The 1153433-nt window shown below is 42.3% G+C and overlaps 2 protein-coding genes and 3 non-coding genes across 7 annotated transcripts; 3 read left to right on the top strand and 2 right to left on the bottom strand.

The window, feature by feature from the left end:
• Positions 1–134722: 134722 nt before the first annotated feature.
• On the top strand, positions 134723–134797 carry Trnar-ucu. The gene has a single exon. It is a non-coding gene; the product is annotated as a tRNA-Arg (tRNA).
• Positions 134798–239910: 105113 nt separating this feature from the next.
• Positions 239911–343733, top strand: LOC124555138 (solute carrier family 41 member 1-like). The gene is made up of 9 exons (XM_047128949.1): positions 239911–240027; positions 248459–248756; positions 265396–265575; positions 272815–272959; positions 273323–273469; positions 279137–279284; positions 293389–293597; positions 323798–323946; positions 343332–343733. Exons 2-9 carry the CDS (start codon positions 248520–248522, stop codon positions 343515–343517), a joined length of 1401 nt encoding a protein of 466 aa, XP_046984905.1. The 5' UTR covers positions 239911–240027; positions 248459–248519; the 3' UTR covers positions 343518–343733.
• Positions 343734–382704: 38971 nt separating this feature from the next.
• Positions 382705–890171, bottom strand: LOC124555277 (solute carrier family 41 member 2-like). 3 transcript variants are annotated; one of them, XM_047129149.1, is made up of 11 exons: positions 890155–890171; positions 659728–659777; positions 480926–481052; positions 417813–418150; positions 413849–414028; positions 406125–406269; positions 405726–405872; positions 391758–391905; positions 391038–391243; positions 385935–386083; positions 382705–383800 (listed from the first exon to the last, which is right to left on the bottom strand). In XM_047129149.1, the coding sequence occupies exons 4-11, from the start codon at positions 418146–418148 to the stop codon at positions 383624–383626; spliced, it is 1488 nt and encodes a 495-aa protein (XP_046985105.1). In that variant the 5' UTR covers positions 418149–418150; positions 480926–481052; positions 659728–659777; positions 890155–890171; the 3' UTR covers positions 382705–383623. The 3 variants fall into 3 exon arrangements, with proteins under 3 accessions (XP_046985105.1, XP_046985104.1, XP_046985106.1); XM_047129148.1 differs by lacking the exons at positions 659728–659777; positions 890155–890171 and adding an exon at positions 512920–512991; XM_047129150.1 differs by lacking the exons at positions 659728–659777; positions 890155–890171 and adding an exon at positions 512920–512991 and having other exon boundaries at positions 480930–481052.
• Positions 421222–421296, bottom strand: Trnas-uga. Its single transcript has one exon. It is a non-coding gene; the product is annotated as a tRNA-Ser (tRNA).
• On the top strand, positions 592470–592543 carry Trnat-ugu. The gene has a single exon. It is a non-coding gene; the product is annotated as a tRNA-Thr (tRNA).
• Positions 890172–1153433: the final 263262 nt, after the last annotated feature.

Raw genomic sequence — 1153433 nt, 5'->3', positions numbered from 1 at the left:
CTAGCATAATATATTTGTCCAATAAATACCCGTTTCTCATCTGCATTTCTTCTTGGTGTAGCAATTTTAATGGCCAGTAGTGTTAAAGAGGACGGACAAGCGTAGTGTAGGCAGTCTCCTTGGTAGGTCTGTTACATTTTCTAAGTGTCCTGCCAATAAAACGCAGCCTTTGGTTAGTCTTGCCCACAACATTTTCTGTGTGTTCTTTCCAATTTAAGTTGTTCGTAATTGTAATACTTTCGTATTTAGTTGAATTTACGGAGCCGGCCGGTGTGACCATTCGGTTCTAGGCGCTTCAGTCTGGAACCGCGTGACCGCTACGGTCGCAGGTTCGAATCCCGCCCCCGGCATGGATGTGTGTGATGTCCTTAGGTTAGTTAGGTTTAAGTAGTTCTAAGATCTAGGGGACTGATGACCACAGATGTTAAGTCCCATAGTGCTCAGAGCATTTTTTGAATTTACGGATTTTAGATTAGACGGATTTATCGTGTAACCGAAGTTTAACGAGTTCCTTTTAGTACTCATGTGGATGACCTCACACTTTTCGTTATTTAGGGTCAAATGCCACTTTTCGCACCATTGAGATTTTTTTCTAAGTCTTTTTGCAATTTGTTTTGATCTTCTGATGACTTTACTAATCGATAAACGATAGCGTCATCTGCAAACAACCGAAGATGGCTGCTCAGATTGTCTCCCAAATCGTTTATATAGATAAGGAACACAAATGGCCTATAACACTGCCTTGGGGAACGCCTGAAATCACTTCTGTTTTACTCGATGACTTTCCGTCAATTACTACGAACTGTTACCTCTCTGACAGAAAATCGCAAATCCAGTCACATAACTGAGACGATATTCCATAAGCACACAATTTTACTACGAGCCGCTTGTGTAGTGCAGCGTCAAAAGCCTTCTGGAAATCCAAGAATACGCAATCGATCTGAAATCCCTTGTCAATAGCACTCAGCACTTCATGTGAATAAAGAGCTAGTTGTGTTTTACAGGAACGATGTTTTCTAAACCCATGTTGACTGTATGTCAATAGACCGTTTCCTTCGAGGTAATTCATAATGTTCGAATACAATATATGTTCTAAAATCCTGCTGCATATTGACGTTAACGATATGGGCCTGAAATTTAGTGGATTACTCCTACTACCTTTCTTGAATATTGGTGTGACCTGTGCAACTTTCCAGTCTTTGGGTACGGATCTTTCGTCGAGTGAACGGTTGTATATGATTGTTAAGTATGGAGCTAATGCATCAGCATACTCTGAAAGGAACCTAATTGGTATACAGTCTGGACCAGAAAACTTGCTTTAATTAAGTGATTTGAGTTGCTTCACTATTCCGATGATATTTACTTCTTCGTTACTCATGTTGGCAGCTGTTCTCGATTCGACTTCTGGAATATTTACTTTGTCTTCTTTTGTGAAGGCATTTCGGAAGGCTGTGTTTAGTAAATCTGCTTTGGCAGCACTGTCTTCGACAGTATCTCCACTGTTATCGCGCAGAGAAGGCACTGATTGTTTCTTGCCGCTAACATACTTTACATACGACCAGAATCTCTTTGGATTTTCTGCCAGGTTTCGAGACAGTTTCGTTGTGGAAACTGTTACAGGCGTCTCGCATTGAACTCCGCACTAAGTTTCGAGCTTCTGTAAAGTATCGCCAATCTTGGGGATTTTGCGTCTGTTTAGATTTGGCATGTTTGTTTCGTTGTTTATGCAACAGTGTTCTAACCCGTTTTGTGTATCAGGGAGGATCAGTTCCGTCGTTTGTTAATTTATTTAGTATAAATCTCTCAATTGCTGCCGATACTATTTCTTTTAATTTAAGCCACACCTGGTCTACACTTATATTAGTAATTTGGAGTGAGTGGAGATTGTCTCTAAGGAATGCGCCAAGTGAATTTTTATCTGCTTTTTTGAATAGGTATATTTTTCGCTTATTTTTCGAATATTTGGGGATTACAATATTCAATCTCGCTACGACAACCCTGTGTTCACTAATTCCTATATCGGTTTTGATGCTAGTTATTAACTCAGGATTATTTGTTGCTAAGAGGTCAAGTGTGTTTTCACAACCGTTTACTATTCGCGTGGGCTCATGAACTAACTGCTAGAAATAATTTTCAGAGAATGCGCTTAGCACAATTTCGAATGATATTTTATGCGTACCTCCGGAATTAAACATGTGTTTTCGCCAACATATCGAGGGTAAATTATAGCCACCACCAACTATTATCGCATGAGTCGGGTACGTGTTTGAAATCAAACTCGAGTTTTCTTTGAACCTTTCAGTAATTGTATCATCTGAACTGGGAGGTCGGTAAAAGGATCCACTTATTATTTTCTTCCGGTTGGCAACAATGTCCTCTGCCCATACTAACTCACAGGAAGTATCTACTTGAATTTCGCGACAAGTTAAACTACTTCTAACAGTAACAAACACGCCACCGCGAACCGTGTTTAGTCTATCTTTTCGGAACACCGTTAGATTCTTCCCAAAAATTTCGGCTGAGCTTATATCCGGCTTTAGCCAGCTTTCAGTGCCTATAACGATTTGAGCATCAGCGCTTTCTTAAATTCAAAGGAAGGTCAACGTTGGCCGTAATATTGATGGTTTATTGATAGCAAAATCGATTTTCAATCACGTAGTGATTATCTTCAGTGCTGTGGTGTACAAATTAAACTCATGGACACTGGTATCAAGTTATCAGTAACCAAAACTGAGAAGCGATCACAATTCTGATCGCCTCTCAGTTTTGGTTACTGACTGGGTTTAAACTTTGCCGGCTAGCATTTTTAGAACGGAATCGCCAGTAGAACATGACCTCTGAACTAGCACCTTAAGAGTCCTTCTATTGATCGTTATTCACACTTACGTCTTGAACTTGGTACAGTTGTATTATGAATGTCATCAAGTGCTGTAATTAGAACTTCCTATCATAAATACAAAAGATACTTAATCTATTTCTGTTCCAAAAATGGTTTTTAGTAAATAACTTGGAAACTAATAGAGGTAATTCAATGGAGGTTACATAGTTAATGTTTTTATATGAAACCGGGGCTACGTACGAATTTTCATCTTTCTGAGTCTAATATTTAGCGCCTTCAATTTTTCGTAAGAACAGAAATCTAAGTATGTTACAGGCCAGTATGTAACTATGCTTTTACAGAAAAAGTAGATCTTACTTTTGAACCTACAACCCCCCAGGGGGTCCACAACTCTTTCGTGGATACGTGCGTGGCGAGCACGGGGCCCCGAGCCATTGCAGCCTTCTTTCTCTCCCGGGCTGCATTTCCTTTCCCTTCCCCTCCTTTCCCCTCCATACCCCTTTCCCCTCGCCCTCTCCTCTCCCTCTATTGGTGTCCTTGCTTATGTTGGCCCCCGCTATCCTCCTGGTTCTGTTGGTTTTACACTCTGGCTTTGTTGCGTAATCATCTCCTACTTTTGGCATTCCTTGGTCCCCCTCTGGGGTTTGACCTCCATTCCAAAATTTCTCTTTCCGTAGTGTGAGCCATTTGGGGAAGAGCACCTTACCTAGTGTCTCCGACGTGTGCCCTCCTAGTATATTCCACCTTTCTTCTACGTCGTTGTCTGATGCTAGGGTGCATAGCCAGCACGGTAGCCAGCCCGTGTGGTGGGGTCGCTATGTACCCTTTTGGTTGAGCCCCCTGAACACACAGGGATCACACTTCTGATACCTGAGCTGTGACCTCCTCATGCATGCCTTGGAGTGGTTGCTCGTCATCCTGGAGCATCGGAACTCCCGGCAATGGCCGCCGTGCCAGACGGCCCTTGCTGTGGCTGGGTGGCGCCCGTGAGGAGAGCCCCTGATCGGAGTGGGTGGTATCAGGGCGGACGCTATGCAGATGAAACGCATAAGGGTCCAAACCTCTGGCCGCTCTTCTGCGGCCGTCTCTCTGCGTGGTACTGATTCCTCAAGTGCTGCTTCTCTTGCCCCTTCGGCCTTCCCTTCCGTGGCTACCCCCTGGGAGGAGGGTCAGGCCCGTCGTCTAGGGGCAAAACCTTTCCCCCGTTATCTAGTTTGCACCAGGACTGATGGGGATACTTTCACCGGTGTCAAACCTTTATTCTTTGTGGAACACATTGAAGACAAGTTCGGCGAAGTGGACTCCCTGAGCAAGATGCGGTCGGGTTCATTACTGATAAAAACTGCTTCGGCTGCCCAATCTGCGGCCCTTCGTGCCTGTACCCATCTTGGCACAATTCCCGTGTCCATTACCCCTCACCAGTCTCTAAATATGGTACAAGGTGTGATTTTTCACAGAGACCTCATTCTTCAAACTGATGAGGAACTTCGGGACAATCTCGGACGGCGGGGTGTTCACTTTGTTCGGCGTGTTCAGAAGGGTCCTAAAGATAATCGTATTGATACTGGTGCCTTTATCCTGGCCTTTGAAGGGGATACCCTTCCTGAGAAAGTTAAGATTATGGTCTATCGCTGTGATGTGAAGCCGTACATCCCACCTCCTATGCGGTGTTTTAAGTGCTTGCGTTTTGGCCACATGTCTTCTCGCTGTACCCAGGACCCTCTCTGTGGTGACTGTGGACGTCCACTCCATGAGGGGAGTCCCTGTGTTCCCCCTCCTGTATGTGTAAATTGTCATGGTAGTCATTCTCCACGTTCAGCAGATTGCCCAGTTTATAAGAAAGAAAAAAAGATACAGGAGTATAAGTCTCTTGATCGTTTAAGCTACACAGAGGCCCGTAAGAAATATGCACGATTGCACCCTGTGTCCATGACATCTAGTTACGCCTTGGTTACATCTTCATCCCTTCCTCCCCCTTCCTTACCCCCGTCCCGGACCCCTCTCCTTCCCCCCTCCCCTGCGGCTCCCACACCTTCTCCTCTGGGCGCCGCTCCCCCTCCCCAGCCGGAGAAGTGTCCCACTCCTTCGGCGTCTGCTGGTCAAGGGCGCCTCTCCCGGGATGCCCCTTCCCGGCACCTTCCAGGTCAAAGGTCTGCTGCAGCGCGGCGACCGCGAGAGCCGCGGTCTATCGGCCCCCAGGTCGCCCGGTCTCTTTCTGTTCCTGATCTTGCTGCAGCTGGCTCCATTATGCCACACAGCCCTCCTCGATCTCAGCCTGAAAAGAAGAAGAAACATAAGTCCCGGGACAAAGAGCCTCTGGTGTCACCGGAGGTCCCTTCCCCGGCTTCACAACCGGATTCTGACCTGTCGTTTATGGATGTCGCCCCCTCCTTGTCGGTGACGGGTGGGGACCCGGCGGTATGACTGGATTTAGCGTGTTCAGCCCTCATTTAAACCATCGTTCTGTGGTTCTCCAATGGAATTGTAATGGCTACTATCGTCACCTTCCGGAATTGAAATCCCTTCTTTCGTCCTACTCAGCAGCTTGTGTGGTTCTCCAGGAATCTCATTTTACTGATGCTCACTCACCGACCCTCCGTGGGTTCCGTGTTTTCTGTCGAAATCGGGTCGGACCCTTGCGGGCTTCTGGTGGCGTTTGTACGTTGGTCCGTACAGACATTGCTAGCACGTGGATTCCTCTCCAAACTACATTGGAAGCTGTTGCTGTTAGGGTCCACTTAGACTCTGCAGTCACAGTATGCAATCTTTATCTCCCTCCTGACAGCACTCTTACACCTGCTGCCTTAACCACCCTTCTTCAGCAACTTCCTCCTCCCTTCCTCCTCCTTGGGGATTTTAATGCTCATCATCCTTTGTGGGGCAGTGCCTATCCATCTAGACGAGGTCTTCTTATCGACCAATTTATTGCAGACCACGACCTGTGCCTTCTTAATGATGGCTCCCCTACTCATTTCAGTGCTGGTCATGGTACCTTTTCTGCCATTGATCTTTCTCTTTCTTCTCCCTCTCTCCTCCCTTCATTACACTGGTCGCCACACGACGACCTTTGTGATAGTGACCATTTCCCGTTGATTATCACGCTCCCTTCCCGCTCCCCGATGGAGAGGTTACCTCGTTGGTCTTTCCACCGCGCCGATTGGCCTCTATATACTGCACAGGTCGAGTTTTCTCCCTCTTTGTCGGGTTGTATTGATGACGTCCTACGTGACGTGTCTGACGCGATTGTTCGCGCTGCTAACCTTGCTGTCCCGCGCTCATCTGGACAATTTCGTCGTCGGCAAGTCCCGTGGTGGAGTACGGCCATTGCCATTGCCATCCGTGATCGCCGTCGAGCTTTGCAACAGTTTAAGAGGCACCCATCTGTAGCCAGCCTTTCTACCTTTAAGCGCCTTCGCGCTAAAGCCCGTTATTTAATCAAACAGAGCAAGCGGATATGTTGGGAACGATTCGTTTCTTCCCTTGGTTCCACTGTCCCTCTGTCACGGGTATGGGCTACACTTCGCTCTCTCCAAGGTTGCCATCGGCAGTCCACCCTCCCAGGCCTTCACCTCCCAGATGGCATTTGTACGGACCCATTAGTTCTCGCAGAACATCTTGTGACCCATTTTGCAGTGGCATCAGCGTCGGCCTCCTATCCAGCTGCTTTCCTTCATCAAAAACAGCAGGCTGAAGCTGTCACCTTATGTTTCACCACTTGTGAGTCAGAATCTTACAACGAACCTTTCACTGAATGGGAATTTCTTTCTGCTCTATCTGCTTCTCATGATACGGCTCCTGGCCCAGATTCCATTCATAACCAGCTGCTTCAACATCTCAGTGCTCCACAACGGCACCATCTTCTTCGGGTGTTTAACCGTATCTGGCTCCAGGGTGACTTCCCTTCTCAGTGGAGGGATAGCATTGTGGTTCCTGTCCTTAAGCCTGGTCAGAACCCCCTATCTGTTGACAGCTATCGGCCAATTAGTTTGACCAATGTTGGTTGTAAGTTACTTGAACGGCTGGTCGCCCGTCGGCTCACTTGGGTCCTCGAATCTCGGGATCTATTGTCCCCTTACCAGTGTGGCTTTCGAGAGGGACGATCTCCAATCGATCATTTGCTTCGCTTGGAATCCGCAGTTCGGCAGGCTTTTTCCCAGCGCCGCCATTTGGTTGCAGTGTTTTTTGACCTTCGCAAGGCCTATGACACGGCCTGGCGCCATCACATCTTACTAACCCTTCATCAGTGGGGTCTTCGGGGCCCACTCCCGATTTTTATCCGCCAGTTCCTGATCCATCGGTCATTCAGAGTTCGAGTTGGTACTGCTTTCAGTTCTCCACGGACCCAGGAGACGGGCATCCCACAGGGTCCTGTCTTGAGTGTCCTTCTTTTCCTCATTGCTATCGATGGACTTGTGGCCTCTGTCGGTCCCTTGGTCGCCCCTGCCCTGTATGTGGATGATTTCTGCATTTGGGTTAGTTCCTCCTCGATGCCATCTGCAGAACGGCAGCTCCAGGTGGCTATACGGCGTGCCTCTGCATGGACCCTCTCCCACGGGTTTCAATTCTCTCCTTTAAAATCGCGGGTGGTCCACTTCTGTCGCCGTACTACGGTCCACCCTGATCCAGAGCTCTATCTCGCTGCACAAAGATTGCCTGTGGTTCCACAGTTTCGTTTCCTAGGTCTTCTTTTCGACAACAAGCTCACTTGGCTGCCCCATATCAGACTCCTGAAGGTAGGATGTTTCCGTAAACTCAGTGTCCTTCGCTTCCTTGCCCACTCCTCTTGGGGTGCGGACCGTTCCCTCCTCCTCCGTCTTTATCGTGCTCTAGTTCTGTCACGTTTGGACTATGGTTGTCAAGTTTATGGTTCAGCTGCTCCTTCCACGCTGCACGTGCTGGATCCAGTCCACCATCGTGGTATCCGTTTGGCCACCGGTGCCTTCCCTACTAGCCCTGTTGATAGTCTCCTGGTTGAAGCTGGGATCCTCCCCCTTTCTGTTCGGCGGTCCCAGCTTCTGGTGTCTTATGCCCTTACTATCCGTTCTTCTCCCGCTCATCCTTCCTATTCTATCCTATTCCCAGACCATGGACGTCGCCCGCCTGACTCCCGCCCTCGGGCGGGTTTACCGGTTGGGCTGCGCCTTGCGTCTCTTACCCGTGATTTTCGGCTTCCTTCTTTGTCCTGTCTTCCTCGCTCCCTCCCCTCCACCCCTCCTTGGTTAGTTCCTCGGCCTCGAATTCGGATGGATCTCCGCCGCGGTCCGAAAGATTCCATCCCCCCGGTGGTGTTCCGTTCCTTTTTCCGCCAAATTTTATGGGAGTTTCGGAATGCTGTTGTTTTTTACACTGATGGCTCTAAATCTGCTGATCATGTTGGGTATGCCTTCACGTCCTTTGTTGGAACGGAAAATCATCTACTGCCACCCTCATGTGGGGTGTTTACTGCGGAATTGATGGCAATTTCCCGGGCCCTTACCTTTATTAAACAATCCCAACACAACCGCGTTTTGTTATGTACGGACTCGATGAGTGGCCTTCTTGCTATTGACCGGTGTTTTTCGCGCCATCCCTTGGTCTCTGCCATCCATGACCATCTCGCTGATCTTCACCGTGCTGCTTGTTCCATTGACTTCCTATGGGTCCCGGGCCATGTGGGTATCCCGGGTAATGAGCTCGCTGATCGTTTGGCTGGGGGAGCAGTTACTTACCCCCCATTTTTTGTAACCCCTCCTGCAGCGGATTTACGGCTTCACATCAAATCCCACTTTGCACAGTCATGGGCCAATTCTTGGGAGGCTACTCCACTGTCTAATAAACTTCGTGCCATTAAGGTGAATACAGGCCCATGGCGTTCTTCCTTTCGCCTCTCCCGCAAGGACTCGACCACACTGTGTCGTCTCCGCATTGGCCATACCAGGCTGACCCATGGTTTCCTTTTGCGTGATGAGCCACCCCCGCTATGTGGTTGTGGAGCCTTCCAGTCAGTGGCCCACATTTTGGTTGAATGCCCCCTTCTTTTGGCTCTGCGTGCTAAGTACAGACTCCCCCACACTTTACCTTTGATGTTGGCTGACGATTCCCCGATGGTCTCTCTGGTTCTAGGTTTCCTCCGGGAGAGTGGTTTTTATTCTCAGTTTTAAAGTTTTTAATCTCCCTCTGGTGTTGGGGCAGGGCGGTGAGTGTTTGGGTGTCTCCCACTGTAGGCAGTGTTCAGAGATTCCCGATTCACCTCCCTGACCGGAATCCTCTTTTCTTTCCCTTTTACTCTGTTTTTACCCCTTCTTTTTAAGGCTTGGTTAGTTTTTCTGTTCCCATACGTACTTTCTGCATTATAGCAGTTGTACCTTTTAAGTCACAGGTGGTCTTGCCTATGCTGTTTCAGCATAGTGTTGGGTTCGTTCTCTTGCCAACTTCCCTCATTTGTTTTTACTAATGACAACGTGACTGCCCTTTTACGTTTCCCCTTTCTCCGTTTTATTTTTCTGACTATACTGAGATGTCCCGTTAGTAGAATGGAGTCTATTTGAAACAAGGGACTGATGACCTTGCTGTTTGGTCCCTTTAACCTCAAGCAACCAACCAACCAACCTTGAACCTACAATTTCAACATCATGACCAGTTGTAGATGTAGATGAGTTGTCAATAAACAGGCCATGTCGTATGCAAAAAAAGAAACTACACTAAACAAACTATAATTATATTCGTGCATAGAGTTCTACGGACAGATTTAAGAAAAAGAAAAGAAAACACCGTCGTTATAATGACAATCGGGCCAAATCGACCTTCCTGTCATCCATCAGCCAATGGCGTCATGTGGATGCAATATGCAGGGGAGGGGTCAACACACTGCACCCGGTCTTTGTTGAATTAGCAGATCTGGTGCCGCTACTACTCGATCAAGTAGCTCCTCAACTGATATCACGAGGCTGCTTGCACACTATTTCAGTCCGCCCACCACGGAAAAATCCTTGACACTACCAGGAATCAAGAAGCCAGCCATGCTTAATACTCCGCTACGAAGGCAGACGGTGACAATTTTAGTTGAGTTTTCTGTATATTGTCTGCGTCATATTATAAATCAAGTGTCTAAAGCCAGTGATACGAAAATGTTTGTTTTATTCAGCAACTGTTATTTTACAGTCTGACGCCGCACCATTCCTCAGGAAACTTTTATGTCAACTAACTACAGTTAGTTTATACACAGTTCCTTCGGCCGCAGTTGTTTTGCAGGCACTATCATCATAATTAAGTCTAAGAGCTGATCAGATTTTCTTGTCGACGTTGTATGGTACCCCAGCCCCCGTGAAAATCCTTGCAGAAGGCGTTACGTGTTTGTCAGAGCCAGAAAACGAACTCCTGGGAGCCGAATACTATAGTCGAGGGCGTACGTGAAACAGAGCAGCCTGTATTGCAGATCCTACATTGGCTTAGTTCTACAAGTTACAAATTTGTGTGGCGTGGTGTTGTGCGCGTTTATGTTGATTTTCGTCGCGATCCACGTCAAATCAACAGCGTAGGCGATCTGTATTAAAACTCACTCCCTTAGCCGAGCTTGATAACCTACATTTTTGCCACGGGGTTCATATCAGAGGCAGTCGATTCCACTATTGGCAGTAGAATAAATTTTTCATTGTCTTAGTCACAAGCTGACTATCATAACCGAAACTCTAATGGTAGTTAATATCTAATAGTTGGCCGATTTACATCGTGGTAATGCCATGCAGAAGTAAATAAATTTGCATATGATTTGAGATTATGGGCATTCCTGCCATGGAGTGACGTCAGTAGAACCACCGACCCCGTTGGAAATAAAAACTTCCGCATTATTCTTTGTACCATCGTAGCAACGAGAGGGCGCTTCCATGCACCACTAATGGCACAGCTAGTGACTCAGATAAGGTTATGTTGCAACTTTTGATATAAATGTCTTTCTGAATTGCAGTACGCAGGTGCCTGGGAACAGATATCTTGTTTAATTCAACATACTTTTATGATTTTTTAAGAGGCAGTCTTCAGCAGTCGCTAATATCTCCAATTCTTTATATTTAATGTGACATCAGTGTTCTGTACAATGTCTTGGCACTGACCAATACAGCAGTTCTGTACTCGCAACGAATGTTAGAAATTCCAATACCTGGATCCGTGAGGCACCTTCTGTGGTGGTCGCAGAATAGGTCGAATGCGTTTGCCTAGATCCGTGCATATTTTATAGACTGTGGCATCGCAGATATCAGTATAACATCTGGCACCATATGTTAAACCAGTCACTTTTGCATGTTGTTAACACGATGTAATTCATAGGACCCACATGATATCAGACGTTGAAAGTTAGTCAGCTATGTTAGTCCTTTTTGAGGTTCGACAGAACAGGTTTAGTGAGTGATATCAGATACTTGTTGCGCTATCGATCAAATGGGAATCGAGTGAATGATGAGAATAATGACGTGGCAAGTGCGGAGCATTTTTAGCTTACGGTGGTGTTTAAAGAATGACCTTCGTTGGCATTCTCACATAAGACTGGTGTCCACCGTATCTGCTGCAGTTTTGGGAGACCATTAGAACCGTGGAGGACCGCTGTTTAGAGCATAAGCGTTACACTCGCATACAACAGATGGGCAAATCTCCAATTGGAGGGCTCAGTTTTCGTACCGGTCGTACTATGGAATGTAGCAACACTGAGATACTGGCGGGCTGTTCCGTTCACTGGGATAGTGTTATTAAAAATTAAAATAGCAAGTGACCTCACAAACAGTGATGGAAATTTCTGCTTAAATCCTACTTGGGACCGATGACCTCTGCAGTTTGGTCCCTTTAATCCTTAAACCAACCAACCAACCTACTTGGAATTATACTACCTCCTTGGATAAACAGCACCCTTGCAGAGTTAGTGCTACTTGTTCATCTATTGTAGGTTAATTTGCACTATTAGTGGCTTTAGACGTAAAGGCGGGTTTCCATACGCAACAAAAGTGATGCCACAGCAAGTGGAATGAGGACTGATATGGCAATGTTGCATATGCTGCTGCTTCTACATGCTACTGTGAAAATTCAATTGCACTCTTTTTCGGTGTGGTGTCATATGAGATTATTCGTACGGGCATTGGTGTTTCCATTCAGTTTATGGCATTACAGCGAACTAAGAATCTAGTAAGAAGAAGAGAAGCCATAAATGCTCAATCTCGAAGTGAATTTTACGCAGAATCGATACAGTGGTATCAAAGAAATTTATAAAGGACTTAGTAGTACTCATAAACGAAGACCCACTCGTGAATGTACTTTCGAATAACAAAAGCCAATTTCGAACACTTTTAGTTCTCTACCTTGAACTCTGTTAAAAAATCCGATTCTCACATTACAGATTGCACATTACATTGCTCGAGCAAAACTTTGACACTTTTATATTTGACATCTATAGATTAACGTTTTCCAATATTTATACCACATTCTCAAAAGTGTAATTTCGGAGTTCTTGTGTAATGTGTTTGATGCTATTTACAATGCCCTAAACATACATTTAAAATCTGATGTTTTCTCACTTGCACCCGATATCAGTTAATTGTGACGGAATTTTAAAATTATTCTATTCAAAATTTTGTAGTTATAAATAATGGAAGTCCGCAAAATAACACTGCAATATATTTGGTGATTTCTTTTATTAAGTTGAAATTATACCACCACCGTAAACTTTGTTACTCCCTTTCTCATAAGCACTTGACAAGTTTTAAGAGCATTGAATTTGCCAGAATCTGAATATACTAACAATATTGCATTAATTTTCATCATCTGTAGAATTAAATGAGTTGCTGTGAAACTAAAAACCACCTTTCACTAATTACTCATTGATAATTGGTTAGTCAGACACATATCTTAGCCATGCATCATATAACAGAAACATAATATACATTCAAATTAACCATTATTTGTTGATAACAACAGTCATAAAACCTTTTACTACCAACAACCCTGAATGCAGAAAGTTAATATTGTGTTCCTTTTAAAATACATATCATTCTGTCATAGTTCAAGTCACATAACATTAGAATGGAAACCTGTACATTATGTTATCAGGTTTACTTACCACTCATTATACGCAATGAAATCATACTTGACATCATTTTCTTTTTATGACAGCCGTGCACTTACCACACAGCATAAAATGATCAGTTTCTTGTATTGGCTTTAGTACAGTAATAAAATGATTTTTAACAAACTTTTATAAGTTTCACTTGTATTTTAAACATAATGCAGAAATCGTTTTCTAAATATACGTAAAAGAAAGTAATAAATTTTTTGAGAGTGCTATTATCTATTTTATCACCAACTCTATAGCTGCTACATAATTCTCAGAAATCAGTTTTTTTGGGAACTAACTTATAAGATTTTAGCACTTTGTTGTGTTGCTGATAACGGCATTGTGAATGTTTCTTGTTCTAGCCTTTGAAATACGTTAGCCACATATCAGCCACAATTTCAAACAATGCTTGATATCTTAAGTTTTTGTTTCCACAAACAATGTTGCTACTCATGCCGTTCAATAAACGGTATAATTGTACCATTGTTTGGACATTTTTTGGTACAGTGAAACACACACATGACAAAATTACTAACACGTAAAACCCAAATACTTTGATGGTGCTTTTAAATTCGGCCACGAGGCAGTCGAATGACACTAAACGGTGGTGGGGAAACAAAAGTGGTGTCACAGTGTTAACGCGACTTTAACTTCACAGGAATTTGAATATTTTCACTCGCAACTTTGCTGATGCCACTCGAGTAACGCTCAAGTGGCCTCACTTGTGTTGCATGTGGAAACCTGTATTTAGTCATTTTTGGTTGTGTGATGGCAAAAGTTGTGTTTGCTCTCTTTCTGCATGTGCTGTCTTTTGGTGTCCGGGTCGATGCTGGCCCGCCCATCGATGCTTTAAATGTCCCTGCCCAGCAGTGTCTCGTTAGATTTGTGCCATGAAAATGACAGGATATTCATCTATCGATAAATTGGCTGTTGTCGAAACCGTTACCAGGCTGCGTTCCAACAACATTCGATACGCAGAGAGAAATGCAATTTTTTATCCTCTACGCGTGGATCAGTTTGATCTTAAAGTTTGGGGTACCGTGTATACCATCAGCAGTGAGTTAACATGTTTATAATCTTTCGCAACCGGCTATTTACGCAACCATGATGGGTATTGAAAGAAACTACCATTTTTCTTATTGTTGAAGGTATTATCACTTCAACTGCAAGTCCTTTGCAGACGAAGCCCTAGCTGTTACTTAAAGTCTCGGGGAGAACACTCAGCTGTGGCGTTTTTGAGAGATCATTTCGTCGCAGGTCTGCATGGATTGTCATACAGTTCTGCTCCAATAATGGTTCTTTGAGTTTGTTAACAAGCTTTCGTGAGAACAACGTCGCCTGTCTTCTAGATTCCCACCTAAATTCGTCGAACATCTCTGTTAACTTTTCAACAGGTTAAACAGATCTCTTAAAATTCTAGCAGTGTGTCTTTGAATTCAGTGGATGTGTTACCGTGCCTACTTGAGACTGACGACAAATGCTGGTACAAAATGCTTTAGAATGGGCCAAGTGCCTGATTTTCTTTACAGATCCACTGCTCATTCCCGCCAGTATTCCAATAAATCTTTGCCTTCCATTCGCCTTCCTTAGTACTGATTTCACTAGTTCGTTCCATTTCAAGTATCTTCTTAAGTAGTACCTCTAAATATTTACGGGGTGTACGCCGTGCAGACCGACAACCCTCGTCACAGCAGTGATATACATAGTGGCTTAACTTCGAAGGCAGATCACTTAGCCCAACCACGCACGCGTCTAGGCCAGCAGGCACCCCAAGGAAGTTTCGTCAGGTGGGGAAACAAAACACGAAATGTAAAAAGTGAACTAGCCGTCTGAAGATGAACCTGTCGGTTCGAAACCGGTAACGGCGCTGCTTAAGTAAATAGATATCAATGTAAAAAGTGGCTGGTTGCTGTAATCTTCTGTGTAAGAGTCAACCTATATTTTGTACACAGCCACGGGCTCAATAAGTCAGTTTTTGACGAAATAGGATTTAGTCACTACCTTTAATTACCAGACATCTCGTTCACTGGTAGACTTTACCATCTGCTCTGTATGTCCATCTTTTCAGAGATGGTCCGATATACTAGTTCTGGGGAAAAGAAATTTCAGGCGACTGCACCGATCTGGTTGGGCAACATTACACGACCATTTGCAGGTGTTTGCGGACAGCCCGACTCGAATCCTAGCCGCAGTCTGTACTAGAATCCGCTTTGTCTATAGTCGGCAAGGCTTCGACCAAAGTACGTCGTCTACAGCGGTTACCCTCATGTAGCAATTGTTTTATCACCCACACCCAACAGTGTTATTATCGTTGGGCTAAATGTTCTTCTTGCGGCAAGACAGGATACAAGGCAGAAGTTTGCTAATCTTCCCTGAAGGTAAATGTAAATTACGCCGGAATGGACCCCACACCCCCTTCCCCGGGAGTAGAGGAAGTGCCCGTCGCCTATGACCCGGACGTTTCACGTTCCCCGTGTCTGATATACTTTTACCGCTCACAAGGAACAGGGGAAGGAAATTCTGTCCCAGCGGAGTTCCAGGTCGATATGACCTCTTCATCGACTATCGTCATTAGGGAGGCTTAGCGTCGTGTGATTCACCTCTACTACAAAAATTCTCTAGACGCCTGCATAGCTACAGCAACGAAACAAAGTGGAAAGACAATTCTCAACTCGCATGCAGTATCATTCTACCGTCTCCATCTCCATACATAATCCGCAAGCCACTACCAGTCATTTCCTTTCTTGTTCCATTCGTTAACAGAGCGAAGAAAGAAAGACGGTCTAAAAGCCTCTGTACGAACCCTAATTTCTCACATCTTATCGTACGAGAAATGTGCATTGGCGGCAGTATAATCGATCTGCAATTGGCCTCGGATGGCGGTTCTCAAAATTTCTGCAATAGCACCTAGCGAAAATAGCGTCGTCTTCCCTCCATGGATAACCATTTGAGTTCACGAATCATCTCCGTAATACTTGCGTTCTGATCGAACCTGCCGGCAACAAACCTAGCATCCCGTCTCTAAATTGCTTCGAAGTCTTCCTTTACTCTGACCTAGTGGGGATCCCAAACACTCCAACAGTACTCAAGAAAGAGTCGCAAAAAATGGTTCAAATGGCTCTGAGCACTATGGGACTCAACTTCTGAGGTCATCAGTCCCCTAGAACTTAGAACTACTTAAACCTAACTACCCTAAGGACATCACACACATCCATGCCGGAGGCAGGATTCGAACCTGCGACCGTAGCGGTCGCGTGGTTCCAGACTGAAGCGCCTAGAACCGCTCGGCCACCCCGGCCGGCCGTTTCATAGTGCTTGGCAACTTGACGCCTAGATATTTAATCGAGGTGACTGTGTCAAGCCGCACCCAACTAATACCGTATTTGAACGATTACGGGATTGTTACTCCTATGCATCCGCGTTAACCTAGAGGAAGCTGCCATTAATCACACCAACTAGAAATTCTGTTAAGTCATCTTGTATATTCCTACAGTCACTCATCGACGACACGTTCCGTACACCACAGTGTCGTCAGGAAACAGCCGACACTCAGTCCGTGAGATCATTTATGTATGCAGAGAATAAGAGCGGTCCTATCACACTTTCCTGTGGCACTCCAGACGATACCCTTGTCTCTGATGTACACTCCCCGTCTTCGAGACCCTCACATACCTGGGAACCTTCGTCGACAGTCTGCAGTGTGGCACCGTGTCAAACGCTTTCTGGAAATCTAGAGATATAGAATGTCCCTGTTGGCCTCCATCCATGGTTAATAGGATGTCATGTGAGAAAAGAGCAAGCTGAGTTTCGCACGAGCGATGCTTTCTAAATGCGTGCTGACTTGTGTAGAAATGCTTTTCTGTCTCAAAGGAATTTACACACATAAAAAAAAGTTTTGTATTACCCCGGTTCCCAGAACTCCTGAAGATAGACGTTGACTGTGGATATTGTATCACAGAGAGGCGCCCTTTCTCTGTTCCGACATGTCACTAAACCCGCCCAAAGGTGTAAACAACCATGCATGAGCAGCGCATAATAGACAGAGGGGGTCCGACAGCCGATCAGTTCCAGTCATTCCACCAGGAAGGAGGTGCACGGCTCGTGTTGTCTGTAGTTCAACCATGCCTAGACGGTCAATACCGCGGTTCGATCGCTTCCTCATTGTTTCTTTGTGCCAGGAAGAGCTCTCAACAACGTAAGTGTCCAGGCGTCTCGGAGAGAACCAAAGCGATGTTGTTCGGACACTGAAGAGATTCAGAGAGATAGAAACTGTCGATGACATGCCTCGCTCAGGCCGCCCAAGGGCTACTACTGCAGTGGATGACGGCTATCTACGGATTATAGCTCGGAGGAACCCTGACTGCACCATGTTGAATAATGCTTTTAGTGCAGCCACAGGACGTCGTGTTACGATTCAAACTATGCGCAATAGGCTGAATGATGCGCAATTTCACTCCCGATGTTCATGGCGAGGTCCATCTTTCCAACCACGACACCATACAGCGCGGTGCAGAAGGGCCCAACAAAATGCCGAATGGACTGCTCAGGATTGGCACCACGTTCTCTTCACCTATGAGTGTCGCATATGCCTTCAACCAGAGAATCGTCGGAGACGTGTTTGGGGGGAGGCAACCCGTTCAGGCTAAACGCCTTAGACACACTGTCCAGCGAGTGCAGCAAGGTGGAGGTTCCCTGCTGTTTTGGGGTGGCATTATGTGGGGCCGACGTACACCCCTTGTGGTCACGGAAGGCGCCATAACGGCTGTACGATGCGTGAATGCCGTCCTCCGACCAATAGTGCAACCATATGGCATTCGTCTTCATGGACGACAATTCGCACCCCCATCGTGCACATCTTGTGAATGATTCCTTCAGGATAACGACATCGCTCAACTAGAGTGGCCAGCATGTTCTCCAGACATGAACCCTATCGAATATGCCCGGGATAGACTGAAAGGGGCTGTTTATGGACGACGTGGCCCACCAGCCACTCTGAGGGATCTACGCAGATTCGCCATTGAGAAGTGGGACAATCTGGAAGGACAGTACCTTGATGAACTTGTAGATAGTAATCCACGACGAATACAGGCATGCGTCAATGCAAGAGGACGTGCTACTGGAAATTAGAGGTACCGGTTTGTACCGCAATCTGGACCACCATCTCGGAAGGTCTCGCTGTATGGTGGTACAACATGCAATGTGTGGTTTTCATGAGCAATAAAAAGTGTGGAAATGATGTTTATGTTGATCTCTATTCCAGTTATCTGTACAGGTTCCGAAACTCTCGGAACCGAAGTGATGCAAAACTTTTTTTGAGGTGTGTATTGTATTCTAACTCAGAATGTGTTCATGAATTCTGCACCAAACCGACGTTAAGGATGTTGGTCTGTAATTTTGCGGGTCCGTTCTTGTACCTTCTTATATACAGGAGTCAACTGCACTTTTTTCCAGTCGCTTGGACCTTTGCTTTGGGCGGTAGACTGGCGATAAATGCAAGCTAAGTAGGGGCTAATGCCGCAGTATGCTCTCTGTAAAACGAAACTGGGATTCCATCTGGACCTGACGACTTATTTGTCTTCAACTCTTTCAGTTGCTTGCCTACGTCACGGATGCCCATTTCTGTGTCCTCAGTACGAGAGTTGTACGATCATTCAGCGTGAATGATTTCTTAAACGTAAAATTTAAAACTTCAACTTTCCTTTTGCTGTCTTCTACTGCCACTCTAGACTGGTCGACGAGTGACTGGATAGAAACCTTCGACCCGATTAGCGATTTTATATCAGTAAGATCTTTCGCTAAGATACGACAGTGGTAGCTGTATTTTTCGCGCACTGATCTTTTTACGGATGTACGAATTTCTACTAACTTTTGGCAGTCAACATTCGCACGTTCTGTTTTGAACCGAGAATGCAACTGTCTCTGTTTCATCAGCATTTTTCGAACTTGATAATTAAACCATCCTTAAACCACTTACTTGACATGTACGTCTCCAGAGCGTGACTTAAGCCGGCACCTGCGGCCGAGCGGCTTTAGGTGCTTCAGTATGGAACCGCGCTGCTGCTACGGTCGTAGGATCGAATCCTACCTCGGGCATGGATGTGTGTGATGTCCTTAGGTTAGTTAGGTTTAAGTAGTTCTAAGTCTAGGGAACTGATGACCTCAGATGTTAAGTCCCATAGTGCTTAGAACAATTTGAACCATGTTTTAGAGCGCGACTTACAATCAGTCAAAACCGTTCCCATAATTCCTCTACGTCCTTCATACTGGAGCAAAATGGTGTCTATTCAGTGTCTAATTGGGATGCTAACAGTCGCTAATCTGCTTTTTTTTAGGATAAATACTGGGACTTATTAACTTTAGTAACTATCGTTGCTGTGTTGTAATCATGACCACTGGTCCCTGTGTTTACGGTATACTGATATGCTCATTTGAAACAAGCATCTTCATATGAGCATATGCCCTATTCCGAATGGTTTCCGAGATAAAACACGTAATGTACATTTGTTTTTGGGGTAGACGTCCTGATGTACAATTCTAGCCTTACTGACCTCTTTGCTTTCAACTTCTTTGCTTGGGGTTTATTCCTGCCGTTAATCTAGCCCGTTGAACCCACAGCTGTCCATGGTGTGTTGAGAGTCAAGTAGTGCGAGGGACTCATAATTTATCTGAGAGAAACATCGGATAACTGTGTTTGTACATGCACTGGCTAAAATGCCAAACCTCCTACACTAATGAAGGATATGCAGATATAGTGTCTGCAGATTTTGAGAAGGTAATGCCCCTGCTGCTGTTGAAGAATACCGACGGAGCATTCCGGCACGTCTAATTCCTGATTGTAGAATGTTTCTAAGAGCTTTCAGCATACTGCGTGAGACAGGTATTCTTCCTAGCTCCGATTTTTCTTTTTAACGTGTAGTTCAACAACCTGTGTAGGAGCAGCAACGCATAGTTGAAAGCCGCTCGGGATTAGCCGTGCGGTCTCAGGCGCTGCAGTCATGGACTGTGCGGCTGGTCCCGGCGGAGGTTCGACTCCTCCCTCGGGCATGGGTGTGTGTGTTTGTCCTTAGGCTAATTTAGGTTAAGTAGTGTGTAAGCTTAGGGACTGATGACCTTAGCAGTTAAGTCCAACACGATTTCACACACATTTGAACATTTTTTTGCATAGTTGAGATGGTCCTACTGTCAGCACATGGCGACTTCATTCAACACGTATCAGTGCCCCAATTTTTTGATTGGCTCTTTCATTTTTAAAACTTAGCAGTGAATGGTTGGAGATAGGGGGAAGAAATAGGAGTGTAGTGGGAGGAGAGGGAGAAGGGGCGTGACTTCTCCAGGTTAATGACTTCAGGAAAAACTTCCTAATACTTAAAATTATGTTCAATGTTAGAAAATTTCTTTTTTTTCAGAAATTCTTTTCTTGCCATTGCTAGCCTGCATTTCGTGTCCTTTCTATCTCTTCCACCATCAGTTATTTTTCTGCCCGTATTGTAAAACTCATATATTTTAGTGTGTCATTTCCTCCTCAGCATCACCTGATTTAATTCGGCTACATTCCATTACACTTGCTTTACTTTTGTTCTTGATAATTGTCTAGCAACTTTTCAAGGCACTATACATTGCATTCCAGTGATTTTCCAAATCCTTCGCCAACGCTGACATAATTACGTCAGCAGTCAATTTCAAAATTTTTATTGCTGCACCCTGAGCTTTGTTTCCTTTTACACATTTCCCCATGGTTTCCTTCACAGCTTGCTCGATGTATAGCTAAATAACATCGGAGAGAGGCTACAATCCTGTTTCACTCTCTTGATAGTGGTCTCTGTTCGGCAAAGCACAGAGTCCACAAATTTCTTCAGGTTTTTCTTCTTTTCTTTTTAGACAACATGATTTCGAGATTTGACAGTGACCTGTTATAAATGATAAGTTAATAAACCAGTCAAGATCGCAACAATAAATTATTACATATATGTCGACTGTTTTATTTCTTGATAATTTATTTGCTTATTTACACGTTAAGTTCCGTAGGACCAAATTGAGGAGCAAATCACGAAGGTCATGGAACATGTCAGTACATGAATTCAGAACGTGAGAGTAATAACAGATAAAAATAAAATGTTTATGAAACCAAAAAAAGTCAACCCATAAGTTTAATTAAACGCAATCAACAATACAACATAAGAATTAGCTTAGTTTTTGAAGGAACCCCTTGACAGAATAGAAGGAGTGACCCATAAGGAAACTCTTCAGTTTCGATTTGAAAGCGCGTGGATTACTGCTAAGAAATTTAAATTCTTGTGGTAGCTTATTGAAAATGGATGCAGCAGTATACTGCACACCTTTCGCACAAGAGAAGGAAGCCCGATCCAAATCCCGGCTGGATTTCTACCGAGTATTAACTGAGTGAAAGCTGCTTATTCTTGGAAATAAATTGATATTGTTAACACTAAATGACAGTAAAGAATATATATATATTGAGAGGCCAATGTCAAAATACCCAGACTAGTGAACGGGGGTCGACAAGAAGTTAGCGAACTTAACCACTTATTGCCCGAAACGCCCGTTTTTGAGCCAAAAATATCCTCTTAGAATGGGAAGAGTTACCCCAAAATATAATACCATACGACATAAGCGAATGAAAATAAGCAAAGCAGACTAATTTTCGTGTCGAACGATCACTTACTTCAGATACCGTTCGAATAGTAAAAATAGCAGCATTAAGTCTTTGAACAAGATCCTGATCGTGGGCTCCTTCCACGACAGTTTACTATCTATCTGAACACCTAGAATTGGACCTGTCAGTTTCATTAATCATATACCCATTCTGTGAAATTAAAACGTTGGGTTTTGTTGAATCGTGTGTTGGTTTATTTTCTACAACACATGAACTTCGGTCATGAACTGCACTATTTGAAACCGAGCCAATGTTACACACAACCTCCTTTACTACCAAGCTAGTGTCATCAGCAAACAGAAATATTTTAGAGTTCCTCTTAATACTAGAGGGCACATCATTTATATAAATAAGGAACAAGAGAGGTCCCAACACTGATCCCTGGGCAGCCCCCCACTGGACCGTACCCCATTCTGACCCCACATCCCAGCCATTCTCAACACTGTGAGTAATCACCCTTTCCTGTCTGTTGCTAAAATAAGAGGTGAACCAATTGTGAGCTGCTCCCCGCATTCCGTAATGGTCCAACTTCTGGTGCAATATTTTGTGATCAACACAATCAAATACCTTAGTTAAGTAAAAAAATATGCCTAGTGTTCGAAACCTTTCGTTTAACCCCTCCAGTACCTCATACAGAAAAGAGAATATAGCATTTTCAGTTGTTAAACTACTTCTAAAACCGAACTGTACATTTGATAGCAAATTGTGTGATATAAAATGATCAATTTTACATACACAGACTTTTCAATAACTTTAGCAAACACTGATGGCATAGAAATAGGTCTAAAATTGTCTACATTATACCTTTCTCCCTTTTTATAAAGCGGCTATACTACTGAGTACTTTAATCGTTCATGAAAGGGACCATTTATAAAGGAAAAATTACAAATACGGCTAAATACGGGGCTAACATGTGCAGCACAGTACGTTAATATTCTGCTAGGCACTCCATCATATCCATGAGAGTCATTAGTCTTCAGTGATTTAATTATTGATTCAATCTCCCCCTTGTCTGTATCACAAAGGGGTATTTGAGACATCAATCTTGGAAAGGCATTTGTCAAGAGAGTTATATGATTCCCTGTAGAAACTAAATTTTTCTTTAATTAAACAGCAATGCTCAGAAAATGATTGTTAAATACTGTACATATATCTGATTAATCAGTAACAGAAATGTTTTTACTGCGAACTGACTTTATATTGTCGACCTTGTGCTACTGACCAGACACTTCCTTCACAACTGACCATATAGTTTTAATTTTATCCTGTGAATTAGTTATGCTATTTGCGTACCACATACTCTTTGCCTTCCTAATAACATTTTAGGCACTTTGCAGTACTGTTTGTAATGGGTTACTGTAGCTTGATTGTGACTACTTCTAACATTTTGGTATAATTCCCTCTTTGTTCTACATCCCACTAGTCAGCCAACCCAGGCTGCCTTTTGCTGGTAGTACCCCATTTAGAACGTTCTAATGGGAAGCAACTCTTAAAAAGCATGAGAAATGAGTTAAGGAAAGCATTATATTTGTCATCTTTGCGTCAGCACTACAAACATCCTGCCACTCTTGTTCTTTGACGAGGATTAAAAAACTCTCTATTGTCTTTGTATTAACTTTCCTACATAGTTTGTAGTTATATGTGACATCTGTTTGACTACGGAAGCCTTTTAGTATTAAAATTTATGCATCAAGGTCTGAAAGGCCATTCACTCTCTTATCAACAGTAATGAAGAATAAATAAAAATGTTGTCTATGGCTGTGTTACAGTTCCCCTGCACCCTAGTTGTAAAAAACTTAGTCTGCATCAGATCATATGAATTTCGGAAATCTACCAACATCCTTTTTCTTGTACAATCATTTACTATATTAATATTGAAGTCACACACATACAACTAATTTCTGGTACTTCTTATAAGGTGAATCAAGAGTCCTCTGTAGCTTGAGCAGAAATGCTCTGAAGTCAGAGTTAGGAGACCTATAAACGACAACAATTAGAAGTTTAGTTTTACTAAATTCAACTGCCCCTGCACAACGTTTAAACATCTGTCCAGTGGAGTGCCGTGAATGGAATACTGTTTTCTCCGTACATGGCCACTCCCCCACTGCGCAAGAAGCTTCTTGAAAAACAACCAGCTAACCTGTTTCCCGGTAAAGGAAGCCTCTGAATTGTTAAATTATTTAAGTGGTGCTCCGATATACCAATAGTTTCAGAGTCAACATCTATAAGCAGTTCACTAACTTTATCTCTAATACCGCTAACATTTTGATGAAATATTCTAATTCTTTCTCTACTTGGCAACATGACGTCCTCTGAAGGTGATTCTTTAGTTAGAGGGACTTGTTTTCAGCAGGTATACCTATCAGCTTACTTCAGTCTAAAAAAGGTGCAGCTCTAACACCAACTACTACAGGAATTTTTCCATGTGTGATCCCACCATCACCCACAAAACTGTCATCTATATGCTTTTCCAGCCTCCCCTTCCCATACCTATTGAGGTGCAGGCCATGCCTAGTGAAACTCGATCTACCGATAGACTCAACTGGCACCAGTGCAATGTGACCCATGCCCTCTGCCATCAGTGCTTTCTCCAGCCCTATGTTAACGCATCTAACAGCCGCATTAAGATGAGGCCGATTATGACGCATAAACAGTTTCACGAAATGCACATTACTGCCACCAGTTTGAGTAGCTATCTTTACCAGGTCACCACCTACATCATATTCCCCCTCCCTATCAAGACTATTCCCTGCTCCACCCACTATCACTGTCTGATCCTCCTTCGCAAAATCCCCACATAACTCCCCTATACTGTCAGTCATCTGAGCCAACCCTGCACTAGGCTTCACAATGCTGGTGACCTGGTACTCACTCCCCAACGCTTCCTAACACTGCTGGCCCACACCTCTACCATGTGAACTACCTAGCAGCAGAACCTCCTTCTTTCTGTTAGACTTTGCATCTGACTTGGGTCTCCTAACTGCTGAGGACTGCTGCATGTTTCCTACACCTACAGCTACAAGAGGCTCCTCTCCACTCAACTCTGACAGTTGGTCAAATCTATTGCATATACGCAAAGTACAACTGTCTGAATACCTCCTCCTTCTAGCTGTCTTCTTGCCAGCTGTCAGTTCCCATTCCCCAGCACCTCTCACCCTCCTCAATCTACCTAGTTCCTCCTTTGCGTATTGTAACTGCACCTGAAGAGCACAGATCTTACGCTCCTGCTCGTCTATCAACTTATTTCTACTACAGACTCTGCATTCCCAGGACAGGATCTCGCCAGAATGCCCACTGGCCTCCCAACTGCATTCCTCACAATGAAAATACTTTGAACAAATCCGACACCGTAACCCACTACTCACAAACCTACGACAGAGCCCACACTTCTCACTCATGGTAAAGTTTTACAGTTACTGAAAAAAAACTAAACGTCTACGTTATCTAAGTTCAGATACAGCAGCAGAACTATTTATAGAACTAACAATTCTTCAGGTATATCATACTCAGACGAAATCATTCATTGAGCAATGGCCTTTTGCCAGGTACCCGATTCAAATGCCTATTACATGCAGTTTCCGTCGCAAAATTATCTCGAAAACCGGTTGAGATGGTCCTGAATTCACTGACAGCAACATTTTGAAACCAGTTGTCACTGACATTCCGTAGGGCCACCAAAATAGGGGGTGGGGGGGGTGGGGAGGGGGAGAGGATGTTGATTGGTACGTTTCATCTGTTGTTCTAATTAATCCTAGATATTTTATAGGGCTTAAGATAGCGCGACTTAGCGGGCCAGTCGAAGTACAGTACGGGGCCTAAGTTTTCGACACACCAGGAACGTAATCATGCAGACCTGTAAACGCAGTTATTGTTACATTGTCGACGGGGGTACCAACAGCATATTCATCATGAAGATGTAGAAGAAAGGTCAACACCTAGTCAGCAAGAAAGTTGAAATAAACGTTCTGATCTATGTTCATGGTAACGAGAATGACTCACCTCCCGTCGCGGTACAAAAAACGCCCCGAAACGTCACAGAACTTCATCTGGCCGGTACTACACTCTCCACTTCAGGCTAAACGCTTCGTTGGGCCGTCGGTGGAATGAACGCCTTACCAGACAACACACCTCCAGTCTGCTGCTGTCCGACCAGGTGTTAAGCCCTAATCCCCCTTCCTTTCTTCTTTCCATACAGCTGCTGTCCACTTGCGGTGTTCTGCCAATGCATGCTGAAGAACGATGTGCCACCGTGAGCAACGGCCTTCAGCTAGGTATTCATTTCAAGATGCCCATTACATGAAGTTCCCTTCGCAACATTCGCTCGGAAGCCGGTTGAGATGGTCCTGCATTCACTGATAACAAGAGTTCCTGTCGGTTTTGAAAACAGTTGTCACTGACAAGGCGTAACATTCGTTTCCAATCCCTATCGTTTAGGACCTTTGCACGACCACGGTGTTTACGAATTTTGGCATAGTTGCGATTGGTACATGTTTCCTTGTCAACACGTTGGACAATCCGCGTTGATACACCAATATATCGGGCGATTTAATTCTCAATGTGGTCATGGGCAAGGTCAAAAACGATAGTTCTCTCAGTCATTCTGCCATGCCTCCACTTCGATCCAACAGCGGAGGTTCACGTGACTATCTGGTACCAGTTCCACAGCATCTACAGAACTCCGGAGCAATCAGTCTGATATTTTAAGGGGGTGACTAATATTTCGTCCTATGAGCTTATGACCTCTGTTATTTCTGGTATCATACCCAACATTTCCCACTGAAGAATTGTTCTTTAGTTTTTGTCGTAGTTTCACATTAAAACCCTCAGCAATCATCGTGTAGTTAGCATTTATCAGAAACTACATGAATTTCTTTCTCGATTAACCAGTTACTACAATGTTGACACCCTATTGCAGGTAGTTCAAGACACGGTTCAGGTCCTTGTACTTGGTATATATCCGTAAGTCGTCCACATTCTGTAGAAACGTGACAAGATAACGCAATCGTTTACCAACCTCCTTGGTGTATATGTTTAAAAAGTGGCGGTGTTACGAGGTCCCCTTGTGATAAACCTTTATAAACGGTTCTGCAAATAAGTTGACGTCGGTCGTGCTTAATCTTAAGATCGTGTGATGTAGTAAATGCTAGCACCAATTGGATATTTTCGATGGTATACTCAGATTACACAGGTTTCGTCGTATTATAGCAATATCAGCATTATATACCTTCTGGGTCAAACACATGACCCGGGTTTTGGGATATATATCTCATCTTCAGATGCTTTATTGTGTACGAGAAAATCATGCAAGTCACGTAAAAAATCCAGCAAATTAACAACTACCCTGCGAGCTCCCGTGCGGCTGAGGCATGAAAACGTTCTTAGAGTTAACCATTACCACACTGGGTAACGGAACCACACAGGATGTTCGAAAATTCCCTTTATAAACTTCTAGAACTTGTAGAGGGATGTGAGTACATAATATTATGAATGGGAACCATGTCCGGAGACTTACCGTTTCCGTTCTAAGACAGTTTCAGTTCAGACGTTTAACTTCTGCTTGAGAAAGTGAATTAGACGTGACGCAGTACAGTTATTAGGAAACAATTCGGAAGGAAACGTAACGAAAGATTCATTTATCACTTAAGCACATTGTTTATACTAACACTTTAATCTTACGTGTTTACATTATACCAAAATAAAAAAAGAACCCAGCATACTGAATGTACAGAACACTATCGAAGCATTGCAACAGCGGCTCGCTGTGGCTACCACCAGCGTTGCTACAGACATTGTACCTACGGGGCATGTTCTGGTACACACTCTCAGTCCCACCTGGTGTCTCTTCAGTTTCTATTGTGGTGGCCAGAAATCGTGATAGCAGGTCTTCCCCTGTCTCTACAGGAGTCTCGTAAATTAAAATTTCCATACGACCCTACAAGAAGTAGTCCATAGGAGTTAAATTCGGGCAAAACAGGTGGCAGTCGTATGCTTGGCTGTAGTTTAGAATCTAAGGGGTCGGTGGTCATCTGACCGTCGGAGCAGCACAGGCACGTAGAAGCAGACGTTCACATACACTGTGTTTGACCATGTTCACCACCACATCTGACAATATGGTTTACTCCGACATTGCGGCCGTATGTGATAGAACCAGAGACAGATATAACTCTGACTGGTGGTGTGTAGGGGTGAAGCTGGCCTCTCAAGCTGTGCAGGAAAATATATACTGAAAGCCGCTGAGATGTTAATGTTACTACGACTACTACAGGTATAAGACGATAGATGGCCTCACCATTGATCACACGTTTTTTGAGAATCTTTTAATTTTAACTTTGGAAATGCTTCCTCATTATTAATATCCGTATTGATATTGCGTATAATTCGTTGCTTAAGTATCATCTGTGTAAGTACATAACATTCCAGATTTTTCTCTCTCAGTATTCATGATGTCACAAGTAAATTAGCCGTGTTGGCGGACCTGAGTTCAGCTCGTATACTATTGCTGCCTGCTATCTTGATATCAGCAGCTTTATTTTTTCAGGTGTTTCTTTCTTTATATGTCCGCCTCCGTAGCTGAGTGGTCAGCATAGATAGCTACCATGCGGAGGATCTGGGTTCAATTCCCGGTACTCCCAAGGATATTTCCTTGATGGGAGGACTGGTACGGTGTGCACTCAGCCTCGTGATGCCAACTAACGAGCTACATGACCCAATAGTACCGGCTCCACGGTCTGGAAAGTCTGTATAACGTCCGGCAGAGCGATGTGTTGACCACATGCCACGTAATACCCCCTCGGCATGACGCCGCATGGCAGAGTCCCATACGGCGGTCGGCAGCCATACCTTGCGCCTTCACGGCCTGGCGAGGAGCTCGTTACTCTTTAAAACTTTTTTTAAATAAAAATCTGCCTTAAGTCATAGGATAGAATTAGCAAAAGTGTTGTTGATAAACTTCTGCCTGTTGGCACTATTGCTTTTGTAGCTGCCGAATGAGGTGGAGCAGCGGTGTTAGCACACTGGACTGACATTCGGGAAGACGACGATTCAAATCCACCTTCGACAATCGTGAATTAGTTTTCAGTGAGTTGTCTAAATCGCTCCAGGAAAATTTCGGATTGTTCTTTTGAAAGAGCACGCTCGATTTTCTTCCCCAGCCTTAACACAGTCCGATGTTGAAGGGAGATTATGGTTTCACTTCCAGTCGATATCAAGATCACTGGAGACGGAGCACAAGTTGGGACTGTATCAAAGGCAGGGAAGAAAATCGGCGGTGCCCTGGCAAAGGCACCTGTCCGACAGTTGCCTGGAGCGATTTAGGGAAATCACGAAAAAACTAAAGCTGGATGGCCGAATGCGGATTTGAGCCGTCGTCCTCCAGAATGCGAGTCGAGTGTGCTGACCACTGCGCCACCTCGCTGCTAATCCGAGCTTCTGCTCTTCATGTAATGACCTCGTTGTCGATAGGACGTTAAACCCTTCCTTCCTTTTGCTTTTGTAGCTCTTTGGGGCTGGATGGACTAATGAACTTCTGCACGATAGTGTGGCAGCATCTCCAGATGAGTGAGCTATGGCTGTTTTGGTTGTTGTTCCCATCAATGATTGCTTCCGGTTTCCGGGAAGTCCTTGCACTGAATCTGGTACAACTGTCGCAGTCGTTATCGTTGGGTCTGTGTCTGGTGAAATGGAAATTCGTGTTGCGGTGTTTGCTGCATTGTTGAGTTATAAGTTATGGGTTGCCAAGACGACACTTTGATCGACAGGGATATCATTCCGGTAGACACTAGACATGTCACCATAACATGCTGCGATTCCAGGGTTATCACCTAAAAATTATATATCGGTGGTGGTATGGCGATGGGGATAGAGGGGAGGTGCTTCCTACATCTTCTTTTCAATATCGTACGACTCAGTTGTTGGTAATCTGAACTGCTCGTGTCCTGGTGTTTACACTCGCTAGCAGCGAGGAGAGAGCGCACGACCGCTGCTCACGCGCGACTGGAGTAGTCAGTTTGCGGGGATGCAAGTGATCCTGTCGTCGTAGGTTGTAGTTTCGATGTGAGCACTCCATTCCGTTCTATAGGGGCAACTCAAACGAATTGTATAGTCACCTGGAAATAACTGAAAATAACAGTGACTTCCACTTTCAGCCTGCCTGTAAGCTTCTTCAGGTGTTTTCCATGAAAAACAATTCCTCCGTTGTAGCTATGAAATAGATTTACGAGTGGGATAGCAACTGACTACATGGAATAAAAACACACTCGGTAGAACACTATACAAGGAGGTGACAAAAGCCATGGGATAGTGATATGCACATATATAGATGGCGGTAGTATCGCGTACACAAGGTATAAAACGGCGGAGATGTCATTCGTACTCAGGTGATTCATGTGAAAAGGTTTCTGACTTGATTATGGCTGAACGACGGGAAATAATAGACTTTGAGAGGGAATGGTAGTTAGAGCTAGACGCATGGGACAGTCTGTTTCGAAAATCGTTAGGGAATTCAATATTCCGAGATGCTCAGTGTTAAAAGCGTGCCAAGAATCACAAATTTCAAGCTTGCCTCTCACCACGGAGAACGCAGTGGTCGACGGCTTTCACATAACGACCGAGAGCAGCAGCGTTTGCGTTGAGTTGTCAGTGTTAACAGACAAGCAACACTGCTTGAAATAACCGCAGGAATCAATGTGGGACGTACATCGAACGTATCCGTTAGGACAGTGCGACAAATTTTGGCTTTAATGGCCTATGGCAGCAGACAACCGGCGCGAGTGCCTTTGCTGACAGCTCGACATCGTCTGCAGTGCATCTCCTGGGCTCGTGACCATATCGGCTGGACCCTAGACAACTGGAAAACCCTAGCCTGGTCAGATGAGTCTCAATTTCAGTTGGTAAGAGCTGATGATAGGGTACAAACGTGGTCCAGACCCCACGAAGCCATGGACCCAAGTTGTAAACAAGGCACTGTGCCAACTAGTGGTGGCTCCATAATAGTTTGGGCTGGAATGGAATTGGTCCTCTGGTCCAACTAAACCGATCATTGACTGCAAAAGTTTATATTCGGCCCCTTGGAGGCCATTTGCAACAATTTATAGACTTCATGTTCTCAAACGACGATGTCATGTCACCGGGTCACAATTGTTCGCGATTCATTTGAAGAACATCCCGGACATTTCGAGCGAATGATTCGGGTACCCAGATCGTCCGACATAAATCCCGTCGAATATTCACAGGACGTAATCGAGAGATCAGTTCGCGCACTAAAACCTGCACCGGCAACACATTCCCAATTATGGGCGGCTGTAGAGGCAGTATGGCTCAATATTTCTGCAGGAGACTTCCAACGACTTGTTGAGTCCGTGTCACGTCGAGTTGCTGCACTACTCCGAGGAAACGGAGGTCCGACACGATATTAGGTGGTGTCCCATGACTTTTGTCATCACAGTGTGAGGACTTCATTTCGGCTGGAGTAGTAATTTGACACTGTCCAAAACAACAAATCACTACGAATCTCTGTACTCTGTCCTACATCCTATTAAAATAACTCTTCTGATGGCTTAAAACGAAGGGTGTTTAATATAAATAGGTTGCACAATATTTAATAAATTTTGGAATAACTTCCTAAAACTGAAAAATATTTTCATGTGGGAATGTGACTGCAAATGAAATACTGTTGAATTACAGATCTCTAACGCCATTCCCTAACGTACATAAACATATCGAAAAACACCAGCATCACCAAAACTTTTTAAATTTTGAATAAACTTCTTAAAACATGTTCTATGAGTATGTTCTATGCATGGACATAGCACTTACTAAACAAGCTTTCTTTACCATACATGATCGGGGAACGGGCAGGCCGGCCTGTCCATCTGCCGAATATCCTCTCGTTCGAACATCTTCTCCACCTGCATTGTTCGATGCGTTCGTGCATTATTATTCATAAAAATGGAGTCAGACCGAATACACCCCTGAGACGACGCTCATTGGGAATGTGTACAGTGCCACAATAACGCTGACGGTGAGTGTACTGTGTTCAGAAATTTGAATGGCTTCCTTTGCTGCCTTCTACTGACTAAAGAACAACGGCGTTTGCTAATCTCACTTGTTTCTCAACCACTGCTTCCATTTCATGTCCTTCGATGTTTTCTGTCTCCAATCTGATGTCTGTACAATTCTTACATAACATTGCGCTCCCTGTATATTGTCCCTGCTCCCTACAGAATTTTAAAAAGTGTATTCCAGTCAATATTGACAAAAGCTTTCTCTAAAACTACAAACGTAGGTTTTCCTTTCTTCAGTCTATTTTCTAAGATAAGTTGTCGAGTCAGTATTACCTCGCTTGTGACTACATTTCTCAGGAACCCAAACTGGTCTTCCCGAGGTCATCTTCTACCAGTTTTATTCCATTCTTCTACAAAAAAACTTGCATCAACATTTTGTAACCATGATTTAATAAAATGATGGTTCTGTAATATTCACACCTGCCAGCACAAGCTCTATTTGGAATTGGAGTTATTATATTTTTCTTGAAGTCTGAAAGTATTTTGCCTCTTTCATACGTCTTGCATACAAGTGGAACAGATCTCAATATCTCTGAGGGAACATTGTTTACGCCAAGGACCCTGTTTCGACGTAGGTCTTTCAGTGCTCTACAAAATGCTTCTCGTAGTATCTTATTTTCCATCTCGGCTCCATATACTTCTTCTTCCCTTTCCATAATATTGCCTTCAATTTCGCTTCCATTGTATAGTTTCTGTATATTGCTTCCACCTTTCAGCGTCCAATTCTTTGTTTTGTACTTACTTTCCGTCTCAGCTCTTGATAGTCATACAGCTGCTTCTCTTTTGTCCAAAGGTCTGCTTAACTTTCCTGTAGGCAGCATTACCTTTAGCATTGTCACGCGTTCTTCTGTTCCTACGCAATTCTACTCTATCCATTCTTGCTTTGCCACTATGCACTTTCTCTCTGTCTAAATGTTTAGGCTTCTGTATTTCCTTTCGCCAGCCTAGTTTCCTCCATTTTTATATCTTCTATTTTCGTCAATTAGTTTTAATATCTCGTGTGTTAGCCAAGGATTGCTTGTCTTTTTGCTTATTTGTTTGTTTGCTGTCTTCAACGTTGCATCTCTCAAAGCTACTCGTTCTTCGTCTACTGTATTCCATTCCTCTGCTTCAGTCAATCGTTGCCTAATGCATCCTTTTAAACTCTCGGAAAACTCTGGTTCTTTCAAACCTCTATGCTGTTTCTTTATTTTAAAATAGTAGCTGGAGACGTATTTCCACGATCCATGTTGTTTTCTATTTAGACGAACTTTGTTTAGAATCTGAGGTTGCAGCATTAGCTGGACGCTCCGTATGGTCTTTGTTCCTTCTACACTACTCCCAAGATTCTTTCACCTGAGTTGGAAGACCGACAAGCTAGGAGCTCACACGTGTTAGTACACTCCCTAATAAAAAAAGTGAAGAATCATCCATGAAATATGGCCGGATCTCAATACGTCAATGTAACTTCCTACATATACACACAGCCACGCGGAGTGGCCCCACGGTTTGAGGCGCCATGCCAAGGCTTAAGCGGACACTCGCGCCGGAGGTTCGAGTACTCCCTCGGGCATGGGTGTGTGTGTTGTTCTTAGCATAAGTCAGTTTAAGGTAACTTAAGTAGTTTGTAAGTCTAGGAACCGATGACCTCAGCAATTTGGTCCTTCAGGAATTCACACACATTTTTGAACATGTACACAACATGATAGTTTCAGTACTTTGTGATAAGTAGAACGACCACCAGAGTGGTTTAGCGCTATTCGCTGTTAACGGGAGACGCAGCGCACTCGTTTAAGACGGCGTACCAGCACCTGATAGAATTCGAAAGAGACCTCCTTGTGGGTCTGCATTTGACCGGCCGGTTGAACCGTGTAATATTCAGATTTGTGGAGCATTCGGATGTGACAGCAATTCAACGTTGGATTACGAGGGGACGCGAGGGCAAGCATACTCGTCGTTAAGGGAGGTCTCAGTACTGTGCATCAAGGACATGGTAACACGTTCACATTTGCACCTGCCACCCCGAGAACAAGTAATGGACTCCCTGCATTATTCTCTGTCATGACGCAGCATTGGTCGGATCCTTACAGCAGCCGGATTAGGGAATTACCGTCCCATGTGTACGCTGCCGTTAAAACGAAAATACAAACGGCTGTGTTTGCAGTGGTACTGTAATCGGGAAGCACGGACTGATGATGAACGGCGGTTGTGGATGCATCCCGGTTCTGCACTTTCCCAGACGACAAGCATCGGCGAGTATGGAGGCGACCTGGGGAGAGATTATTTTCTTCCAGTGCTTTAGAGAGACACAACGGTGTTACTTCTGGCATCATTGTGTGTGCGTGTGTGTGTGTGTGTGTGTGTGTGAGTGCGCGCGAGGGAGCGCACGCGTGCGTCGTGACATTTTTCAACAGGACAATGCTTGCCCACAAATGGGACATGTCTCTATGAACTGTCTTCGTGATCTCGAGTTACGCTCGTCGCCAGCAAGATACCCAGATCTGTATCCGATAGAACATGTGTGGGACCAGCTCTAACGTCAACTTCATACCATTGACACTATTCAGGATATCAAAGAAGATATAAAAGTTGTTGGTCAGGTTACCTTAGTAGACGATACAACGGCTTTATGACACCTTTCCCAACCGAATAGGTACGTGCATCGAGGCCAGACGGAATGCAACGCCACATTGTAAGTTGGAATCATACAGCCAAGTTCTTTCTAAATTTGACGCGATTTTGTAATCACTGAAATAACATCACATTCGTGCTCAACCCGTGAAGTTCAATCATTTCTACCTCCCGTTCTGGGTGACACACTTTTTTGTCAGGCAGTATACGAGGTCTATTTAAACAATTCTGGAACATTCGTAATTTCGCGTCAATGGTGTGTTGGAGCGAAATGCGGTTGGCATCCCTGCATTCTCGTGTGTTTAATGTGTAACTGCCGGAAGATTCATTGTTGTATGTCTATTAGTTATTGTTCAGTACCTTATTGAGTAAAACGTTGTGTCGCACAGTTTGTGAATTTCGAGATAGCGCAGTTAGAGGAGCAAAGCGGCAGCATTAAATTTTGCGTGAATCTCAAGAAAACCTTTACAGAGACACACCAAATGATGCAGGAAGCCTACGGCGATGAATGCTTAAGCCGTACTCGGTTTTACGAATGGTTCACGCGGTTTAAAAATGGTCGAACGGAAGTTAAAGATGATTCTTATTCAGGACACCCTTCGAAGTCTACCGACAACTCACAGGTCCGGAACGTCAAAGAAATTGTGCTTGCCAATCGAAGACTGACTGTGTGAGAGATTGCAGAAAAATGTAACATTTCAGCTGCATCTACATCTACATCTACATTTATACTCCGCAAGCCACCCAACGGTGTGTGGCGGAGGGCACTTTACGTGCCACTGTCATTACCTCCCTTTCCTGTTCCAGTCGCGTATGGTTCGCGGGAAGGACGACTGTCTGAAAGCCTCCGTGCGCGCTCTAATCTCTCTAATTTTACATTCGTGATCTCCTCGGGAGGTGTAAGTAGGGGGAAGCAATATATTCGATACCTCATCCAGAAACGCACCCTCTCGAAACCTGGCGAGCAAGCTACACCGCGATGCAGAGCGCCTCTCTTGCAGAGTCTGCCACTTGAGTTCGTTAAACATCTTCGTAACGCTATCACGGTTACCAAATAACCCTGTGACGAAACGCGCCGCTCTTCTTTGGATCTTCTCTATCTCCTCCGTCAACCCGATCTGGTACGGATCCCACACTGATGAGCAATACTCAAGTATAGGTCGAACGAGTGTTTTGTAAGTCACCTCCTTTGTTGATGGACTACATTTTCTAAGGACTCTCCCAATGAATCTCAACCTGGTACCCGCCTTACCAACAATTAATTTTATATGATCATTCCACTTCAAATCGTTCCACACGCATACTCCCAGATATTTTACAGAAGTAACTGCTACCAGTGTTTGTTCCGCTATCATATAATCATACAATAAAGGATCCTTCTTTCTATGTATTCGCAATACATTACATTTGTCTATGTTAAGGGTCAGTTGCCACTCCCTGCACCAAGTGCCCATCCGCTGCAGATCTTCCTGCATTTCGCTACAATTTTCTAATGCTGCAACTTCTCTGTATACTACAGCATCATCCGCGAAAAGCCGCATGGAACTTCCGACACTATCTACTAGGCCATTTATATATATTGTGAAAAGCAATGGTCCCATAACACTCCCCTGTGGCACGCCATAGGTTACTTTAACGTCTGTAGACGTCTCTCCATTGATAACAACATGCTGTGTTCTGTTTGCTAAAAACTCTTCAATCCAGCCACACAGCTGGTCTGATATTCCGTAGGCTCTTACTTTGTTTATCAGGCGACAGTGCGGAACTGTATCGAACGCCTTCCGGAAGTCAAGAAAAATAGCATCTACCTGGGAGCCTGTATCTAATATTTTCTGGGTCTCATGAACAAATAAAGCGAGTTGGGTCTCACACGATCTCTGTTTCCGGAATCCATGTTGATTCCTACATAGTAGATTCTGGGTTTCCAGAAATGACATGATACGCGAGCAAAAAACATGTTCTAAAATTCTACAAGAGATCGACGTCAGAGATATAGGTCTATAGTTTTGCGCATCTGCTCGACGACCCTTCTTGAAGACTGGGTCTAGCTGTGCTCTTTTCCAATCATTTGGAACCTTCCGTTCCTCTTAGAGACTTGCGGTACACGGCTGTCAGAAGGGGGGCAAGTTCTTTCGCGTACTCTGTGTAGAATCGAATTGGTATCCCGTCAGGTCCAGTGGACTTTCCTCTGTTGAGTGATTCCAGTTGCTTTTCTATTCCTTGGACACTTATTTCGATGTCAGCCATTTTTTCGTTTGTGCGAGGATTTAGAGAAGGAACTGCAGTGCGGTCTTCCACTGTGAAACATGTCATGAAATCCTGACACAGCATCTTGGAATGCATTGTGTTGCTGCCAAGTTCGTCCCACGGCTCATGAGCCAAGACCAGAAAGATCTTCCGCTCGCAATCTGTGAATAGCTTTTGGATCGCGCAAATGAGAACTAGATGTTCCTTAAGATAATCATAATGGGTGATGAGACGTGGGTCTACAGTTATGATGTTGAGACCAAGGTTCACTCTTCACAATGGGAAGGGAAAGGTTCCCCAAGAGCGAAAATATATCGTCAGGTCAGGTCAAATGACAAAGCCAAGTTGATAATTTTCTTTGACTTTGAAGGATTAGATCATTATGAAATCATGCCACAGGGACAAATGCCACAGGGATAAACTGTTGGCCGGCCGGTGTGGCCGTGCGGTTCTAGGCGCTTCAGTCTGGAACCGCGTGACCGCTACGGTCGCAGGTTCGAATCCTGCCTCGGGCATGGATGTGTGTGATGTCCTTAGGTTAGTTAGGTTTAAGTAGCTCTAAGTTCTAGGGGACTGATGACCTCAGATGTTAAGTCCCATAGTGCTCAGAGCCATTTGAACCATTTTGATAAACTGTTAATCGATGGTTCTGTCGGGAAGTGTTGCGATGCCTGCGAGAAAATATGAGTAGGAAACGGCCTGAACTGTGACGACACATTGCATGGCTCTTGCATCACGATAACTCACCCTCACATTCATCCCTGTTGATGCGTGACTATTGCACAAAAAACGAAATCACTGGGCTGCCTTATCCTCCGTACTCCCCAGACCTGACCCCTGTGGACTTTGTTTTTTTTATTTCCAAGGTTGCAAACCCCGTTGAAAGGACGAAGATTTACAACGATAGACTAGATAAAAGAAAATTCGCAGACGGCGCTTCGCATGATTCAGCAGGAGGCGTACCAAGGCTGCTTCCGGAAGTAGAAACGGCATTGGGAGCGGTGCATCAATTGTGGTGGAAAGTATTTCGAAGGAGCCATGCACAATAAGTAAAAGACAGGCGTAGAAAGCGAGCGAGGTGGCGCAGTGGTTAGGCACTGGACTCGCATTCGGGAGGACGACGCTTCAATCCCGCGTCCGGCCATCCTGATTTGGGTTTTCCGTGATTTCCCTAAACCACTCCAGGCAAATGCCGGGATGGTTCCTCTGAAAGGGCACGGCTGACTTCATTCCCCATCCTTCCCTAATCCGATGAGACCGCTGACCTCGCTGTCTGGTCTCCTTCCCCAAAACAACCCAACAGGCGTAGAAAAATTTTGTAGGCAAAGTTTCGGAACTATTTAAACAGGCCGCCTATGTCGTCTAAAATTTCTACCCATGGTACACCAGCTTGCTAGGGCAAACAGTTTGGTGAGATAATCTCGGCAGTGTTATTTTCACAACAGTCTCAGTCCAGACTGAAGAGCTCTTGAATCGCAGAACCTGGGATCAACACGACCAGTTCGTATGCTGACCCTTCGTGTCTCCCGTCAATATTGTCATTCAGTCTGTGTCACCCATAACACGTCCAGTCTAGAGAATAGCAGACTTCAACTGAATCTGTATGAGTGATCAGCCTAACCACATTTGTTCCCCGTAAACTAACCCCTGAGCAAGCAGTAAAGGACACCAAAGAGAAATTTCTAAGGACATTTAAGGTTAATGGAGCACAAATGGCTGTAAGGTCTGCCGATGACACCGTATTCCTGTCAGAGACAGCAATGTTCTTGGAAGATCTGTTGATTGAAATTATAGTATCTTACAAGGGAACCTCCCCATCGCACCCCCCTCAGATTTAGTTGTAAGTTGGCACAGTGGATAGGCCTTGAAAAACTGAACACAGATCAATCGAGAAAACAGGAAGAAGTTGTGTGGAACTATGAAAAAAATTACAAAATATACAAATTGAGTAGTCCATGTGTAAGAGGCAACATCAAGGATGACGTGAGCCCAGTAGCGTCGTGGTCCCGTGGTTAGCGTGAGCAGCTGCGGAACGAGAGGTCCTTGGTTCAAGTCTTCCCTCGAGTGAAGAGTTTATTTTTTTTATTTTCAGACAATTATTATCTGTCCGTCCGTCCGATGCGAGGTAACTGCGCGGTAGCATGAGGATGCTACACCTAAACAAACATCGAAACACACGACGTCAGTCGACAACAGCGCACGGAAGAGAGAGTATTTCTGCTAACGAGGCTCCCTGGCTGGCAGTTGACTGGTCGCTACTTTGGACGGGAGTGCATTAAATACGTGAGATGTATTCCGTGGGCAATATGAATCCAGCAAATATAGCTCGCGGCTTCAATAACAAGGTCAATGAATATTTTCCGAACTGTAAGTTTGCGGTGCGGTCGTAAAACATAGACACTAAACTTATTACAGTGGACAGAGACGTCAATGAACGAACGGACAGATCATAACTTGGCGAAAATAAAGGAAGAAAAATTTTCACACGAGGGAAGACTTGAACTAAGGACGACTCGCTCCGCAGTTGCTTACGATAACCACGGCGCCCCTACACTCACGTTGTCCTTGATTTTGCTATCTTTCACATGGACTACTCAGTTTGTATATTTTGCTTTTTTTTTCATAGTTCCACACAACTTCTTCCTGTTTTCTCGAATGGTCTGTGTTCAGTTTTTCAAGGCCTATCCACTGTGCCAACTTACAACTAAATCTGAGGGGGGTGCGATGGGGAGGTTCCCTTGTTAGAAAGAGGTTACAAGATGAACATAAATAAAAGTAAAATACAGAGATATGGATGTAGACAAATGAAGTCGAAAATGCTTATGAAATAAGACTGGGAAATGAAAATCTGTAAGTAGTGGATCTTTTTTGCTATTTGGGCAGTAGAAATAAAGAGGATATAAAATGAAACTAGCAGTAGCAAGAGAAGCTTTTCTAGGAAAGATAAATAAGTTAACACTGAATATAAATTTCAGTGTTAAGACGAATTTTCTGAAAGTATTTGTCTGGAGTGTTTGGAAGTGAAGTATGGAAGAATTCTTTAATCTTCACTGAGATGCAATTAACGGTTCTTTTCCAATTCCTGGTAGATTCATGTTTGTATGTCAGTGCTCGAAGAAAAGATTTGAGTGAATGAAAAAAGAACATTTTAAAAAGCTGGCTTACTTGCGAGGGCTGTTCAGGAAAAGTAAGGTATGATCGGTCGCGAAACTGAAACCACAAGAAAATCAGAACTGTTTCGCGAAAGTTGACTGACTACACCTTACAGATACTTCTCTACATAGTCGTCGCTTCGATTTAGACATTTCTCGAAACATTGTAGCAACTTTCCAATACCATAGTCATAGAAGGCAGCCGCCTGTGCTCTCTACCAATTCTCTACGCTGATCTGCTACTTGCTGTCTGTGCCAAAATGTTGTCTTCATAGCCAGCGGTTCATGTGAGCAGAGACGAAAATCAGAGGAAGCCAGTTGGGGGCTGAATGGTGAGTAATCAAACACTTTCCACCGACAAACCTGCAGGATTGTCATCATTGCAGAATGTAATGGTCATAAAGTCCACAAGCTAGCCGGTCCATAGAGAACCTTCAAAGTTATTCCGTTTGTGAAATGTAACAAATGTTGTTCAAATTTTCAAAAGTTTTGTATCTGTGATCAGAGGAAACGGGAGAAGTTTAAATCTGCTGTGCAAGGAATGAGGGAGTATTACGCAGCATAAGACTATATTTATGAAATGGACGTGGACCTCAAGTAGAAATGAGGCAGTGTTGTAGCCATTGGTATCATGTAAGTTACTGGTGTGAATGATGTGCATTTGCTGTATGAGAGGGACAGACTAATGAGGTTCATAAGTTGAAAATGGACGCAATGGACGTTTACCAACAGAGTACAGTGCAAGTCGCTGTGACAGGCAGTATGAACAACAAACGCTTAAAGCGAAAATACAATGCAAAGGACGGTGAACGCAAAAGGAAATGATAATACGCTAAAAACAGTGAAAGAACTATTACTTGCTCTTGGCAAGAAGTGTTAATAGTTAATTCTACTTAACTGAATTTCTGTGTATTACTGGATATACTTTTATTTACATTTCTTTACTTGGTTTTTCTATTCTTTATTGTATCTCCTTCATTTCCGATGCATATCGATATATTTTTTTTGTTTCAGGTATATAGGTAAATGTATAAGATTAAGATGTCACCAGAACACACGAAAAATATTTTAATTCAGATGTAAACTGTTTGTAGATCTTTGGCCACGGAAATTGGAAGACGTTTCCCCCAGACTGGTGAAAGCTTGACCTCCCATATGTTTTGACAGGTAATACACTACTGGCCATTAAAATTGCTACACAAAGAAGAAATGCAGATGATAAACGGGTATTCATTGGACAAATATATTATACTAGAACTGACATGTAATTACATTTTCACGCAATTTGGGTGCATAGATCCTGAGAAATCAGCACCCAGGACAACCACCTCTGGCCCTAATAACGGCCTACATACGCCTGGGCATTGAGTCAAACAGAGCTGGGATTGCGTGTACATGTACAGGTCCCCATGCAGCTTCAACACGATACCACAGTTCATCAAGCGTAGTTACTGGCGTATTGTGACGAGCCAGTTGCTCGGCCACCATTGACCAGACGTTTTCAATTGGTGAGAGGTCTGGAGAACGTGCTGGCCAGGGCAGCAGTCGAACATTTTCTATATCCAGAAAAGCACGTACAGAATCTTCAACATGCGGTCGTGCATTATCCTGCTGAAATGTAGGGCTTCGCAGGGATCGAATGAAGGGTAGAGCCACGGGTCGTAACACATCTGAAATGTTACGTCCACTGTTCAAAGTGCCGTCAGTGCGAACAAGAGGTGACAGAGACGTGTAACCAATAGCACCCCATATCATCAAGCCGGGTGATATCGCCAGTATGGCGATGACGAATACACGCTTCCAATGTGCGTTCACCGCGATGTCGCCAAACACGGATGCGACCATCATGATGCTGTAAACAGAACCTGGATTCATCCGAAAAAATGACGTTTTGCCATTCGTGCACCCAAGTTCGTCGTTGAGTACACCATCGCAGGCGCTCCTGTCTGTAATTCAGCGTCAAGGGTAACCGAAGCCATGGTCTCCGAGCTGATAGTCCATGCCGCTGCAAACATCGTCGAACTGTTCGTGCAGATGGTTGTTGTCTTTCAAACGTCCCCATCTGTTGACTCAGGGATCGAGACGTGGCTGCACGATCCGCTACAGCCATGCGGATAAGATACCTGTCATCTCGACTACTAGTGATACGAGGCCGTTGGGCTCCAGCACGGCGCTCCGTATTACCCTCCTGAACCCACCGATTCCATATTCTGCTAACAGTCATTGGATCTCGACCAACGCGAGCAGCAGTGTCGCGATACGATAAACCGCAATCGCGATAGGCTACAGTCCGACCCTTATCAAAGTCGGAAACGTGATGGTACGCACTTCTCCTCCTTAGACGAGGCATCACAACAACGTTTCACCAGGCAACGCCGGTCAACTGCTGTTTGTGTATGAGAAATCGATTGGAAACGTTCCTCATGTCAGCACGTTGTAGGTGTCGCCACTGGCGCCAGCTTGTGTGAATGCTCTGGAAAGCTAATCATTTGCATATCAGATAATCTTCTTCCTGTCGGTTAAATATCGCGTCTGTAGCACGTCATCTTCGTGGTGTAGCAATTTTAATGGCCATTAGTGTAGTACTCGAATATGTAAGGTTTTGTTCTTGTTCTCAAAAAATGGTTCAAATGGCTCTGAGCACTATGGGACTTAAGATCTATGGTCATCAGTCCCCTAGAACTTAGAACTACTTAAACCTAACTAACCTAAGGACAGCACACAACACCCAGCCATCACGAGGCAGAGAAAATCCCTGACCCCGCCAGGGATCGAACCCGGGAACCCGGGCGTGGGAAGCGAGAACGCTACCGCACGACCACGAGATGCGGGCTCTTGTTCTCAAAATGTCTGTGTTTCCAAATTGAAGGACTATTATGTAGGAAGGCTATATAAAGTTCAGATGATCGCTCTGAGACAAACATGGAGTGAAACTATTTGAGTATAAGACAACGTGGGATTTTATTTGTGGATCACTGTGACTTTAATGCAACAAATTTTGGTGCTGTCAAAAATTTTCAGCGTTTAAGACCGGAGCTATGAGTATGTAATGGACCTGACGATAGCAGCCTAGCATCCATGCCCCCAGGTGCTGTGTGGAAGGCGGGCAGGCAACCGACCGACGGTCCGAAGGGAGACGCGCCCCCTGCCCCTCCTCCCGACCCCTGCCGGGACATACACGCTATCTTCGCCAGATTGTTTTTCTGTGCCGTCGAGTAGAAGGGACACCGTATCAGATCAAGGAGTGGAGGAGACATTAGATGTCTCCACCGGCAGTGAAATGCGAATGTATACGGGTGAGGGAAAGGCTGATGGAAAGAATGCTGCTATAAAAAGCCTTTTTAGCGTCTGCGTGTGTTCTCTTGCCGACGGGAAATGTGGGAAGGATCGCGCTAAAGTGGAATGAGATTGTAGAGGAGACGGTGGAGGTGACACATGAATGGTACACATTATATCTGTTCTTAACTGGTGACGTGGAGCTTGTCCGGTGAAGGAATTCTACCCACAATAAGGTCCACGTGTGATCCTCACTTCTTACTGTGGGAATTTGGTAATTGTGGGCGGTACAGAAATGTTTAACATTGATAGTGAACGGTAATATGATTGAGCAGAAGAAGAATGTGAGCCAGCCAATCCGAATGTATGGCCACGCCCAGGGACATAGTTCAGGGGGACCCACAAAGATCGATTTTTCGGAGACATTTGTGATAGAACCGGATAGAAGGACCTTGTCGTCGAGACCGGAAAGGGGAGAACTCCTGCCGAGGGGTGAGACACTTTGTTGTCGAGCACCTTTCGCCGGGCCACTAATGTAGGACAGTCCCTCTTCGCCCGCCGATTACGCGCTGCTACCGCGTTCCTTCCTTCGCGCCTGATCAGCGCGCGATAAAGATGCTCTATACTTGTCTCTCATCTAAGTCTGCCTGTTAGTTACTTTGTCTCATAGATGCCACAATTTAAACACCCTGGTAACGACCATGAGTATTTTGCAATTGAAAGCCGGCCTGTGTGACCGAGCGTTTCTAGGCGCTTCAGTCTGGAACCGCGCGACCGCTACGGTCGCAGGTTCGAATCCTGCCTCGGGCATGGATGTGTGTGCTGTCCTTAGGTTAGTTAGGTTTAAGTAGTTCTAAGTTCTAGGGGACTGATGACCTCAGATGTTAAGTCCCATAGTGCTCAGAGCCATTTGAACCATTTTGCAATTGAAAATGGGAAAATTATTGGAATGGAAATTTGTGGTAAGTTCCTATGGGACCAAACTGCTGAGGTCGTCTGTCCCTAGGCTTATACACTACTTAATCTAACTTAAACTAACTTACGCCAAGGCCAACACCCATGCCCGAGGAAGGACTCGAACCTCCGACGGTGGGAGCCGCGCGAACCGTGGCAAGGCGGGGAAAATTGTTATTTCCTTTCCTTATGAATTAATGTAATTTGCAAACTCAGTTGAATAACCGTGGTCCACGCGCATTTTGCTCCAACGAATACTCATTTATGACTAATCTCCTTAAATTCTTTCTGCTTGTGCTCCGAACCGTTTTTGTCAAATATGTTTACGCCGCACTGAAGTGTAATGGGTTTAAAATTTCCTTCACTGCAATAATGAAACTAAATATTAGAAAGGCTTTTTACGTCCATCACCTTACAAAAGTCTTTATTGCCTTCAAAACATTTTCTGCAGCGCATCGGGTTAAACAATAAAAAATGCTTCAGTAGCCTTCTACTGCAAGAAGGATTTTAGTTCATTAAAAAAAAATCCTGCGTCGATTTTACGTCGACGTGATTAGAAATTGTCGAAAAGGCATGAAGGACGCATTGAATTTTCTACTAGTAGTCAAATTCATTCAATCAGTTAATTTTCATTGTTTAATGAAAACAATATATCGTTTACTGAAGTCACATGTGATCATGACTTCACTAAATTTACTTTGTCCCATAGCTCCCTAACGACATTTATCTACACTACTGATTACGATGTGAGGAGAATATATTCATTTATTTATGCATTAATTTCATCATAAATAATAATAATAATAATAATAATAATAATAATAATAATAATAGGAAGGAAAATTAGGGTTTAATGTTTCGTCGACGACTTAATCACTACAGACACATCACAAGCTCAAATTATGGAAGCATGGGGAAGGAAATTGCAGTGTCATTTCAAAGGAAGCATCCCAGCATTCGATTTAAGCGATTTATACCAACAAGAAAGCCACAGTCTGGATGACTGAAGGGGGATTTGAACACGAGCCTTCACAAAAACGAATCCAATGCCTTAGCACGGAGCCACCTTGCTCAGTTGAAAGTAATGAATAAGTAGCATTGCAGTAAAATCACTATCATTCATAATTTCCTCATAACGTCTGTCCAGAAGTGGAATCGTTTACTATTAAAAATATATAGATTCATCGCAGTTTGATTCAGATCTGGAAAAGACGTTGACTAGTTCGACAAAGAGCAAAAAAACATAGGGTAAAGTTAGAAAATGAGATAGAAGAAAAAGAAACAGAAATATTTAGGGTTGAGTAGAGCTGTGACTATGTTGAGAGATTGAGTGTTTCACTGTCGGACAGGAAGAACGGCAGGGATATCTCGAGAGGGTAGCTACACAATGATAACAGGTAAAGCCTTAATATCCTCTTTGTAGCGCACCAGCCGTATTTGGTAATAAAAGCATGAAGTTAAAATTGGAATGCAGCAGCGCCAGCTGTGCTGAGCTTTGTGAAATGTAGCTTAGCCGTCGCACTGTTGCGAGGCGGCACAGCCTGGAACTGTGTGGAAACAGATAACGCATCTACAGGGTGTTACAAAAAGATACGGTCAAAACTTTCAGGAAACATTCCTCACACTCAAAGAAAGAAAATATGTTATGTGGACATGCGTCCGGAAACGCTTACTTTCCATGTTAGAGCTCATTTTATTACTTATCTTCAAATCATATTAATCATGGAATGGAAACACACAGCAACAGAACGTACCAGCGTGACTTCAAACACTTTGTTACAGAAAATGTTCAAAATGTCCTCCGTTAGCGAGGATACATGCATCCACCCTCCGTCACATGGAATCCCTGATGCGCTGGTGCAGCCCTGGAGAATGGCGTATTGTATCACAGCCGTCCACAATACGAGCACGAAGAGTCTCTACATTTAGTACCAGGGTTGCGTAGACAAGAGCTTTCAAATGCCCCCATAAATGAAAGTCAAGAGGGTTGAGGTCAGGAGAGCGTGGAGGCCATGGGATTCGTCCGCCTCTACCAATCCATCGGTCACCGAATCTGTTGTTGAGAAGCGTACGAACACTTCGACTGAAATGTGCAGGAGCTCCATCGTGCATGAACCACATGTTGTGTCGTACTTGTAAAGGCACATGTTCTAGCAGCACAGGTAGAGTATCCCGTATGAAATCATGATAACGTGCTCCATTGAGCGTAGGTGGAAGAACATGGGGCCCAATCAAGACATCACCAACAATGCCTGCCCGAACGTTCACAGAAAATCTGTGTTGATGACGTGATCGCACAATTGCGTGCGGATTCTCGTCAGCCCACACATGTTGATTGTGAAAATTTACAATTTGATCACGTTGGAATGAAGCCTCATCCGTAAAGAGAACATTTGCACTGAAATGAGGATTGACACATTGTTGGATGAACCATTCGCAGAAGTGTACCCGTGGATGCCAATCAGCTGCTGATAGTGCCTGCACACGCTGTACATGGTACGGAAACAACTGGTCCTCCCGTAGCACTCTCCATACAGTGACGTGGGCAAAGTTACCTTGTACAGCAGCAACTTCTCTGACGCTGACATTAGGGTTATCATCAACTGCACGAAGAATTGCCTCGTCCATTGCAGGTGTCCTCGTCGTTCTAGGTCTTCCCCAGTCGCGAGTCATAGGCTGGAATGTTCCGTGCTCCCTAAGACGCCGATCAATTGCTTCGAACGTCTTCCTGTCGGGACACCTTCGTTCTGGAAATCTGTCTCGATACAAACGTACCGCGCCACGGCTATCGCCCCGTGCTAATCCATACATCAAATGGGCATCTGCCAACTCCGCATTTGTAAACATTGCACTGACTGCAAAACCACGTTCGTGATGAACACTAACCTGTTGATGCCACGTACTGATGTGCTTGATGCTAGTACTGTAAAGCAATGAGTCGCATGTCAACACAAGCACCGAAGTCAACATTATCTTCCTTCAATTGGGCCAACTGGCGGTGAATCGAGGAAGTACAGTACATACGGACGAAACTAGAATGAGCTCTAAAATGGAAATTAAGCGTTTCCGGACACATGTCCACATAACATCTTTTCTTTATTTGTGTGTGAGGAATGTTTCCTGAAAGTTTGGCCGTACCTTTTTGTAAAACCCTATATATTGGAGCAGCAAGGTGTCACAAACTTTTTCACACCGGCGGCCGCCGAAGTTTTTAATGCACGTGCCAAAAGGCGTAGCACAGGCCAAACATGCGCAGCCTGGAAGGGTATACCGGATGGTTATAATTAAACTTTCCGTATTTAACACGATATGACACGGAAACTAATTACTCTACGGGTAGCAGACTCGGTAGCATTAATGAACAGGGTATGGGGTATATGGTTCCCATGCGTCACAGCGCTATCGTCCAGTTCCAACTATGGCCACTAGGTGCCTTGATCAGTCATCGTGATCATGGTCTCACATACCTGACCAGTCGCAGTGCACTTGCTGACGTGACAGCTTGAGCTTGGACAAAAGGAGCAGGGTATTACTGATGAAGCTTTATTATCAAAACAACAGTAATGCTGCAACTGCGCTTCGAGAATATCGCCGTCTCAAAGCATTACGAAATGGTCTTCTTTCTCCACCAGCTGTGCGGAGCGTGGTGAAGAAGGTCGAATCTTGCACCACAGGTGGTTAACGAAATCGTTGTTGTTATGGCAGATAACGCTACGCGTAGTTCCCGATCGTTAGGCAGTGCACGTGCTGTGTCACGACAGTTGAACACCCCGTGGTCCACTGCACGGAAGGTACTCTGAACCATTCTCAAATGGTGTCCGTACAAAATCCAGATCGTACAGCAGCTTGCACCACAGGACGCACAACGATGTGTTGACTTCGTTCTCCACTTTCTCGCAAGGATTGAAGTTGACGAGGGCTGGCCCTGGACCATCCTATGGACAGACGAAGGTCATTTTCTCTAACGGGTGAAGTAAACACACAGAACTGCCGAGAGTGGTGATCTTCACCTCCAGTCACTGTGAATGAAATTCCTCTGTATGGTGAACGTGTCACCGTATGATTTGGTTTCACGGCTAAGGGTTGGCGCTCAGGGACCAAAGACGTGCAGTGTTACTGGCCAGCATTACTGCGATATGCTTCGCCAGCATGTCATAATCGCACTGCAGGAGAGAGACACACTGAACTCAGAGTTTTCATGTAAGATGGGGCCCCACCGCACATCACTAGTGAAGTTCACCTGCTTCTCCGAAACACATTTGGAAACGATCGAATTACCAGCCGATCGTTTCCAAATGCTTGGCTGGCACGATCACCTGATCTCACTCCCTGTGATTTCCGGTTGTGGGGCTACCTGAAGGACAGGATTTACCAGGGGAACATTCGCACATGTACTGATAGGTAGCCAGCATATCTACGGACATGCTTCGTTCTGCTGTGCAGAATGCAATCAAAATGGTTCAAATGGCTCTGAGCACTATGGGACTCAACATCTGCGGTCATAAGTCCCCTAGAACTTAGAACTACTTAAACCTAACTAACCTAAGGACATCACACACATCCATGCCCGAGGCAGGATTCGAACCTGCGACCGTAGCAGTCGCGCGGTTCCGGACTGAGCGCCTGAACCGCTAGAGCAGAATGCAATCCTGCGCTTTTAGACTCTTCTGGACACTGGTGGGAGCCATATTGAGCGTCTTTAGTAACAGTGAAGGTACCGGTAAGTAATGGTATGATGTACCGTAGCAGCACATTAAAAGTATTTCAATTGAATTGATTCTGTACTATTTCTCTTCCCCATGTCCTTGACATTATTGCTACCAGGTTTCGTACTCGTACAGTAATTACTTTCCGTGTTCTAAAGCGTAAAATAGGTAAAGATTAATTGTAACCACCCGGTATATTCGTACTATAATCACTTCTCTCAGCACCACAGCTCTACCACCATGGTTGCTGTGTCGCCTGACCACCATACGAAATACTGATCTAGGACGGCACTTTGCCTCTATGCCGGGCCAGACCGCCCAGAAGCTGTTTCAACAATACACAAAGCAGCAGAATTTCTCGACCGAGTAGCCGCCATCCAGTACTGGGCTGCGGCAAGACGAAATACACACATCAAAAAAAGTTTTGCATCACCTCGGTTCCGAGAGTCCCGGAACCTATACAGAAAATTTGAATAGAGATCAACATAAACATCATTTACGCACTTTTTATTGCTCATGAAAACCACACATTGCATGTTGTACCACCATACAGCGAGACCTTCAGAGATGGTGGTCCAGATTGTGGTACACTCCTGTACCTCTAATATCCAGTAGCACGTCCTCTTGCATTTATGCATGCCTGTATTCGTCGTGGCATAATATCCACAAGTTCATCAAGGCACTGTCCGTCCAGATTGTACTACTCCTCAACGGCGATTCGGCGTAGATCCCTCAGAGTGGTTGGTGGGTCACGTCGTCCATAAACAGCCCTTTTTAATCTATCCCAGACATGTTCGATAGGGTTCATATCTGGAGAATATGCTGGCCACTCTAGTCAAGCGATGTCGTTATCCTGAAGGAAGTCATTCACAAGATGTGCACGATGGGGGCGCGAATTGTCGTCCATGAAGACGAATGCCTCGCCAATATACGAGGTGCATTCAAGTTCTGAGGCCTCCGATTTTTTTTCTCCGGACTGGAAAGAGATAGAAACAGGCGCATTGTTTAAAAATGAGGCCGCGTTCATTGTCAATACGTCCCAGTGATGGCAACACCATACGGCAGATGGAATTTTACCGCCGGCGGCGAGAATCAGAACTGTTTTAAATGCTTAAAATGGCGACGTTTTCCTTACTTGAACAGCGTGCAATCATTCGTTTTCTGAATTTGCGTGGTGTGAAACCAATTGAAATTCATCGACAGTTGAAGGAGACATGTGGTGATGGAGTTATGGATGTGTCGAAAGTGCGTTCGTGGGTGCGACAGTTTAATGGAGGCAGAACATCGTGTGACAACAAACCGAAACAACCTCGGGCTCGCACAAGCCGGTCTGACGACATGATCGAGAAAGTGGAGAGAATTGTTTTGGGGGATCGCCGAATGACTGTTGAGCAGATCGCCTCCAGAGTTGGCATTTCTGTGGGTTCTGTGCACACAATCCTGCATGACGACCTGAAAATGCGAAAAGTGTCATCCAGGTGGGTGCTACGAATGCTGACGGACGACCACATGGCTGCCCGTGTGGCATGTTGCCAAGCAATGTTGACGCGCAAGGACAGCATGAATGGGACTTTCTTTTCGTCGGTTGTGACAATGGATGAGACGTGGATGCCATTTTTCAATCCAGAAACAAAGTGCCAGTCAGCTCAATGGAAGCACACAGATTCACCGCCACCAAAAAAATTTCGGGTAACCGCCAGTGCTGAAAAAATGATGGTGTCCATGTTCTGGGACAGTGAGGGCGTAATCCTTACCCATTGCGTTCCAAAGGGCACTACGGTAACAGGTGCATCCTACGAAAATGTTTTGAAGAACAAATTCCTTCCTGCACTGCAACAAAAACGTCCGGGAAGGGCTGCGCGTGTGCTGTTTCACCAAGACAACGCACCCGCACCCGCACCCGCACACACGCAACAGTTTCTTCGTGATAACAACTTTGAAGTGATTCCTCATGCTCCCTACTCACCTGACCTGGCTCCTAGTGACTTTTGGCTTTTTCCAACAATGAAAGACACTCTCCGTGGCCGCACATTCACCAGCCGTGCTGCTATTGCCTCAGCGATTTTCCAGTGGTCAAAACAGACTCATAAAGAAGCCTTCGCCGCTGCCATGGAATCATGGCGTCAGCGTTGTGAAAAATGTGTACGTCTGCAGGGCGATTACGTCGAGAAGTAACGCCAGTTTCATCGATTTCGGGTGAGTAGTTAATTAGAAAAAAATCGGAGGCCTTAGAACTTGAATGCACCTCGTACTACCGATATGGTTGCACTATCGGTCGGAGGATAGCATTCACTCATCGTACAGCCGTTACGGCGCCTTGCATGACCACCAGCGGCGTACGTCGGCCCCACATAATGGCACCACAAAACAGTAAGGAACCTCCACCTTGCTGCACTCGCTGGACACTGTGTCTAAGGCGTTCAGCCTGGACACTCATCGGTGAATAGAACTTGATGACAATCCTGAGCGGTCCATTCGGCGTGTTGTTGGGCCCGTCTGCACCGCGCTGCATGGTGTCGTAGTTGCAAAGATGTACCTCGCCATGGACGTCGGAAGTGAAGTTGCGCATCATGCAGCCTATTGCGCACAGTTTGAGTCGTAACACGACGTCCTGTGGCTTCACGAAAAGCAATATTCAACATGGTGTCGTTGCTGTCAGGGTTCCTCCGAACCGTAATCCGTAGGTAGCGGTCATCCACTGCAGTAGTAGCCCTTGGGCGGCCTGAGCGAGGCATGTCATCGACAGTTCCTGTCTCTCTTTATCTCATACATGTCCGAACAACATCACTTTGGTTCACTCCGAGACGCCTGGACACTTCCCTTGTTGAGAGCCCTTCCTGCCACAAAGTAACAATGCGGACGCAATCGAACTACGGTATTGACCGTCTAAGCGTGGTTGAACTCCAGACAACACGAGCCGTGTACCTCCTTCCTGGTGCAATGACTGGAACTGATCCGCCGTCGGACCCCCTCCGTGTAATAGGCGCTGCTCATGCATGGCTGTGTACATCTTTGTGCGGGTTTAGGGACACCTCTGAACAGTCAAAGGGACTGTGTCTGTGATACAATATCCACAGTCAACGTCTATTTTCAGGAATTCTGGAAATGGGGTGATGCAAAACCTTTTCGATGTTTATAATAAAGAGCATTGAGAATGCAGTGGTGTATGCAAAGTGGGTGCCAGTAGTTACCCACCTCCACAAGTTGAATGCGTTGCCCTTTTGATAGTATTCAATTTACTGGATAATTGTTCTGGAGTCACATGGCTGAAATGGAGAAGGAGATATAGAAAGATTTAGTGTTTCGCATTGGTACTGCCAAAGTACCGGTCGTATCAGTTACGGAATGATGATAACCTGCGCTCTTGAGGCCCATTACTCTGTGTTCTTCTGTTGTGGCAACCAGATAACTTGTTCGTAAAGCTCTTGAGACGTTAACAATGTATACAGCAGCCGAAAAACTTAATATCGTTTGTGGTGAATGTCACCAAACTATTAGAGCATTGGTGCGGATTTATGCTGAAGAGTATTCACATCGTGCAGAGCACTCACGATCTGTCTCTCCAAACATCATAAAAAATTTCTAGATAATGGAAGTGTGGAGAATAAAATATGCCTAAGAAAACGTAGAGCAACTGAAACGTCCCCTTTGAAAAATTTAATGAATTACTGTGCTGGTAAACCCCTTAAGTTATTTGATTTTCAAAAAGCTGAGCAGAACTGAACGTACTCAGACATTTCGCTCTTTACCTATTCTGATCAACACTAAGTTGACACACAATATTTTTAGCGCAACGCAATCTGACTTTCAATAATCCCTACAAAAGAATGGCCCTGACTAACATTGACCTATACCTTTCACAAATCACTTACCTCACAAAAATCTTCGTTACTCGAACTACTGCAATACAGCGAGCGCCACTACTGCCAGCTAAATAAAAGATTCAAACTACTGAAGGCACTAACTACTGATAGGCATAGTTAGCAAATGAAAGATTTTGATAGAGAACAAACAATGTATTTACCTTAATAGTGTTCAAGAGTCATAATATATATAGCAGTTCATAACATCCAGTCTTACAAATTTACTGACTCTGGTGGACACACGTCCAGATCATCCGCTCTCAAAACTCCACCTTCTCTCTCCCCACATCCACCACTACTGGTGGCTCACCTCCAACTGCGCAGCGCTACGCGCTATTCACATCCAGCTGCCCAACACTACAATAGCAAACAACAATGCAAACCAGCCACAGACTGCACACAGCACAGCCAGTGATTTTCATACAGAGCGCTACGTGACGTTACCAATAAAAAAACCTAAACAGCCTACTTACACAACTAATGAAATTTTAGCACCAGTAACACAAAATGGAAATACCTTAAGAGGCATCTCGGAAGTACAAGAGAGTTCAACAAAACGAGTGTTCTGTGAGCACTACATTCCATCGCGTTTCATCCTCTTCACATTTCGCTGCATCTACAGCTTCATAGAAATGACTTCCAGAATTGGTTACACTTCTTCGAATGTTATCTACGAAAAGCGCTAAGTAATGAGACATTTTATGGAAAATTTTGTTGAAGGAAGAAGCATCGCTTACAAACAATAGGCAAGTCAGTCTTCCAATATGCACTAATCGTCAGCTGGAAATCCATGATGACCCAAAGAAGTTGATAAAATCAATGCTATTGGCCTATCCACCCTTGGTGCGCGTTTTTCAAGAGCTGCATCGTTAGCCTCTGTTTCATTGATAGGAATCTAAATATACTGAAGTGTCTCGATTTCCTAAGATACGTCGCTGCCGCAGTTAGTGGAAGACATCCCACTGGACGTAAGACAGTTGGTGTGGTACCAACATGACGAGCGTCTTTCCCATTCCGCACGTGTAACAACAGACCCTCTTACGAGAACATTTGGAGAGCATGGGATCCGTCGTTCAGGAAACTCAGAATGGTCTGCACACTCACAAAACTTAACACTTCCAATCTGTGGCGAAAATCAAAATGAGAGGTCTATTAGGAAACACAGACGACTTCCGAGGACGTGAAATGCCTTATAATATGGGCCTGTGCTGCTGTTAACTCCTGTTAAAATTTAGCGCGCAGTATTGTTTTTCCAGACTTACTTTATGGGGTTTAGGAATTCCCATGGTTAATATTTTGAGCAATTGGTATGATAGCCAGGATAATAAAGACACAAACCGTACCTGAGTTACGGTGTTTGTTTACATTGGGTATAATTGGGTAGACGTTTGTGGAATCTCTTCTTCTGAGGGATTTGATCAAGTCCCGTATATGTTATGTCGTTGAAGTTCTCTAGAAGCTTGTTTCAAATGACGCAGAAAAAGGTATACAGTTTCAGTACAAAAGAAAATCAGTGTCTTAATTCGACGACTATTAAGTATTAAAAGTACTTGCGAACGTCATAAAATTCGCCATAACTTAGTGAAAACCGCATGTCAATATATTTATTCATTCTGGATATATTTGGGTGGCCTATCTTAGCTGCCTGATACTGTACATGTACTTGTTGTACATTTATTTGGGGTGGCCAGTTTTAGGTGCTTCATGCTGTAGGGGAGACCAGGGACACATTTAAATGGATTCTTTTCAAAAAAAATTAATTTTTTTGGGTTATATTTCTCATGTTTAAAATTGTTTAATCTTATGACATGGTTATCAGACTGTAACATGGTACATATACTTCTAACTCAACATTACATTTAAGAGTGCAATGTAATTTTATACAAGGAGTCCCACCCTTTTGGGTCAAATTGAAACAGGTGTTAGTGGGTTCGCAACCGATTATATTGAGATAGGGAACCAATGGTCATAAATGTATATTTATTCTGTTATGGACATACACAGCGTACATCACATAACAACAACGTTGCTCATAGTAATTGTTCAAAGCGACGACAGCCAGTCTCAATGCATGTACTGCAATGACGAGTGCAGTTCTGCCGCACTCTTGCAAAGATCGCGCGTATCTGTTGTACACTGGAACAGGGAATGGGTGATAAACAGCGTATAACCCTGACTACCAAACGGACATACTGTTACGCCCAAGGATAGTATCCACAGTGGACACTACAAATTCGTCCAAGTTCTACCTTGGCAGCTCTCGGAAGCTGAACCGCCTGTGTCAGTGATTAGTAATGCTGAGTGTGTTGGGGCAAACATGAAAGCTATCGCACCACGGGGGAACGACTGTGCGCCCAGGTCTGCGAGCGAACCATAATGGCAACATGGAAGCCAAGGGATACCGTCATACTAGGAACAAAACAGAGTTTCATAAGAAAGCCTAGGTACAATGCAACTTTAAGTACTCAGGTGTCCAGCCAGCAGAAAAGAGCCTCTGAAAGGCCAAGTTACGAAAGTCTGAAGTCAGCCATCCCTACCGCCGCAGAGTACACAGGAAGCACCACCAGAAATACCCCACCCTTCTTAAGAAAAGTCTGGCTGCTGAGTGATGATTGCCGACTGCCCAGTGTATAGCCTCAGCCCTTGTGCCAGTTGCAGCTATCCAGTGTGAGGGTAGGCTGTGGAGTTCGAGTCTCTGCACCGCCAGCTGTCATCCGTCGTCTACGGAACCACGAGTCTGGCTGGAAGGATTCTGCTGTTGCCAGCTGTATTGTCAACTTCCAGGACAATGCTGATGGAGCGCAGAGGCCGCTGTCACCCTGCAGGCCTACTGGAGGCTTAATCTGCACGACCTGGATGCTGTCCACCATCCACGTTTGAGTGGATGGGCGCCACTCAGCTAATCCCATTCCTGTTGCAGACAACAATGCTGCTGGCCCATTTTCCCTAAAAAGGGGCTAAGAGCCGCCCCCTGCGAGCCAGTGAATACTTTAGGTGGACGTAGGCCGAGACTCGTGACAGCACTTTGGGGATCGTAACGAAGACGTGGAGGACGCCAGATTCCGCGGTCGACATCCGCCCGTGCTGTAACATCCGCCACTTGGCGCTTCACTGTGCTGGAGGTACTGTAAGATGAACACAAGTCAGCCTTCCACCGCCGACGGGGGCAGCTTCACTTGCCCGTCTGCGGCGCGACACTTTGGAAGACAAACCTGTATTCCTGCATAATAAATGTGTTATTGTCAATGATGTTTTCTTGGCGCTCTCAGGTGTAACTAGGTCCTCGCCACCGCATCCTGCACAGCTCTCTCCTGATGACTTTACACAACTTAGCTCACAGCACGTGTGTCTTGTGACGACTGCATGCATCACACTGGCACATTAACCTGTGCCGCATACACACACCACTAACCCTGGTGGCAGTTGTTCATGGTGTAAGACAGCTTGTGATGCGTTCATGGTGAGCTATGTTACTGTGTACAGTGCATAACCCGTAGTCAAAGACGGAAAGCTAATCGTCACGAGAGTTGGCAAACGCATTTAACGTATGGTGTGGCAAGATACAGTGACCGTAAAGCAGCAAAAATGTACAGAGAACGCTTTCCCAACAGGTGTCATTCCAGAATGAAAAGTTTATCTCCGTTGATACCAACTTACGAGAGACGCAGTCATTCACACCACAGATTGCTAGCCAAGATTCTCATCAAAGACATGACTGAACACGAGACTTTGGGGAGACGGTATTGGATCATGTGGCAGACTACCCAGTAATAAATATCCATCAACTTATGCATGAAATGAACACTTGAAAGGATACAGTGTGAAGAGTACTGGTGGAACAGGTGTTACAAATCAAATGGCTCTAAGCACTACGGGACTTAACATCTGAGGTCATCAGTCCCCTAGACTTAGAACTACTTAAACCTAACTAACCTAAAGACAATACACACATCCATGCCCGAGGCAGGATTCGAACCTGCGACCGTAGCAGTAGCGCGGTTCCAGACTGAAGCGCCTAGAACCGCTCAGCCACAGTTGCCGGCCAGGTGTTACACTCCTATCATAAATAACGTGTGTAAGCACTGGGACTAACGGATTTTGAGCCCCACATGCACTTCCGTCAATGGATTACCGACCTCAGTGCTATAGTGCTGGACTTTGTACATTTTGTATTGTTCTTGGTTGAGGACTCATTCACCTGTGATGGTGTATTGAACAGGATGATCTAATGGGGATACAAAATTGGTTTCTCTCGTTGCAAAAATGGTTCAAATGGCTCTGAGCACTATGGGACTTAACATCTGTGGTCATCAGTCCCCTAGAACTTCGAACTGCTTAAACCTAACTAACCTAAGGACATCACACACATCCATGCCCGAGGCAGGATTCGAACCTGCGACCGTAGAGGTCGCGCGGTTCCAGACTGTAGCGCCTAGAACCGCTCGTCCACCCCGGCCGGCCTCGAATGCAAGTCCAGTGCTTTAACCACTGCGGTACCTAGTTCCGTTTCTGCCTGACGGTCATTAATATTGTCATCGCGTCAAAATTTGATGTTCCCTATTCCTCCTAGCTTAGTTTGAACATCTTATATCAATTATTTATCGGACACACGATATGAAAATACCACGGTATAGTAGAAACTCATTGTTACTCACTAAGGACCAATCACTAAATTTATGTTAGATCTATTATACTCCAGAATGCACTGTGTGGTATCGCCAGAGACTGCTCTTATCAGTAGGTTGTAAATTACGCATATCTCGGTATATCGGTATGTTATCTGCTCATTCTACAGGGTGGGCAACATAAAACTGGCCTGAAAAATATTTTTTACACTGACGTGGATGACTCTTGTTAATGAACAGAAGAACTTCTCATCACAGAAAATGTTGGAAACCATAATTTCGATGCATAATTGGTATCAGTGTCATATTTCTAAGTGAAGAGGAGTCATGAATTTGGGACGTTCAGTTTTCATTTCTTCAGAGGAGGCCTGGTTCAACGCGTCACGGTATGAGAACTCATGCGCCATTATGCATCAGAAGATCTCCATTAGTACTCTGAAGATCCGTTGAAGCTGTTTGCTGCGCAAAGTTTGCTGTCCTCTTCGTAACACGATTCTTTCACTAAACTGATAGTGCTAAATGGTATGCTCAATAACTCTTTAATACGTATGTGAATCAACCACATAAATTAAACGACTGTATGGATATTTTCAGTAAGACGGAACAACTGCACACCCCACCTTGACAACCTAGTCACCAGCGCGAGAGGGAGTTTCGTGGGAAAAGGACAGTCAGCAAAAGCGGAACTGTCTCCTAGCCACCTCGATAGCCTCATCCCTCTTCCTATGGCGCACATTGAACGTCCAAATGTACTCCAACAATCGCCGCATAGCTATAGCAGAACACTGATAACGCTACTGATTCTCTTCTTCAAGCAGAGCTGCTACGCGTATCACACAATTTGATTAACCCCCCTACTACCAGAATTTTTTTGTTACAATGAGTACCACTGGGGTCAATATAACCCCAAGTAATTAACACTGGATATATTGGCAGTATTTTATTTATTTTAATGAACTGATATAAAAGCATACATTACTGACTGAAACCAGGTACATAAGCACTTAGAGAGCTCGTCTTAATCCATGATCTTATAGATTTTTACATTTAAAACAAAGCAACTCTTCACATTTAAACAAAGAATCCCTGGATGTTGTTTACAGACAAAAGAAAAGCATCTTCTGCACGTTTCTGGATGTTTTCTATCCACTGAACGTACGTATAGGAAGCCCCGTCCACGTTTTGCCCCCGTATGCACTTCTGCTGAAGGAGGAGGACGAGGAAGAGAAGCTTTACTGCGTCGACTTCTGTTTTTCTGTACTAGACTTATTTCCAGTTCCAGAAGAAATTATCTTCTTTTGCAGTTGTTTTTTTATTCCAGTCAGGATTTAAGTCCAGCCAAATTATGAAAGCATTTAAGGCACTAATATCCAAAAAATTATAAAAAATAACCACGGGACATCTTCTTGTCATACGTTCTGTGGTGTAGGTCCTGACTAATTTGTCCGTTGTGTCTACACCTGGTTTAGTTGCATTATAGTCTAGGATTATAATATGTTTTGCTGCTTCGGCGTTACCTACTTCCTCTCTGAAATGCATAGTACTCAGCAATGTCACTATCTTACCCTTTTTTGGACAACAGGTGACTATTGTAGCTGATTCCTGGAATCCGAAAAGACATGAAGCTGCAGTTCTTCCCCTTGCTTCGATAAATTGTGCAGGTAGTTCACGACGACTTTTTGTTAGTGTTCCTAGCAGAGTCAGCTGGCCGATGTGGCCGAGCGGTTCTAGGCGCTTGAGTCTGGAACCACGCGACCGCTACGGTCGCAGGTTCGAATCCTGCCTCGGGCATGGATGTGTGTGATGTCCTTAGGTTAGTTAGGTTTAAGTAGTTCTACGTTCTAGGGGACTGATGACCTCAGACGTTAAGTCCCATAGTGCTCAGAGCCACTTGAACCACCTAGCAGTCATTTGTTTTCGTTCCAGTTCCTTTGCCAACTCCAAACTTGTAAAGAAATTATCTGTTGGCATATTTCTACCACTCCGGGATAAATGTTCTGTCAGTTCTAACACTACTCTTCCCCCCTGATTTATTTCCCTAGGCTGGCCTTCGCCATTTCCTGTGTACACCTGCAGGTGTGTGACATAGTAATTGCCGGCCGGAGTGGCCGAGCGGTTAAAGGCGCTACAGTCTGGAACCGCACGACCGCTACGGTTGCAGGTTCGAATCCTGCCTCGGGCATGGATGTGTGTGATGTCCTTAGGTTAGTTAGGTTTAATTAGTTCTAAGTTCTAGGGGACTTATGACCACAGCAGTTGAGTCCCATAGTGCTCAGAGCCATTTGAACCATTTGACATAGTAATTTGTACTGTCACATGCAGCCCATATGTTTATACCATACCGTCCAGGTTTTGAAGGGCTGTACTGGCGAAATGGACACCTACCCCAAGTTACCAGTTGTTCATCAACTGTAATATTCTCGTGTGGTTCGTATGCAACATGTAATGTGCTTACCCACTGTTCAAATAAATCCCTTATAGGAGCTAATTTATCAGAGCTAAGTTTCTGTCGCCTGTGCTGAGCATCATCAAACCGAATACAGCGTGATATTTCTGTAAAGCGGTTCCTAGCCATAGAACTATTGAAAATAGGTCGGCCGTGGTCTTCGTTCCATAAATTCACTATGTCCTCTTTGTGATCTCTTTACACTCCCTCAAGAATAGGCAGGCCAAGAAAGCATTCAAATTCTTCTCTACACTATGTGATCAAAAGTATCCGGACATCCCCAAAAAACATACTTTTTCATATTAGGTGCATTGTGCTGCCACCTACTACCAGGTACTCCATATCAGCGACCTCAGTAGTCGTCAGACATCGTGAGAGAGCAGAATGGGGCTCTCCGCAGAAATCACGGACTTCGAAAGTGGTCAGGTGATTGGGTGCACGTGTGTCATATGTCTGTACGCGAGATTTCCACACACCTAAACATCCCTAGGTCCACTGTTTCCGATGTAATAGTGAAGTGGAAACGTGAAGGGACACGTACAGCACAAAAACGTACCGGCCGACCTCTTCTGTTGACTGACAGAGACCGCCGACACTTGAAGAAGGTCGTAATGTGTATGAGGCAGACATCTATCCAGACCATCACACAGGAATTCCAAACTGCGTCAGGATCCGCTGCATGTACTATGACAGTTAGACGGGAGGTGAGAAAACTTGGATTTCATGGTCGAGCGGCTGCTCATAAGCCACACATCACGCCGGTAAATGCCAAACGAAGCCTCGTTTGGTGCAAGGTGCGTAAACATTGGAAGATTGAGCAGTGGAAAAACGTGTGGAGTGACGAATCACGGTACACAATGTGGCGATCCAATGGCAGGGTGCGGGTATGGCGAATGCCCGGTGAACGTTATCTGCCAGCGTGTGTAGTGCCAACAGTAAAATTCGAAGACGGTGATGTTATGGTGTGGTCGTATTTTTCATGGAGGGGGTTTGCACCCCTTGTTTTGCGTGGACCTATCACAGCACAGGCCTACATCGATGTTTTGAGCACCTGCTTGTTTCTCACTGTTGAAGAGCAATTCGGGGATGGCGACTGTATCTTTCAACATGATCGAGCACCTGTTCATAATGCACGGTATGTGGTGGGTGGTTGCACGACAGCAGCATTCCTGTCTGCGAGAGTGGAAGCAGTCATCAAGGGTAAGAGTGGGCCAACATCATATTGAATTCCAGCAATACCGATGGACGGCGCCACGAACTTGGAAGTCATTTTCAGCCAGGTGTCCGGATACTTTTGATCACATAGTGTATCAAGATCTGTCCATTTTTTACCGAAATTAATGTTGCCTTCTTTGTTGTTCCACTGCGAAATAATCTGGAAAATGCTGGCCTTCATAAACAATTGAAATACTGACTGCACAGTATTTACGATCCTAACAGTATGCCTCGTTGGGATTTACACATGTGCTTACATATTAGTATTAGTAGCACTATCATTAAAGTTTTTGCAAACATATGGTAGATTATGTATACTTATTTGAAATCATTCTGATCTGAGATGTAAGCAACTTCAGAAAGTAGAGTTTCCAAATCTCAAACGTCTTCATCAGAATCTTCAATTGATTCACTACCTCCAGAAATAATGGTATCAATCTCTTCATCGTCAACAGACGGTATATCTCCTAATTCCTCTTTTTCATTCAAAATTGCTTGTATTTCAGCACTACTCAGACGTTTTCTAGTCACAATGTAACTCTTGCACAAGCTAAGGCAAAACCTAGCAACAACTGAGGCAATACACAACAATGGCTGAGGCAAGAAACGGCAACAATGGGTATAAATAATAAGCGGTAAATGTTACTTTCATTGTTGCAGATGTTTCGTGTAACATCTGTTCTACGTAACATTCGTCATTCTGTTTTCAAAATGTTACATTCAAGAATCAAAACAAAAATTTAGATTGTGGTCATGTTGACCCCAGTGGTACTCAGTGCATACTCCATGAATAAAGTTTCATATGTTGTAAATGTAAAACTGAACAATATGTCATTGCATGCAGGCAACTTAGAGAGACAAAGTCATAAATTTTGAAAATAATCGTTTTGAAAAAAAGGGAGATATATATTTCAAATGCGCTTATGGGGTCATATTGGCCCCAGTGGTACTAGGAGGGTTAATCGGGCACAGAGCTGTATCGACGTCAACGGTGGCCGTTTCTAGTATCTTCTGTGATGTTCTACAACAAGGGTCAATGTCGTGTGAGTTTTACTGTAAGTATCTTTCGGGATAGTTTTATTTTTCCCATCCTGTACGCAGTACAACGGAGTACTGGAGTATTAATTAGCAGTTGAACTGCAGTGATCCCACTGGAGTGCCTATCATCTGTTGTATGTTTCTGACTATCACATTTCAGTCGCAGAAGCTATGTAACTTTTTTTCCTTTTTCGGTGTACTACACTGACGGAAAATAATCGCAACACCAAGAAGAGTTCTGCGACTTAAACTCAGATTTCGCGCCAGTCGCATAAGAGTGGCGCTAGTAGCGCCACTATGAGGACGCAAATCAGGTTTTCATTAAATAAATGCTGTAACGGTCGTGAGCGTTAGTTACTTTTGAGAGTGGACGTAGTGACTTGATGTTAGTCATGAATGCCTTTAAAGCAACAAAGACTCCATTATCAACACCTCACAGAGTTTGAACTAGGTCGTGTAATAGGGCTACGAGAAGCTCGATGTTCCTTCTGCGATATTGGGGAAAGACGTGGCAGGAATGTTGACAGCGGTAGTCACAGTAATGTACGGTCACAAAATGACCGGACACTGAAGGGGCACTGGGCACTATCGAAAGGAAAGATCGTGGTGTTCGGTGTATGGCTCTGGCGGAACATGCTGCATCAGCAATAGCGAATTCAATAGCAGTTGGCACTACAGTGGTACAATAAACTGTTACAAATCGCTTGCTTCAAGGACAGCTCCAAGCCACGCGCAATGTAGCGTGCATTCCACTGACCGCAAATCTGCGACGTGAGTGGTGTCATGCGAGAGCTCACTGGAGGGCAGGGTCGAGGTGTGTTGTGTTTTCTGGTGAAAGCTGATTCGGTTCAAATGGTTCAAATGGCTCTGAGCACTATGGGACTTAACTGCGACGGTCATCAGTCCCCTAGAACTTAGAACTACTTAAACCTAACTAACCTAAGGACAGCACACAACACCCAGCCATCACGAGGCAGAGAAAATCCCTGACCCCGCCGGGAATCGAACCCGGGAACCCGGGCGTGGGAAGCGAGAACGCTACCGCACGACCACGAGATGCGGGCAGCTGATTCGGCCTCGGTGCCAGCGATGGCCCCGTGCTGGTTACAAGAGGACCAACTGAGAGCCTGCAACCAAACTGTGTGCGTGATAGACACACTGTACCTACACCTGGAGTCATGGTCTGGGGTGCGATTTCGTATGACAGCAGGAACACTCTCGTGGTTATCCCATGTACTCTGACGGCAAATTTGTACGTCAGTCTAGCGATTCGATATGCTGTGCTGCCGTTCGTAACCCAACATGCTATACAGAATGTCGACATGTTGTCTTGGCCTGCTCGATCACCTGATCTGTATTCAATCGAGCACATATGGGACATCATCGGACGACAATTCCAGCGTCATCCACAAACATCATTAACTGTCCCCATATTGACCTGCCCAGTGCTACAGGCATCGAACTCCATCCCACAAACTGTCATCCGGCACCTGCACGACACAATGCAAGCATGTTTGCATTCAACATTCTTGTTGTTACACCGGTTTTTGAGGTAACAGCATTTGAAATTTGCAGTAGCTTATCTCCCGCTTACATTAACCTGTGATCTTGCAATGTTAATCACTTAAATATATCTAGACAAATATATTCCAGTAATTTCATTACTCTGCATTAATTATTATTTAGTGTTGTGATTTTTCCGTCAGTATATATGAACAACCTGCAATGTCAAGGAAAAATGTGACAGTGGTATAATTCAAGGATGTTCTCAGGCTACATACCAAGTAATAATAGTCTGAATTGTCGCAGCTCGGGGTGTGGTGGCTAGGTGCTTGCCTATAAATCGTAGGGTACCGTGTTCAATTCCCAGCTGGACCGAGTGTTTGCGTCGTCTTAATCATTTCATCTCATATTCATCACAAAGACACTCACGTCGACAAAGTGGCGTCACATAGAAGGCAGTCGAAAAACCATAGACCGCATTTTCTGGCCAATAATGCCATACGATCTCTTCCATTCCATTGCCTTATATGAATTTCATCCTCTAAGATATATTGTGCAAAATACAGAAGTGAGTGGGAACTTCGACTGTTTGGTAAATTGCATCTGTAATATGAAGTATGTGAGCACGAGTGCACTGTCAGTTCTTTATACGTTAATGCCAAAAGCAGTATAATCACAATTTTTGGTAGCGAGGAGCTAGTGTGCTGCCAACGAGACGACGAACTTCCCTCACCTACATACAGGGGTGCTGAAAAGTAATGCTTCTGGATTTTTTTATATGAAAACTCTTGAAGTGTATATAGTAAAACAAATGTTTTTAACATTCTACATGTTTAACATCCATGTCTACATATTTATTTCTCAAGATAGTCAGCTTGATGGGGAAGTCATTTCTCCCGACGAGAGACCACTTTATTGATACCCTCACTGTAGAATGTTTGACCCTGTTGGCGGAGCCACAACCTCACCTCTACTTGCACCGCTTCATTACTATCCTAGTAAAGTCCTCGAAGGTGTTCCTTAGGTTTTGGAAGCAGACGAAAATCTGACGGGGCCGAGTCGTGACCGTATGGAGAATGATCGATGGCAGTGAACCCATGGCATCGGATTGTTGCAGGTGTCGCATCTCTCGTGTGTGGCCTGTCATTGTCATGCTGAAGGAGAGTGTTCTCCATGTTTCGACGAACTCTTTGAACTCGAAACTCGATTACAGCACGCTGTTTCTCATGCACCGACACAGTTACGTTACACACCTCCGTGTTTCATGCTACAGTCCGGAGCCTTCTAGCGGCAGAGGGCTGCAGACATGAAGAGTAAAGATGTAGAATGCTAATGACGTTTCTTTTATTCAAAAAGCTTTAAGAGTTGTACATGAAAAACCCCTCGTGTACGGAGCGGGCAAAATCAAAGGGGCCCAGAAAATAGTAAGACTGGCAGGATTGACGTTTGTTAATGAACATCACAGGAGTTACTGAGATAACCACAGCTGACGCCGATGCAGCGTTGTGCTCGATTTGTCAGACACTCGTAGCAGCTCTGCCTAAGGATAGCAGCAATTGCGTTTTAAATGTTCTGCTGCAGCTGTTGCAGTGTGTGAGGATTATTTGAGTACACCTGATCCTACAGTGTGCCCTACGGGCAAAAATCACAGGGAAAGAGATCAGGTGATCGAGATGATCAGGAGGTTGCACTGCCTCTGCTGATTGTTCCCTCATCACCAAACACCTCATGCACTGTTGACAACGTTATCAGTGTGGTGTTTGCTGTTGCTCCGTTTTACTGAAAATATCCATACAGCTGTTCATCTTCTGTGTTTTGATCCACATATAGAGTAAACAGTGTCTGAACGTATCAGGTATCACTAACAATTTAGTAAAAGAATCGTGTTACGATGTGGACACCAGGCATAGTGCACGGAACGCCAATCTTGACGTTATGCAACGGCTCTGCAAAGAAGTGATTAGGATATTCTGGTAGATAATGGCGCATGTTCTGTGCGTTGATATACCCTGACAGGCTGAACCAGGCCTCCCTCATCTAAAGAAATGAAAAACTGATGACCCAAAAGTTCTGGTTTCACTTTACTCAGAAACCACAGGAGAAACTCAACAGGCGAAAGTTTGTCTAACGGCTTTAACATATGCACAATAATAAATTTCTAAATATAGAGATACAGGTCTTCTTTTTGTAACGTTTCTACATGACTAACTCTTGATTCCACTTGCACAAATTAACGACACTGAGAGTACGTCGGACTTTGTTTCAGCTTTCCTTCACTCGAGAACGTTTTCCGGTGGTCGAACTCTTACCGGATAGTTTAGGTTTTTATTCGCTACAGAGCCCGTTTGGCGCAATTTTGCGCTAAGTTTTGCATTGCATAGTTTTACTGGAGCTCCTGCCAAAATACTTCCAGTCTTAAACTATTGCACAAACAGTTCCGCAGACGTCTTCTACGATTCGTGCTTCGCATAATATTAGACAATTAACACGAGTAGTTTTATCACGAGCTCCATTTTGTGTGGCACTGGTTACTAAACACGTCTGCCCTCTCACTCACTCGAACGTACCAGCACAGCGAATTACTCAGCACAGAGCATGCTGGAGATGCGAGTGCGCAGACATGTGACTGCAAACAAACGGAGCATCGAAATCATGTTTTCCAACATTTTCTGTGATGGGCAGTTTCCTGTCGATTAACATCAGTCAGCTCCACGTCAGTCTTCTATTTTCGTGGTCAGTTTTATTTTGACCATTCTTTATACACTGTGTACCATAAAGTTACTGTCAAACGTTCAGGAAACATTCCTCGTACGTAGAGGAAGAAAATATGTTGTATGGACATTGGTCTGGAAATGCTCTAGTTCCATGTTAGAGCAAAGTTTTTACAACCCTTCAGCACATTAATCATCATCTTTGAAATGAAGTCTCATCCGCGAACAGGATATTTGGTCTAAAGTGACGGTTGACATACTGTTGAACGAACATTTCGCTGTAGTATATCCGTGCAGAAAAATCAGCTGCTGATAGTGTCTGCGCACACTGTAAGTGGTACGGATTGCAGAAAGTTCTCTTGTACTTTCCAGACAGCCATGTACTTAACCTTATTTTTTACAGTGAAATGTCTTACGCTAACACAAGGAATGTCGGCAACTCCACGAAGCAGTTCCTTCTCCAGTTGAGGTGTTCTCGTCCTTCTAGGCATCCCCCAGTCGCGAGTAGTTAAGCGTAGTAGCTCAAGCGTTCCACGCTTCCTAAGACGACAATCAGTTTCTTCAAACGTCCTCCTGTCGGGACACCATTGTTTTGGTAATCTCTCCCGACACAAACGTTGACCGCTACGGCTATCACTATTCAATAATCCATACAATCAATATGCTCCGTTTTAACCACGAACGATTCCGAGAACACCTCTATCAGCAAAAACGTGATTGTGGAGTGGAGGAGGATGTCGAACACGTCGTTTTCGGTTGCCCACTGCAATACACCTACATCTTCATTTACACACATACTCCACGATCCACCGTATTGTGCTTGGGCGACGGTGCCTTGTACCAACGTTAGTCATTTCCTTTCCTGTTCCGATCGCAAACAGAGCGACGGAAAAACGACTGCCCGTATGCCTCCATACAAGCCCGAATTTCTGTCATCATATCTTCGTAGTCCTTACGCGAAATTTACGTTGGCGGCAATCGTTCTGCAGTCAACTTCAAATGCCCGTTATTTAAATTTTCCCAGTGGTGTGATCTCTCTGGTCTTCTCGGCGCGATCGATTAACAGCATTGCCTTGGAAACAACAACTCGGCAGAACACCCGGAAGCACGCTATTTCTCAGTAGAGTTTCGGGAGAACAACATAGTCTTCCCTCCATGGATATGCACTTGCGTTCCCGAGTCATCTCCCTAATTATCACGTCCCAACCAATTTACTGCAGTGTTCAGTGCTTTGTAAACGACAACTTCTCACCCATCAGAATAATGACACTGCTCACACCACATGATGTTTCACTATATATAATGGTTGAACGTATCACGACGTAATTGCTATCTTTACAACCAACGTAAATATTCTCTTTGAGTCGTGTGTGTGTGTGTGTGTGTGTGTGTGTGTGTGTGTGTATGTATGTATGTTTGGTTGTCATTTAATTTTTAGCATACCATGTATCAAAGGTGGATCATGTCTGTAGGCCACAAATAAAATGAAAAAAAAAAAACTTCGGCAGTGAAAGCCGACTATACGGGGCCTCTTTCCATGACAGTTAAACATCTCACTCTTCGAGACCGCTACTAACATGTAACCCGTGCCTGAATCCTGCACTATTGGCAAGCTGGATGTACCATCTCACCTCATGTAGTTTTCGATGTAACTGCAGTACGTGTCTCTTACGAAATAAGAAAATAAAACAAGCAGCTACAATTTAACATGGAGTCCAAATCGTGCAGGGTGACAATTCAACTTTAGTGACGACCGGCAGAAATTTCACTGTTGAGGGTCTATATAGTATATGAATATGTAGTAACAGTGTATTTTAGCTGCAGAAAAGCTTTGCGTCTTCCTGTAATAGGTTTAGAATATAGACAGAACTTTTTTCGCGTAATAATTCAAGAAATCCGTGGGTTCTAAACTTAATCCGAAAAAAATGGCACGTTGTATTTCATTCTCGTCGGTACTGTACCGACGCCACCTTTTTGTGCTGCTAAGTGTACTTACGCTAAGAAATTTAAATATGTCTAAGAAAAAATGCATAAGTAGCAAAAAGGAGAAGGAAATCTTTCCGAAAGTTTGTGCAGAAAGAATTACGACGCGAAAGGAAGCAGCCAGCCGGTGGAAATATTATTTCATGAAGATTCCGTTGTCAGGGCTTGGGAAATGGTGGTCCATATCCTGGCGTGCGTTTGCTCAGCAGAGCAACTGCGTATTATATCAGAAACCATTCCGCTTTAAAACCGACGGTCGCTTCTAGCTACTTCTGTTGCTTCGGATCACTAAGAGTTGGTGTTCTTTACTGTTATAACTTCAGAATTAACAAAAGCTTTTACGTCTGGGTGAATCTTAGGTGATAAAATCACGTTCTCAGCATACATGTGACGTGCATGAGTTGATCTGAGCAACAAACGAGGCTAAGACGAAACTATGATTCTTCCTTACATAATTTCGCTCATAGAGGAACAATGTATCGACTCCTCCACCGTGTCCCGATGCAAACAGAACTTCAGAGTCGTTAGAGATTGTGCCCTTTTTTTTCTATAAGGAAAATGGCGGTAGATCTGCTTCCTGGTCTAAAAATATACATCAGGCGAGAACGGAGACGTACTTGCTTGGGGGCTCTGTAATGGTTGTGTCTTAGAAGGACTAAGCTTCTGAATTCAATTTCAGACGGCCTAAGTAATTTCTTGAGTGTAATATACACTGAATATCCAAAGAAACTGGTATAGGTATGTGTATTCAAATACAGAGGAGATATACGGTCGAAAACGCCTACATATAACAAGTGTCTGGCGAAGTTGCTAGATCGGGTACTGCTGCTAAAACGGCATTTTATCAATATTTAAGTAAGTCTGAACGTGGTGTTATAGTCGGTGCACGAGCGATGGGACACAGCATCTCCGAGGTAGCGATGAAGTGGAGATTTTCTCGTACGACCATTTCACGAGTGTGCCGTGAATATCAGGAATCAGGTAAAACATCAAATCTCCGACATCGCTGTGGAAAAAGATCGTGCGAGAACAGGATCTACGACGACTGAAGAAAACCGTTCAACGTGACGGAAGTACAACCCTTCCGAAAATTGCTGCAAGTTTCAGTGATGGGCCGTCAACAAGTGGCAGCGTGCAAACCATTCAACGAATCATAATCAATATGGGCTTTCGGAACCAAAGGCCCACTCGTGTACCCTTGATGACTGCACGACACAAAGCTTTACGCCTCGTCTGGGGCCGTCAACACCGACATTGGACTGTTGATGACTGGAGACATGTTGCCTGGTCGGACGAGTCTCGTTTCAAATAGTATCGAGCGGATGGACGTGTACGGGTATGGAGACAACGTCATAAATCCATGTACCCTGCAGGTCAGCAGGGGACTGTTCAAGGTGGTAAGGCTCTGTAATGGTGTGGGGCGTGTGTAGATGGAGTGATATGGGCCCCCTGATACGTCTAGATATGACTCTGACAGGTGACACAAACGTAAGCATCCTGTCTGATGACCTGCATCCATTCATGTCCGTTGTGTATGATTTTAAAAAATCGCATGAAATCAGTAGAAGCAATAGCCCGTGAGTTCCAAAGTACTGCCAGCTGTCCAGGTGGCACAATGTATGTGCGCAGGATGTTCAAATGGTTCAAATGGCTCTGAGCACTATGGGACTCAACTGCTGAGGTCATTAGTCCCCCAGAACTTAGAACTACTTAAACCTAACTAACCTAAGGACATCACACAACACCCATGTAGGATGTTAAATAGAATGGGATGCAATGAGTGAGCAGCTTCTCATAAGCCATACATATCTCTGTGCAATGTCAGAACTATGTGACGCTTGACGTGATGTAAAGAACGACGCCACTGGGCAGTGGATTAATGGAAGCGAGTGATTTAGAGTGATGGATTACATTGTAACGAGCTCCGCGACCAGACCTTTGAGGCCCAATGGATGTTTACTAGCCGCCATGTCATCCGCTGCCTTGCGGGGTGATGTGAATGCGATATGGAGAAACATGTGGTCAGTAACCGCTCCCTGGCCGTTTGCAGACTTCCGAGACCGTGGAGTAGCTAATTTTCGGTCAAGTAGCTCCTCAATTGACATCACGAGGCTGAATACAATCGGTGCCAGTCGTCTCACCAAGGAAAAACACTTGGCATTACTGGGAATCGAATCCAGGTCCTCCACATGACAGCCATCTAAGTTGACCACTCGGTAGTAGAGGCGGATGAATCACAGTACACCCCGTGAATCTGATAGAAGTGTTTAAATTTGACGAGTACTTCGAGAACGTTACTGCCATCATATATAGATACAACAGTAAAGTACGGAGGGTGTAGTGTTTGGTATGTCGCGTGATTTTCGTGAGTAGTGTGTAGTCCTCTTTTTACGCTTAAGAAACCGCTAAATTCGGAAGGATATAAACATATATTATAGTACTATGTACGGTAGAAGAACTGTTAGGAGAGGATGTTCCATTGTATCAGCATGACAATGCACCCTGTCATAAGGGAGCACCTGTGAAGCAATGGTCTGTGGGCAGTAATACTTTTGAAATGGATTGGCCTGCGCGGGGCCCCGACCTAAACTCAACGGAACACCTTTGGGATTAGTAAGAACGTCGACTTCGCTTGAAACATCAACGTCCACCGTCACTACCTTCCCTGGTTTCGGGTCTTGAGGAATATTGGGCTACCATTCCTCCACAGACATTCAGATACCTCACTGAAAGTGTGCCCATCAGGGCTCAACGCATCATAAAAACGAAGGGTGGAGACATCCCACATTAATGTCCACTGACAGGCGTCCGGATACTTTTGGACAGATGGTGTACATATACACTAACTGCACATATTTTAGAATGCACATACTTGAGTTACCAGACAACTGAATATTTAAATGCATTTTTTAAAAGGCATTGTGGCCAAAGTTATACAATTTAGTGTACTGGGAGTAGGATGTCAAGCTGTAGTCAAACTATTCCTGAGCCTTAGAATAACCAAACCCCTGTGGGTATAAAGTGTAGAACTTGTAATAGGTTCTATTGATTTAGACCATGAAGTGTAAAGAGAGTGTCGCATTAGTATTTAGTTGTGACTTTTACAGTAATAAAAGTGTTTAATGGTATCCTCTGTTCGGACGTGCTCGTTTCTGAGGTTACACGTAGCCTGTGGGTACTGTAGAGAACAAACTGATGTACATGATTGAGCAGTAAATTTGCATACAACAGCAGACACATTACAAAACCCATTTAATTCTATGTAAAGACCCTCCAAGACGAGAAAACTTCAATCTGGGGAAAATCGCTGCCGCCCATTTAATTCTACACTGACGTGACAAAAGTCATGGGATGCCTACTAATATCGTGTCGTACCTCCTCTTGCCCGGCGTAGTGCAGCAACTCGGCGTGGCATGGACTTAACAAGTCGTTAGAAGTCCTTCGTAGAAATATTAAGCCATACCACCTCTATAGCCGTCCATAATCGTGAAAGAGTTGCCGGTGCAGGATGCTGTGCATGAACTGACCTCTCGAATATTTCCCATAAATGTTCGATGGGATTCATGTCGGGTGATCTGGGTGGCCAAATCATTGGCTCGAATTGTCCAAAATGTTGTTCAAACCAATTGCGAGCAATTGTGGATCGGCGACGGAACGTTTTCATCCATACAAATTCCATCGTCATGACGTCCATGAATGGCTGCAGATGGTCTCCAAGTACTCGAATATAACCATTGTCAGTCAGTGATCGATTCAGTTGGATCAGAGAGCCCAGTCCACTCCACGTAAACACAGTCCACACCATTATGGTGTGTGCACAGTACCTTGTTGAAAACATGGGTCCATGGCTTCGTGGAGCCTGGGCCACACTTGAATCCTACCATCAGTTCGTACCAACTGAAATCGGAACTCATCCGACCAGGCTACGGTTTTCCAGCCCTCCAGGGTCCAACTGATACGGTAACGAGCCTAGGAGAGGCAGTTCAGGTGATTTCGTGTTGTTAGCAAAGGCACTCGCGTTGGTAGTTTGCTGCCATAGCCCATTAACATCTAATTTCACCTCACTGTCTAGCGGATACGTTCGTCGTTCGTCTCACATTGATTTCTGCGGTTATTTCGTGGTGTGTTACTTTTCTGTTGTCACTGACAACTCTATGCAAACGCAGCTGCTCTCCGTCGTTAAGTCAAGGCCGTCGGCCACTATGTTGTTCCCACTTTTGCCACTGTGAATCTCAGAATATTGAATATCCTAACGATTTCCGAAATGGAGTGTCCCATGCCTCTAGCTCCGTCTACCATTCCTCGTTCACAGTCTGTTAATTTCCGTCGTCCTGCAATAATCACATCGAAAACTTTTTCACATGAATCACCTGAGTAAAAATGACCGCTCCACCAATGCACTGCTCTCTTGTACATTGTGTACGCGATATTGCCGCTATCACATGACTTTTGTCACCTCAATGTATGTAGAGCTCCTGCTAGGTGTGAGTTCTTCAATTCGAGGATAAACACTGCAGCCAATGAAGCAACATAGGAAACAACGTAGTGATGTAAGGGATCGTCATCGATCATTGTGGATTCCACCACCTGATAGACAGTCGACAGTGCAACAAATTACTCACCAAACCAATGCTAGACAGTAAAGGTCAACAAGGAGTCAAACAACCAAACCAGCTATTCAATATGGCAGGTAGGTGCCACCCATAATACATCTTCCTCTGCCCACCGTGCAGGACAGGGCACCAAGATTAGCATGAGCAGAGGAATGGCAACACAGGCCGCTCGAAGTGATTCGCCTGGACCGAAGACTGGCTGTTCACGTTGACACTCCCATGTAATTCGAAAATAAGCACTGGATGTAACGAGAGGCTAACCCACAAGCGTAAAAGGGGGCGGGGAGTACTGTATTGTCAGCAGAGAGTCAGTAACTTCAAAATCGGTAGGTCAAGATGTCTCAGTTACTTCGAATGAGGTCTATTCACTGGATGTCACCTGGATAAAAATCAGTTAAGGACATTTCAAGCGTTCTAAACCCGCCAAAGTCGATGTCCGGCGATATGAATGTGAAGTGGAAACACGACGGAACAACTACAGTTAAATCAAGACGAGGCACACATTATGTACTAATGGCCAGGGACCGTGGAGCATTTCGGAGGGTGAGTGTAAAATATTGCATGAAATCAGCGGAAGGAATCGCTCTTCAGTTCCGAAGCGCTACCAGCCGTCCAGCTAGCACGATAACTGAGAGTAGAGAGTTAAACAGGATGTGATACAATGATCGAGCAGTTTCTCATAAGCCACGCATATCCGTAGTTAACGCTGTGTGACGCTTGAGGTGATGTAAAGAACGACTCCACTGGACATTGGATTACTAGAAACGAGTGGTTTGGAGTGATGAATCACACTATACTCCGTGGTTATCGGAAGGTAGGATTTGGATTTGGAGAATGCCTGGAGAACGTTGCCTGTCGTCATGTGTAGTTGCAACAGTGGTGTACGGAAGAGGTAGTGTTAGGGTATGGGGTTTTCTTGGTGCTTAGGGTGTGGTCCCTTACTGCGCTAAGAAAAGCCGAAGTATGTAAACACATTTTACAGCATTTAGTACCGCATACAGTAGAGGAACGGTTCGGAGATGCTGACTTTGTATCAGCATGACAATGAATCCTATCATAATGCAGTATTGTGAGGCAATGGTTTGTAGACAATAACAACCACGAAATGGACTACCCATCCCAGTGTCCCGATCTGAACCCAATCGAACACCTCTGGGATAAGTTACAACGTCTGTCTCGCTCCAGACCCTAAGTCTTCCCTGGTTTCGGCCCCCGAGGAAGAATGGGATGCCATTCCTGCACAGGTCCACAGAAGGTGTCCTGAGCAGAGTTCAACCGTCATAAAGGCGAATAGTGGACGCACCCCCATATTAATTGTCCACTAATAGGTGTCCAGATACTTTTAAACAAATTGTGTATGCAATATCCCCGCCAGCGGACGAGATCGATAGCGGCTCGGAGGTACTACAGCTTGCGTTTGACAGGTGCCACCTAAGGCGTGAGCGATGGGGCACTGTGCCCAGCGGCCACAAGTCACTCTTTAATAGCACACCGCATCAGCTCTTTCGGCTCTCGGCTAGTTGCCCTTTGAATAGAAACCTGCTCTGGACTTGGATTTTCTGGTTACCGTTATTGGCATTCTCTCTATGTTCAACTCACGATAAACTTTACTTCTTTCTGGAACTCTGGCAGCAGAGCTCCAACTACAACAGCAACAGTCTGCGGCTTGAGAGGAAACTTATAGAATTATTGCCCACGACTGATAGATTTTGATAATGGTTTTGTTTCACTTTTAACAAGAACAACATGAACAGTCCTTGAGAGAATTTGTCTCAGTGTACTGGATAATGTATACACATCAGTTCTACAAACTAGGAGACTTCGTCAGAATGGGGAGAAACTCACAGTTGGAAAAGGGAGGAGATTTCTTGTTTCCAAAGCAATTCTGAAGAGTCTTAAGAGAATGTCCTCAGACATCTATTTTGAGAACAAACAAAAGGAGTATGTCTTAATGGAACGTACCTGTACACTTCTTGCCTCTTGTGAGGTTAACTTCACCAAAGAATGGAGGTACTTAACGGAGCAAGTTTCAAAGCATGCATGAAGATCAATTGTAATAAGACTAAAATAATCTATAAAAAAACCGCTTGATGAATTCATGTGTGTAAGGCAGTTGAAGGCAACGACCAAATGGCAAGGAAATTAAACAATACAAGAGTAAAAATGGTGAAGAGTGATTTTGGTAAACTGATAAGGTTTTATGAAACGAAGCTCACACTGTGAATGAAAGGGGTAGTTTACATTCAGTTAGTATTACAAGTTTTAAGTTATGGCAAGGACTTTAAACGCGAAAATAATTTAAAAGCTCAGGGTAGCAATGATGAGATGCATGTTAGGAAATACTAGGAGAGGCAAGAAACCATATAAATGTATCAGGGAACACACAGTTTTGAAAATGAAAGTGGGTAGAACATGAAGCCAAACAATTCGACCCATGCTACCAGGACTGGTAATACCACACAGCCTGTGGGCGAAGACGTTGTAGTGTTCAGAAGTAATAGTAGGAAACATCAGTATGCAATCAAAGTTTTTGCGTCGCGCCAACAGGTGTGCTCAGTTAAGACGACTTCTCGAGAAAAGCTTGAGGACCGGCTTCGAGTCCCGGTGGGATGAGACTTTTATTCGAATGGAAATAAACATTCAAAATATATTAAAATACGTAATTTGTAACACGATTAAGCCCGACAATAATAGGTTAACATCAGACGTTAGCAGACGATGCGAATCTCCCAGCAACGTGAAAACGTCCTTGATGTCGGCATTCCGGGTCGTCCCGTCTTGTCCACGCTTCCTGTGAATACCGTCATTTGAATTGCATTGTGGGATGTTTCGACGTGACGTGACGTCTTGTGTGAATCGGCCTTTGGATCACACTTCCAGGCACTCTTCATAAATTCTGAAACCGCTCCTGCACATTATTGGGTGGAATTTTACTTTTCCTACCAACAGCAGCTGCTCTGGCTGGGTTCCTTGCCGCGTCCTTCACCTATGATTTCCTTACACTTCCCTAAAATTGTAATGCATCTTTTCTATATCGGTATGAATTAATGTCAGATGTTAGGGTGCTGAGGAGAGAGATTATTTTTATATCCTTTATCTACGGTGTGGCAGACTCCGTAGTCGGTCAGATGGGCCTAAGAGTCAGTGGACATTTATAAATTCGCTAACAAGGGAACATTCACACGTGTCGTAGAAAATTTCACTTTTAAGAAGTGAAACACATCCGAAAAGGTAATTTGGCATATTAGGTTTGGAGGGAATATCTTCGAAACAATGAAATATAAAAAATGTTTCTCATATAAAAATTGATATGTAATTAACGTTCTTGAAAACTGCATAACCGAATTTTGTAATTATTTAAAATTTCTCAAAATACGCCACCACTATCAATTAATTTTGAAAAATGAAAACTTTTGTTACGACAGAAGTTAAAGAGGCTTTCAAGCTAGATACATCCATGCGTAATAAAGTAGGTTTCGGAAATACCATTTTTGGAAAATAAAGTGTAAACAGTGTGCTGTCAGAGTATTTTCAACATAATTAAAACATCTAAACATTAATTATTAGTCTAGTTATTTGTTTTACTTATATTTGTTTTATACTTTAAATTCTTATTTTATGTTTTGCATCCATTATTGTTTTTATTGTTTTTCAGTTTACAGTTTCACATACATGTGTTTTGTAAATTGAAAATAAAAACGAATATATTATTATGATTCAAAATCAATATTGTAATGATAACCTGTAAATAAATGCTTATAACATGTTTTCTTACATCATGCATATAAAATGAACGAAAATTGTTCTCATAGTATACACGAGAGAGAACACAATATAAAACAAAATTCAGCTGGATTTCAAATTGTTGTGAGCGACCCTCAAAATATTCTGATTTGTATCAGACATAGTCCAGTGCATTGGTAAGCCTTGGCGAAGAGAATTGGTTATATGCTAGTGACTGCAGCTTCGTTATATTGTTTCTCTAGTGGAGACTGACACGACAATCATTTAACAGAGCTGTATCCGTAAATCTTTTCAAAAAATGGTTCAAATGGCTCTGAGCACTATGGGACTTAACTTCTGAGGTCATCAGTCTCCTAGAACTTAGAATTACTTAAACCTAACTAACCTAAGGACATCACACACATCCATGCCCGAGGCAGGATTCGAACCTGCGACCGTAACGGTCGCGCGGTTCCAGACTGTAGCGCCTAGAACCGCTCGGCCACCCCGGCCGGCAAAATCTTCTCTCAAAGGTGTTCTATTAAAGTCGAAAACTATATTCACCTCATGACTGTACCTTCGCCGTCAAGCGTTTTGGGATCACCGGATGAATAAGTTCCTTGTCCTAGGGTATGATGATAAAAACTGTTTTTTTCATGCTGACACCCACCTTTTAATGGTTTTAAAAGGAAATAATGGTGAGTTTGGACCGAGAATTCGATAATCTCTTTTTGAAGCCCCAAATATCCTTGTGACAACATGTAAATCTATTAAACAAATGTCTGACCAGGTCAAAAGATACTTGAAAGATGTTTCTTTCCCAGTGAGTGAGAAAAATCTGTATTATTGTTAGGTTGCTGGGGCCGTGAATGTGAAAGAACCATATAGAGCATAGTACCTAAGGACGAGGCTGTGCATCAAGATCAGAACGACCATTCTTAACAGGAAAAGTTTTTATTTGATTAAATTTATCTTGGCCTATAAAAACGTTATCTATCAGTGTGCTGCTTTCCTGGACTACGCAAGTAGGAAAATCAATAAATGATGTTAACTGAAAGAACCAAGTGTGCTTATAGGTCATTCTTTCTATCAGTCTCTTTCAGAAAACCTACATTGAAACTCCCATGAACAATAATTTTCCTCCTATTTTCCCAGATAGCATAACAAAGAATCCAAATTCTCACGAAATAGCTGAAAATCTCCCAATAGGAATCTATACACAGCTGTAATTATAAAAGCACCATTATTTAGTTGAAGCTCACGGGTACATGCTCGTCACAAATCTTTTTAGTTTCTAAATTTTTCACATTATGATAAATTTTAACATAAATGGCAATTCCTCCTCTATCCATAGTGTCTCTACTTACTTGTGCTGAAAGCTTATATCAATCTACATTTACCTTTCCCATATCTGTGGCTATATGATGTTCAGACGTCTACATCTACATCCATACTCCGCAAGCCACCTGACGGTGTGTGGCGGAGGGTAGTTTGAGTACCTCTATCGGTTTTCCCTTCTATTCCAGTCTCGTATTGTTCGTGGAAAGAAAGATTGTCGGTATGCCTCTGTGTGGGTTCTAATCTCTCTGATTTTATCCTCATGGTCTCTTCTCGAGATATACGTAGGAGGGAGCAATATACTGCTTGACTCCTCGGTGAAGGTATGTTCTCGAAACTTGAATAAAAGCCCGTACCGAGCTACTGAGCGTCTATCCTGCAGAGGCTTCCACTGGAGTTTATCTATCATCTCCGTAACGCTTTCGCGGTTACTAAATGATGCTGTAACGAAGCGCGCTGCTCTCCGTTGGATCTTCTCTATCTCTTCTAAAAACCCTATCTGGTACGGATCCCACTCCGGTGAGCAGTATTCAAGCAGTGGGTGAACAAGTGTGCTGTTACCTACTTCCTTTGTTTTCGGATTGCATTTCCATTGTATTCTTCCAATGAATATCAGTCTGGCATCTGATTTACCGACGATTAATTTTATATGATCATTCCATTTTAAATCACTCCTATCGCTTACTCTCAGATACTTTATGGAATTAATTGCTTCCAGTTGCTGAACTGGTGTATTGTAGCTAAATGATAAAGGATCTTTCTTTCTATGTATTCGCAGCACATTACACTTGTCTACATTGAGATTCAGTTGCCATTCCCTGCACCATGCATCAATTTGTTTCAGATCCTCCTGCATTTCAGTACAATTTTCCATTGTTACAACCTCTCGATTTACTACAGCATCATCCGCAAAAAGCCTCAGTGAACTTCCGATGTTATCCACAAGGTCATTTATGTATATTGTGAATAGCAACGGTCCCACGACGCTCCCCTGCGGCACACCTGAAATCGCTCTTACTTCGGAAGACTTCTCTCCATTGAGAATGACATGCTGCGTAGTACATCTACTCCACTCTCAGTTTCTAAATCTTCTACACTGACAAGAAGCTCATCTACATTGTTTTTTGTCCCCTGATATTCTGATGCAATGTACTAACATTATTTTTCACCGTACTTTTATGACAATGGCAGCACATTGTGTACAACTTATTTTCCAAGAATGGTATTTCAGAAACCAGCATTATTACACATGGATGTATGAAACATGAAAGCTTCTTTAATTTATGTTATAACAAAAGTATTCATTTTTCAAAATTAAATAATTGTTGTGGGGTAATTTGCAAAATTTCAAAATGACATTATACATTTTTCAAGAAAGTTAATTACATATCAACTTTTATATGAGTAACATTTTTTATATACCATCGTTTCGAAGATATTCCGTCCAAACCTATTATGCCAAATTACCTTTCAGGGTGTGGTTTACACCTTAAAAGTGGAATTAGGCACAAATAAAAAATATTTATTGCATTATTTTGCCCATCTACGCACCTGCCAAGTTTCATCAAGATTGTTTATTGACAATTGAGAATGTTCCCTTGTAAAAGATGTAAAGAAACTGGGGTACAGTGTGTGGTAGCAGCTCAGTCCCGTACAGGGAAAGAAGATCCTTGATACTTGGCAGCGTTGTTAATCAGCGTTCATGCACGTGATGCAATAGGCTGCCGCCAGTACTGCCTGAAAGCCACAGTTGCCAACGACTCCGGAAGCACTTGGGCGTCACCACAGAAACGAAAACAAAACCCTGTTACGTGACTAGTCAAGGTAGGTGAGCAAAAAAGGCGCACCAAACCCACTTTAACTGTCAAGGTTTTAAAGAGTTCATCGTGTGGCGCGAAGGGAATTCTTTTCACTGCAGGGATGATGTAGTTTCCCTGACGTCAAAGTAAATTTTCTTGGCGTTAGTTTGCCAAATTTGATTACGAGTGTGGTGTTGTTATTTGCTGCAGGGGATCTGATCCAATAGGTATGCCCGCAGGTGAGAGAGTACCCAAGTATATTGCAGCTACAGTGGTGACAGGCGAAGAAGCCTAAATGCTAGACAGATTTATGAAGATGCTCTGGACTCTCGAAATCTGGAGGTAACTTGTGGGCCATCATGGAGGAAAGACGGCAGGATCGGTGCGGCCTGGACGCACTGTTTTGTTGGCAGTTCCAAGTTACGCAAGCGAAATTTATCTTTCTACAAGAGTAGTGGAGGACTTTATGGCGGCAGCATTACTGTGGCAATAGTAAATATCCCCCATGGCGCTGATACGGCTTAGGACACAATGGCGTGGAAACAAATTCATTGTCAAGCTCTTCTCTGGTTACAGTTATATTTTCACGCTATTGCTGTTCCGTGCGTGGGTCCCTTCGGGCTAAACAGAATTACTGATACCTACATAAATTGACTAGATATACAGCTTGAGGTAGCTAAGATAGGCTACCCCAAATACCGTATATCAAAAAAGGGTAAATTTATCCAGGTGAGGTTTTCGCTAAGCTATAGCGGACAATGTGGCGAGATTTATGACGTATTCACGTAATTCTTAAAGTTTTTAGCTCTCGAACTATGACACTGACGTTTTTAATGAAAAGATATAGTCGTTCTGTTGCAACAGAAAGAACCTTCATCGAGGACTTCAGCAACATAACGCGTGTGTAGCTTGATTAAATACGCTGGTGTGCTAAACGTAAAGACGAAAGCAAGTTTCGCATGACGTGTCACAGCCAAGTAACACGGCTCTTTGAAACTCGGGGACCGTACATAGAAATAACTGCTACACTGTAGTACAGAAGATAACTGAAAAAGTACAGAATTAGATGAATTAAATGACACTTTTATTCAAAGACAGTAATTACACTAAAGTCATCGTGATTCGTGACGGTCTCCTGGTCATTACAAAAGGCAGGACATGGTCCTTAATAAAGTGTGTGATCAGCACGGATGGTAATGCGTGCTCTGCAACGTGCTCCCATGCTGGCCACAAGTTTGTAAGGAGTTCTTGTGGTAGGGCTTTCCATTACTTCACCATTGCAGCTGAAAACTGCTGGATGGTCGTTGGTATACATGGATGTGGTGCAATACGTCTTCCCAACGCATCCCATATGCGTTCGGTCGATTTAAGTCGGTGGGACAGGCAGGCCAGTCCATTTGTCGAATAACCTCTCGTACCAAGAGCTCTTCCCTCTGCTCTGTCCACCCCCGGTAGCTGAGTGGTCAGCGCGACAGAATGTCAATCCTAAGAACCCGGGTTCGATTCCCGACTGGGTCGGAGATTTTCTCCGCCCAGGGACTGCGTGTTGTGTTGTCCCATTAATCATCATCTCATCCCCATCGACGAGCAAGTCGCCGAAATGGCGTCAAATCAAAAGACTTACAGCCGGCGAACGGTCTACCCGAAGGGAGGCCCTAGTCACACGACATTTATTTATTTGTTCGATGCAGTCATGCATTGTCGTCTATAAAGATGAAGTCAGGTCCGAATGCACCCCTGAAAAGACGCACGTGGCGGAAAGAGTACAGTGCCACAGAAACTTTGACCGGAGAGGTTACTGTGTTCAAAGATTTGCAGGTTTGTAAGCCCATAAAACATTCTGCCTCCCCCATCATAGCACGTGGACCACCAAAACGATCATGTTCGACTATGTACCTGGGTGGATTACGCATAGGTGCATTAAGGCCTCTCCTCATATAAGAGATAGGGTCATAGAGGAGGTTGATTGGTGATGTGTCAGAAGTTGCCAGTTATCTCACGTTAGACCCATTCGCAACGGTGGGCCTTCGTGCATAAGTTTCATCGTCAATAACAGGACCAGTTTTTACCAACCATCCATTACAATGGGGTGCATATTAGCAATTGTAAGGTATTCCAGTGCATATAGCGTCAGATTTATACTTTATAGGTTACTGGTTCGATGCTAATCGAATAGTTGTTTTTTCTTTTCCTTTTTAATTTTTGTTGTCGTTGCAGTGGGTTGGTGTATTTGGTGGACTATAAGGGTGAAGAGCGCTGAATTTAAGCTGGTCACTGGTTTATGGCTGCGAAATTAATAGATGAAAAATAAATACTGTAGAATGTTTGTGACGGAAGCTTCTCCCTAAATTTATTGAAAATGGTTCAAATGGCTCTGAGCATTATGGGACTTAACTGCTGAGGTCATCAGTCCCCTAGAACTTTGAACTACTTAAACCTAACTAACCTAAGGACATCACACACATCCATGCCCGAGGCAGGATTCGAACCTGCGACCGTAGCGGTTGCGCGGTTCCAGACTGCAGCGCCTAGAACCGCTCGGCGACTCCGACCGGCAAATTTATTGAAAATTAAATGCTTTTGTGGTAAGGTGTACTCCACACGATAACAATGCTGCGAGATCTATTTCTCATACTGAGTTTCTATGACGACTATGCCTCTAAAAATTATAAATCGTGACATAACAAATAAATCTATATTAATAGTATGTCAATCTGCTTAATTGTTATTTCCTAAAAATAAAATTAAGAAGGAATAAAAATTAATTCTATATGACTTTTCATAAGATTTTTATTTGAATACTTGCTTTATACCAATGGCTTTGTGCTTGTACATGTATGTCACATACATTACACATATCCTCCTCTGCCTCTCCCTGTTCATCTTCTCCTGCCCCCTCTTTCTACCCATCATCTCTTCCCCTTCTCTCTCTGTTCATCTCCTCCTCCCCCTCGCTCTGTTCATCTCCTCCAACATCTATCTGTCCATCTCCTCCTCTCCCATAGTGGCCCATCTGATCCTACCCCCTCTCGCTACCCATTTCCTCCTCCCCTCTCTCTAATCAGCCCTACCTGTCCATGCATATACCCTTGAAACGCATTCCACATGACATGCTGGTCATGCAGGGCAGCCTAGATGTCACGCATTATCAAACTTTTTCATGCCCACCCCCATTTCCACCGGACACACTGACGAGAAAGCGAATTAATATTGAACTGCCATATAGTCTCTAGCGTATCAGAAAGCTAGCTTAAAATACATTGCAAAATTTTATCGAACAGACAGACAATAAAGTGACCTAATAAAAACGTGATAGTAGGGCCATACCCATGAACCCAAGCGATTATGACCTTCCATACTGCGACCTTATACTATGCGCTGTCACATCATTTTGCAGCCTTCGATCATCTTAATAGATCATAAGCACATTCATCTCTTTCACATATCACGAACGAAAGCCGACAGACGCTTTTAGGACAAAGCAGGCTTGTAATCTCATTGACTGGAGTAGCATTGTCTTCAGTGATGAGTCCTGCCTCGAACTAAGCCTCAGTGACCAGTGAAGGCGTGTCTAGTGACACCCTGAACAGTGATGGGATACCAACATGACTGTCGCCCGCCATACGGCTCAACAACCAAGAATGATGGTCTGGGGTGCCATTGCTTTATATGACCTTTAGGCCATTTTTTCCTCTAGTGTTGTAAATGTGGAAATCGCTATCCATCTGAAATTGTGATGGATTACTTATGACCAATTTCAGTTGTAAATATATGTACCAGGATGGTAAAGTTAAAATACCCAAATCCTTGAAGAGGTACCTACATGGTGACACACACAACGCATTATTCTTGCTACTCGCTTTTGCGCAGGAAACATTTTCTTTGTAAGTCTGAATTACTGTCCATTATTAACTATATCATTGGCGCAGAGGGGAGTTGAATATGCAGCAACAAAAAATTTGATCATTTTCCCAATAACAAAGTGTCTAACAGGTAGTAAATCAAGATTTATATCTAACCTGAAATTATTTTTCGCCAACAGCTCCTATTCCAGGAACGAATTTATATTTAAAAACTGGTAGACTGTTTAAAAAAAACTTGCTTTTAAGCTTAGTTGCAGTGGACCAAAGAATAAATGTGTTCGTTAATGTTGACACTGATCATGTATACTATCTTGTCCACTGACTCGTTGACTCGTTCCACATAATTTGGATAAAATGATCTTTGGAACATGTAACTAATTAACAAAAACTGTTCAAAATTGTTTTTCGCGACGTTTCTTATCTCGATGTTCTTTTCGCGACGATAAATCGCTAAGTACAGCTACGTCTGTAATAAAATTAAAAGTAAACTTATAGTTGAAAAAAGTACGTCATCTCCAGTTATAAGGGGAACAAGGCAGCTTGTGTACACCGTTCAGCCTGTCAACGTACCTCGACTGTTCTTTTCAAGTTTAGGCTCTGGCCTCATTCTCATTTTACGGTAAGCCTGGGAAGTTGCTCACTGACTCGGTGTACACCACAGCGACGTCATACGAACTATCAAACTTCATCGTGAGACACAGAAGTCCAAGATATACCTCGTAGTGGTCGTAGTTTCCCGAGAAGAAAGCCGCAGAACTAAGGAAGACTATGTCGACCCGAACAGCATGCAAATCGTTTCCACACAATCAGTTTGGCCTTTAGGTGTCCATCACGAAGAACAGTAAACCTGGATCAATTCCGTCGGGTTCTCTTTACCGACGACTCCAGGATTTATCTGACACCTGATGGTCGTCATGCAGTCCCACCCATTCAACAAATAAGTGGGTCAGTCATGTACGCATGTTGGACATTTCTCACGTCCATCGCGGATAATTTGAGGCCTTTGCAAAATCGGGACAGGATTTCCCGATCTATTGCGAGCATTACAGTCAACGGTTCGGTGACGAGCTCATCTTTCTTACACGATAACGCACCCACTGCGTTTCTCTGGAATCGAGTGAAATGAAAAGCTCTCTGGTGTCTGCTGATATGAACCCGGTTAACTCGAAACCAGCTGACACAGTGTGCCTTCGCAGGAACCCTCCTCACATTTTGGATGACCTCAGGAGCTCAACAGTCGAAGAGTCGGAGTGGGAAGGTTTGACCAGCGTCTTGACTACCATGTAGACAGGATATCAAGAAGGATAAAAGCTTATTACACTGCACGAGGTGGAGCAGTATCCTATTGAATATTACCCACCGGCAAAATTTGATTCATAAACGAGCAAATTTGTACATTTCGGAACACTTTGATTTTATATTCGTTATTCTTTTACTTTTATTTCACAGGGAAGTTAATCGCAGGCCTTACACTTTCAACATTAGGTACGGTGTCCAATTCAGTGTGTCGCTCATAGATCTGGAAACCTTACCAGGTTATCTGATAGAAGAGATAGAGAAGATCCAAAGAAGAGCGGCACGTTTCGTCACAGGTTCCTTTAGTCAGTGCGAGAGCGTTACAAAGATGTTCAACAAACTCCAGTGGCAGACGTTACAAGAGAGAAGTCTTGCATCATGGTGAGTTTTACTATTGATATTTCGAGAGAGCGCTTACCGGGAAGAGTCCGACAAAATATTACTTCCTGCCACATAGATCTCACTAAATGATCACTATGAGAAAATTCTAGAAATTAAAGCTAAAAGAGAGGCTCACCAGCAATCCTTCTACCCACTCGCCATTCGCAAGTGAAACAAGGAAGGGGTTCAAATGGTTCAAATGGCTCTGAGCACTACGGGACTTAACAGCTGTGGTCATCAGTCCCCTAGAACTTAGAACTACTTAAACCTAACTAATCTAAGGACATCACACACATCCATGCCCGAGGCAGGATTCGAACCTGCGACCGTAGCAGTCGCGCGGTTCCGGTCTGAGCGCCTAGAACCGCTCGGCCACCACGGCCGGCCAAGGAAGGGGGTATCAACTAGTTGTACCAGAAGTACCTTCCGCCACACACCACTAGATGGCTTGAGGAGTGTGATGTAAATGTAGAGCATCGAGGCAATATTTGATTTATTCACATATAAGGTTCATCATTGCACCATCCACAGTTCTTATTGTTTCACCGATTCGTGTAACGAAGGGATCAGTGTCATTCACTGGTGTTGTGTATAAACAGTCCTTGTCGCAAGCCCAGAAAAGATTATATGGAACCATCACAATCCATCTGCTTCTCAGGAAATGTGTCATTCAGCACATCCTGTACGTTCAAACTCCAATGAAGGGATGCACGACAATGCTGGAAGATGATAGACGGCTGAAGCTCTGCGATCTATGGTATAAGGAACTGTTAATGCATTTCCAGGTAAACTTTTCCAGATATGGTTTTCTCCATTAAGAAAAATGAGCCAATCACGTTTCGTGTATTAGGCCACACTAATCATTAAGCTTCCGGCTGTCGAGGATGTGTTCACGTGTGTTCGGTGGGTTTTCGGAGCCTCATATCCAGATGTTGTGGCGACTCACATGTCCAGAAATGTGGAATGTTGCTTCATCTGAAAACAGGCACTTTTTCAGGTAGTCATTGTCAGCGCCCATGGAGGCCAGCGTCCAGCACGCCATTACATATCGCAGAGGACGGTCTTTGGCTACAATGTTTGGACCATTTGCACTTTGTACACAAAAAGGCGTAATCACTTACGGAACACTTTATGGACAGTTAATCTTGCTTCCTGCAATTCATGCCCGATGAATTAAGTTCTGGGGGCTGCGCTGAAATGCAGCTTGCACCCTGTCAACACGAGCTTGAGACACAGGGTAAGGGTCCACTTCGAGGAAGGACTTTGATACTGCCTGTCTCTCTACAGTTTTTGAATCTCATTATTCTTGTTTTTGCTGGTGGTGCGCTCCCATACTGGCGACGAAAACTCCGCTGTACCGTTATCGCAGATTCAGTTTCTGCATACTAGATGACACATTGCCCCTTCTCCTTGTCTGTCGCCATTTTGATGTACTCCAGATTGAAATACTTGATGGACACAGAAGGTGGTGCATAACTTTTCTTTGGACGTTTTACATTATTTAAATTGTTAGAAGACCAAGTGCACCAAGTGTTGGTCCATTATTTCACAGTTTAACAATGAAATTTTTTCGTAAAGAAAATTACCCAATCTTTATAGACTTGGTACGCTGAATTCGAAAATGGCAATAATTTTTGTTTTTTAGCTCCCGTTTTGGTCTATATGATATTTGTTACAGTCTTGTTACCGTTTTTTAGCTCTCGTTTTCTTGTTACGAGTGTTGGAACTTAAATAGTGGCAACTATTTATTCACAACCGATACAAAAGAGTTACGTGTTTGCACCTGTTACTGTTCTTCAAAGTAATCACCAGCGTTGTGTAGAGCCCGTTGTTAGCGACGTGGAAGGCGTAGTATATCGTCAGCAGAGCCTGTTCTTTTGATGGTGCGAATGGAGCGGTCTACTGCCTGTCGAACCTCTGGAACAGTTCTGAAGCGAATGCCACGAAGCCAAAACTGAAACGCGAATGCAAGGAATGGCGTCATTATGGGTCGTCGCAAAAGTCGAAAGTGCGTCAGAGCCCCAGTGTGGTGAAAGTTATGGTGATTCTCGGGTACGACTGTGATGGTGTAATCCTAACGCATTACGTTCCTCCACGGCAGACCGTTAATGCACAGTATTACTGTTCGTTTTTGGAGCATCACCTGCGACCAGCTTTGTGAAAGAAGCGGCGACACTTTCTGCACAACCCATCCATCATTTTGCACGACAATGCGTGGGCACATACAGCGCAAGCTGTGGCTGCTCTGTTCGGTCGATGGGACTGGGAAGTACTGTACCATCCACCATACTCCTCGGGCTTAAGTCATTGTGACTTTGATTAGATTCCGAAGATGAAGGAACCACTTCGTGGCATTCGCTTCAGAACTGTTCCAGAGATTCAACAGGCAGTAGACCTCTCCACTCGCACCATCAACAGAGCCGGCCGAAGTGGCCGTGCGGTTAAAGGCGCTGCAGTCTGGAACCGCAAGACCGCTACGGTCGCAGGTTCGAATCCTGCCTCGGGCATGGATGTTTGTGATGTCCTTAGGTTAGTTAGGTTTAACTAGTTCTAAGTTCTAGGGGACTAATGACCTCAGCAGTTGAGTCCCATAGTGCTCAGAGCCAGCCGCCACCATCAACAGAACAGGCTAACGGTATACTACGCCTTCCACATCGCTGGCAACGGGTTCTACACAACGCTGGTGACTACTTTGAAGGACAGGAACAGGTGCAAACATGTAACTCTTTTGTATCGTTCGTTAATAAATATCTGCCACTATTTAAGTTCCAACCATCGTATATCAGGAAAGCTACTGAAATCACACGCTAATGCTGTGTTTCTCGCAGTTATAAGACACACATATCGCAATGTGAGGCGACGACCTTTCCCACAGCTTAAGATTTATTGATTTGTGAACACGTGCTCCGCTTGATGTTACTGCTTGCCCTCCGGAGTGCTCCATTGTCTGCTGTGTCTTTTAATGAGTCTCTGAACTACTCTGTGGAATTAAAACTGCTTTTATGCCCCGCAAGAGTGTTAATAATCCCAAGAATTTTTGTTTCATATGTAAGGACAAAATTTTTAAACAAAAGAAGCGAACCTTGTGACAGGCAGCGGAAAAAGCTGATTTCCTGTATTTCTGGTGCTGTACAGCGGACCAATCAAAAGCATGGGCTCCTCATGTCTGTTGTACGTGATCATCAACTCTGTATTCATGGATGAAAGGAAAAAAGTTTCCAAACGTGTTGGAGTGCTAGCCATTTGACGCGAACCAATTAATCATGTAACAGATCGGTACTTCTGCTTGATGCCTCCGCTCACTAAAGCACTTAACAAGAAAAAGAAGAGCATCATGCAGTATCCTTATAGAACAAGTGTGATGCGACCAATTCCCCATGGAGTGGGTCTTCCAGTTGCAGATCCTCCAGTAGCCGCAACAATAAACATTTCTAGTGACAGTGAAGATGAAGGACAGTCGGATATATGCCATCCTTAAACATCTACTGATCCCATCCTTTCACCAACGTCATCTAGTGAAACACACCATACACTATGTGATCAAAAGTATCCAGACACCTGGATGAAAAGACTTATAAGTTCGTGGCGCCCCCCATCTGTAATGCTGGAATACAATATGGTGTTGGCCCACCCTTAGCCTTGATGACAGCTTCCACTCTCGCAGGTATACGTTCAATCAGGTACTGGAAAGTTTCTTGGGGAATGCCAGCCCATTCTTCACGGAGTGCTGCACTGAGGAGAGGTATCAATGTCGGTCGGTGAAGCCTGGCACGAAGTCGGCGTTCCAAAACATCCCAAAGGTCTTCTATAGGATTCAGGTCAGGACTATGTGCAGGCCAGTCCATTACAGGGATGTTATTGTCGTGTAACCACTCCGACACAGGTTGTGCATCATGCACAGGTGCTCGATCGTGTTCAAAGATGAAATCGCCATCCCCGAATCGCTCTTCAACAGTGGGAAGCAAGAAGGTGCTTAAAACTTCCATGTGGGCCTGTGCTGTGATAGTGCCACACAAAACAACAAGGGGTGCAAGCCCCCTCCATGAAAATTACGATCACACCATGACACCACCGCCTCCGAATTTTACTGTTGGCACTACACACGCTGGCAGATGACTTTCACCGGGCATTCGCCACACCCACACCCTGCCATCGGATGCCACATTGTGTACGTGATTCGTCACTCCACACAACGTTTTTCCACTGTTCAATAGTCCAATGTTAACGCTCCTAACACCAAGCGAGGTGTCATTTGGCATTTACCGTCATGTGTGGCTTATGAGTAGCCGCTCAACCTTTAAATCCAAATTTTCTCACCTCCCACCTAACTGTCAGTATTTGCAGTGGATCCTGATGCAGTTTGGAATTCCTGAGTGATGGTCTGGATAGATGTCTTCCTATTACACATTACGGCCCCCTTCAAGTGTCGGCGGTCTCTGTCAGTCAACAGAAGAGGTCGGCCTGTACGCATTTGTGCTGTACGTGTCCCTTCACGTTTCCACTTCACTGTCACATCGGAAACAGTGGACCTAGGGATATTTAGGAGTGTGGAAATCTCGCGTACAGACGAATGACACAAATGACACCCAATAACCTGACTACTAGTCCGTGAGTTCCACTGAGCGCCCCAGTCTGCTCTCTCACGATGTCTAATGACTACTGAGGTCGCTGATGTGAAGTACTTGGCAGTAGGTGGCAGTACAATCCACCTAATATGAAAAACGTATGTTTTTGGGGGTGTCCGGATACTTTTGATCACATAGTGTATAAGGATGTAAGAACTCTATATCTTTTACAAAAAGGACGAGTGGGAATTTTCATAGGTGGCTTGGGAACTAGTTTGAAAGCCGTGCTATTACATAATGGCAACGTACTTCCTTCCATCCCAGTCGCACATGCACCCATAACAAAGGAGAGTTACATAATGATGAGAGATATTTTACATAGGATCGGCTATGACAACTATCAGTGGCTCACATGTGCTGATTTAAAAGTCATCGGTATGCTTATGGTCCTACAAGATATGTACACTAAGTACAGTTGCTATATTTGTGACTGGGACAGTCGTGCTAAAGAGTCTCATTACAAGCAGAAGGACTGGTCACGACGAATGTTTTATTGCCTGGCTAGAAAAATATCTCAAGGGAGCCATTTGTAAATCCAGTGAAGTCCTGTTTCCACCACAAAGTGTGAAACTGGGATTGAGAAAGTCATTTGAAAATGTTTTGAATAAGAGTAACGAACGAGCGTTTCAATACTTGCGTGGAAAATTCCGCGAACTGAGTGCTGAGAAGATGAACCATGGAGTATTCATTGATCCACAAATTCGTAAGGTCATTGGAGCCCAGCATTTCGTGCACATTCTAAGTTCCGATGAGCTAGGCGCGTGTCAACGCTTTCAGAAAGCTACGTCTTTGTTCTTGGGCAATAGGAGGGCTAAAAATTTCGTTGAACTTGCCAATGACCTTATATGTGCTTATCAAAACTGAAATGCAACTTACCACTGAGAATACGCTTCATTCACCCACATATCGACGTTTTCCCTGACTATTGCGAGTCGTTTAGTGAGGAACATGGTGAGAGGTTTCACTAACAAATCTCTATAGTGGAACATCGATACCAAGGAAGATTCAGCGCTTCAGTGTTGGCAGATTTTTCCTGGACTTTGCAGAAAGTCTCACATCTTCCCCATAAGCGGCAGGTGAACAGAAAGAGCGTGTTGTAGACAAGGTAGTTGTTAATAGAGCATCTTTATTGGAATAAATTGACTGTAGCTTTTCGTGTACTTAGTCTAAACCACTCTGATTTATTTTTCCACATGGTTTGTGAATATGTAAAACTTCACGATTTTTCATTGCTTGTGTGTTTCAGTGACATAGCCTACCAAATATCTAAAAAACCAGAGCCTATTAGACAAAAATGATGTGATGTATAGATTCAGTACCCCCTAAATTGTACAAATCCATTTAGATATTCCTGTCATTGTTAGAAACTTTGAATAGAATATAAAAAAATACTGTATCAGTATGTCAGTAAAAATATAAAATTCGACATCCTGTATCTAAAAAACTAGAGCCATTCTAAAACCAGGAACTCCATATTTGCGATCAGTGCATCTAATTAACCCCAAAACGACTGTCAAGTGTTTGGTAAGTAAATGTGAGTCTGACAGTGCTGCGCTTGTTAGACTACGGCCCATTACAGCATGTGAAGAACATAAAAGTTTGAATAACTTCCAAACCTGAGCTAATCCAGATTTCTGACAGTACTCAGACCCATATAAATTAACTATTTTAGCCTTTGTAAAAAAGAACAAAAAAGTTAAAATTTGTTGTCTAGGGGTAAGTTTCGTTTCTAGCTGTCACTGGTAAAAAGGAAAAAAATTGTCTTATTTAATTTTTTATTTTACGTATTATCTGTTGTGTCCCAGGCACAAACTACCAAATGGAAAGTCGGAATTAATTACAACGTAGAAGATTTATTCTGAAAGCAAGGTGCAACATAACTTAGCGTAATCACTCGTGTCCAGATCCGTAGCCAAAGTTCATCTCCCGTAAAGACTATCACAGCAACAGCGTCGCGACTGAGAGAAGACCTGCTCCGTACTCCAGGAGGCCCACCAGACGACTCCCCTTCCGGGCCGCGACTTCATCACGTGGGGCTGCATCCTGATTAGCGCCGTCGACTCCAGCGGTATGACTGCTGCATCTCTTGTAGCGCCCCCACTGCCGGCACTTTGAAGTATGCCGCGCTGCTGCCACTGGAGCGTTAGCACGCGGTGCTAGAGGAGGCGGCGACCTCGCTGTGTGATCGCACGGCACAACATTATCGATTACTATTCCAGACCACGGATCTTTGCTGTCACCAAATAAAAGGTCGTTCCGTTGTGCAGATAAGATCGTTCCGTTATGCAGATGGTGTGAATAGGTAATTCCCACGGGTGCCATGTCTTCGCGGACTACAGTCTCTGAACGCTAATACGATTTTACCAAACACCGAGAGCGAGCTGGTGCATTGGTAAGGCGCTCAACCCGCATTTCGCTGGACAGGGGTTTCATTTCCGTCCGGTCATCTAGATTTCGGTTTTCTGTGACTTCCCTAAATGTCTTAAGGCAGAAACCAGGATTGTCCCTTTGAAAAGGATGCGCCAGTTCCCCCCCCACCCAACTTCAGCTCGTGTTGTTTCTCTAATGACCTCTCTGTGGACGGGACATCAGTGTAATCTTCCTTTCTGAGCTTCCGCTAAAGTGAACTCGTTTTCCAATACAAATATTTTATGGACATCTATACGACTATATAACGAGAAGTCGTTGTTTACCGTTTTCAGCAAAAATATCGAAAATTTCTGACCTATTTTCTTCACATTTCTGCACTATACTCTAATAAATGTTCTGAAGGAATAGGCTACATTTTTTTCATATATGTGTTACATAAATATATACATACCATATACAGGAGAAAAGTTGTTAACAAATTTCTCGAAATGTTCTTGATCGATTTACTTAAAATTTTAGACGATACTCTAATAAATATATGGACGGACATAGGCTATGTTCTTTCCTAATATAAATATACATACGTGTATGTAACACATAATAGGGAAGAGTTGTTAGCAAAAATCTCGAAAAGATCTTTACCGACTTACCTCAAATTTTTACACAAAGCTCTAATAAACATGTCTACATATTTTTGAACAACACGTTTTCTGTTAAAACCAAATGGGATAAAGATAACTCTGCGCTCTGCTGTGCTGTGAAACCGTGCATCTCGTTTTCTTCCTCGCAGTCGGTTTTAACACAAGACAGGAAAGTTGAATTTATGGCTTTTGGGCTTACGGTTAGACTACTACTACAGAATCCGAATTGTAATCCTACCCGTTTTCAGATTAAAACTATGCGAAATACTGTCATTGAAGCTACTATGGTCACAGATCTAGCAGCTGGGTAGGACTCTCATACCTCGCGGGCCAGTGGCCCCAACCGATTTACCCATACATTTTAAGGGATTTCAATTCCCAATATAGACTTCGTTGGCATTAAGAATAAACAAGACTCAGGGTCAGAGAGAGGGGAGTGCAAGAAGAAATGGGTATAAAGGGGACAGGAAAGAGGCAGAGAAAGTGGGGAGAAACAGATTAGGACGTATTGCCAGTTAGTATACATATTTAGCAATTGCGAACTATTGCCAGTTATTAAGCCACTATCCTAGAACCCAATATCAATTGAAGGTTGTCTATCTAACAGGTTTCAGGGGCAACAAAAATTTTATTTTCGTCATTATTTACCAAACTTAAAAATTTGAAATCTACTAATTAAGAGGTATCATCTTATGTCAAAAATTTAATACACTAAGACAAGTATTAAAGTTAGAAACTGTGTGTCTGTCTTGAGACAGCGTAGGTGAGGACGCGCAGATAGCCGGACATGATTCATCCAGTATTTAAAAATGAGAGCACTTTGTGACTTCCAGCAAACTTGACACATAATTTCAAACCCTTACGAAACTTTTTTTTGCTGTCACCCCCCCCCCCCCCCTCCCCCTCCCAAATGGTGAATGGAAAAGGTTTATCGCTTCCTACATTTTCGATGTTCACGCAGTCAAACTTCAACATCAGGCATGACATTTTAATTTATTACTCCTTTCTATTCGCAGCGCAGTTTGCAGACAGTATCCAAATACATCCCTGACTGTACCTGCAAAATTACATCATTGTACGACATTTAGCTCGGGAGATGCGATGTCACAAACATTGAGATGCGTGAGAAACCAGCTTTTGCTTAAAACAGAGCCCAAATTACACAGACGTCATTCATCCAGTGTTTCATAATGAGGGCACTTAGTGACTTCCAACAAATTTTAATCATAATTTCAGACTTTTCCAAAACTTTTTCTCGCTTACTAGCTAATGTCAAATATTTAACACATTAACTCATTTGGGAGGTAATCAGACGTTTGAAAATCTCTTGTATCGTAAACCGGGTATACTTTCATCACCGTATTTACTTTGACCACTCATACACCAAAGTTGTACAGCTACCTGCTGACTCTCAGTTGGGTGTTTAGTATATAGTGTTTGGTAGTAAAGTTCCATTTAATATCCGCTAAAGAGCGCCGTATAGTATCGATTTTCTTGCGCAGCAATTAGTGGACCTGTTGCAACTTATAATTGTACACAAAAAAATGCGTTAAAATCAGGCTGTGCAAAATCCACCGACATCATTTAACTGCAAAGCGATTGGTGTTTTCAACTATACATTGCATGATGCTCAGTTAGGTCTTGAAACAGACCATTGATTAATTTTTTGTTCACGTGTATACAGGGTGTTTCCGCAAAAGCATGCAAAAATTTAACAAGACATAGAAAATACTCCACTGAACAATTTGAGATAGGGAACCTGGGGTCGGAGAAGCCAGCTTAAGGAGATAATAGGAATAAAATCACAGTGCTGTGTACTTTTTTATTTACGTTTGTTACAGCTAACTGCGAATACCACCAGTAACACATTGAACGTGCAATTTGTACTGTATCCAACAAATGCTGAAACTGACGGCCGTCAACTTCAGTGCAAGCATGACATTGGCGAACAAGATTCTGACGCATCCTGACAAATACCCATTGCGATTTTCGAATTACATCACAGGCGGCTACAATTGTGGCATCTAATTCCATCTCCGCATCCACTGGGGTCTCATACACAAGTGGCTTTATATATACCCATGGGAAAGAACCAAGGGGATTTAGGCCAGGTGACCTCGCAGACCGTGGAAAAGGAAGTTCCCTTCCAATCCAGCGACCAGAAAATACAGCACTGAGATGGTTGCGGACATCCACACTAAGTGAGGCGGTGCACTGTTATGTTTTATCCACGTCCTCTCACGAACAGCGAAGGGTACGCTCTCCAATAGCTCAGGCAGAACTCTTTGCACGAACCTCAAGTAAAGGAAACAAAACCAGCATCATGACTTCCTAGTACTCAGACGCGTCCTTCCTGTTTCCTTGCAGGAAATAAAGAATGTACATGTAAATAAACACCACAGTACGTGAAAATTTGTACGTATGCTAGTTCGGGGTAGCCGCGCAGTCTCAGGCGCCTTGCCATGGTTCGCGCGGCTCCCCCTATTGTGGTTTCGAATCCTCCCTCGGGTATGGGGGTGGGTGTTGTCCTTAGGTTTAAAGTTAGATTAAGTAGTGTGTAAGCCTAGGGACCGATGACCTCAGCAGTTTGATTCCAAAATAAGTTGGAAAACAGTAATGCTAGACAAAGCGGTAGAAAAGTTTACTTCCATGTCTCCTTAAGCTGGCTTCTCCGACCCCAGATTCCCTACCTCAAATTGTTCAGTGGAGCATTCTCTATGTCCTGTTATATTTTTGCACGCTCTGACGGAAACACTTTGTATATCTACCGCTACATCACGATTTATGAGGTCATGTCCATGATTTCTCCGTTTCGGGATTACTTTGACCACTGGCCATTGTTACCTCAGGATTACAGATATACAATAGTGTTGATGCCAATGGCAGTGTGGAACTAAGGAACACGTACATTAACCATCCGTATATAGAAGAAGGCTCATTTGTAATTGTTAATGTGCCTACAACTAAGAAAAACAAACGTCAGTCATATACTTCTCCAACTGCAAGCTGTTGTAATTCAGACAGTGATTTGTTTGCCTACAAGTGCCAGATATTGCTTCGATAAATAAAAAATAGATAACCTCAATTTTAAGTGCAATTGGATATTTTGAAACAAGGATTTAGGTCTAACGTGGATTCAATTGAAGGTATTATGCTCAGCTAAATTTGGAGCTATGGTGTGATACTCCATCTTAGTACCGTTCGTTACATTTATAATTTTGATGATAGAGCACACTGTTTGATTTATGCGCCGTTTTTTCTTACGTGTGACTTAATAAAGCACTTAAGACAACTCTAGGTCAATGTATTTATGGGTGGTCTGAGCTTCACAAATGGAATTGTAGTTGGCAGTTGAGGTGGAGGTACAGGCCAGTCAAAGTATCCCCAAATCCGTGCTGACTTTAACCACCTAATTTTTCCATTTCTTCCTCAGCATTTTAGAAAATGTATTGTACTGCTTAGTACGTAAGTTTATCATACGACACCCAATATTCACCAATATAAATATGACAGAAGTGAAAAATGGCTTGATAATCGCAATTGTATCTGAAAATCGGTCAAAGTATACCCGGTTTACGGTATATGGGAGTTCCATTCTTTGCCAACCGGGGTGACCGAGCGGTTCTAGGCGCTACAGTCTGGAACCGAGCGACCGCTACGGTCGCAGGTTCGAATCCTGCCTCGGGCATGGATGTGTGTGATGTCCTTAGGTTAGATAGGTTTAAGTTCATAAATGGGTCAAATGGCTCTGAGCACAATGGGACTTAACACCTTAGGTCATCAGTTCCCTAGAACTTAGAACTACTTAAACCTAACTAACCTAAGGACATCACACACATCCATGCCCGAGGCAGGATTCGAACCTGCGACCGTAGCAGTCTCGTGGTTCCGGACTGCAGCGCCTAGAACCGCACGGCCACCGCGGCCGGCCAAGGTTTAAGTAGTTCTAAGTTCTAGGGGACAGATGACCTCAGAAGTTAGGTCCCATAGTGCTCAGAGCCATTTGAACCATTTGAACCAAGTTCCATTCTTTACAGAACCGATTAAATGTCCTTTGAGATGTGTGGGGTGCTGGTGTCAGCGTGGCCTGCACGGTACACGGCCATTCTGGCTGGCCCGTGGGACTGCGCAGCACAGCACATCCCAGCCCGATCCGCAGCAACCGACCGTCGCTTCCCCATCCCGGCGCGTTGATTACTCTCGGGAGCAGCCCCTCACTTCTGTTGCGTAACGTTCCCTGACCGTCTGTAAAGTCCAATATTTATTCTCAGTACTACTACTAATTATTCAAAAGAGGTTGGCAGCGGTTTCAGTGAATGTTCGAGAATGCATGCTTCACTGCAGTGTTAGTTCACGAATTCTTAATAGCTCCAGACAGTTACAGATTCATCATAGGTATTTTTTAAGATTGTATCAGTGATCGTCGGCTCACAAGGAAGGAGGCCACGCGGCAGACGGATTTTTGTATTTGTTTATGCTTATGGTACATAAAGTTTAGAACTAAAATAGCAGTCTCCCTAAACAGTTCAATAAAGTTCTCAAAAATAATCGAGAAGCATTGAAATTTTTCGAGGATCTTTAATTCGGTAAATTTAGGGAAATTTTGTGATGAGTGATAGGGCTCTGTGGTAGAACGCTCCCGAACCATGTGTGTGTCCTGCATTCGATTCCCACCTGACGCAAATATTTAAACAAATGAGAATGTTCCATGAGCATTTCCTTTAAGCGTAAAATACATAAATATGAAAAATTAATTTCTAATAATTTTTCTGCTGGTTGTCTTCTTTTTCCTGCTACAGAACAGCATGTCAGTCAAATGAAAAGAACGTTATGCGTCAGTAAAATATTAACAGTTTACTTATGTGAAATTGAAATAATGCAATTATAGTTTTACACCTCAGACCGTATTTTACGCGCAAAATATTTTGCTTGTACTACAGTACTGCAGCATGCTCAGAACCTTTTAATGATAATGGAGCCACTGTAATGCATATTTCTCCGTACTACAACACTTTATAAACTACGTCTTCGTCTCACACCGGATTTTACAAGTTACCCTCTGCACCTCGGAAACGGACAACGATATCAGTAAATTTTCGAGATTGTTCTGGATGTGGATTCGGGAATACATCTTAAAAATTACAACCATTTGCTGTGCATAGCCGTCTTGAAATCCACGGCTCGGTTTTGGTAACTAAAAACCATGTTTTTGGGGTGTTTCTCAGTAAGGGATAAATATTTTTAAAAACAGGAAGATGACACTTCTAGACTAATACCTAGAGAATATATCGTCAAAATTTGAGCAATTTGCTGGGCTTAGTTGTTTAGGTGTCCTCTGTTGACGCGAAAAAATGATGAATAACGCCCGTTTCGGGTTTTCTCACCAACCACCCATGAATTAAATGGTGACTTCATAATCTCCATAAGGGGCACCGCGGATCAGATCTACTGCAAAAAGAACCAACCGATTTGCTCAAATTTCCTAAGCTGCAGGAAGTGTGTGATATTCAAACTTTGACCCTGTACTGTAGGCTACTTACAGTAAGATTATCCCTTATTTGCGTATACACATGGTCCCAAGCCCAAGCGCCATCCACAACGCTTGACCCTAACTTTCTAACGCCAACAGAGCCGGAGTTATGAGCACCAAAAATACGCCGTTGTTATGCGCGTCGGGATGGAGCTCATTGTAGGGCATGCAGTCGCATGCGTACCATTGTCAAAGAGTCTTTCTTTCTCCCCGTAAGTGTTACTCGCTGCAGACAGGCGCAAGGAATTTTTCGGAAATTTGTGGTAAGGTTTTGTGGGACCAAACTGCTGAGGTCATCGGTCCCTAAGCTTATGCACTACTTAATCGAACTTAAACTAACTTATGCTAAGGACGACACACATGCCCATCCCCGAGGGAGGACTCGAACCTCCGACGGAGAAGACCGCGCTGCTACCCCGCGCGGCACACACACGCAAGGCTGGAGCGGTGAATGCCGAAGCAGAATAAATGGCAGGAAGAGAGCTGGTGAGCTGTCTGTGGCGCCGTTTCCGTATCACTACGGGAGACGCGGTTGCCAAGCGGCGAGATTCCGCAGCAGCAGACATTCTGCCCCGTGTAGATTGCTGTGTCTTCCCCATATGCAATAGCGTGAGTCCATTTACCGTGCAGCTGACGTTCCACAAACATCACGCTCCTGCGAATTCAGACTTTGTATCCGTGTCGCGTGGATGACTAATGAGTGGATGACTGTTGAAAAAAAAATGGGTCTGAGCACTATGGGACTTAACTTCTGAGGTCATCAGTCCCCTAGAACTTAGAACTACTTAAACCTAACTAACCTAAGGACAGCACACACATCCATACCCGAGGCAGGATTCGAACCTGCGACCGTAGCGGTCGCAGAGTTCCAGACTGTAGCGCCTAGAACCGCTCGGCCACCCTGGCCGGCGTGGATGACTGTATTACCTGTCCGAAATACTTTTATCAGCAGTTAATACGGAGTCTAACTGAGCGAGGTATCAATAGCCAGGCAGTGGGAGAATCATCCGTCCTTCTAGACTGCACCTGAATAGAGCGGCTATTATTTTCAAACACTGTAGAATATCTACTACATGTTTATTTCTTATTGAGTCACCTTCGAAGAAGTTGCCGTTAGTGACAAGATATTTGATCGATAGACTCATGCACAATACTCACACATACAGGACCTTTTTGCGTCATAGTTACCTAAGAAATAACAAATTTAATAAGGCAAATAGTATTAAAATGATTTGAGTGTCCGTGGAGACACTGCGAGTAAATAATACTGACTGTGAACTAATAAAGTTAATACTAGCAATAATTATTCGACCGCTGCTGCTGCCACTAATAATAATAATAATAATAATAATAATAATAATAATAATAATAAAGATAATGGTAGATATAAAAAGAATAAATAGATGTTTTCCGATATAGCGAGTAGTGGCGAAAGGAAATTTAAGGAGACTGCACCAGCTGAGAATACTGGAAAATGAAGAAGCTGGAAAGAAGGGTGTACAGGGCTAACGAATGCATACACGGACAGTGATAATCATTACAGCTGCTTCAGTGGATGTATCATGTCTTCTGAAGCTGGAGATGTTATTCAGCTCTTTAGTATAATGCGGAAGGTTATTCCAGAGTCGGGTTCCTGCTACTGCTAAGGACTTCGAGAAAGAGACTGAACGATGGTGTGACAGAAAGGATTTTGCTCTAATGGGAACGGTGTTTCCACCATGTTGTTCAGAAAAGAGCGTTAAGATCAAGGAGAAATATGAGGGATAGTGTTCATTGATAAGACAGTAGAGGAGAAACACGGTATGTCAATCTCTGCACTTGTCTGCACGCAGCCAGGATAACTGTGCCTATGATGGCGAAATATGATCGAAGCGTCGAACGTCACAGATATAACGAACACAGACACTCGTGACCAATTTCAGGCCACGTGAGTTTCCAGTAAGGAATATCAATAAGATTCAGCTAAATACTTTGAAGGAAATGTCACAAAGCTGTGTAAAAGGAGTAACTACAGAAGACTGGGGAAAGCGCATAACACGTTAAAAATACTGAAGAGGAACAATGGCGCCGTGATGGAGTTAATGGAACAATAACTTGGATGATGATGTTCGTATTGCATTGATAGCGGGTGAAGGTCGGCCTCCGTGTAGTAAGTCTTTTTAGTTGACGCCATATAGGGCGACTTGTGTGTCGGCGATGATGAAATGGTGATGAGAACACAATACCTAGTTCTGGAAAGGGGAAGAATCTCCTACCAGCGTGGGAATGGAACTCGGGCCTGCTGTATGGCAGTCAGACGCGCTGACCACTCAGCTAAGGAAACGGACAACGACCTAAAGATCGTAGTACAGCTTGACTTTGAAAGCAGTGAAGAACAGCGTGGCTAAGGCAGCCACGTTTTCTGCTCCAGTTGATCAGAAGGAAGATCTACCGATGCGGCAAAACAGTCTGTTGATATAATCATAGAATACCATATAGGCTTTCTCAGCCGGTATTTGCGTTACCGTTGATATTTGTTTTACGGGCATAACGCCATGGTCCAAGGCATAATTCTCTGCCTGACGTCAGCAGCTCGTGGTCGCGCGGTAGCGTTCTCGCTTCCCGCGCCCGGGTTCGATTCCCGGTGGGGTCAGGGATTTTCTCTGCCTCGTGATGACTGGGTGTTGTGTGATGTCCTTAGGTTAGTTAGGTTTAAGTAGTTCTAAGTTCTAGCTGACTGATGACCACAGCTGCTAAGTCTCATGGTGCTCAGAGACATTTGAACCATTTTTTGAACGTTTCCTTTACGAACTGGCACTAAACAAAGGAAAGTGCGAGGTCATCCACATGGGTACTAAAAGAAATACGACAAATTTTGGGTATACGATAAATCGCACAAATCTAAGGGCTGTCAATTCGACTAAATACCTAGGAATTACAATTACGAGATAATATTGTGAGGAAGGCGAAAAAAAGACTGCGCTTTGTTGGCAGAACACTTAGAAGATGCGAAAAACCCACTAAAGAGACAGCCTACATTACACTTTTCCGTCCTCTGCTGGAATATTGCTGCGCGGTGTGGGATCGTTACCAGGTAGGATTGACGGAGGACATAAAAAAGTGCAAAGAAGGGCAGCCCGTTTCGTGTTATGGCGCAATAGGGGTGAGAGTGTCACTGATATGATAGCGAGTTGGGGTGGCAGTTGCTGAAGCAAAGGCGCTTTTCTTTGCGGCGAGATCTATTTATGAAATTCCAATCACCAACTTTCTCTTCCGAATGCGAAAATATTTTGTTGACACCCACCTACGTAGGGAGAAATGATCATCATAATAAAATAAGAGAAATCAGAGCTCGAACGGAAAGATTTAGGTGTTTCCTTTTTCCTACGCGCCATTCGAGAGTGCAACGGTAGACAAGTAGTATGAAAATGGTTCGATGAAACCTCTGCCAGGCACTTAAGTGTGACTTTCAGAGTAACCATGTAGATGTAGATGTAGATGTAGACTGGAGAAATCATCAAAACCTTAACGACTCAGAAACCATTTACAGTCTCAAACAGGCTCTGCAAGACGAACTGTTATTATGTATCTTCGCAACGGGTGGTTCATGACGTCATCAGACCGCGCTGCCTAAGATCGAGGAATCGTGACAACGTATGCTGTGCACTTTGTCATGGGGAAGTGTTGACTTTTTTATTTTGGTTCGAATTAAGACTCTAAACTTGTCTAATTTCAGTCGTTCTGCTTTTCTATTGAATTCTGAATTTCTGTATATCTTTGTACATCGTAGCATAGTAATGATTAGATCTTGCTAAAACCACAGTCTCAGAGAAACTAATTTGGTGGTTCCCCGGTCCCAGTGCATGACTTGCCGGTGTATTCATCTTGCTCAGGCGACAATTGCTCTTGTGTTTCTTAACTTGTGTGTTAGTGCTTCTTTTTGTAGTTCCTGCGCACACTTGACTGCAAATACAAGGGATTTTACACTGAGGTGATAAAAGTCATTTGATACCGCCTAATATACAGGGTATTACAAAAAGGTACGGCCAAACTTTCAGGAAACATTCCTCACACACAATGTGATTGTGGAGGGTGGAAGTTCCTCCACCTGTGTCTTAGAACTGCCCAATGTACAGTGTATTCCTTCAATACTGCGTAATTCCGTTGAGCAGTTATCGCAGTTGGTAGAGTTTTGCGTTATGACACTCGACTTCGATAGTTCGGTTAGATCACTAAGCGTATTTCCTTATTTCCTACACTGGACTCGCATTCGGGAGGACGAGGGTTAAATCCCGCTTCCGGACATCCTGATTTAGGTTTTCCGTGATTTCCCTAAATCGCTCCAGGCAAATGACGGAATGGTTCTTTTGAAAGGGCACGGCCGACTACCTTCCCCGTCCTTCCCTAATCCGATGAGACCGATGACCTCGCTGGTCTCCTCTCCCAAACAACCCAACCCAACCCTTATTTCCTAATATTAGGCTGCGTGGTGTGGTATATGACCGCTCAGTAGTTGTACTGCAATTACAGCAGATCCCCAGCATAGCGCAGCAAATGCGACATGCCATGGACTCAACAAGTCATTGGAAGTTTCCTGCACAAACACCGAGCCATACTGCCTCTTTAGCCGTCCATAATTGTGGAAGTGTTGTCGGCGAAGAATTTCGTGCACGAACTGACCTCTCGATTATGTCCCATAAATGTTCGATGGGATTCACGTCGGGCGATCTGGGTGCCCAGATCATTCCCTCGAATTGTCCAAATGTTCTTCAAACAAACAGCGAACAACTGTGGCCCGGTGACATGGCTCATTGTCACCCATAAAAATCCCATCCCAGTTTGGGAACATGAAGTCCACGAATGGTGCAAATGATCTCCAACAAGCCGAATATAATATTTCCAATCAGTGATCGGTTCAGTTGGACCAGAGGAAACATTCCATTCCATGTAAACACAGCCCACACCTTTATGGAGCCACCACAAGCTTGCACAGTGCCTTGTTGAGAACTTGGGTCCATAGCTTAGTGGGTTCTGCGTTACACTCGAACCCTACCATAGCTGAAGTCGGGACTCATCTGACCAGGCCACGGTTTTCCAGTCGTCTAGGGTCCAACCATCTAGGGTCCAACCAATATGGTCACGTGCCCGGGAAAGGCGCTGCAGGCGATGTCGTGCTGCCAAAGCCTATTAACGCCAAATTTCGCAGCACTGTCCTAGCTGGTACATTCCTCGTACGTCCCACATTCATTTCTGCTACTACTTCACGCAGTGTTGCTTGTCTGTTAGCACTGACAACTCTACTCAAACACCGGTGCTGTCGGTCGTTAAGTGAAGGCCGTCGGCAACTGCGTTGTCCAGGATGAGAGATAACGCCTGACATTTCGTGTTTGACACTGTATATCTCGTAATATCGAATTCCCTAACGATTTACGAAATCGAATATCCATACACCTAGCTCCAACTACCGTTCCACGTTCAAAATCTGTTAATTCCCGCCGTGCAGCATTAATCGCGTCGGAAACCTTTGCACATGACTCGCCTGAGTAAAAATGACAGCTACGCCATTGCACTGCCCTTTTATACCCTGTGTAAACGATACTACCGTCATCTGAATATGTGCATATCGCTATCCTTAGACTTTTGTCACCTCATTGTACAAAACACGTGTAATTATTTAATACCGAAACTTTAGTTAATCCTCCTGCAGTCATACAAATCACGTAGCTACATTGTTAAGTGTACTGTGTCGCACTACTCGCGCTATCTTCGGACCCTGTTTCCAGTGTACCCTTCTGCCATTAGTTCTATTTACCAACTACCATGCTTACCACTCTCGTCCTTTAAATTTCATTAGAACATTACGTCACCAGTGTATATAATAAATCGTTTCACAGTTAGTTACCAAACTCCGTTACGTTTGTTATATTCTACGGATGACTGTGGAGGAACTGGTAGCACGCTTTCATGCTGCCCTTGTAACTGTTGTTACAGCTCCGCCGTGACGAGTTCAGAGAAGCATGAATCGCAAATGTCTTGAGGTTCGAGGAGGTCTGTTTGAGCATCTAGTCTTAAGACTACGTATGTTTTGTGCAAATAGCATTGTACATTTTGTGACTGGTACAGTATCTGAGGCCGGCCGGAATGGCCGTGCGGTTCTAGGCGCTACAGTCTGGAACAGGGCGACCGCTACGGTCGCAGGTTCGAATCCTGCCTCGGGCATGGATGTGTGTGATGTCCTTAGGTTAGTTAGGTTTAATTAGTTCTAAGTTCTAGGCGACTGATGACCTCAGAAGTTTAAGTCGCATAGTGCTCAGAGTCATTTGAACCATTTGAACCACAGTATCTGAAGTACTGAAACTAGCCGCTCTTACTGCATGTAGTCTGTATGTTTAACATCCTCACATTTAAAGTTTGTGGTTACTTCTGTCCTATAACAAAAAAAAAAAAGGTTCAAATGGCTCTGAGCACCATGGGACTTAACCTCTGAGGTCATCAGTCCCCTAGAACTTAGAACTACTTAAACCTAACTAACCTAAGGACATCAGACACATCCATGCCCGAGGCAGGATTCGAACCTGCGACCGCAGCGGTCGCGCGGTTCCAGACTGAAGCGCCTAGAAACGCTCGGCCAGAACGGCCGGCTGTCCTGTAACAATTAACTTATTGTAACTAATTATTTATTTATTGTTCAGCTAATTCAGTCTATACAAGATGTAGCCTCTTTAAGTAATTAAATACATTTTTAAGAGGTTTTTCCATGCATCTCTGTCAGCTGCTGTCTTCTGCCAGTTGAAGCCCGCAACTTTCCTGAGTTCCTTATCCCAGGGAACAGGTGGTCTTCGTTTTTCTCTGGGACTCCAGTCTAAAACGGATTTTGTCCGTCTTCCATCCTTCGTTCGTGCTGTATGTCCTGCCCACTGACATTTTAGAGTCTTAGCCCGTTCTATAATATCTTTTACTCCTGTTATTGCTCGAATGTCTTCACTTTTCTGTCGATCTTTCTTAGTGATTCCTAACATTGACCTTTCCATAGCTCTCTAAGCAGTTCTAAGTTTCCTTTTGAAAAATTCATTTAAAGTCCAAGTTTCACACCCGTACGTTAAAACCGGTAGGACACACTGATCTTTAAGTAGACTGGCATGTTAGATTTGAAAACTGTTGCATTCCTTCCGTAAGCTCTCCAACACAGTTAAATTCGACGAAAAATTTCGGGTTTAAAATCATCTTTTATGTCAATTAATTGCCCCAGATAAACGTATTCTGTAATATTGTTTAGGATGTTGCCGTTCAGTGTTACTTGCCCTGCAGATACCCACTTATTATGCATAACCTTAGTTTTAGAGTGATTTATTTTAAGTCCAACTTCCTGACAACGACCTGTTAAGTCTTTTATAGAGGACTGCATTTCCATCTTACTGTTAGCTAGGACCACTGTATCGTCAGCAAATCTCAGGTTGGTGAGTCTTTTACCATTTATCCTTATTCCTCTGTTGTTCCAAATAATTACTCTTCGTGAATACACGGTCCAGTCATCACCTATGTTCGACGTCAACGTGCAATAACCACTCGCAGACGGCAGTTGGCAGCACTAGCGGTGGAGAATATATGAAGCTCGTCGGGGGACGCGAAAAATAGTGCAGTCGTTGTCGTAATGCGGAAACGGAGCAATTTATCTGACGTCCAAAAGGACATGAGCGTTGGCTTCCGGGTCAAGGGTGAAAACATTTCCGGAACGGCTAAGTTTGTTAACTGTTCGCTTGCCACCGTGGTTAAAGTATACCGTACATGACAAAATGGCGCTATCCAAAACACGCGACGAAGCAACTAGCGCACGACGAGCCGTTGATGAGAGAGGTGAACGACGGCTGTGGAGAGGTTTACGTGCGAATAGGCGTCCAGCTGTTGAGCAAGTGAACGCCCAGATGAACCAAGAGGGTGGCTGAGCGGTTCTAGGTGCCACAGTCTGGAGCCGCCCGACCGCTGCGGTCGCAGGTTCGAATCCTGCCTCGGGCATGGATGTGTGTGATGTCCTTAGGTTAGTTAGGTTTAAGTAGTTCTAAGTTCCAGGGGACTGATGACCTCAGAAGTTGAGTCCCATAGTGCTCAGAGCCGTTTTTTGAACCAAGAGGCAACCAACAGTGTTTCCTCAACGACCGTCGCACGAACGTTGCTGCATATGGGCCTCCGCAGCTGGCGCCTGGTTCGTGCATCCATGCTGGCTGCTGTTCATCGCCGACGGAGGCAGGAATTTGCACTCTAATACCGTAACTGGTGTGTTTTCAGATGAATCACGTTTTATGCTCCCTCGGACAGACTGCCGTTGCCGCATACGGCGCCGGCCGCTGTAACCGAGCGGGTCTAGGCGCTTCAGTCGCAGGTTCGAATCCTGCCTCGGGCATGGATGTGTGTGATGTCCTTAGGTTAGTTAAATTTAAGTAGTTCTAAGTCTAGGGGACTGATGACCTCAGGTGCTAAGTCCCATAGTGCTTCAAGCCATTTGAACCATTGTGAACCGCAGACGGCGTGAAACGTCTGAAAGCAAATACCTGCAACAATCGTCGGGCGGGTCCAGACCGGAGGGCGTTCCCTGGGTGATCTCGTCGTTCAGTATGGCACAATGGATCAACGCAAGTACGGATCTATCCTCGGCGACCACGTCCATCCATACATGCGGTTTGTTTTTCCTCGGTACGATAGCATTACCGACAGGACAACGCAACGTGTCACACAGCTCGCAGTGTATGTGCATAGTTTGAAGAGTACCGAGATGACCCTACCGTACTCTCCATGGCTCCGAACTCGCGGGACTGAACCCCAGTCGAGGATCTGTGGGACCACCTCGACTGGGCTGCTCGCGCCGTGGATCGTCAGCCGAGAAACCTAGCGCAACCAGCCACGGCAGTGGAGTCGGCATAGCTCCACATCCCCGTCACTACATTCCAGAACGTCACTCTCTTCCTGGCCGTCTCGCAGTAGTCCGCGCTGAAAAAATTGGTTATGCAGGCTTTTAAAGGGTGGTCACGTTAATGTGACTGGACAGTGCATTTGTGACATGTCTGTCAAATAACTGATACGTTCGACATTAAAAAACTTTGGTTGGAGGATGTCTATCGTTTCGGAAACAGTGTATGCTACAGATTATTAGGCAGATTAAAATCATGCTAAATTTTTAACACTCGCACCCGGAATCGAAGTCTCGAACTAGATTATTGTACCGTAGAACCCTACCTCCTGCACAACCGTGCAACACGGTTACGCAATATTGAAGAAGATACTTGCGTACAAGTGATTACTGTGTTGTCAGATTGCCTTCCTTTGACGTCCTTTCTCTACCGAAAATATGCAAGGGACGAATTTTTTTGTACTAAGACACAAAGAAATGAGTGACATAAATAAGCTGCTAGTGTGCACTGACTTAAATCAATGAGGAAAGTTGAAAATTTGTGCCCGAACGGGATTCGAACTCGGGTCTCCTGTTTACTAGGCAGATGCGCTGACCGCTGACCATGTCCGTAGAAGATTACTGTACGAATATTTTCCACTGTACGTTGAAATAACGTTGTCATTATTCGTCTACTAATTGTATGTCTGGTGAATGAATTAAAAAATAAATGAATGACAATATGATATGAAATTATCTTCGGTGAAACTGCTGTAGTAATCAGTTCCAGGCACCTGTTTTCGGAAAAGTGATGTGTTATGTGTGTGTTTTGCCGCGAAATTATTGCCAACGCGTAAAATCTTTAATGACGTTTCTTTCCCGAGTGACATTCATACGAAGAAATATCACTGTGGCAAACCTGCCTTTGCGCAGTGCTCGTGGTGTTCGGAATTTCTATGTTTCGAATGTTTCTACAATAGATATCAACCAAGGGAGTACACCAAATCATCTTGAAGAATAAACATAAGAACAAAAAGTGAGGATTAATATAAGAATTGATATAAGAATGGATTATAAAAATATGAGAATTTAAAAAGATTAACCCCTGGAAATACCATACACACAGATATGTTATATAATAAATGTATGCCAATGTGAAACCAAGTTTAATTTTATAATTAATATAACGGCCTTTATCCCCTAACTTGATAAGAAACATTCGTGTAGTAATCTTCTACGGACATGGTTAGATAAATGAAAAAACTGATAACAACAATCGGGTTTCGAACACAGTGCGCGAAAGTCAGAGGCCGCCACGCTATCCACTGTGCCACCGTTGTAGTTGAACTACGTACTCGCTTTGCCTTGAAAACTTTGGCCGCCGTTTTCTAAGAAACTGTCGAGTATCTATGGACAAACCGAGACACGTCTTCGTGTATTTTGACTCTTCTTCCACCGAGCAAAGCTTCTGGGAGATTTAGTTATGGTACTTGCTGTGTTCTCCTCGTTATCAGAACTTAGTAATAACAACAAAAAAAGGAAACAGATACTCGTTTCTTGGAATTTTTAAAAATTTAACTGTGTCCTATCCTGAAAACTATGATTTTCGAACCAGGGTTCCTTATCTCAAGATGATACATGTGCCCATCCCTAAAAATACATGTCATCACAAGCGAAACACCCTTCACACGTTTTGTGAATGTACGTTTAAATGTGTGTCTGTGATGCATACCCATGACCAGGGAATTAGCCTGACTCCATGTAGGGTGCAGCCCTTCTTTGCGACGACACTAACCGGGTGGTGTGCTCACCGCCCCACCATTCATTTTATAGCAGGCTGAGTTCAACAGGAACCGCTCTGCAGGGACTGGAACGAGGAAAGGTCTTTGCCCCCCCCCCCCCCCCCAATCCAGGTTTGAACCCGCCATGCTCTACCCGCTAGACCACCACGGCCACACAATAAAATTTAATTAAAATTTAATTTAATTTTTCCTGGCATTTTTTTAGTTTAAAGTCTCAAGTAAAGCTTTAACTTTTGCACGATTATGGGCTTTTCGACTTTTCTGTTCAGTTTTTTTATGTGTTTGGTAATGGCTTGTTTTTTGCCTGTCGCTATTAACAATCTAAATAATAGCAGTTGTTTAATAATGTGTCTCCGGACATCGTTTATCGGACCACTTAAACCATACACCTAGCCATCACAGGGAATTTGTGGACGGAGATAGTACAGGTCAGAAAGCAATCGAACTGTGCAGAGTCTCTCTCGTTGTCATGAGCAGAGTGCAGATGCAGCCAGAGATGATGACGACTTGATAGGGAGCGTCTCTCGTCACGAAGTCCGTCGTGACCTGTACCCCGTTTACGTTGCAAAGCTGCTGGCTTGCTGCCAGAAGTGGAGGACCGCACGTGACCTCTGTTGGCGAATTTAGACGGCCGTTTTGACGGCCAGTACCTTGGCCCCAGTCTACCGCCCAACCATGCTCACAACCGCTTCGATCCGCTCTTTCAGCCTCTGGCGAAGTCTTCTCGAATTCTTCTTCCGTTCGCTGAATGGCACGTAAGGAGAACACACGCATTACTCATATAAAACCCTACGATAGCAAGAAAAACTTGTTATCATTCACGCTTCACGAGAAATGAATGGAGCATACCGAACAGCGTAGATGAGGCATTCACGAGTTCGCTGTCGAAGTTCCGAGATTGTTACAGAACGTCGTATCTTCAACCGCTCTCCATTTTTCTATGCGTAAAGAAGGAGTTAATTTCGTATCGGAGCTACATCATCTATCTGTGCGATATGTTACATTCTTCGCTCGTGATTCCTTCTAAAGGACATAAATCACTTTTCCTTCCTGAGGCCGTAATTGATCACCACTGATGTCAATTCACAGTATATTCTTAGCAAGTGCCTGTTGTTGCAATTTGCATTCCCTGTCGTCCGACGTGACTTCGTACTCCCTGTATGAAAATCTAATGCTATCGTACTCCTCGATTCTGTATTTGGAGTAATCTGATGATCTGCGACGTTCCGTTTCTCCTAGGGCATATATTCACTTAAATCATCGGACCAATTTTTGCCCTTTGTTCAGAATAGGCTACAGAATTATCGACCGTGCCCATTATGATGTGATTTTTCTTTCAGCTTTTACTTACGTCAATTTACCCACAACAAGCGACCACAGTTACGCTCTAATGTCACATGTACACTGTACAATGATCTTGCGAGAGCTCAGAGCGAGTATCTGTTTGGCTTTCATCGTATATTCATTACTCCAAGTTAATGGTGACTCGTCGTGAAATGGACGTGGTGATCGTTCAGTCGTCGCGTCCAAGTTACGGGCACCGTTCCGAGCAGCGCACATCTCGTTCGGTGGCGTTACAGGTATGCTCAGTATGAATTAAGTCAGCTGTTCTCCAAACCATCCTGAAGCAATCCTGGTACGCCAATGTCATGCGTTGTCTTGCTCCAGGCACAGTCCAACTTTTTTTGGTGCTTTACATCCACAGCTATACTCCATAAGACACATTGCGATGAGTGGCAGAGATTACTTCCTTTCTCGAATGATGTGCGGGAAGAACACCTCTTAGCAAGCCTCCCTACAACTCGAATCACTCTAATTTTGCCTTCATGATTTTTTCGTGGAATATATCTAGGGGCTCAACATGTTTGTTGACTCTTCTAGGAACGACTGTTCTATAAATTGTAACTTAAGTTCCTGCAGATTTTTCTAGTTAACCTCATTCCGGTATCTGCCTTTTCTACGATTAGTTACAAGTGGCCTTTCCACTAAAAATCGTTACATACGCATACTCAGAGATATGACATGCATGTGATTGTTTCTAGCGATTCTTCAGCAATCGTGCACTCAAACAACAGGTGTCATTCCGCCTATTTATGCGTAACGCCTTACATTTCATTTTATTAGGGTCAGTTGCCACTCACTTGCACCAAGCGTCGAACATCTGTAGGTCTTTTCGCATTTCGCTACAATTTTCTGGCGTTGCGACATCTCTGTATACAACAGCAGTATCCGTGAGCAGCTTCACTGCGCTTCAGACGTCATCCGCTAAATCATATACACTTGTGTGCAAAAGTTAAGGACGAAAGTAACTTTCGCATAGTGTGTCACTGACAAGTAACGTGCACCAACAGTATTCAGCCGCGCTGGTAGAGAAACTGAACTTTCTGCTACAAGAACTCTTACCAACATTGTGGCCAACAGAGGGACACGTTGTAGAGCATGCATTTTCGTCTCAGGTGAAGATAAACCTATTATGAATTGCGGTGACTTCAGTTTAATTATTGTCTTTGAATAAAAGTGTCATTTCAGTTCGTCTCTTTGATATTTCTTTGTTACCCTCTGTGCTATAATGTAATAGTTCTTTTTCTATATATGGTCCAATTATCGTTGATCTATGACACTTGGCAGTGACACATCGTGCGAAAGTCAGAAACAGCTCGAAAAGCTTGTAAAGGTGTTGCAGAGTAGGTTCTGCTACGAAATAACTGTTAAGAAAAAAATTCGATACGTTACGCTGTTCCCAAGTTAAATAGCATTGAAAGTTAGCCAGTCAGGCCGTTGCGCGTGCAAATTCAGATGGCTTGCCCGATACAATTAGTGTCAGTTGTTCTCACAGCGGAGACAATAGCGCACGAGACCGCTCAGCTTTTCTCTCGGTTCGATCCTTACTACCGACTCATGCACCATCTGTGTATCGCTCTCCTGCTAAGTTTTAGGAAAACAAATGAACATGTTTGACGACACCGCCTCTGGCGAGCCGCTTGCATTTCCACACCCAGCGGCCTGGTAGGCTAATTTCAATGCTAATTAACTCGGAAACATTGCAAAGTATCGAATTTTTTTAACAATTATTTCTCACCACTACCTACACTGGTACGCCCTTACAAACTTTTCAGACTGTTTCTGAGCTGCAGAAAATGATTCATAAGATGATAGGGAATAAAAAAGATCAGACAGACATATGCCTATAAACGCGTTCCAATGGAGATAAACCCACTTGAAGATGGAGATGAAATGTGTCGAACACTGTACAATATGACTCAAGTATCAGTAGCAGGTAGATGGCCTATCAGCATAGCGCAAGCAAGACGACCGTGTGGAAAATTCTGCACGTCAACTGTCACTATTCGTTTCACTTACAACGCGTGCAGACCTTATTACTTATAGACCTGCCTCCGCAGCGAGAGTTTTGTCGTGGGTTCGTCGCACAGGTCCCCTTGATGATTGGTTTCTATCAACCATCCTGTTAACAGATGAGCTTACCTTTACAAGGGGAGGTATCGTCAAACTTCCCAGCACCGACCTGTGGAGTACGAGAATCCTTGCGGTATGCTGACAGCGAACCACCAGCACTGGTTCAGCCTCAATGTGTCAACGGGGCTTATTGGCAACCGTCTCTTAAGTGTAGAACTAAAACATTAGTACAAATAGAATATTCCCACTTGCCTGGCGAGCTCTCATTTGTGCTTTCAATCGTTCAAATCTACACTATCAACGATCTCGTATCTCCGCCTTCAAGTGAGTGAAACAAATTTTCAGCCCTATGTCCATTCGATCTCTTTTGTTCCTTATTCTCTCAGGGACCGTTTCCTACAGATTGTCACCACTTAGTAGAATCATCCTTTATTTAACACCGACCTGCTGTGTTCTGCCTGATAGGAAATCTACAATTCGATCACAAATCTGGTATGATATTTTGTACGCTCGTATTTTGGCTAGTAGAAGGCAGTGAGGAACTGTATCAAATACATGTTATTTTAACTTGTTGGCAACAGCAGTCAAATTTCCAAATTTTGAATTAAATGATCCGCACTGGCCGGCCGGGGTGGACGAGCGGTTCTAGGCGCTACACTCTGGCTCAAAATGGCTCTGAGCACTATAGGACTTAACTGCTCTGGTCATGAGTCCCCTAGAACTTAGAACTACTTAAACCAAACTAACCTAAGGACATCACACACATCCATGCCCGAGGCAGGATACGCAGTTTGGGTGCATAGATCCTGAGAAATCAGTACCCAGAACAACCACCTCTGGCCTAAATAACGGCCTTGATACGCCTGGGCATTGAGTCAAACAGAGATTGGATGGCGTGTACGGGTACAGCTGCTCATGCAGCTTCAACACGATACCACAATTCATCAAGAGTAGTGACCGGCATATTGTGACGAGCCATTTGCTCGGCCACCATTGACCAGACGTTTTCAATTGGTGAGAGATCTGGAGAATGTGCTGGCCAGGGCAGCAGTCGAACATTTTCTGTATCCAGAAAGGCTCGTACAGGACCTGCAACATGCGGTCGTGCATTATCCTGCTGAAATGTAGGGTTTCGCAGGGATCGAATGAAGGGTAGAGCCACGGGTCGTTACACATCTGAAATGTAACGTCCACTGTTCAAAGTGCCGTCAATGCGAACAAGAGGTGACCGAGACGTGTAACCAATGGCACCCCATACCATCACGCTGGGTGATACGACTGTATGGTGATGACGAATACACGCATCCGATGTGCGTTCACCGCGATGTCGCCAAACACGGATGCGACCATCATGATGCTGTAAACAGAACCTGGATTCATCGGAAAAAAATGACGTTTTGGTGCACCCAGGTTCGTCGTTGAGTACACCATCGCAGGCGCTCCTGTCTGTGATGCAGCATCAAGGGTAACTGCAGCCATGGTCTCCGAGCTGATAGTCCATGCTGCTGCAAACGTCGTCGAACTGTTCGTGCAAATGGTTGTTGTCTTGTAAACGTCCCCATCTTTCACTCAGGGATCGAGACGTGGCTGCACGATCCGTTACAGCCATGCGGATAGGATGCCGGGAAAATTCCCAGCAGCTGAAACATCCCGTCGTGAAAGCCTTCATTGTATGGTTGAACTACTGAACTGTTTCTCGCGTCCCCCAACACGACCTTCGAGTCCTCCACTGCTAGTGTTGCCACCTAACGTTTGTGAGGGGTTACTGCACGTTGATGTGGAATGTAGGAGGTGATCACTTTAGTGTGACGAGACCGTGCAATAATGAATATAGGGACACATATGGCTGACATGGTGTAAAAGCCCGTGTGTACTGCAAGATGCCAATCAAATTGTAGTTACAGTGGCGATTGGCGCGGATGCATCAGTCTTAAACAACGTCAGGGGCCACTAGCAACTCAGGGAATCGAGGAGTCGGTGACTGTCACTCATCAAGGGTAAATAAAAGGATCTTAGTGCCCATGGGGATGCAGGACATGCTGGTTAATTAATTAATTTCGGTGGGATATCACTTTTTTCAAGACAGTTATTTGGGGTACATGCGGTTTGCTCAAGCTTTATGGTGAGTACGGAAGAAGGAGGGAAGAATGATTAGGGTATAACGCCCTGTCGACAAAAATGCCATTAGAGACAGAGCACAAGCTCGAATTGGGTAAGGACGGGACGGAAATCGGCCGTGCCCTCTCAAAGGAACCATCTCGGCATTGCCTTAAACGATATAGGGGAATCACAGTAAACTTAAATGTGGACGGTCGGATGCGGATTTGAACCGCCATCCTCCCAAATGCGCAACCTCGCTCGCTCGAGGTGTGAAAAGACTACAGAGTGCGGTCGCGGAGTTTCACCGGCATTTTTCTACTTCCGAAGGCCGAGTGTTGTGATTTAGAGCAAAGGAGCCTGAGTGTACGGCAGCGGCATCCGATTGTTACGGGTGAAGGACAGTTTTGTTCTTCGAAGTAGGGTGTGTGGATCTCAGAACTAGTTTTATTATGGCATCCTTATAGAGCAAACTACGGGGGGTTCAAATGGCTCCAAGCACTATGGGACTTAACATCTGAGGTCATCAGTCTCCTAGACTTAGAACTACTTAAACCTAATTAACCTAAGAACATCACACACATCCATGCCCGAGGTAGGATTCGAAGCTGCGACAGTAGCAGCAGCGCCGTTCCAGACTGAAGCGCCTAGAGCCGCTCGGTCACAGCGGCCAGCTAACTACGGGTGGGAGACAGTGCTCTTTATGAGGCTTTTCGAAGTGGGAATAAGCCTTATCGTTTTCGTGCGAAATGATGATATTTTCTGTGAATGTTTGGAATGTTTCTGTTCTTTCCCCTTTGATTTTAGCTATATCTCAGTCTGTTGCTTATTTTGTGAAATTTGTGATGACAGAGCGTTGCAGGTCACCATTAGGTGGGCAATTGGTGACTGGTACGGTGTATGTTTCCGGTTCAGTAGTTGTATGAAGGTGTGCTGAAAAGTAATGGCTCCTAATTTTTTATCTGTTCTCAATATCGGTTGAGGTATCGGTTGAGGTGTGTATATATATATACACCTCAACCGATATAATATATATATATATATATATATATTACTCGACCGACTTCCCCTCTTCGCTGACGCAAGCTGCAACCCTCTGCCGCTAGAGGGCTCCGGTTTGTAGCGTGTAACATGGCGGTGTGTAACGTAACTATGTCGGTGCGTGAGCAACAGCGTGTTGTAATCGAGTTTCTAACCACAGAAAACGTGGCTGCAATTGAAATCCGTAGAAGAATGAAAGCTGTGAACGAAAATGATTGAATCGACATCAGTAATGTGCGACGTTGGTATGTTCGTGCTCGTAATGAAAGAATCGGCGGTGCTAACCCCAAAGTCTGTTACAGCGACCGAAGTGTTTCCAAAACTTAAAGAACATCTTCGAGGATTTGACTTTTATAATGATGATGCGGTGCAAGCAGATATGAGGTTTTGGCTCCGTCAACAAACATTCTACAGTGAGGGTGTCAACAAACAGGACTCTGAAGGGGAGAAATGTGTTCGTCGCCACGTAGCTATGTTGAGAAATAAATATGTAGGCACGAAGAATAAATATGTAGAATGTTAATAGAGTTTGTTTTATTTAAAAAGCTTTAAGACTTGTCACAAAAAATCGGAGGAACGCCTTCGTATTTAGGAACTTAACAAACTGCTGTATGAATGCATGGTTTCGCGGCGATATGAATTAATAAAATTTTCTCGGGCTTCCAGCCACTTCAGGTGGTTAAAATCCCACGAGCTTTCAAAAAATGGTTCAAATGGCTCTGAGCACTATGGGACTTAACTTCCAAGATCATCAGTCCCCTAGAACTTAGAGCTACTTAAACATAACTAAGCTAAGGACATCACACACATCCATGCCCGAGGCAAGATTCGAACCTGCGACCGGAGCGGTCGCGCGGTTACAGACTGTAGCGCCTAGAGGGCCGGCCGAAGTGGCCGTGCGGTTAAAGGCGCTGCAGTCTGGAACCGCAAGACCGCTACGGTCGCAGGTTCGAATCCTGCCTCGGGCATGGATGTTTGTGATGTCCTTAGGTTAGTTCGATTTAACTAGTTCTAAGTTATAGGGGACTAATGACCTCAGCAGTTGAGTCCCATAGTGCTCAGAGCCATTTGAACCATTTTTGTAGCGCCTAGAACCGCTAGGCCACCCCGGCCGGCCCCCACGAGCTTTCGACCGAGCTCTCCTCAGTCATTGTCAAGTGGTAAGACGGACTGCTGTGTCACCGTTTTACAGAGCTGATAGTTACACTCGTCTCGCATACCGAGGCAAGGTTGATGACTCTTATCTGCACTATTTCGTTATTACCGAAGTGCTGCCAAGTCTATACATATCTGTCGATAAACATAATGGTATAACTGCATCACTTAGTGATATCGCATGCCACACCGCACCGTGACTGGATTAACACTCGACACCGCGACTTCGAACTGCAAAACAAATCTCTAAAAAGACTAAGACACATATTAGGTGCTTATTCGTCATTTGCAGACAAATCAACTCGGAAGAATTTATAGAAATAATTTGTTTTCTTTTAGTTCCGAAATACTTAATTTTTTCACTTATGTATCATCTAAAACCGTTGATTTGCCATTTTTCGATTTCCTCATCCAAAGCATAAACTTTTAGTAAAAATGTGCTCCACAATACATACCTTCATCATCTTGGGTACTGTGAGACTCATCTCTTCTATTGCAAACTCTTTGTTTTCCGTATTTTAAGAGATGGTAGTCTTGACCAAAACAAGAAAATAATGACCAGTAAACATGGACTCTAAAGGGCATTCCTTAAGGATTATGAACACTTATTTATCTTTGCTCTTCTACTAGCAAGTTATCATAGATCTTAAGGTATGCATTTTGAAGCACATGTTTACCAGACACTTTTTTCTTATTTTGGTCCATACTATCTCCTCGAAAAATATGGAATGCAAAGAAGCTTCCGGTAGAGGAAACATGTTCCGCAGTATCGAAGATGAAGTAGTGCTTATAGCCCTCAAGATATGCATTTTAGAGCCCATCAGACTTTTTTGCTTCTAATAATCAGTCCTGTCATATCCTTGAATATTGACTATTCCAGGCGGCCGCTGTGGCCGAGCGGTTCTAGGCGCTTCAGTGTGGAATCGCGCGATCGCTACGGTCACAGGTTCTAATCCTGCCTCGGGCATGGGTGTGTGTGATGTCCTTAGGTTAGTTAGGTTAACGTAGTTCTAAGTTCTAGGGGACTGATGACCTTAGATGTTAAGTCCCATAGTGCTCAGAGCCATTTGAACCATTTTTTTGACCAGTCCTCCTGGGGCACGCTGTATGCAAGGTGTTTGAGGAGCAATCTATGTGCCTATGGCTGCCCAGGTCATCTGAATCCATTCCAATCGAGCGCATCTGGAACGCCATCGAGCGACATATGCGCGCCTCGAATCTGGTTATGCCCAATCTCAGTGAATTGTCAGGAATCAGGATGGTTCACTAATTTATTCTTTATGAAGTTCTAACATACTGATGGCGAACAGGACCAACAAACTGCGCTATTAAATGTTTAGATTCCTTCAGTATCTGTCACAGTTGCGACAACAGTTATTTCTTTGTGGTGACTAGTTTCGAATCATCTCGTCCTTTTTCAATCCATGGCCTTAGACGTAAGAGTAATTATACAGCTCCCATCAATGCACATGTGACTAACCAAATATTCATTATTCCTCGCCAGCAATCATTACATAGATACAAATTGATAAATTCCTTATGAACATACAATGTGAGTTTTTTTCGAATCGGATGCATTTTGTATCTGTGTAATGATTACTGGTGAGGAATAATGAATATTTATTGCAGTTATTCACATGTGCATTGGTGGCAATTGTATGATTACACTTACGTCAACCGGTAAGCCATGATTTGAGAATGGACGTAATGGTCCGAAACTAGTCCTCACAGAGAAACGACTATTATTCCAAATGTGACTGAAATTGAGGGAAAATAAAGAATCCTTTCTTTTTCTCGTGGAGTTTACGACGTGAAACATCGTAAGATCGAAACGTGCTGCTACACGTTGCAACGTAGGTGTCTTTAATCCAGCAATTCGTGAGTATATTGAGCACGCTAAATACTAGTAGCCGTCTTCTTTTTATTTCATTACCTCCTTAAATAAAACATATGTATTTGCTGGCTGTGTGCACAGATCCATGTGATCACCGCGTTTTTATTATGACAGGATATTTAACACCAGTACGCCGCCATCTATTCAGAGCACAAGCTGTTTCCGAAGCTCAGTACTATACTAAAGTGTCTCAGCACTAACTCTCCGCTTAACTGTGGAGCAGATAATAAAATGAAAGAAAAATTAGTGTTTGCAAATTGCTTACGCGTATCACTGACTCAGTTTTCGTAAAGGTCGCGTTTCCACCCGTTATACAGCGAATAGTCACTTACGCTTCCGCGATAAAAGCCGCATTCGCTTTCACTTGTGATGGCGTCTCCTATTTGAGAATGATGTACTGGGTTCTGTCTATCTTCGCTTTCACTTGTGATGGCGTCTCCTATTTGAGAATGACGTACTGGGTTCTGTCTATCTTCGGCCCAGTCAAATATTTTGTCCGATATCCTTTAGGAACGTACTTTGGTTTACTAACCGGCAGTTTATCAATAGCTTCCCTGTAGTCATGAATTCTGACCGCTGGTATCGACACGCGCGTGGTAGACAAGTGAACGAAAAGAAATGGGCGGAATGTCCAACGAGTGCAGCATGCAGTATTCATTTTGATTCCTGCAGTAACGCTAATTTATTATGATGAAAGATACCATTCCATAATTCATCGTAGTCGGGCCTGGTTGTCTAGCGGTAAAGCGTGTGCCTGGAAACGAGAGGTCCGTGGGATCGAATCCTCGTTGGACCACCGAAACGTTCAGTCTGTTCTTAATCTAACATTCACTAGTTAACGACGTGAGTCACTAGTCAACGGCCGGCCGGAGTGGCCGAGTGGTTCTAGGCGCTTCAGTCTGGAATCGCGCGACCGCTACGGTCGCAGGTTCGAATCCTGCCTCGGGCATGGATGTGTGTGATGTCCTTAGGTTAGTTAGGTTTAAGTAGTTCTAAGTTCTAGGGGACTTATGACCTAAGATGTTGAGTCCCATAGTGCTCAGAGCCATTTGAACCATTTTTGAACTAGTCAACGACGTGAGGAATCGCCACAAGCAATACCTGGTTCGAATTCCACGTTAATTTGTTGGTCCCCGTTCCCCGGTTGGATAACTGGGATGGATTAGGGACATAAAAGTCACTTATGTGGCGTCCAATTGAAATACTTGCACGCCGCCATTGAGCCCCACGCAATTACTAATATAATTATAATTCAAAGTAACGATATCTGCAGTAGAGATCTTCGGTTTTGTTCATTTTTCTTGTGACCTTCACGAAAAGCAGAGTGTTGTACTAGCATGCTTAAAAGTATCCGAACGACCTGAATTAGCTTCCACCTGATTTGCATACAGCCCACCTAACGTAACTGTCTCGCGGGTTCTCTAATCTCTTTTCGTTACAGTGATTTGACTACGCAAAATGGTTTCCAAAATTGACAACTTGAGGACACTGCACCGTATGGCAATAACACGAAATGTACATAAATACTCTGATACACAAATATCAATAAATACCGTATTACAGTCGAAGAAGTTCTTAACGCTTGACTGATGACCTCAGAAGTTAAGTCGCATAGTGCTCAGAGCCGTTTGAACCAATCTTAACGCTTTTAAACTCAAATTAGTACAGTAAGTGACGTTACCAAAGTGCTGCAGCTCTCACTAGTGCCTGAGACAACTAATACTCGTAACTCAGCCCCGTAAATCACTTCGTTATATTTTCCCAAAACCAAAGATGTTTTGCGAATAAGAGATTTTTGAAGAATATCTGGACTGCCAAAGTTCAATGAAAATTCTAAGTATTCCATCTTTCGAAAAGGTTTTCCAGTCACTTATTAACGATCGTTTGCATAAATTGGTTAATGAACTAACCAGCTGGAAAACCGCATTTAATAGCATCAAGAACTTTATGGAAACATCAGCGTGAACAACGTAGCACTAGTAATGTTACTGTATTCATGATGGTATGTGGATCTATGAGCCGTTCCAAAGTCCCCTATCGCCCTTGTTGTCTATCAGAAAGTGACATTAAAAATCATGAGCAGCTAGTTGTCTATATGTTTGAACTTTGAAAGACCTGACCAACTATTTTGTTCTGGATATGGGTTCAAAGCTAGTATCCATAGGCATAGAAAATTCAAAACTTTCATGCCTGACCGGCACTCGGACACAGGGATGAAATTCTTTGCTCATTAGGCATAAACAGATGCGATTTACCTAATTTTTAGTCAGTATCCGTTAGCAAATTTGAACTTGAAATTATATGACGAGAATCTTTGTACTGGACCGGGGATCATATGCAGTAGCTATTGTTCCTGTTAACAAACCGCGAAAGATGTTAAATGTGGTTTCATTCGCAAGCAACAAATTTGAGATGAAGTGGCGTAACGTTTTATGTGGGACGGGTATTCGAAACCAGCACCTAATCTGATTGTTAACTGAGGACAATCAAATGTTTAATACAGATTTTTTCCAGCAGTAGCGACGTGTTTGAACTGAAATGAAGATAAGAATGAATAACTTTTGCCTTCTTGGGACTCGAAACCGGCACCTATCGCCGTTGGTTTCTAGCGAAACTGGACGTTAAATATAGGTTTCTTTCGCCAGTAGCGAGATGTGTGCATGTCTGAACTAGAAAAGACACAATTAAGAGTTTAGTGATGACTAGAAATCGAACCCCGTAAGTATGTGGTTGACCACACACGAAGAAACCTTAACAATCGAATTCTTTTTCACCAGTAGCAAGGATTGGCATATATGAACTTGAAATGATGCGACGAGAAGTTCTGTGTCTTACTGAGACTCAACCCTTCCCATTTCGTTATTGTTGACAACGAAGGAAGAGACGTTAAAAGTCAGAATTATTTTCCATCAGCAGTTAGGTGTGCTCATTCCATAGTCTGAAAAGTCATTACGAAAATTTTTGTGCTTGACAGGATTCAAACCCAGACACGCGTCTTACGTGGAGACACTGAGGAGTTTGGAATCTTGACGATGAATTGATGGAACTGAATCCTATGAAAGGGAAGATTCAAGTCCAGAACCAGCATATGCAACATCTCAAGCTCAAATGAAACATAGAATAAGTGTTCTGTGACATTACATGGCGTTTGGTTCATTAACTGAAATGAAGTTACAAGTGTAAGAAAGGTTACTGATGACAGAATTTCGACATACTGACACTTTTGCCTCTGCCGTGGCCCTGCATCACATCTAGTCGTTAGCAAAGAGACATCACGTTTAATGTGAATCATCGATCCACCGGACTACCACACTCCACATCTAGTTCTGTCATGGTTTTATCGTAACACAGGAGCGCCACAATGGATAATAATTCTGCGTCCCTGACTCCCCGGAGTCGATTACAGCCTGTTCCAAAAATTCATCTCCTTGTTTAATCGAACCGCCATTAAGAGTCTCAGCTACCCAACGAGTACATTTCACCTGATTCTGTAAACAGTGGAATAAAGTTACATAAACAGCCGCACTGTAGGATGTGGACTTTTTCGCAGAAATTGTTGCCTTCCACTTGAGCTACTCTGTTACATTATCTGTTCTTGGTAAACTTGGCGCAGTGCAAAATAAAAACTGTATATTTGAACCCGAGTTTTTCGTAATTTACTCGAACACACTTCATCTTTCTGCTATCAGTATCAATCTGTTGGAAGGTCAGAGATAATTTACTTCACTTTCTACCCGCCAGCAATAGCAAACACTAGGCAAAACGTTTGCGAGATAGAGCTCGTGGCTGCCTGTCCTGATCAGAACAATTTCTGCTCCACTGGACTGCGGCCGCCTGACGCCAGCCGGCGACACGTCAGTTTAATCATCAGTTGTCATTTTTGTTTGACGTTCTAGAATTGTTGTTGCTTTGTAAGTAAGAAAATAACTAATCATTCTAATGAAGGACTGAATGACATCAAAACCTTAAAAAAAGAAATTTGAAAAACTATTCTGTAGTGTCGTTTACACACGACGACCCGCGGCAACATACGGGGATACGAACGCGACGGTGCAGATAGGCAGACAGTGCTGGAACGTGTAAAAAATTTGAAATTTGTGATAAGTTCCTATGGGACCAAACTGCTGAGGTCATTGGTCCCTAGACCTACATACTGCTTAATCTAACTCAAACTAACTTACGTTAAGGACAACATTCACACCGATGCCCGAGGGAGGACTCGAACCTCCAACAGGTGGGGGGGGGGGGGGGGGGGGGGCGGCGCGAACAACTGTGGCAAGGCACTTTAGACCGCGAGGCTATGTGGAAACTATACACAATTCATTAATAGTGTTCGTTGTCAACCAGATTATTACTGAAACTTGCTGAGCAGTGTATGACCGGCTTCAATGCTTTGTGTATCCCACACGCAACACAATCCCATCTCATGGTAGTTAATGTTGAGCACGTCTCGTTTTACTCCTTTATTCAGTAGCTAATAATAACAGTCTCCTTATAGTTAAAAATTTGATTGTTAACGCGTTTCTATCGTACCGCGCCATCACAACATGATATAAAAGTTCGTACATAGTTTTTGATATGATGATAGGAGTAGCAGAAATAAAGTAGTAAATAAACAAATATATTATGCGATCAAGACGGTTTTATTCATAAAACAGTGGTGTGTCACGTGATCTCTATCTTAATTTAGCACCAACATTAAGATTGAAACTGTGCGACATTACTTTGTATTAAGTGTTTCTATATGATGCTCTGATGGTGGGATGTGGTCAAAACGCGTAAACAAATAAATGTTTGACAATTGGACTGTTGTTATTAGCGATCAAATAAAGCGCTTGGAAACCACATGCTAAGAACACTCATAATGGTCGCAGGGTCTCTGTATGACATTATGTCGCAACTGATACTTACGCATGTTAATCACAGCGGTATCCCTTATGCTTACACCTTTCTGTAGACGACTTAATATCTTCCACAGCAGACTGTCAACTCGTTGTAGAGGCACCCCATTACTCTTTCCTCCCCCGGACCCTTGTGGATTTCTCATAAATTATGATCCTGAACGCAAAATGATGTTCTGTTATATGAACATATCCCTCTGTTTTAGCTCTGGTGAAGAGATGAAGTAAGGAAGGCTAGACACTCTAAAATTAACGAAGCTGCTTGATCTCAATCCTTCAACTGTTCGACATGTTCAAAACTATTAAAAAAAATCTTCAGACTGTTGCAAAGGCTTAATAATGTCATCAAGCACATTCACTTGGCTGCAAAAAATATTGATCCGTTCCTTTTCAAATGAAAAATTGGGGTCGCACAAAAAGAGCAAAACCAGAACGATAAACAGACTTGCCAAGTAATTTCCTCACAGCCTCTTACTCTCTTTTGGAAGCCTGATGTCGCAGTCGTGTGTGTCGACAAAAGTCTCCCTATGTATGTGTTCCTGCCGCCACAGTGTGCAGACACTATCCAGATTCTGCCCATTATAGTCGCCAGACTTCCAGAATTGTTTAACAGTGATGCATACTGATAGATTTTAGCTGCTGTTTATTTTGAAATAAGTAATTACTGTAAATTATACTTCTCAACACAGAGTGCGCAGAGGCAAACTTTACCTCACAAGCACTGTTTTTCATTTAAATACTGAGTTATTTACACACTTTATGTAATAATTTTGCGTAATGTAAAACACAATTAAATACTGCTTACACTAGACTTAAGTCTTTTACCACTGTTCGCAAAATACCACACAAGGTGAAATTCAAAGTACGTCTCTTGAAGTTAGCATCAGATTGAATAATCTGTCTTAAAAAACGTAAATTTTAATTGTTGTGCTGTAAATTCGATTAAAATAACAACAGAACTCATTGTTGTGATCAGTACGAGGTACGTGAAATACATACAGACGTATTTCCAGAACAAATCATATCCTCTGCTATCAACTGAAATAAAAGTTACTATTCAGGTTCTATGTGTTACGATTAGTTCAGTAATCATCTCATTGTAGTATTTCTTTCAGTGTTCTGAATTCTACTGTCAAGTAGTTATTTGAATGAATAGTCAATTCATGCTTTCTTTCACTGTTCTGAATTTTATTGACCAGTAGTTATACAAATGATAGGTCTTGCACTTTGATTCACGCTCATTGTTACGTGGGGTAGCGCCGTCACAAAACAATGCCTGAATACAGGTCATATATCACAGATGTCAAAACTGATGTTTCCGAACCACTTATATTTCCTCAGAACACAAATAAATTTAACCAATTGGCGGATTGCAGTTTTATCTGCCTCTTCTAAAATGTCCTAACTTACACCTGATGATTGTACTGTCTCAAAAAGCAAAAGAATCGTGACGTTTGGCGAATCAAAATTCTATCCACTTCTACTTAATTGGGGAACTTTGTTTCCTGTAGCATTGTGGCAGCAGAGAATTTTTGAGTTTCAACGCGTCTGCAGCATCTGACACGTCGATGTTTACTTTTTACTATTAGCCCGTACTCTATGAACGTCTCCAGTAATACAGTGCAATGTTTCAGATTCCTTTCTGTCTGCAGTACACTTGCGAAACACTGGCTCTACCTCACACGACACGTTTCTTAGCAAAAAGCTGCCGAAAGCTATGATGCTAGTTACCATAAAAGATTTACAATCTTAGATATATGACATCATTATCTTTACCATAGAATTGGCTCATTCCAAAAATTCATTTTTGACAGTTATTATGACGCAGTTATATCTTCATTATACATATAAACATTCAATAACACTATTACATAAATCACAGAATATTTTATCTACATTTACAATGTTTCTATGATATTATACATATTCAGTAGTTATAATTATCAGGTAGAATCGACGTAAAACTCAGTGATGAGGGCTGTAAATGCGTTGATTGAAGCCTGCCGTCAAATTGGTGGCCGTTAGCCCAGATTACGATAGCATAGCTAGACAGAGGTTTTGAGACCATTACAAAAATATGTTCCTGCTGTTGGAAAAGTTGAGACTTGGAAACAACACAGAGTTATCCGGCAAGTCTGTGATCGTCGACTTACTTTCGAGACTGAAGTTGAATTATCCTTCTAAATTCACTGGGTATTTTTTTGTAATTTTTCTGAAATATTCTGAACAGTTCTTACGTAATAAGTGACAATGAGGAAATTTAATTTTTCGACTGCAGTAAGGTGATTTTACTCGTAAATTACAGTAACTTTTCTCACCTTTCACTTTCCAACCAATCTGTTATTCTTTCTGCCTTAGCTGCTACAACAGCAGCAGTGAGAGAACGTTGCTGGTGGCGGCACCTCGCTAACCCTGTGATATCGCGCTCGTTTGCTGATGCGAATTCAGCTGTTGCAACTGGGCCCAGTATCGCTGAGGTCATTTGTTTTCCCCCTTCTCTAATACAACTGAAAAGGACCAGAATGGAATTCAGCAACGTAGTCTTAAGAAAATCTCTGAGTTCATACTGCAGGTTTTGTATAGATTCAATTGGAAACTTTGATAATCATTAGCTTAATTATGGAAGACGCTCAACTTCTTTAATTATTACTACGATTTTATTATTGTTATTGTTATTTATTCGTTCTTAGAAAATTTTATATCGTTTATTTCCACTATTTTTTGAATGGTGAATTGGAAAGATTGTAACATATTCGGTCTCCCCTCTCTTGTTTTACGTGAGTTTGACTTGTTACCTTTTCGTGTCATCACAAATAAAACACGTCGGCATCCTATGAGAGAAAATAACGACGGTTCAAACTTTAAACATCCACGTACAACATGTAAACCATCTGTATCAGGATTCTGTAGTCTAACGGGGGTGCGTGGACCTAGGGCTTAGCTGACCTAGCTTTTCTGGTTCTGCAACTTTGAAGTCCAACCGCACCATCCTCACCTGTCAGATTTACCTGGCTTACCAACAGGACAGCTTACAGCACGTTGCACACCAGCATATGCATTCTGAGAACGAATGTATTACTAAATTAATACTCTGGGCGATGTTGTTCCGCCCGTAAATAAATCACAGACTATTCCTGTAAAAGTTTAATATATTGTCGAGGCCCAGTGACGTCCAGTTTCATAGGTGTAAATTCGTTACAAAACCTGCACAAAGTTTTCCAGCTGCTTCGATCAGAATTCACAGTGCGCTGTACAACGCAACTATTGCTGCTCAGCCCGACACTACCGGTACGCGGGATAAAATTACTCGCACCAGAGCGCACATAAATAACGTCCCATAATTCTGCTCTGCTTGAAAACTGCACCTGCCAAGCGGGTCTTGCTGACACACAGCCAGGATAGTTTACGAAATGCTGGCACTCTCTCTACGAACACAAAAGAAATAAAATTTCTCCCTGTCACAACCAAATGGTCATCACTGACGGTAAATTCACAACTCTGAAGCAGTACACATCGGAACAGTAAAGACAACCAACTTACCTACATGCGTTATAGTAACGGCGTCGGCTTTGCACATTGTTTGACAGTATCTGAGTCTGCGAGTTTACCACCAATCAAAAATACTTATAATCACCAAACAAAATCACTTCCTATGCGACTTGACTTACAAATACATTATTTATGTAAAATATTCAAAGAAAAAGCGTATTTAGACATAACTGCGGAACCGCCTGTCAATAGGTCTCCCCGCTCCAGACTCCAGACGTGTTCTTCTCGCACAGTACCGCATCCTCCTCACTGCTGCCTCACCAGGGCAACAATGACTTCACACCGCCACTTTTCAGAACTGTTACTGTTTTTTAGATTAAAATACTTCCCGTCTATAGGTCAAAGTGAGACCTTTGCAGAGCAATATCTACCAGAACTTGATCTCTCTTCTAATTACACCACCGGAAAAAAAATTTAGTACACCCTTTTAAAGGTTTACAATTCAGTCAAGATTTATTGTTGCATCTGTGGATATGGAGTACATGAAATTATTATATTTTCAGATCAATAGCACAAGCTGTTCTGAGGTACCATGTATCGACCCTTGCTGAAACACCCCCACTAGCACGTGGTGTAGCCTCCATTGGCGGCAATACATGTGCTGACTCTGGCATCCCAGTCGATCGTACAGATGGCGAATACTGTCCTCGGATACGTTATTCCACACCTGCTCGACATGTTCACGTAGTTCTGTGAGAGATGTTGGTTGACGAGTCGCACGACTCACTTCCCATCCCATCATATCCCACACAGCTCGATTGGAGGCAAGTCCGAAGCTCTTGCTGGCCAGGGAAGTTACTGCATGTCTTGCAGCGCACGTTGAGTTACATCGGCAATATGTGGACGAGCATTATCCTGTTGGAACACACACATCAAAAATGGTTCAAATGGCTCTGAGCACTATTGGACTTAACTTCTGAGGTCATCAGTCCCCTAGAACTTGGAACTACTTAAACCTAACTAACCTAAGGACATCACAAACATCCATGCCCGAGGCAGGATTCGAACCTGCGACCGTTGCGGTCGCGCGGTTCCAGATTGTAGCGCCTAGAACCGCTCGTTCAACCCGGCCAGCAACACACACATCATCTTCCTGTTGCAAGAACGGGTTTAACAATATTCTGCACGTACCGAGCGCTGGTTAGCGTCCCCCCCCCCCCCCCAGAAACACCAAAGGTGAACCCCAGACCGTGGTGCGGGGCCTGTGAGTCTTGTACTAATGCAATCTACGAGACAGCGCTCTCACACAGCGCCATACGCGCAAACGACCGTCACTTGCGTGCACGCAGTATCTGCTTACATCGTTAAAGACCACGCCGCGCCATTCCATCTTCCAAGCGACTCTCTGACGGCACCAGTCGAGTCGTGCACGTTGATGCTGTGGCATGAGTGGAAGACGGGCTAGAGGTGTGCCTGCCCGTGGTCCTGCTGCTAATAACCGTTCGTATTGACATGTCTGGGCCGACAAGCCCTCTCATGTGTGTTGTGTTATCTGTACGATCTGCCACTGCAGCCATTACAGTACGACGATCCTGACGGCGCGGACGTCCAGAACCTCGTCTACGAGTATGAGAATGTTCACGTGACCACTGGTGCACAACTGACGCAGCACGCCCAAATTATGTAGCCATTCTGCGAACGACCATCCCGCCACTCAGAAGGCCACAATTTGATCCTTTTCAAAATTTCTCATTTGGCTGTAGGAAGCACAAGTGCGTTTCTGTGGTACGGTGGCCTGCTTGCTCCACTCGTCTGCACCACACTGAGCTTTCTGGCTGTGAGCATTCTCTATTAAAGAGTAGACACAGATGGTGCTCTAGTAGCTATGCGACTACGCTATCTGTTGACGGACGACGATGATTCCATTCTCAGTACGTCTACTATCCCCCAGGCGGCATATGCCGTCGTTAGATGAAAATCGATATCTTATTTCCAGGTGTACTAATTTTTTCCGGCAGTTTATTATAACCTGTAACATTATCAGGTCCTACTCTGCCTCTACATTTAATGTCGTTCTGAACTCGTCCACCAAACCAGAAAGAAGGGGTGTCTACTGCTGCAAACTCAGCAGTATTTTCGCTTAGGACACATTTTGTATCCATCCATCAGCCTTCGAACTTTCCAGAAGCCGTGGCTTCTCTCGCGACCCAATGACTGGAGTTTCTCAGCCAACACTGTCCCACTCTTTATTATTCGACACTATTCGCTGCAATTCCAGTATTCATATCACGCTGTGGTTGTCATCATATTACTCTATACATCTACTTGTTCAGTCCCTTGTTTAATTATACCTTTGTTATTTATTTAATTTTTAGAGTAAAAGGGCAACACCCAGTCAGAAACGTTTGATCACAGGGGCCGGTACCTTTGGTACAAATCTACAACCATTTTGTGACAACAAAACATTTCACGTCGGACCATGGTAACCAACTATACGTATAATGAGTAAATGCGCTAAAATTACCAGAAAGCCACGAATGCGAGGTCCTGATTAGCCTAGAATTGTTTTCTGTTGTTTCATCTGTTGCCTCCATTGAATTAACTGAAATTGACAGAAAATGTTTCATGGCAGTGTGATTCTGATGCATTTGTAACGAAGTATGAAAAGGTTGAAATAATTATTTGCTGCTTTTGGGTAAAAACCCCAGAGTTACCGACTAATAATTACCCGTGTAATATATGATACTGAAAACAGTCGCTTGGAGACAATTATGCAGATTATTTGGTGAGTAACAATAGTGGATTTCTTTGGAAGTACCGAGTTACTTTGTAAAAGTTCATCTGCAATCCTACAGAAACGAGTTTGTGGAGAAGAAATTCTTCCTGGTCCGTTCATAACTCGTAGATGAAAACTGATTTCTCTTAACAACGGAACGAGATGCGAGATCTTCAGTGAAGTTATTCAGCTAGAAGCCGAGGGTACGCGAGCTGGGTGCATCCATTTGTGTACAACCATTAATTATACGATAGCAATTTTGGCACCCGTTATCTAGTTTATGTGAGGGTTTCCTGTAATGTCAGGTGAACTGCTCTAATATTCGCAGTGACAGAGGTAATTGAGTTTTGAAGTATGGTGCTTTTAGGAGTGAAGGCTCATGGATGCCAATAAAACTTTGTTAGGCGCTGATTGGCGAAAATGCGCAGATTATTAACAAATTCAGAGGTAGATTTGAGTTCGCTGAATCTCCTCGTCGAGGGGAGAATAGAGGTCCTAACGCACACAGGGACACAGGACGTGTTTATTGTTTTCGGTAGCATATCAGTTTCATAAGACAAACATTTGAGATCCATACGGAATTGCTAAATTTATTTCAAATGCGGAAAGACAACAGGATCTTAAGTTATTTTTCTGGGTGTAAGATCATTATTGATGAGAAACCCACTATAGAGGTTGGGGATAGGCGGAACAGTGGTGGTGTATGAGGTGTATGATGGTGTGATAGTCTGTTGCTCTTGTTTATCACTTCCAAAATGAGGTGACTGTTTGCTACGAAGAAATTAAATTGTGTATAGACAGGTGTACAAAACAGCACATTGCTGCAATTAACTAGGCGATGATGGGACTGTGCTGTGTGTGAGATACAAAGGTGCTTCACAGTTTGTTGAGTAATACGTTCAATTAAATTTGAGTTAGAATCTGGTTGACAGTTAGCGCTGTTAAAGAATACTGGTTAGTTGACCTAAGGAATCAGCAAACTGGATAGTCACGCCACATTCCAGCACTATCTTCCCATCTACATCATCGGATTCGAATCCCGAGATCTGCTGTGGGTCGTTGTGTGTAAACGCCACTCCAGGCTAACTTTTGAAATGTTTTTTCATTTAACGACTTGCTGTCATTGAGCCTTCCATTAGAATGATTAGTTATTTTCTCATTTACACTTGTCGTAGCAGTCTATTCTAACAATTAATCCTCGATAATTCTCATGTGAATATCCTGATAATCTAGAGACTAAAACAAAAATAAAATAATGATAGCTATGATGGGGAGGGCCGTGAAATTAATCTTTCCCTGATGTTAATTTACTCTGTTCCGCTTGAATTATACACATCTGCTTACACCTTTTGTATCTGAGGTATATGGTAGCTGTGTCCGCTTCTTTTAAAGGGCGACCTTCCCTCCTGGATTGCAGGGCCGCTGAAGAAACACATGGCTGTGGAAACGTATTCCTTCCTGCTGCGAAAATGATTGGGACTTGGGAACATTGTACACTACTGGCCATTAAAATCGAGGTTCTGTTTACAGCATCATGATGTTTGGCGACATCGCGGTGAACGCACATTGGAAGCGTGTATTCGTCATCGCCATACTGGCGTATCAGCCGGCGTGATGTTATGGGGTGCCATTGGTTACACGTCTCGGTCACCTCTTGTTCGCATTGACGGCGCTTTGAACTGTGGACGTTACATTTCAGATGTGTTACGACCCGTAGCTCTACCCTTCATTCGATCCCTGCAAAACCCTACATTTCACCAGGATAATGCACGACCGCATGTTGCCGGTCCTGTACGGGCCTTTCTGGATACAGAAAATGTTCGACTGCTGCCCTGGCCAGCACATTCTCCAGATCTCTCACCAATTGCAAGCGTCTGGTCAATGGTGGGCGAGCAACTGGCTCGTCACAATACGCCAGTCACTACTCTTGATGAACTGTGGTATCGTGTTGAGGCTGCATGGGCAGCTGTACCTGTACACGCCATTCAAGCTCTGTTTGACTCAATGCCCAGGCGTGTCAATGCCGTTATTTACGGCCAGAGGTGGTTGTTCTGGGTACTGATTTCTCACGATCTATGCGCACAAATTGCGTGAAAATGTAATCACATGTCAATTCTAGTATAATATCTTTGCCCAATGAATACCCGTTTATCATTTGAATTTCTTCTTGGTGTAGCAATTTTAATGGCCAGTAGTGTATAATATGTCTGGCGACCCTGTGATAGTCTAGTTGCTTCCTTGGATGACACAGAATTATCCTGCTAAATTCATCTGATACTTTCTTGGTATTTCAGTTAAATAATGTGAACGAATTTCACTTACGATTTTTCATATAACTATCCAATTCATGTTTATATTCCATTAGGGTCATTTCACACAGAAAATATAACTACTTTCATCTTTTTCATTGCGAATTATCTGTCTTTTTCACTACGATAAAGAGGAAGGACGGACTGCTGCAGTTGGTCACTAGGTCTGCGGAAACATCATTGTGCTGTAAAACGGTGGCTGCGTTTGTTATAGGTTCAAGCCGTGCAGGAGGTCAGCATTTTATCTCTTAAGTGACAGAACTAGGACCATGATGTGATTTCTTCGATAGCACTCACCCTACATAAGGCACTGTTTTTGCACCACTATCAAATCCAAAGAGAACAAAATATCACCAAAGTTAAGCTTTTTCCGTTTAACGCTCCGTTTTCTGAACCGTAAAGAGTGCTACTCACAATCTTCAAATATGTAACGTTCGAGACGGTAACTCAAGAAAAACACTGCAACCTCGAAAAAAAAATTACGATTGATAAATACGCTCATATCAACCTGCACATCAACACGCGAAACAAAATCCCCTTGAACTAGTGCACCAACCTCCTTTTTCCGGATAACTTTTGCCCACAGTTATAGATTACATACTTAGTATTCCTCACGTCATATGCTGCGTGAGCACTAGTTACAACGTTGTTTTTGCTGCTTAGTGTACACTCAGTTTGTCGAAAATATTTCACGCAGAAAACCACCCTACAATATTAAATAATCTTATGCTTGCCAGTGTCAGTGCAGAAACATCCGCTGTAGGTCATAGGCTCAAAGTTTGTGGCATCACGATCACATGACCTGTCGCCGTCTAGACATTGCCCAGTGGAGTAGAAATTGTTCCGATCAGGCAGCCAAGAGCTCTTTGCTAAGGTTTTGATCTTACTGGCAGGTTATAAACTTAAGTAAGATATTTCTGACCGTCCAACAGATACTGTTAACAAACAGATGAGATGTGGTTTACTAAATTACGCAAAAATCGGGTTCACACTGTGTGACGTTTACTACGAACGGATAGTGTAGCAGACTAACTAAAGCGGAAGGTAACAATTTCTGTAAAAACTTTTGCATCTTATAATGTCGGCTTTTATGTAGATAGCCGTTATGTGATTTTATTTCATTTACTACAAACTCAAGTCCACTCCTGAGAGTCAGGGACTCAGAATTTTCATCCACTGTGGCGCATCTGTTTTACAACAAGGTCGTTACCAGATCACATGGTAGGTTGGCGGACTGATGGTACGTTTGTATAGGGTCTGTGTCCGATTCCCACTTAGCTGATGGTTTATAATAGACGGAAACATATCCTATTCACTTCTGGTAACACCACGTCAACAACGTAAGATTGCATCGTTGTTCAAAATTGACATTAACATGATATCCCGTCGCTGCCGACTGGAGGTTAGGTTGGGCCACGACAGAGACGTAAGTGTAAGCATGTAGAAATTCTGCCACCACTAACCTTTCTTGCACTTTTAACATTAGTTTATTTAATGAACCAAACGCCATGTAATATCACTGCTCAATTATTCTCTCGTTTATTTGAACGTGAGATGCTGAGTGTATTGGTTCGGGACAGGAATTCGAACTCGAATCTTCCCTTTCGCAGGATTTGATCCCTCCGTGACGATAGAGTTCCATAAATTCTTTGGCTGCTCAATATTCCAAACACCTTAATGTCTCCACGTAAGGCGTGCGTTTGAGTACTAATCCTGTACCAGCACAAAGATTTTCATCATGTCCTTTCAAGCTGTAACATGGGCACACCAAACTGCTATGGAACACGATTTTGAATTTTAACATCTCTTCATTCTTTGCCAATAGTAATGATATGGGACGGTTTCAGCTCCTAATAAGACACAGAACTTCTCGTGATATCAGTTCAAGTTCATACATGCCAGTTCTTTCTGCTGGCGAAAAAGAATTCCATTGCCAAGGTCTCTTTGTGTCTACTCAACGGCAATACGTGCGGGGTTCGATTCCCAGTCAACATTGAACTCTTAGTCATGTTTTTTCTAGTTCAAACATGCACACATCTCGCTACTGGCGAAAGAAACCCATATTTAACATCGAGTTTCGCTACAAAGCAACGACGATAGAGGCCGGTTTAGAACCCCAAGAAGGCAAAAGTTATTCATTCATCTCTTCATTTCAGGTTCAGATATATCCCTACTGCTGAAAATATTCGATACCTAACATATGATTGTGCTTAGTTAACAATCCGATTAGGGGCTGGTTTCGAATATCCGTCCAAAATAAAACATTAGGTCACTTTATGAAGATGGTATCTGTTCTTTTGGACATGTCAGAAAGAACAGATACCATCGGTAACCATGCAGCGCTCTAGAATGAAATAATAATTGAATCAGGACCCTACGCTGTCGACAGGCATTGATATACATATCGGGGACAGTTGAAAATGTGTGCTCCGACCGGGACTCGAATCCTGGATCTTCTGCTTACATGGCAGACGCTATATCCATCCTTTTTTTCTTTTTTTTTTCTTTTTTTTTTTTTTTTTTTTTTTTTTTTTTTTTTTTTTTTTTTTTGCATTTTGTTCGTTGTGTTTGGTCGTGACGGACGTCACGTGACATGTCCGAAAGAACAGATACCATCTTCATGTAGTTAAGGCTAACCGACCATTGACCTTCTTCTTCTGTGCGGATGCACCCGTATTGCCCGAACTCTTACGGGATTCGGTAAGATTGTCTGCCGCGAGTAATGAGTGTAACGGGCAGGGGCACTACGAATGTAGTGGACATTAATTGGAAATGTCGGTCTCACGGGGAGCGTATAAGCGATAAATCCCTGCAGTCGCACTATCCTCTGTGTGCCTTCGGTGGCTCAGATGGATAGAGCGTCTGCCATCTAAGCAGGAGATCCCGGGTTCGAGTCCCGATCGGGGCACACATTTTCAACTGTCCACTTTGCTCTATATCAATGCCTGTCGACAGCGTAGGGTCTTGATTTAATCATCATTTCATTAGGTCACTTCATCTAAAGTTTGTTACTTGTGAGTGAAACCATATTTAACATCTTACGTTGTTTGTTAACAGGGGAAATAGTTGCCGGATACGAGTCCCGGTCCAGTACAAAGATTTTCGCCACGTAGTTTCAGCTTCAGATTTGCTAACTGATACTGTCTACAAATTAGGTATAAGACGTCTGTTTTACTCAACAATGAAAATCAATCCTGTGTTCGAATGTAGGCAAGGCACGAAAGCTTCGCTTATGTTGCATTGTCTATAGACACTGGGTTTGACTCCATATCCAGAACAAAACAGCTTGTTACGTCTTTTAAAACTGAAGCGTTTACATAGCTACATTTTTAGTGTCACTTAGAGTTACACAACAAGGGCGATAGGTGACTTTCGAACTGCTCGTAGATCCACGTGCCATCTTGAGTAAAGAGAAATTACTAGTGATAAGTTGTTAATGGCGAAGTCTGCATAGAGATCTTGATGCTGGTTATCGTTGTTTTTCTAACTTCGTAGGTCATTAACCGCCTTATGCAAACTACGGTTGGTAGGTGGTTGGAAAACCCTTTCTAGAATAGGAATACTTTGAATTATGATCGAGCTATGGGAGTCTAGATGTTCTTGAAGAAATCTCTTATTCGCAAAAAATTTAGTTTCGGGAAAGGATTACGGAATGATTTATGTGGTTGAGTTACGGGAATTGGTTGTCTCATATGCTAAAGAGAGTGGTAACATTTTAGAAATGTCTCTCATAGTAATAAATTTGAGTTTACAAGCATTAAGGACTGTTTCGTCTCTAACAAGGTGTATCCTGATATTAAGTAGTATCGTGGTATTCGTTTACATCTGGAGTTATTGCCATGCAGAGCAGCGTTCTCTAGTGGATATTTGAGGTAATCATTGTATATAGTCAAACGACTGTACTGGAAAGTGATTAGAAGACCTCCAAGACGGTTACGTTCGGTTGGCTGCAAGTAAATCAGGTGGGACGCAATACAGGTCGTTCGGATACTTCTGAGCATGATAATGCATACTTTTCTAGTCCGGTGCCGTTCGAAAACTTGCTGCTAGAGTTAGCATATGGCTCTATTGAGTACAATGTAGAATTCCATGGGCATCGAATAAAAGTAGTAGCATTGACATTGTCGAGTGACCCAGCGGCGAGGTGGCGCAGTGATCAGCACGATGGACTCGTATGCAGGAGGATGACGGTTCATCTCCGCGTTCGGCCATTTAGATCTAAGATTTTCCATGACACTCCTATACCGCTTCGGGCGAAAGCCCGGATGGTTCCCTTGAAAGGACGGGGACAATTTTCCTCCCCGTCTCTGACGACGTCGATGTCGATGGGACGTTAAACCCTATTCGTTCTTCCTTTCTTTTCGTTGTCGAGCGATTAAATATTTTGACTGTTAAGAGCAGGGACAGCGCTAATGTTTATTGTTCTATGAAACAACTCCAAAAGACGGAATTCAAGTTTCATTTTTCCTTTTATCAACTATTGCTTCGGAACACATGTGCTCCACGAGTGAGTGTGTAAATAATTTATACATTTTTAGGGTTTCTAGTTGTTCAAATAACGTATGGAGCACGGGAATGATGAGTGCTTCAGTGCCTCTTTGCGTGTTGTAACTGGTCTAACCTTGTCTTCTCGATTCTTACCGGAAGGATATGTAGGGAGCTGATGAGTAGCTCCAGATTTTTAGTGGGATCATTAGTGTCAGTCTTTAAATGTCTGCCAGTGCAGGTTTGTCAACATTTAAACGATGCCTTCCCTGGTGTCAAGTAGACCTGTGCTCATTCTTTGTATACATTCAATATCCGCCTACCAGTTCTATTTAGTGCAGAGTCCTCGCACACGAACAGTATAGTAATATGTGATTTCTAAACAGAGCCCGTTGTATATTGAGTGCATAATGTCAGGACCCTGCCATGGAATCGAAGTTTGCCAGCTTTTTCACTTATGACAGAGCCTGTGTGATCATTAAATTTCATATCTCTTGAAACTGTTACACGCCGGTATTTGTATGAGCTCACTGATACTAACTGTGACTCACTGACATTGTAAACATATGATACTACTTTTTTCCGTTTTGTTAAGTACTCAATTTCACTTTGTGAAATTTTTCAATCTTTTCACCACTTTGAAATCTAATCAAGATTTGACTGGACATTTGTACAGTTTTTTTCAGATAGTATTTCATTACTGATAACAGGATCATGTGCAAAAAGTCTGATATTACTGTTAATATTGTCTGTCAGCTCATTAATATACACGTCAAAAAAAGTTTTGCATCACCTCGGTTCCGGAACCTGTACAGAAAATTGGAATAGAGATCAACATAAACATCATTTCCGCACTTTTACAGCTCATGAAAACCTCACATTGCATATTGTACCACCATACAGTGAGACCTTCAGAGGTGGTGGTCCAGATAGCTGTACACACCGATACCTCTAATACACAGTAGCACGTCCTCTTACATTGATGCATGCCTGTATTCGTCGTGGCATACCATTCACAAGTTCACAAGGCACTGTTGCTCCAGACTGTCCCACTCCTCAACGTCGATTCGGCGTAGATCCCTCAGAGTGGTTAGTGGTTCACGTCGCCCATAAACAGCCCTTTTCAATCTATCCCAGGCATGTTCGATAGGGTTCATGTCTTGACAACATGCTGGCCACTCTAGTAGAGCGATGTCGTTATCCTGAAGGGAGTCATTCACAAGATGTGCACGATGGGGGCGCGAATTGTCGCCCGTGAAGACGAATGCCTCGCCAATATGCTGCCGATATGGTTTCACTATCAGTCGTAGGATGGCATTAACGTATCGTACAGCCGCAGGGAACCTCCACCTTGCTGCACTCGCTGAACAGTGTGTATAAAGCGTTCAGCCTCCTCCATGTCCGAACATCATCGCTTTGGTTCACTCCGAGACGCCTGGACACTTCCCTTGTTGAGAGCCCTTCCTGGCACAAAGGAACAATGCGGACGCGATCGAACCGCGGTATTGACCGTCTAGGCATGGTTGAACTACAGACAACGCGAGCCGTGTACCTCTTTCCTGGTGGAATGACTGGAAATGATCGGCTGTCGGACGAATAGGCGCTGCTCATGCATGGTTGTTTACATCTTTGGGCGGGTTTAGTGACATCTCTGAACAGTCAAAGGGACTGTGTCTGTGATACAATATCCACAATCAACGTCTATCTTCAGTACTTCTGGGAACTGGGGTGATGCAAAACTTTTTTTGATGTATGTATACATATAACATTAACAACACGAGTGCTAACACACTTGCCTGAGGCACACCTGCAATTACTTCTACTTCTGTCGAAAGCTCTCCATCCAAACTAATACGCTGCATACTCGCTTCCAAGGAATACCTCAATCATAAATTTTGTTTGGTAACCCATATAATCATATTTTTGTTAATTGAAGTTGACATCAACCGAGTCAAATGCTTTTCGGCAGTCAAGTACTGCAGTCGCTTGTTTGCCTTGATCTATGGCTTTCAGTATGTCATGAGAGAAAAGCACACGTTGGGTTTCTCACGATCTACGTTTTCGGAATCTATGCTGGCTTCCAGACAGGAGGTCATCCTGTTAGAGATACTTCATTACGACTGAGTTCAGAATATGTTCTAGTATTACACAAAAGATGTACGTGAATGAGACTGGACGGTAGTTCTGATGATCACTTCTCCTGCCCTTCTTGTAGACAGATATGACCTGTGCTTACTTCAAACTGCTGGGCATAGTTTTATGTTCAAGGGGTCGCTGTATATTGTGATTAAATGAAAGCTAACTCAGTTGCAAAGCCTGTATAGAATCTGAGAGGGGTCCCATCGTGCACTGGAGCTTTATTTAGCTTTAACGATTTTCGTCTCTTTGCAACGTTACTTACACTGTTATCTATGTCACTCATAATAGCAGTGGTGTGAGATGAAAATTAGGGCAGTACCTCTGTATCTGGTAGTAATAGAACAGTTGAAACCCGAGTCGAGTATTTCTGGTCTGGCTTTACTGTCCTCAGTTTCAGTTCCTGTGTCATTGATGAGTGTCTGGACACTAACTTTTGTGCTGCTGATCAATGACCAGAATTTCTTTAGCTTTTGTAAAACATTTTTCGATAAGACTGTGTTACGATCGTCACTGAAGCATTCACTGATTTTCCTCTTAACAGCCTAAACGCGTTTCGTTCGGCATCTCTCTACACGCAGCTCTATACTTCGTTTAATACCTATTATGTACAAGTCGCTATTTCTTTAGAAGTTTTTACAGTTGACATATACCATGGAGGGGCCTCTCTGTAACGAACCGTTCTACTAGGTACAATATCCTGTGCATGGTCAACTATTCTTCTAAACTTGAACAACAGTTTCTCTACATGCATCTGCTCAAAGCTAAATGTTTCAAGTTCCTCCTTGAGATATGACACTACTACATCTACCTAGTTGATTGAATATGTAAATATTCTGAGTTGTTTTACCTGCCCTCTGTACTACAGTGATCGTGTCTGTTTATTGCCATTAGTGACGTTTATATTTGCAGAAAAGCGAAGAATGAAATTTTGTACCAAGGCCGGGATTAAAATCTGGGTCTCCTGCTAACTAGGCAGTGGCACTGCACAACTGGACGGGCTATCCTAGCACGCCTCCCTGCTCAATCCAAGCTCTCATTCACGCCTCAGCCCACTTTGGTATTCCCCATTAACTCGAACGTCATTGCAGAGGCTCTCCAACAACACTGGAATAACACCTCATCATCAAACGAAACGAAGGATTCTGCCTGAAACACAGGCACAGGTGCTCTAATCAAATGAAACGAGATGGTCCCACATACTTTTTCAAGTCACAAACATCTATGATATATATGCAGACTGAAGCGATTAATGAAAATTTGTACCAAGGCTGGGATTTTTAGGTTGGTTAGTCCCTCCAAGCATGTGTGGCAAGAGCAAGCCGTTAATACTTATTTTCCCCTAGGCAGTAGGTCAGGTGTTGAAGTGTGAATGTGTGGACGCAAAACGATGAACCTTTACTGACAGGCGTAGTCCGTTTAGTGGCGCAATTACAACCGTGCAGAATACATCAGGTAGTATATTATGTGACATGCATATGGGAAAACTCTTAGATCCAAAGAAAAAACAACTAACACCCTAAAGTGGGTAGATATTAACGCAACAATGATCACAACGCCTGTATTTATACACCTTAACACTTAGTATGCAAGCCACCAAATATAACTTTTAGACAAAAATTAGCATTGTTACCACTGGAGTTGGGAAGAGGAATAAATGGTAGCTTATACACTGCCATTATCTTCTGCCAGTATTATGTAGGCCAGTTTGCGTTTAAATGACCTCGATAAGTGCATGTGTGAGTTTGGGTGGCCTACACACAGGGTCAGTGACTTTGAATACATGGTGTCAACAAAGTGGAAGGTAGCAGGAAGTTCAAAAGTGCTAGGTACGTAGACAGGAAATTCAAGAATTCAAGACGGCAGAAAATTTTAAACATTCCAAAAATTAAAAAAAAATTAATTTCAATAAACAAAAAATCCAAGATGGTGGAAATAGGCCATGTATTGTTTGAAATCCTAAACCTCTCCCATCCCCTTCCACTCGTATCCTCTCTTAACTAATCACATCTCAGTCCCAGGGCCACAAGCTTGGTAGGGCTCAAAAATATTCAAATTACCTGAATTTTGCACCATACACAAAAGTATTTGAATGACATGAACAAAGAATTACATAAAGCTTGTGACTTGCAATATATCCGCATCTAAAATATGTCAGCAAGAAGCGCGCGCGCCCACACACACACACACACACACACACAGCCGGCCATCGTGGCCGAGCGGTTCTAGGCGCTTCAGTCTGGAACCGCGCGACCGCTACGGTCGCAGGTTCGAATCCTGCCTCGGGCATGGATGTGTGTGATGCCCTTAGGTTATTTAGGTTTAAGTAGATCTAAGCTCTAGGGGACTGATGACCTCAGATGTTAAGTCCCATAGTGCTCATAGCCATTTGAACCATCTGAAAACACACACACACACACACACACACACACACACACACACACACACACATATCAACCTTAAGAAATATGTAACCTCCAACTAAACTGCAAAAGATGGCACCATGTTAAAAGAAATATAGCCAACTATATTTTCATTTGTCACTACAAAAAACTGTTTACGTCAAATACTGGACCTTTTCGCCAATAAATTTCATCTTACTTCTCTAAATTTCATTGGAAACTATACAGCACTCACTATGGAATATGAGAACAGTTATAACGTATACTCTCCACAAATACACTCCTGGAAATGGAAAAAAGAACACATTGACACCGGTGTGTCAGACCCACCATACTTGCTCTGGACACTGCGAGAGGGCTGTACAAGCAATGATCACACGCACGGCACAGCGGACACACCAGGAACCGCGGTGTTGGCCGTCGAATGGCGCTAGCTGCGCAGCATTTGTGCACCGCCGCCGTCAGTGTCAGCCAGTTTGCCGTGGCATACGGAGCTCCATCGCAGTCTTTAACACTGGTAGCATGCCGCGACAGCGTGGACGTGAACCGTATGTGCAGTTGACGGACTTTGAGCGAGGGCGTATAGTGGGCATGCGGGAGGCCGGGTGGACGTACCGCCGAATTGCTCAACACGTGGGGCGTGAGGTCTCCACAGTACATCGATGTTGTCGCCAGTGGTCGGCGGAAGGTGCACGTGCCCGCCGACCTGGGACCGGACCGCAGCGACGCACGGATGCACGCCAAAACCGTAGGATCCTACGCAGTGCCGTAGGGGACCGCACCGCCACTTCCCAGCAAATTAGGGACACTGTTGCTCCTGGGGTATCGGCGAGGACCATTCGCAACCGTCTCCATGAAGCTGGGCTACGGTCCCGCACACCGTTAGGCCGTCTTCCGCTCACGCCCCAACATCGTGCAGCCCGCCTCCAGTGGTGTCGCGACAGGCGTGAATGGAGGGACGAATGGAGACGTGTCGTCTTCAGCGATGAGAGTCGCTTCTGCCTTGGTGCCAATGATGGTCGTATGCGTGTTTGGCGCCGTGCAGGTGAGCGCCACAATCAGGACTGCATACGACCGAGGCACACAGGGCCCACACCCGGCATCATGGTGTGGGGAGCGATCTCCTACACTGGCCGTACACCACTGGTGATCGTCGAGGGGACACTGAACAGTGCACGGTACATCCAAACCAACATCGAACCCATCGTTCTACCATTCCTAGACCGGGAAGGGAACTTGCTGTTCCAACAGGACAATGCACGTCCGCATGTATCCCGTGCCACCCAACGTGCTCTAGAAGGTGTAAGTCAACTACCCTGGCCAGCAAGATCTCCGGATCTGTCCCCCATTGAGCATGTTTGGGACTGGATGAAGCGTCATCTCACGCGGTCTGCACGTCCAGCACGAACGCTGGTCCAACTGAGGCGCCAGGTGGAAATGGCATGGCAAGCCGTTCCACAGGACTACATCCAGCATCTCTACGATCGTCTCCATGGGAGAATAGCAGCCTGCATTGCTGCGAAAGTTGGATATACACTGTACTAGTGCCGACATTGTGCATGCTCTGTTGCCTGTGTCTATGTGCCTGTGGTTCTGTCAGTGTGATCATGTGATGTATCTGACCCCAGGAATGTGTCAATAAAGTTTCCCCTTCCTGGGACAATGAATTCACGGTGTTCTTATTTCAATTTCCAGGAGTGTAGTTACAACCAACATTTTTATGCACTGCATTAGAAATATGTAGTTGTAAAAGAAAAGTTTAACTTTAAATAATATTCCATAACATAACAAATAAGAAAATTAACGGCTGCTTTATTCTCCTGTTGCTTGTCATCACCAACTGATGGCAGCGTTTGTACTTTGGTCTAAGAACTATACTTGCTGCAAGGCAGAATGGAGCCTTAAATTAATTATTTTCCATATTTAAATAGTTCTGCGATGCTTGTCAATTGTCGCAACGTTAATTCAATATTTAAAGTGCCTGAAAAATATACCACAAACGCAAAAATTGCGATGTTTAAATTAATTATTACACTATTGTTTACCACTTTACCGCTTCCTAAAATACTTGTAGCTTGCTTATGGGTACTATGAAACTTAAATATAAGTTAGTAGACGACCTTAGTTCGATCTTTACACCACACATTAAATTCATCAGAATACAAAAAAATTGGTTGTCAAACAAACATGTGAACTGCTCACACTAAGAGTTTAAAGTGCGTTTGTCGATGAGAATTAGCAATGTAAACATTCTCAGTATCTTGCGATCACAAGAAGCTCTTCATCATTCATCCATACACCTTGGAATGCATTTAGTATAGCAGTATAATCAAAATGCAGATGCTGTTTGTTGTCAATTAAAACCTCTGCAAATGTGGAGTTGTATTCCTCATCTTCTTACCACGTCTTAGTTTGATCGCCAAGGATCTGGCCCATACAGCCAAGAAACGAGGGTCATTATACTTTCAGCTACCTAGTTTCAACTACTTTTCAAAATCACACAATTACCGACTTCTGTCATACAAAAGACACATGTAGATTATCGTAAATAGGAGGCTTTTTAAAAAACTTTCTGGGTAACGAATAAAGAAAAAGAAGGAAGCTCCACCTCCAGACCCTGATGACGATTTGATAGTCGACTGACTACCATTTCTTTTCCAGTCATTTATTAGCAGATGCAGTATGGACGGGCATGGGGTCAGCACACCACACTTCCGGCCATTGTCGACGTTTAGACCACGTAACTGCCATCTCTCAATCACGTAGCCCCTTAACTGGCTTCATAAGGGTGAGTACACGGGTCCAGCGCTCTCATCAAAGGAAAATCCCTAGCAGTAATGTGAATCGAATCCAGGTCCCCCACAGGAGGGTCTGTCACATTCACTATTCCGCTACAGAGGTGGACAGAGTAACTAAGAAGAAAACAAATAGTCTTTTAGAAAAATTTTATTATTTAGCATATGCGTTTACTCACAGACTACAGCTGCATCCCTAAGTGTGGCATAGTTTTAATAAAATCCATCTTAATTTTTAACTTATAATTTGCTCCATTCCCCCTTGCAGTTATTCTAGCTGAATCCATTTGACAATTTTAATGTTGTCTTTTACTTCTCGTGTTCCACTGTTGTTCAAGCATTCCACGTCTTCTTGAGTGTATGTTACCAACTCTTCTCCTCCACATTCTTGCGGAATTTCTGTACAGAGATTTAAAGTTTCAGTTTTAGCAAATAAACAGTTGTTAATGCAGTTATTCCATTAGTTTTAAACTCAGCAAACAGCTGTGTTGGAAGCACAATGGAATGCCCAGCATATTTAGATACAATGTAACCATCCTTCTTCAACAGATGCAATTGGGAATGGATGTTTATAAACACGTTTTTAAAGTATCTCTTAATTTAATAAAAGTCTTTGGATCCATTTATTTCTGTGAACGCTGCAACATGTGTTCACTTTCCATCGCTATTTATAGTAAATGTTGGTATCTTGTATTTCCCAATTGTATCCAGATTTTTTCCATTCACTTCGTTTCAAGCAATTTGCTATCAGAAATGGTGTCTTCTTTTTCCAACAACAGTATGTATTCTTATCTTATGGCAATCTTTTCATCATGTACTCCAGTTTTGGTTTTTTGGTTTCGATCTCTTCCATTTTCTGTTTCCTTTCGTGTATAAATAATACTCAAATTGAACTTAAAGGAGTAATTTCTTTAATAGGGAATGGTTTAACTCTGTCTCACACATTTATTCTGTTATAAATGGAAAAACGGCAAACAGTAAAAAGGAAACGGGCAAATAGGTGACATTCGGAACAATTGGCCAGCAGAGTCAGCAAGTGGTGGGGAATTGCTTATCTACTGTAAATCAGGAAGTGTTTGGGGGAGGGGATTCCCCAAAACGCGTTATATCAAACGAAACCCTACTATGCATCACAGAGTTGTTTATTAAGGATTTTTAGCTTATAGGGTAACCGTAGCCACTGCTGTGAACGTACTATACCTATCCCATCCAATTGTATGTAGGATGACATTGGTCACCATGTAAACTTACCATCATTCTCAAATTATCATCATTCTCCACCCTGTGAAGTGACCACACTTTCCACTGTGTTAAGTAACCATCATTCTCAACCCTGTAAACTGACCATCTTTCTCCATTGACCACATTCTCCCCACTGTAAGTTGACCATCTTTCCCTACCCAAATTACCCCTTTAAATTTCCACTGTTTCTCTATGATTCTTACTTTAATGAGGGAACAACGGTGTAATATATTATGGAGGAAATAAATGGAATATAGTTTTCCCCCGTGCCTGACATCCATAGCAGCTGTCACATCTCCTAGTAGCCGTCACACTCCATTAATTGATATCACCCAGAACCTGACACTTCCTGACAGACCTTCATTATGGATCTATATTAATAAAACGCTACCCTGGAACACAGTACCTCAAAATGGGTCAAATGGCTCTAAGCCCTATGGGACTTAACATCTGAGGTCATCAGTCACCTAGACTTAGAACTACTTAAACCTAACTAACCTAACGACATCACACACATCCATGCCCGAGGCAGGATTCGTACCTGCGACCGTAGCAGCAGCGCGGTTCCGGACTGAAGCGCCTAGAACCGCTCGGCCACTGAGGCCGGCAACCCAGTACCTGTTGAATGTTTCCTACTCACAGCTTCCAGGGCAAAAAAAAATTATTTTCAATATTTCGCGCAATGACTGACCAAATTTAAAATTATTTCATAACATACTCATGAAGAGGTATACTCTTACTTTAAAAGATCAACACAATAAGAGGCAGGATAACTGAAGGCTTGTAAATACCCTGGCTGTATTCTTTCAACATTTGGGATGAGAGCACTTAGTGAGCTGCAACAAACTTTACACGTAATTTCAAACCCTTACAAAAGTTTTCCTCCCTGACATCCTCCACAAAATGATGAAAGAAAAAGTTTACCACATACTGCATTTTCATTCTTCATGCAGTCAGACTTCAGAATTAGGCACGATGTTTTAATTTATTACTCCTTTACTACAGACTCTATTCATAACTCAGTTTGCTGGCAGTATCCACATATAATGCTGAATGTGTCTGTATGACACATAGGTCAGAAGATAGAACGTTTAGATATGTGAAAAACTAGATTTGCTTAAAATGAATGCAAAATTACCGAGTATATACTCATCTAGTGTTGCATAATGAAGAAATTCAGCAACTTCCAACAGACTTCAAACATAATTTCAAATTTTTCCTAAACTCTATCTCGCTTACATCTTAAAGTCAAATCTTTAACACATTAACTCATTTGTAAAACATACATATGTCTGAACCTGTTTTAACACGATAGTTCGATTCTTAAGAGAATCAGTATTGTACTGGTATATGCTAACAGGTTTCCAGCAAATCATATAAAGCCATCTAACACAGGAACAGAAACATTTTTTCATATTAAAACTACAAATATTTACGAGGATATCAGCTCTGATGTCCATACGTCGTTCGAGACTTCAGATATGCCTGTAAGTAACAGATACCATATCCCGCTGTTGAATAAAAAGAAGGTTGGATTAACGAAAACCAAACTGAATGGTCAACTCATTACAGAATTTATCGGTGTACGAGCAATAATGTATGTTCTCAAGACCAATCTTGATGCATAATGCTCATAGAAAACTGTCTTCTGCTATAGGTTAACCTTTGGTGATGAAAGGCAATGTGTGATGTACAAACTACTGTGCAATATGTTATCCAGTCAAAGCAGCATGTCGTTTCTATTATTACGTCTGGGTAAATACATTGACTTCGGGGTCACTATTACATTCTCCTCATTTGGCTACAAGAGGCTGTGTGGAAACCTCATTGAATACCTACCCCAGAGAAATCTGAGGAGGTGTCATAAATCGAGCCTGGGTGATTCCAACACAAGGGCAGTTATGCCAGCCATTCGGCTGCAGAGGTCTGTTTGCAATTGTAAATACAGTGTGACGATGACTAACCCCCCTCCTTCTCTGTAATGCTTACTTCAATGAGGCAACATCATTATAACATAGTGCAGATGAAATGAAAAAAATACAGTTTTCTCCCACGCTTCCACTGTGTAGCAACAGGAGATGACAACGTTTTCAGCTACAAGATGGAGTTAACACACTAGCATAGCGTCACTTTAATGTCTGATTGATCTTTATATCAGATGAGTTTTTGACGTCAGAATAGCATTGTTTACTTTGCTAATTCTGGTCTACAAGTGCATTAGAAGCTGTAAGATAGATCTGCCATAGTTGCTATGCATGTCTTACAATCAGTTTTTGTGTATTTTGTGAATTTAATATGTGGTACAAAGATCGAATTATGGTCGTCTACTAATATATAGTTTATTCCGGTAGTGTCATTAAGAGAGCTGTATATACCTTGACAAGTAATATAGAAATAATATGGAAATATTTAATCTGAAGGTCCACTGTGCTTGCAATGCATAGTAGGGATATCGAACATTCGGTTTTAGAGTTATGTTTCAGACACAGGAAAAACATCATTTACTTTGCTAATTCTCATTGACAAGTAGACGGAAGCTCCAAAGAAATTGGTATAGGCATGCATATTCAAATACCGAGATACGTAAACAGGAAGAACACAGCGCTGCAGTCGACAACGCCTATACAAGACAACAAGTGTCTGGCGCAGTTGTTAGATCGCTTATTGCTGCTACAGTGGCAGGTTATCAAGATTTAAATGAGTCTGAACGTGATGTTATAGTCGGCGTGCTAGCAATGGGACACAGCATCTCCGAGGTAGAGATGAAGTGGGGATTTTCCCGTACAATCATTTCACGAGTGTACCTTCAGCATCAGGAATCCAGTAACACATCAAATCTCGACATCGTTGCGGCCAGAAAAAGATCCTGCAAGAACGGGACCAACGACGAGATAAGAGAACGGTTCAATGTGACAGAAGTGCCACCCTCCCGCAAATTGCTACAGATTTCAATGCTGGGCCATCAACAAGTGTCAGAGTGTGAACCATTCAACAAAACATCATCGATATGGGCTTTCGGAGCTGAAGGCCCCTCATGTACCTTGATCACTGCATGACACAAAGCTTGATGCCTCACCTGGGCCCATCAACACCGACATTGGGCTGTTGATGACTGGAAACATGTTGCCTGGTCGGACGAGCCTCGTTTCAAATTTTGTCGAGCAGATGGATGTGTACGTGTATGGAGACAACCTTCTGTATCCATGGGCTGTTCAAGCTGGTGGCGTCTCTGTAATGGTGTGGGGCGTGTGCAGTTGTGATATGGGAACGCTGATATGTCTAGATACGACTCTGACAGGTGACTTGTACGTACTCATTCAGTGTGATCACCTGCGTCCATTCATATCCATTCTGCACTCCGACAGACTTGGGCAATTCCAGCAGGTCAATGAGACACCTACACCTACAGAATGTTTTTACTCCAGTTATAGAGCATATGTAACTGGATAAGGATGAAATGTAATAATTGTAAAATGCGTCTTAAAGCTATACCCTGTCATCCATGAAAACGTTCTTGGCGAGAGGCACCGACTTGAAATTATTTTGGGGGAGGCAAGAATCGTTTCATTAGGTACTACATTTGACATATAACTTTGCGTTTCCATCTACATGTTCGACACTCCAAACCAGTCCTAATTTTAGATGACACCTGTGTATCGATTGAAGGTGGAAATAGAAAGGCTCTTAAGCTGTATGCTGAAGTCACAAATGAAAAGATTTCAGAGTGGTTTGTGAGGAATAAGCTACTGATTAATCCTTAAAAAGAAAAAAAAAAACCACCACTATACAATTCCACACCGAGCGAGGTGGCGCAGTGGTTAGCACACTGGACTCGCATTCGGGAGGACGACGGTTCAATCCCGTCTCCAGCCATCCTGATTTAGGTTTTCCGTGATTTCCCTAAATCGTTTCAGGCAAATGCCGGGATGGTTCCTTTGAAAGGGCACGGCCGATATCCTTCCCCATCCTTCCCTAACCCGAGCTTGCGCTCCGTCTCTAATGACCTCGTTGTCGACGGGACGTTAAACAACACTAACTTCACTTCACAATTCCACACACACAAAATTAAAAATCCATTAAAACTAAATATTTCTTTGGAAAACAAAAAAATTAAGTATCATTGAAACAAAATTGCTTTGTTTACTTACAAGACAATCTGAAATGGAATTCCCACATCACATTCTTAAATTCTAAGCTATCTAAAATGACCTATGCAATAAGAATTATATGGAACAACACAAGTGCTGAAGGAGAGAGGTGTATTATGCACGCATACTTTCCCATTTGAGTTATGACATCATATTCTTGGGAAATTCCCCTCACAGCATAACAACTTTCAAGAAACAAAAAAAGATTGTGAGGATAATGAAAAATGCAAACAGCTGAAAATCATGCAAACTACGATTGGCTAGCGACTAGCCCCTACCCATCGACTCGCTGAAACGTCAATCACAATGTAATTTCAGTCGGAGTATAGGTCAGTAGTGGTACAAAACAAATACATAAATGAAGTTGAAGAAACGTACCTTAATTTTTGATGGCAAATGTACTCCTCCTCAGATCATTCCTGCATATGAACTCGTCACATATGGCCTCAAGGTCGAGTTTCATCGATTCATCTCTATGGGCGTTGAGAAGGGCGATGGCATTAAGACGATCCTGCCTCATTGTACACTCCTGGAAATGGAAAAAAGAACACATTGACACCGGTGTGTCAGACCCACCATACTTGCTCCGGACACTGCGAGAGGGCTGTACAAGCAATGATCACACGCACGGCACAGCGGACACACCAGGAACCGCAGTGTTGGCCGTCGAATGGCGCTAGCTGCGCAGCATTTGTGCACCGCCGCCGTCAGTGTCAGCCAGTTTGCCGTGGCATACGGAGCTCCATCGCAGTCTTTAACACTGGTAGCATGCCGCGACAGCGTGGACGTGAACCGTATGTGCAGTTGACGGACTTTGAGCGAGGGCGTATAGTGGGCATGCGGGAGGCCGGGTGGACGTACCGCCGAATTGCTCAACACGTGGGGCGTGAGGTCTCCACAGTACATCGATGTTGTCGCCAGTGGTCGGCGGAAGGTGCACGTGCCCGTCGACCTGGGACCGGACCGCAGCGACGCACGGATGCACGCCAAGACCGTAGGATCCTACGCAGTGCCGTAGGGGACCGCACCGCCACTTCCCAGCAAATTAGGGACACTGTTGCTCCTGGGGTATCGGCGAGGACCATTCGCAACCGTCTCCATGAAGCTGGGCTACGGTCCCGCACACCGTTAGGCCGTCTTCCGCTCACGCCCCAACATCGTGCAGCCCGCCTCCAGTGGTGTCGCGACAGGCGTGAATGGAGGGACGAATGGAGACGTGTCGTCTTCAGCGATGAGAGTCGCTTCTGCCTTGGTGCCAATGATGGTCGTATGCGTGTTTGGCGCCGTGCAGGTGAGCGCCACAATCAGGACTGCATACGACCGAGGCACACAGGGCCCACACCCGGCATCATGGTGTGGGGAGCGATCTCCTACACTGGCCGTACACCACTGGTGATCGTCGAGGGGACACTGAATAGTGCACGGTACATCCAAATCAACATCGAACCCATCGTTCTACCATTCCTAGACCGGCAAGGGAACTTGCTGTTCCAACAGGACAATGCACGTCCGCATGTATCCCGTTCCACCCAACGTGCTCTAGAAGGTGTAAGTCAACTACCCTGGCCAGCAAGATCTCCGGATCTGTCCCCCATTGAGCATGTTTGGGACTGGATGAAGCGTCGTCTCACGCGGTCTGCACGTCCAGCACGAACGCTGGTCCAACTGAGGCGCCAGGTGGAAATGGCATGGCAAGCCGTTCCACAGGACTACATCCAGCATCTCTACGATCGTCTCCATGGGAGAATAGCAGCCTGCATTGCTGCGAAAGGCGGATATACACTGTACTAGTGCCGACATTGTGCATGCTCTGTTGCCTGTGTCTATGTGCCTGTGGTTCTGTCAGTGTGATCATGTGATGTATCTGACCCCAGGAATGTGTCAATAAAGTTTCCCCTTCCTGGGACAATGAATTCACGGTGTTCTTATTTCAATTTCCAGGAGTGTAGAACGAAGATACATATTCACCCTCCGCAGACACGAAAACGATCGCTCAGCGGTGCAGAACGTTACCAGAATCGTCAGTACTACACGTATGAATTTCAATAGTTCAGGCAGTAGGTCAAGCAGGTGGTTTTCCTGTTTTAGGTGTTTCACTATGTCATCCAACGAACTAATATTCGCAGAATCACTACTTTGGATAATCTCATGAAACATGCTTCGCTGGAGAAGCAAGCGTTCTTTGTCTATATCTGATTCGTATAAAAATAAAATATCGAATGAATGTTTGTTATCACCAAGAATAAATTGTTCAATTTGATTTACAAACATGAATGATTGAGTTTTGAACCGTGAGTCCAAGAAGCTGATGGATGTATACATTGTTTCATAATACGGTCTTCTATATTTGTCACATACTTCAGTGAATGTTTCTACAGATGAATTGATGGAGGGACTTTTCTTCTACGGGGAAATTTTGGGGTATCAACATCCATATCTTGACATTTTGAAGTTACTTCACCCCAGAATGATTCAAAATTGTTTCTCATAAATTTAATAGAAGTTACAAGAGTGGAAATCATCTTATTGGCCTCTTCTAAGTGTAGGGATTTCCTCTGTAGTGCTATGTTTACGGTATCAATGTGACCAAACAGTTTTACCAAATGTGATAACATGAAAAAGAAATCATATGTCTGCATATTAATCAAAAAGCCGTTTGCTTTGGCCCCAGTGCCTGAATTGTCATTTCTTGAAACATTTAGAAAAAATTCCTGAAGTTCTGTATAGTTGGACAAAACTGAAGACATTGCCAAGTATCTTACGGCCCACCTTGTAGGACAGAGTGCTTTCAAATTTGTAGAGGCTTCTGCCTTCAGGTGAGCAAAAAGATCTAATCTTTTAGGTGAATCTCTCACAAAATGTATTAAGTCATTCATAACATTCAATGCATTTCGACATTCTGGAACTGCTTTCACAGTGTCTTGTAGTGTTAAACAGTGTGCAAGGCAGTGCACGAACATAGCTCTCTTCTCCATTTCCATAAACTTTGCCTGGACACCGTTATATAATCCGGCCATGTTAGCTGAACCGTCAAAGCATTGGCCCCTACAATTAGATGTAGGCAAATCAAATCGTGTTAAAATGTCGATAATAATATCACACAGAGCTTTAGCTGTAGTACTTTTTATTGAGTATAGCCGTAAAAAATATTCTTCTATCTCTAGCGAAGCATCAACAAATCTTATACAGATACTAAATTGCTCTTAGGTGGCTATGTCTGTTGTTTCGTCTGCTATTATTGCAAAATACTCTAGCTTCACCATCACTAACACTTGCCACATTGTCACATTTCTTCCTAATTATAAACTTGTCCATTTTAAACTGGACAGTAAGGGACGAAAGATTAACAACTGAAACGAGTCACAGTAAGACTAACTGACCACTGGCGATGCCCAGCTCCGGAATATTTACGTTCGCTGCCAACATTAGCTGCGGCCTGCGTAACAGTACTGTGCGCCTAACAAGAAGTAGCCATGTAACAGTAGTTCTGATTATTGTCAGGGCCGGCTCTAGGGGGGCGGGGGGGGGGGGGGGGGGGGGGAGAGGGGCGAACCGTGCCATCGCCCAGGGCGGCCGATTTTTGGGGGCGGCAAATCCATCTTGCGTAAATGAAGGAATGTGAGAATAAATTGGAAATACAAATTATTCATAAAATCACGGGTCTTATTGAAAATTATCTATGGTACAGAAACAGTGTGCTCCGATTTACGAAAGAAACGTTTCTCCAACAAAAATGGCTTAAAACGTATTGCACTGTAAACGTATCACTGACTTTGATCTTGAAGACATATTCACAACAAAGAGACGAATGAGTGTGATATGTGAACATAAGGCGTCATGTATGAAATATATTATGGGAAAAGTTGACTGTGTCGAAAAAGGGGAGGGGGTGGGGGGGGGCGCTTGACATGTTCGCGCGGGGCGGCAAAATCCCTGGAGCCGGTGCTGATTTGTGTGGTGTGGTACCTAGTGATTGTCAATAGAATTTACAAAAATGAATGAAGAGTCTTTAACGTTACCTAGTCCTTCTAGCGATCGCCATCAAATTCCGTGTGACTATTGCTCATTAGTTTCCTTTACTAGCTGCCAGCAGGCTGCTGTGGGAGGAAGTGGAGCTCGTCCTAGCAGCCAAACCGCTGCGAGCTCATGGTGAGCTTTCGTTCTCCGCATACCTCCGTACAGTAAAAGTGTGCGAATAGTACAGATGCAGGGAACAAACCCTGTCATATGAAGAGGTTGGAGGACTAGCAGAAAGGAATACGCAATAGCTCGTAAAATCGGTATTTTTTCCTGCATAATCATTACATACTATTATGCAAAAATGTATGTGCAAGTTTTAACAAATTTCCCAGTAAAGGATGAGGAAGGGGGAGAGAGCAGTTAGAAATGCATGTTTGAATGTTGGGAGAACGTGGGGGGGGCCTACTTTTAACTATTGGGGGGGGGGCACAAAGTACCTTGCCTCCCCTAAGCCGGCGCCACTGTTCTTGGCCCTTTTTTTAATACTATCAGACACATGTTCAAATGTTTCCAGTCACAATGTGCCCCTATGTTCTGTGAATAAAGTGAGCAGCAATTTCTTCACATGCCTTTCTTTTGTTGGTCATAGTAACATCATCAGTTCTTTGCCTTCTATTTTGTCATTATACTAACCCTATACGATTTATGGAAATCAATTAGTTTGACTTGGGGGAGAAGTTTGAAGATCGCACCTTTCTCTGCTTACTGTTATGCATCTTTATAACACAAAACCTTAGATAATATATACTTACTGTCTCCCAAGTATCTGTGATATATGCATAATATATGTGGGATAGCTGTGTAATCATGATCGTGTGAAGTTTGTTTTGCGCTAATTTATATCAGCCATGAACCTAGTTCTGTGGATCCAAGTTTAGTGTTATATAGTAGAACAGAATCTGGAACAGAGTTCAGGTCCTTAACTACTGCCAAAATTGACCTCCAGTCAGCAATGTTTGTGCGGTTGGCCTCATTATCTTAATTTCATTCAAAAGTTGCTAGTTACAATAATGTTGATAAATTGCAAATCGTTTTGAAATACACAAAATTATGCACAAAATGTAGCCTTTCAATATAAAAATACATAACACCACAAAAATGAACACATATTACTCATTTTATAGCATGATGCCCACAAGTGAGGAAATAATGCGAATGGGAGAAAAGTGTGCATACATTGCGAACACTAAATTATCATAAAAATACCAATAATACTAGTACAAAACAGCATCACAATAATACTAACATAAAATAACATAGTAATCATTAACAGAATGCAATAGCATGCATTTTTATTTCTATTAATGCTTTATATGTTATACTGATCATTCATAATTTTAAGATCGCTTTCATGCATTTTTTAACATAGCTATCAGGTAAGCTAATTTTATACTTGTCCTCTAAAGCACAATTCATTGTTTTTACCATAGTTGCTGTCTAAAACTGAGTGGGATGATACATTTTATTCATATATATATACATGAATAAGAAGTATATATATATATATATATATATATATATATATATATATATATAGTTTTTCAATTTTAAAAGTGCCAAACAACCCCAATTGTACACTGTCACTCAGCACTGAGTGATAGGTGACTGACTTCATGTGTGTCAGCACGCACAGAGACTGTCTTTGATGGGTACTCCACTAATTCAGATGAAACATAGCACAACACCTTAGGACAGGTATATGACCCAAGCACAGTGGTAATAAATCGGGCAAAAGGGAAAATGGTAGTATTTTAACCAAATGGCAGCTCTCTGTATACATAAACTTTAAGACATCCAGTAATGGCAGCTCCCTTTGGTCAGCATATTATACAGTGCTTGGCTGAGTTACGAAATCTTGGTCATTGTATATGTACTTAATCAACAAGAAACAAAGTAGATGTGAGAAGATTTAAGAATAATTTGTATATTTTCATAAACAATAAAACAAAATTTATATTAGCATATTACTCTACCAATTCATCTCAAAATAGAATATATATAAATGTGATTAATAGTGTAAATTATCAGAAAACGGAAAATAAAAGTATAATTACTAGAATAGCTACCAGATGGCTCTAATATATATTAATTCATACCGCTATTTATAGATGGCACCACCCCAGCTCAACCTATATAACTTGAAACTTTTTTAACTTTTCTATTTTTAAAGATAATTGAATTTTTATTTTATTTTTGGATGGAACTATTATCCCTGAAAACACGCTACCCACAACACACACAATTAAATTGGGTTGCTTATCTCACAGAGCTAGAGAAAAAAATATTTTCTTAGTTTCCGTAATCCACATTAAAAGATCTATTCAACAATATGACAATCAGTAATAATCATTATCATTTTAATATAGAAAAAAAATTTAAAAAACCGGTTTTATTAAATTTTCTGCTTCATTTCTATATCAAATGTTAATGAGCTTTAAATAGCAAAAACCCTAATGTAACCGACCTTAAAAGACCTATTCAACAATATAAAGAACTAACTTTAAAATAGTAATAATTAGCAGAAAAAATGAAAAGATGAATTTTATTTCTTTTATCTCGTTTAAAAAATACATCTATGATATAAAAGTATGAATATAATACAGCTATTCCATCTCAGAAACACATTGATTATTATTTACTTCTGTTTTTGTTATTTCACGTAGTTAAAAATTTTCATTTAGTATTTTGCACTGTGAGTCACATCTAACATTCTTTTTTCCATACATAATTACATACAATTATCTTTTATCAAGAACATTATCACTTCAGTTAGCATACAACTTTTTAGTAATTTTTATGTGGAGAAATATCGTTATTTCTATGGCATGTATTACCAATATGTGTAGGATATTTATTTGTAAAATTATATGGATTAACAGAATCATATGCTTTCAGAAATGTATTAGGTGGATCAATGTACCATGCCTCTTGTGCTAACTTTTCGTTTCGCCCATTTTTGGGTGAATATTCTGCAAATTCACATGATCAAAAACGATGAATAATTCAGTTCAATTACGTTTTCATCAGTTTGAGATACAGTAGAGTCTCGGTAGTTCGAGTTTCCAATAATCCGAGCCTCTTTAGAAGAAAAAAAAGGGTTGCAACTATCTACTTTCTTCTTTTTACTTACATGATAAATAATGAAAACATCGTTGCAAAAGATAGATAGGGAGAGTACAGCTCAGTGACAAAGCAGACAATAATGCAATCAACACCGACGGTTAGTTAGCTGCCATGTTGCACGAACATCTGTTGTCAGTATGGCACTAAATACCCCGACTGCTGCCGGCTGCTACCGATCAAAACTGGGGAGTTCATACGCTGCTGTAGTTCCCAGTAACTGTACTGTACAGTGTTGCGTGTCGTTTTGTTTGTTGACTGTGTGTTCCGCTGTACATCTTACAAAGATGAGTGCTGTAACAAAAAAGAGGAAATTTGTGACTTTGCATAAAAAATTAGAAGCACTAAGACGACTTGACAAAGGAGAAACAATAAAAAAACTTGCTCTCGAATATGGTGTCGGTGAAGTTACTGTTGGTGACTGGCGAAAAAACCGACTTAAATTGGGACAGTTTTCTTCGCAGAAATGCTCACACGAATCTCTCTGTCGAAGAAGTATAAAGAAGTCAAACTTCGAAAAAACAAGTGAGGCATTGTTCATGTAGTTTACCCAACAGAGACAGAAGGGTGCTCCGATTTCTGGCCCAATCTTGCAAGAAAAAGCTTTATTTTTCAGAAACCAGCTGCAGGAAGGAGATGACAATTTCGCCGCCAGTGTGGTCTGGCTCGACAAGTGGAAGAAGAGGTATGGAGTGCGTCAATTAGACGTATGTGGAGAAAAACTCTCTGGTGACGCTCAGGCCGTTTCAAAATTTATTGTCGAGTTTTAAAAAATCATAACTGAAGAAAATTTGTCTAATGAACAAATATATAACTGTGACGAAACTGGGCTAAATTTTAAAATTTTACCAGCGAGAAGACTTGCTTCTTGTGAAAAAAAGTGCTCCTGGGCACAAAAAAAGCAAAGAGTGGCTCACAGTTATGGCAGCTTCAAATGCAACTGGAAACCACAAATTAAAACTAGCTGTGATTGGGAAGTCTGACAAGCCAAGAGCATTCAAGAATGTATCCATCTCAGCTCTTCCTGTTGTCTATACACATCAGAATAATGCCTGGGTGAATCAAGAAATCTTCAAGAACTGGTTTTTTAGCTCATTTGTACCTGACTGCAAGAATTTTTTAAAAGAAAGGGGACTGCCATGCAAAGCAAATTTGCTCATGGGGAACAAAATGAAGTCAGACACAATATCTAAGTCATGGAGGAAAATTCTACAGGAAAGTATGCCAGACACAGAAACTGAAGATTTAGCAGATGAGGACGATCAACCATTGTGTAATTTAATCAGAAGATTGCCAGGGTGTGAAGAGGCAGAAGAGGTGGAAGTAGGCGAGTAGTTAAATTTGGACGAAAAATTGGAAGTGACAGACTCTTCTATAATTGACATGGTTAACATTCCATCGCAGTGTGAGAGTGAGGAGGATGACGAGGCAGAGGCTGCACCGCTGATGAGTCACACCGATGGCTACGCTGCTCTCGAGGCCGCCATATGTTATGTGGAAAAACAGCGTGAGGCGACACCGACTGACCTACTGCTCCTGAGACGGTGGCGTGACATTGCCGCGAGGAAACGTTGCAGCTTCGCCAAACAAAAGACGCTTCACTGTTACTTGTCTAATTAAATAATTATTGTTATTCTGCCATTGCAAATGCATGTGTAAACACTTTTATTTTTAATGAAGTTCATATTTTGACCTGCATTACTTACAATATAATAATATTTCTTTTTCCCAGTCCGAGTTTTCGATAGTTCGAGGTGGTTCCGGTCCCGTTCACCTCGAACTATCGAGACTCTACTGTATTAAAAATATATAACATGGCATAAAAATTCCATTGAATTATAATAATTAGTTACATCTAATTGCATATTATTTCTACCACTTATCCACCAAAGTCTGGAGCTTGTAAATTAAAGTACAGGGAGACAGCTATTGAACTATATGGAATAAAATCATCATAATTTCTGAACAGTTTATGTTAGGACGTTGAAACTGCATGTTTGGCCACACGGTTGGTTTAGCGACAAAGCCCACTTTCATTTGGATGGGTTTGTCAATAAGCAAAATTGGCGCATTTGGGGGACTGAGAATCCGCATTACACGATCGAGACGTCTCTTCACCCTCAACAGGTGACTGTGCGGTGTGCAATGTTCAGTCACAGAATAATCGGTGTGAAATGCTTTGATGGTACGGTAACTACTGAACAGTACATGAAGGTATTGGTAGATGATTTCATCTCTGTTAGACAAAGTGACCCTGATTTCGAAAATATGTGGTTCATGCGAGATGGAGTTCGACCGCATCAAAGCAGGAGAGTGTTTGACGACCTGGAGGACCACTTTGGGGACCACATTCTGGCTCTAGGGTATCCAGAGGCCACTGGTGTGGGCACTGTGTACAAGAGTATCCAAATGACCTGAATTTTGTTACCAGAAAAATTGCATAAAGGGCATAGCCTGGAGTGTGGCAATCTATAAAATATGCAGCAGAACCCCCCCTCCCCCCCCCTCCCACACACACACACACAAAACACAAATACATGCCTGTGAAACTGGTGCTAAAACATGATTTTGAACTCTACAGTATGTGCCAAATGCTAATTTCTTTCCTATACACATGTGGCTGAAAAATGACATGCTAAACAGACTTACAATGAAATATGAGAACAAGTATAAAACTAACCATAACTAAGCCAACATTCGTTTGTAGAGTGTAATTGACGAATTAGAAATATGCAGTTGCTGAAAATGAGTTTTACTTCAGCAACTATTCCATGTGTTGTTGTTGTGGTCTTCAGTCCTGAGACTGGTTTGATGCAGCTCTCCATGCTATTCTATCCTGTGCAAGCTCCTTCATCTCCCAGTACCTACTGAAATCTACATCCTTCTTAATCTGCGTAGTGTATTCATCTCTTGGTCTCCCTCTACGATTTTTACCCTCCACACTGCCCTCCAATGCTAAATTTGTGATCCCTTGATGCCTCTGGACATGTCCTACCAACCGATCCCTTCTTCTAGTCAAGTTGTGCCACAAACTTCTCTTCTCCCCAATCCTATTCAATACCTCCTCATTAGTTACGTGATCTATCCACATAATCTTCAACATTCTTCTGTAGCACCACATTTCGAAAGCTTCTATTCTCTTCTTGTCCAAACTATTTATCGTCCATGTTTCAATTCCATACATGGCAACACTCTGTTGTGTAGGCTGAAGAGCCAACACCGTGTTACTAGAGGAGGCCGAAATGCACGCGTTTTAGCTCACGCAGGCTGGCGTAAGGAGGGAAGAACTATACTGGCGTGAGGTCTGGAACATGACAAGGAATTAGAATTCAGAAAGCGGACGAAATTAGTTTGATACTAAACTTTAATCCATTAATGATGAACGTCGCTCTTGACGGTACATGATTCACAATATTATTTGTTCAGAATACAGTCTTGAAGTAATTAGTTGCAGTATCTGAATATGGGGCCTTGCTAGGTCGTAGCAAATGACGTAGCTGAAGGCTATGCTAAACTGTCGTCTCTGCAAATGAGAGCGTATGTAGTCAGTGAACCATCGCTAGCAAAGTCGGCTGTACAACTGGGGCGAGTGCAAGGGAAGCTCTCTAGACCTGCCGTGTGGCGGTGCTCGGTCTGCAATCACTGATAGTGGTGACACGCAGGTCCGACGTATACTAACGGACCGCGGCCGATTTATAGGTTACCACCTAGCAAGTGTGGTGTCTGGCGGTGATACCACACACTCCATACAAATACTTTCAGAAACGACTTCCTGACACTTAAATCTATACTGGATGTTAACAAATTTGCCGGCCGAAGTGGCCGTGCGGTTAAAGGCGCTGCAGTCTGGAACCGCAAGACCGCTACGGTCGCAGGTTCGAATCCTGCCTCGGGCATGGATGTTTGTGATGTCCTTAGGTTAGTTAGGTTTAACTAGTTCTAAGTTCTAGGGGACTAATGACCTCAGCAGTTGAGTCCCATAGTGCTCAGAGCCATTTGAACCATTTTTGTTAACAAATTTCTCTTCTTCAGAAACGCTTTCGTTGCCATAGCCAGTTTACATTTTATATCCTCTCTACTTCGACCATCATCAGTTATTTTGCTCCCGAAATAGCAAAACCCCTATATTACTTTAAGTGTCTCATTTCCTAATCTAATTCCCTCAGCATCACCCGACTTAATTCCACTACATTCCATTATCCTCGTTTTGCTTTTGTTGATGTTCATCTTATATCCTCCTTTCACGACACTGTCCATTCCGTTCAGCTGCTCTTCCAAGTCCTTTGCTGTCTCTGACAGAATTACAATGTCATCGGTGAACCCCAAAGTTTTTATTTCTTCTCCCTGGATTTTAGTACCTACTCCAAATTTTTCTTTTGTTTCCTTTACTGCTTGCTCAATATACAGATTGAATACCATCAGGGATAGGCAACAACCCTGTCTCACTCCCTTCCCAACCACTGCTTCCCTTTCATGTCCCTCGACTCTTATAACTGCCATCTGTCTTCTGTACAAATTGTAAATAGCCTTTCGCTCCCTGTATTTTACCCCTGCCACCTTCAGAATTTGAAAAAGAGTATTTTAGTCAACATTGTCAAAAGCTTTCTCTAAGTCTACAAATGCTAGAAACGTAGGTTTGCCTTTCCTTAATCTTTCTTCTGAGATAAGTCGTTAGGTCAGTATTGCCTCACGTGTTCCAACATTTCTACAGAATCCAAACTGATCATCCCCGAGGTCGGCTTCTACCAGTTTTTCCATTCGTCTGTAAATAATTCACATTAGTATTTTGCAGCTGTGACTTATTAAACTGATAGTTCGGTAATTTCCACATCTGTCAACACCTGCTTTCTTTGGGATTGGAATTATTATATTCTTGAAGTCTGAGAGTATTTCGCCTGTCTCATGCATCTTGCTCACCAGATGGTAGAGTTTTGTCAGGATTGGCTTTCTCAAGGCCGTCAGTACTTCTAATGGAATGTTGTCTACTCCCAGGGCCTTGTTTCGACTCAGGTCTTTCAGTGCTCTGTCAAACTCTTCACGCAGTAGCGTATCTCCTATTTCATATTCATCTACATCCTCTTCCATTTCCATAATGTTGTCCTCAAGTACATCGCCCTTGTATGTTGTTGTTGTTGTTGTGATCTTCAGTCCTGAGACTGGTTTGATGCAGCTCTCCATGCTACCCTATCCTGTGCAAGTTTCTTCATCTCCCAGTATAGACCCTCTATATACTCCTTCCATCTTTCTGCTTTCCCTTCCTTACTTAGAACTGGGTTTCCATCTGAGCTCTTGATATTCATACAAGTGGTTCTCTTTTCTCCAAAGGTCTCTTTAATTTTCCTGTAGGCAGTGTCTATTTTACCCCTAGTGAGATAGACCTCTACATCTTTACATTTGTCCTCTAGTCATCCCTGCTTAGCCATTTTGCACTTCCTGTTGATCTCATTTTTGAGACGTTTGTATTCATTTTTGCCTGCTTCATTTACTGCATTTTTATATTTTCTCCTTTCAACAATGAAATTCAATATTTCTTCTATTACTGAAGGATTTCTAGTAGCCCTCGTCTTTTTACCTGCTTGATCCTCTGTTGCCTTCACTACTTCATCCCTCAGAGCTATCCATTCTTCTTCTACTGTACTTCTTTCCCCCATTTCTGTCAATCGTTCCCTTATGCTCTCCCTGAAACTCTGTACAACCTCTGGTTTAGTCTGTTTATCCAGGTCCCATCTCCTTAAATTCCCACCTTTTTGCAATTTCTTCAGTTTCTATTCCATAGAACTTCAAAATGCAAAACGAAGTTAACTGCTACTTCATGCTCCTGTGGCTTATTATTACCAACAGATGGCAACATTCGTAGTTTATTGTACCATACATGCTGATTTGCATTTGATGTAGATATAGTGGAGGTTAACTACAAAAAGAACTATCAATGAAAGATGCAATATTTACCAAAAGCAAAGACAACCCAGAACCTAACTGAAACCATATTTTCTATAATCAGCTACTAAATAACACCGAAATCTAATAAAAATACACGATGCAGAACCACACAACACAAGCAATCCACAGACAAAGACGATGTTAGAAACAAAAGAAGAAGCTGTTTTGAATAGGTTTTATTACAATCTATATTTTTGTTATAAACAAGAACTTTTTCTACATTTACATATAACAAAACATAACCAAAGACCAAGTTTCAAATGACATATGACGAATGACAATAGCACACGCCGACAGAGTTGGTATCTCGACAGTAAAATCTTTGACAGAATTATTTATCAAAATACATGCAAGCTACCTGCAAGTGTCAATACAGATTTCCAAAGTTCCAAGCTTACAGGAAAATAAAACTATATTATTTCGCAAAATATGCAATATTTCAATCACAAAACAGTTTTTGCAAGCAGACTGGACCTCCAAACTACATATTTCCACATCTAAATTGTCTGTATTACTTATTAAGCTAAATACAGCTCACTTGATGACACTACTGAAATATATTACTGATTAGAAGACAAATATAATTTGATCTTTGTACTACACATTAAATTCATCAAATTTCATAAAAATTCGTTCCAAAATAGAGATGGGCAGTACTGCAGGTTCAAAATGTTCAAATGTTTGTGAATTCCTAAGGGACCAAACTGCTGAGGTCATCAGTCTCTAGACTTACACACTACTTAAAATAACTTATGCTAAGGACAGCACACACTCCCATGCCCAAGGGAGGATTCGAACCTCTGGTGGTAGGGGTCGCACAATACGTGATATGGCACCTCCAACCAGTGGAAGTGTTTAAAATCAGGTGATCAGACAGGATGAGTATGTACAAGTCACCTGTCAGAGTCATATCTAGATATATCAGGGGTCCCATATCAATCCAACTGCATACACCCCACACCATTACAGAGACTACACCAGCTTGAACACTCCCTTGCTGACATGCAGGGTCCATGGATTCAGGAGGTTGTCTCCATACACGAGACTCGTCTGACCAGGAAACATGTTTCCAGTCATTAACAGTCCAATGTCGGTGTAAATCAGTCCATGCAAGGCGAAAGCTTTGTGTCATGCACTCATCAAATGTATATAAGGGTCCCTTGGGTCCAAAATCCCATACTGATGATGTTTTGTTGAATGGTTTGCACACTGACACTTGATGGCCCAGCACTGTAATCTGCAGCAATTTGCAGAAGGGTTGCACTTCTGTCACGTTGAGCGATTCTCTTCACTCATTGTTGGTCCTGTTCTTGCAGAATCTTTTTCCGGCCACAGCAATCTCAGAGATTTGACTTTTTACCAGATATCTGATATTGACGGTACACTCGTGTAATAGTTGTACAGGAAAATCCCCACTTCATCACTACCTCAGATGTGCTGTGACCCATTGCTTATGTGCCAACTATAACACAACATTCAAACTCATTTAAATCTTGATAACCTCCCATTGTAGCAGCAGTAATCAATCTAACAACTGCACAAGACACTTATCTTACACAGGCATTGCCAACCGCAGCACCTGTTTATATATCTCTGCATTTCAATATGCATGCCTATACCAGTTTCTTTGGGGCTTCAGTGTATTTGTGGTAATATATGTTTATTTGTGTGAAAGTTACTTTCAAAGAAAAATTCAGTTAATAAAATGTTATTTACATTAAATACATATATTTTGAAAGAAAATAGCTAGTAATAACAGGTGTTGCACTATTAGATACAAGGAAATTTGCATCAGATTTAGAATAAAAACGAAATCATGAAATAGCTAATAATATAGATACATTATAATTTTAAAATTAATGTTAGTATTAACATTAAAAATAAAGTAGAAAATAATTAAACAGTTTTGTATTGAATAACTGATTTTTTACAATAACCAAAAGTTATATTCATTTTAATGGTAAGAGTTCAGTACATGTATACGTTCCTATTGATGCAAAAGATGTAGTTAACAAAAGAAATGTTGAAAATGAATAAAATTATGTTGCTATCAAAACTGCATCTAAATGTATTGTAACCAAATTCAGTAACTATTTGGCCATGTGGCAATTCAATAACCATAATTTAATTTTTAAATCTGCTTTAGATCTTAATAAGCAAAATATACAAAACATGAATCCAGCTTTTAAATATGACTCAGATAGGCGTATTGCACTAGGAGTAAAGATGTATGATAAATGAACAACTGAATTTCCTTTTATTGCTGGAAATGGACAAAAAATAATATTGAATATGGTTTTAAGTTTAAAAGAATCATTGCTATTGGAAAAAATAAACAGAAATTTATCTTTAAATTATTTTAATATTACATCATGAGTAACTGGTAAGATATAGGAAATAAATAATTGTAATCAATCAATTATAGTATATAATTCGAACTTTCTATCTGAAAGGATTAAAGGTACAGTCACAACTCTACAAGTAGACGTCAAGTTAGTTGTATTTGGCAAAATAATTTCATCATCTGCTGATAAACTTGCAACAGATGAAGAAATTTAGATTCACAATATTTTAATATATTTTATGTAAATATGTGGATAGTCATATTTGGGAAATTAAATATAAAAAGTATACTGATACATGTAATTCACAAAAGATTGTTAACAAAAATGTAGATATAGAACAGCAAGAATTTGTGATGTTTAATGGGAAGCTGAGGTAGTTGAAATGGATTGAGGAAAATGAAAAATAATTGCAAAAGTGAACAAAGAATATAAATATTTGTTAACTATTATTTATGTATTCTCTAAATATTCAGCTGCTACACCAGTTAAAGATAAGTGAGGTAAAAATATAGTCAGGCATTTGATAATATTTTAAAATTTGGATCACCAAAAATTTTACAGACTGATAATGGAAAGGAATTTATTAGTATCGATATAAAACAATTAATTGAAAATATAATATTAATCATTATTCATCGTAAAATGAAATAAATGCATCCCTAGTTGGAAGAAAAATTGTGGAAAACTTTTGACAAAAAGAAATTAGAAATGATTAGGTATAGTTGAAAAATTACTCAATGATTATAGCAACACAGTATGTCGAACCATAAAAATTAAACAAATGATCTAATTGAAATAAATACATTTGAAAAATGTATTAATGAATTACGACTGAGTGAAGTGGTTTATTGCTTAGCGCATTGGCCTCACAACCAGGAGGACGGTTCAAACCAGTATCCGGCCATCTTGATTTCGGTTTTCTGTGATTTCCCTAAATCGCTTCAGGCAAATGCCAGGACGATTCCTTTGAAAGTGCACTGTTGATTTCCTTCCCCATCCTTTCCTACTCAGATGGGGCTGATGACCTCACTGTTTGCTCTCCTTCCCCAAACTAACCAACAAACCAATGAATTATGTCTCCTGTTATTTAAAAATGTAGCATTAGTGATAAAGTTAGAATTAAAAAAATTTAAAGGTATAGTTGACAAAAAGATATACAGCTACTTGCTCAGCTGAATTATCTGAAATATATGATATCATTCATACTGTATTAATAATAAAGAAATCAAGGAAAATTTTTAAAAATATGAATTACAAAAGAATAATTATACAGATGTATAAGTTTTACAAAAAATTCAAAGACAAAAAAGTGATAAAGTATATGTTAAATGATTAGGTCACGGTACTACTTATAATAATTAGGATAATAAGAACAGCGTTATTGTATTGATGTTATAATAGTCATTTATTTGTTGTTGTTGTTGTTGTTGTGGTGGTGGTCTTCAGTCTAGAGACTGGTGTGATGCTCCTCTCCATGCTACTCTATCCTGTGCAAGCTTCTTCATCTCCAAATAACTACTGCAACCTACATCCTACTCAATCTGCTTACTGTATTCATCTCTTCATCTCCCTCTACGATATTTACCCTCCACATTTCCCTCCAATAGTAGACTGGTGACCCCTTGATGCTTCAGAATGTATCCTACCAACCGATCCCTTCGTCTAGTCAAGTTGTGCCACAAACTATATTCAGTACCTCCTCACTAGTTACTTGATCTACCCATCTGATCTTCTGCATTCTTCTGTAGCATCACATTTCGAAAAGCTTCTATTCTCTTCATGTCTAAATTATTTAGCATCCATGTTTCACTTCCATACATGGCTACACTCCATGCAAATTCTTTCAGAAAAGACTTCTTGGCACCTAAATCCATACTTGATGTTAACAAATTTCTCCTCATTTATTTTGCTTCCTAAATAGCAAAACTCATTTATTCCTTTAAGTGTCTCACTTCCTAATCTGTTTCTGTCAGGATCACCTGATTAAGTGCGACTACATTCCATTATCCTCGTTTTGCTTTTGTTGATATTTATGTTATAGCCTTCTTTCAAGTGACTGTCCATTCCGTTTGACTGCTCTTCCAGGTTCAAGAACATTCTTCAAATATGCATTTACATATTCTCATTTTATGCTGTACATATTGGTATCAGTATCTTAATAACACAGTACAATAAGAGTATCATACATTGACCTATTAATATCATAATGAAAATTATATATTAATTCTTTTGATACATCTAATATAATCATTCCAATATAACAGTTTACTGAATTTAACTTCAGTTTTGTTCATATATATATATATATATATATATATATATATATATATATATATATATATATATATATATAATTTTCAAATAATTTTGTTGTTTTTCAAAATTTGCTTTGATGTAAGTTGATCACATTTTTCATCATATGATATTGATATAACATCAACTCTATTGTGTACTTTTTCCAACTATAGCATTATTCACTAGTTTATGAAAATCTTTTTCAAATTAATTGTATAATTTTATCTATATATCTTTAACCAATTAGGTTGACTAAATTTTAATATTCTATGTGTTTCAGCTAATTTTAAGACTAATTTCATACATTGTTTTAAGTTTTGGTAATGTGTCAAATATTAATAGCTTTTATTTAATTTAGTAAATAATTTTGTTTCGTTTGTATTTGGTAATAATTTATTTTTAGGTACTAGTTGTCAATGCATTTGTAAATAATGTAGATTTTTAATGTATTCAAAATATACCATTCATCACTTAATTTAAATATTTTTGATGGCATGTATTTGTTGAAAGTCTTATAATTTACAAACTCGAAGTTATCATACGGTAACATTTGCAACATTCCATGTCCATATACATAATTTCAATTTGTTGTAGGGATCATAATCTTTCAAATGTTTGTTATTTCCTTTAACATGTCTTTCACTACATTGTGGTGTGTCACCTCTTATTCCAATTTCCAACATTAAAAACGTATCATAAACACTTAATAAATTAAGCAGTTCGTTAGTCATTTGTAATATTACGTTCCATGATAATCCTATAATACCCTGCAGGGTCTAATTCATATAATTGTACTCTTATATCTCTAAAATTTTCTAATATATCTCTCAATAACAGTGCTTCGGTTTTAAGATACAAACCATTATATTCACCAGGACTTTATTTATAATGAATTTATTCCATATAAATTTTCCATGCTCAAAATTTACATCATTTGTAGCAGTATCATATAACCTGCTGTAAAAATCAATTTTATATGGTAATTTATTTTCATTCAGTATGTAAAATCTATCTATATTATCATATTGGTAGATACCTTTATAAATAACCAGTTGCACTTGACCATTAGTAAAAGGTTTTTAACACTAATCATTTGCTCTTTTGATAAATTTGATGCTAATTTGTCTAATGATGTTGAAATGAATCTAACTCTATGAAAAAGTCTCATTTTTAAGTTTCTTGTTTGTGTACTATATTTACAGGCTTATCTTCATTACTTGGAAACATATCAATCTTGTTCCTATGATATTGTAGCTCCATTATAAATAAATATCAACCATAACCAGATGAATAGTGACAATAGATAGGTATAAAATTTGATAACTGGAAATTGTGCATACAATTATCATGAGCTGCACCCCTAAAAAACTCACTTAAGTGATCATGATCTTGCACTTTTTATTTTATTCTTTTACACTGTTATTGTAATCTGCTAATTTCGATTCATTTAAATCTAATAATCTCCCATATTTTACTGGTTCATTCCATTTTTCTTTTTTAATCGGCTCGTCACTTGTATTTTCAGTTTCTCTAAATACTGTATTTAATCAGTCATTAAAAAATTATCTTTATTTTCTAAATCATTGTTTAATCTCGTCATTGTAGGAGGGAAACTTTTAGTTCACCTTCACAAGTATGACATACTTTAACTTCATCATATAATTTCTGTTGTCTTTGGCTATATTTATTAATTGGTACTGTTGTGTTACATTTTTCACGCATGGTTCCAACTTGATCTGTATTAATATTTATGTGCATCAGTGCATCTACAAATGACTGGTGGTTCATAATCACCATTACCATATTTTTTATGATAACGAAATCATGAAACTTCATGCTTTTGAAATTTCATAGTATAAGACTGATCATTTCATTTTAATTTAATTGGATTTATTTGTGCATTGCTTAGTTTACACCTATCTCTTAATATCTCCTCGTATAATCCATTAGGAATATTACTCTCTGATAATATTCCATATTTTTTGGTAATTTAACTTTAGGTTGAAAAGCGAGCAACTTTTTAAGAAAATTTTTTATTATTTTCAATATTAAATATTTGTAGTCTATTTACAAATACCTTTCTGACTAAATTGTTCATGTTAATTGTTGATCCATTCCTAGGGACTTATACACACCATTTGATACAGAACTTATTTTTTACTTTAGTATATCTGCTTCAAATATGTCATTTATACCAGTACTAGCAACCGATAACACTTTACATGTTAGCTTTTCATTACATTGATGACTAATTACTTCTTTAAGAAAGGTATTTTCATTTAATTTATAGTAAACTACTAGCTTGATTGACTCAATTATATTTCCTATTTCAGTAACATTCTTTGTGTTTAAGTTAGTCCTTTGTGATGTCATTTACTGGGAGTAACGTTATTCCAAAACTAAACTTTGTATCCTGTATGTTTGAGAGAATGTGTGTACTTATGATATATCTTAAAGACTATGTTTATTATTATTTATTGTTGCTGTATTATGTTATTGGTATCTATATAATTAATATTTCAATAATATTATAATATACAAAGGTATCTTATCTTCATTTATATATTATATTCATTATCATTATCATATATGAATAAGATTATAGTATATATAATCAGTTTATTCTAAATTACCTATTGCTATTTCCAACATATTTGAATTGTTATTATGTATTGCTTTTGATACAACTTTGGTATTCTTATGAAATTTATTTTGTTTGTGATTTTACATACATATTTGAAACATTCATCATAAGATATTTTTTGCAGAACAGTTTTTTTATATTTTTGTTATCAATTTTTTGTTTTTTAAAACATAATTTCTGTTTTTTTATAATATTTATCTCTATATTTCGAAATAAATATTTGTGCAAAGGTCACTGACTATATTTTATTTGTTTTTGTTTGTGAAATTCATCAGCAATTTTGTTACGTTTTTAACATTTCTTGCATGTTTTTGTTTATAAATAAATCGTTATCGGTATTCAATAACTCATATGAGTTAGCAAAATTACCTGGATTAGAAATCAATAATAGTATCATGCCTCTCACATTGAGTAGTTGAGAGGAACTGTAGTAAAAAAGTAAATTATAATTTATATGGTAAATATAAAATTAGCTTACCTAATAGCTATATTAAAATAATAAAAGGAACCCCAAGAGGATAAACAATCAAGCTATTTATAAAACACATAAAGGGGTAATAGGAGTGAGAAACGGAAATAAAGTGCATGATATTGCATTCTCGTAGTTAGTGTTGTATGATTTTATGTTTATGTAATTTTTATATTGTGCTACTGCTATTTTTACGATATTTTGATAATCATGATTTATTTGATCTTTTCATTTCATGAATGCTATTTTATGACTTGCAGCCATCATTTTAGGCTAAAAAATTATTATTATGTGTTCATTTTTGGGATATTATGTGTTTTTGGCTCGAAATGTTACATTTAGTGAACAATTTTGGCTATTTTCTACCGATTTTGCGATTTATCAGTATCATTCTGCTTGACATTTTGATATCGAAAGTAAGAAAATGCGCTTAAAAATTTCATGAAGGTATAAATATGCCCAATTTGAGTGTATATTTATCGATTTTAGCTTTAATCTATGAAAATGCACTGGTTAGTATTAAAACTGCACTCTTAATTTACACAATATTTCCACTGCCGTAGTAGGTATGAAAAATACTGTGACTGACACGTGTGAGAAATTTTGCAACTGTGGAAGTACAGTAACATCTCTGGATTAAACTCGCATTGCATATTTGAAATTGAGTATTTGAGAAACACAGGCCATGAGAAAGTTTTGTAGCTAATCTGGAATGGTCCTGATGTAGACGCTCTTTAAAGGGCCATAAGGGCTTTAAAATGGCGTCTGGGCATATTTGAGATCGTTTTTTAATGCAGAAAAATCTGAAATGTAAAGTCTAAGGCACTCAGCCTGTGAATGTGCTTCTGGCCTGACTCCAGATAGAGTGTAGCCTTTCATTTGTTGTAGCACTAGGAGAGGAGGGTGTCGAGCCCATCGATGGCTGCCTTTTCCTCAAGGGGAAAGGCCCCATCATTCAGTTTATTAGTAGGTTGGATGGCCCTGGGCTTCCTGGAGATACTGGAATGGGTAAAACTCGCTGCTCCTACCTCTGATTGAATACAGGACTTTCAGGACCACAATCTAGTGCTCTACCTACTAGAAGACCAAGTCCATATGAATATTTTATAAGGTAAAAAACAAAAATTGTGATCTGTCACGAAATATATTTAAATTTCAGTAATGGGTGTCCTTAAAAATGGAGAATGAAAGGGTGGGGGAGGAGCCAGTAGCAAAGTATCTTTCCTCTACCCCCCCCCCCCCCCTGCCCCCACATCTGGACCCTGGGTCCACACAAGTTATAATTTCTAATTTCAGCAAGGTAATGCTCCACAATGTTGCTTCTGAATCCAGTCAGGCGGCGTTCTGTGGCTCCAGCAGGTCAGATGATTTGTTTGATAATTAAAAGTTGAGTGGCCTCATGACCACGAAACAAACAAAACTTATCTGAATCTGCAGAAAAAAATTAATACGGTATTTGGGTCAACATTTGTAAGACTCTAATTCCTCTCTCGCAAACCCCACCCTATGGGGAGAGAGGGAGAGCTTTAGTTTTAGCGAATCAAAATTTACAAAGTGAATAAGTATTTTTTATTTATCTGCAACCTGTTTCCACGCAAAAATGAGAACTTGGATTTTCTTGAATTACAGCTACCAAGAATCCAAACAAATGTTTAAGACAAAGTGTGCATAATTTTTTCATGTAGAATCTGATTCTGCAATAAAAAATGGGGGTTCCCATTTGAAATTTTAAAGTTTCTCCCCCCTCACCACCAGGGGGCTGGAGTGGCGGGCTAATTTTAGGACCAGCAAATGTCCCCCTCGAAAATAATCAACTTTGGATTCTACACATTTTTTGGTGTGAAGTTTATTTTTGGAGTTATTCTGCTTTGTCAACTTAAAATTATCACTCTGTATATGGATCTTGGACCTATCTTTGCTAGTTGTGACCCACAGTAGAGTAATCATGAATCATGGTGGCTCACCAACGCTCATGTGTTTCTGAGAGCCAAACCCAAGACGTGTAGCCAACATGATCACGATGAAATGGGGTGCTACACGCTACTACATTCTCCTCCCTAATTTAATTCCTCTCGAGTGTTCATGGAAACCTTAATTTGCACATGTGGATTCTCCATACATATCTGTATGTTCTTTTGTTTCTGAACAGTGATCACAGTCGAAATATCAACATTATACATTTGTTTTGTCTCTCCTTATCACGTCCACATGCATTTTTTACGCAATTTTTACGCTAGAACTGAAAGCACTGATTAGAAATACCAGTATAAATTTTCTCCCATATTAGATTCGATGAAAGACTCCTGATGGGTGTTGGCAATGAAGCATACTGTACAAAAAAATTGGAACTTCCCGATTACAAAATGTTAATACCGTGTAACACAGCCTCCAGTGTTGGTAATGGCCTCAGTCTGGTGGGGGGAGTGAGTCCAGAATCTCTTTCAGGTGTGCCATGATGAAATTATTTAGAGCTACAAAAGTGCCGGAACGTTTAGTGCTATGTTTCCTCCACTACTTCAAATTCTTTTTGGGATTAAGAACAGGTGATGCAGCGGGCCAGTTGAGTTGCGATAGGGTGCCTGGGTGTTCGTCAAACCAGGAAAATTTTCGTGCAACCTTATGAACACTGCTGTGGTCATCTCGGACTGTGGGAGTGGCTACAGCATCTCCATCACGAAGATGTAGAAGAAAGGGCAACAATTGGTTAGTGAGAATATTGAAACAAACATCCTAGTTAGATGTTCACGGTAGCTTGGATCCAAGCACGGTACGAGAAACACCTCTAGAATATCCCACAATGTCCTCCGGTCTGAGCTTTTCTCTCCACACACCGCAGGTTGAACTCTTCATTGGGCCATCGGTGCACTCGACACTTGACAACATCTGAAATGAGTGAAAATCACGACTCATCGTATCAAAATGAACGCTTCCACTCAGGTACTTCATGGCTGCTGTGCTGTTTGGCCCACTGAAGCTCTGCTGCTTTGTATGCCATTGTGAACAAAGGCGATTTGCGAGGTATGCGAGTCCAAATATTCATTGTATGCGGTTTTCTTCGAAATGTTTGCGCGGTAACCGGTTGAAATGGGTCTGCATTCATCGAGAGTAGCAATTCTTGTAGGGCTTGAAACAGATTGTCATTGACAGGGTGTGACACTCGTCTTCGGTCCCTGTCAGGATCTTATTATGACCGCTATTCTTACACCATGTTACGTGGATATGATTAGTACATCATTCACTATCGACAGAATGGAGAGTCTGCATCGACGCAACAACAACAACAACAACTCAGACAACTTCATTCACATTGTGATCATGTGCACGTCCAAACATGGTAGCTTCTTTCTGCCATTGTGACACGTGTCGAAGCCGATCCAACTCACTCTGCTGATTACACAGAACTGAGCGATACGTGCACACTACTGTCATGACTTTCATCACCAGTGGAGGATCACTTCACCGCCTGATACCAGTTCTACACTAACTATACAACTCCAGAGCGACCTTTGTGCTCCGATGTTGGCTTTCAACTTTCGACTGTGATGTTTCTGGGTGAAGTTTCCTTATCTTGATTTACAATTTTTGCTTCTTTGTCATCCCTGAAAGTGTGTCCTATCACCATGGAAATACAATACACAGGTTGTCTTAAGTGTTTGGTGTCAAAGTTACATAGTCAGAAGAGAATCTGAAACTATGAACTTTAGGTACGAAGACAGCGGTCAGAAATGAATATTGATTCTTTTTGTTGACGTAAACATCTGAAACAATGCTTGACTTCGTCCTCAATAGTGTCTCACGGGCGTCAGTGGCCAGAAACCACAAACTCCTTGCGCTGAGCGGTGTTCGAGCCAAATTATGCCAGGTATTACACAACTCATTATAAAAGGAAGCGTTTGTTGGCGATCCCAAATCAATTTTCGACATTGCTACACTTATAAAACAATCTCGATATGCCGTTTCTGTCCTCCTTTCGGCCGTCGCGGCAGAGTTAAAATAGCTACTACTCCAGCATCGATGATACGTGCCATGTAGCATTCTTACTGTTCTCACAAACGTTCTAAGAACCCTCCACTGGACTGGAAAAACTATACCACTGAGAGTCAGCGCACCGCCTCCAGCTGGTTTATAGCAACAGCAACAGTTCAGAGCTACGTTATCCGACAATCATGTTGAAGTGATTTACTTCAACATTTCACGAAAATAAATGGAGTCTATTAGTCTCTTCCATTAAATACTACATCCAGCCAGCCAGTAGCTTCACATTCTGATATAAAAACTCTGCCTACCAAAAGCATGCGGACTCGCAAGGCCACAATGTTTCCCTACAAAACCGGAGGAGCTCCGTGCTTGATAGCTTGAACGCGCTTCTGGCTTCTTATAAGAGTTATGAAATGCTCTTAATCGCCACCTTGGCTCTCAGAAGGGCCACGGACCGCCAGAAGTGCTGCCAGCCGACTCACATACTTCCAAAACTCTTGAAATTGTTTAAGGGTTGAAGATATTCAACCGAAGAGGTCTGACGTGTGACAAGATTAGTTTCTTCCTCAAACGTGGGCAATCCCATTAGTCGTTTCTTTCTCCCTATAATAGCACTACTCGGTTAAATACTATGTAGTGGAAGTGGATCTTCAGTTATTATTTCTCATTTAATGCTTATGAGGTAATAGCTGATGTTCTTCTTGAGCGAGCCTAGCAGACTCCAGCTCAGATAATGTTCCAAGATGTGGCTCATACTGAAGTGAGTGAAAAAATCACTGCACCAATTAAAATCCAAATCTGACTGTTACTCATACGCATTTTCGTCTCTACAGGCTTGAAAATGATACGTCAGACAACTTAAACCCTGGGGGGCCGTTCGAAACGACGATTCCGCGTGTCAGTGCATTCACTACAACAGCACCTAAAATTCTGATACACTTAAACATCTTTGTAGTGTGGTGTAAAATGAGAAAGGGAACTAGGACAATTCCTCTTAAGCTTCTGCTGGCGTTTCATACACCAACGACTTTATGTTACCACATACCAAAAATTCCTCCGTAGGCACATCACATGAATGTTCGAAAGAGCAGACACCAATCCTGTATAATATATGCGCCTGATGGAATATCGATCTTTTAGTGCAGATACACGATAATGTCCGACATTTCGCGGGAATGCAATAGGGCTGCGAGCGAAGAGGAATAATGGACAGGGGACACTACTCTGTAGTCTCTGGCATACGGAGGTTTAGGTTGGACGGGAGACGTGCTCGAATAGGCGAAACGGTAAAGACGGCCTCTCGCGTAAAGCGGGAACTACGGCTTCGAATCCCGGTCCAGTACAAATTTTCATCTGTGGCCATTGAGATACGAGTTATTTCAGCGCCCCATTGCAACAAAAGTAATATTTGGGGCGGTCCATTGAGCGTGACCGGGCCAAATATCTCACGAAATAAGCATCAAACGAAAAACTACAAAGAACGAAACTTGTCTAGCTTATATATATATATATATATATATATATATATATATATATATATATATATATATATATGGCTGCGGCTGCGCGTGGACACAGTGGTGTGTGTTCCTTCGGTCATGCAAAAATGGTTCAAATGGCTCTGAGCACTACGAAGCTTCAAGGGGGAACCAGATGGCGCTATGGTTGGCCCGCTAGATGGCGCTTCCATAGGTCAAACGGATATCAACTGCGTTTTTTAAAATAGGAACCCCCATTTTTATTACATATTCGTGTAGTACGTAAAGAAATATGAATGTTTTAGTTGGACCACTTTTTTCGCTTTGTGATAGAAGGCGCTGTAATAGTCACAAACGTATAAGTACATGGTATCACGTAACATTCCGCCAGTGCGGACGGTATTTGCTTCGTGATACATTACCCGTGTTAAAATGGACCGTTTACCAATTGCGGAAAAGGTCGATATCGTGTTGATGTATGGCTATTGTGATCAAAATGTCCAACGGGCGTGTGCTATGTATGCTCCTCGGTATCCTGGACGACATCATCCAAGTGTCCGGACCGTTCGCCGGATAGTTACGTTATTTAAGGAAACAGGAAGTGTTCAGCCACATGTGAAACGTCAACCACGACTTGCAACAAATGATGCCCAAGTAGGTGTTTTAGCTGCTGTCGCGGCTAATCCGCACATCAGTAGCAGACACACTGCGCGAGAATCGGGAATCTGAAAAACGTCGGTGTTGAAAATGCTACATCAACATCGATTGTACCCGTACCATATTTCTGTGCGCCAGGAATTGCATGGCGACGGCTTTGAACGTCGTGTACAGTTCTGCCACTGGGCACAAGAGAAATTACGGGACGATGACAGAGTTTTTGCACGCGTTCTATTTAGCGACGAAGCGTCATTCACCAACAGCGGTAACGTAAACCGGCATAATATGCACTATTGGACAACGGAAAATCCACGATGGCTGCGACCTTGGCGGGTTCATGTACGTTGCAGCATTATGGGAGGAAGGATAATTGGCTCCCATTTTATCGATGGCAAAATAAATGGTGCAATGTATGCTGATTTCCTACGTAATGTTCTATCGATGTTACTACAAGATGTTTCACTGCATGACAGAATGGCGATGTACTTCCAACATGATGGATGTCCGGTAAATAGCTCGTGTGTGGTTGAACCGGTATTGAATAGCATATTTCATGACAGGTGGATTGGTCGTCGAAGCACCATATCATGGCCCGCACGTTCACCGGATCTGAAGTCCCCGGATTTCTTTCTGTGGGGAAAGTTGAAAGATATTTGCTGTCGTGATCCACCGACAACGCCTGACAACATACGTCAGCGCATTGTCAATGCATGTGCGAACATTACGGAAGGCGAACTAGTCGCTGTTGAGAGGAATGTCGTTACACGTGTTGTGACTTGGCAAGACAGCCAAGCCACTATGAGATAGCCGAAAGGCACGCGTTTGAGCTCACGCAGGCTGGCGTGAGGTCTGGAACAGTTAAAGGAGTTGAGTCTAGTAAAAAAGTACGTAGCTTCTGGAATACTTAACTTTAATCCATAATTGGTAAACATCGGTCTGACGGTACATGCATCACAAGATAAATAGCAAATGATAATGGCGCCTTGCTAGGTCGTACCAAATGACGTAGCTGAAGGCTATGCTAACTAGCGTCTCGGCAAATGAGAGCGTAATTTGTCAGTGAACCATCGCTAGCAAAGTCGGCTGTACAACTGGGGCGAGTGCTAGGAAGTCTCTCTAGACCTGCCGTGTGGCGGCGCTCGGTCTGCAATCACTGATAGTGGCGACACCCGGGTCCGACGTATACTAACGGACCGCGGCCGATTTAAACGCTACGACCTAGCAAGTGTGGTGTCTGGCGGTGACACCACAACACGTATTGCCAAATGCATAGAGGTTGACGGACATCATTTTGAGCATTTATTGCATTAATGTGGTATTTACAGGTAATCACGCTGTAACAGCATGCGTTCTCAGAAATGATAATGTCATAAAGATACATGTATCACATTGGAACAACCGAAATAAAATGTTCAAACGTACCTACGTTCTGTATTTTAATTCAAAAAACCTACCTGTTACCAACTGTTCGTCGAAAATTGTGAGCCATATGTTTGTTACTTTTACAGCGCCATCTATCACAAAGCGAAAAAAGTGATCCAACTAAAACATTCATATTTCTTTACGTACTACACGAATATGCAATAAAAATGGGGATTCCTATTCAAAAAACGCAGTTGATATCCGTTTGACCTATGGCAGCGCCATCTAACGGGCCAACCATAGCGCCATCTGGTTCCCCCTTGAAGCTTCGTAGTGCTCAGAGCCATTTGAACCATTTTTGCATGACCGAAGGAACACACACCACTGTGTCCACGCGCAGCCATATATATATATATATATATATATATATATATATATATATGGCTCTCCGCTGGAGAGTGATAATTTCGTTCTCTTATACTCGCCATGTTGCACTATGGGACTTAACTGCTGTGGTCATCAGTCCCCTAGAACTTAGAACTACTTAAACCTAACTAACCTAAGGACGTCACACACATCCATGCCCGAGGCAGGATTCGAACCTGCGACCGTAGCGGTCACGCGGCTCCAGACTGTAGCGCCTAGAACCGCACGGCCACTCCGGCCGGCTTCTGTCACGCATGTCCAACAAAACAGACAGTGTACCTATATAGCTTTAAAACATCATTTTGTGTGCACATCATTATTGATCACTTTTTGCTCGAAGTTAAAGACAGCACTTCAGTTTTGGAAAAGAGTGAAGCATACAAAATAGCTTGTAACTGTAGCAAATTCTATATAGGTCAGTTTGACATGGTAATATGTACCCACTTAAAGGAACACCATAGAAGTTGGAAACCTAGGAAAGGAGACTCTACTTTTGTAGACCACATGCTTAAAGAAGGCCACAGTTACAAGCTACGAAGTCCTGCAACACGTCTGTTAAGGGAAGAAGATGAAGTACCTTTAAATAATGGAAATTAAAAACTTATGTCCATTTGACCAAATTTACTATTGAATGATCACACAGTTCCCTCACTAGCCACTTCTAACTACAGATACTACTTATACTCCCAGCCAGACTTCGTTGTAAGTACCCCCTCCTACTCATATGCCCCATTTTTCATTTATTTCAGCTAATTTCTATAATCACAGCTGCTTCACTTACCTGCTTAATCTCACATGTATCTATTACCTGTCTGTAGATGCTGTAATATTGGACCTGTTAGAGACACGATTGTTTTGTTCAGTCAGTCGCTTCGAACATGTCACCAAAGTTTATTGTTCCGTTTATTTTCTTTTCAGAATAATTGTTATAATTTATTATATAGTTTGTTATTTAATATGTCAAATATTTTATCTAGGTTTAATAGTTTTTCATCGTATTTTCACTGAAATAATTCCTCTCATCTTAGACCTAAGTAAACCATTAACAACTGTCATCTCTGGAAACAAAGTGAAACTCTGTGCAGATGCACAAGTTTAAAATCTTTTTTTTTTCCTACAAAAATTTCACAGCCACACGTATTTCTTTGTACTCGATGATAGTACCGCAGCTGAAACCCGGTTTTAAAAGAAAATAATAAATATTGTGTAATATTACACCCGTGTCGTTCGCGTTTTCATTCATAATACTCAGCTTATGATCCTCAACGACTTGTGACTCCTCAACGATAACGGTCCTACAACACTTTCCCAGTTACCGGTTTGCGCCCTCGTCAAATTCGCCTACTGTAACCTGCTGAATTTTCATACCATATAAATCCACATTTTAGCCATTAATCTAGCTACATAATTCATACGAATGTGTTTCCATTAGTAGAAAACGTAGAGACAAATGCAGTGACGAACCGAAAGCTTTCAGGAAGTCTTGTAACAGAGATTCTACAAGGTACCTCGAACTGTTGCTTTGTGAGAAGTACTAATTTGATTACAATTCGTTCTTTTTTTAGAACTTTTTTCATCCAGCATAGTTTATTAATGGCCGAACTGTCTCATGGTTCTTTGCCCTGTCAGAACACACAGTTTTGTGGGAAGCTGTTGACAACGTTGTACATACAATAAGATCAGTCAATACAAGCTGTATTTCAAGTTTTAGTAACGGTGTACTGCAACTATACAGGGGAAAACCACAGCAAAGGCGAATATTGTAAAACTATGTCTTCTGACATGTTAGAGCATGTGTCTTCATAACTCTAATATCAATTAACATTAAATTATCACCCACATTGTTGTAGACTACTATTTATAGTCACAGGTTTTCTAGAAATAACAGCTGCCTTTGTGTGACACTACGATAACCAATCCATTCTCAGGGCAACATTACTGCCAATTTTGAGTAGGTAGCTGGGGAAGGACTCGGAGTTGGGTTCTTTAATGTTCTCACTACAGCAAGGCAGCCGTTGGGAAAACCAAAAGTAACAGACTGCTCTCACACGGTCACAGTGACATGTGTATACTGTTGACTCGGCACTCCGCTAGGAGTTTACTGCGAGACGGTGTAAGACGTTCTTGCCTCTCACAAAATACTACTCTCACAAGCCAAACAGAAGATAAAACAAACATGTGTCAATCTTTCTTTGAAAGAAGAGGTAACACACGGAGGTAACAATTTTTAATATTTTTCTTGAGTCGAAACTGAAATCTTATCACTACAAGTAACTAAATATTACTGTTCAGTGTTGTTTTCTAACTGAAGCTGACAACTAGGCGAAAGAATCCTATAAGAAGAACTCAGTTGCAGCCGGTGTCTACCTATGCTTCTGCTCGTAGCATCCCTTGCAAAAAGGGCAACTATATTGCGTCCATAGTGCCGTTTTGTCATACATAGACACAGTGACGCAACAACACATTCTACACTGTTCGCAGCACTTCGCGCCAGACAGTACGTTTTCTGGCTGCGGATAATATTGACGAAGTGAACGTTTTTGATTTCTGATATTTAGTTCAATGTCCTAAGAAAAGACGTAAAAGATAACGTCAGATATAGCCTGCTAACAGAGGTCTAGTGTGTTTTATGTCCTATATTGATAGCTGGAAGAAAATGAGGGTAAATTCTTCAGACATATCTGATTCTCTGCAACCTCTACGGAAGTATTATCAGGTGACACATATGCTAAAGACCACTGGATTAATGGCAAAATGAAGATAAGGCATCTGCCAATGACGTTCACATCGCTCTGTACGGCTTACTTACAGTTATTAACCTCAGTTATTCTTGAGCGAAGGTTGATTCTGCTTACAGTTGTAATGTCCCAGGAAGTTTCATATCAGCGCACACTCCGCTGGAGAGTGAAAATTTCGTTCTCATATACTCGCCATGTTGCTCCCCCAAATTGATGTAAGGGAAAAAGATGCATTTTATTTATCGAATTACGAATTCGATTACAATCTGAAAATGTTGCTAATACTTAGTTACATGGGTACAGGCACCATAAATGGAGAAACTTTTACTATTGATTTTACTGATTGTAACAACAAACAGATAATTGCAGCATCCAAGAAGAAATCGTGGGAAGGCTTTGGAAACAGGTTGGAGACTATGGGTCAAGCTGCTGGAAAACCATTCTGGAGTGTAATTACCAGTCTTCGAAAGGGAGGTAAGAAGGAAATGACAAGTATTTTGGACAGGTCAGGAAAACTGCTGGTGAATCCTGTGGATGCCTTGGGCAGATGGAGGGAATATTTTGAAGAGTTGCTCAATGTAGGTGAAAATGCGATCAGTAATGTTTCAGATTTCGAGGTAGAATGGGATAGGAATGATGATGGAAATAGGATCACATTTAAGGAAGTGGAAAAAATGGTCAATAGATTGCAGTGCAATAAAGCGGCTGGGGTGGATGAAATTAAGTCGGAACTCATCAAATACAGTGGAATGTCAGGTCTTAAATGGCTACACAGGATAATTGAAATGGCCTGGGAGTCGGGACAGGTTCCATCAGACTGGACAAAAGCAGTAATCACACCAATCTTTAAACATGGTAACAGAAAAGATTGTAACAACTACAGAGGTATCTCTTTAATCAGCGTTGTGGGTAAAATCTTCTCAGGTATTGTTGAAAGGAAAGTGCGAGTATTAGTTGAGGACCAATTGGATGAAAATCAGTGTGGGTTTAGGCCTCTTAGAGGTTGTCAGGACCAGATCTTTAGTTTACGGCAAATAATGGAGAAGTGTTATGAGTGGAACAGGGAATTGTATCTATGCTTTATAGATCTAGAAAAGGCATATGACCGGGTTCCTAGGAGGAAGTTATTGTCTGTTCTACAAGATTATGGAACAGGAGGCAAACTTTTGCAAGCAATTAAAGGTCTTTACATGGATAGTCAGGCAGCAGTTAGAGTTGACGGTAAATTGAGTTCATGGTTCAGAGTAGTTTCAGGGGTAAGACAAGGCTGCAACCTGTCTCCACTGTTGTTCATATTATTTATGGATCATATGTTGAAAACAATAGACTGTCTGGGTGAGATTATGATATGTGAACACAAAATAAGCAGTCTTGCATATGCGGATGACTTAGTTGTGATGGCAGATTCGATTGAAAGTTTCATGAGCTAGATCAGAAATGTAAGGACTATAGTATGAAGATTAGCATCTCCAAAACGAAAGTAATGTCAGTGGGAAAGAAATATAAACGGATTGAGTGCCAAATAGGAGGAACAAAGTTAGAACAGGTGGACGGTTTCAAGTACTTAGGATGCATATTCTCACAGGATGGCAACATAGTGAAAGAACTGGAAGCGAGGTGTAGCAAAGCTAACGCAGTGAGCGCTCAGCTACGATCTACTCTCTTCTGCAAGAAGGAAGTCAGTACCAAGACTAAGTTATCTGTGCACCGTTCAATCTTTCGATCAACTTTGTTGTACGGGAGCGAAAGCTGGGTGGATTCAGGTTACCTTATCAACAAGGTTGAGGTTACGGATATGAAAGTAGCTAGGATGATTGCAGGTACTAGTAGATGGGAACAATGGCAGGAGGGTGTCCACAATGACGAAATCAAAGAAAAACTGGGAGTGAACTCTATAGATGTAGCAGTCAGGGCGAACAGGCTTAGATGGTGGGGTCATGTTACACGCATGGGAGAAGCAAAGTTACCCAAGAGACTCATGGATTCAGCAGTAGAGGGTAGGAGGAGTCGGGGCAGACCGAGGAGAAGGTACCTGGATTCGGTTAAGAATGATTTTGAAGTAATCGGTTTAACGTCAGAAGAGGCACCAATGTTAGCACTGAATAGGGGATCATGGAGGAACTGTATAAGGGGGGCTATGCTCCAGACTGAACGCTGAAAGGCATAATCAGTCTTAAATGATGATGATGATGATGATGATGAAGATGATGATGATGAACAACTGGCACCATTTTAGAACTTGGCTCAGGGATGTGCAGAGTATTAAAATTGGTCTAGGCGAAAACGTTACTTGCGCCAAATTTTAAACAGAATTTCGTCAGTTTATCGAGCAGACTGGAGCAATATTTTCTCGTTTCTCATTCTCACATTCGAAAAAAATGTAAATTGGTGGCATTCACTCTCTGAAAATTTAAAGAGTGAACATAGTAAAGTCTACCCCATTTACTGTTGATTTAGTTCAAAATGGTTCAAATGGCTCTGAGCATTATGGGACTCAACTGCTGTGGTTATAAGTCCCCTAGAACTTAGAACTACTTAAACCTAACTAACCTAAAGACAGCACACAACACCCAGCCATCACGAGGCAGAGAAAATCCCTGACCCCGCCGGGAATCGAACCCGGGAACCCGGGCGTGGGAAGCGAGAACGCTACCGCACAACCACGAGATGCGGGCGTTGATTTAGTGTTTACCTTGAATTTCGGTCAGGGAAATGGGGAGAAAGGTACTTTAGTGGCTAGTACAGTGAAATTAAACTCATTTACTGTTTCGCAGGCGGTCTGCTCGGTGGTTCCTCTCCCCAAGACGTTTGTCATCAGATCTCTGGCATCAGATCTTCACATCAAGGAAGAAAGATCACAGAACGTGAGTTGCCTTCGACTGTGAACTCCATTAGATTACGCATGCTTGCCCTCATACCCCATCCTCTTACTTCCCTTTGTGCCACTTGTTTCGCAAACTAACTTTGCCAATGTTTGGAAAACTGCGGCTAGTGAGAGACACGTCGAAATTATAGGGTGTACGAGAATTTGTATTTTGCGACTTGCACTGCAGCTGTAGGTGTTATAAAGCTAAGTACTGACAAACTTATTTGTCCACTGTTATACAGTTATTAAATTAAATAGCTTTCAGCGGTGTTTCGTGGCGTTTGTGGCGAAATAACGATTTAATAAACTTCTGGAAACATTCGTTCGAGGTTTTTTTTTAGAGTTTTCTGTGCGTTGAAGTCGTTTACTAAATTTCGTGCTTTAGTTTTCAACTGACGTTTCTTATTGTTTGTAGTGAAATGTTTCAGTAAAATTTTCATTCAGTGTTTTAACTTCGCTTAGTGCTCCGGTGGCCGTTTGAATTTTTTGCTTTTAGCTAATAACTTTGTGATGTTATGTTGGTATTGGTATTAGCTGTGGTGTAATGGTATCAATACAAGTAGCTGCTTTCTCAGTAGGCAGAGAATTTCGAGACCATTGTTGTTGGTTCTATAAATAGTTCTACTGGTGTAACTGAACTTTGGCAACGCGGACGTATAGTTTTCTCTGTAACTATAAAATTTTACCGTGAATGAGGAGTGTGGGCTCTGTCGTAGGTTTGTGAGTAGTGAGTTACGGTGTGGAATTTGTTCAAAGTATTTTCATTGGTGTGGCGGGGGGGGGGGGGGGGGGGGGGAATTCAGTAGGGGAGCAAGTGGTCATTTTAGTGAGATCCTCTCCTGGGAATGCAGAATCTGTAGTAGAAATAAGTTGAAAGAGGAACAGGAGCGTAAGATCTGTGCCCTTCAGGTGCATTTACAACGCGCAAAGGAGGAACTAGATAGGTTGAGGAGGGTGAAGGGTGGTGTGGAATGGGAACTGGCAGTTGGCAAGAAGGCAGCTAGGAAGAGGAGGTATTCACACAGTTTTATTTTGCGTATATGCAATAGATTTGACCAACTGTCAGAGTTGAGTGGAGAGGAGCCTCGTGTAGCTGTAGATGTAGGGAACATGCAGCAGTCCTCAGCAATCAGGAGGCCTACGTTAGTTGCAAAGTCTAACAGAAAGAAGAAGGTTCTGCTGCTAGGTAGTTCTCACGGTAGAGGTGTGGGCCAGCAGTTGCAGGAAGTGTTGGAGAGTACCAGGTCACCAGCATTGTGAAGCCTAGTGTACGGTTGGCTCAAGTGACTGACAGCTTAGGGGAGTTATGTAGGAATTTCACGAAGGAGGATCGGGTAGTGATAGTGGGTGGAGCAGGGAACGGTCTTGACAGGGACGGGGTATATGATGTAGGTAGTGACCTGGTAAAGATAGCTACTCAAACTGCTGGCACTAATGTACATTTCGTGCAACTGTTTCAGCGTCATTATCGACCTCACCTTAATACGGCTGTTAGGCGTGTTAACATGGGGCTGGAGAGGGCGCTGATGGCAGAGGGTATGGGTGACATTGTGGTGGTGCCGGTTGAGTCTACCAGGAGCTGCCCCTTTTTTAGATTGAAGTCAGCTGATAGGTATACCTGCTTAAAAGAAGTCGCTCTAACTAAGGGCTTACCTTAAGAGGATGTAATGTTTCCAAGTAGAGAAGTAATTAGCATATTTCATTAAAATAAAAGAGGTATTAGAGATAAAGTTAGTGAACTGCTTATAGATGTTGACTCTGAAATTATTGGTATAACAGAGCACCACTTAAATAATTTGACAATTCAGAGGCTGCCTTTACCAGGATGCAGATTAGCTGGCTGTTTCTCAAGGAGTTCCTTGTGGGGTGGGGGAGTGGCTATGTACATAAAAAACAGTATTTCATTTGAGTCCATAGATGCATCACGACACTGCACTGAACGGATAGTTTAATATTGTGCAGGGGCAGTTGGATTTAGTGAAGTTAAACTTCTAATTGTTGTTATTTATAGGTCCCCTAACTCTGACTTCAGACCATTTCTGCTCAGTCTAGAGAGGGTTCTTGATTCACTTTGTAGGAAGTACCAGAACTTAGTTATATGTGGTGACTTTAATATTAATTTTGTATATGATGGTGCAAGAAAAAGGATGTTGGTAGATCTTCTAAATTCATATGATCTGATGCAGACTGTATTTTTTTCCACCTAGGGTGCAGGGGAACAGTAGCATAGCCATAGGCAATTTTTTTATTCATGCTTCATTACTAGATGGGCATTCTGTTAGTAAAAGCGTGAATGGCCTATCAGACCATGATACACAAATTTTAACACTAAAAGGCTTTTGTACTCAAACCAATGTCATATTTAGTTACAAACTATGTAGGAAAGTTAATCCAACAGCAGTAGAGAGTTTTTTAAACTTTGTCAAGGAACAAGAGTGGCAGAATGTTTATAGTGCTGATAACATAGATGATAAATACAATGCTTTCCTTAACACATTTCTCATGCCCTTTGAGAGTTGCTTTCCATTAGAACATTCTAAACGGGGTACTAGCAGTAATGGGCAGCCTGGGTTGCTGACTAGTGGGATAAGGATATCTTGTAGAACAAAGTAGGAATTATATCATAAAGTTAGAAGTAGTCACAACAAGCTACAGTAGCCCATTGCAAACAGTATTGTAAGGTGCTTAAAAATGTTATTAGGAAGGCAAAGAGTATGTGGTATGCAAATAGAATAGCTAATTCGCAGGATAAAATTAAAACCATATGGTCAGTTGTCAAGGAAGTGTCTGGTCAGCAGCACAAGGTTGACAATATAAAGTCAGTTCACAGTAAAAATATTTATGTTACTGACAAATCAGATATATGTACAGAATTTAGCAATCATTTTCTTAGCATTGCTGGTGAATTAAACAAAAATTTAGTTTCTACAGGAAATCATACAACTTTCTTGGCAAATGCCTTTCAGAGATTGATGTCTGAAAAATTCCTCTGTGATATAGACAAGAGGAAGATTGAGTCAATAATTAAATCACTAAGACTAAGGACTCTCATGGCTATGATGGAGTGTCTAGCAGAATATTGTAACCTCCCCACAAAAAATAATAATATAATAATAATGATTTTTGTGTAACCTCAGAACAAAGTTGCTTCCCATTGATAATCTCCGTACAGAAATGCATTCACGTTTAATGTACCCACAAAATTCTTTTCTCATCTAATGTAAGCTCGAAACAGAAAAATTCCTAAACCTCGTAATAACAAATAAATTCAGTAACCTGGTAAATTTTGGACGACAGCAGTGCTGCGTCATGGTCCTGTAAGATCATTCTGAATAAAAAGCAAAAATTCTTACCTCAATAAAGTCGCCAACTATCTACTCATACAATAACTTTTTCTGGCACAGCTCTGTGCAATGCTGGCCGATAGATTTGTCATTTATGAAAGGAAGCAACTGATTTTTCTTTTGCAACAATCGGAATGATCATGGATTGGAGAGATTAGTAAATTCTTTAAATTGAAATGAATGCTTGTTGGAAATTACTTTATATGACAAAGATTATTATTAGGACATTTTTAAAAGATTTACATGGGAGTTCACATAACATTACTAGACATGCGCGAGGCTGCTTTTTACCTTATACAATAATACTCATGCTCTGGCATCGCTGCACCACAACCGGCCAGCCAACACAATACACCAGACCAGACCAGACCAGACTCCACACCAGACTAGCGCAGACTACCAACAACTTACTGCTACAGCTACACAGTTCGTACTGAGTCAACACTGCTCTCTGGTCAGCGATTCTCTTATACCTTGCATATCGCAGGCAGCGCATGAGCAATACATCGAAATTGCTTCTGCTCGGACCTCTTACATAAAATTACATCTGTATTACATCTGCTCGGACCTCTTGCATAAAATTACATCTGCTGAGACGTCTTACATAACATCTGCTCGGACCTCTTATATAACCCTCCACTGGGGGGGGCCAAAAATTTGGCAGCGATGGTGAGTCAATTGGACTTGCCACGAGCACCAAATTTTTCTTAATTAACTAAGTTTACAGTCACAGAGTATATACATATATATATATATATATAAGTGCAGAACATGAAATGAAATAGAATGTATGTGCACTGAGTACAGAACATATCAAGAAATCACAAAATGTATACGCAATGAGTACAAAACATATTAACAAATGACAAAGTGCACACGCACTGTATACCTTTTTACCTTTTTACCATTTTACAAGAACTAGGATACGCAGTGAGTACAAATCATATTAACAAATGACATAAAGTGCATACGCACTCTATATATTTCTACCATTTTACAAGAACTAGTATACACAATGAGTACAAAACATATTAACAAATGACATAAAGTGCACACGCACTGTAGTATTTTTTTACCATTTTACAAGAGCTAGGATAGGAAAGGGAAGGATTGCATCATGGTTGTAGCACAGTAGGTTGCACGTACTGCACTGAAAGTCCATATCTTTCTACAGAAGCACAACACCAAGTGAGACAATCTGAAGTTCTCTTCCCTGAAGTATTAATCAGTGTAGCCAAGACACTGAAATTTATTAATATTCAATGTTATCATTTGGTAGTACATTAGGTACACCAATCAGTGGAACCATAATATCTCCATTCTTCAAGGTGGTGGACACCATGATGTGTCAACACCACACTCTTTCACCAACGTAGAATTAGTGCAGAAACCAAATATAGTGCTCCAATATGGATAGACAGGACAAACGGATATTGCAGTAATTTCTGGTAATCAGGTCAGAAGGTGAAGGACATTAAGTCTTATGCTAGTCATCATTGAGAATTACACTAGTCTATCAACCGATTTGAGTAATTGGTGGCACTCATTGCCTAGTTACTAAACATTTCTGTACTATGTGTGAAGTATTACAGAATAATATTCATAAGTCATCTGATTACAGTGAACATTGGCACTCATTGGCCAGTTACAAACCATTTTATGCATTATTCAAAAGTGATCATTCAAAGCAAGAGTTAATTAATGGCACACCATTTACATAATTCATTTAGTTATAGTAATCATTGGTACTCATTGGCCAGTTACAAACCATCAGAAGTCATCATTCAAAACAGGAGCTAATGAGTGTAGCATCAAGCTACTGGTATTCATATATAATAGCATGTAAGTGACATAATACAAATTTAAAATATAAGAAACAGTGGCATTCATTGGCCAGTTACTAAACATATAGCAAGTATTGAATATTACAAAACATTTTTCATCATTCAAGTGACATACGACATATTTAAAATAATTATTGGCACTCATTGGTCAGTTACAAACCATCAGAAGTCATCATTCAAACCAGGAGCTAATGAGTGTGCATCAAGCTACTGGTATTCATATACAATAGCATGTAAGTGACATAATACAAATTTAAAATATAAGAAACAGTGGCATTCATTGGCCAGTTACTAAACATATAGCAAGTATTGAATATTACAAAACATTTTTCATCATTCAAGTGACATACGACATATTTAAAATTATTATTGGCACTCATTGGCCAGTTACAAACCATCAGAAGTCATCATTCAAAATGAGAGTTAATTATTAGCATAGCATTTATAGAGTATAACAAAAAATATTATTTACAGAAATTATTGGCATAGCATGTATGCATTATTACAAAATATCATTCACTGTTACTCAGAACTCATCATTCAAGTGACACAGGACATATTTAAAATGTAACACACTGTAACTATTACTCAAGGTCTGTGATTAGAAAACATCATTCAGTATTACTCAGAACTCTCTTAAACTGGTAGCATTATTTGGGACTGGTAATACATTTTTTTTGTGCTAGCAATGCATTGCATTGGGATCGATAATTAATTGCCAGGGCATGAAAATATTTGCTTTTGACTTATTGCTGCAAATAACAATTAGTAACATCATTCGTCATGAGTCAGCTGTAGCAAGGTTATGAAACAAGTGGAGCATATGTGATCACATTCATGAATGACACACACAAATGAGTAAAAAAAATGCAAGTACTAGAACAGGTTTAATGACTAACTGCTTATAGCACATTAATTTCATGAACAGCTTCTCCTGGAAAAATACAAAATGGATTATTAAGCTGAAAGAAGAAACGCATATTATGCTGAAAAGTAGTGAATTTCGAATTAACAGGTAATGAAACGTGTACTCAATATGTATGTACTCTAGCTGTCCTTTCCAAAACATTCAGTCATTATACCATGCGACATAAGACATACTGTGAAAACGAACTGCAACAAATACTTAAATAGCTACATAGCATCTCTTAACTAATAGTAAATATATAAACTTCATCATTATTCTCATCTGCAAGGAAAAACTTCATTATTCATATTGCCATAACTTCATTACTATCATCACCTGCAAAGAAAAACTTCATTATTCATATTAGCATATTCTTCATATAACTATTCATCGCCATTCATTATCATCTGCAAAAAAGACACTTCATTAATATCACCATTTACTTCATACAACTATTCATAGTATAGAGTTTCTTATTTCTAGCATATTTCATCACTAAAACTAAGATGTGTAGTTCTGTCTGACAGCCTGCATCAATCGCCTCGTATTCTGAAAGAAAAATAATTAGTTAAGACTGCTATCATACGATGTGTATAGTATATTCTTGTTAATGCTTGTTAATTCTGATCCATTTACTCTTCATGACGAGGTATTGCATCTTCTTTCGTTCATTCCGAAGGTGAAATTCCCATTTCATAGTAATCCACTGTGGTTTGTTTAATTTATTTCTTTTACACGTTATTGCTTTCTGAAAATGTTGAATAAGGATTAATATCTTGCATTTAAATCATATACCCATTAAATAAAAACTGGTTTCTAGTGATACAATTAAGCATACAGCATAGCATGACAGAAAACGTACTATGTCAAAAACATAGACAGTGTTCAGGTGCAAAAAACGTTCACAGAGTATCATAATGTAGTAGTAAAAATGTAAAATAGTCACGATGTTGAGATATCATAAGGCAAAATGTCAAAGTCAACTGGTGTTTGTTATATCTTAAAGATTTCGTAGTGTATACAAACAAAACAGGAAAACAATCATACATACAGGAAAAATGATAAATGTGCACGGTCTGATGTGTAACGACAAGAAAAGCGACCTGCTAACCTTACCTTGCCGGGCACTTGCCAAGAAAAAATATGATAATCATCAGTAAATAGTCACATAGATAGAATTGCATAAGTGGTCATATAAAAATCAGGAAATGGCATTACAGTGTGATAAATCATAAAGTATGTTCATTCAATAAAGGGTTTAATATTGGAGACATGGTGATTGCCCTTGCTTTTTCTGGTTCTCAAAGTTTCGACGTGTACTACATTGGGGTGAGGAATGCTGCGAATTCGATATGGACCTGCGTATAGAAGCTCAAATTTACTGCATCTACTCTTTCCTCTGTTGGATAAATAATGTGTGCGTACTAATATCTTCTGTCCAATGTGAAAGTCACGGCGTGTACAAACCTGTTTTTGCTGTCTTCTCCGGCGCTCTGCGGCATGTTTGATGCTGTTCAGCGCAATGTCAGTTATTTCATGGTGTCGTAGTCGACGAGATGTAGGAAAGGATACTAATTCTTTAACTTTCTTAGGTGGTTCAACATTTTTCAGTATAACAGTCGGAGATAGCATAGTAGATTCATTTGGTATGGAATTAATTACATCCTGGAATGAGAGTATGTGTGTGTCCCAATCAATATGATTTTTATGGCAGTATATTCTACATAGTTTACCAGTATCTTTCATTAGTCGTTCACAAGGGTTCTAAGAAGCATGGTACCTGGATATACAGGGTGAGTCACCTAACGTTACCGCTGGTCATATTTCGTTAACCACATCAAATACTGACGAACCGATTCCACAGACCGAACGTGAGGAGAGGGGCTAGTGTAATTGTTTAATACAAACCATACAAAAATGCACGGAAGTATGTTTTTTAACACAAACCTACGTTTTTTTAAATGGAACCACGTTAGTTTTGTTAGCACATCTGAACATATAAACAAATACGTAATCAGTGCCGTTTGTTGCATTGTAAAATGTTAATTACATCCGGAGATATTGTAACCTAAATTTGACACTTGAGTACCACTCCTCCGCTGTTCCATCGTGTGTATCGGAGAGCACCGAATTACGTAGGGATCCAAAGGGTACGGTGATGAACCTTAGGTACAGAAGAGACTGGAACAGCACATTACGTCCACATGCTAACACCTTTTTATTGGTCTTTTTCACTGACGCGCATGTACATTACCATAGGACGTGGAGGACGCATAAATTGGCTAGCCCGTTCTCCTGATCTTACACCTCTGGACTTCTTTCTGTGGGATACATTAAAGGAGAATGTGTACCGTGATATGCCTACAACCCCAGAGGATATAAAACAACGTATTGTGGCAGCCTGCGGCGACATTACACCAGATGTACTGCGGCGTGTACGACATTCATTACGCGAGAGATTGCAATTGTGTGCAGCAAATGATGGCCACCACGTTGAACATCTATTGGTCTGACATGTCGGGACACACTCTATTCCATTCCGTAATTGAAAACGGAAACCACGTGTGTACGTGTACCTCACCCCTCATGGTAATGTACATGTGCGTCAGTGAAAAAGACCAATAAAAAGGTGTTAGCATGTGGACGTAATGTGCTGTTCCAGTCTCTTCTGTACCTAAGGTCCATCACCGTTCCCTTTGGATCCCTACGTAATTCGGTGCTCTCCGATACACACGATCGAACAGCGGAGGAATGGTACTCAAGCGTCAACTTTAGGTTACAATATCTCCGGATGTAATTAACATTTTACAATGCAACAAACGGCACTGATTGCGTATTTGTTTATATGTTCAGATGTGCTAACAAAACTAACGTGGTTCCATTTAAAAAAACGTAGGTTTGTGTTAAAGAACATACTTCCGTGCATTTTTGTATGGTTTGTATTAACAAATTACACTAGCCCCTCTCCTCACGTTCGGTCTGTGGAATCTATTCGTCAGTATTTGATGTGGTTTACGAAATATATCCAGCGGTAATGTTAGGTGACTCACCCTGTATAGATCGGAGAAATGTTTCTAGCTCGTAAGATACGTGTCCATATAGCAGATCGAAACTGTGATCCATTGTCGGAAATTACTTTCAATACATGCCCTACATGGAATAAAAAATGTTTTACAAATGCATTCGAAACAGATTTAGCAGTAGCTTTGCGTAACGGAGTGAAGATAACAAATTTCGAAGTGAGTTCAACAGCGACAAAGATGTAGCAAAAACCTCTATTAGTTCTGGGAAGCGGACCAAAAATGTCTACAGCGGCCATGTGTCTCAATTTAACAGGTACAATGGGATGTAATGGAGGAATATGTGAAGTCGTGTCTGACTTAGCTTTCTGGCAGATTTTACATGACGCTAAAACTCGTCGAATACGTTTCTCCATGTTGGCAAAATAACATTTTCTGGCTCCGTAATGTGCGTAACTTAAACGAGTATACCAAATTAATTTGTTAACAAGCTCGTCAGGAATGCATAAGAACCAATTGTTGCTGTCAGGGTGAGAGCGGCGAAACAGAATATTATTGCGTACAGTGTAATGGTTTCTAATGGTAACATTATTCCTGTCTTGCCAAAGGTGTTTAATTTCTTTCCATACGTTGTCTTTACTCTGCTCTTGTGCTATGTCTCGTAATGACGACGAAATGAAATTTTCAAATGCAACTGGTTGAATATACATGACGCTGAAATTTGCTTGCAGAAGTTGGTTGCGATGTCTTGCTGATTGTTGCTGAGAGAACGGGATAGTGCGTCTGCTACAATATTTTGTGTACCGGGAATGTGAACAATTGTAAAATTAAATTCCTGTAAATAAAGTTTCCATCTGCTTAATCTGTCGTGTGTAAATTTAGCGGAAAGTAAAAACTGTATAGCTCTATGATCTGTGTAAACGGTCGTATGTCTTCCATAAAGAAAATGCCGAAATCTCGTAAATGCCCATACAACACATAATGTTTCAAGTTCTGTGACAGAATGATTGCGTTCAGCAGGTGACAGAATGCGACTCGCAAAGGCGATGTTTTTAATTACTGTAGTACCATCTTCTTCAATTTCCTGAAAAATGTGTACGCCTAAAGCGGTGTTAGAACTGTCGGTGGCAATGGAAAAATTTCTAGTAAGATCTGGGTGTGATAAAAGTGGTGCATTCAACAAAGCTTCTTTCAGATTCACAAGTTCAGAATGTGCTTGGCTATCCCAGGACCAAATAGTGTTTTTACCCGTCAATTGACATAATCTAGGGGTGTCTAAAGCAGAGTAATGAATAAATTTACGAAAAAAGTTAATTAAATCCAAAAAGCTGCGTAGTTGTTTCTTCGTCGTAGGAACAGTAATGTCACGTAAAGCTTGAAGTTTTTCCGGGTCAGGCGCAATAACTTCTGCTGAAATTACATGTCCAAGAAATTTTATAGAAGTTTTGCCAAAGTGCGGTTTACTGAGATTAACTGTGAGTCTTTGTGCAAGAAAAGTTCCTAACAGTTGTTCAAGAATCAGATTGTGTTCAGACCAGTTAGCTTCTGCAATAAGAATGTCGTCTACATACGTTGTGATTCTGTCTTTTAATTCTGTCGGAAGTATAGTATTCAATCCGCGAATAAATGCTGCTGAAGAAATAGTTAAACCGAACGGTAATTTACAAAATTGATAACAGTCACCAAAACAGAGAAAAGCCGTGTACTTTCTGCAGTTCGGATGGAGCTGAATTTGTCAAAATCCCGATTTCAAATCTAATGTGGAATAAATAGCAGTACCATGAAATTTTTGTAGAAGTTCTTCTAGTGTTTGTGGGCGATCTGTTTCATTAATAATAATGTCATTGATGTGGCGCGAATCAAGTACGAGGCGAAGTGAACCATCCTTTTTCTTAACAATATGGAGCGGGTTTATGTACGGACTAACTGCTGGTTCAATAATTCCTTGGTCAAGCATAGCTTGCAATTCTTTCTTAACTTGTTCTGTGTGAATATACGGAATGGGATAATGTTTGGCTTTAAATGTGTCGTGCTGTTTAACTTGAAATTCATACATAAAACCGGACATAGTACCAGGAATGTTGTCAAAAACTGAAGCTTGCTGTAAAAGAATTTTGCGTAGTTGCGTGCGTTCGTCGTCTGTATTTGCACTGCTCTGTTTAGCTTTATCAGAAATCATTTGTATAACGTCATAGTCGGCTTCGACTGGAGTATTATAGTTGTGTACATACGTATCTGTGAACAATGTGGAATGACAGTCTATGTTACGTGATGCGGAAATGACCTCTGTACGATTAATTGTTTGTTCTTCTGCGGATAAAGAGTGCTGAAATTCTAAAGCCAGTTGTACATTTTCATCCTTTAACATTAAATAGGAATGTTGAAAGTCAATTATTGCGGCGTGTTGTACTAGAAAATTCGTACGTAAAATAACGTCTGTTGTCAATAAGGGAACAATCCAAAAATTTGAGTGAAATGTATGACCTGCATTACAAAATGATAAATGTGTCTGTAATTTAACATCTACTCCTTTACCAGATACTGCTCCTTTTACTTTAATTTTGCCTAATGGTAGCGTAGGATAGGTATTCTCTTTGTTACATTCGTTGAAAGTTTCCTCATTTATAACTGACATAGGTGATCCTGAATCGATTACTGCTGAAAATTTGGATGATCCAATCTTTACTTCAATGACAGGGTGGGAAATGGTTTTTTTGAATAACTGGTCTTTCCTGCAAATGAGTGTCTCGGATGTCGTCAAAAGTAATAACATTTTCGTGAACAAGATTTTGCGTGTCAAAAGTATTGCTTGCGTTGCTGGAAGATGCAACCTGTACTGTATCTAGTCAAATTCTATCTGACGTGCTATTATTTGCGGGAGGATGCTGTGGCATTTCGACTATTTGAACTGTTCTGTTATTTCGTCCTGACGTATTACGTTCGGGATGATATCCACTGTCTGGTTCACTCATGATAATATGTTGTTGCGGATGATTTTGCTGCTGGTAGGACCGACTGTTATTAAACGTACGCTGAAAATTGTGCTCATTACTTTTACGTGTGTCATGATAGTCATTTCTATACGGTGCATTGCGATATGGGTTGAAATGGTGTGTTTTCTGTACGTAGTTATTTCTTTGTTGCTGTGCGTTACTATTTGGGGGAGCCGGTGCTATACGTGCAGGCGGCGAAACATTAAAGCTTGGTTGACCTTGCAGACTACATTGTTGGTTAGGTATGCTAACCGACTGGTTTTGTTGATGTTGCGGGGAAAAACCTCTATTGTTACCAAAATTTGTTTCCTGTTGCTGATAATTTTACACATACTGATGATTACACTTCTGTCTTTCATCAAAATTACGCTGGTCGTTCTGGAGTGTCTAATGAAAACAGTCGCTTTCAGGTAAAACTCGTCATATCAGGTTTTCTTTACTCATTTCTAATCCTAGATAGATCGATAGTTGAAGAGTTGTTTTGATAGATATAAAGGATAGTAGAAGAGAAGGCAGCAGTGCAGAAAACTAAAGATGAAATAGCACTACTACGGCTCGGGGCCCTGTGCACGCTACGGCACATATTCATCGAAGTGTAATGAATCCCCTGAGGTCTTTTACACACTGCAAATAAATCTTAGTTTCTGTGTTACAGGCAATGCTGATGAAAATAGAAAATCAAATTGTCGTATCCAGTCCAAAGCGTGTATCTGTGTTCTGTCATTATTAAGCACTTTAAATTTCCTAACAGAGAGAAAGTGTTTGTAATAAAAATTATCGTCTCTGTATGTCTTAGCAGGTTCAGGATTGCATGAGAATCTGTTTGTCTGTGTCTCTTCGGATTCTAAGTCGCGTGGTCTCTCTAAATTACTTAAGTTTTACTGGCTGTGTGAGTGTGACAAATGTTCGCAAAGTGGCGTATGCTGTCATGTGTTAAAGGCTGAAATATTTTTCATCTCCGTCACTTCTTGCTGTAAAGTTGACAATTTTCTACGTAATGTATTATTGGACGAACCTATCTCACTGATTGTCTGCTGTAAATTTTGGAATTCGGGTGTTTGATTAAACGTAATTGGTGAAGTATCATCTGACCTGGTGTCATTATTACTTTCGATAACATCAATACGACTGGCCAATTCATCATATTTTTCAGTCAGTACTTTTACCTGATCATCGTTTTTATTATCACAAGCGTTAATTTGTTTTTGTATTTTACGTGTGGTTTCGTTCAATTTTTTAACGTCTGCTTTGATGGCATTGGGATCCTGTATTAGTTCTAATTGTTCAAGTCTGTCGGTCACGTGTGTCTGTTTTTGTTTTAAGATCGGAGATTTCATCATGCAATTCGGTGTTCAACTGTTTCATAGTATTAATTTCGTCTGATACTGTAGCAATATTGTTGTCTATGTATGTTTTTGCTTTCGTAAACAATTTACGCTTATCTTCCTGTCTCTGTGCAGTAATCGTTTCCATGACTTGTTGCTTTACTTTATTCTGTTCCTGTATAAATTTACAGTAACGCGTTTCACTGTTTTGTAGGTGGTGATTAAAACGTTCGTCAATTTGGCTGTTCTGTAGGTCAAATTTCGCGTCTACTTTTGCATCCAGTGTGCGTGAAAGTTCTGCTGACATTAATTTAAACTCGTCGCGTAACTTTGTTGCGTTTTCAGAGCATTGTTTAGCGACTGCACTAATTTCATCTCTAAGTAATTTCGTTGTAGCTGCTTGCGTATTCCTTAATTCTTGTGCCACAGATCTAATTTCTTCACTACTGTTCCTAGCACAAGCCTTAATTTCCTCACGTAATTGTTCCTTAGTATCATGACATTGCACGGCAACGGCTGTAATCTGTTCACTAAGTTGTTTGTTCTGTTCATTAAGTTGTTTGAAATTGTTATGTTGCTTATCATTCGACTGTTTGGAATTGTTGTCTAGTTTTTCATTAAGTTGTAGCAATAATGCCATAACTTGATCTATGCCAATATTGCCTACTCTATTCTCTGTGCTGTTTGATGGCGTACCTGCAATTGTCACGTTTTGTGTAACCATTTGGTCATTCTGTGATTCTCGAAAAGGTTTGCCAATCGGGTGTGCACTGTGGGTCACTACCTCGGAATCAAATTAATCTGACGTATTTTGACTACATTGTTCATCTTCGTCAGAAACAATTATCTGTTCGCTACGTAAATTTTGCAAATTAGGTGTGTCAAACTGGGCAGCGTTCATTGCAACGGAACGTGCCGCGTCATCATTTGTCGCATTTACTGTGGACATAACTGAATGTGTTTGTTCACCATCTGGAATAAAATCATTACTAGTGATCGGCACGCACTGATTATCTGTAATTATAGGATTATCACTATTACACTGACTGTCGCTAGTATGATGGGTCAAATTATTCGAGTCGGCTATTTCACTCATTGCACATCGCGATGTACTGTTAACAGTTTTTCGCGGCATTTTCTCACAAATCAAAATTAAGTTCAAAAATGAAAAAAAGACAAAGCGAAATGGAACAAACAATTACAACAAAGAGCAATAAATTGCCGATGATCTGTGAAAGAAAGAGTGACAAATTAGTAAATGCGTTGCGCCAGATGCAAGCTACATTTAAGTAAATAAGAGCAGATATATGACTACTTCTCAGAGATTCACAAAGAATACGATCCTGGCCGGTTGTCGCCAAGTGTAACCTCCCCACAAAACATAATAATAATAATATGATTCTATTTTTTGTGTAACCTCAGAACAAAATTGCTTCCCATTGATAATCTCCATACAGAAATGCATTCACATTTAATGTATCCACAAAATTCTTTTCTCATCTAATGTAAGCTCGAAACAGAAAAATTCCTAAACCTCGTAATAACAAATAAATTCAGTAACCTGGTAAATTTTGGACGACAGCAGTGCTGCGTCATGGCCCTGTAAGATCATTCTGAATAAAAAGCAAAAATTCTTACCTCAATAAAGTCGCCAACTATCTGCTCTTACAATAACTTTTTCCGGCACAGCTCTGTGCAATGCTGGCCGATAAATTTGTCATTTATGAAAGGAAGCAACTGATTTTTCTTTTGCAACAATCGGAATGATCATGGATTGGAGAGATTAGTAAATTCTTTAAATTGAAATGAACGCTTGTTGGAAATTACTTTATATGACAAAGATTATTATTAGGACATTTTTAAAAGATTTACACGGGAGTTCACATAACATTACTAGACATGCGCGAGGCTGCTTTTTACCTTATACAATAATACTCAGGCTCCGGCATCGCTGCACCGCGACCAGCCAGCCAGCCAATACGATACACCAGACCAGACCAGACTCCACACCAGACTAGCGCAGACTACCAACAACTTACTGCTACAGCTACACAGTTCGTACTGAGTCAACACTGCTCTCTGGTCAGCGATTCTCTTATACCTTGCATATCGCAGGCAGCGCATGAGCAATACATCGAAATTACATCTGCTCGGACCTCTTACATAAAATTACATCTGTTTTACATCTGCTCGGACCTCTTGCATTAAATTACATCTGCTCGGACCTCTTACATAACATCTGCTCGGACCTCTTACAATATTAAAGTACTGTGCTGCAAATGTTAGCCCTATTTGTAATTTTTCATTTTGGAATGGTCAGTTTCCTGAACGATTAAAGTACTCAGTAGTAAAGCCGCTTAATAAAAATGGAGAAAGGGATAATATAGATAATTTCAGATCTACTTCTATGCCATCAGTGTTTGCAAAAGTTATTGAAAAGGCTGTGTATGTATGGATAATTGATCATTTTGTATCACACGATTTGCTACCAAATGTACAGTTCGGCTTTAGAAGTCGTTTAACAACTAAAAATGCTATATTCTCTTTTCTCTGTGAGGTATTGGATGGGGTATACAAAAGGTTTCGAACGCTTGGCATTTTTTTATTTAACTAAGGCATTTGATATTGTTGATCACAAAATACTGCTCCAGAAGTTGGATCATTGCGGAATACAGGGAGTAGCTCACAACTGGTTCACCTCTTACTTTAGCAGCAGGCAGTAAAAGGTCATTATCCACAATGTTGACAACGGCTGTGATATGGGGTCTGAGTGGGGTACTGTCAAGTCGAGGGTGCCCGAGGGATCAGTGTTGGGGCCACTCCTGTTCCTTATTTAAATAAATGATATGCCCTCTAGTATTACAGGTAACTCTAAAATATTTCTGTTTGCTGATGACACTAGCTTGGTAGTAAATGATGTTGTGTGCAATATTGGCTCGGTTTCAAATAGTGCAGTACATGACCTAAGCTCATGGCTTGTAGAAAATAAATTAACGCTAAATCACAGTAAGACTCAATTTTTACCGTTTCTGACACATAATTCAACAAAACCTGACGTTTTAATTTCACAGAACGGGCATATGATTAGTGAAACTGAACAGTTCAGATTTCTAGGTATTCAGATAGATAGTAAGCTCTTGTGGAAAGCCCACGTTCAGGATCTGGTTCAAAGACTTAATATTGCCATTTTTACTATTCGATCGGTATCAGAAGTGAATGATCGTTCGACACCAAAATTAGTCTACTTTGCTTATTTTTATTCGCTTATGTTGTATGGTATTGTATTTTGGGGTAAATCTTCTCATTCTAAAAGGATATTTTTGGCTCAGAAACGGGCAGTTCGGGCAATAAGTGGTGTAAGTTCACGAACCTCTTGTCGACCCCTGTTCATGAGTCTGGGTATTTTGACATTGGCCTCTCAATTTATATGTTCCTTACTGTCATTTCTTGTTAACAATATTAGCTTATTCCCAAGAATAAGCAGTTTTCACTCGGTTAATACTCTGCAGAAATCAAAGCTGCATATTGGTCGGACTTCCTCAACTCTTGTGCAAAAAGGTGTGCAGTATACTGCTGCAGCCATTTTCAGTTAGCTACCACTCGAATTCAAAACTCTTAGCAGTAATCCACGCGCTTTCAAATCGAAACTGAAGAGTTTCCTCATGGGTCACTCCTTCTATTCTGTTCAGGAGTTCCTTGAAAAATTAAGCTGATTCTTATTGTATTGATGATTGCGTTTACTTAAACTTTTTTCGGGTTCATAAACATTTATTTTTACCTTTTATTACTTTTATGTTGTAATTTCATGTACTGACACGTTCCATGACCTTGGAGATTTGCTCTTCAAGTTGGTCCTACACTACAGTAAATGAAACTGTTAAACTCTACATGTTTTAAGACAGCATGTGGCATATAATTTCTTTTTCAGTCCAGTGCAGGGAATTTTTATGCACTACTTGACGTTTTAATTTCACAGAACGGGCATATGATTAGTGAAACTGAACAGTTCAGATTTCTAGGTATTCAGATAGATAGTAAGCTCTTGTGGAAAGCCCACGTTCAGGATCTGGTTCAAAGACTTAATATTGCCATTTTTACTATTCGATCGGTATCAGAAGTGAATGATCGTTCGACACCAAAATTAGTCTACTTTGCTTATTTTTATTCGCTTATGTTGTATGGTATTGTATTTTGGGGTAAATCTTCTCATTCTAAAAGGATATTTTTGGCTCAGAAACGGGCAGTTCGGGCAATAAGTGGTGTAAGTTCACGAACCTCTTGTCGACCCCTGTTCATGAGTCTGGGTATTTTGACATTGGCCTCTCAATTTATATGTTCCTTACTGTCATTTCTTGTTAACAATATTAGCTTATTCCCAAGAATAAGCAGTTTTCACTCGGTTAATACTCTGCAGAAATCAAAGCTGCATATTGGTCGGACTTCCTCAACTCTTGTGCAAAAAGGTGTGCAGTATACTGCTGCAGCCATTTTCAGTTAGCTACCACTCGAATTCAAAACTCTTAGCAGTAATCCACGCGCTTTCAAATCGAAACTGAAGAGTTTCCTCATGGGTCACTCCTTCTATTCTGTTCAGGAGTTCCTTGAAAAATTAAGCTGATTCTTATTGTATTGATGATTGCGTTTACTTAAACTTTTTTCGGGTTCATAAACATTTATTTTTACCTTTTATTACTTTTATGTTGTAATTTCATGTACTGACACGTTCCATGACCTTGGAGATTTGCTCTTCAAGTTGGTCCTACACTACAGTAAATGAAACTGTTAAACTCTACATGTTTTAAGACAGCATGTGGCATATAATTTCTTTTTCAGTCCAGTGCAGGGAATTTTTATGCACTACTTGACAAAAAATGAATCAATTACAAGGGGAGGAAGAAATAAAGTAAAATTTAATTGTTTGAGACGATATGTAATGGTATTTCAGTGATAACAAAATCGAGTCAAAATTACAAAGAACTTGGCAGTATGAGCCCACTTACCAGTATAATGTTGCACCTCCTCTGACCTGGATGCGTGCCCTTAACGGCTTTAGAAAGGTGTCATAAAGCCATCCACTCCAGAGGTAAGCTGACCCATAACTGTTGCAACTGGTCCTTGACATCTTGGATACTTACAATGGGACGGAGATGACGTCCGAGCTGGTCCAACACATGTTCTATAGGGGACATATCTAGAGATCTTGCTGGTTATACGAGTCGCACAAAATCATCCACACTATTCCTTGAGAAGCGTGTCTTGCGTAGACGAACACTCTCCAGCTGAAAAATGGCAGCATGACACTGTCACATGAGAGGTGACAGATGAGGATGCAGAATGCTCATGACGTACCGTTGTGGCGTCAGAGTTCCCTCAAACACTGCCTGGCATGACTTGATGTCATACACGGTGGCTAGCCCACACACTGATGCCAGGAGTAACACAGCTGTGCCTCTCCAAACATTGGAAGAATGAGAGCTCTCCCCAGGTCAAAATGGCTCAAATGGCTCTGAGCACTATGGGACTCAACATCTTAGGTCATAAGTCCCCCAGAACTTAGAACTACTTAAGCCTAACTAACCTAAGGACATCACACACACCCATGCCCGAGGCAGGATTCGAACCTGCGACCGTAGCAGCCCCGCGGTTCCGGACTGCAGCGCCAGAACCGCACGGCCACCGCGGCCGGCTCTCCCCAGGTCTCTGACATACTAGCCGACAGTGGTGATCGGTGGTAGGGCAGAAACGCGATTCACTGCTGAACACAGTTTTCAGCAGTCCGTGCTTCTCAGTCTCGGCACCGCTGCAAACGCAGCGCTTTGTATTGTGGTGTTCACAGCAGCCTACGCATGGGACTGTATTCCCTAGTTCGGCTGCTGATAGTCTCCGATCAATAGTGGGAGACGACACCGCGAATGCATGATTTGTTCCCAGATGGAAGACGCCGATATAAAGGGTTTACGATATATTTGCTGCACAATTCGGCAGACTTCCCCTGTGCTGTTCAGAAGTGATTGGCCGGAACCTTGACGACGAGTATGCCAGCCCTCGCATTCCCATGCAGTATCCTAACATCAGGGCATCCGAATGCCCCACAAATTTTGACATTGCACGATTCAACCAGCCGCCAAATGGAAATCGACAGTCAGATGGTGATAACGCTAACGCTTTGTTTCTTGAGTACGCGGCATCTCTGTGCCCTTCACAGTGATCACTCAACATCTAACGCTGTTCACGCCACTTTTATGCCCAACCAGGCCTGGTGACAACACTAAACATGAACGACACTAGTGAACTCTTGTGGCGTAAATGTCATAGGGAATTTCAGCTCTAATCATGCGCATACCCGCCGATGGTGTGTAGGTGTACACTGACATCCATACATGTCTTCTGGGGGATTCACATTTCTTGTCAGTCGTTGTAGTATTTGTATTTGATAATAGACAGCGGATGGCGACAGATGCTTATATTTCTTCTAACTATCCATTTAGCCGCTGTTTGAAAGTTTCTTCATACATGAGAATAGACACAATCCGATGAGACGAATCGCCATAATTTAGCTAACGTTGAAAAGAAAATGAGGTATTTCCCAAACTCTGTTCCGTCACATAGTGGTTTTCGTGATTCATTTGCAAAGTTTCAGTACCTGAGAACAATGCTGAAAGACTTGGAGCAATGTGGATACCTCATTGTTTTCATCACCATATCATAATCACCACCAGTGGTAAGACAGCCTTTTGCGAGCCTTGGCCTTTTGTAGAAGATTATGGCATTCTTTCCTCTTTAGTGCCTACCTCCTCTAATTCTTAACTTCAATTTTCATACGTCCTCTCTGACATGTTCCTCCCACCTTAGCTTGGCCTTCCAACCATTCTGTTTCCTTCAGGCAGTGAGATGAATATCTTCTTCATCATTATGTCATTAGGTCTCAGTAAATATCCTATATCCTACCCATTCCAACCTTTTAGTCTTAATGCAACTGACAATGTCTGATTCATTATATAGATTACATAATTCATAGTTGAGACTCCTCCTCCAAACACCATTTTCTTCCACTAGTCCAAGAATTCGTCCCAGGACCTTTTCTCCAAATATGCCAAGTTGCTTTTCATCGAATTACTTTAGAATCTACGTCTACATGTATATAGATGCGCCGCAATCCACAGTAAGGCGCGTGGCGGAGGATACCCTTTACCACTACTTCCACTCGCAAATAAAGCGAGGTTAAAAAGGCTGTCTATATGCCTTCGTATGAGTCGTAATTTCTCATATCTTATCTTCATGGTCTTTAAGCACAGTGTATGTTGGAGGCAGAACAATAGTTCAGCACTTAGCTTCAAGTGCCGGTTCTCTAAATTTTTTCATTATTGCTCCTCAATAATAATCTCGCCTTTCTTCCAGGGATTCCCATTTCAGTTCCTGAAGCATGTCCGTAAAATTTGCGTGTTGTTCGAACCTACCGGTAACAAATCTGGCAGCCTGCCGCTGAATTGCTTCGATGTCTTCATTTAATCTGATCTGGTACGGATCCTAAACACTCGAGCAGTACTCAAGAACGGCTCGCACTAGCGTCCTGTATGCGATTTCCTTTACAGATGAACTACACCGTTCTAGAATTCTCCAAATAAACCGAAGTCAACAATTCACTTGCCCTACCACAATTTTCACATGCTCCTTCCATTTCATATCGCTTTCAGATATTTAAAAGACGTGACTGTGTCAGTCAGGATACTACTAAAGCTGTATCCGAACATTAGGGGTTTGTTTTTCCTCCTCATACGTATTAACTCACATTTTTCTACATTGAGAGATACATCAAGTTTTCAGAACCTATGTTAGCACAAGCCTCACTAACACTTCATAGCCGGCCGAAGTGGCCGTGCGGTTAAAGGCGCTGCAGTCTGGAACCGCAAGACCGCTACGGTCGCAGGTTCGAATCCTGCCTCGGGCATGGATGTTTGTGATGTCCTTAGGTTAGTTAGGTTTAACTAGTTCTAAGTTCTAGAGGACTAATGACCTCAGAAGCTGAGTCCCATAGTGCTCAGAGCCATTTGAACCATTTGAACACTTCATACTTCATACTGAGTTTAATTTTTCTTACTTTTTCGTATCAGGAGCTGTAAACTTTTCGGCCCAATACTGGGCTACGTGAAAAGCTTCCGGCTTGCTTAGCCAGAGATCGTCTATGGAGCTCCGTGTAGGACAATTTCGGCGTGTTAGAAGATGTTCCACGTTTCGACTTCGTACACAGTCGCATTTATTGTCATCAGGTCATAATAGGCCCCATTTATCAGATTGACTTTTGCTGGGGCTACTCCAGTTCTGATACAGTTTAGCATTTTCCATCCATGACTTGTAGTTTAATTCAAAACCACTTGGTGGATGTTCTGAAATAGGGTAGACGACAGAAAGTTTTAAAAAAAATACAACTGAGGAACCGATGTATTGATTTTAGTCTTTTTAATCTTTATAGGCTACTGTATAGAGGATGACGCTCACCAAATATCTGTTTGAACAGCTCGTTACGTTCATGAGCTACCCTACGAGACTTGGGATTGCTGAAACCTGAAGCTTGGCTGGGCTTTTCCAGTGGAGTGGGTTTCATGCTTTCTTTGACTAGCCTACAGGTTTCATTAAGGCTTATGTTGATCTTGTTTGCATGGGCCGATCTAGACCAGACAGGCATAACTTCAGTTTTCCTGTACAGCAGTTTCGATTTCTGATGTTTTCTTAGGCCATATTGGCAGGCACTCCACTGTTTTTGGATTTCAGAGCTGACATTGATTTCACAGATTATTTCTGATCCAAGGTAATTGAAACTACGGGCGATATCAAAGTACGATGAACCAATTCCTATGGATATTGGTTCATTAGGATAATCTTTCTTATTACAGGCATCTACTTAGCCTCTCCTTCGTTTATCTGTATGTTCATCTTTCTAGCAGTTCTTTTAAGATTAATTGCCCTTGGCGTTCTTGTAGTTACATCAATACCCTCTGCGTACGCTACTACTTGAGCTGATTGGTACAGAATAGTCCCCCATGTATTTGGATGCCCGCATCTCTTATAACGTTTTCCAAGTTTATATTTAACAGAAGGCAGGATAAAGAATCTCCCTGCTTCACCCTATTTCTTGTGGTCACAGCACTTGATAAAATATTCTGAACATTCATTTAACTCTAGGTATTTTCCATAGTAGCTTTTACTAAGGCGATCAATTTATTAGGAATCTCTAACACTTCCATTGGTCAATACAGCTTCCGTCTACGAATCCTGTCAAACGCTGATCTAAAAATCTTTAAAGTGATGATTGTATCAATCCCAAATTCCTAACATTCTTTAGAGATGACATCGCCATTAGTGCACGAGAAAATCTGGTTTGAAAAATTCAAACACGATGAAGTAGAGCGACAGTGTGTTGAGAAATTGTGTAAGCTGCATTTAAGTAATTGGATACAAGTAATGGAATCCATGCCTAAGGTTTAGGGCGTTGTCTCCAGTTCAGTGCAAAATGTCAAGCCTGCTGAAAACGAGCGTAATAAAGAAAGAAATATAGTCAACATCAAGGTCCTATCTGACAAGAAACTTCGCAAACTCTGCACTAGCAAACTGGAGAGATTCCTATTGAACATATTGGCAATATAGCCATTTCACATCAGTAAAAGAAGAGAAAAGATTCAGGAAAACAGAAATAAAGTAGAAAAGAAAGAAATTAGGTAAGAAATCACAAAAAAGAAGAATTTTAAATGACACAGAGAGATCTCCTAACAATCACATAAAAAGCTCTTTGACAGGAGAATCAGCAAAGTCTCGACAACTTAAAAAAATTCATTAGAATGTATGGATGTTGTAGCTGTCACGGCAACGAACTTTTTAACAGACTGAGTTTCTTGGAGACGAGCAACACTGAACTCCACAGCCTTGTGAAAGATCTACAGGCTCTTATTAAACAACTGGACTCCCGTGTTTAAGCACTGGAAACAAGTTCAAATACGCGAAGCCATCCAACTGCTGTAGCACCAGCTATAAAGCAGAAAAAACCAGTGGACGCCAAAGGCGAAGAAGTCGATCTTTTTCGATCGAATTCTGAGGAAGAAAGTGAAAAAGCTAAGGAAATAAAAGAACAGGGTGTGCAACAAAGAAATAAAAAAAACAGCATTAATTGCAAAGTCAGACATTAGGTGTGAAACCATGGGACGATGAAATTAATATGAAATTGATGGAAGATGAAGTTCGCAAAATATCAGTGGATGGTCTCCTTTGAGGTGCATCAAAACTTATGCCTCTTGTTTTTGGCACACATGAACTTCACAGTTCTTGTGTTGTGGAAGATGACAAAGTTTCTATTGGTGCACTTCAAGAAGCAATAGAAGCAACTGAACAGTATCTCCAAACTATGGATATAGCTGTTTTCATCCCCTTCAGAAAACTTGCCGATTCAAGATCATTCCAACTGTAATCTATCGGAACCCCCTCGAACAAAAAACCGTATCCGTTAGTTTGTTGAAATAAAGCACATGTCACACTGGTCTACAGGAAAGGGTTATCCACGAAACTACCGGCCAACATCCTTGACACATATTTGTTGCAGAATCTTAGAATATATTCTGAACTGAAACATAATGATGTATCTCGAACAGAATTACCTCCTCCATGCCGAAAATTATGGATTCTGAAATCATCGATCATGTAAAACCCAACACGCTCTACAAGAGATACCGAAAGCTTTGCATCAAGGCAGTCTGGTAGATTCAATATGATTAAAAAATGACTGCATAAAGGCCTTTTCTTGTAATTTACTTCCCTAAATGATTTCCATTTCAGCTTCAGAAGAAGCCGTATAAGAAATAAGGATACCAGAAAAGAAGCAAATATCTGTTCTATAAGAGCCAGAATTAAAGATTATAGAAACAAGTGTTTCAGACATGTGACGAGAGTGGATGAAAATCGCTAACCAAATTTAGCTTTACGTTATACCCCATCAAAAAATGCATGTCGGACATCCTAGGCCTGTTCCAATTTAACAGTTCACTTTAAAGTGAACTGTTAAATTGGAACAGGCCAAGTAGCATAACCGTGAAGAAAAATAATAATTGCATTTCACATTTGATCATGCAGCTATATGCTGTGACACTCGTTGCGAACCTAGCCTTTGCAATATCCTCTGTCTGATTCTTTGTTTCTTACCAAAATTGCCCAGAACCATATTTCGAAATAACAGCTCAAAACACTTGACGTTACGTTACCTTAAATAGCTGCTGTGTTTTGTCACAGAATACGAGTACGTGTCACTTGCAACAATACAACATTTTTCACGTACGTTTTCACTCCAGACTGAAAAGAAAGCTTGCTACTAATCACAAGCCTTTCAGTTATTTTACACGATAAGTCGCAGTTTATATTGCTTTCTGTTTCTTTATATACGTAATTTCAGCGTTTTGGAACGTATTTATCGCATTAGAAGGTTTCTTTTCATGCGAATACACTATAATGATGTTTTTTTAAAAATAAGACTGTAGTTATTTACACGATCCGCTTGCTTGTTATAGCTACTGCTATTGTTCAATTATTTTCTCACGTATTTATCTGAAATTTTGAATATTTTCGAACGTCAGACAGTTAATGACTGACTCCGTGATGATGAAATAAACTTTCAAAGATAATGGAGATGACGTGTCAATTTGAGTAGGGAACCCTGGTTCAGAAACAACTGAGTTGAAAGCTATAACCAAAAATGAGAAAAATTCAGATTTATCGTTTTTCTGTTGACGATACCAAAAATCCAAGTAGACACATTTCCGTAATAATCTTATGGGGTGTATATGGCCAACAGTTGTTCAAAGTGGTGTTCTCTAGCTTGTATGCACGCATAATATAGTGGCATAAAGTTCTGTTATATCGATTTGAACAACCCCAAAGTTGTTCCAGCAATATCAAAGATAGTATGAATTCTTTCCAGGAAATCCACTTCAACAGTCTAGTTCACAAGATGTTCTTTTCACAACTTCTCTAAACAAACAAACAAACAAAAATGGGATCATATCAGGCGAACGATATAATCACGAAACAGAACCACTTTTCCCTATTAACCTTTGAGGGAACATCTGACCCAGGTGTTCCGAGTAAAATGGGGAAAGGGAGCTGGAGCTCCATCGTGTTGAAACCACATTCGTGTACAAAGATCACATGGAATATATACTAAAAGCGTGGCTGTCATGTTTCTCAGAAACACAACGTGCACTGGTGTAGTTAAGCGAGGAGAAATGAAATATTACCCTATGTTCACCCACTAGTTCACTCCAAACCTGTGTTTATGACATTTCACAACTGTAATTTAAGGATTACCAATGCTCATATATGACTGCTGCGAGTATTGAGGAATCCGTCTCTGATTAAACAGGTTTCATGCAAGAAAAGTGCATAGAAAGGAAAGTGAGGATCTACTACATAAAGCTGCAACCCGACGTGAGGTCCGAAAGCAAGAGTTGAAGATTGTACTGTCTGTCAATGGTAGGGGTGTATCACCGTGATGGACGCCTGCATGTTGCTCAGATTTGTGTACCCTAATATGTTAGCAACTATATCAAGAGCGTGCCCAGAATCTGAGCTAGAAATAAATAACTCATATTACCCTACTCGCTATTAAAGTTGCAACATCATGAAGATGGTATGCATTAAGAATCAAAATGGCATGACTTGTACTCCATGCTTGGATATTATTTATTTATTTATTACTACTTACAATACTGACACCTGTAACCTGGAATCTAATGCAGGTTGTGTTTCCACTTAGGTACAGAAAGTTGTACGTAACTTAATTAAAGCTTTTATTCCAAATATTGAATATAGTTTATGTAGCATCAACAACTGGTGAAATTAAATATAGTATAAAAACGCTTAGATTTGCAAATGGTTAGGGTCTCAGCACAGTCTAATTCAATAGATAGGAGTAACACTATCTACATTAGTATTGTGGTTTTGGGATTTCAGCCCACTCTACAGTGTTGCCAGATCTCCCTCACATTTATCAGTGATTCATCCCCCCTTCCCCACTCCATTCCCTCCCCTCACCTCTCCCCCCTCCTTCTCCTCTAGGCTCTTTGGCCTATCCAAAGGTTGTTATCCGATTAGTTGCCTGCATGGATGCCAGATCACCCCCCCCCCCCCCCCCACAACCACACACACATCTTGCGATATTCGAACAGAACCACTGATGAAGAAACAAATCGAAAGAAAAAAGACAAAAAAATGTGTTTAGTGGCACTTCCTCTAGATCTCGATGTTCCTGGTTCTACTCTCAGACAGGAAGGCGGAAATTCTCTTCACTCGGTGACCGGCTGTTTGTGCTGTTCTAATCACATCATATCATCTCATCTTCATCACAAAGACACACAAGTCGCCGAAGTGGCGTCTCCCAGCCAATAACGCCATACGATCACTTCTCTTCACTTCTATCCACGGTGTGTACTTATTTAAAGTGGCCAGGACCGAAGGGTTTGCCCACGCCTACAGTATCTGAGCCGCGTATTTCGGCAAACGCTGCTGCCGCGGGCTCATGACGATGCTCTGCCCCCTATCGAACCTCCACATTGCTGCCCACTTGTGGAATACCCTCGTCTCTACTTGGTGGTGACACCTCTCCCCTCTAATCGACCCTTGCTGTTCTTGTCTTCAGTCCGAAGACGGGACTGATGCCGCTCTCCACGCTACTCCATCTTCTGCAAGTCTCTTCATCTCCGAATAACCACTGCAACCTACATCCACTTGAACCTGCTTTCTGTATCCATCTCTTGGTCTCCCTCTGAAGTTTTTACCTTCCAAACTTCGCTTCAATACTAAATTGATTTCTTGATGATTCAGAATATCTCTCATCAAATGATCCCTTCTTGTAGTCAAGTTTTGCCGCAAACTTCTTTTCTTCTCACGATTCTGCACCTCCTCATCAGTTACGCGATGTACCCACCTAATCTTCAACATCCTTCTGTAGCACCACATTTCAAAAGCTTCTATTCTCTTCGTCTCTGAACTGCTTATCGCACACGTTTCACTTCCTTACAAGGCCCCACTCCAGACAAATACTTTCGGAAAAGATTTCCCAACACAGAAATTTGTATTCGATGTTAACAAACTTTTCTTCTTCATAAACACTTTTCTTGCCATTGCCAGTCTGCAGTTTATATCCTCCCTACTTGGACTTTCGTCAGTTTTTTTACTGCCTCAGTACCAAAACTCCTCTACTACTTTTACTCTCTGATTTACTAACCTAATCCCCTCGACATCGCCTGATTTAATTCGGCTACATTCCATTGCCCTTGTTTTGCTTTTTTATTTTCATTTTATCTCCTTCTTTTAAGACTCTGCCCACTCTGTTCAACTGTTCCTCCAATTCCTTTGCTGTCTCCGACAGAATTGCCTTGTCATCGGCAAACCTCAACTGAACTATGATTCCTTCTCCAAATTTTTCCTTCATTTCCTTTACTGTTTGCTCCATTTACAGATTGAATGACATCGGGGATAGGCTGCAACCCTGTCTCATTCTCTTCTCAACTACGGCTTCCTTTTCACGACCTTGGACAATTAACCCCCGTCTGATTCCTGTTCAAGTTTTAATTAACCTTTCGCTCCCTGTATTTTAACCCTGCTACCTCCAGAATTTTAAAGAGTGTATTTCCTGTCAGCATTGTCAGCAGCTTTGTCTAAGTCTACAAATACTATAAACGTAGGTTGAATTTTCTTTAACCTATCCTCTAAGTTATGTCATAGGGTCAGTATTGCCTCGTGTGTTTCTACGTTTCTCTGGAACCCAAACTGATCTTCCCCGAGACGGTTTTCTATCAGTTTAACCATTCTTCTGAAACAATTCGTGTCAGTATTTTGAAACCATCATTTACTAAACTGATAGTTCGGTAATATTCACACCTGCCAGTATCCATTTTGTTTGTTCTTGAAAGTATTAGTGTCTTCGTGGAGTATGAGGGTAGTCGACGTGTCTCGTACAACTTGCACACCATCGAATATGTCCGGACCGACAACAGAGAGGAGCAGGAGATGCAGGAGGAAGATGTTAGGGTCAGTTGCTATGTTCCTACAATGACAGTATTTTTAGAGCAGAAAATATTATTCTACCCTTTCCTTTATGGGTTGTGTTTCGTGTAAATACCTGACTGGCTTCAGAACGATAACTTACTTAGCGGAAAAAAATGGAAATGAACGTTTGGCGTCATTGGCCAGGAGGCCCCTTACGGGGCAGGTCCGGCCGCCTTGGTACAGGTCTTATTACATTCGACGCCACATTGGGTGACCTGCGAGCCGGATGGGGATAAAATGATGAAGAAGACAACACAACACCCAGTCCCTGTGCGGAGAAAATCTCCGACACATCCGGGAATCGAACCCAGGCCCAGTCGTTTTTTTTTTTTTCATTTTGTTCGTTGTTGATCGCTGTGTTTGGTCGTTGCGGACGCCACACGACATCCGGTCAAGTTAGTTTGTTGATCCTTCCACTCAGTTTTTTTATTACAGAGGCCAACCAGATCCCTGGCCGAACACGCTGAGCTACCTTGCCGGCGCTATCATTCAGCTATCGGGGCAGGCACTTAGTGGAAATACTGGGCGAGTCAGTCAAACAGGAAGATAAAAAATTGCAAAACCTGGAGGTCTAAACAAATTTTATATTTTTTTACATGGAACTAGTGTATATGAGTGGAAATTAATCGTTTACCCTGAAAGTTATCATTTTCTGAATATATCGCTCAGATGCCGTCCTTGGTTTCGCATTTTATTGTCGGCGTCTGAGGGTGAATCCGCTTATAACGTTGTGTCGCATCACGAATGGAATGTTGTTTGTTGCTTGGCAAATTCGCACCTACAATCTCTAGTTCTGGGATGGTTTCCCTGGAAAGCTTTGGACTTGACGTAAACCCAAAGAAAACAGTCAGCTGATGAGACAATCAGGAAATACGAAACAAAGGTAATCCGCTAAAACTGTAGCTGTATGGCTTGTTGCACAATTTTACTGGAAAGGTGGTTTTTTTATCTGGATCATAGGCATCGGCTCCAGGCAGAGAAAATGTTACCAATACATCTGCTTTATGACATCTGACTGATTTTCGGGAACTTTTTCCTAAAGCTTCACGCACATGATCGATATTCTCTTGGGTCTGGCTTGTGAAGTTTCGAACCGTTCTGCCAGATCGCCGAGCCGTAGTACAGCGTCCAAATGGTGTCTACATACGACTCATGTTACAAGCACTGTGCTGTTTTGAATTTTTGTATGCAGAAAAATGAACCGTGGTGAACATCCATAAACATTTGTGTTTCGTGTATGGCAATGCTGCAGTTGATAGGAGTACAGTTGGGCGATGGGTAAAGAAAGTCATAACGTCAGGAAATGCAGAAACAGGGCTCCATTATCAGCCACGCTCGGAACGTCCTGTCACATCATTGCTTCATCCACCCTACAGTCCACACCTGGCACTCTCGGACTTCTACTTTTCTGGGCCGCTTAAAGGATCTCTACAGGAAACATACTCTGAAGATGACGAGAGAGTCAGTCATGCAGTGAAAACATGTCTACGCCTACAGCACAAGAGCTTTTATCAGCAGGGAATACATGCTCTTCCACAACGTTGGCGTACGTCATAGAACGTGATGTAGACTATGTAGAAAAATATGACGTATATAAGACATGTTGATATACACTCCTGGAAATGGAAAAAAGAACACATTGACACCGGTGTGTCAGACCCACCATACTTGCTCCGGACACTGCGAGAGGGCTGTACAAGCAATGATCACACGCACGGCACAGCGGACACACCAGGAACCGCGGTGTTGGCCGTCGAATGGCGCTAGCTGCGCAGCATTTGTGCACCGCCGCCGTCAGTGTCAGCCAGTTTGCCGTGGCATACGGAGCTCCATCGCAGTCTTTAACACTGGTAGCATGCCGCGACAGCGTGGACGTGAACCGTATGTGCAGTTGACGGACTTTGAGCGAGGGCGTATAGTGGGCATGCGGGAGGCCGGGTGGACGTACCGCCGAATTGCTCAACACGTGGGGCGTGAGGTCTCCACAGTACATCGATGTTGTCGCCAGTGGTCGGCGGAAGGTGCACGTGCCCGTCGACGTGGGACCGGACCGCAGCGACGCACGGATGCACGCCAAGACCGTAGGATCCTACGCAGTGCCGTAGGGGACCGCACCGCCACTTCCCAGCAAATCAGGGACACTGTTGCTCCTGGGGTATCGGCGAGGACCATTCGCAACCGTCTCCATGAAGCTGGGCTACGGTCCCGCACACCGTTAGGCCGTCTTCCGCTCACGCCCCAACATCGTGCAGCCCGCCTCCAGTGGTGTCGCGACAGGCGTGAATGGAGGGACGAATGGAGACGTGTCGTCTTCAGCGATGAGAGTCGCTTCTGCCTTGGTGCCAATGATGGTCGTATGCGTGTTTGGCGCCGTGCAGGTGAGCGCCACAATCAGGACTGCATACGACCGAGGCACACAGGGCCAACACCCGGCATCATGGTGTGGGGAGCGATCTCCTACACTGGCCGTACACCACTGGTGATCGTCGAGGGGACACTGAATAGTGCACGGTACATCCAAACCGTCATTGAACCCATCGTTCTACCATTCCTAGACCGGCAAGGGAACTTGCTGTTCCAACAGGACAATGCACGTCCGCATGTATCCCGTGCCACCCAACGTGCTCTAGAAGGTGTAAGTCAACTACCCTGGCCAGCAAGATCTCCGGATCTGTCCCCCATTGAGCATGTTTGGGACTGGATGAAGCGTCGTCTCACGCGGTCTGCACGTCCAGCACGAACGCTGGTCCAACTGAGGCGCCAGGTGGAAATGGCATGGCAAGCCGTTCCACAGGACTACATCCAGCATCTCTACGATCGTCTCCATGGGAGAATAGCAGCCTGCATTGCTGCGAAAGGTGGATATACACTGTACTAGTGCCGACATTGTGCGTGCTCTGTTGCCTGTGTCTATGTGCCTGTGGTTCTGTCAGTGTGATCATGTGATGTATCTGACCCCAGGAATGTGTCAATAAAGTTTCCCCTTCCTGGGACAATGAATTCACGGTGTTCTTATTTCAATTTCCAGGAGTGTATATTGTCACTAAATTCTGACTCTTAACAATAAAAATGTTCTGAGAAAAAAGAATGTGGGGCATTCCTTATTGAACGACCCTCGTACATGTTCAAGTGGCTGAAATCAACAAATATTTCTGAAGCGCTTCTCGCACTTTTATAGGATACTTACTGAAAGATGTTGGAGTTTGTAGGCTGTATACTATTATTTTTTTACTACACTCCTATACCTAGATTAAGCGATATTTCATACAGATTTAGCTTAGTGCCTCAATTGTCTAAAAATGATGTACTCCTTTCGAAGTATGAGTCCTGCTATAAATCTGATGATATGAATACACAATGCCAGATTGATGGACTTCCTCCTATTAAATTGCACTGTATTGGCTGTATAAAGGAAAATAAATGATTTTTTGTTCTCAATTCATTTAATAGTAATATGTGTAGACACTGCAGCTTAGCAAGTAGGTTGGATTACAGTAATGTTCGGGAATCAAATACACTGCTCACTAAACCACAGCGGCTACAGCTCTCTTAGTTCATACTTTATAGGAGCTATCTGAATGTAGAGTCACTGCTAGTTTGTGTGTGTGTGTGTGTGTGTGTGTGTATGTGTGTGTGTGTGTGTGTGTGTGTGTGTGTGTGGCGCTGTTGTGAAGCTATGCATACTTGGGTATCGTATTGGGTCCATGGCTCTCTCCCCATGTGCAGCTATATCTCTAACACTGCTTCAAATGTGCTCAAGAAGTTCACACCCAGTGCTGGAGGCGGCAGCAGTGGCAGGAACAGAAGCAGTGGTGGCAGTGCTGACACCCAGTACGTAGCAATACTTTTTTTGGAAAAAAATGTAGCTAGCTGGACTGGACATGGTGAAATATCAACAATATCTGTGGGGAATATATTTTGGTTTAATTGCAATCATTGTGTTGTAGCATAGTATTTCACAAAATGTTGTCTTCTACGAGCCTTAAATTCAAACTGGATTGCACAGAGTATTTCACAAAATGTTGTCTTCTATAGGCCTTAAATTCAAACTATATTCCACTGAGTCCAACAGGCGTGGAAACATACATAGGGACATTGTCCGTGAACCCAACTTCTATGGACTTGACAGGTTCAATACTTACACACTTTGGTATGGGAGAAATACTTGCAGTGATACATCGCTCCACTTGATCCATATTTACACTGTATTCATAGAATGCCCCTCTTACATATGGGCACGAATGGCTCTATCCATGGCAACTGATAATGCACAATACAGGTCATTACGTTTGACAGCACCTGAATGTTTTAGGATTACTTTTGTGCCCCAAGAAGTTAATTCTAGCATTGACTCAATATAGATATCTATTATAGACACCTTATGACCAAAAATGTGACAATCACAGTGTGAGATGAATCATATACATCAGTCAGTTTCCTGTCTCTATATTCCATCATGCTACAAAGATATTCCCACTCGTACCCTGAATATTGAACTTTAGCGCCAATACCTAGTGCATTTTCTACTTCTGCTATGACGTCAGTATAACAGTCTGGTAATAGACCCACATTAATGCATGTAGATCCACTAGCTATCATGTTATAAGCATTCATGAACAGCAGCACTCTTGAGTGTCTTGCCTGTGGCTTGGTGAGCTGTGGTAGTTCTGGAGGCAACTGCTGCTCATGAAGCTGTGGAGCGGAATAACTGAACGACACCAGGTCTGATAAATGTGGAAGATTGCTGGCGACCTGGTGCTGCTGCCGCTGCTACGGCAGCACAGACACTAGTATGTGTGTGTCCTATCCAACAATTCTGCTGGTATCTGATCAGGGGTGTGCTGTGCTACAAAAAAAAAAATAACAAACTATAAGTGTAAATAAATATTTAGGTATTGATAATAATAATGAATGGTCTTATTGCTCTTATTCAGCCTGCTGGTGTTGGCTGGTCGCTGCTGGCACTTCATTCTTTCACTGTGAAATGAGGGGGACTCACGCAAAAATGGATTATTAATGTAAAATGGGGGAGAGGGAAGCTTGATTCCTATTGGTCCACAGATTTCCCACCTTCTTCAAGCCTTCCTGTTAGCCAAGAAAGAAATGAGGTTATGTAGGCAAGATACATAAACTGATACCCAAGTTAATTTGTATCTAGAACTGGTAGTATCCCAAGTATGTGGGCAGACCTGGGGTCGCGTGGGGGGGGGGGGGGGGTTGGAATTGGGATTTGAATGTAACTAGTGCAATTGTGTAGCCTGAACCGGAGGACCTTGTCAGATGTGTGGGCAAGCCTGGGGGAGGGGAAGGGGGTGACCTTGCATATACCGCACCCAATTGCCTCAGCTGTAATACAATATCCGCTCTCGTGTGTAGCCTGATACCAGAACTCCTTATCTTATCAGTGACCTTCAGATAATATCATACACTGCATTACTACTGGCATTTACTAATTATTTTATTTTGACATGGGTGTACCTGTTTTGCAGTATTACAGTAAACAAATGTTTGACGTCTGCTGGCTGATTTCTTAAAAAACAGAAACTGAATTATATTTAAATGGCCTTTCAGTTGCAAAGATTATATGGAGATTTCTATATTTTCTGAATACAAGTCTAATATGATGTTTTATTTATGACTTCCACACTTCTAGCTTCCATTATAGAATAACAGTTATTAGTTATGGCTACAAATTTATCCATAAAAACTTTAAATTTAGAGTTCAGATTCCTATGATATAACTTTGAAACATCCTGTTGTCAGACAATAATCACTGTATTTTCTATACAAACAATTCCTTGTCATTGAGGATATTATGTATTATGGCTATTTGTTCCTCATGTTCTGAAAGTCTATTCACTTTTTATAAAATTGACTGTACCTTTACATACATATATATTGACTACAAATGTACTATTTTTCTGATCGGTGGTAAAATTTCCTACAGAGCTACAGCTGGTTTCTTTACTATGGAGGGAGTTCACATTATATGAATGTAATAAAATGAAAAATTATTTATTTATCAATTAAATACTTAGGATCATGCCACAACTCCATTTTGTCTTCTTTGTTCCAAGTTTTCTGTGTTTCCAATACTTCTTCATATAGTCTCTACGCTGTGGCATTTGTTCTCCCATCCATGTTCTTCTGGTCTTTGTAGTTCTTTTTTTTTCAAATTGAAGCCCTCCAAAACTTTGTATTCTGTTTCGAAACATGTCCTGTTGTAACGTGAGAGTTTCCACAGTATGTCTTCTCTAGGTATCTCCGAGTTTCTTTAACCCACATCGTGGCTTCTAGTTCTAGAGCTAGTCAAAATTTCTTTCAATAGTTTGTTTTGGGCATTCTGAACAGGTGTGTAATAAATAGTAGCCTCCTTTTCCTCATAGTCATCGAGATGCTCTCCACATTCTGGCAGACTTCTTTGTTGCTTCAAAGTTTCCAGCCAGCCTCAGTCTGGATCACACACATGGTTTTTCATAGGATTCTCTTTTCTGTTTTCTTCAGCTTTAATAGATCATAGTGCGTCGAGAGTATTCAGTGTCATACAGGTATTCTTTTACTTTAGAGTAGATTAAAATTACTTACAGGTTATAATTTACTCATGTTTGATTTTTAGATAACATAGGAAAATTAAAAGCTTATTATCAATATTTGCGCTTAATCAGTAATTATTGACATGGCTTAATAAATGTAATGTTGAGCAGCAAGGTGAAATTCCCATACTTCCACAGTCTGAATTGATGATAACAAAATATTTTAATAGACTTGAACTTGTGACTGTTTTCAACATACATGAAAACGCCATCTTCCACATCAGCTACAGAAACATACCTCTAGTGTATAGTCATCCAAATTCAACTTGCGAATGTTTTTTGTTTACATTAAAATTAATTGCGACTTTTGCCGTTTGGCTCACCAGAGGAGACGGGATGCCGTTGCCCTACCATGCTGCCAGTGTGAAGCGCCTCTGTTGCCACGCCATGGGTATACACTACCATGTGATGTCGCTCGTTAGTAGCACCTAAGTTCGTCAGTACTCGTTGTAATGTGGTATTTTCTGGCGCTGAAATGTTCTGCAGTCGTTAGGATCTGTGAACAAGTGTTTTGTGTTGATGTTGTATTAATGATAACAGTGCAGCATGTCCTGAACACGAGATTCGCAGTAAAAGTAATCATCCAAGAATATATTCAGCGACTGTGAAGATAATGTTCTGCTGCAAAATATTCCTCGAAATTCGACAACAGTAATAGATAATGCGCCATATCACTTTGTTGTGATGGATAAAGCTCCAACAATGCAATGGAGACAAGAAAATATTTTGCTCTGGATACAAAAAATGTCCCATTGGATAAAGTTGAACTCAGCATGTATAAGGCGGAGTTATGGAACTGCAGTGCTAAATTCTGCACTACGAGGTCGATGTACTGGCTGATGCTAAAAGGCATAGTTTAATCGAGCTTCCTCAGTATCAGACACATATAAATCCGACAAAGAATATATGGGCATAGGTGAAAAGTAATGTGGTAAAGGTCAACAAGAAGTTTACGTTCTGTGAGACTTAAATGCTGGCAAAACAAGCCATCGCATATGTAAACCACAGGACTGATTTCGAGCTGTCAGCCATGCCAAGAAGGTAGTTGTGGCGACATGGATTCATGAAGGACTGTGACGAGTTTTGAGTAATATGTAACCTCTCTTGTTGCCATCTTAAAAATCTACATCAACATCTGCATCTGCATGATTACACTGAAATTCACAACTAAGTGCCTGGCAGAACGTGCATCGAACCACCTCTAAGTTACTTCTTTACCGTTCCACTCTTGAATGGCATGCGGCAAAAACGAGCACTGAAGTCTGTCTGTACGAGGTCTGATTCCTCATTTCTCCCTATGTGGGTAGATATCAACAGAATATTTTCGCACTCGGAGGAGATAGTTGTTGATTGTAATTTCTTGACACGATCCTTTAAAAATGATTTCCCCCCAATTCAAGTATCATATCCGTGGCATTCTCTTCCCTATTTCGCGGTAATACAAAACAAGCTGCCCTTCTTTGAAACTTTTCGATGTCCTCTATCACTTTCATCAGATGTGGATACCACACCACACAGCAATACTCCAGAAGAGGGCAGACAAGTGTGCGGAAAGCAGTCTCTTTAGTAGACCTGCTGTATTTTCTAAATGTTCTGTCAATAAATCGCAGTCTTTGGTTTGCTTTTCCCACTACATTACCTATGCGATCATTCCAATGTAAGTTATTTGTAATTGTAATCGCTAAATATTTAGTGATTTATTGTGCAACCGGAGTTTAGAGATATTTTTTTTTTTTACTACTCACGTGGATGATTTCACACTTTTCACTATTTACAGTCAATTACCGCTTTTGTCACCATAAAAATATCTTGCCTAAATCATTTTGCAAATGGTTTTGATCAGTCGATGACTTTACAAGAGATAAATGACAGCATCATATGCAAACAATCTATGAGGGCTGCTCAGGATGTCTCCTACGTCGTTTATCTAGATCAGGAACAGCAGAGGGGCTGTAAAATTTCCTTGGGGAACGCCAGATATTACTTCTATTTTACTCGATGACTTTCCATCAGTTACTTCGAACTGTGACCTTACTGACAGGAATTAACGAATCCAATCGCACAAATGGTGTGATACTCCATAGGCATGCAACATGATTAGAAGTCTCTCAAGAGGAACGGTTTCAAAAAAGCCTTCTGGAAACCTAAAAATATGGACTTAATTTGTCATCCGCTGTCGACAGCACACATTACTTTGCGAGAATAAAGAGCTTGTTGTGTTTCATAAGAACGACATTTCCTAATTCTGTGCTGTCAATAAATGGTTTGCTCCGATGTAATTCGTAGTGTTTGAACACAGTATATATTCCAAAATCAAATCCTGCTTATTTAGCCAGAACACGGTAGAGTTTACAAATATTCATCGCACTAACTTTCTAATACAGTGAAATTGCGACAGAATCCTGAAACAGTGTATTGCTAAACTAGCAACTGAGGGTAAGACAAGTCAGTAGTTTATGAAAAAGCCCATTCTCAATATGAAATTAAATATGTAACTTCTTCACTGATATTGCTGCAAAACCTGCTGTAGTTCTCGTTTCACCAGCTACTGATGGCCCTTAAAAGTTACGTTATTTCATTGAAAAACTCTGTTGTTGCTTGAATATCGATACCTCAAAACGGATTTATGAATATTTCGTTCTGGTTTTTTGCTGGCACACGCCTTCATGATGGAATGCTCTACATACATTCTATTTTCTCAGTATTGGAGACACATAGCGATATCCTTCCACGTTTAATGAATAATTCAATATGTTATCTGCATTTCATATACAGCAACGTATGTCCCAACACGCACCAAACGCAAATTCTTAGCAACTCCTATTTTTCACTCCAAACTTTAAGAATTTCTTGCCATAATTTACCTAATATTGAAATATTAGAAGAACTATAACCATTAACGAATTACGGGCAATCCATCATGAAGCTGACAAACGAAGCTACAAGATGTATGAGAAGAAGAGCTTTTAACTAAATAGTTTCTTTAAAGTCATTTGAGAAAGATTGCACATCAGCTAGCTTTTGCACCTTGCTGTTCGTGCAGTCCAGCGAGCCTGCCCTGTTCTGCGACGAGTTCTGGCATTATCGTTACCTGCTGGTGCACGCTGGCAACTGCACTTCCTCCATTTGCTCTGTACTGAACTGTAAAAAGTCACAACTTATTTTAAAAGCACTATAGTTAATGACTGGACTAATTTAACTGACATGATATTGGCTATATTAATGTTGGTAAAGTCAGTGAAGGTACAAGCTGCATTTTTTTCAAGCTGCGTTATGACTACTGGGGCCTGCCATTTTATTACTTTATGTAGGCTGCAGTGTTCGACAGTGACCTCTTAACCAGTACCCATGGCCACCACAATGCAGCAAAATTGTGCTACACAGTTGAGGCCATGGGCACCGTTGCCCATGCAGCACCACATAGAGGTGGGACTTCATGGATTTATTTTGTCTGCACTTTAATGTTATCTTTTATTTACTTACAGCATTTACACTTGTTTTTTAAAGAAAAATACAGGAATTTGGAAGCTGGGAATCATAAATGTATGGTATAATTTAAGAAGAGAATAAAAGAAGACAGGAAAGGGTAGACATAGATATCCCTTCAACAACAACACCAAGAAAGGGGCCTTGGTACTGAACTTCAAGTCCAGCGTCCACTTGTGGTGCTACGCATTTTAGTATTATCCACATGAACACCCCTCTTTGGGGAAACTCAATTTGTTTAGTCCATGTGGATCTAATTTACACTGAAACACCAAAGAAACTGCTATAGGCATGTGTATTCAAATACAGAGATATGCAAACAGGCAGAATACGGCGCTGCGGTCAGCAATGCCAATATTGTTCTGGCATACCCACAAGCGCCAGCACGAAGACAACGAACGCAAGAGAAGAGAAGGCTGCGAGACGACGTCAGCCAATAGTACGCTGATTAGGCTGTCACCACGGTAGGGAGGGCACCTAGATGAAGAGAATATAAGCGCCGTTCCCGCCAGCCTCGGAGTTCACCGCTTGGTGCAACCAGTGGTTGCTCAAGGTCAATCCCTCCAAAACCCAACCGATCATTGTAGGCAAAACCACCCCTTCCTTCCGCCTCCTTGATTTCTATCTAACCATCTATGGCCGTCCTATCGCCCTCACCCCCACCCTGAAGTACCTTGGCGTCACCCTCGACCGTCGCCTCTCCTGGACCCCCCATCTCCGGACAATCCAAGCCAAGGCACGCTCCCGAATCCGTCTCCTCAAGCTCCTTTCCGGCCGTACGTGGGGTCTGGACCCCTCCACCATCCTCCACACCTATAAATCCCTCATCCGCTCTATCCTCTGCTACGCCCATCCTGCCTGGATCTCCGCCCCCCCCCCCCCCACCTTTTACAAATCCCTTCAGATCCTTGAACGCCATGCTCTCCGCCTCGCCTATCGCATCTGTCTCCCCTCCTCCACGCAAATCCTGTATGACCTCATTCCATTCCCCCACCTCCTAGTTTTCCTTGAAAGGATACGGATCCTCTACACCTCCCGAAAACTCGATCCTCCTCACCCACTTGTCTCCCTCACTCTCTCCCACCCCCGCCCGCTGCCACGCCTGTATTCCCATGTCCCACCTGCTCTCCATCTCTCCACCCTCCTTACCCTCTTCCAAGGTGGCTTCCGCCAGCTCCCCCTCCTTGATGATGCCCTCCTCCCCTCCATCTACCCCTCCTACCAACTTTGATCCTCCCTCCCTCTTCCTGTGTTTGTTCCTTTAGTCACCCTCCCTCCCTTCTCTCCCCCTTCCCTCCCTCCTCCATTTCTCCCCACTCCTCCCCTGGGCTTCCCCTCCCCTGTCCCTCTACTCCTCCTCCCATCTCCTCAGCCTTTGGCATATTTGTTCTCTCCTCTCCCCCCCCCCCTCACCCTTCTTCCCCTTTGGCAGCTCCCCGGTCTTGCACACGCTACGTGGACATTCGCACGCCGGAGATCATCGCCATTAGTGTCTCGTGTGTGCCGTCGTGTTTAGTGTTCAGTGTTCACCGTCACACTCCATCGTTCACCTGTGCCATCGACATCTTCAGTGTTTGTGTGTCGTGTCAACAGTTTGTAGTGTGGATTATCATCGAGTGTGAACGGCTCCGTGTTTGTCTTTATGTGTCTACTGTTTTATTACCCACTGTTATGTAACTTATGTGTATTCTTTCTGTTGTTTTCTCATTGTCTGTTCTATGGCTGAAGAGCAGCGTAGAATGCTGCTGACAGCCTGCCTATTGTACAGGTTTTAAAATAACAATAAAGAAAGAAAAAAAACAGCCTCAGAGCGTGGGGTAGCAGACTGGGACTCGCAGACTGGCACAGTATTCGCACAGTACTGGACAGATATTAGTAGCACATGACTAGATCCGGCCTAGCAGAGAGCACTACAATAGCACTGATGTGTGATCCATATCAGTTGCTTACATGGACGTTGTATACAGCAAAACACATTGACTGTTTGCATGTTGTCCATCGCTTGCGACACCGTTGTAAATTCGAAGTTAAATATTGTCAATCTGCTTATTTGTAACAAAAACTATTAATGTGATTTTGTTTGAATTGTTGTGTAGCTATCCGAGAACGCAGCATCCTTTAGGCACCCTATAAGCAAAGAGTGCGCAGGACCCCACGTTTGGGGACGAGGACTTACCAACGAACTCTGCGCCTGAGGGCCATAGAATTTTTTGTTTGCTGGCACCTTAACTCTCTCTTGTCTTTTCTTTGCAGGGGCGCTTATTTGCTTTAGCAAAAAAAATGGCTCTGAGCGCTATGGGACTTAACTTCTAAGGTCATCAGTCCACTAGAACTTAGAACTACTTAAACCTAACTACCCTAAGGACATCACACACATCCATGCCCGAGGCAGGATTCGAACCTGCGACCGTACGGTCGCGCGGGTCCAGACTGTAGCGCCTAGAACCGCTCGGCCACTCCGGCCGGCTTGCTTTAACAGTTTCTTGTCGTTTTTCCTAATCAGTGTTTTCGGGTGGGCATTGCAGCAATTTTCTTTGCTTTTATTTTGCTTGCTTGCTTTGTCTGTTCGTTGCATTTGTCACTTCCAACATGCCCACGCCACCTACCCCGCCCCCTGCTCAGGTGCCACAGCCGCAAGCGTTAGATGCTACACAGCTAATGCAGATGTTTCAGTTCCAGACGCAACAGGTCTCCATGTAACTCACCTCATTGCAGCAGCTACTGGCCAATGCTGTTTGCCCGACGAAACAAGCACCGCCTACAACAGCTGCTATAGCACTATTTCGACAGTTTAGTGAACAAGAAGAGGAATGGCTCGAATGGTTGTCACAGTTTGAGGCGCACCTCCTAGCTCACAACGTACGAGGTACTATGAAACTTGCGCATCTATTATCCATGGCAGCAAATGCAGTGTTCCGCCTCATCACCGCCAGCTGGTGCGGCCGAGCGTTTCTAGGCGTTTCAGCCTGGAACCGCGCGACCGCTACGGTCGCAGGTCCGAATCCTGCCTCGGGCATGGATGTGTGTAATGTCCTTAGGTTTAAGTAGTTCTAAGTTCTAGGGACTGATGGCCTCAGATGTTAAGTCCCATACTGCTTAGAGCCATTTGAACTATTTTGAACCGCCTCATCACCAAACTTTTCCCTAACGCCACTCCGAGTGAACTTGCTTATTACCAAGTGATAGCGTCACTAACTAACTATTATGACCAACAGGTGAATGTGGTAGCTGCTAGGTATCAATTCTTTAATTTCAGAAAACGGTCAGAACAAACTTATTGCGAGTGGGTAACAGATTTGCGGGGTATGACAAGGAAATGCAAATTCAAATGTGCTTGCGGTGCTTTAAATTCAGATGCTATGTTGCGTGATGCAATCGCTTACAATGTACCTGATGTCAAATTCAGAGAACAAATTTTGCAACTGTCCGATCCTTCATTTCAGCAGGTAGGGCAAATACTGGATAAGCACGATTCCGGTTCCTTGTCGGTTCATACATTTGAGCGGACAGCTATTTTCGTGTTGAATCCCTTAGTTGCGATCGGCTCATTCGGCGGCGGCGGCAGCTCGCCACGCCGAGTACACAGCCTTCTACATCATGTAAGCAGTTCGCTACACAGGCTGCTACACAAGCAAACAGAATTAAATCTTTCTCTAGGTGTTACTCATGACACAAACGCCAAGACTGCCCCTCCCGACAAACTCAGTTTTATACTTCTGGTAGGGAAGGACATGTACACTTGACAACAAAAAAAAGTGGATCACTGCCGAATACAACCAAAATAACGTAGCTGTGTTGCAGGTCCTCTAAACACCAAAACCCCGTGGGGTACAGTCGTTTGACTACACACAATAAGTACCGCAAGAGACTACTAGAGACCAAAGGTCTTTATGGCAGTCATTCTAAGCGTCAACTAATATCGTCATACAAAACATATTAGAAAACACGTTCTTAGCGGTGAGACACCCCATAACACTCATAAACTAACCTTAATTACAACAAGTGACATTCAAAAAGTTCTGAGAAAACGGATTATTTTACATATATCGTACAGTAATCCTTAGTCAAAATTAAATACTTGAGACAATATATGGAGTTACAAAGCTGTAAGGCAATTGGAAAAAAGTTTTCCGCTCTCGAAAAGGTTTTCCATCCACGTGCTGAAGGTCGCTCAACGGCGAGTGGCTCTGGAAACTGGATATTGGACGAACCAGTAAAAAAACGCGATTAACGGCAAAAAGCACTCTACGGAAATCTCAACATTAACAGCAAATCACCAGTAATATCATTGTTCTCATAATACATCAACAGCTACGTATGCACAAATTTGAACTTTAAATGACATGACCAACGTCGTCGTTCTGGACCTGGATTCAAACCCAGCACCTATAGCCATTGCTAACTAAGCTAAGCTTTGTTTGTGCCTTATTGAGACCCGATCACTAGGCACAAACAGACGTGAAGTATAGACGTTTGCACCAGTATCAGTTATCAATTCAGATCCTGAAAATAAATGACGAAAATGTTTGTACTGAACTGGGAATCCTATCATAACAGTTACCTTCCTGGGAACTACCCCCAACGACGTTTAACATGGTGTCATTCACAAGGAACAAAGTACGCTCATGTTTCAAATTGAAATGCCATCATGTAAAGCTTGTGACAGGGATGCGAACCCAGCACCTAATCGGATTGTTAACGAAGTGCGTAAAATCAGAAGTTAAATATCAAATGTTTTCACCAATAGCGAGATGTTGGAACATTAAATGGCGATAGAATTGTTTTTGCCTGACTGGGATTCGAACCCAGCATCTAGCGCCGTCGTTTTCTAGCCAGGAACAGACGATAAATAGCTATTGTTGATTCACCAGTAGCGAGATGTGCGCGTGTTTAGCTAGACATCACGCGACGAAAAGTTCTGTGCTGGATGAAATTCAGATCCCGCACACATGGTCATGAAGACACTTTAACTATCAAATTCTTTTCCAATAATAGCTAGGAGTGGCATGTTTGTACTTTCAATGATGTGATGGAAAATACTCTGCTGGCTAGAAGTTGAATCCACAACATATCGTCGTTGGTGATCACAACGAACACAACGTCAAACCCAAATCCGTTTTCGCCAGCAGGATGGAGAAGAATGTTTGAACTTGAAAAGATGTAAGGAAACGTTTGATCTTGTAATGTTGTGATAAAAAGCTCATCATGTGGCTGTGAGTTGAAACGAACACCTTACAGCTGACAACGCACAAAGAGACGTTGAAAATGCAACTATTTTTCACTAGTAGTTCGGAGTGCACATGTTAGGGCTTGAAATGAAATAATGAATATTTTGTACTGATCAGGATTCGAAACCAGATATGTGCCTTTCGAGGAGGCCTAGAAGAGTTTGCAATCTTGGGGAACACAGTGAAATCAAATTCGAGTCCCAGTCCAGCACCACAATTTTCAACGTCTCAGTTTCAAATAAAGTAAGAGCCTTGTGAACTTACATGGCTATTGGTTCATTAAATGAATTACGTTTTCTAGTTTACGACGGCTTGCTGGTGACAGAGTCTCTGCCTTCCTGGGTTTCTCCATCTGTAACAGCTCAAACGAATGCCGCTCTGCCCCAGTCGGCAGCGAATGGATGTTATCTTTACTGCGGATATTGAACTACGGAGCTTACTGGCGTTCTGCACTTGGCGTTACTAGGGGTGCAGGAGAGTTACTTGTGTGTGTTACAAATCTACACCTGACGTGAGATGTGAACCTACACGTTTTACGCATCAATACAAGATTAATCCACCAGACCAAAGAACCCCCTGCCAAGCACAAAATTATGAATTGCGGAGTATTCATTTAGATGTAGATGCAGATGTCAAGGGACGGGTAACAGGTAGGAGGGCGGGATCTGGGAATGGATAGAAGTGCTGAAGTGCAAAATATAAGCGTGAAATGCTTGCAAAGTATTGCTTACTTAGATGTGTGCCACAGTTCGTTTTATCTTAGGACCGAGAGATAAGGAAGGACTGTTTTCAGAACGAAGAATGGCTTATAGGGAAGGGGAGATCAAAGAATACAGTTTCATAGGTGTTGAGAGGAATGGTAGAAAGTAAAGACAGCAGCAATTAAAAGAGAAAGTGAAGCGTCAATGGAAACCGCTAGATTTGTTTATAAAGTTTTGGGGGAATGGAATAGAAGGGCACTTGCGGCGATAGTGTCAGAGAGAGAGTGAGTGTGAGGGAGAATAGAGAAGATATTAACAACGAGTAAACATAACATTAAATCGTTTGCGTATTGCGCATTATGTGGAGGACGGAGGGTGTATTCATGGATGGAGGAAAAGAGAGAGATCTGTTTGAAATAACAAAAACTACTGTGACAGAGTCCATCTACGGTGATTAGTTTGTAAGTATCTAGACAGGGTATAAATGAAATCAGAATAGAATATTTAACAAACTGTATATTGAAAAGAAACCCACTTGAATTAAAAAGCCAACTCAAAGGAAAACTAACCCATATTGTATCTTTTCTGTTGCCACGCGATCTTCCACTAGCTCCCAATGAAGAAAAATGACGAAAAAGAAGACATAACAAAACATTTTAAGGACTCCAATATTTTATCCAGAATAGTTCATTATTTTGTACTTCTGTCGTGCGTTTTGGCATAGAATGTATAAGCCGTCGGACGTAACAGCCTGAAGAAGCAACTTCCTCCCACGCTTCCAGGACGCAGTTCCAAAGAGCGTCCGCAGTAGTTTGTTGGTTTAGTGGCCAGTTCTCTGTTAATATTCTGGCGACCTCAGCCCACATGTTTTCCATGGGGTTCATATCAGCCGCCCGTGGCGGCCAGTCCATGACGTTGACGCCAATAGTGGAGAGCCGCTGCTGAACAAATGCAGACTTGTGAATGGGAGAATGGTCCTCTTGCAATGTGACGTCCCCTTCTGCGTACAGCATTCGCACTGACGGAAACATCACATTTTCCAATATGTGGGCATAATGCACGCTGTCCAGAGTTCCTTCTATCCTGTGAAGAATTCCCGCCCCTCTCGCAGAAATCCAGCCCCAGCAGGTAACAGATAGCCGGCCACTTCTTCTCGTCGTGGTTACCTATTCGCGTCGATGGTGAGTCCCTTGCGGCCTGTAAACGATTCGTGGACCGTCGTTACTGGTGGAAAACACCTTCTCATAAGTGAAAATGACGTTGTCCCACGACGCCCTCACGGAGCTCCGCAAATGCTAGGCGGTATAACACGTTGTCTTCGCTGAGCTCTTGTTTCACGGCGGATCGTCGTGCATGCAGTCCAGCGTCCCTCAGCCTTCGGCGAATCGTGTCACTGGTGCCGGGGAAGTTGGTCTCCCACCGCAACTGCTTCACGTTCAGAAAGGGATTTTCTCTGCTCCTAGACACTAGGTCCCTGTCTTCCTGCTGTGAGCTCACTCTCTTCCTGCCTGAGCCAGGAGCCCTGTTGGTGGTGCCTCTTTCAAGGCTGATCCTCCACCATATCGTTGCAGTGGTATGTGGTACGCCATACCGTCTGCCAGCTTCTCTGATGGAACATCCCCCTTCTTCAATGAGAGCGAAGACTCTATCTCGAATAGACCTCCCCCAGTGAGCCATTACGGCAGACAGCCTGATGTGTATTTCTCCTTGCCGCTCTTATACTGATGCCAGGAGATGAGGTAGACATATTTACGTGAAACGGAGCGGCAGAGGCATGCGGCGCAACCGTGCTGGCTCATACCGGGCTGTTTGTCCACCAACGCCACAGCCAGCTCGCTCATTTCCGTCTCGCCTCGGCCAGCCTGGCTGGCCCGTAGCTCGCGAGCCGCGGCTAATACATACCCGGGCCGCAAGGCCACGATCACCCCTTGAAGGATCAAAAGTTACACCTAACCTACCCAAGTCCGTAGGTAAACCAGCGCAGCTACAGTTACTATGCTATATGCAGCCTTAAGAAAACGTGTATTCAACCACGACAACTAAGCGGAATGTAAAAGTAAGCAGCTTCTCCAAATAATAGTATATGCGTAGTATATAATACACGTTTTGTGCACTTATAACATGTACTCAGTGTCTCTGAAACACGACGGAAATTACTTTCTGCTGAGGCACTTCATTTACATCTCAATGATACACGACTATTAGAGAACATTGCTCTTTACGGCAGTCAATCCACTTGTAAATTAACACCATGATATCGCAGATATTAGGCAACATGATACTAGGGATGAGAAAGGCCTTAAGGTTTGCAACTAAACATGCTACTCCTAGCTACTAGTGAATAAGAATTTGATTATTAACGTGTCTTCATAACCATGTGTGTGGCATTCGACTCTCAGTCAGCATAGACGTTTCCGTCGCCTTATTTCTAGTTAAACGTGTGCACATCTCGCTAATGGTGGACCAACATTGGACATTTCTCGTCTGTTCCTGGCTAGACAACGACGGCGGTAGGCGCCGGGTTCGAATCCCGGTCAGGCAATACAACTTCAGTCGTCATTTAAGGTTCCAACCTCACTACTGGTGACAAACTGTGATATCTACATTCTGGTTTTACGTACGTATTCAACAATCCGATTAGGTGCTGGTTTCGCATCCTTGTCACCAGCATTACATGATGGCATTTCAATTTTAAACATGTGCATCCTTTGTTCCTTGACAATGCAAAAATATACAACGTCTTTCGAGGTTAATTACGAAGAAGGTAATTGTCATGTTAGGGTTCCTGGTTTCGTACAAACATTATCGTCATTTACGTTAAGTTGAGAATTGATAACTGATACTGGTGCAAACGTCAATATTTGACGTCTGTTTCTGCTTAGTGATCGAGCCTCGATAAGGCACAAAGCTTTGCTTGGTTAACAATGGCTTTACGTTCTGGGTTTGCATCTGGATCCAGAACGAAGACATTGGTCATGTCATTTAAAGTACAATTTTGTGTACAAGTAACTGTTGATGAGTAATGTGAACAATGATATTACTTGTGATTCGCTGTTAATGATGGGATTTCCGTAGAGTGCTTGCCGCTGTTAATCACGTTTTCTTTTAACTGCTTAGTATTACATAAAGTTGGTGCGAAACCACTCCCCGTTGAACGTTGAACGACGTTCAGTATGTGCTGGGTAAACCTTTTAGACAGCAAAGAACTTGTTTCCAATTGCCATACAACTTTATAAATCCATATACTGTCTCAAATATTTAATTGTGCCTAAGGATTACTGAACGATTTATGTGAGAAAATTAGTTGTCCTATAACGTTTGAAATGTCACTTATTGTAATTAAGTTTAGCTTACAAACGTTAAGGACTGTCTGATCTCTTCTGTATTATTGTGGTGTTACTTTACATCTGGATGGACTGTCACAAAGACCGGTGTTCTATGGTAGTCTCTAGCGGTACCCATTGTGTATCTTACAACGACTGTACTGTGGAGGGTTGCGATGATGTGCAACACAAATATACTATGTTGGTTGCAGCAGCCTACACGTTGGAATTCAGGCGTGGCCCACTTTTTTTGCTGTCGAGTGTACAATCCGTATGTTTGCAACAGAACAAACATAAGAATTCGGCCCACTCACAAAAATTTAGTCACAACACCCATGTCATTACTGCAGTATTTTCTAAGTCTGCAACAGGCAAGCATGCAGTTCTTCAGTGATACACCAGCCAAACAAACTTTTTGTTCAATTACTTATTTGTGGGAAACGTGAGAAATTTGAGTTTGAGACAGGTGCCTCTGTTCTAATGTGTGTGAAATCTTATGAGACTTAACTGCCAATGTCATCAGTCCCTAAGCCTATACACTACTTAACCTAAATTATCCTAAGGACAAACACGCACACCCATGCCTGAGGGAGGACTCGAACCTCCACCGGGACCAGCCACACAGTCCACGACTGCAGCGCCCCAGACCGCTCGGCTACTCCCGCACGGCACAGGTTACTCTGTCACATAGCTAAATCGTCACACATCTGATCTGTTAGGCTCCCCACGCCTGTCTAAAACTAGCACGCAACTGATGGCTTATAAAGGATGAGACATTCCTGTTCTCGGAACATGTACTTTGCCTGCCATGGTTCGCTCGCATACACTAACAGTGACGTTTATAGTGCTACAATCACGTGATTGTGAGAACATATTTGGTCTTGATACATTTGATTTGTTTGGCTTTAACATTCAGGACAATGTATTGTCAGTGTCTGTATTCAAGGCAAAGGAGAGTGTAGCTAAAAGAATTCCCAGAACTCTTTTCTGAAGGTTTACGCAAGGTTAACAGTTTTGTTGCATGTATTACGGTGAAAGACAATGCTCAGCCGAAATTTTGCTGGGCCAGAACTGTTCCCATTGCATCATGGGACAAAGTCACTGCTGAACTTAAAGAATTGCAAGATAGCGGAGTTACTGCGCCCCTATCAGCTAGTCAGTGGGCAAGTCCACTGGTTTTGCTCCCCAAACCTTCAGGTCGCATTCGCCTCTGTGTTGACTTTAAGTCTACAGTCAACCCACAATCTGTCATTGATACTTATCCATTGCCACGCCCAGAGGATCTCATGGGCAAATTAGGCGCTGGACGCTACTTTTCAAAAATTGGTTTGCTCGACGCAAATCTTCAAATCCCACTAAATGAAGAATCTCAAAAACTGTGTGTAGTAAATATTCATTTGAGCTTGTTTAAATATTTACGTTTGCCTTTTGGTAGTGCTTCCCCACCCGCCATTTTCCAACGGTATTTGGAACAGCTGACTGCACAAGTGCCAAACTGTTCAAACTATTTGGACGATTTTGTAGTAGCATGTCGTATAGCTGAAGAACATAGTGCAATTTTACGTGCTTTGTTTAGTGTGTTATGTGATGCAGGACTAAAGTGTAGACTGGAAAAGTGTGATTTTTTTTTAACCTGAGTTGGTTCAAAAATGGTTCAAATGGCTCTGAGCACTATGGGACTTAACAGCTGTGGTCAGCAGTCCCCTAGAACTTAGAACTACTTAAACCTAACTAACCTAAGGACATCACACACATCCATGCCTGAGGCAGGATTCGAACCTGCGACCGTAACAGTCGCACGGTTCCGAACTGCGCGCCTAGAACCGCGAGACCACCGCGGCCGGCTAACCTGAGTTGCAGTATCTTGGTTAAGTCATAGACAGTCAAGGTGTACATCCTCTTCAATCTCATTTGCTAGCCATACGAGACTTGCCAATTCCTCGCAATATGACAGAATTGCAGTCAGTTTTAGGGAAAATGAACTATTGCGCTCTGTTCATACCGAATGCGGCACAAATCGCAGCTCCATCGCATCGCTTGCGTCACAAGAATTTCCCCTTTGTTTGGACAGATGAGTGCCAAGTAACTTTTCAAAAACTTAAAGATGCATTGCTCAGTGATCGATGCTTAGCTCACTTTGATCCTGAGATGCCAGTTGTATTCCAAGTTGGCGCTTCCTCTCATGGAATCGGTGCAGTGCTTTCGCACAGAATTGGTGATAAAGACAGGCCTATCACTTTTGCATCAAAAGTGTTGTTCAAAGCTCAGTGTAATAATCCACAAATTGAAAAAGAAGCTTTGGCTATTGTGTATGGTGTCACCAAATTTCACCACTATTTGTATGGCAGAAAATTCTACTTAGTAACGGATCACAAGCCTTTGCAGTCCTTGTTTCATCCGACAAAACTAATTCCTGTACGAACTGTCCAAAAATTGCAAAGATGGGCTTTTTTATTATCTCAATACCAGTACGAGATTGTGTACCGTCTGACAGCTCAACATTGTAATGCAGATGCACTTTCATGTCTTCCGATTGGGCCAGATACAGACTTTGACGTTTCTGCTGCATCTTGTCGTCACATCGATGTTCAGGATTCTGAATTGCTTCAGTCTTTTCCATTGAACTATAAGAAAATTGTACAGGCCACGGAATGTGATTCAGATTTGAACGTTTTGTTAACATACATTCGCACATCTTGGCCTCGTTCCTAACACAGCGTAAAGAACTCTGTAGTGCGCCGATGCTTTGCCCGTCGGCATAGCCTCACTGAACAGAAAGGTGCGATTCTTGTAGTTCGTCGACTTGGCGCTTGCATATATCATATTCCAGGTCCAAATGGCTTGCAACGCCATCAAAATCAACTTCGCCTCTGTCATGTGCACGATGATCTTTCAGTCTCTCTTCCCCCAGATTCACTGATCCAGAGAATGACACGGCCACAGCAGCCGCCAGAGGGTGTCCTCATGACACCGTAGGACGACCACATGGAGACGGAGTCTTCGCCTACTCCACCTCCTCTCGTCCTACCCATGGAGCTGGACCCGCCCACACCGCAGCAGTCGCCGCCTTCTTCATCTGGTTCATGGCAGCAGCAGGAGTTGGACGCACACCCTTCTGGTCGTTTTCTAGAGGACGTTTCCGCCAGAGCGAAGACTGGATGGCGGGGTACGACCAGAAGCTTGATGTTCCCTGCAGCCACAGCTTCTGGTCCAGCGACGCTCCCACGCTCCTGCATCCCCCACTGTGGTCGCAACTGCCTACACGACGACTGTCCGTCGCTTTGGGGAGGGGGGGGGGAGGGGGGGGAGGAATGTTCCGGCATATTCACAAGCGTCGGCGTGAAGACGAAGAACGCAAGAGAAGAGAAGGCTGTGAGACGACGTCAGCCAATAGCACACTGACTAGAACGTCACCACGATAGGAGCGGCTTCTAGACGAAGTGAATATAAGCGCCACTGCTGCCAGCCTTGGAGCACACAGTACCAGACTGGGACTCACAGATTGGCACAGTACTAGATGGACATTAGTAGCACAAGACTAGACCGAGCCCAGCAGAGAGCACTTTGATAGCAGTGACGTGTGATCCATATCGAGTGCTTGCATGGACCTTGTATACAGCAAAAGACATTGACTGTTTGCATGTCGCCCTTCACTTGCGACACTGTTGTGAATTCAAAGTTAAATATTGACAATCTGCTTATTTGTAATAAAAACTATTAAAGTGATTTTGCTTGAATTGTTGTATAGATATCTGAGAATGCAGCATCCTTAAGGCATCCTTTAAGTGAGGACTGGGCAGGACCCCACAAACATAAGACAACAAATGTCTGGCACAATTGTTAGATCGGTTACTGCTGCTACAGTGGCTGGTTATCAAGATTTAAGTGAGTTAGGATGTGGTGTTATAGTCGGCGCACGAGCAATGGGACACAGCATCTCTGAGTTGGTATGAAGTGGGGATTTTCCCATGTGACCATTTCACGAGTGTACCGTGAATATCAGGAATCGGGTAAAACATCAAATATCCGACATCACTGTGGCCAGAAGAAGCTCCTGCAAGAATGTGACCAACGACGATTGAAGAGAATCGTTCAGTGTTACAGAAGTGGAACCCTTCCACAAATTGCAGCAGATTTCAATGCTGGGCCAACAAGTCTCAGAGTGCAAACCATTCAACGAAACATCATCAATATGAACTTTTGGAGCCAAACGCCTATTCATGTACTCAAAGGCCCACTCGTGTACCGTTGATGACTACATGACACAAAGCTTTATGCCTTGTCTGGACCCATCAACACCAGCTTTGGACTGTTGATGACTGAAAATATGTTGCCTGGTTGGACGAACCTCATTTCAAATTTTATCAAGCAGTGGACGTCTACAAGTATAGAGACAATCTCATGAATCCATGGACCCTGCATGTCACCAAGGGACTGTCCAAGCTGGTGGAGGTTCTGTAATGGTGTGGGGTGTGTGCAGTTGGAGTGATATGGGATCCCTGATGCGTCTAGATACGACTCTGACGGGTGACACATATGTAATCATCCTGTCAGATCACCTGCATCCGTTCATGTCCATTGTACATCCCAGTGGAATTGGGTAATTCCAGCAGGACAATGCGACACCCCAAACACGCAGGATTCCTACAGGGTGGCTCCAAGAACAATCTTTTGAGTTTAAAAACTTCCGCTGGTCACCAAGGTTGCCGGACATGAACGTTATTGAGCATATCTGGGATGCCTTGCAATGTGCTGTTCAGAAGAGATCTCGACCTCCTCGTACTGTTGAGAATTTATGGACAGCCCTGCAGGATTCGTGGTGTCAATTCCCTCCAGCACTACTTCAAACATTAGTTGAATCCATACCACATCGCGTTTTGGCACTTCTGCGTCCTTGCAGGGGCCCTGCACAGTATTAGGCAGCTGTACCAGTTTCTTTGGCTCTCCAGTGTATGTCAGTGTTGTTTATTAGAATGCTGTGCACTGTGCGAGTTGATGTTTGTTAGGCTACATAACCATAACTACTACTAGGATAGGCAGTAAACAAATTCTGCATGACATTAGAACAATATTCTGCCTCAATGCAGTCAAATTAAGATATATACTGTTCCAATATAGCTGTAGGAGAAATAACAAGCTGCCACTAACATATTATTAATCTTGTAAAAACAGTTTTGTAGAATAAAACTAGACTTTTTTGAGTAGTGGACCCATTAATTTTGTGTAATTGGGTAATATGCTTGATCTGTTTCTGTTGTGTGTTCACACTGCTTGATTTTGCTTGCTTACTTTATATTATATCTATGTTACATTCATATTATTACATTTACAATGATGTGTTCATCTATGTAACTACTTAACAACGTTGGGTACAGATTAAATGTGGATTCTAGAACGATATCTATCCATGGACTATTCTGATTACTTCTACTTTTAATTAATTAATTCATAATAAGATACAAATTACAATCTTTGATTAATGTTCATGTGAGTAGTTGCGTATGTTTTATGTGTTTTGTGTGTCTATTTTATGTCAGTGTTGTCACTGTCACTCATTTCATCATCATTGCTAGAGCTACTCGAGCCATCTATGTCAGACGGTCTTTGTCTTCTGCGTCTTCTGTATTGATAAGTCTGCTTGTATGTCATGTTCCGCCTTCGAGAAGTTGTTGGCGATTGTATTCAACTATGTCCATGTATCTATGTTCCTAAATGTTTTGTATAGCGTTGTTTCCATTATGTGTACTATGTTATTACATAATTGTCTGCATCTAATGCATTTCAAAAGGAAGTGTTCTGTGAAACTAATTTCCCCACATGTGCAACGATTGCTTTTTAAAAGCGACATGAGCTGCAAGTACGTTAGGTAAGGGCTGTATATACAGTGAATCGACTGATGTGGTGCCGAACGCCCAAGATAGTCTAAATAGCACACTGCTCTGAACTGCCTAACGGTGATCCTGTTCATGATGAGAGCGATTCCGTGTGCCCATATACTAACTGCAAAACTCAATACCGACTCGAAAAGCGCACAGTGGTACATTCTTATGTGTGTAAGTGGTAGTCTGAATCATGTCGAATTTAATGTTGGTAGATTTTGAAGTATACTTTTGGCTTTGTTTGTGATTATCTGTATGTGTTCGTCGAAGTTATGTCATTCATCAATGTGTTCCCCAAGATATCTAGTTACTACTTAGCATTTTATCGTTTTATTGTTTATTTTAATTGCTGGGTGTCTTGATAGTGATCCTTTAAGCATTATGTATGCTGTTTTTTGTGCTGCTATGGATAATTTGTTTTTGTTGCATCTTTGTTGTATTGTGTGTAGAATACTGCTGCCCTTGTTTTCCAAAGTTCATCTGGTCTTGGCTGATATCACAACTAACAGGGCATCAGCATACAGAACGATCCTGTCTGAACGTTCATCTCCCTCGATTAAATTCAAGAGCAGTTCAGTTGTGATATCTCAGTAGCTGGACCTGCATCCTTTGGTAATTCTTTTTACAACCTTGCATTTGCCCTTTTGCCACTCAGCCACTCTGTTCCTACAATAGTCTTGAAAACTATTGTACAGGGATCCGAGTACCTGTAGTTCTCGAAATCGTAAAAAAATTGCTGACCAGCAAAGATTATCAAAGATGCCAGCAATGTCAATACAAATCGCAACTGCATACATCTGTAATGTCTGTTTTACAATTTGAGAAGCTCACTTAATTGCATCATCAATAGATTTTTTCTGGTCTAAAGCCAGATTGGTGCTGACTAAAGCCATGGCGTTCCCTGTGAGCTCCTCATGGACCTTACCCAACGTATTATACAAGCAAATTGTTTGGTACGATTTTGGGTCTGGTGGATCCCTATCTTCAGCTTTTTTAATAATTACTCCGATAGTTATGTACAATAAATGAAATGATATTAGTGAAATAATTCTAAGAAATGCTGAACTGCAGCCTGATTAATGTTTTAACTAACGAAAATTTGTGCCAGACACTGACTAGAACCTGGATTTCCTAATTTTAACAAGTAATCGTTCGTCTGATAGTAATCGGAGGAGAACAAGTGGCTATGAAAGTTTGGGTCAAGGCCTGGAGGCATATTCTGGCAGCCTAATGGTTAGGGTGACTGCTCACGGAAAACAAGACTTCCGGTTTCGAGTCCTGGCTGACTCTTACCTTTTGTATACTGTGTTATTCTGGTACATCGCGCTAAAGGCTAGTCCCAGGCAACTATCTGTCGGCACACATGAGAAAGATTGTAGCATGCGGGCCAGAAATTTGTGCAGATACAAGATACATACAGATCTGAAAAATAGAGTTGGAGATTTGGGCAAATTTGCTCAAATGCTCGATGTTTGTCTGCCTTTTGATGTTTTTAGTTTATCATTTATTATTATCTTTAATAGCAATTTGTACTGATATCGGTTTGTAATTTCCTCAGATTGTCTGATGATGCGTCACATGTGAAGATTAAACAAACCTATCTTGTGTAACCAAGACTGTTTTTTCTGTACATATGGATCTATTACAGTTGCTGTACCATCGCCACCACGGAAATTATGGAGTGGAGTGATCTTAACGTCTTACTCCGTAATATTTGGCTGTGGAAGACGCAACACTTGCACCATTTTGCCAGTGCCCTTTTATTGTTATCCATATACTCTTTTTACTGTAGTTTCCACAGTTTGTAGAAGCTCAAGAGAGAGTGAGATAAACTGAAATAAAAAATTCTTTGCTCCCTTAACATACACGAGGAAACGGCAATACAAACAACATCGGACATCTTGACAAATCAATCGTCTATCAAAATTTCTCTCACGTACGCCAAACCACACACTGCCAAATAATTTGGTAAACTAGTTAAATGTGACATATTATTTGATCGTTTACAAGGACTTTATGTGAGGTGTGCGCGTGAATAGATTTTTACGTCTCCAAGTACATTCACAAATAATTTCACCACTCGTCGGGTTCACCCAGTAACTCATGAAGTAAATTATTATGTGAAAACTGCCGCCGTTTATGGAGCCACTGTCTTCACAATTTAGATCGTTTTCTTCTACCTCTGGCATTTCGTTTGCACTTTTTTCAAGTTGCAAACACAAGTCACAGTAGAATTTCCTACATTACGACTTGATGTCCTGAAGTTTGAACTAAGAGTATAACGGCTTACCGCTGAAATTTTTCCCCAGACCAATGGCAGGCCTCCTGTAGAATGAAACTCAGTTATTTGCACAAAAATCCGCACAAAAAAGTCACTGCATGGATACTGGCCGTTAAAGAATAGTGAAAATGAAAAAATAAAATCTCTCAAAACAGTTTTGTGGCTGGGAATATCTCGTTTCAGTACCGAAATTGAAGCTTCTGTACGGATGTGATACGTCACAATATAAGCTATAGACACAGTTGTCTGTAGTTTTATGCGTAGTTATGTGGCGACAGGAAGGGCATCCGGCCACCCCTTCAATTAACCATGCCAACTCCGACAGTAACGATGCCGACCCTGCGAAAACTGCGGGACAAAGGCAGAAGTTAAAGAAGAGTTTTAAGCGTAGTTATGTGGGAGGAACATCCTTGGTCAGATAGAAAGCTGAGAGAGGATAGTTCTGCAGAAGTGGCTATCTTTGGCGCAAGTTGGTCCGCTGGTAGATGGTGTGAGGTGCCGGTTTCTTGTTAGGTGTATGAAATGTGATCACCGGTGTGTAAGAGCGTGCCATATGCTGGTCATTGGCATCGCTTATAGTTGAGGTATGAAGCTTCTCAGCAAAACTTAATTTGTGTTATTGCACGCCAGTACATGTGCTGGTTATTGTAGTATGCTTTCCTGATTCTGTAATAAACCGACCGTTGTTTGTCCCACTAACACCCAAACAGAATACATGAAGATATCTTTCCAGCAATACCTTTTCATAGATAACTACCTTAACATAAACCTGAGCATCAGGCGTATTGTTAATGATTTGCACAATGGTCGTAATGAGCGCTGCGTGGGTGCAGTATGGTAACGAGTGTGGTTGTACTTCAATAAACGCCTATATTGCGGAGTGTCGTATCAAGCAGAAAGGAAATAGTCATGAATCACATTTCTTTAGTTCACATTTTAAAAGGTTTACGTGACAAAGGAAACTTTAATATGACGTACTTGCCTCAAGCTTCACAACAGTACGGCAAAGCAAATATTTTTTTTCTGTCTCCTAATTCCAAACGTGTTCCGTTTAATTTATGCACTGCTAGAATTACTCAGCGACAGCAATGTCAGTTTCATTATAATGGGTGCAATATGCTTCGCCTAAAATGTGGCCACACATTGTACAGAAGACTAATAGTGAAAATAGATACTTAAAAATCTGCAGACAGACCTACTGCACAAGGGATGTAAAACTGTGGTATTATTCAGTCTATATGAAAGCCACAGTTCACTGCAGGCGTTTGTTTGCGTTTTTTTTTTTTTTTTGTGTGTGGGCATAGATAGGAGATTCATATTTATGAACAAATAGCAAAATACGCGATCGTACAGAATTCTTTAAATGTGTGACTACCGACACATCAAAATTACAGGTATTGTTTTCAGCAGCCAAAATAAACAATCGGTTCATTGGTGAAATATATATATATATACCTGAAATGTATTGCACACAGAAGAGAGGATGCACTACAAAAGAATTCAGATAAATGAATGTTGACAGTGAAGATTTGAATAGAGTTCCCAAGGCTCTATTAAGCCCGAAAGAATTGTGTGTACCACTATATATGATTCTAGCTCTCACTTCAGTGGAGCTTAATAGATGCTCTATTTGCAAGACATCCCTAGCCTCATTTTAATATACATCTTAAGTATAAGAAGTACAAATCTGAAGATTTAGTAACATAAATAATAATATGTGCCAATGTTTGTTATGAAAACTGTTTAGTAGTGGCTAAAATGAGTTCTGTTTATTTTGATGGTATATGGCAGCTGGCTAACTCTAGAGCTTTCCTGGCCACTCGTTTCATTTCCGAGGATTTGTCCCAATAATTCACTTATTTAAACTCTAGGACTTTAATGAATTGTTCTAGAGTTCCATATCATTTCATCAGACTCTTCTTCATATACACTTGTTGTAGAAAGCTGTTTAGAACACAGAGCTCCCAGATCCACTTGTGAAGGAAGGAGGACACTTTTATTCTGCTGTATGCAGGGACTCCTTTGAAGTCTGGCAATTATTTATCCAGTTCCGCAGTAACAAATGCCTGTTGGGAATTTCATAATCTGTTGTGATGGAAAATAAACTATGAAGAGTGAACTAATATAATCATTTACTCACTTAGGTCAGTCGTTATAAACCAGTTAAGAGTTGCTTTATGGAATGTGGGCTGCTACCAGAGCAGGATGTGCTAATTTGTGTATGACACATTGTAACTGCTGTCAGGTGTCGGAGGACCTTCCATCTTGTGTTTTTTCAAGTATCTGAGCTGTAGTGTAAAAGTAGCAACTTGTTTTAGTATTTCTTTTCAGATTGGTTGCCTTATCATGCTTCTTAGTTTTCGTGTAAGTAGGTGACCAGTCATTATTGTCTTGCTGATAGTTATTTTAGGCCCAGTATCCTTCTGTGACAGATATTAGGGTCCTGTAATTGCACTTTTTGTCTGTCATATACTACCGTCAACATTAATCTTATTTACTAGTTACTCAATCTGGCTGAAAGTCTTGTATCCGGAGTATGTAATTATGGGATGGTTGTTGTTAAATGTTGATGGACTGTGTTATCAGCCTACATTTCATGTCCTCAAACAGCAGTTGAAGCAAATTTACTTACCTTTCAATACAAGTCACCTGCAGCCATATAATGCTCCTTTCAGTGAGTCAGAATTCTTCAGTACCTGAACCCTTTGTACTGACACGGCACCAGGGTCAGACTACATCCACAGCTAAACGCTCAGACACCTACTGGTGGAATGCCATAGGACATCATTGCCATTATCAGCTGTATCTGGAGTAAGGGTGAGTTTTCATCTCAATCGAGAGACAGTGTGACCATTCTGTACTGAAACCAGGTCAACACTGCATTGAGTGGGACAGGAATTGTCTAATTAGTCTCACTGCTCACTGATGTTCTCTGCAAGTTGATTGAATGTATGGTGTGCCAGCAGCTGTATTGGTAGCTTGAGGCTTGGGTTCTTTTGGCTTCATCCTAGGGCAGTTTTCGCTAAGGCAGTTTTACTGCAATTTGGTCTGCTTGGAGCCTGATATCCAGATAGCTTTCGCCTAGCGTCAGTACCTATCACTGACTTCTTCAACTTGCAGAAGGCTTATGATGCCATCTGGCATCATCACATCTGTGTTACCTACGTTACTGGGTCTCCAGGTTCCCTCCAAATGTTTTTCTACTAGCTCCTAATGGTCTAGCTGCAGCTGTGGGGTCTACAGTGTCACCCTCCCTGTATGCTGATGAATTTTGCATTTACTGTTGCTCCTCCACTATGGGGTGATGTTGAATGCAGGGTGCCATACTAAGGATACAGTCCTGGGCTCTCACCTATGGCTTCCGGTTTTCAGCTGCCAAGACATATGTCATGCACTTCTGTCGTTGTCATACTGTCCATCCACAACTAGAACTCTACCTTGACAATCAGTTTCTCAATGTGCTGGAGTTGTATCAGTTTTTGAGACTTATCTTTTGTGCCCAGATGGCCAGCCGCTGTGGCCGAGCAGTTCTAGGCGCTTCAGTCTGGAACCGCGCGACTGCTACGGTCGCAGGTTCGAACCTGCCTTGGCCATGGATGTTTGTGATGTCCTTAGGTTAGTTAGGTTTAAGTAGTTCTAAGTTCTAGGGGACTGATGACCTCAGATGTTGAATCCCATAGTGCTCAGAGCCATTTTTTTTAATGCCCAGTTGATGTGGCTTCCCCATCTTTGCCAACTTAAGGGAACATGCTGGTGACAACTTAATACTCTTTGCAACCTCAGTAACACCAGCTGGGGTGCAGACCAACCACTCTATCCTTTTGCGGCTTTAAAAGCCCTGATCCTGTCTTGTCTTGATATTGGGAGTCTCGGCATCCCCTTGAAGCATTGTGGGTGCTGGATGCGATTCACTATAGCGAGGTCAGACATGTGACAGGTGCCTTTCGGACCAGCCATGTGAACAGCCTACTCGTGGAGGCTTAGGTCCCTCCATCACAGATCAGGTACCAACAACTGCTGCTCAACTATTTGATATACATTCACTTCTCCATTGAGCATCCAAACTATCATGTCCTTTTTACTGGTAGGGAGGGTCACCTTGCTTGTCAGGAAGCGATTGTGTGTGTACCCCCATTATTGAATTTGTCTCAACCTATCTTTTGGGTCTAAAGACTGTTCAGCTCATGATTTTTTTGGCACCTGTTCCAGGCCATCTCTGATGCATTTATGGGTTTGTAAGTAGTATACACTGATGGCTCAATGGTTGACAGCCAAACCAGTTTTTGCCTGCACACATGCAAGGTGTAGTGAACTACGCTACCTGCCGAACATATGCAGTGTATTCAGTGCAGAATAGAAAGCACACTCAAGCCCTCGGTCACATTCGTTCTTGTCCCAGTGAGATGTTCTCAATCAGCAGTTACTCTGAATAGTCTTCAAGCTATCAGTGAGTGCTACCTGCGATAGCCATTGGTTGTGACTATCCAGGGCCTAATTTTTTACTTCCAAGCTGGATGGGTGGTCATCTTTGACTGGACCCCAGGTCATGTTGGGATCCCAGGGGAAAAACCTGCTGACTGGTTGTCAAAGTGGGCTACCAGGATGCCGACTGGAGGTGAGGGTACAGGAGCTGGACATCCAGTTGACTCTATGCCATCAGTTGTTGCAGGCTTGGAACACAGATTGGTGTGCCCTGGTTTCTCTGAACAAACAAGCTATAAAGGACACTACTACCCTGTGGCAGTCCTGCCTTTGTATTTCTCGCAAGGAATCTACGTTAGCCACACTTGGCTGATCCATGGCCACGTCATAGGATCAGGATCCACCCCACTCTTGGTATGGTCCCTGTCTAACAGTGGCCCCCATCCTGCTGGGCTGCCCTAGTTTGCTCACATTATAATGAAACCTTAAACTTGCGAACATGCTGCCCGTGGTGCAAGCGGACAATGCCAAAGCTGCTGATGTGGTTTAATGTTGTACATGTGAATCTGGTTTCTACTCCTCTCTGTGAGACAGTGTCACTTGAGAGATTGGAGGAGAGCCCCATTGTCTGTGATGACTCGGGTCTCCCATGGCTACCCTTGCTCAGTGGTCCAGCCTGTCTTCTGCTCTTCCAACTTTTTAAATTCTTGTTTTCCGTCTGTCATTGATTTACTGTCTTGTCGTCATCATCTCTCTCTTTCCTGAAATTTTATCAACTTGTCTGCATAGCTAATTTTATTGTGGTATTGGAGGGTAAGGAAACAGTGTCAGGTGCAGAGGGTGCATCTCCCATTGTATAACTTGTTCTTGGGGCCTCCAGCTTCTGTCTGGGTGGAGCAACTCGCCTACCTTCAACCTCTTACCCCTCTTTCACTTCTACTTGCATCTATCTCTTGGTATTATTGATTACTGGGTGCAATTTGGTTCATCAGAATTTGTCTTCTGTGTCCTTCATCTTTATGGAGTATTTCTGGCTTGGCGCATATAGGATGGAGGGACTGATGACCTCATAGTTTGGTCTTTTTAACTCCATCAATCCAATCCAATCTTGTTGATTCGCGTAGCCTACTGGGGTCATGAGGAATATTAGATACTAGTAGACAGCTTTGACCAGTGACACAATGTTAACAGCTGCTGTGGTGCTACATCTTGGTGTGTATTTTCATTTTTATTGTTAGTTGGCAAAGCCAGCGAACATGAAAAAAACCCTTGTTGTAGTGGCAGATTGATTTGTAGTACAGCCCATTTGAAAAAATTGCTGCCCTGTTGTTTACTAGGTTTGTAGCATGTTTCCTATGTCACTGGTCAAAGCCAATGACCAGTGTCGAACATTCTTATTTAATTGCCTACTGTGCCATATACATACAGGGTGATTCAAAAAGAATACCACAACTTAAAAATGTGTATTTAATGAAAGAAACATAATATAACCTTCTGTTATACATCATTACAAAGAGTATTTAAAAAGGTTTTTTTTTTCACTCAAAAACAAGTTCAGAGATGTTCAATATGGCCCCCTCCAGACACACGAGCAATATCAACCCGATACTCCAACTCGTTCCACACTCTCTGTAGCATATCAGGCGTAACAGTTTGGATAGCTGCTGTTATTTCTCGTTTCAAATCATCAATGGTGGCTGGGAGAGGTGGCCGAAACGCCATATCCTTAACATACCCCCATAAGAAAAAATCGCAGGGGGTAAGATCAGGGCTTCTTGGAGGCCAGTGATGAAGTGCTCTGTCACGGGCTGCCTGGCGGCCGATCCATCGCCTCGGGTAGTTGACATTCAGGTAGTTACGGACAGATAAGTGCCAATGTGGTGGCGCTCCATCCTGCTGAAATATGAATTATTGTGCTTCTTGTTCGAGCTGAGGGAACAGCCAATTCTCTAACATCTCCAGATACTGTAGTCCAGTTACAGTAGCACCTTCGAAGAAAAAGGGACCAAAAACTTTATTGGCTGAAATGGCACAGAAAACGTTCACCTTAGGCGAGTCACGTTCATACTGAGTTGTTTCCCGCGGATTCTCAGTGCCCCATATACAGACATTGTGACGGTTGACTTTCCCGTTAGTGTGGAAAGTTGCTTCATCACTAAACATAATCTTTGAAACGAAAGATTCATCTGTTTCCATTTGAGCAAGGATAAAATCACAGAAATCGATTCTTTTAATCTTATCAGCTGCAGACAGTGCTTGAACCAATTTCAGACGATAAGGTTTCATAACTAACCTTTTTCGTAGGACTCTCCATACAGTTGATTGTGGAATTTGCAGCTCTCTGCTAGCTCTGCGAGTCGATTTTCCTGGGCTGCGAACAAATGCTTGCTGGATGCGTGCTACATTTTCATCACTCGTTCTCGGCCGTCCAGAACCTTTCCCTTTGCACAAACACCCATTCTCTGTAAACTGTTTATACCAACGTTTAATACACCACCTATCAGGAGGTTTAACACCATACTTCATTCGAAATGCATGCTGAACAACTGTCGTCGATTCACTTCTGCCGTACTCAATAACACAAAAAGCTTTCTGTTGAGCGGTCGCCATCTTAGCATCAACTGACGCTGACGCCTAGTCAACAGCGCCTCAAGCGAACAAATGTACAACTAAATGAAACTTTATAGCTCCCTTAATTCGCCGACAGATAGTGCTTAGCTCTGCCTTTTGTCGTTGCAGAGTTTTAAATTCCTAAAGTTGTGGTATTCTTTTTGAATCACCCTGTATTACTGGATAAGTCATTCATAATTAGATAATAATATGAACAGAATTGGAGGATGAGAGCTCCCAGTTGGACAAATACTGATAGCTTGATACAATATTCTTTCCTGCTGACACCCTTTATTACCTACTGGGTAGATAAGTTCCAAACCATTTTATGTCATTTCCTGTTACACCACAATATTCGTATTTACTTTAAAGGATATTGTGATTTATACAGTCGAATGCCTTTAACACATCAGAATATACCAGTGCCCTATAGTTTGTCTGATGAATTATGTTCATTCTCATCTTTCATGAGTTTTGTTTTATGTACATTAAGATATGGTCAAAGGCATGTTTCTGACTACAAATAATATATTTGCTGTTCAGTATTTTGCACTATGCTTTATAATGAGCTATGCCATAAACATCACAGCTGTTTCTGACAGTTTCCTTTTTGTCTTGTGAGATACCTTTGTTCTTCAGCAATCCATTGCTTTTCTCCTTCAGACTTTCATCTAATCTTATTTACTTTTGGTGGAAAACAGATTTCAGATAAAATATGGACTTTGTTACTAAAGTGTTGTATTTTCCATTCATGTCAAGATCACTATGTACTTCACTCTAGTTTACCTCTGTGAGAAATTTCCAAAAATAATCCATCTTCGACTTACTAACTACTATTCTGAAGTCAGATTTAATAAGATTTTGTATACCGATTACCATTAACATTTAACAAGTCATTATCTCAGAGGCCACTGTGTGTGGGTTTTGTAACATGGTACAGTATTGTTCATTGTACCTTTCTATAAAGATATTGTGGATTACTCTTTCTGATAATCATATATCCTAATAGAAATTTAGTTAAATTATAATTCTATCAGTTGCAGTAAATTCTTACCAAATGAATTCAAGAAAATCAGTATTAAATTCATCAGAAACTATTGTTTTACTTCTATTTTTTTCAGCTGTTAAATGAGCCAGTGGAGTCGCAAAGTGAATTTTACTGTACATTGAGGTCTACAAAGTTATTCTTTCGTGCATATCTGGTAGGCTTTGTATGTCAGTAACTTTTCCTTTAGCACATGTTTATGGAGTATGAGATGTGACGTTTTAAATGTAATACATTTAGGTCTGTGACAGCTATAATTTGTTAAACTGATGTCTAATATCTGCTGTATAATAATTGTTATTGTTATAAAAGCTGTGAACCAGATGAAATATGCTTGTAACAAGAAATCGACAAATTTTCTACACAGATGTAGCATTTGACATTGGTGAACAGGTGAAAATTCTCGCTCCCTGACCAAAGCTTCAGTACATACAATTAAGACTCATTTCATAAGATCTAAAATAATAGATGGGGCAGCAATGTGGCCAGAAATTCCAGTTATTATCACGTCTGTTTTTACGCTTAATAAGTCATATTTGACAAGTTCTGTTTTTTTTTTTTTCCACAATTAAAAATGTCAGTACATCATCTGCCATGCTTCCTGTTCTGTGGCCACTGAAGTTTCAAGCAGAGATGAAATACCACTTTGTTTGGAAGATCCAGATTGTACCTTGAACGGAAAGAGGGTTGATAGATGAAGGAGTTGGGTGATATAGAGTAATACATGAAGATTAGTACATATAGTTACAGCTGTATTTTTTGTTAACATGTGATTGTATTTTAAGAGTTTGGATGGCCTTTGTGAAGCATCTGTTATCATTAAAAGAACACTTGGAACTTATCACATCAGCTGTCATATGTCATCATTCTTGTAACATTTCAATTTAAGGTATCTTTTGTAATTTTCTCTCTGTTGTAATGTATGTTATTTTTAACAGGGTGTGTTTTGGGCATGTGCCCTCCAGCGAGGCGCTAAAGTACAACCACCCCCGCCTGACCATGCTGAACCTGGCAGGTAGTGGTGTCCTGCCTGTGGACTCTGCTGAGTTAACTACTGTTGATGAGCCTGAAAATGGCCAGCTGCCAGATGTTGTTGTTGAAGCCAGCATGCTGGCTCCACCTGCAGAACCTCCTCAGTCTGAAACATATCTATCAATTGCTATTCAAGTATTCATCCCATTTCTTATAGCAGGTCTAGGCATGGTCGGGGCAGGATTGGTGCTAGATGCTGTGCAGGTAATGTCTAAAATTATGCTTTGAAAATGGTGATAAGAAACTTGTACATTTTATTGAAAATTGAATGCCAAGATGTGAAACTGTTATAGACACCATACCAGAAGTATAGCTAAACATTGTTATTGCATGAATGATGGTTATGACAAACACCCTTCAAAGTGGTCTCTGTATTCCCCTCTTTATACAGGTGGTTGTGGAACTTTGGCTGTTCAGCACAGAATGTCAAATCAAAACACCTTTTAAGCTATCTAAGTTTCCAAATTGTTATTTCATTGAGCAACTAGTTTCGGTGATATATTTGTCTAACAGTCAGTATGTGAAGTGATTGCTGTGTCAAAAATCTATTGACACCAGTCATTGAATGCTGGCCCCTGTTTTGACTGGACCAGAGGTGGGAATCTTCTACATGTCAGTCAGGGGGCCTGAAGATGGTGTAATGTATCGCTGAAACAGGTTGCTCAATAAAAGAAAAATTTGGAAATTTAGACGGCTGAAAGGTGTTTTGATTTGACATTCTGCACTTCAAAATCTCTCTCTCTCTCTCTCTCTCTCTCTCTCTCTCACACACACACACACACACACACACACACACACACACACACACACACACACACACACACACGTGCGTGCTTCTGTGCGTTGGCGGGGGTTTGTGAATATGTATGTGTGCACACTTAGTTTTCATATTGTTTCAATCAGCTGTATGACATTTCAGGGACTTTATGCACTTTTTCATGTAAACATTTCCAGTTTTGTGTGTCCATACAACAATATACATGAGAAGCATCCATCCAAAACAGATTTTACTAACAAGGGAACCTCCCCATCGCACCCCCCTCAGATTTAGTTATAAGGTGGCACAGTGGATAGGCCTTGAAAAACTGAACACAGATCAATCGAGAAAACAGGAAGAAGTTGTGTGGAACTATGAAAAAAATAAGTAAAATATACAAACTGAGTAGTCCATGCGAAGATATGCAGTATCAAGGAGAATGAGAGTTAAGGAGCGCCGTGGTCCCGTGGTTAGCGTGAGCAGCTACGGAACGAAAGGTCCTAGGTTCAAGTCTTCCATCCAGTGAAAATTTTAATTCTTTATTTTGAGTTTATGTGACAAACTCTTATGTTTTCATCACTTTTTTGGGAGTGATTATCACATCCACAAGAAAACCTAAATCGGGCAACGTAGAAGAATCTTTTTACCCATTCGCTAAGTGTACAAGTTAGGTGGGTCGACAATATATTCCTGTCATGTGACTCACATGCCGTCACCAGTGCCGTATAGAATATATCAGACATGTTTTTGTGTGGAGGAATCGGTTGACCTATGACCTTGCGATCAAATGTTTTCGGTTCACATCGGAGAGCCGCATCCTTTCGTCTATTAACCGCACGGTTAAAGTGCGGCCGCAAAACACAGACACTAAACTTATTACAGTGAACAGAGATGTCAATGAACGAACGGACAGATCATAACTTTGGGAAAATAGAGAAAGTAAAAGTTTCAATCGAGATAAGACTTGAACCAAGGACCTCTCGTTCCACAGCTGCTCACGCTAACCACAGGACCACGGCGCTCCTGCGCTCACATTCTCCTTGATGTTCCATATCTTGCACATAGACTACTCAGTTTGTATATTTTGCTTATTTTTTTCATAGTACCACACAACTTCTTCCTGTTTTCTTGATTGATCTGTGTTCAGTTTTTCAAGGCCTATCCACTGTGCCAGCTAATAACTAAATCTGAGGGGGGTGCGATGGGGAGGTTCCCTTGTAAGTCACTTTTTCCGTCATTATCTGCAGAAATGTAGCATTTAAACTTGGTTACTTGATTGTATATACTTTTTGTTCTCAAGTCTTTTTCTCTCTTTTAATTGTCATAAACTGAGATACATTTATGATACCAAAATTTATGTACTTACACATTCATTCATATTGCTTGCCCAAATATAAAAAAAGTGCCCAAAACCATCCCCATTTGAAATGTTTAGTAAGTTTTTTAAAATGCATAATTTTATGTGACATTCATTAGAACCATGTGGGAACAGGTTGCTGAATTTGTTATTCAAACTTCCAGGTGGAAACTTTCTTTATTAACGATATAGAAGACTGAGTATTTAAAAGTACCAATTGGGCAATGTTGAAACCATATACATTAAGAACAGATATGACGTATTATTGAAAGCTGATGGAGCAACTGAGCGAGTGCAGTTTACCTCTTCTGTTGCAACTGTGTGTGTAAAGGTATATTTGGTGCATCTGTATGTTGACTTCTTGGGAGCTACAGTGTTATACAAGTGGCAGAGGGTCTTGGGAGAATAGCAGCTTCAGAAGAAATATTGTTGGATTTCTCAGAACCCACTTGGAAAATAATTTTCTAAACAGGTGCTTCATGACTGTTTTGTGCAGCTAGGTTCAGACTATTTGTATGAAATGCCTTCAGGGTTCATAATTGTAAGAAAGGTTTTACACAGTGCCATTATTGATGTAGGATGACCGATTTGTGCACTCACCATGTACATTTTGATGAAGTATAAAAAAAAAAAAATTCAGACACCATGTGCTTCATTACATCCAATCAATAAACTACAGAGAGTTAACTCTGAATGTTCAGCAACGTTACAGTTTGTGTGTTCAGAAACTTGGTGACGGACCTCACCTTCTCATTAGGCAGGAGACCAAATGAGATATTATGTTTTCAGTTGATTCAAAGGCAGTATTGCAAGTAATTGAGAAGTGCGAACTTTCACATACAACAGCAAATTCCGGAATGTTTCGTGTGGACCTTCATCTTTACTTAATATAATTTTTTGCTTGTTATAATTTTAACTGTGGCTTAGTCTCCTATAAATGTTCGTACTTGATGTTCTAACATGTTTAGATACTGTTCCCTACCCAAAAATTTGACCTGTTTTTAAAATTCCTATCATTTTGTCATTCATTTAACTTGTTTCTAGACACTGAAATCAGTTTCAACAGATTATTTATACTTTTCATACACATTTTGCACAGATGGCCTTTTATTTATTTATTTATTTATTTTTGCATTTCTCTCAGATGATGTTCTCGCTTCCTTTGCACATTCCAGTATGAAATTTCATTTGCTTTTTTGATTTGCGCAGTTTTTTAGCCGCTTCTTTGCTCCATTAACTTTTGTGGTCCTGTCCTTCCCCATGCGTGAGTTCATTTACCAGCTGAAGAATGAATGCTTTTCTCTTCCATATATTTTTTGTTATTTGATTGTAGATGATAACAAATTTATTGCTGTCATGTCTAGGATATTGTAAAAGACATGCATCAGTCATATGCTGCAAGAAATCATTTGATCAGCTATGTCTGTGCGACACTTTGTAACATTATGGAAGGTAGCCGTTTCTGGTTTGTTCTTCTTTTCTCCACTCACATACATGTACATACTTTGCAAGCCACTGTATGGTGCATGGTGGAGGGTACCTTCTTGCCTCCCACTGTTGAAGAGCAGTTCGGGGATGGCGATTGCGCCTTTCAACACGATCGAGCACCTGTTCATAATGTGCAGCCTGAGGCGGAGTGGTTACACAACAGTAACTGCCCTATAATGGACTGGCCTGCACAGAGTCCTGACCTGAATCCTATAGAACCCCTTTGGCATGTTTTGGAATGCTGACTTAGTGCCAGGCCTCACCGACCGACATCAATACCTCTCCTCAGTGTGGCACTCTGCGAAGAATGGGCTGCCATTCCCCAAGAAACCTTCCAGCACCTGATTTAACGTATGCCTAGGAGAGTGGAATCTGTCATCAAGGCTAAGGGTGGGCTAACACCACATCGAATTCCAACATTACCGATGGAGGGCATCACGAACTTGAAAGTCATTTTCAGCCAGGTGTCCGGACACTTTTGATCACATAGTGTAGCAATTTTATATAGGACCAGAGTTTTCTCAGGTTCTCGACAAGATCTTTTGCTAAGGTAAGACAGCAGAGAGTGTTACATGCTTCACGTATTGATCTTTTTACTGCATTTTTCTACTAATTTTTGTAGTTTTTTTATTTACGTGTTTATTTTTATTTTTTGTATATAAAAAGAACCCTGGATGCTAGTCCCTCTCAAGAGGCTCCATAACATGCCGAACATTGGAGCTCCTGACTAGCAAACTTCTGCCCCATGTGCCTACTCAGATCCTAATGGAGGTGCAGCCACTTGCCCACTCATATGCTGAATGAGTGAGGCCACATGGCCGGTCTCCACATTGACTCTTCACCTTGAGCAGCATGAGTGAGTTACAGTCTGCCACTCACGCTGAGATGAGACGATTCTCCCGTGTCGTGTATGCTGTAAGCTGCCTCGGCAGCAGAGCTCTGGAGCAAAACATGCAACATCTGAGGTGCAACGTGCCAGGTTCTCTGTTACCTTTATACCCTGAGCAAGCAGCCTGTAATCAACTGACCACAACCAAAATCTTCTTCAGCTGTTTGCAAACTGTGGCCAGCTGCTCCTGCATCCTAAAACAGTGTGCGCGTACATTCTGTCCATCCTAGTACTACCAACTTTAGTTAGTTTCTTGGCAAGCTGAAGGGATGTCACTTTCCTTCATTTCTTTAAAAAGAGCTCCATGAGGTGAAGGGCTACACACTGTCCCAATGGCTGGCTGTCTAGTCGGTATTCCTACTCGCTACTGAGGTACGGGAAGGCATTGCAAATTTCCTGAGATGCCTTGTCTGCAGCTATCCAGAACTGTAGTCCATATTTGTCAGGTTTGTTTGGCATAAGCTTTGTAACACTGTACTTTGCTTTACATAAAAAGTAACTGCTCATTAACTGTCATATTTTCACCAGGACAGTAACAGTAGAGGCAGGTTTGCATGAAGTTGTTCCATAGTTCGCAGTTAAGAGTGAACTAGTCACTAGACATGCACTGAGCGCAGGATGACTTCTCATCGAAACAGAGGAATCTAATAAGTACGCGGAATGTCTCTCTTCTCATTTTATCCCTGATGAAATTAGGTTCTCAAGAACAAGGTGAAGGGTCATCCAATTGAGCATCTTTAGCACAAAAGTGCTTCTCATACATGATGCCAATCATTGCATCCAGTTCCTCCAACTGTCCAGTCCAAGTGGTTTATTTATTTCATTCCGATTGCTTGATTCTGTGTGTGTGGTTTTTTATGGTACACACCACTGATTCATCAAAAAGAAGTTGGAAAACATTCATGTTGGAGTCAACAACTCGGTTGCAGGCATATATAGTGGGCCCTCTTCTCTCCTTCAGAATGTTAAGAGCAGCCAGTCTTCCAGGTGATGGCATGTTAGCCATCTTCCATTTTGTTCCAGCTCTAGCTGCCATTTTCACTGTTGTGCTAGTTGACTCTTGAGACTGTTGTGGAAAGAATTGAGATGGGGAGACATCTCACTGTAACTCCTCCTTCGTCTCGCTACTTGCATATTGGTGATTCTGGCAGACAATCACCATCTGAATCTGATAAGGCACTTTCTGATTCAATATATGAATTCTCCAGGATATGCATAATATCTTCATTAGTATGGCCACACTGATGTGACATTGAATATACCTGTCACTGACAAAAATACACTATGTAACTGATGAGGCGAGTAACATTATGAACACATGAAATCCGACTGAAAAGTATACAGTGTCAAAACTTTTCTGACTTTGCGCTAATCGTCATTCAAGGCAATGACTGTTGGACTGAAGCAGGTACCTTTGTAATTCTGAGAACAGTGATACTTTAAAAACTAGTTACGCCAAGGGTCAATTGACCCCTTCTGCTGTTCTATGTATACATGAAATTGAGAAAATTCAGTGGCACACTATTGTCAAAGTGGAATAAATGAGGAACAGTAATGAAGTTTAGTGGAAAAGTGTTAAAAATGTAATTTTTTTGCTGCAGAATGAAGTTCAAAGATATTTTGAACCCCTTTCGTTGTTCTAGTGGTGTTGAAATTGGTGCTATTTTATCATAATAGTATTTTGTGTAAAAATTTATGTGGAAGTGAAACAGTTAAAACAATAAATTCATGGGCAATTGAAATTCATTATGCACAGTTCTGATGTCACAGTCCGAGTCTCTTTATTACAGATGATCCAGGCTAATTGATACCATCCTATTTCTTTAACTATCTGGTGATAACAAAGAAACTATTACATACCACAAGAAATAACATATTTCAGTATGGCTGAAGTTGTACTTGAAATAATGATTGATTACTATATGTAGTTAGTCATACTTGTGAAAGGACCAGTGGTTGGTCACCTGCTGGTTCCTCATCAAGGTCATCAACATTTCAGCTAAGGTCAAGAATATCATACTCATCTTCATTGACCAAAGCATGTTCTTCTACATTTTTGCGGGATCTCTTGCAGCTGAAGCAAAGTTTTGAATACCTACTCAGCAGCCTTTCTTGCACTCACACAGGACCTGTTTTAAAATTGCAGCTGGTGAAAGATTCTGCAAAGTGGTGATTGATACAACACTGCTGTTGGATATTGTTCATCCCCAGTCCTCATGTCTGTGCTTGTAGCCTAGCCATTGATAAACCTACAAAAAACCTATCTTTGAATGCTTCTGTGTTGCTGCTGCTTGTCACATAATAAAACAATATAGATGTGGTGTCACATCCCCTCATGTCATGCAAAACTAATATGTGACCCACTACAATTTCGTCAGCTGCAAGATATGGATAATATAGGATTTGAAGTACGTTTCCTTTCGCTGTTTCCAAGAGTAAACCATTATTAGGTGTACACAGACCAGTTAAGGTGATCAAAAGATTGACATTATCATCCCAACATTGTTACCAGTTCATGTAATGGTGCAAAGTTAGTAGATGTGGTTACTATAATGGTGTCAGCATGTCCCTTAGCTTGTTAATGTACAATTTTGGCATCTGTGTATTTTTCATGAATATTAATACCAAGTGACTTTTGTTTTTGGGGTTAGCAAGGAAAGTCTATTGGTACACTGTGTGCAATATTGCTTCTGTGAGATCTTAAATATTTAATGCTTTTTTTTTACATGTATCGGTAGCTTCTTTAGGATAGCCATCAACAACTACAATGCAATTGACTTGTATGTAGACTACATACGTTATGTAACTTGACGAATTTCTCTTCCCTTGGTGTTTAGAATAGGCACGAGGTATTCCTGCCTGTTGTAAGAGGTGACTAAAAGGAGCTTCCCACTTTTTGGCCTAATACATTTTTTTTTCTGAAGTGTGGGCCACTTGGGGGAGGACATCTTACATGGTGCACCATATATCCGTCGTGCATTACGATCTTCTGCACCTATTATTGTCATGCACTGCAACTGCACCCATATTCCAGCTATTGGGGTGAGGACACCTTATAGGGTGCATAATCTCCATCAATTGTCTGCTGTCCTCCTTTGCACCCCCCCCCCTCCCCCCCCCCCCCCCCACACACATATATATACATATATATGACAATATTGGATTTCCACGCACCCAGTATCCAGCTAGGTAGGCAGTCCATCATGGTGGGGCCATCATGTACCCTTTTGGTTGTAGCCTGTTGACAACACAGGAGGGACCCCACTGCTGATGCCTGAGCTGCAAACTCTCCACATAAGCCAAGGAGTAGATACCCATCGTCTTGGGGCATCAGGACTCCCAGCAATGGCCATCATGCCAGGTAGGCTTTGCTGTGGCTGGGTGGCACCTGTGGGGAGAGCCCCTGATGAGAATGGGTAGCATCAGGGCAATGACCTGTGATGAAGCAAACCAAGTCATCTTTTGCTGGGGAACAAATGGTCCCAGCAGTCGCTAAGAAAGGGAAGGTTGAGTACAATGCTGTGACATGACCGCAAGTCATTCCCCTCCCTAACTACGCCATGTGAGGAACGTAGGGCTACAGAAAGAAGAGAGCCATAATTACCTCGTTATTTAGTGTGCAGCAGAACTGACGGGGACTTCTTTCTGCTACGGAGTCACTCTTTTTCATAGAACACCTGGAGGATAAGTTTGGGGAAGTGGCAGCACTGTCCAAAATGCACGATGGGTCAGCCCTGATTCAGACAGCATCCTCAATCCAGTCATGAGTGTTACTTGCATGTGCCAAGCTGGGTGATATTCCTGTTTCGGTCACCCACCATAAAAGCCTCAACATTGTCAAGGGTATTACTTTTCATCATGATCCCCTGTTGCAGTCAGACAATGAGCTATGAGCTGATTTGAATCATAGGGATGCTCTTATCCTCTGGTGCGTCTATAGGGGACCTAAAGGCAACAGGATTGCTACCGACACCTCCATCTTGGCCTTTGAGGGTGATTCTTTACCTGAAAAGGTCAAGGTGATGGTATACCATTGTGACGTAAAACCATACATCCCTCCCTCAATGTCGTCATTTTAAGTTCTGGAAATTTGGGCATGTCTTCCCGGTGGCACTCCAGTGCCACATGTCAATACTGCAGACATGCATTGCATCCAAATACTCCATGTGGCCCTCCTCCCACCTTTGTCAACTGAAGAGCACCACTCCATCTGCTCTCCAGACTGCACAGTATTCCAAAAGGTGTTGAAAATTATGGAGTACAAGACCCAATACAGGATGACTCACAGATAGGCTAAACTGAAATATGAAAGGTTGCACCTCATTTGATTACTCTCGTCTTACACTGCCGCAATGTCGCCGTCCTCCTCATTGGCGACAACACTCTCCTCATCTAAACCTCGTACAGTGGGCCCTACCACCCGATTACATTCCCTCCCTCCCTCCACCTTAGTGCTTGGGTGCACGTCTTCTTCTGTTGCTCCCAAAGTTTTTACTTTGGGGACCAACACCTCTAGAAACTGCTGGGGACATCAGTCCCCACACTCCAGCTGGAAAATAAACATCCTCCTCTGGCTCCTCATGTGCGGAAGGGGTCCCTTGGGACTCCCCCTACAGAGATCTCACCAACTGACAAAGTGGCAGTAGCCAGTGGCTGAAGGAGGCACATGCTGCTGGTGGAAGGGCTCCATGCTCTTACTCTGCCCGTCTTGCTATTTCAGGGAAGCCCTCCCAGCATGTCCCTAAAGAGCAGCAATGGGACAAACGGATGAAGAAGAAATTGGTTAAGAAACATGACTGACATGACTGGTGTCCCCACTCCGCCTCTCAAACAGTTCCATGTCGGAGGACAAGGTGGAGATTCTAGTATCCCTCGAAGACTTAGATATTGCCAACACTTCAGACCCAATGGTCCTGGATACTAGCACCCAGTCAGTGGCGACAGGTGACCCTGATGCATAAACTGCCTCCTTGGTCCCTTCGTACCTTCCCAGACGACTGATAGTGTACTCCTCCAGTGGAACTGTGGCAGTTTTTTCTCCTACCTGGCTGAGCTACAACAGCTTTTAAGCGTTTCACCTGCTTTTTGCCTTGCCCTTCAGGAAACCCGGTTTCCTGCAATTTGGATCCCCACCCTTCGTGGCTATTGGGGGTACTACAAAAACTGTACTGACTGTAACAGAATGTCAGGTGGAATCTGTATCTATATCCTTACCTCCATGTGTAGAGAACCTGTGCCCCTTCAAACACATTTAGAAGCTGTGGCTGTCGGGTGAGGACAACACAGGAAATTACCATCTGTAACATCTACCTTCCACCAGATTGTGAAATTCGACACCATGTTTTGGCTGCACTAATTTACCATCTCCCCTCACCTTTTCTACTTCTGGGTGATTTTAATGTCCATAACCCTTTGTGGGGTGGTTCCAAGATTATTGGCTGTGGTAAAGATGTCAAGGATCTACTGAGTCTACTTGACCTTTACCTCTTAAGTACAGGTGCCCCCATCCATTTCAGTGTGGCACATGGCATACACTTGACCATTGGTCTCTCAGTTTTCACTCCTGGTCTTCTCCCGTCTATCCACTGGAGAGCTCACATCTTTCAGCAGATTATCAGTGCCACCTCCTGCTGTCTTCAACCACAACTGCAGTGATGGTGAATTCCCGTTGCAATAGTGAGAAAGTATCGTCGTTCCAGTGATAAAACCTGGTAAGAAACCACTAGACATAGATTGCTGTCATCCTGTCAGCCTCAAGAGTGTTCTGTGCAAGCTGCTCAAACGTATGGTGAACTGGTTGTTGTGTTGGTTCCTTGAGTCTCAGGGTCTCCTGGCACGGTCCCAGGGTGGTTTCTGCCAAGGTCACTCCATGACTGACAACTTGATCTGCCTGGAGTCTGCTGTCTGAATGGCCTTTTCCCAGTGTCAACACCTTATTATCGTCTTTTTTGATGTGACGAAAGCCTATGGTACCGTGTGGTGACATCACATCCTTGCAACTCTGTACAAGTGGGGTCTCCGGGGCCCGCTCCCAATGCTCTGCATTTTCAGAGCTCGAGTCAGTGCTTCACACAGTTTGCTCCACATCTGAGAGAATGGGGTCCCACAGGGCTCTGTACTGAGTGTCCCACTCTTTTTAGTTGCCATTAATGGCCTTGCAGCAGAAGTGGGGCCCTCAGTATTACCTTTCTTATATGCTGACAATTTATGTAATTTCCTTCTGCTCCTCTTCCATTGATGTGGCTGAAGGTCAACTGCAGGGAGCTATATGAAAGGCGCAGTCATGGGCACTCACTCACGGTTTTGTTTTCAGCCGCCAAGAGTTGTGTCATGTACTTCTGTCATCGTTGTACTGTCCACACACATCTGAAACTTTACCTCAATAACCAACTACTTAATGTAGTTTAGACTTACTGCTTTTTGGGACTGGTCTTCGATGCCCACTTAGCTGGGCTTCCCCATCTTCATCACTGTAAGGAAGAGTGCTGGTGGCATCTTAATATTATACGATGCCTGAGGCACACCAACTGGGCTGCTGATAGTCTTACACTGCTGCAGCTGTATTAAGCCCTTTTGCAGTCCTGTCTTGTCTATAGGAGCCTGGTGTGTGGTTCAGCCTTACCCTCAGCGTTGGGGGTGATGGACCCTATACACCACCGTGGAGTTTAACGTGCGGCGGGAGCTTTCCAAATGAACCCAGTGATCAGCCTCTTCGTGGAAGCTGGCGTTCCACCATAGCAGATCAGGTGACAACTGCTTGTGAATCATACTGCACACTTTCATAGTTCGGCTCACCATCCAAACTACTCTCTCCTTTTCCCTAACGCGGTGGTCATCTCCCCCAATGGCGACCCAGATCGGGGATTCCAATTGCAGTCCATGTCCAGTCGCTTCTTACTCAACTTGGCAGTTTCCCTCTACCACATTTCCTGCGGGTCTACTCAGGTACAGCTCCATGGTCCATGCCTCGACCACAGCTTCATTAGGACCTATCACAAGGCCCAAAAGGCTCAGTACCATCTGAGGCCCTCTGCTAGCAATTTTTCTCTATTGTCGGCAAGTTCCAGGGCTCAGAAATAGTCTACACTGATGGCTCTATGTTCAGTGATCACGTTGGCTTCATGTTTGCTCACGTTGGATGTAATGAAAAGTGCTCCTTGTCAGATGGCTGCAGTGTTTTCAGTGCAGAGTAGGTAGCCATCTCTCACGCTCTTGAGCATATCCGCTCCTGCGCAGGTGAGTCCTTCGCCATCTGTAGTGACTCCTTAAGCAACCTACAAGCTCTCGACTAGTGCTTCCTTCTCCATTCCTTAATAATGACATCCAGGGCTGTCTTTATGCCATCAGAAACAGTGGACATTCAGTGTCCTTCATTTGGACACTGGGACATATTGGGGTCTTGGGCAACAAACTTGCTGATAGGCTGGCAAAACAGGCTACCAGTCAACCAACTCTGGAGATCGGCTCACTGGAGACTGATCTCCAGTCGGTCTTAGGCCGTAAAGTTTTCAGGATCTGGGATACTGAATGGCACACTCTCAGGACACCAAATACACTATGTGCTATCAAGGAGACAATGAATGTGTGCTGGTCAACCATGCGAGCCACTTGCAGGGACTCTGTTGTCCTTTGCCGGCTTTGCATCGGCCATACTTTGCTGACTCATGGTCACCACCTCTGTCGTGAGGGCCCACCCCAGTGTCACTTTGGTTCCCACTTGACTGACGCCCACATCTTATTAGACTGCCCAATTTTAACCACTCTGCGGCAGACTTTTGACCTTCCCACCGCACTGCCAATGGTGTTGGGAGACACTGCGTCAATGGTTGATATAGTTCTATGTTTTATTTGTGGGAAACACACAATCTAGGGGTGGGTGTCTAGCCCTCTCTCCCAGGCCTCCACTCTCCCTCCATTTCACCCTTTCCTCACTCTTTCTTTGCTATTTGTTTGCCAAGGTGTTTGTCTTTTCTCTGTCTGTGTTCCTCCAGCCTTGTTGTGTAGGCTGGAGATTTTAGTGTGTTGCAGAGTGGCTGGCTCATCCTTTATTTCTTCTTGCAATCAGCCAGTCCAGGCCATTTGCTATATTCTTTTAATACCTTCTCCCGCTTTTTTCCTTTTAATGCATGTTCTCCCCTTTTGTCTTGCCCCTCTTGTTATATCTTTCAGTATGTTTCCTAGTTAGTTTTCTGCCTTTGTTACTTCCCAGACTCTCTTGGGGAATTGTTTTACTCTGCAACCTGTTTGAATGCAAAAAAAGGGACTGATGATGCTGTAGTTTGGTCCCTTTCTCATCATACCAACCAACCAGTGAATAATTTCTGCAAAGGTCTGTTCATGATGTCATGTGACCCTGTTCAGCAAAAGACCACTATGAATTATATATTTGGTATTGTCTAATTTCACTTTTTGTTGTTAAGGTTCAAATGAGTTAGCACCTTTCTTCATCCCACTTACATAAAAAATGGATGAACGGTAGGAGTACAGTGTATAGGCTAGGAATTCTTTTAACTCTTTATTTGGCTGTTTCCAATGACAGTTGGAAAAAAGAATGGTGGTGGTGATAACTGAAACTTTGTATTTGATTTGTTTAGTGCTGTTTACTGCAGCAAGATGCTGCACTTTTATCACTGTTTTAGTTGCACTGCCCAAAAATAATAGCATTGTGCTTGAGACTTTGCACCCCAATGCCTGGGGACAAGTGGCAGTTCATCTTCTCATTTTTGACAACACCAGTGCTTATTGATATTAGCTCTTAGGTTTCTAGGGTAGGATTGTGCTGCTGAAACCAGTCTAACAACTTCTTAGAGTCAGACTTGTATGACTAAATTCTTGAGTCTCTAATGTCCATGTGCTGTTCTGAAATTGTGAATTTAAGTGTTCAGTTTTTTTGGCATAGATTTAAAATTGAAGTTTTGGGAAGATAAAAACTTGAGATAAGTTTACTCACCATCCTTCCTATTCTTGCTTGATTCAATTAAGTTTGCCAATCCTCATTTTTCTGCTGTGGTCACATTTTTACATAAAGCAACACTTCGTGACAAGTAACACACAGGCATATTGAAAACATGACAGATGTTTAGGCCTCTAAAACCACACAAACTTCACAAGTTACTGGCTAAGCAGATGGCATGGCAGGTATATGGAGGAGTAAACGTCAAACAGGCAGGTTGGGTCTTCCTAAGGAGTAGCATGTTGTTTCAGTGAGAGAACTCTAAGGAAGTCACTGAGGCCCTCCTTTGGAACTGCAAAATACACAGCAGCAGTAGTTTAAAAGAGAAGCAGGAAAGGAATATTTCTCCACTTTGGGCAGAGTTGGATCAAGTTTGGAGAGAGCTAGTGTGGATGAAGGAAGACATTGATGAGGGTAGTAGTTGGAAAATGGCAATTGGTATTAAGGATAGCAGGCAGAGGATGTGGTCTGACAGTTTCATTAAATCTACCAGTAACACATTCCAGCTGCCAGAGTTGAGGGGAGAGGAGCCTCAAGATGGTACAGAAGTAGGAAATGTGCAGCAGACTGTGACTAGGAACACCACCAATGTTAGGAAGAAGAGGGTACTGCTGCTAGGTGATAGTCATGGCAGAGGTGTAAGCACTCAATTACAGGAAAAGTTAAGGGAGGAGTATCAGGCCAAGTGCTGGGCTGAATCATGTGACTGAGGGTTAGGGCCTTGGTGTAAGAATTTTACAAATGATGATCAGCTAGTGATAGTGGGTAGGATAGGGAATAGCTTGGATAGGGACAAAATATACAGTATAGGTGGTGACCTGTGTTAGATAGCTTCCCATCCTGGTAGCTTCAGTGTGAGTGTGGCTGAATTGTTCTAGCATCATGATCAACTTCACCTTTCCTGTGGTGTATGGTGAGTCAGTGCAGAGCTGTAGGTAGTGCTGATGACTGCTGACCAGGCACACACTTCAGTGGGAACAGTAGAGAGATGGGGGTACAGTATGGCATGGTCTGCACTGCAATAGGACCGGGAAAGGTAGGATGGTGGATTTAGAATATATCAAATGGTTGCGGGGCCACACATGATCAAATACCTTTTGTCAGAGGTAGGACGACTAGGCTTTTCCTTTTCTTAAAGATAAATCATGACAACAAACTACCCTGTGTCGAAAGTGTATCAACCACTTTAGTGATATCTTCACCTTATACATAGAAGATAAAATGTTCCACACCAGGCTGCATGCCCGTCAGTCATCAGAGAGAAAAAGAAATGACAAGCACCACAGAAATTTTCTCAGAATTATCTATTATTATCAAAATGTACAGTCTATTAGAAATAAAGTGCACCAGCTGGTAGTTGAATTACAGTCTTTGAACAGTGTGGTGGTACACATTACAGAACACTGCTGTAGAGACAAAGAAATGCAGCATATAATGATACTGGCATATGACTGTGCAAGTTGCTACTGTAAAACTACCTTAAATGGTGGGGAATCATTTGTTTATATCAGAGGTGGTGCACATTTTAAACCTATAGGACGACTGATCACAGTAAGTTTAGGTAAACATTTTGAATTGGCAGCCATTGAACTAACAAAGCTAAACATCCATAAGAAGTTAATTATTCTGTATGTGTACCGCACACCTAGTGATAATGTGGATACTTTCTTCCACAAAAATAACAGAAGTCCTGCAAAGTGTTTCAGCCCCCAAAACTAACATAATAGTATGTGGAGACGTGAATATTGACACAGGAGGATAAAGTAAAAACTTTTTTACTTTCTTTTGCTCATTTTTCCAATGTTCTGCCAGTTTTTTGCAAACCATAAATAACAAAATAAAACTTCCCTGCATGGGTATTTGATAACAGGATTATTTTTATAGCATCATGCTCTATTGGTGGTTTCATGACAGCTTTTGACAGCACAAGAACAGAAGGTGGTGGGAGCTGGAAGGGTTATCTTTCTCTGGTCCAGAGGGTGACCTTCCTTGTTCTAATCACTGGCACTCTCAAGCATTCTCAAAGAAGTTGATAATGCGTGTATAGAACATACTTACAGTAAGTTATTTGTTCATGTAACTTAATGTACACATTCATATTCAGAGATGATGCTTATAACTGTGTCATTGAGCATGCTAAAATAATAATAATGAATGGCATTGTATTGTGATGATACTTTGTACCCACCATGTGTAGTATAGTGATCCAAGACTGGCCAGACACAAGATCTTGCTACATTTGATTATGGCCAGATCACTGAAACAACACATGCGGAAGATGTGTGCACTAGATTTTCTGTGGGCCCTTACAATAACTGTCTTAATTAGGATAAAACCTCTGCTGCTATGGTCAGCTTGTGTGACCAAAAATATTTGGATGCAGTGGCTTGTGTTGCCGGCTGAGGTTGTAAATACAAGTGTAAGAGTTAGGGTGCAACTTGCCACTTCAGTGCTGGATGCCAACTGTTTCTCTGTCTGGTAACACCCCTCTGATATGAAGTATTGAAGCTAACATCCCACAAAAGCACCTCTACCAGCTGCTTACAGCATGCCTCCAGATGATTTGTTATTGTTGAACTGTTGTAGAGAATTGTCTTCCTGACAAGACCAGAAAAATAGATATATTGAATATTTTACAGTCCAAGGGAAAGTGGCTCATAATACAGTATGAATTACTTCACCAATTGAATAACTGAGGCCGGCCGTAGTGGCCAAGCGGTTCTAGGCGCTACAGTCTGGAACCGCGCGACCGCTATGGTCGCAGGTTCGAATCCTGCCTCGGGCATGGATGTGTGTGATGTCCTTAGGTTAGTTAGGTTTAAGTAGTTGTAAGTTCTAAGGGACTGATGACCTCAGAAGTTAAGTCCCGTAGTGCTGAGAGCCATTTGAATAACTGAGTTGGTTCACACTTCTATGAGAAGTCAATATTTTATTGCTTTAATCTACTGAAAAGCTAGAGTTTGGTCTGGCATTAATATTATTTTCTTTACTATAATACAGATTATATTGAACTGGGATTTGTGGCTCTCTTTCTGAAAGTAAATGGGATACTTAAGTGTTTTTTGGCTACTAAAAGGCCTTGAATTTTATAAAAAAATTATAAATAAATAAGGCACTGACATGTAAGACATGTATCATTGACATTTCGTAATGTGAAGATGAATGAAACTAATGGTGATGTTTAGGAATAATACAATGGAAATGCTTTGTGGTTTAGATGAAATGCAAAATTAGCTACTTCAAACATGATATTAATGAATAGTTGACTTTTGTTCGACATCAAATAACAAAATGATACCTTTGCAGTTGGTAGTTCACATCTAGAATTCAGTCTATAGTCTAATTTCTGAAATTATAAATATAGGTTAGGAATTATAAACTTCTTTTTTTTTATTTCAGCACTGGACAGTATTTGAAGCAGTGACAGAAGTTGTTATACTTGTACCAGCACTGTTGGGTCTCAAAGGAAATCTGGAGATGACCCTTGCGTCTCGCTTATCAACACAAGCTAATCTAGGTCACATGGACACACCTAAGCAACAGTGGAGCATGATTGTTGGAAATCTTACATTGATACAGGTTTGTGAAACACCATTATGGATAATACCTAACAAGCATGACTGCTCAGGAACATTTGGAACAGAATCTCAATGTATCAGCTTCTGTCTGCAAAATTAAATTTTTGCTGTTGAAGACCTAAGTGAACTGGCACATTGGCCATCCATCCAGCTTTTGGTTTTACATAGTTTCCCCAAATTGATTAAGGTAAAGACTGGATGCTTTCTTTGTTAAATGACATTATCAGTTTCTTGCTTCATCTTTTTCCTATCTGAGCTTACGCTCAGTCTATAATGACATGTTTGCCAAATCCTAATCTCCCTTCATCCTTCATCATGCCCAGTGCTCTAAATGGCAGTGTTTGGAACAATGTATTTTCATGAAGTACGTGAGATAGTTGGTTTCCTTTACTGCAATCAAACATAAGTTTGAGATATGATTGTGTTTCGAAACAGCTCTCTTTTGCTGTGTCAGTGGTGTCGTTGTTTGACATTTCAGTGTCATTTAAAAAATGGAAACTAATAATAGCAGGACCACATCCTTCATTCCCATCATCCTCCTGGCCACAACCTTCACTTGCCCCCTGCTCCATACATGCTTTCAGTGTGCTCCAAGACCCTTAATTCACTCATCCTACACAGACACCCTCTACCCTACAGTCTCCCCTATCTCTGTTCCGTCACACCATTCCAATCCACTACTCCCTGTCATCGTGTGCTGGTGAGTTGTTACCTTTATTTCTAAATTTTTTGTTTAGCAACAACTCTGAAGATTGTTGAGCACCTCATGGAATAAACAACTTTCTAAGCTTTCTTTTTCCTCGAAAGGCCTTCGTATCACTAGAAACAAAAGGAGCATAAACCACACACTGAAATGACTGCCACAATTCACTGGAATGTAACTAGCCGAGGTAGACTGAGATGAATTGGTGTGAAATTATGGAGGTGTCCAAAGGATAATAATTGTAATTTTAGTTTAGCTATGCTGGTTTAGGTTTCTTGTAGTTTCCTCAAGCCCCTCCAGAACTATGTAAAGATACACCTTTAAATGAGACCATAGCTGATTGCTTCCCTTATTCTTGTAAGACTCCTCAAGTAGTGATTGTCTTGATATGAACTTAACCCTCTGATTGCTACAGACATGCTCTTTGCAATCCATGTTGAGCATGGCTTTGTTGTTACTGTACTGCTCGCCTAATGCTGCCACCCGAGAGATGGTGTTCCTCCCACTATCTAGGAAGTACTCATCATCCAATTTTAAGAAAAATATTTGGTGAAAAAATTCGATTTTCTTCCCATCTTACTGTCTGACATCTTTGCTTGATGAAGGACTGAATTTCTTTTCATTATTTGTCATAGTTACTTTGCTGCATCAAATTAAGTAAACCATTGCATAAAACTGAGTTTACAAATTTTAAAATGAATTGAGTAGACTTTGCATATTGTTGATTTTAGCTTATACATTGCTGTGTATAAAATGTAAATAAGATACTGAAATTTTATTTAAAATAACTGAGAGCAGAATAGTATCTTACTTCATTCTTGAGATATTGGTTTTTATATCTGGCAGATATTCGCCCTCGGCATGCGCAGTTCCATCCCAGCACATCAGAAATTGTGTCGTCGTAACTATCATCGTATTTCATAAACAGTTGAAGATATCAAAATGAGGTTTTTTCTTCGAATGGTAGCATACAAAGATTCACGTAAATTGTATAATAATTATTGGCCGACATATGGCAGTAACTTGTCCGCAACAGTGAGAGGGTCAGCAGAATTGGGCTCAAAAATGCATCATAGTGCTTAAGGAAAACCCAGAGACTGCATTTAAACACATCTTCAGCACCTGGGGAGTCACGGATCACAAGTTAACTCATCCACAGCAGTGAAAGGGTTAAACTACTTTCACATAGGCATAAGATATAAATGCACAATTTACTGAACCTGGTCTGGAGAATTTGTGATGCAAATAACATTAAATACACACATTGATATTGTACTTCTCATCATAAGCTTAACGGGGTAGTAAGGCTGAGGTGAACAGCCATATCTGATGGAGAATCTGCTCCCCATCTCCCTTCCAACCACTTACATGCTAATAGTAGAATGTGCCCCATCATGTTTTTTATTTATGTATTTATTTATTTAGTTATTATCTCATTGACATGTGGTCCTTTATACACTAGTTACTTTCTGTTCATTGGTATCATTATTTTCCTGTTTTATTTAAATACTGCTCAATAACAATTGGATATTACTCTTCATTTCCTAGGTTACATATATCTGCCAGACAGAATAGCAACACAAGTAGAATACTGAAGGGTACATTCATTTGGAGAAGAGACTGCTGTATTGTTCTCAGTTGAGTTGAATCTCCAGATCTCCATCTGTGACACAGTAGATTACACCACCGCCATGTCACACTGTCACTAGTGCATGTCTTCGTATGTGCTCTGAGTTTAAGGCAAAATGAGTAGGTCCGCAGTGGTTGAAATTCAGATCACTAGCAGAGAAGAATATAATCGTTTCTGTTCTCATTATCACCTTGAATATAAAAGTAATGAATTATTGTGAATTTGTGATGCTCACATAGGATTTATGGAAAAATAGAGGCTTCTGGAAATTGATAATTTACTCACAAATTGCAACCATGGTTCTGCATCAGCTGTAGAATATTTCTGTACAAATGAAAATTTGTGCTGGACTGGAACTTGAACCCGTATTTCCCATTTGTTGCTAGCTGTCACTTTAATCACTTCTGCTATCTGAGCATGCTTCCAGGAGTGGCACAAATCTCCATTTCTCCTGCTGTGTACTTACGCTCGCACTGCGTTACCATGATTCACCCACATGAGGAGACAGTTTTCTCTCACCATTTTGTTGCAATGGCATGAAATACTGTAGTGCAATGTCAGAGACTCTGCATTGATGACCAACAGCCAAATTAAGTTAAGAATGAACTCGCAAATTGCTGTTTTGCTTCTACATCACCTGTAGACTATTAGAGTGTAAACACCAGGACAAATGAAGATTTGGGCCACTCCTGGGAGCATGCTCAGATAGTTGAAGTTGTTACAGTGACCACACGTGCCAAACAGGAAATTTGGGTGTGAGTCCTGCTCCAGCATAAATTTTGATTAGTTCTGAATTATTCTACAGCTGCTGCAGAAACATAATTGCTATTTGTGAGTTCATTCTTAATCAAATGCAGCTGTTGATTACTACAGTGTCTCAGACACTGCACTGCAGTATTTCTGAAAATTATTGAGGGGCAGTGTCAGCTTCAGGTATACTATAATTAAAATGTACAACATTCCTTATCCTACCAGGATGTCTGCATTGTCAGAGGTTTGTGACATTGACACCTGATCATATGCACATTTGTAAAATAAATTAAATTACATGACTAGTGTGTTTTCTTGTATTCTTGAATATTAAAAAAAACTTATGGAACAGTTCTGAATGTCTCAGTGAGTCACTCTTGATTTTTAGTATTTTATATCAGGCATCACCTGACAGAGCTATAAAAGACATTCAAGGAGGCCTGCAGTCTTATATAAATGCTCATACTTATCACAGTGTCAAGATTGAGGATTCTAAGTGGATATTTATAAAATAATTTCTCACTGAACTTCAGGTACCACTAAGCTGGTGACTTTAAGGTGGTTTCCAAGAGGATGCTATTGCCAGGGGATGTATTGAAAGTATCATGCTTGAGTTACTACTGTAACAAGAAACTTCAGTTCACTTTTCACATATTAATTATCTTTCTGTCAACAGCGCACTAACACAGAAAGTGCATATTTGGTTCTTGTTTGTAATGAATGCCCCATTTTAATCTCCATATCCAGCTGTGCAGTTAGATTAATAGTATCAGCTAGTGATTGAGATTTCAAAAGTGAGTATACATGTGTTATTCATGGCATTGTTTGGATCTGTTTTATTTAACCTCCGTTGTAGGGAAGATGTTTCTAGTTCAGTGCCTTGACGGCAGCTCGGTCATTAGAGGCAAAGGACTTCTTAAGTGGGACAAGGTAAGTTGCTGGAAGACAGAGGAATTGGTTAAATATATATGACTTTGTAAATGGAACTAACCCGATGTTCACAACAGATGATTAAGATCAAAGAAAACTGTTAGAAATGACTATTACAGGTTTGAACATAACTTCTCTTGGATACAAAGACTAATATCTTAACCCCCTCACATCTTCATTGTAGACATAATGTGTATGTGATACGTGTTAGTGACAATTTTCATTCTAATGTACTACACACAGCCTATAGTGAGAGAGTAAGCTTGAGCACTGAAGCTTTTGTGACAATCAATGTAATTTCTTCTCAGCCACTACTTGCAGTGTTAAGGAAACTCATTGTGTTTAATAAAAGGAAGTGATAAAGGATGTTCAGTGTAGCAGCTGTTACTATTGGTTCATTGAGAATAGTTCCAAAGTAAGCGTAAATTTTGTAAATGATGATTATTCAAATGGTTCGAATGGCTCTGAGCACTATGGGACTTAACATCTGAGGTCATCAGTCCCCTAGAACTTAGAACTACTTAATCCTAACTAACTTAAGGACATCACACACATCCATGCCCAAGGCAGAATTTGAACCTACGACCGTAGCAGTCGTGTGGTTCCGGACTGAAGCACCTAGAACTGCTCGGCCACAGCGGCTAGCGATGATTATTCATACTCTTGGCTCACAAGATTGTAGTCAAATACTCAGTATTAATAAAACTAACATCTTGATTTGCCTTACAAAGCATATCTCATTAAAAGGGGACAGTCTAAATTGGCAAGAAATGGTAAAAGAAAACTCAACTTTGTGCAACTATCTTGAAGGCGATCAAGATATATGTAATATACACACTGCCGTGTGTAGTTAGTATAAACTTAGATAAGAAATTGTCTCAAGGCACAGTTATTAATATGCTTGAAAGACAATTAATTCTTATTAATGTGCTCTAAAGGCAAATAATTCAACAGGAGACCCCCCTGTGAAAGGGGGAAAACTGTGGAAGTGAGTGTTGTCAGTGAAGAATGGTTGGAAGTTGTAAAATAAGCTGCTAAAGTGAAATAGACAACAATGAAACCATTATCATTAGGAAATATATTTGTGGTGGCCAGTGACAATAAAAACAGTGTAATGTACAAAAATAGCATAGAGGCACAAACAGGATTTGCTCCTTCTACGGGTCAGCAAAATAGTGCTTCTGGATTTGGGAGCTGCAAGATGTATGAACCTTGTAGAAAACTAGTCATCCTAACTGACAGATATGGTCATGACATGACAGAACAAGTAAACAAGTTTTCCAAAATGAAAATCTCAGGATTTGTTAAACTTGGTGCCAGACTGTTAGAAGGAAGCATGCCCAGGAGTAAAAGTGAAGTATCATATCTTCCATCAGTTGATTTCATTGGACTGGCAGGCAGATCAACAATTTTTAGAAAAAACAAACGTATGAAGCTACAAGGGATATTCAGTAAGGATTGCAACACTTTTTTTTTTTTTTCCTCAGCCAATTTCGGTTGAAAAACTGCGGAATTTGTTGTGGGACATCATGGAATATTCCCGCTTCAGCCCCTTTTGTTTCATGAAATTCCAATAGGTGGCGGCGCTATAAGTAGCATTCAAAATATCATTTGTAACAGAGGTGTGTTCCAAGCACAGAGCTGTCATTGAGATTCTTTTGGTGGAAAACCAGAACAGATATTCATAGGCACTTGCAGAATGTCTGTGGAGATGTGGCAGTGAACAACAGCATGGTGAGTCTGGAGAGACATCTATTATTGCAACAAGGCCCATACAGCTGTGACCCCTGCATTGTTGGAACATGCAGACATTCACATTGACGGATCACAATCAAGACACCCTGCTGCTAGAATGGATGTCTTTGTTGGTAGTGCTGACACACTTGTCCACCACTTGTGATACTCAGAGGTGTGTGCCCACTGGATTCTTCACCGCCTCGCTGTACACCATAAAGAGCAACGAAGGACCATCTGTGCAGAATTGCTTTCGCATTATGAGGCTGATGTGACAATTTTATGTCGAAAATCATCACAGGCAGTGGAATATGGGTTCATCACATTGAATCTGAAACAAAACAGCAGTCCGTTGAGTGGCACCACAGCTCTCTCCTCTGAAGAAAAAGTTCAAAGCTGCACCATCAGCCATTAGTCGTGGGACCAGTCTTCCGGGACACTAAAAGGGTTATGCTGTTTGATGTGCTCCCTTATGGTGCAACAACCAACTCTTAAGTGTATTGTGCAAATGAACTTCACAACAATGCAAGGCCTCACACATGTCTGCACACTCGAGAGAAACTCACAAACCTTCGTTGGACTGTCCTTCCTCATCCACTCTACAGCCTGAATCTCGCACCTTCTGACTTCCATCTGTTTGGTCCAGTGAAGGATCCACTACATGGGAAGCATTACGTGGGTGATGGAGAGGTTATTGTTGCAACAAGACATTGGCTCCAATGTCGACCAGGTGAGTGGTACCGTGTGGGCATACAGCCCCTCCAAATAAGGTGGCATAAGGTCATCACATTGAAAAGGAATTTTGTTGAAAAACATGGTTTTGTAACTAAAAGAGTGGGGAATAATATGGTGTATTGGAATCCTGAATAAAACAAAACTACTTTCAGAAAAAATAGTGTTGCGTTACTTATTGAACTCCGCTAAAAAGTGTTCACTTAAATGCACACAAATGTGGTGCTCCTGAACATTGTCACCATAATCTACCACTAAAGGGTTTTGTGAATGATGAAATACTCACAGTCAATGATCAGTTCACCAAATATGCAAACTTTTTTAAAAAGTTAATAGAAAATCCAAGATAAGTGTGACAATATTATGAAAAGGATAGTTGCTACTCACCTATGATGGTGATGCTGAGTTGCAGATAGGCACAACAGAGAGACTGTCAGAAAGTGTGCTCTTGACTAACAAGACCTTCATCAGAAATAGCTCCACACACACACACACACACACACACACACACACACACACAGCGTCTCTGGCTGCTTAGACTGTGGTCTCTGGTCTGTGTACTTCAAAAAATGCAAATGTGGAAACAAACTTGTTACTTTATGGAGTGGAATTTTAGATTATCAGGAAGTTATGGCTTTAGTAATTGTAAAGTTACTAACAGTTTGTAAATTATCCAAGGCATGTTTTCATTTTTTTTTTCAATGTTGGCATCTTTTATTGTGGCGATAGTCTGATTTTTTTGTGTATCTTCTTTCGCACAGTGTCAGGCAAATGTGGTTGGATTCCTTGCTTCAGTTGTGGCAATAGTGATGGGAGGTTTCAAGAGCAGGAGTGTGCGGCTTGACCATGCACTTCTTATGTGTGCCAGCAGTTTAGTGACTGCTTCACTTGCCAGCTTTGTTCTAGGTAAAACTAACTCTCTAGTTATTTTCTTGTCTGTATTTAGTTGTAATTAACATTATTATATGGCTTCAGTAACTTTGATAGTGACAGGTATGTAAATATTAATATTTGTTGTTTGTTTGTGGATTTCATTAATTATTGTTGAAATAACTTTTCTTTTTAATTGAACGTGAAAACCTCTAATCAAACCAAAATCTGTACTTAGTGGAGCAGTACTATTTACGTGGATAAAAATTGGGGAATCTTTGACATGATGCACATCTTTTACTTTCATCATTCTGATACATAAGTACTGTTTTGAGTTGATAATTATGTTGAATTTCTTTGTGCTCAATTTGCACTAATAAGCTATTTGTTCTTTTTTAGGTCTTACAACTGCTGCAGTGATAGTTTTCTCACGGCATTGTAGCATCAATCCCGATAATGTAGCTACTCCAATTGCAGCAAGTCTTGGTGACGTTACATCACTCGCTCTTCTCTCATGGATATCAACTGTCCTCTATGATGCTATAGGTACTAATATTTTCTTTGTGCAGTTTTTAAATATGGTTCCAATCTATTAAAACTATAAAACTAGGAAAATTAGTGATTGAAAATGCAAAAAGTTGAACAGAAAAGATATATGGAACAGTTACTTGTGAAATGTGACAAACTGTGGAAAATGCAATTACTGATGTACTTGTGTACTTCAGGGTAGGTATGAACTGAGAATGATTCTATAATTGTTGGCGTATTATTGGGCCCCAAGCCATAGAAACATGGAAAGTTTTAATTCTTGTTCTTTCTCAAATATTTGTCAGTCCCCTGAGAACTTCCACCACATGTAGTAAATACTGATTGTGCTAAATATCTTCAGGTTATTTCCAGGTGAATGTATATTGACTTAAACCATGTGGACAGTAAAGGAAAATATTTAAATTGGTGGTGGTGGTGGTGGTGGTGGTGGTGGTGGTGGTGTACTCCTGAAGCTCACATCTAAAATAGGGACACTGCACTCTGTTAAATTTCCTCACACACAGCATAAAAATTGCAGTAGGTAGTGAGTCTTCACCACTAGTGTCATCTGTAGTCTGCAACTTGTAGTGCTATCTTGCCTGTGTGTATGTAAGTATGGAATACTTTTATTGCAACTAAATTGCTGTCACTATAAGTTTAGATGAACAGTAAAAGCCTGTGTATAATTTAGGCATCAAACACGGAACTGTGATAGCACCACTCAGTCGTACACTCTTAATGACAATGAACTTCAGTTTACTGTCTATAAAGTACTGTATATTGGCCTCTCTTGGGCACTTAAAGGTAAAGACTGCAGTTGTAAAAGAGCCAAAATTTGTAAAGAAGACTGAATAGGTTAATAAAATAGTGATAGTTTATGGAAATAAGTAAACACGAAATCAGTCTGTGCAGAGGCATAACAATGGTAACTAGCATCTAACCTTCTATGAATCAGTTACTTGTGATCTTATTTTTAAAACTATGACCTTTTTATATTTTTCCACTAAAAGATTACACTACTCTCAAATATACTTGTCTTTACACAATGTAACACAAAAGGGAGACCCCAAATTACACACTTACCCGATTTTCATATGCTTAACTTCTTAATCCACAGTTTCTAGCTGTCTGAGTAGAATTATACAAAGTTTCAGTCAACAGCAGCAGACATCATGAAAAAGGAAAATGCTCTGTGAATCAAGCGTTCGTAGTATTAGCCATTTTAGGGCTAATCTAATTTGATGATCAACCATCTGATACAGCTATAGAAACTGCTAAAACTGAATTTATTGTAAATGTTTATAATATTGTTCATTTCATAACAATGTAAAGGGCTTTTTTCCCAAAATACTTGAAGATACTTTGTTGTAAAATAAACTGTCGTTTAAAAACAAAATTTACTGTCTCAGCACTTACATCTTTTGACCTATAGTGACATAAAAGCAAAGTATTACTAGTTTATGACACAGCTCCTGCCTTCTACCAGACTTGTGTTAACACAGTACTTGTCTTCTCTCCTTCAGAAGTTCTACATAAACACAGATTTCATTCAAAGGAACATAGGAAATATTTGTACGTTTCAGTTAAATAACTGTCAAGTCTCATGCACAACTAAGACATTTGTTAAGTCATACCACACTTTTTTGAGAGAGAGAAAAACAAAATTACTTAAATGAACATAGAATTTCAGCCCACACCATAGCCATAGATCTCCACATCACAATTTAAGCCATATCCACTCCTGTAAACACACAGATTTTTATATCCACCTCCATTGAATGTTTAGTGGTAGCCTGTAAGATATCTAATTGTTAATGTACGGAAAGTTCTGGTTGAAAATACCAAATTATTTAGGAATAAAGGAGACGACTCACCTAAAGACGGAAGCACTGCTTCGTCGCCAAATACACGCACGGAAGGTACAGAGCTTTACTTTGCTAGCTTTCTCAAGCTGGAGGAGAAATGTGCGCGCACCCCCCTCCTCCCCCCTCCCCCTCCCCCTCCCCCCCCCCCCCTACACACACACACACACACACACACACACACACACACACACACACACACACACACACACACACACCACCCCTTTCTCATTACCCTCGCCCAGTACTTGTCAGCTTGATGTGAGCTGCCATCTCGCGCCCTAGCTTATGAAATGAAATAGAGTGCTCGGCTGTCTGCCATGTGTCCCCTCTACCTAAACCCCTAGCTAGCCCACGGACAGCTCCCAACTCCCGCGAGCTGCTAGACGCTTTCCCCCAACCACCTCCCTGCCTCCCACTTCTCTCCATCCCTCACCCCACACTGCACCTAAACCTCACCCCAGTACACTCACCATGATCAACATACAATAACAAACTATGAAATCACTCATGCTCACAGAATTAAAACATAGATGAGCTGTGCCTCCTAGAGGCTGTTAGCCAGACAAACTTAACCATCATGCCTGACTGATAACAGGTGGCATCAGCATTCACTTGTACTCCTATTTAGTGTGTCACATTACCCGTCAGCGCTTATTACAACTAATGATATATCCAGACTGAAAAATTTATTCACAAGGCAAAGTTTCTTAAATTCAGAGAGAAAATGATTTACTTGCTAAGGACTTGTATCAGTGGTGGAAGTTATACCTTCTTATCCTCCAGTGTTGAGTTTTGTTGGTGCTCTAGTTCAGTTTATTCTTTTGACGAGTGCTACTGTTTGCTCTTGCATGGTCATATCAAGCTGAACTGTTCTGAAGGTGCCTGTATGTGGCTTTGCATGTACAACACATGTCAACATAAAAATAATTGGAAGAAAGAGAATTTTTGTCTTTCTGATTGCCCCGATTGCTGTGTGTATCAGTTTTTGTTAAAATTTAGAATGCCTTGTTTTAGAGTGAGAATATGTCTGGAATATTTAGACTTTCAGCTTTCCTGGTCATGTATTCCGTAGTTTACTACTGAATAGGAATATGAGGTGAGTCAGGAAAAAAGATCCATGCCATGAGGGATGATAGTACTGGTGAATCTGAATAAATAACTTCGTACGGACATATGCCTTATTCCAAATGCTTTCAGAGCTAAACCACATTTAATGTCAGTTTTCTGTGGTTTTCTTGAATAACTCGAAAACTGGAGCCACTAGCAAAAACCTGTCACAGCATAAAATTCAACTACATAACATTTCCTACAACAAAGTCCCTATTCATTTTTTCTTTAGCGCTAATAGTTTGTGTGAAGAGAGTGAGATGATATTGAAAATCTCACATGACATGCATTTGCTGTAGCTTAGGTAGTTTTTGTAGGCCAATTTGAGGTAGTTTCCTCACTATAGTCTGATTTATAGTAGTTGTCACTTGACAGGCAACGTGCTGCAGGGCTCCCGCCACCAATAAACCAATGGCAGCCGGCGCTGTCGGCTGCCACTGCATTGCCACTTCACTCTGCCGAGCTGACTAAGGCATTGTGCCAGCCAGTCCTCAGCGAGCCGTTGTAGACGTGCGGGTGAGAGATTTGAGTGACTTGTAGCTTCGCGTGTTTACAATGTCTGATGAAAGCAGTCGCAAGAGAGGGAGGCCGAGGCTGCACACTCCTCGGAGACCTACAAAAAGTGGCGGACATGGCGTCGTTATACGCAGTCAGGCACGTGAATACGTGTGTTCCTTAAGGGAGTATTTTGAGAGAGAGAGGGATGCAGGAGGGCCTCTCATTCCTTTGGATAAGGTGGTGGAGCGAACTGCAGCTGCTCTGCAAGTTAGCGAACGATCAGTAATAAGAATCTGCAAGGAGAAATTCACGAAAGAAGGCTCAAGTGACTCATCTAAATTGGAGACACCTGGGAAAAGGAGGCGACTAGAGAAGAGGGTCACAAAACTTTACTCTTTTTCAGGAAGATGGCATTCGTCATCAAATATACACATTTTATTCGAGGAAGGAGTATCCAACACTCAAAAAAACTACATGCTACCCTCACAGCGGCTGACCTATTTCAGGGTAGTAAATCGTCTTTAAGAGTCGTGAAAATGTTAGGATTCCGCTATAAATCCATCTCTGGCAGAAAGTTACTAATGGAACACCAAGATATTGCAGCCTGGCGATGCCGCTTTCTTAGAGAATTAGTGGGGACAAATTTTGATGATGGCAGCTCCGATCGGCAGAGGAAAAAGGATAATTGTAGCACATGCCGGAAATTCAAAAGGTTTCATTCCAAATTGTCTGCTGCTATTCAGTTCAAATAAGACCTCCGACTACCACGAAGAGGTGAACCACAATACTTTTGTGAAATGGTTTGAAGACTGTGTGCTCCAGAACTTAACAAAAAACTCTATCATTGTTATGGATAACGCTCCTTATCATTCAGTAATACAAGTCAAAGCACCCACAAAGGCAACGAGGAAAAACGACATTGTTAGCTGGTTACAGAAACATAAGGTGCAGTTCGACAGTAATTTTACAAGGGCAGAATTATTAGAACTTGTATCACAACACAAACCAAAGAACCCGATTTACATTATGGATGAAGTAGCAAAAAAATACGGGCATAAAGTGCTCAGATTGCCTCCTTACCATTGCCATTTCAATGCAATAGAGCTGATTTGGGCTCAGGTTAAGCGGCATATTGCTGCAGAAAATAAGAAATTTACATTAACCGAAGTGGAACGCCTTTTGAAAGAGGCAATTGAAATTGTGACATCGGAAGACTGGCAGAAGGTAGTAGTACATCACGTGAAAGGAGTGATACAGGACACATGGAACAATGAAGGTATCTTACAACAAAGTGTCAAAGACTTGATTATATTTGTCAATACGAGCAGCGAGACGGATAGTTCCACTGACTCTGACTCTGAATTAAGCGGTGTTTTCGCATTGTCTGATTAGTGTGTAGTGTACTTACTGCCATTAAATAGTGTGTTTGTGAATTTATTTCGATTAATTCTTATTCTTGTTGTGAGACTAAGAAATACTGTTTGGCCAGCTCTCTTCATCTCCTTACGGTAAGTTAGACTGAATTTTAATTCTATTTCATTTTGTATATACACCAAGATGTTATTCAATGTGTGTAATAGTTTTCGAGATTTGCAATCTAAAGAAGAAAACTTTTCCGGACGCGAAAATTTCTCACACTTCAATAGTTAATGTAACATTTTGTGCTTTTGTCCATGCCATTTTATAATCATAAATTATTTTACTTTTGTTCTAACCTTAAGACCATTGTAATTTATTGCTCAGACAATACACACACACACACACGCACGAAAGACAAGGTACAATTCAATTAGCAACCCACAAGTGGCCAGCGGCGCCTTGGGCAACAGCCTGTATAGTTATTAGTTCCAACAAGGGTTGCAGCCAAGTGGCCTGTAGTGGCTGCACCAAGCACAAACTTCATGTGCAAACTATGAAATGGTGCACACACCGAATTGGTAGTTACAGCAACTGTTGCTTCTATCTACACAGAATTAATAAATTTTGTTTAATTTGGAGCAACTATGGATTTATTTGTCTTGTTGTCACCCAGTTGCACTATCAAAAGGTTCAGCTTATTGCCTCAAAAATCCATTGTTATCTCGAGTATGAACAGATGTAAACAGTTGTAACATTTTATTAAATAAAAAACCTCTATTGTCAACTTTCAATTAGAATGAAATTTTATTTCCAAAATTCAGTTTTCTGTTTCTGAAAGTATTGTAATTCATTCCAGGGAAAACCGACTGGCTGGCCCCACTTATCATTTCTGGTTTTGTTCTTGTGACTCCTTTGTGGGTTTGGATTTCAAAGCAGAATAAGCACACACGAGAAGTTCTTTACTGTGGATGGACACCAGTGTTGGTGGCAATGCTTATTAGCAGGTAAGACTCAATATTACTATTTTATCGAAACTTAACTGGAGCTTAATGTGACAAATGGCTCTTCGGTTTTTTAAGAGCTGCATTCGTTTATTCATTCAGAAATTGTTCCAGGCTAGTTTGTAAATGTTAGAATGGAAAATGCATTGACAAAAGAAATTTAGACTGCAACGTGAAGAAATACTCCTGAAAATAAAATCTTCAGAGTTTGTGGGCCATTTCAGTTTTCTTCTTCTTCTTCTACTATTACTACTACTACTACTACTAATAATAATAATAATAATAATAATAATAATAATAATACACTGGGATCATCATCTTTTTGTCTGTAATTGTCAGAACACATGCCATAGTCAGTGTCATGTTCACATCTGTGAGGGTTGCTCTCCTGTGCTTTTATTTGAAGAAAGGGAATTATTGGTTAAAAAAATCCTTAGCCTTTCATTGGTAGGTCACCTATGTCAATTTCAGTAACAAGCAATTGAAAGAAGGGAATGTTACTGAAATATGCCAAAACATAAATACAGTAAAACTTCATTTATACTTCTTTCACTTATACGTTTTTCCCACTGATACGAAGTTATGATGCAGTGTTTCAGAGTGGGTTGCCGGTAAGGCCAATGCTAGACAATAATGAAATTTGATAGTGTAATGAAGAACTTTGTCAAAGTTAGGCATTGGTCAAATTTTCTTTGATCAAATCTAGCACTTCGCCTTAGATTTGATCAAAGGAAGCTTTCATCTTATGTTTACTGCATGGAGAAATCAACCGCTTGGAGCGTTAGCATCGCTACAGCTGTCTGACACACAATTTTTATCAACACGACTCCCAAATTTACATGGTGCGTCGCATATATAACAAAATTGATAGAAATATTTGAAGAAGATGAAGCACTGTGTAGCTTATGACATCTCGAAAACAAAAACAGAAGAAAAAGTGAGCTATAAAAAAACTGCAGATGCTATTAGCTATGAAGTACAGCCAGGATATACCCCTGAGAATATAAAGGAGAAATTCTACAACTTCTGTGGAAATAAAAATTTTTCGTGACTGCAGTATGTATTAAATTTATTTGCGTCCACGTACTCCTCCTTCAGTGTGTTATAAATAGCTTCAAACATTTCTAGTATTATTTTCGTCAATGTGCAGTGCAGCATTAGAGTGCTATACCTGTACTGTAAACTAGAGTAGCTAGAAATCACAGTATTAAAGTAAGTCTATCTTTTGCAGATGTAGCCTCAGCTTCATAATATGAGGAGCCACTTTCTTGAGCACATATTGAAATGTATTCTTGTCCATTCCCAAAGGGGTTTTCATGCGACTTCACGTCCTCGACTTGCAGCTCCCGTAGCAAATTTTGTTGTATATCTTCCGCATGTAAGGATGTAAAGGCATATCTCACTAGGGGTAAGATAGATACTGCCTTCAGGAAAATTAGAGACCTTTGGAGAAAAGAGAACCGCTTGTATGAATATCAAGAGCTCAGATGGAAACCTGTTTCTAAGCAAGGAAGGGAAAGCAGGAAGGTGGAAGCAGTATATAGAGGGTCTATACAAGGGTGATGTACTTCAGGACAATATTATGGAAATGGAAGATGATGTAGATGAAGATGAAATGGGAGATGTGATACTGCGTGAAGAGTTTGACAGAGCACTGAAAGACCTAAGTCGAAACGAGGCCCCGTGAGTAGACAACATCCCATTAGAGCTACTGACAGCCTTGGGAGAGCCAGTCCTGACAAAACTCTACCATCTGGCCAGCAAGATGTATGAGACAGGTGAAATTCCCTCAGACTTCAAGAAGAATATAATAATTCCAGTCCCAAAGAAAGTAAGTGCTGACAGATGCGAAAATTACCGAACAATCAGTTTAATAAGTCACAGCTGCAAAATACTAACGCGAATTCTTTACAGACGAATGGAAAAACTGGTAGAAGCCGACCTCGGGGATGATCAGTTTGGATTCCGTAGAAATATTGGAACACGTGAGGCAATACTGACCCTACGACTTATCTTAGAAGCTAGATTAAGGAAAGGCAAACCGACATTTCAAGCATTTGTAGACTTAGAGAAAGCTTTTGACAATGTTGACTAAAATACTCTTTTTCAAATTCTGAAGGTGGCAGGGGTAAAATACAGGGAGTGAAAGGCTATTTACAATTTGTACAGAAAGCAGATGGCAGTTATAAGAGTCGAGGGACATGAAAGGGAAGCAGTGGTTGGGAAGGGAGTGAGACAGGGTTGTAGCCTATCCCGAATGTTATTCAACCCGTATATTGAGCAAGCAGTGAAGGAAACAAAAGAAAAATTCAGAGTATGAATTAAAATCCATGGGGAAGAAATAAAAACTTTGAGGTTTGTCGATGACATTGTAATTCTGTCAGAGACAGCAAAGGACCTGGAAGAGCAGTTGAACGGAATGGACAGTGTCGTGAAAGGAGGATATGAGATGAACATCAACAAAAGCAAAATGAGGATAATGGAATGTAGTCTAAGTCGAGTGATGCTGAGGGAATTAATTGGGAAATGGTACGCTTAAAGTAGTGGATGAGTTTTGCTATTTGGAGAGCAAAATAATTGATGATGGTTGAAGTAGAGAGGATATAAAAAGTAGACTGGCAATGGCATGGAAAGCGTTTCTGAAGAAGAGAAATTTAACATCGAGCATAGATTTAAGTGTCAGGAAGTCGTTTCTGAAAGTATTTGTATGGAGTGTAGCGATGTATGGAAGTGAAACATGGACGATAACTAGTTTGGACAAGAAGAGAATAGAAGGTTTCGAAATGTGGTGCTACAGAAGAATGCTGAAGATTAGATGGGTAGATCACATAACTAATGAGGAGCTATTGAATAGAATTGGGGAGAAGAGAAATCTTGACTAGAAGAATTTAGTATTGGAGTGCAGCGTGGAGGGTAAAAATCATAGAGGGAGACAAAGATATGAGTACACTAAGCAGATTCAGAAGGATGTAGGTTGCATAGGTACTGGGAGATGAAGCAGCTTGCACAGGATAGAGTAGCATGGAGAGCTGCATCAAATCAGTCTCTGGACTGAAGACCACAACAGCAGCAACAACAACAACAACAACAACAACATCTTTTGCATCTCGCCGTGAAGTCCATGGCTTCACCCAAATATGTTTCCTTTTCTTCTGCTTCTCTTGCAAGTGCAATAACAATGCAATTGCAGTGCATGCAACTGCAGACCAGGTATAATTTCACTTATGGCGTCGGTGGCATGGCGTGGTGTGTTGATGTTGGCAACGACCATTCATTGCGGGGAATTCATTTCACCACAAAGTAAATAATTAAATCTGTTCTTGCTGTATTGATGACAGATTCTTGTATGTACCTTTGTCCACTCAGTAAATTAGTTATACTCGTAAACTGAACATTTCATTACAAAACATTTGCATTATATGAAGATGGTGTTGCCAACATCAGCACACTACACTGCCAATGCCATAAGTAAAATTGAGTTGCAGAGAATAGTATTTAGTCATCATCTGCCATTTATGAAGGAACTTTGACAAAATACTTGATGACAGCGTAATATCCCCTTTGGCGCCATGTCAAAGATAACTGTCAAAGAAAATTGATAGTATAATTCTGGCCTAAGCTCTATCTATTAACACGGCACCATGGTCACCAACTAGAAAATTGCTTCGTTGCAAGCATCTGAATCCAACTAACACTGAATTTTTAATGTGACAGACTTGAGATTGTTTTATAGATTGACAGATATGGAACATCAGTATAAACTGAAATAAGAGTTTTCACAAAAACAAAATGTTATACAGAGACTGTACAATATTGGAAAGTACAGTATAATGTATGAAGCTTACTATTACGGCAGTGGTGATAGCAATAGGGAAGATTGGTAGTAGGTGTAACACTCGTTTGTTTTTCCGAATTACACGACTTCTGCTGAACTAGGGCACAACTGGACAAGAAATGTTGCATGTCACTTGGGAATCCCGAAACACATCACACCTCATACTGTATAGGCTATAGTACAGTATTACTGTGTTTCTAATTATTTTGAGAACTGGTAACATGAGTGGAAGAAAAAAGAAAAGCATTACTATCGCTGAAAAGATACGAATTTTGAGAGTTGTGAAGGAAAACAGTAATAGAAAGCGAAAGGATATTGCCAAGGAATTAGGAATTTCTGTGTCTACTTTAAATTCTGTAGGTGCAGAGGCAAAAGAAATTGAAGATAGTACATGTGTGTTTGGAATTTCTATTAGTAAGCGGACATGCATTCAGGACGGGAAATATGAAGATGTGGAAGATTGTTTGTTGCAGTGGTTCAGGCAACATAAAACAGAAGGCATTCCTATTATAGGCCCAATGCTTTGTGAAAAAGCAAATGAATTTGCAATTTGACTCAGTGTGGAAAATTTCAGTGCTTCATAAGGTTGGCTGCACAAATTTACGGTAAGACGTGGCATCAGCTATCAGAATGTATGTGGCAAAAGCAAAAGTGTTGATTTCGAGACAGTGCGAGATTGGAAGGAAACCCCTTTGAAAGAACTGACATCCCAATATGCTCTTAAAAACATTTTCAATGTGGATGAGACGGGCTTGTTTTACAATGTAATGCCTGACCGTACAGTGGCATTTAAAGGTGAGAACTATCACGGAGGAAAACAGAGTAAACAACGTGTAACAGTGCTGTTATGTGCTAACAGTGATGGTAGTGAGAAGCTCCCCTTACTTACATTCAGGAAATTTGCCGCGCCCCGTTGTTTTAAGAACATTGTCACATTTCCCACAAAATACTCTGGTAACAAGAAATCGTGGATTACGACAAGTTTTCCAAAGCTGGCTTCGAAGTGTTGCGAAAATGGGTGCAGCAGGCTGGAAGATTTTATTGCTCGTAGGCAGGTGTGCAACATATCCTCACCTTACTTCTTATTTGAGAAATATTATCGTGGAATTCTTTCCTGCGAATAGCATGAGGGCGCTCCAGCCACTTGACGTTGGAATAATACATAATTTCAAGTTGCATTATCACAAAATGCTCATGCAGCATACCATCAGGCGTGTAAACATCGAAAAAAAGGAAGAAATGAAAATAAACATTTTACAGGTAAGATTTTCACTTTGCATTTATTTCATGTTGTGCTACTGGAGCCAAAGAACACTTCAAGAAATTATTAATGAATTTGTTTCTTCTGATAGACAATGCACTACATTGCAGCTTCATGGCACAGTGTTTCAGATGATACCATTCAGAACTGTTTCCGAAAAGCCAGATTTGAGATGATGTCAATGATCGTGGTGGAAATGATCATACTGGTGATATTTCACCTAATGATGAAGAATGGACTCGACTTGAAGAGCAGATCTCATTTGAGGATTATGTGAACATTGGTGAAAACCTTGTTACTACAGAACCCATGACTATCGCTGATAGTTAAGTGTGCATCTTGGACCTGGACAAGGAAGAAACTGATAATGAGAATGATACAGAAGAGCGTCAGCATTCCTCCATGATGTTTAATAATGCAGTAAATGCAATAGAAATAATTAAACTATTTGTGATGTGCCACAATGTTTTTGGCAAAATAATGACAGAGTTATCCCATTTTGAGGGTACAGTGTACACTGTTGCTGCACCAAAGAAAAAACAAGCAGAAGTTATGGACTTTTTTACGAAATGTGTTCTTCTGTGTAGAGGTTTACATTTTACTTTATCTCTTTGTTAAGTATGATACCTAGTAAGCCTATATAACATATGTAGAATGTAACTTTTTATTTACTGGATTTTTCATTTGTGTTTAGCAATTAATTTGATAGTATAGTTCTATATCTCATGTATAAGTTTTCCATACATATTAACAAAGTTTTACTGTATTAGTGTTGTGCTGCTGAGGTTGCTTCCTGAGACTTCTTTATATAGTTGAAGACATTAGAAGAGAAATGTAGATTTCAAAGTTTCTTGATTGACATCCACTGTACTATGAACTGCACCTTGAAGAGGTGTTGATTTACAGATCTGAGAGTACTCTGGGACACGGAGTATACAGGAATCCCAGCCTGTACTCAAATTGAAATTACTTTGTGACTGGCAGATTGTAGTGGTGAGGGGACAGTGTTGCCAACGTGCAGTCACCCGTGTTTCACAAGGTGCTGCCCATATCTACAAAATGGGCAACACAGTGAACATGTGGTGCTCGAGAAAGAACTAAGATTGGATGGTGGCTGGTCCTACCACTCAACTCATGGAAATGTCAATCACAAAGTAATTTTAATTGTAATATGGTGTGCAAAGTTGCTGTTTCATGTCACATTGCAGTTCAGAAACAAACATTACCAAACATTGTCTCCTCCAGCTTTGTTAGTGGCAATAGTGCCTAGGAATCAAAATTGGATTCTTTACAGGAAGCACTAATTCCAGTTGCTAAAAGAGCATTTCCATAGAGTGCACTTTCAAACAGTGTTCTAGTGAAAGGGCTGTGTAATGCTGCAGTATATCTGCATGAGAAAAAGACGAGATTGACAATATGTTTCAGATAAAGTCTATAAAATCTTTATTTTTCAGTCAATGTAAAGGGCTTTCTCAGACCTGCCACAGATCTATTGAGTCATCTCTACACTGTAGGAGTTAAAAGCAACATGTGATTGTCACAAGGTGTACATGGAGAAACTGGGAGCACAATGAAATAATGTATTACAAAGCATGGGTACCATACACCTTAAAAACAAAGTATGAAACCTGTGGTAGTGGAGAACAGGGATGGCTTTGGTCAGGATGTAGACTTTAACATGTGTTAGCCAAAAAAATTGGTGTTAACAAAAGGAAATTCCAGAAAGATGTAGAGTCTTATATGAATGAGTAACTTTAACAGATAGGATGGCTAGAAGCTATTGAATTACTGTGGTTTGCAGTGCTCTTTGGGTGGTATAGACATGCCAGGAATTCACATCAGCAGCAATGTAAAAATAGTATTTTTGTTTCTGACATGTAATAATAACTACTTTACTCCTCCTCGTACTCCATGCTGCAAGTACTTAACTAATGACACAATAAACAAATGAAAGCCTGAGATATTTTTACCCAAAAATCCCTAGTGTAAAGAAAAAGAATGGGGTAACACATCTTTTATATATGAATGTGACACTGCTTTTCAGCAGTGTTCAGCCAATTGTGGACATCAGAAGACTCGAAAAGAAAATCCAACAGAGGGTTCAAAACACTTTGTTGTTGCAGAAGTTGAAGAAGAAATTGATTCGCTCTAATCACCTGAAACTTATCTTGCATTGACATCAGTTATGAGAGCCTACAGACTCAAATATGATGGAAGCAACACTATTTTGTGTCCTTTTTGTGTTAGAAATGTTTAATTTGAAGGCTAGAAAAGCTAATTTTTTCTTCAGTACTAATGTGCTGTTCTATTAGTCATTACTGGCTTTGATGATGCACATTTTTGTCAAACTGTTTTACACCTCCGTTAATTTTTATGCTTGAAGTCTACACTACAGTGCAGTGAATTCCATAAGTAGTTTGAGTTAACCTCGTTTCTGTTTGTATGTGTATGGTAAGTAATATGTGGCCATCTGGTCAAGTAAATTCCTTTAAAGTGATGATTCATGTTTGTTTCTGGTGAGACAATTTTGAGGGTGTAAAAAAAAATTACTTCCTGCGTAGAGATGCACCTTAATGCCCTTATTCTCCCATAGAAGCATAAAATCGTGCTATGCAGTAAGTTTGAGAGTGGTGACTCTCCAGTATAGGTAATGCTATAATGGCTCACATTGAGAACAACTACGCCGGCCGCGGTGGTCTAGCGGTTCTAGGCGTTCAGTCCGGAACCGTGCGACTGCTACGGTCGCAGGTTCGAATCCTGCCTCGGGTATGGATGTGTGTGATGTCCTTAGGCTGGTTAGGTTTAAGTAGTTCTAAGTTCTAGGGGACTGATGACCACAGATGTTAAGTCCCATAGTGCTCAGAGCCATTTTGAGAAAAACTACAGTATAACCCCTCTTTTACATTCCTGGAATTACATTTTCACGCTGTTTGACAGTCTTTATCATTCCCGTCAAATTTTCTATGCTCACAATGTTAATTAACCCCCAGTTTTGCATTAACATACTTATAACTTTCTCATGATTTACACTTAATGAACAAATGTTCATAGAGAAATCAATTGACATAACTGATGCTAAATTACAATGCATGGTGTTGGTCGTCAAATAGTGTTAACAATTATTACATGGTCAAATTTATTGACACCAGGGTGCTCTACACAACAGATATGAGCTGGTAAACGAGTAAAGGTCTGGACAATTTGGGCTTTATCTCCTTTCGCTGCCAAACACTACTCGGCGTAGTAGCTGATGGGAGTAACTAGGTTGGTTAGAGTTTGGTATCAGGACCAATCACAACCATTTCCTAACTGTCACCACTGCATCTGCACACCTTTGTGATTGTTTTGATCGTCGTGATTTGCATTATTCGAACCATATTTATGAGGGTTGCCAAGAAAGTAATGCACTGCATTTTATTTCTTAGCCGAAAACAATGCTACGAATGTAAATGATTCACACTGTGAAGCACTGGCTCTGCCACCAGGACAAGGACTGATACCGACAGGGCATACAGGTCTTTATTTTCACTGGAGGAAGGCCGTAGAACAGGATGGAGATTACGCAGAAAAATAGGGTGTGTAGATAAAACACCATTCTTTTGTGTGTGTAATTCTCATTATGTTGAATAAAGAATTGTTGAAGAAAAATGAGGTGCATTAATTTCTGGGCAACTGTCACAGTGTGTTTCATTGTTTGGCTACTTGAAGCACTAATTGACACATTTGCTCTCTTCGCAGCAAGTGTTTTTGGCTTGGACACTGCACCAGTTATGTATTGTTTCATGCTTAGCAACATGTGTTCTGAAAATTTATTCTCATTGTCAAGTGCATATATTTGCTTAAGTATTTTTTGTGATGTTTCGCAAACAAACAAACAATGTGAGTGATAGTTTGCTTGTGTGTGGGTTTCTACATAACTGAAGAGGCACAGTACCTGATTACCTCAAAAAGACGATTACATCTACATCTACATTGATACTCCGCAAGCCACCCAACGGTGTGTGGCGGAGGGCACTTTACGTGCCACTGTCATTACCTCCCTTTCCTGTTCCAGTCGCGTATGGTTCGCGGGAAGAACGACTGTCTGAAAGCCTCCGTGCGCGCTCTAATCTCTCTAATTTTACATTCGTGATCTCCTCGGGAGGTATAAGTAGGGGGAAGCAATATATTCGATACCTCATCCAGAAACGCACCCTCTCGAAACCTAGACAGCAAGCTACACCGCGATGCAGAGCGCCTCTCTTGCAGAGTCTGCCACTTGAGTTTATTAAACATCTCCGTAACGCTATCACGGTTACCAAATAACCCGGTGACGAAACGCGCCGCTCTTCTTTGGATCTTTTCTATCTCCTCCGTCAACCCGACCTGGTACGGATCCCACACTGATGAGCAATACTCAAGTATAGGTCGAACGAGTGTTTTGTAAGCCACCTCCTTTGTTGATGGACTACATTTTCTAAGCACTCTCCCAATGAATCTCAACCTGGTACCCGCCTTACCAACAATTAATTTTATATGATCATTCCACTTCAAATCGTTCCGTACGCATACTCCCAGATATTTTACAGAAGTAACTGCTACCAGTGTTTGTTCCGCTATCATATAATCATACAATAAAGGATCCTTCTTTCTATGTATTCGCAATACATTACATTTGTCTATGTTAAGGGTTAGTTGCCACTCCCTGCACCAAGTGCCTATCTGCTGCAGATCTTCCTGCATTTCGCTGCAATTTTCTAATGCTGCAACTTCTCTGTATTCTACAGCACCATCCGTGAAAAGCCACATGGAACTTCCAACACTATCTACTAGGTCATTTATATATATTGTGAAAAGCAATTATCCCATAGCACTCCCCGTGGCGTGCCAGAGGTTACTTTAATGTCTGTAGATGTCTCTCCATTGATAACAACATGCTGTGTTCTGTTTGCTAAAAACTCTTCAATCCAGTCACACAGCTGGTCTGATATCCTGTAGGTTCTTACTTTGTTTATCAGGCGACAGTGAGGAACTGTATCGAACGCCTTTCGGAAGTCAAGGAAAATGGCATCCACCTGGGAGCCTGTATCTAATATTTTCTGGGTCTCATGAACAAATAAAACAAGTTGGGTCTCACATGATTGCTGTTTCTGGAATCCATGTTGATTCCTACAGGGTAGATTCTGAGTTTCCAGAAATGACATGATACGCGAGAAAAAAAACATGTTCTAAAATTCTACAACAGATTGATGTTAGAGATATAGGCCTATAGTTTTGCGCATCTGCTTGACGACCCTTCTTGAAAACTGGAAGTACATGTGCTCTTTTCCAATCATTTGGAACCTTCCATTCCTTTAGAGACTAGCAGTACATGGCTGTTAGAAGGGGGGCAAGTTCTTTCGCGTACTCTGTGTAGAATCGAATTGGTATCCCGTCAGGTCCAGTGGACTTTCCTCTATTGAGTGATTCCAGTTGCTTTTCTATTCCTTGGACACTTATTTCGATATCAGCCATTTTTTAGTTTGTGCGAGGATTTAGAGAAGGAACTGCAGTGCGGTCTTCCTCTGTGAAACAGCTTTGGAAAAAGGTGTTTAGTATTTCAGCTTTATGCGTGTCATCCTCTGTTTCAATGCCATCATCATCCCGGAGTGTCTGGATATGCTGTTTCGAGCCACTTACTAATTTAACGTAAGACCAGAACTTCCTAGGATTTTCTGTCAAGTCGGTACATAGAATTTTACTTTCGAATTCAATGAACGCTTCACGCATAGCCCTCCTTACGCTAACTTTGACATCGTTTAGCTTCTGTTTGTCTGAGAGGTTTTGGCTGCGTTTAAACTTGGAGTGGAGCTCTCTTTGCTTTCGCAGTAGTTTCCTAACTTTGTTGTTGTACCACGGTGGGTTTTTCCCGTCCCTCACAGTTTTACTCGGCACGTACCTGTCTAAAACGCATTTTACGATTGCCTTGAACTTTTTCCATAAACACTCAACATTGTCAGTGTCGGAACAGAAATTTTCGTTTTGATCTGTTAGGTAGTCTGAAATCTGCCTTCTATTACTCTTGCTAAACAGATAAACCTTCCTCCCTTTTTTTATATTCCTATTAACTTCCATATTCAGGGATGCTGCAACGGCCTTATGATCACTGATTCCCTGTTCTGTACATACAGAGTTGAAAAGTTCGGGTCTGTTTGTTATCAGTAGGTCCAAGATGTTATCTCCACGAGTCGGTTCTCTGTTTAATTGCTCGAGGTAATTTTCGGATAGTGCACTCAGTATAATGTCACTCGATGCTCTGTCCCTACCACCCGTCCTAAACATCTGAGTGTCCCAGTCTATATCTGGTAAATTGAAATCTCCAGCGCAAGAGATGCAGAACAACACATATGCACAAACCACACAAAATACTCATGTAAATATTTGCACCTGACAACAAGAACAAATTCGTGAAACATGTCATGTTCAGCTTGAAAAAAATGCGTAATTGATGCAATATTTTATTAGTTACATAATGTATTATTTCTGCAGGCTTTCTAAAAACATATATTGCGATTTATTAAATTAAGTCAAACGTTTCTATTTGCCAGACAGTTTCCAGTCACATCGAAGGTTTTTATGAGATGATAAACTATTAGTATATAATATATAAGTCCATGACGAGTATTTTGATGCCTATTATGTACATACATCTTACAAAAAGTGTGAAAATGCAAGGGGAGATCCTACATGTAACTTCCGAAACATCGTGTGCCACCTTTTACATTTTCCTGCATTTTACACAATTTTTTTCTAGTCTCTTGAAAAGTGTAAAAGTGGGGGTTCACTGTAGTCTAAATTTGTGCTTAATACATTGTTGATGGGAGAAAGTGTTGGCAAAAGTGTGTGATTTGAAATTTATGTAATAAAGTGGCCTCTTCAAAACCATGACATTTAAATAAAAACAAAGGTGAGATAGAAAAATAACTCTCACCAGAGGCTGCAATTACAAATAACCATATATAAACATTATCAGATGAAACTTTTGTATTTTCTAATTATCTTATTCCTGAAAGAATGTTTTAATAATTGTAGCATGATGTAATACTTCATTTTTCAAATTAAGATTTTTTTATTCCCCTTATGAGATAAAAAACAACTGAAAACTCATGTTCAGTAAAGGGTAAACAATTCAAATATTTTTAATGGGAATAAGCTATGTGCCATTACCAGACTTCACTCTCTCCCTTCTTTTAATTGCACAATCAGTCTTAGCTGAAGTGACACTGCACTTCCCAAACTCATCAATTAACACAATATGCACACTTTATTTAACATGATTGAGGGCAATAATGATCAAATATCTCTATTAGGATCTTGCTACAATTTTTTCTGGTTTCCTGAACTGTCCTTAAAATGCACTATTGTGACTTATCTTGAACATTTTGTTTTAGTTATTGCATTTCCATCTTTTGCTGTTGACAGATATGTCATGCTTCGTAAATAACCGTGTGTCCTCCAGATTGGTTAAAGAAATTGGTTATTTTAGTGAAGATTGTACAATCTCATCTGTGTACCACCAGGAGACTTGATTATGATTCATGCCTCATTAGCTCAGGGCACAGTTTCATATTTATCAGCGTAAGATGGTAGGTTATGTATATGGTAATGTAACACTGTTTCATATCCAGGAGTATATCAATAATGATTAATTGTAGTCTGAAGATGATTCCTTATGCAATGTGGTGGAATTGCTGAACATGATTCTTTATACACACTTACACAAACAATAGGTAAATTGATTATTAATTGTACCTTTAGTGTTAAAACATTTTGATTTACCCAAAACAGTAACGCAATTTGCCACATCAAACACATTGGACAGATGACAGAAAATTCTGCTTCATGAGATTTTGTCTGTGCTATGTTCTCAGTTAACTGATGGATTGCAGATTCAGTGGAATGGTACTGAAATCTGTATTATGTTCAGTTCATAATTTTTAATTTTGTTAGTTAAATATTCTGGAGTATATTGTATTTTAAAATACTCAAGGAAAAATATTACTGGACACAGCTTTTAAACAGGGTGAATCTGAACTCTGACAAAATTTTGGAGGTTGTTATGGAGTATGTTCTGAGTATTTTAATATAAGGGACTTATGGTCTAGTGGTCCATTACAGAGTAAAATTTATTCAGTTTGTTACCACAATTACCTGCTCCTGTGAAAATACCTTGAAACAGTGAAAAATCCTGTAATACACAGTCACCAAAACATACAACACAAAATACTGAGTAGTGCAACAATCCTCAGGTGAAAAAGTACTGTGATTTGGTTGGCATCACTGTGACAACAACTCAGAATAGGGTCATTGTGCCATTCCTCCATTGCATTTGGTGACCCCTTACGCAGCTTGTATATTGACCAACTTATCACCAGTAAACCTATCCACACTGCTATGTATCTCTTTAACAAACAACTGACACTGGAAGAAAAACAACACAAGACAGAATTGAGCAGTACTGAGTGCAAGCTTGAAGGCAAAGAGTAAAGCACGCATTACCATTGTCAAGAGTTAGTACCATGAATAAATGAAACAAGTTTATTTCCAAATAAGACGCAATATGCTTACTGTCAATATTTGCACTGCTGGATAGATACTTTGAGTGCAGTACAAATACAAAGATACATGGGGGTAAGAAATCAAATGAAATGCAGTTACTCTGTATTGAGCTACCAAATACCATAGGTTCAGTTTACCAAAATACTGAAAAAATATCCAACTTCCAAAATTTTGTTGGTGTTAGGGCTCACATCGCACACTTAATTTGCTTTATACCATTATTTTAAGAGGAAGCAAGCACGGAGCTAAATGTCCCTTTGCCTTAGAGATAAATATTGATGGAGCTTTCTTATATAAAGTAAGCTGTTGTTTATCTGTAAAAATGTCCTGTGAATGCAATTATTTTAATACATAGTGAAGTGAAACTTCATTTTGTGGGGTGGGATGGTGCTTGTGTGGAGTTGCAATCTTCAATTGGGCTTGTCTTGTTTCAGTGCTGGTGGCCTAATATTGGATGTAATGGTCTCACGTTTTGAAGGAATTGCAGTCTTCCAACCAGTTATAAATGGCGTAGGTGGAAATCTTGTGGCTGTGCAAGCCAGTCGAATATCAACAGCCCTTCACCGTGATGCTGAACTTGGCACATTAGATGAAGATACTGATAACATAATGCTTTCACCATTAATAATTTTCTTTGGAAGAGGTAAGATATGTCTCAAGATATTGTGCAAATGATGTTTGTGGGTTGTGTGGGGTGGAGGTAGGGCACTGTGTGTTACATTTCAGGTTGCTAAACTGAGTGTCTCCTGTGTTAGAACACCATTAGCATTCATTTACTCATTCTGTTATTTCTTTTTTTTCCCCTAAGAATCTGAATAGTCTCCCGCTGTTCATTTTAACAGCTTCCAGTATCTTCTTGTTTATATAATGTTTTTTACCCTCAGTTTTGTAAGGTTGCAAAGATTTAGATAAAAGGAAACAAATTTGTATAAATTAATGGGTAAAGCAGCTATGTGTTTTTTTACCATAATGGATCTTGTAGGCACTCAACTCAGATGTTGTATAATTATGATGTATGTCTTCAGGGTGCCTAGCTTCTTTAGAAACTGAGAAATCTCTACGAATTTCTGCATTTTGCCTAAAAACCTTGGAAAAGGCACAACACCCTGTTTGCTTTTGAGCAGAGGCATTTGCTTGCTTTCTGCTTGGTTCAGTGCAGCAGCACAACACTTGCCATTCATTCTGAGCTTGGTGCTGTGCAACTACCCACTGCCAGTGTTGTGGCATCTCCTACACTCTCCCTCACTCAGTCCAATGCAATGACCAGCCAGACTGTGGCCAGCTGATCTGAGCCAAGCTGTATGGAACTTTGTTGTTGACATGGAATGGCTTGCATGCCTGTCACTGCAGCCTGACTGTGCTTCCCTGTTTTGTTGTTGTGGCATGGTTTTATGTGTGTGTGATGCAATTTGACTAGCAAGGAACTGTGGAGAGTATTTTGCATGGTTTACATTTGCATCTGTTCAAATGTAAGTATTGCTTTGTTTACTGACTGTGTGATGACAAAGGTATGCCCTTTTAGGGGCAATTGAATGCCTTTTAGAAGCATTTATTTTGAAGCAGGGATACTAGCAAGTGTAATGTTTATGTACAGTACATTGTTTTGGATGTATACCAAAAAATTAGTGTTATAGCATGCCAGGAGCTATTGATCTGGTTGCTGTTGTGTATAAGACTCATTGTAGAACTTAAGTGGTGGCTGTAAAATAGTGTCATTAGAACACTAACAAGCATGCCTTGGGATTTTGATGTTCATTGGTTTGTTGTTTTAACACCTGTAACAGAGGCAGTGTGACACAGGTGGTCAGAGGGCAAGTAAGGACTGTAGAGTAGGGGGTTTGGGCAGTAGGGGCGGCTGTTTGTGTTGTTTCTCACCTCACTGGCTAACATTTCTGATGCTACTGTCCATTGTAGTTGATGTTAAGTAATTTCAATTACTTGCACACGATATTTTATTGTCTTACTTTGCACTCAGTCAAGGGGGGTTGGAGATGAGGGTGTGGGGTGGAGGTTGCTCATAGGAAAGAAAATATGACAGGTCATGAGATTTTTAGAGGCTTTCTGTCTTTGTGAACTCTTGGACACATTCTGCTGTTTTGTTTAGACATGGTCCTCTCTAAAACATGTCAAATTGAGGTCCAGACATAGAACTGGAAGTGTACATTCCACCCTCATCGAACTGAGGATCCAGTCTTTTGGTGGGTCACAGAGTGCACATCTGAAAAATTCAGTGCCTGGTACACATTCTGTAAAATGAACTACTCCTTCAGCAGTATGGACTTGCAGGCTTGTACAGTCATGCAAGGGGAAAGACACACACTGGACTTGAGGCTGGTAGGAAGGTGACAGTGCCCATATTCATGCCAATTACTGCAAACAGCCATGGCTCAAATGGTGCTGCAAAAGACATGGCCCCCGCAGTGCCACTGGACACACTTGGCTGATTGCAAACTCCGGTAATCAAAAGGAAAATCCTGGTGTTGCCCTTAACTCACTAAGTGCTCTGGAAAATAGTTACCAATTTCACTGAAGAAAAATAGTATTTCCAATTAGTATCTGCATATTTTTAGCTTGTTGCAGTGCAGGCAAGGAGTGCATCATGCAGCTGTATGTCTGAACAACCCCAGGTCTTACCTTGAGGTCATCACATCATGCACCTATTGCATGAACTTCTCGATGATGGCCAACAATTTGATTATACTCAGGGGGATGCTGTGATGGAGACAGAGATCTGTTCGGTTCGAGGCACTCGGTCCGGAACCGCGGGACTGCTACGGTCACAGGTTCGAATCCTGCCTCGGGCATGGATGTGTGTGATGTCCTTAGGTTAGTTAGGTTTAAGTAGTTCTAAGTTCTAGGGGACTGATGACCACAGATGTTAAGTCCCATAGTGCTCAGAGCCATTTGAACCATTTTTGAAGAGAGATCTGTTTTTGTCTGTGCACTGCTGTGAAACGCCAGTCTTCTCATAACATTGGCAACCTTGTTAATATCTTACCAAATATGTTCCCAGACAGTGACAATGCCACCAAAATGCAGCTTCGAAACTCAAAAACATGTAGAGACTTCAGAAAATAAGTTATGCATATTATCCCATGTGAAGACTATTGCACAGCAAGAGTGATATATTGTCAGATGAGAGTACTGTGTTTCCCGCAAACGCAGTTCTGGTGTAGTAGCATGGGTAACACTTGCACCATAGTGTGTGAGTGAAATTGTACAACAGCTGGAAGTGTACTCCAAAGTTGAAGTAAACTGGTTGGACACTGAGTCACCATGAAATTCTGGTCATGTATTGACCAAATGCAATGTAGCATCCAGCTGTAGTGTAATGGTGCCAACATTTCGGCCAAGAATGCACAGGCGTTGGTGATGCTGATCTGGAAGTCCAGATCTTGCACTATGCGGTTTCTATCTTTTTGTCAGAATGCAAGAAAACATCTGGAGGAAGGAGATTTTCCATTGAGGAGGATGTTCCCATAGCAGTTCTAAAATGGCTACATGACAAAAGAGAATTTCTATTCTCGAGGCATTGAATGAGTGGTAGAACTTTCCAACCATTGTTTACAGAGATTTGTAGCTACATTGAAAAGTAGTGTCATGTAGCTATGTCGCTTTGAAATGTAGTGCAGCATTCAGTGAGTTATGTGGCCTGCCATAATACTGTGTAACTTGCTTTTTGAAGTCCTCTCGCAACCTGTAACACAATCATCAGACTGGGACCATTTTTGACCCAACTTCAGGATACTGTTGCTGCTTGTGATGTGGCTGTGCTTGGATTTGATGAGAGTTTGAATAATGTTACCTAAAACCAGCAGATGGCTCTGTTTTTATGTTTCTAGCATAGTGCATTGGGACAAGTTGTGAGCAGGTGTGGGAAAAAGTACTGCAAAAGATTTAGCTGAAAGATTCAAACCAGGTGAATCCCAACCTGAGGTAAATCTGAAAAGGCAATTGTTCAGGTGTCCATGGATGGTAATAACACATTCCCAAGAAAAATAGAAAGTAAGCTTAAAGTCAAGGATAATACAGAGAATCCTGTGCTTTTGGATTTTAGGAAACATGGCTTACACACAGTGCATGGTGCCTGTAAGACAGGTTGTACAAGCACTGAGTGGGTCCTTGTTCAGTTTCTAAGAGCTTTATATAATACAGTTAAAAACTTCCCCTCCCGTTGAGCTGATTTCAACAGTGTTGCAGGTACCTCTGTTTTTCCACAGAAGATTTTCTCTGTCTGTTGTTTGAAAAATAAAATGGTGGCAGTCAGAACTTGACAAATATTAATGGATGCTAGACAGTATGTGAAGAAAGTAAAAAGGGTAAAGAAGGAACAGGAGGAGATAAAATGAAATGTCAGTTTTGGAATTCCTGGGAGTCACTACCAAGTAGTGCACGAGTCTTTGAACAACGAGTTAGTGAGAGCTCAGCTCGCCTTTTTTAAGACTGGCTGCTCAGGCTGAAGTTGATAAGGCTCTTAGTTTTTTTTTTTGTGTTGGCAGTGGAGTTGTTGAATAAACACAGACATCTACAAAAAGAATGACACATTAATAACTTCATTTATACTATGTACACTTAATAATTAATTTATACTTAATTTTGAATGCCATGGGTTGTTCTTTGGTGCCGAGTTATATGCAAAGATAGTATTTAATGTTTTTGATAGAACCAATATTAGTAATGCTTTGTAACATCATGCTACGTTGATAAATTGTCCTCACTGCAGTCTTCTACTCTAATTTTGGTACGTCTACAGATGCACGGTATCTGAGATGAGCTCTGAATTGGGGTGGTTTAAAAAGGTGTGCCAGCCAGAGCTGTACATAGTGAGATCATTTGATTTATTTATTTGTTTATTCTTCACAATTACAGTCTGTTATCTGAACAGGTAAAATAGGCCATATGAATCACATTTTCATGGATAATAGTAACTGATCCTATGGATGGTTGCTTCCACTGCTGGATCTGCCCTCATAATGCTCCTGTCAGCAGCCATTGCCTGATAGATTCTTCGGGCATAGGCAGCACGCCAGCAGCATTTCCACTATGACGATCAATTTGACCAATCAGTGTTATGTCTTAAAGTCCATGCTTCCATGAGCACTTCCACCAAGGCAATGTAAATTCATGAGAAACTGTGTGATTGCCTTCTATACATCTAGAGACTACCGTATTTACTCGAATCTAAGCCGCACCTGAAAAATGAGACTCAAAATCAAGGAAAAAAAATTTTCTTGAATCTAAGCCGCACCTGAAATTTGAGACTCGAAATTCAAGGGGAGAGAAAAGTTTTAGGCCGCACCTCCAAATCGAAACAAAGTTGGTCCATTGTAATGTGAGAGACAATTTAGGTCGAATGAATGAAGATAAAGCTACAGTAGTTTGGTTCGAGTTGTAAGCTTAGCAGTTAAGCTTTACCAGGTAGCCATTGCTATGCGTCAGGCGCTCCGTCCGTGTTTATACGGGTACCCTTCCTTTTTCATGTGCTTCGTCTGGTTTGAATTTATTGCTTATTTTTCTTCGATCTGATGTGTGCCGTTCTCTTTGTTATATGTGTTTACGTCACTCTCAGCTGAAAATGCTTTACTGTACTGTGTCGTGCATTGTTTGTTGCATTCTGATAATGAGTGTTTACGGCCTGTCGGCGCTCGCGGCATGGCTTGCTTTTGTGCATGCTACCGCCGCTTACAATTTAAAAAAAGAGAGGAATCGCCTCATTAGCGAAACAATGGCAAGAGACTGCTATTTGTTGTTACTTACACTGCTGCTTTCTTTGATAATGATCAACAAGAACCAAATAATAGACTGCGTATGATAGCTGTTCTGAATGAGAGTGTAGCGAAAATTTTTCTCCGTTTGAAAATCTTTGCAGACACCTCTTTATTACATTAAATTCTGCACAGAAATTAGTCATCTTAGATTTAAAAATCTAGTCAATTGCCGTGCTTTATTTCTGACTCTATCACTATTAGGCATAAGAATAATACGAATATAAACATGACATGATATGTATATTCTTCCGCGTTTGCTGTTGTCTCACTCTAATTTCGTAATTTATTAGGCAGATGGGATTTAAATGAGATAGCAGCAAATATGAAAGAATACATAGCAAAATGTTTATATGCGTATTATTCTTATGGTGAAGAGAATACTGCATGTGATTCACAATCATAAAAGTTCCTATTAGCAACCATCTCTTCTCACAGGTAGGAAAAAATTCAGAACGTATAGTTGGCAATATTGACAACATCCCAACAGTCTTGCCAGTCGGATTTTCGTAGTACATTGAAATGCTGCTACATTCGAAGATGAACAATACGGAAACTCGGGGCAGAGAAAAAAGCTCGTCTTCCACCTTTCTTTCTTTCTTTCTTTCTTTCTTTCTTTCTTGTGTAGAGCTACATATATTCGACGGCAGAAGTTAGTTGTGGCGGCACCTACCAACAGTTTTCAGAACTTTCGCTTACTTTGCACTCGATTCTAAGCCACAGGCGGTTTTTTGGAATACAAAAACCGGAAAAAAAGTGCGGCTTAGATTCGAGTAAATACGGTATGTTGTCTAGCTGTGATGGCTGCATGTTGGCATGCCTTGTGATGTCTTCCTTGGCCTTCCTGGATATTGCAATTGCAGTATTGTCCAAGGTGTGCCAGGTCAACTTGCTCCTTAGTGCTGCTTTGGGATCCAACATCCTTAATGCCTGGCAACATTACCCTCTTCATCTTCATCTTCATGGAGTGCGCAGTCCTGCAGTGTGTGTTCTGGAGTGTCTATGTTGCTGCAGGTGCAGCTGTCAATCAGGTGTCTTTTGATGTGGTATAGGTATGTAGCATATGGGCCATGACCAGTCACGTTATTTATCAATCCACTTGACTGGTCAAGAAATCTCATTTTTAGTCTCTCCCTGATGTTAGGGAGAAATTTGTGTGTTCTCCTGTATGTACCTGCAGTGTCCTATTAGTTTCGCCACATTTGTAACATGCGATCTTTTATTAGCTTTTTCGTATTGACCTCAGTTCCAAGCATCTTTTGTACTTCCATTTCATAATTACCAAGTCCAGTGCACATATTCCTAGAATTATTAACAAAGCATCATTCAGGATGTTGCAGTAGGTGCCCATTAATCTTAGTAGTACTCCTCATTGAACTCTTGTCACTGAGACTGGCTGCACAAACTACAATCAATGAGCCCAAACACTTGTACCGCATCCTATGGAAGATGCTAATATAGATTGGTCATATGCTGTGATTGTTTTCAAAGGAAGCTGGAATTTCCTATTTGGAGTGGTTGTAATTTTATTCATCACATTTCTATCTTTTCTGCCTGCTTCATCTATATGATGCAAATAGTTATGACATTTGTCTAGAAATATCCCTAGATATCTCATTACTTTGCTTTTCCTAATCATTATGTCATTTATTTTTATTTCACAGTTTCTAACCAAGTTCTCTCAGCAGGAGGTACATTGTTTTGTGAGGTGCTTGCGACAGTTTAATATTTCAACATCACCCTTCAAGTTCGTGGAGCACTGTATTAAGTTTGTCTTCTATAATCCTTATGGATTCACCACTTTAAAAAAATAGCACATCATCTGTAAATGCTACCCATCTGCTGATGGTACTGCTGCCTTGTGACTTGTGTAGTATGGGATCCAGTGCTACATGCCAAAACTGTGGATGACATACCTCGGACAGTCTTTCGTAATAGTCTTTGTTATTTTCTTTTTCTGGGACTGTGAAAGAAGCATATCTCCCATGGCAATAATTTCAGGCAACTGTACAGTGCTTCTGGACACTCCAACTCCATAAGGCAACCAAAGAAAGTCAGACACCATAGGTTACCAAAAGTGCCAGCAGTATCGTTGTACCTAGAATGAATATCTGTCACTAGCAAAATTGCCCTATTAACTACCTCTTACGTTGACTTGCCTCTTCTAAAGCCATACTGGTTGGCGGCTCATCCCACGTAGCAGTCTGATCTTGTAACCTCTTGCATAATTTTTCAAATACCATGCCGAGAATGTTCAAAAGACAAAATTGGTCTGCAGGATTTGAGTATCATCAGACCCTTTCTTGCCAGACCAACTCATACAGTTCGCACAAGTAACTGTCTTAATTGCTCACCAAGGGCTTGTGTTACTTTGGCAGGGATCACATCTGGTCCTAGAAATGTTTTCTTTTTCAGTCTTACAATTACTTTCTTCTTGTGTGAAGGGGTACACTAGTTTATTGTTCTTCCCATAACCTTTTTCATAACCTACACAGATCTGTTTCACCTTCTTCTCCATCAGCAAGTATTGTTTCCATTAGTGGGACTGCTGACTTTTCCCAAATCTGTGTTACTGTCTCGCTATTCCTTTTGAGCATGGATAAGACAGTTGGTGAATGTATTTCCTTGCAGACGGTTTTATGTGGTACGCACTAGGGACCAATTTCATAGTTAGCCTCCACAAATTGCTTCCATCATTCCAATTTTGTTCCCCACAACTCTTCCCTAAAACATTGTTTAACATACCTGTTTCTATGCAACCTTGAGACTTCTTCATGGGTCTTCATGGGTTCGGTATCCCTTCCTGGCTCTTCTTATTTCACATCTGAATTTCTGTAGTGCCTCAATCCATATACAAGGTACTCCTCTAGAATTACCTCTCCTGACAGGTATCAGTGCCTCCTTTGCTATGTGGGTAGCCACTGTCAATTTTTGCGCTTTAACATCTACATTATCACCCAGAAATGGACTTCTTGGATAGTGAAACAGCCTTCTTAACTCTTCCCAGTTAGCCCCCTTGATTTTATATTTGGGTATTGTGCACACATATCCTGTGACGTCTTGGATTTTCCTTCGCGTGATGGTAGAGTGTATGATATTGTGATCGCTCAACATAATTCCACTCTCAGCCTCCCAGTGTTTCACCTGGCACACTGCGGCTATATTTGCTAAAGTAATGTTTATATTTGACATTCCTCGAACCCACACTTCATAGGTAGGCGGATTGTGAGGTGCCTTCAGTACCTGTACGTTGTGTTACATAATGGCTTCTTACAGCTATTTTCCATGGCTATCAATCGGGCAGCTATGCCACACTACTGACTCTGCATTTGCATCAGTGGAGTACACAAGAGGATTAATTCATCCTAGGTAATTAATATCCTTTGGTCTCAGCAGATACTCATTGGTGTCATCTCTAAATTGAAAATACGTAGGAACCAGGATGCAATTCTCCCTTCTGATTAACATTTCCACACAGATTGTTTGTTCTAAATAGTTGTGATATTGTTGTCACTGCTATGGCCTTGTTAAATACTATTACTGCTGCCACAGGATGTTATCCTTGGGTGACTATCTGGGCAGTTATTGACAAGTTGGGTGGTTTTCATGCCTTAGTATACAGTCCTTGGATGCACAATACATCTAACTACAAATCTTCTGCCACTATTCTAGCCTCATGCAATGTGCTGACCGACCCCTCTCATGGCATTAAATTGTCCTATTTTTATCTCTATAAGGGATGATGGGTACGTATTTGACAACCTTGCCTTCTCATCTGTAATCCTATGCTATATAGCCATGCATCATCACAGCGTGCCTGTACAACATATCCAAGGGTAATGATTCATTTCCTCTGGCAGAAACCTATTTCAGTAACTTCTCCAGTTTTTTCAATTCTGTTGCAAATTGTTTATTTTGAGATGGAATCTCTATGAAATCAGGTACAGGAAAAGTAATATACTCCCCTTCTGGATGCATATTCCTTACCAGATGTCGTAATACTGTTGTAAGCATCATCAGCTCTTCCATCCTAGTGAGTTGCATCATGTTCTCGATGCTTTCATAAATCTGTTATGGATCGCTTCCAGTCTGTGTTTTATTGTTCACTTGTATGTTGTACATGTTTGTTTCCTTTATGACCTGGCTCTGGGTCTCTTACTGTTTTTGTAGCAGATTCATATCCTGCATTGGCAAATTTTCTTTTCCTTCTGTATGTAGCACAGTATTGTCCTCAAGTTGTGTGATGTCCGTACTCTTACGCACAACAGCCCAGTTTGATCCTGATCACCTGTATCGTACGTCACTCCTAAATCCGCTTGTGATCTTGCTTCTCTGTTATACCACGTAGTTCATAATTTTCACCAAAAACTTCTTTCCTGCTTTTTCATAGGTGCATGATGTTCTACTTCAGTTTGTGTCGCATGCTCTTTTCTGTGGTACTTCCTGCTCACTTTTCGCCAGAAATTCCGCACTCTTTCAGTGCCTGTCCTCCTCCTCCTCCTCCTCAGTAGTGATTTGCTTCACTGCTAGACAGTCATTCAGAGAACGAATTCCAAGACATACTTCTTGTCATTTCATGAGAGCTGTTCTAATCTCAGGGGTCACGTCAGCAACTTGATGAGCACTTTCCTTTACGTTGGTCCTGTCCTGAATCCTGCTGTAAAGTCACATTCGAAGTTTTCCTTGGTCAGTTTATCATAAAGTTTCTGCATCTATATTGTGTATCATTAACGTCTCTCTTTCTTAGGCTGTTCACAAATCAGTCTCTCGTGCACCTTTTTGTTGTTCATTATCTTTCCCATGTCACTTTGTATAGCTGTTTCCGGGATGACTACATTATTGGTTTGCTTGATCTTTCTTCTACAAATTTTCTCTTTGATTGGGTTTATTAAGGTCTTTAGTTTTTGTTGCACTATCCTTGCCTCTTCATTTGTTCTTGACTTTATGAACAAAGTGTTTTGTTGCATTGTTTGTGGTGCTGTGATTTTAGCTGCAGTAGCTGTTTTGGTTGCACCTCTACAAAGTGACATCATTGGCACCACACTTGCATGTTTTCTGTTTTTTCTGTGAATTTTCTGTATATTGTCTTTTTCTTTTGTAGTTGTTCCAACCTCCCAATTCATAACATCTGCTCTATTGCCCATTGCAATATTTTCTCCTTTAATTCCACTTTTAATTCACTTGTTATTGTGTGTGTCATCTTTTGCGCAGAAAATTTGTTTTCAGTAAATAGCAAATCTTTCTGCCACTTTTGTATATTCACTGCTTCTCTAATTGTTGCTGTTTTCCTTTAAGCCTTATTGTTTGAATTAGCTATGTCAGTTGTCACCGTTCCTTTCAGGATAGCTATTCCGACTAAATCTGCTTGCTTGTTGGATGTCAAATACACCGTGATGCACAGCCTCTCCACATTCAGCTGCAAAGCTGGTTTGCTTACATTGTTTTCCACTGAGTCACCAGAAGCAGCAGAATACATTTTGCATGCGACTTACCTTGCACTGGCCATGGCTGGTTGGGATTATAAAGCAGCTGGAATCAAGCAGCGGGCCCCCAACACTGCAAGTGTGGTCCATATGCCTTCCTCAGCTGACGCGCACAAACACCCATGCACCAACAGCAGAGCGATGATCTGTCAATGCAGGTGGTGACGGATCGTACATAAAACTTCTAAAGCTTCAAGAGACACTCTGTGGTATTTACATTTTGTCTCTCATTGAGAAAATGCACACTTGGATAAGTGACACATCCACTACCTGTGGATGCAGGTACCTTACTTCTACATGAAAACACTGTTTGAACATGGAGCCAACCTCAAGATACAAATCCCTTGGCCATCTTGACTAATAGAGATCATGTCATCTTAGCGTCCTCTTGTGTGTAACTGAGAACAGCAGGTGATGGATAGCGAGCTCACACCACTGGCGCAATGGAGTGCCATCTCTCAGGTAGCTACGAGGAAGTTGCCAGTGCAGTTCACATAGATGTTGTCGATACCACAGTTTTTGTCAGTGTGCGCTTCCAGCAGCTCTTTGTTTCTAACAGAAATGTTTTATTAATAATGTTTTGCTTCCTTTGCAACCTAATCTCATTCTAATTTTCCTGTAACTTTTAGTTCATTTTACTTTTGAGACTTCATTCTGTTGCCAGATGCTGGCATGTTCATTTCTTGGTTAAAATAAACCACATTCATTTTAAAGGCTTTTTAAATTGGAGTATAGCCCCCATCATATTCCTGTACATCGAAAAAATTTATAGCATTTGTCATAAAACTGATTAAAATTTGTTAAGGACTAAGCAAAAATATGAGCCCAGAAAAAGCAGAAAATGACATGGAAAATTGGGAAATTTGAAGACTCACTGTTCTTGCATGGTATCTTTATAAATGAAAATTGTTATAGTAGCTGCAAGCGACATGTATAGAGATCTGTGGGCTGTATACTGTTGGATGATAGGAAACAGGATGGTCACAGATAATTTCAAGATGGAACTGCACTGGTCTTTCAGTGGTCTGTAGTGAGTAGATCTCAGATGTTATACTGTGTTCGTAACAAAGGCCTGACGCCAACTACTACAGTGGTGAGCAGATAAGAAGGCAGCTGAGTGTAAGATTGTGCTGAGAGAGAGAGAGAGAGAGAGAGAGAGAGAGAGAGAGAGGGGGGGGGGGGTGAATACTCATGATATCACTAGTTTGCCATTTGTGTGCTGTCATTTTTGCACTAGATGGACAGCTGCCGCTGACTCAAGTGCAAATGTGCATGTAGCAATATTGCTGCGAGCTGTGCTGCATGCAGTGAAGCACAGTATTTAGCGTTGGTGACTTTCAAGCTTCAGGTTGCCAGATCAAACCCATCCACCAATAACTATTTGTTGTTTACTATTTATCATTTCTGGAATGTTTGTAAACTTTCTTTTATTTGTATATTCTGAAGTATTCGGTGTTTGTATATTCTGGAATATTCAATGTATTTATGAACAGCAGCACTCTCCGTCCATGAATTCAGTTCTCTTCTGCTTGTACATTGGTGCCGGTAATAATCATATTTTCAGTACTAAGTGATGGTCTTCATTGATGATGACCCGGTGTGGTTCCCTTTAGGCAACATAAAAGCCATCGCCATCATAGACTGGAACCGAAATACAAGCTGTACATCATTTTCAACATCTTTTTATTCAGGAATTTAAATGATTCCAAAGCAGTAGTAGCAGCAGCAGCAAGTCAGCTGCCTATTAGGTGTCCATCAGTGTTCTCCAGACGTGTTGGTCAGGACCCAACAAAATGCCTGAAAGGATTTGATCGAGTCAACAAATATAACGTGTGGGATGAAATGATTAAATGATATGTCTGTCAACAGTGTACTTGGAAGGCACAATCCAACAGTGATACGAGAACAACAAAGATAAGCTCATTGTCTGGAACAAATTCCAAGCCGAACTGAAGAAAACGTTTTAGAACAATCAGCAGCTAGTCTGCTTAGCAGAACAACAATTGATCAACAGGGCCTGACGCCATGTTTTGGCCCCATGCCACATCGTTAATCCAAATCTGACAGAAGCCAAAAGACTCTCACTCCTTCTGAAAGGAGTCACAGCACACATGTACTGGCTCTTCTGGTAAGGGGTGCTCAACAGAAGGTTTCATAAAGTTGCGCCAGCACATTGAAGAAACAACAGGAACGTAGTTGTGTGAAAAAGATGTAATCAACTGCTGAATGTGGTCCGTGTGCCCCTGTGCCACTGTGGGAGTGGGAGATCAGCATGCCATCACCTCTTTCATATGCCAGGTAGTGAAAGAAGAGATACAACAACATATGGCAGCCAGAAATGTCATGCCAAATACAACAGAGATATTAGTCACGAATGTGTACCTTGTATGTCAGGAGATGGTAGAAAAATGTTGAAGAATAGATCCAAAAACCGACATTTGGAGGACAAAGGACAAAGTGCCAGTATGTTTCCACTGTGGACACATACACTACTGCATAGAAAGATGACTGTTCAACTACTATCCCACTAGATGTAAACCAGCACTTCAGTTCTCTTCATACTGGTCAACTGCAGACTGTTATAGTTGACCTGTGGAAAGAAAGCCTGCCGCAGTACTCTGGAAGAGGTTGTTCCCCTATATGCCTTAGCCATTTCCATTCGCCTAGCCACCAAATTCGGGAAAACTATGCAAGTCAATAATCTTTGGAGGCGAGGCTACAGGAGATGAAAATACTGTGTGGGCAACAGTTACCTAGATATCAGAAAATCTCATTGACATCATCTCATTGATCATAATCATTACAAATGGTAAAGAAGAATGTGGATCACTAATTGTCATGAACAGCCACAATTCATCCCTCAAGGTGTGTGCATGGGAACAGCTGGCCCAGTCCAGGATGAGCTGGTTAGTGACATCAATGATGAATTGTGGTCCACTACAGCTACAGACAGTGCTCAAACTACCAATACAATCTGACTTAACTGAGAAATAGGGTTGCTGACTATTAGCTGTTGTTCAGCAATTTTAGGTTGCTTTCAGATCCAGAGTGGAGAAAAGACAGACCAAGTGGCTAGTGGTAAAACACTGTATCACAACCCCCTGACCAGTGTTTGTATAGGAAGTTGCTTGCTGAAGGTGCATAATTCAGGAGGAAGGGAGGAGATGCTGCAGGATAACATCATTGAACCTTCAAAAAGTACTAGGTCCTCTCCTGTGGTCCTTGTGGAGGAGGAGGATGGCACATGGTGTTTTCTGCATCAATTTCCAGTGAATACACACCAATGAAGAAAAGTGTCTACAAACTGCCACGCATTGTTGACACCCAAGATTACTTAAAACGAGCATAGTGTTTCTCAATCGTGGACATGCAGACAGGCTACTGGCAAATCACAGTATTGACGAGGTTGGTCAGGAAAAGACTGCCTTCATAACTCTTGACAGCATCTGTGAGTTCAAAGTTATGTCGCTTGAACTGCATAATATTGCAGCCACCTTTCTACCTTTGAATGTGTGATGCACAACGTGCTTAGACACCTTAGGCTTCTGTTACAGTGCAGCAGCACAGCACGACCAGAGAAGTGCAATGCAGTGAGCAGATGAAGTAACTGAAGGAGCACCGGTGTTGGTCAGTGTGTGTAATTGTAATGGCCCTGCAAGCAGGATGGCTGGAAGCAAAGCGACACAGAGCGGTGCTGAGCAAATCAAATATGTTTGTTTCTGAGAGCAGTGACCATAGCGTTTGGCAGACTCCAGCTGCAGTTGGCTGTTGCAATGGGTAGCAGAGTCAGTACTGTTTGCTGGCACTTGTCTCTCTTGTTGTACTGTTGGGAAAATTGCATCAGAAAAAGCCTTGGTAGCAGCTGTTTTTACATAGTGCCCTTTTGCCCTTTATGGGACCGGAGAAACAACTATCATCACAACTGATTCATTTGGACAAGTTAGCTGATAAAGTGGCAGCAGAATTACAGACAAGTACAGAACAGATGACTTTTTTTTTTCCTTTTTCTGGAGCCACAGGCATGTAAAATTTTTTGAAAAGATGTATCTGCCATTTGACTGTATATAATGTGTTTATTTCACTATTTAGATTTTGGCCTTAAGCCATTTTCAAGTGTCAGTGTCAAAAATGGTCCAACTTGTGTGAAACATAAGTTATAGTTGAAAAATGCATATCAGTTTGTAATGTGTAAACCAGTTATCTCTTAAGTAACCCTGGACATACCAGTGAAACATGAAAGGGCTGTAAATTTGCACGTCTGGCAAGTGTAGTAAAGCCCTGATGTAAATTACATGTTCAAAACACAGGTGTAAACTTCATTTCACTATATCTAAACATCAATACAGATGAAATGAAGCTTACACCCATGTTTTGGACATCTAATTTACATCACAGCTTCACTATATTTGTCAGACGTGTAAGTTTCCAGCCCTTTTATGTATCGCAGATATGTTCTCGTACTTACTTACTTACTTACTTACTTACTTCCTTACAAGACAACTGGTTTATATATATAACGTGATATGTATTTCTGAAGTAACAAGTCTGACGATTTTTGACATAACATTTGAAAATGACCTAAGGCCAAAATCTAGATTGTGAAATGGAGAAGTTATGTAAGTCAAATGGCAAAAATATCTTCTTGAAAAGTACAGAATATATTTCCTTCATATCTTATTTCTTTCATTGTTTTAAAACAAGAGGTGGTAATAAAGTTAAAACATGCGAAAATCATGTTTTATCATTTGAGGAAAAGTTTTCAAAATTGTCTCTGTTGGACAGCTTCATTTGAAGCTCTGTTAAGTTTTGTCTTTTCTCCTAAGTGCGCTGCATAGAACACCAGAATTCTACTGTGTGTTGCTCATCGCCATTCAGGGATCCTTCTAGGTCAGTGCCAGTGTTAAGGAAAAAATGTGCAATTTTCAGTATTGCCAGCAAATTGTGGTGAAGCTTCTGTTGGCTTAAAAAATGTGCTCCACTTAGTGCTTATTATTCCAAAAACGCATCAGTTAATTGCCATGGTCTGGGAGGGTGTTTGTTGAAATATTCTTTCCCTGGATCTAAAACCTATTGTCCGTATGATAGGATAAAGTGCCTCAACAATGGCTATGCATCATCACCAGTGAATACTAAAGACAATACAACTGATGTCTTTGGTAGTGGAGAGTCTGCTGGTATATTAAACTCCCCTTCTTGCATCAGGCGAGATACAGTAGGATAATTAAATCTATCACATTCGCTTTCCTTTCTATATTCTCCAACATTGATTATAATGAATTACCCATGAGTATGTGCAACTGCTTGTAGTACGATTTAGTGAAAATGTTTATAAGACAATGTACCAGAATTTTCTTTGCATTTTAGACAAATGTGTTTTCTGCCAACATCACCAACTGCATTTGGAAAGTCATCTTCCACACTCATGTGACGTGGCTAGAAGCAATCCCACAATACTTTTGTGGCTGACCCCACAATTCTTACAGTGGATGTGAATCCTACCGAGAATGTTACAGCCATTCTGGAAAACTGCTTCTGGTTTCCAGGCACCTGTAATAATTTTCGTTTCACCAGCTGTTGATGACCCTTAAAAATCAATTATTCCATTGAAAAAAACTGTAATAACTTGTATACTGTGGTTTCGCACAGTAACCATATGGCAACATACTCCCATCTTTGTGCGCTATTATTTGCCCAAATAATTAACAAGATACAAGGGTGTTACAAATATTTCATTCTCACTGTATCATCTGGGCATGCGAGCGGAACACAGTGCACTATATACGGTCCTTTTTCTCGAGAATGGAGTGAGTTATAGATCCCAACTCAAGTTTAAAGAATAGTACAATACAGGGTGCCCCACTCAAACCTCCCTGATTTCGAGGACCCAGGAGAGAAAAACCACAGTAGATACGACAATGAGAAATGCACCACATTGTAGGGCATCTCAAAAAATTTATATTCCCCTTGTCAGAAGTGCCAAGTATTGTCACCAGACTGCAGCATGGTCGCATGAAGTGAAAATGGCGACTCCACAGCAGCGCACCCAAGCAGTAGTGTAGTTTGCGGAAACGAAATCGCCGATAACTGAGCAAAGAAATTGTCGTGTGTGTGAATGTGATCCACCGGATGTGAATACAATTAAGGAATGGTGTAGGAAGTTTCTGGCCACAGGAAGTGTTCTGAAACATTCTGGTGATGATGCATGTTATGGAGTTTCAGAAGAGACAGTGGAGGACATCAGACAAACGTTTCTCAGAAGCGCACGTAAGTAAATTCCTCAAGCATGTTGGCAACTTGATGTACCTCGATCAACATTGCATCATTTAGTTCACCAGCATCTTCATATGTGTGCTTACAAAGTGCACATTCTGCAACATCTGACGCCAAACGAGAAACCACGCCGACAACAATTTGCTGCCGATATGCTGCAGCATATTGATGTGGATGCCAGCTTCCTGGAAATATGTTTAATCTCAGATGAGACAACCTTTCATGTATCAGGAAGGTTTAATAGGCATAATGTTTGGATTTGGGGCTTGCAAAGTCCGCATGTTGTCATTGAACAGGTTTGTGATAGCCCTAAACTAAATGTCTCGTGTGAGCTAATGCACAACAGGGTGGTTGGACTGTTGTTCTTTGTGGAACAAACAGAGAATGGGTCAGTGTATCTGGACATGTTGGAGCAGTTTGTGTACCCTCAGATACAATACTTGCAATTCAACATCATTTTTCAACAAGATGGAGTTCCGCTGCATTGGTAACCAGGCTATTTGCAAGTTCCTGGATAGGAAATTTCCCAATCATTGGATCGGACGTGGAGGACCTATTGCCTGGCCACCACGTTCACCCGACATTGCGCCGCTTGATTTCATCATGTGGGGATTCGTGAAGGACCGCGAGTATGCGAACAAAGTGGACAATATTCCTACATTGCGATATTGTATCACTAATGCGATTACAACAATAACAGAGGAAAAGTTACAAAGAACTTGGCAAGAAATTGCATATAGAATCTATATTCTTCGTGCTACAAATGGTTCACATGTAGAGGTGTATTGATGATAAATAAATAAATTCTTTGAGATGCTTTGCAATGTGGTGCATTTTTCATTGTCATATCTACTGTGGTTTTTTCCCCCAGGTCTTTGAAATCAGGGAGGTTTGAGTGGGACACCCTGTATGTTAACTACATTTGGTGTACAGAAAGATGTGACCTAACATGCACCAAACACAAATTCATAGCAACCTCTATTTCATGAAAACTATTTGACTTGTTGCAAGTTATTTAATTTTGAAATATTGCAATAACTATGGCGATTAACAAAATGATAAGCAGTTCTTTATGAAGCTGAGAAATAAATCTATGAGATGCACAAGAACCAAACTTTTTACCAGGTAGCTTCTTTAAAATAGTTTGAGAAAAACTGTGGATCAGTCAGCTTGCACGTTTGCGATCCACGCAGTGAGGCAAGCCTGCATGCTGCTGCACCTCCCCCTGCCCCAGTATACTTGAGTGCGAAGCAGACCCGCAGCAGCTGCCCAACATGCTGCTCTGCTCTGCTCTGCTCTTTAGTGCTGCTCCACTATAAGGAACATAGATGGATGACATGTCTTTGCTTTCTGGATGACATCGTTTTTTGAAGAACACCTAAGCTCCCTGACAAACATGTTGAAATGTATTTAAAACTGTAGCTCTTCCACTGAATGTGAAAAAGTGCTGCTTCGTCATCCAAGAAATGAAAATGTTGGGGCACCTAGCTAACAACAATGGAGTCTATCCCAACCCAGAGAAAATAAGACCAGACACATATTACAACTCCTTGGCACAATCATGATGTGAGAAGTTTTCTTTCCATGTGCTTGTGGCCCCAGTCATTTGTTAAGGACTTCTGTAACGAGGCACATCCCTTGCAAAAACTACTGGAGGGAGATGCCAAATTTTCCTGGAATGAAATGTAAGATCATCTTGACTTGTCCCTAAGAAGATGCTATCATCATCTCCAGTTCTAGTATTGTATGATAATGCCAAGACTAAACTTCATACTGACACTGTGGCAGGACTGTTGACAAGGTGTAGATGTAGGGTGCTCTAATGAGAGCTTCTGAAACAGTGGGTCGCTGTTTATCCAGGAGATGGACCGGTGTCATGAGTTGTGCTGCATACAGTGTGGTGTCTTGGTTAGCATATCTGACTGGTGTGGTTAGGGTTACCAGTTAAAATTAAAGCATCAACAATTATTTGTTACTCATATTTATCATTTCTGGAAGGTTCTAAAAATGTCTTACGATGTAATATTTGAATATTCTGGAATATTCAGTGTTTGTATAAATAGTAGCACTCTTTGTCCAGGAGTTCAGTTCCGTTCTGGATGTACATTGGTGTTTCCTAATAAATGTGCTTTCAGTGCTAAGTGTTGTATTTCATTAATAGCCCTGCTTTCAGATTTCGAATTCATTGCAGGTACAGCATGACATTGTTATTGCTAAGAGTTTCATTATTACAATGGATGCGCTGTCACCTAGTAAAGAATATTCTAATTGTACTTTAATTTCGCTCTTGAGTTGAGACTATCAAACAAGGGGAGGCCATGACATTGGGACGACTGATTTACTTCAAACTCTGTACACCTGTCAGTAGGCCATTAAAACAACATAGTGTGCAAGTAGAGAGGTGCACTACTGTGGCAGTTCTGAGAAAATCGCAAGAGAAATTTTGCGCATCTGTTATGTAACTGATGTACCTGTGCGTAGGTGCCGTATGCTAGAGTTCATGGTGGTCAAGTGGTTAGCGTTTCAGCTTTGTTGTAAGATGAGTGTGTAAGAGGTGAGGGTTCGACTCCTGCTCAAACCTTCATTTTTTGTAGTACAAGTGTAAATTCTGTGATATTCAAAAAATTTGTGCCTACACTATTCATTCTTGCTAAGTTAGCAAATACTTACTGCTACACAGGTTAACTGCCAAGTGGGACCTGTCTGTGTGTCTGCAATGATCATATTAAGTTGATCGTTGGTAAAGCAGATGCCAGACTGATTCATTGGAAGAATCCTAAGGAAAAGCATTCAAAAAAACAAAGGAAGTAGGTTACAGTAAAATTGTTCGCCCACTGCTTTAATACTGCTTACCGGTGTGGGATCTGTACCAGATAGGGTTGACAGAAGAGAGAGAGAAGATCCAACGAAGAGCAGTGCGCTTCGTTACAGGATCATTTAGTAATCGTGAAAGTGTTACGGAGATGATAGATAAACTCCAGTGGAAGACTCTGCAGGAGAGACCCTCAGTAGCTCGACTCGGGCTTTTATTAAAGTTTCGAGAACATACCTTCACCGAGGAGTCAAGCAGTATATTGCTCCCTCCTACATATATCTCGCACAGAGACCACGAGGACAAAATCGGAGAGATTAGAGCCCACACAGAAGCATACTGACAATCTTTCTTTCCATGAACAATATGAGACTGGAATAGAAGGGAGAACCGATAGAGGTACTCAAAGTACCCTCTGCCATACACCGTCGGGTGGCTTGCAGAGTATGGATGTAGATGTAGACCAGAGTGTCGTGTAGTACACTAGCTAGCTACTGCACCTAATTACCTGCACATGATGCTAATGGCTGGTGTATTTTCATGCGTGAAACAACGATGCCACATCAAACTGTGTATAGACATTATGGTTAGTGCTGGCTAATGTGCGTCCTCATTTAGGGTTTATGGACGTGGTCATGTACTTTTATGCCAAAACACCAGTATTGCATGCAGCAATTAAACTGCATCACACCAGAAAGCACAGTGGACTACATTACATGTGAATGCACAAGCTGGTGGTAAATGAATGAGGATGGAATCCTGTAACTACTTGTCCTGTAGGTGGGACTTCAATTTAGCACTGACTGATGCTTGTTATACAGTTCTAGGTCATGACCATTTCCAGTACAATTTATGGAACCTTAAAAATAAATCATTGGTAACCTTCCTATCACTTTTATTCAAATATGAGAGGCAGAATAATTTCACAAATCGTCGAAGGAAGCAGATTTGGTCCTTGAGCTTCAAACTGGTGAAAAACCAAATATTCCCCAATAATTAAGGAAGTATTGCCCTAACAAGCTGTGTAGGAAAGATCTTGGAATGATTGGTAAACTGTCTCCAGGTCTGGAAACTCACCTACTCTCATTGCGTGTTCGGAAGATACTCATCCACCATTGACAATCTGACTGCCCTGGTTACTGAAGACACCCAGAATCCCCTCCCCTCCAAACTACTGGAGAGTTTATACACCTGCATATGTTTTTAAATTTATATTTTATGAAAATAAAAAGAAAAAATGGGGAAAAAATATGGCAGTATTCACAGAAGAGTGTAAGTAGTGGATTTTCTTCACTAATCTATTTTGTGCTTTGAGTGAGTCCCCAAGATCTGTTCCCAAAATAAATTTGCTATTTGATCAGAAGTCTGACATGATCTTAAGGGCGGGCGCAAAATCAGTCATTTTTATCCTGAAAAATACCTAATCCATTCAGACTCGAGTGCTCTTCAGTATGTACTGCAGATAAAATAGCATGGAACATCCAGAACATATTTCTCCACCTACAAAGGTTGGGAACCAGGACATGTGAGAATTCAGGGAAACTAATCAGAAGATTGCGACAGGGTGACTTTCTACATCTAACAGTGCCACTTAAAGAAATCGAAATGTAACAAAATTCTTACCTCTGATGTTTGCAGTTGCAGTTGGTTGGCAGAATTCCTAGGTATTGATAAATCTTCATTTCTGCCTATACAGTAGAACCTCACATAGTGAGCATAATTCGTTCGAGAATCTCACTCATAGTTTGAAACAATTGTTAAGCGAAACAATTTATCACATCTAAATTAATGTAAAATAAGATAATGCACACCATGCAGGAAATGTACTAAGTTTTAACTTACTCATGCCATTTATTCAAAGAAAATTATGCAGATAGAATTATGTATTTTGTTATTCATGATACATAACTAATTCCTTTTTAGCTATCTACTGTCATGTTTCTGCCAACACTTCAACACTTGGCGAAAAATGCGACACAGCATTATCATCAAATAAATTTTATAGTGCATGTAGCCACTGTTTTATTGGGGTGATGATTTTAAGTGTACAATGCAACCAATTCCCATGCTTTCAGCATGTCTCCTATTCGCACCAGAAGATTGCTGCTCTGCTGTTACAACCACATCCTCCTCCCCCTCCTCTTCCTCTTCCTTTGAACAACTCCTCTCCAGAACATCCTGCTGTGAAACTCCCTGCAACTCCATAAGCCCTTCAGTAGTCATTTCTTGGCTGTGGTCTTCCACAAGCTCATCGATATAATTGTTATCCACTTCTAGTGCCATGCTCTCGGCCAAAGACTCAATCTCATTGACTACAGGTTCCAAAGGTATTGACTCAAATGCCTCAGAGTCACAGTCAACAGCACACTCTGGCCAAAGCTTCTTCCAAGCTAAAGTGAGAGTGCTCTTGGCAACTCCTTCCCCTGCCTTTTCAATCATCTTGACACAGGCAACGATGTTGAAGTGATATTTCCAAAACTCTCTGAGAGTGAGATTGGTAGCTATTGTCAACTCAAAGCAATGATCTAGTGTAGAGCAGCTTAGAGTTAGAAATAATCTGTTGGTCCAAAGGCTGGAGAAATGGAGTGATGATGGGTTTCAGAAATTGTAAATTCTTCAAGGAGGTGGTCTTGTAGGCCTGGAGAATGGACATCAGCATTGTCCATAACAAGAAAGACATGGAGTGGCAGATTCATCTTGGACAAATATTTTTTCATCAAAGGACCAAACATTACATTGATCGAATCTCAAAAAAGATAACGTGTCACCCAAGACTTGTTGTTGGACCTCCACATCACATTTAACCTGCTATTGTGGACTTTACACTTCTTGAAGGCTCGTGGAGTTTCTGAATGGTAAACAAGCAGGAGTTTAATTTCAAATCACCACTAGAATTGGCGCAGAGTAGCAGTGTGAGATAGTCTTTCATTGGCTTGTGACTGGGCAGTGCATTGTCCTCTGCTGTTATAAAGACATGCTTCGGCAACTTTTTCGAGCGTAGACCCATCTTGTCACAATTAAAAACCTGTTATGGCAGATAACCCTCAGAATCTAATAATATCTTGAAATGCTGATGAAGCTCTCTGTTGCCTTTGTACTGGAGCTAGCTGTGTTGCCATGACTCACAATGCTGTGGATGCTGGTTCTTCTCTTAAACTTCATTAACCACCCACAGCTTCCCTTAAACACTTCATTGGCCATTGATGATTCTGGTGTCTTCTTAACGGGATCAGTGAAAATCATTCTCACCTTCTCACAAATGATGCTCTCGTTAATAGTGTCACCTTGCAATTGCTTTTCATTTATCCGGTAAGGAGCAACCTTTCGACATCATCCTGAATACAAAACCATTGTTTAGATACTCTTGTTACTCCCTTTGAAGCATCTATCTCCTTAATCTTGTCTTTGTTCTTGAGGGTAGTTCAAATAGCTGATGTAGACAGATTGTATGTGCATGCTAAATCAGCAACACTCGTACCACGTTCACATTTTTAATGATTTTACCTTTCATTTCTAAGGTCATTTGCTTTCTTTTATGGTTATTTTCTTGCAGCTTTATCTTCGGGGACATTTCTGTGAAGGTTATTAAAATTTATACAACAACCACTTTGTGAACATATGTTTAGAAAAAATTGTGTTCACAAGCTGCTAGGAGAGTGAGCGCTAAACCCAGGCTTTGTACATACTAAAGAAATTGTTCATCTGCCACTGCCGACAATGAAAGGTGTTCATATTGTTGAACATTTCCTCCGCAAACAGCTGGTGGCATCACACTAGATCATTGTCACTCGTTATATGAAAAATCGCTCGTTAAGCGAGTCATTTTTTTTTACAATTTTCTTTGCTCATTATGCAAATTGTGTGGTATTGGAGGTGCTTATTAAGCGAGGATCCACTGTACAGTTATTTTTAACTGTGATTGTCATTTATCAAAGAAATAAAGTTTCCAGGCTTCAGGCTGTAAAAACAAATGTAATCACATTCTGATATATATTTTTACACATCTCCTTTACTACAGATACAATGAATGTACATGGATTGTAACTGAGCTGCTTCTAGCAAAAATTAACTTTTAGAATATGAGAGCAAAAATAGTCTACACATTATAACAATTATAGATGTTACACTAAACAAGTCACAGATGTTACTTCACGAAGTGTGAAAATGATCATTCCAGTCAGATAATTTATTCAGCTATAATTTATATTACACTATTAATAAAATGAAGAAGACACCTGAAAATACACAGTAGGAAATGGCACAGCTCTGACAGTACTAATCATCACGCTTTTGCATGCATATTGCCTGTAAATTTTGTCCTATAAAGAAACAACAATCCCAATAATTTAAATTTGTATACCATACATCAGTTGCTGATTGAGTAAAAAAATATGATAATTATTGTTCCTGGCTGTTCGTTGTCTTGGGGGAGACAAAATTTGTGACTGACAGTTCAGTTGTTAGTTGTGGCCAATTTCTTATAAGTGGATAACAACAAAATTCTAGCGTAGTGACAGGACAAGCTATTGTAAATCACTATATCCATGACTTACTGTGTGTGATAAAATTGAAAGTTTATGTAAATTAACATCACATAGATGAGTTACTGTGAGCTTGTGTTGGATACGAACCCAACACAGTCGACTATAACCACAAAGTGTGCTAAAAAAGGAGTTAATCTATGGATTTGTTTGTGAGGCCCATATAATGTAGGAAGCTCTGCAAAATTTGTAATTTACATGAGCTGGTATTAAAAAAAAAAAAAAAAAAAAAATCACTATTCAGCAATCTACAGTTAAAGTGCCGACTGTGGTTAAGACATGAAGACCTCAATGTCTGAATCAGCATACACCTCTGAAAATATTAGAAGTTGTCAGTGGATGCACTTAAAAATTGGCAAACTTCCAAAATTTGCAAAATAAAATGAGTTCAGATCATGACAGATGGCTAAAAATTTTACGTGTATTGAGTGCACCCACACAAAAAAAAAACTTTGAAATTTCGAACCAAAACAAGCAGTTGGTACGTCATTCAGAGAGCTGCAGGTCAAGCATTTACTGTGATTCAAACTGAAGAGACCCTCTCGCAACCTCTGGCAGGTGCTTTTATAACCTCAGACTGGTATTTGCATATTGCACGTCATTAGGCTCAGAATTTGTACCAGTACTTATTTATAATTTCCATATCATTAATCCTAGCTAAAATTTAATTATACAGTGAGAAATGTGCTTTTGTGCTGATTAATTTGATAGGTCAGTAATCTTTAAGTTAGTGTATGCTCACAGTTAACAAAGATGTAACTAGTGAGATTGCTTAATTGAACCATATGAATAGTCCCTGAAATTTATTAATAATAAAGTGACACATCATTCATGTGTTAAATTCCTCCCCCACACCCCTCCTTTTCTGCAGATGCATTCAGTTTTTCAGAAATTTAACAAATTAAATTACAGACAGTTTTAATTATTAAAAACATTAAGTACTGAACAATAACTCCATAAGTTATGGAAAACATTTATAATAAAAATAGTGTGTGTGTTGAATGCAAGGGTTTGTCTAGCACATGCTGAATTGTTAGTACATTTAGGTGTCTTGATTTTAAAAAAAAAAAAAAAAAAAAAAAAAAAAAATTTAAAGTTAGATTTGCATTTACTTGCTCGTTACCGGCAAAACATGATATTGCTAATGAAAGTGGGTACCTTAACAGATGCTTCTCATCAAACACACTCAACACATACATTTTTAGTGTTGGTATCTACATCTGTACTGTATAAGCTACCTCACATTGTGTGGTAAAGGGTACTTAGTGTACCTGTGTCATGTTCCCCTTTCCCAGTTCCAGTCACAAGTAGTTCACAGGAAGAACCGTTGCTGGTAAGCCTCAATGCAGGTTTGACTCTTTCTGATTTTATCTTCGTGGTCTTTTCATAAGATATTGGTTAACTCTTCCAGGAACATACACTCTCAGAACTTTAACAGTAAACAGCACCATGATGCAAAATGCCTCTCTTGTTGAGTTGCAACTGGAGTTGACTGATCATCTCTGTGATTCTTTCTCATGTACTAAATGGACCTGTAACCAGTCATGCTGCTCTTCTTTGGATCTTGTCTATTTCCTCTATCAATCCTATACAGTAGGGGTCCCAGACTGAAAGAATTGGTCAAACAAATGTTTTGTGAGCTACCTCCATTGTTGGTAGACTACATATATCCATCTGGCATCTGCATTACCACTATTAGTTTTATGTGGTCATTACACTTCAGATCCCTCCATACACATACTCCTAGATAGGTGAGCTTAACACATTTGGCCTTTCCTCTGTTGAACAATATCCATTGCCTCTCTATCCCATGGTCACTTATTTTGATGTGTCATTTTGTCGTTTGTGCAACGATTTAGAGGGGGAACTATTTTGCAATCTTCTTCCGTAAAATTATTTTGAAAACAGGCCTTTAATATGTTGGCCATTTCTGTCATCTCCATTTCAGTGCCTTAAGGTTAGCATGTGTCTGGACAGATGGCTTTGATCCATTTACTGATTTAACGTTAGGTCAAAACTTCATAGAATTTTTTGCCAAGTCTGTAGATAGTTTACTTTCAAATTAGTTCAAAGTTTCATGTGTGTATCTCCTTACTGTAATTTTACCTTGTTTTGTTTTTGTTTGTGTGTGAGGCTTTTACTGCTTCTGAATTTGCAGTGAAGCTCACTTTGTTTCTGTAGCAGCTTTCGGACATGATTCTCAAACTACCCTGGGTCCTATCCATCACTCATAACTATACACAGCACATACCTGTCTAAAGTATATTGTACAGTGCTCTTGAACTTTGTCCATTGATGCTTAATATTGTCAATGCTTGGGATGAAATTTTCATGTTGACCTGTCAGGTAATCTGAAATCTGTTTCTTGTTGCTCTTGCTAAACAGAGATTTTCCTGGCTTTCTTTGTGTTACTATTTATGGCTACATTCAGTGATGGTGTAATATTTTTTTGATCAAAGATTCTCTGTTGTAAGCTGACTGTCAAAATTTTAGGATCTGTTTGTTATCAGCAGGTCTAAGATGCTTGTTTCAAGCGTCAGTTCTGTGATTAATGGTGCAAGGTAATTTTTGGATGTGGCACTTAGAACAATTTCACACAATTCCCTGTCCCTACTACCCACTCTAATCATGTCAGTCTCCCAGGCTTAACCCAAATTATTTCAGAATCTGTGCTAATCTCACTAGATATTATCATAATTTTAATTATATAAGCATGCCTCCACCACCAGTGTTCAACCAACCTATGCAATACACATACCAGAATTTCGTTCCTGTTAACTTCTGGTTTCAGCCAGCTTTCTGTACCTAGTACTATGTGTTCATTGTTACTGTTTATAAGTCAGACTAGTTCTGGGACGTTTCTGTAGATGCTTCTATAGTTTACTATTACTGCATTAACATTTTATTTCTCTGATCTTTTATGATGAATGCTACCTTGTCTGGAATTGGAATACATCTTTTTGGGCCTGCGGAGGGATTTATCTATCCTGAAAACCCTCATGTGCACCCCATGCGTACTACAGTAGCTTAGTACCCACATTCTGCATGTATTCATGCCTGATCTATTAAGAAATAGTCCTACAAATCCCTACCTGATAGAAGAGGTTGAGAAATCTGAAACCAAGATCATCACACAATTGTCTGATCCTCAGGTTTAAGCTTTCCAGTTGGCCCCAAATCAGAGGACTGCTATTGGTTCTGTGATTGATGCTACAAAATGTTACTCTTCTTCTACCCCACAAGTGAGGCTAGCTATCTTCACCAAATCAGCCTCTTGCCAGTAGGGAATTGAGAATGGCCTCTGAACCCAAGTGGTAGGCATTATTCATGCCGATATGAGCTAAGATTTGCAGCCGTGTGCACTCAGTCACAGCCAGCAGGGCCACCTTCACATCTCAGACGAGACTCCCACTGCATGAAAACAAAGTGGACACTAGCCTTCTCTCCTGACCTGCCCACTGTTTCCTTCAGTGGCTCAGTCATCCACCTAACATTGAAGCTGCCAATGACAAGCAATGCCATCTTATTCGCTAATTAGGATCTCCCAGGAAGATTGGCCACAGTCCCAACAGGTGATGCATTCCATGCTGGCTCAGGCATACTTTCAGCAGTGGGCAATACTTCAAATGTGTTTTTTTAGGCATAAGGGAACATCAATGCAGCCGGTACCCTCTTTCTCTTTCAATCCAGAGATTCACAACCCCACCGTTGTTCGCCACTAACCATCAGGGAAGTCTTGACTGGTTGGGACATGCAAATTGGAAGGTGCAGCAGCATCAGGGAGCCCAGGTGGTGCTGTAGGCTCCAGAGGTGTCAAAGCATTCATCTCGGGTGCCCCAACAGCACTGCAGCTTAGGGCAGCAGCCTGAAGCATGTGAACTGTGGCGAACACATATTCCATCTGTTTACAGACAGTGACCAATTCCCACTTCATCTGTACACAACAGGCACAAACCCTATCCATCTTTAATCAGTTTTCATCTACATCATACATAATGTAACACTAACCCAAGGAGTCATTTGGTGCATTGTAAGTTCTGCTGCTATGCTACTTCTTGTTTACACTGCTTCTGAAGTTGGCTAACACAAAGCTAATGTACTAAAAATCTGCACAAAAAAGAAACTTGGAGTAAGTTAGTAAACAATAGTCTCCACAGTACAATAAACAGGTTGCTATTCACTTCTTCACAGAAGTACATGAAAACAGGAATTAAACCAAATACTGTAAATAAAGCAAACTGTTGCTGCTCCAGGCACTACCTCTTGGCTCAGGAACAGCCACTATCCCATTTGATGAAACAGTTATTAATTTTATATTTGTCCATATGTTTTTTTTTTTTCCTTTTACAAAATTACACAGTTACTGTACTTATTTCAAGTATCAACTTTGCCTGAACATTGGTTTTTGTACACGTAAATGTCATGCTTGGCTGTATCTTAAGAGTTGCTCTGATAAGAATATTTACTGTCATAAAGGATTGCAGACCCTGTGCCATCAGTGCTGCTCCACTCACAGTACGGAGCTTTCAGTATCTACCACATTTGACAGATGCACAAAGAGTGGTATGAGTCACATGCCTCAGTCTTTCTCCCTTTGTTGTCCATGCTGTGACATCCTGTCACACATCATGCCCATCTTAGATGTGCATGTTGAGTGAATGTCCCATACCCATGGATAAATTGAAAGATATTACCAATGGACTGGAAGCACATAATACTGACAGTCTCAGAATGTTGCGCCAAAATCAAGCATTCCAGTATCCACAGCAACAATACATTTTTTCCACTTCAATAAACCTTTCCTTCATTTCTTCAACTAGTGCTGCATTCAGCTGACTATTCGTAACCCAGTCTCATACAAAACAGTTATCAAATAAAACCACCAGGTTGTGCTTATCACTACATTCTTAGCTTTGAAAGTTACAACTACTGATATGCCATTAATATAATAAAATTGTCAGTGTAAAATCATATACACATTTAACACGTTGACTGCCAACAGGCTGCTGGTGAACACAGCAGAGCCTCATGCCTGATTCATGTGTTATTCATTGGTCTCATCCTCCACCCTGTTTAGTACAGTATGTGGAGCAATGCTGTTCATTAATTTGTAGTATTTGATTGAGTTGACATTGGTGTACAGGAAGTCAGCTAAAATTTCTTGCTGAACGTTTTGAATTTAGTTTTTGCATCTTTGCTGTCAACAGTTTTTACTACTAATTCTCAGCAAAATTTCAACATCACTCTGCACCCATTATAAAGATGACTGCTAATTTGTATTTTGGCATGAACAGTGAAATTTGCTGAATCATATAATACGAGCATAAATGGTCTTAGCTCAAACTGATACCATACCATCAATCAGTGTGATGGCATGACATTGTGAGCATAGTGATGATGACAGTGATTGTGGTGTTAGTGGTGATGGCATGGACTGCAAGAAATCTACAGCAAGTGGAACTTTAAGAAGCCACAATGGCAACCAAGACTAAACTGATTCTACCCCACTAGCTCAAGATCACATTTAGAGGTGGTGTTCATCCACAATATATGTTCCTCCAACAAGCTGCATGTGATGGTGATTGTATTATACACACACTCACCCCCCCCCCCCCCCCCCCTGCCACTCCCCCTTGCCCTGGCCCTCCCCCTCCCTATCCCCCTACCCCACACCTCCCTACCCCTCCCCACCCTCCTACCGTCCCCACCCTCCTACCGTCCCCACCCTCCTACCGTCCCCACCCTCCTACCGTCCCTACCGTCCCCACCCTCCTACCGTCCCCACCCTCATCCTCCTCCATGTAGTAATGTTTGAACTAAGCACATCCTCATGTATTTGTTTTTCTTGTTTTTTGTTGTTAAAATTGTCATTCTTTATATGTGGCACTCTGAATATGCCTCTTGTACATTTAGTTTTTATTTTTGTTGGAGTTTAGTTTTCATACATTGTAGATTAATATTTTATGTTGCAGGTCCCCATGCTCGAACTACGAGAGTCCTTATGTTGATGGTAGTTCCTGGTCATCTAATTTTTATTTACACCATTAATTATATGAAAGGTGGTCATACTTCCCTTACACCACTGTTTGTTTTTGTGTACCTCTGTGCAGCTTTTGTTCAGGTAATCAAGATATCATTTTCATATAATTTATGTAACTATGTTTGCAATGTTCTTTAAAAAGATATTTTCAAGTGATCTACTTTTCCCTCACCATACTAAGCGTTTGTGTTTTGATTAATTATTAGCACAATACATTTACCAGTACATTGTTTTCAATTTTTTGTGCCAAATATATCATCTATCCTTATGGGCTCTTAACTGAAAGAAGACATAAGAATGTGGCATAGAAATTGTGAAAATTTCTGTTCTCAAAACTTTTCCCTAACTGCCAAACTAGTGTTTATGATGGTACATTTCCTCATTGCTAAACCCATACAGTAAGCAGATGAGTAAGGGTCAGTTCAAATCTGGTCCAACAGTTTGTATCAAATTTTACACCATATCAGTTTTCAGATATGCTAAGGTGGTTCCCCAGTCGCCAAGTACGTGATAGTTAACCGCATCAGATGGTGCTTATGAGTTCTGGGTCTGCACCACAGCAGGTTTGATGCAACCATATTAGTTAATATTGTGGGTCATCCCGCAAGCACAAGTCCTTTTGGTTGTCAATATTTTTCGGTGGCTTCTTCCATCAGCTGTACCCTGTAACATCAGATTTTAAATGCTTTGTCTCCTTTTCATATTATTTCTTTCCATCTTTCTTTCATTTCCACTGGTTTGCAGTGTTCTGACCTAAACATGTTTTTGAAACCAGTTCCCTTCTGTTCTTCAATATTTGGCAGTGGCTGGGTTCTTTCATTGAAGAAAACATTTTTACCTGTGTGCGATGGTTCACCTTTCCCTGTCAGAGGTGTCATTGATAGTGACTTTCCAGATTGGTAGTCATATTTTATTTGTGTCTTATTGGTTGATTCTTGTAGTATAAAGAACTGTGAACCATTGAATAAGAACAAATTTCTTTGCTCACAGTTTTCATTTGTATAATTTATATTTTCCATTTTTGGAGTATTTTAGATTCGAGAACAGGGCTGTTGAATTTTGATGAACTGGAAGCTTAATAAACTCCAAAACTGCAACTTATTGACCCATGTACTGCACAGTGTGTTAGACTGAATCTAGCTTGTGAACTGTGCTAACCTAACAGGAGCTACTGAAATGCTGCAGTATTGGCATGACCAACTGTACTGACTATTTGATGGAAATTAGAGTTGGATTTTTACTTACACCACAGTACGCAGACTACAGGGTAACCTTTTAAAAAGGATAGAACTTCTGGAGATAATGTGATAATGAGACTAATGCAAAAATATGATTTTGAAATACATCTTTTGAATGTAAATAAATACGGCAGTTGAAAGTAAATAATAAATATGAATAATGGAAAGAGCAAAGTTAACCACTTGCCTTGTAGTTGAGGTGGGGAGGTATCAACAGGCACATAAACAAGACAGAAAGTTGTTGGCTTTTAGACGTTGTTGTTGTTGTTGTGGTCTTCAGTCCTGAGACTGGTTTGATGCAGCTCTCCATGCTACTCTATCCTGTGCAATCTTCATCATCTCCCAGTATCTACTGCAACCTACATCCTTCTGAATCTGCTTAGTGTATTCATCTCTTGGTCTCCCTCTACGATTTTTACCCTCCACACTGCCCTCCAATGCTAAATTTGTGATCCCTTGATGCCTCAAAACATGTCCTACCAACCAATCCCTTCTTATGGTCAAGTTGTGCCACAAACTTCTCTTCTCCCCAATCCTATTCAATACCTATTCATAAGTTACGTGATCTACCCACCTTATCTTCAGCATTCTTCTGTAGCACCACATTTTGAAAGCTTCTATTCTCTTCTTGTCCAAACTAGTTATCGTCCATGTTTCACTTCCATACATGGCTACACTCCATACAAATACTTTCAGAAACGACTTCCTGACACTTAAATCTATACCCGATGTTAACAAATTTCTCTTCTTCAGAAACGATTTCCTTGCCATTGCCAGTCTACATTTTATATCCTCTCTACTTCGACCATCATCAGTTATTTTACTCCCTAAATAGCAAAATTCCTTTACTACTTTAAGTGTCTCATTTCCTAATCTAATTCCCTCAGCATCAACAGATTTAATTTGACCACGTTCCATTATCCTCGTTTTGCTTTTGTTGATCTTCATCTTATATCCTCCTTTCAAGACACTGTCCATTCCGTTCAACAGCTCTTCCAAGTCCTTTGCTGTCTCTGACAGAATTACAATGTCATCGGCAAACCTCAAAGTTTTTACTACTTCTCCATGAATTTTAATACCTACTCCGAGTTTTTCTTTTGTTTCCTTTACTGCTTGCTCAATATACAGATTGAATAACATCAGGGAGAGGCTACAACCCTGTCTCACTCCTTTCCCAACCACTGCTTCCCTTTCAAGCCCCTCGACTCTTATAACTGCCATCTGGTTTCTGTACAAATTGTAAATAGCCTTTCGCTCCCTGTATTTTACCCCTGCCACCTTCAGAATTTGAAAGAGAGTATTCCAGTTAACATTGTCAAAAGCTTTCTCTAAGTCTACAAATGCTAGAAACGTAGGTTGCCTTTTCTTAATCTTTCTTCTAAGATAAGTCGTAAGGTTAGTATTGCCTCACGTGTTCCAACATTTCCACGGAATCCAAACTGATCTTCCCCGAGGTCCGCTTCTACCAGTTTTTCCATTCGTCTGTTAAGAATTCGCGTTAGTATTTTGCAGCTGTGACTTATTAAACTGATAGTTCGGTAATTTTCACATCTGTCAACACCTGCTTTCTTTGGGATTGGAATTATTATATTCTTCTTGATGTCTGAGGGTATTTCGCCTGTCTCATACATCTTGCTCACCATATGGTAGAGTTTTGTCATGACTGGCTCTCCCAAGGCCATCAGTAGTTCTAATGGAATGTTGTCTACTCCCGGGGCCTTGTTTCGACTCAGGTCTTTCAGTGCTCTGTCAAACTCTTCAGGCAGTATCATATCTCCCATTTCATCTTCATCTACATCCTCCTCATTTCCCATAACATTGTCCTCAAGTACATCGCCCTTGTATTAGACCCTCTATATACGCCCTCCACCTTTCTGCTTTCCCTTCTTTGCTTAGAACTGGGTTGCCATCTGATCTCTTGATATTCATACAAGTGGTTCTCTTCTTTCCAAAGGTCTCTTTAATTTTCCTGTAGGCAGTATCTATCTTACCCCTAGTGAGATAAGCCTCTACATCCTTATATTTGTCCTCTAGCCATCCCTGCTTAGCCATTTTGCACTTCCTGTCGATCTCATTTTTGAGACGTTTGTAATCCTTTTTGCCTGCTTCATTCACTGCATTTTTATATTTTCTCCTTTCATCAATTAAATTCACTATTTCTTCTGTTACCCAAGGATTTCTATTAGCCCTCGCCTTTTTACCTACTTGATCGTCTGCTGCCTTCACTACTTCATCCCTCAGAGCTACCCATTCTTCTTCTACTGTATTTCTTTCCCCCATTCCTGTCAATTGTTCCCTTATGCTCTCCCTGAAACTCTCTACAACCTCTGGTTCTTTCAGTTTATCCAGGTCCCATCTCCTTAAATTCCCACCTTTTTGCAGTTTCTTCAGTTTCAATATGCAGTTCATAACCAATAGATTGTGGTCAGAATCCACATCTGCCCCTGGAAATGTCTTACAATTTAAAACCTGGTTCCTAAATCTCTGTCTTACCATTAAATAATCTATCTGATACCTTTTAGTATCTCCAGGATTCTTCCAGGTATACAACCTTCTTTTATGATTCTTGAGCCACATACTTGTCTGGAACTAATAGAATACAGAAACACATGTGTATACACCTATACAGCCATATGTTGGCATGGCTATATTGATCCACCTGAATGCATTGTGCCAGCACTGGAGTTGGATAGTAATGTGGGGTTGTGTCACGTGGAGTGGACTAGGGGAGAAATAGGCAGGTATTTGTTTAGAGGGTTGGGGATAGGTGACTGGTAGCTGGGAGGGTGAGAGATTATATGTCATGCTGGTGAGGTGAGCTTGTTTTGTCTGGGCAAGGGTAGCTGATGTGGAGAAGTAGATTGAGAGGCCAAAATAGGACAGAGGAAGAGGGCGGCTGCAGAGGTGAGGGTACGAATGCTAGATAAATGAGCTTACGGTCATCGAGCGGGGGCTAGCGGGTACTGAGGCCACAAGTATTACAGGATCAAAGGGTGTGTTGCAACGACAAACCTTTATCTACATAATTGAGCAGGGAGAGAGGGGGATGTTAAGGGTTGTGAAGCAGGTATTGAAATAGAGTATGTTCTCAACAGTGTGTTCTTTTGTTGGCTGGCCAATTGTGCAGGTGGCCAGAGTTTAGTGGTGGCCATTGCTGTGGGCAGCTGTTTGATTATCATACACATGTAAAATTCTCTGTAGAAATTGTGGTAGAGATGGCACATGATATGATATGACTGTTTTCTCAGATGGCCCTGCCCCTGATGGGAGAGAGGAGAGGAGGGGAGGGTAGATGCTGGGTGGATACACAGGACATTTCTTGTACATGAGTCTTCTGCAGGGGTAGGACCCATGTGACAATTGGTTTGTAGTGTGGCATAGGGACTACCATTTTTTTTTTTCTAGATCTGGTGGACAACAAAATACTGCTTTGGAAGGACTGGGAAGTATTGTGGCTAGGGTGTTCTTGGTTTCCAGGCATGGTGTAGAGTAGCTGAAGTCGTGATGAAAAAGATGGTTAAGTTCCTCCAGTCCACAATGTTATTGGGTAATGAGGGGGTGTGCTAGTTTCTAGCTGATTCGTGGAAGTTGTTGGGAGATCAGGGGCATATGTGGATGTAGTCGCTTCATCACCCAGTACTCCCAGCATAGCATCCTGACGGGAGTTGTTGCTCCAGCTGCTTAATGGTAGCAAGAACTGAATTGTCTATTCCAGAAGAAGAGAAATATTTCTTTCCAGTGTAAAGTCCCTGGACAGGTGCAGCAAAACTTGGTGCCAGGAGTGACTACTTCTTCTTCTTCTTCTTCTTCATTGTCTTCGCGATGACTTACTTAGTTTGTTCATTCACTATAGCATCATGTAGTTCAGGTACTTCCACCTGGGATGTGGAATTCAGATAACATTATCACAAGAAATAGTCCTGAAGATCCCCAATAGCTTTCTATTTTTGTCTAAAGACACATCTTTTTCAGTGGTGACTGATTCTGTACGTTAGCTAGCCTCTAGAAAACAGTTCATTGGAGCCTTTTGCATAAAAGAATTCAGATAGCAACAATCATGTGTAGCCTGTCAAATATTGTTTCATTATTTCTTTCGAGGAACGAATGAAGATTTCTGTACAACTGCTACTTTGTATTTTGTCTCGAGAAAAACATCATCAGTGTTTGGAAGAAATGATATTATCCTCAGATACAAGTGACATCTATTGACAATAACAACTATCTTTCTTCTTGTTGCATCAATTTTTCACATCTAATGACCTTAGAAACTTCAGGGAAATTCCTGCCACCATTGGTACATTACTACTGAAGTCAAAAGTGCACGGCAGTGTGTCTGCAGTCTTAAAACAACAGGGAATTTTAAATCTCCCATTTATTAATAGTGGCTACTTTCCACTCCCACCACTATTGATGGACAGCAGTGCCTTAAGTCTCTCTCTCTCTCTCTCTCTCTCCTCTCTCTCTCTCTCTCTGTGTTGCTTGGCTTATAATTGTGAATCAATTGTGGCAGAGTATTTCTCTCTATTCCCATCACCTGACATCTTTAATAGTAGACAGTTCCCATCTCAACAACTTGTCGTCACTTAAATATTGGCAGAAGAGATTATAACATTTTTATAAACAATCCAGTTTGCCATTTGATGCATTGAAATCTTAGAGACTGATCTTTGGTTGTTTCCTGAACTTTTTTGTGCAGTACATATCTGATTATTGGAATGTTACCTGCTCTCATTCCTTGAAAGTATTTTAAAAGACATCATTTCTATGTCTTCAAGTTAATGTGTATATGTTCATCCTTTACAAACTGTAACAAAAACATGTGCTTCAGTGTTCAGGAGGGCTTCTTTATTTTTCATCGTTTCCTACAAAGAAGATTGTACCAAATCGTAAATTTCTTATCAATGTCGTTAAGTTTAATGCTACTCTTGTCTTAGACACCATGGATAACCATCAGCTTCTACTGAACCATTACTTTTCTTCTTTTACAGGCTATACTAAGAGACACTCTTTGCATGCAAATTGACACACGTCTGTACAACACAATAGGGATAAGTACACTTGTCAGAACTGCCACCAGATAACATTGTGCAAGTCCCACAATATTTTATTAAAATAACTGTTCACTATCTTCAGACAGTGATGGTTGCTTTTGTCACTGCTGCAAGACGCAACTGGTGATATGTGGCAGCATTGAAATTGATTGGTCCAGGAGCAGGTGTTACGCATGCACCAATTGGTGTTAACAGTTGGAGCCTCTCCGCTCATGTGTAGTTCCTCCTCCTAACCCAATAAATTTCTACAGTGACACCCAATTATCTCTAGCTGTGTCTTGCAGCAGTGATGACAGCAACCACCACCAGTTAAAGACATTGAACAATCCCCCCCCCCCCCAATTGCCCCTTGATGAAATATTGTGGGGCTTGCACAATCTTATCAAACAGCAAACCTAAGAAGAGCATTTGCAACAGATCTGTCACAAAAGCTTGGAAAGTCACAGCACAATAGAATTATTTGATGTCTTTGGGAAGTTGAGTCTAATACGATATCAGCTCCCCTGACTTTGATGTAGAATGGGTTTGACTCAATAATACTGATTCATCAGTGAACTCAATTTTATTTCATTTGCTCTAAGTGTGTTGAAAGTTGCTTGGAGGGGAGGAGAGGGGGGGGGGGGGGGGGGGTGACCTAAGACATATATAAGTATCGATTGTCATTTACAGAGAGACACTCATTGGCACAAAGTTTGTGTAAGTGAAAAGAAAGCCCCCAACTCCATGTTAGGACTTTCATCAAAAGCAAGTATTTGTTACAACAAGATTAGAGATTAGTTACAAGCAAATTTAAATAATATTGTTCTTATGAGAGTTGCAATGGGACCTATGAAAATAGTTTGTAAAAGTGGACATTCGTAAAAGTCAGTTCATTAATACCCATACCCTATATAGCCGCTGTGAATATTACAAAAATTGAGTTGGTCTCGAAAGAGCATCAGATTGTGTCTGTGCATTGGTACTTGTCGATATGTTTTCTGCTCAGATACCATTCAATACAACATTAAAGGCTGTAGGTGTTTGCGTATGGACTGTTATATACTTTACTCTCTTGATGTCTATCTCCCTCCTGAAAGGTAGATAACACATCAAGAGAGAGTTAACTTGATCCATTAGTTGCCTGCGCCTTTACTCCTTCTGAGTGATTTCAATGCCCAATAACCATTCTGGATGGCGTTAGAACATTTGACAAAGACAGTATAATGTAACAAGTGGTCACAGATCTTGACCTGTGTTTATGCAGGGTAGTGACCTGTTATGGAAAATTGGGAATTCTCAGTTAATTTGAATTTACTGAGAAATTTGGAAGTCTCAGAATTCTGAAAGATTTGCAAAATTCCGAAAGACTGTGGGGAGAACTGAACCGTTCATTAAAAGAAAGAAACATAATGAGTCATTTTGTCACAAATCGCTTGGAGATTATGCTTCAGAAAGAAGTGGGTGTGACCATGTAAGGAAAGGTGAAGGGTTTGCATTGGATTATATTATTGTTTGTTGCATGAGAGCTGCTCCTTTGCGGAACTTGAGAAAACTTCAGATTTGTCAGTGGGTACTTGGACTCCAGGTGTTCCTCATTGTAAATACAATGAATTATAACTTCGGCATAAGAATTTGTCATATAATTGTGAGGTTTTTTTGCTAGGTTAGATTAGTATTCAGGCTTCAGATTTTTTAATAATTTCAATGCAAAGTAGTACTTTGTGGATTTTCTCTCGGTCATGCTTAAGTTAACAATGGTGATAGTGTGAAGTGTGTTGTGTGTCCACTTACAGACATGGCATCACCATGAAAGTCCACTGATATTACATTCCAGTTACAACAGTTCGAAATGTGTTCCTGTAATGTTTTCTCGTACAGTTAAGGTTATTGCACAGTGTCACAGCATGGCAGGGAATGGTGATGGATGTCAGTAATGAAGGAATTTCAAAGGGTGGCAAAAGACAACTTACAGTCCACAGCCAAGAATAATGTATGTGAAAGTAATGTGGCAGTAACGGAGTATCTGTTCTTATCCATACACTATGCTTTGACGAAACCTGAACAAAAATCTTTCCATTTATTTTGCTTTTTCCATTTTTCACAACTTCAAAGATGTTAGACACATTATGTCGATATGAGCCTATGATTCACTTTGGTCCCACACATAAAATGATATGATTTTACACACAGTATAATATAGTGCCTGATAGTTGTTATGTCTACATCTACATATATACTCCGCTAGCCACCAAGCAGTGTGTGGCGGAGGGCAGAATTCGTGCCGAAGTCATATTCCTGCCGCCCCCCCCCCCCCCCCCCACCTCTGTTCCACTCGCGGATCGCGTGAGGGAAAAACGACTGTCTGAATGCCTCTGTATGAGCTCTTATTTCCCTTATCTTTGAGTGATGATCATTACTTGATTTGAAAGATGGTGGTAATAATATATGCTCTACATCCTTGGCGAAGATTGGATTTCGGAATTTAGTGAAAAGTCCCTTCTGTTTAGCGCGTTGTCTATCTCTAAGACTGGACGAACTAACATATACTGCATCGCTTCATGATTCTACTAATAAACTGCAATCTAGAGTTCACCTTACCCGTTACTTGTGTAATCTGATCATTCCATTTGAGATCATTTCGAATAGTCACACCCAGATACTTGACTGATGTTACCGCTTCCAAAGACTGATCATTTATTTTGTACTCATACAGTAATGGGGATTTTCGTCTTGTTATACACAATAGGTTACACTTACTAATATTGAGAGATAACTGCCAGTCATTACACCACACATTTATTTTCTGCAAATCCTTATTGATTTGTTCACAATGTTCGTGTGATACTACTTTCCTGTAGACTACAGCATCATCGGCAAACAGTCAAAGGCTGCTGCTGTCAATACCATCAACCCCCCCCCCCCCCCCCCAGGGGGTCCACAACTCTTTTGTGGATACGTGCGTAGCGGGCACGGGACCCCGAGCTAATGTGGCCCTCCTTCTTTTCCGGGCTGCATACCTTCCTTTTCCGCATCCTTCCCTATCCCCCATCTTCGCGCCCCCCCCCCCCCCCCCTCCCCTCACCTCTGGCTCTTTCCTTCCCTTTCTCCCCCTCTGGGAGTATGGTTTGTGCCTACGTCCGGAGACGGACGCTCGTAAATGTTACGCATTCTTCGCCTTCTCTGCTTGTATGTCTTCATCCTTCCTTTGTCCTTCTCTTTTCCTTACCTCTTCTCTTTACCCTTTTCTCCGCTGCGGCGTTTGAGACCTCTCTTCTTTCCTTTCCCTTTCTTTGTTTTTCCCTTTCTCTTTCTTCCTCCCTGTGCGTGTCTCAAGGCCGACCCACGCATTTTTGTGCGTAGCCGGTGACGGGGTAACGTGTAATTCCCCGCCCCGGGTAGACAGGTAGGACACGTACGTACCCCCTGGTAACGGCCAGGCCCAGGGAGGGATGATTACCCAAGCTGATACCTTCCGAAAGTGCCGATTGGTCCCTCCGTCCGTTTGTCAGGAGGTGTGACCTGAGGTGTGAACAATCACCTAAGGCGGGAGTGCCCTCAGAGAGGGCCCCCACAAGGGAGGAGCGCGCCATCGGAGACGCCGGTAATCATGGGGGATTCTTCCGCAATGGTTTCCTCACCTTCCACTATGTCTGCTCACAAGCGTAAGTTCACTGAGTCTCAGCCACAGACAGTTCTTCCATCGTTGCCACAGTTCCTTGTTGTTTCTCGGTCTGACGAAGGTCACGACTTTTCCACGGTCAACCCTTTCATTATTCAGAAAGGTGTCGACGCAATTGCAGGTCCTGTAAAGTCTTGTTCCAGATTACGGAATGGCACCTTGTTGTTAGAAACAGTCAGTGCCCTCCAGGCACAAAAATTGCTGCGTACTTCACTGCTCCACACCTTCCCTGTCCGGGTTGAAGCGCACCGCACTTTAAATTCCTTGCATGGAGTCCTTTATACACGCTCCCTCGATGGATTGTCTGACGAAGAAATTCAGCACTACCTGTCTGACCAGGGCGTAACGGCTGTTCGTAGAGTTATGAAAAGGGTTGACACGAACATCATTCCAACCCACACTGTCTTCTTGACATTTGACAAAGTTCAACTCCCATCGAAAATCGAAGCAGGCTATGAGATAATTTCCGTTCGCCCTTACGTCCCAAACCCTACGCGTTGCTATCGGTGTCAGCGGTTCAATCTCACCAGCCAGTCCTGTTCCAATCCGGCCAAATGTGTTACGTGTGGCAAGGATGCCCATGAGGGTGCTTGTCCACCTCCATCCCCTCGCTGCATCAACTGTATGGGTGACCACGCTGCTTCCTCTTGAGATTGCCCCGTTTTTAAAGACGGAAAGCTCATCCACGAAATTAGAGTGAAGGAAAAGGTGTCGACCTTTGCTGCTCGAAAATTATTCGCCAGTCGACAGCCCACCGTGCCTCAGACAGGAAAATACAGCACTGTCCTTGCTTCTCCTCGGCCAACAAAGGAGGTGGCCACACAGACTTGCGACCTCACCTTTAGTGCCACTGTCGTCAGATCGGCCAGCGCAAAGATCGCCCGTTCAACCTCACCACTTTTGCCTGCCCACTCTGTGGCTCACCCTTCATCGGGTTCTGCTAAATCTCGAGCCCAAAAGTCAGACACCAAGACTTCGAAAAAAGAGCATACTCGTGAAGATTTTTTACGTACCCCACCTTCACAACCATCGGTTCCTCCTCCATCTAAACATCATAAACATCATTTTTCCAAGAAAGCTACTAAGAAACCCAGTTCATCTCCTTCTCCGCCAAGGCGTGTCCCATCTACAGCACCACCTGGTGGAATTCGCCCTCCGCCGTCTTGTGTGTCGCCGAGGCGCACTGCTGGCGGCCGATCACTCGGCCGATTGCTGGTGGCGGGAGCTGCTCCTGAACAACCTAAGGATCAGGATCTTCTGCCTTCAGCTGAATGCCATTCCATGCTGTCGGTCGCAAGCTCTGAGCAGTCGTTGAGTTGACGGCAACCTTGGTCACATTCCTCCATTTTCTGTTCACCCTATGTCCATTATCCACTGGAATATCCGCGGCATTCGAGCCAATCGGGATGAATTGTCGATCCTCTTACGATCCTACTCACCGGTCATCTTCTGTCTTCAGGAAACAAAGCTGCGTCCCCATGACCGCTTTGTTCTCCCCCATTTTCAGTCCATCCGATTTGATCTCCCCTCTGTTGAAGCCACTCCAGCCCATGGAGGACTCACGATTCTTCTCCATGAAACTCTCCATTATCACCCAATCCATTTAAACACTTCCTTCGAAGCTGTCGCTGTCCGTCTTTCCCTTTCTGGATATACCTTTTCTCTTTGTACTGTATACATTCCATCGTCCACACCAATGGCACGAGCTGATCTCCTTCATCTTCTTGGTCAGCTTCCACCCCCCATATTTGCTGGTTGGGGACTTCAATGTCCACCACCCGCTTTGGGGATCCCTACATCCTTGTCCACGTGGCTCACTATTGCTAGACGTCTTCCACCATGCGGATCTAGTTTGCCTCAACACTGGGGTCCCTACATTTTTGTCTGCCTCCACGACAAATTTCTCTCATTTGGACCTTTCGGTCGGTACTGTTCCGCTAGCTCGGCGCTTGGAATGGTTCGCCCTTGATGATACACACTCGAGTGACCACTTTCCATGTGTCCTTAGACTGCAGCCTCAACTGCCATATATGCGCCCGCGATGCTGGAAGTTTGCCCAAGCCGGTTGGACACTTTTTTCGTCTCTAGCGACATTCGATGACCGTCACTTTCCCAGCGTCGACGATGAGGTCACACATATTACCGACGTTATTCTTACAGCTGCAGAACGTTCAATACCACGCACCTCCGAATTGCCCCCCCCCCCCCCCCCCACCCCCCACCCAGTTCCTTGGTGGAACGAGTCGTGCTGTGACGCAATACGTGAGCGGCGACATGCTCTTCGCGTTTTCCGCCACCATCCTACTTTGGCCAACTGTATCTGCTATAAGCAGTTCCGTGCGTGATGCCGTCGCATCATCCGCGATAGCAAGAAGGCAAGCTGGAAATTCTTTATTAGCTCATTTAACACCTTCACTCCCTCCTCGGAAGTTTGGAGTCAGCTTCGACGGTTATCAGGCGCGCCTAGTTTCTCCCCGGTCTCTGGGCTCACTGTCGCGCATGATACATTAGTGGACCCCGTCGCAATTTCTAACTCATTGGGTCAGCACTTTGCTGACATTTCGAGCTCTTCAAATTACCCGCCAGCATTTCTCCCGAAGAAATGTGCAGCGGAAGTGCGACCTCTTGCTTTCTCCTCTCAAAATCGCGAAAGCTACAATACTGTTTTCGCCATGTGGGAACTCCAACATGCACTCTCTTCTTCTCGCTCCTCCGCCCCAGGACTGGATGGTATCCATGTCCAAATGTTGCTGCATTTATCAACCCATAGTCTGCGTTACCTCCTTCGCATTTATAATCGAATTTGGACCGACAGTACTTTTCACAGACGATGGCGGGAAGCTATCGTCATTCCTGTTCCAAAACCTGGAAAGGACAAACATCTCCCCTCTAGCTATCGCCCCATTTCTCTCACGAGTAGTGTATGTAAGGTTTTGGAGCGTATGGTGAATTGCCGTTTAGCTTGGTGGCTGGAGTCCCGCAGTCTTTTAACATCTGCCCAATGCGGATTCCACCGAGCGAGGTGGCGCAGTGGTTAGACACTGGACTCGCATTCGGAAGGACGACGGTTCAATCCCGCGTCCGGCCATCCAGATTTAGGTTTTCCGTGATTTCCCTAAATCGCTCCAGGCAAATGCCGGGATGGTTCCTTTCAAAGGGCACGGCCGATTTCCTTTCCCGTCCTTCCCTAATCCGATGAGACCGATGACTTCGCTGTCTGGTCTCCTTCCCCCAAAACCAACCAACCAATGCGGATTCCGAAAGCATTGTTCTGCAGTTGACCATATTGTTGCTCTCTCCATTTATATCATGAACAATTTTCTCTGGAAACGCCAAACAGTAGCAATATTTTTTGATCTGGAGAGAGCATACGATACCTGTTGGAGGAAAGGCATCCTCCGCACACTGTTCTCTTGGGGCTTTCGAGGTCGGCTGCTCCTTTTTCTTCGCAAATCTATGGCAGAGCGCACGTTTAGAGTGCAGGTGTACACTACTCTCTCCCGTACTTTCTCCCAAGAAAACGGGGTACCCCAGGGCTCCGTGCTGAGTGTTGTACTGTTTGCCATTGCCATAAATCCAATTATGGAATGTCTCCGTCCTGATGTCTCGGGCTCCCTCTTTGTGGACGATTTTGCGATCTACTACAGCTCTCAACGGAGCAGCCTTCTTGAACGACGTCTTCAAGGATGTCTCGATCACCTCCACTCTTGGAGCATCGTACCCGGCTTCCATTTTTCTCCCAGTAAGACCGTTTGTGTTAATTTTTGGCGACGTAAGGAGTTTCTTCCACCCTCCTTACATCTAGGACCTGTCAACCTTCCATTTTCGGACGTCGCTAAATTCTTGGGTCTTATGTTTGACAGAAAACTGTGCTGGTCCTCCCATGTTTCGTATCTTTCGGTTCGCTGTCTGCGATCCCTCAACACCCTCCCTGTCCTGAATGGTACCTCCTGGGGAGCGGACCGAGTGGTCGTTCTCCGCCTCTATCGCGCCTTAGTGCGCTCGAAATTGGACTATGGAAGCATAGTCTACTCCTCTGCTCGGCCGTCCATTCTTCGACGTCTCGACTCTATCCACCACCGTGGATTACGTTTAGTGTCTGGAGCTTTTTACACCAGCCCTGTGGATAGCCTTTATGCTGAGACTGCTGAACCTCCGCTGTCCAATCAGCGAGCAGTCCTTCTGAGTCGTTATGCTAGCCATCTCTCTTCCATGCCTGCTAATCCAGCCCATGACATTTTTTTCGACGCCTCCTTTGATGTAGGGTATGCAGGCCGCCCCTCCTCCCTACTACCACCGGGAGTCCGCTTCCGTCAACTGCTCCATTCTCTTTCCTTCCGCTTTCCTAAAACCTTCTTGACAACTTGGGGTACAGCACCGCCTTGGCTCCGTCCCCGGATCTGCCTGCTCCGTGACCTTTGTCAGTTTCCCAAGGATGGTACCCCTTCACTTGTTTATCGTCGGGCATTTTCCGCTCTATGTGCACAAATGAAGGGAGTCACATTTATTTACACTGATGGCTCAAAAACATCATTTGGTGTAGGGAGTGCCTATATTGTTGGTGACACCCCAAATCAGTTTCGGCTTCCCGATCAGTGTTCGGTTTCTACTGCGGAGCTTTACGCTGTTCTCCAGGCTGTCCACTACATCCGCCGCCATCAGCGGATACACTATGTTATCTGTTCAGATTCTTTCAGCTCTCTCCTCAGTCTCCAAGCTCTTTACCCTGTCCACCCTCTGGTCCACCGGATTCAGGACTGTCTGCGCTTGCTCCACCTGGGGGGCGTCTCGGTGACGTTCCTCTAGCTCCCGGGACACGTTGGTATCTGGGGAAATGAGGCGGCCGATATAGCGGCCAAGGCTGCAGTCTCTCTTCTTCGGCCAGCTATTCAATCGATTCCCTTCGCAGATCTACAGAGCATTTTATGACGTCGTGTTGTTCTTTTATGGCACGCACATAGGTCGACACTTCACCATAATAAAGTGCGGGATGTGAAAGCTCTTCCCTGTGCTTGGACCTCTTCCTCCCGAACGCGTCGTCGGGAGGAGGTAATTTTAACTAGACTCCGGATAGGGCACTGTCTTTTTAGCCATCGACATCTTTTAAGCGGCGATCCTCCCCCACTCTGTCCCCACTGCTCTCAGCTGTGGACGGTAAGACACCTTTTAATTGAGTGCCCCTATTTTACTCCATTACGCGCCTGTCTACAGCTGTCGCCTGATATATCGTCAATTTTAGCAGAGGACACGCGCTCGGCCGATCGCGTTCTCGAGTTTATTAGTGCAAGTGAAATGATGTCAGTCATTTGAAGCTTTTTTTTGGGGGGGGACAACCAGCCTCCTTCTGTAGTGGATTTTTAAGCCTTCCTTCCGCATTTAGTTTCTCCAATTTTTTGAGTTTCGTTCCCATTGCTGCTGTTTTACATTTTCGGTTTTTTACTGTTTCCTAAGTCATGGACCGGGCGCTAATGACCATAGCAGTTTTGCGCCCTAAAACAAAACACACACACACACATATATATATATATATATATATATATATATATATATATATATATAGAGAGAGAGAGAGAGAGAGAGAGAGAGAGAGAGAGAGAGAGAGAGAGAGACCGCTGTTTCCTAAAACCATGCTGGTTTCTGCAGGTGAGCTTCTCAGAGTCTAGAAAGGTCATTATGTCTGAACACAAAATATATTCCATGATTCTACAACGAATCAATGTCAGTGAAATTGGCTGGTAATTATGTGCATCTGATTTTCTACCCTTTTTATAGATTGCTATGATCTGGGTGTCCTTCTAGTCCCATGGAACTTTCCGCCGTTCCAATGATCTCTGATAGATGACGGATAAGAGTGGTGCTTTATTTGTAGCATAGTCAACATAAAATCTGACGGGGATACCGTCTGGGCCAGATGCCTTTCTGGCATCTAAGGATCTTAACTGTTTTACAATCCCAGATACACTAAACACTATGTCGGCCATTCTTTAGTTTGTTCAATAATTGAAAGGGGGAATGGTGCTGCAGTCCTCTATCGTAAACGAGTTTTTGAAAGCTAGGTTTAGAATTTCTGCCTTCTGTTTATCATCATCAGTTACATTACCCATACTGTCAGTAAGAGAAGGTATTGAATTATTTGTAGCGTTCATAGATTTTACGTACGACCAAAAGTTTTTGGGTTATTTTTAGAATCTGCATATAAAATATTGCTTTCAAATTCGTTAAGAGTCTCTCATTTTCCTTCTGACAGCTGCTTCCATTTCGCATAATTTCTGTTTGTCAGTGGGGCAGTGACTATGTTTAAAATGACTGTGCAAAATTCTCTTCTTTCTCAGCAACTTCCTGATATGTTTGTTGTACCAAGGTGAATCCTTTCCCTCCCCTATACTTTCACTAGGCACATACTTCTCTAGCACATGGTGGACAATACCTTTAAATTCCGACCAAAGATGCTCAGTATCTTTGTGTCCCGCGGTGAATGCTTGGAGCTGACTATGAAGATATTCATTAATGACACTTTTATTTGCTTTCCCAAACAGGAAAACTCCTTTTCCACCAACATAGAAGCCACAACGACATTATGGTCGCTAATATCTTCTTCTAGATTAACTTCCTCAAAAAGAACAGGTCTGTTTGTCGCCAAGATATCTAGTATGTTCACATCTCAAGTTGGTTTTCTAACCAATTGTTCAAGGTTGTATGTTGAGAGCGCTCCTAGAATAACATCAGTGTCATGAACTGGTAATTTTTTGGGCCAGAAGTTTGTTTCCCATGGGGAGGAACCTAATCTAAAAAAAAACCATGTTCATGCCACAAGTACTGTGCTACCCATCTAGCTGCTTCTTGTGTGTAGTGCACCCCTGATCTACCAAGGGGTGTCCTACAACCTTCCACTCCATAGCGTAGGTCCAGGAATCTACAACCATTTTTGTCACAGAGTCGACGTAGCCTCTGGTTTAGATTCTCCACTCGACTCCAAACCAGATGTTCCTGGTCCACCCTGGGTATGATGGTGCAGATCGTCAGTTTGGCTTCCACTCCTCAAGAGGTGGAGGCCACCTTCATCAATTTAGCCATCCGTCGGAAGGACCAAAGGATTTCCTCGGAACCCCGATGACAGGCATCGTTGGTGCCAACATGAGCAACAGTCTGCAGCTGGCTGCACCCCGCATGCTCGATAGCTGCCGGAAGAGTCTCTACCACATCCTGGACAAGGCCCCCCGGCAAGCACACTGAGTGAACGTTGAACTTCTTCCCCACCCTAGCCACTATGTTCTTGAGGGGCTCCATGACCCGCTTAACATTGGAGCTCCCAATAACGAACAAACCCCTACCCCCATGTGCCTGTCCGGACCTTGCTGAAGGAGCAGCCACTATCCTGGCAGAAGGTGCAGTCTGATCCGGCTCAGCCTCCCCCCCCAGCATCAGATAGCACACTGAATCTATTAGCAAAGTGCATGGGATTTGATAGGAGCCTGCTTCCCCCATGCAGCCTTCACCTTGAGGCTCGATACCTCGATACAGTCTGCCACCCACACTGAGGTGAGAATGGGCCAGCCGGATCAGTCGCACCTGAGGTCGGTTCAGTGACGGAGAGCTGTGACATCCCCCCTGCACATCTAGTACAGCAGAGCCTGCCCCAGGCACCCCATCCACACCACACCTCAAGGTGGCACTCTGGAGCTTGTTGACTGTGGCCAACAAAGCTTCCAGCTGCGTTTGGACTTCGGCCAACTCCTCCTGCATCCGCACACAACAGACACAGTCAAGGCATTAAACTGCATTTCTGGTATTAGAGAAATGGATCAGAATGAGATGGAGCAAGAATTATTACTACCTAACAATGAAATGTGTGGTCAAAATGACTACACTGCATCAGACCTTGTGAGGCATGGACGCAGTGATATGATTGAGAAGTTCCTGAAAGACTTGTCGCCACACCTCAAAGAACACACTCCAGATTTTAAACGGTTGTCCACACTGCTGAACTACTTACAGTATTTGTGACAATATTATCCAGTACCCTCAGTCTACAGCAGAACAAGGATCCTTGTGCATTCAAGAACAGTTTCAAGTGGAGTAATTAATTCCTGCCCTCATTAACAGTATTCAGCAAGAATATTACAATGTTTCATGCACCCCCCCCCTCTCTCTCTCTCTCTCTCTCTCTCTCTCTCTCTCTCTCTCTCTCTCTCTCTCTCTCCACCCCCACCCCCACCCCCCCCACCCCCTCTCACCATTCACTGTGTTCCATGGTTTCTGGGGCCTGTGTGAATAGAGGCCACTTTCAAAAACTTAATTGAAGCCGGTTTGGGTTGATGTTATCTGTGTCATGTTGCTGTTTGTAATTCTACTTGCAATTGTATTGCATTCTTATGGTTATAGAAATAGGCTGGAGTTGGAAATAATGATGGTATTGCATTGTTATCTTGCCCAGATTTTCATTTGATGTTTGAAAGCAAGTCTATTGTTGTGAACTTAAAATTACAGTTCTGAGATATTAAAGTGTCAATTATGGCACTACACTACGACCAGCTTGCGTCCACCACTCACTCATCTTGTTGTAGAACCTTGTAGACATCATTGTTGAGAAACAAACCTTTCTAACTTTTCTCATATCAAAAAGAATACAAGTGCCAAACATTTAGCCCAGGCAACTTTGACACTTGAGAAACACCCACTTTGTCACACATTTTATGCTTTAAGTGTGAGTGCCACTTGTGAAGTGATGCCTTACAGGAAGTACAAACTGCTATTTGAATCCACAGTAAAAGCACATTCTGATACTGTTAGTAACTGTTGATTTTATTGTGAACATTTGTTTAAGTGATTTCAAGTGAACCAAGAAATCAATATGTAAACTTTTCAAATGAAAGTTCTGTCATTTGACTGTATTGTTTGTTTTTCTACTGTATAATCATTCATTTGGCCTTTGACTATTTACAAGTATCACAATTTTGAGCGTCATCAGACTTTCATAAATGAATTCACTGTTGAAGTATATTAAACTTGATTATATAATGCATGTCTTACAGCTTAAAAATGTTAACATATTCATGATGCGTGTGGCAGAAATAAAACAAATTGTGACATAATGAATAAGTGTGCCATAAATTGGTCACCAAAAATAGTTGTTACACCTTTTTTTGGTGCACTTGTGGCATTGTTATTCAATGTATGTTACACGATTGTTTTATTTCTGCCAGACACTTTGTGATATGCTCTCTTTTTTATGTTGTTACACTCGCATTATATAACCAAGTTTAATATATTTTGACGATGACTTTTTTTAATAGAAATCTGGTCATGTCCAACACTGTGGTACTTGAAAATGACCAGAGGCTGAAATCATGATTGTACACTAGAATAAACAATCTACATAGTCAAACAGCAGAACTTTCATTTAAAAAGTACCAATTGACTGTGGCCCCAAACTGTGTTAAAATTATCAGTTTGTAAACTGTACCATATAATTGATTGAATTTATGTTTTACTATAGTTGTTCATGTAATTTTCTTTCAGGTTGCAGTATTGTTATATATTGCACACATCATGATTCACTGGATGTGGAAACGAAAAATTGACCCAGACAATTCTGCCATTCCTTATTTGACAGCATTAGGTGATCTACTGGGCATCAGTCTTCTTGCTATTGCATTTGAATTTCTGTATCTTGTTGGTGATCAAGATAATGATATCAATGATTAAGTTACAGTAAGAACTAAACGTGGGGTGCTTTTGTTTTTATGAGTACTCAGATGTGTTACTTTTCTTTAATTTTGGCCAGAAATGTGTGACATTTTGGAGCATTAGTGTTAACTATGGAATTCCAGCAAGTTGTACATTAACTGTCGGCACTCTGTTAGAGTTAATGTTATCCATTTTTAAAATTTTCCATATTCACAATCTTTTTTTTTAACTTGGTCTCCAGGCTTGTATATTTTTCACATATTTATTTTTCTGTAGCTAAAATTTTGTCGTATCTTACTTGTCTTTCTAGAAATGTGTTCCATACAGTGTATTTCGGATCTTCAAATGGTTCTTCTTTGGTTTTCTTTTTTTTTTTTTAATTTTATTGTGAAGAAAAAGCTGAAGTCTGATGACAAGAATGTTGTTCAAGAACTTAACTTATCTAAAAGTGACTGTAGGAAATTTCGTAACATTTATTGGATTTACCAGTTTCTGTATGGAATATCATATTCTGCCCCTGAATACTAATTTTAAGAGATATACGATGTTTGCATATCACAGTCTTCTCTTGTGACTATTTTAAATGTATTTATATGGAATGATTGTTGACTGAAGTAAAGGAATTTACTGTATGTGTTGTGAAGCCGAATGGTTCCTGAATAGTATTTGATTGCAGAAAGCTGTGTGGTTGTGACAAATGGAGCCAAACCTTTTTGTGTCATATTGTTTTAAAAAGTAATTGTCCATCTACTTACATGGTTAAAAAGTAATTGTCCATCTACTTACATGGGGTCTTCTTCAGCTGTTAACTGGTTTCATGCTAAATTGAAAATCTTTGCACAGTATTTATTTATTCTCTGTATATTCTACTTGTTGAGCTAGTGAAATTTGCCAACTCACACTTATTATGGCCAATGTGGGATTTTATGATTTACAGTAGAATCTAAGAGGGGTGCAGAATTTTAAAAATACTGAATCAGAAGAAGTAATTGTCATTATATGAAATAAGTTGTATCTATGGTATGAGTATCGTGTACAATAACTGTTGACATACAATCTTTTTATTTTAAAAGCCTGAACATTAGCCAAACTGGTGCATTCAGTGATTGCTGTGTTTGGTGGTTTTATACATTCATTTACTTGTAGACCTTAATCTTTTTGTGAATTCAGAAGTGCAGTCAAATGTTAAGACTGGGTACTGAATGTGGCGGGCCACATCCACTATTCTGTTCTTCAGGTGAGCACTGCCGTCTACCATCTCGAGTAGTTATAAGTTTTAAGATTAAATATGTGTCATAACTCAGTGTGTTAATTAGGTAAATTTAACATTATTATATAGTGTTTCTTTTGGATGTAAATGTCAGTTAAGAACTGAGTAGTATGTGATCTTCAGATTCATGTTTCGTAGAACACTTCAAAGCAAAACTGTAAGTAGTCTCTATGGAAATTTTACTCCAGTGAAGCATAGTGTCTGCAGCAGATTGTCAGTGTGGTTTGTTTCCCCAAAACAATCACAGCAAATCACTTCTACATTTTGAGGTGTTTGTTAGTTGATTACATTTTCTTTGCCCTTTCCCTGCCCTTTTTTCCATACTCCATCCATTACTTCACTTTCTTGTAAGTCATTGGACTTCCAGGTAACTGAAAGTCTTGGTGCTGTATGCAGGCAGTCAACATACAAATTTTGTAACATGCTAGAATGATTACCTTAGACTGTTAAGGTTTAACCTTTCTATAATAATTAGTCATATTAACATTGATGTAAATATTAGAATCCATGAATGGTTTGGCAAACACACAAAAAATAATTAACAATGAGTCTTTGTCAGATGAAGATTAAAAAAAAGGTAACCTACATTCTTGCTTGGAAATGGATTCTGCTCTCTGCAAGATATTTTTTTGTATGGAGTTTCTGACTTTGAAACATGACAGTATAACAATTTTCATGTTACATCGTTGGAAGAAGCAGCTACAAACTGTTTTGAAAGGGGAAAAAAGCTATTTGCTAGTAAAAGTAATGTGCAGTGTCCAGTGTCACAGTATAGAAGTTGTCCAGGAACAAAATATTACTGGTCATTAGTAAACCATCTGTGTTTCTATCAAATTTCCTCTCAGTGATGCTGTTTAACCATCACATTTACACTATACCATAATAATATTAGCTCAGAACTCTGTGTCACAAGGTTCATGTTCCTGTTGTATAAACTCAGTTTTAAAAAAAGAGGCTAAACTTTTATATTGTTGTGTGCCAAGTTCACTTATGGTCAGTCCATGAGGCATCCTCAAATAGCTTAATGGGAAGAGCAGTCCCACAAAGGCAGGGTCCCAGTTTGGCATAAATATTGAATAGTTGTATCTCTGTACAGTTTCAGCTAGCAGTCAAGTCCATTAGAATAGATAATCCCTTTGCCATTTATGGATTTTCCCAGTTACTAATTGTTTGGTAAACCTGATTATGAATCTTCTGATCTAAGTCATTCAAATGCAAGGCGAAGTCTGAATACAGGTATCAGCATGTGACTCTTGTATCTAACAGTGTTTTGTATTTCTGGCATATATGTGCCATTGTGCCCTAAATTTCCCCTATCCCCCCACTACCCCCTTCTCTCTCTCTCTCTCTCTCTCTCTCTCTCTCTCGGCTATTGCAGAAGGTCATCGAATGTAGCTTTACTGTACACAGTTTCTGGAAATAGTTGTAGTGGTTTGATACATGTCATTAAATTATGTAGAATTATTAAGTAGTTAGAAGGCAGGTGAAAGAATTGTTGTATTCTGATCCTCCCTCCTGCTAGAGAGAATTGATTCACATTTAAGCGGTCTTCTTCCTCAGCCATGTGTGAACATAAGATCCTGTGCAAAAATCGCAAGCCACACTATGCAAGGGAAATTCTGTTGCACAAATGAATATGGATCAGTCATTACAAATACATAATCCAAAAATGAAGTTTGCAAGTCTCATTTACAAATAATATTGATGATGATGATGATGATGATGATGATGATGATGATGATGATAACGAGTAAAAAAACAAAGTTGTGGAAGATATTTCAATGCAGTTGTTGCACTTGGGCTGAAGCTGGAATTAAAAATTAAAACACAGGAAATCTGGTTGTGTGAGGGACGTATACATGATTGAGGAGAAACTGCAGACTGAATCATTATTGTAGTTATCCTTTTGCAGGAAGAACTAGTTTTGAAAATCATTGTTGGGTAGCAACTACATGGACAAAACACCGGCGTGACATGGATGTATATAAATAATAATATGAGGAGATACTTGTGACAGCAGTAACAGGGAGAATTTTTAGACAGAATGATACAGGCTAAATTGGTTAAGGTAATAGGGTGTGCATGGCTGGAGACAGAAGTGTTTAGTTAAGTGGAGTTGTGGAAGTCAACCATGTATTGCAAGGAAAGACATCATCATAAGAGTTACAACGTGCATTTATTTCCAGGAATTGACAAATATTAGAGCTTGAACATTGCTTATTGTAATGATATTCAGGTATTTCTTTCGTTTTGATAGTGTAGGTCTTGTTGATAGAAAGTCTGAAGTTTTCATGCATGTGATATTTATTTCTGGGAATGGCTTCAGGAAATAAATGAGTTGAAATTTTATTTAGTGAAAGTTTTCCAAACTGTGTGTGTAGCAGTTGGCTGAGACGTTGTCAGTGTCATAAACAGATGATGTAGACAATATTTCGATTAAAATAACTTTGTGACTGAACTTTCACTGAGTTGAGTAGTAGGTGGTAGCAGCCAGCTAGTCATAGTTTTTTCTCAGGCACTACATTCTCACTGTTTTGTAGGTACATGCAGAGCCTTGTGAGGCATGACTTGTATTCAAGTTGTATCTGATTATAGTTTCAGCACTTCTTCCTTGTCTCTACTGTTCTTTTAAATCATCTTTGCTTGAGATGTGTTTCATCTCTACCACGATTTAAACCTCCCTTTAGGATTTATAGATATTAGTTACCAGCATAAAGTAAGCTATCTTAAAATATAATGAACATAATGTAAAAACAGTGAGAAATTAGTCCTTGTGGCAAGTTTGTTTTTTATTTTTGTTGGCGAAATCTTGCACCAGTCTCGGATATGTTAACTCATTTTGAATTGCCCCCATTTCCAAATTAAAAGTAATTCAGCACTTCTATAAGAGTGGACTATTTGTTCTTGAAATGAAAGTATTTTGTATGCTATGCTTTCATTATTGGCTTGATCCATGAATGCATGAAAAGAATGGGAACCTGGCTTTGAAGAAACAGTGGAACACCTTCCCCCCTTTTCCCTACCATCGATCAAAGGGATTTTAGGTTTTGACTAACACAGTTTTTGCAATCTTTGTATATCAGTCACACGTTTCTGGACCTGTAATAAGCTAATGAACTTGTAGTTTCTTTTGTTTCAAGAAACTGAAAATCACTGAATACTGTTTTATAAATATTTTATGGAATTTTTTTGTCAAGCAAGATCATATGTTTAAAAACTTGAAAAAGTTAGCCTCCCTTTTTGTTGGTAAATTGCTCAGAACATAGAAACAGTTGTTGTTTTTAAATAGCTGGAAACTAAATGCATTTTTATAATATATTTTCTGTTTTTCTAAGTATTATATGGTATGAGAGAAAAGGTACTTCTTGTCATAACCATCTTGCTATAAATGTGTTGTGATGATACTTTACCAGTGCTTTAATGTCAGCTTTGATAATTCTGTTAAGCAGTGTTATTCAGCATGCTGGCATGAATTTTATATGTGCTTGTGCAGTTGCAAATTTTAGTGTGATATATATTTATACGTGAGTGAGCAGTGGTTTTTGATGTTAGGCTCATTATAGTTGAATATCTATACATAAACTGTAGAATTTGTAGCTACAGCTGAATAACATTTTGCTGTTCAAAGTGTAATGTATAAATATAAATTTGTGTGTATGTTCAATAATAAGAGTTCAGGCAACCACTTTAGCATAAACATTCAAATGTCATTTTAGATCTGGTTTTTCGCTATGAAAGGTATTGGCACTTGCTTTTGATTTGAGAGACTGATTTCCACACTGATTTATCATCCACTTGCAATAAGTTACCTTGCATTTCTCAATGTTTGCTACCATTATGGATTTGATAACTGCTGTTTGTCCAGTTTTATTCTACAGGAAACAATGACAGATACAAAATGTATGCTTCTGTGCTACAGATTAAAAATTTTACCTACCAATAGATTGTGCGGAAAAACAAAATTCACTGAGAAAGGTTGCTTCCAGTAACTTCATATGTGAACACTTTTTTGGATCATTCCTGTTGTGTTTTCGGGATATAAATTTTTGGCACTCTGAGAGGGAGTTGCATCCGTTATGTTACCTGGAGAAAAAACACACACATACACTGTGCTGCAGCTTATAGATCACAGTTTAGCAAGAGGTGCATGTGTGTTACGGTGGTTTTTATGGATGATGTGCCTTCCATTTGAAGATGACTGATGCACCTGCTATAATAAAGTAGTTAAATATATTTTTTCAAGTTATATTTTCTCCTGAAGACAAACAGCAAGTCACAAAAAACAGTGTCAAATTTATCTTAATAAGAAGTTCTTTAACGATCTGAAAATGGAATAGTGTAGTCATTGCCTTAATGTAACATTTAAGCTATTACTGCTATAGTGTGCTAACTCAATGTAGACCATATTCCTGCTGAAAAGGTTATTACATTAATGTCATGTGTATCATGGAGTTCTGTTTGTCCTCCTGTGACAAATTATGTGAATTTCTATTGAAATGTAGTTAAAAATTATAAACAGGAGATGAGCCAAAGACACACTTGAAAGGAAGAAACACTTGAATTATAGCATTTATTCTCTAGTCTATGTTGTAGGTAACTCCCTATTTACGAAGTATCTGAACATCAGCTGCATTACCCCCCCCCCCCCCCTCATCTCGTCTTACCTATCACATATTTTAAATGTGATTGTACACTGTTAAATGTAAATTAAATTTGAAATAATTTTAACATTATGATATTGTTGATTGGTACTTCCTTTTAAACATTAACTACACTAGTCTTTCTTAAAATTGTTAGGGGATATTATTTTCTGAAAATTTCTAATTTGAAACTACATTGATATAATTTATCATCTTGCATTAATCAGAATGCATCAGATACTTTTGGTATGCAGGAAGTTGGGCTGAAGTTTTTACCTTGTGATACGGAGTTCTTTTTTGACGCTAGTTATCATTCCTCTTAATTTGCAGGTGGAGAATTGTACTATTCTTATCACGTATTTATCATGCCCATTACTAGCTGTATGCAAAGTCATTTAATTATGCATACTGAAGCTCAGTTATGAAGACAGTATTACTAGAGCTTTAATGACATTGTGTGAATCATGACAATTTTGTTTGTATTGTATATCAAGCAGGAGCTGTCAAGTTGTTGAAAGGAAATAATTTTTTAAAAGTGTTTTTGCAAGATAAACTTGTCTTACTGCGTAAATCATTTCAGTTGTCTTCTTTCTCCCTGCCCCCCACCCCCCACCACCTTGTTTCCATTTCTCTTAGCATGTCTTAACTTATTAGTGTAAAATTAAGCTTTATCACATTGATTTAATCTCATTTTGCTGTATTGTAGGTGTACTAAAATACTTGGCTGTGACAGAACAATTTTTAATAATAAGTATATTAGCACCTGTATTGTTACATGTGTTCCTTATGATGAAAATGAGTACTCATTAATAAACTGGATGAAAATTGTGAAACTGAAGGCCTTACAGCATAGTTCTTGTAGACTTAAGAGAAATTATAGATTCAGCCTATTTTGATGTCATGTAATTTAAAAAAAAAAAAAAAAAACTTTTAAAGGAATATGTGAAGCTTAGTACAAATCCAAAATTTAAATGGATCTGCACTGAGTTGCAGGTGAATATAATTCATACTTGTTAAATGTGATCAGACAAGAAAGTTTATGATGTTGTTGTTGTTGTTTGTAAAGACACACACATCCACAATGCATTCATATTACAAATTTGATTGTGGAGAGAGTTACTTAGAAGTCTGTGTGGATTTGGTGTGCAGATATTTGATTTTTTTATGCATTTGCAGTAATTGAACAACCTAAATATTGATTTCACCAAGAATTATTTAAGTAAATGGTTTAAAGAACCTTATTGGTTATGTATGTCATTCAGTTATGCTTTACATATTACAGTTCTTTGCCTTCAATATTTTTTTAAACATCATTCAGTTTGTACTGAGCAGTTGTGAATGGCCAGAATAATAACTTTTTTAGAATATTTCATTATCTGTTTTATTTGGAACCCTACTACATAACTTGTAAAAGAAACATTATTGATATTATTCATGAAATGCACTATGGTGAACCCCTGTGACTGCCACATTTGATGAAGATAATTAAAATGGAATTGAACAACAAACTGAGCATCAAGGAAGTTACTACTCACTTGACCACAATGCGAATGACACTACAGGTTTAAATCTTGAACTAAAATCTGCTCAATTGTGTAGATGCCATGAACTGTTTGACGAAGTATGCTTATGCCGACACAAAATATACATGCGTGCATGCGCATGTAAAATATATGTCAAGTTTATCATAATATAGGTAGAGCCTGTTTGCAGCGAGTTGTGTGCAATAATAGTGATAGCTCTTGGATTGTTACATCAGCTTTTCATACTTCTTAATAAAGATCTATCCTGCAAGCTTTGCACAAAACACTAAATATTTAATCATTAGGATGCTGACGCTTTGTCAAGTGAAAAAATATCAGTGCAAATAAATGAAACTCCTCTATCTTACATAGATGCAGAGGACCATCACACAGCATCATCAGTTTTATGAATAACAGAAAAGGAGAATAATATACTGTTTTTCCTGTAGCTGAAATAAAGGTAGTAATTTGCTCAGAGATCACTAATATGAAAACATTATCTTGAATAAAAATATATATGTGTGAGTGGAATACTAAAAAGTAGTTCTCTTTTTTCTTTCTTGTGTAAAATAAGACATGCTGCTAAGGTTTTAGCACACGTGTCATTGACAACACCTATAGTTAACCCTTACACGAGCTTTGGGGGATGTAATTCCTACTAAATGTATGTCTGTACAGTGTTTAAGGGAATGTGTGTTACCACTTCTGTACACTCCTGGGATCTAGTGGCAGTCCACTGCACCAGCTCTAGTTTGTTTGTTATGAAATATAGCCTCCAGACATGTGGGAATCATATATCCCACCAAACAATGGTGTTTGAATGGTTATTGGGAAGTATGGCTACCACCATAGTAGTTGCTGGTTGGGACTTGGGAAGTAAACTTACTAAAAAATTAATCTGTCATTTGTGGTCCTGAGGAAGCACAGTTAGCACCAACTTACGGGTATCCTGAAGCTTTTGTAAATATGTCTTACCACCTCTGTATATGCCTGACATCTTGTGGTAGTACACTGCACCAGGTGTATGAAAACTGCTACAACAATCAGTTTCTGTTTGTCATGGGATCATTACTGTTGTCGGAACACATTGCTTCACTTCTGCAATATACACTATTGTGACCTGTATCAGCTCATGTCTTTGTGTGACAAAGTTTCAAGGACTGTTTTCACAATGTGGTAAGTAAACTTTAATATTGGTAACAAATATCTTTTTAAATGAAGTAAAAGAAAACAGGAAACAACTGTTCATTATTTTTTTTGTGTGTAAAGCAGCACATAACAGCTCACAAAAGGGTTGTGGGAAATCCATTATCACCACAGTTTTAATACCATATAAAGGTGCCATGGTGACATATGTACCACCTTAGTTTTTGGTCCTAAATCACAAAAATAAAATTATCAAAAAATATAGTGAGTGGCTCATAATTTTAATAGGGTAGCAAAAAATTATCTTTGCTCAGCTGCTGCAAAAAAAAAAATATGCACCCACGAGGGTTAAGCAACTGAGGCAGCCCACACGAAATATATTCAGAATGAATTAATAACCTAGTGAGGCATAGTGTACACTTACTTGTAGTGGACAGTGGGACAAATTTTCTGATGTGCACAAATAATTTGTAATGTGTATATCTGCCAAATGATGACAGATTTCTTGTTTTTTAGTGAAACTATACACTTTTTGTTGCGTAGGAAAGAGCTTTCACAGAGGGCTTCAGTGACAATGTGATCAAATAGCAATATAGCTGCACTGCAAACCAGTGTCCTGTCAGGAGACAAGGACCGTTAAGTGTCTGTCCTACAGTCTAAGATGTAAGCAAATACCTAACTTGGGCAGAGTTTGTGTGTTTATTATTATGACTATCGTATAAAATGTTTCTCTTCATCATCAATATGGGCTATAAAGTAATTGTGAACAGGCAGTACTGCACAGTGAAGTTATCATAGCACGTGCCTGTGTTGTATGTCATTCCATGTTTTCGGAACTCAGTGGCGTTTTCTTATATACTTCTTGTTTTTATTTTCCCTGCACTTAAAAATCTAGTTGTTAAGCATGGTGAGCTTGCAGACCACTGTGCTTTTTTCAGATAGACATTATTTGGAGAAATGTATCTGATTTAGTCATTGCCACAGTGTGGAATGGAGAATGTTTTATTCATGTAATGCTCATTTGGATGAGCCTGCTCGCACATTTGAGCTGCCTTGCAGTGCCAAATTTTGTGTTACGTTTGTTTGCATTTCTGTCAACATTTTGTCACATTTTACTGTTCATTTTCAATAATGTTTTTAAAGACGGATAGTGATAGCTTGATACAATCAGGATGCCTTACAGCATACATCTACACCAATGCTTTAATGGTTTTGTGATTTTTGCTATCAATGAAAATGACATACACTTTTTGGTGTCATATAATTGTGAAGGTATAGGTGCATACACACAGTGCATTTTTCGTCTTCAATTTTGTGCAAGTGTAATTTCATGGAAATGAAGGCCATGTGTAAAGTGCATTGCTACTAACCTTCGGTAGAAAACTGTGTGCTTTTTAGCAGATGGCTGGCAGCTCGGGGCATCTGTGTTTTATTGTGTTGTGTGTTGAGGATATGTTGTGAAGTGATTTATGTGCAGTAATGTCTGTCAACTCCAAAGGAAGCACATTTAAGTTTATAGATGATTGCAAAGAAAAGCGTTATGGAATGCCACTTCTGAAGGAAGATTATTTGAATAAATATTTGAGACATTTTGCCCTTAGTGTTGATGAAAAGTCTTTGGTCACACAACTGTAAAGAATAAGATACCATATGTTTTGAAGTAGAAAAACAGAGAAGAAAAGGCTAGAACTTTATGGCAAATGTGTATGAAAACTGTGGATGAATATTTACGCTATGGTGACTTGAAAGCACAACAGCCAAGTAGCCTGAAATCTGAACAGAAGTAGTGATGGGATATGTATAGCTTCTCAACAGACTACCAGAAATAGAAATGAAGCGCACCGATGATGCAAAAAGTACAAAATTGGAAAACACAATATCTGGTGTCTGTGAAATCCCCAAATTTGTGGAGTCCAAGGATGTTATCTACATATCATCTTACATGATTAAAGTTGTGCAAACAAATAAAATATGTATGGTGCTTTGAAAGTTAATTAACCTTCACAACTGCAAATCTCCTGTATGTTTTTCTCTGTTTCAGGAATAAACACTGAAATGCTTTGTTTTGAAATGTCGAGTAACTAATTCAAATAAGTTACTAGTTAACGATTTTTTATTGCTGCAATTTTCCAAGCAGAAAATTTGGAATCTAGCTGTGACCACCTCCTGAAATTCGCAAAGACTTAACAACTTCTTTACCTACAGTCACTTTTGCATTTTTTATTTATTTGTAATTATTATTATTATTATTATTTGTTGCCTTTTCATCCCACTAAACACAACACAAGCTCCCAAGCAAAGAAGGGGATTCATAGCAAACTACGTATGCAATGGGGCAACATGAGAATGCCCATGCATTATTTCCTCAATTTTTTGTGCATGCCTTTTATTTCTGTGCTTTTGTGATTGTGCATGACGAAAGAGGCATCATGTAGACATACCTCAAGAATAGCTCCAAAAGGAGCGAGTTGTCATACCACTGTTACAGTACTGAGAGGTATCCAAGTTAGTGCTAGCTTAAATTGGTATAGTAGGGCAGGTGCTTGTGGAACCCCTTCTCCTGATGTTGCAACAGTGGTTTGCAGCACAATTGTCTTATTACTGTTTGATCAAGTTCCACACATTTTATGTCTTTGAAGTCATTTTTGAAGGCTATTTCAATTGCCATGGAAAGAATGCATCATTCTATCTAAAAAAAAAAAAAAAAAAACAAAAAAAAAAAAAAAAAAGTCATAATTTTGCAGTTATAATTGTTAAAAATAGCTTGTGCATGTCAGAAAATTCATCACATTCCACTGTGACTTAGTGAAGACAGCACCTTGATATCTTTACTCGTTTTGCATATATTTGTGGTGGCCTGTCTTAACTGCATTACCCTGACTTGAGCATTCTGTAGGTCACACTGACATAGAGGCTCTCATTATTATGGTTTTCATTGAGGTAAATTTCCATTTTTCTCATTTAATCTGATATTTTACAACAGGGGTAGTCAACCTTGTATACCTACCATCCACTTCTGTATCTCTGTTTTAAAATTTTGTAATTATCCACCAGTTCCACAGCAATGGTGATTTGTAAAGTGTGGAAGTAAGTTTCCAATATAAAATTTATAAAACAGAGAAAGCATATAATAATAATAATAATAATAATAATAATAATAATAATAATAATAATAATTACTTACCAAATACTTTGTTAAATCTTTATGAAAACCTAGTGAAAATGGTTTTTAAAAGCCCTTCTGCCCAATATGAAAGCTGGAACGTCTCTTATGGGTGGAGATTGACTGCCACTGCACTACAGGGAACCGTCTTGTGTTACATCCTATGTTTCAAATTTCTTAACTCAAATTGCAGATGGTGTACCTTCAGATTCCTCATCAATCCAACACATTGGTTTAGTATGTGACTTATTTATGCAATACATACATTAACAAGGAATAGTTTCAAAATGGTACTAAATTACACAAACACATTATCCAGTCACATTAATGTGACCACTTGCCAAAAGTCTAAATAACCACCTTTTGCAGCACGGTCCATTGTGAGACATGTAGGAAGTGTGTCAGTGAGGTTCTGGTAGGTACCAACAGGGATGTGGAAACATGTCAACTCCAGTCCCATTGTATGGCATCATTTGCCATACCCACACACTGCTATCAGATTGCCACATTATGTACTGTGATTCATCATTCCACATGTTTTTTTCACCGAGAAAGGCATCATTTGACATTTACTGGTGTGATGTATGGCTTATGAGCAGCCGCTCGACCATGAAATCAAAGTTTTCTCACCTCTCGCCTGACTGTCATAGTACTTGCAGTGGATCCTGATGCAGTTTGGAATTCCTGTGTGATGGTCTGGATAGATGTCTATTACACATTACGAGTCTTTTCAACCATCGGCGGTCTCTGTCAGTCAACAGACGAGGTCGGCCTGTACGCTTTTGTGCTGTACGTTCCCTTCACGTTTCCACTTCACTACCACTTCAGAAAAAGTGGACCTAGGAATGTTTAGAAGTGTTGAAATCTCGCATACAAATGTATGACACAAGTGACACCCAATCACCTGACCACGTTCAAAGTCCACGAGTTCCGCAGAGCGCCCCATTCTGCTCTCTCATGATGTCTACTAAGGTCACTGATATGGAGTACCTGGCAGTAGGTGGCAGCACAATTCACATAATATGAAAAACGTATGTTTTTGGGGGTGTCCGGATACTTTTAATCACATTTCAGTAAAAATTACGTTTTTTACATAGAGATTTAAGAACAAAATCCAAATACCATTTTAACAAAACAATTATGAAAGAAACTGTAATAGACTAGTGTAATAATGACACATACATGAACATTAAGTAAAGTCACAAGCAGGTAGTTTTTAGTACTACTACTACTACTACTACTACTACGCTCTGAGAAACCTCTTTCTCAGCACTTCCCATGAGTTTTGTTTTTATAGTTCGTAGCACTCTTAGCTTTTCTCTAATCCCTTTGTTCTCCCTTTTATTTCCTTTTGAGGACTTCTCAGCTGTCCTTTTCTCTCCCTCTGTTTCACTGTACCTTCCATGCACATTTTGGAAGCTGTGTATTAAATAGTTCGTGATATTTATAGATCAACACACCAGCAACCTTGACTGGATCGTGAACAGCCATGAGGAAGGCTTCAGTCAAATTTTTGACCAGAATGGAGGTGTCAGGGAAACCTCTTCCGAGGCTGGTAAAGCCATATGAGAGACTGCAAGCAATCTTCATAAATCTCTTCACATTTTCATGTCCTCTCTTGACCCCAATGACCATCATCCAGAACCAATTAATGCAACCACTGTCTCCATCAAATTCTTTGAGGGTTTCCTTTACTGACCTGATGTCTACTAGACTTCACAACTCATGAGCAACTACGTCAGCCTCATGACCACCAAAATAATTTGAAATAGTGAGATGTGTTATGCTATCCGTGACTGTCTCTTCTCATGGTCAATGGTAATTGCCACTTGTGGGACTGAACATGTAATGGCCCTTTGTAAAGAAATAAGCCAGGGATTATTTATCCAGAATTTTGGAAACCATACCCTTCATAAATGTAAGGAACTCATTTCGGTATGCCAAGATATCACTGATATGTCACATTGACCCAGAGCTTTTTTGGTCCTTACCTAATGTCCAATTTCTAAGGCTGCAACTGATTTTCTTCTCATTCAGCTTTTTCTTTTTTTTTAAGCTATTCTGTTTCTACAAACTTCTGGTTGAACAGATTTTCTTGGATTATAGGCTGGAAAGGGAGCATCTGACTGAAATTTAATCAGAAACAACTCAACGACAAGGAGGCACGGCCTCAAGAAAGGTGAGATGAACTATCAGCAAATTGCCCCTCAAAGACTCTTGGCAATTTTGGTAGTGACTTTAGGTTTTGGTTTTACCTGCTTCTGTTCCTTCTTTACTCTTTCTACTTCCGTTACATATTTTAAACAGTTGTTAATATTTGCTAATCCCAGACTGACACCATTTTATTTTCCACCCGCCAAACTGTGCAAAACTTCTGTGGGTAAACAGAGGTACTTGTAGTATCATTGAAATCTGCTTGGTGGGAGGGAATGGTTTTAAATAGATTACAAAGCTCTCAGAAACTGAACATGAAACCAATGCTAGCACAACATGTCTTAAAAGTAAACATGCACTATATGTAAGCCACATGTCTTAAAGTCAAAAAGCATGGGACCCTCTGGATTACCCTTGACTTTGTGTTGACTTTTCAGCTCTCTTAGGAAAGCTTTATTAACATCAGGACCACCCATGGACAGGTGAACAATTTGCCTTTTCAGAGTTACATCAGACTTGATGCACCTGCTTCAAATTCTTCAACAATCTTCTGCAGTGCTTTTTCTCAAACATAGTGAAGTGAGGTATCTGCTCGAAAACTGGCCCAACACACTGTTCCATAATGTACAACAGATCAAAATCGGTCACAACCATATCATAAGCAGCAGCAATTTCCTGTAGTTGTCTAAAAAAAAAAAAAAAAAAAAAAAAAAAAATTGGTTCCAGTCTGAACACAATGCCATAATTTGCTTTTGAAGCTGCATTTTGGAGGCAATGTTACTATCTGGGACACATCTGGTAAGCTGCCACTGTCTTGAGAAGACTGGTGTCTCACAGCAGCCAACAGACACAAATGGATCTCTGCTTTCATCATGGCATACCTCTGCACGTAATCCAGCATTGTCGGCCATTGGCCAGAAGTTCCTGCAGTAGCTGCTTGACGCAACTGCCTCGAGGTAACACCAGGTTGGTAGGACACATCACAACTGAATGATGCACTCCTTGCCTGCAGTACAGGCAACTAAAAATACATGGAGGTTAATTAGAAACACTTATCTCCTTCACTGAAACAGATAATTATATTTTCCAGTGCACTTGCCGAATTGAGGGCATAATTGGAAGGAGGAACAGCATTGGTCATATTTTTTTGTTTTATTATCCGCAAAATGTATTTTCGGTCACTTAGTGACCATCCTTAGTGCTGTAATATACAATTAAAATTGGTAGGCACTGGTATCAACAAGTTTAGAGCGAGGGCACCATCAGCACTGTCCTTTCCACAGTCAGAGTTGACGATCAGGTGAGTGCATCCAGTGATGGCAGGTGGCACCGCACAGGCTACATCTGATGTAATAGCTGTTAATCCATTGCTGTTTGTGGCCTAGGGCCAAGCATGCTTTTTTCTCCTGCATGACTGGACATGGTCTGCTTGTTATATATTGCTGAGCAACAAGTTGGTTTTAGAGACCATGAACCAGACACTGAATTTCTCAATCATCCTCTGTGATCCAACAAAATTCTGGATCCTCTGTCCAGCGAAAGTTGAACATATATTTCCAGTTCATCGAGTAAGTCCTGAGGTAACATACACATTAGACAGGATTACACCTAAACAATGTAGTGAGGTATGGCAAAGAGTTCACAAAGACATGAAGGCACTAAAAAATTTTGTGATCTGTGATTTTTTCTTTGTTATGAGCAACTTCCACCCCACCTCCATGCCTACATCTCTCCCTGAGTGGGTCCAAAGTAAGGCAGTAAAATTTTCCTCGCATTTGTGTAATTGAAAGTAGTTTATGTTGACCACGTTCCCCAGGAGCCTAGAAAATGTTGGCCACTGATGTCAGAAATTATGCAAAGAGTCATCTCATTCCTATGCCCCAGGCATCTACTTCCACAGTCCTGACGCACCCTCAGACCACCCATGCTGCACTGCAGGCTTTAGCTCAATGTTAACTAAACCAACAACAATATGCCAAAGCGCAATGACTGCTTGTTAGTGTCCTAATCACATTATCGTACGCCTACCACTAAAGATCTATAATCAATCTTATTTGTGCACAATGCAATGAAATATTGATACCTGTTGGCATGTACAACAGTAATTTTTCGGTATGTATCCAAAAAATGTATTGTATGCCAACCTATCACGCCCTTGTATCCCTGTTTCAAAATACATGGATTTGACAAGGTCATAAACTCTCTTAAAAGCACACGTCTTTATGATAACATCGTGTCAACAAACAAGGCATTGCACCTGAACAGGTGTAAATATAAACCACACTGAGTACATCACAGATCCTTACTGATCAAATTGTGTCACAAACACACAAAATCACGACAACAAAAAACCAGTATAGTACGGCCAGGCTGCAGCAACACACGGGGAAGCCATTCCATGTCGTCAACAACAACAAACCTCCACAGCTTGTCTGCACTCAGCCAGGACAGGCTGGAGGCTGGTCATTGCATCAGACTAAGCAAGCAAGGGGGGGGGGGGGGGGGGGGGGAGACCAAACCCCCGGTGGAGGGCGGTTTCACAGCACCGAGTTGCAGGTGAACAGTGAGCACAGTACTGCATCAAGTCAAGTAGAAGACAAGCAAATGCCTCTGCCCAGTATCAAATGAGATACAATATGTTTTTAGGCAAAACACAAAAATTCCCTGAGTTTTCCAGAAAAAAAACCCCTGGATTTTCCCTGTTTTCCAGGAAGCCGGACACCCTCACTGTCAGAAGCAAGTGGCACAAAAATTGGATTTTTAGGATTTGCCCTCAATTTGTCCACATATTTAAGAATTAATAACATTTTAAATATGGGCAGAAATCTGTGTCACTGTAGCCTTGAGAAAAATGGACAAATTACTGAGATCCTCAAGGCATCTTAAGATAATGTCAGTAATAATGAACACTATATATTGTGGCATTTGTAAAACACCTGCTTTGACTTTATATTTCTTCAAAGGACTAACATACAACCAATCCCACTTTATATGGCATTCAGGGACAAATGCAATGTATTGTTTTTATTTAATGTAGTTTATTGCCCTTCCCTTGAAATATCATACATTTTAGCTCCCCTTATTCTAAATTATTTGAAGTAGAGCTCCTTAGTTGATACAGTACATAATTTACACAAGAACACATGTCTAAAATGAAAACAATGTTTACATGAAAACTTGAAGTTGATTTATAAGAAAAAAATTATTTTGGTACAACATTGCAATCTGTTATCTGATATAAATTGATAGACTCCTGACTTCCTTGTAGTAGCTATTACTGTGCACTAGAACTATCATATTCTATTAAAGTAATTGTCTGGCTGGACCCCGTTCCAGTCTTTTCCACAGCAGAACAATATCAGGCAATCATCAGCAACTGAAGTAAACCCTTTTGCCTCAACCCTCAGTGACATTAACATGTAACTTACTGAGGTTCTCACTGATCTGGGCAAATCTTTCCTATTCACATAATTTAAATGATCACATTCAAAAATAATTGTTTCAAAGTGCATTGAATGATACTGCAGACCTAACAGCTTCCACATATACTAGCCATTGCAAATATAAGGCAAAACCTCACTTTGCTATTTCTGCTACTTCACTGTGACTCAGCCCATGGTAGCATTGGATAGTAAGTCAAATCCTAATGTTTCAATGGACTAAATATCTGTGACTAAGAAGTATGCTAATTTAAGTCTCATAGGGCATGCTTCACCAGAAAAGAATTTCTCAAGATATGTGCATTCATTTTCCACATCAAATGTTAAAAACTATGTTAGAAATCCACACTGAACAAATGACCCATATATTTTGACATGGATTTACATCATATTTCACTCTATTTTTTGCCAACATACATTATATCTGACATGCAGATAATTATACTGCTTAATTCCATTCTGGTTAGTTACAAATAAACTCACCAAAAATATTGTTTTTCATGTCTAATCTTCATTGGGTGCCATTATGTACCAAAATTTGCATTTCAGTCACTGTAAATGCAGGTTACATTTCTCTACGATGACACAGCCTTCCATGATATGTCTCCCTCTCCCTGGAAATACGATTGTCAACAAATATCCTAATTTAGTTTCCTCCATATCTATGTCAAATGACAGGGTGTCACTCACACACACACACTTCTCCCCTAATTTAAATGCATCTTTGGTATTTCGCATTGAATAGTCAAATAATAGATTTCCAAGAGATTCTCATGTTGGATCAAACCAGTATATGTACGACAAAACTTTCGAGTAGATGCAACACTGAAAGCACGTGGTCCAGTCACATTAAAGTGACCACTGGCACATCATCAACGTGCAGTAACCAATCACAGACAGCAAAGAGTAGCACTAGCAGTGGGAAGTATATAAAGCATGCCGGAAAACACTGTAGAGGTTGTAACGTCATCTGCCAGCGTGTGGTGCCAACAGTAAAATTCTTAGGAGGTGTTTTTAGGTGTGGTCATGTTTTTCATGGAGGGGGCTTGCACCCCATGTTGTTTTGCATGGCACTTTCATAGCACAGGCCTACATTGATGTTTTAAACACCTTGCTTCCCACTGTTGAAGAACAATTTGGGGATGGCGATTGAATCTTTCAACACGATCAAGCACCTGTTCATAATGCACGGCCTGTGGCGGAGTGGTTGCATGAATACCACCCTGTAATGGACTAGCCTGCACAGAGTCCTGACCTGAAGCCTACAGAACACCTTTGGGATGTTTTGGAACGCCATCTTCATGTCAGGCCTCACCGGCCGACTTCAATACCTCTCCTCAATGCAGCACTCCTTGAAGAATGGGGAACACTGTTAGTATCCCCTTGCTTTATCTGGGTGGCCAGTTGCTCAGTAGTTGGACATCTATTCACCTGTACACATCTCCACAGCCACCTTCAGCCCTGTCATATATGGTCTGTGTCGTCCCACTATTGCATACACACAGTTTTTGGATAGTGCCATTTTGTCATGCATGGCATACTTTAACCACGGTGGCATGTGAACAATTTACAAACTTAGCCATATCTGAAATGCTTCCACCCTGGGCCCAAAAGCCAACGATTGTGCTCTTTTGGACATCAGATAAATCACTCCATTTCCACATTACAGCAACAACTCCACAGTTTTCTGTGTTCCCCAATACTCTTTGTACACCCATGTTGTCACCAGCCATCTGTGATGAGCGACATTGAACATAGACAGTGGTCACACTAGTGTGACAAGACTGTCACAGCATTCTGTATGTATGAGATGAATAGCAATTTGTGCCTTTGTTGAGATTCCACATTAAACTGTAGGTCCCCTGATAATGAGCTAGATCAGTCCACTCACTGGTTTGAGATAGGCAGGAACATACTACCTCCACAAGGACCATGTCTGCTAATAAACAAAGGAATTTTGAAACCAACAGCTTTCCTGATGATGATTTGTATGATTCAAGAACAGTGCTGAATGCTTTTCCCATGGTGTGACAAACTGGTAACTAAAATCATTTAACTGAGAAATTTCGTTTGTCCTGAAAGGGAAGGTAATTAACTCAGCTCATTTTCCTGTTAACAGAAGCAGCTTCATCATATCTCTACAAGGAATTTGGTGTTGAAACTCAAAAATTTGACAGCACATGTACAAGGTGTTTCAGATAAGGCAATTTTCTCTGTAACTTGCAAAATAATAAGTGAAAGAAATATTTTTTTAGATACAGTAATGTTTCATAGGTTTACCTTTCTGTGGAGTTTTGAACATAGTTCATTTAGTTATATTCCAGAGTGTCACAGCAACAATGTAAATCTTTTTTTTTTTAAATGTAACACTTTTTTAAAATTTTGTGTAACTGATGTAGTTAAATCAATTGTGTAAAAAGTGATTTCTATCAGGTTTACTTGGGTAGCTAGAAACATTCGAAGTTTTAGGGGTGGATGCAACATACTGTACATAACTGACTGTGTTCTGCTGGCAAAATGTTAATTCAAGTGATATGTTAAACGAGCCCCCTTTTCCTGGATGCACAGCTCTTTGCACCTTCTAAATGGCCTGTGGACAAAATGTAAAGCTGCTGGTGTCACAGAGTGAGACACTTCCTCAATGTGCTGTTTGAAGTCTTCTTGATTATAGTGTAGAATGTATCCTTACACTGTCATATAGAAAGCAGGTTGGAATGTACAAACAAATGGGGTTCGATCCGCTGTGGATACTGACGTGGCATACTCAACCAGCAAGTTCAGTGACATGTTACTGATGCTTGGGAAATGTCAACATGATGCCAGAAGACCAGGTCTGAGGTATCATAGTCAAAGAGCTCCGTTAGCCATTATATTTTTATGTGCTGAATGACAGCTTCTAAAAACAAGTAGTTTGGCAGTAGTACACAGTCTAAGAAAACAAAAAAAGAAGAAGACTCACTGTGAAGAAATTATCTGAATGGGACAGAAATTGGTAGATGTGATGTACATGCACAGACAAACAGACGATTATGATTTCAGAATAATTGGATGATTTAGTCAAGAGAGAGATTTTCACAAACTAAGCAAGTCAATAATGCATTGGTCCACCACTTGCTCTTTTACAAGCAGTTATTCGATTTGACATTGATTGATAAAATTGTTGGATGTCCTTCTGAGGGATATTGTGCCAAATTCTGTCCAATTGACAAATTAGACTGTCAAAATCCTGAGCAGGTTGGAGGACCCTGCCCATAATGCTCCAAATGTTCTCAACTGGGAGATCCAGTGACTCTTCTGGTCAAAGTAGGGTCTGACAAGCACTAAGACAAGTAGTAGAAATTCTCACCATGTGGGGACAGGCACTGTCTTGCTGAAATGTGAACCCAGCATGGCTTGCCATGAAGGGCAACAGAACAGGACATAGAATATCATCAAGGTACCACTGTACTGTAAGTGTGCCGTAGATGACAGCCAAAGGGGTCCTGCTATGAAAAGAAATGGCACCCCATATCATCACTCCTGGTTTTCAGGCCATATGGCGGGCTACAGTCAGGTTGATATCCCTCCACTGTCTGGGGCTTTTACAGATACATCTTTGTTGGTCATCAGGGCCCAGTTCAAAGTGTGACTCATCACTGAAGCTAATTCTACTCCAGTCAATGAGATTCCAGGCTGAATGTCCCAAAACCACTGCAAACGGCTTTTTGGTGTACAGAGGTCAATAGTAGTTAGTGCAGGGTTGCCGTGAGCACAGCTTCCTTCCTGTGAGCTGCCTATTAATGATCCTTGTCATCAGTGGTGCCCCAGTTGCACTTCAGATCAATGCTAATGATGAATCCAAGGCTGTGTGTGCCTCTCTGATGATTGCTCGGTCCTCGTGTTCCGTCATATCTCTAGGTTGACTGCTTTCTTCTTGACGCTGTGTTCAACCATGGTTCACTCCTTCTTATTAACATTTTTGAATAGTGGCATCACTCCTATTCAAATGTTGAGCGATTCATTGATTACTCCAACCAACTTCTTTAAACCCAATGAAATGTCCTCTCTCAATTGCTGACATATGTGTATATATTTTTCATGCACCTATCTGTGAGGCATAGTTACTGTCCAGCTGAGTGCACAGAATGAAATTCACAAAGACTTTATGTCCTGGTATCGACATGTCGACTGTTTACTAAACTTGCCAGCTGCTGCACCACACATTCATCCATTGGCCACCAAAGTTTATAAATTTGCATTTAACAACTATACCTGTATGAATGCCAATTGGTGACCAATTTGCATAACTCCTTCATGGTGTGTCATGTTTTTTGTCTTGGAGTGTATGAAGACCACCAAGAAGTGAGGATATAGAAGTATTTATTTTAGCTGCAATGCACCATGATCCTTGTGCTAGCTTATGAGATATTACGGCAGTTACTGGTATCAACATTAGCTGCGTGTGACAAATAGTACACAGTCACAAGTTTTACCCATGCCACCTGTCACTGACATAGGAGTTGTATGGGAATTATTTCAGTCAGAGAGCTACTTTCTGCAACTGAGCCGTAGATAATTTCACTCTGGATGCCAAACAAATGGTTACATTCTTGTGTGGGTACTGTATGTCAGTCATCAAAGATGATGTTCCATTAATATGTGGTGTGGAATCCTTGGGCATGAAATCATCATTCCACATCTGCCATCACCAATGTAGGTGCTCTCCTTGAGAATGTCAGTCTAGACTTTAGAGTCTGTGTGTGAATGAACCATGATGGTTACATTCTGTGCACGATTATGATAAAGAACTGAACAACAGATTTCCTGAAAGGTGATTAGGATGCTGTAATTGTCAGAAATGATCTGAACAGTCATCTGATGTAACACTTTTAGATTTCTTTGTGTTGAGATATCTAGAGAACACTGTTTGTCACTGAACTCACAACCCCAAATAAATTCAAACATTTCATCAAAGTAGCTTGTAACTTTACATCCTGTCTGTAGGTTGCTTAAAACATCTCACTTAAATGACCATCCCATCATCAGATCATCATCTGAACACAGCCAGTGATGTATACTTTACATACACCCCTGAAACTTCGAACATTTCTGGATATCTAACAAAAATTAATAGAAATCTGATTTAAATTTATTTGCTACATAAAAGAAAAATATAGTATTTTAAAAAATGTAACTCATTGCATTAACACTCTGATAAATAACTAAATAAAGTGTGACCCTGCAGAAAGCTATATTTAAGAAACATTACACTACGTAAATAAATATTCCTTTCAGTTGTAGGCAAAACCATAATGGTGGTGGTGTGGCAATTTATGTTAATAAGGATGTAGAAGCTAAAAAAATTTCCTTTCTTGAACACTACACCAAAGAAGGATCAATTGAAAAGACAGGTATTGTACTCCGCAGTAATGATCTTAAGTTACCAAAGCATAAAGTGATTGGAGTGTATAGGCCGCCAAATGCTGATGTAATGCTGTTTATGGATAAACTTTGTAGTGTTGCTGGTCAGGCTGGTTCTAATGACCTTACTATATTAGGTGACTTTAATATAGATGCAAACTCAAATAGTATAGTAAACTTGAAACTCAGTGATGTACTGACCTCATACAACCTTGTAAATATAGTGAACTCTGACACCAGAGTGATGGACACATGTTCCACTAGAATAGATTATGCTATAATCAACAAAGATGTTATAGATAAGGTAAATTACAGTAACTTAGATTTTCTTTATTCTGACCACTTCTGTCAGGTGATAGAATACAAAAATTCAGATGTGCCTAAAATAACAAAAATTGTGCTACAGAAATGAATGCTGAATACCTCAAATATTAATGCTCTTAAAGACAAACTAGCGAATGAGAAATGGGATTCTGTGTACCAGGTAAAAGGGTCGGATGGAAATGGAAGGAATTCTACTCAACCCTACTGCATCATTATGAATATAGTTGTCCAGTCAGAGAAATCCAGAAGGTAGTTAAACACTGTCAAAATGGAAGTAATCCTAGACTAAAACTCCCAACAAATCTGATTAGGCTCAGGCAGCAAGTACATGATCTAAACCAGCTTTATAAAGCTACTACTATGCAGGTTTTCAAGGAAAAATACAATAGGGCCAAGCAAACTTTTAAAACTGAGATTGTCAATCTCAGGAAGCAGGTTAACAGCAAAACAATAGAACAGTCTGACAACATAAGCAAAGCATCTTGGAAGCTGATTGACAAGTACCGAAAAGGTCCCAACAAGATGAACATGGAACCACTCGGCATAAGACATGATGGTAACATTATAAAAAACTCAGATACTGTATGCAATATTTTTAATAACTACTACATTTCTGGTGAACAATCAATGCATATTACAGATTCACAGATAGAGATCCGGTGCCATCTCACCCACTGTACCGAATTTGAATCTGTGGAAGTGAATGAGCAGGAGGTTCGCAGGGCAATATACATGCTAAAGAAAAAAATTTCATCTGGATGGGATGGCGTATCCAGTGCTATTACTAAAGTATGCTTAAAAGAAATTTCTAAACCCCTTACTCACCTGATTAATTGCAGCATTTGAGAAAACATGTATCCAACAGTTCTAAAAATGAGTGTAGTAAAACCAGTGTATGAAAAGGGAAGTAACGAAGAAGTCTCCAACTATAGACCAATATCATTAATTCCCACTTTTAGTAAGATATTCGAAAGCATTATCCTTTCCATTTGATGTCTGGATTAGCATGGGGCAATAGGTGAGGCGCGGTACGTTTGTATCGAGACATATTTCCAGAACGAAGGTGTCCCGACAGGAAGACGTTTGAAGCAATTGATCAGTGTCTTAGGGAGCACGGAATATTCCAGCCTATGACTCGCGACTGGGGAAGACCTAGAATGACGAGGACACCTGCAATGGACGAGGCAATTCTTCGTGCAATTGATGATAACCCTAATGTCAGCGTCAGAGAAGTTGCTGCCGTACAAGGTAACGTTGACCACGTCACTGTATGGTGAGTACTACGGGAGAACCAGTTGTTTCCTTACCATGTACAGCGTGTGCAGGCACTATCAGCAGCTGATTGGCCTCCACGGGTACACTTCTGCGAATGGTTCATCCAACAATGCGTCAATCCTCATTTCAGTGCAAATGTTCTCTTTCCGGATAAGGCTTCATTCCAATGTGATCAAATTGTAAATTTTCACAATCAACATGTGTGGGCTGACGAGAATCCACATGCAATTGTGCAATCACATCATCAACACAGATTTTCTGTGAACGTTTGGGCAGGCATTGTTGGTGATGTCTTGATTGGGCCCCACATTCTTTCACCTACGCTCAATGGAGCACGTTATCATGATTTCATACGGGATACTCTACCTGTGCTGCTAGAACATGTGCCTTTACAAGTACGACACAACATGTGGTTCATGCATGATAGAGCTCCTGCACATTTCAGCCGAAGTGTTCGTGCGCTTCTCAGTAACAGATTCGGTGACCGATGGATTGGTAGAGGCGGACCAATTCCATGGCCTCCACGCTCTCCTGACCTCAACCCTCTTGACTTTCATTTATGGGGGCATTTGAAAGCTCTTGTCTACGCAACCCCGGTACCAAATGTAGAGATTCTTCGTGCTTGTATTGTGGACGGCTGTGATACTATACGCCATTCTCCAGGGCTGCATCGGCACATCAGGGATTCCACGCGACAGAGGGTGGGTGCATGTGTCCTCGCTAACGGAGGACATTTTGAACATTTCCTGTAACAAAGTGTTTGAAGTCACGGTGGTATGTTCTGTTGCTGTGTGTTTCGATTCCATGATTAATGTGATTTGAAGAGAAGTAAAGAAATGAGCTCTAACATGGAAAGTAAGCGTTTCCAGACACATGTCCACATAACATATTTTCTTTCTTTGTGTGTGAGGAATGTTTCCTGAAAGTTTGGCCGTACCTTTTTGTAACACCCTGTATTAACGACATTGCACAACCCATTAACTCCCATATTGTAAGCTATGCAGATGACACGTCAATCTTATTCTATGGGAGCAAATCTAAAGAGCTAGAATCTCTTGCTACTAATGGTGTAACAGAAGTAACAAAATACTTCAATAATCAGGGACTCAAGGTGAATGTCACCAAATCTCAACTACTGACATTTAAAACAGGCAGTTCTCATCAACATTATGAACAGTGTGTGTAATATCTCTGCAACAGAAAATGGTAACTGTAAATTGCTGAGTGTATATGTTGATGAAAATTTGCGGTGGACATGCCACATTAATTTCGTCTGCGGAAAAGTCAGTAGTGCCATATATCTCCTCAGCCAGCTCGCAAAGATAGTTCCTAGCCAAGCACTGAAATTAGTATATTATGGAACACTTTACCCTTTCTCAATTACGGAATTGAACTATGGGGCTGTGCAGCTGATGTACATTTAAAAAGAATACTTCTACTACAGAAAAGAGCAATAAGACTTATACATGGGATGGGACATAGAGACTCATGTCGTGAAGTGTTTGTGCAGCACGAATATCTGACAATATATTCTCTGTACATCTTCAAAATAGTTGTATTTTTTATAAGTCAACCAACAGAAGCTATCAAGGGCAGTGATGTAAATGATCACAGCACTAGAACAAAGTGTAACTATTTCCGTAGCAGAACAACATTAAAAATGACTGATAGAAGTCCTTATATCAGTGGTTTGATTTGGTATAACAAGCTACCAAACTCTCTAAGAATGTTCACGGGAAATTTTTTTAAAACAAAATTAAAATCTTTTCTAATAGAAAAATGTTTATATTCTTTCGATGAATTTGAAGATAGTGATTGTAACATGAGGCATTAGCATATCAGTTGTAATGTGATAAATGTAAAAAATAGACATAAGAAGCAACAGCTACAGAATATAGTGTATTTTATAAGTATAAATATAACCACAGTATTAAGTCTGACATTTGCAAAAGCTATCATTACAATGGCTCCATGCAAAGAAAATGTAAATAAATAAATAAATTATAAGTTGCAGAGAAAAACTCTGTATATATACACCAGGTCTCTCTTGCAATAGTTGCCAGACATTTTATCTGTAGTCTTCTGGCAGGTTTTTGAATATTCCTTTTATAATGTTTAAAGAGAGTAAGCTCAAACAAATACTGCTCATCACCTCTTTCATGGGATGCATACTGTCAACAGAAAATATCCATTTCCCTCTTATTATAAGCAAAATGTTTTCTTAAAGTAGACTTTTATTTACCCGTTTGATAGTGATCCCAAATTAGTCTACTGTGATATTTGGTTCAGTGTTACATATTAACAGGGATTATTTATATATTTATTTGCTATTTTCTTTTAAGTCTTATCTAAATACAAGAATAGAATGAATGTTGCACATGAATGTGTGTATGAATATAACACCCAATATTTTAACATAATTTCAAGTGAGTTGTTATAACTAAGACAATATGGTGTAAGGGAAATGAATATACATACAATATCTAATTTTAAAAAAAATAGTAGTACAAGTAATTTTAGAAATCTACAGACCATCCTACAGCCATCGGGAGCACAGATATATGTTTACCTGGAGTCCAGAAGTACGTACTACTCATCTGTTGCACTTGTGCTACACCAACTGTAGCATAACCTCCCACATTACAAGTTTGGTCCCTTCAGTCCCACAGTTCTAGCTTAGAAAACAGTTAATGACATTGCTACTAAAGCAACAATAATGATTCCCATTGTCCCTGTAAACACTTGTCACCCCTGTGCATCCTTCTTTCCAACCAGATCTTCCTCATTTCCCATTGTACTTAGCTGGTGCAGTCTCTTCAAATTTTCTTTGTCCAGAACTCGCTATATCAGAAAAGTCTATTTTGTACATGTATAAATTCTTAAATCTGCGACGATCATTATTGTTATTAATGTCACAGTTATTGTCATTATTATTATTATTATTATTATTATTATTGTTGTTGTTGTTGTTGTAATTATAATAAATATTAGTAGCAGCAGCAATAGAAGTAGCATTGCCAGTTTTAACTTTATTTAGTTCATAGTCAATATTATTTACTCATATTGTCATTGTAGACACTCGGATCATTTTAATACAGAGCTCAGAAAAGTTAGGGGAACATGACTCTGGGTGAAATTTTCACTCTACAGCGGAGTGTGCGCTGATATGAAACTTCCTGGCAGATTAAAATTGTGTGCCGGACTGAGACTCGAACTCAGGACCTGTGAGGACGGGGTGTGAGTTGTGCTTGGATAGCTCAGTTGGTAGAACACTTGCCCGCGAAAGGCATAGGTCCCGAGTTTGAGTCTCAGTTCGGCACACAGTTTTAATCTGCCAGGAAGTTTCGTATCAGCACACACTCCACTGTAGAGTCAAAATTTCATTCTAGAAACATCCCCCAGGCTGTGGCTAAGCCATGTCTCCACAATATCCTTTCTTCCAGGAGTGCTAGTTCTGCAAGGTTCGCAGGAGAGCTTCTGTGAAGTTTGGAAGGTAGGAGACGAGGTACTGGCGGAATTAAAGCTGTGAGGACAGGGCGTGAGTCATCCTTGGATAGCTCACTCGGTAGAGCACTTGTCCGCAAAAGGCAAAGGTCCCGAGTTCGAGTCTCGGTCCGCACACAGTTTTAATCTGCCAGGAAGTTTCATAACTCTGGGTGTCTGTCATGTTTCAGTGAGCAATAATTGAGGACTGGTTGTGTTACCAAATTGCACCTTTATCTTTCATGAAATAATTAACCAACAAAAGGTCATTACATCCTCGATCATTTACATAAAAAGAACTAAAATGTCTGACAGGTGTTGAAACAAAGTGGAAACAGTTATTTATCTTGTCATCCTGGATGCTTTTCATTATATTCTAAGAGCTTCAGTAACGTGTGTGCCTTCTGTGAGCACTGATCATTGCCTGCCAATACCTAGGTGGCACGCTCCATATAAGTCTATGGAGGTCACCCTGCAATAACTGTTCCCATTCTTCAATGAGTTCGTGGAGAGTCAGTGGTGGAACAGAGCAGCCATGAACACATCTGTCAAGCCTGTGTCCCATGTATGCACGATGGGGCTTAGGTCGGGACTGACCACTGGCCATTCCATGACTTCAGTGTCCACTCTTCATAAGACATCTCTACTGACACCCATAACATAGGCCCAAGCATTAGAAGAAATTCAGGGCCACCACTGCATGCAGCAGCCACCACATGGTCGAGCAGGATCTGTTTGATGTACTGCCTGGCATTAAGGTAACCATGAGCAATGACAAGAGCTGTATGGCTCTAAACACTGATGCCTCCCCACAACACGATACTGCTCACCACGAGTCTCTGCACTTGAACACAGCTATCACCTTGCATCAGAGGATATCTGGACTTGTCTGGCAATAACAGTTTTCGACAGTGATGAAGTTGCCAGTTGACATGGGAATGACAGAACTGAAGACAAGCTGAAGATGATGGGTCAAGAGGGTTACTTGAACAGGACCCCTGGATCGTAAGGTCCTTTCTCATAACCTGTCATTTAGCCTGAAAGGACACAGTGGCCCATCTGAGTTTGTCTTGCAGTGCTCTGGCGGTATCTGTACAAAGCCGCAATGCAGAGATGGCCAGATATCGGTCTTCACTTGATTTTATGCATTGGTGACATTGTCTAACTTGCCTTGTGTACTGACCTGTCTCTCTCTAGTGTGTCTACAACTCACAGATGGCACATGTAGAGGCATTGGCATCTGCAGCAACACAATGCAAAATCCATCCTTTATGGATCAAACAGACTGCCTTTGCAACTTGCACTGCATTATGATGTCACATTGCACATGCTTAGTTGAATAAAATGCATTCAAATGATGACCGCCATCTGTGTACCCCACTAGAAAACACTAGTGCACTGGTACTCACTTCCTTCCGAGAGGTCATCTGACACTGTAATGCATAACACAGGCAATAGATGGTGAATTATTTTAATTGTTGTCTACATTGAAAGTGAATATGTGAATATCTCAAGCCATCCAATAAGACCACAGGTACCGCCTGTATCAAAATAGATTTAACATACCAGACAATGATACACATGTTCCCCTAATTCTTTTGAAAATTTTACTATTTGTCATATTAAAATTGTTATTTCTTAGGTAACTACTGTATTATGTAAAAAAAGGAACTGAACATGTGAAACCATAGTCCAATGTAAGAGAGGTTCTGATGGCACTAGTCAGATCAGGTTAAATAAATAAATGAAATTGCTCTATCACAAATTTTGTAACTTAGTATGTCGATTGTCACATGCCTAGTAATGGATGTTACACTGTCAGACCAAGCCACAATGTGAAGCAGGAGGCTGTGTTGTTGCTGCCAACAGGCACACGGTGTAAGGTTCTGCTGTGGCTCCCAGCAAACTCATGGTAGTCGCTGTGATAACTGTAGACTACACTGTACTGTAAAATACACTACACTATACTACACTGCTCTACTTGTACTAGAACAAAACTGGATATCCTCATTTGTCTAGATATTTAGTGCCTGGCATGCTGAGCCACAACTCAGGATTCACAGGAGCTGTGCCACCCAAGATGAAGAGATTGTGAGATTGCTGTCAGCGTCTCAGGAATTCTTCCCTGTCATCCCTGAGGCCCATCTCTCTTCGCCATGTACGCTTGCAGTTCGTAAACTGATATTTTCATTGTCAACAAGTTCAGCTTAAGACGAAGCTCCTCATTCCTTACAGTGTTATAAACTGATGTGTTGCCAAAGATGTTCCTGTCCTGGTCTGTAACATCTTGTAAAATAGCACACTCCCAGACAATTGGCCCAGGGTGTCAACTGCTCCACATTCACAAGTATCTGTGGTGTGTTGTCATATTTTCAGGAATTAGCTAGGATGCAGTCCATGTCCCGACAGGTAACATATAGCTACCGTGGTCAGAAGGAATGATGACTTTTTTAAAAATCTTTTTGTTTCATGTTAGGAAGAAATGAGTAAGTTGTTCTCCCTGTTTGTGCCCTGTCCCAGATTTCTTGCCATTCTCTATCAATGCATCACTTTATTCCCTTATATGATGTGGCTCTTGTGGTCAGTATCTAGTTTACCTTGTCATATTTGCCCTTCTTGAGTGACAGGGTTAGATAAGCTACATATAAAAGATTACACTGTTGCAGCTTACTCAAGCAGAAATAACACAGGAAAAGGAGGAGTTGTTACATACAATAAGACAGAACACATGTTCAAAAACATTTAGATAAGTAGATCTGTAGTGATCAGTATATAGATGTGTCTGTTTGTGAATTAATGCTGAAAAATAGTTCACTCTTAATTGTAAGTGTATATAGATCCGCACTGGGAAATTTTAACTATTTATGAGGTATCTGGATTCCTTACCGTGGCATTTGTCTGACAGCAGCAAGCAGTTAATAGTCTGTGGTGCTTTCAGTGTAGATTTTCTAAAGAATTCTGATAGGAAAAATGATATGGAAACCTTATTTGAGTCCTATAATTTGGTCTTAGCAATTAACTTTCCAACACGGGTGGATAAAGACAGTATGACCTTTAGATTAGTGCTTGTTCCATAGATCATGAATACGACACTTTGTAATGATGTGGAATGTGTCAGGTTAATAAAAGGTGTCTATACAAGATGTTACATTAGACAAAATATTACATGACATTCAATAATTAATTTATTTATTTATTTATTGATGTTGGGAAATTACCCACTTACTATATCCAAAAATTCATCTAATGAGTAGAAGGAGTTGCCATTAAGAAATTCTTTTAATTTCCTTTTTAAATGCTATATGGCTATCTGTCAGACTTTTGATGCTATTAGGTAAGTGACCAAAGACTTTTGTGGCAGCATAATTTACCCCCTTCTGAGCCAAAGTTAGATTTAACCTTGAGTAGTGAAGATCATCCTTTCTCCTAGTGTTGTAGCCATGTACACTGCCATTACTTTTGAATTCATTCGGATTGTTAATAACAAATTTCATAAGTGAATATATATATTGTGAGGCTACAGTGAAGATTTCTAGCTCTTTAAATAAGTGTCTACAGGACGATCTTGGATGAGCTCCAGCAGTTATTCTGATTACACGCTTTTGTGCAATGAACACTCTTTTACTCAATGATGAGTTACCCCAGAATATGATGCCATACGAAAGCAGAGAATGAAATTAGCTTACCATTAAGCTAATTTACTCATATGTATATTGCCGAAATTTGCAATGACCCTACTAGCATAAGTAGCTGAACTCAAACGTTTCAGCGGGTCCTCAGTGTGTTTTTTCCAGTTCAACCCCTCATCAATGCATACACCTAGAAATTTTGAATATTCTACCTGAGCTACTGATTTCTGATCAAAGTCTATATTTATTAATGGGGTCATTCCATTTACTGTGTGGAAATGTATATATTGTGTTTTGTCAAAGTTTAATGAGAGCCCATTTGCAGAGAACCACTTAATGATTTTTTGAAAAACATCGTTTACAATTTCACCAGTTAATTCTTGTCTGTCAGGTGTGATAGCTATACTTTGTATCATCGGCAAAAAGTACCAGCTTTGATCTTTGTGAATATAGAATGGCAAGTCATTAATATATATATTAAGAACAGCAGAGGACCCAAGACCGAACCTTGTGGCACCCCATTCTTGATTGTTCCCCAGTTTTTGCATATTATGTGAACTGTTTATTTCAACTTTCTGCGCTCTTCCAGTTAGGTATGAGTTAAACCATTTGAGCACTGTCCCATTTATACCACAATACTTGAACTTATCTTATCGGTAACGTCTTCTTCGATGAAGTTCGAAGTAAGAAAATATTGGTTTACCCAGTAACAAATGCTCTCTCTGATCATGATGCACAATTACTTAGAATAAACAACACAGATGTATGGATACTTCTCAGTGAAAATCATTTTGAATAATTAATGAATACAGGACAAATATTTTTAAGAATAGTTTACAGATGATATGGGATGTCATTTATAATTAACCAAATGCTAAAATAAAATTTAATCTATCCCATGATAAATTCATACCATTATTTGAAAATAGTGTTCCACACATGTTAGTTAGAAAGGACAATAAACAGCCAGGTAAAAAACTGTGGATTACTAGAGGGATTAAAGTATCTTGTGAAAGGAAAACGGAAATGTATCTTTTGGCAGGAACAAGTAGGGATCCAACAGTAGCTGTACACTACAAAAAATACTCAGTTACTAAGAATGGTTATTAAAAAGTAAAAAAAAAAAAAAAAAAAAATGCACACATAATGTCAGAAATCAGTAGTTCTGACAACAGACTTAAGGTAATATGGAATGTCGTGAAGCGAGAGACAGGATAACCAGCCACAGAACAACACAACAGTACTGAACTGAATGGAGGGGCTATAAATGATAAGTTACAGGTAGCAAATGCATTTAATAATCATTTCTTAAATATAGTAAAAAGCTTAGGGACAAGCAGTTCAAGACCAAAATCACTACAGTTCGTTGAAAATGTACCTTCCATGAAATTCAATCATATGGATGTATCACCAATTTCTCCTTCTGAAATTAAGAAAAGTATATATTCTCTCAAAAATAAAAGCTCATCTGGTTTTGATGGTGTTTCCAATAGAGTACTAAAAATTTGTTCCCATGTAATAAGCCCAGTCTTGCCCGAGATATGTAATGCATCACTAACTCAAGGCATTTTTCCAGGAACACTGAAATATGCCATTGTTAAACTTCTCTTTAAGAAAGGTGATCCCAGAGATGTCAGTAATTATCAACCTGTTTCACAGCTGACATCATTCTTCAAAATTTTTGAGAAGTTGATGTATTCCAGAATAGTATCTCACCTTAGCTACAATAGTATCCTTAGCAAATCACAGTTTTGGTTTCAGAAAGGTTTCTCTTTTGAGAGTGCCACTTACATTTTCACTCACCAGATTTTACAAGCATTAAATAATAAAATAGTGCCAGTTGGTATTTTCTGCAGCGTCTCTAAAGCATTTGACTATGTGAAATATAGCATTCTTCTAGATAAATTAACATTTTATGCAATTGATGGTATAGCCAATCAATGGGTCAATGTCATATCTAACCAAAAGAACACAAAGTTGTACTTAGTAATTCAAGCAATATAAGCCAGAGACCTAATTCTGATTAGGGAGAAACCATGTATCGGATTCCACCAAGGTTCAATCTTAGGTCCACTACCATACCTCATATATGAAAATGATCTTCCATCTAGTGTACAACAAGCAGCATACAGAAACAGAAGAAATGGTAAACAAAGTTCTTGAAAGTATCATTGACTGGTTTTTTGCAAATGGTCTCACTTTCAATTTTAAAAAGACCCAACATATTCAGTTCTACACTAGAGGTATAACCAATGATACATAAGTGTAACACATGGTGAAGAAATAATAAATAGGATGAAAATTTTAAAATTGATGAGAATTTAAATTGGAAAATATGCATTTTGGAACTTCTAAAACAGCTCAGTTCAGCCACTTTTGTGCTTACAGTCATTGCAAATCTTGGGGAGAGACAAATCAGTAAGTTGATATATTCTGCAAATTTTTATTCAGTAATGTTATATAGAATAATGTTCTGGGGTAACTCATCTTTTAAGAAAGAAAGTCTCCATTACACAAATCATGCTGTGGAATATATGTGGTGCTCACCCATGATCATCTTGTAGACATGTGTTTAAGGACTTGGGCATTCCAACTACTGCTTCACAGTTTATTTATTCCCCCATGAATTTTGTTATAAATAGTCAACTATAGTTCAAGAGGAACAATAAGGCACGTAATTACAATACCAGAAGGAAAAAGATATTCATTACTCCACATTAGGGTTCTCCTTAGCCCAAAAAGGGGTGCACAGTGCTGCAAAAATAATTTTTGATGATTTGCCCAGTGATATAAAATGTCTGACAGAAAGCAAAATAAAATTTTATAACAAACTGAGAAAGTTTCTCCTTGACAACTCCTTCTATTCCATAGAAGAATTTCTGTTACTGTAATGTGTAAAAGGTGGTTGGTAGGAATTACTAACTCACATCACAAATTAATTTGTGATGTGAGTGTATAATGACTCGTTCCAAATCATTATGATCTATCGTGCAAAATGGTCCATGGAACATGTTACTAATTAAACTATTATGCACCTCTCTTCATTACTGCTAGGTCCAGCAGTACAAGATCTAGTATCACCAGCAACACTTCAGACTTCAGTTGGTAGTATTCTATACGTGCCAGTCACATGCAAAAGTACATCTCTCTGTGGTCGCCAAAGAGCCTTTGCTCTCTTTACCTTTCTCACTATTTGAGCCTATACGCTCAACCCATAGCCCACAATAGCAATTGTGGTATGTTGTTATTGCATTTGGAAGCAGCTGAAAGCTAGTTCGGCCAGTTGTTGCTATTTTGTACAGAATATTAATGCCTCACTGGCAAACAATTTATAAGTGAATGTGAAAGTTTCAGTTTTCCTCAATGTTAATAATTAGGCACCTATAAGCTTCCTTTCTTTTCACAAGTTGGTCATTTATCCTAATTGTGGGGTTTCTCAATCATGATAATGTTTCTTTTAGTGGCGAACAAACTATTTTGTGTACTGCTATCATAAATTGATTTTCTACACAACAGTTACTAAATATTTCAAGAACTTCCCTACTAATTTCCTGTAATGTAGCCCATGTGTTGGCTGATAATATAATTAGCAGACTGTCGCATAGGTGATGCAACATGTAGCGTTTGTCATATTCTGTAGCTGATTCAGTAATGGAATCCCATATCTCTGAACCACAGAAGCCTGTGAGCAGCCTTTGGTGATGTTTTTCACAATTTCCTTTCCCGGGCATTCCAGTTTCATCTGGTAGGCTGTTACACAGACACCTGGGACAGTCCATCTGCTTAAGCCTTTTCAACAGGACAGGCTATCCTAAGTTATCAAATGCCCCTTCTATATCAGTAATTACACCCATAATGTGCTTGTAGTCTGAAGTCTTCACAATATGGATCAGACTATTTATTACATCCTCAGTGGATTTCCCTTTTCTGAAAGAGTACTGCAAGAGCCGCTTGCCTTACCTGTCTTTGATCCCTCAGGTGGTGACAGAGAAGCTTTTGCTGTACTTTCAATACAGCATTTACCAAACAAATCAGACTGTATGATTTCCTTTTTCCTTGGGTCTTTTTCTTTTCTCCCATTTTGCTATAATGATATTTGAGATTTTCCAGATTCTGGGCACCCGTTCCAGCAAAAGACATTCATTTAATCACACAGTTAGATAAGAGCCAACTTAAGACTACTATCCGGTGCAACACTTCTATCATAATTCTATCTGGCCAAGATGCCTTCTTCTTCAACTTCATTATTGCCAACTCACTTCTTCCTGGGCAAATAAAATCACAGTTTTATTATCCACATACATTTCTAGTAATTCAGATCAAAGATGTTGTCATATCATCCAACAATGGCTGTTACAACTTGGGTTGACTTCAACTGCAGCACTGGCCTTTCTTGAGAATGCAGGGGAACTTCTGCAAAGTCTAGAAAGCATAAAAGAGGTACTGGCAGAAATAAAACTATGAGGGTGGGTCATGAGACAAGTAATTCAGGAGGAGGGTGGGTTATGAGTCAGATGACACTAGTAAGAGCATTTTCCCGCAAAAGGCTAGGTTCTGTATTTGAGCTCCAGTCCAGCACACAGTTTTGATCTGCAAGGAGGTTTCAATATAAGAGAGAATCCGCCATTCATTTGTTCATAAAAGATTTCGTTAATGGCCAGATGTAACTTCACGTAGAATACATTTTATAATGTAGAGCACTGATTTTACAACAAAAAATTTTTGTGTGAAGAATGTTAAGATCTTGGTAAGTTTGTAGGATTTGCAGAGATGACAACTTATTTTAGTGACTGGCATGAAAACAAGTGCTTTTAGGTACTGCATTATGTTGGTAAATGCAGTGCATCACTGAAAGTTATCAAGAAAGTTAGCTCTGCTGGCCACATACAGTACAGGCTGATACAGACATTATATGGAATTGTACTCTTACTTTATCTAATTTCTTGTGAGCTTCTGCTGAGCATGTATACCAAATGTTTTACGCTGATTTTTGAGGTCATACCCAGTTATCCCTACTAGTTAATCATGTAACTGAAATTCATGTTTTTTTGGACTGGCAAGACAGCCAATCCACGAGGACGGGAGGCCGAAGGGCACGCGTTTAAGCTCACGCAGGATGGCATGAGGTCTGGAAAATGACAAGGAATTGAGACTAGCAAAAAAGGTACATAGCTGCTGGAATACTTAACTTTAATCCATAATTGGTGAACATTGGTCTGACGGTACATGCATCACAAGATAAATAGCAATTGATAATGGCGCCTTGCTAGGTCGTAACAAATGACATAGCTGAAGGCTATGCTAACTATCGTCTCGGCAATTGAGAGCGTAATTTGTCAGTGAAACATCGCTAGCAAAGTCGGCTGTACAACTGGGGCGAGTGCTAGGAAGTCTCTCTAGACCTGCCGTGTGGCGGCGCTCGGTCTGCAATCACTGACAGTGGCGACACACGGGTCCGACATATACTAATGGACCGCAGCCGATTTAAAGGCTACCACCTAGCAAGTGTGATGTCTGGCGGTGACACCACACATGTTTCCACAATTTACTTAGGAGGTGGTGAAGTTAGCATACTTTAAGTGCTACACATTGCACAGAATGAAAATAACTTGACAGTCAGTTTACAGAATGAACCCACTGTCATAATTTTGTGTGTTTATGCTTCTCTTTAAGTTTAATTATAGTCAGAATCATGAAAGAGAGGTGTAACCATTTGGTCAAACAATTTAAACTGAAGTGATGTCAGTATAGACAGATAACTTTCGTCTGTTTCTGGACTGTTAGTTGTGGTGCTGTCAGTGCAATTTCTTAATACTCCATCACTCACAAATTTTATTAAAATGTTATCCTAATGTCAACAATATTAAATTGTTTTCAAGTGTTTTCCCTAGTTCTTTAACCACAGTGAACTGCCATATAAGAAGAATATTTCCTGTAGTAACAATATTTCATAGTGAAAAGTGAGATTAAGCTTTCTGTATCAGTGATACTTTGTGTATGATTTATGTTTAACAACTCATTGTTATAAACAATTTAATACAATATATTGTGTTACATGCATACATACATGCCTGATAAAAAGATGAAGAACTGTTCAATTAGGGGTTTAAAGAGCTGAATTAATGGAGTGCTTTGTAAAATATCATAAATGAATGTTGTTAAAAGTTATAGAAACTGTTTCTGCACAGTAAATTTCTTCATTGAACCATTATTTGTACTTGCATTTATTCCCAGTACCACATACAAGCATCTGATATTTAAAAGGGCTAAGGTAATTTTCATGCAAAATCTTTTCTTAAGACAAAAATAAAGTAACACAATTACACCTAATTATAATAAGTTTATATATATATATATATATATATATATATATATACACACACACACACACACACACACACACACACACACACACACACACACACACAAACACACACACACACACACACACACACACACTTCATTGCTAACAGATAAAGAGTGAGCCAGTCAGCCTAAAAACTTGTTGCCAGCATAATTTGTTAGGAACTCAAACAACACCGAGTTGTAAAACTTGTATCGTATCTGATTACTAGCAAGAATTGGAAGCATAAGGTAATATGACATGTGCCTTCACATTTGTGTGTTAACTACAATCAGCTGCAATCTGACACTGTATTTAGTTTGTTACACAATAAACTTGTGGCTCCTCTTGTTTTTTTTTTTTTTTTTTTAAACATGTATCTTTAGGTAATGCAGTGTTTGAAGAGAAATTATGTCACAACTGGACAATGGTCTTTACCAACTTTGACTTTGTGTACATTTCCAGCCACTATGCACTAGCAATTGTTATTTAAGATTACAGAAAGCATGGTCAGATTATTGTGTGTCCAGTTCTTTTGTCCTACCGTTTGGTCTGAATTCATTACAACAGACTGGTACACTCTTATAAATAAATGTCACTGGAATATAGAAATCTGTAGTATTGATAGTTAATGTGTGTTAACTGTGCCTTGAAAACTAATAGTTAATGCCTGAACATAAATACCTAATCAGAGGAATTATCTGTTTCTGTAATGTGTTCAACATGATGGCAAAATGTTGATCTCCCCCTTTTTATTTATAACAGTCAGTATATGAATTGTACCTAAAATTAACTGCTTGGCTGCATGTATTCAGTCATTACAGCCATCTTTCATTCTCCTCCTCTTTCCATATTTTGCTATGAATAGTGCTTTCCTTACTGTAAATAAGATGCTGTTTTGTACAACTGTCGTTTTTAGGACCTCTCTGCAAGCATCATAATACTTACTTTGTTTCACAGTGCCAATCATTGAAAGAGAATCCCGGAAGACACAGGATTTAATGTAGTTGTTCTCTATGAATTATATTATTTTGCTTGTGTGTGGATTACCACGTAAATGTAATACTGAGGAGCAAAGCTACATAAAAAATCTTACATCAGATGAACCAAAAAATCATTGATAGCTAAATGAAATATTTCAGAGAATTTGATGTAAGTTGCAACTGACATTCTAAAGGGAGATGTAGTTCATCTAGGCTCAGTAATTTTTCTGTTTTATTTACATGTGGCAGTCATTTATTTGGACGATAATGAAGATACATGAATTGCACTTCCACAGGTACAATTATCACAGTCAGTGACTCAGCATTGTAGCTGAAGTACATAAAAAGTTATTGTTAATAGTATTATTTTGTTGATGGTAACAATAATGATTGTTGTAACTTTGTGGCCAATGAGTATCTCAAATTCTAAAATGCATTACATAATTACTTACTTTATTACATACTTTATGGCACATTATTTAGGAGAAAATAGACATTTGATGCAAAATGATGACATTTAGACACACAGCCTTCTCTTACTCTATACAACTCAATAAAATTTTTGTTATGCAGAACTGTGCATGAATCCCAACAGCTTTGGTATTATGCACCAAGTTAATAACAATTTGTAGTCACAATTTTTAAAATGTATGTTGTTAATTACACTGATATGAGTGCATTATTCAAGCATTGCAAAAATATTTGGCAAAGCACTATTAGCTGCACATTTCAGAAAAATTGCATTTGGATTATATGTCACGCTTTGTCAATTAAAGAGAAGGATGTAAACATAAAAAAATGTTAAATAATTCAGTCCTTACATAATACTGTTCTTTGTTGTTTATGTTGTCAGACATAGCTGGATACACTGTTACATTCTTCATGGAATCAAGTATGATATTTGTCTTACCCTATGCAATGTCTTCACAATTATAGTGGAGTACCTCTTATCTTAACTACTCAGTTCAGTATTATCTACAAACGATTAATGCAAGCTACAAATGATTCAGTTTACTTTGCAACTGTATGTAGAGAGATACTATTATTAATATTGATGTTACTTCTCTCAAAATGGTAATTGCACCTCATCTCAAGCATTTTGTACTTCATACCTACATTAGCAACTATGTGCTAAATTGTTCAGAGGACAAGCATGCTGTTTTTAAATTTGCCTACAATTTTCCATGTAGCAGCAGTAATATTGAATTGTGAGTGTACATCACATGTGGAGGAACATCATTATTTTAACAACTATATTCAAAGTACTTTGGATACAGATGTAAAATGTAGTGTTATCCATTAATATGGCCATAGCATCTAGAAAATTTTCTTTCTCTAATAAGTACAACGTTTAACCATTATATGTTACATGCACAGCCTGCAAGAAAGCAAATGCCAATGCCAGGAATGATGATCCTGTGAGATCACCAATGGCAGTCAGAAACGGTATAGCAGAATTATCTGGGTCACTTTTCCATCTCCACATAATATGCACAAACAAGTGAGCCAAATATAACAGCAGCATGACCTGAAACATACAGAAATTCTTTATAAATCATGAAAAGGACTTTATGTTAGACAAAAATACAATTTACTCTAAAAAAATGTATTTCCTGTTCCAAGGGCATTAGAAGTTATATCATCAGCAGTGTCAGACTATAATAGTTGTGATTCTTTACATCTCTACAAACAAATACTTAATTTATTCACCTTTTTGGCTCAAATCTGTATCATCATCTGCAAATTTAGTGATTGCTTTCATGTAAATGGCTGTTTCATTTAGTGAAGCGGGAAACAGAACTCTTATGAGAAACTTTTGTTTCTCAACGGGTTAAGAGTATGGTGGTAGTTGTAGAGGGGCATTACTATTCTAAAGCTCAAAAAAGCTGTTATACTATGCAGTTCTACTTCTCATTCATAAACTTTTTTCTACTTCAGACTGCTGACAACCATGTTTTGGATTGAAGACATAAAATTTCTCAATGTGTCAGTCCTTCTTAATCACAGTTTCTCTGATTTATGATTAATAATTATCACTATTCTCAGCTATGAATGAATGAGGCAAAATCTTGTTGGAGCCTTTATGAAATGTACAGCCATCTTAAAATATTCCACAACCTTCACAGTGTAAGTTTATTAGTTTTTTTTTTTTTTTTTTGAGACACAGTTTGTAGTTATACATTGTTAAGTGTTAGCAATGATTGTAAAAGGAAATGGAGGCTAATTGCAAGGGGTATAACTGAAAGTGGCTACAATGGAACAGATTTCAATAATTTATATTGCAACACCTTGAGAACTAACAAATTTTTTCATCTTCCAAATGTAACTATACAGCATTACAGTAATAATTATTCACTTGTGGACTTTGAAAATAAAATGTTTTCTGTTCTTAGAGCAGCATTTATGTGCAAAGGAGTATTGCATAAAATGTCAATATTCCAAAGCAGTTTGCTATTACTGAAGCACTATTTTTAAGACAGCTCAGTGGTAGCACATGTAGGTGTATTTATTGTTACAAATAATTCTCATGGCTTTGCACCCGTTGTGAGTATTTCAGTTTCATTCTCCTTTGGCAGTTACAATGTTAACTCAACTGACTGCTTTTATCATATGGCTGCACAAGGCTGAGAAACTCAGTTTCAGACCTTCCCTCATCTGAGAAAATCTGAGGTAGCCATTGGATGGAACTCAGGATCATCAAATCAGCAGTTAGCAATGCTAACCACAGTGCCTCAGGGTGGTCATTTTGTTGTTGAAACTTGTGTTAGTTTATGTGTTGATGGTTTCTCCAGAGAAACAAATCATTTTTCTGAGTGCCTCTATGTCCAGAACTCTTCTTCATACTGAGTGAGGTACCTCAATAGTAATGGCTATTGCCTCACTTTTGGAAGAAAATGAGTCCAGTCCCATTGAGCCACCCAGATTTAGGTTTCTCCTTATTTCCCTAAATCACTTGAGGCAAATGTCAAGGTAGTTCCCTTAAAAAGGACACAGTTAGTTTACTTTCCCATACTTGTCAAGTCCAAGCTTGTACTTCCTCTCCAATGGATACATAATTTATAGATGTGATGCTCTGACCTTTCTTCTTTTCATGCACTAGAATTTAGGACAGTTGTAGACAATTGTCAGATTAAACTAATGCTGGTAAGCAGTATATTTGAATTATCCACCTTTCATTATGACTGTTTTCTTGGATGAGTTTCTACCAGGCACAATAAAAAAAGCTGATGTAGAAAGAGTAAGTCTACAGTAAAAACAGCATAATTTGTAGATGCTAATATAACAACGGAAGTTTCAGGTTGTAATATCAACAATGTAAGGAAAAGACAGATTGCTTCACATAACCAAGCACACATGATCATCATCTCTGTTAGCTTGGTCCAGAATTCTGGTCCAGTCTGCTGGAGATAGAGGTCATGTGCATGAGGTGTGCTTGCTTGTGTGAAAGAATGTGTGTCATTTAATTGTACCTGCCTGCAACTTAATATGTAATCTTTACAGTAAGTAGCAGTCTATCTTTTCCTTACACTGCAGATATAACTCTAAGTTATACACAGTGGTAGAACTGTCTACTAGTTGATAAGACAGAGAAATGTTTGGTATCATCATTCAAATAAACAGTTCTAGTGTAGGAGGAGGTGTTGATATCATAAAGTACTTACTTGCAACAGACTGGCAAATATGTAAGTGAGAGCAAATCTGTAGTCAATGGTGGTTTCACCGGCATGGAAGAAATCAGCTATAAATACAAAAATTGATTGTCCTATGACAGCCAGAAGTATCAACAGTCTTGCAGTGGCAGCATGTGGCACTGAGGAAAAGATACAAGGAATATAATAAACTATAAGTCATTCATCATTGCTTGGGCTATATTTATGGAGAAATAAGTATAATTACAAATGAAATATATCTACTATAGTGCTCTATTTGTTTGATTTGCCAATTTCATGAAGGTCATAACACATAAACATAGGAAATTTACTTAAATGTTGCATGTGTAGTTCATAATGGCATTAGTCCTACTTCATCTGAAATGTATGTAAAAATGCATTACACACAATAAGATCTGCAGACAGGTAAGAAAAGAATTTGCTATGCCAGTGTGAGTAAACAGTGTTTACAAAATGTCAAAATGAAATTCAAGGCCTATAAATCCAGTCTCATAAAAGCTACAACTTTGGTTTAAAATCAACACAATGCAATTTCTCAAACCCTTGGCAGCTGAAAGAGAAAGAGCAATTGAAAGTAAACTGAATACAAGCAAAATGTATAACCAGTCATATGAAGCACCTGCAAAAATAATCTGTAATTAGCAACAGTTTGTGGGATAGAAGGCAGTATTAGCATTAATGGAAAGTGACTAAGAGTACATGGTAAAAAATACAGCTAAGATCAGAAGAGAGAGGGCTTGGCACAACTTAAAGTGTGGATGTGTAACTGTTTCTCAGCATTTTCATCTTCCAAGTTACATATAGTTAGCAATTCTTTAGCAATATGGTTTGCATTCTGTGATATCATACCCACTGAGAATTTAATTGATAAGAAAAAGCTGTTGTTTTGGATATATTATCCAAAAGCTCAAAAACATTCAAAATCTCAATAGAATAAGTGCAAGTGTGTGTCACTAAAATGCAGTTGTTGCTCAAATGTACTGTGCTCCTAAAATGGCACGACTAATGACCTCAGCAGTTGAGTCTCATAGTGCTCAGAGCCATTTGAACCTAAAATGGCACAAAACAACTAGGATTTATTTTATGAGCATAACATAGAGCCATAGGAGCAATGACTTACATGGCATGATTTACAACTAGAAAATCACCCATCAAATACTTGAAAATGGCCAAAGTCCGAAATTGTACAATCGTACATGGAAATGAGTGTTTGGCATCATTGGCCGGGAGGCCCCTTAGGGGGCAGGTCCGGCTGCCTTGGTGCAGGATGGGGATGAAATGATGATGAACACAACACAACAGCCAGTCCCTGAGTGGGAAAATCCCCGACCCAGCTGGGAATCGAACCCGGGCCCCTTAGGATGGCAGTCCATCACACTGACCATTCAGCTATCGGGGCAGACACAGTCGTGCATGAAATCAAGAGAATGGCAGCTGAAGGTATCATGAAATCTTGCAAAAAAAGTGTTGACTACGTTGTGTGTGTTTTGCACAGAGTACGAGTCATGTGGTAGCAGGATGGTTTAGCTATGCATGACTAATTCAATTTAATTGCAAATGCTAGATTTCATTTCTCAGCCCAATTTCCTTAATGAAACATCATCTATTCAGTTCAAAGCAGTTACTGTTGGGAAACCAAGTTATTTATGGAGATTATCAGTATCTTAAGTTGTGAGGGCATACACTTGCCAGATGGCTAACCATGTGCATATCTACAGTACCTCTCTGTCACTAAGTAGTTAAACTGTTACATGACCAATTTGCACTGCCTGGTTAGATCTGTGGTATTCCACTACTAGTCTGAGCTGTGGAGTACTTGAGCCCTGAAGCTGAATTTCTGCACATGATGTGAGCACTGTATGGGCCATCATACATTCTGGTAGATGCATGTTTCTCGTAGCATTATTTTATGGCTGGGTGAGGGTATTATTTCAGGAGGTATAAAGCCTTCTGCAGTATTATGGGTAAGATCAAACATTTGGTAATATGCAGTGCCAGGGTCTTTTTCTTGCTTCCAGGGTTGAAGGCATCCTACTGGTGTAGTATCTGTCCTGGCTAGAGATTGCATGGCTAGCTCTTGGTCTCACAGTCATCTCCCACTAGACGATGTGTCATCAGCTTCCACATGTTCCTCTGTATGGCTGGTGGCATGTCATCCACATTTTCCTAACACAGACACACCATGTGGCTTGGAGAATGTGGTATTTTACCCACTGTGAATGTAAACAAGAACTGTGGCACTGTCCTGTTCATAGATTAGCCACAGTTTAGCATGGATGGTGATTCCAGCTGTTTGTTGGTGTAACATGCCTGTGAGACATGTACTGTGGATAGAGTCTAATGTGATGGTGCTGATGTTCTCACCTGTGGTGGAATCATGTTAATAGCACATACATCAGCGCATGTGTTTTCTAGGAGAATATGGCAGCTACAGTCTACAGAGGTGACATTCTGGAATGGTATGTGCACTTTATTACAGGTATAAGATTTACCTGATGTATGATAATGCTTGTTGGATGAGTACCTGAAACAAGAGGGTGTCAATCATCTTAAGTAACCATCTTGCTCTCTGGACATATGTCTATGTGAGCACATATGGGATGCTCAAGGCAAAAGTTCTGGTGACCTAACACTGGCATGATGGACTGTTGCTGACCTCCAGTGGTCAGTAGCCCCTGTGCTAACATACTGTATGTCACTGTCAGAGGGATGCCACACATAGTAAGTGCCAGATACCAATATCACTATATCACGTGTCAGAACATCACGAGGGCCCATTTTGGAGTATGTATCATTGGCATGTCTTACATTACTTCACAGATCTGAAAGATTTCTTAATTTATAGACCCAAGTGTAGTTTTCTACTGAGTGGCTTTTCAGACACTGTTTTTGGCGAGCTCAGGTCTTACTTTTATTCAGCTGCTTTACAATTTATGTAGTTCCTCTGTCTTCTTTCTTCTTTAGTATTTTCATATTTATTTCTCTTAATGTTTTGTGAACCATCTGTAACATCTATTTTCCGCCTTTCCTTCTCTTCAATTTGTTTTAGTCATAATTATTGCCTTTTGCTTGTTTCTTTACAATAATTCATTAATTGTGCCCATATATGTGCTCACAGTTTGGTAGTATTCAATTTGTTTGTTATTGCATTCATTATTAATATTCTAATATCTGACTTTTGCATTTATCTTAGTAAATCCTTTGTTCAATGCAACCTGCATCCCCACATAAACATGTACACAAAATAAATATTAATTACTAAGTAAAACTTTCTTTCATAGAAGCCTTCTATACATTATGTTTGGAAGTCCTCACATATGTAGTAGTTGTAGGTTAATTCAAGGTGGAGAGGGAAAGAAAGGAAAGGAAAGGGAGGGGATCATTGCTGTCAGCTGCATCAGGACATTATGTGTGATCACTGCTGATGAGTGAAAATGTGTACCGGACTGGGATTCGAATGCAGGATCTCCTGCATACTAGGCAGGTGTGTTAACCACTGCATCATACAGGACACAGCATTATCACAACTGCACAGACTATCTCGGCATGCCTCACGGCCAATTCACACTCCCACTGTGCACCACCTATCCGCAGCCCCTATCCATTTCCTCCGTGTTCACTACTCTGAGAGTCCCACAGGAGGTGGGACATATTTGTGCATCTGCACTGAAGAAGATGGATCCATTGTACAATTAGGTGTATCAATTATATGAATGTGTGATGTCTGTTCTTATGCACATGTCCATAAGAACAGACACCCCACATTCAGATATAGTATTTTCTCATTGTCACCAGCAGTTTGTCCCACATTTGGTCCCATAAAGATACCTTTGCTTGCCTCTTCTTGCACAGCAGTGTACGAGATCATAAAACATTCAGTCAATAAGGAAACATTGATTCTGAATTAAGGACACCCAGGGTTGTAGTTGGGGAGGGTTGGGGGGGGTCTATTAAATTGAGTTCATGTGGTCAGAAATTGTGAAAACATTCAAAAAAGATATCTATAGGAGAGTGAAAATAATCCATCATCCACTCTTCTGATGATGTTACCAAGAACTGCAGTATCTTGTGCAAGAGTAAAAACTTGGTTGAATGAGCATTCTTCAAGAGATTAGGGATTTATACTTGTAAAGCCAAATAGACAAGAAATATGTTAAATGAGCAAATATGCTTACTGCATAATTAATGCATTCATCAATAATTTTGTAGTATGCTGGCTAATATACACTCTGATCATGACATATCTTACTGTAGCATATTTAACTACATGTACCCCTTTTTTTCCTTCACTGAACTAGTCCTTATTAATAAATCATAAATAACATGCAACTCTTTGTCCAGTTCCAGATGCTTTCCTCAATACAACTTTTTCCACTCATGCATGTTTTTTGTGTTGATAGCAAAATTATTAACATGCTGCAAAATAGTTAAGAATAACAACAGTTATCCACCAAGTGTAGAATTTGTATCTTTGATTCCAGTCTATGATCACAAAAAATGTAGTTATGAGGCTATTGTTTCAGTCTGTTGTGAGCATCTTCAGATCTCTTTGAAACATATTTTAACATAATAAAGGCAGAGAGGCACTATCAAGAGATGTAAACAGAATTAGCAAGGCATAATTAAACAGAACTAATAATATGATACAAAGTAAGCCACAGTGCTGGCAGAGTCATAATGTGAATGGCACTACTAGTGCTCTGCAAGCACTCTGGCCTAGTTAGCATCATATTATTAGTTCTGTTTGATGATGCCTAGCTAATTTTGTTTCTGTCTTTTGATGATGCCTCTCTGGCTTTATTATAGTAGGATATGCTTAAAATGGTGCTGCAGATGGTCACTACAGACTGAAATATATAGTCTGACAATTTTTGTTGTCATATACTGAAATAAAGGTGGAAAATTCTATGATTATTAGCATTTACGGACAAAAATTGATGTATTGAGAAATTTTACTGAGGTCCTATATGAGTTCCTGTATTTGTTAATGCAAGCACCTAGTCCACATTATGTGCTAGCTAATGTCTGTTGTAACTGTATTCTCCATTCAATTGCTCAAATGTAGATAAGATATTTTTTAAAGTAATAACTTACATCCTTTGAAAAGAGCTGACCATGGCCAAACCCATAATTTAGTATGTGGTGGAATAATTCCTTTGAGTGAAGTCTTATGTAGCATGGTGGAGATGCGACTAGCTTGTACAGACACAAGGTTGCCACCAATTCCATTAATTATTGGTTGAAACACAACAAAACCATTGAACATTTGGTACACAGAATTCATGACAATACCACCAAACCTGAAAGATAGTGAAGGGAATATTTAGTCATTATTCTCAACACTGTATGAATCTAAATAGTAACAAAATTATACCAAACTATTCCTTTGCTTATTACTTATTCATTACTCCCACAGCCCCCTGTGTAATGAAATAAAATCTTGCTTATTACATATAGGAAAACCATTATGAGCAATTCTTACAATAAGAGTTTGACAACTTGTCATTGAAGGATGAACATCACTATGTCTCTGTTCTGTAATTTCAGTTTGAAAATAACAATTTGAGAGTGCCATCTGTACTGTTGTCTAAATTGTATGAATGTTACCATGACAACATAAGAGAGAAACTGTTACTGGTTGATCATATTCAGATAGTGTGACAGTTATTTATTCATTTATATTCCTGTACAGGTTGGCAACAGTTATTGTTATTGTTCATGATGATGATGAATAATCATTATTTCAATGAAACATTTTATAATCTGCCTTTGTGGTATTACAGCTACTGTAGTCACCTCATACTTGGAACTTACCCACTGATGAGAAGAGCACCAAGTACTGGAACCCATCCAGAATACAGAACTGGCTTTGTGTACTTGTTACGGTACACAACGTATATCCATACTGGCAGCAACATTAAGTAAAATCCAACTACAGTAGCAGATACCCAGGGACTGACATCTGAAAATGGACACACAAAGAAAGAGATTACTGATTAGTAGTTGAAACTAAGTTAACTTATGGCGAATCATAATACAGTGTTTATTTATGTTAACAATATAGGAAAAGATAGATTGCTACTTACCATAAAAGTGACATACTGAGTTGCAGACAGGCATAATTCAAACACACTTACACATAAGCTTTTGGCCACAACATTCATCATAAAAAGAGAAACAAACACCATTCATTCACACAAGCAAGCACGCCTCATGCACACATGGCTGCCAATTCTGGTAGCTTGGGCAGAAAACTGCTGGAGCTGGCAGTCATGTGTGCATGAGGTGTACTTGCTTGTGTGAATGAATGGCGTCTCTCTCTTCTCTCTCTCTTTTCCTGATGAAGGCTGTGGCTGAAAGCTTATGTGTAAGTGTCTTAATTGTGCCTGTCTGCAACATAGCATGTTACCTTAATGGTAAGTAGCAATCTATCTTGTGCTATATTGTTGTTATTTGGTTACACAAATTTCAGTGTTCGGGTCCAATGAGGAGATAATCACAATTTTGAATACAATAGGAAGTAGTAGTTCAATTGCAAGTGAAGTATGATAAATTACCAGGTAATTCTTAACTTTTGTGTGTGTATTCATTTTCTTTCACCAGAATTTTCATAGTAATTTGTAGACTATAGAGCAGAAATTTATCCTTACAATAAAAGCATCTTTGTCATTCCGATAACTATCAACTTTTACAGTAGTCCTCATTGTCTTCTGTTTGAAGATTAATCGTTTTTAACCTCAGTTTTGTGTTTGGTAATTCTCTGACATTGCATTCTCTCTTATGAAACTGATATTTGAAATTACTGGATATTTACACCAAATATATTACATATGTAATATATATTTCATTATTTATTTTCAAAATGTATTCTCAACAGCATTACAGTACAATTAGCACTGATGTTTCTTTTGACAATATTAGTGAAACATGTCTGGTACAAATATAAATTGTAAATTTCAATTACTACACAAGAGAAAATAGCATAAACCCAGTGAATTATCATTATTATTTCTTTACTTTCTCAGACGTTAAGTCTGGTTAAAAATGGAAAGTGACGCGGACCTTGATCAAGCATCACTTCCTTTTAACTGTACGGTATATGTTATATTGCATTTAGGAACTTTCGGGTAATTGAACATGTATCAATAATTACAGATTTCTGTAGTTGTATTTATAAGTTTGGATGTAACTGTGTTGCATTGATGTACTGGTGGATATTGTGTGGTATGACTCCTGTAGTTGATAGTATAATTGGTATAACGTCAACTTTATCCTGAAGCCACATGTCCTTGACTTCCTCAGCCAGTTGGATGTATTTTTCAATTTTTTCTCCTGTTTTCTTTTGTATATTTGTTGCATAGGGTATGGATATTTCGATTAGTTGTGTTAATTTCTTCTTTTTATTGGTGAGTATGATGTCAGGTTTGTTATGTGGTGTTGTTTTATCAGTTATAATGGTTCTGTTCCAGTATAATTTGTATTCATCATCCTCCAGTACATTTTGTGGTGCATACTTGTATGTGGGAACGTGTTGCTTTATTAGTTTATATTGTATGGTAAGTTGTTGGTGAATTATTTTTGCTACATTGTCATGTCTTCTGGGGTATTCTGTATTTGCTAATACTGTACATCCGCTTGTGATGTGATCTACTGTTTCTATTTGTTGTTTGAAAAGTCTGCATTTATCTGTTGTGGTATTGGGATCTTTAATAATATGCTTGCTGTAATATCTGGTGTTTATTGTTTGATCCTGTATTGCAATCATGAATCCTTCTGTCTCACTGTATATATTGCCTTTTTGTTAGCCATGTGTTGGATGCGTCTTGATCGATGTGTGGCTGTGTTAGATGATACGGGTGCTTGCCATGTACTGTTTTCTTTTTCCAATTTACTTTCTTCGTATCTGTTGATGTTATGTGATCTAAAGGGTTGTAGAAGTGGTTATGAAGTTGCAGTGGTGTAGCTGATGTATTTATATGAGTGATTGCTTTGTGTATTTTGCTAGTTTCTGCTCGTTCTATAAAGAATTTTCTTAAATTGTCTACCTGTCCATAATGTAGGTTTTTTATGTCGATGAATCCCCTTCCTCCTTCCTTTCTGCTTAATGTGAATCTTTCTGTTGCTGAATGTATGTGATGTATTCTATATTTGTGGCATTGTGATCATGTAAGTGTATTGAGTGCTTCTAGGTCTGTGTTACTCCATTTCACTACTCCAAATGAGTAGGTCAATATTGGTATAGCATAAGTATTTATAGCTTTTGTCTTGTTTCTTGCTGTCAATTCTGTTTTCAGTATTTTTGTTAGTCTTTGTCTATATGTTTCTTTTAGTTCTTCTTTAATATTTGTATTATCTGTTCCTATTTTTTGTCTGTATCCTAGATATTTATAGGCATCTGTTTTTTCCATCGCTTCTATGCAGTCGCTGTGGTTATCCAATATGTAATCTTCTTGTTTAGTGTGTTTTCCCTTAACTATGCTATTTTTCTTACATTTGTCTGTTCCAAAAGCCATATTTATATCATTGCTGAATACTTCTGTTATCTTTAGTAATTGGTTGAGTTGTTGGTTTGTTGCTGCCAGTAGTTTTAGATCATCCATGTATAGCAAATGTGTGATTTTGTGTGGGTATGTTCCAGTAATATTGTATCCATAATTTGTATTATTTAGCATGTTGGATAGTGGGTTCAGAGCAAGGCAGAACCAGAAAGGACTTAATGAGTCTCCTTGGTATATTCCACGCTTAATCTGTATTGGCTGTGATGTGATATTATTTGAATTTGTTTGGATATTAAGTGTGGTTTTCTAATTTTTCATTACTATGTTTAGGAACTGTATCAATTTAGGATCTACTTTGTATATTTCCAATATTTGCAGTAACCATGAGTGGGGTACACTATCAAAAGCTTTTTGGTAATCAATGTATGTGTAGTGTAGCAACCTTTGTTTAGTTTTAGCTTGATATGTCACCTCTGCATCTATTATCAGTTGCTCTTTACACCCTCGTGCTCCTTTGCAACAGCCTTTTTGTTCTTCATTTATAATTTTGTTCTGTGTTGTATGTGTCATTAATTTCTGTGTAATGACTGAAGTTAATATTTTGTATATTGTTGGTAGGCATGTTATGGGGCAATATTTAGCTGGGTTTCCTGTGTCTGCTCGATCTTTAGGTTTCAGATAAGTTATTCCATGTGTAAGTGTATCAGGGAATGTGTATGGGTCTGCAATGTAACTGTTAAATAATTTGCTTGTGTCTGTATATGTGTGGATGGATATGTGTGTGTGTGTGCGCGAGTGTATACCCGTCCTTTTTTCCTCCAAGGTAAGTCTTTCCGCTCCCGGGATTGGAATGACTCCTTACCCTCTCCCTTAAAACCCACATCCTTTTGTCTTTCACTCTCCTTCCCTCTTTCCTGATGAGGCAACAGTTTGTTGCGAAAGCTTGAATTTTGTGTGTATGTTTGTGTTTGTGTTTGTTTGTGTGTCTATCGACCTGCCAGCGCTTTCGTTTTGTTTTTAGATATGTTAAATAATTTAGTTAGATGTGAATGTGTTGAGGTGAACTTCTTTAGCCAGAAATTTGCTATTTTATCTTTTCCAGGGGCTTTCCAATTGCGAGTAGAATTAATTGCTTGGGTGACTTCATGTTGGAAAATTATCACTTCAGGCATTTGTGGTATCATCTTGTATGTGCCTGTTTCTGCTTGTATCCACCGTGCATGCCTGTTATGTTGTACCGGGTTTGACCATATGTTGCTCCAGAAGTGTTCCATGTCTGTTATGTTTGGTGGATTGTCTATTTTAATGTGTGTGTTATCTATCATATGGTAAAATCTCTTTTGGTTTGTGTTGAATGTTTGGTTTTGTTTCCTTCTATTTTCACTTTTTTTGTATCTTCTAAGTCGTTTGGCCAATGCTTGTAATTTCTGCTTCTTTTCATCTAATTGCTCTATCGCTTCTTTTTTTCTGACATTTCATTTCTTATAAATTGTGTTAGCTGTCTGATGTCTTTTCTCAGTTTTTCTATTCTGATCTGTAGCCTGTGTTGCCACGCTGGTTTTGTGCGTTTCTTCTGTGTGTTGGTTGGTTCTGATCTCTGTCTAGTGTGTATATTTAGTGTAGTGAGTGCTCCTATATAAACAAGTAGTTGTAACTCTTCCATAGTTATGTTTTCATTTATTTTGTTGTGTACGATTGTGTTGATAGTTTTTATTGTTGTTTTGACTTGTGGGTTATTTGGTGGTCTATGCAAGATTGGTCTAATGTCTGTATTTGTGTCTTTGTATTCTATATATGTCAGCTGAAATTTTTCTTCTATATCTAACATGTGTGTTACTTCGAGTTCTATTTGTGCTTGTTCTGGTGCCTGTCTTAAGATTTTGTTTTCCTCTGATTGTTTAATTGATGCATGTTGTTCTTTGTTTGTTTGCTGTGGGATGTTTGAGTCCATTACTGTATTTTCTTCTTCTTATGATTGCACATTATTTTGTTCCAGTATTTGTTGTACTTGTTGTTTGATGTTTTCTAATTCTGACTGGGGTATCCTGTTATTTTTGATTATTACACGGATCTGATCAGCTAGTCATTGTTCTGTTAAAAATTTTAATTCTGGGTATCTGGTAATAAATGTTGTGTATACTTGTGATCTGTATCCAGTTGTGTTGGTTCCTAGGTTTGTTGCTTGGTAATAACAGAACATGAGGTGTCGATTAACTTCATCTGACCATCTCATCCTCTGTCTTTGTTTTCCTTCTAGGGTGGTTGCAGGAAGCATATCCTGCAAAACACCTCTATTTGGATTTAAATCATTTTCCAGTTGGCTAACAGTGTCGTTACCATTGTGGGCGGGCATAGGGTTCAAGCGTCGTCCCCGACCATGACGGCGCTTGTCCGAGGCTTCTTTAGTTCTGTCCTGAACCAAGTAATCACACTAAAAGGGGGGTTAGCCCTATTAGTGGTTTGTTCTTTTCGTCGCCTTTTACGACTGGCAGAACATACCAGAGGCCTATTCTTTTCCTGGGCCTCCACGGGGTTTATTATTATTATTATTATTATTATTATTATTATTATTTTTTAAAAATTTAAGTGTGCTTCAGGGCCTCATTGGCTTAGTGCTGTTATTGAAAATACAACCTTCATTATTTTAAACAATGGGGAAGTGCAAGAATTACAAATTGAAACATTCAGTGTTCAATCCATAGCCAGTTCAAGAAATTTTTTCTGTTATTTAGTACTTTGACAATGATTTATCAATGTGAAAACTGCCAAGTTGTATCATGGTGAAGCATTAAACTATTCAAACCAACTTTAGCATTGTGATCAGCTTTAAATATGTAAGTAGTTTCTTCTGTTGTTCCCCAGAAATCTCCTGTTCAGCCCAAATAACTAGTTCTGTGAACAGCCATTCACAAAAATACTTTGGAAGCTACAAATACTTATCATGACTGTCATGTCATGCAGGAGTAGAATACCTTACATAATACAAAGTGCTCATAATAAAAGTAAACAATCAATGCAACTGAAGGAGTTATGTCTTCCTGGCACTCGAAATGTATGTCACATGCTCTACAAACACACAAGGAAACCTGTGCTGCCTCATTCCTAGGCTTGCAAAGATGGGAAAGTCAAAAAGTCACTTCATATGATGAGACAGAGTCAATAAGAGAACAATAGAAAGAAATATGTGGAAGTTGCAGAAGGAAGTATAATGTTTTCAAATCTCAATAAGTTAATCAGCCAGCTACAATGAGTCTATGCAACCATAGCATTCAACCCAAATCCCACTAAAGCCCCATTTTTGTTGTTGTCTTACTACATTAATTTGTTTCACCTCTTGAAGATAAAAAACTTAAAGATCGAAGAGATCATGCTTTTTATGTAACATATTCAGGGCATTTCATTGCTCAACATCTTGTCCAAAAGCCTTCAACTTCAATGACCATCTGCATCCTGTGAGGAAGAGAGTATATGAGGTAGGCAATAAATTGACTGTTTTCTAGCACCTCATCTCAGGTTGTCAAGGTGATGTTCCAAAATTTGCCTTGGGTTCTTGACACAGTATCAGGCTAGTTCCCATTTGGTAAAAGAAAAATTCCCTGTAGCAGGCTGTAATGTAAACAGTCTTTATTTAAATCATGCAGGTAGATAATTTTGGCAACTTTTCATGCCAATTCTGACAACTTTTCATGGAAATGACAAGTTGTCAAATTAGCTAACTGCATGATTTCAATAAAGACCATTTACATTAAAGCCTACTATGGACAATTTTTTTTTTAAACACTTAGAGGCTGTGGATCCACATGGAAAAAAAAAAATTAATTTCCATTCATTGGCCTCTCTCTCTGCACATATATTATTATGGCGTTGAAGTCTGGGGGAGGAGAAGACCAGTCAAGAAGAGAAACCTTATTCTTTTTTTGCAAACCACACCTGCATATGTGTTCTGGAAACAGATTGCCCACAAATGATATAGTTGTCACACAGGATAGCTCATAACGTTAATATACAGGGCTATTACAAATGATTGAAGCGATTTCATAAATTCACTGTAGCTCCATTCATTGACATATGGTCATGACACACTACAGATACGTAGAAAAACTCATAAAGTTTTGTTCGGCTGAAGCCGCACTTCAGGTTTCTGCCGCCAGAGCGCTCGAGAGCGCATTGAGACAAAATGGCGACTGGAGCTGAGAAAGCGTATGTCGTGCTTGAAATGCACTCACATCAGTCAGTCATAACAGTGCAACGACACTTCAGGACGAAGTTCAACAAAGATCCACCAACTGCTAACTCCATTCGGCGATGGTATGCGCAGTTTAAAGCTTCTGGATGCTCTGTAAGGGGAAATCAACGGGTCGGCCTGCAGTGAGCGAACGGTTGAACGCATGCGGGCAAGTATCACGCGTAGCCCGCGGAACTCGACGAATAAAGCAAGCAGGGAGCTAAACGTACCACAGCCGACAGTTTGCAAAATCTCACGGAAAAGGCTAAAGCAGAAGCCTTACCATTTACAATTGCTACAAGCCCTGACACCCGATGACAAAGTCAAACGCTTTGAATTTTCGGCGCGGTTGCAACAGCTCATGGAAGAGGATGCGTTCAGTGCGAAACTTGTTTTCAGTGATGAAGCAACATTTTTTTTTAATGGTGAAGTGAACAGACACAATGTGCAAATCTGGGTGGTAGAGAATCCTCACGCATTCATGCAGCAAATCACAATTCACCAAAAGTTAACGTGTTTTGTGCAATCTCACGGTTTAAAGTTTACGGCCCCTTTTTCTTCTGCGAAAAAAAACGGTACAGGACACATGTTTCTGGACATGCTGGAAAATTGGCTCATGCCACAACTGGAGACCGACAGCCCCGACTTCATCTTTCAACGGGATGGTGCTCCACTGCACTTCCATCATGATGTTCGGCATTTCTTAAACAGGAGATTGGAAAACTGATGGATCGGTCGTGGTGGAGATCAAGATCAGCAATTCATGTCATGGCCTCTACGCTCTCCCGACTTAACCCCATGTGATTTCTTTCTGTGGGGTTATGTGAAAGATTCAGTGTTTAAACCTCCTCTACCAAGAAACGTGCCAGAACTGCGAGCTCGCATCAACGATGCTTTCGAACTCATTGATGGGGACATGCTGTGCCGAGTGTGGGAGGAACTTGATTATCAGCTTGATGTCTGCCGAATCACTAAAGGGGCACATATCGAACATTTGTGAATGCCTAAAAAAACTTTTTGAGTTTTTGTATGTGTGTGCAAAGCATTGTGAAAATATCTCAAATAATAAAGTTATTGTAGAGCTCTGAAATCGCTTCAATCATTTGTAATAACCCTGTACATGTGACTATATGTGTATACTGGGTAATGTAAAGATTGCCCACCTATCTTGTGAAGGATTCAAAGTCCTTGGGAAGACATGCAGCTCAGGCCACCACAGACAGAGAACAGTGTGAGGTGAGTTGTGGATAATTTCAGGTGGAAATAGAACCCTGGGGCATGGAAACATATACAAAACCACCATTTCCTGAACAAGTTACTCATTTGCTAGGCAATATTGTGAACAAAGTTTCTCACCCTGACATCCTGGTGTAAAACAGTCTTGGTGTTTTTGCTGCATGAACCCCAAGCTGCATCTTACAAAGATGATGGATATTATCACTGACAGCTTGAGGTTTTATTTAGCTTTGGCACAGCAAGAAAACTAGAAAGTGTAATGCAGAGAATATCATATTCAACTATAGGACAGACATTGTCCATATCAAATGTTAAGCAAGAGTGCTGATGATCATCATGGACTTCTCCTAGATAGCTGCTCATTTGTTTCATATCCCATCCTTCCTGAACCTACGACAAACCATGTTCACCTCTGAGAAAACAAGGGAGCTCGTGAAATGCACTGCATTTAAAAATTGATTCTGCTACAGTATGCTCCACATTTCATTATCATGGGTCTGTATTCAACAGAGAAAAGCCCAGTTCACACACAACTGTTGCATTCACCTTAACCCTTAAGCGGTCGCGCCAGGTGTTGAGAACACCCCAGCCATTCTTATCGATAGATTATTACGTAATGGATTGGAGTATAACATCACGTTCTTTGGTACCTTTCTAGGACATAATATGAAAGCTTTGAGTAATAATAGAAGTTCCAAGAAAACACGCAACAATGTGCCCTGGGGTGTTGTCGGCACCCCGTGCGACTCTTTATGTTGCAGTGCTGCGAGAAAGCGCACAGTTGTGTTCCGTAGCAGCTGCTTGTATTTTGGCACTCTTTGCAGTTAAAACAGCTATGTATTGTTACAGAATAGAACAAGAAAGAGTGCAGAAGCTTCTGGAAGAGGTCTTAGATGAAACTTTTGAAGGAGGAGAAGAGGAAGAGGAGGAAACAGACAGTTGTGAAGTTCGCTCTCATCACAGCGATACGGAAACAGAGGATGAAGACAACCTGGAATTGGAACTGCAAGTAAGTGCAGCAGATAATGAAAGCAAGCATGATTTTTTTTTATTGGAAAGGATAAGGGTACAAAATGGATGAAAAGTTGTCCTAGTCGAAATGTAAGAACTAGAAGTGTAGACCTCATTATTCCTCTCCCTGGTGTAAAAGCCATCACAAAATCTGTGAAAACTGCTGTGAACTTTTTTTGATATTTATAAATGACATAATAATTAGAACAATTACACCATGTGCAAATATTTACATACAAAACATTGCATCATATTTCACAAGAGACTGTGATGCCAAACCAACAAATGAGGAAGAACTCAAATCTCTTCTGGGTCTGTTGATATTGGCTGGGCATTACAGGGCAGGACACAAAAACCGGAAAGGCTTATGGGACACAAATGGTTTTGGAATTGCAATAATTCACGCAGCAGTGAGTTTACAGCACTATCGTTTCTTATTGCGTTATTTCAGATTCAATGTTGTTCGAGACAGACCACAGCATAGAGAACTTGATTGCCTAGCTGCGTTCTGAGAAGTTTTTGAATTATTCATGTCAGACTGTGTCAGTAATTATACTGTGTCTGAATATATGACAGTGGATGAACAACTGGTTGCATTTAGAGGCAAATGCAGTTTCCGACAGTACATACCTAGCAAGCCTGCGAAATATGGTTTGAAAATTTTCACCTTATGTGATGCAAGAACTCGATATACTTTGGGGATGGAAATCTATGTTGGGAAACAGCCAGGGGCTCCCTTTGCACTGTCAAATTCACCTAAGGAGATAGCAAATAGACTTATACAGCCTATCAAAGGTACAGGACAAATGTGACTCTAGAAAACTGGTTTTGTTCCATACCATTGGCTGAAGAGCTTCTGAAAAAGAAACTTACAGTAGTAGGAACTCTTAGAGAGAATAAGAGGGAGCTCCCTCCAAACTTTGTTTGCATGAGAGGTTGTGAACTTAGAAGCAGCCTTTTGGATTCAGACAGGATATCACCATTGCCTAAGAAGGGCAAAAACGTTATTCTCCTTTCATCTTTGCATCATGATGGTGCCATTGACACTAATACTGTGGAGGAAAATAATCCAGAAAACAGGCGTGGACACAATAGATTAAATGTGCGCTACTTATTCAACCTCAAGAAAAACTAGATGCTGGCCACTTGCCCTATTTTTCCGAATGATTGACATTGCTTGCATTAATGCCCTCATCATATATGCAAATAATAACAATGGCAGGATTTCCTAAAGAATGTTTATAAGTGATGTCAGAAGGTCATTAGTAAATCCCATAGTGTGCAAGAGAGCAGCCACTCACTCCCTGCCTAAACAAGTTAGACAGAAAGCCGCAAAAATGGGGGGAATTGAAGACATCAACAATGCACCACTTTCTGAACAAAGAATACTTAAGCCCAGGCACTGAACAGTTTGTTCTCATAGTAAAGATATAAAAGTTCAATTGGACTCTGCTCGATGTTTGAAAGTTATGTGTGTAAAGTGTTACGATAACGAACCCCTTGCAGCCAGTGATAGTGACTGATTCCATATAATGTTTGTATGAGTTGGCTGAACAAACATTTAATTATATGTATAATGTCTTATACCTGTAATACAGTATGAAGAATAACAGAAATAAATAATTAAACAAAATATTGTAAGAAAATGGGAATTACTGCATGTGTTTCAAATAACCCAATTTAATACTAAAGTAATATTAAATAAAACGGTAATGTACCAGGAGATAACATTCTAGATACCCATTTGTGAAGTAAACATATTCATATCAGTGATATGCTGCACAACAATGTCATTATAGCCACTTTCATTTGGGGTGTTAGCAACACCCCGAGCGACTATTAACGTTACGAGAAGCCGCGCGACCGCATAAGGGTTAATCTTGATATTGCTCCCCTATCTGCCAGTTCACATTGTCCAAAGGAATGCCCCAGTTGCTCATAATATCCAAGCCCTTCTGCCACAGGAACCATGACGTGCCTATGAAGAGCCTACTGGCAATAAGCAATGCCTCCAGAGTAAAATGAATGGAATACTAAGAGTAGTGGTACAGGCAGCAGACCTCAAAGGCCTTACTGTAATCAACTGCCATCGAATGAAAGGTGGACTTTGTGGACGTAACTCAGTGTAGCAAACTCACCATATTTGGTCATAAATATACAAAGTTGGAATTGAACTGCAGCAATATCAGCTGCAAGCAAATGCGAGTGTTATGTTTTACCAAATAAAACACAACCTTCGCATTGTGAGGCAAGCCAGCCTGGCAGGGTGTGGAAACCAAGTTGTAGATGTCATACGACTTTACACATGAGTTTCTGCTGAATCTTTTAGTATACGGGCTGCAAGGCATTACAAAGCCCAAACAACAAGAGCTCAGAAGCATACAGATACCTAGCCATTTTATATAAAGTCACTTCTGTTATTGCAGCTCTGTCGCCACAGAGCTGTGCTGCTTGGCTGCTGTCTGGAATGCTGTTTGTCGACCACAGTTTGACTCTACATTAGTGCAGTTTGCCCTGAGACCACGGGACCTGGAGCCGCTGCCACAATGGGCCAGCACCGGTCCTGGGAAGCAGCTCACCAGCCATCATCACCGGCCTGCCACCTTCTGTATGGCATGTCACAGCTATCTGAGGCCACCCAGAGCTGGAGCCACCACTGACAGATGGGGTCGCATCACAGACCACTGCCCAGCTGGTGCTGCACTCTTCAGTATCGGAGACAACAACATGCAGAAAGCCACTGAATGCCACCGCCAAGCTGCCACTTCCTGAACTGAGCTATGATGGGGGTGCAATAATAAAGCATCTGGAATTATGGGCTGTTTAACTGGTACAACACAGCGCCCCCCTCAACCCATCACCATCAACGACATATGTAGGATAACATCTAGCATGATACTCTAGCCTGCAAGAAAACCATCCTAATATGCTGTTTCATGTCAGGTGAGCTGATGCTACAGTGAATTTAAGCAGTTTTGTCTCATTTTTGGGAGGTATGCTGATACACTCCGCACAAGCACTGCGGAATGTCACAGTGAGGAAGCTGTACCGTTCCGCATGGAGGGCAGCAGGTATTGTTGCTAACAGTACTAACTGGACACGTCAAGTCTCCTATATGACCATTTTAACATTATGCTATCAATCGGTTATGAAGTTCTTTCATTGATTTTGAATAAACAATTAGGATATGTTATGTCATGTGAATAATTTGAACACAACTCAAACATTTTCCTACAAGTGAAAACACAATGCAAGCAGCAACAGACTACTTTATGATACTACTAACAAGCAATTACCTTAATTACAAGAGTTCCTCATGGTATTCAATTCTGAATGTATTATTATTGTTATTACATGATGCATGAAAGCTACAATGAAGATTTCCCTTGGTATAAATTATTATTCTTTCCACTCCTGGCAGGAGTCACAAAGTCTGCATAAGAGACAGTCCAGACCCATCCCTTCCCCACTCAGCCCTTTCCTTCCCCTCCTGACCCTCCCCTCCCCTCTCTGAATGAGGCAAAGGCAGAGAGTGGTATCTTTGAATTACTACATTATCATCAACTTTATCATATGTTACATTGGATATAGTCATCTTTGATTTCTAGCCATAATATTGTCACATCTACCATGAAACAGAACTGAGCCTCATTGTATTTGAGAGGTGAGTTCATATTGTATAGTGCAGATATGTATTATGGCATCATAATCACCTAATTGTTAAGTCATGTGATTGGGACAGTGAGACTGGGGAAGAGTTAGTGTAATTTTATCTCAGATTGCTTTTCATCGCTTTTCTTGCATTTTCTCCATTTTAACCATATTTTTTTTTCTAAAAGCATCAAGTCAAAAGATGTCTTACATCACAACTGAGGGCACAGCTACACTCTGGGTTTTGGCACAGAAAGTTGAGAATTGAGCATTCTGATATAGAATCCACCAGCAGAAGTCCCACAGCCTCTTCTCACTAATTTAGTTTCTGCACTGTGTATCTACAGATAATACTATTTTAATAATAAAGCTAGATTGTTGACAGCATCATTTTCACAAGAGATCCAAGTAATATTAGTTATTCTAGGTGTCAAACATGAAGTGAAAAACTGGCATATTGCATTTAATTTGCAACTGTGCTACATGGGATTTCAATTCTTGTTCCAATTTCTGCTGCTTAATTTTTGATCTTTTAAAAGTAATTTAACAATAGATCTGCATATTTTTCTGTCCAGTAACCATTTGGCTTTTCTGTATAGAAGAAAAACTCCACTACCAATAACAGATAACATGACTTTCCAGGAAAGTAAATTATAAATATTTTATATTGTCTGTATTTACCACATAATAGACATGTGACATTGGCAGTTGTTATTTTATTTAATCAGTTATTAACAACAAAAACTCTATACTTAGTTGCAGATAATTTTCACTGATGAGTTTCTTCACTTTCTCTATTACTGACATTTCAAAATTTATGCCTAACCTCTCTCAGGTCTGCTGTATTGATTCTGAAAGTCATTCAGGAGTTTGGCACTGCCCTATATACAATCCTGTTATGTCCCACTACAGTGGGTCCAGTGGTTAAGATTTCAAGTATATGAACTGGGTACTCACACTCTTCAGTTTCAATTCCTTTTTTTGTACCTTAGTGAAGCTAAGAGCATACAATCAAATATATTACCAACTTGTAGAGTCCAGTGACATTATAACTTGCCCATCTTCTGTATATATTTTGTTAGTTTTGTTAGGCTAACCTGCGCAGATCACATCAGAATCTTAGTCAATGCTGAAAAAGAAAATCTGCAAAAAGTTACTTACCATGTACTTCATAAAAAATTGATGCAAAATTGGCAAGAAGTGTAAGGGAAACAATATCCCCGATACTTGCAGCTAAAGGAGTAGCTAGATTATCTGGATTCATTTTCCGCTTATGAGATATCAGTATGACAGCACTCAGTACAAAATCTGAAATGAAAATTAATTTCAAAAAGATTTCAAATAAACATGAAGAACAGTTATCCCAAATACCACATTGCATTTGCTTGGTCAAATATGTTGGCTGATTTATTTGTGCAATCTTTCAGTCTCACTTTCAGTTAAAGTAAAATACAGGGAAAGTAAGGAGACAGGAAATTTTAAGACATAGCCTCTGAAGGGCTGTTAAAAGATATGCTGTACTTGGAGGAGCCACGCAACATAAGAGATATACTTACATACCTAAAACGAAGCATGATGTTGTAGCTGTAGCAAGAGATGAGGAAGCAAGTAGGAGAGCATGTGTGTACTGAAATGCCCCTTCCACGATTGCATTCACAGATACAGCAAATATTGCTACTACTATAGCAGCAACAATTGCCTGAACCTGTGAAATGTAGAAATTGTAGGGTAAATGTTAAGGCATAGCTTGCAGTTCAATCAGGAAACAAACAACAAGATCTACAATTCAAAAAATGTAAAATAAGAGGCCATCTGACAAAAGATTAAAAAATAATACATGCAGAAATACAGTATATGGTTCACACAGGCATTTATGAAAATTGAAGAACTATCCATAAAATTAAGCTGACTACATTGACAAAAGATGTAAGGCCATGTGATGTGAAAAGCAAATGTGTATGTGGTGAGGTCCGAGTTATAGCTATCATACTGCACTTTCTACTCTCTCCCAGTAATTACAAATGGTGGTTCTATTTTGTTCTCATACTTACTGCAAGGGTAGACTGGTGGTAAATGTTCTTACATTTATAAAATGTAGCACTGATAAAATTCACTGTCAGCCATACAATGAAGACATGAAGGAGTAAGTATGGCTTGGTAGCTGTTTTCTGCAGACTGATACTGCACATAACTGTCTAAAGCAAGTGGGTTCCAAGGACATCAAACCAACACCATAGAAATTTCACATCAGCACCATGACAATAGCATGAAGCTCCAGGCAATAAAGCAAAGATTATTTTAATTAGACTTCTAGACAGAGAGATGACTTGTACTTGGCATATTTAAGCAATTATTTGAGGAAGGAGGGCACAGTTGTGGTTTTGAAAGTAAAAAGAATGGAAGATTAAATTTTACAGTCCTGTTAACACTGAGGCCATTAGAGATGGAACACTCAAATTGTTGAATAGAGGAAGGATGAGGTAAAAAATATATTGTGAGTTTTTCAAAGAAACTGACCACCAGATAAGACTTGAGAATCAAGATGGCTAGACATACATTTGAATTCCATTCCTCCTGAATATGAGTCCAATATTTAACCACTGTACCAAGCTGTGGTGTGCTGGAGTCAGATGTAACTGATGAAAGACTTACCATACGCTCATGTGTATGAGCAGCGGGGAGCAATTGTGTTTTTAGCACGTACGTCTCTGCAAGTATCTTTCGAAACACAGATGTTTATTTAGGATTGGTTCCTTGGGTGTGCATAGGTGTACATACCTTTGACAATACTTTCTTCAGTGTCATTGGAAAGATTATTGGAAATGTATGCAGCTGAATGACCATGAAACATTTTTTTGCCTCTATATTGGGTATAAGGTTGGCCATATTTTTTCAGTACTTTTTTCTGTTCAGAAACATGCCACCAACATGATTTCTGGAATCATATCTACAAGTCACTATTTATAAATAATTCAAGTAGTAAGGTAACAATGCACCAAATTTTGAATGCACAAGCAGCCACCGAAATTGTGCATGTTGTGCTCAGCTGTGTGTTCTGCCACGGGCTGGTCAACTTTGCTCTTGGCCACCATTTGGTAATGGCCAGTCATTCAGATGGATAGCTGATTAGTGGTCAAGCCTACATAAAATGCTATGCAGAAATAACAGAAGAGTTAGTATATAGCTTGATGCTTTTTCAGAGGTGACTCTGCCCTCTGATACACTGGGCTAATCCCATGACGGAACTAGAGGAGCATTTGCTGGGTGGGTGTGACTCCAAACCTATCATCTAATTCACTCCTTGTACAGCTAATTATACCCTCACACATAACTAGTAGTTGTTCTTTCACGGAAAGATATACAAATAAATCTGCAATATGGCCTTGGCCACTTGCATGGCACCCTCCTATGCCGACTTGTTTACGGGCCATCTAGAGAAAGCCTTCGTAGCAATCCAAAATCCTAAAACCTTTGCCTGGTTCAAGTTTAGTGACAGTATCTTCATAATACGGACCCATGGTCAAGACACATTCCACTAGTCTGGCAAGTCCCTTACCCAGTGTGCTGAAGGTCTTACTAAGGTTTTCACAAAAAGTGTCCCCAGCCCTTCCCAAACCTAATCTGCGACAGATTTCTCACAGTATATCCTCACAAACCCATAATAATCCCACCACCCCATTTTCATGAATTGCAGTCCTAGCAGCATCCTGTGCCCTCTTACAGCCCACACCTCCAGTGCAGCAATCCTCCTGATCCAGCGGTTCTGGAGTTCCCTCCGTGGTTTAACAAGTACCCCTTCCTCCCCCCTCCCCCCCCCCCCTGCTCCCCAGACTCACTCTACCATTACCCTTATTAAATTATCTGGAGTCCACACCATCATTATTACGGCTCCGTGGCTGGTAGCATTGCCTCTGCCCATGCATTATATGTCCACAATTTAAAAAATTAATTTGATCCTTCACATCTGTTAACAGATCAGGTTCTTCATTCTCCAATGCTAATCTAACCACTGCGCACAACCTCCTAGACATCTCTGGTGCTAAACCTCTCAGAAAAGCATCAGGCATACATTATGTGATCCACAGGATAAATAAATAAATACAAATACAAATTACTTGGCTTCTGTAGCAACACTTCATTTACCTCCTCACTCTGTGTTAACTCACAAGTATCACCATTAAGTTTCCTAATTTATCCACAAAATCTTCTACTGCTTCATCATACCTGTTGGAAACCACACTCAACTCCTCATGGAAAAACCATGTACTGTTCTATTTTCTGTATCTTTGTTCTAATCCCCATCTAAGTTGAGTAAAGTCTCTGGCTTTTACAGTGCCTCTGTGCACCACATAGATGGCTTCTCTTCTTCTGTTAAAAGTAATCTTGCTATCTGTAATAATTTGTTATCTGACTGACCTCATATGACAGCCAATGACCTGAAATCCTCTGCAAATGCTAATACATCCTCAGATGATCTACCAGAAAAGGAAGCAGCCAGGTTACCAACAGCTGGAGCCACTCCTAGAGTCTGTGACTTTGACAAACACATCTCCTCATTTTTCTTGGCTAGTTTGTTATCTGAAACCAATTTATCTGCTCTTCATTGAGCTACCTGATTCACCAATGACTGTATAGCCTTCTCACTGGGAACACCTTGTGTGTCTGATTTTTGCCATTGCCTCACAATTACTCATTTTATTGACTCAGAATTAATAATAAAAAATAAATTTAAAAAACGCAGAAATAATAATCCAACAATAACACAGATAAAACACACTGTGGCCACCTGTACTACCAGCCTACTTCTTTTGCCTAATCATAAGCCACCTGGACACACTACACTGTCTAGCCATGCACCCAGAGCAGTTAAACGTAAAGCAAACAGCTGCTACAGACTCGGAACAAGTGGCAAATGCCCAAGCAAACTGCACAATATACAATGCTCATGTTCTAACCACTCATCTCTGCAGTTACCCCCATACTGGTTTCTTCAGTTTTACCAAAGTAAACCTACTATTGTCATGCCCCCTAAGCTTTGACACCATAACTGTCACCACAAAAGACTACCCCATATATCAATGTTGTAGGCAGCGGCTCGGACGTCATGCTGCCAGTGGTGCACACCCTTCACTGTTGATTGTAGTGATGTCAGATCCCCTGACACCACTCTGCAGAGTGCAATTGCACTGGGTGGGGTGAATGGTGGTGCTGATGGGCTGAAGGGACCAGTGGAAACACTGCTGATAGTAAAGAATACATTATTCAAAATTGGTACATGCTTTGTCATGACTCAATCAATACATGTTTTCTTGTGACTCTGTGAGGCAAGAGATGACTCCCTCTGGGTGATACTGATATACAGGCAGCAGACTCTGCCCTAATGAGAGGATGCTGCATGAGAACCCTGTGTTGCTGATGGCAGGCCTGTGGATGGATGGTGCCCTCTGTAGGCCACAGCCACGACACCATTGGCACACTACTTCTCTGTCGGGGATGGAACCTAGAGTGGCCCCTCAGCCTCACATGCATACACTGTGGCAGCATGTGGGGACTGCTGTGTATGGGATTTGACCTGCTGCCCACTGGCAGGATTCAGATGGAAGCTGGTGCTCAGGCACTAAGTCCCATGCAGAACTTCTTGGTGGGAGCAGCAGGTATGGATGGCAGGTTGTCAGTGCTGTGGCACAAAGTTTTGTGAGGGACTCAGTGCTGGCAGTGACAGGCACTGCCCAGTCTTGAATGCATGGGTGCTGCCGGTGATGCCCAGTCATCTCTTTGTCCAACATGGCCCTGGCACAATGGTTGTGCTGTCTAACTCCAGTGAAAGGAAATCCCCTTGCCTCAAAATTCAGACATACACTATGTAATGAAAAGTATCCAGACACCTGGATGAAAACAACTTACAAGTTCATGGCACCCTCCATCGGTAATGCTGGAATTTAATATGGTGTTGGCCCACCCTTAGCCTTGATGACAGCTTCCACTCCCGCAGGCATATGTTCGATCAAGTGCTGGAAGGTTTCTTGGGGAATGGCAGCCCACTCTTCATGGAGTGCTGCATTGACAAGAGGTATCAATGTCAGTCGATGAGGCCTGGCATGAAGTCAGTATTCCAAAACACTCCAAAGGTGTTATATAGGATTCAGGTCAGGACTCTGTGCAGGTCAGTCCATTACAGGTATATTATTGCTGTGTAACCACTCCGCCACAGGCTGTGCATTATGAACAGGTGCTCGATCATGTTGAAAGACACTATCACCATCCCCAGCACACTGGACTCACATTCGGGAGGACAACGGTTCAATCCCGAGTCTGGCCATCCCGATTAAGGTTTTCCGTGATTTCCCTAAATCGCTGCAGGCAAATGCCGGGATGGTTCTTTTGAAAGGGCACGGCCGACTTCCTTTCCTGTCCTTCCCTAATCCAATGAGACTGATGACCTCGCTGTTTGGTCTCCTCCCCCAAACAACCTAACCCAACCCCACCATCCCCAAATTGCTCTTCAACAGTGGGAGGCAAGAAGGTGCTTAAAACATCAATGTAGGCCTGTGCTGTGTTAGTGCCACACAAAACAACAAGGGGTGCAAGCCCCTTTCATGAGAAACTCCATAACATCACCACCTCCAAATTTTACTGTTGGCACTACACACGCTGGCAGATGATGTTCACTGGGCATTCACCATACCCACACCCTGACCCTGGATTGCCACATTGTGTACCATGATTCGCCAGTCCACACAACGTTTTTCCACTGTTCAATCGACCAATTTTTACACTCCATACACGAAGTGAGGCCTTGTTTGGCATTTACCGGCATGATGTGTGGCTTATGAGCAGCCGTTCAACAATGAAATCCAAGTTTTCTCACCTCCCGCATAACTGTCATAGTACTTGCAGTGGATCCTGATGCAGTTTGGAATTCCTGTGTGATGGTCTGGATAGAGCTCCACCTATTACGTATTGTGACACTCTTCAACTGTTTAGAGTCTCTGTCAGTCAACAGACGAGGTCGTCCTGTACACTTTTGTGCTGTACGTGTCCCTTCACATTTCTACTTCACTATCACATTGGATGCTGTGGATCTAGGTATGTTTAGGAGTGTGGAAATCTCACATACAGATGTATGACACAGGTGTCACCCAACCACTTGACCGTGTTCGAAGTCCATGGAGTGCCCCATTCTGCTCTCTCATGATGTCTAATGATTACTGAGGTCACCGATATAGAGTACCTGGCAGTAGATGGCAGTACAATGCACCTAATATAAAAAAATGTATGTTTTTGGGGTGTCTGGATACATTTGATCACATAGTGTATTTATATTGCTCTGATGTGCATTTACTTCATTGAAACATTACACTTAGTCATTTTGCCCATAATAAGAGACTTTCTGTTGTTTTTGTGACTATAAAGGCAAGAGGTGTAGGCTGTCTCAGTGCGGGCTGGGTTCTCTGTCGAAGGTGGGGAATGTGGACAGCAGCAGAGGTGAGTCCTAGTAATGATACAAGAACTCTCTATTAGTTCTTTACCAATTCATACATCTCAGACACTCTTCTGATTGTGCTCCTTTCTCTGGCGTGGCCCAGAGTTTGCTCGTAATATTCCAGCATCATAGCTGCAGACATAGACGTATGTGGGCGGCATGCACACGCTGCTTGGCAGAGAGTGCTGACTGGCATCTCTAGTATCCAAGGCAAGCTGAGTTGGCAAGATGCGGCTGCTCTGCAGTCACAGGTGGCCACCAGATCTTCTCTAATGGAGAAAATTGGGTCATTCCAGAGGCATGGTGATGGCGGTGCCCAAAGTTACTGACAGTGAGGAGCAGAGAAGGGCAGATGGTACGGTGCTGCCTGCCTGGGCTGGGCAGACAGGCAGAGGTCCCTCCTTCATGGACCAATGGCAGCAGAGTTCACAGTGAGGATTCCCACCTGACCCACAACAGGTGCTAGGTGTGGCCCTGCTGTGCCTGAATGTGATGTACTTGACTGGGCCAGTGTTTAAATGCCGGTTCCTGGCACTGAATTTGTGTAAGGGCCGTGTTTGTGGGACACAGCAAGTCATCTGGAACAGGGCAATGACCAGTGTCTGGCATAATTGTCAATGACACGGAAGTCAGTCCAGCTAGAGCTGCTTCTTGAAGGCTAGCCCAGGGCACTGACACCCGGGATGGTGTCACAGAAGTCTTGCTGCTGCTGAGGGATGCTGATTAAGCAGGAGCAATGGCCAGCTGCAGCCAATGTCTATGGCTTGTGACCTGATTTTGGCGCTTGTGGTCTGATGACACAGGGGCCAGTTGTACAGTTCAATGACCAGCATCTGCTGTGTGGCTGCAATCTCATTGCAGTTCTGGGTGCTGATTCTGCTCAAAGTCCTCCTATAGATTTCTCTTGTTACTGTAGCTTCGACCCACATGTTACAGTTATTACCACTGTATGGTGCAGTTTTCTGCTGAATGTAGCTAGCCTCATTTTGCAGCCCTCTTACATGGATGTTGTTTCAACACACACTGTCATACTGCAGCCACTAGTCTGTGGCTGCTAGTGCAATACTTAACAGTCGCTTCCTTACTACTTCTCATTACTTTTGCTAAAAAACTGTGTAGCAACACTACAGTATCTTGGTCTATCCCTATGCTATGCCCACTCCCAACCCCTTGCCACATGTATCATACCTCTGTGATAGACCAAGCTGCAATACCTTTTCAATACAACCACCCAGCACAACCTTCTCCAATCTGTCATGGGTTTTTTCTAGTCTGTCAGAGGCAGGGTCACCTGTTGGTTGGTTCGTTCTGATGGCCTGATGCTGGTTTGAACTGTCATCCTGAAAGCGAGTCCAGTGTGCTAGCCACTGCACCATCTTGCTCCTTGCTCAGTGGGGTCACCTGTGAAAGCCATCATGTATACCAACTCCTCTGTAATTTAGGTGTAGCATTTAATGTGAGCATGAGCACCAACCAGATTTCCACCTGACTGAATGGCCACTGCCAACGCATAGATGGGAGCTGTCCATTGAACACATTCTTTGATCCTGCTATCTTCCTGGCTCCATCTCTGCTAGTCCCTGCCCTGCACCACCACCACCACCACCACCACCACCACCACCACCACCACCAAACCTTAAATGAGATGACTGCTTAAAAATTGTAACCATTTTGGAACATGGAACTATAATCCATATTTACTGCTTAAATACTGACATTTTGTAACATCTTGTGTAAATAAAATAGAGAAATCTCAAAATTATCTTCAGTTTTGAGAAGTACATGAGCTAGTTATATATACCTGTACAAGGGCTATATTTCCTGTCACCATGAGAAATGTCTCCCTCCTGCTATCCATGAGCCCTAAGTTTGCTTGGGTAGACAATCGAGATGCAAGACACATATCCAAATTTCCTTTAAGTCCAGTCAGGGAAGGCACCAGGATCATCAGTGAAGATATTTCCACAAACACAGCCCATTTCTGTAAAAAAAAAAAGTGTTTATACATTGCACAAGCAAAAGAAAACAATAGTGAATTTTGAAAGTAACAGTTCATTTCGTGAACATTGCATCATCTCATCAGATCTATGATCTGTACTAAAGTTACAGCAGATGTCCTTCACAAACAAATAAATAAATAAAACAGCACAGCTTGTTTCTTTCACTGTGGCATTAGTGTGTGAAATTCACAACATTAACTCAAAATTCTTATGAGGAAGTGTATGTGTCATCAATAGCACAATAGCAGTTACATTGTTACCCCATGAAAAATGCTAACTACTTGAATAAAAGTTGTTTCTCTGGTCAATGAATGAATGTACTGACATTGAAATGGGGAATGAATAAGGGATGAGTTTGTCTTCTTAAACTGCTTCACTGAGGATGATCATACACCAGTTCCCCCTTTTAATTGTTACTCAAATGCCAGAATTACAGATATCGAGATAGTCAACATGTAACAGAAAATAAAATAAAATTTCTTTGCACTCCTGTTTGACTGTAATTCTATATAAACTTGATGAAGAATCTGCTCCCAGTCTACCAACAGTTTATGTTAGATTGCTGGAATAACAAAGCACTCTGAGCTATGGGGAGAAGGCCATGTCAGTTCTTTTTTTTTAATCATAAGACATATGTGTACAAATCACAGGCCTACATCAGTGATGCCAGTTTTTCGTATTATGGAACAACATTTATGTTTGTGTATTATGATCTTTTTGGAGCCTGGCTAAACACCTACATATGATTCAACATTTATTCTGCAAACAGTGATTTTATGGAAATTGGCTCACTGTCTATGATATCTAGACAGCAGTAGATAGTGGTATCAATGTTGATGAAGTATTTTTTGACTTCCAGAAGGCATTTGATACAGTGCCAGATTGTCAGCTAATTAACAAACTACAGCTCACAGCATATTAGACCATATTTGTGATTGGATTACAGACTTTCTAGAAGATGCAACTCAGCACAATCATATTAAGCGAGATAAATCATTAGAAGTGAAATTAGTTCTGGAAATGCCTTAAGAGCCAATGATTCTGTTGCATGTATGGAAGTCGCAATGCTAGAAAATTTCCTGTGCTATCAGTTGATTAATAATTTCATTATTGTGGCTGTTGGCCATTAAAGCAGTATCTCTGTGTGGTGCCATCTAGCTCTAGTGCATGAATACCCCTTGTCAAGTGGCAGCAATGAAAGGCAAGGGATGGCAAAATTTCACTTCTTTCTATTACAGAAAAGCTGATGACCTCCAGGGGCAAGGAGACTGAGACACATCTTTATGACATGTAATCAAACATAGTAAACTTTTTCTCAGTGTCTGCCCCTCCCCCTACTTTCTATTTTTACTTGCAGTGATTTATGGGACTGGCGTGGTCTCCTCTCTCCCAGTCTAGTTCTTTGTTTAATGCTGTTACCATGAGGATACAGTCAGTTTGTAATGCATAGTAGACCTTAGGTAACATATACTGATGTGGCAAAAGTCATATGATAGCAATATGCTCATATACAGATGGCAATAGTTTCGTGTATACAAGGTATAAAAGGGCAGTGCATTGGTGGAGCTTTCATTTATATGCAGGTGATTCATGTGAAAAGATTTCCAATGTGATTATGGCCACATGATGGGAATTAACAGAACTTGAATGCAGAATAGTGGTTGGCGTTGGATGCATGGGACATTCCATTTCAGAAATTGTTAGTGAATTCAGTACTCTGAGATCGACAGTGTCAAGAGACTACCAAGAATATCAAATTTCAGGCATTATTTATCACCATGGGCAATGCAGTGGCTGATGGCTTTCACTTAATGAACGAAACCAGTGGCATTTGCATGGAATTACCAGTACTAACAGACAAGCAACACTATGAGATACTGCAGAAATCAATGTGGAATGTACGATGAACTTTTCCATTGGGACAGTGAACCAAAATTTGGTGTTAATGGGCCATGGCAGCAGATGACTGATGCAAGTTCCTTTGCTAACAGCACGACATCACCTGCATTGCCTCCCCCAGGCTTCTGACCATATTAGTTGGACCCTAGAAGTCTAGAAAACTGTGATCTGGTAAGATTAGTCCCAATTTCAGTTGGTAAGAGCTGATGGTGGGGTTCCAGTGTAGTGCAGGCCCCACAAAGCCTTGGACCTAACCATCAACAAGGCACTGTGTAAGCTGGTGGTGGCTCCAGAGTGTGTGGGCTGTGTTTACATGAATGGACTGGGTCCTCTGGTCCATCTGAACCAACCATTGACTGGGTGACAATGAGTGAATGATTTGGCCACCCAGACCACCCAACATGAATCCTACCGAAAATTTATGGGAACATAATTGAGAGGTCAGTTCATGTACAAAATCCTGGCCCAGCAGCCCTTACATAATTATGGACAGCTATAGAGGTAGTATGACTCATATTTCTGCAGACTTTCCATTACTTGTTGAGTCCACGCCACGTTGAGTTGCTGCTCTATGGGGGCAAAAGGATGCCCCACACAATATTAGGAGATGATATATGACTTACATCACCTCAGTGTACATGTTTCTGTCAGACAGTCAAAGCAGACCATGGTACTAGATTCACAATGAAAAGAATCATTAGTTATTTAGATAATATCTTGTTAACTTATTCAGATACTCAATGATTAATGACTTTAGCAGATGTCATTCTACTTTTTGATCGACTTATGAAAAAACACATCTGTTAGCTCTCACACAGAGGGGAAGCCACAATAACAAATATTTTACCTTAAACCCAGATTATAATAATACAGTGACTGATATTAGACCACATTTGAGCAAGGAAGAGAGGTTGTTGCCAGTTCACCATTAAATGTGATGACTATACGATTACAATAGTGACAACTGTCATGTTACATACTGTATATGTTTACATGCTCCCTCTTATTATATAATATTGAGTCCCTTTTCAGGAAATACTTGTTTTACTGAACACTTGGAATGCTAGCTGCAGACATTCTTTTGTGCAAAATAAACACACCACATGTAGCTGGATCATGATAGTTATGTTACTGGGCGCAATTATTACCAACAACTGACAACGCTTACTGACACTCAAGGTGGCACAGCACTGTGACAAAGGTGGACAGAACAGAAAGCATGACAAAGTATCTTCAATTTGTGTTTGCTATGGTAACTGCCTGTAAATAACTAGCTGACAATCACATTGTTAATTTGGTCTAGGTACAGTGTGTAAACCATAAAAGGAAGCAAACTCAGGATTCAATTTCTCATTGACAGTGAGGTCATAAGTAACAGAGCACTAACCTGAATTGAGGAGGGGTGGGGAAGGAAACTGGCAATCTACTTTTCAGAAGAACCACCCAGCATTTACTCTAGGCAGTTTAGGGAAACCATGGGAAAACTGTATCTGTGTGCCTGGAGGAGGATTTTAACTGTCAGTCTCCCGAATGAGAGGCCAATGTGCTTTCCATTTGCTCTGGATCATAAAATGGTTCAAATGGCTCTGAGCACTATGGGACTTAACTACTGAGGTCATCAGTCCCATAGAACTTAGAACTACTTAAACCTAACTAACCTAAGGACATCACACACATCCATGCCCGAGGCAGGATTCGAACCTGCGACCGTACCGGTCGCGCGGTTCCAGACTGTAGCGCCTAGAACCGCTCGGCCACACCGGCCAGCTCTGGATCATAAAAAGTCAGTTATTAGGGTATATATCAAGAAGCTTGTTAACAACAGACAATGGAAACTCAAGTTAGGAAAGAGTAAGTTCGACACACCTCGACAGTGCCGAGCAGCAGCCCCGAGCCGATGGTGCCAGCACCCGCCAGGAAGAAGGGCACAGAGACCTGCAGGATGGTGTGGTACCAGCGCTCCTGTTTCTCCTGTGGAGTCTCGTCAACAGTGGCCACTGTGGTGATGGTGGCAATGCTGGCAGTGCTGGCCAGTGAGAAGCCACCTGGGGTGGTGGGTGACTTATCATCTGGCGGCACTTTCTTGCTGGCATTCAGTGAGGGCATCTTCTCAAGCGGACTCTTTTGGCCACTGATCTTATCCACATCTACCAACACATGCTCCCCGGGCGCCACTTCGGGCAGGTCTGGGTAAGCCACCATTTCTGCAACAAAGTTAATGCAAGTTTATTGTGATACCAGCTGCTGCTTTTTCACATTTAAGATTTTGGATGATAAAAACTATAACAATTGGTTTAAGTATATGCAGTAAATTACAGTTAAACTAACTATGAACATGTGATCTCAGTAGCAAGAGGAGATGACATATACAGTTCTCGATTTGACCTTCAGGGGAGTGTTTTTAAAATTTTGACTTCTTGAAATATTATTTTAACACTTGTCAGAGGATTTTAAAAGTATGAATATAACAGATTTGCATCAAACAGTGCAAAAGTTCTTTCATACTATGTCTCAAAATCTGCAGTTCTGATACCAGTGCATACCATCACTCTACTCTTCGTTACCGTCCATTGTCTGGTAGTTATGTAAGAGTCGAGGTTCACATGATCGGTGCACTGAAGCACTCAGCCTGCCAATGTTTGATTTATCACAAGGCAATAACTAAGCCCCAGTAAAACCAAACCTGGCTTTTCTCAGAGCAGATTTCTTTAACTGGAGAAAGGTACAGAGAAGTTCAAAATACAGAAGAAGAGTCTTTTTCTTCCAGAGCCTGTTGCAATTATTCAGCAATGTGAAAATAGCACATCTATGATTGGCAACTTGGACAACATCTGCTGGCTGATCACGAGAAAGTTAGAAATTATCAGTTAGTAATTACCAGTTCACTTAGGTTCCTAAATGAAACAGCAAATGCATTGAAAGGTCATGGGACCATCACTGTAAATCTCATAATACTTCTTGATGAGGAACCAAACAATATAGTAGAACTGAAGATCTGCTTGAAGTGCTGCAACACACAATGAAGTACTTGGAATTATAACTCACATGGAACATTGTGCAACAAATAAGAAATTCTTCATTTTATGAAATTATTGCAGCTTCAATGAAGGAAGTAGCTGGCCAGTCGCATTGCCCTGAAATGCCCAAAATAAATGAACTTTTTCTGCATTTTGCACAGTGTGCCAAACTTCAGGGTGCTAATGCTGGCAACAAGTGCTTTCTTGCAAGACTCTCAAGAGTAACTGAATTTCTATCTTCCCATTTTATCAATGGTGCAGCTAATGTGTGGGCAGAACAAGGGTGTGAATGAAGCCCTTGAAGACCAGCCAGAGAGGCATTACATCCACTGCAGGAATCACTGAATGTCACACTACAACAAGCTTCATGAACTGTGGTTGATTGTGTTGTCTTGGTAACTGTGAAAGAAATTGCAAATATAATTCTAGGATACACAAAAAGGAAAACATGTATGGATATGATGTGGGATCGTCTGGTGTCGATAAGACAAATCCAGATCTGAAATTTCAAAGGCTGATACGAATGATGATCTGTAAGTATAATGATGATTTGTAAGCATAAAATCTTTGAAACATTTTAGGGAAAACTATGACCTGATCCAGGAAACAATGACTGAAATATTCAATGCACAGAGCTGAATTAGAGTTGAAAGGCAGACATTTCTGTGGGGCTATGTGAAGTGGCTCAAAAAATTTGAGACTATGTTTTATACATCAGTCACTATGGAAGTGTTTGGGCTATGTGGAGAACTAACTAGATGTCTACAGAATCAAAATTATAATGTAGGTGAAGTGACATTCTGTAGATGTTCTAAAAGCAGCCCTTGCTAATAATATGATTGCATAAGCATTTGATGCACTGTTAGAGAAATCCAAACATTATTCTAAGAACCTCAATCTTAAAGATCCAAACATTTCATGGCCAAATAAAACTGAAACATTATTTATTCCTGGGGAATTGTCTAATGAATGAAGATTTAAGAGAAATATTAGAAATTCATGATTTTCTGAAGGAGACCGCTCGTAGGTTCAAACAAGAGGAATGAAGTGTCCATCCCATATTGAATGGTGACTTTTTATGTACTCCAAAGATAAATCCTCCATCTACACAAAGTTTGACTAAGTTGCTTTGAGTACATACACCTGACTTTACTCTCTACAGGCTTCATGCACAACTTGAAATGCTGCAGAACATTACAAATAGAGTAGAACCATGTAACGTATCCACTGTTGAAAGACAATATACTGTTGAATGTGTTAGGGTTAAAGAAGTGTTTCAGCAAGTTATTCACTTGGTCATTATGATTAAGAAGGTTGAAGTGTCATCAGCATTCTCTGAGAGGACATCCAGAGCCTTGTGACAACTTAAAACTTGTCTCGGACCAAAAATGGCACAGTTGAGACTCGGCCATCTACCTCACCTCTTATATTCATTAAGACAGGGCTAAAAAGTTAATCTCATGGCTGTCATGAATGAATTTGTTGTCCAGATAGGGGAAATGAAAGCTGCATTTAGAAATTGTGTGCAAAATTTTTGGAGGGAGAAAAAGACCATAAATTCCTCCCCCTCCTTCAAATAAATTATAACTTTTTCCCATTCAGCTGTGCTGTAAAGTGTTTCTGAAATAGTAATAACAACAACAACAGGTTTACCAGTGGCTCATTGTTATTGCAGGCTACAGTATATCTGAACTACTGTTTGTAAGTGGTTTCAGAGGAAAGTACAACTAATGTCTTCCCTGCTATGTGACGAATTTTTCAAAATTGAAGAAACAAAATTGTTTTCAAGAAGCAGGATCTATATAACTGGTCACATATTGTGACTCTTGGAATTAATGAAGTGTTTCTCTTTGTAGAACAACATAGCACTGTCTGATTAAGCCCTTCACACACTTTTGATATACATATTTGGTTAATAGCTTTGCTGAAATACCTAGCTTTAATATACATCAGTCAGAATCAGTGAATAGGTTTACTTGCCTCCCCTCCTCCCCCCCCCCCTCCCAAAAAGAAAAGAGTTGCTACATCACTGTATTCAGATTATTAATGGAGTGGAAAATTTAGTTGTGATGGGGGACTGGAATTCAACAGCAGAAAAAGTAAGAGAAAGAAAAAAGGTAGGAGAATTTGGACTATGGGAGAAAGAATGAAAGGAAATGCCACCTGGTAGAATGATGCGCAGAGCACAGTTTGATCATTGCCTAAAACTTGATATAAGAATCATGAAAGAATGAAACTTCCTGGCATATTAAAACTGTGTGCCCGACCGAGACTCGAACTCGGGACCTTTGCCTTTCACGGGCAAGTGCTCTACCAACTGAGCTACCGAAGCACGACTCACGCCCGGTACTCACAGCTTTACTTCTGCCAGTACCTCATCTCCTACCTTCCAAAATTTACAGAAGCTCTCCTGCGAACCTTGCAGAACTAGCACTCCTGAAAGAAAGGATATTGCGGAGACATGGCTTAGCCACAGCCTGGGGGATGTAAAGTAAGAAGTAAAGCTGTGAGTAGCGGGCGTGAGTCGTGCTTCGGTAGCTCAGTTGGTAGAGCACTTGCCCGCGAAAGGCAAAGGTCCCGAGTTCGAGTCTCGGTCGGGCACACAGTTTTAATCTGCCAGGAAGTTTCATATTAGCGCACACTCCGCTGCAGAGTGAACATCTCATCATGAAAGAAGTTTGTATATGTGGGGGAAACCTGGAGACACCAGTATGTTCCTGATAGATAAGACAGAGATTTAGAAACCAGATTTTAAACTGCAAAACAGTTCTAGGGCCAGATGTAGACTTTGGTCATAATTTAGTGGTAATGAATTGCTAATTAAAACTGAAGTAACTGCAAAAAGTGGGGAAATTAAGGAGATGGGACCTGGATAAATTGAAAGAACCACTACTTGTTGAGAGTTTCAAAGGGAGCATTAGGCAATGACTAACTGTAACAGGAGAAAGGAATACAACAGAAGATGAGTGGGTAGCTATGAGTGATGAGATAGTGAAGGAAGCAGAGAGTCAAATAAATCAAAAGACAAGGCCCAACAGATATCCTTGGATAACACAAAAGATATGGAATTTAATGTCTGAAAGGAGAAAATATAAAAATGTTATTCAATCTGAGCACTGGGCAAGCAATAAAGGAAACCAAGGAGAAAACTGGTGAGGAAATTAAAATTGTGGAAGGAAAAAAAAAAAAAAAAAAAAATGAAAAAAATTAGATTTGCTGATGGCTTTGTAATTCTGTTGGAGACAGCAAAGGACTTGGAAGATCAATTGAATGGAATGGACAGTGTCTTGAAAAGAAGTTATAATATTAGTATAAGTAAAAGCAAAATAAGGGTAATGTGAATGCAGTCAAATTACATCAGGCAATGCTGAGGGAATTAGATATGAAAATTAGAGAGTAAAATTAGTATGTGTTTTTTGCTATTTGGGTAAGGAAAAGACTGATAATGGCTGACATGGAAAAGATATAACACGCACATCAGTTACAGCAAGAAAAGCATTTCTAAAAAGAGGATTTGTCAACCTGTTGATGTGTTCACATCAAGGTAATAGATATATCTCCTCTGGTTCAAAGACTATGTAAGCTAGCCAGTATCGATTTTGTCTCACGCTGGCTGGGTATATGGTGCATGTAGGAGGCAAGCAGTGGGGCTGACGGAACTGAGCCACCAGGAGGCACAACTGTCGTGCGCTGCAGCTGGAGCACAGTGTTCGAGAGAGACGAGTGACAGCTGGACTGCCTTGGTGTTAACACCGGACGTTGATCTGCTCTCCGGCCCTCAGACAATTGTTATGGGGCTCTGTTTCCATTTGCTGGAGTTCCAGTCTTACCGAAAATCTTTGCAGTGAGCATCATTCCAACGACAACTGTGGTTATTGCAAAAATTAAAGAATTGCACAGGCTCATTCGTCGTATAAAAACTTTCTCAGTTCAGATTCAGATTATGATACTGGTGCTGCTCATTACTTGTCATTAATTAATATTCAACTAAGCCGGGACATGCTAATTGGTTGCGAAAGAGGCATTTTGGTTTTCGTATGTGTATATCAGTGAATGTTCTTTTCATTAGTTAAAGAGAGATGTGTAATTGTTAAGGTTTTTTTACTCATAATTAAGTTGCTGGGTTGTTTTCTTAATTGTATGGCCACTATTTTATTGTGTTTTATTTGCATGTTAAAGACTGCAGCGTATATATATAAGGCTGTGGGTAGAAATGTTTCTAATAGCAGATTTCTGTGTGTTCTAGTAGGCTTTCTTGTTCTGGTTTCAATGTTTATGTACCTTGGCCTGGAGGAGTACGCAGGTTGTGTGGGTCCGTTCGCAGAGCAAGAAGGGCATGTGTCCAGAGCAGGACTGTAAAATTCTAAATTGTATTTTCTTCCTGTAATTTAGCACTCTTATTGAGCTATAATTGTCTGAGTAGCTTATGCTTAAATGTGTGGTAATTAAGCTTGCAGAAATTTTGCTTTGTTCAAGGTTTACTAAGATAATGTTGAACGTTCAATAATTTTATTAATTGGGTAAATATTTTTTTTAATGCAATTATGCTTGTGTCTTTTTAACGCTGAGTTTTTTTTAGTATATTTTATTTTAGGGAAAGGTAAACTTTAGTCTGGTTGTGAGATGAGTTTATTTCTGAGTTCACTTCGAAAGCCTTTGCTTAAATTTTTGGTGTTACTGAAATGATTTAAAGAAAATTAGATAGTGATCATATTTATTTCAAAATTTGTTTGCTGAAGGATAAAGAGTGTAATGAATGTAAATTGTACAGTATATTTTTTTGAGTACCAAGGAATGTGAACATGTGCTGACGAAATACACTATAATAAAATTTATTATATGTGCAAATTTGGGCCTAGTCCTTCCTTAATCAAAAGTGAGAGCCTGTTCTAAAGATTTTAAGTCATCGCTACAAATGGTAGCAGAGCGTGGTTCCTCTGTTTGCCGCATTACATTCCTTGGTGCTTTGTTAGCTGTATAAGTAATAGAATTATATTGGGTTGAGGGCCTTGTTTAAAATTCCCTGTGTGTTTCCAGCTCCCGTGCCATGGCAGTTTACTATGTGTTGGGCTTAAAGTATCTAACAAAAGAACCACTGCAGTATGAACTTCGAATAAGAGGTGAAGGAGACGAGGGCAGTGTGGCCGAATTGAGCCAGCAGTTGCGAGGTATATTAGACATGCCTGTAAACATCACTGCTGTGCAGTAGACGAGGTGAGTACCGCATGCGCTGCATGTCTTTCCTTATTGGGTGTTTTAAAAGAAGGCATTGAGTTTTTAGAAGGTTCTAGTCCCTCCCAAGCTCAATTGTTATAGTTACACGCTCTGGTGGATCACATGGCTAATCGAGTTAGTGACATTCAGCTTGCTTGTGAAGGCAATAAATTTCTGAATGATATACGGGTGTTGCAACAAGAATTAATTTCAGTGCAAAGGACCCTATTTACTTATAAATGGCAAGAAGGCGAAGGGAAGCAAGGTGTCGAGGAAGGTAGAAAGGGGCAGTCTGAATACTGCAGTCCTGAGTTCGGAACAATTTAGTAAAATGCTGAATCCCGTGTTACCACTATTTCAGGGAGTACATAGATTGTCTGTAATGGGCGTTAATAGTATAAAAGAGCTATTATGGTTAATTGTTAAGTTGGAAAACCAAGCTCGTGTATTACAAGTCTCGGAAGGATTAATCTGTCAGTTAATTTATCCATTCGTTAAAGGACAGCTAAGTCGGGTAATTAGTGAAGTGTTAAACTAAGGTGGTTCCTTTTTTTGTCTACGTCAGACAATTTTGAAAGAGTGTTCAGGTGAATGAAGGCACAAGGATCTTGTGGATGATTATTTTTATCATGTTCAGGATAGTGATGAGTCATTGTCTGAATATGTCAATAGGGTGAGAACAGCTATAATAGCTCTATGCACTGAAGTAACCAAGGTAGATGCTGTGAGTAGCCTGCTTGAAGGTATGCGTCCGCAAGATCGGTCTCGGGTGATCTTTGCAGAAAAAGCCCATAATAAGGGAAGGCGTGTGTTGTCGTTGGCAGTTGGAGACCAAGTCTTTGTCAAAAATTTTTGGGAGCATTTGCACTGAGATAATGAAGCGGTCGTCAAGTTGGCACACAGATATGTAGGCCCATGTCAGGTCGTTCTAACCGCAGTAAACTTCCTGGTATGGGACCTGAAAACGCACAGGGAGTTTTGAACCCATCTGAACCAACTCAAGGTGGGGTGGCCCGGGGGAGTTTTGGTTTAAAGGGGGGAGACTGATGTGTTCACATCGAGGTAATGGAATCTATCTCCTCTGGTTCAAAGACTATGTAAGCTAGCCAGTATCGATTTTGTCTCACGCTGGCTGGGTATATAGCGCATGTCCGAGGCAAGCAGTGGGGCTGACGGAACTGAGCCACCAGGAGGCACAACTGTCGTGCGCTGCAGCTGGAGCACAGTGTGTGAGAGAGGCGAGTGATGGCTGGACTGCCTTGGTGTTAATACCGGACGTTGATCTGCTCTCCGGCCCTCAGACAATTGTTATGGGGCTCTGTTTCCATTTTCTGGAGTTCCAGTCTTACCGATAATCTTTCTAGTGAGCATCATTCCAACGACAACTGTGGTTATTGCAAAAATTAAAGAATTGCACAGGCTCGTCCGTCGTATAAAAACTTTCTCAGTTCAGATTCAGATTATGATACTGGTGCTGCTCATTACTTCTTGTTAATTAATATTTGAGTAAGCTGGGACATGCTAATTGGTTGCGAAAGAGGCATTTTGGTTTTTGTATGTGTATATCAGTGAATGTTCTTTTCATTAGTTAAAGCCATGTTTTTTTTACTCGTAATTAAGTTGCTGGGTCGTTTTCTTAATTGTATGGCCACTATTTTATTGTGTTTTATTTACATGTTAAAGACTGCAATGTATGTATAAGGCAGGCGATAGAAATGTTTCTAATAGAAGATTTGTGTGTGTTCTAGAAGGCTTTCTTGTTCCGATATCAATGTTTATGTACCGTGGCCTGGAGGAGTACGTGGGTCGTGTAGGTCCGCTCGGAGAGCAAGAAGTAATGTGTCCAGAGCAGGACTGTAAAATTCTAAATTGTCTGAGTAGCTTATGCTTAAATGTGTGGTAATTAAGCTTGCAGAAATTTTGCTTGTTCAAGGTTTGCTAAGATAATGTTGAATGTTCAATAATTTTATTAATTGGGTAAATATTTTTTTATGCAATTATGTTTGTGTCTTTTTAACGTTGAGTTTTTTTAGTATATTTTATTTGAGGGAAAGGTAAACTTTAGCCTGGTTGTGAGGTGAGTTTATTTCCGAGTTCACTTCGAAAGCCTTTGCTTAGATTTTTGGTGTTACTGAAATGGTTTAAAGAAAATTTGATAGTGATCATATTTATTTCAAAATTTGTTTGCTAAAGGATAAAGAGTGTAATGAATGTAAATTGTACAGTATATTTTTTTGAGTACCAAGGAATGTGAACATGTGCTGAGGAAATACACCATAATAAAATTTATTATATGTGCAAATTTGGGCCTAGTCCTTCCTTAATCAAAAGTGAGAGCCTGTTCTAAAGATTTTAAGTCATCACTACAACTGTAATATAAACTTAAGTGTCAGGAAATCTTTTCTGAAGGTATTTGTCTGGAGTGTAAACTTGTTTGGAAGTGACATGTGAATGATAAACAGGTTAGGCAAGATGAGCATCGAAGCTTTTTAAATGTGGTGCTACAGAAGATTTATAGATCAGATAATTAACAAAGGTGTACTGAATTGATTTGGGGGGGGGGGGGGAGGGTTATTGTACCACTAACTGATTAATAGAAGGAATCAGTTGACAGGGCATAACCTTAAGCAACAAGGCTTCATTAATTTGGTAATAGAAGGAACTGTGGGAGGTAAAAATTGTAGAGGGAGATCAGAGCTTGACAACTGTAAGGTGGTTCAAATGGATGTTGATCGCAGTATTTATGCTGAGAAGAGGTGGTTTCCACGGGTAGACTAGCTAAGAGAGATGCTCAAACCAGAATTCAAACTGAAGACCACAACAAAAATTTTGTTTTGTAAAGCGTAACTGAAATCAACTTGCTCTGCTCCATAACAATGTATTTTTGAAAATGTAATGATTTTAATGTTTTGTATTTAAATTCCTGCAGCTGGTGCACATAATCCCTCTATTTATTATCAATAGCAAATGTCTCAGACAAATGCAACTATTTTATAATTAATGACAATGATTAAAAATTACTTAATTTCACATCCGAGTCCTTTAACAGATCATTCAGTAAACAGTGTAAGATTAATGAATGGACTGTGGGAGGAATGATTGCTTGTACGTCTCTGTGTGAGCTGTTATTTCTTGAATTTTATCTAGCCCGCCTTGCTATACAGGGTGATTCAAAACAACATTTACAAACTTACGTGGTACATCGGGCATACGACAAGGATCAGTTATCACGTAGGAACTGGGGGCTGCAAAAGACATCCAGGGCTACTAAATAGTGTTGCAGTTACTTAATCACATGCTACAAATGGACGCACCCTACAGGAGATGCTCAAAAGTTTGTCCAGATGCATCGATACATGCCCAACATCAATACTGAATCGAATAGCACACCCACTCAAAGATACCTGGTGTATCTCGAAGACACCCTGCCACCGCAACAATTCTGCCACTAGGTCCTCTGTGCGATGTAACAGTTGTTTCATACACAAGACCTTTCAGATACCCACAACAGGAAAAAATGGAAAAATTGTGGTAAGGTCTTATGGGACCAAACTACTTAGGTCATCAGTCCCTAAGCCTACACACCACTTAATCTAACTTAAAATAACTTACGCTGTGGACAAACACACACACACACACACACACACACACACACACACACACACACAGGCTCCAGTGTACTGAAATTGAATGCGGCGATGAATAGGCATGGCAACACCATTCGGCATGCCCGACAGAAGCTCTCACAGGAATATGAGATACGTGCAACCATCATGTCGGTCTGGGAAAATGTATGGCCCAAGTAAACAGTGTCCGACGATGGCAGCCCCTACATTAAGGATAAATTGCTTTGTGAGGCATGCATTCATGTAGCAAATGGGTTCACGTTCGCCCACGTATACAGGTTGTGAACGTTAATCACATCCTCGAGTGAGAACACGGTCTCATCAGTGAAGAGGATAATCGCTGGGGAGCTCTGGTCTGCAGCGGTTTCCTGCAGAAACCACCACGCAAATCCCGTGCACTTGTTTTAGTCCCACAGTTGCAATGTCTTTACGCGTTGGGAATGAAACGGATGCAGTCCTTCATCGTGTACAGTGCGCCAGACGGAGTATTGGGAGATCTCAGTGGCGCGGTACACACCTCGTGTACGTGTTGAAGGCATACGCCAATGTACCATGTCAGTTCTGAAACTTTTTGTTGTTGAATCACACTGTATAACTGAGCTCAGCCCGCCGCGCCACAGCCGCAGGCTGGCAGGCTAGCAGGCCGGCCCGCCAGGCTGTGCGCTGCGCTTTTACGGATTCACCACTCCTGCCCGTCTACTGTGCGCGCTTTGTGTCTGTCCCCAAGGTCATAAAAGTTACGGGCAAAAATGTGTCTTCGACGTCGTGCACTACATGACTGCTTTATATGGCAATGAATTCGTACTTTGTGACTTATCAGCGAACCCGCCCTACAAAAATGCAGTGCCTCTAATTCCTGCACTGTATGCTTGATTTGTGTTATTTTGAAACTAATTACATATCCTCAAAGTTAACCTATTCTTTAATTGTTGTTGCTGTCATATGCACGCCTCTGATCACAAAAAAGACCTATGTGGATATCGTAAATGGCTGGAGTTGCAATAAAAAGTAAATAAATAGATAAATAAAAACGGATAAAGTGGCACCACAGTGAAGCACAGAAATTCGAACGTTCATTGAATTTGCTGTCAACCTGTCCCTGTATACTTAGTCGAAACAACAATAGAAGGGGAGAGGGGGTAGATACAGGGCCAGACAGAGCAGCCCGGCAGGGAAGCGGCGGGCCGGCCAGGCGTGGCAACTGTGTACGGTGCGGTCCAGGCCGCGAGACAACAGTTGAGACTCAGACCGGGACTCGGAACCACGAATCCGCCCTGCCGCGCGGTTTTGCCTTGTCCATTACATTATTCGAACACGGCTCCTGCATCGACTCAAACTTTCAATGTCACTGCTGCTTCCCTCCTTTTACTTAATTAATTTGATTCGGCAGGACCGTTTTTAGTAACCATAGACCGCATGGCTGAACCTGTGGGGCGGGCACTGTCAGTGGAATTTTTGTGATAAACTCGTAAAATAACATTTTAGAATCATTTTAGAATTAAAAGTCAATAACGCAGCATTTCAGGTTTACTGACTAACTATGCGAAGTTTTATTATACAGTTTATGATTTAATGAATTGAAGAGATTTTAAGAAACGTAAAAAACTGAAAAAATTAATGTAATCAACTATATTATTAACGTTGCTATAAACAACGGTAATTATTAAAAAGAACAAAAGACTAATATTTATTTCCATGAAAAACTCAGTATTTCAGTTTTAAAAGTAACATATTGCAATTATAAGCAAATATGTTTGTTATACAAATGCAAGAGATAACAAGAATCTAAGAACCAAGAAAATTTGACTAATATTTAATTCAAATAAAATACGTTTCTGAACAACCAATCTTCAAATGAAAATTTCAATCAAGCAGCTATATTTGCTATTAATGCAGCTATTTGTAATATCGTTCTTATTTATTTGTCTTTCTATACCGCTTTAAATACCGAACGAAGCCAGAATTTCCCGCTAAATGTTAAAATACTTGACAGTTGTGTATCAATGGTTTCTTAAATTCTGACTATGACGCTATGATGTCACGAGTCAGTAATCCGTCTGCCAGAAGCTACGGATATTAAGAAATTTTGTACGCTGCTGCACTATATTGTTAACGAATAAATATTTATGAAAGGGGTCTCCTACAGCTTCGAGAGCAGAATCCGCGTCTGGCGACAGAAAGGAAAAATAAAACTGTGTATTAGTTTGGATGAAATGAACTGTGGAAGAAATCGGTTGCCCGCGAAAACGAACTCACTTAAAACTGACAAAATTTCCTCACTTATTCGTTTAAAAATTGTACTGCAAACTCTGCCTCCGTTAAATTCATTCCCCCAGCGGTATACACAGCGAAAGGACATATCCTCGTGCGTTTGCTACATCGCCCTAAGAGCCACAGCAGACGTCAATAAAATTTGAGACAAAACTTATATGCATCGCCACTGTACGCTTGGAGCCATTCTATAGTATAGGCGCCAAACGGTAAAGCCTTATACAGGTGGCTACTGCGACATGAAATAGTTCTATTTCAGCCACAATCTGCGCCGGCCGAGCGGTTCTAGGCGCTACAGTCTGGTGCCGCGCGACCGCTACGGTCGCAGGTTCGAATCCTGCCTCGGGCATGGATATGTGTGATGTCCTTAGGTTGGTTAGGTTTAAGTTGTTCTAAGTTCTAGGGGACTGATGACCTCAGAAGTTAAGTCCCATAGTACTCAGATCCATTTGAACCAAAATCAGCCTCCTCTGAATTGATTTTCCGCACTGAATTGTTTATTAACTTCAGTCTGAAAAAATCTCTAAATATACTCATATATTATTTAAAACTTAAAAAGTGGCTTTTTGTAGTGATTATGATGTCTTTATTTCAAATTATTAATAAACTTGTCACTTCGCGCGCAACGCTCTCTTTTTCTCGGCCCCTCCGAACACATTACAGTGTAGCCGCCTAACGTTAATCACATATGTATAGTCTGCTCTCTCGTCTTTTATATATACGGACGATTTGGCTAGAACCATTACAATATGAACAGTCGTCTCCGCGGATCGATTTTTTTTTCTCCCGCAAGAAAAATAATTATGTCCTAATGGAATGCTCGCTACACTTCTTTCGTTCAATTGCGACATGTCTTGCTGATAACTGAGCGAACTGATATAAACAGCGTAGGCCCTTGAATACAGTACCTCTGAGGACAGAGTTGAAGTGCACAGGAGCCAATCACGCCTTGTCCGTCTGGAGCCCGAGATTGCGCAACCCTTTGTATTCTACTATCGGCGCAACTTGATGGGGGAGGGGCAAACACTAGCCGCTCACATGACTCCCTTGAGCCACGCGGTGAACGCACTCGAGAGCGAGAGCCTTGAAAAAACACAGCACTCATTTCAAAAGAAATTCTTATCTCCAAACAACGAGGAGATATTCGGAAACAAGTGCAGCTTGTAATTACCGCCACTTGCTTATCTGGCACGGCCTGATATCGAGCCGAAGTTAAATGGGGGTGTTTGTGGCAGTTATTAACATTCCCCAGAGCAGGCGGTCGGATTCAGCTGTCATCGAAGAGGAAAACTTCCGCCAAAAACTGACCCAGTAAAAGCGAGCAGCGTCGTTCTACATTCAGATCACAGTATCAAAGTACTGACAGTTGGGCACCGAAGGGGACGATGTTGTAGCACTGTAATGGCCTGATCACTCTTCTGCTCACTGACGCTGCTAATTCAAACATTCTGTTGTGCAAAATAATAAACTGGCACAAAGAAACAAAGTACACAATCAAAACAAATTTCAACGGTTAAGTTACCGGACAACAGCAGACGTAGTCAAGTTCGTACTCTGGTTGGTTATTGCCATGGTAGCTCTCGTGTTAACTGCTGTCAACCACGCGATTATTCTGATCAGGCTTTAACTGCAGAGTGTAAATCGAGATTTACTTTTCTTCCATTCAATTAAGTTACGCGGTGTACACTAGATTCTTTTACATAGCAAATCTGGGCGTGTCCTCTGTATCCCATGACTTCGTCCTCAGCAAGGGACACTTAACAACCGTGAAAGATGTTTGCAGCGTACAACGAAAGTTATTTATGTAGCTGAAATCATTGCTGTCATTTTGTGTGGTTCTCAGGTTTCTAGTTTTTTCGTGCATTAGCTTTCACGTGAACTGGCTTTCCAGTGAAAAGTAACTGCTTATATATCTGTTTTCACTAATGTAATTTATTCTTGTTTTAAGAGCTTGCTGATTTTGCGACCTTACTGTGCAGTCAAAACTTTGTGGAGTAGATTTTAGTGCTAGTTTTTTCATCGTTCTCGTTTATAATTTGGTGTGCACCACAGTCATTAGCACCACAGTCAGGTTGCTTGCTCAGATCTGTTTGTTCTCTGTCAATTAACCCTGACTGCTTTGATTGTATTTTTGAGTTCTGGTGCAGCCTTCTCTTTTTTTCACAGTACGGAACGGATAGGGATTGTGCTTGTGTGCGGATAGAGGGAGAACTGGACGCCTTCCGGAAACAGATGAAAGCAGTCCTGGCTACGGTGGATAGGTGTGAGGTTTCTGGTCAAAGTTGCAACGACGTTGGGACACTAGTGACGAAAGCTCCGACACCTTTGGTATCTTAGGAGTCCTCAGGAAACACCGTTGTCACTGTGTCTTCCGACACGCAACTTCTGGTCGATCTGTCTTCACTCGAGGAAGAATGGTGGACAGTGGAGGGTTCGCGTGTTTCTGAGTAGAGGGCGAAAGTGAAAACTGGTCGCACGGCTGCCGCCTTGCGCGTTATAAACAGCTACCTAGTGTTGGTAACAGTTGAGCCAGCACTGGATACCTCTCCTGCTGGTCCAGTGGCCGATTTTCCTGCCCAGTCTGTACAAGTGCAGAGGGTCGGTATGCTAGTCATAGGGAGCTCTAGTGTTAGGCGGCTAATGGAGCCTCCTCAGGGAAATAGCAGCCAGGTTGAGAAAGGATGACAGTGTGCTCTCAGTGTGTTTGCCGGAGTTCTCACCCCAGATGTGGAGGCGGCTCTGCCGGCGGCTACCGAATCAGCTAGCTGCAAATCGTGCATTTCTACACGAACAACGGGGTGCATATGGCTTTTTTCCGTAGGCTATAGGCACCACCCTTGGGATTAGTGATGAACTGCCTACCGAAATCGAAGATAGATCGGCCACAGTATTCTCACAGAAAGTTCGTTCTCGCAGATCGGAAACGGGAAAGGTCAATATGATATTGGAAAACTACAGGAGATCCATGGAAATGTCCCAGAATTAGTATCGGCTACCGGTATTAAAGTTAATAATGCCGAGATAGCATTAAGAACAAATCTGATTGAAAACGGGAGTGAATAGCAACGGCATCCTAAATACAGATTGGAATATACATCGCAATCATAGGTTAGACGCCAATAGCGGGGGCGTATTTTCTCCAGTAAAGAATTCGATAATACATAGTGAGTTTATTACGGATTCCGAACGTGCATGTGGGTGAAGTTAAGCATCAAAGGTGGGCCAAACATGATAACCGGACCAATCGGACACTTTTGTAGAAAATATGCGTCAGGAGCTGTAGTGACAGAGCGCTTCAGAGAGACCTTGCAAATAGCGTGAAGATGTTTTCTATCAGGCTATTATAATGAGGAGAGACTGCAGTCTGCTAGCACTAGACTGGGAGAGGCATGCGAGTTCTGTTAATTTCTCTTGCTGCAGACCAAGTCCTCTAGCACGTTACGCTGATGACAATACTTAAAAGTACTGTCCATTAGACAGGGATTCTGGGACTTACTAGGGTGCGGTTGACGCGCTGTGAGAATATAATCACATCTGGCGTAATTTGTTTCAGAAATCTCTTTAGAGCTTCATCACAAAAAGCGGGGAAAATTGTTGAGACCTCGTGCTAAATTAATGCGTGCTTCGTGTAACGGTATGAGCCGACATTACAGCGATTACCAAGGACAGTGCAAAAACACGTCGCTGTGCTGGAGGCAGACCCGATCTACGATATTTCCGAACAGGGGCAAAAACTTGATAGTAGTGCCACCACCACCCCTCCCTCCCTCCCTCCCTCCTTTGAGCGTTTGAGATAGGGCGTCAAAAATTGAAAAAAAATCTGTTTTTCGAAGATGTGCTCATTTAGTACCGCACATCTTTCTGATGAGTTTGATATATAAAACAAACATGTTCGAGGAAATGTAAGACATGCTATTTGATCTTAAGTGTGCCAAAGTGCAGTGCCACGCCGCTTCACACAGCATTCTTCTATCGTACGTCACTGTATTTCGCTTTCTGGAATTCAAACTTGTATATTTTGTAATGGAAGCTGTCAAATCTCTATTCAGGACAGTGTAAATTAAAATGTCCTGTGGTGCCTCTCCTGCCCCAAGTCAGTCGGTTTGAGACCCTTCCCCCCCCCCCCCCCCCTACAAAAAAAACCCTCACAATTAATACTCTGACCGGGAAAATAGGAACTCTTCAGAAAATTTGCACTCTTTATTGCCCACTAGCTAATAACTTTCTCTTTTGTATGACATAAAATTATATATAGGCACACAAAACCAGTAAAGAGAACAGCTAAGCAAGACAGTACACATTTATTCAATCCTTAGGTCCCACATTGTTTTCTTTCTAATCTAGCTACAGTTTTTACACGGCGTGCTTTTCTTCCTGCGAAAGAATCTATTATCTCATCAAAGTTCGTCAACTTTTTTCTACATGAAAAATCAAAAACGTCGTCTTCTAATACTGAAAAAGCTGTTGATACGAAAAGTTCTCAATACTGGTGTGGCCGGCCGCGGTGGCCATGCGGTTCTAGTGCTTCAGTCCGGAACCGCGCGACTGCTACGGTCGCAGGTTCGAATCCTGCCTCGGGCATGGATGTGTGATGCCCTTAGGTTAGTTAGGTTTGAATAGTTCTAAGTTCTAGGGGACTGATGACCTCAGAAGTTAAGTCCCATAGTGCTCAGAGCCCTTTGAACCCCTTTGAGTTTCTCAAGCATGAGAGCGAGAAGATGATTCTTCCATATAATTTGTGTGATGTTCCAGTTTCTTCACCTTCATCGTTCTAACAAACAATCTTGTCATCACTGATTCTGTAACTATTGCTGCTATTGTCAAAATTTATTTTCCGGTTAACTTCACTAACCGTGCCAGAATCACTAGTTCAGTTATCCCGCTTTCATTCTCCGGCTAGGCGTTATTACGTGTTCGTACAACGCGTTTTCCGCGCTATTCCGAGAATAGAACTTAAGCGGCTGCTAACCGGGGACTGTACAACTGGCCCTTAGTAGTGTAGTCTTGTGGCAAAAATTTTCTGTAAAAATTTTCTTGGATACGTCGAGAAGATTATATGTTATCTTTCTTACCTCTTATTCCTTTTCGTCGTTTCCACTATGGTAGTCTGAATCTATTGATTTCGCTAATACGATGGTTGGAGCTTTAATAGTGGCAACTAATTATTTACAGCTTGTAAAAAATAGATACGTGTTTGAAAGTTTTACTTCAGTTTAGAAATCGAGCTGAACTCACGAGGGCTTTACTCAGGGGAGTGCAGTAGGTGGTACAGCACTTAGCAGCCTCATCAGTCAAACAAATCAGTAACAGCTTGCACTGTACGTGCTTGAGCACTTACTGCAAAATGATGGTCAGGACCTGCAGAAAGTGTCACCACTTCTGTCTCTATGCTGTTCATTTTTGGAACACAACCTACGACCAGCTTAGAGACAGAAGTAATGACACTTTCTGCAGGAGCTGTCCATCTTTTGCAGGACAATGCTCAAGCACGTACAGTGCAAGCTGTTAATGATTTGTTTGACTGATTGGGCTGCTAAGTTCTATACCACCTGCTGCACTTCCCTCACTTACGCCATCATGAGTTCAAGTCGATTTCTAAACCGAAGGAAACACTTCACGGCATTCGCTTCAGAACTGCTACAAATTCGTCGGGCAATAGACCGCGCCGCTCGAACTGTCAACACAACTGTCACTGCTAAGAGTATCCTACGACTTCCACATCGCTGGCAATGGGTTATACACAATGCTGGTGACTACTTTGAAGGTCAGTACAACTTCTTTGAAACACGTGTCTATATTGTACGAACTGTAAATAAATAGTTGCCATTATTGAAGTTCCAACCCTCGTAATTATAACAACACTGATCATTCGCACACTTAATCAACCATATAACCGAACAGCGACTGGCATTTACCCGTTCGGGTTCATTCGGCTCAGCTCGTATAGCCCCGTCCCCTTCTGCCTGCGTGAAATTTTTTTATTCCTAGATGCGACGGGTACCCTGGAAGAGAAATCACGTACACAATGCATGCATTGAAAAAACAACCTATGATTCGTTCAGAAATCAACTGAGAATGTGTTCACAAACGTTCAAAAACAAACTGGGGTGCTTTTCAAAATCATATGAATAATCGATAAACTAACATGCGCTGGATGCTAGGTGCTTTGTGAAACAATGTTTTTTTCCTCCTCAAGAATATGAATTTTGCGCCCCCTGAAATTTCCGTCCGGGGCAGGTACCCTGGTTTAATCCCCGCTTCCAGATCGGCCCCTGGCTGTAGGTGGCACGTACACTCATTCAAATGCGTTGATCGTTGGTCCTTTCTGCAGCATTATACCTATTCAACGCGAAAAATTGGGAACAGTGGTACAGTTGTTTAGGATATACAAGGTGGTGGTGATGTTTGGTTTGTAGGGCGCTCACCTGTGCGGTGATCAGCTCCCATACGAAGTCCCAGTTTTTACACAGTCCAAATTTTTTCGCTATCCAATCTAGCCACTGTCACGAATGATGATGTGATGAGAACAACACAAACACCCAGTGCCCGGGCAGAGAAAATCCCCAACCCGACCGGGAATCGAACCCGGGACCCCGTGATCCAGAAGCAGCAACGCTAGTCACTAGAGCACGAGCTGCGGACCGGATATACAGGGTGTCTGTTCTAATAGTCATCAGGCGCTTTTTCTCTGTTGTTTAACCAGATATTTTCAGTTTCATTTTTGTAATGTATAACTGGAGTCATCCCAAACAAGTACTGCTAATCACGTCTTTCATGCACCGTCCAATGTCAACGGAAAGCCTTCGTTTCTTATCCATTACAAGGGGGGGGGGGGGGGGTTGTTTTGGGGAAGGACACCAGACAGCGAGGTCATCGGTCTCATCGGGTTAGGGAAGGACGGGGAAGGAAGTCGGCCGTGCCCTTTCAAAGGAACCATCCCGGCATTTGCCTGGAGCGATTTAGGGAAATCACGGAAAACCTAAATCAGGATGGCCGGACGCGGGATTGAACCGTCGCCCTCCCGAATGCGAGTCCATTACAAAGGAACTGATTCTTAAAAGCGCAGTGCTCATTCGATAAAATGGTTCGAAGTTAGTCTACTGCGACATTCGTTTCATCAGTATACATTAACAGGGACTAAAAAACACGAAGAATAAACGGCGCTCCAGCAGCAGTACTTCCCGAAATTGACCCGTGTTCTGTGCCGTCTTGCCCCGCGTTGTCTGCTACCGACGTGCAGGAGCGCTACTCAGTCGCTGCTGTAGTGCGCCTTTTTCTTCGTGTTTTACTGTCCCTGTTAATACATTACGCCAAACAGAATACTGCACTAAACTAATTTGGGACCGTTCTATCGAATGGACAAGTAAAATTACGCTTTTAAAGTAATTTTGTTTTCATTGGGAAACAAATCCTCGTTTTCTGTTGACACTGGGCGTCGAATGAAACATGCGGTGAGCAGCGTTTATTTGGGTCGATTCCATCTAAGAGTACAAAAACGAAACTGCAGATTTCTGCCTAAACACCAGAGAGAATGCGCCTGACGACTATTAGAAGAGACGCCCCTTATCTAATCTGACAAACGCAACGAAAAACTCTTCTGACTTGTCTTGCCAACCTAATGCTTATTGTCAACAGCAAAGTTTGCTTTTAAAATAGCCAAAACAAACCAAACCGATTCAGAGTTTTACTCTCTACTTTGATATGCTAGTAAAGTTATTCCAACCCCAAGGGCAGTTTGAACAGCAAGGTTCCTTTTCGTGTATGATCCTATTGGAGGTGGTATGCCCTTGCCTTTCTCCGACCTCTGAACTGACTCGCCCAGTTGCAGGACAATCTACAGTTTACGTGGACTCCGAACCACGGTACGACTTAAAAACAAATCACATTAACAAATCATTTCAGAGATGAAGGCAGCAATAAACAAGAGCAGAAGCTTCAGACTGACTGAGGATTGGCCGGCCGGGGTGGCCAAGCGGTTAAAGGCGCTACAGTCTGGAAGCGCGTGACCGCTACGGTCGCAGGTTCGAATCCTGCCTCGGGCATGGATGTGTGTGATGTCCTTAGGTTAGTTAGGTTTAAGTAGTTCTAAGTTCTAGGGGACTGATGATCTTAGACGTTAAGTCCCATGGTGCTCAGAGCCATTTGAACCATTTTTTTGACTGAGGATTAAGCCCAGGACATGTAGCGTTCCACTTACCCACCAAGACACAGCAGTGCTGGACCGGTTAAAAACATTCTTAGCTCCACAGTGGCGATACATCAGTACATTTAACGTTGAGCTATTTCGGTGATTATTCAACTGCTTTATAATCATTTGACAATTCGACATTAAATGCGTGTATCGCCACTTCAGATGATCTGCGGATTCGAAACCATTGAGGAGTATTGACCATCTAAATAAATGTTGAAGTGTTGAGTATCTGAGATTTACTTCGTCCGTTTTGATTACTAATAGACTGTTGAAGTTCCGTATGGCTCATTACTCATAGAAAGCATTATCGGTTCGTGTGAAACAAATCGTCAGTAGTCTTCTCGAGATGATTTATCTACTTGAGTACTTTAACACAAGAAAATTGCCCTTCGTCCACCGTTACTTACATACTGTAACCGAATGAGGTTGGTGCTGTGCGTAAGAAACTGGACTCTCATAAAGGACGCGGCCGATTTCCTTCCAGCCAGAAATTGAGCTCCGCCTCCAATGATCTAGTCGTCGGCTGAACGTTAAGTTTCAGATCTTCTTCCACTTTTCGGACTTTACCTATTGACTAACGAGGTTAACATGTTTACGTTGAGCAATAGCTGCTGCTCAGTGACTGCTTTGTCACGTACGGAACTCACGACAGTCCATTTCCTGCAAACAACACGGAAAGTAATCCTCAGCGGAATTCACAGTTCGCGGGTGAGAAAATGATACACTTCTTTTTAAAAAGTAAAGGGGTAGAAGAAAGTATTTCTTCTCCTCGTTTGTTGCTTCCTGAACTTTCCGTCATAGAGCGAGCATTTCACCATCATATAACCTTGAGAGAGAGAAAACTACTGACCAGACGTGGAAGACTACGAAAATCTACTGCATAAGAAGATAGCGATTTAACGCCCACTGACGACGAGGCCATTAGAGAAAGAACACTTACTCGAACTGGATAAAACAATGTCGTTGACAGGACAACATTCAGCACCTCCGTTAAGCTATTTCGTGAAACCACGGAAAACCTAAATCTGGATGACCAGAGGGGTGTTTGAACTGCCGTTCTCCCGAATGTCATTCCATTGCCTCATTCATTCGCCAGCTCTGTCGGTAATGATACAATGATACAATCCAGCCACATTCTCCGCAGAGTCACATTTTTAATATTTTTCTTGTACAATAGACAAATTTATCCCAGGAATAAATTAAAAATAGTCCCAATCTCCCGCTTTCGGACAAGGTTTTGCGGGAAGTTTCGCTCGTTTATCAGGCGACCGCCGAAAGTGTTTTTTTTTTTTTTTTTCAAATATTCCCAGTTGGGAGCCCCTTCGCCAAACTCCCAGACTGCTGGAATTTGGCTGAAAAGAATAAAGTTCTGCAAGTTTTCTCCCTTGGGTCACGGATAGGGGTGAAAGATGATGATGATAATGATGATGATGAAGAAGAAGAAACTGTCCTATCATGAGCAGAGATATCTCTTCCGTTAAACGGTATGAGCAGAGGCTGAGGTGTGGAACTCGAAGTAATTAGGATTCCTATCCAACTTGCGGTTTCTAATTTGTTCTCCGCGTAGGTGCTTCTAATACACACTGGTCTGAATCATTTGACCATTCATCCCAGGGGAAGCTGCAGTTACTTCAGAGTGTTTATTAAAATAAACGCCGTTTCACGTTGTTTTGCTTGGAAATGCCTGACGGCCTCTATAACAGCTACGTTTGTTTCAAAGCTCTGTTAAATTACAGTACGCTTAAGACAGAAGAAATAATAACTGGTTTATGTGTTCGATGGTTTCCGTGTTAGCTCTTCTAACAGTAAGTCCTGAAGGTTTGGGGAACAGGAAGGGGGATACCTTGTGAGTAGCCATAATATAGGCAAGGTAGCTTCTTTTTTATTGTCTCAAGCATTCTTTTAGCATCTGACAGTCGTCGTGCTGGTTCAGAAAGGAAGTTGGCAACACTGCGCCGACGCGGACTCTTCGAGTATTTGCTGCACTAAATAATTATAAAAAGCGTTGTTATTAAGCTATTTTTAAACGTGTACAGGTGTTATAAATATAATATAAGTGTTGTTGAATTAGTGGAAGTGTTAGTGAAGTATAAAATAAGATTAAACGGGGTAAGAAGCGTATTTTTCTTCTCGCGCCTGTAGCACGAATCCTAGGCCTAATTTCACGCGCGCGAATCGTAAGTAAGCAGTGAATTAAACTTATAGATAGACGTTTCCAGTTGGTATAAATATAATATAAGTGTTGTTACATTAGTGGAAGTGTTAGTGAAGTGTTAAAGACGATTAAACGGGGTAAGAAGTTTATTTTCCTTCTCGCGCCTATAGCACTGATTTTAGGCTTAATTTCACGCGCGCGTATCGTAAGTAAACAGTGAGTTATATGTAATCACCAGTTTTTTTATTCAGTACTCTTTCAATTTATTTATATCTGCCTGAATAGTTTCTATGGTCCTTTGTTTACGTTTTAGTCACTACTTAAATCAGCTTATACGATTTCTGTTTTTACCATGAGTGAGAAGTGTGTGACATGCCGTAGGATCGTTAGTTCCGGGGTGTGGTGTGATGGGTGCTGTAGTTTTTTTCATTGGGGCGAATGTAGTGGCGTGGGAAATGGGGACATAAATGAGGCTCACCAGTGGTATTGTAGGATCTGTAGTAGAGATAGGAAAATACTGGAACAGGAAGGGAAAATTGCAGCTCTTCAAGCTGACCTAGACAAGGCAAGGGAGGATCTGGACAGGTTAAAGAGGGAGAAGGGTGAACAGAGGTGGGAAGTGGCAACAGGTAATAGGGGGAACAGGCAAAGGAGAACATCGGACAGCTTTGTCATAAATCTTGAAAATAGATTTGACCTGTTGCCTCAGTCAGAATCGGATGAGCCTCATGTAGCTGAAGCTGTAGAAAGGGCACAACAAACTTTCAAGGACTTGAAAAAGGTAGGGAAATTCGTAAAGAGAAAGAAAGTTCTGTTGTTAGGTAGTTCCCATGGTAGAGGTGTTGGCCAACTACTGCAGGAAAATCTAGGTCCAGAATATCAGGTCACAAACTTTTTCAAGCCTAGTGCAGTTCTGGGTCAGGTAACAGAGGATGTAAGTGCTTTATGCAAGGATTTCACAAAGGAGGATGCCGTGGTTATAGTGGGTGGTCCGGGAAATAGCATTGACAGAGACACTGAATATTCCATAGAGAGTGACCTGGTGAAGATAGCATCAGCAACGAAGCATACGAGTGTGGGATTTGTGTCTGTGTTGAGACGCCATGATCGGCCTCATTTGAACTCTTCCGTAGTAGTGAACTTGGAGTTGGAGTGGCTGCTTAGGACGGATATGGGGTCCCATATTGGTTTGATTCCTGTGGATGCTATCGATAGGTGGGACTACACTAGGCATGGCCTTCACCTCAATAGGAAAGGGAAGGGAAAACTGTCTGGGTTGATTGCAGAAAACTTAAGGGGGGACACTGGCACAAGTGGTAAAATACCAGTGGTCACAGGTGTCAGAGGGATGCCTTTTTTAGGATAGGGAAGGGGGAAAGAAAACGAGTTTTAAGAGAGATTGGCAGACACACTCAGTTTGAGAAAACCGATGAACAGGAGTCAGATTGTATGATACAGCCTCCATTTAAACAGTGTTTAACAGAAAGTAATCAGAAACTGCCAGTTCATCTTCGCCAAAGCAGTTACAATCCCATTAGTATGCAGTATCAGTTATCTTTATTACACCAGAACATTCCGGGACTTAGAAATAAAGTTGATGAACTACTCATTTGTATCGATGAAATGAATTCATCTAACCAAATTGACATAATCTGCCTCTCTGAACATCAAGTGACCACTGATATAGATATGTTAGACATTTCAGGATTTAAGCTAGCTTCCTACTTCTGCAGAGTAGATATGGATGGAGGAGGAGTTGCCACATTTATCAAGAACTGCCATAAATTCAAGAACATTGACATTAATAAATTCTGTTTAGAGCAGCATCTAGAAGCATGTGCAACAGAAGTAGAATTCCATAACAGATCCTATATAATAATAACTATTTACCGAGCACCTGCAGGAAATTATAATCTATTCTTAGATCATCTAGAAGCTCTTTTGGGTTATTTAACAGGAAGAAACAAAGAAATTTTGATTGCTGGTGATTTTAATACAGATTTTCTAATGCAATCTTCCAGTAAACATTCACTGCAGTTAGTAATGTTGTCTTTCAATCTAACTCACACTGTAAACTTTCCAACTAGGATCACTAAATCCTCAAGGACAGCCATTGACAACATTTTTATAGACAAATCAAAGGAACAAAATCATATCATAAAACCTGTTATAAACGGACTATCAGATCATGACACGCAGCTCCTTGTTTTAGATGTAAATTCTAAGCAGATTATCAAGACTGCTAAATCTGAGTACAAGAGAGTAGTCAATCAACCAAAAATTGAGTGTTTTAGAAAACTGCTCAAAGATATGAACTGGAAAGATGTTTATAGTGCTCATGACATGAATGAAAAATATAACACATTCATGAACAATGTCAGTACCATGTTTGAAAACTGTTTTCCTCTAAAAGTTACTCAAATTAAACAGAAGTCTATAATAAAACCATGGATTACACAAGGAATAAAGATTTCCTGTAAGACAAAAAGAAAAATGTATCTGTCGACCAAGAATAGCTCCAATGCTGATGATTTAGCTAAATACAAGGAATATTGTAAAACATTAAAAAAAGTAATTCAGACGTCTAAACAAATGCACTACGAGAGGAAGATAGCAATGTCAGGGAACAAAATAAAAACAATATGGGATATAGTGAAAGAGCAGACTGGTAGAACCAGAAAGGAACAGGAGCAAATAGCACTAAGGGTAGATGACACATTAGTAACTGATGGGCATAGTGTGGCAAATCTATTTAACAAGTACTTTATATCCGTTACTGATAGAATGGGACTTTCAGGATCAGTAAATAATGCCCTTGAATATCTGAAACTAGCCTTCACAAATAGCTTCAAGTACATGAATATATCACTCACTTCACCAAAAGAAATAACGTCCATAATAAAATCTTTAAAAACAAAGCATTCTAGTGGGTATGATGAAATATCAACAAAGTTAATTAAGGCATGTTCTTGTGAGTTTAGTACAACTCTAAGTTACTTGTGTAACCAGTCAATTATAACTGGGACATTTCCTGACTGGCTAAAATACGCAGATGTTAAGCCTCTATTCAAGAAAGGGGATAAAGAGATACCATCAAACTACAGACCGATTTCACTTTTGCCAGCATTCTCAAAAATTTTAGAAAAAGTAATGTACAGGCAGCTGCTCAACCATCTGACCGCAAACAACATATTATCAAGAACACAGTTTGGATTTCTGAAGGGTTCTGATATCGTAAAGGCTATTTACACCTACAGTGAAAATGTACTTAATTCATTAAATAACAAATTACAAGCAGCAGGTATTTTCTGTGATTTGTCAAAGGCATTTGATTGTGTGAACGACAACATCCTTTTAAGTAAATTAGAATTCTATGGTGTCACGAGCAGTGCTGCAAAATGGTTCAAGTCATACCTCACTAACAGGAAACAAAGGGTGTCAGTGCAGTGAATTAAGTCATCAGTCATCATCAGAATGGGAAGAAATTACATGTGGTGTCCCACAAGGATCCATCTTAGGGCCATTGCTTTTTCTTGTGTACATTAATGATCTCTCATCAGTTACACTGCCAGAAGCAGAGTTCGTTTTGTTTGCAGATGACACAAGTATTGCAATAAATAGTATGTCAAGTGTAGTTCTAGAAAGATCTGCTAATGATATTTTCATGGATATTAATAAATGGTTTAAAGCCAACTCACTGACATTAAACTTCGAAAAGACTCACTATATGCAATTTAGAACCTGTAAGAGGTTTCCACCCAGCATATGCATAAAATGCGAAGAAGAGCAGATAGAAGAGGTTGACAGTCTTAAATTCCTGGGATTTCAACTTGATAATAAATTCAGTTGGGAAGAGCACACCACAGAACTGCAGAAACGCCTTAACAAATCTGTATTTGCAATTCGAGACATAGGCGACATAAAAATGAAAAAGCTTGCATACTTTGCCTACTTTCATTCCATAATGTCATATGGTATAATATTTTGGGGTAACTCTTCAAGTCAAACAAAAGTTTTCAGAGTCCAAAAGCGTGTAATACGTATTATTTGTGGAGTAAATTCACGGACGTCCTGTAGAAACCTCTTCAAAGAACTGGGTATACTAAGTACTGCCTCTCAGTATATTTACTCATTAATGAAATTTGTCCTAAATAATAAATCTCTTTTTCCAACAAACAGCTCAGTTCATACGTACAACACCAGGAACAAAAATGATCTGCACAAGGACTTAAAAGCACTTACTTTAGTTCAAAAAGGTGTCCACTACTCAGGAACACTCATCTTCAATAATTTGCCAGTAAACATAAAAAATTTAGTTACAAATAAAGATCAGTTTAAAAGGAGCCTGAAAGACTTACTAGTGGCCAACTACTTCTACTCCATTGACGAATTTTTTAATAGAAACAAATGATGTGTTGTATACATTCATACTATTAGTATTGTTATTTCAGCTTCAAAAAAAAAAAAAAAATTGACATGTTCCACATCCACGAGGATCTCCTCAGCACGGATCTATGGAACGAAAACTAATCTAATCTAATCCTCACTGTGGTGCCTTGGGGAAGAATTTCACAATGCACTGTCGTCTTAATGTGGAAAAAACCAACAATATTTTCAAGTCATTTTCACCATGGTTTATGACCTTTCAGAACAGTCTCCTGAATACTAATTGAGTATAACAAGAGTATTTGATAAATTTCAGATTTAAACAGTACCATTTCAGAACTCTACTGAGGATATCTCTAATTCAATGATTTGGAACACACCTTAGCTCATAAATCTCAGCACTGAGGCAGGAAGATGATGTTTTGTTTATAAAAGAATATTTGTGTAGCTACTCTAGAAATTGCTCACCGCAGCATTCCAGCTAGTTAACTCTATATTCGCTACATATGCTGAAATACTGAACACACACAAGAAGTTACACACACACACACACACACACACACAATCACACACACACACACAAATGGGGAAACCATTGTTTACACACTAAGTGCAGTTAGATAGAAGTCCACCTACTATTTCAGCGAACATGGCGTTGGCGATAGAGAAAGTGAATCAGTGCCACTATCGATTCAATACACATTAGCTCTTTTGCGATTATATCACTAATTTCTCTTAACTGTTAAAATTACATCGTTCTGGCTACAATTTGAGTTTGAGAAACGTATTGTGTATTTTTGAATTTCTCAGCGGAGATGACAAGAGGAGCTGTGAATGTTTTTCTGATGTAGATACCCAAATTAAAGCTCACTGAAGCCTTCTATAGGGAACACGCCTGAGGATTATTCGATGCGCACGACGGTGCTCGATTTTTTGGACGTACATTAAAAAAATTCACACATAAGCTACATGTGGAACGACTGAACTTTCTAAAAAGGCCATGTGTTTGATGTTATCGGTAGACTAACGTGTAAAAAATTTTAATTTTGATTGTTCTGAACGCGAACTGTATAAGTGGCAAAATGAAGCAGCAGAACGATATAAGTATTGATTGAAAAGAACTGTTCATTTCTATAGCCAGACAAAAATTAGAAATTATTTAATATTAGTAATGTTATCATTTGCAATTAAGATATTACCAACGATACGCACTGATGAGCCAAAACGTTATGACCATTTGCTTAATAGCGTGTTGGTCAACCTTTGGAAAGCAATACAGTTGTGATTCTCCGTCGCATGGATTTGGTAAATTGTTCGTACCGTGTAGTTATAATTGAGCTGCAGCTGTTCACAGAGGTACAGCGTGGGCTGTAATTATTGTATGGTAGCGAAGCTTGGTAGATATTCTATTGCGTTAATGCGGAACCGACTACCGCAGGAAAAAATCAGTTCCAAATTTTGACCAAATCTGGCACTGTAAAAAAAAAAAAAAAAAATAGAAAGGAAGAATACAAATGTTTCCATATGTAATGGATTAGGAACGCCCCATGTACAGACAAGATCAGACAAGTGAGAAAGGCATAATGTTGATATTATTAACGGCTGCTTACAAAGCTTGTTCAATATGAGCACCGGGAACGTCGACGAGATGCTGTAGAGCGCCAGATTTGCACCTGGTGGCCAAAATTGTAACTAATTTTTTACGGCATAAATCGTCTCCGCATTAACGCATTAAAATATCTACAAAGTTTCGCTGCCATACGATAATTACAACCCACTCTGGACCTCTGTGAGCAGCTGCACTTAAATTATAACCAAGCAGTAGGTTTTTGGAGGTGTGTAGCACCAGATGCCTACGCACAAGTCACGCAGTTCCCGTAAATTACGGACGAGTAGTTCGAGAACGCGGAGCTGACGCCAGTTAAGGTCCCAGATGTGTTCCATTGGGTTCCGATCAGCCAAATTTTGTGACCACGACATTACCGTGAGTCGACTATCCTGCTCCTCAGACTATTGTATCACGATTCTGGCCCTGTGACACGGACAGTTATCTTACTGGAAGATGCCATTCCAAGCATGCAGGTGGCCTGTGATGATAATCACTTGGCGTACAGCTGTCATGGTGCCTTCGGTTACTACTACAGCTCCAATGAAAGGTCATGTGAATGTCCCTCATGGCATAGTACTGCCCGCACGTCCGTGTCGCGGTTCATATTGCGAGCAGTTGTTCGCCTAGATGACTGTGTATCCAACACGACGATCAATTTGATGTAGCAGCGTTTCTATTAATTCACAGTTAAATCTCTATCCTCCCTGCCCAATGCGAACGTAAGTGCCTACTCCGTTGGATCAGGATTGGAATACGAAGGGGTTGTCTGCAGCAGACCTCCATGTTCAACAGTGTGCACTGAACGGTGTGCTCCGAAACACTTGTGCATGCACTGGCGTTGTAGTCTGTCGTCAGATGTTCCACAGATTGCCGCCTATCCTGATTGACATACCAGGCCAGCATCGGATCTCCACGTTCTATGATGACACCTAACCAACACCTAATCGCCTACTCGCGGTTTCACCGTCCTTCAAGTTTTGTTTAGAAGCTCACAACAGCACGCGAACAGCTGACCAGTTTCGCTGTTTCCGAGATGCTCGTTCCCGGATGCTGGGCCACAACAGTATGCTCTTTGTCAAAATCGCTAATGTCTGTGGGCTGCCTATATCGTCGCAGAATGTTTGCGGCCGTTTGCGTTGCAGTCGATGCGGAAGACGAGAAACGTAAGCCATTTCATTAGTGTCTTGCTAGCTGTGACCTGTATATTTCCAGAGAGGCGAGCTGCGCCTCCGCTGACCGCAGCTGTAGCGGACCCTGCGTTACAGGAAGATTTTTGTGTACGTGACGCAAGCGCTCCCGCACTCAGGGCCTACAGAAATTCATTGAGATGTTTACACTTTATACAAATAGATTAGATTATTAAGGAAATTTCCCATTGTTGTATCTGACTACATGCAATTTAAAAATATCAAAACAAACTGGTGTGAAAAAATGCGGAGAAACAGAAAAGCTGAGGAAGGCACGGCAAACTTCTTCCTCGTTATCAATATTACTGAATCAACCAATAGAAAAAGCAGTCTCAAGGATCAACATTTTTACGTCACCAGCTAGGTATTATGTTTTAGCTTCGTGCTGGTACAAATGTGCTCTCCGTTAACACTAAACAGAGAAAGAGAGAAATGGTCTTCTAAGTAATTTAACTCAGCTTATCAACGTTGTCGTTGCTGTTTGCATTCAGAAGAATGGTCTGATGTTGCTCTACACGCGGCTCTACTCTTTGCAAAGCCGTCCGTTGTGGCCGAGCATTTCTAGGCGCTTCAGTCCAGAATAGCGCTGCTGCTAATGTCGCAGGTTCGAATCCTGCCTCGGGCGTGGATGTGTGTGAAGTCCTTAGGTTAGTTAGGTTTAATTAGTTCTAAGTCTAGGGGACTAATGACCTCCGATGTTAAGTCCCATTGTGCTCAGAGCCATTTGAACCATTTTCTATCCTTTGCAAGCCTCTCCATCTCTGTCTAGTCTAACGACAGCAGCCTACATGTATTTACATCTGCTTACTGCACTCTTACTTTAGTCTCCCTCTACAATACTCACCCCCCCCCCCCCCCCACATACACACACACCCTTCAAACTTCTCTCTTTAACGGAATTTACGATTCCTTTACGCTTCAGGATGTGTCCTATCAACAGAATATTCTGTTAGTGAAATTGTGCCATAAATTTCTTTGTATGTGTGGCGTCTGCCCTTTCGGCCAAGTCCGAAAGAACAGTTATTGTTGAAATGGCTCTGAGCACTATGGGACTTAACTTCTGAGGTCATCAGTCCCCCAGAACTTAGAACTACTTAAACCTAAATAACCTAAGGTCATCACATACATCCATGCCTGAGACAGGATTCGACCCTGCGATCGTACCGGTCGCGCGGTTCCAGACTGTACCGCCTAGAGCCGATCGGCCACCCCGGCCGGCTGAACAGTTATCATTTCTGATTCGGCGGCCCTATACACACATGACTTAAGAGAAACTGAGACATAAGCTGCAGTCGGGCATTGAGATAAATTCAATACCGTCAAATGAAAATTTGTGCCTGACCGGGACTCGAACCCGGATTTCCCGCTTTCGCGAGCGGTCACCTTAACCGTTCGGCTATCCGAGCACACCTTCCGTCCAACCAAAATTCGCAACTTGTCGCACACAACACAGGTAGCGTCCATTGTTCTTACAAATGTTTTCTAAGCTCGTTGCCTTACGTGTTTCTACATTTCTCCCAAACTGAACTGCCGCAATGTTGGCTTCTCACAGTCTTTCAGTTCTTCTGAGAATAATTACTGTTAGTATTTTGAAAACACGAGTTAATAATCTTGTGGTTTGACAATACTCTCATCTGTTAGCACCTGCGTTCTTGGTACTGGAATTATTTCGTTTTTTATTGAAGTCAGTGGGTATCTCACATGCTTCATATATCCTACACACCAGATGGGGTAGTTTTGTAATGGTTGACTCTCCTAAGAACATCAGTAAGACTGAGGAAATATAGTCTACTCTAAAAACTTTGTTTCCACTTAGGTCTGTCGGTGATCTGTCAAATTCTTTTCACACATCATCTTCATCTACTTCTTCTTCTCTTTCTATAATACATTTCCCTTAAATACCTCTATGTATTCCTTCCTCCTTTTTATTTTCACATCTATATTTAGCACTGGCTTGTCATCTGAGCTCTTGATATTCATGCAGGTGCTTCTCTTTCCTCCAAAGATCTCTGTAATTTTTATGTGCTATCCATCTTTCCCCTACTCGTGCATATTTCTACCATCTTGCATTTGTCCTCTATTCAAACCTGCCTAGCCATTTTGCGTTTTCCGTCAGTCTCATTTTTAGACATCTTTATTCTCTTTCGCTTGCTTCATTTGTTTCATTTTTATATTTTCCCCTTTCGTCAACTAAATTTATCAATATCAGTTCAGTTCCATTAATTTAATGAGGTACGCTAATCCGTGGAACAAATGAAAGCCATCTTGCGAGTTTCTTGTGGTACATCCTGTACTATAACTTAAAATTCGGAATTCAAAACTTCGAACGTTACGCATTTCGCAGAGAGAGAGAGAGAGAGAGAGAGAGAGAGAGAGAGTGTGTGTGTGTGTGTGTGTGTGTGTGTGTGTGTGTGTGTGAACGATTTCTATCATAACTGGTTAAAATTGATTTGTCATTAATGTTTGTGAATACATTGGCTAAGCCGACGCGTATTCAGTGTGTCTGCTTTAGGTTGCCCAGCTTCATCCTGCTGTTAGTTTGTGCAACCTTTCTCTTGGTAGAGCGAAATGTGATTCAGCAAAAACTGTAGATACTTTCATCTTTCTGTTTATCTTATGCATTCCAAAGCCAAAGCTTCAGTATTAATAAATAATTAATAATTGAATGACAGTGGGTTCCTCCTTTTTCTGCAAATCATAATTTTTCTTCAGTTTCTTTATCCAGACAAGTTTTTGTATCTCTGTACCACCTAAAATATTTTTCAAGTAATTACGATGGAAAATTAAGCCATAGCGTTTTCGTTGTTCTACTTTTTACATTAATCAGTAGTTTTTTGTCATTTGTAGCACACAGTCTGTGTAGCCTTTCATCCAAAACATTATGATTGTTCTGTAAGACGGACGAAACTAACGTAACCTTTTTTCGCCGTAGGTACTAAAAGCTTTTTTTGTGCTATTCTCTTCATGTTGATGTTATTCACATGAAACTACCCACAAAATCACCGAATATGCCATTTAGCATTGACACTCTAAATACTAGCTTGTGTTATAAAACGTATTATAAAACACGACGTGTAGGTTCACACTATACACGGAGCTACGTCCTATGTTGTTTCTCGTATTATTTTCGTGTTTGTTGAATAGTGTGCTTTAAAACAGTGTAGTCTATCCATTTAAAACCTTTTTCCCTTCAAAATATCGCCTATTTATCGCGTTGTGCTACTCACAATTTAAATTTAGTACCCGAAGTCTCTGAAGGGGCCAATCAAAACAGTTTGTTTTTCGAAACAAGTGAAAACAGCTATCAGGTTTTTGGTAACACAACGCTAATGCGCGTGATTTAGCAAAGTGTTCCGCGAGTATTTCGAAATTGACGCTAACCTCACTAAACCCACTGCATTGGGCTGGTGGGCACGTCTCCCTTTCCTAACGTAAAGAATCGTTGATCATCTTAAGGCTGTAAGAATTGTAATGATCGAAGAGTCATAATTGGTCTTAAAAATGGAATCTTACAGTTCTAGCAAGTTCATCGAGCGAAATATTAGCCATCCCCTTAAAAGAGCACACTGGTTGATATGGAACACTGTAGATGGTTCAGGTTTGGTACCATGTGGTCATGTGACCTATCATCGTTGCCGTAAGTCACGGCAGTGAATTGTTATCTATGTGCTAGTCGACTGTAAGGAATCAGTGCAGTAAGAGGCAGGAAGATCAGAGTTTAGCATCCCGTCGACATCGAGGTCATGAGGGATGAAGCAGAAGCTCGGACTGTTTCAAGGATGGGGAAGGACATCGGCTCTGTCTTTTGAAGAGAACCATTGTGGCATTCTCTTGGAGCGATTTAGGGAAATCACGGAGAATCTAAATCTGGATGGCCGGACGCGGAGTTGAAACGACGTCCTCCCGAATGCGAGATCAGCGTGATAACCATTCCGCCACCTCGCTCGAGTCAGTAAGAGTGGTCGACGTCGAGACATTACAAAACGACAGAAACGAGCCATCGTGTTCGGACTTGCCCATGACCAATGCGTGAATAAAGTTGCCGGATTTGTTAGTGTATCAAGTTGGGCTTTCCAATGTGTCTACAAGGAATGATGAATTACTTGCAGCCAATTAACACAGCATGAGAGCAGTGGTTGTAAAAAGACCCCAACCGGAGGCGAAGCTCACACCTTGTCAATTACAGTCGGTTTCAAACCAGACAGGAATTTCTGCTATCAGTGAATTCAGGTCCTTCTCAACCAGTGTTCTAGCGAATACTGCTAAGGGAATTACATGAAATTAATATATGTAGTGTACATCGCAAAAAGCCCTTGCTCACAGCGGCACGTTGCTGGACCTCTTCATTGGGCCAAAAAACACAAAAAATGGACAGTAGCTGAGTCATTTTTAAAATTATGCAAGGCGTCGAGTGTATCAACACCCTAATTAGGCGTTTGATGCGCAGCGTGTAGTTCTGGCGAGAGGTCGTAAGCGTTCTAGGTGGTCAAATATTGGATTTCTTCTAAACCTGCTTGAGTTTTCCGTGAACACTCCCGTCATCCAAAGTGGCGACATCCATGTTCACAGAGCTGCACGCATACGTTCCTGATTTGATTAACTCTGACACACTACTGCATCTCAAGCGGCCTGCAAAAATACCCAACCTTAATCCAATGGAAAGTGTCTGAGCATGTTTTAACAGCGGGTGAAACGCAGCAGTCAGCATCTCCGCAATTTAATAGCTCTACGGAACCTAATAATCAAGGAGTCGCTTCAGTGGGATACGGCAAACATGAAGAAACTTGTAGACACTCTTCCTCGGCGTTATGAAGGCTAGAGACGGTGTTTTCTCCTGGGGGTGGTTCATTTTTTGTCCGCTGTGCTTATTTCAGCGCAAACTACTAAAAAAAGAATTCTGTATAGCATTCACGGTGTTGCAGCTGTGTTGCTCTCAGAAACGGCACTGTCAGATACAGCTAGTATCGGGAACAGGAAGGATGACTCGACAAACTGCTTGACGAGCCTTTCAACATCTGTTACAGGTAAAGCATCTAGTGTAGATTCACTAAAAATTAATAAAAACCAGAAAGAAGCACTTAGATAAGCTTTGAGACAACAAGAAGTTGACGGAGCTAGTAAGTGAATTTAGAGTGGCACATTTTTATCCAATGATTGACTTCAGTTATTCGCAACTAAATACGAGTTTCAAGGAACGAAGTAAGTAATGGACGCATACCGCGCAATACAACCACAGTGAACGTCAAACACCTGTAACGCAGATCTCAAGAACGAAGCTTTTAAATTTCCAGTGACATTTACGGATGAGATTTTTGCCTCTGTTTCCAGCAGAGTTGATGTTGATAAGAGCGACGTTTAAAGTGCAAGTACCGAAACTGATTGGTGAACAAGACTTAGCATAGCTGTTAGTAATAAAACATAGCATAGTATCGAATTACCCTGATATACTCACAGCGTTCCTGGTTATCTAAAGGTTACCTGATGTTGCAAAAACAGAGCATGAAGTCGATTTCTCAAAAAGACTGTAAACTGTTTTTCAGAATCAAGAATGACGAGGAGTCATTCAAATAAGACAAGAGTTCAACTCACAAACCAAATACATTTCGTTAGCATTTTCTATTTTTGTACGAGTATTCGAACTTACTGATTTCTTTCAAAGTAACTTTTCGTTTCTGTTTCATCTTACAGTGTTGTTTTAGGTATTGTTTCACTTTTTAAGATATTATTCTGTACCGCAATTTTTTCAAACATGTCTTTCTGACTGTAAGGCTGCTATCGCACTAGTTAAATATTTTTTATAAACTTTTTGTATTTTAAAATTGACTGATAGATTAAAGCTGTGTGCCGGATTAGAAAAAATGGTTCAAATGGCTCTGAGTACTATGGGACTTAACAGCTGTGGTCATCAGTCCCCTAGAACTTAGAACTACTTAAACCTAACTAACCTAAGGACATCACACACATCCATGCCCGAGGCAGGATTCGAACCTGCGACCGTAGCAGTCGCGCGGTTCCGGACTGCGCGTCTAGAACCGCGAGACCACCGCGGCCGGCCCGGATTAGAACTCGAACCAAGTGCTCTACCGACTCAGCTACCGAAGCACGACCCACAACCCGCCCTCACAGCTTTCTTACCTTCCAAACGTCACTAACTTTTCCAACATACCTTGCGGGACTAGCACTCCTGGAATATCTCCCAACTGTGCATTTCATAGAGTACTTGACAGGTTCTTGAGATTAATCTTCTCGTACTTGATCCAGCATCATTTCAGTGAATTCTACTATGCGAAAAGTTCTTTGTCGAGAAAGTCTGACAGCTATCTGTGGTTTGAACAGCCCAGTTTCTCGTGCGTTTCCATCCAGGGTGATAAATTTCTGTTACGAAACTTTCCTTTGTATATTCCTTCGGTTTCTATACACTACATTCTGTTGCACTATACATTAAGTGTGTGTCTGCAAGTTCCTGTAACAGGCAGTGCTCATCTTCGAAAACCAGTAGTTTCGTTAAAATTTACGTTGAGGAGTGTGCAGTATTTGTGATGTGTGATGACTAGGGTCGAATAACTGTTGCAAGTATTGGCAGCTAATAACTACTAAAAAGAAACAAGACCGCTATTAGAAAACGTTCTTCTGACCCAAGTCAGAGCGATGACATCTTGTGTATAAGAGGGATGCGTTATGCTGAGCTGAGAAGACGGAGCAGAAGGGCGAGGAAGACAGAGTACTTGCCTCGTAGCTCCCATAGGCCCTGAAATGTATCACTGATGCACTTCAGTTCTGTGGCTCGGTGGCTAATGTGTGTATCACGTTCATATCCAAAAGGTCGGGATTCAATCCAATGTCGATTCTAGGATTTATCACTGCCATCATATCTGGCAATCATTTACGTATGTTAAAAATTCCAAGGCGCACTGGGGCTCGAATTCCATTTTAAACTCGAAGTCCCCGATATAATTAGTTAGGTAAGTTAGTTTCCTAGGTGGGAGGAAAGCAGGGCACACCATCTCCAAGAGAACCGTAGGTGGTACAGCGCACTATCGAGTTCAAACCAACCTTCCTGTTGAGAATAGCTTTCATTTATCAGGAGACATGCTTGAATGGCCTACATTGCTAAGCCTGCTGTTCGAGGTGATGAGGAGGTCCTGCTTCGAATCTCGATGTGGCGCAAATTTGCACGTGTCACGATATATTCAGGACTTGTGATAGGACACTGTGCCTCTCTCTTCGCTGTCTGCTGAATTAGACATCTGCCTGTTCTTCAGAGTAAGGGAAACGTTCTGTAGCCATGCCCCTTTCGTAAAACTAGTCTAGCAGAGGCTTTACATGGTCAAAAACTACAAACAGCTCAGAAACTTTTTCACAGAATAGTTCAAAAGATTAAATCTCCGACAGTGTTATCAACTTTCAAACGAGCAGAAGACACTGTGACAGGAGACTGACGGCAATCCGCACATTTACTGATGGACATATTCTTTCCAGACGACACTGTAGAGCACGAATTTGATGAACACAAAGAGCTGCGGAACAAAAGTAGGGAAGCATAGTGTGGAGATGGGATAGTTCGTCTATTTTCGGAAGAGAAGGTGAGGAAAGAAATCCTGAAACGTGAAAGGAATAAATCGCCTGCTCCTGACGGCATCCCTGTTGAAGTTCTAGATTTATACGTAAGTTTATATTTGTGCCAGTTCTATAAAGCGTATGTATTGCAGAGAAAAACACCAATTATATGGAAGAAAGCAAATGTGATTGTCTTGAAATTATCTTGAAAAAGAGTAAAGACAAGGATTCCCTAACTCCAAAGTCCTACAGACCATGTGCCTTCGCCGGCCGAAGTGGCCGAGCGGTTCTAGGCGCTACAGTCTGGAACCGCGCGACCGCTACGGTCGCAGGTTCGAATCCTGCCTCGGGCATCGATGTTTGTGATGCCCTTAGGTTAGTTAGGTTTAAGTAGTTCTAAGTTATAGGGGACTGATGACCTCAGAAGTTAAGTTCCATAGTGCTCAGAGCCATTTGAACCATTTGCCTTCTCGATACTTTAGGGTAAGTGCTAGAGAAACTGCTATGCTGTATACGACAGGAGAAAAGACTACTTCATGGAATTAACTTCCAACAATGAGGTTTCAGAATTGGGAAGACAAAAGAAGACACTGCAAATGAGGCGATAAGACTTGCAAAAAATTGTCTGCGTAAGTATGTTGTAGCCATAATAACATGATAAATCCGTCTAATCTAAAAGCCGTAAATTCAACTAAATACCTAGGTATTTCAATTACGAACAATTTAAATTGGAAGGAACACACAGAAAATGTTGTGGGGAAGGCTAACCAAAGACCGCGTTTTATTGGCAGGACACGTAGAAAATGAAACAGACCTACTAAGGAGACTGTCAACAGTGCGCTTGTTCGTCCACTTTTAGAATACTGTGGCGCGGTGTGGGATCCTAACCAGATAGGACTGAGTGAGTACACCGAAAAAGTTCAAAGAAAGGTAGCACGTTTTGTATTATCGCGAAATATGAGAGTGTCACAGAAATGATATAGGATTTGGGATGGACATCATTAAAAGAAAGGCGTTTTTCGTTGTGACAGAATCTTCTCACGAAATTCCAATCACCAACTTTCTCCTCCGAGTGCGTAAATATTTTGTTGACACCGACTTACATAGGGAGGAACGATCACCAAGATAAAACAAGGGAAATGAGAGCTTGTACGGAAAGATATAGGTGTTCATTCTTCCCGCGCGCTATACGAGATTGGAATAATAGAGAATTGTGAGGGTGGTTCTATGAACCCTCTGTCGGGCACTTAAATGTGATTTGCAGAGTATCCATCCAGATGTAGACGTAGATAATGGTGGATATCGCTGGTGCTTTAGGTCACTTACAGTGGCCAGAACTTTTCGGCTCCTTGAGGGACAGGAGCTGCCCACGAGCGTTGTAAACTGTTTTAAGAACCATTGTGCAAACAGAAGCAACACTGTCGAGCCCAGGAGACTTTTTTGCCTTGTTTCCTGGGATCTGATCTGATCGTCGATCCAGTATTAGGAAAGCTGCAGGATAACGAGGTGGTCGTAGGAGTAGTGGCATATGTCGGCGACTTGACGATCCTTGTGAAGGAAAGCTCTCGAAGCAACCTGGAAGATGAATGTAACATAATACAGCAATTCCATCAGTGGGGCCAAAGAGTCAAACTGTCTATTGCAACACGGACGTGGTCTTTTTAGACCACGTCCGTGTTGTTAAAAGGGAACTTTTTAAGAGACCCTATTATGAAATTAAGCCACAGGTCGATAAAGAGAAAGTCTGTCACTTGATACTTAGGTGTCTTCTTGGACGAGCGACGAAATTATAGTGCTGTTATTGAAGAAACGAGCAATATTATGAACAAAACAATTGGTTTAGCCAGTTACGATAATACTCTACCAATGCAAGCAATACGAACGAAACATAATGCTATCCGAATTGATACCACGGTACAGTGTGGGAATAATCGGCGCACAGACTGCAGACGGTTAAAAGGGTGCAACGTGGAATTCTACTTTGGTCGATGGGAGCTTTTGGTAGTGTCACGTGAGGCGTTGCAGGTAATACTTGGAGTATGTCCACTCGATCTCCAGGTACGGAAAAAGCGACTACGTGTTGGCTGAGGAAAGAACAGTATCACGAAGTGCCGAACTTAATAAATACGGACCACAAGCAAGCAGAAAATTCACAGTTAGATGCTCCACCTATGATAGAAACGATAGGATGATGTCCAAATAGCGACGTGCATCTACGGTTTTCTTCCAAATATAAAACAAAGAGAAGGAATGTAGCACTTGTATCCCTCAAGAGGGTTGTAGTAATTCTTGACGGGTCTCTGGCCTTACGCCACTTACTGCCACCGATTGGTCGAAGATAAACCTCCGAATGTGCAAGTCGTGGAAAAGGCACGCCAGAACATATCATATGGGAATGTCCGCTGTATGCCGATGTTACTGATACTGGAAGATACCAACTAAACTGGCACATCGGCACGTGGGAATCGGTGTCAAGAGGATACTGCGTTGCGGGACAGAAAGGCAGGTCTTGCACAACACTGCCGACGCTATTTGGAGGAAGCACGTTACCTTACCAATCGACCTCCGGCTACTGCACTACGGGAGGTTGCGTCAGAGGATCGAAAAGCAACACAGCGAAGACAGCTGAGGTCAACAGCTGCAGCTGACGAATAGCTAAACTGCATGCGCAGCGATCGTAACAACAACAGAGGGGACAGGAAGCCGTGGGCCGTGTCACACCGACCGAGGCACTAGAACCGGGGTAACGCGGGACGACGTGTGGCTGCGCTTCCTCTACGGTAGCGACGAGGCTCGCTGCGACGGACAACGGAAGAGGCAGATGCAGATGCAATCACAACGCCCCCCGCAGGGCCCAAGGATCCGGCAGGATGTGCCTGCGAACCGGGGAGCAATGGCGTGCATTGTGGAATGCGGCAGACATGAAGTGATGTTTCTGTAATTGTGGCAAACAGATTCGTTAGTAGGTGCAGTTTTTATTAACAGCAGAAGTAGTTATTCGGTAGGATGAAATGATATATATTACTTGATTTGTTAAGAATGAATACAGCCTGCCTTTAAATTGCAGGTAACATGTTACAGTGCAGAAAATAAATAAATAGTTTCAGGGAAAAGTGACTATAAGAATCAGGTTTAGAACATCTAACTAAAAATAGCTGCGTTTTGATTAATGTCAGCGAAAAAATGGTTCAAATGGCTCTGAGCACTGTGGGACTTAACTTCTGAGGTCATCAGTCCCCTATAACTTAGAACTACTTAAACCTAACTAACCCAAGGTCACACACATCCATGCCCGAGGCAGGATTCGAACCTGCGACCGTAGCGGTCGCGTAGTTCCAGACTGACGCGCCTAGAACCGCTCGGCCACTCCGGCCGGCTAATGTCAGCGAAGACAAGCACCTCGATTCAGTTACAAAATTTGCTTTGTCATCCACAAGTGGATATTTTCGAGAGTATCTCACGTACTGAACTAGGTTACAGGCCTACATACATGAGTTCGCAGTAGTGCGTGTAATTGTTGGTAGTCGGCCTTGATGGCCGAGCGGTTCTAGGCGCTACAGTCTGGAACCGCGCGACCGCTAAGATCACAGGTTCGAATCCTGCCTCGGGCATGGATGTGTGTGATGTCTTTAGGTTAGTTAGGTTTAAGTAGTTCTAAGTTCCAGGGGACTGATGACCTCAGAAGTTAAGTCCCATAGTGCTCAGAGCCATTTTGAATTGTTGGTACATTAATTTCTTAGTCACATTAGTCAAATACAGTGATAGGTCCTTCATTGCAGTCACAACTGATTCCCATCACACGGGATCGGAGGAGGTGTCTTAGTCATAGCATACTGGTCACGCATTTCCGATGAGATGAGTTCAAATCCCCGTCCAGTCATCCAAACTGAAGATTTCGTGCGTATACTGAGAGGAGATTTCAAATTGTAAGCTACTCATTATTATGACAGGGCAAGTACTTTTCACTGATTGCTGCACTACACTATGAAGTGACAGAGATAAATGACACTATTTTTCAACACAGTCACGACGTCTCTGTGAACAACGGTCGGAGCGTTCTACCAATCGTTCAGTTCCTCGACGACGGAAATCCGCTCCTTGGTCGCGTAGCCATTCCACAACCACTGTGTGTGGACGTCCCCATCGTTGGAAAATCTACGATTGCTGCGGATCAGTTTCTCAATTGTCTGGACATTGTCGTCACTGGTCGATGCCAAAGGCCGTCCTTGCTGTCATCTCCTACGTCTGTGTGGCCTCGGTCGAGTTGTTGGCACCATTTCATTACGGCTGGATGCGACATTGCATTTGGTCCATATAACGCTAGAATGTCATGGTGAATCTGCACGCTGTTTAGACTTTGTGGCTACAAAAATCGTACTGTCGCAGGTATTTCAAATTGTGAATACGTTTCCAGTTGCTGCGCCTGTACTGTGATGCACCTGTTTTCCATACTACAGTAGAACTGTCTCTGCAGGAAACCCAGAGCTTAGTCTCTTCCGACAATGATCTTCCGCAATGGTTTTAGCGTGGGACGACGTTTGTAACTTACTTTTGTGAGGTCCCATTGTAAATAATATAAGGTGAATACGAGGATGCCTGTATGAAACACATTCTGTTTTCTCACTGTGTAGGATTTAAATAGCATCTCAAGTTTTCGATGACTTTCTCCCTCGTCATTCTGAGGAGCTGACTTATTACTGATGTTGTGCTGATCTTTTATATGGAATGTACTACATCGTAGCGACGTCATGCAAACCCAAGGCCTACCGAGCAGGGTAGAGCGGTGGTTAGTGCACTGGACTCGCATTCGGGAGGACGACGCTTCAAACCCGCGCCCGGCGATCTTGATTTGGGTTTTCCGTGATTTCCCCGAATCACTTAAGGTAAATGCCGGGATGGTTCCTTCGGAAGGGCACGGCCGCTTTCCTTCTCCATCTTTCCCTAATCCGAGCTTGTGGTCCGTCTCTAATCACCTCGATGTCGACGGGACGTTAAACACTAATCTCCTCTTCCAAACCCAAGGCTGTCGAAATGCTCTCGTTGGAAAGTAAACAACTGGACATTTTCCTGTATAGTCTCTCAACAACGAGAGCCCGTTTCAATGATTAACTAAGGGTTTAGCCACTGCCCATCTTAAAGTAGTTGTATAACCTGAGAGAATACAAAGAAATACACAGAGTTGTTTACATGGCTCTGCTAGCATTCCTTATTTGAAGGTAACGCCTCAATATCTGGAAGCATCTGTCGATTTCTTGCCATCAGAATAACGTCACCGACTGCTATATAAAATACAAGGACGGCATCAAGTAGTTATCTCCTGACGATACAAAAACTCATCGACAACAGGCGCCATCATTTAAACCCAAAGCAGCAAGAAAACCGAGAGAATTTTGAACTAGAATATATTAGGTACCCTCCTCATCAGCCCATATGTAGCATATTTGCTACACCCAAATGTGCCTTTTACTAGCTCAGTCAATAAACTAAACTCGTTGTGCTTGACTGTAGCATAAACCTTACACCATGTAATTTAAGTGCATCACTTGTTCTCGATTCTTTGTGTTCTCAGAAGGTAGCAGCATGTGCTTTAAGAATGCTATTTACCGCAGTGTCAACATGTCTTCGAGAAATAAAGCTAACTTCTGTTTGTTTTTAGTAATTTTGGACTAAAACGTGTTTATAACATGCTCTAACATGGGAATACACCCTACACTATGGAATAAGTTATTGTTTGTTTCATCACGAAAATACAGCAATATATTTTTCTCGACGTAGCACAGGGACTATGTTCGGCAATGACCTATACTTGCACATTCGGTGCCATTGTTTTCATCTTTTTTGGTGTTTGTATTGGCTTTCCTGAGTATTGCACGTATTTCAGTTACTTTCTAATACAAACGGTATTCACTCTGAATATATTCTAAAAGTGTAGTGAATCGCAACAATTGTTTTAAATTTTCTATTTTTATTTTTATTTTATTTTGTACAGAACGGGGCACAAATATAAATTTTCCTTTTATACAATCCAAGCAGGACTGAGGAGAGTTTTATCGAAAAAGTCACGGTGGCCACAATTCCTTCCACTGTTCATTTCAAATCCGAGCCAGTTCTCAGCCTCTAGTGATCTCGATTCGAGGGTTCGTTTAAATTTCTTTTCATTACTCTCAAACCTGACCTATTACCTAGACCTCTAATGACTCTGATATTGACGGGGCTCTACTAATCACAGCCTTTTTACAGCCGCTGTTCGTGGTGAAAGTGTGATGGCAGAAACTGCATTTTAGCAAGACAAATGCAAGCAGATCACGGGATAACTGGACTGAGTATACGTTCTCTGACGGAGTGAAAAGTTGGATACTGCGAAGCAGAGCTGGCCCTGTTGCGGCGGCCAGACGAGGTGTATCCGCAGAACATATTCATGTCCGCAGTCTTACATCTGGCCGCCTTCATTTCAGCTGAATGCACGCAGCCTGTTCGAGGAATTGGCACGCTTTCTCAGATTCCAAATACACTATAGTATAGTCTAAATGACATCTGATGCTTGGTCTGATGAAGATAAATCAGAGTCTAGCGTCCAGTCTGGAATAAGACAGGGGTAGTGCAGGAAATCAGTCGTGCCCTTTTCGAATTAAGGCCGGTATTACACTATCAAATTTCTTTGTCAAAGATGTGATCAAATATTCTGTCAAATATATTTGACGTAGCGCTAGAAGGGGTATTACACTGTCACCAAATTTTTCGTCAAAGCTCAAGATGGCTGACAACAACTTGTTATTAACCGCAGCAGTTGCACATACCGCAATTGCATTGTGTGCACATGCGGAAAAGAAGTGGGGGAAAAAAAAGGAACCATACATACGAGGTTGACAGTCTTAAATTCCTGTGATTACAACTTGATAATAAATTCAGTTGGGAGGAGCACACCACAGAACTGCAGAAACGCCTTAACAAATCTGTATTTGCAATTCGAGTGTTAGCAGACATAGGCAACATAAAAATGAAAAAGCTTGCACACTTTGCCTGCTTTCATTCCATAATGTCATGTGGTATAATATTTTGGGGTAAATCTTCAAGTCAAACAAAATTTTTCAGAGTCCAAAAGCGTGTAATAGTATTATTTGTGGAGTAAATTCACGGACGTCCTGCAGAAACCTCTTCAAAGAACTGGGTAAACTAACTACTGCCTCTCAGTATATTTACTCCTTAATGAAATTTGTCCTAAACAATATATCTCTTTTTTCCAACAGACAACTCAGTTCATACATGCAATACCAGGAACAAAAATGATCTGCACAAGGACTTAAAAGCACTTACTTTAGTTCAAAAAGGGGTCCACTACTCAGGAACACTCATCTTCAATAATTTGCCAGCAAACACAAAAAATTTAGTTACAAATAAAGATCAGTTTAAAAGGAGCCTGGAAGATTTATTAGTGGCCAACTCCTCCTACTCCATTGACGAAATTTTTAATACAAACAAATGATGTATTGTCTTTATTCATACTATTAGTATTGTTATTTCAGCTTAAAAAAATTGATATGTTCCACATCCACGAGGATCTCCTCAGCACGGATCTATGGAACGACAAACTAATCTAATCTGGGTGAAGCCGTGGGTTTTACGACGACACGATAAAAGCATTCAACAAAACTTGTTACGTGAGCTTACAGTGGAATACGTCAAGTCGTACATCAATTACTTAAGAATGGATGAGCATACATTTCTGTATGTGCTCAGTGAAGTGTATCCTCATATCACAAAGCACAATATTCACTTAAGAACTGCTACATCTTCAGAAATCAGAAGACAGGCTCACTGTGACACTCCGATTCCTTGCTACAGGAGAGGGTTATGTTAGGTTAGGTCAGGTCAGGTCTCCAATTCTCTTAATCTATTTTTGTATTCAGGGTGCCTCACGTTGTAAAGCGCCTCATCAGCTTCATACATCTCTATTAATTTTGTAGTTGTCGGCACACACCAATTGTATTTACCGGCAATGTTTATAAAAACACTACAGAGGACAGAACACTGCAGCGATGCTAGTGCTCCATGTGGTAACACGTCACATTGCAGTGAACAGAAGACAAGCGATTTCTTTGATCGAATCTACAGCGAGGCCCTAGATTTGATCAAATATTGGACGACATTTGACAAAGTTCCTATTACACCATCAAATATCTTTGATAAAGATTTTTGACAAAGATATTTGACAAAGATATTTGACAAAGATATTTGACAAATAAATTTGACAAAGAAATTTGACAAAGAAATTTGATAGTGTAATACCGGCCTAACCATCCTACCGTTCAGGTACGGACGAGGACATACGTTTCTCTCCTCTCAAACGCGAGTCCAGTATTTTAATCAGTGCTCCACCTTCCTCTGTAACTGAGCTTCTGTCCTCGTAGTGTCTTAAACCCATGTGCAAATTTTGCCGGCCGGAGTGGCCGAGCGGTTCTAGGCGCTTCAGTCTGGAACCGCGCGACCGCTACGGTCGCAGGTTCGAATCCTGCCTCGGGCATGGATGTGTGTGATGTCTTTAGGTTAGTTAGGTTTAAGTAGTTCTAAGTTCCAGGGGGCTGATGACCTCAGAAGTTAAGTCCCATAATGCTCAGAGCCATTAGAACCATTTTTGAACCACGTGCAAATTCGCTCGGTCTGCGGTAATAAGAACAAGCAGTTTTCGATATATTCGCTTTGATAGTTTTCGAAAGGCTATTTAATACTATGTATGCTTCACCCAGGTGTAGTTTTCGACTTGAAGATTGATTAGAAGACAGAAATGATTTAAGACGCATGTTCAAGTTGGCCGGCAGAGACCAACGGCGAGCACACTTTCTAAAAATGAAGTTTGCTGATTGCAAATTCGGGGAATATATTGGTGGTCATACGTGTTTCGACTGGATAATCATTTTAAAGTAGCCGTTGGGATGAGTGTCGGTCGAAGTCTGTGAGATAATACACTACGTGATCAAAGTATCCGGACACAGCTACGTTATGTGGAGTTGAGCACTAGATGTCACGAGAGGCGGACCCACCAGTATAGTAAAAAGGAGGTGGGGAGTACTGTGCTGTCAGCAGGGGACAGTAACAGCAGGGGAGCTCAGTGACTTCGAATGGGGACTAGTCATTGGATGTCACCTGAGTAACGAATTCATCAGGGACATTTTAACACTCATAAAACTGCTGAAGTCGACTGTCGGTGATGTGACTGTTAAGTGGAAACGCGGAGGAACGACAGCAGCTAAACTAAGACCAAGCCGACCTCACGTACTGACGGACAGGGGGCGTAGGACATTACAGAAGATGGTGGGAAAAAGAGCTGCTTGAAATAAGTGGAAGGAGTTTTAAAGTGCTACCAGCAGTCCAGCTAGCATAATGACTGGGTGTAGATACAAGAGCACCAATCTTCGCCGGTGGGCGGAAGATTACTTTAACTTGATGTTTCCTCAGGATCCTGCCTGCCTGCCTTAGACGAAAGGTTGCCGACGTATGGAAGGAACACCCGGGACTCGAGCAGCTCCCTGTCTTCTTCAGCTTGTGGGTGGTCACGTTTCTTCCGCCTTAGCGCTGTACTAATCTGATGTGGAGAGTAACCACCATCTTTGAACACAGACTGTAGATGTTCTAGTTCCTTTGTAAGGCTGTCACCATCATTCCGGCCACCGGCGAATATTGGTGCTCTTCTCGGTTTGGTAAATGACGATCTGGGACTGCGGAAGGTCGGAATTTACAAAATCCCCTGTCATTGTGGCAAAGTTTACGTAGGTCAGACGACACGCACAGTACGTGAAAGGTGCATTGAACAGGAGCGCCACACTCGCCTTTTGCAGCGCTGTAAGTCGACCGTAGCTGAGCATTGTATTACCACAAGTTAATCTACGGATTATTCTGCCACAATAATCATGGCCGCGGCGAAATCCTTGTCGGATTTAGTAATTGAAGAATCAGTGGAAATACGTCTAATACAAGATTTCACAAATCGTGACGGCGGCTTCCAACTGCACAAGGCTGGGGACCCAGTAGTCTCATTAATTTCTTCTGAGAGAAAACGTTTAATTCATAGTGACACGTCTGGCGACATCTGACGTTTGTTTTTAGTACCACAAGCGAGCGTTCCACAGAGGGCGGACATGTAGTTTCACCTTTACGTGTGCGCCTGCGCGCCTCAAATGGGACAGTATTTGCAGAGGGCACGGTTTTCGATACAGGGCGCTCCTGTGGCGGCCGCCAATGCACATGCATCTCCGCGCCAATTTTTGCTATAAAGCCGACACCGGGAACTTGCAGTCTCACGTAGCGGACATTCACCTGAAGAAGTCTGGACAGTTGCCAGCCGAAATATCGTGGCAAGATGCCAACTTGATCCGGTTGCAATCCCGAAACCTCCTATAACATTCAGTACTCCGGAAAAGCTTAAAGAATCACAACTTCAAGAAAAGCCGTCATAAGCATGACAAGCACAAAATATATATAAAGGAAGGCACTGAAGATACACACACACACACACACACACACACACACACACACACACACACACACAAAGTTTTCATCATCCCGGTTCCCAGAAATCCTGAAGACAGACGTTGACTGTGGATATTGTATCACAGACACAGTCCCTCTGACTGTTCAGAGATGTCACTAAACCCGCCCAAAGATGTAAACAACCATGCATGAGCAGCGCGTATTACACTGAAGGGGACCGACAGCCGATCAGTTCCAGTCATTCCACCAGGAAGCAGGTACACGGCTTGTGTTTTCTGTAGTTCAACCATGCCCAGACGGTCAATACCGCGGTTCGATCGCGTCCGCGTTGTAACTTTGTGCCAGGAAGGGCTCTCAACAAGGGAAGTGTCCAGGCGTCTCGGAGTGAGCCAAAGCGATGTTGTTCGGACATGGAGGAGATGCAGAGAGACAGGAACTGTCGATGACATGCCTCGCTCAGGACGCGCAAGGGCTACTACTGCAGCGGATGTCCGCTATCTACGGATTACGGCTCGGAGGAACCCTGACAGCAACGCCAACATGTTGAATAATGCTTCTCGTGCAGCCACAGGACTTCGCGTTACGACTCAAACTGTGCGCAATAGGCTGCGTGATGCGCAACTTCACTCCCGACGTCCATAGTGAGGTCCATGTTTGCAACCACGACACCATGCAGCGCCGTACAGATGGGCCCAACAACATGCCGAATGGACCGCTCAGGATTGGCATCACGTTCTCTTAACCGATGAGCGTCGAATATGCCTTCAACCAGATAATTTCGGAGACGTGTTTGGAGACAACCCGGTCAGGCTGAACGCCTTAGACACACTGTCCAGCGAGTGCAGCAAGGTGGAGGTTCCCTGGCGTTTTGGGGTGGCATTATGTGGGGCCGACGTACGCCACTGGTGGTCATGGAAGGCGGCGTAACGGCTGTGCGATACGTGAATGCCATCCTCCGACCGATAGTGCAACCTTATCGGCAGCATATTGGCGAGGCATTCGTCTTCATGGACGACAATTCGCGCCCCCATCGTGCACATCTTGTGAATGACTTCCTTCAGGATAACGACATCACCCGACTAGAGTGGCCAGCATGTTCTCCAGACATGAACCCTATCGAACATGCCTGGGATAGATTGAAAAGGACTGTTTATGGAGGACATGACCCACCAGCCACTCTGAGGGATCTACACCGAATCGCCGTTGAGGAGTGGGACAATCTTGAACAACAGTGCCCTGTTGAACTTGTGGATAGTACGCCACGACGAATACAGGCATGCATCAATGCAAGAGGGCGTGCTACTGGGTATTAGAGGTTCCGGTGTGTACAGCAATCTGGACCACCAGCTCTGAAGGTCTCGCTGTATGGTGGTACAATACGCAATGTGTGGTTTTCAGGAGCAAGGAAAAGGGCGGAAATGATGTTTATATTGATCTCCATTCCAATTTTCTGCACAGGTTCCGGAACTCTCGGAACCGAGGTGATGCAAAACTTTTTTTGATGTGTGTGTATATACGCTCACCCATGTATCACGTGACAGTAACAGTGCCCCAGAAAAATCTCCCGTTTTGAGAAAAATTTCATCACATAAACTATAAAAAACATTTGTTTCGAATAGTCGTGATGAATATGCAAAACTTTTTCTGAGCCGAAAAAGTAGAAACGTCACGTCTTGTCTGGGTGTAAAAGTTGTCAACGGAAATAATTAAGTTCATAAAAACGCTTGTGGTATTGAACTGCAAAGAAATAAAATCAGCTGAGAGTGCTGATGCTCTTCAGAGGCGAAAGAAGTGCGTGTGGCTGGGCTGGAAGCCCCACCTCCAGGGAGTCCTTCAGCCTGGTGCAAGCCTTTCTAGTCGGCGCCAAGTGCTCTGCTGCATTTCAGAAACATTGGAATGAATGTATTTTGGATACCGTTCTGTGTTGTATGTTTTAGACAGCAGCAGGTCAGGTGCATTCTACAGCAAACAAAGATATGCTCAGTGGAATGACTAATCGTGACATGCACTGAACCGAAAATTTATATTGTGTTCAACTAGCGCTTACGGAAGTCAGGCGTTATGAGACATAAAAACTACTGATGATGGCTAACAGTAGCAGGCGAAATATGTTTGGTTGAGAACAGTAATAAACATCAGTTGTCGTAGACGGATAACACTAGTTCTCGTCTGTACGATAAACATAATTGAAATAGCAACTGACGAATAGCTGCAACAGTGAAACTACCTAATGTGTCTGAAACATTCAACCAAATCATGTGTGGTGTGGTGTGGTGTAATATATAGTTAAACATGAGGAAGCATTCGTGCGTGCGGATTTTGGAAGCAGTAATGGTTACAGTTGAAAAGTATATAACGAACAGCAATAGAACACATTTTTAATGATTTTTTAAAAAGATTAATACCTGCGAGTGGTCTCTATAAGTAGACTCTCCTTTGATTTCGGAAAAACACAGTACATTCATGTCTGTACAATAAACAGAAAACAGCATTTAAAGTAACACATGAACAGGAATCAGTAAATAGGGAAGAGTGATCCTAATTTTGGTAAAAATTTGAACTGGAAGAGATGTATTACTGTGCTTCCCAGACAGATGAGTTCAGTAACTTTTGCTCATCGCATAAGAGCTTGTCTTGAGAACAAACCAATCAATACGAAACTTCATGGCAGATTGAACTGTGATCCGGACCTGGGTGGTTGGCCTTTGGTGGCCAAGTGCTCAATCGACTGATCTAGCCAAGCACTACTCATGACGTTCTCTCACAACTTCACTTCAGCCAGTATCTCATCTCCGCTGGAGACAAATCAATATTTTAACATGTTTTACAATGTTGTATTCATTGATATCTCATGGCACATTTTTTTACTTAAAAATAAAATGCTGATCACACCCCAAAACTGAGTAGTAAGAATAATGTGGTGTTCACTGACATATAGCAAGCGCCTCTTGAACGAGGAAGGCATTGTAACTGCACCTTCACGTACGTTAATTAAATTCACTATAAACAAACATTCGCAATTTGAGGATAAATTCAAGATGAAAAATTGCGCTTTGTTACTAAACCTGTTTGTGGCTCGAAACGTGATCAGTGTGTTGCCACAAAAATTGTAGACATTTTATGTTAGTGGCAAATTAACAGAATGACTGCAAAGTAAGTTTTAAATCCAATACTAAATCACTTCTTTTTGACAACTCCTCCTATTCTATGTAATAATAGTAAAGGAAACGCTGATAGATGGTGTAACATAGTAAATGGGTCAAATGGCTCTGAGCACTATGGGACTTAACATCTATGGTCATCAGTCCCCTAGAACTTAGAACTACTTAAACATAACCAACCTAAGGACACCCAGTCATCACGAGGCAGAGAAAAATCCCTGACCCCGCCGGGAATCGAACCCGGGAACCCGAGCGCGGGAAGCGAGAACGCTACCGCACGACCACGAGTTGCGGGCTGTAACATAGTAGATCCAGAGGGAAGATACTTCAACCTTTGCCGAAATTTGGGTGGCGGGTGTTTTACAACATGACGCAGCCCTACACACAGAAAACTTTTACATTCAACAGATACTGGTGTCTAATTTATACTTAAATTTCCATTTAATTTGTAACATGAGTGGTGACAAATACGATTTGCTCATTTACAGAGTAATAATGGATTATGACTCATTCTGTTTGTTACCATAATCACTAAAGTAATATAGTCACGGAAGAAACAGTGACAGCAAGGGATAAAATTAGGGAATAATCACCTTTGTTCTGTGAAAATACCTGTATATCAGTGAATATGAGTGCAACATGCAATACCCGTAACAAGGAAGGATCCAGATTCTTGTAGGCACCTATGTACAGATGCAAAAATACTGTGATGAGGTTGTCATCGTCGCTAAATCTGTCCCCACCGCTGTGTATCACTGTTAATGTACAATTAACACTGCCGGAAAAAGAAACACGAGACATAACAAAGCAGTGAGAACGAAGTCTTTCGCGACAGGACAGTTGTACAAAACATTGCCGCGTCAATTCAGGGCAAAACCTCAAGCTTCCGACGATTTCCACCATCGTCTTCGTCAGGAGCAACTGTTTGTCAGAATTGTTGCTGTGGTGGCCTTCCCAAAGAGGGCTTCTTATTGGTCGGTAGTTACGTCGTGCAGTCGCAGATGTCGTCAACGTCTGCGCTGGTGGCGCCACCACTCCCGCCGTAGCGTAAACATAGTGACGAGTATCTCCTCTGGCTATTCTCTGCATCAAGAGCACGCTTTCATGCACCGCTAAGATTATATCCGCCGTCACGGTTGAAGGTTTTCTCACTTATTCCTATTTCTACAGCCTCTTTAATTATAGAGTCCGAGTATGTGGAAGCCTGGGACAAAACTTTTGTTTTCTTCAAACATTGTTTTATGTTTGTCAGTCTGTGCTCAGCAACTGCATATTTATACAGATTTAGATTTTTAATATGCCGTTGACGTTCTGCACAGCGGTCGGAATCGGTGCGGATTGACTGACCGATGTAATTGCTTCCGCACATGGGATATTTTTAATCCCGGGAATCCTCAGGCCGAGACTGTCCTTAATAGGGCGTAGTATCTGATTTACCTTCTTAGGAGGGCGGAAAATACGTCTGATACTTTCTTCCCAAGCCTCTGCCTATTTTGCTGGATGTAGCGCCGCAAAAGGGAAGGAATGCAGTCGGTGGCTCATCAGGTGAGTGTTCAACATTTCCTCGTTTACTTTTCTTGGAGAACACTGACCTGATACCACATTATCCACGAGTTAAAAAATGGTTCAAATAGCTCTGAGCACTATGGGACTTAACGTCTGAGGTCATTAGTCCCCTAGAACTTAGAACTACTTAAACCTAACTGACCTAGGGACATCACAAACATCCAAGCCCGAGGCAGGATTCGAACCTGCGACCGTAGCGGTCGCGCGGTTCCACACTGTAGCGCCTAGAACCGCTCGGCCACCCCGGCCGGCTATCCGTGAGTCCTGGGAAGACGAAGTATCAGATATATTTTCCGCCCTCCTAAGAAAGTAAAACAGATACTACGTCCCTTTAAGGACAGTCCCGGCCTCAGGATTCCTGGGATTTACAGTATCCCGTGTGAGTGCGGAAGCAGTTACATCGGTCAGTCCATCCGCACCGTTTCCGACTGCTGTACAGACGTCTCTCGTTTGCCTGGACAAACGTCCTTTCTTTAGCATCTTTCCTTCCACTCGCAATACTGAAACAGTATGTGCGAGATTATTCTCTCAAAGTTAATTCCTAGATTTAATAACTACGCCATTTGCTAGGATTGTTGGATCAAGTCTTACTATAAAAGTTATAGCGTGCTCGCAGTAGATCGCGAAGTGGGTAATTACGAATGACAGTGTACCTGGACGCAGTTGTGCTGGGTATCAAGGGCACCGCGCCTATTCATCACCGATTTCATTCAAATTTGTGTGTATGCAGGGCTTGGCCAGAAATGAAAGTGACGAAAGTGGGAACTCCAGATCGCCAAGCGTTCAGGAAAAATAGCGGTTTTATGTTAGGATAGTTTCCACGCAGCAGAAAGAGTACAGTCGGGTCGAGTCCCTATGCAGAGACTTTATTTTCAATTTTTATGTTATTTACTCTGCAAATAAACCGAGATAATGTTCAGTATATTGCATTTATTAATTATTTAATTAAATAGCAGGAAAAGGTGAGAGGTGGCAGAAGCACCCTCTCATATTTCTATCTTACTCTGAGTAATTCGATTTTCCTCTCTAATTGCATGCGGTGAAATGTTGCTATTCCTTCACACACGGACTTCCCACGCAGCGTTTCTCGTCACCCGGGTGGTCCGGTGACAGGCGGGCTCTGCTGATCTTAAAAGGGTTAAGCCGACAGGTGTGAGGGAGTCGAGTGAATGCTTTCCAGACGCTGACATTGTCATAATAACGGCGGAGACACGCCGGCAGGGGCCTGAAGGAGCGACTGGGCTAGAGATCCCGTTACTTCACAGAAACTTAGCGAAAACACTTTCTGGCGGGCTACCAGCGAGGCGTGGGAGTGACTTGTGTTCCCAAGCAGTCTTGGCGGGCAAATTCTTGCGTTTTCTGCAAAATCGTAACTGTGATTGGCTTGCTCAGGGCATAGCTCCGTGACGTAGCAAAATTGGCACAGAAGTTGGCGCCAAGAATCACCATTGGTGGAATGGTAGTGCTTCGGCAATAGAGTGGAATTTTCCGCTGGTTTTTGAGTTGCTGATTGGAACGTTTAACCACGGCCACTGTCGTGAGGGGCGGGAATGTTCTGTGTTCGGTTTGTACGGGTGCTCTTGTGGGAGTCGGCTCTTGCCTTTCAGTCGGAGTAGGTTACAAGACTGAGCTCTCGCTGCTCTGGACAGCCTGCCTTCCGTTGGCTGTCTAATACACTTTTATTTGATTGTAACTGTTTAACGAAGTTGCTGAAGTTTCGACTTCAACGTTACTTTCCGAGTACAGTTGGCAATTGAGCGTTCTGCATACAAACGGCCTATGTTGTCTGTCTTGGGCAGTTTTGGCTAAGGTTGACTGTATCGGAGTTACTGTGTGACTTCACTTGTTAAAATCAATCACTGTACCGTCAGTGATTGTGTGGCGAGCCTTCTTCGTCTCCCTCAGAGGCGCATTTGTATTGATAGGAAGTCTTTAGTCTGGAACAACCAGACCAGGACAATTTGTTTCGGGCTATACTCGCGACATTTTCATCACCACGACGGGACGTCGAAGCAACCAGCCATAGCTTCCGGTACGCCAGATCGTGTCCTTGTAGTTAAGAAGACAGCTTGGTAATGTACGTACGCAGCACCGGCAGATTAGGGAATTTGCACTGTGATAATCAGAGCTCAGCAGAGCGCGCCTGTTCGTCTTTTTCTAACTTTGTTCTGTCTTCGGTGTTCATTGTCTGAGTCCTCACTACTGTAGCAGCAATTAATGTTGGGTTGGTTGTGTGTTTCTCTTAAGATTTGAGTTGCAAGGGATTGGCTCCACATACCACTTCGTCATAAATGTCACAACCTAGTTTATGGACAACTTCACCTTCACAGCATTTATTTGAGTATCCAATTTGATCCATTTTGATGTATTGTAAATGTTTCATGTGTTTTGTTTATGATTTTGAGTTTAGTCACAATAAATCAAATTGTTATTTTGGACAGAACTTTCATTCCGTTAATCGGTAGAGCAACCCTTTCATTTCTCACAACGTTACTGAAACTTTCCTTTATTTAATTAATGTCTATCAAATTAAATTATTGCAGGTGCCAAACTCTTTTCTACTCCACTTGCAGGGTCGATTACAGTCACTTCGCGGTTCTTCTTAATCCATGTGCAACAGCAAAAGTAGGAGTTAGAAAAGGGGGGGCTTAGAGCATCATTTCCATATGAATATTCGAGAAGAATATAGTTAAATACACTGCTAGCCCCAGCACCTCGCAAAGGAAGGGCAAATTTCCAAGAATGGATTGCACGTAACAGCGTCCACGAGGATTCTGCTCATAACTTTCCAAGAATGGACTGTAATCAGTGTGTACAGGACTTTGTATTCCGTTAGTTTCATTTTGATCTTCGAGCAGCTCTCGGCAGCTGCACGAGAGCAATAGATGGGAACAACGGTACCAATGAATACGGAGCTCGTTCGCTTGATAGCTCTCGGCCGAGTAACGTGACTTTTTTGAGGATAATGTGAAAAATCAGTGAAAATACTATTTTCCTACTGAAACTTTGAAACAACCGTATAATTTCAAAAATGCAGCGTTTATAATGTACGCAAGGTGTTGATAAAATTGCTGCTTCTCCTGTTTTTGCTATGAATACACCACAGCACATGTAAATCATCAACTGTAAAATAATAAAATCATCAACTGTAAAATAATAAAAGTATCTAATTTTATATACGAAGTTCTCGTGACATCTTACGATCCCTTTCTGGAAATTTATTTACAATCCCACATTTTCCTTTGCCTTTATTTTCATGCCAGTTATGAAAATATTAATAAATACTTATTGAGCATTATTTCGGTTTATTTTCGGTGTAAATGACAAACACTGAAAGCAAAAAAACAAAAAAGTTCCCACGTAGAGACTCGGCCCCAAGGCCATCGAATTTACGTTCTGTGTTCTTTCCGTTGCATCAACAGATGTTTGGAAACAACGCCAACATAAATGGTTCATGGCTAGCCTGACCAACGAAAGATGCTATTTCTAGTCCATCTGGAGGTTCCACTTCTATCACTTTCATTAATGGCCAAGTCCTGCATACACCATACGAGTATGCGCAGTTCCCTTGTAAGCCTGGGGGCGGCGGGCGGTAACTGTTGCTAAGAGTCGTCGACCACGAGGTCGCTGGAGGCGGCCTTTCACGCCTGGAATAGACCAACTTCTTAGAAATTTCCAACGGTACTTCACTAAACAAACTGCTTAAGTGCTGAAAGGGGAAGGCTGATTAGAGTGTAACGCCGCGTCAATGTCGAAACCATTTGCGATGTAGTACTAGCTCCAATTTGACAAGGATCGGGAGGAATTGTCCTAACTCCTACCTCAGATGACAGTTGCAATTATGAACTGCAACCAGTCGCAGTGTTTATGGGTTATTAATGTTATAAAATAAATTAATCTTGTAAAGTACGAATGATGAAAGATGCTTAAAAAGCTGAACACGTGACGGAAGCCAAATGTGGCTTCCGGACAGTGATTTGTCATTTCTGCTGCCAAATTTAGGGATGGGGTGACTGTGACTGTTCACTGAAAATTAAGCCTTTACACTGCCGGTACCAACCTGACGAATTACAATGTGAAGCGAATCTGTGAAGTGTGAAGTCAGTATGTCGAGTACTATAATCAAAAACTTTTAAGCTTGTTTATGAAAATATGCTTCACCAGGAAGAATTTTAAGGTCTGGACACCAGTATGTAACAACAACGGCGGATGAAAGAGCAGCGACGAAACACAGTACGAAAATCACAGTTACCTCGTACAACTTTCACATGCAACAGACAATGATTCCTTATCGTTCATTCATTAGAAAACAAACTCTCCGTGAGTAAGAGAAGTGAAACATCAGCTACATCTCAGAAGACCCTACATCACTAACGTCGCAGTACTTAGGTTAAGCTTAGTACAGTAATGTGACACATAAACCTAATGGTCTCCTGACGAAAGCATAGCGACATGTTTTAATTGGTAGGAAAATATACATAGCATTAAATGATATTTTTGTGATTGGCTTCGACATTATAAAAACTTAATTTTAGTGATTCATATGTTTTTGTACACTACGGCAAAGGAATCTTCCCATAAAATATGTGAAGTTTGGAAGGAAAAGGCGATGAGTGAATCATTAATTTCGTTGCGTGGGATTACTCATTCCGTGTAAAGGACAATGCTGAAGAAGTACTTCAGGAACTGATGGAAATGGTTAATGTGATGACTGGAACTTGAAGCTACAATCTTTCCTAGCTGTATAAATTGAAACTGTTTCTGCCGTGACATCTGGCGACATATTTGCCTTTCGAGCATCGGAGTGCTGCAAGTTATAGTGAAGGTTGACTGCGTGTGTACTTGGTATCGTGACGAGAAACGTGTTACTCCACTCACTAACTTAGCTTTCCTTAGGATTCTGCCAATAATTCGCTTTCATCACCGCTACATTTGCTTGTTTCACCTTAAATTGCTCCGGACATATTCTCCTACATACCCTACGACAGTGAGTGATCGCCGATCGTGTAGTCAAACTATTTACTTTAAGACTTAGCTGCCAGGCTTTGCACCAGAGACTGACAATCTCTGAGTATTCCTGCATTTTGTAACAAGTTTTTAACGATGTGAGTTCTCAGATAACTGTATGACATGTCTTTGACACTACACCAGACGCTACCTTCAGTTCAGGCCATCTCTCTCACCGTCTTCACCCTCCCCACCTTCCGATAAAATGAGGAAAGATGTTATCTAGGAAGTCTTAAGTTCAGTTATATAACTGGCTGATCAGAAGTGTCCAGACGCCCCTAGATAACGCAGAATTGACCACTAGATCTTATGGAAGGGAGTCTCGCCAGTATAAAAGGAGACAGGATGTCCAGTAGAGTCAGTAGAGAAGCAATAATAGCAGAGCTCAGTGACTTCCAACACGGACTGGTCATTGGATGTCACATCAAGGGAATTTCAGCAGTCCTAAAGCTGCCAAAGTCGACTCTTGGTGATGGGTGATGTGATTGTGAAGTAGAAACGCGAAGGAACCACAGCAGCTAAATCAAGTCAAGCAAACCTCGCGTACTGACAGACAGGGAAAGTCGAACATTGCAGAGGTTTACTGTAAAAAAAAAAAAAAAAAAAAGCACGAAATAAGTAGAAGTAATCACTCATGAGTTCCAAAGTGCCACTAATAGTCCTCCTAACACATTGACTGTGTGTAGTGAGTTAAAACGAATGTGGCACAGCGGTCGATCAGCTCCTCATTAGCTACAAATTTCTGTAGTCAGTGCTAAAAGGTGCTTGAGTTGGTGCAGAGAGAGACACCTCTGGACAGTGGATGAATGGAAACGAGTGATATGGAATGACTATCCACGCTTTACCATGTGGCAATCTGATGGAAGGATCTGGGTTTGGCCAGTGCCTGGAGAAAGTTACGTGCCATCGTGCGTAGAAGTATGGATGAGGTGGTGTCACCGTATGGAGGGAGGGGGTGAATTTTTGGTTGGGGTGTGATCCCCTTATTGCGTTTAAAACCCGTAAATGTGGAAGGATAAGAACGCATTTTACAGCATTGCGCACTGCGCTCGGTAGAGGAACAGATCGGAGACGATTATTCATTGTATCAGCATGACAATTCACCCAGTCCTACACCGGCATTCACGAGGCAGTGGTCTGCGGAAAATAACTTTCCTGAAATGGACTACCCTGCTCGGAGTCCCGACCTAAACCCAACTGAATACCTTTTGGACGAGTCAGAACATCGACTCCGCTCTAGGCGCCAGCATCCCACTACCTTTTCTCGTTTCGGCTCTTTAGGAAGAATAGTTTGCCATTCCCGCACAGACATCTCACTGAATGTGTCCACAGCAGAGTTCAAGCGGCCATAAATGCGATAGGTGGACACACCCCATATTAATGTCCACTACTAAGTATTCGGATAATTCTGATCAGATAGTGCGCTGCAATTATATTTCGTAAGCTCGTATTTTTTAGAAGGCGACAGTGCACAACTGTATCGAATTGAAAATTGCTTATTTTCGAGGTCCTTACGCGAAATGCTTAATGGAAGCGACAGAATTTTTTCGGTGTGTTCTTCGAATGCGGGTACTCCTAATATACCCAACAGGGCTGTGCGAGAACAACGTCATTTTTCTTCCAAAATTTCCCATTTGAAGTTCACTGAGCATTCCTGTTATACTTTATTATGGGATAAGTGACCTTTTATGATGCTTCTAGTGCCTGTCTGAATTCATCCTGAGTTTTTCATTCATAATACTTCAAATGCTGGAGAAGTTATGTATAAGACACGATACTGGCTTTCCTATGAAACAAAAGCGGAGCTGTTATTTTGCATTATCTGCAGTAGATCATGTATCCATGCAGAGGAATTCATTTCGAAGTGTAGAAGGGGAAAATACCTGATTGTGAAAGACGTAGGTGCTAAGAGATTCCTTCAGCACGTGCCTGCCTGTTGTTGACCACCTGCAATTGTCCCCTTCAACGAAATCACAAGAATCGCTCTTATATGATCCCATGAGACATGGCTATCACGCTCTATGACCTGCTAATGATAACGCTTACTGCTTTTAATGGCGTCGCTTTTTTCGGAAGTCATGGAGATAAGTTCTTTCGCCCGAATATTAACCGCTGTGCCCGCATCTCGTGGTCGTGCGGTAGCGTTCTCGCTTCCCGCGCCCGGGTTCCCGGGTTCGATTCCCGGCGGGGTTAGGGATTTTCTCTCCCTCGTGATGGCTGGGTGTTGTGTGTTGTCCTTAGGTTAGTTAGGTTTAAGTAGTTCTAAGTTCTAGGGGACTGATGACCATAGATGTTAAGTCCCATAGTGCTCAGAGCCATTTTTATTAACCGCTGTGCCGATTACCTACGTCCTACAGGGAACTTCTTGGTCTTCAAATATTTTACTATAAGCTACGCTATTGAATAAGGTGTCGTTCCTAATAACGCCATGGGATACAGGAATTAATGTGATCGATACACAAAGAGGAACAGTACAATATAGTTTATCCACGTCTTTGAGAAGATGTGATTAAGTCTCTGGTCGTCTTTACTTTTTATAGCTCCTGGAAAACGCTAGGCTTGCCCCTTTAACTCGGTTACGACCAATTCGATTCTCTACAAATCCTTCTTAAGGCACAACTATGTTGAAATGAAGAAACCGTTAATAAGGGAGGAAACTGGCTGTTAGTCAAGACTGATTCCGATGTGGCAGGAGTGGCCACGCGGATAGAAGCGCCATGTCACGGATTGCGCGGCCTCTCCCGCCGGTGGTACGACTCCTCCCCCGGGCGTGTGTGTGTGTGTGTGTGTGTGTGTGTGTGTGTGTGTGTGTGTTGTTCTTAGTATAAGTTCGTTTAAATAGTGTGTGAGTCTAGGGACCGATGATCTCAGCTGTTTGGTTCCTTAGGAATTCACAAACATTTGAACATTCGATGTGGCAGTTTCTAAACCAGGAAGTTGGGGGGGGGGGGGTATCCGGCGTGGCGCCGGGGGGGGGTGGGGGGGCGCAAGGGGTTGTGTAGCCTGTTGTGGGGTTGTGAATCACTGAGGGCTACGGCGAGGACAAAGCCTCTCTGTCGTTTCTAGGTCCCCAGTTCCATACAAAACAATACAATACTTGTTACTCAAGGTCAATGGTCGTGTTCGGATATTTCGTCACCTGGCGACCGGCTGCCCGAAACATGCAGCGCACTACTGACGCAGGCCTGTGGAGGCAGTATTGCGGCTACCTTTCAAGGACGTGTTGAATGCCTGTGACGTATAATCGCTCTCTGGAACGACAAATATATTGAGATCGAGCTACAGAGCAGCAAACATTTTAAATATACTTATGTTAATATCAAACTCTCGTATGTGGACTAAATGTCAGTCAAATATATACAGAACATTGCGTTTTCAGAATATATGACGTGATAGTATAATATGTAAAAATTCTCGACTGATCATGATTTCAGTTAAGTCGTCGTCCTAGAGATCACCTCAGTTACAACATTTTGAAATAGGCACACCAATATTGAGAATATTAATGACAAATTTAAAGCACTGCAAGAGTTAGTGAGGAAGAACATTTACATTTTTGGGTGTGCATACTCATGAGAATTCAAATTGAAAAAAAAAGAAAAAAAATCATTTTGACATTTGTAAACAACCCTGAACAGCCACGTCTGCAATTCGTGTCACGGTAAGTTTTGCAGTGAAACAAAACAGTAAGTTAACACATGATGTTGATTTTTAATAAATATCATCATATGGAATTGTACTCTCGGGTAACTCAGACATAAGAACAGTAATTTTAATTGCCAGATGATAGTCATAAGAACATTATCTGGTGTTTATCTGCAATCAACTTATACACAACTGTTTAAAGGGGCATCACAATTCATTGTTGCAATTAATTCGTTAGATTCCAAAAGCAATGATAACGCCCATAATTATACCATCAAAAGAAGAAATAACTATTACTCCTCTTTAAAACTGACTTTACCTCAGAAAGGTATGAGTAATCCTGCTATTATGGTCATTGATCACTTATCCAATGACATAAAATGCCTGATGAATAGAAATACAAAATTTGAAACGAGGGTAAAAAAGTTCCTTTTGGGTTAATATTTCTATTACTATTCAGTAACCTGTAGTTTATTCACTGGGAAAAAATTACATACTATTGTTATTAAACCAATTACTATTTTTTGTTGTATAAAATCCTTTGAAATCCCCTGTATTTTAAGAAGTTAACGTGGTATAAATTTCTTCATTTTTCTTCGTTACCATGTACTGTGCTAGTGATCAAAGAAATGTGTGTGTAACTAAATGGCCGGCCGCGGTGGTCTAGCGGTTCTAGGCGCTCAGTCCGGAGCCGCGCGATTGCTATGGTCGCAGGTTCGAATCCTACCTCGGGCATTGATGTGTGTGATGTCCTTAGGTTAGTTAGGTTTAAGTAGTTCTAAGTTCTAGGGGACCGATGACCATGGATGTTAAGTCCCATAGTGCTCAGAGCCATTTGAACCATTTTGTAACTTAATGAACGAATTAAACTAACTTTTAGCCTGTTCCATTCGGGTATGAAGAGACGGATGAAAACGGTACGTATGCCCCATTATCTTGCTTTGCTTATGTTCAAGGTCTCTACGCGAAATGCTCGATGGAAGCGACAGAATTTTTTTCAAGTGTTCTTCGAATGCTGGTACTCAAAATATACCCAACAGGACTATGCGAGAACAACGTCATCTTTCTTCTAAAAATTCCCATTTTAAGTTCGCTGAGCATCCCTGTTATACCTTAGTACCGGATAGGTGACCTATTCTGATGCTACAGGTGCCTTTCTGAATTCATCCTGAATCTGTCATTCACAGTGCTTGAAATGATGGAGCAGCTCTGTGGAAGAGACCGCAGTAGCTGCTTGTAAACAATTTCCTTTAGATGTGCTCTCAATTTCCCCAGAATGCTATCAACTAATCTAATTCTTCCATCGAACTTCCCGAAGACTCATTTTAAGTATTAGTCACATTTCAGCTCTGAAACATTCTGACTTGTGAGCGTCTCGGCATTTAAAGTTAGTACGACATGGAAGCAGTTTACGGAAGCTTCTACATTTACAGACCGTAAATGTGAGGCCACATCGTTCCCTCGTTGTCTGAGATAGAGCATGTTGATACAGAGGCAACAGGCAATATGCCATGAAAGCAGTATAAACTAATAGCATTCTAGTCTCACACGTAAAAATAAAACTGGGAGCAAAATGATCACGGGAATTCAGTCTTTACGTCGTGGAGAATGTTATGATTTCACATGTGCTTATCCAGTTTGCGTCTGGTTTATAGGGAACCACAGAGAAGAGTCTGCTCTCCCTCAAATGTATCGTTCATATAAGCGATGAATCAGTACAGATATCAGAAAAAGTACTCCTACTGCTCCATTTGCCAGGTATAAATCAAAGTGAATATTCTCATTAACACCATATTACATTATAGTTGATACAGGAGTAAAATTATATGTGCATGAAACTTCCTAGCCCGTGGACAGGGACTGTCTCCGGCAATACACTTGGTAGTTATGGAAGATACGTACTCACTTGGGCTGCAGGCCGAGTAGATCTGGAAGACGCAGGGGGAGAGTTGGAGTGAACGAAGTCCCTCGACGTCTCTTGGCGTCCAAAGCTAGACGTCGAATCGCCTTAGGTTTTCCAGCGCCAGTGCTAAAACAGAAATTACCCTCTCTGTTATTCTAAGGCGGCAGGAATCTCCACATTCTAAGCTGCAAATACACTAAGTGAAACATGTTACTCTCTTGGAGCAGCAATAATCGTTGTCGAAATCACTCTGTTCACAGACACACACACACACACACACACACACACACACACACACACACACACACACACACACATACACACACATATTGAGTCATTCCACAAAATGATCAGCTAGAACCTTTGTGCATACAGTTCTAACTCTAACGGCTACTTTTACGAGGGATATTCGGAAAGTAAGGAACGATCGGTGGCGAAACCACAGTGAATATAAAAACTGTTTATTTGTAGCAGTTAGCTACTACATCTTCCAGCTACTTCTCTACATAGTCACCGCATCTGTAGCAGCATTGTACCAGCTTTCCAGTACCCTCGTCATAGGAAGGAACCGCCTGTGCTTTCCGACAATTTTAAAAAATGGTTCAAATGGCTCTGAGCACTATGCGACGTAACTTCTAAGGTCATCAGTCGCCTAGAACTTAGAACTAATTAAACCTAACCAACCTAAGGACATCACACACATCCATGCCCGAGGCAGGATTCGAACCTGCGACCGTAGCGGTCGCTCGGTTCCCGACTGTAGCGCCCAGAACCGCACGGCCACATGCGGCCGGCCCGACAATTTTATACGCTGGACTGCAGCTCTTTGTCTGTGCCAAAATGTTGTCTTCGTACCCAACGGATCATTTGAGCAGAGACGAAAATCAGAGGGAGCCAATTCCGTGCTGTATGATAGGTGCTCAAACATTTCCCAGCGAAAACGCTGCAGGAGCGTTCTTATTGCCCCTGAAATGTGCGGCCGAGAAATGTCATAAAGAAGGAACTATATGGCAGTTGCGTTATATGGGGTTTCATGAAATCAGGCGAAATCTCTCGGTAGGCATCCACACTTGGCGGGAGACATTATTTTCTAGGCATCTTTACGCTCTCATTGTGCTCAAGGGCCGGCCGCGGTGGCCGAGCGGTTCTAGGCGCTTCAGTCCGGAACCGCGCGACTGCTACGGTCGCAGGTTCGAACCCTGCCTCGGGCATGGATGTGTGTGATGTCCTGAGGTTAGTTAGGTTTAAGTAGTTCTAAGTTCTAGGGGACTGATGACCTTATATGTGAAGTCCCATAGTGCTCAGAGCCATTTGTGCTCAAGGAACTGAGAAGAGCGAATTGACGCTATCTACTCTCATATAAGAGACACTGCTAAACACATCTGTGAAAAGCCTCATCGGATTTTCACTGTGGTTTCCATTTCGCGACCATGCGTTCCTTACTTTCCGAATAGTCCTGGTATGTGTAGATCTGTATCTGTCTTGGTCATTTTCAATTTGTAGGACTTTTTGTTTTAAATTATGCCACCACTCAACTTTATCCAAACGGTTTGGCTTAATGGCAACATAATGTTCGCGTGGAACTGTTGTGACAGTTAAGGTCTGAAGTGAGTTAATGTGAGTCTCGGCACGTCTTTCTGTTAACGACTGATATACACGTACTTTCGACCATAAATCCAATGCGCTCACAGTGAGATTTTCACGCAGTCACACTTCGTAATTTTAATTGATCCTGTCATAACCACATTAGGTTCTAATGCACAGGTTGTAGAATAAATGACATTAACCAGCTGACGATGACGTTCATAACCTGAAAGCGCGTAATACATTATCATTTTCACATGTTAATCATGCGAATTCGCTTTTCATACTCTACTTTCTAGAGCAAAATTCCAATGGGAAGCTGAACATCACATATCGAAAGCAGTTAAACAAACACACACACACACACACACACACACACACACACACACACACACACACACACAAACGTCGTGTCGGCAACGAGATCATTACAGATAGATTACAGGTTCCTATTAGGGAAGGGTGGGGTATTAGGGAAAGGTGGGGAAGGAAATCGGCTGTGGCCTTTCAAATGAACCAGCCCGGGATTCGCCTCAAGCTACGTAGGAAATCACGGAAAACCTAAATCTGCATGGCCGGACGGGGATCTGAACTGTCGTCTTCCCGAACGTGAGTCCAGTGTGCTAACCACTGCTCCACCTCGCTCAGTGAAACTAGTTAAGGGCCATAGTACGGATTAATATAGACGAACACTCCTTCGAATTGCTGGTTCCATAAGTGAATGCAAAAAGAATTACAGCCTCCGTAATCCGTAGCTGAGTGGTCAGCACGTGTGACTGCCATGTGGAGGAATCGGGTTCAATTCCCGGCGCCGCGAATGATTTTTGCTCGGTGAGAGGACTGGAACGGGCTCACTCAGCCACGTGACGGCAACTGACGAGTTACTGAATGAGAAGTGGCGCTCGAAGACCTGGAAATCCAACAACGGTCGGGAGAGCTGTGTGACACCACACGCTAAGGATGATACGGCGGCCGGTCGGCATCATATGGTCCTCTGAGCCTACATCTCCACCAGAGTTTAGTTTACTTTTATAATACGTTTACGATTTGATGATGGGTTGTGGGTAGAGCAAACCAAAGACTACGATTCATTGGCAGAACACTTAGAAGGCGCAACAGGTCTACTAAAGAGACTGCTTACACCACGCTTGTCCGCCCTATTCTGGAGTATTGCTGTGCGGTGTGGGATCCGCATCAGGTGGGACTGACGGATGACGTCAAAAAAGTACAAAGAAGGGCAGCTCGTTTTGTATTATCGCTAAATAGGGGAGATAGTGCCACAGACATGATACGTGAATTGGAGTGGCAATCATTTAAACAAATGTGTGTTTTTCGTTGCAACGGGATCTTCTCATGAAATTTCAATCACCAGTTTTCTCCTGCGATTGCGAAAACATTCTGTTGGCACCCACCTACATAGGGAGAAATGATCATCACCATAAAATAAGAGAAATCAGGGCTCACACAGAAAAACTTAAGTGCTCGTTTTTCCCTCGTGCCGTTAGAGCGTGGAACGGTAGAGAAACAGCTTGAAGGTGGTTCACTGAACTATCTTCCAGGCACTTTATTGTGAATAGCAGAGTAATCATGTAGATGTACTTCTAAATCACCGCTGGATCCTGTGAATGTGGTGGTTAGCAACAGAGGATACAAATTTTTCTCGCTATATGTGCTATATGTAGACTGACAAACGTAATTCTCCCAGCAATGAATCAGATATAATAAAAAACTAGACACTAATGACAGTCCACCTCCATTCAAATCTCGTCGAATGTTTCTGAACAGTGTCTAGTGGTTGTACGTTGTACACCAGAGCAAACATTGCTGCCCACGATGTTCTTAGAGAAGGATTGAAGCGTCCGGGGGGGGGGGGGGGGGCGGTCAGCAGTATCAAAGGTTGTCAAGTGTCAAGACTGTCGTCCTGCTGTTCATCGCACTGTGAACTTTCGTTTTCTACAGCGAAATGTATGGGAATCAAAGCCCCAAGCTGTTTTTTTGTAGCATTTTCGTGTCAATTCTGAGCGGCGGCGTATATGAAGTGTTTCCTTCTATCACCCATAAGAAAGTCGCGTGATTTCATTAATGGGCGTCTCGATTCTGTCCCTGCATCGCAGAGAAGTCAAAATAAGGGGTGAAATGTCGGTGAAAGGATGTGCGGCGATCTTCCCGTCGTCTGACATGTCCGCGGTGGCGTTGGGGACAATTGTGGTGAAATCTGGTGCCAATGTGACATCATCAATCCACCTTACACTTCATACGAACTTCTGAGCTCTGGCCTTTTTCGCATGTTTCGACACCTCGCTGCTTGAAGTGTCGCCGGGCCTGAGGGTGACATCGCAGAGCTCCACGCTTTTGCACTGTAACAGAGGAAGGTTGTCAGCACATTTGGACCAAATTTCAAACTTCTGCGTAATGTAAGGCAATTAAGGTGTTTCGAAAAAATTGACCCTTTAATCGTGTTGCGCGGTGTACTTCATAAATAGAGGAGTACACATTGTTGACGTGTTACAGAGGGCACAGTTTTGTTCAAGAATTATCCATCATGATAATTTTGGTAAATAATATTTGTTTATAGAAGCATTGTTATCAGCAAGTTGCCACAAATGTGCGAATTTATTCACACAGTGCGTCCATGTCGATAGTGCAAACCGGTTGCCCGTCTGTGTGGTCCGCGGGAATTCCCAGTCTCAGTGCAGGATACTGTTGAGTATCGTATCAGCTCTACCTCGATCAGCCTGATAGTAACGTAGAATATATGCTATTTTACTAAGCAACAGCCGGCCGTTGTAGCCGAGCGGTTCTAGGCGCTTCAGTCTGGAACCGCGCGACCGCTACGGTCGCAGGTTCGAATCCTGCCTCGGGCATGGATGTGTGTGATGTCCTTAGGTTAGTTAGGCTTAAGTAGTTCTAAGTTCTAGGGGATTGATGACCTTAGATGTTAAGTCCCACAGTGCTCAGAGCCATTTGAACCATATGAATTAAGCAACAGTACATACAGTGGTCTCTTTTGAATGGAAACATTGTCTCTGTATCTTTATCTACTCATCTCAAGTGAATAACTGCATTCCTTGTTAGTTGTGTACGACCGCACGCACATTGCAGTAATGGTAGAACAAACAAAACTGTTACTGCTGCTTGTTCAACTGTGAAAATTTGGGAAGAGTACAAATTATGATTTCAGATAAACGATACACTGTTATCCATACGATAGTTGCTTTGAACTCTATTAGCGTTCCTACACAGTAAAGGTTCCACACCACGCATCTTATTTTATTTCGCTTCGGCGAACAAGACAACGAAGGTAAGCGTTGTAGTGTACACTTCGGCAGTACAAACTGCCACAAACTGAGAGTGAGAGCACATGCAATCATAGACATAAAAATCGTATGTGTTGTGACCGAGTGTCGAAGATGATACAACTGAGCGGAAGACGTATTTATGACTGCAATTAAAATGGAGCTTGGTTGGACATGTAGCTAACCTCTTCAGAAATTTCCAGTCCAACTCAGATTAAGTGCATTTCTCTTTAGGTAGAATTCGTGTCATATACTTTATTCAAGACGCTTAGCAGCCCATGCAGTGGTCACATATTCCATCCCTTTTTCTTTTTCTAATATGAGCTATCTTCTATATCAGAGTCGGACCAGCGCCTATAGAAACACGTGCAAGAGAGCACATTCGGTTTCTCACGCTTGCTACCCAACGATCTCATATACAGATTAAAGCAGTGTATCAGCCAAGATTATCATTCCTGCCTCTTCTGATACCACTATATTACGCGGCACATTAAGCAGTTCGATTACTTGGGAATTCTACGTATTTGTTCTGCCTCTATTTTCAGAAAAATTGCCAGTGTTATTGCTCAGAATCAGGCTGATTTACCCTAGAAGCATAGAGCGACCGACTTTTTCGACTGAAACAAACGATCTCTGATTATGGAAGTACTGTACGAAAACGAAATCACTGCACTGTATGTATGTATGTATGTATGTATGTAGATATCCTTTATAGAGAGCTGATATGTCGTGAGAAGTGTTGTGGCATTCAAGAAATTTGCGTATAATCAGCGTACGGTTTTATGACTTATATAGCAAATTTAATGTAATGCGCATATGCAGGGCACAGTCCTTCCTGTCGAGAGTAACACTAACCATAATTAACTAGAATAGCTGTAACTGTTTCAATACGTAAAGTGGCTGTAACATGGAAAGATGAAGTGAATCTTTTAGTGGAACTGGTAAAAGGTACAGAGTTTTCTATATAAATCCAAGAGATTGCTGTGCTGACATCTAGTCTTTGTCCCTATAAACGTAACATGGTAATATGGTACAGCAATGTGCAGTTATAACTTTAATTCTTTACGGTGGCTTGCGGAGCACAAATATAGATTCACATAATGGGCTAAATTATATCTCGGAGATTAATTTGTAGTGAGTTGAAACAGCTGTTGTGTTCATACTGCCACGTCCTCTATCAAAGTAAGATGAGGAAACAGCACGATTTTTGTCCGAGGAGGGTATTAAATTTGTGGGTATTTTCACCGTTACACACTCGAGACTGCACAGTCCTCCCGAAGTCAGTGGTGCGAGTGCAGTGTTTGATCGGGGTCTCGTGTTTTTACACGAAAGAGACTGCAGAACATATTGTAATTTGAGTTACGTCGCTATCTGCGTAGCAGCTTCAGCTGTGGAAAGTTCGTGCAGTGTCATTATAAAATAATTTTTTACTGTATTATAGTACAATAAGAATTGTTTGTAACAAATATTGCACACAAAAATATATTTACAACGTGTAAATTAAATACAGCGTAGATGGAGGGCTTGGAGCTCTCCATTGTTCCCTCACAGGCGAATGACCAGTTCTTCCAGTCAAGTCAGTGCCTGTGAAGGTACTAAATTTAGCTCTTCCATCAAACCAGCAAGACAGGTTTCGCAATAAAGGGCAGAGAGATTTCTTCGCCTATCACAGCGTATCCTCTTGAAGTTGGTCCAGGTGGAGCGAGGGAATTTAAACCAGTCACTTCTGTACACTCCGCAGTTTTTAGCCAGTTACAATCTAGTCAGGGGATGATATTTTCATTGGCACCATTTGTACTACAGGGGGAGCCGACGATAGGAAAGGTGGAGATGCACAATTTCGACAACCAGTAACTACGCCGATGACCTGGGTTTCTTTCCGAACATCTTCGCAGCATCTCATGTAGTGAAGGTGTGGAGACTGTTGATTATGACTTGTCCGTTAGATGGTGGCGTCAAGCTCTATAACCCCTTCAATGTTATTCTAGAGCAGTTGACTGTGTGTCAACAGCAGTTTAGACCTTCCTCTTCCCTGTCGAGGTTCCATTACCAGCAGTATACAGTCACACAAGGCCGCCGACATTTCGTTCCTTTGAAATACTTGCGCTGGATAGTGAGCCATATGCAAAGGAAAAGGAAACTACGTCAGTAGAATTGTCAATTAGTGGACACGAGGTAGTGTTTCAGGTAAAGTTACGGCCGAGATAACGAGCAAAATGGAGCAGAACAGCGTAAAACTCGCGGAAGATAAAGTCGTATGGCATTGTTGGCTGGGAGATCGCTGGAGAACGGGTATATATCCCGACTAGGCAACTGTGCTGAATGTGTAGATTTTAGCGTGATGCTTGTGTTTTTGATGACAGTGAGAGGAGGAAGCCGGTGGCGACGTCTCTTGAATAACATCCGACGGACGGATCACTAACGATGCCACATTTTCTCATTCGGATCTCACCGAAGGGTAATTGCCAACCGGTCATTATCCCAGGCAGCCACATGTGGGGTCCATCGTCAGACGGCAGCGAAGACTTTTTGGTTACGTCTATTATATTATGTGGCAAATACATGAAGGCTGTACGACAAATCATCATTGCTGTCTGACGATTGGCCTAGGCCCGAAACTACTCACTCTGAAATAAATCATTCATTAAATAAGTATTCAGTGCCATTTCTGAAAAAAAAACTTAGCGCTATTTTTAAGCAATCATGGATAAAAATGAAGTAACTATAGGTTTTATCGTCCCATAAACGAGGAAGTAATTAGAGACAGATCATTAGAGGAAATCGGCTGTGCCTTTCCAAAGAAATAATCGCGGTTTTTGTCTTAAGCGACTTAACATGATCATCGAAAACCTTAATCTGTATGGTCGGACTAGGATTTGCACCGTCGTTCTCTCGAACGAGTGTCCATGAAAGCATGAAAAATTGCCAGTGCAGAACACTAGAAGACAGCGTGATGGTAAAAAAGGAAAGCACATTGACACTGAAAGCAATGTTTTACTCGATTCCTCCTTTTTATCTTTATGGGGCCATATTACTGTGTCGCGTTTTTGAACATTATCGCCGGTAGCTGACCTCATATTTCAAGACAACGAGGAAATGCTTTGCGACAACGTTTTACAAACTTCACTGCAAGGTTTAAATTTTCTTGGCAAATTTCCAAGAAGGACCATAGTTTGGGAAGGTTTCCTATGTTTTCTCGAGTGTTGCCAGGTGAGGTGTGTTGTTGGAATGGGAGTAGGTCCTGAAGATAGTGAAATGCAATATCTGTTGGAAAAATTCTAGTAGTATAACTCCGACATCGATTTAGCTGTTCGTAACTGTTTTAATGTCTCAGAAGCTTCTCTTACAGCCGTTTAAAGTCGAACAAATTGCAATGATGTTTACTCAGGTTAAATAATTGACGTCTCCGGATTTTATAGTTTTCTTCACTAATATAAAATTATTTAATGCAATTCTGCTTCATCTTTCACACCAAACGTAACGAAACAAAATTTTGCAATTTGTTTAAAGTAAAAACTTAAGTTACGTTTTGTTTATCATCCAAGGTAATTCAAAATGGCGCATAATTACATGTCGGGTGAGGAGAGTAATAATCTGAATTCAGTGCGAAATGAACTTTAGAATCGTACTTCGTGAAGAAGCACTTGGTGTGCTCCTTAATGAGGCGACGCAAGACTCATTATTCTTCAGTTATCAGTCTCGCCGATACACTTCACCGTCGCCGTCAAGTGCTGAACGCCAGCCCTGCCACTCAGGTACGTCGTCATGCTCAAATGTTGCAGTCATGATGTCACTAGACACCTGAAATACACTTTTACAACGTAGGCCATTCGTTTACTCCACAGAGAGGAATATCACTTTACATGATTTCCATAAATGTTGCACGAGGGGAAGTAATTTCGAAGCACACTCATTAGAAAAAAAGTGGCTCTGAGCACTATGGGACTTAACATCTGTGGTCATCAGTCCCCTAGAACTTAGAACTACTTAAACCTAACTAACCTGAGGACATCACACACATCCATGCCCGAGGCAGGATTCGAACCTGCGACCGTAGCAGTCGCGCGGTTCCGGACTGAGCGCCTAGAACCGTTAGACCACCGCGGCCGGCATTAGAAAAGTTCTTGAACTATGCGCGTAGTAGCAAACCTGTTTCTAAAACGACTTTCTATCACTCAAAACTTCTAAAAGAAATTTCAAATGTATGGGCTATCCGATTAGGACAAGTGGGCTGTTCACTACGCCTCACAAATGAGAGAGATTGCTATTAGCTGAAATAAAATTAAGACTACTTAAAAATAACAATTCCGGTTGGATTTTACATCGGATATGTTGCGGGAGTAGTTTTTCTTCCTATTTCATACCTATCGAGACACAATTGCACAGCCAGTAGTCTTGTGTGCCTGGAAGAGAGCGCAGGTCTGTCCATTCTACGAAAATGGTAAAACATCGGATACAGAGAAGTGCAGACCAGTGTCGATGAGTTCCGTTTGTTGCAGGGTTCTGTAGTATATTCTAAGCTAAAAGTTATCACGTTCCTGGAGTGGAACAAACTTCTGTCATGAATCATAAGATTCAGGAAAAAACCAAACATACAAAATAAAGATTGCTTCATCCATACACAACAGCTAGCAAACAATAAATACAGGTGAAGGAGTAGATTTCGCCTTCCTAGGTTTCCCAGAGGCTTTCGACAATATGCTTTCACTAAAATAATCTGGTACGTTATATTGGATGACGCATTTTCTACAGAAACGATAGAAACATCGGGTGGCCACAAGATAGCGTAATACGTCTTTTTTGATGTTCTCAACATGCAGGGTGCTTCCATGATCCGGAAACGACCGAGTGGAAAGTTAAAAGCGAAAATCGTTCTGAACCTGTGACTGTGGAATACATGTACTGATGCTCTTGTTGCTAAGTTTGTAGGTTAGGCAATACCGACGAGTACTTACATGTAGGGTTGGCTGGTTGGTTGTCTGGGGGAGGAGACCAGACATCGAGGTCATCGGTCTCATAGGATTGGGGAAGGATGTCGGCCGTGCCGTTTCAATGGAACCATCCCAACACTAGCCTGGAGCGATTTAGGGAAATCACCGACAACCTAAATCAGGATGACCGGACGTGGGATTGAACCGTCGTCCTCCCGAATGCGAGTCCAGTGTGCTAACCACCTCGCTCGGTTTAAATGTAGGGATTGGGATAACAACTCAAACCAATGCATATAGCGTATTGCGTACTGACATGAGCAACCCTGTTGTGCAATGTCTGTACTGTAGTACACTGCAGTCTGTGGTTACAAGTTGAAGTACTAACGTCGGCCAACCCTAACCAGTGAAGTTGTACCTGGTTACGTAAATTGCAAACATGATTTTCGTGTACGGGCAAGCAAATGGAAGCGGCAGAGAAACAGGAAGGTTGTACAGGACCAGATATCTACGTAGAAAATATTCGCCTCACACAATGTTTGCAAGACTGTTCCAAAGATTACGGGAAACTAGGCAATCGGTACCACAATACAACGACCGAGGATGACTACGAACTATACGGACTTCCGACTAAGAAGGTGTAGTGCTTCCTTGATGGGATGAGGCGCCTGCAATTAGAACTCGATTATTTGTACGCGAGTGGTGTGTGGCAAGTATTATGGGAAATGCAGTTACAATTATATCATCGATAAAGAGCGCACGCTTTGACTCCTCCTGACTTCGGACCACGTATCGTGTTCAGCCACTGGTTCTTGGTTCAAATGGTTCAAATGGCTCTGAGCACTATGGGACTTAACAGCTGTGGTCATCAGTCCCCCTAGAACTTAGAACTACTTAAACCTAACTAACCTAAGGACATCACACACATCCATGCCCGAGGCAGGATTCGAACCTGCGACCGTAGCAGTCGCGCGGTTCCGGACTGCGCGCCTAGAACCGCGAGACCACCGCGGCCGGCCACTGGTTCTTGCAGCCCCTTACTGTCGATCCTCACTTTCCTACGTATGTACTTTACACGGATAAAGCCTGTTTCACCGAAGATGGAATGCTAAATAATCGCAATAGTCATTTTCGGGGCGACGAGAATCTGAACTGTGAAGAGTCATCAACACAGTTTATCTGTCAATGTGTGGGCAGGTATAGTCAATGATGACGTACTAGGCCCGTTTCTTTTTTGCTTGCCTCTTAAATGCACCATTGTACACGGCGTTTATCGGAGACATACAACCCAGGTTCCAAGACCGTATGCCACTTGTTATTCGTCAACGAATGTGGCTCCAACATGAGGGAGTCACACCTCACATTGGACTGAGGGTTCGTGATCACCTGGATCAGACATTCCCTGGAAAGTGGATAGGCAGAGGAGTTCCTGTATCGTGGCCAGGACGTTCACCTGATCTCACCTCACTTGATTTTTTCTTGTGGCGTCATGTGAAAAGTCTTGTGTACGAGACGCCTGCCGAAACTGAAGAGGATCTACCGTCAAGAATTCTCGCTGCCTTCCTCACTGCTCAAACGACGCCGGGGTATTAGAACGGGTACGACAGACTTCGTGCGACAATGCCATGCCTGCATTGTCGCTGCGGAACGCCACTTTGAACAGCTGTTGTAAAATGTAGCAGCTTCTGGAATTTATGCGGGTAAATTGAATTCATTGCTACTGTACCGCAGACCTAGGATTTTCGGTCTCTTTGACATGAAGTTACGCTCGTCGTTACTAGTCCATCAACAGAGAAAATTATCTGAGAGTATTGGGGAGTATTCAGCGGGAATTCTGTACGTCATGACCAGGGTTTTGGGAAGTTGGGACCCTTATTTGAGAGCTGCGAGAGCCTAAGGCGAAACTTGAAGGTTCCTTACCTCAAATTAATACATTTACCCTTCTCAATCATTCCTGAAAGTTTGTAACATCGTAACGGAATGACTTTTATATATAAACAGTTCATCAGACAGGAGGTACATCTACATACATATTCCGCAAGACACCGTACGGCGCGCGGCGGAGGGTACCTTGTATCACGACTAGTCGTGTCCCTTCCTGTTTCACTCGCAGGTAGAGCGAGGGAAAAACGACCGTCGACTGCTTCGCTGACGATGTTATTTTCTACAGGGAAGTATCGTCGTTACGCGATCGTAAGGACGTCAGATAGACTAGGACAAAAATTGAACTTGGTGTAGTTAATGACAGCTCTCTTTAAATGTGGATAAATGCAAAATGATGTCTATAACAAAGAGAACAACCCGATAGTATCTGATTGCAAGAACGGTTAAGAACATTTTGATGATGTCACATCGTGTAAGTATTTAGGGGTAATACTAAGATGCGATATGAAATAGGACGACCATATATAATCAATATTATGGACGGTGAATGGAGGACGCATTTCTTCGAATGTTGCTGAGAAAGTGCAGTGCTCCTGTATAGGAAATTCCATGAAAGATTCTAGTGCGACCATTTTTACAGTATTATTAGTGTTGGGAGTCCTTATCAGGTAGAGATACCGAACGAATTCTGAAACGAGCTGCTATGATTTAACGTGTCGTGTATAGCCCGTAAGGTAGTGTAACAGAAATGCTCAGGGAACTGAAATGACTATCCTCGAAAGAGAGACGACGCAGATCTCACGAGGAAGACTGTTGCCACCGTCGTATATCTCACATAGGAATAGAGAGGATCAGACAAAGGAGATCACAGCACGCACAGAGGCACACTGTCGCTTTTCAGTCACTCAGTAAGCAAATGCCATACGAAGGACAACCTACAATACTGGTACGCCGCAAACTCCACCATGCACTGCAAAGTGGCTTGCAGATTATACAGGGTGTTTCGCAGTTCCTATTACAGGATTCCATGGGCTGTAAAGGGGAAGCGACCGGAAAGTCTTCTGGATATATAATAAGTTTGAAGATCGGATCATTTTCAAATCTTCTGCTTCAAGGAACGCATTCGGTGGAGTACTGAGGTCTGACCAGTGTGCCCAGCAGGAGCCCATGGCGAGGAGAATATTTTGAGTGCGCACTCGTTGTCGGGTTCTCTTCGACATGACGAAGGACGTTCTCTTCAAAGGCGAGAGTGCAGCCCTTCTAGTTGCGAAACAGCTTCACGCAGCCATTGTTATAGTCCGACGAAAATGGTATGTCATATAATAATTAAAACACGGACTCTTCCTCTTCTAGTGCACCCTCTGTTGCTCGCGCGACTAGTTTTAGTCCTCCCAAGCACGAACAATTCTTGGGAGAACTGGAGCTAAACCTTTGTCCTCCACACGGCTGTGAGACACACTAACCAACCACCTAAGAAAGCTTCCTTCAATTCCGTCATGTGAGGAACATAGTCTAGACAACCACTCAGCTGCTTTTTGTGAGGAGAGAGGGTGAAGAACATTATTACCACTACCGGAAGGACATACTACCTATATCTCAGCAATTTGCCTGATGTTTTGAATGCCAATGTAATTTAGCTGACTGAAGCTATTTTTGGAGATAATAGGTGTTTTTAAAGTGTAATGTCCCATCGATACAAAGCTCGCCGAATATTAAGTTAGGACTTAGTTAAGCAAGGTTGGTGGGAGAGACTCGGCGGCAGCCTTCAAGTAGCCACTCCAGTAGTCCGATGAACTGATTCAGGTAAATCGCGGCAGTCCTCCATTGATGAAGCAGAACATTTTGAACACCTAGTTAATAGCGTGTTGGTCCACCTTTGGAAAGCAATACAGCAGCGATTCTGCGTCGCTTAGATTCGATATGTCTTTGGTAGGTTTATGTAAGTATATGGTACCAGATGTCTACGTACAGGTCACCCAATTCCAGTAAATTACGGGCAGTTGGTTTGTTGGCGCGGACCTGGTAGCAGACAGCATCCCACATGTGATGTAGATGGAGAGCGAAGCAAGGAATGAAAATTTGTACCGAGACCAGGATTCGAACCCGGATCACCTACTCACTGGGCGGATCCACTAACCACTACGTCGACCTGGCACAGTGACTTTGCACAACCGAACGGACTACCCCAGTACGCCTCCCTTCTCAATACAATCCCCCATTCACACCTCAGCCCACTTAGTATTTCCCCTAATCTCGAGCAGCAATCTGCATATATACATCACAGATGTTTGAGACTTCAAACGATCAAATGGTTCAAATAGCTCTGTGCACTATGGGACTTAACTTCTGAGGTCATCAGTCCCCTAGACTTAGAACTACTTAAACCTAACTAACCTAAGGACATCACGCACATCCATGCCCGAGGCAGGATTAGAACCTGCGACCGTAGCAGCAGCGCGGTTCCAGAGTGAAGTGCCTAGAACCGCACGACCACTGCGGCCGGCTATCGTCACTGGAATGATCCCCCATTCGCTTATATATTTCCCTTACCGCCTCACACACGGGCTAAGTCATCGGGCGGCATTCAGCCTCGTGGTGGGCATTGGTCATAATGTTTTGGGTCATCGGTGAAAGTAAATGTGGCGAAACGGGGAACTGAATCCAACTGCTCTGGAATACGAGAACAGTGTTGCAGTTAATGCGGCGTGTCTGTAAAAATATTATTGAAGCCACTTTTACTCGTCACGAGACGTATGTTAAAAACTGGAATTTTGTCAGCGAGTCCTCGAAAATAGTCATGGGTAGGATAAATGCAACATTCCTCTAACTAAGAGTATATCATTTGTCATTTCGCACACAACAGCCATATGTTTAACAATGGAATCCCGTACGCACGTTTCAAAATTATGATACCACAATACATATGTTTCTGGATAGGGTCCGCCTTTAGAAAAGCACAATTTTGTTTTTTAACCGCAACATGTTTCACTGCAGTTGCAGCACCTACAGTGGGCTTTTATTTTATGGCTTTTTACCACATGTCACTGTTTCAGTGACAGTGACAGCTCAATATATAATGTTTGACAGTGATGAAGATGAGGAAAAAGAAAACGTGTAAGTGGTTGCAGATGACAAACTGTGAAACAAAACAGTCACTGTAGAAACACAATACATCAGAAAAACCACACCATGTGGTGAAAAGCCATAAAATAAAAGCCCACTGAAGATGCTGCAACTACAGTGAAACATGTTTGTGTTAAAATACAAAACTGCGTTTTGCTAAATGCGTACCCTATCCAAAAACATATGCATTGTTAAAGCAAACACGGAAAAAAGAGCTTCAACCCCAAGATTATTATAATATCACATCTTTTGTTTGGCTTGTGGGTTTCTAATTTCTAGTACTGCAAATGCATTATCCTGCTTTATAATGTTTTCAAAAAGGTTGCATGGACTGCGCATGGGATACTTCAGTGTACTAAGGTTGTACCCTTTTCTGGCTGTTGCTTGAGTTACCATCTTGATAGGTGTGTGTGTGTGTGTGTGTGTGTGTGTGTGTGTGTGTGTGAGAGAGAGAGAGAGAGAGAGAGAGAGAGAGAGAGAGAGAGAGATGGGGGGGGGAGGGGGAAGGGGAAGGTTTTTCCTCTTATAAAAAGGCTCCTAGCGTCGTAAGGCTAAAATACTCGCTGCACATGGATGCTTCCTAATGTGTTATTTGTTCGTACAGGAGCAACTTTTGTTAAATGAAAATGCGTGGGAAGTCGTAAAACACTTATCGCTTTCACGCTAAGGTGCTGAAATCATTGTATGAAATAGGCCTTTAGTATCGGTCGGAAGACACGATACTGTTTTTGACTACTAAAGATCGTCCGGTTTAGCCAGCAATCACAACAACCGCACTCCTGTGCTTCGGCAGTAAACGTGTTGCCTATTGGCACTCGTCTCGGGAATTTGGATCGAGGGTCATTTAGTGCTTTTGTGACGCTTCACTAGCACGAATGGCCAAAGATTCACTCTGCATCGCTCGTAGCCACCTGTACTAAGAGGGGTGAATCTTTGCTGGGAAAAGTTAGAAAAACCACTTTACCACTGTCAGCCGCCGAGAAGGGACCAGAAAACGTTTATATTGGGTAAGAAACATTCAAAAACATAACGATATATCTATAGAAAACGATATATAATTTAGTAAGAATATCGATAATATTTGTGATTACACTGACTGGAGACAGCTGAGCGAGAATAGGGGATAGCTGTAAAGTAAGGAGGAAGAATTACCGTCATGCTGGCGCGTCTGTCTGCAGCAATGGATTTTAGAAATGTGATTTTTAAACTATCATCAAATGGAAACTAATGGCCAACTCAACGAGACGTCTACCTAGTAGCCTGTTCTGTTGGACATCACATCGCGCTGATGACGGTGGCGACGCGTCCTGGCTTGGAATCCAAGCAACGTCGAATGCGACATGAAACCATTATGATCGATGAATGCATAGCCGCCACACACGTCGTGGTTATAGGTCGAAGGTGGGTCTTCGGCGCGCTGCTCTCGCTGCATGCCTTCCGGGGTGCACTCAATAGTAGGGTGGCTCTTTGACCCGAGTGGCACCCTAGTGTCACTGTTCCAGGAATCCATCGAAGTGGTGGTGTTTTGGTGTATTGTCTTGTAGAAGGATCAGAACGCCTCTAGGTGACGGCAGGTGAGCAACCGGATATAAATAGTCGGACGGTAGGTTCTTGCTTCGTTCGTTGGTACACTATGGCTTCTGAACAGCCTCCACACGATAATATCTCCACCAAAAGCCTGTTTTCAAACGGGATGCGTTGTCTCGCGTTGTTTCTGACGTAGTCGCACCCCGCCATCGGTATGTACCAACGTGTTTCCGACCTTCCTTCGTGCTTCAAGCGTGCAACGGCACACATTCTAAACTGTGACGCGCGGCAAGTAGAGGCGCAAGTGCTCGCCGTAGCGTGCTGCTGCTTCCGGAAGCAACGACTGCGCACAGTTTCGTCCAGCAATAAGTTGGCCAATCATTGTGGCTCGTGCATCCGGTTTTACAATATTGTGTCATCAAAAGGTTATTTATTTTCTACTTCAGTTGACCCAAGTTTTTCCCGAAACGAAAACCTCTCGGCACACACTTGACACTGTGGCACGTGAGAAGCATTTTGTACGCGCGAATTCTGTTATTGTTTCTGAATATACATAACACACAAAAACCGTACGCCACTAGATCGGAAACATAACGTCAACTGTTACCCGAGCACTGGAAGGCACGGAAGCCATGGCATGCTGCTTAAGGGTTATACCTAATAAAATAAATAAGTAAATGTTACAGCGAAGTTGTCGCTGTTTACAATATGGAACTCCAAGAATTTGTAACGGATGCTAGGCATGACAGAAAAGAGAATCTCTCTGAGCACCACAGCACATCCCGTGGCTGCTTGCTCCACAAAAACCCCTTCCACGATCATTGATGGTACTAATTTACAATTCTGAACTATGTCTGGCATTTGTTCTAGGATCTATGACTTCCGGACAGTAACCAGATTATGAAAATCCGACTACTGTCTCATCTCGATGGATCTTTACGTTTTTAATCTCCGTAACTAAGCTGTAATCCAAGTATACCGGTGTAGCAGACAGGATCAATGGCGATTTAGTTGTATAGTACGCTGGAAAAAAATTTCTTAGGCCTGTTAGAACATTACTTGGGTTTAATGCTTATCACATGTTTACAGTTCACAACAAAACGGTTAAGAGAGGGCCTGAAGACATTTAACTCCTGTGGAAGTATCTGACACAACGCCAAAATTTTGGGGCGTCTACAGCCATGAGCTGCTCGAGTTCTTTCAGAGTTCCCAGCTGGCAGACTCTGGCATGTTGATGCGTCGTGCTTGAATCTGCATCACTTCGGGCACATAGTGGCACTGCTGGGAATTGCGTTCAGTCGACGCCTTCTGTATACGCACGATACTTTCACTCAGTAAATGCCTTCTTAACTACAAAATACCATGACGATACTTTAAGTTTTAACATGCAAGCAAAAATTATGGTCTCTGTGGGAGAGAAATGGGAAGTGGCGGCTCCTGAAAATGTTGTTGTTGTTGTTGTTGTTACTGTGGTGGTCTTCAGTCCAGAGACTGGTTTGATGCATCTCGCCATGCTACTCTATCTGAAGGTAAGAGTTCAAAAATGGCTAGGTAAAACAAGGAATATATCAGAAATCAGAGTACAAAGCCACAATTCACAAAAAAATGACCAATTTTCTTTAAAGTATCACTTTCTCACACTTTTTTTAAATCTAAGACATGGATAACATACAGACTGTAGAAATATATAATGGTGAGTCAAATGAAACCTGTAAATGTATAGTAAACAAGCCAGAAATGTAGTCAGCAGCCTGTGTCTTAGCAAGAATATTCCTAAGACTGCTAGGTGCTCGATAGGTCGTACATCGTGCAGGTGCACAGCATCGATGCACAGGAACAGTGCAAACATGCCTGTCGCCATTAGCTACTTTTTTTTAAAAAGAGAGAAGCTCTCTGTTTTTCGGTTTCTAAATAGTGAAGGTGTGAAATTGATTTAAAATCATAGCAGAATTAAGGTCTAATACGGTGATGAATGTTTGAGTTAAAGTGAATCGGAAGTTTGCAAATTATGTGACATACATGGCCGATACCCCTCGCACGGGGCAAGCACATAGCGATGCGACTCGAGAAGAAACTGTTGCTGTTGAAATCATCGTGACGGAAAACCATTGTGACATTGGGTGACACTGCAGCAACTATGGACATTAGTCATGCTTCAACTCACCACATTACGCATAGTAAGCTCCGATTTCGCAATGCATCTACAATATGGACTGACCTGTCAGCTGACTACTGAACTGCAAATAGCGAAGTGTTGTGGGTATGAGTAACTTCCACGGCCCGTTGAACGTGGTGATGCATTCCTTGCAAGAACAGTCACCAGGGACGATACCTGACTCAAATACTGCCAACATGAACCGATAATAAGGAAAGGTGTCGTTTTTCATCGTCCAGCACCAGCAGGGAACTTTCTGCTGACTCTCTCTTGCGACTAAAAATTCGTCCTCTTTGAGCTCTAGATGTCACGAGAGACTACTATAGCTAGAGCAACACATTAAGACCTCTTGGAAATGATATTAACTCTGCATCAAATTTGATTTCTGTCGTCAGGAAGGGCTTATTTTTCGAAACCCAACTGTTGCACGAGCTGTATTGGTTCGACATTCACAGATCTGCAGTTTGAGGGCCTTCCACGTTCCTGTTCCCGTTCCCCTCCCCCAAACTCCTCAGAACGTTTTTTGTGTATTTTGACCATTCAAAGCAAGGAACATTGGGTGGGAACATGTTCCGTCCCGATGAACCGCTAAGCCGGGTGAACACTAGATGGAATACGAACTCACAGTTGAATTTTTTTCTACAGGAATTCTTTGAGAGTGGTGGATATCATTATGAAATATATTACAGATTTGTTCCGTGTGTGCATAACAAATAATATTTGCAAAAATATTAACAATTTTTCGCTTGAATGACCAGCTCGTACGTTAATGCGCAACACGCTAGGTTGCCAGACACGAATAGAACCCTCTCGACGGGTGTTTCGACAGGAATGGCGCCTGGTCACAAACCGAAATTAAAATATTATTTTCCAAATCATGAAAACAGCGGACTGCTTATGACGGAATAAAAGCCAGGAAAGAGGCAGTCACAATATTTTAATTTGACTCGCCTCCGTGTTTTCTAGAGTGGCCGATGTACAGAAATGATTCGGTTATTGTGTTACGTGAGTCCAAAACAGAATTTTGGCTATAGGAATGGTGTTCGGTCACATAACGATGCAAATGTTAAATTCAGGGTGACCGATTACTCTTCCTGGGCTGCCTGTGCTTCAACGGTGGGAAACTACCGCCATTGCTTCCGAGTTTTACTCACAGAGAGAGTACTGGTGCTGGAAAGCTGAGAAAGGCTTGCTGCTACATTGCATGAGTACTGAGATATTTACAGTCCATTTTTGTGAATAAAACCACCTACATTACTTAACATGCGTCAAAACTGAGAAGGTACAAACTCAGTATTAAAAAACTTAAGCCTAATCGGTGCATCAACTACTGAAACAGCGTTATAAATAAAGACATGTATCAATCGATCTAGACAGGTCTGTTCACAAAGGTCTCGGGCTTATGTAGGAAATTGTTTTCCTTTATTAATAATTTGCACTCCTATTTCACTGAAGATAATTCTTATCTGGTTTTTTATGTGTAATGGTCAACTAGGTCATATTATTATGCTTTTCAACATACAATTTTCATTCAAATGATATTAATTAAGCTATCTACCAGCTAATTCAGCACCACTCTGGGAACCAGCGGTGAAATACTTATTCCAAAGTTAGTATTCAGTACATAATTTTCGTGATAAGCGGCCTGAAGTTTATAACTCTTAAAAATATTCTGATGAGCTAAAATATTGTGGCCACATGTTTAATGGCGCGTTGGTACACTTTCAGAATGCAATACAGCAGTAATTCTGTGTGGGACGGGTTGGACAAGTCCTTGGAAGGTTTCCGGTGGTATGTGGCACCGGATGTCTACTTACAAGTTCCGCAGTTCCCGCAAATTACGGGCCTGTTGTTTGTGGTCGCGGAACTGGCTCACGATAGAGTCCCGGATGTGTTCCAACGGGTCGAATTCGGTGGCCGAGAATTTAACGTGAGTACACTATCTCTAGCCCGATATTTGGAACTGCGACACGGACAGTTATCCTGCTGAAAGGTGCCATCCCAGTCGGGGAAGATATCAAGCATGAAGGGTCCACAATAATGTTTACGCAGTTCGTAGCCGTTATAGTGCCTTCGACTACTACCACAAGCACAATGGAAGGCCATGTGGAATGTGCTTAAGTCATAAATTGATGTTTCGTTATGATTCCTTTCGAAATGTTACGTAATAATTATACTGCGTCACTCCTAATTTAATTCCTCAGGCAGAAGTGGATGAGTTAAACATCTGAACTGAAACCGTCGCAGAACGGAAACTGTACGTTTCCAGACATGGGTTCCTATTCAAAATATTATGTACTCACTCCCCTCTACAAGTCCAAAAAGTTTGTCAACAGAAATTTCCGAACACGCTGTATAACTCCTGTTGCAGGATGTTATTACTGACACAAATGAGTGAATTGGATTAGCAGCTGAAGATCCCAATGGGTGATAGTTTATTATTATAATTTTTATTATTTGCTCAGCGTACGTAAAATAGGAAATATTTAATGGTAGCTCTGAATAACATGAAAAAGAGAACAGGACAATGTCAGCGGTGTATTATCTGAAAAATATACTAAGAGTTGCTAACGAGCTACTAACAAGGCGTGTGCAAACAGCTTGCTAAACGCCGCACTGGAAATGTCTTAACGATATGAAAAAAAGTTTTTAGCTAAGAAATTACTGCCGTCCGCTGTGGAAGAGCGGTTCTAGGCGCTTCAGTCCGGAACGGCGCTGCTGCTACGGTCGCAGGTTCGACTTCTGTCTCGGGCATGGATGTCTGTGATGTCCTTAGGTTAGTTAGGTTTAAGTAGTTCTAAGTTGAGGGGACTGACGACCTCAGATGTTAAGTCCCATAGTGCTTAGAGCCATTTGAACCATTTTTTAAGAAATTCCTTCTCAGGACATTTAAAGAAAAGTAACACAAGGTCTCTGAATTATTGCAACAATTACGTTCCTTACGCTCAGCTGCCTGTACAAGTATGCACAGACGTTCAGCGTACCCACAACTTTTTATGGCAGAAAAATCCATTAATGTAAAAAAGACACTTTGCCTATTGGAATTCCTTTGAACTGCAATGTGCTTACCAGTTCAGCTACGTAGTACTTTGTTGCACCCTGACCTGGGCTATATTCGAAATGGAATTATTAAGTAACGTATTGAACCAACCAAATATCTCCATAACGTTCCACAAATTTATGGAAGTGGATCTAAAAAAAACCATTAGAGATGTCGTTGGTTGCGTAGGATTTTGTCCCACATTAACAAAGAGTCGCAAATTTTTACTTCGCAGAGACTGTCATTGCGTGCTTAATAAGTGTACATAGAGGGTGTCTCTCCTAAGAGTCATCAGGGGCATTTTCTCTGATATTTTGGCAAATATTTGCAATTTTGTTTTTTCAGCATGTAGCTGTAGTCAAAACAAACAAATACTACTCATCACATCTTTCATGCAACGCCAAGCGTCGGTGGAAAGCGATAGTTTGTTTCCTGTTAAATCAACATGATTTTTAAAGTGGAATTTTACGTGCTCATTCTACAGAGTTCTCTCAAATTAGTCTGGCGCGATATTCGTCTTACCGATATGTACTAAAAGGGACAGTAAAACACGAGGAATAACGAATACTCCAGCATCGACAGCACCGCCCTGGCTGCTAGCGCCATGCAGAAGCGTGATCCTCAGTCGCTGCTACAGTACTGATTAGTCTTCGTATTTTACTATTCCTGTTAATATATATCAGTAAAATGAATATCGCGCTAGACTAATCAGGTAGCGCTCTGTCGATCAGACACGTAAAATTCCAATTTAAAAATTATTTTGTTTGAAACGGGCGTCGTATGAAAGACGCGATGAGCAGCACTTGTTTGGGATTACACAACCTACATGTTTCAAAAACTAAATTGTAAATATCCCCCGCAACATCAGGGAAAATGCGCCTGATGACTCATACGAAAGACAGCTGGCATATTTAAAGGATATGTGAACCTGTTAAACTGATTCAAGGAGTGTATTATAGTCAACAGAAACTCCAAAATGGAGTAATAATATTGATTGTCATACAGCGGGCACGTTCCACGAAATAACGGAAAATATTTGTAGAGAAATTATGTCGACCTTTCCTGGATACCAGCTGATACAGCTATAACTTTAGCTATCGACCCGCCCTGGCTTCACACGGACAACACCAAAGCTTTCTACACACCCAAGGTGCTGTTGGTAGCATTGTCTACGGTCTGACGACTTGTCTGGTGTAGCGATTGTAAATTATATACAGAAAATCTTCCTCGTGAATCATTGTGTCTAGTAGTGGAAAACTATGATCAAACCCCTACAGCAGTTTCTGAGATTAGCTGTCATACACAGACAAAGAAACGAGGCGGAGCACTTCGATTTATAATTTTTAGTGATGACCAGGTGGATCATTTGGCACATGATGCTTCAACTACAGAAATTCATCGACATACAACATTCCACAATACAACGTTGTATCACATGTGATAAGCAAATCTTGAGAACTTTGTAGTGATATCAAAGACGCTTAGTATGCGACTATCCAGTCGAAAATTCCTCTAAATCATTATTTCACTGGTCCCAAGACTATCTGACATCTTGTTTAAAGCCTAAGAAGTTCTAGTTTCAGCCACAGCATTTTACCAGCTCGTATGTTGCGAATCGGTATTGTGAAAAATCGTCAACGCGATTTCTGTGAGGACTGTTGGAGATATGGATGACATATTCTTCGCATGCCGTAAGTATTATGGTTACAGGAGACAACTAATCTGCCAACTGCAGGAACCAGGAGTCTACAGCTACCCTACACTCTGGAAGCCAACTTATGGTGCGTAGCGTAGAGTACTTGTGGGATCGTCATTATTTTCCCTCTTTTCTGTTCCATTCGCGATCGGTGCGTGGAACGAACTACTGTTGGTGAGCCTCTGAATGAGCTCTAATTTCTTCGATGTCCTCGTTGAGGTTCAAATGGCTCTCAGCACTACGGGACTTAACATCTGAGGTCATCAGTCCCCTAGAACTTAGAAGTACTTAAACCTGACTAACCTAAGGACATCACACACATCCATGCCCGAGGCAGGATTCGAACCTGCGACCGTAGCGGACTGAAGCACCTAGAACCGCTCGGCCACCGCGGCCGGCTCGTTGAGGTCATTCCGCGATGGGAGGGGCTGATTTCCTTTTAATATGTCAAGTTTTTCATTTGGAGACTGTGAACACATACATTATCTGACAAACAGTATCCAAACATCCCCATCCAATGCGGAATTGACCACTAATGTTGCGGGAGGCAGACCCGCCAGTACGTCGTCAGTAGAGATGCAGTAACAACAGAATGCGTCAGTCCGGAGAGCTCGGTAATTTCGTACGTGGACTAGTCACGGGATGTCACAGTGTAACAAACCCATCAATGGCATTTCGGCCCTTATAAAGCTGCCAGAGTCGAAAGTTGGTGATGTAATCGTGAAGGAGAAAAGCGTAATGGCAACCACAACAAAACCAACAGCAGGCAGATGTCGTGTACTGAAGGACAGGGACCGTCGTGCATTGCGGAATGTCGTCGTAAAAATCTCATGAAATCAGTGGAAGGAATCTGTTGTGTTGGCAGAAGAGCCAACACCGTGTTACTAGAGGAGGCCGAAATGCATGCGTTTGAGCTCACGCAGGCTGGCGTGAGGAAGGAAGAACTATACTGACGTGAGGTCTGGAACATGACAAGCAATTAGAATTCAGAAAGCGGACGGAATTAGTTTGATACTTAATTTTAATCCATTAATGATGAACATCGCTCTTGACGGTACATGATTCACAATATTATTTGTTCAGATTATAGTAACTGAATATGGCGCCTTGCTAGGTCGTAGCAAATGACGTAGCTTGAAGGCTATGCTAAACTATCGTCTCTGTAAATGAGAGCGTATGTAGACAGTGAACCATCGCTAGCAAAGTCGACTGTACAACTGGGGCGAGAGCTACGGAGTCTCTCTAGACATGCCGTGTGGCGGCGCTCGGTCTCCAATCACTGATAGTGGCGACACGCGGGTCCGGCGTATACTAACGGATCGCGGCCGATCTAAAGGCTACCACCTAGGAAGTGTGGTGTCTGGCGGTGACACCACAGAATCAGTCGTGAGTTCTGAAGTGCTACCAACAGTCCAGCTAGCACAATAACTGTCCGTAGGGAGTTAAAAACAATGGGGTACAATGGTCGAACAGATCATCATAAGCCAAAGGTTTCTGTAGTCGATTCTAAGCGACGCTTGAGGTGGTTAAAGATCGGCGTCACTGGACAGAGTGGCAATCTGATGGGAGGGTTTTGGTTTACCGAATGTCTAGGGAACGTTACCTGCCATAAAATGTAGTTGCAAAAGTGAAGTATGGAAGAAGTGATGTTGCGGTATGGGAGTGTTTCTCGTGGTTAGGGGATGGCCCCTTATTGCACTAAAAAATCCGTTAAATGCAGAAGGATATGAACACATTTTACAGTATTGTGTACGATTGAGGAAAGTTCGAAGACGATGATCGTTTCTATCAGCATGACTGAACACCCTGTCGTGAAGCAGCATCTGTGAGGCAATGATTTGTGGACAGTAACATTTCTGGCCCACCCAGAGACTCGATCTTAACACAATGGAACGTCGACTTCGCACCAGACCCCAGCGTCCAGCAGAACCACCATTTTCTGGTATGGACTCTCGAGGAAAAATGGGTTGCATATCTGCACAAACATTCAGGCACCTTCCTGAAAGTGTCCCCAGCAGAGTTAAAGCCGTCATAAAGCAGAAACCGTGGACACATCGCATAGTAATGGCCACTAATAGGTGTCCGGATACTTTTATTAGACGGCGTATGCAAGACGTCATAACAATCTATCACAGCATCTTGGCCTGCAGCTAGTTTCGTGCTCAGGGTGTACCACTCAATTGTACAAACGTAAATAGCAACTACAAAAGTATAAAGTTAAAATACGAAGAACAGAAAACGGGGTGGCGGGGTGTGGAAAGAAGAATGTTGTGGTATTTCTGTGTGTAAATCATGTATTAGGCATTGATTTAGTTTAACGATTTGTTATGTAGCCAAGATGTTTTTAAAGTCTGCCGAATTAAAAAAAATGAAATGAAATGAAATAAGTGCTTTTGTCTGTATCGCTATGTACCCCGCCCTGTGAAATTCACAGTGGTGCAAACAATATCATTATTTAAAAATACGTTTTATTTGTCCTAAAAGGTATCAATTCCACTTTTTTTTTAACATTACCAGGAGTGAGATTTGTGATATGACGTAAATCTTGTTACCCTCCCCATTACTCCGAGGATGTAGGGCTTACGGCTTTTAGTTATGAGCCTATGCGGATTCGGGATTAGTATCATCACGTGTCCGGCGGAACTACCGTAGCGCACAGATTAACGGGTAAAATAAAGTCGCTTCAGTTAGACGGAGCCTCTATGCCTCAAGGAAGGAACGGACTAGAGACAGTGCAAAATTAAATGTTTAGGCCGATCTACCAGAGTCCTCGCGTGCCTGGAATCGGAAGAGTACCGCCCACAAAAGTCCAATGGTGGGTTGGAATCCGATCAGAAGCAATGTTGCAACTTGTCATGTACAGATTATGCTGCCCCAAAGGCAAGCGAATTTTATCTCAAGATACTAACAGGTTAGCTTTCAAATCTGTTTCTACGAAGAACATAATTAGGTTTCCTGAAGAGCGCAGAACGTACAAACTGGCTGAAACGGTCCCCTAAACGTTTCTACATTCAGATCACTCTGGTGGAGCGTCGTGCTGCTCAACGGGAAACACTACGTTCTGTAGGAAGTTACCCCAATTTGTAGATTACTCGTCGCTCTCTCTTGTATCCTAATACCTGTGCACAATTTTGAGGTCTTTGCAAAATATTTTTGCGTTACAAGAGTCCAGACATGTACGCCAAAATTTTAAGTAGTGTATATCAGTAGTATACGGCTATCTTCATAACGTGTATCGCGTAAATCGCCACAAATGAGACTTTATGGGGCTACGGACGTCATTTTACTATCTCCTTGAGCAACAAAGCACTGTTTTATATTACTGAAGAACTGAAAAATGTCCATGTCCGTGCTACAGCTTCCATTCGACTTGGTCACCGTAATGGGAATTTTGCAACTAAAAGAGGATTTAGTGAAGGGTGATTCATACCGTAGAAATTACTCTCAGCAGCCCGAAAGAAATGTTTCATATCCTTAAATTGGGAAAAAGTAGTAGGAATGTGTTAATGAAACACATGTAAACCGTCTTTCTTTTTCTGGTGGCATTTTACTGACCCATTAAATCTCGAGAGTGCAGTCGCATAAATTTCTTCTTCTTCTTCTTCTTATATTTTGGCCGTATACTTGTCGGCCATCGTCAGGGCAAGTCGGCAGACTGTAGCTACAGTACTTGCTACGTTACTTGCACGTAAGATCCAGAGACTTTAGTCGACAACAAAGAGTATACATATTAAAGAAAGCGCCGTATTCCATGTATTGTACTGGTTGAAACCGCTATGCCTGTTAATTTTAGCTGCTTCTTTCAACAGCAAGTCCCAAAAGAATGAAGCCTACGCTAGAATTTTGACATTCTCTTACCGCGAGAGACGTTCATCGGCGTCAAAGAGCATACGTCAAGTGAATCTGCGGTTTAAAGGACGGACCAAGTACTGTAGGTTCAGTTTGTAGGCTCATTCTCAAGATGGACGAAAGGTATAGGCCTACTGCCAAAGAAGAGGAAGAAGAAGAAGAAGAAGAAGAATTTATACGAGTGAACTCCCAAAACTTAATGTGTCAGTTATTTGCCTCTAGCGCACATGAACTTTAACAACGCATAGAAGAATTTAATAAATGAACCATGAAGCTATCACGATAAAGCTAAAATATATAACCAACGCATCGAAAAGCAAATACTACAAATTAAGAATGACGTCACAGAAGCAGTTACTGAATTTTTTTATTTAGTGCAGCTGAAAACAACGACTGAATGGACGAGACAACAAATGAAATACACAGAAGAGTAAAAATTAACAGGAAAGCTTTTGGTAAACTAAACAGAATTTGCAAAATCGGGATTCCGACGTGTCTGAAACGAGGATTTACAGACATCGATTGTTACCGGTTTTGACTTATGCAATGAGAGATGTACTTTTAATGCGAATGTCGTTACATAATTGTGAGTTTCTCACCGAGCGATGGAGAGATAGCAAAACAAATAAATGAACCAGGAAGCAGACTGGGGAGAAAGACGTAATTATGACTGCAATGAGAATGAAATGGAGGTGGGTGGGAAGCTGATGTACCCTGGCGATGGATGGTAAATGGATGGAGGAAGTTCTTTGTAGAATTCCAAGAGCCGAGAAAAGGCAGAAACGACGACGTAATGGTATGTAGGTAGATAGACGTCTTTAAGATACATGGATAGGTATCGTAATGCATGGAAAAGTGCAGCGTAGGCCTTTTTCCAGCGGTGGATGTAAAATGGATTTGTTAAATTAATGAAAATTGATCCTGTGTGCAGCGTAAACGATCGCCTGCCAGTGAAACGCGCGCAAAGGTGCTCCGCAATAAGATGGCTAGAAATGAGCCAGTTAAAACGCCATATTCTTCTTAGGTCTCCGCGCCTGGATGCTGGCTGAAAGAAGTGTAACTCGCTTTTACAGCAGCCGCTTTCGCTCTATTTCCTTTTGTTCTCCCTGCAGCTTAATCATTCAGATGTTTTTTTGATTGATAACGTCTCAGTATTTCTGACACGTTGCTTCGATTGCTTCACTTGCGACATAGGTAAATTACACGTGTCGACTGTAATCTGTACAAAAATAAAAATAGGTCCCGTTCTCGAGTTCTCGCCAAGGTTTTCGGGATATTTTAAGGCAAATGCTGAAATTTGAAATACGCTCCCAAAACTTGGAGACTAGATAGTCGCGTGTTTGGCTGGCAAGACCGTGACACTACCATGAGTCAGAACTCTACCTTTAGGGATATAGAACGAAAAGTACCGAAGAATAAAAAAGGAAGTGCCTCTGCACGTACGCCTGTCGGGATTTGATCCGCCTTTTCTGTTCGTTTAACTCCCCAGTGGGGATTGACGCTTGGTTCCCTGTTCGGTTATCCGGCAGATTTCTTCCACGGACGAATATATAAATTTTAATTTCTCTGTTATCTGTTACGGTCTGTTGCATCGTGTCAACTTTTTCTCTGTGGGCAGGTGACTCGTGAATAAAAGAAGGGGAAAAGAACGGGCCCGCAAAATTACAGACTTGTATCCTTAACATCGGTTTGCTGCAGAGTTCTTGAACATATTCTGAGTTCGAATATAATAAATTTCCTGGAGACCGAAAAGCTTTTGTCCACGAATCAGCACGGTTCTAGAAAACATCGCTCGTCCGATAGTCGGCTTGCCCTATTCTCACATGATAAACTGCGAACTACAGGTGAAGGGCAACAGGCAGATTTCATATTTCTAGATTCTGAAAAGCATTTGACACGGTGCCCCACTGCAAACTGTTAACAAAGGGTCGACCATATGGAATAGGATGGCTCTGAGCGCTATGCGACTTAACTTCTGAGGTCATCAGTCGCCTAGAACTTAGAACTAATTAAACCTAACTAACCTAAAGACATCACACACATCCATGCCCGAGGCAGGATTCGAACCTGCGACCGTAGCGGTCGCTCGGTTCCAGACTGTAGCGCCCAGAACCGCACGGCCACTCCGGCCGGCTGTAATAGGATCTCCGATAGGTGAGTGGCTCGCAAATTTCCTAAGTAATAGAACCCAGTATGTTGTCCTCGACGGCGAATGTTTACGAAAGACAGGGGACAAGGGTACGGTGAGCAGTGCACCAGGGAAGTGTGATAGGAGGGCTATTATTTTCTACGTGCATAAGTGACCTGGCGGACAGGTTGGGCAGTAATCTGCGGCGGTATGCTGATGATGCTGTGGTGTGCGGGAGGTATCGAAGTTGAGTGAATGTAGGAGGATACAGGATGACTTAGACAAAATTTCTAGTTGCTTCTAAATGTAGAGAAATGTAGGTTAATGCGGATGAGTAGGAAAAACAAACCAGTAATGTACGGACACAGCATTAGCAGAGTACTGCTGGACATAGTCACGTCGTTTAAATATCTAGGTGTAATGCTGCAAAGCGATATGAAATGGAACGAGCATGTGGGAATTGTGTTAGGGAAGGCGAATGGACGGTTTCGGTTTATTGTGAGAATTTTAGGAAAGTGTGGTTCGTCTGTAAAGGAGACCGCGTATAGGACGCTAGTGCGACCAATTCTTGAGTACTGCGGAGTGTTTGGGATCTGCACCAAGTCGGATTAAAGGAAGACACTGAAGGAATTCAGGGGCTGGTTACTAGATTTGCTACTGGCAGGTTCGAACACCATGCATGTATTACGGAAATGCTTCGGAAACTCAAACGGGAATGTCTGGGTGGAAGGCGATTTTCTTTTCGAGGAACGCTAATGAGAAAATTTAGAGAACCAGCATTTGAAGTTGACTGCGGAGATAAGATACGAGAATTATTGGCTCATACGGAGCCATACAAACAATCGTTTTTCCCACACACTATTTGCGAATGGAAGAGGAAAGGCCGGCCTCTGTGGCCGAGCGGTTCTAGGCGCTTCATTCCGGAACCGCGCTGCTGCTACGGTCACAGGTTCGAATCCTGCCTCGGGCATGGATGTGTGTTGATTAGGTTTAAGTTGTTCTAACTCTAGGGGACTGATGACCTCAGATGTTAAGTTCCATAGTGTTTAGAGCCATTTGAACAGGAAATAAAATGATTAGTAGTGGTACAGGGTACCCTCCGCCATGCACAGTATGGTGGCTGGCGGAGTACGTACGTAGACATAGATATGTAGGAGGTATTACGCAAAGCAGTCAGCTTAACCCTTCGACAGCCACTTTTTTCCCGAGCAAGAAGTATACTTATCTTAATTAATGTCGCAGTCAGATAGAACAACATGAAAAAATGATTCCTTTGTCTCGTTTTCAAACGCGAGGAGGGTTGGGACATACAGGTTTATTCGTTAAGTACATCTGGGGTTTCAAAAGACAGTGCAGAAACTAAAAGACATACAGGAAACAGACACATATCAGTGGATAGAGCCTCTCTCCAAGTTTGTAACTCACATTACAGGTGTTAAATATGAGCCCTGTTTGTGCCGCGGTAAACGTCAATAGGTGCGTGTAGTTCATTGACACAAATTGTCCGGGTAGGCGCGATAGCAGCCCGCATTACAAATTTGCTGATTGGGTTGCCTATCATCAGTCGCCAGCTAATACAATTCTACAATACGGAGCAGAGGGTTAACAATGGAACCTCAAGAGAGCGCAGTCTAGGCGCAGTATAGAGGAGTTCTGCCAACGATTAGCAGGCTTCCCGCTACCAATGGACATTGATACATAGCAACAGCATGCACGAAATTCCTGCTAGTTTTGTGATAGCCTGTCGTGGGACACATACGTCCCGGTGGTAGAAAGAGGGTTAAACAGGTTTTTCTTTTGAATCTGTTAACTCGATTACGAAACGCAGGACGCTCCAGTACTGATGTATCAATTCGGCTTATTTTTATCAAAAGATTTGCGTCACAACAGGGCACTCGATTGTCTCCCCAGCTCAAAGTCTACAATTTTCACTCTGTGCGTTTTTGCAGACATTTTACACACATGTTACAAACTGAACGAATACACACGAAAATAGAGGCTAAACATGTCAGTGTTATGGTTTACTAATATCAGAATACCACAAAATCACAGTTACGCATTCGTATTTAGAAACTGCTTAGAACACAAAGTAGCGTAACAGGCACTCATTGGTAACCTCAAAGATGAACACAACTATGAGCGAATATAAAATTTTTCTTTTACAACAAAGTTAATTGCGAAACATGAACGCAACATTTGAAAAGTTGGAAGTGTCTCTCTCTCACAGGAAGTGAATGTTGGTCAAACTAGTTATCGAAGATTACTGATAACGACCTACCATAGTCCAAGTCAGTTTCTTAAACAATAACCAACAGAAACATTGGTTTCCTGTCTGCATTCCATTCTCCCTTTACTCTTTCCCCTGCAGTGAATTAATATGCACTATACATCCACGACTTTTTGACATAGTAGCTTAGTTTTCCCGACAGGATGGGACATAATTCCATGCATCTCCGCTACCTGGAAGAGATTGGAACCCTTTACCAAAGCGGTATCTTGCCCAAACACACAATTTCAAACATCACTGAACACACAGTAACTGATTTCGTAAGTTGACAACGAGATTGAGTCTCAATGAACTACCCAGCATTGCTGACGAAGATACTGTAAGAACTTAAGAGCGCCACGACGGACTTCGTTTACACCAACCGGAAGATCAGGTGAAAAAAGATGCGACATGACACAATAGAAATGACAGCAGTCCTGAAGCAATAGTGCTGTTTCGCAGTTGAAATGAAGCCTGTGTCAGAGATTTGCGAGGTGGACGGCGCGTGGTCGCCTACCTGACAGCTGCAGGAATGCGCGAGTCAGAGTTGATCATCGACTGAGTAGCTGTGAGCGCGACGCCGAACTGAGCGGCTCGGCTCGCGCCAGGTACTCATATCGCGCGCCGGCTCCCCACCGCGCATGCGCAGCAGACCAGGCCTCAAGGTCGTCGCGCAGCGCCGCAGCGCAACATGCGAAATCTCGTCCGCCGGGAAGCACCCCAGCGTCACCTGTTTTTCGTACCCTTCGCTGGCAGGTAGTCCGTAGGCGTTCGGTTTAGCCGCCTCAGCAATGGAGCGCGTCGTTGTCCTCTAGAACAGTGGAGGTAATTACCCCCCTTACATTTTCTGGGGGGGGGGGGGGGGGGGGGGAGAGGGAACTAAACGATTCTATTCTGTTTCAATCATGAAACTAAATAATTTTCAAATGGTCATCGTTATTATTACACTTTTCTAAGACTCTAATACTCATTATATAAGTCATTGACAATTACTTTTTTCAATTAGTAGCATTAATGCGGTGGAGGTTACAGGTTCCTCACATAGTCCACTCACTACACAGATATGGTGCGCTTTGTCCCAAGTAAGACATCTACGTAACAAATGCTGAATATCTCAAGAAAATGTCTTCTGCAAGTTGTAGATAGTGCCTGTAGTAGTCCACAAATTGCTCCATTACTCCCTTCGAAACAGATAAGTGAATTAATTGAAAGTACGACAAAGCAGTAACTACACAAGGGCTACGACAGTGCTGTACACAGTATATTATTATTATTATTATTATTATTACTGTTAGTGGTTGTGTTCAGACACAAAGCATCAGCAGCCTGAAGTCTTCCAATTTCTGCCAGTTCAGAAGTAAGCAGTGCAGCAATGAAGTTATTTACGAACAGTAAGTATAGTGCCTACATTTTAACTTGGTTGATTTTAAGTGGGATTGCAGTGTGCAGATCAAGCAAGTGCCACAACGGAGAGGTGTCATGTAGGGGAAGCATGTTTTGTAAAAAGTGTCTACCGTCACTGTGAGTAGTTAGCTTTCTTATGTGAGAAGGAGTTGTGGGTAGCACATGTAATGCACCACGAATCCTTCGTCTTTCATACTAACAATGTCCCTCTCCTCCTCTACATACATACACAAACAAATTATCATTCATCTCTCATCAGTTTAAAAGTAAAAGTATTTCATTCTACCAGTTTAGTTGCGTGCTAAAGTTGGTGTGTGTGTGTGTGTGTGTGTGTGTGTGTGTGTGCGTGTGCGTGTGCGCGTGTGTGTGTGTGTGTGTGTGTGTGTGTGTGTGTGTGTGTGTGTGTGTGGGGGGGGGGGTTTTTTTTGGGGGGAGGGGGGGGGGGGACAGCACTTGGCAAGGGGGGGGGGGTGGTTGCACTCAGAGGTAATGGTCTAAGAAAGATTGGGAAGCATTCCTCTAGAGGCTAGAGAATTCTTTTAGAGCTCAGGAGCTTGGAATGAGCCACGTACACAACTTCTTCGCCAATTCCATTAATTTTTGACAGCTGACCAATCATTTTACCAATACCAAGTCGCTAGGGATGTAAGGGAGCTTCGCCTCAGACTCCTAAAGGTCAGAAACTGGTGAGAACTCAGGGTTCGGTGCTGGATGGGAGAGGGGGAAGGGGGAAAAGGGGTGATGGTGACGATGTTGGTTTGTGGGGCGCTCAACATCGTGGTCATCAGCACCCATATAAGTTCCCATACTTTCCATTTCCAGTCTCGCCACGTCTCGAACGATGATGAGGACAACACAAACAAAAGGGGGACAATCACAGTTTCTTACTATCTGTCCCCTCCTCCACCAAATATAATTTGCCGTAGTGCCTTTTATTATTGGACACATAGGCCTAATAATAACAATAAAATAGACATTTTCATATAGTAATAATTATTCGTTTACGTCAGTAAACCATAATCGTCTTAGCCCTAACTTCCAAGGAACTTCAGTTCACAGAAATATATCATGTGAAAATCGTTGGTCTAAACCATCTGAAAAGGGTGTCATGCAACTGATTTAAGAACTGAAATAGCAACTAACTCTCACAAGTTTAACAAAAATGGTTCAAATGGCTCTGAGCACTATGGGATTTTTACACCCCAACAAGAAAACGAGGAAGATCATAGACATGAGGTACAGTAGAAGCTACTGAATCTAGCATTAGCTTTGAAACTGTAACAATAATAGGTAAAAGAAATATCTAATTTTTGTTATCAAATACATTAACGAAAAGAAATCGCAATCTCAAGAAGAAGTTGTATGGCGTAAACGAATGTTAGCAGGCATATTTCTACATGTGAAATAATTCTATTCAAATTTCAGACCAATTGCGAAACAGTGGCGCTAGTAGCGACACTATGAAGATGCAAATCAGGATTGCGTTAAACAGACGTTGTAACGATGGTGAGCGTTAGTTACCTTTGACACTGAACGTGCTGAGTTGATTATAGTCAAGAATGCATTATCGACACTTCACTAACTTTGAACGAGGTCGTGTAATAGGTCTACTAGAAGCTGGATGTTCCTTCTGGGATATTACAGAAAGACTTGGGAAGAATGAAGCCACTGTGCACGATTGCTGACACGAGAATGTACCGACGCAGGAAGACCGGGCTCTGGACGGCAACGTGGCACTACCGAGAGGGGAGACCATCGTGTACGGCGTATGGCTCTGGCGCATCGTACTGCAGCTGCAGCAGCAGTTGGCGCCGCAGTGACACAACAACTGTTACAAATCGGTTACTACAAGAATATCTTCGAGACAGACGCCCTGTTGCGTGCATTCCACTGACTCCAAACTACAGCCATTTGGGACTTCAGTGGTGTCAAGCGAGAGCTCATTGAAGAGCAGGGTGCAGGTCTGTTGTGTTTTCTGATGAAAGCCGGTTCTGCCTCGATGCCAATGATGGCCGTGTGTTGATTAGGAGGTGGTCTGTTGAGGGCCTGTACCCAACTCGTCCGCATGCTCGACACTCTGGACGTACACCTGGAGTTATCTGGGGTGCGACTTCATATGAAAGAAGAAGCAGCAGCAGCAGCAATCTCGTGGTTATCCCCCGCGTCCTAACTGCAAATTTTGTACTTAAGTGTGCGGATTAGACCTGTTGGGCCGCCATGCATGAACAGCGTTCCAGGGGGTGTTCTCCAACAGGATAACGGTCGCCCACACGCCGCTGTTGTAACCTAACATGCTCTACAGAGTGTCCACATATTGTCTTGGCCTGGTCGATCACCAGAAGTGTCTACAATCGAGCACATATGGGACACCATACACAAACAGCATTGACTGTCCCTGTATTGACCGACCAAATGCAACATGCATGGAACTCCATCCCACAAACTGAGATCTGGCACTTGTTTACACAATTCGTGCATATTTACATTCAGTATTCTGCCGGTTGTACAGATTATTAATGAATCAGCATTTCACGTTTGCAATGGCTTGTCTAGCGTTAAAATTAAGGTGTGATCTTCCAGTATTAATCACTTAAATATGTTACCTAGACAAATGTAGTTCCGAAATTTCATGACACTACATTAATTATTTTTTTGTGTTGCAACTTTTTCCGGCAATGTATTTTAATGAGCTGCAATGGTGACAATGATAATGATAGCACCAGAGCTAAGAAATAACTTCTCGACAACTTCTCTTGAAGGGAAAGGTTGCACAATGACTGCCACAGATTAAAATGTGTTCCTATGTTGAAGGATCCTTACTCGTGCTGGAAAACAAATCACAAATATATCATCACATAGTGCGACCTATTTTGTCTCTTTCGCCGGGGTCATTGCAAATGAACAAATTTTTGGTGGAGCAGCGTTAATGTACGATCCCTTAAAAAAATGACTGGAAGGGTGCGAAGCCATAAGTTACTTTACACGCAAATGTATTTGATTGACGGTTCAGCTAAACTGAAATTTAGTAATTTACGTTTTTTAACAAAGATATAATGAAAGTTACTATTTACTAGAAGTAACTTTTAACTGAAAGTAACTTTTCAGTATTAGGATCACTTGCTCTGCTTTGCTTAATTTTCACTGTACCTTTTTATCAATACTGCCCATCTCCTCCTGCTCCTCTCTCTGTCCATATCCTCCTTTCCCTCTCTCTGTCCTTTCCCATCTCTGTCCATCTCCTCTTCTCCCCTCTCTCTGTTCATTTATCCCTCCCCCACATCTGCCCATCCCCTCCTCCTCCTCCTCCTCCTCCTCCTCCTCCTAACTGTGCCTTCCCCCTCAATGTCTGTCCATTTCTCGTTCTCCCTTCTCTCTCCACGTTATCACGCTCACCCCAATAGGAGGCTAGTGGTTCTTATCATTACCGAATTTTTATCCAGATTGTACCTAATATCTGCACCAAATTTGATTTAAATCGTTCCAGGGGTTTAGGATGAGCTTTTTACCTGTGCTTTGCTCGCCTACGCACATGCCAAATACATTTTACCTAAGTTTCACATATTTCAGGCTTATTTTTACGCATTTCTCTTGCATGTCTAGCTAATGTCGCCCTGCAGTTTCATTTTCGCGCAGCTTAATTTTTATGACGTCGTACCTCCTGAACTATTAGCTGTACAATGATATAATTTTATACACACATCAGTGATATAAATGCTTGGTGTCTGCGAAATGTGCTGCGAGTAGGGTTAGCAGTAAAGATGTAATAAATTAAAACGTCATGCATGATGCGGCAGTTTTTTCTTGCGTTTCAGTATTTGACGTCATATCTCCTGAACTATGTGTGGTACTAGGATATATTTTTGTATGTACACTCAGCGGCGAATGTACATACTATCGAGAAATACTGCGAATAGAGTTAGTGGCAACAAAGCAATAAATTTAAACGTCTTGCATGACGCCGTATCTTTCTAGCAAAAAATGGCTCTGAGCACTATGGGACTTAACATCTATGGTCATCAGTCCCCTAGACCTTAGAACTACTTAAACCTAACTAACCTAAGGACATCACACAACACCCAGTCATCACGAGGCAGAGAAAATCCCTGACCCCGCCGGGAATCGAACCCGGGAATATCTTTCTAGCATTTACTGTTTATGACGACATATTTCCTGAACTAAGTGCCGTACAATGATGTAATTTTTTTGGGACATCCAGTGATCTATGTGAATACCGTCTGTAAAATGTGCCATGAATAAAATTTGTGCTAAAGAAGTCATAAATTTAAACGTCATGCTTCATGTGACAGTTTTACTGCATGAAGAGCGAAAATGTAGTAAGCGACAAACTTTTTTTTCTTTTCGTCATTTCGGGATAGTCGCCAGCAAGAAAAAGTTTCATAAAGGTTTGAAATTGTGTGTGAAGTTTGTTGCAAGTACCTAAGTGCTATCATTGTCGAACGCTGGGTAACTAAAATATGGGTAACCTCGCGTCGTGGGCTACACTGTTTTCTCACCCTCACACCATTAATAGGTGGATGGTTTTTACCCTCTCAGTGATCCTTTCGAGACAGTAAACAATGTATGTACCAAGTTTGGTTGAAATCAGTCCAGTGGCTTAGGAGGAGATGTGAAACATACATACATACATTGGTACATACATACATTTTTATAATTTATATAGACAAATTGAAAATTTTAAAGAGTGTTATTGTTATTCAGAATAATAAAATACCATCTCCGACTTCGATAAAACAAATGCCCAGCGACCGAAACAGACTTTGGATCCGATAAAACCACCTGTGTTGCATACCTACTGCACGCAGCAGAACAGTTGGAATGGATGCGTTTTGGTGATACGGAGGGAAGTTTACATCCATATCTTAGCTCCGCAGACCACCGTAAGGTGTGTGGCGGAGGAGACAAAGCGTTCCTCCTTTTTTCCCCTTTCCATTCGCGAATGGTACGTTTAAAAAAGTACTGTTGCCAGCTCTCTGTACAAGTCACAGTTTCCCCACGCGAGCTGTAGGCCAAATTATAACAAATAATACGTTACGTGACCCGTTTTGCAACGTGGAGTCTCAGAATTTCACATGGTTTTCCAAGATACAAAACGGCTCCCTCTATTGTAGCGTCTTCCACTGCATTTCGTTGAGCATTGCTGTGGCACTACCGCGATGACTAAACGAACCTCGAGCCGAAGCGCACTGCTTGATCTCTTCCATTAATGCAACCTCCTAAGGCTCCCAAACTTTTAAACAATACTAAAAAACTGGTCGACTGAGCGAAGTGGCGCTGTTGTAAAGAAGCAGCAATTCAAATCCATCCAAGTTTAAGTTTTCCGTGGTTACAGCAAACTCTGGGAAGGTTCCTATGAAAAAAAGACAGCCGATTTCCTTCCCCATCCGAACTGGCGCTCAGTCTCTAATAACCTCGTCGTCGATGGGTCGATAAACCCTAATCTTCCTTCCTTCCTTCCTTTTATATTTCGATACAACCGTCTTGCATGCCTCCATGTGTGTTGGAATGACTTGAAAAAAACACAAGTAACCCACACTCGTCTTTGTGGCAGCGACCTAGTATTAATTGTTTCCGGAAGATGAGCAAATTCTTACGCATATTCACCCATTGAAAGAATCAAGTTGATTTTCACTTGCTTCTATTCCCCGTCATTATCGCTTACGTGCAGGTTTTGAAAGTAAGTAATGCATTGTGACATTCTTAAATACAGATTTTGGACAAAATAATGTGGTAATGTGGAGGAGAGACCGTTACAATTCAAGGTCCCGTCAACCACGTAGTCAGACAAATTTCTCGGTGTGGACATTTTTCGCAGCAACTATGTAAATACTGGTTCATAAAGGAGACCCTTTTCCTTGCTGCAATATTAGTATTTCATTTCTCAGACGCGTTTCATATTTTATACGAAAGAGACCTTCAATGGATACCCTGGAATAGCAAACAGTTCTGTTTTTACATACATTAAAAATACATTGAAAACAGTTCACGGTCTATTTTTTTTACCTACTGTAAGTATCATTTTATTTATGTAAAAATTAAGTCTTCTTGCCCCTCATATAAAAGGCACCTAGAAAATTTAATGCTAGTATTGCAGCAAGGAGAAACGTACTGTTTACAGACATAATCATTAGAGACGGTTTGAAACCTCATATCGGTGATGGTTGTGGCAAGGCAGTTGACCTTAGCCTTTTTCAGGGAACCATACCGGCATTTGCATAAGGGAGCTACGCAAAACATTTATAAGCATGGCCAAAACGAATGTTTGGACATTGCACCTCCATCAACGATAATAAGTGAGACTTTCTACAATATCTCGCAAGAAACTGGACAATGTTTAAGACTAGGGAAAACCTGTCGGCTTATCTACATTCAGATAAAACCAGTTTTTTACATTACTGCCTTGTTACTGCGGGAATTATTATTTTGAAATACTCAATCCCCTGTTGGAAACTGGGTGAGCCTGGTATCAAACTTACCTTTACGGAAATTACCAGCTACCGCCGTTCTCATTAAGCCCTGAGGTCACTGATCCTCCACGTTTGGGAGATGACATCACGGCAGATCAACATAACACAACAGGACGATCACAGACGTTGCACTTGCTCTTCGAAGCTTTTCCAGAGACATTGCTACACGAGGAGAAACAGAAAGACAATATAACTGTGTTACGAGAAAGGTAATCTCGAACAGTGATATTTTTAAATCAGGTTAGCCGAGCGGTCTAAGGTGCTGCAGTCACGGACTGTGCGACTGGTCCTGGCGGAGGTTCGAGTCCTCCCTCGGGCATGGGTGTGTGTGTTTGTCATTAGGATAATTTAGGTTAAGTAGTGTGTAAGCTTAGGTACTGATGACCTTAGCAGTTAAGTCCCATAAGATTTCACACACTTTGAACTTTTTTTTTTTAAATCAGGGTTTCCGTATTACTTGTTCAGTCCGTGTAGCGCAGGACGGATAAGCGGTCTGGAAACTCAATTTGGACAGTTTTGTGTAAGTAACTATCGCGGACACTCCCTGATGACGAATACGTCTAATTTTCATAAACGGATTTGTTTGACACACGAACGAGTTGCAAAATGTAAACTTTCACGGCGGGAAATGTCACAATTAATAAAATGTTCCGGGCTATTATGTAGTGGTCGAATGGATTTCACATTAATGTGAAGTCTTCTTGCCCTTCATATAAAAGGCACCTAGAAAATTTAATGCTAGTATTGCAGCAAGGAGAAACGTAGTGTTTACAGACATAATCATTAGAGACGGACACACAAACCCATGCCCGAGGGAGGACTCGAACCTCCGCCGGGACCAGTCGCACAGTCCGTGACTGCAGCGCCTTAGACCGCTCGGCTAGCCTGATTAATGTGAAATCCATTCGACTATAGAATAATAGGTCGGAACATTTTATTAATTGCCACAGTTAAGTGTCACTCAGATGTTGACAAGCCTCAACGGGCAGGCGCTTGAAGAAAGGAGGGAACAGAAAAAGCTGAGAAAGATACGAAGAGCAAATTATTCCACCATTTACGATGGACGACGAGTACTCAAGATTTTATCCTCAATATTAATCATAGTCTAGGCGCCAATAATTTTGATTGTTTGGGATAGCCATGATAGTAACACAAGTGACAAAGTACTCTACCAGATATCTATGGAATGTAAGCACCGGAATTCAGAGGTTATTGTATAAGTAGTTTGTTTCCTCTAATGAATCGTGAGGGTGGTTTTGCTACGTTTTACGTGTGAAGTGACAACACTGTCAGGTGACTGCGGAATAAAATAGTTCTGTGAACCTACAGGAATCCATCATCCACATTCCAAATGTTCGTGGCTTCGATCCCCAGTTAGCTCTAGGATTTTTTAAGATGCTTATTGTTTCTTTCAACTCTGGTAATGATTTGGGTACGTGAAATATCGTACGTTGCCCAGTGGTTCGAAGAGTGTGTTAAATTGTTGGAGCCCCTATAAATGACAGAGTACGCCAGTTGAAAGGTCGGATGCAAGCAGTAGGACTATGTATAGTAAAATGCGGCGATCATCACACCAAACTTCGGTTTTAATTGATTTTAAATAAAGATTTTTTGTCAGGGCTCAGGACGTGTCGCATATGGGATTAACTCCCATACAATTACACTACTGGCCATTAAAATTGCTACACCACGAAGATGACGTGCTACATGCGCGAAATTTAACCGACAGGAAGAAGATGCTGCGATATGCAAATGATTAGCTATTCAGAGCATTCACACAAGGTTGACGCCGATGGCGACACCTACAACGTGCTGACATGAGGAAAGTTTCCAACTGATTTCTCATACAGAAACAGCATTTGACCGGCGTTGCCTGGTGAAACGTTGTTGTGATGCCTCGTGTAAGGAGGAGAAATGCGTACCATCACGTTTCCGACTTTGATAAAGGTCGGATTGTAGCCTATCGCTATTGCGGTTTATCGTATCGCGGCATTGCTGCTCGCGTTGGTCGAGATCCAATGACTGTTAGCAGAATATGGAATCGGTGGGTTCAGGAGGATAATACGGAACGCCGTGCTGGATCCCAACATGCTCGTATCACTAGCAGTCGAGATGACATGCATCTTATCCGCATGGCTGTAACGGATCGTGCAGCCACCTCTCGATTCATGAGTCAACAGATGGGGACGTTTGCAACACAACAACCATCTGCACGAACAGTTCGACGACGTTTGCAGTAGCATGGACTATCAGCTCGGAGACCATGGCTGCTGTTACCCTTGACGCTGCATCACAGACAGGAGCGCCTGTGATGGTGTACTCAACGACGAACCTGGGTGCACAAATGGCAAAACGTCATTTTTTCGGATGAATCCAAGTTCCGTTTACAGCATCATGATGGTCGCATCCGTGTTTGGCGACATCGCGGGGAACGCACATTGGAAGCGTGTATTCGTCATCGCCATACTGGCGTATCGCCCGGCGTGATGGTATGGGGTCCAATTGGTTACACGTCTCGGTCACTTCTTGGTCGCATTGACGGCACTTTGAATAGTGGACGTGACACTTAAGATGTGTTACGATCCGTGGCTCTACCCTTCATTCGATCCCTGTGAAACCCTACATTTCAGCAGGATAATGCACGACCGCATGTTGCAGGTCCTGTACGGGCCTTTCTGGATACAGAAAATGTTCGACTGCTGCCCTGGCCAGCACATTCTCCAGATCTGTCACCAATTGAAAACGTCTGGCCAATGGTGGCAGAGGAACTGGCTCTTCACAATACGCCAATCGCTACTCTTGATGAACTGTGGTATCGTGTTGAAGCTGCATGGGCAGCTGTACCTGTACACGCCATCCAAGCTCTGTTTGACTCAATGCCCAGGCGTATCAAGGCCGTTATTACGGCCAGAGGTGGTTATTCTGTGTACTGATTTCTCAGGATCTATGTACCCAAATTGCGTGAAAATGTAATCAGGTGTCAGTTCTAGTATAATATATTTGTCCAATGAAATCCCGTTTATCATCTGCATTTCTTCTTGGTGTATCAATTGTAATGGCCAGTAGTGTAATTTGAGATTTCTTCAATTTTAATTCTCAGTGGATTTTGGTTCACTACGAATTCTTCTCAATCACTAAACGGCTCCCAGTCAGAAACTATGTCCGTTGAGATTTAATGCGTCCGTCGGTAGACATATCTAGGGGCACCCATTCCCTGTTCCACACATCTTGGAACCTAGTCAAGAAAAATATTAACCGACGAGGACGGATCATTCTAACAGGAGCACATTTAGCCAGCAGTCAGCAGTAACACAAGTGCCAACCACTGTCCACGGGCAAATAACTGAAGACGATACTGGGTAAATGTAATAACGCGGTGCCCAATTTAGCACGGGTTTCAGCCGCCACCCATGGTGTTCTCTCCGCGGAGAACCCTTAACGCGTTATTTCAGCTACACGTCCTTGCTGTTAAATGTTCCACAACCAACATGTGTGAGATTCGGTATTCCACAGACAAACGTGCCGCGCGGGATTAGCCGAGCGGTCAGGGCGCTGCAGTCATGGACTGTGCGGCTGATCCCGGCGGAGGTTCGAGTCCTCCCTCGGGAATGTGTGTGTGTGTGTGTGTGTGTGTGTGTGTGTGTGTGTGCGTGTGCGTGTGCGTGTGCGTGTGCGTGTGCGTGTGCGTGTGCGTGTGCGTGTGCGTGTGTGTGTGTGTCCTTAGGATAATTTAGATTAAATAGTGTGTAAGCTTAGGGACTGATGACCTTAGCAGTTAAGTCCCATAAGATTTCACACACATTTGAACAGACAAACGTAGGGAGAGATGTCATTAGAGCTGCGCAAGGGCCTTATCACGGCTGCAAAGGGCTCTCGGATACTAATGAATTTTATTTATTTATCGTATAAAACATGGCAGCAGCACATATAAACAAAGTGAGAAACAAAAATACTAATGTGCAACGCATATAAGACAACATTAAAGACATCATAAGCGAGTCACAACAAAAAAACAGAATTAAGATATGTAACATGAGACACTAGTAGTTGACTACACATCTAAGTCCAGATCAGTATCCAATTCATAGCATAAGGTGTAGCTTCTATGAAGTCCTCAGCTGATCCACCACATAGAGCACACTTTTATGATCTGGTCCTGGGTCTGCTCAGGTGCTCCACAGTCGCAACTTGGGCTGACCACAAGTCTCCATTTACAATGCGTAGCCTCGCATCTTGTGTGACCGCTTAATGATTGATCGAGTCGAGTATTTTCTACGGACGTTGAACCTTTGCAGTACTTTTGAGCAATCAGTTATGAGATGATTAGTAATAACTGATGAATTAAGATACGTAAGATACACTGTTCTTTCTACTGACGCATAGTGAGGAGAGCCGAGAGTTTGCAGAGTATGTCAACAAATCAACGATACATAACATATATTCAGTGCAGAACCTAATATAATAGTGTTCTTCCCACAAATACCGAGCGAGGTGGCGCAGTGGTTAGCACACTGGACTCGCATTCGGGAGGACGACGGTTCAATCCCGTCTCCGGTCATCCTGATTTAGGTTTTCCGTGATTTCCCTAAATCGCTTCAGGCAAATGCCGGGATGGTTCCTTTGAAAGGGCACGGCCGATTTCCTTCCCCATCTTTCCCTAACCCGAGCTTGCGCTCCGTCTCTAATGACCTCGTTGTCGACGGGACGTTAAACACTAATATCCTCCTCCTCCTCCTCCTCTTCCCACAAATCCTAAGTGATATAGTTCTCAAGTATGTGAAATAAGTCAAATATTTGAAACACTTTTCATTTACAAACTGAACAAAACTACTCATAAACATGCAAATGTATACAAAAGTCAATGCCAAATGTAAAAAATGTTTTTTGAGGTGATTTACGGAAACTGAGTCACATCCCACGCTTTACTTCAGCGGAAGCCTCTGTCAACTCGGCTACAAATCTTAAAACTTGTAAACCATCAGTTTTGCCGAGAAAGCTTAAGAGATATGCTATTTACGACAAATTTCACTAAGGAGTAAATATGCTGAGACTCGGTAGTTAGCGAATTCAATTCTTCTGGAGGACGTTCTTGAACCTACATCGCAAGTAATTCATATTACACACTATTAGACTTGGAAAAATTTAGTTTCGTTTGAGAAATCATCACAGAATATTATACCGTACGACAATATAGAATAAAAATAAACGAAGGCCTTTCAAATTTTTTATTTTTACATAATGTACGTCAGACGACTTTTGCATGCCAAACAACATTTTGCCTAGAAGTTTCTGTAGTTCAGTAACATGTCCCTCTCAACTGTATTTGAGATGAGGTCTTAATTTCAAGAATGTGACAGTGTCAACTTCTTGTAGGTCCTGAACTGTATCCTGAGTTTTCTCAAAGTTTAACTGGAAAGAACTGACTAAATTTCAGTGAATATTTAATTAACAGCCCTGTGGAAAACTAAACTCAATTTGCCATTTATCACAATGTACATATCATCTGAAAGCCAAACAAAATTAGTATCCCACAATCACACAATGTAAGTGGCCCGACACGTCAAATGACTGTCCAACCGTTTATCTCAAGAGAAAAAGTACTACTAACGATAGTATGCCATGTAAGACTACTTGCCAGTTCTTCCCGTAAGATGTTCTAAGAAACGTTGTCACTAAAACGTAACATCCAATAATTTCAAGTAAACACATTGAGAAACGCAATGTTTCGCCCACGGCAACATGGTATCTTATTCTCGTTTTAAAATATTGCAAAACATATTGAAAAATGTCATGTCTGTATCTGCGACACCGTAACATCATTAAAATTTTAACCTAAACGTTGTTTGTCCTGGCCTTTCAGAATTTTAAAATGACAGGCAGTTTTGGACCTCAAGAGACAAAATTTGAGTAACGGTATGTATAAGGCGTAAAAAACTACGCGTGCAAAATCTTAGAATTTATAGAGGAGATAAAAGAATCACTTTTTTATGCGACGAATATGTCAGAGGTGCACCGTCTCCCCGCTAGGAGCTCTTGAAGGTTTTTGGTGGTAGTAATGTTCAGGGACGACGTTCAAACTGCGGTGTGATGAATATTGCTTCGAAAATGGTGCTGACATCCCAATGGTTTCTTTTTGTAGTGGGGAGGTGAACCGTTTGGTGTATGAGACGCTGACAGGAACTCCAGAAGAGCAGGTTGCCCGTTTTGCTGAGGCTGTAGCCATTATTTGTAAGACTCCTGGTGGTTCTGAGAGTTACAAAACCATTTGCACGCAATGCCAGTTGTGCATTAACATAAACGAATGAAATTTCCAACAACATCTGTAAAACAATATTCATCACACGACAGTTTGAACACCCTCTCTGAACACAGTTAGCACAAAAACTTTCATCATGGACTCCTAGCGAGGAAACGGTGCACGTGTGACACATTCTTCTAACCTGTCAGAGCTATGAGCATTAACGAGGTGCACGAGCCATAGCGCGCAATGCGCTGTAGCAGAATCATAGTTGTTCTGCCTCTAACCTTTCAATATGCCTTACCACACTTCCGCTTCTTGTTCTTTTTCTATCAGGTTCTGGATCCAGCATAGATTATAGCTCAATTGCACGATTATGTGTTACGCTAGGAGGAAGGGGGAGGGGAATGGTAGAAACTCTCGTCCAACTTTTGAGCATTGGTTCTCTAACAGGAGGAATCTTTGCTCCACTTACCTGTAGACCTTCAAGAAACAGGCAGTCAGCGTCCAGAGCATATTGGCGTTGTAAGATGCGATGCAAGAGTATGGAATTTTGAAAATTCCGCGGTATAGAGGTTCCGTAACGAACCTTGAACCACCACACGCACTTTGGCATATCCTGTTGGCGCAGATTACGTAACGGTTGTCAACTGCGCTAGCTCCCATACATACATGTTATTTAAACATTAGGCCTACTTTCTGCGTACTTGTTATGTACCACTCTGACGAGCCACGTCTTGAACTGTGAGAACCAAAATGCCACTGCTGAAAGATCTCACCAGCATAGGTTTTCAGTTAACATTTGGTCTGGAATGATGTATAATCATCTTCTACGGACTGCAATTTTGCCGACGCGGTTAACTGGAGTACACGCAGCACTCACAGAACTGTTTTGTGTAGTTTCAGGATTATGGAGTCTCAGAACATTTCAGTGTTGATGCTCGAGCAAAGGTAAATGGCGACTCTACATCTACATGTTTACTCTGCAATTCACTCTTAAGTGCCTGGCAGAGGGTTCACCGCACCATTTTAATACTAATTCTTTACCATTCCACTCTCGAATGGCGCGCGGGAAAAAGAAATACCTAAATCTTTCCGTTTGAGCTCTGATTTTATTATGATGATCATTTCTCCCTACTTAGGTAGGTGTCAACAATTTTTTTGCGCATTCGGAAGAGAAAGTTGGTGATCGAAATTTCGTAAGTATATCTCGCCGCAAAGAAAACAGCCTTTGTTTCAGTGACTGCCACCCCAACTCGCGTATCATATCAGCGACACTGTCACCCCTATTGCGCGATAACACGAAACGGGCTGCCCTTCTTTGCACTGTTTCGATGTCCTCCGTCAATCCCATCTGGTAAGGATCCCACACCGCGCAGCAATATTCCAGCAAAAAAATGGCTCTGAGCACTATGGGACTTAACATGTATGGTCATCAGTCCCCTAGAACTTAGAACTACTTAAACCTAACTAACCTAAGGACATCACACAACACCCAGTCATCACGAGGCAGAGAAAATCCCTGACCCCGCCGGGAATCGAACCCGGGAACCCGGGCGCGGGATGCGAGAACGCTACCGCACGACCACGAGCTGCGAACTAATATTCCAGCAGAGGACGGACAAGTGTAATGTAGGCCGTCTCTTTAGTGGGTTTGTCGCATCTTCTAAGTGTTCTGCCAACAAGGCGCAGTCTTTGTTTCGCCTCCCCCACAATATTATCTATGTGGTCTTTCCAATTTAAGTTGCTCGTAATTGTAATTCCTAGGTATTTAGTCGAATTGACAGCCCATAGATTTGTGCGATTTATCGTATACCCAAAATGTATCGGATTTCTTTTAGTTCCCATGTGAATGACCTCGCACTTTTCTTTGTTTAGTGCCAGTTGCCACTTTTCGCACCATACAGAAATTCTCTCCAGATCATTTTGTAATTGGAACTGATCGTCTGATGATTTTACTAGACTGTAAATTGCAGCGCCATCTGCAGACAATCTAAGGGGGCTGCTCAGATTATAACCTGGATCATTTATGTAAATCAGGAACGCAAAGGGCCTATGATACTATCTTGCAGAACGCCAGATATCACTTCTGTTCTACTCGATGATTTACCGTCTATCACTACGAATTGTGACCTCTCTGAGAGGAAATCACGAATCCATTCACACAACTGAGACGATACTCCATATGCAAGCAATTTGATTAATAGTCGCTTGTGAGGAACGGTATCAAAAGCCTTCCGAAATCTAGGAGTATGGAATCGATCTTGTTGTGTATCAATAAGTCATTTTCTTCAAGGTGATTCACAATGTTCGAGTACAGTATATGCTCCAAAATCCTACTGCAAATTCAGGTCAGTGATATGGGTCTGTAATTCAACGGGTTACTCCTATTTCATTTCTTGAATATTGGTGTGACCTGATCTACTTTCCAGTCTTTAGGAACAGACCTTTCGTCAAGTGAGCGGTTGTATATGATTGCTAAGAAAGGCGCTATTGTGTCTGCATACTCTGAAAAGAACCTGATTGGTATGCCATCTGGACCGGAAGACTTGCCTTTCTTAAGTGATTTGAGTTGTTTCGCAACACCTAAGTTATCTACTTTTATGTCACTCATGCTAACAGCTGTTCTGGTTTCGAATTCTGGAATATTTACTTCGTCTTCTTTCGTGAAGGAATTACGGAAAACTATGTTTAGTAACTCCGCTGCAGTGGCACCATCATCGGTAACATTTCCATCGCTATCGTGCAGTGACGGTATTGAAAGCGAGGTCCTCGATTCGTTTTCCGATCCGGCAGACATTTTTACTCTGCCAGGAAGTTTCACTCTGAAGCAGAGTGGATACTGTCTACAAATATTAAGGCAGGAATTTCGTGGAATACTGGGTAGGCTGAGCAGGACCCACCGCGTCGCAAGTGCGATCGTCTCATTTTACTCCTTTAATTTCTTATTTTTATGCAAGAATTTCAAGAGTCTGATCCACTTTACTCCAATTGCAACTTTAGCTGAGCTGACTGCCCGACGCAGATGTGTATGTCGAAACAAATCCTTTCGCTGTCGATATATGCAGATGGTCATTGGCGGGAAGGTATTAAAAAAATGTGATGATACTCCAAAGAAGACTGAGTACCAGTTGTAAATTTATTCCAACGTACCATTAACAAAATATAATTTCTGAGCAAATATCGATGTTCATATTCATAATTCTATGAGCGTCTCACGCACAAAATTTATGAATGAAGCGTTAAAAAGAATGTGGTCCGAAAAAAAACAATGTCCTCAATTTTTGGCCTATTGTTTTGTTTAAGTAAGTCGAGCGTCCTGAAATACCAGCAGGGATTTTTGTAAAATAAAGGAGCTCAAGAAAACACTTCTTAAAGGTATAAAAAAAACACCTTGTAGTATAACCTAACGTACCTTTCTTGAAAATTACTTGACACTGTCAAATTATGTATTTTTTACATTTTTTTCAAAGAAATGCTTGTAAATTTCTCGTTCTGCCCCATCCACGTGGCAGAATAGAATATGGACTTTTTTTGTAAAATTATTGCAGACGTTGAAATTATTGGGAATATCATCTTAAAACCAAGAAATGAATTAGTTTTATGAACAATTTAAACTAAGGAATATGAAATATTCAAAATAATCGTTAATAATAAGAAAATATTTTACTTTCTTTTTGAAAACTGTACAATTATTTTTAATGCTCAGTACAAAGTTACTGTTACTGTTTCTTCATTGAATTCCATCACTCGTTGATAAGATCTACTTTCTGGCTTGCGAATAGATACCACTGGATGCCTAGTAATAAATTCTATAATCCAGTCCTGCCCAGCTATACAATTTTATCAGATTTGTGTAGTAAGACATTTCTTTCTGTTAGCTGATATGCTAATGATCTGGCAATGAGATATTTCAGCGTTGGCCTGAAAAGTCTGCTCTCCACCGACTTCAGATAACGCTACCAGCTCGTCTCTGTATTCTGCAGTGAACAAAATTTTAAATTTCACATCCGATTTGTCAATCTGTAATTGGGATTCCTTAGCTTTACGAAGGTATCTTTCAACACTGATTCGGGTTCGGTACGTTAAACTCCTTAGATGATTTTAAGTCTCGAGCTCCAGAAGATAAAAGGACTGAAAGTGCCATTTCAATTAATTTAATTTCCTTCTAACGCAAGTTCACACCATCTGGGGAAGCAAGAAAATTAAACTGAATGTGTAGTTTGAAATCTACTAATACTTGCGTCAAACAATGAAGGGGCAGAACGGGGCATTATCCCATTATGCCCCTTCGGGTTCCGCCTCAAGAGCACATTTCGGGTTAAAAACTTATATGGAGCATAACAACTGACGGATTTCAACGTATTATGTAACCAATATATAGCTAGTGACGTGCACTTTAAGATAGCACGTAATTTAAGGACGTACAATTAAGAATTAACGGCTTATGTCGCGTTTAAATTTACTGAAAGTTGTAAAAACGCAACTGGAAACGTGAAGGACAAGCGTTCACTTACAAATCGCTTTCGAAGCCAAGTCAAAATGGGTGTCACATTTTCCCTTCCATTCAGAAACGTAGCTGTACGTCTTTACAGTAGGTTGCAGCACTCTACAGGCTAGAAACGGAACAATCCTGTTGTGCCCCGGGTTCCTCTAAATGATATGGATAAAGTGTGGCAAAATTATTTCAGTTCCACTGGTATCCGTCGTCATATTTTATGCTGAACTGGTTTTATGGTGAAGCGAAAGTGTTTTTGTTAAAGCTGTGGCTGTTTTTATGAAAATCAGCATAAACGAGTGTGTCAGAAGGTGAGACTAGGGAAAAGTATATCCCGCTGAGGATATATTTTTACACGGGAGAAGTGCTCTTTTACCTTCGTTCCCAGCGCAGTTTATGTTCTTGAGCACGAATCTGTTTTATTAGTACTAAGTTTTCGCTACAGCGAACTACTTGAGATCGATATTTACTCACACAATCTTCTGAAACGACAAACTGTATTATAGACTTAGGCGGCAAAGAGAAATCTCTAGTATTAACAAAGTTTCCGTTACACTGCTGTAAAGAATTATTTAGTGAAAATAATCTAGGCGAACAGCAGATTCATGCACAAGCACGAAATGCTTCCAGGATTTCGGAAAGAATCTAAGTTCCTTATACGTCGTAGCATCCGTTACAACACTGATTGTGAGTTGACCAAGTACACAAAAGAGAAAAAAAAGAAAGCTGAATTAAACGCCATACCCGGACATTCTAGCCACTGAATGGAGATTTCCGACACTTCAGTGAGGTATACCGAGATACCGCGGAAAGTTCGGTGAACACATTTGAAAGAAATGTGTGATTCATCTTAATATCTTCCACCACAGCCACAAGATGGGGACGACCGCAAGCATCTCGAATAATGAAATGGCTTACTGCTGCTTCTGAACCCACAGATCCACGTTTTCCATCTGTCTCTAATGATCTCGTCGTCGATGGGAAGTTGAATCCTAAGCTGCTTTCCCTCCATGTCTTTCACAGCGGGTAAAAATCGTGCAAGATCCAGAAAGATAAATTCAAATTATTGTGATGTTTTCAGTCACTGCTTCCGTATCAGAAATCCACTTCTCCACTGGCAGAAGCGCGTCCTTGGCGCAATCACGTGTGGCGCACACTGTTCCAGTGTGCGACGTAATTGCACAACATTCGCTGAATGAACTGTTTATCGGCGGAGCCAGATCATCTCTCTACACTGCATATTAGTGAAATATCTTTTTTATGAGAGTCGATAGGTGCGCTCTAATCTGCGATACACAATCAGAAGCTATAATTCACAGTACTTGTCACAACCCTATACCAGTCCGGCTGCTCTCAGATCAATTTCAATATACAGCTGAACTAGAAACTCACAGCGCTAACAGTCTCTGACGAATATCCAACTAGCTACTTGTACAATCGTTGGCAATGTCAGCAGATGAGAAGTCTGGGGACGAGAGTTCGAAGATTTTCCTCGCAAAGGGTATCACCTATTTTCACTCAAATAAGCGCTGTGATCTCTGTTTCTTCGACAAGCACTTCTTTCAGACAGCTGTTAGCTCCCTGATCTAATACGAAACAGCTACCGAATACAGCACTCAGGTGGGATGAAACGCTACACTCGACTTTGGAGTCGCGATTGTCTAACAGCTATCTATATAGCACAGCTGCCGTCATGAAATCATGCCCTGTTCCCCTAAAAGACCACGCTCGCCTACGAAACAATAAATTTCCGATAAAAACTCGTGTCCCTAACCCGCCAGGTTAGCCGACAGCGCTAATGCGCTGCTTCCTGGACTCGGGTAGGCTCTCCGGCCCCGGATCGAATCCGCCCGGCGGATTAGCGACCAGGGCCGGTGTGCTGACCAGCCTAGTTGTGGTTTTTAGGCGGTTTTCCATATTTCACTAGGTGAATGCCGGGCTCGTCCGCAAGTTCCACGTCAGTTACACGTCTCGCAGACATTTGAAACGTATTCTCTCTATTTCATGATTTACACCAGATGCAGACAGCTGGGATACACTTATTCTGTCCCGGTGGGTATGGGGTGGCGGCAGGAAGGGCATATGGCCACCCCTTCAAATTAACCTTGCCAAACCCTTTGTAACCACGACGACCCTGCGAAAACTGCGGGACAAAGGCTTCAGCAACAGAACAACAACTCTTTCCCAGTACTGTAGAATCTGCACTATTTCTCATTCACAGGCCTGTTCATTCTTTCAGCCCCTAGCACAGATAATGATGGTACTACACAGTGTAATGGGTGTAAGCATATAAAATGTATATGTGATATCTAAATATGTACACACATCAGTGTGTTGGTCGTTTTTCTCTACATTGAACAGTCTTCCTGCAAATACGTCAAATGATTTACTACTATATGTTTTCTGCATGGTCGTAATTGACCACTAAATGGATTACCCTGCCAGTGTACACTGGATGTTTTGCGTCCAAGTGTCCACACTTCAACACCTGACCTGCTGCCTTGGGGAAAATAAGCATTAATGGCTTGCTTATGCCCCATGTACTTGGAGGTATTAAGCAACCTAAAAATCTATGACTAGTAATAGCTATAATCATTAGTCTGCAGGTGACATAAGTACTGATGCAATGTTGTTCAGTACAGCACCTCAGTCACCAATAGAAATATCTGCATTTGTGCTCGTTACCCCCTGTATATTCGACGCTGCCGCCTGACAGAACCACTCGTAACCTAAACTTACGAATTAACGTAATAGTACGCTCCCACAGAGGCAGTGTTCGTTACATTATTTGCATGTAGTAGGTGAAACAAGCGATCCCTGCCCGTCAGGGTGACGCCTGTCTTTCCTCTCGCTCGTACAGGAGCTTTCTTTCAAATACAACTGCCACGGATGATCTGCGTCTGGATAGGAGACTGTCGGAATTTGAGCTCTGTTAATAAGCTCACTGGCGAAAATGTTAACAGACATCTTACAAGTGTACACTTGTCACTTTGGAGCTCTGAAAATGGCGTGTAACTGGTACCAGGCGGTCATGTCATCCTCTACTGCTCAAGTCATGGCCGTGAAGAGGTGCCAGTTACTTTTATGGAACTTTCGCAGTAAGGTGGGTCGACGTGGAGACGTGACACCATCACAGAAAGGAGCGATCGCGTTTGGAAGGGCTCATCACCACAATGTGAATGAAGTTGCCCAGAATGTTGGTGTACCGACGTGGACTGTCCAACATGTCTACAAGGAATGATGTACCACTCGCAGCGACGTAACATGGCGTGAGAGCAGTGCTCGTAACAATATCCCAAACGAAAGGGACTGGAGAAGAACATCACGCACGCTCAATGACAATCTGCTTCAGACCTGACAAGAATAGGTGCTGCCAGTGAACGCAGGTTTACCTCAACCAGTTTCCGATTACGGAGGGAACTGCTTGCAGTGGACATTTTGAGTAGAGTACCTCTCAAAATACCGTTGTTCAAAGAGACACATAAAGCTGCAGGTCTTCAATGGGCCAATCGATAAAGAAACAGGACAACAGCCGACTGGAGTCGTGTGATGCGCTAGCGATTTAGCCTCTTTTCGGATGGGCAAGGCGTTGAGTGCAGCTGAGGCCACTCAGGCGTTTATCCTGCAGGTTTTGGAGGGTATATTATAAGCCAGAGGTGCTTCTTTCATGTTTTGCGGGTGTTTTTCGTAATATGACTTGGGTCCACTCCTTCAAGTTGCTGTGAGAATGACTAAAATGTTTATTTTAGCGTTCTCGGTGACTAAGTGCTGTGCTTCATTCTACATCTTCATGAGGAGTATGCTTTGGACATACCCATTTTCCCAGATGACAACAGGCACCCTATTGCACCTCGACTAAATGATCCCATCTTAACTACATAGAAAATGTCTGGCGCTATTTCGAACAACCGTTGAAGCGTTGCAGTCAACTTTCAGGCAGTTTGGTAGCTCCAATGGATATAACCATCAATGAACTGGATGTAGCATACCTGAAGATACTTGTCGATTCTCTTCCTTGCGAACTGAGACAATTATGAAGCCTACACGCCGTGTTAGGCCATTTTAGCGTGATGTCTCCTTGGGGTGTCCAACGTTTTGTCCGCTATGCTTACCTATACGAAAGTAGGTGATGAGCGTATCTCTTAATCGCCAGTATACTCCCGTAGTCTCAATTTATTTACGTTATAGTTTTCTTTATGAAATAAACTTGAGTACACCCTAGGTGGAGGAATAGTGCTAGCTGACTGGTCAATTTTGGACGAGTATCTACGGTCCATGGAGAAAGACAGAAGAATTAGTGGTTGGCTTATACAGTGACTTTTGAACTTTTGATAATTTTTCACGAGTTGCGAGTTGGCATCAGTGGCATTTGAATCTTGGAACGCTGTATAGAAAAAGCATTATTTATTTCAAATATGTGTGTAAAAGCAAAGTTCCGTCGTTCTAGCCCCAGACGGGCCAATCACGACCGTTGCCATGTCATCCTCAGCCAGTGGCGTCATTTGGATGCGGTATGGAGAGCGGCGTGGAGCCAGCACACTGCTCACCCGGCCGTTATCGGCTTTTGCTGTTCTGCAGACCTTGGAGCAGCTACTTCTCATTCTAGCAGTTCCTCAGTTGGCATCTAGAGGCTGAGTGGACCCCTTTCCAGTCCTACCACCGAGTGAAAATCCCTGGCAGTACCGGGAATTGAATCCGGGGCCTCCACATAGCGGTCAACCACGCTGACCACCCGCCTACGGAGGCGGACAATATGCACGTGTGGCGGTTTATATTGCTGCAGTGTTCCACGGGAGTAGTGATTCGTATACTATTACGTAAAAATAATAGCTCGAAGTATATGTTGAATACAACTTCATTAACTGCTTTGAAGTTTAGCATGCTCTTATTCTGTGTGTAATTCCGTGGCGACCTTGTCTTCTAATGTTCATACAATTTACAGAGAAATGTTTTCCTCTCCTACATGGTTGCCATTATCAGCAGGTTATTGTGGCCCCAACTATAAGTACTCATATCCGTCATACACTTAACGCTTTCGAGATACACTGAGATATGAGCGAGCCCCAGCGGAATTCCAGAAGATATTCCAAACCGTGCGAGAGTGGCGATATGCCCTATCTCGCCATCATTTACGCACGTACAATTACTCATCGAACTGCTCCGACGTCCCGTTTCTACCTGCTTGTTAAAGATACGTTACAATTTGAAGAATCATAATTTGTCTCGATGCTCGAGCTAAGAGTCTTCATTTGCAGGAGGAGGCGTGCCTGGGAAGATTTGTCTGAGAAGGTAGCGTTGCATTTCTCAGACGGTGGCGGAGTTCACACCTCGCAACTAACGAGCCTCATTGCTAGGACGAACACGTGAATATTCTTAGCTCGAGCGTTGTGCATCAGTGCAGAAGTATCAACTGCTAAACATATCAAACTTAATGAAGTTTCGTAGCTTTAATGCTGATCGAAGCCCTATTCAGTGAGTTCGTTCATAAAGTCTGACAATCCACTGCGAGTGCAGGGTAAATCTGTGAACTGACGTAGAAAGACGTGAGAAGGAGATTAAGGATTTTTGGTGACGTCGATGTCATTGCAGGAGAAGCACTCGCTTGCATAGAGGTTGATAAGGGAAGAGGCTCCGATAGGAGAAAACCATGGAGAAAGTAAATCTCTTTGACCCCACGAAAAATTAAACACGTTCCCTCGAATGCAAGTACAGTGTTTAACAAGTGCATTTCGAAACATATCTTCTTGCTTCCTAAAGTGAAAAATCACAGTATAAACATTCAGATTACTTCAAATTAAACTGGAAGCACTGATCAGCGATGATGTTTGTCTAAGTACTTTTTCTGTTTCGACGACGATTAGACCGCAAAAAATTGATTTTTCTAGTAGACATGCATAATAAAATGTCACTAGTATCTCCTTCCATGACTTTGCGACTTACGGAAAACTTAAACACTTTAAACAAAACGGAACTCGAGCCAGTTTCGAGATGATAATGTAAATTTTCACTAAAATTGATTCGCTTCGTTACGAATGACACGGGAATCATTGTCAAGATGTTTTATTTTGGATGTGGCATAACATTATGTTAGCGTCCTCGTCTGTTTCACCGAACGAGGAGGGCATAGTGGATAAGGCACTGGGCTTCAGTCGGGTTAAAAGCCCCGCAGCATTAACCGTATTTTCTTTTTCTGTGGTCTCCCTAAATGCAAACGCTGAAGCTGGGACCACCTGATCAAAAACGCCGCGATCGATTACGGAGAGGGCTATTATACTGGAAATTGGCGTAAATGTGACAAAGAGAACACCTTTTCTTTACATTACCGTAAGTTGAAAGTGGTCGCCTTGTCTCGGGGTTAGGTTAGCGTCTTTCCTGGGAGCTGGGAACGAAAGACACTAATATCTACAACATCACAATGTCATATTTGTAAGTGAATAATTGGGTTTAAAGAATAGAAAGGAGAGGAAATGGGATGGTAAAGAGAGGAGGTAATAATGACTTCCTTCCGCACAGGGCACTGAAGCAATGCAACGGGTAGAGTCGAAAGTTTGTGCCGGACCAGGGCTCGAACCCGGGTGCTCCGCTTCTCTAGAACGAGTGCCTTAACCGACTCGGTCCATACTCGCAGATTTCTGATTCCTGTAGGAGTTCGGACGTTGGTTGTTCATCGTCACTGATACTTTTTCCTCTGATAAAAAAGACAGAACAGACACGACTCCCGATGAATTAGTTGGGGCATATACATGAATACCTGTGTTGAAAGGAATGCAAAGGAATGAAATGGGAAAGACTTAGGAAGGAAGTAATGACTTCCAGCCGCAAAGGGCATGTCCGACAGAACAGATACCACTCACATACATAACTCCATGGGCACGACGGCTGTTTGTTCAAAAAGTTTCAGTACGAATGCCCAACCAACGTCCGAACTCTTAGGGAAATCAGAAACGATAGTATTCCTTGAACGCGTGCCACTAGATGGTACATTAATGGCTTCTTTTGGAAAACAATCATACGTAGAAGGGTATACCTGCATCTGAACGTGTCCTGTCCGGACTATAATTTGAATGTGCCTCGCTTCCTCGAGGAGTACTCTGATAAATGGGTCGTGTGCGGCGGATCAAACATACAGGGGCACCCCACCCCGGCTGCGCGAGCTTAGTCGCCAGTGCGATCAGCAGGCAGCAGTACCGCTCTTCCTGCATCCACCTCTTACGCGGCAAAGACTTGGCGTCTGCGACCGGGGAACTCCCTCGTCGTGACTGTAGGCTGTCGTGACGCAAAGCTCCGCACATGCGTGCGCACACCTGTTTTATTGATTTACACGTTCACCAGAGAATAACTGTTGGTCAGCTATCTCTTGCGTCAGCAAATAACTTCTAGCAGACTATACGTAAACGCTGACCACATTACAATAGCAGCTCTCCGAGGAGATAATATGACTCGCTCGACGTGTTACTACCGCCGTAATGTGGGCGACTGGTATATAAATCTCACAATTATGGAGAAAAATGAACTACAGACACGCTCCACTTAGAAAACCTAACCGATACTGTACTACTGTCTATAATGGGGGAAGGACTGATAAAAGTCGATCATGGGATGCATTATTGACTCTACTACTTACCTTACGAGCGGACAGCGCGCAATCGTCGTAATCGATATCGTCCAGATTTGTAGTAAATGCAGCACTTGGCCATAAATGAAAGAGTGACCGAAGAGGGAGCCCCAGACGGCCAAGTACTTAAAAAAATGGTATTTTTGGTGTCGGGCGAGGCATGAATCTATGTTATCACAGTAGTGTCTAGGCAGCAGCTGGCGCAGAGGAAAGAGTACAGAATGTCAATCCGAGGTTGTTAGCTCAACTCCCTATGGGGAAACTTTTTTTTTAATTTTTACGTTATTTACACCGCAATGAAATCGAAATGATTCTCGGTCTATTGTATTTGTTAATATTTTATGAGAAGCATGAAACGGGAAGCAAAGAGAAATTGGGATTGCACTTGTAGCGTCTACGATGACTCTGCTAATAAATTTTTTAAGAAGCGGCTGTAATTAAAGTATGCAGGATTTGGTATTCCGTTAGATTCATTTTGACCTTCGAGAAGCCCTCGGCAGCTGCATGCTGACAACAGGTTCTCGTTACATGTAAAATAAGCGCATTGGCCGTTGGGGCGCATCGGCTACGGAGCTTATTCGCTTGCTTGCTCTTTATGAGTAATGTGAATTTTTCGGCAATACTGCGAGAACACAGTGACCATACTTGGGAAAGTATCGAGTCGAGAGAAATGTCAGTGAAAATATTGATGTGCCTGCAACATCGGCAAAAGGAGAAAAGGAGCCACATCATGATAGCACGCACACAGCAAATCTCGAAACGACTGAAACAGTCGCTCGAATAGAGCTTACATCATTTGGCCGAAAACGATCTGATCACATCAGAACGTTCCGCGGTAATACTCGACGAATACGTTCAAACTGGAAGTTAAATACACGAGAAAGTGGTGGAAGTTTCATCGGAGTATACGATCGTGCGCGACGATGAGCTGATTTAGTATTAACAAAAAATCCGCATAGGCACTCGATCTCACGACCCTCCGATTACTGTCCTGCACTTTTCCTGCTGCGCCAACCGCTACTTGGGAACAGCGCTAACATAAATGGCTCACGCCTCCTCCGGCCAGCGTAAAGAAATGCTATTTTTTGCTAAACGCTTGTCCGACTAGAGCTCCCACTTGTGTTACTTTTATTTCTGGCCAAATCCTGTACATAAATTTGGACGAAATCGGTGATGACGAATGTGCACGCTATGCTTATTAGGAGATAGACTGACGAAACGTTGCGGCTGCTGATTGTGTGTTTAAGAATTGACTCTGAGCACTATGGGACTTAACATCTGAGGTCATCAGTCCCCTAGAACTTAGAACTACTTAAACCTAACTAACCTAAGGACATCACACACATCCATGCCCGGGGCAGGATTCGAACCTGCGACCGTAGCGGTCGCGTGGTTCCAGACTGTAGCGCCTAGAACCGCTCGGCCACCCCGGCCGGCGTAACCCATGTGTCTGCGTCTACAGTAAATTTATGTGCAAATATGAGAAAGTGTTCTAATTGTCAGCGTAGCCTGTATCTGATGCGTTGCGTGGTTACTAGCCGAGTATTCACATAGTGGGATGGGGGAAATCGCCTAAAAATCACATCAAGGCTGGCCAGCACACCAACCCTCGTCGTTCATCCGCCTTGCGGATTCGAACTGGGGCTGCCGCGCCTCCCCGTCCCGGAAGTTAGCGCCTTAACACGCACGGCTATTTGGGCTGATTTGAAGAAAGAAAAACCTACATTTGCAGCATTTGTAAAATAGAAAAAGCTTTTGACAATGTTGATTGGGATACACACTTTGAAATCCTGAAGATATCAGCTATTTTATATAACTGCTTTGGTAAACTTATAGCAGTCATATGAGTGGAAAGACTTGTAATGGAGGCAGTTATTGAGAAGGGTAGGTAGGTAGACATGTAACATATCGCCTGTGTTATTCAATCTGCACATCGAGCAAGCAGAAATCAAGGAGAAATTTTTGGAACGGGAATCGAAGTTCAGGTAGGAGAAACGAGAACCTTGAGGTTTTCCGATGACATAATTCTGTCAGAGACGGATAAGGATGTGGGAGCTCTATCAAACGGAATGAATAGCATCTTTAAAAAGGTTTATAATATGGATGTCAACATACGTAAAGAGAGCGTAATGGAATGTAGTCTAATTAAATCTGGCGAATCAAATCAGCAAATTAAATTATAAATTGAATCATTAAAGATTGAATGAGGCTTGCTATTTGGTCAGCAAAATAACTGATAGTGGCCGAAGCAGAGAGGATATAATATATCGACTAGCTATAAAAGAAAACAAATTTCTCTTTTTCAGAACCTTTTAACATGGAACGTAAATGTAAGTGCTACAAAGTCTTTTCTGAAAGTGTTAGTCTGGAGTGTACGGGACTGAGAAATTCCTACATTGCGACTTTGCTCTTTTTTGGGCGTCTGTATTCCCTTTTACCCCATGCGTCTGATGCATTCTTATATTTTCTCCTTTAATCAATTAAAATAAGTATATCGCGTGTTATCAAAGGTTCTCTGTTGAGCCTTGTCGTTTTACGTATGTGATTACACGCTGCCGTAACTGTTTCGTCTCTCTAAGCTGCCCACTGATCTTTTATTGCATTCCTTGTCTCTGTTTCAGTTGATCGTTGTCTTACGTTATGCTTTCTTTGAAACTCTCCATAACCAGTAATTCTTTCAATTTATTACAGTAAGGGTCCCATTTCCTACTGAAGTGCTACCAGGTGGTTACAGTTAAAGTGCAGCTACTCACAGATGTCCATTGCGGGCTACAATTATCGTATGGCATTGAAACTCGGTAAATATTCTAAAGCGTTAACTCGGAACATGTTTATGTTGGAAAAAAGTAGTTTCAGTTTTGACCATCAGATGCAAATCTGACGCTGAGTGCAAGGAAGACGTATAGAAATACAGGGTGACACAGAAAAAGGGGAACATTTCCGCAACCCAATAAAACTAGAAGTGATAAAGGAAAGAAATTGCATTCATAGTGTGGCCGAGCGGTTCTAGGCGCTACAGTCTGGAACCGCTTGACCGCTACGGTCGCAGGTTCGAATCCTGCCTCGGGCATATATGTGTGTGATGTCCTTAGGTTAGTTAGGTTTAAGTAGTTCTAAGCTCTAGGGGACTGATGACCATAGATGTTAAGTCCCATAGTGCTCAGAGCCATTTGAACCATTTGTCCTTAGGTTAGTTAGGTTGAAGTAGTTCTAAGTGACTGATGACCTCAGAAGTTAAGTCTGTTGAATTGTGTATTAGAAACTGTAAAAAATGACACTGTGATTCAGAGTTAGTTTATTTTCTACAGGCCATGAACTTATGTGATGAAATGCACTATTTGAAACAGTGCCAGTGTTCCACACAACATCCTTTAGTACCAAGCTAGTGTCATCAGCAAACAGAAATATTTTAGAATTACCTGTAATACTAGAGGACATATCATTTACATAAATAAGAAACAGGAGTCAAGAATGTCCCACTCAGACCCATCACATCACAGCCATTCTCAACACTGTGAATAATGACCTTTTGCTGTCTGTTGTTCAAGTAAGAGATGAAACAATTGTGAACTACTCCCCGTATTCCATAATGGTCCAACTTCGGGAGCAATATTTTGTAATCAACACAGTCAAATGCCTTAGATAAACACAAAAAGAGACAGAGGAGGTTTGATTGTTGTCCTTCCCAGCAAGTTCTCCAGATCTGCCACCTACTGCATACATTTGGTCATTGTTTACCGGGAGACTGGCACACCACCATTCGCTGACTACATAGATTGATGTTTTCTGGCGTACAATTGAAGCATGATGGAATGACGTACCCCTAACCGTCGTCGAAGCTCTGTCTCACTCGATGCCTGGACGGGTCAGAGCCACTATTGCTGCCAGAAGTGGGAGCTCTGTACATTAAATTTCGCACCCTGCATACTCCTAAATCATGTACAAATTTAATCACATAGTCTTCCAGCTATACTGAATACGTAACATAAGCAAAATTTCGTTATTTGCTATCCTTTCCGGCGCTGCAATATTGATGGCCATTAGTGTGGAAGAAAGAAAATATAATACCACCTCTACTACGTCACTACCGTGCGAAGAAGTACGACGACTAATGTTGCGTTCCTAGATACGAAAAAATGGACACCGGCCACGACTAGGAGACCACAGATGATATTATCGGATGTACGTTGTCTAGAGTTCTGAGAAGTCGCAGCGAGGTAAAGCAAAGTGACTCAAACTTATCGACGCTTGCTACGTGCACTTTCACTTTTGTAATTCCCCTAAAAGTTGTGAGCCAAGTATCGCTATATGCAACATACTGCATTTTGCTGGGAGCAAGCTGTCCTCTCACACGGTACAAGTATGTAAACAGTTACTTGAATACGGCAGTATTGTCGCAGACGTGGACGAGCGTACACACCAGGGGCAGCAGCTGCAGTAGTGGCAGTTTCTGTTTAAACACAGAATTTAGTTTAGTTTTTGTCTAACGAGCTTCTACGGAGAATGATTTGTATTCATGCGTTTTACTGTGCTGAATAATGCATACTAACTTATTCTAAGTTTATACGTAAATTTTAGTGCATCTGCATTGTGAGAGATGACTATGGAGTGTCGTAAAAACAAAGGAGAGGTACCGTAGCAGTAGAACTTAGGTTGCACCCAGTGACTCTTTGTGATAGTGTTGTATTATTTATGCTATAGAGGTAATTTGATTAAATATGGGTAGGATCTGGGCCTGTAGTGTACGGATGCAGAGAGAATTGACCACTTTCCGTAAACAGCTGGAAGCTGTTTTGGCCACAGTCGACAGGCTACAATCTGCTGCCGTAGGCTATGGAGGCATTGGGGCATCGGAGACGCATGCTTTGGCACCTCTGGAGCCTACAGTGTCGTCTGCGACCCCTGACGTTGCAGCGCCTTCCGATTCGCATGTTCCCGCAGGTCAACGTTTACTTGGCTGTGAATGGCGAACAATGGCGGATTCGCTAATTTCTGAGCTGAAGGCGAACGGTGCGACTGGGTACTAGCCGCATTGCTGACCCACAAGTTTGAGGTATTGCTCTGTGCCAGAAGTACATCAGAGCCAGCAGGTGACGCCTCGTCTGCTGCGATTGGGGTCGATCTTCCTGAAAGATCCGAACGATTATAAATAGGTGGGTGATTGAGTACCGTAAGGAAGTAGCGGGTCGGTCAATTCTGTTTAGTTTGTTTGCTGGGGGTGGGGGTGGGGGGGAGGGGGAGGGTGGGAGTGGGGGAGAGCATGTCCGAGATGCTGAGGAGGTTCTGCCAGCAGCGACTGAATGCATGGGATGCTCCCGCCTACAAATCGTGGCTCATGGTGGCACTAACAACGTCTGCCGCCCTGTTTCAGAGGCCACCCTCGGTTTCTACGGTTGACTGACTGATTTCGTAAAGACAGCTAGCCTCGTCCTCGGAGCAGAAACAGAGCTAGCGCTTCGTAGGGTGGTTACCAGAATCGATCGCGGTCGTTTGTTTTGGAGCCGAGTGGAAAGCTTGAACCAAAGGCTCAGACGATTCTGTCACGATCTTGGATGCGGATTTCTCGACCCTCACCATCGGGCGGAGAACTGAAGGATCCCCGTGCACTAGATGCAGGAAGTAGCTGCTAGGCTTGCGTAGTACATATGGCGTGCGCATGTGGTTCATTTATTTATTTTATTTTTTTTTTGTGCAAAGAATTCCATACACAAGCCCGTTAAGATGCGTTCTGATTTTAGACACGGAGGAAAACTACTTTTCCTCAAAATCGTAAGGCAGCTATAACTTTGAAACATGGAACAAAAATAGGGCACGAGAAGGAAGGACATGATACTGTTCCGGTTCCTAAGGAAGTAAATTTGCGGTATAAATAAATTGATTGAAATATATCGAAAAAAAAACAATACGTTTTTGCATGTAAAGGTCACGCTGTTTATCGAAATCGTGTATTGAGACCACTGTTTAGCAATACAGAGTAGAGTGTAAGAGGAAACGAAACCGTATAAAGCTGTACCTAAAACTGTTTTTCGAAGTAAACCTGGAATCTGTATGTTGCGTAGGAGAACGACGATCAGTATTAGACAATGTGAACATTTTAACGTGTATATTTACGTTGGATGTTCCAGTGTGTACTTTTAAAATACTCATATTATTCGGCCTTTAAATACTTTTTAGAAATGTAGTTACGTTTTGTAATGAGAAAAGTACCTAGATAGCGGGCCTATTCTAGCAAAGAAATACCATGTTCCTGGAAATAATCTGAACATTAAAGAGTACTATGTTTCGTCTATTATCAGTGCAATAAAAAAACTATAATAAGTAGGCTACGAAGTAAGATCCCAAGTCTTGTTTTTCCCCTTTTTTCACACAACTGTGATGACCCAAAGATTTCTAGTTCTGGGCAGAGTGAAAATTGTAGTATTCTGTGAGACTTGAAATTCATGTTTGTATGGATGATCATTCATCAAGCTGCTCTCGAGCACAACCTCATTAGACACGCAGTACATACAACGCACCGTAAGTACTGAAAGTTCAGCCATTGGGAATCTCATTATTTACAGGATACTACACTGAAGACTGCCTTCGCAGAATGGAATTTGGTACATTTGTGTTCCGTTGCCACGAGGGCTGCAAGGATTGTTGGAAGGTAAGGATATTTGTAATGTTGCCGTTTTGTAAGTGGATACACTTGCCACTAATTGTCTGAACAAGATCCTAAAAAGAGAGGGGACAAATTCATCGAAAAGTGAGCGTGTGGTGGCGGGTGATTGCCCCGTAATTCAGGTCTTCAATAAGTATGTCTGGCCCGACATATCTGATCAGGAAATCTGGAAAACATTAATGTACTTGCTTTTTGCTAGATGGCACTCAACCCACATTCCGTATACGGATGGTTGGACGAGACGGCAGTTGAGACGATGAAACCCCAATTAGAGGCCTGTCATGAGACATTTTGGGGGGCTGAGCGTAAGGGAAGTAATAGCAAACAACACTGTGAACACTACAAGAACTAGAGATGGGAATACGGAAAGTTATACGAGGCGTTTCAAATGAGCTCTTGCGTACAGCTACAGATCTCATCCCTGATCGTTTGACAGAGCTGGTGAATACCACTGGTGCCTGCTTTGAATTTTTATAGCGAGTTTTCTTAAGTTAGAATCATGCCCGATGCAGAAAGAGATCCTCATTGACATACGCTTGAATGGTTCACGCAATTTAACTCACACTGACGTTTTCAAAGTCGAGGACGGCAACATCCTTGCATTTAATGCAACAATTTCTTCAATCAACACTGCCGATCATTTTCGAGAACTGTCATTCACATCTGTGGGTGGTATGTCGACAGACAAAAAGATCTTTAACTTCGTATGTTCGTGAAATTTACTAGTATATGAAGTTCCTATCAGGACCTATATGAACTTGAAAAGAGGAAAAGCTATTATTTGTGATCAAATTCCGTCCACGGAAGATTCGTAAAATGTACACCCATTGTGAAACCTGTGAAACTGGAAAAAAGATATATGCCATACATCACTAAAATTTTCAGTCAGTTATTTGTTTAATGCCACCGGGCGACTGAAATCATTGTGCCATAAAAGTTTTTAGTGGGTATGGTAACTGTCTCCAATTATCACGGAAATTATGGGGACAAGTTAGGAAAAGTGATGTGTCTGCTGTTGTTATAGCTCTATTTCCTTGACATCAGCCGGCCAGGGTGGCCCACCACCACCACCACCACCACCACCACCACCACCACCACCACCACCACCTTTGAGATAACGGAGCAGGGCACCCAGTTTTTTATATGAAATGAAACAGGGACTTTATACGTGCAGATACGAGATGTAATTGAATATATAAACATACAGCTGACGTCCTTTATAAATTTATATGTAGAAGAACAGTCTTTTGAAGCTTGGGAAATTGCAGTGTGTTACTCAGAAACACGATGCAGTGTTCCTTCGGACATGTATGCATGTCCGCAGGAACAGGCAGTGCGGCGACTACAGCCGTTGTCAAATACATGAAATGTGTGTGCAGTTGCGAATATGAGCGACTATCAGTTGTGTAATGGAATGACTACAGTGAAAATTTGTGCCAGACTGGGACTCGAACCCGGATTTCGGCTTATTGCCAGTGGTCGTCTTACACTAGGCTAGCCGAGCACGTTTCTTTCAGACATGCATGCACATTTGAAGGAACATTGCATCGCATATTTCTGAACAACACATGCACTGCAATACCGTATTTATTCGCCAAGTGACTTTCAATTAAATTGTCTCCCCTGCACGGGAATACAGTATACGTAACGGATGTTCGAGCGCAGGTTGAAGACACATGGTTGATGACATATGGGAGTTTGGGTTCGGCCGTGAAACTTGCTCGGATAGCATAATGGTAAGGTGATCACTCGCGATAAGCGGGAAATCCGCGTTCGAGCCCCGTACAGCACAAATTTTCAGTGTCGTCATTCCATTAGAGATGATGGTTGGCAGTATTAGCAACTACGAATACATTTCATGCATTTTGAAACTTGTTCCAAGTTCAAAATAGCACGAAATTCAAAATTACCCAGTTATAATTATTTATGACCCAAAAATGGCTTTTTTTCTCTAGGAACATAAAAACTGCAATATGGAGGAGAACAAAGAAAAACACTAATAGTCCTAGGTTGCCCCAACAGTAGAACTGTCTTTTACATTTATCTACAGTGAAACTGCCAACGTACTTCCATGTGATCCACAGTCCCTGTGCACGCACTTACAATGCAGCGCATTGCTTAATATTACTCTGATAGCCCAGTACCACTATGAGTTGTAGGGAAGGGGAAGAAGAAGAGGAGGAGGAGGAGAAGTGGATCAGCTAGAAAGATAAAAAAAAGTTAGCAAATACGTCTTTATTTAAAAGCAGCAAAAGTGAGGGGGGGGGGGGGGAGGGTGGACTCTGGCGCCTATGTATCCATAGTGTAGCCGCATTACAGCAGGCTGTGGGGTTGGGCAGAAAAAAAAGCTATGACTCGCGCTGCCCAGGTGAAAGCGGCTGCAGCGAACTGACTCATCGTCCGAATCGAGTTCACATCACACCCACATGGCACTGAATGAACGACAGCATTTTGGGTCCACGTCGTCCCCCTCCCAACACGAGCCATGACACGTTACCAGATGCAGGCTCCTGCCCCCTCACGTCACTAACGCGTGCATTTACATGGCTCACCCATCCTGCATACAACAAATAAATCCAGACGGACATAGAAAGGCGAAAATCTCCCGATATTGGCGGCAGAAATTTCTACGTTGCTGTATTTAAGAATCACTGATTCAAATTTTTTGGTTCACTTTCAGAGATCTGCAACCACAACTGCATATTATAAGAACGGATTTTTGTTTCCAACATTAAAGCGGCTAGCGATATGCAATGATATAACTTGGCGATTGTAATAGGCCTACATGTGGCAGGCTACGTGACACCTTTTCAGGCTCCAGCAAGCCTTAGCACATTGCACTGTGGGTGGCATAGACGCCCCTAGCCATATCTGTCTGCCGAAACATGTCATACAGCCGGCCGAAGTGGCCGTGCGGTTAAAGGCGCTGCTGTCTGGAACCGCAAGACCGCTACGGTCGCAGGTTCGAATCCTGCCTCGGGCATGGATGTTTGTGATGTCCTTAGGTTAGTTAGGTTTGACTAGTTCTGAGTTCTAGGGGACTAATGACCTCAGCAGTTGAGTCCCATAGTGCTCAGAGCCATTTGAGCCATGTCATACAGTTACGACTGAAGCAGACTTTGAGGAACATCTGCGGGCGCCAACGCCATGCAGCAACGCATGCAGCATCTATTGGGCAGAAATCCAGCACCTAAAAATTTTTTTCTTGATGTTCTGTTCACAGTTTGCTGTTATCAATTTCTATCCTATCCTATTCACCGAATATGGAAACATTTTTAGTACCATATATTTATTAACGGATGAGACATTACGACCACCTGCTTAACAGCATGCTGGTCTACCCTTGCATCCAGTACAGCAGTGGCTCTACATGGCATGGACTTGACCTGTCCTTGACTGGCTACAAGAGGTTTAGCAAAATTCTATCACATCTCGGTTCGACAGTTGCGTTTTTCGAGCATTCTGACAGAATAATTGTAGTTCTGACAGGCTGCAGTAATATTCAGAAAATCTAAATTTCATCATACTTTTGCGCCAGGTGCAGGAAACGCGTTGGTGGCATGGAGGCGGTACTCGTGGTAGTGGTTGTCTATACCTCCTGAAATTATGCATACCCTTCAAATTAAACATACTCCTATACATACCCGACACACACACAAACACACACACAATATTAAGAAGAAGTTACTGTGGCCAAGCGGTTCTAGGCGCTTCAGTCCGGATCCGCGCTGGTGCTACGATCGCAGGTTCGAATCCTGCCTCGGGCATGGAGGTATGTGATGTTCTTAGGTTAGTTAGGTTTAAGTAGCTCTAAGTCTAGGGGACTGATAACCCCAGATGTTAAGTCTCATAGTGCTTAGAGCCATTTGAACCATTTTACAGATTTTATTTCTGATACACTTCAAATCTCACGTTGTTGCATATGAAATTTAGCTAAGTACACTATCAAGCAGTAAAAACGCAACATGAAGGAGGATGGCAATTACACATGTACAGTAATGTAGGAACCATTTGGAAGCGATTCGATGGTGTATAGGGTGCAGTTATATGAACGAACTTATTCCTGTCTCGGGAGCAGTAAGAAGAAAGCGTTAATGTGGATAACGTTACGGGGAAAGAATGAAAAAAATATTGATTCAAGTTGCACCTCGACCTAGGCTTAAGAATTTGTAATACAGCAGTTTCCATCTTTAGGAGTCTGATACATGTCCATTCGTGGTTCTGGTTTTGCCCTATTCATGTGCCCCCCCCCTTTCCCCCCAGCGTTATAATTAGTCAAGAACTGATGAGTAATGGTATCAGGAGACAAAATTGTGAGCACAGGGCCTGTCTTGAAAGCATCGTGCACATGTGCATTGTGTTCATGGAGTTGTGAAAAGAATTGTCATATGGTTGTGATAGTAATGTACAATAGCTTGAAACATAGGAATTGAACGTTGTGTCGGACAATTTTTTACTGTTAGGGTGCATGTGGCGTGTCTAAGCACAAAAATTGGGGATTATTTCATTGCGAAGTAATCATAGGTTATGTTGTTGTGGTCTTCAGTCCAGAGACTGGTTTGATGCAGCTACCCTTTCTACTCTATCCTGTGCAAGCTTCTTCATCTCCAAGTAACTACTGCACCCTACATCCTTCTGAATCTGCTCAGTTTGGTCTTCTCTACGATTTTTACCCTCCACGCTCCCCTCCAATGCTAAACTGGTGATCCCTTGATGCCTCAGAACGTGTCCTACCAACCGATCCCTTGTTCTAGTCAAGTTGTGCCACAAATTCCTCTACTCCTCAACTCTATTCAGAACCTCCTCATTAGTTATGTGATCTACCCATCTGATCTTCAGCATTCTTTTGTAGCACCACATTTCGAAAATTCTTGTCTAAACTATTTATCGTCCATGTTTTAAATCCATACATGGCTACACTCCATGCAAATACTTTTAGAGAAGACTTTCTGACACTTAGTCTCTATTCGATGTTAACAAATTTCTCTTCTTCAGAAACGCTTTCCTTGCCATTGCCAGTCTACATTTTATATCCTCTCTACTTCGACCTTCATCAGAAATTTTGCTCCCCAAATAGCAAAACTCATCTACTACTTTGTCTCACTTCTCATCTAATTCCCTCAGCATCACGTAGTTTAATTAGACTACATTCCATTACCCTCGTTTTGCTTTTGTTGATGTTCATCTTATATCCTCCTTTCAAGACACTGTTCATTCCGTTCGTCATCGGCAAACCTCAAAGTTTTTGTTTCTTCTCCATTTATTTTAATTCCTACTCTAAACTTTTGTTTCCTTTACTGCTTGCTCAATATATACACTGAATATGCCCTGTCTCACTCCCTTCTCAACCACTGCTTCCCTTTCATGTCCCTCGACTCTTATAACTGCCATCTGGTTTCTATACAAACTGTAAATAGCCTTTCGCTCGCAGTGCTTGACCCCTGCCACTTTCAGAATTTGAAACAGAGTATTCCAGTCAACATTGCTAAAGGGTTTCTCTAAGTCCACAAATGCTAGAAACGTAGGTTTGCTTTACCTTAATCTGTCTTCTAAGATAAGTCGTAGGGTCAGTATTGTCTCACGTGTTCCAACATTTCTACGGAATCCAAACTGATCTTCCCCGACGTCGGCTTCTACCAGTTATTCCATTCGTCTGTAAAGAATTCGTGTTAGTATTTTGCAGCCGTGACTCATTAAACTGAGAGTTCGGTAATTTTCACACCTGTCAACACCTGCGTTCTTTGGAATCGGAATTCTTATATTCTTCTTGAAGTCTGCGGGTATTTCGCCTGTCTCACACATCTTGCTCACTAGATGGTGGAGTTTTGTCATGGTTGGCTCTCTCAAGGCTATCAGTAGTTCTAACGCAATGTCGTCTACTCCCGGGTCCTTGTTTCGACTGAGGTCTTTCAGTGCTCTGTCAAACTCTTCACGCAGTATCGTATCTCCCATTTCATCTTCATCTACATCCTGTTCCATTTCTATAATATTGTCCTCAAGTACATCGCCCTTGTATAGACCCTCTATATACTCCTTCCACCTTTCTGCTTTCCCTTCTTCGCTTAGAACTGTTTTTCCATCGGAGCTCTTGATGTTCATACAGGTGGTTCTCTTTTCTTCAAAGGTCTCTTTAATCTTCCTGTAGGCAGTATCTATCTTACCCCTAGTGACATATGCCTCTATATCCATACATTTGTCCTCTAGCCATCCCTGCTTAGCCATTTTGCACTTCGTGTAGATCTCATTTTTGAAACATTTGTATTCCTTTTTGCCTGTTTCATTTACTGCATTTTTATATTTTCTCCTTTCATCAATTAAATTCAATATCTCTTCTGTTATCCAAGGATTTCTAATAGCCCTCGTCTTTTTACCGACTTGATTCTCTGCTGTCTACACTATTTCATCTCTCAAAGCTACTCATTCTTCTTCCCCTGTATTTGTCAATCGTTCCCTAATGCTCTTTCTGAAACTCTCTACAACCTGTGGTTCTTTCAGTTTATTCAGGTCCCATATCCTTAAATTCTTACCTTTTTGCAGTTTCTTTAGTTTTAATCTACAGTTCATGACCAATAGATTGTTGTCAGAGTCAACATCTGGCCCTGGAAGTGTCTCACAATTTAAAACCTGGCTCCTAAATCTGTCATACCATTATATAATGTATCTGAAACTTTACAGTGTCTCCAACCACTTCCACGTATAGGTTATATAGCATAGGCTATAAGGAATCATAATGTCAGTGTTTAATACTCTTAAAGCAAGGTCTCTCAGAGTCGAACAGACTGGAGTGCGTAATCTGATGTTAGGTAATAATCAGCTTCCCCATTTAGTCCACCACCTCTATCGTCTCCCGTACCAGGTCACTAGATCATTGATTTTAACCACCGTAATAGTGTCACAAACTTATAGTATGTACGTTAGTGTAAAATATACAAGAACCTGCTCCCCACAGAGTCAAACAGTCAGGAGAGTGCTGTAACAGTTCTGTATAATATAATGAGGCAAACATTGTAGTCGTATTGAGAGTTGACCTGTTTCGGTATTATCAGTCTCGATTTAGAAAACTGATGTACTGTGTTTCACTTTAATTGCAATTTAGAACATGAAATAGCCCTAGATGCCTGGCAATGTGCACTGAGACAGATAGCACCTGAAAATGCATTATAAACAGTACAATTTTTAAGACACAACACCCTTCCTCGATAACTCATGTAGCACCTCGAGTTTATGACAATCGTTATTGCATTCTCACAGCCCATTACATTCATTACCGGTGAAACACTTAATACTGGAATTATTATTATCTGAGACATGTCTCAAGTCGTTACTAGGTTAATTGACTCTTTCTGATATGCTTTAATTGGATTCGCAATGGTGTGCTATCCTCACATTTCTAAACACTAGTTCGCGGAAGATACAGAGCTGTGTAGCATAGGCCTAAATGTCCTGACAATAGTACTCTGTTGGGCATAAAATGTTTTCCTTAACAGTGTGGAGACTGTCTATATCGACAAACGGTGGATTGTGAGGACCATTGTCTAACAGTTCTATGTTTTAGCAGCAAAATCATGATTTCTTAATGATGGCCACGTTTTTCAAAGGATGTGTTAAGATCGTGATTTAATCTTAGGTTACGGGTTAAAGAGCATTCGTAGATCAGAACAGTTACATCTTTGTATCATAGTGAGCGATGTTACAAGGTGTACAACTCTGTACATCGAATGCTCTCAAGTACGTAAGGTAAGGACGCTATTAGTGAAAGAACGTGTCAGGAGTGATTTCAACGCTTCAAGAACGGCGATTTTAACGTCATAGACCGGGATAGTGGTGGAAGAGAGAGTGTTTTCGAAGATGCAGAATTGAAGACATTGGTGAGTGAGACCCTCGTCAAACTCAAGAAGAATTGGCCGATTAGTGGGAATGACACATCAAGCCATTTCAAAACGTCTCAAGGCTCTGGGCATGATTCAGAAAGAAGGAAATTGGGTCCCGTGTGAGCTGAAACCAAGAGACGTTGAACGGCGTTTGTGTGTTTGTGAACAGTTGCTTCAGAGGCAAGAACGGAAGGGGTTTCTGCATCGCATTGTGACCGGGGACGAAAAATGGGTTCATTACGATAACCCTAAACGCAAAAAAAAAAAATAATGGTGATATCCCGGCCATGCTTCCACGTCGACGGCCAAACCGAATATTCACGGCTCCAAGATCAAGCTTGCATTTGGTGGGACCAGCTCCGCGTCTTGTAGTATGAGGTGTTAAAACAAAGTGAAACAATCAGAGGTGCTCGTTATCGAACGCAATTAATGCGTCTGAGCAGAGCATTAAAAGACAAATGGCCGCAATTCAGCGAGAGGCACGATAAAGTAATTTTGCAGCACGAAAAAGCTCGACCCCACGTTGCAAACGAGGTCAAAACGTACCTGGAAACGTTAAAATTGGAAGTTTTACCCCATCCGCCGTATTCTCCAGGCATTGCTCCCTCTGACCATCACCTGTTTAGATCAATGGCGCATGGCCTCGCTGACCAGCACTTCCGATCTCATGAAGAAGTCACAAATTGGATCGATTCGTGGATCGCTTCAAAAGATGAACAATTTTTTCGATGCGGTATTCGTACACTGCCCGAAAGATGGGAGAAAGTAGTGGCCAGCGATGGAAAATACATTGAGTTATTCATGTGTCACCAGTTTGTTTCATTAAAGCCTCAAAAGTTGGGGAAAAAACGGCGGAAGCAAAGTTGTACACCTTGTAGATGACAATCAGTTTGGGTTTAGGAAAGGTAAAGGCACCAGAGAGGCACTTCTGACGTTGCAGCTGACAATGTAAGCAAGACTGAAGAAAAATCAAGGCACGTTCATTGGATTTGTCGGTTTGGAAAAAGCGTTCGACAACAGTAAAATGGTACAAGATGTTCGAAATGTTGAGAAAAATACGAGTAAGCTGTAAGCTATAGGGAAAGACGGTAATATAGTGAGGTGACAAAAGTCACGGGTTACGTCATAATATCGTGTTGGATCTTCTTTCGCCCGGAGAAGTCCAGCAGCTCGACGTGGCATGGGTTCAACAAGTCACTGGAAACCCCTGCGGAATTATTGAGGCATGCTGCCGCTGTAGCAGTAGATAATTGCGAAAATGTTGCTGCTGTGCGAACTGGTCTGTCATTGAATTCAAGTTGCCTCATCACTTTTTGGGAACATGAAGACCATGAACGGCTGCAAATGATCTCCAAGTAGCCGAAGGTAATTTCCCAGCAATGAACGGTTCAGTTGGACCAGAGGACAGCCCACATCATTCTGGAGCCACCACCAGCTTGCACATTGCCTTGTTCACAACTTAGGCCCATGGCTTCGAGGAGTCTGTGGCACAATCTAACCCTAGCATCAGCTCTTACCAACTGAAATAGGGACTCATCCGACCAGGCCACCGTTTTCCAGTCGTCTAGGCTCCAACTGAGGCGCTGCAGGCGATTTCGCGCTGTTAGCAAAGGCACTCGAGTCGGTCCTCTGCTGCCACAGCCAATTAACGCCATATTTCGCCTCACTGTCCTAACGGATACGTTCGTCATACGTCCCACTTTTATTTCTGTGGTTACTTCACGTAGAATTGCTTGTTTGTTAGCACTGATAACTCTGTACAAGCGCCGCTGCTCTCAGTCGTTAAGTGAAGGCCGTCAGCCACTGAGTTGTCGGAGGTCAGAGATAATGCCCGAAATTTGGTATTCTCGGCACACTATTGACACTGTGCATCTCAGAATATTTAATTCCCTAACGATTTCCGAAATGTAATGTCCAATTCGTCTAGCTTCAACTACCATTCCGCGTTCAAAATCTGTTAATTCCCGTCGTGGGGCCATAATCACGCCGGAAATCTTTTCACATTAATTACCTGAGTACAACTGACAGCTCCGCCAATGTACTGCTCTTTTATATCATATGTACGCGATACTGTCACTAACTGTGTATGTGCATATCGGTATCACATGAGTTTTGTCATTTCAGTGCATACAGTGTGTACAAGAACCGAGAGGAAAAAAGGAGACTGGAAGATCAAGAACGAAGTGCTCGGATTAAAAGAGGGGGGGGGGGGATACAGGGATGTAGACTTTCGCCCCTACTGCTTAATTTATACATCGAAGAAGTAATGACGGAAATAAAAGAAATATTCCAGAGCAGGATTAAAATCCAAGGTGAAAGGATATCAGTGATAAGAGTAGCTGATGACTTTGCTATCCTCAGTGAAAGTGAAGAAGAATTATAGGATCTGTTGAACGATTTGAACAGTCTAATGAATACAATGGACTGAAAGGAAATTGAAGGAAGACGTAAGTAGCAGAAATGAGAGCAGCGAGAAATTAAACATGAGAATTGGGATCACGAAGCAGATGAAGCTAAGGAATTCTGCTACCTAGGCAGCAAAATAACCCATGACGAACGGAGTAAGGGAGACACAAAAGGTTGGCTACCACTGGCAAAAAGAGCATAACGGGCCAAGACAGATCGGCTGGTATCAAACATAGGCCTTAATTTGAAGAAGAAGTTTCTGAGGCTGTACGATTGGAACACAGAATTGTATGGTATTGAAACATGGACTGTGGGAAAACTCGAACAGATGAGAATCGAAGAATTTCAGGTATGGTGCTCCCGAGTAGTGTTGAAAATTAGGTGAACTGATTGGGTAAGAAGTGAGAAGGTTCTCCGCAGGATCGACGAGGAAAGGAATATATGGAAAACACTGACAAGAAGGAGGGACAACATGATATGACATTTGTTAAGACGTCAGGGATAGCTTGTATGATACTAGAGCGAGCTAGGATATTTTCATATAGTATTAACCAATAGTACTTTTTTATTCTGTACCCCATGCCAGAAGCATGTCTATAATCCAGCACAGCTATGGAAACAGATGATTAACACAGATTTCCATGTGCTTTACGGACAAATCATTAAAACTGTAGGACAACAGAGCATAGTTCATAGCCATTTCGCAGCCCTGGCTGTCTGGCAGGTGTATTTCTACACGGGTCAACACCTTCATGTGTTCATGTTAGCCCAGTGGTGCTACATATATGTTTTATACTCAAAATCTATAATAGGGGGTAGCCAAGGAAGACTTAACACTCCATCATTGTTTACAATGACGTTACTGCTTCCATGGAATCTTCCTGTTGCACACAGCTGTCGGGGTTTGCTATTTGTTAGTTACACATCTCCATTCTGTTCAAAATCACAGCAAAGTCTTGCGTTATATTCACGCCCAGAAGGTGATACTCGTCTCCATGAAGCTGATGCAATATGTCAGGCATTTGTTCCCTTAGTACATACGTTGCAAATTGTACTTTCCTGTCCTCCATGTTCTGAGTGCCGGGAATGGCACAGTCTCTTTGCTCGTTACTTGACATTTTGTATACTCATTTCGTATGACGTAGGGATTCCTGTGAATGCGTTACAGATGTCTTAATGCATGGCACATTGTCAGAAGAGAGTACATTTTCTGGGTTTTCTGTAGAGTTAGTTCTGCTGCGGCGGTACGGATAACAGGTGGATCACAATGTGCGAGTGAAATGATACGGCAACTGGACATGTACTCCGAAACTGAAATACATGGCGCAGTAGGATTCTTGTGGGGAAAAACGTATAAATTGCACATAGATTCACCGTGAAATTCTTGAGGTATATGGACCAAATACAATGTCGTGTCCAGTAGTAGTGAAATGGTGCCAACAATTTGACCGAGGTCGCACAACCATGTGCGATGCTGACCGGGATGGAGCGCCTTCGACATCAACCAGAGAAAATAATTTCTAGGCAATCGAGGGCGAATATCTGGGAAGAGAGATTTTACAACGATGAGGACGTTCACACAGCTGTCCTTGAAAGATTCAGTTACCACAGGAGCGGACTTCTACCGTCAATGAACTGAACGATTAGTAGAACGTTCCGATAATTATTTACAGGCTCTTGGCGACTGTCGTAAAATAGTATCGTATATTTGTGTCACTTTGAAGTGAAGTGCAGCGTTCAGTAAAAGTTACTTGGACTGCCGTAATAATGTGTAGCTTACCTTTTGAAGTCCATTCGCAGTTTTGTCAGTTCAATGTAAAACCCATACAAACCATGCGATCATTGTTTGTGATTGAACAAAGGAGCACGCAGCCTTTATCATTCCAACGCTTATGAAATCGTCAGAATGATGGCTGCTGAGCAAACGCGCTGCACAAGCGCGCTCCGTTTGTGTTTTACTGTTCGTCGTAAAATAATAATGTCGGCTGGCCCCCACTGCACCGCCGCTCGCCTCTTTTACTCGTGATTCTGGTATTCCTTTCTTTGCACCATGGAGCACTTTCAGCACACTCCGCAAACAAGCCTGTGCCAGTGTGACAACGTTAAAAAAAAGTGCTTCTCTTGTTTGGACTGCGTAAAATCTATGAGAAACTAAATGTAGTAAGGATGTTTCTGGCATCGAGTAAGGATGTTTCTAGCATTAGAATAGGGTTCTCTAGCGTAATCGTAGGACTGGGAAAGTAGGGATTCAGAGACAGCATTTACACTAGTGACCTTGAGAAATCTCGCGCAACTCTAGTGAGTATAAATTCCATCCCAAGTTTTACTTCTCGCAACTGGCTTTAACAACTTCGGTGCATGATAGCACCACAAGTTCTGCCATATCTGTCCTGATAACACCGGCATTATATATTTCTACAGACCACCAGAGTCACACACAACGGACGTAGAAACATTCAAGCGTAGCCTATACTCGACAGCGCCGAAATACGCCGAACGTAGGGTAATAATAGGTGTTGACCTGCGTAGTATCGATTGAGGAAACTACACATACTTTATCGGCGGTGAGAACAGTATCGCGAAGTAATACTGCACACATTGAGAGACACTTATTCCGACAGTCCACACTAGAAAGATTTTTGCGTCCTGGTTATAAAAAGACTTATCATTTCTAGACTGCCGTCAGTGACAGAGGAATTAGCGAATGTGTTGTTATTACGAGGATGATAATCACCAAAGACAAAAAGGTACTCCAAAAACCAAGAGAAAAAGGATCAAATGGCTCTGAGCACTATGGGACTTAACATCGGAGGTCATCAGTCCCCTAGAACTTAGAACTACTTAAACCTAACTAACCTAAGGACATCACACACATTTATGCCCGAGGAAGGATTCGAACCTGCGACCGTAGCGGACGCGCGGTTCCAGACTGAAGCGCCTAGAACCTCTCGGCCACAACGGCCGGAAAACCAAGATAGCTTTTGCATTTTGTCGAAGTGATAATCACTAACAACCTGCGTAACAGATGACGTAAGAACATTTGCTACAAACATACAACAACTTTACGAAAGCCGAAGGACAAGGAAACAAGTGTCTAGATAAATATTTATCAAGTAAAGCACTAAGAGACAGCAAAAACCTACAGTAGTATAATGGTAGGAAACGAAGCCAGTCACGTCGTATGAATGTTGACGAATAATGTTAAGAAGTGACAGGGCATGGGACTAACACCCAATTCTGTCTTCAGGAAGGTGAATGCCAGAGTTAAACTTGGTGGAAAGGTTCTAGGAGAGTACGGTGCATAGCTAAAAGAAATCACATACGATTTGGTAACGGGAACAGTTCCAGGCTATTGTTCTTGGTTCTGAAGTCAGTATAGGATGCGTGAAACTCTGTGCGTTGAAACATTTGGAAGAGGGGTGGCGTTGTAACCGAGGAAAATTTATGAGTATACTTATAGAACCGGTAATCGAGGAAGACTGAGCCACAATTCTGCTGCCATCACTGTAGACCCCACGTAGAACAAGGAGACACACGCAGATTAAATACTCAGGGCAACAGAGGATCAAATACGTAAAAGGAGAAGATCCAGTAGAAATACACTGCCTGACAAAAAAAGTGAAGCGCCCAGAAGGGGAGGAGGAAACGAAATGAAACTTCACGGATAGATAGAGTATGTGGTGATATACCACTGCTTACAATAACGAGTCAAATTTACGAAAAACTTGGCACTACAAGGCCACTGATCAGTATGACTCTCGCCTGGATTCACGCTCTTATTCGCTTGTCATTAAGCCCTTGTATCCTCTCCTAAAACAAGCTGGCCCACAACCATTGTAAATGGACCCTGATATCTCAGACTCGAGCGTTGGGACGGATTTGACGTCCGAAATGGTCCCACATGGGTTCTATCGGGGACATTTCTGGCCGCGGGAGTATCTCTACATCACACAGACAATTCGTGCCGCGTGGGGACAACAACTGTGTTGTTGAAAAGTGTAACCACGATACTGTCGCACAAGAGGTAACACATAAGGACGCAGGATATCTGTGACGTACCTCTGTGCAGCCAGAATTCATTCAACCACTACCAGCTCTAACCTGAAGTTACACCCGATGGATCGCCACGCTATGACACCAGGAGCATCGCCTCTGTGCTTCTCCAAAACATTGGAAGAACAGGGCCTCTCCCCAAGTCATCACCATATTCGCCAGCGACAGTCATCCGGGTTAGTGCACTACCGTGGCTCATCGCTAAAAATGCGGCATCATTCATCAGCGGTCCATGCTTTCCAGTCATGACACCACTCCAAACGTTGCCGTTTGTGTTTCGGTGTTAACGGCGACCGCCTGGGAGGCTAGTCTCTGACCAATGGTGTGGGATGACAATGTTGCAGGGAGACCATTACTTGTTCTCTGATGGCAGGGATGACGCGAAGGAGTCGCGATGTGCTCGGTCCACAATGCGGCGACTCTCCGTTGTGGTGGTCTGACGTGGGCGACCGGAACTTTGACGTCGAGTATGTCTGCGCTCATGTCCCCATGCAGTCCAACGTAGGGCCACTGTCACCATCACATGCCCCATAAATTTGGATTTGCACGATTGAACCACCCAGCCAAATGGAGACCCACAATGAGGCCACTGTCCAATTCTGTAAGGTGCTTATAACGCTCTCACACATCAGTGCTCGTCGTCTCCGTGTCCTTCACACTCAACATCTGACGCTGTTCACGTCCCTTGAGTTCCCCATCTGGCCTGGCAACAACACTAAACACCAACAACACTAATGCACTCTGGTGGCCGTCTAAATATCACAGAGAATTTACATACTTACCGATGGTGTGTGGTGTACGATGTCACATTGACAGCTTAACAGGTGTTCTCGGTGCTTCACTTTACTGCCAGATAGCGTACTTGGATAACAGAAGGAACACTGGACTTAATTGACAAAGGGAGAAAAGATAAGAATTCAGCAAATAAAGCAGGTAAGAGGGGGATACAGATGTCTAAAAAATGGGACTGTCAGAAAGAACAAAATGACTAATCAGGTATGGCTGAAGGACGGAAGCAATGCTGTAGAAGCACGAATGACTAAGGGAAACAGAGATACCGTCTATAGGAAAACTAAGGAGGCCTTTACGGAAAAGAAAAGTAACTGTGTGAACATCAAGAACTTGGATAGCAAGGCAGTGTTAAGCAAAGGAAAGAAAGCTGAAAGTGTGTAGAAGGGCTATATAAGGAAAATTAATTTGAATGCAATATTACCTGTTATAATATTCTAGACAAAGGAAGAGGAAGTAAATGAACATGAGTTGGGAGACACGATACGGCGAGAAGAATTCGACAGAGCACTGACATACCTAAGCGGAAACAAAGCCCCTGCTTAGACGATATTACCTCAGGATCAGTGACATTCTTGGCAGAGTCAGTCATGGCAAAACTATTCCACATGCTGTGCATAATATACCATACATGTGAAATACCTTCAGATTTCAACAAAAATGTAATAATTCCAGCTCTGAAGAAGGTAGGTGCTGAAAAGTGTGAATATTACCTAACTATAATTATTAATTGTTTGAAAACAATGACACAAATTATTTAAGAATAGTGGCAAAACTGGTAGTGGCCGGTCTCGGGGTGAATCCTTTCGGGTTGTGGAGAAATGTAAGAACATGGGAGGCAATACTAATCTACGACTTATCTTAAAAGACAGATTGGACGAAAGAAAAACCAACAGTTATAGAATTTGTAGATTTAGAGGAAGCTTTTGACAATGTTGGCTATAATAGCTCTTGAAATTTTGAAGACAGCAGGGATGAAATACAGGGAGTGGAAGGTTCCATAGAGCCTGCACAGAAACCAGATGCAGTCATGAGGGTCCAAGGAATGAAGGGGAAGTAGTAGCTGAGAAGGGAGCGAGACAAGATTGTAGCCTGTCCCGATTTTATTTGATCTGTACATTGAGCAAGCACTATAGGAAAACAAGGAGGAATCTAGAAATCCAATTAAAGTTCAGGGAGGAAAAAAAAACTAAGGTTTTTCGATGGCATACGTCTGTCAAAAATGGCTAAGAATTTATGAGATCAGCTGAACGGATTGGATAGGGTACTGAAAAGATATTGCAATATGAATATCAAAAAAGTAAAATAAAAGTCATGGAATGTAGTCGAAATAAATCAGGCGATGCTGAGGGAGTTATATTAGGAAATGAGACACTAAAAGTAGTACATGGTTTTTTCTATTTGGGCAGAAAAAATGAATTTGTATCCGAAGTAGAAGGAGGAATAAAATACGGACTGGCAACAGCGAGAGAACCAAAATGTTTGTTAAGTCTAAATATGAATTCTAGAAAGTTTTTCGTAAAGGTAGTTGTTTAGTTTGTAGTCCTGCACTAAAGTGAAATAACGACGGTGAACATTTCATACAAGAAGGGAATAAAAGCTTTTGAAATATGGTACTACAAAAGAATGCTTGAGATTAGATGGGCAGATAGAATAACTAATCAGGAGATACTGAACCGAACCGGGGAAAAAAAGAAATTTATGTCACAATCTGACTAAGCGATATTATCTGTTGCTAGGACACATCCTGACGCAACAAGGAGACGTCAATTCGACAACGGAGGTGGGTGTGAGGAGTAAAAACTGTAGTGCGAGACGTAGCCTTGAGCACAGTTCAAATGGTTCAAATGGCTCTGAGCACTATGGGACTTAACTTCTGAGGTCATCAGTCCCCTAGAACTTGGAACTACTTAAACCTAACTAACCTAAGGACATTACACACATCCATTCCCGAGGCAGGATTCGAACCTGCGACCGTAGCGGTCGCTCGGTTCCAAACTGTAGCGCCTAGAACCGCACGTTAAATGCATAAAAAGGTTGCAGAGATGAAGCAACTTGTAGAGGATGGACTAGCGCGTAGATCTGCATCAAACCAGTCTTCTTACTGATGACCAAAACAACAACAACAACAACAACAACATGCAGTTTCCTATGAAATGGCCTCTCGAATGAAAATTGGAAATTTGCGGTAATGTCTTATGGGACCAAACTGCTGAGGTCATCGGTCCCTAAGCTTACACACTTTTTAATCTAACTTAAACTAACTTACGCTAAGGACGACCCACACACCCACGCCCGAGGGAGGACTTGAACCTCCGACGGGGGCAGCCTCGAGGACTGTGCAAGACGCCCTAGACCTCACGGCTACCCCGCGTGGTGCCTCTCGAATGAACATGTCATAATGAAGACCAGTGCTAATGTCTACTGAAATATCACTACAAATCTACTGCAGGCATCGATTGATGCCGGTTGTCTTCTTTGACAATGAGCACAGTAGCAACAAAAAAAGGCCAGTCTCTGCCCAAAGTTTGATTTGAATGGTACAGTGTTTTACTAGGCGTGGGCGTACCGTAGCTAGTGTGTGCTCACGGTCTTCCGTCCGAGGAGTCGTCTTTTCCAGCAATTGCAGAACACATTGCAGCCTATTTATTAAACTGAACTATGGTGCAACAAGTAGCACTGCCAGATGTAAAATTAAAACCAAATGCTGGAAAAAATAATATTAGCACCAGCCATACAAATGACCTTGAACTAAGTTACAACTCTGTCACTTCACCTGCTTACCCACAAAAGACGCGATTAGAGTACCATAAGAGGGCTAATAAGCTAAAGTTAGCAGGCCTCATTTCTTCCTTTACTTGTGATACAATATGAATATACAAACATGTTACAAGCTTCTACATCTGTATCTACATCTACACGACTACTCTGGAAATCACACTTAAGTGCCTGGCAGAGGGTTCATCGAACCACATTCACAATAATTCCCCGTTATTTCATTCTCGAACAGCGCGGGAAAAAAACGAACACCTATATCTTGCCGTGCAAGCTCTGATTTCCCTTATTTTATTATGATGATTATTTTTCCCTAGGTAGGTCGGCGTCAACAAAATATTTCCGCATTCGGAGAAGAAAGATAGTGATTGAAATTTTGTGAGAATATATCGCCGCAACGAAAAACGCCTTTGCTTTAATGATGGCCAACCCAAATCCTGTATCATGTCCGTGACACTCTCTCCACTATTTCTTGATAACACAAAACGTGCTACCCTTCTTTGAACTTTCTCGGAATAATCCGTTAATCATATCTGGTGACGAACCCACACCGCGCAACCGTACTTCAAAAGAGGACGGCCAAGCGTAGTGAAGCCAGTCTCTTTATCAGATCTGTTACATTTTCTAAATGTTCTGTCAATAAAATGCAGCCTTTGGTTTGCCTTCCCCACAACATTTTCTGTGTGTTCTTTCCAATTAAAGTTGTTCGTAATTTTAATTCTTAGATATTTAGTTGAATTTACGGCCTTTAGATTTGACTAATTTATCGTGTGGCCGAATTTAACGGATTCCTTTTAGCACTCATGTGGATGACTTCTCACTTTTAATTTTTTAGCGTCAACTGCTAATTTTCGCACCATACAGATATTTTTTCTAAATCGTTTTGGAATTTGTTTCGATCTTCTGATGACTTTACTAGACAATAAACAATAGCATCATCTGCAAACAATCTAAGACAGCTACTCATATTGTCTTCTAAATCGTTTATATAGGTAACAAACAACGGAGGGCCTATAACATTACCTTGAGGAAAGCGTTCTAACAAGCCTTGAAGTATTTTGCTTTATTAGTTACACTTTTAACCAGTCACATGCAATGAATAAATTATTTTAACCTTCCCGTAAACGTTGAAGCCTCAGAAACAGCTGGGCGAAAACGTTCATATAATCTGTATTGGACTGTGTAGATATTTCTGGGTACCCGACATCGCAGTCCGTCCTAAAATTCTTAAGGACGAGTGTAGATGAAAAGTAGAAATTTAAAAAAAACCCTTAAGGTAAACATAAAACAACTCTCTAAACATGTGGTTAAGAATCACTGAATGTGTCTGTTTTTCTAAATTAAGTGCAGATGACGCTACAGAAGAAATTTAAATACCATGGACATAAGGAGTTGGCTGACTACTAATCTACAACCGTGTAACTCAGTCATTCTGAAAGACACTAAAACTACCTGTCTATAAGATTATGGTCTACGTTGGCCAATCCACAGATTTTCAATGATTTCGCTTTAAGACACGACCACGTACAATACGTATTTCAGAGAAATGCAAAGAGTGAGTTGGTCGTACTCTACTTTTTCACTGACACTGAGACTAATCGTTTTGATCAAACTCGTCGCAGCGTAGGGACAGAATTCAAGGTCGGAAATACACAGTGCCGTGTGTGTGTGTGTGTGTGTGTGTGTGTGTGTGTGTGTGTGTGTGTGTGTGTGTGTGGGCGCGTGCGTGCGTGCGCGCGCGCGCGCTCTTTCTTGCTTGCTTGCGTGTGTAAGCGGTTAGTACATCATCATGTGGCCAAATGTGGAACTATATTGTCAGCAGCTCGCTTAGACACTTATCAATAGAAACAAACCGTTTCACGGAACTGAATGACCCCCAGAATCCCCCCGTTTAATTGTACATGCGTGGGAAAGCTTTTCTCACCAAAGTTCCCAAGCCCTTGTCCAAGTGGCTACTGATACCAAACTTGGCCTTCAGAGAGCCATCCATTACAACTCGCATCAGTTAGGATGGATAAACTGTAGGTAGGCGTGCTGGCGCATAGTTATCGAGAACTGGACTATCTTGCCGCCGTCGCCGCCCCTCCCTCCCTCCCCCCCCCCCCCCCCCCCCCCCCACACACACACACATACATACATTGGGAGAGAGAGAGAGAGAGAGAGAGAGAGAGAGAGAGAGAGAGAGAGAGAGCGGAGGGCTGGGAAAAGAAAATTGATGTATAGTCGCCTGAGTAACTGAATTAGTGATAGCTTCAGCGACGATGAAACTGCGCCCCTGTGACAACAGCGTATTACGTGATCGGGATGTCTGGACGCGATATACAAGAGAAATTCATCTTGGTCACACTGTGGAACAACGATGCATGGGACCTCCATCATTTTAAAGCATGCGCTCAGGTTATCAGGTGCCAACGTGTCAAGAGAGCTGCTCGCCGCCTCAACACGAAACAACGTGTAGGGGCGAGAAGTCGCCATCGATCTACGTGGATATCACGGTGGGTAGACGAGCCACAGTGCAGCTAGTCACTTGGCAATTCAGTACTGAATAACAAAGATTGGGAAGCAGCCATGCCTCTTCCTCGCTATGCGAGATGAACGAGTTTTCATTTCAGCTCCGACCAATTTCCCTACGTTATGGGCGGTGGTTTGGCGATTATGTACCAGAACGCTTTCCCAGGACTTTCAGCGACTCGTGGAGTTCATGCCACTGCGCGTCACCATCGTCATGACAAAAGTGAGAGCCACACTCTCTAAGTAGGTGTCCTAAATCAACTACTCCTAAATGTTTTTGTACCAGCTCAGACTCTTCTTTGAATATTGGTTCTTGGGATTTGTACGGTAAACTTCCCCGTTATACACAACGCCTCATTTATAACTTGTGCCACTGGAGTTCGATGAGCACCTTGTGATGATATTTCTAATTATGAGAGAGAACTTTTGTTCTTTTTCCTCTTTCTTTTCTTCTGCTTCATTCACTCTGTGCACACATCGTCGATGTTTTAAAATATTTGTTGTTTTGTTCTATAGTATGAAATGTAACTGCTCTTTGCTTTGTTAATATCGCTGCATGAATCTCTCAACTAACAAGGAGAACACTGCAAATGCCATAACCCAATTTCCTATCAACTTCGTTCTGTGGAAGATGGGTCAAAATAAGCAAACGCGTGTCTCGGTTTATCCGTAAATACTCGACCGGTTTTGAAAAGAACACAAAAAAGCCGATGAACGGCAGTCAAAGTTTTCAAGGTTCTTTCTATCCCTTTTACCGCGCAATGTCCTCAGACGAAATGGTGGCCGATCGAAGGTGTGTTTCGTTTTCGTTCGTAGGCGGAGACTGCAGTGGTAGCAAAAATCCGTCCTGTTTAGCTTTTAGGGTGAAAGTGGCAGTGGCATTAGATATTGTGTTTGATTGTAGGTAATATAGGTTTTGGGGTTAGCATGGGTGTTAGGGGCCAGTGCCTTAAGCGGAAGCAGTATAGAAGGAAAAAGAGAAGCGGTTAGCGTTGTAGCCACTTAATTCTGTGCTCCGTGTTCGAAACCCGATTACTACTTTTATTGTTGTTTTTCACTTATATACCCATGTCTGTAGATGATTACTAAACAATTTTTTTTCTAGTGAATACTGATATAACTTTGTCCTTATTCGTCTACTACTTGTACGTCAGATGAAAAAAAAAAAAAAAAAAAAAAAAAAAACAACAAGAGAAAATTATTTCAAATCGTTTTCGTTGAAATTCGAGAGGTTATGTCTTGATTCATAATCAGTCGCAAGCGCCAGTTTTCGGTGAAGTGGTCCGTTACGCTTAGTCTGCCGCGAAATTATCACCAACGCGTGAAATCTTCGGTCTTTCCCGAGTGAGATTCATACGGCAGTGTGCCAAACCTGCCTTCGCGGGATGCTCATGTTGTTCGGAATTTATATGCTTCGAATGTTTCTACGATTTGTGTCATCCAAGGGAATGCACCAATTCTTCCTGAAGAAAAACGTGTGAATAAAATATAAGAATTAATATAAGAATTGGTACGGGAATGAAACATTAGAAAATGAGAATTTAAGAAGATTGTAACCTCCGAACATACCATACACGCAGACATTATATAATAAATATGAGACAATTATTGTGAAATCCAGTTGTAATTTTACAATTAACATAACGCTCTCGTATCCCCTAATTTGATAACAAACATTCGTGTAGTAACTTTCAACGGACTTAGGTAGATAAATGTAAACAATAGAAATAAAATAATTAAAAAGAATAATTATGTTTCGAACACGGATCGCAAAATTGAGAAGCCGCCACGCTTACCACTCAGCCATCATTTCGTCTGAGGATATCGCGCTGTAAAAGCCATATAAAGTACCTCAAAAACTTTGAACGTCGTTTTTTTCAAAAACTGTCGAGTATCTACGGATAAGCAGAGACACGTATGCACTTTTTTTTACTCCTCTTCCATTGAGCGAATTTACTAGGAAATCGGGTGATGGCACTTCCCGCGTTCTCCTCGTGAGCACGTAAAAGTGTCAATGTACGTTTAATCTTCTCTGTAATGCTTTTGTAAAATACTCTGTGCGAAACCAAATGCAATAGGCAGCACTGTTGTATGAAGTGTGGTGCGAGAGCGATATCGATAGTCGGCAGTCGAAAGGTGACACTGAGTGAATGAGCAGCGTCGTGGCGCACGCGCTAGACAAAAGCACATGTAAATTTACGGGCGCGTGCTTACTTTTTCGGTCACTGTATAAACTAAATTTCGGCGTGGACATTATGAAACGAAATATTTGACTGTGAATACTGTGAGCTTAACTGAGTGCTATAAACTGCAGTGACAATGCTTTCGGGAATGTACGATGATTGTCGTCTTGAGAACTGAACAGTTTACATATAACTGAGCTATATAAACTAACGCACTATAAAGTCATTATCCTGAGCGCAATTTAACGAGCTGTCGCGCGCGTTAAAACATTAACTTTCGCGGTAGAGTGTTTTAAACGTTGTTACGTGTGGTATTGTTTTCCCCCAGGACGGCGAATTAGCGATCGTGGCACTCCTGCAAAAAGTAGAAAGACTGTGACTTCGCAATGGAGTGAGCCAAAGTTAGTATTATAATGTTTAGAAACTGTGTACGGCACGTTGATAAAGGAGCCATGAATGTAAGATACGTCACTGACGAGTACATTCGACTCTGGGTGAACCCAAAAAAAATAAAAAAAAAAAAAAAAAATAATGGCTTTGAGCACTATGGGACTTAACTGCTGTGGTCATCAGTCCCCTAGAACTTAGAACTACTTAAACCTAACTAACCTAAGGACATAACACACACCCATGCCCGAGGCAGGATTCGAACCTGCGACTGTAGCGCCTAGAACCGCTCGGCCACCAGGGCCGGCTGGGTGAACACAACTGCTACGTCTAATACGAATGATAATATTATTGCCAGGAGAATCATTTGGTAAGCAACAGGACGTTTCTATGGCAGTTTCATGACTGATAAAGCCGCATTAATTACGCCACTGTCACCAGCAAGCTGCCGCTGACGTCAGAGCGCATCGGCTATAAATGTTAGCTGCAACGCGAAACACTCAAATCTCAAAGCATTATTTCAGCTATAATTTCTTTTACTTTTTTAAAGAATTTTGCTTACTATTTGCTTTCCTTAAAATCACATCTGATTTCAGTGAAGTGTGTTTGCAGTTTATGCTAACGTTGTCGGTTCAGTCATTAACTGTAGTCATTAACATTTGCTACCTTTTATCTTTCTCCTTTATTGTTATTGTAGCTGTTATTGGGTGTGTTTCTATGTATCTTTTGGAGGGATGTGCTTTTATGAAATAGTGCAGTGTTTTATCATACGCATTAAAGTATTTTGTTGTCTTACGTGGCGTTCCGCTTAAGTTGTGGCGTCGGCCATTAAATTCTGAGCGCCGACCAATCACATTTAGGCGCTCGCTATTTGTGCAAGACACGCTATAGGTGGGATTTTTGAATCCGACAGCTGTCAGTTCCGTAAACTGGGTTTACATTCAATAAGACGACATATTACAACTTAATGATGGCCAAATGAGAGTTTATTCTGCTCATACTGTTATAACTGAACAAAATTTTAGCCATTTAGCAACTTACAAATTTATTTTCGGGAGTTTTCGTATTTCAATTTCTTTTTGTGTTTGTTGCTAACTCCAACGTGACTACTTTCGTTAAGTTTGGAAGTAAAACAGGTTCTTTTGAGTTTAGATAATCGAAATTCATGGTCAAAATTACGCAAAGTATATCTCTGGAACGTTTTCTTCACTTATGGCTCAGTTCATGGAATTACTAAATAACACAGCATGTTATGGCTTAATTTCGTTACGCTACCGAGTCATTTTCTTCACAATCTCCGTGACGCTCTCGCGCTTACTAAACGAACCTGTGACGAAATGCCCTCCTCCTCTTCGAATTTTTTTGTATTTCATCTATTAATCCTACCTGGTAAAGTATTGTTTGTTTTATGTTCCAACAGATTCTCTTAATCTTGTCAGTGTCACTTAAAATGATTTTCGTGCACCTCCTTCATTACTCTCAGCGAAACAGATTGATGTAGTTACTGTGGTCCAATTTCCACGAGGAGATGAGATTTAAAGTTTTAAGCTCTCTACCTGTAAACCTTCTGTCTCAAGGTGATGGAACCTGATATGTATTGAATCCATCTGTGGATCAAGTGATATACGAGGAAGGACTGTATGGATATCTCAGCAAGATGGAGCAACAGCACAGACCGCTCATGCAACCTTGGAATAAGTTCTTGTGGTGTTTGGTGAAGAGGGGACAACGACCGAAGGCAGTCTGTTGCCTTAGTCTCCATGTGATTTTGTGTGTTGGGCAGGAGCGTACTCAAATAATCCTACACTGAAACAGCTACAGCACAATACTGAAAATGGTATTGGTGCCATTCGTTAGGCAGAGCTGCTACACAGTTTGATAATACAGGCGAACTGACATTTTTGTTGTTAGTAGAGTGCTGAATCTTGAGATGATGACAACAATGACAACATCGCTCACCATTTTTCATAATTTACACTCAACGTTAAATCGAGTTTTTATCGAATTTAATTACATATAGGGTGTTAAGGGTATAAGTGCAGATCTTTCTATTGATGACTGACGACTTTGTACTGAACGATATTATAATTTACTTCATTTGCCGACTAATAATTATAGCTATTAGAGTAGTATGTTTTTAGGTTGGGTAATACCTCTAAGTAACTTGGAACAAGCAAACCATTAATGTTTAATTTCCCATGAAATTCGTTTCAGGTGTAGAAGTGTGCACAAACATGGTCACAAAACAGAAAGTCTATACTGACAGGTGTAGTCTACTCCCAGTAGAGTTACGACCATGTGGAAAACATTAGGTAATAAATTATGTAATGTATTTGCGGGCAGACTGTTAGATACAGATGAAAAAAACAACTAACCTAATGAAGTGGGTACATATAAGGTTTATAATATTTTTACCAATAACAATATGATGCTGATATTTTGGCAGTAGCGACTGCACTGACTGGTATATAACATAAATATTATGACAATCTGTTGGCTCTGTTTCTTTTCAGTCAAGAGTCTCGAGGTTGCGAAGAGAAATATGTTAACACCTTCAGTGATTAAGATGGATTTAATGAAACAGTTCTTGAAGGATTTCCCCGAAGATGGAGAATATTTAAATTATCTGTGCGAGAGATTTGACCTTTCATTCGAAAAGAACGATGTTCGTTTCCAACTTTGACTGAAAATTGACTGAGAGTGACAATATAGGCTATGTGTCATTCAAGGAAGTTGATACAAAGTTCTTAGGCAACAAAAAGTACGCACATTATATTTGTGTATTAGACAACATATTTTAAATTAGGCTGTTTTGTGAGCCTCAAGATTCACATTTTGAACAATTGCCTTGATTCTACCCTTAAAAATTTAAATTTGAGTAACATCCCTGAGGAACAAGGTGAATCCTTTCATCAAGATTTCAAAGTGATGGACAGGTGATTTCAGAGCCGCTGGAATACCAGTATGATGATAGAGTACTGTTGGTTACTTCACCGAGACGTACAACAGGTAATTCATTAGAAAAGTCATGTAATGTGATGACGATAAATGGGTTCAAACTCCAGGAAAAGGTCACTGAGAGGATAAGGAGCAAGAAGGTCGTATGGACGAAATGCATTCCAAGGAAGTTACACCTACTTGAAAGTGGACAGGAAAGATCTTTGATAGTGATTCCGGTTCAACATCAGCAGGTGGCCCGCCAGCACGGGGTAAGCCAGGCACCGTGTGGGACATTCTCCACAACTGCCACTATCCGTATCACAATACGTGCAACTCTTATTATTTGCTAAGTTGCCTCTACGGCGACTATTTTGCCGCTGGTTCATCGCACGGGCCCTCATGCTATTGGGATTTCTGTCATCCACCCTATTCACAGACGAGGCTACCCTCACGAGGGACAGAATCGTCAATCTCCATAACACCGATCTGTGGACTACAGAGTGTGCTCATGATATGGTCGGAGCGAACGACCGAGCGAGGTAACGCAGTGGTTAGCACACTGGACTCGCATTCGGATGGATTACGGTTCAAATCCGCTCCCGGCCATCTAGATTTAGGTTTCCTGCTATTTCCCTAAATCGATTACGGCAAGTGCCGGGATGGTTCTTCTGAAAGTACACGACCGATTTCCTTCCACATTTTTTCCTAATCCGAGTTTTGTGCCCCGTCTCTAATGACCTCGTGGCCTACGGGACGTTGAACACTAATTTCTTTTCTCCAGTCACTCTGGCAACAACCAGCACTAGCTCATCCTCAATGTGTAGACGAAGATTTTTGACGACCGCCTCGTGGGGGCGTGACTGGTTCTTCCACATTGCCGCACAGGCGAGGGATATACAGGGTGACAGCTATTGAACTATATGAAATAAAATATTCATAACTTCTCAACGGTTTGCGGTAGGACGTTCTAACTGCACGGTTTGCCGCCGTGCATGATAAGAATTAGTATGCACATGCGCACGCGGTTTGTTGCTGTCGGCCACTTTAATTTGGATGGGTTTATCAACAAGCAACATTTACACATTTAGGGGACTGAGAATCCACATGTTGCAATTGAAAAGTCTCTTCATCCCTCTGCAATGTCCAGTTACGGAATAAGCGGTACGATAGTCCTTGATGGCATAGTAACTACCGAACGGTACGTGAAGGTTTTGGAAGATGATTTCTCCCATTATCCAAAGCGACCATGATTTCGACAAGATGTGGTTCATGCAAGACGGAGCTCGATCACATCGAAGCAGAGGAGTGTTTGATATCGTAGACGAGTACTTTGGGGACCGCATTGTGGCTCTGGGGTACCCAGAGGATACTGGCATGGGCCTCGATTGGCCGCCATACTCTCCGGATCTGAACGCATGCCACTCCTTTTTGTGGGGCTATATTCAATTCAAATGGCTCTGAGCACTATGGGACTTGACATCTGAGGTCATCAGTCCCCTAGAACTTAGAACTACTTAAACCTAACTAACCTAAGGACATCACACACATCCATGCCCGAGGCAGGATTCGAACCTGCGACCGTAGCGGTCGCGCGGTTCCAGACTGTAGCGCCTAGAACCGCTCGGACACTCAGGCCGGCTCTATATTAAAGGCAAGGTCTGCAGCAATAACCTTAAATCCATTGCCGAGCTGAAAACAGACATTCAGGAGGTCATCGACAGCATCGATGTTCGTCTGCGCCACATCATCGCCAGTCATAGCAGGTATCGAACATGTCATAATCTAAATCCGAATATCTGTAGTGACGTTTACATGTTTAATAAAGCGTGTGAATGCCGTAGTTGGTAACTAATTTACGTTTTTTATACAGTTCAGTAACTGTCACCTCGTATGTACTCCCTGTGAGTAACCCTGCCTCCCTTGATGTAAGACGTGTCTTTTGTGATCCGAAGTGTACTACTACGTGATGCTCCGGCTCACTGTCCTCTTGAAAAAAATGGCTCTAAGCACTATGGAACTTTACATCTGAGGTCTTCAGTCCCCTAGACTTAGAACTACTTAAACCTAACTAACACACATCCATGCTCGAGACAGGATTCGAACCTGCGACCGTAGTAGCCGTGTGGTTTCGGACTGAAGCGCCTAGAACCGCTCGGCCACCGCGGCCACTTCTCTCTTGAGTGTGTAGTTAAAATACTAGTACAAGCGGAACCTTCCCACTTGCCTGGTGTGTTCTCATGTGTGCTTTTACCCATTCAAATCTGCACTGTCAAAGATCTGTTATCACCATCTTCAAGTGGGTGTATCTCCCTTGGACTGCATTTCCGGCCGCACGTCCATACGATCTTTTTTGCTCCTTGTGCTCTGATGGATTGTTCCCTGCAGTTTATTCCCGTTTAGCAAAATCGCCCTATGTTATATGGCTTAAGAAAAAAGGGAGAATATGAGAAAATACTAGCCAGTGGACACATTATACCAATTCGTTAAAGAGTTTTCATGCATATACAGAGTATTCCGAAATTCCCATTACAAACTTCTAGAACTTGTAGAGTGAAGTGAGTACATACTATTTTGAACAGGAAGCCATATCTGGAAACTTACCGTCTCCTTTCTATGACGGTTTCATCCACTTCTGCTTGAGGTATTGAATTAGGTGTGAGGCAGTACAATTTTTACGCAACAATGAAACATCCATTTTGGTTTGTATAAACACTTAGACATTACGTGTTTACATAATTCCAAAGCAAAATAGAACCCAGCATACTATACGCACTGAACAGTACTGATGCACTACAACTGCGGCTCGCTGTGGCGACCGCCATCGTTGTTACAGACGTTGTACCTACGAAGCATGTTCTGGTACACACTGTCCACCTCACCTCTTGTGTCTTCAATTTCTACTGCAGCGGCCAGAACTCGTGCCAGTAGATCTTCCTCTGTCTCTTCAGGAGTCTCGTAAGTTAAACCCCGCAGACGATCCCTTCTGACGTAGTACCCATCATCCTGTCTACCCTTCTGCATACCGGGAGACGCAACTCTGAGACTTTTCTCTTCCCTCAGCAATATAGACGTCTTACGCATCTGAGTTGGACTTGGATTCCTATTTAAAACATTATGTACTTACTACCCTCTACAAGTACTAGAAGTTTGTAACGGGAATTTCCGAACACCCTGTACTGAACAGAACATTTGCTCATACTGAAAAGTTTAATTACTTTTGAGCCTAATTTTACGTGTTTTTCTAATTTTCTAGTTGGCAAAGTCGTATTGTGACAAAGTGGTAAGTGATGGAAAAATGGTTCAAATGGCTCTAAGCACTATGGGACTTAATATCTGAGGCCATCAATCCCCTAAACTTGGAACTACTTAAACCTAACTAACCTAAGGACATCACAAACATCCATGCCTGAGGCAGGATTCGAACCTGCGACCGTAGCAGCAGCGCGGTTCCGGACTGAAGCACCTAGAACTGTTCGGCCACAGCGGCCTGCTTAAATACTGGAAGAAAATATCCACCACATATGGATTCAACGTCCAAACAACGCCAACAAAAAGTAATGAGAAAGTGTTTCAGTTTTCCTGTGTAGTTATTCAATAGCGCTGCATTGACGTCAACGGTAGCCATTTTCAGCGTCTTCTATAAAGAGGAGATCATTTAGCTAGAGTAACTTATTTCGTGTCATATTTTTAAACATTTTCTGGGTCAGTCTTGTGTTGGACACCTTGCATTTGTCGTTGGCATGTTAGTGCGCTATTGTCGCTTGATCTTTAACTATGTCCTGCCAACGACTTTGCCTCGTTGAATACACAGATTCTCGTCAGATCACCGAAACTGAGCAACGTCGGGCGTGGCCAGTCCTTGAATTGAAACTTCCTAGCAGATTAAAACTGTGTGACGGATTGAGACTCGAACTCGGGACCTTTGCCTTTCGCGGGCAAGTGCTGTACCAACTGAGCTAACCAAGCACGACTCACGCCCCGTCCTCACAGCTTCATTCTGGAAACACCCCCCAGGCTGTGGCTAAGCCATGTCTCCGCAATATCCTTTCTTTCAGGAGTGCTAGTTCTCCAGGGTTTGCAGGAGAGCTTCTGTAAAGTTTGGAAGGTAAGAGACGAGGTACTGGCAGAAGTAAAGCTGTGAGGACGTGGTGTGTGTCGTGTTTGGGTAGCTCAGTTGGTAGGGCACTTGCCCGCAAAAGGCAAAGGTCCCGAGTTGGAGTCTCGGTCCGACACACAGTTTTAATCTGCCAGGAAGTTTCATATCAGCGCACACTCCGCTGCAGAGTGAAAATCTCATTTCAGTCCTTGAATCGATAACCATCTGCGTACACCACATCTTGTTGGCTGTTTTTACTTTGCCTTTACAGCAAAGGAGAGGAAACGTGGTGGCGTGAAGTTCATGATCAACGGCCTTTGCAGCCAATATGTTGGATTAAATTCCAAATATCTCCACAATGTGAGGACATTTGACACTGTTGATGGTGATCCGTCCGTCGATGGACCGCTTGGTGCTATTCGAGAGGAGCAGGCTGTGTGTCAAGATTGGATTTCACCCTTTCACTTTCACTTCCACTTCCACTTCCACTTCCACCACCACCATCACCACCACACAACACGCAACACACACACGCACTATATATTCAAAATGGTTCAAATGGTTCTAAGCACTATGGGACTTAACATCTGAGGTCATCAGTCCCCTAGACTTAGAACTACGCAAACCTAACTAACCTAAGGACATCATACATATCCATGCCCGAGGCAGGATTCGAACCTGCGACCGTAGTAGACGCGTGATTCCGGATTGAAGCGCCTAGAACCGCTTGGGCACAGCGGCCGCCCACTATATATTTTTACGGGATCTGTTCTTCCCAGACGCACTGGAACACACAACTCCCACATTTCGTGAAGGAAAGCTGCCATTGTGTTAGGATATAAAAACCTGTCCAATTAAGCGGCTACACCTGTCCTTCAGGATCTGCCAGCCGACAGTATCACGCGACCTTACTTTTTACTATGTCCCTACCTTGTGACAAGTCCCATCATTCAGTGGCTGTGGAAGAGAAGTTTGCTGTAGACGTGCTCGCTACTCCGCTGGAAGGGAAAAATGACGGGCTTTTTGGTGCGTCCTCTCATAAAGAGACGGGCAGAACGGCTTTCAACAGTGGAAGGAATGAACGCAGTAGTGAGAAGCCTCAAATGAGTCATAATTTGATGGCTACCGTCACCAACTGAACATATGTGGTAAACTGGTTGTAAGTAGGCTGTTTAGGTTTTTATGTTGGTAACGCCACGTAGCGCTCTGTATGAAAATCAAAGACTGTGCTGTGTGCAGTCTGTGGCTGGTTGGACTCATTGTTGGAATATTCGCTTGTATAGTGTTGGGCATTTGGATGTGAACAGCACGTAGCGTTGGGCAATTGGAGGTGAGCCGCCAGCAGTGGTGGATGTGGAGAGAGAGATGCCAGAGTTTTGAGAGGTTACTATAAGCGTCCCGATCTGGACGTGTGTCCGCCAGAAAAAGGAAATTTGTAAAGATGGTTGTCATGAATTGATAGATATATATGATGACTTTTGAACATTATTAAGGTAAATACACTGTTTGTTCTCTATCAAAATCTTTCATTTGGTAACTATGCCTATCAGTAGTTAGTGCATTCAGTAGCTAGAATATTTTACTTAGCTGGCAGTATTGACGCTCGCTGTATTGTAGTAGTTCGAGTAACGAAGATTTTTGTGAGGTAAGTGATTCATGAAAGGTATAGGATATTGTTAGTCAGGGCCATTCTTTTGTAGGGATTATTGAAAGTCAGATTGCGTTGCGCTAAAAATATTGTGTGTCAGTTTAATGATGATCAGAATAAGCAAAGGGAAAACTGTTTGAGTAAGTTTAGTTTTGCTCAGCTGTTTGAAATTCAAATAACGTAGAAGTAGTTTACCAGCACAGACATTCATAATTTTTCAAGGGGATGTTTCATAGTAAGTACAAAAGTTTGTTGCATGACCTTTGGCCAGAACTCACGAACAAGTGTGCAGTAAGCAGCTCGTCTACTGCCACTGAATTGATGAAACCTGCCACAGTGCTGGGACACATCGTGCACTAATACGCCACGATAAGAAGATCGTTAGAGATACGGGGAGTCTATGTCCCTTATTGTCGACTTAGTGGTATTAAGAATGGGCAGCTGCTTGAAAGTAAGAGTATGCAGCAGCAAAAACGCACTGAATTTTGTTCCGTTTTGATTTCTCTCTCATTAGCAGCGTATCTTGCAATTTCTTCATATTAATACAGTGAGATCCTGTACCAATTTGAGAAGCTTCATTTTTCCCTTGGAGTCCCACGTATGAAATTTGTGACAAAGTTGTGTGAGAGAGCGGAGGTGGCTGATTTTGGTTATGCGCATCACGAATGCAGTACAACAGGGACCACTTGGCACAGCAATGACGGGACGCAGGACGGGCGCTTGTATGATTATATGATAGCGGAACAAACACTGGTAGCAGTTACTTCTGTAAAATATCTGGGAGTATGCGTGCGGAACGATTTGAAGTGGAATGATCATATAAAAATAATTGTTGGTAAGGCGGGTACCAGGTTGAGATTCATTGGGAGAGTCCTTAGAAAATGTAGTCCATCAACAAAGGAGGTGGCTTACAAATCACTCGTTCGACCCACACTTGAGTATTGCTCATCAGTGTAGGATCCGTACCAGATCGGGTTGACGGAGGAGATAGAGACGATCCAAAGAAGAGCGGCGCGTTTCGTCACAGGGTTATTTGGTAACCGTGATAGCGTTACGGGGATGTTTAGCAAACTCAAGTGGCAGACTCTGCAAGAGAGGCGCTCTGCATGGCGGTGTAGCTTGCTCGCCAGGTTTCAAGAGGGTGCGTTTCTGGATGAGGTATCGAATATATTGTTTCCCCCTACTTATACCTCCAAGGAGATCACGAATCTAAAATTAGAGAGATTCTAGCGCGCACGGAGGCTTTCAGACAGTCGTTCTTCCCGCGAACCATACGCGACTGGGAACAGAAAAGGGAGGCAATGACAGTGGCACGTAAAGTGCCCTCCGCCACACACCGTTGGGTGGCTTGCGGAGTATAAATGTAGATGTAGATGTAGACCCGCGTGGCGAGGCTGGGAGCATGCGCAAATGTCGCTTACCATGCCGTCCCGGCATGACGTCATGTCCTCCCAGCAGCGCTCACAAAGAACTGTGTAACACTGTCAGCGCAAACCACAATACTCGCAGTGGAGTACGATGCACCATCTTAAATAGGGGGGGGGGGGAGAGGAGGGGGAGGGGGAAGGGGAGAAGGGGAGGGGGAGGGGGAGGTGGAGGGGGAGGGAGGGAGAGACAATTGAGTGGATACATAGATGCACAATGAAAGTGATGTGTGTTATTGCACACACAGCCAAGTTGGTTTCTGTAAAGGATTTTCTGTAAATAATTAATAAAAGTTATCAGTTTATATCCACAAAACAGATCAGTAGATCAGTTCATAGCGCTCATCGATACACATCGATTGATGTATGTAAACGTGTTTGACTGCATGTGCAATCAACCAGTTAGAGGCAACTTAACTGAACACTTAATTACACTCAGCTTAATTAATTCTTCAATATTTTACGTAGTTTTACTCATAATTGAAATGTGGTTAGAGATACGTGCATTCTGATTGTAGTAGTGAAAAGAGCAGGTTATTTCCTGTATGAAAGATGTGCCAGACATATGTGTGCAATAATTATTCATTCAAGGCACAGAAAGCGAAGACTGAAATTGATCATTGCAATTAAAATACGTATTTATTCAACTTCGATTAGAGGGTGACTTGCTTAGCGTAGAATTTAGTGTAATATGTCGTTCTATTTAGTTTTTTTGTGCGTTTCTGATGACATCTAGCTTCAACAATTTCGAGACGGAAACCAGGTAGGACTCGTGCAACGACAGTCAACTAGGCGGACGGCGCCCGAATCTTGCCTGTACACTGCGTGAAACTTCGTAACTGTCATTGCGCTTCCTTCCTTCTATCGGTAACCATGTATACAGCTCAAGGAAGGGTCTCTACATTGAGTTATCGCTTAACGTTTGAATTGTAATGGAATAAAGCGCCTTGGCCTTGTGTGTTGCGCTCTCTCTCTCTCTCTCTCTCTCTCTCTCTCTCTCTCTCTGTGTGTGTGTGTGTGTGTGTGTGTGTGTGTGTGTGTGTGTTGGTTGGTTGGTTGGTTTGGGGAGGGAGACCAGACAGCGTGGTCATCGGTCTCATCGGATTAGGGAAGGATGGGGAAGGAAGTCGGCCGTGCCCTTTCAGAGGAACCATCCCGGCATTTGCCTGGAGTGATTTAGGGAAATCACGGAAAACCTAAATCAGGATGGCCGGACGCGGGATTGAACCGTCGTCCTCCCGAATGCGAGTCCAGTGTCTAACCACTGCGCCACCTCGCTCGGTGTGTGTGTGTGTGTGTGTGTGTGTGTGTGTGTGTGTGTGTGTGTGTGTGTGTGTCTCCACTACTTTCGCCTGTCAGTGAGAGCCAGAAGGGAAAAATGTGCCGAAAATAAACTTCCTTGTTGTGTCAAAAGCATCGTGTAGCTCTTTGTACACCCGTGTGTTTCAAATTATGTGTTAACAGCATCATGTACAATCCTTTTTTCTGACTAAAGGCATTGTTCAGTAAAACTGTTTGTTACTTTTAGTATCTAATAATCCACCTTTTACGAATACTTAAAGCAGGTTTCATCGTTTCAAATGACGCACGACACGAATGTATTGCATTTATAGTTACAATGCGATGGTCATCGGGAAATAAGTTAAAAGCAGCCATCTAGCTGCCGCAATCACGATGACTGTGGCCCATCTCGAAAGCCTGAAGATTGAATTATTGAATAAAACGTTGTAAATAAGGCTGGTAAGTGACTAGAGATGTTAAGTGATGTAGATGGCAGTTATTTCGGTGGTAGGGTGGATCGAACGTGTACAATGGTGGCAACTGTCTTGCTCATACTCGCTTGTTTGAACGGAGCTGAAAAAGTTCTCTGTTAGCCTGGACGGTAATAGGGCCGTACGCTTTTAGGAGACAGAAATTTTTTTGTGACGACAGTCGCGAAACTTAGAAATATTCATCACGGAATCTCAGTGGGGACAGAAAAATCTGCAGTAGTCAGCACTCCGATTTATTCCGTCTATAGTTCGATGCAACTTGTACTTCTCGCGTTTTAAGTCAGTCCCGATTTAAAGCGGTCTTATACCGAGTCGAAATCTTAAGTCAGTCTGTTTATTTCAGCGTTGATCGACAGTTAGAATCATTTCATCGTGTGACTATCGGACTAGCATTTTTTGTGTTTAGTGTCGATCCGAACTTGAACACTTTGAGCTGTTACCGGTTATTTTAATTATATAGTGAATTTTTTGTTCGCTACACTGGGGGCTGTAGCTATTTAAATTCGCCTAACTCCACTGATGAGATCAATCACCAGTATTCATTCAATGTATGACAAGGTAGAACAACCTTCTATTATTGCATTTTACACTCATGCTCATAAGTTAAGGCTAAGTGCAGAATGGGGTGCCACAAAACGTGGCACTACACAAAACTGGCGCTAATAGCATAGGCACATAGGTAACATACACGACACACATCTGTAAGTCCACGCCGGCCGGAGTGGCCGTGCGGCTCTAGGCGCTACAGTCTGGAGCCGAGCGACCGCTACGGTCGCAGGTTCGAATCCTGCCTCGGGCATGGATGTGTGTGATGTCCTTAGGTTAGTTAGGTTTAATTAGTTCTAAGTTCTAGGAGACTGATGACCTCAGAAGTTAAGTGCTCAGATACATTTGAACCATTTTTTAAGTCCACGGTGTTGGTGATAAGTTGAGAAAACCGTCCCGAAACACATGTGCTACAAAACGCCACTGTTTCCTGCGCACGTACCAGACATCAATATGGGATATGATCACAATGCACACCTACACAGGTCGCACAACGGGTCGGCATACTCTGGATCAGGTGGTCGAGCAGCTGCTGTGGTATAGCCTCCCATTCTTGCACCAGTGCCTGAAGTGTAGTGGGGATTTGAAGACGTGCAGCGATACGTCGCCCAAGAACATTCCAGATGTTCTCAATAGGGTTTAGGTCTGGAGAACAGGCAGACCACTCCATTCGCCTGATATCTTCTGTTTCAAGGTACTCCACCATGATGGCAGCTCTGTGGGGCCGTGCGTTATCACCCATCAGGAGGAAGGTGGGACCCACTGCACCCCTGAAAAGGCGGACATACATACTAGTGCAAAATGACGCCCCGATACAGCTGACCTGTTACAGTTCCTCTGTCACAGACATGCAGGGGTGTATGTCCACCAATCATGGTCCCATCCCACACCATCAAACCACGACCTCCATGCAGGTCCATTTCAAGGACATTAAGGGGTTGGTATCTGGTTCCTGGTTTACGCCAGATGAAAACCCGGCGAGAATCACTACTCAGACTATACCTGGACTCGTCCGTGAACATAACCTGGGACCACTGTTCCAATGACCATGTACTGTGTTCTTGACACCAGGCTTTATGGGCTCTCCTGTGACCAGCGGTCAGTTGAATCCACCTGGCAGGTCTCCGGGCGAATAAACCATGTCTGTTCAGTCGTCTGTAGACTGTCTGTCTGGAGACAACTGTTCCAGTGGCTGCGGTAAGTTCCCGAGCAAGGCTACCTGCAGTACTCCGTGGCCATCTGTGGGCACTGATGGTGAGATATCGGTCATCTTGCGGTATTGTACACTGTGGACGTCCCGTACTGTAGCGCCTGGACACGTTCCCTGTCTGCTGGAATCGTTGCCATAATCTTGAGATCACACTTTGAGGCACACGGAGGGCCCGTGCTACGACTTGCTGTGTTTGACCAGCCTCCAGTCGCCCTACTATTCTACCCCTCATAACGTCATCAATGTGTGTTCTTTGAGCGATTTTCAACACACAGTCACCATTAGCACGTCTGAAAACGTCTGCACACTTACTCGCTGCACCGTACTCTGACATGCACCAACACACCTTTGCGTATGTAGACTGCTGCCAGCGCCACCGTGCAACGACCGCAGGGCAAATGCACCGCATGGTCATACCCTGAGGTGATTTAAACCAGCAAACCGCCCACCAGAGTGCTGTTTCACCATGTATCAGCATTATGCTTAATTTATCAGCATGAGCGTAGAAACGGTAGTTGGGAAACCTTATTTAGATTACTGCACCAATATCAAATTAGCAATCTGATTCACACATTAGGAAAAAATTACCATTTCATTTAAGAAAAGCGCACAGGTACGGTTGACAGAATAGTTTAAGACGACGCAGAGAGATAGCCAAACAACTTTTATTTCAAATTATTTAACTGTACAAGTCGCAACATTTCTTCTGCTTACGCTTTCAGACTTCTTTCAACTGTTTTTCGATTCTATACTCAGAAGGCGGTCTCTGACCCCCAAATTAATCATGTGACTCCTAGGCTACTGGAACTATGACAATTCTTCCAATGTTATACTTCTCATGGCAATCTTCGATCTATTCCCAAGGACGACATTACTTTAGTTACAGAAACTGAAACTCTTCAGTTTTAACAGGCGCTCAGGTGATACATCTTTTGTGTCGTCGTTTGCCATGGTTCCCTTCTTTCTTGGTTTTAGCTTTGTCATATGCGTGGAGTAGTGTGTTCAATAATCTCTGGCTTCTAATTTTCATACGCTGAGGTGCATTATCTTGTTACCAGGTTGTCACTAAATTGTTGGCATAGATGTTTAATAGCACTGAGGATATGATGTTATTTTAAAAAAGATAAAAATGGTAATGATATGTGCACATCAGAGGTCAATTTCGACCAGTCAGTGATCATGACAACTTATCTGAAGAAACAAATTAAGTTCATAGGCAGTCTGAATGAACTGAAAATTCCAAATTACATCATACAGGTTAAGGCATAGACTTCAGCTAGTAAGGCACTAGATGATGGACGAATGTTCGCAAGGGTTATATTATGCCCTTGAAAGTAATGAAAACATTACTTATTTATTGTGTTACGTGACTCTTTTTCGCCACAGTCACGGATAAGCGAGAGTCAATATGGCTTACAGTGTGTCTGAGAGAACAGAAGATTTTGAAGTATGGTACTGCAGGAGAATGCTGAAGATGAGATTCGAAGATCAGTAAGGAGTGAAAAGGTATTGAATCGAATCTGTAAGAATAGATATTTATGGCACAGCTTGTCTAAAAGAAGGAACCTATTATTGAGACCCATAGGCAACAAGATGTAGTTAATTTCGTAATGGAGAGAATGGAGGGAACTCGAAGAGGAAGATCAAAGCTTGACTACAGCAAGTAGGTTCACGTGGATGTAGGTAGCAATAGTTATGCAGATATGAGACTACAGTGGAGAGTTACATCAAATCAGTCTACAAAATGAAGACCATGACAACAAAGCACAATAACAGAGCAGCCGTTCACAATGTGGAAAGGTGAGCGCCCCGTCCTTGTTATAGAGGGTTAATACGTGTGGCGACATTTTGTTTGGTTCTTGTTTGTTTCTTGTTTGTTCTGGAATATGATTTGCAAGATAGCGTTCTGTTGAGAGTAAGTCGCAGAGAGGAATTTTTCGAGGCTCCTCGTCTATTCCATACAAGTTGACTCTCAGATTTTGGTTTGAAATACGTATTCAAATTGTTGATCAAGAAGTATGATAATCGACGGGAAAAGTTTTGTTTGACTGAGAAAGTGAAAAGAAAAATAGTCTGGACACAGGAATCAGTAACACGACTGATGGCGATTAAGCATACTAATACCAATCAAGGGGTATCACACATATTGTCGAAATTTTCACCCTTAATGCACGGGTCAGAGGTAGTATGCTTCCTGTAACAAGTTACGGTAACATTTGGTGAATTCAAATAGTTAACTGCCGCGTCAGGTAATTATGCGTTTTCTGCGGGGGCAGAGATAGGGAGTCTTGCCAAATCATCTTAAGTGTGTTAATCTGAAAATTATCTTAAGTACCTAGTTGAACAACCCACTCGAGAAGGAAGCATTATAAATTTTCTGGAAACAAATAGGTTCAATCTTCCTACTGTACCTAGCTTAAAGAGCAGAGATCAGCGATTGGTCAGACGCAGCATCAGCGATGTTAACAATGATTGTAAAAATGATAAAGAAGGTAGACAAAGGTGCATTTCTGTGAAATCTGAGAAGACAGTGATTGCGTACTTTCTGTGCAGCTAGCTACAATTAAGTCAAGACTGTAAGAGTTAAATTCAATATACACTATCACAGAATATGGGCTGGATTCGCGCAATACGCAATAGTTGGAGGATCAGTAAAGATAACACTTAGGATTATATCGATACCCCAAAGATTTAAAACCTTTACATCGTCATGTTGTAGTTCTGCAACATACATTTCAAATCTCCTAAAGAGCCAAAGAAATTACAGACATTGGCTGCGAGCGGACATTGATTGAAATCAATGTCGAAAGCTGAAAATTTGATGCCGAACTGGGATTCGAAACTGTGTTCGAACTCGGGTCTCGTGATTACCAGGCAGATTCGCTGGCCACTGCGCCATCCTGACACAGTGGTCATTGCAGCTGCAAAGACTACCGTAACAAGCCTCCCGTCAGATCCAAATTCTCAACTTACCCACAGGCTACGAATGTAGTGCCCTGTGACCATTATCTTTATTACTCGCGGCGTTTCGCCGATAACCGTGAGCTCGAGCCTAGTGTGCCTCTGCCCTGAAGAGACCATTGGCCATCCTCACCTTAATTATATATTTGTGGAGTCTGTTCTTTTGGACATGAAGTGGCTGCCCTGACTGCTTCGCCCATCCAGGCACGGTCCCTGACCGGCTCAAATTTTTCAACTTATCGCACATTGTAATGCAACCTCCCTCGTCTATTTATCTCTCTACTAGCAAAATCCTGATACCTGTAGGAGTTCGGAGGAAATTTGAGCATTGGCACTGATACAAACGTCAAGGAGCTGTCGCCCTATCTATTTTTTTAGAACTGTGTGTGTGTGTGTGTGTGTGTGTGTGTGTGTGTGTGTGTGTGTGTCATGTCGGACATCTCTGAGAGAACAGACACCACTCAGATACTTATTTCTATCTCCTTACTTCATGTGAGTGCAGTACACAATACACTGCGGTAATTACAGGTCTAATTAAAGTCCTCTGTTTATTTCTGAATGTAACGTACCTTACTCCTATTGTACCCTACTAACTTGACAGCATACCACTGTGAGGATTGTCACTTCTAATAACACATGATTCAGACGTTTCTATTTTTTTTTTTATAACGAATAAGCAGATCGAATTGCGTACTTGTTGTGATATGTCGTTTCAATTTTTGGAATTTTACCTACCTAAGTTTAGGATTTACTAGCAGTGAGCCTAGTCTTCCATCTTTTAGTTTACTCATTTTATTGTTGTTTTAATCTTTTGGTGGCATAATTAGAACATAAACTTTATTAACAACGTAACAACTTTTGGAGGCTTCTCATTTTTTATATCTACATAACAAACATAGCTTGTGACTTCATATTCCAGACCTACCCATATCTTATTATTGACAAATACGATTTCATGTATCTGCTGATAGTATCCTCATTATATGTAATTCTTGTTGTTAATATTGCTGTAAATAGTAAATTGTTTAGTAACTGATGATGGCGTATTATATCGCCAAACCTGGTAGCCTATAAAAAAAACTGGAGATGAACTTGCAGCTGCCGGCGTTTTTGATATTTATTAGCGAGTGCTATATTTAAAATCACGATACGCACACTCGTTCTATGGTAAGAAATTGCGCAAGTGTCTCAAGAGGAAAAAACAAAGAAGGAAAGGTTCAGATTTAACATTTGTAAAATTCACCGCAAAAAGTGTGGGACGGATGGCACCTGTAAGCCTTGGTTATAACCCTCTGCTGCAGAGTCATCACCACTCACTGTCTGTATACAGGGTGTTTCCGAAGAGCGTGCAAAAATTTAAGAGGATATAGAGGATGCTCCAGTAAATAATTTGTGGTAGGGAACCTGGCTACGGAGAAAGTCAGCTTAAGGAGATAATAGGAATAAAACCACATTACTGTATACTTTTTTATTTACATTAGTTACAGTTAACTATAAATACCGTCATTGACACAATGAACCTACCATTTGTACTGTATCTTACAAAATGTGCCGAAAGTGACGGCCATCAACCTCAATGCAAGCATGATATCGGCTAACAACATTCTGACGCACCCTGACAAATAACCCTGGTGCGATTCGAATCACATTACAGGACGCTAGAAGTGTGGAAACTAATTCCATCTCCATACCCACGGGGTCTCCTACACAACTGACTTTATGTATCCCCATATGAAATAATCAAGGGGATTCAGATCAGGTAACCTCGCAGTCCACGGAATAGGACTTTCCCTTCCAATCTAACGACCAGGAAATACAGCATTGAGATGGCTACGGACATCCACACTGAAGTGAGGCGGTGCACCGTCATGTTGTAGCCACATCCTCTCACAAACAGCTAAGGGTACGTTCGGCATGAACTCCGTTTACAACTCTCTGCACGAACCTTAAGTACAGGTGGCCATTCAGACGGCCAGGTAGAAGATATAGCCCAATGAGATTGTCACCTACAACACCGGCCCAGATACTCACAGCAAAACGTACTTGATGGTGTGACTCTACTACGCCGTGAGGATTTTCTTCATCCCACACATGGCTATTCCCGCTGTTCGTAATACTATCACGATCAAATGAGGTGTCGTCAGTAAACAGCACGATTTGGAGAAAATCTGGTCGATCAATCCATTGGTGGAGCAACCATGCGACCCTTGGTGCAAAGTCAGTCACAAGCACAGAACGGACTCGTTGTGTACGATATTGGTGTAATTGTTGTTCATGGAGTATTCGCCACACGCTAGTACGTGCAGCGCCCGTTTCACGTGCAACACGACGAGTACTTGTAGTGGGGTTCGCCGCAACACGTTCCAGAACCTCCTCTTCAAAATCGGGTGCGCGAATGGTCCTCGTGTTGCCAGGTCCCTCTTTGCAATGAACCAGTCTCCCGCATTCGTCGATCGAGAGAAATAAACACTCGTCTTGACGGATAATATCTGTTATGAAATCGTTGCCTGTACAGCCTTCCAGCAGCGAGAGTATTGCAAAGTACTTCCCCATATACGAGGTCCATGTCAGTGAGTTCTGCAAAACTGTACCGGTACTGCTTCATCGTATTGTATTTTACGTCTCTGAACAGCTCTCAGTAATGAATTGGCCTGTCGTTGAGTCATAGCACGTTCTGTCATGAGACAATGTAAATACGATACAACAGAGCCACCTTATGGACAACTAAAGCAAAACAAAAAAATCTGCATCATGACTTCCTGGTAATCCGGCTCATCCTCCTTGTTTCCTTGCAGGAAATAAAGAATGTACATGTAAATAAACAGCACAGTACCTGTAAACGCATGTTAGTTGTAAATAAGCTGGAAAACAGTAATGCTAGACAAAGCGGTAGAAGATTTTACTTCCATATCTCCTTAAGCTGTCTTCTCCGACCCCAGGTTCCCTGCCTCAAATTGTTCAGTGGAGCGTTCTCTATGTTCTGTTACATTTTTTGCACCCTCTAAAACAAACACCCTGTGTATGCACCATGCATACATCGAAAGCATTTGAGAATGAAACATATTACACTGATTTAGTCGAATACTAACTCTCAGAAACATCACAAATACTAGGTTCTACCCAAAGGATTCGAGAATTTCATTGCGAGAATCAGAAAACTATAACTACGTCCCAGTGTCCTCGTCACCATCAAAGTAGTCACTTCGTGCATGTATGCAAAGATCCCAGCGTTGTTCTCAGTTTTGGAAGCGCTCCTGGAAGTCCGCAGGGTGAAGGGTGTTCAGGATCTGTTGTGAATCCACTTGGGTGTCTTCAGTCGAATCAAAACGTTGCCGTTTGAACGCGATTTCCCTCTTCTGGAACGGGGCGAAGTTGCATGGGACTAGATCTGACGATTATGGAGGGTGGGGAACCGTTGCCATGTTGGTTATGGCGAAGGAATTCCTTCATAATGAGCGAGCTGTGCTCGGGTGCGTTGTCATGATGGACCAACCGGTCTTTCTTTTTCCACAACTCTGGCCATTTGCGCCGAACATTTTCCACTCAGTCTGCTCAAAACCTCGCTGTAAAACTGCCCGATAACAGTCAGACCAGGTGGATCAACTCCTTATGCACTATTCCCCGTATGTCGAAGAAAATGATCAGCAATGGCTTCAGGTTGCTGGCAACTTGTCGTGCTTTTTTCGGCCTTGGTACAGACGGCGTTTCCATTTGATGATTGCTGCTTCGTTCCAGGGCCATAACCATAGATCCAGGATTCATTACCGTTATGACGCTGGATAGTAATTTTTTACATTCTCGAACTCTTTTTTGTAGCTCAGTGCACGTTTAAATCCTGAGGTTGAATCCGTTGACATGTACTGTACGACAGCCCTAGTCTGTTACAGACATCATGAATTGTCTGCCTTAGGTCGTTGTGAATCACGTCACGCACTTTCACGATAATTTCCGGTGTTGCACATGTTGACAATCGACCATAATGTATATCATCTCCCATACATTCTTGGCCTTCCTTGAAGCGCGCCAACCACTCAAATGTTTTTGTTTGCCTCAGTGCACTCCCACTAATCGCCTCTGTCAGCATTCTGTGGGTTTCGGCTGCAGTTTTCTTCGACATGAAACAGAATTTGATGCAAATCTGTTGCTGCTTCACGTTATCCATTTCACAATTCGCAGAAGCACTAAAACACGCCCTGACACGCACCACAACAACTAACAACTGCAAGCGCCAAAGATGAATCAGCTTTGTATCGCAGTAGCTAAGATGTGTACCTTGAGACGTTTAGCAGCGGAATGTCATACTGCTACCGGTTTGACCGGTTACAATGAACTTCTCAGATATTTTGCTTAGCATCTCACATATATGATGAAAAAAGGGATGTCATTTTACGACAGTAATGGCCGAAAACTTTTATGTGGATAACGTTTCCACATGGCAACTATCACTAATGCTGTGGACAAACTCCAGCACCAATTGATGGGAGATGAATGTAACTATCACCAGCGACAGTGTGAAGCCCCATCCGCTGACTGGATGATGAACAAAGTGATCCAGAACCTACCCACGGTCCGCAATAGCGCCTGCACATAAACAGATGCTGAAGACAGCAGGGCAACTCAGCCAACCGCACGCTCACTGTCGACCACAAATCTCCCGGGTGTTACGCACGTAGTGAAGCCCTACAGTAGACCGAACCACGTGAATGTACAGGGTGTAATAATTAAGCTCTCACTTCTCGATAGTGCCACCATGAAAAGCGAGTGATCGTAGGAAAATGAAACTTCGTGTAAACATCTGTAAGGGCACCCGTAAGAGGAATACGAATAAACCTTTGAAAGAAAGACATTTTAATTTCCACATGAGAGGATAACATTTATTAATTACGTAACATTTTTACATTCAAAGTTACAAACGTTGCTCAGTGTGATGACCATTCGCATCCACGACAGTCTGGAACCGAGCTAGAAATACCGTTTCACAATTGTTCGCAGAACTTTTCGAAAGATGGACCATGGAATTTTCAGCTGTCTCGACACAGCACGTGTTCTGCTTGAAGACTGAACATTGCATCCGGCATTCTCAGCCATGACAACAGTAACCTCTTCAACTACTTGTGGCACAATTGGCCGTCGACCACTCCCAGGAGCAATTCCCAAATCGCCAGTTGATTTGAATATTCGAAACATGTTCTTCAACCCTGGTGCAGAAAGAGGATCTCTCGATGTTCGTTTAATGTGTCGACACTCGGGAAGAGCAGCAGCACTAGTGTTGGTGTTTTGATAAAACAACTTTAAGAGTAAAGCTCTGCTCATATTGTGCAGCATATTGACTGTTTGCAACTGTAATGCACACTAATGCTTCTGTCTGAACCCTACAACGCCGCACAAACACCAGTGCCTAAGAGCAACTCAATGACAGTACTACCGACTCAAGACCTGCAGCGTACAGTTTGAACATAGTTACCTCGACGCTGGCTGAAGCAGCGAAGAGTTTATAACCAAAAACCTTATGACCACCTGCTTAATAGCATGTTTGTCCGTCTTTGGAACGAAATACATCGCTGATTCTGCGTAACATGGATCCGACAGTTTGTTGGTAGGTTTGTGGAGGTATGTGGCGTTAGATGTCTACGTACAGGTCACGTAATTCGTGTAAATAACTGGCCGCCGATTTGCGTACTCGGTGATGGCACCCGATAGTTCCAAAGGATTTACATCAGGCGAAATTGGTCGCAGACACATTGACGTGAGTTCACTATACTGCTCCTCAAACCACTGTAGCACGAGAGACACACAGTCGTACTGCTGAAAGACGACATCGCCGTCGGGGAAAAAATGGTTCAAACGGCTCTGAGCACTATGGGACTTAATATCTGAGGTCATCAATCCCCTAGAGCTTAGAACTACTTAAACCTACCTAACCTAAGGACATCACACACCCACGCCCGAGGCAGAATTCGAACCTGCGATCGTAGCGGTCGCGCGGTTGCAGTCTGAAGCGCCTAGAACCGTCGGGGAAGACATCAAGTATGAAGGATGCAGGAGATTCACCGCTGTCAGCGTGTCTTCGACTATTACCACAGGTCCCATGCAAGCATAGGAGAATGTCTCCCATAACATAACAGTGCTACCACCAGTCTGTGTCCGTGGCGCGCTGTACATTTCGAGTCTCCGTTCACCTCGATGGAGGCGTTTGTAGGAACGACCATCGACCTACTGTACCAAAAATGTGATTCATCCAAAGAGCCGACACGTTTCCATTGGTCGACAATCGAATCCCGATGGTCCCGTTCCTACAGAAATCATAATTGACGATGTCGTTGCGCCATCATGTGAACATGTGGGGGTGGTCTGCTCCGGAGCTTCGCGTTCTATGATGAACGATGTACACCGAAACACTTGTGCGTGCACCAGAACTGTGTTCATTCGGCAGAGATGCGACAGATGACCATATATCCTGCTTTACAGAGCAGATTAGCAACGGAACCCCACATTCTGTGAATAGTCGTGGACGTCCAACCATTCATCGTCTAGTGGTAACTTCACTGTTCGTCTACTCCTTTCCATAGATGCTCACGACGGTAGTGCGTGAACATTCAACCAGCTTCGCCGTTTTCGAAGCTCTGCGTAATAATAATCTGCACTTTGTCAAAGTCACTTATCTTAAATGGATTTCCACGTTTGAAGCCCATATCTCTGCTAGGGTAATAAACAGTCTGAAAATCTTATAAGTGTGTTGCAGGGTAGGCTGCGTTGCGAAACAATTTTTAAGAAAGAAATTCGATACATTGCGCCGTTTCCGAGCTAATTAGTAAAGAATTTAGCCAGTCAGGCCCTTGCGCGCGCAAATTCAAACAGCCTGTCAGACACGGTGTGTGTCAGTTTTTCTCTCAGCATAAATGATACTGCACGAGACTGCTCAGTGTTTGGCTCTGGTTCGATCCTTACTACCCTTCCATGTCCAGTATTTGCGTTGCTCTCTCTTACAGTTTAGGAACCAAACGAAGATTACGTTTGAAGTCACAGTCAATTATTTGACTGTCCGAAAGAACAGATACCGTTGGTGATCTTGCAGCTCTCGAAGAATTAAATTAGAATGAAATCCAGACCATTAGCTGCTTACAGGCGTTGATAAACATCAACGGTGACAGTTAAAAATGTGTGCCCCGACCGAGACTCGAACCCGGGATCTCTTGCTTACATGGCAGACGCTCTATTCGACTGAGTCATCGAGGACAAAGAGGATAGTGCGACTGCAGGGACTTATCTCTGGCACGCTCCCCGTGAGACCCACATTTCTAACTTACTGTCCACACACTACATTTGTAGTGCCCCTGCCCACTATTCTCATCACTCGCGGCAGTCAGTCTACTGATTCCCGTAAGAGTTTGAGCAATGTGAGTGCATCCGCACTGAAGATCATTGGCCGGTAAGCCTTATCTATATGGGTATGGTATCTGTTCTTTCGGACATGTCCGAGTAATGAGTATAGTGGGCAGGGGCACTACAAATGTAGTGTGTTGGCAGTAAGTTCGAAATGTGGATCTCACGAGCGTGTCAGATATAAGTCCCTGCAGTCGCACTATCCTCTGTGTCCTCGATGGCTCAGTCGGATAGAGCGTCTGCCATGTAAGCAGGAGATCCCGGGTTCGAGTCCCGATCGGGGCACCCATGTTCAGTTGTCACCGTTCATATTTATCAACGCCTGTAAGCAGATAATGGTCAGGATTTCATTTATCGAATTTTCTTCTGCACATTTATTTCTCAGCACAACCTATCCTGTAGCACACAAGTTTTCCAGACTGTTTCCGACTACTCTATATAGTAGCTATAAGCCTGGAAAAATCTGAACGGAGTGCAGTAATACAATGGCTACTTGTGTCTTGCAATAAACCCTCTCGGAAAATGACAAAAAGATGATGATCCAGTTAACAGTTTCTTTATATACTACCATGTAAATAGAGCACGATGGACTTTCTAACGATACAACCGGACAAATGAAAGGCATCCGAGCAATTGAGAGATGTGAGGGCGTTCCTTTCGGGAAATATCAGTGCAAAAGTTTACAGAACGTACAGTTGCAACAGGTAACAGAACGAATCACAACTCATGTTAGGACCCCGAAGACATGAGAAATGAGGACTTGTACGCAAGCATAGACTTGTTTTCACCTTGGTAAAGTATAGGTACTTGATGATTTGAAGTGTTTTATGCAATATCTAATGCCAAAATACCTCAGTCGGTCGACGTTAGCGATGTAGACCTATAATTACGTGCTTCAACTCAATGACAGTTCTTGGAATTGAGAATACGTACTTGACAGCATGTTACTCAACCTTATTTCGCTTGCAATACAGTATCGAAATTCTTTGTTACATGGGTTGCACAAGCCCTTGATAGGCTGAAAGGGACTGAAACGTGTAAATTTTTAACCGTTAAACCATTCTTCGTCTTTGATAAGTGAAATATGTTCAGATGGAAACGTTTCCTGCTGAATCCGACGTATGTACACAAAGTGAGAGTGCAGAATACACAAAGCGAGCGTGTTGAAGATGAGTTGACGACACGAATCGTGTATTATAACCCTGCTCTGTACGACGTAAGTAGCTATAACTCTCCCTCCGTAATGTAACAGCGGAAAAATGCTGCTGTCGGAGTGCAAAAAAGGCGAATATGCTCCTGTTTAAAAGACTCTGACTGAAAAGTCGGATATCAGTTACCACGGTCTACCTTCCCGAGCACCTTTAAAAATTTTCCCAAACATTTTGGCATGGGAATATATTCGTGTTCTTTTTAACATGCAACTCACCTCTGACTCCCACAAGCTCCTGTAACTTCTAACTGTATCTCGCTCACACCCATTCGCTGTAAAGTCGCTCATACTAGTACACTCCCGCTTGCCCATTTCTCATTCACTCATTCAGCTCAACTCATTGTCATTATCTCTTTGTGTGTCTCTGTCTCCTATCTCACAGCCATAGCCACCTTCGTTCTGCCAACTACTACTACTACTACTGACTGCTTTCACTGTCACAGTCAGTCTCTTGCTCTCTCTTGCTGCTGATAACTGAACTGACTCCACGCCAAGTTAACAAACACAGTATGCTCCTTGATGACAACTGTTGCTGCAGCTTCATCAGGAGTACTGTATGAAAAACATCAAAGATGTCTTTATAGTTTGTTACCAAAGCGTTTAAATCGTGAGTAGGCTTCCGATATCACTTTTATTTTGGAGAAAACTTCTCAAACCATTTCGCAAGAAATTATCTCGCAGCTGCTAGCTTCTCTATCATGTTCTCAAGTCTGTTACTGGATACTTGGCACCTACAGAAGAACTGGGAAACATACTCACTTGGGAAGCTCCTTGTATCTCCGTGTTACTTCTGTGGTGGACTGCGCTTGACGGTTACCACTCTCCCTAAGAAATTCACACGCAGATTCACTTTGCCCTCGGTGAACATAGGCCCAAGCACTCATATTAAATGGACCTATATGCTTCCGTGGCTGCAGGGTTAATTTTACTCTGGATCTCGCTATTGGAAATTGTGGTAGTGGGTGGTTTACCTTAGCCATCGTTCGTTGTGAAAACGCCTCCCTTCCTGGACTTGAATATTTCGCCGACCGAGATGTCATCACTTACAAGACCTGGCGTTGTGGAATAGATCCGAAGACCCGAACTGGCCCTAGTTATGTTTATAGTAATATGCCATTTACACTGTATACACGTTCTTGTAGAAAAGTTAGTAATGATGAAAAAATACATGTATGGATGAAAGGACTTGGTGTACTTGCTGAGAATGTAACTGTAGCTGGAGATATTACTTTGTACTATAATTATTACAAAGAGTCGACCAGCTGTAGGAAACGCAAATTGAGTGAGCACTAAGCATTCGTAAGTACGTTAGTAGCGAAAAAAATAAACAAAAAGTACCTGCTATTAACGTAAATGTGCCGAAGTTAATTTAAAGGTCGTATGTCAGTGAACAACATGTAGCGCAGTAGTGCCCGCTTGACGGTCGCAGTAAGCAACAAGAACTACGTACGGAAGGAGAACTGGGAGACGCGCACTTTGTTTACGGTGCAGAACGTACACAAATCACTGCACACTCACTGCGATCCACGTTCAGCTGGCCAATACCGACTGACCAATAGCATGTGTATGTAGGCCTAATACAGGCAGACCATGGACGATGCATACGACTACGACTGCCTCTGGTGAAAACGTGCTGTTATGCTTTGAGAAAACAAACACACACACACACACACACACACACACACACACACACACACACACACACACACACACACACACAGAGAGAGAGAGAGAGAGAGAGAGAGAGAGAGAGAGAGGATATTATAGGCGCTCAACGGCGAGGTTATTAGCTCACTTTCACTGATTAAAACAAACGATGTGGGGATAATCATCTCTAAAATTGTTGCACACTCATACAATCGAAATGACCACACACTCACTCTGTCTCACATGCATTAAAACAACTTAGAAAGAGGGAAAGTAGCTATACATTAAATTAAAACAAAGAAAAAACGAACCACAGGAGGGCTAAAAGAAAAGCAAAGGGAAATGTGACTGACTGACCACTTACAAAAACAACTTGAGTGAGACAATCACCATGTTCACAGATTAAAACCGTCTCCCTAAAATCTTGAGAAAAATGTTGGACAGTTCACAAAACTTTAAAACTTGAATCACATTCGTTTGAACGTTACTTAAAATAGGGGGCAGATCCGGAGGCAAATCCGCCGCGGCCTGATGGTCGAAAAATAAAAGACAGTCCAATAAAATGTGGTGCTCAGTGATGTGCACGCAATAAACACCACACATTGATGGATCCCCTCGCCGTAGCCTACGCGAAGACGGGTAAGGAGGACCTCGTCTCGTCGACGTGGCTGAGAGGTAGCACTCGACGGCCGCATTGTGGGGTTTACTAGAGGGATCTCATTGTCTATCGCTTCCAGCCACTCATCCTACCACCGACGTGAGACTCTGTAGCTCAACAGCGAGGTTATAGCATGCAGGGGGATGTCACACAGACACCTGAGCATCACGACATGCCTCCTTGACTGCTAGATCCGCTCTTTCGCTCCCCCCACTCCACCCCCCCCCCCTCCCCACCCCAGTACTCAGTCTAGCTCTGAACATACGAAAGCCCTATAAAACTGCAACAGACGCGCCCTGTCTGCTCCCCAACACTCGTCGCTAAGGCAGTTTATGGTATTCGATGCCTTCTGGATTTCAGATCTCTCTGGTATGGTAACCACGAGAGTTTGGATTAAAAAATGAGGCCCAGAAACCTCACTGGGTCTTGAAAATGTAGAATGGTGTCCCTCATATGCACATAGGTAAATTAAAAATACAACGACAAAGATTAAAATGAAGACACACTTATCTGCAGAAAACTAAAACGCCGTCTGTGCGGACGACTCCTCTAACCGCCGCACTGTAAGTTGCAACTGACGGCTCACTGTTGCAACACGGCAGAAGGAACAGAAAACAGCAAAATAGTGCACAAATAAGGAGCACTGTACGGGATTCCTTACTGTAGACGTGATACTGTTGATGGCTATGGCAAAGCGAGTAACACTTAAAACACTGCCCTGAGGGACACCATTCTCCCGCTCAAAACGATCAGACAGTGTGTCACCAACTCGGGTCCTAAAAAACCTCTGAGACAGGAAAGACTATAGGAAGATGGGGGGGTCTGAGAATAGATCTGAGGCAAGTGCACGAGTAATTTCCACAGATTTTGATGTTTACCATAGTCTAGTACGGCACTGGTGGATTACACAGCAGTACCCAAGAATTTATTTATCCCAGTCTTCCATTAGTCCACCTCATCCTTCACCCCCTCACTGTCTATCTTCTCCTCCCCCTGTCCCTGTTCCTGTCCATCTCCATCTCTTCCTCTTCCTCTTTCCTTTCTCTGTCGATCTCCTCCTCTGTCCATGTCGCCCTCCCCCTCTCTCGTCCATCTTCTCCCCCCATATCTGTGTCCATCGCCTCCTTGCCCCTCGTTGTGTGTCCAGTTCCTCCTCCCCCTTCTTCTTACGCCTTGTCATGCTCCCTGTAATAGACTGCTGATAATTCTTACTCCCGCAGCATTTCTTTTCAGATCGTAACTAATATGTACACCTAATTTGGTTGAAATCGTTTCTGGTGTTTAGGATAAGCTTTTCACCCATTGCTTTGCCCACGTACACTTGAAAGGTCTCTGTTGGATTCCTTTCATGTTTAATTTCTTAAATCTGTTGTCATTTACGGCATAAATTCCTCTTCTAAATTTACTGTGGCGTTTCTGACTATCTGGGAGGAGACTGAGTAGTGGAACGTGTTACTTTTACACATAAACAAGAACGATCTGTCACACTACTACACTTTAAAACACAGTTTATATGTAATTCATGTCACACAGTCTGATACGGAACCTACATCAGCTTTCTTTTATATACTGTATATGATAAGATACTGTCATCCCCCTTCCCTTCTGTGTGAGAGGATGAATGAGCAAATGTATTTATAGTTGCATGCTTGAGGGTAGCAGACAAGCCTGTCTGCTAGAGAACAGTAGGACCAACGTCGGAACAGGTAGCTACGCTTTCTAAAAGCAAAGAGGTTTCTATCCTTAGTATGGTCCTGCCCGTCCTTTGTCATGTTGGTATAGGAAGCTGCCTCTCTGGTCACTTCCGTTTGTATTTGTGAGGCACCCCTCAGGTAGGAACCACGGCAGTCTGTCCGTGGCGAGCGTCAGAAGTGGTAAGATCTCCGGCTAAGCGCGTGTCTGCTAAGTCCGTAGGACAATGGATTTCTTAAGTTCAGCCTAACTGAAAATTGAATCACCTTTATTTCAGGTTTATCTCTAAAATATCTAATGTTATCTTAAATTGCAGCGCAGTGTAATTCTCGTGTGAAGTTCAGAATAGATTCCGGTAGTTGCTTTGTCACTACTTTGTGAGTAAAGTGGAACCACGTGTTGATCAGTAATTCTAACTAAGTTCATCAATCTTAAATGCGAATGTGCGTGAGATTATAACGTCTCGTCTTGACAATATTTTTCAATATAGCAACTTTTCTTTATGTTCAACCCACGTGGGATGTACTTTGTGAGACCACTACCACGTGCTTATATAATTGTTTGACCCATCAGGTTAATAGTGAGACGTTAGTAACCAGTTCGAGATTTTTCTTTTGTAAATTGCTTTTCGATCTAATTTATTTTGATTATCAAAATTATTGTGGAGTTATACGCTTTGTGTAAACCAAGTTGACCACGTGAAGCATGTGGTGTAATCATCAAAGTAGCCCTCAGCTATTCTTTTTGGGAAGATTTCATAGAGAGTTAGTATGAATTTAGTATACCAGTGTGTGGTAATTACATGACGGACAGGATTGTGCTACGAACGTAATTTCCTTGGGTGAAAATTGAATCGGTAGGTTGTGGTTAATTTCCTCTTGCATATGTTTCAACGTTCTTCGTGTGTTATTTTATGAATGCAGTGTTGTATGCAGTCTCCCAATCTTGGCTCCATATTTGATGTGATCCGTAAGATTACAATCTCACATTTTCACAATCCTAAATAAGGCACCAGCTTAGTTACGACTCGAGTTTAATAGGGTGAAATTTCAATGATCAATGTTAAAATAAATTTCCAAATATAAACTGATTTATTTCTTTTTATTTAAATTCTCTTTTTTATATATATATATATATAAAAATCACCGGTTGTCGTATGACTATTAAAAGATTATAATTAATGTTAGTCTGGTTGGTAATTTGGTAAGCTAGACTGGATACCTGGTGAAACAGTTGCTCAATAATGCAAGGTTAACTTCCCCAGACAGCTCACAGCTTTTAAACTGCTTTTATTGTCTATCACCACTGCTTACATAGAAAATTAAACCAACAACATTACACATGGCGACCCTGTTCTGTGATTCCGCTAGACTCTGGAAAATCTGAAACGTTAGATTGCGAGCGTGTTATAATCTTAATTTTTTTCCCCCTGCAGCGCTCAAACAACTTCTGCGTTGTTTCTGAGCAGACTTTCAAATGATTCACGGCGTTGTTGAGCGGCGTTGTGTTGTTTGTCTTGTTGTTTTGTTTTCTTTATTTGTGTGTTTTATGTGTGTGTGTGTGTGTTTTTTTTTCTCGCTTGTAAATTCCACTGTTTCGATCAAAGATAAAAATTTGTTTTGCATGTGAAAAAGTGCGTACTAGGTTGGGTATCTTTCGTGTGACTGTCGTAATTTTTGGGGGACACATTTATTTTGATTAGTGTGTCGCGTACCAGGTATAAATTGCACTAATGCAGACACGTAACCAAGCTAAAAGTAAGCGGTCCGACAACTTAAGCAACATGGACCAAGGGAATAATTTGATTTCGAATATTAAGGCGTCAGACAGTTCCGGAAATACAATGGGAAATACTTCAGACGAAATGCAAAACAGGACGAACGGGCTCACAGCAGAGCCAGAAATTAATTTGCCTCCTACTAACCAAATTGATTTGGCAGAACTCATGAAAGCCTTATTGCAACAAAATAAAGAAAACGCAGAGAAATCAGAAAAATCGTTCCGAGAACAAAAAGAAACATCCGAAAAATCGATCCGCGAGTTAGGCGAACAAATGACGCAGAAATCTGAAAAATCGATCCGAGAGCTAGGCGAACAAATAGACGAAAAACTAATCCAGCAGACAAATAAAGTTGACAAGTCGATGCAGAGAGTGTCCGATGATCTCACAAAGAATAAACAATCTGGCAAGTGAAATAATAAGTGATATTATGAGAGAATTAGGTCATACATTTGAACAAATCGATGATCGTCTGCAAGCCTTAGAACAGGGCAAGCGGAGTCGCGATGCGGAATCGAAAGAGCGCGAAGAACAGCTACTTAGGAATTCCCAAGTGCTGAGAGAAGAATGCCAAAGGGAACGCCAGTAGGTACTCTCGAGGGTCCAAGAGGCGGAAACGCATTGTCCCACGTCCGTTAGCAACACAGTAGCGGACAACTGTCTAGCGATTCACGCGCTGGAACAGCAAGTAAAACAATTGAAGCAGACTGGGGCGGAGGACAACAGACAAATACATGATAAGATTGCGGCATTAGCGGACATAGTAGGCACGAGGAAGGTGACGGAAAGCGAGAACAATACTACACCGGTAGTGGTTGCAGAGACCGAAGAAGTGCGTTCGCTTCTTAGATTTCAGAAGGGACAGTTCGAAGTGAACAGGTGGCACAAAGCTGTAACAGGCGAATTACAAGAACGCGTGGCGCATCTGGGAAACCGCATGGCGTGTGATTACGAACTCGCCAATAGCACTAAAAATAGCCGTACGGACAGTGCAGAGAGGGACTCCGGCCACGAGGGAGATTTTGACGACAGGGAAGAATGTATTTTGAGGGGCAGACATGAGAAAAATAGAAACATTCAAGGGCCTCGTCGGGAGGAAATGCGGGGATTTGATTTCAAACATTTCCTTATGGTGAGAAAGTTTGAGATATTTCGAAATTCGCAAAAAGGAATACATCCACGAGCATGGCTCGAGCAATTTGAGTTTTGTCTTCCCCCCGACTGGGCAAGTTCACATAAGATAGAATATATGTGTGGCTATTTGGAAGGCAAACCGGCGATTCGCATGAGGTCGGCAGCGCGTCACTGCAACTCCACTCGGGAGTTTCGACAAGCCTTTCTGTCCGCCTATTGGTCGGAAGCGGCACAAGATAGGGTCAAACATGGCATAATTATGCTGCCAAATTTGAACCAGTCTGGTTTCGGCAGCCCAGCACGCCTATTCGACCACATGCTGCAGGCGAATCAATTTTTATACGACCCATACGGGCCTGCGGAACTAATTAGGATATGCATCACCAAATTGCCGATGCACTTGCGCCACGTCATTCTTGCGGGACGATGCAAAGAGGACGTGGAAACGTTTAAGACACTTCTCCAAGAGTTGGAATACAATACAGGAGAATGCCCGCCTAATCAGGCACAAAGTTATTACGGGGCACAGCAGCGCGATCGCGGTCGTGGCCGTAGTACTAATCAACGGCGTGACTGATCGTCGCGACGCGAACGGAACAATAATCGGGACCGGCCGTATAGAAACTGGGGTAACAGTCGCGAACACAGGTGGAACAACGGAAATGATCGAGGACGAGGACAGAATCGTGAACGCAACAGTTACGGCAACCAGAATCGATACTACGGTGAACGCGGTGGGAACAGGACTGTAGGTGGAGCCCCACATGATGTTGAAATTCGGCCGGCTAACCCTAAACATAATCCAGCAAATGGAAATGAACTAAACCGGCGATGACAAACGATTAGCGCAGAAGGCGCCCAATCGGAACAAATGAGCGACATGGCAAATGAGTAGAAAGGACAGTGAGAAGTAGAGAGGACGGTGAGGAGAAAGAATTGATTGGTTCAAATTTGTGACGTATGCATTTTGAATAATACGTTGGTAAAAATAATGATAAAGATGTTTCTGTGTGATTGATTGAAGTGATGTTGTTAATTTTTTTTCCCTTGTGCAATTAGGATTTAGGTTGGTTCAAATGTGATGATAAAAGGTTTCTTTGTGAACGAGTGAAATGCTGTTTATGTTTTTTGGTGTAAATTGAAGAGAGTTGCTCCTGAGAGAAGCAAGATCTGTATTGAATTAAGGCAAAACTCAGGGGAATATCCGATCTGTGGGTATTATGGGGCTGGCAAACCCAGGTCCCCAGCTGTTAGTAGCCTTGTTTCCGATTTTCTGCTTTCAGTGCTACTATCTATCTATTACTATTCTATATCTGTCAGTATAAATGAGGATCTCTTACTATAGTATGCGTGCTGTATGAATATTTTAAGATAAGAGAACTCTGAGAAAGGTATGAGTAAGTTTGGAATCTTGAAAACAGGATGTGATAATACGATTGTTTAACCAATGGCTTCCCAGTATGCGATGATATGTTAATATTGATTATATATGTCTTTTTTTTTGTTCTTTATAGCTATCTGCTGTCTGTGGATTTCGTAAGTGGATTGATTCCCTTCAAGGTGAAAGAAGAGTTGTGGTTTATGTAATTTACGTGGCCCTGAAATAATATTATGGCAGTCAAATACGAGCAGTTTTTCAGTAAATGGAGAATGGAACGGAAATATGGATCCATTTTATAGTCTTGATTGATGTTGAGCCAGAGCCTGAAAAATTATTCTGCGTTAATACTTGTCCTAGAAAAGTGACGTTTATGTGTTTTGCTGATGCTGTGAGCATTACAGCTTACTGTTTTCACTGGTGCGGGATGCACTGCAGCCTATATGATTTGTACTGAGGAAATTTCCCTCTTGAAGGTAGAGGAAGATTAAATAATTTTGATTATGAGACCGAAGGAAAGCTTGGTTTAATGTAATAAGGATGAAGCAAAACATTTGTCATTTAAACTGCAGGAGGATTCGGATCTTTTGTGTCTGTTGTAAGTTCAATATGTTAAGATGAAACTGTTTTACAGAATAGAGGAGACCACAATTTTGCCATTCATGAGAAATGAATCCAGAATAACCACCACAGGCGAAATAACTGATTTGGAAGCGAAAGGTAACTAAAAGAAGGAACGAAATCGCAGCAAAATGGGTAAGAAAATGTAGTATAACCTGGATGATGCAGATATTTTTACCGTCCTCAGAGTAATCTGTGTGATTAATTCTTGTGATAGCGTAATTTTAGATGAAATTTTCTTACTGTTTTATGTGTAAACATATGAGTATGATAAATGTATAATTGCGAGTCTCTTATCAGGTGTGTCAACTGGTATAAATGTTTTGGCGTGTAAATAACCATTTTTCTTTTTACTGTGTGTGTTTAAGGAAAGTTTCTCCATATTTATCATGTGACAGGACATATGCCGTGAGCGTCAGGAAGAGGACGAATTAGAACAATGTTATAGTCGTATAAACACTGTGTTGGAGTAGCATTGAAGTAGCTTGTTGGATTAACTAGTAGTGGATAGAAGTAGAATTTTGAGTAATGCATGTTTATGGGTAGTTAGTCTGTAGAATAGGCAACAGGTGTGTGTGTGTGTGTGTGTGTGTGTGTGTGTGTGTGTGTGTGTGTGTGTGTGTAAATAACATGTGAACCCTATGCTGTCCTGACGTATACTTGCACAAGGCATAATCCTATTCATTTTAGTGAATTAATAAGTAGCATTTGATTTATTAAAACGTAAGTGAACCACATTAGTGATGTGGATTTAAATATTATATTGTCAGTTCATTTAAATTTAATTTTTATACTGTCAAGTCATTTCACTTTTATTTTTTAATATTGTCAAGTCATTTAACTTTTATTTTTTATATTGTCGATTCATGTAATTTTTTTTATTTATTTAAAAAAAGAATAAGTCTCACTTTTGTTCTTAAAAAAATTGTGAAAGACAATACTAAGCGGTATTATGTATGACATTTGGTAATGACATAAGTATGATGAACAATTTCTGTGAATGCAGTTGAGAACGTGAAAGCGAACCGGCTAAACTCTTACGAGACAGCGGGAGCAGCGAGGAGGAGGGCTAGTTGTAAACTAGCGGGTTTCCCAGCAGGACACCCTGTCAACCGGGCCACTTCGGGAGCGCGGCCGACAACAAAAGAAGGGCACGCGACAAACACTTTCCCTTGCACTTGGAGCTAATGCGCGGCCGCCCCGTGTGACCCTTCGTGGAGGCGATGACCTGAGATGGGCGAGCGGTCCACCGCACGGAAATCCATCTGCTGGCAACGCACCACACGTACGCGACCGTGACGAGACGGCCGCGGTGAAACGACAGAAGACAGTGGAGAAAGGGGCGTGGAGCCTTTTTGATACGTACTGTCCAGAGAAATTGGCAGACTTCAACGACGCCTATCAACATCTCCTGACGGATGCCCACTGTCAAGCGACAGTAAATCATGGTTCGATGTTCTCTGGTCGCTAAGGGTGGCACAAAGAAGAGCCATTAGGTGTCATCCTTGCCCAGGAATATCAACCTGGCGTGTCAAACGAGGATACTACACGAATTTGACAACACAAACATGGAACCAAATCGAGATGTACGTGACACAGGCCGCCAAGAGAAACTTCATGAGGGCAGAGACGGCGGGATTGCACGCAACAGATGGACACAAATCCCTACTGACAGCTGCGGCGACGAACCCCCCCCCCCTCCCCCGCCCCTTATATTGTGCCTCGGAACAGTGGAAGTACTGAGTGTCAGTGAACAGTGATTATACGGTTCTTAGTCCAGTGCATATACGTGTGTTTCTGTCACAGAAACTTTGACTCGTGTGTTTTGCAGGGGTTCGATTTATCGGTGTTTATTAGACTGACGCTTGTATTTTGCAGGTGTTCTATTTATTGTTTTTTTTTTTTTTTAGATGTTGACTATTGTACTTTCAGAGCTGTTTTATTGATCAATGTTTGTTCTTGTGTGATGTATTAGATTTGTGATATTTTGTTTCGTAAATTCATTCCTGTGGCATTGCTTCGTTTATCAGATAGCTATTCATTCTCTTTGGACTGTGATCGATTAGCTCTTGCATGGGGCATATTTATAGTGAGGAACCCCACAAGGGTAACAATCAATTAATTGTAGTTTCAGTATAATGACACAGTGGTCATTGTTTGCTAACAAACTGAAATATAGTAGAGTGATTAAATTAGTGCCACAAAGTTATTTTAATTCTACAAATTATTAGTTTTATAAGATATATAGAATTTTTTTGCGATAACCACTTTGTAAAACATGTTTTTTCTCTTATCATTTTTTTGCTTTTGCGGATTGTGCATTGTAATGTTCTGCATTATAATACTGATGTTATTTCATGTTCTTTTTTAATTGCTGTGGCACCTTTGCTATTTTCATAAATTTTGCTTGTTAATAAACAATCATAAATTTTCCTGTGATCAGTTGGCTCTTGCAATGAGCAATCCTGGTGAAGTCCATAAGGGTAACAACCAGAAATTGTTTTCATATTGACACAGGAACCATTGTTTTTACTTGCTGACCGAATTAGGTCTACACTATCTTTTAAATAGGTGTCACAGATTGTGTTCTTTTTTTTGTTTGAAATTAGTAGATTTTAAAGATTTGTTGAAATTATTGTGTTTTAGCAAGTAGCTGGTGACCTTTTGCCTTTTCTTTACACTTTTGGTTTAAGTAGGGTGTGAGCAGCCTGCTTGGGTATGTCCTAGCATGGCCAGAAAATTCCCTACACAGTCTTTTCCCGGAGCGTTGGAGTTATGAAAGGTCTCTGTTGGATTCCTTTCATGTTTAATTTCTTAAATCTGTTGTCATTTACGGCATAAATTCCTCTTCTAAATTTATTGTGGCGTTTCTGACTATCTGGGAGGAGACTAAGTAGTGGAACGTGTAACTTTTACACATAAACGAGAACGATCTGTCACACTACTACACTTTAAAACACAGTTTATATGTAATTCATGTCACACAGTCTGATACGGAACCTACATCAGCTTTCTTTTATATACTGTATATGATAAGATACTGTCATCCCCCTTCCCTTCTGTGTGAGAGGATGAATGAGCAAATGTATTTATAGTTGCATGCTTGAGGGTAGCAGACAAGCCTGTCTGCTAGAGAACAGTAGGTCCAACGTCGGAACAGGTAGCTACGCTTTCGAAAAGCAAAGAGGTTTCTATCCTTAGTATGGTCCTGCCCGTCCTTTGTCATGTTGGTATAGGAAGCTGCCTCTCTGGTCACTTCCGTTTGTATTTGTGAGGCACCCCTCAGGTAGGAACCACGGCAGTCTGTCCGTGGCGAGCGTCAGAAGTGGTAAGATCTCCGGCTAAGCGCGTGTCTGCTAAGTCCGTAGGACAATGGATTTCTTACGTTCAGCATAACTGAAAATGTAATCACCTTTATTTCAGGTTTATCTCTAAAATATCTAATGTTATCTTAAATTGCAGCGCAGTGTAATTCTCGTGTGAAGTTCAGAATAGATTCCGGTAGTTGCTTTGTCACTACTTTGTGAGTAAAGTGGAACCACGTGTTGATCAGTAACTCTAACTAAGTTCATCAATCTTAAATGCGAATGTGCGTGAGATTATAACGTCTCGTCTTGACAATATTTTTCAATATAGCAACTTTTCTTTATGTTCAACCCACGTGGGGTGTACTTTGAGACCACTACCACGTGCTTATATAATTGTTTGACCCATCAGGTTAGTAGTGAGACGTTAGTAACCAGTTCGAGATTTTTCTTTTGTAAATTGCTTTTCGATCTAATTTATTTTGATTATCAAAATTATTGTGGAGTTATACGCTTTGTGTAAACCAAGTTGACCACGTGAAGCATGTGGTGTAATCATCAAAGTAGCCCTCAGCTATTCTTTTTGGGAAGATTTCATAGAGAGTTAGTATGAATTTAGTATACCAGTGTGTGGTAATTACATGACGGACAGGATTGTGCTACGAACGTAATTTCCTTGGGTGAAAATTGAATCGGTAGGTTGTGGTTAATTTCCTCTTGCATATGTTTCAACGTTCTTCGTGTGTTATTTTATGAATGCAGTGTTGTATGCAGTCTCCCAATCTTGGCTCCATATTTGATGTGATCCGTAAGATTACAATCTCACATTTTCACAATCCTAAATAAGGCACCAGCTTAGTTACGACTCGAGTTTAATAGGGTGAAATTTCAATGATCAATGTTAAAATAAATTTCCAAATATAAACTGATTTATTTCTTTTTATTTAAATTCTCTTTTTTATATATATATATATATAAAAATCACCGGTTGTCGTATGACTATTAAAAGATTATAATTAATGTTAGTCTGGTTGGTAATTTGGTAAGCTAGACTGGATACCTGGTGAAACAGTTGCTCAATAATGCAAGGTTAACTTCCCCAGACAGCTCACAGCTTTTAAACTGCTTTTATTGTCTATCACCACTGCTTACATAGAAAATTAAACCAACAACATTACACACTCATGTCAAATATTATTCACATATATTTAACATATTTCACACGTAATTGTCCACGTATTCCACCCGTATCTCTAGCGAATTTCACCCCGCTGCTTTACTTTGGCGCAGCTTAATGTTTATCATGTCTTATCTCCTGAATTATGAGTCGTACAATGATACAATTTTGTTTGTACATTCAGTGGTCTTTGTGTATATGGTCTGGAAAATGTGTCACGAATACAGTTAGTAGCAAAGAAATAATAAATTAAAATTTCATGCTTCATGCGGCAGTTTTATTGCATGAATAGCAGTAAATGATAACATTTTTTATTTCATTGTTATGTGGAGATGGTCAACGCGGAAACGATTCGTATGGATCTGAAATTATGTGTAAAGTCTGTTAAAAGTCGCCAAATTCTCATTTTCAAATACAGGGTGGCAAAAGTATGGCTATTCGCTCATCGTGGGCTACACTGCTTTTTCACCCACTCCTTTAATAGCTAGGTGGTTCTTACCCCAACGGCGATGATTTCCGAACAGTGAGTGATATGTCCACCAAGTTTGGTTGAAATCGGTCCTCTGCTGTAGGAGGAGATGTGGTAGATTGATAGATACATACATACATACATACATTTTTATAATGTGTGTGGATGTGTAGAATGGTTTATTTGGTAACTCCATAATAGAATTTCTAATGCTATGCAAAGTCTCTTTCCCATTTCGCATCAGGATTTTTAGGACAAAATTCCAGCAAAGTCCTGCATTACATACACATATATAAGGTGATATTCGTCTCCAGGCACTTGATCCACTAGGACGTGCATTTAATGTTGACCTATGACATAACCACAAGTGTTTTTGTATTTCCTCTAAATGGTTTGCAGCGCTTCCTTGCTATTTTTTTCCAGTAAGACTATTGCTGATACAGTATGGGCAACGTGTATGGAAATATGGAAATTTCGTCTTGATAACATGTCCCCAGAATGTCTCATCTTTCCGCTATTAAAACATATGTATGTGGTGCCATTCCTCCCCAGTATCTAGTGGTTATATGTGAAGTATTACCACAAATTCCAGTTACTCCATTTGTGTAAAGGTTTTTTTTTCAGGGTGGATATGTGGTGTCATTCATCCCCTATAAATTCAGTGCTTATTCCGCTAATTTCGATTACTCCCTCTGTATAAATACAGGTGTATTGTATTCCTATTTTCGAATCCATATTTTTACTATTTGTCGATATTTTTCATATTTCGTTATTTTTATCTATATTCTGTATAGAAAATGTACATCAACATTTATGTTCTTATTACGCACCATAACAAGGTTCTTTAGCATCCAGTGGTGATTCAGATCTCTCTATCAAGCCAGAGGGATTCTGCAAAGCGTCTGCAAGATCAACTTTTTCGTCTCCTCCCTCCAAATGACAACCCAAAAAGAAAATTTTACATTAGTTTAGATACTTCCAGAAGACTAGTCATTCTCGCATAGTTTTCTAAAGGTTAGATAAAAATTAGCAATTAATCATGAGAGGAAAGAGTTAATTGTACTTTTACGTCTTATTGTTTTTATTCTGCTTGGGTGGAGGTGGCTGGTCTCTGTTGGCGCTTCATGATGATTCTTCCACTACAGTGCATAGAACAAGAATGACGAGGCCCATGTAATTGCTGTAGTAATAATAGGGAGGGTGGAGACAGCTTGATTCTTATTGTTCCAAGGGGGTGGGGAAGGCATGGGATGGGATGGGAGGGGAGGGGAGGGGTGGAGAGGAGAGAGGACAGGATTGAACGGGAGGGAGACCTTCGTATGTACCACATAAAGTTGCCTCAGGTATGTGGGCAGTGCATGGACTACCTGTGGGAAGGGTGATGGTGATTACCTTGTAGATAACAAGTCCAATTGCGTCTGGTGTGAAATGACAACTCAGAGGTCTTATTTTGTCAGCGACATTGAATTTGGTTCTTGAATACTCACTGGATAACTGCTTACTGGTCATTTTAGTGTTCGTAAAGGTCCACTAATGCTTCATAAATGTTGAAAGTTGATTTATCCGAAGGTGTCTTCTCTATTTACCACATAATGGTGTCTGTTACCGACATTATTAAATTTGGTTGTGAAGGACCAAAGAAGGAAGATCGAAGGAAGAGTGGGGTTTTAACAACCTGTCGACGACGAAGTCATTAGAGGTAGGACTGGGCAGGAATGAGGAAGGAAATCTTCCAAGTCTCTTTCAAAGAAACGGGTTTTATTTTGTCTTCATCAGTCCAGGCAGACCACTGAAGAGCTAAATCTGGATGGCAGGAATTTGAATTCCGGTCCTTCCAAAGCTGAATCTAATGCCTTGTCCCGTGTGCCAACTCGCTCAGGTGCACTGCACGTACAACTTTCGGGCGCAAACACTGCACAACGGACCCTTCAAAACTCTACAACTGCTTTTATTTGGTAATGTAGGACCTATAGACGTTCCTCGAGTATCTAGTGAATTAATAGTCGACTTACGCAGAGATGGTAATATCTGAGCCCACTAATACAATTTAATACTGCATGTAAAATGAGGGTTGCCCACCAAGAACAGTTTCGCTTAAACCTTCTTTCAAACCCGTCATTATTTAGCTCACCGTGAGACTGCTGTTTGTAAGAGGAGTGTAGCATCCACACGTTATGAATGGTTAAAAAGCAGGAAAATTATCGTACATCTCTTCGACAATACGCCCATCAGAGAAGGAGCATAAACTCGGGATGACAAGGAATTTGGTCATTCATTCTTTCGAAGGAATCATGCAGATATTTATTTTAATCCTCTGAGCCCCAGTGGTTTCTGCATGAAACCAGCATTTTATTATTGGTTGTTAAGTGCCAGTGCTTTTCGCTTGAAACCACCGATGGTATCGCAAGACAGAGACTTCTAGTGGTCCTCTGTGGTTAATCTACGAATTTAGTGCATTGTGCCTATCACTTAAAGCGTTCAAAGCAACAGTCGGCGCGGAGATTATCCTACGTGACTATAAGAGATTTTGAGAGGCCTTTTTTTTTTTTTTTTTTTTTTTTTTTTTTAAATATAGTGGCCGTATTTAGGAGGCCATTGACAGTGAAAGTAAATATATTAAGTTATTTTAACGTGTATTTGAGTTCGTATTACTGTTTTTATGAGTAATATCGAAATGAAATCACTAGGACAGTACGTACATGTGACGAAATTTCCTTAAATTTTAGGCCCATTTTTGCTCCTTCTTTAAGACTATAATTTTTTTAGGCGTTATGAGTTCACTGAAGTTTCGATATGCGTGATTCTGTCCAGGAAAATGCAAATTTTCTTTCAAATATATCAGACGAAATGATGGGTGGTTGAAAAGTATGTCACAGTGAATCCAAAGTGAAACCACCACCTTAAAACAATCGATTGTTTATCGTTTACCAATTTCATCTCGTATTCGTTGCTTACTATGATAATAAAGATTAATTTTGTGAAAATTTTTATATTTATATTCTTAAGTGCAACCACTTCCTTAAAACAATTCCTCCCCTTCCCCCCCCCCCCTCCCCACCCCCCTGTCGGAGGTTCGAGTCCTCTCTCGGGTATGGATGTGTGAGTTGTCGTTAGCGTAAGTTAGTTTAAGCTAGATTAAGTAGTGTGTATGCCTAAGGACCGATGACCTCAGTGGTATGGTCCTATAGAAACGTATCACAAATTTCCAAAATTTTCTTAAAACAATCGACTGTTTATTTTTTGCCGGTTGCTTGTTATACTCGTTGCTTACTTGATGATAAAGGTTAATTATGTGAAAAATTTTAAAATTATGATTTTTCGTACTGTTGGGACCCAACGGGTTAAACTATTTATGGAGATATTGGAAATAAAAGTCTGAAAGGTCCGACGGGCATCTGGATCCCCGTCCTCTCGAACGCAAGTGCAGCTTCTTATCACTGTGACATGGCCCTCGGTCGTGAGTGGTTACGAAAAGGTGTCCGTTCCCTGCAACACAGAACGTTCCACAGTCGCGCCAAATGCTAATCATTGAAGCATTGTCATAGCTTCCGGTAATAGAGGTCTAGCTCCAAGCTCGGTAGCCCACGGTTCGCCAAAGACACTTCTGGCAAGTACTGACCGAGTGGCCTTAGGCACCCACCCTTTTTGCACAACACAAGGGAACCTCATTCTCTCATTTCAGAGGCTTCACAAAAGGATATGTTAGTCAATATTTTCATCGAGCGAGGTGGTGCAATGGTGGAGAATTAAAATACGCTGCTCACACTGCTCTGTGCTGTAGGTAATCATATGATACACGACGTACTTCTTTAAAGTATATCAGACGAAAATATGTGGACTGACCTCAGCACGCTTGCTGGCAAATTATCTTGCACAAAGAGCACAGACAAGCAACGTTCGTAAACAACACAAATGAGAACTTAAAATGATGTTCTGAATGCATACTGTGACTCAGAATACACCATGTAAACTTATGAATAAACGAGAATACAAATACTCAAACACACCCACTTACTCACCACCCGTTCGGGGAACAGATAGGGACTGCTTATAGCTGGTAATAGATAAAGTTAAAAAGGTGACATTTAATTATCAGCTGGTTATAATTAAAGTGCAGCTAGTCACGGAGGTCGAATGTCGATTGTAATTATCGAATAGCAGGCAAACTTCGTAGATATGATAATGCTTTAACACGAAATGATTGACACTGGAAAAAATTAGTTCCAATTTTGGCCACTAGGTGCAAGTCTGGCGTTGTACAGCATCTCGTCGACGTCTCCGGTGCTCGTACTGAATAACTTGTGTAAGCGGCGGTTACTATAAGCGGCGGTTACTAATAAAATCCACATTATGCCTTTCTCATTTGTTTAACACCTTCTACGAACGTCCCGTTACAAATCCATCACAAATAGAAACATTTCTATACGTCTTTCTGGCATTCACAGGACCAGATTTGCACCTGGTGGCCAAAACTGGAAGTAATTTTTTTTTCTAGCATAATTCGGTTCCGCATTAACGCATTAGAATATGCAACAAGTTTCTTTGCTATACGATAATTACAGCCCACACTGGACCTCTATGAGTAGGTGCTCTTTAATTATAACCATCTGGTATACATACTGAAGCGCCAAAGAAACTGATATGGGCACATGTATTCAAATAAAGAGATACGTAAACAGGCAGAATACGGCGCTGCGGTCGACAACACCTATATAAGCCAGCAAATATCTGGCGCAGTTGTTAGATCGGTTACTGTTGCTACAATGGCAGTTTATCAAGATTTAAATGAGTTTGAACGCGATGTTACAGTCGGCGCACGAGCGATGCGACACTGTACCCCCGAGGTAGAGATAATGTGGGGATTTTCCCGTACGACCGTTTCACGAGTGTACCGTGAATATCAAGAATCCGGGAAAGTATCAAATCTCCGACATCGCCGCGGACGGGAAAAGATCCTGGAAGAACGGACCAGCGACGAATGAAGAGAATCGTTCAGGGTGACAGAAGTGCAACCCTTCCGCAAATTTCTGCAAATTTCAATGCTGGGCTATCGGCAAGTGTAAGCGTGCGAACCATTCAACGAAACATCATGACTGATGATGATTGCACGACACAAAGCTTTACGCTTCGTCTGGGCCCTACAACACCGACATTGGACTATTGATGACTAGAAACACGTTGCCTGGTCGGACGAGTCTCGTTTCAAATTGAATCGAGCGGATGGACGTGTACGGGTATGGAGACAACCTCATGAGTCCATGGGCCCTGCTTGTCAACAGGGACTGTTCAAGCTGGTGGAAGCTCTGTAATGATGTGGGGAATGTGCAGTTGGAGTGATATGGGATCCCTGATAGTCTAGGTACGATTCTGACAGGTAACACGTACGTAAGCATCCTGTCTGATCACCTGCATCCATTCATGTTCATTGTGCAATCCGACAATGCGACGCCCCACACGTTGAGAATTGCCACAGAGTCGCTCTGGGAACACTCTTCTGAGTTTAAAAACTTCCGCTGGCCACCAAACTGCCCAGCAAGAACATTATTGAGCATATCTGGGATGCCTTGCAACGTGGTGTTCAGAAGAGATCGCCACCCCCTCGTACTCTTACGGATTTACGAACAGCTCTGCAGAATTCATGGTGTCAATTCCCTCGAGCACTATTTCAGACATCAGTCGAGTCCATGCCACGTCGTGTTGCGGCACTTCTGCGTGCTCGCGGGGGTTCTACACGATATTAGGCAGGTGTACCAGTTTCCTTGGCTCTTCAGTGTATTATGGTGGTTATCGTAATCACCTAGCCATGCCAGAATGTATAAAGTGAAGACTAACAATAACACAGAATAAGCAAAATTCACAACAAACCGACTAACAGTAGTTAACTATAACACAGGAATAACACGTCGATTACTATCACTGCGAGCTGTTTGCACGACGAATGCGAATCCTGGCCCACTCGGAAGTCACCAGCACTGCTGAGGGCCGCTAAATTAGAGTAAGAGGCTGCCAACCACAGATGATACAGCCTCAGTTTCTGGTTGGCATTAGTGGTGAGACTATCCTAGCTACTCCGATACTATCTGTCTTTTTCCCCTTCTGTGGAAATGTTAACAGCTAAAACCGCCGTTTCCTTTACGTAATTTCCAAATTTTAAATTTGATAAATTTTCTATTTAGTTCAATTGTGTTGCCTTAATTAGTTTAATTTGCACTAGCGAACCCTCGAGCTTCACACTGGTAACATTAAGTGTCTTCCGTTGGACAGCTTATAAAGTACACTGAAGTGACAACAGTTATGGGATGGTGCAACGTTGGCTGCCGCCTGGTGTCGTTACGGCCACGTGACGCGGTAACCAAAGTATGTAAGCGGAGCAGACACGGACGGAGGATCACTAGAGAAGATATGGACTCCAAATGGGGAGATCCGTTGAAGATAAGCGACTTAAACACAGGGCAGATTATTATTACGCAGAGCCTGTGAACGAGTATTTTGAAATGTTCACGTGTCGCTGTGGTGAGAATCTAGGGACAGTGGTAGGACAGTGGAATTACATCTCGGCGCTAAATGGTTGGACGTCCACGTCTCTTCACAGAACGGGGGGGTTCGGAGGCTTGTCTGCTCTGTAAAGTGGTGATCTGTGGCACCTCTGTCGAAAGAGCACAATTCTGGTGCACGCACAAATGTTTTGGAGCACACCGTTCATCGTATATTGTTGAACCCGGTGCTCCGCAGCAGACTACCCCTACATGTTCACATTTTGAACCATCAAAATCGTCAGTTACGATCGCAGTGCGAACGGGGCCACAGGGATTCAAGCGTTGATTGCTGGAATCGTGTCGGCTCTTCGGGTAAATCATATTTTTTGCTGCACTAGGACGATGGTCGTCTCTACAAACGCCGCCATCGAGGCGAATGTTCAAATGGTCAAATGTGTGTGAACTCCTAACGCACCAAACTGCTTAGCGCGCGCACACACACACACACACACACACACACACACACACACACACACACACACACACACACACACACACGCCCGAGGGAGGACTCGAGCCTCAGGTGGGAGGGACTGCGCAATCCATGACATGCCGCCTAAAATCGCGCTGCCATTCGGCGCGGCCATCGGGGTGAACGGCGGCTTGAAACGTACAGCGCGCCACGGACACAGGCTGGTGGGAGCACTATCATGCTATAGGAGACACTCTCATGTGCTTGCATGATACCTGTGGTAGTAACTGAAGTCACGGTGACATGTGCGGCCCACCTGCATCCCTTCATGCTTGGTATCTCCCTCGTCGGCGATGTCATCCTCTAGCAGTATAATTGTCCATGTCTAGGAGCCAGAACCGTGCTACAGTGGTTTGAGGAGCAGTATAGTGAACACACGTTGATGTCTCTGCGACCAGATTCGTCTGATGTAAATCCTATGTAACTCACTTGGTTCGCTATCGGTCGCCATCACCGGTTACACAAATCAGCAGCCCGTTATTTACGCGAATTACACGACTTGTGCGTAGAAATCTAATGTCACATACCTCCACAAACCTACCAACAAACTGTCGGATTCCTGATACGCATTATTAGTGATGTATACCGTTCCAAAGACGGACAAACAAACTATTAAGCAGGTGGTCACAATGTTTTGGCTTATCAATGTGCAGATGGCAGTAGTGTCGCCTAGACAAGGTATAAAAGGGCAGTGTGAACAAGGTACTGCGCAAGCTGATGGTGTCTCCAAAATGGTGTAGTGTGTTCTCTGGTCCAACTGGACCGATCATTGACTGGAAATGGTTATGTTCGGCTACTTGGAGACTATTTCAGCCATTTATGGATTTCGCGTTCCTAAACAGCGATGGTATTTTTATGGACGACAATTCGCTATGTCACCGGTCCACAATTGTTTGCGACTGGTTTGAAGAACATTCTGGACAATTCGAGCGAATGATTTGGCCAGCCAGGTCACCCAACATGAATCCCATCTAACATTGTGAGACATAATGGAAAGATTGGTTCGTGCACAAAATCTTGCGCCGGCAACACTTTTGCAATTAATGAGGGTTACAGAGGCGGCATGACTCAATATTTCTGCAGGAGACTTCCAACGACTTGTTGAGTCAATTCCAGGTCGACTTGCTGCCTCTACGCCGGGCAAAAGGAGGTGCGACACGATATTAGGAGGTATCCCATGACTTGTCACCTCAGTGTGTATTCAGTCAATGATGATCGCCTTCGGATTTGCTATTTGTTCAGAAATAGTCTGCATGTCACTGCACAGGAACTTCTGTGCCCTATACCAGTTCCTGAGAATGGGCTTCACGCATGGACAGAAGCGATAAAATTATTTTTAAAAAATATAAGTCCGCAACATGGAACACTGTTGGTTATTGTAAGATGAAAACTGAAAAGATACATCCTGTTTTTAAAATGATAGTCAACAGTTCTTTAGGTATGCAATAAAATGAACGAAAAGTACGTTAAGGCACTGAAATCACATTTTAGAGGAACGGATTTCGATCTCCATTTGAACATCCAGATTTAAGTTTTCCACAGTTTTCCAACTCAGTCTCTTTAGACGAATGCTGATCTGATTGTTATTTTAAAACAACACAACTGATTTAGTTTCTAGTCCATTTAGAGATTGCAAAAAAAAAGGAAGTTTAGGGTTTAACGTTCCTTCAGCGAAGAGGTAATTAGGGACGTGGTATAAAGTTGAATTTGAAAAGGATTTGGAAAGTAATCAGGCGTGCCCTTTCAAAAAAACAATACAATAACTTGCTTTAAGTGATTTAGAGAAATCACGGATTATCAGAATATGGATGGCTGGACTCGAATTTGAATCGCTGTCCTCCGCAATACGAGAGCAGTGTGTGAGCACGGCTCCTATCTTGATTCTCGAGTTTGAGCTGCACCTCCAGTTATCCCGTCGCCCAAGTGACATTAAATCGCTGTCTCCTTTCTGTTACCTTTAGAATTCCATCAAAAGATCTATGTTTCACTGAAATTAATGAGTTCTATCGACAGGGGACCTCAAATTGGTTTCATGTTTCTACATTTCCAGAAGGATCTTGACACAGTTACTCATAAAAGACTTTTAATCAAATTGCGTGCCTACGGAGTATAGCTTCAGTGATGTGACTTGATTCCTGATTTCCTGTCAGAAAGGTCACAGCACGCAGTAATCGACGGAAATTCATCGGGTAAAACAGAAGTGATATCTGGCGTTCTCCAAGGAAGTGTTAAACGATTTAGGAGACAATCTGAGCGGCCCTCTTAGATTGTAGATGATGCTGTCGTTTACTGTCTACTAAATTCATCGGAAGGTCAAAACCGGCTGCAAAGTGACTTACATACGATATCAGTATAGTGCGAAAAGTAGCAGTTGTCTTCGAATAAGGAAAATTGCGAAGTCATTCACATGAGTATGGAAAGAAATTCGTTAAATTTCTGTTATTCGACAAATCACGCATAATTAAAGGCTGTCAATTCAACTAAATGCCTAAGATTTTCAATGACGAACAATGTAAACTGGAACGGTCACATAGATACCATTGTGGGGAAGGCAAAGGGAAGACTACGTTTTATTGGCAGAACACTTAGAAGATGCAACAGATCTACTAAAGAGACTGCCTACACTATGCTTGTTATCTCTTTGCTGGTGTTCTGCTGTGCTGTTTGGGATCCCTACCAGATAGGGTTGAAGGAGGACATCGGAAGTCCAAATAAGGGCATTTCGTTTTGTACTATCGCAAAATAGGGGAGATGGTACAACGGATATGATAAGCGATTTGGCGTGGCAGTAATTAAAACTGATGGTTTTTCGCTGCGGTGACATCTTTTCACGAAATTTCAACTGACAACTTTCTCCCCTGAATGTGAAAATATTTTCACTGTCGCGATTCTAAATAGGGAGAAATGATCATCGTAAAAAACCAAGACAAATCTCAGCTCTTACAGAAAGAGATGATTGTTTTTCCCACGCGCTGTAAGAGAGTGGAACGAAAGAGAAACAGTCTGAAGGTGGTTCGAAGAACCTTCTGTCAGGCACTTAAGTGTGAATTGCAGAGTGGTGATGTGATGCATATACATGTTACCTCATTTTCCACAGATTGATGTTCTTTCGTTGCTGTATGTGTCCTCGGAACCACACGGCAGAACTCTTCCAAAAAAAATCGTGAGTCCTTCACATGTACTCGACATTTCTTCGTTCTTTTAGCAGAAGTTTCAAGGTGAGAGGAAATATTAACTCATTTTTCGAATGAAGGACATAGGGGGAAAAGAAAGTCATATTTTAGCCATCTGTAACGGCTATTAAAATAAGACACACGGTAACCAGATGCTCAGCTAGAATTCCAAGAAAATTTAGAGGTAATCACAGTATTTTCTCATTGGAAACACTCAGTTTTGCAAAAAAGGACAGTAACGTCTGTGGAACTTCTTTGGCATAGAGGTTAAAACCTATTTATATGCAAGTCATAAACGTAGCTTCAGTTCGAACTGGACCGTGATAGGTTGAGGCTTTTTATGGAAACACTAACAAATTCGTATCAAGTGCCCTGGGAACACGACTGTAAATCAAGATGGCTGGTCCAGTATCTTTACCTCTGCGCCACCTTGCTCACTCATGGCTTTGAGGTATTCTCCTTGGGTTTCAGTAACAAGCTGCTGGAGAATCAACGTTCTGGAAGTGTTTGACATCAGAACAGCAAATTAACAAATTAAATCAGAGTTGCTGGAGAGCAGTGTGAGTAACACTCTTAAGTAATTAAATAAAATATTGTTACTATTTTGGGTTGAGAGAGAGAGAGAGAGAGAGAGAGAGAGGAGAGAGAGAGAGAGAGAGAGGGAGTGGAGGTAAGAGAGACAGGGGGAAGGGAGAGGGGGTGGGGAAGAGTGGATGGAGGAGTGCGGGTGGGGGAGAGAGAGAGGGGGGGTGGGGAGAGAGGGGGAAGGGAGAGTCGTAGAGGGGAGAGAGAACGGGAAGGAGAGGGGGGGGGGAGAGAAAGGGCGCGGAATGACTCCTCTGGATATAGCGAATGGAACAGTTCGTTGTGTTGTCAGATTTTGTAATAGTCGCCAGCGTGACAATCGAGTACTGGATGAGGTAGACACACAATATCAGTGCATTTGATGGTGGCCTGTTTACGGTTATCTGCAGAATGGAAAACTCCGTCTCTCTGGTTAATAGGTTTCGGATGGTTCAAATGGTTCAAATGGCTCTGAGCAGTATGGGACTTAACTTCTCAGGTCATTAGTCCCCTAGAACTTAGAACTAGTTAAACCTAACTAACCTAAGGACAGCACACACATCCATGCCCGAGGCAGGATTCGAACCTGTGACCCTAGCGGTCTCGCGGTTCCAGACTGCAGCGCCTAGAACCGCATGGCCACTACGGCAGGCAGGGTTCGGATGCAACTGTGTCAAGGGTGTTCCGTGAGTAACACCATTCGTGTAAAGCCATCGCCAGAGCTGACTGTTGGGATAAATGATGCGGGATACTGTCGATTAACCTGGAACAGAACAATGGCTAGTAACAACCGGTGAGCAGTAGTAACAAAACAGAACCATCTGGAGCACAGAAGTTACCAGCCAACATATGCACCTGAGGTCGCTGCACTTCACAGGAACAGACAGAAACACTGCTACAGGAAATCTGCCACTGGACATAGTATGGGAAAGTAGGAAAATTACGTCTGAACTTCCTGTCGATGATGAGGTCATTAGAGAAGGAGCAGAAGATCAGTATAAGGAAGGATGGAGGAGGAAGTGGGCTCTGTCTAGTTACAAGGGAACCATCTTGGGACTTACGCTATTTAGAGAAACCGCGGAAAATCCTTCTCTGGGCGGCAATAGAAGACCCTTCGTCAGTGCGACTCTAGCGTCTTAGCACTGTGCCACATTTTGACGGTCAAAGCGTGGGAAAAGGTGGCCTGGGATGACATGTTACAGGAAATACTGATACGCACAAACAGCACGATACGACTGCATCGGAAACCCTAGGATACCCATCTCGTTTGCCAACGGGACACTGTTCCGGCAGGTTTTGGTAGTATTTTCGCATTGGGGATATTTACCTGGTTTGAAAAGAAGTTCTTGATGCGTCTACCATCGTCTCTCACTGGTGTACGACACCTGTGACCTACCTTTGTGCCGTCTGAGCTCCCTCAGTCACTACCAGCCGTTACTTGTAGTCACATCCGGTGGCTCCCTACCCAATGAGTAACATCATTATGTTTCTCCCCAACATTGGAAGAATGGCACCTCTCACCAAATTGCTGTCATACTCGCCGACGATGGTCTTCTGGGATAATCCAGTATTGCGATTCGTCGCTGAACACTTGCGACTCTGTTCATCGGAACAGCATACTTCCTGGTGACGACAGCACTCCTAAAGTAGTCGTTCGTATTGTGTGAATGGCAGCCTATGCATGGGACGGTAATTCGCTAGTTCGGCTGTTGGTAGTCTCCTACCAATGGTGTAGAACGACACAGAATATTGCGGGGAGTCCTGTAATCTTTTCGGATTCAGATCCAGATGGGAAGCGGCTGCAGCGAGCTTTGTGAGTAATATGGCGGTTCTAGCTAGTGGTGGTCAGATATGGTCGACCGGAACCTCGACAACAAGTGAGACTGTGCTCACATCCCAATGCTGTCCAACGTCGGGCAACTGTCATAGGCGAATCTGAATACTACACGATTCAACCAGCATGCGAAATGGAGACCCACACTGAAGCCTCTTTTAAACTCTGTCAGGTGTTGATAATGTTCTACACGGCACCTCCGTGTTCTTCACAGTGATCACTCAAACATCTCACGTTGTTCACACCCCTTATATCCGCTATCAGCCCTGCTAACAACATAACACACGAACAACATTAATGCACTGTAATGTCGTTCTACTCGTCAGACAGAGTTGTTACTGTATCCCATTTACAAGTCCGCCGCTGGTGCGTACGTGTACGAAGTTACATTGATATCCCACCATGTTTTCTGCTTGCTTCACATTTTTGTCCGGTAGTGCACTTACTGTGCCTATGTGGAGACCGGAAAATAACTGTTAAATTTCTTTATACTGTGATTTCTCTGTATACATGATTTTATATTTCTACAACGCTATTGGCAGTATGATTCAATAAAACCAATCTAAAAAGTATGTCTAATTCAAATGATCAATATTTTATTTCGTTCTTTGTTTCCTAGACCACTATTAGTCCTTTCAAAAGTTTACATGACAACCAATTACAGATATTGAGTTATAAACTACTCAAGATTACGCACTATCAGAATTTTACTGTATAGCTTAGTTTTCACAGTGTTGAACATTTCTGTGCCGAATCAGGACTCTAATTATTTGTGTGCAGTGCTCTTTCAGTTGAGCCATCGTGGTACAACTGTACCCAGCTTGTAGTTTGTTTGCCACCAGAAACAAACGATCTGGGACTAATAATATCTAGAGAAACGAACAGAGGAAAATTTCGGATGAGAGTACTCTGAGCGCCTGCGCATAATTTTAGCGTCTCAGAATTCGTATCTACGGGCATTGGCATTTACGTAGCTTCGTATTTATAAATACTTAAGGTATGTTATCTAATGAGAGTGGTCTCACTGGTGCACAAGTGCAATGTGATTACCGAGGAAAATAATTTACACAAGCGATTGTCATTTAAAGTACTGAGTGTATAAAAAGAAAGAAGTGAAAATCGGGACTGCGAGAATATGTCCGCGAAAACAAACAACGCTATGCTAGTGCTTTATTAGAAACACCCTTGAATCGGCAGCTTATCTTGTTATTGAACACATTACTTCTACGTTATGGAAATGCACGAGGCAAAATCTTAATCTAAAGTACCGATTATCATTAAGCCACAATCTGTCCTCCGTTGCTGTTACCGAGATAAGTAGTTTCCGACGACGTATTATGAAACGACTAAGGGGGGGGGGGGGCTTAGCATATGAATTGATTCTTCCGCCGTTCCGCGGTAGCATAATTTCATGTTCAGTAATAAACATGAAATTAACTGCCGATATTCTACTCTTATCATTTTATTCATTCTGTTCACACATTTCCGGCTTAGAAGGATGTAATTATCTTGGACAGCCATTAAATGTTTCTTTACCTACGTTGCTGCATTATGAACCTCGCTTCGGACATACCTTTCCACGAACCTGATCGTCAGAAAATAGCTTCTTCAATACTCTTTTGTCCCCAAATTCCACTTAGAGACGAGAGGAAACAAAGACTTGCATACAACTGCTTTATGGCCAAGAGAAGAAAGATATCACTGAAAAGTATGGAGATGTCGATAATCTTTTCATCCAACGTAAATACGAACTGTACAGCCATGAGCAGTTGAGCAACTGATATAGTTGATACGCACGCGCTTCGACACACACACACACACACACACACACACACACACAGAGAGAGAGAGAGAGAGAGAGAGAGAGAGAGAGAGAGAGAGAGAGAGATCTGCGCATTTGATCGTTGCTGTCAGAGGCGTGGGACACTCAGCATTAAAGATAGCGCAAGCCATGGGCTATTCAGTAGTGACCGTGTCAGGCGTGTATTGCAAGCCTGTCGATTCGAGGAAAATCATCGCCACCATAGTAACTGACATGGGTGATAATGTCTTGCTGACAGCGATAGTCATCGACCGCTGAGGTTCTTTAACTGCAAGTACCCCTGTTACATGAGAGTAAACCACTCGCCAAATCACGACTGTTTGACAACAACCAGTAAGCAAACGTACAATCCAGGATCACTACGTCGCTATGGGATACAAAAGCCTTCGAGACCGCATGGGCAGACCATGTGGCGTATACTCCTACACTTGTTTTCATACTTAGTAGCTAGTCCTATGTTTAAGGTAACGAGTGAAAAATAACAGCAGAAACGCACGGCAGGTGTAACGAGTAAATACGATGAGTTTCATGGGAACTGGCTGACAACCTGCGGTGCTCTGGTCTCGACATCAGTGATGTCTAGCCAACTCGGAACCTATGTCCGCATACACCCTACGTATACTTCGGCAGCTCTGTCTGTCCTTTGGGGTTGGTTCAAATGGCTCTGAGCACTATGGGACTTAACTTCTGAGGTCATCAGTCCCCTAGAACTTGGAACTACTTAAACCTAACTAACCTAAGGACATCACACACATCCATATCCGAGGTAGGATCCAAACCTGCGACTGTAGCGGTCGCGCGGTTCCAGACTGAAGCGCCTAGAACCACTCGGGCGGTTATGTGGGTATGTGGGATGTTTGTTTAAAGGGATGTAGCATCTATGGTGACAAGAAAGGTTTCAGGTGGCAGGGGAGTGGGAATGGACTTGAGGCGTTCTAGTAAGTGGTTTGTGTCTTTGATGTAGGATGGGAGTCGGAGGGTGACAGGTTGGAGATGTTGGTCTACCACAGCTGAGATACGTTCTGTTGGGGCTTTGAAGCCTGCTACAATACCCACATACCCATGGTCTCTCTGCTCTCGAACACTACCTCTCCCAATGCCCACCCAAAGATCTTCCAAAAACCTCGTTCCTTATCACACTTACCAACTTCATCCTCACCCATAATTACTTCACTTTTGAAGGCCAGGCCTACAAACAAATCAGGGGAACGGCCATGGGATCCAGGATGGCTCCGTCCTACGCTAACCTTTTCATGGGCCACATGGAGGAGGCTTTCCTGAAGACCCAACAGCTGATTCCCCTGGCCTGGTAAAGGTTTATAGATGACATATTTGTGGTCTGGACTCATGGTGAAGTAACACTCCTTAACTTCCTCCTTAACCTCAACTCCTTTTCGAATCTGAATTTCACCTGGTCCTTCTCCAAAACCCAAGCCACCTTCCTGGATGTTGACCATCTTGTTGAAGCTCACATCCACACCTCTGTCCACATCAAACCCACAAACAAACAACAGTACCTTCACTTTGATAGCTGCCATCCATTCCACATCAAACGCTCCCTTCCCTACAGCCGAGGTATTCGTGGCAAACATATCTGCTCCAGTAACGAATTCCTCAACAATTACACCAATAATCTGACCAGTGCTTTCCTCTCCCACAACTATCCTGCAGACCTTGTCCACAAACAGAGCAATACATTCCTCCCCGTCCAACCACACTGTTCCTACCCCCAGACCACACAGAAGCATCCCCCTTTTCACCCAATATTATCCTGGCCTCGAATACATCAACAAATTACTCCGCCAGGGATAGGACTTTCTCAAGTCAAGCGCCGAAATGAGATCATTCCTTGACGCCGGCCGAAGTGGCCGTGCGGTTAAAGGCGCTGCAGTCTGGAACCGCAAGACTGCTACGGTTGCAGGTTCGAATCCTGCCTCGGGCATGGATGTTTGTGATGTCCTTAGGTTAGTTAGGTTTAACTAGTTCTAAGTTCTAGGGGACTAATGACCTCAGCAGTTGAGTCCCATAGTGCTCAGAGCCATTTGAACCAGCCATCATTCCTTGACAATATTCTCCCCACACCACCCACAGTTGCCTTTAGTCGCCCCCCTAACCTCCGTAACATCCTTGTCAAACCCTACAATATTCCTAGACCACCTTCTCTACCCAGTGGTTCCTACCCCTGTAACCGACCCCGCTGCAAAACCTGCCCCATGCATCCCGCCACAACCACCTACTCCAGCGTCGCTACTGGTAAAACATACACAATTCACCTCTACGGTCGCAGGTTCGAATCCTGCCTCGGGCATGGATGTGTTTGCTGTCCTTAGGTTAGTTAGGTTTAAGTAGTTCTAATTTCTAGGGGACTGATGACCTCAGATGTTAAGTGCCATAGTACTTAGAGACAGTTGAACCAGCAAGGGGGCGATCCATGACGTATTTCAATTGCTCAGGGTGTTGTGAAAAAACCCCTGGAAAATAGACGAATTTGTCTGGTTTTTATGAGCTGGACACTTTTCACGTAAAGTTATCTGTGTTAGAGGCCAACAGTACAGTGTTATCTGTGTAACAAATGTAGCTTAGTTATGCTTTATTAACACGTATTCCACGTTTTATCAGTTTGCGGGTCTGAAAACTTAACTTTGGATTGTTAAGAATAATTTTGGTGATACGAATATCCTTGTCTGATTCCTTACCAATTCTGTATTTCTCACTATCCTGTTGAGGTCTAGTGGATGCTGTAGTATTCTTCAGTATACTATAATAAGTGGAATCAATAACTTTCCTAACGGCTTGTAGCGGAACTGATCAATAGCTCATCTTTTGCTACGTATAGAATTTGCTGATACAGCTAAGAAAATGAGCTTTTTAATACTCTTCCTTATAAGATACAGACAAGATCAAAATTTTAATCTCACATTTCGTACTGTTTTGTACACTTATATACGACATATGTAGTGAAATGATGGATGCGATATAAATAACATTAATTTTAATTATTTCCAAAAAAACTTAATTTTTTTATATATTGTATTTATTTCGAAATTCGATATTTCAAAAAACTGCTATTTAAATTTTATTTCCATTTGAAGTCATCGGCATTAGGCCTAAAACTGTTAATTATAAACTTTTAAAAAACTTCAAAGAAAAGATAAACAATAAGTAATTCATTTGTTAAATTAAAGAATTTCTTTATTGCATGAACAATCTTTGTTCTTTTTAGTTTTGACAATTTGTTATGAGTGGTTGACTGGAAGAGAGATGTGAGAGTTGGTTTTGTATCATGCACATGTTGCGTTGTGCCTGTAATCGTTCATTAAAAAGACAATCATTTGGAAAGTATAGAGAAAATGTGATAGTTATGAACACGAACACCTGTGTAGAAGAGAGAAAAATACTGATATAAATACTAGGTCCAAAAAGATTTGGAGAGAGGTGGATGCGAAGACCTAGGGAAGAATTACTGGAACATGAGAACAATATCCGGGGAAATCAGACTCAAAAAGGCGAGGTTTGCTGGACATGTCGTTAGGATGAGTGTGGACAGAATGACGAAGAGAGCATTGGAAACAGGGAGGACAAGGGGAAAGACAGGAACCAAGTGGATTGTTGAACTTCGGAAGGACTGGTTGGAATTGGGGATCAAGGTCGAAGGAAGGGAAAATTGGAGGAACAAATATACACCGACCAGTATGCCGGAGATCAATGACAGAGAAGAATACAGGAAAAGATCAGAGTGTCACCAGTGGAGCCGACAGGAGAAACGGAAACTGAAGATCTCGGAAGAAGAGCAGGAGAGAAGAAGAGAAAGAATGAAGAGGTTCTGGGAGAAGAGGAAAATGCAGTCCACGAAGGGGCTACCCATGGTCCTACAGAGGCCGTAACGCAAGAAGAAGAAGAAGAAGAAGAAGAAGAAGAAGAAGAAGGAACACGTGTCTTTTATTACTAATGTTAAAAATTCAACATATAACGAACGCAATAACTTTCTGCATCCATCAGGAATCTTAAGTACCTCAAGAATGCTTGGCCGACAATGTCAAAAAAACGTATTCACCGTCGAGAAACAAGGTAAATCAAAAGAAAAGTTATTTTCAATTCCAATGGATTTCTAATGTGTGGCCTCTGTTATTCTATTTTTTAAGAACTTTGATACTAGTAAAAACCAAGGTTTGGAAAAACATATATGGGTTTTTCACGATTTTTAGTACTTTGAGTAGTGGTGAATATCAGAATTTGTGGTTTTCTCAACAGGGAACACATTAAAAGTTGTCGGTACAGATTCTGTTGAAGTAGAGTTTCTCTAAAATTTACAAATTCTCGACAAAGTGGTAATTCATTCACATTGCTCCGTTCTACAGTTTTGTTCAGGCTTAGAAGTGGCCCATTTTGCTATGTCCCCTTCCAAAGCCAACTTGATCCTTTACTCGCTTAAAATCCACTTTTTGTCCTATGCGGACCCTGACGATATTTTTGCTGAATATCTTCTGCATTAGGAGAACAGGCTGCTAAGTCTAGCCCTTTCAGACCCCTTGTCCATTTCAATGGACACTACTTTTCGAGAGTAATATCTCATATCTGAGAGCACAAATGTTTTTAGCATTGCTTGTACATCGCAATGGAAGTCTTGTGGTTCAATCTGATGGGCGATCCTGCCTTCTAGTGGTGAAGTCACGAAGTATTTGGACGTTGTTTGAGAGAAGATGGCCGCACAGAGGAAGCATGTAAAAGGTGGGTACATATTTCGACCAATTTTACGTGTTTAAAGGTTAGAGTTCCCCTTGTTTTTAAGTTTTATTTGTTTTAGTAAGGTTTTGGATACTTTCTATAGCAAAATTAGATACATGCTTCGGAAAATAACTGTATTATCGACGTTACAAAACTGATGTCCATTGAAATGGACATTTAGTCCCAATGGTTGTTTTTACTTGTGAGCTTGTAATGTACCTCTGCTATATGAAGCCGGCCGAAGTGGCCGTGCGGTTAAAGGCGCTGCAGTGTGGAACCACAAGACCGCTACGGTCGCAGGTTCGAATCCTGCCTCGGGCATGGATGTTTGTGATGTCCGTAGGTTAGTTAGGTTTAACTAGTTCTAACTTCTAGGGGACTAATGACCTCAGCAGTTGAGTCCCATAGTGCTCAGAGCCATTTGAACCATTTTTTCTGCTATATGAAAATAACTTCTGTGATACAACTGCGCCTTTTTTTGTAACGTAGGGGACGAAACTAATTTATTTTATGTTACCAAAGGTTCAGTAGATAAAATTCCAAGCATTTATGTACAATATTGCAGTAGTTGTACTTGATGTTATTGCTTCAGACTTGGTATTTGCGTCTTGTTTCAACACTGTTCATGAAATTGCTTACATCTGACGTATTGATTTTCAGAATTTTATCATATTGAGAGAGATGCTTCCCAAATACTGGATTTGCTGACGTTAGGTGAGGTTTCTGACTTAGAGCTCTCAGAAAACGATGAAAGTGTCCCTGATGATGCAGAATCTATTCCACAATGCACTAGACCTGGTATGTAATAATAAACCTATCAATGTCACCTGACTATCATATATATTTTGACCTGGTTGTTGCTATACTGCATTGTCGTTTTTAGGTGCTGATGTAGTCACAAACTACGAAGAGGAACAACTGGAGGACGATAGTTGCAGCACAGAAGAAGATGACCAAAATCATACTTATGCACAGGACTCAAATGTTGAAGACTCTATTATTCCATCTGAGTGGGTGTTTACTGAAAAGATGGAGAAGAAAATCGCCTACGCTCCAAAGCACACCTATAGGTGAAGACCAGTATTCAGTGCAGCCATCAGAGTGTGATATGACACCCATTGAATATTTTTCAGAGTACATTTCTCATGCTTGCTTAGAAAATATGGTTGAAAAAACCAACATGTATGCATTGCAACATGGGAAAACATTTACACCGACAAATGTAACGGGAATAAAGGCTTTCCTAGGACTTAATATAATTATGGGATGCTTGAAATACCCCAGAGTTAGAATGTATTGGGATTCAGCATTGCATTTAGATCTCTTTGTGGAAAGTATGCAAAGAGAGAGATTTTTCCAACTGAGATCAAATTTCCATGTAGTTAACAATTTGGCAAGGCCAGAAAATTGCAAAGACAAATTTTACAAAGTGAGACCCATTTATGATTGTATTAGACGTAGATTTTTGGAACTACAGATTGAGGAAGATTTATGTGTTGACGAGCAAATGATTCCTTCAAAGGTCATTTAGGAGTAAAGCAGTATGTAGGGGAAAGCCTAAATCTTGGGGTATAAAACTGTTTTTATTATGTGGAAGAAGTGGTCTGTGCTATGACTTTCTGTTGTACCAAGGAGATACTCCAGAAATCTCAAACACTTTTGTAAAAAAGTTTGGTTTAGGGGCATCTATTGTTCTAAAACTTGTTGAGAGAATTAACAGAGAACATGCTTATTTATATTTTGATAATTTCTTCACAACATTCAACTTACTAGAAATATTAAAAATAAAAAATATATATGCAGCAGAAACAGCAAGACTATGTCGCATGCCAAATGTACCTTTCACCAGTGATAAGGATTTGAAAAAGATAGGGCGTGGTTTTTCTGAAGAAGTGGTGAGCATGAATGAAGCAGTGATGATGTGTAAATGGTTTGACAACAGACCAGTAGTTCTGGCATCAAATTTTGTAGGATGTGGTAGTCAAGATGAAGTACAGCGCTGGGAAAAATCAAGAAAGACATATGTTTCTGTCTCACGGCCTGAAGTTGTACGTCGTTACAACCATGCTATGGGTGGTGTTGACAAAATAGATATGTTAATTAGCATGTATAGGATTTTTATTAAATCTAGAAAATGGACATTGAGACTGTTGTTCCACGCTGTAGATTTAGCGTGTGTGAACAGTTGGTTGGAATACAAAAGAAATACTGAATCACTGGGAGAGAAAGAGACAATGGATTTGCTTCATTTTAAGATGAGAATAGGAGAGGCTCTTGTAAAAATCGGCACTAGTACCAAAGTGAAACGTGGCAGACCCAGTAGCGATTTACAGGACATAAAAGCAAAAAGAGCAAGAACTGAGATTCGCCCGGCACCAGAGATTCGGAATGACCTTACTGGACATTTTCCTGAGTACCATGATAATACAGAAGCTTCAAGGTGTAAAATGCCTAGTTATAAGAATAAAACTCATGTATTTTGAGAGAAATTTAATGTTCATGTATGTTTTGTCAAAGGAAGGAATTGTTTCAAAATGTTCCACAATGCAGGATGTAACAACCGTTGATACTCTTTGTCCATTACAATGGACATTCTGTAAAATGTAAATAAAAATGTTTTCAGTGATTTTGTTGGATTTATTGTGTTTCTAATACCCATTTTTACCTATTACAACGAATAGATATTTTTTTTCATGGCTGAGAATAATTTGGGTCTGAAAGGGCTAGACATTTTAGTATCTCAACTGCCTCCTCTCTTCTGAAGCAGAACAATTAAAAAAAAAAAAAAAAGAAAAAAAAACAACTCTTTAATGCCACTCAGGAAATCAGCGAAGTACGAAGTAATCAACTGAATGACGAGAACCAATAAAATATGCAATTAAATACAGTTTTGCATCAGTGCACTTCTCCTAATTAGTAAAAACTGATGTAATTCCGAAAATGTATTTCTGTATCGACTGTCACCAGAAAGCGTTTAACCACGTTATCAGCAACGCCATGTCACCTTGAGCCTATGCTTATTTTCCCTGGCATTTCCCACTATCTGCAAACCAGTTATGTGACGACTGAGTGAGCGCTACAACAAAATGCTGCGAAAAATGTGAACACACTTCCTTGAGACACATTGCAAGGAAGACTACTTTTGGTGTTCCAGTTTTGTAGCTAGCACGTCGTTGTAATGAAAAATACTGAATTTGAACCTATAGGACATAAACGTGTATTGGCAGTGTGGGGAGAACACTGAAGGATATTTAAGCCAGATAAAGTGACTGACAAGATATGATAATTATAAGGTCAGAAGATACTGGCTGTTTCCGTGCTCTAGTGGTTGGTGTTGCTGGCTTGCGACACGGGATTCCAGGGTTCGAAACCCGGTAACAACTTCAAATTCTTGTGTGGTGGAAATATCTGGAACGGCGTTCACTCGGGCTCATCAGTCTACATGAGAAGACCGAGCGAGGTGGAGCAGTGGTTAGCACACAGGACTCGCATTCGGGAGGATGACGGTTCAATCCCGCGTCCGGCCACCCTGATTTAGGTTTTCCGTGATTTCCCTAAATCTCTCCAGGTAAATGCCGGGATGGTTCCTTTGAAAGTGCACGGCCCACTACCCTTCCCGCCCTTCCCTAATTTGATGAGACCGATAACCTCCCTGTCTGGTCTTCCCCAAAACAACCCAACTCTACATGAGAAGTTGCTTGAACAGTTAAGAAATTAAACTGACACGCAAGTCACTGAAACGAATCAAAATGAAAGAACTGTATCAAACTATGAGCCATAGCACTTATTCATCCAATAGCAATACACTGGAGGAGGAAAGAACATAAATTTGAGTAGAGGACACAATGTCGATGTACTAAATATCGCAATTCAGCTCCCAACATTCTGCGATAGTAGCAACACTCAAACTACTATTGATATGACTGTTGCAAGCAGCAATGTAGCTATTCGGTCACATCGCCGGAGGGTTCTACAAAACTCAGTTGTTATTGATTGCGAAATGATAAGCTTCGAAGTATGTACGCATGTGCATGGTTTCTCATTGGAAAGCGTACCACAGAAACCATGCTTCGATTGAAATAACTTTATGAAATACGTTTCAGCGAATCTAATATTACAAGTCAGCTGCCAACAAATTTTATTTTTTCCTGGTGCACTTCACGGTTACTGTGTTGCCCGTTTGGCAGGTACATACAAAAATGGTTCAAATGGCTCTAAGCACTATGGGACTTAACATCGGAGGTCATCAGTCCCCTAGACTTGGAACTACTTAAACTTAACTAACCTAAGGATATCACCCACATCGCCGGCCGGAGTGGCCGAGCTGTTCTAGGCGCTTCAGTCTGGAACCGCGCGACCGCTACGGTCGCAGATTCGAATCCTGCCTCGGGCATGGATGTGTGTGATGTCCTTAGGTTGGTTAGGTTTAAGTAGCTCTAAGTTCTATGGGACTGATGACCTCAGATGTTAAGTCCCATAGCGCTCAGAGCCATTTGAACGATCACACACATCCATGCCCGAGGCAGGATTCGAACCTTCGACCGTAGCACCAGCGCGGTTCCGGACTGAAGGGCCTAGAACCGCTCGGCCAGCGCGGTCGGCTAGGTACATACAGAGCCCATTCAAGTGTAGCTCGCAGCACTTCCGCCACCTCTCCCCCTCACCGCGGGCACAACCCCACTCCACTCTCTCAGTAACAGTTATTTTACCGAAGCTACTGTACAATAGTGGAAACTATAATCCTTTCAGTCAGGGAAGATCCATGACTGTTAAATTGTGTTTTCCAAAACTGCTTTGTGTACTCTCCAAGCACATAACAGAATTTTGTCTACGGTTCTATAGCAACACCTTTTTGTTATTGCAGTTCTAGGCGGCTACTGTTTTCAATCAATAGTGACGGCAACCGTCTGCGCTGTGCAGCCACCTGTCACAGACTTTTATCCGACGAATGTAAGTATATTATGTTTTCAACGGGAGTATACCCTCCCAAGGAAACGCGGACTGATTATGAAATAGGTCAGTGAGCTTTCTCAGACTATTGCTCCAGGTCGAGATGAGATGTTAGCCGATACCTACGACAAAGTTCAGTGCATTATTAAACTTTGGAACAAAAACAGGAAGTTTTTGTTTCGAAGTGCTAAATAATGTTTGCTTAACGTTGAGACAAATGGAAAGCATTTTTGTAATTTTTTTTATTAAACCAAGAAATGAAGGGTTACAGACTCTTTGTGCTGCCTATTAGTAATCATCATTTTTGTACTCGGTTGGATAGTGGTCAGTACACAGAGTAAACTATGTTCCAAATTCATTCGGTTCCTTGCTTTTTATTCCATGCCAATGAAGACGAACATTTATTTTCATAATTTAAAGTTGTGGCAAATGGAATCTTAATTCTTAAGCCTTAGCTGATAATTAAAGGTACTCGCCACCAACTTTCAACAAAATTTCTTTAAAGAAATAAGTTTCCAGCATCGGCTGCTTTTCATTTCCATTTTATTTGTATTTTGTCTGCTACGACGTCTCGGCTGTGTAGCTATTCTGAAGGAAAATGTTTAATCCGTTAAGTACATACGTTTTGAGTTACAGTGACACCTCGTGGTACACAGTTAAATGCTCTCTCGCACTAGAAAATGGCTTGGGTGTGTGCTACTGCTTGTACAGAAAAGGATGTCATGGGTGCAGCTCTACTCCGGCTAACCACGCATTGCCCATGAGATTACATGACTGTAACCCAAAACGTAATAGTTAAAGGGTTAAACATTTTGCTTGAGAGTGGCTGCACAGCCGCAACGAATTAATACGCAAAATAAAAATAAAATGGAACGGAAAAACAGCAGCTGCAGAAAACTTATTTCTTTCCGGAAGTTTATCGCGGCCGTTTACCCTGTTGTAACTAAATTATTTCAGTAAGTGTCGCGTTATTCTTTACCAAAATATTATTTTTAATCTATCGTTTAAAAAAGTTACTAATAAAATTTATAAGTGACAAGTGCTGAATACTACGACTGGATGCACATCAAAAGAAGCAAAGACTAAATGGCCCGGATAGCTAAGTTTCTGATGCGTCTGAAAAGGGAAGCTTCCAATCAGTTTGCGTTACTAGTTCTGACCTCTGGAAGTGAAACGTGTATTTTTGATGCGGAAGAAATTCGAAAACTGAGGGTAGCTCATCGGGCAATCTCGAGACGCATGCTGGGAATTATTTAGAAACACAGAACAACAAACAAATGTAGCAGGCAGTGGACTAGAGAGGAAGATGTGTTTATTTATATCAGCACAATAAAACGAACGTGGGTGGGTCATGTTGCCAGGTTAAAGGATGTTAAATGTACAAGTACTAAATGAAAGTGTCTACTGGGTGCCTAGGGATAAGACAAATTCGAGCCGGCGGCGTAGTCGGAGATGAGTAGCTGACAGCAACAATTAAGGAACAATGTGTATAGATCGAGACTGTAATGCATGGTCAAGTCTAGAAGACGCCTTTATTCAGCATCAAATGTTCAGTGGCTGCATACCACGGTAATGATGATCTCAAAGATATCAGAACAAGGAAACAGAGAATCATCCACTCATTCATTCATGACGTTCCGCAGATCCCAATGAGGAGGAGAAACTTGAGGAATGTGGAACAATTGAGAGTCTACATTAACAAACGAGAAGTAAAGCATACAAACTAAATCTGTACACTATATTAATAATAATTTATCACTGTACTGCTTAATGTTATTTGTCATTGGGCGAAATAAAGGGCACCCAGGAAATTTCAAGGGAAGCCGCTTATTCCGAGAAAAAAGGTGCTGTCTAAGTTAAAACAGTTCCTGCATTTACACTGCCAGGACAAAAGTATAGAACACGGAAGGAAAGAAGGAAACAATAAGACATTTCAAAGGCTGAGAGGGTATTTGATGTTATTTCAGTGATTACAAAATCGAGTCGAATTTACAAAGAACTTGGCAGTATGAGCCCGCTTATCAGTACGACGTTGCACCCCGTCTGGATGCATTCACTGATTCGGTTGGGAAGGGTGTTATAAAGCAGTTACCCTCTCCTTCAGCAAGCCGGTCCACAACAGTAATCACTGGTATTCGATATTCTGGAGCTGACGTCCGAGCTGGTCCCACACGTGTTCCGTCTGGGACAGATCTAGGGATCGCGCTGGGCACAGGATTACCTCAATATCACGAAGACAGTTCGTAGAGACACGTGCCATGTGTGGGCGAGGATTGTCCTGTTGAAAAAATTAACTACAGTATTGCCGCATGAAAGGACGCAGGATGTTTGTGACGTACCATTGTGTCGTCAGTTACGTCAACCAATGCCAGCCCTGACCAGAAGTCGTATCATATGGCTCCCAACAGCAGGGCGCCAGGTTTATCACCGCCGTGCTTCTCCAACACAATGGATGAATGGGAACTCTTCCCATGTCGCCTACGTATTCGCCGAAGATGGTCATCCGGGTAGTACAGTACCGCGATTCATCGTTCAACACAATGCGGTACCATTCACCGGCTGCCCATGCTTCCACGTCACGGCACCACTCGGGATGCAGCCTATTGTACTGTTGTGTTAACGGCAGCCTACGCATGGGACGGTAATTGTATAATACGGCTGCTGCTTGTCTTTAAACAAAGGTGCAAGGTGACACAATATGTTGCATGGATTCCATTACTCGTTCTCGGATGGCAGGCGTAGATGTGAGAGGGTCACGATGTGCGGGCGATACTTCATTGTGGTGGTAAGATGTGGTCGACCGGAATCCTGAAGATGAGAATGCCTACCGTCACGTTCCCATGCAATCCTGCAGCGGGCCACTGTCGCACCCGAATGCCCCACAAATCTGGATGCTGCACGATTCGACCAGCTGGCTAAATGGGAGCCCATAATCATAACGATACCCATTTCCAAACTCTGTCATGTGCTAACACACGAGCTGTCTCACGCGAGCCGGCCGAAGTGGCCGTGCGGTTAAAGGCGCTGCAGTCTGGAGCCGCAAGACCGCAACGGTCGCAGGTTCGAATCCTGCCTCGGGCATGGATGTTTGTGATGTCCTTAGGTTAGTTAGGTTTAACTAGTTCTAAGTTCTAGGGGACTGATGACCACAGCAGTTAAGTCCCATAGTGCTCAGAGCCATTTGAACCATTTTTTGTCTCACGCGAGTACGTGGGATCTCCGAGTCCCACACAATGATCGCTCAACATATGACGCAGTTCCCACCCCTTATACGTACTCCACTACTCCTGCTAACAGCATAAAACACGAAGAACACTAACGCGCTCTCTTGCCGTTTTACGTATAGGAGAGAATTGCAACTCTAGCCATTTAGATACACGCCAATTGTGTGTACGTATACGAAGTTGCGATGGCATCTGACCACGTCTTCTGCGTGCTACACTTTATGATGCAGTGTATAGCAACAGAGACTTTGTTTGCGAGCTTACAGTGAACACAGCTAATTTCCGTATAGTGAGCAGAACTTTTGTGTTGCGAGGATTACAAAATCCAGACAAATATTTATTATACGAGGTGAGGAAAATAAAAGTGGCCCGAAAATATTTACAGTAAGATCGATACAAGATTGATCCTGTAATGAATATCACAGAAAATCCTCGTGAAGACCGCCGTTGACATATATGCTGCGCTATACTCGATTTATCAAACTGTGAGGCACGTTAAGCAGCTCTACCTGAGAGATAGCAGCAACAGCGTTTTCAGTGTTCTGCTGTAGCGCTTCCAGTGTGTGAGGATTATTTGAGTGCACCTGACTCTTCAGTTTGCTCTAGAGATTGTAAAGTATAGGTCTAAGAAGCCTATGTAAATATTTTATCCTTTATTATTTTATTTTATGCATCATATTTAGTAGATAAGGCCAATAAATTCAAGTAATATCTGTATCTGAACATAAATGTTTCAATGTATTTATATATATCTTTGCTATACGAGAGCTAGTTTCAGACTATCGAAACTGGACAGTCGAGTGGCAGGAAGCTGACGAATAGGAGACGCTGATTGTTAACGTGGAAGCATGCATGGTGCGTTGGTTTTCGTGCGTAAAGACACGGTAAAAAATATTTAAATTAATATGTGCAACATGTCGACGTGAACTGTGTGTAGACAGTAACTGGCACTAAATAAATTGTGAACTGTGCGCTCTGTTTTTGGGCATAGATGAAATACGACAACTTTCGCGTGTGCAGTCGAGTCAAACTGGTGGGTCAGTGGTGAAACGATGTATGTGCACGACATCAGCTTTGAACATTTCGAAAACTGTGCTTTAATGTGAATAAGCATTGAACTGTGTCCTATCAATTATTGAACTAAAAAGGTTTCGCGGGTCTCACTAACGAAGACATGTAAAAAAAGACTGCAAAATCATATCAGGCTTTCAGTGTCAAAAGCGAAATGAGCATACGATTAAAAAAGATCGACAAATAATAATAATAATAATAATAATAATAATAATAATAATAATAATCACTAAAAGTCTTTGTCAGTGATTGCTTAAATACTCAAATGTGAATACAAGAACTAATCCGGCTGACATTTCTCGGATAACTGAATGCAAAGGTAGCAGGCAATACAGAGTGCAGAAGCGCGCGTTCTCGCCTCGAACCCCTGCCGAAAAGTGAAGAGGACTGTCCTCCTTGGGTCCTGTAAATAGATTCCCATCCCAAGAAACACAGTGGCTGACCGAATTTGAAATACTCTTTGTGACCCACCTAACTCGGTACTTCTGTAGGACGTTTTTGAGGTTTGCTCTGTGATGTTAAGTTGCCAGGCTCTGGAGATTTTTCGCTTTGCAGGCGTATCCCTGGGCATTTAGGGTTCTTTTTAACGGAAATCGCCATATCAGCGATAGTTTGTATCTCATTAACAACTGTACTTACCGAGAAACAAAAGATACCTCTATACCAAACGAATGATATTACGTTAATGCCATGTCTCAGATGTCTCAAAAACGTGCATAAAATAAATATTCAAATTTATGTACTTCAAATTAGTATTGTTTTGTTACTAGGTTTCAACATTAACCATTCCTTACACGTTTTTCTATGAGTAATTTCATCTTAAGGTTGACATTGTTGCCCCTTGAAAGGGGTTACCACAGTCCGACTCAAAATAATCCAAGTTCATACCGTCAAGTTGCTTACTTACCAATTATGTTTAATTTGTAGCGTTCTTCTTCAAAGTAGGACTATTTGAATTCACACACGTATGATTTCGTTCCTTTATGAATTCAAAACACCTGTGTAAGTATCTCCCGTAAGGGACCTTTTTTTTGCGTTCCGATGGTTCACAAGAATATGCTTGCAGCGAAATGCTTGCCTACTGCCACTGAGTAACTCGATTCTACAGGAAATTATCTCACCGTAAGGATAAATTTCAGGATCGAAAATAAGACGTGAAAACAACGTGAGAACAGTAAACGAGCCCGAGAGGTATTTTCGGCATTTAGCAAAGCGTTAAGAAACAGCATAGGAATGATTAGGAAACTACCTGAGAAGAATCTAAACAGATAACATGGATCAAGCGAAAGTTAGCTTGCGGAAACAACCGTTGGTTCAATACATTATCAAAAAAGCCTGCATCTATATTATTAGACATGTTCCGTTATACGTTAGTTATAGCCAAACTGTGCATATTCACTCCTGATAATGTGTTTTGATGAAGTGGAATCGGAATGTATGGATGCTCAACTTATTAATTAATTTATTTATTTGAGATGAAGCCCGTTTGCGCCTGGCAGAATACATGACTTCACAAAAGAAATGGCATTTTGGATCAGGGAAACGCATCTAGTTCCTAAACAACCGTTGATGTTTGGTCTGCCAGTTTCATTTTGGCCATCCTGTGTTCCCTAGTAATGTGAGCAGCGTAGTTTGTTGTTATTACCGACGAATATACGTGATTTTTATTGCGCGAGACATTATGACGATAAAACTACAACGAAAATAACACCAGTAAGAAGAGCATTTAGTAACTAATAGTCTACATAATTTTATAGTTTTGTTGCAATAGAATTTCATGTCGTTTTACTTATATTTTTAGTAATGATGATGATAAAATGGATGGACACGTGATTAGTGAAGCTCCGTCAGGACTTAAAAGCGAACGAAAGTAGGAATGACAGCTTTTTACAGAATTAGAACTTCTCAAAGCTGTCTATTATTTTGATGTATTAGCGTAGTCTGTAGTTGAGCAGCAAATTTCCCTACGTCGTAGGTAGTACGCGTCTGAAACTCAGACTGTCCTTATAACTACGGCCGTAATAGTAAAAAAATGGTTCAAATGGCTCTGAGCACTATGGGACTTAACATCTGTGGTCATCAGTCCCCTAGAACTTAGAACTACTTAAACCTAACTAACCTAAGGACATCATACACATCCATGCCCGAGGCAGGATTCGAACCTGCGACCGTAGCAGTCGCGCGGTTCCGGACTGAGCCGTAATAGTAGACACAAAGTAAAGATTAAAATTTCAAATCTACATTATTGTTTTCTGGCACAAAAAAGGAAGAATTTTATATCTAAATTATTTATTAATTTTAGGAGTTTTAACATTCTCCTCGTTTAACTATTTCATTGACACAATAAGAGAGTCTTATGACTTTCTCCTCTGAGTGATAATGTGGTAATGTCGCTGACAGCTGATTACAGATTTCACCCTGCCCTCTAAACAGAAGAATAACAAAACTGGATAGTGAAGTTTCACCCGTCACACCACGGCAGCTACATGTGGTCACTATCTCATCGAAGTGTATTTTGTCAAGTCGGTCTTATGCAAATAGGGCGTCACGTTACCTGTTCCACGAGAAAGAAAACATTCTTCGGCATTTACAGCATGAAACATTTTACGTGTGATTCAAATGTTTAAATGCTTTTGTGACATCGTTAGTATTTTTGATAACATTTCGTTACTATCACAAGTTCAGTGTTGTCCAGTTGGAACATTTCGCAAGAAATTATATATCGTCGTTTCGTGAAAAACAATTTTTTTTACTTGTTATTTAACGTACAGTTCACATAACTGAACGATATATTGACGTTAAACTTGCTAAAAAATAAATGACGAGTACTGTGTCAGCACGCTATAATCAGACACGATACACCGAAGCGATGGTACTGATCATCTTTAAGAGTGGGAGGACTACGCAGAAGTATAAACTGGCTAGTCGGAAAATCAGTACTCATTGTTTCTTACTGAACTTCTCATGATTAATACTGTAGGTACGCCTAAATAAGCCTTGCAATGACGACCACATCGAGTGCAGTTAAATTCATACAGATGGAAAGTAATTGATGGTAGCAACAAAGATGAAATCAGTGAAATGATACCTGTGAAAACCTTTAAGAAGTATCAACTCTGAATGCCATAAATACGTCGTGACAAGTGGAAACTTCTACCAGACCGAGTTTCGAAACCGGAACTCTTATTTAACTATTAGGCCAACCTTTCAGGAGCGACTCAAAGCTTCTTCGTATTACGACGAGCAGAGTTTCTTCTTCAGGGTAGTAGGAATAGCACCATTAGGAGGACGGATTTTGTTAAAGGGGCCAGGTTTTCCCACAAGCCCAGGTATCCAAATATCCACCCAAACGGTAAACAACTAAGATTACGTTTTGTCACTTTTGAGGTGAGTCACAAACTCTGCCGTGGATTGCGAAATTCCAACATTTGTCCAACATAATTCAGGGAAATCACGGAAACGTAAAACTGGATAGTTTGATGGGTAGTAGAATCACTGTCAACACGGTTGTGAGCTCGGTGTCTTCACCTCTGCACAGCCTCTCACTGCAGATGTAATGGAAACGTTGAAATCAAATGAATGAATTCGCTATCTGCACCAATCCCTCCGTAGCCGAACCCGCTAATGCTCTCCTGAGCCGTAACGTTCGACTCCGAGGTACACAGTTTAAAACACTGGTTGGGGATGAAATTTTCACTGCCAGCGTTTGACCGGTAATGGGAGGAGAGGTGATGACGTGAATTTTCTGATCACCACTCTTTGCGTCAATGATGTGCATTAAATTCCACACCCCTTCCCAGTGTCTCATTGAGTGAGGGCATGTGATACTGTTGATGGGGATACGACAGTCGGTTGGGGATCTCAAGCTTGGCGGCCTCCTTGGTGCTATCCGAGAAGAATAGGCCATGTGCCACAGGGGACCACACGGCCGATTTCCTTCCCCAACCGAACATGTACTCAGTCGCTAATGACCTGGTAGTCGACGGAACGCTAAACTCCAATCTTACTTCTTTTCCAGAAGCAACGCAAATTTTCCTGGAGGTATGCTCCGATGGTGTAATAAGTGAAGGCAACTGCTCACGATAATAAAGAGACCCTGTTTTGAATCTTTGTCACACATAACTTTTCATTTCTCACGAAATACTCGTTACATCCAGGCAAGACGAAATTATAGCATTACGCCACATTTCTAATCGAAATCCCTATCATTCCCATCTTAATCGAACACAAATGTTTTCGTCTTTGCAGTAAAATTAGTTACACTAATCGTTACAAAACGTCGGTCCTTATAATTCCTTTCATTCTGTAATATGAGCTCGGACAATGACATTTATGAAAAAATGATGATAATAATGATGTATCAATAATTATTGTAAAATTACCAAATATGCAGCAACCAGTCGCAAAATCGTGTTTTATTTATTCACCTTTGCAAATCGATTTCAACTGATTAACAGCCATCATCGGTGCTTTCAATCAATATGTGCCCTGAGTAATAAAACTTCATGTTTGGCCTCTGCTTAAGACAGTATTACTACTCAGGGCACATACTGGTTGAAAGCACCGATGATGGCTGTTAATCAGTTGAAATCGGTTTGCAAAGGTGAATAAATAAAACATGATTTTGCGACTAGTTGCTGCATATTTGGTAATTTTATGGTTTACGGTCGCTGCACGACTTGGGAACCACATGGAGCCCAGCATTCATAATATTTATTGTAGCTGTAGTAGTGCCAAGGGCAGTTAATATTACCTAATATGACACACACAAGCAAGCTATCCTGACCGGTTATGGCGAAGGATGACATAACACTAACTTTATTCAGTGCGACTGGTAAACTCTATTGTTGCTATTTTCTTCAGACCTAAGACTAGTTTAAAGCAGCTCTTTAAGCTATTCTATTGTGTACAAGTCTCCTCATTTCTGCTATCCACTGCAACTTACATCCATTTGAACCTAGTTACGGTACTCAAGCCATGGTCTCCTTCTATGACTGTTACACCCCGCCCCCCTCCGCACATCCTTCTATGACCAAACTGACAATTTCTTGACTCCTTAGGATGTGACCTATCAAGCGATCCCTCCTTTTAGTCAAACTCTGCCACAAATTTCTTTTTCCCAGTTCAATTTAGTACCATCACTTCTTAAGCAATAGAACACAGTACGTTGTCCTAGACGGCGAGTGTTCAGAGAGAAAGGTATCGTCAGGAATGTCCCAGGGATGTGTGAGAGGACCGCTCTTGTTCCCTAGACGCATAAACGATTTGACGGACACAATAAGCAATTATCTGCGGCTGTTTGCTGATGACCCTGTAGTGTACAGGAAAATGTGGTCATTGAGTGACTAGGAGGCTTCAGGATCGCTTATCCTCTCTACATCGGCCAACGCCAGTTATTTTGCTGATCTAATAGCTATCTGATTCTATCAGCATCACCTGATTTCATTCAACTACATTCCTTTACCCTCGTTTTACTTGTGTAAATGTTCACGTTATAACCTCTTTGCAAGATATCCATTCAATTCAACTGTTCTTCAAAGTCCTTTGCTGCCTCTGACAATTACAATATCATCGTAAAATTTCAACGTTTTAGTTTCTTCTTCCTGAACTTTAATCTGCTTCCCAAATACACTCTTGCTTTCCTTTACTGCTTGCTCTAAGTCCACAACGAGTAACATCGGGAACTGGCTACAATCCTGTGTCACTCCCATGTCAACTACTCCTTCCCTTTCAAGTTCTATGACTCACATAACTGCAGTATGGTCTCTTCACAAGTAGTAGATAACCCTTCACTGCCTGTATTTTACCCCTACTACAGTCAGAATCTTACAGTGTGTGTTCTAGACAACATCGACAAAAGATTTAGAGAAATCTACTAATATTATAAAAGGAGGCTTGTGTTTTTTCAGGTCATCCCCGAGGTCAGCTTCTATCAATTTTTCCATTTTTCTATAAATATTAGTGATAGTTCTTTGGAACTGAAATTATTGCATCCTCCTTCTTGTCTGAGATTATTTTGTCTGCCTCACCCACCTTGCACATCAGGTGAAGTACTTTTGTCACGGCTGGCTCTCTCATGAATCTCAATAATTACGATGGAATATCGTCTACTCCAGCGGGCTTGTTTCGACTTAGGTCTATCAGCGCTCTGTGAAGTTCTTCTCGCAGTATCATGTCTTCCAGCTCACCTACATCTACTTCCTCTTCGCTTTCTAAAATATGGTCTTCAGGTTTGTTTCCCTTATCCAAACCGTCTATATATTCCTGCCATCTTGCAGCCTTCTCCTTTTTAGTGAATACTGGCTTCTGACATGAAGTCTTAATGCTAAGTAGTAGTAGTAGTAGTAGTAGATTTTAGAGTTCACAGGCGCTCAACAGCGAGGTTATCAGCGCCCTTACAAATATGAAAAGAAACGAATGTGGGTAAAAAGGATAAAAACGTTGGCTGACTCACTCATTCACTCCCTCACTCACTCACCAATTCCCACTCACTCGCGTTGATCCACACAATCACCCCACATCATATGCTGTAGAACAAAGGAGAAATAGTGAAATATACTACACTTGTGATGAAAACAGTAGGGAAATACAGAGGAGCTAAAACAACGTCACTGGAATATGTTACTGGCTGATTACTTACAAAAAAACATGGGTGAGCTAGTCACCCTGTTAATACAATAAGACCATCTCTCTGAAATTTTTGGAAACAAGGTGGACAATCACAAAACCTTAAGAGACTCACAATATTCATTTGAACGTCACCTAAAGTAGAGGCCACATCTACCGGACAATCTGCCGTTGCGCACTTGTCCGAAAGTAAATCACAGTCCAGTAAAATGTGGTGCAAAGTCCTTTGTGCGCCACAGCACCACAAATTGGAAGGTCGTCGCGCCGGAGCTAGGAGCCATAAGTCAGAGTACTGTGACCTATCCGAAAACAAGTAAGGATGACCTCATCCCGTCAGCGTGTTTGAAAGGTGGTACGCCACGGCCGCGTAGTGGGCTTTATTAGACGCAGCGTATTATCTATCACTTCCAGCAACTCGTCTTTCCATCGACGCATGACTCCGTAACTCAACAGCGATGCGATAGCATGCAAGAGGATGACGCACTGAAATAACTGACGATCACGACACGCTTCCTTGACTGCTACATATGTCCTTGCGTTCCCGCAATGCCCAAGTGCCCTGGTACCCAGGAGAAAGATATCTCCTTCCCCAGTAGCTGTAGCTGGAAGAGGATGTGCTGGATATTCTGGACTAATTCACCTGCTAGGTGCAAGCGTTGTAGAGAGTTCAAAAATTGTTCAAATGGCTCTGAGCACTATGGGACTTAACTTCTGAGGTCATCAGTCCCCTAGAACTTAGAATTACTTAAACCTAACTAACCTAAGGACATCACACACATCCATGCCCGAGGCAGGATTAGAACCTGCGACCGTAGCAGTCGCGCGGTTCCAGACTGTAGCGCCTAGAACCGCTCGGTCATCCCGGTCGGCTTGAAGAGAGTGAACGGCACTCAGAGAATCGGAACAGACAAGGAATTTATCACTTGAAGCACATCTGATTTGCTCCTGTGCCCGCAAGAGCGCATATAATTTCGTATCGAAGGCAGTAAAGTCACGAGGCAGTCTGTCATTGAAGACATGATCAGGGCAAACAACAGAGCAACTAACTGAGGCCTCCTGTTTGGACCTATCCGTAAAGATAGCTACACATTTGTGGCGCTCAGATAAAATATTATAAAATAATGTGTAAAATTTATACAGGAGTGCAATTCCTTTGGGCCTCTTCAGTAACCATGGTGGCAGGTGGTTAATCCCATGGATTTTGGATTGTACGTGCTCCACACCAAGTGACTAAAGCACACGCTGCACACGGATCCCAAATGGCATTTGCTCGTGGGCGATTGGAGAAAAGACGTTCCAGAGGTGGACGAGCAACAGTATGCATGTGAATTCGGAGCTACGAGGAACTTAAATGCCTGACGCAGCACGAGGAGCTGCCGCCGGATGGTAAGCAGCGATTCCCCAGCCTCTGCACAGAGACTGGGTGCGGGGCTGGTCCTGTAAGTACCTGTGTCCTATCTAACCCCACGTCAATAATATTCAAGTAAGAAAGCCTCACTGATCAGTACATTGTGCATCCGTATTCTAGCCATGAACGCATGAAAGCCCTATAAAACTAGAGCAGACGCGCCCTGTCTGCTCCCCAAGACCTGTAGAGGGAAGTTTATGACGTTCAGTGCCTTGAGGGTTCTGGCTTTCAGGTCTTTCCGATGTGGCAACCACGACAATTTGGAGTCAAAAATGAGCTCCAGAAACCTCAATGTGTCTCTAAATTGTAGAATAGTGTCCTTCATATGCAAGTCAGGTAATTTAAAGTACGACGAAAACTATATGAAATAAAATCGTCATAACTTTTTAACGGTTTGCGTTAGGACGTTCAAACTTCACAATTGGCCGCGGGGCATGATGGAAATTAGTAGGTATGGGATGGTTTGGTTTAGCGACGAAGCCCACTTTCATTTGGATGGGTTCGTCAGTAAGCAAAATTGGCGCATTTGGGGGGACTGAGAATCCGCATTTCGCGTTCGAGGAGTCCTTTCACCCCTCAACGAGTGACTGTGTTGTGCTATGTCCAGTCACGGAATAATCGGTGAGATATTCCTTGATGGCACGGTGACTACCTAACGGTACGTGAAGATTTTGGAAGACGATTTCATTCCCGTAATTCAAAGAGACCCTGATTTCGACAAGATGTGGTTCATGCAAGACGGAGCTGGAACCCATCGAAGCAGGAGAGTGTTTGATGTCCTGGAAGAGCACTTTGCGGACAGCATTCTGGCTCTGTGATACCCGGAGGTGACTGACATGGGGCTCGATTGGCCGCCATATTCTCCGGACCTGAACACATACGACTCCTTTTGTGGAGCAATATTAAAGACAAGGTGTACAGCAATAACCCCAAAACCATTGCTGAGCCGAAAACAAACGTTCAGGAGGTCATCGACAGCATCGATGTTCCAACACTTCAGCGGGTCATGAAGAACTTCGCTATTCGTCTGCGCCACGTCACTGCCAAGGAGGGCAGGCATATCGAACGTGTCATAACCTAAATCCAAATATCTTTAGTGACGTTTATATGTTCAATAAATTGCGTGCACGCCGCAGTTTGTAAGTTCAAAATGGTTCAAATGGCTCTGAGAACTATGGGACTTAACATCTGAGGTCATCAATCCCCTAGAACTTAGAACTTCTTAAACCTAAGTAACGTAAGGACATCACACACATCCATACCCGAGGCAGGATTCGAATCTGCGATCGTAGCGGTCGCGCGTTTCCAGACTGATGCGCCTAGAACCACTCGGCCACACCGGCCGGCTGTAAGTAATTTACGTCTTTTCCCCCCTTATAGTTCAGCGCTTGGCACCCTCTACCTACGGGATCTAAGTGGAAAGAACTACTGACTCTTGGCTGAATAAAAGGAAAGTGGACCTAGTTTGAAGTGCGGTTAGCTGTGACAGAGCAGCCGGGACCGACCGTTACAGCACCAAGAACGTCGTGGCGGCAGCCACTTGTTTCTTGCGAGACATTAGCAGTTTAAAAGAAAGTGCCTCACACGCATTGCTCATTAAAGACCTCGTACCGTCAGAAGTATTAATTTCCGAGTATTGCTTCCGTATCTCATAATACTCAGTTTAGAATGCTGTAAGGTCTGTAAAATGCTAACCTAAAGATCTAAGACTCCCTGAGTATACAGCATACATGCTGAATCCGTGGTTATTTATGGATATTTTCTGAGTATTTTGGTATAATGGAACCGCGGTGTCCGGTAGCTTGCCACAGAGTAACTGCGTTTCATTTGATTTGTTACATCTGTTTTATGTTTCTATCTGTTTTATGTTTCTATCTGTATTGCACTGAAAATATCCGTTAAACAGTTCCGGAAGTATTTTCAGAGAGAGAGAGAGAGAGAGAGAGAGAGAGAGAGAGAGAGAGAGAGAGAGAGAGAGAGAGAGAGAGAGAGAGAGTGGTCATTATGGTAACAAATCGAATAGATCATAATTACATTATTACTCAGCAACGAGGCACCGGACACTCTGGTTCCAATATATCGTAATACTCACGACGCATCCCCGAACAAGCTTCGAAATTACGTCGGTGGATTTCGCGATAACAGCGTATATAATTTTACAAAAGCTCCGTAAAACTGTTTAATGTTATTAGACTTGTATGTTGCAAACATAACGTGTGCAAAGATAATAAAATATAAACGTAGTAAAAAAATACGTCTTTTTGTTCTATTTCATGTTCTCAAATGCTTTTCTACGAAGGCACTGCGTGTTTGTTTTTCCTAAATCTGCGCTTAACCACACTAGTGGTCCACACTTTTTCTGTGATGTAGCTTGGAAAGCAATAAATTCATATATGTTCACGATGGGACGTTCCATCTGGCTCTTTGTTATACAAGGATAAAGCTCAGAGCGTGGAGTAAACAGGCATTATGAGACACTATGGTTCATCTGCTGAGTCGTCCTGCTTAGCAATCCTAGCCAGAAGCTATGCCACTGCAGCTACAGCTGTAACCTTCATGTGAATTCGTAAATCACCAATATCACACTATTCTCGACAAACGGACGAGAAAATTATCAGGTGTATCAGTGATCTTACTTCCCTGAATTGCTATTTTATACGGTGCAACATTTATTGTTTTGAAAACTCTGTCGTATGATTACTTCATTAAGTGTGTATTGCAGCTTAGGTGGATCTGAAATGCTAAGCAGGCAGCAGCTTCTGTTGTTAAGCCAATGAGACAGGTGCAAAATGGTCTAGAGTCTGGCAGATTGTGCGCTGCCGTGTGATAATAGATTACTGCGCTATTAAGTTAGGGATACTTATGTAATCGCCTGTAGCACTTCCTTTCGTCCCGTTGACAGCGACAACGCGTCATACATATAATCCACACTACACTTGCACAGGGTTTATCCAGTTAGGAGAATGCCAGTCGCGAAGCTTTCCCATGCGCAATCTTTCGGCTTTCCAGGTACTAACTACATCTTGCTTCAACATACATTAAGAGTATTCCTGCAACTGCCAATAATGTGTAATGCTGTATCTTCTACATCCAATCATGAACTTTAACTACTAGTAAACACTACGTACACACCGCACAGATGAATGTGAATTGTGCTTCCACATAGAAGACAGGTTACCGTTGGTAGTGCTGTGATATGTAACATGTGGGAATAATATGTATGAAGCACGTGCTTGAAAGTAACACCTCTCACCGTTTGAAATACTCCTCATTGCCGTCCCTTGGATCCAGATCTCAAAAAAACTATTTGGGATTCACGAGGGAGGTTTGTGTGCATAATTTATTACCGCAGTGCCAGACAAGTCGTCTGGCCGTAGCTACTTAATGCTACCCGTGCTAAGACGGGGCGGGTCGCTAGTATCTGTAGAATTTCGAACCTAATTTTTGTGGCATACTGTATACAGAATGCTTCAGATTGCACCGACAACTTTGAGAAATGACAAGTTACATACACAGATAGTTTTTGTCAGGGAGCATATTATTCTCAACCCTTCGGTTGAGTTATGTGCACGATTCTTCAGTAATGTTGGGGGATGAACAACGTATGTAAATTCATTGCATTATTCGAGTCGTATTCGAATAAATTTGCAACAGATGTCCTTACAGTCTGCCCTCAGCCGTATTACATCCTTGAGTACTTTGTAGTCAACTCTGGCAGGATTCTGTTTCAGTTGACGACAGGCACCACTTATTCGAGCAACCTGCTTAGTTCTGAAAATGTGGAACACACTCGTCAAAATCCGTCAGTGGAAGAAGGCAAGAGAGCGTCAAGCTAGCTGGCCCTGCTTCATCCAATTAGCAGTTGCTGCGCACAGTAAGGGGTACTGAGCCAGTCAGTTTCTTAATCGTATGATGTGCTACTGATTTCACGCTGCTCCAGTTAGGCTTTCTGGAGTAAGTACATATCCTAAAATATGATTACAAACCACTCAAGGCCAAATTTTCAAGGAAAAATCCTGGTTCGTGTGATTTAATAGCAGTCGCATATGGGTTTTCACAGTCAAAGTCGTGACTGTTTTCAGAGTTAAAGTAAGACGCACACGGAAAGTAGACCTCGATAGCAAATATATATGTAGAAGGCGGCACTATTAGAGTAGCGGTTAAGAAACAAAGGCATCATTGTTAGAGTAGCCGTTAAGAAACCACTGCTCAAATCCAAAATCGGTTGGTCCTATGCTTACGCCTCCTGAAAGTGGCGGACGTTCAGGCTGTACCTCTGCAACACCCACATAAAATATAAGTAACGTACTCCACTGTATGCGTACTGGTTGAGCGTGCATTACTAAACCTCTCTATTTGGAAATCCTCAAACTTCTTACATTTTTCTTTCTAGCACAAAGACGCTCAGAACGAAGAAAACCTGTTTGTAGAAGGTGTCGATGACGTGCAGCAAAAGTACTGAATCTTCTGTTCGGAATCCGATAGACTTATGTAATTATGAGCGGGCTGCCAAACAGCTTTGAACGTTACGGAAATGATTGGGGTGGCAGTGACCTTTTAGAATGTATTGTTTGGTATAGAAAATCTGTTATTAATACCCGAGGTAAAGAATCACTCTAATAACATCGAATATTTGAACTGATCAAATTCAATGAACATCAACTCACAAAATTACGAAAATAAACTAAAAGAAACTGAAGCATTTTCATTTTGTTTTTCAGTTTCTTATAGACTTTATCAAACAGATACAAACAATCCACTAATTTATAATGAACAAGATGCCGCTAGAGCACACGCAATATTCAGTTTTATGAACACGTATCTTCAAGTGTTCTGACCGGACATTCTGGAGAACAAAAATGATGAAACTATAAATCGACTGCACGTTTTCGCTTCACTTAAAGCTTGTAAGTTAAATTTCGAAAATCCCTAGCAAGTAGTAGTCTGTGAAAGCAGCTGGTACCACCTTCCCTGCATGATTCTTCAATAGGACTGGAATTTCCTGATGAAATGTCATGTTCGGCAGAAACTGTGCCACAGTTTACAGGGAGGCTGCATGTTTCAGAGCCAAAAGTTACAGAATTATCAAGATTCATGCAACTTGCATTTTCACTCTTACACAGTGTTATTGAACCCATTGATGGCGTTATGGAATTAGGATTAGATACCATGAATATTTTTGCGTCCACATAAGTGTTAAACCCGTTAAACTCTAGTCAGAGTGAGCTACAAATTTCGGGCTTTGAGTTTTTTCCCTTTACAGAGTTGCAATTTGCTCAAATGAATGTTAACGGCATTTAAGTCTCATAATAATAAAATTTTTCTCCACTGTTCGAAACTATAGAAACTGATAACAATATTAAGTCTTGACAAGCTTTAGGTTACATTTTAGAGCCAAACATATTTTCTGACGGCGTAATGTTTACTCATTAATAAACTTTCACTTTAACAACTGACTTATGAACCATAGTCCTTGCACCTAATCACAACAAAAAAGTATATTCTTTTCGTTGCCATGTTTAAAATTCTTCTACGTGTAGTCTTTGTACTGAGATGTTCAACGTAGTTTACTGTTAATGAGTTCATACCGACATGGTGTTAATCGTGTAAGTGCCATGTGCAGCGAGAACACGTGACTCGGCTTGGCACTGGTCGGTAAAGTGAAATCGTCTTTTGCTACTGCAGTATTTGTGAGAAGACTTTACATGTAGTTACTGCATAACTTTTCCTGCAGTATTCAGCAATGGCGAGCGCCGATGCGGGCAACCAACATAAGCTTATGAGCGTAAGAAGTTGAGTTACTTCTCCCAAACTTCGTTCTCATTCTTAATTGGAGTTGATCTCAGTAATCTGTAGTGATTTGGACATCAGTGAACATTCCCAGAAAAAAAAGTGAAGAGTGTGCAATGTAAGGCAGTAATTTTTCCATACATAAACGAAACTTGTTTCATTGGAAGGACTGTTCAGGAACCATAGATGTTAAATCTGTTGTCATAAGAGTTGGAATATTCTAACTACTAGTTGCAAAAATATGTCTGCGTATTTGGTTTTGAAGATGGAATTCTTGAAGTATAAGCAATGCAGTCTTCAGCGAAGCAATGTTCATCTGTGTCAGAGGCTGTGCAGAGTGATCTAAAGAAGTCACACTCAAACTAGGCATACTGCTGTACTAGACTATTCACATCATGTATCCTTGGACAAAACAATTTATTATGATATCAGACATAGTTTCAGATATATATATATATATATATATATATATATATATATATATATATATGTGTGTGTGTGTGTGTGTGTGTGTGTGTGTGTGTGTGTGTGATGTAATTTTTATCTGTCAGAGAATAATTTCTCTACAAGGAAAATACATGAAAAATAGCCGAAAAGACTATAGTACTATAGTTACTAACTTTTAATAGGTGTATGGTCATTTTTAACGACGAACACTGATTTGGAATCATGTGGGACATATTTAATACGATTATTCTTGAGTTTTCGACTAATTCTGTGCCTCTAGCTCGGAAAGGACATCTACTACATCTACATGATTACTTTGAAATTCACAATTAAGTGCCTGACGGAGAGTACATCGAATCAGCTTTAGGCTGCTTCTCTGCCGTTCCATTATCGAACAGCGCGCGGGAAAACGAATATTTAAATCTTTCCGTCCGAGCTCTGATTTATTTTATTTTATTATGATGATCATTTCCCCTATGTAGATGGGCGCCAACAAAATATTTTCACAGACTGAGGAGAAAGTTGATTGAAATTACAAAAGAAGGTCCTGCCGCAGTGATAAACAAGTTTGTTTTAATGACTGCCACCTGAATTCGTGTATCATGCGCCTGGCACTCTCTCCCTTATTTTGCGATAATACAAAACGAGCTGCCCTTGTTTGAAATTATTCGAAGTCTTCCGTCGATCCTATCTGATGCGGATCCACAACAATACTCCAGAAGAGGGATGACAAGCGTAGTGTAAGCAGGCTCTTAACAGACCTGTTAATTCTCTAAGTGTTCTGCTAATAAATCGCAGACTTTGGTTTGCTTTCCCCAAAAAATTATCGTTCCAATTTACGTATTTATGCAGCTCTGGGATAGTGGTGGGAAAAAAATTCGCTACTGGCACTAAGGAACTGCAGCATGAAATGATTTCGTCTCAATACCTTAGCGTCGCATGGGATGATAAGAAAGTCCTCAAAACCGTCAACACTGATTCCTGTCCAGACAGTTATTCTCTCGTTACTGGAAGTAGAAAAGTAGAGATTTTCTTTCCCTGATATGAATGGGTCGCTTCTCAGGCTCGATGTTAAACAGTAACTCATCAGATAATATCGTTTAATTGTCTTTGCCCTCTATCGACAATTAGTCATTTAACGAGGTTTTGTTCGCGTACAGTTCGAATGCTGGGAGCTGAAAGTCCATGTACAGGGAATTCTTCTCAATATGTTTTCACCGGACCCAGCATGCACACAGCATGTTAGGATGCCGTCAGTGGTCTGCTGTGTGAAGATCATTAAAGGACTACATAAATTTACGCATGAAAAGTAATGCCTCCGAATTTATGTGAAAGCTTTTATAGCTTTATAAATAAAACAAATTTCAGTAACACTGAATAACTTTATTCTTCATGTCTACTTATTTGTTTCTTAAAATAGTCACCATGGCGACGAACACATTACTGCCAACTAGATACCAGTTTGTTGATATCGTCATTGTTGAATGTTTGACGTTGTTGACATAGTCACATCCTTACCTCTGCTTGCACCACTTTATTACTATCAAAGTGAAGCCCTGCTACGCGGCCGGCCAAGGTGGCCGAGCGGTTCTAGGCGCTTCAGTCTGGAACCGCGCGACCGCTACGGCCGCAGGTTCGAATCCTGCCTCGGGCATGAATGTGTGTGATGTCCTTAGGTTAGTTAGGTTTAAGTAGTTCTAAGTTCTAGGGGACTGATGACCTCAGAAGTTAAGTCCCATAGTGCTCAGAGCCATTTTTGAACCTGGAAACAGAATGGGACGAAGTCGGGACTGTGTGGAGGATGATCGATAAGAGTGAACCCAAGGCGTCAGATTGTTGCAGATGTCGCAGCGCTCTTGTGTGGTCTGGCATTGTCAAGTTGAAGAATGTGGTGCTCCATGGAAAATCGAAGCACTCTGTTTGTCATGCACTGACGTAGTTAAGTTACACGCAGCCATGTTACACAACTTGCGTAGCGAAGCAGGAAAGTCGACCGAGTAATATGCATGATATACCTAAACCGATATTGATAGCAGAACAAATAAAAGTCGGCTGCAGTACTTTTCAGCACTATCTCGTATTATGAAGTGTCTGGCAGCCCATAATTTTGGAAAAAAAGTTAAAGAGAATGGAGTTCTTTCCCTCTTAATTCCTCTACCTTCACCAAGAACTAAAATCTGGGCTAACACGCCAAAAATATGCAATGACACGATTTCAACGACTGGATGTGATGGATAAAGCATTAACCTAGTGTCTAAGATGAAAGACCAATGCGTTTACAAACTAAGACAATACATTAATAGGTGACGATCATTGTGTCTTCTTACGCTTTCCTTTCATGTTTACACAGACGTTTTGTGGCTCTTCTTCGGTGGTATGGTGCTTTCCAATCTTTATCTTTCTAAAAAAATATAACCGATGAACTTCTTTCTCCAATAGTTCTCCCACACCAACTACAGTTTTCTTCAAATTAACGGTGTCGATTTTATTACAACCTTGCTATGTAGCCATCCCATGAATTGGAGTAATTGTTTCATCTTCTCTGGGAGCAATACGTCAAACAAATACTGGTAAAACTGTTTTTAAGCAATTCATTTTTAGATACCCTACCTCAGTCGGTAAAAAAAGACCTATCACGTTGAAATTTATGTCACATGCTAAAGTCTGCAGTCCCCAGGCACTGTAAAAAAGTGAAGCTTCTAAGTCAATGTAATCAAAAGAGACTGCCGTTAATGTCACAAATTTGAAACACTGAATCTCACTCATCAAAACCTAGAGGGCACTTCCCATTGGCCTAGAATAATGGCATTTGGCAGGAAGAAAGGCTTCATAGTAAAAGTAAACAGAGAAACCATAAGTGTCAATTTCTAATTTTATCACACAAAAAGTTGTCGTTTGTTACCCGACTGTGTGTCTGTCTGTCCTATCTTTTACTCAGGAACGGGTCGGCGTATCATGCTGAAATTGACGTCTGTGGTCCCATGGTGCTGTAAGAAAATTAAGCTTCTAAGTCAGTGCAAGCAAAAGATACGGCGCAACCCCATGTTCACAATGTACACTGAACGGTACGGTCAAAAACTCGTGCTTTCACCAAATTTTTCACTTTGTGCTAAGATTTGCTACAAATCCCAGCCTAGCCTACTTTACAGGGAACGTAATCCTCTGACCTCCACGTTCAGTGATGAGGGGTGGACATCCAACAACTTATTGCCAACTTGTTATTTTATCATCCAAAAAACCACTTTCCATTGATGCTTCCGACAGTAGCACGGCAGCGGCCGACCAGTTGCGCCGTTTCCGAGATACTGTCTCCCAGGCGCCGAGTCGTTGTTGTTGTTGTGGTCCTGTCCAGGGACTGGTTTGGCTTCAAATGGCTCTGAGCACTATGGGACTTAACTAGCGACCGTAGCGGTCACGCGGTTCCAAACTGAAGCGCTTAGAACCGCACGGTCACACCGGCCGGCAGGGACTGGTTTGATACAGCTCTCCATGCTACTCTATCCTGTGCAAGCTTCTTCATCTCCCAGTACCTACTGCAACCTACATCGTTCTGAATCTGTTTAGTGTATTCATCTCTTGGTCTCCCTCTACGATTTTTACCCTCCGCGCTGCCCTCCAATACTAAATTTGTGATCCCTTGATGCCTTAGAATATGTCCTACCAACCGGTCCCTTCTTCTTGTCAAGTTGTGCCACAAACTCCTCTTCTCCTCAATTCTATTAAACACCACCTCATTAGTTATGTGATCTACCCATCTAACCTTCAGCATTCTTCTGTAGTACCACATTTCGAAAGCTTCCATTCTCTTTTTGTCTAAACTATTTATTGTCCACGTTTTACTTTCATACATGGCTACACTCCATACAAATACTTTTAGAAACGAGTTCCTGGCACTTAAATCTATACTCGATGTTAACAAATTTCTCTTCTTCAGAAACGATTTCCTTGCCATTGCCAGTCTACATTTTATATCCTCTCTACTTCGACCATCATCCGTTATTTTGCTCCCCAAATAGCAAAACTCCTTTGCTACTTTAAGCGCCTCATTTCCTAATCTAATTCCCTCAGGATCACCCGACTTAATTCGACGCCGAGTCATAATAAACTACAAAGTCGTGCGTATCAGTAGTGGATATTCCCATTTGCGGGGCGTATCGATGATAGAACTGTTTCCAATTTGCTTTTGCTCCGCTTATACACTTTTCCTGCTCCGTCAAGTGGTCACAACGCTACCAGCTGGCATTCAGTATCGCGGTGGGCAGTAGTCTATTTTTACGGCTCATTGCGAATCTGTCACCCAGTTCTAAGCCCCAAGCGACTGGAAAAAAGCGCAGGTGATTCCCGTACACGTATAGCGTGTTCGAGGAGGAAAGCTTAATATTCAGCGATGTGGCAGAAACGACCATTCGGAGGAAAAAAGTCTGGTAAACATGGGTTCTAAAATACGTACCTTAAGAGCTATGAACACTTCTTCATTTTCGGTACTGCAAAACAAATATCTTCTACTGCAAGATCTTTGTTTTCAATATTTTGAGAGGTTGTAGTATTGGTCGAGAAAAAAGAATCCAGTAAACATGGGCTCTAACGTGCATACCCTAAAAGCTATGAGCACGTGTACATCTTCACATCTCTTCAATTGAAGAAATGCTCATAGCTCTTAAGGCATGCATTTGAGAACCCATGTTTACTAGACTTCTTTGCTTCGAATGACCGTTACTGTCATATCCCTGAATACTGACCACGCCTCCTGGGACATCATGCATAAGAATGGTAAAACGAAACGACCCCACAACTTTACAGGCCAACGTCCTTAACCTAATTGCAGAATTCCTGAGAGTATATTATAAGTGAGAATATAGTAAGTTTCCTTGAGAGAGAAATCAGCACTGATTAGGAAACATCATTCTCAGTTTGCTCTTTTATCACGAGATTTTATGTGAGCCATGTCTGAAGGGCAACAGGAAAATTTCATATTCCTAGATTTCCAGAAAGAGTTTGACACAACACAGACTATTAAAGATCCGAGCATATGGAATAAATACTCTAAGACTTTTTCAGTAATAAACGCAATATGTTGTGTTGGGTGGAGAGCTTTCATCAGAGACAAGGGTGTCGTACAGAACAGCCATGAAAGTGTGACAGGACCACTCTTGTCCTCTATATACAGAAACCACCTAACAGATCGAGTGAGCAGCGATCTGCGGCCGTTTCGCTGATAACACTGTAGTGTACGGTAAAGTGTCGGCGTCGTGGGACTGTAGAACGATACAGGATGACTTGGAAAGCACTTCAAAAAAATGGTTCAAATGGCTCTGAGCACTATGCGACTTAACTTCTGAGGTCATCAGTCGTCTAGAACTTAGAACTAATTAAACCTAACTAACCTAAGGACATCACACACATCCATGCCCGAGGCAGGATTCGAACCTGCGACCGTAGCGGTCACGCGGTTCCAGACTGAAGCGCCTTTAACCGCACGGCCACACCGGCCGGCGAAAGCACTTCATTGATGGTTACTGTGGTATCACGTATCGATATCACCCCCCCTGCGTCGTTATGTTTGTAACGGCGTTGCAAGTTTCTGTCTGACGCCGGGAGCGGTCGCGGGGGATCCGGTGGAGCGAATGGCGTGAGCCCGCTAAGCCACATCTCCAGCAGCTAAGTACTTCAAGCACCCTCTGCCGCCGCAAAATAGAACGGCCAGCGAAATCCTCTCAGCTCACTTACGCTTGGAGCCACTACTCTACGACACCTTCGTTCATATTTCTTTCCTTGTGACATCGGTAGTTGGACTCTTTCTTGTTGCATTATTTGTAAGGAGTCTTCGTACGTTTATGGAAATACAAGTTAAGTAAATCTTCTGTTAGCTGTGTTACTTGTTCTTTTATCATTTCTTCGGTAGTCCAGATGTCCTACGACGACAGTTGCTGCACAATTCTGTAGCTCACATCTCCTTGCTGTTGTGTATGAAGTCGGACACAACAGTTACAACGTGTGCTTATACAGTGTCTGTATCTTCACATTTCAATGTTCTTCAGATATACGTGAATGCATGTGTATATGAAGGAACTGACAGTGTTCTGACGATTACAGCAGTGGTAAATATTATGAAATTGATTCGCAGTTTGCATTCCGGACTGATGTCAGCGGTTTGTGATAGATGAAAATTTGTGCCGAACAGAGACTCGAACTCAGATATCCCACTGATCGCGAGCAGTTGCCTTAATTTGTCCGAGCACGCCTCCAGGACCTATCTTAAACTCCATATGTCACTAAGTCCACAACTCTGACGCTTGCACATTTCACGATTCTCTCATAGGGGTAGAGAAATATTATATCGTCATATTACCCCGTTGGGGCACAGATAAATCATTGGCTGTTAAAATGTCTGTGTTTATATAGTGTCTCTGTCTTCACTTTGTAATGTACTCCATACAGGCACGCGTATCTCAAAGAACACACACTGTTCTCATTATTACACCCGTGGTAAATAGTACAGTACTAAAATATATCCATGTCTCAATGGGCTAAGAAGACTCCATGTATCAAGCACGTTTGTAGTGTGGAAAACTATCTACATTGTATCTGTTAACTATTTCATGAAGATTTAAGGGGCTAAGTTTTCTGTTGCAGTATTCCGTCTTCTAAACTCAGCCAAAGGCGGCACATAAGTGCTCCTGACTGTATTTGTCTTTCATAGTTGTTTCTTCGTACAGAAATCCTATTGATTACTCCCTGTATTTACGTAGTGAGATAGCTATTAGCACTAGCTGTGAAAAGACATATATAAAAACGTATGTTCCGGTAGTCGAAAGATGTATGGTTTCTGTCTTGAAAGTATTGTAAGAAAACATCAAAAACGTAAGCGACTACTTGTGGCAGTAATACCATTATCCAAATTTGTATTCTTCAGTCGAAGTCCATAATGAATAAAAATAATCTAATCTTCTTTGTTTTGGAGTTGTGGCAGGAATTTGTATCGTGTTTTCGGCAGAATCTGATACAGAATGGGAGTTTGCTTATTGAGAGCTTTAGATAATATGGTTAACTACAGTAGTAAATTCCTGATATAAAATGGTTGTGGTGCTGGTGTTGTGAGGTGTCAGTTGAGCTGTTTAGCACACATTTAGCATGCTGTAAGTCCGATCCCTGTGACCTACAGGGAAGGGAATGTCCCCATAAGATAATGGAAATTTAATAATGTCACGCAACGGATAATGTCATATGGAACAAAAATTAATCGGGTTGGCGCAATTAAACACGAAAATATGGGCGCCACACCTCATAAGGATAATTTAATGAAGGAGTTCATCTAACTACAAGAGGAAACCAGCTGTCACTATAAAAATTTAGTTTATCACACAAATGATTTAACCACAGAATCAATCATATAATCAGTTAACAAGGGAATACATTTTTGTAATTATGAACTATAGCCGTGGCACAGGGATGGGGGTGGGGTTGGCGGGGGGGGGGGGGGGGGGGGGGTGGAAACATGAAAACGTAACTTGAAATTATATCGCACATAACATATGACCAATGACTGCGAAAATGGTTAGTGACAAAGAAAATACCCCAGAAGAGCAAGTACGAATACCAAGGGATACGCCGAAGTGCGTGATGTTAGCAAGTAGCTTGCTGCGGACGTTAGAACAGCACGATTAAACCCTGACGTAAATCAACTAGCCTTTCAGCCCCTCGACTTTGTGACTGCAGTGGTGGCTCATGGTTACCACTATTAAACAGTGAGAGTCTGGAAGACGGCGGCATGGCTGGAAATTCTGAGTCCATCTCGACCTCCGTTCTCTGCTCTAAGTCGGAGATATCTCTCTCGGCATCTCCCTGTAACGACTCATCGATCTCCCTCAAGTACGTGCTTCCTTTGGTCTCCCTGGAGCAAGTGGCTCTGAGCACTGTGGGACTTAACATCTGAGGTCATCAGTCGCCTATAACTTACAACTACTTAAACCTAACTAACGTAACATCCATGCTCGAGGCAGGATTCGAACCTGCAGCAAGTGTTCATTGACCTTACTCTCCGTAACTTAGCTGATTCTATCGGCATAGGAATCTCACTGGCCAATTACAGCAGACCTTGTGAATTCCGACCAATGATAATTTCATTACCAGATTTAACAATGCACTACTCACGCATTTTGTCATGGTTTTCCAATAATGGTGTGGCACACAGGAAGGAAGCCAGAAAATCTCTCCCACTCCATGAGAGTTTTCCAACCCTGGCCAACCAAAAGGCTTGCACATAGACATGTATGGGAAAATGCGCCTTCCACCAGTATAATTATTGCGAGGCACCCACAGTTCCTGTTACTCAGATTCAAAAGAGCATTCCATCATGGGGTGATGATGGAGTACAGCCGACCCCACTGTCTACTCTTACGATGGTTTTACCTGGCTTTCACACCCTTATCTCTCCAAGGAGGATTCTTTATGACATCTCCCACAATGCAGTTTTTATGCCACGTGAGCTCTCCTCCTATACGTTCGCTGTGAAGAGACGGGACACAGTAACATTCCTGTCCTATACCTTCTTGGGAGCTGCTTTCAGCACCGAAAAAGTTTTTGACACCCTGGTCCGTCTAAATTAACTTCTATGTTGTGAGACAGCTAAAAGAAGCAACAAATGCTGCAGAAAATAACAAGTCCTCGTCAGTGTAATAAGTAGAAATGAGAAGAAGAAATAATTAGCTGTGCAATCATAGGCAGTAATGAATATTGTTTGCAAGTCTCACGTAACATTAAAGAATCGACTATATTCACTATTGGAATGTGCATATTACATTATGAAATAGGTTGCGTGACAGTTTGGACATAAACTGCCACGTAACAGTGGTGATGACCTCTAGAATACAGTAGTATCACACAGTAAACAAGAAGAGAATCTAGATTGTTTGCAAAATCCACAGTTTTCAGAATGAGATTTTCACTCTGCAGCAGAATGTGCGCTGATATGAAACTTCCTGGCAGATTAAAACTGTGTGCCGGATCGAGACTCGAATTCGGGACCTTTGCCTTTCGCGGGCAAGTGCTCCAGCAACTGAGCTACCCAAGCACGACTCACGCCCCGTCCTCACAGCTTTAGTTCTGCCAGTATCTCGTCTCCTACCTTCCAAACTTTACAGAAGCACTCCTGTGAACCTTGCAGAACTAGCACTCCTGAAAGAAAAGGATATTGTGGAGACATGGCTTAGCCACAGCCTGGGGGATGTTTTTAGAATGAGATTTTCACTCTGCAGCGGAGTGTGCGCTGATATGGAACTTCCTGCCATGTCTCCGCAGTATCCTTTCTTTCAGGATGTCACTGGATGCGGCTATGGAGGGGCACGTATTCAGTGCACCACTCTCCCGGTCGTTGCCAGGTTTCGTGAAGCCGTAAATATAATGGCCTACTATATCGATGCCTTGGAATGTTTTTTAATTGTGGACGCGTTATTTTAGGTGACGAGAGCTATCTCAGTAGTCTCATCTCACGAAAATATACATTTATCGTATGGAAATCTACTGAAACTGGCGAATTAACGGTCTGCCAGTAGCAAATACGGGTGTAGAATAAACTATTGAAAACTAGTAAGTTGTGCAAGTACTATAGCCTGAACTAGAAGTCTTCGATCATTGACACAGAGTATATGGTTACATTTTACGTTAAGATGACCAGAAATTCTGAACTTTTTTCCAAAACATCATTTGTTGCTCTGAACGTTCAGAAAACGCTCTGTATGAAGCTATAAGTGACTCACCTGATAGATGTTCTGACAGGGGGCAGCCGTCGAAGGCGCTTCTGTTACCCCTGTAAACAAGAATACGGGTTAAATACTTATAACAGAGAGTAGCGAGCTATTTCAGCATTAAGTACAATACAAGGCACTTACATAAATTAATATATAAACATTTTATTCAAATTTTCATTGAACAGAACGTACTTTACAGTGCAATTATGAGTCCACCAAAGTGGCCTAGGTGAAGTTTGTTAAGGAAACAGTAAATACTGAGAGGAAAAAAAAAAAAACACCATTATTTTCCTCAAGTACTTATAATTTGAGGAAGGAGGGAAGGTAATATCTATTTGTGTCATACACCAGCTCAGTTGTGCACACGAAAGTAACCTTATCGAATACTCTTCTCTGACTACTGTGAACTAGAAACAGGTGGGGGAATAAGGTTACATCCACGTAATTTTCTCACGATGTAAGTAAGTGGCAAGAGTGACGACCGACTAGCAGGCAGTGCACTATCACGTAGTGTTTGCACTCTCAATCATCTTCTAAAAGCAGGTTTTGGGAATCATCGCGACACATTCTTTTAAATATCTGTAGCAAGTATCAAAATTCGTAGGCTTCTAAATAACAGATTCCGTGACAGTTGGCTAGGCAGAGGCAGACCTATTCCTTGGCTCCACGCCCTCCGGTCCTAAACTCAGTAGACTTTTATTTGTGGGGACATTTGAAAGCTCTTGTGTACGGAAACCCGATTCAACATGTACATACTCTTCGTGCTCGTACTATGGTAGGCTACGAAATAATACGTAATTCTCCAGGAGTGCATCAGCGCCCTAGGGATTCATTGTGGTGGCCAGTTGATACTCGTATCCTTGTTAACGGAAGGTATTCTAAACATTTAATTCAGGAAGGTGCTTGATACTGTGCTGATGCATTCTTTTTGTGTGTGTGTTTTTACGAATAGTGTGTTTAAGAGTTGTAGAAACAGCTCTAACATGGAAATACAGCACTCCCCTCTGCAAGTCCTGGAAGTCTGTAAAGTGAATTTCTGAACACCTTGTATTAGAAGAAACTGGTATAGACGCAGCGGAAATATAGGAAAGCCATATAAAGCAAAAAAATGTTCAAATGTGTGTGAAATCTTATGGGACTTAACTGCTAAGGTCATCAGTTCCTAACCTTATTTATTTATTTATTTATTTATTGTTCCATGGGACCAAATTAAGGAGAAGTCTCCATGGTCATGGAACGAGTCAATACATGAAATTATAACACGATATTAGAAACAGATAAAATGAAATATAAAAAAACATATTCAGGTGACAAGTCGTAAGTTTAAATGAAGAAAATCAACAATGTAACACTGGAATTTGCTTAATTTTTTAGCTCTTCCAGGAGCTCCTCGACGGAATAGAAGGAGTGAGCCATGAGAAAACTCTTCAGTTTAGACTTAAAAGTGTTTGGGCTACTGCTAAGATTTTTGAGTTCTTGTGGTAGCTTATTGAAAATGGATGCAGCAGAATACTGCACTCCTTTCTGCACAAGAGTCAAGGAAGTGCATTCTACATGCAGATTTGATTTCTGCCTAGTATTAACTGAGTGAAAGCTGCTAACTCTTGGGAATAGGCTAATATTGCTAACAACAAACGACATTAAAGAAAATATATACTGTGAGGGCAATGTCAGAATTCCCAGATTTTTGAATAGGGGTCGACAAGAGGTTCTCGAACTTACACCACATATAGCTCGAACAGCCCGTTTTTGAGCCAAAAATACCCTTTTTGAATCAGAAGAATTACCTCAAAAAATAATACCATACGACATAAGCGTATGAAAATATGCGAAGTAGACTACTTTTCGTGTTGACGTGTCACTTATTTCAGATACTGTTCTAATGGCAAATAAAGCAGCATTTAGTTTCTGAACAAGATCCTGGACATGGGCTTTCCACAACAGCTTACTATCTATCCGAACGCCTAGGAACTTGAACTGTTCCGTCTCGCTTATAATATGCCTATTCTGTCTGATTAAAATATCGGTTCTTGTTGAATTGTGAGTTAGAAACTGTAAAAACTGAGTCTTACTGTGATTTAGCATCAAATTATTTCCCACAAGCCACGAACTTATTTCATGAACTACATTATTTGTTACTGTTTCAATATTACACACAAGATCCTTCACTATCAAGCTGGTGTTATCAGCAAACAGAAATATTTTTGAATCACCTGTAATACTAGAAGGCATATCATTTATATAAATAAGAAACAGCAGTGGCCCCAGCACCGACCCTTGGGGAACGCCCCTCTTAACAGTGCCCCATTGGGACTGAACATCACTACCACTCTCAATATTGCGGAGAATCACCCTCTGCTTTCTGTTCTTAAAGTAAGAGGCGAACCAATTGTAAGCTACTCCCCTTACTCCATAATGTTCCAACTTCTGCAGTAATATTTTGTGGTCAACACAGTCAAGCCTTCGTTAAATCAAAGAAAACACCTAGCGTTCGCAACCTTTTATTTAATCCGTCCAAAACCTCACAGAGAAAAGAGAATATAGCATTTTCAGTTGTTAAACGATTTCTAAAACCAAACTGAACATTTGACAGCAAATTATGTGAATTTAAATGCTCCAGTAACCTTGTGTATACAACCTTCTCGATAACTTTAGCAAACACCGATGGCATAGAAATAGGTCCAAAATTGTCAACATTATCAATGTCTCCCTTTTTATAAAGTGGCTTCACTACCGAGTGCTTTAATCGGTCAGGAAACCGACCACTCCTAAAGGAAAAGTTACAGATGTGGCTGAGAACTGGGCTAACATACATAGAACAATACTTCAGTATTCTGCTAGATACCCCGTCATATCCATGAGAGTTCTTGGTCTTTAGTGATTTAATTATTAACTCAATCTCCCTCTTGTCAGTATCATGGAGGAGCATTTCAGGTAACAGTCTCGGAACACTTTTTTCTAAGAGCGCTATATGATTCCCTGTTGGGACTAGGTTTCTATTTAGTTCACCTGCTATATTCAGAAAGTGATTATTAAATACTGTACATATATGCGACTTATCAGTAACATGGACATTCCCACTACGCACTGATTCTATATCCTCGACCTGTCTCTGCAGACCAGCAACTTCCTTTACGACTGACCATGTGGTTTTAATTTTATCCTGAGACTTAGCTCCTCTATCTGCATACCACATACTTTTTGCATTCCTAATAACATTTTTAAGCACCTTACAATACTGTTTGTAATGGGCTGCTGCATTTAGATTTTGACTGTTTCTAACGTTTTGATATAATTGCCACTTTGTTCTACAAGATATTCTTATCCCTCTAGTCAGCCACCCAGGCTGCCTGTTTGTGCTAGTACCCTTTTTTAAACGTTCTAACGGAAAGAAACTTTCAAAGAGCATGAGAAAAGTCTTGAGAAAAGCATTATATTTATCGTCTACTGTATGAGCGCTATAAACATCTTGCACTCTTGTTCCTTTATAAGGTTTACAAAGGTCTCTACAGTAACTGGATCAGCTTTCCTGAACAGCTGATGACTATATTTAACACGTGTTGCAGCACAAAAATCTTTTAAATTTAAAATTTGTCCATCATGATCTGAAAGGCCATTCACCTTTTTGCTAACAGAATGCCCTTCTAGTAATGAGGAATGAACAAAAATGTTGTCTATGGTTGTTCTACTCTTCCCTTGCACTCTCGTTGGAAAGAATACGGTTTGCATAAGATTATATGAATCAAAGAGGTCTACCAGCATCCTCTTCCTTGCACAATCACTTATACAATTAATATTGAAGTCACCACATATAACTAACTTTTTGTATTTCCTATAAAGTGAACCAAGAACCTCCTCTAGCTTTAGCAAAAATGTTGTGAAATCGGAGTCTGGGGATCTACACTCCTGGAAATTGAAATAAGAACACCGTGAATTCATTGTCCCAGGAAGGGGAAACTTTATTGACACATTCCTGGGGTCAGATACATCACATGATCACACTGACAGAACCACAGGCACATAGACACAGGCAACAGAGCATGCACAATGTCGGCACTAGTACAGTGTATATCCACCTTTCGCAGCAATGCAGGCTGCTATTCTCCCATGGAGACGATCGTAGAGATGCTGGATGTAGTCCTGTGGAACGGCTTGCCATGCCATTTCCACCTGGCGCCTCAGCTGGACCAGCGTTCGTGCTGGACGTGCAGACCGCGTGAGACGACGCTTCATCCAGTCCCAAACATGCTCAATGGGGGACAGATCCGGAGATCTTGCTGGCCAGGGTAGTTGACTTACACCTTCTAGAGCACGTTGGGTGGCACGGGATACATGCGGACGTGCATTGTCCTGTTGGAACAGCAAGTTCCCTTGCCGGTCTAGGAATGGTAGAACGATGGGTTCGATGACGGTTTGGATGTACCGTGCACTATTCAGTGTCCCCTCGACGATCACCAGTGGTGTACGGCCAGTGTAGGAGATCGCTCCCCACACCGTGATGCCAGGTGTTGGCCCTATGTGCCTCGGTCGTATGCAGTCCTGATTGTGGCGCTCACCTGCACGGCGCCAAACACGCATACGACCATCATTGGCACCAAGGCAGAAGCGACTCTCATCGCTGAAGACGACACGTCTCCATTCGTCCCTCCATTCACGCCTGTCGCGACACCACTGGAGGCGGGCTGCACGATGTTGGGGCGTGAGCGGAAGACGGCCTAACGGTGTGCGGGACCGTAGCCCAGCTTCATGGAGACGGTTGCGAATGGTCCTCGCCGATACCCCAGGAGCAACAGTGTCCCTAATTTGCTGGGAAGTGGCGGTGCGGTCCCCTACGGCACTGCGTAGGATCCTACGGTCTTGGCGTGCATCCGTGCGTCGCTGCGGTCCGGTCGCAGGTCGACGGGCACGTGCACCTTCCGCCGACCACTGGCGACAACATCGATGTACTGTGGAGACCTCACGCCCCACGTGTTGAGCAATTCGGCGGTACGTCCACCAGGCCTCCCGCATGCCCACTATATGCCCTCGCTCAAAGTCCGTCAACTGAACATACGGTTCACGTCCACGCTGTCGCGGCATGCTACCAGTGTTAAAGACTGCGATGGAGCTCCGTATGCCTCAGCAAACTGGCTGACACTGACGGCGGCGGTGCACAAATGCTGCGCAGCTAGCGCCATTCGACGGCCAACACCGCGGTTCCTGATGTGTCCGCTGTGCCGTGCGTGTGATCATTGCTTGTACAGCCCTCTCGCAGTGTCCGGAGCAAGTATGGTGGGTCTGACACACCGGTGTCAATGTGTTCTTTTTTCCATTTCCAGGAGTGTATAAATAACAACAGTAAGGAGTTTAGCTCCACTAAATTTAACCACACCTGCACAACATTCAAACACCTTTTCAGTGCAGTACTTTGAAACATCAATTGACTCAAATGGGATGCCGTTTTTCACATACATGGCTACTCCCCCACACCGCAAAGAGCTCCTCGAAAAGCTGCCAGCCAACCTGTATCCTGGTAAAGGAAGCCTCTGAATTATCTCCTTATTTAAGAAGTGTTCAGATATACCAATAATTTCAGAGTCAACATCTATAAGCAGTTCACTAACTTTATCTCTAATACCTTGTATATTTTGATGAAATATACTAATTCCCTCATTACTCGGATACCTAAGCTTTGTCAAAAGTGATTCCCTTGTTAGAGAGACTTCCCTTAAGCAGGAATACCTATCAGCTGACTTCAGTCTAAAAAAGGTGCAGCTCTAACACCCACTACTGCAGGAATTTTCCCATGAGTGATCCCATCAACCCCACCTATGCTGTCACCTATAAGCTTTGCCAACCTCCCCTCCCCATACCTGTTGAGGTGCAGGCCATGTCTAGTGAAACCCGTCCTGCTGATAGACTCCACCGACACCACTGAAATGTGACCCATGCTTTCTGTCATCAGCGCCCCCCCCCCCCCCCCCCCCCAAGTCTCATGTTATTACGCCTGACGGCTGTATTAAGATGAGGCCGATCGTGACGCTGAAACAGTTGCACGAAATGCACATTCGTGTTGCCAGTCTGAGTGGCTATCTTTTCCAGGTCACCATCTATGTTATACTCCCCATCCCTATCAGTACTATTACCAGCCCCACCCACAATCACTACCTGATCCTCCTTAGTAAAATCCCTACATAACCCCCCTATGTTACCAGTCACCTGAGCCAACCCTGCATTAGGCTTCACAATGCTGGTGACCTGGTACTCACTCCCCAGCACTTCCTGCAACTGCTTACACACTACGTAATTAAATTATCCTAAGGACAAACACACACCCCCATGCCCGGGGGAGGACTCGAACCTCCGCCGGGACCAGCCGCCCAGCATATAAAGCAGAACTGGCTTACGTTAAAATAGACCATGAACCTAGACTACTGAAATAACTTTGTGTGGATGACTAGTAGCTTATGGATTTGGATGAAACATTAGATCTTTTTAAAAAACAGAATGCATATGTATGACTCATTAACACTGAGCTGCAACTGTGTGTTTGTGTGTAATCTCAAATCACAGGTCTAGGAGTGAACGAAGTTATAGGTAGCCATTTTATAATGCAACCTGATATGCGTTCTGGTACAAGCGTTTACATCTTCCTCAGCCAAAAAGGTCATGGTTTTAAGCTGTGGTTTATAACTATGTAATGGACTGACCGCGTGGAGAGTTGTCTAAACTGATTAAATGCTAGCCATACGGAAATGCTTTATTAAGGCAGGAGAAACACATTTATAACCGCAATACCTCAAAAATACAGGTATTACTGACTTACGATTAAGCAGTGCTATTCTAAAAGTCTTGTAGATATTACCTAATTATGATAAAAGCTATATTATTTCATAGATCTTAACAAATGAAACCATAGTGTGTGCAACAGTTTCTCAATATGAAAACGCACATGCAACGGTACAGCTATAACTGGATTGTTTTGTAGCAGTAGGAAACACATACAAATGATACCAATGGGGTAGTGAGTGACAAAATGCATACAATGTGGAGCATAGTGCATGTGGTCTCTCTTCAGTAGCTTTCCTACATTTTATTCTAAGTATTCTGGTGGTACTTTGACATATGACAAGAGACACACTAGTTAACATTTTAAGCTCACCGGGCAAAAAATTAGTCACCCCTTCGCGCACGCACTGTCGAATTGTTAAGCCTCTAGCGGGCATAGCGGTAGAGTAAGATACTCAAAATTGGAAATTTGTGGTAAGAGCCTATGAGACCAATCTGCTGAGGTCATCGGTCCCTAAGCTTACACACTACTTAATCTAACTTTAACTTACGCTAAGGACAACACACGCACACCCATGCCCGAGGGAGGAATCGAACCTCCGACGGGGGAAGCCGCGCGGACCGTGACAAGGCGGCCAAGACCAAGCGGCTAACCCGCGCGCAGTAAGATACTCAACCGCACATGCACTGCCTATCTGTGAGCGTAAGGAAGTAGTGATCAATGAGACATTTATGTTTCAAGTGGACATTGTACGTAGACATGGGTAAATGTAAGAACGTGACAGAGTGGCAAAACGGGACAATCGTGTTTGGGCGTGCCCATGGCCGTACAGTGTGTGAAGTGCTGGAGTTTCGCAGCGTACTGTTCAACTTGTCTACAAGTAGTAGTGTAACGAATGTGGTCACGCAAGACGGCAGAATGGTGGGAGGAAAAAGATCCAGATTGACAGGGACTGGAGACGCGTTTCACGACATGCGACTCCAAATCGCTTTCAAACCCGACGGGAAGTACTGCAGACAGTGAATGAAGGTCCATGCCAGCCTGTTAGCGAGAGAACACTGCGACGGAAACTGCATGCAATCAACATTTGCAGTCGATCGCCTCGCAAGAGACCATTGCTTACGCGAGCACATAAAGACGACGACAGCAAATACATGATATGTATTCGCAGACCGGGACTCGACTCCGCATTTCCCGCTTTATGTGAGTCGCCGCTTGAACCTTTTTGGCTATTCCTGCACGACTCACGGCCAGGCCAAAACTTCCATATGTCGTCATTCCTGCGTCAGAACCTGTTCTCGTACATGCATTATGTAATTCCCATACAGGGGAGGACGTTTTAATTGCAAGCCGCTGCCTGATATCGGCGAATAGATACCATATTGCATTACCTGTGTTGTTAAGAAGAAAGATGCAATGTCCCTTCGAACATGAATGAATTTACTGCTGCTTCTGTTGCTAGGAAGGGACAAAGAATGCCAGTCTTAAGATGCTGGAGACACTGGGAGAAGCAGTAGTGGGGGAAGGACCATTAGGAGCACACTGCTCCAGTGGGGGAGGTGAAGCACCATTTTTGGCTCTTAAATTACCATCTTTATGATAACACCTGGATAAACACGAATGCTAGGGCGCTACTCGTCCACCATATTATTTATAAATTAGGGTCATTATAGTGGCAGTTTGGGCCATTAATTACAATTACAATGATAGTTATTGTCCATTAATAACATCCTAAATAGAAGAAATCATGGTCCCAGAATGGTCATTAAATTAGGCTAGGGCACCTTGCCGGTTTGGTTGTGAAAGAGAACAATACCCACCATTAAGGTCGTACCGGCATAGATCTACTACTCTAATAGTTACTTAATTGCTAATTGTCAACTACTGTCCATTGTTTTTTTGTAATTTGTGAATTTTGTGCATTGCAGCCTCGAATGAGTTAAGGATTTTTCTTAGCTTACCCTCTAACCTAAAAGCAATCATGTGAGCATTCATGAAACTGATTTCAATAACCTGGCTTCTGCCCTCTTATCGTAGTGTAAAGGACACGAACAATACGAGACTGGAATAGAAGGGAGAACCGATAGAGGTACTCAAGGTACCCTCCGCCACACACCGTCAGGTGGCTTGCGGAGTATGGATGTAGATGTAGATGTAATATGTGTATTACTAATGAGTATGTCACAATCGCCGCAAACTAGTGGTCCTGCCTTTGAAGATTGAACCCGTGTGTCATGGGGCAGAGTGCCATTCGGGATGGCTGGAAGGAGGAGCGACATGGCCTCGTATATAGGAGGACATCTGTTCAGATTCCCGTATGACCATCTAGATTTACGTTTTATTTAATTTCCCTAAACGAATGAAGGAGATACTTCAGATTTCTGTTGAAAAAGGACAACTAATTCTCTTCTCCATCTTTCTCCAATCGGAGCTTGTAATTGGCTTCTAAACGACATTGGCGTCGACGAGATCTAAAACACTAATCTTCCTTCCTTCTTTTTTCTAGTTACGACTTCTCGTCGAAAGTCAGGATCAAAAATTCATGAAAGATAGTACAATTTCTACAGAGAGGTGGGTCATACATAGCATTTAATAATGCGGGATGTGTGCATGATAGTTACGTCCATTGCTTCGGTGAGGTGCGACCTTTAACATACAGCGACAGCAATATCATCTGTGGAGTAGCAAAAAACCAGTGACGAAGTCCTCAGAATTCCTAGCTGTTTTCTCCAAGATGTTTCTGTCAATATGCGCACTGGCAGCCACTTCCAGCTTGGCGTTCATTCAATACTGCTTAAAAGAGAAGGATTAGTGCGTTATGAGGTTACGCAGTATTCCAATCTTGTTCGTTGTGTGCGAAGGAAAAACTTTCGTTTTGTTTGTATTTTCAGTGTCTATGGATTAAGCTAGTTCCTTTTATAATACTTATGAGGGTCCTTTGGACAGTTAACAACTCCTCTGCAATCTCGCATTTCTTCTGTTGGGTGGTCATAGACTGAGCGTAAACATTCACGAACCTTCCAGTTCGTATTCATAGAGGTTGATTATTTAGGTGTCAAACAAATATGGCGTTAATACACTTCCTTGATGTAAACCTTTTTCTTCGTCTTCCATCTGCTTCTCTGACCTCGGAATTACAAACAGAATCTTTGATTCTGAAGGACATTTCTATTATTGTAGACTAAGAAATTGTCTTTCTATAGCAAGAATCTAAAAAACCACGGAAGATTCATGGCATCGTAAACTGCTCTTAGGACTTTGAAAATCGAACAAGTAATCTGGACATGCTGAGACAGCTCTTTATTTGAAATGTAGAATATACCTTGCCCTAATGCCAGCTTTTGCTGCTGTCAGGAGGAGGTCAATACTTTCTACGAGTCTTTGCAAGATTACTTTCCCCATTATCTTGGATTACAACGAGAAATTGAAGAGAGGATTTAGTTTCTAATCAAGTAGTAGTTAAAGATCCTAAAAAGATGCTCAGCAGCTTAGATAGAGATATGATAGTAGAAATTATGTTCAGAAGGTTTCTCGTATCATCTTGAAACAGGACCACAGATTTATATCAATGCAGTTGTGTCATTCTGTATACAACTGACCAATCGAAAGTATCAGTTAACATCACTGAAAGAGTTCATCGAGGCTAATATAACACAGTGCCATCTAATACCTGCACCGCAAACACTGCGAAAATTGCTACTTTTGTGCGATTTTCACAGAATGGGTTGATCGTCAGGTGCATGTACTGTTAGCCAATCAACAGACTGACACAATATTTAGAAAGTGCATTTTTTGTGCGAACATAACTTTTTTAAATGGAACAATGCCTATTAACATTAACAAACAAAGCAGGCAAATTAGAAGGTCACTGGTGTTTGTTGCAGAATTCTAGAGCGATGCGTTTACGAGATATCGTATTTTGAGAAGTTCCCGCAACACCACTTGTACATTACCTGTCGTAGGACACATTAAAGAACAACACAAGCGGATATACTAGTTATGTGGATTCTGATCAGTAATGAGACTACTGAACATCATCACACGTTGTTTTAAAAATGACCACCGGCTACGGCAATACACGCTTCGAAATGGGTCAAATGGCTCTGAGCACTATGGGACTTAACTTCTGAGGCCATCAGTCCCCTAGAGCTTAGAACTACTTAAACCTAACTAACCTAAGGCCATCACACACATCCACGCCCGAGGCAGGATTCGAACCTGAAGACCGTAGCGGTCGCGCGGTTTCAGACTGTAGCGCCTAGAACCGCTCGGCCATCCCGGCCGGCTACACGCTTCCAGTTTGGTATGGAACGACGGCTGCACATATGCTAAAATTTCAGCGGAGATGTCCGAGTAGGCTACAGTAATACGTCATTGCTTATCATCGGTTGTAGTTGGTATGTCCTTGTAGATAGCGTCTTCCAACTTTCCCCGCAGAAAATCCTGAAATTCTGCAGGCGTCAAATCCGCGGAAGGAGCTGGCCCAAAGTCAACGGGGATTGGCAATAGACCAATAGTGCACGTTTTGTCGGTTTGCCTGGTCACGATTGGTTAATCCGGCTTCATCTCTAAACAAGATCAGGAGTATCCTGTCTTGATGTCCATGCACAGAAGTTAACACGATTCTCATAATCGTTTCCATGCAACACTTGATGGAGAGAGATGTAATAGGGATGGAACCTATGTCGATGGAGAATGCGTAGCCGGCCGCGGTGGCCGAGCTGTTCTAGGCGCTTCAGTCCGGAACCGCACGACTGCTACGGTCGCAGGTTCGAATCCTGCCTCTGGCATGGATGTGCGTGATGTCGTTAGGTTCGTTAGGTTTAAGTAGTTCTAAGTTCTAGGGGTCTGATGACCTCCGATGTTGAGTCCCATAGTGCTCAGAGCCATTTTGAGAATGCGTAAGACACTTGCGTGGAATGTATGACTCATGTCACTTCCTCTACGATTGTGCGTTAGCTGACGTGCAGATCAACTGCAACAGCAACAAGAATATCAATTCCCCCCCCCCCCCCCCTTTTCTGTCGTCACTTGCTTCCTTCTGTTACGTTATCTGTGTGTTACACTACCACTCTACGTAACTGGTTGAAGAGGTTGATAAGTAATTGCCGAGATGGTTGACGTCTATTGGGATATCTCGCAACATACACCGTACAAGAACGAATTCCATTCTTCCTACACTCTCCATACACAATGACCATGTCGGCGTTTTCTGCATTGGTAAGTCCCATCGTCCACTCACGACCTACTGGTTGGACTGTCACACACTAACAGACTACCAAGTCGCCGTGCACTCAATGAACACGGAAGCACACTGTAAGCAAACATAACAACATCGTTCCTGGCAACTATGCAAGTTCAATGGCACAACCAAGCTAATTGGTCAAATGACTCTGAGCACTATGGGACTTAACATCTGAGGTCATCAGTCCCCTAGAACTTAGAACTACTTAAACCTAACTAACCTAAAGACATCACACACATCCATGTCCGAGGCAGGATTCGAACCTGCGACCGTAGCAGACGCGCGGTTCCGAACTGAAGCGCCTAGAACCGCTCGGTCACCGTGGCCGGCACCAAGCTAATTATCTTCAACATTTCACGGCTCTGTCAACAACTGTGTAAATATTTATTTTAATTTTAATGAATAACAGCCTCAGTTGCACTATTACCTAGAATTTACCTAGGTTTCAGTCGGGATAACCCAACCTTCTTCAGAATAACCGTATCTACCGTTTGTCCATAGTGGACATCGTCAAGCTAAAACTACAAATCCATAAATTATCGTCAGGCTATAAAACGAAGCGAAGTCGAGAACAGCGTTTGGAGGCACTCGCGGAGGAAAGACGCGAACGGAGAGGTATAGACCGCGCGCCGGAGCTCTCACCGGCGCTGGGCTCAACAAGAGAATGAGAGAGGCGGGAGAAGCGACCGTCGAGCAGCTCCCGCAGTCCTCCCGCTGGCTGAGGTATAGACCGCGCGCGGTCTATACCTTTCCGTTCGCGTCTTTCCTCCGCGAGTGCCTCCAAACGCTGTTCTCGACTTCGCTTCGTTTTATAGTCTGACGATAATTCATGGATTTGTAGATTTAGCCTGACGATGTCCACTATGGACAAACGGTAGATACGGTTATTCTGAAGAAGGTTGGGTTATCCCGACTGAAACCTAGGTAAAATCTAGGTAAACGGTGCAACTGAGGTTTCTAATTATTAAAATTAAAATTAGCACAACCAAGTGTTGGTGTGGAATCTTTTCAAAATACAATGTCTCGTAAACGACGTGCATAAGAATCCTGCAACAAACACCACTGACATACTAATTTACACAACTTTTAGTTTGTTAATGTCAATAGGTATTGTTACATTTAGAAAGATGTATGTTTGCACAAAAATAGTTATTACAATATATTTATTGGCTAACAATACGAGCCCATGACTACCAATCCATTCTGTGATAACAGCACATCGGTAGCACTTTCCGTATCCGCAAAATTTGCAGTGTAAGTTATAGGTGATTCACCGAATATTGTACGTAATATCTTTATTGGGAAATTCCCAGTGAAAGTAAAACATATTAATGATGAACGCGTGAAGAACGTAACGGATTTTAATTATAGTGTACGTCGATTATTTCTCGTAACAGATTGATATTTTGAAGAAACGTGTTTATTTAACACACGTAGTATACAAAAAGTCATAAGCCTTAAAAATAAAACCAGAAAAATTTCAAACATGCTTTTGGCGGCTCTTTACCGTAGTGACACACGGAAAATATGAAGGAGGATGGTTCAAATGGCTCTAAGCATAATGGGACTTAACATCTGAGGTCATCAGTCCCCTATAACTTAGAACTACTTAAACCTAACTAACCTGAGGACATTACACACATCCACGCCCGAGGCAGGATTCGAACATGTGACCGTAGCAGCAGCGCAGTTCCGGACTGAAGCACCTAGAGCCGCTCGGCCACAGAGGCAGGTATGAACGAGGAGAGGACAAAATATCACAGCGGCTTAAATGTAGATTTTCACAGTTGTAACGGACTGTGTAACGCGATGCAAATGGAGAATCCTGTCTGTTTCAGTTTGAACTGCAGTTAATTCAGAAACGGAAGGGTAGTATGTAACAGTAACGCGATGGATTTAAAGCAGGGTCTACAAAATGGTCTATGAGGATTGCAGCGCTCTCTCACTCGGCTGTTAAAGTCGTGCGCCTTTAAATGCATCAGAATTAAGAGGAGGAAAGTGACTATCCACATTTAATAGTTAACAAGGTGTAGTCATCTAAAGTCTGACTACTGTTCTAGCTGTTCTATTTTGATGGCGAAGGGTATGGCCAATTTTAAATATCGGAATGTTAATGTATTGCCGTCACCGTAACACAGAAATTTTCTCCTGCACCATAAGTTTACCAGTAATTAACTTAACATTGAGAAGAAAGTTGCACCAGCCTCACCTTCGACGAATAAATGCAGATAACCGCATATTCAGACGGCGAGATTTGTTTACTATGCAGTTCCATGTACCACTTTTTTATTATTAAAAAATAAGAGGTAGTTAACAGTAGACAAGGTCGGGACGAAGTAATGAACGGCCGAAAGTCAGCGACCAACGCTAACATAATTACCTAAAGTGGCCACGTTTCTGTCACTAGGTGTGCTCGACAGGACAGCTTATGATGGCAAGGTGGTCGATTGCCGAAATATTGTGCCCAGTGGACACTGAAACCCGACCGTTCACCCGTGAACAATTTCCTCATGAATTACACCAGGAGAATTTGAAGAATCACAGACAAGGACATACTTTTCGAAGCTCAATGGTACTTCCAAGCAAATAAAGTGTTCTTGACAAGTAACGCATAATAAATATGTTCGTAAGATATGATTAGATGCGGTGATCAGCATATCTTATCTGATCAAAAGTGTCTAGACACTCTTATGTAATGCGGAATTGACCACTAGTATCGCAAGAGGCGAAGCCACCTGTATAAAAGCAGGCAGGGACTATTGCGTTGATAGTAGACAAGCAGTAATAGCAGAATGGATCGCTCAGAGGAGCTCAGTGACTTCGAACGCGGGTGTTACCTGAGTCACCAATCCATCAGGAACATTTCAACCCTTCTCAAGCTTCCCAAGCCGGCTGCTGTCGATGTGACTGAAGTGGAAAAGCGAGGGAACGACCACAGCTAAACAAGACCGGGCAAGCTTCATGTAGTGGCAGAATGGAACCTTCGATCATTGCGGAGGGTGGTTATAAAAAATCGCATTAAATCAGCGGAAGGAATCACTCGTGACTTCCAAAGAGCTACCAGCAGACCAACTAGCACAACGACTGTGCGTAGGGAATTATAAAGAATGGGATACAGTGGTCGAGCAGTTCCTCGTAACCCACACATTTCTGTAGCCGATGCTAAGTGACGCTTGAGGTGGTATAAAGAGCCACGTCACCGGACAGGAAACGAGTGATTTGGAGTGACGAATCACACTATACCCTGTGGGAATCCGATGGAAGGATTTGGGTTTGGAGAACGCTACCTGCCATGACGTGTAGTGCCGACAGTGAAGTACAGAAGAAGTGGGGTTATTTTTAATGGTTAGAGTGCGGTTCCCTCGTTATGCTTAAGAAAACGCTGAATGAGGAAGGTTGTGATCACATTTTACAGCACTGTCTACTGCAAATACACTACTGGCCATTAAAAGTGCTACACCAAGAAGAAATGCACATGATAAACGGGTATTCATTGGACAAATATATTATACTAGAACTGACATGTGATTACATTTTCACGCAATTTGGGTGCATAGATCCTGAGAAATCAGTACCCAGAACAACCACATCTGGCCGGGCATGGCGTGTACAGGTACAGCTGCCCATGCAGATCCAACACAATACCACAGTTCATCAAGAGTAGTGACTGGCGTATTGCGACGAGCCCGTTGTTCGGCCACCATTGACCAGATGTTTCCAGTTGGTGAGAGATCTGGAGAATGTGCTGGCCAGGGCAGAAGTTCAACATTTTCTGTATCCAGAAAGGACCGCACAGGACCTGCAACATGCGGTCATGTATTATCCTGCTGAAATGTAGTTTTTCGCAGGGATCGAATGACGGGTAGAGCCACGGGTCGTAACACATCTGAAATGTAACGTCCACTGTTCAAAGTGCCGTCAATGCGAACAAGAGGTGACCGAGACGTGTAACCAATGGCACCCCATACCATCACGCCGGGTGATACGCCAGTACAGCGATGACGGATACACGCTTCCAATGTGCGTTCACCGCGATGTCGCCAAACACGGATGGGACCATCATGATGCTGTAAACAGAACCTGGATTCATCCGAAAAAATGACGTTTTGCCATTCGTGCACCCAGGTTCGTCGTTAAGTACACTATCGCAGGCGCTCCTGTCTGTGATGCAGCGTCAAGGGTAACCGCAGCTATGGTCTTCGAGCTGATAGTCCATACTGCTGCAAACGTCGTCGAACTGTTCGTGTAGACGGTTGTTGTCCTGCAAACGTCCCCATCTGTTGACTCAGGGATCGAGACGTGGCTGCACGATCCGTTACAGCCATGCGGATAAGGTGCCTGTCATCTCCACTGATAGTGATAAAAGGCCGTTGGGATCCAGCACGGCGTTCCGGATTACCCTCCTGAACCCACCGATTCCATATTCTGCTAACAGTCATTGGATCTCGACCAACGCTAGCAGCAATGTCGCGATATGATAAACCGCAATCGCGGTAGGCTACAATCCGACCTTTATCAAAGCCGGAAACGTGATGGTACGCATTTCTCTTCCTTACACGAGGCATCACAACACCGTTTCACAAGGCAACGCCGGTCAACTGCTGTGTGTGTATGAGAAATCGGTTGGAAACTTTCCTCGCGTCAGCACGTTGTAGGTGTCGCCACCGGCGGCAACCTTGTGTGGATGGTCTGAAAAGCTAATCATTTGCATATCACCGCATCTTCTCCTGTCGGTTAAATTTCGCGACTGTAGCACGTCATCTTCGTGGTGTAACAATTTTAATTGCCAGTAGTGTAGTATGAGGAAGGGCTCGGAGACAATGATTGTATCAACATGACCATGCACCCTATCATCAAGTAGCAACTGTGAAGCAATGGTCTGTGGGCAATAGCATTTCTGAAGTGGAATGTCACGCACAGAGCCCTAACCTGAACCCAATGAAACACCTACTGGAATATGTTAGAACTACTACTACGCTCGAAACAGCAGTGTCCAACAACAACACCTTCTCCGATTTCGGTTGTTTCGGAATATTCGATTGATACTACTACACATACACTCGGACACCTCATGAAAGTGTTCCTAGCAGAGGAACAGCTGTCAGAGTCGAATGGTGTTCACACCTCATAGAAATGCCCACTAATAATGTCCGGATACATTTGGTCAGATAGTGTATTCAGCTCTTCGTAATCCACGAGGAACTCACTAAATTAAATGTCAAACGTAAGGCTCTGAGCACTATGCGACTTATCTTCTGAGGTCATCAGTCGCCTAGAACTCAGAACTAATTAAACCTAACTAACCTAAGGACATCACACACATCCATGACCGAGGCAGGATTCGAACCTGCGACCGTAGCGGTCGCTCGGTTCCAGACTGTAGCGCCCAGAACCGCACGGCCACTCCGGCCGGCTTCAAACGTATGTCACTATCGGAAGACCGGTTTAGGACTGACGCTTCCTATAAGTAACTCATTCCACAAAATGTTTGTTTACTACGATGTTTTTTTTATTTTTACACTGGGCGTGTCTAACTTGACCTTACATACTCTTAGGATATACAAAAATCACTGGGTAGACAAAGATCTGGAAAGTCCAGGACTGTAAGTGATAAATACACAGAATTGTAAAAAAAAATGTGTCGTTGCCCCGCATCTGTTTGGTGAGGCGATGACAGTAATTTCTGAGGTTATGGTAATTATTACATTGATTGGCGACTCCATAGAGTGCTGTGTGCAAAACGATCATATGATAAGTAAAATTAGAAGAAAGGTCAGCGTTGGCCGTAATTGTGATGATTTATTAACAGCAAAATCACATAATGATCATCTTCAGTGCTTTAGCATACAAATTAAAGCTCGTAGGCACTGGTGTCTAGTTATTAGGAGTAACAGAAGCTACATTTGTTGGCAAGAAACTGATGTGATAATAAAGCCCAATGCTAACCGCTATTGGGATGGTGGAAGCAGACGCAGCCACAGACTGTCTGACGCTACTCTTTAATGTTGTACATTTTGTGTGTACATAAACATAAAGCACTGACAGGAAACCGTCACTCTGATAGTGACACAAACACCTACAAAACTAATTTTCTCGCGTATCAGAAGTGGCAAAAAAATGTCATCTTTGCTGATGAATGCCTCAGAGGTGCTATTACTCCAGAGCAGAAACGAAAGAAAGAAAGCCACTCTTTAAGCTGTCCGAATCGAATTTCGCTTTAGATACTTGGCTCAGTGTTGAATAAATGAGAGTTAAAAAAATTATGGAAAGAGGAAGCACGCGACGAACGATTACCAAAATACTACAAAAAGTAGTAGGACTGGAGAAGTGAAGATTAAAATAACAGTTAAATTGTATCTGGAACTACGATTTAACAAAAAAAAAAAAAAAAAAAAAAAAAAAAAAAAAAGTTAGAACTTAACGTCCCGGCGGTTAACGAAATTCTACTGGACAACTAAGCTCGTCGTGTGCAATGCTGCGGCTCCTTGTAGGTTTTCGTCACAAAGGGCCACTTTGCTTTTCTCAAAGCGGCTTACAGTGGTTCCCACATTTACTTTGGTGCTCGCTCCCTGGAGTAGTTTTACTGTCCGTTCCCAAAGTTATCGTCGCGGCTATTTGTCGCACGCCACCTCCGGCCAGCTACTGAATATGAGAGAACCAATAACACCAAAAATGTCAAACTTTGCACGCATTTCATAATAATTAATTACAATTTGATACTGCATATTCCCGACATACTTTCGATGGAACAGCTATCAATAAACAATAATTAATAAGTATATGTTTTTGTGTACAGTCGCAGTTTATTTATTTTTCCTACTGGCTACCGGTTTCGGTACACAGTACTATCCTCAGGCCATCCCCTGGCACACAGTAGTCACGCTAGGTTGCCAGGTAGGTGTGTCAAACACTCAATTGTATTTGACACACTTACATGGAAAATGAGCGGAAGACTGCGTGCCGCGCCGGCCGTGGTGGCAGAGCGGTTCTAGGCGCTTCGCTCCGGAACTGCGCGACTGTTACGGTCAGAGGTTCGAATCCTGCCTCTGGCATTGATGTGTGTGATGTCCTCAGTTTAGTTAGGTTTAAGTAGTTCTAAGTTCTAGGGGACCGATGACCTCAGATGTTAAGTCCCATAGTGCTCAGAGCCATTTGAACCATTTTTCACTACGTGGCTGGGGATAATACTGGGTACCGAAACCGGTTCCCAGTAGGCATAGTAAATACACTTAAGGCCCAGAGAAACTGGTATAGACATGCGTATTCAAATACAGACATATGTAAACAAGTAGAACACGGAGCTGCTGTCTATGACGCCTATGTATGACAACAACAGTCTGGTGCAGTTGTCAGATCGGTTACTGCTGCTGCTACAATGGCAGGTTATCAAGATTTAAGTGAGTTTGAACGTGGTGTTGTAGTCGGCGCATGAGTGATGGGACACATCATCTCCGAGGTAGCGATGAAATGGTGATTTTCCCGTACGACCATTTCACGAGTGTACCTTTATTATCAGGAATCCGGTGAAACATCAAATCTCCGACGTCCTACAATAATGGGACCAGCGACATCTGAAGAGAATCGGTAAGTCTGACAATAGTGCAACCCTTCAGCAGACTGCTGCAGATTAAAATGCTGAACCATAAACAAGTGTTTAGAAAACATCGTTCCTGTGAAACACAACTAGCTCTTTATTCACATGAAGTGCTGAGTGCTGTTGACAAGGGATTTCAGATCGATTCCGTATTCCTGGATTTCCGGGAGGCTTTAGACACTGTACCACACAAGCGGCTCGTAGTAAAATTGCGTGCTTATGGAATATCGTCTCAGTTATGTGACTGGATTTGCGATTTCCTGTCAGAGAGGTCACAGTTCGTAGTAATTGACAGAAAGTCATCTAGTAAAACAGAAGTGATTTCAGGTATTCCCCAAGTTAGTGTTATAGGCCCTTTGAGGTTTCTTATCTATATAAACGATTTGGGAGACAATCTGAGCAGCCGTCTTCGGTTGTTTGCAGATGACGCTGTAGTTTATCGACTAATAAAGTCATCAGAAGATCATAACAAACTGCAAAACGATTTATAAAAAATATCTGAATGGTGCGAAAAGTGGCACCTGATCCTAAATAACGAAAAGTGTGAGGTCATCCACATAAGTGCTAAAAGGAACTCAAACTTCGATTACAAGATAAATCAGTCTAATCTAAAAGCCGTGAATTCAACTAAATATCTAGGCATTACAATTATTAACAACTTAAATTGGAAAGAACACATAGAAAATGTTGTGGGGAAGGCTAACTAAAGACTGCGTTTTATTGGCAGGACACTTAGAAAATGTAACAGATCTACTAAGGAGACTGCCTACACTACGCTTGTCCGTCCTCTTTTAGAATACTGCTGCGCGGTGTGGGATCTATACCAGATAGGACTGGCGGAGTACGTCAAAAAAGTTCAAAGAAAGGCAGCACGTTTTTTATTATCGTGAAATATGGGAGAGAGAGTCACACAAATGATACAGGATTTGGGCTGGAAATCATTAACAGAAAGGCGTTTTTCGTTGAGACGGAAACTTGTTACGAAATTCCAATCGCCAACTTTCTCCTCCGAATGCGAAAATATTTTGTTGACACCGACCTACATAGGGCGGAACGATCACCACGACAAAATAAGGGAAATCAGAGCAAGCACGGAAAGATATAGGTGTTCATTCTTCCCGCGCGCTATACGAGATTGGAATAATAGAGAATTGTGAAGGTGGTTCGATGAACCGTCTTCCAGGCACTTAAATGTGATTTGCAGAGTATCCATGTAGATCTAGTAGTGTCAGCGTGCGAACCATTCAACGAAACATCAGCGATATGGGCTTTCGGAACCGAAGGTCCACTCGTGTACCCTTGATGATTGCACGACACAAAGCTTTACGCCTCGCCTGCGCGCCTCAACACCGACTTCGGACTGTTTACGACTGGAAACATGTTGCCTGGTTGGACGAGTCTCGTTTCAATTTGTATCGAGCGGATGGACGCGTACGGGTATGGAGACAACCTCATGAATCTATGAACCCTGCATGTCAGCAGGTGACCGTTCAAGCTGGTGGAGGCTCTGTAATGGAGTGGTATGGGACCCCTGATACGTCTAGATACGACTCTGACAAAAATGGCTCTGAGCACTATGGGACTTAACTTCTGAGGTCATCAGTCCCTTAGAACTTAGAACTACTTAAACCTAACTAACCTAAGGACATCACACACGTTCATGCCCGAGGCAGGATTCGAACCTGCGACCGTAGCGGTCGCGCGGTTCCGGACTGTAGCACCTAGAACCGCTCGGTCGCCCCGGCTGGCCGACTCTGACAGTTGACACATACATAAACAGCCTGTCTTATTACTTGCAGCCATTCGTGTCCATTGCGCATTCCGACGGACTTGGGCAATTCCAGCAGGACAATGCAACACCTCACTCGTCCACAATTTCTACAATTTGGCTCCAGGAACACTCTTCTGAATTTAAACATGTCCCAGACATGAACATTATTGAGTATATCTGGGATGCCTTGCAACGTGCTCTTCAGAAGAGATCTCCACCCCCTTGTACTTTTACGGATTTATGGACAGCCCTGCAGGATTCATGGTGACAATTCCCTACAGCCTAAAGCACTACTTGAGACATTGTATTGTATTGTATTGTATGTTAACCGGGGGCCTAGAAGCGACGGAGAGGCTCCGTCCCCGCCGTAGCCGCAGTGGTCCACAACCCCACGACGAGTACAGCAGTCCGCTTCACCCCTCCGCCGCCCCACACCAAACCACTCTTTCAGGGTTATTGTGCGGTTTGGCATCCGGTGGCCCCCCTCCCCCAGCGAACGTCTCACACCAGACGAGTGTAAGCCCTATTTCTGCGCGGTAGAGTATTGGTGGTGTACGCGTACATGGAGAACTTGTTTGCGCAGCAATCGCCAACATAGTGTAGCTGAGGCGGAATAAGGGGAACCAGCGCACATTCGCTGAGGCAGATTGAAAATCGCCTAAAACCATGCTCAGACTGTCCGGCTCACCGGAACTCGATACAAGTCCACCGGGCGTATTCGTGCCGGGAACCAGGTGCTCCTTCCCAATCCGGAAAGCCGTGCGTTGGACCGCACGGCTAGCCAGGCGGGCACTTCAGACATTAGTCCAGTCCATGCCACGTCGTGTTGCGGCACTTCTGCGTGCTCGTGGGAGCCCTACACGATATAAGGCGGGTGTATTAGTTTCTTTGGCTCTTCAGTGTAAATGGAAACTGTAGACTGAAATATATACTTTGCAATTTAATACTGGAGACACTATCGACAACAGTGCCATACTATTTACATTCACTTTCAGTGACCGAGGGCATTGGAAGCTGTGTATGATATTCCGTTCGTCAAGTGAAGACAGTGATTTACTCAATCTATCTATAAAAACTAACGACAACAACAACAACAGCAGCAGCAGCAACAGTGCACTGACTGCACCCCTCAGCTCCACGCACATCAGACTAATCATACAAAGACCACTTGACAGAAATACAGTACCAACTGTCGTTGACAAAGTCATTCGATACGGAGCAGTACCTCAGAAGGACAAGGAGTGCGAAGGAAATCCAACAACTCGTTGAGACGCTGGGACCGTTATGGTACAGGAGAACGTCGGCCTAACACAAGTAGTGCGTGGACGAAAGCTCCGTGGATGAACGAGCAATGCTATGTTTTAAGGCAGTACCATTGTTTCAGTGACACATACTGTGTGATCTGACCCCAAAGAATTTCTAGGAGGGTAGTCGAAGTCATTCGCAAACACTTCCCGGAAAAAATCACACACACACACACACACACACACACACACACACACACACACACACACACACACACACACAAAGAATTCCACAAATGACGCAATCTATTATCAAGAGAAAAATAGTGAAATCCTTGGTAATTTTGGTAAAAAGAAGTCACTGAATGGCAGTAATTTCTTCCTTGATATTAAATATACGTGGTGGCTGTAACTAAAGTTTCTCTACTTGACAGAGCCTCCATGAAAAACAAGTAATCGTAGTACAAAAAACTCTGTGGAGACCTTTGTGATGACATGTGGAAGAGAAATAATGAATAAACCACTGAAGAAATAAATCTTTATTTCCATGTGGAAGGGTAAGTTTTGTTAATTGCGTACCATGTTGTCGCGAAACAAGTTCTGTATGATCGCGAGAGACGCAGAGGCTAGTGAGTACGCCAGGACTTACCCCAGTTCACTGCTGTCAGCACCAAATCATGATAACGCGCCTGTGCTTAGCATACATTGCACCATAGCCTTAGAGTGAAATTAAAATAACTTTTTAAAACTTTGTCAGTGCTGCAGTATATTAATGTTAACATTGTGGAGTCTCAGAATGATCTAATGAATATGTTTTGCTAATTACATTATTTTAGGAAAATAGTAAGTGACGCTAAATAATGAAGCTAGGAAGCTAAAAATTGTTCAGAAAATGCAAATGTATGTCATAATCATAAGTTTCAAGTCTCAAATTGATCGGGGCAATATTTTGGTCAAAATTGGGGTTTTTACGAAAATTTGAGACCGCTAAATATTAGACTCAGGAAGATGAAAATTCGTATGTAGCCTCAGTTCGATATAAAAACATTAACTATGTAACTTAATTATGCGACCTCTATTAGTTTTCAACATATTTACTAAAAACCAAATTTGGAACGAAACTATCCTTATTCGTAATCAATTAAGTATCATTTGTATTTGTTATAGAAAGTTCTAATTGCAGCACTCGATTACAATGATGAAATAATACATCTGTACCAAGTTTCAAGACTTTATTTTAAACAACTATGAATATAAGGACTCAAAGAGGCAGTTCAGAGGACATGCTCTACTGTCGATTCAATTCTAAAAATTCTAACCAGCAAAGTTTAAATGCAGTCGAGCTAAAACTTTTTCAGTAGCTAAAGCAAACTTCACTCTAATTTTACAAAAATTATGAATGTTGTAAATTCTTGAACGACAGAGATATTAGAACGAAGTCTTTCGCAACGGCACTGATATGCAAAACATTCTCTGCTTTTCTTGCCGCTTCAATTCGGGAATTCCCGAATCGACGCGACAAGAAAAACAGAGAATGTTTTGCATATGACAGAGATCTTGATCAATACGCGTCCGAGGAAGGGGCCATTTAGATGCTGCTACCTGTGCCTAGAGCTATTGATAGCTGATGTTGCTTTCGGCGGTCTGCTGACAGTGGGGCAGTAAAAAGACACTCCGCATCGAGATATCAGCCTGTCCGCGACAGTCAAGCGGCTGCGTAGGCTGTACCTCAGGTGACGTTACAGCCAGACAGCTACCAAATGCGTTTTCGGTAAAATTAGAAAGAGAACTCGCGAGGACTATATACCGTCCAGGATCGCTTAAATTTCTCGAAAGTAACTGTCCGCGCGCGGCCCGTAATGTTGAAAAAACCGCATGGCAAGAGGCGCTATTTTCCACTTTTAAGGCTAGCAGTTAACTTTTGCTGATTAGAGTAAGGCCGATAGACCATTTTACCTGCAACGTCCTGTAGAGGTCGCCTCTGAACTAATAGTGCTGTTTCCGAAAGTTACTTAATTTTTATTATCACCGTCATCAGAAATATTATTATATATTATCCCTGTGAAGTTTTACTTAAAACTCTAAACTTTTATTTAAAGTCAGAGTTCCTGATCCCGCTGAGTAAACGGCAAGTAGGAACATTTTCTTTCAGTGAATACAACGAGTAATGTGGACCTGCAGACTGGAAATTATTGTCAGTATGTTCACCTGGCTGACCGCAAAAATAGTTTTCAGGCTCTTGTAAACTGCGAAGATAATTTACCCACCGCCCGACAATTCCAAGTTACAAACGGTGCTAAATGTGTGCATCTATGACAGCCTGGAACCACAACATCAATACCATTTCACAACTTTTCGCAGCACTTTTCGAACGGCGGAGCATGGAATGTTCAGGTGTCTTCACACAGCTCGTGCACTGCTTGACAGGCCCGGCCGGATCTACGAGGGCAAACCGGTTCAAATGGTTCAAATGGCTCTGAGCACTATGGGACTCAACTGCTGAGGTCATTAGTCCCCTAGAACTTAGAACTAGTTAAACCTAACTAACCTAAGGACATCACACACATACATGCCCGAGGCAGGATTCGAACCTGCGACCGTAGCGGTCTTGCGGTTCCAGACTGCAGCGCCTTTAACCGCACGGCCACTTCGGCCGGCAGGGCAAACCGGGGTTTCTACCCCGGGCGGCAATTTCAGGGGCGCCAAATTCATATTCTTGAAGAAAAGAAACCTTGTTTCACAAAACTCCTAGAATCCAGCTGGTCTATCGATTATTAATATGATTTTGAAATGCGTACCTGTTGGTTTTTGAACATTTTTGAACACATTCTAATTTGACTTCTGAACGAATCATAAGTTCATTTTTTAATGAATGCATACTGTATGTGATGTGTCTGCCAGGAGAGTCCCCGTCGCATCAAGAAATAACAAGCATTCCCGCAGACAAAAGGGGATGGAGCTATACAAAATGGTTCAAATGGCTCTAAGCACTATGAGACTTAACATCTGAGGTCATCAGTCCGCTAGACTTAGAACTACTTAAACCTTACTAACCTAAGGACATCACACACATCCATGCCCGAAGCAGGATTCGAACTTGCTACTGTAGCACGGAGCTATACGACCTGAGTCAAATAAACCCGAATTGGTGAATACCAATAAGCGTTGTTATAATTATTAGCGAAATCCATAGATTCAGACTACCAGAGTGGAAATAAACGACTAACACGAATCACAGGTAAGAAAGGTTACATATTATCTTCTCGGTGTATCCAAGAAAATGAGGTTTTGACAGAAAATTTTTGCCAGATCGCTACACTACTAAGGGCCAGTTGTACAAAATCCCGTTAGCAGCCGTTTAAGTTCTGTTCTCGGAAAACGCGTTGTACAAACACGTAATAACGACTAATCGAAGAATAAAAGCGGGATAATTGAACCAATGATTCTGGCAGGGTTAGTAAGTTTACCGGAGAATAAGTTATGACAATGGCAGGAATAATTATAGAATTGATGACAAGATCGAATGTTAGAACGAAGGAGAAGAAACAGAGACATCACACAAATTTTGTTTAAGAATATGACGATTCCAAATTTATATAAAAATTTCGTACTACTACTACTTTTGGATCTCATACTTCAGAAACTGGAGCATTCGAATGCAATGTGAAACTATTTCCTAACACACAAAATTTTGCTTGTAGTAGGCCTAATAGACGTTTGATATTGGTACTTTGTGAATTGTATCCCGTCGCGCTATTTATGTAAATGAGGTAGATAAAAATGACCATTTGTGCCAAAACAGTCTCGATTATTTGGCGTGTATTAGAACTGCTGCAATATTAGAAAGGCCTATTTCGGTTTATCTAGCAAAAATTGGCAAAATAGACGTAATAAAATCGAGAAACCAGTCTTGGGTGTATTAATTCATAGGCGATAAAGAGTGCAAATTTTCTGGAAAGTTTTTATTCTCCCGGTCACAAATAATCCCACCCAGTATTAATTCTTGAGTTTTTTTGTAGGAGGGGGGGGGGGGGGTAGGATGTCAAACTAGACTGGGAGTAGGAGAGGTAGCATAGGACAATTTAATTTGCACTGTCCTGAATATAGGTTTGATGGTTTCCATTACAAAATATACACGTTTGAAGTCCACAGAGAGAAATACAGAGATATGCTGTAGAAGAATGCTATATGAAGAGGCGTGACACTGCACTTTGTCACACTTAAGACCAAATAACAGGTCTTACATTTTCTCGAGCATGTGTGTTTCACACTACTGGCCATTAAAATTGCTACACCAAGATGAAATGCACATGATAAACGGGTATTCATTGGACAAATATATTATGCTAGAACTGACATGTGATTACATTTTCACTCAATTTGGGTGCATAGATCCTGAGAAATCAGTATCCAGAACAATCACCTTTGGCCGTAATAACGGCCTTCATACGCCTGGGCATTGAGTCAAACAGAGCTTGGATGGCGGGTACAGGTACAGCTGCCCATGCAGCTTCAACACGATACCACAGTTCATCAAGAGTATTGACTGGCGTATTGTGACGAGCCAGTTGCTCGGCCACCATTGACCAGACGTTTTCAGTTGGTGAGAGATCTGGAGAATGTGCTGGCCAGGGCAGCAGCCGAACATTTTCTGTATCCAGAAAGGCCAGCACAGGACCTTCAACATAGGGTCGTGCATTATCCTGCTGAAATGTATGGTTTCACAGGGATCGAATGAAGGGTAGAGCCACGGGTCGTAACACATCTGAAATGTAGTGTCCACGCTTCCAATGCGCGTTCACCGCGATGTCGCCAAACACGGATGCGACCATCATGATGCTGTAAACAGAACCTGGATTCATCCGAAAAAATAACGTTTTGCCATTCGTGCACCCAGGTTCGTCGTTGAGTACACCATCACAGGCGCTCCTGTCTCTGATGCAGCGTCAAGGGTAACCACAGCCATGGTGTCCGAGCTGATAGTCCATGCTGCTGCAAACGTCGTCGAACTGTTAGTGCAGATCGTTGTCGTCTTGCAAACGTCCCCATCTGTTGACTCAGGGATCGAGACGTGGCTGCACGATCCGTTACAGCCATGCGGATAAGATGCCTGTCATCTCGACCGCTAGTTATACGATGCCGTTGGGATCTAGCACGGCTTTCCGTATTACCCTCCTGAACCCACCGATTCCATATTCTGCTAACAGTCATTGGATCTCGAACAACGCGAGAAGCAATGTCGCGATACAATAAACCGCAATCGCGATAGGCTACAATCCGACCTTTATCAAAGTCGGAAACGTGATGGTACGCATTTCCCCTCCTTACACGAGGCATCACAATAACGCTTCACCAGGCAACGCCAGTCAACTGCTGTGTTTGTATGAGAAATAGGTTGGAAACTTTCCTCATGTCAGCACGTTGTAGATGTCGCCGCCGGCGCCAACCTTGTGTGAATGCTCTGAAAAGCTAATCATTTGCATATCACAGCATCTTCTTCCTGTCGGTTAAATTTCGCGTCTGTAGCACGTCATCTTCGTGGTGTAGCAATTTTAATGGCCAGTAGTGAGCATATCAGCCTCTCCAAATAGATGTATGCTACAAAATGAACATATTTTTGAAAATACATTTTTTATGTCGTATCTTAAACGCTCGAGTAGAAGAAGAGGGAGGGTGGGGGCGCCACCATCAAGTTTTTGCCCCGGTTCGGAAATATCGTAGATCCGGGGCTGCTGTTTAAAGACCGCACGTTGCGACCAGCATTCTCAGTCATGGCAACAGTAACTTCAACAATTTAGGACGCAATTCGCTGTCGGTCTCTCTCAGGAGCAATTCCCAAATCGCCATTTAATTCGAACTTCTGAATCATGTTGTTTAACCACGATGCGGAAAGAGTACATCGCCATGTTCCTTTCCTGCGTCGATACTCGCGAAGAGCAGCAGTACTGTTGCTGTTATTTTGATAAATCAGCTTTACGAGCAAAGGTATGCTTACCTTGTCCAGACTGCGCCTGAGTGCACCTGTAATATACACTGATGCTTGTGTTCCAACCCTACGTCGCCGCAATAGAAGCAGTGCCTAACGGTAAGTCACGACACTAATAGTACCAACAACGCAAATCTTGCTTCGTGCAGTCTGAACATTATTCCTATTAAGTTGGGTACCCAAACGGTAAATGGTTTTCCGTCTACACTGGCTCAAGTAGTGAAGGTTTAATTATAGTCACCCTATATTTAAGCAGGCTGATGTGTGATGTATTTCAATTCATATTCACACGTAAACGAAATGCTTGTCTCAATGCAGAGTGATTATGTTTAGAGCAAGGATATAGGAATGGTTAACGTCGAAATACTGTCAAGGTAATTTCATACCATTTTTTAAAGTGTGGTGTTTTTCACGAGAAAGCGTTTCGTTAGTGCGTGAAGAGCGTATTTGCTTTTCAAAGCTAGAAATGCAGCGCTTGTTGAATGTACCGTAGGACTAAATAAATTAATAAGTTTATCAGCAAAGTTATTACTCTCCCTATTGTGAGTGTGAATTAACAGCCTAATATCAACATAATGTGACTCGAATGGGACAGTCTGCAAGAAGCAGTCGAAGTGTTTCCTTCGACCAAGTACAAGAAAACTCGTTCGCTAACCATTCGTAGCCCAGATGCATGCAGGGTCTCGGCTCAGCCGGCATGACAGAAGGAAGCAGATGTAGCTAATTTATTTATTATTTATTACCGTTTCAGAAATACAAAGTATATGTATATCGGAACAGGATATCGATCGTAGCTAATGAGTTGGAACAAAAGGAAGGAAGATTCATGTTTAAAGTCCATGTCGCGACAACGCAGTCACAAGTCATCCAGCTAAGCCCAGGTTGGGGAAAATAAATAAGCAGTTTCTTTTTAAAGGAACCGTGAAAACATTTGCAGTTTAGAGAAACCACGGTAAACCTATATATGGACGGCCGGATGGGGATTTGAACAATCGTCCTCCCAAATACGAGACGATGCATGGGGAAAACATCACCTGAACTGATTGATGGATGCGGATACAGCATGCGTCTTGTCAGTAAATCGCATGCGGGATGCGGAAATACTGTCCTGTCCCTCGCCCTGCGGCTGTCACTGACATCGATGAAGGCTGTCCGTAAAAATATTGCCTTACTAGTAGACTCCATCGAAACCTTTGTTGTGTCGTGTTTCGTTGTTCGTATTTGACCAGTGTATGCATAAAAGGGCAGTACATATTGCACTCTAATTGAAAGGAATACTTTCCTCATAGTAACAACTGTGTATGAAACTACTAAAATGCTTTTTTGTTACCATACACGTCGTATTTTATTCACTTTGAAATAGTAAGTGGCGGCATTCTATCTGCTGCTTTTCGCTTACGAAAGGGTGGATGTGTTCCTTGCTGTTACACGAATTGTTACGTTTGGCACTGATTTCGTTGGTCGTTATGTATTTATAATATCTGTGCCAAAAATGCAAATTCTTGTGTAACGTACATACAGACAGCATATCCTCATTTTATGCAAGAAACTGAAGAGAAATTCTCCCCCTCCCCACCCCGCCCTCCACAACGTCACGGTTTTAATTGAATACCAGTAAATCCCCTGCTTCTTTAAAAATCGAACTTCCAGGTATAAAACAGCTTCAAAACAGCTTCAAATATCTCATTACAAATGAGTTCGCGTATTACACATTTGTCTTTAAGCGTGTGAGTGAGAAACATTTGAGGAAAGGTTTGAAATTATGCTTGAAGTTTGTTGGAAGTCGTTAAGGGCTCTCATTATGAAACACTGGGTGAATAAATCTGGTTAATTTGAGCTCCGTTTTAAACGAAAGCTGGTTTTTCCCGCCTCCAAATGTTTATAACGTCATATCTCCCGAACTATGTGTCGTACAAAGACATAATTTTGCAGGTACATTCACAGATATATGCAGATTCTGTCTGCTAACTGCGATGCGAACGGAGTTGGTAATAAAGAGGTAATAAATTAAAATCTCATGCCTGATGCTGAGATTTGACTGCGCGAATAGCGAGAATGAGGTAAGAAATAACCGTTTTTCCTTCGTAGGGGGGGGGGGGGGGGGTTATCAGGAGAAAAAGTTTCGATAAAGCTTGAAATTGTGTGTAAAGTTTGTTGGGAGTCGCGGAGTGCTCTCATTCTCAATTAGTGGACGAATAAAGTCTGGGTATTGGCGCGCCGTCACTTACATTGCTTCATGAAATCAAACAGTTTCCAACTATAATTCAACATATTATACCTGTTAATGAACGGATTAAGACTACATTCTAAATTCGGACAATAACTACGCGAAATAATGAAAATCAAATTTTTGTTGCCTCTGGAAGCAGTTTGATAGGCAACCTGCAACAGGGTTAGTAATCCAAGTGGAGTAGTGTATCTGGTGACAAACGCATTTCAACAGGTGTGTGCACAGGCCTGTGGCGTAAGGCCATGACCGGATCATCGGTACGGCTGAGTCGACCTGCGGCCGCCCTTTGAAGTAGGAAAAATGCCACTCCTACCCGCGACTGAGCCCGAGACTGCCAGAGCCCTAGTCTAGCGCTCTACTCGCTAGACTACTTTGGCCATTTGTATGCACAGTATCAGAACTATACATCCAGCAGCTGCGTCTACATACATACCCCGCAAACACCGTATGGTGAATGGCGGAAAGAACCACGGCCATTAAAACGAAGAAGTCGACCTTTATTATTCTTTAAGTATCAATGCATAGTTAAGTTATGATGACTTAATACCTTTACATCACAGAGTTGACGCAGTTTGACGAATGGGAATGTTTTTAGAACTGCGCGTACTGTTCTACCGCAGATTACGTCACATTGCACGTCCGGTTGTCTGACATATTGCTGTCGCACGGACAGTACATCATTGGTAGTACATGACGCCATGCATTTCGCTTAGGTATTATAGACCGCACGTGTGCGCACACGTGTGTGTGTGTGTGTGTGTGTGTGTGTGTGTGTGTGTGTGTGTGTTTTCCTACTCTGTAAATGCTGCTTTGCTGTGTACGTTGTCTGCGTTTCTTTATGTGACACACTGCATTCTTTTAGTTAGATAATGTGAAAACCGGTTGCTGCAACGTTTAGAAGTCGTGTTTCCAGAACGTGGTGGCTGCCCAACGTACTGGTTTCTCAAAGTGAGAAATCATGTTCTGGAAGAAGTGCGATGATTATTTGCGAGCTTCTTGCAGACTTTAGTGCACATAGCGCGGCCTAATTATTGTGGCCGTGTAATTCACGTGGACGACACAGTGCTCTGTGCTAAAGATGCACCTGTAATGCAGCGAAATTTGGTCGACTGCAGACAGAGCTTAACTGACCAAGGAAAAGGCGAATTTGAAAGCGCGGCGGGCGACAGAAAGCAGAAATGAGCTCTGTACACTCGCTTTACTCTCGCCAAGGAGTGATGTGACGTAATCTCCGAACTCTCCGTCTCCGTGTGCTCGTAGGTTCGACACTTCAGTCTCCGACGCTGCCGACTCGTCACCTGAGTCCGTTGTCGTGACTAGCTCAGAAAAAGGAACGAGTACACGAGATCGTAAGCATAACCACGTACTTGCAGAGTTCCAGTAAAATACGCAACCGTTTTGAAAAAAAAAATTCCTGTAAATTACTATTTATTTATTTCACATAACCATGATTTCGTCCTTATTGCCATTCTCAGGTTCAAATGTCACGAAATGCCCACCCGACCTGCCTAAGTGAAGCCGGCCGTTGTGACCGAGCGGTTCTAGGCGCTTCAGTCCGGAACCGCGCTGCTGCTACGGTCGCAGGTTCGAATCCTGCCTCGGGCGTGGATGTGGTGATGTCCTTAGGTTAGTTAGGTTTAAGTAGTTCTAGGTCTAGGGGACTGATGACGTCATAGTGTTTAGAGCCATTTGAATTTTTGCCTAAGTGACAGGAGCAAGTCATAAACTAATATAAAAACTGATGGGTTGGCAGTGAATATTGTTTTGTTTATACATATATTTATGTAGATAAATCTTTTTCGAAGACTGAACTTTGTTTTAATGTTTGATATCTATTCAGAGAACGTCTAACAGTTACGTTGACATAAACAAACTTTAGAGGCATTGCCCGCTCTGTAACGACAGTATCTGAAAACGTGACGTGAGGGGGAAGTGCAAACTCTAAATGGAGATTAATTATTAAAATAAATTACAGAAATGAATGATAAACTACGCAACTCGTTGTTAGCCCATAAATGCAGGTTGCCGTGACCACATGAATACAGAAATGGCACAATTTTTTGTCGCGGCAATATGGAGGTGACGCTGCTCTGTGCCTAGTTTTCGTTTGACGCAGCTCAGTTATCTTCTGGTGGTGGAGATGGAGTAAGCAAGTACACAAACATTTTGTTTGTATTGACGAAAGTTCTGTATATTTCGTCTGATACGTGGGATTTAGCGTGAAACTTATCCCAGATATCACTCCTCTAATGGAACTCATTTGCAATTGCCTGTTTTGCATCAATTAATTTTCGTCTTACCCCCTCCACAGTCTCGCTAAACCCAGCTTCGTTGAGGCCATCTGACCACGACAATGGGTCGTTTCGCCTTGTCAGTGCTACTTTGCAGCAGCAGGGTCGTGTACTCATCTTCCAACCTCACAGTAAGTCACAACTAGCCTTAAGATCCTTCATACTTCAGCAAAAGATAACGAGTCTAGAGTACGAAGTGACCGCAGCGCCACAGTTCTCAAGTTCGTCATACTCGCGAAACTAGAGTGGGAGCGCAGGAAGGCCGGTAGTAGCACTGATGTAACAGCGGCGCCTTGATTTGTGAAGTATGCAACCCGACAATTACACTCTTACTCGCTCCGTTTCTTACCTCCAGAGGCTGAGGACAAATATCATTGCCAGGGTTTGCGTGCGGTGTCACGTCCCTACCTGACGTTGTGAGAATGCCGAGAGACGCTGCTAGCATGTTTTCATGAGAAATATGGGGCGTTTTGGTTTAACTTTTAGTTTTATCAGCATTATATGGTGCGCTTGTCGTCGGTGGAAAAATTATGCAGGTAGGGGAACACGCCCAATAAATCAATCATCCGTTCTAAATTACCTAAAGAAATTGTCGATATCTCACGCTTTCTGAGTATGTGGTCTCTATGGTACAGTCGTAGTTCGGCGCATCGACAAATTAAAAAAAAAAAAAAATAATGGTGTCAAAATGAGGCAAGCCCGCGTGACATTGCGAGGATGAAAGTGGAGAATTACGATTAAAAATAACGTCATTTTTTAAAAATGAGTAATTGCGTTTGTACATGAGTAAAGACTGCTTGAGCGGAAAACAAGCAAACAAAAAAACACACACAAATTTAAGATTACCCGACTTTGTAAAATTTCTTTATATACAAAGACATAGTACAACCAAATTAACAAATATAGGGCGTGAATGCAAGGAATACACAATTTCAAAGAGAATGACACATAACGAGAAGAAACCGGACCCCAAAACCCAAGTGTTGTGCTGTCTCGGATAAAGCCAATGTAAGAGCGCTACGGAAACTCAGGCAGCCTCAGCCCAGGATATACGATTATGTTAGATGTATATTTCCATGCTGACGAAGTATACAGTGCAATAAAAGTAAACTCCCAAGGGGATCGCGCCTGCTAGTAGCCACAGATTTCACCCAAATTTATTCTATATGCAGGGCCTGGCCAGAAATGGAAGTAACATAAGTGGGATCTCCAGAAAAAGTAGGATTTTTGGCACTGGTAGGGGGAGGTATGAGCTATTTATTTTACGTAGTTTCCAGGCAGCGGTTGGCGCAGTGGGAAGAGTACAGAAGAGTACAGCGAGAGTGATGGGGGTGGAGTCCCTACGAGGAAACATTTTTTTTATTTTACGTTACTTACATTGAAAATAGGCCAAAGTAATTCACAATATATTGTACTTATTAACATTTTCATAAAAGGCATGAAAAAGAAAGGCGAAGGAAAATTGGGGATTGCAAATAAATTTCCAGGAAGGAATTCACGAGAACTTCGTCTATAAACTCAGATACTATTATTATTTTACAGTTGATGCATGCTGGAGTGATATTCGTCGTAAAAACAGGAGAATTTTACCGGCACCTTGCATACATTATAAACACAGCATTTTTAAAATTGCATGGTTGTTTTAAAGTTCCTATAGAAAAAACAATATTGACACTGCGTTCTCACAATATCCTCGAAAAATTCACGTGACTCGATCGAGAGCTAGCAAGCGAATGAGCTCCGTATTCATTGCTAGCGTTGCCCCCAGCGGCCGATGGGCCGGTTTTACCTGCACAGGGAATCTACTGTTCTCGTGCAGCTGCAGAGAGCTCCTCGAGGGTCAAAATGAAACTAACGGAATACGATGTCCGGTACACATTAATTACCGTCCCTTCTTAGAAAGTTATTGGCAGAGTCCTCGTGGACGCTGTATGTATAATTCTTCTTGGGAATTTATTTACAGTCACAAATTTTCCTTTGCATTTCCGTTTCGCTCCTTATATGAAAATATTAATAAATGGTATATATTGAGCATCTTTTAGGCTTATTTATCGAGTAATTAACGCAAAAACTGAAAATAAGAAGAGAAAAAAATGTCACATAGGGACTCGACCACAAGACCCTCGAATTACCCTTCTTTACTAATTCTGCTCCGCCACCGCTGCCTGGAAACTATGCTGGCATAAAGGACTCGTGCCTCTCCCTACTCGCGCCAAAAATTCCGTTTTTTCTAAACTCTACGCCACCTATAGTTCCCACTTCTGTCACTTTTAATTACGGCTATGCCCTACATATACCGTACATTTGGACAAAATTGGCGATGACGAGGAGGCGCGATCCGCTTGTCAGGCCAGTCTAACCAAGTTTGCACCAGTAATACTGCAGCAAGGGTGCGGACCTGACTTTTAGTGGGGCAGCAAGAATTTTTTTCAGTTGTAACTTCCACGAATGACGTTTACATGAAAACACCTACGGTACTGCCTGACACTATAAAAATTTCTAGGTATGTTCAAAGTTAAATATTTTAGAAGTGGTAGCAAAGATAGCAATAAAGAACGTCGACTTGAGTTGTAAAAAGAAATATTCTGTTTCAGTGATATAATCCTCCATAGTCGACCACGCGAAAATGCGTTTTCGTAATCGACAAGGTTTACTACTCACGGAATCTGACCGTGGCTAATCTGTAAAGAAGGACTGAGGGTAGTTGTCAGTTTTCCAACACCTGCATAAACTTGGGATACTCAAAATGCCAAATAATTCCCTTCGACCTCATTAAAAATAGTGAAGATTAGGCGGAAAGTGCGGTTTTTTTTTGCTTTCCCCGAGTAGAAAAGTTCATAGTATAAATATCTAGGAGTGGCACTAAGAAGCGATGTGAAACGAGAGGACCACATAAAATCAGTATTAGAGAAGGCGAATGAAAGACATATTTTTCAAAGGGTTCTGTGAAAGTGTAGTGCAACTGTGAAGGAAGTCGCATACAAGACACTTAGTGACACAAATTCTAGAATACTGTTCCAGCGTGAGAGACCCTTATGAAGTAGTAGACATGACAACAGAGATCGAACAAACTCAGAAACGCGCTGCTAGGACTGCAGTTGATCGATATATCCCATTCTGAAGTACACGGTGCAGTAAAATTAATGTGACCGCTGGTCAAAAGCCTGAATAACGACCTTTTGTAGCGCGGATGTGGAGCGATGCCGACCCCACTGCCGTTCCTAGTTGCCATGGGTTTCTCGCCTGAGGATCTATGGCGCGAACAGCCTGATCGAGGTGGTCCCACAGACTCTTGATTGGAGTTTGGTGGCCAGGGGAGTACGGTAAACTCACTCTAGTGCTCTTCGAACACATACGTACACTGCGACCTGTGTGACAATTGTCATTGTCCTGTTGGTAGATGCCGTCGTGCCGACGAAAAACACATTGCATGTAGGAGTTTACTTGGTCCCCAAGGATAGATGCGTACCTTTATTGCTCCATTGTGCCTTCCAGAGGACGAGATTACCCAGGTAATGCCACTAAAACATTCCCCAGATCATAAAGCTCCCTCCTCCGGCCTGGACCCTTCCGACGATTGTTACAATTTGCTCTCTCTCTAATGGAGGGTAGAATGTGATTCATGTGAAAACGCCACCTGTCGTCACTCAATGGACGTCCTGTTGCGGCACTGACGTGTAAATTCCAGCGAAGAACAGCAGTCAGCAAGGGTGCTGAACCAGGCGCCTGTTGTGGAGGACCGTACGCAGCCAAGTTCGCTGATCGGTCGTTGAGGAGATGCTGTTGGTAGCGTCTTGGTTCGTTTGGGCAGTCAGCTGCTGAACAACTGCATGTCTCAACGTCCGTACACACTTCGGAGCCGTCGTTAACCCCTGCTGGCTATGGCCCGTGGTGCACCACAATTGCCTCAGCGCCAATTGTGGATAGCACCATTTTGTCATGCACGGTGTACTTCGTCCACGGTCGTACGCGAACAGTTTACAGACTTAGCCGTTTCGGAAATGCTTCTATCCTTGGCCCGAAAGCCAGTGATCATTCCCTTTTGGATGTCAAATAAATCGCTCCTTTTGCCCGTTACGGCAACGTCTGTACTGTTTTCTGCTGGCACCCGACACTCCCAACGTTAGTTCTGCCGCCGGCCGTCTGTGAGTGGTTATTGTGCGTTGACGTCGGAATAGGCGCTAGTCACATTAATCTGACTGGACCGTGTGTAGCAGAAACGCTCGGGTAACTGAAACGCGAATCCATAGAAGAAAGGCAACTTAGTTTTCGTGAGACCGTATTGGGTACGCTCAGAGATACTGTGTACGAAGGAGACTGTGCGACAGTTCTGCTACCACCATCGTATATTTCGTGTAGGGATCAGCAGAGTAAGTTATAAAAATAGAGAGCGCACAGACGCATGCAGATAGCCATTGTTCCCTACACGAATGTAACAGGTTACGAAATATATAGTACAGGTACGAAACAGATTCTCTGTTCCACGGCACAGTGGATTCCGGAGTAATATACACTACTGGCCATTAAAATTGCTACACCACGAAGATGACGTGCTACAGACGCGAAATTTAACCGACAGGAAGAAGATGCTGTGATATGCAAATGATTAGCTTTTCAGAGCATTCACACAAGGTTGGCGCCGGCGGCGACACCTACAACGTGCTGACATGAGGAAAGTTTCCAACCGATTTCTCATACACACACAGCAGTTGACCGGCGTTGCCTGGTGAAGCGTTGTTGTGATGCCTCGTGTAAGGAGGGGAAATGCGTACCATCACGTTTCCGACTTTGATAAAGGTCGGATTGTAGCCTATCGCGATTGTGGTTTATCGTATCGCGACATTGCTGCTCGCGTTGGTCGAGATCCAATGACTGTTAGCAGAATATGGAATCGGTGGGTTCAGGAGGGTAATACGGAACGCCGTGGTAGATCCCAACGGCATCGTATCACTAGCGGTCGAGATGACAGGCATCTTATCCGCATGGCTGTAACGGATTGTGCAGCCACGTCTCGATCCCTGAGTCAACAGATGGGGACGTTTGCAAGACGACGACGATCTGCACTAACAGTTCGACGACATTTGCAGCAGCATGGACTATTAGCTCGGAGATCACGGCTGCGGTTACCCTTGACGCTGCATCACAGACAGGAGCGCCTGCGATGGTATACTCAACGACGAACCTGGGTGCACGAATGGCAAAACGTCATTTTTTCGGATGAATCCAGGTTCCGTTTACAGCATCATGATGGTCGCATCCGTGTTTGGTGACATCGCGGTAAACGCACATTGGAAGCGTGTATTCGTCATCGCCATACTGGCATATCACCCGTCGTAATGGTATTGGGTGCCATTGGTTACACGTCTCGGTCGTCTCTTGTTCGCACTGACGCAACTTTGAACAGTGGACGTTACATTTCAGATGTGTTACGACCCTTGCCTCGACCCTTCATTCGATCCCTGTGAAACCTTACATTTCAGCAGGATAATGCACGACCGCATGTTGCAGGTCCTGTACGGGCCTTTCTGGATACAGAAAATGTTCGACTGCTGCCCTGACCAGCACATTCTCCAGATCTCTCACCAACTGAAAACGTCTGGTCAATGGTGGCCGAGCAACTGGCTCGTCACAATACGCCAGTCACTACTCTTGATGAACTGTGGTATCGTGTTGAAGCTGCATGGGCAGCTGTACCTGTACACGCCATCCAAGCTCTGTTTGACTCAATGCCCAGGCGTATCAAGACCGTTATTACGGCCAGATGTGGTTGTTCTGGGTACTGATTTCTCAGGATCTATGCACCCAAATCTCAAGTCAGTTCTAGTATAATATATTTGTCCAATGAATACCCGTTTATCATCTGCATTTCTTCTTGGTGTAGCAATTTTAATGGCCAGTAGTATAAATATATTGTATATATAAATTTGCAAAACATCACGAGTCTGTGTCGAACTGTAATGATGAGGTGGTTTGTTGTCCTCTATGGCGAACGTTCATCAGAGACAAGGGTATCGTCAGGAGTGCCCATACAGAAGTGTCATAGGACCGCCCTTATTCTCTATATACCAGGTGGTCCACGCAAGCCTTACTCTGTAGTTTTATTTTTCTCGTATACGTTAGTGCAAGAAGGGTTACCCCGTCACTGCGGTCCAAACGGGAATGCACGTACAAGCGAACCTCCACCGACCTGTGCCACCATCTGCATGCGTTCTCCTTCTGATCCGCTCTAATAAGGTCGCCTGGCCGTGCGCCTGCAGTTCGAGTCAGGTCTTACAATCGAACAGGTAACCCGTGAAATGTACTCGAGCAATGACTTCACGAACATGATACTGATCTATGGGGAGACGCACCGCAATGCAGCTGAGGTCCGAAGGCTGTATTCACAACGTTTTGCGACGCGACGTTACCGTCTGCGCATGCTTCTAGACGTACATAGATATGTTAAAGAACCGAGGGAGTCTTCCAGGTACGACGCGTCGTGGAAAGACCAATCAGCGACGCACCCAATTATGCCCGAATGTTATTATTTTGCTGCACATCCCACGCCCAGTAGGCATAGCATAAATAAAAATAATGCGTATGTACAATGTGCTATAAACGAAAGTGTTATCATGCTACTGCATTTAGGTTGCATTATTATTTGTAACACGACAAAATATGAAATACTTCCTATAACGTACTTTACGTAGCCATATCAGTTTTATAATTAATTTTAGCCCATGAGGCGTAAACTGTCACTGTTACGTGCTATAGTAATTTTAAACATCTAGCATATTACAGACATGAGGAAAAGTAAAATAATTTCGTGTTACTACTTAGTTTCTATACAACATAAATATTACAAAAAATCTCGTCAAAACTGTAAACTTCAGGCGCAGCTCAGCTCATAGAGGGCGCCATACGCAAAACCGATGTGTACTGTGAAACCAACACATAATTTTACGACAGTAATGGTTGAACTGTGTAAGCATTCACTCGAGCACGAACAACTGCTACAATTCCGCACTGGTATGTAATGTTAACATTAAAATACAACGATGTGATGGAGTTATAACTTTTGTAAATCACATTGTAATATATGCTCTTGTATTTGTTTTAGCATTGATAATGACCTGACACAGGTCGAAATCTGATCTGCATTTTGAGTATACATGTCATATTAAAGCAACTTAATTCTACGACTGATTGCTGCTCTATCTAACCCAATAATATGGTCATTATTATTAATATTATAAAAGTCGTCATATCTCCCCTGGTGATATCTATTTCTCATCGTGATTAGAACAAAAAAATGGTTCAAATGGCTCTGAGCACTATGGGACTTAACAGCTATGGTCATCAGTCCCCTAGAACTTAGAACTACTTAAACCTAACTAACCTAAGGACATCACGCAACGCCCAGTCATCACGAGTCATCCCTGACCCCGCCGGGAATCGAACCCGGGAACCCGGGCGTGGGAAGCGAAAACGCTACCGCACGACCACGAGCTGCGGACAATTAGAACAAAGAAGAGCTGCAGCAGACATGGGGATATCGACGTCTTCGGTACAATGAAAATGACATCCATTTACGTCTACAACGTAGGTTAAGAAAAACACCATTTATGATATTCATTGCTCTTTATGGCAATCAAAATCAGGTATCGTTCTGCAGACGTCTCGAAAATAAAGTAACCGTAAATCTGGATTTTGTCATGTAGATTTTATAGGGAGACGAATACTATTTCGTCAATGACGCCACTGTCAATAGACACAATCTACATTATTGGGCTCCTGAAAATCCTCACTGGTTTCGACAGCATCACTTGCATGCGTTCGTGGGTGTTTACGTTTAGTGCGGCATTCTACGAGACCACATCATTGGACCAGTGTATTTGGCCCCCAGACTAACTCGTCGACTGAATCTTTAGCATCTCCTAGATGACATTCCTCTTCAATTAGCTGTTAGGCACGTACTACCCAATTATTATAGAGGGGTTAGGGAGTATCTGAACAATGTGTACCTCGAACTGTGGAAGGCGGTCGTGGTTGCACTCGATGGCCAGCGAGAACGCCTGATTTAACGACCTTTTATGTTTCCGTATAGGGCTGCATCAAAGGCGGGCTTACGAAATTGAACAGAAAAGTCCAGATGAGTCAAAAGAACGAATATTTCATGCTTGCGCTTCAGTATCTGCAGAAATGTTAACAGGTGTCCATATTAATACCGAGAGGCGCTTACATCAATGCATCCCACAAGGCGGACATGCGTTTGAACATTTGTATTATGAATAATCCGGTTATAATGATTTGTTAGTCTATAACATCGGCTGTCTACTGATGCCGTAGTTTACAGAATGGTGTCGTCGTTGAGTGATTGCAGGATACAAGATGACATAGACAAAATTTCTTGTTGGTATAAATGTGATGAGCAAATGTATAAAAATTTAAGTTAATGCAGATAAATGGAGAAAACAATCTCGTAATCTTCGAAAACAGCTTTAGTAGTGTACTGCTTGACACAGGCATATCGATTAAATCGACTAAATATCGAGGTGTAACGGCGAGATGCGCTATGAAATGGAAAGAGCACTTAAGGGTGTTTGTAGGGAAGGCAAATGGTCGAAGTCCGTTTATTGGGAGAATTTTGGGACAATGCAGCTCATCTATAAAGGAGACCGCGTATAGAACACTATTGCGACCCATTCTTGAGTACCGCTAGAGTGCTGGGGATCAGCACAAGGTCGCATTGAACTAAGACATTGAAGCAGTTCAGAGGTATGCTGCTGAATTTGTTACCGGAAGATTCGATCAACGCTCGAGTATTACTAAGGTGCTTCGCTGGAGGGAAGACGACGTTCTTTTCGCGAAACGCTATTGAGAAAGTTTAGACAACTGGCATTTGAAGCTGACTACAGAACGATTCTACTGCCGCCAAAGTACAATTAACGTAAGGAGCACAAAGAGAAATTATGGCTCGATCGGGGAGTATAGAAAGTCGTTTTTCTCTCGCTCTATTTGCGAGTGGAACAGGAAAGGAAGTGTCTAGTAGTTGTGTAAGGTACCCTCCTCCACGAGCCGAGTATATATGTAGATGTAGAATCAGGGCTCAAACCGAATCCTTTGCTTTCATTCGCAATATTTGTGCATAGCTAGGACAAATGCGTTATTAATAGCAATGTTAGGTTTACACGACCTTTGTTGGTTTCCGGAAGAAAAATGTTTGCAGTCACCGGGCTTCACCTTGCCCCTTTCTATACCCCTGTCTGCGATAGAAATACTGTATCATGCATCATAGCTGTTCTTGGAAAAAAAGGCTGGCACAATCACCTGCTCTATGGTGGTGGCAACGACCATGAGCCACCGAAAATAAGGTATTTGTGATAAATAACTAATAAATATCCAGTATTTTAATGAAATAAACAACTTAAACTTTATAAAAACAACTCACGCTTATAGCAACCATTCATACTGAGGACTGTCAATCTCAATTCAGGCATTATATCACCATCATATTTCATCACACTGTTTTAGACTATCCTATTCAACATTTTCTGTGCTAAAAACATTTGCGAATCTTTGGCTTTTGCTAACGGAAATGTAAAATCACTATCGATCCGTCAGCTAGGCTGCACTGTTTACAATCCCAAATTCAAAAAATGGTTCAAATGGCTCTGAGCACTATGGGACTTAACTTCTGAGCTCATCAGTTCTCTAGAACTTAGAACTACTTAAACCTAACCAACCTAAGGACATCACACACATCCATGCCCGAGGCAGGATTCGAACCTTCGACCGTAGCGATCGCGCGGTTCCTGACTGAAGCGCCTAGAACCGCTCGGTCACCCTGGCCGGCCCCTAAATTCGCGTTTTCACGTTTTACTACATAAGAAACTAGTGGTTTGACAACCTAGTCGACAGTTTTCTGAAGCCTGACTCAGCTATTTTTGAGAGTTATTAATGCGACTGACAAAAAGTGCAAAATTGCTAAGCAGGTATGGCTAGACCAGAAATGCAAAGATGTAGAAGCGTGCATGATTTGGGGACTGACAGATGGCACTTGCAGGAAAATTAGAGAGACCGTATCAGAAAGAGAAGCAACAACATTCAGAGCTCAGATGGCAAGCCTATATTAAGCAAAGAAGGGAAACCAAGATGAAATGAATATAGTGAGACTACATAAGGGAAAGTAACTTTAACACAATGTTGTGGAAAGGGGAAAGAAAAAGAAGAAGATGAGATGGGAAATATGATACATTGACAAGAATTTGACAGATCACTGCAAGATCGAAATCGAAACACGGTCCCTGAAGCAGACAACATTCCCTCAGAATTAGAGAGATATTTGGGGTACCCAGCCACAGCAAATACTGCGCCGGGTAGCCTCGCGGTCTGAGGCGCCTTGTCACGGTTCGCACGGCTGCCCCGTCGGAGGTCCGAGTCCACCCTCGGGCATCAGCGAGTGAGAGAGAGAGAGAGAGAGAGAGAGAGAGAGAGTGTGTGTGTGTGTGTATGTGTGTGTGTGTGTGTGTGTGTGTGTTTTTATCCTTAGAGTAAGTTGGTTTAAGTCAGATTAAGTAGTGTGTAAGCCTAGGGACCGATGACCTCAGCAGTTTGGTCTCATAGGAACTTACCACAAATTTCCGCACTGAACCTATTTCACCTGGTGCGCAACATACACGAGGCAGGCGAAATACCCTCAGAATATAATAAGAATCTAATGACTCCAGTTCTAAAAAGAACGTGCTGATAGTTGTGAGAATTACCGAATTGTGTATGTTATCGTATTGTGTGTTGCATTACCGAGCTGAAGTTTGGGAAACAGTGCGGCATTTACCTACACGAAATTAAAAAACCTATTACAAACATAAACCAGTCAGGGTGGACAGCTTCTTATGGCCCTCTAGCCGGCATTCGGGTTCTATCTGGGTCTGACCAGGCTTTGGTCTGACCCACCTCCCCGTCTCGCAAGCTGGCATGCTATACATTGCGCCATAAGAACAATGCCAAGTCATGTTTTGACTGCAAGCTGCCATAAAATCTTACGGTGTACGTCGGACGACGCAATTCTTAAGCAAGCAGCCTTGTAACTGTATTTCAAATGTCCACTGCGTAATAATTCACTTCTCGCACATTACCGCAGTGTTTATACCTCACATAGCTATTTTTATTTAATGAGGATATTATTTACATGCAAGATTGTGCTACACCACACTTTCTGAGGTGTTATTAAACAAACATGAAAGACAGATTGTTCTGTAGATCTTGCACTGTGAAGAAAGTTATAATCAGATAAACCTTTTGAACGTGTCGCAAGTAATATATACAGGGTGTTACAAAAAGGTACGGCCAAACTTTCAGGAAACATTCCTCACACACAAATAAAGAAAAGATTTTATGTGGACATGTGTTCGGAAACGCTTAATTTCCATGTTAAAGCTCATTTTAGTTTCGTCAGTATGTACTGTACTTCCTCGATTCACCGCCACTTGGCCCAATTGAAGGAAGGTAATGCTGACTTCGGTGCTTGTGTTGACATGCGACTCATTGCTCTACAGTACTAGCATCAAGCACATCAGTACGTAGCATCAACAGGTTAGTGTTCATCACGAACGTGGTTTCGCAGTCAGTGCAATGTTTACAAATGCGGAGTTGGCAGATGCCCATTTGTTGTATGGATTAGCACGGGGCAATAGCCGTGGCGCGGTACGTTTGTGTCGAGACAAATTTCCAGAACGAAGGTGTCCCGACAGGAAGACGTTCGAAGCAATTGATCGACGTCTTAAGGAGCACGGAACATTCCAGCCTGTGACTCGCAACTAGGGAAGACCTACAACGACGAGGACACCTGCAATGGACGAGGCAATTCTTCGTGCAGTTGACGATAACCCTAATTTCAGCGTCAGAGAAGTTGCTGCTGTACAAGATAACGTTGACCACGTCACTGTATGGAGAGTGATACGGGAGAACCAGTTGTTTCCGTACCATGTCCAGCGTGTGCAGGCACTATCAGCAGCTGATTGGCTTCCATAGGTACACTCCTGCGAATGGTTCATCGAACAATGTGTCAATCCTCATTTCAGTGCAAATGTTCTCTTTACGGATAAGGCTTCATTCCAACGTGATCAAATTGTAAATTTTCACAATCAACATGTGTGGGCTGACGAGAATCGACATGCAATTGTGCAATCACGTCATCAACACAGATTTTCTGTGAATGTTTGGGCATACATTGTTGGTGATGTCTTGATTGGGCCCCATGTTCTTCCACCTACGCTCAATAGAGCACGTTATCATGATTTCATACGGGATACTCTACCTGTGCTGCTAGAACATGTGCCTTTACAAGTACGACACAACATGTGGTTCATGCACGATGGAGCTCCTGCACATTTCAGTCAAAGTGTTCGTACGCTTCTCAACAACAGATTCGGTGACCGATGGATTGGTAGAGGCGGACCAATTCCATGGCCTCCACGCTCTCCTGACCTCAACCCCCTTGAATTTCATTTATGGGGGCATTTGAAAGCTCTTGTCTACGCAACCCCGGTACCAAATGTAGAGACTCTTCGTACTCGTATTGTGGACGGCTGTGATACAATACGCCATTCTCCAGGGCTGCATCAGCGCATCAGGGATTTCATGCGACGGAGGGTGGATGCATGTATCCTCGCTAACGGAGGACATTTTGAACATTTCCTGTAACAAAATGTTTGAAGCCACGCTGGTACGTTCTGTTGCTGTGTGTTTCCATTCCATGATTAATGTGATTTGAAGAGAAGTAATAAAATGAGCTCTAACATGGAAAGTAAGCGTTTCCGGACACATGTCCACATAACATATTTTCTTTCTTTGTGTGTGAGGAATGTTTCCTGAAAGTTTGGCCGTACCTTTTTGTAACACCATATATATATATATATATATATATATATATATATATATATATATATATATATATATATATATATATATATATTAGCATCCAGATTTTCTTTTAATGACTTAACGACAATCGTAGACCAGAACCTGCGTTTGACTCAGTCTTGGAGGCATGCCAAGAAGACCTTGAATAGAAGAAGTGATAGGTACAGTGGAGCTATTCCACGAGCGGAACTACAGTAATCCGCCGGAAATAAGAAATGTTGCAACAGTACGCTAGTTCCTCCTAGAATCAAGGTCGTTTTGCCTTCAGTGTGTGCCAGTATCTCTGTGTCGTCACAACTGGTTGTTGTAAAGGTGTTTCCTGTTACATTATTTACAGGACAGAGAAACATACTCTAGAGGTAAGCTTATTGCGACGGGTTATTGCCATAGATAACGAATTGAGGTGTACTATTCACAATAACGTGAAACTTTGAAATCTTTTTGTCACTTGTGTAAGAATATAGACTATGAAATGTTTGTATCAGCAAATATTGTTGGCTTTTTCCATGAAGGTTTGACTTTCCGCCTCTTCCGAAATGTCTGCACATGGGGCTGTTTCGACATGAGTACGTGGGGCTATTTCTGCTCTGTCAGATTACTAGTTTGATTGATGTTTTACTCCAGAATTCTAGAGAACACTTTTATTGTTTATTTTCAGATATTCTGTACATACAAAAGGAGAAAAACAAGTGCTTCATGGTCTGAGGAAGATATGAGACAAGCAGTAATAAGTGTTATAGGCAGCTCCTCTGGGTAAAGTGCCAGCAATGTGCTTCATGGTATATGTGTGTGTGTGTGTGTGTGTGGGGGGGGGGGGATAATGTTTACCTGGGGAAATACTTGTGATTTTGATACTGAAATACACTGGGCGGAACAGCCTCTTGAATGGGTGGAATAGTACCACCAATTTTATATATTGTAATTTCTGCCTTCTTCACGATGTTTGTTTAAAAGGAATTTCGACCTTATATATACCGGAATGTATTCACAATTAAAATACCGTAACAGTATCACACTGAGAGATTTTTTAAGAAGTTTCGTGTCAAATCATATAGGGGTTGCAGTTCAAATGAGCGGAACAGCCCCGTGGTACCCCAAGCAGGAAACCTGGATTCTATTTCTAATCTGACAAAAATTTTCATTTGTTACGACAGATTCAGTAAATTGGTGTCTTTGAACTATAACCAGCCGGTATAGAGGTCCGCATTAGGTGGTGGAGATAGGAAAGGACCTTCACTCACCCTCTACGACTAACAATGCCAAATCCGAAAATTAACATGACGACTCCGTGAAGATACAGGATAATGGCCAGGAAAAAGGAGTAATATCTTTGAACTATAAACGCGGCTTGCAGGTTGAGAATTTCTGAATGGATTTCACTGATAGCATTTCATGGAATTATACATTGATTAGATAAAACATTATGACCACCGCCTAACGCGAGATTGAATGCCTCCTGGTGGTGTTGCGGCACGTGGCGCAATAGGGAAAGAATGTAAGCGGAAGAGAGATGAATGGACAGTCATTATAGCAAAGACATGGAACTCACATGCCGAAATCCACTGATATAATCACATCGTTCAAACGCCATTGTTGAACATGGAGCTCCACATCACACGACCCATACATGTTCCTGTGTTGATCCAACGACAACGTCAGTTATGATTGCAGGGGACACAGCATCACTGAGTTTTCACCGTGGATCAATAAAACGTGTCACCTGTCGAATGAATCGCATTTCTTGTTACACCAGGTCGATGGCTGGGCCTTACACTCCGTCATCCAGGAGAATGGCTGCACGAAACATGCACCGCGCAGCAGATGTAGACCATTGAGGGCAGAATTGTGCTATGGGGTACATTGAGCTGGGATTTCTGGGACCTGTGATTGTAATCGAAGGCATCATGACACCAATGAACTGCGGACCACCTGACATTATTGCGGATCACCTTCATTGCTTCATGCTTGAAGTTTCCACCTACGGCAATGACATCTTCCAACGGGATAACTTTCCGTGTTTCAAGGACACAATCGTGCTACAGTGGTTTGAGGGGCATTATAGTGAACTCACATTGAAGTCTCGGCCAGCAAATGTGCCTGATCTGTACCTATTGAAACACATATCGGGCGCCAGCTGCGTGCCCGTAAATCACCATCCTGTAGTTTGACCTGTGCGTAAACATCTGGTGCCACAAACTTCTGGAATCCTGCCAAGGGCTTGTAGAATCCATGACAAGCAGAAACTCTGCTGTACTGTATTTGAAACTGGAACAACAGGTGGTCGTAAGTTTTGGCTCATCGGTGTATTTCATTTATTCATATGGTTCAAATGGCTCTGAGCACTATGAGACTTAACATCTGAGGTCATCAGTCCCCTAGAACTTAGAACTACTTAAACCTTACTGACCTAAGGACATCACACACATCCATGCCCGAGGGAGGATGCGAACCTGCGACTGTAGCGGTCGCGCGGTTCTAGACTGAAGCGCCTAGAACCGCTCGGCCACAAGGGCCGGCACAGTTGTTATTTTTGCAAAATTTCAGATAGCGTTGTTACGGTTGTATAATTCTATACATTTCTCTGTATTAAGACTTCGTTGTGACGGTCGCATCATTAAAGAGAACCGTTACTATGTGCGTTGCGCCACCCATCTTTAAACTGCAATAAACACCTAAAAGTTTCTCCAACAAATTTTCATTTTTGACGGTGATAGTCAGTGTCTGATAATGGCCCTTTTAACTGAAAGGCGAATGAACGCATTTTTACGTTTGCGGTTTGTATTGTACAATATTGCATATAGAACTGTTCCATCGGAAAATGACGAAAGTATTATTCCCTATAGGAAAGCAATTGACTGATGCCGGTAGGGGTTGATCTCGCAATACTTTGATACAAAAAAAAGAGAGACAGCTTACATAATAAGCTAATAAGGTTCAAAAATGGTTCAAATGGCTCTGAGCACTATGGGACTTAACATCTATGGCCATCAGTCCCCTAGAATGAGATTTTCACTCTGCAGCGGAGTGTGCGCTGATATGAAACTTCCTGGTAGATTAAAACTGTTTGCCCGACCGAGACTCGAACTCGGGACCTTTGCCTTTCGCGGGCAAGTGCTCTACCATCTGAGCTACCGAAGCACGACTCACGCCCGGTACTCACAGCTTTACTTCTGCCAGTACCTCGTCTCCTACCTTCCAAACTTTACAGAAGCTCTCCTGCAAACCTTGCAGAACTAGCACTCCTGAAAGAAAGGATATTGCGGAGACATGGCTTAACCACAGTCTGGGGGATGTTTCCAGAATGAGATTTTCACTCTGCAGCGGAGTGTGCGCTGTGGCTAAGCCATATCTCCGCAGTATCCTTTCTTTCGGGAGTGCTAGTTCTGCAAGGTTCGCAGGAGAGCTTCTGTAAAGTTTGGAAGGTAGGAGACGAGGTACTGGCAGAAGTAAAGCTGTGAGTACCGGGCGTGAGTCGTGCTTCGGTGGCTCAGTTGGTAGAGCACTTGCCCGCGAAAGGCAAAGGTCGCGAGTTCGAGTCTCTCTCGGGCACACAGTTTTAATCTGCCAGGAAGTTTCAGTCCCCTAGAAATTAGAACTACTTAAACCTAACTAACCTAAGGACAATACACAACACCCAGTCATCACGAGGCAGAGAAAATCCCTGACCCCGCCGGGAATCGAATCCGGGAACCCGGGCGTGGGAAGCGAGAACGCTACCGCACGACCAGGTAATAAGGAAGTGTTAACGTGGCTGATACGGCTATACGGTTTTCTGAACTCTATCCGTGGTATTTCGCCTTTATAAACTTCACACTGTAGCAGTGAACCAGGAGTTAACCACATACATGTTCTTGCGATGTGCCAGAATATGTAGTGTAGGAAATCACACAACAGGTAGTAGAGTGACGCTGCAATTTCGTTGAGAAATGTGTTAACAATTAGAAGTAGTTGCGATTTTCTGTCCTACTCCTTTCGCATTTTTTGCGAGGAAAAATGGCTGCATGGCGTGATAGCAACCTAATCCATTTTATCTTATTCTCACGATCCCTACGGAAGATATTCGATGTTGGCAGCAGAAACTTCACACAATATTCCTCCAGTACCGTTTCTGTAAATTTAGCTAGCAGGTAGTCGTGAGCACAAAGTCGCCTTTCTTTCAAAGATTTCCGTTTAAATTCCCAGAACATTTATTTTAAACTATTGTATGTGCTCTACCGACCGGTTACATTCTTGCGAATGCGTCTCTATTGCGCCACGCTTACTTGATAATGACCACAAACCCTGGGTTCACATTCTACAACTCGTCACATTTGTGTCTTGTATGCGCTTTCTTTGCAGATACATTCCACCCTCCCCACAAACATTCAAACAAATCTAAGTCTTCCATTCGACTGCCTTACTTCTGATTTTAGCTCTTCGTACAATTTCTTATCATTCTCCCTAAATACGCTGGCGTCTAAAACTTACGGACGAAAATATCTGTCGCACGATGTATCATTGTCAAGCAACATAGCTCGATGAAACTTGTAGCATACATAGAAAGAAATGCTATAGTATGATACAGAAGGTAACTGAAAGTAATACTACATCTACACCTACATATGCATCAACATCTACATCTACATGGATATTCTGCAAATCACATTTAAGTGCCTGGCAGAGGGTTCATTCGAACCACCTTCACAATCCTCTATTATTCCAATCTCGTATAGCGCGCGGAAACAATGAACACCTATATCTTTCCGTACGAGCTCTGATTTCCCTTATTTTATCTTGGTGATCGTTCCTCCCTGTGTAGGACGGTGTCAACAAAATATTTTCGTATTCGGAGGAGAAAGTTGGTGATTGGAATTTCGTGACAAGTTTCCGTCGCAACGAAAAACGCCTTTCTTTTAATGATTTCCAGCCCAAATCCTGTATCATTTGTGTGACTCTCTCTCCCATATTTCGCGATAATAAAAAACGTGCTGCCTTTCATTGAACTTTTTTGACGTACTCCGTCAGTCCTATCTGGTATAGATCCCACACCGCGCAGCAGTATTCTAAAGAGAACGGACAAGCGTAGTGTAGGCAGTCTCCTTAGTAGATCTGTTACATTTTCTAAGTGTCCTGCCAATAAAACGCAGTCTTTAGTTAGCCTCCCCACAACATTTTCTATGTATTCTTTCCAATTTAAGTTGTTAATAATTGTAATACCTAGATATTTAGTTGAATTCACGGCTTTTAGATTAGACTGATTTATCGTGTAACCTAAGTTTAACGAGTTCATTTTAGCACTCATGTGTATGACCTCACACTTTTCGTTATTTAGCGTCAACCACCACTTTTCGCAACATTCAGATATTTTTTATAAATCGTTTTGCAGTTTGTTTTGACCTTCTGATGACTTTATTAGTAAATAAACGACAGCATCATCTGCAAACAACCGAAGACGGCTGCTCAGATTGTCTCCCAAATCGTTTATACAGATAAAGAACAGCAAACGGCCTATAACAATACCTTGGAGGACGCCAGAAATCACTTCTGTTTTACTCGATGACTTTCCGTCAATTACTGCGAACTGTGACCTCTCAGACAGGAAATCGCAAATCCAGTCACATAACTGAGACGATATTCCATAAGTACGCAATTTGAATGAGACAAACAGAAATGACACTATTATTGAAAGACAATAATTACACTGTCACCGCGATTGATGATGGTCCCCTGGATATTTCGAAATGCGGGACATGATTCTTAACAGGCTGTGTGATGACCACGAACTGTAATGCATGCTGTGTAACGTGCTCCCTCACTGGTCAAAAGGATGGTAAGGAGTTTTTGTGGTAGCGCATTCGACAACTGCTGAATGGTCGCTGGTGCCTATGGACGTGCCGCAATACGTCTTCCGCCGGCCGGTGTGGCCATGCGGTTCTAGGCGCTTCAAAAATGGTTCAAATGGCTCTGAGCACTACGGGACTTAACATCTGTGGTCATCAGTCCCCTAGAACTTAGAACTCCTTAAACCTAACTAACCTAAGGACATCACACACACCCATGCCAGAGGCAGGATTCGAACCTGCGACCGTAGCGGTCACGCGGTTCCAGACTGAAGCGCCTAGAACCGCACGGCCACACCGGTCGGCTTAGGCACTTCAGTCCGGAACAGCGCGACCGCTACGGTCGCAGGTTCGAATCCTGCCTCGGGCATGGGTGTGTGTGTGTGTGTGTGTGTGTGTGTGTGTGTGTGTGTGTGTGATGTCCTTAGGTTAGTTAGGTTTAAGTAGTTCTAAGTTCTAGGGGACTCATGACCTGAGATGTTAAGTCCCAAAGTGATCAGAGCCAATACGTCTCCCCAGCCCACCATACACGTACTCTATGGGATTTAAGTCTGAGGAACGGGCAAGCCAGTCCATTCACCGAATATTCTCTCGTTCCAAGAGTTCCTCCACTGCGCAGCTTGATGCGGTCGCACATTTTCATCCATAAAATAAAATCACGGCCGAATGCGTACCTTTTAAGACATACAATATTGTTGATCAGTGACTGTGCCGTGTTCAAAGATTTCGAGGCCAGTACACCCAAGGAACATTACTCTTCCCAACACGATACCACCTGGACCACCAAAACGATCATGTTCGACTACGCTGGACGTACCGTAATAGGGTGAGAGGTGTAATCACGTAATGGACCCAGGGAATAGTCGAACATGATCGTGGTGGTGGTCCAGGTGTCATGTTGCGGGAAGGAAGCATGTGGCATCGACGTACCGACATCCAGATCTTTGGACACGGTACACTGGCCAATGTTATAGTTACCCTGTACTCCTTCCCCATGTACCTCCTTTCAGGGATGCAGTCGGCCCTGACTTCATTTTCAAAAATGACAATGGGCGACCGCATCGAACAGCGGAGGTGGAGGAGCCTTTTGAATGGGAGGATATTCAGAGAATGGACTGGCCTTCTCGGTTCCCCTAATTAAATCGTTTCGAGCACGTGTAGCATGCGTTGTGAGGATGTACTGTACCATGACCACATGCACCAACGACCATCCAGCAGGTGCTAACCGCACTGGAGGAGAGATGTGAAGCCCCAGCACAAGCACTCCTTACCATCCTTAATGGCCAGCGTGGGAGCACGTTTCAGAGCATGCATTGTCGTCCGTCATAATCACACACCCTAGGAAGAACCTTTCATATTTGTTCGTTTCATTGCGTATTACAGCTGCCAATATGAGTAACGTAGAAGTAAGTATCCTTGGAGTAGTGAAGCAACTTAAATCACTTAATAAAAGCAAGTCTTCTGGTCCAGACTGTATACCAACCAGGTTCCTTTCAGAGTATGCTGATGCAATAGTCCGTTCTTAATCATATACAACTGTTCGCTCGACGAAAGATCCGTACTCAGAGACTGGTAAGTTGCACAGGTCCCACCAATATCAAGAAAGGTAATAGGAGTAATCCACTGAATTACAGGCCCATATCATTAACGTCAATATGTAGCAGGATTTTCAAACATATATTGTGTTCGAACAATATGAATTATCTCGAAGAAAACGGTCTATTGACACACAGTCAACACAGATTTAGAAAACATCGTTCTTTGAAACACAACTAGCTCTTTATTTGCACGAAGTGTTGAGTGCTATTGACATGGGATTTCAGATTGATTCCGTATTTCTGAATTTCCAGAAGGCTTTTGACACAGTACCACACAAGCGGCTTGTAGTCATATTGCGTACTTACGGAATAGCATCTCAGTTATGTGACTGGATTCGTGATTTTCTGTCAGAGGGGCCACAGTTCGTAGTAATTGATGGAAAGTCATCTAGTAAAACACAAGTGATTACTAGCGTTCCCCAAGGCAGTGTTATAGCTCCTTTACTGTTCCTTATTTATATAAACGATCTGAGAGACAGTCTGAGCAGCTGTCTTAGGTTGTTTGCAGATGACGCTGTCGTTTATCGACTAATAATGCCATCAGAAGATCAAAACAAATTGGAAAACCTTTTAGAAAAGATATGTGTGTGGTGCAAAAATTGGCAGTTGCCCCTAAATAACGAAAAGTGTGAGGTCATCCACGTGAGTGCAAAAAGGAATCCGTTAAACTTTGATTAGACGATAAATCAGTCAAATCTAAAGGCCGTTAATTCAACTAAATACCTATGAATTACGATTACGAACAACTTAAATTGGAAGGAACACATAGGTAACGTTGTGGGGAAGGCTAACCAAAGGTTGCGTTTTATTGGCAGGACACTTAGAAACAGACCTACTAAGGAGACTGCCTGCACTACGTTTGTCCCTCCTCTCTTAGAATACTGCTGCGCGATGTGGGATCCTCACCAGATAGGATTGACGGAGTACATCGAAAAAGTTCAAAGAAGGGCAGCACGTTTTGTATTATCGCGAAATAGGGGAGAGAGCGTCACTGAAATGGTACAGGATTTGGAATGGACATCATTAAAACAAATGCGTTTTTCGTTGCGACGGAATCTTCTTACGAAATTTCTATCACCAACATTGTCCTCCGAATGCGAAAATATTTTGTTGACACCGACCCACACAGGGAGAAACGATCACCACGATAAAATAAGAAATCAGATCTCGTACGGAAAGGTGTTCGTTCTTTTCGCGTGCCATACGAGATTGGAATAATAGAGAATTGTGAAGGTGGTTCGATGAACCCTCTGCCAGTCACTTAAAAGTGATTTGCAGAGTAACGATGTAGGTGTAGATATTTCTTTCATGTACCTACTGTGCTATAAAGTAGCAGTTCTTTCTTCGTATGGTCGAAATTTCTTCGAGCTTGTCCGTGACATATCATCTAAAAGTAAATTGTAGCTTACTTAAAGGACTACAAAGTTTTTGTTTCCAAAAGAACCATCCGATTTTACATGTGTATATGTTCCATATGCCCATACAACGTTGGGGTATGTTTGGCAATTAGTGGTAACGGACAAAACTACTTTCATTCTCAAGTTCTTGCACACCATTGTGGTAAGTTGCTATGGGACCAAACTGCTGAGGTCAACGGTCCCTAGAATTAACACTACTTTATATAACTTAAACTAACTTACGTTAAGGACAAAAAACACACACACACACACACACACACACACACACACACACACACACACACACCAGTGACCGAGGGAAAACCGTGGCAAGGCGCCTAAGACCCCGCGGCTACCCCGAGCGGTTGCACACCATCGTATTTAAACATGTGACGTGCTGCAAATGTTCTCCACTAATCTAAAAATTGGGTAGTATCGGGTGGTTTCCACTGGTCAAAACTGTTCCGTAGCTCGTTTTCTGCGAGAATGGGCAGGATCTCCGTCTTTGCCTATATCGAAGCACAAGTGTTTACCCAGTGCCACTATGTTGGTGGAACTAATTAAAGTTTGTTACAGGGTAATCACACTGTTGAAGATCTAAAAACAGGGGCCCATCGCCGCTTACTGTCCGGTTCTTCCCTCGGACCTGGCAATGTGGCCTTGATGGTTGTAGCTGAACTGGGCGAATTCTGAGAGGCGCTGGTGGGACATCACTATAGGTTAGTGAGTCAGGACCATCTGGTCGCAGAGCTGAAACCGAAATCTCGACTCGAACAAGATAAGCAGTGAGTCCGTGGTTACATGTGCGTGGGACTGGCACTCTAAGCCGGACCTGCTGCTTTTCGCTGAGCCGTCGTCTTCTCCATTAGGCTATCTGAAAACTCCTTCAGATCTGTAAAAATAATTAAATCTGGAGGCAATGGTAGCATGGAAAATTGTTTAATGATTATCTGCATTGAACAGCACATTCCTTAAAGTGTGGACAATGTTGCAATTATTGCACTTCGCATCTAAGGAGGCCGGAAAAGAAACTAGACCTACCAGCCTCTCTTCCGTAAAGTACGAGGTATAGACTAAAACTACAACAGTCGCACAGAGATATTACCGAATTTTCATCAAGCAAAGGAACAAGCAGGCATTAGAATTCGATATAGTATAATTGATAATTTGCAAATTGTAATCTAAGTTATAGAACAGAGCAATAGGTAGTTTGACTTACCACTCTGCTTGACAGGCACAGATTTTGTGAAAGCGTTTTACTCAATTTCAGATAAAATGTATACATTAAATCCTCTTGAAACAAGCTAGTAATTCAACCTACGTTTATATACTGCGTATTATGTAAAGGAAGGAAAATTATGGCTTAACGTCGCGTAGAGGACCAGGCAATTTCAGACGAAGCATAAGCTCTATGGGGAGAGATAAAAAAGGAAATTGGTCGTGGTTTTTTTTTCGAAGGAGCCATCTAGGCATTCGCCATAATTGATTTAGGGAGACAACGAAAAATCTACATTTTGTGGTTGGACGGGGCTTTGAACTATCGTCCTCTTGATTGTGAGTCCTGTCTCTTACCACTGCGTCATTCGTTCGGTGAAGAGTATGTATACTTCATCCCACAAAAAGTAGGTGGCTAAAATTTGGATTGCCAGTCACATTACAGAGTGCACAGTATTTCTCAGAAAAATGTGGGGTACTTTTAACTGTCAGGGTAACTGGGAGAGTAACGCCACATTCATTTTCACTACGAAGCACGCACACTCAAGAAAACACACAAAGTCTGCTCTGTGCCATTTCTAGGATTTGAAAGGTGGAAGAGGTACTTGTAGTCGAGAGGCTGAGTCAAGGGCGGAACAAAAGTAAGAAATGCCTGAATATGACAGTGCTCACTATAATGACCTACTAGTCGACAGACTGACCAGCAACTAAACGCCGCGCGGGATTAGCCGAGTGGTCTTAGGCGCTGCAGTCACGGACTGTGCGGCTGGTGCCGGCGGAGGTTCGAGTCCTCCCTCGGGCATGGGTGTGTGTATTTGTCCTTAGGATGGTTTAGGTTAAGTAGTGTGTAAGCTTAGGGAATGATGACCTTAGAAGTTAAGTCCCATAAGATTTCACACACATTTGAACATTTTTGAGCAACTAAACGAAAGCAGGTTTCAGATGGAATGCCACTTTCGACAGTTGCTTCTTTCGCTGGGTAAATTTGTTTACTCTCAAGAAAACACGAAATTAACAGAGCAGAATGTTCACGGTCCTTAATAAAAATGTTTCAGTCTCGAAATTTGCACAGCGCGTGGTTTCTTTATCTTTTCCAAAAGCTTCCGTTTCAATGACCATTTGCATTCTTACAGTAAACAAGTGTACGAATTGAATAATAAACTCATTTTCTGTCACTTTCTCCTAGGAAGCTAGAGCGACATTCCAAAGGTCATTACGGTTTCTTGGCGCGGAATTAGGCCACTTTTCTCGCCCGGTCCGTTTCGTCTCCGCACATATGTTTTCATAGGGCTGTGGTCTGATGCAGAATAAATCTGAAATCAGACCAGAAATCTCGTTCTGTTCTGCAAACCGCTCTTGAATTACAGCTGACATGTATCCTGGTGACTGATCTCGCTATAAACAGAATAATTCTTCAGGATACATTCGTTGCTCAGATAGAAACATATCATTACCTTAATGTGACTATACCTGGTAGCATCAATGATGAGAGGCATCCGAATTACATGAGAACACGAATGTAGGCCGTAACTGCCGCAGACACATCGACCTTGCGACAGTACTGGCGGATATAGACAGCCTGAAAAACGGATGTGAAGCATCCTGAAGACTTGGTCGGATGCCCTTCGGCGGGTATATTAGTAGAGACGCAATTCTCTGTAAGTTAGAACGGCGATCAGAGTGCATTAGTGATGTTTGTGTTTAATATTGTTACCAGATCCCGTGGAATGTATAATTGGCGCGAACTGCTTCAGATGTTGAGTGATCACTGTGAAGGACGCGGAGCTGGCGTGTACCCGTGGGAGGCAGAATTATCGGCGCCTCACAGACTTTAAAAAGGGGTCACATTGTGGGTCTCCATTTGGCTAGCTGGTCGAATCGTGCAAATCCACATTTGTGGGGAATTCAAATGTTAGAGTGGCCCACCGTTAAACTGAGTGGGAGGGTGAAGGCACGCACATTCGTCGCCAAGGGTCCAGTCGATCTCGTCTGACCACTGCAAGGGAGGATCCAAGTGTTGTCCATCAGGCACATCGCAGCCCCTTCACATCTGCCCCTGCTGTCCCAGAACAAGTAATGGATTTCCTGAGACATTCTGTATCATCCCACGACATTAGTAGGAGAACAGCAGCAGCCTGAATAGGGAATTACCGACCGATGCGCAGGGTGCCGTTAACACCACAACACATACGGCTGTAATAAGCATTTCTGATAGGTGAGTGTTAACAGTCGTCAAGTAATTCGTGAAATGCACATTTTAGCAACAGCTGTTTTATTGGAAACCTTAATAGTCAACCGGTCTCGGTTTTAGACCACCATCAACGGATATTTGTCCAAAGGTAAAAACATAAATATAGTGCACATAAATATGTTAAGAACTTGTAAAGAGGTACAAAATGAACTTGAATACTTGCAAGGTAAATAACAGTCTCAATAAATAGATCTCTCATGCCATTATCTGGGAATAGACACAACTCAGGTATTTATATATACAAAGAAGAGTGTCAGTCTGTTTGTTTGTAATACGTGCAAATCTATAGTTGTATTCCAATTTTCATGAAATTTGCACACTTTATCTTAAAAATGAGGAAGATCACTGACTACATAAGATTTTGTAATCTGACTTGAAACATATACGTATGTAATAAACAGACATCAAAAAAGTTTTGCATCACCCCGGTTCCCAGAACTCCTGAAGGTAGACGTTGACTGTAGATATTGTATCACAGACACAGTCCCTCTGACTGTTGAGAGATGTCACCAAACCCGCCCAAACACGTAAACAACCATGCATGAGCAGCGCCTATTAGACGGAAGGGTATTCGACAGACGACCAGCTCCAGTCATTCCACCAGGAAGGAGGTACACGGCTCGTGTTGTCTATAGTTTAACTATGCCTAGACTATCAATACCGCGGCTCGATTGCGTCCGCATTGTTACTTTGTGCAAGGAAGGACTCTCTACAAGGGAAGTGTCCAGGTGTCTCGGAGTGAACCAAAGCGATGTTGTTCGCACATGGAGGAGATACAGAGAGACAGCAACTGTTGCTGACATGCCTCGCTCAGGCCGCCCAAGGGCCACTACTGCAGTGGATGACCGCTGCCTACGGATTCTGGCTCGGAGGAATCCTGTCAGAAACGCCATCATGTTGAATAACGCTTTTCGTGCAGCCACAGTACGTTGTGTTTCGACTCAAACTGTGCGCAACAGGCTGCATGATGCACAACTTCACTCCCGGCGTCCATGGCGAGGTCCGTCTTTGCAACCACGACACCATGCAGTGCGGTACAGGTGGGCCCAACAACATGCCGAATGGACCACTCAGTATTGGCATCACGTTCTCTTCACCGATGAGTGTCGCATATGCCTTCAACCAGACAATCGTGGGAGACGTGTTTGGAGGCAACCCTGTCAGGCTGAAAGCCTTAGACACATTTTCCAGCGAGTGCAGCAAGGTGGAGGTTCCCTGCTGTTTTGGGGTGGCACTATGTGGGGCCGACGGACGTCGCTGGTGGTCATGGAAGGCGCCGTAACGGCTGTACGATGAGTGAATGCCACCCAGGGGTTGGTGTTGGGTTGTTTGGGGAAGGAGACCAGACAGCGAGGTCATCGGTCTCATCGGATTAGGGAAGGACGGGGAAGGAAGTCAGCCGTGCCCTTTGAAAGGAACCATCCCGGCATTTGTCTGGAGCGATTTAGGGAAATTACGGAAAACCTAAATCAGGATGGCCGGACGCGGTTGGTTGGTTGGTTGGTTGTTTGAGGTTTAAGGGACCAAACAGCAAGGTCATCAGTCCCTTGTTTCAAATATGCGCCATTCCGCTAATGGGACAACCCAGTAAAGTCAGAACAATAAAACGGAAAAAGGGAAAAAAACGTAAAAAGACAGTCATGTTGGCATTGGTAAAAAACAAAATGAGGGAAGTGGGCAAGAGAACGAACCCAACACTATGCGGAAGCAGCATAGACAAGACCACCTGTGACTTAAAAGGTACAACTGCTAAAATGTAGAAAGTACGCAAGGGAATAGAAAGACTAACCAAGCCTTAAACAAAAAAAGGGTAAAACAGAGTAAAAGGGGAAGAAAAGAGAATTTCGGTCAGGGAGGTGAATCAGGAATCTCCGAACACTGCTTACAGTGGGAGACACCCAAACACTCACCGCCCTGCCCCAACACCAGAGAGAGATTAAACACCTTAAAACTGAGAATAAAAACCACTTTCCCGGAGGAAACCGAGAACCAGACAGACCATCCGGGAATCGTCAGCCAACATCAAAGGTGAAGTGTGGGGGAGCCTGTACTTAGCACGCAGACCCAAAAGAAGGGGGCATTCAACCAAAATGTGGGCTACTGACTGGAAGGCTCCACAACCACATAGTGGGGGTGGCTCATCACGCAAAAGAAAACCATGGGTCAGCCGATTATGGCCAATGCGGAGACGACACAGTGTGGTCGAGTTCTTTCGGGAGATGCGAAAGGAAGAACGCCACGGGCCTGGTGTCACCTTAATTGCACGAAGTTTATTAGACAGGGGAGTAGCCTCCCAAGAATTGGCCCATGACTGTACGAAGTGGGATTTATGTGAAGCCGTAAATTCGCTGCAGGAGGGGCTACAGAAAACTGGGGGTAAGTAACTGCTCCCCCAGCCAAACGATCAGCGAGCTCATTGCCCGTGATACCCACATGGCCAGGGACCCAAAGGAAGTCAATGGAACAAGCAGCACGGTGAATATCAGCGAGATGGTCATGGATGGCAGAGACCAAGGGATGGCGCGAAAAACACCGGTCAATAGCAAGAAGGCCACTTATCGAGTCCGTGCATAACAAAACGCGGTTGTGTTGGGACTGTTTAATAAAGGTAAGGGCCTGGGAAATTGCTATCAATTCCGCAGTAAACACCCCACATGTAGGTGGCAGCAGATGATTTTCCGTTCCAACAGAGCCGGACGCGGGATTGAATCGTCGTCCTCCCGAATGCGAATGCCACCCTCCGACCGATAGTGCAACCATATCGGCAGAATATTGGTGAGGCATTCGCCTTCATGAACGACAATTCGTGCTCCCATCGTGCACATCTTGTGAATGACTTCCTTCAGGATAACGACATCGCTCGACTAGAGTGGCCAGCATGTTCTCCAGACATGAACCCTATCGAACACGCCTGGGATAGATCGAAAAGGGCTGTTTATGGACAACGTGACTCACCAACCACTCAGAGGGATCTACGCCGAATCGCCGTTGAAGAGTGGGACAATCTGGACCAACAGTGCGTTGATGAACTTGTGGATAGTATGCCACGGCGAATACAGGCATGCATCAATGCAAGAGGACGTGCTACTGGGTATTAGAGTTACCGATGTGTACAGCAGTCTGGACTACCATCTCTGAAGGTCTCGCTGTATGGTGGTACACCATATGATGAGTGGTTTTCATGAGCAATAAAAAGGGCGGAAATGATGTTTATGTTGATCTCTATTCCAATTTCCTGTACAGGCTCCGGAACTCTCGGAACAGAGGTGATGCAAAACTTTTTTTGATGTGTGTGTAAAGGGGGAAGGTTGTTACCAAAAATCTCTCCAACTTCTTGGCCGATATACTTCAAACTTCTTCATTCATAACAAAAAAAATTAAATCTAACAAACGAAATGTATCATGGTTAACTAATTCCTGTCGCGAGAATAAATTGCAGAGGCAATTCCCACCTTGGTCATAGTACCATCAGACTTCACTAGATCGATGGACGAGAAAAAAGTCGACAATTTAACAGAAACAGGATTGCAAACTCTTACTTACTGATTAGTTGCCGTCGATACATATGACATATATGCTACAAGATATTTTAGTCCGTGTTTCACAGTTATTTTTATTATTAAAATTCACAGTGCCATACAACCGCTAAAGAAGTCGTGGATATAACACCAACAGAAATCACTGGATCGCGGACCAATCATAAGATCGAACACAACCCGAGATTTGCCAAACTGTGACAAACTGTTCGAACACTTCGTGTAATGCTCAAATACAGCCCAACCTGAAACAGTGAAAACCGAGTTGAAACAGTACAAGACGAATTCTCCAAAAACGCAATGAGACACTTCTAGCAAAATGTAACAACAGATGGCACAAGTAATCAACTTTTCACCCAGGGAAAGACGTATTCATTCGGCGCATTCCGTTGACACCCATTGATTCAAATATGCCCTTCTATTTAAAGTGATTGCAGTTTCCTATGCGGCTTGCATTCGCTGTAAGTATCAACAAGGCACAGGGCCAATCAGTCTGTGTGGCAGATATTAGACCTCCAGGGCAACGCCGGGCATTGCAGCCATTATACAGTCAATTCCACTATGGTAAGTTTCTACACAGGATATTTAGGATGCACTCAGTACTGATATCATTTAACAGCACAGTATATACACTAATGAGAAGGCTAGAGACGTAAGAATTGTCACAGTACAAACACAGAAGAGTCGGTCAAAGACATTCATTAAACCTAGGTTTACACTATAGGTGCATGCATTTATCTTTCACAGTCGTCCAATGGTCGCACGAGAAACTTCCAGACGACAGTTCGAAACTTGTATGATCGTGTCTGGAACTCCTGCTGTTGCTCCATGGCCTCACTGTTCACCCAAAGTTGTTGGAAGTGGAGGCATATAAACGGAGTCTCTCAACAGTTTTTATGCTTAGACTGACTTCAGAAGGTGAAAATTCCAGGATGGATTTACGATCCGCTTGAATTTTAATTCAGCAGCCTACAACTGCTCCACCTTTTCTATTAGCAAATTACATCTTGAAAGAGCTTGACCAAATGATACAGTGATTTCAAGGTAAGTGAGAACTACAGGGTCGGTGTGCAGTACAAAAAGTGTTCGAGTATCGAGGCAACAGTTACATATTCACAAGAAGATCTCTACTCTATGCGCTTCAACACGTTGGAATCTTGGTTTGTAAAACTCCGTTTACTTCTCCAAGAGCAATGCAGCTTATTTTTGCACTTGTATTTGTTTATTTTCCTTTCCTTCCAGTCATTGGTTTCGTCTACCCTAAAGACGTGGAAGGAAATGGAAACTGTTACTCCATGAGCACCTTGAACGAATACTGCCATGCTGATAACTCAGTATTCCAAGTCTGTGGCATATGGTCAATAAAATTCCATGAACACGCAAGCTTATTTTCACCACAGGAAAGTGTCGTTCTTACCCATGAAGGATGATGTGAGTGCATGATGGCTGTTGCGTGTGTGTAACATCACTGTAACTTTTCAAGTAACCATCGCAAAACAGCAGTCTCAGTCGACGTGGACGTGCAGGTGCGTCTCATCAACATCTTACAAACTTTGAGCAAGGTCAAATCATTGTCATGAAGGACATAAAAACTTCATACCGGGTGATATAGGTTCGTAGGCTTCCACGGCCGGTTTCGTTTTGAACGAAAATTTTGGATATTGGGTAGCATCATTGTACTGGGTGGTTATAATTAAAGTGCAGCTACTCACGGAGGTACAATGTGGGCTATAATTATCGAATAGCAGCGAAACTTAGTAGATATGCTAATGCGTTCATACGGAACCGATTTACGTTGGAAAAAAATAGTTCCAATTTTGGCCACCGGGTGCAAATCTGGCGTTGTACGGCTTTTCGTCGACGTCTCCAGTACTCATTTTGAACAAATTGTGTAAGCGGCAGTTACTAATAAATTCAACATTATGCCTTTCTTACTTGTTAAACCTGTTTTGCCCAAGTACAGTTCTAATCCATTAAATATGGAAACATTTCTATATGTCTTCCTTGCAGAGCGTCAGATTTGCAGCTGATGTTTAAAATAGGAACTAATTTTTTTCCATTGTAAATCGGTTCCACATTTGCGCATTAGAGTATCTACCAAGTTTCAAATGCTCAAATGTGTGTGACTTCCCAAGGGACCTAACTGCTGAGGTCATCGGTCCCTAGACTTACACACTATTTAAACTAACTTATGCTAAGAACACCACACACACACACACACACACACACACACACACACACACACGCAAGCGCGCGCCCGAGGGAGGACTCGAACCTCCGGCAGGAGGGGCTGCGCAATTCGTGACATGGTGCCTCAAACCGCGCGGCCACTCCGCGCGGCTCTGCTAAGTTTCACTGCTACACGATAATTACAGTCCACATTGGAAAACCGTTGTTAACTGCACTTTAGTGACAACCAGCTAGTGTGAAGTTTCCATGTTCTTCATGACAGTGATTTTACCTTTTTCAAAATCTGTAAGATATCGGGAAGATGCACGTGCACTGGGACTGCTGTGTACCGATTATTTGAAAAGTTGCAGTAATATTACACACACGCAATAGCCAGCATTCACTCACAACATTCTCCATCTGTAAGAATGACACTCTCCTGTGCTGAAAATAAGGTCACATTTTCATGAAATTTTGTAGAACATATGCCGCAGGCTTGGAAATACTGGGTTAGCAGTGTCGCAATACTCGGTCGAGGTGTTCATGGAGTAACAGTTTCCATTTCCATATGCGTATATAGAGCAGATGAAAGCAATGACTTGAAGTGAAGGAAAATAAACAGGAGTGTAAAAATAAGCTGCAGTGTTCTTGGTGAAGAAAACAGTTTTAAAAACCAAGAGTCCAATGTATTTGAAGCGGATAAAGTAGAGACCTTGTTGTGAACACCTTACTGCAGCCTTATGATTCGAATCACTTGTCTTCTGCTACACACTTCTGATGCTGTCACTTATCTTGAAATTACTGCTCCGTTTGGTAAAGTTCCTCCAAGATGTAATTCACTCATAGAAAACGTAGAACACTTCTAAGCGGCTGGATTACTATTCTAGAGGTCATTAACTCCATCCTAAATGCTTTTACGTTCAGTAGTCAGTCTAAGCCTTAAAAACAACTGAGAAACCCTGCTTACGTGCCTCCACTTCCAACAACTATGATGACCTGCGAGACCGCAGAGCAACAGAGGAATTTCAGATACGCTCACAAAAGCTTGAGACTATCATCTGGGTGCTTCTCGTACGAGCTGTGTAGGGTACATTGAACAGCTGTATAAAGCAAATGAAAACTTTGATCCTTGATGACATGTGCACGCAGAATCGTCCCCTTTGGGCACCAGAATTTTGTGGGCTGGGATAATTGCTGGCAAACTGGATTTAACATGAGCAGTTCTTGCTTCTAAACACGGGTTCGATCTTCATGTTGTCATAGTTAGGTCTGTAAATAGTCTGAGAGACAGCTGAGACGTGTAGGAAAGTTGTAGACAAACCAGTAGTGCGGGTACGCACAGTCCTTTGTTCAATCATTAAACTTGATTCATTCACGATTATGAACAAGTATTTAATTCTTCCCTCCGACTGGTACAGATATTCGAGAGCAGTTTCTGCCTGACGTAATATTCCGCACTGAGCGGCACGCGTAGTCACGGCCGGTGGCGCAGAGCCGAGCTGCTTACACAGGGGAGCACTGACACGGCGCGCTGGCTCGGCGATGGCGGCTGAGGCAGCGGGTGACACCGGCAGAAGGTCACGGTGCTGCTCACAGTCTGACTCCCAACTCCTGACTCGACGCTGGCAATAGCGAACGATCCCGACCAGGCGGCGACTGGAGCGGTGTTGGTTGCCCGGGCTGAACGGACTCGCAGTGGTCTTTCCTTCGCGGCCCGGTGGCGGCCCCGTTACGACGACGGTGCAAACGGACACAGACCAGGCTTCACTTACTGCCCAGCCGGCCTAACGATGAAGAGCTGGTATGGCCGTGGTTAAATAAAGCTTGTTAGTCTCTCTCGCCGAATTATCTGGAGTGAAGGCAATGACCAGCGGTCTTAATTGGCAGTGGGTGGAGCTGCAGTTCTTCCCGGTTACCGGCCTGGTTTCGTCACACGGCCAGCAGTGATGCGGAAGTTGTAGACGTCCAGTAGGTTCGAAGGTCGCTGACCGGTATCTGGCTGTCTCCATTCTGTGGCCACACTGCAATTCTGGGCTCTGATTTCTGCATCAAGTTCTCCTGTAGTTTTGTCCGTTACCACTAATTGCCAAACATACCCCAACGTTGTATGGGCATATGGAACATATACACATGTAAAATCGGATGGTTCTTTTGGAAACAAAAACTTTGTAGTCCTTTAAGTAAGCTACAATTTACCTCAAGTTTTTATCTTCATTGCTGTAGAAGATATAGTTTTTCTAAATCGGATTAATCTTTATGAGACACCCAATATTACGAGGGAGTATCAAATATGAATCGGAATTTAAATCTGGAGACTGTGGTTGTGGACTGAAACGGGAGCAACCTTGGCAGGATGTTGGTAGTGATGTCTCGAACAGCATTATGATGCCACAGTTAGGGAGACGCGGCAGCTCCAGCCAGGCCACCGCGTGTGACCAAGAGGTGCCAGAGTCCGTTGCGAAGCGCACAGTCTTTATATTTCTCACCAAAGAAGGTAAAATCCTGCAGAAATTGAAGAGCCTCCGTGTACAGTTTAGACAAGAAACCCTTTCGCAGACCCAAGTGTAAGGATGGCATGAGACGTTTGTTGCAGGTCGGGTAGTTGTGGAAAACCAACCCCACCAAAGACGACCACAGATGAGCATCTCGTGCCTTACAGGACCTTATTGCAAAAGATCGACGTACAAACCTTCCCGAAATGGGCTTTGGCGGTAGGAATAAGCTATAGAAGTGCTAAAGCTATCGTCACTGATGATTCTTTTGCACGACAATGCAGAGCCGCACTCTGCTGCTTTAACGAGGAAGAAACCGGGGGAAAATCACTCGACAACTCTGGAACTTTCTCCTTACAGTTCAAATTCATCAACCTGCGACTAACACACGTTTGAACCGCTGAAGGAAGAGCTTTGAGAAACCGGATTAATGAGCGGTAGAGAAGCTAGAGCGCAATAGGCTGCACACATGTCTCTCTCATTTCTTCAAGGATAGCATCAAAAAGTGGCCAGTTCGACGGGAAACGTGTTCAGCGAAGTCAGGAGACTATTTAGATAATTGAGGTAGGTGTATTTTTGTTTTGGTTGATTCAATAAACTTTACAGTAAGCGAGTGTGGTTCATATTGGATCTCTCCTCGTATTAGGCTCTGTTATCAAGCCGTACGTAGTAAGAAAAGAATAGCTTCTTGAACTGATAATATTTCAGCTGTGAAATGCTAATTTTCCTTAGGTAAAGCACATCTTCCCATGGTGTTAGTGAGGAGAATAGGGGCTATGAAACGAGAGAAAGTTTAGATTCTTTTATTAAAAAACAGATGTAGTAGCCTTTGAAATGCTTTAAATATGTTAGGCAACTCCTTTTATAGATCTATAAAGAAGAAGAAGAATAAGAAGAAAAGAGTATAAAACAACAACAATATATGGTGTCGCTTAATTGTGGCACAACGAACAAACGGTGCAAAGTATGTTAAGATATAAGCAATAACGCTTTAAAATAAAATAGGGAGTTTCTAAAACTATATTTTAATTGGGTCGGTGTTATATGAGACTGGAAAAAGGTTTTTTATACGAATACAACAGTGTCGTGTATAATATTCCATGGACCCCGAAGTTTTTAAAGACGAGTGAAAAATCAGTACGTATGTCTCTCTTTCATCACAATTTATTAATGTTTAAATATTACGATGTGTGTCACATTTCACACAGTTTGAAAGAGAGAGAAATACTACAGCTCTAAAGCAGAAAATACTGATAAGCGAGTGACTGACATAATTAAATTAGGCCTCAAAGCAAACAGGGAAATTCGTTTTCTGACTATTTTTTCAAACTGATTCACTTGTGAAACTTTGCTCCTTATCTTCGCGTTTATGTCTGACTTCTCATTATCTTGACTATTTCTACAGTGGTTATATGATGAAAACTTCGTTTCCGTATGGTGTATCGTACCTTGAGGAGTTGAAATATTGTGATCCGATTTAAAGTACATTGTTGACAACTGAGTTGTCCACTGATTGGTTATGAAACAGTAATTCTTTACTTTTGAGTGTACCGGTGTACCGCTATATCTCTAACCGATGCTGATCTTTAATCACCTATTATTCCATATATCTCCAGGAAAAAAATGGACTGCTTTAGCTGAGAATTCTGCGAAAAGCAGGAGTGTTCCCGTGACAGGCGCGCAAAATTTTTATCTGTGAGAGTATTGTGTACTCCACTGTTGGAGAGCGCTTGAGAAGGTCAATGGTCTGTATAGTCTATACTCAATACGACACCCAAAGTGACACTCGCCTCATCACTCCACCTCCTATTTGGGTAACAATTCTGCGTAAACGATGTTATTTACTGTTTGCATTACCTGTGTTCAACGGCCTACTATGCAATGTTTCCAAAGTGTGACAAAGTGTGATATATTACATTAGAGAAAGGAGTCTGTGACCATTGGAGATAGTGCCAGAGGTTACCCCAAAATCGTAACACAAGTGAGCCGTATTAACACACGTAAATCCATCTGATAATTTGGGTTTAAACTTTTGAAACGCATTGTGGATATAAACAAACAGTTGCTGGTAACAGTAAAATTGTTGTTTCATTCGAAAGCTCATAAATTCTTCGCATACCTTGCTTCACTCGTTTAATTATACTTTTTCGACAACATAGAAAGCCTAAGATTCTATCTTTCTGTCAGCGACGTTCGTACCATGTACTATTGTTTCCATCGCTGACGTAACCACTGTACTTTTGAGTGCAGATTTAGTAACAAAATCACCAGAAACGAATTACTGCCATCTACAGATACGTACAATGACTCCAGCAGTAATGACGGAAGTCCATCAAGGCGGGCGTCCGCCAATCCAAATACGCCGAAGAACGTCTCACTTGTGCGCTGTTAGAGCAAATACTACTTACAAACGCGTATCACGCTGTATAAGGCGTTACAGTTAAGGAGTGTCCCTCGTAAAAACTGCAGGCCGAACTGGATACCTCGGGACTACCCAGTTGGCCACTATACTAGACCCTCAATTACTGACCGCCCCCCCCCCCCCCCCGCCCACCTTCCCCAGAGAAATGAAAACCTTTGGTATCCTCCTCCCCTTCTTTGCCAATGATGTGACACTCATTTATGCTGGTCTCTGTACTGATACTCGTCTGGCAAGGGCTATCCTACGAACAGCTACCCTACCGCTTGCGTAGCCTATGGTGGCACTGAATCGCACAAACCGTCCCGCCTTTGAGGAAAGCGGTGTCCTGTGGAAGGTGTGGGTGCCAGTGTATTTATTGTATAACTAGGATTCAGCTATCTTTCACTTTACTTGTACTGGAGGGGCGATGGCAGTGCGGTTGTACTTCAGCAATTACTCTTCAATCGTGTAGCTGCCGGTGTCACATTTTAAAAAGAAGACATAAATAGTGAGTAGGACGTCAAAACCCCATCATTTCGAAGCTAGTCCCCTGCAAAACGGCCTGTATATAATCCTGCAGGATTTACAGAAGAATGTCTGGCATCGCTATAGAATATGAAGCGTTCCTGAAAACTTTACGTGCCACAATGCCAGGGGGCCTTTGTGTTACTTAGACTTTAAGTTCCAAAGATCGCCGTTTTATTGCCGGGGCAACGGTGCAACTCATAAGCTGTCACATTCATGCCGCAGTTTGTCGCAAAGGACCTTATATTTTTACCTCATTCAGTGCATCAGCCCTGTAAACATAACTGTCTTATTGTTCTGAAATTCTCCAGAAGTGATTTTGTAATTTGCCGTTAACCTAAATCGGACAACCTGCAATGGATGCTGCATTAGATTTTTTCGAAATAACGCCCAGTGTGTTACTGTCACCAAGGCCAAACCATTGTCGCTTGAATTAAAAGAGGTATTTGACACAACCAAAGGTAGAAGATCTGACATGAAGTTGATTTGAAAATAAATCATAACACAAAATTAACATTTTCCCCAACTTTAGCGGAAAAAATATCGCGCAGCGTCTGACCTTATAACAGCTTCACAATCCTCATTATCTTCATTTTCCTATTACTACTGTTTCTCACTACAATGAGAAAAAAGTTCAATAATACTTTTTGTATATGTAGCTGATATATTCAGTAAAACTGGAGCAGCCAAATTGATCCAAAACTACAGATCTCTAGGATTATACTATTTATTTCGTTTCTCAATTTCAAGATGGCTCATCTGATATTGAAAGATCTTTATATGTTAAGAGGGCCTGTACAACCTTTCTGCATTTTATCGCCTTTCCTGTGTTCTGTTCTTCAGTATTTTGACATCTGCACCTTATCTTAGATAGATCCATTCTATTCATTAAGAGAATGACGTAACCTGGAAGTAAGAACCTACTTGTGAGGCTTATCCGGCTATGCTGAGTACAAGTAACAAATCACTTTACGTGGATTCAATGGCACATTTTCCGTAACAGTGTCTCAGACAAAAGATGTAGAGAAAATAAAGGAACGTACCGTCAAAGACGAGATCATTAGAGACAGAGCACAAACTTTGATTGGAAAGAGAACGAACCACCCTTGCATTCAACGTAATCGATTTAAATGATTAATAATCTAATGAGAACCACCGCGCCACCTCGCTTAGTAATATATACACCGAACAAGTGCTTTTTAAACGCATAGAGGTACCAATAACACGATACCATCAATATGATAATGGAGATCGAGGCGCCATAATTATCAAAAAAGATAAAGTCATTAAGATCGCTTAATTAGATAAGCAGACACTCCTATCCCACCTGCAGAACTAAATGCAATCTTCTGGTTTTAATACAGTAAACTTTGGACGATTCATGATGCAAATTGAGACTTGTCGTCACTCACAATGTGGGTATAGGTGAACAAAAGTAGAGGTGAAGGGACAGCAAAGTTACATCAGTTTTTGTAAGAGAAACGAGCATTTACATCTCAGATAGATAGAAAGGTTGAAGGCTGCACTTATTGAATTCTACACTACTGGCCATTAAATCTGCTACACCAAGAAGAAATGCAGATGATAAACGGGTATTCATTGGACAAATATATTATACTAGAACTGACATGTGATTACATTTTCACACAATTTGGGTGCATAGATCCTGAGAAATCAGTACCCAGAACAACCACCTCTGGCCGTAATAACGGCCTTGATACGCCTGGGCATTGACTCAAACAGCGTGTACAGGTACAGGTACAGGTACAGCTTCAACACGATACCACAGTTCATCATGAGTAGTGACGAACCAGTTGCTCGGCCACCATTGACCAGACGTTTTCAATTGGTGAGAGATCTGGAGAATGTGCTGGTCAGGGCAGCAGTCGAACATTTTCTGTATCCAGAAAGGCCCGTACAGGACCTGCAACATGCGGTCGTGCATTATCCTGCTGAAGTGTAGGGTTTCGCAGGGACCGAATGAAGGGTAGAGCCACGGGTCGTAACACATCTGAAATGTAAGGTCCACTGTTCAGAGAGCCGTCAATGCGAACAAGAGGTGACCGAGACGTGTAACCAATGGCACCCTATACCATCACGCCGGGTGATACGCCAGTATGGCGACGACGAATACACGCTTCCAATGTGCGTTCAGCGCGATGTCGCCAAACACGGATGCGACCATCATGATGCTGTAAACCGGACCTGGATTCATCCGCAAAAATGACGTTTTGCCATTTGTGCACCCAGGTTCGTCGTCGAGTACACCATCGCAGGCGGTCCTGTCTGTGATTTAGCGTCAAGGGTAACCGCAGCCATGGTCTCCGAGCTGATAGTCCATGCTGTTGCAAACGTCGTCGAACCGTTCGTGCAGATGTTTGTTGTCTTGAAAACGTCCCTATCTGTTGACTCAGGGATCGAGACGTGGCTGCACGATCCGTTACAGCCATGTGGATAAGATGCCTGTCATGTCGACTGCTAGTGATACGAGGCCGTTGGGATCCAGCACGGCGTTCCGTATTACCCTCCTGAACCCACCGATTCCATATTCTGCTAACAGTCATTGGATCTCGACCAACGCGAGCAGCATTGTCGCGATACGATAAACCTCAATCGCGATAGGCTACAATCCGACCTTTATCAAAGTCGGAAACGTGATGGTACGCATTTCTCCTCCTTACACGAGGCATCACAACAACGTTTCACCAGGCAATGCCGGTCAACTGCTGTTTGTGTATGAAAAATCGGTTGGAAACATTCCTCATGTCAGCACGTTGTAGGTGTCGCCACCGGCGCCAGCCTTGTGTGAATGCTCTGAAAAGCTAATCATCTGCATATCACAGCATCTTCTTCCTGTCGGTTAAATTTCGCGCCTATAGCACGCCATCTTCGTGGTGTAGCAATTTTAATGGCCAGTAGTGCAATATATATCTGACGAAAATCTACCCAGGAAGCACAGAAAATATGTTAAGTAACGTCGGTGCACTGTGAAGGGAACGTTTTCTCTGTAGAAGAAAATATTTGACGGTAGTCGAATCACATCCATCATTAAATCGAATACTACTGCTGAAGTATGCTCCAGGTCTGGGAGTAGTGCTCAAGTCTTCTACCCTGCATTTCACAGACACAGGAAAGTCCCGTTTTGTCAAATACAGATCAGACCGGAGAGTGTGGCCTTTGTGTGACAGATTTTGATCGTGTACAACAGAAACCAGCCACAGATTGGTTTTAGATTACTTTACTGAAAATGCACGTTACCGGTTTTGAACTGATAAGTCACGATCAGATGGCTTCCACGCTTTCGTCAAAACACATGTAACGCTGGATCACAGGTGATTTTCCCTAGGATAAACAATAATTTGCACATACAACACTATAATAAAAATAGTTGCGCTATAGTCTTGGGTTAGAATGAAACTTACATTCGCTTTTATATTATTTCTATAACGAAGCATATTATGGTGGTTGTTCGTATCTCCACTCAAACTCGCGCACACACACGCACACGCTTACGCTTACACACTCGAAATAAAGGTGGTAAAATCGTCTAAAATGCACACAGATTCGCCTAGAAATTCTAGCGTTATGTGAACCAAATGTGAAGTCGCGTCCAGCCGTGCTGAAATGATGCCAACAATTTTACCAGTGCTGCCCAGACGTGGGTAATGCTTTTCGGGACGGACGGAAGGAAGGAAGGGTGGGTGGGAGGGAGGGGGGGAGGGAGGGAGGGAGGGAGATCTTGCACCAGGCGTTTTCCATCTTTTCGGCAGGCTGGAAGAGCATCGGAGGGAGGATGAGATCTTACAGCAATGATGACGTTGATAGAGCCGTTCGAATGGTTCCCTGACCAACGGGTGGATTACATCGTCGAGTAATTGAATGATTGGTAGAAAGTTCCGATTGTTATTTATAGAGACTTGGTGACTGTGCTTAAAAATTTGCCATGTATCTGTGTCACTTTGAAGTGTAGTACAGCATTCAAGAGAATTTATTTGAAGTCCACTCTGATATGTATTGTTATCTGTTCCATATTTAAATTGCGTTTAGAGTGACATCTCGTGGCAATGATGGGAATACAAGCTCGTCAGCTACAGAGGTCCGGGTTTGTAGAACATTTCCACATCCCAAAACGAATCGTTTACATACAAAGGAGCAATAAAGCTCTGAAACAGCCAAAAAGAAAATACATTTAGTAGCTCCCTGGCGAATTCTTATTTCGTTTACACAATTACAATTTTCGCAAAATTATCAGCACAGCCATGTGAACACGCCGACGGAAACCGAGGCGATTGATAAAAACCAAGTAAAATGGGTGGAAACAGAAACCGACAAACGAAGTAAACGAAGAATGAGGTCTTACTGTTTTATGAAAACAACTGATGAAGGGGAAGCTCATAAAAAGGAGCCATCCTTCTCAAAGGAGCAACCATAGGCAGTGACAGTGATTCCCGGCCAATAACGCCATGTGAGTTTTTTTTTTTTTTTTAGCTACCCTAGGTTTCGTCTCTCACAGCAATGCAGAAGATACTGGTGTTGCTTTTGTCTCTTACACGTTTCTTGCTTTCTCCGTTTACTAGTCGTATGCAGAGCCCACAATGATTTCTGATCAGCTGCAGCATCAATTTTAATATACACTAATAAACATTCAAATGTTAACGGCGCTTTAAGAAATTTGCTTGTGTAGTTTAGGTGTAAACGAATCGCTCATCTGCAACTACGTCAAGTTGCTGAATGACGTTACAATTTAAGCCTCGCGTGGGATTGGCGTTTATTTCTCTCCAGTAAGACTTTGCAAGTGCGATTAAAAGCAGTTATTCAGTGTAAACAACTAACGAAGTGTTACGAAATTTTGTAGTAGGCTCCATCCTTTGGGAACTTTGTGCTGACTACAGTTTCATTCCCGTGTAGTTTTGGGTTCTGTGGAAGAGGTCTCCTCTTCGGCCGAACTAAGAAGTATATTGCTTGTTTCAATTCACATGCGTTGTTGATTACGTGATTTACAACCTGGGAAGTATGAGATGCGTTTAAAGTTCCTTCAACGATGAAATACAGATTTTTCTTCTTTTTTTGTATTAGGAACTTCTCTTCAGTACTCTTTTCACCACAGACAATGGCTATCTGTGACTACTTCTACCACAGATGTTAAAATAATAGTGCATTCCCATTGCAGTTCAGTAGTAGGCACCGTCTTCAATCGTGAATGGGACAATGCGGCTTGTGTACGGTGTTCACTGTGCCAACACCCTTCAAAGAGTCATTTTGAACCCTAACTGTGCTCCTTGTTAGTTTACGGCGAAGGTTGTTGGTATGTGACGTTGCCCACCAAACTGCGTACGCCATACCACATTATTCGAATATTCAGTGGCTATAAAGTGAGAACCTGCTGTCTGGCACTACAGTTAACATTTCGGCGATTGGTTTTTCTTTCAGCATGATTATACAGAAAAACTGGACAAACCCCCAAGTAAATGTAATTCATCCATGAAGGAAGTGCCTTATAAAGCGCTTTTTCGACCGATTCTTGAGTATTGTTCATCAGTATAGGATCCTTACCAGGTAGGACTGATGGGACAGACAAGGTCCAACGAACAGCGGCACGTTTCGTCACGGGATCGTTTAATCGGCGCGAGAGTGTTACCGAGATTCTCAACAAATTCCACTGGCAGACGTTAGAAGAGATGGGTTGTGAATCACTGAGCGATTTATTATTGAAATTTCGAGAGAGCACTTTCCGGGAAGAGTCGGCCAATGTATTAATTTCTTCCGTATACATCTCATTTTATGACCACAACGAGAAAATCGAGAAATTAGAGCCAATACACAGGTCTACAGACAATCATTCTTCCCACGACCCATTTGCGAGTGGAACAGGGTAGGGGGGAACAGTTAGTGGTACCAGAAGTACCCTCCATAAAACAAAAAATAGTTCAAATGTCTCTGAGCACTATGGGACTTAACTTCTAAGGTCATCAGTCCCATAGAACTTAGAACTACTTAAACCTAACTAACCTAAGGACATCACACACATCCATGCCCAAGGCAGGATTCGAACCTGCGACCGTAGCAGTCGCGCGGTTCCAGACTGTAGCGCAATAAAACACCATTAGGTATCTTGCAGAGTATGATGTACATGTAGAATTGTTACACAGTCTTCTTCAAACATTAGTTCTCAGTGCTTACCGAATAGGGTATGAAGTCAATACTCTTCCGAAGAATGCTGTTTATGTTACCTAATCATCTCCCTTACACTTTGATATGGGCTGTGATGATGTGCTACGATCCTAGTAGCCTGTCTCCAAATTCGTCGATGTCTCCTTTCATATCTATTCGGTAAGGCTTTGAAACGTAGGAGCTGTACATCCTAACTGCTGTTACTATGCGTTTTCTTAGTAACTTCAAAGCAAAAATGACACTACAACTCACCTTTCCTGTAACTTCTTTCACGTGCTTGTCGCCTCGAAAATTGTCGCTAGCTGTTTGAAGTTTGTGCAAGGAACCTGGACTTTATCAGTTATATTTTCAAATGCTATGGATTTAAGTCCCTTTGTTTTGAGCATTGCTCTGGCTGTATCAATAATACGTCAAGGGTGTGCTGAAAAGTAATGCCTCCGAATTTTTTATGTGAACATTCTTAAAGCTTTTCAAAGAAAAGAAACGTTATGAACTTTCTACATCTTTATTCTCCGTGTCTACATATTTGCAGCCCTCAGCCACTAGAGGGCTCCGAATTGTAGCGTTTAACATAGCGGTGTGTAACGTAACAATGCCGGTGCGTGAGAAACAGCGTGCTGTAATCCAGATTCGAATTTGAAGAGATCGTCTACGCATTGAGGACCCTTTCCTTCAGAATCTCAATGACAGACCACGCACGAGCGCTGCGAGACCTGCGACAATCCGACGCCTTGCGTTTACTGTCATCGATCATCCACCATACAGCCCCGACTTGGCCCCATCAGATTTTCATCTGCTTCTAAAACTTAAAGAACACATCACTTTGATAGTCATGAAGCGGTGAAAGCTGAGGTGACGCTATCAACAAACTTGTCACTCGTTGGGAGAAATGTTGAAAAATAAATACATAGACGTAAACAATAAAGACACAGAATGTTAACAAAGTTTGTATTTTTTTAAGAAAAAAAGCTGCCTTCTTGTGTCTTTCCGCATTTTCTTAATCCCATCGACTGACTATAGTTTCCTGTAGACAACAGTTTCGTCATGAACATTCATAGTGCCACTGATGCTATTTCATTCGTTGTTTGCGTATCTTTAGTACCTTAGAAATCATACTACGATTTCGTGGAGGACGTCCGATATTTCTTTCAGTTCCGTAATAAGTTCACCGTTCAACATAATGTCCTTAGCCATCTGACATCCATAACATGATAAATACCTCCTCCAGACTTGTCCATACACTATGGTTTTCTGCTATACGCTCTACGTATTTATGCTGTATGTAATCCAAAGGCCGGCCGAAGTGGCCGTGCGGTTAAAGGCGCTGCAGTCTGGAACCGCAAGACCGCTACGGTCGCAGGTTCGAATCCTGCCTCGGGCATGGATGTCTGTGATGTCCTTAGGTTAGTTAGGTTTAACTAGTTCTAAGTTCTAGGGGACTAATGACCTCAGCAGTTGAGTCCCATAGTGCTCAGAGCCATTTTTTTTGTAATCCAAAGGCATTTATGCACCTTCAATTAGATTGTCTCTGTCATCTCTCGCATCCTTGATGCATGTACCACCACTGACCTGGCTAGGTGTCCTGCCAATCTCCATTACGGCCATATAAAACTTCTTCTACTCCAGTCTGATAACTAAACTGTCTGTCGGTTTTCTGTTTCTCCTAGAAATTCTCAAAATACATCTCAACGTTTCTCGTCGAACAACACTCAGTTTTTGCTTGGTTTGCATATTAAAAGTGCGCGTTTCGCTGCCATAAGTCAAAACTAGTAACTCACATTGATTGGCCGGCCGGAGTGGTCGTGTGGTTCTAGGCGCTACAGTCTGGAGCCGGGCGACCGCTACGGTCGCAGGTCCGAATCCTGCCTCGGGCATGGATGTGTGTGATATCCTTAGGTTAGTTAGGTTAAATTAGTTCTAAGTTCTAGGCGACTGATGACCTCAGAAGTTAAGTCGCATAGTTCTCAGAGACATTTTTGAACATTGATTGTAAACTTTCTGTTTCAGACCCATTAGAACGTTTGTTACGAAAATGCTGTTTAGTTTAGCAGATGCACCCCAGTACATTATTGCTCTTCTGTTGGTTTCTTTTCCGTCCACGCAGACACTTTATCACTCTGAACACAAAAATTCGTCAGTCCATTCTATGACTTCATTATTAATTTGTTCTATTTTATTTTCGATATGTTGATTATATATTGGTTTCGTGTTAACGTTACTGATTTTCTAGCCTACTTAAGAACTTGCTCTATTACTTATTAACTCGTCCAACCTGGTGTTCATAGTTTTTAAAGAGCTGGGTCACCCTTTTGAGTGTAAAATTATTTAATTAAATAACCCACTATTTCAGTTCAGCTGTGTGGCCATTACCAAATGGAATACGGCAAAATTGTGTTGCAGCACATCTCAAAATCCTAAAAATATCTGTCATGTCGGTAAAGGCTATTTCAAAGCCTTTGCATCGAACGTCTGACGCTTCCCGGCCCTTTTATTGGAAATGCCCCCGAGAACCGTAGGGCGCAGACACCCTGCGGTTCGAGTGTATAGTGTATGTTGCCTGCTATCCAGTTATCTGCTCGGAGTGAAACGAAATAAATCATGCAAAATTGAAGTTCCTAACATATGTTTCTCTACTTAGAGACACTCATTCTTGAAGTTTTCATGTTGAAAATCACTTTCAGTTTACTAGGGTAAGGAAGTGTGAAAACGAACCACACGTGGTAAGTAGACCACGCTAGTTCGGTGAAGTATCTTCTTCCTAGGGGTAGCTAATTCACTAAAAAGACGCGTATCGTCGCCGGAAAGCATCAGCGAACACCTTGTCTCTAACAAACGTTGTTCCCTATGACGTGATCTATTACTCTAGAAAGTTTAATGCAAAGACTTCTAAACACCCTGTTTCACGTCGACACATTTGTGTGTTGGGGATTTAATGTTATCGTTATCACCACTTTTTACGTAAATCACGTATTATCACTACTCAGATACCTCAGTTATACAGTGCATAGGAACAGTGATATGATGAGATAGATAACTGAAAACTGAGCGTATTTGTTCTTCATAAAAGGGGTCCGCAAACGTATATTTTCCCAGAAGTCGAGCAAAGAAACTTTTTTGGCACGCTTATGTACTCATAAGGTAAACACTTGTAAGGGGCTCACCACCCTGGTAGAGCAAATGTACTTTCGACGTATTGCTCACGCGCTGCCTGAGACAGAAAATATCTTTGCTGTAATAGAGTCGCAGGGTAATCAGACTCAAAAGGGCAAGGTTTGCTGGGCATGTAGTTAGGATGACTATGGACAGAATGACGAAGAGAGTGTGGGAAACAACAGGGAGGACAAGGGGAAAGACAGGAATCAAGTGGACTGTTGAACTTCGGAAGGACTGGTTGGGATTGGGGATCAAGGTCGACGGAAAGGAAAATTGGAGGAACAAATATACACCGACAAATATGCCGGAGATCAATGACAGAAGAATACAGGAAAAGATTAGAATGTCTCCAGTGGAGACGCCAGGAGAAACGGAAACTGAAGACCTCGGAAGAAGAGCGGGAGAGAAGAAGAGAAAGAATGAAGAAGTTCTGGAAGAAGAAGAGCAAAATGCAGTCCACGAAGGGGCTACCCGTGGTCCTACAGAGGCCGCAACGCAAGGAGAAGGAGAAGAAGAAGAAGAAGAGTCGCAAGTCAGAGCACTCTCGGCAGTCGCAGTCGCTCGCTGCTACATTGCAGTTCATAGCCATGTATTGTAAGGTAAATTTTATTATTTTTATTGGCATGCGCGTAGTTAAGTCACTTGTAAGAGATGTTAATATGAATTTGTTTCAATTTTTTTGTCATTCGTCAGCACCAGTTGACTCAGATTTGCAATATTCAATTTTTCATATAGTGGATTGCAGATCTTTATCAATAATGTAAAAGATTTTCAGAATATAATTTTTACCTGTCAACAAAAAAGGAAGGAATAATTTTGCCTTAAGTCATTTCCAGTCCCGATGCAGTCATTTATTTAAATTTAAATGTTTCAGAAATTTTCTCAGATCATAGTCATGCGTTCTTTAGTAATCAGACGACAAGCTGTGCAGCTCTATCAATAAGCAAAGTCAGTTTTTCTAGTGATTCAGATCTCAGACAAATGTTGTCCAGTATTAGTAGATTAGGCCAGTATTGCACTAAGCTCTGCCATTCACGAGCAAATATATAGACAGCGTTATCCGGCGACACCATCGCGAGGTTAGAATTTTTCAGTTTATTCAGACTGATTTCACAGGGCCATGGCGTAGCGCTGCTTACGTCAAAATTTATCAGTTTTCATGTGTTGAGATAATTTCATTTTTATTATTTTTGTACGGGAAGGTTATACTTGACAATATCATGGCAGGATATCGTCAAGTGTAACCTTCCCGTATAAAAATAATAATAATGATAAATTTTTTTATCTTAACTCATGAAAACAGATAAATTTTGACGTAAGCAGCGCTACGGCATGGCCCTGTGAAATCAATCTGAATAAACTGAAAAATTCTTACCTCGCGATGGTGTCTTTCTATATATCTGCTCGTGAATGGCAGAGCTTAGTGCAATACTGGCCTAATCTACTAGTACTGGACAACATTTGTCTGAGATCTGAATCACTAGAAAAACTGACTTTGCTTATTGATAGAGCTGCACAGCTTGTCGTCTGATTATTAATGAACACATGACTATGATCTGAGAAAATTTCTGAAACATTTGAATTTAAATAAATGACTGCATCGGGACTGGAAATGACTTAAGGCAAAATTATTCCTTCCTTTTTTTGTTGACAGGTAAAAATTAGATTCTGAAAATCTTTTACATTATTGATAAAGATCTGCAATCCATTATATGAAAAATTGAATATTACAAATCTGGGTCAACTGGTGCTGACGAATGACAAAAAGATTGAAACAAATTCATATTAACATCTCATACAAGTGACTTAACTACGCACATGCCAATAAAAATAATAAAATTTACCTTACAATACATGGCTATGAACTGAATGTAGCAGCGAGCGACTGCAACAACTGCCGAGACTGCTCTGACCTGCGACTCTATTGCAGCAAAGATATTTTCTGTCGCAGGCAGCGGGTGAGCGATACATCAAAATTACATTTGCTCCAGCAGGGTGGTGAACCCCTTACACGCTGTTCAACGAAATCATCTCTGCCATAGCGACCACGGCATCGGGCTGGGAAACAGAACCTGTGTTCGATTACCAGATGCATTCTTCAGATTTTTTCATTTGTATTTTTTCCGCATAGAAATTACTTGCAATAGGAGGGTTCACATGGTAAATAAATCAACAAGAGAAAATAACGAAGTAGACAAATTTCTCAAAAAACTTATATTATTAAAGAATTAAAATTTTAAGCCCAGTTATATGAAAGCAATTCGGAGTATGACTGCTACGAAGACGAGAATTTGAGGCATGTTATCGCATAAGGAAAGAAAACGAAGCCTTGTCGCAGTTTCAGTATACATAAAATAACCAGCCGTACACTGCACAATATTCCATCTGGAAAATTGTTGCCTAAAGTTTTCCTATGCTTATAAGAAACTAATTATTAATTTGTGTCCTCGGGGTGTAGAAGAGGTCAACAGTTTAACCAACTCGTTACAAAATCGTTGCATCACTTGCTTCTAACGTGGGAAATTGAAAAATGCAATTTGCAAAACATACCTTGAGAACGTTTTGATACTATACGTTGCTGTTAACAAGTTTCGTCTGAAAAATGGTTCAAATGGCTCTGAGCACTATGAGACTTAACATCTATGGTCATCAGTCCCCTAGAACTTAGAACTACTTAAACATAACTAGCCTAAGGACATCACACAACTCCCAGTCATCACGAGGCAGTGAAAATCCCTGACCCCGCCGGGTATCGAACCCTGGAACCCGGGCGCGGGAAGCGAGAACGCTACCGCACGACAGTGTGTTTTTTGTTTTTTACTCATTTTGTTCGATTTTGTTCTTTGCATCTGTTCGGGGCGGACGTCGTAAGACATCCGTTTAAGTTCGTTGTTGATCGATTAACTCAGTTTTTTTTATTACAGAGGGAGTTAACCCTCCGACCGAACACGCTGAGCTACCGTGCCGGCTATCTGACATTGGATTCCTGGCGTGGAAAAACTAATACAGTCATGTGTGAATGGTGGAAGTAATACTTCCAAACTGCCCACCTATAGACAAACAATGTGATATTTATTTTATCACCATGTTTAATACTTTATTTCGAGGCTTCAAAATTGCAGTCTGCTTCTGCAAAGCCAGCGGGAACTGCACAACCACGACGATGTAATAACCATTCACTGCGTAATTCATGATCAACATGCAGCAGCGATTTTTCAGCCGATGTTGTCGTAAGCGCGATATTTATCAAAATTAATTCCCGAAAAATAAATACTTTTAAGTGCAAACCAAGTCTGTTTGACGCTGAATCTTCGGAAGGAACGATGTAGTTGCGCGGAGATTGCGTTCATTAGATGCCGCGAGTATATTTGCTTCGAATGTCTATGTGGCAAGTACCGCCCATCTAGTTGCTCGAAGGAAACTGAGGATATGTAACAAAGTGAGTGCAAGAGCCATTGTAAAGCGGCGAGATTACATGTTTTAATATTTATTAATCCAAGTCATTTGAGAAATATATTTTCCTAGCTTGTCATTATTCCTTATTGTTTCACTTGCATTATTAGCCCTTTTACTTCTTCCAAGTTCGAAACGTGAAAGAATACAAAAAAAAAAAAGATGCAGAATTTAGAAATCGAACGCAGGTTCTCGGCTCCGCAGCCAGATGCCTCGGTTGCTTATTCCGTAACAGTCGAAATCAGATGAGGTGGTGATGTTGGACGCTCGGATTTTGAAGTCCATTTCAGAGACGTTATTGCCCAAAAACCATTGCCACGCAGATGCTGCTTTATGACAGGGTACATGGTCACGCTGATACATTTACTGTCCCTATACTATACGCAGTACACAATGTTGTAAAATGTATTCATATCCTTCCACATTTAGGGTTTTCTTACGCGAAATAAGAGTTCCGCACAATAACATGAAAAACAAGGCCACACTGTTACACAAACTTGGCACTAACATGATGACAGGTAACTTCCCGAGGCATTCGGCAATCCCAAACCCTTCCATCGAATGACCACGGGGTATAGCGCGGTTTATCACTGAGTATCACTTGTTTCCAGTTATCCACTGTCCAGTGACGTCACTCTTTACGCTAACACAAGCGTAGCTAAGCACTGACTAAAGGAAAGTGTGGCTCATGAGGAGATGCTCAATCATAGCATCTCATTCATTTTAACGTCCTACTCACAGACATCATGCTAGCTGAAATGTTGGTGGCCATTTGGATCTGACGAGTGATTAATCCCGCTGATTTTTACAGCCACCTTCAGCAATGCTCGACCGTTACCGTCCGTCAATCGGACCCTTCCGCCGGAGGTTCGCGTCCTCCCGCGGGCATGGGTGTTTGTGTTGTTCTTAGCCTAAGTTAGTTTAAGCAGTGTGTAAGTCTAGGGACCGATGACCTCAGCAGTTCGGTCCCTTAGGAGTTCACACACACATTTGAACATTTGTCCGTCAATACATGAGAAATTTGCCTAGTCTTTGTTTAGTTATGGTTCTTCCCTCGCGTTTCCACTTCACAATTACGTTACCAACAGTCGATGTGGGCAGCTTTAGAGGGTTTAAATGTTCGTGATGGAACTGTTACTCATGTGACATCGAACGACTAGTCCACGTGCGAAATCACAGGGCTCTCCTGAGCGGTCCATTGTGCTGTTACTTTTCTACCGGCAACACATCACTCTTCGCCTCCTTTTATACCGACAGGTTCGCCCTCGTGACATCTAGTGGCCAATTCCAAATTACATACTAGTATTCGGATATCTTCGATCAAATATCGTATTAAGTGGAGTTATTATGTACTTTAGACCCTAATGACAGTAACCACAGGTTTCATCTTGTAGGAAACTTGAAAACTGATGCTCAGTATCCGAATTGGTCATTTCATAAATTTTTAAGTACAGCCGGCATTGCATACTAAGTTACGCGCTAGTTCAGTCTTTTGCTGAGTAGATAAGGCATTTACAGGGATTCATTTGCAACTACACTACTGGCCATTAAAACTGCTACACCACGAAGATAACGTGCTGCAGACGCGAAATTTAACCGACAGGAAGAAGATTCTGTGATATGTAAATGATTTGCTTTTCAGACCATTCACACAAGGTTGGCGCCGGTGGCGACACCTACAACGCGCTGAATGAGGAAAGTTTCCAACCGATTTCCCATACACAAACAGAAGTTGAGCGGCGTCGTCTGGTGAAACGTTGTTGTGATGCCTCGTGTAAGGAGGATAAATATGTACTATCACGTTTCCGACTTTGATAAAGGTCGGATTGTAGCCTACCGCGATTGCGGTTTATCGTATCGCGACATTGCTGCTAGCATTGGTCGATATCCAATGACTGTTAGCAGGATATGGAATCTGTGGGTTCAGGAGGGTAATACGGAACGCGGTGCTAGATCCCAACGGCCTCGTATCACTAGCAGTCGAGATGACAGGCATCTTATCCGCATGGCTGTAGCGGATCGTGCAGCCACGTCTCGATCCCTGAGTCAACAGATGGGGACGTTTGCAAGACAACAAACATCTGCACGAACAGTTCGACGACGTTTGCAGCAGCATGGACCATCAGCTCGGACACCATGGCTGCGGTTACCCTTGACGCTGTATCACAGACAGGAGCGCCTGCGATTGTGTACTCAACGAGGAACCTGTGTGCACGAATTGCAAAACGTCATTCTTTCGGATGAATCCAGGTTCTGTATAGGGCATCATGATGGTTGCATCCGTGTTTGGCGACATCGCGGTGAACGCACATTGGAAGCGTGTATTCGTCATCGCCATACTGGCGTATCACTCAGCGTGATGGTATGGGGTGCCACTGGTTACACGTCTCGGTCACCTCTTGTTAGCATTGACGGCACTTTGAACAGTGGACGTTACATTTCAGATGTGTTACGACCCGTGGCTCTACCTTTCATTCGATCCCTGCGAAACCCTACATTTCATCAGGATAATGCACGACCGCATGGTGCAAGTCCTGTACGGCCCTTTCTGGATACAGAAAATTTTCGACTGTTGTCCTGGCCAGCACATTCTCCAGATCTCTCACCAATTGAACACGTCTGGTGGCCGAGCAACTGGCTCGTCACAATACGCCGTTATTACGGCCAGAGGTGGTTGTTCTGGGTACTGATTTCTCAGGATCTATGCACCCAAATTGCGTGAAAATGTAGTCACATGTCAGTTCTAGTATAATATATTTGTCCAATGAATACCCGTTTATCATCTGCATTTCCTCTTGGTGTAACAATTTTAATGGCCAGTAGTGTAGTTAACAGCGAATCAAAGAAGTACACAATTCTCGCATTTTTAAAACCGTTTTTATTGAAACTTTTATTCTGTCATATTTGTGACACTTGGCGATGCAGTCTGTCACATTTCCGCAACAGAGCAGATGTAGGGAAACCCAAAACTTCCGACACTCCATAGCCAATACACTAGTAATTGCCGTTCGGTGGCATTTCAAAATATTCAGTTTACCGTTAGTGTAAAAAAGCCGTGAGCAGCGACCTTTTAAGCGTTGTCTGTTGAATAGGAAAATAGTGAGAAAATACCGAATACCAAATCTGTGCAAGTATACCTATTTGCAGAGACGGTAGACAGATCCTCACAGTTCTTACGAGAACTAATTCGTTGTGGGAGACTGTTCATCGAACGACGTGTCGATTATCCGTCGTTTCAAGTGGATAGACGTCCGTGATAAGATGTTGCAGTTAAGAGATTACTACTTCCTAAGGTCGTCTGAAGATGTGTCGCAGAGATTTACCGTACAGTCAGAAACGAAAACAGCTCTGATGGCCGCTGCGTGTCCACTGTGGGAGCCGCTACGCTGACGACTTCGGAATCGGCAATCTTGGCCTCACAACGACTTACGTAACTTTGAGATAACGCGCTTAACAATAGTCTCTCCCAGTATTAGCTATGTTTGTGTATCCACTTGATTTTTAAGTTGAAGGGAGGAAAATATATTCACGACATTCGCCGCTGTCGGATACAACAAAGTCGGCCTTTGAGAGGACTCGGCTTGAGGCAGCGACAAGGGTTCGTATACAGGTAATTGTTGCCGTACGCAGTCACTGTGGCGCCATATCCTCACAGTAGCTGGCGTTCAAATGGCTCTGAGCACTATGCGACTTAACTTCTGAGGTCACCAGTCGCCTAGAACTAATTAAACCTAACTAACCTAAGGACATCACACACATCCATGCCCGAGGCAGGATTCGAACCTGTGACGGGAGCGGTCGCTCGGCTCCACATTGTAGCGGCTAGAACCGCACGGCCATCCCGGCCAGCGCAGCTGGCGTCTTATCACTCGGTAGGCTAGTATACCTGTTTAGTGACATAAGAATAACAAGAGAACTATCCGAGCGCGATCGGATAAAACCGAATAAAAATGCTTTTAAAATACGAATCCATCACGGCCATTTAGTTGTTAAATTACGCAGTTGTGAACAGTCGATCTTTGTTAGTTGTATAACGGGTCCTTTTACATCAACATCGCAAATTAATTTAAATATGGCTATATGCTGAACATTTATAAGAATTTTTTTAAAATATATAAATGAGAGTTAGTAATTCCTACCCAGGACCTTTAACACTTACAGTACCGGAAATTTTTACACACAAAAGAAAAACTTTTCAGGGAGAAACTTTTTTCTTTTTCAGTTTGATTTCAAATTTTATTCTGCTGTCTATCAGACCTTTTATATCAAGTTAGCAAAAATTTTTGACGCTTCATTTTCTTCCCCTTTTGTGCTAAAGACAAACTCAATGTAGAGAAATGAATGTCTTTTTTCTGCTATTGTAATTATTTACGTCATTATTCCTTTTGAGCCATGCGGTTTGAGGCACCATGTTACCGATCGCGCGGCGCCTCCCGCCGGAGTTCTAGTCCTCCCACGGGAATGGGTTTGTGTGTGTTGTTCTTAGCATAAATTACTTTAAGCTAGTTTAAGTAGTGTGGAAGTCTAGGGACAGATGACCTCAGCTGTTTGGTCCCTTAGGAATTCAAACACAGTCGAACATTTCTGTTCCTTTTGAACTGCAGTGGATTATTTACAATAGGGAATAAATACACTGTGAAGCACTATTCAGAATGTCCAACGCTTCCTTTTGGAGGTTAAGGAATCCAAACATCGTAAAAGCACAGTTCGCCGAAGAAGTCATACCGAGTAACAGTTATGACCAGAAAACACTCAAGAGTTACAAATAAGGTATTATTTGCCAGAAAGATAAACATTTGCTGCGAACAATGTATGTTAATTCACTCAGTTCTTACAAAGTCATTATTTCTCGATATACGAGGGCGTGATAGAAACTAATGCCTCAGAATTTTTTATGGGAAAACTCTTAAAGCTTTTTAAACAAAACAAGCATTATTAACAGTCTATATCTTTATTCTTCATGTTTACATGTTTGCAGCTCTCTGCCACTAGCCGGCTCTGAATTGTGGCGTGTAATATGGCAGTGGGTAACGTGACAATGTCTGTGCGTGAGAAATCGCGTGCTGTACTCGAGTTTCGTAAATGAAGAGTTCGTCCGTACACGGAGCACCCTCTCCTCCAGCAGCACGATGCCAGACCACACATGAGCGCTGCGACGTATGCGGCAATCCCACGCTTGGATTCACTGTTATCGGTCATTCTCCACACAATTCTGACTTAGCCCCATCCGATGTTCATCTGTTTCTAAAACACCTTCGAGGACTTCACTTTGATAGCACTGAAGCGGTGCAAGTAGAGCTCAGTTTGTGGCTCCGTCAACAAAGTCAGACATTCTATAGTGACGTTATCAACAAGCTGGTCTCTCGTTAGGACAGGTCGAGAAATAAATATGTAGGCCAGATGAATAATGAAGTAGAACATTAATAACCTTTGTTTTATTTGGAAAGTTTTAAGAGTTTAACATAAAAATTCGGAGAAAGTTTTCAGCGGGCCCCTGTAATGGTTGCTGTGTTGTCCAACGTTTTTCCATGATTCGATATAAGAAGTGCAAAACTGTTTAGTTGCAATGAAGCGATTAAAACACAGCGGAATGGAATAGTATGCACACATAACAAGGAAAACATGTGGATATGCTAAAATACATTGATGTCCAAAGCTTAAACACGAAAGTAGCTTTCACATGACTTGGCACTGCCGAGAAACAGGTCTATAAAACTTGGACCGTACATAGAAGGACCTGCTGCAGTATAGCGCAAAAGGCAACTGAAGGAAATAGGCAATGAGAAGAACAGAAACGAAACTATTACACTGAAGTCAACACGAAATTACACAGGTAGTGAAGGGAGACGAAAATTTAGTAGTCATGAGTGACTGGAATTCGATAGTAGGAAAAGGGAAAGAAGGAAACATAGTAGGTGAATATGGATTGGAGGTACGAAATGAAAGAGGAAGCCGTCTGGTAGAATTCTGTACAAAGCATAACTTAATCATAGCTAACACTTGGTTCAAGAATCATAAAAGAAGGTTGTATACATGGAAGAATCCTGGAGATACTAGAAGGTATCAGATAGATTATATAATGGTAAGACAGAGATTCAGGAACCAGGTTTTAAATTGCAAGACATTTCCAGGGGCAGATGTGGACTCTGACCACAATCTATTGGTTATGAACTGTCGATTAAAACTGAAGAAACAGCAAAAAGGTGGGAATTTAAGGAGATGGGACCTGGATAAACTGAAAGAACCAGAGGTTGTACAGAGTTTCAGGGAGAGCATAAGGGAACAATTGACAGGAATGGGGGAAAGAAATACAGTAGAAGAAGAATGGGTAGCTTTGAGAGATGAAGTAGTGAAGGCAGCAGAGGATCAAGTAAGTAAAATGACAAGGGCTAGTAGAAATCCTTGGGGAACAGAAGAGATACTGAATTTGATTGATGAAAGGAGAAAATACAAAAATGCAGCAAGTGAAGCAGGCAAAAAGGAATGCAAACGTCTCAAAAATGAGATCGACAGTAAGTGCAAAATGGCTAAGCAGGGATGGCTAGAGGACAAATGTAAGGATGTAGAGGTTTATCTTACTAGGGGTAAGATAGATACTGCTTACAGGAAAATTAAAGAGACCTTTGGAGAAAGGAGAACCACTTGCATGAATATCAAGAGCTCAGATGGAAACCCAGTTCTAAGCAAAGAAGGGAAAGCAGAAAGGTGGAGGGCGTATATAGAGGGTCTAATACAAGGGCGATGTACTTGAGGACAATATTATGGAAATGGAAGAGGATGCAGATGAAGATGAAATGGGAGATACGATACTGCGTGAAGAGTTTGACAGAGCACTGAAAGACCTAAGTCGAAACAAGGCCCCGGGAGTAGACAACATTCCATTAGAACTACTGACGGCCTTGGGAGAGCCAGTCCTGACAAAACTATACCATCTGGTGAGCAAGATGTATGAGACAGGCGAAATACCCCTCACACTTCAAGAAGAATATAATAATTGCAATCCCAAAGAAAGCGGGTGTTGACAGATGTGAAAATTACCGAACTATCAGTTTAATAAGTCACAGCTGCAAAATACTAACGCGAATTCTTTACAGACGAATGGAAAAACTGGTAGAAGCCGACCTCGGGGAAGATCAGTTGGATCCCGTAGAAATACTGGAACACGTGAGGCAATACTGACCCTACGACTTATCTTAGAAGAAAGATTAAGGAAAGGCAAACCTACGTTTCTAGCATTTATAGACTTAGAGAAAGCTTTTGACAATGTTGACTGGAATACTCTCTTTCAAATTCTAAAGGTAGCAGGGGTAAAATACAGGGAGCGAAAGGCTATTTACAATTTGTACAGAAACAAGATGGCAGTTATAAGAGTAGAAGGGCATGAAAGGGAAGCAGTGGTTGGGGAGTGAGACAGGGTTGTAGCCTCTCCCTGATGCTATTCAATCTGTTAATTGAGCAAGCAGTACAGGAAACAAAAGAAAAATTCAGAGTAGGTATTAAAATCCATAGAGAAGAAATGAAACTTTGAGGTTCGCCGATGACATTGTAATTCTGTTAGAGATAGCAAAGGACTTGTAAGAGCAGTTGAACGCAATGGGCAGTGTCTTGAAAGGAGGATATAAGATGAACATCAACAAAAGCAAAACGTGGATAATGGAATGTAGTCGAATTAATTCGGGTGATGCTGAGGGAATTAGATTAGGAAATGAGACACTTAAAGTAGTAAAGGAGTTTTGCTATTTGGGGAGCAAAATAACTCATGATGGTCGAAGTTGGCAATGGCAAGGAAAGCGTTTCTGAAGAAGAGAAATTTGTTAACATCGAGTATAAATTTAAGTGTCAGGAAGTAGTTTCTGAAAGTATTTGTATCGAGTGTAGCCATGTATGGAAGTGAAACGTGGACAATAAATAGTCTGGACAAGTAGGAAACAGAAGCTTTAGAAATGTGGTGCTACAGAAGAATGCTGAAGATTAGATGGATAGATCACATAACTAATGAGGGGGTATTGAATAGAATTGGGAGAAGAGGAGTTTGTGGCACAACGTGACAAGAAGAAGGGATCGGTTGGTAGGACATGTTCTGAGGCATCAAGGGATCACATATTTAGTATTGGGGGGCAGCGTGGAGGGTAAAAATCGTAGAGGGAGACCAAGAGATGAATACACTAAGCAGATTCAGAAGGATGTAGGTTGCAGTAGGTACTGGGAGATGAAGAAGCTTGCACATGATAGAGTAGCATGGAGAGCTGCATCAAACCAGCCTCAGGACAGAAGATCACAACAACATCAGGATTTGTGCTGGTCCTCAGGGCATTACAAAAGGCAGATCATAGTTCTCAACGGGGTCCGTTATCACCACGGATGGCTACGCATACTCTGCAACGTGCTCCCTTGCTGACCACGCAGTTGGTAAGGAATTATTGTTTTAGGGCGCTTCATTCCTCCACCAGCGCGGTTGACACCTGTGGATGGTCTTTGGTGTGTATGGATGTGGATGTGCTGACATACGTCTCCCCAACCCATCCTACACGAACTCGATGGGATTTAAGTCGGTGTAACGGGCTGGCCAGTCCATTCGCCGAATATACTCTCGTTCCAAGAGCTGCTCCACTTGCGCCGTTCACTGCGATCGCGCATTGTCATCCATAAAAAAATGAAGTCAGGGCCGAAAGTACCGCAGAAAAGACGCACATGGATAAGGGATAAAGTGTCACAATAACGTTGAGTGCTGAGTTTACCGTGTTCGAAGATTTGTAAGTCAGTACGCCCATGGAACATTATGCCTCCCTACACCATTAACACCTGCACCACCAAAAGGATGATGCTTAAAAACACTGCATGCTCCGCCATGGCGAAAGGTGGGAACGCGTAAGACAGCGTGGGGTATTTTCGAACGTGATCTTTTGGTGGTCAAGATGTTATGGTGTGGGGAGGCTTAATTTTGAACGGTCGTGCTGATTTCCGAATCTCTGAGCACGGTATACTCATCAGTCAGCGCTCTTGTGACACTGTACTCATTCCTCAGGTGTGTTTTTACAGGGATGCATTCGTCCCCGACTTTATTTTTATGGATGACATTGCGCGACCGCAACGATGTGTGCAGATGGAGCAAGTCTTGAAACGAGAGGACACTTGTCAAATCGACTGGCCTACAGGTTCCGTGACTTAAATCCCACCGAGCACGTGTGGGATTTGCAGCACGTCTACAAGTACCAATGATCATCAGGTTGTTGTCAGCGGTGGTACGACATAACTCTTTACCAACATTGTGACCAGCGTAGGAGTACGTGGCTGAGCATGCATTATCGTTCATGGTGATCACACCCCCTATTAAGATCCATATCCCACCTTTCGTAATATCCAGCGGTCCATCATAAATCGCGGAGACAATGTAATTATTGTCTTTGAATAAAAGTGTCATTTTTGTTAGTCTCATTACGTATTTTTTCTGTTTCCTCTTTACTATACTTTAGCAGTTCTTTTTATTATAAAGTTTTCTCATCTTGTAAATAATTCGCCTGTACTGTACTTGGACAAAGATGAATGAGCGCTATGTACGAGTAGTGAGTAAGATCCTTGACTGTGTAAACACAGAGTCATCTGTGCTTCACTTGCTAGTCAGTAAATTGTGCAGCGCCGAGGCATTCTTATTTGAGGCATAGTTGAGTTTTTCATGGAATGATATCTGTTATTTGTGAATCTGGGAGAAAATATCTGGGATACTTTATTATCGGGATGAAAACTACTTTATAAAGCTATTTCATTCTTTGTGTTAACGGAGAAGATTTTTGGAGGAATTTTCAAAGGTAACCTATGCATGCACAAGAATAAGATGTTTGTTTGTCAGAACTATTAATTGAAGGAATCCTTTGTCTCTCAGATAACTAATAATATTTATGATTAGAGTTAATTCGATCTCTGTTTTCATTATGTCACAAATTACTTAACTGATTGAGATGTCTGTAATTTTTGTAATCAGAGAATTTCACAGTTGTTAAAGACTTCTTATGGTGACAGTCCTTTTTCTTAATAATCACAGTTTAATTTTTCAAGAACGATTCTCTTTAAAATAATACCCGCATGCGTCTTCTTAGTAAAGTTTTGAATATTTTATTGTGTGTGCGTTTGCACCTTACGTCACACGCAGCAATAGATTTTTTCTGGGGAAAAGAAAAGAAATAGAGTAGATTATTTTTTCATTGGCATCTGGTTTCGAGAACGTTAGTAAATTAGACACAAAATAGCATGTTGAGCAAGAAGTGGGTCGCTTTTATTTCAGGACAGATCTCACCTTGCATTCTTATGAGGAAACAGTACGTAGTCAGAATTATCAGGTGTTGCGCTAAGCCAGCAGATTAACTCTCAGTGAACAGTGTTGGTAATTTCATACAGTTGTGTTTTCCTGAGTAGAGCAGTAATTTACTTTTGTCGTTAGTCCAAGTCAAACATTGCAACTTTCATAATGTACGTCGGTACTGAGTTTCAGTTATATAGTTTTCATTAAGCATACAATTCTTTTTGCAGTTAATTAGATTCATTTTCATTATTTAAGATTCTGTATTTTATTAAGTTTAAGGTTTTGTTTCGCGACATTGTTCACTTGCGCAACATAAGGCACCGGTAGTATTGTTCAGTAGTTGAACATGATATCTAAAGTACACGTTAAACGAGGAGAATGTTTTGGAAAACAAAATATTCAGTACTCACACATACGGATAAATTTTTTATGGAAAGCTTACACTATGTATGGTCCAAGTTTCATAGAGCTATGTTACTTGGCAGTGACACATCATGCGAAAATTTCTTCTGTCCTTAAATTTTGTACACCAATGTATTTCGGTGCACCCGCACTGCGGTAGTGCAATATCAGAAGTCACAGTGATGTTGTTATCCAGATATTTATCACTATCGGTTCCACTGAGACAGAAGAACTTTATGCAAGTACAGAGTCATATAGGAAGTTATTTCTAACTCTCTCAGTACTCAAAAGGAATAGGTCAGGACATCGATAATATTGCTACAATGTACCCTCCGTCATGCACTTTAGAGTGGCTTGCGGAGTATAAACAATACACTGATGATCCAAAACCTTTGATCACTACTCACCGCGAAACTGAATTCCGCCTGATGGCGTTTCTGACTCGTAACACGGTAAAGAAATTATATAAGCGCAGCAGATACTTATGGGGAGTCATTCCAGAGACAATGCGGGATGCAAAAGTAGAAACCCACTGACCTAAATGACTTTTAGAAACGGCTGATTGTTACGGTCTGGTATATGGGAACGAACAGCTAGGAAACGGCAAAGCTGGTCAGTTGTTCTCCTACTACTGTCGTGAGCATCAGTGGGAATTGAGTGATTCGTTGGGCGCCAAATTCGCCTTATCGGAACCCTATGGAACACATCTGCGATGCTGTCTGGCCGAGCACCGCGCCACCTATCTTCTGGCCCACAATTTACGAGAACTGCGTAACCTGTGCGTAAACGTCGAGTGTCACATACCTCTGGAAACATACTAACGACTTTTCGACTGCATGCAATGCAGAATCTATGCTTCATTGTGTCCCAAAGTTGGACCAACATTCTATTAAGCAGGTGGTCGTAATGTTTTGACTCATCAGTGTATTCATATGCACTGCAGATGTAGAATGAAGTAAATAACAGCATATCAAAAGATGCATTCCTGACGCAGCGTATGAAGCGCTGGGTCAACAAAGCGAAGAAAGAAAACAAAGTCCAGAATGATGGGCGGAGATTGTAGAGAAAAAGATAAACGTGAACAAGAAATTGTGTGACAGTTGGTTGAGGATCAGAGATCCGGAGACTATAAATAATTATGTGGAAATAAAAAGGGAGGTTAAAAAAGAAATTATTAGTAGGAAATTGAGATGTTGAAAAGGAGATGTGGGAAAGGAGATGTGGGAAAGGAGATGTGGGAGACGAGATGTGGGAGACGAGATGTGGGAAAGGAGATGTGGGAAAGGAGATGTGGGAGACGAGATGTGGGAGACGAGATGTGGGAGACGAGATGTGGGAGACGAGATGTGGGAGACGAGATGTGGGAGACGAGATGTGGGAGACGAGATGTGGGAGACGAGATGTGGGAGACGAGATGTGGGAGACGAGATGTGGGAGACGAGATGTGGGAGACGAGATGTGGGAGACGAGATGTGGGAGACGAGATGTGGGAGACGAGATGTGGGAGACGAGATGTGGGAGACGAGATGTGGGAGACGAGATGTGGGAGACGAGATGTGGGAGACGAGATGTGGGAGACGAGATGTGGGAGACGAGATGTGGGAGACGAGATGTGGGAGACGAGATGTGGGAGACGAGATGTGGGAGACGAGATGTGGGAGACGAGATGTGGGAGACGAGATGTGGGAGACGAGATGTGGGAGACGAGATGTGGGAGACGAGATGTGGGAGACGAGATGTGGGAGACGAGATGTGGGAGACGAGATGTGGGAGACGAGATGTGGGAGACGAGATGTGGGAGACGAGATGTGGGAGACGAGATGTGGGAGACGAGATGTGGGAGACGAGATGTGGGAGACGAGATGTGGGAGACGAGATGTGGGAGACGAGATGTGGGAGACGAGATGTGGGAGACGAGATGTGGGAGACGAGATGTGGGAGACGAGATGTGGGAGACGAGATGTGGGAGACGAGATGTGGGAGACGAGATGTGGGAGACGAGATGTGGGAGACGAGATGTGGGAGACGAGATGTGGGAGACGAGATGTGGGAGACGAGATGTGGGAGACGAGATGTGGGAGACGAGATGTGGGAGACGAGATGTGGGAGACGAGATGTGGGAGACGAGATGTGGGAGACGAGATGTGGGAGACGAGATGTGGGAGACGAGATGTGGGAGACGAGATGTGGGAGACGAGATGTGGGAGACGAGATGTGGGAGACGAGATGTGGGAGACGAGATGTGGGAGACGAGATGTGGGAGACGAGATGTGGGAGACGAGATGTGGGAGACGAGATGTGGGAGACGAGATGTGGGAGACGAGATGTGGGAGACGAGATGTGGGAGACGAGATGTGGGAGACGAGATGTGGGAGACGAGATGTGGGAGACGAGATGTGGGAGACGAGATGTGGGAGACGAGATGTGGGAGACGAGATGTGGGAGACGAGATGTGGGAGACGAGATGTGGGAGACGAGATGTGGGAGACGAGATGTGGGAGACGAGATGTGGGAGACGAGATGTGGGAGACGAGATGTGGGAGACGAGATGTGGGAGACGAGATGTGGGAGACGAGATGTGGGAGACGAGATGTGGGAGACGAGATGTGGGAGACGAGATGTGGGAGACGAGATGTGGGAGACGAGATGTGGGAGACGAGATGTGGGAGACGAGATGTGGGAGACGAGATGTGGGAGACGAGATGTGGGAGACGAGATGTGGGAGAGGAGATGTGGGAGAGGAGATGTGGGAGAGGAGATGTGGGAGAGGAGATGTGGGAGAGGAGATGTGGGAGAGGAGATGTGGGAGAGGAGATGTGGGAGAGGAGATGTGGGAGAGGAGATGTGGGAGAGGAGATGTGGGAGAGGAGATGTGGGAGAGGAGATGTGGGAGAGGAGATGTGGGAGAGGAGATGTGGGAGAGGAGATGTGGGAGAGGAGATGTGGGAGAGGAGATGTGGGAGAGGAGATGTGGGAGAGGAGATGTGGGAGAGGAGATGTGGGAGAGGAGATGTGGGAGAGGAGATGTGGGAGAGGAGATGTGGGAGAGGAGATGTGGGAGAGGAGATGTGGGAGAGGAGATGTGGGAGAGGAGATGTGGGAGAGGAGATGTGGGAGAGGAGATGTGGGAGAGGAGATGTGGGAGAGGAGATGTGGGAGAGGAGATGTGGGAGAGGAGATGTGGGAGAGGAGATGTGGGAGAGGAGATGTGGGAGAGGAGATGTGGGAGAGGAGATGTGGGAGAGGAGATGTGGGAGAGGAGATGTGGGAGAGGAGATGTGGGAGAGGAGATGTGGGAGAGGAGATGTGGGAGAGGAGATGTGGGAGAGGAGATGTGGGAGAGGAGATGTGGGAGAGGAGATGTGGGAGAGGAGATGTGGGAGAGGAGATGTGGGAGAGGAGATGTGGGAGAGGAGATGTGGGAGAGGAGATGTGGGAGAGGAGATGTGGGAGAGGAGATGTGGGAGAGGAGATGTGGGAGAGGAGATGTGGGAAAGGAGATGTGGGAAAGGAGATGTGGGAAAGGAGATGTGGGAAAGGAGATGTGGGAAAGGAGATGTGGGAAAGGAGATGTGGGAAAGGAGATGTGGGAAAAGGTACCTGAAGCCTGAAAAACTGAAAAGTTTACGAAGAGACGTGATAGAAGGTACAAATGTAACAGTTACTGGCATTAGAGTAAGAGAAAATCATTTTTAGTGTGTGCTGCGTGTCTTTGGAGCTTATGGGCGCTCAATGGCAAGGTTATCAGCACCTTTACACTCATTAAAACAAACGAATGTAGCTAAAGAAGGGAGAAAGAGTAAAAGTAGCTATACATGAGCTTAAAACACAAGTAAAACAACAACGGAGGTAAAAGAAAGGCACAGGCAGATGTCAATGGCTAACTACTGACAGCCAGTCAGTCACCCTGTTAAAACATTAAAACCGTCTGTCTAAAATCTTGGGAAAAAGTTTGACAATTCACAAAAATTTAAAACTCGAACCACATTCGTTTGAAAGTTACTCAAAATAGAGGGCAAATCCTTTGGCGAATTGGCTGCGGCCCGCTGTGGGGAAAATAAAACACAGTCCAATAAAATTTGGTGCACAGCGATCTGTACGCCACAAGAACCACACATCGGAGGGTCCTCTCGCCGGAGCAAGAAGCCATACGTCATACGGCTGTGCCTATGCGAAGACGAATAAGGAGGTCCATGTTCCGTCGACGTGGCTGGAAGGAAGTACACCACGGCCTCGTTGTGGGCTTTACTGGACGGAGCTTACCGTCTGTCACTTCCAGCCACTCATCCTCTCACCGACGCGAGACTCTGAAGCTGAACAGCGAGGCAATCGCATGGGGGGAGGTGGCACACTGAAATAGCTGAGGAGCACGACATGCCTCCTTAGCTGCTGAGTCCGCCCTTTCGTTCCCCACAATACCCCTGTGCCCTGGTACCCAGCAGAAAGACACCTACTTCCCTAGTCGTTGTAGTTCGAGGAGGGCATCCTGGATATTCTGGATTGCTTTATCTGCTGAGTACAAACGTTACAGAGAGTGAAATGCACTCTGAGAGTGGGAACAGACAAGTAATTTAGCTCTGGAAGAACGTCTCATCTGCTCCAGTACAAAAGTAAGATCGCATATAATTCTGAGTCAAAGACAGTAAACTCGTCGGACCTTGAGGGCATAATACGGGAAAACTACAGAGCAGCCGACAGAGTCGCTCTGTCGTGATCCATCCGTGAAGACAGCTACATAGTTGTGGTGCTCACAGAAAATATTGCATTAAAAACAGAAGCCGGAGTGCAATCTCTCCTCTACTGCACTAAATCTAAAATTACTAAATCATTTCTAGATACTGATTACGGAAGAGAACCGGGTTTACGGAAACAGAACTCGATTTCGTGAATGAATTATATGTGCGAAATGTAGGCCAAATAACAACAGCAGAAATTGGAGGATCTGCGAAAGACATGGAAAACCTCCTGGACTTGGAAACATACCAATAGAATTAGTGAAGTATAGCTAATTGCGTATGGGAATGTTTGGCAAAGTTGTTTAATGCATGAATGTTAGTTCGAAAAGGAGTGTCTCCATGTCGTATCCCCTCAGGCTACCTGTTCCATCCTCTTAAATTTTGTTATGTATTCCGTGGGTTATATTTTGGCCTACTGACTGTCACTGTGTTATCTTACAAAAACCTATACAGTATTATTTTGAGATGACCCTTGGATGAGTGAAGATAAATAAATAAATAAATAAATAAATAATGGAACTTGGTATATCTAAGTCCAACTTATAAGAAAGGTAGTAGGAAGATGTGTGGAAATTATCGTGGAGTCAGTGTTACAGGCTCTGTTAGTAGATTGTATGGTCATGCCCTGAGAGGCAGGATAGAGGGGGTGTTGACGGACGTTGAAGAGCAAAGTACTTTAAGACAGCTAGTTCTAAAGAGAAGGTGGTAGGAATGTTTATAGTTCATAGAGATGGAGAAGGAGTATGACACAATGCCGCTGAATAAACTGTTTGAAGTCCTGAGGGGGAGCGAGCTAGAAAAGACAGAAATATATGCAAACGATACAAATCTGCAGAGTGTGTAATCAGGGTGGGAAATAAAATTGCGCTATAGCCTTCCAAAATTAAAAAAAAAAAAAGGTTCAAATGGCTCTGAGCACTATGGGACTTAACATCTGTGGTCATCAGTCCCCTAGAACTTAGAACTAGTTAAACCTAACTAACCTTAGGACATCACACACATCCATGCCCGATTCAGGATTCGAACCTGCGACCGTAGCAGTCGCGCGGTTCCGGACTGAGCGCCTAGAACCGCTAGACCACCGCGGCCGGCTTTAACTGTACAGTAATGGATTTCTTTTCCTATGTATGCGCAATATGTTACATTTATTTACGTTCAGAGTCAACTGCCAGAGACTGTACGATTCATCAATTCTCTGCAGGTCGTTCTGCAAATACTTACTATCTTCAAGGGTTGCTACTTTGGTATAAACAACTGCACCATCTGCGAATGGCCTTAAAGAGCATCCGACGCTTTCTACTAGGTCATTTATATTTATTGTAAACATCAATGGTACTATCATACTTCCATGTGGTACTCCGGATATTATCTTTACATCTGTAGAGGTAGTTCTGTTAAGAGCGACGTGTTGAGTTCTATCTGCAAGAAAGTCTTGAATCCAATCGCAGGTCTGCGCCGATACTCCATAAGATTGTATTTTTTTCATTAAACGGCAGTGCAGGACCGTGTCAAATGCCTCACTGAAATCAAGGAACACGACATCAGCCTGAGCAACTTTGTCCACTGCGCTGTGGATCTGTTGGAGGAACAGAGCGAGGGTCTCTGTTTGCGGAATCCATGCTGATTTTTATAGAGGAGATTTAAGTTTTCCAAGAACCTCATAGTTCTTGAGTATAAAACATGTTCCGTAATTCTACAACAGATTGACGCCAACAATATAGATCTATAATTGTGTGGATCTGTCTTACGGCCTTTCTTGCGGGAATGACCTGCGTTTTTTCCAGTCGTTAGGTACCTTCCGTTGCTCAAGTGATCTACGATAAATTACTGCTAGAAGCGGAGCAAGTTCTTTTGCATTATCTTTATAGAATCTTATAGGTATCTCATCTGGTCCTGAAGCTTTTCCACTACTAAGTGATTGTAGCTGCTTCTCAGTTCCGCGGTCAGTTATCTCAATATCTGCCATTTCGACGTTCGCACGATGATTTAAAGGAGGGACAGTATCATGATCTTCCGCGGTGAAACAACTTCGGAAAACCGAAAAAAGAATAAAAATGGTTCAAATGGCTCTGAGCACTATGGGACTTAACTTCTGAGGTCATCAGTCCCCTAGAACTTGGAACTACTTAAACCTAACTAACCTGAGGAAATCACACACATCCATGCCCGAGGCAGGATTCGAACCTGCGACCGTAGTGGTCGCGCTGTTCCAGACTGTAGCGCCTAGAACAGCTCGGCCACCCCGGCCGGCTTCGGAAAACCGAATTTAGTATTTTGGCCTTCTCTCTGTTATCTTCCGTTTCGGTGCCGGTGAGGTCGCTGAGAGAATGAATAGCTGATTTTGACCCACTTGCTGATTCTACATATAACCAAAATCTCTTATGGTTTTTACTCAGGTCGGTTGACAAAGTCTTACTTCAAAATCATTGAACGCTTCCTCATTGCTCTCCTTACGCTCATTTTCGCTTCGTTCAGAAACGAGTAGTCCATGGGGAAGCAGCAATCCAGTAGCTAATCCCTCTGTTTAGATCTTCTAAGATAACGTCGTAAGTAAGAAAGATGCTATACAGAACAATTGTGGAGACCAAAACGATCTATGGATGTGAGTGCTGGGAGCTTACTAAAAAAAAAGTTGTAGATATTGACTATCTCAGAAGATCCTATACAATATCTTTGGAAAGACCACCTAAGAAATACAACGATTAGGGAAACGACCCAGACTCAAGAAAGCAATCCAGATAGAGCAAAACAGCGGCAGCTTGCCTCGTATGGACATACAGTGTGATTGGCAGATAATAGATGGCCAAAAAAGATCTTTATGTACCATCCTCTGGGAAGAAGGAGAAGACCGAACGTTGCATGGCTAGATGAGGTAAGGGAAGGCGTGATAGAAAGAGAAATAGAAGACGAGGGAACACAGGGAGATTAAAACTTATGGTGACAGATATAGGCATGTGATGACAGCTCTGGGAACCCCACAGGTCACACAAACGTGTAGAATGAATCCCAATGTGTAACTGCGTCTGCCAGTGGCGGGGAACAACTGGACCGGAAAACAAGGTAGAGTTCAGGACCATGAATGTTTATTTTTATGCTGCTTGCGGATGAAAGAGTAGGCTAGACAAAATAGGTGAATGGCAGTCAGAAACCTTAGTAAATTCAAATGTCTGTGTGTGTTCTTGAACTACTCAATATTCTTATCGATACAGACTTCTTAATTATTCTGACCGAGAGGTTTGGAGCCTGCATCACAATACTGATTTACTTGCGCTTTAGTCCGTTGATCCAGTAACGTTCATTGCACGTCTTCTGGACTATTATATATGGGCCATTCAAAAAGAAACGAGTCTGAGGCTGTAAAACGAAAACCGCTTAATTGATTGCAATACCAATGCCTACGGAAGGAGGTATGGTCCCTGTAAGAGCGCTGAGACTGCAACTTGCTGCTAAAGTGACATGGGAGCGCGCCCACGTGACGGCAGTGCGAGAAGGTATACGTGTCGATCGTCCACTGCATTCAGTCATGCTGAAAACAGAGAGAGAGAGAGAGAGAGAGAGAGAGAGAGAGAGAGAGAGAGAGAGAGAGAGACTGTAGAGGAAAAGCAGAGGTGTGTAGTGGTGTCCTTACAGCGGAAGGAATGCCGGGAACGGAAATTCATCGAAGTGTGACGCAAGTGTATGGAGAGCACTTCATGTCCGTTGAAATTCCGACGCTCAGTCCGAGCTTTGGGCAATGAATGCGGTGTGACATTCCAGATCGTGCGTCATCGAGGAACGACATCCGTGTCTTCGACATTCGTGTCATGCTTTGATGGATTTCTGTTCCCCGCACTCCTTCCGCTGTTAGGAAACGCACTACACCACTTTGTCGTTCTTTTCAGTAAGACTGACAAGGGGACCCTTCATACTGTAAATCACGGATTTTGACGCGCTTCAAATATGTTGTAGGGGCACTTACCCTGAGTATCTGCTATCCGGTTTTTTAGCCTTGGTTTTTGAGAAAATTAATTTTGAAGTTCATTGCGGGATTTGTATACCCGTAACATTACATATATTCAGAGCGAGTCAGTGTAGCGCAGCGGTAAAGGTTCATGGCTACCGCGCTGGAGGTACCGTGTTCGAATCCTGTCCCATATGGTTTTTTATATATGCAAGAACTGACCGGAAAATTTGGTCCTAACGTTTAAAAACGAGTAGACGAATTAACTGGGAAATACAGAAATGTAGTCGTGTCCTGCACGAAATCCGGGAAGTTCAGGAAACTGGTGCACGAAGAATTTTTGCGTTCTGTAATTCTTCCGTACATGGGATAGAAAATTTTTTTGTACATTATCGATTCGTGGGGAGGGCAAACCGATTCAACTTTATACGATCATCTATTCACTGATGAAAGGAAAGCGAGCACCTGCACCCTAAAAGTGGTCTCACCAAAGTGCACTCTTTACTGCCAGCCGTGTGATGTTTATTTTTACCGACAGGTGAAAATCTTCACGAACATTATTCAGAATACTCCCTACTTGATGAAAGACAATAGGGAGATCGCTTCTAGGGAAGATTCGATAAAATTACATTCACTAATCCTACATCAATTCAGTGCACCTAATATTAAAGCATGATTAGATACGCATGGTTCGCATCGAAATTAGCGGATGAAAGAGAAATCTTTTTGAATGCCAAAGAATTGTGCTTCCCGGTATCGGTCATGAAGAAACCGTGCGCCTGCAAGACGGTTGCTTTCATAAAACGCGCGTGGTGCTGCTAAAATTTGTGTTTCTTTTGCTTCTATGATAAATATCACCCAAAATATTGTTCTAGCACATCAAGCAATGTGGACGATGAAAAATAAGATTTTGTAATATTATATGACAGAAAAAACTAATAACTGAATATAATTTCGCACACCTTACAAAAAAATGGCTCTGAGCACTATGGGACTCAACTGCTGTGGTCATCAGTCCCCTAGAACTTAGAACTACTTAAACCTAACCAACCTAAGGACATCACACACATCCATGCCCGAGGCAGGATTCGAACCTGCGACCTTAGCTGTCGCACGGTTCCGGACTGCGCGCCTAGGCGCACCTTACACTGTGTTGATATTCTCTGATATAAAATTGAAAAAAATCGGTCGATTTTTTAAAAAAAAGTACACGAGCAGGATTCGAACACGGTACCCGTGAACCTTTACCGCCGCGATACAGTGACTTGCTCAGAATGTACGTAATGTTACGGGTATACAAATCCCGCAATGAACTTCAAAATCGATTTTCTCAAAAACCAACGGCCGTTGTTAAAAAACCGGATAGCCAGGTACTCAGGGCAAGTGCCTCTACAATATATTTGAAGCGCATCAAAATCCGTGATTTACAGTATGGAGGGTCTCTTTGTGAGTACAGCGGTCGGTCTATGCGTGACGTGCTGGATCTGTTGTCACGCGAGTGCGTGCCCATGTCCCTCTAGCTGCGAGTTTGGGTCTTCAGCGCTGTAGAAACCACACCGTCCTTCGCAGGCAATGGTATTACGATCCCTACGGCGGTTTTCACTTTACAACGTCCATCTCGATTCTTTTTGGATGGCCCTAATAATTAAATGTGATGAAGCTAAACAACATTAATTGGGAGTCATGGAGTGAAGACCTGTGGGTTTACTGCATTTCGTTTCTGGCGCAACGCAATACGAAGGAAATGGAGAGTATTGTAAGACATGTAAGTCGTCAAAGTTACTCATCCTGAAATAAATATGAAATAAAAGTTAAACTTTAGCAATCTGTTGTACCGTTCTTAACCTACATCAAAACCAAGTACATTTCTTACAGTGAACTTAACTAGCGCATATACTGAAAGTGGCAATGAATTTCTGGCTACCTTCCAACACTCGTGGACTAAATGACTATTGGCAAAGCCGTTTGCGACTTCCAGGATACTATGTTTCAAACAGCTAGCTAACAGCACCCTCATTCTATTGTTGCAGAAGCTTTTTGTTCATTCGTCGGTCGAACTTCCTTGTGTGAAGAAATACCGTCAGATTTGAATCGCTAATAACCATTATTTACGCAACATTAGTCTCTTAGTTGAGCCCAAAACGTATAGATGATGTTTGAACTTGTTCTATCGCGCAGTATTTATTTATCCTGTGACGTCATAGTACCGACTTGGGGGCATGCGTGTGACTGTTATGAATTAGCTTTGAGTAAAGTTACAAATTGGTATAGCGTGGAAACCCGTTTAGCTAGAACACTAACTCTGTTGTCGCTATAAAGAGATTGCGGAGAACTACTAGTGCCCAAAGTGGGACAATAAAAAGCTTTTCCGACATATAAGTGAAAATCGATATTAAATCTAAAATTATAAAATAATGAAATGTATCGTCTCATACGACTCGTAAATGTGCTCGGAATTTTAGAAAATACAAGTCAGAGGAAAGTCAGCATTCGAAAAGAATCCAGAAAGACTAAGAAGACCATTTCCGAGAGAATGGGAGAGCTACGATTGTCTCGAAAAGGAAATAAATTCGATGCAGTGTGAGGTGTACGTGTTTCTTTAGCTACCACAGACCCTTATTGTACTCGATATATGTGTGATTTATCTATTCTATAGCCATTTTACTGCTCTGTGTAACTAACATATTAAAGAGAGTTATAATTAAATTATATATAAATACGAAACACTTATTATGAATTTATTCTTACGTGTTTATGGTTCGGACCATAACTGCGCACACAAATATTCATTCGTTCCAGGTATGGCTACCTTTGCTTTTCCAGATCAAGAGTCATTCGAATCAGCTAGAATATGTGTTTTTGAGACTACATAAGTGGCTAGCAAAACAGGTGTTTACTAAGAACTTCGTTGCTTCCTCCAGTTAGACGCCTAACTTTGGTGACGGGGTACTGAAAAGTAACGCCTCCGAATTTATGTGAAAACTCTTAAACTTTTTAAAATAAGACGGACTTTATTAACACTCTACATCGTTATTCTAAATGAGTATTCATTTCTCGACGTAGTCACCCTGGTGGCGAACACATTTTTTTCAACGAGATACCAGTTTGTTGAGACCGTCACTGTGGAATGTTTGACTTTGTTGACGGAGCCACAACCTCAACCTCACCCTCACCCTCACCTCTGCTTGCACCGCTTCATCACTGTCAAAGAGAAGTCCTCGAAGGTGTTCTTTAGGTTTTGCGAAGAGATGAAAATCGTATGGGAGCAAGTCGGGACTGCATGGAGGATAGTCGGTTGCTGAACCCGAGGCGTCGGATTGTTGCAGACGTCGCTGTGCTCGTTTGCAGTCTGTCATTGTCATGCTGACGGAAAGGGCGCGCCATGTGTGGACGAAGTCCTCGAATTCTCGCTTTCAGTTCTCTGAGGGTCTTTCACGCACAGACATAATTACGTTACCCACATCCCCGTTACACACGACAATTCGGAGTCCTCTAGCGGCAGGGGGTTAAATCTTGTGTCAGCGAAGCGGGAAAGTCGAGCGAGTAATATGCATGACATGTAATACCTCAACCGATATTGAGAATACAATAAAAAATTCAGAGGCTTTATTTTTCAGCACGCCCTCGTATTTTGCATTATACATTATTCCATGTACACGCATACTCCGCAATTCACCGAACGGTGTGTGCAGGAGGGTTCCCGGTATCACTACTAATCATTTCCTTTTCTGTTCCACCCGCAAACAGAACGAGGGAAAAACGACTCGGTATAAGCCTTCGTACGAGACCTGATTTCTCGCATCGTATATTCGTGGTCCTTACGTGAAATGTATGTTGGTGGCAGTAGACTCGTTCTGCAGTTAGCTTCAAATGTCGGTTCTGTGAATTTTCGCAGTAGTATTCCTCGGAAAAGAAAAAAAACGTCGCTTTCGCTCCAGGCATTCCCATTTGGGTTCCCGAAGCATCTCCGTAACACTTGCGCCTTGTTGGAACCCACCGATAACAACTCTAACAGCTCGCCTTTGAATTGCTTCAAAAAAATGTGCTAAGGTCATCAGTTCCTAAGCTTACACACTACGTAACCTAAATTATCCTAAGGTCAAACACACACACCCCCATGCCCGAGGGAGGACTCGAACCTCCGCCCGGACCAGCCGTGAATTGCTTCAGTCCGGAACCGCGCTGCTGCTACGGTCGCAGGTTCGAATCCTGCCACGGTGATGGATGTGTGTGATGTCCTTAGGTTAGATAGGTTTAAGTAGTTCTAACTCTAGGAGACTGATGACCTCAGATGTTAAGTCCCATAGTGCTCAGAGCCATTTGAACCATTTTTGAATTGCTTCGATGTGTTCCTTTAATCGGAAGTGATAATGATCCCAAACACTCGATTAGTACTCTAGAATAGGTCGCACTAGCGTCTTATATGTGGTCTTCTTTACATATGAATCACACTTTCCAAAAACTCTCCTAACAAGACGAAGTCGACCACTCGCCTTTCCTGGCACAGACTTCACATGCTCGTTCGTTTTCATATCGCTTAGCAACGTTAACCCCAGATATTTGAATGACGTGGCTGTGTGAAGCAGTACACTACAAATGCTGTATCCGAACATTACGGGTTTGTTTTTCCTACTCATCTGCATTAATTTACATTTTTCTACATTTAGAGCTATCTGTCATTCATCACACGACCTACAAATTTTGTATAAGTCATCTTGTATCATCCTACATTCACTCAACGACGACATCTGCCCGTACACCAAAGTATCATCAACAAACAGCCGCAGGTTGCTGCTCACCCTGCCTTCCAGATTATTTGTGTGTGTAGGGAATCAGAGTGGTCCTATTACACTTCCCTGGGGCACTGCTGACGATACGTCTCTGAAGAACATTCGCCGTCGAGGACAACGTATTAGGTTCAGAAACTTTAGACTGTTCTGGGCGAAGGTAGAAATATCGAGTTTCTAGTTTCGTCGCGTATAAACATTACCACCGCGCTAGGTGGCGCAGTAAGATACTGGATGTGTATTCAGGAAAGCGACAACTCAAATTGTAGTCCAGTCTTTCAGATTTAGATGCGTGATGGTTTTCCTAAACCGCTTAAGGCAAGTGATGATTCAGTTAAAATGCCACAGCAGAGAGTTACTCCTCAAATCAAGGACGTTAAATTTTAATCTTCCTTACATTTAAACACTGCCCTTTACAGGCAATGCTCATGCGTCTGAATTGTACTCTGAATTTCAAGCAAATCGTTCCTTGCCTTCATAGCTACGAGTTCAAATACTCTCACGCTACCGATAACACGTAGCACATCTTTCTATTCAGGTGCTGACGTAGCTGAGCATTTGCGATGTACGTCGGGCAAGGCAACTAGTGTGACATCGCAAGTTCATTGCAAGAGGGGCCAACGTTGAGAATATGTTGACCAGTTTAAACACTTAACGAATTTGACGAATTGCTCTGAAATCGGGGAACAGGTGGTGAATCCTTGAGGAGGGGAACAAGCAGGTGTTGAACACGGAGTTTTATCGGCAGTTCCAGGTTTCGTAAACGATCTTTATCTTTCTGCTGTGAGTGTGCCAGATTTTGCCACGGAAAATTTGCTCTAGTATTTATGGATGGGCATCTGTGACTTCCGAAGTAGAGTCTGCAGCCCCAGCTTGTGCTGTTATTCGGCGGCAGTTACGTGTTGACTCGTACATTAGAAAATCTAACAGTTCCTAGAAGAGGATCTGGCCGAAGGAATGGACAGGCCGGTGGTGCTTCATGTATGAATAAACGATACTGTTTCCGTGGAAAGTTAAGTATTTCATTTTGGTATTGCTCTCTAAGCTTCATATGTTTGAACTCTTGCCAGCCTGCCAGTGTGGCCGTGAGGTTCTGGGCGCTTCAGTCTGGAACCGCGTGACCGCTACGGTTGCAGGTTCGAATCCTGCCTCGGGCATGGATGTGTGTGATGTCCTTAGGTTACTTAGGTTTAAGTAGTTCTAAGTTCTAGGGGACTGATGACCATAGATGTTAAGTCCCATAGTGCTCAGAGCCATTTGAACCATTTGAACTCTTGCCCAGGGATCTCTTTTACCTCCTTAAATTTACAGAACATTGCAAGGAGCTTAAATGTGACTGTTATAGGTGTATGGTGCTATTGCAATGATGGAATTTATCTGATCGCAACCGGGTGCCCAAATGGTGGTGATGCTCATTTATGACTGTTCAACGTTGTCTCGTGGGTTAAAGCGAGGATGCCATCCCTTAGCTACTGTATCAGCAACATTTCAGTGTCTGGGTGCGTCTTTTAATCGTTTTTTTTTTTTTGCCGACTATTGTGAAATAGCGTATTTTAGCTATAGCATTTACCAAACAAACTGGCCTGTGAAATTTCAATTCTCTTTGGTCTTTGTCTTCCCTTTCTTAATCTAATGGTATTCTAGATCTTCCAAATTCTGAACACCCATCCATGCAAGAGACATTCGTTTCAATAACGTTGTCAGATATGAAAGAATTTGGTCTAGTAATTCGTGCAGCTTTTCTGCAATAATTCTATCTGGCTCGGGTAGTTTCTTTCTCCTTAACTACATTACTGACAGCCTCACTTCATCCTGGGCATACGGAATCTCTAATGACACAATGGAAAACCCTAATTTCCGTCTAACGCAGAACTAGATGCCAGTCATTTGTACAGGGTATTAAAAATCCTCAGGATCGAAAATATACAGAACGTAGACCATCCTAAATGGAAAAATGTGATGTAGCAACTAACTGTCGGAAGTGAATACTTATTTTTTTCTTTTACAGAGAACTTACACCTCATAACATTTAGGTTCATAGGAATTGTTCAGTGTGACTACCGCCAGAATCAGTGGATGCATCTCCACGGTGAATACAATGTATTATAATGACTCACGCAACTAGGACCCAAAACAAGAAGTTCCATGTAATCCCATAGTAAAAAATACTGAAGAGCCATAGGACATGGTGCCCTTCCAAATCATCGACGAATCTGAAAATTTCCTTCGGCGGGAAGAAATTCGGATAAAATGAGGAAGTGATCCGTACTATCAACGATTAATTTACAGAGTTTGACAAACACTGTTTTCGGCTCTGAGCACTATGGGACTTAACAGCTGTGGTCATCAGTCCCCTAGAACTTAGAACTACTTAAATCTAACTAACCTAAGGACAGCACACAACACCCAGTCATCACGAGGCAGAGAAAATCCCTGACTCCGCCGGGAATCGAACCCGGGAACCCGGGCGTGGGAAGCGAGAACGCTACCGCACGACCACGGACACTGTTTTTCAACGAAATGAAAAAAAAAATGTTAACTAGCTGGGAAAAATGTAAAGCAATAGTTGGAGATTATTCTGAGTTGCAAAAATTCTAAAAAGTTTTAAAAATTGGTAACTTGCTTTCAAACTACACTTATCAAACGGTCCTCATACGTTTGATAACTTACAGCAACAAATCGCTTCTAATTTCTGCTGAAAGAAGCTGAATAAGACTTCGACACGTCCCATGTAGTCCCCGGTAATAGAACAATTACATTCTTCGGGGTAGGCTAAAATTAAACCTCGCGTGGCTCACAGCATCCGATATAAAGCTTGCCACTTGCGTGCCAAGATCGCTGCTCAATGACGCAAGCAATTCCCCGTTTGTCCTCACGCGAGCGAATGAGGCCCTGTCCAGACTACCTTATTACGGGATAAAAGTTGAACGATCACGGAGAATGAAAACAGTTCTTTCACGTAAGATGAATATGTAGGATTAGGCTTTGTCCGTTCCGGAATGTATTTTGTTTGTGTCACACGAAGCCTGACCCATACACTCGTAACTCGTCTGTAGTTTTGTATCGATTTTTTCTGTCACTTATCGTTCCTTTAACCTCTCGCTATTACGCATGGATATGAAAGTGCAACCTGCAATGCGGTTCAGAATCCACGATGAGCTGCATGTCACCCTATAAATGACTGGGAAAGTCACTTCAAGAGTAAAAGGAAACCGCATCAAATACTTCACGGCAGTGTTCGAATCAACGTTAGGTTGCGGACAGGTTTATTTTATTTATGTAGAATGATTAAGAAAATACAGGTGAACAAATACAGCTTACAAATCACAATAAAGAAAGAGGGAATATTATCTGGAGACGTCGGAAAAACGATACATGAGTAGTCTATTTTAGTCCAGCTTGAAAAATGATTTCACAGGGTTATGATGTTAGATTCGAGACATGACATTTTGGAAATGAATTCCAGGCATTTCACGCAAGAACGAATGCGCCAAGATTCTTGAAGGCCGCGATTCTCGGAACCAGTCAAACTGAACGTAAACAAGGTCGACCATGCAATCCGTTCAAGCCGTCACATACTTACTAGTCTGCGACATAACGTGTTTCTGCATCCAGTTGTAGGTGCACGTTCTGCATGTGGAAGTCTCACAGAAGAGATACTACGTGTGACATACTACGAAACAATCATGTATTCATTCCACACGGGGAGAAATATGAACTGTTAGTTATTATTTACCTGAAGTTTGAACTAATTTTCTTATTTTTGGACCCTGGTAATTAGTAGAAGACTAACAAGTTCCAAATGATTTAGTCTACATCTACATCCATACTCAGCAAGCCACCTGACGGTGTGTGGCGGACCACCAGCTTATGCAAATATGCGGCTATCAAAATTACTAAGGGCGTTCAAAAAGTGTCAGACTACCGCCTTTCCCGCTTAAACCAATGAGTCGCGGAAGACATTCGTCGGTGGAGATGTGGAGGGGATCGTAGTTGCACTGTCGTCAATTTTTTTCCGCCAACAGAAAGCATCAAACGCTGGCAGTCGACCAGACCAATGAGTACGAATGTGTAATGCATGGACACCTAAATTAATGTAAGTTGTAAAAAAAAACTGAGCAGAGATATTGCATCAAATTTCGCCAAGAGTTTTTCAATACCCAAGTTCGCAATATTCAAAAGGCTTTCGGCGACGAAACCAGGAGCAACTATCGAGTAGAGGAGTGGTACAACCGTTTCAAAGATGGCTGCGAACCTCAAGGCCGTGTGACAATATCACTGAGCAGGTGCGGACTTTGGTGATGGAAAACTGTCGTATCACAGTAAGAGAACTTGCGAAAGAGATAGTGGTAAACATTGAATCGTTACATTTAATTTTCACCGACGATTTTTGTGTGAGGGGAGAGTCCGCAAAATTCGTACCGAAACCACTGACAGTGGAGCAGAAGTAACGCCGTCTGGAAATCGCACAGAACACACTGGACAATGCAAACAGCACACCAACTTTCTGGACACCGCTATCATAGGCGATGAGACGTATGTTAAAGGGTATAACTCCGGAACCAAGACACAGTCGTCACAGAGGGCGCTTCCGATATACCCGAGGCCGAAAAAAGCACGGCAGATCCGCAGCAATGACAAAATCATGTTGACCGTTTTCTTCGACTCACATCGGATGGTACATCATGAGTACGCACCAGAAGGCCAAATAATCACAAAGGAATATGACCAGGAGGTCTGCCGGCCAGAGTGGTCGAGCGGTTTTAGGCGCTACAGTCTGGAGCCGCGCGACCGCTACGGTCGCTGGTTCGAATCCTGCCTCGGGCATGGATGTGTGTGATGTCCTTAGGTTAGTTAGGTTTAAGTAGTTCTAAGTTCTAGGGGACTGATGACCTAAGATGTTAAGTCCCATAGTGCTCAGAGCCATTTGAACCATTTCTTTTAGCTAAGGTATGACGGTGGAAGTTGATGTTTGCTTCACTAGTCTATCTTCTTGCGGACGCACGAATTTCTAGTAAATTTTGCATGTCGATGTACCGCGCTCTTGTTTGAACAGAGAGCACAACAATGATTCTTCAGAATTTTCCGAATTTGATTATTAAACCACGGTGAGGATTTTCCGTCTTTGATCCATTAATTAGGCACATACTTCTCCAGAGAACGATTTACAATTTATGTAAACATTTCTCATGACTCCTTTGCGTCCATCATACTGGAATTAAATGGTGCCAGTTCATTGTTTTAGTGGAATGCTAACAACTGCCCATCTGCTGTTTCTATCAAAAATGCGCAATGGACACGAATGGCTGAAAGTAATAAGACAGGCTGTTTATGTATGTGTCAACTGTCAGAGTCGGCCAGCCGGGGTGACCGAGCGGTTCTAGGTGCCACAGTCCGGAACCGCGCGACCGCTACGGTCGCAGGTTCGAATCCTGCCTCGGGCATGAATGTGTGTGATGTCCTTAGGTTAGTTAGGTTTAAGTAGTTCTGAGTTCTAGGGGACTGATGGCCTCAGAAGTTAAGTCCCATAGTGCTCAGAGCCATTTGAACCATTTTGAACCAGGAGGTGTTTCGTCACCTTCAGTATCCTATGCGGCGCAAACAGCCGGATCTGTGGCAGCAAAACCTCGGAAGCTCCATCATGGCAGCTGACCCGTACATTGTGCGCACCTGTTTCAAAACTTACTCGACAATCACAACATTCCTGTGGTTAGCCAGGCCCCGTGCGGCTTTTAGCTATTTCCCAAACTGAGATACCCGTGAAAGGAACACTACGTGAGTCAAGAGAAAACATCATGAGGAACGCCAAGGCATGTCTGGTCACCATTTCGAAAGATGCGTTGTAGAAGTGTTTTGAACAATGGCGGGACCACCGGGACAATGCATTACCAATAAATAAATAAACCTATTTGTGCCAACAAAAGGTTAGATACTTTTTGAACACACTACATGAATTGGATCGTCGAAAATAGACAGAAACCTAGATATTGATCGATTTTTTTGGCATCTACTTCTTTATGTAAACCGAGAAAAGTCCAATCGAACACTATTCAGAAACTATAGGCATCGAACCTAGAATAACTTATGCTTGGATCCGCGTCATCTTAGGCGGACGTGAACAATACGTTGTGCAGCCGCTAGAGGTTCACAAGACGCGCCATGGCGCACGAAAGTTGTGACTACAGCAAGCAGAGGCCACGTGGAAGGGTGAATGACTGTCCGGGCCGATCAGAAGGAGGTGGCAGCGCGGTGGGACGTGCGCGGACCCTGAATGCGCCTAAATTGAGTCGTCCAGTCGTCTCCGAGGCCATTCCTCCGAACCCCTCGATCCACTTCTTTTGCTCGCTTTTAGACGCCAGGGCCTCGCTCAGAGGTATGTATCGACAATAATGTATTGTACCGTTCTAGGAGACTCTTCAGAACCTATTATACCTTTCCTTCACTGACTGCTTGGCAGACCACAACCAGCATCACGCATAGCCCCAGATTTTTTTCTTTATTCTTTTAAGGCACACATGATAGCCTGCGAATCACGGATGCGGAGTAATAGGCACATTCTGCGTCTCCATCTGCATCTACATCAAAACTCCGCTAGCCACATTACGCTGTATGGCGGAGGATACTTATGGCACTGCTATCCGATCCCTCCTTCCCTGTTCATTTCATGAATTGCGCGTGGTAAAAATTGTCGGTAAACTCTCGTATTAGCTCTAATCTAGGAAGACACAGGATGACTGACACAATTCCTGTTTCGTGCGGTAAATGGCGTTTTGATTCATATGTGGTCAAATGTAACTTCATGCGAATGGGCATGTGAAACATCCGTGTATTGTTCAAATAAAATATTAATGGTATGAAGCTTGGCTCAACCACGATGATTAAATATCTAGACATAACGTATTCGAAAAGACATGACACCCGTCAGCCTTCGTTGCTGAAGCACCAGGACGCTTGCGAGTTACATGTTTAGCTTTTCTATTATATATATATATATATATATATATATATATATATATATATATATATTCATTGTTTAGTTCTTAATTTCTTTTTTGAATGCTCTTGTGTGCTTGCGTAGTTAAATTCTTAAATTAGTGTTTGTGTATTTGAGAGGTGCAGTATCGCTTTTTAGTAAAGGTAACGTGTACATTCGTGTAGCTTGTAGCGAATCAGATGTTTGTTTATTTGTTTTGGACGGGCAGTGACCTTTGATGAGATGATGTTTGGTTTGTGGGGCTCTCAACTGCGCGGTTATCAGATCCCTTACGAAGTCCCAATTTTTTCTCAGTTCAGTTTTTCTCACAGTCCAATGTAGCCAATATCACGAATGATGAGGATGATGATTAAGTGATGAGGACAACACAAACACCCAGTCCCCGGGCAGAGAAAATCCCCAACCCGGCCGGGAATCGAAGCCGGGACCCCGTGAGCCAGAGGTGGCAACGCTAGCCACTAGACGCAGTGACCGTTGACCACAGCCCAGTCAGCTGCCAGCCTTCGGTGGTGAAGCACCAGCAGACTAGAGTCATATATTTAGCTTCTCTTGCTTTTTTTTCATATATTAATTCTGAAGTTAGTAGTAGTATGTGCGGAGCCGGCCGGTGTGTCCGAGCAGTTCTAGGCGCTTCAGTCTGGAACCGCGCGACCGCTACGGTCGCAGTTTCTAATCCTGCCTCGGGCATGGGTGCGAGTGATATCCTTAGGTTAGTTAGGTTTAAGTAGTTCTAAGTTCTAGGGAACTGATGACCTCAGCAGTTAAGTCCCATAGTGCTCAGAGCCATTTGAACGCAGGAGGAGCTGGCCGCAGTTCGCCAACAGCTGAAGGTGCTTATGGACGCGGTCAGCCGCCTGCAGGCTGCTGCCTCAGGGTGTGGCGGCAGTGGATCCGCGCCGCTGCAGGGCGATTGGCGGGTAGCGTCGCCCGAGCCGGAGAGTCAGTCTGCAAGCTGGCCGTCTGGCCACGCCCATTCACTCTGTGAGTGCACCGGTGGCCGCTCCTTCAGCTGGGTCCGAGCAGGCACAGGTGGGGAGGGTTTTATTTGATACAGGGAGATCCAATGTTAGGCGCATTATGGAGCCCCTTATGGAAAAGTCGTCCAAGGCTGGAAAGAATCCCAGTGTGCACTGGATTTGCTGTTATCCGAGATGTGGAGGACGTTCTGCTTGAGCCTATCGAGAGTGCAGGGTGCAGAAGTCTGCAAGTTGTTGCTCACGTCGGTAGGCAACGACGACACCTGTCGCTTTGGTTCTGAGGCCATTCTCAGTTCCTACGGGCGGCTGGCAGAAGTGGTGAAGACAGCTGGCATCGCTCGTGGGGTGCAAGCAGAGTTCACAATTTGCGGCATCGTACCCAGAGACGATCGAAGTCCGTTGGTTTGGAACCGAGTGGAGGGTTTCAGACAGAGGTTCCGTCCAGTCTATGACGGTCATGGCTGCGGATTTCTGGACCAGCGTTATGGAGCGGAGAGCTGTAGGTTCAAAATGGTTCAAATGGCTCTGAGCACTATGGGACTTAACATCTATGGTCATCAGTCCCCTAGAACTTAGAACTACTTAAACCTAACTAACCTAAGGACATCACACACATCCATGCCCGAGGCAGGATTCGAATCTGCGACTGTAGCAGTCGCGCGGCTCCGGACTGAGCGCCTAGAACCGCTAGACCACCGCGGCCGGCGAGAGTTGTAGGACATCCCTTGATAGATGGGAAGTGCATTACGCAAAGGAAGCAGCTACAAGGGCAACAGAGTACTTGTCTAGTGAACATGGCTTTCTTTTTTAGGCTAGGCGGTATTTTGAATTCCACGCTAACCGAATGATATGTAAAGAGCAAAATCAGATCGCGTAGGCCGGCCGGAGTGGCCGTGCGGTTCTGGGCGCTCCAGTCTGGAGCCGAGCGACCGCTCCGATCGCAGGTTCGAATCCTGCCTCGGGCATGGATATGTGTGATGTCCTTAGGTTAGTTAGGTTTAATTAGTTCTAAGTTCTATGCGACTGATGACCTCAGAAGTTAAGTCGCATAGTGCTCAGAGCCATTTGAACCATCAGATGGCGTACAAACTAGCGACACTTCGAATATCAAAAATTTAACCGTAACTTGTCGAAGTATCGTAACATTATTCCTAAACTTACTGCCCTCCAGGAAAGCTGTCGCGCTCAAATTATTCTCGGAACAAAGAGGTGGCTCAAACTCTGGGTACAAAGCTCCAAAATATTTAGCGGAGCATGAAACGTATATTTAACAGATTAAACACCATAGGAAGGTGATTGGTAATTGCTGTCGGGGAAAATATTGCGTCTATTGACGTTTGAAAGCGTTTTCCGAATCCTGCCTTGAAGAAGTGAAGAGGTACTCAGACAACCGATACGCAATTCGAAATATTTAAGACCTTGTGGCTACAAACAGTATCAGTATAGAGACGGATGAGATCGGTTATATCATAGTGACGATGGTTACTAGAGTTAATAAATCCATTAAGAGGAATAGGAGAACATTTTTGATAGAAACAGCAGATGGGCAGTTGTTAGCATTCCACTAAAACAATGAACTGGCACCATTTAATTCCAGTATGATGGACGCAAAGGAGTCATGAGAAATGTTTACGTAAATTGTAAATCGTTCTCTGGAGAAGTATGTGCCTAATTAATGGATCAAAGACGGAAAATCCTCACCGTGGTTTAATAATCAAATTCGGAAAATTCTGAAGAATCATTGTTGTGCTCTCTGTTCAAACAAGAGCGCGGTACATCGACATGCAAAATTTACTAGAAATTCGTGCGTCCGCAAGAAGATAGAATAGTGAAGCAAACATCAACTTCCACCGTCATACCTTAGCTAAAAGAAATGGTTCAAATGGCTCTGAGCACTATGGGACTCAACATCTGAGGTCATTAGTCCCCTAGAACTTAGAACTACTTAAACCTAACTAACCTAAGGACAACACACACATCCATGCCCGAGGCAAGATTCGAACCTGCGACCGTAGCGGTCGCGCGGTTCCAGACTGAAGCGCCTAGAACCGCTCGGCCACACTGGCCGGCCCTTAGCTAAAGATCTTGCCGAGAACCCGAGAAAATTCTAATCGTACGTAAAACACTAAATAAATCAAAGGCTTCTATCCCGTCTAGAGTGGCAATAGAAGAAAGCAAAGGGAAGATGAAGTCTTAAATTTCACGTTTAAGAAACCATTAACGCAGGAAGATCGTACAAAGATATCGTCGTTTGACAGTCGCACAGACTCCAGCATGGAGGACGCAGAAATAAGCGTTCCTTACGTAGAGAAACAAATGAAAGAGTTGAAAATAAATAAGTCGCCAGTTTCAGATGGAATCCCAATTTGGTTTTATTACATAGAGTACTGCGGCATTGGCTCCTTACTTAGCTTGCATTTATCGCGTATTTCTCGCCCAGAGCAAAGTACTAAGCGACTGGGAACAAACGCAGTTGATTCCCGCAAATAAGAAAGGTACAAGAATGGACCTGGAAAATTGCAGGCCAATATCCTTAACCATCTATTTGTTGCAGAGTTCTTGAACACATTCTGAGCTCGACTGTAGTAAGTTACCTTGAGACAGAGAAGTTTCTGTCCACAGATAAGCACTGATATAGAAAGCATCGCTTGTACGAAATTCAGCTCGCCATTTTCTCACATTTTATCCCACAAACAATGGATGGAGGGCAACGGGTACATTCTGTATTCCTAGATTTCCGGAAAGTGTTTGACACGGTGCTACACTGCAGTCCGTAAACGATCGGAGCGTAAGGATTAGGTTCCCAGATATGTGAGAGGCTCAAAGACTTTTTAAGTAATAGGACCTAGTGCGTTCTCCTCGACGGGCAGTGTTCTCCAGAGATAAAGGTATCACCAGTAGTGCCCTCGCTAAGTGTCAGAGGACCGCTCTTATTTCCTATATACATAAATGGTCTCACGGGCAGGGTAAGCAGCGGTTTACGGCTGTTTGCTGATACGCTGTGCTGTACTGGACACACACACACACACACACACACACACACACACACAGGATTAGAACCTCCGGCGTCGGGGGGAGCCGCGCGAACCGAAGCAAGGCGCGGCTATCCCGAGCCGCTAAGTAAGAAAGATGACTTAGACAGAATTTATAGTTGGTGTGATAAATATCAGCTTACTCTAAATGTAGAAAAATTTAAGTTTTGCTGCTCACTCTAAATGTAGAGAAATGTATTTCGTTCAGATACAGAATTAGTAGCGTGCCGATTGACACAGTCTCATCGATTAAACATCGAGGTGTAACGTTGCAAAGCGATATGAAGTAGAATAAGCACATCAGCTTGATAGCAGGGAAGGTGAATCCAGCGTTCATCTCGTGTGCGGACAAAATAAGAGAGAACTGAGGATATGCAGAGGCTTACAAAGTATCATTTTCTTGGCGCTCCTTTCGACAGACGGACATGAGAGAGAATTAACATTGGTACAAAGTACTCTGCACCATGCATTGGGGCCTGACTTTTAGAGTATTGTGATATGCCCTTTCGATAAATATTATACTCCCAATAATGTACAAATTTTACAGATATTTCTCATTTTGCGTCACATAGAAAGTAGCCATGCCCCACAGTGATAAATTGCAAAATCTGGTAATCAGCTGGTTTTATGTTGGCATTGTTGTGTTCTTCGGAATATTACTGGTAGCACAGACTTTGTCAGAAGAAACTATCTAGAAAGTTCCATTCAGATTACCAAGGTGGCTCCTGCTCGTAAATAATAAGAGCTCCCTAATTTTTTTTGTTTTCTGTATTTTTTCATAGCAAACAAGCAAACTGTGTCATAATGACAAACCAACTTCCGCAGATACACAACTTTGTACGACTGCACAAACATATCGCGTAATGGCTTCGACGGTAAAATAAGAGAAATGCGATCTTATGGAGAGGGATGTGGACAGTTTTTCGTTCTGTATACCATCCACGAATGGAATAGGAGAGGGAGTGACATGTCAAAAAAATGGCTCTAAGCACTATGCGACTTAATATCTGAGGTCATCAGTCCCCTAGACTTAGAACTACTTAAACCACAACATCATACACATCCATGCCCGAGGCAGGATTTGAACCTGCGACCGTGGCAGCCTCGTGGTTCTGGACTGAAGCGCCTAGAATCGCTCGACCACAGCGGCCGGCGGTGACATGTCATTTTGGTACACAACATACCCTCCACCGCGCACTGTACCGAGGCATGTAGATGGGCAAGACGCGTAAGCTGCCTTCGATACTACTCTGAGAACCCGACATGAAGTACATAACGATTATAGCTGCACCAGATGGTCATAAGAAGTCCTGACATATTGCATGACGAAGCAGAACCTAACGTCACCGTCATAAGGCCACAGATTAGTCAGAAAACAAACCCCTGAAACAAGGTGATAAATGATGACCACATCTGGCAAGAAGTACACGGTTATTCATAAGTACAGATGGCGGATAAAAATATGGCAATTCCAAAAACACAATATATTACTATGCGAAATACCGTGTAGGAATACCGCTGGCATTCAAAACAGCTTCCAGTCGTCTCCTAATTGATAAATACACGTCCTGCATAGTTTGCAAGGGATGTGATACCATTCTTCCTGCGAAATAGTGGCAACTTCACATAACGATGGTGGAGGTGGATAGCGACCACGCCCTCTTCTCTCAAAAGTAGACCACAAAGTTTCAATAAAATTGAAATCTCGTGATTATGGTAGCCAGCGATAACTCTTCCTCGTGGTCACAAAACCGATGCGAGCTTTGGAATACATCATCACCATTGAGGCACAAACACTGCATCATGGGATGGAGCTGATCAGCCGAAATGGTCACATAATCTCTGGCAATAATGCGACCTTGCAGGGTAACCGTGGAGTCCATGGATTACCACGACATAGCTGCATAATTGTCACCGAAACCCCGCCAGGTTTCACTCTGGGGACCTAGACTCGCACAAGTCGCAAACAGTGCGAAACAAGACACATCCTATCGAATTACTTTCTTGCATTGGTCCGTAGTTCAGGTTTTTTGGCTTCGGCACTTCAACCCTGTAACGGGCTTCCCGAACTGATGAGTGATTTTGGATTCTAGCACGCCTTGCCATTTCCTGCTTATGGAGCTGCCTTCGTTTTGTTTTGTGGCTGACAGGTTTCGAGGGAGCAACATTTACTTCTACAGTGACTTTTACAGCTATCGCACCTTTATTTTTGTCACAATCCTCTTCATTGACCCTCTGTTACGATCATTCAACACATATTTTTGACCGCTGTGTGGCTTAGCAGATAATGTTTTCCCGCTTTTCCTGTATAAGGTATACATCTTCGATATGGTGTCTCTTGAAACACCAAACACTTCGGCTACATTGGTTACGTATAGCACCCAACACAATCAATTTGTCCCCATTCGGAGTCACTCAGTTTCGACATAGTGCACTCGCATACCTTCATGTATCAGTGACAAAGTAGGATAACAGTTGATACATAACACGAGAATATATACAGATAAAAAAGGCAACAATTACATGACAAATTTTACCGTGAAGATTGTTTTGCTTATTACGCAGGCCAGAATGAAAGAAATTTTATGAAACTTATTCTAATACACGAACATGTCTAATTAATAGTGTTGCTCTTTACTAAAATGAGTGAAGATTTAGCGCCGACCGGGGTGGCCGAGCGGTTCTAGGCGCTATAGTCTGGAACCGCGCGAACGCTACGGTCGCAGGTTCGAATCCTGCCTCGGTCATGGATGTGTGTGATGTCCTTAGGTTGGTTAGGTTTAAGTAGTTCTAAGTTCTATGGGACTGATGACCTCAAATGTTAAGTCCCATAGTGCTCAGAGCCATTTGAACCATTTTGAAGATTTAGCAGGAATTTGCTGAAAAAGTAAAAAGAATTCTACAACCACTTCTGTCGAATCCTGAAACATTTTGTATAAAGACCATGATTGAAAGTTAGATATATTCATGCACCTATTTTCTGAATTTAAGAGGAATGTGTAGCTCCTCACATGTAACAGTTTATTATCCTCTGAAAGTTCGTACGTTTCAGTTTATCAAACCGATTAATAGTAACTTGTTTGTACTTTAGTTTTTTGACATGTAATTTTCGTATCGTGTTGCGATTTTTATTGCCCCATTTTAAATGTTTCTGGAACTACTATACGTTGTCACAATGACAAGAAATGCATCGATGGACAACAATAATTTATTTTTATCGCAGTATTCTCTACGAGATGCTAAGAAGGATTAACACCATAGTCAATCAATCATGAAATCAGTACTTTCAGCCGCCTCGACAATGGACTTAAAAGTAAACCCGTATTTCTGTGAAGCTCTCCGTGTCTCCAGTCAACATGTTCCAATGGGTATTTCAAGCTTAGGCCTGGCGCATATTGTCATTTTACGACAACAAGGGTTGTCAGCTCAGTATAGCGACGTCATTCGAGCATTCAGTCGCTATCGGGGGATACTTTCTGTGACGATCTGCTTTTGATGGCAGCCCGCGCTCAAAAAGCCCAGTTGATGAGTGCTACCTATAAATTGTAACCGATACTAAGGTAATTTAAAACGTTAAAAATTATTGTGGCAGCCCAAGTAACTTCACTGAATGCTGTATTGCACTTCAAGGTGACATGGTTACGTAACACCACTTTTTAATATAGTCATCATTTTCCTGTAAACAACGGTCGGAACCGTTCAATTCCTGCACGACAGAAATCCGCTCCTTGGTTACTGAGCCACCCGAGAACTGCTGTGTGAACGTTTTCATCGTCGAAAAATCTGCTATTGCTGAAAATCAGTTATTTGATTGTCTGGACATTGTCGTCTGTGGTCAACGGCCTTCCTTCCCGATAATCACCACTTACGTCTGTGCGGCCTTGATCAAACTGTTGGCACCATTTCACTACAGCTAGATGCGGCACTACATTTGGGCAGTATAACGTTTGAAAATCGCTGTGAAATGTAGATTCATTGCCCACATGAATCCTACCGTCCGCGTGCTTTGGAGTATGCTACCCGTTGAAAGAAAGTTTTTTGCCACACACTGTGATTCACCTGTTATCCGTACCACATCAGAACTGTCTCTGCAGGAATCTCAGAACAGCTACGCTCTTTTAACAATGCGTCGAGGTTACTGCACGTTGTCTTTTTGCAAACAACTGAGAGGGCTATATCAACTCAGACAGTGCACATACATTTTCACAATTCGGAACAAAAAACATCAATACAGCCACGTCACCCATCACGCCAGCACAGTGGGTCGTAAAAAGGGTAGGCAAGGGAGAACTTGGGATGGAATTTGGACCGATGGTGTCAGGTTGTCTTCATCATGGTATAGAGGTCTTGTCTGACGCCTGATGATCGTCGTTGTAACGTGTGGAAGCGGCTACTTACCGATGTACGTTTATAGCAAGTAGCTCCCCGGGTTCAGGAGAGAGGTAGGCCAGTCATGTTGCGGAGCTGTTCCATCTACAGATGTCGGACGCCTCACATTGTCATAGAGGGAAATTTGGGGCTGAGGAGTATCGGGACAGGCTGCTACAGCCTACTGTACAGCCCTGAAGGTCACCACCGAAAAGTGGGACAAACATGAGGAACACTATCTGAACCACCTTGAGGACAGCAACCCAAGGAGGAACCAAGCATTTTACAATGCACGACGATGGATCAACATGATATTCAATTTTAGAAATTTATTCTCTGACTGCGAATTCCTTGACACCAGCTGTATTAGGATTAGATTCACTAGCCAATAGTGACGCATGAAAATTTGTGCCGCACAGGGACTCGAACCCGGATTTCCCGCTTTCTGCGAGCAGTCGCCTTAACCACTTTATCTATTGGTGCACATTTCCGAGACCGACCCAAATATCCATATGACACACTGTCTACATCGTTGTATAGTAGTCCACTGCAACCTCTCGTTTAATGGACTACGATACAATGATGTAGACAGTGTGATATATGGAGGTTCGGGTCGGTCCTGTGAGCGTGCATGGATAGCCAACGTTATTAAGGCGACCGCTAGCGATAAGAAGGAGATCAGGGTTCGACTCCTGGTCCGGCACAAATTTTCATATGTCACTATTGGGTACTAAATACCTAATAACAATAATAATGATAATATAATGGCGTCTGACGAGAGCCTCCCGTCGGGTAGACCGCTCGCCTGGTGCAAGTCTTTCGATCTGACGCCACTTCGGCGACTTGCGCGTCGATGGGGATGAAATGATGAGGATTAGGACAACACAACACCCAGTCACTGAGCGGAGAAAATCTCCGACCCATCGAACCCGGGCCCTAAGGATTGACAGTCCGTCGAGCTGAACACTCAGCTACCGGGGGTGGACATCTATATCTGATAGAACTGGTGTCAAGGAATTCGCAGTCAGCAAATAAATTTCGAAGTATTTCGTGCAGCTGTGGATCATCAACAGTTTCTGTTCTTCGGACTTGCATGTAGGTATGGTATTCAAACTTTAGCCACCAGCAGATTCTGATTACACCGATGTACAAAGACGTGTACTTTTCAACAGACAGAATTTTGTTTTCATTTCATGGTAAAGCTATCTTTTGTGTCATTTGGCCTGTTGTTTCATTACTGCTCCCCTTGAATTTATGCTCACATACGTTCGCAGACAGGCAGGTGGTGAGTACTATTGAGCAGATTATATATTTTTATTAACATCAGTGGAAAAACAGCATAAAAAGAGACGTGTGGAATTTTAAGAGGCAAAGTACCTGAGCATGGATTAACAAGGTCTGAAATGTTATGGTGCAAAATTTTGAATGAAGTAAATGCAGAGTTCATATGTATACAGAGTGAAACAGGACTCCACCGTAAAACTGTCAGGGGTGGTAGTATGGACAAAACAAAAAACTGTCTAGTAAACATAGGCTCTAAAACGCTTACCTTAAGAGCTCTGAGCACTTGTCCAGTAGGAGTAGTGTGTTTCATAGAAACAAAGTCGAACAAGTGCTCATAATTGTTAAGGCATGCATTCCAAGAGTCCATGTTTACTATATATTTTTTCCTGTTTTGGTCTATATTACCACCTCTCAAAGTTTGTTGATGGAATTCTGGTTCATGCTGTGGTTCAAAAAGAATGCACGTATCACGAAGTACTATACCGGCCGCGGTGACCGAGCGGTTCTTGGCACTTCAGTGCAGAACCGCGAGACTGCTACGGTCGCAGGTTCGAATCCTGCCTCGGGCATGGATGTGTGTGATGTCCTTAGGTTAGTTAGGTTTAAGTAGTTCTAAGTTCTTGGGGACTGATGACCTCAGCTGTTATGTCCCGTAGTGCTCAGAGCCATTTGAACCATTTGAAGGGAGTAATATGTTTTGAAAACATCGATCGCTGCACCATGGATCGGTTGTTGGATGAACAAATACATCGTCTAGTTTATATTTATTGTCGCTTGATGTTGGTTGTCTTCTGTTTGCTTCGTTACCGTCGCACATTATGAAATGGTTGCTCTTCAGCAGAGGTCATTGTGCGCTCTCAAGTTTGCGAAGCGTAATTTCCTGATTACAGTGCGAAGACGTTTCAGACTGAGGTACCAAACTGATCCTCCGAATGAATGGAACACTCTAAGATGGTAGCGACAATTTGTAAACGCAGGATTCGTATGCAAAGGAAAGAATCTTGGTCTCCCTCGTATTTTCGATGTAAATTTCGCCCGAATTCAAACCGATTTTCAACAAAAATCTGTTCGTCGTGCCAGTTGGGGGTTACAAATGCTTACAACAATTTGGCGTGTTTTGTGACCCTGGTTGGTTATGAAGGCGCACTCGTTAGAGCTGTTACAGGCTCTGCGTCATGAAGACAAACGCAAACATATGTCATTTTCTGACGAGCTTCAGAATGCTATTGACAATGAAAACACTTTCGCAAAACGCATCGTGTTCAGCGATGCTGCGACATTCCACCTTAATGGGAAAGTAAATGAACAATATTCGAGTTTGGAATGTACAAAATGTTCAAATGCTTAAACTAACTTATGCTAGGAACAACACACACAGCCGGCCGGAGTGGCCGAGCGGTTAAAGGCGCTACGGTCTGGAACCGCACGACCGCTACGGTCGCAGGTGCAATCCTGCCTCGGGCATGGATGTGTGTGATGTCCTTAGGTTAGTTAGGTTTAAGTAGTTCTAAGTTCTAGGGGACTTATGGCCACAGCAGTTGAGTCCCATAGTGCTCAGAGCCATTTGATCCATTTGAAAAACACACACACACACACACACACACACACACACACACACACACACACACACAGATGCCTGAGGGCGGACTCGAACCTCCGGCGGGAGGGGCCGCACAATCCGTGACATGGGGCCTCAAACCGCTCGGCCACTCCGCGCGGCTTGGAGTGTACAGAACCCATATACACGCACTAGACATATACGAAGTTCACCCAAAGTCAATCTGTTATGTGCGATATCCCACTCATCTGTTAATGGCCCATTTTTCCTTGATGAATCACTGCTAATGGTCAGCAGCCGGCCGAAGTGGCCGTGCAGTTAAAGGCGCTGCAGTCTGGAACCGCAAGACCGCTACGGTCGCAGGTTCGAATCCTCCCTCGGGCATGGATGTTTGTGATGTCCTTAGGTTAGTTAGGTTTAACTAGTTCTAAGTTCTAGGGGACTAATGACCTCAGCAGTTGAGTCCCATAAAAAAAAAAATGGTCAGCAGTAGCTTGCTATGTTACAAAACTGTTTGTTTACGAGGCTGAACGAAGACAACTTCATTTTTCAATAAGTCTGAGACATGTTTATCCGACGATGGGAGGAATTCGAGTATCGATGTGATATTGTCGGTGTCGCTGGTGAAGAACACATAGGGAGTCTGTAATCTAAACTTGACAGATTCGTAAGTATATATGCCAAGCTTCATAGTTGTATATCTTACAGTTTAATAGATATATGCTTTTTAATACGTATATTTCTTTTTGAAACACACTGTCTTTTATCTTGAGTATGGCGTGATACCAGAGTGTTTACATTACTTCGTCAGTCCGTATCGGACTTAAAGAGGCACAGCTACTAGGAGCGACGTTTGGCCCTTCCGTCTCTGTTGCACGTCACTGACTGTTTAACAAATGGCCTCCTGGAGTGAACCCACAACCTGCGCTGTGTGGTCGCCGCGGTTTTGAGTGTGCAGCCTTCGCTTGGTATTCCGCGCCTGTGACGGATCCTGCAGATAACACGCGTCATGCATTCCACGTTCTCCATTCGGCCAGCTAGCGAGACGCGGCCCGTCATATCGGCCCGACAGGTCGTGTTTCAGTGCGACTTTTAACGGCCTTAGCATTCTCTCTTTCGAATCACACATGCCGACCACGTCCTACGGGACTGTCCAGTTTATGAGTCCTTGATGGCAGAGGGAAGACAGCAGCTTCTGGGCACTGCTGTTCGACAGGCAGCGCACGACGAAGGCAAATTTGGCTGCTTCTGCGCAATAGCGGCAATTTTCTCAGACAGCCAAAGAAGAGAATGCTGGACGTAGTCTCCGTCAAGGAAGGGAACGGTTCGATACCAGGATAAGAACAAACTGAACGTAGGGTTATAACCAAGTAGAAACTGTAAGATTATCTTCGGATCCGAAGTCGAGTTGTCATAAAAATGTCAGAGTAATTTTCGCTTCGTCAACATACGTTAAAAACAGAGACCAGTCACTTTTTTCTGTTCTTTGTTCCATTTCCTGTCAATGTTCCACTTTTTGTTGCTACAACTTTTCTTTTGTAAATTAGGTGAAGGGAAGTTTTAAATAGGTTGATTAGTAATATTTAAATGCCATTAATTTCTTCGAAAATAAAAGTGCTGAGATCACTGTCGACAGTCGACAAGGAACGAGATCAAAATAATGTAACAGGTACCTTAAGAAATAACAATAAATACATCTACAAATTCTTTACAAAAACTGCCGCATAAAAACATGTAGCCGGCCGCGGTGGCCGTGCGGTTCTGGCGCTGCAGTCCGGACCCGCGGGACTGCTACGGTCGCAGGTTCGAATCCTGCCTCGGGCATGGGTGTGTGTGATGTCCTTAGGTTAGTTAGGTTTAATTAGTTCTAAGTTCTAGGGGACTTATGACCTAAGATGTTGAGTCCCATAGAGCTCAGAGCCATTTGAACCATTTTGAAAAACATGTAGTTCTGTTCATCTGCAGCCCGAAAATGAGTATGATGCAACTCTCCACATTCGTCTGGCCTGAACAATACTCTTTTCCTTTACGTAACTATTACAATCTACATTCAGTTGAAACTACTTACTATAGTCAAGCTTTGGGCTCCCTCTATAACTTCCCCTGCCACCTCCACATTTTGCTACATTATCAAATTAATGATTGCTTGATGCCTCAGAATGTGTCTCACCAACCGATCCCTTTTTTTTAGTCAGATTGTGCTACAGGTTTCTTTTTGCTACTAAACAGATTCGGTATCTGTTCATCAGTTATCCGATATATCCACCTAATCTTCAGAAATTTTCTGCAACACCATATTTCAAAAGTTTCTACTGCTCTTGTCTTGTTTATCGACTACGTTACACGTCCGTAGAAGACCACACTGCAGATAAATACTTTAAAAAAAGATAACCTAACACTTAAATTTACATTCAGTGTTAACAAATTTTTCTTTTTGAGAATTTTTCTTTTCTTGTCAAGCTGGATTTTACATCCCCTCTATTTCTACTGTCATCAGTTATTGTGCTGTCCGAATAACAACTCTTCTACTAATTTTAGGGTCTTATTTCCTATCCTGATTCCCGCAGCATAGACTAATTTAATTCAACTACAGTCCATTCCGTTCAATCGATTTACCAAATGCTTTGCCGTCTCTGACAGAATTACAACGTAAATACCCAGACGATAGCCACGGCACACGCTCCGGCAACACACTTTTGCGGACCATTGGACTATTCATTCAGTTTTCTGTTTTCAAAGTTTTAACACCTGTATATCAACATCTGTGTTATGCTGTATGTATGGTCAATCAATTATACACTCCTGGAAATTGAAATAAGAACACCGTGAATTCATTGTCCCTGGAAGGGGAAACTTTATTGACACATTCCTGGATTTCAGATACATCACATGATCACACTGACAGAACCACAGGCACATAGACACAGGCAACAGAGCATGCACAATGTCGGCACTAGTACAGTGTATATCCACCTTTCGCAGCAATGCAGGCTGCTATTCTCCCATGGAGACGATCGTAGAGATGCTGAATGTAGTCCTGTGGAACGGCTTGCCATGCCATTTCCACCTGGCGCCTCAGTTGGACCAGCGTTCGTGCTGGACGTGCAGACCGCGTGAGACGACTCTTCATCCAGTCCCAAACATGCTCAATGGGGGACAGATCCGGAGATCTTGCTGGCCAGGGTAGTTGACTTACACATTCTAGAGCACGTTGGGTGGCACGGGATACATGCGGACGTGCATTGTCCTGTTGGAACAGCAAGTTCCCTTGCCGGTCTAGGAATGGTAGAACGATGGGTTCGATGACGGTTTGGATGTACCGTGCACTATTCAGTGTCCCCTCGACGATCACCAGTGGTGTACGGCCAGTGTAGGAGATCGCTCCCCACACCATGATGCCGGGTGTTGGCCCTGTGTGCCTCGGTCGTATGCAGTCCTGATTGTGGCGCTCATCTGCACGGCGCCAAACGCGCATACGACCATCATTGGCACCAAGGCAGAAGCGACTCTCATCGCTGAAGACGACACGTCTCCATTCGTCCCTCCATTCACGCCTGTCGCGACACCACTGGAGGCCGGCTGCACGATGTTGGGGCGTGAGCGGAAGACGGCCTAACGGTGTGCGGGACCGTAGCCCCGCTTCATGGAGACGGTTGCGAATGGTCCTCGCCGATACCCCAGGAGCAACAGTGTCCCTAATTTGCTGGGAAGTGGCGGTGCGGTCCCCTACGGCACTGCGTAGGATCCTACGGTCTTGGCGTGCATCCGTGCGTCGCTGCGGTCCGGTCCCAGGTCGACGGGCACGTGCACCTTCCGCCGACCACTGGCGACAACATCGATGTACTGTGGAGACCTCACGCCCCACGTGTTGAGCAATTCGGCGGTACGTCCACCCGGCCTCCCGCATGCCCACTATACGCCCTCGCTCAAAGTCCGTCAACTGCACATACGGTTCACGTCCACGCTGTCGCGGCATGCTACCAGTGTTAAAGACTGCGATGGAGCTCCGTATGCAACGGCAAACTGGCTGACACTGACGGCGGCGGTGCACAAATGCTGCGCAGCTAGCGCCATTCGACGGCCAACACCGCGGTTCCTGGTTTGTCCGCTGTGCCGTGCGTGTGATCATTGCTTGTACAGCCCTCTCGCAGTGTCCGGAGCAAGTATGGTGGGTCTGACACACCGGTGTCAATGTGTTCTTTTTTCCATTTCCAGGAGTGTATATATATTTAAAATGTCATCGGCAAATCCCAAATTTTTATCTTCTTCTCCATGAACTTTAATTCCTGTTTCAAATTTCTTGTGGTTTCATTCGCAGGTGATTTGAGATACAGATCATCTGAGATAGGCAAGGACCCTATCTAATTCATCAACTTCTAAACCATAGCTTCCCTTTCATGTCCTTCGACTCCCATAAAATGCAGTCTGGTTTCTGTACAAGTTGTAGATAACGTTTATTTCCCTGTATTTTATCTGTGCTAATTTCTCAGTTTCAAAGAATGTATTCCAGTGAACAATGTGAAGGGCATTTTGTTGTAAAAAAATGCAGTCTGGTTTCTGTACAAGTTGTAGATAACGTTTATTTCCCTGTATTTTATCTGTGCTAATTTCTCAGTTTCAAAGAATGTATTCCAGTGAACAATGTGAAGGGCATTTTGGTGTAAATCTACAAACGCCATTAACATAGGGTTGCCTCGCTTTTTCCTACATTTCCCCGGAACCTCAACTTCCATGGGGGTCGGGTTTTAACGTTTCTCCATTTGTATGTAAATTATTCGTGGCAGTATTTTGCAAGCATGACTTATTAAATTGATGGTATTGTAATATTCACATCAGTCAGCATCTACCCCGTACCTTGCATACTACGTAGAGTAGTATTTAATGGTTAACTCTCCCAAGGATCTCAGTAATTCTGAGGGAGTGTCGTCTACGCCGGGTGTTTTGTATCGATGTAGGTCTTTGATTTCTACAAAATTATTTTCGGAACATCGTATCTCTCTGATTATTTTCAGTCTACCTCCTCTTCCTTTTCCGTTATATTCGTCTAACGTTACCTGTCGGAGGACGGATCACCTCTCATCCACTTCACAGTGCGGGTAAGATGGAATTTATCTACGATACTGGAGTGTGACCCCCACCTCTACCTCCCTTGGTGGGAAAATACAACAGATAATATTTTTTCCTAATACTAAGCTTTTAATACCCTACCTCTGACTCAAGCGGCACTGTACAAGCGAGCGTTGGCGACCTCGGGTGAAACTAATGGGCAAAAAGCTCTATCAACATGTGTGGAGACCATTAGCTACTATGATAGCCATCTTCATGTTAACACTATTGGAGATATTGTTACAAATCCTTCAGCTCTCCTCATGCCCTAATCACTGTCTGAGGAACTCGTAAAATCTGCTATTGCTGCGCTGGGATTTGATCACATCCAGAAAGCAGAGGCTAATGTAATGTGAAGATGATGTTGACTTAAATGGCATGTACTAATGATTTTAAATGTGTTTTCATGTAGTATAGCCATGACAAATCCAGCAGACAGTTCGAGCGTCTATAACTTGTCTGCACTCTAATTATGTCACTGCATTTTCATGCAGGAAACCCAAACATCCAAGAGCATAGAGAGCAGTAAATAAAAAAACCCAAGTGGACGCTGGTGGGAAATTCAAAATTATTCCGTATTTCCAGAAGGATTTTGACACTGTATCACACAAACGACTTGTAGGAAAATTGAGTGCTTATGTCGCCTCAGTTATGAGAGTGGACTCGTGATTTCCTATCAGAGAGGTCACAGTTCGTAGTAATTCACGGATTCCCCAAAGGTAGTAGGCCCTCTGCTGTTCCTTAACTATACAAATGATTTAGGAGACAATGTGAGCAGCCATCTTAGGGTGTTTGCAGATGATGCTGTCGTTTATCGTCTAGTAAATTCATCAGAAGATCAAAACAAACGGCAAAATGATTTAGAAAAGATATTGGTATGACGCGAAAATTGGCAACTGACCCTAAATAAGAAAAATGTGTAGTCATCCACATGACCGCTAAAAGGAATCCGTTTAACTTTGGTTACATAATAAATCAGTAAAATCTAAAGGGCGTTAATGTAACTAAATACCTAGGGATTATAATTACGCACAACTTAAATAGGAAAGAACACACAGAAAATATTGTGGGGAAGGCTAATCAAAAACTGCGTTTTATTGGCTGAACACTTAGAAAATGTAACAGATCTACTAACGAGGCTGCCTACATTTCGCTTGTCCGTCCTCTTTTGGAATACTGCTGGGCGCTCTGGAATCCTTACCAGATATAATTGACGGAGTACATCGAGAAAGTACAAAGAACACCACCACGTTCTGTATTATCGCGAAATAGCGGAGAGAGTGTCACTGACATGGTACAGGATTTGGGGTTGACATAATTAAAACAAATGCGTTTTTCGTTGCGGCAAAATCTTCGCAAGAAATTTGGTTGGTTGGTTGTTTTGGGGAAGGAGACCAGACAGCGTGGTCATCGGTCTCATCGGATTAGGGAAGGATGGGGAAGGAAGTCGGCCGTGCCCTTTCAGAGGAACCATCCCGGCATTTGCCTGGAGTGACAAGAAATTTGAATCACCAACTTCCTCCTCCGATTGCGAAAATATTTTGTAGACGCCGACATAGATCATCTCAATGAAAAGAAGAAAAATAAGAGATTGCCCGGAAAGATATAGGTGTTCGTTTCTTCCTCGCGCTGTTCGATATTGGAATAATAGAGAATTATTGTGAAGGTACTTCGATGAACCCTCTGCCAGGCACTTATGTGTGATTTGCGGAGTAACCATGTAGATGTAAACATAGTGCAAAATCATGGGAAATTTAAAAAAATCAAATATTTGAAAGTAAATTTAAAAAATTCAGTATGTGTGAACTAGCTCACTTGTGATAGTGGCCAGTTGATGCCATGTTCATAATTTCCGAATATCTTGCTCCGTTTTCGAAAGTATGAGTGAATGTTGAAAAGGAATGCCTCTGAATACTTTTATTGTGTTCTCAATATCGGTTGAGGTATTACATGTCATGCGAATTACTCGGTCGACTTTCCCACTTTGCTGACACAATTTGTAACCCCTCTGCCACTAAAGGGCTCCGAACTGCAGCGAGTTACATGTCTGTGTGTAATGTAACAACGTCGGTGCGTGAGAAACAGCGTGTTGTAATCGAGTTCCTAACCGCAGATAAAATGTCTCCATTTGGAATGTACTACCAGTAAACAACGAAATCCAACTTGAAGACAGCATACAGTAGTGACTTCAGAATGTTGAAGTTAAATGATCCACACCTTAAATTTTTCTTGTTTTGCTGACAACACTGTACTATTGGCATTAAGACAGATAAAGTTTAACAACAAGAGGCGAAACTGAAGAGAGTAAGTTTCAGAATAGGCTTAAAAATCTAGTAAAATAAAACTAAAACAATTTATAACGAACGTATCGCAAAGAAGATACATTGGTATGTAAAACTTAGGGACGAAAGTAACTATAGCGTGATGTGTCACCACTAAGAAACGTAGCTCGATGAAACTTGGACCATACATAGGAAGAACTGCTACAGTATAGTACAGAAGGCAGGTGAAGGAAATACGTAATGAAACGAACGGAGATGATATTATTATTCAAAGACAATAATTACATTGAAGTCATCGCGATTTATGATGATCCTTAGGAAAAAAACACGTGGAACACGATTCTTCATGTAGTGCATGAAGTGCGTTGTGATCACCACAAACGGTAATGCATGCTACATCTACATCTACATCCATACTCCGCAATCCACCTGACGGTGTGTGGCGGAGGGTACCTTGAGTACCTCTATCGGATCTCCCTTCTATTCCAATCTCGTATTGTTCGTGGAAAGAAGGATTGTCGGTATGTCTCTGTGTGGGCTCTAATCTCTCTGATTTTATCCTCACGGTCTCTTCGCGAGATATACGTAGGAGGGAGCAATATACTGCTTGACTCCTCGGTGAAGGTATGTTCTCGAAACTTCAAAAAAAGCCCGCACCGAGCTACTGAGCGTCTCTCTTGCAAGAGTCTTCCACTGGAGTTTATCTATCATCTCCGTAACGCTTTCGCAATTACTAAATAATCCTGTAACGAAGCGCGCTGCTCTCCGTTGGATCTTCTCTGTCTCTTCTATCAACCCTATCTGGTACGGATCCCACACCAGTGAGCAGTATTCAAGCAGTGGGCGAACAAGTGTACTGTAACATACTAACTTTGTTTTCGGACTGCATTTCCTTAGGATTCTTCCAATGAATCTCAGTCTAGCATCTGACTTACCGACGATCAATTTTGTATGGTCATTCCATTTTAAATCACTCCTAATGCCTAATCCCACATAATTTATGGAATTAACTGCTTCAAGTTGCTGACCTGCTATGTTGTAGCTAAATGATAAAGGATCTTTCTTCCTATGTATTCGCAGCACATTACACTTGTCTACGTTGAGATTCAATTGCCATTTCCTGCACCATGCGTCAGTTCGTTGCAGATCCTCCTGCATTTAAGTACAATTTGCCATTGTTACAACCTCTCGATATACTACAGCATCATCCGCAAAAAGCTTCAGTGAACTTCCGATGTTATCCACGAGGTCATTTATATATATATTGTGAATAGCAACGGTCCTACGACACCCCTGCGGCACACCTGAAATCACTCTTTCTTCTGAAGATTTCTCTCCATTGAGGATGACATGCTGCGTTCTGTTATCTAGGAACGCTTCAATCCAATCACACAATTGGTCTGATAGTCCATATGCTGTTACTTTGTTCATTAAACGACTCTGGGGAACTGTATCAAACGCTTTGCGGAAGTCAAGAAACAAGGCATCTACCTGGGAACCCGTGTCTATGGCCCTCTCAGTTTCGTGGACGAATAGCGCTGTGCAATGGGTTCCCATGCTGGCCACAAGACTGGTGCGGAGTTACTGTGGTAGGGCGTTCCATTTCTCCACTAGCGCGGTTGACTGCTGCTAGATAGTTTTTGGTGCATGTGGGAGAGTTGCAGAGCTTCTCCCAACGTATCCCACACGAGGTCAGTGGGATTTAAGTCGGGGGAACGGGCAGGCAAGTCCACGGGCCGAATATACTCTCCTTCCAGACGCACATGGGGAAGGAGTACCGTGTCACAATAAGGTTGACCGATGAGTGTACCGTATTCAAAGATTTAGAGGCCAGTACGCCCACGCAAGATTATGCCTTTTCACATCGTAACACATGGACTACCAAAACGATTTTGTCTGACAATGGTGGACGCATCGTGATGTGGCGAGAGGTGGAAATACGCGATGCTCCTTGGAGTTCTGTCGAACATAATCATTTTGGTTCAAAATGGCACTAAGCATTATGGGACTTACAGTCCTCTAGACTTAGAACTACTTAAACCTAACTAACCTAAGGACGTCACACACATCCGTGCCCGAGGCAGGATTCGAACCTGCGACCGCAGCAGTAGCGCGGTTCCCGACTGAAGCGCCTCGAACCGCTCGGTCACAGCGGCCGGCAATCATTTTGGTGGTCCAGGTTTTGTGGTGTAGGAAGACATTTGTGACATGGGCGTACTGACTTCCAAATAGTTGATCACGGTACCCTTACAGGTCAACGTTGTTTCGCTGTACTTTTCCACGTGCGTCTTTACAGGGGTGCCTTTGGCCCGAACTTCATTTTCATGGATGACAATGGGTGGCTGCATCGAACAGTGCAGGTGAAGATGCTCTTTGAACGAGGGGATATTCGGCGTATGGACTGGCCTGTCCGTTTCCCCGTCTTAAATCCCATCGAGCACGTGTGGGATGCGTTGGAAGACGTACTGCAGGGTGTCCACATGCACCAACGAACGTCCAGCAGTTGTCAGCCGCGCTGCTGAAGGAATAGAGCGCCTACCACAACAATTCCTTATCACACTCGCGGCCGGCATGGAAGCACGTTGCAGAGCATGCCTTGCCGTCCGTGGTAATTACGCGCTCTATTAAAGAACTCAATCCCGCCTTTTTTTGATGTCCAGGGCACCATCACGAACCGCGGTGACTTTAAATAAAAATGTCATTTCTGTTGTTCTCATTGCGTATTACTTTCAGTTACATTTTGTACTATAGTGTAGCAGTGCTTTCTATGTATGGTTTAAGTTCCATCAAGGTGTTTTACCTGGCAGCGAAGCATCGTGCGAATCTTATTTTCGTCCTGAAGTTTTGTACAACCAGTGTAGCGTTTAATTAAGAATGTAGTCTTACGAACAGATAATGAGTTTTGTATTTTGCGCAATGAGCGACATAAAAAAAATGGCTCTGAGCATTATGGGACTTAACTGCTAAGGTCATCAGTCCCCTAGAACTTAGAACTACTTAAACCTAACTAACCTAAGGACATCACACACATCCATGCCCGAGGCAGGATTCGAACCTGCGACCGTAGCGGTCACGCGGTTCCAGACTGAAGCGCCTAGAACCGCTCGGCCACTCCGGCCGGCAAAAACCTTTCAGACAGTGAGGGCTGCTCAACGAGCAATGAAGAGATGCGTGCTTCGAATCTCTAGGATCGGTAGTCAACCTAGAATCACAGGCGTGATGATGACCTCAATGAATATGAAATGAAGGTGAGAGGGCATGTAGCCAAGCGAATGAATTGTAGAGAGCCTAAGGAAATACTTCAGTGTATTCCAAGAACCAAGAAAACCGTGATAATTTGATTTCTAATTGGTCCACAGTCAATATATTTTTAAACTTAAAATATTGTCCTTCGTTAAGGAGTGCGCAATTTTCGCTTTTATTGGCTATTGGTCGAATTATACTTTCTAGTCATTATCAAGCGACATTCAGTTAATTGCCATGGAAATTGCCCGTCGTCTTCTGTCTCGGGTTCTGCGGCCGACTTTCGTTTGATGATTTTTCTGACGTTCCGCCTGCACGAGTGGGCTGGGACTGTCTAAGCTTACTGGTGGCGGAATGGAACGTGAAGCTTTGACAATGCCGGCGAAAGGTCAAAAAATTCGTCAAGCAAACACTGGCCGAACAACCCCAGACAGAAGCCGACAGACAATTTGTCAACAACTGGCCTACGAAAGCCTTAACAATTTCGAACTTGTATGTAACATATAACAGATTTGACATGCAAATCAAGTTCGATGCCGGTGCGTGGAAGTATGCAGACTCTTAATGCACAGGTTCGTCTTTATACGTGCCCTCTGAAGTGGGCTGATAGATTTATTTACATGTTACATCTGTTGCGGCATGTTACATAAGTTTATCTGAAAAAGTCGAAATCAACCAATATCAAATAAATTTGAAAATTGTACAACCTGAACAGAAAATATTTTCATTTCTAAATAATATCATTGCCTGAATAGCGGATGCAATTGTTACCACTAAGAGCCCATCTCCAGTATGCTGGACGAGGTGGATGACAAAAATAACAAAACTTTCGTTAGTGTACTTTTGGTGAACTTGGAATGAGGAATGCTGACTGTCTCCAGTTCTGGTATGGAAAGTTCCATCTATCTGGGATGCATCAGGTAAGTTAATATGTTCTCGCCATACACAGCTTGAGACCTCTTCGGCTCTGCGGAGTCTGTTGATCTTGGTTTTTGGCAGTGAGCTGCCGCTGGTGACCGACATTCACACAGGACGCCCGTGACGCCAGAGAGCAGCCGATCTGCACTCTTAGCGCCGTACAGTCGCTTTCCCTTCCGCCTAAGCTTACGCTAGGCAGCCACTTGTTTCATTCCTGCTCTTAAAACGACTCGTTGATACGAGCATTTCTATTTTGTATTTGCAACGAAATGTATTAATGTTATGACGTGGTGCGCGCGACACCATGGAATATTACCTGAAGTTCCGAATCCAGAATTAGCTACGAAGTGTAAGTGTAACACTCTTGGAGTTTATGACAGTATGTCTTTCTCCTTTTACGATTTATGCGTTTAGGTTCATTGCATGGTGTGCTCTAAGAAAGATTGGGGTTTTAATATCTCATCGACGATGAAGTCATTAGAGACGGAATACCACCTCCAATTCGACAAGGAGTGTGTGTGTGTGTGTGTGTGTGTGTGTGTGTGTGTGTGTGTGTGTGTGTGTGCGCGCGCGCGCGTGTTACACCTCCACACCACCTCCTAAACGAATGTACCGATTTCAATCAAACATGCTATACACATCACTTACTGTCTGGAAATCGTCGCTGTGGGGGTAAAAAACAGCTATCTATATAAGGAGTGGGGGTGAAAAGCAGTGTAGCCTACGACGCGCGAGAAGCTGTAATTTAATCATTCAGTATTTGAGAATGAGAGCACTCGGAGACTTGCAACAAACTTTACACACAATTTCAAACTTCACCGAAACTTTTTCTCGCTGACACTGCTCACAAAAAGAAGAAACGAAAAAAATTTATCGCTACTACACGTTCGCTGTTCATGCTGTAAAAATTGCTGCATGAAGAATGACGTTTTATTTTTCCCCTTGTTTACTGCTAACTGTATTAGGGACACATTTTGCAGACAGTATTCACATACACCACTGCATGTAGCAGAAAAATTAAGTAACTATACGACACACAGTTCAGGAGACACGATGTTATAAACAGTGAGATGCATGGAAAACTGCCCCATCATGCAAGACGTTTGAATTTATTACGTAGTTGCTACTAGCAGTACTCACAAGACTTTTTGCAGATGGTATCAACAACTGCCGCTGAATATAGCTACCAAAATATATTATCCTGCGATACACAGTTCAGCAGATGTGACGCTAGATACTGAGATGCGTGAAAAACTGCCTCATCATGCATGACGTTTAAGTTTATTACTCCTTCACTACTCACTCTTTCCGCAAGAAATTTAGCATACGTTCTCCAAATACACGATGGAATGTATTATTGTACAGAAAATAGTTCACAAGATATGATTTCATAAAAACAGAGCAGCGTGGAAACGAAACTGCAGGGTGAAATTCGCTAGAGGTACAGGTCAACAGATGTAAGTGAAATATCTTAAAATATATAAAATATTTAAAATACATTTGACATGTGCGTATGTGGGCAAAGCCATGGGTAAGAAGCTCATCTTAAAACCCTGGAATGATTTCAAACAAATTTTGTATACATATAAATTACAATCTGGAAAGATTGGGACAAATTTGATAACATGGGGAGAAAAGAAGTGGGAGGAGGAGAACAAACGACAGTGAGGTGGAAGGAGAAGGTGAGCATGGGTAGTGGTGAGGAATACATGGAGGAGAGAGAGAGAGAGAGAGAGAGAGAGAGAGAGAGAGAGAGAGAGAGAGAGGGGGGGGAGATGGGTGCCAAGGAGGAGAGGGGAGTGACAGGGAGCAGAGGGGGTGAAGGGGCAAAGGGGTGGTGGTGGGCGGACAAGTTGGGTTGCGAGGGGGGTCAAAAGTGCGGTGGCGAGTGCGGGGGGGGGGGGGCCGAAAGTGCGGTGGCGAGTGGGGGGGGGGGGGGGCGAAAGTACATGGCGAGGGGGGGGGGGGGCAAAGTGTGGCGGCGAGGGGGGGGGGGGCGAAAGTGCGGTGGCTGATCTTAAGAAATCCATTGTCCTACGGACTTAGCAGACACGCGCTTAGCCGGAGATCTTACCACTTCAGACGCTCGCCGCGGACAGACTGCCCTGGCCCCTTCCTGAGGGGGGCTCACAAATACAAATGGAAGTGGCCAGAGAGGCAGCTTCATATGCCAACATGACAAGGGACGGACAGGACCATACTGTAAGATCAGCCTAACTGAAAATTTAATGACCTTTATTTCAGGTTTAGCTCTAAAATATCTAATGTTATCTTAAATTGCCACGCAGTGTAATTCGAGTGTGAAGTTCAGAATATATTCCGGTAGTTGCTTTGTCACTACTTTGTGAGTAAAGTGGAACCACGTGTTGATCAGTAACTCTAACTAAGATCATCAATCTTAAATGCGAATGTGCGTGAGATTATAACGTCTCGTCTTGACAATATTTTTCAATATAGCGACTTTTCATTATGTTCAACCCACGTGGAGTGTACTTTGTGAGACCAGTACCACGTGCTTATACAATTGTTTGACCCATCAGGTTAATAGTAAGACGATAGTAACCAGCTCGAGGTTTTTCTTTTGTAAATTACTTTTCGATCTAATTTATTTTAATTATCAAAATTATTGTGGAGTTACACTCTCTGTGTAAACCAAGTTGACCACGTGAAGCATGCGGTGTAATCATCAAAGTAGCCATCAGCTATTCTTTTCGGGAAGATTTCACAGAGAATTAGTATGAATTTAGTATACATGTGTGTGGTAATTACATGGCGGACAGGATTGTGCTACGAACGTAACTTCTTTGGGTGAAAATTGAATCGGTTGGTTGTGGTTAATTTCCTCTTGCATATGTTTCAACGTTCTTCGTGTGTTATTTTATGAATGCAGTGTTGTATGCAGTCTCCCAATCTTGGCTCCATATTTGATGTGTTCCGTAAGATTACAAACTCACATTTTCACAGTCCTAAATAAGGCACCAGCTTAGTTATGACTCACGTTTAATATGCTGAAATTTCAATGATCAATGTTAAAATAAATTTCCAAATATAAACTGATTTATTTCTTTTTATTTAAATCCTCTTATATATCTCTCACCGGTTGTCGTATGACTATTAAAAGATTATAATTAATGTTAGTCTGGTTGGGAATTTGGTAAGCTAGGCTGGATACCTGGTGAAACAGTTGCTCAGTAATGCAACGTTAACTTCCCCAGACAGCTCACAGCTTTTAACCAGCTTTCATTGTCTATCAGTACCGCTTTCATAGCAAATTAAAGCAACAACGTTACAACTCTTTTCACAAGGCACTATTGTGCAGATTTAGAGAACAGGAATTTAAGGCCGACTGCTGAAAGATTCTACAGTCCCCAACATACATTTCGTATAAGGACCGTGAAGATAAGTTGTGAGAAATTAGGGCTTGAGTGGAGTCTTTCAGACAGTCTTTTTTTTTTTTTTTTTTTTTTTTTTTTTTTTTTGCTCATTTGCCATCGGAACAGGAAAGGAAATTCTACAGTGGTACAAGGTACCCTCAGCCATGCACCGTTCCGTGGTTTGCGAAGTGTGTATGTAGATGTAGAACCCGTGGCCACTGCACTTGTAACTGATCAAGTCTGAGTCAACATGTTCGCAATGTTCGCTGAATGACGTTACCGAAACACTTGTGCCTGAATCAGCATCGTACTCTGTCATTAAACCTACCAAAAATCGCGACCTATTCTGCGTTGCAGAGAGGACAAGCCTTCGTTTTCCACGTTCTATGATGAGGTAGGGAAGTCAAAGTCCTTGACGCCTACCCGTGTTTTAACCATCATTCAACCATTTCCATAGGGCAGTAGTACGCGAACAGCTGACCTGTTTCGGCGTTTCCGATATGCTCGTTGCAAGGCGCGGGGCCGTAACAGTCTGCCTTATGTAAAAGTCGCTTACGTCAGTGGGTTTCCCCATTCGTGGCCGTTATCGTTTCATGTATGTTTCCTCATTCCGCTTATATGCTCCCCGTACAGCGTCACGTATCCGCAACGGCACCAGGCGGCATTCAGTTTCGCGGTGGACAGTGGTCATAACGTTTGTAGCACACCCTCTGATGACGCAAGCAGCTCCAACATGCCTGCGCCGCCTGCAGCTCATACAGAACGAGGTGCTACGTATCACAAGCTGCTCTGTGATACACATGCACCGCGGACCTTCACAACGAAAACGAAAACCGCCTAGAGACTCTCTCGGAGGTGTTAAAAAAAACTAGCCACACGACTGTACAGGAATTCAAGACATTCTAACAACCCCTTCATCTTAAATCTGTCGAACTACGATTACACCATAGGCAGAAGCATCATCGCTCAAAGATATTCCTTGGCTGGGACGCTTAGACACCTATGGAAAGCTAAAGAAACACAATCAACACAAATATCGGCGAACCTCCGCATCTCAACAAAGCTGACTGGAACTATCAGATGAACCAACACAGCTGCAAAACCGGCAGAAGTAGGGAAGGCATACTAAGCGCAAACAAAATCAGCACGACCTTCTCCCTGTACCATCGATTTATGATCATTTGACTACTCGTGTGGCAACCATGGCATATATATTATGTTCTTTATATTATTTAAAAAAGCACTAACAACTGTATACCAATAAGATTGTAATAATGACAAGTCTTTGCTGTTAGATTTAGAAGCATCCGACCCTCATTGCATTTCAAAGCGGTGAGTTACTCTGTACTGTTAATGAAATAAGAAAGTAATTAATAATAAATAAAAATCATGGCATGTCCCAGGTACGCAGACGCTGCAGCTGGCCCAGACGTGGTCGGTGCCCAGCCTGAGCAGTACCTATCATCGATGCAGTGACACACTTTGTGACTAACCTACACTGTGGCATTGGTACCAATAACTAACAATAACGTTATCCTTGCATGATCTGTGCCGGCCGCGGTGGCCGAGCGGTTATAGGCGCCCAGTCCGGAACCGCGCGACTGCTACGGTCGCAGGTTCGAATCCTGCCTCGGGCATGGATGTTTGTGATGTCCTTAGGTTAGTTAGGTTTAAGTAGTTCTACGTTCTAGGGGACTGATGACCACAGCTGTTAATTCCTGTAGTGCTCAGAGCCATTTGAACCATTTTTGAATGATCTGTCGCAGAGAGCAAGAAAACCCGCTACTGCTGGACTGTCGCAGAGGTTTTTTCCACTTGGCACTCACCTTGGCACCTTCCTCTCACCCCCCCCCCCCCCCCCCCCCACCTCTGCCCACAAACCCGTTGCTCTTCAATCGCTTTCGCCCACTTTCTATCTCCCCGACGGTCCCGTGTTAGTGTGTGATCCTACCCAGACAGTAGAGCTTTTGTAGTGGTCACCATACCCTATTTATGGCTACAAATAGCCTGCAACCTCTACTTAAAATGCATTTGGACAGCCCTCTTCAAAAAGACAAGCTGAGGATCTTGGATTGGGTGTCCTGCTATGTTGTGTGCGAATTTTGCAAAATTAAAGAGTTTGTACTTTCTTTGGATCCAGCCAACGCAGATGTAATTTCCAAGGTACAACGACTTCTACTGCCCGAATGGCTCTGAGCACTATGGGACTTAACAGCTATGGTCATCAGTCCCCTATAACTTAGAACTACTTAAACTTAACTAACTTAAGGACAGCACACAACACCCAGTCATCACGAGGCAGAGAAAATCCCTGACTCCGCCGTCTACTGCCCGAGAAAATACGCAATTTGCAGACGGAACTATGTTGTGTCCATAGTTACAAGTATCTGACTGCCGCTATTAGACCTTCCGTGAGGGAGAAGTCATATTTCTTTCCCAATGTCGAACGTGAGTCTAGCCTCCAGAAGAACCCAGGTACTGGGGAATTTGCCTCCTTTGGAGAGCTGCCATTTCAAGTGAATACAAAATTTGCCCCACTGGTTTCTGTGGATGTCGAATGAAACTTTACAATCTACCAACACATTTTATTTCCTAATGGAAACACACATTGGTAGAAATGTAGAGATGCTTAATGTCTTGCACTACAACAGCTTTTCGTTTTTTGCCCTTCTTCTGATGAGTGATGATTTAATATACTTGTTTGTAACTTAATAAACTAGAATAGAAGAGACAATCCTTTACTGGTTTCTGCTCGTCAAGCTGAGTGTGCCGTATGACAGATGCCGAAAAAATTTGTAGTCGTGTCGCTATGCAGGCATGACGAAACTGATGCTCCTACTCTGAGTTTTGATCGACAGTGTTAACACTCGTTTTGGAACTACTGATCCCTGGTTTTAACTGGTTGTTTTGAAAAGTATTTTTCCGTTCAAAAACCACAAGAAATGATGATAGTTTTCTTCCAGACATCATGAATTGACTGTACGGGCTGTGGACTACCAACCACTGCCATAGCTCTATGGGCGATTTGTGTCGAAGTGATGTGGAAGTAGTAAGTTACAGACTCAGTGCATTTTGTTTTTTGCGAATATGGCTACATGCTCGGAATTCACTGGTTGCTATTTAAGACACTGGTTTAAATTCAGTAAGAAAAAACATCTTAGTCTGTAGTATATCTCATGTAACTATGGCCACACCTGTACTAATATTTTATTTTTCTGCACATGTTACCAGTTTTAAATTAAAAGCCGGCCGTGGTGGCCGAGCGGTTCTAGGCGCTTCAGTCCAGAACCACGCGACTGCTACGGTCGCATGTTCGAATCCTGTTTCGGGCATGGATTTGTGTGATGTCCTTAGGTTAGTTAGGTTTAAGTAGTCCTAAGTTCTAGGGGACTGATGACCTCAGACGTTAAGTCCCATAGTGTTCAGAGCCATTTGAACCATTTAAATTAAAAATCCATTTGTGGAGTATAAGGAGTTGTCCATATTTTACTCTTTTTCTGAATGAAACCTTTCCTTCTGCGAAATTCGAGTTAATATTTATCCTTGGTTATCCCATAACTTTGAGGCAAAAGAAGCATTTGGGTTTTCAGAAATAAAAAGTTCTGCGAGAATACTGTGTAAAATCGCTAAGTGGGTCTAAGGCTTCCATTCAGTCCCTTATTGACCAGTCTGGTACGGCAGTTGAAGATAGCAAACGAAGATAAGGTGAACAACCTGTCCCAACTACTTTTTATTTGTTACAGACATTGGGGCCGGTTGTCACGGGTTCTTTACATGTGAAAAAAATTGTTTATAAGTTTATTAAGAATAGAAATTTCATATAATGGAACTGATACAGCGCTAATACATATTTAGGACCAATATTAATTCTGAAGTAGTAATTCCTTTAAGCAATTAGAAAAATGTGCTATATTAGTCACTTCCGAGAGCACTCTCCCAATTTTCTTCACATGTATAAAAGTTCTTTGGCCTTGGGATAAATGATTCGTGAGCCCACTTCTCACATTGGGTCCATTATTTCATCAGATGTACTATCCGCAACAATTATATCAGCTCACTGGGCTGACGTAATACCAGTTTTACCAATGAGATTAAATTCATGAGATTAAAACTTATGTCTTGTGAGGACTGTTGTCAAATTATTGATAAAAGATTCAGCTCTTGTTATGTTGATCACCTGAGGTTTCCGTAATGAAAAAAAGCAGTGTACCCATTTAAAAGAAGTCAATGAAGCCTTCATCTCCAGTACATTTATTATCCTTCAAAGATTTAGAATATTTGCCATGAAAAGATCGTAAACCAATGTTTTGATTTCTTTTGACATTAAACCGAACTAAACGTGGGGTGTTTTATGAATATATTGCTTTAATTCAGTCTCGTCATATAATTAAAGATCTATGAACGCTGAATTAACTTTTCATCGTCAATTTCATCTTGGGGAGCTTTCTTACAGTATGTTGGTACAGTTGCATAACTGATATAATAATCAGACGCAGCTTTATGAAATGATAATCCGTCCTTTCTAATATCCCCGTTTGCCTAAGTCACATGTGACAACGACACCCGAGAGTATTGTGACAACCAAAGCCAAACATACATTTCAGACATAAACCAAGCTGGAAAAATAGACGTTGAACATAACGTGCACACTGACACTGAATAATATTGTGCAACTGTTCTAAAATAACAGAAAATAGTTGTGGTGTAGACATTATTGAATACAGAGTAAATAACGAAAGTTAATTATATCAATAAATGTTTACTTACGGCTACAAAAACACGAAAACGCCGTAAGGTCCAGAAACCTGTCGCCAGGAGTTAGAGACTGCGGGCACCCTACCAACTGAGAATACTGTGATCATACCGTAGTTTAAGTTCAGACCGCTAGGAAGCAGCAGCGACTTACAACTAAGACTTATGACGGTACCGCCTCCCCCTCCTCTACCCCCTCCCAACACTACATCCACTAATCCATTATGGAACAGTAGTTCCTTACCTAATATATACTGGGGTACGTTGTTACGGGTTATTTAGATGGGAGCAAAAAATTGTAATTGATAAGGCACTAATACATATATAAGACCAGTATGGACTTGAGGTGTAATTCCAATAAGTAATTGGGAAAATACAAAACATTAGTCACTTTCGAGAGCACTCTCCAAATTTTCACATGTTTAAACGTTCTTTCACCTTGGGATAAATAATTCGTGAGCCCACTTCTCACACTGGGCCCAGCTTGTTCTCTATCTGAAATGTATATATTCACGTTATATCAGCTGTGTATAAAAGTTATTTGGCCTTGGGACATATAAACCGTGAGCCCGCTTCTAACACGGGGACCATCTTTCCGTAGATATACTGTCAGCAACAATTCTATCTGCTCTCTGCGGTGAAGTAATGCCAGTTTCGCTCACGTTCCAAATTTAATGAGGTTACAACTGGTGTCTCTCGAGAACTGTTGTCAAATTATCGAGAAACGATTCCACAGTTCAGCTGAAGCTAGAAGCTCATGCCAATCTGGTCGCCTCAGGTTTCCGCAATGAAAAAAGTAGGGAGCCCTTAAAAAAAAAAAAAAATAATTAAGCGTTCGTCTGCTGCACATGAGGATTTAGAATATTTCCCATGAAAAGATCGTAAGCCGAAGTTCTGATTTCTTTTGGCATTAAACCTTTCTAAACATTGGGTACTTTATGAATATATTGCTTCAATTCAATCTCGTCATATATACACACATATAAAAATTGTTTGGAAAATGATTAAAGATCGAGAAACGCTGAACTATCATTTCATCTCCGAATTCGTCTTGGGAAATATTTTTACAGTATTTTGCTGAAGTTAGATAACTGCTTTAATATTCAGGTGCAGCTTTAGAAGTAATCATCTCTCCTTTTTAATGTCCCCATTTGCGCAAGTCACATGTGACAACGACACCCGAAAGTATTGTGAGAACCAAAGCCGAACATACATTCAAGACTGAACATAACGTGCACACTGACACTGAATAATATTGTGCAACTGTTCTAAAATAATAGAAAATAGTTGTGGTGTAGACATTATTGAATACAGAGTAAATAATGAAAGTTAATTACATTAATAAATGTGTACTTACAGCGACAAAAACGCGAAAACGCCGTAAGATCCAGAAACCTGTCGCCAAGAACTCGAGACTGCGGGCACCCTACCTACTCAGAATACTGTCATCATACTGTGGTTTGAGTTCAGACCGCTAGGAAGCAGCAGCACCTTACAACTAAGACTTATGACGCCATCCTCCGCCCACTGCTTCCCCCTCTCCCTACATCTACCAATCCATCATGCAGTAGTAGCCACTTACCAAACAGATATTGGGGTTTGTTGTTACGGGTTATTTAGGTGGGAGAAAATAAAATGTTTATTGACGGAAAATCAGACAGTGTTACTGATAAAAAAACTGATGCATATTTAAGATCAATTTACATACTAAAATGGTAATTTCAGTAAATATGCAAGAAAATGACCTATGTTAGGCACTTTAGAGCACAGTTTTATATTTTACACATGTACTAAAGTTATTCAGTTTTGGGGTTCGTAATTCCTGAATTCACTTCTTTGACCTGATTCATTTTCCTGTGATTTACTGTTAGCAACAATTCTCTCCGCGCTCTGCCAGATCCGTCCATGTTCTAAATTTATTGAGGTAAAAAATTAGGCCGTACGAGACTGTTACCAAATTAGTGAGAAAATATTCAACATACACGTAAGTTAGGCTGAAGTTAGAAGCTCGTACCAAACTGTTCGCCTATGGTTTCCGCTACGAAGCAGCTTGGAGTCGTGAAGAAAATGATCTGAACCAGTTATCTCTAGCACACCCATTATCCTGCCAAGAATTAGAACATTTAATAGAAATCACCATGCAAAAATCATAAGCCAGTGTTTTGACTTCTCTTGGCGTTAAACAGTAGTAAATATCGGCTGTTTGAAGAATGTACTGCTTTAATGTATTCTCGTTATCATCGGAATAAACGTGCTCAGTTTAGAAAATAACTGACGTTACGGAAAGGAGAACTATCTTTGCATGGTAAATTTACGAATTGAAAATCCCCTTTTAACTACCTCGCTTGCCCTAGTCGCATGTGATCATCCTTTCCGAAGTTTTTTTAACAGCAAAATCCTAATACACGTTTCAGATTAAATCCAAGGCGAAAAAAAAACTTCAACATAACATACATGTTGCTACAGAAAAACGTTGTGCAATATAATAGTTACGATGTAGACATAATTGAACACGGAGTGAATAATGAGAGTTAATTGTACAAATAAATGAATACTTGTAGCTGCAAAAACGCCAGAAAGTTATCGTCAAGAACTAGAAACTGCGTACATCCAAACACCCTAACTACTCAGACTATAATGATCACAATACTGTGGTTAGAGAATGAGATTTTCACTCTGCAGCGGAGTGTGCGCTGATATGAAACTTCCTGGCAGATTAAAACTGTGTGCCCGACCGAGACTCGAACTCGGGACCTTTGCCTTTCGCGGGCAAGTGCTCTACCAACTGAGCTACCGAAGCACGACTCACGCCCGGTACTCACAGCATTACTTCTGCCAGTAGGAGACGAGGTACTGGCAGAAGTAATGCTGTGAGTACCGGGCGTGAGTCGTGCTTCGGTAGCTCAGTTGGTAGAGCACTTGCCCGCGAAAGGCAAAGGTCCCGAGTTCGAGTCTCGCTCGGGCACACAGTTTTAATCTGCCAGGAAGTTTCACTGTGGTTAGAGTTTAGCCCGCCAGGAAGCAGCAGCGACTTACAACTGAGACTTGTGACAATCAGCTCGCATGACAACCTGACCCTCTCCCCCTACATCTACCAGTCCACCATGCGTTAATAGTTATTTAGCTGACACCTGTATCCATGAGCATGTTGCGACACCAAATACCAAGAAAAACCAGCGAAAAAGCCTTTGAAGTATCTTTATCATAAAGTAAAATTAACAATACATTGCTAAAGGAAACAAACATAAAAAAGCCAACATATTCAAAATTTTGGTTAAATTATGTTTCACAAATAATACGTAATATTCAGTCAACGATTATCTGAACAACAGCAGAGACTGATGAAAAGTAAGAACTTTATAATAAAACCGATTCTGTCGTTTGACAGTGTACTGTCACAGCATAATGCATCTTGGTGTAAGCTGTTATGGCCAAGAGTGTTATGGATGGCACTGATCTTTCATCTTCTTGAGCTCAGCATTTCATTCTTTAAGGCTGGGTGCCCAACCTTCAGACAGACTACTGGGAAAACACGAAGGAGGTCATGGAAGCACAGCAGTGTCATCAAGGTCCTAATGTCAGCCAAAATTTTGTGTGTGCGAGCGCGCATGTTACTCATTGTGCAAAATGTGACAATTGCTTCGATTGAAGACCACCGTGATTGACAAAAAATGTATGTGAGGTTCAATTAATTGAAAATAACTACATAGTTTTAACACTACACGTTTCACTTAATGGTCGGACATCATTAGATTTAATAAAAGGAACCATAAAAATATTAAAAGGTAACCTGTTAAAAGAAAGAAGGACGATTAGGGTTTATCTTCCCGTCGATAACGGGTCATTAGAGACGGAGCTCAACTCAAGATGGCGGAAAAAAAAGAAAAGGAGTACAGATATTGCACTGGGCGATTCGTGGAAACCATGGAAATTTATTTTAAATTTTGGTGGCTGGATGGGTAATTGGAGCGCCAGCCTCTCAGTCATGTGTTCAGTGTCCCAGGACTGCGACAGTCTTGTGTACATTCCGGTCCACCATTAAGCACGGTAGAAAATTGTCGTGACATACCATCAAGAACGAAGTTGAATAGTTAAAAGTTATGTCTCATAACTACGCATTATTAACTCATTCGAGTGGTCACGGTTCCCTGAATTTACATGTAACTTTAGTGGCATTATCAGATAGCTTTATTATGTGTAGAAAATTTTTAACAAATGTCACCTAAAGGGATTTGATTTATTATTTACATTTCTCACTTTTACATACAAGACGTTTAAAAAAAGATTCCACCGATTTTACACTACTGAATCTTCTGTGTGAATGAAGATGGAAATTTAGAGTGAATTTTAATCTACGCATAGATTTACGAAGCTTTTTTTTTTTCAAAAGAGCCATTCGATTTTACAAGGACATATCTCTCATGTACGAATATACAAACTTAGGGTAATTCCTACAGTTACGTTTAAGATTAACGTTTTTATTTGCCTTTCACAAACGTTCAATGTGCCCCCACCGGATGCACGAGAAACATCCAGAGAATAGTCCCACCCTTCCCATACTTTTGAGAAGACGTAAGGAGTTAGTCCTACTGCAATCACTGATTCTGTTATGAGACGTCGAAGTTCATCTTAACCTACTGGCTATACAGCTGGCTCTCAGTCGGCCGCAGGTTTCAAGTCCGTTATTACATTGCCGGCTGTGAGACGCGCAGAGCAGCGGCGTTTTTTCTTAGTGTTTCTTCTTCTCTGTTAATAGATGGCACGACATATAACATTGGAAAGTTGAGAAATCAATCTACTTATTTGTGTGTGACACACACTATTTCTTTCGATATTTTCAAGTTATTTAAGTAATAGTCTTCAGGTTTCGTTAGGTTTCTCCCCCCTCCCCTCCCCCCCCCCCCATCCCAATGGTTTCATGAAGAAAACAGAAAACACCCTTCAGAAATTGTGTAGTGTATGAGTGTGAGTGTGAGAAATGTCTAGTGACGTTGTACATGCCTGCATTTTTTTCTGGTATACCACATCATTTAGGACTTCTAAAAGAATATTATCTACACTTCTCACACTTCTCATGATTTCAGTAACTAGTAAGGATAGATTTATAGCGCATTCCTATTAAAAATTATATCATTCTGAAGAAAGCGTGTAAGACAAATATCCTGATTATCGTAAATTTAAATAGTAAATATAGGGTTAACTATGGGGAAAAATATTAGTAAGTCAGTGGGTTAAAGTTGCTAGAAATGGAGGCACGTAGACGAAGTCTTTCACAAAAAAAAGGAAAAAAAAAGAAATAAATAAATAAAAATGAAAATCACGTATTATGAGATAAGGCGATCGTGGAAGCTGTTGATGTCATGCACCATCGTCACGACCCTTAATCCCGTTCTACACAACTGACTTCCTGGCCAAAACCGACCACACTTAGTGGTTGCGCTACTCGTGCTTGTGTGTAAATAAGTCGCCAGCAACATAGCTAGTGAGTCACTTACGTCAATGGTCAACTGACTGTGCCGAGTGTGGAGTTCTAAGAACCAGAGTGTGCTGCAAATTGCGCCTACGCAGAAACTGGGGCCAACTAGCTCCTCTCATAGTAATCGATTTTGTGTCTTCACAATCCTTATTTTGTTGTTTGCTTCGTTTCCGCAATACATTGCGATGGTTCCTGGATGATCTATTTTTACCACTACCTTCTTCCGCAAGGGACGAAATATCAGAAAGCAAGAACACATTTGTGTTTTACAATACTTGGATACAGAAAGAGCCGACAACGTACATATTTAAGAAGGTAAATGGATAACCATATTTAGTCACAATTGTTGCACTAGTTAAAAGTGAGATCTATTTAACGAGGAAAATAATTTGTGATGTTATTTGACACTTATAAAACAAGATACGAAGGATAAAATAAAAAAAAAATATTACACTACTGGCCATTGAAATTGCTACACAAAGAAGAAATGCAGATGATAAACGGGCATTCATTGGACAAATATATTATACTAGAACTGACATGTGATTACGTTTTCACCCAATTTGGGTTCATAGAGCTTGAGAAAACTGTACCCAGAACGACCACCTCTGGCCGTCATAACGGCCTCGATACGCCTGGGCATTGAGTCAAACAGAGCTTGGATGGCGTGTACAGGTACATATGCCCATGCAGTTTCAACACGATACCACAGTTCATCAAGAGTAGTGACTGTCGTATTGTGACGAGCCAGTTGCTCGGCCACCACTGACCAGACGTTTTCAGTTGATAAGAGATCTGGAGAATGTGCTGGCCAGGGCAGCAGTCGAACATTTTGTGTATGCAGAAAGGCCCGTACAGGACCTGCAACATGCGGTCGTGCATTATCCTGCTGAAATGTAGGGTTTCGCAGGGATCGAATGAAGGGTAGAGGCACGGGTCGTAACACATCTTAAGTGTCACGTCCACTGTTCAAAGTGCCGTCAATGCGAACAAGAGGTGACCGAGACGTGTAACCAATGGCACCCTATACCATCACGCCGGGTGATACGCCAGTATGGCGATGACGAATACACGCTTCCAATGTGCATTCACCGTGATGTCACCAAACACGGATGTGACCATCATGATGCTGTAAACAGAACCTGGATTCATCCGAAAAAATAACGTTTTGCCATTCGTGCACCCAGGTTCGTCGTTGAGTACACCATCGCAGGCGCTCCTGTCTGTGATGCAGCGTCAAGGGTAACCGCAGCCGTGGTCTCCGAGCTGATAGTCCGTGCTGCTGCAAACGTCGTCGAACTGTTCGTGCAGATGGTTGTTGTCTTGAAAACGTCCTCATATGTTGACTCAGGGATCGAGAGGTGGCTGCACGATCCGTTACAGCCTTGCGGATTAGATGCCTGTCATCTCGACTGCTAGTGATACGAGGCCGTTGGGATCCAGCACGGCGTTCCGTATTACCCTCCTGAACCCACTGATTCCATATTCTGCTAAGAGTCATTGGATCTCGACCAACGCGATTAGCAATGTCGCGATACGATAAACCGCAATCGCGATAGGCTACAATCCGACCTTTATCAAAGTCGGAAACGTGATGGTACGCATTTCTCCTCCTTACACGAGGCATCACAACAACGTTTCACCAGGCAACGCCGATCAACTGCTGTTTGCGTATGAGAAATCGGTTGGAAACTTTCCTCATCTTCGTCATCTTCGTGGTGTAGGAATTTTAATGGCCAGTAGTGTATTTTCTGCCTCCTAAAAATTCTTCGATGTGTTCGTAAGTATATTTTGTCTCGAGTAAATAAATTTAGATATTTTGAAATGTTTGGACAAAACTTTTGATATTCTTTCATTTGTCAGGTCTGTGGAATATTTAGCGTACAACCATTGTCAGGAACATCCACTATGCATTTTGTTATTGTCATTAGTAAACTTTACTATCAGTGTTTGTTCCTACATTCTATTACTACATACTGATTTTTTCATAAAAAGAATCGTTCCTCTTAACCTCATTTTCATCGATCCAATGCCAAATTGCACAGCAGCTTTCGTAACACAAACAATTTTGGTCCTGACAAGAAAGCGGAAACGACCCGTCGTGACAGGCGAGACTCAGTGCAGAAACAAACACCAAGGGCATTATAGAAGACTCACTTGGCACTAGTAGTTGACTGAGTAAAGAAAGCCAATCATGTCAAACGGGTTTTACGGCTTACGGCCGGTCCAGCGTTGAGGCAGCTCATTTTTTCAACCATATAGTGTTAACATTCTCACACCCGTAGACGAGATTCTGGATATCCACGCAGCACACAAGCCCGCCAGGATCGTTGTATTGTAAGAGCAGCAGGGGCAGATCGTACAGCTACCACAGCACAAATGAAAGGGCTTGTGAGAAAAGACGTGTCAACACGAGCTGTTGCGAACCGGTTATTAGCAGCGGGGCTACATACACACACGCCTCTAGGCCGTCGTACACTCACGCCACAGCATCGACGTTGACGGCTCGACTGGTGCCGTCAGGGGACCACTTGGAAGATAGAATGGCGCGCACTATCATCTTCAGCATTGAAAGCATATTCTGCCTGCACGTAACTGATGGTTGTCTGCGCTGTCTCGTAGAGCGGATTCGTCCAAGACACACTGCTCAACCCCAAGCCTTAAGGTCTGGGGTGTGATGAGCTACAGCTCTCTTTCACCTTTGATGTTTCTAGAGGGGACGCTAACCAGCGGTCGATACGTACAGAATGTTGTTAGACCCGTTCTTTTACTGTTCTTGCAACAGGAAGGTTATGTTTTGTTCCAACAGGATAATTCTCGGCCACACAATGCCCGTGAAATGTAATGTGCTCGACAAGACGTGCAGTAACTTCTTTGGCCAGCACGATCTCCGGACTTGTCTCGGATCGAGCACGTGTGGAATATGATAGGAAGGGAAGTGACTCTTGTGACTCGTCAATCAACAATTCTTACAGACCTGCTGAACATGTCGAGAAGGCGTGGCAAAACGTATCCCAGGACAGTATTCGCCATTAGTACGATCGATTGGATGCCAGAGTCACCGCCTGCAGTGTCGCACGTAGAGGCCACATATGGGTCGTTTCAGCATGGTTCGATTCCTGACACCCCAGAACCGCTTGTGCAATTAGTCTGTAAATATAATCATTTCATGTAGTGGATATGCACTATTGCAACAATAAATCTCGAGTGAATTGGAAACCCCTAAAAGATTGTACTATTTTTTTTCTGGCAGTGTATTTACCAGCTGAGATAAATGAAATAAAAAAAGAGACACTTGACAGTATAGTGGGTGACTGTGACGACAGTATACAGTTAAAATTATACAATGTAGTGCCACAAAATGTGGACAACGGCACCCGGTAATGATAACAAATAATTTGTATTTGTTATTTTTGTCAATTTTTGTAAAGCGTAGTAACTGTTTTCTCGCTTTGTGAGAGTGAATGATGTCCATCCTGTGTAAACCACTGACGTATGCCGAACTAGCCTTTATAGTAAAGAGCGGTGCGAGTCTGAGATCGCAAGACGACTTCGGTCGATTGCGCATTCACTGACTGTTGTTGCTTAACTGTTAAAAAATCTAATGTTAATTATAATTTGATTTGGATCTATGGTCAATTATTGTTTGATTTTCCTCGTGGGAAGCTGTTGTATTTAAAAGCGTCTAACTTGTAACTGAAAGTAAAATATTCAGATGGAATGTTCACTTCTACTAAATGAAGTACCAACTGTCGCTGCAATAACCACATATTGCAGTTTCAGTTATAAATATACACTGCGTGACAGCAAACGTGTAGTTCCCAGAAGGGGAGGAGAATTCACGGGATGAGAGGGTCTGCGATGATAGTTCAGTGATTAAACATCGTGTCAGATTTACAAAGAGCTTAACAGCATGAAACATTCCCCTTTGGGTAGATGCATAGATTGATTTGATTGGGAACAGTGTCATAACGCCATTGTATCCTCTCCTTATGTAGGCTGGTCCTCAACTGTTGTAACTGATTCTTGATATTCCAAATATTTGTACTAGGATGGGGTTGACGTCCGAGCTGGTACCACATATGTTGTATCAGGGAGGGATCTGGGGGATTCACTATTAGTGAAATATGCAGCTAAACTTTATAAAACTGTAATATGGACGTGAAAATGATAAGTATGCAACTAAATGGAAAAACTGTCACCACAGTGTAACTATAATAACGCTTCATCTTTATGTAAGTACAGATGTATTTTCGACAAACGCTGCCTTGCTACTTACAACTGTCCCACTTGTATCTGTTTAGTCACCAGCACATAATTTTTGTGTGCTTATACAGTGATCTCCATCTATAAACACGTGAGGATGGGCGCAAGCCCGAAACAGGTCGTGTGACAAATAAATAGCCTTTTATTGTGACTGGTAGCGGAAATTTTTCTACACCCTAAAAACCTTTGAGGTTTCCAACGACACTGTAATCGTGTCATAGACAGCAAAGGACCTGGAAAAGCAGCTGAACGGAATGGACAGTGTCTTGAAAGGAGGATATAAGATGAACATCAACAAAAGCAAATGGAATGTAGACGAGTTAAATCAGGTGATGCTGAGTGTATTAGATTAGGAAATGAGGCGCACAAAGTAGTAAACGGGTTTTGGTATTTGGGGAGTAAAATAGCTGATGTTGGCCGAAGTAGAGAGGATATAAAATGTAGACAGGCTATGGCAAGGAAAGCATTCCTGAAGAAGAGTAATTTGTTAACATCGAGTATAGATTTAAGTGTCAGGAAGACTTTTCTGGAAGTATTTGTATGGAGTGTAGCCTTGTATGGAAGAAACAGGTACAATAAACAGTTTACACAAGAAGAGAATAGAAGCTTTCGAAATGTGATGCTACTGAAGAGTAGACGGGTAGATCACTGAAGTAGTGAGGTGGTACTGAACAGGGTTGGGGAGAAGAGGAATTTGTGGCACAACTTGACTAGAAGATGGGATCGGTTGGTAGGACATGTTCTGAGGCATCAATGGATCACCAATTTGACAATGGAGTGCAGCGTCGAGGGTAAAAATCGTAGAGGGAGACCAAGAGATGAATACACTGAGCAGATTCAGAAGAATTTAGTTAGCAGTAGTTACCTGGAGATGGAGAAGCTTCCACATGATAGAGTGGCATGGAGAGCTGCATCAAACCAGTCTCTGGGCTGAAGACCACAACAGCAACAACAGTTCCTATATGGAAGTTTCAACAACCATTCGCGGAAAGCCATGTTGCCACTATGGAGGGTATCCTTACATAGTGAAGAGAAAGAAAGAAAACTGGTCTGGCGCTGTTAAAGAAAGAAAGAAAGAAAGAAAGAAAGCAAACCAGCGAACCACTCCTCGGCTTAAAACCAAGAATTGGACGGTGCTTCTTTCACTCGAGGATGAGTGTAGATCCCCGAATGACGCTCGGTCGGAATCAAGAAAGACTCTGAACCAAGGAAAGAAAAGGGCACGAGAGGAAGACACTTCTACTTCCAAAATATATTCAGAGGAGCAGGGTTGCCCGAATAATCGAGTGTATGATCTTCTCACTGTAATGGCAGAGCAGCAAGCAACGAAAAGAACATTATACCACCAGCGGGCAAATTCACCGGGAAATGAGAGAGATCTGCAGACAAGAGAAAAAACTGACCTCAAAACAGATACACTTGCCATGAATAATGGCGGCAATTTTCTGTTGAGTGACGACAAATCAGGAGAAAGAATAATAGTTTTTAGTGAAAGAGCAGGGAGAGAGACTCTAAGAAGAAAACAAGACCTTTTATTGATGGTACATTAATGCTGTAGCAAATGGCTTTCGCAAATATACACCATTTACTCCGACTTTGGAGGTACAGATAACGAGACAAACGTCAATCCAGTTGCCTTTGCATCATTGCCAAACAAATGAAAAGAGACATGCAGTCGTATTTTCCGAAATTTGGTGAAAAATATTTCAAATGGAAATCTGCAAACGTTACCGTAGATTTCAAATCAGTAGAGATTTCTGCGACTGCAGTTGTACTAGAGACAGCAGAATGGATGATATTTCCACATGAAAAAGTCTGACTGGAGGAAAATGCAAGCTCTCTGACTTACTCATGAACACAAAGAAAATGAAGAAGTGAGACAACAATTTCACATGTGTGCTGCATTGGCGTTTCTACGGCCTGAAGATGTATGTGATGGCGGGCTCGAAACACACTCGTAGGCACTGGATATCCCCAGGTTTACCGAGTTTTTTGACTGCTTTGTAGATAAGTGGTTGGAAAGTGAAGAAAACCCTATCAATCTTTGGAGTTGCTATAAACAGCGCCATCGGACGACCAACACTGTAGAAGACTGGCACCACAATATTAATAACATGCTTTCTAAACCAAATCCTAAAATCAGTGACGTAATTAGGCATATGAAAATAGATGCAGAACATTTTGCGTCCGCGTTTATGAGGGTAGAGCTGAAAATGAAAGGTAAAGGAAAGAAGAACAGTCTACATGAAAGGGGGTGAAAAGTTGGAAAAACGGGATGAAGAGAACGAAAAGGATGGTGGGATCAGGGCTTGCTTGAAAGCTATCTCCTATCTACTAAAACTTGACTAAATTTATCAGAAGATATATACAGATAGAAAAATGTACGAACTATAAATAGCAATTTATAAATAAAAAATTGGTTTTACGTGGTTTCTCAGATCAATCTAGACAAATTCTGGGATGGCTCCTTAAGGAGACCACGGTTGCTTCCTCATCCTCCTGTAACCACAAATCCGAGCGAAAGCTAAATCTCTGAAAATAGTAACAGTCGACACGACGAAGAACAGCAAACGTACAATTTGTTTTCGGTAGGTTGTTATGATAACTGAGCTAAAATTAAACATATCAGTGGACTGTAAACTTTGTTCTGTGAGTGAACTTGCCAGTCATTTTATAAAAAGACACATACACATACTTTAATGGAGTAAAGATAAGGCTCGCGAGATATTAAAATGTTATTGAATGTCTTAACGATGTATGCTGTGATCAGTTTCTAACTTGCACAGAATTGTACAAAGAATTCCCTATTTTGTTACCTACCTGTCCTGTGTGTTGCTCTGGACTTCGCAAAGTCCTTATGTATGAAAACGAATATGTAAAACGCATCTAAAAATATAAGTTTAACTGATTATTAAAAATGCAGAACAAGTAACCGAATATCTGGCTGCAAAATTTTAAATTGCCTCATCAATATCAATATCTTTAACTAGTTCATTTTTTATTGAGTAACTGCTAAATTTAGGCAGTCGTGCTTGGCTCATAGAGGACCCAAGATAATTCTTAATTAATCTGACTCTTGAAAAAATGAATTCTCTTGCATATCGCTATTGAAACGCACAAAGCTGAGAAAAATCTTAGCACCAAAATTAAGTTGGGAACAACTTAGGAAAAAAATCTTCTCAGTTGTGAAATTTGTGCACGGATCTCGTCTTCAGGAATCTCATGATAACTGTCAAATTAGTTTTGTATAATCGTGGGAATTTTCGTTTCTTAAGTTTTAATCATATGAGTAGGATCTGAAACAGCATCTGATATGGCTTTGCAACGTGTATCGATTTCTTGTACTTAACATTGACCTCAGTACTCAGCGTTCTTTATAGTATGGCTTGAAAATGCGAGTTCGGTAACTTCCAGGTAACGTCACTCAGCTCTTCTATCTGCTGGGCGAGGCGACTAGTGGACCTTTCCTCAACCCGTTCTGAGCGCAAATTTCATCGGGTGCAAATTTCATCGGGCGCAAATTTCAGTATACCGGTGAGTTGATGTTGGTCAAGAATGCTTTGAAGGCGACAAAAACGCCACTATAAACACCCCACTGAGTTTGAACGAGATAGTGCAATAGGGTTACGAGAAGCTGGATGATCATTCTGTGATATTGCTGAAAGACTTATTTGAAATGTAGCCATTGTACACGATTGCTGACAGCGTGGGTAACGAGAATGCACAGTCGCAAGAAGACCGGGTGTCACTGCCGAGAGGGAAGACCACCGTGTTCGGTGTATGGCTCTGTCGCATCATACTGCTTCTGCAGCAGCGATCTGGAACCATAGTGACATAGCCAACTGTTGCAGAAGTCGCAGATGGCGGTGGTTTGGGATCAGTGTCAAGTGAGAGCCCACTGGAGGTCCGCTGTGTTATCGTATGAAAGCTAGTTGTACCTCGTGCCAATGAGGGCCGTGTATTGGTTGAAAGAAGACCAGTTGAGGGAATGCGTGCTAGATACACTGGAGTTATGGCCTGGGGTCCGATTTCGTATTACAGCAGGAGCACTCTCGTAGTTATCGCACGCACCCTGGTTGCAAATTTGAACGTCAATCTGGTCATTCGACCTGTTGCGCTGCCTTTCATGAATAAAAAAAGGTTCAAATGCCTCTAAGCACTATGGGACTTGACATCTGAAGTCATCAGTCCCCTAGACTTAGAACTACTTAAGCCTAACTAACCTTAGGACATCACACACATTCATGCCCGATGCAGGATTCCATCCTGCGACCGTAGCAGTCGCACGGTTCCGGACTGCGCGCCTAGGCACACCTTCCGGACTGAAGCGCCTAGAACCGCTCGATCACAGCGGCCGGCTTTTCATCAATAATATTTCAGGGAGTGCTTGCCAACGTACTCTACAGAGTGTCGACTTTTTGCCTTGATCTGCTCGGTCACCAGATCTGTCTCCAATCGAGCAATCCATCGTCGCTCTAGCGTCATCCACAACCAGCATTTATCGTAACTGTATTCACAGAGCAAGTGCAACAGGCATGGAACTCCATCCCCACAAATTGACATCCGGCAACTGTACAACAGCCGGCCGAAGTGGCCGTGCGGTTAAAGGCGCTGCAGTCTGGAACCGCAAGACCGCTACGGTCGCAGGTTCGAATCCTGCCTCGGGCATGGATGTTTGTGATGTCCTTAGGTTAGTTAGGTTTAACTAGTTCTAAGTTCTAGGGGACTAATGACCTCAGCAGTTGAGTCCCATAGTGCTCAGAGCCATTTGAACTGTACAACACAACGCATACACGTTTGCGTGCTTCCATTCAACGGTCTGGCGTTTACACCGGTTATTAATGTACCAGCATTTCACATTTGCAACGGCTTGTCTCTCGTTTGCATTAAACTGTGCTCTTGCAATGTTAATCACTTAAATATGTTACCTAGACAAATGTATTCCCGAAATTTCATTACGCTACATCGATTATTTTTTTGTGTTGCTAGTTTCTCCGTCAGTGTATTTCATCAAACTGTTTTCTTTGTAGCAGAGGTAAACCTGTCAAATGCAGACGAGACATGTGGGAAATAGAGCAGTAAACTGTTTATTACTTAAATGATGATGATTGGTTTGTGGGGCGCTCAACTGCTCGGTTATCAGCGCCCGTACAAATTCCCAACCTTGCTCAGTCCAAACTCGCCAATTTCATGAATGATGATGAAATGATGAGGATAACACAAACACTCAGTCATCTCGAGGCAGGTGAAAATCGCTGACCCCGCCGGGAATCGAACCCGGGACCTCGTGCTCGGGAAGCGAGAACGCGACCGCGAGACCACGAGCTGTGGACTGTTTATTACTTAGAAGTAATCGCTATAACTGTTAATACATTTATCCCACTCTGATACAAGACGCTCGTTGCCTCCATGGAAAGGTGTTTGCTGTTGCCTATGGCACCATATTGCATTCAGGCGCGCACCAGTTCGCCCGAGGCAAATCAATGGCCACTAAAGAGGTAGGGAGTGTATAGAGGATGTGTAAGGGTTTCAAATCGAAACTTCAGCAGCGTAATCGAAACAAACTTAGCAAAATGCATTTTTAACTCATTTAGCTATTCTTTTTTTGTTATACTTGGTCTGGATCCGCTTGTGGTCGATTGCTAATTGTTGAGCTGTACGAGGATAAATGATTATAGACTCTTCACCTGAAAAAAATAAATAAAAATAAAACTCCACCCCATAAACATTAAATGTTATTGTTACTAACAGGCATTGTGAGTTTCTTAGGCATCTGTGACGGCGAACGTATTCCAGAAGCCTCCACACACGAGCAATCCAGCAGGTGAAGTGGCGTCGAGACGAGCCAGAATTCTGTGGGTGGGGACACTCAGATGGACTGGCGTCCTACACCTTCCCCACGCACGGGAAGAACGAGCTTCGGAGCGGTGGCTCGGCACTGCGGATTATGGATCTGTCGAAAGTCCAACAGGAGTGGCCGAGCCACTCCATTCCGATTCCATTTTCTCACACACAAGACAAGGCGAGGCGAGGCGAGGCGAGTTTTGCCAATTTGGCCCGCTGAATTGTTCGTGCCTGGTGGACTTAAGACCGTATTGATGACAAGGGACGAGGTCGACTACTGTAGGTCGATAGAGCGCGTATAAGGGCCACAGTGCAGCGAACTGCTCGCCAGTTCGACGCTGGGTAACAGCAGTGCAATCCAGATAAAACCACCCTCGCACGTCTAAACGCACTTCACAGGAACATATTAGCATGGGCGCAGGAACACCATTAGTGGGGCCTCAAAGTGAGCGAGAAGGCCTCTGGACTGATGACTCATGGTAAAAGTTGTTACACGCCGATGGCGTGGTACAAATTCGTCGGAACCAATCGGGGTTGCTCATCTCGCTCGCCAACATGGAGCTGGTCTGAATATGGTCGAGGAATTCTCATATGATTGCTGTGTACAGGGGACGAAACAGGGCTCTGACACGAATGCCATTGCGTCACAACGGCGAATGTTTCAAGAAAGTACTGTTCTATTAGGTCTTTTGTTCACCTCCAGCACCCAACCAGCGACCTGCTCATTCAGAAAAAGTTCACCTCACCATCGCCTCAGACATGTGACAATGGTTTGGAGAACACTGGACACATTTAGGAGGTGCTCAAAATATTGGAAACACCAGAAAAGCAATGCATTACCGTGCATTCAGAACAGCCTAGAGTCGTATCGAAATGGATGAATACAGGCCCTGTATGGTCTTGTAAATTCTTCCTGCAAAATAGTGGTAAGTTTAGGTAACGATGATGAAGGTAGATAGCAATAACGAACCCTTCTCTCCAAAGTAGACCACAAAGGCTCAATGATATTGAGATATGGTGACTATATTGGCCAGAAGAGATGTGACAGTTCATCCTCGTGGTCACAACACCAGTCCTGGACGATGCAAGCTGTGTGAACAGAGGCCTTGTCGTCTTGAGAATCACCACCACCACCACCACCACCACCACCACTACTGGGGAATAGACTTTTTGACGTGGGATGAGGCTGATCAACCAAAATGGTCATACAATCCTAAGCAGTAATGCGACGTTGCAGAGTAACCACAGGACCAATGGAATACCACGATATGGCTGCCCAAATCTTCACCAAACTCCCGCCATGTTTCACTCTTTGGACGTAAACTCTGACACAGTTTGAAGTAACACAGACCCGACCAAATAACTTTCTTCCATTGCTCTATAGACTATGTTTTGTGTCTCCCGGCACCACGTTTTCTTGTTCCGGGCATTTTCATCACTGACGACTGGTTTCGGAGTTACAGCTTGCCCTGAAGTTCCTATCTTATGGAGCTCCCTTCGTGTTTTTATGGTGCTGACAGCGTTCGTGAGAGCGGCATGCAGTTCTGCAGTGTCTTCTGCAGCTGTTACCCTCTTATATTTCATTACAATCCTCTTCAAAGAGCGTCCGCCACTGTCACTCAAAACACACTTTCGTCTGCGTTGTGACTTAGCGGAGTATGTTTTTCCGCCTTCTCTGTATGCGGTATAAAGCTTTGATTTGATGTCTCTTGAAATATCAAACACTTCGACTTCTTTGGTCTCGGAAGCACCCATGATACGAGCGCAGACAATTTGCCCACATTCGAATTCACGCGTAGCTCCGACACAATACACTCACAACTACACAAAACACTGTTCTGACCACGACTGACACTTGCAACGTACTGTGGACATTGTACAGGTGCCGTTCTTGGTCAAATAGAACACTGCAACCTTCACGCTTGGCTAGCATCTGCATTTATGTTCAAGCATGCATTTCAGAGCAATGTTTCCATATTTTTGTCCAACCCCTGTATGTCCTCCGCTTTCAGTCCTCTTGAACGCTTTTGGATCAGCATCAAGTGGAATGTGGATACTTTCCCTGGTCTTTCTATTAGGCTTTACTACTTTTGCATTTACTGAATTTTTTTTATACACCCTCGCACAAATGCCGATAATGCGTGGATATTGTATGTTGTGAGGTAGTCAATATGTGCCTCTTACCATTGCCAAAACTTGTTTTATTCGAACAGTACTGTACTAGTTTGAAGTGCGTAACTGAAAAGTGCAGACAACTGCAGTCGACACATATTGAATATACTGGTACGACTGTATTGTTGTGGATGAACAAATATCAGAAAGGATTGATGGATAAAAATGTTGATGTCTCTATAAGAAGAAGACTTTTCCCGCTTTAAATTCGCGACTCGATAATACTGAGTAGTCTTAGAAAAATGGTTCAAGTGGCTCTGAGCACTGTGGGACTTAACGTCTGAGGTCATCAGTCCCCTAACTAACCTAAGCATATCACACACATCCATGCCCGAGGCAGGATTCGAACCTGCGACCGTAGCGGTCGCCCGATTCCAGACTGTAGCGCCTAGGACTTCTCGGCCACACCAGCCGGCTGAGTAGTCTTAGCTTTGCAGATGAAACTTTACTACTTAAGGGCAATGCTTCTAGGTTGTACAACAACCGAATTTATGTCATTTTGATCTTTTATTTAGTTACACTTTTTTACACTTATTTTGGTATTTGAAGTTTGCACCTATAACACTCTTAATACTAATTCCAGCATTCAACTTACTTCAAACGTAAACGTGTAGCGAGGGCAAATCCTAATATTCAACAATGAATGCATATCGTAGCTGTGACTTTCTTGAGAGATACTTGGATCTATGAGCTCATAGATCGCACATGATTCATGCAGACATTACGACGATAACTTTCAAGTTGATTAATGAAGCAAAGGCCACTGACAGTTACGTGGCGAGGAGACAATATGCTTGCACTGAAGGTAGCATCAGATGAAAGCATTAAGAACCGCGAGTTTAACGGGCAAAGCTTTTAGCAGGATGAGTAAGAAGGGTTTGTGAATTGTAATGCAGGTTGTATGGTTAGGCGATTCCTCGAGAGGTTATCAGAACGAAGGATATGGGGATAAGAAGGCGTTTTAAAACAGCAGGAGTGCGGAATTCAAAGAGTTCGGTTCGGGATGCTGTATAATGGCGCCCAAGAGGGTAGGTTGTTTTTATGGTGAAAAAACCCTCGAAAATGCGTGGTAGCTCTTGTTTTCTTTTTATTCATTGCATTTGTTCTTTCATTACCTTATTTGTCAGAAGTTTTAAAAATAAAAAAATTCTCATGAAGCCTGTACAAAATACGGGGGTTGATAGTCAGTTGGGGCATGTACACTACCTCATTTCCCCTCACTGCTGCCTATGGAAACTTCTACTATAGGAATTAGAGGCTAATTCCTCTGCGCCGAGCGGCGGTGCAGGTTGGCCACATCGTCCCTGCAAACTGATATCAACACGTAGTATACGTAATAGAGGTACTACAATATTTTTTTTATTTATTTGAAAGTTAAAATGCAGTGATTCCGTGGACAGTTCGTTGCTTACGGAACAGAGGCTGGTATTGTCTATCACGCGGATTTGTTAGTGTAACCTGTTGTACACATTTCTGATAGTGTGGAGAGTGCGTAACGAGGAAGAATAAGTTGCACGTCAATGGTTTATGTTATTCAGCAACGCTTCCTCGATGATATCCTCGTGAAAATAGCTGGAGAGAGAGGGAGGGAGGAGGAGGGAGAGGGAGGCGGGGGGGAGAGAGAGTTAGTTCACTTTCACGGAGTGATTTTCTCGTTCGAGCGCTGTAAGGCAAATATGTTTCCTAGCAGCTACAGCACTTAATAAACAGCGGATACCATCTGCCGGAAACTGTACTGAAGACGTATTTACCTTACATCCCGCAACTGTGAGAACACCGTCGTCGGCGAATATCGACAAACTCGCACGTGCGGAGTCTGGAGCGGCTCTTGTCTGAGGAAACGTCCGATTGCGCAGGCAGCATCGTTCGAGTGACGCGAACACATAAGGCGGCAGTAGCCCGCGTCAAACGAGCGACACTTAGCTGCCAGCCTCTAATACGAAATGCCGTTAACTTCTAATCTCTGACTGGAGACGTGCTCATGCATCTCCAGTACGCATAAAAGATCTGCTGAGCGGTACTGCTCGGCATTGCAGAAAGAGGTTGTTTCAGTTACCAAAAAGCCTCAGTGTACAACAACAACAAAATTATGGAATTCGCATATCAGATAATCTAGAGTACTCTGCATTCTATTCGTTCGGTATTCTGATCATAACATTCACATATAATCGCTTTATGGGAGTGGTACCTGTGAACTAAATCAAATATCTATCAATACCCCCAAGGAAGTTCAGCACGTAACTAAACTTCATTTAAAAAAAAAATCATCCCCACATTTAAAAAGATAGACAATATTTAGTTAACAAACAAACCAAACCTTTTTTCACAAATTTTTGCCACACCAAGAAATTTAGTTGAATAGGGGATTTGTAATGCCTATTGCTGTAATACTCGTATGAAGCCCTCGGGAGTAATCAATGGCAAGCCGTTAAGTTGACTGCTTTGAGAAACTGCTTAGTAAAATTTAGGTGAAATCCTATAAATAAGAAATTTGAACTACACACAACGTGATTTTTTTTATTAAGATATTCCTTGTTTTAAAATATATTTATAGTAACGCCTTACTATTAAAAAGGAAAATTCTATCAAAAATTCTATTCTTAAAAATTTTTCAGTGGGTGCTTAACATTTTACTTCCAAACTGAGTGCATTTAACGAGGGTTAGCACTGACGTACCACTGTTTACAGTCTGTGAAAATTAATGAAACTTCACTGTGAAACGTCTCAAAAACACAGATTTAAAGAGTCTGAATTGTTTCAGTTTTTATATGAATATCCGCATTTGACAATTTTTGCAATAATAACGTACAACAACCTCAAAAAGTAATATATCATTCACCAAAAGATAAAATTAATCTTAATATCGTCTTACTACAGCACGAAAACTATCTTAAGGATGGCCATTAACATTCATGCCATCTCCCTGCCACGTAAATCCACGTAAACAATACGCAACATTGTTTACTTGTTTAAATAAATATTCACATTTACCTGCTTAGCAACAACTTTTGAAGAGCATCTGCGTTGTGAACACATTTAGGAGCTTTATCTGAATCGTAGTTTTTCAGATCTTACTTAGAATCGTAAAAATTGTCACTGAAAAGCATTTTCCTGACACTAGCACCACATGCGTTATTACTACTGCCAGGTGTTAGTTGATTACAATATTATTGCATCTGAGAATGATGGCGCGTCGGTCGGCTTATCGTGGGTTTTTCTCGTGACATTTCATTTCACAAGGACACGATGAACCACTTGATAGTACATGCACAACTGTTTGAAAATCGTTCATGGTACGATGCCCTTTCCTTAGCTGCCACTGTCCTTGTTTACTGTAACGTTACAGCGTATTCCTGACAAATCCACGAGAGGCCAAGTGCAGTAATATCGTGGTAGGGTAGTATGTTTCCGTCGGTTACCACTGTTGACATGCACGCATCATGAAAAGTAGCCATTTCCGAGAATTAGAGATAGAGCTGCCACTTATCGGTTTATCGTGGAACTATGAACTAATATGAATGAAGCACATCACTTACCATGTTTTGCATGCAATAACTTTCTCATCCACTGACCCTTACCATTGTTTATAGCTGCACTCATAATATTCGGTGCCGGCCACTGCACATCTTCTATCAGGCCTGCCCACGATTTGTGCTCGAGTGCTCCGACTTCCCCCACCACTGCGCTATTCCATGGAGGTATGTGACTGAGACAACTATATGCCGAAAGCTGCAATGCAGGATACTTACCAAGACTTGTTTGCAACACAATTCAGATACTAACAAGCGAATAATGCAACACACTTATAATTTATAGTTTTATCAAATGTGTTCAATTTCAACTTTTTATCTTTCTGCGAAAGTAGTAACCTTTATTACTTGATTGAATAAGTAAATTATCTAGTGGTAATACGGTGAGCAGAATTACAAAAAATTTACATACTGACATTTAACATTAAGATTTGATGTTCATAAATTTATACACATTTCGACCGTAAAATAAATAAATAAATAAATAAATAAATATATATATATATATATATATATATATATATATATATCTGGAACTATGGTTCGTAATATAAACGGATTACGCAGGTTTAGATCTTTTAAGCTCTAACGCTGGTGCCACTTTGTCAGTTTCATAAAAAAAAGTTCGCACACATGTTGAATCGAACACTAAAATAACTTTAGCGCCTTATCTGTGCAATCGAGGATATTGCTCTTGTTCTAAAATTTTACAGAAGTCTTGTAAAGCCTTGGATGTGACGCCCAGGGTGAGCTGGGTGCTACATTGTACGTGTATCAGCGAAAGTTGGAAGTAACGACGCGCTAGGTCTACTACGCAAGTAAGGTCCGATAGATCGTGAAGTGGAAACGACAGTGAAAATCCGATGAAGCTTTGCACAGATGTGTTGGGCAGTGTCTCTAATATGCCTGTCGATAGCATCACGTCGTTCTTTTCAGTTCTGAGCACACAATGAATACGTAAAGACGCCTGGAACAATAGTGTCTCCCGTCAAGTATGGGTTCCCGCGGCGAGTTTCAGCCTCAGTGAATGCAACCTCACATAACGTACATGTCATTCGTTTCCTTCTTCATGACAATGCCCGACCGCAAACTGCAGGGGTAATGAGGATGCCCCTGCAGCGTTTTCGATGGGACGTGTTTGATCATCTACTATACAGCCCAGACTAGCTACCTCTGACTTTCATCTCTGCTCACATGAAAACAACATTTTGGCACAGACGACGAACTGCAGACCAGCGTAGAGAAGTGGCGGAAAGCAGAGGCGGCTCCCGTCTATGACGAGAGTATTGGAAACATGATACAACGCTACGACATATGTCTAAGTCGGAGCGGCAACTGTAAAGAAGAAGCTGGAAGTTGTAGCAAACTGTTGCAAGTAGAGCATTTTTGATTTTCACTGTAGTTTCCACTTCGCGACTGTCGAACCTTACTTCAAAAATAGCTCTCGTACATTAGGAGTCGAAAGCGAGAGTGGTGTAACAAATAAATCGAAAACCGTCTTCAAACGTGCAATGTCTTGGAATCTCTTTGAGGACTAATGATGAAATATTTCAATTCCTGAAACGTAATCTGTCGTGTCTGGTCTACAAATGAGTGCCTTAAGTTACGTGAAATGTTCGACAAGATGATCTTGAAGCTGATTTTTCCATAGGATTACTTTTTGTTTGATAGCATCAGTCTTCTCTGTAGTATCTGTCAGCCAATAATTCCCCTTTGCATTAAGACACTTAATGAATTCAAATAACTGGTGACGTCGTCCATTGTTTTTATCCTTAAGTCAGTTTTATCCTTAAGTCAGTTTTTTCCCTAAGGTCGGCTTCAGTTTTACCAACATTCAGTGTCGTTCGACGGAAAAGTTCATCAGACTGTCTTTTTGGCTGGTGTTTTAATGACGTTCCAATAAGTGTTTTCCCAGCTCACAATACTGTGATGGCTTATTGAGCACTTTTCAAGGTCCTTAAATGACACGAAAAATAAGGCAGTTCCCATTCGGCACTGAACGATATGGCTTCTCCACTTTTTTTGTGGACAACTGCATACGTACCACAGCAATCTTAATGCAGAACGTAAATCTGATTTAGCTCAAGTAGTATTCTGGCGCGGCGAGTGCCTAGCTCTAGCTGCGTGTGACTGCAGCCTTAAATTTCCTTTTCCTCTTCACCCCCCACCCAACTTTCTCCGCTGCTCTCCGAGCGCTAGACAGGAGCACGGCCGGAGCGCTGTTTGGCAAGGTCATCTTAGACCATGCTATAAGGTGATTCGGTTCCTATCTTTTGCTTTTATCATAGCTTTTGCTTCATAGTTCAGTTTTTATTCCGATACCTGTGAATTGTGGTGGATGGAATCTCTGTTGTTAGAACTTTTTCGATAGTTATGGACACTCGCACCAAACTATGTTGCCAGTTCTGTTACATCGAAATCTACGTTCAATGAGTTCTCTTCGCGGAGTTCAATCAGTTTTACTTTGGCTCTAAGTTCACTACAATAATATCCTCATTTATTCACTAAAATTTATTTTAGAATCTAATAATTTATTTGTCGATTTTCCAAATGAGGAAAATATTTATTGCTGGTAACAGGTACTTACGAATACGACCCGATGGAACAACGAAATAAGCAGAAATTGGAAATGGCCTGGAGTGGTTTTGGTAAACTAAATGCAGTGTTAAAAACCAAATTTCCTATGTGACGGAAAGACAAATTTTGTCGTCCGGCTTGACTTGTGGCAGAGAGACATAGAATCCTAATGAGGAAACCATTACGAAACTGAAGGTTACAAGCACTGGAGTGACCCAAGTTTTGAATTACAAGGAGAAGGAAGAAAGGGAAAAAACGGATAAGGCAACTGACTGGCATGGAAATATTAATTGTGGTAGTAATGAAAATTAGATGCTGCTGGGTGGGCCATGGAGTCAGGCGAATGGATGATCGATGGACGAAGAAAGTTCTTTGATGGGTTACAAGATATTCGAAGCACCCTTATAAATACGCAGAAGATACCTCCACAGAAAATTTTTCTGAAACCCCAACAACGCTCAGGGGATGAGCTTACAAATAAAATCTGCGAACTGTTTCTAAGAACGCGACTGCTGCTCTGAGCAAGAGCACAAACGCGTCACCAAGTACTGGATGTAGGTATTAATATGGAATACTATGAGAACGCAGTAATTAATGACAGCAATTTAGAAAGCCTTGTCGAACAATGGCCAAGTGCTACGTGTGTGTGAATACCGACTGGTCTAAATAGGATGACTGTCGGCTGTGCCTGTGTGGATATTAAAAGCGGAAACAACGGAGTGTTCCGTCCACCGAAAAAGGTTTCAGTTTACACTTCTGAACTCGTAGCCATTTGAAAAGGTTCTAAAATACAGAACGACCATCATAGCAACCGTATCGTGATAACAACATTATCGCCATCCGGGGTGCAAATACCGGCATCAGTTAGTGGAGACAAAGAGTTGCTATTTATCAAATCAAATACCTGTTGCTGTGTTAGAGATACAAAGAACCGTAGGGAGGTGTCATTTGTATGGACCAAGGGGCATGCTGGCGTTGTGAGGAATGAGAAAGCTGACGAATTGGCAAAGAATGGGATACGAAATACGTGATGCATTACAGTGGATAATCCAATTGCTGTGCTCTGAGAAATAGGCAAAAGCGAATGGATATAGGGGCGAGAGACCAAAGAAGTGTACAAAGGCACCTGATACAAAAATTTCCAAGCCATAGAAAACATACATGTGGTTCGGGATTTGAACCACCGTCCTGGAGTATGCGGGTCCAGTGTCTTAACTCTGCGTCACTTTGCTTGGTAGCCAAGGAGGCAGGCGTAACCACAAAACTGTCAGAGATGATAGTGAAATTACCTTCAGCGCTCATAAATGAGCAAGTGACATCTGCGTGTTAATGATTATTTAATAAGTGACGCAACAGGAATGTAACGTATGTAATTAAATATGACGCAGGCAAGATACTCTTAACAGTAGTCGGTAGTGCTTTCCACAAAAGCCTAGAAATGAACATTTCGAAGGCATCTTACTGGTAATGATGCCTTGACCTATGCACAGAGAGCGTATCCATTTATCTCATGTAGCAAAAAGACACTGGTTACTCTACTACTACTACTACTACTACTATTATCTCCTTTCTTTTCTCAGACCTTAGGTCTGGTTAAAAATGGAAAGTGACGCGGACCATCATCAAGCGTGACTTCCTTTTAACTGTACGGTATATGTTATACTTCCTCAGCCAGTTGGATGTATTTTTCAGTTTTTTCTCCTGTTTTCTTTTGTATATTTGTTGTATTGGGAATGGATATTTCGGTTAGTTGTGTTAATTTCTTCTTTTTATTGGTGAGTATGATGTCAGGTTTGTTATGTGGTGTTGTTTTATCTGTTATAATGGTTCTGTTCCAGTATAATTTGTATTCATCATTCCCCAGCACATTTTGTGGTGCATACTTGTATGTGGGAACGTGTTGTTCTATTAGTTTATATTGTATGGAAAGCTGTTGATGTATTATTTTTGCTACATTGTCATGTCTTCTGGGATATTCTGTATTTGCTAGTATTGTACATCCGCTTGTGATGTGATCTACTGTTTCTACTTGTTGTTTGCAAAGTCTGCATTTATCTGTTGTGGTATTGGGATCTTTAATAATGTGCTTGCTGTGACATCTGGTGTTTATTGTTTGATCCTTTATTGCAATCATGAATCCTTCCGTCTCACTGTATATATTGCCTTTTCTTAGCCATGTGTTGGATGCGTCTTGATCGATGTGTGGCTGTGTTAGATGATACGGGTGCTTGCCATGTAGTGTTTTCTTTTTCCAATTTACTTTCTTCGTACCAGTTGATGTTATGTGATTTAAAGGGTTGTAGAAGTGGATATGAAATTGTAGTGGTGTAGGCGATGTATTTATGTGGGTGATTGCTTTGTGTATTTTGCTAGTTTCTGCTCGTTCTAGAAAGAATTTTCTTAAATTGTGTACCTGTCCATAATGTAGGCTTTTTATGTCGATAAATCCATTTACTCCTTCCTTTCTGCTTAATGTGAATCTTTCTGTTGCTGAATGTATGTGATGTATTCTATATTTATGGCATTGTGATCGTGTAAGTGTATTGAGTGCTTCTAGGGTTGTGTTACTCCATTTCACTACTCCAAATGAGTAGGTCAATATTGGTATAGCATAAGTATTTATAGCTTTTGTCTCGTTTCTTGCTGTCAATTCTGTTTTCAGTATTTTTGTTAGTCTTTGTCTGTATTTTTCTTTTAGTTCTTCTTTAATATATGTATTGTCTATTCCTATTTTTTGTCTGTATCCCAGGTATTTATAGACATCTGTTTTTTCCATCGCTTCTATGCAGTCGCTGTGGTTATCCAATATGTAATCATCTTGTTTAGTGTGTTTTCCCTTAACTATGCTATTTTTCTTACATTTGTCTGTTCCAAAAGCCATATTTATATCATTGCTGAATACTTCTGTTATTTTTTAGTAATTGGTTGAGTTGTTGATTTGTGGCTGCCAGTAGTTTTAGATCATCCTTGTATAGCAAATGTGTGATTTTGAGTGGATATGTTCCAGTGATATTGTATCCATAATTTGTATTATTTAGCATGTTGGATAGTGGGTTCAGACCAAGGCAGAACCAGAAAGGACTTAATGAGTCTCCTTGGTATATTCCACGCTTAATCTGTATTGGCTGTGATGGGATATTATTTGAATTTGTTTGGATATTAAGTGTGGTTTTCCAATTTTTCATTACTATGTTTAGGAACTGTATCAATTTAGGATCTATTTTGTATATTTCCAATATTTGTAGTAACCATGAGTGGGTACACTATCAAAAGCTTTTTGGTAGTCAATGTATGCGTAGTGTAGTGACCTTTGTTTAGTTTTAGCTTGATATGTCACCGCTGCATCTATTATCAGTTGCTCTTTACATCCTCGTGCTCCTTTGCAACAGGCTTTTTGTTCTTCATTTATAATTTTGTTCTGTGTTGTATGTGTCATTAATTTCTGTGTAACGACTGAAGTTAATATTTTGTATATTGTTGGTAGGCATGTTATGGGGCGATATTTAGCTGTGTTTGCTGTGTTTGCTTGATCTTTAGGTTTCAGATAAGTTATTCCATGCGCAAGTGTATCAGGGAATGTGTATGGGTGTGCAATGTAACTGTTAAAAAATTTAGTTAGATGTGAATGTGTTGAGGTGAACTTCTTTAGGCAGAAATTTGCTATTTTATTTTTTCCAGGGGCTTTCCAATTGTGCGTAGATTTAATTGCTTGGGTGACTTCATGTTGCAAAATTATCACTTCAGTCATTTGTGGTATCATCTTGTATGTATCTGCTTCTGCTTGCATCCACCGTGCATGCCTGTTATGTTGTACCGAGTTTGACCATATGTTGCTCCAGAAGTGTTCCATCTCTGTTGTTTGGTGGATTGTCTATTTTAACGTGTGTGTTATCAATTGTCTGGTAAAATTTCTTTTGGTTTGTGTTGAATGTTTGGATTTGTTTCCTTCTATTTTCATTTTTTTTGTATCTTCTAAGTCGTTTGGCCAATGCTTGTAATTTCTGCTTCTTTTCATCTAATTGCTCTATGGCTTCTTGATGTGAGATTTTACCTAACCTTTTTCGTCTTTTGTCTGACATTTCATTTCTTATAAATTGTGTTAGCTGTCCGATGTCTTCTCAGTTTTTCTATTCTGATCTGTAGCCTGTGTTGCCATCCTGGTTTTGTGGGTTTCTTCTGTGTGTTGGTTGGTTCTGATCTCTGCCTAGTGTGTATATTTAGTGTAGTGAGTGCACCTATATAAACCAGTAGTTTTAACTCATCCATAGTTGTATTTTCATTTATTTTGTATTGTATGATCGTGTTGATAGCTGTTATTGTTGTTTCTACTTGTGGGTTATTTGCTGGTCTATGCAAGAATGGTCTAATGTCTGTATTTGTGTCTTTGTATTCTATATATGTCAGCTGAAATTTTTCTTCTATATCTAACATGTGAGTCACTTCGTGTTCTGTTTGTGCTTGTTCTGGTGGCTGTATTAAGATTTCGTTTTCCTCTGATTGTTTAATTGATGCCTGTTGTTCTTTGTTTGTTTGCTCTGGGATGTTTGAGTCCATTACTGTATTTTCTTCTTCTTCTTCTTCTGATTGCACATTATTTTGTTCCAGTATTTGTTGTACTTGTTATTTGATGTTTTCTAATTCTGACTGGGGTATCCTGTTAATTTTGATTACTACACGGATCTGATCAGCTAGTCGTTTTTCTGTTAAAAATTTTAATTCTGGGTATCTGGTAATAAATGTTGTGTATACTTGCGATCGGTATCCAGTTGTATTGGTTCCTAGGTATGTTGCTTGGTAATAACAGAACATGAGGTGTCGATTAACTTCTTCTGTCCATCTCATCCTCTGTCTTTGTTTTCCTTCTAGGGTGGTTGCAGAAAGCATATCCTGCAAAACACCTCTATTTGGATTTAAATCATTTTCGAGTTGGCTAGCAGTGTCGTTACCATTGTGGGCGGGCATAGGGTTCAAGCGTCGTCCCCGACCATGACGGCGCTTGTCCGAGGCTTCTTTAGTTCTGTCCTGAACCAACTAATCACACTAAAAGGGGGGTTAGCCCTATTAGTGGTTTGTTCTTTTCGTCGCCTTTTACGACTGGCAGAACATACCGGAGGCCTATTCTTTTCCCGGGCCTCCACGGGTTCTATTATTATTATTATTATTATCATTATTATTATTAATGGCTTTGGACGAGAAGTTTACTACAGACGTGTTCTTGTATTCCACCGGAGACAGACAAAGTGAAGCTTCTACCCAACCTGGCGGAAAACTATATGGCGAATATTTGAGCAGAGAAATAAACGAATGCAGGTGTATATGGACTCAGATGGACCATGCTTTGAAGGCAACCACTACTAACTGGATCTGTCCTGGAAAGGCATAAATTGCAATATCACTCTTGATAATTTCTGTCAAAGCGTACACATGACTTTTCTCTGTGGAAGGCGAGAACACATCTACTGCCAGTGTGCAGTACGTACTGTGTACGTTTGAGTTAACCTGTCTTCAACGTTTCACGTTCGCAGTTGCAGTACATCTCTGTGTAACTACTGAATTCTGCAATACGTACATTTGGACCTCTTTGCTGCAGTCAAAACTTGGTCTCCCTTTCCAGTTATTACACTACTGGCCATTAAAACTGCTACAGCACGAAGATGACGTGCTGCAGACACGAAATTTAACCGACAGGAAGAAGATGTTGTGATATGCAACTGATTAGCTTTTCAGAGCATTCACACAAGTTTGGCGCCGGTGGTGAGACCTGCAACATGCTGACATGAGGAAAGTTTCCAACCGATTTCTCATACACAAATAGCAGTTGACCGGCGTTGCCTGGTGAAACGTTGTGATGCCTCGTGTAAGGAGAAGAAATGCGTACCATCACGTTTCCGACTTTGATCAAGGTCGGATTGTATCCTATCGCGATTGCGGTTTATCGTATCGCGACATTGCTGCTCGCGTTGGTCGAGATCCAAAGACTGTTAGTAGAATGTGCAATCGGTGGATTCAGGAGGGTAATACGGAACGCCGTGCTGGATCCCAACGGCCTCGTATCACTAGCAGTCGAGATGACAGGCATCTAATCCGCATGGCTGCAACGGATCGTGCAGCGACGTCTCGATCCCTGAGTCAACAGATGAGGACGTTTTCAAGACAACAACCATCTGCACGAACAGTTCGACGACGTTTGCAGCAGCACGGACTATCAGCTCGGAGACCACGGCTGCGGTTACCCTTGACGCTGCATCACAGACAGGAGCGCCTGCGGTGGTGTACTCAACGACGAACCTGGGTGCACGAATGAGAAAACGTCATTTTTTCGGATGAATCCAGGTCCGGTTTACAGCATCATGATGGTCGCATCCGTGTTTGACGACACCGCGCTGAACGCACATTGGAAGCAGGATAATACACGACTGCATGTTGAAGGTCCTGTACGGGCCTTTCTGGATACAGAAAATGTTCGACTGCTGCCCTGGCCAGCACATTCTCCAGATCTCTCACCAATTGAAAATGTCTGGACAATGGTGGCCGAGCAACTGGCTCGTCACAATACGCCAGTCACTACTCTAGATGAACTGTGGTATCGTGTTGAAGCTGCATGGGCAGCTGTACCTGTACACGCCATCCAAGCTCTGTTTGACTCAATGCCCAGGCGTATCAAGGCCGTTATTACGGCCAGATGTGGTTGTTCTGGGTACTGATTTCTCAGGATCTATGCACCCAAATTGCGTGAAAATGTAATCACATGTCAGTTCTCGTATAATATATTTGTCCAATGAATACCCGTTTATCATCTGCATTTCTTCTTGGTGTAGCAATTTTAATGGCCAGTAGTGTATAATCCACACTTCCCACCCGTAACAAACTGATTATTTCCTTATGCCCCAGGCTGTCTTCTATCAACCAACTTCTTCTAGAACTAGATAGAAAGCAGACAGGGTGGCGGATGACCCTGATTATCATCAACCGTTTGACAGTCTCCAGTACGAGAAGCAATCAGAAGGCTTCCAGACGAAATATTAGCGACTTGTCGTCGTCATTGTAATAGTAAGTGAAGTGAAGTGTGAACACTGGTTTGATGCCGCTCGCTACACTAATCTAACATGATCAAATATCTCAATTGCACAGCTTCTGTGTCAAGGTGAACCTACTTTATTTATGTCCTGGTCTCTCTCAAGAATTTTTATCTCCTACACTTTTCTCCATTACCAAATTTACAGTATGTGGATGCCCCTGATGTGTCCTGTCAACCGATTCATTCATGTAGTCACGTTGAGCCATAAATTTCTTTTTGTCCCAATTAGATTCAGTTTCTCTTCGTTAGTTAACTAATCTACACTTCAGCAGTCTTCCGCAACACCACATTTTACAAACTTCCATTGACTTCTTGTCTGAACTGTTTCTCCTCCAGGTTTCGCATCTACCCAAGACTACACTCCACACAGATACTTTCAGAAAGGCTTCCTAATACTTAAATTAATATTCGGTATTAAAAATGTTTTCTTTCCCAGAAATACTCTTCTTGCTACTGCCGGTCTTCATTTGTGTCATCTTTATTTCTGTCATTGTTAATTATTTTGCTGCCAAATTATTCTTCAGCTTTAAGCGACCGATTTCTCAGTACAATTTATTTAACAGTTCCTGATTTAATGAGACTGCACTCCAGTACCCTTGCTTTCGTTTTGTTGAAGCTCATATTTTTAACTTCGTTTCAAGAAACTATTCATTCCATTCAGCTGATTTTTATACTCTCTGACAAAATTACAATTTTACTGGCAGGCCTTAAAGTTTTTATTTTTATGCTTTAAGTTTAATTCCATTTCCAAATTTCGCGTTTACTTTCCTTTACTGCTTACTGAATCTAGAGATTAAGTAACGTGCGCGGGTAGGCTATAGCTCTCTACCTCTTCGCAACTATCAGCTGCCTTTCACATCTTTCATGTTTCACAACTGCAGCCTGGTTACTGTGCAAGTTGTTCATAACTTTTCGCTCGCTAGTAGCTCCGAGTTTTCATTTTGATGGTCCAGCAGCACTTTCAAGGCCGTACGTTCAGCTGTCCACACAGACACTGAAGTCGGCCGTTTTGTAGCAAGTACCAATCATACACCACACACCCTCACTATGCGTAAATCGCATCTGTGTCTGCGGAGAGGTACGTTTTGCCAAACAGAAGACAGCACGGATCATCTTACTGCTCTTACCGGGGTCGGCCAATAAGAGTGCTAGACGCGCACAGTTCGATTGGTTCCCTCATGCAGTTCGAAGAAAAGTCCTCTCGTTTTGTCTCTCGACCTGGACAGCACGCCGGAGCAAGAGTATTCAGACACTTGACTCGTGTACTTGATATGGACACATTCGACTCGTAAGTTTCCACATAATGGTGAATAGCTGCGAGAGTTCGGGTTGCATTCGCATGACCGGAATCCGCGATAGCACTAAATTTAGGTACAGTCGTGTTCGTTTCGAATTGAGTTTTGCATGTGAACTTGCCGTGCATAATTCTGGTTTCTGTTCTCGTTTTGAATTGCTTCAGAACATGTGTGATCGGTATCCTTGTATGAGTTAACAATCTGTAAATTAAAGTTGCTTACAAATAGCTTATCTCACTCGCTAGTGTATTAATAAACAGTTTGTTAATGTATTTTATGTACTTTTTGGTATGATGTTCGGGAGTGATGTTAAATATTCTGACACGGTGTCTGTTCGTAGCCATAACGGCTAGCTTGTATATCAGATCTATTCATTGGTATTATTAGGTTTTTCATACATTTGGACTTCATGGATTCATTATATTACACCTTTTCTTTGTTCACAGATTCTGCCACGTGTAACTTTCGTCAGTGTATGGGTACTTCATCTTTACTTCACGTAAAACCTGCTCCATTCATTTACATCGCATTTTGCCCGGGGACTACGCAACACATACTTACATTTTCTTCCGTAAGAAACTTCTGCAATTCAGGTATGGTGACGGTTGTTAGGTAGTGTACGCAACAGATGACAAACACATTTGTCCTGCAAATGAGGTATGAGGTTCGTAGTTCATGTTTTTCTTCGAGACTTACTTGTGTCACCTCCGCGTACCACCTCCTCCTCCCCCCCTCCCCCTTTTCTTTGTGTCGAGCTGAGATCGCGTTATTAATGGGTTGTATTCGCTATCTGAGCATATATTTAGGGCACGAGCCAGGTTCATAATCTTCAATGAGCACTCCCGTGTAATTGCACAAGGACTAGCAGGCTCACGGTACCGGCTGGAATAGGAAACCAAGCCGTTACTGCTGTTGCGAAAAGTAGTTAAGTGCTAATGAAGTCAGCCGCTGTCAATATTGTTCGTGCCCTTAGCAGATTGTAGACTATATACCATTCGTGCATTAAGATTAATTCCGGGATCTGCAATAGCTTATGATGAGAGGATTCTAGGAAAGTGTGGCGCATCTTCAAACAAACCGCACCAAGTCTAGACCATTGCTCTAGCGTTTCGAGTCATTGTGACAGCAGATATAGAACCAATTCAGAAACGTGTTGCTAGGTTCTTAACAGGTCCATATGTTCATATGAAACAGTAACAGAGATGGGCGGGAAGTGAAATGATAATCTCTGGAAGAAAGGCGACGTAGTTGTCACGATTCACAGTTGGAAATCTTTAAGGAACCGGTAATCGAAGAAGCTTATGTGACAATGCTGCCATGTCCATCGTATATTTCGCGTAAGTAGCCGGGAAATAAGAAACAGCGCGCGTATCGAATCACTTTTTTCTCACTCTGTGCAGGACTGTAACAAGACAAAGTCGTTCATATCGGTACGATATCCCCTCATCCATGAAACGTGCGATGGCTTGCAAAGTCAGAAGCAAAGGAGTAGAAGGGATATTTCGCAGAAAGATGGGGTAAGTGCATCTAGACCATGGTAAGCCATGTAAAATTGCTGTGGCAAAGGGGTACTCTTTCTGCTCCATGGAGAACAAAAAGAAAACTAGTTACAAAATGTCTCTTAAACAGTTACGTTCATGTAGGGTTATACTGCTTTTATATGTTGTATGTTAGCTAAATAGCTTTTTATAATGCACGAGAAGAGCGAAGTGACTCAGATGGCGTGAAACATTTCTAGTACTTTAAACAGTATTCTTTTTTACTTTGTTTCACTAATGTAAGCCACAAGAGGCAAATGTTTTGTTATAGCTCTAAATAGCAATTTTATGAAAACATTATTGATGAAAACCAATAATGAAGCATTGGCCAGTAAACATAAATCGCTTATTTCACAATATTCTGGAAGCAAAGGGATAAAAATGCTTAGTGCATCGGACTTTTACGAATTGTGTTATATCATTTATTCCAACAGTCTAGCAAGAAATGGCACAGAGGATTTTTTTATGTCTAATACACACAAAAAAGGTGAAATTATATTTTGTAATCTGAAGATAATTCTGAAACCGTGGAATTTAACTCCAGTTTCTCAAAACTACTAGGGGTATACTCACATCCCTTTGCTTCTGACCCCTCGCAAGTAGTTGCACGTGCGGTCTCAGCAGCTCCTGATGCCCTTTCCGATAATACGTATGAGACAACGGCTGTTCTTGTAATGCGTAGATTTAATTTCCAGAGACAGGAGTCATTACAGGTTTGTTGTTTTGTGCGTGGTATATTGTAATATTGCTAAGACCTACCAAATAATTTTCTCAATTTGAGAAACTACGCATTCAGGCTGTTCAACACTTGTGACCACTTTGGGCACTAATCGGGTGACGGACATAAGCGAACTGAAGTGCCATGATAATCGAGCAATCTGAACCTGTAGCTACTTCAGTTACGGCGTTAATGATGCAATATTGGAAGCTGTAGAAAGATTATCTTGCAGTAACTGCGCCTCACAGTGTGGATAAAATTACGCAATTTTCAAAGCAAAGGCGAATTATCTTTATGGCGCGTCCAGTGTCTTCTATTAATTCAAAAGGAGTCATGTATGAGAGGTCGAAGGTCAGTTCTCACCCTTAGGCACCAAATCTATGTTAAGAAATTTTTAATCACGTCAGACGAATGACATATATAGCATTCTGACATTCTAGCCAAGTGTGTACTTTATTTCTTTATTCCTGTCAAGTGCGATCTTGTATTTCGTTGCGGACACGTAGATAGGTATTTTATGTTTTTATCACTGTGGTGCTCTGAATACTATGGGAAGGGGGGGGGGGGGGGTGAGGGAAGTCAGCGTACTAAATGTCCCCTAGACCTAGAACTACTTAAACCTAACTAACCTAAGGACATCACACACATCCATGACCGAGGCAGGATTCCTGCGCGGTCGCGCGGTTCCGGACTGAAGCGCCTAGAACCACTGGGCCACAGTGGCCGGCGGTCAGCGTACTGAAACACTTATTGTTAGAGAGTAAATTCAATAACTCTGGCTTTACGAGAAGAACTCCCCATCTTTCGGACTGCCATAATCGCATACCACAGACTTCATTGGACCTATGCTATTTAATGTTCATTGTGAGTTACTATTAATCACCGTAAGTGTACGAAAGTCCGCAACCCAGATAGCTGCCTATATGTAGTGTTAGATTCAAATGGTTCAAATGGCTCTGAACACTATGGGACTTAACATCTATGGTCATCAGTCCCCTAGAACTTAGAACTACTTAAACCTATCTAACCTAAGGACAGCACACAACACCCAGTCATCACGAGCAGAGAAAATCCCTGACCCCGCCGGGAATCGAACCCGGGAACCCGGGGGTGGGAAGCGAGAACGCTACCGCACGACCACGAGCTGCGGACTGTAGTGTTAGCTTTTATATCATATTCCGTAATAGATTAATTTTTTGTGGCTTATTAAGGAAACGATAGTTTAAATGAGAAGCAAATGCCACTGGATGAGAAGAAATGGATGACACTAAATTTTCGTTCTATCACAAAAAGATTCATACTGCAGAAAAATATTTTTAATAGATTGCCATTTCGTTCAGGCTTTTCATTCGGAAAAGTATGTACTTATGGAAACATAAAACGTGACAAGTTCAGTTTACTGAATCTCTCTGGGGGAGGAGATTAGTGTTTAGCGTCACGTCGACAACGAAGTCATTAGAGAAGGAGCACGAGCTCAGATTTGGGAAGGAAATCGGCCTTGCTCTTTCAAAGGAACCATCCAGGCATTTGTCTGAAGCGATTTAGGGAAATCACGGAAAATGTAAATCAGATGGCTGGACGTTGGTTTGAACCATCGTCCTCCCGTACCACTGCACCACGTCACTCGGTCGGAATCTCTCCCACAGTAAATGAAAAGCACGTAAGTAGTTAGGATTTGTAGTAAAGAAAGTTACGCTGCGGTCATTTTCATCCTATTTGCTCGACTCAGTGGCAGCGGTAGTGACACAACGAAATCTTTGGAATAGTGGAAGCAACGAATTTAGATTCCAGTGAGTATTTCATCGTAAGTGACCACCTCTAATGGAACACATTTAATGAACACAAAAATTTGCAGCATAGTTTTTCCTTCTTTTGTGTCATCTCTTAAATGACGTTTTTCGTGACATGAAAGAATAACACATTTTTTTCCCAGCATGAGACACAGATGACGGCTGAAAAATAATTGCTCGCTAATGTGCCAAGACAATTATGCCTTAGTAACACGAGAATTTTTTTTATAGTACTGTGTAACTCGGTCCACTTCACCCACAAAAATATAACGTGTTACTGCAGTTATAGGGTATCTACAAGACAGTATATCGACTATGGTTGAACTTCAACATTCGAACGAATGGCAACAGCAAATGCGTAGTTTTGACTACATTTCACAAGTAGAGTTCAAAAGAAACAATTCTTTGTATTTCGAATATAAACAGTAACTACTTTATCCATAAGGCCTACCAACTGTCTGTACTTTGGTTTTTTATTTATCTATACGAAGCCTCCGTGCGAAAATATACATACGTGAAAAAAAAAGAAAAACGAAAACAAAACAGCTGATGGACTTTTAAAATATCTGCCTTTCAGTGTGTGTCAAGTGATATCAATATGTATTCTTAAAAAGAAAATATCCACCGCAACGTAATGTGACTTAATACTCGGTAGGGAACATCAGTCCACAGATAAATTTTTCTAGTAAGTATGACAAAAACTATCTCACGCATTGTCTGCAGCAGCTGCCGAAAAGACTTGAATGGCGCAATCACGTGCGGCATCGAGAACATTTAAACAAAAAAATACGTCTATTCAGATACTCTCATAACATATTTCAATGTCTAAGTCGGTCTACATTTGTCATTTTCAACGGCTCATGAATAATTACTGGCCTAAGACAGCATCATAATATGAATGGTCACCGTTTGTGAGAGAGTCCTACCACTCTACTGGTGACTCTTAACGGCTGCGTCAAAATATTGGTCAGAACCAAGAGATACGAGCTATTTTGTGCTTATTTCTGGGACAACGCCTCTTAAACAAAAATATGAAGGCCTAATGCGTGGTTAAGTAGCTGTTTATGTGCTGAACTGAGTACAGTCGATGAACTGGTCGACATGCGCAGTGCAGATAACCGTGCAAAGTTTGGGTGACAGTCATTTTTCCTTTCAGTCCCTTGCCCATCAGGGAGAGGGTAGGCTAGCAGCAGTACTTCGCTGCTCTTCAGCCAAGAACATTCATGAAATAATATAAAAGCACACTTTAAGGAAAAAGTGGACATGTTCTTAAAATTATTAAAACAGGTTGCTGTACAATGATAATGTCAAAAAATATTGTTGTTTTTTAAAATACAGAAAATTGATTATAATCTTTAGTAGGGCTCAATGAGAGAACGACATTCCCCTCAAACGATTTATCTATTACAGCCGATAGAATTGCAAATGTCATATTTTAGGTCACAAGTAATACGACACTTGTCAGCGTCCCTTCAGGCGAGTGGGAGAGGGAAGGGAGATAGGGTTGAAGGAGGGTGGAGAGGGGGTGGGGCGGGGAGGGGGAGGGGAGGGGGGTGGGGAGGGGAGGGGGAGGGGGAGAGGGGTGTGGGGAAAGGTCGGTTAATCACGTAACGTCGACGTCGTCATGCTGTCTGACAACCAAGAGCTGGCTGAAACTCGAACTGGAAAGTTCTGAAATATTTAGCGAGCATGGAACGTATATCGGAAAGACAGATTAGAGTTCATAGGAGGGGGAGTGTTCGTTGAAGTTGACAAAAATATTGTCTCTATTAAGGTCGAAGTTAAGTGTGAAAGTGAAGTATCTGGTCGATTAAAGAGACGTTCGAAGAAAGTCTACGGTCAGTAGCACGTAAGGACCAGGAAGGTACGATACGAGAAGTTGGGGCTCATACGGAAGCATACAGGCACTTTGCTCTCTCTCTGTTTGCGAGTGGAATACGGACGGAAATGACAAGTAGTAGTATAGAGTACTCTCCGCACCGCACCGTACGGAGGCTTACGGAGTATCGCAGTAGATGTAGACAGTGGAGCTCCACATCATCTCGGACATACCGTGTGTCACGAGGGTAAACTTATTCGTCCTGCGTCGGCCGTCTGACGTTTGAGAATTCCAGCACGCCTGTGAGTCAAATTGTTTTGGCCAGACCAGCGAACGGGTACATCTCACACTGAAATACGCTGGGATTTCAGGGCTTTGATAGTGAAGTTTCCCGTGTTCTAATAATCAGAACGCCAGAGCGCATAATTTGCATACTTTGGTGGACGCGCGAGAATGTTACAGCTGCCGCAGCGACTACTCCTCGCCCGCAGCGCGCCGTGTGTTGCCGCGTGAATCATGGTGAATGGATAAAGTACTGCTGCACCGTCGTAGGGCTTTTAAATGATATTCACAGCTCCCTGTTCTCAGGTGAACCATAGTTTGTGGTATAGTTGATCGTAGGTGACTCCATTTTAACAGAGTTGGGCCTGACAGTGGATTCATGTAAAAATGTCAGATTGCGTTGTAAAAGGGATTAATTCAGGGGAGAATTTGTATAGATTCCACCTCAATGTATGCTGTTCCTATCAAACGCCATTCCTTAACTGATTTGCGTTTGTAATTTTTGTGTAAGATTCATCAGCTGGTTCTCCAGAAAGTTGTAGTTACTAAAGGTTTAATAAAACTTGTCATTATTTTGTAAACTTCAATACGCCACTATTCTCATCCATACTCCCTCTACCATTCACTGTTTTTATTGATTGTGGTGATACGTGAGTGCAACAGCAATTTAAGGTTCAATATTATTTAATTAGTTAATTTGATTATTAATTTGACTTCTGTAAGTGATTACATGCATAGGGCAACAGAGGTGCCATGAGTAAATTCACTCATTCGTGTAGAAGCATCATGTGATTAGCACATGATTTGAAGATTATTGACAAGATATTATTCTTTACGTTAAGAGAACAACATATAGACTCACTCAGAAATATATTTATACGGTATAAACGTTTTATGCTAATCACGTGCGTATATATATATATATAGGGTGTTACAAAAAGGTACGGCCAAACTTTCAGGAAACATTCCTCACACACAAAGAAAGAAAATATGTTATGTGGACATGTGTCCGGAAACGCTTACTTTCCATGTTAGAGCTCATTTTATTACTTCTCTTCAAATCACATTAATCATGGAATGGAAACACACAGCAACAGAACGTACCAGCGTGACTTCAAACACTTTGTTACAGGAAATGTTCAAAATGGCCTCTGTTAGCGAGGATATATGCATCCACCCTCCGTCGCATGGAGTCCCTGATGCGCTGATACAGCCCTGGAGAATGGCGTATTGTATCACAGCCGTCCACAATACGAACACGAAGAGTCTCTACATTTGGTAACGGGGTTGCGTAGACAAGAGCTTTCAAATGCCCCCATAAATAAAAGTCAAGAGGGTTGAGGTCAGGAGAGCGTATATGCCATGGAATTGCTCCGCCTCTACCAATCAATCGGTCACCGAATCTGCTGTTGAGAAGCGTACGAACACTTCGACTGAAATGTGCAGGAGCTCCATCGTGCATGAACCACATGTTGTGTCGTACTTGTAAAGGCACATGTTCTAGCAGCACAGGTAGAGTATCCCGTATGAAATCATGATAACGTGCTCTATTGAGCGTAGGTGGAAGAACATGGGGCCCAATCAAGACATCACCAACAATGCCTGCCCAAAAGTTCACAGAAAATCTGTGTTGATGACGTGATTCCACAGTTGCGCGTGGATTCTCGTCAGCCCACACATGTTGATTGTGAAAATTTACAATTTGATCACGTTGGAATGAAGCCTCATCCGTAAAGAGAACATTTGCACTGAAATGAGGATTGACACATTGTTGGATGAACCATTCGCAGAAGTGTACTCGTGGAGGCCAATCAGCTGCTGATAGTGCCTGCACACGCTGTACGTGGTACGGAAACAACTGGTTCTCCCGTAGCACTTTCCATACAGTGACGTGGTCAGCGTTACCTTGTACAGCAGCAACTTCTCTGACGCTGACATTAGGGTTATCATCAACTGCACGAAGAATTGCCTCGTCCATTGCAGGTGTCCTCGTCGTTCTAGGTCTTCCCCAGTCGCGAGTCATAGGCTGGAATATTTCGTGCTCCCTAAGACGCCGATCAATTGCTTCGAACGTCTTCTTGTCGGGACACCTTCGTTCTGGAAATCTGTCTCGATACAAACGTACCGCGCCACGGCTATTGCCCCGTGCTAATCCATACATCAAATGGACATCTACCAACTACGCATTTGTAAACATTGCACTGACTGCAAAACCACGTTTGTGATAAACACTAACCTGTTGATGCTACCTACTGATGTGCTTGATGCTAGTACTGTAGAGCAATGAGTCGCATGTCTACACAAGCACCGAAGTAAACAGTACCTTCCTTCAATTGGGCCAACTGGCGGTGAATCGAGGAAGTACAGTACATACTGACGAAACTAAAATGAGCTCTAACATGGAAATTAAGCGTTTCCGAACACATGTCCACAGAACATCTTTTCCTTATTTGTGTGTGAGGAATGCTTCCTGAAAGTTTGGCCGTACCTTTTTGTAACACTATATATATATATATATATATATATATATATATATATATATATATATATATATATATGTGTGTGTGTGTGTGTGTTTGTATTCCGTGTGGTTCTTTGTTCAGCTGTAGCTGCTAGTCCCCATAGAGTGCAAATGCTAAAAATAAGAAAATCCATGGATCAAATAGCTCTGAGCACCATGGGACTTAACTGCTACCGGCCGGGGTGGCCGAGCGGTTCTAGGCGCTACCGTCTGGAGCCGCGCGACCGCTACGGTCGCAGGTTCGAATCGGGCATGGATGTGTGTGATGTCCTTAGGTTAGTTAGGTTTAAGTAGTTCTAATTTCTAGGGGACTGATGACCTCAGAAGTTAAGTCCCAAAGTGCTCAGAGCCTTTTGAACTTAACTGCTGAGTTCATCAGTCCCCTAGAACTTAGAACTACTTAAACCTAACTAACCCAAGGACAGCACACAACCCCCAGTCATCGAGAGGCAGAGAAAATCCCTGACCCCGCCGGGAATCGAACCCGGGAACTCGGGCGCGGGAAGCGAGAACGCTACCGCACGACCATGAGCTGCGGACTTATGTCCATCCGACTCCATTTATTATTATTATTTTTTCATTCCTTTCTCAGACGTTATGTCTGGTTAAAAATGGAAAGTGACGCGGACCTTCATCAAGCGTGACTTTTTTTTTAACTGTACGGTATATGTTACACTGCATTTAGGAACTTTCGGGTCATTGAACATGTATCAATAATTACAGATTTCCGTAGTTGTATATATAAGTTTGGATGTAGCTGTGTTGCGTTGATGTACTGGTAGATATTGCGTGGTATGAGTCCTGTAGTTGAAAGTATAATTGGTATAACGTCAACGTTATCCTGACGTCACATGTGTTTGACTTCCTCAGCCAGTTGGATGTATTTTTCAATTTTTTCTCCTGTTTTCTTCAGTATACACTCCTGGAAATTGAAATAAGAACACCGTGAATTCATTGTCCCAGGAAGGGGAAACTTTATTGACACATTCCTGGGGTCAGATACATCACATGATCACACTGACAGAACCACAGGCACATAGACACAGGCAACAGAGCATGCACAATGTCGGCACTAGTACAGTGTATATCCACCTTTCGCAGCAATGCAGGCTGCTATTCTCCCATGGAGACGATCGTAGAGATGCTGGATGTAGTCCTGTGGAACGGCTTGCCATGCCATTTCCACCTGGCGCCTCAGTGGGACCAGCGTTCGTGCTGGACGTGCAGACCGCGTGAGACGACGCTTCATCCAGTCCCAAACATGCTCAATGGGGGACAGATCCGGGGATCTTGCTGGCCAGGATAGTTGACTTACACCTTCTAGAGCACGTTGGGTGGCACGGGATACATGCGGACGTGCATTGTCCTGTTGGAACAGCAAGTTCCCTTGCCGGTCTAGGAATGGTAGAACGATGGGTTCGATGACGGTTTGGATGTACCGTGCACTATTCAGTGTCCCCTCGACGATCACCAGTGGTGTACGGCCAGTGTAGGAGATCGCTCCCCACACCATGATGCCGGGTGTTGGCCCTGTGTGCCTCGGTCGTATGCAGTCCTGATTGTGGCGCTCACCTGCACGGCGCCAAACACGCATACGACCATCATTGGCACCAAGGCAGAAGCGACTCTCATCGCTGAAGACGACACGTCTCCATTCGTCCCTCCATTCACGCCTGTCGCGACACCACTGGAGGCGGGCTGCACGATGTTGGGGCGTGAGCGGAAGACGGCCTAACGGTGTGCGGGACCGTAGCCCAGCTTCATGGAGACGGTTGCGAATGGTCCTCGCCGATACCCCAGGAGCAACAGTGTCCCTAATTTGCTGGGAAGTGGCGGTGCGGTCCCCTACGGCACTGCGTAGGATCCTACGGTCTTGGCGTGCATCCGTGCGTCGCTGCGTTCCGGTCGCAGGTCGACGGGCACGTGCACCTTCCGCCGACCACTGGCGACAACATCGATGTACTGTGGAGACCTCACGCCCCACGTGTTGAGCAATTCGGCGGTACGTCCACCCGGCCTCCCGCATGCCCACTACACGCCCTCGCTCAAAGTCCGTCAACTGCACATACGGTTCACGTCCACGCTGTCGCGGCATGCTACCAGTGTTAAAGACTGCGATGGAGCTCCGTATGCCACGGCAAACTGGCTGACACTGACGGCGGCGGTGCACAAATGCTGCGCAGCTAGCGCCATTCGACGGCCAACACCGCGGTTCCTGGTGTGTCCGCTGTGCCGTGCGTGTGATCATTGCTTGTACAGCCCTCTCGCAGTGTCCGGAGCAAGTATGGTGGGTCTGACACACCGGTGTCAATGTGTTCTTTTTTCCATTTCCAGGAGTGTATTTGTTGTATTGGGTATGGATATTTCGATTAGTTGTGTTAATTTCTCCTTTTTATTGGTGAGTATGATGTCAGGTTTGTTATGTGGTGTTGTTTTATCTGTTATAATGGTTCTGTTCCAGTATAATTTGTATTCATCATCCTTCAGTACATTTTGTGGTGCATACTTGTATGTGGGAACGTGTTGTTTTATTAGTTAATGTTGTATGGCCAGTTGTTGATGTATTATTTTTGCTACATTGTCACGTCTTCTGGGGTATTCTGTATTTGCTAGTATTGTACATCCGCTTGTGATGTGATCTACTGTTTCTACTTGTTGTTTGCAAAGTCTGCATTTATCTGTTGTGGTATTGGGATCTTTAATAATATGCTTGCTGTAATATCTGGTGTTCATTGTTTGATCCTGTATTGCAATCATGAATCCTTCCGTCTACTGTATATATTGCCTTTTCTTAGCTATGTGTTGGATGCGTCTTGACCGATGTGTGGCTGTGTTAGATGATACGGGTGCTTGCCATGTAGTGTTTTCTTTTTCCAATTTACTTTCTTCTTATCTGCCGCATTCTGCAAAACAACTGGTAAAAATAAGTTTAGTGTGTCCTTCCGTTAAACAACAATGATACATTGAATCTCACGGGCAGTAACGTTGCGACATTTTTGCTAAGAAAATTGAAAATATCTTGGGTCTTAAGTTTTAAATGAGGGTATATACTCGTATGCTCATTTAACAGCATAGTTTTCCCTGTGCCAACGACTTAACCCTGCTGTTCTGTTCGGGTCTATATGACCCGAAACGAATATGAACGTTATTTTACATTATGTAAATACCAATATATATTTATGAAACTTTGTGACTTTGTCTGAAAATGGATGAGCAGCATGTGTTTTAAAAGGTTTTAAAAAAGTTTAAGAAGTTTGGGCTTCAACTGTAATAGTTGCATATGTAATGTTCGGGTCATAATGACCCGACACAAATATGTTTAGTGTAACTCGTATTTATTTCTAAAATCTGGAAATGGCGAAAATTATTTTTGTTGTGTTGTGTGGGAATAGTGACTGCATCATTCCAACTTACTCTCAACAATCACCTAAAGCTCCATGCGTTCACAACAATGGGCTTGTTTGTTGCTTTCCCCAGGAAATAATAATTGGCAGTTCTCAATAATTGGAATGCTTTGTTTCTGCCCAGTTTGACTTGTGACACCATGGCGATGAGACCATTGAATGATCGTGAGTTGGAAGAAATAGTAAATGCCTCACCAGATGAAGGATCACTTTCTGAGTTTGAAGATCACATCAGCAATGCATCTGAAAGCGAGTGTTCCGATGACAGTTACGACAGTCCACAGCCCATACAAAATAGTGTAGAGACTTTTCTTTCTAAAAATGGGAATATAGAATGGCAGTTGCATCCACCAGCACAACATGGTCGCCTACCAGCTTCGAACATCATCAAGAGTACCCCAGGAGTTACCAGGTATGCAGTCAGCAGAATATCTGATGTAAAATGTTCATTTGAAGCAGTATTTCACACAGCGCTTCAAAATGAAATAATAGAGATGACAAATATTGAAGGGCAGCGAGTTTATGGTGAACAGTGGACAGATATTGATGGTTCTGTTTTCCATGCATACTTAGGACTCTTACTCCTAGCGGGTGTATATCGATCTCATGGGGAGTCTACAAAAAGTTTGTGGGATAAAGATACTGGGCGAAACATATTTCGAGCAACCATGTCTCATGAAACATTCTGTAAGATATCACGTGTCCTGCGATTTGACAAGAAATCTACTAGAGAGGAAAGACGACGTACTGACAAACTTGCCGCAATTCGTAGTATTTGGGAGAAGTGGGTAGAGGTCCTTCCTAAACTGTATAATCCAGGAGAAAATGTTACTGTTGACGAGCAGTTAGTAGCATTTAGAGGTCGCTGTCCATTCAAGCAGTATATCCCAAGTAAACCGGCAAAATATGGGATCAAAATATGGACCATGTGTGACAGCAAAACTTCATACGTACTGAAAGCCCAAATTTATACAGGAAAGGTGAGTGGAGCGGCACCAGAAAGAAATCAGGGAATGAGGGTGGTATCTGATCTCACTTCTGAGTTACGTGGTCAGAATATCACGTGTGACAACTTTTTTACGTCGTACAATTTGGGGCAGCTGCTTCTGAAAAGGAAATTGACTATGTTGGGAACTATACGGAAAAATAAGCCGGAGCTTCCACACAAAATGACCAACAAGGAGGTACACAGCTCTTCATTTTACTTCACAAATGACACTACTGTGGTTAATTATATTCCTAAGAGACACAAGAATGTTGTACTTATGAGCACTCTCCACCATGATGCGGAAATCAGTGACAGGGCTGATAAGAAGCCAAAAATGATTTTGGACTATAATTCAACCAAAGGTGCTGTAGACACGCTTGATCAGTTATTAGGTACATATACATGCAAACGAAAAAGTAATAGGTGGCCAATGATAGTTTTCTACAATATTCTTGATGTTTCTGCTTATAATGCATACGTTTTGTGGATTTCGGTTGACCCTAATTGGAATGCAAGCAAATTGACTAGAAGGAGAATATTCTTGGAGGAACTTGGAAAGTCACTGATAAAAGAACATATTGCATCAAGAACGCATTTCCCAAGAACAGAAGATTCTTTGAGAATGGTCACAAGCATCCAAAACCCGAATGATGTGGGTGGTGTGTCAGAATCGGTAACAACAAGAAAATCTACAAAACGTGCACGCTGTAAGTTCTGTCCATCAAGTAATGACAATAAAACAAACATGGTGTGTGGAAAATGTAGTAAACATATTTGCAAGAAACATGTAACCTACTTGTGTCCACAGTGCAAGCAGTAAGAAAAGAACTGTAGTATTTTATAAGATGATTGTATTGAAAATTCTGTTGTTTCAAATTTATGTGAATACTTGTGCCTAAACTACAATCAGTAAGAAGAGAGGATTCTAAAGTTGTAGTGCTTTCTATGTTGGAATGTAATAAAAAAACTGTAGTGTGTTCTGTACTGTAGTGTGCTCTAAGATGAATATCTGTAATGACAACTGTCTGTTGTTAGAAAATGTCAATACTTACGTCTAAACTGTCAACAATAAGAATAGAAGTATGGAAAAACTGTAGTGCTTTCTAAGTTGAATGCCTGTAATGGAAACTGTCTGTTGTTTCAAATTTATGTGCATATTTAAATGAAAAATATCCCTCAATAAAGTTGTATGCATTGTTATTATTATTATTATTACCATTATTATTATTATTATTATTATTATTATTATTACTAACAAGGTACTGGAATAGAACAACAATGTCGATAGCTAAAACTGTACCAAAATTTATGTTTCTAAAGCATTTTGATATGTCGGGTCATATTGACCCGAACAGTATATATGTCAAGTAAAAGTGAACAGAACAGCAGGGTTAAAGTTGTGTGTGAGGACACGGTTTGTTCCTATCTGGCAATGTCTTGTTAAAATCAAAATTTACTAGCTCGCGCCGTGCTTCGTAGCTCTCGCTAAAATGTAAGTCCCTTTCTATGAGGCTGTGTGAGTCAGTTTGGAGGTGGGAGGAAAGCAGCGGCATACCTCCTGCAGTAGAACAATATGCTATTGGAACCAAACATCGGATACTAGAGGGCTTTATTTATTTTACTTTTTTTTTACAGTGCGTCACGTAAGTAATGTCACAAATATAAGCTAGAGATGATGTACCTTTATCTTTCTTCTAACAGATCAAATTATTCGATCACATTATCTCAGCAGACTGAGCAACGCCACGCTGATCTGCAGTACAGAAAAATAGTAGTAGAACTAAAATGATCTCTTAACATCTGCGAAATTTTACATTCATTCTGGAGCGTCCCAGCAAAACATTAGGCTGAGAACTATCAGCAGATAGTGTCTTGATAGTGGTACACATTTGGAGCCCGTCTCGTTATTTAAATATTTAATTCTAATGTTAAGAAATGGTAGAAGCCGACTTCGGGGAAGATCTGTTTGGATTCCGGGGAAATATAGGAACACGGGATGTAATATTAACTCTACGCCTTATCTTTGAAGATAGGTTAAGGTAACTCAAACCTACGTCTATAGCATTTGTAGGCTTAGAGAAGGCTTTTGAAATTCTGAAGGTAGGAGGGGTAAAATACAGAGAGCGAAAGGCTATAGGGTGGTGGTGATCTTTTAAGAGTTGTACTCTATATAGTTATTTTCCAATGTCTCGTGCACGATGTCTGCTAAATAGTAGTACTTCACTTAACTATTCCATTCTCGACTCTGTATTAAATGTATTAAACTCTTCGAATTAGCTATGATTAATGTATTGAGATACACTGATCAGACAGAACATTGTGACCACCGACCTACTATCGGTATAAAGTCGTCCAGGCGTCAGCAGCGTCATCTGACAAGGAATGACTGCTAGTCAGATACACACACACACGATTCATGTAGTATCAGTGAGTGTGCTGTCCATGTGTAAACGGGGAAGGGGCGCGATCTATCTGAGTTTGACCGAGGGCAGATTGTGATGGCCAGGAGGCGCGGCACCAACATTTCGGAAACTGCACGACTTATCGAGTTTTCGAGGAGTACTGTGGTGAGTGTCTTCAGCATGTGGAGAAACCAAAATGAAACCTCGTCCAGACGTCTTGGGGTTGGGCGGCCACTTCTCATTACAGATGTCGGACATCGAAGGCTGGGCCGACTGGTAAAACAGGTCTGGCAGCGAACTGTGGGGGATCTAACATCAGACTTTAATGCTGGGCAGAGAACAAGTGTGTGAACACACGGTGCATCGAACACTACAAATGATGGGCCAACGCAAACGACGACCCACGCATTTGCCAAAGTTGACACCATGACATCAGCAACTACGACTGAAATGGGCACATGACCGTCGTCACTGGACTTTGGCGCAGTGGCAGAGCATTGCATGGTCTAATGAACCTCGATACCTTCTTCATCATGCCGATGAGAGGGCGCGAATCCGTCGAATTCCAGGGGAACAGCTCTTTAACACCTGTACTGCGCGACGGAGAAAAGCTGGCGACGACTCCATTATGCTCTAGGGGAACATTCACGTGAGCATCCGTGGGTCCAGTGGAGCTCGTGCAAGGCACTATGACAGTCATGTTTTCCGACGGCAGTAGCATTTTTCAAAAAAATAATGCGCCATGTCACAAGGCTATGAGTGTGATATAGTGCTTCGTGGAACACAATGGTGGGTTCCAATTGATGTGCTGGCTACGTAACTCACCAGATCTGAACCCGATTGAACACATCTGGGATTTGATTGAACGTGGCGTCAGAGGTCATCGCCCCCCCCCCACCCCCCCTCTCAGGAATTAACGGAAACTAGGTAACTTGTGTGTGCAGATTTGGTGCCATCTCCCTCCAGCGACCTACCAAAGCCTCATTGCTCCCATGCCACGACGCATCGCCGGTGTTATCCGTGCCAAAGACGGACATACACGCTCTTAGATAGGCGGTCACAATGTTCTGGCTGATAGTTGTGTATTCCCTAACGCCGAAAATCATGTGCTCCTTTGTAGATATAGAAAAACTCCGCCCGAACAGGCTTTGGAAGTCCCAACGGTACTACTGACTGCTGTGTCATCTTCAGACCACAGGCGTCAGTCGGTGCGGATATGGAGGAACATGTGACCTGCACACAGCTCTACTGGCTGTCTGCTTTAGTGACCGGAACAGCTACTTCTCAGTAAAGTATCTCCTCAGTTGGCCTCACAAGCGCTTAGTGCATCCTCGCTTGCCAACAGCTCTCGGAAGACCTGGATGGCCACCCATCCAAGTTCTAGCATAGTCTGACAGCGCTTAACTTCGGTGATCTGACGGGAACTAGTGTTACGACCGCGGAAAGGCCGTTGGCTTTTTAGATAAAGTCCATGTTGTAAATTTCGCAGTGAAACCGTCTAGAGACCCCCACATATGGAACGTTTTACATTCGAGGAACGCAGTCCCTAGGCATGTTACACACACACACACACACACACACACACACACACACACACACACACACTCTCTTCACTCACACTCACACACCAGTCTTCCACTGAAAAACTTCCTGATGTGGTAGTATGGACGAAAACTAGAAAAAAATCTAGTATAATGGGTTATAAAGTTCATATCTTAAGAGCTACGAGCACTTGTTCAGTAGGAGAGAAGTGTTTCAGAGTAGCAAAGATGAACAAGTCTTCGTAGCTTTTAAGGCGTGCGTATTAGATCCCATGTTCACAGGACGTTCTTTCTTTGTCTTGGTCCATACTGCCACATCTAAAATGTTTGTGTGTGGAGTTCTGGTTACGACTTGTCGATGTGGTATCTTTGAATGACGAAGGTAGTCTCCTTTACTCTTAATTAGTGACACCTCTTCTTCAGTTGAACAAGGATGAGGAGAAATTGGCAGTGGTTTACACAAAGGAAACGTCGAGGCATTCGCCTCAGGTGATGTAGGAAAATCAGGGAAAACCTAAACCATGGTGGTTTTATACAGTTTTGAGCGACGCTCTTTCCGAATAAGAGTCCCTTGCCTTAAATATTGCGCTGCATTTCGCTTCTTAAGCCTATTAAAAGGAGACTAACGTCCCTACCAACTACAGTAGCTTCCTATCTTTGATATAGAAAGTGTGATCAAATCAAAATCTCATTGTAATTACATGTAAGAACAACCATCATATTTATCAACATACGAAGTCTTTGTTAGTACGTTGTTACGTAACGGCAGAGATGATCTGCCGTGATGTCTCCAATGAATGGGTGTCACATGGAGCAAAGCGACGGGTATAAAGATAATACACCCGTCCAACAACCATGTTGCAATGAGCATAGGTCAATATAATAGAAATGTGTATCATTAAATAAAACCATCACCTTCATGGACGAAAGATGTTCGCTTATTTGTGTTACCAGTAACCATGTGACTACTTACTCTTAGACAGAGAAATAATCATACGGGAGACATGGAGTACGACCGTTAATCGAAATATTTAGTCATTAGTGATCTCCGTGGAGCGCAACTCTAAAGAACTGTGAGAACCTGGAACACCAGCAGATGGGGAACTTTAACTGACAGAAATGCCTCTCCGGAAGAAGAGAAGGAAACCGCAGTGAGGAAACCAACTACCTCACATTGTAGCACGTAATAAGTCAGTCACGCATCTAAGGACGACGCAAAAAACTGCAGCAAACGTCACGTCCCTTCATGTTGAGGAAACGAATTCACTCTTTAATACACAATTTATATGAACGAACTACAAATATGCACAAACATTTCGGACTTCTTGCAGCGCCAGTTCATGGAGAAACCTCGACCTTTCGACGAATATATCCATCGTCTGCGACAGGAGCAACTGACTGTCTAGACTGCCGGTGTATTACATGGAATACATTCGTACACAGAGAAAAGCCGTGTCTGATGAGGACCACCTGGATTCCGAAATTAATCATCTCAAGTATGTGTTTCAAAAGGACGGCTATGTTTCACGTGGTATGAAGTCAGCGTTCTGCAAGAAGAGGAAGCGTGAAAACGTTGAACATTCGCCTAATGAGCCACAAACTGTATTCCTTCCTTTCTACGGCACTACATCCAGAAAAATAGGTAGAGTCCTGGGAAGAGAAGGTGTAAAACCTATTTTCCGACCTAATAAATGAGATTCAACGCCCTGTTCCTATTTTTCGACCTCCTAAGAAAGAGAAATGCTACGCCATGTTAAGGGCAGTTTCGGCCTCAGGATCCCTTGTGAGTGCGGAAGCAATTACGTCGCTCAATCCATCCTTACCGAATCTGACCGCTGTGCAGAGCATCAACGGCATATTAAAAAACGAGAGCTGGAGAATCTGCAGATGCTGAGCACAGCCTTACGAACAAACACAAAATGCTGTTTGTCGAAACAAAAGTTTTGTCCAGTGCTCCTACATATCGTGATTGTGTAATTTAAGAGACTGAAGAAATAAGAATATGGGAGAACGAATTCAACCGTGACAGAGGATATAATCTCAGCGGTGCATGGAACCGAGCTCTCGATGTAGAGAAGAAGCAGACATTCGTCGCAATGTTGACGCTACTACAGAAGTCGTGGCGCCATCAGCGCACACGTTGACACCATCTACGGCAGCATTATGTAATTACCTGACAATCAGAAGTCGTCAGTGGGCTGTATAAGGCCACCACATCAGCAGTTTAGACAGGAAGTTAAAGAAATTCCGTGAGTGATTCCTGACGGAATCACATAGCAGCTAGGCGGCGTCATTCGGTGGACTGATAAGCATTAGTAGTGCGAAATCACCTCATACCATGCGATACTACGGAGGGAGTAAAAATATTGGCGAATTTCATTCCGATTCCATTCCTGTAAGGACCAAGGGAAACATGAATATCTATTTTCATCTGTATACATCATTATCTATCGCAACTTATTCTCATAATGATTACGTGAGAGGTGTGTGTGTGTGTGTGTGTGTGTGTGTGTGTGTGTGTGTGTGTGTGTGGTTCAAATGGCCCTGAGCACTATGGGACTTTACAGCTGTGGTCATCAGTCCCCTATAACTTAGAACTACTTAAACCTAACTAACCTAAGGACATCACACACATCCACATGCCCGAGGCAGGATTCGAACCTGCGACCGTAGCAGTCACGCGGATCCGGACTGCGCGCCTAGAACCGCGAGACCACCGCGGCCGGCGTGTGTGTGTGTGTGTGTGTGTGTGTGTGTGTGTGTGTGTGTGTGTGTGTGTGTGTGTGTACACGTACGGGGGTTAGGCAGCGGGATTTTATGTAGTATTTGTTGGTGTCTACAAGTCAAGGTTCAAATTTAAATTTCCTGAGGGCGTCTGATATACGACACCGACGTATTGCAATTCTAGCAGCACGTCTCGGAATCGTTGGACGTCTGCTGATAAAGCTAGCGCAGTACCGTAGAGTTTGTTGCATTAGTTTCTCGCATGAGGATTTCTTTACAAACGAACTGCACTCCCCCAGAACCCTCCAACAAAAATAAAGCGTTAGAAATGCCTTCCCCAGTTCTTATTTCACAGGTTCGTCCCATTCCATTGCACGTCATTATATCACTCCTAAATATTCAAACGATTTTTCGCGCCCCCCCTACCCCGCATGAACCACGGATCTTGGACCGTGTGAGGTGGGGTGGCTTGCGGGCATCAAGGATACACGTGTTTCTACTGTAAGTGCAGCCAACTGTGGAGAGGCAGACAAACATGAAGATCCTGAAAAGGGACAGCAGTCTGGATGACTGAAGTGGCCTTGCTGTGCTGGTACTGTAATTGACTGTAAGTCAGAGGAAACTAAAGATGTTATTTTTCTGAAGAGCGTGGTTAGTTGGTTGGTTGGTTGGTTTGTTTGTTTGTTTAAAAGGGGGGTGGGGGAAGGGAACAAACTGCGAGGTCATCGGACCCTGGTTCCCAGTAGAACAATTACCCAAGGGAAAGAAGAAAACAAAGAAGACGTGCGGCACAGTAACAGGAGAAAGGAAGAACCAGAAGAACGACAGAAGGAGAACAAACTTTACAATGGACAAAACAGGACCAGAAAACCACAGAGACGCAAGAAACTGGGAGAAGAGATTAAACGAAAGAAAGCAGATTGCCATGGCTGGCTGACCGTGAGAATAAAAAAGGAGGAGCCAGCCACTCTGCAACACATTAAAACCTCTACGCTAAAAGCCCTAGGGTGGAGGACACAGAGGGACAAAGGACATGCGCTAAAACTCCGATCAAATCATAAAACCTGCTCTCATGAATAAAACCTAAAACTAAAGCTGCTGTTGAGGCACTGTCGCCCAACACCGAAGGTAGGATGCTGGGAAATTTAAAAGTCTGCCGCAAAGTGGCTAAATGTGGGCAGTCCAGCAAGTTGTGGACGACTGTCATTTGGGAACCACAGCGACACTGAGGTGGGTCCTCGAGACGGAGGAGGTAACCATGTGTGAGTCAAGTATGGTCAATGCGGAACCGACAAAGGACATCTGATTCCCTGCGAGAAGACTGCAGGGAAGACTTAAACACATTCGCAGTCTCCTTAATGAACGCAGTTTGTTGTGGATACTGTTATGCCACTCCGTCTCCCAAAGCCGAAAAAGACAGAAAGCAGGTTAGTTTCAGAGACCCCCATCTCCAGGAGCGGTTTCGGCGTAGCCTGTTTGGCCAGCATGTCAGCAAGTTCGCTGCCTGGGATTCCGACGTGTCCTGGGGTCCACACAAACACCACTGAACAACTGGAGCATTCCAAGGCAGAGATGGACTCCTGGATGTTCGCTATCAAAGGATGGCGAGGTTAGCACTGGTCGATAGCTTGTAAGCTGCTCAGGGAGTCAGAACAGAAGAGAAACGACTCACCAGAACAGGAACGGATATACTGAAGTGCACAAGATACGACCACAAGCTCTGCAGCGAATACACTGCAGCCAGAGGGCAAGGAATGCTGTTCAATATGACCTCTGTGGACATAGACAAAGCCAACATTACCATCAACTATAGAGCCGTCGGTGTAAACAATTTCAGACCCCCAGAACACGTCACGAATCGAGAGGAAGTGACAGCGGAGAGCAGCGGGATTAAAACTAAACTAAAGGCCATGCAAAAGGTCCAAACGAAGCTTCGGCCGAGGTGTACACCATGGAGGCGTACGTGAATGGCCCTCAAGTAGAGGTGGTAAAGGGAAGGGCTCCAGTTCGGAGAGAAGGGATCGCACGCGAACCGCAATCGTGAGCCCTGACCTGGGCCGCCGATGCCGGAGATGAACTGCTTCGAGTGGGAAATGGAGATGGTAATTTGGATGCTCAGGAGAACTACGAATGTGGGCAAAATAACTGCCCACAATGGAGGAACTCCGGCCTCCACCAGGACACTGGTCACCGTACTCGTCCTAAAAGCTCCCGTCGCTAGGCGAACGCCACAGTGGTGCACTGGGTGGAGTAAATACATGCTGAGGGCGCCGCCAAACCGTAAACCAGACACCCATAGTCGAGGAGGGACTGAACAAGGGCTCTGTAGAGCTGCAGCAGCGTAGAGCGATCTGCACCCCAGTTGGTGTTACTCAGGCAGCAGAGAGCATTGAGGTGCTGCCAGAACTCCCGCTTAAAGCTGACGAAGGTGAGGTAGCCAAGTCAATTAAGCGTCGACAACCAGTCGTAAGAACCCATACGTCTCCACTACAGTGAGTGGATCGTCATTAAGATAAAGTTCAGGTTCTGGATGAACAGCACGACGCCGACAAAATTGCTTGACACACGACTTCATGGCTAAAAACCGGAAGCCATGGGTTACAGCCCATGACTGCAACTTGTGAATGACTCCCTGTAGGCACCGCTCAGCAACACCAGTACTGGAGGAGCAATACGAAATGCAGAAGTCATCCGCATACAGAGAAGGGGAGACCGACGGCCCTACAGCTAGTGCTAGGACGTTAATGGCCACAAAAAATAGAAACACACTCAATACGGGGTCCTGCGGAACGCCATTCTTCTAAATACGGGAGGAACTATGGAAGGCACGAACTTGGACCGGAAAGTACAGAGCCGCAGGAAGTTTGGATAAAAATCGGGAGCGGGCCCCCGGAGACCCCACTCATATAATGTGGCAAGGATGTGATGTCGTCAGGTTGCGTCGTATGCTTTACGTAAGTCATAAAAGAAGGCAACCAGGTGTTAGCGTCTGGATAAGGCTGTTCGGATGGCAGACTCAAGGAACACAAGATTCTCAGTGGCAGAGTGACCCTGGCGGAAGCCACCCTGACATGGAGCCAGTAGGCCACGTGATTCCAGAACCCATCCCAACTGCCGACACACCATACGTTCCAGTAGCTTACAGGGAACGTTAGTGAGTCTGATGGGCTGATAGCTATCCACATCAAGCGCATTTTTACCGGGTTTTAGCACCGGAATGATGGTGCTCTCCCGCTATTGTGATGGAAAGACGCCATCGCACCAGATCTGGTTGAAGATGATGAGGAGATATCGGTTGTAGTCAGACGAGAGATGCTTAATAATCAGACTTTGTATCCAATCCAGCCCAGGAGCTGTGTTGGGACACTGTGCAAGGGCGGCGATGAGCTCCCACTCTGTAAATGGGGAGTTATAGGGTTAAATGTGGTTTGTTGTGAAAGAGAGGACTTTCCTTTCCATTCGCCGTTTGAGGGTGCGAAAGGCTGGGGGGTAGTTCTCCGACGCAGAGGCTCCTCCAGCACAGTGCTCAGCAAAGTGCTCGGCAATCGCGTTTGCGTCGGTAGAGAGCACACCATTGATGTTAACGCGAGGGACACCTGTTGGGGTCTGGTCCCCAAAAAGACGGCTGATCTTCCTCCAGACTTGGGAAGGTGACGTACGGTACCCAATGGTCGACATGTACCTCTCCCAACACTCCTGTTTCCGTCGTTGTGTAAGCTGGTGAACGCGGGCACGGAACCGCTTAAACGCTATTAGGTGCCCTAGGGAACGGTGCCGCTAATGTCGCTGTAGAACTCGCCGATGCTCTTTAATTGCCTCAGCGACATTCAGCAACCATCAAGGGACTGTCTTTCGCCCGGGGCACCCTAGAGAATGAGGGTTCACGTTTCCGCCTCAGAAATTATCGTTGTAGTGACCTACTCAATCACAACATCGATGGCACCATGTGGGGGAGATTCAACGGTGACAGCAAAGGTGAAGGCTACACAGTCTACCTTGTTTAAAGCCCATCTGGGTAGTAGTCCGTGTGCATGACGCCAGGGCAGTGACAGGAAGATGGGGAAGTGGTCACTACCACACAGGTCGTGATGTGCTCTCCATTGGATAGATGGGAGAAGTCCCGCTCTGCAAATTGACAAATCTATGTCCGAGTAACTACCATGAGCCACACTGAAATGTGTGGCAGCTCCAGTATTTAAGATGCAGAGGTTGAGTTGGGACACTAAATTTTCGAAAACTCTGCCACGGCCAGTAAGCATGGCGTTACCGCATAAGGGGTTGTGGGCGTTAAAATTTCCGAGAAGTAGGAAAGATTTAGGGAGTTGATCAATCAGTGCAGCCAATACATGCAGGGGTACCGAACCATCTGGAGGGAGATATACATTGCAGACAGTTATTTCCTGCGTCGTCCGTATCCTGACAGCCACAGCTTCAAGAGGAGTATGAAGGGGCACAGGTTCACTACATACCGAGTTCAGGAGATAAATGCGAACTCCACCTGACACACTGTTATATTTGCTAAGTTTCTTGTAATATCACCTGTAGCTGCGAAGGGCAGGGGTCTGCATTGCCGGGAACCAGGTTTCCTGGAGGGCAAGGCAGAAAACAGGTGTAAAGCTTAACAGCTGCCATAGCTCAGACACATGGTGGAAAAAACTGCCGCAATTCCACTGGAGGATGAAGTGATTGGGAGACTGGGAAGGAATGAAACACTCAATGAGGCAGTCTACGCCTCAGGGTCATTTGCTGCCACCGATTTATTTCCTGAACAGGCTATATCCATTGTCTCTGAGGATCTGGCGAGATCTAGGTCCTCAACAGACGCCCGAATCTTCACCTCATTCTCAGATCCCGAGCTTGTAGGAAGTAGTGATGTGGGTGTCACTACAATTCCCTTTGTCTTGGACGTCTTCTTTCGAGATTTCTAACCTATCTGCACAACAAGGGATCTAACATTCCACGCACCGATAGAATGCCAGATTTGTTTCTCCTGATGACGAAGTTCTCTTGAGTAATCTCCACCCAGAGATCCGGATGAGGGACTACTTTACCTGTGGAAAGTTTTACCCAGTAGGATACCATAATCATTTAATCATACAGAAGAACTGCATGCCCTCCAGACCCCCTGCGGGTCTGGGGGTTAGCATAGGCCCGATGTATTCCTGCCTGTCAGAAAAGGCGACTAAAAGGAGTCTCATACCTTTCATCTTTCATGTGATGGTCCCCTGTAGGGTTTGACTTCCATTTTTCAAAATTTTCCCGAAGAGCGAGCCAATTGGGGAAGGGCGCCTTACATGGTGCATCGTGTCCATTGTGCCTTGAGATCTTTAGCCCACTTTCTCGTCGTCGGATTGCAATCCAGCTCATCCTACATCTCTTGAGCAAGGATGGTATGAATAGGTTGAAGGTAGAGATAGTGGAAATTAGCTAAGTTCGGCCGCAGGAGGAACAGGACTTCCGTTCAGGTGAGTACAGGGTTATAAACACAAAATGAAATAGCGATAATACGGGAGTAAGTCTAATGATGAATAAAAAATAGAAATGTGGGTAAGTTACCGTGAAGAGTTTAGTGAACGCATCGTCATAGCCGAAATACACACAAAGCCGGCGTCCATCTTAGCAGTGATAGTTTATGGACCTACTGGCTGCGCCGATGATGAAGGGGTTAAAGGAATATATGATGAGATAAAAGAAATTATTCAGATAGTGCTACGTGACTCTTTTCCAAACTGTCCCACAAATTATGTAAAAACCTAAGTAATAGTCAAATCTAATTAGAATAAATTACTCCCCAATGGTTAATGAAATGTGAATCAATACCAATGACTGCCAATACTACACTACTTACAGTTTCCTATATTAAACTGCATGCACAACTAAATGAGAAGCCACTATGGAAGCAAGTTCGTCACCGCAGAGAAAAAGGGTAGCGTGATAGGGCCGTAAACCGTAGTGAGTCTGCCCTCACCCCCATTCACAGAATATCCACTTGCCCCAGGAAAGAGAGACACGTCAGGGAGGTATTAGAGTTAGGGCGGATTTTGTTTTGAAAAAAAGGTCACCTTGGTGCCCCCCGTCGAAAGTCATACGATATAGACTATATCTTTAACATGTGTAGGGAAAAAGAGAGATTGTTTTTAGCGCTCTGTGTGGTCACAGGATGTGTGTTGCTTGATGGGCGACTCCCGGTAGAGCTACCATTGTGGATAGAGAGTGTGGCCAACCAAAATTCGCCGAAATACGCAGGTTGTTAAGATCAAATATAAAGTGGAATGGAAGAGAAAATTTAGCGCCCCTTTGAAGACAGTGGGATGCCGACGCCTCGACCAGGTGCTGCCAAAGCAAGATAGTTAAACAAATGTAAAGATTGTTACCATTGGTTCACGTGAATATTTTGGAAGTGGGAGTAAGCAGTAGGACTGTGTTTACAAAGGTCCTTGCAGAATGGCCACCACACGAAGGTAGGAAAAGCGAGGCAGTAATATGGACACATTTTGGAGCGCCAAGACTAACAAGCTTTTTAACTGGTTAACCACCTGAAAAGCTAGTAAGGGAGGGAAACGAGCGTCTTGTAAGATAACTTCTTACTGGTCGGCACCAACAAGAATTGTGATTCAGCCAATCAAAATTATGCAACGCCAAAAAACACAGAGCACAGTGTTTTCATTGTCGGAAGCGCTCTGAAGAAAATTACTTGACGGGCCGGCTTCTCCACGCGCAACTTGACTTCCAGACGAGTTCTCCAGACCCGACAGAGACAAGAGGATGTTATCCACCTGAGTTGAACTTAGACGTAGGCAGTGAGGGTTTCTTGATACAGAGTCAATGATTGATTTTACATCCACTTCGACCCCCAATTACAGATTATAAGTATGTTGAGATGTAGCCAAAGCAGTGAAGCGTACTGTAGGGAAAAACGAATCATTGTAACAACATTCAGTAATTTCAATATTCATTCTGAAGACTTTTTTGCAATTAGAGGTTCAACATACTTCCTACTCCAGCAGCAGATGCACAAGCATGTTCTTCTGTGGTATATTCTGTCCCTATGCTCTAACCTTTGACAATCACAGTACGACTACCGCAAATGTAAATGATTTGTCCAGATATACATTTGCTTGAGACATCTTCCAGCTCACTTGCCCTGTTTTGCCCACGTGTAAAACTCCACACTCCTCTTCATTGATGTCTCTTCATGTTTGTTTTTGGGACTATCAGACTTATTTATGAGAGCTTTACATAGAGATCATGCTTCGTTACGCAATTAACCTGACCACGTGCCAAAAACGAATAAGTATCCCTTACATGTTGCAAGTATTAACGGTATTTAATTCAAGAATGAAAAATATCACTTACTTTGGTTTATTGTTCCTTTTGGAGGTAACACACTTGCCTAATAACGTCTAGTTTCATTTAACAGTTATGTTTGTTCCACATTCACACTGAGATAACCGTTGCTACGTTACGTTTTCACAATAATTAAACACGTAATCACTGATCACGTAAGTCTTTTCATTTACTTTCTACTAACAATATGCTTGTCCTCGAAAATTACTGATTTTCAAACACGGCATTCTGTCGACCATAAATTTTTTAATTAATCCCTCGCGCCTTTCCACGAAATAACAAATACTTATCTTCTACTAACCGGCGTAGCACTTGAAACTATTCATTCCACTTTCTACTAAATTCTACACATTGTTTATGCGCGGCGCGCGACCTCACCGTAGGAAGCTCAACACCGATTCACTCTTCACAAGCCAAGACTGCGCGTGGCCACCAGCACTGGGGCATAGTTGTCATGCGGCAGCCAATGCTCCCTTACAGAAGAAGGCGCGCACGGCTCAGAAAGTTCCAGAGGCCATCGATTAAGTTGGAAGTTCAATACCGATACATTATGACATCAAAGATAGCAGTACTCTTTTCACAAGCCATTAGCTTATTACTTTCACTGATTGTTAAACCACCTGTTAATTATGAATTTAATTACCTACATGTCTAATAAACTGAGTTCACTGAGCCGTTCATTTAATTTCGTAGTAAGATGAATTCCTTTATCGCAGTTTGGATGGATGATGATGATTTACTTGTGTCAGGTATACAGGGCCAATTTAAAATATTTAATTAAAGATTCCGATCAAAGTATTTAACCCATAAGACACATGATAGGGCGTAATCTTACAGTAGTTAAGGGAGAAGAAAATTTGATTGTGATGGGGGACTGGAACTCGGTAGTAGGAAAAGGAAGAGAAGCAAAAATAGTAGGGGAATACGGACTGGGGAAAAGAAAGAACCAGTCCGCTGGTAGAATTTTGTAGAGACAATTTAATCATCACCTTCATTTGGTCTAAGTATCACGAAAGAAGTTTGCGTACGTGGAAAGATCTGGAGCCCAAGTAAGGTTTAAGACCGATTATATAATGGTAGGGCAGAGATTTTGGAACCGGATTGTAACTGTAAAACATTTCCCGGGGCATACATGATCTCTGACCATAAGTTTTTTGGTTATGAACTGTAGATTAAAACTGAAGAATTAAAAAAAGGTAGGAAATTTAGGATATGCGACCTCGATAACTGACAGAACCTTAGCTTGTTGAGAGTTTTAAAGGGATCATGAGGCGATTGACTGTAACAGGGCAAAGAAATACAATATAAGACGGAAGGATAGCTTTGAGAGACGAAATAGTGAAGGCTGTAGAGGATCAAATAGCTAAAAAGACGAGACCTAGTAGAAATCCGTGGTTATCACAGGGAGATACTGAATATAACTGACGTAAGAAGAAAATATAAAAACACAGCAAATTAAGCAGGCAAAAAGAAAGACAGACGTCTAAAAAGTTAGATTGACGGTAAGTGCAAAACGGCAAAGCAGGAATGGCTAGTTGACAAATATAACTATATAGAAACACGTATCACCAGAAGAATGACATACCGCTTACAGATAAGTTAAAGAGGTATTTGGAGAAAAGTGAAGCCGCTATATAAATACGAGTATCAAGAGCTGAGATGGATAAGTACGTACTAAGCAAAGAAAGAAAAGCTGAAAGGGGAAGGAATATATATAGATGCTATATGAGGGAAATGACCTTAAAAACAATATTATAGAAAGCGAAGAGGACGTAGATGAAGATGAGATGGGAGATACGATACTGCGAGAAGAATTTGATTGAACACTATTAGAGACCTAAGCCAAAACAAGACTCCTGGAGTAGAAGACTTTCCCTCAGAATTGCTGATGTCTTTGGTAGGGCCAGCCATGACAAGACCATATCACATGGTGAAAAGCATGTGAGAGACGGCCGAGATACCCTTCGACTTTAAGAAGAATGTAATAAATAATTCCAGTTCCAAAAAAACCATGTGTTGACAGGTGTGAATATTACTGAACTATCGATTTAGTAAGTCATGGCTGCAAAACACAAACACGAATTATTTACAAAAGAATGGAAAAACTGGTAGAAGCCGACATCGGTGAAGATCAGTTTGGGTTCCGGATTAATGTAGGAAAGTGTGAATCAGTACTGACACTACGACTTCTCTTTGAGAATAAGTTCACCAGACAAATCGTTAGCAAAAAAAATGGTTCAAATGGCTCTGAGCACTATGGGACTCAACTGCTGAGGTCAGTAGTCCCCTAGAACTTAGAACTAGTTAAACCTAACTAACCTAAGGACATCACAAACAGCCATGCCCGAGGCAGGATTCGAACCTGCGACCGTAGCGGTCTTGCGGTTCCAGACTGCAGCGCCTTTAACCGCACGGCCACTTCGGCCGGCAAATCGTTAGCAATCCCAGTGGGCACGCACTGATGAATCGTTAAGCCTTTACAGATGACGCAGCGACGAGTCACGCGTTCGACAGCGCGCTCACTGCCTCTACGTGAGCATAAGGCAGCAACGATTAGTGAGACATTGATGTTTCAAGCAGACGTTGTACGTAAACACGGGTACATGTAAGGACGTGACACAGTGGCTAAAAGTGGAGATCATGTTTGACCGTGCCAGTGGTCATAAAGAGGTGAGAATTTGTTGGATGTTGGTGTCAAGATGCTGACTCTTTAACATGCCTACAAGTTGCGGTGTTACACACGTGGCCACGAAACGCGTCAGAAGTGTGGGCGGGAAAAATCCTGTCCGAGAGGGACCGGAAACGCGTTTCACGGCTCGTGAATCAAAATCACTTCAACACCCGACAGGAATTGCTGTAGGTAGTGATTGAAGGTCCACTCCCACCTGCTCACACAGGCAAATTAATATGTACGTCTTTAATGGGCTAGAAATCATCGAACGATGACAGTAGCATGCTGAAGAAACTTAATGTGGTCTGAAGAATGACTTTTTTGCCTATATTCAAATGACGCACGTCGTTGAGTGCGCCGAAGGCCAAATTAAGTATTTCATCCTGAATGTGTGCACGGGCAGGTTCAAGCCGGAAGTGGATCTGTGATGTCTTGGGGGTGTTTTTCTTATAATGGCTTGGGCCCACTCACTGAAGTGACCATTAATATGAACCAGCGTGCTTTTTGAAACATTCTAAATGGTCAGGTGTTGCCTTTCAGTCTACAGCTGCATGATGAGTTTGCTACTGAAAACTGTTTTTCAAAACAACAGTAGAGTTCATTGGGCTGGAAGAAATATGTGACTGGTTTTCTGAACACTCCCCCAGCCTGGTACATCTCGACTGGCATGTAAACTCACCTGATTTGAACCCTATAGCAAATCTGTGGGCCATGTTCGAACAGCGGATAAAACGGCGACATCAGCATCAGCGCAATTTGGTGGAACTGTGCGATCAAATCCTCGGCGAATTGCGTAATCTGTATGCGACGTATCTGCACAATCTTGTGGACTAGGTTCCTAACCGAACCTAGGCAGTTATCAAATCCAGGGGCGGAATTACACGGTATTAAATAATGCTTCTAATGAATTCTCTAGGGCTGACTAATTTTTTGAACGGTGATCTTAAGTTAAGGAAAGGAAAACCTAAGTTTATAGCATTTTTTCACTTAAGAAACCTTTTGAGAATGTTTACTGGGACACTCTCTTTGAAATTCTGAAGGTAGCGGAAGGAAGGAAGATTAAGTTTTTAACGTCCAGTCAAGATTGAGGTCATTACAGACGGAGCACAGACTAGGATTGTTTCAAGAATGGGGACGGAAATCGGCCGTGCTCATTCAAAGGAACCATCCCAGCATTTGCCTGGAGCGGTTTAGGAAATCACAAAAAACGTAAATCGGAATGGTCGGACGTGGATTGACCAAAAAGAAGCTTGTACAGAAACCAGAGTGTGTCGAAGGACATGAAGGAGAAGTCTTAGTTAAGAAGGGAGAGACAGGGTTGCTACCTACCCTGAATGTTATTCAATCTGTACATTGAGCAAGTAGTAGCAGAAACACAAGAAAAATTTGGAGAAGGAATTAAATATCAGGGAGAAGAAATAAAGAGTTTGAGGCTTGACGATGTTATTCTGTCAAACAGAGCAAAGGACTTGGGAGAGCAGTTGAACAGAGTGGATAATGTTTTGAAAGGAGGATGTAAGATGAACCTCAGAAAAAGCAAAGCAAAGGTAATGGAATGTATTCGAATTAAAATCAAGTGATCCTGGGGAAATTCGATTGGGAAAAGAGACACGAAAAGTAGTAGATGAGTTTTACTATTTGAGCAATAAAATCACTGATGATGGCCGAAATGGATAGGATACAAAACGTAGATTGGTCGTTGAAAGAAAAGCGTTTCTGAAGAAGAGAAATTCAAATCTTAGGAAGTCTTTTCCGAGAGAATTTGTCTGGACTGGAGCCTTGAATGCAAGTGAAAAGTGAATGATAAGCAGTTTAGCTAAGAAGAGAATGCAAACTTTTGAAATGAGTTAAGAGCTACAGAAGAACTAGGAGGTAGACTACTTAATACAAGTGAGGAGGAAAAAGTTTGTGGCAGAACTTGAGTAAAAGAAGGGGTCAATTGATAGGCCACTTTCTGAGATATCAAGGGATCGTCAGTTTAGTTTTGGAGGGGAGAGGGAGAGAGAGAGAGAGAGAGAGAGAGAGAGAGAGAGAGAGAGAGAGAGAGAGAGAGAGAGTGTGTGTGTGTGTGTGTGTGTGTGTGTGTTTTTACGAACAGCCGTTTATATTGTAGAAATTTATTTTGTGAATTTCTACAATACATACGGCTATTGGTAAATTATTGTATCAAGAAATACATGCCAGCCGTTGTCTCACAGTCCATAATGGATCGACAAAGTCTAAAGTTTCAAATGAATGTCGGTTGCAGTAATTATTCGGAGATTATGGGGCTTGGCAGGGTAGAGTAGCAGTCAAACGATGTGACGGCTTCATGGATTTACCTCTGATCTCGTAACCAGTAACTGCCCTATTCTTCCTCTCTTGCTATGTAGAGTTACATTAGTACTTAACACCTAGTAGAAATCCTGAATGTCGTCCTGCATTTCATCCTAACCTAAAACCGATCACTAAGGCCCAGTTATTCATCGAGGTTAATGTGAGTTGCTTGTTTCGTAACTGATTTAGGAGGAGGATCTGATGGACATCATACTATGGATATTATACTAGTGATTGCCGTAGTGAAGAGGGTTACAGTGAAAACATGTCTTTCAAGGGGAAAATTTTGCTCAGATGTGTCGGAAGAATCTATACCTAATCAATTCCGAAACAACCGTTGGGACAAGGACTGTTAGAGTACAGGCAGACAGCCAATTAAACACCATTGCTAGAACTTGAAACGCTGATCAGTGTCTATCCTGCCGCGAAGCGCGACAGAACAGTCCTTGACAGCCGTTTGAAGCTGTCCGAGGAAACAGTTCCTCCAGGTAGTGCCTTGTGTGTTTTCTACGTGAAAAATCTGCTTAGCACATGTTATCTTTGCAGGAAAGCTTGTTGTGTAGTTGTCTCAAACAGGGCCAAGTGACCAATATTGTATCGATATTTTTTCTGAATTTTCCGCTGAGTACAGCTAATAACTTTTTGGTGATTAGATCTAGACTGAGCGATTATTTACCACTCGGTACAAGTTCTTTCCATAATAGCTGGGCCATATTCTGCCCTTCCCAGATTTCAGTAGACCAATAATTGCATCTCTTCAGGAATCAGGAAAATTTCCTGACTATAATATTTTATTTGAAATTTATAGAAATACAGCTCCACCATGGAGAATGAACAGTTACAGGATGAATTATGGATAGATATGAACTCTATTGTCGCACAGTCACGATGGGATACGGGGAGCAAAATGTTATCTACAAACAAGACTGCAGTTGCAAGACTCCAGACCGATGAAAAGGAGACAACAGCAGACAAGCCAGTGAGGCAGTATGTACCCCATTTTATTAAATCTGTGTAATGGGCATTAAGTAATGTAAATCAGTAATGGAATTTAAGTGGAAATTTGAGGGGGGGGTTGAGGTCCAAGAAGAAAAAACTAAAACTTTAAGGTCTGACAATGACGTTTTACTTCTGCCAGAGACATCTACTTACTTCGATGAGCAATTGAACGGAATGGATAATACATTAAATATAACAAGGCACCGAAGTGTAGTGGAACCAAGCTAGCTGAGCCTAAGAAATTAGAATAGAGCATAGACTCGGACGTAAATAAATTCACTGCAGGCCGTATGGATAGTCAGTCGTGTGAAGTAGTTGTGAACACTTTTTTCCGAAAGCTAGTTCGACAAGCCACACGAAATGGATACATTTTAAACCTTGTAACTGCACACATGTCTCAACTTACCGATAATGTCCGTAGAGAGAGAAGGATTAGTGATTATGATGACATAGCGACGATGGTTACTGAAGTTAATAAAACCATCAAGAGTTGTAGGTGTGTTTTTATGTTCGAAAGAGCAGACCAGCAGTTGCTAGCACCCTAGTCAGAAAACGAATGGTTATCGTTTAGTTCTAGTATTATGAACATGGAGGAATTACAGGTAAAGTTGAATCTGATCTTAAATCGCGCCATGGTGAAGTATCGAACGAGTAAGAGGATTATGGACGCAGTTTTAATCTGCCAGGAATTTTCATATCAGCGCAAACTCCGCTGCAGAGTGAAAATCTCATCCTGGAAACATCCCCCAGGCTGTGGCTAAGCCATGTTTCCGCAATATCCTTTCTTTCAGGAGTGCTAGTTCTGTAAGGTTCGCAGGAGAGCTTCTGTAAAGTTTGGAAAGTAGGAGACGAGGTACTGGCAGAAGTAAAGCTGTGAGGACGGGGCGTGAGTCGTGCTTGGGTAGCTCAGTTGGTAGAGCACTTGCCCGCGAAAGGCAAAGGCCTCGAGTTCGAGTGTCGGTCCGGCACACAGTTTTAATCTGCCAGGAAGTTTCATATCAGCGCACACTCCGCTGCAGAGTGAAATCTCATTCTACAAGTAGTATCTGGCTTTCCCCAAGGAAATGTTACAGGCCCTCTATTGTTCCTGTTTTACACAAACGATTTAGGGGACAATCTGAGCAGACCTCCTAGATTGTTTGCAGATGATACTGTCATTTATCATCATGTAAAGTCATCAGGTGATCAAAACGAATTGCAAAATGATTTACACAAAATATCTGTACTGTGAAAAAAGTGGCAACTGATTCTAAATCATGATAAGTGTGAAGTCATCTAAAGGCTGTAAACTCAACTAAATACTTTGCGAGTAAAATTACGAATAACTTAAATTGGAACGATCACATAGATACATTGTGCGGAAAGCATACCGAAGACTGCAAGTTATTGCCAGGACACTTACGAAATGTAACATGTCTACTAAAAAAAATGGCTCTGAGCACTATGGGACTCAACTGCTGTGGTCATAAGTCCCCTAGAACTTAGAACTACTTAAACCTAACTAACCTAAGGACATCACACACATCCATGCGCGAGGCAGGATTCGAACCTGCGACCGTAGCGGTCGTGCGGTTCCAGACTGTAGCGCCTAGAACCGCTCGGCCACTCCGGCCGGCTAACATGTCTACTAAAGAGGCTTTTTACAGTACCATTGCCCTCCTTCTTCTGTAGTGTTGCTGTGCGATGTGGGACCCCCATTAGATAGGACTGACGGAGGAAACTGAAGAAGATCAAAGAAGGGCAACTCGTTCCGAACTATCGAAAAATTAGGGAGTGTGTGCCACGGATATGATACACCAATTGGTGTGGCACTCATTAAAAGAAAGGCGTTTTTCGCTGCGGCAGGAACTCATGAAATTTCAATCACCAAATCACCAAATTTCTCGTCAGAGTTTGAAAATAGTTTGTTGGCGCCCAACTACTTCGGGAATAAAGATCACCACGATAAAAGAAGAGAAATCAGAGCTCGCATGGAAAGATTTCAGTGTTCGTTCTTTCCGTGCGCTGTTCGAGAGTATAGCGGTAAAGAAGTAGCTCAAAGGTTGTACGATGAAACCTCTGCCAGGCAGGCACTTAATTGTGAATTGCAGAGTAATGATGCAGATGCAGAGAAAGATCTTGCCGAGACCCGAGAAACTTCTCGTCGCACATATAACCGCTAAGTTAGTCTAAGGCCTCGATATAAATCTTCACCTTCCCTTTTGCTGCCTCCCATTGCCACACCGGACAGATAGACGAGTGTCTACCAGTCCGGTGTGGGCTCAAATGGCTCTGAGCACTATGGGACTTAACATCTATGGTCATCAGTCCCCTATAACTTAGAACTACTTAAACCTAACTAACCTAAGGACATCACAAACATCCATGCCCGAGGCAGGATTTGAACCTGTGACCGTAGCAGTTGCGCTGTTCTGGACTGAAGCGCCTAGAACCGCTCGGCCTCCGCGGCCGGCTTATGGAAATCAGTAGCAAAAACAATCCTATAATGGTAGAATATAATATTACTGGTGTGCTGCTTGAAAGTCACTTCCAGTATCGAGGCGTAACATTGCAAAGTGATACGAAATGGAACGAGCACATTACTTCGGTAGTAGGGAAGGTGAATGGTCGACTGCGGTTTATTGGAAGAATTCTAGGATAGTGTAGGTCATCAATAAAGGAGACCACGTATCCCCACCAGGTCGAGTTAAAGAAAGACATCTTGAGAAATGAAGACAGCCGCAGGACAGTTGTTTAATTGACAATCTTCATTTTTCAAAATGAACTTTAGTACGCAGCTCGTGGTCGTGAGGTAGCGTTCTCGCTTCCCACGCCCGGGTTCCCGGGTTCGATTCCCGGCGGGGTCATGGATTTTCTCTGCCTCGTGATGACTGGGTGTTGTGTGATGTCCTTAGGTTAGTTAGGTTTAAGTAGTTCTAAGTTCTAGGGGACTGATGACCATAGATGTTCAGTCCCATAGTGCTCAGAGCCATTTGAACCAAAATGGACTTTTGCAGTTGCTGCAGTCCCATAAGAAGAATTATTTAAATTGAGACGGCTAGCAGTTCTGAGGCGCATTAGCGGTAGGTTCGACCAACACGAGGGTGTTACAGAAATGCACCGTGACATCAAAAGGGAATCCCTGGACGGAAGGCGACCTCCTCCTCACGACACACCACTGAAAAATTCAGAGAACCGGCATTTGACGCTGATTGCAGACTGAGTCTACTGCCGCTTGTGTACATTTCGTGTAAGAGCCACGAAAGCAAGGCAAGAGAAATTAGTGACCGTACAGAGGCGCATAGACAGTCTTTTTTCCTCTCTCCATTTGCGAGTGGAATAGTAAAGGGTACGACTTGTGGTACAAGGTACCATGCACCGTGTAGCGTCATCCGAAGAACGAGGTTGCAAGGCGAGGGACCACAAGCAAACGTAGTCGCTGCCAGAAGCAACGATGAATGAGAGACGGCGCGTAGACACGCTTCGAAAAGTTCCCACACTCCACTGCATCAGCTCGCTTACTTACGGCAGAGTGGAGTTCCGCCCAGCCCAGGCCGCAATCATCGCGGAACACGGCATCATCTCTCTACTGAGCCAACAGTGCGACAGTTGTGTTATAAAGAACTCTGTATGAAATTTTATAATCAACTATCCTCTCTGAGAAGAGAGTAGCAACTTCTTGTGTATCAAGTGATACATTAATCTTCAGCGACGGTAATAAATTCTCGTGACATTCCTGTGGACACAGCTTTTTGCAAAGTTAAGTTGGCAAATGGCTCTCAGCACTATGGGACTTAACTTCTGAGGTCATCAGACCCCTAGAACTTAGAACTAATTAAACCTAACTAACCTAAGGACATCACACACATCCGTGCCCGAAGCAGGATTCGAACCTGCGACCGTAGTGGTCGCGCGGTTCCAGACTGTAGTGCCTAGAACCGCTAGGTCACACACGCTGGCCAAGAAAAAGGTAAGCTGAGTTTAGCTCGAGCGAGGATTTTTAAATCCGAGTAGATTTGCAGACAGAAGCTTTTCTGCCACAAGGAAGTTTATTGTATTCGAACTTAGAATGTGCTTCAGTTCTGAATCAAACCGATGTTAAGGATATTGGTCTGTAATTTTGGGGGTACATTCTTTTACGCGGTCGCGCGGTTCCAGACTGAAGCGCCTAGAACCGCTCGGCCACACCGGCCGGCTGCAAAGTTAAGTATTTCATCTTGTTCCAGTGGTAATAAAGTGACCTAATATTTTATATGTTAAAGTATCATCTCGTCCCCTCCAAAAATAAAGCTAAGAACCCACCACCATGTTATTTAGTCTGATACATCACACTGTACAGTGGCTGTGGTGTATGGATGTAGATGTAGATCTGTCAGTTCAAGAAAAGAAGTTGGATCAGTGAGTACGTATGTGAGGATTCCTGTATTTTATGTCTAATTACTTTAGAATTTCGAAATATATATCCCAGTTAACGTTGCCAGAGGCTTTCTGCAGGTTAGGAAGGCAGTACACCACGCTACACTTAGTTGCCTTCATCTCCGAAGGTTTTCATTTAAAATCCGTACCTGGCAAAATCGGCAAATGCGTCACGCAACAGCGCAGTGAGGTATATTTTGGTTTAATTTGTCTCTGTCTCAGGATTTTCCCGGTGCGTCCTTTTCGTATCTCCGCGGAGCACGTTCCTTAAGGAGAGTCCCGGTGAAGCCCCGGTAGGTGGAAATTGCGGCGTGCTCAGACTGCCGCACTAACCACGAGAATGGCGGTACGACCGCTTTGCGCAACTACTGCATATATAATAGAAGTGTCGGGGACTCACAGGGGCGAGTTGCTTCCGAGAAGCGCCCGTCTCCGTAGCGTTCACCCCACAAGCCGGCTGCCGACCGGTTGGGGAGAAACGGAGTACGGCCGCGGGAAAGTCCCAGTTGCGCAATCGTCGGCTGCTGCGGTTTTACGGTTCCGCACCGGACGTGCTATTCTGTTTCGTAGCGTGACGCGGCAAAACTAGTATTGTTTGTAATCTTCCCCATAGACGATATCCCAGTCCGTTCACAAGAGTTTCTCATAGCATACACCCTAACCGAAACGAGTTTCTGTAAAACCTCTGTCCACCAATGCACTTAGACAAGACGCCGCCATTCTAGTTGCTTAAGCGACTTTGGCCGTGGATGTGTGAGAAGGGGGGGAAGGGGGGAAGGGGGGGGGGGGCACTGGGAGCCGAATCGCACAATGACCCTGGGTTCGGTGTGGGACGACGGTGGGGTGAGTGGACTGCTGTAGCTTGTTGCAGGGTTGTGAACCACTGAGAGCTACGGCGGGGACGAAACCTCTCCGTCGTTTCTAGGTCTCCGCTTCCATACAATACAATACAAAGTCGACTTCCGTGCCGCGGGCTCGAATTACGATATCTTAATTATTTTGTACTCTTTTTCTTCCTCATGTTTGTCTACAACAGACTGAAATTAGAAATTATTCGATTTTCCAGAAACTGTTAATTTGTGGGCCTGATATGTATAAATATAATTGCGTTTCTCCGAGTGTTCTAACAATTTCACCCAGTCCGAAACGGATCCTGCACGATAATTCTTGACTTCAAGTTGTTCGATAAAGAAAGCGTAGTGGCCCAAAGCCTTTCACACAAGTTATTTTTTTGTGGACTACGACAAGTATTTCGAAGTTCATCACAAGATTTGCCTTCTCCTTACAAGACAGATTATCATGAGGAACGTCTATACCTCTGCACATTGAGGAACACGCTCTTTACTTGCTAGTGCAATAGTTTGAGATTCTGAAAATGTATTATTGTTATATGTGAGTGTGGGTCATTTTGTTTTGAGTGTGGATTCTTGCTCTGTTCTGTCTAGTGCGTGGTAATTACCTGTTTATGACCAAGCACCAGCTTTTCTCCTTTTTTGTCGAAAACAGGTCTACTCTGTACAATTTGCTTCGCCTTCATATATGTAGGCGCCAACGGTCTTACCACCAGCCGTGACAGTTGCTGTGTTCAGGGCACCTTAAATAACGACATTTTTTCCTACGCACGATCTGTTTTCAGAGGTTCAACAGTACCAGGAGAATTTCGAAAATCTTCCCAGGATCGAGAGCTGAAATTTGCATTACTGACTTAAGTTATAGTCACATTTGTTCTGTAATACATTTTAAAAGAGGTATGCACCACCTCCTATTAACTTATGGTTCAAACGCCGCTGCCGTTTCGGCCCACAATCACTGTCTGTCAGGGCAGTATACTACGCCTGATGTCAAGGGTACTGAAGTAGCACACCGCTGTCTTTATCATCATCAAGCTGACAGTAATAGGCGCCGGCAATAGCGACTGCGTCAACACGCGCCAAGTCAGCTGGCCGCGGGTCACGTCCGTGGAGCACAATAGGCCTGGGCGTAGCAGTACCGTAGTGAAGAGCGCTGTCTCGCTTGCTCGCATTTGGGCCTCTGAGCGACGCGGCCCCGCCATTAACTTGTGCTTGTCATGCGTGCCTCATCTCTATGTAGCGCACGCCACAGGTCGCAGGAGCGCATACCAACTTCTGAAAACATGCACGCCAACGCCACACCTACTACTTTGGGCAACAGTGGAGCGAATGTAGTTACTTCGCTGTTTTTAAATATAGCCTGCACACTAGCAGGTGCCCCAGGACGAATTTTGAAAGTCTTATTTATTTAATTATTTCGTTAATTGGCCAAAATAGGTCATGGGAGATTTACACCCATTACGGCAGTTGTTCTCTTTTAACTTTTTTTTTTCCTTTCAAGTCAGATGTTTATCATCAATTCACTATGCCAGGCACGGCGTTCATGCTATCATTTGCCTCCAACAGTCAGCGCCTCGACTCAGAAAGTCACGAGTATCACTATAGCTCTGCTGAAGTGTTTCAGTTTTGTGTGTCTTTTGGTTGTATGCCTGTATTCATTACATCTTTTTTCAAGTTCATCACGGTATTCTTGTTTTCGGTTTAGAGGCAATCATAAGGAACGTACGTTTCGTGTATGTGATGTTGTTCATTCTTCGTTTGTGGCCATGAACCGAAATCCGTCCGGCATTGTGTCAGTATTTTTTTTTAATTTTAGAGTATATTTTTCTTTTCGAGTTTTTATGTAAGTGCCTTTTTTATGACTATGGCCCAAAACATTTCGAAAGATCTTCCTTTCATTTCATTCTAATTCCGCAAGTAAGCCACACACACACACACACACACACACACACAATATATATATATATATATATATATATATATATATATATATATATATATATATATATATATATATATATTCCATATCTGGTGTTTAACCTTGTTTTACTGTCTTTCATATTTCATCTGATGCAAGTTTTCTCAAAAGATATTTGCAAACCAGTTTTTTCCTGCTTCTTCGTTAGTACATTATTATTATTATTATTATTATTATTATTATTATTATTATTATTATCATCTTCTTTCCTTTCTCAGACCTTAGGTCTGGTTAAAAATGGAAAGTGACGCGGACCTTCATCAAGTGTCACTTCCTTTTAACTATACGGTATATGTTATATTGCATTTAGGAACTTTCGGGTAATTGAACACGTATCAATAATTGCGGATTTCTGTAGTTCTATATGTAAGTTTGGATGTAGCTGTATTGCATTGATGTATTGGTGGATATTGCGTGGTATGACTCCTGTAGTTGATAGTATAATTGGTATAATGTCAACTTTATCCTGATGCCACATGTCCTTGACTTCCTCAGCCAGTTGGATGTATTTTACAATTTTTTTCCTGTTTTCTTTTGTATATTTGTTGTATTGGGTATGGATATTTCAATTAGTTGTGTTAATTTCTTCTTTTTATTGGTGAATATGATGTCAGGTTTGTTATGTGGTGTTGTTTTATCTGTTATACTGGTTCTGTTCCAGTATAATTTGTATTCATCATTCTCCAGGACATTTTGTGGTGCATACTTGTATGTGGGAACGTGTTGTTTTATTAGTTTATATTGTATGGTAAGTTGTTGGTGAATTATTTTTGCTACATTGTCAAGTCTTCTGGGGTATTCTGTATTTGCTAATACTGTACATCCGCTTGTGATGTGATCTACTGTTTCTATTTGTTGTTTGCGAAGTCTGCATTTATCTGTTGTGGTATTGGGATCTTTATTGATATGCTTGCTGTAATATCTGGTGTTTATTGTTTGGTCCTGTATTGCAATCATGAATCCTTCTGTGTCACTGTATATATTGCATTTTCTTAGCCATGTGTTGGATGCGTCTTGATCGATGTGTGGCTCTGTTAGATGATACGGGTGCTTGCCATGTAGTGTTTTCTTTTTCCAATTTACTTTCTTCGTATCTGTTGATATTATGTGATCTAAAGGGTTGTAGAAGTGGTTATGAAGTTGCAGTGGTGTAGCCGATGTATTTATGCCAGTGATTGCTTTGTGTATTTTGCTAGTTTCTGCTCGTTCTACAAAGAAATTTCTTAAGTTGCCTACCTGTCCATAATGTAGGTTTTTTATGTCAATGAATCCCCTTCCTCCTTCCTTTCCGCTTAATGTGAATCTTTCTATTGCTGAATGTATGTGATGTATTCTATATTTGTGGCATTGTGATCGAGTAAGTGGCTCAAATGGCTCTGAGCACTATGGGACTCAACTACTAGGGTCATTAGTCCCCGAGAACTTAGAACTAGTTAAACCTAACTAACCTAAGGACATCACAAACATCCATGCCCGAGGCAGGATTCGAACCTGCGACCGTAGCGGTCTTGCGGTTCCAGACTGCAGCGCCTTTAACCGCACGGCCACATCAGCCGGCTATTGAGTAAGTGTATTGAGTGCTTCTAGGTCTGTGTTACTCCATTTCACTACTACAAATGAGTAGGTCAATATTGGTATAGCATATGTATTTATAGCTTTTGTCTTGTTTCTTGCTGTCAATTCTGTTTTCAGTATTTTTGTTAGTCTTTGTCTATATTTTTCTTTTAGTTCTTCTTTAATATTTGTATTATCTAGTCCTATTTTTTGTCTGTATCCTAGATATTTATAGGCATCTGTTTTTTCCACCGCTTCTATGCAGTCGCTGTGGTTATCCAATATGTAATCTTCTTGTTTAGTGTGTTTTTCCTAGACTATGCTATTTTTCTTACATTTGTCTGTTCCAAAAGCCATATTTATATCATTGCTGAATACTTGTGTTGTCTTTAGTGATTGGTTGAGTTGTTGATTTGTTGCTGCCAGTAGTTTTAGATCATCCATGTATAGCAAATGTGTGATTTTGTGTGGGTATGTTCCAGTAATATTGTATCCATAATTTGTATTATTTAGCATGTTGGATAGTGGGTTCAGAGCAAGGCAGAACCAGAAAGGACTTAATGAGTCTCCTTGGTATATTCCACGCTTAATCTGTATTGGCTGTGATGCGATATTATTTGAATTTGTTTGGATATTAAGTGTGGTTTTCCAATTTTTCATTACTATGTTTAGGAACTGTATCAATTTAGGATCTACTTTGTATATTTCCAATATTTGTAGTAACCATGAGTGGGGTACACTATCAAAAGCTTTTTGGTAATCAATGTATGCGTAGTGTAGCGACCTTTGTTTGGTTTTAGCTTGATATGTCACCTCTGCATCTATTATCAGTTGCTGTTTACATCCTCGTTCTCCTTTGCAACAGGCTTTTTGTTCTTCATTTATAATTTTGTTCTGTGTTGTATGTGTCATTAATTTCTGTGTAATGACTGAAGTTAATATTTTGTATATTGTTGGTAGGCATGTTATGGGGCGATATTTAGCTGGGTTTGCTGTGTCTGCTCGATCTTTAGGTTTCAGATAAGTTATTCCATGTGTAAGTGTATCAGGGAATGTGTTTTATCATTTCCAGGGGCTTTCCAATTGTGCGTAGAATTAATTGCTCGGATGACTTCATGTTGCAAAATTATCACGTCAGGCATTTGTGGTATCATCTTGTATGAGTCTGTTTCTGCTTGTATCCACCGTGCGTGCCTGTTATGTTGTACCGGGTTTGACCATATGTTGCTCCAGAAGTGTTCCATGTCTGTTATGTTTGGTGGATTGTCTATCTTAATGTGTGTGTTATCTATTGTCTGGTAAAATTTCTTTTGGTTTGTGTTGAATGTTATTTTTCACTTTTTTGTATCTTGTAAGTCGTTTGGCCAATGCTTGTAATTTCTGCTTCTTTTCATCTAATTGCTCTATTGCTTCTTGTTGTGAGATTTTACCTAACCTTTTTCGTTTTTTGTCTGATATTTCATTTCTTATAAATTGTGTTAGCTGTCCGATGTCTCTTCTCTGTTTTTCTATTCTGATCTGTAGCCTGTGTTGCCATGCTGGTTTTGTGGGTTTCTTCTGCGTGTTGGTTGGTTCTGATCTCTGCCTAGTGTGTATATTTAGTGTAGTGAGTGCTCCTACATAAACCAGTAGTTGTAAGTCTTCCATAGTTGTATTTTCATTTATTTTGTTGTGTATGATTGTGTTGATAGTTGTTATTGTTGTTTCGACTTCTGGGTTATTTGGTGGTCTATGCAAGATTGGTCTAATGTCTGTATTTGTGTCTTTGTATTCTATATATGTCAGCTGAAATTTCTCTTCTATATCTAATATGTGTGTCACTTCGTGTTCTATTTGTGCTTGTTCTGGTGGCTGTCTTAAGATTTCGTTTTCCTCTGATTGTTTAATTGATGCGTGTTGTTCTTCGTTTGTTTGCTCTGGGATGTTTGAGTCCATTACTGTATTTTCTTCTTCTTCTGATTGTACATAATTTTGTTCCAGTATTTGTTGTACTTTTTTTTGATGTTTTCTAATTCTGACTGGGGTATCCTGTTAATTTTGATTACTACACGGATCTGATCAGCTAGTCGTTGTTCTGTTAAAAATTTTGATTGTGGGTATCTGGTAATAAATGTTGTGTATACTTGTGATCTGTATCCAGTTCTGTTGGTTCCTAGGTTTGTTGCTTGGTAATAACAGAACATGAGGTGTCGATTAACTTCATCTGACCACCTCATCGTCTGTCTTTGTTTTCCTTCTAGGGTGGTTGCAGGAAGCATATCCTGCAAAACACCTCTGTTTGGATTTAAATCATTTTCCAGTTGGCTAGCAGTGTCGTTACCATTGTGGGCGGGCATAGGGTTCAAGCGTCGTCCCCGACCATGACGGCGCTTGTCCGAGGCTTCTTTAGATCTGTCCTGAACCAACTAATCACACTAAAAGTGGGGTTAGCCCTATTAGTGGTTTGTTCTTTTCGTCACCTTTTACGACTGGCAGATCATACCGGATGCCTATTCTTTTCCCGGGCCTCCACGGGAATTATTATTATTATTATTATTATTATTATTATTATTATTATTATTATTATTATTATTACGATCCACAGTACATGAAGACGTGTTTTATAAACGATTTCCTATTTCTGTTACAAGATATAAGCACTGTAGGACGCGAACAGAGGCTGGTTTACAGACAGAATTTTACTAATGAGATGGACTAACGCAGATGCCAGCAGATAGGGCATAAGTGAAGTGCTACGGTAAAAGCTGAACGGTATAAGCTAATGGATGTACCATTGGGTACAGAATCATGGGAACTTTGATCAGTAGTTGTGAGAAGACTAGCGGAAATCAGTAACAGGAAGCCGTTCGGAGGACTGTCTCAGATCCTGCCGGTAACAAGATAACTAGCTGTTGTCGCACAAGTTGTCTTCACTTGCAGAGAAGAATGCCATTCTTCACCACCTTAGGTACTCTGGTAACTGGTTTAGGATGTTTAATTCAGAATTAAAATTAATAAAATACAACCTCTAGCATCTTCCTACAGGAGAGTCATGCTAACAGTCTGTACTTAGATAATGTTTGTTCCTTGGACGACGAAATCATTACAGACGGAATACAATCTGTTTTATAATAAATTGGGGAAGGAAATCCGCCATGTCCTTTTCAAAGAAACAGTCACAGTATTTAGGAATTAGGAAAACCGAGAAAAACTTAAGGCTGGATCGTTGGCTGGAATTTGAAGGCCACTCCTCCCGAATGTCCTGACCACTGCGCAAGTCATCCTGTTTCACGTTATAGCTACAGATGAGTATTTCTGACCGAACACTGCACGCAAACTCTCAATACGAAGCTCATAAGGAAAACGTGAAGCACGTATTTTTGAAAATTTTATTTTATGCAAAGAAGTGACTGTATGTACGTTTGTAACATCATAAGTAAACTAACGACACATTCCGGCGAGAAATTCGTAACTATTTTTTGTGTCTATAACTGACACCAGCATATATACCTATTCCATAGGCCATTTTACAGAGGCTGCAGCTCTTTTAGTCCAATGTAGGACGAGCGAAAAATTACTTCTTTGTCTATGTACGAGCGGTTCTTATTTGTACATTACGTGAGGTATAAATTTGATGCAGTAGAATCGTCCTGAAGGCTGTCTGAAGTTCTCTAAACTTCCTCGATCGTGTTTCGCGGTAAGATCTTTTTACCTCTTAGATTTCCATTTAAGTCAACTGAGAGTATCCGTAACACTATCGTACTGGGAGATCGAGATATAATGAATCTAGCAGCACATCTCTGAAATGCTTCGATTTCATCCTTATTCCGATCTGGTAGTAATTCCAAACACACAAACAGTACTCAAAAATAGGTCGAGCGAGCGTTCTGTACGGCATCTCTTTTACAGGTACATTAAACTTCCCAGACCTTTTCCAATAAGCCGTAGTCGACCATTCGACTTCCTTAGGACTTGCCTTATGTGTTCGTTCCATTTCGTATCATAATTCACAACGTTACGTCTAGATATTTAATCGCAGTGACAGACTAAAGCAGTACGTCAGTAATATAGTATTCGAACATAATAGTCTTTCTCCTACCAGTGTGCATTAATTTACGTTTTTCCATTTTTTAAAGCCAGCTGTCACATTCTAAGTTCGCTGTATCGCCCTACAGTCTGGAAGGATTGTAATTTTATCGAACAGAAATACACTTCAATGAATGTGTCCCTGCACACTAGTGCCACTTCCAGGAATGTTTTCAATAAGAAACATTAGCACGTTAGGAGTAGTAGCAGTTTTATGAGAAATACTTAAAAATCAGCATCCTCAGTAGCGGTTTCATTTCATTTCGTCTGGCAACCACTCTTCTGTTGTTGCATAAAAATTGGCTTTGTCCAAGTCTATGTAGATTGCACCTCGTGTTTACAACGAAATTAAGATAATATGAGATTATAGATATGAGATTAAGTCACTAGCGTGCATTGACTGGAGAGCTGCTTACAAAGTTATTTTTTTCCTTTATTGTAGCAGGCACATTATTCGAAACTTGTTACTGAGGGGCTATCATTAAACAGCAGTATACCCGGCGTTTTGTTCCAAACTGTGCACGAACTTGTGCCACTCTTCGTTCTCTGGTCATTTTACGAACCGCCAACGTTACGAAGGCAAAACTGGCGAACAGCCGGACACTTTGATCAGTATATCTGTCAAATATGCTCTTTTGGTACTGTCTTCTTACTTTTAATCTTCCGTAATACCTCATCTAGTGGATAAACGGGTGTGATAGTTGTAGTAGTACGCATCTGAAAGAGGAAATTCCAGAAACCAAAGAGATTTTGTCTCACGGCCACTGGTTTGTTTATTTTACGTCAGCCAGGGCCCTAAAGAAAGAAGACGGGGAAGGAAATGGCTGTGTCCTTCACAACCGACCACCCCGGCATTCGCGTTCAGCGACTTACGACAGTCGTGGTGATCTTTATTCTGGATGGCTGGACGGATGTTGTTGTTGTTGTTGTTGTGGTGGTCTTCATTCCTGAGACTGGTTTGATGCAGCTCTCCATGCTACTCTATCCTGTGCAAGCTTCTTCATCTCCCAGTACCTACTGCAGCCTACATCCTTCTGAATCTGCTTAGTGTATTTATCTCTTGGTCTCCCTCTACGATTTTTACCCTCCACGCTGCCCTCCAATACTAAATTGGTAATCCATTGATGCCTCAGAACATGTCCTACAAACCGATCCCTTCTTCTAGTCAAGTTGTGCCACAAACTCCTCTTCTCCCCAATTCTATTCAGTACCTCCTCATTAGTTATGTGATCTACCCATTTAATCTTCAGCATTCTTCGGTAGCACCACATTTCGAAAGCTTCTATTCTCTTCTTGTCTAAACTATTTATCGTCCATGTTTCACTTCCATACATCCGTAATTCTCCCGAGCATGAGTCTAGTGCAGAGCTCGTCAAATTGCGGCCCGAATTAAGTATTCGTGGTGCCCGCGGTTCTCAGCCGTGGTTTGTAATTATATGCGTATAGCAACAATCAATCGAATCTGAAAACATCAGGTAACTTTAGAGCTTCTGAAGGATGTTGTTTTCCTGCTCAGTAACACACAAAGATACTAACAAAGACCGTAGTATTTTAAGATGTGCTTTTTTTAATTCACTTTGGTGAATTATGCCTTAAGGTAATTAAAGTTCGCCGCTTATCTCAGGAGCAGAGTGGTCTATAGTGCGACCACTACTGCGTTAGAAGATGCGAGAGGGTGAATATTTTATTGTCTCTCTTCCGGAACAGAACTTACCCGTGTGCGCCAGTTATAGTCTCACAACTGTGGGGCCGCTGAGGGTGGCAGCAATCTAAAACAGAGCAGTAGACACGAAGTGTTCTGAACGGTGCTGACTTTTAAGGGGCTCCGGAAAGGCTCAAAATCATGAAAAGTTCAATTTTTACTCTTTTGCGTTTTCTGAATCTGCAGACTATTACCTTTTAATAGATATATAATTTATTCAATTCCGAAGACTACAACTATTTTTAAATTTTTTTTGAAATGTGTTCTGCATGGGCGTGACCCACTGTGGCGCTGTTAAACTGCTGTCAAATGGTGTTATTATTAACGTCCGTGTTCATCAGGTACATTTTAGTGATGTGAGATAAAGTATGTGTTGTGGCTAACCTGTGATGGTTCAATATATATCGCTGGTGTGATTGTCGATTGCTTAATGTTTATTTACCCTGTCGTTATCTCGAAAATATTCGTAATTAATTCTGTTTCTTGAGTCTCTGTTTTGTTGAAGTATAATAATCAGTAAAAGTAAAGTTATTAGAAATCCTCTGAAGGCTTTTAAGAAAAGGAGAAATGTTGGAAAGCCGAAGGTATGTGTTATTACTGTAAACAATAAAGACGATAACCAAGTGAGTGAACCTAACCTCTCAAGTACACCTGCCCATAGCAGTCAAAGTAGGAAAGAAAATACTTAACAGAAGAAGCTTGGTTCAATGAGTGAAAACTATGAATGTTTTATGGGCGAATCGGATGTGAATGAAATATTTGATATGTCGGTTCTCAAAGGAATTTTTTCAAACTGTGTAAGATGTATTCATTGTAGTGAAGTTGGTCTGGAACTCTCCATAATAAAGCACGTAGGACTTGCTAGTGAAATACAACTGAAATTTGATAAGTGTTCATACATAACCACCTTTTGGAACAGTGTTGCAGTTACTGCAACTGAAGAAAATGGTAGCAAAATCTACGAACACAACAACGAGCAATGCTTGCTTTAGACAAGGAACGCCTTCGGGCTGCAGACGGCTGTAAAGAGTCTAGAAATACAAGAAAGAGTAAACAGGAGGAGGAACAAGAGGAAGCTGGAGGAGGAGTTTGCAGAGGATGAAGATAATCCATCCTATGGACCTGGAATGCACTAAAATGTTAATCCAATCTTTGTCGCTCGATTCCCAAAACTTTTATTTTCTCATACTAATTACATGTTTTCTAAGGATCTTCCAAACATATGTGTTTCAAACTTTCAGTAAATGTTACACAGTACCTTCTGCATAATTTAACACAGCCTTTTTCCAAAAAACTGTATATTTTTGAATATATAAACAAAAAATTGCAAAAAACTGTTGTGAATTTTCATTACAATTGAAAAAGAATCATCTTTAATAATTGAACTAAAATTTTGTAAAATCCCTGTGTTAAGCTGTAGCCCATATTCCAATAAATAATCTGTAAAAAGTTCAACTTCCTACCTCAAATACTTTGTGAGGAAAGATGTAATTTATAAGCGTTATTTTAACATTGCAAGTATAGGGCGTTCCGGAGCCCCTTAACGATTTGTACTTCGGGGTCGGCGTCCAACTTACTGCATCCTTACTATAGCTACTCTATTTGGAGCTCATAACGTACTAATTTATGTAGGTTAACAATTAATAATAAGATCGATACACATTGGGCCCGAGGTGACGCTCCACTGTATCAGTATTGGCTATTGAGCGAAAACTTTCGACGACCATTGGTCTAGAGTCTTACAATTGCGCCACCTCGCTCGCTGCTAGTCTTGAAGGTTACTTTCGTGCTGTGGTCGTTCCCTTATATGTGACAGTGTACAGCAATTTAAGCGGAATATTTGAAAACTGTCTCATCTTTTCCTGGAGAGTCTAGTTGTCTCAATTTCGGCCAGTAATCAGAATACTTTGCAACATCTCTAATCAAATATATAACTTTCTTCTCTATATTCACTTCACCCTTTGAAAAAAATTGATCAGCCAGGATTTTTCGCGTTTCATGCAGGACATCTATGTATTCAGTCTGGTGGAAGGAGGAAACAGGATGGAGTATTGCAGAACCTGGACTCAGACTATGTCAAGTGGGAAATCCAACTTGAATACGACACCTGCTATACGTCACGCAACCTGTGATCCCCCTTTGCGTTAATTTACGGTTACTTAGAAGACGACGGTTTATTCGTATCCCTTTGGCAACCTGCATTGTTCTTGCTGGCAAGGGGATCGTGTCTACTTGTCACCAATTTCGCCCAAACTTATGGCATATGCATGGCTTGGACAGAAAAGAAACTGACAGAAGTGAGATCTTTAGATGGCTAAGCGTTTAGAGAAAATAGCGTTTATGGCGTAGGTCAAGGGACATATCGGGCATTTGTGTTAGAGCAGATTCCAAGCAGAGGCTGGCGCAGTGGAGGGAGTACAGAACGGTAATCCAAGGGTCGTAGGGTCCAGTCTATGTTGAAAAGTCTTTTTTTTTTTATTATTACGTTACTTACACTGAAAATGAACCAAAATAATTTTCGGTATACTATATTTATTAAAATTCTCATAAAAGAAAAGAAAATAAATGACAGAGGAAAATGCGATAGGAAATAAATTTCCAGGAACTGATTACAGGGCGTACACGGGAACTTCGTACACGAAATTATACACTTTTATTATTTTGCAGTTGATGATTTACGCGTGCTGTAGTGATATTCATCGTAGAAAAAAGGGATGCAGTAATTTTCTCGATATTGCACAAGCTGTAAAGGTCGCATTTTTACAATTACTTTTTCGTTTTAAAGTTTCTATAGAAAAAACAAACTTGGTTTATATTAATAAAAGGTTCGCTCTCATTGCGCAATCTGCAGTTATCCACGCATGACGTATTATTTCGCCAACTATTGGCGAGGATAGCTGGTAATGTACAATGGAATGTATTTTGATGCATTCTTGAGAAACGAACCGCGAACAGCTGTTGTATGATCCGTTAATAGTACTACCGGTTTTACAATGCTAGAGTTGCATCTTCAGGTACATCTACATAAAGAAAAGCGCACGAGAGATTTAGAAATTGTAAAAGAAATTGGAAATGGCAAGAATCTAGGGAAAAGAAAATTTGTCATATACGATGCATAACCTACAAAAGCAAATCTAAATATAGTAGTCAACTTACTTATTTTCAGACCATTTACATGAAAAACTTAAGCGCATTGGACGTCCCATCATTCGCAGTCAGGTTACATATTCCATTTTTTTGTAATTTTTAAAGTCCACATGTTCTATTGTTCTTTATTTAGATGTTTCTGAAGATGCAATTCTAACGTTGTGCAATCGTCAGCACTATTAAAGGCTTATATGACAGCTTTTTGCTTTTTATTTTTTAAGGATACGTCTCTCTAGCTGCGGATGCCAATATTATAAAGTTTGCTGTTATTTTAATGCAGTCTTCCGGGATATGATTTCTTTTCTTCTACGAGATAAGAGCAGTTTTGAAGCTTTTTGATCATATTCTTTACCTAACGATAACAATAGGCACGCATGGTTGTACTAGCGGAGTGTTTTTGCAGGAAACGATAATCATTTTAATACTGCACGATGGCAGTCCTTCTACATCTTGAAAAAACTAGCCGTATAATTGTAATTTGTCTGTCTTTCGCACAAGTCAGTTAACAGAAGAAATCTGTTCTCCTGCACGTAGGGCTTCTTCACACCAGTTAAAAGAAGTTTCTGTAACGCTGTTTGAAGTTTCCTAGATTTTGACGCAGTTTTGACATTTCTGTTTTTTACTGTGCACTCATTCTCCCGTTTTTGAATCCTCGGTACAAAAGAGCCAATGCTGTCCTGTAGGCGTACTTAGACTGTTGGCAATAATTTTCCAAAAGGGTTGTAGCATATTGCGCTGTATACGAGTGGAGTACTTTGATCACTTTCAGCTTATTTTCCATGTAAGTAATGTAAAAAATTAAGAATAAAAATATAAAAATGTTTCCACACAATACTGCGATTACCGCTCTCCGCCGCTTCAGCCTCCGCCTGGAAACTACGCAAGCCTAACGTTTCCAAAAGCTTGGCCATTTAAATTTCCCACTTCTGTCACTTCCATTTCTGGCCAAGCCCTGCATGTATCATAGCTATGGATGAAATCGGTGATGACGGGCGGGCACGGACTCGTGTCATCTTGTAGAAGTAATTGCGCGCATTGCCTATCGTATAGACCAGTGGTCCGCAGTCGGCACACTACAGCCCAAGAAACCATTTCCTGCGGCCCGCACAACGATCATTGTTCTGATCACGCTATACAGTCATTTGTGTTTTTCGTACAAGAAAGTACACTTCAAAGCATCCCTCCATACGCAATAGTAGCACTGTTCTACTATAAATCTTCTCTTTACCTCCGTTCAAGGGACATCATCATCCTCCGACGACCACAATCATCTGTCATTATCGTACGTGGCTAAATTTTGTCACCCGTAATATATAATTTCAAAAATTCTGAAAATGTGTCCTGCTTCAGTTATTTTTCAGACGGAATTTTGATCTACCATTAGCTCTTATGAAACTGAGCTATTACTATCCAGCCTAATCTAAATTGTGAACTGTTTCATGGTCGACACTTAGTTCCTTCTAGATATCATAGCTGCTAGTTTTCCAGTTTTGATCGACCAGTCTCGTAATTACACAGACTTTTCCAATGATTTGTTGAGAAGATTAAGGTGCTTTGACATTTAAATTTCTTGCATGTTTCGCTCGTATTCAGGATACATAATCCTTTCTTGACTACAGCGTGCTTAGGTAATCCCAGATCGAAATACTGTTTCGTGAATTATGGGGTCACAAAGACGTCTACAGCTTGATATGGATAAAGTATTTCTCCAATTCTTTATATTGCATTCCCTTTTCTTCTTAAACTGCATTAATAATTTTTTCTGTATTTAAATTATACTTTCTGTTTAGCTATAAAAGCCAAAATATTGGTTTATTACTATTTGGTCGAAAACTGACATTTTGAGCCAGGGCTGTGTACAAACTACAAATTGATTCTGTCAAAGAAGAACCAGCAACCAACCACTGTTAATAATGTTATTTATTCACAAAAAACTGAGCCGTTACCAATTTCGAGATGACTGATTACCTTCAGACGGTTGCTCAACTTTAGATTACATTTGTTGTTATTTACATAAGATGTCGACAGTTTTGTTCAAATGGCTCTGAGCACTATGGGACTTAACTTCTGAGGTCATCAGTTCCCTAGAACTTAGAACTACTTAAATCTAACTAACCTAAAGACATCACACACATCCATGCACGAGGCAGGATTCGAACCTGCGACCGTAGCGGTCGCGCGACTCCAGACTGTAGCGCCAAGAACCGCTCGGCCACCCCGGCCTACGACAGTTTTGTTCCCCTAGTGTGAATGTTCCGTCGGGTGGTGGTACCCTACAGAAGAAAAGTGAGAAAGTGTCTATTTAACTGTACCTAATAACGAATGCTTATGAATATGAAACTGCTTTCTGTATTTTTTTACTATTTAGTGAACACAACCAGTCTATATCGCAACATAATTGCGTGGGAATTTCGACATAAGTAACCTAAAAGTAAACAGTCTTACTTTAAAAATTTGTTTACATTGTTTTCATTCGTTATTAGGCATAGTTAACCTTAAATGCACCGTTTCTCACACGGTTTTTTGATGGAAGGCACCACCATCCCAAGAAATTTCGCCACAAGGGGAAAAACAGGTGATAACTGGTGTAAACAACAACAAATGTAATCTAAACGTGAACAACCGCCTGAAGATAAACCTATTGGTTCGAAACTGGTAACTGCGCTATTTGTGTAAATAAATAACATTGTTAACAGTCTCTGTATGCTCTTTTCGTCTTTGCAAGAATCAGCTAGCTTACATATATTGTTTATATTGTTTCTGTTTTTCTTCTTATACAAAACTGCGTTTAAAAACAACATTCAGTATGTTTCCTTGTCCAAATTACCATACGTGTTTCATCATAAGCTAAGTTCTAGCGATGGTACAAGCAAAACAAAAAGTAGTTCGGTTTCATTCTTTATTAAACGCCTTTAAAATATCAAGTAGGAGATCTGTGTGGCCCACAAGAAATTCAGTTCTTGACAGTGCGGCTCGGGGGTAGCAAAAGGTTGCTGCCCCTCCTCAGGACAATTAGCCACCGCTTTCCACGAGATAATCAACGTATTCTTCACGATGATAGATGTTAGTGTAGACTTCAGACACGGTAAAGCTGAAATTCAATGTAGATGTCGAAACCTTATATCCCCAGAAGAGGTGATTTTAAAGGATAGAAATTTCTCAAAAAATCAACTTATCAATTACCTTTTCTCCGCGTCAGCACCGCCAATGTTTTCGTGCTGAAACAGATACGAACAATTTTGATAGATGAAATTATGTTATAAACGTGTTGCTTTCTCCTCATGAAAATTATCCACATTAGATTTAAATGTAAAGTAAGTTATGATACACATTTTTCAACTCATTTCTAACGAAATAATTAGTGGTACATACAACCATGTTTACTACTATTATAAAAACTGTCTATTCTTGCTGGCTGAAATTTCAGGTATGAAATCTACTTACACGCTGTTGAGAGGTGACATCCCTTCTTTCGGTTTTAGTGGAGTGGCAGTGCTAGCACCTCATTGTGAGACCGATTTCTTGACGGACGCCACCGACTAGAGCGGGAGCAAAACTTCCAATGTTGGTAATTTAGCGAATCTAAAACCCCCACACCAGACTATGGTTCCATCATAAAATTTTACTTACAGTCAGTTGCTTGGAAAAATATTTAAATTGTGCAAAAATTATTGATAAAAAGCTCTATCTCGAAACTGATATGATTTCACAAGATAACTTTTATTTGAAGAAATACTACGTGTGTGAATATTTCATTAAAGACCAGAGAAAAGATTTACTGTACTGAGTCGGTAGTTCAAAATTTACGGAACCAATGTCTCCTCTTTATGTTTATACATGTGAAGGATAGGCTATCTATTCTTGCGAATATTAAGTAAATGTAATTAAAGCAATTGTGGGATCCTTAGAAATTCAGAAGGTAATCATGTAAAAAGAATGGGTAGGGAAAACTTTTGATGACGTGAGTATTTTAACAATAGTGCCGTAAGATATCGAAAGCTTGGAATTTTGTTCAAATATGGCACAAAGAAGTTTTAGCCGAAGGCCCCTCCGCGAAATAATTCGTAGCCAAAAAATATTTAACTTCTTGTAAGGAGAACGTCCACCACGGTAGCGGGCATTCAGAGTTTACTTGAAAATACAAGTAACTGATGTTTATTAACATTCACAGAACCTGACGCACTTTAGGTTAGTTAACAACTTTTATGGTAATTGTAAATGGCGCTCCTCCATGTCTGAGGATGTTTATTACTTTGTTTGCAGTGTTATCTGATACTTTGTTGTTTACAGTTTTTACCACAGTGTTATTTATTCTACCGCTAGGCGAATCATTAGTTGTCGTTGCTGCGGCTAAATCAAACGGAAATATAATACAAAGTACGAATGACCTCATTCCTTGCTGGTACTTCTCTGTGCTTGTGTGCATCCTTACACATGCTTCATCCGACTCTAATGACTTTGTCGCCGGGGCGTTAAATTGTAATCTTCCTTCGTTTTACAATACCTCATGAACAAATGCTGTGTATGACATTCAACGTTGCCTTCAACATACACAATTCAACTCAAAATAAAATACTAGTTCGTTGACGTAAATGTTCGCTTTATGAATCCAGTGCAATTCATATTCTCCACACCCAACATCCATCCTCGGCAGAACATCGTAAACTTTAGGAAATACGTATGCTAGTTAGAAAGTGAAGCATACTGATCCACTTTTCCTTCAGCAACTTCGTCGCTATAGCATATACTCCGTTAGTTCATGTAATACGTCGCTTGCGTTTGATCAGCAGTGTTTTGTTAACCTTACTCAGAATTTTCTCTTCTTAATTTCATGTCAATATATCCTTAAACCTAGGTTTGATGAGGACGGGTCATAGCAGGGTTCTTACGTAGTACTGTAGCTTAAAATGCATTTCACGCTTAAGTAAAGCTGTCTGCGACCGGTAGGTTAGTTTCAAATCGCAGTGCTTTGGTAGATAGGTGTATATTACTTTTTGAGGAGGCATTCTGTCACCTTCCTCGACTTGGCTTAACCCAAACATTTATACAGGGACCTACAGTTTAAGGTGGACTTCCCATCGCGAAGTAAGTTAGCCCCTCGGAGTGAAAATCATTGCCAGGGGAGATATAAGTTGTAAGTGGGAAAAAAAAATTCGCAGTTCGATTGACTTTCGAATTATTAATTCGACGCTTCTCCAAAAGTTTTTAAATGAGAATTTTCTTCGTTCTCCCAAGTGTTGGGCGTCTTAGTTTGTTGACGGTCTCATCGAGAAGCTCTCTAGCTTAAATTGGTAGACCTAACAACCTTACGCCGCTGAGGTGGTAGTGCGGCATGGATTTTGGAGCCTTCTTTGAACTCATTCGTTGTAGATGCTTTCTCCAGCTGTTTTGGTTATTCTGGAGGTATATAGTGTGCGATGGGTTCAATTCTAAGTTTCTCCATACATCTTCATTACTTCTGTGATCTCATTTGATGTAACCAGCTGTTCATTTCAAGAGTTTCATTTCACAGGCTGTTACCTTTTCGAATATTTTGCCTTCGTTGTCCAGTCTTCGCTACCAGCTCAACACAGGTATTGCTAAGGTTTTATGAAGGCGTACACTTTTGTACTAAATGGTTCAAATGGCTCTGAGCACTATGGGACTCAACTGCTGAGGTCATTAGTCCCCTAGAACTTAGAACTAGTTAAACCTAACTAACCTAAGGACATCACAAACATCCATGCCCGAGGCAGGATTCGAACCTGCGACCGTAGCGGTCTTGCGGTTCCAGACTGCAGCGCCTTTAACCGCACGGCCACTTCGGCCGGCTTTTTGTACTACGAACGGATTCATTGCATTATTATTATGATCCCGATTTTAAACTGGTATGTATATATTTATCAATAAGCGGTTATACGTGCCCAATGCACAAGCTTGGTGAGTTTCATTTAGTCATCTATAACCGACTATTTGAGTCTCCCTACTTTCATTCTTTTGTATTAAGTAGTATTTTTGCAATATACAAACTATCTTCTTTATATTGACCACCACAAGTTTTTATGACTTAATTCGAAGTTTTACTATAGCAAGAATAATAAATAGTCAACTAAATTATTTAAATATAATGAACGCTTAGAAAACAATTATCACGGAAAAATTATTAAAATGTTGATAAAAGTGGGCGTTACTCCTAAAAAAGGTATGAAAGACATTTTAAAAGTTTTATTAAAAAGATACGCATTATACTTGGTCCTTTTAAAAGTTATTCAGTCTCTTAGGCATTTAGTTATGGGAAAAGACTTTTGATAGCAAAACATTTCAGTGGGTTTTCAGATACTGACTAACGTTTTATTGGGGACTTAAATTTTATGAATTTAAATTACAGTTATAAAAGACGAAAAACGGTAGAGGTGTTTATTGAAACAATTATACAGAAGATGATTACAGAATATGCCATATTTTTGAAGTATTTCGAGTCTCAAGTGTAAAAAGGTAATTATATAAGCTGCACTCGAGTATTAAATTGTAGTTATGTTTTGCAGACTTTATTGACTTAGGGAACTTCCCAAAAGTGCTCGTCATCATCTAGTATTTGATGAAATACTATTGTGAGGGTCCTGGTGCCGCAATGCGAGCTACCTGGCGGTAAACAAAAATACCGAACTAGGGTTCTTCTCTTATCTACACAGCAACATATGATAGAGAAAGTTAAATGTAACACTTAGCCAACTACTTTGGCGTAGTAGCAATTGGACAGCAGACACTTCTGCTCTCCATCCGACGAACGATTCATCGCAAAAATGTCACATGCTCACCTGCCACTATATACTGCAAAGATTTTTGGATTTTAACTGAGACACTGGAGCGCAGTCCGCTAACAATGGATTATACGCTGCCACCTGGGCTTATTACCCGATCAAATGCTGATGATGGGAACGTCTCAACATTTAGGAGTAGAACCGATTGCTGTCTGCAGAGTTACGTCACACTAGCAGAGCTGGCGACCAAGGCCACTTAAGTGGGTAACGTGCCGTTAGATGTTGGAGATAGTCTTCTGTCTACCAGTTAATCTACAGTACGCGTAATTGTGGTCTCTGGAACGGCGTCTGATGTACGAGGGTTATTCCAAAAGTAAGGTCCGATTGATTGCCAAATTGAAACCACAGTGAACATCAGAAATGTTTTACTTGTAACAATTAGCTACACCTTTCAGCTACTTCTCTACGTAGTCGCCGTTCTGACTTAGACTTTTGTCAAAGCGTTGTACCAACTTTTCAATAGCCTCATCATAGAAGGCAGCCGCCAGTGCTTTCCGCCAATTCTCCGCGCTGGCCTACACCTCGTTGTCTGTGTCAAAATGTTGTCTTCAAAGACAGCGGTTCATGTGACCAGAGATGAAACTCAGGGGGAGACAATCGCGGACTGTATCGTGGGTAATCTAACATTTCCATTTGAAAACGATGCAGGAGCATCTTCATTGCCCCTGCAGAATGCGGCTGAGAATTGTCGTGAAGACGAAACAGCACGACAGTTATGTAATGTTGGCTGCATAGCTTCAGGCGAAATTTCTCACCAGGCCCTCGTACTTGGCGGCAGACACTATTTTCTAGACATCTTTACGCACTCACTGCGAGCTCAGAAATGAGAAGAGCAACGTGATGCTAACTGGGGTTATACTAGAGACACTACCCAACACATCTGTGCAAAGCTTTATCGGATTTTCATAGTCGTTTCCATTTCGCGACCGATCGGACCTTACTTTTGGAATAACCCTCGTAGTTTACCCGTGGGGAAAGGTGCTGAAATACCAGCGACGTAAACGCTTACGATGTTCTTCACGATGCAACACAATACGAGGCTACAATCAGCTGCTAGTATGGACTGATAGCTTTAAGATTAAATTTCATATCTAAAGGTCCGTTGTTCGATCCTTGACTGGTCCTAAGCTCTTTTCCGTGTAAAGTGACGTTCACATTTGTCATTATCTTTTGTGTATATGAAAAAAATATCTACCTACAACGTGGTTCTACTTTAAACTACAGGTTGAAGCACATAATGAAATATTCAACGCTCACGGTAGGAGTGAACATTTTTGTATTTTTATCCGGAAAATGATCATTATTTACTACTACTACTACTACTACTACTACTACTATTATTATTTCCTTCTTGTCTCAGACGTTATGACTGGTTAAAAATGGGAGGTGACGCGGACCTTGATCAAGCGTGACTTCCTTTTAACTGTATGGTATATGTTACATTGCATTTAGGAACTTTCGGGTAATTGAACTAGTGTCAATAATTACAGATTTCTGTAGTTGTATATATAAGTTTGGATGTAGCTGTATTGCATTGATGTACTGGTGGATATTGTGTGGTATGACTCCTGTAGTTGATAGTATAATTGGTATGATGTCAACTTTATCCTGATGCCACACGTCTTAGACTTCCTCAGCCAGTTGGATGTATTTTTCAATTTTTTCTCCTGTTTTCTTTTGTATATTTGTTGTATTGGGTATGGATATTTCAATTAGTTGCGTTAATTTCTTCTTTTTATTGGTGAGTATGACGTCAGGTTTGTTATGTGGTGTTGTTTTATCTGTTATAAAGGTTCTGTTCCAGTATAATTTGTATTCATCATTCTCTAGTACATTTTGTGGTGCATACTTGTATGTGGGAACATGTTGTTTTATAAGTCTATGTTGTAAGGCAAGACGTTGATGTATTATTTTTGCTACATTGTCATGTCTTCTGGGGTATTCTGTATTTGCTAATACTGTACATCCGCTTGTGATGTGATCTACTGTTTCTACTTGTTGTTTGCAAAGTCTGCATTTATCTGTTGCGGTATTGGGATCTTTAATAATATGCTTGCTGTAATATCTGGTGTTTATTGTTTGATCCTGTATTGCAATCATGAATCCTTCTGTGTCACTGTATATATTGCCTTTTCTTAGCCATGTGTTGGATGCGTCTTGATCGATGTGTGGCTGTGTTAGATGATACGGGTGCTTGCCATGTAGTGTTTTCTTTTTCCAATTTACTTTCTTCGTATCTGTTGATGTTATGTGATTTAAAGGGTTGTAGAAGTGGTTATGAAATTGCACTGGTGTAGCCGATGTATTTATATGAGTGATTGCTTTGTGTATTTTGCTAGTTTCTGCTCGTTCTATAAAGAATTTTCTTAAATTGTCTACCTGTCCATAATGTAGGCTTTTTATGTCGATAAATCCCTTTCCTCCTTCCTTTCTGCTTAATGTGAATCTTTCAGTTGCTGAATGTATGTGATGTATTCTATATTTGTGGCATTGTGATCGTGTAAGTGTACTGAGTGTTTCTAGGTCTGTGTTACTCCATTTCACTACTCCAAATGAGTAGGTCAATATTGGTATAGCATAAGTATTTATAGCTTTTGTCTTGTTTCTTGCTGTCAATTCTGTTTCCAATATTTTTGTTAGTCTTTGTCTATATTTTCATTTAGTTCTCCTTTAATATTTGTATTATCTATTCCTATTTTTTGTCTGTATCCTAGATATTTATAGGTATCTGTTTTTTCCATCGCTTCTATGCAGTCGCTGTGGTTATCCAATGTGTAATCTTCCTGTTTAGTGTGTTTTCCCTTGACTATGCTATTTTTCTTACATTTGTCTGTTCCAAAAGCCATATTTATATCATTGCTGAATATGTCTGTTATTTTTAGTAATTGGTTGAGTTGTTGATTTGTTGCTGCCAGTAGTTTTAGATCATCCATGTACAGCAAATGTGTGATTTTGTGTGGGTATGTTCCAGTAATATTGTATCCATAATTTGTATTATTCAGCATGGTGGATAGTGGGTTCAGAGCAAGGCAGAACCAGAAAGGACTTAATGAGTCTCCTTGGTATATTCCACGCTTAATCTGTATTGGCTGTGATGTGCTATTAATTGAATTTGTTTGGATATTAAGTATGCTTTTCTAATTTTTCATTACTATGTTTAGGAACTGTATCAATTTAGGATCTACTTTGTATATTTCCAATATTTGTAGTAACCATGAGTGGGGTACACTATCAAAAGCTTTTTGGTAATCAATGTATTCGTAGTGTAGCGACCTTTGTTTAGTTTTAGCTTGATGTGTCACCTCTGCCTCTATTATCAGTTGCTCTTTACATCCTCGTGCTCCTTTGCAACATCCTTTTTGTTCTTCATTTATAATTTTGTTCTGTGTTGTATGTGTCATTAATTTCTGTGTAATGACTGAAGTTAATATTTTGTATATTGTTGGTAGGCAAGTTATGGGGCAATATTTAGCTGGGTTTGCTGTGTCTGCTCGATCTTTAGGTTTCAGATAAGTTATTCTATGTGTAAGTGTATCAGGGAATGTGTATGGGTCTGCAATGTGACTGTTAAATAATTTAGTTTCATGTGAATGTGTTGAGGTGAACTTCTTTAGGCAGAAATTTGCTATTTTATCTTTTCCAGGGGCTTTCCAATTGTGAGTAGAATTAATTGCTCGGGTGACTTCATGTTGCAAAATTATCACTTCAGGCATTTGTGGTATCATCTTGTATGTGTCTGTTTCTGCTTGTATCCACCGTGCATGCCTGTTATGTTGTACCGGGTTTGATCATATGTTGCTCCAGAAGTGTTCCATGTCTGTTATGTTTGGTGGATTGTTTATTTCAATGTGTGTGTTATCTATTGTCTGGTAAAATTTCTTTTGGTTTGTGTTGAATGTTTGGTTTTGTTTCCTTCAATTTTCACTTTTTTGTATCTTCTAAGTCGTTTGGCCAATGCTTGTAATTTGAGCTTCTTTTCATCCAATTGCTCTATCGCTTCTTGTTGTGAGATTTTACCTAACCTTTTTCTTTTTTTTTCTGACATTTCATTTCTTATAAATTGTGTTAGCTGTCCGATGTCTTCTCAGTTTTTCTTTTCTGATCTGTAGCCTGTGTTGCCATGCTGGTTTTGTGGGTTTCTTCTGCGTGTTGGTTGGTTCTGATCTCTGCCTAGTGTGTATATTTAGTGTAGTGAGTTCTCCTATATAAACAAGTAGTTGTAACTATTCCATAGTTGTGTTTTCATTTATTTTGTTGTGTATGATTGTGTTGATAGTTGTTATTGTTGTTTCGACTTGTGGGTTATTTGGCGGTCTATGCAAGAATAGTCTAATGTCTGTATGTGTGTCTTTGTATTCTATGTATGTCAGCTGAAATTTTTCTTCTATATCTAACATGTGAGTCACTTCGTGTTCTGTTTGCGCTTGTTCTGGTGGCTGTATTAAGATTTCGTTTTCCTCTGATTGTTTAATTGATGCGTGTTGTTGTTCGTTTGTTTGCTCTGGGATGTTTGAGTCTATTACTGTATTTTCTTATTCTTCTGATTGCACATAGTTTTGTTCCAGTATTTGTTGTACTTGTTGTTTGATGTTTTCTAATTCTGACTGGGGTATCCTGTTATTTTTGATTATTACACGGATCTGATCAGCTAGTCGTTTTTCTGTTAAAAATTTTAATTCTGGGTATCTGGTAATAAATGTTGTGTATACTTGCGATCGGTATCCATTGTATTGGTTCCTAGGTTTGTTGCTTGGTAATAACAGAACACGAGGTGTCGATTAACTTCATCTGACCATCTCATCCTCTGTCTTTGTTTTCCTTCTAGGGTGGTTGCAGGAAGCATATCCTACAAAACACCTCTGTTTGGATTTAAATCATTTTCCAGTTGGCTAGCAGTGTCGTTACCATTGTGGGCGGGCATAGGGTTCAAGCGTCGTCCCCGACCATGACGGCGCTTGTCCGAGGCTTCTTTAGATCTGTCCTGAACCAACTAATCACACTAAAAGGGGGGTTAGACCTATTAGTGGTTTGTTCTTTTCGTCGCCTTTTACGACTGGCAGAACATACCGGAGGCCTATTCTTTTCCCGGGCCTCCACGGGTTCAATTATTATTATTATTATTATTATTAATTTAAACGACGGTTTGTGTTTATACTTATTTTAAAGACAATATACAATACCGGTGAACGACTATTATTCCAACACCAGTAGATATATGTACTGTGTTGTCACAGACTCCTATTCAAGAATTAGATCCATAAAAATGTGACGAACGATTAAATTACCTTCTGAGATTAAGAAACAATAGGAGAAGCACGAAAAATTACTAATGTCATGGCCTCGTATGCCGCGAGCCTCTATGGGAGAAGCTATACTATTCTTCCAACTGCAATTGTGAGCCAGTTACATCTCTGCCTGTGTGAGCGAACTGAGAGATGGGACAGGTGAGCTGAATCTATAGTGTGAACCTGTACTTGGTACATAAGTAAACCGATTGTTTTAAAGACGTGTATGCTCTTTCTTGTGCTGTGTTGTTGGAGGCACAGTTATATCGAGGTCTTTTTGTTTGTTCGTAAGTTAGGAAATATAGCACAGAAATCTTATAAGACGAGATTTTTGAGAAAGGTGTGCTTGGTTCTTAATAATCGTAAGTGAAGCAATCATTGCCGTGTACGTTATTTTGAGGAAACTTTTTTCAGGTCACCATTATTATGTTTTCTGAAGGCTAATTTCCTTTCACTTAAAGGCTGTACCTTCACGAAATTCCTCTAAAGTGTATTGAAGTATCACACAATGCTTGAGAAACTGAAGTAGTTTATGAATAGCAGATTCTTGGGTTCTGTGATCGCAAAACATTGACCAATATACTAGACAAGACATTAACGGTCAATGTCTTCCGCAGAAAAGGCGTTGCCACCGTTGACGCGTTGGAAAGCGAAGTCTCAGTTAACGACGTGTGGTATTAAGTAAGCTATGCTAGACAAAGCGTAACAAGACTCGATTAATGTGTGTCAAAAAAGCAAAGGCCCTATTAATGACTAGAAGAGCTAGTCCTCAGACCACAGAAAGATACGGGTGTGACATCTCCAATAGGATAACACCCAATCAAGTACTAATGTACTTAAACCAGCCTTCGGCTTTGCTCAGCTAGTTATCTCCTTGCAGTAGTGGGACTAATGTACACTTGCACACTGCAAACCGGGACCCGTTTCCTCCACCGTTCAGAGCATTTATGCATGACTTTCTCAGGGAGCCTACTTCAGTATTTTTAAATGTCGTGATTACCCATGTGGATTTCGGGTGTTCGTTTTATTACTGATTTTCAGTATCACAACGGTGGATACATGATATCATTGGCATCATGGCTCACATTTGGAGGGCCATTTCATGAAATTGTATGTGTTGTCTCCTACACAGTGACCTGTACAGTCGTACAGTCCTGTGGTAAACGATGGATGAAGCAAAACAGACAGCAAACAAGATGTCGAAAAAACAGCAGAAAACACGAAAAACATGAAGAGGGCTCATGAAAAAATGCTGCAGAAAACAGAGCGCGTGAACACACACACACACACACACACACACACACACACACACACACACACACGTGTGACGTACCCAAGAATAATGAATCTCAGTTATATAACTGAGTGAAGCAGGAAAAAAATTGTTAGAGAAAGGCCTTAAATATAACATTAACATCAACGAAGTAATACATGTAAGCATTAGAAACATAGTCCGCGGCTCGTGGTCGTGCGGTAGCGTTCTCGCTTCCCACGCCCGGGTTCCCGGGTTCGATTCCCGGCGGGGTCAGGGATTTTCTCTGCCACGTGATGACTGGGTGTTGTGTGATGTCCTTAGGTTAGTTAGGTTTAAGTAGTTCTAAGTTCTAGGGGACTGATGACCATAGATGTTAAGTCCCATAGTGCTCAGAGCCATTTGAACCATTTTTTTAGAAATATATAATAAAAGCAAAACATATTGTAACACAATAGGGAAAACTAAAACAATGACGTAAGTGCAATACTGAGCAGAAAACTGATTGCAGAACAAGTGAATGATTTCAGCAAGAAGGAAAAAGCACAGAAATAAAAGAAAGAGTAACAAAGAAGCACTATCAATTAAAGCAATAAAAATTGGAGGAAAGATAGAGGGCAATAGATGTAAAATTCTAAAAAAGTAACACTTTAGTATTCATGGATAAACAGGAATACACGACGACAAGAAAACACTTTTTACAAACACGTAATGTTGAAGAACTAAAATCTATCCAAGTACTGGATTCTAAATGGAACAAAGTACATTAAAAATCGGCAAAAACTTACAAAAACGTAAAAGAACTTAGTACAAAAGTGCAACAAAATCCATCAAGATCAATGAGCTGAACCCAGTCCAAAATGCATAAAGACAATATCCCCATAAGACTAGTTGTCAGTTTGAAGAGTACGTCCACACACCATAATGCAGAGTTTGTACAGCAGTACAATAAGTGACAAGGTAGAGAGCAACAGAAATATAAAAAACTCCTTAGAATTAACTCAAAAAACAAAAAACCACAGCTACTGAGGAACGACATTCTTTGATGTGTGTGAGAGGTACATTTCAATCCCAGTTTGGGACACAGTACACAGGAAACCCATAAATTCCAAATGTCACCAGAGAACAACTGACGCAAATCGTGAAAGTAATCACAGAGCAGAACTACTTTCAATTTAAAAATTCATTCTATTTATGAAGGAAGGGATCTTAAAGGCGAGCACACTCTCATATCGTAATGAATCACACTGAAGAAAAAAAATTCGAAAAAAATAGAAACAAAAAAATATTGGCACCTATGTATAAACAATATCATACAGCTCATACATGAATCACTAGAACACGGAAACAACTTACACGCACAGATAAATAGCTTACAGCACAACATTAAATTCTCTATGGAAATGAAAACAGAAGAAATAAATAATATTCAACATAGACCTCAGAGTCACAGAATCAAAAACAGACTCAACTCCAACATTCGCAGAAAAGAAATAACTACAGATTCAAGCTATCCAGTTTCTCCAAAACTGACAGCCTTTGGGCACATGGTATACAGACAATGCAGAATACCTCAAGACACAGTAAACATCATCAACAACGTAGTGTCAAACAATGCATACAACAGGAAAAATACTACAAACAGAAGATATCAGTCTAGATATACTAACACGTAACAGGAGCACACAGTGCACACTCACAATGGAAAACACATCCCATAGCACGAACAGAAAATGGCACACCATAAAATAGTACAACCAAATTACGCCAAAAATTATCATCATCTTCAAAAATGTAGACTTAACCTATACTTCAAGAGACATAACGCAATACAAAAGAAATTAAAAACAGTAACTGAAGAGAAAAGTAAAAAACAGTCCAGGAGTATATGAATTACAGCAGAATAGTCAGAACTCCAAATATTTTTCAAGATTACAAGAAATTTTAATATCAGATACAAAGAAAACAGAGACACTGAAGAGTGAAGCTACACGCTCCCTATATGCCGAACAGGTAACAGAAGAAAATCGCTGCCACGTTGGTACGAAAACAGACACATCAATCTGGTGTCATAAACAAACAGTAAAAGGCATGCACACACTTCAGAAAGTGTGTTTCATACGAATGAACATAAAGAAAAATTAAAATATTTTCAACGATCAAAGGCTAAATAGCAGAAAGACAATACTCAATGTATGTCACACTCTCATTCACTGCAAGGTCACGTACAGTGGACCAAGGCTATGCCCAGTGAGATGCCTACAGTCAATTGGAAACTTACACCATGTCCATCTAGTGCCTATACAGGAGCCAGTGGGTATACCAAAAGAATGAGACACAAAAGTAAGTGATAGATCACAGTTCCATAATCGTAAATAGTAAGACAACTTATATGTACTCTCATGAAACTCCGACTTATAACAAAATATGTGTAATTAAAATGGTCTTTTATATTACGAACCACTGATAATACATAATACAAAGAGATGAAACACGTTTGGTCGAAAACAAAAATTCAGTTGCTAATGACGGATAATATTTATTCTTATCTACATGATAAACATAATTAAAATTATGAGGATGTTTGTGTGTTTACAGGAACCATAAGTCCAGAACTCCATTTAATCAAAAGCCTCTCAGCAGCCAGCTGCAACTTACTGATATTGGTCGCAATAGAGTTCAAAGTGCGATCATCGCTTTCAACTGGATCCCATATAGGAGTAGGCTAAAATGACCTCGTGGGCCTAAAATCACTTTCATGTTCATGGGTTTTTCAACATACCACTGTGTGCAGGGGAGGATCCAAGGAAGGAGTCATAGGGATCGTGACATTTTTACCTGAAAGCGTTTATATTTTTGAGTGTATCAGTTTCCAAGGTTATTAGATTATTTTTAGAAACGAAAGAAATATGAAAAGTTTAAAAATAGCAAGTAATTCTAGAAAGTTACTAGCTATGTGTAACACAGAGCACTTTTGAGTTGCTCTTTTTGCCTACATGGATAGAGCTGTCTGCAGGGAGCAGTGCGCCCATTTGCAGGCTGGCTGACAACAGAAGATCTGGCAGAACCTGCAAAACACCGCAAGTTGAGTAAGGCAAGACAGAAAGGGAAGGAGAACTTAACAGGAACACTGACATTCCTGACAGTAGGAGGGAACAACTGAAACACGCGGCATTCCTCTCATTTACACAGCCACAGCTTTCATACCACTCTTAATAATCGTATGCTAAGTGAAATACCGATATTTGTGACTACACACTTCGATTGGCGGATGCCCTTCCTGTCATAAAACCCCTCCCTACCCCGCTCCTCCCTGCCAGGGTGGAATTGTGTACTCCCGTCTGCCAGCGTCTTGTGTTATCCCATTTAAAGCATTAGAACGTGTTCTAAATGTTTGGCAATTGTGTAACTGAGGCGGCGCGGAGGTGCTAACACGTGCGACTATCCGGGTGAGTCTAAATAATAACATTCAACACAAACCAAAAGAAATTTTACCAGACAATAGATAACACACACATTAAGATAGACAATCCACCAAACATAACAGACATGGAACACTTCTGGAGCAACATATGGTCAAACCCGGTACAACATAACAGGCATGCACAGTGGATACAAGCAGAAACAGATACATACAAGATGATACCACAAATGCCTGAAGTGATAATTTTGCAACATGAAGTCACCCAAGCAATTATTTCTAGTCACAATTGGAAAAAAAATTGCAAATTTCTGGCTAAAGAAGTTCACCTCAACACATTCACATCTAACTAAATTATTTAACAGTCACATTGCAGGCCCATACACATTCCCTGATACACTTACACATGGTATAACTTATCTGAAACCTAAAGATCAAGCAGACACAGCAAACCCAGCTAAATATTGTCCCATAACATGCCTACCAACAATTTACAAAATATTAACTTCAGTCATTACATAGAAATTAATGACACATACAACACAGAACAAAATTATAAATGAACAAAAGGGCTGTTGCAAAGTAGCACGAGGATGTAAAGAGCAACTGATAATAGATGCAGAGGTGACATATCAAGCTAAAACCAAACGAAGGTCGCTACACTACGCATACATTGATTACCAAAAAGCTTTTGATAGTGTACCCCACTCATTGTTACTACAAATATTGGAAATAAACAAAGTAGATCCTAAATTGATACAGTTCCTAAACATAGTAATGATAAATTGGAAAACCACACTTAATATCAAAAAAAATTCTAATAATATCCCATCAGAGCCAATTCAGATTAAGCGTGGAATATACCAAGGAGACTCATTAAGTCCTTTCTGGTTCTGCCTTGCTCTGAACCCACTATCCAACATGCTGAATAATACAAATTATGGACACAATATTACTGGAACATACCCACACAAAATCACACATTTGCTATACATGGATGATCTAAAACTATTGGCAGCAACAAATCAACAACTCAACCAATTACTAAAGATAACAGAAGTATTCAGCAATGATATAAACATAGCTTTTGGAACAGACAAATGTAAGAAAAATAGCATAGTCAAGGGAAAACACACTAAACAGGAAGATTACATATTGGATAACCACAGCGACTGCATAGAAGCGATGGAAAAAACAGATGCCTATAAATATCTAGGATACAGACAAAAAATAGGAATAGATAATACAAATATTAAAGAAGAACTAAAAGAAAAATATAGACAAAGACTAACAAAAATACTGAAAACAGAACTGACAGCAAGAAACAAGACAAAAGCTATAAATACTTATGCTATACCAATATTGACCTACTCATTTGTAGTAGTGAAATGGAGTAACACAGACCTAGAAGCACTCAATACACTTACTCGATCACAATGCCACAAACATAGAATACATCACATACATTCAGCAACTGAAAGATTCACATTAAGCAGAAAGGAAGGAGGAAAGGGATTTATCGACATAAAAAGCCTACATTATGGACAGGTAGACAATTTAAGAAAATTCTTTATAGAACGAGCAGAAACTAGCAAAATACACAAAGCAATCACTCATATAAATACATCGGCTACACCACTTCAATTTCATAACCACTTCTACAACCCTTTAAATCACATAAAATCAACTGATACGAAGAAAGTAAATTGGAAAAAGAAAACACTACATGGCAAGCACCCGTATCATCTAACACAGCCACACATAGATCAAGACGCATCCAACACATCGCTAAGAAAAGGCAATATATACAGTGAGACGGAAGGATTCATGATTGCAATACAGGATCAAACAATAAACACCAGATATTACAGTAAGCATATTATTAAAGATCCCAATACCACAACAGATAAATGCAGACTTTGCAAACAACAAATAGAAACAGTAGATCACATCACAAGCGGGTGAACAATACTAGCAAATACAGAATACCCCAGACGACACGACAATGTAGCAAAAATAATACATCAACGTCTTGCCTTACAACATAAACTAATAAAACAACACGTTCCCACATACAAGTATGCACCACAAAATGTACTGGAGAATGATGAATACAAATTATACTGTAGCAGAACCATTATAACAGATAAAACAACACCACATAACAAACCTGACGTCATACTCACCAATAAAAAGAAGAAATTAACACAACTAATCGAAATATCCATACCCAATACAACAAATATACAAAAGAAAACAGGAGAAAAAATTGAAAAATACATCCAACTGGCTGAGGAAGTCAAGGACATGTGGCATCAGGATAAAGGTGACATTATACCAATTATACTATCAACTACAGGAGTCATACCACACAATATCCACCAGTACATCAATGCAACACAGTTACATCCAAACCTATATATACAACTACAGAAATCCGTAATTATTCATACATGTTCAATTACCCGAAAGTTCCTAAATGCAATATAACATATACCGTACAGTTAAAAGGAAGTGACGCTTGATCAAGGTCCGCGTCACTTTCCATTTTTGCCAGACATAACGTCTGAGAAAAGAAAGAAAGAATAATAATAAGTTGGATCATAGGTTTGTAGCGTTTATGGTTTGCATGTTGGTATTCCGGTTGCAATGGATGCATTTGTAGACTGTCATTTCTTATTTGTAGTTCGCCGTTGCTATTTGAGTTTATATATTCTCATTTTGTCATTTGAGGATAGCGAGTGGCGTTGTGGACGCTAGAAAAACGGGGTGGCAAGTAAAGAAATCGGAACAATTCCGACATATTATTTTGTTTCAGTTCAGTAGAGGGACGACAGCGGATGCAACCAGAAAGCAAGAAAATAGCATTCTCGTTTTAATCCGTAATGACCCACCTCAGTGTGCCCGAGAAGTTGCAAATGTGATGAACTGTGATCATTCCATCGTCGTGCGACATTTACATGCACTTGGGAACGTTCAAAAATCGGGTGTATGGGTACCGCATCCTCCAAGACCAAAGTCACAAAGATCAATGGGTGGCCGCATGTGCATCTCTGCTTGCTCTTTATCACTTGGCTTGTGAGCAACACCGACCATTCCTATCCTGTATCGTTACTCTCGACGAGAAATTGTGTCTTTATGCTAACACAAGGAAAAGAAAGGAATGGTTGAGATCTGCTGGAACAGCGACGGTGTGGTGTAGTATGAATTGCTTCCCTGAGGTTCAACCATCACTGCTGATATTTATTGTCAACGACCGAGACGTCTTGCAGACGCAGTCTAAGAACAACGGCCACGAAGACTGCGTGTAGTGATGCTATTCCACGATAACGCAGCCCGCGTTCTGTTAGGAATAGTAATTGGATTGGAAAGTCACTCCGCATCCTTATATTTCACTTGATCTTGGGCCCTCAGATTTATAACTTTTCCGCTCTTTATCGCCGGCCCGTGTGGCCGAGCGGTTCTAGGCGCTACAGTCTGGAGCCGCGCGACCGCTACGATCGCAGGTTCGAATCCTGCCTCGGGCATGGATGTGTGTGATGTCCTTAGGTTAGTTAGGTTTAAGTAGTTCTAAGTTCTAGGGGACTGATGACCACAGAAGTTAAGTCCCTTAGTGCTCAGAGTCATTTGAACCATTTTTGAACGCTCTCTATCGAAAAATCTTCAAGGAACTTCTTTTCCGGATGAAAATGAGTTCTGAACATTATTCTACGAGTTCTTCGCCTCAAAACCACGTGATTTCTACAGCCTCGGAATCGAAAAGTTACCCCAGTGTTGGCAGACTGTTGTAAATAGTGAAGGAGAATATATTGATGGCCCAAACTATTTTCTAAACACAAAAGAAGAGAGTGTTCGCAGCACTAAGGAACTATTTGTCGCGCTGTGCTAGTGTCGCAGTGTATATAAACCACTAACTGCATACATACTTTGTGACAAATTCCATCACAACCAATCAATTTTGTGTCGGTGGTTTGCCAAAGGGTATACAAACTTTTGAAATATTAGATCGACAGAAAATAAAAAAATGACGAAACAGGAATGGCTACAGGAGAAATACAAAGCTGTAAATACAGGCATGATTATGACAGGACCGATGGAGCGTAAAATAAAACTGCAGGAACTTCTGGAGAATGGCAAAGCAGGTGCGCGACTACCATGAGCTCAGATCGCAACCAAATATATACTAATTAAAGATAGGATGCCTAAGAGGTAGAAGACATACTGAAAAACTATATAAAGGAAAGACACTTGATGACATTATTATTGAAAAGGTAGAGGAAGTGGAAGAAGATGAGGTAGGAGACATGATACTGCGAGAAGAATCTGACAGAGCACCGCGAGATCTACGACGATAGAAGGCAGCTGGAATGTATGCCATTCCTCATTAAGATCTTTGTGAAACCAAACAAGAAAAAAACCATCCTGCGCAGTATGCAAGATATACGAGACAGAGAAAATACCTACAGACTTCAAGAAGGATGTAACCATTCCAGTTGCAAAGAAGACAGAGACTGACAAGTAAGTATTACAGAACCATCATTTTAACAAGACCTACTTGCAAGAGACAAACACGAGTTATTTACAGAAGAATGAAAATATTATAGAAGCCAACGGGGGAAGATCAGATTAGGTTCCAGAGAAAATGTAGGAGAACGCAAGGGTATATTAACCGTACGACTTATAAGCTGAAAAATGTCAAACCTAAATTTATACCATTTGTAGATTTAGAAAAAGCATTTGACATTGTTGACTGGAATACACGCTCCAGAATTCTGGAAGATAGTATGGATAAAGCATAGGAAGCACAAATTCACAGTATCAGTCTCTTTTTCTCTGCGTCAGATCTATGCACGGCATATTCTGCTGGAGCATAGAAACAAGTCTGTAGTATGCTACATGACCAATGTCACTGAGTCGAATGATTCTGATGTAACTCTTTTACAGCATAAGGACACTTTTCTAGGGGGACAAATAGTGTAACATATCTACTTCTATATTTGTACTCTTCCAATCTCTATGAAGTGCGTGGTAGAGAGTACTTTTATTGTACCATATATTAGGGTTTCTTCCCGTTCCTTTACCAAATGGAGCATGGGAAGAAAGCCTGCCAGCATACCTCTTGTGCAAGCTGTTATTTGCTTATTAACTGTGTCTGCATACTCTCTACGGGATAAGTAGGATGCTGGAAAATATTCGTTGTTTCCGCACTGTAAGAAGGGTTTTTACCTTTTCTAAGCTGGTTCTCGCTATGTTTACTGCGTCTTTCATTGTGTATCTGCCAGTTGAGATTTTTCAATATTTACGTTACACTCTTTCGCCAGTTAAACAAGCATAAGACCATTCGCATAGTCTTTGTATTCGCTTCATGTTACGTCTCAGTCAGGCCTAATACGGATCATAAACATCTGAGCAGCATTGGAGCATGGATCCAAGAAGTGTGACTGATGCGGTCTCTTTTGCAGACTAACTGTCGTTCCCAAGTGGCCTGCCAAAGAAGAATCGTAACCTGCCATTTGCTTCACATACAGCTAAGCCTATATGGCGGACCCAATCGACGTTTCCACTCGTAGCTATTAGATATTAGTATGACATTTCTGACGCTAGCTACATAGATTTGGGGAAAACCTCTGTCACCAAGTTAAACTGTCGTAGGGAACAACGTGATGACGGGGCCCGCTGTGGTCTAACGCGCATCGTGACAACTGGCATATGCGACACAGTAAAAGCAAATCACTCACAGGAAACACGTCCTTACTATCGGGTACAGAATCTGGAATTCCACATGAGTGCCTCTGGCCACCGTTAGTCACAGGGCACAGGGATAAGCATGAGCTGAAGAACAGCGTTGGCAGGATTGAGAGTGCTGCTTGGACCGATGAGTCACGGTAAGCAAGGTGATTCAGCTTAGTAGCTCACCTCAGTTATTTATGGAACAGTTTACGATATCACAATTCTGTTTTCACCCACTTGAATTACGACAAAATCCGAACTAAATGGCATAAGTCTCTTCTTATAGCTGTATTATTACAGAGATATAAGACATTAACTGTTTTGTTAATGGAAATATAGCGTGATTTATGCTGCTAGTATCATAGTTTTAACGAGACACAAATTCAACGATGTTTCACTCTTCAAAATCCGATTTGAAGCTTCGGAGAAATTAAAATGTTTAGGACTTAGGATTTATCTGTTTTGAACATGAAACTGATTGTTGCCTCATGTGGAAGTTGGTGCTGTTTTACATAAATACGGTGTCAGCCTGATGGACGCTCCATCCCGACGCGGCTTAGTGTCTACTTAAAAAGCGGAATAGTGTCGAAAATTTTAATGTAAAGTGTTACCAATCGCACCTGGCTACATGTGACTGGTCCGACATACCAGTTGGAAGGCAAAAGACGTGGCATCTAAGGATGATATCCCACTGAACTACGTTAGCGGGTCCCCTCTTGTTCCTGCGAGAGTCTTGAAACAAAGATCCACGTCAAAAATTTGAAGGGAATTGTGAAACAAAGAACTGATGTATAATAACTTTGTACCATCATTTTAGTGTTAAGATGCACACTAACATCGCAAAATTATACCACGAGCAGCAACAAAAAGAAAATGACGAAAGAGTCTGGTGATAAACACTTCCTTACAATTCCATTTTTTGTCAACATGTGTTCTAAGTGCCCACAGTCTGTTTCATACACGTTGATGTTGCTGGTGCAAAGACTTAAGGACAGACTGAAAAGATTCTTTCGATACCATTGTACATGCTGCAATATTACGATGTTTTAAATCCTCTTTGGTCGTCAGAACCAGTGCCTTGACTTCATATGTGAGTTTACCCCGGGGAAAAAGGTCCAGCGGCGTCAAATCGGACAAACATGCAGGCCAACTGATAACGCCTCTCGTCCTTTCCAGCGACCTGGAGAGCGATGGACGAGCGCTCTTCCAGTGACAGGCGAATAGTGGGTGGGTTTCCCATCGTGTTGGTACCACGTACGCCTACGTATTTCAATTGGTACTTCCTGTAGGATATCCGGTAGCACTTCGAGAAAAAATTCTCTCTTTTACCCGTCGGGGTATTTTCTGTTAAGTAAGGAACAACCATATAGTCCCCAAAAAGAGCGCGCCAACAATTCTCGCTTCATTGTCCCTGAAGTTCACACGACTCAGCAAATGTTGACTCTCAGTGGCCCAATAAGGCGTTTTTCTTACATTCAGTTTCCCATGATTTCGGTAAAGAGAATTCCTTGAAGAAAGAACCTATCCCGTAAAATGAAGGAACCACACAACAGTTGCTGAGTCAACTATCTGTTACTGCATACACGATCGGTTTCAGACCACAAAGTTCCATAATCTGGTATAAACTGTAATAGTGAAAATATTGTGTTACAAGACAATGGTAGGTGATGCTCAAGTACTTTAAAAAATGTCTTAAGAAACTATACAGATAAAATTACTAAATTAAAATGAGAGGGAGAACAGGACGTTACTTACAAATAAACTCACTTAACCATCTGATGTCATTATCACCCCAATGCTGTCATGGAACGGAAGTTCCTTTCCAAAAGAACAAGAAGGGAAAAACCTAGAAAAATCCCAAAACCCGACATCACGACCGGACACCGAAAGTCATCAGAATCATAAAACATATATAATGCAATAAAGACGGCAAGAGGAAACACATACTGTGTGGCATTACTTACATAAATTTGTCATAAAAAACAGTTCTCGCGTGTCGCAGGACCCCAAACGCTAACAAGAAAACTATGCAATGATTTTTAAAGAAAACTTGAGGATCCGTCCCATTATCTTGTAACACAATATTTTCATTATTTACACACGATGATGAAACTTTAAGTGTTGCGAAACCGGTCGTGTATGCAGCACAAGATGGTAGATTCAACAGCTGTTGCGCGGTTTCTTGATTTTACCCAATGGACTTATACAATTGTGGCTGATCTACAGGAAGGAATCTTTGTGCAAAGAACTCATTGTCCTAATGTCGAATCTGAACCGAACGACAAAATTCTGTGAGTGTCTTGGAATGACGCCGGTTGATCTGCATATGATGTGAGCTATGATATGGATAGAAGCTGTTTTGCGCACAAAATACGAACAATTCTGGACTAACACTCCAAAGACATTCGCAGTTTCTCTGAAACTAACATGTGGATTATCAGCAACAGCTGCCAGAGTATGTATTTCTTCATTCCGTTCGTTGCAAGCTTGCTGCTTATCCTGTGTGTAGTATTCCAGTGCTCTTCCAATACCTATTTTTTTTTTTTTTTTTTTTTTTTTTTGCACATCCACTAATTTGTCATTCTTGTCGGACACCATCCATAGGGATATCTCTATGTACAACTCAACTGTTCTATTCGCATTCTTTGTTCATTCTGCATAAAGAGGTAGTTTCTCTTTATTTGCGAAAGACATTTTTTCGAACTAACCAGCACTGTACACACGTTTACGACACAGACTTACTGATTGCTGTCCCCTTTAACACGGTTATTGTGGTGGTGAAACACCGTTTCTTCGTTGTCTCACGTCACGTATTACCTTAATTATGTATGAAATCATTAACTTCCTCGTAAGAGAGCAAGCTGTTTCAGAACAGGCAAGCCCTAAGTTCTAAATACTGTAATTTCTCCGCAATTACTACTCCGAATTTGAAGAGTGAAACGCCATTGAATTTGTCTCTTTCAGGAAAACGACACTAGAAGCGGAAATGACTATAATTCTATTTGAGGAAGAGATGTTGATACCGACATCTCTGTAATTAATACAGTTACGGAAAGAGCGTGCTCCCTGCCGCCGTTGGATAAGCAGCAGCCAGCAGTAGTCGTATACTCCTAGCTCACTTATTTGTTAAATAGTTTCGTATAGGAGATGTAATTTCGAGTTTTAGTTACTGTAATCATAAATTCAGGCAGATTGTAGTGCAGTCGTTAGGCATTTGTATTGGTTTGTTCATACATTCTTTGCGTGTTTCCCTTGCGTTATCTAGGCACGGACTCTTGTTTCAGTAACTGTTGTTCAACATCGATTAGAATGGACAGGGACTGTGATTGCTGTGTTCGGATGAGGGCTGAGTTGGCATCCCTTCGCTCACAGCTGCAGGTGGCGCTGACTTCGGTCGCACAGCTTGATGCTGTTGCCAATGGGCACCACTGTGGGGAGCCGGACTTTTGTATCACCGGGATGTCAACCTTGTCCCGTCTGTCCCCAGATCGGTCTGCCACTGTGGTTGCCCCGGTTGCTGCCCGCAGTGGGGCTGAGCCCTCGCCTGTGGTTGATTGGGAGGTCGTTCCAAGGTGTGGCAGGCAGCGAAAGACGTCCCCGGAGGCTGATCAGAAGCCTCCCCAGTGCGTCTGACAAACAGGTTTCAGGTACCGTCTCTGGCTGAGCCAGATGCAGCTGCCTGCCCTGTTTCAGACGATGATTCTCAGCCTTCAAGGTCCGGGCAATCGCAGAGGGTGGGCTTATTGGTAGTTAGGAGCTCCAATGTTAGGCGCGTAATGGGGCCCCTTTGGGATATGGCGGCTAAGGAGGGGAAGAAATCCAGTGTGCACTCTGTGTGCATTCCGGGTGGAGTCATTCCTGATGTGGAAAGGGTCCTTCCGGATGCCATGAAGAGCACAGGGTGCAGCCAGCTGCAGGTGGTGGCACATGTCGGCACTAATGACGTGTGTCGCTTTGGATCTGAGGAAATTCTGACTGGATTCCAGCGGCTATCTGATTTGGTGAAGGCTGCCGGTCTTGCTTACGAGATGAAGGCAGAGCTCACCATCTGCAGAATCGTTGGCAGAACCGACTGCGGACCTTTGGTGCAGAGCCGGGTGGAGGGTCTGAATCAGAGGCTCAGACGGTTTTTTCGACCGTGTTGGCTTCAGATTCCTTGACTTGCGCCATAGGGTGGTGGGGTTTCGGGTTCCGCTGAATAGGCAGGAGTTCACTACACTCAGCTGGCGGCTACACGGGAAGCGGAGGCTGTGTGGCGTGGACTGGGCGGTTTTTTAGGTTAGAAGGCCTCGGGAAAGTACGGGGCGGGCTGCAATCTCAAAGGGTGCATGGCAAATACAGGAAGTGCTAGGATCAAGGAACAGTCGGAATTGTAGTTGTAAATTGTTGTAGTTGTGCTGGGAAAGTCCCTGAGCTTCAAGCGCTAATAGAAAGCACAGAAGCTGAAATCGTTATAGGTACAGAAAGCTGGCTAAAACCTGAAATAAGTTCTGCAGAAATTTTTACGAAGTCTCAGACGGTGTTCAGGAAAGATAGATTAGGCAGAATTGGCTCTGGCTCTGAGCACTATGGGTCTTAACATCTATGGTCATCAGTCCCCTAGAACTTAGAACTACTTAAACCTAACTAACCTAAAGACATCACACAACACCCAGTCATCACGAGGCAGAGAAAATCCCTGACCCCGCCGGGAATCGAACCCGGGAACCCGGGCGTGGGAAGCGAGAACGCTACCGCACGACCACGAGCTGCGGACAGGCAGAATTGGTGGTGGAGTGTTTGTGTCTATCAGTAGTGGTTTATCTTGTAGTGATGTCGAAGTAGATACTCAGTGCGAATTGGTATGGGTAGAGGTTATACTTAACAGCCGAACTAAGTTAATAATTGGCTCCTTCTACCGACCCCCAGACTCCAATGATATAGTTGCTGAACAGTTCAGAGAAAATTTGAGTCTCTTAACAAATAAATACCCCACTCATACGGTTATAGTTGGTGGGGACTTCAACCTTCCCTCGATATGCTGGCAAAAATACTTGTTCAAAACCGGTGGTAGGCAGAAAACATCTTCCGAGATTGTCCTAAATGCTTTCTCCGAAAATCATTTCGAGCAGTTAGTCCACGAACCCACGCGAATTGTAAATGGTTGCGAACACACACTTGACCTCTTAGCCACAAACAATCCAGAGTTAATAGAGAGCATCATGACTGATACAGGGATTAGTGATCACAAGGTCGTTGTAGCTAGGCTCAATACCGTTTCTTCCAAATCCACCAGAAACAAACGCAAAATAATTTTATTTAAAAAAGCAGATTAAGTGTCACTAGAAGCCTTCCTAAGAGACAATCTCCATCCCTTCCGAACTGACTATGCAAATATAGACGAGATGTGGCTCAAATTCAATGATATAGTAGCAACAGCAATTGAGAGATTCATACCTCATAAATTGGTAAGAGATGGAACTGATCCCCCATGGTACACAAAACAGGCCCGAACGCTGTTGCAGAGGCAATGGAAAAAGCATGCGACGTTCAGAAGAACGCGAAATCCCGAAGATTGGCTAAAATTTACAGACGCGCGAAATTTGGCACGGACTTCAATGCGAGATGCCTTTAATAGGTTCCACAAAGAAACATTGTCTCGAAATTCGGTAGAAAATCCGAAAAAATTCTGTTCGTATGTAAAGTACACAAGCGGCAAGCCGCAGTCAATACCTTCGCTGCGCAGTGCCGATTGTACTCTCACCGACGAATGTGACGCTAAAGCGGAGTTATTGAACGCAGTTTTCCGAAATTCCTTCACCAGGGAAGACGAATTGAATATTCCAGAGTTTGAAACACGAACAGCTGCTAGCATGAGTGTCTTAGAAGTAGATACCTTAGGGGTTGCGAAGCAACTCAAATCGCTTGATACGGGCAAGTATTCAGGTCCAGATTGTATACCGATTACGTTCCTTTCAGATTACGCTGATACAATAGCTCCCTACTTAGCAATCATATACAATCGCTCGCTCACCGATAGGTCTGTACCTGCAGATTGGAAAATTGCGCAGGTCGCACCAGTGTTTAAGAAGGGTAGTAGGAGTAATCCATCGAACTACAGACCTATATCATTGACGTCGGTTTGCAGTAGGGTTTTGGAGCATATACTGTATTCAAATATTATGAATCACCTCGAAGGGAACGAGCTATTGATACGTAATCAGCATGGTTTCAGAAAACATCGTTCTTGTGCAACGCAGCTAGCTCTTTATTCGCACGACGTAATGGCCGCTATCGACAGGGGATCTCAGGTTGATTCCGTATTTCTAGATTTCCGGAAAGCTTTTGACACCGTTCCTCACAAGCGACTTCTAATCAAGCTGCGGACCTATGGGGTATCGACTAAGTTGTGCGACTGGATTCGTGATTTCCTGTCAGGAAGGTCGCAGTTCGTAGTAATAGACGGCAAATCATCGAGTAAAACTGAAGTGATATCAGGTGTTCCCCAGGGAAGCGTCCTGGGACCTCTGCTGTTCCTTATCTATATAAATGAGCTGGGTGACAATCTGAGCAGTTCTCTTAGGTTGTTCGCAGATGATGCTGTAATTTACCGTCTAGTAAGGTCATCCGAAGACCAGTATCAGTTGCAAAGCGATTTAGACAAGATTGCTGTATGGTGTGGCAGGTGGCAGTTGACGCTAAATAACGAAAAGTGTGAGGTGATGCACATGAGTTCCAAAAGAAATCCGTTGGAATTCGATTACTCGGTAAATAGTACAATTCTCAAGGCTGTCAATTCAACTAAGTATCGGGGTGTAAAAATTAGGAACAACTTCAGTTGGAAAGACCACATAGATAATATTGTGGGGAAGGCGAGCCAAAGGTTGCGTTTCACTGGCAGGACACTTAGATGATGCAACAAGTCTACTAAAGAGACAGCTTACACTACACTCGTTCGTCCTCTGTTAGAATATTGCTGCGCGGTGTGGGATCCTTACCAGGTGGGATTGACGGAGGACATCGAAAGGGTGCAAAGAAAAGGGCAGCTCGTTTTTTATTATCACGTAATAGGGGAGAGAGTGTGGCAGATATGATACGCGAGTTGGGATGGAAGTCATTAAAGCAAAGACGATTTTCGTCGCGGCGAGATCTATTTACGAAATTTCAGTCACCAACTTTCTTTTCCGAATGCGAAAATATTTTGTTGAGCCCAACCTACATAGGTAGGAATGATCATCAAAATAAAATAAGAGAAATCAGAGGTCGAACAGAAAGGTTTAGGTGTTCGTTTTTCCCGCGCGCTGTTCGGGAGTGGAATGGTAGGGAGATAGTATGATTGTGGTTCAATGAACCCTCTGCCAAGCACTTAAATGTGAATTGCAGAGTAATCATGTAGATGTAGATCTAGATGTAGAAGAGACTATACATTGTTTAGTGAGAAAGTTCTTGCAATTTGTTTGGGTGGAAACAGGATTGAGGTATCTCAAGTGGTTACGGAAGCATTTGAGGTTAATAGCTCAGCTGGAGCACCTGTATACCGTGACGTATCAGTCAATGCGACATTCTTCTAGTCTTCGATTGTCCAGTGCCTCTGTTCCCCACCCCAATACTTACCTCTATGCCCTACGATGAACAGTGACCGGAGTTACTCGTGTAGAGCCGGCCGGAGTGGCCGAGCGGTTCTAGGCGCTTCAGTCCGGAACCGCGCTACTGCTACGATCGCAGGGTCGAATCCTGCCTCGGGCATGGATGTGTAGGTTAGTTAGGTTTAAGTAGTTCTAAGGTCTAGGGGGCTGATGAACTCAGCTGTTAACTCCCATAGTGCTCAGAGCCATTTGAACTATTTTACTCGTGTAGAATGGTGACATCTGTGCCCAGTATCGAGGACGTGATTCTGGATAGAACACTTGGCAAGGCTACATGTGAAAATAAAATTCCTTGCTCGACCTCGAAGATGGAATGATAATTTGCGTCTTGCCCATCCTGCACATGACTTTCACACTGACGGCTAGTACATGGTCTGAAGACATCCCAGTAACGTTACACGTCGAATTATGACATTCGCTGTGGCGGCATGACAGCTTCCTCGAAATCATTTGTTCATGAGTATAAATTGTTATTTAGCCCACACACAATGAAAAATAAAAGCTCTGTGTACCCTACTGATAAAAAAAATACAGTTAAAATTTCTAAATTAAAATGGGAGGGTGGACAGCTGTCCGTGTAGGAATGATGAGCACAATTTCTTACAATTGCCGTAGTTTCAGAACTGCCAAACTTGGAACGAACAGGAATCATTACTTGATTTGGCCACTGAACGAGCATTATTACACAAATATATTCCTCCCTACAGTTAAAATTCACTCATCAGCGGGGGTGTACGGTAATACGGAACTTATTGGTAGATTAAAACTGTGGGTCGCAACAAAGACTCGAACTGAAATGGCTCTGAGCACTATGGGACTTAACAGCTGTGGTCATCAGTCCCCTAGAACTTAGAACTACTTAAACCTAACTAACCTAAGGACATCACACACATCCATGCCCGAGGCAGGATTCGAACCTGCGACCGTAGCAGTCGCGCGGTTCCGGACTGCGCGCCTAGAACCGCGAGACCACCGCAGCCGGCTCGAACTCAAAAGTTAGAAGTTAAGGTACTGGCGAAAGTAAAGCTGTGAGGACGGGTCGTGAGTCGTGCTTGGGTAGCTCTGTCGGTAGAGACCTTGCTCTCGAAAGACAAAGATCCAGCATAAAGTTTTAATTTGCCACGAAGCTTCATGTTTTTCTCTGTTGGTATCTGTCGAAAGTACTCAATTTTAGAAGAATGTGTAGTAGAGTTGTGGGTAACATACGAACAGGTTTTGTACCAGCTTGGTTCCACTGCACTATCGTGCAACTGATCGTGATCGGCTGGTGAGCAGTTTTTTTCCATTTTGTCCTATTGACATCAGCGGGTAGACAAAAATATGGAAACACATTACCGAGTAGAAAAACTGTAAGCATCCAAACAGCTTCGTAACTGATAAATACAAGTCATGTATGGTTTTCAAGGGAATCCTATACCATTATTCTCGTAAAATAGTTGTAAGTTCAGGTAACGATGATGAATGTGGATAGCGATGACGCGCCGTTCTCTCCAAAGTATGCCACAAAGACTAAATAATACAGGGGCAGTCACTCCGCCGCCGGTAGCTGAGTGGTCAGCGCGACAGAATGTCAGTCTAAGAGTCCGGGTTCGATTCCAGGCTGGGTCGGAGATTTTCTCCTTTCAGGGACTGGGTGTTGTGCTGTTCTAATCATCATCATTTCATCCCCATCGACGCGCAAGTCGCCGAAGTGGCGTCAAATCGGAAGACTTGCACCCGGCGAACGGTCTACCGACGGGAGGCCCTAGTCACACGACATTTACATTTTATTTTAGTGATTGCGGTGGCCAGGGGAGACGCGACATTTCATCCTCGCGCTCACAAAACCAGTCCTGGACGATTCGAGCTGTGTGAACAGGGGCCCTCTCGTCTTTGAACACAGCATTATCATTTGGGAACAAGCACTGCACCATGGGATGGAGATGATCAGCCGAAACAGTCACATAATACTTGGCAGTAATGCTGTGTAGCAGACCAACCATCGGACGTGTGAAATACCACGGTATGGCTGCCCGTATCCCAATGAACACAATGCTCCCGTCCAATCCCATCCCCCACCCCCATGTTTCACTTTTCGGACGTTAATTCAGCCAGAAATTGGAAACAGTGAAACAACACTCATCCGACCAAATAACATCCTTCCATTTCTACATAGTCCATGTTTCAATACGTCAGCACCTCGTTTTCCTGTTGCGGGCATTTGCATCGCTGATTGGTGGTTCTGGAATTCCAGCTCGACTTGTAATTCCCAGCTTCTGGAGCTCCGTTCGAGTTGTTTTGGTGCTGACATGGTTGGCGAACACGACATTCAGTTCTGGAGTGAGTTTTGCAGTGGTCGTCCCTTTATTTTACGTCATAACTCTGTTCAATAACCGTCTGTCTCGATCGCTCTAAACACATTTTCATCTGCGTTGTTACTTAGCGGATGATAATATTCCGCTTTGGTCGGCCGCGGTGGTCTAGCGGTTCTAGGCGCTCAGTTCGGAACCGCGCGACTGCTACGGTCGCAGGTTCGAATCCTGCCCCGGGCATGGATGTGTGTGATGTCCTTAGGTTACTTAGGTTTAAGTAGTTCTAAGCTCTAGGGGACTGATGACCACAGATGTTAAGTCCCATAGTGCTCAGAGCCATTTTTATTATTCCGCTTTTCCTACATGCGGTGTAAATATTCGATACGGTGCCTCTTGAAACACCAAACACTTTACGGAAGCACACACCACACGAGCAACAACAATTTGCCCCAGTTCTAAATCACTTAGCTCCGACACGGTGCACTCGAAATTACATAGAGTACCAGTTCTGACCACGACTGACACTTGCAACGTTTTGAGGACATAGCCCAGGCTCCGTTAGTGGTCAAATACTACAGTGCAACCTGCAGGCTTAGCTAGCATCTGCGTTTACGTTCAAGATGCATTTATCACGGTGTTTTTTTCTACCCCATGTGGGAAATAGTAAGACACAATCACATTAAATCTGATGCGTACGCGTTGAAGTATTAACAGAATGTCATGTACTTCAATATTTTATAGTGCTAAACTGACAAGACGCGGTCGCTTTAGTTCGATAAAGTGGCGATTCAGGTTATGAGGCGTGTCGCAGGGCGTTCTGTTTTTATGGTCGCAAGTTGCTGACCTGTTGCAAGCGTTAATTACTGCTTACAATGAGGTAATACTCCTATGCTGGCTTCAAATGGCTCTAAGCACTATGGGACATCTGACGTCATCAGTGCCCTAGACTTAGAACTACTTAAACCTAACTAACCTAAGGACATCACACACATCCATGCCAGAGGCAGGATTCGAACCTGTGACAGTAGCAGCAGCTCGGTTCCGGACTGAAGCGCCTACAACCGCTCGACCACAGAGGCCGGCTTAGCTGGCTTCAGTAAGGAGTTACTTGAGTAGCTGATGCAGCGAGTACTTTTTCTGAGAACTCAATGATTAATACACTGGACTAGCATTCGAGAGGACGACGGTTCAAACCCGTGTCCGGGGATTTAGGTTTTCCGTGATGTCCCTAAATTGCTTAAGGCTAATGCCGGTATGTTACTTTCGAAACAACACGGCCGCCTTCTTTCGCCATCCATCCCTAATCCGATCCTGCACTCCGTCTCTGATGACCTCGTTGTCGACAGGACGTTAAACACTAATCTCCTCGCCGGCCGGTGTGGCCGTGCGGTTCTAGGCGCTTCAGTCTGGAACCGCGTGACCGCTACGGTCGCAGGTTCGAATCCTGCCTCGGGTATGGATGTGTGATGCCCTTAGGTTAGTTAGGTTTAGGTAGTTCCTAGTTCTAGGGGACTGATGACCACAGACGTTGTCCCATAGTGCTCAGAGCCATTTAAACTAATCTCCTCCTTTTCTTCCTCAACGATTAAAAAAAATATATGTTGTGGATCAGCTTACCTGCTTTAAGAGATGTTGGTTTAGAAGATGACGTCTTATGCTGGGGTGAACATAGCAGATATGTTGAAATGTATGTGAATTCCTAAGGGACCAAACTGCTGAGGTCATCGGTCCATAGACTTAGACACTACTTTGAACTAATTTAAATTAACTTATACTAAGAACAACACACAAACCCACGCCCGAGGGAGGACTCTAACCTCCCTAGGGAGGGGACGCGCAATCCGTGACATGGCGCCTCTAATAGCGCGGCCACTCCGCGCAGCTATAGCGGATATCACGTGTAGTAAGAGAATATTTTACTTTGAATGTAAATGGGTGCATTATAGTAATGCCGTAATTAGAGTCAAGGGATTTCTAGACATAACCAGCGTGGTTTGATGTTCGCCTTTGATTAACTGGTAGTCTGATTCTGCACGGGGTAAACGCAACGGGCTGCTACTGCGCGAACGAGAGTAGCACACGGATAAGCATGTGCTGTCCGGGGATCCACCAGCACAAGTCTTCTTCCACAAGGTCGTCTGCATCGTTGTTTGAATACTTAGAGGCGTCCGTATGGTATCCTCACGTGCCAGCTGCGCTTTGAGGTCTCGTGTCTGACTGGTTGCTTTGCATATAAAGCCGGCAACTCCCAAGTGCTACTACAACTCTGTATTAATTTACCTGTCGGGTCAAGCTGACGGCTGCTCATCGGCTGTCTTCTGCCATTACAAGAACCCATTCGATTATTACAACGTGTGCGGTTGCATGCCAGGATTTGTCGTATTTAACATCCGAATTACTTTGTGTAATATATTAGTTTAGATTTTCATGTATGGCTTCATGGTTATCTGTAGGCAAATAAAAAAAAACTCACGTCTGCTCTGAATATAGACAATTCAGATGACATCATTTTTGCCTAATGATGGTGTCAGATGGCGCCATAACGAAAATCAATGCAACTATCACAAGCTGAGATGGGTAGAAACAAACGGGTAGAAGCAAGTGTAGTCACATACAAAATCGTTACAAGAAATTATTTGATCTTACTTGTGTCATTTTCAGTGTTATCCACATCACTTCCCATATCTGAATACAAGTTTAGTGGGACATCTTTGTTATTCAAGAAATAAATCACTTAAGTGCAACAATCGTCGTTCATATATTTTAAGGGGCCATTACACGCTCTCCAAGGCCCATTCCTTCATTTTTAGCGGATTCCTTCCGATAATTGTTTAAAACAATGTTTATTTTGGAAACAGCGGTTTATTCGAAGGCCCCTACGAATACTCAGTTATATCAGACAGGTTTACCTGGGTAGAAGAGCGTCAGCAGTCAAATCGAAATGTGTGTATGACTAGACTACATACATACAGTATAGTTATCAGAGCGAATATATCAAGTCATTCGATACACCTGCGCAGGTCTCAGCTGTCATGAATGCAAAATGAACGCACAGAGAAATATTTGGACTCTGCTGCAATGAGCCTTGCGTGCGCCAGGATAATCACAAAAATTTCCACTATTTCGTGAATAAGTCACTTATCCAACATATTTACGAAAACAGAAGGAAACAGAGCCTTCTACCAACCAACAGACTATAGTTTCCAAAACACACAATATTACAAGCAATTAGAGATAGAATTTTAAAAAGGTAACTGATTTTTGGGAATCAAGAAGGGGTTCACCTGATCCGTATGAAGCGAAAGTAGGATACTCCAAGCTGTTGAGTTTCTTGAATCAAAGGCATTTTCCAAAGCTCTGCTTCAAATATCTAAAGTGATGAGGGCACATACTGGGGAAGGAAATAGAGTAATTCTGTGTTCATGTACGTTATATTTAAATAAATGCGTATATTTACTTGCCACGGTATACATAGATGTATTTTGGATCCCTCAATACACATATAAAAATTACGATAAGTTGCGTCAAGGTCGTTATTTTTCCACAGAACTATACTTTCATTTAGACTTCATAAGATTTTTCTTATTTGTTTGGCAGTATTAGTAGTATATTCCGGGCTCTTTCGGTCCAAAGTTTTAATGCTTGTAACAGCTATTATTGTAATAGCTTCATCTTCAAAATTTTCGGGATGGAAACATTCAGAGGGCCACTCAAAAACTCTTAGTGACTGTATTAAAAAAGATTGCATTAAAATCAGATTGATTTAGCAACGATTTTTTGTTCCTAATGATTTTTGAGTGAAATATTCTAAATCTTGCTCCCAAGATGACAAAGACATTTTCAACTAAACATCTTGATCTTGATACACGACAAACTTGTATCACCGTTCCACGCAACTGAACTGAGTATTCGTCATTTCGACTCTTAAAGGAAAGGCAAAATCTACTACGAACACACAAATTTGACGGATACAACTTTTTGTAACACTATCCGGAGAGGGGGTAATCTTACAGTATGCGTTTGAAATATTTGCAAACTGTTTGCGGCCTGAAGAATATAATCATTGAAAGTGTGCCCTTTGTACCAAAATAGTACATGATAAATTGATAATTTTCATCCACTGTTGCTAGCTGACCTATGCTGAGTCTGCCTCTGTAACTGTAATAGTCAGATCCACTTACACTCGAATGAAGAATTTTCATGTGCTTCCCATCGATAGCACCAAGGCAAAACAAAATTCAATTTTTTTCAAAAAGTTTTGTCACCTTCTTCGAAAGCTCTCGTTTTCGCGGAAACTAAAAAGCAAACAGAAACTCTGTTATAGGAACGTGGCACAACAGTCACTGATGAAACTGACAGCACTGTGGATAGTTGCTAATTATAAATATCTGTTAAAGATGAAAATTCAGATAGAACAAAAACTTAGTTATCATGTTTCAGTGTTGATGACCAAGCCAGGATAAAGGTCGTCATCGTTAGATGAAACATCCTTAGGAAGGGAAGTTGTTCTGTCGAGAAGGGAACGTTTTAAGTGGTCATAGGATACTGAAAATTGCTTCGATGTAATCAACAAAAATATTGCAATGAAAATACGAGAACTACATACATGGCAAAGGATACTGGACGCAGAAAGTAATTATTGATTTATTATTAGAAGCAGAAATGGCAAAATGAAAATTATCACATTTGGTGACGAGCCTACAACTGCAATCAGCGTTCTGTGACTACGACCTCTAATGGCACGATGATAGGAGGTATGACACATCACATTTCGCTAATTCTTTCTGTGAAAGTGTAACATTTTTTTGATTGTCATTTGTAATTAGTGTTAAGAAACTAATAAAACTTCTAAAAGGGAAAACTAGAATTATACACACATCAAAAAAAGTTTTGCATCACCCTAGTTCCCAGAACTCTGGAAGATAGACGTTGACTGTGGATACTGTATCACAGACACAGTCCCTTAGACTGTTCGTACACGTCAATAAACCCGCCCAAAGATGTACACAACCATGCATGAGCAGCACCTATTAGACGGAGGGGTCCGACAGCCGATCACTTCCAGTCTTTCCACCAGGAAGGAGGTACACGGCTCCTGTTGTCTGTAGTTCAGCCATGCCTGGACGGTCAATACCGCGGTTCGATAGCGTTCGCGCCGACCGGTGTGGCCGAGCGGTTCTAGGCGCTTCAGTCTGGAACCGCGCGACCGCTACGGTCGCAGGTTCGAATCCTGCCTCGGGCGTGGATGTGTGTGATGTCCTTACGTTAGTTAGGTTTAAGTAGTTCTAAGTTCTAGGGGACTGAGGACCTCAGATGTTAAGTCCCATAGTGCTCAGAGCCATTTGAACCATTTGATAGCGTCCGCATTGTTACTTTGTGGCAGGAAGGGCCCCCACCGAAGGAAGTGCCCAGGCGTCTCGGAGTGAACCAAAGCGATGTTGTTCGGACATGGAGGAGATACAGAGAGACAGGAACTGTGGTCGACATGGCTCGCTCTGGCTGGCCAAGGGCTACTACAATGGATGACCGCTACCTACGGATTATGGCTCGGAGAAACCCTGACAGCAACGTCACCATGTTGAATAATGATTTTCGTGGAGCTACAAGACGTCGTGTTACGGCTCAATCCGTGCGCAATAGGCTGCATGTTGCGCAACTTCACTCCCGACGTCCATGGCGAGATCCATCTTTGCAACCACGACACCATGCAGCGCGGTACAGATGGGCCCAACAACATGCCGAATGGACCGCTCAGGATTGGCATCACGCTCGCTTCACCTATGATTGTCGCATATGCCTTCAACCAGACAATCGTGGGAGATGTGTTTGGAGGCAACCCGGTGAGGCTGAACGCCATAGACACACTGTCCAGCGAGTGCAACATGGTGGAGGTTCCCTGCTGTTTTGGGGTGGCATTACGTGGGGCAGACGTACGCCTCTGGTGGTCATGGAAGGCGCCGTAACGGCTGTACGATGCGTGAATGCCATCCTCTGACCGATAGTGCAACCATATCTGCAGCATATTGGCGAGGCATTCGTCTTCATGGACGACAATTCGCACCGCCCATCGTGCACATCTTGTGAATGACTTCCTTCAGGATATCGACATCGCTCGACTAGAGTGGCGAGCAGATTCTCCAGATGTGAACCGTATCGAACACGCCTGGGATAGATTGAAAATGGCTGTTTATGAACGACATGACCCACCAACCACTCTGAGGTATCTACGCCGAATGGCCGTTGAGGAGTGGGACAATCTGGACCAACAGTGCCTTGATGAACGTGTGAATAGTATGCCACGAGGAATACAGGCATGCATAAATGCAAGAGGACGTGCTACTGGGTATTAGAGGTACCGGTGTGTACAGCAATCTGGACCACCAGCTCTGAAGGTCTAGCTGTATGGTAATGGAACAGTCAATGTGTGATTTTAATGAGCAATAGAAAGGGCGGAAATGATGTTTATTTCGATCTCTATTCCAATTTTCTGTACAGTTTCCGGAACTCTCGGAACCGAGATGATGCAAAACTTTTTTGATGTGTGTACCTTCAGATAACTCTTACATAGAAGTTTTTATAAGTGGCCACATGTTTCAGATGTAATATTGCTGACAGTCTTAGGTGATGTTATTACAGAAAATTTAATGTCTTCATAATTTCTTCCGGTTGCAAGAAATCATAAGGTTGTGGATAGTCTTCGATGCGATTAGATGGATGTAGATCCAACACAATCTTCCTTCTCCATCAGTGGTGAAACTAGCTAAATAAGCATCAACTACAATACACCATTCGTAAATAATCATGTCATTCTTTAGGAGCAACCTTAAAGTCTTCCAACAAATCGACATTTGAATGTGCTTCTTCCTTCATCAGTCAACCTTCAAACTATACACAGCGTATTTTTACACGTTCAGACAGTCTTGGCTTGTCATAACTAAACCCAGTATAGCTAAATCAGTGAGACGATAAACTGTCAAGTTACCTGAACCGTGTACGCTCGCGCAACAGGCAGCCGGTAAACCTCTATAGGCGCACATGTACAGTCCGCTCACTGACTTCGTTTCTTTGATCCAGTCGCCGGAGTAGATGTGGCTACTGAACCCCTATAGCGGCTTCAAGACTGACATTACTCTGCACTTACGTCCATCATCGTGCCGTCACGCGCAGTTAATATCGTGTCATATGACACACACACACACACACACACACACACACACACACACACACACACACACACACTAAAGGGCATAGAACAGTAATTGGCTACTAATTTAATCCGATTGTAGACTGAAAAACCATTTTCTTAATTAGAAAAGCAGTCTTACTATTGGGCGCAAATTTTGCTACCAGGTTACAAGTTCCCATGGCGCTCACACATATTTGCCGTTAAGTGTAAACAACTTAATCTGAAGTACAAGAGGCGTAAGAGTTGCTGTATAGATGGATGTAATGCTAATTTTAATGTTCTCAGTAATCTTATCGGAGCTATTGTCACAACTGAAAGACACTATTAAGTCCTGAGACGCAGTCCAGAGAGATGTGTTTCAAAACAAGAAAAAGTCATGTTGTCTTAGTCTATGTCTCCTGAAGTACGTTCCATATTATTTCAGTCGAATTCTAGGATTGTCCCTACAACAAAAGGCACATCCGATTACTTTAATTATTGCTCCGCGTATATTCTTCTATTGGTGTAAAATTAAAAACTCAGAAAAAAGAAAGAAATTGAACTCCTTGTTATTTGGCCACCAGCGCGAGATGAATGAGGGTGGTTATATTTTAACTTTCGCTGCTTGAGCCAGCGTTGTCGGAAAATTATTTACCGTGTGAGTGCTCAGCTTTATAGGAGTGTTCAGATGGTGCGCTTCAGGGTTTGCGTTATTAGTTGTGTTAGTGTCAGGAATTGTCGTTAGGCACCGGTAACTGGTACGGTGACGTAGAGTTCAAACACAATCATCAGTGTGAATTACAGTCACAGGCTGTCAACATGGGTCTGGACAAGATGAGTGGGGCTTTACCCATAAAGCTGTTTTATCAGAACAACAGCAATAATGCTGCTGCACTTCGCGAGTATCGACGCATTAAAGGAATACGGAGACGATGTCTTTCCGCACCGGGGTTGAAGAACGTGATTCGGAAGTACGAATTAACTGGCGGTTTGGGAATTGCTGCTGAGAGAGGTCGACGGGCAATTGCGACATAGATTGTTGAAGAAGTTACTGTTGCCGTGCCTGAGAATGCTGGGTGCAGTTTACGATCTTCACGTAGTGCACCAGCTGGGTCACGACAGCTGAGCATTCCATGGTCCGCCGTCCGAAAAGTGCTGCGAGCAGTTGTTAAATGGTGTACCTAGTGCTGTTCCAGTGCAGATGGTCATCACACTGAGCAACGTTCGTAACATGGAACGCAATTAATAATTGTTACCCTCTCATGTGGAAATTAAAATGTGGAAGTTAAAATGTGTTTCTTTTAATGGTTTATTCGTATTTTTTAAATTTAAGTTTGAATAACATGTAGACTGTTTTTGTTACACTGATTTTTGTTTATTTCAAAATAGTTTTCGTCTTATTGGGCCATTTTTTAGAAACAACTGACTAGCATCTGCAAGGGACAGTAGTTCTTCGGTTAACAAACATTACCGGTTAGGTGGTTGTTATGTAACATCGGCTAGTTTACTTATTTATTGTGCTTAACAATGTCCATTGTGTAAATTGTAATTTCAACTTCAAGAAACAAGCTTGATTCACAACACACTAAGCAAATGCATTGTATCTTTGCTTTAAATGTTTTGTTAACTAAGAACTAGTGTCCCTTGTGGAAGAAGTAACGGAAGAATCCATAAATAAGGTTTATTGGTGTTTTCCGCATGCCCTTACAAATCCTTCCACAAAGTTTCACTGTCCTACGTTCACTTGTTTTTCATGGGAGCACTCTCAAGAACTGAAGTTATGACCACCCTATAGGTAAGGCAGAGAGCGTCTGGAGCTTTTGCTCCAACAGAATAGATTGCAGACATTTTGCTCGTATCCTTATTACGCGAAATTTCTAACCGAACAGTAATCGGGGAACGCCTTCTGCCTAATAGGTCTGGCGCATGTCGTGACTTCACTCTCAATGAACCCAATCCAACTAACCAGCAAGCTGCTAATTCAGCTTGGGTTTCCAATTATAGTGGATCGGCAATGTGCGACTGTATTCCGATATAAAGCAGTTGGCATTTGACGTTTTAACATCTAAGATGGAAAGGAGGGAGGGAGGGAGGGAGGGAGGGAAGAAATTTGGGGTTAACGACACGTCGAAATCCGCTCCCCGCGACGAAAGAAAATCACTTCAAAATGTCAAATTAAAAACTTCTTCAGCCGTCTATATTTCCAATTTTGTTTTATTTTTCAGACCAGTTTCGGAGTTTCACTGTCCCGTCTTCAGGCCCCCTGACCGAAGAGTAGGAATAATCCAAACTCATGTACAATCGAGATAGGGGCCAGTATACAGTATCTGTAGACTTCTTTTTTAACAATTGAAAAAAAAGTCTACGGGTACCTGTGACTATGCTGGCCCCTTTTTCGACTGTAAATGAGTTTGGATTCTTACTGAAGATGGCCTACTGAAACGCGGAAACTAGTCGCTTGGAAATGTAGACGGCAGAAGGTATTTTTGATTTGAGATTTTAGGTTGAACAACCGAAGTCCCGCAACCATCTTGTATAAAGATTGACTTACAGAAAATCAGTTTAGTCTATCCCCTACAAAAATCACGTTGGTTGGTTGGTTTAAAAGCGGGAAGGAGGGACCAAACTGCTAGTTCATTGGTCCCTCGTTCCCGTTAAAATAATTCCACAAGGGTGGGCGTAAAATAATCGAGACATACAAAACAAAGGTGGAAGACAGGAGAAAACCATAAGAATGACAGAAGGGCTACAAACACCCAAATGGACAAAATCGGACAAGAAAACAACAGAGAGGTGGAAGAAACATGTAGAAGAGATCAAAGCAAGGGAGTAGATTACCATGGCTGGCAGACCATGAGAATAAAAAGGAGAAGCCAGCGACTCTGCAACACATTAAAACCTCCACCCTAAAAGCACTAGGTGGAGGACACAGAGGGACAAAGTACATGCGCTAGAACTTAGATCAAATGATAAAACCCACACTCACGAATAAAAGGTAATACTAAAGCAGCTGTTGAGGCATTGTCGCCCAACACCGAAGGTAGGGTGCTGGGAAGTTAAAAGTCCGCCGCAGAGCGGTTAAAAGTGGGCAGTCCAGCAAGAGGTGGACGACCGTCACTTGTAAGTCACAGCGACACGGAGGTGGGTCCTCGCGACGGAGAACGTAACCATGCGTTAGCCACGTGTGGCCAATGCGCAGCCGGCAGAGGACAACTGATTCCCTGTGAGAGGACCGCATGGAAGACTTCCACACATTCGTAGTCTCCTCAATGACACGCAATTTGTTGTGCGTTCTGTTATGCCATTCCGTCTCCAAAAGCCGAGAAACCCTGTGGCGTAAGACAGAACGCAGCTCAATTTCGGAGATGCCCATCTCTAGAACCGGTTTCAGTGTAGCCTGTTTGGCCAGCCTGTCAACAAGTTCGTTGCCTGGGATTCCGACGTGTCCTGGGGTCCACACAAACACCATCGAACGACGGGTCCGTTCCAGGGCATAGGTGGACTCCTGGATAGTCGCTACAAAAGGATGACGAGGGTAGCACTGATCGATAACTTGTAGGCTACTCAAGGAATCATTAAACACTAGAAATGACTCGACAGGGGATGAGCCAATGCGATCAAGAGCACGAGATACGGCAGCCAGTTCTGCAGTGAAAACACTGCACCCATATGGCAAGGAGCGCTTTTAAATATGTCCTCCATGAACATACGCAAAGCCTACGCGATCATCAGCCATCGAGCCGTCGGTGTAAACCACTTCATGGCCGCGGTTCATGTCGAGAATCGAGAGGAAGTGATAGTGGAGAGCCGCAGGGTTTACGGAATATTTAGGGCCATGCGAAAGGTCCAGAAGAACCTGTGGCCTAGGTGTAAACCATGGAGGTGTACACCTAAAGGAGAGGTGGTAACGGGAAGATGTCCAGTTCAGAAAGAAGGGACCGGACGCGAACCCCAATCGGTAGACCTGACCTGGGCCGCCGATGAGGGAGATGAACCACACTGGTTGGTAAAAGGAGACAGTAATTCGGATGTTCGGGATAACTACGTAAGTGTGCAACGTAACTGGCAAGCAGTTGAGCACACCTAACCTTCAATGGAGAGACTCCGGCCTCCACCAGAATACTGGTCACCGGACTCGTTCTGAAAGCTCCTTTCGCTAGGCGAACGCCACAGTGGTGCACTGGGTCGAGTAAACGCAACGCTGAGGGGGACGCCGAACCGTAAACTTGACTCCGATATTCAAGGCGGGATTGAACAAGGGCTCTGTAGAGCTGCGGCAGCGTAAAGCGATCTGCACCCTAGTTGGTGTTGCTCAGGTAGCGGAGGGAATTGAGGAGCTGCCAGAACTTCCGCTTAAGCTGACGAAGGTGAGGTAGCCAAGTCAATTGGGCGTCGAAAACCAGTCCTAAGAATCGATATGTCTCGACTACAGTGAGTGGATCGTCATTGGGATAAAGTTCTGGTTCTGGATGAACGGTGCGACGCCGACAGAAATGCATGACACACGGCTTTGCAGCTGAAAACTGGAAGCCATGGGTTAGAGCCCATGACTGCGCCTTATGAATGGCTCCCTGTAAAAGCCGCTCAGAAACACAAGTACTGGAGGAGCACTACGAAATACAGAAGTCATCCGCATACAGAGAATGTGGGTCCGACGGCCCTACAGTTGCTACTATACCGTTAATAGCCACTAAAAATAGAGAGACACTAAATACGAAGCCCTGAGGAACGCCATTCTCCTGAATGCGGGGGAAACTATGGGAGGTACCGACTTGGACACGGAAAGTATGGAGCGACAGGGAGTTTTGGATAAAAATCGGGAGTGGGCCCAGAGATCCCACTCATACAATGTGCAAGGATATGATGTCACCAGGTCGTGTCGTACGCTTTACGTAAGTCAAAAAAGGCGGCAACCTAATGCTGGCATCTGGAAAAGGCTGTTCGGATGGCAGACTCAAGGGACCCAAGATTATCAGTGGTCCAGCGACCCTGGTGGAAACCGCCCTGACATGGAGCCAATAGACCATGAGGCTCCAGGACCCAACCCAACTGCCGACACACCATACGTTCCAGCAGCTTACAAAAAAAGTTGGTGAGGCTGATGGTCCGGTAACTATTCACGTCAAGTGGGTTTTGACTGGGTTTCAGCACCAGAATGATGGTGCTCTCCCGCTATTGCGATGGGAAGACGCTATCGCACCAGATCTGGTTGAAGATGACGAGGATATATCGCTTTTAGTCGGACGAGAGATGCTTAATAATCTGACTTTGGATCCAATCCAGCCCAGGAGCTGTGTCAGGAAAACGTGCAAGGGCGCTGAGGAGCTCCCACTCTGTATATGGGGGGGGGGGGGGGGTTTATAGGGTTCACTGTGGCGTGTAGTGAAGGAGAGGACTTTCCTTTCCATCCGCTGTTTGAGGCTTGAACATAGTGCTCTGCAAAGTGCTCGGCAATCGCGTTTGCGTCGGTAGAGAGCAAGCCATTGATGTTAACGCGAGGGACACCTGTTGGGGTCTGGTTTCCAAAAAGACGGCTGATCTTCGTCCAGACTTGGGAAGGCGACGAGTGGTACCCCATGGTCGACATGTACCTCCCCCAACACTCCTGCTTCCGTCGTTTTATAAGCTGACGAAAGCAGGCATGGAGCCGCTTAAAGGCTATTAGGTGCTCTGGAGAAGAGTGCCACTGATGTCACTGTAGAGCTCGCAGACGTTTTTTAATGGCCTCAACGGATTCCGGCAACCACCAAGGGACTGTCTTACGTCGGGGGCACCATAAATAACGAGGCATCGCGTTTTCCTCCCCAGAAATGATCGTTGTAGTGACCTGCTCAACGACGAAATTGATGGCACCATGTGGGGGAGATTCAGCGGTGACAGCAGAGGTGAAGGCTTTCTAGTCCAGCTTGTTTGAAGCCCATCTGAGTAGGCGTTCATGGACATGACGCTGGGGGAGTGACTGGAGGATGGGGAAGTGGTCACTACCGCACAGGTAGTGATGTGCTCTCCAGTGGATAGATGGGAGAAGGCCAGGACTGCAAAGCGAGAGGTCAGTGGCCGAATATGTGCCATGTACCATACTGAAATGTGTGGGGACATGAGTATTTAAGAGGCAGTGGTCCAGTTGTGACAGTAAGTTCTCGACCTCTCTACCTTGGCCAGTAAGCATTGCCCCACTGCCGCACAAAGGGTTATGCGCGTTAAAATCTTGCAAAAGTAGGAAAGGTTTAGGGAGTTGAGCAATCGGTGCAGCCAATACTTTAAGGGGTACTGCACCATCTGGAGGGAGATATACATGCAGACAGTTATTTCCTGTGTCGTCCTTATCCTGACAGCCACAGATTCAGGAGGGGTTTGAAGGGGCACAAGTTCGCTATATACTGAGCTCAGGACATAGACGACAACACCTGACACGCTATTATAGTCGCTACGGTTCCTGTAATATCCCTTATAGCTTCGGATGGTGGGGGTTCACATTGCTGCAAAAATAGGTTTCCTGGAAGGCAATGCAGAAAGCAGGTGTAAAGCTTAACAGTTGCCATAGCTCAGCCAGGTGGTGGAAAAAACCGCCGCAAATCCCCTGGAGGATTACGTGATCGTGAAACTGGGAAGGCATGAAACACTCAATGAGGCAGTCTACGCCTCAGGGTCATCAGCTGCCACCAGGTGAGTGCCTGTGCGATCGACATCCATTGTGTCTGAGGGTCCAGCGACATCTAGGTCCTCAGCGGACGCCAGAATTTCCACCTCATCCTCAGACACAGAGCTTGTAGGTAGTGGTGGTGTGTGTGCCACTGCAGTGCCTTGGTTCTTGGGGGATCTTTTTCTTTTTAGGTCTCTCTCGCTGCTCCTTAGGCTTTTTGTCCGGCTGGGAGAGCTTCACTGATTCAGTCACAGGGACTGAGGAGGATCGTGAAGCCCTACAACCAGCTACCTGTGGTTACTTCAGCCACTAGCAGGTGTCAGCTTTGCCACTGGTAGGAATCTGGGAAGTGAGTGACCCAAGGGATTCCTTCCTGCCAAGAGGAGCCGAAGAAGACTTTCGCTTCTCCGGCTGAGAAGTAGGGACTGACATCCCCAATGCTTGGGAGGTGTTGCTCCTAAAGTAGGTTGTGCAGGAGCAACAGGGAGGGAAGTGCCCCCAACCATTAAGGGGGCAGGTGGAGTCTGACGGTTCTGAGAGCCAACTGTACGCAGCGGATGGGAAGATGGTAGAACTGTTGTTGTAGCGGCGGCGTAGGTTGACGTCATATGCACAGGATGTAGCCCCTCATATTTTCTTTTAGTCTCACTGTAGTTCAGTCTGTCCAGGGTCTTGTATTCCATTATTTTTCTTTCTTTCTGGAGCATTCTGCAGTCTGGCGAGCAAGGAAAATGATGCTCTCCGCAGTTTACACAGATGGGAGGCGGGGCACATGAGTATTGGGATGTGAAGGATGTCCACAATCCCGACAGGTGATGCTGGAAGTACAGCAGGAAGACATGTGGCCGACCTTGCAGCACTTAAAGCACTGCATCGAGGGAGGGATATATGGCTTTACGTCACAGCGGTAGACCATCACGTTGACCTTCTCGGTAATGTGTCACCCTCGAAGGCCACAATGAAGGCCCCGGTGACAACCTGATTATCCCTCGGACCCCGGTGGAAGCACTGGACGAAATCGACACCTCGCCGCCCTAAATTGGCGCGCAGCTCATCGTCAGACTGCAAAAGAAAGTCCCTGTGAAATATGATACACTGGACCATATTTGAGCTCTTATGGGGTGTGATGGAAACAGATACATCCTCCAGCTTGTCACAGTTGAGTAATGCCTATGACTGGGCAGAGGATGCTGTTTTGATCAAGACCGATCCTGACCACATTTTGGACAAGCCTTCCGTCTCCCCAAACTTGCCCGCTAAATGCTCTACAAAAAACTGAGGTTTCACTGACAAGAAAGATTACCCATCAACTCTCTTACATAAGAGGTACCGCGGTGTATAAGCTTCGTTGGCAGTTGGCATCCTTAGGCTGGCGTTCCTTCCATAGTGTGGCCAGAGGGGAAGCTTAGGAAAAGTCAATTTTTTGCAGTTTTGTCAATATTTCAATCTTAAAGCGTGTGGAATTTAATGTCTCCATTACCTAGTAAAATCACGTAACAATTCTGAAATTCCCGTAGACAGATCTTTAATATCTATGCAGTAATTATTCGGAGAGGAAGAGGCTTGCACAGGATGAAGTAGCGTGAAGAGTTTCATCAAAGTAATCTCATGACAAGATGACGATGACATCATCATAATCATAATTCTGATCATCATAGCAACAACAGTACATACAAGAAAGTAAAAAATCTGTTTTTCCTTAACGTTTAATTAGGGCAGAAGTTACTTCTTTTTAAAATAGGCAATTTTTGCGTCCATAGAAGTTTCCCACTTGAAACCTGGAAAACACAGTACTTTACGCAGGGAAGCGGGAACATAAACTTTGATGACGATGGCATGCTCACGTTGGTTTATTGGTCCTGCCAAACGCCAACTACTTTAAATCGTTTTATAGATCATCAGAGCCGCAACTACAAAAACCAGAGTTGTTGCATCTGTGACTCTGCTGGTGCCGGTAGCAAAGCAACTAAGAGTAACGCTGAAGCGACCAGAATTGTTCTTTTGCATGGTAGCGACCAATGCGTTTTGACGACCTCACTGCATTCGATATTTGTATCCTGTCTACAGCCTCCATCACCGAGAAGGTGACTTTTTTTACTACATTTATTCCCCACTCGGACCACATAATGGCCTAGTGTCAGGGGCACGCTCATCGGGGTTAGCTCGGTGAGCAAGGCCGCGCAGTAGGTTTATACGTATCACTGACACACCTGTGACGCTGCAGGCAGTAGATGTTTAGCCATACGTAGCCATTAGAACTAAGTAGTGTACTAATAAAATTGAAATTGCCCATTGAAGAACCGTACTTATGTGTATCTTGAAGTTTTCCAGGCGTATTGAATGGTCCATCATATTTCGGGCTTGCAGCCGGATCACGTTGACATCTTGGCACGATATTTCGGCTAATAAACATGCAGCCATCTTCAGGTGAGTGCGAGACTGAAGATTACTGTTTTTTTTTTTTTCTTTATTGTGATTTCATGCCCCTGCCCCATATGGGCAGGGGAGGGCTGTCAGCAGCACAATCCGCCGCTCTTCAGCCGAGTGACATGATAACTAAAACAAGAATAAATTAATACATACATAAGGAGATAAAAAAGGGGAACATAAAACAGAGTAAGGGGAGAAAATGGAGGTAAAAATACACTGTCATGTAGAAGTTCATTGGGAACAGTTAAAAAAGTCACCAGAAAGTTAAAAAACACAGTTGGCGATTCTTAAAACACAGAGAAGACACTGGATGCGCATGCACAGGTTAAAAGTTGGCCACAGTATTAAAAACACTCCGAAACAACACACTTAAAACCCACTTGGAGCACACACGACGAAGAATAAAACTACCAAGAATAAAACTACCAGGTGGGACCTGCCGAGGGAAAGGTCAGAGAGGATGGAAAAGGAGGGGAGAGCATGGGGCAGCTGGGGAAGCAGTGGGATGAAGAGAGGAGGGGCAACCGTGGGTTCACGAAGAGGCAGGAGACACATGGGGCGGGAGAGGAAAAGGGAGGACAGGGCAGGAGGGAGCGCAGAGACACTGAAAGAAGGCACAAGAGATGGACGGGGAGTAGGAGGGGAAATCCGCTCAGAAGGAGGGAGGGGGAGGAGAGGTAGCCCTGAGGAGGAGGCAGGAAGAGGGGGTTAGAGTTGGTAGGAAGGGTAGATGTCAGGGCGAAGCTCATCATCCGGGAGTGGTAGACGGTGGAAGTTGTGTTGGGAAAGGAGATGGAGGGTGTGGAGATGGAGAGAGGGAGGGACACAACGGTAAAGGCGCGGCAACTGGGTGGGAGTGGAGAGGAAGGGTGACACCAGGGGGTGAGGGGGATCAAGGCGGCGTACAATATATAGTGTGCGGATGTGTTCAAGGAAAAGGAGAAGGTGGGGGAAGGGGATGAGGTCATAGAGGATGCGCGTGGGGGACAGAAGGCGGATTCGGAAGGCGAGGCGGAGTGCATGGCGTTCAAGGATTTGGAGGGCTTTATAGAACCGGGGAGGGGCGGAAGATTACTGGTGCGCGTCGTTCTATATATACCGAAAATTGGCGCGGCGGTGCCTGCGCAGTGGAGAAGGCTAATACCGCGCCCCCTATCTAATTTGGCGCGCTCTGCAGCAGAAGCTGGCCGCGCGTGCGTAGTGGTGTACCTACATTTGCGCTATCTGTCGTAAAGCGCCTTCGCGCAGCTGAGGCGCGGTAGTCGAAAGTATGAAATCAATTTTCGTCAGCCGTCGCACTAGATGCAGACCCATGTCTCTGTGAAGCGATTAAAGAAATTACAGGATCCCATGCTTTATTCATCTGAAAGCCGCCGTCTCGATTAATAAGATCTTTTGCCAATCGTATCTCCACGGACTCCTTGATAATGGATTCCCAAAAAGACCTAGTTGTCGCTAAAATTTTTGTTCCACAATAATCCATGGAGTGTCCCATCGAAATACAGTGTTCTGCTATGGCTGATTTGTTGGGCTGTAGTAGACGTGTGTGGCGCTCATGCTCCACGCATCTTTCCCGTACTGTGCGAGTAGTTTGGCCAATGTAGGATTTGCCACACTGACAAGGGATCTTATAAATACCCGCCTTCCTCAGACCCAGATCGTCCTTCACAGAGCCAAGCAAAGCCGATATTTTCGTAGGTGGTCGGAAGATCACTTTAACACAATGCTTCTTTAAAATCGTTCCTATTTTAGAGGAGAGGTTACCCACATACGGAAGAAACGCCCTGGACCTGACCACCTCTTTGTCTTCTTCTTCTTGTTTCTCTTTACATTTCTTCTTTGTTACAGCTGTGCGGATTTGGCGTGTAGAATATCCATTCTCCCTGAAGACGGATTGCAAATATTCTAATTCTTTAGGAAGGCTGTCCTTATCAGATACCACATGTGCCCGGTGCATCAGAGTACGCAGCAAACCCATAGTTTGTGCAGGGTGGTGGCAGCTTGTCGCCTGCAAATACAGATCTGTGTGTGTGGGCTTCCGTTAGACGGAGTGCCCCAAAGATCCATCGGTTCTACGATTGACAAGGACATCCAGAAACGGCAGACATCTATCTTTTTCGACCTCCATGGTAAACTGAATATTCTTGTGAATGGAATTCAGATGTTGTAAGAATCCTGCCAGTTTTTCTTCTCCATGGGGCCAAACTACAAATGTGTCATCCACGTAACGCCAGAAGACTTTCGGTTTAAATTCAGCCGACTCGAGTGCCTTCTCCTCAAAGTCCTCCACAAAAAGGTTTGCTACCAGAGGGGACAAAGGACTGCCCATGGCAACACCGTCAACTTGTTCGAAATATTCATTATTGAATAAGAAATAAGTTGAGGACAGGCAATGATGAAATAATGCTGTTATGTCGGCTTTGAACCTTCTGCTAATGAGTACCAGTGAATCCATCAGTGGAATCTTAGTAAATAAAGAGACGACATCAAAACTCACTAATAAGTCAGAATTGTGGAGTTGGAGCGACTTCAGTCTACTAATAAAATCGGCGGAATTACGAATGTGATGTGGACACTTGCCCACATAAGGTCTCAGTAACGCAGACAGATGTTGTGCTAAGTCATAGGTTGGCGCACCGATATTACTAATAATAGGGCGTAATGGTAGTCCCTCTTTATGAATTTTCGGAAGAACTGTACTTAGCTCACTTGTAATTACTGTAATTAGCTGTTGACAATAATGATATTGTACATCTTAGGACCCACTAATCATGTAAGGCGGTAGGTTGCATATGTGTATTATAAAAATAAAGAATAAATTTAAAAAAAAGTTCTCCATCTGCCGACGGCGACTGGGCGTAACCTTCAGGCGTCCTTTGGCTATTATCTCACGGCTGGTCCCATGTTTGTCAGTTATGAGACACTTACCCTGCCCCCACGGGATGGTGGCCTCGGGCTTGTTAATGTCCGTATACGAGCTGCGGCCTTGTATATGAGTACCATGAGAGGACAGTGGACCAGACGGGGCACATCTCTAACACGCGGCTTGCTTGAGGTCCACCTGCCTGCTTCCACCTCACCACCGGTGTCTGTCGGCCACATCGTGCCTCATTTGTCTCACATTTCGACCTTTTTCGTCACACATACCAGTCTCCCAGATACGCGCCCACCCAGAACTAAGGATTTTTACAACTTACTATTGCACCGTGATCTCCGGAATGTGATGGAGACCAAACATCCCTCCATTCAGTGGCCCATAGTGTGGACTACGATCCACCAGCCTTTCCTCCTCACAGACGTCCGGACACTGTGGTATCACATAGTCAAAAGAAAATTTGCTACGAAACAGCGACTGCACAACATTGGCTTGTCGTATTCCCCTCTTTGTCTCTTTTGCCAGCAACTGGACGCTAATGACCACCGTCTGACATGCGCCTCTTCGCACGATGTCTGGCGCTTTGAGTAGCAAATCATTGCATGCTATCTCCGAGTGCCACCAGACACAATCGAACCTCGAATTTTTCTATACCCCGAGGACAAACATTTTCCCGCTGCCAAATGTCGTGCAATTACGTGGGTCAAAGGGTGGGCGGTCGCTTATCTCTTTCATGTGGAACCTAAATACCGCCTCGACTTCTGGACCTATTTACGAACAGCCCATGCAGCTCTCGAAAACACGACACGTTACCGAACATTATTTTCTAACTATCTTCGAGTGCTCTTTGTTAGATCTCTACTATGTTGGTGGAAGGGAGGGGGGGGGGGGGGGGAAGGCTGGAGCTGAGGGCACCTACTCCTACTACTACCCCTACCCCAATCCCAACCCCAACCCCAACCCCAACCCCAACCCCAACCCCAACCCCAACCCCAACCCCAACCCCTACTCTACCCTACCTCCCACTCCCCCCGTGTTTAAGCCGCCTATGATCGATTCTACTTCTTACTTCCACGGATGGGAGTGTGCGTCGTAGATTGGGCGGATTTTATTTCTTTTTTCTTTTCCTTTTAATTTTCTTCTTCTTTACTCAGCACTTATTTTTTTTTCTCTGTCGATGATGTATGTTCAAAGAATTTCATAATAATAGTGAATATTGCAAAAACAAAATGCAAATAAATAAACAACAATACCAACTGTCACTTCTGTTGATTCCTGTGTCTCCTACATCCCTAAGCACCACAGGCTCGGTGTTGGTGAGGGGGACACTGTGGCCAGGCCTCGGGTTTCTACCCCTGCCCACTTTGCCCCTGAGCCTCCACCTACCCACTATCCCAAAAAGAAAGAAAGATTACCGCTTGCGGTAACGGTGAAATCCGGGTTCGAGTGCAGGTCCGGCACGAATTTTCATTGTTGTGATTCCTTTCTACAGCTGATGGTGGCCCATAATCGCAATTGCGAATACATTTAATGTACTGTACGCTTGTGGTGTGGCTGCGCTCCGCTCTCGTATATCCGTCCAGTCTAACATTGCTCTACATGTGCGGTAGCTAATATTCTTGTTCCGTGCAACAGTAGTCACTCCGCCTCTTGTGCCTGACGTCATGTTCACCTTTAACAAGTCTCTCAATGAACAAGCTATCTCTGTGCTTTTAACGCTTAATTCATATTACGAGTACAAATGTGTTTTTAAGGAAATAAATTAGTTTTGCTTCTGCGTAACTAAGTTTTCCATAATCCCACCAGATATAAAAATAAGGACTGCACGTATTGCCCTTCGAGTCCTCATTTTCTTCTTTCTTGTCTTTCTGTATCCAGTTTGCCAGCACGTAGCGCGCCTGATCGGGGATTCCTGGTATTTGAGTGTTCCCAGTCACGAAGCTACCTGCTGCATAGGCTATAGAATGCAATCTCGAATACAACGCAGGAATCGGTAGATACATTGTTCAGCCCATAATTCCATGAAGTATGAATATGTTTAAGCCTCTACGTCAAGCAGAAAGTGTCATTATGTACATAATGTCATCTACTGTATGCGACAATACTATTTCATCTAAGAGAGAGAGAGAGAGAGAGAGAGAGAGAGAGAGAGAGAGAGAGAGAGAGAGAGACCGACCTCTTACTTTCTGGTTAGAGAGAAAAGAAAATGAAAGCTTGTAGAAAACTAAAAAAACAGCTATTCACTTTTACAACAGTTGTATGTTGTATGTTACCTGGGGACCTAGAAACGACGGAGAGGCTCCGTCCCCGCCGCAGCCGCAGTGGTCCACAACTTCACGACGACTACCGCAGTCCACTTCACCCCTCCGCCGCCCCACACCGAACCCAGGGTTATTGTGCGGTTCGGCCCCCGGTGGACCCCCCCCAGGGAACGTCTCACACCAGACGAGTGTAACCCCTATGTTTGCGTGGTAAAGTAATGGTGTACGCTACGTGGAGAACTTGTTTGCGCAGCAATCGCCGACGTAGTGTAACTGAGGCGGAATAAGGGGAACCAGCCCGCATTCGCCGAGGCAGATGGAAAACCGCCTAAAAACCATTCACAGACTGGCCGGTTCACCGGACCTCGACACAAATACGCTGGGCGCATTCGTGCCGGGGACCAGGCGTTCCTTCGCGCTCGGAAAGCCGTGCGTTGGACCGCACGGCGAACCGGGCGGGCTTTCACAACAGTTAGTGTATGTGGTTTGAAAGTCATCAGTAACCACAAATATTTATCCAGCAGACAGCCGCAATTATGCAGCAGTGACAAACAATATTCAATATGGCCATAATGGTTTTCGTATAGACTTTAGAATGTAAACACTGAAAACTTCAGACACTGTTAAACCAGAATCTGAATATTTGATACGTAAATAATGCAACAGCGATAGCAAACTTGATGAAGTGCATTTGTTTATAAAGGATTTCACGAAATTCGTGACTGCAAATATTGAGGAAGACTCTTACGGTATAATACACAAATCTGGTTCGCCATTAATAAAAACTGAAATTAACTGAATATGAAGTGTAATAGTTTTTTTTTCTCCATAATATGTCTTTGTAACATGTTGCTATGAATGCAGGCGTTCCGTCATTTTAGAAACCGAGATGGTGATTGTAATGCAATGAAGATAGTGCTCATAGCTAACAAAACATTATGCTGACTAACAATACACCAGATACAGATGTGAAAGTATCACCTATACTTACGTGGTAGGATAAGTGAGGAGACCAGTTTCAGTGAAATGTATAGAAAGTACTGCTGCAAGGCTGCAACTACTCCTCTCTTTTTCTTCTTTTTTAGCGTTTTTCCACATGTTTAACATGTAGGAGCATTGTAAGTCATTATGGAATCGTACCACAAAGGGATTCTGCCTTGCAATGCTTCAGAATGTTCTATTTTCCGGCTTTCGCCTGTTAAGTGCAGAAGTGTCACGCGAGACTAAACGGCTCACAAGAGAGAACGAGACCTTCAGTCAGTGCTATAAAAAAAAAAAAAAAAAAAAAAAAAAAAAAAAAAAAAAAAAAAAAAAGAACGCCCTCTACGTATCGCAACAGCGTGACTGTTCGATAACAATTCTTAAAACACGAAGACTTGTTTTTGGTGTTCTAAATAGTAATTTTAATATGCAGTGCGAATAGTTTATTGCGTGAAAGACTGTAATTTACTCAAGATGACTAGTGGAAAACTTTCATTACTTATTCAGTTTCTCCGTTCCTCTTTCATACCTGTTGTTGTTGCTGATGCAGAAATAAGAAAATTGTGTTTGTCAACAATTCAGATATGAATTCGTAACGAGGGGGGGGGGAACGAGGACGTAGTTATATCTCACCCACAAATTCCCCTACATGCTGAGCTAGCTCTCAATGTTTACTGATATCACTATCCAAGCAACATACGACTAACAACAGCATGAAGCAGCCCATTTACATTAAATATTTTAATAAAGGTATTATAGCAGTAGCTTGAACAGTATAACAACTGACTCAGAAGTTGAGCTATGTTGTACGGAGGTTTTCCTTATTGCGAGAAGCTGGTGGAATGTCTTTGGGGACTCCTATCACGTGATGCTGTTCTGGTTTATGTAACCGTTGATTATGGTGCAAGAGGCAAAAATTAAGCATTAATTTAATACAAAAATATTAGTGGCAAAATCTTAATGTTGTTTTAAGGCGGCAGCACTGTTTATCTCTGGTCTGTATTAAGTTCCGTTTTTCAGATTTTTTGGTTGTTTATCCTAAGTGTGCATTATTGTCGTCCGCCATTGAGTGCGAACTATTAAATATTTAAATCAACTCTATACAAAGAGACTTATAACAGAGCTTCATTTACTGTGTCTGATTAAATTTTATTGGCCCAGGTGCATACGTCTGTTTTTCAGTGTAGTGACAGTATTTTTTGTGATATAGCGAGTAACAGTAAATTTGACGTTACAGGCGTAGTGTTGGCGTGGCACAATGGAACAATATCAGCATTAGTGTTTGAAGTTGTCTGGAAGGGACAACTGGGCGGTGTGGAAATTTCAAATGCAAGTGATATTCAGACGAAAAAGCTTTTTAGATATTGTCAATGGCATAGCTATCAAGCCTCCAAAAGAGAAAGACGCTGAGGAAAAACATGGCTGGAAAACGACGCAAAAGCAGTGGAACTTATTGTGACACGAATTGAGGTAGCACCACTCACTCATTAGTTTTCGTGTACGACGGCAGCTGGCGTCTGGACTAAACTGAAGAGTGTGAAAAAGAAAGAGTCCGCCTTGAGCATTCACCTACTTCAGCAGAAGTTTTTCTCTTTAAAATTTGGAGACGACTCGATGGTTACAGTTATTTCGAAAATAGAGGAAATCAACACTAAACTGAAGCAATCGGGTGAACCACTTTCAGAGAAAATGATGATAACCAGGGTGCTGCTCTCATCGTCGGAAAGATAGAAACACTTCCGTTCAGAATGGGAGTGCCTCCGCTTTGAGAAGCAAACACTTCACGAGTTAACTTCAAGATTGTTTCGAAGAAGAGAGAAACTATCGGTCTGTTCAGGAGGAGGTAGCTTTGGCCAGTGTAGGCAAGCAGCAAAAATCTAGCTGTTACGCTTTTGGTAAAGGAAACCATTTTGCAAACGACTACAAAAATAAAGCGAAGAGAGAAACGAGAAGCTGCAATTATTGTACTAAAAGAGTCCATTTGAGGTCAGATTGCAGGTTGTCGAAGTCCAAGGAAGACAAAAAGGCCCAGGATATAAATACCTTTATTTGTATGATTCAAGGAGTTGACCTAGAAGGTTATTGGATAATGAATAAAGGTGCTAATGAGCATACGTGCCAGAAGAGAGAACTGTTTAAGAAACTGGACGGTGCGCAAAGCTCGATGAATGTTACTGTGGGTGGCTGTAAAGTTCTTAATGTGACTGGACGCGGTACTGTGGTACTGTATGCATGGAAAGGGGTTAAAGTTATTAAAACAGTACTTAGTGGAATATCCTGTCTGTCTTAATTGAAATTCAATAGGTTTTCGGTAGGAACTGTGTTGGACAAAGGTATGTGTTTAGTGTCAAACAAGGAACAATGTGAATTCTTGAACAGTAAAGGTGAAGTTCGTACATTATCCAAACGTATCAATAAAATGTATCTTACGTTGCTTTCCCGAAACTGAACACAATAGGATCACTTTGTTGTCCACCTGTCCGTCCGTGTGGTTGCCAAGAGACTTTTTTTTTTCTCAGCAACAGGTAAATATAGAAGTTGAAATTATGTCTCATACTGAGCTCTACGGTCCTCTCGCGGTGTAAAAAATTTAAGCTTGTGAGTCAATGCAATCAAAAGCTACGGTCATAAACGTATTTATCACGATCCAGCGCTCAGTGCGAAAAGGTTGCCCCTTTTCGATCCTTTTATTTGCAATCCCTCTTGAACTTGGTCTTCGACGGCGCCTTTAAGATATATAGATAATTCACTATAGCTTTTGATGAGTGAGTTTGCGAGTATCAAAACATATGTGACGTTTGTGTCAGGCCTAGTGGTCCAGCGATTTATGCAGAACGTTCACACGATATGGCCAAGTCATGTTGGCAACGGGCGACTTCCGAATTTTATTTCGCACCCCTACGTGAGCTGGCGACGCAACCATCGTCGTGCGATCGTCAGCGGGCTGTTCAACGTATCAAAGCATAACTGCTGCGTCTTACGGTGATGAAGATGAAACGACCGTGATTGTAACTATATAATGAGAGAGAGAGGCGGCAGCGGTGACACACTTATATGGGACGTTGAAATGGCCGATAGATCGCATGGCAAGCTACGAAAGGATATTGCACGCGCTTTCGCTCAGCACTACCACAGTTTCTACGCGGAGGTCCAACAGGACATAGCTAGACTCGCAGACGTGCTTCGAGAAATTCCTGTCGACGGGCATTCCACTGAGGTCGACGACCTTATGGCTGAAATTACTGTAGACGATCTTGACGCAGCCCTAATGTGTGCTGTGTTAAACAAATTCCCATGACCGAACGGACTCTGAGTTCTACCAAACCTTGGCTCCTCTGATGGGACCGACGTGGTTACAAATGTACAACGAACTCTTGACACCTACCTCACAGGTCCCTTCATGCAGGTTACGAAGAGTCCTGTTCGCAGTGTATTTCGATCAAGCTTTCGACCGAGTGTTTATATGCGTGGTCATGGAACACATGGGAATTCCCCTTATGTTTGTAGACACGATCTTACGGTTGATTCACGGCGCCAGAGTCTCGGTGAATGGTGCTAGCTCAGAACATATCACGATCCAGCGCTCAGTGCGGCAAGGTTGCCCTGTTTCGGTCATTTTATTTGCAGTCTTCGTTGAACTTGCACTATGTGGCCTTCGATAGCGCTTTGAAGGCGTCCAACTACGGACCGCATATTTCCGTTGCCCCGCGTACGCCGACGACGTCGTTCTTTTGGTCAGGTCAAGAGACTAAATCCAGGAGGCGCTGGAATGGCTTCAGCAGTATGGAACGGTGGAGGGTATTGTCACTAACCTACGAAAGACACGACGTATGAAAGTGGGCAGAGGGTTGCCACCAGGAACAGCAGTGCCCATTACCAAGGTCTCCATTCTAGAGTGTTTGGGAGTGGCGTTCCATGCGAACAGAAGGCGTACAGCAGCGGGTAACTATCGACAGGTACTACGACAGATTCGCGCATTAGTATGACAGGACACAATGGGTGAAACATATGTTCCAGCGCGCACAGCCTATCAACGTCTATTTGACACCAAAAAATAGGTGATTTGGTGCACATACTGACGTTACCTACGACGAACGCGTCGAAGTTACAGTCAGCTTTCAGACATTTTTTGTGTGCGTCTGACTTGGCTAGCACATGGATGGGTCACCGTCCAGGTTTGCCGAGTACTGTTGGCGAATGGGGTGCACTCGGACCTTGTGAGGTCAATTGAAGAGCTACTTGACTGAGAAGTAGCGACACCAGTCACGAAAACTGACAACAGCCGGGAGGCGGTGTGCTGACCACATGCCGCTCCGTATCCGCATCTGTTGACGCCCAAGGGCCGAGGATGACACTGTGGTCGGTCTGTACCGTTGGGCCTTCAAGACCTGTTCGGACGGTGTTTTTTCTTTTTCTACCTCTTCTTTCAAATCCGCTACGATAACCTGACGCTGCCACCGAGAGAAGGAGGCATCTGACAGGAGGAACAGGGCGCGCACGATATTTCTTAGTACGATGCAACGCTTTTGGAGAATCGAGCACGTCACGTTAATGGGCGCTGTGAGCGACGAAGTGGCCCCCCATTCACTTCCACTACCTATCAATGTTGACCAAATTACGGCACCGCTCACACATCTTTGGGATTTTTTCGATGATTACAGTTACATTCAGGACGGTTTGCCGGAGACTAGGTTGCTCACAACGATAGGCGTTTATCGACGCTTCCTTAAACAAAACCCTCGCAGTGTGGTCGAACAAACGTTCCCGCCAGTACAGTGGCAGGGAATATGGAGAGTGGCTCATCTTTCCTCTCTCCCTACGGAGGTAAGTGCATTGTGGTACGTAGTGGTGAACGATAAGTTACCGAACCGTCGACTACTACACACTATTCACTTGGTCGACACACCAATATGCCCCCACGGTGCAGTCGTCAATTCCGACGAGCGTTGTACCCTTTATGGCACGGCAGTCGAGGTTGGATTCTCGTGCAGAAAATGTTGGCCCTTTTATTTCACACGGCGTACACGGCAATAAACGCTGAAGATCTACTCTTCCCGGACGAAACGTATTTTCCCACCTCCCAGACAAACGTCGTTAACTGGATAAAGGGGATGGCGGCTTAGAATCTGTATCGTTCCGATGACAAGGATGTCTTAGACTTTTGGTACATACTGCAACAACAATATATATTGCGGCGACACGTAATATATTGAACATGTTTTGCCGATTACTTGGGCACCCTATTCATGGACCCTTCGGCTAGCTGTGGTGTGCCTGGTGCGAGAAATGAAGTGAGGAGATAGATCATGGTTCAGGAACTTACGTCATGCCCGATGAACTCAGCAGACTAATAACATTTTTAAGTTAGCGAGAAGACAAACTGGATACACGCCAAATGGGCCGTTGCCGGGCCCCGTTTCTTGCTAGTGAATTCGTTAATCTGGACGGTATTGGGAGCCCTTTTATGTTTGGTTGTGTTGAATGACACCTTTAGTTTCTTTATATTGTGTTTTGTACTTATAAATCGCAAAATATATAGAAGGACAAATAAAAAAATAAAAAATGAGAGAGCCATTTCATCCTTGGGACCACATCTCTACGAACGGGAGGGAGGAGATACTGTGGTCATGTCTCGGGTAGCAACCCCTGCCCACCATTCCCCCACCATCCTTCAAAACCAAAGGAGTAGAAGAAGAAAAAGCACATACCTTGAAACCGATAGGTCACGGGATTGGATTTAGGTCGAACTACGGGTTTTTCATTGTTCGTTTTAGTCTAGACTTCACCTGCCAAAGATATGAGGAGTCCCCAGAAACAACACGTGGTTCAGATTCCACGTTAAAGTGCAGGTCCATCTTCCACGGTTGGATAACTGCTGGAGATTAGGGGCACGCAAGTCACCGAAGTGGCGTCCAATAGAAAGACTGGCCCCAGACCATTGAACCACACGAAATTATCATCATATACACTGTCAGAAAAAAATCCCAACACTAAGAAATAATGAAATTTCTGGAATAAATTCGTCTAGGTAACATATTTAATTGATTAACGTTGCAAGTTCATAGGTTAATGTAAGCACGAGAAAAGCCATTGCAAATGTGGACTGCTGGTACATTAAAACTGGTTTAACCGATAGAATGTTGACTGCAAGCATGCAAACGTGAATCTTTGTGTTGTACAGATGCCGGATGTCAGTTTGTGGGATGCAGTTCCTTTCCCGTTGCACTTGGTCAGTCAATACAGAGACGGTTGTACATGACGCTGGAGTTGTCGTCCGATGATGTCCCATATGCTCTCGACTTGAGACGAATCTGGTGATCGAGCAGACCAAGCTAACAGACGACACACTGTACAGCACGCTGGGTTACAACGGCGGTACGTGGGTGAACGGTATCCTGTTGGGAAACACCCCCTATAATGCTGTTCATGAATGGCAGCACAGCACGTTGAATCAAAAAAGTGGTTCAAATGGCTCTGAGCACTGTGGGACTTAACTGCCGTGGTCATCAGTCCCCTAGAACTTAGAACTACTTAAACCTAAGTATCCTAAGGACATCATACACATCCATGCCCGAGGCAGGATTCGAACCTGCGGCCGTAGCGGTCGCGCGGTTCCAGACTGCCTAGAACCGCTCGGCCACTCCGGCCGGCACGTCGAATCACCAGATTGACATACAAATTTGCAGTCATGGTGTGTGGGATTATCAGAAGAGTGCTGTTACTCTCACGCGAAACAGCATCCCAGAACATAACTCCAAGTGTGTGTCCAGTGTGTCTAGGTTGCAGACAGGTTGGTTGCAGACGCTCACCTGGCTTCCTTCAACCAACACAGAGCCATCCATGGAACCGAGGCAGAAACGGATTCATCGGAAAATACAACAGAATTCCACTCTGCCCTCCAATGAGGTCTCGCTTGACACCACTGAAGTAGCAAATGACGATGGTTTGAGGTCAGTGGAACGCAAGCTACAGGACGTCTGTTTGGGAGCTGTCCTTGAAGTACCCGGTTCTTAACAGTTCGCTATGTCATTGTGGTGTCAACTGCTGTTAGAATTGCAACTGAAGACTCAGGACAATGCACCACAACTACAGGCTAAAGACGATGGTATTGCCACATGGCCGTCCGGACCCCATTCTTCTTGCGACCGTACCTTCTCGTGACCACCGCTGCCAGTAATCATGAACAGTGACTGCATCCTTGTCATATATTTCTGGTAGCACTATTACACAACCTCGTTCAAACTCTATGAGCTATTGATAACCTTGTCTTCATCGATTTAAAGGCATTCTTGACTAACCAACTCACTACGTCCAATCTCAAAGTTAACCTACGCTCACGACACTTACAGCGCGTATTTAAAGCATACCTGATTTTTATCCTCATACTGTCGCTACTAGCGCCACTCTCATGCGACTGGTACGAAATTTAAATAGACGTCGTTCAAACGCAGAAACGTCCCTACCAACGTTCGTTTACCTCGCACAGTTCCTTGGCGTTGGAATGTTTCTCCGTTGGTGTATGTACCGGGTGGTTATACACTCCTGGAAATTGAAATAAGAACACCGTGAATTCATTGTCCCAGGGAGGGGAAACTTTATTGACACATTTCTGGGGTCAGATACATCACATGATCACACTGACAGAACCACAGGTACATAGACACAGGCAACAGAGCATGCACAATGTCGGCACTAGTACAGTGTATATCCACCTTTCGCAGCAATGCAGGCTGCTATTCTCCCAAGGAGACGATCGTAGAGATGCTGGATGTAGTCCTGTGGAACGGCTTGCCATGCCATTTCCACCTGGCGCCTCAGTTGGACCAGCGTTCGTGCTGGACGTGCAGACCGCGTGAGACGACGCTTCATCCAGTCCCAAACATGCTCAATGGGGGACAGATCCGGAGATCTTGCTGGCCAGGGTAGTTGACTTACACCTTCTAGAGCACGTTGGGTGGCACGGGATACATGCGGACGTGCACTGTCCTGTTGGAATAGCAAGTTCCCTTGCCGGTCTAGGAATGGTAGAACGATGGGTTCGATGACGGTTTGGATGTACCGTGCACTATTCAGTGTCCCCTCGACGATCACCAGTGGTGTACGGCCAGTGTAGGAGATCGCTCCCCACACCATGATGCCGGGTGTTGGCTCTGTGTGCCTCGGTCGTATGCAGTCCTGATTGTGGCGCTCACCTGCACGGCGCCAAACACGCATACGACCATCATTGGCACCAAGGCAGAAGCGACTCTCATCGCTGAAGACGACACGTCTCCATTCGTGCCTCCATTCACGCCTGTCACGACACCACTGGAGGCGGGCTGCACGATGTTGGGGCGTGAGCGGAAGACGGCCTAACGGTGTGCGGGACCGTAGCCCAGCTTCATGGAGACGGTTGCGAATGGTCCTCGCCGATACCCCAGGAGCAACAGTGTCCCTAATTTGCTGGGAAGTGGCGGTGCGGTCCCCTACGGCACTGCGTAGGATCCTACGGTCTTGGCGTGCATCCGTGCGTCGCTGCGGTCCGGTCCCAGGTCGACGGGCACGTGCACCTTCCGCCGACCACTGGCGACAACATCGATGTACTGTGGAGACCTCACGCCCCACGTGTTGAGCAATTCGGCGGTACGTCCACCCGGCCTCCCGCATGCCCACTATACGCCCTCGCTCAAAGTCTGTCAACTGCACATACGGTTCACGTCCACGCTGTCGCGGCATGCTACCAGTGTTAAAGACTGCAATGGAGCTCCGTATGCCACGGCAAACTGGCTGACACTGACGGCGGCGGTGCACAAATGCTGCGCAGCTAGCGCCATTCGACGGCCAACACCGCGGTTCCTGGTGTGTCCGCTGTGCCGTGCGTGTGATCATTGCTTGTACAGCCCTCTCGCAGTGTCCGGAGCAAGTATGGTGGGTCTGACACACCGGTGTCAATGTGTTCTTTTTTCCATTTCCAGGAGTGTAATTAAACATCCCTATTTAACACATTGTAACACGGAAACTAATTACTGTACGATGATCAAACTTGGTAGCATTAATGTCAAGGACATGGGGAAGAGGCGAGCGCAAATGACCGCGTAGTTGAGCGCTCCACAAACCAATCACATCATCATCATCATCATCATCATCATCATCATCATCATCATCATCATCAACAACTATCGTGTGGAAGAGAAATAATGCAGTATCAGTTCAACTGAATCACTTTCAATGTGCTGCTACGGTACATCATACCATTACATACTGGTACCATTACTGCTACAAAAGGGGCTCAATACAGCTCCCATCAGTGTCCAAAAAGAGTCTGAAAGCACAGGATTGCATTCTACACAGCAGAACGAAGCACGCCTGTAGGTATGTTGGCTGCCTCTCTTGATGTGCAACGCTTCAGATCAGCACATGTCTGAATGTTCCCCTGGTAAACCCAGTTCAAATGGTTCTGAGCACTATGGGACTCAACTTCTAAGGTCATTAGTCCCCTAGAACTTAGAACTAGTTAAACCTAACTAACCTAAGGACATCACACACATCCATGCCCGAGGCAGGATTCGAACCTGCGACCGTAGCGGTCTCGCGGTTCCAGACTGCAGCGCCTAGAACCGCACGGCCACTTCGGCCGGCAGGTAAACCCAGTTCTTCAGATAGCCGCACAACCAGAAAACGCAGAAAGTAAGATCAGCCAAGTATTTGGAAACGATCGGCTGATAATTCGATCGTTTCCAAACGCATTTCCGAGACGCAGGTGAACTTCACGAGTGATGTGCGATGGAGCCCCAACTTGCACGAAAACTGTTGAGTTCAATGCGTCTCTCCTGTAGGGCGGTTGGTTGGTTGTTTGAGGTTAAAGGGACCAAACAGCAAGGTCATCAGTCCCTTGTTTCAAATAGACTCCATTCTGCTAACGGGACATCTCAGAAAAGTCAGAACAAGAAAACGGAAAAAGGGGAAACGTAAAAGGGCAGTCACGTTGTCAATAGTAAAAACAAATGAGGGAAGTTGGCAAGAGAACGAACCCAACACTATGCTGAAGCAGCATAGGCAAGACCACCTGTGACTTAAAAGGTACAACTGCTATAATGCAGGAAGTACGTATGGGAATAGAAAAACTAACCAAGCCTTAAAAAGAAGGGGTAAAAACAGAGTAAAAGGGAAAGAAAAGAGGATTCCGGTCAGGGAGGTGAATCGGGAATCTCTGAACACTGCCTACAGTGGGAGACACCCAAACACTCACCGCCCTGCCCCAACACCAGAGGGAGATTAAAAACTTTAAAACTGAGAATAAAAACCACTCTCCCGGAGGAAACCTAGAACCAGAGAGACCATCCGGGAATCGTCAGCCAACATCAAAGGTAAAGTGTGGGGGAGTCTGTACTTAGCACGCAGAGCCAAAAGAAGGGGGCATTCAACCAAAATGTGGGCCACTGACTGGAAGGCTCCACAACCACATAGCGGGGGTGGCTCATCACGCAAAAGGAAACCATGGGTCAGCCTGGTATGGCCAATGCGGAGACGACACAGTGTGGTCGAATCCTTGCGGGAGAGGCGAAAGGAAGAACCCCATGGGCCTGGATTCACTTTAATGGCACGAAGTTTATTAGACAGTGGAGTAGCCTCCCAAGAATTGGCCCATGACTGTGCAAAGTGGGATTTGATGTGAAGCCGTAAATCCGCTGCAGGAGGGGTTACAGAAAACGGGGGGTAAGTAACTGCTCCCCCAGCCAAACGATCAGCGAGCTCATTACCCGGGATACCCACATGGCCCGGGACCCATAGGAAGTCAATGGAACAAGCAGCACGGTGAAGATCAGCGAGATGGTCATGGATGGCAGAGACCAAGGGATGGCGCGAAAAACACCGGTCAATAGCAAGAAGGCCACTCATCGAGTCCGTACATAACAAAACGCGGTTGTGTTGGGATTGTTTAATAAAGGTAAGGGCCCAGAAAATTGCCATCAATTCCGCAGTAAACACCCCACATGAGGGTGGCAGTAGATGATTTTCCGTTCCAACAAAGGACGTGAAGGCATACCCAACATGATCAGCAGATTTAGAGCCATCAGTGTAAAAAACAACAGCATCCCGAAACTCCCATAAAATTTGGCGGAAAAAGGAACGGAACACCACGGGGGGGATGGAATCTTTCGGACCGCGGCGGAGATCCATCCGAATTCGAGGCCGAGGAACTAACCAAGGAGGGGTGGAGGAGAGGGAGCGAGGAAGACAGGACAAAGAAGGAAGCCGAAAATCACGGTTAAGAGACGCAATGCGCAGTCCAACCGGTAAACCCGCCCGAGGGCGGGAGTCAGGCGGGCGACGTCCATGGTCTGGGAACAGGATAGAATAGGAAGGATGAGCGGGAGAAGAACGGATAGTAAGGGCATAAGACACCAGAAGCTGGGACCGCCGAACAGAAAGGGGGGGGGGGATCCCAGCTTCAACCAGGAGACTATCAACAGGGCTAGTAGGGAAGGCACCGGTGGCCAAACGGATACCACGATGGTGGACCGGATCCAGCACGTGCAGCGTGGAAGGAGCAGCTGAACCATAAACTTGACAACCATAGTCCAAACGTGACAGAACTAGAGCACGATAAAGACGGAGGAGGAGGGAACGGTCCGCACCCCAAGAGGAGTGGGCAAGGAAGCGAAGGACATTGAGTTTACGGAAACATCCTACCTTCAGGAGTCTGATATGGGGCAGCAGTGTGAGCTTGTTGTCGAAAAGAAGACCTAGGAAACGAAACTGTGGAACCACAGGCAATCTTTGTGCAGCGAGATAGAGCTCTGGATCAGGGTGGACCGTAGTACGGCGACAGAAGTGGACCACCCGCGATTTTAAAGGAGAGAATTGAAACCCGTGTGAGAGGGTCCATGCAGAGGCACGCCGTATAGCCACCTGGAGCTGCCGTTCTGCAGATGGCATCGAGGAGGAACTAACCCAAATGCAGAAATCATCCACATACAGGGCAGGGGCGACCAAGGGACCGACAGAGGCCACAAGTCCATCGATAGCAATGAGGAAAAGAAGGACACTCAAGACAGAACCCTGTGGGATGCCTGTCTCCTGGGTCCGTGGAGAACTAAAAGCAGTACCAACTCGAACTCTGAATGACCGATGGATCAGGAACTGGCGGATAAAAATCGGGAGTGGGCCCCGAAGACCCCACTGATGAAGGGTTAGTAAGATGTGATGGCGCCAGGCCGTGTCATAGGCCTTGCGAAGGTCAAAAAACACTGCAACCAAATGGCGGCGCTGGGAAAAAGCCTGCCGAACTGCGGATTCCAAGCGAAGTAAATGATCGATTGGAGATCGTCCCTCTCGAAAGCCACACTGGTAAGGGGACAATAGATCCCGAGATTCGAGGACCCAAGTGAGCCGACGGGCTACCAGCCGTTCAAGTAACTGACAACCAACATTGGTTAAACTAATTGGCCGATAGCTGTCAACAGATAGGGGGTTCTGACCAGGCTTAAGGACAGGAACCACAATGCTATCCCTCCACTGAGAAGGGAAGTCACCCTGGAGCCAGATACGGTTAAACACCCAAAGAAGATGGTGCCGTTGTGGAGCACTGAGATGTTGAAGCAGCTGGTTATGAATGGAATCTGGGCCAGGGGCCGTATCGTGAGAAGAAGATAGAGCAGAAAGAAATTCCCATTCAGTGAAAGGTTCGTTGTAAGATTCTGACTCACAAGTGGTGAAACATAAGGTGACAGCTTCAGCCTGCTGTTTTTGATGAAGGAAAGCAGCTGGATAGGAGGCCGACGCTGATGCCACTGCAAAATGGGTCGCAAGATGTTCTGCGAGAACTAATGGGTCCGTACAAATGCCATCTGGGAGGTGAAGGCCTGGGAGGGTGGACTGCCGATGGCAACCTTGGAGAGAGCGAAGTGTAGCCCATACCCGTGACAGAGGGACAGTGGAACCAAGGGAAGAAACGAATCGTTCCCAACATATCCGCTTGCTCTGTTTGATTAAAGAACGGGCTTTAGCGCGAAGGCGCTTAAAGGTAGAAAGGCTGGCTACAGATGGGTGCCTCTTAAAGTGTTGCAAAGCTCGACGGCGATCACGGATGGCAATGGCAATGGCCGTACTCCACCACGGGACTTGCCGACGACGAAATGGTCCAGATGAGCGCGGGACAGCAAGGTTAGCAGCGCGAACAATCGCGTCAGACACGTCACGTAGGACGTCATCAATACAACCCGACAAAGAGGGAGAAAACTCGACCTGTGCAGTATATAGAGGCCAATCGGCGCGGTGGAAAGACCAACGAGGTAACCTCTCCATCGGGGAGCGGGAAGGGAGCGTGATAATCAACGGGAAATGGTCACTGTCACAAAGGTCGTCGTGTGGCGACCAGTGTAATGAAGGGAGGAGAGAGGGAGAAGAAAGAGAAAGATCAATGGCAGAAAATTTACCATGACCAGCACTGAAATGAGTAGGGGAGCCATCATTAAGAAGCCACAGGTCGTGGTCTGCAATAAATTGGTCTATAAGAAGACCTCGTCTAGATGGAAAGGCACTGCCCCACAAAGGATGATGAGCATTAAAATCCCCAAGGAGGAGGAAGGGAGGAGGAAGTTGCTGAGGAAGGGTGGTTAAGGCAGCAGGTGTAAGAGTCCTGTCAGGAGGGAGATAAAGATTGCATACTGTGACTGCAGAGTCTAAGTGGACTTTAACAGCAACCGCTTCCAATGTAGTTTGGAGAGGAATCCACGTGCTAGCAATGTCTGTACGGACCAACGTACAAACGCCACCAGAAGCCCGCAAGGGTCCGACCCGATTTCGACAGAAAACACGGAACCCACGGAGGGTCGGTGAGTGAGCATCAGTAAAATGAGATTCCTGTAGAACCACACAAGCTGCTGAGTAGGACGAAAGAAGGGATTTCAATTCCGGAAGGTGACGATAGTAGCCATTACAATTCCATTGGAGAACCACAGAACGATGGTTTAAATGAGGGCTGAACACGCTAAATCCAGTCATACCGCCGGGTCCCCACCCGTCACCGACAAGGAGGGGGCGACATCCATAAACGACAGGTCAGAATCCGGTTGTGAAGTCGGGGAAGGGACCTCCGGTGACACCAGAGGCTCTTTGTCCCGGGACTTATGTTTCTTCTTCTTTTCAGGCTGAGATCGAGGAGGACTGTGTGGCATAATGGAGCCAGCTGCAGCAAGATCAGGAACAGAAAGAGACCGGGCGACCTGGGGGCCGATAGACCGCAGCTCTCGCGGTCGCCGCGCTGCAGCAGACCTTTGACCTGGAATGTGCCGGAAAGGGGCATCCCGGGAGAGGCGCCCTTGACCGGCAGACACCGAAGGAGTGGGACACTTCTCCGGCTGGGGAGGGGGAGCAGCGCCCAGAGGAGAAGGTGTGGGAGCCGCAGGGGAGGGGGGAAGGAGAGGGGTCCGGGATGGGGGTAAGGAAGGGGGAGGAAGGGATGAAGATGTAACCAAGGCGTAACTAGATGTCATGGACACAGGGTGCAATCGTGCATATTTATTACGGGCCTCTGTGTAGCTTAAACGATCAAGGGACTTATACTCCTGTATCTTTTTTTCTTTCTTATAGACTGGGCAATCTGCTGAACGTGGAGAATGACTACCATGACAATTTACACATACAGGAGGGGGAACACAGGGACTCCCCTCATGGAGTGGACGTCCACAGTCACCACAGAGAGGGTCCTGGGAACAGCGAGAAGACATGTGGCCAAAACGCAAGCACTTAAAACACCGCATAGGAGGTGGGATGTACGGCTTCACATCACAGCGATAGACCATAATCTTAACTTTCTCAGGAAGGGTATCCCCTTCAAAGGCCAGGATAAAGGCACCAGTATCAATACGATTATCTTTAGGACCCTTCTGAACACGCCGAACAAAGTGAACACCCCGCCGTCCGAGATTGTCCTGAAGTTCCTCATCAGTTTGAAGGATGAGGTCTCTGTGAAAAATCACACCTTGTACCATATTTAGAGACTGGTGAGGGGTAATGGACACGGGAATTGTGCCAAGATGGGTACAGGCACGAAGGGCCGCAGATTGGGCAGCCGAAACAGTTTTTATCAGCAACGAACCCGACCGCATCTTGCTCAGGGAGTCCACTTCGCCGAACTTGTCTTCAATGTGTTCCACAAAGAATAAAGGTTTGACACTGGTGAAAGTATCTCCATCAGTCCTGGTGCAAACTAGATAACGGGGGAAAGGTTTTGCCCCTAGACGACGGGCCTGACCCTCCTCCCAGGGGGTAGCCACGGAAGGGTAGGCCGAAGGGGCAAGAGAAGCAGCACTTGAGGAATCAGTACCACGCAGAGAGACGGCCGCAGAAGAGCGGCCAGAGTTTTGGACCCGTATGCGTTTCATCTGCATAGCGTCCACCCTGATACCACCCACTCCGATCAGGGGCTCTCCTCACGGGCGCCACCCAGCCACAGCAAGGGCCGTCTGGCACGGCGGCCATTGCCGGGAGTTCCGATGCTCCAGGATGACGAGCAACCACTCCAAGGCATGCATGAGGTGGTCACAGCTCAGGTATCAGAAGTGTGATCCCTGTGTGTTCAGGGGGCTCAACCAAAAGGGTACATAGCGACCCCACCACACGGGCTGGCTACCGTGCTGGCTATGCACCCTAGCATCAGACAACGACGTAAAAGAAAAGGTGGAATGTACTAGGAGGGCACACGTCGGAGACACTAGGTAAGGTGCTCTTCCCCAAATGGCTCACACTACGGAAGAGAAATTTTGGAATGGAGGTCAAACCCCAGAGGGGGACCAAGGAATGCCAAAAGGAGGAGGTGATTACGCAACAAAGCCGGAGTGTAAAACCAACAGAACCAGGAGGATAGCGGGGGCCAACATAAGCAAGGACACCAATAGAGGGAGAGGAGAGGGCGAGTGGAAAGGGGTATGGAGGGGAAAGGAGGGGAAGGGAAAGAAAATGCAGCCCGGGAGAGAGAGAAGGCTGCAATGGCTCGGGGCCCCGTGCTCGCCACGCACGTATCCACAAAAGAGTTGTGGACCCCCTGGGGGGTCCTGTAGGGCGGGTATGACCTGCTGGCGAAGCATACCGTAGTAGTGCCGGTCAGTCACACTGCCCGTCTTTAGTCACTGAGCGCCAACCTGTTCAAGAAAGAGAATGACCCAATGAAGAACATAGCCGGGAAGCCACACCATACAGAGGAACTTCATGCACAGTGACTGGAGGTGAAGATCCCCACACTCGGCAGTTCTGTATGTTCACTTCACCCGTCAGAGAAACATGAGCTTCATCTGTCCATAGGATGGTCCAGGGCCAGCCCTAGTCAACTTCAATCCTTGCGAGAAAATGGAGAGCGAAGTCAACACGTCGTTGTTCGCCCTGTAGTGTAAGCTGCTGTACGATGTTAATCTTGTACGGATACCCTTTGAGAATGGTTTGAAGTTCCTCCCGTGCAGTGGACCACGGGATGTTGAACTGTCGTGACACAGCTCGCGCACTGCCCGACGATCGGGAATTGCGCACAGCGTTGTCTGCCATGGTAACAGCGATTTCATCAGCCACCTGTGATGCAACCGGTCGTCGGCCTCTTCCCGGAGCGACGCCCAGTTCTCCAGTTGATTCGAACTTCATCATGTTCCGCACAGTAGGTGGAGAAAGAGGACCCTTCGGTAATCGTTTCAGCCGGCTATATTCTGGAAGTGCAGCTGCAGTATTACTGTTGTTTTGATAATAGAGCTTCACCAATAATGCCCTGCTCCTTTTTTCCAAGCTTATGTTGACACGTCAACAAATGCACTGCGACTGGTCAGGTGTGTGATACTATGAATCACGATGATTAATCACGGCACCTGGTGGTCATACTTGGAACAGCGCGGTGGCGTTGTGTCGCATTGAAGTCATGCACCCTATACTCTGGATATTAATGCTACCAAGTCTGGTACTCGTACGGCAATTACTTTCCGTGTTATAACGTGTTTAATTATAACCACCTGGCACGTAATTTAGTTTGAACAGGACCCTCGGAGCGCGTGTCCAACACCCACTTTTTGTGTTAGTACCAATTATGCACAGAAGAGAAAAGTTAGGCTCATCACACAGCTGAGCATGGCTGTCTAAATGAAACTGCACGAAACGACAGTAGAAGTTTTGCCCGTCGGATACTGAACACAGTAGTGAGGAAGTATACCTATTCCCAAATAAGAACGCTGTTGTCGTATGAAGAAACCTGCCTCCGTCTCAGTAACAAGTGTGTGAATGATATGGAAAATTTGTAGGTGATGTGACTCTTGTATCCTTGCCGGACGATGACGATGAGATGACGCAAATCGTCTCAACACTGAAGAGGCTCAACACGGAGAGCGTCACAGAGATCTGACCAGAAACAGTTGCCGTCTCCGTCAGCGACCCGTTGAGAGCCTCTGAAGGTAATTTAATAGGTGGCAGTGATCATCTCGCGATTCAGACGACAGCAGTATAGATGGAAATCAAGCGAAATATATCTTGCATAAAGTGCCCCAAGAAGCACGACCACGATAACTACCCTCACCGACGTGCAATCTAACCCTGGCCATACAGTCGCAGTTAGTCAGTTTCGGCCGGAACACAACGGCTCGCTTCCGCCACGCCGACTGTCGTAAGTACCACAGTTTGACAAGTGTATTATCAAGCGTCAGCCGCTTTTACTAAAGTAACGTCGTCTATTGCTGAGGACAGTTCTATCTAGATATGGGGGCCTGTGTGTCTGTCTGCAATGAAAAAACGTACTCGTGTATTGGAGCTACTTCACTCAAACCTACATAGTGCTGAATTTTTTTTTCATGTAGCAAACAATCTATTACGCTCAAAGGCAAATCGCAGTCTCTACTATCTGCAAAAGCATTATCCGTCGATTAAAATCACTGGTTAACGAAGATTATGTGGTGTCAAACATCTTTGTAGCTTGATTGGTGAAAAGTGAACGTATGCATTAGTTAACATACCTTACATGGTGTTATTGTCTATTTATCTTGGTAGCTATTCTGCTACACAATATACAACTTGTCATCTGCAAACAGCAAAACGTAATTTATTTTTCTGTTTGTTATGCATTTACGAACGGAAATGAGTCTGTATCACGTTTTTTTCTGTGTAACATACAGTTTTGAAGTTGTGATGCGTTCTCCTGTGTTGTTGGCGAAGTAAATAGACTTACTTCGTGACCTATGGTCGCTTGGCATCGCACTTTTTAGATTTCTCAAAACATAGGCGGAGTTATCGCTGACATTACGTGTTGTTGTGGCTGTGTGGTGTTCATTTGTTTCGTAGCGTGTTTGGCTGGGTGAGGCGCGCGAGTTTGAATTGTATTTGGCGTCAGTGGTGCATGGTTTTTGTGTGTGTGTGTGTGTGTGTGTGTGTGTGTGTGTGTGTGTGTGTGTGTGTTGAGTACTGGGGCAGAGAGGCAGAGAGAGAGAGGGGAGGTAGAACCTTTTTTATTTTTTTTCCATGAGTAGTTTTGGTGTGAGTGTTATTTGTATAGTTCTTCTATTGTGGTGAAGATGGTTTTGTTGCACAGTGATGTGTATTCATTGAGTAGTGTCTTTCCTTGGGTTATTGATTTTTGGATGTGATAGTTTTCTTCTATAGTTAATTTTTGGTACAGGCTGCTACAAGTTTTTAGGGTGGGTGAAACAAAACAGAAAAAAAGGTGTCTTGCATAAGGCGGAACTTCTCATCCCAAGGTCGTAAATTATCTGGACGATATTGTTGACAGAGGGGCAACGCGTGAAGATCGTATGGCAAACATATGGACATTACTCAGCACACTACAGCAGAATGGTCTTATATTCCATATAAAAGAATGCAACTCAAAAGCATGTCGAAACCATAATTAGAGTCTCTGCTTCAAGAAACTTCAAAAGATGCAGTCATTCCGAGGGAAATTGAACTATTGCGACTATTTTTTTTTTCTAAAGCTATTCTACTTTGCGAGACTGCATGTTTAACCTTACAAGTCTGACTACAATCCGACCCCTGTCTGGCTACATTCAACTCAAACGTTTAGTGTTAGTATGTGTGCAGCACAACATGGAAACTGAGCAGTGTTCTCCTATGAAAACTATGATTTTTCAGAGCAACCCACTGTTTTCGCGCCATATAGGCCTACATTAACGACGGCCCAAAGAAACGATTCACAAATTGAGAAGGAATAATTGGCTTTTATTTAGGGTGTTCCATCTGGTTACAGATAATAAGCCTCTTAGATAAATCTTTGATTGTTGCTCCTGTTTACTCAATGAAAGAGCACAGTGATTACAAAGATACGCATTATACTTAAGCAGTTTTCAATACTCTATACATTATCGCTCCTCAGCATAGCATTCAAATGCTGAGCCGGTCGCGGTGGTCTCGCGGTTCTAGGCGCGCAGTCCGGAACCGTGCGACTGCTCCGGTCGCAGGTTCGAATCCTGCCTCGGGCATGGATGTGTGTGATGTTCTTAGGTTAGTTAGGTTTAAGTAGTTCTAAGTTCTAGGGGACTGATGACCACAGCAGTTGAGTCCCATAGTGCTCAGAGCCATTCAAATGCTGACACTCTCGTTTCTTCCAGTGGGGCCGGATGTGGATGCCAATTAATAAGAAACATTTTGCTTTCAACGAGATCAGATTTCGAAAAACAGATTTTTACAATTTTATGCCTGAAGTGAAAGAAGTCGTCGTCGTCGTCAGTCTTAGCAGGGTCCTCTGACATGTACATCTCTCGTGGCCGTATTGACTAACTGTAGTCGTCCCTTTCGCCCTGCGCACTCTTCCTTCAGTACGCCAGTGCCTTAATATTCTGCACTTTGTCCTGATACTGTCGACTGTGTCTTCCGAATGCAGGCTCATAATTCTGGAAGACCTTCGTCCACCAGTCCTCAAATCGCTACACCAAGGACATTAACATGGTACGTAGAAAAAGTTTAGCTCGGCAACATTTTTACTGATCAAGCGTCGATGGAGAAACAGAGACAGTCCTGGTAAGCAGTGCCAGCTCTAAACAGCAGTCATCACCACTGCAGCGTTCTCTCCATGGCGAAAGGTATAGGAAAGACTCCACACAGATTAGATTACGCAGGGCCTTTCCCAGATTCTGTGTGTCTGCTAGTAGAAGATCAAACTTCGCCTACGTGTCCAGTCAGAATAACGTCCACAACAGCAGCAGCGATCGTGACGGCATTTTCCACTGTTTTCGAGCTCAGCACTGCTGCTTCTCATTCAGCTTCAAACGTTAAGGCTCGGCGGTTGGTGAGGACTTTCAGGACACAGATCCGCAAGACATTCCACGCCACATCGTGTGACAACGCGCTAACAAAGTTTCCTGGCCACATGCCAGTGGACACTGGTGAAAGGACGCTGCCTAATGCAGATTTTGCATGGCTGCCCGAAAAGTCCCCGCTTGGCTCCTTGCAGCTGCATCACCAGGGCTGCATCACCAGGGCTGGATCACCAGGGCTGGATCGTTGCAGGGGTGCAAGTAGGGGCCGTCTCATTTATAAATCACCGTGGATGGCAAATGTTCTCTCTTTGAGCCACCACAGGAACCAACTGATGAGGACATCTCATCACCGCGCCTGCCACTGTAGCATGTCCACAAGTGATCCGTAAGACAGTGTGGAGTACCATCATCACAGCAGAGCTACAAGCCCCGTCCATGTGTGACGGCACATAATCAGTGTCACTGAGCCTGTAACTCAGTAACCAATTAGTTTAAGCGAACTGTGATGTGACATTGGCAGCTTCTTCTGTGAAGTTAGGTACATCGAGTTGCAGCTACATCATATGATCAATGGCGATGGAAAACTGTGAAGTGTCATTTAATCGAACTAGGCACTAAATTATGAACTGTGTGTTCAGATTCCACAAGATACCAGTAAGTGGGGTGCCTAATCAGTAACTCGCAAATGAAAAGAGTAGCATTGGATTGTTTACGAATACTGTTACCGAGGTAAGACTGAATGTCGGAAACGGCTCGAAAGAAATCAGCGGAGGTTGGGCCGACTGGCCTCGTGCTGACAACAGCGGATCGCGAGGGCCAACAGAAAGACGAACAATGAGGAAACGGCAGTTGGAGACAGCACTACAAATTAAGTCCAACGAGTAATCCGGAGAGAGAGAGAGAGAGAGAGAGAGAGAGAGAGAGAGAGAGAGAGAGAGAGTACCCGAGACATAGCGAAAACGGAGAGCTGGATCCACAGGTGCGTTACAGCAATGAGGTGGGCGATACTAAAGAATACATCACGGCAAATACCATAACGCGATTTTCCAGAAACTTTGTTCAGTGGAAGATCAATCAAGATAAGCGAACACGTGTCTCGGCTTATTCGTTGATACTTGATCGTTCCTGAGAAAACGACGGCCAATGTTTTCGACGTAATATAGTTGCCTTTTAGAGCACGATAACCTCAGCCGGATTGGTCCCACAGTGGCTAGTGTAGCGATTTCAACTTTTACGCGACGTGTTCGAAACCTGATTATTGTTTTTGTTTATTTTATTTTATTTTATTTTTTCCATTTATTTACCCGTGTAAGTAGGAGGCTACTACTCGAGTTTTTCTTATTAGGTTAGGGGATACGTGGGCGTGATATTAATTGTAAAATTGCAACTAAATTTCACCATAAGTGTGATACATATATTATATTTTGTATGTGTGTATAGTATTTTCAGGGGTTGCCTTTTTTAATTTCTCACATTCTTATATTTCGTTCTTATATCAATTCTTATATTAGTTCTTATGTTTTATTCAACAGGAAGACTTGATGCATTCGCAATTCGCTTGGATAAACCGATCGTAGAAACAGAAATTCCGAACACCGAGTATTGCTCTTTAGACAGGTTTTCCACAGTGACGCTGCTTCGTATGAATCTCACTCAGGAAAGGAACATCGTTAAAATTGCTAAAGTTTCACATATTGTCAATAATTTCGCAGCAAACCACTCATAACTTACCAATTTATCAGAAGCTGGCGCTTGCAGTTGATTATGATCCAGCATACATTATGAGAATTTAACCGAAAATATTTCAAATAATTTTCTCATTTTTTAAAATCATTCATTAAACATACAATTAACAGAAGATTAAAGACAACGCTATTTCTATATACACTGGAAAACTTTAGTGTTGTTATCTTCTACAGACATGAGTAGATAAACGAAAAACAAAAATAAAAGTAATAATCGGGTTTCGAACAGTGTGAAGCCATTACGCTAGCCGCCCTGCCTCAGCTTCATTTGAACTACTTACTCGCTAAAAGCAGATCAAGTCACATGACAATTTTGACCGTTGTTTTCTCAGAAACGATCGAGTACCTACGGATAAAGCGGGACACGTGGTTGCTTGTTTTGATCCATCTTCCACTGGGCGAAGTGGAAATCGTGTTATGGCACATTCCGTGTTCTCCTGGTGCGTCCGGTGTCGTTGCGCGCGGAACATACAGGGACAGCCGCGAGCTCTAATTGACGGGCAGAATGGTGTGTGGCTCCGTGGCAGGCATCAGCACTCACGGGTATAAAAGCTGCGTCTAGTAGAGAAAGTCCAGTTCCATGCTTTCAAAGCCGCTGAGCCGGAACACCAGATTCCTCACCCTTGAAAGAGGGGGACGGTGTTTCGGAACGTAAAGGTGAAGCTGTGGTTCGTGTCCTGGCGCTAGCCTGCCAACTGCTGTGAGCAAATGGTATTCTAGGACATGGCAGTGTAGGCATTATTTGCTGCTGATCTCTTTGTAGTTGGACAACATGAACATTTTATTTTCGTTTTCCTCTTCAAGGAACAATTTCACACGGTTATCTTTAATTAAATTGGTTTTTGCTGTGATTATAAGAATTCATGTTGTACTTGCTTAGCCTAGTCACCATTATCTATTCTTAGATATACAGGGTGTTCAGCAAAGGAGTTCCTGATTTCAAAACTAAATATCTAAATATCTAAATATCTAAATATCTAATATAACTAAAGTCGATAGAAGAGTGCAAAAAACGGTATCTTTATTCTGAAAGAATTTTATGCAGAAGTTTCGGAAAATTTCGAAAAGCTGCTAATACATCGCTCCGTAATCACAGTACGTAGTGCCTATAAATGGTGCGCTGCAGCTCAGGCCTGATCGGTTCTACAGTTCAAAAGTGAAAGGATGGTAGCGTACCGAATGAAGTTGAAATCATAAACTCCATTGAACAACGTGTTTTTCTGGTACTTGAATGCCACAGGTTGGAACACAGTACTACGGCAACAAGACGCGGTTTTCAAAAACGATTTAATTTTCCAAAAGGACGTGATGCGAAAACCATTCGCAAGGTCTTCGCCAAATTCCAACGGGCAGAAATCGTGGCAGATTATCTGGCGGGGAGGATTGGCCTCAAGCTAACTGTAGCTACTACTGAAAATATCGCCACAATTTCAGGAATTATTCAGGAAAATCCAAGGAAATCCTTCCGAAGAATTGCAGAAGAGACTTTTGAAGCGTTCCAGCAGGCACAAAATACTGAGACAGAGACTACTCATGTTTTCGTACAATATCCAAAGCCATCATGCCATACCTGTAAGAGGTGTGCGACGGAGGGTCGAATTTGCGAACGAAATTCTCACAATGATTGATTGAAGGATTTGATGCTAGATGCATCTGGTTCACAGATGAAGCGAACTTCCACCTGAATGGAGTCGTGAATAAACAAAACTGGTGGTTTTGTGGTTCCGAAAATATCAGCTTGTTTGAAGCGAAACCACTAAATTCTCCCAAGACTACTCTTTGGGCTGCGGTATGCAGCAGAGGTATTATTGACCCTTTCTTCATGCAAGAAACGATCACCAGCGAACGTTACGTTGCAATTTTGGAACAATTTATCGCTACACAGCTATTGTTGGAGGACAGACCAGGCAGTGAGTGCTTCACGCAAGGTATGGCCAGACCACTTCGCACCGAACAAGTGTTCCGTTTTCTTGATGAATACTTCGGAAATCGGGTCATTGCGTTGGATTATTGCAGCTTTACTGTCGCAAGGATGGATTGTCCTCCATATTCGCTCGATGTGACTCTGTGACTAATTCTTGTGGGGCACATTCGGAGACAATTTTGAGACCTGGTGGTCAAGGGAAGGCAGGATTTGGTTACGACTGTGGACGGGGCCGTAATCAGTTACTGTTGGTTGCCTCTTTATAGTTACACACAACTTATTTTAAATCAGTAATTCCACACTCAACAGTAAATTTAAAAAAAATACCACACGTTATTAATGAAGGAATAAACAAGTGTAAATAATAGTGTTTTCAGTGAGTTACAATTTAGCAAATCACCATTAACTTCAGATACAATAGATAATGTTTTAAAAGCAAGCCACTATGATCTGGACAGAAGGTCTTACACGCCAGGAATGGCAATAAATAAGGTTTTAAGGCTTACTGCTAAAATACAGAAACCAAATAGGATTTTAAAGCAAATGACCACAATCACAGCTGAAGGCCTTACACTCCAGGAACGGCACTAATATTAAGAAAATTTTGAAACTTACCGTAAAACAGCAAATACAATAGCAAAAATTAATTAAAAAACAAGCAACTGATCCAGACGGTGCTCCAGGAATCGACCTCTGAGAAGGTCTGGCAACAAACACTTTCGCTAGCGATGAGATAGGCAGCCAAGAGTTGCATTCACTTCACAAGGTAACTCAGACTAGTGGCAGTCTAACGAATGACTAATGATAATCTTGCTGAAGCCACTTTACGTCCAATAAACGAAATGCAACAATGGAACATCACGCCAAAGCTGGAACCATTGGACTGCACTACGCCCCCAGAATACTTTGCTTCGAGCGCCCGGAACGAGAAAGGAATCACTACCACCAGAGTAGAAGAATCACAGACGGCCTGCAATCAAGAAAGCTGTAAAAACCACACGCCTTACTGGACACCAGCGGCAAGGCGAGGAAACGTACACTGCTGTTACATACACTAAGCCCCAGGGCAGGTAACTGTGGCGTTAGCGGCCACCAGGCAGGAAAAATACCGCTGATTGAACTTAAAAAAGTGTAACAAGCTGAACGCAGTAAACAGTAATAAGAAGTCGAGGAAAGCTAATCAGATCTGCTTTCCCCAAGCACTTCACTCGCTGCCCTTCGCCTCGGCGACACTACGATCAGCAACACGAACCCAAGTCACTGGAGAATCGCGAGATGTCACAATGGTGAAGATTTCTCTACTTGAATTGAAATGCACTCGTCTTAAAGCTTGCTTGATCCGTTTTAGGACGAAGTCGTGCACCCTCGTAACCACAGCCGTTCCTTCTGGCAGTCCATGCGTGCCACCAGCGGTCCCGGCGTGTTGTCGCACTGTGCGGACCTGGCTCCAGAGTCCCCAACCGAACTGGCACACTCACATGACGCGGAAAAACAACGACGTCGTCCCAAAAATAGGGCAACAGTTACTACATATCGATAAACGCCGCTGCTGCCACTAGTGGACAGGTAACGTTTGCGAAACGAGTGGCGGCAGTCAAGACGAGAAGAAAACAAACAACCGCAACCATGCCAACTAAAGGATACGGTCTGGCCTCCAACAGAGGGTGGAAACCTACAAACAGTACCAATGCGAGCCGCAGCTCGGCTCAACAATATCTACCGGAACCATTGCACCACCCTGGAAGAGCTTGAATCGGCGATCTGTGTGGCATCTGAATCCATTTCTGTTAAGACAGTACAGAGTGCGAGTGAAAATTTCGTTGTTCGTTTGCGACACCTCCATTGTGCGATTGGTGGACATTTCGAAAACATTGTGCTGCGATTGCAACTAGCTGCAGATGAAGGCTGACACTGCACGAGCTGCACAACGAACAGCGACATGTGTTTACAACTTTTCGAACTATTTCGAAACTTCCGTTTAACTTCTGTATTAAATTCTTACAGCTTTTGCGATAAATGAACCTTTTGTTGCACTCGTCTATAGACCTTGTATCTCGAAATATTTAATTTTGAAATCAGGATCTCCATCGCTGGACACCCTGAACATAAGAAAAAAGCAAAGGGTCTTGTGTTATTATTCGATTTTTGGAAGTTATTTCTCACGAAAATTTCTGACACACGCACTGTGCCCAGTGGAAAAATGTGTGTGTGTGTGTGTGTGTGTGTGTGTGTGTGTGTGTGTGTGTGTTGGTGGTGGTGGTTGTGAGAAAAAAGAGAAGAGAGAAGGTAAAAACCGGTGGCAGAACAAAGGCTCCTAATCTAACAAATCTATTAAGAGTACCAAAGGGGGTGTAATGCTTAACGTCCCCAGCGAAGAACACATCATTAGGCCCACACGCCTGCCCTCTACTTGTCACTGCGGAGAGGTCTGAAATTTAATCCAGAACATTGGCACATAGTCATCAAGAACTTCATGACATCACCTGTTGTCCCCTCGCTGGCGAAATACTTGCCATTAAAAAGCCTTCCACCACCAGGATCCCGACCGGCGCCCCTAAACAGGCGTGAGTTGGCTACCTCGGCTACGGAGACGTGTCAGTCATAACTACTGACGTGCGTTATTCAAAATCACAGTTTAAACCTAGGTCATACGTGATCTTAAAAGACGATACCACTTCAGAGTTCAATATTTATTGTTTTGAAAGTCGGGACAACTAAATGTTTTTACCGCACCGCTCAGTAAAAGTTCAGTTATGACAAACAACTGGGTCGTGTTATGACTACTGCGAGAGTAACGCTGCTCCAAGCTGATATTTGAATGGCATACAGTAGTACGGCTATGAGAAGGAGGAATTATCTTCGTAAATGTCTTGCCGTTCTGTCTTCTCAAAACACCTCACTTGTAGAACCTCGTCAGTACAGTGTAAGGGCCTATATATAGAACTATCTGAACAGTGGGATTCTGGGTAATCTTACTCCGCAGCTCAGGGATTTACTTCTGATGGACTCTGGGTAGCGGAGCTATTGTGTCGCATTTATTATACTTTTTGTTTTTCGCTCGTGATAACGTAATCTTTCACATTAAAGGAAAAACTCCCTGAAAATAACGAACAAATAGCTGAATTGCAAGGTGACTGATGGGTTTCGTACTTTCTAATTCAATCCAAACAGCCTGCCCGGGTTTCGGACTAATGGTATTAATCTGATTCTAAGGCTACGAAAATCAGCTCAGAGGAAACTCTTACACATGTCAGATACAAAACATCATGCCACATCTACAAATAATTTGATTTCCTGAACTAAAGTATTTAACGGTTAGTAAGGAATCACTTATGTATTGTTCGTTTTGTTGACACGGATAAGTGGACATCAAAATACCACACGAACATACACTGAGGCGTCAAAGAAACTGGCGTAGGCGTGCGTATTTAAATACAGATATGTAAACGGGCAAATACGGCGCTGCGGGCGGCAGCGCCTATATATGACAAGTGCCTGGCACAGTAGTTAGATCGGTTACTGCTGCTACACTGGCGGATTATCAAGATTTAAGTTAGTTTGATCGTGGTGTTATAGTCGGCGCATGGGCGGATGAGACTCATTTCAAATTGGGTCGAGCGGATGGACGTGTACGGGTATGGAGACAACCTCATGAATCCATGGACCCTGTATGTCAGCAGGGGACTGTTCAAGCTGGGGGAGGCTCTATAATGGTGTGGGGCGAGCGCAGTTGGTGTAATATGGGACGCCTGATACGTCTGGGTACGACTCTGAAAGGTGATACGTACGTAAGCATCCTGTCTGATCACTTGCATCAATTCATCTCCACCCCCTTTACTCTTACAGATTTATGAACAGCCCTGTAGGATTTATTGTGTCAGTTCCCTCCAGCTCTGCTTCCGATATTAGTCGAGTCCATGCCACGCCGTGTTGCGGCCCTTCTGCGCGCTCGCAGGCGCCCTACACGATATTGGGGAGGTGTACCAGTTTTTTTGGTTCTTCAGTGTAGATTTCTTGAAGCATCTTCCCCCCTCATTATCGATTTGCTAGTTTACATAACCTATACATTTTTTACAGCATCCTCTTTTCAGCGACGATGAAGGGAGTACAGCACTCGCTGCTCGCAGGCCTGTACTCACAGTCTGCTCGCCGAGCCCATTTGCTGTGAAGCCTTGGTCTATATTTTTTGGCGCGCTTGACCCCTAGAGCAACTACAATATGATACGCATTACGATTCGAAACTTTGAGAGATGCTCTGTCCACTGTATGTCTTGTTCATCTCACTCAGTCGTCTTCTCAACCCCAGAGAGAGTTATGAATAACACTGTATATAACGTAGAACTGTCCCATCAGGTCCAATCACTTTCTCACTGTTGACAGATTTTAATTGACTTTCTGTTCATTTGTTTCAATATTTATCATTGCGGCATTCGTGAGCCTGCAACGTTAGTGTGGTGTACTGAGATACCATAAAAGAAGAGTTTGGTACTGGAAGTACAGTGGACGTCCTTTCGCAGCAGGAACATCGCTGCATGCAATCCAATCACCTGCCCGCGAGAATCACGCTCCCTGGAGCGGCAGCACTACCAGGGACAGACAAGCGTACTTATGTAACCTTGCACCAGTATAAGATGTAAATGCAAGTTGTAAGTCAGTCCGGGTCATGCTAGTGAGTTCCTGCAGAGCGTTCGTCGTGACTTCAAGTGAGATAGAAACAGCGGCCGGTAGATAGACAGAGGTTACACTTCAGTATAAACAGAACAGTGAATAGAATTATCGCGTAGAGATTTAACTGACTACTGTTAGTTTGGAACTGTTCTTCCAATAGTTCATCAAGACAGAAGATGAGTTTTCTTCCGACTTTAGTTAAAAGAACATTATTTAATTTGAGATCATGAAACTGTAATCAACGCGGGACAGATAGGCTAAACTTGCATTCTACAACTGAACCATTGTTACCAAAGTTGAGTATATTTTACTACTCATCATTCAATTTACTTTCATTTTGTGCGCGCGCTACCCTAGAACCCACGCATCCGTCCTACCAGGACACCTGCATCGATCTTTTTCAGAGGTAGCGAGATTTTCATCAAAGTGGACACCCCCCCCCCCCCCTCCCCACAGTTCACAGTAGTTTGTGCTCAGTTCCTCTGAGCTAAGAGATGCTTGACGCAGAACGGGCTGCTCCAACAAATAAGGGACTTTTTCTTTGTCTGTGTGCGCACCACCTGTTTGAAAATTCATGTTATTTATACCCATGATCATTTTTGGGCTGCCGGCCGGTGTAGCCGTGCGGTTCTAGGCGCTTCAGTCTGGAACCGCGTGACCGCTACGGTCGCAGGTTCGAATCCTGCCTCGGGCATGGATGTGTGTGATGTCCTTAGGTTAGTTAGGTTTCAGTAGTTCTAAGTTCTAGGGGACTGATGACCTCAGATGTTACGTCCCATAGTGCTCAGAGCCATTTTTGAGCTTGATGTTTCCAATGTTGAATTATTTGTGGAGTTAATCATTTCTTCTTTCGTTGTTGTCCCCAGTTAAGGGGAATGGTGTTTTGTCAGTACTGTAGTTATAAGGGTTGCACGCAACAAACTTCAGAGAGTTGGGTGTACATCGACATCCTATGTCAGGGTATTCCCGCAAGGACAGTTATGGCACTGTGTATCCGTAGTTTGTCTGCAACGTCCCTGGCTGGTAACGCCTACACGGAAACAGTAAAACGTAGCAAACACGTCAAGTTGCCTGGCTGACGCAGAGAGGAGCTGTCGTAAAAGCTAAATAATAACTAAAAGTCACTCTTCTAGCTTTTTCATTGCCTGTTGTCTACTACAACTGCGGAAGTCACGTAAAAATGATTCAAGGTCTGAGAAAGAGACTGGTAGTTCGTTGGCAACACACTGAGGTGACAAAAGACGTGGGATACCTCCTAATATCTTGCCGGACCTCCATTTGCCCGGCGTAGTGCAGCAACTCAGAGTGAAATGGACTAAACAAGTTGTTTCTAGGGCCCTGTAGAAATAGTGTCATGCTGCCCCTATAACCGTCCACAACTGCAAAAGCTTAGCCTGTGCAGGATGTTGTGCACGAACTGACCTCTCGATTATGTCCCACAAATGTTCGGTGGGATTCATGTCGGGCCATCTGAGCGGCCAAATCATGTACTCAAATTGTCTAGAATGTTCTTCAAACCATTCGCGGACAGTTGTGGCCCGATGACATGACGTATCGTCATCCATAAATAGTCCATCATAGTTTGGGAACATGAAGTCCATAAATGGCTGCAAATGGTCTCCGAGTAGCGGAACATACCTATTTCCAGTGAATGATCGGTTCCGTTGGACTAGAGGACCCAGTTCATTCTATGTAAACATAGCCCACACCGTTATGGAGCCAATGCTAGCTCGCATAGTGCCTTGTAGACAACTTGGGTCCATGATTTCGTGGGATCTGCGCTCAACTCGAACCCTACCATCAGCTCTTACCAACTGAAGTCGGGATTCATCAGACCAGACCAAAGCTTTTTAGCCGTCTAGGGTCCAACGGATATGGTCACGGACCCAGGAGAACTGCTTGCCTGTTGGCAGTCACAACCCTGTGCAAACGCTGCTGCTCTCAGTCATTAAGTGAAGATCGTCGGCCACTGCGTTGTCTGTGGAGAGAGGTAATGCCTGAAGTTTGATATTGTCGGCACACTTTTGACACTGGGGGTCTCTGAGTACTGGATTCGTGTACATGTGTTTATCGCTATCCCATTGGCGCTATTGTCACAGTGTAACACACACACACCCACACGTATATATATGGCGGTCCATTGATAGTGACCTGGCCAAATATCTCACGCAATAAGCGTCAAACGAAAAAACTACAAAGAACGAAACTCGTGTAGCTTGAAGGGGGAAACCAGATGTCGCTGCCATAGGTCAAACGGATATCATATGCGTTTTTTTTTAAATAGGAAACCCCATTTTTTATTACATATTCGTGTAGTACGTAAAGAAATATGAATGTTATAGTTGGACCACTTTTTTCGCTTTGTGATAAGTGGCGCTGTAAGAGTCACAAACGTACAAGTACGTGGTGTCACGTAACATTCCGCCAGTGCGGACGGTATTTGCTTCGTGATACATTAGCCGTGTTAAAATGGACCGTTTACCAATTGCGGAAAAGGTCGATATCGTGTTGATGTATGGCTATTGTGATCAAAATGCCCAACGGGCGTGTGCTATGTATGCTGCTCGGTATCCTGGACGACATCATCCAAGTGTCCGGACCGTTCGCCGGATAGTTACGTTATTTAAGGAAACAGGAAGTGTTCAGCCACATGTGAAACGTCAACCACGACCTGCAACAAATCATGATGCCCAAGTAGGTGTTTCAGCTGTTGTCGCGGCTAATCCTCACATCAGTAGCAGACAAATTGCGCGAGAATCGGGAATCTCAAAAAAGTCGGTGTTGAGAATACTACATCAACATCGATTGCACCAGGAATTGCATGGCAATGACTTTGAACGTCGTGTGCCCTGCCGCTGGGCACAAGAAAATTACGGGACGATGACAGATTTTCTGCACGCATTCTATTTAGCGACGAAGCGTCATTCACCAACAGCGGTAACGTAAACCGGCATAATATGCTCTATTGGGCAACGGAAAATCCACGATGGCTGCGACAAGTGCAACATCAGCGACCTTGGCGGGTAAATGTATGGTGCGGCATTATCGGAGGACGGATAATTGGCCCCATTTTATCGATGGCAATCTAAATGGTGCTATGTATGCTCATTTACTACGTAATGTTCTACCGATGTTACTGCAAGATGTTTCACTGCATGGCAGAATGGTGATGTACTTCCAACATGATGGATGTCCGGCACATAGCTCGCGCGTTGTTGAAACGGTATTGAATAGCATATTTCATGACAGGTGGATTGGTCGTCGAAGCACCATACCATGGCCCGCACGTTCACCAGATCTGACGTCCACAGATTTCTTTCTGTGGGGAAAGTTGAAGGATATTTGCTACCGTGATCCACCGACAACGCCTGAGAACTTGCGTCAGCGCATTGTCAACGCACGTGCGAACATGACGGAAGGCGAACTACTCGCTGTTGAGAGGAATGTCGTTACACGTATTGCCAAATGCATGGAGGCTGACGGACATCATTTTGACAATTTATTGCATTAATGTCGTATTTACAGGTAAACACGCTGTAACAGCATTTGTTCTCAGAGATGATAAGTTCACAAAGGTACATGTATCACATTGGAACAACCGAAATAAAATGTTCAAACGTACCTACGTTCTGTATTTTAATTTAAAAACCTACCTATTACCTACTGTTCGTCTAAAATTGTGAGCTATATGTATGTGACTATTACAGCGCCATCTATCACAAGGCGAAAATAGAGGTCCAACTAAAACATTCATATTTCTTTACGCACTACACGAATGTGTAATAAAAATGGGGGTTCCTATTTTAAAAAACGCAGTTGATATCCGTTTGACCTATGGCAGCGCCATCTAGCGGGCCAACCATACCGCCATCTGATTTCCCCCTGCAAGCTAGACAAGTTTCGTTCCTCGTAGTTTTTTCATTTGACGCTTATTCCGTGAGATATTTGGCCCGGTCACGATCAATGGACCACCCTGTATATTACTGATGGCCCTAGTTTCATAATCGGGACACTATGCTAGTACCCATAAGATATAACTGGTATAGACACCGCGTACTTCGTAACACAGACACCACCGTAACTCCTCTTAGGTTGCCAAAACTACTAGAACATTGCAATACTGTCAACAGTAACTAAAAAATATTCATTAAACTGGGTGTGCAGCCAGAGGCATTCACAGTAATCGTCACTTAAGAATGTCGCTTCAAGAAAATCTACATACCCTCCAGAATATGACAACCAAATTGCTAAGCCCGCGAGTCTATGTTACTTCGAACGACAGAAAGCCCAATCGGTGGCACTAAAACACAATCAAGTTTTGCCTTACATGTGTTTAATAAGCAAAATGTAATTTAATGAAGTTGAGACTACACCTGACAGCAGCGTTGGAGACAAGCGTGAATCGTGTTTTGATCTATAGCCACGATCTTCAAACGCACGTCATAAAAAGTGATCCATTGACTGACGTCTCCTACCCAGATGCTGATCATCCATTCCGGCTGCACACAGTGTTTTTCTCGTATGATGCAAGCACATTGTAAGCATCCAGGCTGGTTTAATACTGTGGCTTTACACTGCACTTAGGCAGGTGACAGGGAAGTTAGTTTCCCGACTGTGGCCTATAGCAGCTGCCTGCTCCTTCCTCCGTGGCACACTCGTTTGCAGAGATGCTCAGCGCAATAGAACAGTTCGCTACGGAGGAAATGGGTGTTGTTATATTGAGGTACCACAGTTATGGTAACATTCACTCTGTTCTGATATTTGTTTTCTCTCAGCGTTGCACTGACCACAGGCTATTCCCGTACATAAATGCGAATCACTTTCGCAGCCAAATACAAGTGTAATGAGCGCTTCCTCTGAACCACTATCACGATCTTCCTGTTTTAGTGAACGCGGCCCGGTCTATGTATACGAATATTAGTTTATAAAACGCACGAAAGCATATCCCCAAAGAAACATGTTCGGTAAAATTTGCGTTGTCAGGCCTTGCACTTTTTATTTGGGAAAGAGAACCAAAAACTAATCTGCTAAAACAACAACATAAATAAAATAAAAATAAGAAGCTATCTGTCAGACAGTGATTTATTTCAGCTCATAATTTGCAGTGCAGCCAGAGCAGAGTCAAGTTATCCGTTGCACGGTAACAATTTGTTTTAGGGCCTAAATTAACATTTTCGACAGTATATTAGGTACAATTTTCAATTGGTGAAACTTCATATAAACAAATTAGATGCGGTTTTGTAACAGGGCACACCTAAATTATGTAACAGTCTTTCTAATTATTCTGTGAATTGCTATTTTATGCAATCCAATTTACAAACAGATTAATTAAAATCACATTTGGTAATATGAATAATAAGTTCACATGCCAAAGTTGAGTAGCTACGCCGATTCTACACAAGAATCTGTAATCAGAAGTTTAGAAGTCGACAATTTGCAGATTGCTAGCGAGAAATTCAGCTAAACACAGCTTCAGCAGACATCTCCCCTCTTTACATGTTAACTTCAATATCTGTGGGGTCATCCTCTCGATCATGCACAGCCTGCAGTAGCCACTTAAAATGCTAGTGCCGAGCAACAAAACCTGAACTGGTCGAGCGCTGCATACTGTTACTGCGTAATGTTTCAGTTTCAGTTTGATTAAGACTCTTAGTAGATAAGACTGACACACCAGTTTGAAGTAGCGGGATGATTTTCTCAGATTTCTTTCCTAGGCCGCTCATAACTCGTCCACTTCAACTAAATACGGTGGGCTACCTGCCAAGTCCGAAGAACGGCCCGGAGGATATGTGGCGAACAGAGCCTGTCTCGCCGCTGCTGGTTCCAGCGGGACACCGGTCAATGCCCTGGCGTCGTACCCGAAGGAAGCAGACTGCATTTGAACAGGCCGCGGCACTTAAGCAAGAGGGGAAACTGGACATAAACGGCACGGACGCGAGATACATAATGGCACTGACCTGCGGCTAGACCGTACTGTTGTTCCTTAAAAAAAAAACTGTTACTCAAAACAGATCCTATGTCCTCACGCCGATACTCAACAATGGTGTGTTACGGACCAGCGTTCCAATTCGCTTCATAGTGCCTCAGTGACCGGTAGGAGCTTGAACGACCGCAGCTTCTTGTGTTACACTCCCTGGCACTTCTCCCATTGTGCATTCATAGCGAGCTAGCTGTATGTACGTGGACTGTACATTATATTATTTCCCATGAATGCGAGTCCGCAGCTCGTGGTCTCGCGGTAGCGTTGTCGCTTCCCGAGCACGGGGTCCCGGGTTCCATTCCCGGCGGGGTCAGGAATTTTCTCTGCCTCGTGATGAGTGGGTGTTGTGTGTTGTCCTTAGGTTAGTTAGGTTTAAGTAGTTCTAAGTTCTAGGGGACCCATAGTGCTCAGAGCCATTTGAACCCTTTTTGAACCTATGAATGCGTCCTTGTCGGCTACATCTGTAGATTTGCTTCCCAGAATTCTCCTGCCGCCGTATCCAACAGAAAGAGGCTTCTACTCGCAGGCGCTGAAGGATATCTACATTATCGGTATACATACCACACGTAGCCTCTACGGCACTTAGAAAATCAGAGGAGATGAAGAATTTAGTGCTCATCTCTTCAATTGCCCTCAAGATTGCATATAATTAGGCATAAAACACATTTACAGGATGTGGTCTGGTTTGACCAGAGAGCGATTTTCAAATCATCGTGCCAGATAGTCAAAATGGTGTTTCCAACTATACAAAAACCATCTAAAGATATATACGTATTATGAAGTCTAGATGAATAGTTATAGCGCATACAGCTACAGTTATCTATATGAAGTAAATATGTTATGTGGACATATGTCCGGAAACGCTTACTTTCCATGTTAGAGCTCATTTTATTACTTCTCTTCAAATCACATTAATCATGGAATGGAAACACACAGCAACAGAACGAACTAGCGTGACTTCAAACACTTTGTTACAGTAAATGTTTAAAATGTCCTCCGTTGGCGAGGATACATGCATCCACCCTCTGTCGCATGGAATCCCTGATGTGCTGATGCAGCCCTGGAGAATGGCGTATTGTATCACAGCCGTCAACAATACGAGCACGAAGAGTCTCTACATTTGGTACCGGGGTTGCGTAGACAAGAGCTTTCAAATGCCCCCACAAATGAAAGTCAAGAGGGTTGAGGTCAGGAGAGCGTGGAGGCCATGGAATTGGTCCGCCTCTACCAATCCATCGGTCACCGAATCTGTTGTTGAGAAGCCCACGAACACTTCCACTGAAATGTGCAGGAGCTCCATCGTGCATGAACCACACGTTGTGTCGTACTTGTAAAGGCACATGTTCTAGCAGCACAGGTAGAGTATCCCGTATGAAATCATGATAACGTGCTCTATTGAGCGTAGGTGGAAGAACATGGGGCCCAATCAAGACATCACCAACAATGCCTGCCCAAACGTTCACAGAAAATCTGTGTCGATGACGTGATTGCACAATTGCGTGCGGATTCTCGTCAGCCCACACATGTTCATTGTGAAAATTTACAATTTGATCATGTTGGAGTACATACTGACGAAACTAAAATGAGCTCTAACATGGAAATTAAGCGTTTCCGGTCACATGTCCACATAACATCTTTTCTTTATTTGTATATACAAGGTGTTACAAAAAGGTACGGCCAAACTTTCAGGAAACATTCCTCACACACAAATAAAGAAAATATGTTATGTGGACATGTGTCCCGAAACGCATAATTGCCAGCTCATTTTAGTGTCGTCAGTATGTACTGTACTTCTTCGGTTCTGATGATCTTGATTGGGCCCCATGTCCTTCCACCTACGCTCAATGGAGCACGATATCATGATTTAATACGGGATACTCTACCTGTGCTGCTAGAACATCTTGCAAACTGCAACACTGTATTCGCAATATGACCATTATGTGAGTGAGATACATCCGTGAATACTGTCATCGAGGTACAGGTAATTTTCTGGAAATGTGTCCGACGCTGCTTTCACCTAGGACATCGATATCCCATCGGAGGAGAAGCACTGTATTGTCTACGCTATCATACCCACAAGCCATTCCCGAGTCGAATTAGTTGTTTCGAAGACATTTCGCTTTTAAAGTGGCAATGGGAAACTATTTCTGGCTTTGCAGAAGTCAAGTAGTTCATTACTTTGAACGCCATCGACAGCATTTTTCCGGATCTGAAAGTAGATCAGTGTGTGTTCCATTCGATCTCTGGTTTTTGAAAAGTCTTTTGCTGAACTCAAGATAATAGTTAAACACGGAATTTTATTGCAGACACATGCAAACAATCGCTAAGTGAAGGGGATTTAACTCTGCACCAGTTATGAAAACTGAGCCTTTCCCCGCCGGTGTCCACTCATTGAGTCTCGACCGATTCTGTATTCAGTACACGTTCCACGAAGTGCTAGTTACGCTTGTGTGTGGTGTATAGCTAAAGAACCAAAGGCTTTAATGTAAACCATATTTTACGCTGTTGTACACGGATGTGTGCCGACATTATACTTTCTAACGACTTACAGTTACGTCGTCAACTTGACTGCAGTTCAGCGCCACCTGTAAGTCCGTATGTGCAAAACGCACCCTTAAGTTCTCTTCGCTCAATTCCACGACATAGTCAAAACTGAAATCAGCTATCTTCCTTATACTTTGAGTGATCGTACTGGAACGCTTAGAAATAAACATTTACGTCGCAACACTACGTTTAACAAGTGCACATTTCATTATACATCTGGGTGGCAGGTGTGGGTTGTGGAAAGGGATAATCATCAGTCGTCAATATAAAGTTCTTTCATGGCCAACAACTATAATTAAATTATTTGCGTAGGATTTCATTTCCAGTACGATGATAACGCGAAGGTTTACGATTCAAGCCAGTAACTATAAAAAAAAGTAAACATTTGACATTCTAAGTTACTTATTTCATAACAAGGTGAACATGTGTAGCTAAGGGATGGTTGTTTGGTTGGTTTGAAGGAGGGAGGGCGGGGGGGGGGGGGTGAGGGGGAGGGACCAAACTGCGTGGTCATCGGTCCCTTGTTCACGGTATAATAATTACACCAGTGAAAGAAGGAAAGAAAGGAGACTTGGAGCACAGTAACAGGAGAAAGGAAGAGCCAGAAGAATGACAGGAGGACAGCCAACACTACTGTGGACAAAACAGGAAAAGAAAACCAGAGAGAAGCAAGAAAGAGGTAGAAGGGGTAAAAACAAGAGAGCAGATGACCGTGGCTGTCCGACCACGAGAATAAAAAGGAAAAGCCAGCTACTCTGCGACACATTAAAACGTCCACCCTAAAAGCATTAGAGTGGAAAACACAGAAGGACAAAGGACATGAGCTAAGCTGGCCGGGGTAGCCGAGCGGTTCTAGGCGCTACAGCCCGGAACCACGCGATCGCTACGGTCGCAGGTTCGAATCCTGCCTCGGGCACGGATGTGTGTGATGTCCTTAGGTTTGTTAGGTTTAAGTAGTTCTAAGTTCTAGGGGACTGATGACCTCAGCAGTTAAGTCCCATAGTGCTCAGAGCCATTTGAACCATTTTTTGACATGAGCTAAAACTTATATAAAATGATAAAACCGACCGTCACATATAAAACGTAAAACTAAATTAGCCGATGAGGCGTTGTCAGCTAAAATTAATGGCAATGAGTCCGGTAACTGAAGAGTCCTTCGCAGGGCAGCCAAAGAAGGACACCTCTCCAAGATATGGGCTACTGTCAGCCGGGCGCCGCACCGACACTGAGGTGGGTCATCACGGCGCAGGAAGTAGCCGTGTGTCACCCTAGTGTGGCCATTGCGGAGCCGGCAGAGACCACAGAGTCCCTGCGAGAGACCCCCATGGAGGACTGCCACACATTCGTAGTCTCCTTAATGGCACGCAGTTTGTTGTGCGTGCTGAGGTTATGCCATTTCGTCTCTCAAAGCCGCAAAACCTTGCGGCGTACTACTGAACGCAAGTCAGTTGCAGAGAAGCAGACCTTCATAAGCGGTTTCGGCGTAGCCTGTCGGCAAGTTCGTTGCCTGGGATTGCGGTGTGATCTGGGGTCCAAACAAACATCACTGAACGACTGGACTGTTCCAGGGCATAGATGGACTCCTGGATAGTCGCTACCAAAGGATGACGAGGGTAGCACTGGTCGATAGGTTGTAGGCTGCTCAGGGAGTCAGTAAACAGAAGAAACGACTCCCCAGGGCATGAATGGATGTGCCCAAGAGAACGAGATATAGCCACCAGTGGCTACATCCCTCGGATCCCGATGGACACGCCGGACGAAATAAACACCTCGCCGCTCTAAACTGGCACGCAACTCGTCATCAGACTGCAAAAGAAGGTCCCTGTGGAATATAACACCCTGGACCGTATTTAAGCTCTTATGGGGCGTGATGGCAACAGAAACAGCCCCTAACTTGTAACAAGCAAGTAATACGCGTGACTGGGCAGAGGATGCTGTTTTTATCAACACTGACCCAGAGGGCATTTTGGACAAGCCCACCACCTCCCCAAACTTGTCCTCCAAATGCACTACAGAAAACTGAGGCTTCATGGACGTGAAAGATTCCCCATCAACTCTCGCGAATAAGCTTCACTGCTATCCTTAGTTTGGTGTTCCTCCCATGTTTTGGCCAGGGAGGGGAAAGATTTGGGGTCATATTTCTTAGCAATGAAGTTAGACTTTGCCCGCTTAGACACTGCTGATGGCGGACCACCAGCAAGAGATTACGTACTACTCTTCATGGCATGTCATCCACCCTGATGCTACCCACTCCGACTAGGGGCCCTCCCCACGGGCGCCACCCAGTCTCAGGAAGGGCCACCTGGCAGGATGCCATAGGGAGATGGGCATCTACTGCATGGTATACGTGGGGAGTTAACAGCGCAGGCATCAGCAGAGCGATCCCTGTGTTGTCAGGGGGCTACAATCAGCAGGGTACATGGCGGCCCCACCACAACGGACTGGCTACCGTGCTGGATATGAGGTACTAAGAAGTCCATGGTCATTGTCGGCGCAGAAAGCGACACTACATAGTGCAAGGTGGAAAATGCACACAGGAAGGTGATCTCGCCCAAGAGATGGAGAATGAGCGGAACTGAAATGCGACGACGAGAAAGTGGGCTAAAGATCTCAATGCACAATGGTCACGATGCACCATGTAAGACACCCTTCCCCAATTGGCTCGCTCTTCGGGAAAATTTAGATAGATGGAGGTCAAACCCCACAGGGGACCATCACATAAAGGTCGAAACGTGTGAGACTCCTTTTACTCACCTCTTACGACAGGCAGGAATACTTCAGGCCTATTCTAATCCCCGGACACGCTAAGTGATGTTTCCGTTGCCTTCTTATAATACATTAATACAGTATCCTTCCTCTGCAGTAGGTTTATTCTTAGAGGAAAATATATCATCGCACGTCAAGATTTGGGATTTCCGACCATGTTTCGCCAGGGAAACCTTTGTGAAGAATGTTTCCACCATACTAATTATTAGCAGACACTATCGAAAATAAATTCTTTGTTATTAAGTCAAACATAGGAATCAATGAGACTCTGCACCCTGTTCGTATCACGTCATCTATAAATATATTTATTCTCATCAAGTCACTACGGTGTGCGACGGAGAACGCTTCGTGTAGCACTACTGCTTTTTCCTGTTGTATTCCATTCACGACTAGGTTCGGGAAGAACGACTGTCGATAAGACATGGCAAGAGCACTAAATTTTGTGATTTCATCATCATGGTCATCTAGATATACATATATGGGAGGAGGTACTACGTTGCTTGACTGCTCTTGGAACGCACGTTCTCGGAGTTTTAGCAGCAAACCTCTCCGTAACAATGCAGGTCTCGTAGAGCGTGCCACTGAAGTTTGATGAACTCTAACTAACCCTCTCGCCCACACTATTCTTTAAATTTTCCCTAATTCCTCAATAGATTCAATATTTTAAGGGCCTCATACTCACGATTAACTCTCGGAAATATGTCAAACGAGAATTCTGCAAGTTAACTCTTTTGTGGGAGAAAAAAATGGTTCAAATGACTCTGAGCACTATGAGACTTAACATCTGTGGTCATCAGTCCCCTAGAACTTAGAACTACTTAAACCTAACTAACCTAAGGACATCACACACATCCATGCACGAGGCAGGATTCGAACCTGCGACCGTAGCAGCCGCGCGGTTCCGGACTGCGCGCCTAGAACCGCTAGACCACCGCGGCCGGCTTTGTGGGAGACTTACGTTTCTTTTCGGCTAATTATGTTCAATCGTTACACTTATTTATGTTTAGGGTCAACTGCCAGTCCACGCACCAAGTGTATCTTCTGCACGTAGCATTTGAGAAAGAATTTCCTGATATTGTGATTTCCTTACATACAAGTACAACAGACCCTTAAAGATTCTGTTGTTATTCATCAAATCATTTGTGTGTATTGCGAGCAGTGACGGACCTTTAGCACTGCAAATACGCTCTTTACTACTTTCACATCGGCTAGAGTTCTAAATGCTAGGAATTCCAAAATAAATCGCAAATCTGATTTGAAATTTCGTGATTTCTTATGTTTTCACTAGGTGACAGTGTGGCGCTTGTACACAGCCCTTTCTGAAAGCCAACGAATACATCAATGCGGCCGTCCTTACCTAATGCCATCTAAATATCAAGGACGAACGGAAGGACCTGCGTGTCACAAAACTACTATTTGGATGACACGTGATTATTCTTACTGTGTCGATTTTTGATCTCCAAAAAAGGGTGATTATAAGCTAGCATGTAACGCCCTTCCACAGTTCAGATTGACGTCTGCGATATAAGCCCATCGTTATTTGCATATGCCCGATGATCCCTCTAGTAAACCAAAATGATGTGTGACTTTTCCAATGTCTTCGAACTGCTTCATTGTTTCAGCGACCTATTGTAAATTGCTACTTGATGGTGAGCCAGTTGTATCGTAGTCTATATAGAACTGTTCAGGTATCTCGTCTACTGCAGGATTCTTCCCTAGTCTCTCGATTCTAGTTGATTCGGTATGACATGATCCCTTATCCTAACAACAGTCATTTAGGCGTTCGTACAACAATCTAAACACAACATGGTAGTAGAATCTACGTCAGTGAAATAATTTGGGAAGAGTCTATAAAACATAGTTGATTGCATTGTAGCAATTCGAAAATGAGAAGTACTTAGTGTGTCCGTATCGGCCGCAGTGAGTTTACGACACATGATTTTCCGGAAATAATGATGCCGCCATGAAGAGGAACTCACGTCCTCAAAGACGGCACCTAGTAATGGCAACAATACATATGACTACAGGAGAAAACTCAGAATTCCTGAAGTAATATGGGAGTTAATTATGTTTGAGTTTTTCGTCATAAGCTTACTGCAGTTAAAGAATATTTTACACCATATACTGGCCGAGCGGTTCTAGGCTCTACAGTCTGGAATCACGCGACCGCTACGGTCGCAGGTTCGAATCCTGCCTCGGGCATGGATGTGTGTGATGTCCTTAGGTTAGTTAGGTTTAAGTAGTTCTAAGTTCTAGGGGACTGATAACCTCAGCAGTTAAGTCCCATAGTGCTCAGAGCCATTTGAGCCACACCATATACGTTTTGCTTTCATTCATAAAGAATCTTCTGTGATCATTCTGGAAATATGATACCTTATAGATACCTGCAAGAGCGCGAACTGTACCAATATGTTCCAAAAAGCCGAGGGCGAAAATGCGATATTTCGGTGGGTGTGGGAGGGGGTGGGTGAGGGGGAGGGTTTGTCATATCTCGGGTTCTATTAATCACAGAGGTAGGGAGTCAAGCGTTTTAGATAGCTCTTGGCCTAGTGAACATTTGTGTAACTTTCGTAAGAACGGGCGTACTGTAGCTATCTACCTCACAGATCAAAATTTAAACATTACGCACTTCTTCCAGCTCAGGTAAATTGAGGAAATAGTTTGATTCTTTTGCGTTAGGTGTGGTCTAGGGCGCACCTTAAGTGTCTTACAAAACGCCATTTGCTGATGAGGGATTCCTGGGAAGTTCCCGAAAAGTCACACGATTTCTTTGGGTACGGAAAGTACCAATTGTGGGGATGGTCACTTCTACAATTTCTGTTTATGGCAAATCAGCGAAATTTTTACCACATATTCTTAAGATGATGATCTTGGAGACCACTGAAATTCTTTTAGATATATTAACTGTTGTCGAAATCTAGAAGTTCAAAATTACCGTAGGTTTGCACGTAAAACTTACACGCAATATCCAGTCTGAGGCGTAAGTGTAGTTTTAAGTGACGCAGTGAGCGCATGACAAGCTTTCTGGAACTATCACAAGGACTCTGGGGGCACCAAGCTATGTTTTGAATCACCATTTTTCCACAAATAAAACTTAATGACTCGCTGAGTCTGTATAATGGGCACTCCACACCTATGCAGATTCAATAAGAGACAGTGGCAGCAAAAGGGAGATGGATGGAGATAGTAGCAGTGGGAGCAAAAGAGAGTGGTGACAGTGGAAATGAAAAAGAGAGATGAGTGGAGACCATACATACGCTTGGAGGGGGGGGGGGGGGAGGAGGAGGAGTCTGAACCCTTCCCCACACCCAGAACAGCGAACTTTAATAGAAAAATTGGCCCACTTTCCCCCATCCCCTATACCCACGTGTTAACATTTCCCAGTCTAGGGATCAAAACCCCAAACGAACAATTCCTAAGGACACGTGTGTAGAGGAGAGAATGATGGCTGAAAAGAAAGACAGCACACACTAAGAAAGACAGAAAAAGACAGTGGCAATGGGAGAGATAAAAAATGGGAGGGAGGGAGAGACGGACAGATACACAAAAAAACACAAGCTGCAAAAAAAAAAAAAAAAAAAAAAATCACATTCTGCGCAATCGAAACAAAGTACACTTGGACACATGGTGACTGTGAATGCAGAAAAACATGCAAACGACAGAATATAGTGTGGTTGGTTGGTTTGGGGAAGGAGACCAGACAGCGTGGTCATCGGTCTCATGGGATTAGGGAAGGATGGGGAAGGAAGTCGGCCGTGCCCCTTTCAGAGGAACCATCCCGGCATTTGCCTGGAGCGATTTAGGGAAATCACGGAAAACCTAGATCAGGATGGCCGGACGCGGGATTGAACCGTCGTCCTTCCGAATGCGAGGCCAGTGTGCTAACCACTGCGCCACCTCGCTCGGTCAGAATATAGTGTGTCACTGCAGTGTGCTATACAGGGTGTTACAAAAAGGTACGGCCAAACTTTCAGGAAACATTCCTCACACACTAATAAAGGAAAGATGTTATGTGGACATGTGTCCGGAAACGCTTAATTTCCATGTTAGAGCTCATTTTAGTTTTGTCAGTATGTACTGTTCTTCCTCGATTCACCGCCACTTGGCCCAATTGAAGGAAGGTAATGCTGACTTCGGTGCTTGTGTTGACATGCGACTCATTGCTCTACAGTACTAGCATCAAGCAAATCAGTAAGTAGCATCAACAGGTTAGTGTTCATCACGAATGTGGTTTTGCAGTCAGTGCAATGTTTACAAATGCGGAGTTGGCAGATGCCCATTTGATGTATGGATTAGCACGGGGCAATAGCCGGGGCGCGGTACGTTTGTATCGAGACAGATTTCCAGAACGAAGGTGTCCCGACAGGAAGACGTTCGAAGCAATTGATCGGCGTCGTAGGGAGCACGGAACATTCCAGCCTATGACTCGCGACTGGGGAAGACCCAGAACGACGAGGACACATGCAATGGACGAGGCAATTCTTCGTGCAGTTGACGATAACCCTAATGTCAGCGTCAGAGAAGTTGCTGCTGTACAAGGTAACGTTGACCACGTCACTGTATGGAGAGTGTTACGAGAGAACCAGTTGTTTCCGTACTATGTACAGAGTGTGCAGGCACTATCAGCAGCTGATTGGCCTCCACGGGTACACTTCTGCGAATGGTTCATCCAACAATGTGTCAATCCTCATTTCAGTGCAAATGTTCTCTTTACGGATGAGGCTTCATTCCAACGTGAGCAAATTGTAAATTTTCACAATGAACATGTGTGGGCTGACGAGAATCCGCACGCAATTGTGCAATCACGTCATCAACACAGATTTTCTGTGAACGTTTGGACAGGCATTGTTGGTGATGTCTTGATTGGGCCCCATGTTCTTCCACCTACACTCAATGGAGCACGTTATCATGATTTCATACGGGATACTCTACCTGTGCTGCTAGAACATGTGTCTTTACAAGTACGAGACAACATGTGGTCCAGGCACGATGGAGCTCCTGCACATTTCAGTCGAAGTGTTCGTACGCTTCTCAAACACAGATTCGGTGACCGATGGATTGGTAGAGGCGGACCAATTCCATGGCCTCCACGCTCTCCTGACCTCAACCCTCTTGACTTTCATTTATGGGGGCATTTGAAAGCTCTTGTCTACGCAACCCCGTTACCAAATGTAGAGAATCTTTGTGTTCGTATTGTGGACGGCTGTGATACAATACGCCATTCTCCAGGGCTGCATCAGCACATCAGGGATTCCATGCGACGAAGGGTGGATGCATGTATCCTGGCTAACGGAGGACATTTTAAACATTTCCTGTAACAAAGTGTTTGAAGTCACGCTAGTACGTTCTGTTGCTGTGTTTCCATTCCACGATTAATGTGATTTGAAGAGAAGTAATAAAATGAGCTCTAACATGGAAAGTAAGCGTTTCCGGACACATGTCCACATAACATATTTTCTTTCTTTGTGTGTGAGGAATGTTTCCTGAAAGTTTGGTCGTACCTTTTTGTAACACCCTGTGTATCAAATTCCTGTATATAAAAAACGCATGGAAATAGTGTAGGAGCCAAAGAACAAGAGTAATGAAAGTAATTCTCAAAATGTCAGCTGGTTATGGTCTCGTCAAAACGATTTATAAGTAAAACCATAGTTGTTCAGTGACCACTGAAAATGCTCTTTAAATAAGGCGAAACCCGTTGGCCCAAATAAGACGTTATGGGTCATTAATGACTACGAAAGACAGGCCCCTAAAACCAGAGTACAGCATTATTCCGAAATTTACTATGCTCTCTGTAGGTAAGCTACATTTTGAAACCGAGGCACGTTCGACTTGTTGTAAAACCAGATTGTTGTTTACAGTACACCATATCAAATTATTCTGACGAAGAACAGAGGAAATTGAAAATAAATATAAAAAAAACAGAAAGGAAAAAGAAAAGTTAATGCTGTTTCAGGATATGGTAATGCGGAAAATTTTCACCTACAAAGACAAATTTAGTTTATGAATTAGAACACTGATGTCATATCAGGGTAAAAATAAATAAGCAACTCAAATATTTTTAAAGACAGTGCATAAAACTTAAATGTTACCTTTTGAACGAATGTTGCCAGTAAACTTCTGTAAGCACGACAAAGAAACAAACTGCAGCTTCAACTGTGAAATGGCCTACAGTGATATTACCATCTGCAATATCTTGTGCTTCTTTTATCACACTTGTGGAGCACACTCCTACCCATTGTGATCACATTTCTTTCGTTTCGGGTAACTTTCGAAGTATATTACTATAGTACCTACAGTTCAAAATAGCGCTGGAAATGTGGAATAAACGACGCATTCGTAGAAAGAAATCAGTGAATTCTGTTGCGGTTTCTTAGGTAAGACCATCTAATAGAGACATAATTGTTCCCAGAATTAAAAAAATTATTTTGAACGGTCTGTGATTCAGTGGCTAAAAATGTAAATAAAGTCTAGTACGACCGTTGTTATTGTAAACACTAACTATGAATCTGCTATTTATTATTCCACATAGCCTTATGAAAACATTACAGTTATCACGACTAGTAAAGTAGTATAAACGTATTGGTCGATGAACTCTAATATTCAGTTAATTTCCTTTGTCTTATATGCATTATCTAGAGACATGACGTTCTTATTTTAGCTGATGTTACGATGGGGGTGCTCGTCACCGAATGCTGTTCAACTATTGAAAAAAAAATCAGTTTATACGATTTAGTTCTGTCCCTCTAGTGGTTCACAATAAACTGTCAGTTAATTGCAATATGAATGTAATTTTATCTTGTTCATACAAAGGATACAACCACATCATCACGTATCTGTTTAATAGCGGCAGAGTACTTATCACAGTGCGATAACATTGGTGTCATGACTGGTGTGGTAGCAGTCTTTCAGATTGGCATACGACGGTGATCTTTCATTAGGAAGAGAAATCCAAGGCACTGGACGCCTCAAATAGTGGAAACTCTTGAAACCATCTGTCAATGATCGCGACTCATTTTTGGTTCATCACGACAGCGGTGCAGTACACATCGGCCAGAAAAATACTGCTTACTAGCTGTAGCTGCTGTTCACAGATTTTTTTTAGTCACATAGCGTAACTATCCAAGTACAATAGTTTTCTGGATGCATTTTATGTGAGCTCCTACAGCTGTTACTTATCATACGTATGATTCGCGTCAGTTTGACAGCGTGGGCATTACAGCAGTTTGTGTGTTACCTTTAAAGCACTGGTGCTTAGTTGCTTGAATATTTTGGAGGGATGTGATTTTGGTGAAACTGGGCCTGAAGATGCATAATGTTAATATTTCTTCATAATCTTGCCGAAATAGTATTGATCACTACACGAATCTTCACCGGCATACAAACAGAAGACAAACACAGTCGCCCTAAACCGAAATCGCGTAAAAATGGATCCAAAGCAGTAAAAGTATTTCATAATGTTTGTAAGTTAGAATAAAACCGCACTAAAAATACCACGGTTCAGCAATAAATCTCATTAAATGTTTTTTTACTTACATATAAATTTGGTTTCTAGTTAATACAGTCCCATTTTATGTTAGGTAGAAAGGTCAATTCTGACGCTATGCACTTATGTCCGTTGCCTCGCTCCACATGTGCTTTATCTAAGTAAAATGTTCAATATATTTTACAATTTGCAGATTTTCGTATTGGATCGTATTTTTTTAGTTTATACCAAATATTATCTACTTTCAGCCTTGACCCACTTACTCGAATATTCAGTTCATTTCCTTCGTATTATATGCATTGTCTAAAGACATAACGTTCTTACCGTAGCTGATGTTACGGTGGGGGTGCTCGTCACCGAATGCCATTCAGTTATTGAAAAAAATCAGTTTATACGATTTAGTTCTGTCCCTCTAGTGGGGGACATAATAGGCAGCAAAATACTCGTCAGAGGTTTCGTATAATCAGCACTGCTGAATTTACTTTGGAGTTTTAGATATTTATGAAGAAAATTTAATTAAATATGAAATGAATGTCGGCTCGGTATTTTCGTGCTGAAACTACAAATGGTAGAACCACTCATAAAACAGGAGACATAACGACGTGCAGCATATATAACGATTTTTTTAATGGAATCTTGTGCAGCATAGGCGCGCACAAAGCAAATCCAAGCAGCCAGCATATTACTTTATTTCTCCGATATGTTATGTTTGTGTTTGAGTACACTCCCGACGGATATTTGACGGAATACAGTTAAGTACATATGTATGGAGTATGAAGAGCCTATACGAAAATGCTGCGTGGTTTTGACGATGATTTTACCCCGTTATGAATTTATGTTATTTAAGTTTGTAAGGACTATGGTTCTGTTCTGTTAGGATTCGGTGAAGCTAGCCGGTACTGGTTCGACACGGTCGTAAGTAAATAATCATATTACGCTCATTCAGTCGATATCATTGTATCAAAAATGGCCTTTGCTCGTCATGTAGTTCTACTTGACTGACTGACTGACAATATCGTTCGCTACCCGTTTGTGGAATATACGTGTACAAGTGTAAGGTTACACTCGTAAATACGAGTAAAATATTGACGGATTTCCGTTTACATGAGAATAAGCGTCAAGAACGCTCCAGCCGTAGGCACCTTACCCGGGAGCGCATGTCTGTATTTGATCTCAGCAAAGTGGCCAACTATGACAGACTGCTCGTTACCACTTCAACTGTGGGTGAAACGATACATTTGGGTCGCAAACCTGTTTAAAAGTGACAGCATGTCTCTGAGTTTTTTTAAATGTGCATCGGACAAGAAATCCTTTCCTCAGCGTTGCTCGTTGTCGACGAACACCACGACCAACCTGTTCGTAATGCACATATTTTGATCACACACGCTAATATCTAATCATCCTGGACATGCATCTACTATTTCAGCGGTGTCCTAACTAAGATGCGGAGACATTGGTAATATTCGCAGATATTTTATTATTAACACAAGATTTCTACGTTTGTTTTGTTTCATCAAAAACTTTTCAAAGACACTGACAGAAAGAGGATTACAGTAACAGACACAAAATGCAAGATACGTGCTACCTAGCTTCCAAGAGCAAATTACGATACACATTTAACGTCCGATTACATATGTATAAATTTTTAATTGTGCTAGGAAGATTTCAGTCATTAACTTTGCGCTGATATTTGGAAACTTCCTGCAAAGTTTGCAGTCTGATCAGCTTCTCTGAATCTTGAGCTAAGCATAAGCACATCCAGTTCATTGAGCCGTATATTTAGAGCGGTACGAATTACGTAGTGCCATCACACCTTGAATTTCTCGTAGTTCATATACGTAACATAATAGGCAGCAAAATACTCGTCAGAGGTTTCGTGTGATCAGCACTGCTGAATTTACTTTGGATTTTTTTATTTTTATGAAGAAAATTTAGTTAAATATGAAATGAAGTCAGCTCCGCATTTTCCTGCCGAAATTACAAGTGGTTGAACCACTCACAAAACAGGAGACATATCACAACGACGTGTAAAATTATATATAAAGCAAATGTTGCCAACAACGAACGTAGGTACTGAGCTACGAGACAGATAAATCTACCACCACAATAACGATTTTTTTATTGGAATCTTGTGCAGAATAGGCGCGCAAAGCAAATGCAAGCAGCCAGCATGTTGTTTCTCCACATATAAATTTTCCTTCTGTTTCCTTCCTTTCCCACTGAAAGGTTAAAACCCAGATGTGGTACAGGTTTATGACTAAGTGTTCACGCTCATTCACCTGACTCCATTCGAAACACTCAGCCATAAGCCTGTACGTACGCGCGAGCGTTTCGCGTACACACACACACACACACACACACACACACACACACACACACACAGGCTGAAGCAAATTACTACAAAAAAGAAAAAGAGAGATCCGTTATTAGCACTGCTTGTGCCGTCTGAGAACTGTCAGCAGGAATTTCAGACACAAACTACAATGTCGTAGAGAACTAAACTAACGAAAAAAAAAAAAAATTGCAGGACATAACTTTTATATCAGTGGTGGTAGCAGAGCCATTTTACACGTTTAGATATTAATTTCATTTTCATCAGAAGCTCAAACTCGTGAAAATATAGAGCTGCTGAATAAAGTGTTGTGAGCCTTTTCTGTTAGGTACATCTTTTTCATTTCTACTCAGCTGCTCGTAAGGTTTGAACTGCCTTTAGCTAATAGAGGAGATAGCTACGTACGCCTTACGTGATGAAATGAATGGAAGACGGTGCGTTCCTTGTCCTACCTTGGGAACAGCTGTGCGCTGCCTCCGACGCGCTGGTGGCGCGGTTCCACACACGATCTTTCCAGTCGCGGAGCGGAAGACACACACCCGCCAGCTTTACCCGCGTAAGGAGTCACAGCCCAGCAACTGTTGCGGTTAGGCCAGCCGGCTTGTGTCATCGGACGGTGAATGGAAGACAGACAGGGAACGCGACCGCCATTACCGGAGCCGAAGCAGGACTGCGTGAATATTCATTTCGTCACTCTGTTTTGTTTACGTTTCTCGGCTGCCGCGCGCGACATTGTGCTCGCCTTGCGCATTCTCAGCCACGTGCCGTCACCGTCTTGCTACTGGGAATGCAGCTCGCCTACTTTTTACGATATTGCGGCGCCTGTGTAGTTCAGAAGTGCGATGCAGTGTTCCTTCGGGCATGCATGCATTCATGCCCGAAGGAACAGACACTGCAGCGACTACAGTCGTTATGAAACATTTGAAATGTATTCGCAGTTGTGAATTTGGACAAGCATCAGCTGTATAATGGAATGACGACAATGGTGATTTGTGCCGACCCGGGACGCGGACCTGGATTTCATATATTTCATGACGGCCTTAGTCGCCGCAGTGGCTGTTCTTCGGACATCCATGCATGTCCGAAGGAACATTGCATCGTACTTCTGAACAATACAGGCACTGCAATATCGTATCTGTCTGCCGACACCGGGCAAGCGACTTTCAATTAAAATGTCTCCAAAAATGGTTCAAAAGGCTATGAGCACTATGGGACTTAACGTCTGAGGTCATCAGTCCCCTAGAACTTAGAACTACTTAAACCTAACTAACCTAACGGCATCACACACATCCATGCCCGAGGCAGGATTCGAACCTGCGACCGTAGCGGTCGTGCGGTTCCGGACTGAAGCGCCTAGAACCGCTTGGCCACCGCGGCCGGCTAAAATGTCTCCCCTGTACGGGAATATCCATAATGGCTGTACGAGTGCACGTTGTAGACACATGATGGACGACGTATAGAAGTTTTGGTCTGGTCGAGAAACGTGCTAGGATAGCCTAACGGTGAGGCGACCGCCCGGGATAAGCGGGAAATCCGGGTTCGAGTCCCGGTCCGGCACAAATTTTCGTTGTCGACTTTCCATTATACAGCAGATCGTTATCCATTTTCGTAACTGCGAATACATTTCACGTACATCCACTTTTAGTTCGGGAGCCAGTGACAAAAAAGTGCATCTATTTTATACTGCTTGGTGTTTTAACACGTTGTTATTGATGACTTAACAAACAAAAGCCCATTATAAAAAAGTTTGGATTCTGGGACATGCGACACCCATCCATTTCATAACATGTCGTAAAATGTAATGTCCGCAAAATAGTTTATCAAGATAAAACTTTTTATGCATTAATAGCCATTTAAATTTTTAAAAAGTCAGCAAGCTATGTACTATTCAAATAATACGCATTATAACGAAGGTTGTTAAAAAATAGGAGCAACCATCAGCTGTATTTTGAATGACGGCAATGAAAATTTGTGCGGGACCGGGACTCGAACCCGAATTTTCCGCTTTACACGAGCGGTTGCCTCGATGTTTTCATGTCCGAAGGAACATTGCATGGTTCTTCTTAACAATAACCAAGCGGGGTCGAGCAGTGGTTAGCACACTTTACTCCTATTCGGGAGGACGACGGTTCAAACCTGCGTCCGATCATCCTGATTTAGGTTTTCCGTGATTTCCCTAAAAGGCTTAAGGCAAATGCCTGAATGATTCCTTTGAAAGGGCACGGCTGATTTCCTTCCCCGATTCCTCCCTAATCCGAGCTCCAGATTCGTCCCTCATGACCTTTTTGTTGACGTGACTTTAGACCCTAATCTTCCCTCCCTTCCCTCTTGAAAATACAGGCACTGAAATATCGTACAAATGACTAAGGTTTCGAAGAGTATAACATGGTTGCACGATAGACATTTTTGGCATCTAAGAAACGTTGCTGACGGTGTTGGCCACAGTTAGGTTCAAATGGTTCAAATGGCTCTGAGCTTTATGGGACTTAACTTCTGAGTTCATCAGTCCCCTAGAACTTAGAACTACTTAAGCCTAACTAACCTAAGGACATCACACACATCCATGCCCGAGGCAGGATTCGAACCTGCGACCGTAGCGGTCGCGCGGTTCCAGACTGTAGTGCCTAGAACCTCTCGTTCACTCCGGCCGGCCACAGTTAGGTACTTGCTTACTCTTTCCATCAATAGTTTATATTGCGAATAATGCACAACAAAGTTTTAGCTAGTATAAACTAGTTCCAGAACATTACACGTTACGACACGTTTGAAAGTGCGACGGCGCCGCAAGTCCCAGAATCCAAAATTTTTAATGATAGGCTACTGTTTTTTAGATCGTCAATAACAACATATTAAAACACCAAGTAGTATAAAATAGATGGAGTTTTTTGTCACGGGCTCCCGGGCTCTCTGTCTTCGGGTATTGGCAGCACTGAGCATCACTGCAGTATTCCTCTCAGTTTTAATCGTCACTGCCGGCCGCGGTGGTCTAGCGGTTCTAGGCGCGCAGTCCGGAACCGCGCGACTGCTACGGTCGCAGGTTCGAATCCTGCCTCGGGCATGGATGTGTGTGATGTCCTTAGGTTAGTTAGGTTTAAGTAGTTCTAAGTTCTAGGGGACTGATGACCACAGTAGTTAAGTCCCATAGTTCTCAGAGCCATTTGAACCATTTTTTAATCGTCACTATGTTTTCGCGTAACATCCCTCCATCCATCCTACTTACAAACACCTTGAACTACCTACGACTAACTTACGATCGCAAACGTACACGGAACCCGACTTACTAAATGTCCAATGGAGCCGGCCGTGGTGGCCGAGCGGTTCTAGGCGCTTCAGTCCGAAGCCGCGCGACTGCTACGGTCGTAGGTTCGAATCCTGCCTCGGGCATGGATGTTTGTGATGTCCTTAGGTTAGTTAGGTTTAAGTAGTTCTAAGTTCTAGGGGACTGATGACCTCCGATGTTAAGTCCCATAGTGCTCAGAGCCATTTGAACCAATTTGTCCAATGGAAAGCGCAACAGCCTAAAACTGTTAAAAAGGCAAAGAATGATACCCCACGTTTTTTGGCGTGATTGATTAACAGTGAGCTTCCGGAAGTTCAGCCAAGTTGTTGTTTCCATCATTCGACCATCATTCATACGTACAAAAGGTTTATCTGAAACTAACCATAGATTTAACAAAGATGCTTGGATATCCGCTCTTCCTGAATTTTACCACTCCTAAAAAATTTTAGAAGTCGTGTTCTCCTGTTCGCATTCCACATCCGCTACCCTCGCCAACACACCTCCTTTACCAGTTTCTCCACAAATACACAAAACTACTCCGAAAATCGAAAATGTAAATCTTGTTGACAAGCAAAATCATATTGTGTCCCCACACCACTCACAACCGGGCCTCTACTGCGCCTCTGCCGCACGTAACTCATTATCTTCACCTCCACAAACTCCACATTTTTCTGTAAGAAGCTAACTATAATCAACTCCAACCTCATGATGTCAAAATCAGTCCTTCCTACCTGTTGTTGTCCCTCCTTCGCTATCCTGTCTACAGGTAAATAACAAGGTTTTTTTTTTTAATATTCGAGGACAATTATACAGGATTTTCGGAAATTTCCGTTACAAACTAGGACTTTCAGAGAGGACTAAGGACATAATATTTTGAGCAGAATCTCATGCCCAGAAACGTACCGTTTCCGGCAAGGGGTGGTTACGTCAGATCGGCTGATGTCATTTGACGTCTGTTCTACCTCCCTGACCTGGTTCGAGCTTCATTCACGTGCCTGAGACTATTAGAACAACTTGGTTGAGTACAAGTTTGCAAAATATACCCACATGATCCTTCTGTGTGGTGAAGCTCATGGTAACGCTAGAGCTGCTCGTCGCCTTTATCAAGATCGTTATCCACAACGCCCGACTCAATCGCATACCCTTTTCGCCACAATTACGCAACATCTTCGAGAAAGGAACACCTTTACCGTCAGCAGGCATGACTGTTGTATTCCAAGGAGAGGCCGCATACCCGGATTGGAAGGGGCCGCACTGCATCACGTTTCCTTTTTGTTTCTTTGGTTATTAATGAGTGAAATTGTAAAACAAGTGATATATTGGGTCACTCCTAATAAATTACTTGTAAAATTGGTTGCGTTACCAACATGTTTTCAAATGGTTATAGCACAGATTTGGTTGATCCAGGGGAGAGGACCAAACGGCGAGGTCACGGGTCCCATATAGCACGGAAACGGCACGTTTTCGGACATGGGTTCCAGTGCAAAATATATCTTCTCAGTCTCCTTTACAAGTCCTAGAAGTTTGTAACCGAAATTTCCGAACACCCTGTAACAAAGTATCACGCGCATGCGCTGTAGCTTTTGTAGGCCAGTTTGAGGCTCTTTCCCGGCTTGGTAGACCACAAGTGTCCCATATCGATTATTTCGTCTTGACTTCACATACACCACTGTGGTACTTTATAAATAGCTATTGTTTGCACCCCGTACAGTTGGAGAGAGGCCAATCATCCTATCGTCCACTGATCGGCTGAGAGCTCAGGACGTCATATTTTTGCCTCTATCGATTTTTTTTTCGATTAGTGTAATGCATGCGCTTCTGTTGTAAATGTTTTTATAGTGCTGAATACCGATTATGCGAAATATTACTTGTATATGGACATATGGAACCCCACTGCACTGTTGTACGTCCCTTTTTCATTTAATTTTACGTAATATAAGATCCATGAACACTGTTAAGTTGGTCTATGACGATAGTTTGCGAACTATACTTTCACACCACATTTCGAGGGTTTAATGAATAATGAAGCCTATACACCGATTTAAGTAGTATAGCTTCCGTAATTACGAACGATAGTCTAGAGTCCTTCGAGGTTCTCCCACTGTTGGTTCTAACAAGCAAAAGTGACGCTGATTCCACAGCTCTAGGGGTTTTCGGCATAAAAGGTGGAAATAGTAGAATGGTGGTGGTTAATTGGAAGTCGAAAAGCCGGCTGAAGTGGCCGTGCGGTTAAAGGCGCTGCAGTCTGGAACCGCAAGACCGCTACGGTCGCGGGTTCGAATCCTGCCTCGGGCATGGATGTTTGTGATGTCCTTAGGTTAGTTAGGTTTAACTAGTTCTAAGTTCTAGGGGACTAATGACCTCAGCAGTTGAGTCCCATAGTGCTCAGAGCCATTTGAACCATTTTTTTGGAAGTCGAATAACGTAAAGCCATCACGTGGAAAACTACAAATAATTCCTTTCTGTATGAAGTAAGCATCTTGTATTGTGATATGGTATTAGTAATGTCCAAACTATAGCATTGCCTTTTATCTATTGCTCAAGAAGGAAATCGATAATATACTGCTAAAAATTTGCTATGCTGTAATCTCAGCTGCATACAGGACGTTAAAGTTATTTCTCATTTAATGTATAGCACACCACAGCTGACGGATAACTAATACTATGTTTGTCAACAAAGTCTTATCAAACAATGTTACGTCCTTTTATAGTGGTTTCATGTAAATAATAACAAATTTTTCAAGCATAGTGGCTAATAACTTCAACGATCAATATCCCAGCATCAAAAACTAAAATGTCTAAAGTCTCTCTGAAATAAAGCCAATGAAACTTATTTTCTCAGTTCAGTTGTCATTATTTTCAGCCCATCTAGTAGCGTGACTGATTTTTCACCGATACTGCCGTCCGTTGGCCACATACGCTGCTTTGCTACACACTACTTCATTATCTCTGTCATTTAAATACACAAACATATCGGAATGGCCGCTTGTTTTAAACTGTTATCAAATAAGAAATTGGAAGTGCCGCTTTGGTGTCAAATGTCATACTAATTGTACTTCCGGCGTACAGTCTGGTAAAGAAGTGGCTCCCGCCAGAGGGTTGGCAACTCTTTGTTTATACAGGTTCTGTTTTACACTAGAGATTTTCTGATCGTTGAATATCCGTGATGGGTGCGCGTCATATTCCCGTGTGCTAACCAGCGAATAAACCATGCCACAAATGGGTGTAGCTTTCTGCAGAGTGGAGCAAATAAAAGTGGCCCGGACGAGTGGACACGATTTGACATAAATAAATGCGTATGACCACACCCCGTGACGCGCACACCACGTGTACGCCCACCAAGTGATCCATATTCAGAGCTTAGTGCGGATTGTTCAGTGTGAGTGGAGCAGAACAAAGGGAATGATGGTTCTCACAGTGGAGTAGCGGATGTTCGTTCTGGAAAGTTACGTGACAACGAAGTCATGAAAACGGTGTGGCAAGTTGTTTGCTGAGAAGTTTAGTGCTGTTCAAATGCCAGCAAAGAGTGCCACGCAACGCGTAGTGCGAAAATGGCGTCAGACAGAATCTGTTTTGAACAAGTTAAAAAACATTCCGAAACGTGCCCGCACACCAGAAAATGTGGTTGCAGTTCACCAGAAAATGCTTCAGAATCCTACCAAATCAACTCGACGCCTGTCGCAAAGGACCGCCATATCACGTCGATCATGCGGACGAATGCTCCACCTGGACCTGCACATCCATCCGTACCGAGCGTCTGTTGTTCATACTCTGAAGAGCCAAAGAAACTGGTACACCTGTCTACTATCTACATCTACATCTACATCCATACTCCGCAAGCCACCTGACGGTGTGTGGCGGAGGGTACCTTGAGTACCTCTATCGTTTCTCCCTTCTATTCCAGTCTCGTATTGTTCGTGGAAAGAAGGATTGTCGGTATGCCTCTGTGTGGGCTCTAATCTCTCTGATTTTATCCTCATGGTCTCTTCGCGAGATATACGTAGGAGGGAGCAATATACTGCTTGACTCTTCGGTGAAGGTATGTTCTCGAAACTTTGACAAAAGCCCGTACCGAGCTACTGAGCGTCTCTCCTGCAGAGTCTTCCACTGGAGTTTATCTATCATCTCCGTAACGCTTTCGCGATTACTAAATGATCCTGTAACGAAGCGCGCTGCTCTCCGTTGGATCTTCTCTATATCTTCTATCAACCCTATCTGGTACGGATCCCACACTGCTGAGCAGTATTCAAGCAGTGGGCGAACAAGTGTACTGTAACCTACTTCCTTTGTTTTCGGATTGCATTTCCTTAGGATTCTTACAATGAATCTCAGTCTGGCATCTGCTTTACCGACGATCAACATTATATGATCATTCCATTTTAAACCACTCCTAATGCGTACTCCCAAATAATTTATGGTATTAACTGCTTCCAGTTGCTGACCTGCTATTTTGTAGCTAAATGATAAAGGATCTATCTTTCTGTGTATTCGCAGCACATTACACTTGTCTACATTGAGATTCAATTGCCATTCCCTGCACCATGCGTCAATTCGCTGCAGATCCTCCTGCATTTCAGTGTAGGGCCGCTGGAAGCACGCAGAAGTGCCGCAACACGACGTGATATGGACTCGACAAATGTCTGAAGTAGTGCTGGAGGGAACTGACACCATGAATTCTGCGGGGCTGTCCATAAATCCGCAAGAGTACGAGGGGGTGGAGATCTCTTCTGAACAGCACACTGCAAGGCATCCCAGATGTGCTCAATAACGTTCATGTCTGGGGAATTTGGTGGCCAGCAGAAGTGTTTAAACTGAGAATAGTGTTCCCGGAGCCACTCTAGCAATTCTGAAGTGTGGGGTGTCGCATTGTCCTGCTGGAATTGTCCAAGTCCGTCGGAATGCACTATGGAGATGAATGGATGTAAGTGATCAGACACGATGCTTACGTACGTGTCACTTGTCAGAGTCGTATCTAGACGTATCAGAGGTCCGATATCTCTCCAACTGCACATACCCCACACCATTACAGAGCCTCTACCAGGTTGAACAGTCCCCTGCTGACATGCAGGGTCCATGTATTCATGAGGTTGTCTCTATACCCTTACACGTCCATCCGTTCGATACAATTAGAAACGAGTCTCTTCCTACCAGGCAACATGTTTCCAATTATCAACAGTCCAACGTGGGTGTTGACGAACCCAGGCGAGGCGTAAGTCTTTGTGTCGAGCAGTCATCAAGTGTACACGAGTGGGCCTTCGGCTCCGAAAGCCCATATTAATGCTGTTTCGTTGAATGGTTCGCACGCCGACAGTTATTGATACCCCAGCATTGAAATTTGCAGCAATTTGCGGAAGGGTAGCACTTCTGTCACGTTGAACGATTCTCGTCAGTCGTCTTTGCTCCCGTTCTTGCAGGATCTTTTTCCAGCTGGAGCGATGTCGGAGATTTGATGTTTTACCGGATTCCTGATATTCACGGTACACTCGTGAAATGGTTGTGCGGGAAAATCCCCAGTTCATCACTACCTCGGAGATGCTGTGACCCATCGCTTGTGCGCCGATTATAACACCACGTTCAAACTCACTTAAATCTTTATAACCGGCAATTGTAGCAGCAGTAACCGATCTAACAACTGCGACAGACGCTTGTTGTCTTATGTATCCGTTACCGACCGCAACGCCATATCCTGTCTGTTTAAATATCTCTGTATTTGAATATGCATGCCTATAACAGTTTCTTTGGCGCTTCAGTGTATATTAAAACTAGCAGATGCTCCTCAGCGCCTCCATTTTTTTTGAGTGGCTGTTAAATGAGATAACAATGAATGGCTTGGATGTGGATCTGTTCTTCATGTCTGATGAATTTTGGTTTCTGCAGAGCGGTTATGGAGGAGGAGGATATTGGTGTTTAACGTCCTATCGACAACGAGGTCTTTAGAGACGGAGCACAAGCTCGAATTAGGGAAGGATGGGGGAGGAAGTCGGCCGTGCCCTTTGAAAGGAACCATCCCGGCATTTTCCTGGAGTGATCTAGGGAAATCGCGGAAAACCTAAATCAGATTGGCCGCACGCGGGATTGAACCGTCGTCCTCCCGAATGCGAGTCCAGTGTGCTAACCACTGCGCCACCTTTCTCGGTGCAGAGTGGTTATGGCAACTCACAGAATCAAAGGATCTGGACAGCGGATAATCCACATAGCTTCAATGAAACACCGTTGCATGGTGAGAAGATTAGGGTTTGGTGTGCAGTGTCTGCAAGCTGCGTTATTGATCCCATCTTCTTTCACCAGACGCTGACTTCGGCGCGGTACATAACCAACACTTTGAAAGCATTTGTGGCTGTATTAACGGAGGAGTAAAATACGAACAGTTACTTCCAACAGGACGGAGTACACTGCCCATACAGCCAGCCGAACCTTGGAGCACATTTACACAATTTTCACGCTTGACGGAGATGTTAGCAGGGGTGTTTGGTCGTGCCCTAAGCTGGCCACCCAGGTCACCTGATGTGTCAGTGTGCGATTACTGTGTGTGGGGAGCCCTCAAGTCTAAGCTGTATCGCAACAACCCTCATAGACCTCAAGAACTGCAGCAGGACATTTCGGATGAGAGTGCAGCAGTTCAAGCAGTCTAGCTTAGGCCCGCCTTCAGCAACTTGCTGACCAGGGCCCAAAAGTGCCAAGAGATGAATGGTGGTCACTTTCAACATCTGCGGCCGGCCGAAGTGGCCGTGCGGTTAAAGGCGCTGCAGTCTGGAACCGCAAGACCGCTACGGTCGCAGGTTCGAATCCTGCCTCGGGCATGGATGTTTGTGATGTCCTTAGGTTAGTTAGGTTTAACTAGTTCTAAGTTCTAGGGGACTAATGACCTCAGCAGTTGAGTCCCATAGTGCTCAGAGCCATTTGAACCATTTTTCAACATCTGCTATAGTCAGATTAGTACTGTATTTCGTTTCCTCTGCTGTGGTTCTTTGTACCCTGGAACTCTGTTCTCCAGGCCACTATTATTTGCCCCACCATGTAAAAATTCTGAGTATGCTGAAGTCTGTGCATCAGCAAGAACTGGGGCCGGTTTGACGTTTGCTAACCCATGTTATACTATTGAATTTTGTGTTTCTGTCTTGTTGATATTTATTCTATTGTTATCTCTGTTCTCGTCAAGAGTTGCAGAGTTTACATGAGGGCCTGAATACTTTTCCTACCAGTTTCCTTCCTCAATAGAGACCAAATAGCTGAAAACAAAAAGTTATTTAGGTCTTACAACATCTGGACAGATTAAAGCTGAAGGTAAATACTTATATGAAGAAAGTTTTTGATGAAAGTTGTCTCAACATTGAAAACACCAGCCCAAAAAAAAAAAAAAAAAAAAAAAAAAAAAAAAAAAAAAAAAAAAAAAAAAAGCAAAGAATTATGTAAAATGATGCTATATACTACCTTATTAATTCATCTGATGTGTTTGTATGTGTGTATTTGTATTTTTTCTCTAACAAAGATAAATTGATGTTCTGAAGTATTTGGATGGCAATTTTCTAAAAAAAAATGGTTCAAATAGCTCTGAGCACTATGGGACTTAACTTCTGAGGTCATCAGTCCCCTAGAACTTAGAACTGCTTAAACCTAACTAACTTAAGGATATCACACACATCCATGCCCGAGGCAGGATTCGAATCTGCGACCGTAGTGGTCGTGCGGTTCCAGACTGTAGCGCCTAGAACCGCTCGGCCACCCCAACCGGCTGGCAATTTTCTAATTCTTTTAGTTAGTTATAGTGTGGAGAAGTTACCGTACGGTCTTTATCAAGAACACTAACGGTGAATTTTGCTTTAGTCATTAATAAACTCTATTAACTTTTCTACTGCTGGAACTCTGTTACTGCTACAATTTCTGACTTTTTGTAAAAAAGACGGTAACTCATAAACTCAGTTTCAACGCTCAGACGCCAAACGCATGGATGGGAAGTTTATCTCACTTGATAGTCGAGAAAGTGCCCAAATTCTAGGGAATACTGAAAAGCATCTCCAGAAACGCTGAACTGCGCTGTCCGCTCTTAACCATGTATGAAGCTATGGCAGTGATTCGAAATCTATCACAACTATTCAGCACAATATTCAGTAGCAACTATACCGTAACCGGTTGAGGAAGTAAGTTCCAATTCTCCTGAGCGTTGTGTCAACCCCGTTTCTTTCCAAATTATGTTAATACAGTCTTCATCATTAGATGTTCTGTTCGGCAAGTTCATCTTACACTGAAGCAATGTGATCACCACCTGAACTGCTGCTTGAAAAATACTTCAGTATTCTCTGTCGGCTCCGTTCATCAAACATCACCAGCCGGTCTGTAGTACAATGTTACAGAAAAGCACATCAAGATCTACAGTTATGACAATAAAATAAAATATTTAAGAATCCTTCTTCACATCTGAATACTCCCTAGTGCCCGGGGCATGCATTAAGCGGCAGCTGAGGTGGTGTGTCATTCGCATTTTAACTTATCTATCGCACAAATATGCCTAACATGCATTATCTTGTGTCTTGCATTTGAAATTCTTGTCTAGTCAGACTGCAATAGCACTTAGTTTTGTTCTCCTAGATTGTGAGCATCTGAAAAACTTGTCGAGGCCATCGACTCTCTGTTTTTACCTGTAATGTGGATTGTTCTCACTGTTACCTCGTAAACTAGAAATCGGTCTTTAATGATCTTGACGTCTAGGAGATTCAGAACTTTTATCTTCTTTCCTCATCTCTCTTTCTATCTACGTATCTTTCTCTCTTCCTCTCTCTCTCTCTCTCTATCTCTCTCTCTCACTCACTGAAATCCTTCCTACATCCCGCTCTACTGTTCGTAGGTTTCTGTGCACTGTATAGCTGATTTTGTTTCTGTTGTTGCTTTCCCTGAATTACTGTACAGAACATTCCATTGGAGAGCTCACAACCAATTACTTGTGCTATACATCTTCAATCCGAACACAGACGCCATTTCCAATTCAGAAGGACTTGGACGAGATTTCCACTTGGAGCACACCAAAAAAGTTCAAAGAAGGGCAGTTCGTTCTGTATTACCACGAAATGTGGGAGAGAGTGCCACGGATATGATACGCTGGTTGAAGTGACAATAATTAAAACAAAGGCGGTTTTCTTTGCGGCGAGATTTTCTCACGAACTTTCAATCTACAGCTTTCTCTTCCGAGTGCAAAAATATTTTGTTAACGATCACCTACATGGGGAGAAATGGTGATCGTAATAAATTAAGAGACATCAGAGCTCGCAGGGAAAGAGTTAAGTGTTCGTTTTTCCCTCGCGCTGTTCGAGAGTGGAACGGTGGGTAAACAGTATGAAAGTTGACGAAACAGTTTTCTGAGATGATACCGCGTCGCAATGTAAAAAAACTATACTGTAGAAACCACCGTTTCGGCCACGGTTGTAGTGGCCTTCTTCTGGATCTACTGGTGTGTTTTAGCTGTGCGCAGTTACTTATATGTTGTTATTACTGCTGACTGAGCATAACATATCGTCACAATTGTGGAAGGTAGTTGATATGATTGGTCTCTTGTGGCAGAAGCAACGGGAACCTTGTTGTAATAGGTTACTACGTTGGAGGAAATGGAGATCTGCTGTTGTCTATCGCTTCTTGGATTGTGTGCCATGATTGGTGGTCATGGGCGAATGAGGCGTGGGCTCCAGATTCCTCCTGCTTGAACGCAGGCCGCGGGCCTATTAAAACTGTCACGATATGTCACGTTTAGTGAGCAGTAATTACAAAAAAATATGTGACTCAGCACAGCTAAAACACACCAGTAGACCGAGAAGTAGCACTGCAACTGTGGGCTAAACATTGATTCCTTCAGTATAGATTTTTACTTTATAACGTGATGCCGTACTCGGAAAAGTTACACGTTGACTGACCATGACCGTGGAAGCCTACACAATTACAAGTATGAAAGTAATTCGAACAACCCTCTGCCTGGCACTCAAGTGTGACCTGCGGAGTAGGCTTGTAGATGAAGATGAACGGCAGCGCTCTTTAAATGTAGATAAGTGCGTGGCAATTCCCTAAACAAACAGAAAGAAACGTTGAGTAGCCGACTTCAGGATTGTTGGTGATTATTTAGAACACGCTGCATTGTTTATATTTAGAGACTGTGCTAAGAAGCGATATACATTGACGGAAAAAATCACAACGTTAAGAAGGAGTTGTGCGACATACACTAAAGTTGGTAGGCACGTTTCTACATCTTAAAGATGATGTCCATCCTTCTGCTATTCTTTTTTCCCCTCTGCCTTTCCGATGGATGATTTTCTCTGTGCCGACCATGCTTGGATTTTTTAAAATGTTTTTGAACACCCGTTTTTTTCTCTTCTGGCACTTTGTACAACTTCTCATCCTTCACCACATAGTACCCGTTGTTGGGTTTGAACTACCATTCCTCTTCCATATTTTCCAGATGTGCAGATCATGCAGGGAAGATCATCCAACGTGGTATACATTCCACCTTTAGTGCCTTTATATCTTTCATCCTTCCTTTCTGGCAAAAGCAATACACCCAAAACACACACAATAGCCATCCTATTGTGTGTATATGTGTGTGTGGTGTGGGGCAGGGGGGGGGGGGTGATGAGGGGGGAGAGGGGGGGGGGCGAGCGGGCGAGGTATCGCCAAGTGCCTAGACATAGGGGGACCTGAACCTGCAGTGACCGCACTATCGCTTCCTCAGCTGGAAGCTCGCTGCTTATGCCAAGGTGTATGTGTCCATCTTGCCTCGTCTGCATCCTGTACATATGAGGACATTTCCTAGGGTTACAGCCCAGTCATCCTCTCTAGCAACAATACCTTCACACTTCGTGCCTTCCACGTCGGATACTCAGGGCCACTTGACTACACCTGCTCCCCTTGTGATTGGGGTATACTTCCTACTGTTCCCTCACACCCGCTTTGGGGGCACTGACTCCTCTCACACACACTGGGGACCAGTGACTAAAGGAGCCAGAGGTTACTGGTCTTGGGCTTTACATTTCTCCTCTCTCCCTGGAACTGGGGCAGACAAACCCTTATCGACATCATCACCATCCAAGGAGAAGAGGGACAAAAAGAAGACCCCCAAGACAGAGTCGGTTCTGGAGGTCCCCATGCCACCCAAACCTGCATGTTTCGACTCTGTACCCAAGACAGAACTCCTGGCGGGCCCTGTGGCATCACATCATCCCACATAACATGATTTAGAACCAATGTGTATTGATTACAATTACTCACAACCAGCGGAAGCAGGAGACCTTGGGGCATGGCCTACCTCTTTGCCCTCTTCATGCCACCACAGTGTATCGTTAGCATGATCCTCTAATGGAACAGTAGCCGTTTTTTCCAACATCTGGCTGAGCTACAATGTCTCTTATGTGTTAATCGTGCTTGCTGCATTGTCTTCCAGGAAACTTGGTTCCAAGCCCTGATAACCCATAGTCTTTATGGTTATTGGGGTTATTTTAAGAATCGAGCTGGTAATGACAGAACGTTTTGTGGACATCGCATCTACATTCTGGACTCTGTCTACAGCAAACCAGTGCCAACTCGATTCAACTTTGGATGCTGTGTCTGTTCATTTAGGGACTTCTCTGGATTTTACTGTCTATAACATGTATCTTCCTCCCAATGGTGAAGTGTTTCAGACCGTGTTGTCTGCACTGATTTCTCAGCTTTTCCTGCCATTCCTCATTTTAAGTGACTTCAAGCCTACAACACTTTGTGGGGTCGAACTATAATAGCTAGCCACAGCAAGGTTATCAAAACTTTGCTTTCAGAGCTCTATTTTTCTCTCTTGAATACCATTGTCCCCACACACTTCAGTGTGGCATGTGGATCTTACTCAGCCATTGATCTGTAGCTCTGGTCTTCTCCCCTCCATCTATTGGAGGGTCCGTGATGACTTGTATGATAGTGATCATTTTGCGATCGTCCTGTCCCTCTCTCGGCATCATGTGCCTGGGCGTCCACCTACATGGCTTCTCAACAAGGCTGACTGTGATGCCTTTTTCACCTGTCGCCGCCTCTAGCACCCCGCCACGTTGAGGTATCGATGCAACTGTCTAGAGCGCAACCTCAGCCTTTCAGTAGGCAGCAGACTTAGTGATGCCCTATTCCTTGGGATACCCTCCCCATCGAAAGAAAGTACCTTTGTTGACTTCAGAAATCACTGTGGCCGTTAGAGATTGCAGATAGGCTCTCCATCCACATAAGCGACATCCATCGATTGAGCACCTCATTGCCTACAAATGGCTCTGTTTCTGGGTCCGCTACATAATAAAATGACAGAAACGGGAACGCTGGGAACGGTATGTTACTACCATTAGACCGCGTACCCCTTCTTCACAGATTTGGTCAAAGTTCGATGCCTCTATGGGCTCAAGTCCTCCAGAGGTGTACCTGGTGTCTCCCTGAATATTGATGTCTACACTGACTCAGATGCTGTCACCAAACATTTTGCTCTGCATGACACTCGAGCCTCTTGTGTCTGAGAATTGCATATAGTGTCCTCAAACAGTGGGAAGAGCAAGTTCACTACACATCACTTGGAGCCATATAATGTTCCATTTAGTTTGTGTGAATTTCTCAGTGCCCTAGACCTTTGGACTCAACTGGTACCAGAGCCAGATTGCATCCACAACCAAATTCTCACACTCATACAAGTGGACAACCAGCCTAAGCTAAAGCATATCTGGAGCGAGAATGAGTTTCCATCTCAATGGCGAGAAAGCATGACCATTCCTGTACTGAAACCAGGCAAATACCGCTTTGAGATGGAAAGAAATCCCCCAATTAGTATCAATCATTTTCTCTGCAAGTTGCTCGAATGGATGGAGAGCCAGCGGCTGTGTAGGTACCTTGAGTCCAGAGCCTTTTGCTCCCTCCCAGGATGGTTTTCACCTTGCAGTTCTACTGCAGACAATCTGGTTTGCACCGGCCGGGGTTGCCGAGCGGTTCTAGGCGCTTCAGTCTGGAACCGCGCGACCGCTACGGTCGCAGGTTCGAATCCTGCTTCGGGCATGGGTATGTGTGATGTTCTTAGGTTAGTTAGGTTTAAGTAGTTCTAAGTTCTGGGGGACTGATGACCTCAGAAGTTAAGTCCCATAGTGCTCAGAGCCATTTGAACCATTTGAAACTGGTTTGCCGGAATCTGCTATGTGGTCAGCTTTTGTCCGGCGTCAACAATTAACTGCGGTCTTCTTCGACTTGCAAAAGACTTATGGCACCACATGGCGTCATTATATCCTGGTTATCCTACATGAGTGGGGTCTCTGGGGCCTGCTCCCGAGTTTTGTCCAAAACGTCTTGTCACGCCGTACTCTCCAGGTTCAAGTTGGTGCTTTGGACAAGAGAATAAGGCCCCACAGGGCCCTTATTGAATTTTCCCCTTTTCTAGTGGCTGTAAGTGGACAAGCTGCAGCTGTGGCTTCTGCAGTATCATCCTCTCTATATGCTGACCATTATTGCATTTACTATTGCTTTCCCCCCTCCCCCGCCCCCCCCCCGCCCCCATTATTGATGTTGCTGAACTTTCACTGCAAGGTGTCGTACGAAATGCACATTCTTTGGCTCTCACCCATGGCTTCTGGTTTTCAGCCGCCAAGATAAGCGCCATGCACTTCTATCGCCACAACCAGAAATCTACCTCGAGGACCAGCTGCTTAATGAGGTGGAGTATTATTGCTTTTTAAGACCAATCTTCGTTGTCCAGTTGGTGTTACTTCCCCATGTGGAATATGCTTTGCATTCGACCCACCTGCCTGACCCATGGCCACATCCTAGAAGGTGAGCATCCATCCCACTGTCGGTATGGCGCCTGTCCGAGGGTGGTTCACATCCTTTTGTACTTCCTCAATTTAGCAATACTATGACAAAATCTTAAACTTGCTGACACGCTGCCTTTAGCGCTAGTGGACGACGCCAAAGCGGCTGATCTGGTTCTACGTTTTATCCCTCTCTGTGAGGTAGAGCACATTGGCCTTGTAATATCTCTTTATATTCGATGAATTATTCTGATACAATTCTACCCTTGAATGACGTTTACAAATTTTCTATCTTCATACTTGCAGAATCCATGCGCAAAATAGTTTCATACAATAGCTATGCCATGAGCGCATAATTATTCTTTGTACTACTCTCTCTGGTGGTTGTTAGGAAAAAAAAAAAAAAAAAAAGCTTCCGAGATTGTCTTCGTGCCGATTAGCCTGAGCTTGGTTTGGAAGAACTGTAATCTGATTATTGAGATTTATAACAGAAGATAACTGATACGAACTGTACGATTAAAAAGGAAATATATATAGAGATTGCTCCTTCATACAAAGGTGTGTATTTGACATTTGAGAATTAATGATATTTATCGATATATTGCGTAGTTGTTAATCAGAAGGGAACTTCCGAAAGACTGGATACGAACCTGCACTTAATAATCCAAGAGCTCCATTACTTCTTCGGAAGGTTAAGCTTCATCAAAGCCAAATATCCGCTTGATCTGAGGTTTCCCGACTGATTATACAACGCTCCCAAAATTACGAGGCATTTTATTTGTACAGATTAGCAGACTGCCGCAAAGCGCGAGCCTGCAAAGAAGAAGAATCATCGCCTGATTTCATTCTAACAAGTAAAATTTCAGAATCATTTTGAGTGACTGAGCTATGACTGTGTTTCCTATCTTGAATGATTGATTGCTCGAACGAATTGAGAGCTACAGAATTACGTAGATAGGAGGGAAAATTACAGCCACGTTGGCCATTTGAGGGACTACAGGGGTGTCCTGTCGCCTGCTACGACCCAGGGCGTGTCAAGGCTGCCATTACTCGGTGATCTGGTCTGGCCTGGTTCCTATCCTTACCATCTTTTTAATTCTTCTTATTCTTTTTGATTTGACATTAGTTTACAGTCTCGTCGTCATTGTTCTCTTACTTGAGATTTTTATCAACTTGTCTCCGTTGTTAGTTTTCTTGTGGTAATGGAGAATGACGAAACACTGGTCGGATCCAGAGGGAGCGTCTCCCATGGCATAATACATCTCGGACGGACTCCAGCTGCTTTCTGGGCTGAGTAACTCGCTCACCTTCACCCTATTACCCCTCTCTCATTTCTACTTGCTTCTGTCTCTTCTTTCTCTTTATCCTCGGTTACAGGTTCATCAGGATTTGTCTTCGGCGTACTTCCTCTCTAAGGACTCTTCTCGGCCTGACGAATATAGGATGGAGGGACTGATGACGTCGTAGTCAGGTGCCTTTAACCCCGTGAATCCCAGCCAATCTAGCAGATGGTGATTTTCTGCTTTCCCTGCATATGGTACAAATATTCGATACGTTGCCTCTTGAAACACCAAATACTTTGCCTCCCTTGGTTATGGAAGCTGTCGCCATACGAGTACCAACAATTTAACCACGTTAGCATTCACGTAGCTCTGACATTATGCACTCACAACAACACAGAACGCTGTGCTAACCACGACTAACATTTGCAACTTATTGAGGACATTGCAAGGGTCCCGTTAGTAGTCAAATACAACAGAACTGAATGCAGGCTTGGCTAGAATCTGTATTTATGTTCTAGCATGCATTCAGTCGGTGTTTCCACATTTTTGTCCAAACACTGTAGTATCTGTGCTCGTTTTCGCTATTAATTATGTTACACCCTGTATATCTGGGGTAGGCTGAATGGAAATAAAATAAGAGATTAGGGTGAGTACAATGGCCTATAGACAGTCATTTTACCTTCACTCAATACGCATATGAAATAGGGCAGAACGTGGTCAAGATTGGTACGAAGTAGTCTCCGTCATACACCGTACAGTAACTTGTGGGTTATATACATCGATGTAGTCTTGGACGTCAATGGGAATGTGTCACACTTAACTTCCTTTTCTTCCGGTTGTGAATTCATCATAATCAGCCAGCTGCTGGATAATGGGTTTCCCTAGACGTTTCCTTGCACTGTATATCAATGTTACTATTCTGTATACTCTTCCGTCTTCCATCCATCATTCATTTGGTCGTCGGCTTGGTTTTTCTCTTGTCTCCTGAAATTTAGCAAAGAACTTCTCTCCACCACCTACCATCATTCGTCTGGCTACATTCTATGCCCAGTTGCCTTAACTAATAATTAAATATTCCACTAAAGTTTGTTGTCCGATCCACTTCTTTGTTCCCTGCCTCTCATAGAAACTCCTAATGTGCATTTTTCCATTGCTCTCTAACTCTCTTTCGCACGGCAAGTCGAAGTGGCCGTGCGGTTAAAGGCGCTGCAGTCTGGAACCGCAGGACCGCTACGGCCGCAGGTTCGAATCCTGCCTCGGGCATGGATGTTTGTGATTCCTTAGGTTAGTTAGGTTTACCTAGTTCTAAGTTCTAGGGTACTAATGACCTCAGCAGTCGAGTCCCATAGTGCTCAGAGCCATTTGAGCCTCACACGGCAAAAGGGCTCGAGGATACTTCTACTCTAATGTTTATTTCCTTTCCTGCACATCGAGTTCTCTACTGATCTAAATTTTAAAAAAATCAACTGCTTCTGTGAATGCACTGTTAATATATGCTATTCATTGGTGTGCTGAGTATACAATATTCTAGTCTTGCACGAATTTTAATTTGCGTCCTGCTCTGAAACTCTCGTGATCTACGTGACTTTTTTCCTCTGGAGATATCACTATAGGAAGGCAAGAACACATTGTCTTGGCCGGCGGAGCCAGACACTGGTCTTGGATAACGTATGAGAAATAAGATCCAGAAGACATGGTCGAAAGTCAATGTAACTTTGTACATGTGCACAAGATCGGCAGGTATGTAAGTGATAAGAGTTCCAATTCACTACCATGACTTCAACGGCTACCATAGTTCATAATATCGTTCGTGTTCAGTGTTCTTACCGGATCGGATGGGGCGTATAATGGGCTTGAACAGCGTCAGATGTTATGTGATCACTGTGAAGGAGACAGAAGCCGCAGACTCGTGTGAGACAGCGTTATCAGCACCTGACAGTTAGGAAGGGTACTCATTATGAGTCTCCATTTCACCAGCTCGTGGAATCGTCCAATGTCCAGGTTTATGGGGCAATCGGATGTGACAGTGGTCCGATGTTGGACTGCATGTGCACGTGATTTTAAGTAACCTCCTCCTGAGGATTCCAGTCGACTACGTCTGACCACCATGAAGGAGGATCGCCGTACTGTGCAACAAGCACGTCGTAACTCTTTCACGTCAGCACCTGTAATCCGAAAACAAATAATGGCCTCCCTGCCATATTCTGTCTCATCCCTCATCATTAATCGGAGCCTAGCAGGAGCCTGATTACGGAATGACATAGACGGCTGTGCTTGGAACAGTGCCGTGACCGGGAAGCATGAATTGCTGATGAATGGCGTTTCATTGTTTTCAGCGATAATTCGCGATTCTGCACTACCCCCGGATGATCATCGTCAGCGAGTGCGACGGCGACCTGGGAAATTTTGATGAGGCACGACGGTGCTAATCCTGCCGTCATGGCAGGGGGAGTCATTGCGTATGACTTCAGGTCACGCCTAGAAGTGATGGAGGGAACTCTGACGGGACAACGGCACATCACTGACATCTTGCATGTGTTACCTCTCATACGACAGTATCGTGGTGCCATGTTCCAACAGAACCATGCTCGTTCATACGTAGCCCATGTCCGTATGAGCTATCTCTATGATGATAATGTGCTCCTCCGGCTAGCAAGATTGCCAGATCTTTTGCCGGTAGAGTATTTGTGGGATCATCTCGGACGTGAACTCCGTCACAGTGCCCGGTACTCAGTGTCCAGTGCCCAGTGCATCCAGGATATCAAGGACCATATACAACATTTGCGGCCCATCATAACTCGGGAGAGAAACAACAGCTTTATGAAAACCTTCCTAATCGAATCAGGGTTTACATCCACGCCAGAGGAAAGGCAGCATCCTACTGATAAGTCATCTCATACTGCCACGTTCTTTGCAAAACTGACTCGATTTTTTAATCATTGAAACAACATCGCATATCCTCTCCAACCGTGTAGTCTCATTTCGTTACCTTCTTCCCTTGTGGGTACTTCAGTTGTTTTGTCAGGCAGTGTATATAAAGCTGCTTTTGATTTTATACATGACAATGAAGTGCGTTTCTAAAACTTTGTGTTTATCAGTGGTTGCATTAACTCTGTAATCTCGCTGTGTATGACCCCCTCCCAAACTCTGCTGTATTTTCTTTTTGTGTTCTATTCCAGCTACAATTTCTGTCACGCTAAGATTTCTTTTGAACTGGAACTCACGTCTCTTACATAAAATAAGTTTAAATAACGGCACAGATACTTTCCAATAAAAGTCACTGTTAAATGTTCATGTGAAACGTATCATACTTTGTCTTCGCATTTTCGCATAACGTTAATGATTTTACACACACTTAGTCGTTGACCACCTAATATCATGTTATCCACTGTCTCGATGTGTTCGTCTCTTGTTTAAGCTTCTGGACGGCCTTGCTGAGGAGTATAATCACGTTACGTTCAGCTACACATTTCGCAACTCTATCAGAAACATTCCTCATTTCTGTACGAATTTCGATTGGCGGTAAACAATACGAGAAAACAATAACACGAATAGTTTAAAACGCTTTGGAAACAAATCTGCTGCTCAGACAAAGTTCAGATTTGGCGTATTCTATTGCGCAACATTTAAATCACATTTCGCTGATAGCAACGCCATCCTTTGAGGAGTATGCTGGGTATCTCAGACTCTTAGGGCAAAAATTATGCAGACTCTAGTACGTCCTAAAACGGGTATTTAGAGACAAGGGCGCAATGACCAGTAAAATTTTATTCAGCAGGTTCCAAGTCTTGAATCAGCATTGCTGTGAATTGCGTGTTTGTAAAAAGCTTGTGCTTCAAAACGAACAACTGGCTGCCTCATCGATGTTTGTAGCGCGAACTAGAAGAAAAATTACACAATAGTCTATGAAATGTTCACGATGTAGCTTAGCAGTGCTTGCAGTTAATGGTTGATTATCGAAGATGAGCGTTACTGGTTATAGGACATTGCAGACATGCTCTCGTATGGTGTAGCAGGATATTGCTATGAACAGTTGCTACGAACTTAAGTTGTTGCTAGAAGCAGTAAGTCATTTATGTAAATAGAGAAACTAAATATTTGATCCCAAACCTTTATGCCTTCTATCAAATTACTGAGTCTAGGATCCTCTACCATGTGTATAATTTTGCTCCAACCTATGTCGTGCGAAGGAAAATTGAAACGATCAACAAATATCAGAGTACAGCTGTATCAGTAGTGTCCAAAGTTCCGACCAGCGGATTAGATCCTCTTTGCAAAGTCTGCTATGTTTAACTGACTGGAGGTGAGCTACAGGTGACTGCAGGTAGGTGGAAACGTGACAGCGTCAACCTTCCGCATAAGCGCAGCCTTTGTTCTTTCCCAACGCGTGCTACAAATTTGCTGCGCATATTAGTCCCGTGGTTATCTTAACGGCCTCTTACTCGCCCAAGGTTCACACAGTTCTGCAACACTTATCTCGAAACTTTAACCCTTCGTATCCAGTGGCATTACACTGCTAATTAATATCAGTTAAATTACTACACTCAGTGTTTGCATACGAACCAAATTCAGGCCCGACATCGAATTGCACTTGCGGCGACTCTTCACCGAAGGTAGCGAGCTCTGTACACCTACAGCAATGTTTCGCAACTTCCCGTTCCCGTTCCTGTGTTTGAAAGTAAGTTCGATGATTTGTAAATCATACTCAAAATAAGTCTTATGCTATGGCACACACACGCACACACACACACACACATATATATATATATATATATATATATATATATATATATATATATATATATATATATATAGCGTTAAAAATCGTTAACCTATTTCTTCCTGCATCAAATGATGCGCAGTTGCGAATAAGGACTAGTATCAGCTGTAGAATGGAATGACGGCAATGCAAATTTGTGCCGAACCGGGCCTCGAACCCGTATTGCTCGCTTATCGCGAGCGGTCTCCTTACCATTTCGTTAATCTCATTTTGTTCGCTATTGCTCGTTGTATTTATTCGGGCGGATGTCCCATGACAGCCGTTCAAGTTCATCTCTAATCTATTTACTCGTGTTTTTTTTTATTTTCCAGAGGACAAGATAGCTACCATGCCGTCATCATTTGGCTATCCGTGCACGACTCACGGTCAGACGCAATCTTCCATATATCGTCAACCATGCGTCTACGACCTACGCTCGTACATCCATAATGTATGTACATTCCCGTACAGGTCAGACGTTGCACTTGAAAGTCGCTTGGCAAATGGCTCTGAGCACTATGCGACTTAACTTCTGAGGTCATCAGTCGCCTAGAACTTAGAACTAATTAAACCTAACTAACCTAAGGACATCACACACATCCATGCCCGAGGCAGGATTCAAACCTGCGACCGTACCGGTCGCTCGGCTCCAGACTGTAGCGCCTAGAAACGCGTGACCATTCCGGCCGGCAAAGTCGCTTGCTCCGTATCGGCAGAGAAATACGATATTTCAGTGCCTGTGTTATTCTTAATACGATTCAAAGTTCCTTTGGACATGAATCGTAATCAGAATAACAAAGGCACTGCAATATCGTACATTTCTTTCCAGGTCCAGTCCAACACGTTGTGAAAAAATAAATTGCTGAAAACTTCGTGTTGTTTATAGTCACCACCGAGGAAAATAAGGGTTTAAGTAAAAAGGTGACGGAAATGTATATTAGGGGAGCAGAAGTATCCAGGAGCTCACTGGTGTGATTGAGAGTAAGACAATGTTGCGCAAACAGTCTACACGTACGCGTACACCATAATTGCTCTATCACGCAAACACTTGGGGTTACACTCGTCTGGTAGGAGCCGTTCCCTGGAGGGCTCCACTGGGGGCCGATACGCACAATAGCCTGGGTTCGGTGTGGGGCGGCAGTGGGGTGGGTGGACTGCTGCGGCCTGTTGTGGGGTTGTGAACCACTGAGGGCTACGGCGGGACGAAGCTTCTCCGTCGTTTCTAGGTCCCTGGCTTAATACACAAGGCAATGTTAAATGTGTTTCAATCCTTTATTGTTCTGATCAAGGTTCAAAATGATCAAAATTAACTTTAGAGAAGAGCCGGTATCCATGTTGCAGAGTGTCCCACGTGCGATGGAAAATGTGGGTTCTGCCTATACACCGATTGCCTATAGAATGGTTAATGTTGTACATAGTGGTTCTGGAAAATGCGCCGGACTACATCATTGTGGAACCACATCCTCCCTCTGATACGTAGGGGTACCTCCTCCAATAACGTGGCCATGTTTTCTCGCAAGAACAGTCTCTACATTTTTCACCTGAGTCGAGGAGGCAACTTGTAGGGACTAAAAAAGTAGTAGCGCACGTTACCGGCCCACGTGTTGAATGTAAACTGTCTGATGATGTCACATAACTGTTGTATGTGGGTTTTCATCCATCCATACATGCGAGTTATGACAATTGTACATGTCTTCCCGATTAAATCGCTCCTCATCAATACACACAACAACTTCAGGAAGCTGAGCGTCATAGTTAACCTGTTGCGGAAACCAGCGTGCAGACTCAAACCGAGATAGATAATCATCTGATCCCAGGACCTGTACGCTGGTAGGACAAAGAGTTTTCGGCAGTTGTTCGGCCGGAGTGGCCGAGCGGTTCTAGGCGCTACAGTATGGAACCGCGCGACCGCTACGGTCGCAGGTTCGAATCTTGCCTCGGGCATGGGTGTGTGTGTTGTCCTTAGGTTAGTTAGGTTTAAGTAGTTCTAAGTTCTAGGGGACTGGTGACCACAGCAGTTAAGCCCCATAGTGCTCAGAGCCAACCATTTGTTATTGTTTTTAGTCGTCGGAGAATCGATGGGGGAGTATTGGTGAGTATTGACAGTCGTCGTATTGACGTGGATTTAAAAGTTCTTGCCACGATTCTCATTGCGTCGTTATTCTATTTTACTGACATGGCTACTTCTAGTCCAACAGGAGAACACTAAATGGCGACAGTATACACAAGTGCTTGCGCCGTAGTTCTCATGGTGTTTACATTGGATGCTCAGCTAGCAACAGCCGTATTTCTTAATTTATTATTTCTTGTTTTTAACTTTTATCCTGTTAGATACAGGTGTTGCCTAAATCTCAGGAATCTCTCGACAGTCATAACCAAATATTTGGGTTGTCGACAATGCCATACTTCTTTGTTTCGGAAGGCTACATTCGGTTATTTATTTGCTGCCTTATTTTTTGTTAGGGTTCGAGCAAACTCTCCACTTTTTCTAATACGGGGCAAGATACTCTAAATCGTTAGTAAGTACTTGTTCACTTTCTTCGTGTACATTGCTTTGAGTTGTTGTAATCATAAAGCGAGAAAGTCAGGTGAACGTAAAGTCCCGTCTTCTGTCTCTAGCCGGGCCAATCTGCTCCGACTGACAGCCGTGTCATCCTCTTCCACTGGCGTCACTGGATATGGCATGGAGGACCATAAAGGACTGCTTATAAATAATTCAGTTAAAAAAAGAGACAGCCACCTTGCACAACAGCTTAATTTACTTTTCTACCTTCAGTTATTGAACCAAGTGAATTGGTGAAAGTCAGTATTGACAACATTAGGAAGCATGTACGTTTTTGAAATTTCTGTTACTCTTCTGTTCCATGCATGATATGTATAGTTGGGTATTACTGTTGCTTTAAACAACGTCAGTTAGTTCTTTTTTATCTGTCTTGTTTAGGATTTGAGCCGGCCGGGGTGGCCGAGCGGTTGTAGGTGCTACAGTCTGGAACCGCGCGACCGCTACGTCGCAGGTTCGAATCCTGCCTCAGGCATGGATGTGTGTGATGTCCTTAGGTAAGTTAGGTTTAAGTAGTTCTAGGGGACTGATGACCTCAGAAGTTAAGTCCCATAGTGCTCAGAGCCATTTTGAGGCAATTGTTCGGGCAACACATTCCATTTTAAACTATGGGGAACACAGAACTTGGCAGAAGCGTGAACACTGTACTTATACATGCATAGAACTCACTCAATACGCGTTTTCGACACCTAGTTGCTTGACGAAGTATATTTATTGTTGGCATATGAGGAAATATTACGATTATTTTCAGAAAGTGGACTGAAATCATAAAGTGTGTTTAAAATGTAATTTTGCCAATAAATTGTCAATTTTCGGCCAGTAACGTGTAAGTAATGTAGTATAGTTTCAAGTGTGACATTTAGCATGTTTCATAAATACGGTAAATAGTAGTTTCTGCATATACATCTACATGCATCCTCTGCAAATCACATTTAAGTGCCTGGCAGAGGGTTCATCGAACCATCTTCACAATTCTCTATTATTCCAATCTCGGACAGCGCGCGGAAAGAAAGAACATCTATACCTTTCCGTGCAAGCTCTGATTTCCCTTATTTTATCATGGTGATCGTTTCTCCCTATGTAGGTCGGCGTCAACAAACTATTTTCGCATTTTAGTATCTGGTAAAAAATGTGTATTTTGAACTATTTGGGCAGTCTCTAGTCCGCATTAATCCGAATAAAGCGGAGCCTCATGTATTTTGCATAAGGGTTCAGATTTCACCATTGCTAGCCTCTAGGTCAACCATTATTTGCTAATAAAAGCGTGCCAGTGTGCGCTTGATATTGTAGCAGTCCGCTGATAGCTGCGGTCGAGTATACAGGGTGCTAAAAAGAAACTATGTCATATTTTGCGGGGAAGTAGTGTGGACCAAAACAAGGAAAAAAAGTCCAGTCAACGTAGGCTCTAAAATGAATATCTTAAGAGCTATGAACACTTTTTCATCTTCGCTTCTGTGAAACAAATGTCTTTTATTGCAAGTTCTTTGCTGTTACGAAAGTCCTACAGAATGCAGTTTACAAATGAGGACACATCCCACTGTTACTGTCCATGGGCACAGCATGCTGCAAATGTCTGTTTGTGTTGTTACTGTAAACCGTATTCACAGTTCTGGATAAGTGCAGGGCATGTGTTAGTTTTAATAGAAACAATTTGTGTTTTGATAAGTTTGTGAAATGCTTTTACATTGTACTTTTATTTTTGTACTTATCAGCATAATAGAAGCCTATTATTGCACACTGGAAAGGGCAGACATGATCTGTTATGATCCGGCAAATGGAAGCAACCGTCCAGATCTAATTAGAAACTGCTGTGTCACAGTGACAGAATAAAGTGTTCTCATTTGTTTACTACATTCTCTAGGTAGTTGGTAATAGCAAAGGGTTTGTAGTAGAAGAGAAGTGTTTCACAGTTGCGTAGATGAACAAGTACCCATCGCTCTTAAGGTAGGTAGAGGATCGGCTACATCGAGGTTGTGAGGGGATACTAGTTCCATCAACTGGAAGAAGAATTACCTATCTGTAACGTACCTGCCTTGATAATATCAATGAAGGAATTCAGCGTCTTAACAGTTCACAACAACTACAAGGTGAAGGCCCTGATAAGCTACTGCACTTTTTCTAATGAGCTGTCTGAACAGTGGAATCTGAACCACTGACTTAGAATCAGTTTAATGTTGAATATGGATTTGGAAAAGCTTAACCATGAATATTCAGTTTATCGTCATCCTTAAATAGATGCCTGCTTGCTAATTGTTTCTGGTTTTGAAAGCTTTTTTAATTGGTATATTGGGTAATCATTGCTTTTTAAATGTTATGTAGTACCAATTTCTGCCCATCCTACGAAATTAATGACTGCTTGAATAATGTTGAAATTATTAACCTGAAATCTCTTTTATTTTTGTCTATTGGGCATTTTTAGACAGATTACCGGTTTCATCCAAATCTGTAAATCATGGTGACTGCAGAGAAGCCGGCCATCTGCAAGCGCTTTGTACAGTGCCGGATGTCTTCTAGAACGCCAGTGAATTTAGTGATGTCACGACGCAATAGACAACACCTGCAAAGGACCAGTTTCTCTGCAACCACTATGATCTGAAACTGTTCAGTACTTCGACGAAGCTGATTATCAAATTCAGCTGTCACGGATTTCAGCTATAAAAAAATTAATTTGTTGTATTTTTATATATTTAGCGTATGGCTTACAGAATTGTAGTTTACATACATTAAAATGATACAAGATAATATGAAAGAATAAAAGTGTAATACACTGTGGAAAGCTGGGGAAGTGACAATTAAATTAAATACATTAAACTGATACAAGAAAAGATAAGATAATATGAAAGAGTAAAAGCCTAATTAAGAAAGCTGAGGGACTGGCAGTAGCTAAAAGAGGTTGCGCTAGCCGTTTCTCATCATAGCGGGATATTCAAAGATTCCAGACTGTTGATTGCTGCAGGCGTTGAGTTGCCAATATTTTTCCAGGTGTCTACGAATTTTCTGTTTAGGCAATCGTGTAAAATGTGGTCCAGTGTGTGTTACGAAGTTTTGCTGCTACAATGGTCATCATCGATCTCATTCCTCACTTAGGTAATGTTGCGTTGGTCACTTTCGGACCAGTTCTGAAACACTTGAGCGAACTCTATATTTTTCTTGGTTGCTTCTCCACCGTTGGTTGGATGATAACATCTGTTTTACCTAATTCCTGACGATCGTGGAAGGACGTCCACTGATTTCCCCATTCTTCTCTTAGATTATAGCTTTCTGTGGGAGATGACAATTGTTTACCCATATTGGTTCTCTAGATTTTAGTCGAGTGCGCGGAAAACTGTTTAATACTTCATGAATTGGTACGTTTCTGGGTCTCTAGTGTTTCGTATATCTGTATGTTATTGTTTGCCGGCCAGAGTGGCCGAGCGGTTCTAGGCGCTACAGTATGGAACCGTGCGACCGCTACGGTCGCAGGTTCGAATCTTGCCTCGGGCATGGGTGTGTGTGTTGTCCTTAGGTTAGTTAGGTTTAAGTAGTTCTAAGTTCTAGGGGACTGGTGACCACAGCAGTTAAGCCCCATAGTGCTCAGAGCCAACCATTTGTTATTGTTTTTAGTCGTCGGAGAATCGATGGGGGAGTATTGGTGAGTATTGACAGTCGTCGTATTGACGTGGATTTAAAAGTTCTTGCCACGATTCTCATTGCGTCGTTATTCTATTTTACTGACATGGCTACTTCTAGTCCAACAGGAGAACACTAAATGGCGACAGTATACACAAGTGCTTGCGCCGTAGTTCTCATGGTGTTTACATTGGATGCTCAGCTAGCGACAGCCGTATTTCTTAATTTATTATTTCTTGTTTTTAACTTTTATCCTGTTAGATACAGGTGTTGCCTAAATCTCAGGAATCTCTCGACAGTCATAACCAAATATTTGGGTTGTCGACAATGCCGTACTTCTTTGTTTCGGAAGGTTACATTCGGTTATTTATTTGCTGCCTTATGTTTTGTTAGGGTTCGAGCAAACTCTCCACTTTTTCTAATACGGGGCAAGATATTCTAAATCGTTAGTAAGTACTTGTTCACTTTCTTCGTATACATTGCTTTGAGTTGTTGTAATCATAAAGCGAGAAAGTCAGGTGAACGTAAAGTCCCGTCTTCTGTCTCTAGCCGGGCCAATCTGCTCCGACTGACAGCCGTGTCATCCATCCTCTTCCACTGGCGTCACTGGATATGCCATGGAGGGCCATAAAGTACTACTTATAAATAATTCAGTTAAAAAAAGAGACAGCCACCTTGCACAACAGCTTAATTTACTTTTCTACCTTCAGTTATTGAACCAAGTGAATTGGTGAAAGTCAGTATTGACAACATTAGGAAGCATGTACGTTTTTGAAATTTCTGTTACTCTTCTGTTTCATGCATGATATGTATAGTTGGGTATTACTGTTGCTTTAAACAACGTCAGTTAGTTCTTTTTTATCTGTCTTGTTTAGGATTTGAGCCGGCCGGGGTGGCCGAGCGGTTCTAGGTGCTACAGTCTGGAACCGCGCGACCGCTACGGTCGCAGGTTCGAATCCTCCCTCGGGCATGGATGTGTGTGATGTCCTTAGGTAAGTTAGGTTTAATTAGTTCTAAGTTCTAGGGGACTGATGACCTCAGAAGTTAAGTTCCATAGTGCTCAGCGCCATTTGAACCATTTTTTTAATTTATTTTTAGGATTTGAACATTGCGATTAAATCACACTATCTTGCAGTCTAATCAGAACTGACTGAACTAAATTTTATTCATTCATTCACTATCAGCAGGGCACAATATAATCTATGGCTTGTAAAGAAACCAAGACTGCAGTTCAGTGTCATCGGAAAACGTTGGTTTTTGGTTCTTCACTCTGAACTTTAATTCCATATCGAAATTTCTTCTTGGTTTGCTTTGCCGCTTGCCGAGTTTACGTATTGAATAGACTGTACAACAAGCTACAGTCTCGTCTCACTCCCTTCTCAACTACTGCATTCCCTTCACGTTCTTCTAGGATACAGATGGGTAGCTCGAGTAACTTATCTTAGTTCTTAGAGGCACTGAATAGAACGGGGGAAAAATTACGACACAACTTGAAAAGAGGGGATCGGTTGATAGGACACATCCTGAGGCATCAACGAAAAGTCAGTTCGGTAATGGAGGGAAGTGAAGTACGAAGGTAACAATTATAGAGAGAGACCAAGCGTAGACTACAGTAACCAGGTTTAAGTCGATGTGGGTTTCAGCAGATGAAGAGATACGGAGAGCAAAATCAATCCAGTGTTCGGACTGAAGACACCTACAGTACTATCATTACAGTGGTGACGAGGGCAATATCCAATAGTGCTTCAAGTACTCCGCCTGTTTTTTTTTTTAAAAAAAAAGAAGGTGAAACACCCAGCAGATATGATCGGATGTAAATGTAACTCGGTGCACACCATCGGTGGCGGTGTGAATAATTATAGTTTCAATCCTCTGTGGCGAATAAACGACCACCCGAGAGCATTACTGTTGTTTGTGTAAGTGTTGTTGCTCGGCATGGTTGGGTATACAAGAGGCGTGAACTGCGGCAGGTGCTGAGTGATCACTGCGAAGGACACGCAGATGCCGCAACTCTGAGAGCGTTAGCAGCACGCGAATGATTTCGAAAGAGGCGTCACTGTGGGTCTTCATTTTAATAGCAGGTCTAATCGTGAAATTCCGGATTTGTAGGGCATTCGGACTGCGTGTGCACATGAGTGCAGGCTTACTCGTCAATGTTCTGGTCGACAACCTCTGACCAACACAAGGGAGAATCGCCGTATTGTTTATCATGCACATCGTAATCACTTCATATCTATGCCTATCATCGGAGAACAAATAATGGCATCCCTGCAACATTCTGTGTTGTCCCGCACAGTAGCTCGAAGACTAGCAGCAGCCGAAGCAGTGAATTGCTGTCCCGTACGTAGGCTGCCGTTAGCACCTCAACGGAAGCGGCTGCGTTCCGAATGGTGCCGTGGCCGGGAAGCATGGACTGCTGATGACTCGCGGATCGGATGACCATCATCGGACCTGGGGAGAGGTCCCATCCTTCCACTGTTTTGGAGAGCACAGCGGTGTTACTCCTTTCATGTAATTGTATCACATATCGATGGTCAAAATAATCTTTTACGTATTCACCTTATATGCGTATATTTTTGCATATATTTTTCTTAACTTTTATATTGTGTTATGATGTCAGGTAGATATTATTTAGTTAACTCTTTTATGCATTGTTTATTTGCTTTATTTTATTAGGTATATATGTTGTTATTTATTGCAACTACGTGACCGGTACGCCAGCTATCGGCACGTTGCCTTTTCATTGCACGCACAGTCGATTAGTCTTTTCACAATTCTGAATGGGCCAAGTACTATTAGACATGCTAGTATTGCTCTACATAATATGGTTTAGTTGAGAAGTTACTGGTCTAGCCATATTGCAAGCAAAACTGCAGACTGTTAAGGTGGATTTGTACTCTGCATTTTTTTGCTTGGATTATTGAATTTTTGTGTTTTATTTTGTATTGACGTCTCTGCTTATTTCTTAGGTTTTGAATTCCTAATATTTTATCCCAGTAGTATATTCCATTGTTTTATTGAGATCCGTCTCTTACACGAGCGTCCACTGTGATGCAGACGTTGCATCTTAGCCTCATTTTATGAGCATACACACGTGTTATATAATCGGTAACTAATTGGCCTTGTGCTTGTATTATGGCGGTTTATGTAATCCCTTTCTGCTACTCAACCTTAGTGGAATTTTCTGTTATTGTTCCAGATCTTATGATGCCTGTGTAATCAGGTGAAGCTCATTTAATATTACTTGCGATCTTGACTATTAAAAGATTTTATTAAAACTTTTTTTAAACTTTGTAAAATCATTTCATTTCCATCTCCTCACCTGGGTGCTTAACTTTTATTGCCAGGTAGTGTAATTTTATATCAGGAGTTCAGTATCTATGATAACCAGCAATTGAGGCCTGCAAAACAATGAGGCTATTAATGAACATCTGTCTTCATTCAGTATATAAAATATATTTCTGAAGACATGTAGAGTCAATGATATAACAGTTAGTGAAGGGATTAAATTACCACACGTACTCGTTTTTCTTGAGTTAGTCTTCATACTCACTGCTACTGGCAATATGGATTTCTACCAAAGTCTGACTTGGAATGGAAAGAAAGGGGAAGAGTAAGAAAGGAGGAGTTGGGTTTAACTTCTCGTCGACATCGAAGTCGTTAGAGAACGAGTACAAGCTTGAAATGAAAGGATGGGGAAGGAAATCGGCTGTTTTCTTTCTAAGGGATCATCCCGGCATTTGCCTGGAGCGATTTAGGAAAATTACGGGAAACCTGAATCAGGATGACCAGACGCGGTCATGAACCGTTGCCCTCCCGGATGCGAGTCCAGTGCGCTGACCACTGTGCCATCCCGCGCTACCCGAAAGAAAAGGAAACGGAAGTTTTACAAGAGAAGGAAAGGAAAGTTTTCCATTATAATCTATTATTTTAAACAATAAAAGTATAACACTATATTAGAATCAAGTACCTCTACACCACGAATGTGTAAGAGCGAACAAAGTGTTTTTTATATATTTTCTATCCTTTTTCTTGGGAGATCCAAGAAAAATCCGAGTCCAATTAAATTCATTTCGTGCTTCACAATGCCACATTAATGTAACAGTTTTCGTATGCAGTGCAGAATGCATATTTGAATGCACGTAGAATCGGAAGGGGAACCATTAAATGATAAAAATTTCGAGTAATATGTGCGCCAATTTTTTGTTATTCATCCAAAACAAAATCACGTAATGATGTATAGTTCAAATTAAGGTTTGTACCATCAGCATATCTATGAACGTGTGAAGACTTAGGTTCAAGGGGAGTAGGGAAGAAACACTAGTCCGTATGAAACAGAAGAAACAATGTTTCACCATGAAACGAAAACGAAGTAACGTTCAGTACCGTTTTGTTCCAACCCGTACATTCTAACATCCATGGATCCTCCTCTCATGTCCTTATGCGATGAATAGTTCCCTATAAAGAGTCATATTTCCTCATTCCATGAGCACTACAGAAAGGAAGAAGGGTTCAACATCCCGTCTGCCATGAGATTATTAGAGACAGAGCATACGATAGGATCTGAGGACATCGGCTACATACTATTAAAAGGGACTATCCCAGCAGAGATTTAGGGAAACAACGGAAAATCTGAACTTAGATGGTTCAACGGGGATTTGACCCGTCGCCGCCCTGAATATGAGTGCAATGTCTTAACCATTGCGCCACTTCATTAGGGTGTGCGTTGAGGTCTGAGGCCGCAAAGAGATCAGAAATTGTACTCTGTCTCTTTCCATTCCATCGCTGGTCAAATTATTTCCGACACCTGGACAGAAACAATCATCTCAAAGTTGAGTGACGTCGTTGAGAGTCATCGTATATAGGAAAGGAGAGAGCACATAACTTAAAATATTTTCTCCACCTATCTGCCCAGCTCTCTCATTCATCAAGTGAGCACGACATTATTCTACGTTTAGTATATTAAGAAGTTTCCAACTTCCATGTCAAGACTGACGTATAGAGAATAATTAGCAATGCGTCTTGGTGAGGCGAACGCTGTGAAAAGCACGGTTAGGGCATTAACATGCCTTTTTAATTGTTTTTATTCAACCCACAGTTAATTAATCCTTGGATCCTTCGAACCGTTACCTTCCTCTACTGACACACTCGTCCAAATGGTGTTTCCACTTCGTTATGTTGTCCCGGAGATCTTCCTTTTGCATAGCCCACCTACAGTATACAGGGTGTTACAAAAAGGTACGGCCAAACTTTCAGGAAACATTCCTCACACGCAAATAAAGAAAAGATGTTATGTGGACATGTGTCCGGAAACGCTTAATTTCCATTTTAGAGCTCATTTTAGTTTCGTCAGTATGTTCTTCCACCTACGCTCAATGGAGCAAGTTATCATGATTTCATACGGGATACTCTACCTGTGCTGCTAGAACATGTGCCTTTACAAGTACGAGACAACATGTGGTTCATGCACGATGGAGCTCCTGCACAGTTCAGTCGAAGTGTTCGTACGCTTCTCAACAACAGATTCGGCGATGGATTGGTAGAGGCGGACCAATTCCATGTCCTCCACGCTCTCCTGACCTCAACCCTCTTGACTTTCATTTATGAGGGCATTTGAAAGCTCTTGTCTACGTAACCCCGGTACCAAATGTAGAGACTCTTCGTGCTCGTATTGTGGACGGCTGTGATACAATACGCCATTCTCCAGGGCTGCATGAGCGCATCAGGGATTCCATGCGACGGAGGGTGGATGCATGTATCCTCGCTAACGGAGGACATTTTGAACATTTGCTGCAACAAAGTGTTTGAAGTCACGCTGGTACGTTCTATTGCTGTGTGTTTCCAGTCCATGATTAATGTGATTTGAAGAGAAGTAATAAAATGAGCTCTAACATGGAAAGTAAGCGTTTACGGACACATGTCCACATAATATATTTCCTTTCTATGTGTGTGAGGAATGTTTCCTGAAAGTTTGGCCGTACCTTTTTGTAACACCCTGTATATTCTTTCCACACTACAGAATTACAGCCTTCCCAGCTTTGCTTAACACTGGCTAGCTATCTGAGATGTTAATATTAATGCAAAAGCTTCGCTTTTCAGCAGAGGTCTTTAATTTTCATACAGGGGACATGTGTCTTTCCTACAATCACGCATGCTTCTGCAGCTTCAAGTGATTCCTAATCTACGATATTGCAGTGCTTGTGTTGTTCATAAGTAGGACCCACGTCTGAAGGAACATTGCATCGTACTTCTGAACAGCACAGGTATTGCAATATCGTATTTATTCACCGACACCGGGCAAGCGACTTTCAATTAAAATGCCTCCCTTATACGGGAATACACGTAACGGATGTACGAGTGCTAATTAGAGACACATTGTTGACGACATATGGCAGTTTTATTCCGGCTCTGAGTTACGATCAGATAGCCTAATGGTAAGGCGACCGCTAGCGATAAGCTGGAAATCCGGGTTCGAGTCCCAGTCAGGCACAAATTTTCACTGTCGTCCTTCCATTATACAGCTGCTGGTATTCCTGCTTTGCCATTTAGCACTTTCGGTCAGTTACATTTCTAAGACGTCTGGTTTCACCTCCACTTTCTGCATTTGCTTTATTTTTATACTCCCTTTTCGTTAGTTAAATTCAATGCCTCGTGTGTGTTTAAAGGATTTCTACTAAGCCGTACTTTTTGCCTATTTCATCCCCTGTTGTCTTCATTATTTCTTCTCTTGAAGGTACACATTTGTCTGCTGTTTTATTCCTATCCATTGTGGTAGTCAATCGTTGTCTAATGCTCCTTTTGAAATTCTAGAAACCTCTGTTTCTTTTATCTTATCGAGATTACATATCCTTAATTTTCTAAATATCTGAAATTGATTCAGTTTTAATCTGCAACTCATAACCAATAAATTACGGCCTGCCCACATCTTCCCCTCAAAACGCTTTACAGTTTATAATCTAGGTGCGAAATCTCAGTCTTATCATTATACAATCTGTCCGAAATCTTCCGGTGTCTCCAGATTTTTCCACCGTATATAGCCTTCTTCGATAATTTTTAAGCCAAGTTTTAGCAACGATTAAATTATACTCCGTAAACAAGTATAGCAAGAGACTTCCTATTTTATCCAGTTTCCTCCGTCTATGTTCTCTTACTAATTTTTCTTCGTTTCCTTTTTCTGCAGTCGAACTCCAGTCCATCAACACATGTAAATTTTTGTGTTCTTTAATGATCAATTCACACAGTCTTTGAATTTTTTCATCATTTGCGGAGCTAGTAGGGCTATTTACTATTTTGTTTGGCGTTAGCTTGGTGTCTGTCTTGCCTACGATAATACTTCTACTATGCTGTTAATTTCAGCTCAAACGGTTTCGTCTTTCCTAATTCGCTGCTGCATTACCCGTCATTAATTTTGTGTTGTTGACTCTGTAATCACCAGACCCTAACTCCTGTTTCTCCTGCCACGGCGCTTCCTTTGGTTCGCAGTACAAACATAGCGAGGTCATGTCCAATGATATAAGGCCAGATCAGTCATCCAGACTGTTGCCCCTGCAACTGCTGAAAATACTGTTGCCCTCTTCAGGAACAAAACAAATGGCTCTGAGCACTATGGGACTCAACTGCTGAGGTCATTAGTCCCCTAGAACTAAGAACTAGTTAAACCTAACTAACCTAAGGACATCACAAACATCCATGCCCGAGGCAGGATTCGAACCTGCGACCGTAGCGGTCTTGCGGTTCCAGACTGCAGCGCCTTTAACCGCACGACCACTTCGGCCGGCTCTTCAGGAACAATACGTTGTTCTGCTCTCTGCACAGAGGCAACTTTGTTATGGTTGCACTTACGGTATGATTCGTGGGGGTGGGATGGAGGGATATAAAAGCACATTAAATATGGGCATTTTTGTGCTGTTCTATCAACTGTATCGAAATTTTACTTCGCTCTCGGTCAAGATTGCTGTGAACATCACGTATCGTTTACCTCGGCGACACACAAACATCACCATATTCATTGTATTCATTGTATTGTTTCACCGCACTTTCTTGTCAGAGATGCAAACGAGGTTTTATTCTGACGCATATAAATACCATAGTTCGATTAAAAATGTTATTATGTGTACCAGTGTCGTTCAGTAAATAATATTCCACAATATTTTCTCAGAACATACTTAATCTTATTAGATAGAATTTTGTGAAAATATCTTTTAATATTTTTTATACATAGTCTTCATCACACTTTATGCCTTTACAAAAGCGTTTTGTAACAGTATGTATTCCCTGTTGGCAAAAGGTCTTGTACTGTGCTTGTAGCCATGTTTTGACTGCATGAATTACGCTCTTATCATCATCAAATTTTGCTCCACGTAGAAAACCCGTAAGTGGTCCAAATATAGGAAGTCCGAGGATGCTCTGAGCTACGGGGTGAAAGAGACCATGATGTCTAACAAAATTTCGTAATGTCTTTCCGGGCTCTTAGACATATGTGTAGGAGTGCATTGTCGTGTTGGAGCAGAACTTTATTTTGGGGGGGGGGGGGGGGGGAGGGGGGTCTAACACGTCTTAAATGATATTTGAGTTTGTTGACAGTCGTCACACACACGCCTCTATATTGATGATTGTCTCTTTTAGCATCACAATCACGAGAATGACTATCAGCATCCCAAAAGACTGTCATCATTACTTTGTCAAAAGAGGGAGCTGCCTTGAAGCTTGAATTTCCTGTTTTTTGTGACAGCAGGTGGTGCTATTCCAGTGATCGACTCTCTATTTCCGGGTGAAAGTGATGCACCCACGTTTCGTCACCTGCAATTCTCCGTGAATGAATGGCCTCTCCGTTGGCTGAAATTGCTACAAAAGTTCAGATGAAATGGCTTTTCTTTGAAACTTGTGGTCTGCTGTGAGCACTACTACAACCCATCTTGAGTACACCTTTGAATATCTAAGAGTCCCAGCCATTGTACACGTATTTCCAATGGTTGCTGATAGCTGTAGATCCGACTGTAGAGTTGTAATGCGCCGGTCTGCACGAACACTGGCACCCGCATGATTCCGTATGTCGGGAATAGTGGCTGTGACAGTAGGTCCTGAACGTGGCCGACCATAGAGCTCAGTTCTGCACTTCCTAACGCTTTCACTCTCTTTGTCCATCGCTCAAAAATCCTCGTGTCAGCTGCGTCATTACCATACAGTGCACGCTATATTGTATGGATGTTCACTACGGTTTCGTTCGCCGCAACCACGAATTCAGTCAGGAGTTCCCCCGGGAAGTGTGATAGGACCGCTGTTCTTCTCTATGTACATACACTACTGGCCATTAAAATTGCTACACCACGAAGATAGCGTGCTACAGACGCGAAATTTGACCGACAGGAAGAAGATGCTGTTATATGCAAATGAATAGCTTTTCAGAGCATTCACACAAGGTTGGCGCCGGTGGCGACACCTACAACGTGCTGACATGAGGAAAGTTTCCAACCGATTTCTCATACATAAACAGCAGTTGACCGGCGTTGCCTGGTGAAACGTTGTTGTGATGTGTCGTGTAAGGAGGAGAAATGCGTACCATCACGTTTCTGACTTCGATAAAGGTCGGATTGTAGCCTATCGCGATTGCGGTTTATCGTATCACGACATTGCTGCTGGCGTTGGTCGAGATCCAATGACTGTTAGCAGAATATGGAGTCGGTGGGTTCAGGAGGGTAATACGGAACGCCGTGCTGGATCCCAACTGCCGCGTATCACTAGCAGTCGAGATGACGGGCATCTTATCCGCATGGCTGTTACGGATCGTGCAGCCACGTCTCGATCCCTGAGTCAACAGATGGGGACGTTTGCAAGACAACAACCATCTGCACGAACAGTTCGACGACGTTTGCAGCAGCATGGACTATCAGCTGGGAGACCATGGCTGCGGTTACCCTTGACGCTGCATCATAGACAGGAGCGCCTGCGATGGTGTACTCAACGACGAACCTGGGTGCACGAATGGCAAAACGTCACTTTCTCGGATGACTCCAGGTTCTGTTAACAGCATCACGATGGTCGCATCCGTGTTTGGCGGCATCGCTGTGAACGCACATTGGAAGCGTGTATTCGTCATCGCCATACTGGCGTATCACCCGGCGTGATGATATGGGGTGCCATTGGTTACACGTCTCGGTCACTTCTTGACGCATTGACGGCACTTCGAACAGTGGACGTTACATTTCAGATGTGTTACGACCCGTGACTCTACCCTTCACTCGATCCCTGCGAAACCCTACATTTGAGCAGGATAATGCACGACCGCATGTTGCAGGTCCTGTACGGGCCTTTCTGGATACAGAAAATGTTCGACTGCTGCCCTGGCCAGCACATTCTCCAGATCTCTCACCAACTGAAAACTCCTGGTCAATGGTGGCCGAGCAACTGGCTCGTCACAATACGCCAGTCACTACTCTTGATGAACTGTGGTATCGTGTTGAAGCTGCTGGGCAGCTGTACCTGCACACGCCATCCAAGCTCTGTTTGACTCAATGCCCAGGCGTATTAAGGCCGTTATTACGGCCAGAGGTGGTTGTTCTGAGTACTGATTTCTCAGGATCTATGCACCCAAATTGCGTGAAAATGTAATCACATGTCTGTTATAGTATAATATATTTGTCCAATGAATACCCGTTTATCATCTGCATTTATTCTTGGTGTAGCAATTTTAATGGCCAGTAGTGTAAATGATTTTGCGGGGGGTGGGCACCAATCTGCGGTTATTTGCTGATGATACCGTGGTATGCGATAGGGCGTCGAAGTTGAGTGGCTGTAGGAAGATACAAGACGACTTTGACAAAATTTCCAGTTGGTGTGATGACTGGCAGCTAGCCCTAAATGTGGAAAAATGTGGTTAATGCGGATGAGTAGGAAGAACAAACCTGTAATGTTCGGATACAGTACTGCTAGTGCCCCGCTTGACAGTCAAGTCCTTCAAATATCGGGGCATAACGTTGAAAAGCGATATAAGATGGAAAAAGCATGTGAGAACAGTCTTAGGGAAGGCGAATTATAGACATCGCTTTATTGGAAGAATTTAAGGAAAGAGTGGTTCACCTGTAAAGGAAACCACACATAGGACGCTGGTGCGACCTATTCTTTAGTACTACTCGAGTGTTTGGGATCCGTACCAGTTCGAACTGAAGGAAGAGGCGGGCTGCTAGATTTGTTACCGGTAGGTTCGAACAACACATAAGTGTTACGGAGATGCTTCGGGAACTCAAATGGGAACCCCTGGAAGGAAGACGACGTTCGTTTCGAGAAACACTATTGAGAAAATTTAGAAAACCGACATTTGAAGCTGATTGCCGAACGATTCTGCTGCCACCAACATATATTACGCGTAAGGACCACGAAGATAAGATACGGGAAACTAAGGCTCATACGGAGGCATACAGATATTTGTTTTTCTCTCGCTCTATTTGCGAGTAGAACAGGAAACGATATGACTAGCAGTGGTACGAGGTACCCTCCGCCGCGCACCTTTCGGTGGCTTGTGGAGTACTGATGTAGATGTGGAACATTTTACTTGTAACGAGTGTCTTGCGTGTACGCCACTTTGATGGTCCAAATGGCTCTAAGCACTATGGGACTTAACATCTGAGATCATCAGTCCCCTAGTCTTAGAACTACTTAAATCTAACTAGCCTAAGGACATCACACACATCCATGCCCGAGGCAGGATTAGAACCTGTGACCGTAGCAGCAGCGCTGTTCCAGACTGATGCGCCTAGAACCGCTCGGCCACAGCGGCCGGCTTTGATGGTCCACTAAGGCTCTGCCATCTGTCGGTATTGTTGGCAACTTCCCCCACGTACAGAAGAAACATCAGATTTTAATAACCCTACAGGACGCTTTCGTATATACTGTATACTAACAGCTGTAAAAAATACTAGAGCTATACTGTATTTATCAAACGATCCCCGTATCTAGGTGACTGATGAAGCTGGAAAAACCCGTTGGTCTTTGTTTTTGGCCACGTTTCGTCTAGGTGTAAGGAAATTACAACTATCTTATACTACGTTTTCTAACAGCCACCAGTCAAAACTGAATTGATCCATATTTTTAAATCACTTATTTGTTTCTTACAACTGGACATTTTGTTTATCATGAGATGGCTGCATCACATTTAATAATCAGATGTTAAATGTTCACAGTGCCACGTTCTCCTACAGTGCAAAAATAATATGAACTTGAGAGATATTTTTGAAACAGAAATGAATACGAGGAGAAACTCAAGATTAAGTAAATTTTACCTTAGGCCCATGTAGTTAAAATGAAAGTATCCTATTAGTTGACGAAAACTTGAATATTTCGTCTAACGTCAAATGCGGCGTTGTTTTACTTACAACCGTCGTGCGTGTTTCTCAAAAAAATTGCTATTTAGTATTTGGGCACTTGACAGTTTAGTCTAAAATTAACAGCACGTGTTCAACAAGCAATAAAGGCACAACGAGACGCTATGAAGTGAATATCTACATTATTTCCATTAGGCGTCAGGTACAGATTGAAAGACATGACACTAGTATCGATATGTTGACGACAGAAAGAAACATGTGACAGAATTTGAGGCGAAAATTCATTAAACACGTTTGGGGGAGATTTCAGGATAATATTATCAGTGTAGTACGAAATAAAATATAAATAAAATGTTAATCTTTGTATCATTCTAAAGAAAGTGGGATGCGTGTAGTTGAGTCTATCTGAATCGGTATTAGATTTTACAGGTTGTGTAAATTAGTAGATATTTAAAATATGAAAAATGAAATTAATACCTTCTTAAAATCACTATTCTTCCATTTAATATATGGGACATTCACATTTTTTTATGACATCAAGTGACAATATGTGTTTGTGCTAGGAGGTGACGCTATCTCATATTGTGCCGTACTATAGAGAACCTTAGGCAGTTTTTCAGAAATACATTCTTAACGTAAATTGAATTTTCCGTCGGTGCTTGACGGTTCATGACAATAATATTAAAATGGAACTCTTTTTACAGAACATCAGGAAAGCGTTTCCAAGTTAATATAAAACCATTATTAGTCATCTGTGTCTGTCCGCTGAGATAAGGAAATTATTACGAATATCCTACAAAGAAAAGAAATATTTAGAAAGAAACACACATCACGACACAACATTTTCAACGAACGGAGGAGCTTAATGTGTCCGGGGGCGGGGGGGAGGGGAGAGGTAGTAATCCGATTGGAAATGTTTTCTCCATCTCTTATATTTTATTGTGAAATTATCTTTCAATTGTTCACAGTAATATGCAATACAAATTATTCGGCAAAGTTATTACGTGCTGGTACATGTTATGTATAATTCAGGGCATTTTCTGTTTCAAGTCAGGCACTCTATGCAGTTTTAATTCTGTTACGTTATCCCACTCGTTTACGTTTTTGTAAGAAAGTTTAAAATTGCTGATAAACTCAGTGCATATACATGTTTCAAACAACAGTGGTAATAAAATTGTAGAATTGTACGATTGACAGAACCGAGACGCCGGATCACAAATTTTTGCAGCTAATAGAAACTGACAAAGATGATTATTCCACAGCTGTCAGGTAACAAGAACGTGCTTATCGATTAAGCATTAGTTGAGATAATAACCTGTCTACTAAAGGTGAAGTTGCTTGTATTTTGAAGTGTTATTTTGTATTTCTGTGGTGTTGTTCCAGTGATAGGATAGCTGGAAAGTTAACACTCAAGGTGCTGGTCTTGTATGTACCTGCCACTACCTGTGAATTGGGTAAAATATGTGGTAGTAATAAATCGTGTGGACAAATATGTAGTTGGATTTTCAAAACACTCATAGGTTTATTGTACTTTCTACTTTAAATGTGCTTATTTTGGCGTTACTAGTGCTGAATCTGAATCCACGGTTGAAATCTCAATTTCATAGTAATTATAGCAGAAAAAACTGAAATGTATCATGATATTTGTTCTGTAGGGCGCTCAACTGCGTGGTTATTAACACCCGTACATTTTTCTAATCTTTTCACAGTCCAGTCACGCCACTTGTCTTGAATGATGATGAAATGATGAGAACAACACATAAACTCAGTCACCGAGTGGAGAAAAATCCACTACCCGGCCGAGACTCGAACCCGCGACCCCGTGATCTAGAAACAACAACACTAGCCACTAGGCCACGACCTGCGGACACTTGAAGGAGTTCTGGTTTTCAAATACATACCGTGGTAAACAAACATGTGATCTTTCTGTTTAAATTTGTTTTACAGCCTATTTGACTGAAAAAGGAACATACACAAGAACAAAGCAAAATTTAGCGTTAGCAGTGGAATAGAGTGTGATACAAACTGAAACATGGAGGGACACACAATCCAGCATTATACTCACTGGAATCATATGCTGGGATTGATTTTCTGATTTACCCGCAGGGAAATCCTTCATAACAACACAATCTGCGAAAATAATACGATAAAAGTGTAATCAGAACAGTCATCAAATATTTCGTTATCATCTGCGGACTCTTCAAGAACTTTGTAAATCATTTGCTCCAGACGTTTCTCCTCTTCACTGCACATTTTAAACACAAAATTAACACCAAAGCACACAAAACGCACAGAGAGAACTTGTACGTCAGCTAACGTCTACGAAGGTTTCAAAAACGACGTATTTTTCCAGTGATACCGCTACTACCATCTGACTACGAAGCCTGCAGCTTGACAAACAATTACAGAAGCCGTAAATATACGTTTGACGTTGCGAAAAAGCATCATATCTGGCGTGTCGTAATATTACGTCCGCCGCAGTTCCCATTTCCCGCAAGCACCGTGATATTGCGCCAGCCGCGCGTTAAGTATTAATGTGCGCTCCAAGAGAAGGTCATTACTTCCCGAGCACAAGTTTGGCTTGGACGGGACTGGGAAGCAGAAGAAATTCGTCTCGTCCTTTTCACGGAAACCATCTCTGAATTCGCCTTTATTTGTTTAGTGTAGTTTTCATTGATTTATTAGCTGCTGTTTTTACACAGAGTGGGTATCATAAATACACAGTTACTTCACTGTTCCTAGCAGCATGTGTTTTATTTTCACATATACATTTAAGAAACATAGAAAATTTCAATAAATCAAAACTGCATTCTCTTAATAAATTTAAACTATGGTATGTAATTTCTTAAGTAATGCAATAAGACAATATTATCTTAAATAACATTTCACAGGTTAGCAGTATAGTGTCTTTGATATTAGGTCAGAACACGTCTGTCTTTGAAAACACAAATAATGTTAGAGCTCAGTTTATACTCTGCTAGCCACAACACGAAGCATGTCGGAGGGTAGCTTGTACCACTGCTAGTTCCATTCCTATTCCATGGCAAACGGCAAAAATCGGCTGTCTGTATGACTCCGTATAAGCCATAATTTCTCTCGTCTTCTCTTCGCTTTTGCTACACTAGATCGCACTGGTGGCAGCTGAATATCACTTCTACTTTATAAATGCATCAAAATGACCTTACATGTTATATTGATAATTATCACCTTAGGTACTGCTATTTACAACTGGACAAACGAATTTGTCATGCTACACCCCTTTTTCCCATTATTACTTTACAGGCATCGTAAGTGGCAAATTTCTTAGTGCTGTTGTACATGTGTTCTTGTTCCGGTTTTAGAGCTGTTTATCTGCCTACTACAATTCCAAGTTTCGTCTGCACTATCCTAGGAAATGAACAGCCAGTAAGCAGAAGAACAGCTCTTAAGCCGAAACAAGAATACGTTTAGAGCACCACCTATCAAATTTGTCATTCATGATGCCTTACAAATAATAAATGCGAAGCGCGTGTGAAAAAAAAAATAGTTTTATTCTCTTGTAATTAAACGGAGTTAAACTGATAATTATCAACATAATATTATTCGCAACCGAGGACGACAGAACAAGAAAAGTTAAAGATCTTGCATGTTACCTTTGTCTTTTACTATGTACTCGGGGTCAGTTAGTTCCTTTTCTTTCATTTAGCTTCCTTTTCGCGTCTTGTTTCGAGCTGATTCTTGTTTTCCTGACCTCTCTATCCCGTTCGCCTCATAAATTCTCCCACCGGGTTAATGTCAGGTGATTGAGGTAGTGCCTGAATATCAATCTTATAGCTTTAAATGAGCCATTCATTTACAAGGTATGGAGCGTGCTTCGGATCATTGTCTTAAAACATCTGAATATAAATCTAATCCCCAAATTTTCGGCATTCCTGTGGAAATTTTACTTTACGATGTTGAGATATACCTATGTGTTTAAGGTGCTGCCACTGAAGGGTTATTCCACACAAGATGACGATATATAGTCCTATACAATAAAACTCCCCCTCCCTCCTGCCGTGTTTTACAGTATGTTTCTAATAAGTAGCCTACAAGTCGCCATGTCGCTTCCGTCAAATCATAGTTATCACGTCTGAGGAAAGGACGTTTAATTTTCTCCCACCATAAAATACACCATTCCACTACCTTGGTCCTTTGTTGACGAGGTCCTTTACGGAATACAGTAGAGACTTTTGCCTCGGTTCACTTTATTATTTTCAAAAGTACTTTTATAAATATTTTACAGGGATTCATTGCTGCTTTTTTTATTTCATAGCGCTCTCTCTCTCTCTTTACCGATCCAGAGCATTTTGTGTACGTTTGATAACTGATACCGAAAATTATTAAAAAACAGAGCCTGACCGAATATTAATGGCATACTCGGTACGCCTGCAAACAAGAAGCTGCTGAAGGCTGTGTTCCACATTTATAGCTATTATTATGGGCCACAGAACATTAATGAAGAGTTTTCGTTCCTTTATAAATAATTTTCTGTACAATTCAAATGGTTCAAATGGCTCTGAGCACTATGGGACTTAACATCTGTGGTCATCAGTCCCCTAGAACTTAGAACTACTTAAACCTAACTAACCTAAGGACATCACACACATCCATGCCCGTGGCAGGATTCGAACCTGCGACCGTAGCAGTCTTCTGTACAATTCCGAGAGCCACTCACTCAACATGCGCTTCATTTCGAATTAGCAAAAAAGCGGGAAACTAAAATCTTGAGAACAGAACGAAGATTTAATAGCCGTTCCTCCCGAAGAAAAGTCCATTTTACCTTAACAACTACCCCATCTCACTCTGTCCAAGCAGTAGAACACAGGCCCGCACGCAGTGGGGAGGGGAGCGGGCATGGCTGGGGGGGGGGGGGGGGGGGGGAGGTGTCAGGGGCCTGTGTCGATCTCCCCCTCCCCCCTCAGAAAAAATGTTTGGGCTGATGCTAGATACAATGGAAATTTTCTAGTACCAAAATGCATTCTTGGTATTTTTCATTCTTGATTATAACCGGAAGTCAAATGAAAGGAGTTTCAGGTCTAAAGAAGTTGATGAAAAACAGAGGTGGAAGATTCACGGAACAATATGACGCTCCAACTCTTGTAAAACAGAGCAGGTGGTCAACTGTTTCAATAAATTACAAAATCTGTATTTGTATAGGGCAACGGCCTTGCCGCAGTCGATACACCGTTTCCCGTAAGATCACCGAAGTTAAACGCTGTCGGGAGTGGCTGGCACTTGGATGGGTGACCATCCGGCCACCATGCGCTGTTGCCATTTTTCGGGTTGCACTCTGCCTCGTGATGCCAATTGAGGAGCTAATCGACCGAATAGTAGCGGCTCCGGTCACAGAAAACCATCATAACGACCGAGAGAGCGGTGTGCTGACCACACGCCCCTCCTATCCCCATCCTCACCTGAGGATGGCACGGCGGTCGAATGGTCCCGATGGGCCACTTGTGGCCTGAAGACGGGGTACTGTATTTGTATAAAGATTTCCATGTGGCTGAAAGTAGATCACCCAAGGACATATTTGAGCTAATTATGTTCCTTTAGCTCCGGTCGCAGTGCCATGCCTAGCCAAACAAGGAAAAATTTAGGTGCAACATGGCTGCGTCTAGGCTGATTCGGAACAGAACAGAGTAGATCAGTACCTCTGTTCGAAAACTTGTATAAAGTAAATAGATGCCTTTCACGTAGAAAGAAAAATAGCGAATGATTTTAGCAGAAAGGGTCACGTGGAGTGGAACAGACATATCAAAGCGACAGTGATTTTCAAGCTTCTGTGCAATCATATCAAAGTAGGCATCTCCAAGCACATAAAAATGTGAGGACACTAGCTCAGAGTCACTTAACTAGGAATTTTTCATCAATAAACTTAGAGTCAGCTTTCGAATCAGTTAGCTACTGGAAGTAAATTTTCAGTTTGTTCAGTATAACGTGTGTGTATATCAGTGAAGACGGCAATTTGGTAAGTCAGAGCATTGCATCCTTACTTCAGCTGCGCTACGGATAGAAACATGATTACCATAGCCTCTCTAATCACTGAATTATTGCAAGTAATGCGAATCATTCAATTCTTTATATCAATTCTTCCCAAACATTGGACACGGCTTCAAATATTTGCTGGCAATTCTGTGTCAACCTGAAGTTGTAAGCAAAGTTTTTAACTGCCCGCGTCGACTGAAAACTTATTTGCGCTCGACAATGAAAGAATAGAGGTGAATGGACTGACACACCTGTCCATTAACCGACATGTTAATTTGAACCCTGACGTCATAATTGACAATTTCGCTCGATCCCCTCGGCGACTTGACTTCACTTCCTAACCTTCTGTGAGTTTCATTGAATTTTTCAAGCTATTTGTTGTCTTACTGCGCACTACTGCAGATTAAATAAATACAGGTATTTATCTAGCAGTTTTACGGAAATTTGAGCTGTTACCACGTATATGGATAATTTACGGAGAATGAAAACAGCAAATCAATTCTTGTTCGGCTGTCTGATCTGTTAAAAGGTTTAATCGAATCTGTATTTATGTTTTGATATAAAAAGTCATACTAGGTTAAATTAGCTTTCCCATCCACCCGCCGACTCACCCCTCCCCCCCGCCCCCCCCCCCCCCCCCGAAAAATAATCATATGTACGGACCTGATAGAACCAGAGAGTTACTCAACTGACTGGCAGCGAATGTAGCTTAAATAGCTGACAGCGCGTCGAAGTACTAGTCAACCGCAAAAGTAGTTTATTACGCGTGGCATCCATTGTAAATTATTTTTGTCTATCTTTATTATATCTACGGTACAGCTTTTATCGTGCTTTTTGTTCTTCGTTATTCATTGGACCGATCACACATCGTTGTTTGACTGTGTTATTTGAGAGAGAACAATCTGCTTACAGAGTTCGTTTACACTCTGCAGCGTTCAAGTAAAGTGATTAACACAGCGCAAACAAGTCCATTTCTCACGTAGGCCACACACAAATGACGTCGTTTTGATAATGAGCTTACGTCATTCTGCATACACACACGCCACAGCTGCCGTTAAATGCATTATCACTGTTACACAGTTAACGGTTCATAGTAATAGAATTTAAAATACCGTCTCAGTTGCACGCTTTTGTTGTACCATGATCGGTTTCAGACCGACAAGTCGATTTTCGTGGGACATCTAAAGAAAATACGTAAGCGAAATTTAGCAGAAATAAGTTCATTGAACCATCCAGCTATCTAGAAATAACGTCAACATACTTGGTTCAAAATGAAATACAACAGCACAACTGAGGTATGTCCAATAATAAATACCAGTTAGTTATAGGAAATACATTAAAATGAACTGGCATACGAAAATAAATACGAACACCCCATAATTCATATCAGCAAACAAAATGACATATTTTATAAAAGTATGTTGGTATATTCAAGAAACTGATTCAACCTTCATGTGTTTTGTAAAGAAACACTCGTGAAATCGACATATCAGAGCTAAAAGTGCTGTCAGCCATCGGAAAGATAAAAATTAGTCCAAAAGAAACTTCTGCTGGTTAACAACGGGTCTTTTAAACATACGGCAAGCCACAGATACCAAAATTTTGCTACATTTCACTTGTGTATTTTCTTTAGGTTGTACTTGAAAATAGACTTGTAGGTGCGAAACATGGTAGATCCGAAACCTGTTGTCGTATAAAAAAAAAGAAGTGCATCTAAGGGGGATTTTTAAACGCCGTTTATAAATAGGCGTCTGCGGTTATCTTGAACTGATAAAAAAAAGTTGGTAAAGATACACACTTTGTTGACAGCATTTCACAAGGAAATCGTGGATAGTAGTTTGCAAGGAAAACCAGTGATGCAGCGAGTCTTGAAACAGATCCGCTACTTTGTTTGTCATTTCCATTGATTTCATGCTTAGAGCTGAGATGCTTCCCAAGTTGTGTTCTACCTGTTGTTATTTAAGAACGAGCGCAAGGGGAGGACGGCAAGAGTAAAGAGTATCGTCGAAGTCGGTATCGTTAAAGACATAAGACGAACAACACGAGCTAAAACGTTTGGTCGTGGAATTTTTGGGAAGTTTACCTGAACAGATTTACGGAAATAACAAGAAATCCAGGTAAGGATGGCGTGGTGTTTCGGACCATGTTCCCTCAACAAACGAGTTCAGTTGGATGGGTTGCTGGAACAGTAATTGGTCAATCTGAATTTCAAGGCAGACAGTTTCTGAAATATGAGCTAAATTGCAGCGAGACAGACCGCATTAGGTCTTATATGAGGGCGAGCATCAGCGGAATTTTCGGAAGGCGTTCGGAGCGGAGATGGAGATATTCCTTTTGTTGGTAGCCTCATGGAGGTGCGGGGATTCTTCCCAAATCAGAGCACATAAAAATAAAACAGAAAACGAGTCCAGTCTTGATTCTTAACTACCGAGATAAAGCTCAAAACGGCACCGACTAGAGCGAGCCACGATTGCTTGCGTAATATATATGTGTAATATTCGGATATTTGATGGCGTCAATTTTTCCTGCGCAAAGGTGTTTCTGATAGGATAGACGACTGATTTTTACACACTCTGTTTTCTTCAACGGCTTCTTAGTCACTGACTTCCTCGTTAGGTTCTCGCATAGCTTCGACGGGACGTTAATCATCATCCTTGCATAACTCATACCTATCACTGTTCCATAACTGCACTACAAGGAGTGACATGTCCAACATCTTGGCTCTATCTATGCATAACACTAACTCTTTCTCCGTCTCCTTCTCTGCTTCAGCCATAAAATCTACCTAGTAACCTGTGTCTTTTTCAAAGTCTCCCTATTCTATTATCCTTTGCTCTTCTCCAGACTAGTGGACTTCTTTTCGATGTTTGAGTACTTTTATACGGTTAGAAGATATTTATATAGGTCCAAAAAACCGTAGACAGCTAATTATTTAACAGATTTGTCTTAGCCTACTTACTATATCTATTGTCATTATTATTATTATTATTATTATATTATGTAATGATCGTATAGTATGAGTTCTTTAATAGTTACGTCATTCATCGTCATTACTATTGTTATTATTGAATAAGATTTGGTTAAAAGGACATCCACAACTGAGCTGCATGGTAGAATCGGATAAGTAATCGTTTCAGATGTAAATAATTTTATTAGTTTAAAATCACGACCGGCTTCGGGTGATTATAAGATCATCTTCAGGTGTACAAAAACCGTGAGGGGTTGGTGGCAGCACACTGAACGCCAGGCTGTGGGCGGGTGACAGTCGCACGTGAAGTCGAGATACGACTTTACAACTAAAGCGGTTACTTATTTGATTTCTTTATTATTATTATTATTGTTATTATTATTATCACAATTATAATTTTGTATTACACATTTTGTAATGTTAGTTTAGAAAGGGTGGCAGATTAGAAGTAAGAGAAAAAGTGAAGGCTCTTTTCTTGCTAGATGAAATAAGTAAATAAACAGAGTGGCATTCGGGAACGCTTTTAGACCCGTGTTCTTCAGTGTGCCTCCTGTGACGTCATGGGAACTATTCTGATCGTTACCACGTCAAATTTCTTATTTATTATTTTCCGCTTGAGCGTCATCAGCTAGGCCATAGAAGTATATCATTTAATTACATAATTTTTTCTTATGAGGGATGTGCTAAAATGTTGTTTTATTTCTATCTGTTTCGTGCCGTACGAAGGAGATTCTGTCAGGTGATTCATTGGTGTTCCTCTAACGTAGCAATTTATCAATGGCGGTCACTAATCACAAGAACACCGACATCTGCGGCGTCGAGAGCATCGGGTCATCATTGTCGGAATCTCCTCTGTGTATTAGTGTAAAGTTGATGTTTAAAATGAATTTATGAAAATGTATCAGTTCACAAGAATGTGTCGAGTTTGTGTGACCATTGTACATCACGTCAACATCTTAAAATTAAAAAGAGTATTATTTACATGTGTTAATTACGACTATTGAGTGGCGTAGTAATTGTACCAATGAACTATACAGAAGTTAATGAAATTGGACTTGCTTCGAGATAACGTTTAAAAATCAATGACTGATGCAGTGACGAAAGGGCGCCTTCTATCTTAACCTCTTGCTGAGCAATAATCACTGCTCTGAAATCATTAGTGAGCCGGTAAATTTTAAAATATGATGCACAGATAAACGTACACACATCAAAAAAAGTTTTGCATCACCTCAGTTCCGGAACCTGTACAGAAAATTGGAATAGAGATCAACATAAACATCATTTCCGCACTTTTTATTGCTAATGAAAAGTACACATTGGATGTTGTACCACCATACAGCGAGACGTTCAGAGGTGGTGGTCTAGGTTGCTGTACACACCGGTACCTCTAATACCCAGTAGCACGTCTTCCTGCATTGATGCATGCCTGCATTCATCGTGGCATACTATCCAAAAGTTCATCAAGGCACTGTTGGTCCAGATTGTCCCACTCCTGAACGGCGATCCCTCAGAGTGGTTGGTGGGTCACGTCGTCTATAAACAGCCCTTTTCAATCAATTCCAGGCGTGTTCAATAGGGTTTATGTCTGGAGAACATGTTGGACACTCTAGTCGAGCGATGTCGTTTTCCTGAAGGAAGTCATTCACAAGATGTGCACGATGGGGGCGCGAATTGTCGTCCGTGAAGACGAATGCCTCGCCAATAGACTGCCGAAAATGTTGCACTATCGGTCGGAGGATGGCATTCACGTATCGTACAGCCGATACGGTGCTTTCCATGACCACCAGCGGCGTACGTCGGCCCCACATAAAGCCACCCCAAACCAGCAGGGAACCTCCAATACGCTGCACTCGCTGGACAGTGTGGCTAAGGCGTTCAGTCGGGCCGGGTTACCTTCAAACACGACTCCGACGATTGTCTGGTTAAAGGCATATGAGACACTCATCGGTGAAGAGAACGTGATGCCAATCCTGAGCGGTCCATTCGGCATGTTGTTGGGCCCATCTGTACCACGCTGTATGGTGTCGTGGTTGCAAAAATGGACTTCGCCACGGACGTCGGAAGTGAAGTTGCGCATCATGCAGCCTATTGCGCAACGTTTGAGTCGCCTCGCGACGTCCTGTACGTCCTGTGGCTGCACGAAAAGCATTATTCAACATGGTGGCGTCGATGTCTGGGTTCCTCCGTAGGTAGCGGTCATCCACTGCAGTAGTAGTCCTTGGGTGGCCTGAGTGAGGCATATCATCGACAGTTCCTGCCCCTTTGTATCTCCTGCATGTCCGAACAACAGCGCTTTGATTCACTCCGGGACCTCTGGACACTTCCCTTGCTGAGAGCCCTTCCTGGCACAAAGTAACAATGCGGGCGCGATCGAACCGCGGTATTGACCGCCTAGGCATGGTTGAACTACAGACAACACGAGCCGTCTGGTGGAATGACTTGAACTGCTCGGCTGTCGGACCCCGTCCGTCTAATAGGCGCTACTCATGCATGGTTGTTTACATCTTTGGGCGGGCTTAGTGACATTTCTGAACAGTCAAAGGGTCTGTGTCTGTGAAATAATATCCTCAGTCAACGTCTGCCTTCAGGAGTTCTGGGAACCGGGGTGATGCAAAACTTTTTTTGATGTGTGTTGGTTGAAAGTGTTATTGCTTTGTGTAGAAGCGTCAGAATTCAAGTTTTGGAAAGTTAGGAAAAGCTTAACTACTTTTAAAGTGACAGATTTTGAGCAATACAGCGAAATTGTTTCATTTTATTGCTTGAGTGTAAATTTGATGCTGGTGCTCCTTTAAATGTAATCACAGAACAATTCGACTACGCGGACTACACTTCCAGCTATAGAATCTGTGAAGCTTACTTATTAACAGTTTCAGATTAGAGGTGTGTTGCAGGAAAGCGGACATAGAAATTTTAAAGAGTAACAACTCTTACAATCTCATCGGTGATAATAACAGACGTTTAAGAATAAAACTCTTTAAAGTGATATGTATCGAAGTCACAGACCAGAGCTGTTAAAGAGTATCTTTGGTGTATCAAATTTTATCGATGTGATGTGTAATTGTTTTAGTGAAACTGAAAAAGCAATTCTTGCAGAACGACAACGACAACTTATTTGAAATTTAGAAAAGGACAGTCGCTTCTCAACTAGGCAGATTAAACAGTCCTGCTGTACAGGTTGTCCCAAAATCGTTCATTCAAATTAATACAGGAGGTAGTGAGCATCAAAACAAATATATTTCGATAAGAAACATATGGTCTTTGAGGTCAGCTTGTTATGTTATGAAAAATTTTGGCAATTGTGCTGACGTATGCTGTTTTGTCGGTGTCACTGACTAGGAATGTATACTGACATTCAAAACTGCTCCGTGTACAGACGATTGGCTCTGAGGCCTGCTTCTAGCACACCGATTCAGTCACAATCGTTACCGCCTTGCGACAACAACACTGAACGTAGAGCATTTTAAGTGTGTTGAAATGGCTGACATGCACCTCGTGTACGAGCCTGTGAATGAAAATGGACAAGCTGCTGTGAGAGAGCACCGACAGCGCTTTCCCAACCGACGGGTTCCACAACATCAAACATTCGGACGTCTGGATCGCCCGCTACGTGAAACAGGTACTTTCCATCGAAGTATTTTGAAACAGGTCGGAATCGAAAGTGTGAACTCCCAAAATGGGAGAAGAGATTCTGCGAGTGAAGATACTCCATCTACAAGTATACGACGTACAGCACACGTCCTTGGCATCAGGCACTGCCTTGTGTGGAACATGTGGGACATGACCAACGGCTTCATCCTTTCCATTTTTAGCGCGTAGCAGCACTAGCATCTGAATATTTTCCCCAACACGCGCAGTTCGCACAATGGGTTTTACAACAGACTGTCCTACTCCCCTTATTTCCGGCCGGTCTTGTATACCGACGAGGCTTTGTTTACTCTTGAGGGCTGTTAACTTTAATTTAATTCTTGGTTTTATAAAGATACTGTTTGCACAGTTAATACACAGACTTTTAGATATTAGTTCAACACACGAGATGAATGGGGCTGCTCCTGAAGATTCGAGGGTTTGCCAATTGGTTTGTCAAGGGCGCTATGGTGCTGAGACTTGATCCGTCTTGCTGCAAATTTTTCTGCATCGAAGAAATGCAGTGGAAGTCCTTTTATTTAGATGAAAAGTAGAACTGAAAGTGTCAAAATTTGTACATAATTTCTCTGTCAGTCAGTGTTAAATTCATAGCACAAAATTTTACTTCACATACAGCTGTAGATATAGCAATATCCACAGTTCGCATGTTTGGGCACATGCGAATCCACTAGGTACTCAACTTGGTGCTCCTCAGCAGCGATTCGGTGTTAATATATGAGCCGGCATTTTCAATGATCGGCTGATTGGACCATACATTCTTCTATTCCGTCTAAACGGGCTGAGGTATCGCATCACCGTGGAACATGTGTTGTCAGAAGTGCTGGAGGACGTACTTCTGAAGCTAGACAAAGGATGTACGTCCAGCACGATAGGGAGCCAGCCCATTTCAGCAATGTTATGAGGAATCACCCGAGAGCCACCTTCGGGAAACGATAGATCGGCAGGGATGGCCCTTTGGCCTGGCCACCCAAGTCTCCTGACCTCATGTGTCTGGCTTTCTTCCTCTGGGAGCATATGAAGTAGCTGGTGTATGAAACCGTTGTGGAAATAGAAGACTTCATTGCTAAGATTTCCGTCGCTGCTGGCACCATTGTGGACATGTCAGGAATCTTCGAACGGACACGACACTCAATGATCCGGCGATTTACTGCGTGCATACAGTCCAATGATCACGCATTGGTGTAGTTCGTGTGAGGCCACTGCTGTAATTGGCATGCTAAACTACCTTCTGTGTTAATAGCCCCTAGCATCAGAAATTGCAGTCAGGGACTATATATGCTATAACTAAATGTATTTGTTGTGATTCTCTCTACCTCCTGTATTATTCTGAACGAATAGTTTCGGAACATCCTGTATATTAGCAGAAATTAGACTTCATTTTACATCAAGGTTCAAAATGGTTCAAATGGCTCTGCGCACTATGGGACTGAACTTCTGAGGTCATCAGTCCCCTAGAACTTAGAACTACTTAAACCTAACTAGCCTAAGGATATCACACACATCCATGCCCGAGGCAGGATTCGAACCTGCGACCGTAGCGGTCGTACGGTTCCAGACTGTAGCGCCTAGAACCTCTCGGCCACCCCGGCCGGCTTCCATCAAGGAAGACGTAAATTAATTTCGAAAAAATTTTCGTACGAGGTGTGGTCCGCCCTTTAACACAGTAATTTACATTAACGAAAGAATCCATTTTAAGACTATTAATTAATGTTTAATACTTCTTAAGAAAGAGGACAACATCTTATCATACTCAGACTGCACCAGCTTAGCTCTGTAGCCGGCCGGAGTGGCCGAGCGGTTCTAGGCGCTTCAGACTGGAACCGCGCGACCGCTACGGTCGCAGGTTAGAATCCTGCCTCGGGCATGGATGTGTGTGATGTCCTTAGGTTAGTTAGGTTTAAGTAGTTCTAAGTTCTAGAGGACTGATGACCTCAGATGTTAAGTCCCATAGTGCTCAGAGCCATCTGAACCATTTGAGCTTATCTCTGTGGGTCACTGAAGACAAAGAAGTATACAACTATGCCGGTTATATCAAGCTAGAGGGCATGGGTGGAGGACGGCATCATGGATAGTACCGGAACGGGACATATCAAAATGAACTGGGAAACACCAGAAAAATGATAGCGAGGAAATTATGTAAAGCAGTGTTGATTAGACTAACATTCTAGCTACAGCGCTGCATGACCAAGAAGCCTAAATGTTTAACAAAATGTCGGAAGTTACTCTGGAATCGCGAAAGCGAGGGGTAATCCTCGCAACATCACTGAGGCCAGGAGGCACGTCCATGGTGCATCGGACTGAAACGTGCTTTTCGCCTGTTGTCGAAGCTTCCATTGCCCCGCACAAAGTCTCACTCGCCGCTGTGGCTAAAAACCAAGCAATTAGGAGCGATGTGTGGCGCAAGAAACATATTAAGCGATGTATTGGTCCGCATATTCACTCGGAAAGGGTTGGTAGCGGCTCCGGGTTAATCCCCTGCACTTCTACGATATAAACATTTACGGTATGCCAGGTACGCTTTGACATAGGAGACAGAGTTAAAATTATGACTGCTCGTATACCGTTAATAAATGCCCTGTAGCAATCCAGCTGCTTTCAGAAAGACACTCACATCTGCCGATTAGACTGGAAAACATAGGGGAACGGCCGGTTAATATCGGCCGCCAGATAATATAGGCCGGTTGGTGTCTCTCGTGTTTCCTGCAAAACAGCAGACGCATGCAGTGCTCGGAATAAAGCGCAGACATCACTCCGCCATTTGGCAGAACTTAAGTAATTTGGCTGTTGGGTTTGTGTCACAAGTAAATTTTATTTGTTTTTGAGTGTCGAAGATTGTGAACGGTGTAATTTTCATTACCGACTTATACAGTTAGAAACAAACTCAAACTCCGTCCGAACAGGCCTCGGAAGGCGCAACCGTACCGACCAACCGCTGTGTCATTCTCAGCCGAAAGGTGTCACTGGATGAGGATATGGAGGGGCATTTGGTCAGCAAACCGCTGTCGCAGCCGTAAGAGTTTTCGTGACCGGAGCCGCCACTTCTCAATCCAGTAGCTTCTCAATTGGCCTCGTAAGGACTGAACGCACCCTGCCGCCAACAGCACTCGGCAGATCCACACGGTCACCCATCAAAGTGCTAGACAAGCCCGACAGTGCTTAACGTGACCACTGCGGCAAGGCCGATGACACTTTTAAAGGTAAGAAGTAACATTACCATACTAGTATTAATATTTAAGAGTTCTAATGTAGATTGTTTCGTAATAATGAAATTCTGCTCGTTGAAGGCTGTTTTTGTTTCTATCGTGTTTTAATGCGCAATTTCAATCGTGTAGTATATGCCACACCAAAGTCTGGTAGTATGAGGCATTTGAATAAGTTTTGTTTGCTTTTAATGTCAAGATAGAAGAAGAAACCTGGCTTTGAGGTTAGAGGGATGAGATCCGAGACTGCAGTGAAATAAGGCGTTTCACGAATTCTGGAAGGCGTAATGACCGAAAGAGCTGCTGTCTATCATTTTAATTTTCGTAAACTATACTCAAGTTTCTAGTGATGCCTGCAAAATAGAGGACATTGTTATACTCGTCGTTTTGGCTGCTGTGGCGTGGAATACAGGTTGACATTACCTGTATTTTACAATGTCTGTATGGTTCAATGCAATGTCCTTCAGACAAGCAAAAGTTTTATAACAGTTTTAGGTCAAGCGGCCTCAAGCTGACTTTTAGCAACTCCTGCGGATAATCCTTTCTAAAAACAAATCTGGCTTACAATTTGAAGTCAAAAGGGAAATAAATCACACAAAAACACCAAACTTTGAGTCTCCGTGGGAACACATGTAATTTATCGGCTTCAACTGTACTCTTGCCGCCGCGCGGAGCGGCCGCGCGGTTAGAGGCGCCGTGTCACGGATTGTGCTGACCCTCCCACCGGAGGTTGGAGTCCTCCCTCGGGCATGGGTGTGTGTTGTTCTTAGCATAAGTTAGTTTAAGTAGTGTGAAAGTCTAGGGACCGATGACCTCAGCAGTTTGGTCGCTTAGGAATTCACACACATACACAAACTCTTGCCAGTGAGTATGGTCTCGCTCATGAAATCGCAACACTAGCCCCCGCCCCCCCCCCCCCCGCACAGACACACATATGCACACACACACACACACACATGGGAGCACAATTTAGAATACTTGTAGACTTTCTTTACCACCAGCATAACTGTTTCAGTCGCTCTGGATTACTCACTCCCAGCTTCATAGAAACAGCACTTCTGAAATCACCTCCACCCCACACAGTCCACGACTTGCTTCCTATACATTTGGGAGCTGCCAACTCACTCCTTGATTTTACGAGCTCCAAACTACTCCACTTAACTGTTTTACATCCAGGTCTTTCTGCAGTCATGCTCAAAATGCAGGCAGTTTGACTCACCGGTTCGTGCTCGCACTATTAATGCCCATCTGCAAATTCCTGGTTTCTGTTAATGCCTTTCAAAAGTTTATTGCAACAGATTCTAGAAAACACTTGCCTGCATTAGAAAGTCACTCGCCCATAAGCCACTATAGTAGGCCCAATGTTAACCACTTTAGAAGGATTATGGAAAGACCGAACCATCAGCTAAAATCGGACAAAACCCTATCCTCCGAATACCGGACACCGGATCTGGAGTCCACAATAGCTAAGAGGACGAGCCATGATTAATGTGTTGTAGAACATGAAGTGGTAGCGGTAGTTTAAAATTTTGTACATGGACTTTGTCTTTTAGTGCAAGCGCATAAGATTTTACGACAGCAGATTTTTCGTGGGCACAGTAAATTAGCCAAAGCCGTTGTGAGAGTTGTGAGTGCCTTGCAAAAAGGCTGTTGGACATCAGAGAGGACACTTAGCGTTGTATGTTTCTGCTCCTCCTGATCTCCCCCCCCCCCTCCCAATAGTAGGATCCTGCAAATCTTATAATCCGATCATGTTGGAACAGGCCAGTGATCAGTGAGAGACGGAATTGTGAATTTTTAATCTTGTCTGGCTGGTTAATGAAAGGCTGAAGTCCCTATTCAAAACTACTTAGCTTACGTAATGGTGCACAGAATTAGTCCATGCCTGCTTATTAATGTTTCCTTCGTCGAAAATAAAAGGAGAAGTAATAATGAGACTCCGTGTCGATCACTGTGTGCTAAAGTTTCTTAAGCCCCGCAGAAGAGATGTGGCTCTATCTCGTGGACATACTTTTCATTCCTGGATCGTAAAGATAAGTTGACTCTTCATCTCGTGTCACGAAATCTGAAGAAAAGATGTTTTCATTTATGTAACCATGGGTGTAATATTCACGAAGTTCTCCTAAATAAACTAATGAGATTGCCGGTATGGTTCTTTTGAGCTGGATTCCGCCAGTTTCCTACCGTCGCAGCCCAGTCCGATTTAGTGTTTCATCTCTGATGACCTGTTTGGCGACTAGGCAGTAAATATGTGACATTCTACAAAGATTACGCCAAAGAAACTGCTCCACTTCTGTAGTTTACCGCAGTTAGCTGGAGCAAACTAGGATACGTAGCGACTAGAAGAAACAAGTGTCATTGCTCTTTTCAAGGGGGGTCGTTGCACAGATGGAGATAATTATAGCCCTATATCCCTGACGTCAGCCTATTGTAGAGATGAGAAACATGCTTTCGCGCATTATACAGATTTTTGAAAGGGAAAATAGCATCTAATAAAATCAACTTGGATTCCGCTGACAGAGGTCTTGCGAAAATCAGCTCGCTTTGTTCGCCCATGAAATTCAGATCACCTTAGACAACAACGATCAGGTTGATGTATTCCTTGACTTCCGGAAGGCGTTCGACACAGTGATCAAAATACTCGAACCGGACCTGATTTGTAATTGGATTCAGGACTTGCTTCAAGAAAGATCTTAACACGTCGCACTTAACGGACCAAAATCGACAGACGTGAAAGTAATGCCTGAAGTACCTCAAGTGACCGTTATATGGTCGTTAGTGTTTAGACATACATGAAGATTAACGATTCGTGGGCAACAGTGAGTTGATAATAGGGGTTGCAATAGACTATCGCGTGTCGTATTGGTTGATACACGGCCCACAGCGCAGCATATCATTCGTGAATTCAATGCTGAACAACAACTAATGATCAGTCAGACCATTCGGAAATACCTGGAAATGTGATAAAGAAGGGAATACCCACGTGCGTATCTCGTCGCACTGCGCCTCACAGGACACACAGATCAGCATGGGCACACGTACTGCGTTTGGATAGTTTCAGCACTCCTAATGTATATGAGGGACTGATGCTGAGAACAGGTGCGACACCATTCAGCAAGGTGTACCTCAGGTGATATGACCAAAAGCCTATTAAGCACAACTGTGGCGTCCTGAGTCCACTCCCCACCAACGTATGAGAGCTATGGATGGCGTTGAGCGGTCACGGATTAGAATGGCTCCCCAACCCGCTGCGTTATTCGGCGGAGTCCATATCATGCCGCGCTGCCGCCGTCATAAGGGCGAATCAGCGCTATGTAAGCGTCTCTAACTCGGTGACTCACGAGCGTACATAATTACATAAAGCAAGGGCCTCCGCCTCCACATACACAAGTAGATAAAATCACAGCGTAAAAAGCAAGACGCAGGATCTGGTACCTAGGACAGAAAGTTTGGAATTTCAAACCCCCCTCCCCCCTCTACGAAGCGAGGTGGCGCAGTGGTTAACACACTGGACTCGCATTCGGGAGGACGACGGTTCAAACCCGCGTCAGGCCATCTTGATTTAGGTTTTCCGCAATTTCCTTTAATCAAATGGTTCAAATGGCTCTGAGCACTATGGGACTCAACTGCTGAGGTCATTAGTCCCCTAGAACTTAGAACTAGTTAAACCTAACTAACCTAAGGACATCACAAACATCCATGCCCGAGGCAGGATTCGAACCTGCGACCGTAGCGGTCTTGCGGTTCCAGACTGCAGCGCCTTTAACCGCACGGCCACTTCGGCCGGCTTTCCTTTAATCGCTTCAGGCAAATGGCGGGATGGTTCCTTTGAAAGGGCACGGCCGACTTCCTTCCCCATCCTTCCCTAATCCGATGGGATCGATGACCTCACTGTTTGGTCCCCTCTTCCAAATCAACTAAGCAACCAATCAAACCACTATCTTTGCCGAAACAATGCACTGCCGTATAGGGGTCTTACGTACGTTATATTTGACAACGAATGTGATAGTTCGGAATGCTGTGCGGATGGAAGTAAGTGAACCTTACTCGAAAGACTCCGTATTTCACTATTGTTAGAACGTAATGTGGCCAAAGGACGTGATGTTAGAGTCGCTCCTCCACGAGCCTTCAAAACTGCAATAACACATCAAGGCATGCGAGGTACTGAAATCACTGTTGATGGATATTCATCGATGCATCTTGCAGAGCTACCCACCAATATTCTAGTGTAGCTGGTGCAGGATCAATTGATCGTACGCGGATATTGACGGCACCGCGTAAAAGCTCGACTGGTTTGAGATAGGCTGTTAAGTGGTAGTCGCGAATTCTACGTCTACATGGATACTCTGAAAATCACATTTGAGTGTTTGGCAGAGGGGTCATCGAACCAACTTCACAATAAGTCTCTATTATTCCAATCTCGTACAGCGCGCCGAGAAAAACACAGCAGTATCCATTAATCCTTCCGCTCGAAATCAAAGAGCAGTGGTATCTCAGTTGTCGTGTTGAAACACGGCATTTCCATCAGAGTACTCTAGTGACCAAAATGGATGGAAATGGTCTGCAAGAATGCCCACATAACGTGCACCTGTCATTAGATCCTGGAGGCGTACAATGACGGATAACTGGGCCCGCGAGAACACAGCTTATGTCATAACTGAGCCACGCAACGCGGGGGCATGCACCACACTCTCAGGCGCCCATCAGCTCTGTACATTTGAAACCGGGACACATCTGGCCACCCTAAACGCTGCCACTGTTACTGGGTCCAGTGAAGATGTTAGCTACCCCGTACAAGCACTGAACCCTGCAGAGGTGACAGCAAAGCGATGCGAGCCAATCATAGACTCCTGAAGCCGTTACAATGCATTTTTACCCGCTCAGTCTACGTAGAAATGGGTTCCTGATGACCCACATTCTTCGACAGTTAAGAATTAAAAAAAAAATGGTTCAAATGGCTCTGAGCACTATGGGACTCAACTGCTGTGGTCATAAGTCCCCTAGAACTTAGAACTACTTAAACCTAACTAACCTAAGGACATCACACACATCCATGCCCGAGGCACGATTCGAACCTGCGACCGTAGCGGTCGTGCGGTTCCAGACTGTAGCGCCTTTAACCGCTCGGCCACTCCGGCCGGCTAAGAATAAAAGAATCGATCTTACAGAGTAGTTAGCGGGCTCGTTTTTCGTCTCGGATGACCTAGCTCTGCTGCTGTTCTTAAGAACTGACGCAATGAACTGTCATTAGAATGACCACAGGAACTTAATAATTTGAAGGCTTTCTATAAAAGTTCAAAGTACGGCGCACGAAAGTGATGAAGCTACTTCAATACTACGTTATCATTAACGGCTGACCTTGCAAACAAAGAATGCCACGATATCATATAAGTTCTTAATTACTGATTACTCTTAAGTGCTCTGTTACCTGTAGAAGATTTTATAATGCTTATCCTACTAATATTTTTTTGATCTGATGGTATCTCGATGCAAAAACTCTTGTAAATATTTATACATTTCTGGTAGTGTCACAGTATCCTGGCATAAAGTCAGTATTTTAGATACACATACAGGTGTTCATAAGTCAAGAAGAAATCACAGAAAACAGTGAGACCTCAAAGTCCCGTGTAGAGTATTGAAGACTCGTACCCAAAGGATGGGTGGCATGAATAAAAATGCGAAATCACGCTCATAAATAAGAAAAGAATTTATTTCAAACTTTAGAAATAATTGTGGGAACTTGGTGCAGCACAAGGAATGTCGGCGTTTGATGTAAGTATGCCCAGAAGCAGCAAAAAACATTAAGCGATGTGTGATGCTGTTATATACACTCCTGGAAATTGAAATAAGAACACCGTGAATTCATTGTCCCAGGAAGGGGAGACTTTATTGACACATTCCTGGGGTCAGATACATCACATGATCACACTGACAGAACCACAGGCACATAGACACAGGCAACAGAGCATGCACAATGTCGGCACTAGTACAGTGTATATCCACCTTTCGCAGCAATGCAGGCTGCTATTCTCCCATGGAGACGATCGTAGAGATGCTGGATGTAGTCCTGTGGAACGGCTTGCCATGCCATTTCCACCTGGCGCCTCAGTTGGACCAGCGTTCGTGCTGGACGTGCAGACCGCGTGAGACGACGCTTCATCCAGTCCCAAACATGCTCAATGGGGGACAGATCCGGAGAACTTGCTGGCCAGGGTAGTTGACTTACACCTTCTAGAGCACGTTGGGTGGCATGGGATACATGCGGACGTGCATTGTCCTGTTGGAACAGCAAGTTCCCTTGCCGGTCTAGGAATGGTAGAACGATGGGTTCGATGACGGTTTGGATGTACCGTGCACTATTCAGTGTCCCCTCGACGATCACCAGTGGTGTACGGCCAGTGTAGGAGATCGCTCCCCATCCATTATGCCGGGTGTTGGCCCTGTGTGCCTCGGTCGTATGCAGTCCTGATTGTGGCGCTCACCTGCACGGCGCCAAACATTCATACGACCATCATTGGCACCAAGGCAGAAGCGACTCTCATCGCTGAAGACGACACGTCTCCATTCGTCCCTCCATTCACGCCTGTCGCGACACCACTGGAGGCGGGCTGCACGATGTTGGGGCGTGAGCGGAAGACGGCCTAACGGTGTGCGGGACCGTAGCCCAGCTTCATGGAGACGATTGCGAATGGTCCTCGCCGATACCCCAGGAGCAACAGTGTCCCTAATTTGCTGGGAAGTGGCGGTGCGGTCCCCTACGGCACTGCGTAGGATCCTACGGTCTTGGCGTGCATCCGTGCGTCGCTGCGGTCCGGTCCCAGGTCGACGGGCACGTGCACCTTCCGCCGACCACTGGCGACAACATCGATGTACTGTGGAGACCTCACGCCCCACGTGTTGAGCAATTCGGCGGTACGTCCACCCGGCCTCCCGCATGCCCACTATACGCCCTCGCTCAAAGTCCGTCAACTGCACATACGGTACACGTCCACGCTGTCGCGGCATGCTACCAGTGTTAAAGACTGCGATGGAGCTCCGTATGCCACGGCAAACTGGCTGACACTGACGGCGGCGGTGCACAAATGCTGCGCAGCTAGCGCCATTCGACGGCCAACACCGCGGTTCCTGGTGTGTCCGCTGTGCCGTGCGTGCGATCATTGCTTGTACAGCCCTCTCGCAGTGTCCGGAGCAAGTATGGTGGGTCTGACACACCGGTGTCAATGTGTTCTTTTTTCCATTTCCAGGAGTGTATTAGCTTCATAGGAGACGAATGTTTGTCGTCTTACGAAGATGCCCTCAGCACGGTTGAGGCCTCTGACCAGCAATACGAGTTTGTCTCCAGGTGCATCCACATGCTCCAAATACAGCTACAGCTACAAATACAAAACGTTTCTAAACTTTTGAGGCTAAATGACCCAGCTGAAAGATGATCCAAATCGGAGTTCTTTGATATGAAAACTAACAACTGAAAATGAATATTTAACTTCTGGCGAATGTTTGAGCGGAGCGAAAACAAGATTCCCTGGAAACTACACAGTGGAGTTATGTCCGAATTTTCATAGCCGTAGAAAGAGTGAAAAATGGACAAATAAGGTATCAAATTGACCAGAGTAAGCTCTAGTTTTGCAAAAAAGATTTGATTACTGGACAGTAATCAGTGCAATTAACAAACACTTATTTAGTGATTTGAGGGAAAATTTTTGTACGACTTTTCATAGCATAACGAAGAGTGGGAAAAAGGGGAAATGGCGTATCACACTGACAAGCGTGAGGTCTAGTTTTGCAAAAATAGATTTAATTGCTTGAACATAATCAGGATAATTAAGAAAATTTTAATTTTGCGTAAAAAGTGGCATAGTTAGGATATTTAACTGTCAAAATTTGATTTTTAAAATAGCTTCCTTCGAATCAGGTACAAAATTTAGAACATTTCAAGAACAGCAGACACCAGGAAGGCAAGTTAGGTACCAAAAATTCTATCTTTTCATTCTTATATTTCTGCAAAAAATGAAAATAATTTATTTTGGAAAAAAACGATCAATATCTTGTGAAATGATTCGTCTAAAATTAAGAAATAAAATAGTTCAGAGAACCATTTGACGCGCCTATGAATGATGCTCGAAATCATGTAGATAAAATGATGTGCCGCTTGAGAATTTGTGCACCTTCAGCCATAGATGCTAGAAATATGTCAAGGGCACACAACAGCAATGTACATAATCTACCAGACAAATGTCCTCGAGTACTCTTTCAAATTCTAAGATTCTAATTTAAACAATGAACTTCATATTGTCAATCAGCAGCTCATTTGCTGTACTTGATTTCGAGCATCATTCAATTACGCCTTAAATTTTGTCTAATCTACTTTATTTATTGCTTTTAGACAAATCGTTTCACAAAACATATGACTGGTTATTTAAAAACAATTTTTAAACTTATACTTCATAGCAACTACTTAACCTCATAGCTACTGTTCAAAGTGATGCCTGCCTGCCTTAGTACATGCATTACAATAACAACAGATAATGCATCGACAAGAAAGAACTCTCAGTTCCAAAGCGTTTGGCCCCATTACTTGCTCACAATGTTTGTGTGAATTCTTAAGGGACCAAACTACTGAGGTCATCGGTTCCCACACTTACACACTAATTAAACTAACTTAAACTATCTTATGCTAAGAACAACACACACACGCATGCCCGAGGAAGGACTCGAACCTCCGGTAGGAGTGGACACATTGTTTATGATCCGCGTGTAACTACTGCTTCACTAATACCTTCCGCACTGCATTGTTATCTACATCATACTCCGCAACGACCTAATGGGATGTGGTAAAGTATATTTCTGGTACCACTAACGGATGCCCAGAACCCTGTTCCACTCACGAAAGCGCAGGGAAGAATGATTGTAAAAATCTGTACTGCTCCTAATTTGTCGAATTTTCATAATTACGCGAGATGTATGTAAGAGGAATTAACATGTTGTTCGACTCTCCCTGGAAAGTACTCTCTAGAAATTTCTATAGCAAACCTCTTCGTGATGCACGACGCCTCTCTTGTACCGTCTGCCAGTGGAGTTTGCTGAGCTTCATGGTAAAGTTCTCGCGCCGATTAAACAACATCATGAGGCGCTGCTCTTCGCTGGATCCTATCTCTTCTATCAGTTCTACCTGGTAAGGATCCCATATCGATGAACAATACTCAAGAATCGGTCGAACAAGCGCCTTACAAGGCACTTCCTTCGTAAAGAGTTACATTTTCTTAACATTCTTCCTATGAGTCTCAGTCTGACATCTGATTTTCCTGCTGTTTGTTTTATGTGGCCATTCCACTTCAGGTCGCTCTGGATAGTTACTCATATATATTTTACGACAGATGCTGTTCCCAGTAGTTTATCATCGATAGTGTGGTTTTGCGGTAGTAGTTTTATTTTCCTATGTATACACGATATGGTACATTTATTTACGTTCAGGATCAACTGCCAGAGCCTGCAACATACATAAGTCCTCTGCAAAACATTCTGCAAATCGATACTGTCTTCTGGGATGGCTACTTTTTTAGTGACAACTGCATCATCTGCGAACAGTCTTAAAGAGCATCCGACGCTTTATACTAGATCATTTATATAAATAGTAAACGTTAACGCTCATATCACACTTCCTTGGGGTACCCCGGAAATTACTTTTACGCGTACATAATCCATTTTGTTCCGTTAAGAACGACGTGTTGTGTTTTGTCTGCAAGGAAGTCTCGGACCCAATCAAAGTGTGCATTTCGTGGGAATACAGACCTCTGCTTATAACTGAATCCTGTCTCGCATGTTCTAACACCATCTCCTCAAATTATACTGCTTTGCCGTGAATGCTGACCAGTTCTCTGCTGCTTGAACGATCCAGGTTGTCACAAGTTTCTGTCCAAGGCAATAAATTTCTTCCAGCTAGGACGATGACTGTTGCAAAAATTTCTCTACATCTTTGTTGGACTTTTGAGGTGTTACCGCACATCCTTTTACAGCACGCATTACCTTCATTCCTGTTCGCCTAACGTGTAATGCTCCGAACATCTTCAACAATCAATCAAAAATTGTAAACGGTGTAAAACTCCAACATGGACACGCCACAGAAGACAGATTATTGTTTGCTTTTTTCTCACGTAAGGCCTTCAAAGTCGCGTAGTGGTAGTAAATTATTCACACAAACCTTCCTCGTGAATCAATCTATCTATCAGTGAAAACGGTATCAAAATCCCTACATTAGTTCCTGAGATTAGCCTCTACATACAGAAAGAAAATCGCAAAGAAAATCGCGAAGAAAATCGCTGCAGTTGACATTAAGGTATAACATTTATAGATAGGTATGTGTAGATTCTCGTCAAGCTTCGCTACTCTATGGAGCTAACCAGCTCGTATCTCCCATCATTACCTCATGATTTCACACCCAGCGCCAATTAAATATGGCACATATACAGGATCCGGCAAAAGGACCTCCCATATTTGGAGAGGACTCTGTGGGAGGTGTGGTGGGGATACTGATGTGGAGGGATATCACTCGATAACGGTATACCTGCTATGTTCAACAGGCGCAATGGTTTGGCTAGGCGAGCATCGTGCTTTTGTTGTGGAGGAGTATATTTGTACACGGCGAGCATTTCGCATTTGGTTCGAACTTGACCGACATGATTCTGTTCCTGATAGAAAAACTATTCGATTTTGCGTGTCAGACATTAGAGCATCAGGTTTTGCATTGAAAAGAAAATCTACTGGTCGACTTCGGACAGTAACAACGCTGGGAAACGTGGTGCCTGTGAGAGCGTCCGTCCAGCAATATCCCGAGTGTTCAGCGCGTAAACGTGCGGCTGCCCTGTGATTGTCTGATAGGAGTGTAAGGAAAATCCTGCACAGAGGTCTTCACATGCACCCATACTAAACAAATGATGGTTATCCAAGAATTAAGTGAGAGAGATTTTGAAACTCGTAGAGCTGTGTGTAAGGAAATTCTTCAGAGCATTCCCCCTTGAGCTGTTATGATTTCTTCTGATGACGCCCACTTCCACTCGTCAGGACCTGTAAACGAACAAAATTTCCGCTACTGGGCAGCAGAAAACCCTGCGACCATTTCTAGTCCGTAGTGCGATAATTTGAAGCGTCGTTGCTGAATTTTGTGCTTGGGGCCGTATTTTTTCGCAGAATATGGCGTAAAGATAACGGTTAATTCAAATCACTACTATCTCAGGATAGAGACCTTCCTCCGACCGAAGTTAAACACGTTTGTTGGGTGAGAAGTTTGATTCGAACAAGACGGAACCACAGTTCACACATCTCAGTATACTCCAGAAATTTTGAGAGAGTTGTTTACTAGACGTCTTCTCTCTCCGCAAGGACACACCACCTGGCCCAAAAGTCACCCGATTCATCAACTTTTAATACTTTTCCTTTGCGAAAACTTAATGACTCAAGTGTTTAAACATCGGCCCACAACCCTGCAAGCACTTAAGAAGGCAATCAATCACCCAGGAAGAGGCTGCCATTCCACCGAAAATTGCACGAAGAACTATGGACAATTTCCAGGAAAGGCTTTGTCACTGTGTCAACACTCACTTTATAGTAGTGAAGTCACAAATTTGGCTTATAGTATCTGTTTTTACTATGCTGTTTATAAACGTTTCCAAATTATAGTATTCTGATGTTTCATTTAGCCTACCGAATGCATAGACAGTGCATAGTGTTGTAGTTTAGTAATTTCATGTTCCATGAATAATTTGCACGCTAAATGGTAATGATGTGGAACAAGGCATTATAAAATTTATTTTACCTTTCCGGCTACAGTTTCCTTATATCAAAATATTTAATTTCATCGTCTACTATCTCCCAAATTTTTAAAAAGTCGTTCTATATCACCCTGTATAAACAAACCTTACTTGTGAGTCGTCAATCTATTAGTAAAAACCGTATCAGGATCCCTACAGTACTCCCTCAGCTTAGCCTTCACATACAGATACAAAACGCGGCGGAGAACTTTAAATAATATGTATGTATAAATGATCGATTCATAAACATATACCTTACCCGCATCCCTCATTCGAGACTTGGTACCACCCGAAATATTAATTTCCGACTGTTTGTTCCTTATCTCAAAGCTTGGGATCCTGTATCCTTCTATGAAGATGTGAGATACACTGTTTACTCCACAAGCTACTTACAGTGCTTCGAGGACAGTTGCTGTTTAGTGCACTGTTGAAGCTAATGTAAAACCTAAACGACAGTAGCACAAACACGAAGAGTTCATGCGGTACTATTCATTGACGTAACGGTGGAAATTACCTGTTTGACTCACCGGACATATTGCGGTGGATGGTGAACTTGTTGACAAATAAAATTAAACAATAAAGGTATATTAAGCTAAATGAAAGATGTAACATGTAGTAGTGGAACACTTATAATTAGTCAGAAAAGACAGTGTACGGGAATCCATAAACTTGAAAAGTTACATTTTTGGAGTTACTGTCGCTTAGCGGCGAACGGTTGATTTACGATGCTTGTCAGTAACGGAGTAAAATTAAGCAAGAAAAGGCTGTCAGAGATCCATATGAAGTGAGGATGACTTGCAGAAGTAGAAAATGCTGAGATACGAGCTGCTGGCACAGTTCGGCAATTACTGAAGGCGTGTGGGGTACCCAATTACTTGCTAAAACAGACAGCAGCATCAGAATAACACAATACGTAAAACTATTTCACAGTTGATAATGCGGAAAATAGAAAGTCGTCATGACTGAGTCGTCAACATAATCCTTGTCTCATTATAAAAGAAACTCTAATAAAACAGTAAACACTGGACGGAGGGATGAGAACAACAACAGCTACTGAAGAATATAAATAACTAGCGGCAAAGATGTCAAATGATGGGAAACAAGATAATGAAATCAGATTAAGAATAAATTCAGGTTCTGTATTAAATGGGCATCCGTTACTAACACATGGAAATCGAGAGTTAACTGAAACGTTTCAAACAGTAGTTGGGAGAATTGTTACAAATGGATCCGATGTCTGAACTACAAAATGGCAACTAAAATAAAAATTACAATCTCCAAGACGAATTTCCGGAGACATTCATCAAGAATATCATGGGCAAACAAAAAATAAAACAAGTTCCGAAATAGTTAGAAATAGACTACATGTTCAAAATTCAGTTATTGATTTTATTGAATAGAGACAACTAGAACTTTAAGGATACTGACCAGTGAAAATAAAGAGACATTCCTCAATGAAAATGGAGATATCTAGAAGGATTGAGGAAAAGAAAGAAAGAAAGTAGCATTCGTAGCTACTGGTAAAACGTGTAAACGTTGTATCGCCAGAAATATGTTATAAATTACATGCTAGTATTTCATAATCTGGGAAGGGACAGGGGCTGCCCAGTACATGAATAATCCTCTACAATGATGACTGAAAATTTTTAACACTGCTGATAGTAACAAATTCTCTAACAAAAAGTAACTGCCTGTACTGAGAAAAAAATGTAACACCGCTGTGTAATAAACCTAGCCAGCAGGTTGGATGAGATTATCTTCTGCGGCTGTTTATATATGTTAACGTATATTGTTAACACTAATATCAGTTAGTAACTAATTAATGGTACGAACATTCTGATCAAACTTTTGATACTGAAAGGTGGTGGTTTATGACGAATAGAAACAGGTATTATTTGCTTTTGGTTATAAGGTAAATAATTAGACTGAGTTTAGGCTAAGAAAAATATCTTTGCTGTGCTAGGAAGGTTCTGGAATGCTTACTAATTTATGTAACGCTTACGCCTTTTGTAAGGACAATTAGAAGTCCAACTGAAGAATGAGAGCAGTAGATTCCGTTCAGAAGTCAACAAAACAGTACCATTCTAAATGTCGAGTTCTAAAGTCTGACGATGTATTATTGTTTAAATACTCTGAACAGTAATTGGATTGAAAGTTATTTAAATGCTGTCGCGCTACTTTTTTTGAAGACATCAAGGCAATATTCGACAAGAAGCTAGCGCTAGGTATGCTTTTAAAAGCGGTTATCGTGGAAATCATTGCAAGACAGCCAATAACGTGAGTTCGAAACTTCCTTCTTGTAAATTAGTCAGCCAGGTGAATCTCTCTGATTTCCACTGGACTGTTGTTGAAACAATATATTTTTTTAAAAAAATCTCATGTTAAACTGATATGATTTTATTTAAAGAGATTGTTATTCGCTCCAACTCAGGTATCCTAATACGAAACTGGGTGCATTTGATTGTGTTGTATTGTTGGTCGCAGGTGACCTGAAGTAAATTTTTTCTCATGACCACGCACTTATTAAAATAATTTTTCGGTACGGTACTTGCGAGAACGTACTCATATTCAACGAAATGAGAGGCTATTTGCCTCGTGCCATACGCGTCCCCTTCTTTTTATTTGTAAAAGATCTTCGGTGGCCTGTTCTACATCTTTGTTTTATGTATATGATAAGTATAGATATGTTACTTCATTACAGTTATTTGTGATTCTCTTGTTAAGTGAGAAATAACTTTTTCTGCCCAAATTTCGTGAGGTTAAATGACTATTTGGTTGTACTTAAGATATGTAATTTTATTAATCTACACTCCTGGAAATTGAAATAAGAACACCGTGAATTCATTGTCCCAGGAAGGGGAAACTTTATTGACACATTCCTGGGGTCAGATACATCACATGATCACACTGACAGAACCACAGGCACATAGACACAGGCAACAGAGCATGCGCAATGTCGGCACCAGTACAGTGTATATCCACCTTTCGCAGCAATGCAGGCTGCTATTCTCCCATGGAGACGATCGTAGAGATGCTGGATGAAGTCCTGTGGAACGGCTTGCCATGCCATTTCCACCTGGCGCCTCAGTAGGACCAGCGTTCGTGCTGGACGTGCAGACCGCGTGAGACGACGCTTCATCCAGTCCCAAACATGCTCAATGGGGGACAGATCCGGAGATCTTGCTGGCCAGGGTAGTTGACTTACACCTTCTAGAGCACGTTGGGTAGCACGGGATACATGCGGACGTGCATTGTCCTGTTGGAACAGCAAGTTCCCTTGCCGGTCTAGGAATGGTAGAACGATGGGTTCAATGACGGTCTGGATGTACCGTGCACTATTCAGTGTCCCCTCGACGATCACCAGTGGTGTACGGCCAGTGTAGGAGATCGCTCCCCACACCATGATGCCGGGTGTTGGCCCTGTGTGCCTCGGTCGTATGCAGTCCTGATTGTGGCGCTCACCTGCACGGCGCCAAACACGCATACGACCATCACTGGCACCAAGGCAGAAGCGACTCTCATCGCTGAAGACGACACGTCTCCATTCGTCCCTCCATTCACGCCTGTCGCGACACCACTGGAGGCGGGCTGCACGATGTTGGGGCGTGAGCGGAAGACGGCCTAACGGTGTGCGGGACCGTAGCCCAGCTTCATGGAGACGGTTGCGAATGGTCCTCGCCGATACCCCAGGAGCAACAGTGTCCCTAATTTGCTGGGAAGTGGCGGTGCGGTCCCCTACGGCACTGCGTAGGATCCTACGGTCTTGGCGTGCATCCGTGCGTCGCTGCGGTCCGGTCCCAGGTCGACGGGCACGTGCACCTTCCGCCGACCACTGGCGACAACATCGATGTACTGTGGAGACCTCACGCCCCACGTGTTGAGCAATTCGGCGGTACGTCCACCCGGCCTCCCGCATGCCCACTATACGCCCTCGCTCAAAGTCCGTCAACTGCACATACGGTCCACGTCCACGCTGTCGCGGCATGCTACCAGTGTTAAAGACTGCGATGGAGCTCCGTATTCCACGGCAAACTGGCTGACACTGACGGCGGCGGTGCACAAATGCTGCGCAGCTAGCGCCATTCGACGGCCAACACCGCGGTTCCTGGTGTGTCCGCTGTGCCGTGCGTGTGATCATTGCTTGTACAGCCCTCTCGCAGTGTCGGGAGCAAGTATGGTGAGTCTGACACACCGGTGTCAATGTGTTCTTTTTTCCATTTCCAGGAGTGTATATGAGTCGTCCTGGAGTTATACTTAGTTTGCGTACACCGAGATGTACGATTTTTTTCGTTTTCCAACACATTTCGACTGAACACCTCACTTTCACTGCTTAATGTGTGTTGATTTTGTGTGTTTACTGTATGTAGTGTTGCCAACTGTCGCAGAGTATTTTTCATTCATTCATCTTATGTTTCTATTGTTGCGGCTGTTTGTAGTTTGATTGTTTATTTTGTTGTGTGTGTGTGTAGCTTATAAACTGGCTAACAAAAAGTTAACCACACACTAGACATGGTCGGATGCCAATGCAACGTCGTACACGTGCACAACGTTAGCGGGTATGTAACTGGTTGGAGTTGTAAAGCCTTGTGACAGGCAGAACGGCACCAGTGTGCATTGATATTTAGTGTTATTACCGGTCCTAGTAAAGTATATAAGGGGCATGAAAAGGGATAGAAATGCATGGTAAGTACGAGTGCAGATAACGCTTTTAAATCATGGTTACTTCTGGTGTCAAGTTACAATTTTGGGGTCAGGTCACACACTTGTGTTTTGGACTTGGTGGTCATAAGTGACCATAAAAAAGAATTGCTTTGTGACTAAAACCAATGTATATATAGAAGAAAAAAAATGGCCATGTAAAAACATCAGCACGAAAATTGTAACAAAAAATTAGCTTTGCAAATTATTGTATATAAGAAATAGATAGCTTTGTCAACAAAATGCTGTGTTTAAATAAAAGAAAAAATGTTAGTACACAACAAAAAAATTATTGTAAAAATTTCATGCAGAAAAGTCGTTAATAAGAAACCATTTGTTAATTTGCTGTATCATTGTTATTATTTCCAAACTCTTGCACTATAGAATTATAGTTAATAATAATTAGTTTATAACAAATCTTAACCTCTCCCCATGATGCACAGGCCCCGAACGGAGAGGGTTACACAACTGAACTAGTTACAAAGCACGATAATGAGGAAATGGACCTCGAATCTTATTGGTTCAGGAGGAGCGGAAGGGGATGCCCGCCATTTTATTGTCAATCTTCCCTTCATTCATTTTGAATCCTGTCTCCTATCTTTAGAAATCCTGTCTACCTGCAGGGAGGGGGGTGGGAAGAAGGTGGTTACGTATGCAAAAGAATTTGTCTTACAATGCAGTAATTTTCCCAGTTTTGATTCGGAAAATATTTTGTTTTGTGAAGTAAGAAGTTGGTACGATTCTTGTGTAATGAAGACAGATTGTGTAAATGACCATAATGTCGGTTTTATTGAGAAATATAATGTGTATTGAGAAGAATTATGGAAAGTAGCGTGGTGACAAGGAGTTTAGTGGAAACTATTGATACAAACACAAGTAAACAGTTCGGCGATATTATGTGAAGTATCATTTCGGGAGTAACCAAAGTTTCCTTAGATAAAGTGGGTTGTATGGAATATCGAAAGTAAATAATAATAATAATAATAATAATAATAATAATAATAATGACAGAAAAATAGTACGCTCTTAAAATAAATGTCCGCAGCTCGTGGTCGTGCGGTAGCGTTCTCGCTTCCCACGCCCGGGTTCCCGGGTTCGATTCCAGGCGGGGTCAGGGATTTTCTCTGCCTCGTGATGACTGGGTGTTGTGTGATGTCCTTAGGTTAGTTAGGTTTAAGTAGTTCTAAGTTCTAGGGGACTGATGACCATAGATGTTAAGTCCCATAGTGCTCAGAACCATTTGAACCAGCCATCAAAATAAATGATTTAGAATTTGGGGTTGCATTTGGTTGTGAATTGATATTGAAAATGTTTCTACTGTTTCGAAACAAGTGTGAGTTTAGCAAGATGGGAAGAATATTTTGAGAAACGTTTATATACAAGGTGGTCAGAGACAGTATGTAAAGCTTGTAAGGATGTTGCAGGGTACTGTATGCTGAGAAATACTTGTTAAGAAAAATGTTCGATACGTTGCTTTTTTTCCGAGTTAATTAGCATTGAAGTTAGCCAGTCTGGCCATTGCGTGAGCAAATTCGATCGGCCCGCCAGAGACTGCCGCCAAACGTGTGCTTCGTTTCGTTTCCCCAAACCGAGCAAGAGAGAGATACAAAAATTCGTCATGGGACAGTAGCTAGGATTGAAACAGAGCCAAAGGCTGAGCAGACTCGTGCACTACCGTCTTCGCTTTGAAAAAAACTGACACCAATTTATCTAGCGGGCCGTTCGAATTTACACGCACAAAGGCTAATTGACTCTGAAATGTTGAATTTTTTTCTTAAAAATTATTTCTCAGCATAACCTACCCTGCAATACCTTTACAAGCTGTTCAGACTGTTTCTGAGTACCCTGCATAACGTTACTGGATTTTCATTTGTGATATACACGCTAAGACGAAAAAAGTAAAGCCGCGCGGGATTAGCCCAACGGTCTAGGGCGGTGCAGTCATGGATTGTGCGGCTGGTCCCGGCGGAGGTTCGAGTCCTCCCTCGGGCATGTGTGTGTTTGTGTGTGTGTCCTTAGGATACTTTAGGTTAAGTAATGTGTAAGCTTAAGGACTGATGGCCTTTGAAGTTAAGTCCCATAAGATTTCACACACATTTGAACATTTTTCGAAAAAAGGAAACAAAGACGCACTACGAAGGAATTATCCGAATGGGACACAAAAAGGTAGATGTGATACAGCTACACATATACAGACAAACAAATGATTACAATTTCAGAAAAATTGAATGATTTATTCAAGAGAAAAAGGTTCAAAAATGAGCAGGTCAATAATGCGTTGGTCCACCTCTGGCCCTTATGCAAACAGTTATTTGGCTCGGTGTTGGTTGGAGAGTTGTTGGATGCCCTCCTGAGGGATATAGCGCCAAAATCTGGCCAACTGGCTCGTTAGATCGTCAAAATGGTTGGAGGGCCCTCCCTATAATGCACCAAGCGTTATCAGTTGGGAAGAGTTGCGGCAACCTCGATGGCCATGGTAGGGTTTGGCGAGCACGAAAACAGGCAGTAGAAACGCTCGCCATGTGCGGTCGGACATTAACGCACTGAAATGTACGCCCAGGATGGCTTGCCACGAAGGGCTACAAAACTGGGCGTAGAATATCATCGACGTTCCGTTGTGCTGTAAGGTGTTACGGATGACGACCAAAGGGGTCCTGCTATGAAAAGAAATGGCACCCTACACCATTACTCAGGGTTGTCCGGGGCATCTCCAGACACGTCCCATTCGGATGGTTTCTTCGTGATGCATCCTTTTTTTGTTTTGTCTTAGAGTGTATTTTGTATTTCAGCTGAAGTTCTTTAGTAAAGATGAAATTTTTTTGGAATGCTATGTTCCGTCCACCAAGTACGTTAAAATATTTCTAGTGTAAACAAATTTACATTTATTGTTTCGTAAAGGATGAGTAACTGAATGAAACTAGACGTGTATTCTTTAGCAACTCAGCTGCTAAACTTCTTTTCTTTCTTTCGTAGAATAAAAGAAATTCCCTAGCACCGTAGACAGATAATGATATTATTAATTATGGTTCGACAGTTTTTCAAAAAGATCGCTTTCCGTAATAACATAAATTTTAGTTGAAGGACGCATGTAGAATGAGCGGGGGAGTCTCTCAATTTGAGTGAATTGATTGAACCTATGCCCATGCTGATCGGCTATATCTGTTCCATTCAATAGCAATAGAGGGTCACTCCACGCTTTGTAGTGTCAGAGACACATGTGCAGGCAGGAAGGTTATGGAGTAGTCGTTACACCACGGCAACAGCAAGACATCTTTTTCATTTTTCCATCTAGTTTGTGAATTACAGCAGTTATTTAATATACGAAGAATGGTGTGTTACAGGGAGAATCAGAAGTGATTTTGGCTCGTGGACAGGCGAACTGACAGTGTCGGAACTTTATTCGTTACTAACTTATGAAACTTTCTATTTTCAGTTATGAACGTTAATTCCCTGTGGCGTGTCACAGAGACCGTGTGATTGAGAAAAATGCTCCCTTCCCTGCTTAGGTAAGTTCTACATCGCATGCAGGCGAGCAGTCCAAATTATGGATCATCGTGTGAACTTAAACTTTTTGGCCATAAAAACCCTATTTCGTGTACGTTATCAGAAATTTGGGTTACCAATGTAGATTCTGACATCTCGTACGAACCCATTTTGTGAATAAACTTACTTAGGTTTTTAATACAAGGGAACAATTTATTTGGAACTGCTTTCAGTTTGAACACAACATTACACAAACTTGTTGGCGGTGTATTGTTTGGCTACTTATTGAACGTCATAACGCATGTACAGTGAACTAAATAATTAACTATGGTTATTTGGAAAAGGAACATTTCCTAGTACCTCGTAGAATCGCTATGTTTTTTATAATAGCGACACAGGAATCCGTGATGTACACATAGATTTTTGCTGGTATTTCCTGTCTGAATCAAGCAGTTGGCCGTCTCGGTGTGGGAAGCGCATAAGCAGAGGTAGGTGAAAGCTAATAAAATAACCTCTCAGCCCGGCCCAGGGCACAATTATACACCGCCGTTTTACACAGAAAACATTACATAGTTCCAGTACAATAATAAAAAAAAAATCCATGTCATAATTCGGCAGCTTAAACGTTAAAAATTACATGCGAACGTCAGAAAATTTCGGCTATAAGTTAGCAAAAAAGGACTTCGATGTATTTACTAGTTCTCGATATATTTTAGGTGGTCGGTAATCCTGTAGAGCATCATTGTTGGACGGAGCCTAAGAGTTCCATGACACCAGCTTTTTCTTCCGTTAACAGTCCAATTTTGCCACAAAGGCATCGGGCATGGTTGTCTGATGGTAGAGTACGTGTTTAAGAACAATAATATCGCCGGATCAAACCCTGGTTGGATCACGGAATATTTCAGTCTACTTGTAACGTAGCCTTCACTTCTGTATAATGTGAAGTTTCGTCAGGAACGACTAGGTTCGGACTCTACGTTAAGCAGTAGATCCCGTTTCCCCGATACGATTACTGACGTACGTTAGGGAAACACAAGTCGCCGAAGTGGTTTCAATTGAAATACTTGCACCTGGACGCTGAGTCAGAAGGAATTTTTTTATTCTGAAAAGTCACGGAAATAATTCATGAACTTTTTGGCACAAAAATTTCACCTATGACGCGAAAGTCAATGAGGATATCTGTTTATAACTCGTATAAATCGCGTTCCTTCTCTTTTCATGACATCCTTTCAATCCTTTTCCATTACAACTAGGTAAGTGCACGTCACATTACCTATACACTGTAAAGGGCACAAGTAGGAGGTGGGCATAATAAATGACTCGACAATCTATGCATAGCTTTTTTGGCTTCACTATCGCGATTCTTTTCCATCCAGTCCCTCATAGACCAATTTGATGTTGAAATTGCAGACAACACACAGAAACCCAAAATATTAATTCTGCTCTACAAAAATGTATTCAAACATGAGAGTGCTGATACCGTGCCACCATTTGACAGCCACCCAAAGGTACGTTATATTGGGATAAGCACCCCAAGAACTGAAAATTACTAAGACTATTCCAAGTGCTCTAGGCACCAAAGTTTAAAATGCCTATTATATTTTATATTCTACCGAATTATCCATTTTTTGCGCATAGTTATCGAGACTCTAGCGCACAGCAAGCAGCCCTGCGTAGCTGTAGAAGATCGCAGATCACTGCTGTTTATAAAAGTAAAAAAGGCAGAAGAACTGAATTGCCGAATTACAGACGCTTATCGTAACACCCGTCTGTTGCAGGATCCTACAGCATATTTCATGCTCGAAAAAATCCTCACGCCACGTTACAGTGTGTCGCCGACGGTACTGCTGATACCCTCCAAATCGAGAACGGCCCGTGGGAAGAATGATTGTGGTAAAGCTCCATATTAATTCTAATTTCCCTAATTTTACCGTTATGGTCATTTCGAGAGAGGTATATGGGAAGAAGCAATATGTTGCCGGACACTTGGCTTCCTCGAGAAAAACAAGCGTCTCTCGAGGAATCAGCACGGGTTCAGAAAAAAACTACCAGTGCAATTTTTTTTACATACTCAATGTCTTGAAAATGGTATATGTAGAACAAGAAGAATATTTCGTCTTCCTAGATCCTAGAAGAACGCGTCGCTACTCCACGCTATCGTCTGATAACCAGCATTCAGTCTCATGTAGTGACATAAACATATGATTGAATCGAAGAATTTGTTACGAATAAAACGCAGTATTTACTATCTCCACAACGATACCACCTGGTATCTGACCGTGCTCGAACTTATTTTTATTTATAAATTATTTTTCTCGTGATTTTGTCCATTTATAAAGTTTTTCTCCTTCGACGGAGCTTTGTCCTATACATATTTTTATACTTTTCCGTTTCTACACTAACGGAAAAAATTCTAGGAGTTGTCCGACATAAACGAAATGGTTCTAATGGCTCTGAGCACTATGGGACTTAACATCTATCGTCATCAGTCCCCTAGAACTTAGAACTACTGAAACCTAACTAACCTAAGGACTTCACATATCACCCAGTCATCACGAGGCAGAGAAAATCGCTGACCCCGCTGGGAATCGAACCCGGGAACCTGGGCGCGGAAAGCGAGAACGCTACCGCACGACCACGATCTGCATACACATAAACGAAAGTTGGTAGGCGTGTTTCTATATTTGAAAGATGATGTCCATTCAGATTTCGCACCAACCGCGTAAGAGTGGCGCTAGTAGCGCTTTAAATACACGCTGTAATTGTCATGAACGTTAGTTAGCTTTGAGATTGGACGTGGTGAGTTGATGTCAGTCAAGAGTGTGTTTAAGGCGACAAAGACGCCATTGTCAATATCCCACTGAGTTTGAACGAGATCGTGCAATTGGGCTACGAAAAGCTGGATGTTTCTTCTGCTATACTGCAGAAAGACTCTGCAGAAATGTAGTCACTTTACATGACGTCTAGGAACGGCGGTCACGAGAATGTACGGTCGCAAGAAGAACGGGCTCCGGACGGCCACGTGGCACTATCGAGAGGAAGAATATCGTGTTCCGTATATGGCTTTGCCGCATCGTACTGCACCTGCAGCAGCAATCTGAGCAGCAGTTGGCACTTACAGTGGTTGGTTGGTTGTTTTGGGAAGGAGACCAGACAGCGTGGTCATCGGTCTCATCGGATTAGGGAAGGAAGTCGGCCGTGCCCTTTCAGAGGTACCATCTCGGCATTTGCCTGGAGTGATTTAGGGAAATCACGGAAAACCTAAATCAGGATGGCCGGACGCGGGATTGAACCGTCGTCCTCCCGAATGCGAGTCCAGTGTCTAACCACGCACTTACAGTGACACAACGCACTGTTACGAATCGGCACTTCGAGGACAGCTCCGAACTAGACTCCCTTGTTTTGCGACTTCACTGGTGTCAAGCGAAGATCACTGGACGTAAGGGTGAAGGTCTGTTGTGTTTTTTGATAGGATTTGACTCTGCTTCGGTGCCAGTAATGGCTGTCTGTTGATCAGCAGCAGGCCAGTTTAGGGCCTGCAACCAACCTGTCTGCATGCTAGACACACTGGGCCTACTCCTGGAGTTATGGTCTGTGGTGCTTTTGTGTGACAGCAGGAGCACTCTCGTGGGTATCCCACGCACCCTGACTGCATATCTGTACATCGATCTGGTGATTCAACCTGTTGTGCTGCCATTCATGAACAGAATTCCAGCGGTTTTTTTTTTCAGCAGGATAACTCTCGCCCACATACCGCTGTTGTAACACAACATGCTCTACTGAGTACCGACATGTAGCCTTGGCCTGCACGATCAAAAAATCTGTCTCCAATCGAACACATATGGAACATCATCGGTCGACAACTCCAGCGTCATCCACAACCAGCATTAACTGTCCATGTATTGACCGACCAAGTGCAAAAGACATGGAACTCCATCCCACAAACTGGCGCCAGCATAATGCATGCATGTTTGCATGACTGCATTCAATATTATGGCCTTTACACCGCTTATTAATGTAAAAGAATTTCACAATAACCTGTGATCTTGCAATGTCCATCACGTAAATATGTTGCCTAGACAAATGTATTCCCAAAATTTCATTACTCTACATTAACTATTGTTTAGTGTTGCAATTTTTTTCCGTCAGTGTTCGTCGATAATTACTTATACTACGATATTATACCAATAAAATTAGTATTCCAATAAGTAATAGTAAAAATGTGTGAAACAATATTGTTACTTATTATTATTTTGCAAATCCATTTTGATTTTGTTCAAGAAACTTGATACCGTTTAAATTTTTGTAGATTTAAGAATCGATATCAGATCAAATTTTTAATGAAACCTAAAGTCAATAATTTATTTTGAAATCCCTCTCAATGTTTGTCATTTTCACAATTATCTAAAATAATTTACATTTATGAATTATAGTTATTAATTTGAAACTATGTTAATGATGAAAAGCCGAAGTTACCTAGATAGTAATTTGATCTATAGAACTTTCTGGGCTCTTCCAGAACACTTCGACATCCATTTATACTACCTGTCTTAGTGACAAAGGCGGCACTCTCACTTTTACACTAGTTCTGCATCTGAGAGTGTGGAAATGGTGTCAAGTTCTTTGAGTTGTGTTGATAGAAAGACATTGGATCGCTTCTTATCTTTTACGTGCGTTCCTAGTTTATTTTTTCCTTGTGATCTTGGACAGTTTTTGTGACTGTGGAATGAATAACGTTAAATGATTCTGTAAACTCCTATGTGTAAAAACTTCTCTCTTGAACTTTACTTATAAACATTGCTAGCAATGTGATAATCACTCATGTGCAATGACATCAACTTTTCATAATTACAATGTGAATAATAAAGGGAAGTTCTTTACATCAGCGAATATTTAAGAAAAATAAAATCAATATATATTAGGATACTAGAAAAAAAGTAACAAACGGCAAATGTTTTCAATATTTGTAAACGATTTATCAGATGGTGTCAGCAGAACTCTGAGTTTGTTTGCTTACGTTGTTGTTCTTTACAGGGAAGTATCGTCACTACAAGATCGTGAGACATACAGAACTAACACGGCACTATTTCCATATAGAGTATTGAATGGCAACACGCTTTCGCTTTATGTAAGTTCGAGATAAAGCACAAAGAAAAAAATAACGAACACGATGGTGTTACAAACGTAGTGGTAAACTGCCGGAAATCGCTGAATCGTTTCAACGTCTAAGATTAAACTACGGAGCGATATAATGTGGGAGAAAAGAATGAAATTCGTAGTATGTACGATGAATGGAAGATTTAGATTTGTTTTCAGGGTTTTGGAAAAAGGTAAAGTCCATCTGTAATGGAAATCTCAATACTCGAGCAAGTGGCGTTCTTATCAAGCAGGCGTGACAACAAACAGCGAAGGAATGATCCCTTTAAGTGACACTGGTAATTATACATACCACAGGTCTTAAAAGCTGTTTATTACTTTATTTACTACAAGCAAATGATTGTGTTGATGTTTATATATTCACAATAGTTTCTATGATGAGTATGAATGCTATTTTTATGTATATAAGTTGGTAGGCTTGAGATATCTGTGAACAATTGAGTAATGATATGGTCTTTGATGCACGCTTCTTGAGAGCTGGTTTTGGGTTCGGTTGGCATTTGTCACCTAAGGATTTACTCTTCTCATGTAACGGATTGTATGTTCAATTCACATTAACATTTCCTACATTATAAAGTATGAAATCAATACGGGAGTTGTTTATAAGCATATTTACATCTAGTTTTTTCCTCGCCGTACATTAAGCAAACAGATTGTCGTGAATTCAGTTCCTAGTTACATACAATTTTGCCGATTATATGGTTTGAAATGTTGCTTCTGATGAAGAATGAACATTGCAGATTACACTGTTTTACAAACTACCTCGAAATGTTGTCCACAGAGAAAATATAAATTATTTCCTTTGACAGTGCTCACGTAGGATGATTTGTGAAAACATACAACATGACGAAAACAATTTATTCACACGTTTTTGATTGGTTTTTATGGTTAGAGAGATCCTAAGTACAGAAGAGTACGCAGAAGATTCAGAATCTGGAGGAGACTTTGATGGAAGTGATGCAGCGACAATTGTACACTTTCCAACACTACTACGGTAAATGACGGTGTCTGGGTAACACAGCGTCAACTGAACCACTTGATGAAACATTTAGTACAGATGCTGCAGGTATGGTAGGATTGTTTGCCTGTGCTTGAAGAAGCAGTCCTGGAAAGTCGTAAAACTGACTCTTACATTGAAATGGCTGCAAATGTGGATTTATATGCAACGGTATAAAGTTGGTTGTGAATTTCTGTCTTTTGCGAATTTAATTAACAGAGATAGCGGCTTCAGCTTGGACAAATCATGGAATCCTGAGGGCATGTGTTTACTGTCAGAATTAGACAATGAATATTCACTGCAGATTTTTCAAACTTACCAGTGAAAGTACCATGTTTATAGCCATGACTCACTGGTATGAATGTTTACCACCCCATAACTCATGGTAGACTTAGAAATACATAGTAAATTGAGCAGTATTGTTGGTTCAAATGGCTCTGAGCACTATGGGACTTAACTTCTGAAGTCATCAGTCCCCTAGAACTTAGAACTACTTAAACCTAACTAACTTAAGGACGCCACACGCATCCATGCCCGAGGCGGGATTCGAACCTGCGATCGTATCGGTCGCGCGGTTCCAGGCTGTAGCGCCTAGAACCGCTCCGCCACAGCAGTATTGTTGACTATTATTTCCGAAGAGCACCTACTGACATATATTTCATTGTTACGCAAGATAAAGCATTTTGTCACTTAAAGGCTTAAGGGACGTGCTGTTAGGACCGTAGTGGTCAATACTGTACCTAATAAAATGTAATCCAGATCCTGGGGCGGCATAACTAGTCATATTTAGAAGAAAGACAGCCTTGGTACCACAAAAATCTTTTGTATAAATTTTAGGGGATAAGTATCTGAGGGACATAATGCAACAATTATACTGCCCCGTCGTGCAACTCTTGTTAGAAAATGGCAATTAGGGAGCGTACCGGAGGCTACATACCGCCATTTTTCTCTGACTACGTACTAAGTGGACTATGATTGAAAGTCACCAGTGTCAGAAAAAATCTGCACTGATTCTCCATACACGAAGATTATCTTTGCATTTCATAAACAAAGTCACACATTACCACATTTGATTCATTCAATAATCATTCCAGTGTGTCTACACTATGTGATCAAAGGTATCCGGACACCGTTAAAACCATACGTTTTTCATATTAGGTGCATTGCTCTGCCACCTACTGCCAGTCACTCCGCATCAGCGACCTCAGTAGTCATTAGACATCGTGAGAGAGCAGAATGGGGCGCTCTGCGGAACTCACGGACTTCGAACGTGGTCAGGTGATTGGGTGTCACGTGTGTCATACGCGTGTACGCGACATTTCCACACTCCTCAACACCCCTAGGTCCACTGTTTCTGATGTGACAGTTAAGTGGAAAAGTGAACGGACACGTACAGCACAAAAGCATACAGGCCGACCTCGGCTGTTGACTGACAGAGGCCGCCGACAGTTGAAGAGGGTCGTAATGGGTAAGCAGACATCTATCCAGACCATCACACAGGAATTCCAAACTGCATCAGGACCCACTCCAAGTACTATGACAGTTAGGTGGGAGGTGAGAAAACTTGGATTTCATGTTCGATTGGCTGCTCATAAGCCACACATCATGCGGGTAAATGACAAACGATGCCTTGCTTGGTATAAGGAGCGTAAACACTGGACGATTGAACAAAGGAAAAACGTTGTGTCGAGTGACGAATCACGGTACACGACGTGGCGATCCGATGGCAGGGTGTGGGTATGGCGAATGCGCGGTGAACGTTATCTGCCAGCGTGTGTAGTGCCAACAGTAAAATTCGGAGGCTGTGGTGTTACGGCATGGTCGTGTTTTTCATGGATGGGGCTTGCACCTCTTGTTGTTTTGCGTGGCACTGCCACAACACAGGCCTACATTACTGTTTTAAGCACCTTCTTGCTTCCCACTGTTGAAAAGCAGTGTTGGGATGGCGACTGCATGTTTCAACACGATCGAGCACCTGTTCATAGTGCACCGCCTGTGACGGGGTGGTTACACGACAATAACATCCCTGTAATGAACTGGCCTGCACAGAGTCCTGACCACCATTGGGATGTTTTGGAACACCGACTTCGTGCCAGGCCTCACCGACAGCCATCGATACCTCTCCTCAGTGTAGCACTCAGTGCTATTCCGAAAGAAACCTTCCAGCACCTGATTGAACGTATGCCTGCGAGAGTGGAAGCTGTTACCAAGGCTAAGGGTGAGCCAACACCATATTGAATTCCAGTATTTCCGATGGAGGGCGCCACGAACTTGTATGTCGTTTTCAGACAGGTGTCCGGATACTTTTTATCACACAGACCTAGCTTATGTATATTTTGTTCTCCCAGTTAGTTCTGAAAATGTATTTTCCTTATTCCATAAAATTTCGGGCGAGCAGCCGCATAAATTCAGCTTCTTCTTCTAATATTTCGGCTGAATACTGTCCAGCCATCTTCAGAGTGAGCCGAGGTGACTAACACTCCAGCACTTGCTCCGTCCTTTGAAACCCAAGGATCGTACCACAGCGTATGCGGCCAAAGATACACAAGGCGCCAGAGATGTTGATAGGCGGCAAAGAGGTAATGGAAATGGAAATGCCTCGTGGCTAGGGCCTCCCGTCGGGTAGACCGTTCGCCTGGTGCAAGTCTTTCGAGTTGACGCCACTTCGGCGACTTGCTTATCGATGGGATGAAAGGATGATGATAAGGACAACACAACACCCAGTCAGTCCCTGAGCGCGGAAAATCTCCGACCCAGCCGGGCATCAAACCCGGGTCTTTAGGTATGACATTTCGTCGCACTGACCACTCAGATACCAAGGGCGGACGGCAAAGAGGTGTAACATACGCATGGAAATTAAATCTACGGCTGTGCAGTCGATCCACACGGTGATATCCATGTGTCGCTGAGAGCGGCAGCGTCGCGACGTCTTTGAGATTTAATTACAGAAATTGCAGGATTCCATGATTTGTCCAAGCTGTAGCCGCTATCTCTATTAATTAAATTCGTCGCCAATCGAATTTCAATTGCTTCTTTCACTACTGAGTCCCAGAAAGATGAAGTTGACGCTAAAATTTCGACATTATCGTACACCATAGAGTGCCCAGTGTCAATACAGAGACGGGTGTACCTGCGGAGCTCTGTACATCTCTCCTGACTGTACGTGTCGTCTGTCCGATGTATGAACGGCTGGACTCACAGGGGATCGTACAAACCCAAAGCTTCCGAAGCATCAGATCATCTTCAACTGAACCCACGAGTGCTGCAGTCTTGGGTGGAGGGCGAAAAATCACTTTCACTTTATGTTTACGGAGGATCCGTCCTAGTTTTGACGAACGGCTTCCCACATAAGGCAGGAAAGTATGGATTTAAAACTTTCGGTGTATTTTTCCGCTTTTCTTGTACCCAATGTTCATTTCATTTGTAGTGCCTCACGTACCTGCTGTGGAGAGTATCCGTCGGCTTCAAAAATTCTTCTCAGGTGTAGAAGCTCGTCGTCCAGACTGCTCTCGTCAGCATTGACGTGTGCTCTGTTTACTAGAGTTTACTAGAGTGAATACACTCATCGTCTGCGAAGGATGCTGGCAGCTATTTGAAGGTAAATGTAAATCCGTATGGATTGGTTTTCGATACACTGCATCTCCCAAAGCGCCATCATCTTTGCGCCGTACCAACACATACAAAAATGGAAGGCATCCATCTTTTTCGATTTTCATCGTGAAATGAATTTGTCTGTGGCTGGAATTCAGATGATTTAAAAATTCTTTTAGCTTGTCTTCACCATGGGGTCATACTACGAACGTGTCATCAACATACCTCCAAAACACTGTGGGTTTCAAGCTAGCAGATTCCAGCGCTTTCTCCTCGAAGTTCTCCATAAAATGTTGGCCACCAAGGGCGGCAAAGGACTACCCGTGCCGACACCGTCAGTCTGTTCATAAAAAATGGTTCAAATAGCTCTGAGCACTATGGGACTTAACTTCTGAGGTCATCAGTCCCCTAGAACTTAGAACTACTTAAACCTAACTAACCTAAGGACATCACACACATCCATGCCCGAGGCAGGATTCGGCGACCGTAGCAGTCGCGCGGTTCCAGACTGTAGCGCCTAGAACCGCTCGGCCACTCCGGCCGGCTGTTCATAAAATTCGTTACTGAATAAAAAATATGCCGAGATCACAACATGTTCAAATAAAGCTGAAATCTTTTTGTCTAAAGTCTTTCCAATGAGAGACAATGATTCCGAAAGAGGAACCTTTGTGAACAAGGACACTACATCGAAACTAACTAACATATCAGAATTGTTCAGTTTGAGTGATTTCAATTTGTCAGTGAAATCCACAGAGTTAAGCATATGATGAGCGCATTTTCGCACAAGAGACCTTACTAACGACGCTAAGCGTTTTTACAATCAAAGATGATTTGGTGCTTCGGAAGCCTGGGGTTTACAAGATCTCCTGTGAGTGCTGCCGTTCATACATCGGACAGACGACAAGCACAGTCCAGGAGAGATGCACAGACCTCCGCAAGTACACCTGTCTCTTACAGCCTAATAGATCTGCGGTGGCGGAGCACTGTATTGACACTGGACACTATAGTTTACGATAATACGAAATTTTAGCTTCGACTTCATCTTTATGGGAGTCAGTAGTGAAAGAAGCAATTGAAATTTGGTTGGCGACGAATTTAATTAACAGAGATAGCGGCTACAGCTTGGACAAATCATGGAATCCGGCAGTTTCTGTAATTAAATCTCAAAGACGTCGCGACGCTGCAGCTCCCCGTGACACATCGATATCACCGTGTGGATCGACTGCGCAGCCATAGATTTAATTTCCATGCATATGTTACACCTCTTTGCCGCCTATCGACGTCTCTGGCGCCTTGTGTCCCTTTGGCCGCATACGCTGTGGTTCGTTCCTCGGGTGTAAAAGGGGGGAGCAAGTGCTGGAGCGTTAGTCACATCGGCTCACTCTGAATATGGCTGGACAGTATTCAGCCAAATTATTAGAAGAAGAGGCTGAGGTTATGCGGCTGCACGCCCGAAATTTTATGGAACAGTCTTTGCGCAGCGAAAACATGAAGATGCATATTTTTATTACGTTTTTCAATATGATTTAGTAGTTAAATCATACCTTGGGAGACATTTTCAGTATTCCTATCCTCCATGTGTGTTGTAATTGGGGTTTATTGACGTTTATTATCCCTTTAGGTTCGTATTTTCCTATACGATTTCCATAAAATCGCAAGAGAAATCGCACAACCAGTGAGATACAAAATGCTTTAAAAAAGCGATTCCTAAGGACAAAAGTGACTGAACGAAATGAAGCATAAAAAAAATTTAAACACTTCAAAACAAAAGACTTTGAGTCAATATAAAATATACGGGTGGGGAGGGGGGGGGGGGGCTCGATATTTAAAGCAATACGTTTTTTTTCTGAAAGCAGGTTGGTTTTTTCGGGATTCCTATACAACATCCTGTTCCCCACTCTTGTGGCTGCAAAACCCTATTTTCCAGCATAATCTCCATTCTGTGTGACGAGCTTACGCCACCTTACTGGGAAACCCTGTGTGCCCGCGTGGTCCACTCTTCTCGTCGACGTCGGAGCCAACATCTTGCTGTATCAGTAACATCTCCATCATCCACGTACTTGGCCGGCCGAAGTGGCCGTGCGGTTCTAGGCGCTGCAGTCTGGAACCGCGAGACCGCTACGGTCGCAGGTTCGAATCCTGCCTCGGGCATGGATGTGTGTGATGTCCTTAGGTTAGTTCGGTTTAAGTAGTTCTAAGTTCTAGGGGGCCAATTACCTCAGAAGTTAAGTCCCATAGCGCTCAGAGCCATTTGAACCATTTGAACCACGTACTGCTTCCCGCGATTACATCCTTCATTGGGCCAAACAGATGGAACTCTGATTGTGCGAAATTAGTGCTGTAGGGCGGATGACAAAGAACTGTCTAATTAAGTTTAGTGATCTCCTCTTGGGTGCTCAGACTTGTGTGACAGTTTGTCCTGTCATTGAGAAGGAGAATTTCGTTTGCATCTTTGTGGCGACGAAATGCTGAAGTCGGTTCTACAATTTCACAGCTGTGTGCGGCCGGCCGGCACGCCTGAGGTTGGCCAGTTTTGCTCGACTATGTTGTGATGATGACAGACACCTCGTCCAACGTCTCTAAGTGCTTTTGTTCACTTTCAGGTCTCCGCAGGCATACTGCAAGTGCCTACGAAAATCTGCGATGTTCTGGTTTTCCGCCAAAAGAAATTGAGTGACAGCTGTCTGCTTGGAACGCATCTCCGTTGCAGACGCCATTTTGAAGGCTGCGGGAATATTCTTCATGTCCCACAACTAATTCCACAATTTTTCAAGCGAAATTAGCCGAGGGAAAAATGAGTTGCGTTACTTATTGAAGCTCCTCACCAATTTGTTACTTAATAAAGAAAAATTTTTATTTGTTGTAAAAAAAAAGATCCGATGTACAATATTTACTCGTCGCAAAAATGCTGTTGCAGTGAATCCTCAACAGAGAGTATAATATGTTAGCTCATTATTATTATTACTCTAATTTTGACGATGCTAAGGTTATTATTTCGAGTGATAATGTGGCTCTTTAAAACAACTCACTGCTTCGGATCACTCTGTTCTTGTGTCCTGCAGACCTGGACAAGGAACGAACACAGATATTAGATTCTTCTACAACTGTGTTGGTTTTTAAAGTTCGACAAGCATGTTTCTCGCTATCGTACTTCACAGGTAAGATGCAACAGAACACAGTTCTAAATTACGAGAATAAGACAAAAGATCGTTTTATCACGGATAAACTAAGGCGATGATATTCAGTCTCAGCCACGACAACTGCCGCTGAACAACAACTGTTTTGAGAGTTAAACCACGACCAAATGCACGAGAAAGGTGCAGATTATCAGACGTGTACAGAACAGAGTAAAACAGTGGGCAGGTTGTGGACCCAAACTCAAAATCTTACCTTTCGCCGGCAGTGCTCTTATCGACTGAGCTACCTTTCTCTTTATTTCGTCAGAATCCGTTTAATGTACTTTAATTCTTCTATGCTAGCTCAGCAAATGCCTTTGTTTCTTATTCCAGACATTTTCAGCTATCTCTCCTTCACTGTTTTGCTTTTGCCAGTACTGCTCTCCTACCTTCTTAACTTCACAGAAGCTCCCCTGAAGACTTTAATGAACTAATGGTCCTGGAAGGAAAGGATACTGCGGAGAAATGGTTTAGCCATCGCCTAGGGGATTGTTTCCAAAACGAATCTTACAGCTCGCAGTGGAGTGTGCTTTCATTTACAGAAACTGCTATCAGCTAACGCAGAGGATGAAGAGCTGTCTTAGAAACTAGGAAGGAACCGGCAGCACAGTTTTTTTCCCTTAAAGTAACACCAAGAAGTGTGATTTCTGACAGTCAAATAAAATGGTACATAACGGTCGAATTAAAGTTACGAAATGAAAAATGCAATTAACCTTCGAGAGTGTATCGTGATGAGAGCATTCCACGAGAGGGTAATTAATCTCGTCGCATCGATACCGACTTTGGGAGGCAGCCTTTGTCCAGAACCGAAGCCGATGTTATTGACAAGTACTCAAGAACACCTCACAATTGCGAGAAATTTCTTTACAGTAACTAACTATTGAGCGGATTTGTTATGAAATCACGTCAGGTCGTTCTTGCAATTTTATTGATAACAGCCGTGCACGTGATGCACAATCATAGGCCAAACATGTAGTCGTGACTTGCCGTTCTATAGGAGCACAAGAAGCGTTCGGTGGCTGAAGAGAGACGAGCAGAGTTATTTCTCACTAAACGCAGAAGGTCTTATGCGTCGCGCGTTACTGCGTTTTCAGAAGAAAATGATCGTAACCACGAGAACTGTTACATGCTAGCACGTTGCAGGATCACTGCGACCTCAGCCTTTGAGGTTCTATCTCAAAATGAGTAGATAACAGTTTCTAACAGGTAATTTTCTACGAAAACGAAATCAACTTGCATCTTAGAACAGTTCTGTTCAGTAGTTGACACATACTCGACACCGACAGCTATGGTGAGAATGTTGTAGACAGTTTCATGCTAACAAGTCCTGATGCAAGCAGCTAAGTAAAGCCTTATGACATTATTAGCTGGGGAGGCCAACAAAGGGTTGTTCAACCAACTTACCATCGCGAGGATTTTGTTCTGTATATTAAGTTTATGTGACCAATGTAAGTGACTGCGTGGAGTTTGACCTCATGTTTTTGTAACTGTGTCAATGACAGAGAGTAGAGACCGGAAAATCGTCTAATCAACTCGAACAGCACCGAGGCGCCGCCGACCTAGACGTTCCCATTCGACGGACCGATAACTTATGAATAGCCTCATATGCTCCAACTCGATGAGACACCGTGCGCTATTTTATACAAAAAACTAAACTAAACTCCGCCAGAACAGACCATGAAGGCGCAACTGTACCGACCGTCCGCCGTGTCATCCTCAGCCCACAGGCGTCACTGGATACGGATATGGAGGGGCATGAGATCAGTACACTTCTCTCCCGCCTGCATGTAAGTTACGAGACCGTAGCCCCTGCTTCTCAATCAAGTAGCCCCTCAGTTTGCCTCACAAGGGCTGAGTGCACCCCGCTTGCCAATAGCACTCCACTATTCCATCGTATAAACCGTATGAACTTTAACATCACACATTCAACTATACATGGGATGTGTCAGAAAACATTTACAAATTTTGTGGGAGCATTACTCACACCGAAACAAGAAAGACGGTCAAAACAAACACATGTCCTACAATCCTTTGTTTTTGAGTTGTTCATGGAAGTTTACGTAAGTTTCAAGGTAACACGATACAAATTTATTTCATAACCAATAATTAAAATTCCGTTTGGTATATAATCGAATACCAGATGAAAATCGTCCTGGTACAATTCAGATAAGACACCAGAAGTGGTTTAACGCTATGTGAGCTGAAATTGCAGTCCTATATACTCGTATGTTTTCTCAGCATACCTTACAAAAACATTATTCAGAACACTCGGCCAGTCATCCTATAGGATATTCCCCTGTTAATAAGAGGAAGCTTGTAGTCTAGGCATGACGGACCTTCAGCACATTCCATTCACATAGTTCGAGATACACTAGTTATACCTGCTATGACAGACTGGAGATTGAGGAGGACTAATTCTATGGCCTGAGCTTTCCCCGTGCCTCAGTCCTTTGTATTATTATACGTGGGGTTTCCTAAAGCAATTGGTGTATGCAGCAGACATTCCTAATGCAAAGACGCTTCAGCAAGCTCGCTACACCTCTTGTCTGGGGATGTTCGACAGGGTATCACAGTCCACAGTCCTACGTGAGCATGCATTTGTAGAAACTAGCAGATGGCATTTTCTGCCTTTTTATGAGTTTCTGACTTGGCAACATTGTAAAATGTACCTCCATTAGTAACTTAAATTACGAATCTGATTTCACTAGTGTTAGATTGGGAATTTAGATATCTTTCGTGCAATTTATAACATTTTCAAGTAAACACAATATACAGTATTTCCGGCTATTAATCAATAACAGCTACAGATTGGATATGGTGAATCTTAGAGTACATATACACTGTGCTAGGGACTGACAGAGTAAGCATTATGGTCTATACAGGGTGTTCCAAAACTGTTGCGACAAGCTTCGATGGGCTGTAGAGGGTGTCTTGAGGAACAAAGTGACCATAGGAACCCTTGCCCGGTAACGACGTCCAACGGTGCTACAGATTATCGAAGTTACAGGCGCTGGCGCCTGCCACTAGGTCACCCATTCGGTAACAAACGTGTCATTGTACGTTGACGGACTGTAGCCGGAACTTTTCGCAATGTTGTTTGTTATTCAGTGCTCGCTACTTGCTGCCACGAACGCCAGTGGAGAAGAAATTTCGTGAAATAGAGGTAGTAACTGTCGTCCTAGGCTTTTTTTTTCGACCATCATCTGCTTCTTAGTTTTAGAAACACGAATCAGATACACTTCCTAAAAAGGCAACAATGACGTCATCAGAGACGCAGAAACACAAGGGTAGTGCCTGGGTTGGGCAAAGTCGCTGAGCGACTGACTGAGTCTGACCCCGAGAGCAGGCTACGAGTCAAGTGCGGCAATCAGTGTCCAAGTCTATATTTTTAGCATTCCTTTTGACATCTACTCTATTTTGGCATCATCTATATGCTCACATAGCATTTCTTTGCGCATAATATATAGCGATCTCTTTAATTTTATTTTGCCCCCTTCGGCGAGGGGAAGAGTCCATATTTTTTGCCTTTTTCGACATAGTAGTTAAATAAGTCCCATCTAAGCCACCTCATGGTGTGTACTGGAGGGTACTTTGTGTATTACTGTAAATTCCCCCTCTACTGTTTCAATCGCAAATGATCAGCAGGGAGAACGATAGTTGGCAAGCCGTGCTCTGAGCTCGAATCTCTCTCATTTTATCTCCATGGCCTCACGCGAGATACACATTGAGGTGACGAGGTGACAAAAGTCACGGGGTGGCGATATGCACATGTACAGATGGCGGTAGTATCGCGTACACAAGGTACAAGAGGGCATACATTGGCGGAGCTGTCATTTGTACTCAGGTGATTCGTGTGGAAAGCTTTCCGCATTGATTATGGCCGCAGGACGGGAATTAACAACGTTGAACGCGGAATGGTAGTTGGAGCTAGACACATGAGGCATTCCATTTCGGAAAATCGTTAGGGAATTCAATATTCCGATATCCACGGTATCAATGCTATGCTGAGAATACAACTTTTCAGGCGTTACCTCTTACCAGGGACAACGCAGTGACCGACGGCCTTCACTTAATGACAGAGAGCAGCGGCGTTTGCGTTGAGTTGTCAGTGTTAACAGACAAGCGACATCGTGTGAAGTGACCGTAGAAATCAATGTGGAACGTACGAGGAACGTATCTGTTAGGGCAGTAAGGCGAAATTTGACGTTCATGGGCTACGGCAGTCAACTACCGACGCGAGTGCCTTTGCTAACAGCACGACGTCGCCTGCAGCGCCTCTCCTGGGCTCGTGGCCATATCGGTTGGACCCTAGACGTGTCCTCGTCAGCCGGCCGGAGTGGCCGAGCGGTTCTAGGCACTTCAGTCTGGAACCGCGCGACCGTTACAGTCGCAGGTTCGAATCCTCACTCGGGCATGGATGTGTGTGATGTCCTTAGGTTAGTTAGGTTTAAGTAGTTCTAAGTTCTAGGGGACTGATGATCTCAGATGTTAAGTCCCATAGTGCTCAGAATCTTTTCGTGTCCTCGTCAGATGAGTCCCGATTTCAACTGGTAAAAAGTACTGGTAGGGTTCGAGTGTGCCGCAGACCCATGAAGGCATGGACCCAAGTTGCAGCAAGGCACTGTACAAACTGGTGGTGGCTCCATAATAGTGGGGGCTGTGTTTACATAGAATGGACTGGGTTCTCTGATCCGACTCAATTGATCATTGGATGAAAATGGTTAAGTTCGGCTACACGTAGGCCATTTTCGGCCATTCAAGGACGTCATGTTCCAAAACAACGATGGAATTTTTATGGAGGACCATGCGCCGTGATGATGGTCAACAAACGTTCACGGTTGGTTTGAAGAACATTTTGGACAATTCAAGTGAATGATTTGGCCACCCAGATCGCCCGACATGAATCCCTAGGACGACATTTATTACCTCTATTTCACTAAATCGCGCCTTTCGTTTATTCATTGTTGGTGCTTCCTCTTGAAGCTAGAAAAAAATTTGCTTCCTAGAATCAGGAGGCGATTTAGTTCGGCTACATTTATGCACATAATCTAGAGGTTAGTTCGTGCACAAAATCCTGCACCAGCAACATTTTCGAAGTTATGGGTAGCTATAGAGGCGGTGTGGCTCAATATTTCTGCAGGGGGCTTCCAACGACTGGTTGAGTCCATGCCACGTCGAGTTGCTGCGCTACACCGGGCAAAAGGAGGTCCTACCCGATATTATGAGTTATCCCACGACTTTTGTCACCTCAGTGTAGTCCGTAGCTCGTGGTCGTGCGGTAGCGTTCTCGCTTCCCGCGCCCGGGTTCACGGGTTCTATTCCCGACGGGGTCAGGGATTTTCTCTGCCCCGTGATGACTGGGTGTTGTGTGATGTCCTTAGATTAGTTAGGTTTAAGCAGTTCTAAGTTCTAGGGGACTGATGACCATAGCTGTTAAGTCCCATAGTGCTCAGAGCCATTTGAACCATTTTTGAACCTCAGTGTATACAGGGGGAAGTAAGCCGGCCGCGGTAGCCAAGCGGTTAAAGGCGCTACAGTCTGGAACCGCGCGGCCGCTACGGTCGCAGGTTCGAATCCTGCCTCGGGCTTGGATGTGTGTGATGTCCTTAGGTTAGTTAGGTTTAAGTAGTTCTAAGTTCTAGGGGACTGATGACCTTAGAAGTTAAGTCCCATAGTGCTCAGAGCCATTTGAACCAGGGGGAAGTAATACGTTGGTAGATTCTTCGACTAACGAATATTAGCAGTAACTCTTGCTACAATGCTCAACGCCTAACTTGAAGCGTCTGCCACTGGAGTTGAGCAAGTCAGTGACGCTGTTCTTCTTTGTATCTTCTCTAGTTCCTCCATCAACACTATATGTCTTGGATCCCAGAGAGTTGACCGCTTTTCAAGTATTGGTCGAAGGAGTGTGGACCACAGTTCCTCGCAATTCTCCTAATAAATCTCACTCTGGCATCTGCCTTTCCTGCTATTAGTTATATGTGGTCGTTACAGTACAAATTAACATTTTATTTCCCCGATATACTATGACGAATGCTAGTATTTAATTCAGCCCAGTCTGAAATCAGAACTTATTTTATCGGTCCTCTGGAGGAAGCCACATGTAGGAATTAAGGACAGCCTGTGAACCCAGGCAGCATGTTTCATTCGTTCTGACTCGAGCCACCATCTACAGTTCGATGCACCCAGTGCGCTCAAACGGTGCCGGGAGAGCCTTTTCCATGTCTCGGACGAGTTTCCCTGGCAAGCAAACACAGTGAAAGGTGGCCATTCTTTACTTCCTTCCCACTACTTCGTCAAGGGGCTCCATCACATGCGAACTTTGGAGTTTGGAGTTACCAGCATAGGCACCCTCTGGACTAGTTCAGACCTTTCAGTTAGATTGACCACTGTCTCTAGTCCCAACAGACCAGGCGTCCCGGGCCGTCTCAGATATACTTCATACAGCGATATATACCACAAACCTTTTTTCAAGACGTAAGGACACAGTTGTACGGCCACTACACACTATCGCCTTATCGCCTTCCTCCCAGAAGTCCTCAGAACCCCTCCACTGTCGCTTTTCACCGCCAGGACGAGTGAATTGGAAGGTGCTGTGACAGCAGGGATTCCAGGTGACACTATCGAAAACACAAGCCTCAGCGTCACCACAGTTCAGTGCAGTAGCATAAACCTATCGATCGAGGCCAACACGCCTGCCGGCTGTTTCCTAACAGTGCCCAATGTCCCCTGTACCAATACACAACTGTAATATTCACTTAGGAACATAGTTAAAGGACCATTTTTTCGAAACGCTGTAATTGTTTCCCATCAAGTCGTAGAAGTCTGAAATTGAGCTTAAAGGTGCCTACAACCTTCCTTCGTAACGGAAAAACCGCGTGGCGCCGTGCGCCGTCACACTCGGGCTCGGGGACGATTCAAACACGTGGAGAAAAAAGAGGCTCAGAAGTTTATGTAACGTGTCACGTGGGTTAACGATGTCACGCTGGCATAAAACTTCACCAAAATCCCGCCAAACGCCACCACGGACGTTTCACGCTATGGAAAACTCGTCACACGCCCTCTTACTCACATTTCACTTCTTCTTTTGGCACCTTTGCCGTCGAGATGATAACCGCGACGCCCAGCGATGAAATCACGTGGTTGTCTTATCGGCGGCCGAGGAAAACATTTCACACACAACATCGCTCAGAATCGACACGAAAAGGCCTTATGGGATGGCATAAAGTGTATAAATGAAATCACTCCTTCCCTTGGGACGTCGATTCCCCACACATTTCGCGGTCAAAAACGACAGTTCGCAGTGCTATGTGCTACGGACGACGTTCTTGACAATTTCTGCCACTGCTGACACCTAACGGACGCTTCAACCCTTCTCTAAGGCCATCGTGGGCTAGCAACCCCAGTGTACGTGATGGTACCACTTTGGAGTGCAGTGTGGCCCCAACATTTGCTCTTCTTTACAGGGTGGAATCGCTACGAAACGCTCAAAGCGATTCGACGAAATTTCTGCTTGATCCGAGGATGAAGAGGCTTTTTATGCTTTTTCATTTCTCCTGTCCATATCATCCTGTTGTGCGATCATGGAGGGGTGCGACACCGACACATGGTTGAATAAAATGGCCAAGAGTCCCTCTAAGATCACCAGTTCGGCAACACACTCGGTGCCACACACCTGCCTTTGTTGAGAACTTTAAAAATATGCCTGAACAGAGACAACATGTGACGAAGTCCTCGGCCCTTGCAGACAGGTAACCCCTTTTGACAGCCCTCCAATTCTGGATGGCCCGCTAACACGAGCAAGAGCAGCAGCGTGCCCAGGAGTTGCCTCCCCCAGGCACGTAGAGATCGACGAGACGGTATTTCTGTAATGGTAGATTTTTAAAGCTATGCGAATTCGCTGAACTTGGTGGTCTTAGAGGGACCCTTGGCCGTTTTATTCACACATGGGTTTATGCCACACCCCTCTGTGACCACGCCACAGGAGGGGGCGAGACACGAGGGCTGAAAAACCATTAACACCCTTTCCTGTTTCGGACCAAGTAGAAGTTTCATCGAGTGGTTCAGACCCTGTAAACCAGAGCAAATATCGCGGCTGCACTGTGCTCCAAATGAGTGCGATCACGTTCAGTAGGGTTTGCTGGCCCAAGATGGCCGTGAAGAAGGATGGAAGCGTCCACAAGGTGTCAGCAGTGTCAGAGATTGTCAAGAACGTCGTCCTTTTCCTCGGCCACCCATAAGAAAAACGTATGATTTTAACGCTGGTTGTCACAGTTCTGACCCCCATCACAGAGGCATCAAAAGAAGGAGTGAAATGTGGGTAAGAGGGGGTGTAACGAGCTTTCCATCTGGTGATACGTCCACGGTGGCGTTGGGTAGAATTGTGATGGAAGATGGTACGAATGTGAAGTCATTAACCCATCGTACACCTTACATGAACTTCTGAGTTCTTGCCTTTTTTTCGCATGTATTGACACCTTGATGGCCGGCCGGAGTGGCCGTGCGGTTCTAGGCGCTACAGTCTGGAGTCGAGCGACCGCTACGGTCGCAGGTTCGAATCCCGCCTCGGGCATGGATGTGTGTGATGTCCTTAGGTTAGTTAGGTTTAATTAGTTCTAAGTTCTAGGCGACTGATGACCTCAGAAGTTAAGTCGCATAGTGCTCAGAGCCAGCCTGACTTTGCTGTTAGAAGCGTCGCCGAGCCCGAGTGTGACGGAACAGAGCGCCACGCTTTTGCCCCATTACAGACTAAGGTTGTAGGCACCTTTGAGCCAAATTCCAAACTTATGCCTTTCACTGGAACAAAATTATGACGTTTGGAAAAAATGGTCCTTTAATTGTGTTGCGCACCTACGTTTGTCTATACAGTAAGAAATTTAAAACTAATCCAAACAATCGTAGATGCAATCATGTACCACTTCTGTGCTGCTTTTGCCTACCCTAAACTACAAAGTCAGTTCACATGAAGCTAGCTCTAGAAAAATACGCACACACTTAGAACTAAATAATTGACGTCAGTCATACAGTTAAATATGCCGATGCCATTCATTTCAAAGAAACACATGAGAACAAAGACTAAACTAAATGCCGTGTAGAACCAGAAACTACAGCAGTCGCCGGCGCACGCTCTTGACGCAGCGGTTGCTTCTCTGCTGACTATTCGAGCACACCAGGATATGCAATGGTCGTAAAATTCGAACTGTATCGGGCGACAGCAGGGCTTATGTCGGCATGAAGCAGCACTAGAAAGTCAGCACCACTTCTTTTATAAAAGTGGTGCTATATAAATTCAATGGCAAATCTTATATGAGGCATGAACCGATTCACTACGCAATTCGTTGTATTAAACAAATCGTGGAATACAAATCGAAGAAAAATAAAAATTAAAGTTAAATACAAATGCAGAACAAAGAAATAAAAGGTTTGACCTTACACAAAAATTAGAAGGGGCAGTCAACTGAAAACGGAATACCCGCCACAACGGGACCATGGCATGGTTCTATTCAAAAGTAGTCACCCACGCGTTAAGACATTTCTCCCACTGGGAGATGAGACGATCAATTTCTTTTTCGTAGAACGCGGTCAGTCGCTGACTGATCCGCAACCGGACCCACTCTTACACCTTCCGTCCGACTGAGACGTGAAAATCGCACGGTGAAAGATCCGGGCTGTTCGGAGTAATTTGCAATATAACGATTCCTTTCGGCAGCATTCCTGGGCGTTTTCACTGCGTCGCAGTTTATGCAAAGTGTCTTCATGGCGCTGGGCATTGATTGTGTTCCTCGCTTGAGGAACTCGACGAGGAGAGGGCCCCTGAAATCTATAGCGCCCACCCCCGCACTGCTAATCGGACGAAGCCTACGCTCCAGTGATTTGGTTCAGAAAAGCTGCAATATCCTCCGTATAGCCCGGATATTTCACCGTGTGATTTTCACATCTTGGGCGATCTGAAGAAAGAAGTGTGTTGACGTCAGTTTCAGTCGGACGAGAAAATACAAGAGTGGGTGCGGTTGTGAAATTGTCGGCGGCCAACTACGTTCTACGAAACAGGAACTGAGACTCTCGTCTCCCAGTGGGGTAAATGTCTTAACGCGTGTAGCGATTACTGTTGAATAGAACCATTCCATAATCTCGTTGTGGCGGGTTCTCGATTTAGATTTGACTGTCTCTCATACATACAGGAGTTACGGGGTTGAGTCATAACCCTTCACACTAGATGACAAAAGTTTTGGAATACCGCCAAGTATCTTGTCGGAGCTCCTCTTGTTCGGCGTAGTGCACCAACTCGACGTGACATGGACTCAACAAGGCGTTGGAGGTCCCCTGCAGAAATACTGAGCTGTGCTGCCTCTATAGCCCATATTTGTGAAAGTGTTGCCGGTGCAGGATTTTAGGCACGAGCTGACCTTTCGATTATGTCCTATAAATGTTAGACGGGATTCATGTTGGGCGATCTGGGTGGCCAAATCATTGGCTCGAAATGTCCTGAAAGCTCTTGAAAGCAATTGTGAAGAATTGTGACCCGGTGACATGGCGCATTGTCATCCATAGAAATTCCGTCGTTTTTTGGGAATATGAAGCTCATGAATGGCTGCAGATGGTCTCCAGACAGCCGAAAATAACTTCCAGTCAATGATCAGTTCAGTTGGACCAGAGGACCCAGTCCATACAATGTAAACACAGCTCACACCATTATGGAGCCACCACCATCTTTACAAATGACACCTCCGCCAATGCACTGGTCTTTTATACCACGTTTACGCGATGCTATCGCCATCTGTATATGTACAAATCGCGCTATCGCATGACTTTTGTTGCCTCAGTTTAATTCTGTCCTCGAAAAAATCAAGCTGCGACGATGAAAATTGGTGCTGCTACTAGCCCTTCCCTACTTATTCATTCCTCCAAGCGACAAGTTTCTCCCAACGATCGATTACGTCACGGAGACCTTTTTTTGAAGAAGGCTGGCTGTTCAGGTGAGGTTCCACCTCGTCCTCATTGTAGAAATGCCCGCCATGTAATGATTTCTTCATCCAAGGAAAGAGGAAGAAGTCACTGGAGAATGCAGATGCTGTGTGAGTCACTTTGCTTTATGTTAAAATCAACAGTTGAGATCAGAATAATATTTGTTTGTTTACCAGTTTCGGCTTACGTTAAATCCCCCAATGGCTCGTGCTGGCGGCTCCTCGGTTTTCTCGTGATACCATTGGCCATAGGGGGCCAAAAATTCTGGGAATGGCTTTAACATAAGCCGAATTCAGCAAATAAACAAATATTATCGCCATCTCGATTGCTGATTTTAACCTAAATATCTACATCTATACTCCGCGAGCCACCTTACGGTGTGTGGCGGAGGGTACTTATTGTACCACTATCTGATCCCCCCTTCCCTGTTCCATTCACGAATTGTGCGTGGGAAGAACGACTGCTTGTAAGTCTCCGTATTTGCTCTAATTTCTCGGATCTTTTCGTTGTGATCATTACGCGAGATATATGTGGGCGGTAGTAATATGTTGCCCATCTCTTCCCGGAATGTGCTCTCTCGTAATTTCGATAATAAACCTCTCCGTATTGCGTAACGCCTTTCTTGAAGTGTCCGCCACTGGAGCTTGTTCAGCATCTCCGTAACGCTCTCGCGCTGACTAAATGTCCCCATGACGAATCGCGCTGCTTTTCGCTGGATCATGTCTATCTCTTCTATTAATCCAACCTGGTAAGGGTCCCATACTGATGAGCAATACTCAAGAATCGGACGAACAAGCGTTTTGTAAGCTACTTCTTTCGTCGATGAGTCACATTTTCTTAGAATTCTTCCTATGAATCTCAACCTGGCGCCTGCTTTTCCTACTATTTGTTTTATGTGATCATTCCACTTCAGATCGCTCCGGATAGTAACTCCTAAGTATTTTACGGTCGTTACCGCTTCCAATGATTTACCACCTATGGCATAATCGTACTGGAATGGATTTCTGCCCCTATGTATGCGCATTATATTACATTTATCTACGTTTAGGGAAAGCTTCCAGCTGTCGCACCATGCATTAATCCTCTGCAGGTCCTCCTGGAGTACGTACGAGTCTTCTGATGTTGCTACTTTCTTGTAGACAACCGTGTCATCTGCAAATAGCCTCACGGAGCTACCGATGTTGTCAACTAAGTCATTTATGTATATTGTAAACAATAAAGGTCCTATCACGCTTCCCTGCGGTACTCCCGAAATTACCTCTACATCTGCAGATTTTGAACCGTTAAGAATGACATGTTGTGTTCTTTCTTCTAGGAAATCCTGAATCCAATCACAAACCTGGTTCGATATTCCGTAAGCTCGTATTTTTTTCACTAAACGTAAGTGCAGAACCGTATCAAATGCCTTCCTGAAGTCCAGGAATACGGCATCAATCTGCTCGCCAGTGTCTACGGCACTGTGAATTTCTTGGGCAAATAGGGCGAGCTGAGTTTCTCATGATCTCTGTTTGCGGAATCCATGTTGGTTATGATGAAGGAGATTTGTATTATCTAAGAACGTCATAATACGAGAACACAAAACATGTTCCATTATTCTACAACAGATTGACGTAAGCGAAATAGGCCTATAATTATTCGCATCTGATTTATGACCCTTCTTGAAAATGGGAACGACCTGCGCTTTCTTCCAGTCGCTAGGTACTTTACGTTCTTCCAGCGATCTGCGATAAATTGCTGATAGAAAGGGGGCAAGTTCTTTAGCATAATCACTGTAGAATCTTAAGGGTATCTCGTCTGGTCCGGATGCTTTTCCGCTACTAAGTGATAGCAGTTATTTTTCAATTCCGATATCGTTTATTTCAATATTTTCCATTTTGGCGTCCGTGCGACGGCTGAAGTCAGGGACCGTGTTACGATTTTCCGCAGTGAAACAGTTTCGGAACACTGAATTTAGTATTTCTGCCTTTCTTCGGTCGTCCTCTGTTTCGGTGCCATCGTGGTCAACGAGTGACTGAATAGGGGATTTAGATCCGCTTACCGATTTTACATATGACCAAAACTTTTTAGGGTTCTTGTTTAGATTGTTTGCCAATGTTTTATGTTCGAATTCGTTGAATGCTTCTCTCATTGCTCTCTTTACGCTCTTTTTCGCTTCGTTCAGCTTTTCCTTATCAGCTATGATTCGACTACTCTTAAACCTATGATGAAGCTTTCTTTGTTTCCGTAGTACCTTTCGTACATGATTGTTATACCACGGTGGATCTTTCCCCTCGCTTTGGACCTTAGTCGGTACGAACTTATCTAAGGCGTACTGGACGATGTTTCTGAATTTTTTCCATTTTTGTTCCACATCCTCTTCCTCAGAAATGAACGTTTGATGGTGGTCACTCAGATATTCTGCGATTTGTGCCCTATCACTCTTGTTAAGCAAATATATTTTCCTTCCTTTCTTGGCATTTCTTATTACACTTGTAGTCATTGATGCAACCACTGACTTATGATCATTGATACCCTCTTCTACATTCACGGAGTCGAAAAGTTCCGGTCTATTTGTTGCTATGAGGTCTAAAACGTTAGCTCCACGAGTTGGTTCTCTAACTATCTGCTCGAAGTAATTCTCGGACAAGGCAGTCAGGATAATGTCACAAGAGTCTCTGTCCCTGGCTCCAGTTCTGATTGTGTGACTATCCCATTCTATACCTGGTAGATTGAAGTCTCCCCCTATTACAATAGTATGATCACGAAACTTCTTCACGACGTTCTGCAGGTTCTCTCTGAGGCGCTCAACTACTACGGTTGCTGATGCAGGTGGTCTATAGAAGCATCCGACTATCATATCTGACCCACCTTTGGTACTTAACTTAACCCAGATTATTTCACATTCGCATTCGCTAATAACTTCACTGGATATTATTGAATTCTTTACTGCTATAAATACTCCTCCACCATTGGCGTTTATCCTATCCTTGCGGTATATATTCCATTCTGTGTCTAGGATTTCGTTACTGTTCACTTCCGGTTTTAACCAACTTTCCGTTCCTAATACTATATGCGCACTATTTCCTTCAATAAGAGATACTAATTCAGGAACCTTGCCCTGGATACTCCTGCAGTTTACCAATATTACGTTAACTTTTCCTGTTTTTGGTCTCTGAGGACGGACGTTCTTTATCAACGATGATAATGTCCTCTCTGGTAAGCCGTCAGGTATTTTATCGTTTCGCCCAAGGGGGGGTCCCTCTAACCTAAAAAACCCCCGTGTGCACGCCACACGTACTCTGCTACCCTAGTAGCTGCTTCCGGTGTGTAGTGCACGCCTGACCTGTCTAGGGGGGCCCTACAGTTCTCCACCCAATAACGGAGGTCGATGAATTTGCAACCATTATAGTCGCAGAGTCGTCTGAGCCTCTGGTTTAGACCCTCCACACGGCTCCAAACCAGAGGACCGCGATCGACTCTGGGCACTATGCTGCAGATATTAAGCTCAGCTTGCACTCCGCGTGCGATGCTGGTTGTCTTCACCAAATCAGCCAGCCGCCGGAAGGAACCAAGGATGGCCTCAGAACCCAAGCGGCAGGCGTCATTCGTTCCGACATGTGCTACTATCTGCAGCCGGTCACACCCAGTGCGTTCAATAGCTGCCGGATGGGCCTCCTCCACATTACGGACGAGACCCCCGGCAAGCACACCGAGTGCACACTGGCATTCTTCCCCGACCTACCCGCTGTTTTCCTGAGGGGCTCCATAACCCGCCTAACGTTGGAGCTCCCTATAACTAATAGGCCCGCCCTCTGTGACTGTCGGGACCTTGCCGGAGAATCGGCCACTGGCCCAACAGGCGAGGCATCCTGTGGTGGCTCGGAAACGATGTCATCACCACTAGGAAGCACCCCGTACCTGCTGGAAAGGGGTAAGGCAGCTGCCACGCGGCCAGATCCCACCTTCGCCTTTCGGCCAGGCACGCGCGAGCCCACCACTGTCCGCCATTCACCCTGGAGTGATGGCTGACCGGTAAGATGCTCACTGCCGGAAGACGCAGCGACATCAGGGGTTCCATGTGATTCCAAGGCCACCGAAGTAGGCATAGGTCTCACCACAGTTGCCCCAACGCCACTACGAGCCGACGCCTGCGCCTCGAGCTCGATGAGCCTAACAGACAAAGCCTCCACCTGCCCCCGAAGAGTGGCCAATTCTCCTTGCGTCCGCTCACAACAACCACAGTCCCTACACATGACTATGTTTACCCTACTCTATACGGTGACAAATTCCCAAGATAATCTTCTGATGAGCTACTCTGATAATCAAGAAACACTCACTGAAATACGAGACGCGAAAACTACGCTAGGTTTTCCCAGAAAAACTATTTAAAAGCTAAGCGCAGCAAATAAGTACAAAAACGCTTTATACAAACAGTACTCGCTGCTGCTGGTGCTCTCGCTCTGGCTGTCACAAGACAACTGCTGATTCAGGTGACTAGTGGCTAACGGCCGCGAAACAAACAAAAGACGGTTTTAGGGCGCTTTCTGTTCTAAACGATCAAGAAAACACTAAGAAATCTAACACGAAAACTACATAAAGTTTTATCAAGAACTGTTAGTTACTATGCAGAGCAGATAAACACAAATAGAATCCCTTCCTTAGTGGAAGGTCGTAAACAAAATGCAAAATAAACGCTTTATACAAACAGTACTCGCTGCTGCTGGTGCTCTCGCTCTGGCTGTCACAAGACAACTGCTGATTCAAGTGACTAGTGGCTAACGGCCGCGAAACAAACAAAAGACGGTTTTAGGGCGCTTTCTGTTCTAAACGATCAAGAAAACACTAAGAAATCTAACACGAAAACTACGTAAAGTTTTATCAAGAACTGTTAGTTACTATGCAGAGCAGATAAACACAAATAGAATCCCTTCCTTAGTGGAAGGTCGTAAACAAAATGCAAAATAAACGCTTTATACAAACAGTACTCGCTGCTGCTGGTGCTCTCGCTCTGGCTGTCACAAGACAATATAGCACTAGATCGTTGTGCTCCATAGACAGTGTTATCTAAATCTATGGACACTTCGATTTCCAGAAGAAGCAGCATATGGGACTGAATTCTTTGCACAATACGCTGTGGTGTAATCGTGGAGTAAAAATATTTCCTTGCACAGCTTCCTGCGTCACTTCATCTTTACAGCCACCCATAACCTCGTCTGGAAGTTTCGGTATTATAGTATGCTTCTGTGATGGTTGGCCACTTATGAGCATAATCTGCTAGCATGACAGTCCCTGAAACGCTCAGCATCATCTTTCCCGACGATGATTAGGTCTTCGGCTTTTTCAGGGTAGTGAATCCGCATATTTTCATTGTTTCCTTTAACTGACGATTATAGTAATACAGCCAGCATTCGTCCCTAGTGATTAGGCGGCTAAATAAGCCATCTGAATTGACGTGGCGTATTTCCGCCGCAGCCTCAGTTCGGTGGGATTTTTGAATGAATGTGAGCAGTCGCGGGATGTAGCGGGTTGCAACATTTGTCATATTCAAAAAGCCGTTCGTTTGTTCAAAACTGATCCGTGACTGATTTTCATTTTTTCCGCTATCGCCACGACTGCGATACCAATTTCTTCGCGTACCGGGGCTTCCACTTCTGTTACGGTTGACGTTTCTTCACAGAGAGATGGTCTGTCATTTCGTTCTTTCTCATTCAGACTACACTAATAACGACCCCATCACCTAACCACAGTTGCACTGTTTTTTCATTCTAAATGCAGGAAATTAATTATTGAAAGGTACTCCACTTTATGAAGAGACAGTCTCGTTTTTGTCTGGTTTCTCTAGTGCGGACATTCCAATGTGCATCAGGTCTGCAGACATTTAGCAGCGAATAAACACATAATTGATTGTGCAGTTTTATTTTTTGGATGTGATAATAAAACTTTACGAGTAACCCCTCGAATATGAGGATAATTTCCGATTTACAAATGAGATATTTTCCAGAAGGAAGGCTCATAGGACAAAATGATTATTTGAGATAGGAAAGTATTAAATATTTATTTTAAACAGATTTGAGTAACAACCTGATTCTAATATACAAGTATATTTTAATAGGATGTGTACTACTATTAAGTGAATCTTACCACAATACTAGACGCTTTAACCTACGTTTTTGATGTGAAAAATCTTATTCTGATAAATGTTTATAAAATCTTTTCCCATAAATCAATGTCAGTAGGCTATAATGAGCCAACATTTCTTTAATTAGTTGTTATTTTAAACTTCGTAACACATTTAAACATAGCAATAACGTTACTCTTAATAATAACTACTATCAGGGAACCCTCAGAAAAGGCACGAAAATAAAATAACAATGTAAATTGATAAACTGATAACAAAATATAACTATAAAAATAAGTTACGACTGTTTTGTCCTGTGGTCCATACCTTATCTGTTATAGTTCCAGTTACCAAAGAATCTTTTGTTTCTCTTCTTCTTCTTCTTCTTCTTCATGTCCTGCATGGATGCCTTTAGCAGGCGTGTAGATGGTAATAAGGAGGAAACGTGTGATTACAAGATTAAGAAGTAAAGAACAATAAAGACAGAAATGAAATGAATCGTAATAAAGTAAGGACGATTACAATCTACAGCATTTATAAAAATAAAAATCAATAGTGCTTAGGATGTTATGTGCAATAGCGAATGGTAATTTTTTAAGGCGAATCTCCTGTCTGATGCATAGGTTCAGCGTTGTGGAGTATCAAAAATGTCGTCAGATTGTGTTTGGTATCCTACTCAGCTATACAACCCATTAGTCATTCTATAAACAAGACGTACGCAGTGCATCTTCGTTACGCTCAGTATATTGAGCAGGAAGCTAAACTGCTCTTTTTCGCGCTGGAACCTATGCCTGGAAATGAACGGTTTCGACGCAGTGGGGGTCAAAGTTATAGAACAGTGTTGATGCGATGATGCGGCAGTGATCTACATATCGTAAAGAAATACAATGCGAGCATCTCACCAAGCAGTACACGAGACACAGGTTCAAAATTTTGACATCCTACTTGACTGCGAGTCTTTCAACTATAACTTTATAAACATAACGGCAAAAATAAGATTAAATGATTCAGTCGAAGAAGCAAGAGAATACATAAAAAATATCATCCCACAAAACTTGAAGTAACTAGAAGTAGCACTAATATTCTTCACTGAAATTAACAGAATTATATGATGTTGATGGAATTTCAGTCAGAACTCTGAAAAGTTATTCTAACTTCAAAAGTGAAGTCTTTAGTAATATATGTAATGCATAACTGGAACAGAGAATTTTCCACATAGATTACAATATGAAATTCGTAAACCATTTTATAAGAAAGGTGACACGAAACACATAATTATCGTCAGTATCCTTAATGACATATTTTACCAAAATATTCGTAAAGGTAATATATTAAAGAGCAGTCTTACACTTAAGTGGAAACAGTTTATTTAGCATATCACGCTTTGGATTCCAGGAGTGTTGATCGACTGAGACTGCTATTTATACATTCACTCACTAAGTAATACAAGTCTTAAATAATAAAATATCGCCAGTCAGTATTTATTGTGAGCTTACCAAGACTTTTATTGTGTAGATAATGTTACTCTCTTATAAAAACTTAAGTTTTATGAAACTGATGGGTTTACAAAAAACTAGTTTGAATCATACTTAACAGACAGAATGCAAGAAGTTGTGCTGAATTATTCAGCAAATGCTGGAAGGATATAAAATTATAGTGACTGGGGAGAAAACACAAAGGGAGTCCCAAAGGGCTCAGTTTTCGATCAACTCCTATTCCTTATGTATGTGGATGACCTTCAACAAGCAGAATTGTTAATTTTTCAAACGATCCTAGTGTTACAACTAATCCCATTAGATACAAGGCAACAGAGGAGACTGATTATGGTTTTCAAACAATTATTTAGTGGTTCTCTGAAAATAGACTCTCCCTAAATTTTGAAAAAACACACTATATTCAGTTATCTACAAGAAATAGTCATACCAACAACTGATGTAGCATAAAATCAAGAGTCGTTAAATAGGGTAGAATGCTCCAACTTTTTGGGTTACATATTGATGAACACTTGAACTGCAAGAAGAATATAATGAGCTTCTCGGACAGTCAAGTTCAGCTACTTTTGCACTTCGTATAATTGCTAATCTTGGAAACAAACTAATGGCTCAGATGGTTCAGGTGGCTCTGAGCACTATGCGACTCAACTTCTGAGGTCAATAGTCGCCTAGAACTTAGAACTAATTAAACCTAACTAACCTAAGAACATCACACACATCCATGCCCGAGGCAGGATTCGAACCTGCGACCGTAGCGGTCGCTCGGTTCCAGACTGCAGCGCCTAGAACCGCACGGCTACTCCGGCCGGCAAACAAACTAATCAACCTACTGACATACCTTGCATATTTCCATTCGATAATGTCTTATTGAATAATTTTCTAGGATAACTCATCACTTGGAAAGAAGATTCTTTATAATATATTAAGGCTATATGGAATATATCGTTCATTCTTCAGATATTTAATATCACATGATGGTTGGAGAGTTAAGCTACACGTCGTCGGTTATGCACTGTCATTCACCTTGAAACAGAAGGTCTTTTACCACGGAGCATGTGAGACTTAAAAATGAACTGACTTTGTTTAATGTCTTAAAAGTTTTACCTGTCTTGAATATGAAAGTTTGTGGTAGTTTCCAATAGGCTTTATTTCAAAATGTATTTAATTTTTAACTGCTTTTTGTTAAAATTTCTGCATAATTTGATTTTACGTACTGACTATTGGTGTGTAGAGTAATAATGTAAGAGACAGACTATTAAAACCATTATTGACAAGATTCTCGATTGCAACGGTTTTAAATTTCAATCGAATATTTGTTGCTAGGTACATGACACGTTTTACCTTGAAACACGTTTTCACGTTTGAAAAAAGAAAGAAAAGAACCTTAACTATTATGAGTAATTTTTATAGTTTCAGAAAAAAAGACTGAATCAAATAAATAGATAACGTCAACATTTAAAAATGGAATATGAAAATATATTAAACTTCTGGTAGAAAGCGAAAGTCTGAAAAGTGCAGCCAGCTGCAACATTACCAGTAGGCCCTACGTGTGACATTTCGTTTAGTATTTTAGTCTCAGCGTTGGCTCGTGCGGTAGGTAATGCTCTAATCTGAGTTACAGAAGTAACATACGACACAAGTCTTAATAGCACCCGACAGACATTAATCCAGACGTCTAATATGGGGTGACCGTAATAGCCGCGGAACAGGTCTCCCTCTATCAATTCGATTACTTGTGTATGTGGCGTCTAGGCGGTGCCACAAATTTGCAACAAAACGAGCTGGTGTTCCGTGGTTTTGCACTCATATTATTTGACGATACGGCTATGGTACCTCATCCAGTAGGAAGGAAGCAAGATTGGTTTTAACATCCTGTCGACATCGAGATCAATAGAGACGGAACACAAGATCGGATTGTGTCAGTGATGGGGAAAGAAATCGGCCGTCCCTTTTCAAAGGAACCATACCGGTATTTGCCTGGAGCGATTTAGGAAAATCACGGAGAACCTAAATCTGGATAACTGGACGTGGGTTTTTACCGTCGTCCTCCAGAATGCGAGTCCAGTGTGCTAACCACTGCTTCACCTTACTCGGCCCCTCATCCAGTAGGGTAGTAAGAACATCTGTGAGAAAAAATGAGGTTGATCAGGAATGTTTGCGCATTTGGTTTGGGTTTGTTTGGGGAAGGAGACCAGACAGCGAGGTCATCGGTCTCATCGGATTAGGGAAGGACGGGGAAGAAAGTCGGCTGTGCCCTTTCAAAGGAACCATTCCGAAATTTGCCTGAAGCGATTTAGGGAAATCACGGAAAACCTAAATCAGGATGGCCGGACGCGGAATTGAACAATCGTCCTCCCGAATGCGAGTACAATGTGCTAGCCACTGCGCCACCTCGCTCGGGGGCGCGTTTGGCATTAGATTTGTCCCACCCATATGATCCAAAAGTATCCCAGCCCGCACATTCACACGGAATCTGTACTAGTTACTTCTAATGACTTGCGAGTATAGATTTTCCATATGCCTAAAAAGGAGTGTTGTGAAAGTTCACAATGCGGCCTCGAATGAACGTGCATTCTTCGCTAAATAGCAACGAAGTCGCGAATTGTGGCAGGTACATGTAGCGCTGTAGCTACCATTCCACAAATTCCACCACTATTACCTGAACTCTCTACAGGTTATAAGGATGTAGCTGTTGTACACAGATAACTTTCCATACGCTACTGTAGGACATGGTCAGCAATGTCACGATTTGCCGATTACTGGTCCAGCACAAAACGTCTTCTTCAAGCCATCTGTTTTTAAACCTGTTACTGGACTGAATTAGAAAATAACTGATTTAGTATCCAGAACGCCTGCCGTGCAGTAAGTTTCTAGATAGCATACAGTAATACTGTACATACAGGAAAATGTAAAACGCGCAAAAAATACACTTCACTGTAGGAACTCAATGCAATTCAAGAAAAACTACAGATGGAAAATACAGTACCTAATTACTGCTTCATAGTCTCTCACAGATGTAAGTAGCTCAGGCAGACGAAATAAATGTTTGTTTAATGAGTGTGACCTAAGCCAACCACCTGCACCTTTCTACGTGTGGCAGTCGTTAGTAGAAATGTTGAAATGTTACAAAAAAGTACAAAAGTTCCACACAGACGGAATGGGTGCTACTACACGAATTAAAGTAGCACAATTCTGGCGATATCAACTCTATTCTACAAAATTAGTCTTCCACGAATTGCACTATGCACTTGGTACTCTCATATTTAAATCGGAACTGCTTTCACAGCCAAACCACGTAAGTCTACCGATCGATTCCTCGAGAACATTACCAAGTTATTCTTATTTCGACGATAAGTATGTTCGTTTTAAATATAGCAGTGATACGTTCATGATCAGCGTATAAAACACAATACGGGCCGCGCGTAGTGGCCGCGCGGTTTAAGGCACCATGTCACGTATTGCGCGACCCTTTCCGCCGGAGGTTCGAGTACTCCCTCGGGCATGGTCGTATGTGTTGTTCTTAGTATAAGTTGGGCCCGTGCGGTCTAACGCACGGCTTTCCGGAGTGCGAAGGAGCGCTTGGTCCCAGGCACGAATCCGCCTGGCGGACTTGTGTCGAGATCCGGTGAGCCGGCCAGTCTGTAGATGGTTTTTAGGCGGTTTTCCATCTGACTCGGCGAATGCGGGCTAGTTCCCCTTATTCCGCCTCAGCATATCGTTGTGAAGTGTCGCCGTGTTGCAGAACTGTGTCTGGCAAAACATTGTATACCGACATGTAGTGAAGACATCTACAGCGTACAGAGAGCAGTGTCACTGTGAGCCAGACTGACCAGTTTACGGCAGACATGCTACTCTTCTTCCACTTTCCGCATACATCTAATGATCTGGAGTTGTAAAATCAGTATGCATACAATCTTTCATCAGCTCTGCTGTTGCCATCTGCTTCGCCACATGCAAGCGTTATATCGGTCATACTGTTATTTGTGTACTCTTACATGTCGTAATGCTCTCACTGGACTAGTGCGCAACACATCTAGCAGCTTATGACAATAACAGATGAGTGTGCGAAAGTACTGTGCATGTACGGGAACGCTGTTACTCAAAATTCGTGAATCCATCTTACAGTAGTGGCTAGTAGTTGCACAAGTAATTTGGCTGCCAGATATCATACGAAGACACAATGGCGCCAGCATCGCCAACCATCGATTGTCCACAGTGCCCAAAGTACGCATTTATGAAAGGGATTACATCTTGAAAAATGCTCAGTTTACCATCCTAAACAATACACTAAGCTCTGTCGATGTATCATGAAGAGTGTAGTGTTATACAGCATTAGAGAGCGTATTTACAAAATGTTTAACAAAGCGTGCGGCAGTTAAGACAGTTCACACAACATACATCCACAACGAGTAACTTTATCGAGATTATTGTGGACAATGTGGCAAATTTTATGACGTACAAAAGTAATTTTTAGCTGCCGAATTGTAACATCGCATATATAGTTTTTTTTTTTTTTTAATGAAGTTGTATACTTTTTCTGTTCCATTGGAAAGAGCATTGGAACACAACTTCAGCGGGATAACATCTGTGGAATTTGATAAAATAGTAACAAGATAATAACGATACAAATCACTGGTCCGCTATCAGGAGAGGAAGTCCCTCGAACATTTGGCCAACTTGTATCAAAGTAGGCAAACACGTAACTCAGGTACTGTTTAAATGTTTACTATTGTGGCTGTCATATCAAGTGATTAAAATCATGATCTTATATATTGATATATCTTATACAGCGATTCCCAACGGACAATACTGCACGTTGAAATTCATGTAGACTTATTGCAGCTTAGGACCATGTTGTGCGGCATTTCATGTCTTCAGAAATCATCAGTGTTTCCTTGCAGACTTCTTATTTTAATTTTACACCCGCATAAAAGTCGAGATGTATCAACTATCTTTAGCATTCAGGCCATTTTGTGTTGCCTGGAAGAGTTATTCAACGATCTCCAAATTTTCTGTTAATAACGTCTGTTGGTACCACATGGACTTCCTCACGTCAGTGGGTTGTCTTCCAATCATTGCGACAGCGCGATAGTTGACAGCTGTAGTAATTTATGGCTATTTAGAAACCCATCAAGAAAATAGGGATCAAAGATTCCATTCATGAAAAGCCTGCACCAGAAGTTAACAGATCAATGTCACTGTTTATCCACTTACCTCAGCCAGTGCGGATTTTTAACTGACCGATAGTATACTGCGTGTCTCTCCCAAGAGTCATCACGTGCATTTTCTTTGGTGTTTCGACAGATACTTGCAGTTTCGCATTTGCAAAGTGCCGCTGGCATCAGTGCAAACGATTGTTGCTCATCACGTCTTTCATGAGAAGCCCATTGTCGACGGAAAGCTTCGGTTTGTTTCCCATTAATAACAAAATTATTTTCAAAGTGGAATTTACGTACACATTCGATAGAGCGGTCCCAGATTAGCCTAGTGCGATATTTTCTTTATCGACTTGTATTAACCGGGATGGTAAAACACGAGGAATAACCAGTACTCCAGCAAAGACTGAGCAGCACCTTTGTCGCCGTTTACTGCTAGCGCTATGCAGCGGCGCTGCTCGATCACTGCTGTGTTTTACTGTCCCTGTTAATACGTATCGACGAAACAACTATTGCACTAGACTAATTTGGCACCGTTCTATCGAACGGCCATATAAAATTCCGCTGTTAAAAATCATTTTGTTAGAATTGGGAAACAAAGCTACACTTTCTGTCGATACTGGGCGTCACATGAAAGACGTATTAAGCAGAATTTGTTTGAATTGACAGCATCCGCAGTCACACTTGCTAAAAGCGAAATTGCAACTATCTGCGGAAACACCAGAGAAAATGTGCCTGACGAGTATTAGGAGGGACACCCAGTATATTCTCAAGATTTATTTGGCCACAGTTTGTAAACGATGGTTCATCCGCAAACAGAATCTTGCGTTGAAACGCCGAACAACTTTGAAAATTTCTAAAACATCATTCTTAGAACTGTACCAATTTTGAAAGCCACTGCAATAAAACTGTATATAGAGAGAGATATGAAAAGGATTACACGAGCTGGAATGTAGTATTAAGAGAACATTCATTTAGCTGATACCATTCGCACATTCATCCTACTTCATAGTGATATGTGTATTACGCGTTACCTGTCCCAAAATAATAGTTGCTTTTCTGTCATCAGTTGCTGTTGTTTTGCATCTGCGTATGTGCGCGGATAAGACAGACAGAGAGAGAGGGAGAGGAGGAAGAGGGAGAAAGAGAGAGAACATTTGCGTATCTGTTAGTCAATGTTTGATTTCATGGGTGTGACGAATGATTTCCTCTTATATCAAATGGTTCAAATGGCTCTCAGCACTATGGGACTTAACATCTATGGTCATCAGTCACCTAGAACTTAGAACTACTTAAACCTAACTAACCTAAGGACAGCACACAACACCCAGTCATCACGAGGCAGAGAAAATCCTTGACCCCGCCGGGAATCGAACCCGGGAACCCTCTTAAATCGACGCGTAGTAGAGTCTCTTCATTGATTGTGAGTAGCTCCACAGCTGGGACTGTGTCAAGGCATATTTTGGCTATATTTTGTGCTACTGTACCCACACTTCGGTCGTCTATAAGTCTATGATCCCATTACTAGGCCTTCCATGTCTGGCCTATTTACGAAGTGTCGCCGTAAACTGGTCAGTCTGGCTCACAGTGACACTGCTCTCTGTACTCTGTGATATCTTCACTATATGTCGGTATACAATGCTTTGCCATACTACGTCGAAGCCATGTTTTGTTGAGTATAATCTGTTTCTTACTGATCTGCGCAGGCCTGCCATGGGAGCGGCCTCGTGTTCGTAATTGGTCGTATGAGAGTCTTACATATGAGACATGTCGTCCGATCACTACCGTCCCTGTTTTTCATGTATCCCGAAAGCACCACTACGAATCGAGTGCGGCAATGTTTATCCACCTGCATATTTATCGTATTCGTTTAGGTATTGCATTAATTTGACACCAATCCATGCACCCACATAGTGCACAGTGTAAGGTGACATAGACTTGCACTACAGTGTAGGAGGCCGGTGCAAACCTCTGTCTGATACCGAGTAAGAAATGTCGTTTGTCCTTGCGTAGCCGTTATCGTTCGAGAAATAAATTAACGGCGAGGGACTGTGTGACTATCAGCGATCCGGACATAGCGGACGGAAGCCTGCCTTGGGTAGCAGTGACAAAAGCCTTGGCGTTTCCCTGCAAGCGTCCCATTGAAATCGCTGTGCCTAACATGCTTGAAAAGCAGGATACAAACCCACTACCCCGCAGTCCTGATGTATTTGTTTGAATAGTATGTCGTGAGATTTGAAAATTTGCTTCTGACCGGGACTCATACCTGGGTACCCTGCTTTTTGCCAGCAGTTGCCTCAAGCATTTGGTTATCTTAGTGCGCATCCAGGCCTGACGAATTTTTATTTTCAATAATTTTCCACACACTGCAACCAGAGTGTCCTAGGCGATGTATCTAGGAATAACGGCACTGATCTAGTGGTAAAGCACTTCCGCTATGTCCTTTCTTTCAGGAGTGCTAGTTCTGCAAGGTTCGCAGGAGAGCTTCTGTAAAGTTTGGAAGGTAGGAGACGAGATACTGGCAGGAGTACAGCTGTGAGTACCGGGCGTGAGTCGTGCTTCGGTAGCTCAGTCGGTAGAGCACTTGCCCGCGAAAGGCAAAGGTCCCGAGTTCGAGTCTCGGTCGGGCACACGGTTTTAATCTGCCAGGAAGTTTCATATCAGCGCACACTCCGCTGCAAAGTGAAAATCTCATTCTGGAAACATCCCACAGGCTGTGGCTAAGCCATGTCTCCGCTATATCCTTTCTTTCAGGAGTGCTAGATCTGCAAGGTTCGCAGGAGAGCTTCTGTAAAGTTTGGAAGGTAGGAGAGGAGACACTAGCAGAAGTAAAGCTGTAAGTACCGGGCGTGAGTCGTGCTTCGGTAGCTCAGTTGGTAGAGCACTTGCCCGCGAAAGGCAAAGGTCCCGAGTTTGAGTCTCGGTCGGGAACACGGTTTTAATCTGCCAGGAAGTTTCAGATCAGCGCACACTCCGCTGCAAAGTGAAAATCTCATTCTGGAAACATCCCCCAGGCTGTGGTTAAGCTATGTCTCCGCTATATCCTTTCTTTCAGGAGTGCTAGTTCTGCAAGGTTCGCAGGAGAGCTTCTGTGAAGTTTGGAAGGTAGGAGACGAGATACTAGCAGAAGTAAAGCTGTGAGTTGCGGGCGTGAGTCGTGCTTCGGTAGCTCAGATGGTAGAGCACTTGCCCGCGAAAGGCAAAGGTCCCGAGTTCGAGTCTCGGTCGGGCACACGGTTTTAATCTGCCAGGAAGTTTCATATCAGCGCACACTCCGCTGCAAAGTGAAAATCTCATTCTGGAAACATCCCACAGGCTGTGGCTAAGCCATGTCTCCGCTATATCCTTTCTTTCAGGAGTGCTAGATCTGCAAGGTTCGCAGGAGAGCTTCTGTAAAGTTTGGAAGGTAGGAGAGGAGACACTAGCAGAAGTAAAGCTGTAAGTACCGGGCGTGAGTCGTGCTTCGGTGGCTCAGTTGGTAGAGCACTTGCCCGCGAAAGGCAAAGGTCCCGAGTTTGAGTCTCGGTCGGGAACACGGTTTTAATCTGCCAGGAAGTTTCAGATCAGCGCACACTCCGCTGCAAAGTGAAAATCTCATTCTGGAAACATCCCCCAGGCTGTGGTTAAGCTATGTCTCCGCTATATCCTTTCTTTCAGGAGTGCTAGTTCTGCAAGGTTCGCAGGAGAGCTTCTGTGAAGTTTGGAAGGTAGGAGACGAGATACTAGCAGAAGTAAAGCTGTGAGTTGCGGGCGTGAGTCGTGCTTCGGTAGCTCAGATGGTAGAGCACTTGCCCGCGAAAGGCAAAGGTCCCAAGTTCGAGTCTCGGTCGGGCACACAGTTTTAATCTGCCAGGAAGTTTCAAAGTGAAAATCTCATTCTGAAAATTTTGCCTATCTGCACTGTTTAATGGATAAAGAAAACGGTCGCCAGCCTAACTAGGCAAGAGAATGATGAACATTCTCGTTCGAGAAAACAGTTATTAGTAACTTGAATGGATAAACACAACCTATACTTTGTCACACGCGAGTGCAGTGAACTCTGACACATACATATGTTTACGGTAAGATTGAAACTAACAGTCAGAGCAGCACAAACTATTTGCAAAATTATAACAGATACCGAAAAACACTATTACTTTCAGGGCTTACACAAACTGAATGTTCTTTATAACGTTATTATTACTATTCACTGCAGAATCATTAATTGGATATAGGTTAAGTCTCTCTCAGTTAAATACTTTACTATTTAAAATGAAAGTTAATTGGAATCCACTAACAGGTTGCTTCTCACTATCATTTGAATAAAGAAATTATGGTTTTCATAATTAGTGGTGTTCCCATTAATTGTTACCTAGCATTAACGCAATAGACAAACTGTGGATCCTGTTATATTATTAATATGCACTTCCAATACACAAGGGAGACGAACACTTAGCAAACATGAGTATATAACGTTTCACAACTGCAGTTTTCCACTTTTACTACATTGAGAGACAAAATTAACATATATGTAAGATACTGACTCACCTTCTGCGATTTGCAACAGGCAGTAATGTGATCTTTACTAAGCAAAACTTTATGAGCCTCAGTCTTAAGAACTTTTAATTTAGGGTTGGCAACAACACATTAATAAGTAGTTTTACTAGGAAAATTATTTTCAGCAAGCATCTTTAACTTTAACCCACTCTCTTGCCTCATTAACTTTAACTTTCTTTTTACTATGTTCAAGAGGCATTAATTAGCAAAAACACTGGTCTTTAATGTTCTTCCAGTAGGGACACTCGGTAATCACTTTAGTTCAGACGGAGAGGAACCTGAGAGGTGTTATGATAAGGAAAATATCAAGGTAGGTACATAAATTCAGTTATAAGTTACCTTATATTTGTGCACGCAAAAACATACAATGAGCTGATCCTTCACTGTACATTATTATAGCATTCCGATACAGTGATTACGCAATGTGGTGGCAACTGCATGTTGGTAGGTGGATTTGCAGGCAGAATTGCTGGACTCTGTCCCTTCTTGGTGGCGATGATGAATACCAATTCCAGAATCGTTCCAGCTATTTATCCATCCATCCGAGGCATGGGAAAGTGGCAGAAAAAACCTCTCTCGGAACCAGCACAATATACAACATTAACATGGCAGTGCACAGTTCGGTAGCTCGTCCCCGACTGGTAGCTCGTCCCCGACTGACTCTTGTTCCACCTTTTCTACCCAGGCCAACCACAATTTGCGCGCGCTACACAGTTCCGTTCCCGAGGGGAATCACAACAACTTTTACATACAGAATAACTAAGAACCCTAAGTGAGGATCAGCAGTTTACATAACAGTAACCAAATACATTAAATAAAACAGAACATTTGCACATATTGACATTTCTACAAAAAATTATTCATTCAGAAATTACAATTACATACAGTAAGTTTTGTTCCCTCCAAATGGGACAAAGAATTTAAATGACAGATACACTACTTTGCATAGAACCAAACCATGACATCAAAGTTTGTGCAAAGAAAGGAGTATACAATTTTGTGTTATCTATTCAATCAAACACATTTACAGATACTCAATGTTATAACATTAAATAAAACAAAAGCAAAATAAATCCATACAGCAGAAGAGCTATGGTGTTACAGGCTGCTTAGGATTTCATGTTGGTAACGCCACGTAGCTCTCTGTATGAAAATCACTGACTGTGCTCTGCGCAGTCTGTGGCTGGTTGGACGCATTGTTGGAATATTCGCCATTGTAGTGTTGGGCAGTGGGATGTGAACAGCGCGTAGCGTTGTGCAGTTGGAAGTAAGCCACCAACGGTGGTGGATGTGGAGAGAGAGATGCCAGAGTTTTCAGCGGACGATCTGGACATGTGTCCGTCAGAAAAAGGAAATTTGTTTAATTGGATGTCACAAAATTATTATATATATACCGGGTGATCAAAAAGTCAGTACAGATATGAAAAATAAATAAACCACGGAATAATGTAGATAGAGAGCTAAAAAATATTTGTAATGACATGGGGTTTTATTAGAACAAAAAAAAAAACAAAGTTCGCAAAATGTTCGACAGATGGCGCTGGACAGCAAAACGTCAGTGACTGTGCATGACAATTGTGTGTAAAAGGAGCTGTGGAGCTGTGATGAGAGAGAGAATCAGATGCCCCAGCAGACGCAGCATGTTGACATTACCTGAATAGGCGCTTTTAGTGAAGCTGTATTATCAGAATGGGGAATGTGCTAGTTCAGCGTTAAGATCCTATCGCCATAGGAAGGGGATTCGAACGGGTAAAGGTCCGTTGACAAATGCAGCTGTGGCGATAATGATTTCGAAGCTCGAAGCCACGGGTTGTTTAGACGATAGACCCCGTAGTGGCCGACCGAGCACAAGGCGAAATTCTGCTGAGACAGTTCAGGAAGAAATGGAGACTGTAGCGGGTTCGTCCATGCACGGGAAAGCCAGCGCTCGTGCAGTCGCACGTCGCACCGGCATTCCATACACTACTGTTTGGTTGGCACTTAGGCGTAGCCTCCGATGCTATCTCTACAAAATTCATCGTCATCATGAACTGTTACCTGGAGATTTAGCGAAGCGGAGTGCACTTGCAGTGTGGGCGTTTCAAAAGATGGCGGAAGATGACGATTGGTTGAGTAACGTGTTGTGGACCGACGAAGCTCATTTCACGCTCCGAGTGCAAAAAGAATAGAAACAAAAAAGTTTTGTGTAGAGAAACTATAGAAGCATGTGCCTGTGAGCTTAAATTAAATAAAGGCACATTTATAATTGTAACTGTATATAGGTCCCCATCGGGAAATTTTCATCTATTTCTGAAAAATTTGCACTCCTTGTTGTGCTATCTGTCAGACAGGGGGAAGCAAATTATTATTTGTGGGGACTTCAATGTAGATTCTCTGAAAGAGGGTAATAGGAAAAATGACCTTGAAGTATTACTCGGTTCTTTCAATTTGACACCCGTTATTGATTTTCCTACTCGAGTGGTAAAGGATAGCAGCTCACTGATAGATAACTTCTTTATAGACCAAGATAAGTTTAACCAGATAAATGCTCAGCCTGTTGAGAATGGTCTTTCTGATCACGGTGCACAGCTAGTTACAATATATGGCATAGCTCCATTCAGCAGTACTAAACAGTCCTCCAAAGTAGTACGTTCAGTCAACGATTTAGCAATTGCAATATTCAGGGAGAGCCTACAGCAGTTAGACTGGGATGAGGTGTACCGTGAACCTGATGCCAATTTAAAATATAATTTATTTCATGACACTTTTGTAAATGCATTTGAAAACTGCTTTCCCAAGAAAATAGTTAAATATACTCATAAGAAACCATGTAACAAACCATGGCTTACTAAGGGTATAAAAATATCTTGTAACCGGAAAAGGGAAATGTATCTGACAGCAAGATAGAGTAGTGACCCAGAACCTATCAAACATTATAAAAACTACTGTGCTATATTAAGAAAAGTTATTAAAAAATCCAGAAGTATGTGAATCATGTCTGAAATCAGCAACTCGGATAATAAAATTAAAACAATTTGGAATATTATTAAAAGAGAAACAGGTCAACCAAGAGCCCAGGAAGACAGTATTACCATCAAATTGAATGAAAACTTTAAGAACAAAAAGTCAGAAGTTGAAAATATTTTTAATAATCATTTTCTAAATGTTGTGGATATAGTAGGATCCAGGAGTTGATTAGAAGATGCTAGGCAGTTAATGGAAGAGGCCATACCTATGCAATTTGATACAATTCAAATATCACCCACTTCTCCCTCTGAAATTAGGAAAATAATAAACTTGCTTAAAAGCAAAAACTCACATGGGATTGATGGCATTTCCAGCAAAATACTAAAAGCTTGTTCTCAACAGATAAGTAAGATTCTCAGCCATCTGCGTAATAGCTCTCTGGAACAGGGCATTTTCCCTGATAGACTGAAATATGCTATTGTTATACCTTTGCGTAAAAAAGGGGATATATCTGATGTCAACAATTACCGTCCAATCTCCCTTCTAACAGCTATATCCAAAATTTTTGAGAAAGTAATGTATTCAAGAGTAGCTTCACACATCTGTAAAAATGAAGTACTAACAAAATATCAGTTTGGTTTCCAGAAAGGTTTTTCAACAGAAAATGCCATATATGCTTTCACCAATCAAATTTTGAATGATCTGGATAACCGAACACCACCCATTGGGGTTTTTTGTGATCTCTCAAAGGATTTTGATTGCGTAAATCATAAAATTCTGCTAGACAAGCTCAAGTATTGTGGCATGAGTGGGACAGTGCACAAATGGTTTAATTCGTATCTAACTGGAAGAGTGCAGAAAGTTGAAATAAGCAGTTCTCATAATATGCAAAGATCAGCACATTCCTCAAACTGGGGAACTATCAAGAATGGGGTTCCACAAGGGTCGGTCTTGGGGCCTTTGTTGTTCTTAATATATATTAATGACTTGCCATTCTATATTCATGAAGAGACAAAGTTAGTTCTCTTTGCTGATCATACAAGTATAGTAATCACACCTGACAAACAAGAATTAACTGATGAAATTGTCAACAATGTCTTTCAGAAAATTACTAAGTGGTTCCTTGTAAACGGACTCTCACTGAATTTTGGTAAGACACAGTACATACAGTTCCACACAGTAAATGGTATGACGCCATTAATAAATATAGACCTTAATCAGAAGCATATAGCTAAGGTAGAATATTCAAAATTTTTAGGTGTGTCCATTGATGAGAGATTAAATTGGAAGACACACATTGATGATCTGCTGAAACGCTTGAGTTCAGCTACTTATGCAATAAGGGTCATTGCAAATTTTGGTGATAGACATCTTAGTAAATTAGCTTACTACGCCTATTTTCACTCATTGCTTGCATATGGCATCATATTTTGGAGTAATTCATCACTGAGGAATAAAGTATTTATTGCACAAAAGCGTGTTATCAGAATAATAGCTGGAGTCCACCCAAGATCATCCTGCAGACATTTATTTAAGGATCTAGGGATATTCACAGTAGCTTCTCAGTATATATACTCTCTTACGAAATTTGTTATCAACAACCAAACCCAATTCAAAAGTAATAACAGTGTGCATAACTACAATACTAGGAGAAAGGATGATCTTCACTATTCAAGATTAAATCTAACTTTGGCACAGAAAGGGGTGAATTATACAGCCACTAAAGTCTTTGGTCACTTACCAAATATTATCAAAAATCTGACAGATAACCAACAAGTATTTAAGAAGAAATTAAAAGAATTTCTGAATGACAACTCCTTCTACTCCATAGAGGAATTTTTAGATATAAATTAAGAAAAAAAAGTTGTTATATTAACTTAATTATGTTATTAAATTAACTTAATTATGTCATGTACTAGAAAATTTGACTCGTTCCACATCATTACGAAATATCGTATTCGTGATCCATGGAACTAGTATTAATATAATCTAATTTAATCTAAACGGGTTGTTTAGACGATAGAACCCGTAGTGGCCGACCGAGCACAAGGCGAAATGCTGCTGAGACAGTTCAGGAAGAAATGGAGACTGTAGCGGGTTCGTCTATGCATGGGAAAGTCAGCGCTCGTGCAGTCGCACGTCGCACCGGCATTCCATACGCTACTGTTTGGTTGGCACTTAGGCGTACCCTCCGATGCTATCCCTACAAAATCCATCGGCATCATGAACTGTTACCTGGCGATTTAGCGAAGCGGAGTACACTTGCAGTGTGGGCGTTTCAAAAGATGGCGGAAGATGACGATTGGTTGAGTAACGTGTTGTGGACCGACGAAGCTCATTTCACGCTCCGAGGGTCTTTCAACGCCCACAACTGCAGAATTTGGGCTACCGAAAATCCTAGAACTGTCATGGAAACTACAATGTACGACGAGAAAGTCACGGTATGGGTTGGATTTACCACATCTATCGTTATCGGTTTTTTTTTCTTCGAGGATATGCGTGATTCTGGTTTTGTAACTGCTACCGTGACGGGTGAGAGGTACGCCGATATGTTACAGAATCGCATCATCCCCAGCCTGGCTGATAAACATCTGCTGGAACGTACGATGTTTATGTAGGATGGCGCTCCACCCCATATTGCTAGACGCGTGAAAGATCTCTTGCGCGCGTCGTTTGGTGATGATCGTGTGCTCAGCCGCCACTTTCATCATGCTTGGCCTGCCAGGTCCCCAGACCTCAGTCCGTGCGATTATTGGCTTTGGGGTTACCTGAAGTTGCAAGTGTTTCGTGATTGACCGACATCTCTAGGGATGCTGAAAGACAACATCCGACGCCAATGCCTCATCATAACTCCGGACATGCTTTACAGTGTTGTTCACAACATTATTCCTCGACTACAGCTATTGTTGAGGAATGATGCTGGACATATTGAGCATTTCCTGTAAAGAACATCATCTTTGCTTTGTTTTACTTTGTTATGCTAAATATTGCTATTCTGATCAGATGAAGCGCCATCTATCGGACATTTTTTGAACTTTTGTATTTTTTTGGTTCTAATAAATCCCCATGTCATTCCAAGCATGTGTGTCAATTTGTACCTCTCTATCTACATGATTCCGTGATTTATTCAGTTTTCAAATTTATACTGACTTTTTGATCACCCGGTATATATATATATATATATATATATATATATATATATATATGTATATATGACTTTTGAACGCTATTAAGGTAAATACGTTGTTCTCTATCAAAATCTTTCATTTGCTAACTATGCATATCAATAGTTAGTGTCTCCAGTAGTTAGAATCTTTTATTTAGCTGGCAGTATTGGCGCTCGCTATATTGCAGTAGTTCGAGTAAGGAAGATTTTTGTGAGATAAGTGATTCATGAAAGGTATAGGTTATTGTTAGTCAGGGCCATTCTTTTGTAGTGATTACTGAAAATCAGATTGCGTTGCGCTAAAAAAATTGTGTGTGTCAGTTTAGTGATGATCAGAATAAGTAAAGAGAGAACTGTCTGAGTACGATCAGTTTTACTCAGCTGTCTTTGTATCAAATAACGTAGGAGTTTACCAGCACAGTAATTCATAATATTTCTTAGGGGACGTTTCACAGTCACCTCCAAAAATAGTGTCACTGCCTGCACTGTCAATCGCAAAACAGCCTACTTTCGTAACTACTAAAACAAGTATCAACACCCGGCTTCAAGAACACAAGAACATTTATCGTCTGGGCAACAAGGGTAAATGGGCAGTGGCAGTCCATGGTGTAGGACCAGGAAAGGACACAATTCTATTCTGTGTTACTGGTTTTGTTCTCGTTTTATCAATCTCCAAACATAACTCTGCTAGGATATACAGAGAGCCTACAGAAATTAAAAAAATTACTTTAACATAATAGAATGAGGACAAATTATACTACTTTGTGGGCATTAGCGCTCAATAAAGCAGCGCCAATCCTCCTGCTGTACGGGCCTCATAACGCACATGATGGCTCCAATCGTTCATTCGGATGACGCCTGTTACCAATAAAGAGAACGCAAAATTTCGTCTAGCTAAACGAGTTTAGTTCTGAATATTTTATTTACAGCCACTGAGAATGTCTCCCGCAGTGGCGACGGAACGTTGGGTACAGAGACATGCATTATATCACGGCCTAATGTCCATAAAGCCAATCTCACCTAGGATTTATTTCGTTGTTCATAATTTGGTTTTCCTTATTTCTCCACCAAAACTAATCATGTCCCTGTTACTGTGTGTGGAGTCTCGATCTTTAAGCTTTTCTGTCACCTTTCAGCAGTGTCATCCTATTAGAAAACGACATATCTTATATCCTACTAAACAGAAAGTCAGTTGTATGCATATGTCACTATTATGAATTTGGTCTGTTATTCCCATGTATTCAAAATGTAGTAGTAGATTTTAGTCAGTTTGCTTCTTATCTACATTTCTAATCGTTCAGAAGCACGCGCAAATACGATAATTTCTGAAGCTTTGTGTATCCAAATGTATAAAAACACTTCTGGTGAAAACAGAAAGCAATCACCTCGTTGCACCGACTTTAACTTCCAGCGCTTCCTGACCAACTGGAGAAGATCGAAGTTGGGGTCGCTGCGGTTATTGTTAACGCACGTTGGCGACTATGGTACCGACTTTAGCCGTTATGTGAGTCTGTCGGTATCGCGACTAGACAGAATTTAGTTTAGTGGAAGCTGTGGGGAGAAGTGAATGCGCGGCTTGTTCTCGTGATACACGTGTGGCACGTGTGACGGGTGACGCAACGCGGCGATTACTTGCGATGCACGGTACGTACTCCTTCGTTTCCTTCTTGTTTGCTGCATCTATCATTCTCAGGGCCGCGCACTTCGCTCTCACAAGCACTCCGTTCCTGATGCACCCTTTAATCTTTCCAGTGGTATCTATATTACTGCATCACTATCTCGGAACTAAGTTACAAGTGGTCCATGTGACAGCTTCCAGGGGCACAAAAAATTTGAATATTTCATGTAATTACTGACCAAATTTAAAATACTGTAATAATCTGCATATTAAGAGGTGAAATCTTACGTTAAAAATTTAACACAATAAAACAAAAATTATAGTTAGAATCTGCATCTTCGTCTTGAGCAAGCATAACTGACGGTGCATAAATACCCGGACTACATTCATCCAGCACTTGAGAATGAGAGTACTTAGCGACTTCCAACAACCTTTACGCATAATTTCAAACCTTTACGAATCTTTTTCTCGCTAACACGCGTCACAAAATGATGAAAGGGAGAAGTTTGTCAAAAATGGGTCAAATGGCTCTGAGCACTATGTGACTCAACTTCTGAGGTCATCAGTCGCCTAGAACTTAGAACTAATTAAACCTAACTAACCTAAGGACATCACACACATCCATGCCCGAGGCAGGATTCGAACCTGCGACCGTAGCGGTCACGCGGTTCCAGACTGAAGCGCCTTTAATCGCACGGCCACACCGGCCGGCGAAGTTTGTCACTTACTACATTTTCGCAGTGCATGTAGTAAAGCTTCATCAGGCATGAAGTTCTAATTTATTATTTATTACTGCCAAATATGCTCGGAACACACTTTGCAGATAGTATCTACATATATCACTGAACGTAACTGCAAAATGACAGAGGGTGAACCAATATATGTAACACCACGAACACCACACATTACCATGCCTAGTATGTTGGCATTCAAAATACCTTGCAGTCGTCTCAGATTGGATAAATACAGGTCTTGTATAGTTTTCAATGGCATGTTATATCATTCTTTCTGCAAAACAGTGGCAACGTCAGGTAGCGGTGATTGTCGTGGATAGCGATCACACACCATTCTCTCCAAAGTAGATCACAAAGGATCAATAATATCGAGATCCGCTGACTGTGGTGGGCTCCAATTCATCCTCGTGTTCCCAGAACCAGTCTTGGACGATCGTTGTGACTTGGCAAGACAGCCAAGCCACTAGGACAGGAAGCCGAAAGGCACGCGTTTAAGCTCACGCAGGCTGACATGAGGTCTGGAACAGTTAAAGGAGTTGAGTCTAGTAAAAAAAGTACGTAGCTTCTGGAATACTTAACTTTAATCCATAATTGGTGAACATCGGTCTGACGGTACATGCATCACAAGATAAATAGCAATTGATAATGGCGCCTTGCCAGGTCGTAGCAAATGACGTAGCTTAAGGCTATGCTAACTATCGTCTCGGCAAATGAGAGCGTAATTTGTCAGTGAACCATCGCTAGCAAAGTCGGCTGTACAACTGGGGCGAGTGCTAGGAAGTCTCTCTAGACCTGCCGTGTGGCGGCGCTCGGTCTGCAATCACTGATAGTGGCGACACACGGGTCCGACGTACACTACCGGATCGCGGTCGATTTAAAGGCTACCACCTAGCAAGTGTGGTGTCTGGCGGTGACACCACAACGATGCGATCTGTGTGAAGAGGGGCACTGACGTCTTGGAACACAGCATCACTATCGTGGAGCAAACATACAACCTGATCACTCAAAATGGTCACATAATCCCTGGCAGTGTGACCATGGTGCTGATGGAATACCAGGATATGGCTGCCGAGATCACCACCGAACCCCCACCATGTTTCTCTCTTGGAACACAAACTCTGCCAGAAAATTTGAAACAGTAAGAAACAAGATTTATGCGACCAATTGACATTCTTCCCATGCTACATAACCCAGTTTTTACGGCTTCGTTACCACGTTTACCTGTTACGGGAATTTTTGTCATTGTTGAGTGGGTTTGAAATTCGTGGTCAAATACTACAGCACAACCTGCAGACTTGGCTAGCATTTGATTTATGTTCAAGCATGCCTTTCTCGCGGTGCTTCCGTATTTTTGTCCCACCCCTGTATATCATTGTACGACACACATTTCGGGAGATATGCCGTCATGAACTTTTACATCCGTGAAAAACTAAACTTGCTTAAAATGTCGCGCAGTAAAACTTCAGCTTCTCGCATGAGATTTTAATTTATTACTTCTTTAGTACTAGCTCTGTTCGCAACACACTTTGCAGGGAGTATCTACAAATACTACTGAGTGTACTTGAAAAATTATGTTATTCGACGATATATAGTTCAATCGATACGACGTCATAATCATTGAGATGCGTGAAAACCAGCTTCTGTGTAAAATGGAGAGCCGATTTCCCAGACGTTATTGATCCACTTAGCGAATTCAAAAAAAAAAAAAAAATAAAAAAAGGTAAGCACAATTTCCAACCTCACCTAAACTTTCTCTGGCTTACATGTTAAATGTAAAATGCGAGACTTGTTGGTTTTTAGTAATCCACATGTTAGCAACAATGTAGTTCTCTTCCTTCTGGAATTTCGCTAACTTTGTACCCTGTAACGGCACCAGTAAGTAGTTTCCAGGTGCGAGTCTTTCTGTTTGACGCCACTTCCGCGGCTTGCTTGCCACTTTCGCTGCTTCTTTTATCGATCCGCTTCGCATTTGGCTTTATGAGGCTACTCACACCATGCCCGAAACTCCACCGCAGAAACATCTGAAGTGGTCCACAGGAATTCAGCGCAAGATCTCTGCGTTAGCAGACAGCAACTAGATTACTTTTTAACGAATGCATAATGGATTCACGTGGCACACGACGATGGCAGAACATATACAGGGTTATTACAAATGATTGAAGCGATTTCACAGCTCTACAATAACTTTATTATGTGAGATATTTTCACAATGCTTTGCACACACATACAAAAACTCAAAAAGTTTTTTTAGGCATTCACAAATGTTCGATATGTGCCCCTTTAGTGATTCGGCAGACATCAAGCCGATAATCAAGTTCCTCCCACACTCGGCGCAGCATGTCCCCATCAATGAGTTCGAAGCATCGTTGATGCGAGCTCGCAGTTCTGGCACGTTTCTTGGTAGAGGAGGTTTAAACACTGAATCTTTCACATAACCCCACAGACAGAAATCGCATGGGGTTAAGTCGGGAGAGCGTGGAGGCCATGACATGAATTGCTGATCATGATCTCCACCACGACCGATCCATCGCTTTTCCAATCTCCTGTTTAAGAAATGCCGAACATCATGATGGAAGTGCGGTGGAGCACCATCCTGTTGAAAGATGAAGTCGGCGCTGTCGGTCTCCAGTTGTGGCATGAGCCAATTTTCCAGCATGTCCAGATACACGTGTCCTGTAACGTTTTTTTCGCAGAAGAAAAAGGGGCCCTAAACTTTAAACCGTGAGATTGCACAAAACACGTTAACTTTTGGTGAATTGCGAATTTGCTGCACGAATGCGTGAGGATTCTCTACCGCTCAGATTCGCACATTGTGTCAGTTCACTTCACCATTAAGAAAAAATGTTGCTTCATCACTGAAAACAAGTTTCGCACTGAACGCATCCTCTTCCATGAGCTGTTGCAACCGCGCCGAAAATTCAAAGCGTTTGACTTTGTCATCGGGTGTCAGGGCTTGTAGCAATTATGAACGGTAAGGCTTCTGCTTTAGCCTTTTCCGTGAGATTTTGCAAACCGTCGGCTGTGGTACGTTTAGCTCCCTGCTTGCTTTATTCGTCGAGTTCCGCGGGCTACGCGTGATACTTGCCCGCATGCGTTCAACCGTTCGCTCACTGCAGGCCGACCCGTTGATTTCCCCTTACAGAGGCATCCAGAAGCTTTAAACTGCGCATACCATCGCCGAATGGAGTTAGCAGTTGGTGGATCTTTGTTGAACTTCGTCCTGAAGTGTTGTTGCACTGTTATGACTGACTGATGTGAGTGCATTTCAAGCACGACATACGCTTTCTCGGCTCCTGTCGCCATTTTGTCTCACTGCGCTGTCGAACGCTCTGGCGGCAGAAACCTGAAGTGCGGCTTCAGCTGAACAAAACTTTATGAGTTTTTCTACGTATCTGTAGTGTGTCGTGACCATATGTCAATGAATGGAGCTACAGTGAATTTATGAAATCGCTTCAATCATTTGTAATAGCCCTGTATATTTTACGTACAAAGGTTCGTCGACTGTCTGCATTTCGTATTTTTGATGTTTTTAGTTCCGATAAGTACAGGGCAGTTGAAATTAAACTTTCGCTACTTGAATAAGTTTAGGAGGAAAACTATTTACCGAATGGGTATCAAACTTTATAGGAGTGATTTTCAGACTGTGCGCTGCAGGATTTGCGTTGTTAGTAGTGTTTTTGATTTGCCATTAGCCGCCAGTATTGAAACATAAGCATCAGTGTGCATTACAGTTGCAAACAGTCAATATGGGTATGGACGAAGTGAGAGGGCCTTACTCATAAATCTGTTTCATCAAAACAACAGCAATAGCGCTGCTGCTCTTCACGAGTATCGACGGATTAATGGAATTTGGAGATGTCGTCTTTCCGTACCGGGATTGAAGAGTATGATTCGGAAGTTCGAATTAACTGGCGATGGGCAATTGTGCCACAAAGTGTTGAAGAAGTTGCTGGATGTAATGTGCGATCTTCAAGCAGCGCACAAGTCCCATGTGGCAGCTGAACATTCCATGGTGTACCGTTCGTGTAAAGTGCTGCGAACCACTGTGAAATGTCTCCAGTGTGGTCCAGGCTGTCGTGGATGTAGATGGTAGTCACGCTGAGCAAATTTTGTATTTTACATATTTTATTAAATCTTTTGATACACATAGATTGTTTTTTGTAATTGTTGAAACAATGCCAAAATAAGATTAATAAATAATATTTTGAAATAACATAATAACAACAAAAACTTATTGTTCACACCGAGGGGCATATGTAATTAGATCGTTGTTACAGTTGGTAGTTGCCGAATTATAGGATAAGGATATATACACAGTCGTCAGATTCTTCTGACTGGGAGGAATCTCACCTGGCACTCGTAAGTCGTGTCATTTCCGAACATGACTTCTCACCTTCAGCATACTGATGTTTCATGAATCTTACTCGTTGTCAGTAAGTTGCAGATGTTTCTACAGTAAATGCTGACTACAGAAGTCCCAAACAGCAGTTTGTCTTTCGTATCTGCTTTAGCCTTCCCAATAGATGTGCGAATCAGATTTCTAAAGTACTGAATTGCTCTTCACACACGTACTACTAACTATACATTTCAGTATATTTTTCATTTCGCCGTGTAAATCTTCTTATGGAACATTAAGAAAATAGAAATTGCGGAAGCTCAAGTAATGACCTGTTATACCATCAACAATTAATTAAGAAACAGCAGATTCGTAAGAAACTGGCTACAATTGAAAAAAAAACACAAAATATTAGTAACAGTGACTCAGTTTTTGACAGTAATGGTTTATGGAGGTAACTACTTATCAGTGCTTTTCTTCCTGTGGTAATCTATTTTCTCAATATCTTCATTATTTCCTTGGTATTAAATCGTTTTAGTTTATGTACAGAAAAATGTCCTGTAGGAAAGCATTTATTCTGCATAATTATCAAATTAACGATTGGCCACTTTCCATACCCTAGTCATTATCAAGCGTAGAACATTAATTAGGCAATGTATCACGTCCCATCAATAAAAACACATTTCTGTAGAGGCAGGGTTATAGAAAAACGTCACCAAAAAAGTACATCCAGTGACTGACGTGCGTTGTCAGTGATATAATAACATGAACGGATTCGGCCGGCCGGTGTGGCCGTGCGGTTAAAGGCGCTTCAGTCTGGAACCGCGTGACCGCTGCGGTCGCAGGTTCGAGTCCTGCCTCGGGCATGGGTGTGTGTGATGTCCTTAGGTTAGTTAGGTTTAATTAGTTCTAAGTTCTAGGCGACTGATGACCTCAGAAGTTAAGTCGCATAGTGCTCAGAGCCATTTGAACCAAGCCATGAACGGATTCGTTGAACAGTGACGAACGAGTAATTAATTTTTCTTGCTGGAAATGTCGTAGTGATTTTAATTCAGTTTGTTACTATAGAAATGTACAGCTTTTTTTGTAGAGATAGGACACAAAAATATTATATGTGATAGAAAAATCTGTCTGGGGCACACAATTTAATCAAAAAACCGTCTGCGCAGCGTTGTGACAAGTAAGCTATGCAAGCTATTTTGGTGTAAAGCTCTGTGTAGATACGGATGATACGCAGTGGGGGATGCAGGAATGAAACGATCAGCAGACTTTGAAATGTGCAGTTACAGGAGACTGTTAGTTTTCACATTGATTGTTCGGGTAAGGATTGAAGACGTCCTCCAAACAAAAAATAGATGGTATAGTTGGCCAAATATTACGACGTGAGAGCTGAAATGTCCGGTTGAGGGGGTGCTCGAAGGAAAGAATCGCAGTAGCAGCCCTTAAATATGAGTAAATAAGGCAGGTAGTTCACGACATGGCATCCAGGCAGGAAAGAGAACTACTTCAAAACAGCGTTAGAACTGATGACGAAACCAATAATGACACGCACAGGCTGTGGCATAGTACCGTCCAGGAACCACGCAGTCCACTGACATTCTGTTTCTGCTTTGGTAGTTAGTTAAGAAAACCTTTATCCGCAGATCCGAAACAGTCCTCAGCATTCGTACACTTGTAAAACAGTCGTGATAAGTGTTCATAACCTCTATTTCGTCCGCGAGACTATGCGAAAACTGTCACTTCTCCTTCACTAATGACCAAATATTAATAACTGCGAATGTCTCAGCGGGCGGGGTCAAGTTTTTCAATTGGACGGCACTTTGTCGACTTATGCTATCTAATCTACCTTATTATCCAACCAAGGAGAAGACTCTTACAGTTTAACTTGGAATTCTAACCACGTATCGTTCCTGGCGACTCGTCACATCGTTGTGAGGTGAAGGATAGATTAAATGCAGACTTAAAATTTCTGTGAGCCGATCGGGGTTCGATAGCGCCACCTCTCGGTTACCAGATATACGATTTAGCGGTAGAACATCATTTTGGAGGGCTGGTGGAAGGAAGGAACCGCAGGAGCAGATATTAAATGTGAGTAAATAAGTAATACACATTTCCTGTAGCCATCTCAGTGACCTCAGAGAGCTACCAAGATCCGATCATTGCACTGGAAAGCAAATATTGCAAACAGTAAACGCTCCTTCTGCAACTGGTTCCTTGCAACTTTTACAAAAAATATTCACATAGACAAAGTAGGAGAACAGTTTGAAGATACCTAATTCAAGGGCTACACATAAGTTACAAAGACATCGCGTTTGCACAGAAATACATGCATTCCATTCACTTGAACTAAACTTCGTTAAGTCCGTCTTCTCCATCCACTTCCAACCACCTGATGGCTCCAGTATCTAATACCAGGTCTTCAGCGAGCAATCACGTGTGAAGGCGATAAACCGAAAATTCGCCTATAAAAATCCGAAAAAAATCTGTTCAGAATTCCGTGGGAAAGCACTTCCTGTCAGCTTCCTGTACTGGAAGAGTAATTTTGTTGATCAGTGTGAATCTCGGACTGCCGACCTGTGAAATCTGTAACGTTTGCAACATCGCCTCTGTCTATATGGTCCATCACTCACCTATTTTATCCAGGAGGGATGCGTGACTGACTCACAGATTCGTGAGATCACTAAATGGTTTGAACTTTTAGGCATTTCACCCAATAAGCCCATAATTTCATAAAAAAACGGCTCTGAGCACTATGGGACTTAACATCTATGGTCATCAGTCCCCTAGAACTTAGAACTACTTAAACCTTACTAACCTAAGCACAGCACACAACACCCAGCCATCACGAGGCAGAGAAAATCCCTGACCCCGCCGGGAATCGAACCCGGGAACCCGGGCGTGGGAAGCGAGAACGCTACCGCACGACCACGAGATGCGGCCTAATTTCATCAAGATCGGCTATTTCTCGAACGTGGGCGTTCACATTGCTACCTTCTCTGGAAAATCTTTCCTCCTTGCAGGAGTTTTCAAATTAATTTTTCTCGGTAAATGTTACTGGCAGAATATCTGGCATCACTGGAACATTCAGCATGTATTGTGATTCTCCCCCTGAAAACCTACTTCGTGCAGATTAGTTGCTGATACGACTAATCGAGTTTGCACCTGAACTCCACCGACAAAATTTCCGAGGTGGTTCACGGATCTTTTCTGAGTGTTTCAGTATAAGGGACTTGTGATCCTGGTGACTCGTTACATAATAATAATGTAATTACAATTTATTCGGTTTATTAGTTTTTGCTAAGATTCTTCACAACAGTGAAAAGCCTGAAACATGCAGTCACCAAAACGTACAGTAGAAAACTCATTATAGTGCAACAACCCTTAGACAAATGCAAAGGTACTGTGGAGTGGTTGCGTTCACAGTGTGAACAGCTCAGTATATTGTAGTTGTGTAACTCATTCACTACATTCAGGGAACCTTTACACGTGGCGCATGTCGTCCAACATTTCATCAGTAAGGCTATCCACACTGCCTGTATCATTGTTAACGTTAATTAACACAATCGGAAAAACAAACCCGAGACAGAACCGAGCGGTACTGAATGCTAGGTTAAGAGTGAAAATCAAACCTACCTTACTGTTATCAGTGGGAAGTACTACCCCATCACGATATTATTGCAGTTGGCCTCCCGTGGTCGTTGTGAGAAACACGCGGTGACGTTACACTAAGCAAGTTCAGTAGTGACTAAGAAAAACACATCGCGTTGCGAATGCTTTCAGGATAGCTGTGCGTATAATACCAAGGGGTTAGCATATTCTCGTGAAATATCACGGTAAAAACTCATGATAAGACTACGTAAGTTCCCTCACTCCGAGATGCAGCAATATTGTGATCGACTAACAGCTTGAGTGGATGGAACAAGTTCGTTTCTAAACGAGACGCACAGAGCCTACCGTTGCCATATGCTCTGTTCCGCAGGTATTTTCTTCGAATACGATACTCGATTACAGCAAGCTGTTTCTAACGCAACAACGAGCCACCGGAGACCACAGCAGGTACCTCATATGAAAACACTCAAAAAATGTCCCTGGATAATGTCTGACATATTATCGATGGAGTTCAGGTTCATCCTGTATACAAAATATAGGAAAAGTAAATCGATGGTCGGTTAGATGAAGACCAGTTTGGCTTTAGGAAAGGCAAAGGCTCCAGAGATATAATTTTGCTGTCCTTTCATGGTATTTGTCGACCTAGTAAACGCATTCGACAACGTAAAGTGTTGCAAGATGTTTGAAATTCTTAGAAAAATAAGGTTACGCTAGATTCATATATTTCACTAAAAATGCACTCGCTACACATCCACCGATCGCAACAGATTGCGCTGCAGATAATGCAACTGTGAAGAGAAAGCGGTGCTGTTAGTTTGACGTCACAGTGCATCAACGACTGTCTGTACCCATGTCACCGAGTCTACTGTCGAAGGCCATCTGGCGACACGACGTGTATAGCTGCGTGCCAGAGACTCACCTCGGCAAGTACAAATTTGATCTCTGGTGTCAAGAATACGGAATAAAACTCCTATTCTTCTGTTAAAAGGCTCTGAAATTTCAAGCACAGTGTCTGACTGAGTGATAAAAGACATTTTTTTTTTTTTTTTACCACACCTAACTTCTACGTTCTTGTTGTCGCTGGGAAAAATCGAGTGTTAGTGCTGTCTGATACAACTTGTGTTTTGTACTTCTAAAAAAATAACAATTCGCACAGCTATTCGAGCTCCACTTTAAACAGCGCTTCCCCCTATAACCGTAGAATAACTCAGCTCCAAGGCAGAAGGAACGCAAGGGCATACGACGTCCAACAGGGCCAGGCGAATCAAAACGCCGAAGTGTTCAAACCAAACGCCGGTTTGAAGAGGACTTTAGTTTGTTTTATGTGCGAGAAGAAACTAAAGAATGAAACATCTTCGGAATGGGTGTTTCCTATTAGTGTTGAAGCAGTCTGAATGACGATCCACGATGATCTTCACACAGACCTCATCAATAATATTCTTCGAGTATTTCGTGACAAATGAAATCTATACTGCCTGACAAAATAAATGGAACACCGAGAAAGAGAGGAGAAAACGAAGTAAAACTTCACCGGGTGCAAGGGTAAGTGATGTTATATCAGTGATTAAAAAATCGAGACATACTTACAAAGAACTTGGCAGTATAAGCCCGCTGAACATATTCAGTTAATGCCTTCGTTGTCATCAGGAACTCCTCCGGATTGCCAGGAGAGGATCGATGGGACGACGTTAGAGATCTCCTGGCATACGTCACATCACCATACACAAAGTCGATATTTGTTGATAGCCCGCAGCTCGTGGTCGTGCGGTAGCGTTCTCGCTTCCCGCGCCCGAGTTCCCGGGTTCGATTCCCGGCGGGGTCAGGGATTTTCTCTGCCTCGTGATGGCTGGGTGTTGTGTGATGTCCTTAGGTTAGTTAGGTTTAAGTAGTTCTAAGTTCTAGGGAACTGATGACCATAGATGTTAAGTTCCATAGTGCTCAGAGCCATTTGATATTTGTTGATAAATAGAACTCTAAACCAAACTACATACAAGTCATGCTGCAAATTCTCAAAGAATATATGCAAAGAACATAGGGCAATTATTTGTGAAGTTTTTTATTTTTAATGACTATATCTTATGGTGAGGATCAGTAAAATTGATAGTTAGTTGTTGAACGCAGGAAAATAACGTGATTTATAATACTGTATCTGATATTATACTAAGATAAAGGCCACAGTTTCATAGTAAATACTTTCTTATTCATCCTATGTTACCAACACCTTCGAAATTTGATAATACTTCTTTTAAGACTTCTTTTAAGACCAACATTTAGTAATCGTCTGTAAGATCCCTCTCATGCATTTTTGCTAGTCCAGCCACTCATGCATCCAAGTGTTAACATTCTTCATCTTTATTATTCAAGTCTACCTATTTATTTCTCAACATAGGCACTATGACGGTGAACACATTTCTCTCAACGAGATACCTCTATGTTGACACCGTCACTGTAGAATGTCTGACTTTATTGACGGAGCCACAACCTCAACTCTGCTTGCACCCCTTAATCACTATCAAAGCGAAGTCCTGTACGGTGTTCTTTGAGTGTTGAAACGGATGAAACTCGGATGGGGCCAAGTATGGACCATATGAAGGATGATCGATGACAGTGAACCCAAGGCAATGGATTGTTGCAGATGTCTCAGCGCTCGCGTATGGTGTGGCATTGTCATGCTGAAGGACAGGGTTTTCCATGAATGGGCGAACTCTTCGAATACGATACTTGATTACAGCAAGCTGTTCCTCACGCAAACAACGTAGTTACATTACGCACCGCCACGTTACACGTTGTAATTCGCAATAAAGGTGTAGAATGTTAATAACGATTGCTTTATTCAAGAAGCTTTAAGAGTTTTCACATAAAAAAATCCGAGGTATTATTTTTGAACGCACTCTCGTATATTGTGTATTCGATTTGTAAGTGTATGTTACGAATGTATATGGCGTTATTGAAACTAAGATTGTATAATTGCATTTTATTAATAGAATGTACCTTTGGTTGGTTGGTTAATTTGGGGGAAGGGACCAAACAGCGAGGTCATCGGTCTCATCGGATTAGAGTAGGATGGGGAAGGAAGTCGGCCGTGCCCTGTCGGAGGAACCATCTCGGCATTTGCCTGTAGTGATTTAGGGAAATCACGGAAAAACTAAATCAGGATGGTCGGACGCGGGTTCGAACCGTCGTCCCCCGAATTCAAGTCTTGCGTGCTAGCCACTGCGCCATCTAGCTTGGTAGAATGTACGGTCCGATCATAAAGTTGATGCAGCAAATAAATAAGAAAATTAGAACGTCGGGTACCCACGAAATGGCCGCGATCAAATGCGATGATAACACGCACCGTGTCCATCGTGCACTCAGTGTCACACGCTCATTTGTTCCGTACGACGTGGTGACAAGGGCGCTCTCTCCGCAGTTCACTAGCTATCTCTAATTCAACTGATTAACAACTTTTATGGATACAATTCTAGGTTAATACACCTGTTGTGTGACTGTCTTCGTCAACAGTTGCACTTGTGTAGCCATCTTTATCAACAACTGAACACTGCAGTTGTACAGCGAGACCGTGACAAGTGCGTCGGAATTGGGTGAGCTGTTTTACCAATTAGGTAACGCAACTTCCTCAGAAGTGTTCATTTTTCAATTTCGTTTAGTGTATAATTGATGGTATCCTCCATAGTTACTTTTCATTCCGTTATTCCCTTTGATGTCCTGTTTGTTCTTATGGTGATTAACCCCGCACTATACCAAATAACTCTCTTACCTCCCATGTTATTTTTAACGAAAATTTGAGCATTTATCCATAGTTTGGTTGCAAATGTGCGTAAGCATATCTACACTGTAATCGAAAAGTGATACAACCTTGTAGGAAGACGTTTCTTTCCTCTTACTGGTACGATATTTTTTTTTAATTAGTAAGAACTGGCTTCACATTACAGTGGAGGTTATTCATTTTTATCCAGAATGTTAAATGTCCATTATGCAGAGACTCAAAATGTTTTCGGCACAAAAATACGGTAAGAGCGGCTGCACGGCAAGGTTCAGAAGACAGGAAGTGTACAGACGCAGACAGAAGTTATCAACCGTATGTGCAAACACCAGAAATGAGCCGGCCGCTGTGGCCGAGCGGTTGTAGGTGCTTTAGTCCGGAACCCCGCTGCTGCTACGGTCGCAGGTTCGAATCCTGCCTCGGGGATGGATGTGTGTGGTGTCCTTAGGTTAGTTAGGTTCAAGTAGTTCTAAGTCTAGGGAACTGATGACCTCAGATGTTAAGTCCCATAGTGCTTAGAGCCATTTGAACCAGAAATGAAAGATGCAGACTCCTTGACTCCGACGAAGTCCCTGCGTCGCCTATGCTACAAGTAAGGTTTCTGCGTTGCTAGTCCGAACACGGTATTGCTCAAGTGTTTAAAAGATACGTACGTGCAGAACTGCGGCTGTCAGTGAGTTGTCACCTTGGGACAATGGTTGACGTTGAGCTTTCATTGAAATCTGTAGACCAAACGGGGAAAATCTCGATGATTGGTTTTAGTCCGACGAGGCGTGAAACCAACTTGGTGGAAATGTGAATTCATAGAATTCCCGCTATGGGCTATGGAGAACCCACGTAGGTGCATGAGTATCCTCCTACGCAACTAACAAGTGGGTGTTTCTCCTGCAATATTATGTAGGCGAATCTTCTTTGCATTATTTCATCGCACAGTCTACAGTGAGCGCTGCGTATAGGTAATTCAACAATTTATAAGCAATGCACCTAATGACTAGCTACAGAAATGTGTTTTCAGCAGGACAGTGTTTCGTTCAACAATACTAAGAGTGCCTCTGATCAATGTTTCCATAGACAAGTGGTATTTCGAAAGGGCTTTAACCATCTCTGTCTCCTGAGTTATCTTTACTCGACTTTTTCTTTTGGAGTTACCTTACGATCCTGCTTACAAAAAACGCAGAAGAAATTGAACAGTGTGTTGTTAAAATTCCTCAACAAACGTTACAGCATACTGAAATATACAGTACCTACATTGAGAGACTGACTTAGTTGTAGTAAAAAAAAATCACGTTGTTTTCGTAATCTGCATTATCATTCGGATCTATTTCGATAATTTCGCGTCATCTTCGTGTCAAATTTACAACGTAAGCAGAAAGAACTTCCATTTCACGCAAACATTTTCTAATTCTCGCGCATACTGGCAGTCGGTTTGGGGTGCTCCGTGCTCCATGACCGTAGCAGGTCTTGGAGCTTAAGCAGGTAGCGAGGGAGCACAAGTTGAATAAAGGCTTGCGCGTTTGTGTCAGGGTTGTAACGGAGAACTGTGGGCGTCTTCTCGCGGAGTGGTGATTTGATGAAACAGCACTTACTTTTGCGACACTCGTGTGAGGGAATAGAATTAACTTATTTCATGTTTTCCCGTTAGGAATCTCCTTTCGTATGAATAATTTGAATAATTGTTGCTAAAAGATTTATAAAATTCGTAATTAGAATTCAGTGACTTGGTGCTTCTTCTGAGACAAAACAGCCTTCGTCCAGCTCATCATTTATGCATTCTATTACTTATTCTTTTTGCTAGTGCAGAATTATTTTATAACTAGTTCCAGAAGATGTAATGCTTTCTCAATGTACCATTTCAGTGACTGGAGTTGTCCCAATAAATGACATAAAAGAATTAAGGTAGTCGATGATCATTATGGCACTAGTTACTGTAATACAAGGAACTGATTGCTTTTTTATAGTATAAACATTATACTGGGTGAACGTTAATAAAACCAACAAACTGCAGGGTCGGATTCCTGACTGGAAATGGACGTAAAAAGGTCCTATGAACATGGTTCCGGAAATGCATCGTTGCCACGCCAGATGACGATGACGAAGTAAAGTTCCTCTGACAGTTTGCCGTTTGTTCCTTGTGTGTTGTATGCTGTGTGGTTGACGCAGCGTACTGTAAGCGGCAGGATGGTCCGATATTCATGGCAGGAAAAACCCGAGATGGTGTTTGTATACGGCCAAGCGGATGGAAAGAAAACAAGTATCCTCTTAGACACCAACCCCATCACACAACACTTCAAGCCCTTTATGGGTGTTTTTGTGATCATGGGTCCTTTCACACCAGTTTTGGGGGACTCGGTTTGACAGGATATTGAAGTGAACCCTAGTACAAGCCACAGGCAAGTGGCGCGCCAACATGGTGTATGCCGAAGTACGATTATGTGTATTCTGCGTGTCAACCGATACTATCCCTACCACCTGCAACGAGTGTAAGGGTTATCGGTACCGGATTTCCCTCTACGATAAGGATTTTGTCGATGATTTTTGCACAAGGCCATCGCAATTACGGGATTTCTGTCATTAGTCCTCTTTACCGACGAAGCAACCTTCACCAGAGCTGGAATCAACAGTTTGGATGATCGTCATCTGTGGGCTACAGACACGGCGCGTGGTCAGAGGAACTTCCGTTCGTCAGCGCCATCTATCGTGGCAATGATGCATTTCCGGATACATGTTCATAGGACCTTTTTTTCCTCAAATTCAAGTCAGGAATCCGTCTTTGCAGTTTGTTGATTTTATTAATGTTCACCCAGTATAATGTTTATACTATAAAAAAGCAATCAAGTCCCTGTATTACAGTGACTAGTACCATAATGATGATAGACTACTTTAATTCTTTTACGTCATTTATTGGGAAAACTGCAGTCACTGAATCGGTACATTCAGAAAGCATTACATCTCTTGGAACTACTTTCAAAATAATTCTGCATTAGCAAAAGGAATAAGCCACAGAATGTGTAAATGATCAGCTGGACGAAGGCTGTGTGGTCTCAGAAGAAGCACCACCAAGTCATTGAACTCTAATTACTAATTTATGTCTTAAGTCATTTTCAGAATGGCAGAAGATGTTTTAAAGCCGAAACGAGTAAAATTTTAAAGTTTAAACAATAAAAATCGATCAAGATGGAGTATTATTCTTTTTATATCTCCCACTATCGTTATTGTTCTCATTGCCATTATTATTTTCATTTTTGTATTATTAATACTATCATCACTATTAGTGGCAGGTGCTGCAGTAGTAAAAGTACTGCCACTATTAACTTTACTAAATCATACTATTATTTGCTCACACTGCCGCTTCAGACACTCAAATCATTTTGATATTATTCTCATAGTAGAACTGTTATTTCTTAGGTAACTATGATGTAAAGCGTTACTGTATGTGCGAAAACCTGTACTGATGTAAGAGAGGGCCTAATGGTCCTAATCAGATCAGGTTAAATAAATAAATAAAAATGAATAAAAATTACATTGTCTATTGGTTGGAGTTTCTTTCTTTGTTCCTTTGTGTAAGTTTGTGTGACGCTGCTGAAAAGTTACACATTGTGTAAATGATCATGGGGCCCTTCACCTGATCTATTATGTATATTTGTGTCATTTCGGAAAGTAAACTGATTTTTTAAATTCTGAATCTGGAGCAACACATGGTTATTAGTGACAGCAATCTTTAACATTCTGCGTGGTGTCTGTTTGTTCTATATCGTGTCTCCCTACCACTTTCGTGCAACGACGCTCTGAGCGTGTTTTTTAGGGAATTGACTAGTTTGAACCTGGGACCTGTTGCTGGTAAGGAGACGCCAGACCACGCATGACATGTAGAGTTCAGAAGAGTTCAGTGAGACTAGCGATGATATAACCAAATACTTAATGGCTCTGAGCACTATGGGACTCAACTGCTGTGGTCATTAGTCCCCTAGAACTTAGAACTACTTAAACCTAACTAACCTAAGGACATCACACACATCCATGCCCGAGGCAGGATTCGAACCTGCGACCATAGCAGTCGCACGGTTCCGGACTGCGCGCCTAGAACCGCGAGACCACCGCGGCCGGCAAATACTTAATGATTTCAGCGTCAGCTCCACTGCACTCCCTGTAAAAGAATCTTAATACTAACTAAATTTAGTGGAAGGGGTTCAAGGCTTTCCTATTTTTAGTTAGCTGGTAAAATAACGTCGAAAAAGCAGTTACGTTTACCATTGGAAATTTTATTCTACTCACAAAACATTGTTTATAAATTGCACTATTGATAAAAGGAAATGTTTTAATACAGGATGGTAAGAACCAACTGCGTTCAACAAAAATGTGAACGAATATTCCCTGAATGGGTTTCCAAGTTCTACAATGGATCGAAGGATGACCTATGCCATATCACATCTATAATCTATGTTTAAATTAAGTTTGACAAAAGAGAAAACTATCAAAATGGTCTACAGTGACCCTCAATTATCTTTAATTACTTATCTGTTGTTGTTGTTGTTGTAGTCTTCAGTCCTGAGACTGGTTTGATGCAGCTCTCCATGCTACTCTATCCTGTGCAAGCTTCTTCATCTCCCAGTACGTACTGCAACCTACATCCTTCTGAATCTGCTTGGTGTATTCATCTCTTGGTCTCCCTCTACGATTTTTACCCTCCACGCTGCCCTCCAATGCTAAATTGGTGATCCCTTGATGCCTCAGAACATGTCCTACCAACCGATCCCTTCTTCTAGTCAAGTTGTGCCACAAACTCCTCTTCTCCTCAATCCTATTCAGTACCTCCTCATTAGTTATGTGATCTACCCATCTAATCTTCAGCATTCTTCTGTAGCACCACATTTCGAAAGCTTCTATTCTCTTCTTGTCTAAACTATTTATAGTCCATGTTTCACTTCCGTACATGGCTACACTCCATACAAATACTTTCAGAAACGACTTCCTGACATTTAAATCTATACTAGATGTTAAAAAATTTCTCTTCTTCAGAAACGCTTTCTTTCCCATTGCCAGTCTACATTTTATATCCTCTCTACTTCGACCATCATCAGCTATTTTGATCCCCAAATAGCAAAACTCCTTTACTACTTTAAGTGTCTCATTTCCTAATCTAATTCCCTCAGCATCACCCGACTTAATTCTACTACATTCCATTATCCTCGTTTTGCTTTTGTTGATGTTCATCTTATATCCTCCTTTCAAGACACTATCCATTCCGTTCAACTGCTCTTCCAAGTCCTTTGCTGTCTCTGACAGAATCACAATGCCATCAGCGAACCTCAAAGTTTTTACTTCTTCTCCATGGATTTTAATACCTACTCCGAATTTTTCTTTTGCTTCCTTCACTACTTGCTCGATATACAGATTGAATAACATCGGGGAGAGGCTACAACCCTGTCTCACTCCCTTCCCAACCACTGCTTCCCGTTCATGCCCCTCAACTCTTATAACTGCCATTTGGTTTCTATACAAATTGTAAATAGCCTTTCGCTCCCTATATTTTACCCCTGCCACCTTCAGAATTTGAAAGAGAGTACTCCAGTCAACATTGTCAAAAGCTTTCTCTAAGTCAACAAATGCCAGAAACGTAGGTTTGCCTTTCCTTAATCTAGCTTCTAAGATAAGTCGTAGGGTCAGTATTGCCTCACGTGTTCCAATATTTCTTCGGAATCCAAACTGGTCCTCCCCTAGGTCGGCTTCTACTAGTTTTTCCATTCGTCGGTAAAGAATTCGCGATAGTATTTTGCAGACTTGACTTATTAAACTGATAGTTCGGTAATTTTCACATCTGTCAACACCTGCTTTCTTTGGGATTGGAATTATTATATTCTTCTTGAAGTCTGAGGGTATTTCGCCTGTCTCATACATCTTGCTCACCAGATGGTAGAGTATCTAACTTGTCGTAAATTACAGTGGCTGATGTGGCTTCTCAATAACTATATAACAGAAAAATCATCGCGTTTCAGATTTTTACTTCAAGTGGCAAATGTGAACACCATGAGCTTTAATTGACGATCGACACTAGTATTACGCAAAAAGGGGGTGTAACAGATGAGACTTCTGCAGTTCTGAGTGAAGCTTACGCGCTGTTATGCGGCATCGCGTGCGTTCATTACCTTGTCGGTGTTCGTCAGTGGGCGGCGGACAGCACAGCTCCGCTCAGCTCGCCGTCTCGGAAGCAACTCCCTCCTAACTTCTCCTTACTACAATTTACCGAAGTTGGTTTAAAAAAAACTATCTGGCTGTGTTTTCATGTGACCTGTCAGGGTCTCAATGTTAACCTTAAGCTCCGCCTACAAAAATTCTGTCTATCCAATGAGAAACGTTATACTTTTCGTGGTGGGGCAATGTTTTTAAAGTTTGCAATGTAACATGGACGCGAAAAAGTCTCACGCTAAAACTTGGGGCTGGGGGTGGCCCCTTTTTGTGTTATCGTAAGATCTATACTGTTCTTCTGGAGGGCACTAGCTTTTAACATGGGCTGGGGGTGGTCCTAGCGGTTAGCTGGCGACGTGGGTGTCCATCCCTTATCGTAGGGCCTTCCAGCTTAACACGGTTCTGCTCTCGGCTTCTGTTCTCGTTTCTCCCCTCAGAACTGCGTCTGTCTCACGGTGGGAAGGTATGACATGCATTTAGGCATTCTTGTGTTAGGCTGTGGTATTCCATTTGCTCACTCGTTACTCGTGTTACTTTGGTTAATTTAATGTCACGACTTATATGGAGCTATGTGACATACTACTGGATTTGCTTATCATGTCAGGGTTTTCATGGAAGGTGTTGGATTTGCCTGACACCTTACAAATCTAACGAATCCGTTGTCTCATCAGCTTATGTGTAACAAAGCCTAGAGAAGCGAAATCTCGATGGAAGAATGACGCTGCTTCAGAGTATATCGGGATTTATCGTTGCTTTCAAGTCACTCTGTGAATAATTTACATTTGAGTAATTGCGCAAAATGGGACACATTCATCACCCACGTGCATAGGTAGCATCTAAATACGGAAAAACGATTGCGTATATAGATTCCTTGTGTGTGAGTCCGTCGAATGTTTCTATCGTAACTGAGGATCTGGAATTAAACAGATTGCTACTCTACGATTCAATGTAATGGGAAATTTTGATACTTATGTTTTAGTATTTCTCATGTCTCGATGTGATTTTGGATTAGCTATCACTCGTGTCTTGTCCTATTGCTATTGTTTCTCCACTATACTAAATTGAAGAACATAAATTTATTGCCAAAAGACCTTCAGGAACTTTATTTCGATTGCGATAATTCTTCCGTCCTAAAAAGTAGTATCGCACCTTCTTTCGTAGGAACAAACATACAGGTAAGACAATTCCACCAGGTGTGTAAAAGTTTAGCTGAGTCCGCAGCTCGTGGTCGTGCGGTAGCGTTCTCGCTTCACGCGCCCGGGTTCCCGGGTTCGATTCCCGGCGGGGTCAGAGATTTTCTCTGCCTCGTGATGACTGGGTGTTGTGTGCTGTCCTTAGGTTAGTTAGGTTTAAATAGTTCTAAGTTCTAGGCGACTGATTACCATAGATGTTAAGTCCCATAGTGCTCAGAGTCAAGTGTAGCCGAACTGATTAAACAATTATTTTACGTAATTTCGTTTTGAGAAACACGAGTCTCACACTTTTTAACAAGCACACAAATGTGAGTCTCTCGCATAATTACGCAGTGCATATGTCACTAAATTTCTGCAAGAGCAGGGTTCATTACCCGTCCGAACATCGAGAGTTAGGTTTTTCGTGCCTACCTTTAATTAAGCCACATGCCAGGATGGTTCCTTCCACCCATAACAACGTCTTCTCCGTTACTTTCTTGGGGTACAAAATACTACAAAAAATAATAAAGTGTGTCCAAGACCGAACAAATTATATGTTTGTGCATGATTTTGGCGGTTGATTCACACAAAGACGACTTTTCTGCTATTTAGAATATCTTTATTCATAACTGAGCATCACGCACTCTCTCAACACTTGTAGACATCACCTGTACCCACGACTTGCCCCTTACATCTAAAAGACCACTACTTGATTTTAAGAAGAGTTTGGTTGATAGGACAATGCATGAGGCATCAGGAATCGTCTGTTTGGTAATGCAGGGTTTGCAGACATCACCCATATCCACGACTTGCCCTCTACATTTAAAAGGGCACGACTTGATTTAGAAAATAGTTTGGTTGATACGACTCTTCATGAGGCATCAAAGAATCGTTTCTTTGGTAACGCAGGGTAAAAGGTGTAAAGAGAGACCAAGACAGTAGCAAGCTGTTTCAAATGGGTGGACGTTGCAGTGGTTATGCATAAATGAATAAGCTTTCAAAGGATAGGCTAGAGTATTTAAACCACTCTTCGGTATGAAGACCGCAACAACAACAACAATTAATGAGTTATATCATTGTAAAGAGTTATATCATTAGATTTGCTATTAAAAATCTGCTATGTCGGTGCAAAAATACGTTAGTTCTACAATAAAAATGTCTATGCCTGTATGTCTATAATTAGTGTAGTTGTGAAAACTCGTTGGTAGTTGATTCAATAGCCACCAGTCTCTATTCTTCGACATGAAATAGATTACAAATACCATTTACGAGTCAAAAGTTATTTTGCGTGAGAATATTAGACGCTTCATCTTGTGTAATTCTACATTTCTTGGTTCAAATGGCTCTGAGCACTATGGGACTTAACTGCTGTGGTCATCAGTCCCCTAGAACTTAGAACTACTTAAACCTAACTAACCTAAGGACATCACACACATCCATGCCCGAGGCAGGATTCGAACCTGCGACCGTAGCGGTCACGCGGTTCCGGACTGTAGCGCCTTTAACCGCACGGCCACCCCGGCCGGCTCTACATTTCTGTCAGTCTCCACTCACCTAGAAGTAGATTCAAGTCCTGCTATCAACGCGGGTCGGTGTTGGCTGCTGCAACAGATGTTGTTCGTTCTCGGTCCGTTGTACGGTAAGAGCCACGCAGTTTTGAATACGTGTGTAATGGAAAGGATTGTAACAATTCCTGCATATAGACTCGCCTTAGCCAAAGAAGAATGTGGCGTACAAAGTGAAGGTTGTGACGTGACGAGCGACGCGAGCTCTGTCCTCCGTCCGCCAAGCTTTCGCACCGCACCACCAGCCTTCGCGATACAATTGTAGTTCAGTTAAAAGAACTTTTTGATTGATGTCGAAATTCCAGTCACTCTTGTGCTACGTACAGACCAGTATCCATCGAAAGCAACTGTTTCACGAGCGCCTCGTGTTCGTTGTGTTGGCTCTTTCGTAGGTACAAAAAAATGAAATGATTGTGTGGCAGTGTTGGCCGGGAAGCCCCATCCGGGGAAGTTCGGCCGCCGAGTGCAAGTCTTATTTCAGTCGACGCCACATTTGGCGACTTGCACGCCGGTGATGAGGATGAAATGATGAGGACAACACAACACACAGTCCACGAGCGGAGAAAATCTCCAGCCCGGCCTGTTTGCGAGGTAGCCGACTCCAGATGCCCATTGAATGCAATCCCCTTCGTCATGTTCGCCCGGAAACTGGTTCAGGTAGACTTGTAGTGACTGACAATAGCATTCCTATCGAATTTGAAACTGTCAGTGACAAGTAGAGGCACTCCTCTTCGGTCCCTACCGTTTAGGTTCTTCTTACGACCGCTGTTCTACCGTCATGTGGTCGTGGGCACGTCCAGACACGAGAGATCTTTTCTGCTATTCAATCACGTATCCGCGTCAACGCATTTCACTGCGCTGATTGAGTACAATTGACTGGCGCATACACATCACATCACTGTCGCGGCTTGCGTCAGCGGTGGAAGGTCACATGAGTGTCGTGGTAGCACTATACTATCTACAGCACCAGAAAGCGACCAGTGCGTCTTTCTAGGGGGCGTCTAACATTTTGTCCGGTAATCTTATTTTACACCTATTCCAATTTGATACATCTTCCCGTGGCTCAATGCTTGCCGGCACAGTAGCTCAGAGTGTTCGGTCAAGGGATTAGGCACCTTCTATGATAACAAGACTAAGTAAAGTTATCATCGAAGGAATTTGAGAGATGTTATGTAACATGCGCACGGAACTGCAGAAGAACAGTCAGGAAACAAATAGGATGGAAAACAAAAAATGGTCAAGTGCGAGTAGAACTAGCGTGCTGAAGGTTCTGCACAAATTTAATTATGCATACAGATAGTTCATCCATCCCAGGAAGCAAGAAGATCGACGACTTTTGCTTATTACTGATATCGATAGTGGTGAGATAACGGTCCCGGAAATCCCTAGACCGAACCAAAATCTCTGCAGTAGTTTAAGAGACCTGCCCAAACATATAAAAAGAGGCGAGCAGGGGATTCCAGTTTATGTTTGTAGAGGGAGAATATATAATAAAACGTCTTTTACTTAATTACTAAAACATGACTGCAACTCAGATTTTATATTTTCACGCAGTAATATTTTTCTATCACGCTTTTGATGGACAAGGAATGCAATTTAAGTACTAATGGTAAGAAGATATTTTTTATGTGCTGTATTTACAGTCTAATAATTTTCGATTTTTTTTCTTTACTTGTCCTGTGAAACCTTGCTTCTCGTTAAATTTCATGATTCTCGGTAAGGGGGAAGTGTCCTATAGGTTTTGATGACTGAGTCTGCGAGTATCAAAATATGTGACATAAATGCCCGTATCTTATGGCTGCATTAACTTAGAAGCTTAAATTTTTTACACTGGCAAGGGACCATAGGCCTTAGAATGTAACATAAATTTAAATTTGGTACCCCTACCCGTCTCAGAGAGCAATGTGTCTTAACAGACGGACGGACGGACAGACAGATGGATAAAAAGTGACAAAACATTTTTTTCGTGTCTTATAACTGCAGATTAACAGTTTTCGGATTTCTTCTTTTAATTGTACTGTAAATCCTTGCTCCTTGCCAAATTTCATGTCTCTACGTCAAACGCAAGTACCCTGTAGGTTTTGACGAGTGAGATCGCTAGTATCAAAAGATGTGACATAAATTGCCGTATCTTTTGATTGCATTGGCTTAGAAAGTTTAAATTTTTACACCGCCAAGGGACCGTAGATTTTAGTACGTGACAAAAATTTTAACTCAATACATCTACTCGTTCTTGGAAAAAAGTGTACGTTCCTGAGAAAAAGGGTTCTTAAGAGCCGGACAGACAAACAGATAGACGGACAACAATCGATCCTATAAAGGTTCCATTTTTATCGATTGAGGTACGGAACCACAAAAAGGTGCTTTAGTGACAGCCTATGTATCTAAAGGCCTAGGACTCGAAATCCCCAGTCGTTCGTAAAATTTTTATCTGTCGCTTATGTTTTGTTTCACCTCTGTTGCTGATGTGAAAAAGGCCAAGTTGGTATGTCGTTCGGAGTCCGCATTAAGCTGTCGGTTCCCCTATAACTGGCTGGGTATGACAGTTCAATATTCGGAGGAAGGCAGGGTCATACCACGCAACAGAGCCGTGCCTGGGAAAGAACTGTTACGTTGAAATGGAGCCGTTACCTCGGCGTGGGTGGTGCGCGGGGCCGCCCTGGCCTCCTGCGTCTCGGCTTGGCGTGCCGACCGCCGACCGCCGACCGCCGACCCCGCTGCTCGTACCTCCGACACTGCGCCTGCCACCTGCGCGCCGCTCCGCCGGCAGCCCACAGATAGTCCAGTTTACTTTTGTCGCGCTTTCCTTCCGACATCCGATACCCTCGAATGAATCAGTGCCTCAGCCTGGCTCCAGTACCGCTCGAGCTGCACTCTACCGAGTTTCCTACGGGCATTCCACAGGTAGACTTACAAATTTCCTACACACTGTGTACGTAAGCGATTCACGTAGCAGTTTTAGGACGCACGGCAGTTCAAAATCTATTTCAGGCACAGTAACTAAGCGTAGGTTAACTCACACAGCTGTTCTCTAGGTCAATGGACCAGCCGTAAACTAACTCTTACACCGGACAGCTATATGTACATAATGACGGACGCATACATTCGAGTAAACAGTCGATCCGGGACCGATATTACGCGATTCAACAATTAAAGCGGAAGTTCACGTTCTTATATTAAAGTTCTCAGAATGGCGGTAAATGTCAAAAATTAGAAGTATTTTTCCTTATTGTAAGTGTAGAAAAGAGCCCTGGGCTGTGTTTAAAATCACTGGAATAGTATTCCGATGACACTTACAAGAAAGAACTATGGGAAAGCCGGCCGCGGTGGCCGAGCGGTTCTAGGCGCTTCAGTCCGGAACCGCGCGACTGCGATGGTCGCAGGTTCGAATCCTGCCTCGGGCATGGATGTGTGTGATGTCCTTAGTTTAGTTAGTTTTAAGTAGTTCTAAGTTCTAAGGGACTGATGACCTCAGATGTTGAGTCCCATAGTGCTCAGAGCCATTTGAACCATCTGAACTGTGGGAAAAGGTGTGTGTTCGAAAGCTGTATCTGGCTGGGTGAATCTAGATGCAGAAACTAGTACCTCCATGACGAATTTCATTCCTTCACTAGAAAGTGTAGCGCTTGGTTTCTCATGTTTTACAATAGCAATAATAATAATAATAATAATAATAATTAATAAAAATTATTAAAATTATCAAGAATGATTTAACATATGCTTCGCTCTCATTAAAACAACGCTTAATTTCACTTATTGTCATGATGTATCTCAACACTGTACGCACCCTGTCAGTCCAGAGAGGATGAGACTGGATTATAAAAAATATAGATGAGCTTATATGGTGATTCTAATGTTTCATGTGTTCTATATAGTGTGTGTGTGTGTGTGTGTGTGTGTGTGTGTGTGTGTGTGTGTGTTAATTCCTAAGGGACTAAACTGCTGAGGTCACCGGTCCCTTTATGCTAAGAACAACACACAAACCCATGCCCGAGGGAGGATTCGAACCTCCGGCGAGAGGTGTTCTACATAGACGTTTCTACAACATCGTAAAATTTGCAGAATAAAGCTTTTTTGGAACGTTGGTCAACTCGTGCATCATGTTGGCTCGAATATCTGTTATGTCGTCAAAGCGTTGACCTTTCATGGAAATTTTTGCACTTTGTCGTTTTGTGGTAGGTTCGTATTGATGACACCAATTCTTGTCATTGGTGCTGATTTTTCTAGAAAATAATTTTTTGCGTTTTAAAAAATGGTTCTGAGCACTATGCGGCTTAACTCCTGAGGTCATCAGTCGCCTAGAACTTAGAACTAATTAAACCTAAACTAACCTAAGAACATCACATACATCCATGCCCGAGGCAGGATTCGAACCTGCAACCGTAGCGGTCGCTCGGCTCCAGACTGCAGCGCCTAGAACCGCACGGCCACTCCGGCCGGCTTTTTTTTTTTTTTTTTTGATCAAGTCACAGAAGACGTTCACGTGCCGTTGTTTTTAGACTGGAGTCAATGTTTGTGGAACAAACTCAGCACGCACTTATCTCTGCTTTAAAACAGTCGGGAGAATGTTTTGAACACTTTATTTAGAGATGTTGTTCCACTGCAATTTGTGACACAATAACGTTGGCACACTACGACCACATATCTACTGATTAATACTGCCGGCTCACGACTGACTTGTCGAAAGCACCTCTGTTATTTACATTATTTCTGCAACCTAGCACCGCAGAAACTGCGCTGATGTCGCTTACACGTCAGTAATAAAATCCGTCTTGGAACTTTTTGGATGGACCTTGTAATCTGATGAGCCAAAACATAATGACCACCTGCATAACAGTGTGTTGGGCACCACTGGAGCCCGCATCTCGTGGTCGTGCGGTAGCGTTCTCGCTTCCCACGCCCGGGTTCCCGGGTTCGATTCCCGGCGGGGTCAGGGATTTTCTCTGCCTCGTGATGGCTGGGTGTTGTGTGATGTCCTTAGGTTAGTTAGGTTTAATTAGTTCTAAGTTCTAGGGGACTGATGACCATAGATGTTAAGTCCCATAGTGCTCAGAGCCATTTGGGCACCACTGGAACCCAACGTAGTCTACATTCGACCAGTCCTCGGTGGTTTTCCGTAGGTATGTGGCACCTGGTGTCCACGCACATGTCACGTAGTCCCCGCAAATTGTGGTCCGCTGGTTTGTAGACGCAATTGCGTCCCAGTTGTGTCTCATCGGGTACAAATCAGGCGAATTTGAATATCTGTGTGAGTTCACTATCATGCTCCTCAGACTATTGAGGCACGGTTCTGGCCATGTGACGCTGTCAGTTATCGCGTTGGAAGATGCCATTTTCGCTGCGAAGACTGTAAGTACGAAGTGATGCAGGCGGTGTGCAGTAAAGTTCACGTACCCCACAGCTGTCATGGTCCCTTCGCTTACTACCTCATTTACGATCCAAGGCCAGGTGAATGTGGGAGGAATAGTGCCATTAGGCTTTTTCGTTACAAACGTGGACGTCGCCTATGAATGCGATTCGTGTTACAGCACCTGATGTCTCTAAACAATCGACTTCCACTTCGATTATGTGTATAGCTCATAAAAAATAAGAAGTAGCATTATGTTGTAATGATACTTACACTTCAAATTTTGTGCACAACTTACAAGGGAATGTCCAATCCGACATGCCGAAACCTACCCTGAAATTTTTCACGCAGGAATAATACACCCAAAGAAATACACTGTCCAAATTGTAGCTGCTAAGGCACACTGGAAGTATTTAAAAAAATGTTGAGGTCACACATTTTTGCCGCACTAAAAACCTCTTAAACAGGCGTCTTGTACAGCACTTCCTGACTGGCGTGCGAATCGGCGAATAAGCAGACGAAGCCGTGACAAGAGGAGGTAGCGCCGCGTAGCTCGAAGTTCTAGTGCACACACGTGATTTTTAAGCTCTGAAACCATATTAAATATGTCTCAAATCATTAATTTTTTGAACAACTGGCAGCTCACAACGACAGCTAAATTGTTGTAGATGTAATTCTCAGACAAATGACTTGCTTATGATAAGTTTTAAATAACATATTTTTGTTAACAAGGAAACAGTTCCTTGTTTATTCATTTTATTCGTCACACAAATACGAAGTGTCTGTTGGATGACGAAAACATTCTCCTTACACCAGGGACTCCTGATGAAAGAAGAAGTAATACATCTAGGCACTTCACAGTAATTGGTTCAAATGGCTCTGAGCACTATGGGACTCAACTGCTGAGGTCATAAGTCCCCTAGAACTTAGAACTACTTAAACCTAACTAACCTAAGGACAACACACACATTCATGCTCGAGGCAGGATCCGAACCTGCGACCGTAGCGGTCGCGCGGTTCCAGACTGAAGCGCCAGAACCGCTCGGCCACCAGCGGCCGGCTTCACAGTAATTACTCACATTATTTAGGCGGACCTGGAATGGATGTAACAAATGATCCTGGCCGTTGTTCTGCATACTATGCTGCGTCACGTACCAGGCATACTTTATCAAATTCGTAAAATGTGGCATTGCAAACTGACAATGCAGAAATGACTGAAGTTTAATAACACTGTTCCGCTGATAAACCTGAGATTACATAGAGCTAAAGGAAATTGTATCATCTGGCAAATTTTGTGAAAAATGATTCAAACTGTTCAAAAAATTTTTTAATGAAATGCATTCACAAACTACGAATACGATTGAACAACTGCTATACGATTTGTAATAACATATGAAAATTTGCGCTGGATCGGGATTCGAATCCCGATTTTCCGCTTTACTCAAGCACCGCCGTAACGGCTTTGGCTATCCGTACACGACTCACGGCCACACCCAAACTTACATATGTCCTAGTACCTACGTCGTATAGTTCAAAATGGTTCAAATGGCTCTGAGCATTATGGGACTTAATTTCTGAGGTCATCAGTCACCTAGTACTTAGAACTACTTGAACCGAACTAATCTAAGGATATCACACACATCCATGCCCGAGGCAGGATTCGAACCTGCGACCGTAGCGGTCGCGCGGTTCCAGACTGTAGCGCCTAGAACCTCTCGGCCACTTCGGCCGGCTAAGTTCAAAAATGGTTCAAATGGCTTTGAGCACTATGGGACTTAACATCTGTGGTCATCAGTCCCCTAGAACTTAGATCTACGTAAACCTAATTAACATAAGGACATCACACACATCCATGCCGGAGGCAGGATTCGAACATGCGACCGTAGCAGACGTGCGGTTCCGGACTGAGCGCCTAGAACCTCTCGGCCACTATCGGCCGGCTAAGTCCTATAGTGTTCGCACACAAATCGCGTGAATCCTGCGCAGGAAGAGACGTTGGTTTGCTTATCAGATTGCCTAACTTTGGCATGAAATACAGTGGGGTAGTGTCTGTATAATTCGGCACAATGTTCCTTCAGACATGCTTGCGTGTCCGCAGATAGACAGCCGTATAAAATTATGAAATGCCTTCGCAAATTGTGAATATGATAGAACGACGGCTATACGATTTACTAGTGACATATGAAAATCTGTGCAAGCTCGGGACTCGAACTTGTGTTTCCCGGAATGACACTGCTGTACAACCGTATTCACTATTTTTAAATGCATTTCATAATTTAATACGGCTGTCAATCGTCAGCAGTGTCTGTTCCTTGGGACATGCGTGTATGACCGATGGAACATTGCATCGAACTATACAGACACTGTAAAATACAGGCACTGACCTACTGTAAAATTTTATTTATCGAGAGGCTGAATCACACCATTAGTTCCGGTTGGAATCGAAATTATATTAACTGTCTTTTCGTCGTACTCCTGAAGTCAGGGGTGACGACATGCCCAGGCCAGAATTCTAACAAAAGCAATGAGTTATTTTCGGCGTGTGAGAAGACGTTTCTGATGTAACATTGAAAATTATTATCTCCCTTTTTTCCTGATTTTGCTACGTCGACTACAAGATTTCTCCAGGTAAACAGCCTTCTGTTTTTAATCATTGGTCCAAATTTGCCTCGACATTCCTGAAGATAGATATAAAGCTGAGGAAACAGTACTCCACTGATACTTACCATTGGCATTGTTGTATACGAATGTGTCAGGGCATTCATCAACTGTACAAGCAAGACTGTCTGTTTTTTCGCTCGAAATGACGAAGTGTGATTTGCACGAAACCTCACTGATTGATTTTTTACGCAGCATTTTAGGGGATAACAAGAAGCTTCGTCTTCACGTCAGCAACGAATTTCTCTTTAGTTTTATCTATTAACGGCATCTCTTCACGTTTACTTCAAGTAAACTTCGTAATTTTGCGACTTCCTTTTGCATATTTTTTCATCAATCTACTTAACCACGTCGAAGGAGACTGGAAATCAGTTATGCTCATGTCACTTGCAACTCAGAGCAGTATCGTAGATTTTCCTCGGTAACATTTTGGCGCATATTTAATACTTCATGTGAATCTTCCTTCCCTTTATACAATTCACGTTCACATTTTACGAAACGAAGCCCGCTTTGCACACTGCAAAGCCTTCGCTTTTATTTTATAGCGTTTCCTTTCTCACTGAAAGTTATTACCGTACATTTTTTCTTTGGGCTAGGAGGGTATTCTATTTTTGTTCCGGACTTTATTTGGTACAACAATCATCGTTCGAACCACAGTTCACGGAATCGTGCGAGATATTTCCTGTTTCTTCTAATATTTCCTCAGTTTCTAAAGAAATCTCGACATCATTCAAATGAATGTCACAGATATTAAGTAATTATAATAATACATACGTAGGTCTTCAGGAGAAGTGAATGATTTTGATAGCATACCATGTTCTTTATATTTCATCTTTACAAGATTGAAAACATTAACTGGACTCTACTTTGTTGTGAAACACTGGAACGTGCACAAAGACATGTGCTGTTAGTAAGCATATACGAAGAAATCACAAAGAAAATTTATTCAGTTTAACTTCCATTGTTGACACTTAGCGACACCGTAGAGACTACTGCTAATTCTTATGGATATTAAATGAAACTTCCTGGCAGATTAAAACTTTGTGCCAGACCGAAACTTGAACTCAGTACCCTTGCCTTTCCTTTCGTGGGCAAGTGCTCTACCATCTGAGCTACCCAACCACAACTTACAGTCTGCTACAGAGTGAAAATTTATTCTGGATATTAAATGAGTTGCAAATTTGAGTGAATAGTAACTGTGAACTGTTGTGTTCACAGTAATTATCTACGGAAACTGAAATTCGCTTTACAAATTACGATCACGCTGAGCCATGCAATGTTTGCCACAGCTATGGAAGGGGTGTACATTTCGCCGGCCACCTAGAAAGGTTCGAATTCGGCAAATTTAAACAATTTTTAAAGGTACTTGCAATGTTTGTGGGCTGCTACAATATTTACATTATCTTTTTTTCGGTGTATTCTTCCGTATAAAAAATTGCAAGGCCGGTTTTGACCTGTCGAATTGGATAATTCCCTTATGAGATTAGATCGAAATGTATCAGAGTATTCCTTACACAATACGTTCAGACTACTAAATGGAATGCTATTAGATACGATGTCAGTTGCATCTTATATTTGAAAACCAACGCCGGTGAAGGGGTCTAGATGGAAAACTTTAGTTTCTACTTGTGAAGACACTACTAAAATGGTTATTGGTCTGACCATATGTCACGAAAAAGCGTTTATTTCCTCCAATGACGGTGAGCTAATACTCAGTATGTTTCATTGTTAATTTGGAATACAGAAACTCCAGTATCCACTTGGAAACCCATGCTTCCTTTTTTATGATCAGTGAGATGATCAGTTTGAGTGTAATTATGGTATCAGCTAATGGTGCGTGAGTGATGCTATGCAGCATGTCACCGCGCTGTGGTGAAGACTGCGGCCACTTGCCCACCTTTGTTGAAAGCAAAAGATGTAGTGCTGCTCTGTGGGGAACTGCATTCGCTGTGAATGCAGAAATACTTGGTGTCGAATTTCTTTTTCTTTCGGTATTCTTTGTGAACTACCACTATGGTGTCTAACGCTGCTGCTATTGAAATTTATATCTACACAACCTAGTTCTTTTTCTCGAGACGTCATTGAGAAGAAAACTCTAACTACATTCCTCATAGTTTTATTTGTAAACTACGGAGTAGCAGCACACAATACTGAAGAGGATATTGGCCTGTAATCAGGTGAATTTAGAGAACTATGTTGTCTAATATGCACTTCTGCCACACCTAAGTACAGGTTGGATGAACAGTGGTCGACACAACGTCGACTGCACAAATGCAGTTGAAGAATCAACTAACGTTGATTTTTTTTTAATAGCTGAGTTATGAGAGCACCCTCGCTTGAACTGTGCTGAAACTTTCTAAGAATGGTAGCCCGTTGTTACTGGTCGGAGGCTAGACGCACAATCACATCCCAAATTAAAGATTAGGCATTAGCTGTATATATTACATTGGGTTGATAGAAAATTCCACTGGCGCTCAATATCCTGTATGTCACTTATGCACGACTTTTACGACTGGATCCCTTTCTGTTTGAAACTTTCTATAGCAGCCAGTATATATGACTACATCTCGAAATGAGTGGACGACAAACTACACAAGACATCACATTACAAAACAATAGGTTCTACGAGTAGTCGTAGCTTGTGAACCTGCTTGTATATTTGACTACTAAAGCACTATAACAAGTGCTGAAAAACAGTAAAAACCGTTGGAGATGTGTATCACAAGATTCCTTCGAATCATCAAACGGTGGAAACGGAATTGCTGACAATGCTGGCATAGATACAAGTGGTGTAGATTCTGCTGGAGAAGCATTGTCCCACTCAACTATGCACTTCCCCATGTCCCTTTCTACATATTTAGTATCTCTAAATGTATCTGAAATGCTGTCTGTTGTTGTTTCCGTTCTAGTTGTTGCTTTCGCAGCATCATATGCTACTGCCACAATTTTATAAAAAATGGTTCAAATGGCTCTGAGCACTATGGGACTTAACTTCTGAGGTCATCAGTCCCCTAGAACTTAGAACTACTTAAACCTAACTAACCTAAGGACATCACACACATCCATGCCCGAGGCAGGATTCGAACCTGCGAGCGTAGCGGTCGCGCGGTTCCAGACTGAAGCGCCTAGAACCGCTCGGTCACAGCGGCCGGCCTACAATTTTATACTTTGTTCTCGTAAAGCACTAATATCGTGAGTTCCTCGTCGCCACTTTTGTGCCATTGGCTGACACAAAGAAGTCACGTCGCTTTTGTGTTCCATGTAGCGTATGGAAACCGAAAACGACGTTAAGTCGATGGCAAAAAACGTAATACAGCGTGGATGTTACGACTGCAAGTAACGTGAGCTTATGTTAGTAACATTTCATTTTATTTGTTGCATAATTAAGGACTTGTTACCCAGTATATTGAAACAGGTCTAACATTTTACAGTTTTCAGTATGCAATAACATGTACAGTTCCATAGCAAAGAAAAGCAAAATAACAGAAAAAAGTTACAAAGAAAATTTAGCTAAATGTAAGCTACAGATTAGTTAAAGGAAACGGAGAGCGTTAAGTAAAAATTTTAGTAATTTAGAACCAGTGTTCGGAAAGGAAAGCATTGTAGTTGTATCGAGTGCACCGAGTCGTTGCCTTTTGATTTGACATTACTAATTTTATATGTCATTGGGCTTTGTAGTAAGGTCAGTTATTTACTATTACAGGTACTGAATTGTGTTGACTGACTGAATTGTTAATTTCCTAAGTTCCTGAACCAAAAACGGCCACTCACTTTCTACAAGTTATATAGGAAAACTGAGGAATGTTTTTAATTAATTACTGTTTTAAAACGGCCTTTAGGCAACAGCAGCCCGTCACTGTCAACAGACTATAACGAAATGCATTTTATTGCTGTCATTTCCTTATGGAGCTTATCAGGACATCAAATACGAATAGCAGTGCACTAACCCAGAATCGTCTTAAGCAAAAACACAAAGAAGCAGCGCTCCAGAAAGCGAAGCTACTGTTTTATTTGAGGTTTAGCGTACAGAGGATTAAACAACAAGATACCCTACTTCGTAGCCGAAGATACTAACGCACTTCGTGTGGTGGTGGTCGACTCGGAGGTAGGCCGGTTCGAATGCTGGTGGTAGATGGAATCTTTACTGCCAGTATTTGGCCAGCAAGGGAAGAAGAGGTGGTGGCGTAAAGTTCCTGATTATCAGTCTTTGGCCAGTGTCCTGGATTAAAGTCCAAACCTCTAGAGAATGTCTCATAAGTGAGGGCATGAGACTCCTCTGATGGTGGTCCGTCAACCGGATGGAGACTTTAAGACTGCAGCCTTCTTGGGGCTATTCGTGTGATGTTATCTGCCATCACCGGGTTTCACCTTTCCCCTTCCTCATGGTCATCGTACAACACATACTACACACACATCAATAACACTCACTTAAACTCTACAATCACACATACGGTACAGCTCTGACATATCCGCATGGAAAAGGGCCAATGTGCGTGGAAGAAGAACACCCTTTCCGACAGGCGGGTGGACCCCGGTGGGATAACACAACCAACATTACCATACGACATTTACATTTTAACAACAAGATATCAGCTGGCGATTCAGCTGCCAAACCGGGTATTTACTTCGTTCTAATGGACAATTCGATTCCTGCAACCCTGGAGTCACAGCTGCTGAAAGCGGAACTATCTGCTATACAGAGAATACCACTGCCACTCTCTGAGTCTGTCTCCATACTACTGCATTGTCTATATGCTTTAGTATCCGACAGTGATTCGGATTCCCCCCCGTCCCACCCCCATCCCAAGCAACTTCACTACGGCCTGGGCTTTGTTTTTGGCTACCTGTTCACTTTGCGAATTTTGCTGTCATCGACCTTAGCAACCGCCTGTTCGTTCCATCGGTCTCTGCGTTACTTCCAGTGCGAATGATCGTAAACTAGGTTCTGCTTACGCAGAGCAGGATAGAAAATACGCCATCACACACACATAAAGAGACATGCAGAAGCACCATATGGTTCGTATTTGGTCCTACACAGCTTCAAAAAGTGCCACACATCTCACCTTCTTTTTGAAATGTCCAAAAATAATTTATTTTCCGATCAAAACTGTAATACCGCTCTCAGATACAGCACTTTTGAACTGAGAATTCACGACTCTATGAAAACTTCAGAGTACATGCTCGCCTGTATGGCATTAATTTATGCTGGAACACACGGTTCAATGTCCGTCCGTTGTCATTCGCCAAATGACGGCCGCATCGTTTTCTCATCCCGTTCTTTGGCAGATAATGGGAGGGGTCAGTCGCGTCCTCCTGTCATAGTGGATAAAATCGGAGAGGGCGTACCAGTCAGAAACTCTAACTTACTCGTCAGATAACCGGATACGTCCACCAGCCGTAATGCCTAGATGAAATTTAACGACTGCATCATTGTTAATGCGTTTTCGGTGACAATGTTGATCATGAATATACGAAATCTATCGCGTCAGAAGAGTTCTTATGATATTTTTCTTTGCTGTGCTCGCAATTGTGTATTTAAGATGTTTGTCGTTGTTGGGAACTTGGATTTGTAATGCACGATAGCTTATTGCAGCGTAGAGTTTACTGAAAAAATTCATTGAATTTGTCGGACGATGTGTGAGATATACTTGTACAGACCAGCGACGACCAAGAGGATAATGACACATGTTGCTGCGAAAATGTAAACAGCTGAGTCTGAGCGATTCGCTCTTCCCATTTCACCCAGTACCGTTCCTGTACATAGTTTTCGCACTACCGGGCGCTCAGTTCTAATAGAAAATATATAAACAGCAACATAGTCGTTTGCAATTTCACGTAAACTAGCTGTCAACCGCTGAAACAGAGCTGTTCTCTCTTGCACTAAACGTAATAATGTGAGTTTCTCACTGTGATCTACTAGCGTATTTCTGGGCTTAATGTACCGTTCCAAAGAGTAACATAAAGAGGTAACACGACCACTACATCAAAGCAAATTGACGCAATCTCCGCCAGGTTTAGTTTAGTCAAAACAAATGGGTGTCGTCCAGGATGGTAATAGCTAATGTGTAAAATAACGACAAAACAATATCCATCACTAAAATTTTTGCATTCTCAGCCAGAATTTATCCCTCGCAACTGTCGGCAAACACACGATGTACTTCGCCTCCGTACAGCAGGAGTAACCTACATATAAATACTGCACTCCTCAATGACTACTTACTCCATCATCCTGTCTAGAAAAATCTCCAGTTCAGGCGCCACTGGTATTCCCTTTCAATTAATTGGATACACCAAACGGCATCCTAGGTAACTAACCGTCTATTATATGTACCAATACACAAGAGTTACTGCCGCATTCTTTATTTTTTTATTTTTATTTATTTATTTATTTAT

This window comes from Schistocerca americana, chromosome X, assembly GCF_021461395.2.
Source record: "Schistocerca americana isolate TAMUIC-IGC-003095 chromosome X, iqSchAmer2.1, whole genome shotgun sequence".
NCBI lineage: Eukaryota > Metazoa > Arthropoda > Insecta > Orthoptera > Acrididae > Schistocerca > Schistocerca americana.
The sequence above is the reverse complement of the archived record's forward strand: the minus strand, read 5'-3'. Positions and strand labels throughout refer to the sequence as shown.

Excerpts from the sequence above, each read along its gene's own strand:
- LOC124555138 (XM_047128949.1), top strand. The coding sequence starts at position 248,520 with ATGCTGAACCTGGCAGGTAGTGGTGTCCTGCCTGTGGACTCTGCTGAG. Across the intron at positions 248,757-265,395 it reads TGGTGCTAGATGCTGTGCAG|CACTGGACAGTATTTGAAGC; the intron begins GTAATGTCTAAA and ends TTTTTATTTCAG. Across the intron at positions 293,598-323,797 it reads AATAATTTTCTTTGGAAGAG|GTCCCCATGCTCGAACTACG; the intron begins GTAAGATATGTC and ends TTTATGTTGCAG.
- LOC124555277 (XM_047129149.1), bottom strand. The coding sequence starts at position 418,148 with ATGGTGGCTTACCCAGACCTGCCCGAAGTGGCGCCCGGGGAGCATGTG. Across the intron at positions 414,029-417,812 it reads TGCTGCTCGGCACTGTCGAG|AAATGGGCTGTGTTTGTGGA; the intron begins GTGTGTCGAACT and ends TTTTTTTTACAG. Across the intron at positions 391,906-405,725 it reads AATTTTTTATGAAGTACATG|ATGTCAGTCCCTGGGTATCT; the intron begins GTAAGTAACTTT and ends GTCCATTTTCAG.